The 1153433-nt window shown below is 43.4% G+C and overlaps 3 protein-coding genes, 1 non-coding gene and 2 pseudogenes across 8 annotated transcripts; 2 read left to right on the forward strand and 4 right to left on the reverse strand.

The window, feature by feature from the left end:
* The first annotated feature begins 59276 nt into the window (after nucleotides 1–59276).
* Nucleotides 59277–74673, forward strand: LOC126416280 (von Hippel-Lindau disease tumor suppressor). The gene is made up of 2 exons (XM_050083925.1): nucleotides 59277–59414; nucleotides 73637–74673. The coding sequence occupies exon 2, from the start codon at nucleotides 73653–73655 to the stop codon at nucleotides 74151–74153; it is 501 nt and encodes a 166-aa protein (XP_049939882.1). The 5' UTR covers nucleotides 59277–59414; nucleotides 73637–73652; the 3' UTR covers nucleotides 74154–74673.
* Nucleotides 74674–107009: 32336 nt separating this feature from the next.
* LOC126416382 (uncharacterized) lies at nucleotides 107010–929295 on the reverse strand. Of its 3 annotated transcripts, none has more exons than XM_050084062.1 (9): nucleotides 929076–929295; nucleotides 714718–714740; nucleotides 604885–604956; nucleotides 484561–484631; nucleotides 357830–358570; nucleotides 122471–122608; nucleotides 120748–120950; nucleotides 119195–119363; nucleotides 107010–108894 (listed from the first exon to the last, which is right to left on the reverse strand). In XM_050084062.1, exons 5-9 carry the CDS (start codon nucleotides 358185–358187, stop codon nucleotides 107906–107908), a joined length of 1857 nt encoding a protein of 618 aa, XP_049940019.1. In that variant the 5' UTR covers nucleotides 358188–358570; nucleotides 484561–484631; nucleotides 604885–604956; nucleotides 714718–714740; nucleotides 929076–929295; the 3' UTR covers nucleotides 107010–107905. The 3 variants fall into 3 exon arrangements, with proteins under 3 accessions (XP_049940019.1, XP_049940018.1, XP_049940020.1); XM_050084061.1 differs by having other exon boundaries at nucleotides 484561–484634; XM_050084063.1 differs by lacking the exons at nucleotides 484561–484631; nucleotides 604885–604956; nucleotides 714718–714740; nucleotides 929076–929295 and adding an exon at nucleotides 381431–381561.
* Trnas-cga (transfer RNA serine (anticodon CGA)) lies at nucleotides 290249–290323 on the reverse strand. Its single transcript has one exon. It is a non-coding gene; the product is annotated as a tRNA-Ser (tRNA).
* On the reverse strand, nucleotides 483383–483500 carry LOC126417216 (5S ribosomal RNA; annotated as a pseudogene).
* LOC126417374 (5S ribosomal RNA) lies at nucleotides 627403–627520 on the forward strand (annotated as a pseudogene).
* Nucleotides 929296–1010018: 80723 nt separating the features above from the next.
* Nucleotides 1010019–1147285, reverse strand: LOC126416275 (E3 ubiquitin-protein ligase rnf8-like). Of its 3 annotated transcripts, none has more exons than XM_050083912.1 (12): nucleotides 1146988–1147285; nucleotides 1146791–1146901; nucleotides 1120327–1120508; nucleotides 1115604–1115821; nucleotides 1109975–1110126; nucleotides 1088135–1088284; nucleotides 1083297–1083453; nucleotides 1062552–1062784; nucleotides 1050777–1050981; nucleotides 1048821–1049022; nucleotides 1017783–1017916; nucleotides 1010019–1010423 (listed from the first exon to the last, which is right to left on the reverse strand). In XM_050083912.1, exons 1-12 carry the CDS (start codon nucleotides 1147081–1147083, stop codon nucleotides 1010380–1010382), a joined length of 1884 nt encoding a protein of 627 aa, XP_049939869.1. In that variant the 5' UTR covers nucleotides 1147084–1147285; the 3' UTR covers nucleotides 1010019–1010379. The 3 variants fall into 3 exon arrangements, with proteins under 3 accessions (XP_049939869.1, XP_049939870.1, XP_049939871.1); XM_050083913.1 differs by having other exon boundaries at nucleotides 1109975–1110122; nucleotides 1115606–1115821; nucleotides 1146988–1147276; XM_050083914.1 differs by having other exon boundaries at nucleotides 1088165–1088284; nucleotides 1146988–1147275.
* Between the last annotated feature and the right edge of the window lie 6148 nt (nucleotides 1147286–1153433).

The raw sequence follows: 1153433 nt of genomic DNA on the forward strand, positions 1-1153433 counted from the left end.
CAGCGCCCAATGGCGTTTTTTTAGCGAGTTTCGAAATTTATATGGACAGTGGGCAATATGATGAAGGTGGCAATTTCAGTTTACGACCGAACAGGGGTGAACTGGCAATACAGGAGCAATGGTACAGAGATGTATGTGAGGCTGTGCCTCTAATTAACCAGCACGAAGACAGTGAGCAGTTTGACATGGATGTCGATGCCACAAACTATAAATTGAAAATCAGACGTTTATATAATGAGACAGATGGAAAAAATTAGATTTAGTTTTCGCCACTCGACCAAAAATGAGATAATTCTGATGGGAGTGGAACATGTTAGAAAATATATCATAAAAAAACATAAAACATTTGAATACAATCCTCACTATCCTGATCATTTGTCAGTAGATAGTCGAAATAGATGAATCCATTACAGTAAACTGAGACTGCTAATATCTACAGAATTAATACACTCTCAGAATGAAACATAAATCTATGCATCAACACAAAATATCTAATCTTGACGACTGTGACCAAGTGGTGTCAAAAGTGAAATCTAACAGGCATTTTTCATTAAGGTGGCGTAAGTTCAAAAATGGTTCAAATGGCTCTGAGCACTATGGGACTTAACATCTGAGGTCATCAGTCCCCAAGAACTTAGAACTACTTAAACCTAACTAATCTAAGGACACCACACACACCCATGCCTGAGGCAGGATTCGAACCTGTGACCGTAGCGGTCGCGCGGTTCCAGACTGTAGCGCCTAGAACCGCTCAGCCACTCCAGCTAGCCCCTGTTAAGTATTCATCATTAGAGCAGAAACAGTTGCCTACCAAAAAGTATTTCAAATTCTGTTATACTGTGCTTTATCTGGAACCAAGTTTCTAAAGGTTGATGACAATTTATTAAAAATGTTTGATCCTGAATATTGGACCACTTTTTGGACCGAGGTAAGTGATTTTAGATCTTTATGTAGATTGTTCTTATTCCTTATATTGATACTATGTCTTGAGCTATTGGTTGGAAACAGAGGTATATTATTTGCAACAAATTTCATTGAGAAATAAATATACTGAGAAGCAGTGGTTTCAATACCCAGCTTCTTGAACAGGTTTCTACATAAGTCTCTTGAATTTACACCACAAATGAATCTTATTACACACTTTTGCACTCTAAAAACTTTTGGTAGGTTTGTTGAGTTAGCTCAAAACAGGGTCCATACAACATAACTGAATGAAAGTAAGCAAAGTATGTAAGTCTTTTATGTTTATACCTCCTACATCTGACATCATTCGCTTTGCAAATACTGACTTGTTTAGGCGCATCAACAATACTGTCACATGCTTAAGAAGACGCTAGAGCACAAGTTTTTCAAATATTTTTGAAAAAACCAGCAAAAGTGAAATTGGTCGATTGTTTGTTTTGACTTAGAGTTGTTTATGTTTATCATTGTGTTTTCGGGTGTAAAGGTAATAAAAGTTATTCTGAACAACTGCATATTATTCTATAGTTCGACATACTAGAAAGCCGCCACAGTGGTGACCCCACGAAGAAGAAGCAACAGCACACACATCAAGTCGGAATGCCACCCGGGATTAGTCGAGTGGTCTAAGGTGCTGCTGTCATGGACTGTGCGGCTGATCCTGGTGGAGGTCCCAGTCCTCCCACCGGCATGGGTGTGTGTGTCTGTCCTTAGTATAATTTAGGTTAAGTAGTGTGTAAGCTTAGGAACTGATTACCTAAGCAGTTAATTCCCATAAGATTTCACACACATCAAGTCGAAATAATGACTACACCGACATCAGCAGCGGAAAAGAGTTTCGAGGAGGACCAAAGTACGTCACCTGCCACAGGCTCTTCCACAGGAGAATGTAGAAGTACCCCTATAGGCCAAGGAACTGTCAAACTCCTTGCTTTCTGAACAATGAGGCCATAGCTGTCATTCACACAGGCGGAATGTATATTTCAACAACGCAAGGTAGCCTGTGATACTGGTTTCACGTCTAGACTTGGAAGTGATAGAAGAAGTGGAAGATACCTTGTCACAACGCAGTTATGCAGTGTTAAAAGAGGCTCTAATACAACGCTGCACTTTACCGACAGAACTATGTCTTCAAAAATCTTCACTCAACAACTTGTGGAACACAAGCTTCCGTCGGAAGTCTTCAGGTCATTACGCACATTGGCGGGCCCAGATTTGCTGCCATAACAATCTTCACGGGTACTGTGGATACATAAACTGCCAGCCAACATCCGCGCCATCATCGCCGCAGAGATGTACCGTTAATGACATTAAAAAGAAGGCAGACACCATAGCAAATAACTTAAGAGAATCTTCTGGTATTTACAGGTAATCACGCTGTAACAGCATGCGTTCTCAGAAATGATAAGTTCACAAAGGTACATGTATCACATTGGAACAACCGAAATAATATGTTCAAACGTACCTACGTTCTGTCTTCTAATTTAAAACACCTACCTGTTACCAACTGTTCGTCTAAAATTGTGAGCCATATGTTTGTGACTATTACAGCGCCATCTATCACAAAGCGAAAAAAGTGGTTCAACTAAAACATTCATATTTCTTTACGTACTACACGAATATGTAATAAAAATGTGGGTTCCTATTTAAAAAAACGTAGTTGATATCCGTTTGACCTATGGCGGCACCATCTAGTGGGCCAACCATAGCGCCATCTGGTTTCCCCCTTCTAGCTAAACGAGTTTCGTTCTTTGTAGTTTTTTCGTTTGATGCTTATTTTGTGAGATATTTGGCCCTGTCACTATCAATGGACCACCCTGTGGAGTCAGACACCGTGGATTCTGGTTCAGGCATAACTTCCTCTCATCACCAGCACACATCGGAAGAATCCGCCATGGAACAGTTGGTAGTACAAGTGGCAAAACGTAACGTCCAAGTCGCCAAGCACCAACAACATTTACAAAGCCGAAGCCGGAAAAGTCGAAGAAATAACATTCCTCGGTGCCAGCCAGAACATTAGTGCTGGTATCGCAAACGCTCCCGCGATTCTGATAGTCAATGTAGCCAACCCTGCAGCTTTCCAAACTTCGGAGACGGTCATTAATGGGTGCGAATGTTCGTCATCAATCTTTTAGGCGCCCGGAGACAGGAGGAAAACGAAACGATGCTAAGAAAACGATATCTATGGTTAGAAAATCGGACAGACTATTCATCCAATTCCTTGCATCTGGGGAAAAGTTTCTGATTGATACAGGTTCAGAGGTTATTGTGTATTTTAAATGAAATAGTGACATCCAAAAAACGTCACATCACATGCTCACTGTCGCCAACAACTCTGCAGTCCCCACTCAAACTGGTATGGACTTTCATTATAGCAGATGTACCGGTCCCTATTATTGGTGCAGATTTCTTGTGTAAATATCACCTTATGCCAGACCTTGTCAATCGACGATTGGTTCCGATACGCAAGGAAAAGACATTGCCTCCCCTCACTTCCGCATCGAGGCAAATGCAGTGCGAAGTGCCCAGTCATTCTACCACTTCCTCCGTGCCAGAACGCGTCGTTACGAATTCGTGTTTACAACAATGCGGGACGCACATGTGAGAGCCACGCAAGAAGAAGTTTCTCAAATGCAACGATTCGTTTGTTGTAGGCAATATGACAACATCAAAGGAAGATGCATCTTTTTGCAGCATACTTCAACGCTTTTCAGCAGTCATTCGCCCGGCGAACGCCACCAGGAAGTGCTTTCATAAGAGTCAGCATCACATTCGCACGAAGCCCGGCCAACCAGTTGCATTCCGTCCAAGACGTCTGTCTCCAGAGAAACTACTTGCGGCGCAAGCGGAATTTGATCGACTTTTGGCGACAGGTATAGTAACTAGGTCACACAGTGCGTGGGCTTCACGCATCCACATGATTCACAAGAAGACAATTCTTGGAGGATATTTGGTGATTATAGGGCACTCAATTCTCGAACAATACCGGATCGGTATCCTGTTCCCAATGTGATGGATTTCAATTATAGTATCGGCAATGATACCATCTTCAGTGCGATAGACTGTGCGAAAGCGTACTTACAAATTCCAATGGCACCAGCAGATGTTCAAAAAACTGCAGTGGTCCCACCGTCTGTCCTGTTTGAATACAACTTTATGCCATTTGGTCTTAGAAACGCGGCCCAAACTTGGCAGCGGTTTGTGCATGAAGTGCTACGAGAGCTGCCATTCGTTTTTTGCTTCATGGACGATGTTTTAGTTTTCTCCTCATCGGCGAAAGAACACGAAGAACACCTGCAACTGCTTTTACAGCGCTTTGAACGCTATTGCATCTTAGTTAATGAGGCAAAGTATGCATTGGGCGAGCAGGCAGTCAAATTTCTCGGATATGTGGTCTCGGCAGCAGGTCTATCACCGCTGCCTGAACGTGTGGAGGCAGTTCAACGGATGCCCCCCCCCCCCAATTACATACAAAAGACTTCGCCAATTCCCCGGCATGCTCAACTACTACCGCCGCCATTTACCTCACCTAGCGACAGCCCAAGAACCACTCACGGCTCTACTCATAGGAAGAAATACCACAGGAAACCGTGTAATACCATGGACATCTGAGGCTGAATTAGCGTTCCATAGCTTAAAGGAACATTTGTCACAAGAAACCTTGCTGGCTCACCCAAGAGTACATTCGTCCTTGGCGATTATGATCGATGCAAGCCAGACAGCAGTAGGAGCGGTACTGCAACAAGAACTTAGTGGTGAATGGCAGCCACTCGCCTTTTTTCAAAAACCTTGGACTAAAGGCAGCAAAAGTGGAGCGCTATCGACTGTGAACTGTTAGCCGTGTACCTTGCAGGCAAGCACTTCCGTTCATCGATAGAAGGGCAATATTTCTCAATTTTCACAGATCATAGACCGCTAGTGGCCATCTTTGAGAGTGACACACACCCCACTTCACCACGGCATTGCAGACAGATAGAATACATCACACAGTACACATCGGATATACGTCACATAGTGGGGTAGAACAACCTGGTAGCAAACTGCTTCTCACGCAACTGTGCTAGTTTGAACGCCGTACGATGGTCAGATATGGCAACAACACAGCAACATGAACTTTTCCTGTGCCGTCTCCTACAGGGGCAGCCAACGGCATTACATCTTAAACGCATTTCAGTTCCGAGTACACCAGAAGGAATTTGGTGTGATGTGAATAAAGGAAGACAAAGTCCTTACCTACCAGAAGAATACCGCCGACAGATCTTCAAGGCCTTACACGATCTTTCTCACCCTGGAATCCGAGCAACAGCAAGACTAGTATCCGCCAAAGTAGGTTGGCCAGGGATACAGGAAGACTGTCGCGACTGGGCACGCGCATGCTTAATGTGTCAGCGCAGTAATATCGGCAGGCATGTTTTTGCACCAGTAGCTCAATTTCCAATACCGTCAGCAAAGTTTATTCACATTCATGTCGACGTTGTGGGACCACTTCCACCAGTATTTACTTATGGTCATCGATCGTTTCACTAAGTGGCCAGAGGCCCACATCATAATAGACATCTCGGCCGAGTCAGTAGCAAAAGCACTGATATGCTCCTGGTTCTCTCGGTTTGGTGTACCACACGACATTACCACTGATCGGGGCAGACAGTTCCAGAGCCGGCTTTTTAAGGAACTTTTGCGGTTATGCGGCTGCAACCATTTTCGTACAGCTAGTTATCATCCAGCTAGCAACGGGATGGTGGAGCGGTTTCACCGCACTCTCAAAACTGCTGTAAGGTGTAGTACGTCTGACTGGCCCGAAGCACTGCCTCTGGTCCTCCTCGGATTACGAACAATCGTGAAAGAAGATTTACAGTGCTCGCCCGCGCAATTAGTTTATGGCGAAGAGTTGAGAGTCCCAGGGGAATTAATCCCGCCACAATCCTCTCGATTCGCCACTTCAGAGCTTTACAGGCACTTTGCACAACAACCAGCAGCAGAATGCGAAAACTCCAGCCTGCCAACCCTGTCAGGCTCGAGGAACGAAAGGTGTTTGTGCGTAAAGACTTGACGCAAACATTTCATGTGTGGCTCAGAGACGAAGCAGTAGGCCCACCACTCGTTTCTCCATACTGTGATCCCTACCGAGTTCCACTCTGGAAATGTTCTGCCAATGAGAGATTGCTTACATAAATAACTTGAGATAGAACTCAACTCACATGAAAACTCTTTGACTAACTTTACTGATGTATTATCATATCCATTAGAATAGTTTTATTTTAAGGATTTTACTATGGATGCTACTTTTTTGGGAGAAGTGAGTGTCATTTCCATTTCACTGAAGGTATTTGTCGAGATCAGACTCACACATATCATTGCACCACTTACTGAACCTGATAGCCCCACACAGTCATCAACAGAAACAAAGTAATTATTTAACAGGTTTGCAATACTACATACACTTGTTACCAATGTCTCATTTATTTTTAGAGCTATCTGTTCCTCTTCCTTTCTCGCTCCACCTGTCTCTGTCTTCACTACATCCCATATAGGTTAAAGTTGTTCCCTGATGTAATTATCTTTTTCTTGTAATAAAGCAGCTTAGATTTCTGGATTGCTTGCTTAAATGTTTTGTGGTATACTTTGCAATGCATTGCATTGCTAACATCAGAGCTGTTCCTTGATAGCAGATACATTTTCCTTTTTGCCCCATATGATACCTTTATTTCTTGTGTAATCGATGATTAGATTAGATTAGATTAGATTAATACTAGTTCCATGGATCATGAATACGATATTTCGTAATGATGTGGAACGAGTCAAATTTTCTAATACATGACATAATTAGATTAATTTAACAACATACTTAAGTTAATATAACAACTTTATTTTTTTGTGTTTTTTGTTTTTCTTTATTTTTTATTTTTATTTTTTTTATTTTTTAAATATTTTTTTCTTTTTTTTCTTAATTTATATCTAAAAATTCCTCTATGGAGTAGAAGGAGTTGTCATTCAGAAATTCTTTTAATTTCTTCTTAAATACTTGTTGGTTATCTGTCAGACTTTTGATACTATTTGGTAAGTGACCAAAGACTTTAGTGCCAGTATAATTCACCCCTTTCTGTGCCAAAGTTAGATTTAATCTTGAATAGTGAAGATCATCCTTTCTCCTAGTATTGTAGTTATGCACACTGCTATTACTTTTGAATTGGGTTTGGTTGTTAATAACAAATTTCATAAGAGAGTATATATACTGAGAAGCTACTGTGAATATCCCGAGATCCTTAAATAAATGTCTGCAGGATGATCTTGGGTGGACTCCAGCTATTATTCTAATTACACGCTTTTGTGCAATAAATACTTTATTCCTCAGTGATGAATTCCCCCAAAATATGATGCCATATGAAAGCAATGAGTGAAAATAGGCGTAGTAAGCTAATTTACTAAGATGTTTATCACCAAAATTTGCAATGACCCTTATTGCATAAGTAGCTGAACTCAAACGTTTCAGCAGATCATCAATGTGTTTCTTCCAATTTAATCTCTCATCAATGGACACACCTAAAAATTTGGAATATTCTACCTTAGCTATATGCTTCTGATTAAGGTCTATATTTATTAATGGCGTCATACCATTCCCTGTACGGAACTGTATGTATTCAAAATTCAGTGAGAGTCCGTTTACAAGGAACCACTTAGTAATTTTCTGAAAGACAGTATTGACAATTTCATCAGTTAATTCTTGTTTGTCAGGTGTGGTTACTATACTTGTATCATCAGCAAAGAGAACTAACTTTGCCTCTTCATGAATATAGAATGGCAAGTCATTAATATACACTCCTGGAAATGGAAAAAAGAACACATTGACACCGGTGTGTCAGACCCACCATACTTGCTCCGGACACTGCGAGAGGGCTGTACAAGCAATGATCACACGCACGGCACAGCGGACACACCAGGAACCGCGGTGTTGGCCGTCGAATGGCGCTAGCTGCGCAGCATTTGTGCACCGCCGCCGTCAGTGTCAGCCAGTTTGCCGTGGCATACGGAGCTCCATCGCAGTCTTTAACACTGGTAGCATGCCGCGACAGCGTGGACGTGAACCGTATGTGCAGTTGACGGACTTTGAGCGAGGGCGTATAGTGGGCATGCGGGAGGCCGGGTGGACGTACCGCCGAATTGCTCAACACGTGGGGCGTGAGGTCTCCACAGTACATCGATGTTGTCGCCAGTGGTCGGCGGAAGGTGCACGTGCCCGTTGGCCTGGGACCGGACCGCAGCGACGCACGGATGCACGCCAAGACCGTAGGATCCTACGCAGTGCCGTAGGGGACCGCACCGCCACTTCCCAGCAAATTAGGGACACTGTTGCTCCTGGGGTATCGGCGAGGACCATTCGCAACCGTCTCCATGAAGCTGGGCTACGGTCCCGCACACCGTTAGGCTGTCTTCCGCTCACGCCCCAACATCGTGCAGCCCGCCTCCAGTGGTGTCGCGACAGGCGTGAATGGAGGGACGAATGGAGACGTGTCGTCTTCAGCGATGAGAGTCGCTTCTGCCTTGGTGCCAATGATGGTCGTATGCGTGTTTGGCGCCGTGCAGGTGAGCGCCACAATCAGGACTGCATACGACCGAGGCACACAGGGCCAACACCCGGCATCATGGTGTGGGGAGCGATCTCCTACACTGGCCGTACACCACTGGTGATCGTCGAGGGGACACTGAATAGTGCACGGTACATCCAAACCGTCATCGAACCCATCGTTCTACCATTCCTAGACCGGCAAGGGAACTTGCTGTTCCAACAGGACAATGCACGTCCGCATGTATCCCGTGCCACCCAACGTGCTCTAGAAGGTGTAAGTCAACTACCCTGGCCAGCAAGATCTCCAGATCTGTCCCCCATTGAGCATGTTTGGGACTGGATGAAGCGTCGTCTCACGCGGTCTGCACGTCCAGCACGAACGCTGGTCCAACTGAGGCGCCAGGTGGAAATGGCATGGCAAGCCGTTCCACAGGACTACATCCAGCATCTCTACGATCGTCTCCATGGGAGAATAGCAGCCTGCATTGCTGCGAAAGGTGGATATACACTGTACTAGTGCCGACATTGTGCATGCTCTGTTGCCTGTGTCTATGTGCCTGTGGTTCTGTCAGTGTGATCATGTGATGTATCTGACCCCAGGAATGTGTCAATAAAGTTTCCCCTTCCTGGGACAATGAATTCACGGTGTTCTTATTTCAATTTCCAGGAGTGTATGATAAGAACAACAAAGGACCCAAGACTGACCCTTGCGGAACCCCATTCTTGATAGTTCCCCAGTTTGAGGAATGTGCTGATCTTTGCATGTTACGAGAACTACTTATTTCAACTTTCTGCACTCTTCCAGTTAGGTACGAATTAAACCATTTGTGCACTGTCCCACTCATGCCACAATACTTGAGCTTGTCTAGCAGAATTTCATGATTTACACAATCAAAAGCCTTTGAGAGATCACAAAAAATCCCAGTGGGTGGTGTTCGGTTATTCAGATCATTCAAAATTTGACTGGTGAAAGCATATATAGCATTTTCTGTTGAAAAACCTTTCTGGAAACCAAACTGACATTTTGTTAGTACTTCATTTTTACAGATATGTGAAGCTACTCTTGAATACATTACTTTCTCAAAAATTTTGGATAAAGCTGTTAGAAGGGAGATTGGACGGTAATTGTTGACATCAGATCTATCCCCCTTTTTATGCAAAGGTATAATAATAGCATATTTCAGTCTATCAGGGAAAATGCCCTGTTCCAGAGAGCTATTACACAGGTGGCGGAGAATCTTACTTATCTGTTGAGAACAAGCTTTTAGTATTTTGCTGGAAATGCCATCAATTCCATGTGAGTTTTTGTTTTTAAGCAAGTTTATTATTTTCCTAATTTCAGAGGGACAAGTGGGTGAGATTTCAATTGTATCAAATTGCATAGGTATGGCCTCTTCCATTAACAGCCTAGCATCTTCTAATGAACACCTGGATCCTACTATTTCCACAACATTTAGAAAATGATTATTAAAAATATTTTCAACTTCTGACTTTTTGTTCGTAAAGTTTTCATTCAATTTGATGGTAATACTGTCTTCCTCTGCTCTTGGTTGACCTGTTTCTCTTTTAATAATATTCCAAATTGTTTTAATTTTATTATCAGAGTTGCTGATTTCAGACATGATACACATACTCCTGGATTTTTTAATAACTTTTCTTAGTATAACACAGTAGTTTTTATAATTTTTGATAGTTTCTGGGTCACTACTCTTTCTTGCTGTCAGATACATTTCCCTTTTCCGGTTACAAGATATTTTTATACCCTTAGTAAGCCATGGTTTGTTACAAGGTTTCTTACGAGTATATTTAACTATTTTCTTGGGGAAGCAGTTTTCAAATGCATTTACAAAAATGTCATGAAATAAATTATATTTTAAATTGGCATCAGGTTCACGGTACACCTCATCCCAGTCTAACTGCTGTAGGCTTTCCCTGAAATTTGCAATTGTTAAATCGTTGACTGAACGTACTACTTTGGAGGACTGTTAAGTATTGCTGAATGGAGCTATGTCATATATTGTAACTAGCTGTGCACCATGATCAGAAAGACCATTCTCAACAGGCTGAGCATTTATCTGGTTAAACTTATCTTGGTCTATAAAGAAGTTATCTATCAGTGAGCTGCTATCCTTTACCACCCGAGTAGGAAAATCAATAACGGGTGTCAAATTGAAAGAACCTAGTAATACTTCAAGGTCATTTTTCCTATTACCTTCTTTCAGAGAATCTACATTGAAGTCCCCACAAACAATAATTTGCTTCCCCCTGTCTGACAGATAGCACAACAAGGAGTCCAAATTTTTCAGAAATAGATGAAAATTTCCTGATGGGGACCTATATACAGTTATAATTATAAATGTGCCTTTATTTAATTTAAGCTCACAGGCACATGCTTCTATATGTTTCTCTACACAAAACTTTTTTGTTTCTATACTTTTTGCACAATGATAACTTTTGACATATATGGCAACTCCTCCTTTCTCCATATTTTCTCTCATTACATGTGCAGAGAGCTTATATTCACTTACGTTTACCTTATCCATATTATAAGACTTCTGTTTGATTTGAGTTACCTTTGGAGGAGCACAATTTTCAAAAGAGAAAGTAACTTTATTAATGAATGTTCTGTATTATCCATTTGTGCCAGAAGTTTTGTAAACATCTATTCAGTTCATGTTTTGAGCAATCTCCCAAAATTTTCAATTTTTGTCTGATTTATTACCCTCCTGTCCTCAGATTTAATAGATTTTTATCCTGGCATGTTTCAACATTTTAAAACAAGATACTGCATGTCATGGTCAGATAGCCCATTTACTATTGCTTTTGTGATATGACTTTCTTTTCCTAGATTTGTCTGCAAAGATATTATCAATAGCAGTCTCATAGCGTTTACATACCCTAGACGCAAATTTCACAGTAGGAATTAAATTGAATGACAATGTTACTGATTGCAATAATTGTTCATTGAAAGAGCTTTTCAATAAACCCACATTAAAATCACCAGCAATCGCTATTTCTTTGTTTTTTTTTTACTGTGAAATGAGACAACAGAGCTTCCAGACTTTTTGTGGATAGGTTAATGTTTCTTGACGGTCCTTTGAGTATACTTGTATAAGGGCAGGCAAAACAGAGGAATTACTGAATAAAACTGACTAAGGGACTCCACAAATACTGTATTACAATAACTTGCAACACACTGTGGAACCAGATACCTGTTATATCGCCTTGCATAATCAAAAGTCTTCCAAAACCGATATGAAAACAATTTGAATACATCCTATGGTCAGTAGTGTTAATTCAGTTAAAGTGTCAGACATACAAAGTCGATTCATCAGCTCCTTCGTACACAAGAATAGAAGGACAGAACGGATTTTTCAAACAAAACCAGACTGCTGAAGGACCCTAACAAACATCAGATCTGTAGGGAGAAACAAGAATTAGAATAGACCAAAATTCCACATAAGCTGCAAACATTTTAACAGAATTGTCGCCGCTACATAGTAAACAGTCATTGCTGATGAAGAATTAATTCAAGCCATAGGATCACCGATAAAAGTACTCGGTGTCAGAAGGATGACTAAAGCCAGGTTGACACACGCAACTTATGTGGCGCCATGGCTTGTGGCTTTCTGTGGTGGCACCGTGAGAAATCCTTCACACAGGACACAACAAATTCTGAATAGTTGTACAGCTTTCAACATAGTGTCAACTGAAATCATATTGGTGGTTATTAATATTATAGAGCAGGTTATGGCATTATAGCTGTGACAAGAGTTAAATACAAGGCAGACGAAACCCAAATGTTAGATCCAAAAATAGAGTTCACACAGAGATTAATCAGAGGCCACAAATGCATTTAGGAATGAAATAACACTCGAAGATGAAAATGCTGTGCGCTATGTCAAATTAGCAGTTAGCATGTAAATACCATATGCAGATGCGCCACTCTTCCAAGAATTTAAAAATCTATATTATTTGTTGAATCAAGCATTTTGAATAACTAATTTTTAGTTTAACACGTATCCTATCATACTTGCACAAATCCACAATTTATACAGAGACAAAATCAGGACTCTCTTTTTTGCTTACATATTGTTGTTATTGTGGTCTTCAGTCCTGAGACTGGTTTGATGCAGCTCTCCATGCTACTATATCCTGTGCAAGCTTCTTCATCTCCCAGTACCTACTGCAACCTACATCCTTCTGAATCTGCTTAGTGTATTCGTCTCTTGGTCTCCCTCCATGCTGCCCTCCAATACTAAATTGGTGATCCCTTGAGGCCTCAGAACATGTCCTACCAACCGATCCCTTCTTCTAGTCAAGTTGTGCCACAAACTCCTCTTCTCCCCAGTCCTATTCAACACTTCCTCATTAGTTATCTGATCAACCCATCTAATCTTCAACATTCTTCTGTAGCACCACATTTCTAAAGATTCTGTTCTCTTCTTGTCCAAAATATTTATCGTCCATGTTTCACTTCCATACTTGGCTACACTCCATACCAATACTTTCAGAAACGACTTCCTGACACTTAAATCTATACTCGATATTAACAAATTTCTCTTCTTCAGAAATGCTTTCCTTGCCATTGCCAGTGTACATTTTATATCCTCTCTACTTTGACCATCATCAGTTATTTTGCTCCCCAAATAGCAAAACTCCTTTACTACTTTAAGTGTCTCATTTCCTAATCTAATTCCCTCAGCATCACCCGACTTAATTCGACTACATTCCATTATCCTAATTTTGCTTTTGTTGATGTTCATCTTATATCCTCCTTTCATGACACTATCCATTCCATTCAACTGCTCTTCCAAGTCCTTTGCTGTCTCTGACAGAATTACAATGTCATCGGCGAACCTCCAAAGTTTTTGTTTCTTCTCCATGGATTTTAATACCTACTCCGAATTTTTCTTTTGTTTCCTTTACTGCTTGCTCAATATAGAGATTGAATAACATCGGGGAGAGGCTACGACCCTGTCTCACTCCCTTCCCAACCACTACTTCCCTTTCATGTCCCTCGACCCTTATAACTGCCATCTGGTTTCTGTACAAATTGTAAATAGCTTTTCGCTCTCTGTATTTTACCCCTGCCACCTTCAGAATTTGAAAGAGAGTATTCCAGTCAACATTGTCAAAAGCTTTCTCTAAGTCTACAAATGCTATAAACGTAGGTTTGCCTTTCCTTAATCCTTCTTCTAAGATAAGTCGTAGGGTCAGTATTGCCTCACGTGTTCCGATATTTCTACGGAATCGAAACTGATCTTCCCCGAGGTTGGCTTCTACTAGTTTTTCCATTAGTCTGTAAAGAATTCACGTTAGTATTTTTCAGCCGTGACTTATTAAACTGATAGTTCGGTATTTTTCACATCTGTCAACACTTGCTTTCTTTGGGATTGGAATTATTATATTCGTCTTGAAGTCTGAGGGTATTTCGCCTGTCTCATACATCTTGCTCACCAGATGGTAGAGTTTTGTCAGGACTGGCTCTCCCAAGGCTGTCAGTAGTTCTAATGGAATGTTGTCTACTCCTGGGGCTTTGTTTCGACTTAGGTCTTCCAGTGCTGTGTCGAACTCTCCACGCAGTATCATATCTCCCATTTCGTCTTCATCTACATCCTCTTCCATTTCCATAATATTTTCTTCGAGTACATCGCCCTTGTATAGACCCTCTATATACTCCTTCCACCTTTCTGCTTTCCCTTCTTTGCTTAGAACTGGGTTTCCATCTGAGCTCTTGATATTCATACAAGTGGCTCTCTTTTCTCCAAAGGTCTCTTTAATTTTCCTGTAGGCAGTATCCATCTTATCCCTTGTGAGATAAGCCTCTACATCCTTACATTTGTCCTCTAGCCATCCCTGCTTAGCCATTTTGCACTTCCTGTCGATCTCATTTTTGAGACGTTTGTATTGCTTTTTGCCTGCTTCATTTACTGCATTTTTATATTTTCTCCTTTCATCAATTACATTCAATATTTCTTCTGTCACCCAAAGATTTCAACTAGCCCTCATCTTTTTACCTATTTGATCCTCTGCTGCCTTCACTGCTTCATCCCTCAGAGCTATCCATTCTTCTTCTACTGTATTTCTTTCCCCCATTCTTGTCAGTCGTTCCCTTATGCTCTCCCTGAAACTCTCTAGAACCCCTGCTTCTTTCAGTTTATCCAGGTCCCATCTCCTTGAATCTTTACCTTTTTGCAGTGTCTTCAGTTTTAATCTACAATTCATAACCAATAGATTGTGGTCAGAGTCCACATCTGCCCCTGGAAATGTCTTACAATTTAAAACCTGGTTCCTAAATCTCTGTCTTACCATTATATAATCTATCTGAAATCTGTTAGTATCTCCAGGCTTCTTCCATGTATACAGTCTTCTTTTATGATTCTTGAACCAAGTGTTAGCTCTGATTAAGTTGTGCTCTGTGCAAAACTCTACCAGGCAGCTTCCGCTTTCATTTCTTACCCCCAACCCATATACACCCACTACGTTTACTTCTCTCCCTTTTCCTACTGACGAATTCCAGTCACCCATGACTATTAAATTTTCGTCTCCCTTCACTATCTGAATAATTTCTTTTATTTCATCATACATTTCTTCAATTTCTTCGTCATCTGCAGACCAAGTTGGCATATAAAGTTGTATCACTGTGGTAGGTGTGGGCTTCGTATCCATCTTGGCCGCAATAATGTGTTCACTGTGCTGTTTGTAGTAGCTTACTGCCATTCCTATTTTCCTACTCATTATTAAACCTACTCCTGTATTACCCCTATTTGATTTTGTGTTTATAACCCTGTAGTCACCTGACCAGAAGTCTTGTTCCTCCTGCCACCGAGCTTCACTAATTACCACTATATCTAACTTTAACCTATCCATTTCCCTTTTTAAATTTTCTAACCTACCTGCCCGATTAAGGGATCTGACATTCCACGCTCCGATCCGTAGAACGCCAGTTTTCTTTCTCCTGATAACGACGTCCTCCTGAGTAGTCCCCACCTGGAGAACCGAGTGGGGGACTATTTTATCTCCAGAATGTTTTACCCAAGAGGACGCCATCATCATTTAACCATACAGTAAAGCTGCAAGCCCTCGGGAAAAATTACGGCTGTAGTTTCCCCTTGCTTTCAGCCGTTCGCAGTACCAACCAGCACAGCAAGGCCGTTTTGGTTAGTGTTACAAGGTCAGATCAGTCAATCATCCAGACTGTTGCCCCTGCAACTACTGAAAAGTCTGCTGCCCCTCTTCAGGAACCACACGTTTGTCTTGCCTCTCAACAGATATCCCTCAGTTGTGGTTGCACCTACGGACGGCTATCTGTATCACTGAGGCACTCAAGTCTCCCCACCAACGGCAAGGTCCATGGTTCATAGGTACATATTAAGTTTAGTTATTATGCATCCAAATATCTTTCACACACACACACACACACACACACACACACACACACACACACACACACACACATAGTAAAATGCACACACTGCTACAGAAAATTAAACACTGGTTTTTGTTCTTGTAGTTCCAAAAGCTGCGGAAGTGTACCTGCCGACCACTATTTTGACATTTTGCAGCAATAAAATGAAAACACAGTGAAATCGAATGGTGTATAGCAATGATAACTGTGACTGAATGTTCGTGTTTCGAAATACAATTACCAGGCAGCAGTGGTGGAAGACAAGTGACATGATAAAGTACAATCAAGTTGAACATTTTGTGGCATGACAAAAGTTGCGTCTCTTGAGTTGCGCCATTGAAAACTGGAAGTTCAGACATGCAGCTGCTTTGCAACTGCAGTATGCCACTAGCTGTGGCTACATTTCTGTTACGTGTGTGAACTCAGCTTAAGTAGGCTTTAAATGGGATTTCATTGTCATCTTTCTCTTATAAAAACTGTGTACAGGATGAAGTGTCAAGCTCAACCATATATAGGAACACTCAGACAGTGTTCCAGTTGCCTAAGATTCGCCCAAATGTCGTTTTCAGAAATGTCACAGAAATCTTGGTGTCAATCATTCAGCACTTGAATCCTCAAACTCAAATCCCATACATATTCATTGTTAAGGAAATCATAAGTCAGTGGGGAACAGTGTCCAGAGTATGAGAAGCAGAGACAAAGAAAAACACTTCTGCTGAGCTCAACATTCCATACGTCGAAGCTAAGAATCTAATAACTAGCAGATCTTAAGCAGCTGTTATGATGTTAAGTGGAAGCAAGAAGACAAGGAAGCTACTGCATTTTACCTAACACAATTAAGGTTCAGAACACACAGGCAGTCCCAGCAACAAACAAAACGTCTAATAACTTCCACTGTACCATGATTCCAGTCATTCATTTTGAAAGTGAACTACCATTAGAACCCATTGCAGAAAATCCATATTGCCCAAGTATCATAAATATCCTTGTCAGGTGGAAACAGATACAGACAGAATTTCTTCTTCAGATGTGTCACGCAAGACAAAAATTAGTGAAAAACTTGTGAACCTTGTTGCTAGACTTACAAGACAAGCCCAATCACCTAACACAGAATCAATATACTCATTAGCTATACAACAGGCAATTGCTAGCATTTTATCTTAATAAGTGAAAAAATACACTTAATGAACGTTTTGCAGTGGAGTGCCCCTCATCAATCCCAAACAAGGACACTTTAGAGCTGTGGTCGTCAAATTATGGCCCACAAACCGCATGTGGCCTGAATCAAGTACTTGTGTGCCCCACAGTTCTCAGCTATATTTTACAATATGTGCATCAAGCAACTGACTGCCAAATCCAAAGACGTCAACGAAATTGAAAAGCTTCTTAAAAATACATTTTTCTTATTCACTAACTCACAAAATTATTTATAGAGATATTTTAAGCCATGCTTAATTTTAATTGACGTTGGTAAATTTGGCCATGACCTGGGTAAAGTTTGCTGCTTGTATCAGGGGCAAAGTAGTATGTTGCACCGTCACTTCAGGCTTAACTGAAGTGAGAGACTGATTATTTTATTTATTGTTTTGTCTTCCCCTGCTGACAGCTGCCGGCCAGTGTGGCCGTGCGGTTCTAAGCGCTTCAGTCTGGAACCGTGTGACCGCTACGGTCGCAGGTTCAAATCCTGCCTCAGGCATGGATGTGTGTGATGTCCTTAGGTTAGTTAGGTTTAATTAGTTCTAAGTTCTAGTCGACTGATGACCTCAGAAGTTAAGTCGCATAGTGCTCAGAGCCATTTGAACCATTTTTTGCTGACCGTTAACGAGCAATGGACAACTAACATCTATCAGTTGCTATCGTATAAATGTCAAACGGAACTAAAATTGATTTGTGAATGCTCATTATAGAGATGGTCATCTTCAAATGTGTTACATGTTTGCAGCAAGTAATGTACAATCAAGTTAATGCTGTTGTAATACAGTGCAATGCGTAAAAGGAAAATGTCATACAAAACATTTGTGATCATGTCTCACAATGGAATTACTGTTATAAAATTAGTATAACATACTAATTGATGGACGTAACCAGTTAATATTGAGAATGGTAGGGAAAAGTGTAGAAAGTGGCAGGATGAGAAAAGTCGCCATTGCGTCTTTTTTGCCCTGAACATCGCTGCTGATAAGTGGTCAGACTAGTTCTAAAATACATCGCCATTGTTGTCAGTGAGATTGACAGAGAAAACTTTTCCGGTATTTTTTAGTAAAAATGTTTTTGTTTTTGAGTCATCTGATATAAGATAAGGGATTTACAATATTCTTGTTACCTCGCTTGTATTGAGAGTAATAAAAGTATTTCAACTATATCTTATGGCTTACAAATTTATTTCTGGTACCTCAGTTTTATAGTTTCTTATGTGGATTACTAATGCCGATATGGCATATGATCTGGAAAAGTGGCCACATTACTCATCAGGTCAAGGTGTTCACTCCAATCGGGGTTCACTCTCTCCAAAAAACAGCCATAATACAACAGAAAAACTGCCTTCTAAGCCCATTTACACAAAAAATTATCAATGTCTTTCTATACCTTTGTGTCAATTTTGAATTAATTAAGCTGCATTATTTAAAACCATCTCTGCTCTTTTGCATTTAGACAAATACAAAAGGCCAATTGTATATGGTCTGTTGCAGCACTTAGTATTCTTTCAGATACTAGAGTGGGGGTGTGAAGATGCCTAGAAAATGTGCCTGGACGGCACTGGCCATAGTACCTTCTTAGGTACATAAAATTGGTCACTATGTAGACTTTAAAAAGCATGTAGTTGTTATCATTCTTGCTTAAAAATATTTGGTGTAATACATTATAGCATGTGGATTCAAAACTGTACATATTGAACTTCTATCAATAACCATGGTTTGCTGAAAACTGACATTCTCTTTGAGTGGCCACTTAATCCTCCTGCCTCTCCCCCTCCCCTCCCATGCATGCCACCCTTCCTATGAAGGTCAAGGTGTCTACATACAGTGTCAGTATTGTGTCTTAAGCAAAAAAGTTTGACAACCACTGCTTTAGAGCATGAACGTTTTCTGAATAATGTCGATATCACAGCGATCTCATGACTGAAATCAAATATCTAGTTTAAAGGTTATGATGTTCTCTATCAAAATAGAAATTGTTTTTGCTGTATGATATATAGATTTCACCAATGTGTGTAATTTCCAAGTGGTAGCTGCGAAAGTAAGTATATCATGATGGAATTTAACTATAATCGCAATATATTGTCAGCTGAGATCTAAAATAATAATAATAAGAGATTAGGAATCATTATTTAATCAGTTAAAGCCACCATTTTCAATATTTGCAGACTTTCATGCTCATAATTCTTCATAGAGGTGTGAAATCAATGACACCCTTGGACAATCCATTTTGGAAACAAGGGATGAATTTAATTTATTTACGTTAAATGATGGATCTCCAACCCTGTTTACTGTGCCTCATTGGAGAAAATCGGCTGTCAATTTATCTATTTGAGCATCATCGCTAGCAGACACTTTTGAGTGGTAATTTAACTCATATCCAACAGTACAGAATCATTTTCCAATTGAAATAGCGTTATATAATTCACCAGTTGATATTACCTATGGACCAAAATCAAGATGCAATGTAAGGAAAGCAAACTTCACTAGATATCAAAGGCTTTTAGACAAAGAACGTAGCACATTTGACCTGTGAGAAGGGTGCCATAGCATTTACAGTAAATTTGTAAATATAATAAGGAGACCCAGCCTCCATTCCCAATAAAATAACGACAAGAAACCAAAAATTTCTGAATGTGCCACGTAGAATGCTGAGTGTTCACATGTAGCTCGTCAATGTAAATTAGCACTTATGCCATACAAGTGCAACACCACATGGGAAAATTTTTGCGCTAAAGCTAAACAATTCATTAAACTGCAAAAGCCATCTTCCTGGAAGAAAATGATTTAAAAGTATTGCAAGAAATTCCCATCTCTGAGAATTCCGAGCAACGATGAGAAGAGTCAACAATAAATCTCTACTGCCAAAATGTATAAACAATTGGCTTGAAGACTTCATAGGTATTATTCCACCTTCATCAGTAGAAAGAGACATATTACAATTTGAAAAGAGCATTTATGAAGGAGCACAGGCATGTACTGAATTATTTGTAAAACCTTTTACAATCCAAAAATTAGAAATAGTACTTATATGTTCTACTTACAAAGCACTGGGAAATGATCAAATGAATTGCTCTTTGATATCCAGGTTACCGACAGAATCAAAAACTTCTTGTTACAGATCTTTAATGCAATATGCGCACAAAGCAAAATTCATCAGCAATGGACCACACATATTATCATACGTGCAATAAAGCTCAGAAAAAATGCTTCAACAGCACAGTCATATCGTCAAATTTCACTGTCGTGGTGCTTAACAAAATTACAGTTTGAGTCGTGGTTGGAACATAACAAAATTGTGTCATTGTCATAGTGTGGCTTTTGGAAAGGGAGGAGCACTGTCATAGTGTGGCTTTTGGAAAGGGAGGAGCACTGTTGACTATTTAAGTATCCTCATGATGGACACTGAAAAGGCACTTGACAAGAAAAGTTATCCTCCAGCTTTATTCTTGGATGTATTGGGAGCATATGACTCTGTTGACGTTTTATTGTTCTTGAAGAAGTTAGACCACTTAGATGTTCTTCAAAATTATCTAGACAGTATAACTGTGTACATTAGAAAGCAAGACAACAATTTATATGGACTCTTCTCAGTGTGGAGAGGACTACCTCATGGTTCTATTCTAAGCCCCCTCTTATATGCCTTTTTGTAGCAGATTTGGAAAACATATTTGACCCCACTACTCATGTGCTACAATATGTAGATGATGTCTCCACATATGCAGTGTCTATCAGCCTGGAATTGCGTTGATCATGAACGAATAACGCCGCTGATCTATATATGAATGGTTACTGAGAAACAGTCTCCATTTGTCACAAAATCTTCTCTATTTTTCTTTGTATGAAAACACCAAACATAACCAACAAATACGATAAGCCTGGGACCTTACCGATTTAATGTATGAACTTCAGCAAAGGTATAAGCGTTTTTTCTAGGTAGCAGATTAACCAGGACGCAACATGTTAATGATACTGTTATGAAAACAGAAAAAGCTCTGATTGCCTTATGTGTAGTGAGGAGCCCAACCAGACATACTCTTCATCCTTGACTATGGACAAATACGCTCTATAATGGTCTACGGAAGTTTTCATTTTGGAATGTCCCACAAAATGTGCAAGAAAAACTAAATACACTTCAGTATTGGTCTATTACGCTGCGCCTATGAGTAATAAAGTCATCACCATCTAATGCCCTTCTGATAGAAGCCAAAGGAATGCATCTTGATATCCATAGAGAACTACTTGCTAAAAAGTTTCAGCTTCATTGATCTATAGTAATTAAGCATTCTGTCATGGTTAAAGCTAAACAGTTAGCAGAAAGAAGATATTCAGTTGAATACAAACGAACACCACTGTCAATGATAGGCTTCCATAGCCTCAGATTTATGATGCCTTTGGCATGACAGAAAGGAATGTTACAAGTGTTCTGTAAAGAAATAAAACAACAGTCTGCCAATCTGACGTTTTTTTAATCTTCATGACAGAATGTGCCAAGAGCTTAGAGGTTATATGGAAGTCATAAATTACCTGTAAAGCGAATGGCCAGATTCTTTAAATATATTTACTAACAGATCCAAAACTTGTAAGGAAGTTGGCTGTGCATATTATTGACTGAGGCAGCAGATAGCTAAAAATGGGTCAAGAGCTTAGAGGTTATATGGAAGTCATAAATTACCCGTAAAGCGAATGGCCAAATTCTTTAAATATATTTACTGACAGATCCAAAACTTGTAATGGAGTTGGCTGTGCATATTATTGACTGAGGCAGCAGATAGCTAAAAAGTTTTATTACTACCATTATGAAGTATTTATATTGCAGAAGTGACAGCTATTAAAGAAGCAGTTAAGTTTGTAACTGAAAAAGGGATCAACACACTAATTCTGACTGACTCTATAAGTGCTTTGGAGCAATTAAAGTATTGAAAGTGTAAAGCTGATAACAGTTTTATCTACAATATAATGAATTAATAACGACAGCCAACAACAGAACTTAAGATGTACATGTAATGTGGGTAAAGGGGCAATCAGGTATTCACAATAATGAAGTAGCAGATCATCTCACTAAAGAAAGCATTCAAGAAATGCACCCAATTTTTACGTGGTTTCCTTATTCTGACTTGTCCTATGTTTTAGAAGAGGCATATAATCAATGGGAACAGCAGTCGCAAACATCACAGCAGGAAAAGTGTGTTTCATTTGTTTCAGTCCAGTGCAGTGCAATATAAAAAAAGAAGAGGTGCAATCAGAAGAATCTCCAAAGGCGGTATGGCACATCAGTTACTAGAATAAGGTTGTGACGTGCATGTTTCATCGCACATCCCTATGGGATTGGAGTGTCAGACCCATACACATGCAGTGAACATCCATAAGAGTACAGAGATTTTGATCATATCATTTTGGGATGTTTCACAGGTGCTTCATGTTAAAATAAACTGCAAGTACAATGAAGACTTCTGTACCAAAAATGTTAAAACATTAGTAAGTGAGAACAACCTCAAAATCAATAGTTTCATAGTATGCTACCTACAAGAAGCAAAGATAAAGCTCTGACATGTAAAAAATGAATTTATATATATATATATATATATATATATATATATATGTGTGTGTGTGTGTGTGTGTGTGTGTGTGTGTATAAAGTAGATGTTTACTTAAATTTAGCTGAAGTCATTAAAAAAATTGAAATTAATTAAATTTAATAAAGAGAATATTCGAATTATTAAACAGTGAAACCATGGTCTAGGGTTAGCATCCTTGATTAGTAATCAAAACGTCCTCTGTTCCAAGTTTAGACCCGTCACTTCTTTAACTTTGATTAATAATCAACATTGGCAGCTGAAGACTTCTGGTACAAGAGGTCACACTCATTCTGCCAACAAAGGGTAGAGGAGTGGACAGATGTTCAGGGCACTCTCTTGCCCTTGGTGTGGGAAATTGGCCCTAAAGGCGAAAGTATCAACAAGGATCAATGGCATGAAGATGCAGAAGGCAATGGAAGCCGCTGCATTAAAGACACATAACGAGTATCCACAGGACATGTAGTCTGTAACTGAAAAAGTGTGATGATGACCTCTCCTTTGCCAAAAGATTCCAGAATAATCCCCCATTCAGATCTCAGGGAAGAGACTGCCAAGAGGGGGGGAGGGGGTGACGATGAGCAAAAGATTGAGTAATCAATGAACGGACAACGCCCAATGAGTCGGGGTGTGGAATGTCAGAAGCTTGAACATGTTATGGAAAGTAGAAAATTTGAAAAGGTAAATGCAGAGGCTCAGTCTGGATACAGTAGAGGTTAATGAAGTGAAATGAGAGAAGACAAGTATTTCTAGTCAGATGTACATAGCTTGATGTCAGCAGCAGCATAAAATGGTGTAAGGGGAGTAGTGATTCATTATGAATGGGAATGTAAACCAGAGAGTGTGTTCCTGTGAAAAGTTCAATGATCAGGATCAGCAGAAACCAACACTGACAATGATATTTCAGGTATACAGCCTGACATTGCAAGCTGGAGATCACATAGATAAACAAAGTATATGATGATATTGAAAGAGTAATACAGTACATAAAGGGAGATGAAAATCTAATAGTCATGGGGGACAGAAATGCAGTATAGGGAAAGGAGAAGAAGAAATGGTTACAGAATAATATGGGCTTAGGACAAGGAATGAGACAGAAGAAAGACTATTGAGTTCTGTAATAAATCACAAGAGGAGGTATACTTGGAACAGGCTGAGTGATACAGGAAGATTTCAGTTAGATTACATCATACTCAGATAGTGAATCCGAAATCAGATACTGGAATGTTGGGCTTACCAGGAGCAGATATAGACTCAGATCCAACATAGTACTGATGAAGAGTAGGCTTAATTTTAAGAGATTGGGCAGGAAGAAACAATATCCAAAGAAGTGGGGTACAGAAATACTAAGGAATCATAAGATAAGCTTCGAGTTCTCTAAGGCTATAGATACAGTAATCAGAAATAGCTCAGTAGGCAGTAGAGTTGAAGAGACATGGACATCTCTAGAAAAGACAATCACAGAATTTGGAACGAAAAACATAAGTACAAAGAAGGTAACTGCAAAGAAAGCATGGGTATCAGAACAAATACTTCAGTCTATCGATGAAAGAAGAAAGTACAAAAATGTTCATGGAAATTCAGGAATACAGAAACACATGTCATTGAGGGATGGAATAAACAGGAAGAACAGGGAACTAAGACGAAATGCTGCTTGAAAAATGTGAAGAAAGCGAAAGAAAAATGATTGTCAGAAGGAGTGACTCAGCATATAGGAAAGTGAAAACAACCTTTGGTTAAATTAAAAGCATGTGGTAATGTTAAGAGTGCAACCGGAATTCCATTATTAAATGCGAAGGAAAGAGCAGACAGATGGAACAACTGCATCGAAGGCCTGTGTTAGGAGGGAGATATGTCTGATCAGATAGAAAAAGAAACAGAAGTAGATTTACTAGAGATAGGGGATCCAGTATTAGAATCAGAATTTAAAAGAGCTTTGGAGGACTTAAGATCAAATAAGGAAGAAGGGACAGATAACATTCCACCAGAATTTCCAAAATCATTGGAGGAAGTGGCAACAAAACGATTATTCACATTGGTGTATAGAATATATGAGCCAGGTGACATACGATCTGACTTTCAGAAAAATCTCTTCCACACAATTCCAAAGACTGCAGGAATAGATAAATGCTAGAATTATCGTGCAGTCAGCGTAACAGCTTATACACCCAAGTTGCTGACAAGAATAATATGCAGAGGAATGGAAAAGAAAATTGAGGCTGTGGTAGATGAGAATCAGGTTGTTTTAGCAAAGGTAAACGCACCAGAAACTTAATTTTGACGTTGTGGTTGTTAATAGAAGCAAGACTAAAGAAAAATCAAGACGTGTTCATAGGATTTGTCAACTTGGAAAAAGGGTTCGAAAATGTAAAATGGTGCAAGATGGTCGAAACTCTGACAAGAAACAGGGGTAGGTTGTAGGGGAAGATGGGTAATATACAACATGTACAAAACAAACAGAAAAATAAGCCTGGAAGACCAAGAACGAAGTGCTTGGATTAAACAGTACAGGAGAGGTATGTAGTCTTTTGCCCTTACTCTTCAATCTATACATCGAAGAAGCAATGTTAAAAATAAAAGAATGGTTAAAGAGTGGGTTTAACATTCGAGGTGAAAGGATATCAATGATAAGATACACTGATGACATTACTGTCGTGACTGAAAGTGAGGAGGAATGCAAGTTCTGCTGCATGGAATGACCGGTTTAATGGGTGCAGAATATCTGTTGAAAGTAAATCAAGTAATGAGAAGTAGCAGAAATGAAACAGCAAGAAACTTAGATCAGGATTTATAGTCACAATGTAGATGAACTTAAGGAATTCTACTACCTGGGCTGCAAAATAACCAACGATCGATGGGGCGAGGAGAACATCGACCGCAGACTAGCACTGGCGAAAAGGGCATTCCTGGCTAATAGAAGTCTACTATTATCAAACATAGGCCTTAATTTGAGGAAGAAATTGCCGAGAATACACGTTTGCAGCACAGAATCGTATGGTACTGAAACGTGGACTGCACGAAAAGAGGAGAATCGAAGCATTTGGATGTGGCGCTACAGACGAATGGTGAAAATTAGATGCACTGGTAAGGTAAGGAATGAGGAGGTTCTGCACAGAATCAGAGAGGGAAGGAATATGTGGAAAACGCTGACAAGGAGAAGGGACAGGATGTTAGGACATCTGTTAAGACATCAGGTAATGACTTCCGCGGTACAAGATGGAGCTGTAGAGGGCAAAAACTATACAGGAAGACAAGGATTGGAATATATTCAGCAAATAATTAAGGACGTAGGGTGCAAGTGCTACTCTGAGATGAAGTGGTTGGTACAGGAGAGGAATTCGTGGTGGGCCACAACAAACCAGTCAGAAGGCTAACGACTCAAAAAAAATTGGTGAAAAATATACGCATAGTACCTATAACATTATTCTATCTCAGTTGCATACAGAAAATAAAATTAGTCAGACCAGGACTGTAGCTAAATTTATAGATGTACTGGAGCAACAATTTGAGGAGCAGCCATTATCTCTTCTCTAAGCCCATTCTCACTACCTATCCAAGCTCACTCTAACAACACCTCGTCCCTTACAGCCATCAAACTGTCTGCTCTCATCTAATCTGGGAACAAAATAAGTAAGAAAAACTTTTTCTCCAAACATAGTTTATTTTATTTTTAATACTGATGTCATAGATAAATCATCTTAACAGTATCATTTCTGCTTCCTGTATCTTTGGACATACCAAATAATTCTCACTAGTTAGATTTATTAGATTTTAATTAAATACAAAAGCACTTTCTTTGGAGACCTGTGTTTAATTAGTAACAAAATCTTCCTATGTGTAAAATAAAAAAATAAAAATATTTTACAGACAACACAGAAAACTATGAGATAAATAAAATAACATCTAATAATGTATCAAAACTAGTAGAAGTGAAAGTATGCTGACTCCCAACTCATAACTAAAGGTAGCACAGGACACGTGAAGTATCCATGAACTATGAGCAACACTATCGCTTGAGACTGAATTTTCAGTATTGGAAGGTGTGTTTGGTAGTGCCTTTGCTTAGTTTGTGATTTTGTTAAAACTGTTGTGAGCGAACGTTGCAGAGGAAGGCTGCAGTGATAAAGTGATGTAAAGAATTATAGTACTCATATTTAAAGAAGAAGAAGAATAATAAATGGCAATGTGTTTCACTCCAGTGTGCAAATCTGGTTGTAGAGAAAATAAGGATAAACGTTTTTTCAGCCCTCAAAAAACGAAGAAGGGTTTCCCAAATGAGTGAGAGAGATCTGACTCATAATTGTTGTGTGTGATTCACATTTCACTCAGGAACTTATCACAGAACCAGACTTGTTTGTCATCGACAGTGATCAAGTTAAAATTCCAAGACAAAGTTGGTCTCCAAAACCAGGAGCATCTCCTTATTTATTTCCCAAATTAACTGAAATATCTACCGAATGCATTACACAAAACAAAATCACCAGTGAAACACTCACAAGAGAGAAACCACGGCAAAGAAAATGTTGAACGTGAAGTTACAATGTCGCTGAGTGTTCTTTCTGCCAAGGAAAATTTACAGGATGAAACATTGCTGGATGCTGCAGTAATTGCTTTAAAAAGAATATCGAAGTGTAAGAAACCAGATGTTGTGTGATTATGTATTGCTTTCAAAAAAACTCTCCAGTCTCTAAAAATAACCATTGAGAGTAAATTGGGAATATCTGATTATCTGGGAAAAAGAAGTTTCAGCTATGTCATGACAGCAAAATTTAATCAGGATCCACTTCAGCGTCATTTCCGTACCGTATGGTCCCTGAGTTCCATCAGTAATAGAATTCCTGAGTTTCCATATTTTACCATGTGTTTCAATTCCTGTTAAACTTTGATTATCTTCTGGTGAAAATTGTGAACATAAATATGAATTGTGTTTGATGTCATATATAAGGCAGAAGTAGACGTTAGCTAGAGTTACACAGCAAAAGAACAGAGTTCTGGAACTGAAAGACGTAATGAAAAAACGCTGTGTGTTCCACATAGCTTTACAGAGGCTCAACTCGATCAACAACATATGCTGGAGAACCTTGAAATCTCTTTAGTGAAAGAGTATTTAGTTTATCATGTGTTAGGTTATGTGATGCATTAAGCAAGAAGATTCACAAAGTACCTAAAGCATTTGTGCCTTCTAAATGGGAATTCATGTGATATGCCACTTTGTTTAGTGACGAATGTTTGATATTATAGCTTATCAAAGACCGTGTCCTAAGTGAGCGACAGAAGCGACCGACAGCGAGCGACTTCTGGATATGCGACACTCCAACGACAAGCATCGGGCGAAAAGCTCCGGTGTCCTGCATGCGAGCGACCATGTCGCGCTACAAGATGGCTGCTCAGAGCCAACCAGCTGTTTCTGTAAAGTGGCGCCCCTAAACTGTAGAATACTGTAGGTGCAGTATAAGGCGACAACCTTATCTAAGAAAATAAAGCGAGAAGGAATTCTGTGCGTGAAATTTACAAAGGGAGGAATCTCCATGGAGAATTTCATAAATATAATCAACTATGAAGATCACCAGACAAGTTCTTTGAATACACGTGAATGAGCAGAGGAGTGTAAAGGCAACAGTGATGAATCTAAATGGAATTTTTATATTTTATAAAGTTGCCAAGACCGTTAATAGTTATAGTTCATTACTGATAACATGATGTAATATCTTTAAATTTTTGTTGTTTATTCTTTGATGTGATGATTCTGAGGTAGCTGCTAAGCAAGAGTCAATAAAGTAATCTTAAGCAAGCCAAGTGGCGTGTGTTCTTGGTGATTTAAAATTAGACTAAATATCGTCAATCAACATCTTTTGGGAACTGCCGCAAATATTACGTTACAGTAGTTATATTTGATGACCCTGACGTGATAATAAGAAGATATGACGACAAACGGGTGCGTTTCCGAACATCGCCTGCAAGCAAACAAGGTTAGCATCAAAATTCCGCCTTTTTGGAGTGAAAAACCCGAAATTTGGTTCTATCAAGTAGAAGCACAGTTCAGCATTTGCAAAATTGTCACAGAAGAAACTAAATTTAACCACCTAGTGTCACAATTAGAACCAAAATACATCGAGAATATTTGGGACATTATTTGCGGCACAGATGCGAATATTCGTTGGCTAAGGAACGTCTACTGAATATTTTCAAAGAAAGTGAAGATAAGCGTATTAAGAGATTAGTTACTGGAATTGATTTGGTAGACCAAAAACCTAGTCAGTTATTACGCAAAATGCAAGAGTTGGCAGGTGTAGATGTGTTAGAAAAAGTCGTAAAGACACTTTAGCTAGAAAAACTTCCGGATTCTATAAGGAACATTTTAATTGTCAGTGACGAGGGACTCGAAAAGGTGGCTATAATGGCTGATAGAATAACAGAAATAAATCTCCGTAACGAATTGTTCGTCACAAAAAGTGGTCCTTGTAGCCAAGAGGATGTTTCGATAACAATGAGTGACTTGATGACAAGAATTTCGAGGCTAGAGCAACAAATGGCCGCGCTGTCAACTGGTTATCGAGGCAGGTCTCTTAACAGAAACTGTGAGCGTCAATGTAAAAGAAGTCGTAGTAAGTCTCGAAATAAGTACAACCCCAAGGGCAAATACAGTTATTACCTATTTCGCTTTGGGCAGAACTGCAAGCCTGAAAAATGCACACTTCCATGTAGCTGGACTGAAGAGGGAAACACGACCCATCAGCTGAATTAGCGGCAAGTTCTGCTGCCCAAGTCCATTGCCGCAAAACCCGCTTATTTGTAACCGACAAAAAAACGGGATTGCAATTTTTAGTCGACAGTGGGGCGGATGTTTCTGTAATTCCCGCTCACGCAAATGTTAATGGTGAGTCACCATATAAATCGTATGCTGCAAATGCTACCGAAATTCCTACACACGGAATCGAACTTCGTATTATTGATCTGGGACTGCGACATCAATTTCAGTGGCCATTTATAGTTGAGAAGATCAGTAAAGCTATATTGGATGCCGATTTTTTGAATAAATTTCAATTATTAGTAGATGTCCATAATAAAAGATTAATAGATGATGTAACCAAACTCAGTGCTGAGGGTAAAGTTATGTCAATCTCAGAGGAAAACGTCCTGAGCACCATGAGCCAAAACACAAAATTTACAGATCTACTGTTACAGTATCCAGACATAGCTAAACCTAATTTGGTACCTAGAGAAATTAAACATGATTTCAAACACTATATTACCACTGAAGGCCCACCTGTGTTTTCTAGAGCAAGACAATTAAACCGAAAGCGCATGGCGATGGCAAAAGGAGAAATTAAATTCATGTTAGACAATGGCATCATTAGACCATCTAAATCTGCATGGGCAAGTCCTCTCCATATTGTACCTAAGAAGGATGGCTCAATACGTCCATGTGGAGATTATAGACGGTTAAATGAAAGAACAATTCCAGACCGTTATCCTGTACCCAGAATATAAGATTTCCATTGTATTCTTCAACGCAAAAGCATATTTTCTATAATCGATCTCTTTAAGGCCTATTATCAAATACCTATTGCTGAAGAAGATAAGCACAAAACAGCTTTAATCACACCATTTGGACTGTATGAATTTAATGTCATGAGCTTTGGCCTGCGGAATGCACCTTCCACATTCCAGTGATTCATTATTAAAGTTATGTTTGGGCTAGATTTTGTGTTTCCTTACCTCGATGACATTTTAATCGGTTCATCCAGTATTGAAGAACACCGAACACACCTGAAACTAATCCTGGAGCGATTGTCTAATTATGGACTTCGAATCAACATATCAAAATCAACATTTGGAGTAAATGAAATTGAATTCCTGGGGTACTGGATAACATCAGATGGATCCTGTCCACTACCTGAGAAAGTGCAAGCAATTTTAGAGTATAAGTTACCTGACAAACTGCATGAGCTCTGCAGATTTCTTGGCATTGTCAACTACTACCGTTGCTACCTTAAAGAGGCGTCACAGACTCAAGCTGTTTTGCATGACTGTCTTAAGGGAGCAAGAAAGAAGGATAATAGACAAATTCAGTGGACTGAAGAAGCAAAGAAAATGTTTGAGAAATCTAAACAAGATATAGTAAATGCTGCATTATTGGCTTTTCCTAACTCGGAGTTACCTGTAGCATTATGTACAGATGCATCAGATATTGCTGTTGGTTCTGTGCTCCAGCAACTGGAAAATGGAAATTGGAGACCTTTTCACAGAAACTGAGTTTCACAGAAACTGAGTAAATCACAGAAGGGCTACAGAACGTATGACCGAGATTTATTGGGAATTTACCTTTCTGTAAAAAAGTTTAAGCATTTACTGGAGGGAAGAGACTTCATAATCTTCACTGATCATAAGCCACTCACATTTGCTTCCAAGCAAAACAATGATAAGGCATTTCCTCGACAGATGAGACAGTTGCAGTACATTTCACAATTTTCGACCGATATTCGTCATGTCAGTGGCCATGAAAATATTGTTGCAGATGCCCTTTCCAGAGTTGATGAAGTAGTAATACTGGACTACGATGAAATTGCCAAAAACCAGCAACAAGATCAAGAACTACAGCAACTTCGAACAGGGAACAACTCCTTAAACTTCAAGTCATATCAACTTCCATCAGGGAAAACATTGTGGTGTGACACATTCACTGAAAATATCAGACCTTATCCTTCTCAACCTTTTCGTTATCAAATATTTCTTCATTTTCATGGTTTAGCTCATCCTGGCATAAAGACAACAGAGAAAACTGTTGGCCATTTGGTCAAACATAAAAAGTGATGTGCGACAGTGGACTAAATCCTGTGTCAGGTCACTCGTCACATAAAATCACCGCTAGAGAAGTTTGAAGAACCTGATGAACGTTTCAGTGTTGTACACATTGACCTCATCAGACCTTTTCCTCCTTCTAATGGCATGACTTATTGTTTAACTTGTATTGACTGTTTCACACCTTGGATGGAAGTCATACCACTTGAAGATATTTCAGCTGAAAAAGCGGCAACAGCCTTCTACCAGCACTGGATTGCAAGATTTGGTGTACCATCACAGGTAATCACTGACCAAGGAACACAGTTCAGATTGCAGTTGTTTAATAATTTGGGTATAGTATGTGGAATGAAAATTCAGCACACAACGCCATATCATCCTCAATGCAATGGTAAAATTGAGCGACTACATAGAACTCTGAAGTCTGCAATCAAGGCCCATAACAGTTCTAAATGGCTCTGAGCACTATGGGACTTAACATCTATGGTTATCAGTCCCATAGAACTTAGAACTACTTAAACCTAACTAACCTAAGGACAGCACACAGCACCCAGTCATCACGTGGCAGAGAATAACAGTTCTAATTGGACAGAAATTCTGCCTACTCATCTATTGGTGTTGCGCACTGCAGTGGGAGAAACATCAATCCATTCCATTGCACAGATGGTATATGGAAAAACTATGACTTCCTGATGAATTTTATTGAAGAGCCCATTACAAAGATTGACCATGATTCATTTGCATCTAATTTGCAAAAGCAAATGCTTCATCTGAAACCTAGTAGGCCTGCACAAAGCAAAGCAAGATCAGTATTTGTTCCAAAAGATCTGCAAACCTGTTCCCATCTCTTCCTGAGGTGTGACAGGGTTAGAAAACCATTAGAACCTACATATGATGGTCCCTTTCCTGTCATTTCAAGGCATGAAAAATATTTCACTATTAAAAGGAAGTGCAAATACATAAATGTGTCAGTGGACAGACTTAAACCAGCTTATCTCGTGCAAGAAAAATGGGAATCAGAGAAGGAACTTCCAAACTTTTCCATGGACACTGAACCACAACATCCCACAGAGGAACAATCTCCAAATATCAGAGTGTCGAAGTCAGGACAAATTATAAGGTTCCCATCTCGATTCTTAGAGCAGTTGTCTCTGTGGAGAATTAATCAAATATCAAACCAGACATTGTAAAAAGTTTTTGTAATTATTTTGTATCATATTTTTTGTCATTCCAATATGTTTTTTATTGTTTTATGTTGATGTTGTGCTGATTTTTTGAAAGAAAATTGCTTCATCACCATGTATTAATTTGTAACCATGTTACTGGTGGGGGAGTAGTGTGAAGACAACAGTGATGAATCTAAATGGAATTTTTATATTTTACGAAGTTGCCAAGACCGTTAATAGTTATAGTTCATTACTGATAACATGATGTAATTTCTTTAAATTTTTTTTTTTTTGCTTATTCTTTAGTAGCAAAGATGTGATGATTCTGAGGTAGCTGCTAAGCAAGTGTCAATAAAGAAGTCTTAAGCAGGCCAAGTGGCGTGTGTTCTTGGTGATTTAAAATTAGACTAAATATTGTCAATCAACATCTTTTGGGAACTGCCACAAATATAACGTTACAGCAGTTACAGGAGTATTCGATTACCTTGTCAATAAATTAAAGACGAATTTTTTTACTTGATCAAGAACTTTTAACAGCCAATAAATGTGGGAGAATGACTGACTACATTACTGAACATCTTAAATACAGGTATAAATGAACAGTTAGACACGAATTTGTAACAACTAACTCTTGGTGAAAATCCGACATGGTAGCTCAGCGTGTTTGGTCAGAGGGTTTAGCTACCCTCTAATAAAAAACTGAGTGATCAACAAACAACCTATACGGGTGTCAACAGACGTCTGCCAGAAATGAAGTCAACGAACAATATAGAACAAAACGAGATCAACAAAAAAAAGATGTAATGGTAGCGTTGCAGAGTGTGGTTGCGTGCACCGAAAGGTGTTCGGTTCGATTACATGTGCTTTTTTTTATATTTTAACTGACTCAGTTAAAATTCTATGTACTACATTTTATTTATTTTGTCTACACTGCATCGTTAAGTATATTTTAAGGTTTTGCCAAAGAATTTGATCTTTTTATGTGTATACCCACCTATCCCAGTATATCACACACATTAAATTCCTAATAAATTACAATGAACCATGAAATTTTACAGATATTTCATGTTGGGAACGTAATTCAGTAACAGTCAGTTTTAAGGCCAAGCGTTTCAATTAATCTAAATAGTCTGTAAAAGTAAAGCATACAAAATGTTTGAAAAGAAAATCAAACGCTCTGTGAAATGATTTGTCTAAAAGTATGATATAAATAATAGTAGGGAAACGATTGGTGCACGTCATTTTCTGTTCATGATTTCGAGCATCATTCAAATTCACATAGAACGTTTCTCTGATCTACTTATTTCTCTTACACAAATTATTTCATAAAATATTTGACCGATTTCTTTCATTTTTTATTTTCAAGTTTTCTCAGAAAGCATGAGTCCTCGTTTGCTTTCCTTACATTTTCTATTCTCGAAAATCCTAACTTTGGTACTTGATTCGAAGGAAGTCTTTTTGACATTTAAATACCGCAACAATGTATCATTTTATGCGCAAAACAGCTAGGCCTTAAACAGATGCAATTTTTGACACTTCATTTACATAGTTTGGTCGCAGCTTTTAGTGAAATATTTCTACTTTGTCTCAACTCATTAATTAAGTTTTCATTAATTACCCTGATTACTTGCAAGCAGTTAAATAAATTCATGCAAAGCAAGACCTCATGCTGGTCAGTTTGATGCCACGTTTACCTATCTCTTTGTCTTTGTTTGGTTATGAAAATTCGGACAAAATCTCACAGTGTAATTTATAGGGAGTCTTTTTTGCTCTAATCACGCGTTTAGAAAACCGTATCGAGTGTTAATCATACGATAAATAGTCCTGTCTGTGTGCTGTCATTTCCAAAAATCGTCGTTTCTATATCTTAAACTGTTTATGAGATACGACGATTTTTACGAGCACTTGATTCCCAAAACACAGGAAAGGCTCGGACGCACCGCATGCGACCCATCCGCGGATAGAGCAACCAATATTTCTAAAATGAAAAGAGATATAATTCCGGTCTCAACTTTAAATACAAGTTAGGTATATTGGTTGCATTCCATACGCAATAATGTATGGCCTTCAACGAACTATACGGAAAGTCTACGCAATGTTATTTTACCTCTACAAATTCTTAAAAATTTCTTGCAGCCATGTACTCAATTTCGTGCAGCACAGTAACTATGACGAATAACGAAAATAAATTCAGACCTTTATTGAACAAAAATATCAAGCTATAAGACGCAGAAGAATCAAATTTTTACACCATTTTTTTCCTTAAAATCGGATGATGAGTATTTCATAGCTGCCATCGCGTTCACTCCACTGCTTTGCCAAGAACACACGTGGCTGTCGCTCTCTGTCGCACGTGCTGCAGCAACAAGATTCAAACAAGTTTGAATTCAAGGAATAAGGACAATTCATGGGGCGACGTTTCTTTAAGACTTTGCAAATAATTTGGATAACATTAGTGTTGAGATATCGAAAGCTGGACGTTGCAAAGGTCTTGTGAGGGACGTTGCTCCTAAGCTGAGTCTTCATTATATGAACTGCTGGTTTTGCACTGGTATTAAACAAATTTGGAAGGAACTGAAGACTTCAGAAATTTCCATGCTGCCTGGAAACTGTCTAAACTAGCAGGCAACTTTCTGTCCACTGTGGTAAATTAATTATATCCACGTACTTTCCATTTCATTACATAAATTTCAGGAATAAATCAGTTCCTGTGCTGCATTTGCTGTACTTCCATGGGTCACAAGCAAAGGAGCTGACACCTCGCATCAGAAACGGTGATTAGGAGAGTCAAAAAACTTTCTCTTCTACTCAATATGACAGTGTTAAAAAAACAAAATGGAAATTGAAAGTTAATTTGGAATAATTGCTGTCTCGTATGTATGAATATCAGCCTTCAATATAAACAATTAATGTCATGTAAGAGCTGAGTACTTTGTGAGTTTAATGTCTGGTGTAGTTAAATGTATTCCTTAAACTTGTACCTGAAAATGGTATATGATTTTAGAAAAAGAAATATTTCATGCTATTTCATTACACAGAGAAAGCACGGACAAACAAGATAACCAAATTTGCCTCACTGTAGAATCTGAGGGCTTCCTTTTACTAATTTTAGCTTGGAACTACTAAATGGGTCACTTGAGCACACTCGGCTGTTGCATTTACACAATTGTTTTACAAAAATTCCCACTGTATTTTTTTTACATTAGAAAAAATGAAAACTTAGTTTAGTAACCTTTATGCATTCTAGAACTACTCTTTTATCATACTGAAATGAGAATTCTTTCTGAACTTCCTTGTTGATTAAATTTTTGTGTTAACATCTCTGTACTCTAATGATATCTTTTCTTTCTCTTAATTCTCAATTAATCTTCCCATATATTCGCCATTAAAGTTTTTAATATTCTTATAGTTGAAGCTAAATCTCTTTACCTTCATCACAGTATTTTCATAATTTTTCTCTAGACAGTAACTTTTAGGTCTAGTCAATGTCTAATTTTTAATCCAGTTGTATCCTTCCCCATCAGTTAATTCACACATCATACAACCTGTTTATATAGTACTTTTACCATTATCAATATATACTATACTGTTTGTATCAAAATATATAATTGATTCTCCTAGCTTATCTAATATATCATTCAACTTAAGCCTCGTATTTGATTTACTCAATGCTGCTATAACAATATTTGTGGATGTGTTATTTACCACTGAATAATCCTCGAAAATTCTCATAACAAAATTTATATCTATATTTTCTGATCGATCATCCAGTAGTATCTCACAAAGTTATCTTACCATGATCTAATTCAATATTCAACTTATATTTCACTGTTTTGATATATGACACACTGCACTGAAAATCATGAGGACTGGTTTCTAATTTTATAATTATAAATCCTTTTACATATTTTTAAACATTATGCTTTTATTTCTAGAATCCCATACATACATATGTCTAAAATTTGTAACCTTTTTCCACAACTTTCTTTACTTTATCAGTTGTCTAAGCCTCATATATCTTATTTCATCATTGTTGTTATTAAGTTTCCTTGATTTTTCTTCTGCACATTTGACTCTCAAAGGAAGGAGCAGTATTTCATTTTTATCAATCCTTATCTGTACTGGCAAAACAGAATGATACAAGCTTCTAGATGCTAATAAAATATGCTGTAACAATGTGCAGTTTCGTTTTCTTTCTCACAGTCAGTTTTAGCTATTGTTTTCTTCCGTGCAGTTGGTATTATGAGAAAACATTCATATTAGGAAAGTGGTGTTCCTGGCTTATTTGCTTACAATCAGAATACTACTACACAAGCTGAATTGTACAGAACCTTTGACTTTTCAGAACCCTGACTCACACGAAAAATAGAACAAAGAAGAACTCTTGAGATAAAAGTCTTAGTTTGTGAGTTATCTTCTGTGTATTGTAGATAGCAGCCAAAATATCACATAAATGTAGAGACTGTGACTTAAGAAATCCACTAAGCATAGTACAGTGACAATAAAGAGATCTCCATCATCAGGTGTCTCAGAGTTACATCTACTATATCGCAAGCTACCATCTCATCTTTCAAATGTGTATCTGACTTCTGTATGGAGCAAGTAATATAGCTCAAAAGGTATTCAGAAATAGTTTGATTCATTCATTTACTTTTCGATTCACACTTTCTTCTCTTCAGAAAACACTTTTCTTTGCGTTTTTCACACTACCAAATAATTTCTACGACAAATATGTTCTCACATCCCACTTTTATTGGATTGTGTTCTTTTCATTAGCATTTATGTGAATTCATGATCTAAAACCTTCGAAATTATATTTGATAATGGACTACTTATTTCTTTTAATGACATGTTAAATACAGCGCCAATAAAAAATCAGATTGAGTGTGTGGAAGTATTTATCGGTCTCTAAAAACGATGGTGGGGTGCATGGATGCACAAGTTTTAAAAAACATCATTAGGACAGCAAATCATTTTTAAGTTCTTTGTTATCGGTGGTAGACATAAACAAAAGTTACAGTGCTCTGTACGCATCTATAACTTACGTCATTCATGAAACTGTGTGTTTAATTCTGATAAAGGGTACTAATCATTGAGTAAACCTCCATCAGCTTCTTGCCTTCAAAATTGCTGGTGAAGTTTCATATTGTGGGTTTTATTCATTTGTTACAGAATTTACACTCAATGGCATAACTTTCACATAGGTTGAAAGCCTTCATCAAACAGTTTGTTCAATGATTCATTGATGATTCCATTTCCATTAATACTGTTTTGAAGATGTCAAATTCAGCTATAACGTATGTTGGGCCTAAGCTCAGAATGCAAGGCCTTATAGTAAATGATTACAGTTTAGCAGCATATTCATATAGACCACATGTGGGTAAAGGAGAAGTTGTCACTTTCATTAGAAATGAATATAAATTAAAAATACAGAAATAAGTAAATTTTCTATTGATAGGGATATAGACGCATTTGCTTGTGAATTAACATTGGACACTATAACATCTGTTGTTCTCAGACCTCAGATCACAATGCACAATCAGTATCATTACATAATTTAGCTGCATGTATAGTCTAGAATCACTCCATGAAAACAATGATTAATAACAAAATAATGGAATATTTCAACAAAACTTGATAAATTTTGACTAGAGAGATGTTTAAAAGAAACTTAATGCTAGTTATAAATCAAAATAAGTTCATAGCAGTTTTCCCAAAAAACAATTAAATGTAATACATGGAAGTCTACAAAGAACCCTTAGATCTGTGTCGTTAACGTACCCTCTGGAAGAAAGAAAGACAATTGAAAAACAGTCAGATCTAGTAAAGATGTAGCAGTACAGTCATATTATGATCAGTACCATAACATTTCAAGAAAAAAGTCCAGCAGTAAGCTCATCTTGTCAGAAATAGACAGATCACACAATGAAACCAAAGTAATATAACCCATTGTTAAAAGAGAGATATTTAAAGGGTCTTAGAAGCTGATGATACTGTTTCTACTAAAGAGAACTGGAGCATTGTGAAGAACAGTTCATGTGTACCAGATATTTTTTAATAATTTATTTTTAATAGTAAGTGAGAAAATCTGTTCAAGAAGCTCAGAAGTGAAACGAAAACAGTACATGAAAGAATGAGAGTATAGTGAAATGAGATTTTCTCCCAGATTTCCATCCACAATAAATAATATTATTATGTCCTTCGAAAATAAAAGTTTGTATTTGTTATGGCTTTTATGAAATCTCCAAAAACACTGAAAAGGCTTTAGTCCCATGTCTCTTCCCAGATAGATAAAAAATATGCCATTGTTAGGCCCCTCTATCAGCAAAGTAATTCTGTAGATGTTAGTAACATAACTTAAGTAGTAATTGAAAGCTTAATCAATCATATTTTGGATTTTCCAATGCAGTGCTCTACTGAAGCAGCTGTGTATACCATTAATGAGGATATGACAAATTTTTTAAATGACGAAACACCGTCGAATGTGGGTCTTCTCTAACTTATCAAAATAATAGTGTCAATTATAATACTATATGAGAGAATTAAGTTTTTGTGGAATGCATAGCTTGGCACATTAGTTCCTATATTCAAAACTAAATATTTGTATAATACAAACAAGATTGCCAAAGCATCATCATCCCATTGGGTGTTCTACAGTGTCTGAAGATGGGCATATTGCTATTCTTGCTGTGTGTTAATGATCTAGCATTCTATTTTAATCGGGAGGCAAACGTACTCCTTTTTTCAGATGTTGCATGTATCAGCCAGCAAAAGAAATATCCACAGAGAAACAGTCAGTGATCTTATGGTTAAAGGTGTTAAATGATTATGATAAGTAGACTACCATTAAACCTTGACACAAATACAGACGATTCAGTTTTGTACTGTTAAAAATATCTCACCTGCTATGAATGTAGTCTACTAATAAAAATATATACAAACAGAATAGAAAATTTCATGTAACTGGATGTGCATATAAATGAAAACTTAAGCTGTAAAAACCATGTAGTACACATACTAAGAAGTTTAGGAACTGTTATTTCTACCATAAGAATAATTGCCAATTTTGACAACAAAAATCAGCACATCGACATATTTTCAGTCACTGTTAGCTTACAGGATAATGTAACAGAGTAACTCTTCACTTAGGCAAAAAGTATTCATTGCACAACAGAAAGTTTTTAGAATTATATGTGTAGGGGTAAAATATCCCAGAGGTAAAATAGTTCTCCATTCAGATCTCTGGGTGGGGACTACTCAGGAGGACGCGGTTATCAGGAGAAAGAAAACTGGCGTTCTACGGACCAGAGAGTGGAATGGCAGATCGCTTAATTGGGCAGGTAGGCTGGAAAATTTAAAAGGGGAAATGGACAGGTTAATGTTAGATGCAGTGGGAATAGGTGAAGTTCGGTGGCAGGAGGAACAACTCTTCTGGTCAGATGAATACAGGGTTACAATTGCAAAATCACATAAAGGTAATGCAGGAGTAGGTTTAATAATGGATAAAAATATATGAGCGTGGATAAGTAACTACGAACAGAATAGTGAACACATTATTATAGCCAAGATAGACATGAAACCCACGCCCACCACAGTAGTACAATTTTAAGCTCTAACTAGCTCCGCAGATGGAGAAAAGATTGGAAAAAATGTATGATGCGATAAAAGGTAATTATTCAGGTAGTTAGGGAGACGAAAATTTAATAGTCAAAGGGCACTGGAATTGGATAGTAGGAAAAGGAGGAGAAGGAAAAGTAGTAGGTGAATTTGGACTGGGTATAAGAGACGAAAGAGGTAGCCTTCTTGTATAATTTTGCACAGAGCATAACTTAATTATAGCTGACACTTGGTTTAAGAATTATGAAAGAAGGCTGTATACGTGAAAGATGCCTGGAGATATTGGCAAGTCTCAGATAGATTATATAATGCTACATCAGAGACTTAGTGAGCAGGTTTTAAGTTGCAAGAGGTTTCCAGGGGCAGATGTTGACTCTGACCACAACTTATTGGTTATGAACTGTAGATTGAAACTGAACAAACTGCAAAAAGGTAGGAATTTAAGGAAATGGGACCTGGATAAACTGAAAGAACCAGTGGTTGTAGAGAGTTACAGAGAGAGTATTAAAGAAATCTTGACAAAAAAGGGGAAAGAAATACAGTAGAATAAGAATGGGTAGGTTTGAGAGATGAAATAGTGAAGACAGCACAGGATCAAGTAGGTAAAAAGACGAGGATTAGTAGAAATCATTGGGTAACAAAAGAGATATTGAATTTAATTGATTAAAAGAGTAAATATAAAAATGCACTAAAAGAAGCAGGCGAAAAGGACTAAAAGCGTCTCAAAAATGAGATCGACGAAAGTGCAAAATACCTAATCAGGGATGGCTAGAGGACAAATGTAAGGATGTAAAGGCATATATCACTAGGGGTAAGATAGATACTGCCTACAGGGAAATTAAAGAGACCTTTGGAGAAAAGAGAACCACCTGTATGAACATCAAGAGCTCAGATAGAAAACCAGTTCTAAGCAAAGAAGGGAAAGCAGAAATATGGAAGGAGTATATAGAGGATCTAAACAAGGGTTATGTACTTGATGGCAATGTTATTAAAATGGAAGAGGACTTAGAGGAATGTGAGGAGGGAGATATGGTACTGTGTGAAGAATTTGACAAGGCACTGAAAGACTTAAATTGAAACAAGGCCCCAAGAGTAGACAACATTCCATTAGAACCAGTTGTAGCCTTGAGAGAGCCAGCCATGACAAAACACTACCGTCTGGAGACCAAGACTTCAAGAAGAATATAATAATTCCAATTCCAAAGAAAGCAGGTGTTGACAGGTGTGAAAATTATCGAACTATCATATTAATACGTCAGCGATGCAAAACACTAACACAATTTCCTTACAGACAAATGGAAAAACTGGTAGAAGCTGACGTCAGGGAAGATCAGTTTGGATTCTGTAGAAATGCTGGAACATGCGAGGCACTACTGACCTATCTTAGAAGACTTATCTTAGAAGAAAGATTAAGGAAAGGCAAACGTACATTTCTAGCATTTGTACACATAGAGAAACCATTTGACAATGTTGACTGGAATACTTTTATTCAAATTCTGAAGGTGGCAGGGGTCAAATACAGGGAACCATGTTCTACTTAAAATTTGGAGAGTCCAGGGGCAGGAAAGGGAAGCATTGGATGAGAAGGGAGTGAGACAGGTTTGTAGCCTATTCCCAGTGTCATTCAGCCTGTATATTGATCAAGCAGTAAAGGAAACAAAAGAAAAATTATAGCAGGAATTAAAATCCATGGAAAAGGTTTGCTAACAACATTGTAAATCTGGCAGAGACAGCAAAGGACTTGGAATAGCACTTTAGCAGATTAGACAGTGTCTTGAAAGGAGGATATAAGATGAACATCAACAAAAGGAAAGCAAGGATAATGGTAGGTAATCGAATAAAATCAGGTGATGCTGAAGGAATTAGATTATGAAATGAGACACTTAAAGTGATAGATGAGTTTTGCTATTTGTGGAGTAAAATAAATAATGATGGTCGAAGTAGAGAGGATATAAAATGTAGACTGGCTATGGCAAGGAAAGCATTTCTGAAGAATAGAAATTTGTTGACATCGAGTATACATTCACATGCCAGGAAGTTTTTCTGAAAGTATTTGTATGGATTATAGCTGTGTATTTAAATTAAACATGGATGATAAATAGTTTAGAAAAGAAGAAAATAGAAGCTTTCGAAATATGGTGCTACAGAAGAATGCTGAAGATTGGATGGGTAGATCACATAACTAATGAGGAGGTACTGAATAGAATTGGGGAGTAGAGGCATTTGTGGCAAAGCTTGATTAGAAGACGGAATCGGTTGGTAGGACACATTCTGGGGCATCAAGAGATCACCAATTTAGTATTGGGGGGGAAGTGTGGAGGGAGACCAAGAGATAAATACACTAAGCAGATTCAGGAGGACTTAGGTTGCAGTATTTACTCGGAGATGAAGAAGCTTGCACAGGATAGAGTAGCATTGAGAGCTGCATCAAACCAGTCTCTGAGCTGAAGACCACAACAACAACAACAACATGTGTAGTTCATACATGTACATCTTGTAGGCACCTGTTTACATAACTGGGAATATTGACCAAATATTGTACGGCATTTATTGACTCATGAAGTTTGTAGTCAACAACAACTGCAATCTGAGAGCAATAGAGATAGTAACCAATATAATACAATAGTGATCTGCACTTTCCTCTGACGAATCTGGCTTTAGTTCAGAAAGGAATGCAATAGATGTTTTGATAACATTCTCAGTCAAGTACAATATCAGAAAGTAGGAAAAAGTGTTTTAAAAAGTATATTATAGTTTCTTGAATAGAAATGCTTAGTCAGTTGTATGCTGGATGTCTCTCCAAAAGGTCACCAGGTGCATTTTCTCTGATCTTTCTTCAGACATTTGCAATTTCGGTTGTGCAATACTACCGACCATATCCTTCATGCAACACTAAATTTCGATGGAAAGCATCAATTTGTTTCATGTTATGAAGAAAATTATTTTTAAGTTAGAACTTTAAGTGCTCATTCAGTAGAGTGGCTCCAAACCAGGCTAGTGCAATATTAGTTTTGTTGATATGTACTACCTTGCCCATGTTGACTGCTTCCACCATGCAGCAGCACTTGTCAATCCCTGTTGGAGTACGGGTTATTCTTTGCGTTTTGCTATTCCTATTCATACATATCTCCAAAAGGAGTATAGCACTAGACTAGTTTGGGATAGTTCTGTCAAATGGGCTCATAAAATTCCCCTTTAAAAATCATTTTGTTTGTAATAAGAAACAAAGCAACATTGTCTGCCGACAGCAGGCTTAGCATGAAGGAGATGATTCCAACTACACACTGCAAAAACAAAATTGTAAATATCTTCCGAAATACCAGAGAAAACGCGCCTGCCTCAGGAGAGACACTATACAGAGGGTCAGGCATTTAAAACTCTTTTTTGAAATATCTGGAAATCTAGAAATCTCATTAGAAATGGTTGTAATAGAAGTAATGGCAAAAGACACAACCATCCTGACCCCTGCCCGTGTGGTGTGAGAGGGGGTCAATTTTGAAACCTTAAACAGGCACCCATCACTTTTTGTTGTGGATTCAGAGCCTCCAGAAATAATGAGATAACCACTGTATTTAACTTTTTTCATTGCATGACAGATAGATAAAAATCAAAATGAGGCAAAAATGGTTGGGAATGATAATATCTCATGAAATACACATCAGACTGAGATCTCAGGAGCTTAGAAAGGTATTTATTCTAGACTACTTAATGAGGAACCATTTACGTATAGCAAAAACACTTGGACCTCCAGAACATAATATACTACTTTTTCCATATTACTGGTGTAATTGTTTTTCACAGATGTTGCTGAAATTTAGAGCAGTTGAAACCATTCATTGTTTATCAATGAAATAAAAACTACTTTTAGCGTTATGGCCACAGTCACGCTCCAAACAGTGGAACTACTTCCTTACAACTGCAAGTGTTACAACTTCAGAGAGAGTTGGACATACGTGATTACAGTATGTGCTTCATCAATGGTACTTTGAGCCGTAAATAGTGTATGGCAGAAAAAGTCATCATTTCAAATATTTGCTTGTCGTTTCACAGATTTTTAACGCATTTTGCTTTTTATCAGTTGCAGCACCATCTTCCACACAACAAAAACAATGCTAAATATAACAGTTAAGTATTTTTTCCTGAAATATCTGAATCTCCTTTGGTGGGCGAGGGGGGGGGGGGCACAAGTTTGTTTTTAATTCTTCACTATATATATGGTTTCTCACCTAATGCTGCCACTTCAAATATCTCTGAAACAGCAATAGATATCAAAACCGGTTTTCACCAGCATGAACATATGGTAAGGGCTTAGGAAACCAAATAGTATGCGAAATTTTAAAATGTAAACAAACAGTATTTTCAACACAAACAAGTGTATTTTTAAATGGACACCCCCTATTATTTCTTTTGCAATCAATAACATGAAAAGTCGCAAAAATAATGGCCTTGGTTGCATCGCAAAACGTCAATTACATTCCGAGAAATTGCGAAGCAAAGCTAACACTTGAAATAAATGAAGCATGCACCTCACTCTGCCTGTATCAGCGGCTCACACAATGGGAAGGTGTGTGCAACCCTAAAAAATAAACAAGTAACATGTCCAACCCAAAGTTACGTTATTCAGATTGTAAATGTGTGTTTATTCTAGCAAAATGACAATTAGAAATAACACACTTGAATTCACTTTGCTAAACACATTTAGTACAGAAACTGTATTGTTGTGCATTACATTCAGCTTATAAAATACACCCACATCTTGACCAATGAAACTGTGTCATGTTAACATATGTTTGAAGTGCCCTGCGTTTGCATCAATACACTTTTGTAGACGGGTAACTAGAGAGTGTTGCACAGATTGTAGAGTTTCTACAGATATTGCTGCACACGCCACAGTAATACGATGTTGCATATCCTCTACTGTCATTGGTGGTTTTTGATACATTCTGTCTTTCACTGCGCCCCAGAGAAAGAATTCTAATGGCGTCAAATCGGGGGCCAGTGCTGGCCATCGCAAAGTACCTCCCCGCCCCATCCACCTATTTGGAAATATCGCATCTAGAAAGTCTCTGGTAATTTTTTCGTTGTGTGTGGGACATCCATCACGTTGGAACCACATTGAAAGACGAGTTTCCAATCGTAGATCCTCCGTGAGGACGGCTAGTGTGTGTTGAAGAAATGATGCATATCGCTGTCCATTCAATGTTCCACAGTAAAAATAGGGACCTGCAGTACAGTTAGCTATGATACTGCACCAAACATTGATACTCCACTGACGTTGATGAGCAACTCGGCGAATCAAGTGGGGATTTTGCACGGACTAATAGTGCATGTTCTGCAGATTCACATTACCATGATTTGTAAATGAAGCCTCATCCGTAAACAACGTACTGCTTAGGAATACTGGATTACCTTGCAACTGCTGAATGGCAGAACGACAGAATGCAATACGGGATTCAAAGTGATTCCCATACAATTCTATGTACAGTGAGATATGGAGCGGATGAAACCAATGCCGATGCAAGATTCTGCACACACTACTGTGGCTTATTCCTACACCTCGTGCAATTTCTAGTACACCCACCTGAGGATTGTGCGCTACAGCAGCCAGAGCAGAAATTTCGTTTCCATTGCCAGTCGCTTGCGTTGTACGTCGACGTTTTGTGCAAGCCCACAATCCTTTTTACATGAGTGTCTTGCAGATGTTGCCAGTGGTTTGACGTGATGGACACCGCCGATCTGGGTAGCGTGCAGCATACAGTGTCACAGCTGAGGTCGCATTTCTGTGGCATTTGCCATAAATTAAAATAATATTTAGTTCTTCTTCATTACTGAAGACTGGCATATCGACTAGATGTTGGAAAATGCAACAAGCCACAAGAAAACAGGTTTTAATGTGGCAGTGTATGTGAATTACGTTACAGTATGAGTGCAGATCAGCAGACCAGACTAGGAGACACTTGTATACTGAAGGTAGAGCGTGCCGTGGTGACACTGGTATGTTTATGGCTGGATACAAGCGGCAGTACACGCAACTCCTGCTCTGAGCACAGTACTACATGCGATGCATTATGTCAGAAACTGTGACGCCGTTGCTATCCATTACAAGCCACATATTTCAGAACTTATGAGGTTTAGAAACGAGAAACCAAGTGTGTTACTACTAACTGTGTCTCTAGTTGTCATTTTGCAACAATATTGAAATATTTGTAGTCTATAAGCCGGCCGAAGTGGCCGAGCGGTTCTGGGCGCTACAGTCTGGAGCCGCGCGACCGCTACGGTCGCAGGTTCGAATGCTGCCTCTGGCATGGATGCGTGTGATGTCGTTGGGTTAGTTAGGTTTAAGTAGTTCTAAGTTCTAGGGGACTTATGACCTCAGCAGTTGAGTCCCATAGTGCTCAGAGCCATTTTTTGTAGTTTATAAGTTCATTGAAAGACCATTTCTTAATCTTACTTAAAAGTATTGAAAAATATTTATAAATTGGAACCTATGTATCTATTTGTCAACATATCTATTTTCAGTTTCTTAGTATAAACTTCAGATTAGGTAACGAAATTCAGAATCTAATGTGATATCAAGATCATATTTCACTTTATAACCTCTATGCAACTCCCACAGCAAAATTCTATCCAAATGTGAGTCTGTTCATCTATCATACAAGGTGTTCATGACTAATTGGGTTTTAGGAACAATATTGTTTATCAATTTTCTGCTTTAATTCGAATGACCTTGGATAAATTATATTGATTAATATATCAGTGTGATTCTTTAGTGCTCCAACTTTGGTATCTTTATTAAATACCCTGGATATTACTTCCAATAATCATTCAATCTATGCTTACAATGCATACAATAGAAATACAATTAACAGAACAAAAGTTCAGATATTAAGAATAAACTGTGGTTTTTGTATGCAACAGCGTTCATATTATACTCTTTGCCTATATAAAACACATAATACAAAATGGGCTTGAGAAAGCAATAAATTCACTGCCGCAAATGAATGTTTGTAAAACGCTCTTGGGTCTCTGCATTTCAGAACACCTTCATTTCCAGCACACCACGATAATTATCTTTGGCAAAGAGCAGCAGTCCTAAACACTGTACATGTGATCTTCTACTAGCATGCTGTCTGAATTGGTTTATTACTATAAAACAGGAACTACTATTTCAGACAATGATATGTTTTTATTTAAATAAATTTTCTGTGATTCAATTCTTTAATAGCTTACTTTCTCAACAAGATTATGGGAAGAAAAACTCTCCATGTGCAATTTATGGCTGCTCTATCATTCGTCCAACAGATAAACTGATATGATCCAACGTCCGTAGTATGTGTGATGATGTATGATAAGAATTGGATGATGATGTTCTATCTTCATCTCCTTAACAATTCGAGATGGAAGTGGGCATTTTGGTCAGTATTTTGGCTGCAAGAAATGAGTCTACTCACATATCACGGAACCATCACTTTCAGTGATGTTATAAAGAATGCCTTTTGCACACAAATCTTTAACCATGTCCATCCAGTCCTTTGGAAGGTCAACTTTTGTTTTTTGTCTGATGAGGCCCATGTCTTTGTCGCCTTCCAGAATCGATTCAGAACGCTTTTCATGATGGACAAGACAGCGGATGAACGTGAAAAGTCACTACTTTTGTTTTGACTCCATATAAGTCACAGAGTGGTAACATTGAATAAAAAGTTCTTGGCTTTCCAGCTGCATCAAGTGATTAAAATTACATGAGCTTTCCACCAAACACTTCTTGGACATTGTCAAGTGGTAGGACTGCCAGTGGGCTGCAGATACCCGCCTTATATACACTAGTTGCCGCCTTTGATGTCACTGGTGCCTGTGGCATCACCATGGGCATACACTGTCTCAGCGTTGGATGTGCCCAATTCAACCACGCGATCACTGGATACCACTCCATGCTAAGCTGCAGGCCACCGTCTTCATTTGGGGTATTACCGGTTATCCTTATTTCAATGACTTCTTTAATTATACAGTCCCAGGAACTGTTAGTGCGAACCATGGCGGATGTTTCGTCAAATTTATCCAGTGTCCGTTTCCTAAAGCATGCTGAGTAAACGTGCTCAGTTAAAGCATATTTGTCGAGGTAGCGAATGCAATAAAACCTCTCACGCTCTGTCCTGTGTTATTTCATAGTGCGTACTGTTTGTCCAACATGAGACTGGCCACACTTGCGAGGTGTGTTAGAGACCTCAAGTATCTTTAACCGGTCTTAGTAACTGAAGATCGATTTGATCTTGTGTCTTTTTAGCAGATGGTTTATTTTGCCTGACGAGAAGCACAGAATGACAAGAGAGAAAGTTTCTTTTTCTGCTCCTCGTCAGTTGTCTTATTGTAAGTCTTGCTTGAAATAACTTCATTTATTCGATGAACGTTATAGCTGTTGTTCCTGAGGACTTTGGGTAGGTGTGTCAGCTCATGAGAAAGGTTATCAGCGTCTGATATCACTCTTACACAATGCGTGAAACGAGCCATATTTTGACGAAAGCAAAGTTGCCAGCACCCAACATGATCAGGACTGAGTGCAGTGGCCTATGAGTACTACGAAATGACGAAAACATTGTGGTCCTAACTGCTGACAAGGGGAATGCACCGTTATTATGGTATACGCAGACTATGCACTCCTGCACAACAATACTTATTGGAAAATCCCACGCGACCCTACATCGAGAATAAGAAGACAGGCACCTGAACTTCTTAAGCGCTCTTCGGGGGAAGACAGTGTGGTCAACAATCTTCTTCCACAGTCATCTAGTCCACTTTAGTCCACTTACTGCTCATGCTTTACTGAAGACACACAAGGACGGGACGCCATTCCGCCTCATCATATCATCCACTGGTTCAGCAACAGACAAGCTGGCGAAGTAATTGGTCAATCTCCTCGCTCCACATGTGAGACGCTGCAAACATCATATCAAAAATTCAGCAGACTTTATCAGCCAAATTAACCGTCGTTCACTTAGTGAGGGTGACATATGGTCATGTGGTGTCGCTCCTTGCGAATGCGCCATTCAAAAACTCTTTGAACCTGATATTCCCGTTCTTTGCAACTGATGTGGTCAAACTATTCAGCCACGCTCTTACTTCTTCTCACTTTGTGTACAACGGCCAGTATTACGATCAGATGGACAGCATTGCAGTGGGTAGCCGATTAGCCCCAGGTTTTCCAAATCTCTTCATGGATGATTTTCAGAATATTGCTTTAGACATGGTGCCATTAAAGCCTAGTTGTTTCTTCTGACACACTGATGACATGTTCGTCATTTGACCCCATTGACGTGAGAAAGTTGAAAAGTTCTTGGACCCCATCAGTGGCATTAACAATAATATCCAGTTTACCTTGGAGGTAGACAAAGATGCCCTTTCTCGACGTGCTCGTCCACCACAAACAAAGTGGGTGCCTTGGCCACTGCGTCTATAGAAAACCCTCCCACACCGATCTGTACTTGCACGCCATCAGCCATCATCACCTCGCACAGGAGCGCACTGTTTTACAAACATTGGTGCCTCGGATTGGATTGCATTGTTTGGGGGAAGAGACCAAACAGCGAGGTCATCGGTCTCATCGGATTAGGGAAGGATGGGGAAGGAAGTCGGCCGTGCCCTTTCAAAGGAACCATCCCAGCATTTGCCTGGAGCGATTTAGGGAAATCACGGAAAACTTAAATCAGGATGTCCGGACGCGGGATTGAACCGTCGTCCTCCCGAATGCGAGTCCAGTGTGCTACCACTGCGCCACCTCGCTCGGTTGGTGCCTCGAGCAAGAGTGATATCAGAAGTTGATATCTTACCCCATGAGCTGAGTCATCTTCGCAATGTCTTCGGGAACAATGACTATTATCCAGAATGAGATTTTCACTCTGCAGCAGAGTGTGCGCTGCTATGAAACTTCCTGGCAGATTAAAACTGTGTGACCGACCGAGACTCGAACTCGGGACCTTTGCCTTTCGCGGGCAAGTGGTCTACCATCTGAGCTACCGAAGCACGACTCACGCCCGGTACTCACAGCTTTACTTCTGCCAGTATCTCGTCTCCTACCTTCCAAACTTTACAGAAGCTCTCCTGCGAACCTTGCAGAACTAGCACTCCTGAAAGAAAGGATATTGCGGAGACATGGCTTAGCCACAGCCTGGTGGATGTTTCCAGAATGAGATTTTCACTCTGCAGCGGAGTGTGCGCTGATATGAAACTTCCTGGCAGATTAAAACTGTGTGCCCGACCGAGACTCGAACTCGGGACCTTTGCCTTTCGCAGGCAAGTGCTCTAGTTAGGATCATTTCAAAGCATATGCAGTGTTTGTTACATTCGATGCTGTAAAGCATGGTTTGGTCACAGTTGTTATGCTACTACTTTGCCCTTTAGTTACAGACAGTCACGACATTCACCTTTGGCGAAGTTATCTTGCCTATACATCAATGAACATATTTACCAAGCTTATATCCAGTATATACATCTTTTCAATTGACAATACGTAGAGTCAAAATTTATTTTAAGAACATAGCCTTTATGTACAGCTCTTTGTTTCATAAGCACATCATCAATATGAGAGAAGTAGAGCCAATAAAAGTTAAACCGAAATGAAATGGCAGAAATTCATAAAAAAGAACAAGAAAGCTATGTGCCACCATCACTTTGTGCATAGACTTCTATACTGCAAACACATTTTATTCTCTTCAGGTGTTGGCATTATATGGATTTCACTATTGTGCCCCACTCTAATTAACCACTCATCATTTGAAGCTGAAAGTAATAGTAGCTTTCTCACAGGTTTACTGCAGTGGTTCCAGTTGGGCACTGTTTATCTATTACTAGCAAAATATCTACAATTAAAGGGTAACTTCTGCTGCATAACCACAGTTATTACAAACACTAATACCTGTTTGTAAATTACTCAAGGAATTTTGAGTACTTTTCTCAACAAGAATCCTAAATTCACCCATCCACAATTACAGCAATCACAGTATTATCTCAGTGATGCCATTACAGACACTAAAATCGCAATTATTCACCCTCATGGTATGCTGACCACCTAGATACGCATATATGCATATATCCCAAACATCCTAACTCCTTGAGCACACAAACAGTATCACTAGTTAATATGCAAGGAACCAAAGATTATAAATGAACCTAAGTGTCAGTTATCAATGTCTGGTCTAACTACAGCACTTACTACACAATGTTGTAAGCTATTAATCAATTCTTAATATCCTTGAAATCGACAATTGCAAACATAAGTTTTCTGCTGATCATGACCTAATAAAAATGATCAGAATTCAATGAACTGTAGCACAACTACTGATAATTAATGTTAACCTTCGACATACCGAAATCTGTCAAATACGTTCTTAACCACTTATCCAAAAACTATTTCTCTGAATAGACTCAACCGAACAGTTGAATAATGACCATCAGTATGACAGCTCACCGGTTAGTCCCCCACTGCCCAGTGCTCAGGTGATTTGTTCAAGGTCTGGTACTCCAATGACCATTTGCCCCATGTTAAAACCATATAGGAACCATTCAACAAACAAACCTACATGCTACCTTTACTTTCAACAATTACTTCCTTAGATTCCACAGCTGGGTGCTATTGCATCTATGGCGAACTACAGTGGGACTTACCATCTTTGCTGCAGATTGTTACTGCTGGCAGTGAAAGCAAGTTGCACCATCATTGGCCACTTGCTATGACAATATTAGTGGCGAATCTCACAGCATCAGTACTAAACCATTTTTTTAAAAACAAATGCATGTAACCAAAACTTTGTACTAACATAATTTTGTATCTTCAACTTATCTCTTTCTACTAATTCAGTTGGTAATATTAAAAGTTAAGATGATGTAACTCTTCATGATAACAATTAAAACTTTATTATTACTTTCTGACCTGTTACAGCTCGCATTCAGGAGGGGTGGGGTTCTACCCCAATTGGCTGTCCCTATGTAGGTTTTCCATGACTTTCCCAAGCTGCTAAAGTGAATGCTGGGGTAATTCCATTCATAAAACCAATGGCCAGTTTTCTGCCATATCCTCGCCTAATACTATCCCACTTTGTATAAGTTTCACATATGTATATATTTTTTCTGTATGTATCTGACATATCTGACACTTTTATGCTGAATGGTCTAAGGATGAATATGTAATTAAATAAATAAATTACCAATAACTTCTGTTCCTCTCATTCATAGCAAGACAACACCTACTTAATGTTCTAATGCAATGTGGATGAAGAACATACATATTAAATACATGAAAATAGCGTTATTAGATCCGATCAAGAGTCTAATGAAGAAAATATTGAAGTTGAATCCTGCAGACCTATTACACTTCTTCCCAGCCCAATCAAAGTATTAGGAAAGCTAGTAAGGTACAGACTTCAATACCGGTCTGAAAACTAAGGCTGTCTACAAGAAATACAAATCGAATTTCGATAGGGGCTGAATATCAGCAAAATCCTAATGCATTTAAGTACAGATGCACTGAATTACTTTAACAGAAACAACTATATTGTGGCTGTCTTTACAGGTCTGCAGAGTGGCTACAGTAACATGTCTCTGCCAAAATTAGCTAGTAAACTGAGTGCCTAGAGCATCAGGATTAACCCAACTCTTTTCTGCCCAAAAGACAAAGCTTTATAAAAGTATCTCATTGTTGCTGGAACAAGGAAAATCACAAGGTTTGAATATTTTTTGCTGCTGTCTAACATCCATATAATTGATCTTTGTGAACTGGTGCACGGTAAAATTAGATTACTCCAATATGCTGATGACACTGTATACATATTTATACAGAAAGTGTGATATTTGATGCCTGTTTGGTGGTTTACGATACAGTCATGGTCAAGCTACAGTCATGGCTGATAAGTAATGGGCTAATAATACTGCTGAATAAAACTATGATGTTAACCTTCCCTAGGCATCTGTTCTCTAATATAAAGGATGTATTCGTGAGCCCAATCACCCTTCCAGTTAAAATGTTGTTAAATACCTGGAATGAATTATGTGTGAGTATTGGCAGCACTGACAACCACACATATAGGCAGTGCATAAAGCTCATCTGGTAGAGTTTGTACATATATAGACATAAGAAAGCGAAGTAACAGGGCTACTTTAAGCTGCCTAAAGAATATCATTACTGCTTAACTGACTACCATATTAACAACCCTTACATCCAGGGTGAAGTACACAGATGAAAGAATCATAATATGTCTAGATTCATATTTAGCTACTGATGTTTCTAAATAACTGTACAATGAACAACCATAACAACCATTTGTAGTACAAAATGCTGAAGTAGTTTGACTAGTTACAAGACATGCACAAATCCTTTATGACTATGTAGATGAAACAGACATGGCTGTTTTAATGGTAGTAAATTCACAGATAAACCTACTGAAGATAGTAAAAAAATTGACCATAACGAAGACAACAGAATTCTGTATTCTGACCTAACCACTCTACTCAAGAGGAAAAAGACAATTGAAAGAAGAAAAAAATATCGTTACTATCTAGAGGCAGGCATCGTAGGTGAATGTATCTGAAATAATATACAAAATACTGGTTCATGAGGAGGAGTATTTCACGAGGATTATATATAATAATTACTTGGGTTACGTTTAACCATAGCTGTTTTGGGCTACACTTACACATAACTGATAGAAAAGACATCCTCCAGTTATTAATTGTGAGAAGTAGAGGATATTGATCACATTGTAAAAAGGTGCACTCTGTACTAAACGAAACAGACAACCTTTTCAAGCAGCTTTACAGTGTAGGTGTTGAGAGTCCCCTTACGATCATCACTCTTTGAGCGAAGGAAGGTTTAAGAATCTTCAAACTAATTGCACAGTTTCTAGGTGATGTGATGTCTCAATATAGCACCAGGTGGGCCAGTATCAGAAGAAACCCTCTGTAGAGCACAGATTTACTGCAAAGTCTACATGAATCAACACATGAAATAGAGGTCTCCTGAAGACAACAATCCAGCAATATTGAGAATGGAACATGTATAGCTAAACTCCTTGTGCTGTTTTCACAATTGTTCAGGTGTCCTTATTTGGAGCATCAGAATACATGTAAATTATAGAAAATTTTATTCATATTGAAACATATTAACGGTTAGTTGAAATGTTGTTCCAGGAGAGAGAATTTTGTATTTGTTGATGGCTGTATGGGTCACAACACAAAAGCTGAATAAATTTACAAAACTATTGTTGTAACATTGAATTATAATGTAACAAACATGTGTGTACAGTTTATCATGAGGAAGACAGATAATGTATTCAAGGGTAGTTCAGATAGTTTGTAATCAAAATCTCCACTGGGAAGGATTAAGGATCTCACGAATCAGTTTTGACGCTGAAAAAATTGCAGTAACCAGCACAGAGAGTGATATCTACAGCAGGGCTATCTCAGGGTAGTGCAGAAACTATTGTAGATAATCCTTCGTTTAAAATAGGCTTTATCTTCTATGACTTACTGCAAGTTTTTTTTCTAACATTTGCAGCTACAGTGACACAACCCCATAAGTGTGTGTTACAACTGCCTACAACTAAATATGTAAATAAATGGAAATTGCTTAAATAAGCGGACCAAAATGCTACTACAGATTCGAAATGGAGGAGGAGGCATGAGGGGGGACAGTATGCAGAGATGATGCAGAAATCAACTGCAGGAGTCGTTACTGTGATTAATATTGTCTGTGGAGCTGTAAAACGCAAGTTTAAATGTATCTTTTGGCGAGAAATCCCTCAGTTTCTTAAATGTACGGTACTATCTGTATCATCTCGTCTATCTGACTGAACTTGCCTATAGCGCCAACAATGAATGTCGAATTTGAATTTTAGCAACATTTTGCTCGAAGCAACTGGAAACAATTGTTCTGGAAAACTTCTCTCTAAAAACTTCTCTTTTAGCTAGAAAGCAACAAGCATTCCATTAAATCAGAGAATTAATCATTAAAGTTGTCTGCTGAGTTCTTACAAATTTGCATACACAAATTTTTCATTTTTGAGATGATTGTACCTGTGGGAAACAAATAATAGCCAGTGTTAATATTCATTGTATTTCCTAGCATATATCTGAACTTCTGACGCTTCAAATTGTGCTCTGAAGCTTTTAAATTGCTGAATAATTAAATTGTTACTTTGATAACTATCCATTGCAAGCTTGTTCATTTATCCATGTATTCCATTTGTGACTTGTGATCAAGATTATGTCACTGATGAAATGGAGTTGCGTATGGTGGAAATGTGTAAGCCAGGATCCTGAGAATTTGCATTTATTTCAGCATTGTGTGGGATTGTAATCGACCAGTCTGGGCCAAGGTAATTCAGTAGGTTAGGGAAATTGCTTTGTTGGATGTACATCCAATTATGATTTGCTTCTTGGGGTATAACTAACGTTTATTTGCTGTTGAGGTGTGATGTGCCTGTTCTGTTCCTCTTGTTGACTGACATTAGCAAGAGCTAACTTCGACAATGGAGATTTGTTGAGTTACTATCTTTCTATTCACAATTTTCAGTTCTTATTGTTGCTTTGGGCTTTCATTAATATCATGGCGTCCTGTTTCACATGCGATATGGAAACCTGTAGATTCTTGTTTGCATTTCTCTGCTGTCTACTGGACGCCTGCAGTAGCTCAGATTCATGCTCATGGCCGTTTTTTACAGAAGTGTTTTTCACATATGCTATGAGCTGCATCTTTCTTACAGTTTGTACCTCTTTCGCTTCATAATAGAGTGTATGTTCTCCTTACAGGTAACATACTCGCACGGAAGTTCCTATCACCTACCACAAAACATTCATTAATACAATGAAAGGCACCTGGCCAGTGTGGATATTCATGTCGGTCGTGAGCTTTTACTCACAAGTCACAGTTGCCATTTCCATCTATCAACACACTTTACTTATGGTAAAGTAAAGAAGAAAGCGCAACCTACAGTCCAGAAGCGCTGTGACGATTAACAGTTGTGCACTATATTTACACTTCTCCATGAAAATCTACAGTAGTGGAAATCAGTATAAAGGCGTAGATATAAAGACTCTCTAATCGTCAATCGCCAAGCAGTTGCACCTTTCGAGTCCAGTGATTTATAATTTCGTTAGATTCTGCGCATGATATGGAAAGAACAGAAAATATGTGCAAAGTGGAAAATTATCTGTGGCGTTGAAATGACTACTTTTGATTAAAGCACAACCGTTATTCTTCTCAACTTGTTACTGATTTAAGTTTCCAATAACTGCCGGACGTTTATGACAAATTTTGCCAAATGAAAACACCTTACATTGAAGAAACGACAAACAGGTTCGATTGGAGTTTGCTGCATGACAACTGTTATGTACTAGAGAATTGGATAAAGCGATCTTTAATGATGAGAATAATTTTAATGGTCCAGATGGATATCAGTATAGTTGGCATGGTCTGAGGACAGAGCAACATGTAAGAATCAGAAGAAATTTTGGTAGTGAAAGTGTTATGATTTGGCTAGCGTTCTGCACTAGAGGTAAATTTCTCATTGCTTGGTTGAACGCTAGAATGAAATCTAATACGAACACTGAGATGCTAGAGACAGAATAGATTAGAAAGTACGAGGACCTACGGGGCGAAAGGTTAATGTTCCAACACGATAACGCATTTGTGCAGATATCGATGTCTTTTCCTGGCCTGCAAGTAACCTGAATTTGAACTACGTGGAAAACCTTTGTGGAATACTTGCAAGGCGTGTTAATTCCAATGGATGTCAATTTGAGGCCGTATGTGAGCTAAAACAGCGATGTGAGAAGAATGGGTGACAACTTCACTGCAAGAACTGCAAACCCTAAGAAAATCGATGCTGAAGAGAATGTTTGGAGCAATGAGGAAGGACAGGGGTTGGACAAAGTACTAAGAATGCATGATACAACAGGATAGTTTGTGCTTTTATATTAATTTTCATCCAGGAAATGTGAACGTCTTATTTTGTCGCTCGTTTTATGAAAGAGACTATGAAATTCCTCAATGATTATTTATGTCTTAGACGTATCTACTACTTTCGTAATAAATTCGATACATGTATGCTTCAGATATTGTACATAACCCTGCCCTTACACTGATTTTCACTACTGTTCCTATACGTGTTTGGCATTTTGACAAACCAAGTTTATCTTAGAGCCACAGTCTAACATGTGGTAGAGCCTACATACCTATATCACGTGGCTGAGTGAAAAAAGGATTTTATTTAGAATTGTTTTGTAGTTTAATGTTGACTCATCCAATTGATTTACAATCGCACCAAAAAGTATTGGCACACGTGCGTATTTATCGTTGCTGGTTACAAACGCCGCACTTTCCGGTACACAGTACATGTACGTGCTACCTCACATACCAGACATTACAATTCTGCCCATAGTGCCTACCATTAACAAAGAAATGCAGTGTTATGGGCAAACACGTATCTCCTCTGCACACAAAAAGTATTGGCACAGAGCATGGCATCTCGGTATATTGCTGGGTTTTCAGGTACCGGAACGCCATCTGCTGACACATTAGACACTGCGTGTTGTTGACGGCCCGGTCGCCAGTATGTTGCTGTAGTGCGCGATAGTGGTCAGCATGGGGCCGAAGAAGAAGGAACATTCAGTGGCGTTGCGTGAGAGAGTGGTATTGCTCCATTCACAAGGGAGAAGCTATCGACAAATCGGAGCAGAGGTGTCTGTGAGCTACACCACGGTAAGAGCCATCATTCAGAAATATAAAGAGACTGGAACAACAGTGAATAAGTGTCGTCCTGGACGTCCAAAAGTGCTTACAACCCGAGAGCGTCGCCATATCATCGCACTTGCTCGGAAGGAACCTGCTACAAGTGCAGCAACTATTGCTGAGATTGTTCAGACAACGTCCGACAAGACGGTTAGTGTTCAGACTATACGAAATGTGTTGAATGAGGCTGACATGCATGGACGTTCTCCCAGGAAGAAGCCATACATTTCGGAAATTAACCGGCAGAAACGCCTGCAGTTTGCCAAGGACTACATCAGCAAGCCGATGGAGTTTTGGAACACTGTGATATTTAGCGACGAATCGAAGTTCAATGTGTTCGGATTTGATGCAAGAAAGAAAATTTGGCGCAAGCCGAATACGCACCTCGACATCAAACACATGCATCCCACAGTCAAACACGGTGGGGGCGGTATCATGGTCTGGGGCTGTATGGCGGCTTCCGGCGTTGGAAATCTAGCTGTAATTCACGGCACAATGGATCATATGAGATACATTGACGTGTTGCGAGGTAATTTACACGCTAGTGCACAGAAATTGGGCCTTACTGGGGTGTTTCAGTTCCAGCAAGACAACGACCCAAAACATACCGCCATGAAAACCCGGGAGTGGTTACTGTACAATGCCCCCAGAAGGGTTCTAACACCACCTCAGAGCCCTGATTTGAACCCCATTGAGAACCTGTGGGCTCATCTTGACACACAAGTCAGAAAAAGGCGTCCGTCCGGTAAAAACGACTTGGAGAAAGTGCTCCTGGAGGAATGGTCGAAAATTACCCCTGATATCACCCGGAATTTAATACAAAGCATTCCTAGGCGTTTACGTGCTGTTATAGATGCTAAAGGGATGCACACTAGCTATTAGATGGTGAACATCAATGAAGAAAACGAACACACTGTCCGATTCATATGCGTGTGCCAATACTTTTTTGGGTGCAGAAGAGCGATGTTTTTTTTCATGACACTGTATGTTACTTTAAGGACAGGTGATTTTGACATATTTGTAAACTATGTAATGTAAGGTGTCACATGTATGGGTTCTGTTCTGAAATATATGTTTCGTTTAACCTACAACCACTAAAATGTAACTGTGCCAATACTTTTTGGTGCGATTGTATGTAACTTTGTTGTGTTCGAGGAAGATACAGCTTTTGCCCCTTTCATTTCGATTGTCGGTTTGACTGTACATCGATAAGTCGATCGAGGCTTAAAGTGTTTGTTACTGTCAGTTCGTCAGAGCTTATTACGTTATTAGTTTATGTTTGATCGAAGTTGACGGTGTGTGGTATTAGCGGGTAATTAGTTTCAATCTCACGTCACCATATTTTGTTGGTAAGTTTTAAATAAGAGTTTAAGCTTGGTATTCATTAATTATATTTTTACCCTAATGTACACTTGTAAGTTGTTGTTGACATCTGATGGTAGGAGTAAACATGTTAACAGGCTGAAACATTGGCATTAAATTGCGACTGTAATTGAAAGTTGTGAAGGAGATGAAAATATATTTAACAGTTGACATAACGATAGGTAGATTCTACAGATCGTGCCGTCGATTATGTATGGGATGTATTGATGGAATGTGAGAAGGCGTTATTGTAAACTTATAAAAAATGGAACATTTGTTTTTAAAATTAGAAAACCTTTCATCAGGGAATTTTTTTGTCATGTGAGCTGTAGTTGTGCAGAATATTTTTTGTGTGGCATTCATTGTCGCAGTTAGGTCCAATGTATTGTATCTTACGTTGGAAGGTGACAATTGTGTTGTGGTAACAGGTCGAGTTATATTGCGACTTTATGTACTTGAAGAAGTGTGGTCTTCATTTCTCAGATCAGTTTTGGTTGTGTTGCGCACATGTTGTGCTTTTATTGCATACAGAAATCGTCCTGCAGAAAATATTTTTCGGTACGGTTACATCAAAATGTTAGCAAGACAACAAAGTATTAATTTTGAAGCATATCTCCAAAATGGTGGTTGCTTGTATGTGAGAAACAAAATAATTTTTTTGCCTCCTCGGATATGTTAGTAATTATTGTGTGTTAAGATGTGTGTATAAAGAATGTTAACTGCTTTCCCTTCTTGAAATAACACAAATTTAATGTTTTAATTTATTTTACTAGCCTGAGTTCACATAAACTATTGAGATTATTATTGTTATTATTATAATTTTGTTTTTTATTTTAAGTGAAGGGCTAGCCTATGTAACATTTGTGATTTCTTCCCCTTGAATGTATTATTGGAAAAAACTTGTGTATATGTATCGAAATGGGCTAATGCATTATACTGTAAGCTCCCAGCCACCTCCCTCTTGAAATGTTGGTAGTGGTGACAGTCAGTTCTGTAATGTCACAAAGGCATACATTGAGTTGAAAGGTGTTAACTTGGTTGTGTTGGTGAAACTAATGTATTTGGCTGTTGAATAGAGGTTCTGGTAACAGGCTGACCTGTATGACAGGCTAATGTTTGTGTGCCATATTTGAATGCAGTTTTCATCATAACAGCAAAAACTGGAAGGGAAATCCAGAAAAAATTTATTAAATGATGGACCAGAGACAGAATATTTTGATTCATATTATGTAGACCTACATATATTGGACATAAACTATGAAAAAAGCAAGGGAGGTTCACTAAGTGACGTTTATCAAAATGATGTCTCACACACTGAATGCCATCTGAGTTTGTTTGTGAGGCAGGTGTAAAACTTTGTTTCTGAGGGGCTGTCAGAAGCTGCATGCTTATTTTCAGTAGAAGCTACTTAAAAGGATGATAGATGTGCACTCTATTCTTGGCTTTAGCTAAGATATGTTTGTTGCCTACATTAATTATTTACAAATCAGTATAGGAAGAAGCAGCATTGTTCAGTTCATGTAAATGTCCTAAGAAAGCTTCAAGGCACATGATTATAAAGAGGATTCAAATTGTACAAAGATTGGGTGATTAGGTTTCATTGAAGACTTGTTATGTTCTATGTAGTAATGTCAGTCTTAGTGCTAAAGGGATTTCATTGGCCATTAATTATATTAAATGAAATAGGCTTCATCTTTGGTGCATAACAGAAATTGCTGTTGTATTCAGAGAATCACTAAGAGTGATTTTTGTGTACAACTAAGCCTGAGATTTTTTTAAATTTCATTTTTAATTAAATTTGTCATCGTTTTCTGAATCTATTAAAGTAAAATGTTACTGCTCTGGAACATTATTGAAGTTATAGCATTGTTGAGATATTATAGTTAAACTGTCAGAGGAGGTTCGAGATCAGTAAGTTTGCTTTTTATATTTAAATTTAGGTTGCAGCTATTGTTATTGTGTCAACTGTTCAGTTTCAGTAGCTGAACCTTTTGGACAGTCTTCGGTTTTTAAAGAAAAGTAATATATGAAGTAAGCAGCTAATTTACAAGAACAGCAGTGTATTTAGTATCCCACCTGCAATGAAGAAACATAAAGTTTGGCCTGTAACTCAGAAATTGTAGCAGTTCTGTTTGTTTTAGGTTAGGAGTGAGTAAACCCAATAAAAAAATCTAGTGACTTATAAAGCAGTGTTTAATGTACAAACTGTTATGTATAAATATTGGAAGTAATTGTCTCACATGTTACTGTTTGTTAGATTGTTACAAAAATCCAACTGTTTAACACTTCATGCCAGTTTTAAGTAATGTGGGATGGTATAACTTGTGCCTTAATGAATTGTACTTATATTGATTTATTATTTATTCAGAAGATGAGAAAAACAGTGTTAGCAGCAAATATGGGAAAACTTTGAGGAAAGTTACAGAAAGATGCCAGCAAATAAAACTCCAGTAAAGAGGACAGAATAAAAGCAGATGGAAAAACATGAAGATAAAGGTATCCTGTGAAAATTTTTTAATTGAACATTGTAAGAAGGAAGGTAAAAGAAGAAATACGGCTGTAAACTAAAATCTGTATTGACTGAAGTTGAGTTTGAGACCTGTGATTCCCATATAGGATGATATAAGATTTTCAGTCCCTCAGCAAAGCTGTTTCTTTGGATAAAGAAGGTGCTTCCTTCCAGTTACCCCTCCCCTCCATCCCCACCACCCCACCCACCCACCCCCCAAAAAATAGGCTTGGATGAGAGAGCCTAAAGCCTACTGTGCCAAAAAAGGGAGCAAAACAATTTTTTTTAGTGAAGAAGAAAACTTCATCTTGTAAATTTACTGGTGATAATCTGCTCAAAATGCAAAACATTGTCACAGTTGATAAAATAAGAAGGCAATCGAACAATACAAAGAATGTAAAGTCTATTGCAGGCCCAGTGACTTGGAAGTGGGTTAGTTTCCAGAAACATTGCACGAATTTGACAGTAAAGGAAGTTTTTTAAATCTGGATTTGAAATAGTTTTTCAAGTTATATCCAGTGTAAATTCTCTCATCTTGATAGGGTCTGAGGTTTGTGATGAACAGTCATGTGTTAAAGATCTGCAGGCACATGATCTCGAAGAAGTTACAGTGCCAGCACCAGTTGTGAAAAAGATTATGCCAAGAACATTTATTTTGTTGGATTTTCAGACTGTGATAAGCAAATCTGCCAAATACACATACCCTGGAAATGCAGAGAGAACTGTTGAACAGAATTGAGACAAACAGATTATGTGTATGATATTTGTAGGAAATGAGAAGTTAATGAGGAGGACGTATCCTACATAGAGTTTGAACAAGTTCTTGCTGTTCTTACAAATCTAGTTATTGTGCACATTAGAAACTTTTTATATAATGAATTTTCAGGAAATTTAGACATTTTTGAAAGGGGGCGAGAAGTCATCTGTATTTAGTTTCTTTAGTGGTGGTTCTTAAAATTAAAATAATTTGGTACACAGGACTTTAAACTAATACTGTCCTGAAATGTATCATATTTATAGGTAACAAAACTTTTCACTAGGTTGTTTAATTGGGAAGTGAGGTCTAGACATGTTATGGGTAAAACTTTATAAATGGCTGTTGGGGAAATCTAAGATGGCTGAATAACCGAATTGTGAATCAGTGTTTCATATGATTTGTGTGTTTGTTTTAAATTAAATCATGAGGTTAGGGAGGTTGATGGGTGAAGATAAGTGATATCATTATATTGTTGAAAGTAACAACACATTCACTCATAATCATACACACATAGGCGTTGTCAGCATCTGCATGTGTGGCCCATTCTAAACTTTAGCCTATGTTACATGCTGATTCATCTGTAAATGAATACAGTAAAATTGATTTTAATTTATAAAAACTGACCCTGGGTGACATGAGTGACACCTATGAAAATTCCTTGTCCCATCTGTGACAATCTTAGATTGAAATTTTTATAAGTAAATAGTAATAATGAAAAATTTATTCATATTTCATCACATAGAGATTTAAAAATTAGGTTGTTTTGAAAAATCAGCCTTCTGCAAACAATTTTTTTTTTTTTTTTTTTTTTTTTTTTTTTTTTTTTTTTTTTTTTTTTTTTTTTTTTAAACCCAGACATGTTTCAACATCTATGTGTCATATTCTGTAGGTCAAATTTTTATTTCTGAAAATTACATCACTAAAGGAACTGAATTTTACTATACATTGGTTTTTGTGCCCTTTTTTGTCTTTTGATAGCATGTCATGTGCAAAATTTTTCGTCCTATTGTGTGTGTCTGGCTGATGTCTCGATCAACTGCTTCTCGGTGCACTGTTTCCACACAGTTCTTCCCAGAATTTTTGCTCAATACTTCATGTCACATGCACTTTCACAAAAAGTGGTGACATGTGATCTGAGCACACCCTTCTGATTCCATACCCAGTGAGAGGTGCTATAATAATGCAGTTCATTTAGCAATGTAATTTTAAGAAACAAAAATTTGACCCACAGAAGATGACACACAGATTTCAAAACATGTCTGGGTAAATACAAAAAAAAAAGTTTGTACGAGGCTGATTTCCAAAACAATCCAATTTGTAAATCGCAAACACGGGAAAACATAGAGGAGCGTCAGACCTTAGTAAAATGAGTCTCACTTAGAGATTTGTTTTAACAGAGTGGATTCAGTAAAAAGATGTGCATAATTCACAGAGCTCTTGTAAAATGCTGCTCGATGTTCAGTGCTATGTCGTATTGCTGTCCCAGCCATGACAGGTTTAAACCTGACTTTAACATCTGACTTTCTAAATTTCTGACTTTCAGATTTAAAAGGAAGGTCAAACAACTCATATGATCACCAGTCTATGTTTAATTCATTCCTGTTTATTCTATTTTTTACATTAACTTTTAACTGACATAAAACGTAATGCAACTTTCCCCACCCATGATTATGGAATCTACCCCATCTAATAGAAGGAATTTGGAGATACTATAAAATTAACTTAGTGCTCAATATACACAAAATTACTAATATTGTGAACACAGCTAACATACAAATCTAATAAATATGACGTATTGAAATAGTGAATACAATAATTAAATAAAATTAATAAATCAACATAAATGACATACAACAAGTATTCGTAAGATAGTGAATACAATTATTATCTTAAATTCTGATATCCATTGTACTTTTGTTAATTGATAGATAGGCTAAGTAGATTAAATGTGGACCATCCACAGACTACCCTTATTTGCGATATAGTGCAGATCTTGGCAGCTTGTCATATTGGTAGCAACCAAGTGGAAGATCTAGCATGTAATAGAAAATAATGAGCTGTGAGCCAGAAAATAAGAATTACTTTTTCTTCACATACTGCTTTGGCAACATATTGACATTTCTTGTATATTTCTAGTGAGTCATGATGGCCATTTGTAAAGTTTTACCATAAGTGATTATCGTTGTTTTATAAATTGATCTCAGCACTATTCACATCATAAAACTCATTCACACTGATAGCCATTTATTGTACAATCTTTCTTTTAAGTTTTTTTAATGGCATAGCCCAAGTAATTTGTGGTAGTTTTTTGAATATTTTTCACATTAAAGTGAGTTACCAGTTTTGGTTAGCCTATATCTTGATATGTCATAATCTGCCTTCATTGTAGTGTTGTCATGAATATCTTACCAACAGCTCATTTCATGCCATTGTCTTCAACAAATAGTACACAGATACATGCGTACCGATTTATAAGCCAGTAGTAAGAGCGTGCTGTAGAGATGACAGTGCTCCCTAGGACCAGTGCATTAGGTGTAGTCCATATCAATTCAGGCAGGCTAGGAAAAAATCTTACCTTCATAGCTTCGGTTGTTATTGGATTTAGCATATGTTAAAATGAAGAACTAAGTAAGGAATACATATTTTTTTTGCTTTCTCCAGAAACGTTTCTGCTAAGAGGTACAGCCCTCCCCAGAAGACACTGTGTATACTCTTTTGAAGATGCAAATTTTAGAAAAATTTTAGACTCTCTGGAACCGTTCTAGATATTTTTTATTTTAAAGATAATTGCTTTATGATTACAAAGAAATCCTCCATTTGGACTTGTCTGTTCTTTTCCTCTAAGGTTCTGAGCTTTTTAATTATTTAAGGAAAAATATTTATTTTGCAAAAATGCCAATACATAAAATTTTGATTTTTTTCTGTTGATTAGTACCATATAGTTCTACATTCCCTGAAAAGGAGAGCTTCAACTTTTAAGTCGAACAGGTTTTATAAACAATTGAAATTTTTGTCGTGCATAGAACCTGTTTTATTTCCACATTATCACATAATAGGCTCTTAAAATCAAAACCTAGCCTTATTTAACATTATTTTAGTTTTAAAAGATGAGTAAGAGACTCATTTTTCAAGCATTTTAATTGATTCCAAAATGCATGTGAAAGGTCCAAAGACTTAAAGGTTTCAATTTATACAACTTCTGAGCAGTCTATTTTGTACTGAAATTAGCCAGTCAATTAACTAAAAATGTGTTCCACTGCTTCAGTATCTTCCTTTGATATAGAGTGATGCCTTCCTGTTGAATGAATAGAAACTGGAGCACTTACAGTTTTCAAAACATTGTGAATGGGAAGTGAACCCTGATGGTGGTGTTGCTGTCCTTCAACTGGAAACAGCTGTCCATGTGGTAGCATAAAGTTCACTACAATTTCATTTAACTCGTAACTGGTGTCAATAATCTCTGTAATCCACCAGTCACTGTCATACACACACGCCACAAACATCCTCCTTTTCAGGTCGTGAATCTGAATGTTATCATGCTGTTTCTGAGGTGTTGGCCGAACGAATGAAATTTCTTCTTTTTTGCTCTTTAAAGTACATGAGATATGAGTTCGCCCATCACTTTAAATCCAAAAAGTCTGTTTTTTGTTTGTCTTGTAGATCACTCTTCAGATAGCTTCTGTGATATAGAATAGGACCTCCCAGTTGCTGTGGTAAGTTAAAGCAGTGAAAGTTTCCTTAAAACATTTTTCATTGGTATCCAAACTTTGTCACTAGTAAATTTCTTGAATCATGTTCTTGGGCCAGTAGGGTGGTAAAAGTGCACAAAATCATTATTGTTTTCCAAACTCATCTTTCAACCTCTGCAAGCCACCACTGTCCATCAGACACACATGCCACTATGTCATTCAACATTAAAGACAGAGATGTAATTTTACTGACACAATGTCACAAATTTCGGTTTCTGATGTTACATTGGATCAAACTAAGTTTTCTGCAATGCCAAGGAATTTGTAGAAATGCCTTGTTCCTTTTATTGTTATACAGTTTTTCATATCTGGATTGAAGTGTTGTTTTCATATGCAGAACCACTTCTTTCTTGATCAGAAAATAGGTAATGCCTTTAATATTATCCTTGCAAGAGACATACATGTCCTGTACTGTGAGAATTTGGTCTGTGGTTGGTCTTTGTAGGCTAGCTTTACTTACTTCACATTTTGTCGTACCTCCTACTCCATCACATGCATTTTTACCATGGCAGGATGCAAAAATGTGCCATTCAGCCTCCAACCCATAGTCTACTTTGCGGTTGCACAGACTTGAAAAATTATTTTTGTTCTTATACTGACTACCACTTCATCTGAAAAGTATATCAGCTTCTCAACCTGTGAAAAAATTTCTTTTATGTAATTTATTACATACTTTTGAAACACATGTACAGCCAAAGTGTTGTGCTCCCTGTAGTCACTTAGAATGCAAATTGAAGAACTGCAAACTTCGTCTTTCTCATTTTTAAAGTAGAGAGTAGATGGATGCACTGTTGCCTGGTCATTGACCCAGTGGTACCCTTGTATTGCATCCTGAATCACAAATGTAAAATTTTCTGCAAAATCAGGTAGCACTATGCTTTCAGTTTCATGAAGTTGTCCTTTTTTTCTTTCAAAAACTGACTTTGGGTTTTAGAAACATAGTGGTGACTTTTGAGTTTTTGTGAGTTATCCATTAAAGATTCAAAGTACTCTTACTGAGATTTAACCACTGTTATCATTTCTGCCCTGTCAGTTGTGACCCACTGTTTGAAGGTAATATTGTCTGGCATTTCCTCCTCATATTCGTGAAACAATTCAATAACGGTTTCCTTACCAACTCAACATGCCGTCATAACTGTTAGTGTCACAGACCATTAAATCTGGTAACTCTTTAGTTAAGATCACGGAGTGTTGCACCCGCAATCATCGGTTTGACATTTTGATCATATAAACAAACACATACGAAGTGTGTCCCTGAGGATCCAGCCAAAATACACCAGTTAGGGAGGAGGTCACAAAATTTTGACCTTCCAATTTTGCATTCAGGATGAGAATTTTTGGAAGCTACATAAAGTTCATTTAAATTTGACAGCACTAGTCGTTTCTATTTATAACAACTTTTTTGCTATCTTTGCAACCTGGGCACAATCTACTGTTTTCCTCATCTTCAAAAAACTGCTGGATCTTTTTAATTTTTTCTTAATTTATACCTTTTTAATTTTTTCTTCATTTATACCTTCATTTCCTAAATCTGGAAGAATGCCCTGCTCTTTCACTAATTTTTGGGTTATTTTAACCAAATGATGAGAAATGTTGAATTCATGAACTATTTTTTCTCTTGACCATGAGTCAGGGAGCAAACTTAAAATTTTAACACTTTCCTCTTTAGATGTCACTGAACATTTAATTTTTAATTTCTCTATTAAGCTCAAATATTAAGTGTCAGATGATGCTGGTGGTAGGTTTTCTTCTTCTTTAGAAATAATGTTTGTATCCGTATTATTAAAGCATAATCCCAAGTCTTTTCTAATTTTGTCTGAAATTTGTTATACCTTATTTTCAATAGCTGCTTTTCTTCCTCTGCTACTTAATTTTATTATTTTTGAAACAGGAGATGAGTCTAACTTAGAACAAGCAAAATCCAGTATGCTAACAGCTTCCTCATTAGGAATATAAATGTCATTAACAGGGTCACATGATTCTGGTTCGCAGGAAATATTTTTGAGTAACAATTTGGGCACAGGGAATTTCCAGGAATCACATTAAGTTTCACTTGGGAAGCTGTTTTACTCACATGACAGGGACAAATGTTCAAGTTTTATTTCCCACAACCCTTTAGTAATAGGCTTTTTATTAACTTTAAGTGGATCACAGCATTTTCTTCCAAAAATGTGGTTGTACTTCAGAATATTTTTCTTCTCATGATACTCGCACACTGATGTTACAAAAGAACTTACTTGAAATTTAAACAAAGTTTGTCTAACTTCATCAAAGTCATTGACATTTTTCAAGTTTCTTGAAACTGAACCGTAAACTGTTTTGTGGCACACTTCAATTGCTGTCTGTCCAACATAGCATTGTTCATCCATGTTATTGCATTCCAGTTAATCTCTCAAAATTAATTACAAATTATACACAGAACAAAGCACATAACACATTCTACGCTGTCGATGAAGTTTGTACATCCACTCTAACAGAGGTTTCAGAACGGACTGGCTACAGCAATGTCACACCCAGCAATAATGTACTTCTTTATTGACAATAAACCTAAACATAAAGGGCCATTTTTATTACCACGGAACAATAGCGAAAGCTCCTATTGTTTAATATTGCATTATTAAAAATAAATAAACTAAATGAATATTGGGTGATCGTGTTAACTAAATATATGCCACAATTAAATTTTATTAAAATGAAACAATAAACCATTTAAATAGGCAACAGCCATAAGATCAGTTGTAGAGTAATGTGAATTATTTCCTCATTTTCAAAAATTCATATCTTTGTTCACAGTCAGATATCAATGTTGAAATTTCTGCAGTACGTTGCTATCATATAGGTGTACAAACTGCGCAAAAATCATATTTTTATATTCAGATAACTAACCCCAAAGTTTACAAAAACGAAAATTTTCAAATTTCAAAAATTCATAAAAAACCTAAGGAAAAATTTGTAAGCGTTCTTGCTCTATATGAGGCTAGTAGTGTATGATATCTAACTATAGGAAAAAAATAGACACCCACCTCTTGTTTGTTATTTTTGGGCCTAAAAAATAGATTTTTGAAAATTTGAATACCATACTTTGAAGGTCATTTTGACTGGTTATTTTTGAATTCAGGGTATTTTGCATAATAGACAATGTTGTAGAGGACACTTTTCTAAAAACAATCGTGTCAATTGCAATGTTGTACTTAACCCAGTGCAGAGATACTCAAATTTTTGCTAATGTCTCCAGACTGAAAAATTGTCGTGCACCTACAAATAAAAATGCCGCCATACAGTAAAGGTGCAAGATAAATGGTTTTAAATACTGTTTTGAACTTCTCAAATATAGGGTAATCACATATAAAAAAATGAAAACATTTAAAAATGGTCAAGCAACCGTCACTGGACCGCTTCATATGGATTGACCGTTTTGTCCGTTCAAAAGTAGACTGTGAGTGTTTCATTTATGAATCTTCACGCCCGTCCCTCTTATGCTGTCTCAATACTATCCACCACCATGGCATCTGTTTGCCACTGGCACCTTTTACACTAGCCTGTTTGAGAGTCTGTATGCAGAAGCTGCCGAAGTACTGTTGTCCTACCTCCACGGCTTTCACCTCAGCATATATGCATGCCGTTTGTCTGCCATGCGTGACCATCCATCCTATCCCTTCTCCTTCAATGACTTTTCTGTTACCTCCTGGAGTTCGTTTTCAGCTCTTGCTCTGTCAGCTTACCTTCACACTACCAGAAACTTTCCCATTATGAACCCTTCACCACCTCTGCTTCGTGCGGTGGCCCGTGTTCACCTTGGCCTTCATTCGCTTCCAAAGGACATTACTTCAGCCTCACTCTATTGTCTTCAGTTTCACAACCTTTGCATGGACCTTCGTAATAGTGCCTTTACGTTCACTGATGGCTCTTGGACTGACTGTGGTGTCAGATGTGCCTTGGTCATTGGGACCTACGAGGGTTGTTTTTTAAGTAAGGGCCGTTCGCGCATATAGGCCCGCGCCACTTGCCGGCATCCTTCCCGTTCACACTGATGCAAGTTGCAGCTCTGTAGCTGACGTGTACGCATCGCTGTGCTACTTTATAATGTTTACAATTATTGAATTGCCCGCCGCGTGTGAGATACGGTCAGTGATACATTTTTTGACCGCGAGAAGCCTATCAGCTGCAGAAATTCATCGTCAGTTAACAGAAGTTTATGGCTTGAATGCAATGAGTGAAGGTAAAGTGCGTCAATGGGTTAGAGAGTTTAAAAATGACCGTCAGAACGTCCATGATGAAGCAACGCTCAGGTCGGCCCTCTGTGATCACTGATGATTTGGTGGCTGCAGTCGAAACAAAGATTCGTGAGGACAGAAGATTCACAATTTCCACTCTTTCTTTGGAATTTCCAGAAGTTTCAAGATCCGATTTGTACAAAATTGTGTCTGAAAACCTAAACTTTAAGAAACTGTGTTCTCGGTGGGTACACAGACTCCTCGCAGAGGACCACAAAGGGAAGAGATTTGCCACTTCATTGGACTTTTTGATTCGTTACGAGGAAGAAGGGGAGGACATGTTGAGTCAAATTGTCACTGGAGATGAAACATGGGTATCCCATATCACTCCCGAAAGCAAGCAACAATCGATGGAATGGCGACACACACCCTCACCCATCAAGGTCAAAGCCAAACAGACGCTGTCAAAGCGCAAGATTATGGCAACTGTGTTCTGGGACCGGTGCGGTGTTTTGCTAGTGGACTTTATGCCACGAGGAACGACAGTCAACTCAGATGCCTACTGTGCAACTCTAAAGAAGCTCCACAGAGCAATTCAAAACAAAAGGCGCGGCATGCTGACAAAAGGAGTTTTGCTCCTGCACGATAACGCTAGTCCTTACACCTCTGAAAAGACTCAGGATTTGATTTATTCTTTTGGCTAGGAAGTTTTGGACCTTGCTCCTAGCGATTTTTCACCTTTTCCGGTACCTGAAACACCATCTTGGCGGGCAGCGCTTCAATGACGACGATGAAGTGAAAGCGGCCGTGAACTCTTGGCTGTCGGAGCAGGCGGCCGAATTCTTTGAAGAGGGAATTAAAAACTTAGTTGTACAGTATGACAAGTGCTTAAATAAACAAGGCAACTATGTAGAAAAATAGGTAAAAGTGTGTAGAATCAGAAAATAAGTTTTTTTACAAAAGTATTTTTATCTTTTTTTTTTTAAAATAAAAACGGCCCTTACTTAAAAAACAACCCTCGTATGTTTTTCGGTATCTGCTTCCAGAAGGGTCCACCATTTACCAACTGAATGCCCTTTTGTTAACTGTGTATGTTCCTGTTTGTGTTTGTCATCTCAGAGGTCAGCCATTTTAGCGAACAATGCTGTTAACCACATTTTATTTTTAATCCGGCATAGCAATATGGCGAAGGCCATTTAATTTTTAGTTCTGGGCCTCCTTTTCTCTATGGCATATTTTATAGACCTTCTCCGGATCCTGTTTTTAGCTGTCTTCTCTTCCATCGATTGGGATTGATCTGTAGTTGTTTTTAGCTCCTCTTTTTGTCTTCATGTTCTATCTGTTTTGACTTGGGCATATATGACACTAGTTGTTTTTGTGCACTAAAACAAAAGAAATGCCAGCAATGACATCGGGGCACTTATAATTGGGGTAGTGTTTGCAGGGTAGTTCCACATCCAAAATTGCTGTGTACAGTCACAGATGGAGCAGTATGGCACAGAGAAGACGTCTACAGACCCTCTGCTGTGGAGGGCCATAGGAGGAATGGGAGCAGGATAGTCGCAAACTGATGTGGCCCAATGGCTTAATGTGAACTGTTCTTCTGTTTCTGGGATGAGAGAACCAAAACTGTATCCCGGACAGGGCCGACTACATGTGACATCAGAAAGAATGGACCCTTGTTTGCCTGTAAGGGCACGACAGTACCGCCTTACTACCACACTGCAACAGGCATCTTACCTTGCAGCATCCCTTGGACATGCCCCTGTATCGAGGCAAACGGTGTACAAAAGGCTTCTGCAGAGTGGCCTTTATTGTTGCAGTCTGTTCACCTCTGGCGTGTCTTCTCAGAAGGGAACGTCTAGATTTGAGTCTTCAACATGCCTCCTGAATGGTTGAATGGTGGGCCAATGTTCTTTTCACAGATGAGTCCCTATTTGGTCTGGAGAGTGATACTCGACGGATTCGAATCTGGAGGGCATGTGGAACACGATTTCAGAACCAAACACTGTGAAGAGAGACCTGTATCGAGAAGAATCCCTAATGGTTTGGGCAGGGATTACGTTGACCACTCAAACACTTCTTAATGAAATTGTATAGGTGAATCACAAGATTTAGCTGCTGTCAGGTACTGTGAGGAGAATTTGGGATCTCGTGCACGGTTGTTGTGAGGTGCTGTGGGCCCAGACTTCATATTGATGGACAATAATGCTCAACCTCGTAAAGCACGAGTGGTTGATGTTTTCTGGGAAACCGAAGGTATTTGCACGTATGGCGTGACCTGCTCGCTCTCCAGATTTGAATCCCCTAGAGCATGTCTGGTATGCACTAGGGAGATGGGTTGCATCACATCAGCATCCAACTACTACTCTCCAAGACGTGTGAGCAGCTCTGCATGATGAAGAATGGGTATTATTTTTGCCTCAACATGAGATTGATGTCCCATTGTTTTCAGGCCTGTATTGGTGCCAGAAGTGGTCACACCACATACTGAACACACTAACCCGTTGTCAGAACCTGTGTGCAAATCTGTTAAGTTGGGAAAAAACTAAGAACATTTTTGTCTACTGTTATGCATGTTGCAGTTGATTATGTTATGTTGTATTCTTTACATGGTTTCTACTTTACTGTCACCTGTTCATACTGTTTTGTGGCAAAATAAATTCAACCTTGCAAATTTTCCATTTGTTGCTTTAATTTTGGACACTGGTGTATATGATCTAGTTCAACATAATCAAATTTTTTCAACTGCATTATCCAAAGAACCATTGCTTCAGTTAAGACACATAGGTTCTTTTTGTTTTGACCTTGTTTGTGATGGTTTCTGTTGATGTAATAACTGGGACGCTGTACTGCTTGTGTCCTGTTCTTTCTGATTTTTGAAGTTGTATTGTTGTTCAATCAAAATAGTAAATAGTTATAACAAATAATTATACAGTTGCACTTCCATATATCTTCATTGTTGTTTCTTATCTTTCAGATGGGTGACTACAGTTATGGCGGATGAGGAGAAGGTCCTCAGATCTTTGAAAGCCACAAACAGTGCTTTTCTTAGGTTCATTAACAGCACTGAACGCAAAGTTGATGTTGTGTGGATGAACTACCAGGGTCAACATGTGAAGTTCAAAACCCTATTACCAGGCACGTTCTTCGATGCAAACACTTATGAGTCACATCCGTGGCTTTTCATAGATGCGGATACTCGTGACAGACTGGTTGTAAAATCAAAAGATGTGTATTTACCAGAACCATGGTTCAAACAGTATGAAAGGATACCCATTCCTATAGCTGCATTGCCCATGAGGATTGAAAGAACCAAAGTATACATTACAATACCTGTCTTTCCTCTGCGACAGAGGGCTCTTCAGATTGTAAGAGATATGCTTCAGAGGCCAGAAGATGCTTTCAAGCTTGAAATTCCAACAACACTGCAGAAGCAGCTGGCAAGAATGGTTAGGGAGTGTTCACAAACACGCTTGAATTGCAACCCACCATAATATTTATGTAAGATGCTGTGTTTTTTTATATGTTTTTGTGCAGATTAAGTTATCCTTCAGTTAGGTTGTAATTTGCATAGGAGCTAATTGTCTGTGATCATTAGGGTACTGATGAAGTTAGCCAAAATGACAGCAAATTATAACAGCAGGGATGAGGAGGGAGGTGCACATAATATGTGGTGCTCTACATGCAAGTCATATGGACTTGTTTTCATGGTAAAAATAAATAATTTTTATCTCTTTAGAGACTACTCCAGATAATGGAGTTATACTTCCAAATTTGCTAGCAATAGTGGGAACAAATAATTTTTTCAACACATTTTGATGGAAGCAGCAGAATATATTATTGTTTTCTTTTTGAATCTTTTTGTGCTTTCATTATTCATCTGTATAGAGAAATGTTAATCAAGAAGTTTGACATTTGTATTTGTTTAATGTGCACAGTTAAATAATGTAAGATAAAGGAAGATAATGTGACTTTATTTGTCAAGTTAGATGTGAATTATGGAACAGTGTCATATATTTTCTGTGTTGATAGTTGAATGAAAATTGTTGAAATTAATAATAAACAATAGTTTTGAAAACCTGTTTTCTTTTGTCTCGAGATACCACACTTCTGAGAATTTGCTTCTGTTCAATGGTGATTTATTTACTGCGTGTTGTATTTTATTTGAATTGTGTTGACTGGAGCAAAATTAAATATGTATAAATACTATCCCGTGCTATATTGCAATTTAACTTGGATACAAAACAGAAAATTTTGTTACTTTAGGTTTCTACAATGCTCACACATTGAAAATTTGCCCAAAATGGTTGTAAATATCTGTTGGAATATTTCTCAGCTCAACTGCTATATTGGAACCGGTCAAAGGAGTGTGCATACAACATGTTCAAAAAGCGTAAACAAACTTTTGCCAGTTGTTGTTGTTGTTGTTGTTGTTGTGGTCTTCAGTCCTGAGACTGGTTTGATGCAGCTCTCCATGCTACTCTATCCTGTGCAAGCTTCTTCATCTCCCAGTACCTACTGCAACCTACATGCTTCTGAATCTGCTTAGTGTATTGATCTCTTGGTCTCCCTCTACGATTTTTACCCTCCACGCTGCCCTCCAATGCTAAATTTGTGATCCCTTGATGCCCCAAAACATGTCCTACCAACCGATCCCTTTTGCCAGTAACCTGATATTAATTACAAGAAAGAATACATCATGTAAGACATGCCCTGATGAATGAAAATATTATGACCATCTGCTTAATAATGTTTTAGTTCACTTTTGTTACACAATGCAGCAGTGATTCTGCAGAACATGGATATGACAAGTCCTTGTTAGGTTTCTGGATGTATGTGGCACCAGGTGTCTGCACACAGGACACCAGATTTCCATGCACTACAGACCATTGGTTTGTGGATGCAGACTGGTGCATGATAATGTGTCCCAGAAATGTTCCATCAAGTTCAGATCGGGTGAATTTGGTCACAGCGATTGTGGTGCTTTTGGCTCCTACCACAGGTCCCATGGAAGGCCAAATGAATATTCCTCATATTACCATAGTACTGTCCCCATTGGCCTATGTCTGTGGCATGGTACACATTTTGAACAGCAGCCAACTCTGGCAGCTCAGACCTGAGCTGCTGGAGTTGACGGTCATGTGTGCATGAGGGTGGGTGCTTGCTTATGTGTATGAAAGGTGTACCTGTGTCTCTATTTCTCTCCTACTGATGAAGGCTGTGGCCGAAAGCTTTATGTAAGTGTCTTTTAATTATGCCTGTCTGCGACTTAACACATCTTTTTTATGGTAAGTAACAGTCTCTTTTCCTACATTGTTGCCCTTTTTTGAAGTCAACTTACGTCAGTGGATTTCTCCATTTGTGGCCCATATCGTCACTAGAATGATTCCAGTTCATCTCTGCTCTGCTTGGTTACTTTTCTGACCACGTTGTATGCCCACATGAGCACCAGGAACCATTCCATCTCATAGTGGCAGTAGTAATAATGTTTTGCTCATCAGTGTCATTTCAAATGTCACATTGGTTTAGGTATAGTCCGTTTCTTGTGGAGTACATTGTGGCCTATGGGATTGCTTGAGTAATGTAACAAGGAATACTTCAGTAAAATTCTTCTGGGTATGTTATCATGTCATATGTGATATAATGGCTGGATGCCCTGGTGTACTTTGTTGGTGCTTGGTAACTCGTACATTAACAATGAGAGTACACCGAAATGGCAATGTTGACTGCCAGCAGGTTAAACTTCCCAAGCTTTGAATATCTTTAAAGGCAAATGGCTGCAGCCCAAATACCACAAAGAAAACTGTATCAACAAGGAACGAGAACCAGGGCGCAAAGGAAGGACCACCACAACAAATTTTCTGCCATATGTAAGAGATGTTTGAGAGAGCGTGGACAAGGTTCTAGAACACTGGTGAATCAAACCTCTCTACTGCTGCTCTAATAAAAGAAGACTTACTGGGTTCCAATAAAGATGCTTTGCAAGAGGTTCATATGCCAGTAGTATATCAACTTACTTGTAATTGTGGACTGTTCTGTATTGGCATCACATACATACAAGTTAAGAATCATGAGAGATACATACGACTTGGTCCTAACTCTACATTGGCACTGGCAGAACATGAAGAGAAGTGTGGCAGATCCATACAATTTAAACAAGTGTGTATGTTAGCTGGGCAGCCACTACTAGCAGAAAATTAGAGGCTTTTGAGATACTGAAGTGGCCGGCCTACATGAAATGTGCGGAGGGCTTCCCTGGCCTTGCTTCTTTGGTTACCGGATATGAGCCAGCCACTGGGATGGTTGTCATACTGCAAACACCTTACTAGAGGCTACAGGGAGCACTTACAGGTATGTTGCCACTGGCCACTATGTAACTAGCACTGGAATTATCCTCTGGATTCACTGACAACAATCAACATTTATACCAAATATCCTCAGCAATAAGTATCTGATATCTCTATCACCCAGTCATACATAGTATGTTAGGGCCCCCAGAAATTCTCAAACAATGTCTAAAAAGCAGTTGCTATTAAGCAAATGTAGTCATTCTGAAAGTTTCGTGTAGCAAGTTACAGGTTGGCAGTTTTATCAGTCACACACAAACAGGCTCAACTCTTCTGCCAGAAGAAGGAGCCACTGGCTCTGAAGGTTTGTAAAAGTTAAACCCTTCTATGCATGCATGTGCACATGTGCCACCGCCTTGAAGAATAGATTTTTATCTATCCGTTTACACTAATTTGTTATTGTGTAAGATTTATGACAATACCAAGTTGCAATCAGTACAGGTGCTTACAATATTTTGCAAACCGGGCAAAGAAAATACTGGAATGTCTCTCGAAGGTAGTCTGCATAATAAAAGATCACTGATTTGACTGAATCCTACTTTTACTTTCAAAATTATTGTTGGGTGGGCAAAAGACAACTGTCCCATAAAATATTTAAAAGTCCAACATGGAACTGACTTTGTTAATGAGAAGGAGAACTGTCCAGTACAGAAATGCTGGACACTATTATTTTGAAGCACCAGTTGGTTCTGCCAAATGTGTGCACCTAAGCATCACCAACATGCCCTGCCCCAGAACTTCACTGTGTCATTATGTTTGAGTGAGTGAGAGGAGCAGTCATGTTTCATGATCTGTTGGAGCAGCACAAAATGGTACTCATAATAAATCAGTGTGTGTCCATTGCTGAATATTATGTAAAACACAGTTCATGGGAAACATGTATGGAACGGTTTGTGCAAGTGCATGAGGCTAGAAATGTTTTGATAAAACTTCCAGTAATCTCTGCACTATAAAACTTAGAGGTAAAATGGCACAATACGGGCTCTGTAGTTAACAAAAACTGATAACTATCCGAAAAGTGCTTGGACACAAGGAAACATTTGTTGAGTGCAGGGAAGCGTGGAACAAAGTCCGACAAATTCTCAGTACTGTTTCCTGTGCAAGTGGGAATTGAGAGATGGTTGTTTCCAAACACTATTAAAAAGGACCTGCATCTGTATCCTTACAAATTTATTACTACTACACACCATTTAAAGTGTACAGATGAACATATACGTGTGGAGTTCCGCTACTGGTTTCCGAATGAAGGGGAATCGAGGCATTTAGAACTTCAGTTTTTCACTTCTCCAGATGAGGCACAGTTCTGCCCATGAGGGTATGTGAACTCTCAGAGCATGCGTCATTATGCATCAGAAAATTTGCATCAGTACTTTGAAGACCATAGCACAACCTCAAGATTGGTGTTTGGTGCACAATGTCTGGTGTCCACATAATTACACGATTCCTTCACTAAACTGTTTATACTAGATGGTATATCCAGAAACTGTTTAATCTGTATGTGGATGAACTCTCAGAAGATGAACAACTGTATGGATACTTTTAGCAAGGTGGAGCTACAGCATGCTCTGCCTTGATGACCTTGCTCGAAATTTCATTGAGGAGAGGATGCTCAACAGAGGTAATGCAATCTTGTGGCCATCTCGATTGCCTGATTTTCTACCTGTGGAGAAAATTGATCAAGTGTACTCTTATAACCTTCACACATACTAAAAGACAGACCTGCTCACAATTTGTTAAATCTGTCGTAGCGCTGAACCAACAACATTGGTGACAGTTTCTAGCGTCTTCTGTGATGTTGACTAAAAAGGGTCAATCCTGCATCAGTCTTACTCTAATTTATTTTTTCTTCTTTGGGACAGATTTATTTTGCCCATCCTATGTAAGATCTTCGCATTCTACTAACTATTGCATTGTTGTGCTCATTTAGCTTCATAGTTAGAACTGAGTGAAGTTGCACAGCAGGAAAAACCATGGACTAATATTTGAGCAGAGTGAGTTATACTCGCCATATACCATATTTTGTGAGTTTCCTTAAAATCACTGCATTTGAATGCCAGAATTGCTCCCTAAATTGCACTGTGTGTAATTCTCCTCTCGCAACACTGGAACTATTGCTCTCTCTTTAATTTTCATCATGTGAACACAGTATTAAACACGCAATTCCACCTTCCTCCTCCATCCTCCTCTGTCCCTTTGGAAACTTACTTACATAATGTCGTAATACTGAGGAAGCTCCATAAATACTTTTGGTGTGTATGTAGGAGATACATTCTACTGTTAATGGCGACACAGTAAGTTTGTTATACAATTTAAGCAGTTGCATCTTTATTCCCTTCAATTACTTGTAGAACTTAAAAGTATTTTCTTAGACCAACTTTAGAAGTCGAGTGTACACAGGTGAGCCAAAAAACCTAAGATCCTTTGTATGGCAACACTTAATTAGCTCTTTTTTTTCCTGTGACAATGACATAGAGGTGCTCATCTACCTACAGTGACATACAGATCAAGAGAGGCATTGGGCATCACAATATGGTTTACTGTCAAAATCTTGAAAGTATATATTCTTAGAAGAGTTGAGGAATATATTGCTTTTAGGTATGTGAGAAAGGAAAAGGAGGTAAAATTAGAGATTCTAGCTCACATGGAGGCTTATCAGAAACCATTCTTCTTGCATATCATTTGAAAGGGGAAATGGAATTTTTTGGGGGGGGGGGGGGGGGGGGGGATGAATTTTCTGTAATGCAGCACATAGATGTTTACAGTTTGATAATTGTGAGCAAGATTGCTATGTCTGCTATTATTGTAACTTGTGTAGTGTGTCTTCTCTACAGAACAAATAGTTCCTTATACATGGAATATTCTTATTATTTTGTATTCTGATCATCTAATGTCAGTTTGTCTATTGGAGGGAGAGGGGAGGGGGTTCTACATCTACATGGTTATTCTGCAACTCTCACTTAAATGCCTGGCAGAGGGTTCATCGAACCATTTTCATACTACTTCTCTACCAATCCACTCTCGAATCCAGCTTTAGCCAACTTTCTGTTCCTATAGCGATTTCAGCTTCAATGCTTTCTATCAGCGATTGAAGCTTTGGTACTTTTCCAACACAGCTACGACAATTTACAACTACAATACCAACTCTCGTTTGGTCGACACTCTTTATTTCTTTGCCCTGTACCGAGCGAGGTGGCGCAGTGGTTAGACACTGGACTCGCATTCGGGAGGACGACGGTTCAATCCCGCGTCTGACCATCCTGATTTAGGTTTTCCGTGATTTCCCTAAATCGCTCCAGGCAAATGCCGGGATGGTTCCTTTCAAAGGGCACAGCCGACTTCCTTCCCCGTCTTCCCTAATCCGATGAGACCGATGACCTCGCTGTCTGGTCTCCTTCCCCGAAACAACCAACCAACCAACCAACCATCTTTGCCCTGTACCCTTTGAGACTGGAGCCCTTTTTGATCTTTCCTGAGACTGTCTAACCTAAAAATACCGCCCAGTCCACACCACACTGCCCCTGCCACCCGTGTAGCCGCCTTCTGTCTGTAGTGGACACCTGACCTATTTAGCGGAGCCCGAAACCCCACCACCCTGTGGCGCAAGTCGATGACTCTGCAGCCTACACGGTCGCAAATCCTTCTGAGCCTCTGATTCAGACCTTCCATTCGGCTCTGTACCAAAGGTCCACAATCGGTTCTGTCGATGATGCTGCAGATGATGAGCTATGCCTTCATCTCGCTAGAAAGATTTGCAGTCTTCACCATTCAGATAGCCACCAAAAACCAGAGAGAATCTCTTCCGATCTATAGCGACATATATATTTTGGAAGATGAATAGTGAGTTGTAAGTAGCCATAAAAGTTCCAGCTCCACCCCTGTTAAAAACGTTCGTAATACCAAATTTTAAATAATTTTCTTGAAAGAAAAAGGTCTGACTGCATTACATTTTTCCTTTCCATAAGAGCTTTATAATTTGGGGGCAGGGGCTCTGTTGTATTCATATATACTCTGCAAACCATTACGAAGTGCTTTGAAGAGGCTACTTTCCTGTGTACCACATTCAGCGTTTACATGTTGAATGTGGGAGCTGCTTAAATGCCTTTGTGCATGTTGTAATTAGCCTTATCTTTGTGGTCTCTATGGTGGTGTTATGTGCAAGGCTGTAGTATATTTCTAAATTTCTCAATTAGTACTTATTCTTGGCACTATGCTGGTAGACTTTCACAGGGTAATTGGTGTATGTCTTCAAGAGTCTGCCTGTTCAGGTTTTCTAGCATTTCTGTGATGCTTCCAATCAGTCAAACAAATTTGTGGCCATGCTGTCATCATTTGTATGTGTTCTGTATGCACTGTTAGCTCTATTTGATATGGGTCACACACTCTTGAGCAATGTTCTCAGATGAGTCCGGCAAGTGTTTTGTAAACTGTGTCCTCTGTAGAGAGACTACATTTTCCGTGTGACCTACCAATAACTGAAGTCTGCTACCTGCTTTACCTGTGATTGAGCCTGTGTTATCATTTTGGACCATATCCCCACAAATCGCCACACCCTGGTAATTGGACTGTTGTAATTGATTTTGTTGTCATAGGATACTACATTTTTGTGTACTTTATGCTGGCCTAATATCTGGAAAGATCAGTAGACTCCTATGGAAAAATGGCATCCAGTGTATTTCGTTCTCTTGACATGTTAAAGATGACCTATGTCTTCATAAGCCAGCTGTAGATTGCATTCCATGTGAACTATCAGCAACATATCCGACTAAAACAGTCAAGCAAATCAGCTGTTGCTGAAACTACCTCGAATGTAATTGTGAAATGAGGAGACCAGTATTGTGGAGTAAATGACTAGCTTTTGGGACAGCAATATTAAGGAGCCTATTGAAATAAAGATATCAGCAAACCTAATAAACAGGGATGGAGAATTTAATTTAAATAACATGTATGGTCCATCTCTTAAGTTATTAACCATCATATCAATCAGAGTTGGAAAATGCTAAGGGAAATTGTTTTTTAATGGAGTATCAGTGCATGTTCTGTAAAACAAAAGAGCATCAAAAGGCACAGTGGGTGCCGAGAATCGAATTCAGCTATAGATAGTGGCTAACAGTGCAATTGGACTCCAGACAGCGGGTACACACAATAGCAAGGCTCACAGCTCCTGCAAAAGGCAGCTTTGCTGCTCATGGAAATACTATGTAGAAAATGGAAACAACAACTGAGCGGAATACCTGGAATCACTCTTATTACGTGCACAGTTTTTTCAGGCAGTACTTCACTACAGATAACTGCCTCTTAGTCTGAGGTTACTATTAATATCATCTTTCAGCTCATTAATGGTACGATGTGTATAGCAGGGATCTGAACACACTTCCCTGGGACATACCTAAATCAGCTGTTGAATACCCTCCATGTGAGACAACATGCCGTGTCTTTCCTAGCAGGAAATCTCAATCCATTCACAAATTTCATTTGGCACCCTATATGATCATACTTTTGTTAATGAGTCTTGGTGTGGTACTGAGCCGAAGGTTTTTTGGAAGTCAAGAAATACTGCATCCACCTGTTTGGCTTGACCCCTGCCTTTCAGGATAACTTGTGAGAAAAGTGGGTGTCGAGCTCCACAAAGTATTCATTTCAGAAGCTCAGCATATAGAAAAAGGCAAAATACCGACCAAGAAAATGCAAGTATTTTTGTGGGTGCCATTTTAGGTGAGTGTCCAGGAGAGCAGAATGACTGCAGTATGAGTGAGGACTAGAGAAAATAGTTGCCTGCTCTCTGTCAGTTTGATTGCCATGGCCCCATTACTGAAGAGAACAGTGTGCAGAGCATGATGTAAGATTAGGTTCAACTGAACCAATAGTTTTAATAAGGTATGTAGTCATTTGGCTTCTTTAATTATATCTCAATTATTTGTTTGTACTTAAAGTGACCACAAAAGTATTAAGCTTTTGCTCTTTGTGGTTATGTCATTTGTTGGTCAAGAGTGCAATCATCTTGAAGTGCTTTAAAGGTCTACTTGTGATATTAATACATGGTTTTTTAATTACACTAACTACAAGTGATTAAGACTTCGGTTTATTTTGATAAGTTTTAGAATATTTTGATGACTTTTGGAATAACTATTTGCAATAAGAGGAAAGTGAGGGCAGCACTGAACATTACTGCTAATTGGGACAGCATAGTGGTGAAGATGGGACTCTTGTTCAAGACGATTGGTGATCAAATCCTGTCCAGCCCTCCAGATGAAGTATTTGTGTGGTTTCTCTAAATCACTCAACAGATGCCGGTATGGTTCCTTTGAAACAAAGAAGACCAGTCTCCTTCCTCAATCTGAGCTTGTGCTCCATCCCTTTGATCCTCATCAGTGGGATGTAAAATTTTTACCTTAATTGAAACTCACTCACAGATTAAACTGTATGCACAGAGCTTTGCCTATCATGGGAAATGTTCTTACAGAATTTATACGGGGCCAGATCAGGAGCAGACTTCACAGCCTCAGTTCTGCCAATACCTATCTCCTCTTCTCCAAGTATCAGAGAAGCTCACACACATACTCGGCTGGACTAAAATTTCTGGAAGAAAGAATCTTGCAAAGAAATTACTGTGGCACATTATAGGTCATTGTCCTGAGAATGAAATTTTCACTCTGCAATGGAGTGTGCACTGGTTTTGAAAAGCCAGAAGATTAGAACTATGTACTAGCACTGGCACTCAAAACCTTGACTATTGTGGACAATAATCCTGCTGAAGCAGTTCTCCAGGCATAACTCAATGACCTACCCCCTCCCCCCTTCCAACTTCACTTTTATTAATAAACCTTTACTGTTTTCTAAACTTGAAGCTGTGGAACGGAGAAGGTTGCTTAGGAGACTGTAGCTATGAAGGCTGTTCCTTTGGAGACAATTCCTGAGGACCTGTTTGCTATGGAGACAGTTGCTATCGAAACAGTTCCTGTGGATATTTTTGGATACAGTTACTGTGGAGATTGTTCCTATAGATACAGTTGCTGTAAGGTCAGTTATTATGGAGATGGTTGCTTGGGAGAAGGTATCTATGGAAATGGTTCTGTGATGAAGCAGGTTGGCTCCCATTATCCTACTTTGTATGCACTCCTATTCGTGTATTAACTTTCAGTATGTTTTTTCTTTCAAAATTCCAATTTTAAAGTTCCTGCATTAAACACACAGTATGCAAATAATCAAAATTGTAGAAAGAAATTCCCCCCACAAAACTTTGTTATTATGATTATTCAGTTTGTTGTTCAGAGTATAATGGACTAATTAGTTTCATCAGAAATGATGACAATCAAAAGTTATTACAATTAAAGTTTTGGGCATCTAGCCCTTAGCAAAATCTTATGTGCTCATACATAGATTCAGAAGGAGAGGCTAATTCCAAATTAAAAGACTACTTTTCCTGTTTTCAGTAACATATATGCATTATCCCAGGCTTCATTAGTTCAAAATTAAAGATTTCACATGGTTTGAATTTTCAGCGTCAATTATAGCCAAACTACTGTACATTTCAGGGATATGTTGGTATATTTTTGATTGCCTGATTTTTCTGAATTCAGTGAGACCCATATTGATGAGCAAGAGTTCCTAATTAAAATTACTAAATTTTCAATAATTAATTTTTAATATACAAGATGTATCCCATGGTCATGAACCTAGAATTTCCACTGCACAGGCATAAATTGTAGTTGGAGTCATTAACGATGACGGTTGAGTTTAGGCTTGTTCTGCACTCCTACATCAGCATTCCCTGACAGCCAATGAGCATTCAGTAGTCTGCTGTGAATTTCATAGGTAATACAAATGTTGAATGTGATCATAATGTGTTATTTAATGAATTTTTATTCCATTTGTTGCAAGTTGTGATGTTCGATGGTGGTGGTAGGCAAAAAATTCTGCGCAAGCAACTGAGAGACAATTTGTAGGATACACTCTTTGATCAAGCTTAAAGCACTTGTGTGAGCATACCGTAACTGACACTTGAAACTGACAATAATGCAATCCTCATCCACACCTTGACCTGTATGAATTGCCACCATTTGAGAATCAGATTATAGTTGTGCATATTTTAATAGATGGTACTTATGATGAATACGATAAATAATATACAAACAAAATTGAATGACAGACTCAATAGCCAATAAAAGATGACATTTTTAGCTTATAGAATGTATAAACTGCTGTAAATTAACAATGTTCATTAACATCATGGAGCTGATTGTTGCAAGGCCAGCAATCGTGCCATTTCAGTCAGCCTGTTCTAAGTCTTTGTTTAGTTTTGTTCTAGCTTCAGTATTAGCTTGGAATCAGTTTTGTATAAATTCCAGCCTCAGGACCCGTTTGTGCTTTTTCTATCTTTGGTTTAATTAAAATTGAGCAGGCATATCTAATCGATATGAGCAGTGTCTAATAAAATATACAATTCTGGTTCAGTTGGAAGACATTGGTAATTGTTTTGTGACATATGAGGTCTGTTCAAAAAATTCCAGAAATTTCTCCACAAAATTTTTCTGTGCTTATTTTTCACTTATTGTGCATGGTCTCCTTTGAAATCCTCTTCTCCACAATTGATATACCTCTTCCTACGCATTGCCACTTATGGAAGCAGTCTTGCTATGCCTCTTGCTGGATCACCTGAATTGCTGCATGCAAATTTTCTTTTATCTCATCTATCGTGGCAAATCTTCATTCTTTTAATGGGTTTTTCAACTTTGGAAACAAAAAAAAAGTCTGCAGGGACCAGGTCTACATCTACGTCTTCATGATTACTATGCTATTCACAATAAAGTGCCTGGCAGAGGGTTCAATGAACCACTTTCAATCTGTCTGTATACCATTCCACTCTCGAATGGCGCATGGGAAAAACGAGCACTTAAATTTTTCTGTGAGAGTCCTGGTTTCTATTATTTCATTGTGATGATCATTTCTCCCTATGTAGGTGGGTGCCAAAAGAATGTTTTTGCAATTGGAGGAGAAAACTGGTGATCGAAATTTCATGGAAAATTCTGTCGCAATGAAAAATGCCTTTGTTTTATTGATTGCCACTCCAATTCACATATCATGTCTGTGGCACCATCTCCCCTATTTCATGGTAATACAAAATGAGCCACCCTTCTTTGTACTTTTTCGATGTCATCCGCCAGTCCCACCTGATGTGGATCCCACACTGTACACCAATACTCCAGAATAGGGAAGCCAAGTGTGGTGTAAGCAGTCTCTTTAGTGGACCTGTTGCACCTTCTAAGTGTTCTGCCAATGAATCACAGTCTTTGGTTTGCTCTACCCACAACATTATCTATGTCATCATCCCAGTTTATGTTATTTGTAATTGTAATCCATAAGCATTTAGTTGAATTTACAGCCTTCAGATTTGCGTGACGTCACTTAATCAAAATTTAGTCTATTTCTTTTACTACTCGTGTGAATAACTTCACACTTTTCTTTATTCAGGGTCAATTGCCACTTTTCGCACCATACAGATATCTTATCTAAATCATTTTGCAATTCGTTTTGGTCATTTGATGACTTTACAAGACTGTAAATGACAGCATCATCTGCAACAATCTAAGAGGGCTACTCAGATTGTCTCCTATATCGTTAATATAGATCAGGAACAATAGAGGCCTATAACACTTCCTTAGGGAATGCCGGATATTACTTCTGTTTTAATCAATGACTTTCCATCTATTACTATGAACTGTGACATTTCTGACAGGAAATCACAAATCCAGTCGCACAACTGAGGCAATATTCCATAGGCATACAGTTTGGTTAGAAGACGCTTATGAGAAATGGTGTCTAAAGCCTTCTGGAAATCCAAAAATATGGAATCAATTTGACATCACCTGTCGATAGCACTCATTATTTCATGTTTATAAAGAGCTAGTTGTGTTTCACAAGAACAATATTTTCTGAATCCGTGCTGACTATGGGTCAATAAATTGTTTTCTTCGAGGTACTTCATAATGTTCGAATACAGTATGTGTTCCAAAACCCTACTGCAGATCGAGATTAGTGATTTGGGCCTGTAATTCAACGGATTACTCCTACTTCCTTTTTGAGTATTGGTGTGACTTGAGCAATTTTCCAGTCTTTAGGTGCGGATCTTTTTGTGAGCGAGCGTTTGTATATAATTGCTAAATATGGAGCCATTGTATCAGCATACATGGAGAGGACCTTGACTGGTATACAATCTGGACCAGAAACCTTGCCTTTATTAAGTGATTTAAGCTGCTTTGTGACACCGAGGATATCTACTTCTATGTCTCTCATCTTGGCAGTTGTTCTTGACTGGAATTCAGGAATATTTACTTCGTCTTCTTTGGTGAAGGAGTTTCGGAAAACCGTGTTTAATAACTCTGCTTTAGTAGCAATGTCATCAGTGACTTCACCGCTGTTATTGTGCAGTGAAAGTATTGATTGCATCTTGCCACTGTGTGCTTTACGTATGACCAGAATCTCTTTGGGTTTTCTGCCATATTTCGAGACAGAGTTTTGTTATGGAAATTATATAAAGCATCTCACATTGAAGGGCGCGCTATATTTTGAACTTCTGTAAAACTTTTCCAGTATTGGGGATTTTGTGTTCTTTTAAATTTGGCATGCTTTTTTCCCTGCTTCTGCAACAGCGATCTGACCCGTTTTGTGTACCATTGGAGATCAGTACCATCACTTATTAGTTTATGTGGTGTATGTCTCTCAATTGCTATCAATACTGTCTCTTTGAAATCATTCCACAACTTTTCTATGCTTACATGATCAGATCAGGAGTAGTGCAGACTGTCTCTTAAAAAGGCATTAAGTGCATTTTTATCAGCTTTTTTAAATAGATATTCTTTGCATTTCTTTTTGATGGTTGTAGGAGTTACGGTATTCAGCCTAGCAGCTACTGCCTTGTGGTCACTAATACCTGGATTCATCATGATACTCACTATTTGTCCAGGATTATTTGTTGCTAAGAGGTTAAGTATGCTTTCACAACCATTTACACTTTGAGTGGGCTCATGAATTACTTGTTCAACATAATTTTCTGAGAAAGCATTCAGTATCGAGGGTAGATTGAAGTCACCACCGACTATAATTGTATGTGCGGGGTACCTATTTGAAATGAGACTCAAGTTTTCTTTGAACTGTTCAGCAACTATATCTTCTGAGTTGTGGGGTTGGTAAAACAATCCAGTTAATAGTTTAGTCTGATTGTCAAGTATAACATTTACCCATACTGTTTCACAGGAACTGTCTACTTCAATTTCACTACAAGGCAAACTACTTCTGACAGCAATAAATACTCCACCACCAACTGTATTTAATATATCCTTTCTGAACACTGTTAGATAATTTGAAAAAATTTCAGCTGAACTTATTTCCGGCTTTAGCCAGCTTTCTGTACTGATAACTATTTGAGCTTCAGTGCTTTGTATTAGGGCTTGGAGCTCTGGTTCTTTCCCAACACAGCTACGACAATTTACAGCTACAATACTGATCGTTTCTACAACTAACTTCAACTAACTTACTGTTTTACCTGTCCCCTTTTAGACGGATGCTCTTTCTGTGCGTTCCCTGAGACCCTCTAGCCTAAAAAACTGCCCAGTCCCTTCCCTCAGCCCCCACTACCCTCATAGCCACTTCCTGTGTGTAGTGGACTCCTGACCTATTAAGCGGAACCCGGAAACCCACCAACTGATGGCGCAAGTTGAGGAATCTGCAGCCTACACAGTCACAGCACCACCTGAGCCTCTGATTCAGACCCTCCATTTGGCTCTGCACCAAAAGACCACAGTTGTTTCTATCAGCGATGCTGCAGACAGTGAGCTTCACCTTAATCTCACAAGCAAGACTAGCAGTTGTTACCATTTCTGCTAGCTGCCCGAAACCAGAGAGAATCTCTTCTGATCCAAAGCAACACATGTCATTGGTACCTACATGAGCCACCACCTGCAGTTGGCGGCATCCTGTACTCTTCATGGCATCCGGAAGCAACATTTCCACATCCGAAATGACTCTGCCTGGTTTGCACAAGGAGTGCACACTGGCTTCCTTCCCCTCCTTGGCAGCCATGTTCCTAAGGGCCCCCATTATGTGCCTAATGTTGGAGCTCCCATTTACCAGCAAACCCACCCTCTGTGAATGTCCAGACCTTACGGGCCAAGAAGCTTCCTCTGGAACAGGGTGGATGACTGCATCTGGCTCAGAGACATCGTCAGCTACAGATAACGCCCGAAACCTGTTTGTCAAATGAACTGGGGAGGCCTTACGATCAACTCCTTGGTAAGTTTTTCGCTGCCTGCCAGACTTTGGAATGATCCCCCACTGGACCACAGGTGAGGGGTCAACCTCAGTGCAGGCAGTTCCCGGGGTGGCCACAGCAGTGGACCAATCGGGGGACACTTGGGTCGTCCTCGACGTCCCTTGCATCCCTGTGTCCGACCCCACACAGCGATGCCCCTTTGCAGCAGCCTCATGCTGTGCGATGGAAGCCAACACAGCCTGGAGCTGTGAGCGAAGGGTCACCAACTCAGCTCGCACCTGTACACAGCAATCAGGTCTGGAGTGTATGGAGGATGAGGCAACACAGTGATTTCATTTTTTGTGCACTAGTCATGCACTAACAGGGTGATCATGTTGTTGACATTATCATTTCATTGACATTCCTGACATGCACTTCATTGATAGACATTGAAGGGCGTCCTGAATGAGGGTCATCCTTAACTTCTGTGCGGCCGTTATTAAGCCATGTGAACCATTTGCAAAACCGATTACAGCTTAAGCACTCATCACCATAGGCTTTTTGCATGATTTCGTGGTCTCTGTAAAGGTTTTCTTGAGTTACATGCAAAATTTAATGCAGACACAGTGCTCCTCAAACTCTGCCATCTCAAAGTTCGCAAACTTTGTGACATAATGATCTCCTCAATACAGCACTGAACACTAACTAACACACATACAACAATGAAACTTCTGGCAGTTACACATTATACATGGGGTGTGCAGGGATGCCAACTGCATTTCGCTCCAAGACATCTTAGGTGTGAGATTATGAATGTTCCAGAATTTTTTGAACAGACCTTCATATTTACTTAATTAAGAGTGAAGCAATGTCAGAGCACTACACAAGTACTGCATGAGATCTAATCTTCACCAGTAGGATCTAGGTGAAGCAATTACAGACTGGTGAAATTACATTTCAGACTTCCAAATGAGACTTCTTGCTCTTTTTTAGTTGTTGATCCCACATCTTATTTCAGGAGGTCACTTAGTGAAAGTGTGCGGCTGCTGAAGAAGACCTTTACAACAAAAGTAATGTGACAGTTCCTATAGACATTGTTGCTATGGACAAGGTTGCTTTTGAGGCGGCTGGTGTCAGGACAGTTGTGATGGAGACGGTTGGTGTGGAGGTGGTTGTCGTGGAGATAGGTATGAACTGTGCCTAGATATCCTTATTGATTTATGTTATATGGACATGAGGATGTTGTCTAAGGCAAGTTTCTGTACCTAATTTTTTGTCTCCTAATGCTGGAGACATCTTTAGAGGCTGTAAAGACTTGGACTGTTGTATAAAACTCAAATGACTATCTGTATCTTTATACCCTCTGTTGATGTCTCCATCGTAAGAAGACAAAATGTTACGCACAAAAACGTGCCTATGGCCTAATGTGCATGCAACAAAAAATCAGCAAGAATGCAAATACCAGATATGAGAACCTGCAATGTCCTGGATGGCTCTGTCAGTAAGAATGTCTCCTGAGAAATGCAAGTGTCTGGGTTTGAGACCTAATTTGGTACAGTTTTTATCTGTCAGAAAGCTTCAAAAATAGTGCACACTCCACAGCAGAGCGGAAAGATTTATTCTTAAGCTTCCCCCTTTTTTGGATGTCAGTGACAAAACCAGACTATGTGCTAGTCTTCAACTAGGAACTACAAAACAGCATTTTGTGGACAGTACTCTATCCATTTTGCCAGCATAGCACATCTCACAGACTGCTACATCACTATTTACAAGGGTGAATTGAAAAGTTCTTGGAATCCCACAAGAGGTCAGCACTAGCACAATGAGTTGTTCACTTGATATTCGTGGGACTGTTGCCTATAGACATGTGCCATGTCAGTGCTCTTGGAAAAGAGCTGTGGCAGTGACGTGGCTCTGATGTTGTTCCCACATAGTGTTTTGCGAAGATGTAAAAAATCAAGATTTGAACAGTGATTAGGTAATTCCCAAGAATAATTGCCTATCAAAGTCGTGTGGTCCAAATGATACATATCAAACGTGCGATTGAAAATCGATCATGCGATTGGAGGCGGACGTTATGATCAATTATTTGTGATCGTCATTTTTATCTGTTTTTCGTCATTCTCTTAGTTGGCCTAAGTTATGTACCTCCATGGATTATTTGTGAGTCGCTAGGGAAACCGAGACGATTCATGTCGGTAGGGATTGGGATGTCTGGTGCTCTTGACGTTACTTTGACGGATTCTCTCACATGGAAAAATCTAATTCTATGCTTATCCAGTGTAGAAAATTGTTTCACATTTTGTCACAAATATGGAGTACTACCGGATGAAGAAAGGAGGGACTGCATAGACTGTGGTGGTGCGAAATGTGTAAAACTTTGTAAGAAGAGTTTCGATGCTGAAATACCATTACAATTTCACTGTGGAGAGTGCAGAAAATGAATGAGTATCAGGAAGAATACATGGTTTGACTCTTCCAAATTATCCATCCAGACCAGCATAGCTCTTCTATCTTGCTGGATTCGAACCTGCACCTTGCAAGTAAATGCATGGTTAAATTGACTTATCTGCTACTACCGTGTGCGACTATTTCGGGTTTTGCAGAGAAGTATGTTACGTGGTAGTGATGAACGACAGTGTCCCTATTGGTGGACCGAGTAAAGTTTTGGAAGTGGAAGAATCTCACATAGCGCAAAGGAAGAAGCAGAGAGGACGACCTTCAAAGAGTGAAATTGATCATATCTGGGTATTCAGTGGAATAGAATGAGAGTCCTGGAAGTGTTTCATTGTCACAGTATTGTCCACAGACAAAGTCACTTTAGTGCGTCTGATAAAGCATTTCATACTGCCTGGCAGTAAAGTCATTACAGATGGGTTTCAGTCCTGCAAGACACTCAAAGCAGAAGGCTTCAACCACAAGTTCATCAACCACTCTGTAGGGTGGTTAACACAATGGTTCAAAACAAATAAGCTAATAATAACTTCTGAAAAAACTGGGAAAAACACTCTCATTTGTGAATGTGACAAAATTTTTAGGCAAACATATTCAGGATAACCAGAAATGGGAGACACACCTGAATAATGTATAAAAAGTTAAAAACACTTAATATGGTATAAGAATCCTCTCACAAAATAAAAGCCGTGCATCAGTGGTCACAATGTGCCTCAGCGGTATCCATTCACTACTGATGTATGAATTATCTTTTGGGGGAATTCCATAAGTAGGAGAAAAACATTGTGACTGTGAAAAAAGATTGTTAGAATAGTAACAGAGACTCCCATAGACCAATATTTAAAAGTCTCAGTATACACCCCCTTCCTTGTTTTTCTAAATTTCGTAAAAGAAAGCGTATAAAAGGAAGAAAATATCTTCAAGAATAATTGTGATTTCCACTCTCACAATACTGGGCATTGTGTTGTATAACCACACGCCACCTTATCGGAAACAGATACAAAATTTATCTAAGTTTAAAGTGAAACTAAAAGATACTTGATTGACCACTGCTTCTTTTCTGCTTCTCAGTTTTTGGAGCACCAATAAAATATAGTGTAATTGATCACATAATTATTCTTAACCATACTATTCTTTCAATCATCTTATTGTATTTATAATTATGTTACCAGTGTTCAACACATATCGAATGTTGTTTTCTAATTCACACTATGTGTAAACCTGGATGTACTATATTAAACCTGACTTATCCTATATCAGTTGTAAAAACTATGTATTTAATCATAATTTACAGGTTGAGTAAAGAAAAACAAATACAAATATGAATAAGTCTGATACCCCCAAAATATAGTGCCAATGAGAGATAGCAGGTGGGATGGGTCATTTGATTGTAGGGCACAGTCTCCTCATGAGAACACTGAATATTTCGGAGATCTCTTGTTGGAAATTTAGTGTTTTATCACATTGTGTGGGGTGTGTGAGTGAGTGTTTGTCATGTTTTCACAGAAGAGCAATAGAATCACAGCTTTTCAGTGTGCTCTAGCACTGATCCCACTCATCCTTCATCAGATGTAGACAACAAATCAACCCCCCCCCCCCCCCCCACACCCACCCACATGTGAATGTGTGTATGTGTATGTTTCAACATCTGTCAAAGGACTTATTGTGATAGATTATCCAAGAGTCTACTTTCAGGTATCAGCAGTCTACTTGCCTGCTGCTCAGTGTCTCCTCTGTGTGATGAATAGTAATCTAATAGCTAGTTGTAGAAAAAACTATAAATTATTCAGTGAAACTCTATTACAGCAATAATATCTTATGAATATTTTTTTTTTTTTTTTGTATAATCACCATTCACATATGAAGTATTGAACATAGATCTCGTTATAGGCTGAAATGTTGACTATCAGTTTTTGAGAGATATGACGATTTATGTTGTAAATTGGCTTATAGTGTTTGGGCTCTTTATCACGTAGATCAATTAAAAAATGAAAAATCAGAAATGGAATAATAATAATAATAACAATAATGACAATGTTCATCTGATGAAGGACTTTAGTTGAAACTGGATTACCCAACTGTCTTCTTTTAAATGTGTATGTCTGCTACTCAGTGCCTCCTCTAAGTAATTGACATTGTTATTATCAGATATTTTCTTTAGACTCTTTGCAGTTAGGCAGTGGCATCATGGAGCTGGATTCAGAGGATGTGTGGGAAAGAAAAACAACAGTCGCAATTTCTTCTGAAAATGACTTTGTAAATCATGACAAATAATAAGTAGCATTAACTTTAAAGCATAAATGTGTGATAGCTTTTTCACTATCCTGCTGTGAGCAGTACGCATAATTTTCCAAAAACTGAAAGTATGGCTACTCTCTCTCCCTCTCTCTCTCTCTCTCTCTCTCTCTCTGTTACACACACACACACACACACACACACACACACACACACACACAGAAGGAGAGAGAGAGAGAGAGAGAGAGAGAGAGAGAGAGAGAGAGAGAGAGATCACCTTTATGACACTGTGACAAATGACAGACACGCACATAAAAAGCGAAGTTTAAGTGTACTGAGGCACAAATGCATTTGTAATGTTGCATTGAGGCTGGTGTGAGTAATGGGAAGGAGCCAAGGGAAAATAAGTAGGTCTAGTGGTTAGAAGGGCTTGGATTGTGGTTGAAGTGGGGACATGGAAGGGACCCTGCGATATAGTGCAAATGAAAAGAGCTATGAAAGAGCTTTTGAAGCTAGCCTTATTGTGATTAGTGGTCTGCACTGAAACTGGGTGGATGAGACAAAGGCTACACTATGGCGCTGCTGACACTAAAATCACTATGTAATTCCTTGTTGTTGTTGTTTTCCAACATGGCGACCAAATCAGTCACGGGGTGATATGGCTCTGTATTTGGACACAGTTTCTCTATGTTAAATTTGGTTATGATTATCTAGCTGTAATCAAATGTTATACGTGCTGCAGTCTCAATCATCCCACCAAAGTCCACAGTGAGACTGACAAAGTGTGCAAAAAGTGTACAGCTCACAGGCATAAAAAAGAATGTAAAAACGAGGAAGTCAGTGCAGGCTGCAACCCCTTCAAGAAAAGAAATAGGCAAGGCTCTAATAAAGGCAGTGTACCAGGCTGCCCAACATATCAATTTCTGAATAAGCTGTTGGAAAGGATTTAGTTTGACTAAAATAAGAAATTGACAAATACGATAGTAAAATGAGAGCGCTGAACAAGATATTTGGAGGACGTAGGAAACAAAAGAGACTCACAGCACAGGTACAAATAACCCTCAATGAGAGCGAAGGCAAGTGAGCTTCAAAACACAGGTGCATATCACCATAAATGAGGGTGAAGGAAGGCGGGCTGACATAATGAGAATAAACATAACACAGACATTTTCAATCCACTAGTGCATACACAGGTGGTCCAGCTGAGCTAGGTAGATGCTATAGAATACATCAATGATATAAAGGCAATCAAAAAGTTTCCATCTGAAGGCCATATAATCCAGAATTAGTATGCCAATCAGGCAAAATCACCATGAGCATTAAGGCAACCATCCCACTGATGCACTAGATTGAAGATACCTGTTTGGACACCATGTCCTGCTGCGGGCATGTCTAACAGGAATTGTTGACCCTTCAAGGTCTTTTATAAGGAACGAAGGAGTGATAATTGCATAGGGAGAGATCAGGACTGTAGGGTTGGTGCTCAAGTGTCTCCCACTTCAGTGTTGTCTGTAAGAGATGAAGTTGTCCTCTCCAATTGGCTGGTGTCTTGTGTCAAATTGTGACCAGGATGGAACTTGGTGCACTGTTCCCCAGTGGTGATTTTTGATAGATGTGCTGCCCCATACACAATCTTCATTCTCTTGAGGATGTCCTTCAGCAGCCAAGAAAAGGATAACAGCAGTCAAATGGAAATGTTATGATTGCTCCTCAAATGACAATGGCAATTTCAGTTAATTATGGGGTGGCAAGGCAACTGAAATGGGAACTCTTGCAGTGGGCCACCATTCAGACAAATCAGCTGCTATGGATTAAAGAAGCAGAAGAAGAGGTATTAAATACAAACTCAGGAGAAATTCATCACAGCACACACATAAAAAGAAACAAAGTTACACTACAAATAAACATTGAGGACTGAAACAAGTATTCCAAGACACAGAGCTGTACTACAGTTACAGACCTACATCAAACTGAAACTACTCAAGTGTGGAAACTGCTGAAATTAACAATAAAAAGCAGATTACAAACTGCACAGAAGACATCATATAGTGCTAATTGTGGGAAACTGCAGGATGATGACTCATCAGACAATGTCACACAACATATTTACACACACACACAAATTATACAGCAGCAAGACTTGCTGTTGCTGCATACACAAAGGAGAATCAAAGTCAGAAAACCCCATATGACAACATAAAGTGTTGGGGCTACATTAAGCCAGTAAGCTCTGTCTCAGATGGATTTACAGATGTGAATACATAAGTGAATACTGCAAACCCAAGTGATGTAAGTGTAAGTGATGTCTTCACAACACCTAACTCCCACCACACATGAACCATCAATCAAGAATAACGGCAAGGAGAGAAACACTGCCTCACCACTGGATGTTGCTGTGTCAGGCTCTGCATCACTGACATCAAATGATGCAGAGGTGCTGCCACAATCAGTGAGCTGTTACAGGACTGCTTCTAGTTCTGAAGAAATAGACAGCATGGAGAAATTGACTCCATCATCAATGCTGACCAACACAGAATCACTATCTATCTGTCACCATCTAAACTATGAGACTGTACTCAAAGACATTAGACTAAATAGACTTGAAAACAAAGATTTAGTTCAAACTGCACAGTGGCTAGTTACATGACTAATACACCCACTAGAGAATAATACCTGTTATCCAATGATGCAAGAGACTGATTGTATGATGTTACGATCAGAAAGCCTACCAACTGACCCTAGAGAACTACATGATATTCTAATTAAAGTGTGAGCGAGAAGATCTGAAACATTGAACCTTGACCAAATCTACAAGGACTTAGTAAGAACATGTGCTGAGACACACTTCGATCACACTAAGTCCACACTGCAGTCTTACAGTTTCATTGAATGGCAGTCATTAAGATATTGTGACTTAATGCCGCAGCAAATTAGGCAGAGTGGTGGAAGAGCTTGGTGCAGACTTGATGTCTCTAAGAACCTTAAACAAGGGAGGCAAAACTAACATTCCTCTCCCCTACTTATGCCCCCCCCCTCCATGTCATAGTGATCTCTAGAGATAACCAAAGCATGGTAGCTATCTATCATGGCAGTAATAAATGTGCCAGCAATTGTACAACTGTCCATTAGCCACGTTGTGACAGTAAAAATTGATGCCAAACCAAGACATGGGTGACAGCAACATTTTATGCCCAACACAGCCGTAAAAGGGACCGTTACGCTTAACAAATACAAGACATGGCAGTTTATGCAGCTGACAGACCACTAATTATGTGTGCAAAAATAAATAAGCACATGCTCCATGCTGTGACAGGCACAACTGATGTAAGGTGACAAATAATAAGTGATATCAAACTTGTACATATTAAACAAAGAGGTCAACCACCCACATGTCTGGCCACACAAGTTACACTGATATCGCAGTGGTAAGTGAGAGGGCCTTGAGATCGATAGTCAATTGAAAAGTATTGGAAGAACTTACACAGAGTGACCACCTGTACTTACAGGGACTGCAGTTAATAGACTTACAGGCTTTGACAATAAGAATAAGCTTTTCCTGAATAATGGCCAGTCAGCCACAGGAACCCCCCCCCCCCCCCCCCCCCCCTGTCCCCGGCCACACTCTTTGGCTCACATGGATGGCTCCATGTTGTGTTTACTTGCTGGTATGTCCTTGTTACATTGCATACAATGTTTTTGATCACCCAATTTTTTATTCACTGACATTCCACCCAAGGACAGTATGGTTTTAACTATGAGGGTTAGACCTTCTACATTTTATGCCACATTGTTTACTGTGTTTTAATGTCTATATGCACCTAATGATGTGGCTGTAAGTGCCTTAATAAAATTAATTCAGAATACAACTGTTGTGGAGTGCTTGCCAAAAAATGTGCAGATACTCTGACCACAGAATTGTTTGAAATCAACAGATGACACAAGATGTTTGCATATCTTAGAGAATTGCAGATACTTTCAGTGCTATATAACAATCTCCTTGACTCTTGTAAAGACAGAATAGCAGAGTGACTTGCTGTACATTGTAAGGTTGTGAAGAAAACCAGTAACGGATTCCCACAGTGCTCTGTCTGTAGGCCAGTTTTTTGGAGTATTGTCTTTGAACGAATACAACTGGTAGAGGAATGTGAACACTCCAGTGGAGTCATTGCTTATGCAGATGATTTGTTCATGATAGTAGCAGCTGACTGAACAGCATACACAGATAAACAACTGGTGTAAAAGCAATAAATTCATAGCAGACAATGTAACAGCCTACATATTGCTGAAAGGCAAACTACAAAGGAACCCTAAGATCAAACTAGACAAGGCTTCCATAACACAGCAACACGATACCTTGGCATATACACTAATAAATCACTTAACTTCCATAACAACATACAGATATTTCTGATAAGACCAAATGACTATTATGCAAACCAACCAGTTGTTGTTTTTGTGGTCTTCAGTCCTGAGACTGGTTTGATACAGCTCTCCATGCTACTTTATCCTGTGCAAGCTTCTTCATCTCCCAGTACCTACTGCAACCTACATCTTTCTGAATCTGCTTAGTGTATTCATCTCTTGGTCTTCATCTACGGTTTTTACCCTCCACACTACCCTCCAATACTAAACTTGTGATCCCTTGATGCCTCAGAACATGTCCTACCAACCGATCCCTTCTTCTAGTCAAGTTATGCCACAAACTCCTCCCCAATTCTATTCAATACCTCCTCATTAGTTATGTGATCTACCCATCTAATCTTCAGCATTCTTCTGTAGCACCACATTTTGAAAGCTTCTATTCTCTTCTTGTCCAAAGTATTTATCGTCCATGTTTCACTTCCATACATGGCTACACTCCATACAAATACCAAATACTTTCAGAAACGACTTCCTGACACTTAAATCTATACTCGTTGTTAACAAATTTCTCTTCTTCAGAAATGCTTTCCTTGCCATTGCCAGTGTACATTTTATATCCTCTCTACTTCGATCATCATGAGTTATTTTGCTCCCCAAATAGAAAAACTCCTTTACTACTTTAAGTGTTTCATTTCCTAATCTAATTCCCTCAGCATCACCCAACTTAATTTGACTACATTCTATTATCCTTGTTTTGCTTTTGTTAATATTCATCTTATACCCTCCTTTCAAGATACTGTCCATTCCGTTCAACTGGTCTTCCAAGTCCTTTGCTGTCTCTGACAGAATTACAATGTTATCAGAGAACCTCCAAAGTTTTTATTTCTTCTCCATGGATTTTGATACCTACTCTGAACTTTTCTTTTGTTTCCTTTACTGCTTGCTCCATATACCAACCAGTATAAACACTGAAAACTGTAGATTACCACTTGTCACACTTTGCATGTATCTCTTTGTGAGCTTTGAGTTGACCATATGTCTTGTGGCCAGTACATGGGCACACTGCCCCAGCTTCGTTACTAACAAAACAGCTGTTTGGCAAAGGCAAAGAAGTGTGCTGCTCAGGGTATTGACAGCTTTGCAGTCCAAATCATCTGAAGCTCTGTGTGTGACCTTGGTAATATATTCATTAGACTGCATTAGCCCACTCGGCTAGCCTTGTGGTCTAACGCACTGCTTCCCAAGTGGGAAGGCATACTGGTCCCTGGTACGAATCCGCCCAGCAGATTTGTGTCAAGGTCTGATGTGCCAGCCAGCCTGTGGATGGTTTTTAAGGCAGTTTTCCATCTGCCTCAGTGAATGTGGGCTGGTTCCCCTTATTCCGCCTCAGTTACACTACGTTGGTGATTGCTGTACCAACACTGTCTCCACATATGTATGGTGGGGATGAAGCCTCTCTCTGGTACCGAGCACCGCGGGTTTTGAATCCACACCAGATGGCACGGAACTCGATGACCACTAGAGGTCTCTGCAGCAGTCGTGCCATATGCCATGGCTGCTCGCGCTCCTGGCCCCGAGTCTAACGTGAGGGCGCCACTGTAGAGCATGTGGTCCCAGCAGCCAATAGCGACATACCCTGTCATGTATTTAGGTGGCTGCCTCTCACTCAGTGAGGCAGTCTGGTATTCTCGTTGAGTCAGTTGATATCTCCCTTACAGACATTGTGTTTAGGTTGCGTGTGCTACTTCCCGTTTACGAGTGGACGTTGTTTTTGATTTCTTGAGGTTATCTCTTGTGACCCCATTGCTTAATACTTTGTTGTTGATCTTGTTAGTCTTGCTCAGTTGTCCGTCACCGTGCTTGTCCTATTCCCCTTCGTCCGTCTTGTTTGTTCGCAGACCGCTCCCATTCGGTCACACCACATTTTCGTTAGTGGCAACCCCGCTACCATTCCTGTCATGGTTACAACACCTCTCCATTGTTTCTATGTCCCCAGTTCAATACATACATACATACATACATAGGCTGCACCATCAGATATCAGGCCGTAGCTTATTGCCTCAACTTTTGAAGACTGGACAAGGTAACTACCATAACAGGGGAAGAAATAAGAGACAAATATAACTTAAAGAAATGGTGGAGATGGGAATGGGATAGCAGTGATAAGCCCCAGATAGTTTATACTTTATTCCTCAACATCAGGGAATGGCTAGGAATGAGATATATTGGAAAAGTAGAGGCATCATCCACTTCCCATCTGGACATACGCCATACCCAGTGAATTTACACTGCATGAAAGGGAAGGATGTACTTGTGGGGAGAGAGGTTCCACAGAGCACCTTATGATACACTTCACACTTCTCACACAGGCCAGATGACTAGAGCACACATACAAGGACTTGTACCATGTGATTAGCGATGAAACAGCACTGAAAGAAATCAGTTGTATGGCAGATTCAATATCAAAGGCCCCAAACCTTCAGTATATACAAGAAGGCCAAACAGAGTTGACATAAGACCAAGGGAAATACTAAGGCTCAGTCTAGGTATAATGGGGATCAGCGAAGTTAAATGGAAAGAAGACAAGTATGGGATAATATCAATAGCAGCAGAAAAGGGTATAATGGGAGTAGGATTCATTATGAATAGGAAGGTAAGGAGAGGGTGAGTTACTGTGAACAGTTCAGTGATAGGGTTTTTCTCATTACAATTGACAACAAACCAATACTGACAACAATAGTTCAGTTATACATGCCAATATCGCAAGCAGAAGATGAAGAGATAGAGAACTTATCTGAGGATACTGAATGTGTAATTCAGTATGTCAAGGCCAATGAAAATCTAACAGTCATGAGGGATTCGAATGCTTTTGTAGGAGAAGGAGTAGAAGAAAGGGTTACAGGAGAATATGGGCCTTTTGGTAGGAATTAGAGAGGAGAAAGAATGCTTGGGTTCTGAAATAAATTTTAGCTAGTAATAGTGAATACGCTGTTCAAGAATCACAAGAGGAAAAGGTATGCTTGGAATAGGCTGGCTGGAAGATATGGGAAGTTTCCAGTTAGATTACATCATGGTCAGGCAGAGATTCTGAAGTCAGGTATTGGATTGTAAGTCATATCCAGGAGCAGATATAGAGACAGATCACAGTTTAGTAAAGATAAACAGCAGGCTCAAGTTTATGAGACTAGTCAGGAGGAATCAAAAAAAAAAAAAAAAAATGAAGTGCAATATGGAAGTGCTAAGGAATCAAGAGGTAAGCTTGAAGTACTCTTAGGATACAGATATTGCAATATTGAATAGCACAGTAGTCAGTTAAGTTGAAGAGGGACAGACATCTCTAATAAGGAAGGGGAATCACAGAAGTTGGAAAGGAAAACTTAGGTACAATGAAGGTATTTGCAGATTAACCATGGGTAACAGAAAAAATACTTCAGTTGATTGATGAAAGAAGGAAGTACAAAAATGTTCAGGGGAATTCAGGGATACAGAAATACAAGTCACTTAGGACTGAAATAAACAGGAAGTGCAGTGGAGCTTAGGCAAAATGGCTGTATGAAAAATGTGAACAAATCAAAAAAGAAATGATTGTCAAAATGACTGGCTCAGCATATAAAAAAGCCAAAATAACCTTTGGTGAAATTAAAAGTAAAGATGGTAACATTAAGAGTGCTATGAAAATTCTACTGTTAAATGCACATGAGAGAGTGGGTAGGTGGAAAGAGGGCATTGGAGGCCTCTGTGAGGGAGAGGACTTGTCTGATGATGATATAGGAAAAGAAACAGGAGTTGACAAGGAAGATATAGGGGATCCAGTCCCAGAAACAGAATTTAAAAGACCTTAGGACAACTTAAGATCAAAAATGGCAGAAGAGGTACATAAAATTCCATTGGAATTTCTAAAATCAATTGGGGAAATGGCAACAAAATGACTATTCATGTTGGTGTATAGAATGTATGGGACTCTTGATATACCATAAGACATCTGAAGAAACATAGTCCACACAATTCCAGAGATAGCAAGAGCCGACAAGTTTGAGAGTTATTGCACCATTAGCTTAACAGCTAACAAGAATAATATACAGAAAAATGGAAAGGAAAACTGAGGATCTGTTAGATGACTATCAGTTTGGCTTTAGGAAAGGTAAAGGCACCAGAGGGGCAGTTCTGACATTCTGGGTGATAACGGAAGCAAGACTGAAGAAAAATCAGGACACTTTCATAGGATTGCCTGACCTGAAAAAAGTATTTGACTATGTAAAATAGTGCAAGATGTTTGAAATTCTGAGAAAAATAGGGGTAAGTTGTAGGGAAAGATGGATAATATACAATATGTACAAAACAAACAGGGAAAAATAAGACTGGAAGACCAAGAACAAAGTGCTTGGGTTAAAAATTGCTGGAGAGGGATGTAGTCTTCTGCCCTTACTCTTCAAAGAACCAATGCTAAAAATAAAACTAAAAAACAGTTCAAGAGTGGGATTAAAATCTGAAGTGAAAGGGTATCAGTGATAAGATACACTGATGACATTGCTATCCCCAATAAAAGTGAAGAACACTTATAGGATCTGTTGAATGGAATGAACAGTCTAATGAGTACATGATATGGATTGAGAGTAAATCAAAGAGAGTGGGAAGTAGGAAAACTGAAAACAGTGAGAAACATAACATCAGAATTACGGATTGAAAAATAGATGAAGTTAAATAATTCTTCTACCTGGGCAGCAGTATGACTCCTGATGGATGGAGTAAGGAGAGCATAACAAGTAGACTAGCACTGGCAAAAAGTGCATCCTGGCCAAGAGATGTCTGCTAGAATCAAATGTAGAGGAAGAAATTTCTGAGAATGTATGTTTGGAGCACAACATTCTATAGTAGTGAAACATGGACTGTGGGAAAACCAGACCAGAAGCAATTCAAGGCATTTGGGATGTGATGTTACAGAAGAATTCTGAAAATTAGATGGACCGATAGGACAAGAAATGGGGAGCTTCTCTACAGAATCAGGGAAGAAAGAAACATATGAAAACCACTGACAAGAAGAAGGGACAATGATAGGACATGTGTTAAAACATTGGGGTATTGCCTCCAGCCTAATAGAGGGAGCTGTAATGGGTAAAACTGTATGGGGAAGACATAATTTGAAATACATTTGAGGATGTAGGTTGTAATTGCTACTCTGAGATGAAAAGGTTGGCACAGGAGAGGAACTAATGGTGGGATTCATTAAACCCATCACAAGACTGATGATATATAGACATAGATGGTGAAACTGACCCAAGCAATAACACAGATGATGATGATGACAGCTGCCTTGAATAAATCCCCTAGTATGTAAGCCAAGACAGGTTAAAGCTGTAAAGTAAATATACTCTTAGGCACATAGTGTACTAACAGCACGAACCAGTGGTTGGTGCATGGCTTGACATCTTTCTAAGGTATTCCCCATAACTCCCCTGCCACCCCACCCCCTTTCTGCTGAATTTAGGTGGCAGGAATCAATAGCTTATCTTTAATCTTTCCTTTCATCTTTAAACTTCCTTCAGTTTCAGTAAATTACCAAAATTCTTATTTAACATTCACCATTTCCATTAATTGATTACTTAAATTTTCCTTTGCAACTTATCATTGTTACTTAGATTTTTTATTGCTGAAAACAGTGTTTGCTTGGAATAATGAACAATTTATAGTACCACATGGAAAAATAATAAAATGTACAAGCTCTTTTTAAAATAATGGGCAACAGATCTCTAAATATTCAATACATAAAAAAGTGGTCTTCATTCTAAAGACTAATTTGATGCAGCTCTTTGTACCAATCTATTCAGCACAAACCTCTTCTTGTCCAAATTACTACTGCAACCTATACACATTTGAACCTGCTTACTTTATTAATCCCTTAGTCTCTCTCTACAATTTTTACTCCCCACAACTCCCTCCATTACCAAACTGATGACTCCTTCATGCCTCAGGATCTGTTCTATCAATCTATCCATTCTTTTACTCAAGTTGTACCATAAATTTCCTTTTTCCAGAGTTTGATTCAGTAACTTCTCATAATCCACCCATCTAATCTTCAGCATTATTCTGTAGCACCACATTTCAAAAGCTTCTGTTCTCATTTTGTAAGCACAGTTTATCATCCATGCTTCATTTCCATACAAGGATACACTCCAGACAAATACCTTCAGAAAAGACTTCCTAGCACTTACATTTATATTTACTGTTGACAAATTTTGTCTTTCAGAAACACTTTTCTTGCTATTGCATTTTATATCCTCTCTACTTCAGCCATCGTCAGTTATTTTGCTTCCCAAATAGCAAAACTCACCTACTACTTTTATTGTATCCTTTCCTAATCTAATTCCTCCAGCATCACCTGATTAAATTAACTACATTCCATTGCACTTGTTTTACCTTTGTTGATGTTCATCTTATAAACCGTTTTTGAGACACTATCCATTCTGTTCAACAGCTCTTCCACATCCATTGCTGTCTGATAGAAATACAATGTCATCAGCAAATGAGAATGCTTTTATTTGTCATCTCTGATTTTTAATTGCTTCTCCACATTCTTTCTTGGTTTCTCTTGCTGTTTCCTCAGTGTTTTCCTTTCATATCCTTCAACTTGTAGAACTGCAGTCTGGTTTCTGTACAAGCTTAGATAACCTGTTGCTCCCCATATTTTATCTCTGCTAGCTTCACAATTTCAAAGAGTGTATTCCAGTCAACATTGTCAAAAGCTATAAGGAAAGGCATTCTATAAACACAGCATGCCTTTCCTTAACCCATCTTCTAAAACAAGACACAGAGTGAGTATTGCCTCCATGTTCCTCCGTTTCTCCAGCACCCAAACTGATATTCCTTAAGATCAGCTTCTCCCAGTTTTCCCATTTTTATGTAAGTAATTCATGTCAGTATTTTGCAAGATGGAATTATTAACTGATATTGCAGACACCAATTAGCAACTGCCTTCTTTTGAATTGGACTCATGACATTCTTCTTGAAGTCAGAGGATATTTTGTCTATCTCAAGATCTTGTACCACAGTGGAATAGTTTTGCCCTCTCATGAGAATGTTGCTAATTCTGAGGGATTGTCGTCGTCTTCAGGGGCCTTATTTTGACTTAGGTCATTCAGCGTCTGTCAATTTCATTTTCACCTGCTTCCTCTTTTCTTTCTACAATATTGGCCTCAATTTTATATCCCTTGTATAGCCCTTCTACATATTCCTTCCAACTTTCAGTTTCCCATTCTTTGCTTAATACTGGCTTTCCATCTGAACTCATAAAGCTGCTTCTCTTTTCTCTAAGGATTTCTTTAATTTTCCCATAGATGTCATCTATCTTTCTCACGCCTCTACAGCCAAGCATTTCATGTTGAGCCTTACCTGTTTTGTCATTTTGCACTTGCAGTCAGTCTCAAGCTTTAGATATCTGCATTTCCTTTTGCCTGATTCATTTTATGCATTTTTATATTTTTTCCATCATCACTTAAATTCAGTATGTCCTGTGTTATCTAAAGATTTATGTTTTTTTGTGTATTTGATCTTCTGCTGCCTTGACTATTTTTTTTCTTAAACCTGCAACACATGTGTTTACACTTATGTGGTACCAGCCTACAAGAAGCTATTTGTGGGCCAGCTTGTGAACTTCATATTACATCACAAGGGTAAGCCACTTGTTCAGATTCAGTGTTTAATCATACATAACCATTACCTATGCCAAAATACATTATTCATTCCCTTATAATCTTAATGCAATATCATTTTTGCATTTCATTCATGTGGTATTTGCTTATGCAATAAGGCCATATTTTTTGTATGGTCCTAAAATTTTCTGGTGGCTCCATAAAAACTTAAGTGCATATTAATTTTCAAAACTACCAACAGTATTTTGACTCTGATGGCTTCTCCCCCTCACACATCAAAAGTTTCCTTACCTTACAGCTGACTACCTGTGAAAATGGAATATACAGATTGAATAGCAACTATTAAAATGTGCTGAATGTTGTGTAACAGATTTTCTTAGCTTTCTGTAGCTTTTTCATGTTCTCTCATCCCTGTGAAATTTTATCTATCTCAATAATGAATATGAAGATGTACCGGTACTGTTCTTATCACTTGGTTGGTACCAACCCAATGACACCAACCCCCAGAGCTATCTATTTTTTATAAGATCTTGGAATCAGGATTATCCTTCCTTAAGACACTCCTGCCCTCACCCATATGCCAGTTATGCCAACAATTGAACCTGAGAAATACTCTGAGGCAGCAGGATGCCTGTCCTGTTCCCGACACCAACTCTCATAAGCTACGCCTATGTAATTAGTCCAGATGGAAGACGTGTCCTGCGCATTCATCCATCAAGAGAGAAAGGTATCTCTTACTGAATACTGCTGAAACAACGCATCAAAAAAATTACATTATCTAAGAATTCCACTGTATATCAGTCTGTGTTGATGTGACTAACAATCAGTTATCCAAAGGCAATGTGACTGTGATCAAAAGTAAACTCGGTGTCACAAGCCACTGCTGTCAATTTCCAAAATTTTGCTCTCAAAAGCGTTCTCAGAGCATTACCAAATTAATCAGATCATTTGTAGTCATTTATTTTGCCTGATATTATAATGGTGGTGATGAAAAAAAAAAAAACAGAACTGTATTTATTTAGTTCAAATACTGGACTCACTATAACTAAAGCACATGGAAAATTTCTTTCAAATTTTTATTTTCAAATGTTATTGCGTAAATGGAAATTCTACATTTTGTCATTTTACGTACAGTATATACATCAGTTAGTACAAAATGAGATGCATGATTTATGTTTACTTCGTAGCACTCCATTAAATTATTCACATTTGAAAATTTATCTTCCAGGGTCTTGCATATAATGAGTGATCATAGTTTTTCAAAATCAGTATATAGTTTATAAAGTTAAGAGTATTTTTGAACAAGCATATTCAGAACCTTTGTACCTAATCATATTGTGTCTAGCAATGTTTGGATAATCTTTTCAGCCATTATGCCTCAATTATCCCTTTTAAAAGTGTAGAATTTTAATTTCTGAGCACATGAATCATATTTGTACAATCTTGAAATAGTGTGTGTTCATCTGAGCTTTCTACATATAGAATGGAGACATACACTGAAAATTTGTTAACTGAAATTCAATGACCAGGTATAAGGAAGTGAAAGGTGTGGAAATGGAAGCTTGCTCATTGCATACAAAAGTATTTCTGCAATATGCTCACAATCTGATGTGTATCTGTGGACAAAAAGCTAATATTCTGAGCAATGGATACTTTTGTATTGGACTGCATTGATACACTTCTGTTAACTATTGAAGTGTAACATAATGCAGTGCAGTACATATTTATGTGCATGTTTGAATTTCTTCCTTTGTTCTGATACAGAATTAAACATATAATCAGATGAACATGATGATTTTTTTTATAAATTCAGTAAATGTGTTAAATGCGACATCACAGTTGCTTACAACAATTAAAATTCAGCCATTATATTATCTGTATTGATAACAGTACAGATTTTTTGCAGATAATTCTGACAATTTTAAGCATTCTGAAAGCTAAATAATGTACAGTCAATATCAGCAAACTGTATCGTAAGTTACTTCTTCCTTTAGCACTGCACTGCTCTCACTGCCACTATCAAACTGCACATAATAATAATCTTCTTTGAGTTTCTCTGCACCTCTGTGTTTCAGAAAATAAAAGTCTAGTTTTCTGACATCTCTAGAGGACGAATTCTTTGGCTCACATATTTCTGCATATATATTTTCTTCATCAATAGTATTCTCACCATTTTTAAAATTGTTTACTATTGCATCTGCAACATGAGAGTAAGGGAGGTCATCAGGTGAAAGTGACAGTCCAGATGATACCTCTTTGTTCCTTAAATTTGCATTTGGAGGTGGCAAGGGAGGACTCTGAATTCTTTGCTGTAGATGAGATGTAGATGCAGTACGACTTTGGCCAGATATTGCAGATGATACCTCAGGCTGATACATTGATGGGTAGTTTTTGTTGTTGATATATTGCTGAACCTTTGGAGATACGTGGTTATGGTGACAGCGATTTTCACTCGGTGGACCACTGTCGGGTGGTATTCGTGACTCGTTTCTCGGTGGCACAGCAGGAGGCAGGTTACGCCCTTCTTCTACCTTTGCATTTGCATTTCCATTATATGGCATGTAAGTAAATGATGCAGACTTCTTAGTTGCTTGTCTTGTTTTTATTTTCTCTGCCTTCTCCTTGGATGCTGGTAATGGTACTTGCAGTAAGGTCTCATTTGATGGAAATATATGATGTGTCACTTTAATTTGACGTCTCCAGCGATCACCATGTTCACGACAAAATGCAAGCACACCCTGGAGTAGAGGTGATTTGAACATTCGCATCTCTGTCTCGTGGTGCAGTAAAGGTCGTGACAGCAGAAACTGGGAGTCTGCATCGATTTCGAGGAACTTTGGCTGCATCTGGGATGTAAACTGTCCATGACAAGAGAGATCAGCATCTGGTGGCAGTGTACATGCCAGGATAACATCTTCCTGCTGGCAGCTTTCAAGCCAAAGATTGCCTGGAACATAAAAAATGGAACAATAACAAAATGATAGTTTAAATAGTAACTACTGTTGACAAATGCTTATAACTGTCTCAAGTCTAAAACCACTGATCATGAAAAATTCCTGGCAAGAGTGGTTAACATTAGATATTTTATTCATTTATTTATTCCTTCCTTTCATGTTGTAAGATAGAGTTTCACTCTGCACAGTGACACTAGTTTCTCTCATCTACAGTGAAAGTGTGTTGGGCATGGGAGACTGAGGGAACTTGGGCAGTGTGTCATTACATAAGGGACATGCCCAGCTACTACTGTACCAGTGCCTTGCTACATTGAGATTATTTGAAATAAAATACTATGACCCATAAGTAGGCTGCTGCTTACATTTCACTCCATCTAGGAACTGTATACTGTGGAATCACAAGGGCTGAAGATAAGCTGCCGAAACTGGAATATGGTGTACATATCAGGAAAAATGTAATGTCAAATGTATAATGGGCTGAAGAAGGCCAAATTGAGTGCCAGTCAGGATATGTCTTAGTCCAAAGAGACATACCAAGGAGGGTATGGAGGATTAGGATGTATTATTGATAAAAGATTGAAATGAAGATGCTGTATCTGAAGATCTGGCAAAAATAGTTCTAAAGATAACTATTAGAAATCGTACAAGTTTAATGCCTAATATCATTCCACACAGAGTAACAGGCTGAAAGTCTATAGACAGTGTTTAAAAAAATGAAAACCGAACTGTAGGAAAATTGTGGTTTATAATGTGAAAGTAATGATGAAGCTGAGGACTAAAAGAGATAGCATATTAAATACATTTATCAAGAGAAATCTAAATGGTTACTGGGTTTGGAAATAAAGAAATAGCATAGGGTACTGTGGACTTAATGTGACTCAACATTTTTGCTTTCCACAGCCTAATAAAACACGGAACTGAGTTAGCGAGACAATTAGTAATTAAACAGAAGTCCATATAATTAAGCACAAACAAAGAAGATAATCAAAACTGAAAATGAAGTAGTTGTTGGCTTAAATATTAGAAATAATACTGTAACCAACATTTTGTTGGAAACAAAATTTCAACAGAAACTTGATAAACAGAAGAAAATAAGAGCCTATTATTAGTCCAGTACTATAGAATTTGCAGAACTAACAATTTAGAAACATTTACAACAAGGATGTAAGTGATAGCTGAGATCCAACTAAAGCCTAATGTCTAACAAGAACCTACTACCAAGTGAGGTGGCACAATGGTTAGCACAATGGACTCACATTTGGGAGGATGACAGTTCAATCCTGTGTCTGACCAATCTGATTCAGGTTTTCTGTGATTTCCCTAAATCACTTCAGGCAAATGCTGGGGTGATTCCTTTGAAACGGCATGGCTGACTTTCTTCTCCATCCTTCCCTAATCCAATAGGACCAATGAACTTGCTGTTTGGTCCCCTCCCCCAAACTAACCAACTAACCAAATTCAGAGGCTCAATTTTCACTGTGAAACCTATGAATATTCTCTTATTCTAATGCCCCATTTATGAATGGAATGAAATGTGATTTATTAGTCTTATTACATACTGTATACAGATCATTGAATCTGTTGGGCAGGAGACACGTCAAGTTTACAAAAAGTATAATAATTTACAAAAGGTCTTTTTACACTGTTTTAAGAATGTTATCCATTATAGATGAACAGTTTGCAAGTATATCTAATAAAAATACATATAACACTACAATATATGTTACATAGTAACAGTTTACAGATTAATAGTCTCTGTTCAAAGTGTAAAACTGTCTTCCATGGGTTCTTCAATGATAAAATAACATTTTTCTCTAAAATGTTATGATGTAATCTTTTCAAAGAGCCAAAGACTGAAGAATTTCATATGGCTTTCTTCTGTCACAAATCAATTATTATGGACTGTTTTTATAGGACACAATGCTTATGATTTAGAGACAAAGTCTATCTCTTGAAAACATTTATTAGTTTTACTCTGTTTTTATGGAACCAAGATTCAAGTTTTCCTAGCACATTTTGTACACTATCTGTAATTTTTTTCTATAGTGTCGTTTTCTATCAGGACTGAGGTGTCATCTATGAACAGGACTGAATGAGCATTGATACTTAATGATAAATCATTGACATACAACAAAAACATGCATGAATGCAGTAATGAACCCTGTGGTACCCCTTAAACCCTTAGGAAATAGTTTTTCATTTGGAGTAGTACTTAACTGAGTTTAGTTTTAAAATAACTCATTTTTCAATCAGGTAGGAATTGAACCACTGTAATGCAGTATCCTTGATCCCAAAGCTCTTAAGTTTGTGGAGTTTTAATAAATGGTTAACTGAATTGAAGGATTTTGTGAGATCACAGAATATTCCTGAAATCTTTTTATTCTAGTCCAGTGAAGACCAGTTTTCTGAAATAATGGAAGGCTCCTTCAGCATTCCCTTTACTGTAATTTACACAAAACAGACAGTTGTAGGAAGCAAGGATTACACTCTATTTATTCAATGACACTGTTTTGAACAACATGAAGACTAAGATGTGGGTCTTCAAAGATTTCTTAAAAATTCATATACAGGGTGTTTATAAATGAATATCAGGGTTTTAACATTTTATAATATTTATTATATTAAACTTACAGTTATAAATGATATGTCAAATGAAATAGCAACTCAAACAGTTTTACCAAGCACCTTATAAATGTTCAGTGTGAGCACCATTTGTCACATGGCACACATCAAGTCTATAGCCGAGTTCTTCGCAAACGTTGATAAGTGTGTCTTCAGTGATTGTAGCAACATATGCTTCAATCCAGTTTCTTAATTCAGGGAGGTCTGCTGGTAGCGGAGCCACATACACACAATCCTTGATGAAGCCTCAAAGGAATGCATGGCGTTAGGTCGGGTGAATGTGGAGGTCATGCAAAGCAAGCCCTGTCATTGGGCCCCTTGTGGCCTATCCAGCACTTGGCTATAGACTTGATGTACGCCGTGCGACAAATGGTGCTCACATTGAACATTTATAAGGTTCTTGGTAAAACTGTTTTAGTTGCTCTTTCATTTGACGTATCATTTATAACTGTAAGTTTAACGTAATAAATATTATAAACCATTAAAACCCCGATATTCATTTATAAACACCCTGTAGTTTACAAGATGCAATGAAAAACTGTTGAGATTATGAGAATGAATGTGTTTCTGAAATGTTGTCAAAAGATGAAGACAAAGACAACTGACACATAAAAAGCAAGAAACACTTGGGAATGATTGAATAATGGTAGAGATGAGAAGACCAGAGAGAGATGTGGAGAAAGAAAAATTTGCAGAATCATTCTGACACAATATACATATTAAGACAAGACCTGATATTTGGAACAACTGTATAAAGCCATTCATTTACAAGGAGAGGAAAGCTCTTTAGGCTTTTGTTATTGGTATAAAAGCAGACACCCAACTTACTTTGTACATTACAAGCTTTAGCTTCACTATCAGCACTTTGTGGAAACGTTACTCCCATTAATTGCAGAAATATAAGTTTTTGTTGTCCACAATCTGAAATTTGGTTTGAACACTGTAGTGCTTTTTTAGGCATGGTTCTAATGGGTATGGTATGTCTTTGTTTCCCTCTCATTTTGAACTGATTTACGCAGCCAGATACAAGGGGACCTTTGGATCAGTAATACTCTGAACCATGGTACAGCTACACATTTTTCACAGAGGTGAAAGGAGCAATAACTGACAGAAAAAAATCCCAAGACCAATGGAGGATTGGATTCTGAGCCTTAGGATTTGCAATTTGAGACACTTACTCACTTGGCACTGAGCCACAATCTCTATATATAAAAGGCAATGTCCTGACTGACTGACTCATCACTGCCCAGCCCAAATTGCTAAGGATACAAAGCTGAAACTTGGGGAAGGTGTAGAGTTTATGCTGTAGGCATAGTTTAAGAAAGGATTTTTCGAAATTCCAACCCCAAGGAGATGAAATAGGGGATGAAGGGTTTTTTGGAGAATGTCGCTATTAAGGCAATTTTGAAGCTAGATCTACAAAAATTGGTATTAGGTTTCTCAGTCAGAAATAAAGAAATATGTTTTTCAGCATTTTTTAAAATTTTACCCTATGGGGATGAAATAGTGGGTGGAAGCTTTTTTTTGGAAACATATCATTATTAAAGAACTACTAAAGTATTTTTAAAGCAACATCAATGTTGTTGTTGTTGTGGTCATCAGTCCTGAGACTGGTTTGATGCAGCTCTCCATGCTACACTATCCTGTGCAAGCTTCTTCATCTCCCAGTACCTACTGCAGCCTACATCATTCTGAATCTGCTAAGTGTATTCATCTCTTGGTCTCCCTCTACGATTTTTACCCTCCACACTGCCCTCTAATACTAAATTGGTGATCCCTTGATGCCTCAGAACATGTCCTACCAACCGACCCCTTCTTCTAGTCAAGTTGTGCCACAAACTCCTCTTCTCCCCAATCCTATTCAATACCTCCTCATTAGTTATGTGATCCACCCATCTAATCTTCAGCATTCTTCTGTAGCACCACATTTCGAAAGCTTCTATTCTCTTCTTGTCCAAACTATTTATCGTCCATGTTTCACTTCCATACATGGCTACACTCCATACAAATACTTTCAGAAACGACTTCCTGACACTTAAATCTATACTCGGTGTTAACAAATTTCTCTTCTTCAGAAACGCTTTCCTTGCCATTGCCAGTGTACATTTTATATCCTCTCTACTTTGACCATCATGAGTTATTTTGCTCCCCAAATAGCAAAACTCCTTTACTAATTTAAGTGTCTCATTTCCTAATCTAATTCCCTCTGCATCACCCAACTTAATTCGACTACATTCCATTATCCTCGTTTTTCTTTTGTTGATGTTCATCTTATACCTCCTTTCAAGATACTGTTCATTCCGTTCAACTGCTCTTCCAAGTCCTTTGCTGTGTCTGACAGAATTACTATGTCATGGGTGAACCTCAAAGTTTTTATTTCTTCTCCATGGATTTTAATACTTACTCCGAATTTTTCTTTTGTTTCCTTTACTGCTTGCTCAATATACAGATTGAATAACATCGGGGAGAGGCTACAACCCTGTCTCACTCCCTTCCTAATCACTGCTTTCCTTTCATGTCCCTCGACTCTTATAACTGCCATCTGGCTTCTGTACAGACTGTAAATAGCCTTTTGCTCCCTGTATTTTACCCCCGCCACCTTCAGAATTTGAAAGAGAGTATTCCAGTCAACATTGTCAAAAGCTTTCTCCAAGTCTACAAATGCTAAAATTTTAGGTTTGCCTTTTCTTAATCTAGCTTCTAAGATAAGTCGTAGGGTCAGTATTGCCTTATGTGTTCCCATATTTCTACGGAATCCAAACTGATCTTCCCCAAGGTCGGCTTCTACCAGTTTTTCCATTTGTCTGTAAAGAATTCGCATTAGTAATTTGCAGCCGCGACTCATTAAACTGATAGTTCAGTACTTTTCACATCTGTCAATGCCTGCTTTCTTTGGGGTTGGAATTATTATATTCTTCTTGAAGTATGAGGGTATTTCACCTGTCTCATACATTTTGCTCACCAGTTGGTAGAGTTTTGTCAGGACTGGCTCTCCCAAGGCTGTCAGTAGTTCTAATGGAATGTTGTCTACACCCGGGGCCTTGTTTCGACTTAGGTCTTTCAGTGCTCTATCAAACGCTTCACGCAGTATCATATCTCCCATTTCATCTTCATCTACATCCTATTCCCTTTGTATAACATTGCTCTCAAGTACATCGCCCTTGTATAGTCCCTCTATATAATCCTTCCACCTTTCTGCTTTCCCTTCTTTGCTTAGAACTGGGTTTCCATCTGAGCTCTTGATATTCATACAAGTGGTTCTCTTTTCTCCAAAGGTCTCTTTAATTTTCCTGTAGGCAGTATCTATCTTACCCCTAGTAAGACAAGCCTCTACATCCTTACATTTGTCCTCTAGCTATGCCTGCTTAGCCATTTTGCACTCATTTTTCTGACGTTTGTATTCCTTTTTGCCTGCTTCATTTACTGCATTTTTATATTTTCTCCTTTCATCAATTAAATTCAATATTTATTCTGTCACCCAAGGATTTCTACTAGCCCTCACCTTTTTACCTACTTGCTCCTCTGCTGCCTTCACTACTTCATCCCTCAAAGCTACCCATTCTTCTTCTACTGTATTTCTTTCCCCCATTCTTGTCAATTGTTCCCTTATGCTCTCCCTGAAACTCTGTACAACCTCTGGTTTAGTCAGTTTATCCAGGTCCCATCTCCTTAAATTCCCACCTTTTTGCAGTTTCTTCAGTTTTAATCTACAATTCATAACCAATAGATTGTGGTCAGAGTCCATATCGGCCCCTGGAAATGTCTTACAATTTAGAACCTGGTTCCTGAATCTCTGTCTTACCATTATATAATCTATCTGGAACCTGTCAGTATCTCCAGGCTTCTTCCATGTATACAACCTTCTTTTATGATTCTTGAACCAAGTGTTAGCTATGATTTAGTTGTGCTCTGTGCAAAATTCTAACAGGCAGCTTCCTCTTTCATTTCTTACTCCCAATCCATATTCACCTACTATGTTTCCTTCTCATCCTTTTCCTATTATCGAATTCCAGTCACCCGTGACTATTAAATTTTCGTCTCCCTTCACTATCTGAATAATTCAATAAATATTGGTATTTGATTCCTCAGTTACATATAAAAAAATATGTGTTTCATTGTTTCTGGAAATTGAATCCCTAAGGGGGTGAAATAGGGACTAAATTTTTTTGTTTAAATTTTTTATTGTGAAAGGTTTTTAAGTTTAAATCTATGAAAATTTAAATTCGGCTTCTGAATTAGAAATAAAAAATTACATGTTTCACTGTTTTTGGAAATTCAATCCCTATGGGGGTAAAGGGGGTAGATACAAGTTTTTATGGAAATATTTCACTGTGCAAACATTTTTGAAGCTAGTTCTATGAAAATTTGTATTTGGCTTCTCTGTTAGAAACAAAACATATCCGTTTTGGAAATTCAACCCCTAAGGGGGTGAAAATGAAGGTGACATATTTTATGAAAATATTTTACTGTGAAACTCTGTTTAAAGCTAAATATATGAAAATTGGTGTTTGGCTTCTCAGAGATGAATAAATACGTGTTTCATTGTTTTTGGAAATTCAACCCCTAAGGGGGGTGAAATAGGGTCAGACTAATTCACTGATTCATCATTGCCCAGCCCAAACCACTAAGGATACAAACTTGAAGTTTGGAGAGGGTGTGGATCTTATACTGTAGGAATCATTTAAGAAGGGGTTGTCTGAAATTCCATTCTCAAGTGACAGAAATAAGGGATGAAAAACTTTTTGAAAGTGGGTCACTATTAAGGGAATTTTGAAGGTAGACCTATGAAAACTGGTATTTGGTTTCACATTCAGAAAATAAAAAATACATGTTTCAGCATTTTTGGAAATTTGATCACTAAGGGGGAAAATAGTGGGTGGAAAATGTTTTTGAAAATATATCATTATTAAAGGACTACTAAAGTATTTTTAAAGCTAGGTCTACGGACTTTGATATTTGACTTCTTGGTTACAAACAAAAGATTTGTGTTCAGTTTTCTCAAAGTTGAATCCCTAAGTGGGTGAAATATGTTATTAATAGATTTTATTATGAAAGAGTTTTTAAGACTAAATCTATGAAAATTTAAATTCAGATTCTCAGTTAGGGGGAAAAAAAAATGTTTCAGTGTTTTTGGAAATTCAACTCCTATGGTGCTAAAAGGGGTGGATGAAAGTTTTTGTGGAAATATTTCATTGTGCAAGAGTTTTTGAAGCTAGAGCTATGAAAATTTGTATTTTGGAAATTCAAACCCTAAGGGGGTGAAATAGATGGTGAAATATTTTATGAAAATATTTTATTGCAAAAGCACGTTAAAAGGTAAATCTTTGAAAATTGGTGTTTGGTTTCTCAGTCAGGGATGAAATTTAAACCCTGAGGGAATGAAACAGGGTCAGACTCATCACCACCCTGCCCTGCCCTACTGCCAGGACAAAAACTTGAAGTTTGGAGAGGGCGTGGATCTTATTTTGTAGGCGCTGTTTAAGAAGGGATTGTCTGAACTTCCACTCCTACGGGGATGAAATAGGGGAAGAAAGGCTTTTTGAAAGTACATTGCTATTAAGGGAATTTTGAGGCTAGAACTATGAAAACTGGTATTTAGTTTTCCAGTCAAAAAATAAAAAAATAAATATGTTTCAGCATTTTGAATTTTCGGGAATTCAACCACTAAGGAGGTAAAATAGTGGGTGAAGGTTTTTTTTAAAATAAATAATTACTAAAGAACTGCTAAAGGATTTGTAAGGCTACATCAGTGACACTTGGTGTTCAACTTCACAGTTAGAAATATTAAAAAAATTAGTTATTACAGTGTTTCTGTAAATTCAGCCCCTAAGGGAGTGCAATAGGGGATGAAAATTTTTAAGAAAATATTTTGTTATAATAAAAATTTTGAAGCTAAATTTATGAAAATTGCTATTTCACTTCCAAGGTCTGATTGACAAAAACTTTGGACTCCAGCTAGCAGAATCACTTTTTGGTCACAAGTACATTTGGAAAAGACAGTGCTCATTTGGCCTTAATTATCACGAAAAGCTTAGAAGATGTTGCAATATTTGAACAACATAAAAATTTGATTAAATAAAAACAAAAAAATCTCTGCAAGCCATACAGTCCATGTGAGCGAAGCATCAAGTGCTAAGCTAGTGTTAAAATATGCTAAACATGAGAACACTGGCATACACAGTAATAAGTAATCCATTGGATGTATTGCTTAAAAAATGAAATTTGTCTCCATCTGCAATTGAACAATGAGTCATCTTTGTTATAGGCTGGATCATTGTATCTGCTATCTGACAAGGAAGATCTTCTTGTCTTTGGCTTTGTTAGGTTTGTTTCTCATATCCAATGCTGGCATTAAGAAGTCACATTCCCAACGTACAAATTAATATTCAGAAACTATGAATTAGATGGTGTTTTAACCCACACATATTATAAAAATGGATGTCTGTATGTGTGTACATGCCACACATTCTCCTAAACCACTTGACTGATTTCCACTAAACTTTTTACACATATCCCTTAATGCCACATAACAATAGCTGTGGGGATAAGAGCTACCTAACTATAATAGTTCAGGAGATGTAACATCACAAACAATTAGATGTGTTAAATCTGCTGCATCATGCGTGACATTTAAATTTATTACTTCTTCCCTACTGGCTCTATTTGTAACATATTTTACTTACAGTATCCACATATGCTGCTGAATACACCTACACAAATATATCTTTGTAATACACGCATTTCACGATATATGACAAAACACTGAGATGCATGAAAAAATGTCACATCATGCATGAAGTTTTAATACATTTATTGTTTACTACTATGACACTCCTGCAGTGAGTCAACTTAACAAAATGCCTGGCATCTGGCAGTGCTTTTAACAGCTTTCAACTGGAAAGCACAAATGGATGTAGGCAAAAGCAATAGCTGTCTACAGAACTGTGAAGAGGCATTGCCACAGAGACATTTACAAAATCGTGTTGTTGATTTGTGAAGCAGTTGCATCCAGTGTACAGAAACTGTCTGGGATCTTTCTACAACTGTTTCATACTTTCAAAAGCATTTTCATGGAAAGATGGAAATGAATTTTTACAATATTACACTATGAACACGGTTAATTTCTTGTTTTTGTCTCTAATAGAAAGTTGGCAAAATGAATACCCAGGCAATGCAAGTTCTGTCAGCTAGTAACTTAATAAGAAGCATATATTATTTTGTACCGTGATTCGTTTTTTAAAGTATAATCGGCAAATTGACTGATTAATTATACATGTCATGTGCAATAATTTCTTCAGTGTGCATGGTTCTCTGTAAATTGAATTGCTATTGCATACTGTAGTACAATTTCAGTTTGATATGCTATTAAAATAATTTTTTGGTGCTTATGTTAAAGTTTCTAAAGAAAGAATAAGTTGCATGTGATGATTTATGTCTTTGCTGCATGAAAGTTCTAACAAAAAGACCCACTTTCCCAAAAAATTAAAAATAAATTAAAAATCAGGTCACTATGAACAATATCATTGATTACACCATATAGGCTGCATATTGTGGTCAGCATATTATAGGAAGGTCTTCCGGCTTAACACCATTTCTGTGTACTTGCTTCATCACTACTACAACTACACTGTAAATGTCTTTGTGAGTTAATAGGATATTTAGTGTCAGTACCTGTAAAACCAGCAGGTAAAGGTGATGGCAATGGTCCTGCCACAAGGCACACTCTGATTGGGAACTGTCCGTCCCTGAGCAGGTGTGAGAGCTGAGACACGATGTGCGTCTCATCCAAACCAGACACTGCATACAGCTGACCAGTTGTTGTCAATGGGATGAACACCACCTGCAGGAAACATTCAACCATGTCAAGAGTATGGGTGCAAAATGACATTTATTAACCATCTGGGAAAAAATATTTGCTGCAACACAAAAACATTACACATGGTTCCAGTCACAAATTGCTGAGCTTTTTTTTTTTTTTTAAGTTTCCTCTGCCTTCATTTCATTCATTGAATAATCAAACATAGGCTAAGTTGTGTGTTTGATTTATAGTACTCCTTTTTTTAGGGTGGCTGTCATGGTAAATTTAAAAAGGAGCTTGGCTGCTGTACTTGCAACATTCTTAAAATAAGCCCCCAAAGCTAGTTTTCAGCAATTATTCACTAGAATGAAATCCTTATAAAAACAGAGACAAAAATGGTGGTTGGTTTGATTTTGTGATTGTAAGAACTCACTGGTAATTTTCCTCCACTGTGAAACATTTTAGATCATTGTAATGTTGCAAATGTTAAAATTTCTTTTCCTGAAGTCATTTCATGCTTTCCATTTTCTCATATTTGTGTCAACGTATATTACGTTAGAATCTAAATCTATGTTAGAGAAAAACTCTTGTTTCTCTTGTTGCCTTTATAAACCTTTTGCTTTCTCTTTCTCTTTCTTTGTTCTCTTTGGCGAGTTGAAAAAGATAATTCAGTAGTACAAGAGGGAGAAATTTAAACAGAGCTAGTATAACGAAAAAGAAGACACAAACAGTGCCATGAAAAAAATAGTAATAGATTGTAAAACAGGATGTGAAAACAAATCTCAAAAACCTTTGAAAATAGCAAATATAAATTTAGTGTTAAAACGTGAGAGAGGAGGTTCACAGGGAGATAGAGGAAATAAAGATATTAAAATGAGAGTATGCAATAAACAGTAGAATTGATTTCAATTTGCACTGGGGATTGGTAGTGGATGGAGGAATCAAAATTACCCATGTGGTGACACAAGCACTAGTGCCCTGCAACCAGTCCTGGAGAATGTTTCATGCATCAGGTAAGTTGTAATTGCCTGAGGTGCTTCAGCCTGGTTGTTAGACTGTCAGTGATCATTATTATTTGTGTATTTATGACCACAATTCCGAATTAACATTAGTATATCTGAATGGGAAAATTTGTCCTTCCAGTTATCACTGAAATTTCTGAAAACATTTTGGTGACATTTTTGTTTTATTTACCATACAATATCCAGATCTATTTGTGCATCTTAGCAGGGATTTCTCTCAGAAGCACAATGACTTCAGCACTCATGAACAGCGGACTGATTTCTACAGTGAACCACAAAAAGTTGAATAATAATTAATCTGTCTTTAACAGAACTGAGTTGTTTGGAAATAGTTCCAATGAAGTGACACCTTTTCAATTTCCTGAAACCTGTTAATAAAGTTTTATCTAGCAATTTTAACTAACCTGGTTCTTATCATCAAGGCACTGGGCATATTTGTCTCCTTTGCTGCTGGCTCGTCCAATGAGAGGCAGTGAAAGGCGCTTATTATTGTGCACTTGGACATTGTTTACATCTTCAAAAACAGCCAACAGTTTAATGGCGTGACCAGCTCGTACACTTGTCTTCAGATATTGCATCTTCTTGTTTACTGATTCCTGCTGGATCTCTGCAAACAATATTACAATGCATTAAGTCATTACAAGTATTTACAGCTTATCATGCAAAGCTGCACGTTTATATGTATTTAAGAATATATCAATCACAACTTGGAGACAAGATTTACAGTAAACACAACGCAAAAAAGAAAAGTTTGCAACAACATGCTAAAAAGTAGCCCAATAATTTTATAGCCACAATTTTTCTGATTACAATTTTTAAATTTTATTTCATTCAAAATGGTTTTATAGAAAACTTAAAATCTGTCCTAAGAAATATGGCTCAATATTTGTGCTTATTTTATGCTTTTTTCTCAGTGTATAAACAAAATTAAATCTTCAGAACATGGCTTTAATTTGCTGTAACACACCATATATTATTTGTAAATAACAAAATGGATCAGCAGTGATTTAAATATTTCATCACCATTTGTGTATCCTGCCAAAATTGTTACTATGTAAGGTGTGAGTGCTTTGTTGGGAGAAGAGTTCTAACTCTGAACAAGTTTTGTTAACATTTGTATTGGAAGTTATGTGCTGTGAACTTTTTGTATTGGAAGGGTTGCTACAGGAGTGTTCATAATTCCTTAAATAACTCAATGGGTTAAACAGTACTTCATATCTAACTGAATTCTGAGTAAGCTACTATGGAACCAAATGAATCATTATTTATTATAAAAATCATATGCAGTCATAAAACTAAAGCAAACAGATTATTGGCAGTAGAAATGACTAAGTTCCAATCATATTTAGTTGAATCTTTTCCCCCAACATAATACACAGTTTATTCTGATCTGTTAAAATTATAGAAGAAGTAAATTTGAACTAAGGGCACAAGGTAGTGTGGTGTCACTGCCAGACACCACACTTGCTAGGTGGTAGCCTTTAAATCGGCCGCGGTCCGTTAGTATACGTCGGACCCGCGTGTCGCCACTATCAGTGATTGCAGACCGAGCACCGCCACACGGCAGGTCTAGAGAGACTTCCTAGCACTCGCCCCAGTTGTACAAGCAACTTTGCTAGCGATGGTTCACTGACAAAATACGTTCTCATTTGCCGAGATGATAGTTAGCATAGCCTTCAGCTACGTCATTTGCTACGACCTAGCAAGGTGCCATTATCAGTTGCTATTGATATTGTAAAGAATGTACAGACAAGAGGTACGTTCAACGTTAATGGATTAAAGTCAAGTATTCTACCAGTTACCTCCTTTTTTCTAAGTTCTAATTAGCTTGTCCTGTTCCAGACCTCACGCCAGCCTGCGTGAGCTTAAACGCGTGCCTTTCGGCTTCCTCTCAATTTAGTGGGTTGGTCTCCTGCCAATCCACAACAGGTAGTATATATTGTTGGAATATATGCAGTAAACCAATTGGAGGGAAGGAAGGGGGGGGGGGGGGGAGTTAAAATTTGCATCTCCCTAACTATGGGATACAAACTAAATTTCAGAATTACTTAAAAAATTATTGCTATGAAGAGGAATGATACTGTATTGAAGCAACCTGCATTGCCCTCCTGTATATCTGGAACTTACCTTTTGTATCGTTGAGTCTGTACGCAGTCAGCTCAGTTCTGGTGACGAAAGTTGTGATCTGTGCAGCCACTAGCTGCTGTATGTTTGTGTAACATCGTGCAGTAGGTTGGCCTTTGGAATTTACTCTTGAGAACCAGCCTGGAATATAAATGTTTTTATTAGGTGGTGAATTATACTAAAGATGTTTTATTATTGATTTTTATTCTTACAAGCATGAAATACATATATAACGGAGCAGGCATCAGAGTTAAAATTAATAAACCAGTTCTAAATGAGCTTTTTTATGCATAAAAATAGGGACTAATATTTGAAAACATTGCTTGTCTTGTGGTCATGTCAGTATTAAGCCCTTCTAAATACGACCCTAGTGGCTAAACATTTTATAAGTGTTTCCAGACGTTTGTTATTAAAAATACCTAACCCTAGCAGATTTTTTAGGTAACAAAGAAAAATCCATGTGTGTCTTATTTATTGTAGCATAGAAATTAAAATAAATGTTCAAGTAAGCCTATGCAGTCTGTGGCTATCAATGTGGTAATGTGATCATCTTTCCTTTCTCTTTCCCTTCTTTCCATTTCAACACAACACGACACTTTGGGGTGACAGCTCTCTCATTAATCTTTCCAAAATGTGGAGAACAGCTTCCAGGCTTTTATAAGCAGACTGCCACTAATTAAAGCGCCAGCAGATGACTGCAAGTGCAAGTGCAAACACAGCCAATACAACTACAACTTTTTTTGATGAACTGCTAAGCTGAGTGGATAAACAAAACAGAGTCACTGGAACTTTTCTAAATTTATCTAAGGCCTTTGAGTCTGTGACTCTTTCAGTATTTTTATTCAAACTGATGTAGGAGAAGTAACACTAAATTTCTTAAGTTGCTATTTATGCGATAGGAGGCAAACTATGTTATAAGAATACGTGGAAGATCCTAACAGTAAACTCAAACAATGGAAACTCCAGGATGGGGAGTAACAATATTATGAAAAGGACAGTTGTTACTCGCCATATAGCAGAGATGGTAAGTTGCAGATAGGCAAAGCAGAAAGACTGCCAGAAAGTGAGCTTTCAGCCAACATGATCTTTGTCAAAAATAGACAAAACACACACACACACACACACACACACACACACACACACACACACACACACACACACACACACACACACACACACGAAAGACGGAAGAAGAGGGAAAGACGAAAGGAAGTGGGTTTTAAGGGAGAGGGTAAGGAGTCATTCCAATCCCGGGAGCGGAAAGACTTACCTTAGGGGGAAAAAAAGGACGGGTATACACTCGCACACACACACATATCCATCCACACATATACAGACACGAGCAGACATATTTAAAGACAAAGAGTTTGGGCAGAGATGTCAGTCGAGGCGGAAGTGCAGAGGCAAAGATGATGTTGAATGACAGGTGAGGTATGAGTGGCTGCAACTTGAAATTAGCGGAGATTGAGGCCTGGTGGGTAACGGGAAGAGAGGATATATTGAAGAGCAAGTTCCCATCTCCGGAGTTCGGATAGGTTGGTGTTGGTGGGAAGTGTCCAGATAACCCGGACGGTGTAACACTGTGCCAAGATGTGCTGGCCGTGCACCAAGGCATGTTTAGCCACAGGGTGATCCTCATTACCAACAAACACTGTTTGCCTGTGTCCATTCATACGAATGGACAGTTTGTTGCTGGTCATTCCCACATAGAATGCATCACAGTGTAGGCAGGTCAGTTGGTAAATCACGTGGGTGCTTTCACATGTGGCTCTGCCTTTGATCGTGTACACCTTCCGGGTTACAGGACTGGAGTAGGTGGTGGTGGGAGGGTGCATGGGACAGGTTTTACACCGGGGGCGGTTACAAGGATAGGAGCCAGAGGGTAGGGAAGGTGGTTTCGGGATTTCATAGGGATGAACTAACAGGTTACGAAGGTTAGGTGGACGGCGGAAAGACACTCTTGGTGGAGTGGGGAGGATTTCATGAAGGATGGATCTCATTTCAGGGCAGGATTTGAGGAAGTCGTATCCCTGCTGGAGAGCCACATTCAGAGTCTGGTCCAGTCCCGGAAAGTATCCTGTCACAAGTGGGGCACTTTTGTGGTTCTTCTGTGGGGGATTCTGGGTTTGAGGGGATGAGGAAGTGGCTCTGGTTATTTGCTTCTGTACCAGGTCGGGAGGGTAGTTGCGGGATGCGAAAGCTGTTGTCAGGTTGTTGGTGTAATTTGTTCAGGGATTCCGGACTGGAGCAGATTCGTTTGCCATGAAGACCTAGGCTGTAGGGAAGGGACCGTTTGATGTGGAATGGGTGGCAGCTGTCATAATGGAGGTACTGTTGCTTGTTGGTGGGTTTGATGTGGACGGACGTGTGAAGCTGGCCATTGGACAGGTGGAGGTCAACGTCAAAGAAAGTGGCATGGGATTTGTAGTAGGACCAGGTGAATCTGATGGAACCAAAGGAGTTGAGGTTGAAGAGGAAATTCTGGAGTTCTTCTTCACTGTGAGTCCAAATCATGAAGATGTCATCAATAAATCTGTACCAAACTTTGGGTTGGCAGGCCTGGGTAACCAAGAATGACTCGTTACCCTCTCCCTTAAAACCCACTTCCTTTCGTCTTTCCCTCTCCTTCCCTCTTTCCTGATGAGGCAACAGTTTGTTGCGGAAGCTTGAATTTTGTGTGTATGTATGTGTCTGTTTGTGTTTCTATCGACCTGCCAGCGCTTTCGTATGGTAAGTCACATCATCTTTCTTTTTACCACAGCCTCTGGCACCTGAAGCCAGAGTCTAGTTTCACCTGCCAGAGAATGTGGTCGTGTGTGTGTGTGTGTGTGTGTGTGTGTGTGTGTGTGTGTGTGTGTGTGTGCGTGTGTGTGTGTGTGTGTGTGTGTTTTGTCTATTTTCAAAAAAGCCTTTTTGTTGAGCCTATCTGCAACTCAGCACCTCCGCTATATGGTGAGTAGCAACAACAGATTGCTGCCCATCCTGTCTGCCAAATCATTTATGTATAAAGAGAACAATAGTGGCCCTATCAAACTTCCCTGGGGCACTCCGATGATACCCTTGTCTCTGAGGAACATTCGTTGACAAGGACAATGTATTGGGTTCTATTACTTAAGAAGTCTTTGAGCCACTCACATAAATGTGAACTTATTCCATATGCTCATACCTTCATTAACAGCCTGCAGTGGGGTACCATGTCAAATGCTTTCTGGAAATCTAGAACTATGGAATCTATTTGTTGCCCTTCATCCATAGTTCACAGTGAATCATGTGAGAAAATGCCAAATAGAGTTTTGCACAAGCAATGCTTTTTAAAACCATGCTGATTCATGGACATAAGCTTCTCAGTCTCAAGAAAGTTTATTGTATTTGAACTGAGAATATGTTCAAGGATTCTGCAACAAACTGAAGTTACGGATATTGGTCTGTAATTATGTGGGTCTGTTCTTTTACCCTTCTTATATGCTGGAGTCAGCTGCACTTTTTTCCAGTTGCTTGGGACTTTTAGCTGGATGAGAAATTCACAATAACTGCAAGTTAGATAAGGGGCCAGTAACATAGAGTGCTCCCTGTAAAAACGAATTGGGATCCCATCTGGATCTGGTGATTTATTTTCGTTCAAATCTTTCAGCTGTTTTTCTGGATGCTTATTACCACGTTGTCCATATGGGAGTCTGTCTGATGGTCAAATGGTGGTATGTGTGTATGATTCTCCTTTTTGAATGATTTCTTGAATGTGAAATTCAAAACTTCGGCTTTTGTTTTGCTATCTTCAACTGTCACACCAGACTTGTCAACAAGGGACTGAATGGAAGCCTTATATACACTTAGTGATTTTACATAGGACCAGAATTTTCTTGGGTTCTCTGCCAGATCTTTTGCTAAGATGTGATGGTGGTAGTTGTACACTTCGTGCATCAATCTTTTAACAGACACACAAATCTCTACTAACCTTTGCTTTTCATCATTTGTGCATTCTCTTTTGAACTGAGAATGTGACAGCCTCTGCTTCCTTAGCATCTTCCAAATTTTGTTAGCAAAGCATGGTGGATCTTTTGATCCTTTATCCACTTACTAGGCACATAACTCTCCAGACTATGATTTACAGTCTGCTTAAACTTGGGAGCAGTACCAACCACATGTGATATTAGTATTTCAAGATGTATTAGAAGATATTTAATATGAGAATATCCATTCGTTTCTATAATTATAAAAACACATAAAACAGCAATAACTAGGGAAGACATAAAATAAGTGACACAGAAGCTGAGTATGTCATTACTACATAAATACTGCACAAAATGAGAACCTGCAGACTGGTGAAGTGGGTCACCTATATTGAAATACTAGAAATATCCTTGAACAGCCTCCAAAATTTTATCAGTGGTGTTTGTGTTCCCCCTGTATAGATGCAGTACAAGTTTGGTTTTGATGGTAGTCAGTTGGTTGTTATGTTGTGATGTGACAACCACTTGTGTTTGATGTCAGCATGCAATTAAACTCACACTTGACAGGTGACAGCACTAACAGTGGAAGGTATATAAAGCCTGTTGGGGGGATGTGAAAACAGTGCACTTGTTGTCCTAATGTGGAAATGGAGCAATTTGTATGATGTCCTAAAGGACATGACCATTGGCACTTGGGTCAAGGGTGGAAGCATTTCAGAAATGGCTAAGTTTATAAACTGTTCACAGGTTGCTGTGGTTAGAGCATGGCAAAATGGAACTATCCAAAACAGGTCCCAAGGCAACTGTGGTGCACCAAGGGCCATAGATGACAGGGGCGAACAATGACTGAGGACATGTGTATGCACGAATTCACATGCAACTGATGAGCAACTGACAGCCTCAATGAACAAAGGGGCTACTAACAGTGTCTCCTCAACAGCACCTCAGAGAATGTTTCTGCGTATGGGCCATAGCAGCAGGTGCCGGGTTCATGCATCCATGCTGATCATCAATAATCAGCGACAAAGGCTGGAATTTGCGCACCAGTTTTGCAACTGGACATCTACTGAGTGGTGACTGGTGACCTTTTCAAATCAATCACATTTAATTGGACAGTTGACCATTGGCTTGTATGGTGTGAAACAAACGAAAGCAAACATGCTGCAACTATTGTTGGAAGAGTCTACAATGGAGGTCATTTCCTGAGTGATTTCATTATTCTGTAAGTCACAGTGGATCAACACAAACATGCATCTAAATTGGGGACCATGTCAACCCTTACATGCTGTTTGTGTTTCCTTGGCATCATGACATCTACCAGCAGAACAATTCAATGTGTCACACAGCTAGTAGTGTACATGCATGGTTTAAAGAGCACCAGAATGGCCTGTAAACTCCCCAGATTTAAACCCAATCAAGAATCTGTGGGACCAGCTTGATCAGGCTGTTCGTACTGTGGATCCTCAGCTGAGAAAGACAGTGCAGCTGCCCACGGCAGTCTAGTCAGCATGGCTCAAAATCCCTGTCAGTACTTTCCAAAACCTCGCTGGCACTCTTCCTGCATGTCTCACAGTGATCTATGTTGTGAAAGGTGGTTATTCAGGCTTTTGACTGGTGGTCACATTATGTGACTGGACAGTGCATAGATAATCATTAGTACAGTGCACTTTAAGCAGGTAACAAAGTTGAAGGTGTTTCCCTTTAAATTAAACCACAGGTAAATACAAAAATGCAGGTGTTTGTTATTTGTTTAATACAGCAGAGAATTGTGCACACCCCATCTTTGGCTAAGTTTCACACATTATCGTTGTTCTTAAGAGTTATCTTTATACAGGGTTACTATGAATGATTGAAGCGATTTCACAGATCTACAATAACTTTATTATTTAAGATATTTTCACAATGCTTTGCACACACATACAAAAACTCAAAAAGTTTTTTTAGGCATTCACAAATGTTCGATATGTGCCCCTTTAGTGATTCGGCAGACATCAAGCCGATAATCAAGTTCCTCCCACACTCGGCGCAGCATGTCCCCATCAATGAGTTCGAAAGCATCGTTAATGCGAGCTCGCAGTTCTGGCACGTTTCTTGGTAGAGGAGGTTTAAACACTGAATCTTTCACATAACCCCACAGAAAGAAATCACATGGGGTTAAGTCGGGATAGTGTGGAGGCCATGACATGAATTGCTGATCATGATCTCCACCACGACCGATCCATCGGTTTTCCAATCTCCTGTTTAAGAAATGCCAAACATCATGATGGAAGTGCGGTGGAGCACCATCCTGTTGAAAGATGAAGTCGGCACTGTCGGTCTCCAGTTGTGGCATGAGCCAATTTTCCAGCATGTCCAGATACACGTGTCCTGTAACGTTTTTTTCACTGAAGAAAAAGGGGCCGTAAACTTTAAACTGTGAGTTGCACAAAACACGTTAACTTTTGGTGAATTGCGAATTTGCTGCACGAATGCGTGAGGATTCTCTACCGCCCAGATTCGCACACTGTGTCTGTTCACTTCACCATTAAGAAAAAATGTTGCTTCATCACTGAAAACAAGTTTCGCACTGAACGCATCCTCTTCCATGAGCTGTTGCAACCGCGCCGAAAATTCAAAGCGTTTGACTTTGTCGTCGGGTGTCAGGGCTTGTAGCAATTGTAAACGGTAAAGCTTCTGCTTTAGCCTTTTCCGTAAGATTTTCCAAACCGTCGGCTGTGGTACGTTTAGCTCCCTGCTTGCTTTATTCGTTGACTTCCACGGGCTACGCATGAAACTTGCCCGTATGCGTTCAACCGTTTCTTCGCTCACTGCAGGCCGACCCGTTGATTTCCCCTTACAGAGGCATCCAGAAGCTTTAAACTGCGCATACCATCGCCGAATGGAGTTAGCAGCTGGTGGATCTTTGTTGAACTCCGTCCTGAAGTGTCGTTGCACTGTTATGACTGACTGATGTGAGTGCATTTCAAGCACGACATACGCTTTCTCGCCTCCTGTCGCCATTTTGTCTCACTGCGCTCTCGAGCGCTCTGGCGGCAGAAACCTGAAGTGCGGCTTCAGCCGAACAAAACTTTATGAGTTTTTCTACGTATCTGTAGTGTGTCGTGACCTTATGTCAATGAATGGAGCTACAGTGAATTTATGAAATTGCTTCAATCATTTGTAATAGCCCTGTATTTACAGTATTTTCTTGATTGATGGAAGCCAGCATATAATGGTCGAAAGTTCATTTCATCTGGTTTTTGAGCAAGTCAGAAGCACAATAACGATACACATACTTTTTCAATAATACGATTGATGGACAAAGTATCAGTCATGCCATTAAAAGATCACACCGGCTGTTTAGGAGCACAGCAGATAGTGTAGAAGAGGTACCAGATGGCCAACGGACTCTCCATTACTGATATTAGTCACAGCAGTGAAGTGATGCGTACGTGCCAATTGGTTGCGTGAAATCAGTGCAGAAATGTGGGTCAGGGACAATATGTGACACTATAGCAGAAAGAAAATATTGTGTTTGGATGTACCTGTGAACACACTGTGACTGAAGTTACCTGATTTATTTATGTATCAAGGTGACTGTCCAATGTGTCTACAAGGACGGTGTACCACTTGCAGTCACATAACACGGCACAAGACCAGAGATCACAAGAGGTTCCTAACCAACAGAAATTGTCTGGCAATTTCGAACCTAACTGGAATTATTGCTGGCAGTAAATGCAGATGCCTCTCAGCCAGTTTCTGAGCAAAGATTATGAAAGGACCTATATGTAACTGACATTTTGTAGGTGGGTACCTCGCAGAAGGCTATTACTGACAATGGCCGCAAAGCTGTGATTATTCGAGCAGCGAAACAACACAGTAACTAGCTAATTAGAGACATGCATTACAGTCCCACGAATTATAGTTTTGCCTCTTCTCAAATGATGCAAGGCATCTAGTGTACCGATAGCCAAATGAAAAGTTTAACCTGTAATTTGGGGGTTGTCGTCTAGGCTGGAGGTTGTTCTTTGTTGTTTCAGTTACGTTTTTGTACAAAGACTTCGGAGTATTTCAAACTGTGATTATGAACTAAGACATTTATTTCAACATTTTTGGCGATCAAGTGCAGCCCTTTCGCCAACATCTTCAGGATGAGCGTACTGTGGACAATTCTGTCGTCCTGGAAGACAACAGCTGTATCCACAGGGACACGCATAAATACAGATGCTAGTCAAGCGTGCAGGTTGTGCTGTTGTATTTGACAAAAACAGAACCTTTGCTATGTCTTCGATAAAAATATTGTGAGTGTCAGTCATGGTCAGAGCAGTGTTTTCTGTAGTTGTGAGTACATTATGTCGGAGCTAGGTAAATTTGGATGCAGGCAAATTGTTGGAGCTCGTATTGTCTGTGCTTCCATAACCGAGGGAACCAAACTGTTTTGAAAGGCACTGCATCAAAAATGTATGCTATATACAGGAAATTGGAGAAACACCATCAGCTAAGTCAAAACATGGGCAGAAGTTTGTGTTGAGCAATTGTTGCAGACGTTCACTGACGAGGGGTGTGACAAAAAATAAGAGCATAACAGCTGCAAAAGTCACTGCAATCTGACCATTACATTCGTGAGCTCTGTGAATACCAAAACAACATGAAGGGAGCTTCTGTGAGCAGGCAGTTGCAGGCTTTCTTGAATTCCAAAACCATTCATTACTGATGCAAATGACTATAACAGGAAAACTTGGTACCGAAGCCATAAAACCTGGATTTGGAGCAATGAAAGAAAGTAATTTTGTCAGATGAGTCTTGCTTCACCCTGTTTCCAACCTCTGTGTGAAATTTCTGTCCCAAGAGCGAAACAGGGCAGGGATTTGGTGATGATTTAGGCAGGCATATTGTGCCCCCATCGTCACCCTCAGAGGTCGCACTAGAGCCAAGGACTATGTGACCGTTTCCGCTGATCAGATCCATCCCATGGTACAATGTTGGTTCCCCAGTGGCGATGCTGCGTTCCAAGATGACAGGGCCCTGTTCACACAGACTGCATCGCCTAGGACTGCTTTTGTGAGCACGTGGACGAATTGTCGCATCTGTCGTGGCCGTCAAAGTCAGGAGACCTCAATATTATTGAGCCTTTGTGGACTGCTTTGGAGAGCAGTGTGCGTCGCCGCTTATCCACATGCAACGCCGTCACACGAACTTGCCTCTATTTTGCAAGAAGAATGGTATAAGATTCTCTTGAAAACTATACGGGACCTGTATTTATCCAATCCTAGACGATTGGAAGCTGTTTTAAATGCCAATCGGGTTTCCTAAATCGCATTAGACGTGGTAAAGTGTTGTCTTTTTGGTGTTTCCATATTTTTATCTGCTTCCTGTACATTTCTGGTTGATAGAAAAACAAGGCAGTCTATCACACCTCGGAAGGTCCGCTACAGCATCCGACCTTAATCCCACTGATAATATGTAGGATTGTAGCACCCAATATCTTCGCAGTTTGGTAGCTATGTGCGACCTACAATAAGTAGCTTCACCTGGATATGGCACAAAGTGTGGACTGTCCCTCGACGAAATGAGGCCGTTACCAAGGCGGGGGGCGATGTTAAAGGACAGTGGGTGGTGTCTTGTGGGGGTGGTTAACTTTTTTGTGCGGTGTGCTTACTGTTCGAAGTACAGCTCCAGTTGCGCAGCAGGACTTCCTGACTCGAGGAAACATGCCTGCGATGGTAATGCTTCAACATTAGCTTTCAGTATACTTAATAAAACCATATCCAAGCGAACGTCGAAATTCAGACTGAAGTTATGGGAGTAGATTACAGTGCGACGGGCTGTGTATACTAGGGGTATCAAATAGCGCGGACTGTTTGCGTTCGGTTTGGAAGCGGAGTTCCCGACTGCCCGGTGGAACAGGCAACAACAGATGTGCGCTGGCTGGCCATCGGGCCATTATGCAAATGGGGGGGCCGAGTCACGTGTGCGCCTTGTCCTTGACTTGACGGGATCCCCGCCCACGCGCCGTGTGTACACACGTGCGCCATATGGCGGCCGGGACACTGGAATCACCAGGGCATCCACTACTGCCACTCCCATTTTCCGAAAGGGCTGCGACCAGTCGTTATTTCCGGAACTCACAAACGGAATCTTTCTCACAAGGGAACCTCCCCATCACACCCCCCTCAGATTTAGTTATAAGTTGGCACAGTGGATAGGCCTTGAAAAACTGAACACAGATCAATCGAGAAAACAGGAAGAAGTTGTGTGGAACTATGAAAAAAATAAGCAAAATATACAAACTGAGTAGTCCATGCTCAACATATATAACATTAAAGATAGTAACTACCTCACTAGCGCCGTGATCCTGTGGTTAGCGTGAGCAGCTGCGGAACCAGAGGTCCTTGGTTCGAATCTTCCCCCGAGTGAAAATTTTAATTTCTTATTTTCAGACAATTATCAAAGTTCAGGCACACACACACAATCAACTTCGCTCTGCAAAATTCCAGGACATGTTCAGATTTGCTTGGACATATGCAGGATTTGACGGTCTACACACGGAAAAATTTGAAAACGTTAAAAACATATGTTTTGACAGAGCACAGGGAAAACATTACCACATCCACAAGAAAACCTAAATCGGGCAAGGTAGAAGAATCTTTTTACCCATTCGCCAAGTGTACAAGTTAGGTGGGTCGACAACATATTCCTGTCATGTGACGCACATGCCGTCACCAGTGTCGTATAGAATATATCAGACGTGTTTTCCTGTGGAGGAATCGGTTGACCTATGACCTTGCGATCAAATGTTTTCGGTTCCCATTGGAGAGGCACGTCCTTTCGTATCCTAATCGCACGGTTTTGCGATGCGGTCGCAAAACACAGACACTAAATCTATTACAGTGAACAAAGACGTCAATGAACGAACGGACAGATCGTAACTGCGAAAATAAAGAAATTAAATTTTTCACTCGAGGCAGGACTTGAACCAAGGATCTCTCATTCCACTGCTGCTCACGCTAACCACGGGACCACGGCGCTCCTGATCTCACACTGTCCTTGATGTTGCACATGTCACATAGACTACTCAGTTTGTATATTTTGCTTATTTTTTTCATAGTTCCACACAACTTCTTCCTGTTTTCTCGATTGATCTGTGTTCAGTTTTTCAAGGCCTATCCACTGTGCCAACTTATAACTAAATCTGAGTGGGGTGCGATGGGGAGGTTCCCTTGTCAGTAGCCACTACTTTGTACAGCCATTTAGTGACCTCGTTCTTCATGCTTATTCCAAACTATCTGTACACATGCGTAACACTACATCCGCAGACGACGCAGTCGTGTACTTGGAAGTCACGACGTTAGAAAATTGTTGTGAAATGTAGGGGAACTTGTAGATGAGCGTTCCTTGCAAAGACTCAGTCTAAAAAGTTCGAGAGTGGGTTAACCCCTTGAGCCGCAGTGGTGTCTGCCTAAAACCAAAATTTTATTACTTATTTTTTGAAGCACCAGTGCCTTTCGCGTGAAACCACTGATGTTATTGCAAGACAGAAATTCCAAGCGGTACTCTGAAGTACTTCTACGAAAGCAGTGCAATGCAGCAGTCGCTTACAGCGTCAAAGCAACAGTCTGTGCGGAGACTGTGCTACGTACTTCCAGGAATTTGTGTCTGCAAATTTTTTTCACGTACTTTACTTAACGTGTGGTTTTTGCAGAGTGATCAGATTGAGGAGATTATTGAAGTGAAAGTAAGTACAGGGTGATTATAATTAAAGTTAAACTTTAAAATCGCCGTAGAAATAACACCACTGGTCAGAATGAAGTCAAATTGCAACGGAATATTATTGGAGAAGGGAGCAGAAGAAAAATAAATAGTTACAAAAAGTAACAATCATAATTTAATAGTGGTCGACTACAAATGACAAATGAACCATACAACAATGCCTAAGGTATACGTTTGACGTTAAACAAACTGTACTGCTCAGTATGCATAGGTGTACGGGCGTGATACTGTAAGCCCACCCATCACGGCAAGGTCATATCACATCGGATCGCAAAAATCGGTTTTTAATTTACCTGACCGAGCGGGGTGGCGCAGTGGTTAGCACACTGGACTCGCATTCGGGAGGACGACGGTTCAATCCCGTCTCCGGCCATCCTGATTTAGGTTTTCCGTGATTTCCCTAAATCGCTTCAGGCAAATGCCGGGATGGTTCATTTGAAAGGGCACGGCCGATTTCCTTCCCCATCCTTCCCTCGCCCGAGCTTGCGCTCCGTCTCTAATGACCTCGTTGTCGACGGGACGTTAAACACTAATCTCCTCCTTTAATTGACCTGAGGCCAAAAACCGCACAAAAAGCATCAATCAAAATCAAATTGTATTATTAATTTCCGTGTGACTGGCGCAAAACATGTTCAGTATGATGTCCACCGTTTCCTGCAACAAGTTGAAATCGAGAAACAGCATGTTCCACAACTGATCGAAGTGTTTCCGGGGTCACGATCAGAATGTGTTGCGCAATGCATGCATTAAATGCAGCTAAGTTTGCGGTCGGAACACTAAATACAACATCTTTTAGATAGCCCCAAAGCCGGAAGTCACACGGATTAAGAACCGGTGATCGGGACGGCCAGGCTGTAGGGAAATGGCGGCTGATAATTCTAAAAATATAGCATTTCCCAAATGGCGCTTCAGCAGCTGCTTCACTGGATTTGCAATGTGCGGAGGTGCGCCATCTTGCATAAAAATGATCCCATTCACACATCCACGCTGTTGGAGAGCTGGAATGACATAGTTGCGCAAAGACACTCATAGCGCTTACCAGTGATGGTACGGGTAACAGGACCGGAAGCACCTGTCTCTTCGAAAGAATATGGCCCTAAGATAAATGATGCCCTAAACCCGCATCACACAGTGCCCTTTTCAGGATGAAGTGGTACTGGTTGATTTGCGTGTGGATTTTCCGTTGCCCATATTCGACAGTTCTGTGTATTAACGTATCCTGTCATATGGAAGTGGGCTTCGTCTGTTGACAAAATCTTCCACTGCCAATCATTGTCCACTTCCATGCGAGCAAGAAATTCTAAAGCATAGGACTTTCCTGCTGGCAGGTCAACAGGAAGCAACTCGCGCACATGGGTAATTTTGAATGGACAGCAATGAAGGATGTTTCGTAGTATCTTACGCACCGTGCTCACGGGTGTGTCCAATGTTCGGGCAATTCTCCGTGCACTACACGTTTGCACACCACCACTCGTCTCCTATTGCATAGCTGTGGCCACCGCTTCCACTGACGTGAATCAATTCGTTCGTTCCTCTACCGGGTTGCACACACACAAAAAAAGTCTTTTCGATTTTCCGAAAAAAATGTTCGAATGTGTGTGAAATCTTATGGGACTTAACTGCTAAGGTCATCAGTCCCTAAGCTTACACACTACTTAACCTAAATTATTCAAAGGACAAACACACACACCCATGCCTCGAGGGAGGAGTCGAGCCTCCGCCGGGACCAGCCGCACAGTCCATGACTGCAGTGCCCTAGACCGCTCGGCTAATCCCGCGCGGCTCGAATTTCCGAACCATTTTCTCCAGACCCACTGCAGTCATCGGACCAACACCTTTTTTCAAACCCTTCAGTGTTCGGAACTTCTGCAGAGCGACGTGTGCACAGTCATCATTCTTGTAATACAGCTTTACAAGCAGAACGCGATCCTGCATTGAGACAGTCATGGCGAACGTCGCAGACGCGAAAGGAGTGTACCCGGCTTGTTTATACTAACTTCAATGGGTCTTGCGCATGACAGGGGTTTTCATTTACGTATTCTGACACACAGAGCGCCATCTATTGATCAATTTTCACACTATTTTTTTCTTCTGCTGTACGTTTTCCCCTTTCTCCGATAATATTCCGTTGCAATTTGACGTCCTTCTGACCAGTGGTGTTATTTCCACAGCGTTTTGGAAGTTTAATTATAATCTCCCTGTATATCTAAAGTTACCGTAAAGTACATTTGAGCTTGTACTACAGCTCTTACGAGTGTTTCAACAGGGAACCACTGGGGCTGTATGAGCTTTTATAATTAATTTTATGATTGGAAGTTATTAAATTTCAGGCCCGTTTATTGCTTGTTATTTAGGACTATAATTTGTTTTAGGGATAATGAGTTCATGGAAGTTTCGAGGCGTCACCCATGATCTAAAAGTCCGTCTTTTAGAAGAAGAAATTCCGGGTGATGTGATGTGATGTAATCTGAGCCAGAAAGTGACCCTGAGGATGCTTCTGTGGATGTTCTCCATCAGGAGAGTACTATGGAGCAACAGCTCCTTTCCCAGGTCTTGAACTACTCGTTGAAAATACAGTTCATGACGATTTTGATGACGATCGTGAAGATGAGCCTGTCGCGGTGTACTCACAAGTACGATGGTTTACATCGTACAAGTTAGCAGCTGTGCGTGACTTCTCTGAAGAGGTCGGACCAAATGTTGATGTAAGCTGTGGAACTCCCGTAGAAATGTTTCCGAACTTGTTTTCACAGGACATGATGGATCACTTGTTTATTTTTTGAAAATTTCTCGTTGCCGCTGCTTAGGATGACAAAGGTTAATTTCGCTAAAAATTTTCAAATTATTTTTTCTTTCATAAAAAATAAAGAAAAATCGAGATGGTGATTTTAATGCTTCAGATACTCCACGTAGTATCCTCCCTCCCCCTACCCCCCCCCCCCCCAAATTGAGAAGAACGCACAGAACTTGCGCACAACCATGTGAAGCTGTCACAAAAGTTGTTCTTTGTGATGTTGTTCAACTTATGCGTCACACTGACTAGAATGTAGTTTATGCCGTCAGAGCGTTGATCTTTCATGTGAATTTCTGCACTCCTTCGTTTAGTAGTAGGTTCGTATTGCTAACACAGAGTCTCGCAATTCGCGGCGAGCGTCCACGGTTCTAGGCGCTACAGTCTGGAGCCGCGTCACCGCTACGGTCGCAGGTTCGAATCCTGCCTCGGGCATGGATGTGTGTGATGTCCTTAGGTTAGTTAGGTTTAAGTAGTTCTAAGTTCTAGGGTCCTGATGACCACAGCAGTTAAGTTCCATAGTGCTCAGAGCCGTTTGAACCATTTTGAACGAGAGATGTACCTTATCACACCCCTAGCCTGGGATGGGGCAAGTATGTCTTGGACAAATGCACTATACGAGACAGCGCTCGCGAAGTCTATGTTGCACGTGCAAACGACCATCATTTGCATGCAGGCAGAATCTACTTTCATCGCTGAAGACCACGGCGCGCCATTCCATCCTTCAAGTGATCCTCTGGTGGCACCAGTCGAACCGTGCACGTCGTTTCTGTGGCGTGAGTGGAAGACGGGCTAAGTTGTGTGTGTCCACAGTTTGCGGCAGTTGGTTCTGACACGTCTGGGCTCATAAGCCCTCTCACCTGTGCTGTGATAACTGTACGATTTGCCACTGCTATCCTTACAATACGGCGATCCCGGAGGCGGGGGGAGGGGGGGGGGTGAACGTCCAGAACCTCGTCTACTGGTGTGAGCATCACGGATACCAGCAGCGTTGCACAACTGACGCAGCGCGTCCAACAGGTGTGGCAATTCCCCGAAAGGAACATCGCACCTCTCGGAAGGCTACAATTTGACCCCTTTCAAACTCGTTCAGTTGACTGAAGGAAGCACGAGTGCGTCTCTGTGGCATGCCTACCTGCTTGCTTTACACGTTTGCACCACACTGAGTCTTCTGGCTGTGAGCATGCCGAGAGCTATGCCTCTACGCTATCTGTTGGCAGACGACGTGGTAACTGTTATCAGTACATCTACTACCCCCAGGGGACATATGTCATCATCGGAACAAAGTCGACATTGTTCTTCCAGGTGTACTAAATTTTTTCTGGCAGTGTAAATATTGTTCTTCCAGGTGTACTAAATTTTTTCTGGCAGTGTAAATATGTGCAGTGTAAATATGTGAGAATTAACTGATTACATCTGTTGGCGTAGTGTAGTTAGAAGCTACTCTCCTCTGTACCACACTAGGTTTTCGTCCCTTTACATTCTCACACGGAACACAGGAAGAACAACTGCTTAAATACCTCTCTATGCACTGTAATTAGCCTAAACATGTCTAGGTCGACCCTGCGGGAATGATACATATGGGGCTGTAGCATACTCCTAGGTTCCTCACTCAACACTGATTCTTGGAACTCTAAGTAGGCTTTCATGATATACTTGATTTCTGTTTTCAATCGTCTACCCATTCAGATGTTTCACCATTTCCGTGACGCTTTTCCATGGGCAAAACAAATCTGTGACCATTCATTTTGCCCTTCTTTGTATTCGCTCACTGTTCCCTGTTGGTCCTATTTCGTATGGATCCCACAGACTTGAGCCATGAATGCTTTTGTAAGACATCTCCTTAGTAGACTGACTACATTTTCCCAGAATCCTACCAATGAACTGGAGTCGAAAACCTGCATTACTTGCGATTGAGACTAAAGAGGTGTACTTAACACACGAAGGCGTCCACGCACGACCCTTCATCGACCTATTGTAACATACGATTTCTGAGCCAGAAGGTTAAAGTTTCCAGAGGAGTTGTTATCGGATTGACATTTTATTGACCTCAGATTCTTTCGAATCTGGCCAGACAGAATGTCGCATCTTGGGACTGCGATCCCCGGAGTAGATATCAGAAATGGAGCGAATTTGAGACCAGTGTCACAGGTTACATACTTTGCAAATCAAGGCATCACTGTTACGTCAGTGGTATATCACCTTCCTTCCTTCCCGCTGAAGTTGTGCGATTATGGGAGCCTGAGAATTGTGGTACTGCAGTCACTTCATGCTTATCGACTCATTCTGTCACTAGAGCGTTCCGAAGTGTAAAGCGACTTAGATCTGAAGTTGAGTACACATCTTCCTGTTGTAAAGCAGCACTGATAAGGCGAAATGATCAATTAGTGGGATCAGACAGCCTTTAACGACGCCATGTTTTCTGAGACTATGTAGTACGCAAGACGAAAATTAAGCGATGCAATGTATACACTTCCACATTTGTTCCACTGGAGGAGGAGTGGTCTCTCGAATGAATTCCATACCTTAGTCCGCACTTCAAGCGAAAAACTTACAAATTTCGTCCAGTGACCAAAAAGCGTGCTAATTCTGTATTCTTTAGGTCGTGGCAATTTGCCTTCATGCCCTAACAGCGCCTTGGGAAGGTTATCACTCATTTCTGTAGCTCCATCCTCGTGTCACGTTTTCTTGTACTGTCGTCAAAGACGTCTCGAAGGAGTGTACATGTAAAGGTAATGGTGAGACGTTGTTAGACACGGACAACAATAGTTTTACACACACACACACACACACACACACACACACACACACACAGAAACAAACAGAACAAAATTCACTGTTAACCGATCATTGATTGCACTGGTGTAGAATAATCTTCATGCCCAACGGTTACATATGTAGTGGCACTGCCCGAGTCTGCATTATAATTGCGAACTCTTGTATTCACACTCCTTTCTGCGTGGGTCGTGTCCACCTGTACCCGATAACAGACTCACGTGACGAGTTTTCAGTTGAACGAGCAGTGGCCGAAACTCGCGACTCACGAGGAGACGGCGAGGTCGGAGATGACGTCATAGCACTCGCCGGCGAGTTTAAAGCGAATATATGGAGCTCAATCCTCAACTCTCCTCCAAAGATCAAAGGGGTAGTGTCTTGGCTTTGTCTGTAAACCTGGAGCTGATGTGTCGGTTTTACTTAATCTGCGTAAAGTTTGCTATAGGGAAGGTACAGGGTGTTTCAAAAATGACCGGTATATTTGAAACGGCAATAAAAACTAAACGAGCAGCGATAGAAATACACCGTTTGTTGCAATATGCTTGGGACAACAGTACATTTTCAGGCAGACAAACTTTCGAAATTACAGTAGTCACAATTTTCAACAACAGATGGCGCTGCGGTCTGGGAAACTCTATAGTACGATATTTTCCACATATCCACCATGCGTAGCAATAATATGGCGTAGTCTCTGAACGAAATTACCCGAAACCTTTGACAACGTGTCTGGCGGAATGGCTTCACATGCAGATGAGATGTACTGCTTCAGCTGTTCAATTGTTTCTGGATTCCGGCGGTACACCTGGTCTTTCAAGTGTCCCCACAGAAAGAAGTCACAGGGGTTCATGTCTGGCGAATAGGGAGGCCAATCCACGCCGCCTCCTGTATGTTTCGGATAGCCCAAAGCAATCACACGATCATCGAAATATTCATTCAGGAAATTAAAGACGTCGGCCGTGCGATGTGGCCGGGCACCATCTTGCATAAACCACGAGGTGTTCGCAGTGTCGTCTAAGGCAGTTTGCACCGCCACAAATTCACGAAGAATGTCCAGATAGCGTGATGCAGTAATCGTTTCGGATCTGAAAAATGGGCCAATGATTCCTTTGGAAGAAATGGCGGCCCAGACCAGTACTTTTTGAGGATGCAGGGACGATGGGACTGCAACATGGGGCTTTTCGGTTCCCCATATGCGCCAGTTCTGTTTATTGACGAAGCCGTCCAGGTAAAAATAAGCTTCGTCAGTAAACCAAATGCTGCCCACATGCATATCGCTGTCATCAATCCTGTGCACTATATCGTTAGCGAATGTCTCTCGTGCAGCAATGGTAGCGGCGCTGAGGGGTTGCCGCGTTTGAATTTTGTATGGATAGAGGTGTAAACTCTGGCGCATGAGACGATACGTGGACGTCGGCGTCATTTGGGCCGCAGCTGCAACACGGCGAACGGAAACCCGAGGCCACTGTTGGATCACCTGCTGCACTAGCTGCGTGTTGCCCTCTGTGGTTGCCGTACGCGGTCGCCCTACCTTTCCAGCATGTTCATCCGTCACGTTCCCAGTCCGTTGAAATTTTTCAAACAGATCCTTTATTGTATCGCTTTTCTGTCCTTTGGTTACATTAAACCTCCGTTGGAAACTTCGTCTTGTTGCAACAACACTGTGTTCTAGGCGGTGGAATTCCAACACCAGAAAAATCCTCTGTTCTAAGGAATAAACCATGTTGTCTTCAGCACACTTGCACGTTGTGAACAGCACACGCTTACAGCAGAAAGACGACGTACAGAATGGCGCACCCACAGACTGCGTTGTCTTCTATATCTTTCACATCACTTGCAGCGCCACCTGTTGTTGAAAATTGTAACTACTGTAATTTCGAAAGTTTGTCCGCCTGAAAATGTACTGTTGTCCCAAGCATATTGCAACAAACGGTGTATTTCTATCGCTGCTCGTTTAGTTTTTATTGCCGTTTCAAACATACCGGTCATTTTTGAAACACCCTGTATATATGCTGAAGGCTCTGGCCAACGTATGCTAAGCTTTACAATGATGAGCCAAAACATGATGACCACTGCCCAACGCGAGGTTGAATGCCTTCTGGTGGTGTTGCGGCACATGACGCAGTAAGGAAAGAATGTATACTGAAGAGCGAGGGCAGTCGTTATGGCGAAGATATGAGCCGCAAATTCAGGAATCCACTGAAATAAGTGGCTCTGACGAAAGGGCACGTAATTGTGGTGCTGCGGCTGGACACGAGAATCTCTGAAACGGCGACGCTGGTTGCCTATTGGCGTTCTAGTGTCGTGAGCACCTACGGAAAGTATTTGAAGGATGGTCAAATAACGAGTAGGCCGTATGGTATTGGACGAACACGTCTCATCACAAAACGTAGAAATCGGAGGATTCCCCACTGTGTAAGCAAGGATAGACAGCGATCTGTGGCAGATCTGACGACAGAGTACAATGAGGCGCCACATCACACGACCCCTACGCGTTCCTGTGTTGGCTCAATGACATCGTCTGTTATGACTGCAGCGTGCACAGCATCACTGAGTTTTCACCTTGGATCCATACAAACGCGTCGCCTGTCGAGCATTTTTTGTTGATGGTTGTGTTCTTACATGCCGCATCCAGGCGAATGGCTGTACGAATCATGCACCGCGCCTCAGATGCAGGTCAGTGAGCGCAGAATTATGCTATCGGGTACTCTGAGTTGGGCTTCCACGGGATCTGTGGTGTTAATCGAAGGCATCATGACAACAGCGAACTACTTTTTATTATGGACCACCGGCATCGCTTTGTGCTTGAAATCTTCCCCTACGGCGATGACATCTTCCTGCACGGGAAGTGTCCTTGTTGCAAGGTCAGAAACGTGCTACAGTGGTTCGGGGGGCATTATAGTGAACTCACATTGATATCTTGGTCAGCAAATGTGTCTGACCTGTATCCACTGGAACACATATCGGGCGCCAGCTGCATGCCCATAAACCACCATCCCGTAAATTACGGGAATTGCTTGACCTATGAGTAGACATCTCGTGCCATATACTTCTGGAATCGTATCAAGGACTTGTAGAATCCACACCAAGCAGAATCGCTACTGTATTGTGTCTCCATAGTGGACTGACCCGCAATTAAATAGGTCATAATGTTTTGGCTCAGCGGTGTATTAAGGTTTAGTGAATTGGTCATAATGTTTTGACTCAGCAGTGTGTTAAGGTTTAGTGAATCGGTCATAATGTTTTGGCTCAGCGGTGTATTAAGATTTAGTGACTTTCTATGACGTCGAGTAGTTTTCCAACACGATTTAGGTTGGAGATACTTGAGACAAGTCATTGCAGGAGGCAGTCCCTTCCAGAGACTTTTCTTCAGTGGGAGGCGGGGATAGCCGAGAATGCTCAAAGCTCGAATGTTTAAACAGTTCTGAAGTTTTCAGAATGAGATTTTCACTCTGCAGCGGTGTGTGGCGCTGATATGAGACTTTCTGGCAGATTAAAACTGTGTGCCGGTCCAGCACACAGTTTTAATCTGCCAGGAAGTTTCAGTTCTGAAGTTGTTTGGAGGTCGGAATATGTAGAAATTGGCCAGCAGCCGTCCTGGCTGTAGGAGGCGAGTTGTGGGCCTATTGGGGTGAATGTTGTGCTTGACAGTGTTGCACGTTTCTGATGTCGGATATTAGTGATCCACAAACTTATTCTCGCAGAATGGAAAGCTTATGTTAGATTGCAGCTGTGTTGATAGGTGAACAAAAATATGGAAACACCATAAACACACTACCATGCCTCATACAGTGTAGGAAACACGTTGGGCATTCAAATGAGCTATCAGTCGTCTCGGAATGGATGAACCCAGGCTCTGAATGGTTTCCAAGGGAACCTTGAACCCCTCTTCCCGCAAAATAGTGCCAAATTCACGTAACGTTGATGGAGGTTGACAGCGTTCGTGCACTCTTCTCTCCAAACTAGACGACAAGCGATCAATAATATTCAGCTCTGATGATGTGGTGGCCAGGGGAGATGCGAACAGTTCACCCTTGTGCTCACACAACCAGTCCTGGACGATGCGAACTTTGTCACCAGGGATGCTGTCGTCTTGGAACACAGCATCACCATTGGGGAACAAGCAATGTACCGTGGGATGGACCTGGTCTGCCGAGATGGTCAGTGATCTTTGGCAGTAATATGATCTAGCAGAGTAGTCGTGGGGCCCATAGAATACCACGTAAGGCTGTCCAAATCATCACCGAATCCTAGCAGTGTTTCGTTCTTAGAACATAAAATCTGCCAGAAGTTGGAAAGAGTATGAAACAAGACCCATCCCACTAAGTGATATTCCTCCATTGCTTCATAGTCCAAGTTCTATGGCTTTGGTACCACGTATTCTTGGGGTTGGGAGGGGTATTTGTATGTTTTGGAATTCCAGCTCGCCTGGAAATTCCCTGCCTATGAAGCTCCCTTCGTGTTGTTGTGCTGGAGGCAGGGTTCGCGAGTGCGTCACTCTGCAGTGGCTTTTGCAGCTGTCGTCCCCTTATTTTTCGTAACATTCCTCTTTCGTCCGCGATATGATTCAGCGGATGAAGTTTTTCCGATTTCCTGGTAGGCGGTGTAAATCTTCGATTCAGTGCCTCCTGAAACAACAAACACTTGAGCGCCCTTTGTTACGGAAGTATCCATCATACATGCACCGACAATTTGCCCAACTTCGAATTCATTTGGCTGCGATATAATACACTCACAGCTACGCAGCACACTGACCTGGCTGACACTGACACTTGCTGCTTTCCGAGGGCTTTGCGCACGCTCCGTTCGTGGTCAAATACAACACCACAACTTGCAGGCTTGCCTAGCACCTGCATTTATGTTCAAACATGCATTTCTAGCGGTGTTTTCAAAATTTTGTCCAACTCCTGTATATCCAGGCTTGGAATTCAGATCAGTTCTTTCGGTATTTGTAGGCAAGTCATGCGGCTTAGTGCATACGCGATTGATAGGCAAACACCTCGTATTAGTTAGGCAGACACCTCGCATTAGATCGTAGAGTTTTTATCTAACTGGAGTTAGTGTTTTCAAAATTTTGTCCAACTCCTGTATATCCAGGCTTGGAATTCAGATCAGTTCTTTCGGTATTTGTAGGCAAGTCATGCGGCTTAGTGCATACGCGATTGATAGGCAAACACCTCGTATTAGTTAGGCAGACACCTCGCATTAGATCGTAGAGTTTTTATCTAACTGGAGTTAGTGTTTGATGGAAGAGAGAGATCTGGCGAGGTTTCACTAACGCAATCGAGCTTCATTTGTTTCTTTGGAAATCCGAAATGTTTCAAATTTGTGATGACTCTCGACCAACATAACTTTGAGGTATTATCGAGGCTTCGCCTTTGTGAAGTTCTGTTTAGAAGTTGCGGAGGTGTGTATTGTCCAATAGTGGTGCACATTTTCGAGTCAGCGAATGAGGCTTTGTTGCGGTAAGAAATTGGGGTCATATTTGGGAGGCAGCCTGTTCAAATCCCCGTTCTGCCATCCAGATAGGTTTTCCGTGATTTCCCTATAAATTATTTAAGACGAATGCCGTGGTGGTTCCTTTGAAGGGACACCGCCCATTTCCTTCTTTATGCTGTCTCAATCCTAGCTTGTGCTCTGTCTCTGATGACCTCGTAATCGGCGGGACGATAAATAATAATCTGTCTTCTTTCATTTTCCAGTCCAGTGGTCGGATCCCGGAAGCTATATAGATGCATCTAACCTCTATATCTACATCTACATCTTCATCTACATCCATACTCCGCAAGCCACACGACGGTGCGTGGCGGAGAATACTTTGAGTACCACTATCGGTTCTCCCTTCTATTCCAGTCTCGTATTGTTCGTGGAAAGAAAGATTGTCGGTATGCCTCTGTGTGGGCTCTAATCTCTCTGATTTTATCCTCATGGTCTCTTCGCGAGATATACGTAGGAGGGAGCAATATACTGCGTGACTCCTCGGTGAAGGTATGTTTCCAATGGACTTTATCTATCATCTCTGTAACGCTTTCGCGGTTACTAAATGATCCTGTAACGAAGCGCGCTGCTCTCCGTTGGATTTTCTCAATCTCTTCTATCAACCCTATCTGGTACGGATCCCACGCTGCTGAGCAATATTCAAGCAGTAGGCAAACAAGTGTACTGTAACCTACTTCCTTTGTTTTCGGACTGCATTTCCTTAGGATTCTTCCAATGAATCTCAGTCTGGCACATGCTTTACCGACGATCAACTTTATATGATCATTCCATTTTAAATCACTCCTAATGCCTACTCCCAGATAATTTATGGAATTAACTGCTTCCAGTTGCTGACCTGCTATATTGTAACTAAACGATATGGGATCTTTCTTTCTATGTATTCGCAGCAAATTACACTTCTCTACATTGAGATTCAATTGCCATTCCCTGCACCATGCGTCAATTCGTTGCAGATCCTCCTGCATTTCAGTACAATTTTCCATTGTTACCACGTCTCGATATACTACAGCATCATCCGCAAAAAGCCTCAGTGAACTTCCGATGTTATTCACAAGGTCATTTATGTATATTGTGAATAGCAACGCTCCTACGACACTCCCATGCGGCACACCTGAAATCACTCTCACTTCGGAAGACTTCACTCCATTGAGAATAACATGCTGCGTTCTGTTATCTAGGAACTCTTCAATCCAATCACACAATTGGTCTGATAGTCCATATGCTCTTACTTTGTTCATTAAACGACTGTGGGGAACTATCGAACGCCTTGCGGAAGTCAAGAAACACGGCATCTACCTGGGAACCCGTGTCTATGGCCCTCTGAGTCTCGTGGACGAATAGCGTGAGATGGGTTTCACACGATCGTCTTTTTCGAAACCCATGCTGATTCCTACAGAGTAAATTTCTAGTCTCCAGAGAAGTCGTTGTACTCGAACATAATACGTGTTCCAAAATTCTACAACTGATCGACGTACGAGGTGACATGGATAGCGAGTGAGGATTGCCATTTCGCGTCGCCACCTGAATGACTAACCGGCTTGGTCAAATGCGGAGGAGCCGTCCTGTGTAAACAGTGGACAGACGACGCTCTTCTGGGAAGCTGTGAGTCACGAACCTGCCTGGCGGAGTTCGCATTAGCAATCATTATGGTTGCGGTTGCCGCGGGCGCACGTAGTTCGAGGAAATTTGTTTTTTGGCGCCAGCAGCGTCTCTGTCCTGTGACGCAATATCTCGACGCGGCAGGCAAACATTATTGACGTCCCATATTTTGGACCTGTCCAATATACTCAAGTCAGGACTAACTGGTTTGCATTTTTCTCTTTAATCTCTCGTATAATTTATTTATTAATCCTGGCAAGATAAGGGCTATAAGGCTGTCTCTTACATCTAACCAAGCATTCTCCATATTTTACATTACATTCAGTACGACACACAGAAAAAAGAGGGTTGTATGGTATCGTTAGCTGGGAGATCCCTGCCGATGCCGCCCTCCCCCGCCTCCCCCGTACACAACGGCACTCCTCCTTGTGGTGTGTGAGCGATCTGTTTTAAGTCTGACTGCGATGGGTGTACGTAAAGTGCAGTGTTATGTTTGTGCTGTATCATGATGAGATGGAATCGACTGAAACCCAGCGGTTGCACATAGCCCATCCGTCTTGAATAACACCAAAGGAACCGTCCCCATCCAACGGAAGGATCACCATGAACGTGCCCCATGTCCTCCCTCCATCAGACAGTGCGGAGACGTTTGGAATTTAATTCAGGACGTAAGCGCAAAGACTGGATAGATCAGGCACCTTTTGCCATTACTCTCCTCCCATTGCTGGACATTGGTGGTGAAACTGTCTTCCAGCGACCTCGGGTGCGGAAATGGGTCGACATACATAATGCAAGAGGTGCTACGTCTACGGCTCCTCCCGTCGGAGGTTCGAGTCCTCCCTCGGGCATGAGTGTATGTGTTGTCCTTAGCGTAAGTTAGTTTAAGTTCGATTAAGTAGTGCGTAAGCCTAGGGACCGATGACCTCAGCAGTTTGGTCCCATGTTATGTTATGCTATGTTATGTTAACCGGGGACCTAGAAACGACGGAGAGGCTCCGTCCCCGCCGCAGCCGCAGTGGTCCGCAACCCCACGACGACTACCGCAGTCCGCTTCACCCCTCCGCCGCCCCACTCCGAACCCAGGGTGATTGTGCGGTTCGGACTCCGGTGGACCCCCCAGGGAACGTCTCACACCAGACGGGTGTAACCCCTATGTTTGCGTGGTAGAGTAATCGCACGTCCAACCGGTCGGGCTTTTGGTCCCATAGTCCTCACCACAAATTTCCAAATTTTGTTACATCTAATGTTGATACCAACATGCAGAAACAATAAAAACACTAATAGCTATAGCAGGCAAAAAACAATGTATTTGTGCAAGTCCGACACTGCATTGTTAAAAGAATCGCAACTGTTTCAGTTTATTACTTATTGTTCAGTCTCAGTTGCACTGACAGTTTGGGTTAAAGATGAATAGTTTCGAACTTTCCCGTTCATCATCGGACCATTACCTACATGGCTATTGTGAGCTAGTCGTAAATTCAACTTCGAACATTCTGCGTCCTTAATGTAAGCGTCCATTTTACTCTAAGTCATACCGCTAACAGATGACTTAGTGTGAAACGGCACTTAAGGACGCAGACTGTTGGAAGCTGAACAGTTATGAATAGCACAGAATGTGCGAATGTTATTTATTAATCTTTTCAGATCGACTCGAGTAAAAGTTCGATGATGAACGAAAAAGTTTAAAGCTGGATTCCCAAGTGTAGATAGAACTTATACTGAAAAATAAAAAAATAGTGTTTATATTTATTATGACTAGTAGAATAGTGGAGATATATTACAGGCAGGTAACTTTAGATTGTGGACCGTGGCAGAAAGGGAGAAGGATTGAGGAACAAGGTAAGACAAATGTTACGTGACTGAGCTAGAAATCAAAAGAGAACGAAGCGTAACCGAAAACAGAAGTGAGCCATTTGCTTCAACGTTTGGGGAAAAAAATTGGCCATATATGACAACTGTTCAAAATTTTGCCGTCAGCGAAATATAGCATTCGAATGGTTTACCGCGTATGACATTGTTCAAGATGCAGCATACGTAATGTACTGTCCTTACACGTGCACAGTTATTCTTAAAAATGTATTTCACAACACTGAGCCTTGGAGAACTACCCCAGGGATAGTCCTGGTTCTTCATGGCCCTGCACAGGGCAGAGAAATGTCTTTTGTGTTATGCAAACTGAGTACGGGGTTTGTAGGTCTTATTTATTTTCACTGCTTGCATAAATACTATCCAGGAGGCGTTCTTTGCGAGACAGGGATACTGGATCCTCCTGTGTGAGGTATTTGTTTTCCACGCCAATTTAGACAAATGATGCGTCTCCATCTTCGCGTCAGAAACACAACACACATGTCGCTTTATGACGTCAGGAAAATCAGAAGGTGGCCTACTGTTACGGACTAAGAATTGCTTGATATTGAGCCACTGAGCTGACACAGCTCAGGTGTGGCATGAGTGTTTTGTCGAGGTAGACCCTCTTGTGCTCAGTCTAAAATTCTTTTGCATTTCTTTTTTAACCAATCTCCTTGCCTACTTTCTCATTAAACCTTCACTATATTGAAGAACAGAGACATTTAGAAGCTCACAGACACAAAATCAAGTTTTCTCAGACTCGTGGCTTCAAATACCGCTGACTCTTCCGTTGGTGAAAGGAATTGATTGAACCTCGTATGCGGGGTAACGGTTTGGTCACTAAGATTCGGTTTTTCTTTTTTAGTACTGGCGCTTTATGTCATCACAGAAATCTTTATTGCGTCATTTCACACGCGACGCTATTTGCTTTGTTGACAGTTTAAGCTTTCCTCTCTCATCAAACAATTTATTACATTTTTGGTGAGTTTCATAGTACTGAAAACCCACCCCATACTACTCTATGACGCTCAGATAGTTTTCGACGAGATAGTGCACCTAGACAATAAACGCGTTCTACGTGAAAATATCATGTAATATACTCTATTGATCCGCATCTCTGCCGTCCTTCCTAAAACGTATAGCTGACTGATTATGTCCCAAACGGTATAGGCACCTCTGTATTGTCCAGAGCGAAGACCGGTAGGTATAGGTACGTGGGTAGACAGAAGAGTGAGCGCTGGTGGTTTGTCCGAGGAGGGGGTGTAGAGAGGGGGAGGGGTGAGATAGACGACTTGCCTCCACTGCGACGCAAGTGGAGCGCGCAGCGAACGAATTTCCTGAGTGAGCGCACACTGTAGAAATCCGACACACTTCTTCCGTTTACGCAAGGCGGCGACACAGATCGCCGTTCTAGAATGACTTTCCTCTCGCTCTTTATAGTGCCCACAAAAAAATTGTACGTATACATTATTCCTGTTAAGTTTCACTTAATGTCTTCGTGGTTTGACCAGAGTGAAGTAAACGTTTAGACCTCAACCTTCTTTTACATCATTATTATCATTATTGTAATTATAGCTGGCGTCTGCCTCCTTGTCTGTGCGACCATGGCATCAGACTGCTACAGGGAGGAACGTGTTATTATTATAACGAATGGTCTTCAAAAAATAAGTTACACGTTATTATGACAGTAACTTCACTGAATGGTGCACTATGCTTCAAAGTGACACATGTGTATGACAGTAGTCTTCAATATCGCCGCCAAGTCTCTGTAAACAACGATCGGAACTTCCTAACTATCGTTCCATTCTTTGATGGTAGAAATCCGCTCTTTTGTCACGGAGCCATTTGAAAATTGAAATGTGAAACGTGGAGCTATAATGAAGTGAGAAAGCGCTACACACTTGTTGCTCTGAGGCATGCGCCGCCATGTTAGATGCCCCAGAACAGTAGCAGACTACTGTTTCCGATTGTTTCTTGTTCTTCATTTCTCTCGTGTGCACGCAATAATTGTTTTAAATAGTGCTTCTGTGAATAACACAGCGTGAGGAAGGCATTTTCAAACGAATTCCTGATGTTAAACGCATATGTGATCCAGTAATCTGAGCATTTCGTCCCGTTAAAGCAACTTTGTTTTTGTTATATGTTTCGAATAACCAAGAAGAGAAGCGCGTGTTTTGAAAAGGCTGCTTTCGTAATCCAGCATTTTCCTTAATATGGACTTACAAGTGGTATGTGATTCCCTTACACTTTAAACTACAGTCAGAATTATCAGTACACCCGTATGTTTGATCAAAACATTTTTACCAGAAGCTAATGTTTGGGGCAACTAACACGGCGGACGTTCAAGCCTGTGACGTCATGACACCTCTCCTTGTTACACTTCCATGGTGTGAACGTTCTTACGCTTGGGAAATCTGCGATTGCCGCGAATCAGTTCCTCGGTTGGCTGACACGCTCGTCTGCGGTCGATGTCGACGGCCTACCTTCGCATTCAGCTTCATCCACGTCTGTGTGACCTTGGTCAAATTGTTGGCACCTTTTCATTACAGCTGCACTCTACATCGCGTTTAGTGCATATACCGCCACAATTTCGCGATGAATCTGCGTGCAGTTTACACGTTTTGCTCACAAGGGTCACACTGTCTCTCGTACTTCAACTTCAGAGTATGTTTCCAGTTGCCGTGCCATTTCTATGGACGCTGGGGGTGATGCGCCTGTTAATTGTGCCACAGCGCAACTGTGTCTGCTGGAAACCAACAACAGGTAGTCTCTTTTGATAATGCAGAATTCTTATTATGCAATGGTCTTAGCGTAGGAGGACATGTGTAACATCACTTGGAAGCCCCCTCGTGCTATTACACTACTGGCCATTAAAATTGCTACACCACGAAGATGACGTGCTACAGACGCGAAATTTAAACGACAGGAAGAAGATGGTGTGATATGCAAATGATTAGCTTTCCAGAGCATTCACACAAGGTTGGCGCCGGTGGCGACACCTACAACGTGCTGACATAAGGAGATTTTCCAACCGATACTTCATACACAAACATCAGTTGACCGGCGTTGCCTGGTGAAACGTTGTTGTGATGGCTCGTGTAAAGAGGAGAAATGCGTACCATCACGTTTCCGACTTTGATAAAGGTCGGATTATAGCCTATCGCGATTGCGGTTCATCGTATCGCGACATTGCTGCTCGCGTTGGTCGAGATCCAATGACTGTTAGCAGAATATGGAATCGGTGGATTCAGGAGGGTAATACGAAACGCCGTGCTGGATCCCAACGGCCTCGTATCACTAGCAGTCGAGATGACAGGCATCTTATCCGCATGGCTGTAACGGATCGTGCAGCCACGTCTCGATCCCTGAGTCAACAGATGGAGACGTTTGCAAGACAACAACCATCTGCACGAACAGTTCGACGACGTTTGCAGCAGCATGGACTATCAGCTCGGAGACCATGGCTGCGGTTACCCTTGACGCTGCATCACAGACAGGAGCGCCTGCGATGGTGTACTCAACGACAAACCTCGGTGCACGAATGGCAAAACGTCATTTTTTCGGATGAATCCAGGTTCTGTCTACAGCATCATGATGGTCGCATCCATATTTGGCGACATGGCGGTGAACGCACATTGGAAGCGTGTATTCGCCATCGCCATGCTGGCGTATCACCCGGCATGATGTTATGGGGGCCCATTGGTTACACGTCTCGTTCAGCTCTTGTTCGCATTGACGGCACTTTGAACAGTGGACGTTACATTTCATATGTGTTACGACCCGTGGCTCTACCCTTCATTCGATCCCTGCGAAACCATACATTTCAGCAGGATAATGCACGACCGCATGTTGCAGGTCCTGTACAGGCCTTTCTGGATACAGAAAATGTTCGACTGCTGCCCTGTCCAGCACATTCTCCAGATCTCTCACAAACTGAAAACGGCTGGTCAGTGATGGCTGAGTAACAGGCTCGTCGCAATACGCCAGTCGCTACTCTTGATGAACTGTGGTATCGTGTTGAAGCTGCATGGACAGCTGTACCTGTACACGCCATCCAAGCTCTGTTTGACTCAATGCCCAGGCGTATCAAGGCTGTCATTACGGCCAGAGGTGGTTGTTCTGGGTACTGATTTCTCAGGATCTATGCACGCAAATTGCGTGAAAATGTAATCACATGTCAGTTCTAGTATAATATATTTGTCCAATGAATACCCGTTTATCATCTGCATTTCTTCTTGGTGTAGCAATTTTAATGGCCAGTAGTGTATTACTATCATTCTAACAGATACCAACATTTGCGTCTACACTGTTTGTAGTATATAAAGAAATATACGTACTGACTGATTTAACTCCAACAGTCATGTGTAATCCTAATATTTAATTTCAGTTTGTTTTATACTTGTTTTTATGTCATCTTCAGGATGGCAGTTACATGACTTTCAGGATTAAATCGAAGAAAATGGTATGAATTTGTGCCATTATATCAATTTGTTTTGTTATACATAGGCATTTCTGATTGATCTACGTGGGTGGATCGGGAGTTGTCAAATGCCACTAAAATAAAAGAACGTTTTTATCATTCCATGTTATTTCGGGATTGCAACAGGATGATGTTGACTTCCTCACTCGATATTTCGGCTGACAAAGAAACAGTCATCATTACGAAACTTTACAACAGGATATAACTTACGTGCGTCGCTATGCTTACAACAGAAATATAGCGACGCGCACAAGCAATCTCCAGACGTAAGATACGCGTGAATGTGGCTGTCTAGTTGTCGGCGGGAATATCACGACAAGAAGTCAGCATCATTCTGTTGCAATCCAGAAACTTCATGAGATAACATCCAGGCTGACCACATCACATCGGCTCTCGTCGTTAGTGAGACGGACGGATTCGATCTGCAGCCGGGGCGCCAACCCCGAATCCTTGATGCGGAGTGCAACTATCCGGGCGGATCTCATGCAACAGCCGTTACGTCAGGAAACTTCAAGACGACCAGTATTAATACCATAATAGTTATTATTATTATTATTATTATTATTATTACTGTTATTGCAGGATTCCATTGGTGAAGAACAGTTCGCACTATTCAACAACTGTGCGAGTCCGTGATCATTTTTAACCTTAAACTACATTCATGGGGTAATTTACTACCCCGGAGGTAATTTATTACCCCTTGCGTCACTCTTCTGATTGCATTTGCATTGTTATTGTAATGCTGCCACTCCGCTTCTATGTAATCTTAGCACCGACTGTGTTTATGCACTGTGCGGGCGTGTGCTAACAACGACCATTGTTTCCATAAGTACATACCGTTGGAGTGGAGCACGTCTGAACAATGATAACATTTGGGGTTATCGTTAGGTAGTGGAAACTCCAACTCACAGGATACACCAGATTTTCAAGATGCAGCCGAGTTTAGTTACAATCAAACAAAAGATGTGATCATGAAGCTGACAGTGAAATTGAGGATGATGAAGAGGCAGAAGAAGAGAGAAGCAAACCAAGAAAGAGTAAGACAGTCTGGCTATTTTTGTGGAAAAGAAACATTGTAAGTAAGAGTAGCAAGATGGCGCTTCGAGATGTGATAAAAAAACTCGGCTTGGCATTCGAATGGTTCAAATTGGGTCTAAGCACAAAGGGACTTAACATCTGAGGTCATCAGTCCCATAGACTTAGAACTACTTAAACCTAACCAACCTAAGGACGTCACACACATCCATGCCCGAGGCAGGATTCGAACCTGCGATCGTAGCAGCAGCGCGGTTCCGGACTGAAGCGCCTTGAACCGCTCGGTCAATGCGGCCGGTCGGTTTGGCATTGATCAAAGTAAATATCAAAGAGAGGAAAATGAATTCCAGAAATTTTCTATGGACTTGCAGACTGCGATGGACGAAGTTCTTTGCAAAAATTGTGAATATGATAATAGAATTGACGAATCTCCAGTGCCAGACCAATCGGGGCGGAGTCTTACATGCCCACGCCGTAAAGACACAACAACTACCATAACAGGTTCTAAATGTAAAAATACGTGTGCAGAATGTATTCCTTTGACAAAAAGGTGTGTCTTGACTGTGATGAACGAAAATAAGTACTTAGATGATTCGCTTATGCACCTACTGTCATTTTTAAACTGAAAGTCATTATTTATTTTTTTCTTTATAGTGTCCTTAATTCATCATTATTTGACCTCAAAATATGTTTCTGAACATTGTTGAAGTAAATTTGCTTTGCTTTTTAAGTTAATTCTTGAAATTCTGCTTAAGAGGCCAGTGTTAATGCAAGAGCCTTAACTATTTAAGATCGTGTTTTCTTTTTTAATAAAGATTGATTTTTCATAAATAGAAATCTTTCTTTTATTGGTTCTTTCCCGAAAGTTGAGAGAAAGATAGATGTTAATAAGTTTCAAACGGTTTTTATTTTTGGCATCGAAAATTATCCCACGAAGTTACAAACGTAAGTCTAAATAGTGAGTTTAGGTAAGGGTTAACAGCTGATAATTCCTATCTTTAGCACTTGGTAATGGCACTGGCCTACCTTCAGCACTTGTTAATGACACTGGTGTGTACAGTGACACGCTTGTATCGAAGAACCCTTTAGAACGTGATGGTATGATTTCCAGCTTTATTGTAATTGTTATTTGCTGTTTGATCTTGTTTTACTGGAATTTTTAAAGATAAATGTTGATTGGTTAGGCTGAAATCGTTATTACATTGAAGAGAGCTTGGCCTTTTTCTCGTTTATTTTACCGAAATACTTCTCGTATGACTAATCTGACCAAGTCTGTGGGAAAACATTATCTCCCCCGACTCCCTCTCTCCCGGAGGCGTGAGTGTTTTTAAGATGAGGCGCCCAGAGCTTTGCGTGTTGGTACTCCGCTCTGCAATGGAGAGTGGGTCCGGGGGCTGGACCCATTCTCAAGGACGGCGCATCTCAAGTAGGGTGGGAACACGCCACCGTACCACACTCGCTAACGAGAAATTCTAATTAGCCCTCGGAATTTAGCGCCAGAGGTCAATTTCTTCGGACGTAACGAAGTGAGTCCGTGGTAGCCCCTAAAAACAAAGGCAGCGCCCGAACCGGGTCCCAGTTCCGTCGCATGCAAATACAGCAGACCACAGCCGCGCTCCCATTACCGCCAGGAAGAGAGAGCAAGAGCCACTGCATATAATAAGTCTATTCCGCACGTTGCGAACGCCATGTGAACCACAGTTCGATTACTAAACTCTCTGGAACCACGGAATGATAACACATTTAGCTTGAACAATGACGAATCTCATCACTGTTATTTAACATCTATACCAGGGACCAACCACTCCCCGCAAACACAAGAAGTTTCCGTTATACCGATGATCTACTATTAGCGAGTCAAGCGAAATATTTTGCTGTCGAAGCCCACTTGACAGACGTGTTGAGAGAGTTGAGTGCCAACTCTAACAATCCCAGCTACAACTCAACTGCTTGTGTTACATCCTAAGCACATTCAGATACGTCACGTACTTAACAGTACATGGTAAGGGGTACAATTAGTATATATGTCCCTTCCAAAATATCTACGTATTCTGACGCACGAGAACACGAGCATGAAGGTGGAAGCTAGAAACAATATCCTTCACAAGATCACACATGCGGTTCTCGACGACAAAACCTGATAATGGAGGCACTACCAACAAGTTGGTCGGTCGGTCGGTTGGTTGGTTGACTTGCGTGGTCATCGGTACCAACGGATTAAGGGAGGATGCGGAAGGAAGTCGGCCTTGCGCTTTCAGCGGAACCATCCTGGCATCTACCGGAAAAGAGTCAGTAAAATCACGGAAAACCTAAATCAGCATGAACCGTCGTTATAGTGCTGAAGAGGGCGCGTGCCCAGCCTGTTACAGCACCACGCAAACATAGAAGACAAGGTACTAAACAAACTGTAGGCTTATTACAGGTTGTTTGAGACTTACGCAATTTGTGCGACTCTACCTGTTAGTAGGCATAGTGCCACCAGATATTCGTCGTGAAGTAGCTGCCAACGCAAAGAGAATGAATCAGGCTCATTAGGAAAACCATCTATTACACGGGCACATTCCAGCAGCTTCGTTCTGGAGTTGAAAATCCAGGACTAATGTTCAGATACGACACTTCCCTGTGGGTACCCCCAACTGTGACTGCAGAGAATCACAAACCGCGGAACACTCACTCGATTGTCAACTACGCCCAGTATCCTGTACTTAACATTTGTTCGCGACTCCAAGCGCAATTAACGTTGCAAGATTTCTGTCAGCGGTAGTTTAACTTTATAATTCTTTCCTTCATTTGCTTTTAATGGTAATTAACATGTATTGTAATTGTTTCTGTTGTGGCGTAACAAGACAGCTACGCCACACTGAAGTAGCCGAAAGGCACGCGTAATCTCACTTAGGCTAGAGAAAGGTCTGAAACAGGATACGTAATAAATGATAGCAAGAAAAGTACGTAGCTGCTATTATACTTAACTTTTAATCCTTGTTGTATACATCGTTCTTGATGAGACATTTCATACGATAACTATCAAACTATGTAAGGCTAATGGCGTCTTGCTAGGTCGTAGCCATTGACTCAGCTGAAGGCTATTCTAACTGACTCTCGGCAAATGAGAGAAAGGCTTCGTCAGTGTAGTCGCTAGCAAAGTCGTCGTACAACTGGGGCGAGTGCTAGTCCGTCTCTCGAGACCTGCCTTGTGGTGGCGCTCGGTCTGCGATCACACAGTGGCGACACGCGGGTCCGACATGTACTAAATGGACCGCGGCCGATTTAAGCTACCACCTAGCAAGTGTGGTGTCTGGCGGTGACACCACAGTTTCTATTGCGAAAAACACAAATATAATAGCTGGGTTTCTGTACAGAAAGCTCTATTCGCCTTCGTAGTGTCCCCTCCCCCCCCCCCCCCTCTCTCCCAATTACCCCATTAGCCAAGTCAGCAGAGCACTGAACAAAGCATTATTATGTGTTAATTTAAATTAAGACATTTTGTCTTTTAAGTAACATTTGTCTGTATGCATAGCCGCTGATAATGAGTTAACGTGCTTGAAACACGATAAAATATGTAAAATTAAACGTAAAATAAATAAATGTGGATGGTAGCAGAAAAATACAAATATTTATTCCACACAGTCACGGTTTCAAAACTTAGCCAGCATAGCCACAATTAATTCAAAAGTACTTGATACTGAATCTCTTTTTTGTACACTTTCTTTTCTTTGAACACTTTTTCGTCATTTTTCTATCAGTTAGGGTATTTAAGATGATAATTTCCCATCGATTAAATTTTGTAATACAAGTGTACTAGTATTCTTTAGCTTAACATTGCCACACTCCTGCAATATGGAATACTGACGTATTGAAGGGAGTGGCCAAGACAATATCATGTCTGTTGTCCGTTGCGGAGTTCGGATACTGAGGTTAAGGGCCGTTTTAGGCAACTTGCAGAGTTCGTGTGTTGAACAGGCAAAAGTTGCGGAGTTCGCGTGAACCTTTACAGGGGATCTTCCTCTGTTTTTCTACACGTGGTCGTACAATTCACCGGAACACAAACTAATCTTCAAGTCGTTTCATTATTCTGTAAATAACTCTTGATGGTATTTCCAACCATGACTTATGAAACTGTTGATTGAAACACTTCCTTGGTATATTATTAGATTATTATTGAAGTATGACCGTATTTCGCTCGTTTCATATATTCCGCACACCCGGAGGAATAGATTTGTCGTGGTTACGAAGACATCACAGTTGAACAAATCTTAGGCAAAAGGTAACTAACATTAGATTAGTCTGAACAAAGAATTTCTTCTTCTTCTTCTTCTTCTTCTTCTTCTTCTTGTCATGTGTCGTTATGGTTATGCAGTCGTTCCCACCGAATTGACAGGAGTAATGATGAGGATTGGGAAGATCTCTTTCTTTCACTGTGAGGAACAGATTTGTATTTCCCAGAGACCATATCTTTCCTCTGTTTTTGTCTAGTGTATTTCTGTTCTGCCTAATACTAGGCAGGCAACTTTCATTCTATTTAGGGGATATTTACGAGTTGCATAATTCCGTTTAATACTGGGATTGTATGTCTCAGCAAATTTATTTTGTGGCATAATTTTTATGCGTTCTTCTTGATAGCTGCTTTGAGGGTATGTTTCCGTAACGTCTCACACAAATCTGTAATCTTTTTCCCTTGCATATGCTCCGAGATCCATCGGAAGACGTTATTTTGCATATGCTAATATTTATTGAGCTATATCCCTTACTGTACAGTCATACAGTTTTGCAGATCTGTGTAGTCTTAATTTGGTCATCGTCTGTAGATCTGTACTTTTGATAAACGTTGGTATAAATGTCGCCATTTGGATACATTTAGACCGTTTGTCTTCATGATGCGGCATGAGAAAGAGTTGTCGATTCGACATGATTCATAGTTGTTTAAAGCTGTTGGTCCATGGAATGGTTGCGAATGGTCCTCGCCGATACCCCAGGAGCAACAGTGTCCCTAATTTGCTGGGAAGTGGCGGTGCGGTCCCCTACGGCACTGCGTAGGATCCTACGGTCTTGGCGTGCATCCGTGCGTCGCTGCGGTCCGGTCCCAGGTCGACGGGCACGTGCACCTTCCGCCGACCACTGGCGACAACATCGATGTACTGTGGAGACCTCACGCCCCACGTGTTGAGCAATTCGGCGGTACGTCCACCCGGCCTCCCGCATGCCCACTATACGCCCTCGCTCAAAGTCCGTCAACTGCACACACGGTTCACGTCCACGCTGTTGCGGCATGCTCCAGCGTTAAAGACTGCGATGGAGCTCCGTATGCCACGGCAAACTGGCTGACACTGACGGCGGCGGTGCACAAATGCTGCGCAGCTAGCGCCATTCGACGGCCAACACCGCGGTTCCTGGTGTGTCCGCTGTGCCGTGCGTGTGATCATTGCTTGTACAGCCCTCTCGCAGTGTCCGGAGCAAGTATGGTGGGTCTGACACACCGGTGTCAATGTGTTCTTTTTTCCATTTCCAGGAGTGTATATATATGGACTTCTACCACTATTGAAATAAGCCCTTCATATGATCTACCTATCTAATCTTCAGCATTCTCCTGTAGCACAAAATTACAAAAGCTTCTCTTCCTTTCTTGTCTGAACTGTTTATCGTCCACGTTTCATTTCCATGCAGGCTACACCCCAGATGAATACAGTACCTTCAGAAAAGACTTCCCAACACTTAAACCTACAGTCGAAGTTAACAAATTTCTTTCTGTAGAAACGTTTTGCTTGTCATTGCCAGTCTGCATTTTATATTCTCTTTACTTCGGCCATCATCAGTTATATTGCTGCCCAAATTGCAAAACTCATCTCCTACTTTTAGTGTCACATTTCTTAATCTAATTCCCTCAGCATCATCTGATTTAATTCAACTACATTCCATTAATCTTGTTTTGCTTTTGTTGATTTTCATGTTACATCTTCCTTTCAAGACACCGTCTATTCTGTTCAACTGCGCTTCCAATTCCATCACTGACTCTGACAGTATTACAATGTCATCGACAAACTTCAAAGTTCATATTTTTTCTCCCTGAATTTTAATTCCATTTGCAAATTTTTCTATGTTTTCCTTTACCGCTTGCTCAGTGTACAGTTTGAATAACGTAGGGGATAGGCTACAACCCTGTCTCACTCCCTTCTCAAGCACCGCTTTCCTTTCGAGTCCCTCGACTCTTACACCCGCCGTCCGGTTTATGTACAAGTTGTACACTGGAGCACCAAAGAAACTGGCATAGACGTGCGTATTCAAATACAGAGATACGTAAACAGGCAGAAAAGGCACTGCGGTCGACAACGCCTATATAAGAGAACAAGGGTCTGGCGCAGTTGTTAGATCGTTTACTGCTGCTACAATGGCAGGTTATCAAGAGTTAAGTGGGTTAGAACGTGGTGTTATAGTCGGCGCACGAGCGAGGTATCGATAAAGTGAATATCAGGAATGCGGTAAAACATCAAACCTCCGACATCGCTGCGGCCGAAAAAATATCATGCAAGAACGGAACCAATGACGACTGAAGAGAACGTTCAACGTGACAGAAGTGCAACCCTTCCGCAAATTGCTGCAGATTTCAATACTGCGCCATCAACAAATGTCAGCGTGCGAACCATTCAACAAAACATCATAGATATGGGCCTTCAGAGCCGAAGGGCCCCTCGTGTACCCTTGAAGACTGCACGACACAAAATTTTACGCCTCGCCTGGGTCCATAAACACCGATATTGAACTGGTGATAACTGGAAACATGTAGCCTGGTCGGACGAATCTGCTTTCAGATTGTATCGAGCGGATTGGCGTGTACGGATATGGAGACAACGTAATGAATCCATTGACCCTGCATTTCAGCAGGTGTCTGTTCAAGCTAGTGGAGGCTCTGTAATGGTGTGGGGCATGCACAGTTGCAGTGACATGGAATCCCTAATACGTCTAGATACGACTCTGACAGGTGACACGTACGTTAGCATCATGTTTGATCACCTGCATCCATTTAGTGTCCATTGTGTATTTTGACGGACTTGGGCATTCCAGCAGAATAATACGACACCTACCGAACCAGAATTGCTACGAAGTCGTCCCAGGAACACTCTTCTGAGTTTAAACACTTCCGATGACCACCAGACACCCCAGACATTATTGAGTATATCTGGAATGCCTTGCAACGTGCTGTTCAGAAGAGATCTCCGCCCCCTGGTACTCTTTCGGATTTATGGACATGACTGGAAGATTCATGGTTTCGATTCCCTCCAGCACTACTTCAGACGTTAGTCGAGTCCATGCCACATCGTGTTGCTGCACTTCTGCAAGCTCGCGGTGGCCCTACACGATATTAGGCAGGTGTACCAGTTTCTTTGGCTCTTCAGTGTATATAAACTGTTGTCCAAAAGCAAATGAGGATAGCCAGATGGAGATTTGAATTGCGCTTCTCCTAGTACACGAATGCGGTGCACCTTGCTGGACGTTCGTCACGATTACTACTTGGGTTTCTCCGTAAACAGATTACTGTTAATGGCCAGCCCACTTCCTCTTTGTGCGGTCCAGGACCGTGAGAGCGCCGTCGCGCCCCTGCCGGCTGGCCCGCGGCACTGCCAGAACTTGCGGATCGTGCACGTCGGGTCGACATGATCGTGCACGCGACTCAGGGCTCGCTTCCTTACTGGCGGGGTTCCGCTACGCCGCGCGGCGCAGACTTCGCCAGACCATTTCTCCACCATGAACGCAGGACAAATTTCCTAACGAAATAACATATAGCTGTTGCAAAAAGCTATAGAAATATCGCGAGAAATGCGTGCTTGAACATAATTGTAGGTGCTAGCCAAGTCTGCAGGTTGCTCTGTCGTATTTGACAATGAACGGCGACTGCGCAATGTCCTCAATAAGTTGCAAGTGTCTGCCGTGGTCAGAACGGTGCTCTGTGAAGCTGTGAGTGCATTGTGTCGGGGCTAAGAGAATTCGAACGTGGGCAAATTGTTGTTGCTCGCATGGCAGGTGCGTCCGTAACCAGCGGAGGCGTAGTGTTTGCAGTTTCGAAGACTTATTCCGCCCACGGGGAAAGCGGTAAAAATGTTGTCGCTAAGCCATAACGGGGACGAGTGTATGTTGGTTGTCACTGAAAAGAATTGCGATGAAAATTAAGAGGACGACAGCTGCAAAACTGAATGTTGCACTTGCGAACCCTGTCAGCACCAAAACAACAGGAATGGAGCGCACTGAGCAAGGTACTACGAGCTGGAATTCCAATACCATTCTTGAGTGTTGCAAATGCTTGTAACAGAGAAACGTGATGCCGAGGGCACAAAACCTGGACTATGGAAGAATGGTAGAATGTCATTTGGTCGCATGAATATTGTTTCACCCTGTTTCCGATTTGTGGCCGAGTTTACATATCTCCGACGTAATGCACTGACGCTACACAGAGCACCGTTCTGACCTCGGCAGACACTTGCAACTTATTGAGGACATTGCGCAGTTGCCGTTCGTCGTCAAATACATACATACTTGGCGCGGGTTCGGTGATTGTTTGGGGAGCCATATCCTGGTATTCCATGGGCGCCATGGTTACACCGCACGGTCGTGTTACTACCAGAGATTATGTGATCATTTTTACTGATGAGGTCTGTCTCATGGTAGAACGTTTGTTCTCCAATGGTGGTGTTGTATTCTAATAAGATACGGCCCATGTTCACACAGATCGCATCGTCCATGACTGATTTTGTGAGCATGAGGATGAACTGTCGCATCTCCTCTGGCCACAACAGTCACCAGAGCTAAATATTATTGAGCGTTTGTGGTCTACTATGGAGAAACCGTATGTGCTCACTATCCACACCCATCATTAATACCTGAACTTGCTACTATTTTGCGCCAACACGGTATAACACTCCCTTGAAAACTACACAATACCTGCTTTTATCCATTCCGAGAAGACTGGAAGCTCTTCTGAATTCCAATGGTTTTCCTACACCGAATTATACATGGTAATCTGTTGTGTTTATGATGTTCCCATATTTTTATGCACCACCAGTAGCCATATCCGCCTCCATAGCCGAGATTACCGATGCACTCAAGTGTGGCGGTGCTCGACCCGACCGTGAGTGATTCGAGTCCTGTTGGTTGAAAAAATTTCCGTCATCAATATTTGGCAGGCAAGGGTAGGAGAGGTGATGGCGTGAAGTTCAAGATCATCAGACTGCGTGCCTAGGTTTCCAGACTTCTCCGAGGTGATTGTTTGATCCAGTGTAGCCGGCCGCTGTGGTCGAGCGGTTCTAGGCGCTTCGGTCTGGAACCGCGCTGCTGCTACAGTCGCAGGTTCGAATCCTGCCTCGGGCATGGATGTGTGTGATGTCCTTAGGTTACTTAGGTTTAAGTACTTCAAAGTCTAGGGGACTGTTGACCTCAGATGTTAAGTCCCATTGTGCTTAGAGCCATTTTTTTGACCCAGTGTAACGGGTATTTCACGAGGTTACGGGACTACGGCTGGACAGCGTTGACATGTTGCCAGGATATTTCGGCTGACAACCAGGAAGCCATACTCAGGGAGTTTTACAACGAAGGCTACTGGCGCACGTCATAGGCAATACTGGAGGCAGAATCCTGAAGAGATATTAAGTTAAGTCATCTTCCGGCTGTCTACAAAGGCCTGCTGTGATCTTCTCAGCTCGCTATAAGATGATCTGGATTTACGGAAGTCACAGACAACCATTTCAGCGTGGCAACGCTTACATTGGTCAAAGGACACGCAAGACAGATGAAAAGTACTGGGAACATGATCGTCCCACTCATCTTTCGCAGCACAGTAAACAACCCGCAGCTCAGGATTGTACTTCGACGGGACATTCTATGGATCCTGCCACGAAAATATTGGCCACGATGAGATCCTTCTTTCTTTTTCCCCCTATCATTCCGTTTAGTAAGAGGGTCCGATTTTTCAGAATTTTGCAAATTTCATTTAACTTTGTGGCCAGATGTTCCTCTAACGCCACAGTCGTTATGTAACAAAATGGGAGAGGGGAGTGGGGTGTGGAAGGTCGCTTACGCCACCTGTCTGTAAATCGTATGAAGTTTGTTCTGCGTTACCATTTTTTAACGATTTGTATATAATACTCTCTGAGGGGAACTTGAGGAACAGTCCAGCATTTACCTCAATTTGCGTGGGAAACCATCTAAAAACACATTCCGGATGACCAGCGTACCAGCCCACGACCGTTAGTTAACTCGCCGCACGGATTCCGTCCAGGCTGCGCGCAATTTCCTGTCCCGCAGGCTCGCGCGCTGCGCTTTACATCTGGATTTCAATTATTAAGAAATATGTGAAAATACGGAACTTACTGGCAGATTAAAGTAAGTGGTGGAAGTAGAGCTGTGAGGACGGGTCGTGAGTGGGTAGTTCAGTCGGTAGAGCACTTGCTGGCGAAAGGCAAAGGTTCCGAGTTCGAGTCTCGGTCCCGCACACAGTTTAAATCTCCCAGGAAGTCTCAGTTCGGTGCACACTCCGCTGCAGATCGAAAATGTCATCCTGTGGAAGAACGTCTGGTGTAAAATACGAGGGTAATCCCAAAAGTAACGTCTCCTATTTTTTTATAAGTACATAGACCCTGTTTATTTCTACAATGGTTTACATAAGTTTACAGCTTGAACATTTAGCTATTTTTCGACGTAATCACCATTTCTGTCGATGCATTTTTGTAGACGCTGTGGCAGTTTTTGTATGACCATGTCATACCAGCTCGCCGCCATGCTGTTCAGAAAGTTATCAGCCTCTTCTCTCACCTCGTCGCCGGAGCTGAATCGCTTTCCGGCCAAATGTTCTTTTAACCTAGGGAACAGGTGATAGTCACTGGGCGCCAGGTCAGGACTACAGGGTGGGTGGGTGATTATGTTCCACTGAAACTGTTGCAGGAGAGCAACGGTTTGCCGAGCTATGAGTGGGCGAGCGTTGTCACGGAGAATGTGTACGCCCTTGTTCAACATTCCTCTTCTCCGGTTCTGAATTGCCCGTTTGAGTTTTTTCAGAGTCTCACAGTACCTGTTCCAGTGGGCATTAAGTCGACCAACAATACCCCTTTCAGGTCCCAAAAAACGGTTGTTATGACTTTACCGGCAGATTGTTTGTTTGAATTTCCGCGGCTGTGGCGAAGAAGGATGCCGCCGCTGGCGTGATTGTTGCTTGGTCCCAGGTGTAAAGTGGTATGCCCAGGTTTCGTCACCCGTGACAATTGAGTCCAGAAAGTTGTCCTGTTCGGCTGCAAGTCGATGAAGAAATGCGCGGGAAGCATGTGGTCCTTAGTCAGCTTGCGTTGCACCCATTTTGCGCACACCTTCCGGTAGTTCTATGTTTCCGTTAAAATTCTGTAAGCGGTGCTTCGGGAAACCTTAGGAACCAACGTGCAGAGATCATCCAAGGTCATCCGCCGATCTTCACGCATGCTTTGCTCAACCTTAACACTGTCTCCTCAGAAATTAACGGTCTCCCGCTCCTTTGTTCGTCGTGAAATTCGGTCCAACCAGCTGCAAATTCTCTATACCACTTGACGAACATTTTTGACATCCATGCTCTACTCACCATACACTTCCGTCAATTGGCGGTGGATTTCAATCGGCGCAGTGACCTTTGCGTTCAAAAACCGAATAACTGCGCGATTCACACTTGGCGGTAACATCCAACGGGAGCTCCATTCTCAACGGCTGCCAAGCCAAGACTGAGCGCCTCAGCGCGGCGTGTGCATGTTTACACACAGCGCGTGAAGCACTCTTCATAATAGTGTGACCACCTGACACACAGAGTTCTGTACTTATAAAAAAATAGGAGACCTTACTTTTGGGATTATCCTCATATTATTAACCGTTATGGCAGCTTTCGACTTGATAAGACATGGGATCCGTTAATTGTAGTAATTTATTCCGCGGTTCCACGTCTAACAAAAATTAATTTTATTATTTCGACCATTGCATTTTAACTCCGAGAGCTCGCAACTTGAGAGAGGGCGTGCACGCAGTATCTCCGCTATGCATGTGCCGGCAGCGACCCGTGCGCATGCGCTACTGCACCACTTTTTGGTATAAACCTAACGACGTGTATCAGCAATTGCCAGTGTAAAACTAATCCGAAGACGGCTGCCTGGTTTAAGCCGAAATGTCGTGGCAGGATATTGATGCCATTCTGATGAAACCCCGTAACTTCGTTGAAGAACTGTCCACAGTGTCTCTTGGGAGTGAGGCCTTGAGACACTGCTGACGGTGATCCGTCCATCGGATGGGGCCGTTAAGCAAGACGCCTCCCTTTGGCGGTATTCGAGAAGCGCAGGCAGCATCGGGTTTCACCCGTTCCCTTCTCTCATCATCATACAACACAACCGTAACACATCCTTTTTCCTCATTCCTCTTCAAAATGGCTCAAATGGCTCTGAGCACTATGGGACTTAACATCTGAGGTCATCGGTCCCCTAGAACCAACTACTTAAACCTAACTAACCTAAGGACATCACACACATCCATGCCCGAGGCAGCATTCGAACCTGCGACCGTAGCGGTCGCGCGGTTCCAGACTGAAGCACCTAGAACCTCTCGGCCACACCGGCCGGCTCATTCCTCTTCCTTTCCCTTCAGTCGTACTCCCTGAAAAAGCTCCGAAAGCTTTCCTTAAGTTTTACGAACTTCCAGCATGCTGCAGTATTTGTTGGGCAGCAACTTGTGTGAAGCAGTACAACGGAAAAATGTACAGTTACGCTCTGTAACTGCTCATCCGCACTTTGCTATGCGCATATGTTTGTTATCCTCTTACATGCTCTGTCTTCTTCCATTCTGACCACTTGCCCTGCCCACCGCAGTCTTCTTGTTTTAATGGTAGTGACACTGTCAGGTTCTTTAAAAAAGTATTGGAGTTCTGCATTCGTACGTATGCGCCAACCTTCGTGATTATATATTGGGCCACATATTTTACGTAGCACCTTTTTCTCCCAAATGCTAAGGATCCTTTCCTCATTTACAGCCATGGTCCACGTTTCGGCACCATACGTAACAACTGGTCTCATAATTGTTTTGTAAATGAGGATTTTGGATTTTCGTGATAGAAGCGAACTCCTAAGCATGGGTAATGCAGCAAAGTAGCATCTGTTACCTGCTGCTATTCTGGCTTTCACCTGTAAGAGGATTTTTGATGGAAAGGCTGGAGGCAGATGGCGGAGGGGCCCCAGAAAGAGATGGGTGGATGGAGTTGAAGAAGACATGAAAAAGCTGGGTGTCAGAGGATAGAGACGGAAAGCCATGGATCGGATAGAATGGTAGGATATTGTGATGCAGGCCAAGGCCCTTCAAGGGCTGTAGAACCGAAGAGTAAGTAATATGTTTGTTATGTTGACAGCATTCTTTTATTCTGGGAAATACGATTTTGATTATCGGGATGGTTAGAAAACAGGTCCAGACCCGAAACTAGTCAAACACGTAAATAAAAGTGAAATATCCAATACTGAGTGTTTCTCCTTTTGTTCTCTCATTTTCGCTTGGCGATTAAATACTTTTATCCATCCAGTTATGTTTTGAAACATTATACTGCACTTTACATGCTTCCATTACAATCACGCACACTCTAGATATACATATACAACACAGCTCCCACATATCATCACCGGAGGGGGCCAATGTGCGCCGAGGAAGAACACGTTTTCCGAAAGGCGGCTGAACCTACCCCGTGGGATTTCCCAGCCGACAGTACCATACGACATTTGATATTTCAGTCTTAATGAAAACTTCTTTCCGCACTCAGCCACTCACAAATTTTGGTTGATACCGCATACGATCGCACTTCTGATAATAAGCGTGGATGTGATACTGAGTCAAATGCTTTTCGGAACTCGAGAAATGCGTCATCTAACTGACGGCGCTGATCCAAGGTCATGTGAGAAAATGAGAGCTGAGTTTCAGGTGATATGCGTTTTCGGAATCCATGCTGGTTGGCATGGAGGAAGCCATTCTGTTCAAGGTACCTCATTACGTTTGAGCTTTGAATGTGTTCTAAGATTCTACAAGAAACGGATTCAATAACATTCTACTGGACAGTAGTGTTGTGAAAAACTTCTGCAACAATTCTTGTTGACAGGTGTGAGCTTTGCTCTCTTCTAACTATTGGGCGAGAGATTTTATTCGAGGGATCTACGGTAGATTATCGTTAAAAGAGGGGCTAACTCAGTCGCCGTCTTCGATAAGGTCTACGTCGCCGAGACCTACGGTGTAAATAGACAGTCGCAGTAATACACGAGAAGCTCGTTACTCTGAATGCGCAGGCAGTTTGTATCACATCGAACTACAGATTCACGTAAAGATACAAGTTTACACTCACTTGGCGACAGATCGCCTTGAACCTTGCCGAGACGGTCGCCGCCAGATAGCTCCGCTGCTCGAGCGTATTTCATCCCGAGTTCCATTTACTACTTCGCCAGCGGAGGCGGTCGCCGGCCATTAGGAGAACCGCAGGTGACAAGCAGGGAGCAGAGTCTGACGCGACACACAGGTTTCCGGTCGTAGATCGCTCACAGGCCGTGCCCACCTGCCCACGCGAAATCCTCCGCTGGCTTGCTGTTCTTATATGGATGGCAATAAACAGCAACCGCCACAGAGGCGGTATTACAAGTCTTCGCCACTATCGGAAGCTACTCCCATGCTAGGTCTCACAGCATCAACGGCTCCTCATTCATTGTCTGAACCACTTACACGGTCCAGTCACATTACTGCGACCACCGTTCAATAGCCTGAGCAACCAACTTAGCGCAGACAGCTGCGAGGCGGGCAAGAAAAAAGTCAGTCAAGGACGTTCTGGAAGTTACCGACAGGAATGTGGAGCTATGCCGACTACAGTGCCATGGCACAAAAAGCCCGATCGAGGTGAACCCATAGATACTCGACTGGATTTACATGCGGGGAGATGGTGGTCAGGCAAGTACGGTAAACTCATCCTGGTGCTCTTCGATCCACGCTTTGTACACCGTGAGCTGTGTAACGCATTGCTTTGTCCTGCTGGCAGATGCCATGACGCCGAGGAAAAAACGAAACAACAAAAGAACTGTATTTTGGGTTGGATTTTGCCTTCCAGAATGATGAGATCACCAGGGAAAGCGACGAAAACATTCCCCAGACCATAACGCTTCCTCCTCTGGCCTGATAACTTCCGACAATCCAACGGCCAGAGTCACCTGTTGCCACTCAGTGGACAGTTGCGGTACTGGTGCGCAAATTCCAGCCTTCGTCGCCGATTAACAGCAGTGAGCATGGGTGCATGACTGCTGTGGCGATCCAAACGTTCGCTGAATAGTCGTTGAGGAGACACTGATGGTTGCTCTTTGGTTCATTTGGGTGGTCAGTTGCACGTCTCTTCGTCTGTACACATCACCACTTCTGTCGCTCACCCCTACATCTATGGCCCGGTGTGCATCACATTTGCCTCGGCGCCGGTCTTTGATAGCACCATTTTGTAATGCACAGTGTACTTTAACGACGGCGGCAAGCGAAAGGTTTATAAACTTAGCCGTTTCGGAAATACTTACACCCCTGGCCCGGTAACAAATGACCTTGCTCTTTTGGACGTCAGATAAATCGTCCCGTTTCCGTATTACGACGACTTCATTGTTTTCCGTGTTTTATATACCCTCCACTGCTAGTGCTGCCAGATGCTGCCTGTGAGTAATTCTGCACGTTGACGTCGAACATAGGTGGTGTGTATGATGTTGCATAAAGGTGGTCAGTTGCGAACCTGACTAATATGTACTATCCATGCGTCAGTTTACATTTGCAGTTTGAGGTTATTTTGTTTGTTGTTATTTGAAAAACTGTGAATAGGAATTTAACTACAGAACAATTGTATTTGTTTTTCAAACACTATAGAAACATGACCATAATTATGATTTTTTTGATTTGTCTGTGTAACGTTTTCCAAACATCCAATCTAAATCTCGACAAGGAATTCACAAATTAAATTTAATATTTGCAGACAATGGGTTGGTAGTGAAGATTCTCGTTCGCGTTGGCAAAAATCTGTTACTATGGAACAGAATCTTAATATTGTTACGGAGTGTTTTGTGCAATCACCAACTAAATCTGAAAGAAAAGCGTCAAAGGAGTATGGAATAGCAAGAACAAGCCCACAAAGAATTCAGAAAATGCTGAAATTGGGGCCATATAGGCCTACTTTACTTTAAGACCTAAATGAAGATGATCTGGACAGGCTTACGGAAGACTGCGTGTTGTACACAATGCGACAAGAATACGATCCCAAGTTTTACAAAAGCATCTTTCGAGCGACGAAACAACTTCTAAGCTAAATGGCAGAGTGAAAAGACACAACTGTGAAGCCCGTGATTCTACTAGAATCCTCCTGGCGTGAGTGTATGGACAGGGATATTTGCCGATGGTCTCATCAGGTCTTATGTTTTAACACGGTATTGTCAGCTCTGTAAAGGACGTAGATATGCTTCAAGAAGGTTGTTAAAACTGGAAAATAATCCATTTTTTGAACATATGCAGCCGGTCAAGGAAAAGTTTTGGCAACAAGATGGAGCACCGCCGCATTATGGAGTTACTGTGAGAGACTTTCTGCGTAAAAACTTTAATGAATGGATTGGCAGACAAGTTTCTACTGAACAGCCTCATGATCCTCAGATATCACACCCACGGATTTTTCAGTCCGGTGTATACAAAAAAATGAGGTTTGTTCTGCCGAGATTCGTGCTTTTGAGCATTTGAAGGAACGACTTCAGTCAGAATTTGGATATCTACGGTAACGGAAGATTTGCGACAAAATTTGTAAATCAGTGTTTAAAAAATGTAATGTTTGCTTAGAGCAGCGCGGAAACCACGTTGAACATCTTATGTAGTTTCAATGAACACTACACGTATTTCTCGGCTGATAATAAATTTGCGTTTTTATTTATTCAGTATTATTGCATCAAACGCATTTTTGACAACTGACTTTGGCACAGACTACAAAGAACAAGCGAGGAAGTCTGAGTATTAAAAAAGTGTTTATAGGAAAGACCGGGTTGAGAAGTAGAAGAGGAGGAAAAGGTGGCTTGAAGATATGGAAGAGGACCTCAGAGGACTGGGAATCAGGAACTGAAAAGGGAAAGCAATGGATAGAGACGAATGGAACCAGATACCAAAGGAGTCCAAGATTCTACAAGGACTGTATCGCCGACCAGTGGGTAAGTAAGCCGTAACCAAAATTAATAGAGAATATGTCCTCCAAAATAGGTCGCATTCTCTCTGAACATAAAGTCAAGGTTAATTTTCTGCTATCCTCAACGACATACAAGCTCGTGGGATCTATGAAGGATGAGTTGTTTCTATGAGAGGCAGTGTGGATTTTGTATACGAAGCGTACTTGTACAGTTCACGAAAGATGCGTGCATCATTGTTGCTATGCCCGTCTGCTAAATCCTGATAATTCTACCGTTGACAAGCATTGTATTTAGACAGGCCAAGCTGTGGACTAGGAGAACACTCAGGTTTTAACATCTGTCTCCTGAGATTTGATGTTGTGGGAATTGATTGAAATATGTTCGACTAGCGATTTAATTAATCATGATGATGCATTCAATCCTGCTAAAATGTGGAATCCGGTAGAAGTCAGATCTCACAGACGACCAGAATTTGAGACACAACATTCTTTAGCGTACATCTCTGCCGCCCGCGTGATACATCTTCCATGACAGTGGTCTGAACTTATTTTATGAATCATTTAGAACTTCAATTAGGGTGACAGTACGCTGACTTGAGCCAACCCCTACAATAAAAGGGGCCAGTGTCGTAACCAGCGTGCCGTTTCATTGGGACCTGATCTGTGATGAGGGGCCTAACCGGAGGATGAGAAAGAGTGCTTCTAGTGATAATCTGAAAGTTAATACATGCGATAAAAACTCTAAATCTAGTTATTTCCAGACCAGGAAACAGCCACAAAATTAGACAGGCGTCAGATCCTGTTCTATAAGCGGCAGGCAAATAGTTTCCGTTCCAAGGTCGTACAGTCCAGAATAGGTGTGCCAATCAGGCAAACTCGCCGTGAGCACTGAGGCAGTCGTCCCACCAAAGCACTAAGCTGAAGATACCCGACTAGTAAAACATCGTGTCTTGTTGCGTGAGGAAGTCCGTAACTGCCTGCCGCACATCCTCGTTCCAACAAGAATTTTGACCCCTCAAGGTCTTTATGAGAGACCGAAGGCATGATAATCGCATGGGGAGAGATGAGAACTATAGGGTGCGTGCTCGACTGTCCCCCATTTGAACTGGTGTAACTTCTGTGATACGCCATTTGTGATACAGCGACGTGCGTTATCAAAAATGGTTCAAATGGCTCTGAGCACTATGGGACTCAACTGCTGAGGTCATTAGTCCCCTAGAACTTAGAACTAGTTAAACCTAACTAACCTAAGGACATCACAAACATCCATGCCCGAGGCAGGATTCGAACCTGCGACCGTAGCGGTCTTGCGGTTCCAGACTGCAGCGCCTTTAACCGCACGGCCACTTCGGCCGGCCGTGCGTTATCACGAAGCAGCAGTACCCCTCAGTGCACCATTCCACAACGGTGGTTTTCGACATACATGCTGCCCCATACAATTTTTTCATTCTTCGATGGATGTCTATTGGTGTTTGTCCTTCAGCAGCCGACAAAAAATAGCTGCACATTCGCCCTCTTTGGATGCATTTGGTAATAATATCGCCATAGTTCAGGTTTCCCCGTTTATCGCACGCACGTCGGAAAGACACGAATGCCGTACTAATTCCTTGTCTACATGTAGGTGCTTATATACCAGCGTCAGAGTCGCGCTACGTTGCATATACACATGAAGCAATGCCTTCAAACGGAAACTATTTGATCCTCCCCGATAAAGTGTCATATTTTGAAGTAATGCGTTTAATATTCTTAAACGAACAGGACGTACTATCAGAGTGAGCCGTCTTTTTCACAATATCTCGTTTGCACTGTGGCGTCAGCATGAATACGAGAAACAAGCCGGCAACAGAGGTTCGTTGTGGCTTACCGCAGCCGGTAGCGTATTTCCGTGGGATTTCGTGCCACTGAAATCAAATTCCGCATTCCTCGGGGTGCTGCGGTTTTACCAGCTCGACCTTTGTTTTTAGCGCTTCGATCATTTTTAGCGACCTTCAAACTGGAGATTCACGTTTCACAACTTCCAACATGTTCGACCTTCAAGTAAATCTACGTGAGGTATATCCTGAGTTGCGTCTGTATATACAAAGCGGCAGAGCAATCTGATTCTTCGTGCAACAAGCCACTGCGATTCACAAAATTGCGGAAATTCATCCGTAACGCAGTTTAACTGCCGCTAACATTTCGATTCTACAACAACGTTGAGCCATCTTTGGAGCCAGCTATATAGTCTGACGATAAAGTGCTACCGTCAACCTTATATGTCGGAAACAAAAGCAAAAATGTATGAATACATGGCATATCCCAGAGAAAGAAATACCGCACGGGCAGCAAATATATATGCTACCATAGTGCCCTCGCTGAATTTAATGTGCGTCCGGTAAATGGTGTCAGAAAATAAAGGAAACAAGAATTACAAAGCAAATACTTTTACCGCAGTTAGCTACAAAACACTTCGGGCATCCTTTGTAATTGGAAGCTGTCAGCAAACGCTTCTCCCGAAATTGCTCGAAGCACTGTGGTCACGCGTCGTTGGATGTCCACGTCATGAGACCTGTGCTACCAATACGATCATGGTGTTCACCACCCTCTCAAAAAAGCCATCTGACAAAATCCAAGATAAAGACAATGTTGATCGCCTTTTTCAACAGCAAGGACTTCTTACATCATGATTTCACCCGAAGGAGGTGTGGGGAACACTACTACCACCGTGTCACTCACTGTTACTTGGTCTCCAGGTCGCACAGGTGGCATCAGGCACGTAATGATGTGTACATCCAATAACGCGTGACCACGATGCTTCGAGCGATTCCACAAGAAGCGTTTGCTGACAGTTTTCAACGGCTTTACAAAGGACGCCAGAAGTGTGTTGTACTTGATGGCGAATAGTTTGAATGCCAGTAAAGGTATTATCTCTTGTTTCCTATATTTCCCGAGACCATTCTCCGAACTTCTCAGATGCAGCTTCTATGTTGAGTCAAAAATGCTGGTCGATATGGGAACAATATCGTTGTTTGTGAGATCTAACTACAGCCAGTTCTGGACTCATCGAGCTTGAAATCATCATCACGATTGATTGAAACACTGGACAAATGTGTTTCATTTGGCTTTCCTGTAAACTGAATTCCAGACGGATGAATCCGATATTAAAATATGGACGTTCACATAGCTGGCAGCGTGGCCTGCCTCAATACAGTGCTTCTCCACTCCAGGCTGTAGCTGGTGGGATAATGTCGATGTTTCACGCAACTTTCTCGAGCTGATCGTAAAGTACGTCCGATATGTGACAATCCACATTGACATGGAATCTTATACTCGTTCGCTTTCTATAGTATCAAGTCGACCTACACAGAAAAAAATGGTTCTGAGCACTATGGGGCTTAACATCTGTGGTCACCAGTCCCCTAGAACTTAGAACTACTTAAACCTAACTAACCTAAGGATATCACACACATCCATGCCCGAGGCAGGATTCGAACCTGCGACCGTAGCAGTCGCGCGGTTCCGGACTGCGCGCCTAGAACCGCTAGACCACCGCGGCCGGCGACCTACACAGAACCAGCGACCGTGGCTATTTCGGTGTTGGCAGAAAAAAAAATCCTTGAAATTAGAGAGGATACGACGTACTTTAGACTGCAGATTCGCTATGAGCGTTAGGAAGGGCATGGACTTGAACCTTCCCTCTTCAGTTCTGGAGGCGAGACACTCACAAACGGGTTGAACTGGAAAACCTTTTGTATCTCCTGTGATGGACAGCAATTACGTTCAGTCTATACGGCTGGCTCCGAAATGTTAGCGAAAGATAAAGTTTGATTACGGCTAAATTCCTGCAATTTTGTGCATCTACACTACTGACCATTAAAATTGCTACACCACGAAGATGACGTGCTACAGACGCGAAATTTAACCGACAGGAAGAAGATGCTGTGATATGCATATGATTAGCTTTTCAGAGCATTCACACAAGGTTGGCGCCGGTGGCGACACCAACAACGTGCTGACTTGAGGAAAGTTTCCATCCGATTTCTCATACACAAACAGCAGTTGACCGGCGATGCCTGGTGAAACGTTGTTGTGATGCCTCGTGTAAGGAGGAGAAATGCGAACCACCACGTTTCCGACTTTGATAAAGGTCGGATGGTAACCTATCGCGATTGCGGTTTATCGTATCGCGACATTGCTGCTCGCGTTGGTCGAGATCCAATGACTGTTAGCAGAATATGGAATCGGTGGGTTCGGGAGGGTAATACGGAACGCCGTGCTGGGTACCAACGGTCTCGCATCACTAGCAGTCGAGATGACAGGCGTCTTATCCGCATGGCTGTAAAGGATCGTGCAGCCACGTCTCGATCCCTGAGTCAACAGATGAGGACGTTTGCAAGACAACAACTATCTGCACGAACAGTTCGACGACGTTTGCAGCAGCGTGGACTATCACCTCGGAGACCATGGTTGCGGTTACCCTTGACGCTGCATCACAGACAGGAGCGCCTGCGATGGTGTACTCAACGACGAACCTGGGTGCACGAATGGCAAAACGTCATTTTTTCGGATGAATCCAGGTTCTGTTTACAGTATCATGATGGTCGCATACGTGTTTGGCGTCATCGCGGTGAACGCACATTGGAAGCGTGTATTCGTCATCGCCATACTGGCGTATCACCCGGCGTGATGGTATGGGGTGCCATTGGTTACACATCTCGGTCACCTCTTGTTCGCATTGACGGCACTTTGAACAGTGTACGTTACATTTCAGATGTGTTACGAACCGTGGCTCTACCCTTCATTCGATCCCTGCGAAACCCTACATTTCAGCAGGATAATGCACGACCGCATGTTGCAAGTCCTGTACGGGCCCTTCTGGATACAGAAAATGTTCGACTGCTGCCCTGGCCAGCATATTCTCCAGATCTCTCACCAATTCAAAACGTCTGGTCAATGGTGGCCGAGCAACTGGCTCGTCACAATACACCAGTCATTACTCTTGATGAACTGTGGTATCGTGTTGGGCAGCTGTACCTGTACACGCCATCCAATCTCTGTTTGACTCAATGCCTAGGCGTATCAAGGCCGTATTACGGCCAGAGGTGGTCGTTCTGGGTATTGATTTCTTAGGATCTATGCACCCAAATTGCGTGAAAATGTAATCACATATCAGTTCTAGTATAATATATTTGTCCAATGAATACCCGTTTATCATCTGCATTTCTTCTTGGTGTAGCAATTTTAGTGGCCACTAGTGTAGTAATACACCGTCAATACGTGAAGATTCATAACAAGCCACTATATTTACTCGTACATGTGCCAGACTTATTTCAATTGATCTATTAGCTGCTTCAGTTCCTAATCTACATTGTTGAGCAGAACTTACAGACGGAAGTAACTTTCGGGCGATGTGTTACTGTTAATTAACATAGCTCGCTGGAACGTGGACCATACATAGAAAGAAATGCTACACATAGAACAGGAAGGAAACTGATAGAAATATGCAATGAGATGAACAGAAATGACACTTACTCATAGAAAATACTTATGCTGAAGTCAACGCGATTCAGGATGGTCCCATGGATATTAAAAAAGGAGGAACAAGGTTCTTAGTAGAATGAGAGATCACCGCAGATGGCAATGAAGGCTCTGCAACGTGTTCCGTACTGGCTACAAGGTTGGTAATGAGTCCTTGTGGTACGCGTTCCACCCCTCCGCAAGCGCGCTTCACAACTGCTGATGGTCATTGGTGCATGTGCACTTGCTGCAGTAGCCCTCTCCAATGCATCCCACGTGTGCTCGGTGGGATTTATGCCGGGAGCAACGGGCAGGCCAGTCCATTCGCCGAATATCCTTTCGTTCCCAGAGCTCTTCCACTTGCGCTGTTCGATGCGATCTGACACTGTCAACCATAAAAATGAAGTCAGGGCCGAATGCACCACAGACAAAGAGAACATGGGGAAGGAGCAGATATCACAATAACGTTGACCAGTGAGTGTGCTGTGTTCAAAGATTTGGCGGTCAGTACGCCAGTGCAACATTATGCCTCCCGACACCATAATACCAGGAGCACCAAAACAACCACGTTCGACAACGTTCCTACGTGCGTATAGCACCATAATATGACGAGGGGTGGCCATTTTCCAGATGGTGTCCACACATGCCACTGAATGCACCCGCAAAATTTTATCATTTTACGACACATACTTCAAGAGATCTGGTATCATACACACTGAACACCCAGACGTAGCTCCCTCTGATTTTAATTTCTATTCAAATGAACCGCTGGCTATGAAGACAACATGTTAGTACAGACAACAATCTGCAGACTAGCGTAGAGAATTGACAGAAAGCACAGACGGCTGCCTTCTATGAAGAGTTTATTGAAAAGTTGCTACAACGCTACGACAGATGTCCACGTCAGAGTGGCGACTGTGTAGAGAAATAGCTGGAAGGTATAGCTAACTGTTGCAAACAAAACATTTGACTTTCAGTGTGGTTTTCATTTCGCGACGATTGAAACTTACTTTCCAAATAACCCTCGTATAAAACAAGAAACGAAAAGAGATAAAATAATCAAAAACGTGTAGACGAATTTCCTCACACACGAAAACAACACAAACGCATCGTCCCTGTTGTATTGAGAAATTACTAACAGTGAGTGAAGAGTTGTGGCGGATTAACCACGCCTCCCCAGCAAAGTCTCCAAGGTCGGGTGAGAAAGGCAGTGCTGTAAGAGAACGTTTAAAAACACGATGTCCGACATATAGGTCTAAAATTTGAAAAAATCTTCGGCAGTCATAAAATTCTCCACCCCGGACATTTTTGCAACCTCGGACAGCGCTAAAAAACCAGAAGTGTGACGACTAACCCCCGGACGTGTGGTAATCAGAATTGTTAAAACCACCGTAGGCTACCCTAGACTAACACAAGTAAGCGTAGACTACATCAGTTTTCTTAATAGTCTTGGCCAGTTAAGATCGTGCCCACATTACCTGTACAATAGATTTGCTACACATCTATCGTGAGTTACCTCATATCCATCGTTTTGTTTATGTATGCGATCATTGTCTTACTAGATTTACCTAGAAATTGGAAGCGGTGAGCCATCTAGAAACTAGGCGATTATATGTAAAGAGTTGGGTAACCTACGTAACATTTTTCTTCTACATAGTTGCCCTCCTGTCTGTTGCTTAAAGGTGAACACTATTCATACCAAAACTGAAACTGTCAATGTTTGATTCAGGTTTCATTCGAAAATTATTAATTTATGACATGAAACAGAGGGACGTTGCCGAACGATTCTATTGTGGCCAACATACATCGCGCGTAAGGAGCACGAAGATAAGGTACGAGAAATTAGGGCTCATACGGAAGCGTGTAGACAGTTGTTTTGCCCTCACCCTACTTGCGAGTGGAACAGGAGGGGAAATGACAAGTAGTGGTACAAGGTACCCTCCGCCACGCACCGTACGGTTGCGGAGTATCTATGAGAATGCAGATGTTGTACTAAAAAAAAAAAAAAGATTTATCACATAATGATAGAAAACGCAGTTTCCTCCCACGTTCCAAAAAAAGTAGAATTAAAAAAAAAACAGCAAAACAAATATGTATCAAACGTCGCATCAATACTTCGTAGAACTTCTATAAAACATGTTTTTCTTATTCATAACAACTTTCGCATTTATCAATAATAACAGGAAACTATTGCCTTTGATCATGACGAAGTACGAAGTATTGAGTACAAAATAACAACAATAACTATATAGCACCTGCCCGCGAAAGGTAAAGATCCGCGTTCGAGTCTCGGTCCGGCACACAGTTTTAATCTACCAGGAAGTTTCAATAGCTATATAGATTATTTAACATTTGGGCATGTAAACTGTTCTTGCATCGAAGGTTATTGCTTTGGTTGCATACAAGAGCGGAAGTTATCTATTGACCTAATTTTTTTTATTTATCGGTTGTCGTGTTTTATTTGTGTTTCACTGCTGCTATTTGAGTTTCTATATTGTCGTTTTGTCATTTGGAGGTAGGGAGTGGAGTTGTGGACGCTAGCTGTAGAGAAATCGGAACATTTCCAACATATTCTTGTGTTTGACCTCAACAGAGCGGTGGCGGAAGCAGAGGCAGCCAGAAACATTTGCAGAGTGTATGCGAATAATGGCATTGGACAGAAAACGGCAAGAAAATGGTTTTTTCACGTTTTAAGGAGGATCGTTTTGTCATTCGTGACTCTCCACTTTCATGAAGGCTTTCGAGTTTAATGAAGATCGTTTAAATGCATTAATCCACAATGATCCACGTCAGTGTATTCTAGACCAGGCAAATGTAATGAAATGTGATCATTTCATCATCGTGCGACATTTGCATGCAATGTGGAAGGTTTAAAAATTTGGTGTATGTGTACCGCATCCTCTAAGCCAAAATCACAGGAATCAGCGGTTGGCCATATGTGTATCTCTGCTTGCTCGCAGTCAATTGGCTCGTGAACAACACCGACCGACCATTCCTATCCCGTAGGTGACGTGAAATGGTGTCATTACACTATCATAAGGAAAAGAAGGGAATGGTTGAGCCCAGACAAAGCAGCAACTTCCCGTACAAAACCTACACGCAACCCCAAACAACAATGTTATGCATCTGGTGGAGCAGCGACGGTGCGTTGTACTACGAATTGCTTCTCCGAGTTGTAACCACCACTGCTGACATTTATTGTCAACAACTGAGACGTGTTGCAGACGCAGTCCAAGAACACCGGCCAGGGGAACTGCGTCAAATGATGCTACTCCACGGTGACGCCCATACGCGTTCTGCTACACTGACAAAAAAACACTATACACGACTTGTGTTGAGAAGTCATTCCGCACGCACATTATTCGCCTGACCTTGCGCCCTGAGATTTTCACCTTTTTTGCTCTCTATCCAACAACCTTCAAGGAGCTTCCCTTTCGGATGAACATGCACTCCGAACATGGCTCGACAAGTTCTTCGCCTCAAAACCACGTGATTTCTATAGATGCGCATCGAAAAGTTCCCCCAGCGTCGGCAGACTGTTGCAACTAGTGAAGGATAGATTATTGATGACTAATGTCTCTGTTATGTGCATTTGTTGTGTTTATTGAACTTACGCTCGAACTTATGCACGAACCCAATACTAAAAAAATGGAATTTATATTCTGTAAAAACATGAAACAGACAAAGAACTACCACCGAATGATGTGCGGTTCTAATTATGTGCAAAACAAATGTTCAAAGAAATAAAAAACAAAGAGAAGTCGCTAGGCCCAAATGGCTCTAAGCACTATGGGACTTAACATCTGATGTCATCAGTACCCTAGACTTAGAACTACTTAAACCTAACTAACCTAAGGACATCACACACATCCATGCCCGAGACAGGATTCGAACCTGCAACCGTAGAAGCATCACTGTTCCGGACTGAAGCGCCTAGAACCGCTCGGCGACCGCGGCCGGCGAAGTCGCTAGGTCACAGTTTCTATTTTCCGAGGGAAATTTCACAAATAACGCTCATACTTGTATTACTGTGGATTTTTTGAGGCAACAACAATGAAAATTATATCAGATGTAATTGGGAGCTTAAGGAAGACGCACGTATTTTTTTTCTCTCTGTGTACTGTAACATAAAATTGGCGAGAGGTAGAAACAGGTCCTGCAGGGGTCTCGGGTACTATGACTGTTGAAGACCAGAGGTCGTACATCAACATCGAAACTTTACGCGGAGAAAACCGACAGAAATACACTGTGTGTTGAGTGAAGATTGTGGCGATTTACAGTGGACCGTAGTACAGATTCACATAAGGTTTTCGTGGTGGTCGTATGAGCATGCACAATAATCCAGGGTCCAGAAGGCCAAAACCGTCAAGAGATGAACGAAGTGTGAAGCTTGTGGGTGATAGTGTTCAAGAAGAACCGGCCGTGGTGGCCGAGCGGTTCTAGGCGCTTCAGTCCGGAACCGCGCGATTGCTACGGTCGCAGGTTGGAATCCTGCCTCGGGAATGGATGTGTGTGATGTCCTTAGGTTAATTAGGTTTAAGTAGTTCTGACAAGGGGAGGCCGCCAATTGTGAAATTCAGATTCGATTCATACTGCGCATAATAAAAGCTCATGGCCAGAGGTGTAATGTGACAAAGCACCAAGATGCACTTCTCAGCCGTTGTCGAGAAAATCGACAGTTAAAAGAAACCGTTGTGATGAAATACTCTCTACGATTAATAATTTCCTACAGCGTTGTGGTACAGCGGTAAGCGCTCGGGTTCGTAATCCGAAGGTCGCCGGTTCGAATCTCGCGCCATGCAAGCTTTTTTTTTTAGTATTTGTTTTTTGTAATTCATATATATATATATATATATATATATATATATATATATATATATATATAATTCCCGGCAATCAGTTGCAACAATTATGCATATAATAAGTTGTTGAAAGTCGTTTGTCGTGGAAAAACTGGCGACTTCGAACATCATTATGTTTTCCGCAAACAAAGTTGTATTTCACAAATGTTATTAATTGTCTTCATAATGTTAACCACGTATAGTTAACGGAAGACGTAGAAACGATATTCCGAAACGAATACGTATAGCGTAAGTCAAACGTTCGAATTAGAATAGAAACCCCACGAACACAAATTTGCTGTGGCAGGTATGAAATATAAACTCCGTTACTCGCTCGTTACACTCGAAGGACAGATGTTGAATGGGCCGAAACGAGCCGCCGCATAACAGCGTAGTTCCCTGCTAACTTCGAAAGAAGGTAGATGCGGTCCCTAGCGCAACTTATAACATCGTCGAAAATCAGTGCGGACGGGAGAGCTTTGGTACACCCTGTTAAACAAACGAAAAATGGAGGCGGTACAATTGGAGAGCGATCCGCCTTCACCAACATGCATAAGCAATTCATATATATATATATATATATATATATATATATATATATGGATTACAAAAAACTAATAATAAAAAAAGTTGTATGGCGCGGGATTCGATCCGGCGACCTTCAGATTACGAACCCGAGCGCTTACCGCTGCGCCAGGACGCTCTGGAAAACTATTAATCGTAGAGAGTATTTCACCGCAACGGTTTCTTTTAACTGTCGATTTTCTCGAAAACGGCTGAGAAGTGCATCTTGGTGCTTTGCCACATTACTCCTCTGGCCATGAGCTTTTATTATGCGCAGTATGAATCGAATCTGAATTTCACAATTGGCGGCCTCCCCTTGTAAGTTCTAGGGGACTGATCACCTCAGATGTTAAGTCCCATAGTGCTCAGAGCCATTTGAACCATTTTTTTTTCTTGAAGAAGACCACAGTGCGAGTTGTGAGAAACCCTCTGAAGCCACAGAATTCCCCAGCACCAGTGTTCTGAATTCTGTCAAATGATTTGAAGAAACGAAAAATTTCAGTGCGAGATGGCTCTCACATGGATGACTGCTGATGGCAAGCACAAACGCTTGGACATTGCAACCTTGCTGAAACAACATTTCGACTGTGAATGTCAAGGATTCTTGTATCGAATAGTCGCTATTGATGAAACGTGGATTAGAGACTTTGAACCGGAGTTGAAATCACAATCCTACGAGTGGAGAGCTTCAGATTCCCCAAGTCCAAAAACATTTTGACGTGCTCAATCACAGCTCAAGCAAACGATAAGTTTTGCTTATGATCACCAAGGAATCATCATGACAGATAAAGTCCCATGTGGAACAAGTGTCACAGCTGCATATTAACGTTAAATTCATGAAAAACTTGCATAGAAAGATGCACAATACCCGACCTCAGTTGATCGAGGCTGGGCTACTCATTCTCCCCGACAATGCTCGCCCGGATATCGGAAATACTGTAGCCCAAAAACTGCCCGAATACGGATGGGAAGTGTTGCCGCATGGGAAGTATTGCCGTATCCTGCCTACAGCCCGGTTATGAGCCTACCAGACTTCGGCTTGTTCCGGTTGAAGAAACCTATATGTGGACGTCGTTATCTTTCTCTGGAAGAGCTTTAAACCACCGTTACCCGAGCCATTCGACAGATGAACAGAAGTGGTATCCCGGAAGGAATAAAAGAGCTTCGGAAACGTTGGGCTGAGTCATAGAGAAGCAGGGCGAGTATATTGAACACCTGTAAAGATATTGAAAAAAGTAGATAAGTAAAAACAAAAAAAAAAAAAATGTGGAAGCAAAAAAAGTTAGTGTGGAATATTTATAAAATGTCCCTCGCACACATTCATTTATGTTTGTTTCCCCACCAATGCTACCTGTAACCCTACTGTTTACTACACTGAAGAGCCAAAGAAACTGGTACAAGTACCTAATATCGTGTAGGGCTCCCGCGAGCACGCGGAAGCGCTGCAACACGACGTGGTATGGAATCGACTAATGTCTGAAGTAGTGCCGGAGGGAACTAACACCATGAATCGTGCAGGGGTGTCCATAAATCCATTAGAGTACGAGGGGGGCGGAGATCTCTTCTCAATAATGTTCATGCCTGGGGAGTTTGGTGGTCAGAGGAAGTGTTTAAACTCAGAAGAGTGTTCCTGGAGCCAGTCTGTAGCAATTCTGGACATTTGGGGTGTCGTCGCATTGTCCTGCTGCAATAGCCCAAGTCCGTCGGAATGTACAATAGACACGAATGGATGCAGGTGATCAGACAGGATGCTTACGTACGTGTCACCTGTCAGAGTCGTATCTGAACGTATCAGGGGTGCCATATCGTTCCAACAGCACACGCCCGCCGGCCGATGTGGCCGAGCGGTTCTAGACGCTACAGTCTGGAACCGCGCGACCGCTACGGTCGCACGTTCGAATCCTGCCTCGGGCATGGATGTGTGTGAAGTCCTTACTTAGGTTTAAGTAGTTCTAAGTTCTAGGGGACTGATGACCTCAGAAGTTAAGTCCCATAGTGCTCAGAGCCATTTGAACCATTTTTTGCACACGCCCCACAACATTACAGCCTCCACCAGCTTGGTTCAAATGGCTCTGAGCACTATGGGACTTAACATCTGAGGTCATCAGTCCCCTAGAACTTAGAACTACTTAAACCTAATTAACCTAAGGACATGACACACATCCATGCCCGAGGCAGGGTTCGAAACTGCGACCGTAGCGGTCACGCAGTTCCAGACTGAAGCGCTTAGAACCGCTCTGCCACAGCAGCCGGCCAACTAGTTTGAAAAGCCCCTGATGACATGCAGGATCCATGGATTCATGAGGTTGTCTCCATACCCGTTCATGTCCATCCGCTCGATATAATTTGAAACGAGACTCATCCGACCAGGCAACCTGTTTCCAGTCATCAACAGTCCAATGTCGGTGTTGATGGGCCCACGCGAGGCGTAAAGCTTTGTGTCATGCAGTCATCAAAGGTAGACGAGTGGCCCTTCAGCTCCGAAGCCCATATCAATGATGTTTCGTTGAATGGTTCGCACGCCGACACTTGTTGATGGTGCAGCACTGAAATCTGCAGCAGCGGAAGAGTTGTACTTTTGTCATGTTGAAAGATTCTCATTAGTCTCCGTTGGTCCCGTTCTTGCAACATCTTTTTCCGGCTGCAGTGATGTCGGAGATACGATGTTTTATCGGATTCCTGATATTCATGGTACTCTCGTGAAATGGTCGCACGGGGAAATCCCAACTTCATCGCTAACTCCGAGATGCTGCGTTCCATCGCTCGTGCGCCGACTGTAACACCGCGTTCAACCTCACTTATATTTCGATAACCTGCGATTGTAGCGGCAGTAACCGATCTAACAACTGCGCCAGACACTTGTCGTCTTATACAGGAGTTGCCAACCGCCGCGCCATATTCTGCCTGTTTACATATCTATATATTTGAATACGCATGCCTATACCAGTTTCGCCGGCCGGTGTGACCGAGCGGTTCTAGGCGCTTGAATCTGGAACCGCGCGGCCGCTACGGTCGCAGGTTGAAATCCTGCCTCGGGCATGGATGTGTGTGATGTCCTTAGGTTAGTTAGGTTTAAGTAGTTCTAAGTTCTAGGGGAGTGATGACCTCAGATGTTAAGTCCCATAGTGCTCAAGCCTTTATACCTGTTTCTTTTGGGCTTCCGTGTATGCCATTTATGTACTGTACCAAAACCAGTGAACCGTAGTTTTCGTAGAGCGCAACTCTAACGGTAAGCCTATGTAACGTGCTAATGTGTTTCTATGCCGTGCTGTTTACCGTAGATTCGTATTGCAAACTGGCAACATTTCGTCGAAACGAACGTGGCAGCGCGCCGCGAGGACGGGGATCGGCGCGGCGTTGCTGTGCAGCGGAGGCGCCGCCAGCCGCCGGCCGCAGAGGGCCTGCCCTGCAGGACCGGCCGGCTGCATGTGCATCCCGGCCGTGCAGCGGGCAGCTCAGCCCCAGCAGCCGCCGGCCGCTGGCTGGCTGGCGGGCGGTCACTCACCCCGGCGCAGCCCGCGCCGAGGTCACGGCGCGCTCTGTCCGGGCCCCAGCCCTCAGGCCTGAGGCGCGCACTCCTCAAATGTCACACCACACGCTACTTTGTTGGCCGCACATTTTACGTCGATGACCAAAAACATTATGACCACCTAAAATAGCGTGTAAATCACCTGTGGAACGGAATACGGCGGCGATCGGCGTTGCACTGTTTCGACAACTCCAACAGGTTTCCGGAGGTAAACTATCTCATCAAAAGTTTTCAGACACCAATTAGTACATCTACATCTACACGGACACTCTGCAAATCACATTTATGTGCTTGGCACAGAGTTCATCTAACCACCTTCACAATTCTCTATTATTCCACTCTCGTACAGCGCGGAAAGAGCGAACAACTATAGTTTTCCGTATGAGCTCTGATTTCCCTTATTTTATCGTGGTGATCGTTTCCCCCTATGTAGGTCGCTATCATCAAAATATTTTCGCATTTGGAGGAGAAAGCTGATGATTGGAATTTCGTGAGAAGATTCCGTCGCAACCAAAAACGCCTTTCTTTTAATGATCTCCAGCCCAAAATCCTGTATCATTTCAGTGACACTATCTCCCATATTTCGCGATAATACAAAACGTGCTGCCCTTCTTTGAACTTTTTCGATGTACTCCGTCAGTCCTATCTGGTAAGGATCCCACACCGCGCAGCAGTATTCCATAAGCCGCTTGTGTGGTACAGTGTCAAAAGCCTTCCGGAAATCCTGAAATACAGAATCGATCTGAAATCCCTTGTCAATAGCACTCAACTGTGCGTCAATAGACCGTTTTCTTCGACGTAATTCATCATGTTCGAACACAATATATGTTCGAAAATCCTGCTGCATATAGATGTTAATGATGTGGGCCTCTAATTTAGTGGATTACTCCTGCTACCTTTCTTGAATATTGGTGTGACCTCTGCAACTTTCCAGTCTTTGGGTACGGATCTTTCGTCGAGCGAGCGGTTGTATATGATTGTTAAGTATGGAGCTAATGCTTCAGCATACTCCGAAAGGAACCTAATTGGTGTACAGCCGACCGAAGTGGCCGAGCGGTTCTAGGCGCTTCAGTCTGGAACCGCGCGACCGCTACGGTCGCAGGTATGAATCCTGCCTCGGGAATGGATGTCTGTGATGTCCTTAGGTTAGTTAGCTTTAAGTAGTTCTACGTTCTAGGGGAATGATGACCTCAGAAGTTAAGTCCCATAGTGCTCAGTACCATTTTTTTAAACTGGTGTACAGTCTGGACCAGAAGACTTGTTTTTATTAAGTGATTTAAGTTCCTTCACTATTCCGAGGATATTTACTTCTACGTTACTCATGTTGGCAGCTGTTCTCGATTCGAATTCCTGATATGTACTTCGTCTTCTTTTGTGAAGGCATTTAGGAAGGCTGTGTTTAGTAACTCTGCTTTGTCAACACTGTCTTCGATAGTATCTCCATTGCTATCGCGCAGAGAAGGCATTGATTGTTTCTTGCCGCTAACATACTTCACATACGACCAGAATCTCTTACTGCCAGGTTTCGAGACAAAGTTTCGTTGTGGAAACTGCTATAAGCATCTCGCATTGAATTCCAAGTTAATTTCGAGCTCCTGTAAAAGAAGACCAATCTTGGGGATTTTGCGTCTGTTTAAATTTGGCAATGTATACATAATGAATGTATGAACGCAGTTTGCAGGTAGTTGACAACATACGTAAGTTTGGGTCTGTTGTGAAGCCTGCTCGGATAGCCTAGTGGTACAATTACATGGGGTACTTCCACCTTTTCACTTTATGGCGGGTCGAAATCTGTTGCAGACGCTTTCAGTGAGATGTCTGGATGTCTGTGGAGGAATGAGAGCCCATTCTTCCTACCAGAGAAGGTAGTGATGCTGGACGCTGCGGTATCGAGCGAAATCGACGTTCGACCTCATCCCAAAGGTACACGAAATGTATTCGCAGTTCCGAACATGGACATCCGTCAGCTATATAGCGGAACAACGACTGTGCAAATCTGTGCCGGACTGGGACTCGAACCGGGATTTCCCCCTTATAGCCAGCGGTGGCCTTACCACCAGGCTACCCGAGCAGGCTTCACAACATGCCCAAACTTCCGTAAGTTGCCAACTACCTACAAACTGCTTTCATACATCCATTATGTATATTCCAGTATAGGGGAGATATTTTAATCGCAAGTCACTTTCCCAGTGTCGGCAGATACAGGGTGTTTCAAAAATGACCGGTATATTTGAAACGGCAATAAAAACTAAACGAGCAGCGATAGAAATACACCGTTTGTTGCAATATGCTTGGGACAACAGTACATTTTCAGGCAGACAAACTTTCGAAATTACAGTAGTTACAATTTTCAACAACAGATGGGGCTGCGGTCTGGGAAACGCTATAGTACGATATTTTCCACATGTCCACCATGAGTAGCAATAATATGGCGTAGTCTCTGAATGAAATTACCCGAAACCTTTGACAACGTGTCTGGCGGAATGGCTTCACATGCAGATGAGATGTACTGCTTCAGCTGTTCAATTGTTTCTGGATTCTGGCGTTACACCTGGTCTTTCAAGTGTCCCCACAGAAAGAAGTCACAGGGGTTCATGTCTGGCGAATAGGGAGGCCAATCCACGCCGCCTCCTGTATGTTTCGGATAGCCCAAAGCAATCACACGATCATCGAAATATTCATTCAGGAAATTAAAGACGTCGGCCGTGCGATGTGGCCGGGCACCATCTTGCATAAACCACCAGGTGTTCGCAGTGTCGTCTAAGGCAGTTTGTACCGCCACAAATTCACGAAGAATGTCCAGATAGCGTGATGCAGTAATCGTTTCGGATCTGAAAAATGGGCCAATGATTCCTTTGGAAGAAATGGCGGCCCAGACCAGTACTTTTTGAGGATGCAGGGACGATGGGACTGCAACATGGGGCTTTTCGGTTCCCCATATGCGCCAGTTCTGTTTATTGACGAAGCCGTCCAGGTAAAAATAAGCTTCGTCAGTAAACCAAATGCTGCCCACATGCATATCGCTGTCATCAATCCTGTGCACTATATCGTTAGTGACTGTCTCTCGTGCAGCAATGGTAGCGGCGCTGAGGGGTTGCCGCGTTTGAATTTGCTGCACTAGCTGTGCGTTGCCCTCTGTGGTTGCCATACGCGGTCGCCCTACCTTTCCAGCACATTCATCCGTCACGTTCCCAGTCCGTTGAAATTTTTCAAACAGATCCTTTATTGTATCGCTTTTCGGTCCTTTGGTTGGATAGAGGTGTAAACTCTGGCGCATGAGACGATACGTGGACGTCGGCGTCATTTGGACCGCAGCTGCAACACGGCGAACGGAAACCCGAGGCTGCTGTTGGATCACCTGCTGCACTAGCTGCGCGTTGCCCTCTGTGGTTGCCATACGCGGTCGCCCTACCTTTCCAGCACGTTCATCCGTCACGTTCCCAGTCCGTTGAAATTTTTCAAACAGATCCTTTATTGTATCGCTTTTCGGTCCTTTGGTTACATTAAACCTCCGTTGAAAACTTCGTCTTCTTGCAACAACACTGTGTTCTAGGCGGTGGAATTCCAACACCAGAAAAATCCTCTGTTCTAAGGAATAAACCACGTTATCTACAGCACACTTGCACGTTGTGAACAGCACACGCTTACAGCAGAAAGACGATGTACAGAATGGCGCACCCACAGACTGCGTTGTCTTCTATATCTTTCACATCACTTGCAGCGCCATCTGTTGTTGAAAATTGTAACTACTGTAATTTCGAAAGTCTGTCCGCCTGAAAATGTACTGTTGTCCCAAGCATATTGCAACAAACGGTGTATTTCTATCGCTGCTCGTTTAGTTTTTATTGCCGTTTCAAATATACCGGTCATTTTTGAAACACCCTGTAAATACAATATTGCTGGCTGTGAAGCATGCTCGGATAGCCCAACGATAAGGGGACCGCTCGCGATAAGCGGGAAATCCAGGTTCGAATCGTGGTCTGGCACAAATTTTTGCTGACATCATTCCATTACACAGTTGCTCGTTGTTCATATTCCAACTGCGAATACATTTCAAGTATTTCATAACAGCTGTAGTCACCGCATGCATGTCCGAAGGAACATTGCATTGCACTTCTGAACAACACAGGTGCTGCAATATTGTAAACAACCCGAAGGTGTTCGACTGGGGTCAAGCCAACACTCTGGGCAGACGAGTGCATTCTAGTTGTATCCTGACCACTCGTCTCTTATAGGGTGCCTTGGAAGTTGTTTTCTCGGATTTACAATTAAGTAAATCTTATTAATGGAGTTTATTACTGTAAGTTAAATTGACAACACTTAACTTGGTGTTTTCGCATAGAGGTGTCGCAAGGAATTGACGACATGCAAATAATCAATGTCCTTTGGTATCTACAATTTCATTGCAAGCAAAACACAACAGTTCATAAGTCACTGCTAAAGCGTTTGTATGACAGATCGCGTTGTAGTGCGGCCGCTGCTATTTTTTTTTCCTTTATTGAATTTCGGGGCGAGCTGGCAGCAGTTTAGTACGCTGCTCTTCAGCCTGCAGAATTTTTAAAACATAAGATGATAAGAAACAATAAAAGCAGGCGATAAAACGGTGACTTAAATTGTAAAAACGGCAGAAAATAGTGGAAAATTAAAACATAAAACAAAGGGTGAGCGATGCTAATAAAATACACAGGAAGCAGATAGGTAAAATAGTAAACACACAATTAAATAACACGGCAAGTCTGGTTTCTGTTCGCAAGAGATATAAAAATCACACCCAGTGACAGTATGATGTCCGTTCGCAACACTTCGGAAAAGACGCACAACACTTAACAATCACTGGAAACACTGCACTAAAAAGTCGGCATGAAGATGACACACCACAGCCAAGGGCAGATGGGGGGGGGACACACCTGGACAGATGAGGGGAAAAAAGGGGGGAGGAGAGGAAAAACGAAAGGGGGGGGGGACCGTTTGAGGGAGAGGAGTCGTTGGGGGGGGGGCAGGGCAGATACGAGAGGGAATGGGGAAAGGCAGAGGAGGGAAATGCAAAAGGACTCGGGGGAGAGAAGGGAGGCAGAGAGAGGGGGTAGGCAGGGAAAAAACAGGATGGAAGGGGGAGAGGGAGCCCAGGAAAAGGACAGAAGAAGGGAGAATCAGAGTTGATAGGAGGGATAAATGGAGGGAGAGAGGGCATCATCTGGGAGAGGGAGTTGACGGAAGCCACCTTGGGAAAGGAGATGAAGGGTGTAGAGATGGAGGGTAGGGGGGACACAACAGTGAAGACGCGGCAGAGGGCGGGGGTTGGAGAGGAGAGGAGCAACTAGGCGATGAGGGGGATCAAGGCGGCGGGAGGTGTAGAGTGTGCGAATATGTTCGAGGAACAGGAGAAGATGGGGGAAAGGAATGAGGTCGTAGAGGATCTGCGTGGGGGACAGGAGGCGTATACTGAAGGCGAGGCGGGCCGCTTATATTCTCTTAGTATAGGGGCCGCTCCTGTTGTGGTGTCGTCCTAGTCAGCGTACTATTGGCGGATGTCGTCTCTCAGCCCTCTCTGCTGTAACGTTCCCGGCAGGAACACTAGCAATGTTGTTGTCCACAAAGCACAGCATCACAGATGCTGCTATATGACACGGTCCACTGTCATGCCGGTACAACACCGCTTCCAAACTGTTCCTCTACTGTACGCAGAATACACTGCTACAAAATCCCCCCAGGTTTAGTGTTCTCTTAAGCGCAATAAAGCGAAGGCACCCTTACCGCGAAGAACACCTTCATACTTTATCACCTCCTCCATTCTTTATCGTTGGCACTATACATTGTGGCAGGTAGCGTTTTCCCGGCTTTCACCACACCAAAACCATTCCATCGGATTACCACTTCGTACAGCGTGGTTCATCATTCCAAATCACTCCAACCACTCCTGTCCGATGTCATCGCTCTTCGCACCACCCCGAGCATTGCTTAGCACTGACTGCAGGAATGTGTGGCCTGTGGGGACCTGCTTGACCACTGCACCCCATTCTTTTAATCTTCCTACGCACAATCACTGTGATAGCTGGACCGCTGGCAGAACTTAACGACTCACGATTGATTCCTTCCGGTGTCTTCGTGTGATTTTTGTAAATACGCTTCGCAACGGTCGACGGTCCCTGACCATCGGTACGTGAGGCCTTGATTTGGCTGTGGTCGCTCATTCGCTATCACATCAGCCAACAGTCGAAGAGTTGCATTGTCCTTGGTAGTATTGTTACTTACATCCCCATCTACATTGGGAAAAATGATCATTACAACAAAATAAGAGAAATCAGATCTCCCATGGAAAAAATTAAGTGTTCCTTTTTCTCTTGCGCTGTTCAAGAGTGGAACGGTAGCGAAATATCTTAAATGTGGCTCTATGAACCTACTGGCAGGCACTTAATTCTGAAATTGCAGACTACTCATGTACAGGTAGATGACATCTGACGGATAATCAACATCTGAAGTCGCGTGCACTCTTGACTAACCCAGTCTGCCGTTACTACTTCCTCGCCGACTACATATCACTTGCCGCCTCCTTCCATACACGCGGATCCGCCTCTCGTCGCTTCTAGTGAAAAAATGTTCAAATGTGTGTGAAATCTTATGGGGCTTAACTGCTAAGGTCATCAGTCCCTAAGCTTACACACTACTTAACCTAAATTATCCTAAGGACAAACACACACACACACACACACACACACACACACACACATATGCCCGAGGGGGGACTCGAACCTCCGCCGGGACCAGCCGCACAGTCCATGACTGTGGCGCATAAGACCGCTCGGCTAATCCCGCGCGGCGCGTCTAGTGATCTCTACGCAGGCGTTACATAATTCGCGCAAATTATAGGCCGGCGATATGTAGGTACGGATGTGTTACCTCGCTTTCAGATCAAGCTTAGTTGCTGGCCAAGACATCAACGTGAGATCGCTATCATGCTCCCCAAACCACTCGCGACTGATAGGGTCGCAGGTTCGAATCTTGCCTCGGGCATGGATGTGTGCGACGCCCTTAGGTTGGTTAGGTTTAGGTAGTTCTAAGTTCTAGGGGACTGATGATCTCAGATGTTAAGTCCCGTAGTGCTCAGAGCCATTTTAACCATTTGAACCAAACCACTGTTGTACTACTCTGGCCTTGCCTCAGGGCAGTTTCCAGATGAAATCGCCGTCGGTGAAGAAATCAAGGATGAAGACAGATGATCTGCAATAACGTTCACGCCGTCCACAACTGTCATGGTACCTTCGATTACTATCACGTACCACGGAAGCCCAGGCGAATTTCTCCTACAGAAGAATAATGTCCTCAATACCTTGCGTCTGTGGCGCTGCCCATGTTTCGAGCAGCCATTCGCCCGGGTGACTGCGTATGCGGACACGACCATCGGCAAACGTGACTCTTCCGTTCAGCTGACATGTTTCCAATGATCTACTCTTCAATTTCGATGATTCCGAGCCCACTGCCAACATAATTGACGATGTCTTTAGGTCAACATGGGAATACAGGGGTTGGACAAAAATAGGGAAACGCGGCTAGAAATGCATCATTGAAACATAAACGCAGACCCTAGCCAAGCTTTCAGGTTACGCGGTTGTATTTAACCACGAACGGAACCTGTCCAGTGTCCACAATACGTTGCAAGTGTCAGCTGTGGTCAGAAAGGTGCTCTGTGTAGATCTGAGCGTATTATGTCGGAGTTAATGAATTCGAACGTGGACAAACTGTTGGTGCTCATATGGTGGGTGCTTCCGTAATCAAGGGAGCCGAAGAGTTTGTTGTTTCTAGAGGCACCTTATCGAAGATTTATACCGTATACGTGGACAGCAGAAAACGTCATCTGCTAAGTCACGACGCGGACAAAAGTGTATGTTGAGTGGTCGCAACAGACGGATATTGAAGAGGATTATGATGAAAAATAAGAAGACGACAGCTTCAAAAGTCACTGCAAAACTAATCGTCCCACTTGCGAATCCTTGCAGCAGCAAACCAACACGAAGGGAGCTTCATAATCAGGAAACTGCAGGGCGAGCCGGAATTCCAAAACCACTCAAGAGTGATACAAATGTGCATAATGGGAAAACGTGGTGCCGAACATGTAAAACTTGAACTGCGGAGACGAGGAAGAAAGTCATTTGGTCGGATGGCTCTTGCTATTTTGGTTGATCAGGTACATCCCGTGGTACATTGTTTGTTCCCCTATGGTGATTATGTGATCCAAGAAGATAGGGACCCTGTTCACACAGTTCGCATTGTCTAGGACCGATTTTGTGAGCACGGGGATGAACCACTTACCAGATCTCACGGTTATTGATCCTTTGTGATTTACTTTGGGAGAAGAGTGCGTAATCGCCATCCACCTCCATCGTCGGTACCTGAACTTGCCTCTATTTTGCAGGAAGAATGGTATAAGATTCCCTTGAAAACCATACCGGACCTGTATTTACGCACTCCGAGGTGACTGGAAACTGTTTGGAATACCATATTAGGTATGCTAATGTATTATGTTTTTGTATTACCAGTTTTATTATCTAACCCCTGTACATGGTGGTCGGCTACTGCGGAGCCCCATCTTCAAAAAATGTATGCCAGGTGGCATTTAATCTCGTGGTGGAGATGATCATAATGTTTTGGATCATAAATGTATGTGTCGCCAGCATCACCTATCTGACATCCATTGTTCGATAATACTTGGTCAAGACTTTTCCATCTAATCCACCTTGAAACTTAGCAAACTACCCCACAGTGTGTGGTGTAGGGAACATCCGGTACTATTATGTTTTTCCTCCTTCTCCTGTTCCAATCACAAACTGCGCGTGTGGAGAATGACTATTGATAGAGCTCCGTATGAGCTCTAATGTCCTTGATTTTCTAGCTGTGAACATCTCACGAAATTTATGTGGGAGGAATTTCAACAGTAAACAGCTAACCAAAAGAATTCAGAAAGCTGTACTTAATAACTGAACCAATGTAGTCCGTCGACTGGCAAGAAATCATGTATGGTCTTCCCCATGGCTCAATCTTAGGTCCACTATTGCTCCTCATACATGTAAACGATCTTACGCCGAAAATACTACAACAAGTAGAATTACTTCTTTTTGCAGATGACACTAGTGTTGTAATCAGCACCAGCATGGATACAGAAACAGAAGAAATAGTAAACAATGTCTTTAAAAAAAATCATTCATTAGTTCTGTGCGAATGGTGTCGCCCTCAATTTTAAAAAGAAATGCAACACATTCAGTTCTGCAAAGCTAGGGATACTTAACAAGATGATGAAATAATAAATAGGGTGGAAACTTCAAAATTCTTAGGTGCTCATATTGACGAGAATTTAAACTGGAGAAGGTACATTTGGGTACTCCTAAAACAACTTAGTTCAGCTACATTTGCACTTAGAATCATGGCAAATCTTGGGGACAGACAAATCAGTAAGCTGACATATTTCGCATTTTTTCATTCAATAATGTTATGGAATTATGTTTTGTGGTAACTCATCTTTAAGAATGAAAGTCTTCATTGCTCAAAAACTTGCTGTATGAATAATATATGTTGCTCACCGACGATCATCTTGTAGACATCTGTTCAAGGAGTTGGCCATTCTAACTACTGCTTCACTTTACATTTAGGTTTAGTGTAAATAATCCACTACAGTTCAAAAGGAACGACATAATTACAACACCAGAAGGAAAAGTGATATTCATTACTCCTCATTACGGTCGTCTTTAGCACAAAAAATGGTGTACAGTGTTCCAGCTAAAATTTTTGATAACGTACTCAGGGAGATAAAATGTCTGACAGACAGCAAAGTAAAATTTGAAAACAAACTAAAGAAGTTTCCCCTTGAGAACTCCTTCTGTTCCTTAGAAGAGTTTCTACTATTGTAACGTGTAAAATGTGATGGGTACGAATTACTGATTCACATCTGTATATTTCATAATAATAATAATAATAATAATAATAATAATAACAAATAATACTTTTACATGTTCCGCATGGAGTCACATTTACAAATTAATTTGCGATGTGAATGTAAAACGACTAGTTCCACATCATTACGATTTTTTATGTAATATGACTCGCAGAACATCAAACTAGCTAACTATCTCCGTGGCGCACAAGGGCTCTCTTCTAGTGTCTACCATAGGAATTTGATGAGCATCTGTGTAACATTCTCGCTTCTAGTAAACGAGCCCAAAACGAAACGCGTCGCTCATCTTTGGATGTTCTCTATCTCTTCGATTGTTGCTAGATGTTAAACTTCGCAGACTGATTAACAATAGTCAGTAACGACTGTTTTGTATGCTACTTCTTTCGTGGATAAATTATATTTCCTTAGCATTCTTCTATTGAATTTTTCCCGGCGTCTGCTATTCCTACAACTTGTATTACGTGGTCATTCCACTTCACAGTCGCTCTCGATAGTTGGTTCTCCGTGTTTTCAGTTGTCACTCTCTCCAGTGATTAATCGCCGCTAGTTTAATCGGTCAGTACTGGAACTATCCGCCTATTTACGTGCAACACGTTACACTTATTTACGTTCACGAAGAACTACGAATCCAAGAACCAATAGTCGGTTCTCTGCAGGCCTTACTGCATTTCGCTACAGGTTTCTGTCGTTGCAGTCTTCCTACATACAACGGCGTCACGCGCGAATAGCATGATGGTGCACGCCAAGTTATCCACTACGTCATTAATATGAACTGTGAACAGTAACGCCCTGAAACTTCCTGGCAGATTAAAACTGTGTGCCGGACCGAGACTCGAACTCGGGACCTTTGCCTTACGCGGGCAAGTGCTTGGGTAGCTCAGTCGGTAGAGCACTTGCCCGCGAAAGGCAGAAGTCCCAACTTCGAGTCTCGGTCCGGCACACAGTTTTAATCTGCCAGGAAGTTTCATATCAGCGCACACTCCGCTGCAGAGTGAAAATCTCGCTCTAGTAAAGGCCCTGTAACACTCCCTTAAGGTACGCCCGAAATCACATATCAGTTCCGTTCCGTCAAGAACGACATCTTGAGTTATATCTGCAAGAAAGTCTAATCACAAATCTGGTCCGATACTTGATAAGCTCGTATTTTGCTCACTGAACGACAGTGCAGAACTGTATAGAATTCCTTCCGGAAGTCAAGGAACGTGGCGTCCCTATGCGGTCACTTGCGATCACACTTTTGCTGTCTGTGCTAAACTCTGTCTCATGGATTTGCGTGCATCCGGATATATCAGACCTCACGATAAAGAACCAAGGCTGGAACAAACTCCCGTCTTGGCTTATCGCAGACTCACTGTGATTTTAACTTTGAAAGAGTGCAAGAAATTTGTACTTCAGACATTCTTACTTCAGTTTTAAGACTGGATCAAAGCTTTATCGTTATGTAATACAGATGGATGCAAGCAGAGGAATGTATTCCGTTCTTCATCTATTTTCCATGATAGCGCCTTCAATGTTCGCCCCCCCCCCCCCCCACCCCTGAACTACTAAAAAGAAGTTTGGATAATACTTAAGAGGTTGCACACGTTGATCAGTTTTGCAAAAGTAGGAACAATTTATGATTTTTCAGTCTTCATGTTTCATCAGGAAAACGAAGAATCAACAACTTAAAATAACATTAAAACTAGACACTAAAGTTAATAGGAATTATGATAGGCAATACATGTTAACACATTAACCAACTTTGAACGATGTAGTCCCTTTTTTGTTCGGCTGAGAATTGTATTTCTGAAATGCCTCTGCAGCAGCCGCTTTAGTAGCTGTATAATGTGCAGAGGAACGCCATTTTGCATAAAAATGTCCTACCCACACCTTCATACTTTTGAAGGGCTGGAATCACACTGGTGCGCAAAAGGCTCTCATGCTTGACTCGTCTCCACAAGAATGGTTTTTTTGTTGTTGGTCCCTAACGGATTAGTTAAACCTTTTTATCAGAGCAATTCCTCTTTCTGTGGTACCACTGACCACCTTAAGAGCGTTCACATGGTTACTTAGTGAGTCACTGCAGTATTGTGTCATGTCATGGATCACAAATAATTCAAAAAACGTCTTTTTTATTAGTAACGAGGTGGCTCAGGTATTTTCCTTCAAAAACTAGGTATTTATCTTCTAACCGTTTCATTTCCTTTTCCTCTGCAGGTATGGTTTCTAAATTTTTAGTCATATTTTCCTTAACAGCCTGAGTAATATGTTCTTCCAAAGAAGCCAATCATATTTTTGTTTCTGACAGATGATAAAGGTGCTTCTTAGCGACTGTGAGAACAATTTTTTGTGACGTCTGCTTCTGAGTATGTGCTCGGAAGATGCAGCATATCCAAATAATTATTTTGAGCCCATCGACTTACAACCAACCACTTCGTGCCAAAAGCGAACATATGAGGCTGACAACATCTGTAACCCTTTTCATTCCTGTCAGTTCTCGTTGAGGAATGTTCAGTTATTTAGTGAACAGGACAACTTTAGCTGAATATATTGACTTGAGCATCTACTTTGCTCGATGCAGAGCCCATGAGATCCTGAAAGTGAAGTTTTTAGAGGAGCCTCCTTGGTCCATAGACTTTGAAAGTCCTGAAAAATCTGGATGTGAAGACCACTTGACAGTATGCCATAACGCTCTTCAAACACTTCTTTCAGTATTAGTTCACGGGTGTGATAACAGCAAGCCGACCACAACAATTCCTTTTCAATTCTGGTACATGGCCCTTGGATCAGTCCTGTATTATATGCTGTAGCATCAGAAGATATACCGATGACATTGTTACGTAGTCCACTGTTCACCAGTGCGTTTCAGAGCAACAGGTACATCAAGCAAATGCTCAAAATCTTTGCCAGTCACTAGACCTGCAACTCTACCTTCCAAAGTTTTGAGACTCCCGTGGGCAATTGATGGTTACAATTTATTACCTTCACTTTCTTTGTTATTTTACTTCTATTGATCTCCCGAACTCGGTGAATTGTAGCTGGAGATATGGAAATTTTCGAAACATAGCGATCAAGTTTCCTTGCACTTGCTATAAATGAAGTAGTTGCTTGTCGAATAGAGATCTATTCTCGATCCCAAGCAGACGTGTCTAATCAAGAGATTTTAACCTAGGTCTTGAACATAGGCCGGCCGCGGTGGCCGAGCGGTTCTAGGCGCTTCAGTCCGGAACCGCGAAACTGCTACGGTCGCAGATTCGAATCCTGCCTCGGTTAGTTAGGTTTAAGTAGTTCTAGGGGACTGATGACCTCAGATGTTAAGTTCCATAGTGCTCAGAGCCATTTCATCTTGAATTTTATCGTTGCTGGAGGCGAAAAATCGGTCTCTTTCGCTAGAAGCTGCTGGTGATGAGGATGAGTCTTCCAGTTTGGCTGTCTTAGTGATTTCAGATATTGATTTGTATTGTTTATTCTTCTATGAATCTTTTTTTCGTTGTCTGTACACTTAGTTCTTAATTTCGAGATCTTCTCTTTGTGAACTAAGAAATTCTTTACTTTTTCGTGATATGCTACTCACGTCCACCACATTTTGCCGGTAAATATCAAATCGACTTGATCACTTTTTCCAAATCTGCCTTTTCACTACTGCTTTACCCATGTTTTCGACTTCCCTTTAGCCAAATTTTTGTAGGTCTATTCTTTCTATAAATTCTATTTACCAGCACTGATATTTGCTTTCCTCCGTACTTCCTGTAGTTTAGTACTGACACGTTTACCAGCATCCGAAAGTGTTTCTTTCATTTCCTTGTGAAGTAAATAAAAACTAAAAGTACTTGTTTCTTTGAAGAGAGTCGAGCTCCTAAAGACTCACCACTAGGCACCGTTTCTAGCAGCCAAATTCCTCTTTTGGTTCCCATTTTAATGGTCAATTACCTGCAAAAGATGAAAGAAATACATGAGAATCCAATTAGTACAAAGCACTTCAATGTTAGTAATGTTATTAGTTTGAGATAAAAGTGAGCAACGTGCACAACCCCTAAATATTATTCAATCGTCTTGAAATCTGGCATATACAAGGTGGTTCAGCTGTCCCTACCACTGGGTTTTATGCACCTACAACAGTTTCAAACAACAAGTGCAAGATTTTCGTATTCTCTCGGTCACTATAAGCAAACTATTAGTCCTACGGATTAAAATGAACAGGTCCTTTTTAAAGGGAATTTAATGTAGTTAAATTTTATACTGGGATGCGTTTTCGCTAGAGGCCGTAGTTTTCGACTTATTAAAAAAAAGTGCAAAAGCGAATTTCAAATAATTCAAATTGGATAGCTAGAAAACTGTGGCCTCCAGCGAAAAGGAATCCCAACACAAAATACACCTACATTCAGTTTTCTCGACAAAGCGAGCGAGAGAATGTGAAAATCAGCGACAGGAACAGCTGAATCACCCTGCGTACCTTTTACATCACTAAAATTCGGGGTGTACGTGAAGTCCTATGAAAATGACATCTTTGGAAAAATGAAACACGCTATCGTCCCTCATAGCATAATACTGCAACCACTGGCCTGCGTTCCTGACGCGGTAAATACACTACTGGTCATTAAAATTGCTACACCAAGAAGAACTGCAGATGATAAAGGGGTATTCATTGGACAAATATATTTTACTAGAACTGATATGTGATTACATTTTCACGAAATTTGGGTGCATAGATCCTGAGAAATCAGTACCAAGAACAACCCCTCTGGCCGTAATAACGGCCTTTATAAGCCTGGGCATTGAGTCAAACAGAGCTTGGATGGCATGTCCAGGTACAGCTGTCCATGCAGCAGCAATACGATACCACAGTTCATCAAGAGTAGTGACTGGCGTATTGTGACGAACCAGTTGCTCGGCCACCATTGACGAGACGTTTTCAATTGGTGAGAGATCTGGAGAAAGTGCTGGCCAGGGCAGCAGTCGAACATTTTCAGTATCCAAAAAGGCCAGTACAGGAACTGCAACATGCGGTCGTGCATTATCCTGCTGAAATGTAGGGTTTCGCAGGGATCGAATGAAGGGTAGAGCCACGGGTCGTAACACATCTGAAATGTAACGTCCACTGTTCAAAGTGCCGTCAATGCGAACAAGATGTGACCGAGACGTGTAACCAATGACACCCCATACCATGACGCAGGGGGATACGCCAGTATGGCGATGACAAATACACGCTTCCATTGTGCGTTCACCGCGATGTCGCCAAACACGGATGCGACCATCATGATGCTGTATACAGAACCTGGATCCATCCGAAAAAATGACATTTTGCCATTCGTGCACCCAGGTTCGTCGTTGAGTACACCATCGCAGGCGCTCCTGTCTGTGATCCAACGTCAAGGGTACGGTCTCCGAGCTGATAGTCCATGCTGCTGTAAACATAGTCGAACTGTTCGTGCAGATGGCTGTTGTCTTGCAGACGTCCTCATCTGTTGACACAGGGATCGAGACGCAGCTGAACGATCCGTTACAGTCATGCTGATAAGATGCCTGTCATCTCGACTGCTAGTGATACGAGGCCGTTGGGATCCAGCACGGCGATCCGTATTACCCTCCTGAACCCACCGATTCCATATTCTGCTAACAGTCATTGGATCTCGACCAACGCGAGCAGCAATGTCGCGACACGATAAACGTCAATCGCGATAGTCTACAATCCGACCCTTATCAAAGTTGGAAACGTGATGATACGCATTTTTCCTCCTTAGACGAGGCATCACAACAACGTTTCAAAAGGCAACGCCGGTCAACTGCTGTTTGTGTATGAGAAATCGGTTGGAAACTTTCCTCATGTCAGCACGTTGTAGGTGTCGCCACCGGCGCCAACCTTGTGTGAATGCTCTGAAAAGCTAATCATTTGCATATCACAGCACCTTCTTCCTGTCGGTTAAATTTCGCGTCTGTAGCACGTCATCTTCGTGGTGTAGCAATTTCAATGGCCAGTAGTGTATTTCGAGCAACCACTGGTCTGGATGATTGCCTATCCGGACACGACCATTGACCAGGTGATTCATCGTACCATCATACTGATATACGGTGCGGTCTCTACGATCCTCTGCCCACTGTAATCACAACGCAAAAGTCGTCTGCTGTGGAGCCACATATTAAACATAATGCGCTGAACAATGTGCTCTGAAACACATCTGCCTGCACCAGTATTGTATTCTGTTGTTATATCTGCCACAAATCGCCGCCTGTCGTGGTTTACGAAGCGGCCAAACGTGCGACCTGAACGTCCTGTGATACTAGGAGAACGTCCAACGGCTCGTCGCTTACTCGTGGTTCCACCGACCTTCAAGAACTTTCCGTAGACGCCCGGGACAGTAGCACATGAACAGCCCACCGGCTTCGTCGAATCCGCGATGCTCATCCGGAAGTGTCGTACCATAACAAATAACCGTTTGTTATAGTAGCTTATGTCAATGGGCTTCCCCCATTTGGAGTCCCTGCTAGAATATTTTCCCATTCGTCTCTGGCCACGTGCACGCATGCCCACCAGCTCCGTTAGGAAATTCTTACACATCCTCCATACAGCCCCGATCTCTCGCCAAGCGAATATTCGTGGCAGTCGATTCGCTTTGGACGACAAAGTGCGCGCCAGGGTGCACTCGTGGTTCTATAGGAAAGCGCAAACATTTTTCCGTGAAGGCGCTGGCCGTCTTGTCTCACAGTCGGGTAATAAACAGTAAAATAATAAACAGTTTAATTACTTTTTTCCATCTGTCTCGTTTTCATTTGACCGCCCCTTAAGTGAGACAAGATTCACAAGCGATGGTATCGTAAATTACCACAATACGCACGTCTGAACATATGCAAATCTTCTAGCAGTCATGGAGGTGATGCATCAGGATCGCTTCAGTATCAGTATATAGCTTAAAATTGTCAGTGAGAGACTCTTACGGCCATAAAGCTTACCAAAAAGATCATTAGGTGCTGTGTATTACCGATAAAGAGTTACCAAAGCTACTGGAGAATGTTACCGCTGGAAAAGGACAACGACTGTGGTTTATGAACGACGGGGCATCGCCCTGTTTTCTACGCACCGTGCGACAGCACCTTACCGCAACGTTTCATGGGCGGTGTATTCGTCGAGGAGGCCCGGTAGCATGGCCTCTCCACTCACCGGAGCTGAATCCGTTGGATTTCTGGCTGTGGGGGCATTTAAGAGCCCTGGTGTACGCTCAACCCACCGACAATGCGCTGACATCATAAGAACGAACGATCAGCGCACGTGACACAATCCGAATGGCACCAGATGTCATCAGTGATAAAATTACTTACATCTACATCTATACTCCGCAATCCATCATACGGTTCGTGGCGGAGGGTACATCGTACCACAACTAGCATCTTCTCTCCCTGTTCCACTCCCAAACAGAACGAGGGAAAAATGACTGCCTATATGCCTCTGGACGAGCCCTAATCTCTCTTATCTTATCTTTGTGGTCTTTCCACGAAATGTAGGTTGGGGGCAGTAAAATTGTACTGCAGTCAGCCTCAAATGCTGGTTCTCTAAATTTCCTCAGTAGCGATCCACGAAAAGAACGCCTCCTTTCCTCTAGAGACTCCCACCCGAGTTGCTGAAGCATTTCCGTAACACTCGCGTGATGATCAAACCTACCAGTAACAAATCTAGCAGCCCGCCTCTGAATTGCTTCTATGTCCTCCCTCAATTCGACCGGATAAGGATCCCAAACGCTCGAGCAGTACTCAAGAATAGGTCGTATTAGTGTTTTATAAGCGGTCTCCTTTACAGATGAACCACATCTTCCCGAAATTCTACCAACGAACCGCCTTCCCCACAACTGCCATTACATGCTTGTCCCACTTCATATCGCTCTGCAGGATTCCGTTTCCTACTGATGTGCATTAATTTACATTTATCTATATTTAGAGTTAGCTGCCATTCTTTACACCAATCACAAATCCTGTCCAAGTCATCTTGTATCCTCCTACAGACACTCGACGACGACACCTTCCCGCACACCGCAGCACCATCAGCAAACAGCCGCACATTGCTATCCACCCTATCCAAAAGATCATTTATGTAGATAGAAAACAACAGAGGACCTACCACACTTCCCTGGGGCTCTCCAGATGATACCCTCACCTCCGATGAACACTCACCATCGAGGACAAAAAGGAAAGCACAACCCGGTTTCAGGACCTGTGTCCCATCGTCAGGTGCATATTAAAATGTGAGTCCGTAAATGACGCATAACTGACACAAGAGTGCAACCAAGGATGCTTTATTTTAACAAACTGTAACCTCAGTTATGCATCATTTATAGACTCACATTTTAATATGCACCTGAAGATGGACACAAGTCCTGAAGCCGCGTTGTACTTTCCTTTTTACAAATGAAAAATGAATAACAGTTGTGCATGTCCCACGAAGAGAAACTGAAGCAGGTGTATTTGAAAGAGTGCGTGATTCACTGCGCAGAGAGGTTGAAAGATGCGAGCTACCCAAATGGAGCACTGTCTATAGCGTTTATTTCTGCGTAACAGATCGGAATGAGAGGACTGATTGACCCACATCTCAACAAGTTTAGATTTTGGACATACGATGACAGGAACCTTTCTACTAGTTTTGACCAAAAGCGTCTCTTGAAGGAAGATATGACACTTTTTTTTTGAACACTCTTTATTTAATGAGTGTCACAGTTTCCAGAGATTGTGTCGCAATTGTGTAATCAAAAACTAAAAGGTATTTCTGCCTATTTACGTGCAATAATTTACAAACTGGCAGCTCTCGCACCAAACGTCGATGCTCTGCAGTTCTTCCTGCATTTAGCAGCAGTTTTGTCAAGGAGCTTCCGACATTATCCACCAGATGTGTGTGCGCGTGTGTTTGCGCACGCACGAGCGACCAGTGCGGCGTGCGCTTTGGGCCCGAGCGGCACGGCGAGGTGCGGCGCTGCGCGGCGGAGTTCCTTGAACCTGGTCGTGGGTCGTGAGCACTGAGGCGGCCGCGCCGCGGAGCGCGGAATGCAGCGGCCTCTGACGCCCCGGGGCCGCGGCTCGCTCTTCTCGAACAGCCTCCCAAATCCTCGAGTCGACCAGCTGCCGTCTCAGTCAAGTACGGCGCGCTCCTCTAGTGTCCCATGACATTTGCAGACATTTGCAACCAGACGCGGACTCCTGATTTCCAGTCTTTGTTGGGCTACTTACTTACTTCAAAACAAGTGCGCCCAGGTCAAGTTCAAGCCTCCACCCTCCACGCTCCCCATCCCACACAAAGAAAAAGAGACACTTCAGTGTAGCTACCTACACCTAAATGGCAACATCGGTGGATCATGGGCCTATGCGCATGCGTATGGAGATCGATATGAAAAAGTCAGGTGGTCTGCAGGCCACATAAAACTTGTTGAGTACTTTCCAGATACATCTGGATTGTATTACGCATTGGCCATCACAGAAAACACCGAAAAACGCGATTTCGATCCGCCAGTCGCTTTCTGTTACATGTCTGCACATGCTTATCTTCATACCGCTATTCCGATACTTCGCTTTGTCATTACGTTTGTCAGAATGAAAGGAGCAAACGTGTTTAGTGACCAGTTGAATGCAACACCAAATAGTGCTGACGATAAAATAGCCCGAGTTCATTCTCGAGTGTTACGCGAAGAAGCATTGTTTGTGGAAGACGTGTCAGGATCAGTTTCTGCAGATGATTCAGAAAAAACAGAATCTACATCTACATCTATATCCGTACTCCGCAAGCCACCTGACGGTGTGTGGCGGAGGGTACCTTGAGTACCCCTATCGGTTCTCCCTTCTATTCCAATCTCGTATTGTTCGTGGAAAGAAGGATTGTCGGTATGCTTCTGTGTGGGCTCTAATCTCTCTGATTTTATCCTCATGGTCTCTTCGCGAGACATACGTAGGAGGGAGCAATATACTGCTTGACTCTTCGGTGAAGCCGGCCGTAGTGGCCGAGCGGTTCTAGGCGCTACAGTCTGGAACCGTGCGACCGCTACGGTCGCAGGTTCGAATCCTGCCTCGGGCATGGATGTGTGTGATGTCCTTAGGTTAGTTAGGTTTAAGTAGTTGTAAGTTCTAGGGGACTGATGACCTCAGACGTTAAGTACCATAGTGCTCAGAGTCATTTCTTCGGTGATGGTATGTTCTCGAAACTTCAACAAAAGCCCGTACTGAGCTACTGAGCGTCTCTCCTGCAGAGTCTTCCACTGGAGTTTATCTATCATCTCCGTAACGCTTTCGCGATTACTAAATGATACTGTAACGAAGCGCGCTGCTCTCCGTTGGATCTTCTGTATCTCTTCTATCAACCCTATCTGGTACGGATCCCAAACTGCTGAGCAGTATTCAAGCAGTGGGCGAACAAGCGTACTGTAACCTACTTCCTTTGTTTTCGGATTGCATTTCCTTAAGATTCTTCCAATGAATCTCAGTCTGGCATCTGCTTTACCAACGATCAACTTTATATGATCATTCCATTTTAAATCACTCCTAATGCGTACTCCCAGATAATTTATGGAATTAACTGCTTCCAGTTGCTGACCTGCTATATTGTAGCTAAATGGCGCCCCACGATAAGCACTCACTTTTGTATCACAAAGAAAAAGATTCCGCCCTTTTAATCGAGAAGCTTAAAGCCTGTTCCTTCTACAAGTTTATATCACGATCAAGAGCGTTGAGATCTGTGAGTGTTTCTCACAGCCGACGTGGATATCTTCTTTGCTGTCTTCTGCGTGTTAGTCTTGTCTCACAGTTATCGTTCTCAAGAGGCACTGATATCAACAGTTCTTCACTGTGGTACACAGGGCCTATAGCAAATGGTAAATTAGAATATTACTCAGTTTTCCTTTTTTTTGGAAGTGATTACATTTATTTTTATCTGAAAATAGTCCGTTATGTGGTCCGTACGTAGGTTCCTTCCAAACGGCATGTGACGTGATCCTTTTAATAAACCTGTCAAGAATGTATCCAACGGACAGAACATGTGATGGGGAGGGGGCTCAGTTCTTGTCCTGATCACCAACTTTACATCCTAAATAAATTGCAAAACACTTCTTTGTAAGAAAATTAAGTTTCCATTTCTGCGATAGAAAATTAAGTCTCCACAGTTATAACGAAAAGAATTTGTGCTGTTTACAGTGGTAGGTGGCATTTTTTCTTCTGAATTTACACCAGACACAAATTACAAATATTCACGACCTTACAAAAACAAGTCACTTCCGATATTATCATAACTCTCAATGATGAGGTGGAATTTCCAATAAAGATAACGTAGCCGAGCGGTTCTAGGCTCTACAGTCTCGAACAGCGCGACCGATACGGTCGCAGGTTCGAATCCTGCCTCGGGCATGGACGTGTGTGACGTCCTTAGGTTAGTTAGGTTTAAGTAGTTCTAAGTCTAGGGGACTGATGACCTCAGAAGTTAAGTCCCATAGCGCTCAGAGCCATTTGAACCAAAGATAACGTAAGTCTACGTGTTCAACGATAGCCCACAGGCAGTGGTGCAATACCAGTTTCGTTTCCTGGAGGTAGAGTTCTGAGCTGCGAGTCATGTCTACTAATTCTTTACGCATATTTTTCAACAGTTAAAACTGCAGAATATCTAAGTTCAGCTACAGAAGCTAACCAATGTGTGGCGTTTTCAAGGCTTTCACGTCACGCGAAAACTGAACGCGATAACCGAAAACTGATTTTATTTTAGAACTCAGCACCCACGACTTTCCAAAGTATACCAGTAACATTCTTTGTAGCAAAAATGTTATTGACCGCTATTATACAATCACCCAACTTTTCAGACGAGTGCTAACAAGAAACTTTCTAACAGTGTGCATTCTGTCGCAGAGCCAACGATTCGTTCTGGAAATAATCCGTTAAACTGCGGACACGTCATCGTACGCGACACACTTTCTATAGGAGATGTTCTGCAGGGAACGCTGGGGAGTCTCTGCTGCTAAGAAAGTGAGAGAAATGACTCAGAGCATTATAACTCTGAAGCGTGTCTGCTTGCCTCTCTCGGTAAGTATACTGCCGCCAAAAGGTAGCGACATGGTATCGAGTACCAATACTGAGCACAGTCGTAACAACGTAACACGTCGTAAACCTCGTAGACTGAAAGATTCATTCTCGGTTTTAAAATGATAATATGTTCCAACATTATGCAGTACCTTGAAGAAAACAACCTATCATCACATAACCATATCATTGTTATGAAACAACCATCTTTGTTCACACGAACATCTGATTCCATATATCTAGATTTCCGTGAGGCTTTTGACATCTTTCCTCACAAGTGGCTTTAAATCAAATTGCGTGGCTATGGAGTATCACCTCAGTTGTGGACTGGATTCATTATAGCCTGTCAGAAAGATCACAGTCGGTAGTAATTGACTCACTGAAACCGAAGATACGTAGTTGAGTTTCCTCAAGGGAGGCTTACAGGTCCTCTGCTATTGCTAACCTATATAAACGATTTAGGAGACAATTATTATACTGTTCGCAGATGACGCTGTCGGTTAACGGAACAAAATTAATTACAAAATTTAGAAAAGACTACGAATGATCAGAAAAATGGCAACCGACCGTGTACAATAAAAGGTATGTGGTCTTCTTCATAAGTACTAAAACAATTCCGTCAAATTTCGGTTACACGATAAATCACATAAATTTAAATAAAAATTCAACTAAATACCTAGGAATTACAACTACGAACAACTTAAACTGGAAACATCACATTTGTGAATCAAAGACTGCGTTTTATTGGCAGAATACTTAGAAGATGCGACAAATATACTAAAGACACTGCCTACACTAGCTTGTTCGTCCTATTCTGGAGTATTTCTGAGCAGTATGGGATCGAGCCAGATACGATTGACGGAGAACATCGAGAAAATCCTAAGAAGGGCAGTTCGTTAAGCATTTTCATGAAATAGGGGAATGTGTATTACGGATATGATTAACGAGTTGGAGTGGTAATCATTTTTCGTTGCGGCCAGATCTTTTCACATAATTCTCCTTCGAATGCCAAACCATTTTCTTTACCCTGATGCACATAGATAGGAACGACCACCCTAATAAAATAAAATGCATCAGTGCTCGTAGGGAATGTGGTGTCACCGCCAGACACCACACTTGCTAGGTGGTAGCCTTTAAATCGGCCGCGGTCCGGTAGTATACGTCGGACCCGCGTGTCGCCACTGTCAGTGATTGCAGACCGAGCGCCGCCACACGGCAGGTCTAGAGAGACGTCCTAGCACTCGCCCCAGTTGTACAGCCGACGTTGCTAGGAATGGTTCACTGACAATTACGCTCCCATTTGCCGAGACGATAGTTAGCATAGCCTTCAGCTACGTCACTTGCTACGACCTAGCAAGGCGCCATTACCAGTTAATATTGACATTGTAAAACATGTACCGGCAAGAGCGATGTACACCAATTATGTATTAAAGTTAAGTATTCCAGCAGCAACGTACCTTATTGGCTATATTAATTACATTGTCCTGTTCCAGACCTCACGCCAGTTTGCGTGAGCTTTAACGCGTGCCTTTCGGCTTCCTCCAAACTCCGTGAATTGGCTCCTGCCAATTCACAACAAGGAAAACTTCAGGTGGTCAGTTTTCCCACGTGCTATTCGAGAGTGGAACGACAGAACAGTAGTCTGAAAGTGATTCTATGCACCCTCTACCAAATACTTAAGTGTGAATTGCAGAGAAGTAATGTGTTTTATAGATGATCACTGACGCGTTCCTCAAGAATTCATTCTGAAGTCTTTACCGAATTCTGGAGAAAGTTCAGCTTCAGTGTTTGCTAGTTTTCACACCCAGACACTGTATTTCACAGCTTCTATCTGGAAGAAAAATCCCACGGATGTAGAATGAGGATGATGTTCCTGGTGACGCTAATATCTTTCGGCGCCCGACGTTACGTACTTATAACCGAGGACGTGAGACGAGTCAGAATAAGTTATATAAGGAAATATTTCTTACACTTACACTAGATCTAGTGTTAATGGTCTACTGGTGCAGCCTCGTGTTTAACTGCTTTACGAATCGAATTCAGACATGGGATTAGTTTTTGCTTAGGAGCTCAAAATTCTATGAAATAACATTTCAGCGAAATATACGTTACACCTTTTTAAGTTAAATCCATAGATCAAATACAAAAAACTGAACACAGAATTTTTATTGATGTTTTATACAAATTTTATTATATACAAAAACAAAGGAAAAAGCCCTCGATGAAATCAACTAATTACTTAACAACTCGTAAGCTTTTTTTCAGTGACGTTCTTGAATGTACTTTGGAACAGTCCTCTTCCCCAGTAACTTATCATTATCTGCCCATCCCATCTTCCCTGTTAGCGGCCCTCCTCATTAGTCTCTGCTAAATTTTCAAGAAAATGGTCTGAGTGGTTGTATAAATAGTACACCTCAAGATTCGTGTTATCCCCCTCCGCCTCCCCAATGGATTTGAAACCTTTAAACATCTTGTTTAACAGTTCAACGTAGTTTTCCGTTTTGTATTTTTCCTATCAAATTTCCGATAGTTGCAAGAAATGAAGTCCAGGCTCTTCGCTCAGCCTCATTCATCGTAAGTACGAAGGCAGAATCGTTAATTAGTTGTCTCATTTGTGCACCTCCTGGTATTCCTGCCTTAATTTTTTCGTGCTCAACTGAGGTTTTTTTTTCCTTTTGTACGCAAATCATAATTTGTTCTTATCAAGAGCCTTTACAAACTGCATCATAAGGCCCTGCTGGATATGTAGTGGAAGAAAGACGATTTCCTCTCGTTCATCAAACGGGTCGTTAATGACATTCTTTTCCCCAGCGTCCTTATTCTCTTAGGCCACTCATTTCTAACCCTGTCGTGTGTTTCGCCTCTGCTAGCCTAGTGGCACAAGAATGTAAAAGTTTCATAACCTAGTACGGAAAATACACGGCGAAAGCCAGTAGGTCAACGTACTTAACAAGAGCGGGTGTTCATTATCAGAACATGCGGGTGACACGGTTTCCCGTCCACAAACTGCCCGCATTATCACGGTTTCGACACTCTCATGGCGATGCCTTTCAGCTGAAGGACGCGTTTGATACTTTCAAAGAGACATTCAACTGCTGAATTCTCTAAAACAGACTAATATTACACTTTACTCGTAGTAATTAGTGCACTTGCTATCTGGTGCAACGATTACACCCTTCTTGTGAGTCGGAGACATGGACAGAGGATGATATGGTGGCCGGTAGGTTCTGAATTACCTCACAAGGCCGTAGAAGAGTGACAGGGGTGAGTTGTCATGGTTCTTCTACTTCCTAAAGCCATCTACCGAGTTTCTCATCTCTTGGAATCCAGCGAAGAATTTCCTAGGTCACCTACTACCACTCTGCCTGGATCCGTGTACATCCCACATCCATTTTGTACGCAGGCCTACTACGATCACAATTACGTCTCCCTCTCCAATCCGTTCACTGACCCATCTGTTTGTTTTTCGTACTCTCCTCGTAGTTTCTGGCACATTTCTCTCCAATGCCTGCTGAGCAACCATAAGTTTTAAAATGGTTTTCACGGTAAAAGTACTTGTAGTTAGTTGTAACTAGTAATACACAGTGATTATTAACTTTTCTTTTCGTAAATCGAAATTTTGTTTTGAAAATTCTATTTATCTTACTAAAGCTACTGTAGAGTATGCTTTATTCTGTTTATTTCTTTTGCTGTGCACCCAAGCGTTGTTTTACACTGTAATAAGTACAAAAACTGCTCAGTCGGTTCTGTCGTACCATTGTTAATTTGACCAGTTTTCTTGAAAGGAATACCATGCAACAATTCAGAAGCAAAGAAGTCAGCAAAGAAAACATCAGAAGAGTGACGATGATGAGAAGATTTTATTTATGAAAAGATCTCTTCTGCAATTAAATGTTTTCCTAGAATTGCGGCAAAACTTTTTGCAACCGCAAGTCTGCATACACCTCTTCATATTACCGTCAGGTTGCCAATAATGCTGCTCTACCAAAATATTAATCACTAAGTAATTAATACCGTGCATTTAGAGAACTTCATATTCACCGACTGAGCAAAATATACATGTCCATCCAGCATAATCAACACAGGTAATACTATGCAGTAATCACTGAAATATAAGCTGTGAAATTTTATTATATTGATAAATACTGATGAAAGATTATATTGTACTCATCATTTGATAGTGTAATGGCGTCGGTCTCAAATTACTAAAATTAATGAGCCTCACTGTGTAAAATTTGTAACTGACACGAAATGACTGTCATTGCAATGACGTTTTTATGACGAGGATAGTTTATAATAAGTCCCACTGTTCACAGGTTGGGACTGTCGTCATATGACTATCGATGCCTTACATTTTTTTATTAGTGACTATAACAGAATACCCACAAGTTATATTTTACTATCGACGACTTTGTACTATTTGTGTTTAATATGTTGTATTATGTGGGATCCAAAAAATTGTATCATTGTACACATGGTTGAGAAAATATGACATTATAAACATTGAGACGCGTGAAAAACTATGGCGTCATGCATGACGTTTAAATCTATTACTTCCTTGCTTCTAAGTTGATTCACAACACATTACGCAGACACTATCTACATATGCAGCTGAACGTATCTGCAAAATTATATCGTTGTACGACAAATAGTTTAGTGGACATGACATCATAAACAATGGGCTGCGTGAAAACGGAACTGCGTGGTCACATTCGCTAAAGATACAGGAGAAATGTGTTTACAAATATGTGTGAAATATGTTACACATACTAGAAATACAAGTGCCATGTGCCTATTTGGGCAAAGCCACGGATAAAGAATTCCCTCCTAAAACCGTGGATCGATTTTAATAAAACTTGGGACACACATTATTACTATGTAGAAACAAATACAGTGGGGTAAGAACTACCTTCTTTTCTGGTGGGATTATAACTTTGAGAGAGAACGGGGAGAGGAAGAGATGGACAGGCAGAGAGGGGGAGAAGGAGACACAGATATGGGGGAGGAGGAGATGAACAGGAGGAGGGGAATGGAAAATGGACAAAGAAAGGGAACAGAGACAGAGGGGGGAGGCGGTGATGGACAGACAAAGGAAAGAGGGGGAGGAGAAGATGGACTGAGAAAGGTGGCAGGGAATATGGACAAAGAAAGGGAAGAAGAGATGAACATCGAGAGAAGCGAGGAGGAGAGGGAATGATAAAATGGGAGGAGGAGATGGAGTGAGAAAGGAGGAGGAAGAGATGGACGGAGAGAGGGGGGAACAGCAGATTGACAGAGAAGGGCGCAGGAGATCGACAGAGAGTGGGGGGGGGGGTGGAGGAGATGAACATAGAGAAGGGGGAGAAGGGCAGAGAGCAGGGTGCAGGAGACGAACAGAGGGGGAGGAGCAGATGGACTCATTTAACTGGAATAAACACATACCTGGGCAACGCCGGGTACTCCGCTAGCTGATTCAATATTTACAAGCTGCTAACAGACTGTCGTTTCACGCCCTATCGACATAATGGTCGTAACAGCTTGCGCACCAAATATTAGCGTGTAACGTCGAAGGAACCGAACAAAGATTAACTTAAAGCAACTGAAGAAAATCAGATGGTATCAAAATAAGAATCGTCACAGAGGAATTTCAACTTCCCTGTCACTGTTATGAATGTGGAGTCCAGATCACAGAACGGCGACGCTCAATGTCTTGTAAAGAGTCACTATTTCCCTCGGCGGTCCCACGAAGACGGGAACTCTCACTTATTAAGAAAATTATCACATTTAATTACGAAATTAGAAAATACGTTGAAAAAAAGGCAAGCCTATATATATATAACATTTATAGATTTAGAGAAAGATTTTGAAAATGCTTAATGGAATAAACTCTTTGAATATAACATTTATTGATTTAGAGAATGTTTTTGGAAACACTGAATGGAATGCACTCTAGAAATTCTGAGGGTATCAGGAGTAAAATACAACGACCCGAAGGTTATGCACAACTTGTACAAAAGAACGGAGTGGAATAGGGTTGTAGCTTATCCCCAGTATTATTCAGTCAGTGTACTGAGCAAGCAGTTGTGGAAATCAAGGTGAAATTTCTAAAGGGAACTAAAATTCAAACAGAAGAAATAAAAGATATTAAGATTCCCCTATGACACTTTAATTCTGTCAGAGACGGTGAAGGATTTGAAAGAGTAGTTGAACGGAATTAATAGTGTCTTTAAAACAAGTTATAAGATTAACAGCAACAAAGAAAAACAAAAGCAAAAGATTGTAGCCAAATTAAATTAGGCGATGTTGAGAGAATTACAGGGGTTGGACAAAAATATGGAAATACCAAAAACTCAAAACACTATCACGCTTAATACAGTGTAGAAAACCCGAAGGCATTCAAGACAATTTCTAGTCGTCTCTGAATGGATAAATAGACGTCCTCTACGGTTTTTGTTCTTCCTGTAAAACAGTGGCAAGTTGAGGCAGCGATGGCGGGGGTGGATAGCAATCACGCACCTTATCTTCAAAGTAGACCACAAAGGGTCAATAACAATGAGATCTGGTCATTGCGTTGGCCAGGGGAGATGCGACAATTCATCCTCGTGCTCACAAAACCAGTCCTGAACGATGGCAGCTGAGTAAAGAGGAGGCCTATCGACTTGGAACACAGCATCGCCACTGGGGAACAAACACTGTACCATGAGACGGACCTGATCAGCCACAACGGTCACATAATCTTTGGGAGCAATGCAACCTCGCATAGTAATCATGGGGCCCATGAAATACCCCGATGTGGCTGCCCAAATCATCACCGAACCCCCGCTATGTCTCACTCTTGGGACGTTAACTCGGTCATCTACATCTACATTTATACTCCGCAAGCCACCCAACGGTGTGTGGCGGAGGGCACTTTACGTGCCACGGTCATTACCTACCTTTTCTGTTCCAGTCGCGTATGGTTCGCGGGAAGAACTACTGTCTGAAAGCCTCCGCGCGCGCTCGAATCTCTCTAATTTTACATTCGTGATCTCCTCGGGAGGTATAAGTAGGGGGAAGCAATATATTCGATACCTCATCCAGAAACGCACCCTCTCGAAACCTGGCGAGCAAGCTACACCGCGATGCAGACGTTGTAAACAGTGTGAAAGGAGACTTACCCATCTCCCGTTGCTCCGTAGTTCAGATTTTATGGCTACGGTACCATTGTTTTACTTTTACGGGTATTTACGTTACTGATGAGTGGTCTCGGAACAACTTCGGCCTGCAGTTCCCTTGTTATGGATCTCCATTCGTGTTGCTTTTTTTTGTGCTGACAGTGCTTGCGAGTGCAACGTTCAGTTCTGGAGTGGCTTTTGCAGCCGTCGTCTTCTTATTTTTCGTCACAATCATCTTCACTGTCTGTGTGTAACGATTCCCAACACACACTTTGGTCCTTGTGACTTAGCGGATGACGTTCTTCTGCTTTCCCTACATACGGTATAAATCTTCGATGCGGCGAATCTTGAAACACTAAACACTTGGACTCCGTTTGTTACGGAAGCACTCAGCATAGGATCGTCAACAATTTGACCACATTCGAATTCACTTAGTTCCGACGTAATACCCTCACAGCCACACAGAATGCTGTTTTGACCACGACTGAGACGTGGAATGCATTCAGGGCGTTGCACAGGTGCTGTTCGTGGTCAAATACAATAGCGCAGCTTGCAGACTTGGCTAGCACCTGCTTTTACTGGTTGTGCTATTTGTGCAGCAACATAACTGTTGATATCCGAAATAGAGAAGATATACACTGAAGAAACTGGTATACGCATGCGTATTCAAATATAGAGATGTGTAAACAGGCAGAATATGGGTCTGCGGTCGGCAACGCCTGCATAAGACGACAAGTGTCTGGCGCAGTTGTTAGATCGGTTACTGCTGCTACAATTGCAGGTTACCGAGATATGAGGTTGAAGGTGGTGTTACAATCGGCGCACGAGCGATGGGACGCAACAACTCCGAGTTACCGATGAAGTTGGGAATTTCACTAGTATACCGTGAATATCAGGAATCCGGTAAAACATCATATCCTCGACATCGCTGCGGCCAGAAAAAGATCCTGCAAGAACAGGACCAAAGGCGACTGAAGAGACACGTTTACCGTGACAGAAGTGCAACTCTTCCGCAAATTGCTGCACATTTCAATGCTGGGCCATCAACAAGTGTCAACATGCGAACTATTCTACGAAACGTCATCCGTATGGACTTTCGGAGCCGAAGGCCCACTGGTGTACCCTAGATGACTGCACGACACAAAACTTTACGCGTCGCTTTGGCCCATCAACACCGACATTGGACTGTTGATGACTGGAAACATGTTGCCTGGTCGGACGAGTCTCGTTACAAATTGCACCGACCACATGGACGTGTACGGATATGGAGACAAACTCACGAATCCGTGGAGCCTCCAAGTCAGCAGGAGACTGTTCAAGTTGGTGGAGGCTCTGTAATGGTGTGGGGCGTTTGCAGTTGGACTATGCGGGACCCCTGATACATCTAAATACGACTCTGACAGGGACACGTAAAAATCCTGTCTGATCACCTGCATCCGCTCATATTCATTGTCTATTCCGACGGACTTGGGAAATTCCAGCATGTCAAGAATTGCCAGAGAATGGCTCTAGGAACACTGTTTTGAGATTAAACACTTTCGCTGGCCACCAAACTTCCAGACATGAACATTATTGAGCTTATCTGGGATACTTTTCAGCGTGCTGTTCAAAAGAGGTCTCCACCCTCTCGCACTCTTACGGATTTATGGACAGCCCTGCACGATTCATGCCGTCAGTTCCCTCCAGCACTACTTCAGACATTATTCGAATCCATGGCACGTCATATTGCGGCACTTCTGCGTGCTCACGTGGGCCCTACACGATATTAGGCAGGTGTACCAGTTTTTTTGGGTCTTCAGTGCAAAATGCATTGTGGCAATAACAAGAAAAGCATTTTTGAAAAGGAGGAATTTCTTAACAATTAATATAAATGTCAGTGTCAAGAAGTCTGTGCTGGAGGTATTTCTCTGGAATGTAGCCTTGTACAAAAGTAAAACATGGACGGTGAGCATTTCAGACAACAAGGCAATACTCGTAGAAGTTTTGAAAATCCGGTCGAATAGGAGAACGGTGAGTGTTAGATCGACATTTCGGATAAGTAATGCCGGCCGGGGTGGCCGGGCGGTTCTAGGCGCTACAGTCAGGAACCGCGCGACCGCTGCGGTCGCAGGTTCGAATCCTGCCTCGGGCAGGGATGTGTGTGATGTCCTTAGGTTAGTTAGGTTTAAGTAGTTCTAAGTTCTAGGGGACTGATGACCTCAGAAGTTAAGTCCCATAGTGCTGAGAGCCATTTTTTCGGATAAGTAATGAAAGTTTGAAATTAATTTCATCCATTACAAATGACTGGTGAAAGCATGTGATTGTAAAAGCGTTGGGTTATTTTATGAAGCAACTTTTTCCGCTACCTGACACGATTTTCTTTTTATTTGTGTTCTTCACACACTTGAAAATGGGAATCATTTCCCGAAACGCGTCGTGTGAAATATAATAAAATATTGACAGGCAGCAGAAAAAATTATAAACAAACCAAAAATGAGGTGATACTGAATTGATCTGGGGAGAAGAGATATTTTGGGACAAACTGACGAAGAGAAGGGATTGGGTTGATGAGACAAAGCTTGAGACATCAATGAATCATCAGTTTTGGAAGGAACAGGAAATGCAGAGGATAAAATTGAAGAGGGAGCCAAAGGCTTGAATACATAAGCAGGTTCAAGTGGCTGTATGTTGCAATACTTGTACAGAGATGAATATTGTCTTACACGGGATAGTGTAGCTGCATCAAACAAGTCTTCTGACTGAAGACCACTACAGCAATAACGAGAATAACCGAAACGCACCATGACGTGTCAGCTTACTAGTTCAATGCCTCACTTCCTAGAGCATACTCGTTGAAAGACGAGATGAGGGAAGTAGATTGCGGGCGGCGAGCAGAAGATAAGCGGAGTGATTGCCGGTGTGGGAGGACTGTTTAGGCGTGGAGCGCGCGGTTCCCAGGGCACGCGAGGCCAGAAGTTCGCCTTCCGTCTCTTGCCTCACGATTGGTATCGTCCGCCGGTATCTGGAGCCCGCGACTCCGCGTTTACGCAACGCGCACGGCGTGGCGTGGAACCTGTTCTGGGAGTAGCACGGAACTCTGCCGGCGCGCCCTCTACGGGCCGCACTGCATGTGCTCACTGGGCGACAACACGCTGCCACTGGTGCGGAGCACGGTTGGGGTCTCCGAAGCACAGACTGAAGACCAACTATAAATGGTTCATTCGTTTACAGAGTTCTATATTTTCCAATGCCTGACATGTACAAATATGATCGAAGCATGAATAGAACTGTAAACTCATCGACTTTGCATTGTGCTCACCATTTATGGAGAAAATGTGAAGAAAGGGATAAAAACCTGCATGAGGTAAAATCACACTCACTCTCACCCAACATCATGGAAGACAGCGTTGAAAGTGTTCAAATGTTATTATACTGTCAAATAAAACTTCTTTCTTTGGGAGAAAGAAGTTTTATTTAACGATCCCAAAGAAAGCAGGCGGTGACAGATGTGAAAATTACCGAACTATCAGTTTAATAAGTCACGGTTGCAAAATACTAACGCGAATTCTTTACAGACGAATAGAAAAACTGGTAGAAGCCCACCTCGGGGAAGATCAGTTTGGATTCCGTAGAAATGTTGGAACACGTGAGGCAATACTGACCCTACGACGTATCTTAGAAGCTAGATTAAGAAAAGGCGAACCTACATTTATAGCATTTGTAGACTTAGAGAAAGCTTTTGACAATGTTGACTGCAATACTCTCTTTCAAATTCTGAAGGTGGCAGGGGTAAAATACAGGGAGCGAAAGGCTATTTACAATTTGTACAGAAACCAGATGGCAGTTATAAGAGTCGAGGTGTATGAAAGGGAAGCAGTGGTTGGGAACGGAGTGAGACAGGGTTGTAGCCTCTCCCCGATGTTATTCAATCTGTATATTGAGCAAGCAGTAAAGGAAACAAAAGAAAAATTCGGAGTGGGAATTAAAATCTATGGAGAAGAAATAAAAACTTTGAGGTTCGCCGATGATATTGTAATTCTGTCAGAGACAGCAAAGGACTTGGAAGACCAGTTGAACGGAATGGACAGTGTCTTGAAAGGAGGATATAAGATGAACATCAACAAAACCAAAACGAGGATAATGGAATGTAGTCGAATTAAGTCGGGTGATGCTGAGGGTATTAGATTAGGAAATGAGACACTTAAAGTAGTAAAGGAGTTTTGCTATTTGGAGAGCAAAATAACTGATGATGGTCGAAGTAGAGGGGATATAAAATGTCGACTGGCAATGGCAAGGAAAGCGTTTCTGAAGAAGAGAAATTTGTTAACATCGAGTATAGATTTAAGTGTCAGGAAGTCGTTTCTGAAAGTATTTGTATGGAGCGTAGCCACGTATGGAAGTGAAACGTGGACGATAAATAGTTTGGACAAGAAGAGAAAAGAAGCTTTCGAAATGTTGTGCTACAGAAGAATGCTGAATATTAGATGGGTAGATCACATAACTAATGAGGGAGTATTGAATAGAATTGGGGAGAAGAGGAGTTTGTGGCACAACTTGACTAGAAGAAGGGATCGGTAGGTAGGACATGTTCTGAGGCATCAAGGGTTCACCAATTTAGTATTGGAGGGCAGCGTGGAGGGTAAAAATCGTAGAGGGAGACCAAGAGATGAATACACTAAGCAGATTCAGAATGATGTAGGCTGCAGTAGGTACTGGGAGATGAAGCAGCTTGGACAGGATAGAGTAGCATGGAGAACTGCATCAAACCAGCCTCAGGACTGGAGACCATAACAACAACAACAACAAATAAAACTAAGAAAGACAAGAGGAAAACTAGAGGCGAGTTCCAGGGACATTAGTGCTGTATCGCCCGAACAAGACAAAGCCAGAGCAAAAGCACCACACGCGCAAAGATGCGAGCTGGCGCCAGGCCCATACAGACTCGCCACTTGCGCGAGTTCCGCCATCGCCCAGTGTTGACTTAGAAGTGAACAGACAGTTGTTATAAATTGCATTTGCTATGTAGTGTGAAGTTTGCATACGATTAAGGGCCTTTTTGTGTTATATTACATGCACTATTGCACAATTAATCATTCAACAAGTCACAAAGATAAGTAAATCTTTTTAACTCATTTTTTGTGACTTTGTGACTAATTTGTTGGAGTGTTGCAGAACCGCCGGCCGCGGTTCTAGGCTCTTCAGTCCGGAACCACGCGGCTCCTATGATCGCAGGTTCGAATCCTGCCTCGGGCATGGATGTGTGTGATGTCCTTAGGTTAGTTAGGTTTAAGTAGTTCTAAGTCTAGGGGACTGATTTAAAAAAGTGTTCAAATGTGTGTGAAATCTTATGGGACTGAACCGCTAAGGTCATCAGTCCCTAAGCTTACACACTACCTAACCTAAATTATCCTAAGGACAAACACACACACACCCATGCCCGAGGGAGGACTCGAACCTTCGCCGGGACCAGCCACACAGTCCATGACTGCAGCGCCCAAGACCGCTCGGCTAATCCCGCGCGGCGGACTGATGAATGGTTCAAATGGCTCTGAGCACTATGGGACTTAACATCTATAGTCATCAGTCCCCTAGAACGTAGAACTACTTAAACCTAACTAACCTAAGGACAGCACACAACACCCAGTCATCACGAGGCACGGAAAATCCCTGACCCCGCCGGGAATCTAACCCGGGAACCCGGGCGCGGGAAGCGAGAACGCTACCGGACGACCACGAGCTGCGGACTGGCGGACTGATGACCTCAGATGTTAACTCCCATAGTGCTTAGAGCCATTTGAACCATTTTTGTTGTATTACGTTCTCCTATCGTGTTTTCTGACCCTGGGGCATAGCTGCACCAGAAGCCGTTTCACGAACTCACCAACTCCGCCTCAGCAGAAGCGACGAGGCCTATACAAAAACTGGCGACGAGGGGTTTACAAAAATGTGGCAGGCTGATCACTTACCAAAAACACTGATGAGCCAGCCACCCTGAAAACACATTAAAAACGTCGCCCTAAAATTTTAGGGAATTAGTCGAATTATTCACAAAATTTTAAAAGTCGTACGACATTCGTTTGATTGTCAGCTAAATCAGAGGGCAAATCTATCAGTAAATGAGCACCCGCCTTTTGGTTCGAAAATAAAACACAATCTAATAAAATATGGCGCACTGTGATCTGTAGGCCACAAGCACCGCACACAGGAAGGTCGCCGGAGCAAGAAGTCACCCGTCATAGGGCTATGGTCCATGCGCAGTTGAGTAAGGAGGACCTCATCTCGTCTGTATGGCTGAAGGAGGTACGCCATGGCTGCGTTGTGGACTTTGCAAGACGCAGCTTATTATCTGTAACTTCCAACCGCTCCTCTTCCCACCGACGCATGACTCTGTACCTGTACGATGGCACACTAAACCAACAAATGATCTCGACACGCTTTCTTGGCTGCCACACCCGCCCTTTCGTTCCCCTTGATACCCATGTGCCCTGGCACCCAGCAGAAAGACACCTCCTTCCCCAGCCTTTGTAGCTGGAGGAGGGCATATTCCGGACTGCTTTATCTGCTGGGTACAAGCGTTGTAGAGAGTGAAGGTCACTCAGGAAATCGGAGCAGAGAAGGAATTTACCGCTCGCAACGTATCTCACCTGCCCTTGTGCCCGCAAGATGGCGAATAATTCGGCGTCGACGACAATACAGTCTTGAGGCAGTCGGACCTTGAGAATGCCATCAGGGAAAACAGCAGCCGAGCCAACGGAGTCCCCCTGTTTACATCCGACCGTGACTACAGCTGTTGAGTTGTGGTGGTCAGCTAAAATGTGATATTCGGCGACGAAGCAACCTTCCATGTATCTGGGAAGTTTAATCACCAGTCTGGGGCACTGAGTATCCTCATGAAATTGTGGCACATTAACGAGACTTAGTGAAGGTTGCTGTTTTCTCTAAACACGTCCGACGTTACCTGAATGACGTCGTTCCAGGACGCTGGACTGGAAGAGGAGGAGCAGAAGATGAACTTCATCATCGGTGGCCTGCCAGGTCTCCAGACCTCACACCCTGTGTCTTTAATCTGTGGAGTTAAGTAAAAGACTGCGATTTTATCCTCACTGGCTCACGCTCTTGAAAGTCACGCATTCTTCAAGCTGTGAATTCGATAACGAAAACTAGCTGCTTGGTGTCTGGTAGGAAATGAGCCACCGTTTTGACATTTGTAGTATAACACATGGTGCTCACATTGAAAGCAAAAAAAATTGGAACTTTTCTCTTTCTCAGGAACGTTGGAATTGCATTCCTATCTTTTGTAGTTTGGAAGCAATAAATGTCTGAAATCTGTTCCTTCTTTGTGAATAGACCTGTAGTCAAAGTATAGTGTCTAATGCAAGTTCGCGTATGCATAATATCCATATTTACTATCTGACACCACCCTGAAGTAACGTACTTCATCACAAAGATTTCAAGATTGAGATTAGTTTTCGTAAATCCATTTGAGTGCACGAGGAGAGCTACTCAGCACCACTGAAAAAGATTTACTAGCAAGATACAAAGATGAGGCAGCCCATAAAACGAAGAGATAAGTATATATGTTCTACACAAAGTTTCATAATAACAGAAACTTCGAGTCTGTAATTTCTGTTTTCTTTCTGACGTAGACTGGTAGGCACGTTATGATTTCTGACCAGTTGGGGAAGATTTCAGTCGTTAGCCTATGCAACAAGAATTTCAGGAACTACATTATTTAGAATAAATGACATCGACTGTTGGAGATAATACTTCTATTAAATTAATAAGGAAGATCCACAACCTTTTAGAAAACAAAAAGCGAAAAAAACTGAAAGTAGTTGGACGCAAACCTGGTACCTTTCTCTTCACATCTCAGGACGGTATCAGCTAGCTACTGCTTCGACTTGGGAGTGAGGCCTCCATATGTGTTATACACAGTGTAAAGTCTGTTCCATAAATGTCGTTATTTGATATTTAACTACGACAAATAGTACCAAAACGACGCACTTTCGGTAGATTATCATTGTACCGTACCATTGAAACAGTACACTTCCGCAGCACCCAAGTTATCAGATACCGATATGTAATTTCCTGTCATTTTATTACAACAAATCGTATCTAAAACTGTGGTGTCACCGCCAGACACCACACTTGCTAGGTGGTAGCCTTTAAATCGGCAGCGGTCCGTTAGTATACGTCGGACCCGCGTGTCGCCACTGTCAGTAATTGCAGACCGAGCGCCGCCACACGGCAGGTCTAGAGAGACTTCCTAGCACTCGCCCCAGTTGTACAGCCGACTTTGCTAGCGATGGTTCACTGACAAATTGCGCTCTCATTTGCCGAGACGATAGTTAGCATAGCCTTCAGCTACGTCATTTGCTACGACTTAGCAAGGCGCCATTATCATTTGCTATTCCTCTTGTGATGCATGTACCGTCAGACCGATGTTCACCAATTATGGATTAAAGTTAAGTATTCCAGCAGCTATGTACCTTTTTTACTAGACTCAACTCCTTTAACTGTTCCAGACCTCACGCCAGCCTGCGTGAGCTTAAACGCGTGCCTTTCGGCTACCCGTCACTGTGGATTGGCTGTCTTGCCAGTCCACAACAAAAACTACCCGTTTTCCAGAGATTCTCAATTTGTTGATGCTTTGAAAAGCTTAATTTATACCACCTTGTCTATAATAATAATAATAATAATAATATTAAAACAAATATGAAGTTTAACTCATAGAACATGGGCGTCTGCTAAGTTCTGCTTGTGACGTGAAAACGATGTCACACACCCTGGTCGTGTTCTTCTCCACGAGGCAACAATCTGACATGCCAGGTTCTTCATTTCGCGCTCTGCAGTGTGGTAGAACGTAAGAAGTCCATGCTCTGACGCCACCAGCTCCGCGTCCACGTGCGTTTTCACGTCCCGTAAGAGGACAGTTTCAGTATACCCGACCTCATTGGCGACAAGATGGGCACCCGGATAAAAAGTTAAAAGAAAAAAAAAGTGTGCTGAATCATGAAAGCAGCAAACCCAGTACAACGTGATATACGCAAAGAGAGAGACTGAGCGACGTGGCGTAGTGGTTAGCACGCTGGACTCGCATTCGGGAGGACGACGGTTCAAACCCGCATTACCTCTACATCTATAAAGGCACTCCGCAAGCCACCGTGTGGTGCATGGCGGAGGGTACCCTGTACCACCACTTTTCATTTGCGTTCGCTCTATTCGACTCGTAAATAGAGCGAGGGAAAAACCACTATCTATATGCCTCCGTATGAACCCTAATTTCTCGTATCTTATTTTTGTGGTCCTTACGCTCTATGTATGTTGAGGCAGTAGAATCGTTCGGCAGTCAGCTTGAAATGCTGTTTCTCTAAATTTTCTCAAGAGTGTTTCTGGGAAACAACGTCGCTTTCCCTTCACAGATTCTCATTTGAGTTCCCGAAACACCTCCGTAACACTTAAAGGTCGTTCGAACCTACCGCTAACAAATCTAGCCCGCCTCTGAATTGCTTCGATGTCCTCCTTCAATCTGACTTGGTATGGATCCCAAACACTCGAGCAGTACTCACGAATAGGTCGCACCAGCGTCTACACGCGGTTTCCTTTGCAGGTCTTTCCAAAAATTCTCCCAATAAGGCGAAATCGACCATTCGCCTTCCCTGCAACAGTTCTCACATGCTATTTCTATCTCATATCGCTTTGCAACGTTACGCCCAGATATTTAAACGACTTGACTGTGTCAAGCACTACTAATATTGTATCCTACCATTGTTGTTGTTGTGGTCTTCAGTCCAGAGACTGGTTTGATGCAGCTCTCCATGCTACTCTATCCTGTGCAAGCTTCTTCATCTCCCAGTACCTACTGCAACCTACATCCTACATTGGTGAACACTTGATGCCTCAGAATATGCCCTACCAACCAATCCCTTCTTCTAGTCAAGCTGTGCCACAAATTTCTCTTCTCTCCAACTCTATTCAATACCTTCTTATTAGTTAGTGATCTACCCATCTAATCTTCAGCATTCTTCTGTAACATCACATTTCGAAACCTTCTATTCCCTTCTTGTCTAAACTATTTATAGTCCACGTTTCACTTCCATACATGGCTACACTCCATACAAATACTTTCAGAAACGACTTCCTGACACTTAAATCTATACTCGATGTTAACAAATTTCTCTTCTTCAGAAACGCTTTCCTTGCCATCGCCAGTCTACATTTTATATCTTCTCTACTTCGACCATCATCAGTTATTTTGCTCCCCAAATAGCAAAACTCCTTTACTACTTTAAGTGTCTCATTTCCTAATCTAATACCCTCAGCATCACCCGACTTAATTCGACTACATTCCATTATCCTCGTTTTGGTTTTGTTGATGTTCATCTTATATCCTCCATTCAAGACACTGTCCATTCTGTTCAGCTGCTCTTCCTGGTCCTTTGCTGTATCTGACAGAATTACAATGTCATCGGCATACCTGAAAGTTTTTATTTCTTCTCCATGGATTTTAATACCTACTCCGAATTTTTCTTTTGTTTCTTTACTGCTTGCTCAATATACAGATTGAATAAAATCGGGGATAGGCTACAACCCTGTCTCACTCCCGTCCCAACCACTGCTTCCCTTTCATGCCCCTCGACTCTTATAACTGCCATCTGGTTTCTGTACAAATTGTAAATAGCCTTTCGCTCCCTGTATTTTACACCTTCAGAATTTTACACCTTCAGAATTTTAAAGAGTGTATTCCAGTCAACATTGTCAAAAGCTTTCTCTAAGTCTACAAATGCTAGAAACGTAGGTTTGCCTTTCCTTAATCTATTTTCTAAGATAAGTTGTAGGGTCAGTATTGCCTCACGTGTTCCAACATTTCTACGGAATCTAAACTGATCTTCCCCGAGGTCGGCCCAGTTTTTCCATTCGTCTGTAAAGAATTCGTGTTAATATTTTGCAGCCGTGGCTTATTAAACTGATAGTTCGGTAATTTTCACATCTGTCAACACCTGCTTTCTTTGGGATTGGAATTATTATATTCTTCTTGAAGTCTGAGGGTATTTCACCCGTCTCATACATCTTGCTCACCAGATTATAGAGTTTTCTTAGGCCTGGCTCTCCCAAGGCTGTCATTAGTTTTATTGGGATGTTGTCTACTCCTTATCCTACCATTACAGGTTTCATATTCTTACTCATCCGCCGAGCGGTTCTAGGCGCTACAGTCTGGAGCCGCGCTGCTGCTACGGTCGCAGGTTCGAATCCTGCCTCGGGCATGAATGTGTGTGATGTCCTTAGGTTAGTTAGGTTTCAGTAGTTCTAAGTTCTAGGGGACTCATGACCTCAGATGTTAAGTCCCATAGTGCTCAGAGCCATTTGAACCATTTCTTACTCATCCGCATTAACTTACATTTTTCCACATTTAGGGCTAGCTGCCACTCATCACACCAACTGGAAATTTTGTCTTAAGTCGTCCTGTGTGTGTGAAATCTTAAGGGACTTAACTGCTAAGGTCATCAGTCCCTAAGCTTACACACTAATTAACCTAAATTATCCTAAGGACAAACACACACACCCATGCCCAAGGGAGGACTCGAACTTCCGCCGGGACCAGCCGTACAGTCCATGACTGCAGCGCCTTAGGCCGCTAGGCTAAACCCGCGCGGCTTAAGTCGTCCTGATTTAGGTTTTCCGTGATTTCCCTAAATCGCTTCAGACAAATGCCGGGATGGTTCCTTTGAAAGGGCACGACCGATTTCCTTCCCTGATCCGAGCTTGTGCTCCGTCTCTAATGACCTCGTTGTCAACAGGGCTTTAAAAAACTAAACTCATCCTCCTCTCCTCCGCACGGAGAGAGAGAGAGAGAGAGAGATCTTGTGTGTTGAGTGTGTGAGAGAGGGAGGGGGAGAGAGAGGAGTAGGAGAAGACGGATGAAGTAAATTGGTGATGAAAAAATTGTTATAACTCTCGCCCCTCCCCCCCCCCCCTCTCTCTCTCTCCCTCACACACACACACACACACACAGTTACTATTACCAGACAGGGAGTTCATCGCAGTCATAACATTACGGCGGCGTAACACGCATTACCATAATAACGGCAGCCTCCCGGCCGCCTAATAAACACGACCGATCGGCAGTAAATTCGCCCTCGGCACCGGCCGCCGCCCCTCCCCTGACATGTCTACACAGCCGCCGTGGCGTCGTTTGTCTGGCTTTTTTCCCCGCTAAAGGCAACGCCGCGGTGGGAGGAGGCGTGGGCGTCCGCCAAGGGCGGTGCAGTTGCGACAGCTGCCGAGCAGTTTCCCTTAAACGGGGTAAGCAGAAAGCCGCCTCAACAGGCTGTCCGTCATCCGAACCGTGTCGCCGCCACAGATGAAGCACGACACTACACGGGCCAAAACGTCGCTTTCGAGGTATTCTTGCTGCAAGCAAGCCGCGTGTTCGTATTTTATCGCCCTGCCTAGTGCATAACCGTCCAATAATGTAAATCAAAATTTTCTTATATAGTGTGCCGAAAAGAGTGACTTGCTCGTTTTACTAAACACGGTATCAGTTTCAAGCCGTCAGCTTGATACAAGTAACAACCTGAGTGTGGTTTTTAGGTAATACTCCACTTCTTTTTAGTCATCTGTCTTCTGACTGGCATGGCGCAGCTTACCACGATTTCCTCTCTTGTATCAACTTATCACCGTGTTAGCCTCACAACAGCAGTGGGATCCTACGTCCTCAATTATTTGATGTACTCCAATCTCTGTATTCCCGAACGGTTTTTGCCTCTACAGCTCTCTCTAGTATCATGTAACTTATTCCCTGATCTTTTAACACATGTCATATGTCCTGTCCCTTCTTCTTGTCATATGTTTCTTTCTTCGCCGAGTCTGAGAAGAATCTCCTCATTCCTGATTTTATCAGTCAACGTAATTTTCAATATCCTTCTGTCGCATCACATCTCAAGCAAATCGATTCTATTCTTCTCCAGTTTTCCCACAGTACGTGATTCATTTCCATACAATGTTGTGCACGCAATGTACGTTCTCAGAAACTTTTTCTTCAAATTAAGGCCTAGGTTCAAATGGCTCTGAGCACTATGGGACTTAACTGCTGTGGTCATCAGTCCCCTAGAACTTAGAACTACTTAAACCTAACTAACCTAAGGACATCACACATATCCATGGCTTAGAGCCATTTGAACCATTTGAAAGGATATGAACGATAAGATTCGCTGATGGCATTGCTATCGTCAGTGAAAATGAAGAAGAATTACAGGACCTACTACACTGAAAGAGCAGTGTAATGAAACCACATCATGGATTGGCAGCAAACCGGACGACTTAGCGCAGGACTCGCGCTCTCAGAGTTCAGTACAAACTTAATCAAATGGTTCAAATGGCTCTGCCCACTATGGGACTTAACTGCTGTGCTCATCAGTCCCCTAGAACTTAGAACTACTTGAACCTAACTAACCTAAGGACATCACACACATCCATGCCCGAAGCAGGATTCGAACCTGCGACCGTAGCGGTCGCGCGGTTCCAGGCTGTAGCGCCTAGAACCGCTCGGCCACTACGGCCGGCTAAGGCCTAGGTTTCATATTGAAAGGAAGGTCCTCTCTGCCTGTGGTAGTCCAGTTTTTATGTCCTTGCTTCGTTCGTCATATGTTTTTTTCTTCTAAGGTAGCAGAATCCTTCACTCCGTCAACTTCGTGACTCTCAGTTTTGATCATTGTATGAAGGCTTTCACGACCGGATGACATATCTTCTGGTAAACCTTGCGGGATGTAAGGTCGTGGTCCATGAAACTCTTCAGCTCCTAACGTTTCGTCCAGTGCTTCGCTGGACATCTTCAGAGGGGTGTTTCTCCTCCGGTGAGTCTTGCCAGTCGGCAAGACTCACCGGAGGAGAAACACCCCTCTGAAGATGTCCAGCGAAGCACTGGACGAAACGTTAGGAGCTGAAGAGTTTCATGGACCACGACCTTACATCCCGCAAGGTTTACCAGAAGATATCTCAGTTTTGACGTTGAGTTTATCGCTAGTCTTATTTCTGCTACTCCTCATTACTTTCGTGTCTCTAGCTCTCCGTACCTCAATCTGTAGAAACGAAACCCTTCTTTGTTGTCTCTCTGGTAAGACCACTGTTTCTTAGGAACGGGTAAACGTATCAAGTTAAAATTTATGCCAGACACTGAAGTCGATGGTCCCCTGGTGATGTAAAAAATTAAGCTTCTAAGTCAATGCAATCAAAAGCTACCACCACTTATATCACATATTTTGACACTCGCAAACTCACCCCTCAAAATCTATGGATTAAGTATGTGCTGGCCGCGGTGGCCGAGCGGTTCTAGGCGCTTCAGTCCGGTACCGTGCGACTGCTACGGTCGCAGGTTCGAATCCTGCCTCGGGCATGGATGTGTGTGATGTCCATAGGTTAGTTAGGTTTAAGTAGTTCTAGGGGACTGATGACCTCAGATGTTAAGTCCCATAGTTCTCAGAGCCATTTGAACTGGCCGCGGGCGCTGAAGCGTCGTTTTTTTTTTTTTTTTTTTTTTTTCGGGAGACAAAGTGTGCGACGCAAGCTTTGCATATTCTGGCGAATGTCCTGAACACTGATTTAGAGGTGTTGCTCTATTGCAACTTGTGACACAACAATGCTGACACACTGCGACCGCACGTTCACTACTTGACAGCGCCTGGTCACAACTGGCTGGTCGAATGCACGTACGTTGTTTAACTTGTTGGTTCAAGCTGCCAACGCAGCTACTGCGCTGACGCCGCTTAAAAAATGGTTTAAATGGCTCTGAGCACTATGGGACTTAACATTTGAGGACATCAGTCCCCTAGAACTTAGAACTGCTTAAACCTAACCAACCTAAGGACATCACAGACATCCATGCCCGAGGCAGGATTCGAACCTGCGACAGTAGCGATCGCGCGGTTCCAGACCGTAGCGCCTAGAACCTCTCGGCCACTCCAGCCGGCGACGCCGCTTATACGCCAGTAATAAAATCGGTCTCAGAACTTTTCGGACGGACGCTTTTGCCATTGCTCTGTTTTTTTTTTGTGTTCGGCGCCACACGCTACAGTATCACTACGCCGCTGGCCAAAGGCAGCGCCCAGTATCGGTAGATTTTTTTTGACATGTTAAGCGCTGTTATTGATGGTTTCCCCCATAAGAGCGCACGAGGACTCGGAAGCAACTCTTCACAGGGTACGGACCAACGCGTTCTCCAGAGCGGCTTACGCAACGGCCGCCGGGCGACAAAGGCGCTGGCAGCCGCCCACGCAGTCGCAGGGCCGGGGCCGCTGCTTTGCATTTCCGGTACTCGGCTCGGCCGCGGTGCGGCTCGCGGGCCGGTTGCGCCACGCATTAGCTGCTCCCGATCTTCATTTTTATTGCCTTCCGCGTGCCATTGTGTCGGTGGCTGCGCTCCACGTTTTTCCTTGGGAATTGCGAAAGCCGCGGCGCACACGCGGGCGAACGGCCTCTCGCGTTACGACAGTAGCGCCGGGACTCACGTCCCACTCTGACTCGGCTAGCAAACGCGTAACGGCTCCTCCCTCTCTGTACGTCTCTCAAAACACCTCAGGGAACTCACGATTATGACAGCCCGGTTGTCGCCATTCCTCAAATCCTCTAATACGCTGAGAAATACGCTACTGGCCATTAAAATTGCTACACCACGAAGATGACGTGCTGCAGACACGAAATTTAACTGACAGGAAGAATATGCTGTGATATGCAAATGATCAGAGCATTCACACAAAGTTGGCGCCGGTGGCGACACCTGCAACGTGCTGACATGAGGACAGTTTCCAACCGATTTCTCATACACAAACAGCGGTTGACCGGCGTTGCCTGGTGAAACGTTGTTGTGATGCCTCTTCTAAGGAGGAGAAATGCGCACCATCACGTTTCCGACTTTGATAAAGGTCGGACTGTAGCCTAACGCGATTGCGGTTTATCGTATCGCGACGTTGATGCTCGCGTTGGTCGAGATCCAATGACTGTTAGCAGAATATGGAATCGGTGGGTTCAGGAGGGTAATACGAAACGCCGTGCTGGATCCCAACGGCCTCGTATCACTAGCAGTCGAGATGACAGGCATCTTATCCGCATGGCTGTAACGGATCGTGCAGTCACGTCTCGATCCCTGAGTCAACAGATGGGGACGTTTGCAAGATAACATCTATCTGCACGAACAGTTCGACGACGTTTGCAGCATCATGGACTATCAGCTCGGAGACTGTGGCTGCGGTTACCATTGACGATGCATCACAGACAGGAGCACCTGCCATGGTGTACTCGACAACGAACCTGGGTGCACGAATGGCAAAACGTCATTTTTTCGGATGAATCCAGGTTCTGTTTACAGCATCATGATGGTCCCATCCATGTTTGGCGACATCGCGGTGGACGCACATTGGAGGCGTTTATTTGTCATCGCCATACTGGCGTATCACCCGGCGTGATGGTACGGGGTGCCACTGGTTACACGTCTCGGTCACCTCTTGTTCGCATTGACGGCACTTTGAACAGTGGACGTTACATTTCAGATGTGTTACGACCCGTGGCTCTACCCTTCATTCGATCCCTGCGAAACCCTACATTTCAGCAGGATAATGCACGACCGCATGTTGCAGTTCCTGTACGGGCCTTTATGGATACAAAAAATGTTCGACTGCTGCCCTGGCCAGCACATTCTCCAGATCTCTCACCAACTGAACACGTCTGGTCAGTGGTGGCCGAGCAACTGGCTCGTCACAATACGCCAGTCACTACTCTTGATGAACTGTGGTATCGTGTTGTAGCTGCATGGGCTGCTGTACCTGTACACGCCATCCAAGCTCTGCTTGACTCAATGCTTAGGCGTAATAAGGCCGCTATTACGGCCAGAGGTGGTTGTTCTGGGTACTGATTTCTCAGGATCTGTGCACCAAAACTGCGTGAAAATGTAATCACATGTCAGTTGTAGTATAATGCATTTGTCCAATGTATACCCGTTTATCATCTGCATTTCTTCTTGGTGTAGCAATTTTAATGGCAGTAGTGTACTTCGTTTCCGACTTCGTTATCCTTTATGATTCCAGATCAGCGCTGAAACTGTAGAGAAATTAGCACCAGTGAAAGATCTAACCATCCGACAGCATATGACATCGTGAATCTAATGTTACAGATCACACACAGGAATGAAGTTATCTCGTGACAAGCCACTGGGATTCACGGGTCCTCTGAATCAAAATACTCGGGAAATATCCCTGAACAACCTCAGAAATTTTGTATGTGGAGTTAAGAAATGTTCAAATGTGTGTGAATTCCTAAGGGACCGAACTGCTGAGGTCATCGGTCCTTAGACTTACACACTACTTAAACTAACTTATGCGAAGAACAACACACACTCCCATGCTCGAGGGAGGACGCGAACCTCCGGCGGGAGGAGCCGCACAATCCGTGACATGGCGCTTCAAATCGTACGGCCACTCCGCGCGGCGGAGTTAAGAAAAAAAAAAAAAAAAAGAAAAAAAAGAAATGGCTCTGAGCACTATGGGACTTAACTGCTGAAGTTATCAGTCCCCTAGAACTAAGAACTACTTAAACCTAACTAACCTAAGGACATCACACACATCCACGCCCGAGGCACGATTAGAACCTGCGACTGCAGCGGTCTCGCGGTTCCAGACTGTACCGCCTAGAACCGTACGGTCACTCCGGCCGGCCGGAGTTAAGAGTTCAGCATATAAACAGGCTGATTTTGCTACATGAGGACAAACTTCTGGAAACTATTCCTGAGAGGATAAGGAACAGAAGAAAAGACTATATTATCTGATGGCCGGAAATGCGTCACAAGGGAGGTAAACCGACTTGAATGTCTGTCTTTGACAGTCACGTGAATATCAGCAGCAGGCAGGTGGCCCGCTACCGTGGGGTGAGCCAGACGGCCGTGTGGAACATTCTCCACGACAGCTGTCACTATCCGTGTCACTTAAAGCGCACACAGGGTTTTTTACCTACGGATCTGGCGCTGCGTAGTTAGTTCGTCGCACAGGCCACCACGGTGCTGGGATTTCTGCCGTCCACCTTATTCACAAATGAGGCTGCCTTTGTGAAGGGCGATACTGTCAACCTTCACAACACCAACCTGCAAGCAATGGAGAATTCCCACAGTATGTTGTAAGCGAATCAGCACCAGTGCAGCCTCACTGTGTGAGTAGGAATTATCTGTGACCACCTCATGAGACCAGTAGTCCTTTTACAATGCCTCACAGGCGAGATGCATCTGCACTTCCGGCGAGTGACCCTCCCTCCCCTACTGGAAGACATGCCTTTGCTGGTGTGAAGGATATTGTGGGTACCGTATAACGGTATGCTACTCCATTTCACTGCCCTTTTGAGTGCGGAGCTAAAACACTAACACAGACAGAACATTTCTACTTGTCTGGTGTATTCTCATAGCTGCTCTCCATCAAAGAGACCTACACTATCAATGATCCTTTATCTCCACCTTCAAATGGATGTACCTCCCTTGGAACGCATTTGCAGCCATATGTCCCTATTAGCACCTGTCCATAAAGCACGGCCTGTGGCGGAGTCGATACACTACAATGACATCCCTGTAATGGACTGGCCTGCACAGAGTCCTGACGTGAATTCTATAGAACACCTTTGGGACGTTTTGCAACGCCGACTTCGTGCCCGGCCTCACCGACCGGCATCGATACCTCCCCTCAGTGCGGCACTGCGTGAAGAATGGGCTGCCATTCCCCAAGAAACCTTCCAGCACCTGATTGAACGTATGCCTGCGAGAGTGGAAGCTTTCATCAAGGCTAAGGGTGGGCCAACACCATATTGTATTCCAGCATTACCGATAGAGGGTGCCACGAACTTGTAAGACTTTTCAGCCATGTGTCCAGATACTTTTGATCACATAGTGTATATTCCTCATAAGCACTAAACCTCAAATTCTCTAGATCATGTTTTATATATTTTAATTATTGTCTGCCTCGACAGTTTTTCTGATATAACAAGCTAACTATTCCAACTATCCTTTACACACGTCTCATTAAACTTATCCTCCATGTGCTTGGGGTTTCTCATAAAGAGGGTGTTCCAAGTATTTAGGGTCAAAGTTGTATAAACGACAGACAATCCTAAAATAAATATTCAAGATAAAGTACATATTGTCGAAAATTATGATGTGAAGAACAGCGGAGCTTTGTTTCTAAAGGATTATATGAGATCGTTGATGTAGTAAACCGTAGTTGAAACTGAAATGGAATGACTGGCCTCTGGTGCCGCTTGAAGAGTGCATTCCGAAGATACTTGGAGCCCTCTGGAATTTAGCGTGGCCGTGTTAATAGCTTCTACTCGTTCAAGGCGTATCTTCTGGCATTTGTTTTCAGGAAAGGTTCATCGTCAGGCCGAGAGCGTTTCCCGAGTAACACGATAGCGGCTGAGATTCCGCCCAAGAGCTGTCCCGAACCCGCAGCTGCGCCGAGCTCGAACAGCCGCCACACACGTTGGTCTTACGCGCTAAAGGGATCGCTACAGCCCACTTCAACAGGGAAAACGGATACGAACGCGCTCGCGCATGTGTGTGTGTGTGTGTGTGTGTGTATGTAATAGAGAGAAGTGGTGGGGAGAACACTTGCTATTAAATATTCCCTTTGGACATATCCTTGTTAAAAAATATCTTTAATCTGGCGGAAGCCATGGCAAGAATGCTTGTGGATGAATGATTTCCCTCTACTTCTTTATGATGGGAAGAACGCCCGTAATTGCAACTGTCATTGGTGTGCTCTAGTCCAAACAAAGCCTCCTCGCCGGCCGTTGTTGCCGAGAGGTTCTAGGCGCTTCAGTCCGAAACCAAGCGACAGCTACAGTCGCAGGTTCGAATCCTGCCTTGGGTATGGATGTGTGTGATGTCCTTAGGTTAGTTAGGTTTAAGTAGTTCTAAGTTCTAGGGGACTGATGACCTCAGATGTTAAGTCCCATAGTGCTCAGAGCCATCTGAATTTGAACCAAAGCCTCCTCAAATCCGTAATAACAGAAGGTAGCTTAAGCAATAAGTGGATAATAGCAGATTAAAAACAGTTGCAGACGTACGTTCTTGTACTGCGGAACACTAGTCATCATATGAAAAGAACTGTGGATAAAAATAGGATGCATACTAAGGTGACAAGAAATAAGAATCGATCCTCGCCATGATTAACTCGCTCGGCAGTACACTTTCTCCCTCAAAGCCACGGTCGACTTTATCCTACATGTGCCTATATACTCCTCAAGCCACCAGACGCCGCATGGCGGAGGGCACCTCTATTACTGTTAATCCATTCCCTTTCCTGATCCAGTCGCAAATGGGGTGAGGGAAAGACGGCTGCCCATATGCTTCCGTACGAGTCGCGATTTCTGTTATCTCATACTCTCGGTACCTGCCCGAAATGTACATTGACGGTAGTAGAATCGTTTACTTCATTTTCTCAATAGAGTTCTGCGAAAAGAACATCGTCTTCCCTCCACAGAATCCTATTTGAGTTCACGGAGCATTTCCGCAATACTCGCGGATTCATCGAACTTACCGGTAAACAACCTAGCTGCCCATTCTGTCATATCATTTATGTACCTAGATGACAACAGCTGTCCTCTCACACTTCCCAGGGCCACTCCTAGTCACTGATGAACACTCATCGCCCTGGACAACATACTGGAATCTATTATTTAACAAGTCTTGGAGGCACTTACATATCTGGCTACACTCTATTGCGTGTGCTCGGGCCTTCGTTAACAGTCTGCCTTCCTCCTTCTCCATCCGAGACGATGCTCTGTCTGTGACGACCCCGACGTCGACTGCTTCCGCACAGGCCTCTGAGACCGGCGGCGTGGGCGTCCGCTCGCATCTACATCCACATCCATCGCCACCAGCTACGCCCACGCCCGGACTGCCCGCTATTGAGGCCGGCGCGTAGCGCTCCACGCTGTTACGACACGCTTTTTCACGAGCCGGCACGGTTCTGCGCGGCTGCGGGGTGACAAGCGTAAATAGCCACTCGGTAATTGCAGCAGTTTGCTCGCCACTACCTCATTGTGTCGCAGTTTGGCGCGAAATACGCGCGCCGCTTCGCTCCAACATTTGTGCTACCTCTTTGTTGACCGTATGATTGCCAAAACCGCAACCACTGATGGAAAATAACTGTGCAAAATAACTGTGCCCTCCCAGAGGTGGAAGCAGTACGAATACATCACGTCAAATTAAACTAAAGCATAACCTCGTAACGGATCCGTACTACACGGTTTGTTTTTAAATAATGTCTCCGAATCAGATTCATTGGGAATATCTTAAGGAAATATAGATGATCCACAAAACAAGTGGCTTACAAAACACTTACAAGACCGACTTAAGGATAGTGTTCATAAGCCTGGAACACTTACCAATGCAACGCATTTCATAACTAGCCTTAAATGTTCAAAAACGTAAAATTTCGCTGTATATTGTGTTTATTAATATTTCCACAAGAGGCATGAAACGTAGACGCTTGGGACTGCAAATAAATTCCCAATAAGGCATAGAAAGGTGTACACGATAACTTCGTAAATAAAATTATACAGGATGAGTCAGGAGAAGAGGTACATGCTTTGAGGGGTGATAGTATTAGTGATTCTGAACAAAAAAACTTCATATGGTCGTATGCCCTATTCCGAATGGTTACGGAGATGGAACACACTTAATATCACTTTTGAACGTTTTTCTTGAATAACTCGAAAACGGCACCCTCCAGCGAAAACGTGTTGCAGTACAAAATTACAAAATTAAACTATATTAAATTTCCTACAAAAAAGGTCCTTTTCATTTTTTTCTCTAGAACTAATAGTTTGCGCGAAGACAGCGCGAGAATGCTGAAAAACTCGCTCGACGCGCATGCGCTGTAGCTTACGTAGTTTTTGTAGGGCAATTTGAGGTGGCATATTCAGGTAGCAAGTTGAGACGAACAGTCTGATACGGGGCACTTGTGGTCTATCGAGTCGGGAAACTACCTCAAATTGGCCTATAAAAACTGCAGCCGCTACCTTGAAGCTCACATATGTGGTTCATGCCTCGCCCAATCCGCGTCAAATGGTTCAAATGGCTCTGAGCACCATGGGACTTAACAGCTGAGGTCATCAGTCCCCTAGAACTTAGAACTACTTAAACCTAGCTAACCTAAGGACATCACGCACATCCATGCCCGAGGCAGGATTCGAACCCGTGACCGCAGCGGTCGCGCGGTTCCAAACTGAAGCGCCTAGAACCGCTCGGCCACTCCGGCCGGCAATCCGCGTCAAAAATGCTATTTTTTTCCTAACGACTGGCCATCTGGACCTCCCATTTCTGTTACTCTCATTCCTGGCCAGGTTCTGCATATACCATAAATGTGGAGGAAATCGGTGTTGACGAATAGGAGCGATCCCTTTTCTCGCTCGCAGTAGCAGACTTCGGTTTATTGATACAGTACAAGGAAGCATAATGTCAACAATGAAAACTATTTACAAAATACCCTTGTGATTCACCGTAGAATACTGCTCGAAAGTGTAGAACCCGTTCCAAACAGGACTAACAGGGAATAATGAACGTAATACAACGAAGGACAGCACGAACGGTTAAAGGTGTTCTAGATTCACGGGAGAACCTCACGGAAACGCTGAAAAAACCTGGATTGGCAGACTCTTGTAGACAGACGCAAACTATGCCGCGAAGTCCTACTTACAAAAAAACAAGAACAAATATTATGTGAACAGTTTGGAAATATTCTACTGCCCCCACCCCCCCCCCCACCCCCCCCCCCCATGTTCCCGTACGGACCATGAAGACAAAATTAGGGTAATTTCAGTACGCGCAAAGGCACTAGAGTATTGTACTTCACATTATTTGCACCATATTTATGTACCTGAAGATGGACGAGGGGCGTTCAGCAAGTGATGCAACACATTTTTACCCCGGCAAACTTCGGTTGAAAAAATGCAGAATTTGATGTCGGACATCTTGGATAGTTTAATGAAGTTCCGACAGGTGGCGACACTAAACGTATCTTTCAAATTGGCGTCTGTAACGGAGGTGTGTTCCAAGCAGAGAGCTGCGTTCCAAGTAGAGAGCTGTTACTGAATTTCTTTCGGCTGGAAATCAGGGCATCGCAGGTATTCATAGGCCTTATAGAAGTCTACGGAGACCTGGTGGTGAACAAAAGCACGGTGAGGCGTCGAGCGAGGCGTCTGTCATCATGGCAACAAGGTCGAGCAAACCTGTCCGATCTCCCGCATGCCCTCAGGAAATTGAAAAAAAAAAAAAAAACGACTTTAACGTCTTTGTCGCCAAAAAAATGTAAACGAATTTCTGCTTCTCTACGCATGGCCTTACGCAATTCTGCTCATCCGACAGGAGCTCACAAGACTTCGTTGGACTGTTCTTTGGTCATCCACCCTACAGTCCGGATATCGCACCTTCTGACTTCCATATGTTTGGCTTAATGAAGGATGAACTCCGCGGGAAGCAGTACGTGGATGATTAGGAGGTTATTGATGCAGCAAAACGTCGGCTCCGACCACGAGGGATGGGACCAAACTGCCGAGGTCATTGGTCCCTGGGCTTACACACTACTTAATCTTAAACTAACTTACGCTAAGGACAACACACACACCCATGCCCGAGGGAGGACTCGAATCTCCGACGGGGGGAGTCGCGCAAACCGTGGCAAGGCGCCTCAGGCGCGCGGCTACCCCGCGCGGCACGCCCTCGCTGTAAGGTGGCGTAAGGCCGGCCTATTGAACAGACATAATGTTGAGAAATAGGATTCTGTAGCCAAAAGAGTGGGGAATAATATGGTATATTGCAATCCTGAATGAAACGAATCTACCGTAAATAAATAAATAAATATGTTGCATTACTTATAGAACGCCCTCATAGTTAGCCCCCACCGAGAGGTCGAATTTACCAGTCCTCTCACAAGTGTGTTATTGGGGTATTCACACAGGGGGGCGGTCGGAAAACTAACGTCAGGTGGAACGCATAACGAGTCCGCTGCGAAGTACTGTTACAAAACGCAGCCATTGCAGGGTGCTGTTTCCAAGCGTTCCTCTCAGGGGGGCAGTGTGTCTCGTTTCTTGCGCGGTCTTGCGTTGCCGCGGGAAGAAAACTCAGCCATCTGCAGAAGTGTCGCACGCTCTTTCACAACGGATAACGTCCGTGAAGCTCATTTCCTTCTGTCGTAACCTCAAACAATAAGCACTGTCCCAGAATGGTGGTTAATTTTCTGGGACGAGCCATTCAACAAACTGCAAATCGCATTTCTCAAGAGGCCTACTTACAGTATCTGTTTTCTGGTTTATATTACACCGGATTCCACTGTAATAGTATGAGCAGGTTTTTTTTCATGTAAGGGGGTAGTATAGAGGCTTGCATACAAACAAGAAATTAATTACGTAACTATTTTTTGGCGGTGACAATTACAACTTTACGGTATTCCCCCGTATTTCTCGGGACAGTTGGCGTCTCTCTTCAAGCCTCTGCCAGGTGCGATTTCTCAGTACTTTCGTGGCTCCCCACTGCGGGTCACGAAAATCTGTCACAATTCGTGTTGCCCTTTTTTGTGTATGTTCATTGTTCCCTTTTAGGTATATGTGACACAGATCCCACACACCTGAGCAACATTTAAGATTAGTCACACGCATCGTTTGTACTTGGTCTACTTTGTAGATCAATTACTGTTTCCCGGTATCCTCCGAGTGAACCGAAGTTTGCCACCAGCTTTATCTACGACTAAACTTATATGATAATTCCATTTAATATCCTCACAAAGTGTTACATCTAGCATTTACGTGAGTAGAGTGATTTTAATTGGGACTCACTGATAGTGCAGCTATAGGATAGTTCGTTTTTGCATTTTGTGAAGAGCACAATTTTATATACCTGAACATTGAAAGCAAGAAGCTAATCTTTCCAGTACCTTACAATCCTGTAAGGATCCGAGAGGAAATCTGTGCAGCTTTTTTGCGGAAAGTTTTGCATTATAGATAACGGTATCATCTGGAGAAAGTGTGACATTAATCTTAATACATTAAAATTAATGAATGTATTTGTGCCTGTTCCACATCTTCTCCTAAACCACTGGATCGATTTCAACCAAACTTGGTACGCATATCTCTTACTGTCAGGCAACAATCGCTGTGGAGGAGGGAGTAAGAACCACCTTCCTAGCATAGTTCAGGATGTATGACGTCATAGCCACTGAAATGCAAGAAAAACTGCCGCATCATGCAGGACGTTTAACTTTGTTACTTGTTTACTACTAACTCCTTTCGTAACGTATTTTGCAGACAATATCCGCATATGTCGCAGAATGTACCTACACAAATACATAAATCTACAATACGTATTTCAAGTGATACGACGTCATAAACACTCACTGAGATGCATCCAAATACGGCGCACTAGGGATGAAGTTTAATCCATTTATCCTTTACTACTGACAGACTCCTATAGTCGAGTCAACTTACGAAAATCCCTGACGCTTGCCAGCACTTTTGACGGCTTTCAACTGCGAAGCGCAAAAAGCTTCAGACGAAAACAATAGCCTTCTACAGAGCTACGAAGAGCCGTTGCCATAGAGACGTTTACAAAATCGTCTTGTAGACACGCCCAGCGTACAGAAACTGTAAGCTAAAAACTCAGTTCACTTTCTGTTTTAGTTTCTAACGGAAAATTTACAAAATAAATACCCGGGCAATGTCGGGTTTGTCAGCTAGTATTATCTAAAAAGACTATGCACGACAGGCGGCGGAAAGCCCCGCGGTACCAACCGACCGCCGTGTCATTCTCAGACGACTGTCGTGGGGATATGGAAGGGCGTGGGTCGGCACGCAGCTGTTTTCTTGACATGGAGCCCCTACTGATCGATCAAGTAGCTCCTCCAGAGACGTCACGAGGCTGAATGTATCGCAGTAGTTCAACGGCGCATTGCTGCCCAGATGGTCACCCATCCAAGTACTAGCCACGCCCGACGGTGCTCAACTAAAGTGATCTGCCAGGTCGTCAACAAGATGCTTCAGTGAGCTGGACAAGCTTTTGTCTCCTGCAGTTATGTACAGTGTCTATGCTACAAACCATAGCAGGCAGAACTTTCTCCCTAGGGTACGTGACGTTATGATGAATGCCCGTGAGTAGCTCAAATGGCTCTGAGCACTATGGGACTTAACATCTGCGGTCATCAGTCCCCTAGACTTAGAACTACTTAAACCAAAGGACATCACACACACCCATGCCCGAGGCAGGATTCGAACCTGCGACCGCAGCGGTCGCGCGGTTCCAGACTGTAGCGCCTAGAACCGCTCGGTCACTCAAGCCGGCTGTGAGTAGCTGTTTCGATCAATATATACGATATATACAGGGTGGTCCATTGATCGTGACCGGGCCAAATTTCTCACGAAATAAGCGTCAAACGAAAAACTACAAAGAACTAAATTTGTCTAGCTTGAAGGGGGAAACCAGAAGGCCCTATGGTTGGCCCGCTAGATGGCGCTGCCATAGGTCAAACGGATATCAACTGCGGTATTGAATGGCATATTTCATGACGGGTGGATTGGTTGTCGAACCGGATCTGACGTCCCCGGATTTCTTTCTGTGGGGAAAGTTGAAGGATATTTGCTATCGTGATCCTCCGACAACGCCTGACAACATGCGTCAGCGCATTGTCAATGCAAGTGCGAACATTACAGAAGGCGAACTACTCGCTGTTGAGAGGAATGTCGTTACACGTATTGCCGAATGCATTGAAGTTGACGGACATCATTTTGAGCATTTATTGCATTAATGTGGTATTTACAGGTAATCAAGCTGTAACAGCATTCTAAGAAATTATAAGTTCACAAAGGTACATGTATTACATTGGAACAACCGAAATAATATGTTCAAACGTACCTACTTTCTGTATTTTAATTTAAAAAACTGCCTGTTACCAACTGTTCGTCTAAAATTGCGAGCCATATATTTGTGGCTATTACACCACCATCTATCACAAAGCGAAAAAACTGGTCCATCTGAAACATTCATATTTCTTTACGTACTGTACGAATATGTATTAAAAATGGGGGGTTTCTATTTACAAAAAAAAGCAGTTGATATCCGCTTGAGCTATGGCATCGCCATCTAGCGGGCAAACCATAGCGCCATCTGGTATCCCCCCTCAAGCTAGACGAGTTTCGTTCTTTGTAGTTTTTTCGTTTGATGATTATTTCGTGAGAAATTTGGCCCGGTCACTATAAATGGGCCATCCTGTATAATATAACTCTTTAATCAAACTTGTACTGTAACTCAGTATGGGGCTGGACACCTTCGGCTACATAATTTAAACAGCAGGCACGTGTGTCAAGGTGACAGTTGGTGTGGAAGTTTCCTCGCTACCAAATGGAGACTCTGGCTGTTTTATTATGCCAAGAGGCGAGCCACGTGATGACGCAATCTCCTCTATACGCGTATCGATGTCGTCAGAAAACCATTATGGCGACTACTCTAGCTATCTAAGTGGCCTGCAGGTGTTTAATGTGTTCTCCTTTGCTGTCTTAGGGGTCACTTTCTTCAGCCGACAAATAATCATCTACGATCGTTTGTTTTCCAATCCCATGAGGTACTCCGCGAATGATGCTGTTGCATGTAGAGATGTCGCAACACTAGAAAACTGTAGGGAAATGCAGGACGACCTCCTGTGGTCCGATGCTTGGTGCAGGAATTGGCAGTTGATCCTCAACGGCCGGCCGGAGTGGCCGAGCGGTTCTAGGCGCTACAGTTTGGAACCGCGCGACCGCTACGGTCGCAGGTTCGAATCCTGCCTCGGGCATGGATGTTTGTGATGTCCTTAGGTTAGTTAGGTTTAAGTAGTTCTAAGTTCTAGGGGACTGATGACCGCAGCAGTTAAGTCCCATAGTGCTCAGAGCCATTTGAACCATTTTTGATCCTCAACGTAAGCAAATGCGTACAACGCCGCTTATTTTATGATCACACGGTAACCTAAGAAGCACTGGAAGCATTTACATCCACTTAATATCTGAGAGTATGAGTAAGGAGCAATTTACCATTGGAACGACCACGGTTAGTAAAGAAACGACGAGCTTATCGACTATCTGACCAGATTTGCGACTGGATTCAAGACTTCCTTGGAGACAGAAGTCAACACGTCGCTCATGACGGAACAAAATCGACAGATGTAAAAGTAATTTTCGAAGTACTCCAAAGAAGTCTGATAGGATCGATACTCTTTGCAATGTATATAAATGACGTTATAGAAAGCGTCGAAAGATCTTTAAGGCTGTTCGCCAATGATGCGTTTGTCTACAAGGAAGTAGCTACGCAAGAAGACAGTATCGCTTTGCACAATGACCTGCAGAACTTTCGTGGATGGTGCAGTCTGGCAGTTGACCCTCAACGTAAACAGATGTAACATATTGCGGATACATAGGAAAAAGAAAGCCATTACAGTACAACCGCACTATTGATGACAAACTACTGAAAACAGTACGTACCGTAAAATATTGAAGAGCAGCATTACGTGCATTGACCACATAAAACAAATAAAAGGAAAAGATGCCAGTAGGTGATTCATAGGAAGAATCTAGAGAAAATGCAACTCATCCACGAAGAAAGTGGCTTACAAGGCACTTGTTCAACTGATTCTCGAGCATTGTTCATGAATATGGAGCCTTAGGAGGTACGACAGGTAGGAGAGAGAGAGAGAGAGAGAGAGAGAGAGAGAGAGAGAGAGAGAATCCAAAGAAGAGCGGCGCGTTTCGTCACAGAATCGTTTAGTCGGCGCGAGAGCGTTACCGAGATGCTCAACAAAGTCCAGTGGCAGACGTTGCAAGAGAGGCGTTGTTTATCACTGAATGGTTTACTACTGAAATTTCGAGAGAGCACTTTCCGGGAGGATTCGGACAACATATTACTTTTTCCCACATTCATCTCCCGAAATGACCACGACCAGAAAGTTCGAGAGATTAGAGCTAATACAATTCACCGACAGTCATTCTTCATACGCGCCATTCGCGATTGGAACTGGATAAGGGGGATTAGTTAGTAGTACCAGAGGTACCCTCCGTCACACACCGTTAGGTGACTTGTGAAGTATAATGTAGTTATATAAGTAGATAAAAGAAATCATAAGAAAGGTAAATGCCGGAGTGGGATCCATCGCAAGATTCCTCTGTGCATCTATGGAGGAGACAGCTTTCAAGACCATCATTCTACCAATTCTTAAATATTGTACTTCAGTCCGGGATCCTTACCAGGTACGACTGATAGAGGAAATAGACACAAGTCTAAGAAGAGCAACGCGTTTCGTCACGGATTCGTTTAGTAAGCACGAGAGCACGACGGAGAAGCTCATAGAACTCCGGTGACAGACGCTGAAGCATTGTACGTCATTGTGTGGTTTATTGCTACAACTAGTTGACGAACCCGGCATTTCCCAGGAATTCATTTTGCCAATTTTCTATTAGAAATGAAAACAAAAAAAATTAAATGTATCTGTAGCGTAATATCGAAAAAATTTCGTTTCTATCTATTAGTGAAAATACACTTGAAATTATGAAAAAGTTGCACAAAGAAACATGCACAATGTACAAACGTATAAGTACAGTATCCATATTAAGAAACACAGTACGCAAAACATAAATTCTTTGTTACGTTTACGAGTATTTAACTCAGATCTTTATTACAAATAATATTTTTAGTTCCATGTCCAGGAGCTACGACGAATAAATTCTTGGGTGAGCCCACCCTTGAGCAATCGATATAAAGTTGACAATGAGAAAAAAACGGACATCTCAAATCCATTCGGCAGTATTTAATAAGCTGCCCCTATGACTTGTTAACTGTAATGGCAAATGTAAGTTTCGCTGGAAACTGAAATCTCTTGAAGTGCTAAGGAAGATCTGTCGGAGTAAGAGGTATCCGTGGGATTTACACAGTTACATTCTCTTCCTTTCCTGTTAAGACGAAAACCTCGAGTTTATTACCAAACATCTTCCTAATACACAGCCTTGTGCCGCTGCAAAGTTTTGTCGGACTGCCGTTTCGTCGTAAAATGCCCACTTTCAGTAAGGGGCGATGTGGTGGTTATTGTTATCGCGTACAGCCGTTTCCACCTCGCCGTTGAAAGCCGTCGCTGCCAAGTGTCAAGGATTTCTTTGAGATGAGCGTCTTAGTAATAAAGAATGAACGTATTAAAACTTCATGAATGATGCGGCATTTTTCGCGCACATCAGTTTTTACATCGTATCTCTTGAGCTACGAGTGCAATGATATATTTATGTATGTACATTCAGCGGCATGTGGGGACACTGTTTGCGAAATACGTTGCGAATGGAGTTACTGGCAAAGAAGTAATAAATTTATACGTCATGCACAACACCGCAGTTTTCCACGCTTCTCAGTGTTTATGACGCCATATTTACTGATCTATGTGTCATACAATGATATAATTTTGCAGATACATTGAGCGGCATATGTGGAAACTGGCTGAGAAATTTATTTCTATTGGAGTTCCTGGCAAAGAAGTAATAAAATTAAACGTCATGCACAATACGGCAGTTTTCCACGCATCCGAGTGTTTGTGAAATCGTATCTTCTTAAGTATGGGTGGTACGATGTTATAGTTTTGCTGGTGCATTTAGTGGCATATGTGGATACTGTCCGAGAAATTTATTGCGAATAGCGTGAGCAGCACATAAGCAATAAATTTAAATGTCATGCATGATACGGCAGTTTTCCACATCTCTCATTGTTTATGACGTCATATCTCCTAAGCTATGAGAGGTAGATGGCTCTTATTTCCACAGCGACTGTTGCCTGACAGTAATGGATGTGTGTATCCAGTTTGGTTGAAATCGGTCAAGTGGTTTAGGGGAAGACATGGAACATACACACAAACATGCCTGCGTTTTTATAATATGTAGGAATTTGGAGGGCGTACGTTGCCGGAATTCAGCCGACATACACTGCTGGCCATTAAAATTGCTACACTACGAAGATGACGTGCTACAGACGCGAAATTTAACCGTCAGGAAGAAGATGCTGTGATATGCAAATGATTAGCTTTTCAGAGCATTCACACAAGATTGGTGCCGGTGGCGACACCTACAACGTGCTGACATGAGGAAAATTTAAAACCGATTTCTCATACACAAACGGCAGTTGACCGGCATTGCCTGGTGAAACGCTGTTGTGATGCCTCGTGTAAGGAGGAGAAATGCGTACCATCACGTTTCCGACTTCGATAAAGGTCGGATTGTAGCCTATCGCGATTGCGGTTCATCGTATCGCGACATTGCTGCTCGCGTTGGTCGAGATCCTATGACTGTTGGCAGAATATGGAATCGGTGAGTTCAGGAGGGTAATACGGAACGGCGTGCTGGATCCCAATGGCCTCGTATCACTAGCAGTCGAGATGACAGGCATCTTATCCGCATGGCTGTAACGGATCGTGCAGCCACGTCTCGATCCCTGAGTCAACAGATGTGGACGTTTGCAAGGCGGCAACCATCTGCACGAACAGTTCGACGACGTTTCCAGCAGCATGGACTAACAGCTCGGAGACCGTGGCTACGGTTACCCTTGACGTTGCATCACAGACAGGAGCGCCTGCGATGGTGTACTTAACGACGAACCTGGGTGCACGAATGGCAAAACGTCATTTTTTTCGGATGAATCCAAGTTCTGTTTACAGCATCATGATGGTCGCATCCGTATTTGGCGACATCGCGGTGAAAGCACATTGTAAGCGTATATTCATCATCGCCACACTGGCATATCACCCGGCGTGATAGTATGGGGTGCATTGGTTACACGTCTCGGTCACTTCTTGTTCGCATTGACGGCACTTTGAACAGTGGACGTTACATTTCACATGTGTTACGACCTGTGGCTCTACCCTTCAAAACTCGTTCAAATGGCTCTGAGCACTATGGGACTTTTAAGGTCATCAGTCCCCTAGAACTTAGAACTACTTAAACCTAACTAACCTAAGGACATCACACACATCCATGCCCGATGCAGGATTCGAACCTGCGACCGTAGCGGTCGCGCGGTTCCAGACTGTAGCGCCCAGAACCGCTCGGCCACACCAGCCGGCTACCCATCTAATCTTCAGCATTCTCCTGTAGCACCACATTTCAAAAGCTTCTGTTCACTTCTTGTCCAAACTATTTATCGTCCATGTTTCACTTCCATACATAGCTACACTCCATACAAATACTTTCAGAAACGACTTCCTGACACTTAAATCTATACCGATGTTAACAAATTTCTCTTCTTCAGAAACGCTTTCCTTGCCATTGAAAGTCTACATTTTATATCTTCTCTACTTCGACCATCATCAGTTATTTTGCTTCCCAAATAGCAAAACTCATTTACTACTATAAGCGTCTCATTTCCTAATCTAATTCCCGCAGCATCACCTGATTTAATTCGACTACATTCCATTATCCTCGTTTTGCTTTTGTTGATGTTCATCTTATATCCTCCTTTCAAGACACTGTCTATTCCGTTCAGCTGCTCTTCCAGGTCCTTTGCTGTCTCCGACAGACGTACGTCATCGGCGAACCTCAAAGTTTTTATTTCTTCTCCATGGATTTTAATTGCTACTCCGAATTTTTCTTTTGTTTCCTTTACTGCTTGCCCAATATTGAGATTGAATAACATTGGGGATAGGCTACAACCCTGTCTCACACCCTTCCCAACCACTGCTGCTGTTTCATGCCCCTCGACTCTTATAACTCCCATCTGGTTTCGGCATGATTTCAGCTAATTCACTAAATTCTTTATCCTGAGTTTGTGAATGGATCACGGTTTTATTGAGTCTGATCATTTCCTTTGAAGGAACCGCTCACAAAATGCTAACTGGGCAGTGTTGGTTTTCCCTTTATACATGCGTGATTTAACCGCCCTTCGTAATGTTAATATGACGACAATCGAAACAGTGGCTTTTGGAACTGCCGGAATGTACAAGCCAGGTGATTCTACTTACCAGACGTGGTGCCCGTAAATTCTTCTCCAGTAATTTTTATAACTTGCGGCACTGCACACGAGAATACGTAGCGTCAGTAATCCCATAAGGATACTGGGCTTGTAATTGCATTTCTCCTCATTCGTGTATCAATCCAGTGTGATCTTGTGTAGTTCAGTTGTTCAACTTACGGAAGTAATAAATAGCGAAAATTTAAACAAATAGTTTACCTTTTATAGGCTAATGACTTCATCGTTATCAGCACCAATTCAGATAATTCAACCTTCCAAGAGAACTAACAAATGGCAAAAAGGACGCCTGGATTCCCCCTCTCCCTCCTTCTCTCTCTCTCTCTCACGTATAGCTCCCCCAGAAGAACAGAATAGAGCAAAAGCTAGCGTTCCAGCATAGACATCAGACAGGGGCCGACAGATAAATCAGAAGTAGGCAGCCGACCTTGTTTCAGCCACGTCAGACCGTCTTTCTCAAACATCTTGTTAGGGCTATCAGGCTAGGCAATGAAGCCAGACGATGATACCTCGATTCACAGAGCAATAGAAGATTTAAGGTTCGTGACACTGGCCACACTCTTAGTTCTATATCTAGAGTTCAGATAGGCTATAAGCGTACATCACAACAGACATGTATAGTTACCGAGAGCTTGGGAAACTGAATATGTATAGTAATTATGTCCTATTAGAATGCAATAGCAATTTTAACACTATTACAAGGTTACACGGTCATTCACGTTAACTTTAGACCAGCCTAAAAAAAAGAGTTACGCTTTTCCTATACCTAATGTTCTCGGTAACTTTACACCATGCCAAAATAAAGAAGTAAGAAGGGTGTTAATTCGGTATTAAAGGTTTAATTTGAAGTATGAAGTTATTTGTATCGACTAACCACTGTTCAGCTGAAATCACTACTGCAAACTCTCTTCACAGCCAACGCAATCAAAGAATAAACACATGCCTATACTCCATTCACCGAAACAAGAAACGTATTGTAAACACGGCAACTCGCGTGACCAGAGCGCTCCCGTCGAGGGGTGTACAAGGCAGGGGAGTCAGAAATTAAAAAATGAAAGTCGTGTTTTTTATAATTTGGCACCTGAGCATGATAAAGTGATCCGAGAAAATTTATTGTCACTGAAAAAGAGAAATATTTAAGCCTTCAGGAAAAGTTGTTTTTTCGCGTTACTCTATATTCATCGCGCCATATCTCCTAAACTGTGTGTCGCACAGCAAAATAATTTTATAATTGCCTTCAGTACTATATGTTGATGACGTCCGCAAATTTTCTGCGCAATAGAGTCAGTAATTGTGAAGTACTAAATTAAAATCTCACGTCTGATGCAGAACTTTTACCTAATCATCATCCGAAATATAGTACGCGACAAACTTTTCACCTTTAAATTTTTTTGTGGGGGTGTAAGCGAGAAAAGTTTCAGAAAGGTTTGAATTTAATTTTGTAGTTTTTCCGAATGCGATGGGTGCAACCGTTTGTCCTTTACGAGTGGAAACTCAAATGTGGAAATTAGACTGCATTATAGAGGAGAGAGAGAGAGGAGCGGTTTGTTATAAACCTCAATAAGAACAGTTGAAGTTCGACAGAGTGAACCTTGTTTCGTCCTTTCTCATTATTATTACTGGTATTGTTATTAAAATTAACAATTGTGTGTGAATGGACCGTTTTGTTAGCAACCTGAATGAAAATAAATCTGCTTCGACAGAATGAACTCAGTTTAATATTATTTTAACATTATTGTTAAATTTATTTCGTACATCAATCCCCAGGCTTCTCACGGTCCGCTGTGACAGCCCGGCAGCCAGCTGAACGCCGCCAGCCGCAAAGCGTGCGCCAAGGATTTTCCACACCCCTACGTATCACGTGAACGCCGAATGCTTTCTCTGGAAACGAGCGTAGTCGCTCACGTGACACTGTTTATGTTTCGTCCCAGCTCTCGGTGAATAGACTGTAAGAGCTTATTCGAAAGTTGAAAGACAGTTGAAAAACTGTTACTTTTAGTACGAGTACTTTCAGTAGATTGGTCACCAGCCATTTGAAACAAAAGTACTACGTGGTACAAAGGTACCCTGCCTCGTAAGAAGTTACCCTGGTTGGCTGTATTTACAGTAGGAATAGTGCTTGAGTCACTGGTTTATTAATCTGCGAGGCGGCTCAGCGAATTTCTCACCAAAGATTCGCAGAGAACTCGAACAGCCACGTGTTACACTGCTCGCCGAAGCGCTATTAACGGAGGCGGCTTCTTTGTGTAGCGAAGCTGATCAGCGCCGCCAGTGAACCTACAAGGACACACTTGTTTGTGCTGCAGCGAAAATTATTACAGCGCTCTGATAACATCTATATTATTTGGAAGGCAGCCATTTGTGAAAAGAAATCACCCGCCAGCTGAACTCGAGCTGAATATTACTAATTCATTCCCAGCAATTCAACTGGCGGAGCGAGCGCAAGATTTCATCAGCGGTGTCAGTCATGTCAAAGCATAACTTGCTGAAAGGCAGCTTTCCACTCAGTGAATGGACCGAGTCTTTTTTTCTGAAAAAAACGCGCTTTTTATATTACCTTGGCAGAGAGGTCATTAACAACAAAGTCTTGCCTCAGATTTCGGGGAACATTGAGTGTGGCCTCCATTAATGCGCTAAAAGAGATCTCTTGGTTCAGGGACCGATATCTGGATGCTTCTTCAAAAATAAAATCTAGATATCTACAAATGCCTTGATTAACTGTGATGGAGTGATAACACCTGGAACACGCCAGATCAGAACTGACTACGTAACTTGAGAGGTGGAGATTTCTGTTATAACTGTATGGCCGAAACACAATGGCAGTTAACAGCACTGAAATATGGTATACTGACTAAAATGGAAGGTGCTAGAACATGAAGCATTGCTCCGCTATTTATCAAATATTTGTAGAGATGATCATCACATGCCAGGCGTGGGACAGCTTGTGCTACTTAATGTTTCAAAACCCCACGCATAAAAACAGCATTTTTCCGGGGCTCATATCTCGAGTGCACTCACATCTCGAGTCCTGTTGGCGATAGAAAGGTAGGATCAAGTGTTTCGGATAGTCCTTGGGCTAACACACCATTTGTACAACCAACAGAAGGATCATCCTACTGCGACCATCCTACAGTACAGGTCCAAAGTTTGAATATTACACACTTCCTCCAGCTTAGGAAATTGGAACAAATCGGTTGTTTTTTTTTTCGTATTACATGAGGCCTATGGCGCACCTTAAAGGGCTTAAGTAGGCACTATTTAGTTCCAGGTCGGTTCCTGAGGAAATCCGAAAAACGTGGTTTTTGGGTGCCAAGACCGAGCCGCGGATTCCACGGCGGCTTGCACAGCAAATGGCTGAAATTTTTCCGAGTGTTCCTAAGATCCCGATCCCGAATAACATTGAAAATTTTCTTGATATCTTTAACCGTTTACGAGATACAGAAGTTCAAGGTTGTCCTACTTTTCCACATATAATCCGGTGGACGGTAAAACTTACTTTACAAAGTGATGTAGCCGGCCGGAGTGGCCGAGCGGTTCTAGGCGCTTCAGTCTGGAACCGCGCGACCGCTACGGTTGCAGGTTCGAATCCTGCCTCGGGCATGGATGTGTGTGGTGTCATTAGGTTAGTTAGGTGTAAGTAGTTTTAAGTTCTAGGGGACTGATGACATCCGATGTTAAGTCCCATAGCGCTCAGAGCCATTTGAAACATTTGAACAAAGTGATGTACTACGGAGAAATATGCTGTCAAGTGTCTTCGTTATCATCAGAAGGGTTCAGGGAATCCCATATTGTTCCATCACTGAAGCAAAATTTTAGTGCAGGTAAAATTCAGTCTGAGGTTAAAATTAAATAGTTTTGCTTAATTTCAATTTCACGTAAATAAACTATCAAAATTTTACTGACTCGTAAAGTTCTTTTCGTATGAGTGACATTCCCTGCCGTTGCAGGGACAAGAAGGGAACCAGGGCGAAAATGCTTCTATCGGAGCACAAACAAGGCGAATATACTTCTCATTAATAGACTAGCTGAAAAGGGGTGTACCAGCTGCCTCAGTCTACCTTCCGCGGCAACTTTAAAAATTTTTGCAAAACTTTTGGCATGCGAAGCAGTGGCAATGGGAAAGAGACGGAAATGTAACAAATACTGGAAGATAATAGACAGTGGTTGTGGTATAGAAAGAGCGTAGGAGACAATGACACTGTGTGAGAAACAGAGGGACACAGAGGCAGTGCAACATACACTGAAGAGCCAATGAAATTGATACATCTACCTAATATCGTGTAAGGCCCCAGCGAGCACGCATAATTGCCGCAAACAACGTGACGGACTCGACCAATGTCTGAAGTAGTGCTGGAGAGAACTGACACCATGAATCCTGCAGGACTGTCCGTAAATCCTTAAGAGCATGAGGGGATGGAGATCTTTTCTGAACAGCACGTTGCAAGGCATCCCAGATATGCTCAATAATGTTCATGTCTGGGGAGTTCGGTGACCAGCGGAAATGTTTAAACTCAGAAGAGTGTTCCAGGAGCCACTCTGTAGCAATTCTAGGCATGCGGGGTGTCGCATTCTCCTGCTGGAATTGCCGAAGTCCGTCGGAATGCACAACGTACATGAATGGATGCAGGTGATCAGACAGGATGCTTACGTACGTTTCACCCGTTAGAGACGTATCTACGTATCAGAGTCCCATATCACTCCAACAGCACACGCCCCACACCATTACGGAGCCTCTACCAGCTTGAACAGTCCCCTGCTGACATTCAGGGTCCATGGATTCATTAGGTTGTCTCCATACCCGTACATGTCCATCCGCTCGACACAATTTGAAACGAGACTCGTCCAACCAGGCAACATGTTTTCAGTCATCAACAGTCCAATGTCTGTGCTGACGGACCCAGGCGAGGCGTAAAGCTTTGTGTCGTGCAGTCATCAAGGGTACACGAGTGGGCCTTCAGCTCCGAAACCCATATCGATGATGTCTCGTTGAATGGTTCGCATGATGACATTTGCTGATGGCTCAGCAATTTGAAATATACATCAATTTGCGAATGGGTTGCACTTTCGTCACGTTGAACGATTCTCTTCAGTCGTCGTTGGTCCCGTTCTAGTAGGATCTTTTTCTGGCCGCAATCGTGTCGGAAATTTGATGTTTTACCGGATTCCTGATACTCACGGTACACTTGTGAAATGGTCATACGGGAAAAACCCCACTTCATCGGAGATGCTGTGTCCCATCGCTCGTGAGACGACTATAACACCACATTCAAACTCACTTAAATCTCGATAACCTGCTACTGTAGCAACAGTAACCGATCTAACAATTGTGACAGACACTTTTTGTCTTACCGGTTTACATATCTCTGTATCTGAATACGCATGTCTATACCGGTTTCTTTGGCGCTTCAGTGTAGTTGACAGTGACAGAACACGACTGGGAAATGAGTAAACGAGAAGGAGACAGTGTCGGTGGGAGGGGAATAAAAACAAGGAGAAAGTGGAAGGGGTGAGAGACAGTGATAATGAGAGACAGAGTCTATGACAATGTCAACGAGGAAGAGAGAATGACAGTTAAAACCTAGTATTAGTAGGACAGAATGAAGGATACTGAGGCATTGAGACAGGAGATAGTGACAGTGACAAAGAGACACAGAAAGGTAATGAAAATGAGATGGGTTGAATGAGTGAGAGAGAATGGGCAAGTGGGAGTGGACGGTTATGAGCGATTTACAGCGATGAACTAATGGGTGTGAACGAGTTACACCCCTTAAGTGGTGCTTTTGGGAGTGAGAAGCGAGTTGCATGTTAAAAAGAACGCAAATATGTTCTCATGACAAAATTTTTGGCAAAATTTTAAAAGCGCTGAGGAACCTAGAATGATGTAGCTGGTACCCCACTTTCCAGTTAGTCTTCTAATACACAAGAGTGTCTTCGCCATTTTTGTGGTCCGACAGCAACATCTTTCCGCTGGTTACATGACTGAACTTTCACTGCATTGTAAATATATGTGAACTTTCACTGCATTGGCTGGCTCTGAGCACTATGGGACTTAACTGCTGAGGTCATCAGTCCCCTAGAACTTAGAACTACTTAAACCTAACTAACCTAAGGACATCACACACATCCATGCCCGAGGCAGGATTCGAACCTGCGACCGTAGCGGTCTCGCGGTTCCAGACTGTAGCGCCTAGAACCGCTCTTTCACTGCATTGTTTGACAGTTTTCGCTCCAGCGATGCTTCACGTGTAGAGTAAATTATACCGCGGGAAGTTTAGGGATGGTGTTTGACTTTCAAAGACTGTAAATTTGTAGTTATGTGAAGTAGAGAGCCTCTTATATAGGCCCACTTAATGCGAAGCTTAAGGTTATCTGTTGTTTTTTATGTGGCATGTCATTTTTATTCTTCATATTTTTCTGTTCTTTCAAAAAAGTTTTCTAAGTAGCTTTTAAGTTGCAGATCTCTTTGTTCTTTAAGGATGTCATTCGGGTACTTTTTCGTATGTTTGTAAATTTCTAGTTCTTCATTGTTCATAGAATGACCTTTAGGTGATCTGGAATCATATTTTAAGAACGAACAAGAAACGCTTCAAGTAACCAATCAAATTTTTACTTACACCTAAAAAGCCAAAACGATAAGGCAGAATAAATCGAAAAAGGGGCAGAACAAATCCAAATTGTACATAAAATACGTAAAACTCATGCTATGAACGTTCTAGAAGAATTGGAAATTTGCACACATACGAAAATATATCGGAACAACATTTTTAACGAAAACAGATCCGAAAAAATAAAAACTGTTCGGAAAACTTTATTGAAAACCGTAGAGCATAAAAATGATACGACATAAAAAACTTTACGCTCCGCATACCTACAGATCTATAATTTTTGGAACTCCAACACCGTACCTGAACTTTCACGGTATAATTTACTCTGTAAATATAAAGCAAGCAAAAGCTGTCAAACAACTGTCAAGAAGTACTGTACACTAAAAGTCCAATACAAAAGAAACTACGTGGTTTATAGTAACGACATATTACCAGGCAGAAAACTCGCTCCAAGATGCACAATGGACGTCATTGCGCCTTGACGTAAGTATAACATAATGTAATATTACATAGGAAATGGCAGTTACGCTGAAACGAGCTGCTTTTGAATCAGTATAATCATCACGAAGCGAATAAAATAATTTGCAGCTAAACTTGTCACAACTGAAGGAAAATGTCATATTTTTCTCGGTGCATAATTACTAATTTTCATCAAGGTTGTGGTGATTATGTATGGGTTCCTTTGTATGAAGGAGCGCCCCAAGAGCGCGGAAATAGCTGTGGTGGCAGGTAGCCGGCGGTCGCAGCAGCCTAAAATATCCGAGAAATTTCCTCAGGCCTCCCATGTAAAAGCGATCCACTTTTTCAGAACGTCCACGTGGAGTGTGAACAGGAAATGATATCAACCACGACAGTACGCTGTTTTCCGCCTGGTACTCGGTAGTGAAACAGGTCCCCAGCAGTCGAACGCGAGGCTGTCTTCTGGAGCAACCAGTAAGTGACGTTTGCACCAGGTAGTTAGCATATGAAACAGTGATGGCTCACACACCCAGTGGACGAGCAGTAAGAGCCTCTAACAGAAGACATGACGTTTATCACTTCGTAATTAACGCCATGGGATGGCGAATCGTAGGCCTTCAGTCTGCAACTGCACGCTGAGAAAGAACCTCGTGAAGTGTGTTTAGCATGTCCTCATGTTCCACTGTCATTTCTTATTACTCTGTTCTCCCTCCCTCTCGCCTTTTTTAAAATACCAGATGATACTCATTTTACAATTATTCAATTTCTTTAAAACTGATATCCTCCTTAACAAGTGAACCCTTATGTTCTATACTATGGTCTATTTAAAACAACTTCGGGACTGACACTTCATTAAGCGCACGTGGAAGCACGGAGCAAAGTTGCCACATCTCGCACGGAACACGTGCGTAGTCCTACACTTCATTCTGCATACACATCTGCAGCTGTACTCCGAAAGCCACCTTACGGTGTGTGTACCAGTGTCACTTCCTGATCCACTCGTGTATGATCGCGGGAAGAGCGACTGCTGGTAAGCCTCTATGTGAGCTCGAATCTCTCTGATTTTATATTCGCGGTCTTTGCACGAAACGTACGTAACGCGAAGGAATATACTGACTGTCTTACTTCAAATGTGGGCTAATCATTGGATGTGAGCTGAGTAATAAATCCATCAGGGATATTTCAGTCCTTGTAAAGCTGCCCAAGTCACCTGTTGGTGATGTTATTCTGAAGCAGAAACGCGAAGGACCACCCACAGGTGACTTAAGGCCAGGCAGACATGTACTGATGGACAGGGGCCACCGGGCATTGCGGAGGGTGGTCGTAAACAATCTAATGAAGTCGGCACCAGTAATCACTGTGAGTTCTATGAACAGTGCAGCTGACTAGGGAGTTAAAAGGAATGGGCTAAAATGGTCGAACAGCTCCTCATAACGCACACATTTTTGCTGTCAATGCTAAGCCTTGCTCGAAGTGGCGCCAAGACCGACGCCACTGTACAGTGTTTTACTGGAAATGAGTGACTTGGAGAGATAAACCACTGTGTATCCTGTGGTAAGGCAATCTAGCGATTTGGGTTTGGTTCAAATGGCTCTAAGCACTGTGGGACTTAACATCTGAGGTCATCAGTCACCTAGACGTAGAACTACTTAAACCTAACTAACCTAAGGACATCACACACATCCATGCCCGAGGCAGGATTCGAACCTGCGACCGTAGCAGCAGCGCGGTTCCGGACTTAAGCGCCTAGAGCCGCTCGGCCACAAAACATTTGGGTTTGGTGAACGCCTAGAGAACATTACCTGCCATCGTGTTTGGTGCCGACAGTGAAGTACGGAGGATGTCGTGTTCAGTATGGGGGTGTTTTTCGTGGGTAGGATGCTGACCCTTATTGCTCTTAAGAAAACGCTAAATGCGGGAGGATATGATGGCATTTCACAACGGTGCATACGAGTGTTGGAACTTAAATAGTGGCAACTATTTATTCACAACCGATACGAAAGAGTTACATGTTTGCACCTGTTACTGTCCTTCAGAGTAGTCACCAGCGTTGTGTAGAACCCGTTGCCAGCGATGTGTAAGGCGTAGTACACCGTTAGCAGAGCCTGCTCTGTTGATGGTGCGAATGGAGCGGTCTACTGCCTGTAGAATCTCTGTAACAGTTCTGAAGCGAATGCCACGAAGTGGTTCCTTCATCTTCGGAATCAAACCAAAGTCACAAGGACTTACGTCCGGGGAGTATGGTGGATGGTACTGTACTTCCCAGACCCATCGACCGAACAGAGCACCCACAGCTTGCGCTGTATGCGTCCGTGCACTGTCGTGCAAAATGATGGGTGGGTTGCGCATAAAGTGTCGCCGCGTCTTTAGCAAAGCTCGTCGCAGGTGATGTTCCAAAACCGATCAGTAATACTGTGCACTGACGATCTGTTGTGGAGGAACGTAATAAAATCACCATAACTTTAGACTGCTCCATTCGCACCATCAACAGAATAGGCTCTGCTAACGGTATACTACGCCTTACACATCGCTGGCAATGGGTTCTACACGACGCTGGTGACTACTTTGAAGGACAGTAACAGGTACAAACATGTAACTCTTTTGTATCGGTTGTGAATAAATAGTTGCCACTATTTAAGTTCCGACCCTCGTATTTGGCAGCATTATATACTGCGTACAGCAGAGGAACAGTTCGGAGACGACGATGACTGATTGTGCCAGAATGGCAAGGTCCCCTCTCATAAAGCAGTATCTGTGATCTGTGGACAGTAACATTTGTTCCACTAACCTTCTCAGAGTCCCGGCCTGAACCCAAGAGAGCATCTTTGGGTGAATTAAAATGTAGAGTTCGCTCCCGACAAAAGCGTCTAATATCACTATCTTCTCCAGCTCTTGAGGAACAATGGATGACCACTCGTCCACAGACACCTATTCTATGAAGTTTCGGGACTGCAGGCGCGGGCACTCACCCGAAAGTGGCTGGACGGTTGCTAGCCGAAATATTGCGGCAAAAAATCAACATGATCGGCTGCAATCCCGAAACATCACAGAATATTCAGTACGCCGGGAAAACTTCGAGAATGACATTCAGACACCTCACTGAATATGTCCCCAGCAAAGTTAAAGTCATCATAAAGCCGAAGGGTGGACACACATTTCATATTAGTGTCCACTAACAGGTGTCCGAATACTTTTGATCAGAAAATGTATTTCAACTATAGAGTAGAATCTAAGCTTGTAACCTCTTCCCCGTATTACGATCGTGGTACGGGCCTTCCTGTTCACCTGCATACCAGTAATTAATCTTGATAAAAAAATACTGTGCTACTTTGACACAATGTACTGGATTAAACATTGCAGACATGCCGGGACGTCGCCGACTAGGACAGCTATCTCAGTGTCGGTGCGTTTGCATTGGGGCCTGCCAGAAGATGGGTGGTCCTTCACAAGAATTTCGCAAAACATTGATCAGTACATAGCCTAAATTTGTGTCGAATGCATTACAACATTCTTGAAAACTAGTGTCATGAATAAAAACATTTCCTTACCCGATGTACGAGGGCGTGCTGATGAGTAATGCCTCCGAATTTTCTATATGAAAACTCTGAAAGATATTTAAATAAAATATACGTTATAAAAATTCTACATATTTATTTTTCATGTCTACATATTTATTCCCCCACATAGTCACCCTGGCGACGGACGCATTTCTCCCAACGAGAGAGTAATTTGTCGATATCGTCACTGTAGAATGTCTGACTTTGCTGACGGAGCCACAACTTCACTATGAAAGTCAAGTCCTCGAAGGTGTTCTTTAAGTTTGGGAAACAGATGAAAATAGGATGAGGTCATGTCAGGACCGTATGGACGATCATCGATGACAATGAAACGAAGGCGTCTGATTGTTGCAGACATGGCGGCGCACCGTCCGTGTGTGGTTTGGTATTGTCTTCTTCAAAGGCAGGGTGCTCCGTGTGTGGACGGACCCTTCGGATTAGAAGTTCTATTGCAGCACTGTTTCTCACGCATCGACATACTTACGTTACATACCACCAAGTTACACGCTACAATTCGGAGCCATCTAGCGCAGAGGGCCACAAATATGTGGAAATGAAGGATAAAGAAGTAAAATGTTTATAAGGTTGTTTTACTTAAAAAACTTAAAGAGTTTTCAAATAAAAATCCGGAGGCACGGCTTTTCAGCACACCTCGTTATCTGCAAAGCTGCGGGTGTCTGACATTTAAACAGTAAAAGAAACTGAGTCCGCCTTGATGCAAAACCCTTGTTAACCGTTTATTTCTATATAATCCCCAAACTAGTTTCGGCGAAAAATATCACCATCATCAGTGGTTTTTTTTCCTCTTATTTATTGTACACTACTAGCCATTAAAATTGCTACACCAAGAAGAAATGCAGATGATAAACGGGTATTCATTGGACAAATATATTATACTAGAACTGACATGTGTCTACATTTCACGCAGTTTGGGTGCTTAGATCCTGAGAAATCAGTACCCAGAACAACCACCTCTGGCCGTAATAACGGCATTGATACGCCTGTGCATTGAGTCAAACAGAGCTTGGATGCCGTGTACAGGTACAGCTGCCCATGCAGCTTCAACACAATACCACAGTTCATCAAGGGTAGTGACTGGCGTATTGTGACGAGCCAGTTGCTCGGCCACCATTGACCAGACGTTTTCAATAGGTGAGACATCTGGAGAATGTGCTGGCCAGGGCAGCAGTCGAACATTTTCTGTATTCAGAAAGTCCCGTATAGGACCTGAAACATGCGATCGTGCATTATCCTGCTGAAATGTATGGTTTCGCAGGGATCGAATGAAGGGTAGAGCCACGGGTCGTAACACATCTAAAATGTAACGTCCACTGTTCAAAGTGCCGTCAATGCGAACAAGAGGTGAACGAGACGTGTAACCAATGGCCCCCCATAACATCATGCCGGGTGATACGCCAGTATGGCGATGGCGAATACACGCTTCCAATGTGCGTTCACCGCGATGTCGCCAAATATGGATGCGACCATCATGATGCTGTAAACAGAACCTGGATTCATCCGAGAAAATGACGTTTTGCCATTCGTGCACCCAGATTTGTCGTTGACTACACCATCGCAGGCGCTCCTGTCTGTGATGCAGCGTCAAGGGTAACCGCAGCCATGGTCTCCGAGCTGATAGTCCATGCTGCTGCAAACGTCGTCGAACCGTTCGTGCAGATGGTTGTTGTCTTGCAAACTTCCCCATCTGTTGCCTCAGGGATCGAGACGTGGCTGCACGACCCGTTACAGCCATGCGGATAAGATGCCTCTCATCTCGACTACTAACGGCGTTTCGTATTACCCTCCTGAACCCACCGATTCCATATTCTGCTAACAGTCATTGGATCTCGACCAACACGAGCAGCAATGTCGCGACACGATAAACGGCAATCGCGATAGGCTACAATCCAACCTTTATCAAAGTTGGAAACATGATGATACGCATTTTTCCTCCTTAGACGAGGCATCACAACAACGTTTCACCAGGCAACGCCGGTCTACTGCTGTTTGTGTATGAGAAATCGGTTGGAAACTTTCCTCATGTCAGCACGTTGTAGGTGTCGCCACCGGCGCCAACCTTGTGTGAATGCTCTGAAAAGCTAATCATTTGCATATCACAGCATCTTCTTCCTGTCGGTTAAATTTCGCGTCTGTAGCACGTCATCTTCGTGGTGTAGCAATTTTAATGGCCAGTAGTGTATGTTACAGCATGTTTTAAGCAACTATTGGCGCTGTTTGCGACATTTTCGGTGCTCTGTTTTTCTGTCGCCGTTTTTTACTTAGCGAACATCATGTTTGCGAACAGCAAGATGGCGTAATATTCTGGATCTGAAACTAAGTGCGAAAGTTTTGTTTTTCTGTGTGTAAAAGCAGACACATACCATCCAACGAACATGACATTATGTTCACTAAGTAAAAAAACGGCGACAGAAAAAAAAACCACAGAAAATATGTCGCAAATAGCGCCAATAATTGCTTGTAACATGCTGTAACATACAATAAATAAGATTAAAAAATAAAGAAATAAACGAATAACAAGGTGTTTTGCATCAAGGCGGACTCAATTTCTGATATTACTCTTTTTCTATGCAAACACGGACCAAATGGAAGAGTTCCAAGATAAAATCATTGTCTGACATTTACTTTGTCTGCTATTGAATTTATTTGTGCCGTAATTGTGGGCAAAATTCTGAATGTCAGAAATGTTATGTAACTATCACAAAGGATTCGGTGGCTCACGATAACAATGAGAGACCAAGTCTGGATTTAATGCACAGTAGCATAAACAAGTAATCGCGCACTGTCGTCTTCTTTGTGTCTCCAAACGGAACGTCGAGAGCGATAAGCAGAATGCAAACTTTTTTTTGTCTAGATGGTCATAAGACAGCACAGGAGTAAGAAACAGGGTTAATGTGGAATCTATGACTATGCTTGAAATGTATCAGAATGTTGTCGTTTCCAGGAAGTGGGCTGAAGTCACTGGAAGTGCTTGGAGAAAATTCAGTTGGATGGAGAGTCTTCAGCGAAGAAGGGAAGCATTCGCTGACCATCACACGACAGTGGTGACGACAATGGAGAAAGTGAGAGCTGGCTGGGTGTGACGGAAGGGCAGCAGACCGAGACGTCGACGGGACGCGGAAAGGACACCACGCGGTCCGAAGAGCGCAGGTAGGCGATAGGAGACTCCGAGAGTCGATGCGTACGAGGGGTCTTCGCGCGACCCTAGTGTCAGAAATCGTGGCGCTAGGGCTAGGCAACCGGGGCAATAGGAAAAGGCAGTTATGTGGCGAGCAGCTAGGTGCGTTACCTTTACAGATCACCTCCTGAGGTCTGCAAATGCGTAAAGGACGTTGGGGTGATATTTTACAGATATCAAGTTGAGTTAACGCCAGAAAAGAATCCGTTTTGTTTGTGTTTACAATGAAGGAACATTCTAAATACAGATAAATAACAGATGTTAATTACATAAGATCATGGAGAATAAATACACGCACATGGAGACAATGAACTAAACAATGATCAAAACATCCGAAAATTCTGGAACAGTCCTCCTTTCTTCATTCAGCGTAGAAGGAGAAGAATAAGAAACAGGAGGAGGACCAGGGCAGAAATTATCAAAGCAGTGTTGTATACAGAGAAGTCGAAATGCTAGAAGAGTAGAAAAATGCATTAAGACCTGCAGAGCGTCGACGCTTGACGCAGGGGTCGACAGTTGACCTTCAGCATAAATAACAGTAAAGTATTGCGCCTATGTAATGGAAAGGCCCTTACTTGTACGATTAGACGATTGCAGAACAATGAATGGAAGCAATTACAGCCATTGAACGCGTGGGAGCATGCGTACGAGAAGATTTAAAATGGAACGAACACATAAAAGTAATCGCAGGAAAGGCAGATTGCAGACAGAGATTCATGAAATGTATTCGCAAACTGCGAATTCGGTATCACCACAACTATACAATTTACTGGAAAAAATGAAAATTTGTGCCGGACCGGGACTCTAACGTGGATTTCCCGCTTACGGAGCAGTCGCCTTAACCGCTTTTTTTTCTCTATCCTTTTTTTTTAAATCTCATTTTGTTCGCTTTCGTTCGTTGCATCTGGTCAGGGCGGATGTCGTAAGACACCCGTTTAAGTTCGTCGTTGATCGATTAACTCAGTTTTTTTTTTTATTACAGAGGGCAGCTAACCCTCTGACAGAACACGCTGAGCTACCGTGTCGGCAACCTTTCGGCTGTCCGAGTACGCTTCACGGACACGCCGAAACTTCCATTTAACTCTGTGTCTGCTATTCATACTGCTCGCACAGTTGTGTGATTCACGCATAGGGAGAGACTTAGTTTTATCGTCAGATTGTCCTCGCTATTTTAATGCATGTCCGAAGGTACATTATATCGGACTTTACAGACACAGTCAATACAGACACTGCACTAATGTACAGACTGAGATACGCTGGAAGAATCCTGAGGAAGCGTGGAGGTAGCTTACGAAAATACCGTTCGGCTGATAACTCATTTATGTTCGTCAGTCTGGGACGTGTACCAGATACGATTGTTATCAGAAGTAGAGATGATCCCAAGGAGATCGGCACTGTTTCTCCCAGCTTCGCCTAGCATGCGTGGAAGCTTCACCAGACGTCACAAGAGATGCGTTACGCATCATCGTGTTGTTAACCGTTAAAAGTCCATGAACGAACTTTTCTGATGGGAATCAACCAATATACTCGTATTGCTTCCTCCTATGTATATCTCGCGGATAGATCGTGAAGGTAAATTAGAAAGAATCGAGATCTAACAGAGGCTTACCAGCAATCGTCACTCCCGCGCACCATTCGCGACTGGTACAGAAAAGGGACAAATGACAGTGGTACGAAAAGTACCCCCTCCCCCCCGCCGCACACCGTAAGCCTGCTCTTGCCGAGTGTAGATCTAGTGTCAGAACAACGTAACAGCTATTCCCCCCCCCCTCGGCCCCTCCTCTCCCCCACACTTCTCTCTCCTCCGCCAACCTCTCCATCTCAGCGTAGCACTTGCGCTCAACGCCCTCAATTATTTCTTGAATGTATTATAGTCTTTCTTTCCCTACAATTTCTATCTTTTACAGCTCCCGCTAATAGCACAGAAATTACTCCGTGACGTTTTAACACATGTCCTATCATGCTATCCCTTCTTCTTGTTACTGTTTTCTATATGTTCCTCTCCTAGTCGATTCTGCGGAGAACCTCCTCATTCCTCACGTTATTAGTCCACCTAATTTTCAACATCCTTCTGTAGCACTACACCTCAAACGCTTCGATTCTCCTCTTTCCGGTTTTCCACAGTCCGTGATTCAGTTCTGTACAATGCTGGGCTCCGAACGTACGTAATCAGAACTTCCTTCCTCAAACTAAGGCCGATGTTTGACACCAGCAGACTTCTCTTGGCCAGGAATGCCCTCTCTGCCTGTGGTAGTCTGCTTTTTATGTTCTCCTTGCGTCGTCAGTCATGGGTTAATATGCTGCCTAGGTGACAGAATTCCTTCACTTCACCTACTTTGTACTCCCAAATTCTGATGTTACGTTAATCACTAATGTTACTTCTGTTCCTCCTCTTTACTTTATCCGTTCTTAGGTTTAATCTCAGTCCGTATTGTCTTCTCATTAGCCAGTTGATTTCGTTAATCGAGCCGTGCAATCTTCACTTTCACTGATGATAGCTACGTCACTAGCGATTGTTATCAATCATATCCTTTCACTCGGAAAACCAGTCCTGAACCTTTATTTCATTTCTGTCATTGTTTCATCGATGAATGGATTGAACAGTGCAGGTGAAAGACTACTCCCTGTCTTGTACTCTAACCCAATCCGCGTGCTTCCTTCTTCGCCTTCCATTGTTATTGTTCCCTTTAGGTTCTCGTACACATTGTATACTACCCGTCTTTCGCTAAGCGTACACCTATTTTCCTGAGAATTTCGAACAACTTGCACCATTTTACACGGTCGGACGCTTTTCAAGTCGACAAATTCTACGAACGTGCTTCGAATTTTGCGTAATTCTTGCTTCCACTATCAAGCCCAAAGCCAGAACTACCTCTCTGGTATCTTCACCTCTCCGAAACCCACACTCGCAGTCATCTAACAGATCCTCAATGTACTGTACCATTTATCTGCTAAAGAGAATGGTGGAAGGTAACTACAGCTAGTGACGCTCGCAGAGGCCTCGCAAGTCGACGCGTTTGAAGAGCGCAGTCGGTTATCGGGTGGACGGCGTTCTGCAGACTCCATATGTTACGGGAGCTGGCGGCGTGTCCAGCGGACGTGACCTTGCGGCCGAGAGTGAAAGCGGGTCCCCGTGGGCGGCAGAAATGGCGTCCCTGCAGCTTCAGCCTGAACCTGAACCTCGGCTTAGGCAGGGCCACCTCCCGACTGGTGGATCTGCTGCAGCAGATTTGCCGCCCACTTCTGCACACGTCTGCGCTGCTTGCCGCTAGGCTCTTATTATCACCATCATTTTGTTGTCGAAGCTCTTTCCTTGGCCGCACATGCTTCCTAATAGGTACTAAGAAAATGTGGTTCTGTCATGAGCGAAAACAATTTTTCTTGTTTTGCTACTCATACATGTTCCGGAGAAGTTTCTCCATATTTAGTGGGTTTTATTTATTATGTTATTGTTACATATTGGTGTTCAAAAGTCTGTTTAGTATTTGTAGCACGGCTACGATTATTGCTGGTGCTGAGAATGTGGTTTCTTACGAAATGCATCGGCAATTTGCGGATACGTATTGACATCAGCTGTTTGTGAGAAGAAAAATTGTGCCAGACTGGGACTCCAACCTGGATTTTCCGCTTAACGCGAGCAGTCGCCTTAACCTCTTCGGATATCCGTGCTCGTGTCGAGGAACTACCCATTCTTACATATCTCCCGTTGTCCACAACCCTTTTGCTCGAACTTTTCGTGAGCCCTGCAGAAGTGGAGACAAATATTTTGTTATCGTTAGTTTAGTGTTTACTGTCCCCTCGACAACGAGGTCATTAGAGACGGAGATGGCTCGTACTAGGGAAGGATGGGGAAGGAAATCGGCCGTGCCCATTCAAAGGAACCATCCCGGCATTTGGCTGAATCGATTTAGGGGAAATCCGGGAAAACCTAAATCAGTATGGCTGAACGCGGGTTCGAACCGTCGTTGCATGCATTACGTTGAGAGGGCAACAATTCACTGAATTTTCTCTGTGCCTTGTTGAAAGTTCCGACGTTATTATCGAGAGACTGAACGAATGACTCAAAAAGCCCATTTTTAGCGTTAGCTGCGGAAGTTTGAAATGTCGTGAAAAGCCTCGCCGCAACGAAATGCGCGTTTGTTTTAAAGATTGCCATCCCAACTCGCTTCTCGTACCCCTGTCACTAATCTCCCGTATTTCGCGATAATACGAAACGAGCTGCCCTACTTTGAACTTTTTCGATGTCCTCCGTCAACGTATCGGGTAAAGACTCCATGCAGCATGGCAATACTCTAACCGAGGACGAAAAAACGTAGTGTAGGCCTATGTAGGCAGTCTCTTTAGTCGACCTGTTACACTTTCTAACGGTACTGCCAATAAAACGTGGTCTTTGTTTCGCCTTTTGCCTGTAATCACATTTAATAATGGATGTAGTGGCAGGCTGAGAGTACTTGAGAAGCTGAGAGTGATTTTGGGGAAGCATACAGTGGAAGGCCTTCACAAAGTGGACATCAGAAGAGTGAAAAAAAGCTGAGGTTCCAGCAAAACATGTGACCAAAGAGGCAAGGAAAAGGAGAAGGCCGCTGTTACTTGATAGAACTGGTGGTGAAGATGACCTAGAATATGGAGCAGGGTGTTTTTAATAACATCATGTAACAATAAAGGTAAGGAATTTCATATGAAAACTTTAACCGTCCTTTTCTCAGTTTATACATTTTTCATTACAAATGCCCCGTTTTCTCAGAAACTATTCATCCTGTTGCACTGAAACCTTTACAGGGTCCTGGACAACTATCCAGTAAGCCATGGATCTACAACCAGGAATATGCGTTCAGCTCAGCTATTTTTATGTATATTTATGTTAACAAAATTTTTGCAGAAATACAGGCATTGAGTAAAAATTTTTTAAAACCTTTTGTTTTGATGCAAAACCTTCCATCGTAGATCAGTAGAATAAAGAGACAGTAGTTAATATAATGCAGAAATTTTAAATCCGTATCTACAACAGTCTCTGAGATAATGGGTCTTTAACATTGGTGAATTAACATGGGCGAGATAGGGGCCCGGGTCTCCCCTTAAAACAAACCTGATTTTCATCCTCATCGTGGCGCTACTAGCGGTACCCTTATGCGACTGGCGTGAAATCTGAGAAGACATATTCTTGTTGCGAACTTTTTATGTGGCACAACTCCTTCTTGGTGTTGTTATTTTTTTCCGTCATTGTAAGTACTGCGTTTCATGGCTACTATTTTACAAATATTTTTTGGAAAATTCAACAGTGAAATTCATGTACTCTCTACTGATACAATTGTACGAGGAAATTGGTTAAACACTTATTCTTGTTAACAAACAATTGCCTCGTTACACCATGACCCTAGTCCCATCTACCAATTTATTCCATTTGATATCATTCTTAATCCTTGAAGGCAGTTTGCACTTGCCAGTTGTGAAGGTAAGTATTCAGTTGGACAAGTTTCTTCTAACTCATAGTAATGAAATTTAGCATTTCATAGCTTTCAAACCACATTTGTACTTTCTGTATTATTGTTCCACTTAATAGTGAAAACGTATCATGTCACATATTTCTGTTGATATCAGTTATGCCTCTATATTTTTATAGCCTTTGATAATAAGTTAACTCGAATCGCATAAGGCATGTGGAATAAGAAAGTTGTGGTGGAGACATCTCAAAGTGTTTAAGTGCCTAATTAATTTGTTACTCAGGTGACATCCAGTGACTTGTCGACGTTCGAATTCACTGAGTTCTGCTGCCCGACCCACCCTGTTGTTAGTGCTTCTCCACTGACAACACAACAGTCCTGCCGCCACCCTCCCTTTTTTATATTGGCGGTTGAGCCTCTCTTGACATCTAGCGATCAATTCAACATAACGCAGTGGTATGCTGATATTTTTGATCAGGTACTGTACCTTTCCCATAGAAGTGCCTGCGTCTACAGCTGTGCCTTTCTGCTCTAGCCATTCCTGTTTCGCCATTTTGCACTTTGTGTGTTTAGATAACTTTATAGTGGTTACGTAGAGATCTCTTTATAGGGAAACTATGGAACAGTAGCTTAAGTAATTCTTCTGGTCGAGCACGTATTACGTAGCTCGATTGCAAAACGAAAGTTCGCTACCTTCTTTCCGAAGATCACACCTAAGATCGCACACCACATGCGAAGATTAGTAAAATTATTAGTTATACAGGTTCTTTTCCGCCTCAGCAGTCGAATTGTGGACACTGAATAGTACTCATAGCTCAAAAAATTATCTTCCTAATGTAATTACGTGAGTTGAATTAAATATTCCATCTATCAGTTAATTTCGGTTACTAAGCCGACCATGGATTACTGTTCACTCCAAGATCAGCAAGTAAATCTCTCTCTGGCTGGTGTATTAATATTCTCAGGTATGAGAAGTTGTTTGTGGAATTTGTGCTCGCTTTAGTCACCTCCTGAACAAGGAACTAACCACTATTCATAAATATACTTTATCATACTTTATTCCGCCTCAGTTATACAATGTCGGCGATTGCTGCGCAAACAAGTTCTCCACGTACGCGTACACCACCATTACTCTACCACGCAAACATAGGGGTTACACTCGTCTGGTGTGAGACGTTCCCTGGGGGGGTCCACCGGGGGCCGAACCGCACAATAACCCTGGGGTCGGTGTGGAGCGGCGGAGGGGTGAAGTGGACTGCGGTAGTCGTGGGGTTGTGGACCACTGCGGCTGCGGCGCGGACGGAGCCTCTCCGTCGTTTTTAGGCCCCCGGTTAACATACAATACAATACAATTTAACATACATATGTCTGCTGCCGTGGCTATCACAGAAGCGCTATCAGAACATACATCACTTCATTTTTCTTTTTGAAACAGGTTTTACATATATTTAACATAGGCCACAACATCTTTTTGCGCGCGGCCGTCGGCGTCTACATCCGGCAACGTCACCATTTCGTACAAGATTGCGGTTCCCTTCTGCTGCGTCGTAAGAACAAGACACAGCCAGGACAAAAGCATCACAGGCGCAAAGACGCGAGCTGATGCAAGTGCCATTGACACTCGCCGCTCGCACGAGATCCACCAGCGCAACGGGCGCGCTGAGGATGAAGATATCGACTTCACCTCGGCCAGTTCCAGGCGTAGTACAATCCGCCTATGACCGAATAAAAACGGACAGAAGCCTACTCGGAAGATAGAAGAGCAGCTCTCACCCACTCGCATGTAGATTATCGTCCAGGGCTGACTTAGACAGAGTAAGTCGTTTAGTGAAGTCTTTGTATTACTATTTAATGTGAAGTTTACCTACGGATATTTGCACTTAGCCATGGAGGGCTTTTTTGTGTTAGATTACATGCAGTGTTGCAGACTTCATTAATCATCTAGTCACAAGGATAAGTAAACCCTTTAACTCATTAGTGTGACTTTGTTACTGATTTATTGGAGTGTTGTAGAACCTTCATTCTCCTATCCTGTTACCTGGCCCTAGGACATAGCTGTGTAATAGTGGCAGGGAGAAATTGTCTTAGCGGTGTCCCGGACGCCGTTTACGAACTTGCAAACTCGGCCTACCGTAACAAGAGTGGCAACTCGGCCTGCACAGCAGTAGCGCAGAGGCGTATACAAAACAGGCGACGAGGGTTTACAAAACCTTCGATTGCTGCTTAGCTGCTGTGCCCCCATGAAACATAAGAAAGAAACAAATACACACATTTGTAGTTCAAATGGCTCTGAGCACTATGCGACTTAACTTCTGAGGTCATCAGTCGCCTAGAACTTAGAACTAATTAAACCTAACTAACCTAAGGACATCACACACATCCATGCCCGAGGCAGGATTCGAACCTGCGACTGTAGCGGTCGCTCGGCTCCAGACTGTAGCGCCTAGAACCGCACGGCCGCAATACTTAAGTTAAATAAACTTATCATATGGTGAGGCTGCGGTAAGTGATACAGAAAAAAACCCTTATCATAATGGTGTATGTCATTTTTTCGTATTACATTTCGCTTGAGCGTTTTCTGCATTTGAACGTGTTTATTTCTTTTTTTTTTCTTTTCATCGGTTAAATTCAAATTAAAGCGCATGGGCACGAAATGCGACTGCTCGGTTTCCTGTGTCTACGGTACTTGGAACACATCGAGCGAATAAACGAGCGACCAGAAGACTCTCTTGCATGTCGCTGTCTTGTTTGGGTCGAAGTTTTAATGAGCGGCGGTCTGTACGGGGGCGCACGTGGTCGCGACGATTTAGCAGCGGGCGGCATTTATCGCGTGCTAATTCGCGTGACAGGTCGGCGGTCGGATGCCGAGAAACGGTGGAATAATTCACTGGAACCGGAGGGCGAAACTGGTGGCGCGGCGCAGCCTTTCCGGGGCCTATCTGGCGGCTGGATCTGGCGCTGGCCGGACAGTAAATTCGCGGAAATTCGGGCGGACCGTGCGAGCGCTTCTGGGAGTGGGGGCATTACACGGGGGCAGGGAACCCGACCGGATCGTCCGATTCCGCCGCCGTCGACAGCGCAGAGTTATGGCTGGCTGCCGAGACATAAAGAAGGCCGGCCGCGGGGAAAAAACGGCGAGATGGCGGACCAGGGGGGCACGAAAAACTCCAGCCGGCCGCCGTGTTGGCAGCGTGTACTTCTGTCACTCGCCTCATTTATGCTTCTGGATCGAATAATTCGTGAAAATGAACGGCTGGTGATGTTGCTTGTTGAACCGTAGCCCGTTGTGCTCTAGCAGCTAAGGCACTCCGTAGGGGATGACAATTAATTACGTGAGCTCAGAAGAGGAGGAGGAATGGGGGGAAAGGAAGGGGGGAGAGTGGTCCGGCAAAATCTCACCGTCCAATTTAAAGGGATGGGAGGAGGGCATTGAATATCTCACGTGAACTTTTTAATTCCAGGAATATGCAGATCAGCGTTAGTTATAAGTCTGTCGGTAAACTGAAGAGCGAGCGCGCGAGCCCCACTCTGCCTACCCAGTCACGTCACAGGGCGCTTCTACAGGCTGTTTCACAACGTAGCGGCGCGCGCTTTAAATCTGTGACGACGCCGTGTACAGATACATCCTGTCTGCGTTTATTTTTAGACAAATGCGTTAAGAGTATAAGGAAAACATAAGACGATAGCTTCTTCCGAAACACAACATTATAGAGTAGATACTGTTAACATAAGAACGGAAGTCTGGATTGTACTACAAACATAGAACCGAATGCCTATTCATATGAATGTATGTTCCTCTATTCGTAAGACGAACCAGATATAGTGCAATCAGTCTGTAGAATTTAAGGCTTGTTCTTACTTTGTGTTTCTACAAAAAGGTAGAAGTTTACTTTGAAGGGCTGCATTAAAACTTAACAATTCTGGCAACACGAAGAGTGTTTAAAAAGTAACCAGAAATTTATAATTACGTGTGTTGTATTAGTTCGATTCGCACTGCTTTTTTTGTCATTGTCTTCGTAAACATGTCTGAAAAGTATTTCCAGGTAAATCCCATTTCACGCAATGTCTTGTGTAAAACATCTTTCTGCAACGAAAATGTATTTTTTGTTTCACGCCAGTGAGTAATTTCCGTAATGTGGGCATTATTTTTTGGTTTATGTAAAAGTTCTCCATCGTTTGTCGAATGACCGATTTTGTGAAACTGTCTATAACGATGGGTTTCCTCCCTAAATTATTAGTTTTTCTTCGCGGCGATTCCAGTAAACCATGCGCCTAGTTTTCGCGTTCCTTCCTTATGCGTCCTATTTTGGCGAGGCTGACGTTTGCATAAACTGCAGCCCTTTGATTGGGACTGGCAATATTAGTCAACAGTTCTTTTTGTGTAGCCTCCTTGTCAGAAGCTGTAATAACGTTAGAGACGATCGAACGCTCGTTCTGCGCAAATATCTCCTTCGTATTCTGCACATTTTCTTGCAATGCAGGGCGATTATCGATCACTTTCGGATACTGAAGTGTATCAGTGAGTACACAAAGTCAACTGACTGAGATTGGCAACTAAGATCCCACGAACAGAAACGACGTATATCACTGCACGCCGAACTACACTGCTAGATAGGTAACGGGCAACTGATTTTGGGTTGCCCTGTAGGCCAGTGGCAGGGTTCTTCCGGGAAAGGCCACTTCCCCCACCAAAAGCGCTGCTCGCTCTTGAGTTTACAGACAGACTATACCTTTGAGAGTGGACGTGGTGAGTTGATGTTGGTCAAAAGTGTCTTTAAGGGGCTCTGGAAAGGCTCAAAATCATGAAAAGTTCAATTTTTACTTTTTTGCGTTTTCTGAATCTGCAGACTATTACCTTTTAATAGATATATAATTTATTCAATTCCGAAGACTACAACTATTTTTAATTTTTTTTTGAAATGTGTTCTACATGGGCGTGACCCACTGTGGCGCTGTTAAACTGCTGTCAAATGGTGTTATTATTACCGTCCGTGTTCATCACGTACATTTTAGTGATGTGAGATAAAGTATGTGTTGTGGCTAACCTGTGATGGTTCAATATATACCGCTGGTGTGATTGTCGATTGTTTCATGTTTATTTACTCTGTCGTTATCTCGAAAATATTCGTAATTAATTCTGTTTCTTGAGTCTCTGTTTTGTTGAAGTATAATAATGCGTAAAAGTAAAGTTATTAGAAATCCTCTGAAGGCTTTTAAGGAAAGGAGAAATGTTGGAAAGCCAAAGGTATGTGTTATTACTGTAAACAATAAAGACGATAACCAAGTGAGTGAACCTAACCTCTCAAGTACACCTGCCCATAGCAGTCAAAGTGGGAAAGAAAATACTTCACAGAAGAAGCTTGGTTCAATGAGTGAAAACTATGAATGTTTTATGGGCGAATCGGCTGTGAATGAAATATTTGATATGTCGGTTCTCAAAGGAATTTTTTCAAACTGTGTAAGATGTATTCATTGTAGTGAAGTTGGTCTGGAACTCTCCATAATAAAGCACGTAGGACTTGCTAGTGAAACACAACTGAAATGTGATAAGTGTTCATACATGACCACCTTTTGGAACAGTGTTGCAGTAACTGAAACTGACAAAACTGGTAGCAAAATCTACGAACACAACAACGAGCGATGCTTGCTTTAGACAAGGAACGCCTTCGGGCTGCAGACAGGGCTGTAAAGAGTCTAGAAATACAAGCAAGAGTAAACAGGAGGAGGAACAAGAGGAAGCTGGAGGAAGAGTTTGCAGAGGATGAAGATAATCCATCCTATGGACCTGGAATGCACTAAAAAGTTAATCCAATCTTTGTCGCTCGATTCCCAAAACTTTTATTTTCTCATACTAATTACATGTTTTCTTTCTAAGGATCTCCCAAACATATTTGTTTCAAACTTTCAGTAAATGTTACACAGTACGTTCTGCATAATTTAACACAGCCTTTTTCCAAAAAACTGTATATTTTTGAATATATAAATAAAAAATTGCAAAAAAATTTTGTGAATTTTCATTACAATTGAAAAAAATCATCTTTAATAACTGAACTAAAATTTTGTAAAATCCCTGTGTTATGTTGTAGCCCATATTCCAATAAATAATCTGTAAAAAGTTCAACTTCCTACCTCAAATACTTTGTGAGGAAAGATGTAATTTATAAGCGTTATTTTAACATTGCAAGTATAGTGCGTTCCGGAGCCCCTTAAGGCAACAAAGACGTCATTATCAACACCCCACAGTGTTTGAACGAGGTCTGTAATACGGCTGCGAGAAGCTGGATGTTCCTGCTGCGATATTGCAGAAAGTCTCGCCTGGAATGTAGTCACTGTACATGACTGTTGGCAGTGGTTGTCACGAGAATGTACGGTCGCAAGAAGACTGGTCTCGGGACGGCCATGTGGCACTATTGAAAACGTATGGCCCTGGCGCATCGTAATGCACCGGCAGCAGTCATCTCAGCAGCAGTTGGCACCATACTGAGAACGCCAACTGTCACGAATCGGTTACTTCGAGGACAGCTGCGAGCCAGGCGCGCTGCAGTGTGGATTCCATACCGCCGCCGTTTGCGACTTCAGTGGTGTCAAGCGAGAGCTAATTTGAGGGCAGCGAGGAGGTCTGTTGTATTTTCCGATGAAATCCGGTTGTGCCTCAATGCCAGAGATGACCACGTGCCGGTTACAAGGAGGCCAGTTGAGGACCTGCAACCAGGAATGCAACTCCATCCCACAAACTGACGTCCGGCACCTTTGTAACACAATGCACGCACGTTTGCATGTTTGCATTCAAAATGCCGGCGGTTACAATAGTTCCCCCTTGAATTACAGACCCATATCACTGACCTCAATTTGCAGTAGGATTTTGGAGCATATACCGTACTCGAACATTATGAATCACCTTGAAGAAAATGACTTATTGACACATAACCAACACAGATTCAGAAAATATCGTTCTTGTGCAACACAGCTAGCTCTTTATTCCCATGAAGTTATGAGTGCTGTCGACAAGTGATCTCAGATAGATTCAATATTCCTAGATTTCCAGAAGGCTTTGATACCGTTCATCACAAGCGACTATTATTCAAATTGCGTGCATATGGAATATCGTATCAGTTGTGTGATTGGTTTCATGATTTCCTCTGAGAGAGGTCACAGTTCGTAGTGATAGACGGTAAATCTTCGAATAGAACAGAAGTGATATCTGGCGTTCCGCAAGGTAGTGTCATATGCCCCCTGCTGTTCCTGATTTATATAAATGATCTAGGTGATAATCTGAGCAGTCCCCTTAGATTGTTTGCAGATGACGCTGTAATTTACCGTCTAGTAAAATCATCAGACGATCAATTCCAATTACAGAATGATCTGGAGAGAATTTCTGTATGGTGCGAAAAGTGGCAATTAGCACTAAACAAAGAAAAGTGCGAGGTCATCCACATGGGTACTAAAAGAAATCCGATAAATTTTGGGTATACGATAAATCGCACAAATCTAAGGGCTGTCAATTCGACTAAATACCTAGGAATCACAATTACGAGCAACTTAAATTGGAAAGACCACATAGATAAAAATGTGGGTAAGCCGAAACAAAGACTACGCTTTGTTAGCAGAACACTTAGAATATGCGACAAACCCACTAAAGAGACAGCCTACATTACACTTGTCCGTCCTCTGCTGGAATACTGCTGCTCGGTATGGGTAGAATTGACGGAGGACACCGAAAAAGTGCAAAAAAGGGCAGCGCGTTTGTGTTATCGCGCAACAGGTGTGAGAGTGTCACTGATAAGATACGCGAGTTGGGGAGGCAGTCACTGAAAAAAAGGCGGTTTTCTTTGCGGCGAGATCTATTTACGAAATTTCAATCACCAACTTTCTCTTCCGAATGCGTAAATATTTTGTTGACACCCACCTACGTAGGGATCGTCATAATAAAATAAGAGAAATCAGGGCTCGAACGGAAAGATTTAGGTGTTCCTTTTTCCCAGGCGCCATTCGAGAGTGGAATGTTAGAGAAGTAGTATGAAAATGGTTCGATGAACCCTCTGCCAGGCAATTAAGAGTGAATTGCAGAGTAACCATGTGGATGCAGATGTATTAAAGTAGCAGCATTTCACATTTGAAATGGCCCATCTCGCGCCTACATCAGCCTGTGATCTTGCAATGTTAATCACTTAAACATGTTACCTAGACGAAAATATTTCGAAATTTCATTACCCTACATTAATTATGCGTTTGTGTTGCGACTTACTTTTCCGTCGGTGTATACTGAAGAACAGGTGGCGCTTATGTTTTTCCTATGTCTGCTATTAAGGGTAAAATTTTTAGTAAAACGAATAAGCGTTGTAAGGGATGGAATGGTTCAAACCAGTGCACCCGCACGCCATGCTGCAGTCAGGGCGGGATGAGGGAGGTCCTACGAGCCTTATCCGCAGCGGAAATTCCCCTGTGGCTACGTCTGCGACGGCGCGGCCCCCCAGAACTATAATGGGGACCTTCCTGGCGCCAGTCGCTCGCCGGCCAGGACTTCTTCCTGGAACGGCCATCCACGTGGGAGGCCCCACCTGTTTGCTCGTCCCACGCACCACCTCTCCTCTCACTGTTAGCAGTTGTCAGGGGACTTAAGTGATTGACTGCTGCTGTTCAGAGCTGTAACTGATTTAGTGGACGGCATACCTGCCACAATGTATGGCTTACTACTGTTGTAGTATTGAGTCCAAAAAATAGTCTGATGTAGCTCTGTACACTACTCTGTCCTATGCAAGCCTCTTCTTCTCTGTATAGCTATTGCAAACTGTAAACATTTGAACTTGCTGATGTATTCATACCTTTGTCTCCCTCTACATTTCTTATCATCCCACAATCCCCTCCAATAAAAAATTGACAATTCCTTGATGCTTCGTGATGTGTCCTGTCAACAGATTCTGTCTTTTAGTCAAGTTGTGCCATAAATTTCTTTTTTCCCCAATTCGGTGCAGTAAATCTTCACAAGGAACTCGTTCTACCATCTAATCTACAGCATTCTTTTGTAGCACCGCATCTGAAAAGCTTAGCTGAACAACATCGTGGATAGGCTACGACCCTGTCTCACTCACTCCCTACTCAACCACTGCCCCCCTTTCATATCCTTTGTTCCTTATGACTGTAGTCTTGTTTCTAAGTATGGATTAAGGATAAATAAAGCATCCGTGCTGGATATTATTGATCTATGAGGCTATTAATCATTTAAGGATAATTGAAGATCCACAAATATTTTGTAAGAACTTCATTTTACAGGAATGGTCGGTTGCGGGCCCATTTTCAGATGGCTACACGTTTTTTATTACAATAAATCAGCTTCTAAATTTCTCAGCTAACTTTCGGAGAACAAATTAGCATGAAAACTACGAATGTCTCGAAAATTGCAATGAATCTAGTAGTTACGCGCTACAAGTGTCAAATCATCGACGTGAGTACTAAAAGGAATCCACTAAATCTAACGGTTCTGAATTCAGCTAAAGTACTTGGGGATTACAATTACGAATAACTTAAATTGGAACAATCACATAGACAACGTTGTGAGGAAAGCAACCTGAAGGCGATTTACTGGTAGAACACTAAGGAAATGCAACATGTATATTAAAGTGACTGCCTACACTACGCTTGTCCGTCCTCTTCTGGAGTACTTTTGCGCGGCATGGGATCCGCATCTGAAAGGATTTACCGAGGGCATCGGACAAGTTCAGACAGGGCAGCTCATTTTGTATTATTAGCAGTTTTTCGTTGCGGAAGGATCTCCTCATGAAATTTCAATCAACAATTCTTTCTTCCGAATAAGAAAATATTTTGTTGGTGCCCACCTACACAGATAGAAGTTATCATCATAAACAAGTGTTCGTTTTCCCCGTGCGCCGTTCGAGAGTAGAAAAGTAGAGAAACATCTTGAAGGTGGCTTGGTAAATCCTCTGCCAGTCACTTAATAGCGAGCTGCAGAGTAATCATGTAGATGGAGATGTAGATGTACATTTTTATTACAGGATGCTCTTCAGTTGCTTTTCCACATGCACAGGCTTGTGACCTGACTGCTCTCAAAGCACATTCCAACGAGGCAGGCAGAGACGTCCAGTCTCAGGCTGACCGTAGTTGCTGTCAAGAACAAAGGAGCTACGGTTCGTGTGTTCACAGGTGGAACCGGCAAACCACAGGACATTGAATAAGGCGAGCCCGAAAGGGAAGGACTCCACGACTAAGAAAAAACTCACACAAAAAGAATGGCTTCTCGGACGTTGGCGGAAATGATTGAAAGAAACGACGATCCATCCACCTACACGCTTGCACAGCCACCGTCTGCAGACCCCTGGTCGCAATCGTAGCGCAAAGTGAAGTACTAATACTGATGAGAGCGCACCCCTATTTCATACTGCGTAAATTGTGACATTGTGAAAAGTGTGAGAGTTTATTGGTAATACACTTCTTAAATCAATTCCATGACACGCATACTTCTCAAACTTTCAGACGAATGCTGACGCATTGTTAGGAATTGTAAAGTGGTCTAAATCGATGTAATAAGCACCTATGGAAACAAATAATAATAATAACAATAAAGATATCAAGCAGGATTCAGACCGAACAGGTCACGCCCAGAACAAGTTTTTAACCTCATAACCGCACTCAAAATGTATGCATATCTACAGATTTTAAATAGACGTACGACTCTACAGACAGGCCTTCACTATTCCAAATTTGGGCCTAGATCCCAAAACCGAGAACTCAGGAAACAAACACTAACTGGCCCGAAATCTAAAGTAAAATTTATGGGGGAAATCTCAGAACCCTCTGACATTCAAACGGGTGTGAGGCAAGGAGATGGACTCTTTTCTATTCTGTTCAACGTTGTCCTAGACTATATTAAGGAAGAATGGTATAAACAGCTCAAGAAACATGGGTTTTGGAAGCCAATCCTACTGTGTTTTCCCCAAAACAACTTTTATATCTTGCGTTTGCGGACAACCTGGCGATACTTACAGATGACGAAGAGACTGCCGTCAAACACTTCGAGATACTTAAAGAATGTTACTAAAATGTAGACTTTCACGGTCGGAAATATCATGTCCATTATAATTATCCGGGCTGTTATGCCGTGGTCGGTTGATGAATTCTTTGTCGATTCCCAACGTTTCGTCTCCAACTGCGGGAGACATCTTCAAGGGGGTCCGTAGCTCGATGGAAGGTCCAACACACCCACTGGCTCGCGGCAGTCAGTAGCGAGTCAGTGGGTGTGCTGGACCTTCCATCGAGCTACGGACCCCCTTGAAGATGTCTCCCGCAGTCGGAGACGAAACGTTGGGAATCGACAAAGAATTCATCAACCGACCACGGCATAACAGCCCGGATAATTATAATGGACTTAAAGAATGTGCAGAGAAAGTAGGGTTACAAATCTCCTTCGAGAAAACTGGATTTTTTGCTCAAAGACAGAAATTGCGAACCTGAAAACAACATACGATAAAACCAACAGGGTCCCGTACTTTAAATAGGCCATAAATCGGAGAATACGTCGAACCAACGGGTTTTGAAAAAAATTGAAGCAAACTCGGCTCCAAAAACTAAAAAACCGTAAGGGTTATTACAAAACCTCTACAACAAAAAATCCATGTCAAGATAGACATAAATTCAGAAAAACACATGTCAAGATAGACAAAAATTCAGCACTACAACACAGTCAGAAACAGACACTTAACAGAAAACACGACTTGAGGAAATATAAAAAAAAGAGACAGAGAGAGAGAAAGATGGTTAGGAAAATATTACGAGCAAGACAGCCAAGACGGTTACTAACTACAATCAATCAAAATAACAGAAATGTTTTCAAACATCAAAAAAATGTTCAAATGTGTGTGAAATCTTATGGGACTTAGCTGCTAAGGTCATCAGCCCCTAAGCTTACATACTACTTAAGCTAAATTATCCTAAGGACAAACACACACATCCATGCCCGAGGGAGGACTCGAACCTCCGCCGGGACCAGCCGCACAGTCCATGACTGCAGCGCCTGAGACCGCTCGGCTAGTCCCGCGCGGCCCGTACGACCATTTCACGAGTGTACCGTGAATATCGGGATCCGGTATCCGACATCTCTGCGGCCGGAAAAAGTACCCTTGATGACTGCACGACTGCAAATCCTACCCCTCCCCACTTCCCGCCCGCGCAAACAGAACGGTGGTTCCGTATATGATCAGGGTCGTCAGAAACATGGCGTCCGCTCCTGTGCTACCTAGGGATACTTAACTAATTAGCGCCACTTTATATACCATGTGGCAATTTGGTAATTGCATGCATTTCAAAACAAATCAGTGTCACTAGAACGCTATCTGCCGTACACTAGGGGGTGGTGTAGGATTTGGATTAGTATCTGGTGAACAAGAAGGCCAGCCCTCTTTCCTTTGAGTCGGCAGGGGATCATAATTTCTACCAGGACGGAGATTCGCACTGGCTAAACTTGAGCCATGCGTTGCGTTTTCGAACCCTGTATTTTCTCGTCTTCATCACAAAAAGTAAGTCACACGATTAGACTTGAACTTCCCATCGTTGAAGATGTCATTACAGACGGATGATAAGCTCGTATTTGGTTAGAAAGGGAAGGGAAATCAACTGTGTCCTTTTCAAAGAATCTGTCACGGAATCGGAGAAACGTTGGAGAACCTACATCTGGAATACTGAACCGGCATTTCAACTGCAATCTTCCCAAGTGCGGTCACCGCAAATACGCTGAGCTCCACTCGCAACCCAGAAAATAGGATTTTGCTAAACCTGCCGCACGTAGTGCATTCCCTTGCTGCGGTTACCTGCTGGAGCTATTATTGCAGCTTTCGAAATATGCGAGGGAGCTGGCGCGGCGACGTGCCGAAGCCGCCGTTTCGCTGTAAATTCACGGAAAAACGACGAGTCAGGTATATACTGTGTAAGCATTGCTGTTGCGTGTCCGGCGCTAGCAGCTCGCAGACCCTTCTCACTCCGGAGAATGAGCTCGCTGCGCTCACCGGCCTGGCGGGACACTTTTTATACTCCTCATCTGCATAATAACCGCTCCCCTCCGGGTATTTCCTTTACAGGTCAGAAATTCCAAAGAAGGCCGCTGTTAACTCGCTACTGGAAACAGAGTTACCTACTATGTGTCGCCACGCACTGCAGTCCGACGAAAGCTTTCGGTCTGGCACTACTTGTGCCAATGATTTTTCATTCGCTACGGGTTGTGCGGCATTTCTTCATCAAAACAATTTTGCGTATTTTTCCCGTTTCTACGATACGCAGATAACAATCCCGCACCGAAATGAATTTACATCTTTATTCCACAAATTTCGCGTCAATATGGACGTTCTTTTACCATGTACCCCTACGATAAAGATCACAGTTTGTTGATTAGGTGTTGATATTTGAAAGATAGCTAATGAGCAAATTAGTATTCCCGTCATGATGTATAATACGGAACGGCCTCCTATACAGTCGTCCGCAGCTCGTGGTCTAGTAGTTAGCGTTGCTGCCTCTGGATCGGGAGGTCCCGGATTCGATTCACGGTCACATCGGGGATTTTCTGCGCACGGGGACTGGGTGTTTGTGTTGTCACCACCATTCAGGAAAATGACGAGACTGGGCATTGAACAAGATTAGGAATTTGTACGTGTGCTCATAACCGCGCAGTTGAGCGCTCCACAAACCAAAAATCATTGTCATCAACCTATGCAATCTCTCGGTATCAAGTGCCTTCTTCCACGCACTGACTCACTCGATAATTGTGACACAGCGAAAACTCTGAAATTACGGAGAGTCGATAATGAAATGGTTTGTAGTACAATCTGTAATAAAAGGATATTTTAATCCCACTAACGAGGGCTAGTGCAGTGGATTGTTGAAATTCACAAGAATCCGATGGGAAAGACTTCTGTTGGCTGTTTCTATTAGATGGAAATGAGGATTTGGCGTCATTGGCCGGGAGGCCCCTTACGGGGCAGGTCCGGCCGACTTGGTGCAGGTCTTATTACATTCCACGTCACATTGGGCGACCTGCGCGCCGGATGGAGATGAAATGACGATGAAGACAATACAACACCCAGTCCCTGAGCGGAGAAAATCCCCGACCCCGCCGGGAATCGAACCCGGGCCCGTAGAACGGCAATCCGTCACGCTGACCACTTTTTCTTTTTGGCATTTTGTTCGTTATTGATCGTTGTGTTTGGTCGTTGCGGACGTCGCAAGACATCCTGTTCAAGTTCGGTGGTTGATCATTCCACTCAGTTTTTTATTACAGAGGCCAACCGGCTCTCTAACCGAACACGCTGAGCCACCGTGCCGGCATGTTTCTCATTTTGCTCTATATTGGTCGATGAATCTGTTCGTGGCGGACGTCCGATGACAGCCGTTCAGGTTCTTTGTTGATCCGTTCACTCAGTTTTTTATTACAGAGGGTAGCTAACCCTCTGACCGAGCACGCTGACCTACCGTGCTGCCAACACTCAGCTATCGGGGCAGACTTTCTATAAGATTCTTCCGCTAGACAATAATCGCAGCGTTTAGTAACTTCTCCAGTATGCGAAAAAAATCGGTAAAATGCGATTAGGTTCTTTCTAATATTTGTTTCATTGTCGTTGATATTTGGAGTTCTAAACACGCAACTTGCACCATGTTACACAAGTTGTACAGATGATGTTTAAAAATGTATACGGTCATACAAAGCACGCGGTACAGAGTTCCCTGAGTAAATACATTAGTTATATGTGTGTAGGTTAAAATTTCTTAGTAAATTCCAGAAGATTCTGTTCATTTTGCATTTTCTGATGTCGAGATACTGGTGGTACTAGTGGAAAAGTGATGCTTAACTTCGTTGGTCTCTTCTATGTTACTGACGTGCTGATCGCAGTACACCTCACGGGGAAAGAAAGGGTGATTTGAATCAGATTCCGATATCCGATCGCACGGACAGGTTGAGAAGTCTTTGACGCCTGTCCTGTAGAGGTGACAGGGAATTTTTCATTATGGAAATAAATCCTTAGCATTCACGTATCCTCAACTGCATTTTCAGGTCGTAAACCACGATCTCGCAGACGGGGCAGGTTGCACATTATAGTACTGATAGACTCCCTGCTGTCGTGGTTCTTACAATTCTTCTTTTAATGTGCCATATAGGCTCGCTGTACGTTGAGGAATGTGACCGGATGCATTGAAAACAGTGATAAACAAGTGCCTGTTTTATGTTGCATCCTTTGCGAGGAGGTCTTCATTTTGCTGATAACTTGAAAAGTTGGTACCGTTAGATAGTTCACGGAAGTTGTGTGTCATTACTGACTTACAGTTCATCTCGCTAGTTCGACACCTGAGGTAGGACTGAGCAGCACACCGGAGAAGTTCAAGGGCGAAGAGCCAAGATCACGTTCAGCCGCAGTGTCAATAGCGTGTTTGTGCCATCAGCCAACGAAAGCACGACACACATCCCGCGTTACACTCGCGCGAAGGTATTTTTAATGCAATCTAGGACCACGCGAGTCAATACTGACCCTACGACCTACCTCAGAAGATAGGCAAACCTACGTTTATTGCATTTGTAGATTTAGAGATAGCTTTTAACAGTATTGACTGTACTACATTCTTTGAAATTTTGATAGCAGCGGGGATAAAATACAGGTACCGATAGATTATTTACTACTTGTACAGAAACCAGACTGTAATTCTAACAACAAAATGAAAGTAAAGTAAAGCAGTAGTTGAGAAGGGAGTGAAACACGATGTTACTCAATCTGTACAACGAATAAGCAGTAAAGAAGAAAGGGAGAAATTTGGAAAGGCGATTAATGTTAAGGAAGAAGAAATTAAAACTTTCAGGTTTGCTGGTGACAATGTAATTCTGTCACAGACAGCATGGAAGAGCTCTCAAACGAAATGGGTACTGTCTTTAAAAACGATTATAAGATGAACATGTACAAAAGAACAGCAAGGGTAATGGAATGTACTCGAATTAAATTAGGCGATCGTGAAGGAGCTATTTTAAGAAATTTGACGCTAAAAGTAGTATATGACTTGAGCTACTTGGGCAGCAAAATAAAAGACCACAGCCGAAGTAGAGAGGATGTAGCATGCAGACTGCCAATAGCAAGAAAAAGAGGGATTTATTATCATTAAATATAATTTTAAGTGTTAGGTAATCTTTTATGAATGTGTTTATTTGGAGCGTAGTCGTGTACGCTACAGAAGAATGTTAGGTCGCGTAACTAGAAAGGAAGTAATGAATCGATTTGGCGAAGAAAGAAATTTATGGCACAACACGGCTAAAAGAGCGCATCGGTTGATTGGATACATGGCTAGTTCATACGGATGTAGTGTGCAGTACTTAGGCAGAGGTGAACAGACTTGTACAGGATACACTTAAGTGAAGCGTTCCTCCAAACCGGGCTTCGGACTGAGGACCACAACAACAAAATCAACATAGTCACAAGGGTAACAGGTAGAGTAATTTCTGAGAGCATTTATAGAGTAACTTTGAGAGTATTTCTCTTGGAGTATATCAGCGGTCTCCATGTAATATTTTAAAATTAAAAACCGCAATAAAATATTTATTGCGTAATGGTAGCTGATTTCGGTCAAAATGTGATTATCTTGACACCACATTACATCATGATGGCAGGCGGTGGTGACGAACGTCAACTACACAACTGGCCAGTAGTGTAGTTAAAATTGCTACACCAAGAAGAAATGCAGATGATAAACGGGTATTCATTGGACAAGTATATTATACTAGAACTGACATGTGATTACATTTTCACGCAATTTGGGTGCATAGATCCTGAGAAATCAGTACCTAGAACAACCACCCCTGGCCGTAATAACGGCCTTGATACGCCTGGGCATTGAGTCAAACAGAGCTTGGATGCCGTGTACAGGTACAGCTGCCCATGCAGCTTCAACACGATACCACAGTTCATCAAGAGTAGTGACTGGGGTATTGTGACGAGCCAGTTGCTCGGCCACCATTGACGTGACGTTTTCAATTGGTGAGAGATCTGGAGAATGTGCTGGCCAGGGCAGCAGTCGAACATTTTCTGTATACAGAAAGTCCCGTACACGACCTGAAACATGCGGTCGTGCATTATCCTGCTGAAATGTAGGGTTTCGCAGGGATCGAATGAAGGGTAGAGCCACGGGTCGTAACACATCTGAAATGTAACGTCCACTGTTCAAAGTGCCGTCAATGCGAACAAGAGGTGACCAAGACGTGTAACCAATGACACACCATACCATCACGCCGGGTGATACGCCAGTATGGCGATGACGAATACACGCTTCCAATGTGCGTTCACCGCCATGTCGCCAAACACGGATGCGACCATCATGATGCTGCAACAGAGCCTGGATTCATCCGAAAAAATGACGTTTTGCCGTTCGTGCACCCAGGTTCGTCGTTGAGTACACCTGTCTGTGATGCAGCGTCAAGGGTAACCGTAGTCATGGTCTCCGAGCTGATAGTCCATGCTGCTGCAAACGTCGTCGAACTGTTCGTGCAGATGGTTATTGTCTTGCAAACGTCCCCATCTGTTGCCTCAGGGATCGAGACGTGGCTGCACGATCCGTTACAGCCATGCGGATAAGATGCCTGTCATCTCGACCGCCGTTGAGATCCAGCACGGCGTTCCGTATTACCCTCCTGAACCCACCGATTCCATATTCTGCTAACAGCCATTGGATCTCGACCAACGCGAGCAGCAATGTCGCGATACGATAAACTACAATCGCGATAGGCTAGTCCGACCTTTATCAAAGTCGGAAACGTCATGGTACGCATTTCTCCTCCTTACACGAGGTATCACAACAACGTTTCACCAGGCAACGCCGGTCAACTGCTGTTTGTGTATGAGAAATCGGTTGGAAACTTTCCTCATGTCAGCACGGTGTAGGTGTCGCCACCGGCGCCAACCTTGTGTGGATGCTCTGAAAAGCTAATCATCTGCATATCACAGCATCTTCTTCCTGTCGGTTAAATTTCGCGTCTGTAGCACGTCATCTTCGCGGTGTAGCAATTTTAATGGCTAGTAGTGTAGTACATCGGCACCGCCTGCCATCATGGTGTAAAATGGTCTCAAGGTGATCACATTTTGACAGAAACCGGTTACCATTGTCGATAAATATTTTATTGCCATCAAGACTGGAGTCGTTGTCCGGTATTCGGGCCAAATGTGATTATCACGAGCCTGGCCGATGGCACGTCAGTCGAATGAAATGTTTTCTCAGGCCAGACCTGCGGTATGTCGGTCGGGTGGGACCGTTGAAACGTAGAGCGTAGGTTAGGGGGTTAATTCAGTTTTAAAATAATAGATACTCGTAGAAGTCTACGCGGATAAGAGAAATTCTACACACACTCGCACCGTATCAGAAAGTCGCTAATCCACAAACGCAATCGCATCTGTAAGTCTTTCACCTGCACCTGCGATTATTAAAGTTTTGTGAAGCTCTTGGGGCATGCCTGAAATTATTTGTAAGTCGGTCGATGAACCTCCGTCCTAGATGACATCATGCGGCCCCCCTGCGGCAGACAGTACACGCCTAGCAAAAGGCGAGATGCATCTGCAGTGCCTGCCGTCCTTTGAGACACGCGTGACGACGCTGCCGAGGTCTGTTAAGCGGCGTCACGCAGCCGGTCGCTGACAGCCGATAATGGATGGACGGAGAGCGACGGCTGGGCGTCCCGTCCTGTAGGCGCGCCACCCCGCCGTACCGTGTCCGATTTCTGCCAGAGAAACTCTCGGGGGAGCACTTTCATCCAGGGACCTCGCGTCTCACCTTACACACCGGGCGACCACCTACCGCCTCCTATTCGAGCTTTCTGTGCCCGCCTCGTTTCACGTGTCACCAATGCAGAGAAAATACAACACCAACTATCCGGGCACAGAACGCTACTAGAATTTCCACACTTTTATGGCCGTCGAGTTCGACATCTGCAAATCATTGTTATGTGCTTGCCTGGGAAAACGTGGTCTTCCATGGAAGGGAGATACCAGACCGGTTTTCGCCGGAGGAAACCTCAGTGGGTTTAATCCGTCCTCGAAGGAGGTACATTTCGGAATTCTCGTTCGACAGATACTTCTGCTTCTCAATCTAGGGCCCTTACTAGGTAGGGCTGATAGTGGAAAAAGAGAAGATCCGAAGAAGAGCAACGCGTTTCGTCACAAATTGGTTTAGTATGCATGAAAGCGTCACGGACATGCGCATTCGGCTCCTAGAATTTCTCTCCATACTAAGTATCACGTCGCAGCCCCTGACGGACTAATATAGAAGGGAGTACAGGGCAGCGCTGCAACCTTCTGCAGGCTTTAATATCGCAAAGTTTAATATCAGTTGTACTCCAGAATCATGTTGCAATTGACTTCGCTTAATGTCATAACTAAGGTTACGAAACCGTTTGTGCTTTTTAAATAAAAGTAACCACACAGCTGCAGGGGTGTTCGTTACTCAACACGAAGTTGTTTAGCTGTGAATATCCGTTAAATGAACTTTTGTGTCCAAGACTGCCTAGTCCGGTAGAGAGAGGCTTCGTGCACTACGATGTGGTTTACTGTTACATTCCGGCAGCATCGACGCTAGCTCAGTCAACTAACGTATTGCTACATACAGTATAAGTTACGAAAAGACAATGACGGTTGTGCCGGACGAAAATACACTCGCGGTGCAGTAGTGGTTTCTTTAGTTTGCTTCGGTTGGAGATCGACTGGGACTGCTGTTGTTGTCGTCTTCAGTCCAGAGACTGGTCTGATGCAGCTCTCCATGCTACTCTACCCTGTGCAATCTCCTTCATCTCCCAGTACCTACTGAAACCACCATCCTTCTGAATCTGCTTAGTGTATTCATCTCTTAGTCTCCCTCTACAATTTTTAGCCTCCAAGCTGCACTCCAGTACTAAATTGGTCATCCCTTCATGCCTCAGAACATGTCCTACCAACCGATCCCTTCTTTAGTCAAGTTGAGCCACAAATTTCTCTTCTTCCAAATTCTATTCAGTATCTCCTCAGTACCTCTTCAGCATTCTTCTGTAGCATCACATTTCGAAAGTCATTATTTTCATCATGGCAGCGACAACAGCAACCGTTACAAATTGTTTCGAATGAAAAACAGCCCATAGTTGGACTAAATTACATTTATTTTAAACCTTGACCATGGTTTCTGCTATAATAATATAGCCTTCTTCAGAAGTCACAGACACTAATAAATGAAAATGTCAGTCCTGCGGCTGAGTCAAGACCAAAAAAATAACTTCAACAGACATAAGCCTGTTTCGAACATAAGTAAAATTGACAAACTGCCTATTGGCTTCTGTCTCGGGTTCTTCGGCCGACGTTCATCTAATGATTTTTCTGACGTTTCGCCAGCACGAGTGGCTGGCAGTGTCAAAGCTTCACCCTCCATTGCCGGTGGCGGCAATGGAGGGTGAAGCTTTGACAATGCCAGCCACTCGTGCTGGCGAAACGTCAGAAAAATCATTAGGTGAACGTCAGCCGAAGAACCCGAGACAGAAGCCAATAGGCAGTTTGCCAACAAGTGGCCACGAAAGCCTTAACAATTTTGTATAAGTAAAATTACATATGTAATCTGTTCACACCTAAAGCAGTGTCAGAATACGTGAGGGCAGCTCATGCATTTGTGTGCAGATGCATTTTGGACATGAAGTGTATATTTTTGTGTTATACGAATGTGAAAAAAGGCAAAAAATGTTTCGTTTAGCTTATGCATTGTACGAACCTATTCCTCACATAGAAATTGCCACGTAGCTGAAATATACTAATTGTGTAAGACATATCGACCTTCACCTAGTTATTCTAGACAGGTAAAGGAACAAAGGGATGACGTAATGGTTGACATATGTGGTTGCAGTTTTAAGACTTTCTCCACTAGGATCATCTTCAAGTTAAATAAGACCCGGACATAATTCACTAACCCAAATCTTAACTATGTAAATGGAGTAATCTCCTTATAAATCTTCATTAGTTTTGGACGAAGTTCAGCTGCTGGTGTCTACAACATGCAATTTTGTCACTTCAAATATTTCATTTCATCCATTAGAAGAAATCCATACGAACATAATGGGTGGCTAGGAGCCTCAAACAAACCGTGTTTACAGACTCCGATCCAACAGAAGAGAAACATGCAGCATAATAAGTGAAACGCGCATTCCCAAAATTTTCACAGTAAAGACTGAAGTGCAACAGTGTTGCAGTCTACACAATTATTCTTAAAATGAGTCTGTTTGTGAAGGTAGTCATAAGTTTCAATTAAAGCCTTAAAATAAAGTTACGTGATAGTTTTTTGTTTATTAGCAGGTGCATATATCTAGCAGATACATGTCTACAACTGTGGTACACATTGAGAACACAGCGACACAGTACCCTGGGACGCCGCTAGAGTAGGAGTAGTTAAAATAAAATGGTGTTGCCCATCCTCAATTTATCAATGGAGTTTAACTATTCTACCAGTGTGCTACGGTACTGTATAATGGTTGTAAACAAACAAAATATTAATTAGGTAACTTTATTTTCGAGGTGATACTTAACGTTTTATGACAATTTCTCGCATTGTCATGTAAATACGAAAAATTTTATAATTTATTAAATAAAATTTTGAAAAAAAAAACTAAGTAAGTGCGGAAAAGTACTAATGCAAAGGTCTGGGTTTCAGTTTCAGTTCAAAGGTTGGGCGGAGGCATGGGCATTCCACCTGGAGCAAAACCATTCCTAATGAAAATTGAACTCCTAACGAAATCTTGAACTCTGCTCCGGACGCTTTCATCGAGGTGTCTGAATGTCTGCGGTGGAGAAATGGCACCCAATTCGAACTCATCCCAGAGGTGTTCAGTTAGCATCAGGTCGAGACTCTTGAACAGGCCAGTCCATTTAAGGAATGTTGTGTCCACCAACCACTGCCTCACACATGCTGCTTTACGATAGGGCGTATTGTCGTGCTGATACAAAGAATAATCGCCCTCAAACTCCTTCTCTACATACGCATTACACAACTCTGTAAAGTGTATTGATGTCCTTCAGCACTGAGCGTTTTCTTAAGCGCAATACGGAGACCACGCCCTAACCACGAGAAAGACGGTCATACCGTAGCACAACTTCCTCCGTACTTCAGCGTTGACACTACACACGACGGCAGGTAACGTTCTCAAGCTCAAAACAGGATACAGCGTTATTCATCGCTCCAAATCACTCGTTTCCAATCATCCACTATTAAGTGTCGTCGCCCTTTCACCACCTCAAGTGTCGTTTTGCACTGACTGAGGAAATTTGTGGCTTATGGGCAGTTGCTCGACTATAGTCCACCGTTCTTCCCTCAGCACTGTCATTGTACTAGTGCACTGCCGGTAGCATTTAAGAATTCACAGGCGACTTTTTACTATCACGCTCCGCAATGCTCGACGGTCCCTGTCCAGCAGTATATGACTTCTGATCGATCTAGGCTTAGCTGTGGGCCATTCTTCGAGTTTCCACTTAAGAATTACATCAGTCGACTTTGGGCAGCCTTAGGAGGATTGAAGTGTCCCCGACGGATTTGTTACTCAGGTGCCAACCAATTGGTAGTCCCCGTTCGAAGTCACTGATCTCTCTCGATCGACCGGATCTGGTGTTAGCGCTTCTCTGCTGACAACACAGTACTCCGCGCCTCATTTTATACCGCGAGTCCGGCAGTCGTGACATCTAGTGGCCAATTCTGCATTACGTAAGCGTGTCCGGACACGTTTGACCACATAGCGTGGTGTAGAAGAGGGTAAGTTATTGACTGACTCTTTGTGGCACATACGCTCACCGAGTACCATGAGTAAACCTTTCTGTGATGCATAGCGCCTCTTGTAGCGACTGCTTTTGGAGTTTGTTGAGCATCTTCGTAACGCAGTCGTCCTGGCCAAACGGTCCCGAAATCAAACGCATTATTGGTTCTTCCCTATATCTTCCATTAATCTTAACAATACTGTCACAATTTGCATAACGCGTAACACGGTAAGGAGGAGGGCACTTTATGCCCGCCACAAAATAAAATAAAAAAAACAAGTTTCGTGAATGAAACTTCCTGGCAGATTAAAACTGTGTGCCGGACCGAGACTCGAACTCGGGACCTTTGCCTTTCGCGGGCAAGTGCTCTACCAACTGAGCTACCCAACCACGACTCACGCTCCGTCCTCACAGCTTTAATTCCAAACTTCACAGAAGCTCTCCTGAGAGTTGGTAGAGCACTTTCCCGCGAAAGGCAAAGGTCCCAAGTTCGAGTCCCGGTCCGGCACACAGTTTTAATCCGCCAGGAAGTTTCATATCAGCGCACACTCCGCTGTAGAGTGAAAATTTCATTCAAAGTTTCGTGAATGTTGTTCACTTTTATTAACAACATACTTTTTAAAAATATATTGATATGTAAGAGGAGTCTTGAACCTGAAAATATGAGTGAACAGTTGTTGTAAAAAAGCAACATCCACTACTAAGACTTAAATTTTTGGGTTAAGTATGACTGGGAAACGAATACAATTACGGAATCTGGTAAAAGAAATAATTAAAAACCTATTTTTTATTCTATAGAACAAAACACATGATTAAATTACAACATTTGCAAAAGGTAGGCATAAAGTACACCCCAACCCCACCCACCTTGGTACTGCCAGGGTTAATCCTACTTGTTAAGCGTTCCAGACTGATGGCCAGTATTCAAGAATCGGTCCGGCAAGTGTGTGGTAAGTTGTTTGTTTCTGGGATGAATTACATTTTCTTAATTTTACCTCAATGAATCGCATCCTGGCATCTTCATCGTGCCTTTTGGAGTATAAACACTGCTGAAGCAGGCTAAAAATAGTTTTAGCACGCCAAGGTTGGAACGGTGCAAAACATAGCATACAGTTCAAATAGCTCTGAGCACTATGCGACTTAACTTCTGAGGTCATCAGTCGCCTAGAACTTAGAACTAAATAAACCTAACTTACCTAAGGACATCACACACATCCATACCCGAGGCAGGATTGGAACCTACGACCGTAGCAGCAGTGCGGTTCCGGACTGAAGCGCCTAGAACCGCTCGGCCACATCGGCCGGCTAGCATACAGTGTGTGTGTGTGTGTGTGTGTGTGTGTGTGTTTTGTGGCGAAAGTGCGGTTGTATTTGATAGTCAGGAGCCCGCTGTGGCGCAGTTAACAAGTGGTCCCACATTACGTCAGACACGTACCCCGGGGCAGGCAGCCAGGCAAACGAGACACTTAGTTAGCAATTCAGGAGGCCGGCGACGCAGCGCGCAGCTGCAATAGCGCCCCGGCTGGCCTCTGATCCCTCACATTCCTAGCGAGAGAAACGTGCCGGGTCCCGATCGCCGCCCCTGTCAATTTGCAGCGCCGTCTCTATAACGCGGAAGCACAGCTCCAATCAGCACTCGCTGCTCCCTGATAGGGGGCGTGGCCGAACGGCCGCGCTCGCCGATCGGAAGCGGACCTTCGAACTTCTGGCACTTTCTCCGCCGTTTCACCCGAGTGCGCGTCAGCACCCAGAAATTCGGTCGCGACAACTCATACCTGCAGTGATGAAGTCCGACATCGTCACGATGAAGGTATATGCGATGACGATGCTTGAAGTTATAATGTTTATACCAGTCTCTGGCAGGGAGGGTTTTTGATTTGATTTGATTAACACTTCTAGTCAGTAATGATCATCCCTAAGATCACCCTACAAGACAGAGAAACAATACGAACACAATTATAAGCGAAAGTAGCGCACCACAGTTAGCAATATTAGCAACAATATCTAGGAACAAAGTGAGAAGAAAGGCAACCTGTAACACAGGTTTGTTACCGTATGACGATATAACAATGTTTCCAATGTTGTAGTCCTTTCACGTTGTAGGTAGACATTATTGCTGATAGTTTCTTATTATGTTACATAGTTTTCATATACACTATCTGATCAACATTATCCGGACACCCGTATGTAATACGGAATTGCTATTTATATGTCACGAGAGGCGCATCTGCCATTACACATTGAAGCGCAATTTTTTTTTTTTTTTGTTATTTCTGTTCTGCCTTACGCCAGGTCTTGTCATGCGGGAAGCCTCGTCAGACAGGTCCATCGCATGAGCGTCTAGGGAAGTGATTCCAGTGGTGGTTTCCCGTTGCCTTCCACTGGTGGTGATGAAAGTATAATGAGGACAACACAACACCCAGTCCCTGAGCGGAGAAAATCTCCGACCCAGGGGGGTATCGAAACCGGGTCCCTTGGCGTGACAGACCGCCGCGCTGACCACTCAGCTATCGGGGCGGACTGAAGCGCTAAAGAAACTGCTATAAGCATGCGTATTCAAATACAGAGATATGTAAACAGGCAGAATACGGCGCTGCGGTCGGCAACGCCAAATACGACAACAAGTGTCTGGTGCAGTTTTTAGATCGGCTACTACCGCTGCAATGGAAGGTTATCAAGAGTTAAGTGAATTAGAACGTGGTGTTATAGTCGGCGCACGAGCGATGGGACACAGCGTTTCCGAGGTAGCGATGAAGTGGGGTTTTTCAAAAGAAATGGTTCAAACGGCTCTGAGCACTATGGGACTCAACTGCTGAGGTCATTAGTCCCCTAGAACTTAGAACTAGTTAAACCTAACTAACCTAAGGACATCACAAACATCCATGCCCGAGGCAGGATTCGAACCTGCGACCGTAGCGGTCTTGCGGTTCCAGACTGCAGCGCCTTTAACCGCACGGCCACTTCGGCCGGCTCTTGGGTTTTTCACGTACGACCAAAAAAGGGTTAAAATGTGTGTGAAATCTTATGGGACTTAACTGCTAAGGTCATCAGTCCCTAAGCTTAAACACTACTTAACCTAAATTATCCTAAGGACAAACACATCCATGCCCGAGGGAGGACTCGAACCTCCGCCGGGACCAGCCGCACAGTCCATGACTGCAGCGCCTCTAGACCGCTCGGCTAATCCCGCGAGGCCCGTACGACCATTTCACGAGTGCACCGTGAATATCGGGATCCGGTATCCGACATCTCTGCGGCCGGAAAAAGTACCCTTGATGACTGCACGACACAAAGCTTTACGCCTCGCCTGGGGCCGTCAACACTGACATTGGACTGTTGATGACTGGAAACAAGACGAGTCTCCTTTCAGACTGTATCGAGCGGATGGAAGTGTACGGTTGGAGACAACCTCATGAGTCCATGGACCCTGCCTGTCAGCACTGCACTACCCAAGCTGGTGGAGGCTCTGTAATGGTGCGGCGTCTGTGCAGTTGGAGTGATAGGGGACCCCTGATACGTCTAGATACGACTCTTGACAGGTGAGATGTACGCAAGCATCCTGTCTCATTACATGCATCCATTCACGTCCATTGTGCATTCGTACGGAATTGGATAATTTCAGCAGGACAATGCGACACCCCCACTCGTCCAGAATCGCTACAGAGTGGCTCTAGGAACACTCTTCTGAGTTTAAACACTTACGCTGGCCACCAAACTCCCCAGACAATAACATTACTGAGCATATCTGAGGTGCCTTGGAACGTGCTGCTGAGGAGAGATCTCCGCCCCGTCGTACGAATTTATGGGCAGCCTTGCAGGACTCATGGTGTCAGTCCCCCCCAGCACTACTTCAGATATTAGTCGAGTCCGTGCCACGTCGTGTTGCGGCACTTTAGCGTGCTCGAGGGGGCCCGTGACGATATTAGGCAGGTATACGAGTTTCTTGGCTCTTCAGTGTAAAAGGAGGCGGGGAGTATCCTGCTGTCGGTAGTATAACAGTATAAAGAATCGCTCAGGAGAGCGCAGTGGACTGGTCATTGGATGTCATCTCAGTAAGAAATACTGCAGGAACATTTTAAGCGTTCTAGAGCTGCCGAAGTCGACTTTTGGTGATGTTAGTGTGAAGTGGAAACACGAAGGAACAATCACAACTACACCTAGACCAGGCACGCCCCGTATACTGACGGACACGGACCGTAGAACATTACGGAAACTGGTGTAAAAAGTCGCATGATGTCAGCCGCAGGCATCACTCGTGGGCTTCAGTGCGGTATCAGCAGTCAAAGAAGCACAATGACTGTTCGTCAAAAGGGTTGGGGTACAATGAACGAGCAGCTACTCATAACCCGTACATTTCGGTACTCAGTGCTAAGCGACGAAGTGGTGTAAAAAGAGTAACGCCACCGAACAGTGGGTGATTGGAAATGAGTGTTTTGGAGTGATGAATCACGCTATAGCGTGTGGCAATCAGATCGAACGGTGGGAGTTCGGGAATGTCTGGAGAGCGTCACCGGCCATCACGTATAGCGTTAACAGTGAACTATGAAGGAGGTGGTGTTGCGGTATGGAGGTGTTTCTCGAGGTTAAGGATGGTCCCCGCACTACTCTAAACGCGGAAGGATTTGAACACATTTTACAGCAGTGTGCCGGCCATAGTGCCCGAGCGGTTCTAGGCGCTTAAGTCCGGAACCGCGCTGCTTTTACGGTCACAGGTTCGAATCCTGCCTCGGGCATGGATGTGTGTGATGTCCTTAGGTTAGTTAGGTTCAAGTAGTTCCAAGTCTAGGGGACTGATGACCTCAGAAGTTAAGTCCCATAGTGCTTAGAGCCATTTGAACAGCACTGTGTCCTGCGTGTTATAGAGGAGAAGTTCGGAGACGATGACTGTACCAGCATAAAAATGGACCGCGTCATAAAGTAGCACCTCTGAAGCATTGGTTTCAAAGACAATAACATTCCTAAAATCGACCGATCGACCGACCTGCCCAGAGTCCCCATGTGAACCTAGTGGAACACCTTTGGAAAGAATCAGAACGTCAGAATGTCCACTAATACGTATGTGGATACAATTTGATCAGAGAGAGTACTTGCGAGCGCTTAGACCGAATTTCGGTACGCAGTAAGTAGGGTGGAATCCGTCAGGGTGGTCACGTCCGTAAAAAATCGTGTCAGATGCGTGCACCATACCCAGGTAGTTTGCATTTAGTATTTGAGAATGGCAGGACTTAGTAACTTTCAGCACACTTTACACATAATTTCAGACCTTTATAAAACTTTTTCTTGCTGACACCCCCCTCGGATGTCTGTGGTATCGATAGCTATGATGCTACGGCGTAGGTGCAAGTTTGTAGGTTGGCACTACGACACCGACACCGACGACACCGCCCTCTAGCTGGCACTGTGCAGCTCTACGAGCGCCGCTCCAGATTCAGCCCATTTGATTGCGAGTAGACGACCAAGCAACATTGTTTCTATTTCATAGTGGGCGAGCCACTACGGACTTTGCCTTTGTAACTTCTAGCCGATGTTAGATTTGATTGTTGTGCAGCTTCGCATCTACGTGCTCCTCTCAGCCAAAGTTAAGTTGCAATTTATGTAATCACATTCTTCCTACAGAAAAGGTGCTTTCAATTTACATGCAGTACCGAAGCATTTCACCTTTTCCTGCTCCTACGCATTTCCTACATTCAGCCTATCCTTCAGTTTACAGGAGCAGACCCACGCGCCGCCTTCCAGGCGGGATACAAAAATGTCCTTAAAGGAAAAATGTTCATCGCTTACTACAATTTCTCAGTTCATGCAGTAAAGCTTCAGCATCACGCACAACGTTTTAATTTTTTACTTCTTTGCAACTATACCGGCAGCTCATTTTTCAGACAATATCCACAGGTACCACTGAATGAAGCTACAAAATTACATCATTGTACGACACAGAATGCAGGAGGTACGATGTCGTAAACATTGAGATTGATGAAACCCTACCAGTTTTGTAAATGGGAATTCCGTTTTGTAAAGAATCGGAGGTGAGGGCTACTTCTTCTCACTAAATGCCGAAAACAGTTTTCGGATCGGTTTTGTTATGACCGCCTTAAAATAGCTCGCCTGGAGAACTGTACGTATAGGATGTTCTAACATGCAGAAATGTCGCAGTGTCTGGACAAGTCACAACTGGAAAACGTCCACCACAGCCAAACATGGTGAGTGTTTATGGTCAGAAGTCTCGATAATAATGCGAAGCCTTGTCTTCCTAAGATGTACGCCGTGTACCTTTCAGACCTCCTGAATTTCAAATGATCGCAGAAAAGAAAGTTGTGTCGTAGCCGGACACTAAACTAGGCAGGTCACCACGAAACCTGTTGAAAGAAGACCGACTCTAAGCCGATAGCCAAAAACGCAATAGAAAGCGACCGTTACGACTACGACAAACGTGAGACCGAATCAGTACGATGAACGAAGACCAGAATAATCTTGCACAACATCAAGCTCCAACAAGGTTACAACATCAAAATAAAAACAGAGAAATTCTGGCCATCACGTAGAGGTACCGACATTCTTTCCGTGTACCGACCGTGAATGGATCAGTCAGTGAGGGGGTGGGGGGGTTGGGAAGCTGACGGGAGGGAAAAATACTGGTACCCTCCACCGCACACAGTGGCTTTCGCAGTACTCGTGTACGTGTAACCGATTACAGTCTTATTCCGGAACACGCTTCTAAACAAGAATGGCTCACACCCCATTTTACACAAACGTTTCAAACTGCTACATACATAGTCTGACAAGATTAATGAAGCGCCGAGAAAGTAAGGAGGAAACGAAATGAAACGAAACGGGCTGAGAGTTACGTGATGTTCTGGAATCAGCTTCAAATGGTTCTCTACATTTACTCAGTAGTGTTCTTCGAAAAGTACGTCGCTTTCCCTCCAGCGATTCCCATCTGATTTCCCGAAGCATCTCCGTAATACTTCAGTGTTTTTCGACCCTACCGGTAACAGCACCCCGCCTCGGGATTCCTTCGATGTCTTCCTTTAATCAGACCTGGTAAGCAACCCAAACACTCGGACAGTACTCAAGAATGGGTCACACCAGTGTTCTATATGCGGTCTACTTCACAGACGAACCACACTTTCGTATAGTTCTTCCAGTAAACTAGTGTCAACCATTCGCCTTCCCCACCACAATCCTAACATGCCCGCTCCATTTCACACCACTTTGCAACATTATGCTGAGATTTTCAGTCGATCTGACTGTGTCAAGTAGCACACTATTAACGCAGTATTCGAACATTACGGGATAATTTTTACTGCTCGTCTGTATTTGCTTCCATTTTTCTACGTTTAGAGCAATCTGTCATTCATCATACCAAACAGAAATTTTATGCAAGTCGTCTTGTATCCACCTACAGTCACTCAACGACGACACTTAACCGTACACCACAGGACAGCCAGCAAACAACCGTTAATTGCTGTTCTTCCTGTCCGCCAGATCATTTATGTACCGGGTGATCAAAAAGTCAGTATACATTTGAAAACTAAATAAATCACGGAATAATGTAGATAGAGAGGTACAAATTGACACACATGCTTAGAATGACATGGGGTTTTATTAGAACCAAAAAAATACAAACGTTCAAAAAATTTCCGGCAGATGGCGCTTCATCTGATCAGAATAGCAATAATTAGCATAACGAAGTAAGACAAAGCAAAGATGATGTTCTTTACAGTAAATGCTCAATGTATCCACCATCATTCCTCAACAATAGCTGTCGTCGAGGAATAATGTTGTGAACAGCACTGTAAAGCATGTCCGGAGTTATGGTGAGACATTGGCGTCGGATGTTGTCTTTCAACATCTCTAGAGATGTCGGTCGATCGCGATACACTTGCGACTTCAGGTAATCGCAAAGCCAATAATCGCACGGACTGAGGTCTGGGGACCTGGGAGGCCAAGTATGACGAAAGTGGCGGCTCAGCACACGATCATCACCAAACGACGCGCGCAAGAGATCTTTCACGCGTCTAGCAAAATATGGGGTGGAGCGCCATCCTGCATAAACATCGTACGTTCCAGCAGGTGTTTATCAGCCAGGCTGGGGATGATGCGATTCTGTAACACATCGGCGTACCTCTCACCCGTCACGGTAGCAGTTTTGCTGTCCAGCGCCATCTGTCGGACATTTTGTGAACTTTTTTTTTTTTTTTTTTTTTTTTGTTCTAATAAATCCCCATGTCATTCGAAGCATGTGTGTCAATTTTTACCTCTCTATCTACATTATTCCATGTTTATTAAGTTTTCAAATTTATACTGACTTTTTGATCACCCTGTATACAGAGAACAACAGCGGTCCTATCACACTTCTCTGGGACACTCCTGATGATACTATTGTCTCTCATCTCCACTCGCCGTCGAGGACAACGGGCTGGATACTGTTACTTATATGGAGCCGAGCGACCGCTACGGTCGCAGGTTCGAATCCTGCCTCGGGCATGGATGTGTGTGATGTCCTTAGGTTAGTTAGGTTTAAGTAGTTCTAAGTTCTAGGCGACTGATGACCTCAGCAGTTAATTCGCATAGTGCTCAGAGCCATTCGAACCATTTTTGAACTGTAACTTAAGCAGTCTTCTAGCGACGCACATATCTGGGAACCAATTCTATACGATCGTGTCTTCGTTACGTTTACTTTTCGGAAACCTAGCAATATGGAATCTGCTTGTTGCCCTTCATCTACAGTTCACATGATATCATGTGAGAAAAGGGCAAACTGAGTTTCGCTAGAGCGATGCTGTCCAAAACCGTGCTGATTCGTGGACAGAAGCTTTTCGGTCTCAAGGAAATTTATTATATTCTGAGAATATGACCAAGAATCCTGCAGCACACCGATGTTAAGGATATTGGTCTGTAATTTTGTGGGTCCGTTCTTTTACCCTTCTTATACACAGGAGTCACGTGCGCTTTCTTCAGCAGTTTAGGCCTTCGCGCTAGGCGAGAGATTCGAGATAAATGCACGGTATGTAATGGGCCAATGCTATTGAGTACTCTTTGTAAAACCGAACTGCTATTCCATCTGAACGTGGCGATTTATTTACTGTCATCTCTTTCAGTTCTTTCTTTACACCGGATATGCCTATTACTTTGTCCTCCGTACGGCAGTCTGTGTCATGGTCAGACGACGGTATAATGATTATAAAGAATCCGCCTCGATTGCAAATAGAAACCGGATGTTGACCTAGGTTTCGGCGCGGATAGCTACACCTTCTTCGGAACACGCTATCACCGACCCCAGGTAATTGAAAAATGGGTTATTCACCCTCCATATTTTTAGCCTGCTTCTTGCTGTTAGTATTTTGTCGGTGCTGCGTGCATGCATTTTGACTATCCGTGGAATTTGCTATCCCACATATAGAGTTTCAGCCCATCCACGTTCTTTAATTCTATAAAATCGTCCTCGAGCTAGGACGTTATATATACACACGCATTAACTTCCTGCGCCTTTGACCCGGTAATCGAATCACTTTCATAAAACATTTTATGCCAGTCACATGGAAGAAGACGATTTCTCAATTTGCGCATGCGCGTTCCTTTCTGACATTCTCACAGCTTAGCTGCCCGCGCCACCTCAGTTTACGTGAGAGCCCGCGGCCCACAAAACGTTGACTGGGGTGAGGAAGCACGCTTCTGACGTTTGAGCTAAGTACAGCTGTTGACATGGTACACACTTACCGTTTATTTTACATTTTATGCGAGTCTTTTGCCCTTTTTGGCGTACTGTATTAATGTTTGTAGTTTTAGTGTGCTCCGAAGAAGGCGTGGTTATCCGCGCCGAAACCTAGGTCAACATCCGGTTTCTATTTGCAATCGAGGCGGATTCTTTATAATCATTTAATTATTCACGATTGCTGACGCGCTGCAATGTTAAAAGTTCTCCAGACGACAGTACGTTTGTAGGATTTAACGATTTCTTAAATGCAAAATTTAAAACTTCAACTTCAAATGCGAACAATTTTAGGTTAGGCTTTACCGTGACTGTTACTGACATTAAATGAAACAACAAGTTTACTGTTGCATACATTTCATACCAGATTGCTAATGTCTTCAAATGGAAAGGCATAAGCATATCCTTTACAACAGACAACAAGATTGGACAGAAGTTACCCCACAACATCGGCACACGAGACCCACTTCATCACACAGGTGTGTACAAAATTGAATGTTTGGACTGTGACTGCTTCTACATAGGCCAGACAGGCAGGTCATTTGAGATAAGGTTCAAGGAACACATGGCAGCACTAAAAAACAAAAAATACCACACATCAGCAATAGCTACCCACCTACATGAAACAAAACACCATGTTAACAACACAAGTATTAGCATCCTACACATCCAACCAAAAGGCAGGAAACTAGACACCCTTGAAACACTCCAAATATACAAACACCAAATGAAACAACCAGAATCCATCTTAAATGACAAAAATGACAATATTTACAATAGTATCATCTCTGTTTTCAGCAACTGCCTACACTCTTAAAATACACACACACACACACACACACACACACACACACACACACACACGTGCACACATCCTAATATTTACCATAAATATTGACAGCTGCCAAGAGTACAAGAGATTGACCTCATTCACAGATAATCCATCACACCAACAGCTTGTACCCGTTGTCAGCTTAAAACTGTATGTACATCAACTACTGGCACAAATGTATATTTATCTGCATACTTTATAACATTAACCAGTGTATTACCCCAACCTTTAGGCAGCTAATATATGCAACATGTAATCTTAAGACTCCTTGCCATGTAAATGTTTGCTCTCATATAATCACTCCTTCCTCTCTCTCTCTCTCTCTCTTTCTCTCTCTCTTTCTTCTAAGAGTGTCATCTATGTATGATTTTACTGCTGTTGCCAATATGATCATTGTAATTCAAGCCTGTAATATTTTACCTAATTGTTATTAGCAAGTATGAAGTTTAAGCCATTTTAACATTTCACCTGATTGCATAAACGAGTACGAATGTTTAGCTGTTTTAACCTTTCAAAATTGGATTTATATACCACCTGAAGTACACACACATATATTTGACACCACAAAACAAACACCTGCAAATGGTTTAAACGATTATTCTGTAATAATGTTGTTACGATGTATTTTCTTTGCACTTTGCGATTATGTCTTCTCTTCTGCTGTATGAACCTTGCACCCAGCTGATTCCAGACGCCATATTTGTTTACAAATGTGGCAGTATACATGTGAAGTGTTACGACAGAAAAAGGAACCTGTGACCACTGGAGGTACTCTAGTTTACTTATTAAAGTTTACCATTAGATACCAGTTTAATTTTTTGTCAAAAGTTATCCAAAACCATATTCTGAAATAGTGTCTTGTTTCTCCACTAGGCAGTGCCACAAGTTCCTCCAAAGCCGTAACACAACATACACACATATGTAATACTAACTAATGTAAATCCACCCGACGATGGAGGTTTAAACCTTCGAAACGCGTCGTGGAAAAAATAAAACGGTGACTGGTAACAGTAAACTTGTTGTTTCATTTAAAACTTCAACTTTCCTTTTGTTATCTTCTACTGTCACACCAGACTCGTCAACGAGTAACTGGGTAGAAGCTTTCGACCCGCTTAGCGATGCTATGTGGGACAAGAATTTTGTCGGGATCTCGGCTGGGGCCTTTGTTACGGTATCATGGAGGTAACTGTTTATGCTTTGCGCATCGATCTTTTTACATATGTACGAATCACTACTAAATTTTGCCGGTCGTCATTCGCGCATTCTCTTTTGAACTGAGAGTGAAACAGGATTTGTTTTCTCAGAATATTCCGAATTTTGTAATTACAGCATGGTGGGTCTTTTACGGCCTTAATCCAATCCAGTCTATTTAAACTTTGCCCATAATTTCTCTACGTCCATCATACTGGAACTAAAAGATGTCCATTCATTGTAAAAGTGTGATTCTAACAGCTGCTTATCTGCTCTTACTAGCAGAAATACTCACCTAGCCTTCTTCATTGATTTATTAACTTTAGTAACCGCCGTAGCTACGATCACATCACGATTAATAATCCTTGTCTCTATACTGAAACCGTTGATAACGTCGAACCTGTGTATAGCTATTAGGCGTAAAATATTTCTATTGTGTATGGGCTGTCGAACTAGCTGTTCAAGATAACTTTCGGAGGGCGTGTTAAAAAGTACTTCTCAAGACTACCTGACAGTACCGTTGCTGTCCCAGTGTGTACTCGGGAGGGTTGTACTCCTACTGTATACTCCAAACGCAGCTGTTTGTGTTGTAACACTGACGTCGGCCTACGCATGGGACAGTAATTTCCTGGTCTGGCTGTTGCTACTGTCCGATCAGTGGTGCTGGATGGCACAGAACGTTGCTGTTAGTCCATTCTTCTGGCAGGCGCAAACGTGAAGCGATTACGTTGTGCTTTGTGCACAGTTAGGTGATCCTTCCTTCTAGTGATTAGACGTGGAACCTTGACGACAAATGGTTCAAATGGCTCGGAGCACTATGGGACTCAACTGCTGAGGTCATTAGTCCCCTAGAACTTAGAACTAGTTAAACCTAACTATCCTAAGGACATCACAAACATCCATGCCCGAGGCAGGATTCGAACCTGCGACCGTAGCGGTCTTGCGGTTCCAGACTGCAGCGCCTTTAACCGCACGGCCACTTCGGCCGGCCAACCTTGACGACAATTATGCCCGTTCTCACATTCCCATGCAGTCCAATAAATGGCAACTCAAATCCGAATGAGTCACAAACGTGTATATGCACGATTCGACCAGCCAGTGAAATGGACCCCCAGAATGAGGCCCCTTTCAGACTGCGTCAGGTGGTGACGACGGTGTGTCACACGAATACGCGGTATCTCCGTGTCGTTTACAGCGATAACTAACCATCCGACGCTGTTCACGTCCCTTGTAACCCCTACCAGGCCTGGTAACTACACTAAGCACGAACAACGCTAATGCGCTCTGGTGGCCGTTGCGAGTGTCTCAAACAATTGCTACTCTAATCATTCACATACCCGTAAATGGTGTGTGCATGTCTGAAGTTACATGGATATCTGACCATGTCTTCTGAGTGCTTCATTTTTCTGTCAGGCAATGTAGATGCTTGCCAGGTCTGTGGATGTGTCGCAAGTTGGTCGCTTTTGTCCCTGATCCCCGCCCCCTGTTCTCATCAGTACACTCAGCGTGTGATTCTCGCCTCTGGGAGTTCGTCAGTACCCAGAGCTGCTTAGTAAGCATGGGGAGAACTCAACTCGTGCTTGAGTCTGTCTCCGCGCATCATACTGCGTGCATCTATCGTAGCCGCAGAAACCTTTTACTGTTCTCTTAAGTCTGCAGTGAGATCATGTAATAATCTACACATCTATATACATATTTCGCAAGGTACTGAACATGCATTGCATTGTGTACTTTGAACTACTATTACTACTCCTGTTCCACTTGCACATGAAAGCTCCTTCGTCGACTTGAGTGTTCCTCATCTGCTCCAGGTACCGTTAACTGTGGCTCTGAAGGAATCAGATGTGGATGTTTCTGGTGTGAATGGATCAGCCGTCATTCTCTGACGTTCATCAGGGTACGCCCGATTGCTACTTAACAATAATAAACAACCGTTCGCTCGACGAAAGATCCGTACTCGAAGACTGGAAAGTTGCACAGGTCACACCAATATTCAAGAAAAGTAGTAGGAGTAATCCACTAAATTACAGGCCCATATCGTTAACGTCGATATGCAGCAGGATTTTGGAACATATATTGTTTTCGAACATTATGAATTACTCGTACCTCGGAGAAAACGGTCTATTGACACACAGTCAATGTGGTTTAGAAAACATCGTTCCTGTGAAACACAACTAGCTCTTTATTGACCCGAAGTGTTGAGTGCTATTGACATGGGATTTCAGATCGATTACGTATTTCTGGATTTCCGGAAGGCTTTTGACACTGTATCACATAAGCGGCTCGTAGTGAAATTGCGTGCTTATGGAATATCGTCTCAGTTATGTGACTGGATTTGTGATTTCCTGTCGTAGAGGTCACAGTTCGTAGTAATTGACGGAAAGTCATCGAGTAAAACAGAAGATATTTCAGGCGTTCCCCAAGGCAGTGTTATAGCCGCTTTGCTGTTCCATATCTATATAAACGATTTGGGAGACAATTTGACCAGCCCTCTTCGGTTGTTTGCAGATGACGCTGTCGTTTATCGACTACTAACGTCATCAGAAGATCAAAACAAACTGCAAAACGATTCAGAAAAGATATCTGAATGGTGCGAAAAGTGGCAGTTGACCCTAAATAACGAAAAGTGTGAGGTCATCCACATGAGTGGTAAAAGGAACTCGTTAAACTTCGGTTACACGATAAATCAGTCTAATCTAAAAGCCGTAAATTCAACTAAATACCTAGGTATTACAATTACGAACAACTTAAATTGGAAGGAACACACAGAGAATGTAGTGGGGAAGGCTAACCAAAGACTGCGTTTTACTGGCAGGACACTCAGAAAATGTAACAGACCTACTAAGGAGACAGCCTACACTGCGCTTGTCCGTCCTCTTTTAGAATACTGCTGCGCGGTGTGGGATCCTTAGCAGATAGGACTGACAGAGTACATCGAAAAAGTTCAAAGAAAGGCAGCACGTTTTGTATTATCGCGAAATATGGGAGAGAGTGTCACAGAAATGATACAGGATTTGGGCTGGAAATCATTACAAGAAAGGCGTTTTTCTTTGCGACGGAATCTTCTCACGAAATTCCAATCACCATCTATCTCCTCCGAATGCGAAAATATTTTGTTGACACGGACCTACATAGGGAGGAACGATCACCACAATAAAATAAGGGAAATCAGAGCTCGTACGGAAAGATATAGGTGTTCATTCTTTCCGCGCGCTATACGAGATTAGAATAATAGAGAATTGTGAAGGTGGTTCGATGAACCCTCTGCCAGGCAATTAAATGTGATTTGCAGAGTGAGGTCATCCACACGAAGTAGATGCTTTCGTTGTCCTGATCACAATCCATCGCATGTCCTGTTTGGTATGATTCAACACATGCCAACCAAATAGGTGGACATAGCTCTCAATGGGACCTGCAGAATCATAACAGGTTGTACAATGGAAGACAAGTTTGTAAACAGTTTGCTGTAAAGAGGTTACTTGAAATCTACTTCAATCGAATGGCCTTACCACCTCGCAGGAATAGCACCACCTGCTGTTCGAAGAGAGACATCTGCGAATGAGGAAAGAAAGACAGTGGAGCAGAAGGGAACATATCCTCTATATGGGCACGAACCGTGCCCGCAACGACTGAAGTATGGGAAGAGTTCCTTAGAACATTGACGGGGGGCCTTGGAGCCCCTGCTGGAGAAACTAGGTTGAAAATATGGAGGGCTACAATCTTCCTTCCCCGTGGCTGGAAAAGAGTTCCAGAAACTTCACCTCCTGTCTATGGTGAGAAATGTACGACTTGCACGACCTTGAATAGACTGAGACCTGGAGATGGGAGAAAAAAGAATTCGATAAGATGGGGCTTCACTGATTAAGACGATATTCATTATGACTGTGGAGAAGGTCAGGTAGTTCCATATGCTTCAATTCTGACTGTGTCCAGCCTCCTACGGAGAAGATAAACTTTATCAACTAACATAAAATGGATTAGATGTGGCCAAGTTTTGGGTAATGGTAATATGATAATAACTTTGTATAACATGTATGTTTCTGATACGATAATAAATAATCCCAGTTATCCAATCGGGTACCGGCGACCTACTGTCTCACGTGGAATCAGAACCACGTGTCGTTCCTGGCGACACTCGTCACATCAGAAAACTAAACGCTCTATGAAAGGCACACTGAAAACTTCCGTGATTCGACCCGCAACTACTCGGTTTCCAGGCACGCGCTTTGCCGCTAGACCACCAAGACCAACACAGAGAACAGTGGGCTTAAGGGAGCCAGGGTTAGAACTGCCCGCAATAATAATACAAGTTGGAATATCCGGCTTGCAAATGAGTGCGTAGTTCGGCGGTTTATACATTTCTGGTTGTGAAGACATAGACTGCGAAAACATCGGCGAGTATTCTAAATAACGATGACTATAAACCGGAATTCGAGCAGCTAAGTGGCGTGGGTGTGAAGAACAAAGTGTGTTTCGTAGAGGAAAAAAGGGAAGAGGATAGAGGAATCCATTATGACACACACCGAGGCACTGAAATGCGTTTGTGTTGTTAGAGTGTGCAGGGCAAAATTCGCTTGATTATGCCGGTGTTTTGGCTCTTCTCAGCAAAAAGTACATGGAAACGGGAAACAAAAAAAAAATAGATTATTTCACGGGAGTGAAATGAAAGCATGGTGATAAGAAACACAGTGTCTTATGGGTGTAATTTGCAAACAAATTATCATTTTCCGGTTATTAAAGCGTAGGTAATGCAATCGGCTTTCAAATGAGGCATGTAGCATGTTTAGTAAATACGATAAATAGCAGATTCCGGTGAAGATATCTGTATTTCGTGTGATCTCTAGTTTTTTAATCTCAGCGCTGGGGTCCGCTGTAACCCGGACAGCCGGCAGCTTTCTGTGCTACGTTGTGAGCCGCTGCGCCATGTAGCCGTGCAAAAATTTGATTCGATTGTTTTGATTAACAGCTCTACCGAATGTGAGAAAACCGGAATGCAAAATAAAGTCCCGCCTCCGCACTGGCAACGTTCACGCGATCTGGATTTTCAGTGTGAAAAACCTGTCTGACCTTGGATGAGCACTGGGTGACCCGTATTACTGAGCGACTAAAACGCTCCCACTTGCAGGTTTCCCACCCAACGGCTTCCGGGGGAACAAAAGAGTAGATTTCAAGTACCCCATATAATTATTTACCAAATTTGAAAAACTGTCAAAACCTACACATTAAGAAGTATAATCAGTGCATATCCCTTACGGCAGCATAACTCAGACGGGTATATTACCGAAACTGTATTTATCCAGTATTTGAGAATGAGTCTACTTACCTATTCCCAAAAAATTTATACATACACTACTGGCCATTAAAATTGCTACACCAAGAAGAAATGCAGATGATAAACGGGTATTCATTGGACAAATATATTATACTAGAACTGACTTGTGATATCATTTTCACGCAATTTGGGTGCACAGATCCTGAGAAATCAGTACCCAGAACAACCACCTCTAGCCGTAATAACGGCCTTGATACGTCTGAGCATTGAGTCAAACAGAGCTTGGATAGCGTTTACGGGGAAAGCTGCCCATGCGGCTTCAACACGATACCACAGCTCATCAAGAGTAGTGACTGGCGTATTGTGACGAGCCAGTTGCTCGGCCACCATCGACCAGACGTTTTCAATTGGTTAGAGATCTGGAGAATGTGCTGGCCAAGGCAGCAGTCGAACATTTTCTGTATACAGAAAGTCCCGTACATGACCTGCAACATGCGGTCGTGCATTGTACTGCTGAAATGTAGGGTTTCGCAGGGATCGAATAAAGGGTAGAGCCACGGGTCGTAACACATCTGAAATGTAACGTCCACTGTTCAAAGTGCCGTCAATGCGAACAAGAGGTGAACGAGACGTGTAACCAATGGCACCCCATAACATCACGCCGGGTGATACGCCAGTATGGCGTTGACGAATACACGCTTCCAATGTGCGTTCACCGCCATGTCGCCAAACACGGATGCGACCATCATGATGCTGTAAACAGAACCTGGCTTCATCCGAAAAAATGACGTTTTGCCATTCGTGCACCTACGTTCGTCGTTAGGTACACCATCGCAGGCGCTCCTGTCTGTGATGCAGCGTCAAGGGTAGCCGCAGCCATGGTCTAAGAGCTGATAGTCCATGCTGCTGCAAATGTTGTCTAACTGTTCGTGTAGATGGTTGTTGTCTTGCAAACGTCCCCATCTGTTGACTCAGGGATCGAGACGTGGCTGCACGATCCGTTAAGCCATGCGGATAAGATGCCTGTCATCTCGACTGCTACTGATACGAGGCCTGTGGGATCCAGCACGGCGTTCCGTATTACCCTCCTGAACCCACCGATTTTATATTCTGCTAACCGTCATTGGATCTCGACCAACGCGAGCAGCAATGTCGCAATGCGATAAACCGCAATCGCGATAGGTTACCATCCGACCTTTATCAAAGTCGGAAACGTGATGGTTCGCATTTCTCCTCCTTACACGAGGCATCACAACAACGTTTCACCAGGCATCGCCGGTCAACTGCTGTTTGTGTATGAGAAATCGGTTGGAATCTTTCCTCATGTCAGCACGTTGTAGGTGTCGCCACCGGCGCCAACCTTGTGTTAATGCTCTGGAAAACTTATCATTTGCATATCACAGCATCTTCTTCCTGTCGGTTAAATTTCGCGTCTGTAGCACGTCATCTTCGTGGTGTAGAAATTTTAATGGCTAGAAGCGTATTTTCAAACCTATTCGCAACTTTTTCTCACTAAAAACTCGAACAAAACAATGAAAGTAGAAAGGTTTATGGTTTACTATGGTCACACAGTTTAACTTCAGCATCACGCATGACGTTTTCATTTACTACTCTGTACTACTAATTCTATTCGCATTACACCAGGAGACAGTATCCACATATACCACTGAATGTAGTTTGTGTTGCGCCAGAATATTTTTATTGGAGGGTCGCGGTTTCTCTGTTCGCCTTCTCTTATTATGTATTACAATTGAGTTTAATTTATTTATAGATTGTGTTTATTGTGTTATATGATTATGTTGTACTAATGTTTGTATGCAAACCATAGTTGCAGATGTACAGTCAGTAATCGGGGCGCCCTTCACAGTGTGAAACTGCCTTCTCCTTGCCAAGTAGCCGGGGCGACGTCAGAGAGCAGTGCATGTGAGACCAACGCTACACCACAACTCAACTGAATGGAACTGAATGGGAGCAGGCGGTGTGATTGATGTTCGTAAGGTCATTGGCAATGATCGATATCTTGCAGACGGCGGCTAAAGACGCGTGGACAATTCTGGGAGGTTAGACGTAGAAAACATTAAGCTTGTGTTAATTTTATTCAGAATCTTACGTTTCAGTGTCGAACGCCGATGGTTTTGAATGAGGAAGGCAATATTAAATTTTCTGTTAAACTTCATGGTACTGTAACACAGGCGGTTACACAATTCTTGTTGTCTAGGATGGGAGATATGCTCGGAGGGCTGTAAGCCAAGTGAGTGACGTACAGTTTATCATTTGGATCACTGATACAGAGAATAGCTGCACTGAGTACTAGCTGAGTTCTCAGCAGCACTGGAAACTCCTATAAAGGTACTGTTTCTGAAAGTTGCATCTAAAAAAATACCAGTAAATGTTTAAAAAAGCAAAAAAAGAGAAAAGTGAACGCCAAATGCAATTTTGAGTTCTGATTTTCATTTATTTCTGTATTAAAAGAGAACTACCGACTTTACTGTAAATATCCACTTAGTAAGTCATGATAGGACATGTTCATAATCCTAATTGTAGTACTTGAACGAGTAATTCAAGAAGTAAGGGTTCTTATATTGAATTATACGAGAGTTGGTTTCTGTTATCGAACTGATATAGAGCTAATTCGTCTAAAATATATTGGTACGCCTTTGAGAAGAAACGAAATCTGAATTCATTAAGTCTAAAAAGAAATAAGAGCAACTCAATGATATTAAAGCGTAATGATTAACATCTGAAAGTCTTACAGTACATTGATAGTTTACATTTTGTTAAATACGGTTCAAATGGCTCTGAGCACTATGTGACTTAACTTCTGAGGTCATCAGTCGCCTAGAACTTAGAACTAATTAAACCTAACTAACCTAAGGACATCACACACATCCATGCCCGAGGCAGGATTCGAACCTGCGACCGTAGCGGTCGCTCGGTTCCAGACTGTAGCGCCTAGAACCGCACGGCCACTCCGGCCGACTTTGTTAAATAACTTGATCTTTAAAAGAAAAAGTATTCATGAGTTTATGTCACTTCAGTATGTATGTACGTATTGAACCGGGGACCTGGAAATGACGGAGATGCGTCATCCCCGCCGTGGCCCTCTGTGGTTCACAACCCCACAACAGGCTAAAGCAGTCCACTCACCCCACCGCCGCCCCACACCGAACCCAGGGTTTTTGTGCGGTTCGGCCCCCAGTATAACCCCCCCCCCCCCCCCAATCACGGGAACGTCTCTTTCTCTTTCCAGACGAATGTAAAATTCCAATGTAGGCGTGGTAGAGTAATTATGGTGTACGCGAACGTGGAGACAGTGTTTGCGCAGCAACCACCGACATATTGTAACTGAGGCGGAACAAGGGGAACCAGCCCGCATTCGTCGAGGCAGATGGAAAACCGCCTTAAAAGCCATCCACAGGCTGGCCGGCACACCGGACCTCGACACTAATCCGCCGGGCGGATTCGTGAGGGGTACCGGCACACCTTGCCGCTCGGGAAGCAGCGCGTTAGACCGCACGGCTAGCCGGGCGGGCTACTTCAGTATGTTCGTAATGTCTCGGAATAAACTGTTGCGAGATGGTTACCTCTGGTGTTGTCAGGAGTTTGTGAAATAATAAAACCAGTCAATCGATGTACCAACGCGATTTAAGTATCAGAAACGCAAATGGGTAAACTTGAAACTCACATTAAAGAAAACATTTGCATACGATCTTAACGTATTTACGTCAATACGCTGTAGTTACTACAACAGTGATATTTCGATTGAGTGTTACGCCATTGCGTGCGATTTGATTTACAGAGCGTAAGTGCGAGAAATAACGTCTAGCGAAAACAACAAATTATAGCTTACTTCATGACTGTTTTAGAACATGAATTATTAAAAGGTTATAACTTACTAATTAATTCCAAATTTTGTCTTGAATTCATACAGCACACTGGCTGAATGAAAATAGAACTCTAATAGATTAGACACAGAATCCTATCCTGATTTAGACAGATGTCAAGTGAGTTCCTGTCTGTTTGTCCTAGACAATTTATGTCTTTAAGACTTAGACGTAACTATTGAAGTACTGACAAGCGTTTCTAGTCCGTAATTATCTGGCTGTGTTTGCACGTTCTAAATACAATTATAGTACTTATATAGACGTTCACACTGTATTCATACTTGCATACTGCTCTGAACAATTGGTACTTACTGTTTTTATGAAAGTTCTGAGTACCGAATTTTGGATGCTTTTGAGATATTCTTTACGAAGTCAGTAGAGCCACGCACGGAACAGTTCATTATATGTGTCGAACTAAACAAAAACAAAAGCAGTCTGTTGCAGTGTCAGGAAGAGTGGTGTCCAGGCCTTACACCTGGCAGTCTGTCGTAAACACTGTTGAGCAGAGTTGTCTGACTTGGTGGGTGAATTAAAAATTACTCTTAGCTAGAGACATTACTGGAGATTTTAAGAATTCTGTCATTGTAGATACTATGAATTCCTGATCTGCATCATTACAACCAGAAAAATTATATGACTGTGCGCCACATGTTGCAAGAGTTATGACTTCGTAAACGTTTGTAAAGTATTAGACGTTTGACGCTGTTGTACGCATGTGAGGTCGATTGTTTAAGGAATCGGACGTTTGGGCGGGGCGGCTTGCTGGTGAAATAATGAAAAATATTCTTCATTTGCGTGGTCATAGCATGCGTAGTTTTTTTTTACAATTATTAAAGTTATTTAAAATCGGCCTTTGCTGCTATTAAAAATGCGTTTTTACATTACCTTTCGCGTTTCGTTTTGTTGGGTTCACACTTCGTAGACGGCGTGAAATAAACCACATTTACAATTTTCGTTTTCTGTCTAGAGATAAAAACAGTTAGTTACAAAAGATATTGGGGTGTTATTTTTTAGTAAAGGCAGTTTCTGTTCAAGTGCATGTGCATGTGCAAGTGTCGTCCACCAGCACATTTTCCAGGTATTCGTGCGTGCAGCACTAGGTGAAGTGAAAAACAAAACTAACGATTTAGTAAACTAACGATTTAGCTGACAACTCTACACACGGAATACACGCAAACACACGTTTAGCCAGCAGTACGTAAATAAACTCTACTGGCTGCTATTTTGGTCGCACTCCAGACCAAGAAATTATGCGTAATGCTAAAAATCAACGTGGGAGTAGGGCAAAAACATCAGCGTCCAACGCAGGAATACCTGACAGTTCCTGTTGATAGCGGACAGCAGAAATCCAATGCCGTAAGCAAAATGTCACACTTGAATATCTTCTGTAACGCATTGTTTTTAGTTCTAGAAAGCAAGTCAAAATTATAAATACGTTTGATTCCTGGCCACTGACAAGTTTTATCAGTGAACCGAAAGGAGTAACACACATATGCAATTTTAATAGTTTCGAAGGTGGATTTTAAACACCTTTAAAGTTAGAGTGACCATTACTTCACGATCCAGCAGAGTACTGTGCTCCACTATGGAAAATAGTTCACATGCATACAAAGTTGATGTTACACTAATTAGTGACACTAATAAACCAACAGCACTTCTATGGCTGCCTATATTATGTAACATCGCACCACCATCAGAAAAGCAGCAGCTGTAAGAGACTTCGAAAAACGTAAAAAAATGGCTCTGAGCCCTATGGGACTTAACATCTATGGTCATCAGTCCCCTAGAACTCTACTTAAACCTAACTAACCTAAGGACAGCACACAACACCCAGTCATCACGAGGCAGAGAAAATCCCTGACCCCGCCGGGAATCGAACCCGGGAACCCGGGCGCGGGAAGCGAGAACGCTACCGCACGACCACGAGCTGCGGACTCGAAAAACGTACAAGTCACTTCTGTAGAATCAGCTACAGAATACACCTGCCATTAGAATTACATACAGCAAACCAACACGAGCAACGCAAGATGTGCCTTTTGTATATGATGTACGTCCAGAATGGAAAGGGATTTGGCAGATGTTTCCTTCTTCAAATTTTCGCGTTATTACTGACCCTAATATACATGTGAATGTATTTGGTCTTTTCTGGAAACTATGGGCAGGTCCGAATCCATACCGTATGGATCGTGGAAGGTGTGGTGTCTGTCTATATGAATGGGCGTTCGATGATGCCCCAGCGTGCGAGTTGGGCAAACTACGCAGCACCTGATTCAAGAGTGGTTACTGACGAAATTTCCTGGTGGATTCAGTGAATTGCATTTGGGGACATCGGGAAATGTGGAGTGGTTAAGTGATCTCGAAATTGAGCTATGGAACTTTGGTGTGTTTGTTGATGTTACGTGTTATTTTTAAACACATCTGATCATTTATACGTCAAGTCTTTCTATAAGAACGTAAAATGATCATGTAAGGTATAAGAATAATAACAATAACACGAGGGTCACTCCAAAAGAAATGCAAACTATTTCTTTTTAAAATCCATCTTTTATTCTACATGTTTGAAAGTTTTACAGTGTGTAGTTACATCCTTTAGGAACAATACTTTCATTTCTCCACATTATTTCCATCCCTCTCAACTGCTTTACGCCATCTTGGAACGAGCGCCAGTATAACCGCACGGTAAAATTCTGGACCAACCTGTTGGAGGCACTGTTTGGCAGCGTGCACAAGGGAGACATCATCTTCAAACCTTGTTCCACGAAGAGAGTCTTTCAGTTTCCCAAAGAGATGATAGTCACATGGAGCCAGGTCAGGACTGTAAGGCGGGTGCTCCAGTGTTGTCCATCCGAGTTTTATGATCGCTTCCACGGTTTTTTGACTGACATGTGGCCGTGCATTGTCGTGCAACAGCAAAACATCCTACTTTTGCCGATGTGGTCGAACACGACTCAGTCGAGCTTGAAGTTTCTTCAGTTTCGTCACATATGAATCAAAATTTATGGCGGTTCCACTTGCCATCATGTCCACAAGAAAGAGTCCTTCGGAATCGAAAAACACCGTAGCCATAACTTTTCCAGCAGAAGGTTTGGTTTTGAATTTTTTTTTTTTCTTGAGTGAATTTGCATGATGCCACTCCACTGATTGCCTCTTCGTCTCTGGTGAAAAATGATGGAGCCATGTTTCATCACCTGTGACAATTCTTCCAAGAAATCCATCCCCACCATTCTCGTATGTTCCAAAAGTTCGCTGCATACCGTTTTTCTTGTTTCTTTGTGAGCCACGGGGAACCCACCTGGCACAAACCTTTTTTAACGCCAACACTTCCAGTATTCTGCAAATACTTCCTTCCCCTATCCCAACTTAGCGTGACAATTCGTTCACTGTGATGGGTCTGTCAGCAGTCCCAATTCATTAACTCTCTGCACATTGTCTGGAGTGCGTGCAGTACGAGGCCTGCCGCTGCGAGGACAATCTTCAATATTGCCGTGCCCGCTTTCATCACGTAACCTGCTTGTCCACCAACTAACTGTACTGCGATCGACAGCAGCATCTCCATACACCTTTTTCAACCTCTTGTGGATGTTTCCCACTGTCTCGTTTTCACAGCACAGGAATTCTATGACAGCACGTTGCTTTTGACGAACGTCAAGTGTAGCAGCCATCATGAAGACATGATGTGACGGCGCCACTCACGGGAACAAGTTGAACTAAGTTTGAAAACAAGTGGGAAGGATGAATCCACAAACTGTAAAACATTCACACACGCATAATGAAAACTGTGTTTTTACAAAAATAGTGTGCATTTCTTTTGGAGTGACCCTCGTGATAATACCTTCAATATTAATTACAGTTAGTGATCCTAAACATCACTGTCCACATAGTGGTACCCTCATTGTCCAAGTTACGATTTGACGGACGAATAGGTATTAGGGAGACCGGAAGTACGGTGGTATGCTGATGCGGCGTGCAGGCGGTGTCAAGATCAAGACCGACGAGGAAGGCCGCGGCTACGGCCGGTGCGGCCGTGGGAGAGAATAAGTGCCGGCTGGCGGGAGCGGCGAGCAGCGGGGAGAGAAAAATACCAGCAAAACTGGAAGAGCTGGAAAGCGCGCCGCCCGCCACGTGCCCGGGGCGCTGGCTCGTTTCGTAACGGAGGCTGCGCGGCCCACACCTAATGAAGCGCGCACACCTCTAGAAAGCCGGCAGGCAGGCCAGCCGGCCACTTCCGCCACACAGCTCACCGCCAACCAGTGGTGAGTGGCCGATCTGCGGCAGGCTTCAGCGACAGTTACCGTCTCCTTTAAACTGTGCCGCCCAGATCTGACAAAATACACTACTGGCCATTAAAATTGCTACACCAAGAAGAAATGCAGATGGTAAACAGGTATTCATTGGATAAATATATTAAACTAGAACTGACATGTGATTACATTTTCACGCAATTTGCGTGCATAGATCCTGAGAAATCAGTACCCAGAACAACCACCTCTGGCCGTAATAACGCCCTTGATATGCCTGGGCGTTGAATCAAACAGAGCTTGGATGGCGTGTACAGGTACAACTGCCCATGCAGCTTCAACACGATACCACAGTTCACCAACAGTAGTGACTGGCGTATTGGGACGAGCCGGTTTCTCGGCCATCACTGACCAGACCTTTTCAGTTGGTGAGAGATCTGGACAATATGCTGGCCAGGGCAGCAGTCGAACATTTTCTGTACCCAGAAAGGCCCGTACAGGACCTGCAACATGCGGTGGTGCATTATCCTGCTGAAATGTAGGGTTTCGCAGGGATCGAATGAAGGGTAGAGCCACGGGTCGTAACACATCTGAAATGTAATATCCACTGTTCAAAGTACCGTCAATGCGAACAAGAGCTGAACGAGACGTGTAACCAATGGCACCCCATAACATCACGCCGGGTGATACGCCAGTATGGCGATGACAAATACACGCTTCCAATGTGCGTTCACCGCGTCGTCGCCAAACACGGATGCGACCATCATGATGCTGTAAACAGAACCCGGATTCACCCGAAAAAATGACGTTTTGCCATTCGTGCACCCAGGTTCGTCATTGAGTACACCATCGCAGGCGCTCCTGCCTGTGATGCAGCGTCAAGGGTAACCGCAGCCATGGTCTCCGAGCTGACAGTCCATGCTGCTGCAAACGTCGTCGAACTGATCGTGCGGATGGTGGTTGTCTTGCAAACGTCCCCATCTGTTGACTCAGGGATCGAGACGTGGCTGCACGATCCGTTACAGCCATGCGGATGAGATGCCTGTCATCTCGACTGCTAGTGATACGAGGGCGTCGGGATCCAGCACGGCGTTCCGTATTACCCTCCTGAACCCACTAATTCCATATTCTGCTAACAGTCATTGGATCTCGACCAACGCGAGCAGCAATGTCGTGATACGATAAACCGCAATCGCGATAGGCTACAACCCGACCTTTATCAAAGTCGGAAACATGGTGGTACGCATTTCTCCTCCTTACACGAGGCATCACAACAACGTTTCACCAGGCAACGCCGGTCAACTGCTTTTTGTGTAAGAGGAATCGGTTGGAAACTTTCCTCATGTCAGCACGTTGTAGGTGTCGCCACCAGCGCCAACCTTGTGTGAATGCTATGAAAATCTAACCATTTGCATATCACAGCATCTTCTTCCTGTCGGTTATATTTCGCGTCTGTAGTACGTCATCATCGTGGTGTAGTAATTTTAATGGCCGGTAGTATACATTCCCAGAGAAGAGTATTCTTCCGACGTAGGTCCGCAGGTGGTATGTGGCTCAAAATTGGCAGCCAATGTGTTGGGGTTGATCTCATGGTTCCGCTGACAATTCGCATCGTGCTATTCAGTTGCACGTAGATTTTTTTTTTTGTGTGAATACTGTTCATCCAGACTGGAGCACAGTACTCTGCAGTCGGGTAGACCAGTTCGAGTGCCGACATGTGTAGTGTCTCCACCAAGGAACCCGAAATAGTGCCGCACAGCTTCTGGACAATATTTTTCCTCGTCTTTAGTTTGGCTGTAGTAATTACCAGATGTTATTTATAAGTGAGCGTTCGGTCCAAAGTGACTCCAAGGTACTTTGGATGCTCATTAGATCGGAGCCGTTTTCCCTCGAGACGAACGTCAAGTTGTTTGCTTGCTAATTTATTACTGAGATGGAAACATGTAGTTTCGGTTTTTGTAGGATTTGGCTGTAATCTCCACTTACGAAAGTATGTACTTAATGTCTCCAAGTCAGATACCAAAATTGTTTCCATGACCTCAAAGTTCTTGTGTTGTGTTGCCAAGACCCAATGGTCTGCGTACCCAAACTTTCTGGAAGGTGTGGACAAGTTGAACAGTAGTGGAGCCGACACGGAGCCCTGTGGCAGAGTTGTTCAGAGTTCTCTGAACGCTTATCTGTTCTCCTGCTACTACTTGGAATGTTCTGGCTGCAAGCATGGCATCTGTAAGTCTGGTAGTTCTCAGGCAAGGCATTGTTTGCACGAATTTGTACAACATGCCATGTCTCCAGACAGTTACGTAGGCACCAGACAGATCTATGAAAACAGCTGATGTTTTAATTTTCTATGGTAACCAGCCTCTAAACACGTAGTTAGTGACACAATCTGGTCTGTACAGATGCGCGCAGGGCGGAACCCGGCTTGCTCCATGGGAACTGACTCCAGAATTTTGGTGGCAATGCGGTTACAGAGAAGTCTTTCCAGGAGTTTATAGACAGAGCTCAATAATGCGTCGCTCGCCATGATGGAAGAGGTTACGAATGCGACGAGTGAGTTGAACAACGTCCCAGAGTAGGACTTTCCTGACAACTTCGCAAGGTTGTACAAACGTTCTGTGCGTTGTACTCAAGTGCGGGGAGACTCTGTAGAACACCAAACGCATGAAAACAAACTTTTCTCTATTTGTTATCAACCCAGTCTCGAAACTTCTTGGACTGATACCGTACAGCGTGTACCCACACACCATCGGCAAAATTTCGAAGATCGTTCAGGAATATTTTCTGAGTATTTTGGGATAAAATACCTGTGGTCTCCTGTGTCTCGTTACAAAGTAATTTCATTTGATTTCTTACCACGATTTATCTTCACTTCTGCACTGCAATGAAATATCTGCATAACAGTGCAAATGTGGACGGTATGTGCCGTGTGTCTTGTACGTTTGTACCCACTGAGGCACAAAATTATTACCTGACTTAAATCCAACTGATGGAGTTTTAATTCTAAAATCCAATAGCGGAAATACAAAAAATTCTGTGTGAGGAATTCGCGTCCACCGCCGTAGGATTTCGTGAAAACGTCGGGATAAAATCATAACAAGTATTTCGTTTTAATATGCAAATTAATTATGAATCTCTTTAATATGGTGGTTACACAGACTAATATAAAGGTTACAGAATAGATAAATCACGAGCTTATCGCCTATAGCGTCGGTTAACAACATGACGAGCCCGCATCTCGTGGTCGTGCGGTAGCGTTCTCGCTTCCCACGCCCGGGTCCCCGGGTTCGATTCCCGGCGGGGTTAGGGATTTTCTCTGCCTCGTGATGGCTGGGTGTTGTGTGATGTCCTTAGGTTAGTTAGGTTTAAATAGTTCTAAGTTCTAGGGGACTGATGACCATAGATGTTAAGTCCCATAGTGCTCAGAGCCATTTGAACCATTTTTTTGAACAACATGACGGTACTTGATCGTAGCCATAGATACTCGTCTGACGCTGCCGTTGCCATCTGAATATATTACCTCTGTGTTGCCTTGCAACAACGTCTGCTCGTGATCCGTAGACGTTTCGACTGTCGCTGGCCGCTATATGCGCGATAGTCCAGCTACGTAATCGCTGTGTACCGTTTTCTTTCATTTCCTTTTCGACGCTTCCGTAGCTGTCGCATTCGCTTAGTACTGGTCTTTTCAGGCATTTTGGACTCCTTTCGATGCGAGATTATCTTTTACTTGCGTTTTCTATAATTCGGAGCATATTTACGAGTCGTATGGAATAACAGAAAGGGAAGAGGACGTATAATGAAGATGGAAAACAGAAGCCGACCTCGGGAAAGATAAAATTTGCATTCCGCAGAGATGTTGGAATACGAGAGGCAAAACTCACCCTACGACTTCTCATAGAAGATAGGTTAAGAAAGGCAAACCTACGTTTACGGTATTTCTATAGTTACATAAAAGCTTTTCGCAATGTTGACTAGAATACTCTCTTTCAAATTCTAAAGATGGCATGGGTAAAATATAGGGATCGAAAGGCTATTTACAACTTGTACATAAACCAGACGGCAGTTATGAGTCTAGCCGAGTGGTTCTAGGCGCTACAGTCTGGAACGCGCGACCGCTACGGTCGCAGGTTCGAATCCTGCCTCGGGCATGGATGTGTGGTCAGTCAGGTTTAAGTAGTTCTAAGTTCTAGGGGACTGATGACCTGAGATGTTAAGTCCCATAGTGCTCAGAGCCATCTTTTTTGAGTCTAGGGGCATGAAAGTGAAGCAATGGTTGAGGAGTGAGTGAGACATGGTTGTAGCCTATCTCCGATACTATTCAATCTCTATATTGAGCAATCAGTAAAACAGAGAAAAATTTCGAGTAGAAATTAAAGCCCAGGGAGAAGAAATAAAAACTTTGAGGTTTGCCGATGACATTGTAATTCTTCAGAGACAGCAAAGGACCTGGAAGAGCAGTTGAACGGAATGGACAGTGCATTAAAAGGGGGATATAAGATGGACATTGACAAAAGCTAAACGAGGATAATGGAATGTAGTCGAATTACATCATATGATGCTGAGGGAATTATATCAGCAACTGAGTCACTTAAAGTAGTAATTGAGCTTTGCTATTTGGGCAGCAAAGTAACTTGATAGTCGAAGTAGAGAGGATACAAAATGTAGACTGGTAACGGCAAGAAAGGGGTTTCTGAGGAAGCGAAATTTGTTAACATCGAGTATAGATTTGCGTGTCAGGAAGTATTTTCTGGAAGTTTTAGTATGGAGTGTAGCCATGTATGGAAGTGAAACATGAACGATAAACAGTTTAGATAAGAAGAGAATAGAAGCATTTGACACGTGGTGTTACAGAAGAATGCTGAATATTAGATAGGTAGATCCTGCGAACAATTGGGGAGAAAATACATTTGAGGCTCAGGGATCGGTTGATAGGACACATTCTGAGACATCAAGGGATCATCAAATTAGTATTGGAGGGAAGTGTGGAGGGTAAAAATCTTTGAGGAAGACCAATAGATGACTACAGTAAGCAGATCCAGAAGGATGTAGGATGCAGCAGTTATTCGGAGAAGAAGAGCCTTGCACAGGATATAGTAGTATGGAGAGCTGTTTCAAACCAATCTTCGGACTGGAGACCACAACAGTATGACATGACATCTTACATTTAACACCGGTTTTCAGTTAAATTCCGGCGAATACTGTTATTGTCTTACTCTGTATCCTACTGATGCGCTGCAAGCTCTTCACAAAGACGTCCGCCCCCGGTAGCTGAATGGTCAGCGTGACGGATTGTCAATCCTCTGGGCCCGGGTTCGATTTCCGGCTGGGTCGGAGAATTTTCTCGGCCCAGGGACTGGGTGTCGGGCTGTCCTCATCATCATCCCATCATCATCATCATCATCATCGACTGCAGGTCGCCGAAGTGGCGTCAATTTGAAAGACCGGCACCCGGCGAACGGTCTGCCCGACGGAGGACCCTAGCCATACGATTAAATAAATAAATTCACAAAGACACGTGAAGCGATGTCTAGCTAACGCGTTGCCATGCTACGAGTTATGACTCCACACGAAGGTAATTTGTAAGAATCACGCGTATGCGCCTACGATGACGTCACAGAACAAATACTGCACTACAAACACGTGCAGATATAATCTATCCGTCGTGGACACAAGCAGTATTTGCGCGTTATTAGTCTCGTAGTTGTTAGCAACGTAAATCTGACGGTATTTTGTCACAAAATAAAGTTCGACCGCCTCCTAACTGTAACGAGCGAATAGGTGTTTCGACGTCAATAAATTATCACTGGTTGCAGCAAACTTAAAGTCTCAGCTGATTTTCGTAACAGTCATCATAAAGCATTAACTAAAATGTTCGCATGTAAGAAACATTATCAGAATCGCATTCCATGTTTTGATCGTTCCTGGAAAGGCACATCCGCATTCTCTGGCACGCCGTTCTCCACGCTCGAGGGTTGCAGAGCCGGCACGATCTGAGTTAGATGGCGGCGGTAACGGCGCTGGCGAATCAGTCGGTGGCCACCGGCCGGAGATGGCGGAAGCGGCCGCTGGCCGCTGAGCTCCGACACGGTCCATCGGCGGAGAGGTTCAAGAACCGCGACCGCACTCTGCCGGCTGCCCTACGGCCTCCCGGGCAGACATCGACTCCGCTGTTCAGAGAAGGGCGACGAAGGGTCTGGTAATACTCGAACCCGATTTCTGCAACTTGTCTTTCAGGTGGGAGAGCGTGCGTCTACACTGACGAGACGAAACGTTACGACCACTGCTCATCGGTAGACTGATTGCCGCCTGGTGACGTTGCGGGCATGAGACGCGGCAAGGAAAGTATGAGGGTCATTCCAAAAGTTCGGTACATTGTGAGATAGAATTGAATAAAATAATTTATTTTACCTGACAGGACACCTTCACTCTTGAAATGTCTGATTGGTCGGGTCATCTTACTGGAAGCTTCAACAACTGTATCAAAACTTTTTCCACGTACTTGTTCCTTCAATTTCAAAGTTTGGTGCGCTCATATCAGGACTCTATGGTGAGTCGGGAAGTATTTCCCATCCTTATTTGTCGAGCGTTTCTCTCACTGGTAGGGTTTGTAGTACGCGCCTGTTGCGGATGCCGCCTGGAGCACTCTGTTTGTAGCTACGACTCCATTCATGTCATATGCAAAGACCATCATCAGTTTCACCTTTCACCGTTGGCGGCGGAACATTTTTGGATGTGTAGACTCGGAACTTTTCCACTGTGACGACTGAGACTTCAGTTCTGGCTCAAAATCTCGTATCCAGGTTTCATCAAGTGCAACAGTCATTTCAGAAACTGTTCTCCAACTGTTCGATAACGCTGGAGCAATTCTTCTGAGATTCTTTTGCGACATGCTATGTGTTCTTCACTCAGGTCATACGGAATCCATTTGGCAGCAACTTCTCTTATCTTTTAACTTTTCAGTTATGATTCTGTAAACTGAAGTGACAGACCTACTAGCGTCATATACAATTTCCTATCATGGTTTTCGTCGACCCCCTTCCAAAATGTCATTATCAGTAACCTGAGAGGTGTCGTCTGTTTCAGTTGACGGCCTGCCGCTTCTTGGGTTGTCCTCAGTGCTTACCCAACCTTCGCCGAAACGAGCAGACCACCGTGATGTTATGCTACTATTTGCTACACTATTCCCACACACCTTTCTCAAAGTGTTTTAAATTTCCGTTGGGTTCTTTCCACTTAGGGATTCCATTTTGATGTAGGAACGCTGCTGACTACGTGTAATCCGAACTGATTCAATTTCATCTTCAATTTTAAAACTGAATTACTCGCGACACATCCACACGAAGCAACAAACACATTCACGACGGTCACGCCTAAAGTCTCGTTCACAGCTGTCATGAATTTCAACTTAATCATGCCACCGTAACACTTGCGCATGCGAAATGTGCAAGACTTTTGAAATGATCCTCGTATATACAGGGTGGTCCATTGATCGTGACCGGGCCAAATATCTCACAAAATAAGCGTCAAACGAAAAAACTACAAAGAACGAAACTTGTCTAGCGTGAAGGGGTAAACCAGATGCCGCTATGGTTGGCCCGCTAGATGGCGTTGCCATAGGTCAAACGGATATCAACTGCGTTTTTTTTTAAATAGAAACCCCCATTTTTTATTATATATTCATGTAGTACGTAAAGAAATATGAATGTTTTAGTTGGACCACTTTTTTCGCTTTGTGATAGATGGCGCTGTAAGAGTCACAAACATATGGCTCACAATTTTAGACGAACAGTTGGTAAAAAGCAAGTTTTTTTAAAATTAAAATATAGAGCGTAGGTACGTTTGAACATTTTATTTCGGTTGTTCCAATGTGATACATGTACCTTTGTGAACTTATCATTTCTGAGAACGCATGCTGTTACATCGTGATTACCTGTAAATACCACATTAATGCAATAAATGCTCAAAATGATGTCCGTCAACCTCAATGCATTTGGTAATACGTGTAACGTCATTCCTCTCAACAGCGAGTAGTTCGCCTTCCGTAATGTTCGCACGTGCATTGACAATGCGCTAATGCATGTTGTCAGGCGTTGTCGGTGGATCACGATAGCAAATATCCTTCAACTTTCGCAGAAAGAAATCCGAGGACGTCAGCTCCGGTGAACGTGCGGGCCATGGTATGGTGCTTCGACGACCTATCCACCTGTCATGAAATATGCTATTCAATACCGCTTCAACCGCACGCGAGCTATGTGCCGTACATCCATCATGTTGGAAGTACATCGCCATTCTCTCTTGCAGTAAAACATCTTGTAGTAACATCGGTAGAACTTTACGTAGGAAATCAGCATACATTGCACCATTTAGACTGCCATCGATAAAATGGGGGCCAATTATCCTTCCTCCCATAATGCCGCACCATACATTAACCCGCCAAGGTCGCTGATGTTCCACTTGTCGCAGCCATCGTGGATTTTGCGTTGCCCAATAGTGCATATTATGCCGGTTTACGTTACCGCTGTTAATGAATGACGCTTCGTGGTTAAATAGAACGCGTGCAAAAAATCTGTCATCGTCCCGTAATTTCTGTTGTGCCCAGTGGCAGAACTATACACGACGTTCAAAGTATTCGCCATGCAATTCCTGGTTCATAGAAATACGGTACGGGTGCAATCGATGTTGGTGTAGCATTTTCAACACCGACGTTTTTGAGATTCCCGATTCTCACGCAATTTGTCTACTGCTGATGTGCGGATTAGCCACGACAGCAGCTAAAACACCTACTTGGGCATCATCATTTGTTGCAGGTCGTGGTTGACATTTCACATGTGGCTGAACACTTCCTGTTTCCTTAAATAACGTAACTATCCGACGAACGGTCCGGACACTTGGATGATGTCATCCAGGATGCCGAGCAGCCCGTTGGGAATTTTGATCACAATAGCCATACATCAACACGATATCGACCTTTTCCGCAATTGGTAAACGGTCCATTTTAACACGGGTAATGTATCACGAAGCAAATACCGTCCACACTGGCGGAAAGTTACGTGATACCACGTACTTATACGTTGGTGACTATTACAGCGCCATCTATCACAAAGCGAAAAAAGTGGTCCAACTAAAACATTCATATTTCTTTACGTACTACTCGAATATGTAATAAAAAATGGGGGTTCCTGTCTAAAAAAAAAACGCAGTTGATATCCGTTTGACCTATGGCAGCGCTATCTAGCGGGCCAACCATAGCGCCATCTGGTTTCGCCCTTCAAGCTAGACAAGTTTCGTTCTTTGTAGTTTTTTCGTTTGATGCTTATTTCGTGAGATATTTGGCCCGGTCACTATCAATGGACCACCCTGTATATGCGGAACGAGGACGTCGGGGATGCAAATCGAGAAATCCAATGAGAAAAGCGACCTTGACAATTATTGTTACGACTCGGCGTGCGGGAACGATCATCTCGGAAAAGGTGGCGCTGATGGGCTGTCCTCGTGCTACTAGCGTGTGTATCTGTGGAAATTGCTCGCAGGACAGAGAAACCGCGAGTAGGCGACATGGCGTTGGGCGTCCACGACTCATAACAGGACGTCGAGGTAGGAGGCTCGCCCGCTCTGTAAAGCAGGACAGGCGGCGATGTGTGTCACATCTGACGAAAGAGTACATTTCAGGCGCAGACACAAGTTTATGGGAGCACAGCGTTCAGCGCACAATGTTGAACACGGTGCTCCGCGTAAGATTACCCCTGCGTGGGTGCATGGTGGCCTAAGAGCACCGTCAGTTACGATTACAATGGTCACGGTATCATCGAAACTGGACGGTGGGTCAATGGAAACGTGTCACTTCGTCGGATGAATAGCGTTTGTTTTTACAATTGATAGATAGACGTGCCTGGATACGTCGCTTCTTAATGAACGGTTGCTCGAAACATGCACCACTCCGCCACGACAGCTTTGGACTACGTGAACATTACTATGGTCCAACTATATCCCTTGATGCGTGACGTCTTCCACGACGGTGATGGCATCTTCGAGCAGAATAATTGTCGTTGTCACGGTTACAATCGTGCTGCAGTGGTTTGAGGACCATAATAGTGAACTCACATTGATCTCTTGGTCATCATAGTTGTATGATCTGAACCCAACTGAACACAACTGGGACGCTATCGGGCATGAGCTCAGTACCTACAAACCAGCGGCCGGTAATTTACGAGAACTACGTGACCTGTGCTTAGACGTCTAGTACCATGTACCTCCAGAAAACTAGCAAGGACTTGTCAGAACCATTGCACGCACGATTTCTGCCGTGCTGCGGCATTCACAATCATTATTTGTTAAGTAATGCAATCTACTGCTCAGATCACGCTCAATTTGCTAATGTGTGATATAGTCACACTGCATGTGAGCTCTCACGTTTCCTCGGTGTTATCGAGTAATGATGTGCTTGTGGGTGTTCTGCTGAGTTGTTGTTTCCATTTTACGCACAATGTTTTGAGGTTCGATCCAGCCATCTTCTTCAGGTACGGTTTCTATTATGTGCACGCTTTGCCTGGACTGCAACAAGACTGTGAACTATTGTTGGTATCCCGTTTCACGCCGCTATGTATAGCTGAGTTTGATTTCCGACCCCGACTACGCCCTTTGATGCTCTTTTGTTTTTCAGAACCAGCGCTAATTGTGAAACGCAAATCCTCTCAGCGTTTCCCAGCTTGGGCGAGTGTGACTGCCAGTGACATCTTGATAAACTGAGTGCCCGAACAGAAGCCTTATTTAAACTGAAACCTTCGTCTCTTCTCTTAGGGTTTCTGGACATCTTTATTGCAACAGTATGCTGTCCCACAAACTTAGCGAAGGGGGCGCTGGGGATCGGAATCGGCTACACGTAGTGGCGCGAGGCCAACAATAGTTCTCTGGTTGGAGTCCAGGCATCGAGTACACATAACAGCAAAACTCACAGGACTGAAGAAGAGAGCTAGGTCGGCCATCGAAATATCGTGCATAAAATGGAAACAACAACTCGGCAGAATACCCAGAAGCACCATTATTCTGCAACTGCTAACGCTACTTTGCGAGTCTCCCAAGCGGCACTTTCTCTAATGGGTTCCAGGGGTCAAAGAGATTTTCCTCTGACAAGTTGCTAAGCAACTCACGTTAATTATGATAATTCGCTTGGAAGTAAATTAGCGAAAACGCTAGCTAATACTGCGAATAATGACTCTACTAGTGGCATCTGTGATAGCAGAATAATTTTCACCTTCCCTTTGAAAGCAAAAGAAAAGAACTTTCATGGCATACTCAGATGGTTAAGCATATCTCGCCAATCTATGTAAACTGAAATTCCATAAATTCGCTGCTAAAACACTTTCTCTGATGTCTTAACATCACCTATTGCTGCCTGGCTTTCTTCAAAACTACTCAACTGTACGAAGAGAGGTCACCGGCCGGTGTGGCCGAGCGGTTCTAGGCGCTTGTCTGGAACCGCGCGACCGCTACGGTCGCAGGTTCGAATCCTGCCTCGGGCATGGATGTGTGTGATGTCCTTAGATTAGTTAGGTTTAAGTAGTTCTAAATCTAGGGGACTGATGACCTCAGATGTTAATTCCCATAGTGCTTATAGCCTTTTGAACCATTTGAAGAGAGGTCTTTTGACCCTTCGCTTCAGTATCCGGGATCATCCTAGTACCTGTTGGCGTATGTTTCAGACTAGAACGGCTCTCAATGAAGAAGAGTCAGATGGAAATGAAAGCAACTCAGAACGCCAGGCTGAGGCCAACAAAAACAGATTCAGCAATTTCCTTCGCTCCATACATTAATGGGGCAGGTATGAAGTACTCTTGGGCATGCAGTGTGGGCATTATCTGATCAAAAGTATACGAACAACCCTTCGTAATGCGGAACTGGGCACTAGTTTTCACGAGAGACGGCCCCGCCACTGTGAAAGGAGTCTGGGAATATTGTGTTGTCAGCAGAGAATCAGTAACAGCAGGATAGGTCACTCCGAAGAGCTCAGAGACTTCGAACGCTGACTAGTCACCGGATGTCAGCTCAGTAACAAATACATCAGGGACGTATCAGCCGTTCTATAGCTGCCCGCTGCGCGGGATTAGCCGAGCGGTCTAGAGGTGCTGCAGTCATGGACTGTGCGGCTGGTCCCGGCAGAGGTTCGAGTCCTCCCTCGGGCATGGGTGTGTGTGTTTGTCATTAGGATAATTTAGGTTAAGTAGTGTGTAAGCTTAGGGACTGATGACGTTAGCAGTTAAGTCCCATAAGTTTTCACACACATTTGAACGTTTTTATAGCTGCCCAGTTCGACTACTGGTGATGTGGCTATGAAGTCGAAACACAACTGAACAACGACAGATAAACCAAGACCAGGCAGACCACACGTATTAACTGTCAAGGATCGTCGAGCATTGCGAAAGGTGGTTGCAAAAAATCGAATGAACTGAGCAGAAGGAATCACTCGTGAGTTCCGAAGTGCTACCAGCAGTCCAGTCAGCACAGTGACTGTGCGTAGGGAGTACAGAAGAATGGGATATCATGGTCGAGTAGCCCTGAAACGTCCCCTTAGAAAAATTTATGAATTACTGTGCTGATAAACCTCTTACATTGTTTGCTTTTCAAACAGCTGAGCAAAACTGAACGTACTCAAACATTCACTAAGGTGACACACAATACTTTTAGCGCAACGCAATCTGACTTTCAATAATCCTTACAAAAGAATGGCCCTGACTAACATTAACCTATACCTTTCACAAATCACTTACCTCACAAAGATCTTCGTTACTCAAGCTACTGCATTACAGCGAGCGCCACTACTGCGAGCTAAATAAAAGATTCAAACTACTGAAGGCAGTAACTACTGATAGGCATAGTTAGCAAATGAAAGATTTTGATAGAGAACAAACAATGTATTTAACTTAATAGTGTTGAAAAGTCATAATATACATAGCAGTTCATGACATCCAGTCTTACAAATTTCAAAACTCCGCCATCTCTCTCCCCACATCCACCACTGCTGGCGGCTCACCTCCAACTGCGCAACGCTACGCGCTGTTAACATCCAGCTGCCCAACACTACAATGGCAGACAACAATGCAAACTAGCCACAGACTGCACACAGCACTGCCAGTGATTTTCATACAGAGCGCTACGTAACGTTGCCAATAAGAAAACCTATACAGTCTACTTACAGCCCCTCAAAAGCCACACACTTAGCGACCCCTTAGGCTGTTTAAAGAGAGACGCCACTGGGCAGACGATGACTCGAAAAGAGTGACTTAGACTGATGAATCACGCTGTACCCTACAGTAATCCGATGGAAGGGTTTGGTTTGGCAAATGCCTGGAGAACGTTAACCTACATGCCGCCATATGTAGGTTCGACAGTGGAGTGTGGAGGACATGATATTCCTGGTTATGGTGAGATCCTCATATTCCGCTTAAGAAAAATACTATATGCGGAAAGGCATGAACGCATTTCACGGGATTCTGTACTGCCTACAGCAGAGGAACAGTTCGGAGACCATGATTACAATAACATGACAATTAACACTGTATTAATGCACCCGTGATGTAGGGGTTGCGTCTTTGCTTCATAATCAAAACTTCTTCACACCCGGGTTCGAATCCTGCCGCTGCTTAAATTTTGATTGACAATCAGTATTGGCGGCTGAAGACTTCCGGCATAAGAAGTCACCCCTCATTCTGTCAACGGCCTTGTCAAAGAGGGCGGAGGAGCGAACAGAGGTTCAGGGCACTCTCTTGTCCTACGGGTGGGAAACTGCCCCAAAAGGCGGAAGAATCAGCAATGATCAACGGCATGAGGATGTAGAAGGCAATGGAAATCACCGCATTAAAGTTACGAGTCGGGGCGTGGAATGTCAGAAGATCGAACGTGGAAGAGAAAATAGAAAATCTGAAAAGGGAAATGAAAAGGCTTAATCTAGATACAGTAGGGGTCAATTAAGTTATGTGGATAGAAGACAAGGATTTTCGGTCAGGTGGGTATAGGGTACTATCAACATCAGCAGAAAGTGGTATAACGAGAGTAGGAATTGTTATGAATGGGAAGGTAGGGCAGAGAGTGTGTTACTGTCAACCGTTCAGTGTTACGGTTGTTCTTATCAGAATCGACAGCAAAACAACACCGACAAAGACAGTTCAGGTATAAGTGCCGGCGTCATAAGCTGAAGATGAAGAGACAAAGAAAGTGTATGAGGATATTGAAAAGATAATACAGTATTAAAGGGATATAAAAATCTAATAGTCATGGGAGACTCGAATGCAGTTGTAGGGGAAGGAATAGAAGTAAAGGTTACAGGAGATTATGGACTTGGGATAAGGAATGAGAGAACAAAAAGACTAATTGCGTTCTGTAACAAGTTTCAGCTAGTAATAGCGAATACTTTGTTCAAGAATCATAAGAGGAGGAGGTATACCTAGAAAAGGCCGGGTGATACGGGAAGTTTTCAGCCACATTACCTCACGGTCAGACAGAGATTCCGAAATCAGATACTGGATTGAAAGGCGTACCTACGAGCAGACATAGACTCAGATCACAAGTCAGGAAGAATCAATATGCAAAGAAGTGGGATACGGAAGTACTAAGGAATGACGAGTTACGCTTGAAGTTCTTTGCCGGAAGGACAGACTCAGCATACAGGAAAGTCAAAACAACCTTCGGTGACATTAAAAACAAAGGTGATAACATTAAGAGTGCAACGGGAATTCCACTGTTAAATGCAGAGGAGAGAACGGATAGGTGGAAAGAATATATTGAAAGCCTCTATGACGATGTGATAGAAGAAGAAACAGGAGTCGATTTAGAAGAGATACGGGATCCAGTATTAGAATCAGAATTTAAAAGAGCTTTAGAGGTTTTAAGATCAAATAAAGCAGAAGGGATAGATAACATTCCATCAGACTTTCTAAAATCATTGGGAGAAGTAGCAATAAAGCGACTATTCGCGTTAGTGTGTACAATATTTGAGGCTGGCGACATACCATCTGACATTCGGAAAAACATCATCCACACAATTCCGAAGACTGCAAGCGCTGACAAATGCGAAAATTACTGCACAATCAGCTTAACAGCTCATGCATCCAAGTTGCTTACAAGAATAATATACAGAAGAATGGAAAAGAAAAATGAGGATGTTCTAGATGACGATCAGTTTGGCTTTAGGAAAGGTAAAGGCACAAGAGAGGCAATTCTGACGTTGCGGTTAATAATGGAAGCAAGACTAAAGAAAAATTAAGCCACGTTCATAGGATTTGTCGACCTAGAAAAAACGTTCGACAGTGTAAAATGGAGCAAGATGTTCGAAATTCTGAGAAAAGTAGGGTGTAAGCTATAGGGAGAGACGGGGCATACACAATATGTAGGCCTACACCTGCCAAGAGGGAATAATAAGAGTGGACGACCAGGAACGAAGTGCTCGTCTTAAAAAGGGTGCAAGACAAGGATGTAGCCTTTCGCCTCTACTGTTTAATCTGTACATCGAGGAAGCAACGGTGGAAGTAAAAGAAAGGTTCAGTGATGGAATTAAAATTCAAGGTGAAAGGATGTCAATGATACGATTCGCTGATGACATTGCTATCCTGGGTGAAAGTGAATTACATGATCTGCTGAACAGTCTAATGAGTACAGAATATGGATTGAGAGTAAATCGAAGAAAGACGAAGGTAATGAGAAGTAGTAGAAATGAGAACAGCGAGAAACTTAACATCAGGACTGATGGTCACGAAGTAGGTGAAGTTACGGAATTCTGCTAACTAGGCAGTAAAATAACCAATGACGGACGGAGCAAGGAGGACATCAAAAGCAGACTAGCTATGGCAAAAAGGGCATTCCTGGCCAAGAAAAGTTTACTAATTTGAGGAAGAAATTTTTGAGAATGTACGTCTGGAGTACGGCATTGTATGGTGGTGAAACATGGACTGTGGGAAAACCGGAACAGAAGAAAATCGAAGGATTTGAGATGTGGTGCTACAGACGAATGTTGAAAATTAGGTGGACTGATAAGGTAAGGAATGAGGAGGTTCTGCGCAGAATCGGAGAGGAAAGGAATATGTGGAAAACACTGATAAGGAGAAGGGACAGGATGATATTGCATCTGTTAAGACATCAGTGAATGACTTCCATGGTACGAGAGGGAGCTGTAGAGGGCAAAAAATGGTTCAAATGGCTATCAGTCACCTAGAACTTAGAACTACTTAAACCTAACTAACCTAAGGACATCACACACATCCGTGCCCGTGGCAGGATTCGAACCTGCGACCGTAGCAGACGTGCGGTTCCGGACTGAAGCGCCTAGAACCGCTCGGCCACTGCTGCCGGCTGTAGAGGGCAAAAACTGTAGAGGAAGACATAGATTGCAAGTGCTACTCTGAGATGAAGAGGTTAGCACAGGAGAAGAATTCGTGGCGGACCGCATCAAACCAGTCAGAAGACTGATGAAAGAAAGAAAGAGAGAGAGAGAGAGAGAGAGAGAGAGAGAGAGAGAGAGAGAGAGAGAGAGAGAATTGCAACAACTCTGAGGCAATGGTTTGAGGACAACAACAATCCTGAAATTGACTGTTTTGCGGAGAATCCCGACCTCAACCGAATGGAACACCTTTGGGATGATTTAGAATATCGAATTTGCTCCATACCCATTGCTTTGTAGGGTTTGGGCTCTTGAGCAAGACTGGGTTGCCATTTCTGAAGACCTCATTGAAAGTGTTCGCAGCAGAGTGGAAGCTGTTATACGGACGAAGGGTGGACATATCACATATTAATGTCCACTATTATATGTCTAGATGCTTTTGGTCATATTGAACGGTTGTAGTATTTTAGCTACTGCGATGGTACGCCAGGTCGACGATCGCAGCAATCACTGTGCTGTGAGCGCTCGGGTGTGGTGGCTGGGTGGGCGCCACTGATCCCACGTCAGCCCATTCTTGAGCAAGCCGGAGCCGCGGCTAGCGGTGGGCGGCGTCGCCTGCCGTGTCGACGCCCTCGCGCCGGGAGATTCATGGCCGACGGCCGGCGTCGATCGTAAACGCTCGCCTCCTATCAGGTGTCAGGCGACGGCAGCGGCAGCGGCGGCCAGAGACGTCCACGTGTCCAGTGGTCAGAGGACTGCGGCGGAGGAGTGCCGGCAATTCTGCGTGGGCGGCGGAAGCGGTTGCACGTGGCGACGTCCCAGACCTGTCTGCGCCCACTTCCTCACACTCGCTACCATCTACATAGTCCGCACCGTACTGTCCGTGGCACAGGGTGCTTTTACTACCACTATTATGCTCATCCAAACCAGGGGCCGATACAGGGCCCCATTCCGTGGGGAGTCACAGTTGGTTAATGTCTTTGTCTCACTCCCCCCAACCCCTCGCCCCCTTCCCTCCCAAACATAGGATGTTAAAGGAAGAACGGGACTCGAAGCAAAAAGAAAAGTCTTGTAAACACGGACTTTAAACTACATACCTTAAGAGCTATGAGCACTTCTTCAGCAGAAGAGGTATGTTTCACAATATAGAAGATGAAGGGCTCATAGCAGTTAAGTTGTGCATTTTAGAGTCCATGTATTCTAATCTTATTTATTTCGAATGATCGTTCCCGTATTTGGACAGGACGACTTGCAAAGGTTAGGAGAAATCCGTGCGTCTATTAAAAGATCAACTGCTCGAAACATACAACTATCACCGACATACCTTAGCAAAATATCTGATAGATAACCCAAGAGAATCGCTAGGTGGGTCTAGGGCTTCCATCCAGTCACTTTTTGACCAGTCTGGTTCAAATGGCTCTGAGCACTATGGGACTTAACTGCTAAGGTCATCAGTCCCCTAGAACTTAGAACTACTTAAACGTAACTAACCTAAGGACATCACACACATCCATGCCCGAGGCAGGATTCGAACCTGCGACCGTAGCGGTCGCGCGGTTCCAGACTGTAGCGCCTAGAATCGCTCGGCAACCGCGGCCGGCGACTGTCGAATACAGTCCCTTGTGGACGACATAGTAATAAGGATCCCTGGAGTACGAAAACAACTGAAAGAGCTGAAAACAAGTCACCAGGTCAAGGTGGAATCCCAATTCGGATTTTCAGGGAGGGGCACAGTGGCTCCTTACCTAGCTTGCATTTATAGCGAATCTCTCGCCTAGCGCAAAGTCCCAAGCGACTGAAGAAAAGCGCATGTGACTCTCGTGTATAAGAAGCGCAAAAGAATGGACCCATAAAATTTGAGTCCAACATATTCTCAGTTCGAACACAATACATTTTCTTGAGACAGAGTAGCTTACGTCCACAAATCAGCTTGGTTTTAGAAAGTATCGCTCGTGTGAAACTCAGCTTGCCCTTTTCTCACATGCTATACAGCGAACTGTGGATGAAGGGCAACATGCAGATTCCATATTTCTAAATTTCCGGAAATCGTTAGACGCGGTGCCCCATTGCAGCCTCTTAAAGAAGGTACGAGCCTATAGAATCGGTCCACAGATATGTGAGTGGCTGGGAGACTTCTTAAGTTATAGAACACGGTATGTTGTTCTCGACAGCAAGTGGTCATCAGAGATAAGGGTATCGTCTGGAGTGCCCCAGGGAAATGTGATATGACCGCCATTATTCTCTCTATATATAAATTATATGGCGGGCAGGAATCTGCCGTTCTTTGTCGATGATGCTGTTGTGTATGGGCAGGTGTCGAAGTTGAGTGACTCTAGGAGGACACAAGATGACTTAGACAAAATTTCTAGTTGGTGTAATGAATGGCAGCTAGCTCTAAAAGTAGAAAAATGTAAGTTAATGCGGATGAGTAGGAAAAACAAACCTGTAATGTTCCGATACAGCATTAGTAGTGTCCTACATGGCACAGACCCGTCGTTTAAGTATCTGGGTTAGGGAAGGTAGGTGAATGGTTGACTACGGTTTATAGTGAGAATTCTAGGAAAGTGTGGTTCATCTGCAAAGGAGATCGCATATAGGACGCTAGTGCGACCTATTCTTGAGTATTGCTCGAGTGCTTGGGATCCGTACCAGGTCGGATTAAAGGAAGACATCGAAGCAATTCAGAGGCGGGCTGCTAGATTTGCTGCTGGTGGGTTCGAACAATAGGCAAGTATTACGGGCATTGTTCGGGAACTCAAATGCGAATCCCTCGAGGGAAGGAGACATTCTTTTCGAGGAACACCACTGAGAAAATTTAGGGAACCGGCGTTTGATGCTGACCTCACAACGATTCTACTGTCTCCAACATAGATTTCACCTAAGGACCACCAAGATAAGGTACAAGAAATTAGGGCTCATACGGAAACATATAAACAGTGTTTTTTCCTCGCTCTGTTTGCGACTGGAAGGAAAAGAAATGACTAGTAGCGGTGCGTTGGACTGGGAAGTATCTACATAGATGTAGACGCAGATCCCTGAATACTGACCATTCCTCCTGTGACACCCTGCATGATGTCATTTTCTATGTGCCACTGGTATGTACGATTTAAATAATAATAATAATAATAATAATAATAATAAAATCAATAAAATATATAAAATGTTTCAGTGTAATAACAATTAGTTGTTTAATTACCACAGAGTGTATTAGGTCTAAAACTTTGCTTCCGCCGTTTTTTTCTTGAGGTTCGAGGCTTTATTGTGACAAAGCTACAAAAAAGAGTTAAGATTCAAAGTATTATCCATCGCTAGCCACAATTTTGTCCCATCCATCGGACATCTTACGAATCCCACGGCGTAGGAACTGGTCGTCTTTTGTAGAGATCCATGAATCGATCCAATTTCACACTTGTTCATATGACCGTAAGTGATGGTCGGCTGGGCCGTGTGCTACTGATAGAAAAAGGTGGTAGTCAGAGGGAGCAATGTCTGGAGAATACGGCGGGTGGTGTAGGACTTCCCATTTCAACGATTCCAAGTATTTTTCGACGGATTTTGAGAAATGGAGTCGAGCATTGTCATGATGCAAAATCACCGTTTCATGCCTACCACTATAATGGGGCCGCTTGTCATTCAGTACTCGGCTCAAATGCATCAACTGCTTTCGACAACGATCCCCTACGATTGTTTTCGTCGGTTTCAGTAACTTTGACAACCCTCCCTCTTCCACCGCCATGCCGGCCTTCGATGTCGAAATCACGGATCGTGAAGCGTTGAAACCATTCTCTACACGTTCTTTCAGCAGTAGGTGCCTCACCACAGAACTTATGCAGCATTTTATAAGCCTCAGTCGCAGATTTCTTCATATTAATGCAGAAAATTATAGGTTCCCGCAAACGATGACCATTGGGGTAGTAAGTTGACATATTCAATCGAGAATAACTTCGTGGTGCAATCACAAACCAGATAATACTTTCATGGCGTTATGGTTAAAAGCGCCTAAGCTTATTGCATGACACTTAGGACCAACTACCCGCAACACCACTTGACGCTACTGTTATCTATTGCAAAATGGCGAAAGCAAACTTGCAGAACTAAATAAAATATTTTAAGACAATAACAATAATTTTCTTCCCATCAGCTCTTTTTGTAATAGTTATTTTCGAATGAACCGCTATGTTATTTTATATACATTCCAAAACTCCTGTCGTATTACTGAAGAGCCAAAGAAACTAGTACACCAGCCTAATATCGTGTAGGGCCCCAGCGAGCACGCAGTAGTGCCGAAACACGACGTGGCATGGACTCGACTAATGTCTGAAGTAGTGCTGGAGGGAATTGACACCATGAATCCTGCAGGGCTGTCCTAAATCCGCAAGAATACGAGGGGGGCCGAGATCTCTTCTGAACAGCACGTTGCAAGGGATCCCAGACAAGCTTAATAATGTTCATGTCTGGCAGTTTGGTGGCTAACGGAAGTGTTTAAACTCAGAAAAGTGTTCCTGGAGCCACTCTGTAACAATTCTGGAAGTGCGGAGTGTCGCATTGTCATGCTGTAATTGCCCAAGTCTGTCGGAATGCACAATGGACACTAATGGATGGAGGTGATCAGACAGGATGCTTAAGTACCTGTCACCTGTCAGGTTCGTATCTAGACGTGTCAGGGCCCCCTGTCACTCCAACTGCACGCGCCCCACACCATTACACAGCCCCACTAGGTTGAACAGTCCCCTGCTGAAATGCAGCGCCCATGGAGTCATGAGGTTGTCTCCATACCCGTGCACGTCAATCCGCTCGATACAATTTGAAACGAGACTCGTCCGACCGGGCAAAATGTTTCCAGTCATCAACAGTCCAATGCTGGTGTTGACGGGCCCAGGCGTGGCGTAAAGCTTTGTGTCGTGCAGTCATCAAGGGTACACGAGTGGGCCTTCGGCTCCGAAAGTCCATATCGATGATATTTCGTTGAATGGTTCGCACGCTGACATTTGTTGATGGCCCAGCAATGAAATCTGCAGCAATTTGCGGAAGGGTTGTATTTCTGTCACGTTGAACGATTGTCGTTGGTCCCGTTCTTGCAGGTCTTTTTCCGGCCGCAGCGATGTCGGAGATTTGATGTTTTACCGGATACTGGATTCCGGCGCACTCGTGAAACGGTCTTACGGGAAAATCCGCACTTCATTGCTACCTCGGACATGCTGTGTCCCTTCGCTCGTGCGCCGACTGTTACACCACTTTCAAACTCACTTAAATCTTGGTAACATGCCATTGTAGCAGCAGTAGCCAAACTAACAATAGCGCCAGACACTTGCTGTCTTTTATAGATGTTGCCCACCGCAGCGCAGTACTCTGCCTGTTAACATATACCCGTATTTGAATACGTATGCCTGTATCAGTTTCTTTGGCGCTTCTGCGTATATTCACGGAATATGTTAACAGATTTGACACGAGGAGGGTCCTCTTAAAAGAAACGGTGCATTGATACACTTCGTAGTAAGCTGTCACTTGAAAATGGCCCAACAGGCCGAAATCACTGCCGTATTTAAATACATTTAATAACTGTGCAAGCGGAAACTATTGTCCTGCAGGCATGTGGACGTAAAAAAAGACAAAATACATTAAGTTTACCAGGAAAGACGATGAAATGACAAACTGAATCTATTACCAGCAGTAGGCTACAGTTTTGAACATGTAGGTAAACGTAAGCAAAAGTTATCTTCCACAAAGCCAATCGCGCTCGACTTATTCCCGTGTCATCTTCTACCAACTGCATCAATGGATGCATTATGGAGGGGAATGTGATCAATACACCGCTCTCTCGGTTGTTGTCGGGTTTCTTGACTATAGAACAGCTACTACTCGGTCAAGCAGCTCCTCAGTTAGTCTCATGAAGCAGAATACGCCCGTTCCAGTCCTCTCACCAAGGAAAATGTATCTGGCCGGGTCCCCCGCATTACAGTCAGCCGCGCTGACCACTTTCTTTAAAATCTCATTTTGTTCATTATTGGTCGTGTATTTGTTCGGGGCGGACGTCCCACGACGCTTGTTCAAATTCATCGTTGATCCACTTTGTTTTTTTTTTATTTTTTATTTTTTTTTATTACAGAGGGCAGCTATCCCTCTGACCGTACATGCTGAGCTACCGTGCCGGTTACCACTCAGCTATGGAGACGGATGTTGAACATGCACAGAACCTATAATATCCAGCCCCTTATATTGAGAGGATACACGCCAAGCGAACTCAAACAGAATTCTGCATCTTAAGCAGAGGTCGATGCTTCCAGGATATTAAATAGACAGATTAAACTACACTTGTACAAGGTCGTGCCTGGCTGAGTCGCAATTTACGAATGAGTACACAAGAGCAGCTGTTCAGAATATTTGGACACAGGGCGCTGCGCGAGATCCGTGGAGAAGTTCGGGGTAAGAATGGTGCATGAAGATTTAGAGTGAATGCTGAATTGGACGGCCTTACACAAAGAGCTGACGTTGGAAGAACAGTAAAAAGTATGAGAATAGCCTAGCTCCTACATGCTTTTAGGGAGAGGCGCTGGAACAAAGACAACAAAAATGAACGGACGTTATCTGGAAGAAAACAAACACCAAGAAAGCGGTGGATAGACAATGCGGTGAAGGATATAAAAACTCTTACAGTTAGAAGATGCCGAAGAACCGCAGTGCAGGGATCAGAATGGGGTAATCCTGTTGAAGTGGCTAAGATATACGAAACATTGTAATACCACGAGAAGAAGAAATACATGTGGGAGTACGTCAAGTGGTGCTCGGCTCTTGTTGGAACTTAAACGATCGCAATTTTAACAGTAAGTTGCTACGTGAAAACGCCTCTCTTGAAGAGCCTCCGACGGTACTTTGTAACCGTCTCCGTAACACTCTTGCGCTAAATATACGATTCAGTGCCGAGACGAACATCTGCAATGGCAGATGTTAGGAGAAACGTCTTGTTTACAGCAGACAGTTGTATTTCATTACTCCTACGCACTGCAGCTAGCGTTAGGACCACGAACGTAAAATTAGAGGAGTTCAGTCACTTGGAGAAGTGAGCCGACAGTTTATTACCCTCCGATTGCAGGTGTTTTGTTGCAACACGACAATGCTCGTCTTCTTACTGCCTGATCAACCGCAGGAACAATAAAGGATATCGAATTTCAATGTCTCGAACACACAAGCGACGATGTGGTCAAAACAACTGTGCACGCGTGGCTGTATTCACAACCAAAAGAGTTCTTCTCACGGTCCATGAAATTCCGAAGCGTTGGAATGCTTGCATTACGAGTCATGAAGACTACATCCCCCGGTAGCTGAGGGGTGCCGGCACGGTAGCTCAGCGTGCTTGGTCAGAGGGTTAGCTACCATGTGTAATAAAAAACTGAGTGAACGGATCAACAAAGAACCTGAACAGCTGTCATCGGACGTCCGCCACGAACAAATTCATCGACCAATATACAGCAAAATGAGATTAAAAAAAAAAAAGTGGTCAGCGCGACAGACTGTCAATCCTAAGGGCCCGGCTTCGATTCTCGGCTGGGTCGGAGATTTTCTCCGCTCAGGGACTGGGTGTTGTGTTGTCCTAATCATCATCATTTCATCCCCATCGACGCGAAAGTCGCGGAAGTGGCGTCAAATCGAAAGACTTGCACCAGGCGAGCGGTCTACCCGACGGGAGGCCCTCGCCACACGACATTATTATTATTAGGACTACTTCGAAAACTGATGACCTGTAATTTTTCTTATCACAATTTTGGGTAATAACGAATAATTAAAGTTGAAAGGTATCTATATTAGGACAAATGATTCTAAAAAATGTAAATATCACGATAAAACACAGTTTGTATGGTATGTTTGCCACTTGGCGTATCTTTGAATATAAAAATCAAAAGAAATCACAGTTGTGGAACGTTTGCCACTACGAACATCTTTGCGTGCCTGAACACATGAGTGCCATTCTTTGGCTGCCAGAGTTTGTATTATTTAGCAGAGGGACGATAGAGTCAGTAGCACTTGTCGGCCAGGGAGCGAGAGAGAATGTTGCGTCATGGCGGAAGTGCCGCACAGAAAGGAAATTTGAGATGTTCCCTGATATGATTGGAGATAGAAAATGATTTTGACATGATTTTTTAGAGAAACGATTGGCCGGCCGCTGTGGTCAAGCGGTTCTAGGCGCTTCAGTCCGGAAACGCGCGACTGCTACGGTCGCAGGTTCGAATCCTGCCTTGGGCATGGATGTGTGTGATGTCCTTACGTTAGTTAAGTTTCAGTAGTTCTAAGTTCTAGGGGACTGATGACCTCAGATGTTAAGTCCCACAGTGCTCAGAGCCATTTGAACCATTTGAAAGAGACGATTGTTTTGGCAGAAGGTAACAAGCGTCAATATTCATTTGCTGTAAGCGCTAACTGCGAAGTATTGTAGTGTGAAAATTTCGTTGTGTCTAACAATATCTACATTTTAGCATCCAGGATGCATTATCAGTCAAGTGTTCAGTATTCTAATGAGTTTACGCCCACCATTGTCAGTTAAAAGTGTTTCATTAGGAGAGTAAACGGTAATTTTACATACCCTAAATATTTGTGTGTGTAAAAGATAATTTTACAATTAATGATAATGCTATAAAAGGTTATCTTTCATGTTCGTTCCAGTTTCTTTGCTGTCATTAAAAGGATTACATATAATTTCAGAGTACTTCCCTATTCATTTATAGATATTTCTCGAAGTTTATCCCCATTATTAGATGAAGAAATAGAGTTAGCAAAACCTGTACTGTCACGCCTTGGACTATTGCGTGATCAGTGAACCATATTTTCAGGAAAGGAACAAAAGTTTAAAAAACAAAAACCAGCCTGAAAAATAAGGTAAAAAGGCAAACTACCGCGCGGGGATTTATTTCACCTCATCATTCTTGCAGTGAGTCTGAGCAGAGGCAGGTTATCCGTTGTAAAGTAAGACCTAAATGAACATTTTGAGACGAAATTAGAAACAGTTTTCATTTACAAAATGTCATATAAATTCAGTGAATGCTTTTTGTAACGGGGCATATTTTCACTAAGCAACAGTTAGCCATTGTGTACGATTGTTTCTGGACAAAGCCTTTGTGAGTGTTATTGTAAACCATTCTTTATTTTCCATTTCATTTACAGACAGTCATATGCGTTTCAGATAAATTAAAAGTAGAGTAGCAAAGGCTAGTTTAGATCAGACACTGTAATCGGAATCTAAAAGGTACACGTGCTGTGCTGTTGGGCGGCCGGTATGGTTGGTAATGAACGCACTTCGTACGCCGCGATCGTAGTGTAGACACTTTTATTGTTCCAAGATGACCAGTTTCACCAGTCTTATGCTGCCATCATCTGATCTTAAGTCAAAGCATAAAAGGCATTCCCCATGTGTACATGTTTTGATAAAGATCCAGTTGATTTTGTCAACTGTGCACATTTTATCAACTGCGTGCGTTTTATTAACTGGATTTTTTTCAAGACATGTATACGTGGGGAGTGTCTTATATGCTTTGACTAGTTCCATAAGATCAGACGATGGCAGCATGAGGCTGTTGAAGCGGGTCATCTTGGGACAATAAAAGTGTCTACACTGCGATCGCGGTGTACGAACAATGATGATCTTTCCCAGACATTAAAAGTACTTGCTGTCACATCGCTAGCGAGAGGTTTTGTCACACAAACACACACACACACACACACGTACTCACACAGTTTCCAGTTAACTGGTTTCAACCTCTTCATTAGTTTCAAATTTTTCAGTCGAATCGTACCTTGCAGGACGTTCACCAGAAAGTGGAGGAATCGCAACGAAGAACTAGCACACGTGCTTAGCGTGAAGAAGTATAAGCATAAAACACCGAGCCTGTGGAGAACTGCGAACAGCTGCAGCACTAGAGAATGATGGCCCGCGGCCCCAGAGGCATGTCCCGTAATGAGAGCGCAAGAAAAAGGAAGTAGGTTACCGCAGGAGCAAGGCAACAAATCTGTCCCGCGCCTTGTAATTTTTCGAAATAATTAATCAATCAATAAAAGCTGAAATTACTTGGTCTGCTTCGATTAAAAATACAGCAGACAAGGCAGCCTTGGCAGAAGGCGGCCTTCGACTTGAGCCGCTATTTTTGTATTGTACTGAACGTCATGTGTGGCAGAGGACGCCGGACAACTGGAGACGACAGGTAGAGGGGCCGAAATCCGGTGCTAGAAGCACGTCATAATACCCAATATCGTAACATATAGAAGGAGATATATCGGTCTTCCAAGTATGCCACACTCTATAGTGCGCGTATAACAAATAGCAAAGGAAACAGCAGGTGCTAGAACATTATTATCTGCACTGTTTTTCGCAATGTATCCCTTTTACAAGGTTATAAGAGGAACGTCAACACCGTCAGAAGCTGAAGTAACTTCAGGCGTGCGCAAGGGAAGTACCGGGTGATCAAATAGTCAGTATAAATTTGAAAACTGAATAAATCACAGAAGAATGTAGATAGAGAGGTACAAATTGACACACATGCTTGGAATGACATGGGGTTTTATTAGAACTAAAAAAATACAAAAGTTCAAAAAATCTCCGACAGATGGCGCTTCATCTGATCAGAATACCAATAATTGGCATAACAAAGTAAGACAAAGCAAAGATGATGTTCTTTACAGGAAATGCTCAATATGTCCACCATCATTCCTCAACAATAGCTGCAGTCGAGGAATAATGTGAACAGCACCGTAAAGCATGTTCGGAGTTATGGTGAGGCATTGGCGTCGGATGTTGTCTTTCAGCATCCCTAGAGATGTCGGTCGATCACGATATACTTGCGACTTCAGGTAACCCCAAAGCCAATAATCGCACGGGGTGAGGTCTGCGGACCTGGGAGGCCAAGTATGACGAAAGTGGCGGCTCAGCACACGATCATCACGAAACGACGCGCGCAAGAGATCTTTCACGCGTCTAGCAAAATATGGGGTGGAGCGCCATCCTGCATAAACATCGTACGTTCCAGCAGATGTTTATCAGCCAGGCTGGGGATGATGCGATTCTGTAACATATCGGCGTACCTCTTAGCCGCCACGGTAGCAGTTACAAAACCAGAATCACGCCCCATCTGTCGGACATTTTGTGAACTTAGTTTTTTTTGTTCTAATAAAACCCCATGTCATTCCAAGCATGTGTGTCAATTTTTACCTCTCTATCTACATTATTCCGAGGTTTATTAAATTTTCAAATTTATACTGACTCTTTGATCACGCTGTATGCTGAAGCCCTGCTGTTCGTATTGTATATTAATGACGTGGCAGATAGCAACTTATTTTAAATGTACATAAATTTAAAATTGTGTATTCCACAAACACAGCAAATTAATACACAATTACGACAACGTCAATGAGTTATAAGCGGAATCAATCGACTAGGACATATACCTGAATGTAAAAATGACCGTATATCAGTTTATTAAACTACTGGTTTCGGTCAAACAACATACATCTTCTGGGATAAAAATACGACATTAGCTACAGGACAAATTCCAGTCATGATCATATGTACCTAGATAACTGTTATACGTGTGACCTCCCCCTTAGGTGATTGGTCAGCGCCTCTGCCAAGCAGTGAGCCCGGTTTCCATGCCCAGCCGGGTCGGAGAGTTTCTCCATTCGGGAACTGGGTGTTGTGTTGACATCATCATTCCATCACCATCGCCACACAAGTCGCCTAATACGGCGTCAACTGGAAACGCTTGCAACTCGGCGGCCAAACTTCCTCAGCACCGTACAGTGCATGGCGGAGGATACCACGTGCCACTGCTGGTAATTTCCCTCCCGGTTCCACTCGAAAATACAGTCAGGAAAAAAAAAGACTGTCTAAAAGCCTCTGTACAAGCCTGAATCTGTCTCGTCTTATCTTCATGGTCATTACGCGAAATGTAAGTTAGCAGCAGTAGAATCGTTCTGCCGTGGACTTCAAAGATTGGGTTTTCTAAATTTCCACAATAGCGCTTTGCGAAAAGCGAGTCTTCTTCCTTCCAGGAATTCCCATTTGAGTTCACGAAGCATCCCCGAAATCCATGAGTGCTGATTGAACCTACTGGTAAAAAGTCCAGCAGCAAGCCACAGAATTGCTACGATGTCTTCCTTTAATCCTAGCTAGTGCGGATCCCAAACACTCGATCAATACTCAAGACTGGGTCGCAGTAGCGTTCTCCACGCAGTCTCTTTTATGGACGAGCTCCACTTTCCCAAAATTCTCCCAATAAAACGAGTCGAGCATTCGCCTCCCCTGCTACCAACCTGACGTGTTCATTCCATTTCATATCGCTTTGCAATGTTAGACCTAATTATGAAAAATCCGCCTCGATTGCACAAACTATCTGGTGTTTACCTAGGTTTCAGCGGTGGAGAGCCTGTGACCATCGTACGTTGGCTGGGGCGAGGCAGCACACACAGGGTTGAAATAAGTTATATTATTGACTTGGTACATATTTTTATGGGGTCTTGCCGCTGTAGGCGTTGATTTTAGCCTTTGACTATGCCTATTTAGGCAAGCTGTTTTATATTTGTTCTGAAGAAGGCGTGGTTACCCACGCTGAAACCTAGGTAAACACCAGGTAGTTTGTGCAATCGAGGTGGATTTTTCATAATTATTTCAATACTTACGATTGCTGACGCGGTGCAATGCTGAAAGTTCTTAAATCTAAATATTTAATCGATGTGACTGTACCACGCTGCACCCTAGTAATGCTGTATTCGAAAGTTACAGGATTGTTCTTTCTAAACATCCGCATTAACTTACATTTTTCTACATTTAGAACAAACTGCCATTAATGAAAACGACTAATAATCTTGCCTAAGTCGTCTTGTGTAGTCCTACAGTCACCGACGACGATACCTTCCCGTGAACCGCAGCAGCAGCAGCAGCAGCGCCGTAGATTGCTGCTTATCCTGTCCGTTAGATCACTGATTTAAGTAAAGAATAAATGAGATCCTATCACACTTCCCTGGGACACTCCTGACGATTGCGTTGTCTCCGATGAACACTCACCGTCGAAGACAACGTGCTAGGTTATCTTACTTAAGTCTTCGAGCCACTAACATAGCTGGGAACCTAATCGTATGGTCGGGCCTTGGTCTACAGTGTGAGTTGTTTGACATATGGCCATTGTGTCAGAGCACGAATCTCGAAAACATTTTAGAAGTACTGGAGATGCCCAGCTTATTCGAAACACACTGTATAATGTAACCGAAAAAAAGTGACTTGTCAATGTTGCAAACATTCTTTTCCTACCATCACTGTCAGCTATGCGATCTGGTGGCTATTATTTGGTGAATTTTTGGGATACCTTTTGTACGGCGGACATGAAGTGCCGTCTGTGCGACCTTGGTGGAACGTCGGAGCGCAGCTGGCGGCGTGGGTTCCACCGTCGGCTAACAGATGGCACGATCGTCCCAAAACCACCCAAAATGAACGGCCGCGCCACCGGCCGCGGAGTTATTAGGCGTTTTAGACGCAGCTACATTGTCTACGGCGCGGCGGTGAGAGTTATCGCCCGTCGTGACCGCGGGGCGTGGGCCGGCCAACAGTTGAGTGTCTGAAATACGAGCCGCCGGTGGAATGGAAATGAGGAGGTGTGTGTGTGTGAGGGAGGGAGGCGGCGCGGGGGCGCGACAGCCAGCCCTGCCCACTGGCTGGCCGCAGCGAGCCATAACCATAACCACCCGTACTGGTCACCACCTGCTGCCGGGGATCCACTGCAGTGCTGACCAACATATCCGGAAAGAAGAATTAGGGTTTAACGACCCGCCGACGACGACGTCACTACGGACGGAGAACAAGCTCGGACTCAAGACGTTCGATGCTAATTTATCTGATGTGAATTTTAAAATTTTCCCGGCGAATTGACTGTTCAAACTAATTTCGGGCTTGCAACCGGTCGTCGTTCAATACTTCGCACGATATTTCAACTGGGCACCTGCCAGTCATCTTCAGGTGAGCCGTCGCAGACTGGCGAAAACATTTTTTTTTCCTTTATTGAATTTCGATTTCCCCCGAAGGGAGCGGGCTGGCAGCAGATTAGTATGCTGCTCTGCAGCCTACAGCCTTTTTAAAACGTAAGAAGAAGATAAGAAACAATAAAAGCAGGCGATAAAACGGTGACTTACATTGTAAAACGGCGGAAAATTTGGGAAAGTTAAAACATAAAGCGAAGGGTTGGGGATGGTAATAAAATATACAGGAAGCAGACAAGTAACATAGTAGACAGACAATTAAAAAACATGGCGACAGTCTGGTTTCTGTTCGCAAGAGATACAAAAATCATACCCAGCGACAGTATGATGTCCGTTCGCAACGCTTCCAAAAAGACACACAGCACTGAACACTCACTATAAACACTACACGAAAATGTCGGCACAAAGATGACACAACCTAGCCAAGGGCAGATTGGGGGGGGGGGGGGGAGGGGAGGACCTGGATAGATGAGGGGGAAAACAAGGAGGGAGGAGAGGAAAAACGAAAGGGGGTGGAACCAAAGGAGGGAGAGGACTCATAAGGGAGGAGGGGCAGGACAGATGCGAGAGGAAATGGGAAAAGGCAGAGGAGGGAAATGCAAAAAGACTCGGGGGAGAGAAGGGGGGCAGAGAGAGGGTAGGTGGGGAAAAAAGAGTATGGAAGGGGGGGCGAGGGAGCCCAAGAAAAGGACGGAGGAAAGGAAGGGGGTGAGGATCAGAGGAGGGATAAATGGGGGGAAAGAGGGCATCATCCGGGAGGGGGAGTTGACGGAAGCCACCTTGGGAAAGGAGATGAAGGGTGTAGAGATGGAGGGTAGGGGGGACACAACAGTGAAAACGTGGCAGGGGGTACGGACAGGAGAGGAGAGGACCAACCAGGGGGTGAGGGGGATCAAGGCGGCGGGAGGTGTAGAGTATGCAGATATGTTCGAGGAATAGCAGCAGATGGGGGAAAGGAATGAGGTCATAGAGGATCCACGTGGAGGACGGGAGGTCTATACGGAAGACGAAGCAGAGTGCATGACGCTCAAGGATCTGGAGGGGGGCAGATATCCAGGCGGGACTGGCGTAACTCAGCATGGGACAGATTAAGGATTTGTTGGTGTGGAGGATGGTAGAGGGGTTCAACCCCCATGTCCGGCTAGACAGAGAGGAGTTTGAGGAGTCGGAGGCAGCTGTGGGCTTTGGATTGGATGGAGTGGAGATGAGGGATCCAGGTGAGGTGACAGTCAATGGTGAGGCCAAGGTAGGTGAGGGTGGGGGAGAGGTGGACAGGACGGGTGCAGACAGTAAGGGAGAAATCCAGGAGCCGGAAGGAGCGAGTGGTACGACTTACGATGATTGCCTGGGTGTTGGAAGGATTGATTTTCAGGAGCCACTGGTAGCGAAAACGTCCTCCGTTCCGCCATATATAGCGTACTGTAACTATTCTGTGCATGCGTCGAAAACTTGATGGATGAACCACACTGCCCGCCGGCAGCGCCCTCGCAGGTGGAATAGCGGAACTCAATCGCCCTCTGCGTTGCTGTTTGCCACGGCAGTCGACGCACTCTGTCATCTTCGATTTGAGCAAATCGTGAAGATGACGGGATTCCATGCACTGTCCAGCTGGTAGCCGCTGTCATGGTTTAACAGATTTTCCGCCAGTCGTATTTCTACGGATTCTTTAATAATGGAGTCCCAGAAAGACGTTGCAGTGGACAAAACCATTGTTTTCTCTTACTCCATTGAATGTCCAGTAGAAATACAGTGTTCAGCAATAGCGGACTTGCTTGGCTGCAAAAGGCGCGTGTAACGTTTATGTTCAGTGCAGCGTTCTTTCACGGTGCGTGTGGTTTGACCTATGTACGCCATACCACACTGGCACGGTATCTTGTAAATTTATCTGTTCACCTGGCGCCACCACTGTACAACAGAAGTAAGGGGTCGCTTTTTCGTAACACCGTAATTGCCTTCTATTGCGACGCGTAAGTTTGAAATCTGGTTCAAAGGTACGACCTTCCACTGCAATGGTTTTAAAAGCGTGCCGCCCTGCGATGTCACGGTCGGGCTCGGCGACGCATCAAACAGCAAGGTGTCGGCACATGCGAAAAAAAAGGCTAGCACTAAGAAGCTCATGTGGCGTGTAATGTTGGCTAATGATGTAACATTGGCACCAAAGTTCAGCACAGTTCTGTAGACGTGTCACACGATGGATAGGTCGTCACAGCGCTCTTACCCACATTTAACCCCTTCCTTTGACGTCTCTGCGAACAGGTCAGTACCGCGACACCTAGCGTTAAAATCAGGGTTTTTTCTTATGGGTGACACAGGAAAACATTTGAGACACACTACCGCTCAGAATCGACACGAGAAGTCCTCAGAGGGTGGCACGGAAGACGTCATTGAGACCACAGCCTTCCTTGGGGCGTTGATTCCCACACATTTCGTGGTCGAAAACGACCGTTAGCAGTGTGATGAGCAACAGGGAGATCTTTCAGGCAACTTTTTGACACTGCTGATACCCTCGAACGTTTCAACCCTTCTCTAAGGACATGTTGGGGCTAAATTCCCAACGAACGTGATCGCACCTCTTTGGACTGCACTGCAACAGCAGCTTTTACCCTCGCGTGCAGGTTGGAACCACTAGCGACCGTTAGACGAAATTTGAACGTGAATGAAGCAGCAAAACGCATTTATGCCTTTTCTACCCTCCTGTTTCCCGCCTTCCTGTGGCGTAATCACGCGGGAATGCGAAGGTAACACGCAATATGCTCTCAATTCGGCAACACCCTCGGTGCCACCCACGAACCTTTCTTGAACTCGTTAGAAATATATCTTCAGAAATTTCTACACCAAACTGGCATTGCGGCTGTTCTAGCGCCTGACGGTTAGGCAACCCTTTTGGCATCCCTTGGGTGGGGTGCGAAATCATCCTGCAAACGTTCCATTTTTGTTTCTGCTATCGTATACTTTTGCACCAGAGTGAATTTCCACTGTTAATTATTGTACACGTTTCTAGCATTTGTAGACTTAGAGCAAGCTTTTGACACTGTCGAATGGAACACTCTCTTTCAAATTCTGAAGGTGGCAGGGGTCAAATACAGGGAGCGAGCCGGCCGCTGTGGCCGAGCGGTTCTAGGCGCTTCAGTCCAGAACCGCGCTGCTGCTACGGTCGCAGGTTCGAATCCTGGCTCGGGCATGGATGTGTGTGATGTCCTTAGGTTAGTTAGGTTTAAGTAGTTCCAAGTCTAGGGAACTGATGCCCTCAGATGTTAAGTCCCACAGTGCTTAGAGCCATTTGAACCATTTTTGAACAGGGAGCGAAAGGCTATTTTCAATTTGTACAGAAACCAGATGCAGTTATAAGGGTCGAGGGGTAAGAAAGGGAAGCATTGGTTGGGAAGGGAGTGAGACAGGGTTGTAGCCTCTCCCCGATGTTATTCAATCTGTATATTTAGCAAGCAGTAAAGGAAACAAAAGAAAAATTTGGAGTAGGTATTAAAATCCAGGGAGAAGAAATAAAAACTTTGAGGAAGAGCAGTTGAACGGAATGGACAGTGTCTTGAAAGGAGGGTATAAGATGATCATCAACAAAAGCAAAACGAGGATAATGGAATGTAGTCGAATTAAATCGGGTGATGCTGAGGGAATTAGATTAGGAAATGAGACACTTAAAAGTAGTAGATGAGTTTTGCTATTTGGGGAGCAAAATAACTGATGGTGGTCGAAGTTCAGAAGATATAAAATGTAGACTGGCAATGGCAACGAAAACGTTTCTGAAGAAGAGAAATTTGTTAACATCGAGTACAGATTTGTGTGTCAGGAAGTCGTTTCTGAAAGTATTTGTATGGAGTGTAGCCATGTATGAATGTGAAACGTGGACGATAAATAGTTTGGACAAGAAGAGAATAGAAGCTTTCGAAATGTGGTGCTACAGAAGAATGCTGAAGATTAGATGGGTAGATCACACAACTAATGAGGAGGTATTGAATAGGATTGGGGAGAAGAGGAGTTTGTGGCACAACTTGACTAGAAGAAGGGATCAGTTGGTAGGACATGTCCTGAGGCATCAAGGGATCACCAATTTAATACTGGAGGGCAGCGTGGAGGGTAAAAATCGTAGAGGGAGACCAACAGATGAATACACTAAGCAGATTCAGAAGGTTGTAGGTTGCAGTAGGTACTGGGAGATGAAGAAGCTTGCACAGGATAGAGTAGCATGGAGAGCTGCATCGAACCAGTCTCAGGACTGAAGACCACAACAACAACATTTCTTTTTTGTTTAATTGTAGAGACTGTTTCTGTTCAGAAACACAACAACACCCGATGTATGCAGGGAGAAACCGAAGACCACTAACAGGCTTGGAGGGTTTGTGATGGGTGTCTTGAACAAACTGAGGATAGGAATCCATGACTGGGAACGCAGTCCATCGACGCTACAGAGCTCCTGCTACCAGCCCACCCATTTGACAGCAAGCTTGGGTTGTAACGCTGACGCCTCTGCCACTAGGGTGCTTGGCGGTCTCTGTAGTTTGTGGCAGGTGTGGAAGTTTTCATGTCCATTGCGAGGAGTTCCACTTGCTATCCGTCAGTATACGAACTCAACTTTCCCACCACAACGGTGGTATAGCAGTGGGTTTTGACCATTAAAAGTTTATTCATAAGTACCTCTCCGGTTTTAGAAGATGACTGCATGCTGCATGAAAACTAATGTACAGAAGTAGGACACACATCAGAGAACAGAGCAACTCTACAAGTTTTCACTCACTTTTTAGAGGCTCAATATGGTTACCGTTTGTGGTGCAGGAAATGTTAATACGTGCAGAAGAGCACAAGTGTGATATTAATTGAAATTGCTGCTGCTGCTGCCTGGGAAGGCACAACGACAACTGCGAGCTATGCTTTGGAACTCTGTTCACTGGGTTGCCTACCTCCAAGTGTGAATAATTTGACGCGACATTACCGAACGGATGAAATGTCTGTATCAAGAGCGCTTATACCATAGCTTATTTTTGCGGCCAGCACAACCAGTATAACCACATGCAGACATTGTCTTATCTTACATGGAGATGTACAAATCCGACTAGCGACGAATATTTTGGTAGCAGACCAAAGAAGCATAAGAAACTTGAAGGGGAGGGGGGAAACAGATCATCGCAAACATGTGTCATAGAGCTAAGGCATTCAAATTTAAGCTAGTTTTATCGGAAAGCGATTGAAAAATGAAACTTCCTAACATGCAACATGAACAAGCCTACTTCAGATGGGACATCACACATGCAGTGTGCAGAAAAAAATCTTCAGCCTTAGAAATGAGTTTGAATCAATCTTTTGCAGATTGTAAGTTACTGAAAAACAACTTTTCTTTGTTCTCTTGCATTTTTACATAATATCGGTATCCACTCAAATGCAAACAGACGTAGATGACATCCAACGTGATTCAGATTTGAAGACAAAATTGAGTGGAGTTGGTGAACCTGAATTTTGTAAATATTTCACTGCCAGGTTTGAAAATACCCAAAATTTTGCATATGAACTGATTTCTATCTTTGGAACTACGTATATACACGGCTATTTTCAATTATGGAAGGAGATAAATCTCCTATCAGATTCAAAATTTCAGGCATTCGCTTTGTCTGTTCACACACGCAAATGTACACACACACACACACACACACACACACACATACACACACACACACACAGAGAGAGAGAGAGAGAGAGAGAGAGAGAGAGAGAGAGAGAGAAAGAGAGAGCAATAGCAGACGCTCTTGTTACCACCAGATCAAAACAAAAGACGAATGCATCCCGCAATACCGAAACAAATTGGAAGCTGGCATTGAACATACACAACATAAAAAAGCGAATCGCGTTTGCTCTTAATAAGACTTATTACAGTAGCAAAATGCGGTGTACTTGTATAAAAGCGACAGCAAAAAAAAAGAGTCCATAAAACAAAAGAAAACTTCTGTATGTCTTGTAACTTTCATGCAGTTGTCTTCTCGATGTCCACTTATGAATAAATAACCCTGTATGACTTCGACGCCCTGTGACGACGCTGAATAACGTTTCTGGGCATGGATTCTAGAAGACACCAAGCTCTCAAAGACTCAAACATTTTCTTAAGGCAACTATTAACAGCATCAATGGCTCTGAGCACTATGGGACTTAACATCTGAGGTCATTAGTCCTCTAGACTTACAACTACTTAAACCCAACTAACCTAAGGACATCACACACATCCATGCCCGAGGCAGGATTCGAACAGCATCAATATACACAAAAAAGATGCACCACGAAGAAATCACGCGAAGGGAACGAAATCGGTAGATGCGATGTATATGTACAGATAAACAAATGATTACAATTTCAGAAAAATTTAATTATTTATTCAAGAGAATGAGCACAAATCGACCAATTCAATAGCACACTGGTCCGCATCTGTCCGTTACGCAAACAGTTATCCAGCTTAGCAGGATTGATAGGGTTCTTGGATGTCCTGGGGGATACCGCGCCAAATTCTGTCAACTGGTGCCTTAGACCGTTAAAATCCTGAGACGATTGGAGGGCCCTGCCCATAAAGTTCAATAGTTCTCAGTTGAGGAGAGATACGGCAACGTTGCTGGCCAAGATAAGGTTTGGCAAGCCCGAAGACAAGCAGTAGAAACTCCTCCGTGTGTAGGCGGGTGTCATCTCCCTGAAATGTAAGGCTAGGATGGCTTGTCGTTAAGAACAACAAAAGGGAGCATAGAATATCAACGACGTACCGCTGTGCTGTAAGGGTGCCGCGGAAGACAACTAAAGTGGTCCTGCTATCACTCCTGGTTTTCGGGCAGTATGGCGGACGACAGTGAGGTTGTATGCGACTGCTGTGCGGGGCATCGTTAGGCACATCTTCGCGGGTCACAGGGTTTCATTTCAAAGCAGCCCTCACCACTGAAAAAAATTCTACTCTGTGGGTTTACAGGCCGAAGGACAGAGTTTTTTTCAAGAGGACATGCAACAACTCATCAACCAATGCCAGCCGAATAAATGCTTGCATAAGGGCCAGAGATGAACTGTAACACCCCACCCGTCACATATGTGGTTTTGGCGTGTGTCCACCCCCGCTAATTGACTAACAGATCAACAGAGAGTGAAAAACTGCCGCAATATCGGATAACGCAAAGAAAGTAATAAGGCCTTGTGACTCCTGACTGAACTGCGGTGGCAGTGTTGACATTAATTGATTCAGAATTGATCCCTTTTAATTAAAAAGGGCTGCACATTGATGTTATATTCAGCTATTGAACACCAGATGCAAATGTTGAACATAAAATTAATTAAGAAAGTGACATGGGATTTCAACAACTTGATTGAAAACTGATGCAGTCGATTAGCACAAATTTATCTTAACTCCCGACCTTCAATCATCACATTACATGACTCTCCTAACAGGCAGTTAGTTTACATGGGGTAAAACGCGATAAATCAAAATCAATTCCTATCGACCGACCCAGGCGTAATGCGAAGTGCGAGAAGAATTCTACAATACACGGCCCATGAAATCCTCTTTGAAACTTTGCCGGCATGATCGCACAAATTAATCAGTAGCCGGAGCGGGCGCAATATCACCGAATTCAACGTGGCGGGGCGACGTCGTTGTGTGGACGTCGGCCGACCTCGTGGTGCTGCACGGCTGCGCTCGTCTATTCACTCCTAGCTATCTTGCTCAGTACATAGCTGAACGAAAACTTCTATCTCCAAGCTCAATCGCTCCGTTTGCTAAGCCATAAACTACAGAGATGCTCACTCTCTCTCAGGCAAGCTGAGTAAAGAACGCCACGTACACACTCTAGGCAAGCTGGGAACGGAAGACCTCTACGGAGACTTCTGCCAGTCCGCTCTTCGCCTCGGTTTCCCCTCCAGCAAAATCACTTACGCCAATTGCAGTGCAAGTCGCGTTAATGCCTGCTCTGGGAAGTGAACAAATTCCCACAAAATTTCCCTTCCTCTCAACTTTTGCTATTTAGCTCCTCCCAGGCCACCCATCAAGGTTAGCATCTGCACAAAACACCAATTTTTCCGAAATTCTGACTCCCAGGAGAGTACTTCAAATTCCTCGGTGCTATGTTCCCATCGGAGGCCGGCGTATTTCATTTTGTCACTCTCCACCTGATTTACTTTAGATTCTGCGGACCGTGAATTCAGCGTGAAGTTGCTATAGTCACGAACATGCATATTTCGGCCTCTGTTGACCGCTCCACCGTAGCTTTGCACGGCTATCTCGCATGCTTCATTCAAAACGGGACGACGGACATTTATCAACAGGTGTACACGTTCTCCGTCTGCTTCCTGGTACACCAGCATGAGGTCAACCACCCCCTCACTGTCACTCATCTTACGGCAGCTGGAGCCCGTGCCCCGTTACTGCTTTCTCAGAGTTTGAGCCGCTCTAAGCTTCCTATTGTCACTTCCCTTCGCCGCTCTCCAGCCGCGCACCGCTACCCAGCCGTGGTCAACTCTGAATACTTCCCTGGGATAAACTAGCCTCCAGTAAATCGACGCGTTTCCACAAAGTTTTCACGTCGCATGAATTACTTTAAAACCATCACCAGACATTAATTATTCCAATACGTCCATACTGTACCCTCTACAAGATGCATTCTGCCTTGTCAGTCATTTTTGTTCAGCCCTACTATTCGCTCAACGTGAGTTCGATGATCTTTAATGACTTCATGTAAGGGGCATAGTTCATGCCATCTTACAGAACCAACACGAAACTGAGTTGCTCGATTTGTGAAGCTCTTTCAGTCGAGTGAATCATCCAATTTCTGTGACATTGTGATCAATTGTTTGTCTGTACATGTACAGAACATCCGATTCCAGATATTTTTTTTCCTCTTGGAGCGTATTTGGTAAAGTGCGTGATAAACACAGTGCTGTCTTGAAAACTACACTAATGGCCATTATAATTGCTACACCACGAAATCCGCAGCTTGTGGTCGTGCGGTAGCGTTCTCGCTTCCCACGCCCGGGTTCCCGGGTTCGATTCCCGGCGGGGTCAGGGATTTTTCTCTGCCTCATGATGACTGGGTGTTGTGTGATGTCTTAGGTTAGTTAGGTTTAAGTAGTTCTAAGTTCTAGGGGACTGATGACCAAGGATGTTAAATACCATAGTGCACAGAGCCATTTGAACCATTTACACCACGAAGATGACGTGCTACAGACGCAAAATTTAACCGACAACAAGAAGATGCTGTGATATGCAAATGATTAGCTTTTCAGAGCATTCACACAAGGTTGGTGCCAGTGGCGACACCTACAACGTGCTGACATGAGGAAAGTTTCCAATCGATTTCTCATACAGAAACAGCAGTTGACCGGCGTTGTCTGGTGAAACGTTGTTGTGATGCCTCGTGTAGGGAGGAGAAATGCGACGTTTCCGACTTTGATAAAGGTCGGATTGCAGCCTATTGCGATTGCGGTTTATCGCATCGTGACATTGCTGATCGAGTTGGTCGAAATCCAATGACTGTTAGCAGAATATGGAATCGGTGGGTTCAGGAGGGTAATACGGAACTCCGAACTGGATCCCAACAGACTCGTATCACTAGAAGTCGAGATGACAGGCATGTTATCCGCATGGCTGTAAAGATCGTGCAGCCACGTCACGATCCATGAGTCAACAGATGGGGACATTTGCAACACAACAACCATCTGCACGAACAGTTCGATGACGTTTACAGCAGCATGGACTATCAGCTCGGAGACCATGGCTGCGGCTACCCTCGATGCTGCATCACAGACAGGAGCGCCTGCGATGGTGTACTCAACGACGAACCTGGGTGCACGAATGGCAAAACGTCATATTCTCGGATTAATCCAGGTTCTGTTTACAGAATCATGATGGTCGCATCCCTGTTTGGCGACATCGCGGTGAACGCACACTGGAAGCGTGTATTCGTCATCGCCATACAACTGGCGTATCACCCGGCGTGGTAGTATGGGGTGGCATTGGTTACACGTCTCGGTCACCTCTTGTTCGCATTGACGGCACTTTGAACAGTGGATGTGTTACTACCCGTGGCTCTACCCTTCATTCGATCCTTGCGAAACTCTACATTTAAGCAGGATAATGCAAGACAGCATGTTGCAGGTCCTGTAGGGCCTAACTGGATACAGAAAATGTTCGACTGCTGCCCTGGCCAGCACATTCTCCAGATACAGGGTGTTTCAAAAATGACTGGTATATTTGAAACGGCAATAAAAACTAATCGAGCAGCGATAGAAATACACCGTTTGTTGCAATATGCTTGGGACAACAGTACATTTTCAGGTGGACAAACTTTCGAAATTACAGTAGTTACAATTTTCAACAACAGATGGCGCTGCAAGTGATGTGAAAGATATAGAAGACAACGCAGTCTGTGGGTGCGCCATTCTGTACGTCGTCTTTCTGCTGTAAGCGTGTGCTGTTCACAACGTGCAAGTGTGATGTAGACAACATGGTTTATTCCTTAGAACAGAGGATTTTTCTGGTGTTGGAATTCCACCGCCTAGAACACAGTGTTGTTGCAACAAGACGAAGTTTTCAACGGAGGTTTAATGTAACCAAAGGACCGAAAAGCGATACAATAAAGGATCTGTTTGAAAAATTTCAACGGACTGGGAACGTGACGGATGAACGTGCTGGAAAGGTAGGGCGACCGCGTACGGCAACCACAGAGGGCAACGCGCAGCTAGTGCAGCAGGTGATCCAACAGCGGCCTCGGGTTTCCGTTCGCCGTGTTGCAGCTGCGGTCCAAATGACGCCAACGTCCACGTATCGTCTCATGCGCCAGAGTTTACACCTCTATCCATACAAAATTCAAACGCGGCAACCCCTCAGCGCCGCTACCATTGCTGCACGAGAGACATTCGCTAACGATATAGTGCACAGGATTGATGACGGCGATATGCATGTGGGCAGCATTTGGTTTACTGACGAAGCTTATTTTTACCTGGACGGCTTCGTCAATAAACATAACTGGCGCATATGGGGAACCGAAAAGCCCATTGTTGCTGTCCCATCGTCCCTGCGTCCTCAAAAAGTACTGGTCTGGGCCGCCATTTCTTCCAAAGGAATCATTGGCCCATTTTTCAGATCCGAAACGATTACTGCATCACGCTATCTGGACATTCTTCGTGAATTTGTGGCGGTACAAACTGCCTTAGACGACACTGCGAACACCTCGTGGTTTATGCAAGATGGTGCCCGGCCACATCGCACGGCCGACGTCTTTAATTTCCTGAATGAATATTTCGATGATCGTGTGATTGCTTTGGGCTATCCGAAACATACAGGAGGCGGCGTGGATTGGCCTCCCTATTCGCCAGACATGAACCCCTGTGACTTCTTTCTGTGGGGACACTTGAAAGACCAGGTGTACCGCCACAATCCAGAAACAATTGAACAGCTGAAGCAGTACATCTCATCTGCATGTGAAGCCATTCCGCCAGACACATTGTCAAAGGTTTCGGGTAATTTCGTTCAGAGACTACGCCATATTATTGCTACGCATGTTGGACATGTGGAAAATATCGTACTATAGAGTTTCCCAGACCGCAGCGCCATCTGTTGTTGAAAATTGTAACTACTGTAATTTCGAAAGTTTGTCTGCCTGAAAATGTACTGTTGTCCCAAGCATATTGCAACAAACGGTGTATTTCTATCGCTGCTCGTTTAGTTTTTATTGCCGTTTCAAATATACCGGTCATTTTTGAAACACCCTGAATCTCACCAAATGAAAACGTCTGGTCAATGGTGGCCGAGCAAGTGGGTCGCCACAATACGCCAGTCACTACTCTTGATGAGCCGGCAGGAGTGGCCGACCGGTTCTAGGTGCTACAATCTAGAACCGCGCGACCGCTACGGTCGCAGGTTCGAATCCTGCCTCTGGGATGGATGTGTGTGATGTCCTTACGTTAGTTTAGGTTTCAGTAGTTATAAGTTCTAGGGGACTGATGACCTCAGCAGGTAAGTCCTATAGTGCTCAGAGCCATTTTGCACTACTCTTGATGAACTGTGGTATCGTGTTGAAGCTGCATGGGCAGCTGTACCTGTGCACGGTATCCAAGCTCTATTTGACTCAATGTCCAGGCGTATGAAGGCCGTTATTGCGGCCAGAGGTGGTTGTTGTGGGTACTGATTTCTCAGTATCTATGCACCCAAATTGCGTGAAAATGTAATCACATGTCAGTTCTAGTACAATATATTTGTGCAATGAATACCCGTTTATCATCTGCATTTCTTCTTGGTGTAGCAACTTTAATGGCCAGTAGTGTATTTGTTCATAAATGGTTTCGGTCACTGATCATCTTCAGAGAGGAAAAATATCTTTTAGAGAGAGAACATGAGGAGACAGTGAGGCTTTTAGAGACGAAGACTGCGGCCTACCTGTGTAGGAGGCGGGCAGCACGAGCGCGGGCCCCTGCACCTTGGGCGCGCGGGCGGCGGCCGCGAGGCTGCGCGCCTGCACCTTGGCGCTGCGGTACTGGCGGAACAGCAGCAGCGGCTGCGGCTGCGGGCCGGGCAGCCAGGAGACGCGCACGACGCGCGGCAGCGAGTACTTGTCCAGGAAGTGGCGCGGCGTGAGGCGCTCGCTGGCGCGCAGCTCCAGGCTGGCCGACAGCGGCATGCGCGCCGCCGCGGCCGCGGGCGCCGGGTGCTGGTGCGTGTACGTCGGCATCGTCGTCGAGCGCCGGCCGCCCGACGAACCCGAGCTGCGCCCGCTGCGCCCCGAGATGGACGACATCCTGCCGGGTTGCACTCCCGCCCCTCAGAGCCGCATTTCCGTCCGCACCGGCACTTCCGTCACCCTCGCCGACGGGGCAGTTCCGACTTCACGACAGGTCACCGGCAGGCCGACGAGCGGCAGCGTTCTCGCGACTGCACACCGCGCACTCTACTCCGAAACCCGTCTCCGGTAGATCACCAGTCCCGGCCAGACTGACCATCTCATTCGCCACGCACTGCACCCTCTCCTCGAGAAATCACATCTCGACACTTCCTCTCGCGGGGAGAGAGTCGAGACTTATTTCCCACAGTACGCGGGCGCGCAGCGATGTCTCCACTCTTCCGGTCCCTCCGGTTGCACACAGCTGTCGCTGTGGGGATGAGGCCGGGCGGCGTCGTGTCCTGCGGGAAGAAAGCAGGCGCTTAGTGTCATGTAGGAGGCGTAGCGACGCCATAGCGGGCGCACAATGGCTGGCGGCTTCCTGCAGGGGCTCACGACCACCGTCCGCATGCGGCGGGCGAGCCGCGCTGCTCCCGACAAGGCAGCGCAGCGCGTGACGATATGTCGCCACCGCGATCGAAGGCGCTGTCCGCTGCACGTGCTGTCAAGCACTCAACGCAGTCGCTCAACAGCACCAGCACAGCGTAGCCCAAAAATGTTGTCATTTCAATAGATTATTCCATCGCTTTTTGGTAGAAATATTTCATACAAAGCCTGTGTCAAAGCCTTTCTGTCAAACGTCTACACTTAACAGATCTCGATACTGGGAAGATGGTTCAAAATCGTTCAAATGGCTCTAAGCACTATGGGACTTAACATCTGACAAGGGAACCTCCCCATCGCACCCCCCCCCCCCCCCCCCGCACATTTAGCTATAAGTTGGCACAGTGGATAGGCCTTCAAAAACTGAACACAGATCAGTCGAGAAAACAGGAAGAAGTTGTGTGCAACTATGAAAAAAATAAGCAAAATATACAAACTGAGTAGTCCATGCGCAAGATAGGCAACATCAAGGATAGCGTGAGCTCATGAGTGCCGTGGTCCCGTGATTAGCGTGAGCAGCTGCGGATCGAGACGTCCTTGGTTCAAGTCTTCCCTCGAGTGAAAAGTTTACTTTCTTTATTCTCGCAAAGTTATGATCCGTCCGTTCGTTCATTGACGTCTCTGTTTACAGTAATAAGTTTAGTGTCTGTGTTTTGCGACCGCACCGCAAAACCGAGCGATTAGTAGACAAAAGGACGTGCCTCTCCAATGGGCACCGAGAACATTTGATCGCAAGGCCATAGGTCAACCGATTCCTCCACAGGAAAACACGTCTGATATATTCTATACGACACTGGTGACGGCATGTGCGTCACATGACAGGAATATGTTGTCGACCCACCTAACTTGTACACTTGGCAAATGGGTAAAAAGATTCTTGTACCTTGCCCGATGTAGGTTTTCTTGTGGATGTGATAATCACTCCCAAAAAAGTGATGAAAAAATAAGAGTTTGTCACATAAACTGCAACAAATGAATGCAACAGTTTCACAGTCACACAGTTTTCCCTGTGCTCTGTCAAACATGTTTTTAACGTTTTCAAATTTTTTCCGTGTCTAGACCGTCAAATCCTGGATATGTCCAAGCAAATCGGAACATGTCCTGGAATTCTGCAGAGCGAAGTTGATTATGTTTGAGTACCTGAACTTTGATAATTGTCTGAAAATAAAAAATTGAAACTTTTCAGCCGAGGGAAGACTTGAACTAAGGACCTTTCGTTCCGCAGTTGCTCACGCTAACCACGGGACCACGGTGCTCCTGACCTCAGAGTATCCTTGATGTTGCCTATCTTGCGCATGAAGTACTCAGTTTTATATTTTGCTTATTTCTTTCATAATTCCACACAACTTCTTCCTGTTTTTGCGATTGATCTGTGTTCAGTTCCACTGTGCCAACTTATAACTAAATCTGAGGGGGGTGCGATGGGGAGGTTCCCTTGGGAGGTCATCAGTCCCCTAGACTTAGAACTACCTAAACATAACTAACCTAAGGACATCACACACATCCATGCCCGAGGCAGGACTCGAACCTGCGACCGTAGCAGCAGCAGCTGCTGAAGCTCCTAGGACCGCTCGGTCACAGCGGCTGGCCTACTGGGAACAACTTCTGTCAGAGACAAAATGTTCGCTGACACTATCCAGCGATCCTACGCGTCCCTTTGTATTGGTTTTGTTGGGTTGGGTTGTTTCGGGGAGAAGACCAGACAGCGAGGTCATCGGTCTCATCGGATTAGGGAAGGACGGGGAAGCAAGTCGGCCGTGACCTTTCAAAGGAACCGTCCCGGCATTTGCCTAGAGCGATTTAGGGAAATCACGGAAAACCTAAATCAAGATGGTCGGACGCGGGATTGAACCGTCGTCCTCCCGAATGCGAGTCCAGTGTGCTAGCCACTACGCCACCTCGCTCGGTGCTGACCTGAGGTCTATGAGACTGGCGACGCACCATCAGATTTTCGGAAAAACATCACCCACGCAATTCCGAAGATGGCAACAACAGATATGTGCGAGAACTATCCCATAACCAGCTTAACAGCTCATGCATCCGAGCTCCTGACAAGAATAATATACGGGAGAATGGAAAAGAAAATTCAGGGTCTATTAAATGACGATCAGTTTGACTTTACGAGAAGGGAAGGTACTCTGAGTCAGTTCTGACGTTGCGCTTCGCAGTGGAAACAACGGTCGAGAAAAATCAAAACACGCTTATGCGGCACATCCAACTGGTAAAAACGTTCGACAATGTAAATGGAGAAGTGAGCTACAGGGAAAGGGAAGTAATGTACGCACAATAAGTACAAGAACGAAGAGGAAACAAAAGATTGGAAGACAAAGAAGATCAAAAGGGGTGCAAAACAGGGATGCAGTCTTTCACCCCTACTATTCAATCTATACATCAAAGAAGCAATGAGGGTAATACAACGAACATTCTAGAGTGGGATACAAACTCAGGGTCAAAGGGTTTCAACAGGATTCGTTGATAACATTGCTATCCTCAGTCAAGATGAAGAATAAGAGAGTCCGCCTCGTACATGAGGGATCACCGCAAGAAATTGCTAACCACAGGGGACCGGGTTCGATTGCCGCCCGGGTCGGAGACTTTCCCCGCTCGGGAACTCGGTGTTGTGTTGTCCTTGCATTCAGATCGTCGCAACTGACTCGAAAGTCACCTCAAACACGCTGTCGTATCGTCTTTTCACTCAGACAGCTGTATGGGCACGAAGCGAAAGCCAATGAACTGAAATAATAATATAGTCAATAGATTACAAAATATGTTAAATGGAATGAACAGTCTAATGAATAAAGAACATGGACCGAAAGCAAATCGGAAAAAGATCAAACTAATGACAAGTAGAAGAAATGAGAAAAGCGAGAAGCTTAAAATCAAATCTGTTGATCACGAAATAGACGAAATTAAGGAATGCTACTACCTTGGATGCAAAATAATCCATGACGTACGATGCAAGGAGGACGTAAAAAGCAGATTAGCACATCCAAAGGGGGCATTCCCAGAGAAAACTGCTATTACCAAATACCGGAGTTAATCTGAGAAAGAAATTTCTGAGACTGTATGTTTAGAGCACAGCATTGTATGTGTGTCAATTGTGGACTACAGACAAAGCTGAACATTGACAACACAAGAGTTTCAGACGTAGTGCTATAGAAGGATGTTGAAAATTAGGTCGACTGATAAGGAATGGGAAGGTTCTCCACGAAATCGGCAAGGAAACAAACATATGAGAAACAGTGACAAGAAGGACAGGGTGATAGAACATATGTTAAGGCATCAGGGAATAATCTCCACAGTACTGAAGGAGTTGTAGAGGGGAAAATCTGTAAGGGAAGACAGATTGGAATACATCCAACAAATAATTGAGGACGTAGGTTGGAAATGACGAGTTTAACGCAGGAAAGGAATTCGTGGCGGGCCCCATCATATCAGTCTGAACACTGACGACCCAAAACAAAATGCCCGTTAGAGGTGGCAGGATGTCATCACTCTCTTGCGTGTTACCTGCGATGCAGTCTTCTGCTCCATACGAAAGTGGTAAGGCCCATCAAAACTAAAATTCCTGATTCGCTTCTAAAATACCTTTCTCCTCTTAGACACACTCATTCTTAAGGTATTATTGTTGAAAATCACTATCAGTTTAGTGGGGTAGGTAGTATGCAGCACACCTGGTTAGTAAACGCTGCTGGTTCGGTGAAATTTAATCGTCTCAGGGCCGTCGAGTACTATAGGAAGCCCAGAGTCGCTGGTAAGCATCATCGAACATTTTGCCCCTAACGTCGTTTATCGCCCCTCGACGTCTGATGTAAAGGCTTTGAAGCACCTTGTATGAGAGTGTAAACAAAATATATAGAGTTTTCTTACAAAGCAAGGAATATTAAGGTTCAGTGTCTCATTACAGGCCTATAACGAAGAGAAAGAACACAGTCCAATGAATCTACATCAGTAAACACCTAAATCGGTTAATCGGTACCGGTTGCAGGTTGTCTATCTAATGGCTTCAATGGGCAACAAAGATTCGATTTTTAGTAATTCAAATAGTTATTGACCAAATTAAAAAATTTAGAATGCTCTCATAATGTACTCATTGACAGGTACAATCTAATGTTGAAAGTTTAACAAAATGGTTGGTTCAAATGGCTCTGAGCACTATGGGACTTAACTTCTGAGGTCATCAGTCCCCTAGAACTTAGAACTACTTAAACCTAACTAACCTAAGGACATCACACACATCCATGCCCGAGGCAGGATTCGAACCTGCGACCGTAGCGGTCACGCGGTTCCAAACTGACGCGCTTAGAACCGCACGGCCACACTGGCCGGCGAAAGTTTAACACAGCAAATCAATTATTACTGTTAGAAACTGTGTATACGCCTTGACGTAGCATAACTCAACGCGCAGATTACCCGGATTACATCCACCTATTATTTGATAACGACAGCACATCGCGAGAAGAAACTTTATAGCTACACTGAAGAGCCAAAGAAATTGGTACACCTGCCTAATACCGTGTAGGGCCCCCGCGAGCACGCAGAAGTGCTGCAACACGACGTGACATGGACTCGACTAATGTCTGAAGTAGTAATGGAGGGAATTGACAGCATGAATCCTGCAAGGCTGTCCATAGATCCGTAAGAGCAGGAGGGGGTGGAGATCTCTTTTCAACAGCACGTTGTAAGGTATCCCAGATATTCTCAATAATGTTCAGGTCTGGGGAGTTTGGTGGCCAGCGGAAGTGTTTAAACTCAGAAGAGTGTTCCTGGAGACACTCTGTAGCAATTCTGGACGTGTGGTGTGTCGCAGTGCCCTGCTTAAATTGCCTAAGTCCGTCGGAATGCACAATGGACATGAATGGATGCAGGTGATCGGACAGGATGCTCACGTACGTGTCACCTGTCAAGACTTGTATCTAGACGTATCAGGTGTCATATCACTCAAACTGTACCCGCCTCGCACTATTAGAGAGAATGCACCAGCTTGAACAGTACCCTGCTGACATGCAGGTTCCATGGATCCATGCGGTTGTCTCCATAACCGTACACGTCCATCCGCTCGATAAAATTTGAAACAAGACTCGTCCGACTGGGCAACATTTTTTCAGCCATCAACAGTCCAATGTGGGTGTTCACGGTCCCACGCGAGGCGTAAAGCCCATATCGATGATGTTTCATTAAATGGTTCGCACGCTGACATTTACTGATGGCCCAGTACTGAAATCTGCAGCAATATGCGGAAGGGTTGCCTTTCTGACACGTTGAACGATTCTCTTCAGTCGTCGTTGGTCCCGTTCTGGCAGAATCTTATTTATGCCGCAGTGATGTCGGAGATGAGACGTTTTACCGGTTTTTTGATATTCATGGTACACTCGTGAAATGGTCGTACGGGAAAATCCCCACTTCATCGCTATCTCGTAGATGCTGCGTCCCATCGCTCGTGCACAGACTATAACACCACGTTCAAACTCACTTCAATCTTCATAACCTGCCATTGTAGCAGCAGTATCCGATCTAACAACTGCACCAAACACGTGTTGTCTTATACAGGGTGGTCCATTGATCGTGACCGGGCCAAATATCTCACGAAATAAACATCACACGAAAAAACTACAAAGAACGAAACTCGTCTAGCTTGAAAGGGGAAACCAGATGGCGCTATGGTTAGCTCGCTAGATGGCGCTGCCATAGGTCAAACGGATATCAACGACGTTTTCTTTTTTTAAATAGGAACACCCATTTTTATTACAAATACGTGTAGTACGTAAAGAAATATGAATGTTTTAGTTGGACCACGTTTTTCGCTTTGTGATAGATGGCGCTGTAATAGTCACAAACGTATAAGTACGTGGTATCGCGTAACATTCCGCCAGTGCGGACGGTATTTGCTTCGGGATACATTACCCGTGTTAAAAGGGACCGTTTACCAATTGCGGAAAAGGTCGATATCGTGTTGATGTATGGCTATTGTGATCAAAATGCCCAACGGGCGTGTGCTATGTATGCTGCTCGATATCCTGGACGACATCATCCAAGGGTCCGGACCGTTCGCCGCATAGTTGTTATTTAAGGAAACACGAAGTGTTCAGGCACATGTGAAACGTCAACCACGACCTACAACGAATGATGATACCCGAGTAAGTGTTTTAGCTGCTGTCGCGTCTAATCCGCACATCAGTAGCAGACAAATTGCGCCAGAATCGGGAATCTCAAAAACGTCGGTGTTGAGAATGCTACATTAACATCGATTGCACCCGTACCATATTTCTATGCACCAGGAATTGCATGGCGACGACTTTGAACGTCGTGTATAGTTCTGCCAGTGGGCACAAGAGAAATTACGAGACGATGACAGATTTTTTGCACGCGTTCTATTTAGTGACGAAGCATCATTCACCAACAACGGTAACGTAAACCAGCATAATATGCACTATTGGGCAACAGAAAATGCACGATGATTGCGACAAGTGGAACATCAGCGAACTTGGCGGGTTAATGTATGGTGCGGCATTATGGGAGGAAGGATAATTGGTCCACATTTTATCGATGGTAATCTAAATGGTGCAATGTATGCTGGTTTCCTACGTAATGTTCTACCGACGTTACTAAAAGATGTTTCACTAAGTGACAGAATGGCGACGTACTTCCAACATGATGGATGTGCGGCACATAGCTAGCGTGCGGTTGAAGCGGTATTGAATAGCATATTTCATGACAGGTGGATTGGTCGTCGAAGCACGTTCACCGGATCTGACGTCCCCGGATTTCTTTCTGTGGCGAAAGTTGAAGGATATTTGCTATCGTGAGTCTCCGACAACGTCTGACAACAAGCGTCAGCGCATTGGCAATGCATGTGCGAACATTAAGGAAGGCGAACTACTCGCTGTTGAGAGGAATGTCGTTACACGTATGGCCAAATGCATTGAGGTTGACGGACATCATTTTGCGCATTTACTGCGTTAATGTGGTATTTACAGGTAACCACGCTGTAACAGCATGCGTTCTCAGAAATGATAAGTTCACAAAGGTACATGTATCACAGTGGAACAACCGAAATGAAATGTCCAAACGTACCGTTCTGTATTTTAATTTAAAAAACCTACCTGTTACCAACTATTCGTCTAAAATTGTGAGCCATATGTTTGTGACTATTACAGCGCTATCCATCCCAAAGCAAAAAACGTGGTCCAACTGAACCATTCATATTTCTTTACGTACTACACGAATGTGTAATAAAAAATGGTGGTTCGTATTAAAAAAACGCAGTTGATATCCGTTTGACCTATGGCAGCGCCATCTAGCGGGCCAACCATATAGCGCCATCTGGTTTCCCCCTTCAAGCTAGACGAGTATCGTTCTTTGTAGTTTTTTCGTTTGACGCTTATTTCGTGAGATATTTGGCCCGGACACGATCAACGGACCGCCCTGTATAGGCGTTGACGACCGCAGCGCCGTATTCCGCCTGGTTACATATCTCTGTATTCGATTAAGCATGCCTGGTTACATATCTCTGTATTCGATTAAGCTTGCCTATAACAGTTTCTTTGGAGCTTCAGCGTAATTTCAAACCTTTTATTCATGAGAGTTCGATTCTATAAGAATTGGTGGTTATAACAGATCACGCGATGTTGTGCCGACTCCACTGTAGCTTGAATGGGTAGCTTGAATGGATTTTTAAGTTTGTTTTATATGCCCGACTTCTAATTTCAGCACACAAGTCTCCAGTGTTGAGCAGTTATTGCCCGATGACGACACGCAATACAGCTTGTTAAAGCGGAGTTCGCCGTTATTAATTATGTTTTTAGATTTAATTTTATTACTCGTACAGAGACTCAACGTTCCTTTGTTTAACAGCGCGTCGTCAAAATAAGTATGAAATGCTAATGTCTTTGCAATACATAATGTCGACTATTGAGTTAAAGTTTGTACCTACTTTGCCATTTTAGAGAAGAGAAACCTTAAGCGCTTCTGCTTCTATAGTCTTAGTATCAAATGTTCGCTAATTTCAATGTACCTCCTATCTCAGTTCAGTATTTAACACAAATTATATATCAATGTCATTTCAGAGATATTACGTCAGTTCCACACTAACGGAATAACACGTAATTGTCATTTAACATCACTTTTATTAATAATCCTTTTTCTTATGACGTAAATGTTAATGAATGATCACTATCTAGGAGGAAAGAGGGATTGATCCTAATCATGAGATAATAGCTTTTAATGAGCCCGCAATCGTTAATTAAATAAAAAGTCACGTTCAAGGATGATATGCGAACAACTTTCGTTACGTCCGTTTTCACGTATCTGTCAAAACTAATCCAGTCACCCACAATTCAAATTAACACTGACGTTAACCCCTTTTGTCGGAACATCGAATCGTAACTATTATGTGAAAGTTTATTCTAGTCCCCGAATTAATTCCTTTCAGATACGGGCACGACCGAACAGCAGAACGGAACACAAACGACTTGCTTTAACAACCGAACAACGCAATGACATTACATTACGACAATGTCCGCCCAATGAACATCTCTTTGACTTTATTTTTTCTACTCTGCTTAATTAAATCATTGCTAATTACAATTTATTCAGCTATTTAACGAAAACATCTAACAAAAAATTAAAATAAATTTATAAATTTATCCCAACAAATTCCCAAATTTATAAATTTATCCCAATGTAAAAGTTCCGTTATATGGTGGAGAGTGTTTACCGGTTCTTTGTAAATTTGACTCAATAGTGTAATCACTGAACTGACATCACATACGCTTTCACCGCGTCAAGTTTCGTTTCCTCTTCGCTTCCTGGTGGTTCACTCTCTTTGTCACGCAGTGCATCAGACGTGCCCCGCGTTTTTCTTTGTACCGGCAGGCACCTCAGTATGTGGCCAGTGGAGGGGACGTCCTTGCCTTGTCGATGGCACGTGGGGAGCGTGGACTGGGCAGCTGGCGCCTTGCCCTCTATGTGCAGCACGTCGCGCGGCTGCGGCACCGTTACGGCTGATGACTCCTTTATGGTCATTCCCGAAGACACTCGTAACTGCACGACTGCTCGCCGCCACGTCGAGCGGCTCGTAACCCAGCCACTGCTACTGCCCCTCTAGCACCTGCTGTGTCTTACAGCTAGGACGTTCACATGGGCTCCCAAATCCGGGTTTCGTACCCGTAAACCCTACATACGTAATCTTCAAGCCAGTGTTCAGTGTATTTTCAGACTGATCCGCAGCGTCAATTCACAGACATCGTTGTTCAGGTGTCTCGGAACTCTACCACTGCCACCCCTACCCCTGCGCATCACGGGATCTGTTGTTGACCTTATTGATTCGTTCACAAGGATCTACCATACACTTTAATTTTTTTTTTTTTACTTTATTGCAGCTAAGTAGGAGGGGCGTTCAGTAAGTAATGCAACACATGAAACTTCCTGGCAGATTAAAACTGTGTGCCGGACCGAGACTCGAACTCGGAACCTTTGCCTTTCGCGGGCAAGCGCTCTACCAACTGAGCTACCCAAGCACGACTCACGCCCCGTCCTTACAGCTCTACTTCCGCCAGTACCTCATCTCCTACCTTCCAAACTTTACAGAAGCTCTCCTGCGAACCATGCAGGACTAGCACTCCTGAAAGAAAGGATATTGCAGAGACATGGCTTAGCCACAGCCTAGGGTATGTTTCCAGAATGAGAGGTCCCGAGTTCGAGTCTCGGTCCGGCACACAGTTTTAATCTGCCAGGAAGTTTCATATCAGCGCACACTGCGCTGCAGAGTGGAAATCTCATTCTGGAATGCAACACATCTTTCTCAGAGAGCAGATTGGTTTCAATCGGGATTCCAATACCCCATATTATTCCCCACACTTTTGGCTACAAAACCTGTTTTTTAACGTAATGCGGCGGCCATACGCCATCTCATTGGGAGGGCCTGTATGCCCACAAGGTACCGCTCCACTGATCTTCGTCGGAGCGAACGCCTTGCTGTACCAATAACCTCCCAATGGAAATGGAAATGCCATGTGGCTAGGGCCTCCCACTCGCCTGGTGCAAGACTTTCGAGTTGACGCTACTTCGGCGACTTGCATGTCGACGGGGATGAAATGATGATGATAAGGACAACACAACACCCAGTCCTTCTACATCTACATCCATACTCCGCAAGCCACCTGACGGTGTGTGGCGGAGGGTACCTAGAGTACCTCTATCGGTTCTCCCCTGTATTCCAGTCTCGGCTTGTTCGTGGAAAGAAAGATTGTCGGTATGCCTCTGTGTGGGCTCTAATCTCTCTGATTTTATCCTCATGGTCTCTTCGCGAGATATAAGCCTACGTAGAAGGGAGCAATATACCGCTTGACTCCTCGGTGAAGGTATGTTCTCGGAACATCAACAAAAGCCCGTACCGAGCTACTGAACGTCTCTCCTGCAAAGTCTTCCACTGGAGTTTATCTATCATCCTGCTCCTTGCCGGTCGGTGTGGCCGAGAGGTCCTAGGCGCTACAGTCTGGAACCGCACGACCGCTACGGTCGCAGGTTCGAATCCTGCCTCGGGCATGGATGTGTGTGATGTCCTTAGGTTAGTTAGGTTTAAGTAGTTCTAAATTCTAGAGGACTGATGACCTCAGTAGTTAAGTCCCATAGTGCTCAGAGCCATCTGAACCCAATCCTTGAGCGGAGAAAATCTCCGACCCAGCCGGGAATCGAACCCGGGTCGTTAGGTATGACATTCCGTCGCGCTGACCACTCAGCTACCAGAGGCGGACACCTCCCCATCATCCACATACTGCTTCTCGTGGAGTGCGTCCTTCATTGGGCCAAACAGATGAACGATGGAAGGAGCGACGTCCGGGGTGTGAGGGGGTCGAGGAAGAACAGTCCAATGAAGTTTCGTCAGCTCCTTTCGGGTGTGCAGACTTGTGTGAGTCCTTACATTGTCATGTAGGAGGGGAAGTTCGTTTGCATTTTTTTGGCAACGAACACGTTGAAGTCGTTTCTTCAGTTTCTCGAGGGCAGTACAAGATACACTTCAGAGGTGATCATTGCACCACGAGGGAGGACATCAAACAGAAAAACACCTTCAGAGTCCCAGATCAGCGTCGCCATGGCTGAGGGCGCGGCTTTGAAGTTTTTCTTCGGAGGAGAGGCAGTGTGCCGCCATTCCACGGACTGCCATTTTGTTTCCGGTTCATCGCCTCTGACGATGTTCGACAAAGAACTGTGACGACCAGCCCCGTAAAGCGCAAGCAATTCCGCGCAGACGGTCCTTCGTCGCTCTTTATGGTCTTCTATCAGGTGGCGAGGAACCCAGTGCGCACACATCTTGGAGTACTCTAGCTGGTAGATGAGTGTGTCAGCACTACTAAGAGGGACGTCCAGTGGAACAGCGAGGTATTGATTGTGATCCGTCGATCACCTCGAATGAGAGTGTCCGCACGTTCCAACACTGCAGGAGTCACAGCTGTGAACGGGGGATCGGACAGGTTTGCGCGACCTTGTTGCGACGATGAGAGACGACTCGCCCACCGACTCACCATGCTTTTGATTACTTCCAGGTCTCCGTAGTCATTATGCAGACATCTATGAATGTCTGCGGTGATCTCGTTTTCAGCCAAAAGGAACGCAGTGACAGGTCCCTGCTTGGAACGCACCTCCGTTACAGACGCCATTTTGAAGTATAGTGCCACCACCGATCGGAGCTACATGAAACTACAGGGGCTGAAGCGGGAATATTCCATGATATCCCACAACAGATTCCACATTATCTTAACCAAAATCGGCCGAGAAAAGAATGTGTTGTAATACCCATACATTTTAATGTTGAATTACGTTACATTATTTCTAAACACTTAAAATTTATTCATGAAATTGAGCTTAACTGTAACAAGTGCACATGTACTACCTAAAGTAACATATGAAAATCTGTAACAGACCACTTAGGCTACCCAAGCACGGTATCCGGACCGACCCAAACTTTCACATATGTTAAAAAATGACGAAATTCCTCCAGCTGTATTAAGGTGTTGGTTTTATTAGCAACTACTTTCGACGTTGTTACATCATCTTCAGGCCCATACTTGTTGAGAGCAACCGTATTTGTTTAACACTAGTAGTCAGTGGTGAGATAGGCGTGTTCCATGCGGAAGGTAAATAGTAACTCAAGTTACTGTCTCACCACTAACTACTAGTGTTAAACACATACTAGTGTTAAACACATACGGTTGCTGTCAACAAGTAAGGGCCTGAAGATGATGTTGTAACAACATCGAAACTAGTTGCCAATAAAACCAACACCTTAATACAGCTGGAGGAATTTCGTCATTTTTTAACATATATTATACTAGCTGATGTCCCAAGTCGTCCGTTTCAGTTACGGATATACGACGAAGATCAAACTTCCACATGACACACACCTATTTATTTCTTCTCATAGATGTATTTCACGAATAAATTTCAATATTTGAAACAGTATGTCGTCATTAAATATAAATATACTAAATACTTAGTCACAAACAGACATCTAGCTCTTGTCCAGGGATTGCACAAAATTACTGAAACACCGTGAGGAACGGATACCTTAACAGTAATGCAGGTGTTAGCCAAGCCTCCAGAATGTACTGTTGTACTTGATCTCTAACAGCAGCACTGCCCTCAATACGTTGCAAGTGTTACTCGTCATCAGAACAGTGTTCTGTGTAGCTGCGGTTGCGTTATGGCAGAGCTAAGTGAATTCGAACGTGGGCAAACTGTTGGTAACGTATGGTGGATGCTTCTGTAACCGAAAGTGTATGTCGAGTGATAGTAACAGACGACCACTAAAGAGCAATGTGACGAAGAAGAAGGGAACTAGAGTTGCAAAAGTCACTGCACAACTGAATGTCATACTCTCGAACCCTGCAAGCACTGAACAACACGATGGAAGCTCGATAAGCAGCGAAATGCAGAGCGAGCTGGAGACCTGAAACCACTCGTCAGTGATGCAAATGCCCGCGGTGCCGAAGCCATAAAACCTGGACTGTGGGGCAAGTAAGGAACGTCTTTTGCTCGATGAGTCTTATATTACGCTGTTTTCAACTTCTGGCCGAGTCTACATCCCAAGAGTGACACATTTTGATGCTTCTGTGATGATCTGGTCAGCAGGTTCGAGGTATTCCATGTTTCCCATGGTTGCTCTGCAAGATCCCATTTCCGTAAAGGATTGTGTGACCATTCTGGCTAAGCGGGTCCAGCCCTCGGTACAACGCTTGTTGCCCAAAGGTGGTGCTGTGCTTCAAGACGACAGAGCCGTTGTCCCCACAGGTAATATAATCCAGGACTCGTTTTGTGAGCACGAGGATGAATTGTCGCATCTCACCTGGCCGGTAATGTCACATGATCTTTGTGTTCGACTTTCAAGAGATGGATGGTTCAAATGGTGCAAATGGCTCTGAGCACTATGGGACTTAACATCTGTGGTCATCAGTCCCCTAGAACTTAGAACTACTTAAACCTAACTAACCTAAGGACATCACACACATCCATGCCCGAGGCAGGATTCGAACCTGCGACCGTAGCGGTCACGCGTTTCCAGAGTGAAGCGCCTAGAACCGCACGGCCACACCGGTCGGCAGAGATGGATGTATGATCGTTATCTACCCCCATCATCGTTATATGAACTTGTCATTATTTTGCGGAAGAGTTGTGCAAGACCCTTTGAAAACCATATAGGACCTGTATTTATCCATTCCAAGACGACTGGAAGCAATGTGAAAGCCAAGTGGCTTCCTACGCCGTATTACGCATGGTAATATGTTTATGGTGTTTCCGTATTTTTGACCACTCCCTGTACGTATCTGATGGTATTTGGGGTTGTCATCCAAACGTACATTCTCAGAAACTTATTCCCCAATTAAACACTATAACGCAAAGAAAATGTTGTTTTTAGAACTTATGGAGATATTAAACGGTTGGTTCAATGTAGAAAGAAGGGTTTAATGGCGTCAAAAAAGTCGAAAGAATGATTAAAAAACTGGTATATAATTCACCATTCTCCGGGACGCGTAGGTGTCACGAACTGGAAACTGCAACTGTTCCCTCTCGATTACTGATGCAGACTGAATGAAGCGGTGCTGCAGTAAAACATTACACTTCTACATGGCACCGATTAAAATCGCTGTTCACTTATTCTGATCGATTTTTTGCTAGATCTTTATAGACGCTCGCCCATTTGGCTCGATCGAAGTTAATTGCTGCTTCTGCCCATATTCAAACGTGATAATCCAGTTCCTCTAATGACCTCGGTTTCAACCGATCATACAGCCACTACAAACTCTCAAAAGGAAACGACCAAGTCTCTGCGCGTGGGCGCGGACGTTCGCCCGACGTCGCCAGGCAACTTCATCTTGACCACTGCACTTATTCCTTCCCCTCGTGATCATTTGCTGCGGAAAATTGTCCTTTTAATAACTTGCGTCTGATCGCAGAGCCATATCCATACGTATTATAAACTGGATGTATTTATGTCTCATCTCCTCCTAAACCACTGGACCAATTTCAACCAAGCTTGGTATACACATCCTTTACTGTCGGGCAACAATCGTTGTGGCGGTAAGAACAACCCGCCTAACATAGTTCAGTAGATATGATATCATAAACAACAAGATGCGAGAAAAACTACCACAGTTTCTTTGACGTTTACATTTATTACTTCTTTGTTACTCATTGTATTCGCAAAATATTTTGCTGAGAGTATCCGTATGTGCCGCTGAATGTACCTACACAAATTTCTGTACGATGCATAGTTACATAGTTCAAGAGAAATGACGTCATAAAATTGAGATGCGGGAAACTACCACATCATGCATGAAGCTTTAATACATTATCCTTTTCTACTAAGACTCTCCTGCACTCGAGTCAACTGAGGGAAATCCCAAGCACCTGGCAGCGATGTTGACAGCTTTGTACTGAGAAGCGCAAATGGCTATAAGCGAAAACTTGGCGCCACGCGGAATGGCAGCGCGGTTCGCGACGCCATGTCACGGATTGCGCGGCCCCTCCCGCCGGAGGTTCGAGTCCTCCCTCGGGCATGGTGTGTGTGTGTGTGTGTGTGTGTGTGTGTGTGTGTGTGTGTATGTGTGTGTGTGCGTGCGTGCGTTGTTCTTAGCATAAGTTAGTTTAAGTAGTGTGAAAGTCTAGGGACCGATGACCTTAGCAGTTTGGTCCCTTTGGAATTCACCAACACACATTTGAACATTTGAAAACTGTGGCCATATACCGAGCTATGAAGAGGTGTTGCCATGGAGACGTTTACAAATTCGCTTTGTAGACACGGGAAGCAGCTGCGCCTAGCGTACAGAAACTGTCCGAGATCATGTTTCTTAATCTGCATACTGTACTTATACATCTGTACATTACGCGTATTTTTGTACGACTGTTTTATAATTTTACAGCTATTTTTCAACGAAACCATGGAAACGAAATTTTTTCGATACTTCATAATAAAACCGTTCATTTTTTTTTCTAATAGAAAATTGGCAAAATGAATGTATGAGCAATGCCGGGTTTGTCAGCTAGTACTCTGTGAGACATTATCTACGGAGAAGGGTAGTGCGAATGTTCACACGCTTGTTTGGCTGCTGAGAGACTTTAACAGGAAATAATAAAATTCTCTCGCGCCTCCAGCCGCGTTATGAGGATGTTTAACCACTTGACCGCGGCTGGAACCTTGGAAAAATTTTATTAGTTCACATCGCCATGAGACCAGACATAGTGTAGCAGATATGTTGAAAAATCTTGAGTGAAAGACATGAAAAGAAAGACGGCGAGCAACTCGCGAGAACCGGCTACGAAATTTTCACGTAATAACTACGAATATTCTTCACTCCACCATGCTTGAATCCCCTAGAGATCGTGCAGGTAGAACCACGCAAATAAAATTTCACAGATAAGCACAAAGAAGTCATTCTGTCCACGCTCCATATGTGAATGGAACATTGAGAAATGCAAATATATGCAGAATAAAAAGTACCCTCTGCCACAAATTCGTAATTATTGGCACTATATAGATAGCAAACCTATCAGACATTGGGACGCTCTCATTAGAGAGTGAGGAGACAGCACAGGATGTTAGTGGTATAAGAACATATATTGTTATTATTGGTGCCTTAATACGTACCCACCTCAATGTGTTGTTTTTTCTCTGGGTCTAACAATCTTCCCATAAGCACGTCACATTATTTACTACCTGTTGGGCCGGCCGCGGTGGTCTAGCGGTTCTAGGCGCTCAGTCCGGAACCGCGCGACAGCTACGGTCGCAGGTTCGAATCCTGCCTCGGGCATGGATGTGTGTGATGTCCTTAGGTTAGTTAGGTTTAAGTAGTTCTAAGTTCTAGGGGACTGATGACCGCAGATGTTAAGTCCCATAGTGCTCAGAGCCATTTGAACCATTTTTGAACTACCTGTTGTTTTCTGTACGGTCGTAACAGCACTACGCCTGTCGGTGTAGGCTAACCTTTTTGCGTCCATGTGTGTCCTGAGCCGCTGCCCAGGGAAAAATCAATATTAGTGGCTTGCACATACTACATGTATTTGGAGATAGTAACCAACCTAAATCATGCTCCTCCCAATATCTATAATTATTAGTCTGCAAATGATGTAAACACTGATTTAGTGATGTTTAGTACACTTTCCTCATATATGCACTAATACCTCGATGCCCTGTATAAAGGAGTAATGTTCATCAAAGCCTGCAGTACGATTAGGGCATTGAGACATAACAATAAGCTGATGGAAGTTGCTGTTGCTGTCGGGGAAGACATCAATGATTACTGGTACAGGTCACATGCGGGTCCAAGTGCATCCCCCCAACGGCATAATACTGCCTCTACAGGCCTGCATCAGTGGCGCGTGCATGTTTCGAGTAGCCGTTTGCCTGGATGATGATACAGTCGTACACGGCCACAGACCTGGTGTAAAGGGAAACCTTATTCCTCCAGCCATGTCACGTGTTTCCACTGATCCACCCTCAAATCTCTATGAGCTCGTGCCCACTGCAATCGTTATTGACAATGCTGTTCGATCAACATGGAAACACACAGGTGTTTGCTGCGAAGCCCCGTATTCAATAACCTGTCTTGATAGGAGTGCTCTCAAATACTTATGCCTGAACCAGCTTTGTGCATTTTCGTCAAATCTGCCACGGACCGACGAATATTCTGCTTTACAGTGGACAAGCATCTCACCTTCAAGTTCTGCGGTAAGGCGTGAAGGTCCAACACCTTGGCGCCTACTCGTGGTTTTAACGTCCTTCAACCACATTCCATAGATGCTCACGACAGTAGAATGCGAACAGCATCGCCGTTTCCGAGACTCTCGTTGCCCGGCAATGGGCCAACACAATCTGCCCTTTGTCAAAATCGCTTGTGTCAGTGGGTTTCCTCATTTACGGCTCGCAAGAATTATTCCCCTTCGTCTCTCCTCGGCTTACACGCTTTCTTTTCCGTAACAGATGGCGCACAGCCACCAAGTATCATTCAAAATCGTGGTGGGCAGTAGTCATAATGTTTTGGCTCACGAATGTAGCTCCAGAGAATTTGTACACACTCTGCTCTCTAAGAATTGGAGCCCACCATCTCTGCTCAGAGGCGATGATTATTTCTTCATTCACTCTGACCTGTAAACTTCCGTATCGAGCGTATGCTTTAGGGATCTTCTCTGGAGGTGACTGTTAACACGATAAACCGAACATAAAAGGAACTGCATTCAAAAAAATCTTTTTTCACATCAGAATCCTGTTAAATTAAACGTGAAAGATTGAATTAATATTTTGGTAGCCGCTTAAGTTTCTACTTCGGTACTACAGCTAAAATACGCACATGTATCGATATACATTGTACAGTCAGATTACTGTGTCTGCCTTTCAAAAGCCCGGGTTACCACAATTTGCAGCGCGGACAACTGTGAGACGTCCAGAGAGAGAGAGAGAGAGAGAGAGAGAGAGAGAGAGGCTCTGGAAGGTACCGACAGGGTTATGGAGCAATGCCGACACCAGTGTCGTGCCAACTGTGCTAGGTTTCTCGCTTGAGAATCCATGACGTGAACAGCCCGATCGAGGTGCTCCCATAGATTCTCGATTGGGCTTAAATCCGGGCTGTCTGGTGGCCAGGAGAGTACGGCAGCCTACGCTCATTCTGGCTCTCTTCGACCACCTACGTACACTGCGAGATGTGTGACACGTTGCACTGTCCTGCAGACAGTTGCCATCCCGGCGAGGAAAGACAAATTGCATGTACGGAGGACACGGTCCCAAGAATACATGCATACTTGGGTTGATCCATTGTGCCTTCCAAAATGACGAGAGCCTTCAAAGAATGCCACGAAAACATTCCCCTGACCACAACGTTACCCCTCGCCCGTCCTGGACCCTTCCGACGGTTGTTGCATGGCGTTTCCTTTGAGACGTTTCCCGCCTTTCATGCTAACGACCATCTTTCCAATGGAGCATAAAACGCGATTCATCTGAAAAGTTGACCTGTCACCACTCAGTGGACGTCCAGTTAAGGTAATGGCGTGCAAAAGTCCAGTCTTCGTCGCCGGTGAGTAGCAGCCAGCATGGGTGTATGAATCAGGCGCCTGGTGCGGAGGTCCATACACAGCAGCATTCACTGAATGGCCTTGAAGAAACAGTGTTTGTATGAAACTTCCTGGCAGATTAAAACTGTGCGCCGGACCGAGACTCGAACTCGGGACTGGCAGAATTGAAGCTATGAGGACGGGTCGTGAATCTTGCTTGGGTAGCTCAGATGGTAGAGCACTTACCCGCAAAAGGCAAAGGTCCCGAGTTCGAGTCTCGGTCCGGCACACAGTTTTAATCTGCCAGAAAGTTTCGTATCAGCGCATACTCCGCCGTAGAGTGAAAATCTCACTCTCGGAAAATTGTTGGTAGTTCACTGCTTCATATGGCCGCTTAGTTGCTCAAGAGTTGTTCGTCTGTTCGCCTGTATACACATACTCAGCCATACATGGCATATTACAACCACGGCGGCACTCGAACAGTTTACGTACTTAGCCGTTTCCGAAATGCTTCCATCATTGGCCCTAGAGCCAATGATCGTGCCCTTCTGGACCCCCCTCCCGATAGGCTTTATATAGCCTCCATTGTCTGTGAGTGGTTACTGCACGTTGACGTCGAACATGCGAGGTGGTCACATTAATGTGACTGGACCGTGTATTTGTCTTTTTTTTATATATATTCGCAACATAAATTGTACACATCAATCAAGAAGATATTTTCCAACTTCAACGAAAAATTATTTAAAAAATGTTTTCTTCAATATAACAGCCTGGTGAACGAAACGCGAAAGACTAAAGACATATCCTTAGTGGCAGCCTATATTTCTACATCAGCACTGCAGCTTAATCATACACATGGAACGGCGTGATATCTCCTTTTATAGATCAAAATATGCCATTATTCTTGCCGTATACAGTACACGTGGCACGCAGTGTAATGCAATACACTCAGATGAAATGAACTCTCAACGCTTGCGATTTGATCAAACGCCTGTTGAGATTCAGCTAACCCCATTATTGCTGTGTACCATATACGGTGCGAATAATTGCATCTTACGCAATAAAACACGGCATATACGACTATTCCTGTTTATGACTGAATAGTGTAGAAGCTTCGCCACCTACGGAGCTTAGCTCCTTAATGTTATTTCACCTATGATGGATCTTGGGCGTTGTTCAATGGACACCGCAGCCAATCACAAATACCTTTAAATACGCAAAAACTTTTTAAAAAGTATTTTTGGCTGGTTGTGATCTTCCTCGAACAATTTTTAACCTAGATCTGATATTTAAAAGCTCATTTACAACTGACAGTACGTAAAGTGTTTTGTAAACATTCTGGATTTAATAGCTGCAAATGTTATGTTTTAGCTTGGTTATCATCATTACAGATTGCAACGTGTAGTAGTTTTTAAGGGATCTACGTTCATTTGACTCGATAACTAGGTTTTTTAATGTCTAGTCTACATTCCAGCGCGCTGGTGACAATGCATGTTCTCGAAACTAAGTTTGTATTAATGAATATTTGTTATTTCCGTCTAGCAATATATACATTAAAAATTCGAAATATTCTTCTCGCAAACTCGGTGTCCTACGATACTACGCATGGAAAACAAACTTTGTGTTCTCAACATGTATATGTACAATAGTTTTTCTTTCTCTTAATACTTGCTTTCCTTCTGTTACAGAGATAGAACAATGAATACGCCATTACCGTATTAATGTGCTCTGTTTTGAAATGGAAGCGACAGAAGTAACCCGAAAGACTTGAAAACGTATAGCTCGAAACGGATTTCGTAACTAACTGTGAATGAAGTGTATGTGTCACATCTAAGTTTAGATTAATCTGAAAAATAAATGATAAATTACTGGTGCCGGAAAAAAGCTTAAGGCGATTACTTTCAATCGTTTGACGTTTAATGGCGCCATACAGAAATGGATTGCTGTTTCACTGGCTGCAATCAATTCACGAAGTAATTTTCAGTGTTCAAGTCCGATCCCTGTTCGTAGGTGCCGCACTACATCTCTGTCAAATCAAATTAACACATTTCACGACAGAAAAAAAAAACCGAAAATACATAGCGACATAATGCGTTATGAAAAATCATCGCTGAGAAGAAATAGAAATAATACATGCCGAATCAAACAACGTCTCTTTCCATTCCGAAGTCCGCTGCACGTGGTCTCGCGGTAGCGTTCTCGCTTCCCGAGCACGGGGTTCCAGGTTCGATTCCCGGCAGGGTCAGGGATTTTCCCTGCCTCGAGATGACTGGGTGTTGTGTCGTCTTTATCATAATTCATCCCCATTACGGTCGGAGGAAGGCAATGGCAAACTACCTCCACTAGGACCTTGCCTAGTACGGTGGTGCGGGTCTCCCGCATCTTTCCTCTACGCTCTGTCACGGAGTTTGGGACTTTATCATCCATTCCGAAGTTCATCAAGAAGAGAGGTCAGTTACGCAATTGCATTAGTTTCATATTTAAAAAAAAACCGATCCATTTACTGCTTTTATCGATGTTACAACACACAAACAGCCATTTCAGTTACTAAAATGCCGCCTACAATATTTAAAGTCCTAATTCATCCTGAAAATAGTCACGTTTTTTTAATGGATGTTAACTACGAATCGATGCACTTTTTTTTAACTGTACCAAAAGATCTGCCAAATCCATGTACTTAAGATGGTATTGTCCTTGAAATACTTCTTTCCCGTAGCAAAGATAAGTACTGTGGAACGTAACGTGGTAACGCGGCATAATGCTCATTAACATGCTTACCGCATTGCGAACAGTTGTGTATACAACTAGGGGAGAGCTGCGAAACCACTCTTAATACCGCTGGTTGAACATCGAAACAGCACTTCAGCGCCGCCGTCGTATGAGACGAGTGATGAAATATTACCTACGTTTCAGATCACTAACTGTCATAAGACAACTACCAGTTTTTCGTGTTGCGATGAAGAAGTACTGCAAACGCGAATCTTTGCACTTTGCTAAAATATTTAATCTCTAGTTTTGTCTGAAGTGACCAGCTAGGAATTACAATTAGAAGCGACCGATGAACTCACACTATAAGTCTTTTAAACGCGGCCTTGCAAAAAAGTTTAATGTCTTTTACTATATAGGCCTTGCGAGATAATGTGCAGTCGAAACGGAATGACAGAATTTCGAAAGGGTAATGTGAAGTAAGTCAAAGGCTGTAAAGTCCTTTGATGAAAGCTTCGCATTCTAAAGTGTGAGAATTTTTTTAAATTGCGTTACTGATGAGAATTGCGTCAGACTTCTGTCGTGTAATTACACTCTGAATGACACTATGTAAGTGGGATATGAAGGAACCACGAAGTGCTTGGTGAAACTGTTCGTCGACAGTAAAGTACGATAGTAAACTTCATCAGTGCAGTACGATAGTAAACTTCTCCCCCCCCCCCCCCCCCGCTCCACCTTTCTCTCTCTGTCTCCCTAGCGTGCCTACGATCCAAAAAGTTGTACACGGTGCCACATGCCGTGTGATTCCTTGGCTCAAATGGCTTTAAGCACTGTGGGACTTAACATCTGAGGTCATCAATCCCATAAACGTGCAACTGCTTAAATCTAACTAACCTAAGGACAGGACACACGTCCATGCCCGAGGCAGGATTCGATCGTGCGACCGTAGCAGCCGCGTGGTTCCGGACGTGATTCCTTGGACGATACATGCGGAACATCAAAGGAAAATGTGCCTCTAGAAGCGTAACACACCGGCATTTGAGCGGCAGAACCTTGTTACTACGTAGTAGCCCGGAGACAATGGAGAAATAACGTATAAAACAACAATAAAGCGCTGCTTTACAATAAAAGTTATTCTGACGAAAACGAAGTAACGAACGTACGAAATAAAGCACGACTAACTTGTACAGAACGCGCGCGCAAAACTCAGCATGACATAAAGCCATTTGCGGTCATTGTTTCTACGCGCCGAATGGAGGCAAATGAACGACATCGGGCGACAGACATTTACTTCCACGGGGGTTGTCTGTATGACGCTGTACCATGTATACATCAAGAAGTATAAAGCATAACGAGCTAAGTTACAGGTTATTACACAAGGACAGTGGTTTTGTAAAAAAGTAAAATAAAACAAGTTTGAAAAGAACCTGGACAGACGACGAAACGTGAATGGTAAGAGATACCACGTCACTCACCTGACAGAGATCCTACAATCCCGTGCATCAACAGGTATCGAAGAAAGGAGCACAGTCTTTACACTTCTCGCTTGCCGGCTGTGGAGACACTGCGCACAAAGAAGAGTATGCGTACCACTGGACAGTCTGATCTTGACTGAGCCATGGGCGCGCAGCAGCTGTCAGAGCGTGTAGGGTGCCGTTGGTGGGGGAACGGCAGGTGGAGGGGGAAGTTGGACACCGACAGAGGGGGGAGGAGCGGCGGAGGGGGTTAGCTCCACATTCCACACGGACGTCTACCGCGAGGGCGCCCCACATCACGAAGCTCGGTCATTGGCGATGCAGGAAGAAGTCTATAGAACACAACGCGGAATAATGTGCGAGGAAACGCGCGTAAATGGTCCAATGGCAGAGCTAAATGACAGGGAAAATTAACATCGATAAGTCAAATGGCTCTGAGCGCTATGGGACTTAACTTCTGAGGTCATCAGGCCCCTAGAACTTGGAACTACTTAAACCTAACTAACCTGAGGACATCTCACACACCTATGTCCGAGGCAGGATTCGAAACTGCGACCGTAGCGGTCGCTCGATAAGTTAAAAAAGGCCGAAAAAAAACTGCGCAAGAGAAACGAAGGGGAGAAAGGGATTCATAACCAGGTGAGACGAAGCGAAACTGAAAATAAATAATGGTATTCTTGGATCCGTTGAGTCATAGGTAAATCATGTGGCAGACTTGGGTTGGTTGGTATATTAATTTTACTGCCTATGGGGAAACTGCAGTCACTCTACAGAGGGGATTGTTTGCAAAACATTCGTGCGATACATCTTAGAATATTAGTCAAATAAGTTGAGGTCTGCGCGGATAGGAAAAATATTGTCAGCATCTGCAAGTCCCTTATCTACATCAGCAAGTCTTTATCTATGTATATTAAAATCTATTAACCACTTCAACACGTTGAGTTCGCTGAAGCCCTGACGTTAGGCTTATGTCTGATCTGAACGAAACCGGGGAGAAAAGAAATTTTGGCGTAACTTGACTAAAAAGATGGACAATCTGAGACATCAAGGAAACGTCAGTTTCATATTGGATGGAAAAGGAGGGGGCAGAATTTTAGAGGGAGACCAAAGAGACGAATACAGTACGCAGGTTCAAATGAACGTGGCTTGTACTAGCTATTCCGGAATGAAGAGGTGGACAGAACAGCACGGAGACCCGCATCGAGCCAGCATTCGGACTTAAGACTATAACAATGACAACAATAACAATCCGTCATATTATTAATATGTTCCTGACGTTACTAATTTCTGTTGTAAATGTTGACGCGAATTTTGAGAAATTTTCTGCAGCATATTTTCTCAATGTTGGGAAGCGAAATGAAGTCGTGTTACAAGTTTTTGCACACGTCTTGCATATCGCGTAATGTTAGTCATATAGTTCGTTTATCAAATGTACATTAGTGGCCACAACGTGAAGTCGTGATAACATGCTACACATGTAAACATAATAAGTGTTGTTTAATGTACTTGCAAAAATATTGGAGGGGAAAGTTGACAGAGACACTGATTTCAGACGTAAAGGCATTTATGTCTTATTTGATACACGAACAGAAAAAGTATGACCATGAAGCGAAGAGTCCGATGGGCGCTATCGCAGCTTTCAGGAATCACGTAGGCGACCTCTGTTAATGCAAACGAAATAGTAATGGTCTTGGTTTATCTGCGGTTGTTGATGTCGTCGTCGTTGTTGTTGTTTGCTTTTCCATTTCACGATCATATCCCCACGGTTGACTTGGGCAGCTTTAATAGGATTGAAATGTCCCTGATTTGTTACTCAGGAGCCGGCCGGTGTGGCAGAGCGGTTCTAGGCGCTTCAGTCTGGAGCCGTGCGACCGCTACGGTCGCAGGTTCGAATCCTGCCTCGGGCATGGATGTGTGTGATGTTCTTAGGTTAGTTAGGTTTAAGTAGTTCCAAGTCTAGGGGACTGATGACCTCAGATGTTAAGTCCCATAGTGCTCAGAGCCATTTGAACCAATTTTGTTACTCAGGAGACATCCAACGACTAGTCTACGTTCAAAGTACCTGAATTATCCAGCCCTACCTGTTCTGCTGTCGCTGCTACTCTACTTACTTGCAACACAGAATCCCCCCCCCCCCCTACCTCACACTAGCAGGTTCGCGTCTCGTGATACCTAGTTGTCAATTCCGGATTGCATAGCTGCGGCCGGATGCTTTCCATCAGATAGTGTAGAAAGAAAGGCGGCACGAATGGTCCTTAACATCACGGCCCTACGCGAATGGAATGGGAAGAAACCTCTATCACGCACCTTCAAGTCATTTACAGTGAATGAATGAAGATAAATACGTAGATGGTTTCATACAAGGTGATTCAGCTGCCCCTAGCGCCGTCATTTTATACAACACACAATGTTTAGATGGCCTTCATAAACCACACGTGAGATTTTCATATTTTCTCGCTCGCTATGAGCGAACTATTAGTCCGACAGAGAAATTGAGCAGGACCTTTTTGTAGAATTTTTTTTTTTACTGGGATACATTCTCTCTGGAGGCCGTAGTTTTCGAGTTATTCAAGAAAAACTTACAAATGTGACCTTCAAACTCACCCCCGCTCCCACACTCTAAGCATAGCGATCAGGACTTCTAGTACGTTGTCCACAGCACTCCCTGCTAAGATTTTGCAAATGTTTACCGCTGCACAAATTATTTACCACACTCGACCTTTTGTGGTTTTCATTGACCGGCCTTATTACGCCACCGGCTTAGCCGAGCGCTTATAAATTGTAAAATTAAACTTTGCGTAAATTTTACTTAACAATTTTGTGAATTTTTAACAGTATGAAATAGACAATAACCTCGTTGTATTCCTCAGACCATCTGACTACGAAACCACTGTGCTTTGGACCGAATCATCAACGTAATTTGTTTTAGCGTAACGTTTACAAAAGTCGTTTTCTTTCATTATCCTCACCGTCACGTTTAAATTAATAATGTTAATTAAATAGCCGAATGTGCTGTTGGTGTAACAGCGCAATTAATAGAGACAAAAGAATGTCGAATATCGGAAACAGTTCATGTTGACGGAAATTTTTGTACAGAGGTGGGAGGGAGTGCCACGAACAGCCTACTACAAATCCTGACTGGTGAGGGATGTGTGGAGTAGATGTGCGTTTGAAGGCAGCTTTTGTAAGCTTTACTGAATAACTCGAAAACCGAGGCCTCCAGCGAAAACGTGTCCCTACCACAATTAAATTTCCTCCAAAAAGCTATGTTCATTTTTTCTGTAGGATTAATACTTCGCGCATAGCGAGCGGGAGCATACGAAAATATCGCTCTTTGCTTATGAAGGACAGCTCCAATATCGCGGGTTGCATAACACGACAGCGGTAGTGGCAGCTGAATCACGATGTATAGCACCACAAGCTCTACTTATATAACTAATGAGGAATTAGGGAAATAAATAGTGAAGAAAAGAAATTTTAGACATAACGTGAATACGAGAGGAGAAAATTGATGCCTGATGGGACATAAACTGAGGCGTCAATGAATCGGTAATTTAGTAATGAAGGGAAATGAGGGGGGGGGGGGCGGATTGAAGGAGGAGACCAAGGCTCGAATAACGTGGATGTAGTAGTTATATAGGAATGAAAAGATTTGTACAGGATAGTCAAGCGTTTAGAGCTAGGATTCACGAACTCTTTATCTTACGGAACTCTTTCAGGATTTTGGTACATTGATGGGACACCTTGTTTATCCTGAAGGTTAAAAAAATTTAAATGAGAAAATTTTTTTATTCAGTGATTATTTCAATCGAAAAAATTTTTAAAAAATGTCATTTTAGTAATAGTTCAATTCACTTTCCGCGAAACACCAGTGATTCACGAAACACAGTTTGGTAAACCCTGGTTTGGAACTTCATCAAACCTGTTTTCGGACTACAGACTACAACAACATACCTTTCCAATCATATCTCCACAACACTGCAATGTTCTCTCGTACAGCGTTGTATTCAGAACAAGGAAACGGTCCAAGTGTTCATGCTGCATACAGAAATCAACATATGACGCATGTATGTCCTTGGCGCTCCAATGTCGTACGCAGAATTAAAAAAAAAAGATAATCGTTGGTGGGCTAATGGACGTAATGGCCCCTACTCTCTACGAAACCTCCCGATTTAATTGGCGACCGTACACAAACATCGGTGAGCAGGAACACTTAAGCAGCTGACAGACTGGCTGGAAGCATGCGCGGATGATTTCACCCGGCCAGCGGATTCCGCGGCGGCCGGCAGTGGTGGGGGGAGCCCGCGTGGCCGGCTGGTGGCTGCCCTTGATCCACGGAACAGGCGGATCATCTCCGCGCCAGCCCGCCGCTACGGCGCAGTCTGGGCCCCCACATAATCCGCGACTTGCAAAACGGGACAGAGCGCCACTTGACCGCTAACGGGCAGCGACGTTTGATGGATTATCCGCAACACCTACATCTACTGCATCTTCACCAAAGGAGGCGAAGAAAATATACCAGAATTTGAAACAACAACGGCTTCCTACATGAGTAATTTTGATGTATAAGTGGCAATTAGGAAGTTTCCGTTCGAGGGAGTTGCTGCAGGATATATGTAACGCAGCGCGACTCCGATGAGGGTGTATAAGCACCGACATGCAGGCGAGGGGTTAGCCTGGAATTCGTGTCCTTCCCACGTGCGTGCGGTAAATGTGGAAACGTGATCTATGGCGACGTAACTAACAATTGCGTCCCCAGAGCGCCAACATGCTGTTATTCTTTTCTCCCTGTCGAACGCCAAACACCAGTAGACATCCAGTGGGGAATCAGGAATGTATATGGTGCAAAATGTCTACATCTACATACTTACTCTGCAATTCACATTTAAGTGCTTGGCAGAGGGTTCATCGAATCACAATCATACTATCTCCCTACCATTCCACTCCCGAACAGCGCGCGGAAAAAACGAACACCTAAACCTTTCTGTTCGAGCTCTGATTTCTCTTATTTTATTTTGATGATCATTCCTACCTATGTAGGTTGGGCTCAACAAAATATTTTCGCATTCGGAAGAGAAAGTTGGTGACTGAAATTTCGTAAATAGCTCTCGCCGCGACGAAAAACGTCTTTGCTTTAACGACTTTCATCACAACTCGCGTATCATATCTGCCACACTCTCTCCCCTATTACAAGATAATACAAAACGAGCTGCCCTTTTTTGCACCCTGTCTGTCGAAAACCATCGATGTGTAATGGTACCGCTGCTCCATATCACAAATGTCGTAATGCAGAAGTTGTGACAACTCTAGTGCACCCGCCCTACAGTCCTGATCTTGCCCCATACCTTCGGTCCTCTACAAAAAAGGCCTCGAAGAGTCGATGATTCCTATTGGACGAGGATGTGCACCAGGCAATTACGGATATCTTCACGCAGCACGACACGTGTATTACCAAACGGGTATCTTCTACCCTGCGCGTCGGTGGATGATTGCCTCTGTGCTCACACCGACTTTGCCTGAATGGCATACCGATTCAGGGCTGTACGTCCTTCCAACAGAAACGTTTTGATCGCCCCTTATTGTTAGTTCTGTACCAACTGGATTTCTTTCGGAGAATGCTGATGAAAAACTCCATTTTTAGCAATAATGTGCAGCCGCTCGCTCTACGAAAGAGTCGTGCCTAAAGAATATTTCTAGTTGCAAAGGTCAGGAATACACAAGAGAGAAAATACAAGTAATCCGCTGAATTATAGACCCATAGATTTGCACTGGGTTTTTAGAATGCATATTGTGTTCCAATATTATGAAAGCGTTCCCCACAAGCTCATTTCCTCCTGCCCCTCTCCCCATCTCCCACTTCCCCTCTCTCTGTCCATCACCTCCTTCCCCTCTCTCCAACCACGTCCCTTCCACTTTCCCCCTTTAATTCCATCTCATCCTCTCCTTGTCCACCTCCTTCTCCCCCTCTCTTTCTCCACTTCCTCCTCCCCCTCTCCTTGTCCATCTCCTCCTCCCACCTCTCACTGTTCATCTACTCCTTCCTCCTCTGTCTGTACATCTCTTCCTTTTTCCTGTCTCTGTCCATCTCCTCCTCTTCACTCTCTCTGTCCATTTCCCCCTCCCTCTCCTGCTGTTCCATCTCCTGCTCCCCCACTCTCCGTATCCTTCTTCCCCCTCTCTGTCTGCCTATCTCCTTCTCCTCCTCCTCACTCCACGTTATCCCCCCCCCCCTCCCCAGCTGATGTTTCTTACCTCACAATATTTCTCTCCAAACTAATATGGGTATCAGATTTGATTGAAATCCTTCCAGACGTGTAGTATGAGCTTTCTATCCTTGACTTTGCCCACATATGCACATTTACAATATATTTCAAATATTTCACGCATATTTGTACACATATTTCACCTGTATCTGTATCGAATTGCGCGCTGCATTTTTATTTCCACTCAGGCCGATGTTTATGCAGCCGTATCTCCTAAGCTATGTGTCGTACAATTACATAATTTTGCAAATACATCGAGTGGTATATGTGTCTACTGTCTGCAAACTGTCTTACGAATAGAATTAGTAGTACAGAAGTAATGAATACGTCATGCTTCATGCGGCGATTTTACTGCGTGAACAACGAAAACGTAATAAGCGATAAGCTTTTTCTTTCGTTGTTTTGTGGGTGTTGCCAGAGAGAAAAGTTTCGTAAGCGCTTGAAATTATGTGCAATGTTTGTTGCAAGTCTTTAAGTGCTCTAATTCTCAAATACTGGGTGAATAAAGTATGGGTATTCACGCATCATGGACTACACTGCTTCTTTGCCCCCACTCCGATCCCTTTGATAGGTAGGTGGTTTCTACCCCCACAGTGGTTTTCTCAAGTAGTAAGCGATATGTGTACCAAGCTTTGTTGAAATCGTTCCTGTGGTTTAAGAGGAGATGTGGACCATACACACATAGTGTATCCATTCTTATAATATACAGGGTGAACGTTAATAAAACCGACAAACTGCAGGGACGGAAATGGAAGACAAGAAGTCCTAGGGAATGCATCTTTGCCACATTAGACGGTGCTGACGAATGAAAGTTCCTCAGACCACGTGCTGCGTGTTCCTTGTGTGTTGCAGGTTGCGCGATTGACGCAACGTACTGTACGTAGCAGAATGGTCCGTTATTCGTGATGGGAACAAGCGGAGTTGATGTTTGTGTATAGCAGAGAAGATGAGAACGCTCGAGAGGCAGCACGGTTATACCAAAACAAGTGTCCTCACAGACACTAGCCTCATCACACAACCTTTCAGGCCCTCTTTGAGTTTGTGCGATCACGAATGCTTTCAGACAGACGCACGTGCAGCGAGGCAGTGGACTATGCGTTCACCAGATTTGGAGGACTGGGTTCTGCAGGGCACTGAGACGAACCCTAGTATAAAATACATGCAAATGGCCCATCAACATGATGTAAACCGAAGTACGATTATGGGCGTGCTGCATGACAACTGCTATCCTCCCTATCTCCTGCAACGAGTGCAAGGATGATCAGCAACGGATTTCCCCCTTTGGGAAAGATTTTGTAGGTGGTTTCTGCATCAGACCATCACAATTATGTGATTTCTGTCCTCAGTCCTCTTTGCAACGAAGAAACCTTTACGAGAACTGGCGTCACCAATCTGAATAGTCGCCATCTGTGGGTTACAGACAGTCATCGGGGAATGGTTGAGCCGCCTCATCAACGTTGGTCAGCATTCGTGTGTGGGCATGGATTCTTGGCGACCACATACTTGGACCGGTTACTATTCCACAACGCCTCTACGTAGGAGAGTAACTGAAATCCTGCGGAATGCTCTGCCTAGGCTGCTTGAAAATGTGCGTGGTTCTGCGTGACGGAGCACCACTCCAATTCCGCATTACAATTCGGACGTTGGATAGGACGCGGAGGCCCTGTAGCATGGCCTGCTAGATCACCGGGCTTAAACCCCCTAGATTTTTACCTCAGGGGGTATCTGAAAACCATTGTGTATGCCGAACCAATTAGTGATGTGCAGACCCTTCAACAGTGTGTTCACGACGCCTCTGACGCTATTCGATGAGAGGTCGGAACACGCGGAAGAAAAAAAAAATGGCTCTGAGCACTATGAGACTTAACATCTGAGGTCATCAGTCCCCTAGAACTTAGAACTACTTAAACATAACTAACCTCAGGACGTCACACACATCCATGCCCGAGGCAGGATTCGAACATGCGACTGTAGCGGTCACGCGGTTGCAGACTGAAGCGCCTAGAACTGCTCGGCCACACCGGCCGGCCACGCGGAAGAGTGCGGAAATCCATGGTACGACCTGTGAAAGCGTGCATTGTATCCCATGGAGGCACTTTGAACATGTGCTGTGACGTGGATGCGATGCAGCTCTATACTCTGTTTTGCAACCATCTGTTGTCGTTGCACGCTCAACGTCTGCTTCTGGACATATGTTCGCGTAGGACCTTTTTTCCTTCTTTTCCAATCAGGAATCCGCCCCTGCTGTTTGTCGGTTTTATTAATGTTCACTCTGTGTGTGGATGTGAACCAACGTATTTAGTGCGGCAGACGCTGGCAGAGCGAGAAAGACCCACATAACGGTTGCATTTTATCATTTTACAGGCAGAATTCACATTAGTGAAGCTTGAAAATGCCCAAAGGTGACAAAATTAGCTAATGGCGAAAAATCATGAAATAAAGTGTTTCTTCAAACACCAAAACAGTCTGCGCAGGGCAATGATTTCCCTGAAGGACTCTGAAAATGGGTCTACGAACACTGTTGCGCAAATAAGTATGAGTTGTAGAATATTCATGTAGATGTAGATGAACCTGAATTACGCTGACAACATTTCGGAGGTCGTTCATGTCAGTTTTCTGAGTGTTTTGGTATAACAGCCCTGTGGTCTTTGGTAGCTCGTTATAGAGTAACTGTATTTCGTTTTACTTCTTACTCTCATTTACGCGGACGTAATGTTTAACTGTCACTTTTGTGTCATCTCGTTGCCACTGTCGAGCCTTGTACCAGGGGAAGCAAGGAGATGATGTTGTTTGTTGGCCAGTATCCTCTTTCTACAGCACAACTGCACGCATGTATTATCAGAGTTTTTTTTATTAACGTAAACATAGAGCTACTTATCTTTAAGCAAGTTGCGGTGGTACAAGCTCTTCTGTAATAGTCCATGGCACTCTCACTGCTGGTGAAGTACAAGTCCCGCTATAAATACTACACTCTCGTAGCCGGTGACGTGAACTGACAGACGCTAAATAGAATAGTAACTGAGCCGACTCTGTCTGCGACTGGGCTGACTGTCTGTGACTGACTGAATCTGTGCCGTCCTGTGTGCAGCGGCGATCTAAATACTTGCGGTTGAGAGGGCGTTGGCGGCACATTGCTTGCGAGTCTGTCTTTGGCCTCTCTCCTGATAGACGCGTTTGCTCCAGCGCCTACTGTAGATCTTCTTGCAACCTCTTTGTCGACCATTGTGCTGGCGACAGCTTATGTCATCACAGTCACCTCCAAAAAATCAAGCAACGATCACGAAAGCTGGTTCAAATGGTTCAAATGGCTCTGAGCACTATGGGACTCAACTTCTGAGGTCATCAGTCCCCTAGAACTTAGAACAAACTGCAGCGCCCAGAACCGCGCGGCCACTTCGGCCGGCTAAAAGCTGGTAATGGTGTGGTCCTTCTCTACATATTCAACCTTGAATGTGACACATTTTTCCAATGTAGGATCGCTTGGTGGAGACCTTCGTTAAATAAGTCTGTATATGGACTGGGTATGATACATTCCCCCCGAAAATCATCTCGGCGTCATTCTGGAAACCCTGCCACGCAATAGATTCTTCATCTAAGGGAAGAGCGATAAGTGACTTGTTGCCAATCAAGGAGAATACAAAGAGCCACAGAGAATTTGATAATCAAAGAGAGCAACATGTCTGCTTGCACTTGGTGGAGAATGAACAGAGATGTAGTACTGGATCAAAACCACCCACTTGGACAGCTTCCTGTATTGCTTAGTATTCATACCTTCCCGTAACATTGTCATGAGATATAGGAGGGATGCTCCTGTGATAGCTTTTGCCTTAAGAGCGTCATCTCTTAGCACAAAATCATGTAACTCATCAAAAACACTCGACATCACCTTGTTCAATGTGGTTGATGTTAGGCAACTGTCTTTTCGGAAACTGTCCTATAATGAATATAAATACATCAGAATAATTAATGAACAATGAGAAATGTAATGCATACCAGTACCAGTGATTGTCAGTAGTTAATTAACGTAATTTCCACTTTAATTCAAAACTGCATGCCTTTTATAAATAAGAGGACTTTGGCAGCACATTTGAGGTGACAGTGCTCAGTCGAGCAACAGATTCACATAGGCAGACAGAGGGTCCAACCTTGCGGGAGTTCTCAGAAGGACGTGCCGGGGGGTGGGGGTGAAAATCATTGTCATGGAGTTCGCTGGATTTCCTTTAACAGTCCCGCGGCTGGATGCTGGATGCACCACAACCACACAGATACTGAAAGGTCTCTGTTGGATTCCTTTCATGTTAATTTCTTAAATCTGTTGTCATTTACGGCATAAATTCCTCTTCTAAATTTACTGTGGCGTTTCTGACTATCTGGGAGAAGACTGAGTAGTGGAACATGTTACTTTTACACATCAAAAAGAACGATCTGTCACACTACTACACTTTAAAACACAGTTTATATGTAATTCATGTCACACAGTCTCATACGGAACATACATCCGCTTTCTTTTATATACTGTATATGATAGGATACTGTCATCCCCCTTCCCTTCTGTGTGAGAGGATGAATGAGCAAACGTATTTCTAGTTGCATGCTTGAGGGTAGCAGACAAGCCTGTCTGCTAGAGAACAGTAGGAACAACGTCGGAACAGGTAACTACACTTTCTAAAAGCAAAGAGGCTTCTATCCTTAGTATGGTCCTATCCGTCCCTTGTCATGTTGGTATAGGAAGCTGCCCCTCTGGCCACTTCCGTTTGTATTTGTGAGCCACCCTCAGGAAGGGACCAGGTCAATCTGTCCGTGGCGAGCGTCTGAAGTGGTAAGATCTCCGGCTAAGCGCGTCTCTGCTAAGTCCGTAGGAAAATGGATTTCTTAAGTCCAGCATAACTGAAAATCTAATCACCTTTATTTCAGGTTTAGCTCTAAAATATCTAATGTTATCTTAAATTGCAACGCAGTGTAATTCGCATGTGAAGTTCAGAATATCTTCCGGTAGTTGCTTTGTCACTATTTTGCGAGTAAAGTGGAACCACGTGTTGATCAGTAACTCTAAGATCATGAATCTTAAATGCGAATGCTCGTGTGATTATAACGTCTCGTCTTGACAATATTTTTCAATGTAGCAACTTTTCTTTATGTTGAACCCACGTGGGGTGTACTTTGTGAGACCAGTACCACGTGCTTATACAATTGTTTGACCCATCAGGTTAATAGCAAGACGATAGTAACCAGTTCGAGGTTTTTCTTTAGTAAATTGCGTTTCGATGTAATTTATTTTAATTATCAAAATTATTGTGGAGTTACACTCTTTGTGTAAACCAAGTTGACCACGTGAAGCATGTGGCGTACGCATCAAAGTAGCCCTCAGCTATTCTTTTCGGGAAGATTTCACAGGGAGTTAGTATGAATTTAGTATACCAGTGTGTGGTAATTTCATGACGGACAGGATTGCGCTACGAACGTAACTTCTTTGGGTGAAAATTGAATCGGTTGGTTGTGGTTAATTTCCTCTTGCATATGTTACAACGTTCTTCGTGTGTTATTTTATGAATGCAGTATTGTATGCAGTCTCCCAATCTTGGCTCCATATTTGATGTGTTCCGTAAGATTACAGTCTCACATTTTCACAATCCTAAATAAGGCACCAGTTTAGTTATGAATCAAGTTTAAGATGCTGAAATTTCAATGATCAATGTTAGAATAAATTTCCAAATATAAACTGATTTATTTCTTTTTATTTAAATTCTCTTTTATATATATATATATATATATATATATATATATATATATATATATATATATCACCGGTTGTCGTATGACTATTAAAAGATTATAATTAATGTTAGTCTGGTTGGGAATTTGGTAAGCTAGACTGGATACCTGGTGAAACAGTTGCGCAGTAATGCAAGGTTAACTTCCCCCAGACAGCTCACAGCTTTTAACCCACTTTTATTGTCTATCAGAACAGCTTTCAGAAGAAAATAAAGCAACAACATTACAATACGATCTCCTGTGGTATAAGACCTCCAGGAGTGGAAAGAGCGAAGTCCAGGAAGACACTATTGTGCACAAAACGTAGTAAGCTATGTTTCTTTGGAATGTGTGGGAAGCTATAAATAACATCTACAACATAGAGTGAGAAAACGCACCTTTGAGCGTCTTTGAAAGCATGGGACACCGCCGAATGTTGACTTCACAAAAACTAATTTTTCAACTCTGAACGGTAGGACACGCGTTACTGGTTAACTGTCTAAAGAAAAATTAACGGGAGGGGTCCACGATCTTCTAAGGAACAGATTTACTGATTGGCACTCAGAATATACATTGATCAGCCAGAACATTATGACCACCGACTTACTATCGATATAAACCCGTGCAGGCGATAGCGCCTTTACTCGGCGTGGAATGACTGCCAGTCAGACACAAGCACCGTGCATGTAGGGTCAGTGGGCGTGCTGTCCGTGTGTAGAATGGGAGAGGAGCGCGATCTATCTGAGTTTTACCGAGGGAGGGCAGATTATGAAGGCCTGGAGGCTCAGCACGATCATTTGGGAGACTGCACGACTTGTTGGGTGTCCGAGGAGTGCTGTGGTGGATGTCTTCAACATGTGGCGAAACCAAGGCAAAGCCACGTCCAGACGGCATGGTGGCCATCCCTCATTACAGATGCCGGCTGGACAGACTGGTAAAACAGGGCAGGTGACGAACTGTGGCAGAAATAACATCAGACTTTAGTGCTGAGCAACGTTCAAGCATGTCTGTGTGCACAGAACGCTCCTAAAGCCGTTGGCACACGGACCGTGCTGTCGAACGTTAACGTTGAGCGTGCCAAGTTCAACGTGCTGCTGAAGGCTCAGGTTGGTTCAAATGGCTCTGAGCACTATGGGACTCAACTGCTGTGGTCATAAGTCCCCTAGAACTTAGAACTACTTAAACCTAACTAACCTAAGGACATCACACACATCCATGCCCGAGGCAGGATTCGAAACTGCGACCGTAGCGGTCGTGCGGTTCCAGACTGTAGCGCCTTTAACCGCTCGGCCACTTCGGCCGGCCTGAACGCTAAGGAACGATGCGACTTGTGCATACGGTACGTGGGCGCTAACGTGGTATACGCGATCGCAACGCACTCCAGCGGCACTTGAGGGATGTTTCTAGCTCGTAAATCACACTGTTTACTCAATTCCCACGTTAGCTCTATTAAAACGCACATTTCCTCCATCGTCCACGAAAAGGAAGGTACTATGTCCAATCAATAAGGACACAGGCTTATAAAACTTCCATTACAAACAGTGCGGTACAAATTTGGAATACTTCTCCGCATAAGAATAATAAATAATGTTTATTATTTCATCATTCCCACATTTTGGTAAAACCCCAAGGTCAGTCTTACTTGATCACTGTTCCTACTCACTTGCAGAATCCTTGCAACATGTGAATTACGAAGCGTAAAAGAAAAAGGAGCAAAATATCTCTATACAAGTAGCGCAAGCTGTCTAGTAGATTAAGTCAATCGAACAGTCACCCCTCAAAAAAAAAGGTGAACTTATATTTACATAACATTAAATATTATAGTCTATACTTATATTAAACTAATAATAAAGTATCAGAACCTAATAAAAACGCGAATGTTAGGAAAAAAAAACTCTGGAAGTGACTAGACGCGAACTACCGCCCCGACAGATAACTCACTAGAAGTCGGTGATTGTACTCATTACGCTAAACGAACGACAAATCCCTTGTTCTACTGGTAGTATCTTATTCCATGCTGAAACCTTGATCGTAGATAATTACTAATAGAAATTTAATTTTAACAAATTGTACCAAGAACAATGCGTTTTGGGTGGATCTTCAACGTGTCGCTGCCCTCAAATAGCCTACTCTCATAATACACAAGTTACAATAATTCGTTCGCCACGAATATGATGTTTCTCATTATTTTATTGGAACGGATCGCACAGTTGACAACGGGTTTTCCAGTGATTCTCAATTTTCTGGTGCTCAGAAACGGCATATATACATACAGGTTTCAAATGAATGCCAATATGGCGCCTCACAACTCTGTACTGAAGAGAGACGGCGTGCGTGTGACGTAGGTGGCGATGTGCCACCTCATTGGTCAACGCTCAGACGCACGCTCAGAATATCTGACATACCAGATATTGCTCTGCACGTTCGGAAAGACTCCCGAATGTGCTATTCCACGCTATGACGTCAGAAACTGGGCACGCTCAACGCTCAACGTTCGGATGCACGGTCCGTGTGCCGACGGCTTAACGATGGGCCTCCACAGCCGATGACCCCTGCATGTGCCAATGTTAACACCACGACATCGGTAACTATGACTGAAAAAGGCACGTGACCATCGGCACTGGACATTGGTGTAGCGGCAGAGCGTTGCGTGGTCTGACGAATCCCGAAACATTCCTCATCATACCGATCGGAGGTCGCGAATCCGTCGTCTTCCACGGAACAGCTGCTTGGCACCTATACTGCGGGGCGGAGACGAAGCTGGCGAATGCTCCATTATACTCTGGGGCACATTCACTTGGGCATCCATGGGTCCAGTGAACTCGTGCAAGGCACCATGGTGGCCTAGCAGTACCGTACACTGGTTTCAGACCACGTACACTCTTTCATGACGGCCGTGGCAATGGAGTTTTTCAACAATATAATGCGCCAGAAATGTGATAGAGTGGCGAAGGTGGGCATACCGGCTATTGGGTAGGTGGTCATAATAGTCTGGCTGATTAGTGAACATAGGCCAGCCACTCTAAACGGAGTAAAGAATGCAAAACGCAGAAATATGAGTTTTCCTTTTAGTATGCATTCGTTTCAAAATTTCTTCTTCACTGGGAGCCTCCACTGTCAGCTCTCACCTACGCCGTCCTGCGGCGCCAGCAGGGCCATCTCTGGGCATCCGAGATTTTGAGCTGATTCGAACGAAGCTACTGGCAAACGTCGTTGGTGTGCTGCCCACGAATGATTCTGCAGCTACTTCAGCTTCGACCGACAGTTTCATATGGCGAGATCGAGCTAAGACCATGAGATGATCGGTAGGGATAGTATAGTCAGTTTTTTGGAATTTTCTTAATCTCAAGCATCACTATGAAGTCATGTTTTCAGAGTCAACAAACCAGTATGGTTCCAACTCCAGCCACAGGAACAATGCATTCGTTCCTCTAGTACCAACTGTCGTTTATGCTAACATCAACACAGTCATGGTGCAATTGGTTCAGTTTATAAGTGATTACTAGCATCTTGCTCCAGACCTTTTTAAGAGATGCGTCAAGGTTGTACTTGTGTATTATTATTGCTTATCATGTCTGTTCTTTCGGAAATGTCTGAAAGAATAGATACCGCAATAAATTGAATTAATTGTGAATCTTGTTTCATTTATAGTTTAAATGGGTGTGTACACTAGCAAAGCATTGCGGATGACCACCGAGTGATCTTTCACTTTTTCCACTACTGCCTGACACATATCATTCTTTCTCATTCAGACTTGTTTGATAAGGGTTTTACAGAAGCCATGGCGAACCCCCTTCCAAGGGCCCAGGCACAGAGGTCCGCAGCTCGTGGTCGTGCGGTAGCGTTCTCACTTCCCACGCCCGGGTTCCCGGGTTCGATTCCCGGCGGGGTCAGGGATTTTCTCTGCCTCGTGATGACTGGGTGTTGTGTGATGTCCTTAGGTTAGTTAGGTTTAAGTAGTTCTAAGTTCTAGGGGACTGATGACCACAGCAGTTGAGTCCCATAGTGCTCAGAGCCACAGAGGGGGCGCAAATACCGACGGCTTAAGAACTAATCAAGAGACGCACATGAGTTCTGCAGTGCCAAGTGTGCCTTACTTCTGTCCGAGTCTGTAAAAGCGCACTGTTTTCGTTACAGTGTCATTTCGTCCCACCAGTGACATCATACTAGTAATATGCTGTTTGAAGCAGGCTTTCGGTTTCTGCCGATTTCTGCCCGCTGAGGACTTCAGTCAAATTATTTAAGCTTGGGTGCTTGAAGGTGTTTAGCAGAATAATAAGTGAAAGGAGAAAATAGATCTCACATGTAACACAACTGTTTATCTCCCTTTAGCCTTCTGCCAGGAACGCTGAAATAGCAGCTCTCTAGCTTAGTTCTAAAAATATGCAGCAGATTTTTTTTGCCAAATATAGCAGGAATATCGGCTAAGCTGAGCTAGTTTACGAAACAGAGGCTCTCAAATAACAGTAGAAACATTTTGAATCAAATGAACCGCACTGGCTGCAAAATACTTTTTATTACAACTGACTCCAATTTCGTGTCAACTAAAGACACATTCTCAGGTTATCTATACAAAATTAACAAGTAAATTAATTTTAAAATGAATTTTTAACATGGTCTGAAGAATAAAGGGATGTACATAACAATACTTGAAGACTACTTGCAGAGTTTCTTTCTAACAAGTCATAACTGAAAAGCAACTACCATAGAGTCACATCGCATCACTCACGTCAAGTTGTGGAAAGGTACAGCGCGAAAAGCGATAGTTGATAGTTAAAATGTAGGGGATAGCAGAACTTACAAAAATAAAACCAAGCTAAAGCCAAACAAAGCTATAGACTAGTACAGTACCTAGACAATTACAGCCTTGCCAACATTTTTATGACTGCTTCGAGCACAGTATGATTGGGAACTTAAGCAATTCTTCTTTCCTTGATAGTTCTTTGGGCCAGATACGTAGATGACATCATTTTGCTATACATAATACAAGTGTTCATTTCCTGACAGTGACACTCTTTTATGTGAGCTGAACAAAATGCACGACAGGCTCCAGTTCACTACGTAACAAAGCAATAATAGGATCCTTCACTTTATGGATCTCTCTGTCAGAATTGGTCGTTGCTCGATTAATTTTCTGACGTCGTTACACACCAACTATCTGACCACCCACTGCGGTTCAAAAAGACAGCATTCAGGGCTCTGCTCCACAGACCGCACTGTCCCTTTATCCCGTGAAGCTCATGATCGGGAATTTAAAATAATACAGTTCACTGCGTACTCAAATAGATATGACGCTAATTGTGTTGATAAAATTAACAAAAATATAGCACAGAATTTGAAAGCGAAGCGTAATGCTGTTCATGCCCCACTAACATCGGGAGCTTTGACCCTCCTAACTCCAGCAAGTAGCAGGTCATCTCTGAAAATAAATTACACAGGATACCATTCTATGGTCATAGTTCCAGCAGAATCAGCAAGTATTTGACTTCTAAAGATATAACTCTGGCTTCTTACATCCCAAAATTCAGGAATAGGAAGGCTGCAACATGGGATAAATTTAAGTCATCAGGGATATACAGGTTGTACCATTTATCTTGACCACCCTAAATAACTGTTTGTCCAGATGCAAATTACAAAATGTTTCAAACAAATATTGTTTAACCGTCAGAGGGACATCAATCAGCATGATTGCCTTCGTTGTAGGATTGTTTTTTTTTATAAAGATATGAACAGCGGTATGACTTTTTTAAATGGCACCCTGTATTTTTTATTCTGTAATTCATTTCCTCTCCTAAAGACCTATTGAGAAATGTATCACAGTGTACCTCTCACTGAAACACACGATACGTTCCTGCATGTCCTCTGGAGTTGTTGGAATGTCGCGATAGACAAAGTCTTTAATGCATCCCCAAAGAAAAAAGTCTGAGGATTTAAATCAGGAGACCTAGCAGGCCAAGTAACTGTTCCTCCTCGACCAATCCATCTGGCACGATACCTTCGGTTCAGAAAACGAAGTGCACGCAAGGCATTATGTGCTGGACATCCATCGTATTGACACCACATAGGCATTCAGGTCCTTAGCGCCACTTCACCCAGAAGAAGAGGAAGAATTCGGCTGAGTATGTTGGCATACGATGTGCAGTTTAGACTACCATTGATGAAATAAGGGCCAATAATTGTAGTACCAAGTATCCCACACCAGACGTTAACTCTCCATTGACACTGATGTTCCACCTGTCTAAGCCATCGTGGGTTGTCGCTGGACCAATAATGCATGTTCCTTGTATTTACCTGTCCTTTGTTTGAGAAGGAACAATCATCGGTAAATAGAACATTGGAGAAGAAGTTCGGGTTGGCGAGGATTTGCTCCTGTGCCTACTGACAGAACTGTACACGATTCTGGTAAATATTCCCATGCAATACTTGATGTACACTGGTTTTAGGCATGCCAATTTCGTGTTCAAGCTGTCGTGTGCCCACATGTGGATTCATAGTGAAGGAAGCGAGAACAGTAACTTCGGCAGCTTCCTCTGTGCGAGTGCTACGATTGCGTTGTCGTGCGTTGCAACTTCCCGTTTCCTGAAGCGTCGCAACAAGACTAGAAAACATCCGTCGGGAAGGTAGGTTCTTGTCAGGATATCGCTCACTGTACAGTTCCGCTGCCGGCGTAACATTTCGCCTACCTTCAACAACAACAACAACAACAACAATAAAAGAAACGTTATGTCGACGCAGTTTGCAGGAAGGACAGCTTTTACTGTATGCCTACTCTACACAACAGTATTTAAAACGGTTAAACTACTCTACTAAATGTACCCGTACATAAGAAAACAGTATTGAAATTACTGTTCTGCTAACTTAACATTTCCCATAGATGAGTAGCATTTCTACCTTCTCTTCGTTGGTGTACATTCTACTCACACAACCCTCCAACTGACGATGGTTGGCGGAATGACGGATGTGCATTCTACTTATGTTTACATTTGTCCTCTGTCAACGTAAGCACGTGGATGTGTTCCATTACCCCGAGTACCTGCAGTAAGAGCTGGTAGCGTCAATGTCAATATTGTGTTATGTAATTAATAACGTTGTGTTTCAGTGAATGGTACACTGTGATACATTTCTGAATAGGTATTTAGGAGAGGAAATGAATTACCGAATAGCCGGCCGCGGTGGCCGTGCGGTTCTAGGCGCTACAGTCCGGAGCCGCGCTGTTGCTACGGTCGCAGGTTCGAATCCTGCCTCGGGCATGGCTGTGTGTGATGTCCTTAGGTTAGTTAGGTTTAAGTAGTTCTAAGTTATAGGGGACTGATGACCACAGCAGTTGAGTCCCATAGTGCTCAGAGCCATTTGAACCATTTTTTGAATTACCGAATAAAAAACACTGAGCGCCATTTAAAAAAGTCATATCACTGTCCATATCTTTATAAAAAACAAAGCTACAACGAAGGGTATCATGCTGATTGATGTCCCCCTGACGACTAAAGAACATTTGCTTGAAACATTTTATAATTTGCATCTGGACAAACAATTATTTAGGGTGGTCAATATAAATGGGACACCCTGTATAGTATCACTTACGATGGCTTTAATGCTACACACAAACGTTTGACGGGGAGACACTTCTGAACTCGGATTAGAGAACACACCAAACGATTCCAACTCAAAGTCAGCCTTAAGCGGGTATTTGCGCGTAACTGGTCACCATATAACCGACACCGATAGAATATGGACATTCTGAAAGCAAAGACAATACCATCAATATTTCAGAAGACGAGAAGATTTACCGTGATGTAAAAAAAATCCCTGATTCTACCTTGAACGCACAGACACATCTGCGACACAACGTTCTTTTAGCATATTTTGTTTGTCTAAATAGATAAGCATTACTTCTATAGCCCACTATATTATCATCACAAGTCTTTCTTTCGGCCGTGCGGGATTAGCCGAGCGGTCTAGGGCGCTGCAGACACGGGCTGTGCGGTTTGTCCCGGCGGAGGTTCGAGTCCTCCCTCGGGCGTGGGTGTGGGTGTGTTTGTCTTTAGGATAATTTAGGTTAAGTAGTGTGTAAGCTTAGGGACTGATGACCTTACCAGTTAAGTCCCATAAGATTTCACACACATTTGAACATTTTTTTCTTGCTTTCGCTTCTCAGATTAGCCTTTTGTGTTTTTCCTCTAATACCGTGATGTTTTTGTGAAAGTGGTAATTTCTGTTACCAGTCAGGCTTTATTTTTTCATTTTAATTATCCATTTTCAGTATTTTTACAAATTGTATTTGTGAAACAGGAAATCTGTATTACCACTCAGACCTTATTAATATTTTACAATTTAACCGTCCACTTTTAGTGTTTTTATAAACGGGGGGCAATCTTTTCTACACTCTGCTAATTACACTATGTGATCAAAAGTATACGGACACCCCCAAAAGCATACGTCTTTCATATTAGGTGCATTGTGCTGCCACCTACTGCCAGGTACTCCATATCAGCGACCTCTGTAGTCATTAGAGATCGTGAGAGAGCAGAATGGGACGCTCCGCGGAACTCACGGACTTCGAACATGGTCAGGTGATTGGGTGTCATACGTCTGTACGCGTGATTTCCACACTTTCCACGCGTGATTTCCACTGTTTCCGACGTGATAGCGAAGTGGAAACGTGAAGGGACATGTACAGCACAAAAGCTCACAGGCCGACCTCGTCTGTTGACTGACAGGGGTCGCCGACAGCTGAAGAGGCTCGTAATGTGTAATAGGCAGACATCTATCCAGACCATCACACAGGAATTCCAAACTGCATCAGGAACCACTGCGATAACTACGACAGTTAGGCGGGAGTTGAGAAAACGGATTTCGTGGCCGAGCGGCTGCTCAAAAGCCACCCATCACGCCGGTAAATGCCAAACGATGCCTCGCTTGGTGTAAGGAGCCTAAACCCTGGATGATTGAACAGCGGAAAAACGTTGTGTGGAGTGACCAATCACGGTGCACAATGTGGCAATCCGATGGCAGGGTGTGGGTATGGCGAAATCCTGGTGAACGTCATCTGCCAGCGTATGTAGTGCCAACAGTAAAATTCAGAGGCGGTGGTATTATGGTGTGTTCGTGTTTTTCATGGAGGGGGCTTGAACCCCATGTTGTATTGCGTGGCATTATCACAGCACAGGCTTACACTGATGTTTTACGCACGTTCTTGCTCCCCAATTCGGGGATGGCGATTGCATCTTTCAACACGAGCACCTATTCATAATTCACGGCCTGTGGCCGAGTGGTTATGCGACAATAACATCCCTGTTATGGACTGGCCTGCACAGCGTCCTGACCTGAATCGTATAGAACACCTCTGGGATGTTTTGGCACGCCGACTTCGTGCCAGGCCTCACCGAGTGACATCGATACCTGTCCTCAGTGCAGCGCTTCGTGAGGAATGGGATGTCATTCTCCAAGAAACCTTCCAGCACCTGACTGAACGTATGCCTGCGAGAGTGGAAGCTGTCATCAAGGCTAAGAGTGGGCCAACACCGTACTGAATTCCAGCATTACCGATGGAGGGCGCCACGAACTTGTGTATTTCAAGTAACTAGTTTAGCATACGTACATCTGCCCCCATACTTCATGCATTCTACAGCGACAGTTTTGTATCCGTTGCCTCTGTCGCCATCTTCAAACATTTCCACATTGCAGAGCCGTCAGCACTGCTTCGCCAGCTACCGCTCAACCACCTTCCAGCTCGTAACATGGTAAGGATCTGCTCGTTTATCGGGTTCGTACATTGACATTGTCTAGGTGCGTTACTATGGTTTTGTTTATCCCGTTTGGCATTATCAGTTTTTATTTTTATAGGTTTTGCTATCCCCTTCATTTTAACTATGGACTACTGCTATTAGCGCGCTGTTTGTTTACATCTTTACGTGAATGAGGGGGAGTGGCTCTACGACAGTTAGCTTTCGCCATAGCTTGTTAAAACGAATTTTTCTGAGTAGTCTTCAAGTATTGCTATAGGGGGTATTCGGAAGTTCCCGTTACAAACTTATAAGACTTATAAAGTGGACCGAGTACATAATATTTGTCCGTCCAGCTAGCCGCGCGGTCTAACGCGCTGCTTCCCGAGCGGGAAGGCGTGCCGGTCCCCGGCACGAATCCGCCTGGCGATTACTGTCAATGTCCAGTCAGTGTGCCAGCCAGCCTGTGGATGGTTTTTAAGGCGGTTTTCCATTTGCCTCTGCGAATGCGCGCTTGTTCTCCTTATTCCGCCTCAGTTACACTATGTAGACGATTGCTGCACACTGTCTCCACATATGCGTACACCATAATTACTCTACCACGCAAACATTTGGGTTTACACTCGTCTGGTATGAGACGGTGCGGGGGGGGGGGGGGGGGGCGGAGGGAGGGGGGCTCCACTGGGGACCAAACCGCACAGTAACCCTAAGTTCGGTGTGGGTCGGTGGTGGTGTGGGTGGGCTGTTGTGGGGTTGTGAACTGCTGAGGGATGAAGCCTCTCTTTCGTTTCTAGGTCCGAGGTTCAATACACAATACACAATAAAATTCACACATAATATTTTGAATAGGAACGCGCGTCTGGAAGCGTACCGCTTCCGTTCTACGACGGCTTCATTTTAGGTGTGTAATGCGTCCACGTCTGATGAGGGATTGGTTGGTTGTAGTGGGGAGTAAAGGGACAAAATTGCGGGGTCATCAGTCCCTTTTTCCACATTCAAACAGGTTTCGGGTTAAAAACATTCCCAAAAGGAGACAGAGAAAGTAAAAAGCGTGAAACTAACTGGGAACTACACTGAAGAAGAAAACTAAAGGAACTAGTGAAAAGAGGAAAACGTACACTAAAAGGAAAAAGCAGTGGAATGTATTAATATGATATAGCAGATGGCTTGGGCTGGTGATCACAAAATTAAAAAGGATGAGCCAGCCACTCTGCAACACACTAAAATCTTCAGCCTCAAAAACAAGGCTAGAAGAACACAGATTGGAGAAAGACGAACAGCAAGGCGAACAAACAGCAAAGAAACAGTGAGGAAGCGTTAAAATGGAGGGAGGGTGGAGGTCTGGTCACCGTTAGATTGATGAAAACCTCCCACACGAATAAAACGTAAAGCGATATCAGCCGTCGAAGCATTGTCTTCCAACACTGTTGACTGTGCGGTGGGAAGGTTAAAAGTGCGCCGGAGAGCGGCTAAAATTAAGCAGTCCAGTAAGATATGGACGACAGCCAAGTGGGACCCGCAGCGACACGGAGGAGGTGACCATGAGTCAGCCAAGTATGGCCGACGCGGAGCCGGCAAAGGACAACGGAGTCCCTGTGAGTGGCTTGCATGGATGACTGCCACAAATTCGTTGTCTCTTTGACAACACATAGTTCATTTGGTGTATTGAAGTTGCGCCATTCAACAACCCAGATCCCGAAACCTATATGGCGTAAGACTGAGTGGAGATCAGTTTCGAGTGGGCTGATCTATAGATTTCGTTTACTGGTAGACTGTTTGGCCAGCCGGTCAGCAAGGTCATGGCTCAGGATCCCGACATGTCCTGTGGTCCAAATGAAGGTCACTGTTGATGAGGGCATAGAAAGACTCCTGGATAGTCCTTACTGAAGGATGGCGAGGGAAGCACTGGACGAGAGCTTGTAGGCTGGCTAAGGAATCACAGATGATGAAGGAATCGCCTGCGAGGAGCGGCAATGCTCAACAGCGTCAGAGATGGTTAGCAGTTCCACAGTGAAAACACTGCAGCCCGCCATGAAGAAGCGTGTTCAGTATGTTCAACGTGAGCGTAAGCGAAGCCAATATGACAGTCGATCATTGAGCCATCAGTGCGGGCTAGTTCTGAGCCCTGGAACTCGCCGAGAATAGAGAACAATTGCCCTTAGAGGGCCTCAGGTAGAGCTGAGCCTTTAGGGCCTTGCGATAGGTCCAGACGAAGCTGTGGCCGAGGCATGGACCCTGGAGATGTATGTCAGTGAACCTGCAGGAAAGGGCTCGGACTGTAACTGGAATCCCCGATCTGGGTCGCCGTAGCAGGAGATGGGTCGCCGTGTTAGGTAAAAGGAGACGGTAATTTGGATGGTGAAGCAAACAATGAATGTGTGCGGTGTAATTCTCAAGCAGTTGCTGTCGCTTGATTCGCAATGGAGAAACGACAGCTTCTACAAGGAGGCTTTCACTGGGCTCGTTCGGAAAGCTCCCATTGCGAGGCGAACTCCACATTGGTGGATAGGGTCCAGCAGACGCAGTGTGGAGAGCGATGTTGAACCATACACCAGGCTCCCATAGTCAATACGGGACTGTACGGGGGCTTTGTACAGCTGCAGCAATGTAGGACGATCAGCACCCCAGTCGGTGTGATTCAGGCATCGAATAATATTAAGATGCCGCCAGCATGTGTCCTTAAGCTGACAAAGGTGGGGAAGCCAAGTTAAGTGGGTGTTGGAGACCAGCCCCAAAAAGCGGTAAATCTCCACTACATCAAGTAGTTGGTCATCCAGGTAACGTTCTGGATGAGGGTGGACAGTACGACGACGATGACTGAAGTGCATGACGCAAGCAAGTCTTGGCTGCTGAAAACTGAAAGCAGTGAGCGAGGGCTCATGACTGCGCCTTTTTTATGTATCCCTGCAGTCGACGTTCAGCCACACCAATAGAAGAGGAGCAGAACGTCAGCATATAGGAGGGGAGTCGTCTGACTGGTTTGATTGGTTTGATGCGGCCCGCCACAAATTCCTCTTCATGAGTAGCACTTGCAATCCATGTCCTCAATTATTTGCTGGATGTATTCCAATCTCTGTCTTCCTCTACAGTTTTCGTCCTCTGCAGCTCCCTCTAGTACCATGGAAGTCATTCGCTCATGCCTTAACAGATGTCCCATCATCCTGTCCCTTCTCTTTGTCAGTGTTTTCCACATATTCCTTTCCTCTCCGATTCTGCGTAGAACCTTCCCATTCCTAACCCTATCAGTCCACGCAATGTTCAACATTCGTCTGTAGCATCACATCTCAAATGCTTCGATTCTCTTCTGTTCCGGTTTTCCCACAGTCCATGTTTGACTACCATACAATGCTGTACTTCAGACGTATATTCTCAGAAATTTCTTCCTCAAATTAAGGCCGATATTTGATATTAGTAGACTTCTCTTGGCCAGGAATGCTCTTTTTGCCATTGCTAGTCTGCTTTTGATGTCCTCCTTGCTCCGTCAGTCATTGATTATTTTACTGCCTAGGTAGCAGAATTCCGTAACTTCACCTACTACTTCGTGACCATCAATCCTGATGTTAAGTTTCTCGCTGTTCTCATTTCTACTACTTCTTATTACCTTCGTCTTTCTTCGATTTACTCTCAATCCATATTCTGTACTCATTAGACTGTTCATTCCGTTCAGCAGATCATGTAATTCTTCTTCACTTTCACTCAGAATAGCAATATCATCAGCGAATTGTATCATTGATACCCTTTCACCTTGAATTTTAATTCCACTACTGAACCTTTCTTTTATTTCCATCATTGCTTCCTCGATGTACAGATTGAAAAGTAGGGGCGAAAGGCTACGTCCTTGTTTTGCACCCTTTTTAATACGAGCACTTCGTTCTTGGTCGTCCACTCTTATTATTTCCTCTTGGCTGTTGTACATATTGTATATGACCCGTCTCTCCCTATAGGTTACCCCTACTTTTTTCAGAATTTCGAACATCTTGCACCATTTTACATTGTCGAACGCTTATTCCAGATCGACAAATCCTATGAACGTGTCTTGATTTTTCTTTAATCTTGCTTCCATTATTAACGTCAGTGCCTTTGCCTTTCCTAAAGCCAAACTGATCGTCAGCTAGCGCATCCTCAATTTTCTTTTCCATTCTTCTGTATATTATTCTTTGGATGCATGAGCTGTTAAACTGATTGTGCGATAATTCTCGCACTTGTCAGCTCTTGCAGTCTTCGGAATTATGTGGATTACGCTTTTCCGAAAGTCAGATGGTATGTCGCCAGACTCATACATTCTACACACCAACGTGAATAGTCGTTTTGTTGCCACTTCCCCCAATGATTTTAGAATTTCTGGTGGAATGTTATCTATCCCTTCTGCCTTATTTGACCTTAAGTCCTCCAAAGCTCCTTTTACGGCAGTTAAAAAGGTTTAAAAAAATGGCTCTGAGCACTATGGGACTTAACTTCTGAGGTCATCAGTCCCCTAGAACTTAGAACTACTTAAACCTAACTAACCTAAGGACATCACACACATACATTCCCGAGGCAGGATTCGAACCTGCGACCGTAGCGGTCACGCGGTTCCAGACTGGAGCGCCTAGAACCGCTCAGCCACACCGGCCGGCAGTTAAAAAGGGTGGGGCAGAGCCCTACTGGACCTCATTCTCTTGGATATGGGGCGAACTATGGGAAGCACCGACCCGAAGTGTGGAGCGCCAAAAGTTCTGTATAATAATCGGGCCCCGGAGAACGGCGAGTATGTGGTGTGCCAAGTGGTATCACAGGCTTTCGTCAGTTTGAAAAAGACAGCAATAAGATCTTGTCGCCGGGGAAAGACCGATCGGATGGCAGACTCCAGGTGGAATAAGTCGTCGATGATGGAGTGCCCTTGGCCAAAACCGACCTGGGACGGAGAGTCAAGGAGCCAGTACAACCGCCGGCTCACCATACATTCGAGCAACTTCCACAGAACGTTGGTGAGGCTGATAGGACGATAGCTATCCACATCTAGCGGGTTCTTAACACGTTTCAGCACTGGTACATTCTCACCATTGCGACGGGAATTCACCATCCCTCCAGACGCGGTTGAAGACGGCAAGGAGGTGGCGTTAGTAATTCGCTGACAGATGCATAATCATTTGGGAATGGATGCGGTATCGTCCAGGGGATTTGTCAGGGCATTTGGCAAGAGAAGTGAGAAATTACTACTTGCTGAAGGGAGCTTTATATGGGTCAGGGTGCGTGCAGCAAAATATATGAGTTGTCGCTCCACCCACAGTTTCAGCTGAGGAAATGTGGGGCAGTAATTCTCAGATGCAGAGGAGCGAGCACAATTATCAACAAGAAGCTCTGCGATTATGTCTGCATCGGTATACACAGCTCCATGTGTGGAAATTCCAGGTATACCTGCAGGGATCTGATATCCGTAAAGGCGTCTGCGCTTGGTCCAAACTTCGGAAGGAGAGGTTCGTGTTCCAGACGTGAAAACGTGACGTTCCCAACACTCCTGCTTCCATTCTCTAATGAGTTGACGGAACGGAACTGGACACGGAGCTGTTTGGAAGCAATGAGGTGCTCCAGGGACGCGTGGCGCTTATGACATTGGAGGGCCCGCCTATTATCTCCAATGGTCGCAGCGATGTCTAGCAACCACCAAACACTGTCTTTTTTATGTAAAGCTCTTAAAGCTTTTGAGAACTAAACAAATGTTACTAACATTCTACATCTTCATCTTCTTAATCTCTACATTATTATTTCTCAAAATAGTCTCCCTCGCGACGATCACATTTCTGCTAAGGAGACACCAGTTTGTTGATACCATCACTCTAGAATGTTTCACTTTTTTGACGGAGCAACAACCTCACTTGTGCTCGCACCGATTTACACTACTGGCCATTAAAATTGCTACACCACGAAGATGATGTGCTACAGACGCGAAATTTAACCGACAGGAAGAAGATGCTATAATATGCAAATGATTAGCTTTTCAGAGCATTCACACAAGGTTGGCGCCGGTGGCGACACCTACAACGTGCTGACATGCGGAAAGTTTCCAACCGATTTCTCATACACAAACAGCAGTTGACCAGCATTGCCTGGTAAAACGTTGTTGTGATACCTCGTGTAAGGAGGAGAAATGCGTACCTTCACGTTTCCGACTTTGATAAAGGTCGGATTGTAGCCTATCGCGATTGCGGTTCATCGTATCGCGACATTGCTGCTCACGTTGGTCGAGATCCAATGACTGTTAGCAGAATATGGAATCAGTGGGTTCAGGAGGGTAATACGGAACGCCGTGCTGGATCCCAACGGCCTCGTATCACTAACAGTCGAGATGACAGGCATCTTATCCGCATGGCTGTAACGGATCGTGCAGCCACGTCTCGATCCCTGGGTCAACAGATGGGGACGTTTGCAAGACAGGCAAGACAACAACCTTCCGCACCAACAGATCGACGACGTTTGCAGCAGCAGGGACTATCAGCTCGAAGACCACATGGCTGCGGTTACGCTTGAGGCTGCATCACATACAGGAGCGCCTGCGATGGTGTACTCAACGACGAACGTCGGTGCACGAATGGCAAAACGTCATTTTTTCGGGTGGATCCAGGTTCTGTTTACAGCATCATGATGGTCGCATCCGTGTTTGGCGACATCGCGGTGAACGCACATTGGGAGCGTATATTCGTCATCGCCATACTGGCGTATCACCCGTCGTGATGGTATGGGTGCCATTGGTTACACGTCTCGGTCACCTCTTGTCGCATTGGCGGCACTTTGAACAGTGGACCTTACATTTCACATGCGTTACGACCCTTCATTCGATCCCTGCGAAAACCTACATTTCAGCAGGATAATGCACGACCGCATGTTGCAGGTCCTGTACGGGCCTTTCTGGATACAGAAAATGTTCGACTGCTGCCCTGGCCAGCACATTCTCCAGATCTCTCACCAGTTGAAAACGTCTGGTCAATGGTGGCCGAGCAACTGGCTCGTCACAATACGCCAGTCTCTACTCTTGATGAACTGTGGTATCGTGTTGAAGCTGCATGGGCAGCTGTACCTGTACACGCCATCCAAGCTCTGTTTGAGTCAATCCCCAGGCGTGTCGAGGCCGTTATTACGACCAGGGGTGGTTGTTCTGGGTACTGATTTCTCATGATCTGTGCACCAAAACTGCGTGAAAATGTAATCACATGTCAGTTCTGGTATAATATATTTGTGGAATAAATACCCGTTTATCATCTAGATTTCTTCTTGGTGTAGCAATTTTTATGACCAATAGTGTATTAAAGTGAAATCCTTGAAGGTGTTAATTAGGTTTTGGGAGCAAATGAAAGTTGGATGGTGCCACGTCGGAACTGTATGGAGGATGGTCGATGACAGTGTATTGCTGCAGATGCCGTGTGTGGTCTGGCATTGTCATGCTGAAGGAGAGGCTGCTCCATGTGTGGAGAGCTCTTCGAATTTGAAGCTCGATTACAGCACGACGTTTCCCACACACCGACATAGTTACGTTACACACCACCACGAAACACACTACACTTTCGAGTCCTATAGCAACAGTGGGCTGCAAATATGTAGATGTAAAGAATAAAGGCGCAACATGTTAACAGCGTTTGTTTTATTTAAAACGGTTTCGCCCTAGTACGACGGAACGCCGGCCTTGTGACGTCGATAGCGGCAAGTCTATGCTGGCCAGTGCGTACCGTATTGGCCAGCTTCCTCCATCCCCCCTAGCGGTGGCTGCCTCAATGTCGACATATCATCTGTTGTATTATGTGCACAATAAATATCTGACGTTTTAATATTGTTCCAATGACGCCTTTGGGCGCCTTCCCAGTCGGTATAACCCAGTTCTTGGGTGGTGCTCCGTCGACCTCCTGACCTCGTCGTGACCTCTGTCCACCAACCATCGAATCGCTCACCCGGTGGCCGCTAGAGACACCTGCGACGCAATGACAAATGGTTCAAATGGCTCTGAGCACTATGGGACTCAACTGCTGAAGTCATTAGTCCCCTAGAACTTAGAACTAGTTAAACCTAACTAACCTAAGGACATCACAAACATCCATGCCCGAGGCAGGATTCGAACCTGCGACCGTAGAGGTCTTGCGGTTCCAGACTGGAGCGCCTTTAACCGCACGGCCACTTCGGCCGGCCGACGCAATGACAGAAGTAAAACGAAGACTAAGGACTAGTATTACATTTCAGAGCGACAGAATATCAATGCTAATAAGATTCACTGATGATATTGCTATCCTGTGTGGAAGTAAAAAAAAATTTCAGGAGCTGTGAAAATACAGAATACGGACTGAGAGTAAACTGAAGAAAGACGAAAGTAATGAGAAGTGGGAGGCATGAGATTAGCGATAAACTTAACGTGAAAGTTGGGGACTACGAAGCAGACGAAGTTAAGGAGTTCCGATGTCTTGGAAGCCAAATAACAAATGACGGACGAAGCAAGGCGCGCACAAAGAGGAGGTCAGGGCGGGCTAACAGGGACCTCGTGACCCATAGAGGTCCACTAGTATCAAGCATCGGCCTTATTCTGAGGAGGAAATTTCTGAGAGTGTGCGTTTGGAGCACTGCATTGTATTTTAGTGAATCGTGGTCTGCGGCAAAGCCAGAAAAGAAGACAATCGATGCGTCTGCGTTGTGATGCTGTAGAAGAGTGTTGAGATTAGGAATGAAGAGGTTCTCTGAAGAATAGGTGAAGAAAGAACACATAGAAAATACCAATAATAAGGCAACACATGATAACACAGGCGTTAAGATACACTTACAGATATTTGACCGTCGTTAAACCAGAGGAAAGATCAAAGAGTATTATTTCTGGAAGAAGTAAGCTGGCAGGAACGATCAGGAATGTTGATATCGACGCTTAAGCTGCGAACAGAACGAGTTCCAAGAAATGTAAACACACATTAACATTCCAGCGGCTTGGTGTGGGTTGGCTAGGGGACGAGGAAGAAGTAAAAACCTTTTGGCTGTCGACCTCTCCTCTCGAGAGCACATCTAACTCGGCAGCTATTTAGCCCGGCGTGCGTCGGTAAACACACACAAACCCACACACGAGCGTTTTTAAGCGCCCTCCGAGAGCCCGGCTGTCCCTGCGTGTCGGCCCCGTCGCGGACTCGTTTGGCTGCTGACCGGCTGTCAAGAGACCGCGGCCGGTGCTCAAGGTCGTTGCTACCGGGCGGCTTGTGGACGCCGGACACGGCGCGCCGGCGTTCGCCGTGACTCAGCTGGGCGGCGGCGCGCGCGTGCCGCGGTGAGGCTCGCAGAGGTATGGCGCGGCGCCGCGATACTTAGTCACGGCGCACGCGGCACGCATCTCGACAGATTTTCTGCGGACAGGGCCCCCTAACGGTGCCCGCCTCACTTACACTGCGTACGGAATTTTGGACAAGGCACTCGTACGTACGCCATGAGGCTAGCCCATTCCGTGGATGTTGTTGCTCACAAAGCACTGTCCCACAGACGCTGCTTTATGACAGGGTGCATTGTCCCTCTGACACAAACAATTATCGTCTCCGAACTCTTCCTCCACTGTACGCAGTATAACCACATTCTAACCATGAAAAAGTCCCGCATACCCCATACAGTTTTATAAGTCACAGCTGCAAAATACTAACGCGAATTCTTTACAGACGAATGGAAAAACTGGTAGAAGCAGACCTCAGGGAAGATCAGTTTGAATTCCGTAGAAATAATGGAACGTGTGAGGCAATACTGACCTTACGACTCACCTTAGAAGAAAGATTAAGGAAACGCAAACCTACGTTTCTAGCATTTGTAGACTTAGAGAAAGCTTCTAACAATGTTGACTGGAATACTCTCTTTCAAATTCTAAAGGTGGCAGGGGTAAAAACAGGGAGCGAAAGGCTATTTACAATTTGTACAGAAACTAGATGGCAGTTATAAGGGTCGAGGGGTATGAAACGGAAGCATTGGTTGGGAAGGGAGTGAGACAGGGTTGTAGCCTCTCCCCGATGTTATTCAATCTGTATATTGAGCAAGCAGTAAAGGAAACAAAAGAAAAATATGGAGTAGGTATTAAAATCCAGGGAAAAGAAATAAAAACTTTGAGGTTCGCTGATGATATTGTAATTCTGTCAGAGACAGCAAAGGACTTGGAAGAGCAGCTGAACGGAATGGACAGTGTCTTGAAAGGATGGTATAAGATGATCATCAACAAAAGAAAAACGAGGATAATGGAATGTAGTCGAATTAAATCGGGTGATGCTGAGGGAATTAGATTAGGAAATGAGACACTTAAAGTAGTAGATGAGTTTTGCTATTTGGGGAGCAAAATAACTGATGATGGTCGAAGTTCAGAAGATATAAAATGTAGACTGGCAATGGCAACGAAAACGTTTCTGAAGAAGAGAAATTTGTTAACATCGAGTACAGATTTATGTGTCAGGAAGTCGTTTCTGAAAGTATTTGTATGGAGTGTAGCCATGTATGGATGTGAAACGTGGACGATAAATAGTTTGGACAAGAAGAGAATAGAAGCTTTCGAAATGTGGTGCTACAGAAGAATGCTGAAGATTAGATGGGTAGATCACACAACTAATGAGGAAGTATTGAATAGGATTGGGGAGAAGAGGAGTTTGTGGCACAACTTGACAAGAAGAAGAGATCGGTTCGTAGGATATGTTCTGAGGCATCAAGGGATCACCAGTTGAGTATTGGAGGGCAGCGTGGAGGGTAAAAATCGTAGAGGGAGACCAAGAGATGAATACACTAAGCAGATTCAGAAGGATGTAGGCTGCAGTAGGTACTGGGAGATGAAGAAGCTTGCACAGGATAGAGTAGCATGGAGAGCTGCATCAAACCTGTCTTAGGACTGAAGACCACAACAACAACACCGTAACCCTATTTTCTGTGTACTTCACTGTTGACACTACAGATAAAAATGAAATGAAATGATCGTATGGCATTGTTGGCCGGGAGGTCCATTCGGGTTCGGCCGCCAATTGCAAGTCTTATTTCAGTTGGCGCCACACTGGGCGACTTGCGGCAGATGATGAGGATAACACAACACCCAGTCCACGAACAGGGAAAAATCTCCAACCCCGTTGGGAATCGAACCCGGGTCCAGTGCATGGGAGGCAAGCCCGTTACCACCCAGCTTTTTTTTTTTTTTTTTTTTTTTTTTTTTTTTTTTTTTTTTTTTTTAAGAGTGTTCAGTTATAAGTAGGTGGAGACAAGGCGGGCAGGGGTCGAAACCCGAGGCCTGGCCGCGATGTCTCCCTCCTCCCATCCCTGAATCACTCCCTCAAAGTAGCTTTTTGATTTATTTTTGTTTTATTTTTATTTATATTTCTTTTTTTACCAGGAAAAGGGTAAATGAAAAAAAGCTCTTTATTGGCACAAACTTAAATACAACAGAGATGCCATCCTACTGGCGAAAATAACACAAGACAATATACTCGTACAAGGCGAGGAATTTTTTTTTTATGAACAAGGTGTAGGGAAAAAAAGAATAATAATTCTGATGTAATCTAAGAGGTGTGAAGCAATATACAGTGGAGTGAGGGAAAGACCAGTGTTGTCTGGGGTAGTGCATTAAAGAAAGGAGGCGCGTGTCCATGCGCCTACTCCACTGTGGGTTACAATGTAGAAAGTAGCGCGGGGAGTCTCAGATGTCAGCAGGGGGGGCGGGAGTGCTGTCGGCGTGTGGCACCATCCAACTGAGCGGGGGTGAAGTAAAGATCGCATGTAGGTAATTGGCGAAGAAGGCGCGGTAGCGCGGTCGCTGTTCGACTTCACTGTGGGCGGTTTGTAAGTACTGCCAGAAATCAAGGCGTGATTTGTCGCCACCATTATACATGTAGTTGATCGTCCATCCCTTGACCCATACAATCGCATGATTTTTGGAGGCGGGGAAATAAGTATTCTCAGGATGGATAAAAGTCCGTGGGTCAATCGAGTCCGGCGGAACGCGGAGGTAACAGGCAACGAACTGTCGGGCAAGTTTCCAGACGTCACTGGTGGCAGTACAAGTCAGTTGATGGACATCGTCATCCACGAGGTAGCAAATGGAACAAAGTGGAGAGTCCAGTAATCCTGATTGCGTGAAGGCGATGATTTGTGGCGAATTTTTCATTTGCGACTTGGTACCATGTTGCCCGGACGTTGGAGGGAAGAAAAGGCTGGTGGATATGACGCCAAACCGTGGGCCACCGCTGGGACGGATGTCTGAGTTCGATATTGTTGCTGGATATGGAACGAAGGAGTGGGGTGTCAAAATCTTTAGGTCGAGGAGAACGCGTGGTCGGTAAGTGTGTGTGAGCATAACTGAAGTCGACGATGAAATCAGAAATGTGCGTCAAATGATGCTTGATGTGTCCGACTGGTACTGGTGGTGTTATGGTCGCGGGCACAAGAATTTCCAGCAAGCTGCGCGTAAGGGAGGTGCCCCCGTGCCACTGCTTGTGCATAGCTAAGCAGGCGGACACACTACACACCATGACAGCTAAAGTTCTTCAAGCATTCATTGACTCAGTCTCTTCCACCGCTTTATCACAAGGTATAGCGTGATTCATCACTCAAAATAACTCGTTTCCAGTCCTCTACTGCTCAGTGGCGTCACTTATTACACAACCTCAAGCGTCACTTACAAGGGAAATTCCCCATAGCACCACTCTCAGATTTAGTCGTAAGATGGTCCAGTGGATAGCTCGTCAAAAAATGAAAACAGATCAAATATGAAATCAGAAAGATGTACTGAACTGTAAAATAAGAAGCAAAACAGAGACAGTGAACGGTTCAATCTCAGGATGTTCATCATCGATCATACTTGCGTAGCCATGGTGTCGTGGTTACAGTGATGGACTACGAATGGGGAGACTCGTGTTGAAATCTCTCTCGTGCCCCAAATGTTTTTTTTTCTCCTTTTATTTTCAGAAAATTATGAAATGTCACTGACATGTCTGTATTCAAATGTGTGTCTGTGTCGTGATGTAACGTCCGATTGCAACAGCGAGGTATAAGGAAGGGACCTCCAGACGTAAGTACCTCCTATATGCTCTACACAAGTACCACGTGTTATGACTCTTGCGTTCCGTTTTGGAAGTTTTGGCTCTTGAATTCCTTTGCTGTAACATAGTTCACAACCGTTTATTCGTGTTCATTCCTGTGAGAGGTCCATGTACCATCTCGCCTGCTCTGACTATTCATCTCATTTACTTGCAACGGTAATACACTCCTGGATATGGAAAAAAGAACACATTGACACCGGTGTGTCAGACCCACCATACTTGCTCCGGACACTGCGAGAGGGCTGTACAAGCAATGATCACACGCACGGCACAGCGGACACACCAGGAACCGCGGTGTTGGCCGTCGAATGGCGCTAGCTGCGCAGCATTTGTGAACCGCCGCCGTCAGTGTCAGCCAGTTTGCCGTGGCATACGGAGCTCCATCGCAGTCTTTAACACTGGTAGCATGCCGCGACAGCGTGGACGTGAACCGTATGTGCAGTTGACGGACTTTGAGCGAGGGCGTATAGTGGGCATGCGGGAGGTCGGGTGGACGTACCGCCGAATTGCTCAACACGTGGGGCGTGAGGTCTCCACAGTACATCGATGTTGTCGCCAGTGGTCGGCGGAAGGTGCACGTGCCCGTCGACCTGGGACCGGACCGCAGCGACGCACGGATGCACGCCAAGACCGTAGGATCCTACGCAGTGCCGTAGGGGACCGCACCGCCACTTCCCAGCAAATTAGGGACACTGTTGCTCCTGGGGTATCGGCGAGGACCATTCGCAACCGTCTCCATGAAGCTGGGCTACGGTCCCGCACACCGTTAGGCCGTCTTCCGCTCACGCCTCAACATCGTGCAGCCCGCCTCCAGTGGTGTCGCGACAGGCGTGAATGGAGGGACGAATGGAGACGTGTCGTCTTCAGCGATGAGAGTCGCTTCTGCCTTGGTGCCAATGATGGTCGTATGCGTGTTTGGCGCCGTGCAGGTGAGCGCCACAATCAGGACTGCATACGACCGAGGCACACAGGGCCAACACCCGGCATCATGGTGTGGGGAGCGATCTCCTACACTGGCCGTACACCACTGGTGATCGTCGAGGGGACACTGAATAGTGCACGGTACATCCAAACCGTCATCGAACCCATCGTTCTACCATTCCTAGACCGGCAAGGGAACTTGCTGTTCCAACAGGACAATGCACGTCCGCATGTATCCCGTCCACCCAACGTGCTCTAGAAGGTGTAAGTCAACTACCCTGGCCAGCAAGATCTCCGGATCTGTCCCCCATTGAGCATGTTTGGAACTGGATGAAGCGTCGTCTCACGCGGTCTGCACGTCCAGCACGAACGCTGGTCCAACTGAGGCGCCAGGTGGAAATGGCATGGCAAGCCGTTCCACAGGACTACATCCAGCATCTCTACGATCGTCTCCATGGGAGAATAGCAGCCTGCATTGCTGCGAAAGGTGGATATACACTGTACTAGTGCCGACATTGTGCATGCTCTGTTGCCTGTGTCTATGTGCCTGTGGTTCTGTCAGTGTGATCATGTGATGTAACTGACCCCAGGAATGTGTCAATAAAGTTTCCCCTTCCTGGGACAATGAATTCACGGTGTTCTTATTTCAATTTCCAGGAGTGTATATTCTTACCATATGACTCATGTTCTATAACCAATGTATACTATGACAATTGCCGAGACTATGGGAGAACATACACGTCGGTGACCGGAAGGAAAGTTCATAATTTTGAGAGGTTCCATCCCCTTTTTTGCATGTCGCCTCTCATTTTCATCAATTTTATTAATGTTTTATGTCCTTGCACGGTGGTAACAGGCCGAATAAGTTTATTGTAATGAGAAATTGGAGGGAACGGTCGCTATTGGCGCAAATGATGTTCTGAGGTAGTGTAGGGGAATTTTGGAATCAGCAATGAATGCTGATTCGTGGTTTGCGAGAGTTGTAGGGAGTTGAGCGATGTTGGCTTCGCTCTTGCGTTGCGCGGGCGCATGGCATTCGGTATCTGATCTTCGTCGGAGTCGGACGGTCTTGCGTCTTAGTCGCACTCTTTCGGCAGAATTCTCGGACAGCCTTCGAGGCCAGGGGTTGAAACAGAGTTGCTGCACAGCAGAAGTCGGCGCCTACATCATCAGAACGCTGCCTACCGACGACCTGCAACAGATTTCAGGATTGGTAAAGTATTTTGCGGCTCCAGCATTGTAGGACCTAACAATTTTGTACTGAAGTCCTCAGCAGCACGCGTGCTCGCTTTGGTACAAGTCCACCTTGCTTGTTTCTCCATGTGATCCCATTTGAGCTCTCGCTACTAATCGCAATGCTGCAATATAGTCGGGAGAGTAATAAGGTTCATTAGGACCTCCAGTGACAAAAATGGCTGCAGTGAAACGACATAAATAAGGTGACAGATAATTGCAGTCATGAATTACAGCATTCAAAGAATGACGAATCATATTCAGTCTTTAGCAAAAAAAAAATGGTTCAAATGGCTCTGAGCACTATGGGACTTAACATCTGTGGTGTCACCGCCAGACACCACACTTGCTAGGTGGTAGCTTTAAATCGGCCGCGGTCCATTAGTACATGTCGGACCCGCGTGTCGCCACTGTGTGATCGCAGACCGAGCGCCACCACAAGGCAGGTCTCGAGATACGGACTAGCACTCGCCCCAGTTGTACGGACGACTTTGCTAGCGACTACATGGACGAAGCTTTGCTCATTAGCCGAGCCAATAGTTAGAATAGCCTCCAGCTAAGTCAATGGCTACGACTTAGCAAGGCGCCATTAGTAACATTGCATGTATCTAAAGAGTCTCACTTGTATCGCCAGAATCTCCAGATGTACCAAAAGGATGGATTAAAGTTAAGTATTACAGAAGCTACGTACATTTCTTTATAGCATTCATTACGTATCCTGTTTCAGACCTCACGCCATCCTGCTTTAGCTTAGCGCGTGCCTTTCGGCTTCCTCTCATTGTGTCTAGGCTGTCTTGTCTAGACACAACAACATCTATGGTCATCAGTCCCCTAGAACTTAGAACTACTTAAACCTAACTAACCGAAGGACATCACACAACACCCAGTCATCACGAGGCAGAGAAAGTCCCTGAAGTCTTTAGGAGTAGCACAATTTAGCAGCTTCGCTGTCACCTTCCACTGGTGGCAGTTCAGCATGCACATTTTCTTCTTCTGCAGCCCGAGGTTCCTCATCATCATTTCCCAGACCCAAATTAATCATTTAGTAAATCCTCGATGTGTGTTCCTTCCAGGGTATATTAGGTGGACAGAAGAGAAGTCCCCAAGAGCGACATCGCAAAGTCCTTCACTGTCTTGTTATTTTTGTCAGTTCCAGCCTTCTAAACGCATCCTTAGGGAGTTCAAGATCTTCCTTTATATCAGACACCAGATGTTTGCCGTCATATTCTTGTATCTGCTGTACTAACCATTTATTTTTCATGTGTGCCTTGCAGGTGAGGGTCGCGAACGTGACCCAACGCATTCCCTCTCTACTAGGAATCCAGTTCCTAACCTATACCCACTCTGCTGAAGACAATTCGGAGCATGTTACCATATTTCCTATTGCTATTCTGACATTTAAGTATTTTCTCGATTTCATTTTCCATATACATCTGGTACTCAATATGTTCATCGCTCCCAATATTGTTAAAAACGTAACTTGTATATTCGCCCATTAACCAAATCACTGCGCTATTTTTTGCCTGAGGGTAGAAACTTTCTGGTCTGAAGAAAATGTTAGTCGGTACATTGTTTGCTGAAGTTCTTGTTATTTGAGCAATTTTCTCCCAGGCCGCTACTCAGGCAGTCACACTACACACCATGGCAGCTAACGTTCTTCAAGCATTCATTGACTCTATCTCTTCGATCGCTTTATCACAGGGTATAGCGTGATTCACCAAATAACTCATTTTCAGTCCTCCATTGTCCAGTGGCGTCACTTTTTACACAACCTCAAGCGTCACTTACAAGGGAAACTCCCCATCGCACCACCCTCAGATTTAGTCGTAAGATGGCCCAGTGGGTAGCTCGTCAAAAATTGAACACGGATCGGATGTGAAAACAGGAAGAAGATGTACTGAACTGTAAAAATAGAAGCAAAATAGAGACAGTGAACGGTCCAACCTTAGGATGTGCGTCATCGAGCATACTTGCGTAGCCATGGTGTCGTGGTTACGGTGTTGAACTACGAAAGCGGAGACTCGTGTTGAAATCTCACTCGTGCCCCAAACGTTTTTTTTTCTTTTTTTCACAAAATTATGAAATGTCCGTCCAGTCATTGAAGTATCTGTATTCAAATGTGTGTCTGCGTCGTGGTGTAACGTCCGTTGGCAACAGCGAGGTATAAGGAAGGGACTTCCAGATGTACGTACCTCCTATATGTTCTACACAAGTACCACCTGTTATGACTCTTGCGTTGCGTTCCGTTTTGGAAGTTTTGGCTCTTAAATTCCTATGTTGTAACATAGCTCACGACCGTTTATTCGTTTTCATTTCTGTGAGAGGTTCCAAGATGCTACTCCAGGCGGTTGTAAAATGAATGTGTGTAACGGAAAATAATAAAAGCTAAAATGATGATTTTGCCCTGTCAGACTGCCCCCTGAAGCAGATCTTAGGATCTCTTAATTCTATAAATTACAATCTAAACACAAATAAATGATTAAGGCAACTAATACTACTAAATGATAAACGTTGTTCTTGCTTATATATTTATTGTAGATTTAAAAAAAATCCTTTATATTACAAAGTATTCATTTCCTAAGTAAAATTATTAATCAATTTCCCAACTCTGCCCCTTATTATGACACCACGATCTAATATCAATAACGCGAAATGTCTGACATCATCTACGTACCAAACACTAGAAGACACTACTTTCAAAGATGATCTACGGTGGTGTGGAAACTCAGTGGAAATACACTAACGTGATCACAGCGGTTTAGTTTTTATAGCCCTAATAAGCCGAAGCAATTTGCAATATCACCACATGTACTGCGTCCGGTGCGTCGAAGTGATGGTTCTCGTACTCGTCTGCGATGATGAAAGAACTCCAGCCACAAACAAAAATCTTTCAAACACTAGGACGGCAGAAGGCGGTCTTCTGACTAATATACTCTAATACTGTCTTCTCCTCTCCCTGTTCTACAGAAGAGAAACGCGAACTACCAGCCACAAGGACGGAGTTCAGATAACGTCTCAACGCAAGTATAGGCAGAAGAAGAAGTGCCTTGAATTACTGAACGCTACGTACTCACCGACGACTCCCAACCCAGAGGTGAAGTCCAGAATCGTATAGGTTTGCAACAGTACAGTGCCTAACTGTTCTAACTACAAACTCTCCTGAGAGCAAAGACAGCAAGTCCGTCCGTACAAACAAAGCTGATATCAAGAGACCGTCACACAAGGACGCTCACAACGGAAGACATCGTCTCTACACCGCTGGCTTCCCAGCAAGGGTCAGCTCCCCACCAATGTAATTCCGAAAACAAATCATATTCCCGAAACCACGGAATATTCTACCCCTCTACAGATTCTTCCGAACGCTGACCAACCATATTTTAGTCTTTTGTCGTCCAGCGCGGAAAGTTTGCGTGGAAATACCTATACTCATACATTGGTATGCTTCTGAGCAAAAATCCTTGGAAATAACCCAGCCTGCGTGGTTTCCGAGGTGCCGCTTCTTCGTTCCTCTCACCTGCATCCAAGATTTGCAGAGTTCGGAAGTATTATCCGGTTATCCTCCCGGACCTACTACAATAGTGGCCGATAGCGGCCGGTCGCCCTGTATTGTGTCTTCACACTCAGGTGTCACGACGTCCGTCTAGCTTCTTCCGCCGGCTAGGGTGGCCGAGCGGTTCTAGGCGCTACAGTCTGGAACCGTGCGACCGCTACAGTCGCAGGTTCGAATGCTGCCTCGGGCATGGATGTGTGTGATGTCCTTAGGTTAGTTAGGTTTAAGTAGTTCTTAGTTCTAGGGGACTGATGACCTCAGAAGATAAGTCCCATAGTGCTCAGGGCCATTTGAACCATTTTTAGCTTCTTCCTGTGTTTAAGCAGGCCCAACACCTTTGCGGGCCTTCCATCCAGAGCTTGAGTTCTGCCTGCCGTTTCATCTCCACTGGCGTGTCCAACCTCTGCTAGTATAGGCAATCATTCATTACGCCGTTCTGATAATAAAGACACTCCGTCACCTTTCATGCAATAAGCGTTAACAATTATTTACAAGGCGTACGTGACAATGTCAGTCTCCTTTATATATTCATATATACGATGTAAAACCTATCCCATGATACCTAATTGTGTTTGTAGATCACGGCAAAGTACCATATGACTCATATTCTATAACCAATGTATACTATGACACTGCCAAGACTATAGGACAACAGACATGTCTGTGACCTGAAGGAAAGTTCATAATTTGGAGAAAAAAGTCTGGCGTACGAATGAGATTTGAACCCAGCTCTCCCCCGCCGCAGTCCAACGCCGTTCCCACACAACCACGACGCGGTAATTATCACGATTCGCTCAATGTGGCACAGCCTCAGCTTGGACTGTTTACTGTTTCTATTATGCTTTCTTATTCACAGTTCAGTACACCTTTCTCCTGTTTTCTTGCTTGATCCTTGCTCAGTTTTTGACAAACTATCTACTGGACCATCTTACGACTAAATCTGGTGGGTTTCCCTTGTTAGCATGGTATACAGAAATGTGTGGCTTATGAGAAGCTGCTCGACCATGTTACCCCATTCTCTGTAACTCCCTACGCACTGCCATTGTGCTAACTGGACTGGTTGCATTTGTGATCTCGCGAGTGATTCCTTCTGCTGATTTCAAGCGATTTTTTACAGCCACCCTCCGCAATCGTCGATGGTCCCTGTCCATCAGTACATCAGGTCTGCCTGGTCTTGGTTTAGTTGTGGTCCTTCCTTCGATTTTCCACTACACAGTCACGCCACCAACTGTCAACTCGGACAGCTTTAGAAGCCTAGTCAGTTAATGTTGAATGACTAGTCCACATTCGAAAACACTTGGCTCTCGTCGCTGACCCATTCTGTTGTAACTGCTTCTCTACTGACAACACAACACTCTACGCCTCTTTTTGTATTGGCGGGTATGCAATGCATGTCGTGACATCTAGTAATCAACACTGGATACATTTCGTGAGATACTGTAGCATGCTGTTTTTAACATTATCAGCACGTGCACGTGCTTAAGAGCGTGTTGGTCCATCGTTGGAGCGCAATACAGAAGCGATTCAGCGTGGCATGAATTTGACAAGTCCTTGATGAATTGCCAAATAGACTCCCCAGTGCATTCTATGAGGCTCAGATGAAGCTAACTTGGTGGCCAAGACACGGACGCGAGCTTAATGCAACGCGTCTCAAACCAGGTTGTAGCACCATTGTGTACTCGTGACGCGGACTGTTATCGATCGGAAAGAAGCCACGCGGGATAAGCCGAGCGGTCTCAGGCGCTGCAGTCATAGACTGTGCGGCTGGTCCCGGCGGAGGTTCGAATCCTCCCTCGGGCATGGGTGTGTGTGTTTGTCCTTAGGATAATTTAGGTTAAGTAGTGTGTCAGCTTAGGGACTGATAACCTTAGCAGTCAAGTCCCTGCCGAGCGGTTCTAGGCGCTTATGTCTGGAACCGCGCGACCGCTACGGTCGCAGGTTCGAATCCTGCCTCGGGCATGGATGTGTGTGATGTCCATAGGTTAGTTAGGTTTATGGCTCTGAGCACTATGGGACTTAACTGCTGTGGTCATCAGTCCCCTATAACTTAGAACTACTTAAACCTAACTAACCTACGGACATCACACACATCCATGCCCGAAGCAGGATTCGAACCTGCGATCGTAGCGGCTTAAGTAGTTCTAAGTTCTAGGGGACTGATGACCTCAGATGTTGAGTCCCATAGTGCTCAGAGCCATTTAAGCCAGTTAAGTCCCATAAGATTTCACACACATTTGATCGGAAAGATGCCATCACCGTGGGGATAGACACCAAGTTGAACGAATTCTCGAGGTCCGCAATAAAGTTCACGTAGTCCACAGCTATGACGATGCCTTCGATTACTACCACAGATCCCACGAAAGGCCAAGTGAAAGTCCTCTATAAAACAGTACTGTCCTCATAGGCTTGCAACATTTATCAAAGCTTATTTTGATGACGTATTAATACTTTTACGTGAACAGGAACGGCTACACCACAGATGTAGCAATGAGGGGATCCAGAATTTGACTCATTAACTGAAATGTATTCTGCATTTAAAATTTACAGACGAACAGGAAAACGAATATTAAGCACTGCATTCGAAGAACGTATTCTAAATGATTACGTGGCGGGAATAGTAGGTGGAACGTGGGCACCAGCCGAGTATTTACCTACTTGGATGTGAAAAAACGCCTGAAAACCACATCCTGGCTGGTCTGCTTACCATCCCTCGTCTTTAATCCGCAAGGCTGGTGCCATCCGAGGCAGACGCGGACCCCCGTAACCCTGAAGCGGCGCTTTAACGCGCTCACCTATCCGTGCGCGTTGAAATCGGGAACATTGGGATTCAATAGAAGCTTTAACAAGTTATCAAGCATAAATTAAAAATATAAGTTACTTAATGATATCAGGGAAGCCACTACAGAGGTGAGACGAGCAAGATCCCCCCCCCCCCTCTCTCTCTCTCTCTCTCTCTCTCTCTCTCTCTCTCTCTCTGTCAAGTGTCAAGCAAAAGTGAAGCAGTCACGGACTGTGCGGGGCTGGTCCAGACGGAGGTTCGAGCCCTCCCTCGGGCATGGGTGTGTGTGTTTGGCCTTAGAATAATTTAGGTTAAGTAGTGTGTAAGCTTAGGGACTGATGACCTTACCAGTTAAGCCCCATAAGATTTCACACACATTTGAACATTTGAATAGTGAAGCATTACAGCGTATTATCTAGTCTATATGTCGTAGCATCTCGCCGTGTTATACAGACGGCGGCCGATCGTATCTTCCGATTGCGTCAATCATACAGACCATTTGCGTGTCGCGAATGGTAAAGTTCATACTCGATTTTCAAAGCTCTCACTACTCCTATAATTGCTTGAGATCTTAGAGAAGACTCGCGGCAACATAGCGCCTACCGTGAGATCCTCTGTGATGGACACTCACTACGCGGACGCTACTTGCTGACTGCTTCAGAACATCGACAAAACTGAGGCTGAGTGATCCTATTTAAAAACTCGCACCCTACAAGCAAACAGAAGGCTGCCTGGATGGGCGCTGTTTCCTAATACTACCCTCAACAATCTTCGAAAAACTGTGTCTGTCTTACCAGCGCGTTCTGAGAGAACTCTCCAGAACTGTTAGTTTGCAATTATCTGGCTGGTGCTGAGCGCCAGCTACCTCCCACGAACGTATACCTGCACTCCTGGCGTCCTTCTTCAAACCAAAGAGTCAGTCTCTCTAACAGACACCGCCAACGTGGTTGGTTGGTTGATTTGGGGGAGGAGACCAAACAGCGAGCTCATCAGTCCCATCGGACTAGGGACGGAAGTTTGGTTGGTTGGTTTGGTTTGTGGGGCGCTCAACTGCGTGGTTATCAGCGAGGGAAAGAAGTAAGCAGTGCTCTTTCAAATGAACGATCCCGGTATTTGCCTGAAGTGGTTTAGAGAAATCACAGAAAACCTAAATCAGGTTGGCCGGAAGCGGGATTGAACAGTCGTCTTCCCGAATGCGAGTCGAGTGTGCTAACGGCGTCTTCGTGACCGCCAATAGTTACAGTTTTAGAGGCGTTGATTAAAATTAACCTGGCCCAAAATTACTAATGCACAGAGAGAATCATGTAATTTCAGTCTCAGTCTCGTCTCAGACACATATAGACAATCGGGAGACAAGGTCTTTTTTTTATTTTAATTTATAACTTAATTTCGCTTTGACTTTGACTTATTAATGTGAAAAATGCTGCATCGTACCATGGACCCCATATAGCTGACTGCGTAATTCACATCAAAGGTCGGAGGAAGGCAATGACATGCCACATCCAGTGGTACCATGCTTTACTTGCATACGGTGTACTATAATGTACTGCAGCACTGTGGTGTTCAAGCCAACCTTCGAAGTTGGGGACAATTTTGCGTAGGTTCGAAAAGGAATTTCGTCGTAAATATAAAACTGTATAAATCTGTTGCTCGCACGCATCGTTAGGAATGAGAGAACATCAAAAACTCCACAATCATTTATGACGATGTCTCAGAAATTTGACTTTACGAGGCAAAATTACTCGGAGGTGATGGCTTCTCAGTTGTATCGACGCGCACCAGCTGACGCCGGTGGCAGCAACCATCCACACGTACTTTAGTTTTAGGTCTGAAGACGATCTAATACGGCTCAAATCGGTAATTATAGTCAAATAAAAAAGTGATGTAGACTTTTTAACTTGTTTGTAAAATAATCAAGTATTGGCTATGTTCATCGCTCACTGAATAACACGACATTCCGGCACTCCTAACCCTGTACAGTTAGTGTGGTAACAGCTGCAGTCTTTGCCACTAGTAAAGATATTTCAAATGGGCAGTACGGACACTCGGTAGGCACGGGGCTCACTGCGACGATATGATATGAGATACGAGACGTTTCACTGAAGACCGCGCGCCGCACGGTTGTCCACGCGACACTCGCGTTCCCGCAAGAGCGATACGACAGGAAATAAGACGGAGGAGGCGGCAATGGCCTCGCGTGTGGTGCAACGCAGCCAGCCTTGTCACAGACAACTTCCAAATATGTCACGTATTTACTTGAGGCTGGAAAGAGCTACGGCTGTCCTTCCAGCGTTAAAAGCGGTTTCGGTATGCTCTCTACATCTGGTATGCAGCACTGTATGACCTAAAATGCATCAAACGTAACCTGGCCAGCGACTACATTTTTTTACTGCAAACTTTTCAAAATGTACTCCGTCTTTTTCTTAATTTCTCAGTATCGCAATAACTATGGGCAACAGCGTAGAGAAAACCAGCTTGTTGTCAAGCTGTATCAGACTATAAGACGCAAAAAAAATCATTTTTTTATTGAATAGTTTTCAAAAAAATCGAATGACAAAGGCTGCTTAGTGGAGAATACGCACGAATCACGAAACAGTGGTCTTTAATTTTTTACACAAAACTGAAGGTGTGACTGAGAAACTAACTTCAAAGGCGGATGTAGCTTCATCTACGTGAAACAATTTTTTGAGGCATAATAGATGACTTGAAATTTCGTCCTTCTTGTACCGTAGGATACAGCAGAGCAACCAGCACTCCGTGTTGCTCCGCGCGATGCTACAGAGAAATGAATCAGTGTTGCATCGCTGTCATCCTACAGTGAAACAGAAAAGTTGTTTCAGGTACGTTTCTGCACGCTCTACCGATGCCGTTGCTTCTGCATTGTATCGCGGCTCGCATTGCGTATCGTCTCGTATATTTTTTCGCCTCAGCGAGAACGGCGCCGTACAGTCAGATACACGAGACAGATGCAATTTGAGACACATAGACGTCCAAGTGGCGTCCTACAGAAATGATGAGTAAATAACGGTCAAAACGATGCAGATCATAGCGCGAACGCTATAGCGAGATCGTAAACAAAAGAGAACCTAGACCACTTGAGGGGACACGATCGGTGTGGGGGGAACAAGCCCCAACTCCCGGCTCACAGGACGGGCACCCTACGTCCGTGATCTGTGCCCCTGCGAAACCAAATCTGACGCACGGTCTAAGTTTAGGAATTCCTTCTGGTCGTACTCAAATGTGGTGATGGGCCAGGACCAGCCTCTTCGCTAATTTCAAAACAGAAAAAGAAAACAAAGAGAACGCACAGCACAAAGCAAACCGGTGGGCACAAAGCTTTCGCTAAACGCTGCCACGCAATTGCTTACTGATGACGTCAGAGTCGTAAACGAGGTAATTCAGAGTCGACTTCCATCGGGATCTTACGCAACATGCCCATTCCTCCATCTTAAAGTGCCACGTTAAAATGTCCGTATAGCAAACGAGGACTGTTATGTGCGGTGCAAGAAAGGTTAGAGAGTTTATGAATAGAATAGAATCGGAACGTTCACAATTGCAGGATTAGTGATAGACGGTAAATCATCGAGTAGAACAGAAGTGATATCTGGCCTTCCGCAAGGTAGTGTCATAGGCCCTCTGCTGTTGCTGATTTATATAAATGATCTAGGTGATAATCTGAGCAGCCCCCTTAGATTGTTTGCAGATGACGCTGTAATTTATCGTCTAGTAAAATAATCAGACAATCAATTCCAATTACAAAATGATCTAGAGAGAATTTTTGTATAGTGCGAAAAGTGGCAATTGGCACCAAACAAAGAAAAGTGCGAGGTCATTCACATGGGTACTAAAAGCAATCCGATAAATTTTGGGTATACGATTAATCGCACAAATCTAAGGGCTGTCAATTCACTAAATACCTAGGAATTACAATTACGGGAAACTTAAATTGGAAAAAAACTACATAGATAATATTGTGAGGAAGGCGAAACAAAGACTGCGCTTTCTTGGCAGGACACTTAGAAGTTGCGACAAACTCACAAAAGAAACAGCCTAAATTACACTTGTCCGTCCTCTGCTGGAATATTGCTGCGCGATGTGGGATCCTTAGCAGGTAGGATTGACGGAGGACATTGAAAAAGTGCAAAGAAGGGCAGCTCGTTTCATGTTATCGCGCAATAGGGGTGAGAGTGTCACTGATATGATACGCGATTTGGGGTGGCACTCACTGAAACAAAGGCGGTTTTCTTTGCGGCGAGATCTATTTCAATCACCAAAATATCTGTTCCGAATACGAAAATATTTTGTTGATACCCACCTAGGTAGGGATAAATGATCATCACAATAAAATAAGAGAAATCAGAGCTCGAACGGGAGGATTTAGGTGTTCCTTTTTCTCACGCGCCATTCGAGAGTGGAATGGTAGAGAAGTAGTATGAAAATGGTTCGATGAACCCTCTGCCAGGCACTTAAGTGTGAATTGCAGAGTAACCATGTAGGTGTAGATTTCGGTAACGACGAGCTTTTAGGTGCACAAAATATGAGTGAATCAGATATTCTTCAAGAAATCTACTGAAGAGCATGAATCAAAGTAAGAAACAGTGCACACAATAGAGTATACTTCACAGAGTAAACACCTATACTTCCAATTATTGATTCTACAATCAACGCTTTTGTTCGAACAACATGCAATAACACCCGTTCCCATCAGACCAAAATACTTTCTGTCGCACTCCATCGTTTAGCTGCATTCTCGAAGTTCTTCTCAGCAGCAGTAACACGATTATGGAATAACCTCCCTCATTTTATTAGGGAACTGAATACCATCTCCATTTTCAATAGACAGTTAATGACATATCTACTGAAGCAACAATAAAGACCGCAATTGTCGCTATACCCCAGATCTTCCTCATGGTCCAGTATTCTTAGCTGTCCTTAAATTTACCTTCATCAGAACTCGCTACATCATAAAACCTCTGTTTTGACACCTACAAATTCTTTTTATATCTGCCACTATCATTATTATTATTATTATTATTATTACTCTCGTATTAATGGCACCAGCAACACTAGTAGAAGTACTGACACTACTAACTTTTATTGGTTCCTAGTCAGCATTATTTACTTACACTGTCTCTAGAAACGCTCAACTCATTCTCATACAATCTGTCATAATAAAATTATTTTTCTTTCTTAAGTAATTATTATATGGAGAGGGTACTGTATGTGTGAAACCCTGGTCTCATGCAAGAGAGGGCCAAATGGCTCTCACCAGATCAGGTTAAATAAATAAAATCTTACTTACTGTATGAATATCCACAAGTACCTAACGGGACCAAAGTGGAAAGTTGATTTTTGTGGGGTTTGGCACAGAATAAATGAATATACCTACAAAATGAGATCGAGCGAGGTGGCGCAGTAGTAGGCTAACCCACTGAATTCTTTTGCTGGAAGACGGCGATTCACATCTCCGTTCAGAAAACACAATCACAGAAAAAATTTGAACTGACAACGAATATTTCTGTTGACGTCGTCACACACCAACAAATTACAGATTCACACATTGGGGATCACAGATTTCACAGTGAGTATTTACTGCAATCGTGTTTAATGCATTTGGAAACCTATTAACACGCAAATCTCACATGAGGTTGAGTTTCGGTACTACTTATGCATTGACCCGGCCACGTATACGCCACTGTCTGCTGACCATGGCCTTTCACTCTGCCGAGAGGACCCACTAGTTTGTAGAGCTTGTGGACTATGTATTTAAGTATCTCACATTTTCATTGGCCGTGTTTTATATTCTGAGGAGAGGGCAGCAGTAGATTTAAACGGAAAATTTTTCCAGATTTTAGCTGAAGACGAAAGTATCGTGTTACGAGTTATAAAATTTGGTGAGTTGTCCAGACTATAGCTATACCTTATGAGAATTTTAGTTTGTTGCAGAGAGGCTGTCCCATCAACATAGACCTGCTGTAGAATTTTAACAATTTTGTCTTTAATCTCTGTCTTTATTTCTGATCCGATGTTTTAAGAACTGCCACGTGTGTGTGTGTGTGTTTTCGCTTAATTTTATGGAAAATAGTTATTTTTATTCTAAGTCTATTTTTAACGCTGTTAAGTCGTTGTAACCATAGTCGCCTCATCAGACGCTAAAGATCTCGATTCTGTGCTGTCAAACATTTTTCTTATTGTCCCGTAGAATTGAGGGCGAACTGCTGTATGTCAACAATTTACTGCCGCGATTATTTCGGTGTTGGCGTCTTCTGGCCATCTTCTATATCTACATCTACATCTACATCTACATCTACATCCATACTCCGCAAGCCACCTGACGGTGTGTGGCGGAGGGTACTTTGAGTACCTCTAACTGTTCTCCCTTCTATTCCAGTCTCGTATTGTTCGTGGAAAGAAAGATTGTCGGTATGCCTCTGTGTGGGCTCTAATCTCTCTGATTTTATCCTCATGGTCTCTTTGCGAGATATACGTAGGAGGGAGCAATATACTGCTTGACTCCTCGGTGAAGGTGTGTTCTCGAAACTTCGACAAAATCCCGTACCGAGCTACTGAGCGTCTCTCCCGCAGAGTCTTCCACTGGAGTTTATCTATCATCTCCGTAACGCTTTCGCTATTACTAAATGATCCTGTAACGAAGCGCGCTGCTCTCCGTTGGATCTTCTCTATCTCTTCTATCAAACCTATCTGGTACAGAGCCCACACTGCTGAGCAGTATTCAAGCAGTGGGCGAACAAGTGTACTGTAACCTACTTCTTTGTTTTCGGATTGCATTTCCTTAGGATTCTTCCAATGAATCTCAGTCTGGCATCTGCTTTACCGACGATCAACTTTATATGATCGTTCCATTTTAAATCACTCCTAATGCGTACTCCCAGATAATTTATGGAATTAACTGCTTCCAGTTGCTGACCTGCTATATTGTAGCTAAATGATAAAGGATCTATCTTTCTATGTATTCGCAGCACATTACACTTGTCTACATTGAGATTCAATTGCCATTCCCTGCACCATGCGTCAATTCGCTGCAGATCATCCTGCATTTCAGTACAATTTTCCATTGTTACAACCTCTCGATATACCACAGCATCATCCGCAAAAAGCCTCAGTGAACTTCTGATGTTATCCAGAAAGTCATTTATGTATATTGTGAATAGCAACGGTCCTACGGCACTCTCCTGCGGCACACCTGAAATCACTCTTAGTTCGGAAGACTTCTCTCGCCGGCCGGAGTGGCCGTGCGGTTCTAGGCGCTTCAGTCTGGAGCCGAGCGACCGCTGCGGTCGCAGGTTCGAATCCTGCCTCGGGCATGGATGTGTGTGATGTCCTTAGGTTAGTTAGGTTTAATTAGTTCTAAGTTCTAGGCGACTGATGACCTCAGAAGTTAAGTCGCATAGTGCTGAGAGCCATTTGAACCATTTTTGAAGACTTCTCTCGATTGAGAATGACATGCTGCGTTCTGTTATCTAGGAACTCTTCAATCCAATCACACAATTGGTCTGATAGCCCATATGCTCTTACTTTGTTCATTAAACGACTGTGGGGAACTGTATCGAACGCCTTGCGGAAGTCAAGAAACACGGCATCTACCTGGGAACCAGTGTCTATGGCCCTCTGAGTCTCGTGGAGGAATAGCGCAAGCTGGGTTTCACACGATCGTCTTTTTCGAAACCCATGCTGATTCCTACAGAGTAGATTTCTAGTCTCCAGAAAAGTCATTATACTCGAACATAATACGTGTTCCAAAATTCTACAACTGATCGACGTTGGAGATATAGGTCTATAGTTTTGCACATCTGTTCGACGTCCCTTCTTGAAAACTGGGATGACCTGTGTCTTTTCCAATCCTTTGGAACGTTACGCTCTTCTAGAGACCTACGGTATACCGCTGCAAGAAGGGGGGCAAGTTCCTTCGCGTACTCTGTGTAAAATCGAACTGGTATCCCATCAGGTCCAGCCGCCTTTCGTCTTTTGAGCAATTTTAATTGTTTCTCTATCCCTCTGCCGTCTATTTCGATGTCTACCATTTTGTCATCTGTGCGACAATCTAGAGAAGGAACTACAGTGCAGTCTTCCTCTGTGAAACAGCTCTGGAAAAATACATTTAGTAGTTCGGCCTTTAGTCTGTCATCCTCTGTTTCAGTACCATTTTGGTCACAGAGTGTCTGGACATTTTGTTTTGATCCACCTACCGCTTTGACATAAGACCAAAATTTCTTAGGATTTTCTGCCAAGTCAGTACATAGAATTTTACTTTCGAGTTCACTGAACGCCTCTCGCATAGCCCTCCTCACACTACATTTCGCTTCGCGTAATTTTTGTTGGTCTGCAAGGCTTTGGCTATATTTATGTTCGCTGTGAAGTTCCCTTTGCTTCCGCAACAGTTTTCTAGCTCTTACGATCTATACTTACATAATCTCTCATTATCATAATCGTTCTCGTTTATCTTCGAAAGTACCTATTAATATACTTACACAAATCATAACAAAATGAACTTAGGTATAATTGTAGCCAAAGGATGTCTTGTATTCATCGAAGAATATTCTTCTATCGTTAGACCATAGCTTTTCAAGTGATCTGCATAATGATTTCTACACAAGGGAAAATATTTCATGAGTTAGTAGTTCCGGATTTTATATAAGGGGCGATGAAAAAGTTCCTGTTCGAAGGTAGTACAGTCCAGATTCGGAATGCCAACCACGAAAAACAACTGTGAGTATTGAGATAATCATCTCCACGTGACTAAGTCCGTAACTGCCTGTTGCGCCTCATCGTCCGACAGGAATTGTCGACCCTCACGTGGAGAGAGATCAAGACTACAGGGCAAGTCCTTTAGTGTTTCCCATTTGTCCGAAATGGATGAGACTGGTCTCTCATATTGACCGGCGTCTTGTGTCGAACAGCGACCAGCACGGAACTTGGCGCACCATTCCACAACGCTGGTTTTCGACAAAAATGCTGCTCCGTTCACGTTCTTCATTCTCCAGTAGATGTCTACCGGTGTTTGTCCTTCAGCAGCCAAGGAAAGAATAACAGCATGTTGGTCCTGTTTGGACGCATTTGGCAATAACGTCCCAATAGTTCATGTTTCCGCATTTGCCGCTCGCCCGTCAGAAAGACGCAAATGCCACACTAATCTTTTCCCTATATGTCGGTGGTTATATATCTGCATCGGAGTCGCGCTACGTTGCATGCAGGCTGCAACAACGCAGTCAAACGGAAACTTTTTGATCGCACATTATACGTGTTACACAACTCCTCGGTCGTCTGCTAGTAATTGTTGTCAAACATAAAGACATCAATGTCATTTCAACACAATTGTAAACAAAAGCGCGTCCTTTATATTGCATACAAAGGAAACGGTAGATCTGATAGCAAACTGTTAATTTTTATACTCACTTTTTACTGTGCTAGCTGAAGTACCTTAATGGTACTTGTGTTTTTGTGTTATAGTTATTATTATTCTAAACAATAACGATAGTGATAAACTAGTTACGTAATAAGTTTGGCCAGAAGAACGCTTTAGTGCAGGTAAAACGATCGTCGTTCTTTAGCCTCGGTCCCCGGCGTCGCTCTCAACAATGAAACATGATGTGTGCTGTAGCCAAGCATCGTTTCAGTGTTAACATAGAACTGTGTTTGCTTGTTCTCCCTTGCAGTTTTTAATAACACGTGCTGTTCATGAAAAATTCGTGAAGACAGTTGATTTTCAGGGAATCTGAAGGCTAAAGCAAGAAGCTGGAAAGTGAAATGTAGGCGAGCGTGCGTAAGCAGCCAGCCTCCATTTATTATCACTCATTACAAACCAATACTACATAGTCTACTATAAACAGCTATACTGCTAGAGGCTATGACACCACATGTCTAATCAGAAGTGTAAAATGGTTCAAATGGCTCTAAGCACTATGGGACTTAACATCTGAGGTCATCAGTCCCATGGCTTAGAACTACTTAAACTTAACTAATCTAAGGACATCACACACATCCATGCCCGAGGCAGGATTCGAACCTGCGACCGCAGCAGCAGCGTGGTTCCGGACTGAAGCGCCTAGAACCGCTCGGCCACAACGGCCGGCTCAGAAGTGTATAGCTCTATTTACAAGTTCAGTTGTACCAAGTACACTTCAGTAACGAAATCAGTTCACACTAGTGATCCAAATTGATACACAATTTACGATGGTAATTTTACATGGTAAACTGTACGAAATGATATCGCAGTATCAGAAAAAAATTGTTGATGCGTATGGTGTACTTCATTCTGGCTGGCCTCTACGATCTCTAGTTAGCATCGCTGCCTAGTAAAGCGGGTTTCAGGGGTTCGAGTCCTTTGTACGTGTGTGCACGGGTGCGCACATTGTGTGTGTGTGTGTGTGTGTGTGTGTGTGTGTGTGTGTGTGTGTTACATATCTGAAGAATCAATGTACAGCAACGCGCAAATGTTTGTGTATAGCGTACATACAACTTACAGACATCCTCTAAATACATAGGATATGGGTCGGACCTCAACAGCTTGACGCTGACATAGTAACCGATAATGTATGGATGCACGTCTATATCTACGTCTACATCTATACTCTGCAAGCCACATTCTTTTCCAGTCGAGAGGGCTAGGGTAAGGTCCGATTCCACCCGTCTGCGTTAAAAAATGGCGCCATATTACACGTAAAGCCGAATGTCTACCTTAGTGAGAAAGACCCGCGGATATCATTTAATAACAGGCCGATTAGGTTCTTCGAGATGGCAAAGATAGACCATTTATTCATAAAGAAACGTAAAAAACACGCAATCTATTTTAGTCAGAAAATAAAACTAAATTAACGAGACAACAGCGGGAATGAGGGGTTCTGGGCTGGGCAAACTTAAAAGGGTTAATATCATTCCATATCAACCAAAAATTTGAAAAATGGGTCACTCGGATTCATCTAGAATAATCAGCACGAAAATATAGAGAAAACAAAAATAGCTCAAACGAAGTGAGCGATACCAGACTCCCCTCCCCCTGCCCCTCCCCACCCAACCGACAAGGTAACTGAGAAATGATACTCATGAACATTCTAGAATAAGCCGAATATAAAAATACAAAAAATTGCACAATTGGAACCGAATTTTTCGCTTGACCTCAACAATTTAAGCTGTGCTCTCAGGTTCCACCCAAACAACACACTTGTAAAACAGACGTATCTGGAATAAACAGCGTAGCTTAGAAGCATCATATTTTAATTACAAGAACAACAGATAACTCTTAACAGGCCGCTTATATCCTTTCCGTCAAAAACTCGTGACGTCAGACAGGACTTCATGGATCAAAGCGAACGGGTGGATTCGGACCTTGCTCTTTACCGTAGTCGAGGGTGGTGCACGGAAATGACGATTGCTGGTAAGCCTCCGTGTGAGATCGAATCCAATTGTTCGCTCATGGCTTCGCGAGGTATACTCGTAGGTTGGAGCAAGCAATGTATTGTTTGATTCGTCTATGAAGGTTACGCTCACAAAATTTGAATAGCAACCTGTACCTTGCTGCAGAACGCCTCTCTTAAAAATAACGTCTGCCACTGGAGTTGGATGGGCTTTTTCGTGACGCTTTCACACTTTCCAAACTACCCTGTGACGCAATGCGCTGTTCTTCTAAGGATCTCTTCTATTTACTCTATCAGTCTTGTTTGGTAAGAGTTGCTTATTGACAACCAATACTCAAGCAAAGGTTGAACGAGGGTTTTATAAGGTACCTCCATCGTGGGAGAGACACTTTAAAGCATTCTTCCAATGAATCTCAGCCTGGTGTCTGTCTTGCCCACAACTTTAGTTTTACGTCGTCGCTACACTTTAAATTGGTCCGTACGGAAATTACCAAATATTTAATGGACGTGATGTTTTTCAAATCAGCAAGCGTCTAACCACAAAATAACGGGATTTCGCTACAATCTTCTTGCGTTATGGTCTCTCTGTATGCATTAGCATGAGCTGCAAACACCCCCATTGAGTTTCCGGATAGAAATCATGATAAAATGATCATTTGTTTGCCGATGCATTGATACCAGTATCGCAATAAGTGCTTGGAATAACGTACGAACTGTATTTATGACAAGCGCGTGGCAGTATAGACAAATAAATGTGTATTTGATCACGATTCCTCATTCATTGTACAGAATATGTGCGCATATCGGAAGAAATCACATTGAGCTATACCTGCTTTGGAAAATATTCACTGGATCTGCGGTACACCCACGAATGCATCGATAAGTAAATGATCATTTCATCATGATTCCTAGGTTAGCCCTCGACCATCTTGCGCAGTAAATATATAAATATTCGTTATTATTCATCTCTTTGTATGTGTATGAGCTCATAGATTTTTCATCTTGAATGTCGGTTAAGGAGTGGGTTAAGAGTGATTGGGTCTTGGGTGTTCGGATGGTAGGATCCTTGGTTCATATATATATATATATATATATAAGAGAGAGGGGGAGGGAGGGAGAGAGACAGAGAAAGAGAAAGAGAAAAAGAGAGGGAGGGAGAGAGAGAGAGAGAGATACAGAGAAAGAGAAAGAGAAAGAGAGAGAGAGAGAGAGAGATATCAAGAACAGAAAGGAACAGATGATAGGTTGACATTTATGTACACAAGTACAACAACAAGAGAGACGTAATTTGCAAATTATGTTAGAAAAATATCATTCAAAGGTCCTCGGAAGGGAGATCTGGAAGTTTCGCCTGATGAGCAGTGAAGTGTTCCAGATCACTTGGCGTGCGAAACGCAAAGTATGAAACCTGCACAACCAAAAGATCTCGACCTGAACATATGGCGAGTTTTGATAAACGTAGCGGAATTGCGCCGTTTAGCTTATGACAATATGAGGGGAAACGCGGATTTTAGCAAGGCAAACTGTGATTAAGAATGTGTTCTTGTAAAAATTTTAATGCGAACTGTTTTCGAATCTACAAGGATAGGTGAATCAAAACAGAATTTTCCAAAATCATTCACTAAAGACCCCCGTAATACAAATTGCGAAATCCGTCTGGAATATAATTAAATATTGTATTGCAGTAAGAAAAAAGTTTCAGCTTAAGAAAAGAAATACCGCCGTGATTATCATTATTATTGCTGTTTTTTCGGAATAAAAATGATTCGTTGTATTTACAAATTGTTTGGTGGAAGATTAGGAAAAAGAATATGACAGACTCATATACAATACGTACAGACTTCCGGTCTGCCATCTCAGCCGGTTGTGCGATCGTGCGAACGCCGCTGCTCGACTACGGGCGCTGTAGTGTGGTGCACGACAAAGTCGTAAGAATTTAGATCTGGTTCCTCGAAACCGCTTTAGAAGCGCAGAGTACAAGAGCAGCGTTCGTTGTATTTAAGCACGTAATACACTGGTGCGGGAGATCAGCTGGATCACTGACCCATAGTCAGAGTACGCCACTGCGACGCAGCGAAAGCCATTTCGTAAGCGTGTGTTGAGGAAGTGAGCAGCCGGCTCGTCATCGTGAGCTGTCGGCAGCTGTGGAGCACACGGCACGTGCGAGCAGAAAGTGAAAGCCGGCCGCAGGTACCAGCTGCACACCGCGCGCCGCGCTTCATTTCCGACAGGGCCCAGCCAGTGACGTCACCACCAGCAGGTCTGATGGGGGCGGTGAATAGGCCGTAACTCTGATATACGCCCGCAAACTACACCCTAGACACGAACGTCAGGGCCGCGTGTGTGAATAGGCAGTTCGTTATCAACTCCGCGTTGACCGCAGAACGTGCCGTAAAACATGTTTTACATGATTGTGTGGCTATAAGCGTGATTCAAAGGACATGGAATGCGGAAAGAAGTAAAAGGAAGAAACACGACATTTAAACTTCAAACATAAAAAAATGAAAAAAAAATTCACTTCGCAATGGAGCTGGGAAGCACTTCTATTTTTTTATCTTAATAGAGACATTAGCACAAGGAGACACTTCTTTAGAATTTAAAGAAAATAAAAACTGTGCAAGTGCGAGAAGGACTCGCGCTCCGAGGTATCCATGCAAACTTAATTATGCACGCACACTAAGTTGACAAAAGTCATTATATAACGATGTTGTTGTTGTGGTCTTCAGTCCTGAGACTGGTTTGATGCAGCTCTCCATGCTACTCTATCCTGTGCAAGCTTCCTCATCTCCCAGTACTTACTGCAGCCTACATCCTTCTGAATCTGCTTAGTGTATTCATCTCTTGGTCTCCCTCTACGATTTTTACCCTCCACGCTGCCCTCCAATACTCAATTGGTGACCCCTTGATGCCTCAGAACATATCCTACCAACCGATCCCTTCTTCTAGTCAAGTTGTGCCACAAACTTCTCTTCTCCCCAATCCTATTCAGTACCTCCTCATTAGTTATGTGATCTACCCATCTAATCTTCAGCATTCTTCTGTAGCACCACATTTCTAAACCTCCTATTCTCTTCTTGTCCAAACTATTTATCGTCCACGTTTCACTTCCATACAAGGCTACACTCTATACAAATACTTCCAGAAACGACTTCCTGACACTTAAATCTATACTCGATGTTAACAAATTTCTCTTCTTCAGAAACGCTTTCCTTGCCATTGCCAGTCTACATTTTATATCCTCTCTACTTCGACCATCATCAGTTATTTTGCTCCCCAAATAGCAAAACTCCTTTGCTACTTTAAGTGTCTAATTTCCTAATCTAATTCCCGTAGCATCACCCGACTTAATTCGACTACATTCCATTATCCTCGTTTTGCTGTTGTTGATGTTCATTTTATACCCTCCTTTCAAGACACTATCCATTCCGTTCAACTGCTCTTCCAAGTCCTTTGCTGTCTCTGACAGAATTACAATGTCATCAGCGAACCTCAAAGTTTTTATTTCTTCTCCATGGATTTTAATACCTACTCCGAATTTTTCTTTTGTTTCCTTCACTGCTTGCTCAATACACAGATTGGATAACATCGGGGAGATGCTACAACTCTGTACCACTCCCTTCCCAACCACTGCTTCCCTTTCATGTCCCTCGACTCTTATAACTGCCATGTGGTTGGTAACGATGTGAACTTATAAAAATGGCGGCAGTATCGCGTACGCAAGATGTAATTCGCATTGAGAGAGCTGTGAGTTGTACTCAGGTGACTCACGTGAAAACATTTCCGACGTGAGAATGGCACGACAAAAATTAGCAGACTTTGAACGCGGAATGGTAGTTGGAGCTAGACGCATGGAACATTTCATTTCGAGATAGGAATTCAAAGTTCCGAGATCCACAGTGACAAGAGGGTGCCGACAACACAAAACTTCAGGCCTTACCTCTCATCACGGAGAATACAGTGGCCGTGGGCCTTCACTTAACGATCAAGAGCAGCAGCGTTTGTCTGGTTAGATAAGTCCCGAAACGGGGGTTCCTATTTAAAAAACCAGGTTGATATCCGTTTGACTTATGGCAGCGCCATCTAGAGGGACAACCATAGCGCCATCTGGTTTCCCCTGCAAGCTAGACCAGTTTAGTTCTAGTAGTTTTTTCGTTTGACGCTTATTTCGTGAGATATTCCCCACAGAAAGAAATCCGGGACGTCAGATCCGGTGAACGTGCGGGCCATGGTATGGTGCTTCGACGACCAATCCACCTGTCATGAGATATGCTATTCAATACCGCTTCAACCGCACGCGAGCTATGTGCCGGACATCCATCATGTTGGAAATACATCGCCACTCTGTCATGCAGTGAATCATTTTGTAGTAACATCGGTAGAACATTACATAGGAAATCAGCATACATTGCAGCATTTAGATTGCCATCGATAAAATGGGGGCCATTTATCCTTCCTCCCATAATGCCGCACCATACATTAACCCGCCAAGGTAGCTGATGTTCCACTTGTCGCAGCCGTCGTGGATTTTCCGTTGCCCAATACAGCAGCTTAAATACCTACTTGGGCATCAACATTTGTTGCAGGTCGTGGTTGACGTTTCACATGTGGCTGAACACTTCCTGTTTCCTTAAATAACTTAACTATCCGGCGAACGGTCCGGACACTTGGATGATTTCCAAGCAGCATAGCATGATTACCGAGCAGCATAGCACACGCCCGTTGGGAATTTTGATCATAATAGCCAAACATCAACACGATATCGACCTTTTCCGCAATTGGTAAACGGTCCATTTTAACACGGGTAATGTATCACGAAGCAAGTACCGTCCGCACTGGCGTAATGTTACGTGATACCACGTACTTATACGTTTGTGACTATTACATCGATATCTATCACAAAGCGAAAAAAGTGGTCCAACTAAAACATTCATATTTCTTTACGTACTACACGAACATGTAATGAAAAATGGGGGTTCCTGTTTTAAAAAAAACGCAGTTGATATCTGTTTGACCTATGGCTGCGCCATCTAGCGGGCCAACCATAGCGCCATCTCGCTTCCCCCTTCAAGCTAGACAAGTTTCGTTCTTTGTAGTTTTTTTGTCTGACGCTTGTTTCGTGAGATATTTCGCCCGGTCACGATCAATGGAGCACCCTGTATACCCTCCGCAACTAGTACTGCCACTTGACGTGTGTGAACGGTTTTTGCGAGTTGACGTCAAACATAGACTGTGCTCCCATTAATGTGACTGGTCCATGTATGTTACTATGAGAGATGTTCACTTCTGTCGGCCACCAGATGTCAACATATATTAGCGAGCACACAAAACAGAAAACTGGACATGTATACTGGATTCTTTCATGGCAATCCACATGAGTAAATGTATTCAGTTTGTGTGGACTAAAATATCTCTAAAACTTAGAAGCAAAGCTAAAGTATCAGTAGGAAACAAGTAAGTAGCCACACCCTGATGGTGTATCAATTCATTTTTACAAATGGTACTCTTCGCTATTGCCCCCTTACTTAGCTTACATTTATCGCTAATCTCTTGTCCAGCGCAAAGTCCCAAGTACCTGAATAAAATCGCGGATGACTCTTGTATGTAAGACGGGTTAAAAAGAAACGGATTCTCAAAATTACAGGCCAATATTTTTAACATATGTTAGCTATACAATTCACGCCCATAATTGAAGGTCGAGAGTAGCGAATTTCTTTGAGAGAGGGAAGCTTCTATCCACTAATCAACAAGGATTTCAGCTTGTCCCTTTCTTACACGATATTCTGTCAACCGTGGATGACGGGCAACAGGCAAACTACATGTTCCAAGATATCCGGAAAGCATTTGGCACATTTTTAGGCTACAGACTGTCAACGAATGTCCGAGCATACGAAATAGGTTCTCAGAAATTGAGTATCTCGAGGACTTTTTCAAATAATAAAACTCAGTGGGTTGTCTTCGCGGTGAGCGTTCATCGCAGATACGGAGTCTTACTCTCCATAAACGATCTGATACACACCATTAGCGGGAATCTGCGACTGTTTGCTGACGACGCTGTAGCGTACGGGAAAACTAATCGTTGAGTGACTACAGGAAAATGTACGATTACTTGGACAAATTTCTATTTGGTATGATGAGTGACAGCTTGCACTAAATGAGGAAGATTGTAGGTTAATGCAGAACAGTAGGGAAAACAATCCTTTAATGTTGGAATTCAGTATTAGTGTTGTGCTAGTCCACACAATCAAGTCGATTAAATATACGAGGGTATTCCCAAAAATAAGGTCTCCTATTTTTTATAAGTACATATACCTGTTTATTTCCACAATGGTTTACATCAGTTTACAGCTTGAACATATAGCTATTTTTCGACATAATCACCTTTTCTGTCGATGCATTTTTGTAGAGGCTGTGGCAGTTTTTGTATGCCCATGTCATACCAGCTCCTGCCATGCTGTTCAGAAAGTTATGAAACTCTTCTTTCACCTCGTCGTCGGAGCTGAATCGCTTTCTAACCAAATGTTCTTTTAACTTAGGTAACAGGTGATAGTCACTGGACGCCAAGTCAGGACTATAGGGTGAGTGGGTGATTATGTTCCACTGAAACTGTTGCAGGAGAGCAACGGTTTGCCGAGCGATGTGTGGGTGAACGTTGTCGTGGAGAATGTGTACGCCCTTGCTCAACAGTCCTCTTCTCCGGTTCTGAACTGCCCGTTTCAGTTTTTTCAGAGTCTCACAGTACCAGTCAGCGTTAATTGTGGTCCCAGTGGCATAAAGTCGACCAGCAACACCCGATCCCAAAAAACGGTTGTCATGACTTTATCGGCAGACTGTGTTTGTTTGAATTTCCGCGGCTTTGGCGAAGAAGGATGCACCCACTGGCGTGATTATTGCTTGGTGTCAGGTGTAAGGGGTATGCCCAGGTTTCGTCACCCGTGACAACTGAGTCCAGAAAGTTGTCCAGTTCTGCTGCAAGGCGGTGAAAAAATGCGAGGGAAGCATGTGGTCCTCAGTCAGCATGCGTGGTACCCATCTTGCGCACACCTTCCGGTAGTTCAATGTTTCCGTTAAAATTCTGTGAACGGTGCTTCGGGAAACCTCAGGAACCAACGTGCAGAGATCATCCACGGTGATCCGCCGATCTCCACGCATGCTTTGCTCAACCTTCAGCACCGTCTCCTCACAAATTGACGGTCTCCCGCTCCTTTGTTCGTCGTGAATTTCGGTCCGACCAGCTGCAAACTCTCTGCACCACTTACCAACATTTTTGACATCCATGCACGACTCACCATTCACTTCCGTCAATTGGCGATGGATTACATCGGCCCAGTGCCCTTTGCGTTCAAAAACCGCATAACTGCGCGCAATTCGCACTTGGCGGTAACATCCAACGGGAGCTCCATTCTCAACGGCTGCCAAGCCAAGACTGAGCGCCTCAGCGCGGCGTGCGCATGTTTACACACAGCGCGTGAAGCACTCTTCATAACAGTGTGACAAACTGCCACACAAACAGCGTTCTGTACTTATCAAAAAAATACGAGACTTTACTTTTGGGATTACCCTCGTATGTGTAACACTGGAAGGCGACATGAAATGGAACGAGAGCGTAAAATCGGTAGTAGGGAAGACGAAAGGTAAGACTTCGCTTTATTGAAGGAATTAAAGCAAAATGTAGCGCATCTACAGTAAAAGGTCACTTTCTCGAAACCCCGCAATTGTCTCCCATTGCGGCGACAAAGTTTGTAATTTAGCTCAAAGATGCCTACAACCTTCCTCTGTAACGGTACAAAAGCAAGGCGTCCTGCGACGTCACCGTTGGACTTGGCGAGGCTCCAAACAGCAGGCAGTCGACACATGCTAAAAGAAGACTACTTTATCAGAATAATTTTCCCTCTGCAGCGCTGATATGAAACTTCCCGGTAGGTTAGTACTGTGTGCAGGGCCGAGACTCGAACTCAGGATCTTTGCCTTTCGTGGACAAGTGCTCTACCGACTAAACTGCCCAAGCAGAACTCAGAACCTGTCCCCATAGCTTTACTTGCACCAGTAGCTCGCCTTCCTCCTTCCGCTCCTTTAATCCTACCTTTAATCCGTCAGGAAGTTTCAGGCTACGTTATGCTTGTCACGTTCGGTGTGGAAGTGACGAGAACGTACAGAGAGCTGACCTAATATCTTGTCGGGCCTTCTTTTGCGTGGCATAGTGCCGTAACTAGATGTGGCATGAAGTAAACATGTCGTCGGAAGTCCCTGCCTCTGTAGCTGTCCAGAATTGCCGGTTATCTGTGTGGCCAAATCATTCGCTCGAATTGTCCAGAATGTTCTTCAAAGCACTGGCAAGCAACTGTGACCCAGTGACATGGTGCATTGTCATCCATGAAACTCATGGGAAACGTGAAGTCCATGAATGGCTGCAAATGATCTCCAAGTACCCGAACATAACAATTTCCAGTCAATGATCGCTCCAGTTGGACCATTGGACCAAGTCCATTCCACGTAAACACAGCTCACACCATGATAGGTCAACCACCAGCTTTCACACTGCCTTGTGGACAACTTGGAACAATGGCTTCGTAGGATCTGCGTTACACTCGGACCCTACCATCAGCTCTTATCAACTGAAATCGGAACTCATCTGACCAGACCACTGTTTCTCTGTCGTCTGGGTGCAATCGATAACCGACATCGTCACGAGCCCAGAAGAGCCGCTGCAGGCGATTTCACGCTGTTAGCACGGTCCTCTGCGGCCATAGCCCACTAACGCCATATTTCGCCGCACTGTCCTAATGGATACTTTCGTTTCTCGCTGATCACTGCGTTTATTTCACGCAGTGTTGCTTGCTTGTTAACAGTGAAAACTCTGCGCAAACGCCGCTGCTCTTGCTCGTTAAGTGTGAAACTTCTTTATTTAAATGAGTGTGTCTCTACTTAAATTACTGAATGACCGACACCCACAATATCCTAGCGCAACGCAATCTGACTGCTCAAATAATTAATTCGAAAGAATGGCCCTGACTAAAAAGAAATCCTAACAATAATCTACGCATTTCATTAAGCACTTACCTCACAAAAATCTTCATTACGCGAACTACTGCAATACAGCGAGTGTCAATACTGCCAGCTAAATAAAAGATTCTAACTACTAAAGCCACTAACTACTAATAGGCATGTGATTAGCAAAGGAAAGGTTTTGTTGCAAACCAAATAATGTATCTTTTTTACCTTAATAATGTGACATCCAGTTCAAACACGAATATAAATCGTCATTGACATCTACTACAAAGGTATATAATCATGAATAATATTCACTCTCAAAGTCGAACACGTACAGATCGTTTGCCCACGCTAACACTTCAGACCTCTACCCTCCATCAATGCTAACTTTTCACATCTAACATCCATCACTGCCCAACAGTACTTCCATCACTGCTGGCAACTAACTTCCAACTGCCCAACACTACTGGCGATTAAATTCCAACAAGTCCAACTAGCCACAGAGCCTCTTACAAAGAAAGAGCGCCGGCCGAAGTGGCCGTGCGGTTAAAGGCGCTGCAGTCTGGAACCGCAAGACCGCTACGGTCGCAGGTTCGAATCCTGCCTCGGGCATGGATGTTTGTGATGTCCTTAGGTTAGTTAGGTTTAACTAGTTCTAAGTTCTAGGGGACTAATGACCTCAGCAGTTGAGTCCCATAGTGCTCAGAGCCAGCCAAAGAAAGAGCAGTCAGAGATCCAACGCATAGCACTACCAACAGCACTGCCAACACAGATGCCGCCCACTTACAAGTGGATGTCGTCGGCCACTGTGTTGTCTGCGGTGTGAGGTTAAAGCCTGAAATTTGGGATTCTCAGCACACTCTTTACATTGTGGATCTCGGAATACTGAATTCCCTAACGATTTCCGATATGGACACTCCCATGTGTCTACCTCCAGCTGTAGTTCCGCGTTCCAAGTCTTTTAATTCCCGAATTGTGGCCATAATCTCGCCGGCAACCTTTTCACATGCACTGCTTTTCCATATTTTGTGTATGCAATACTATCGCCATCTATAGATGTACATATCGCAATCCCATGACCTTCAGTGACTGCAGTATATTAGCACGGTTTTTCTTCTGTGGTTGCAAGCCAGTGACCGCCTCAATGAAGTCGTGGGCTGTTTGTTACGCTTCACTGAGCGCCTGTTGTGGTAGAAGCTAATTTTTCTGTTTTCCTCTATAACGCCGCGTGCTGGTAGATCAGGCTGACGCTACACAGAGTGTGGGGTAACGGTGATTTTTCTTTGCAAATTAGTTTTTCCAGCCAAGTGCAGCATACTAAAAAAAAAAAAATGGATCTGAGCACTTTGGGAGTTAACATCTGAGGTCATCAGTCCCCTAGAACTTAGAACTACTTAAACCTAACTAACCTAAGAACATCACACACATCCATGCCCGAGGCAGGATTCGAACCTGCGGTCGTAGCGGTCGCGCGGTTCCAGACTTCAGCGCCTAGAACCGCTCGGCCACATCGGCCGGCAGCATACTGATACCATGTTTATTAGTAAATGATAACTAGGAACTGTGTCCAGTAAAACCCTCAGCACGTTCCCCTCCCCACGACTCACGGCCTTACAGTGTCAGTTTTTGTGTGTGATCCTCCTAGTCTCTTACACCAATGTACGAATTACTCGTATTACGGCTATATAGTCAGAGAGTTTCTGATAATTGCAGTTACTAATCTATGTACTTAATATTACGAATATTTACCGGTTTGAGGGGTTAATTACAAGTTGGAAGGCAGAAAGTGAGGAAGAACCTGGTGTATGTGGAAGAACCGTAGTACCAAGAGGATAAGGGGTAGGGAAATATAGTGAGAGAAGCGAAAAGTGGAGCCCTGGTGGAGAGAGGGATAGGTGGGGAAGAGTTATGAAGGGTGAGGCAGCGAAACAGATTATTGGCAACCATGGAAATAACACATTATATTAGGAACCAGAAAACGAGAAGGGTGCCATCTGGACAACAATTGTTTGACGTGTCAGTTGAGATAGAGATGGACCGGTGAACAACGCGCTGTTACCGTGAAGGCGTTTAACAAAAACAATAGCAATGTAACCGCGCAGCGTGTATTTCGTGCTCATTATCATTCACGTCGTTCCCCAGTTTAGTTGGAACGTGCTGTCGAAGTGTGCATACAGAACTCTTAGGAGGCGGATGATGCGGTGCGAAACAGGGGTGGAAGTGCAAAACGCGTCTGTACACCAGAGAATGTTTCAAGAGCGGAAGAAGCTCCCAGGCGTTCTGCACTCAAGCGGGCGCTACAACTTCATATATCGGGTGCAGCGTACGGCCAATATTGCACAAGGAACTGCAATACCACCTGTGCAAAAGTCAGATAGTGCAAAACTGAATGCGGACGACGTCCCAAAGAGATTACACTTTTGCCGGGAATTGTTGCAACTCATGAGTGAGAGCCCAGGGTTGTGCGACAATCTGGTCATGAATGATGAGGCCAAATTTTATGTGTCAGGCTTTATAGACGAGGAAAACTTTAGACACTAGTCACGTGAAAATCCCGAAGTGCTTCATGAAACACGCTTCATAGTCAGAAAATGGTAGTGTGGTTCAGCATATCATCGTTTGGAATTTTTTTAAGACAATTGCGGCAATGCTCTTACCATGAATACAGGAACACATTCTTTCAACAAGACGTGGCCACACGCCATACCTCGCGGCATTCCATTAACGTGCTACAGAACATCTTTCTTGGTCATTTAAGTACGGGGACATTTCCTGGCCTCCAAGATTCTCTGACTTTCCAGGGTGTGTTTCTTACTTTGGGCTTATTTTAAATCTGAGATCTTCCGGTGTGATCCACCAAACACTATACAGGAACTGAAGGGAATTCGGGACGAAATTAATCGAATTCCAGCGTCAGTTCTGCAAGATGTGATATCTAACCTTTGTGAAAGACATTGAAATGCGTGTAAAGGAAAATGGTAGCCACACAAGTGTCATCATTTACAAATGATGGGCATTTTAAACTGCAAGCATTGTAAATTCACGGTGTATTTCTCTTTACATCACTGTGCATAAACTTTTTACCAGTTATGGAGGATCCAGCCGCGCGGAGTGGTCGCGCGGTTTGAGGCGTCATGTCACGGACTGTGCGGCCCCTCCCGCCGGAGGTTCCAGTTCTCCCTCGGGCACGGGTGTGTGTGTTGTTCTTAGCATAAGTTTGTTTAAGTTAGATTAAGTAGTGTGTAAGTCTAGGGACCGATGACCTAAGCAGTTTGGTTCCTTAAGATTTCACACACATTTGAACATTTGAGTTATGGAGGTTTCAAAATCGCCTGTTTCACTACCGCAGCTGTCAGTAGGATCTACATCTACACCTACATACATACTCCGCAATCCACCATACAGTTCGTGGCGGAGGGTACCTCGTACCACAACTAGCATCTTCTCTCCCTATTCCACTCCCAAACAGTACGAGGGAAAAATGACTACCTATATGCCTCTGTACGAGGCCTAATCTCTCTCTTATCTTTGTGGTCTTTCCGCGAATTCTAAGCTGGCAGCCGTAAAATTGTACTGCAGTTCTGGTTCTCTAAATTTACTCAGTAGCGATTCACGAAAAGAACGCCTCCTTTCCTCCAGAGAGCCCCACCCGAGTTCCTGAAGCATTTCCGTAACACTCGCGTGACGATCAAACCTACCAGTAACAAATCTAGCAGCCCGCCTCTGAATTGCTTCTATGTCCTCCCTCAATCCGACTTGATAGGGATCCCAAACGCTCGATCAGTAGTCAAGAATAGGTCGTATTAGTGTTTTACAAGCGGTTTCCTTTACAGATGAACCACATCTTCCCAAAATTCTACCAATGAACCGAAGACGACTATCCGCCTTCCCCACAACTGCCATTACATGCTTGTCCCACCCTCTGCAATGTTACGCCCAAATATTTAATCGACGTGACTGTGTCAAGCGCTACACTACTAATGGAGTATTCAAACATTACGGGATTATTTTTACTATTCATCTGCATTAATTTACATTTATCTGTATTTAGAGTTAGCTGCCATTCTTTACACCAATCACAAATCCTGTCCAAGTCGTCTTGTATCCTCCTACAGTCACTCAACGACGACACCTTCCCGTACACCACAGCATCATCAGCAAACAGCCGCACATTGCTAACCACCCTATCCAAAAGATCATTTATGTAGATAGAAAACAACAGCGGACCTACCACACTTTCCTGGGGCACTCCAGATGATACCCTCGCCTCCGATGAACACTCACCATCGAGGACAACGTGCTGGGTTCTAAGAAGTCTTCGAGCCACTCACATATTTGGGAACCAATCCCATTTGCTCGTACCTTAGTTAGAAGTCTGTAGTGGGGCACCGAGTCAAACGCTTTCCGGAAGTCAAGGAATATGGCATCCGTCTGATACCCTTCATCCATGGTTTGCAAGATATCATGTGAAAAAAGGGCGAGTTGCGTTTCGCAGGAGCGATGCTTTCTAAAGCCATGCTGATTCATGGGCAGCAACTTCTCTGTCTCAAGGAAATTCATTATATTCAAACTGAGAATATGTTCGAGAATCCTGGAACAAACCGATGTCAAGGATATTAGTCTGTAATTTTGAGGATCCGTCCTTCTACCCTTTTTATATACAGGCGTCACCTACGCTACGCTGCAGGATGGATATTAATATGTGACCGTTTTCACTGTCTGGGAGAGGCAGCTGGCTGAAGTTGCATTGCGATTGGATATAGTGTGTCAGTGTAGAGTTGGTGAGATGAATTTGTAAAGACACGGCATCAAACCAGGATTGGTGATCAGAAGGGGGAACAGTGAGTTTATTGGAATGTTGTGCGGTTAGTGCGAAGGTGTTCACTGCGAATAAGGACGAGGCGGAAAGAGGGGGGGGGGGGGGGGGTGTAATCTGTGATGAAATAGTGTGGGAAGGTAAATGGATTTGGCGTTCAAGGACTGAGGGGAAACAAAGTGGTGCGACTGGCCCAGCATTCAGGGCAAAAACCTTGTACCGGGGCGACGTTACTTTGCGCGACTTGTACTGACCATTCACAGAGCGTGCCGCGGCGCCACCAGCGCTCCCGAATGCCTCTCCCTGTCGCCGGCAATTACTGCGCTGGCCGGAAGCGCGAAACGGGTCCTTCGCGTAGCAGCACTTTCTCACGCCGCTACACGTCCAGCCCTATCTGGCCCGACTACACTTCCGCCCGTCCATCACACGCTGCGTCTCCGCTGACGTTTTTACCTCCGTCAGGCTTCCGGTCGCTCGGCTCTACATTTCCCTCTCGGCACCTCTCGCGCTGCGTTCACAGAGAAAGTCGCAAATTCCATTGTTGACACCGCACAGGAAGGTATAGATTTCTTCACCTCTTCTCCCCTCCCTCCCCTCTCCCACCACTTCACCCCAGGTTCCGCCTAAATGGCTGTTTAACACTAAACGGAACGACAGGCGACGTCACCGATGAAATGGAGGTGTTTCAGACTTGACGGAACGTCGAAACGCGTCATTTCGCAAAGCCCAGAAGTGAACCGTGAAAGTGAGCTTATACGATACCATCCATTGCTCGGCTAGTCCCGCGCGGCACAGTCGTTCACGCGTCGCTGTTTTTGTTCGGGATTCAAGGTGTGCGGACAAACTTTGCACACACTTTTCCCTTCTTCAAAATATTCAGGAGAGTGTCTCGAACACTTGATTCAGAAACGTTGCTCCATTGCAGACTGTGAAACAATGACGTCGATACGCTATAGCGTCGCACGTCCACTGCTTAACACTGCCTGCTCACAGCTGACTCGTGAATGCATATCTGCTGTTTACAATTGTTGGTTCAAGCTGCCATCGCAGTTGCTGTGCTGACGTTGCTTATACGTCAGGAATGAAATCAGTCTCAGCATTTTTAGGACAATGTATGCTAAAGCGGATGTTTCCCTTTCGTGGAGAGGACACATCCGACATACGATTTCTAGAGTCACCATGAACGTGAGAAGTGCTTCTCTCGTGAATTGTACAATAGGGTGCAAATCATGCTTTATCTGTTCTCGCTCTTTCCTAGGTTTAATTTCTTTCCGCATATCTTACACTTTCCATACTGTGATCGTTTGAAAATGAATATTGGACAGAGATACACCGAACGGTTATCAATAATCGAGTATTGTTTTCGATAATGCGTCGAAAACGGTTAGGCCGTGTTCCTTTTCAGAAATGATTTGTTTTTCATACAAAACTTACGTTCACAACATTCTCTTAAACAAACTGGTGATGATCATGTGAATTCTAAGATCTCCTTAGCGTGGTGGATGTGGGGGCTCATTGTCCCTTAGTGATGGGGTTCTTACGCGGTGACACGGATGCTGTCAGCGCTGCGAGTGAAATTTGACCCGCCTAAACGAGCGTCGGTCACTTTCATTCCGGTTGCTGAAAAGGCGAACACATCTCACAGCGAGATTCCCCAGTATGGCCGGGAAAGCTGCCCAAACCGTGTACCGGCTAGGAGCTTCTCGGAATACACGGACGCGCTTCGAATGTTCTGTCGTGGTTCATTGCAATCATTCCTTTAGAACAAAGTTTTAATTTACTGCTGCTATCACTCTTACCTTTCCTGACGGCTACTGGAAATCTATACGACTCATTTCACCTTCAGCATCCTTAAGTCACGGCAACGTACAGCAGTATCTTGGGCAACTTGATAACGTTAACTGTTAACTATTTTTAATAAATTAATTTTTACTATTCATATGTTGATAGAATGATCTTTCATTAAATTGTATCTTGTTGTATAGCATTCTATTTCGCTAATTTTAAAAGTTATTGATGGAGTTTCATCTTGCTAGTACTGCTGCAAGATGGCTTCGACCATAGGATATGACAAAACTGTTAAAAATTGAATACATTTTTATTCTTAGAAGGTATAAAATGGAACACTGATTAAATGAACATTGCTAAATCTTGTTGACTAGTATGTAATGAAAGGATTATTCTGTTGAAAATTAATGTAACTCATAATTAATGTTTTTGATTAACAAAAACTCACGCACAAATTTCACTCCGTGAGCATTTCTCAAGCCATTACGTAAGGCATTTGCAGTCTTGTAGTGGAGAATCGACGTAGATCCCACCACATTCATCGCATTGCGTTATACTGTCATGGAAAGTTTTTTCTGTGATTCTAAATGTTCTGGTTCCATCTTCCTTCTCTATCGCGAACATATGTCTGATAAATAACTATCTGGCCGGCCGTTGTGGCCGAGCGGCTCTAGGCTCTAGGCGCTTCAGTCTGGAACCGCGCGACCGCTGCGGTCGCACGTTCGAATCCTGCCTCGGGCATGGATGTGTGTGATGTCCTTAGGTTAGTTCGGTTTAAGTAGTTCTAAGTTCTAGGGGACTGATGATCTCAGATGTTAAGTCCCATAGTGCTCAGAGCCATTTGAACCAATAACTATCTACTAACTTCTAACTAACTCGTCCGAACAGGCCTCGGAAGGCCCAACGGAATCGACCGACCACCGTGTCATCCTCAGACGATAAGCGCAATTGGATGCGGATATGGAGGGGCACTTCGCTCTCCCAGCCGTTGTTAGTTCCCTAGACGGGAGCCGCTACTTCCCCATCACGCAACTCCTCAATTGGCTTCACAAGGACTGAGTGCATCCCGTTTGTCGACAGTGCTCGGCAGCCTGGACGGTCACCCATTCAAATACTAGCCAGGCCCGACGACGCTTAACTTCGCTGATCTGATCGAAACCGGTGTTATCACTGCGGCAAGTTCGTTTGGCATTGGTCTTATAAGTGAGCTTGTTAAAACACTTGAACTTCGCGTACTGATAATTTTGCGTTTTTCCGCTTATATTGAATGTCTTGAAAATTATAACACCTCATGCAGTAACACGATACTTTTCTAACGGCCACTGAAATAGCGGCAGCTGCTTCACTGTGCGACTTTTTATTGCACTACCGTGTGAAGCGTTAGTGGAATCCGTATGTTGGTGCTACATGGGAGTATGAACATAAACTCTGAGAGTCATTTTGACCCAATAGCGGACTTGCCGTGCTGTCTCTTGCCTCACTTATTATGTAAACGTTACAGAAACAACAAAACTCGAGAACACGTAAAGGCAGATTTTAAGCAAAAATGGTTCAAATGGCTCTGAGCACTATGGGACTTAACATCTGTGGTCATCAGTCCCCTAGAACTTAGAACTACTTAAACCTAACTAACCTAAGGACATAAAACACATCCATGCCCGAGGCAGGATTCGAACCTGCGACCGTAGTAGTCGCGCGGTTCCGGACTGAGCGCTTGAACCGCTAGACCACCGCGGCCGGCCCAGATATTAAGCAGTCATTGGGTCGTAACAATATTGTTGCACAGCACAACCACATCCTGACTAGTGGCGCTACAGATCCATTACGTCATTTGTATATGTTAAACGCTTGTTTGAGCGTAGAACCAGAGTGGGTGCCTGTGTGTGTGTGTGTGTGTGTGTGTGTGTGTGTGTGTGTGAGAGAGAGAGAGAGAGAGAGAGAGAGAGAGAGAGAGAACACAGCTACACAGGTGAGAAGGACAGCTTGTTCGAGAAACTGACGATCTGTCACAGGCAGAGTGGAGAAGGTCAAACCCAATAAACCCAATGTTGCCCTTTTTATGTCACGACTCCTTCGATTGGTCTGATGCTGGCCTCCATCTTTACTTATCTTGTGCTAAACTTTTGATATTCATGTTAACTACTACGTCTAACATACTCTGTAACTTACTTTTCATACCAAGTCTTTGTCTGCCCTTGCTATTTTCTCCCCTGCTGCTCCTTCTAGCGCCAAGTAATGTGAGCCACAGTAAACTACACTCCTGGAAATTGAAATAAGAACACCGTGAATTCATTGTCCCAGGAAGGGGAAACTTTATTGACACATTCCTGGGGTCAGATACATCACATGATCACACTGACAGAACCACAGGCACATAGACACAGGCAACAGAGCATGCACAATGTCGGCACTAGTACAGTGTATATCCACCTTTCGCAGCAATGCAGGCTGCTATTCTCCCATGGAGACGATCGTAGAGATGCTGGATGTAGTCCTGTGGAACGGCTTGCCATGCCATTTCCACCTGGCGCCTCAGTTCGACCAGCGTTCGTGCTGGACGTGCAGACCGCGTGAGACGACGCTTTATCCAGTCCCAAACATGCTCAATGGGGGACAGATCCGGAGATCTTGCTGGCCAGGGTAGTTGACTTACACCTTCTAGAGCACGTTGGGTGGCACGGGATACATGCGGACGTGCATTGTCCTGTTGGAACAGCAAGTTCCCTTGCCGGTCTAGGAATGGTAGAACGATGGGTTCGATGACGGTTTGGATGTACCGTGCACTATTCAGTGTCCCCTCGACGATCACCAGTGGTGTACGGCCAGTGTAGGAGATCGCTCCCCACACCATGATGCCGGGTGTTGGCCTTGTGTGCCTCGGTCGTATGCAGTCCTGATTGTGGCGCTCACCTGCACGGCGCCAAACACGCATGCGACCATCATTGGCACCAAGGCAGAAGCGACTCTCATCGCTGAAGACGATACGTCTCCATTCGTCCCTCCATTCACGCCTGTCGCGACACCACTGGAGGCGGGCTGCACGATGTTGGGGCGTGAGCGGAAGACGGCCTAACGGTGTGCGGGACCGTAGCCCAGCTTCATGGAGACGGTTGCGAATGGTCCTCGCCGATACCCCAGGAGCAACAGTGTACCTAATTTGCTGGGAAGTGGCGGTACGGTCCCCTACGGCACTGCGTAGGATCCTACGGTCTTGGCGTGCATCCGTGCGTCGCTGCGGTCCGGTCCCAGGTCGACGGGCACGTGCACCTTCCGCCGACCACTGGCGACAACATCGATGTACTGTGGAGACCTCACGCCCCACGTGTTGAGCAATTCGACGGTACGTCCACCCGGCCTCCCGCATGCCCACTATACGCCCTCGCTCAAAGTCCGTCAACTGCACATACGGTTCACGTCCACGCTGTCGCGGCATGCTACCAGTGTTAAAGACTGCGATGGAGCTCCGTATGCCACGGCAAACTGGCTGACACTGACGGCGGCGGTGCACAAATGCTGCGCAGCTAGCGCCATTCGACGGCCAACACCGCGGTTCCTGGTGTGTCCGCTGTGCCGTGCGTGTGATCATTGCTTGTACAGCCCTCTCGCAGTGTCAGGAGCAAGTATGGTGGGTCTGACACACCGGTGTCGATGTGTTCTTTTTTTCATTTCCAGGAGTCTACTTCATGACGGCGGAACAGATGACCACGAATCTGTCCCTTCTGGCAACAGCTTCCATAGGGTTCTTCCCTCACTTCTTCTTTCCCGCTTTATCTATTCGATTAATTTTTATTATTTTTTGATGGTACTACATTTCAAATGATTCCACTTTCTTGCTATCCAGATTTACTACAATCCACATTTCACTTCATTACACTGCTGTTCTCCACAAGTACACTTTCAAAACGTCTTTCTCAGTTCCACATAAATATCTAAATACCATTACAGTACTGATTGCTTGGTAATTAAATTGTTGTCGCGCTGTTCATAGATTAAGGCAGCAGTTTGCAGGCACACGTATGTCTTCCATAAAGTTCAGACAAGATCCACCAGTGGCTACGAAATACACAAATGACGTGGAGCAAAAGGGATACCTACAATTCTATACCGATACAGCTGTGTTGATTCGTTTCATAAGGCTGTTCATTTTATTCAATTACGGCTTATGTGGTTCACCGCGTAATAACGGTTGTGCTTGTTTCACAAGAGAAGTAAACAACGGAATTAAGTGTAATTCCACGCCTATGCGGCCGGCCGCGGTGGTCAGGCGGTTCTGGCGCTGCAGTCCGGAACCGCGGGACTGCTACGGTCGCAGGTTCGAATCCTGCCTCGGGCGTGGGTGTGTGTGATGTCCTTAGGTTAGTTAGGTTTAAGTAGTTCTAAGTTCTAGGGGACTTATGACCTAAGATGTTGAGTCCCATAGTGCTCAGAGCCATTTGAACCATTTGAACCACGCCTATGCGACGTAAAATGAATTAGTTTTTGAAACATTATGTTCTATTTTATGTTTCCTGATCCTCATGTATTATGTTCCTTCCTCACTTTACCATCTGTGTGCGTGAATATGGGTGACTGAATGTCTTCTCGTATCCTTCTGTGTTTAATTTGTGGTGGGAGCGGAGTTGGTTGTCGTCTGCTGGGAGCAGGAGATGTATGCTTCTCATTACGGGGGGAACATAGGATGATCAATTTAGGATCCCCGTGTAGAACCCAGCTTGCTCCGTTCGTACACGAGACCCAAAGGGCATCAGATATCGGTGCCCAGCTTGATGCGGTGTTCCTTGTCTTCAAAGTTCCGCACTGTCACCTAATGAACAAATGATGAGCGTATGGAATATCAGATATACTTTGTGATTGGACTGGAGACCAAGACAACATAGTATGTCGTTCTTACCAGAGAGAGATCTTCAGACTTAACGATAGGTCTGAGCACAACCAAAGGGGTTATTATTGGATCATTCCTGTGCACAATACACTACCTCATCAACAGCACCAGCAGAACTATTCGCTGACTTTAATTCTGGGTGTGTCCACCCTTCGCCTTCATGACGGCTTTAACTCTGCTGGGGACACTTTGAATAAGGCGTCTGAATGTCTGTGGAGGAATGACAGCTCATTCTTCCTCAAGTGCCAAAAGCAGAGAAGACAGTGATGTTGCACGTTGGGGTCTGCAGCGCAGTCGACTTTCTGATACCAAAGGTGTTCCATTGTGTTCAGGCCACTCTGTTTGTCCACAAACCATTGCCTCACAGACGCTGCATTAAGGTAGGGAGCATCGTCAAGCTGATAGAATCGTCGTCTCAAAACTGTCCCTTAACTGGACGTAGTATGTTGTTGTTGTTGTTGTGGTGTTCAGTCCTGAGACTGGTTTGATGCAGCTCTCCATGCTACTCTATCCTGTGCAAGCTTCGTCATCTCCCAGTACCTACCGCAACCTACATCCTTGTGAATCTGCTAAGTGTATTCATCTCTTGGTCTCCCTCTGCGATTTTTACCCTCCACGCTGCCCTCCAATGCTAAATTGGTGATCCCTTGATGCCTCAGAACATGTCCTACCAACCGATCCCTTCTTCTAGTCAAGTTGTGCCACAAACTTCTCTTCTCCCCAATCCTATTCAATACTTCCTCATTAGTTATGTGATCTACCCATCTAATCTTCAGCATTCTTCTATAGCACCACATTTCAAAAGCTTCTATTCTCTTCTTGTCCAAACTATTTATCGTCCATGTTTCACTTCCATACATGGCTACACTCCATACAAATACTTTCAAAAATGACTTCCTGACGCTTAAATCTATACTCGATGTTAACAAATTTCTCTTCTTCAGAAATGCTTTCCTTGCCATTGCCAGTCTACATTTTATATCCTCTCTACTTCGACCGTCATCAGTTGGACGTAGTATAAAATACTGTAAAATTTGTACAGATCCTTGTGCATTTAGTGTTTTCTTAGGCACAATAAAGGTATCACACGCTAACCGCGAAAAACACTCTCATACCGTAACACCACCTCCTCTGTACTTCACTGTTAATACTACACATAATGACAGGTAACATCGTCCGAACATTCGCCAAATCCAAACCGTTCCATCTGATTGCCACATGGTATAGCGTGATTAATGACTCCGAAACACTCGTTTCCATCGAGCGTGATTAATGACTCCGAAACACTCGTTTCCATCAAGCCTCTGTCCCGTAACGTCGCCCTTCACGCCCCCTCAAATGTCACCTATCACTGATTATAGAAATGCGGGCATATAATGAGCTGCTCAACCACTGAGCAGTCAGCGTGCTATCTGGAGTTCTGGTAGCAATGCAGAAGAGATTCCTCGTGCTGATTTCATGCAGTTTTTTAACATCTACCCTCCGCAATGCTCGACGGTCACTATACATTAGTGCATGAGGTCTGCCGGGCGTTGTTTAGCTGTGTTCGTTCCTTCGCTCTTTCGCTTCACAGTCGCGTTACCTATAGTCGATTTGGGGAGTTTTAGAATGGTTGAAATGTCCCCTATGGATTTGTTACTTACGTGGCATCGAATGACTAGTCCATGTTCGAAGTCACTAAGCTCTCCTAACCGAGATAGTGTATACATAAGTGAGCTGGAGGATAAGGTGGCAGTTCCATGACACTGAAAGAGCATAATGCTCTGCTGTATAGAGAAGTCGCAAAGCCAGGAAACTGTAGAGAAATACTGGAAGACCTGTAGGTGAAGGATGCTTGGTGCGGGAATGGGGAGGTGGCCAACAACATAAACAAACGTAACGTGGGAAACGGCTGTCTTTATATCACTGTATGCGCCATAATCCTTTTACATTTTTGTCATGTTCTCCACGCAAGATGTGCTGTGGTCGCAGAGTTGTAACACAATTATCGCTGTTTCTCTAAAATTTCCTGAAAGGAATTGGCGAGAACAAAATTCCCATTTTGCAAAGAATAGCATTTATGTTCCCCAAACATGTCTTTCCCTCTCTCTTAGTATTTCGTGTTGGTTTACCGACCTGTTACGATCCTCTAGCAGCATGTCCATAAATTTTTGCGAGATCTGCTGCCATATCTTGTTGATGGTTGACTCCAAACACTATAGCAGTAATCTAGAATTGCTCGCACCACCGCCTCGTTTTACTCAAGTTATATTGTCAGTGCTGAGTACTACACTGTCCACTCGTCTTGATGTGATCATCAGTCAAAAGCCTGAATAACCACCTTTTGCAGCGCGCACCGCTGTTGGACGTTCTGGAAGGCACCGACTTGAATGTGGAGCCATGTCGGCTTCAGTGCCGTGGTAAACTACTATAGGTTTCTCGGTTCAGCATCTACGTCGAAAACACACCGATCGAGGTGTCCCACAGATTCTTGACTGGGTTTAAATTGGCGGAGTCTGTGGTACGGTAAACTCATCCTAGTGCTCTTCGAACCCCGCATATACACTACGAGCTGTGTGACACGTTGCATTGTTGTGTGTATTGGTGGATGCTATCGTGCGAGGAAAAACAAACTGCATATAGGGTTAGACGTGGTCTCCAATGTTAGATGCATACTTGCGTTGATCCAATGTGCCTTCCAGAATTGCGAGATTATCCAGGGAATGCCATGAAAACATTCCCTAGACCATAACGCTCCCTCCTCCGGCCTGTACCCTTCCGACGATATAACGACCATCTGTCCAGTGGAGCATAAAACGTGATTCCTCTGCAAAGTCCGCCTGTCGCCACTCTGTGGGCGTCCAGCTGCGATATTGCCGTGCAAATTCCAGCCTCCGTCGCCGATGAACTGCAGTCAGCATGGGTGCATGAACCAGGCGCCCGTTGCGGAGACGCATATGCAGCAAAGTCCGCTGGTAGCTCCTTGGTTAATCTGGGTGGTCAGTCGCTTAACAGCTGCACGTCTGTTCGCCCGAACACATCTTTGCAGCCGTCGGTCGCCCTTGTCATCTATGGCCCCTGATGCACCACAGCTAACTCAGCGCCGGTGTTGAGTAGCTTCATTTTGCCATGCACGGTGTACTTTGACCACTACGGTACGCAGACTGTTTAGAAACAGGCGTTTCGGAAATGTTTCTATCTTTGGCTCGAAAGCCAATGATCATGCCCTTTTGGACGTCAGATAAATCGCTCCGTTTCCGTATTATGACAGCGCCTGCACTGTTTTCTACGTCCTCGCAGAGTAGAAACGAATAATAAGAATCATTTGTTGTGCGAACTCAAGAACATCTTGTAGGCGCCTGTTTAGGGAACCAGGAATACTAAATACTATTTCTCAATATATTTATTCGTGTGTGAAATGTCTCATAAATAAGAATCTCTGTTAGAAATCAACAGCTCAGTTCACGGAATCAGTACTAGAAATATGAAAAATTTTCACACATTTAAAGTAATTCACTTTGGTCGAGAAAGGTAGCCATTACTTACGGACTCACATTTTCATTAGCTTGCGAGCAGCCACAAGAAGTTTAACTACCAATAAAACTCATTTGAAGAGGAGCCTACAGGATTTATTGCTGGCCAACTGCTTCTACCTCTTCGATCAATTTGTTAACAGAACCATCTGATGTGTATATGTTATTGATAATATTAAGTCATTCGAGTATTAGTGCACTCCTACATCTACATCTACATCTAGATTTATACTCCGCAAGCCACCCAACGGTGTGTGGCGGAGGGCACTTTACGTGCCACTGTCACTACCTCCCTTTCCTGTTCCAGTAGCGTATGGTTCGCGGGAAGAACGACTGTCTGAAAGCCTCCGTGCGCGCTCTAATCTCTCTAATTTTACATTCGTGATCTCCTCGGGAGGTATAAGTAGGGGGAAGCAATATATTCGCTACCTCATCCAGAAACGCACCCTCTCGAAACCTGGCGAGCAAGCTACACCGCGATGCAGAGCGCCTCTCTTGCAGAGTCTGCCACTTGAGTTTATTAAACATCTCCGTAACGCTATCACGGTTACCAAATAACCCTGTGACGAAACGCGCCGCTCTTCTTTGGATCTTCTCTACCTCTCTAATTCTGCATTATTCAGTGCAGTAATGGGATGACAGTAATTACGTGTTGTAAAATGACTTTTCTATTTGATGATACATAGCTACAATGAGAAAGCTACTTATATTTTCAAAAACTGATATAAATTTTCAGGGGAGAAAGGAAACATTTCTGCAAATTTTGAAATAGTAGGGATTTCGTTGAAAAAAATGTAAAAATAAGAGAATCGTCCTATCAGAACCATTAGAAATCGCTGCAAGACACGCGGAATATCTGAGAACAAGTATGAATAATGAAAGTGTCAAATAAACCAGTGTTATTCGTGGATGAAACGTGAGAGCATACGCGTTATCTTGTGGAAAAGTTGACTAACAACAGTGCAAGTGGGAGAGCTATTGCTGTCCACGCTGGATCAGCAATGGGTTTCGTAGACGAAGCAGAGTTAATATGATTCAAAATCTGAATCCCAAGATTATCACGATGATATAAGAGGGGATAATCAGCATTCATTCTTAAAAGAGAAACTGATTCCTAGCATTTCAGCTGGTCGTATTATTGTTCTTGATAACGCAACATATCATACTGTTCACGCAAATGAGGCCCCTAAGTACCATTCGCAGAAAGGACCTAACTGAAAGGCTCGTTCATAACAAAATCAGTTCTGAACCGAGCTTTACAAGAAACGAGCTTTTACAAATTGTGCATTATAATGGGCCAAGGTCCATTTTTAAAGGAGACGCGGTTTTAAAGCGTCAGGGACGTACTGTTCTGAGACTCCCACGTACCTCAGTGATATGAACCCTATGGAGCTACCACGGAATACAATGAAACAAATGACTCCCCAAGAAAAAATTCCTGCCAGTACCGGGAACTGAACACGCGTCCTCCGCATTGCGCTTAGAGACGCCGAACCCTCAGCTACAGAGGCTTGCTAATGACAGCACTTTATCAATGGGCTACATCATTTTGTGTGTGTGTGTGTGTGTGTGTGTGTGTGTGTGTGTCTGTGTGTGTGTGTGTGCGTGTATCTGTGCTCCCCTAACGGAGTGCTACGGTACTGTGAGGCGACGATGTTGATGTGTACCAGGACTGCAGTCGGTTGCTTACATTACTTTACGCGATCAGGCCCAGAGGATTGCACGCAGCCACAAAGTCTCCTCTTCCACTGGATGATGTTTTGTACCTTCTGTCGCCAATCACCCTCTATCCGGATCTGTATCAAGCCCCCATGGATTCCATATCTCCACCTTTTCTTTTGTCTTCCTCGTTATCTTCCGTAGAGAGTAAAATCTATGGATTTCAAGGGGTATCGCTGTTTCTTCATCCGAGCAACATGCCCTGCCCATAGCATCACTGGCTCCTCATCAGGCCTACAATGTTTGGTCTATTGTAGATTTGATCCAGCTCACAATTATGCCGGGTCCTCCATTCCCCAGAGCTCTCATCTTTTTCCGGACCATAGATCTTCCTCAAGACCTTTAGCTCGAAAACGAGAAGATTACTTAAGATTTTTTTCTGCACCCTCCAAGTGTCACAAACATACAACCCTACGGGTAGGATCAGTGTTTTCTGGAGATGCAGTATGAAGTTCCTTGAGAGACTCCGCAATTTAAAAAGCTGGCTCAGATTGAAGTACGATTAGTTTGCGGCTTGGATCCTTGCTGTTATTTTTGCCTCACACGATGTGTCCTCTGTGTAGATTATCCCCGAAATATAATTACGAACCCTTTTGTTTGATCGGGCTCCGACTACCAGAGGTTGGAGAGGGTCTCTCGAATAGGCATCACCAGACACACAGTCTGCGATTCATTCACAAGGAGACCGATTCTACTCTCTTCCGTCTCCACGCTGTCCCTAACCCGCGACAGTTTTTCTCTATATCTGCATAACAGGGCCACATCGTCGGAAAATGAGAGATGTGTGATTTTCTCACCCTCTACCTCGATCCCCTCGAAGTTCTTGCGGAAAGCTTTCTTCACTATCTTTTCAAGTGCCAGGACGAACGATACCGGTGACATACCATCTCCCTGTCTCAACCCCGTATTCATGTAAAAGCTCTCCGTGACAAGCTCGGACTAAGCTGACGAGTTCCTTGGTTATTCCAAACTCAGTTACGCAACTGATCTGGCTCTCTCGGTGGATGCAGTCGATCATATAACCTTAATTTTTCGAGGTAATAATTCCAATGTATGACTACTCTTCGTATCTTACTTTCTTTACTTCTCGAATCCTTTGCCTTATCCTGCCTCCAGTTTTTTAGCCTCTAATGGTCTCGACATCGGAGGGAAGGGAAACTGTATCTTTCGTTGCAGGGAGGGTATCGCGAGGATTTGAGAGACGGCTGAATAGGTAAGGAGGTGACGCTAAAGGCGGCGGCAGACTTATTGGGTGCGAGGCGAGCTGATCTGTCAGCGGCCCCGCTGGGCAGCTTTCGCTGCTGCCGCCACCGCCGCCGGCGCCGTCGCCAGATGAGGTATCGGGGGCAAGGTGAGCCGAGGCGCCGTTCCAGCCAATCTGCGGGCACGCACCGCGCTTGCGTCACACACGCATTGTTCTCCACCAGGGTCCGGCCACCTCTGATACATCGGCTGGCAATGGCCGCAAACATACTAGCGAACGAGAATAGCTACATCGTTAAATGCCACCGTAGTAGAACATTTATCTGTTCAGACTCTTTCAGTACCTTTCAGTACTAAAATCTGTATCTATCGGAAAAAATGACTTATACTATTCTAGGTGCCTTACAGCAGATCCAGATCCAAGGCAAGTGGTCGTTGAAGAATGTCATCACGAAGCCATCAAAAATGGTGTAATGTTTATTTATTTATCTACAACCAGTTTAGGTCGAGCTGCTATCTTTTACTTACGGATAGCATTACATCACCGTCAAGTATGGGTCCGAGCGGCGTCGAGTACACAATTATTTTCAAATGGTTCAAATGGCTCTAAGCACTATGGGATTTAACATCTGTGGTCATCAGTCCCATAGACTTAGAACAACTTAAACCTAACTAACCTAAGGACATCACACACATCCATCCCCGAGGCAGGATTCGATCCTGCGACGTAGCAGCAGTGCGGTTCCGGACTGAAAATTATTTTCAGTTGCAGACTCTATCATTTACAGATGCGTCCATAGTCTTATACATTTATCTGCTCGTCACTAAGTGCACAAACCGGCACTTCATTGCGCTGTCCCGCACACCGCCTCACCGAAGTCGTATCATAAACTCTTAATCGTTGCTGTAGAGCAGTGGTTCCCAACATTTTTTGATAGCTGAAAGCACGAGCATTACTTTTTGAAAGATCGTCACTATTATCATTATTTCATAAGAAGCTGTTGTCGATTATATAATTTACCAATAACTACATTTTTAACAATTCTAGCATTAACGTGTGACACAATGGGGTGGAGGTTACAGCGAGTGAAACGAATGTGTGAACATCATCTTCCTCACATAGTCCACCCTCAACACATATACTTTGTGCCTTGCATTATGAGAGTAAAACAGAGAACTTGTCACATACGGGTAAATATCTCATAAAATGCCTTCCCGCAATGGACCATAAGTTGTCTCATTACTCAAATGGTTCAAATGGGTCTGAGCACTATGGACTCAACATCTTAGGTCATCAGTCCTCTAGACTTAGGACTACTTAAACCTAAGGACATCACACACGTCCATGCCCGAGGCAGGATTCGAACCTTGGACCGTAGCAGTGGCGCGGTTCCCAACTGAAGCTCCTAGAACCGCTCGGCCACAGCGGCCGGCCTCATTACTCACTTCGTAACGGATAAGCGTACTAATCGACAGTGCAACACAACAGTAGCTCTGTAGTGGCTGCTATATTGCTGTACGAGCTACACAAATGGTTCAAATGGCTCTGAGCACTATGGGACTTAACATCTATGGTCATCAGTCCCCTAGAACTTAGAACTACTTAAACCTAACTAACCTAAGGACAGCACACAACACCCAGCCATCACGAGGCAGAGAAAATCCCTGACCCCGCCGGGAATCGAACCCGGGAACCCGGGCGTCCAACACCCAGCCATCACGAGGCAGAGAAAATCCCTGACCCCGCCGGGAATCGAACCCGGGAACCCGGGCGTGGGAAGCGAGAACGCTACCGCACGACCACGAGATGCGGGCCGAGCTACACAATTTATTATTATTATTGTTATTATACTTACTGGTGGCAGTGGTCAGACATCACGCTTTGGTAGCTTAAAATTTCAATTTCCTGCCAGTTCAGAAGGAATAAGGAAGGAAGGTTAAGATTTACAATCCCGACGAGATCGAGGCTTTAGAGGCGAAGCTAAAGGTCGGATCATCGCAAGGTTGGGGAAGAAGGAACTATCTAGGCATTTCCCTGGAGCGATTTAAGGGAATCATGCAAAACCAGAGTCGGGATGGCCGGACACGGATTTGAACCGTTGTCGTCCCCAATGCGAGTCCAGTGTGCCGACCACTGCGCCACATCGCTCGGTGCCAGTGCAGATATAGGGAGTTCAGGAATCAAATGTTTACAAACAATACGTATGGTGTACACATTTTAACTTGTTTGATCTTCAACAGCGGTGCTGGGGATGTTTGAAGCAAGTGTTGCTAGGGAGAGTAGTGGTCTAGATGAAGCATGTTTTCTAATAAGTATATTACCTTACAGTGGATAGTTAGCTCTCTTTTCTGGGAAGGTGATGAAGTTAGCACTCCCGATGCCCTGACAACTCATTCATCATTGTGTATAAAAGTTTGCCAGGAATAAGTAGTAACAGTTGTCTCATTGAGTGATTACTTTGTGATTTAATAAAACAACTAATCAGCAGTTACCTTTCATCATTATAAAAATAAAAGTGTTCAAGGAAAATTCTTTTTGATTCCAAAGTTTAGTTAGGCGCTAATGTTGATGGTGGTAGAGGCAGGGGGAGGGATACTAGTTAGTACCTGGTTGCACACAGACGGAATGGACTCAGAAAGGTTGCAAACCACTGGCATAGTGGGCCAGAGAGATGGAAGTCAGAGGGGTACGAGATCCAGCCTGTAGGGCAGATGAAGAAGAACAGACCACAGGAGATTTGTAATCTCGGGTATGCACACTTGTGTGTTGTTTTAGGTAATCTTGGAGAAGGAGAAGAGCGTTCGTTTTTTGTGGTCTCGATGTAATTATACAGTGACCTAGGGCTTAGATACTACTGCAGTACAGCCACGTTCATCGGGTTGCATATCCCAACAGATGCCAACTCAATGTAAATAACAACATGTTTACGGGCTGGATTGCGGAAGAATCCACTCAGACTGGCGGCACCAGAGTCGCCGCACGATTTTTCCTTTTTTTTTTTTTTTTTTTTTTTTTTTTTTTTTTTTTTTTTTTAGCTCTTGAAATTTCCTTTTCCTGTTAGTTCAGAAGGAAGAAGGAAGGAAGGTTAAGGTTTAAAATCCCGACGAAATCGAGGTCTTTGGAGAAACGAACGATTGAGAGAGTACATTACAACACAGCCGGCCGGTGTGGCCGTGTGGTTCTAGGCGCGTCAGTCTGGAACCGCGTGACCGCTACGGTCGCAGGTTCGAATTCTGCCTCCGGCATGGATGTGTGTGTGATGTCCTTAGGTTAGTTCTAAGTTCCAGGGGACTGATCACCTCAGTAGTTAAGTCCCATTGTGTTCAGAGTCATTTCAACCAGTTTTTTTACAACACACGGTGACTGCGTCACAAAAAATTGCTTATTCAATGTCCTGAGAGTCCCACAATAGACTTCAGGCTTCATAATTTGACCACGAGAGAGAGGACATCGAACAGAATACCTCAGAGTCCTAGAAGATCGTAGCCACACCTTTACCAGCTGAGCGTAGTCTTTTGAGCTTCTTCTCTGAAGGAGACATTGTGAGGAGTCACTCCATGGACTGTCGTTTTGTTTAAGGCTCAAAGTGGTGAATCCATGTTTCATTGCCTGCGGCAGTGCTTGACAAGAAATCGTCACCATCGGCCTCATAACGAGTAAGCAATTCGGCCCAAATATTCCTTCTGTCCTCTTATGCTCTTTAGTTGGGATCTGAGGAACACAGCAGACACAAACCTTACAAAAACGCTAAATGGTAGACAAGTGGATAAGCAGTACCAGCAGAGATGGTAAGCTGAGGACTGAGTTGCATAGTGGTTACTCGCGGATCAGCTGTGCGAGTCCGACTGCGCGAGGGAAATCACGTTTGCTTCTCTTAGTTCCGTTGGCGCTTCGCCTAGGGACTTACCGTGCTTTTATCCAACGAACGAGTTTCGGTAGATATTCTGCAAATGCCTGTGAATATTTGTGACGGTCTCGTTTTCCATCAAAAGAAGTTCAATAACTCCTCTTTGTTGGAACGTATCTTTGCTGCAGACGCCATTTTGAAGACTGGTTATAGCGCTGCCATCTACCGGGAGTTACTGGAAAGATATGAAATGACGCGGGAATATATAAGGATATCGGAAATCAAATTACAATTTTTTTTGAACCAGAATCGAAGGAAAAAGTAATGTGCAGCATTTCCTGCTGACCACCCCTCGTAGTAGAAGTGAGTTTGGATCTCACTAAAATGCCTAGACTACTAACATCCACCCGAGTCTTAGCTTGATAGATTTCAGGTTATAATTATTTGTACTGGCACCAGACTTCGAGAGTCTCACCATTACTGTGGAAGCGTCAGAAAAGATGTCATAACGCTAATTCATGAACATGTAAGGTATCTCTCTTGTACACCAGTGAAGAACGTATCATTGATGTTTCTGTTACGTCGTGTAGAATTGTTGAACCCCTAAATTGGCGGATACTTGAAAAAAGACCGATATTAAACTGAACAGCCAAACGTCATGGAAAGAGTTGTTCCATTTGAAGATGTGCCGTCTGTTGCACCAGAATGTTGCGGATTGATGCGTGTAGATACTATACTTGAGCAGCATGTTGTAGTTTGCGGATAAACTGAATAGAGAGCAGCGCTTTTAGTGGGGGAAGTTGGCTCTCCCGCATGAACGTTACTGCTACCGTGTAGGATGACTAAGAAACAATTCCCTTCTGGCAGTACGGTGCTGCATATAGTGATTTATGTACATTCTGATCGTATGCATTTCGTGCTTTTCTTGTGTTAGTTACTACCGTCAACCCCGTTTTCCTATTGAATCGAAATCCCGTGAGTACTTTATGTACGATCAATGCGTGGAAAATTTGACCTTATGCTTCTAAGCGAGAAAAAGTTTAGAAATGGTTTGAAATCATGCTTTAAGTTTATTGGAAGTTGCTATGTGCTCTCGTTACTCTATGAATATAATCTGGGTAACGTGTGCGGTCACTGGAGCAGATGAGCTGGGTTGCAAGTGCTAAATTCCTAGTCTGTTCCGCCCCCCTGAGTGCCCTTCATTCTCTACAGAGCGTGTACCAGCGCGTGTAGCCCCGAGTAAGGACACCTCCCTCCACCTACAACGGCTGGGGAATAAAGTGTCTTTCTGCTGAGTGCCAGGGCACGTGGGTATCAAAGAGAACCGAAAGGGCGGAGGTAGCAACCAAGAAGGCGTCTCGTGATCCTCAGATACTTCAATGTACCATTCACCTACATGCTAGCGCCTCGCTGTTGAGGTACAGAGTCATGCGTCGACACACAATTGGAAAATTACCTTAGGCTACTGTAGGTTATCATAAGTAAGCGTAAACTACGGTAATTTTCCTAGTAGCCTTGGTCAGTTAAGATCGTGCCCACATTACCTGTACAGTAGGTGTGTTGTATACCTATCGGGCGTTACCCCCACAGCGATCATTTTGTTTACGTATTCGATCAGTGATTCGCCAAGAAACTGGAAGCAGTGAACCGTGTAGAAACTGAGTGAGGATATATAAAATGTCGCCGAACCTACGAAAATTTCTGTTCTACATAGGTATTTTCCTATCTGTTACTTAAAAACAAATAATACTTAAAGAAAAACTGAAATGGTAAACTTTTAATTCAGGTTTTATTCGAAAATCATTGATTTTTAAGGTGAACAGATGGATGTTGTAGTAAAAATAAAAAAAAACAGTACGAATTAATCGTATAGCGCTAAAAACGCGATTTCCTAATAAAGGTGAAATTAAAAAAAGAAAGAAAACATACATAAATATAACAATACTTCGCTTCAGTATTCGTCGAAATTGTATAAAACATGGTTCTGTTATTCATAAACAACTTCCGCATTCGTCAGTAATGACAGGAAACTCTTGCCTTTGAACATGATGAAGGACGTTATTGAGTACAAAATAACAACAATAATTACACAGGTTTCTTTATGTTCGTGCACGTAAACTGCGCTTGTATGAAAAGTAATTGCATTACTTACATAAAAGGACAGAAGGTGCGCGATGAGCCAGCTGGAGTGGCCGTGCGGTTTTAGGCGCTACAGTCTGGAACCGCGAGACCGCTACGGTCGCAGGTTCGAATCCTGCCTCGGGCATGAATGTGTGTGTTGTCCTTAGGTTAGTTAGGTTTAAGTAGTTCTATGTTCTAGGGGACTGATGATCCCAGAAGTTGAGTCCCATAGTGCTCAGAGCCATTTTGCGCGATGAATTAATTTTTATTACTTATAAAATGCAGTTTTTATTCTGTAAACATATAAAATTCACGCGGACTAACACTGAATCATGTGTGGTTCTAATTATTTGCAAAGCAAACAACCAAAGAAATAGAGAGAAGTCGTCGCCTCCCAGTTCCTATCTTTCACTTTCCCTACCACTGCTACCAATTCTACCGGTAGTCCTACTATTTACCACATCATTTACGTGCTGTACCAAAACTACCAAAGGCAACTGTTCGTCGGTGAGGAAAAGAGTGGCTGGAAGTGACAGATGAGACGCTGCGTCTCGTATAGTCCACATCGCGGTGGTGGGGCACCTCCTCCCAGCCTCGCGGGCGGGATGAGATCCTCTTTACTCGTCCTCACATAGCCCACAGCCCAACGATGCATGGATTCTTGCTTCGGCGAAAGGACGCTCCAATGTGTTGTGCTTCTGGCGCAGAGATCACAGATTGCCACATTTTACTATACTGTGCTTTATGTGCCGACAGATTTGTCCTCTATTTTAACTGACAGTCAGGCGAATGTGCTAAGAGTTTTAAGATTTTGCGAATTGTCCGACTTGTTCCCTAAAACTCTACGGCGTGTTTAAGGGAATATCTGCGTTTTTCGTAAGTGATCAGCCAACCACATATTCCTGTGAATCTATTTTACTTTTCCTCTTGTCTCACTTAGATTTACTTAACAGTTTTAGTTCGTCTGAACAATTTTAACTCTATGTTCCAAGATTAGAGCTAGTCTGACTGTACGGGTGAAATTGGGGCACAGTGAATGCCATTCTACCTGGGGCGAGAGTGAATGCAATTTTATCTCAGACAGCTTTTTTTTCCTCTTTTCTATCATTTTCTCCGTTTTAATCACACTCGTTCCTACTACTGTGATATGGGCGCTGATAACCGCGCCGTTGAGCGCCCCTACTCACAAACACGCACGCTTTAAACAAAAGCACGTTTTCCACGCATCTCAGTGTTTACGACAACATGCCTCCTGAACTATGTGTCGTGCAATGATATGATTTTGCAGGTACTCAGTGATATATGTAGATATCGCTTGGAAAGTGTGTTGGGAACAGAGTTAGTAGTGAAGAAGTAATAAATTAAAACGTCATGTCTGATGATCAGGTTTTACTGCGCGGCATTCTAAGCAGAAGCAAGTTTTTCACGCATGTAAATGTCTATGGTCTATCTCCTGAATTATATATCCTACAAAGATATAATTTTGCAGTTACTGTGATATATACGGATACTGCCTGCAAACGATGTTGCGAGTGGAGTCGGTAATAAAGAAATAATAAATTATAACTTCATGTCTGAAGCTAAAGTTTTACTCATGAACAGCGCAAATGCAGTAAGCCATAAAGTTTTTCCCTTTAATCATTTTGTGGGGGATTGCAGAGAGAAAAAGTTTAGGAAGAGTTTGGAATTATGTCTAAAGATTGTTGAAAGTCGCTAGGTGCTCACATTCTAAAATACCGGATGAATATAATCTGGGTATTTGCGCGCCGTCGTTACGCTGCCTCAACACGAACACACAGTTTACAACTGTAATACTTGCCTTATTGTGTTAAACTTTTAACATAAGATTATTCCTCTTAATGAGTACGTTATGACACCATTTTATATTCTTAAGAGCGGTCAATAATTATGCGAAATATTGAAATTCAAATTGTTGCTAACCCTGGAAGATATTATACAGGCAGCCAGCAGCTCGTACTGAAATATGGTTTTTCGTAATGTTTTAAAGCAGAAAAAACTGCGACTCGTCACTGTTGTATGATAATATATTTAATTCTACCAGTTGCAGGATGGTTTGCCCAACTTCAGACAGGGGTTTAGGTTTGGCCGAAACGTGTCGGTTTGATTGCGAGATGAAGAAACCGACGAATGAGAAAGAAAAACAGCTTGGTTCCAGAATGAGATTTTCACTCTGCAGCGGAGTGTGCGCTGATATGAAACTTCCTGGCAGATTAAAACTGTGTGCCCGACCGAGACTCGAACTCGGGACCTTTGCCTTTTTCAGGAGTGTTAGTTCTGCATGGTTCGCAGGAGAGCTTCTGTAAAGTTTGGAAGGTAGGAGACGAGATACTGGCAGAAGTAAAGCTGTGAGTACGGGGCGTGAGTCGTGCTTCGGTAGCTCAGATGGTAGAGCACTTGCCCGCGAAAGGCAAAGGTCCCGAGTTCGAGTCTCGGTCGGGCACACAGTTTTAATCTGCCAGGAAGTTTCATATCAGCGCACACTCCGCTGCAGAGTGAAAATCTCATTCTGGAAACATCCCTCAGGCGGTGGCTAAGCTATGTCTCCGCTGTATCCTTTCTTCCAGGAGTGCTAGTTCTGCATGGTTCGCAGGAGAGCTTCTGTAAAGTTTGGAAGGTAGGAGACGAGATATTGGCAGAAGAAAAGCTGTGAGTACCGGGCGTGAGTCGTGCTTCGGTAGCTCAGATGGTAGAGCACTTGCCCGCGAAAGGCAAAGGTCCCGAGTTCGAGTCTCTGTCGGGCACACAGTTTTAATCTGCCAGGAAGTTTCATAACAGCTTGGTTGTGTGATTGATCTGTAGCTTAGACCGAAGTCTAGGTTAGGTTGGAATGCGCCAGTTTGTTTACGAGTTTGCGAAGCCACCGAATATGAAAGATAAACCTAAGTGAAGTTCCTGGGGTTTGCACAGACAATATAATTATCATCGCATTTCGTATCTCCACACTAATTTTATTCTGCACAATGACACAAACTCGGCTTTGGCAGCCAATGACTGAAATTACATCCAAAGCTTTTCCGCGATTTTTGACCACTCATTGTAGATAATGAAGAGAAAATTTAAAAGAGCCAGGAAATAGTGTCCGAACCACATGTGTGAGCTTTGTGGATACGAGAATACTTTAATTACGGCTCGTACAGAAGCGAAATAGCTCGCTTTGTCCGTACGTGATAAGAGAAGTTTCTGCGATCAGGAGTGATACAATAGAGAATGGAATCTACGGTGAGCTGTCACGCGGAAATGCGTATTTAATGAGGCTCGGACATAGAGTTTGGCGCCCGCTACGGTTCTCCCGTTTCTTTTGCGCACCCAAACAGCGCAGCTGCCGTTAGCTAAGCACGACTGCCGGGCATCCGGAAGGCTAATTGCCGGCGCAGCAGCGGGGACCCCGGCGCTGGACGTGGGAGCGTGGCCTGCGTCCCGGACCACTCCACTCCCCCCACCCCGCCCTCCCGCAACTGCCGTGACGGCACCAGCTGAGCATGGGACGGGGCAAACACCTCGCGTTGGCCAGCGCCACTCACAACCGGAGGCCTCTGGAGGATATCAGCTGACGAATAGAACCCTTGGTACAGTGTGTTCCCGGCGATGTCTATCGCTTTACGTACCACGCCCTTTATGAATTGCGCTCACCAAGATTACACTGAGCCTCAAATGGGTTTTCCCGTAAATATATATTCCAATACCGCTTCTGGATGCTCATGTACGCGCCCCAATATCGAGTCTTTTTGCGTGGCCCTTATCCGGAACACACACACACACACACACACACACACACACCACAATTTATCCGTATTATATGGAATGTTTTTAAGAGCGTGACTGCATTGTAAATTTATGAAATAATTTCTGCTGACTAAGGTTATTTGCTACACGAAGCGTTTCAGCAGCATGCTGCTATCATCAGGAGCATTCCAGTTACACTACTGGCCATTAAAATTGCTACACCACGAAGATGACGTGCTACAGGAGCGAAATTTAACCGACAGGAAGAAGATGCTGTGAGAAGCAAATGATTAGCTTTTCAGAGCATTCACACAAGAATAGCCGGCCGAAGTGGCCGTGCGGTTAAAGGCGCTGCAGTCTGGAACCGCAAGACCGCTACGGTCGCAGGTTCGAATCCTGCCTCGGGCATGGATGTTTGTGATGTCCTTAGGTTAGTTAGGTTTAACTAGTTCTAAGTTCTAGGGGACTAATTACCTCAGCAGTTGAGTCCCATAGTGCTCAGAGCCATTTGAACCATTTTTTTTCACACAAGGTTGGCGCCGGTGGCGACACCTACAACGTGCTGACATGAGGAAAGTTTCCAACTGATTTCTCATACACAAACAGCAGCAGACCGGCGTTGCCTGGTGAAACGTTGTTGTGATGCCTCGTGTAAGGAGGAGAAATGCGTACCACCACGTTACCGACTTCGATATAGGTCGGATTGTAGCCTATCGCGATTGCGGTTTATCGTATCGCGACATTGCTGCTCGCTTTGGTCAAGATCCAATGACTGTTAGCGGAATATGGAATCGGTGGGTTCAGGAGGGTAATACGGAACGCCGTGCTGGATCCCGACGGTCTCTATCACTAGCAGTCGTGATTACAGGCATCTTATCCGCATGGCTGTAACGGATCGTGCAGCCACGTTTCGATCCCTGAGTCAACAGATGGGGACGTTTGCAAGACAACAGCCATCTGCACGAACAGTTCGATGACGTTTTCAACAGCATGGAGTATCAGCTCGGAGACCATGGTTACGGTTACCCTTGTCGCTGCATCACAGACAGGAGCGCCTGCGATGGTGTACGAAACGACGAACCTGGGTGCCCGCACGGCAAAACGTCATTTTTTCGGATGAATCCAGGTTCTGTTTACAGCATCATGATGGTCGCATCCGTGTTTGGCGACATCGCGCTGAACGCACATTGGAAGCATGTATTCGTCATCGCCATACTGGCGAATCAACCGGCGTGATGGTATGTGGTGCCATTGGTTACACGTCTCGGACACCTCTTGTTCGCATTGACGGCACTTTGTACAGTGGACGTTACATTTCAGATGTGTTACGACCCGTGGCTCTACCTTTCATTCGATCCCTGCGAAACCCTACATTTCTGCAGGATCATGCACGACCGCATGTTGCAGGTCCTGTACGGGCCTTTCTGGATACAGAAAATTTTAGACTGCTGCCCTGGCCAATACATTCTCCAGATCTCTCACCAACCGAAAACGTCTGGTCAATGGTGGCCGAGCAACTGGCTCGTCACAATACGCCAGTCACTACTCCCGATGAGGCGGCCGGCGCGGCCGAGCGGTTCTAGGCGCTTCAGTCTGGAACGCGCGACCGCTACGGTCGCAGGTTCGAATCCTGCCTCGGGCATGGATGTGTGTGATGTCCTTAGGTTAGTTACGTTTAAGTAGTTCTAAGTTCTAGGGGACTGATTACCTCAGATGTTAAGTCCCATAGTGCTCAGAACCATTTGAACCGTTTTTGAACTACTCTCTATGGACTGTGGTATCGTGTTGAAGCTGCATGGGCAGCTGTACCTGTACACGACATCCTAGCTCTGTTTGACTGAATGCCCAGGCGTATGATGGCCGTTATTATGGCCAGAGGTAGGTGTTCTGGGTACTGATTTCTCAGGATCTATGCACCCAAATTCCGTGAAAATTTAATCACATGTCAGTTCGAGTATAATATATTTGTCCAATGAATACCCGTTTATCATCTGCATTTCTTCTTGGTGTAGCAATTTTAATGGCCAGTAGTGTACATGTACATTCGAATTAGTAAACCTGGAAGGATGAATTAGTACATTTGGAAAGACGTCGTCGATTTTGATCCGATGACGGCACCTGCCATCTGGCAGACAGTAAATGCTCTGATACTGTCTTCGACGTCGTCCTCCAATTATAGAGTACTGGCAAAGCTACCAGAGTGACACCTGTGTCTACTCTTTAATAGGCAATGCTAACAGCCAGAAGGCTTAGTTTGGTGCAGACGTGCGAAGCAAGCAGGTAACCACGCCACAGAGATGCACCCGAGCTCCCTACATCGAACTGAGCTAGTTTGAAAGTTGTGGTCTTCCGAGTGAGGGATGGCCCTTTCGGAGAATTGCCACATAACTTGGACGTGCTGCGTCAGTGCAGCACAACGATGCTGATATCAGCGGTTAACGCGACCATTGTTCCATCCATAGACGAAGTTCTGGAAGTCCAAGCAGCACAAACGTCCGCCAGGATCTTCCTCTTGTCAGGGCAGCAGTGGCAGATAGTACAGCTACCACATAACAGAGAAGGATGCTTGTGAGCCCAGAAGTGTCAACACGAACTGTAGCGAACCAGTTATTAGCAGTGCGACTACGGGCACGCGCACACATCTAGCCCGTCTTCCACTCACGCCACAGCACACGTGGATAGCTCGACTGGTGCCTTCAGATGATCACTTGGAAGATGGATTGGCTGCGGTCTTCTGCAATGAAAGAAGATTCTGCCTGTACACAAGTGACGATTGTTTGCGTGTACAAAGTAGACCTGGTGAGCGCTGTTTCGTTGAGTGCTTTCGTCCAAGACACACTGGCCTCATCCCATGTCGTATGGTCCAGGGTGCAGTAAGCTACAACAGTCGTTCACCTTTGGTTTTTCTGGAGGGGACGCTAAAGAGCGCTCGGTACGTGCAGAATGTTGTTAGACCCGTTTATTTTCTTTTTTTTTCTTTTTTTCTTGCCGTTCTCGCAACAGGAAGGTGATGTTTCAACAGGATAATGCTCGCTGCACACTGCCCGTCGAACTCAACGTGCTCTGCAAAGCGTGCAGCACGTGACTTCTCTGGCCAGCACGATCTCCAGACTTATCTCCATCGAGCACCTGTGGGATCTGATAGGACGAAAAGTGACTCTTGTGACTCGTCAACGAACAACTCTCACAGAACTGCGTGAACAGTCGAGCAGGCGTGGAGTAACCTATCATAAAGCAGTATTCGCCGTCTGTACGGTCGACTGCATGCTAGAATCAGCACCTGCATGGCGGCCCATGGAGGCTACACTGCCAAGTACGAACATGTGTGTTTCAGCATGGTGGATACCTGGTACCTCTTGTAACTAGGCTGTTTAGGTTTTTATGTTGGTAACGCCACGTAGCGCTATGTATGAAAATCACTGACTGCGTTGTGTACAGTCTGTGGCTGGTTTGCATTGTTGGAATATTCTAGTGTTGGGCAGTTGGATATGAACAGCGCGTAGCGCTCCACAGTTGGAGGTGAGCCGCCAGCAGTGGTGGATGTGGGAGGAGAGATAGAGTTTTGAGAGCGCATGATTTGGACGTGTGTCCATCAGAGACAGTAAATTTGTAAGACTGGATGTCATGAACTGATATATATATGATGACTTTTGAATATTATTAAGGTAAACACATTGTTTGTTCTTTATCAAAATCTTTCATTTGCTAACTATGGCTATCAGTAGTTAGTGCCTTCAGTAGTTAGAATCTTTTATTTAGGTGGCAGTATTGGCGCTCGCTGTATTGCAGTAGTTCGAGTAATGAAGCTTTTTGTGAAGTAAGTGATTCATGAAAGGTATAGGTTATTGTTAGTCAGGGCCATTCTTTTGTAGGGATTTTTGAAAGTCAGATTGCGTTGCGCTAAAAATATTGTGTCAGTTTAGTGTTGATCAGAATAGGTAAAGAGCGAAATGTCTGAGTACGTTTAGTTTTGCTCAGCTGTTTGAAAACCAAATAACAGATAGTCAGAAACAGCACAGTAAATTTAGAAGTGGAATGTATGCCGTAAATGACAACAGTTTTAAGAAATTAACATGAATGGAATCCAACAGAGACCTTTCAAAGTCGTCGAATACAATTGTTTTGTTGCTTCAGGTGTCAGGGTGTGGGGAGGCATAATGTTGCATGAGCACACTGACCTCCAAATCTATGAACACGGGACACTCACAACTCAGCGTTATCATGCCACTGTACTCCTTCCCCATGTGCGTCTTTACAGGTGTGTATTTTTATGGATAACAATCCGCGACCACATCGAACAGCGCCGGTGGCGGAGCTGTTAGAGCGAAAATATATTTGGCGAATGGATCGGCCTGCCTGTTCCCTAGACTTAACTCGTATCGAGTACGTGTGGGATGCGATAAGAATACGTATTTCAGCACGTCCACATGCATCAACGACCATCTAGCGGTTAGCAACTGTAATGATGGAGGAATGGAACACCGTACCACAAGAAGTCCTTACCAACCTTGTGGCCAATATGAGAACACGCTACACAGCTTGCATTCCCCACTGTGGTGATCATGCACCCTATTAAGAACTACGTCCCGCCATTTGTAATGTCCAGTGGACAATCATTAAGGGGAGGTTTACTATCTTTGGCCCGAAAAAACCATGTTCTTTGAGAATTTTTTTCTCGGGATGTGTTACAGATATCAATGTCAAATTTGGTCAAAATGTTTATTGATATTTCCTCTACAAACTGGCATTTTTTCGACCGGAAATGTCGAGGAGCAAAGGCGGAAGTGCCGTCGGAACGAAACAAAATTTCGATGCAGACCTCCACGCGCGGTATGTCACAGGTCAGTCGGCTCGTCTGAAATCAAAATTAAGTTGACGTTAGCGAAGTATATAAGATTCTTTAGGAATTGTACCTCGCTTCAGATATTTGGACCACAGGAAACAAAATGGCGGCCATTTGAAAAAAATAGGGTTTTTTCATAGATTTTTCGACTTCGTCGGCCAAGTAAAAATATTTATAGTTAATGGATCGGAATAAAAGTGGTACAACTCCTACACAATTTAGTTACCTTCGTCGGAAACAAAGAATCATGCCAATCGGTTCAGTAGGTTTGAAGTTACCATACCGCGAGTATTTTTTTTTTTTTTAAGTCAGTTCGAGAAAAACCCGTTTGAAGTTTTGACTACACATAAATGCAATAGTATGCAACTTACGTTCAATCTGCTATTCCAGGGCCCTAAACTAGTCCTTCCCCTTCCTCATAGAGGGCGCTCTGCTCGACTTGGGCCATCCTGCGCTGCTCCAGAGCCGCTCGTACGGCCGCTGACAAGCGGTTCTCGGCCGCTTGAATGTGGTGGTCGTCCGAATGCTTGGGGTACTGCATCGAATAGAGTCGCAGGGTGACGTCCATCGTTGTCATCGTCTTCAGAATTGCTGAATACCCTTCGTTGAAGGTGCTCACTGCCAGGAAAGTCGCAATCTCCACAGTCTTCTCATCGGAATGCAAACTAACTTCCAAACACACGCGTTCAAACTTTCATTTGAATTTTATATTTTTCCTCCCAAGCACCGGTACAATAACTCGTCCTCCGTAAGAATAAAACTGGTGCGTGATAACGACCGATTTCAGGCAGGTGCATTTTTTTGTTCAACCGCGAATAACAAACATTTCCGTTCCGTATTCGGAAAAACCGTTTCAGGGGTGGATTCTAAACACTTTTATGGATCCAAAACTGCAATTAAAAAAAATATCGATTTTTTTAACAAAAAGATAGTAAACCTCCCCTTTAACTGTGGTGAATTCAATGTCATTATTGTCTCTGAATAAAAGAATTTCTGTCCATCTCACTACGTATTTCTTTCAGTCACCTTCTCTCTATACTGTAACAGTATATGTCACTTCCGTCCTTAATTTTTGCACACCACTATATTTTAGTAGGGCGGTAAAGAGCTCGACATTATGCACGCAAAAACTGGCAAATAATTAGTCCTTTCCTACTTCTTCGTTAGTACTGCACAATCGTTAAAACCCTGGCGCTTGCTATGAAACACTGCATGTTATCTTGTCATCGGTAATAAACAATTGGCGAAGCATTAAGAACAACGCTGCTGAGCATTGTTTGAAAACTAGCAAGTACTTTTGAGATGGGGAAACAGCGAAAAAGTTAAACCTGATTGTCTATATGGGCATCTGAAGTATGTCTCTTAACTATTTCGTAACATCACTTGGCAACTTGTAAGGAAAAAGGAGAGGCACCTAAAGAATGCAGTACCCGATCAGAGAATGTTTTAGGCTTGACAGTAGACAGCGAATGCCATACGTCTGTTGAGTGATCATGACGTAAAGGGTTCAGAAGAACTACGTAAAACCCAGAAAATCTTTCTGAAGATTCAAAAATCAGTGCTTCAGTATTTTCCTAATTTTGTTGTCGAACATTGTAAGCCGACGTAATCCCGCAAGCGAAATAAACGTTTCCAACCACCTCTGCTGCCTTCAGTCCTGTTATCTTTTTATTTCACGCCACACTCCTCTTTCATCTTCATAAATGAAACAGTAAACCTCATGGTCTGGTGCGGCTTCACTTCTCTATCTTCTTTCACTCACAAGCAGCAGAAAGATGCATCAAGTCTGCAAAATTCGACTCCTTTTCATAAACATTACACTTTGGATAACTACTGGCAAACGATTGACGAGCAAGTCTATCGCGGAAAATTCCAAAAAGCGACATGGATTGCAGGCATTCACTTTACACTTTTGACGTTGAGCGTACTGATAGCATGTTTTTATTTTTATTTCGAGAACTGTGTCTCAACAGTTCGTGGAAGCTAAACGTTTCAAAAGTTTACTGCTCAACCTGATTACCCCGTTAGCTAGTTCCACAGTATAAAATGATATTCTTTTGTTTTATGACCGCCGCCTTCCTTTTTGAAATGCTTCTCGTACGGACTACCCGCTGCAACACGTAACTGACAGCTCAATGTAAGTACTGTAAAGGACAGGGCGCGAACCAGTAGCGTATAAAACTGTGTTGCCACACTGAACACGCGCCTTTGTTCGCCCGGCTCCGTGGTTTGAATTCCAAAGCAACTGAGCGCCACTGAACTACTGGTCGGGTGATTTGGGGGTGGTGGCGCCATTTGGCTTGCGATGAGTCCAGTTATTTCTTGGTCATGCTGTTGCGAAGTTATAGCCCCCGCATTGGTAGCGTGTTCCATTTTCCTTCTCTCTTAACTTTATTGTTTATTGGCAATGACTGACAGAATCGGCAAGTTACTGTTAGAACCCGGGTTTAAATGCAAATACATGTTGCATGCACGTTTGCATGTTCTGGCCATTTGGGGAGTAAATGCATATTTCTAAGGTTTCACCGATTTAACTGCATGAAATTGGATGTGCAAATGATATTTTTTGACCTCAGTGCATCTATTGCAATAACTTACATAATAGCTGCTTATATTGATGTTTTTCTTATGAATAACGTCACAAGTGTGCAACATGAGTAATTTCGTGAATTTTGTTAGTCTGTAAATGTCATGGTTCCTTCAAGCACCCTAGTTCTGCTCGGTAGATGTCGGTAGAAATCAATATACTTCGTGCCAACAAATTTAAATAAAAAAAGGTTCTATTGTCGTTGAACGACGCTATCTTGTATATGATGCAGGCCAAGAAAGCAATTAAAAATTTTTTATCCTAGCCTAAAGCAAGTTACATTTGGTCATTCGCTACATCGTGTAGCAGAAACAGTGAATTTAAAATACGAGAATCTGAACACACTGATGTCCTCCAGAAACAAGGTAAATAAACGCACAACATCCAAACGTTTGATAATTGTGAAAGCATTAATTAAGTCATATGCTGACTTTTTTCCATTTTCAGGGTATTCTTGAAAGCATCTGCACGTGTCGCAGCACTGAAAGATACACAGGTGGATTTAGCTTTGCCACGGTTATCAGATCAAATTCTGATTTTGAGTTGACAAAAAATATTGCGTGGTGGAAATATAAAAGACTTTCAACTTTATCTGCCTTTTTCTGAAATTTCTTCAATTAAGTATGCATCGGTCACTTAGTGTGATGCAGAAAGTTCGTTTCCTTTGTATAGAAATGTTTTGGCTGATATACGCACGAGCCTAAGTTAAGGAAATTCGGAGATATTGGGTGTTGTGTACTGTTTTACCACATATTCCTATTGTCTTAATGCCTCATAGCGCTCGGTTGGTGATATGAGCCGCGTGGGATTATCCGAGCGGTCTGAGGGGCTGCAGTCATGGACTGTGCGGCTGGTCCCCGCGGAGGTTCGAGTCCTCCCTTGGGCATGGGTATGTATGTTTATTCTTAGGATAATTTATGTTAAGTAGTGTGTAAGCTTGGGGACTGATGACCTTAGCAGTTAAGTCCCATAAGATTTCACACACTTTGGACTTTTTTTGTGATATGATACTGCAAGAATGAGTGCGTGTTTAAGGATTTCATAGTGCATGAAAATCTGGGCTCTAGTCATTATTTCGTCTGAGGTGTAGAACAACAAAAATTATTTGCAAATAGTTGTGGAATTGTGTCAAAAGTACCCCTTCGCGTGGTTATTGCACTGAAGAATTGGCACGATATAGGTAACTAGGTTTTCATCCAGTCTTTGCTCATATGATAATTTAATTAATGAAAATATCTAGTAAACTAATATACCAGCATATCGGAAAAAATCATCAATCAGCTGAAGAAAATTTGCTTTAATTTAATCATCTGAGAACCTATGTTATTTGTGGTCTCCAAGGAGCATCAAGGAATTTTGATCACTGTTTGCTTATTGCGTTTCCCTGACGCTCTCCTGTTACTGACGATGTCAAACATGCCTCACGTAGAATACTATGTACTTTTTTCCTAAATTAACTGGTAGGTCACATACACATAAACAATCATTTTAGTGAAAATTACATGTACCGCCTCATTTACCAGTCCAAACGCACTAAGCCACACAAACAAATTCGTACGCAAAATACTCAGAAAAATAATTACTTCTAGCGATAGTTACTAAGAAGATTTGGCAGTAAGTCACTGTACATCTGGATCAAGCCGTGTGTAAGGAGTGTAAGACCCATTCTCAGCTTTTCATCAGAAATATTTGTAATCGATCTCGATCAATAATGTTGCTGTTGTGGCATTCTGTCCGAAGACTGCTTTGATGCTGCTCTCCACACTACTCCGTCCCGTGCAACCCTCTTCACCTCTGGTAACTAACGCAGCCTACAGCCATTTGAATTTGCTTACTGCATTCGGGCCGTGGTCTCCGTCTCCAAATTTTCCCTCCACACTTCCTTCCACTACCAAACTGGCGAGTCCTTGATGCCTCAAGATGTGTAGTATCAATCGCTCCCCTCTTTTAGTCAAGTTCTACATCTATATGGAACTCTACAAATCACATTTAAGTGCCTGGCAGAGGGTTCATCGAATCACCTTCACAATAATACTCTATTATTCCAATTTCGTACAGCGCGCTGAAAAAACGAACACCTGTATCTTTCCGTGCGAGCTCTGATTTCTTTTATTTTATTATGATATTAATAAATTTTCTTTTCTCCATTTCGACTAAGAACGTCCTGATTATTTAATCGTACTATGCATCTAATAAAGCAATTTTCTGTAACATTAGAAATATTCTAATCTCTTCTTGTCCGAACTGCTTAGCATCCACATTCCACTTATGTACAAGGCCACTGTCCAGCCAAATAACCTCACAAAAGACTTTCTTACAGTTAAAGTCATATTAGACGTTAACAAGTTCCTCTCTACGAGAAATACTTTTCTTGTTATTGCCAGTCTGCATTTTATATCCTCTCTACTTCGGTTATCACTAATTACTTTGCTGCTCAAATAGCAAACCCCATCTACTACTTTTAGTGTCTCGTTTCCTCAAATTCGCTCAGCGTCGCTTGATTTATTTCTACTACATTCCATTACCTTTGTCTTACTTTTGTTTTCTTTTCAAGACTCTATTCATTCCATTCAACAACTTTCCCACGTCCTTTGCTGTGTCTGGCAGAATTGCAATGACATCAGCAAGCCTAAAACTTTTTATTCCTTCTCCATGAACTTGAATTCCCTCTCCAGATTTCTCCTCTGTTTCCTTCACTGCTTGCTCAATGAACAGACTGAATAATATTGAGGACAGGCTACAATCCCGTCTCACTCCATTATCAAACGGTGGTCCCTTTCATGTCTTTCCATTGTTACAACTGCAGTCTAGTATCGGTACAAATCAACTGTAAATAAACGATTCACTCCGTGTACTTTATCCCTGCTACCTTCAGGATTTTAAAGAGTGAATTCCAGTCAACATTATCAATAGCTAACTCTAAATCTTCAGATGCTATAAACGTAGGTTTTACCTCCTTTAACCGGCCTTCTAAGATAACTCGTAAGGACAGTATTGCTTTTTGCTTTTCTGCACTTCTCCGGAACCCAAACCGATATTTTCTGAGGTCGACTTCTACCGGTCTCATTTTTATGCCGACTACGTCACATTTAATTTAAATTAAGTTGACATTAAAAAAAAAACACTCCGTCTACAGGCCACAAGTGGCCCATCGGGACCATCCGACCGCCGTGTCATCCTCTTGGAGGATGCGGATAGGAGGGGCGTGTGGTCGGCACACCGCTCTCCCGGTCGTAATGATGGTATTCGTGATCGAAGCCGCTACTATGGCAACAGCGCATGGCGGCCCGGATGGTCACCCATCCAAGTGCCGACCACGCCCGACAGCGCTTAACTGCGGTGATCTCACGGGAACCGGTGTATCCACTGTGGCAAGGCCGTTGCCTAAATTAAGTTGACATAAAGAATGAAATCGAGAAGAATTAAATAAAAGAGGTGAGGAAAGACGTCTATGTAAGAACGTGATCAAAAGAAGGGAAAGGTTGGTGCGACGGCTGCTGCTGTATCGAAGAATAGTCCACTTTCAGCTGGAAAGGGCCGCGCAGTGGAAAAATTATAGGGCAGACAAAGATTAGAACACGCAAAATAGTTGATACAGGATGCTGGGTGTTGTAGCTGCGAAGAGAGGAAATTATCTGCACCTGGGAGGAGAGCAGCAAACCAGCCGAAAGATTTATATGAGTTATAAAATGATACGGTTGTGATTTGGTAGCCAAGTGAATAAATGTCACACTACAAATGCAAGTTCCCGAGATTTTTAACTGTCACTTACAGCTTCGTTCAGCTCTGGAAATGAAAGAATGCGTGAAAAACTGGAAGTTGAACCCTGTTGGGAGTCTGTGTTACACTGTAGAGTCCTCTAACCGGGCGAGTCTGTCCAGAGGTCCGACGGAAGGCAACAGAAAACTACCTCCTATAGGATAATACCTAACAGAGCAGCGTGGTGCATAAACCGGTTGTCAAACTGAGGATTGCTTTTCTTTCTTATAAGATCTACATCTGCACTCCTCAGGTCATCTTACTGTCTGTGGCGGAGAATACTTTTCGCTACCCCTTTCCTCTTCCATTCTCGCATGTTGTGTGTGAAGTACAACTGTCGGTGACCTTTTAATTCCTCTCATTTTGTCGTCGTGGTCATTTAGTGACGTGTGTGCAGGAAGAAGTAATACGTCGACTGACTCTTCTTGGAATGTGCGTAACAGTAAAACTCTCCTTGATTTACAACGCCTCTCACGTAGCGCCTGCCACTGGAGCCTGATGTGCATCTATCCAATGGTCTCACGCGTAATGAACAAATCAGTGACGAAACATGCCGCTCTTCTCTGAATCTTCGCTATTAATACAACTTCATAAGGGTGCCAGATAAGTTCTCAAGAATCGGTGGAACGAATGTTTTGTAAACCACCCTGCGCCTATAGTGTGATTTAAATTAGTTGGCAACTCACGTCAGGGTCCAAAGTCGCGACGTTGTGGCGATTGGCACCGTCTGCAGGCAGCCACCACGATGTTCCGCTCTCTGCTGCAACAGAAAATCTCTTTGAAATGTTTACCAACTAAACTACGCAAAAAATCTGATATTAACGTGCAATATATATCTCTCAGATCTCTCTAGTGTCTGTGAGCATGTCAAAGAAGTGTTCTTAGTTTTAATTCTTATGATTGCCTTGGCTTCGCCAACGTGAGCACGAATCCCCTGGGAAAATATATGATCTGCACCAGGGACGGCCAAGAATTTGGCACACGAGCAGTGTTCTTGCTGTCTCCTGGCTGCACACTTCACTCATCACCACACCACGTTGTCTGAGTGTGAAGCGGAGGAAGAAGGGGAAACTACGATAGTGTCGAGTTTAGGAGGCAGTGCAATTGTAACGCATACAAATTTATTTCATATTTATCAAAAACACAGATCACAAACAAAAGAATTTTTCAGTATCATTTAATTATTTTTGGTGTGCTGGAGGTATAATTTTTATCTTGTGCAAACTGTTGGCATAGCGACATATGCAGACAAGTCCAAAGATGAAACTTCCTGGCAGATTAAAACTGTGTGCCCGACCGAGACTCGAACTCGGGACCTTTGCCTTTCGCGGGCAAGTGCTCTACCATCTGAGCTACCGAAGCACGACACACGCCCGGTACTCACAGCTTTACTTCTGCCAGTATCTCGTCTCCTACCTTCCAAACTTCTCATTCTGGAAGTCCAAAGATTTTCGCACTCAGGTTGCCAAGTAAACGTGACTTATTTAGTTTCGTAATCGAAAAAAGCCTTTTACACAGTAATGTTCATCGAAATATTTTATTGCACTTGCAACTTCATTATACAGACATGGAAAATCTTCCCAAAGGAAACATCTAAGCCTCACGGACAATTTTAACGCGAAAGGGTTTGTCTTATAAACGGGAATTACATGCAGATCAATCAGTTCCACTGCATACACACACAGGTGCTCTTTCGACTGAAGGGAAAATGGTCGCGAAAACAGCAATGTCCTTGAAAGGTTTAGAAAACTATGCTTGTGATTCTTTCAGGGCCATAATGAATTATTCAGACCACCCATTTTCTTTAACGCCAGTGACCTTAGCGGAACGCACCGGGATTTTTGTCAGAAATTGTCCCTCCTACAACGCACTTTTTTTAAATGCAGACCCATCGAATCACAAATAAGTTATCACTTAGCAATGGGGGCAGTGTGCAGTTGGTGAGGTCTGAAACCCATTCCGGAAGATCTAATTTTCGTTCCCGCTCCCCTCTTTGGTGTTTCCGCTCCCCTCTTTCCCAGGCATGCCCCTTGATGTAAGCAACGTACTTAGCAGTAAAGCAGGGTGTAACGGGTACAAGAGTAGATACTTTTATACGTGGCATCTTCATATGAACACACATCAGTGTATTGTTTGTTTTTCCTCTGCATTGAACAGTCTTCCCAAAAACAAATGGTTCAAATGGCTCTGACCACTATGGGACTCAACTGCTCAGATCATAAGTCCCCTAGAACTTAAAACTACTTAAACCTAACTAACCTAACGAAGACACACACATCCATGCCCGAGGCAGGATTCGAACCTGCGACCGTAGCGGTCGCGCGGTTCCAGACTGTAGCGTCTAGAACCGCTCGGCCACTCCGGCCGGCTCCCAAAAACACATCACAAACTTTATGAACTGATGTTTTCAGTACAGTCGTATTGCACTCTTAAGTGGACTACGCCTGTCAGTATAGACTAACCATTTTGCAGCCACGTTTCCACATTTCACCACCTGACCTCTGCCCAGGGGAAAATAACGTTTAATGGCTTGCTCTAGCCACATGTACTTGGAGGTACTAACCAACCTAAAAACATAAAACTTGTAGTGGCTAAATTATTAGTCTAAAAATGATGTAAATACTGATGTAATGTTGTTAAGTACACCGTCCTCAGTCACCAATAGAAATATCTGCAGTTACACACAATACCCCCTGTATACAATGTCTCCATTTCATCGAAATCTGTTGCAAATGACAGTGGAATAATGCATGCGACTTCAGAAAATTTACTATTCGTACCTCCAGTTTCATCACGTTCTCCGTGTCTGAAAGTTTAGCACGAAGTGCTTCGTGATGTACGGAACAATGAATTCTGTCTGTCGATGGTTGAAATTTTTTGCCCTTTCATTGTCAACCATCTATAATTTTTTTCTGCAAGTTGTTGCGATGTCGTTCCATAACATATTTGCGGTATCCGTCAGTTATGCGACTTTATCTATTATACGATACTGAAAATTCGTACCCTCCTCTTCTGTGATTCCCATTCATTTTAAAGGCTTGTGACTATAGATCAGTATACCGCATCTTTTTGTGCAAAAATAGACTGGACCTGTGAATTCCTTTATAGAGGGAACAAGTATCAAAGGCAAAAAGTGCTGATACTATGATTCTGCCGAAATGAAAAAAGTCGTGCCGACAGAAAAATGCGCCTCCACTATGCTAATTGAAATGTAGAAGGACAGAGCAAAAGCCCAGACAAGCCGAGCCTCGGCCCGCATGAAGCGGTGAACCATCTAGAAAATGAGGGAGATATACACCGACGGAAAAAAATCGCAGCACCAAAAAATAATTAATGCAGAGTAATGAAATTTAGGGAATACATTTGTCTATGTAACATATTTAAGTGATTCACATTGCAAAATGACAGGTTAATGTAAGCGAGAGATAAGTCATTGCATATGTGAAATGCTGGTGCATTAATAACCGATGTAACTGCTAGAATGTTGACTGCAAGCATGCAAATGTGCATGCATTGTGTTGTACAGGTGGAGTAGGAGTAATCCACTGAATTACAGGCCTATATCACTAACGTCGATATGCAGTAAGGTTTTGGAACATATACTGCTTTCGAACATTATGAAGTTCCTCGAAGAAAACGATTTATTGACACATAGTCAGCACGGTTTCAGATAATATCGTTCTTGTGAAACACAACTAGCTCTTTATACTCATCAAGTAGTAAGTGCCATCGACAGGGGATGTCAAATTGATTCCATATTTTTAGAGTTCCAGGCTTCCGACACCGTTCCTCACAAGCGTCTTCTAACCAAACTGCGTGCCTACGGAGTATCGCCTCAGTTGTGCGACTGGATTCGTGATTTCCTGTCAGAAAGGTCACAGTTCGTAGTAATAGACGGAAAGTCATCGAGTAAAACAGAAGTAATATCCGGCGTTCCCCAAGGAAGTGTTATAGGACCTCTATTGCTCCTGATCTATATTAAAGACGTAGGAGACAATCTGAGTAGCCGTCTTAGATTGTTTGCAGATGATGCTGTCATTTACCGTCTTGTAAAGTCATCAGACGATCAAAACGACTTGCAAAATGATTTAGATAAGATATCTGTATTGTGCGAAAAGTGGCAATTGACCCCGAATAAGGAAAAGTGTGAAGCTATTCACATGAGTACTAAGAGAAATCATCGACATTTTGATTGCGCGATAAGTCACACAAATCTGAAGGCTGTAAACTGAACTAAATACTTAGGGATTACAATTACAAATAACCTAAACTGAAACGATCACATAGATAATACTATGGGTAGAGCAAACCAAAGACTGCGATTCATTGGCAGTACACTTAAAGGTGCAACAGGTCTACTAAAGACTGCTTACACCACTCTTGTCCGCCCTATTCTGGAGTATTGCTGTGCGGTGTGGAATCCGCAACAGGTGTGACTGACGGATAACATCGAAAAAGTTCAAAGAAGGGCAGCTCGTTTTGTATTATCGCGAAACAGGGGAGACAGTGTCACAGACATGATACGTGAATTGGAGTGGCAATCATTAAAACAAAGGCGTTTTTCGTTGCGACGGGATCTTCTCATGAAATTTCAATCACTAGTTTTCTCCTATTGCGAAAACATTCTGTTGGCACCCACCTACATAGGGAGAAATGATCACCACGATAAAATAAGAGAAATCGGGGCTCGCACAGAAAAATATAAGTGCTCGTTTTTCCCGCGTGCCGTTCGAGAGTGGAACGGTAGAGAGACAGCTTGAAGGTGGTTCATTGAACCCTCTGCCAGGCACTGTATTGTGAATAGCAGAGTACTCACGTAGATTTAGATGTAGATGTAGCGTAAGTCAGTTTGTGGTTTGGAGTCCCATGCCTGTTGGACTTGCTCGGTTAACACAGGGACGGTTACATCTACATTGATACTCCCACTGTGTGGGGAGACGCTGACTAGAGCGGAGCGCTTGCTACTGGTGTTGCTGCCGTACGTTCGTTCGAGATGCCGCCCAAGACTAGCGGGCAGGCCGCCAAGAAGGCTGGCAAGGCGCAGAAGAACATTTCGAAGGGCGACAAGAAGAAGAAGCGCAAGAGGAAGGAGAGCTATGCCATCTACATCTACAAGGTGCTGAAGCAGGTGCACCCTGACACGGGCATCTCGTCGAAGGCGATGAGCATCATGAACAGCTTCGTGAACGACATTTTCGAGCGCATTGCGGCCGAGGCTTCTCGCCTGGCGCACTACAACAAGCGCTCGACCATCACGTCCCGCGAGATCCAGACCGCTGTGCGGCTGTTGCTGCCTGGCGAGCTGGCCAAGCACGCCGTGAGCGAGGGCACGAAGGCGGTGACCAAGTACAACCGTTGGTTGTGGATGACGCTGGAATTGTCTAGCACATATGTCCCATCTGTGCTCGACTGGAAACAGATCTGGTAATCGAGCACATGCCGACACTCTGTAATCATGTTGGGTTACAACAGCGGCATGTGGGCGAGCGTTATCCAGCTGGAAAATACCTCCTGGAATGCTGTTCATGAATGGCAGCACAACGGGTCGAATCACAATATTAACGCACAATTTTGCTGATGGGGTGCGTGGGATGGTTACGAGAATGCTCCTGCTGTCATATGAAATCGCACCCCAGACAATAGGCTTTCTTCAGAAAACAGAACAGACCTCCACGCTACCCTCCACCAAAGAGCTGTTGCTGGACACTACAGAAGTTGCAAATGGCGGTGGTTCGGGGTCAGTGGAATGCACGCTACAGGGCTGTCCTTGAAGTAACCGATTCGTAACAGTTCGTTGTGTCACTGCGGTGCCAACTGTTGCTCAGACTGCAGCTGCAGATGCTTTACGATGCGCCAGAGCCACCAGGTTCTTCGCTGTCGGTGGTCATATTTGGCCGTCCGGTCTTCTTGTGACCGTACATTCCCGTGACCACCGCTACAAAACAATGATGTACAACGTCTACATTGCTCCCAAGTCTTTCTGCGATATCGCAGAAGGAACATCCAGCTTCTCGTAGCCTATTACACGGCCCCGTTCAAGTTTAGTGAGGTGATGTTCATGACGTCTTTGTCGCCTTAAATGGTTTATTGAGTAACATCAACTCACCACGTCCAATCTCAAAGGTAACTAACGCTCACGACCGTTACAGCAGGTACACTACTGGCCATTTAAATTGCTACACCAAGAAGAAATGCAGATGATAAACGGACATTCATTGGACAAATATATTATACTAGAAATGACATGTGCTTACATTTTCACGCAATTTGGGTGCATACATCCTGAGAAATCAGTACCCAGAACAACTACCTCTGGCCGTAATAGCGGCCTTGAGACGCCTGGGCATTGAATCAAACAGAGCTTGGATGGCGTGTACAGGTACAGCTGCGCATGCAGCTTCAACACGATACCGCAGTTCATCAAGAGTAGTGACTGGCGTATTGTGACGAGCCAGTTGCTCGGCCCCCATTGACCAGACGTTTTCAGTTGGTGAGAGATCTGGAGAATGTGCTGGCCAGGGCAGCTGTCGAACATTTTCTGTATCCAGAAAGGCCCGTAAAGGACCTGCAACATGCGGTCGTGCATTATCCTGCTGAAACGTAGGGTTTCGCAGGGATCGAATGAAGGGTAGAGCCACGGGTCGTAGCACATCTGAAATGTAACGTCCACTGTTCAAAGTGCCGTCAATGCGAACAAGAGGTGACCGAGACGTGTAACCAATGGCACCTCACACCATCACGCCGGGTGATACGCCAGTATGGCGATGACGAATACACGCTTCCAATGTGCGTTCACCGCGATGTCGCCAAACACGGACGCGACAATCATGATGCTGTAAACAGAACCTGGATTCATCCGAAAAAACGACGTTTTGCCATTCGTGCACCCACGTTCGTCGTTGAGTACACAATCGTAGGCGCTCCTGTCTGTGATGCAACGTCAACAGTAATCGCAGTCATTGTCTTCGAACTGATAGTCCATGCTGCTGCAAACGTCGTCGATCTGTTCGTGCACATGGTTGTTGTCTTGCAAACGTCCCCATCTGTTGACTCAGGGATCGAGACGTGGCTGCACGATCCGTTACAGCCATGCGGATAAGATGCCTGTCATCTCGACTGCTAGTGATACGAGGCCGTTGGGATCCAGCACGGCGTTCCGTATTACCCTCCTGAACCCACCGATTCCATATTCTGCTAACAGTCATAGATCTCGACCAACGCGAGCAGCAATGTAGCGATACGATGAACCGCAATCGCGATAGGCTACAATCCGGATACGTGATGGTACGCATTTCTCCTCCTTACACGAGGCATCACAACAACGTTTTACCAGGGAACGCCGGTCAACTGCTGGTAGTGTATGAGAAATCGGTTGGAAACTTTTCTCATGTCAGCACGTTGTAGGTGTCGCCACCGGCGAAAACCTTGTGTGAATGCTCTGAAAAGCTAATCATTTGCATATCACAGCATCGTGTTCCTGTCGGTTAAATTTAGCGTCTGTAGCACGTCATCTTCGTGGTGTAGAATTTTAACGGCCAGCAGTGCACTTAAACCAGATTTTCATCCTCACAGTGGCGCTGCTGTTGCCGCTCTGGCGTGAAATCTGAATACACATCGTCTTTCATGTGCAGAAACACGCCTACCAAATTTCGTTCATGTCGCAGATCACTTTATGGTGCAGAGATTTTTTTTCTTTAGTGCATGATGGTTTCCCTTAGGGTATGAAGGGCAGTGTAACAAATAGAACATTTTAGTTCTACGTCGTTCTCTTCCTATCACTTACTTAAAAATAAACACTATTTATAACAAAATTAAAACTGTCAATGGTTATTTCAGGTTTTATTCGAAAACTATTGATTTTTAATGTGAAACAGAGGGCGACCTAGTAAAAATAAAAATAAAACAGTACAAACTGATCATATAGTGCTAGAAAACTCAAGTTCCTCTAAATTAGGTACAATAAAAAAAAGCAGCAAAACAAAAATATATCAAACATCGCTTCAGTAGTTGTCGAACTTCTATAAAACATGTTTCTGTTATTCGTAATCAACTTCCGCATTTATCAATAATAAGAGGAAACTCTTGTCGTTGGCCTGATGAAGATCGTTCTATTGGCTACAAAATATACAGATATCTTTGTGTTTGCGCAAGTAAACTATACTTGATCTAAAAGTAATTGGTTTGATTATATAAAAGGGCACAAGCTACGCAATCTACTAATTCTTATTACTTATAAACTCCAATTTATATTCTATTATGATATAAAATACACAAGGGACTAACAGTGAATGATGTGCAGTTTTAATTGCGAGCAGAACAAAGAAACAAACATGCTAAGGGAAGTCGTCGGCTCGCAATTTCTCTCTCACACATTTATTTATGTTTGTTTCCTTAACTATGCTACTAATCGTAGCATTTCCTACTGAGCGAGGTGGCTCAGTCGTTAGCACACTGGACTCGCATTTGGGAGGACGACGTTTCAATGCCGCGTGAAGCCATCCTGATTTATAATTATTTTCAGCCATAATGGCTATGTTTGTGCACCGTGACTGTGTGGGATAATTATTTATTTCAAGTTTCTGCTACCAGTCACTTTTTTATTTTATGCTTAATCTAACATAATGCAACGCGTTTCGAACATGTTCTGTTCATCTTCAGGCGTTTATACAAACATACATACATTTAGAGAAATGTTACTTTAAAAAAAAGTCTTAAACTAGTTATGTATGTATGTATAAACGCCTGAAGATGAACAGAACATGTTCGAAACGCGTTGCATTATGTTAGATTAAGCATAAAATAAAAAGTGACTGGTAGCAGAAACTTGAAAAAATAATCATCCTGATTTAGATTTTCCGTGATTTTCCTAAATCGCTTCAAGCAAATCCCGGGATGGTTCCATAAAGGGCACGGCCGACTTCCTTCCCCATCCTTCCTTAAGACGATGGGACCGATGACCTCGCTGTTTGGTCCCCTCCCCCCAAGTCAAACAATCAACCATTTCCTTACGCACTGAACCGTAGTTTTGATCGAGTGCAACTCTACCGCCGTTGACTAGAAGCGCGTGAAAACTTGCTGCAAAATTATACACTACGTAAGATGCTAGGGAGGTTGTGAGCGCAGGGCGAGGTTTCCTGATGGCGTGATGTGGGACACGGCACCCCACGCATTGCCGGCGCAGGTATTTGTACCGCTGGACAGACGGACAGCTGCGGGCCGTTTGCGCCACGCTCCTCGGAAACAAATCGCTGCTGTCTCAGCGGCCAGGTGTTAGCCGCAGCGCCGCATTGCATGCGCGCAGATTGCCATCTGGATAAATTCGAATCAGAGCGTGCAGCTAGTCTGTGTTTCATAAGGCACGTCTTAAATGTTCAGTGGATGCTATAACAACACAGTGAAAACGGAAGACACAAGAAAAATAGCTGATGAAATTACAGTGAAGAGCAAACATCGGGCCCGCATCTCGTGGTCGTGCGGTAGCGTTCTCACTTCCCACGCCCGGGTTCCCGGGTTCGATTCCCGGCGGGGTCAGGGATTTTCTCTGCCTCGTGATGGCTGGGTGTTGTGTGATGTCCTTAGGTTAGTTAGGTTTAAGTAGTTCTAAGTTCTAGGGGACTGATGACCTAAGATGTTAAGTCCCATAGTGCTCAGAGCCATTTGAACCATTTTTTAGCAAACATCGGCTAAGGATGCGTTTCGCCGCGCGGTTTGAGGCGTCATGTCACGGACTGCGCGGCTCCTCCCGCCGGAGGTTCGAGTTCTCCCTCGGGCATGAGTGTGTGCGTTGTTCTTAGCATAAGTTAATTCAAGTAGTGTGGAAGTCTAGGGACCGATGACCTAAGCAGTTTGGTCCCTTAGGAATTCACAAACATTTGAAAGTTTTAATGGCCCATATTTTACCACAATATTTGTCCGCAATAGCGTTGCTGTCAACTCTGGTGCAATGTGGCCGCAATAGACAGTAATTATGTGGTACGGCTGGGCAATATTGCTGCCGTTGCTGATGTACTGCCGAGGGTTTGCCTATGTTGTTCACCAAGGGTGGAGAATTTCCCATTGCAGCGCAGGGCAACGTCTGTCTGTTTCCTAGTCTGTATGTGGTTCCCCCCTCACTCTCACCTTTGCTCCCTACTTTATTATCATCATCTTGCTTTCAGAGCTTAGGCTGTTGCCTATTCCGAACTCATAAACAAATCATTTCCATCTTTTTCGAGGTCTTCCAATATCTCTTTTCTCATTCGGCTTGTAGTTCAGGGTCTTCTGGATATTTTTGAATTTTTTTCGTTCATGTCGAAAATATTTAATTCTTTCCTAATATCTTCATTTTTAATCGTGTCTTTTCTTGTGCAGCCTCCGTATTTCTTTTTTTTCAGCTGTCGCTTCCATAGAATAATACAGGAATCGTCATTCCTCTATAGAATTTGATGTGGTCTCTTTTTGTACTTTATGGCCCAATGTTCTGCTAATGGTGCCACAGAAAACTTGAATTTTGTGTACTTCATTATCAATATCAGAGTCAAAATCAAAACTTGTAGCACAGCCTAAATAAGAGATTTGAGAGATTTGTTCTAAAACGGTATTATCCAAAACAAGTTTTAATCGGACTGGATTTTTCCGCTACAGAAATTCTTTTGCATACTTCGTTCAGCAGGTATAGAGATCTTTTTTGGAGGTGATCTTCATTCTTTTGAATAATAACGATGTCAACTGCAGATAAAAGTACATGCAGGTATTCCTTATTCGTTATTTTAATTCCATTGTTTACTTTTATTTCCGTTTACGAAGAATGAAGTCACTGTAAATATTAAAAAGTTTAGATGATAGTCAACATCCTTGTCTGACACTCTGGTTCATAATTATTTCTTCTAATCGATTCCTACCTGTGATTATGACAATCCGCGTGTTTTTGTAAAGACTTTTCTCTAGCTGTATTAGGTAACGATATCCACATCCAGACACAATCTAGCATAGGCTATCACGGCTCACAATGGACAAGTGTACTGATGCAGGACCAGAGCTATAGGACGTCAGAATCAGTGTGTAAAGGATCTGAGGATAGCAGCCTAGCCACCCCCACCCCCGCCTCTGTAGGAGGCAGAGAGGCAGCCGGCGGACCGAAGAGAGACCCACTCCCCCTTTCCAGGACATCCAGGCTGCAGATGTGATGAAAGACAAGGCACCATACCTACTCCAGTCGCTACAATTATACTGCGTAGAATCAATGAAAACGTAAAATTTATGTCTTTTTCTAGTTTAATATTCGACGTTTTTAATTCTATAATTTACAAATTATTTCACTTTCTATCGGAAAAAGTGGGACAGCATTTTAAAAAATAGCTTCTTATTTTTTACTGACGTATTAAACGTAGGTTCGTTTTAACATCGTAAACTGTATGTCACATGAGAAGGAAATCCACCAATAAGCACCTAAATTTTGGAAATTTTGTGTGGAAGTAGTTAAAAATTGATAAACGTTCCAAATTTTTGACGTACAGAACTGAAAAGGAACCTTGTGTGTGATTTGTAAGATAAATATTCTCTTAAAAAGTCATACTTAATTCCTACAGTTGCTCAGTATATGTACTGGTAGTTTTACCCTTGAATAAAACATTATACTGAACTTTTTCTATCCTGTGATCTTTCAAAATAGAATACGAATCATTGACTTCAAGGTATGATTTTGCATTCTTAAAGTTGACAGTCCACACGATCGTTCTCGAGAAGATGTTGACCTAAAGTCGTTATCAGCTTGACTCTCGAAATACTCCTTTTACCACACGTAGCGAGCTGAGCTAGTATTGTACTTTATATTAACGTAGGCCTCGGGTGAAATTTGAGGCCATTTAGATGGCGGTCTTGGTATTAAAGTGTACTCTTCAACCACATTTATTGTAACTAGGACACTGTTACTCAAGTCAGTGGCAGCTTGTAACCACGGCATTCATAGTTATCTATCAAACGACTCGCCTGCAGATTCATGTTTAATGCAACATCTTTGCTTTTATTATTCACCATTTCAGTTTTCGCTACTACACGGTCCAGTTAAATTAATGTGACCGCAGACCATGTTCGACGTCAACGTGCAATAACCACTCACAGACGACAGGTGGCAGCACTAGCAGTGGAGGGTGTATAAAGCGTGTCAGGGGGACGCGGAAAACAGTGCAGCCATTGTCATAATGAGGAAGCGGAGCGATTTATCTAGTCTACAAAAGGGCATGATCATTTGCTTTCGAGCCAAGTGTGGAAGCATTTCCGAAACAGTTAAGTTTGTAAACTATTCGTGTGCCAACGTGGTTAAAGTGTACAGCGCACAGTAAAACGGCGCTCTCCAAAACCGGCGCCAAGGCAATTGTGCTGCTCGCCGGCTGTAGATGAGAGGGGTGAATGACTGCTGCGGAGACTTACAAGGGGGAATAGGTTTGCTTGAGCAACTGACCGCCCAGACGAAGCACAGGGTTGCCAGTGCAGTGTCTCCCAAACGACGGTTCAGTGAACATTGCCGTGTATGGTTCTCTGCAGCAGGCACCGGTTTCAAGCACTCATTGTGACTGCTGTTCACGGGCGATGTACGCTAGAATTTGCACGCCAGTACCTCAACTGGACATCAGTGAATGACAGCAGGTGGCCTGTTCAGATTAATCTCGTTTTATTCTCCATCGGACGTACGGCCGCTGGCGTTTAAGGAGTCAAACGTCTGAAAACAAACACCCTGCAACAATCGTCGGAGTGTTATTGTCCGGGGAATGTTTCCGTGATATTCCGTGGGTGGTCTCGTCGTTCTGGAAGGCACAATGGATCAACACAAGTACATTTGTCCCTACATGCAGTTTCGTTTTCCTCGGCACGACGGCATCTGCCAGCAGAGTAATGCAACTTGTCACACTGCCCGCCGAGTACGTGCGCGGTTCGAAGAGCATCAGGATGAGTTTACCGTACTCTCCTGGCCACCAAACGCACCGGATTAAACCCAGTCCAGAACCTGTGGAACCACCTCGATCGGGCTATTTGCACCGTGTATTCTCAACCGCGAAACCTGGCGCGGCTGGCTACGGCACTGGAGTCGGAATGGCTACACATCCCTGTCTGTGACTTCCAGAACCTCACCGGCTCTGATGCCCGCGGCTCGTGATCTCGCGGTAGCGTTCTCGCTCTTCCCGCGCACGGGGTCCCGGGTTCGACTCCCGGCGGGGTCAGGGATTTTCTCTGCCTTGAGCTGACTGGGTGTTGTGTCTCTTTCATCATCATTTCATCCTCATTCACTCGCAAGTTGCCGTAGTGCCGTTAAAGAACTTGTGGAGCGGCGGCCGAACCACCCTGCGAGGGGTCTCCCGGCCACCAATGCCATACGCTCATTATTATTATTACCGGCTTCCTCTCTGCATGTTCCCGCTGCGAAAAGCGATTTTCAGGCTTATGATAGGTGGTCACATTAATGTGACAGGACCCTGTAATTACACTACTGGCCATTAAAATTGCTACACCACGAAGATGACGTGCTACATACGCGAAATTTAGCCGACAGGAAGACGATGCTGTGATATGCAAATGATTAGCTTTTCAGAGCATTCACACAAGGTTGGCGCCGGTGGCGACACCTACAACGTGCTGACATGAGGAAAGTTTCCAACCGATTTCTCATACACAAACAGCAGTTGAGCGGCGTTGCCTAGTGAAACGTTGTTGTGATGCCTCGTGTAAGAAGGAGAAATGCGTACCATCACGTTTCCGACTTTGACAATGGTCGGATTGTAGCCTATCGCGATTGCGGTTTATCGTATCGCGACATTGCTGCTCGCGTTGGTCGAGATCCAATGACTGTTAGCAGAATATGGAGCCGGTGGGTTCACGAGGGTAATACGGAACGCCGTGCTGGATCCCAACGGCCTCGTATCACTAGCAGTCGAGGTGACAGGCATCTTATCCGCATGGCTGTAACGGATCGTGCAGCCACGTCGCGATCTCAGAGTCAACAAATGGTGACATTTGCAAGACAACAACCATCTGCACGAACAGTTCGACGACGTTTGCGACAGCAAGGACTATCAGCTCGGAGACCATGGCTGCGGTTACCCTTGACGCTGCATCATAGACAGGAGAGCCCGCGATGGTGTACTCAACGATGAACGTGGGTGCACGAATGGCAAAACGTCATTTTTTCGGATGAATCCAGGTTTTGTTTACAGCATCATGATGGTCGCATCCGTGTTTGGCGACATCGCGGTGAACGGACATTGGAAGCGTGTATTCATCATCGCCATACTGGCGTATCACGCGGCGTGACGGTATGGGGTGCCATTGGTTACACGTCTCGGTCACCTCTTGTTCGCATTGGCGGCACTTTGAACAGTGGACGTTACATTTCACATGTGTTACGACCCGTGGCTCTACCCTTCATTCGATCCCAGCGAAACCCTACATTTCAACAGGATACTGCACGACCGCATGTTAGAGGTCCTGTACGGGCCTTTCTGGACACAGAAAATGTTCGACTGTTGCCCTGGCCAGCACATTCTCCAGATCTCTCACCAACTGAAAACGTCTGGTCAATGGTGGCCGAGCAACTGGCTCGTCACAATATGCCAGTCACTACTCTTGATGAACTGTGGTATCGTGTTGAAGCTGCATGGGCAGCTGTACCTGTACACGCCATCCAAGCTCTGTTTGACTCAATGCCCAGGCGTATCAAGGCCGGTATTACGACCAGAGGTGGTTGTTCTGGGTACTGATTTCTCAGGATCTATGCAACCCAAATTGCGAGAAAATGTAATCACATGCCAGTTCTAGTATAATATATTTGTCCAATGAATACTCGTTTATTATCTGCAATTTTAATGGCCAGTAGTGTATAGATACACCTTCTTTACAAATACGCTGTTGTGCTTCTCTGGCATGCATCTCAGCTTGGTGCCTCAAGGGGCGCTTGTCACTTGAGCCTGAAACAGGTCCTGGCTGTGAGAACATGCTTCTTACACTGCCCAAATAGAAAAACTCATCTACCGCTTTTAGTGCCTCATTTCTTAATCTAATTCTCCCCAGAATCACCCGATTTGATTCACCATTGAGAGTATTGTAACCACTTGGCTCGGACCACAGTGAGGGCAGATACTGAAGGCATATCGTGATGTTGCAACAAGACCAGAAATGTATTTATCATGAATCAGAGAGACGGGCGTGCGATGGAATTGGAACGCTGTTAATTTTATTCCCACCACTGTGCAACAGCCGTCACAACTTAATCGCTCCTGTCGCCGGTACTGGTGTGCCAACACGATATGGAATGTATTCTTGTGGGCCAGCCCGAAAACCAGTTCGGGGGCCACCTTATGATTTCTTAATAGGTGACCAGAACGACACCTCCCACACACACGGGTGCCGGCGGTCCACAGTAGCAGCTCGCGCGCGGCATGCTGGGAAATGACAGGAACACCGCGTCGCGCGTGCGACAAGGCCTGACGCTGGGGCATTATTCTCTGTACCTGTCCGCGTAATCGTAGGCCGGCACGCTCGATTGCATCTGGATTTGCGTAATCCTTACATTCACGTGGAACGACTTCTTTTTCTCACTTGACATATTTACACAAACAGCGACTTTCTGTCCGACTTTCGTACAACGTTTCCAGCGCCCTTCCATCATCAGCTGAGACAGCTATGCCAGCTTTACACGCATTCAGCGTTGAGCAAGACACGGCTCTATCGTCAAAATGAACACGCGATCGTCAGACAGCAAATGACCTGTTTCGAACGTCAGAATTCATTACGCGATGTATTGACCGCGAGGTGTGACAGGTTACCTAAGGTACAGCATTTGAACTCGGGAGCAGCAGGGGTCGTGTTATGCCTTACGTTCTTTCTTTTTTCCTATTTCACGTTTCTTTATGACGTCAGCATTGTTATAGTTTTGGCTGTGTTAGTTTCATTCCTCAAATTAGTCGAGAACCGCTGCAGGAACAGCATTCAAATCTGACAGCTGATGCAGACGTGTTTGGGACTGGTTTGTTTACGATATTACGTGATATATAATTATGGGAATATGCTTCATTCTTGAGCAAATGCAAGTTATCTTCTTTAACACCTAAACTTTTTTTCGGCCATGTTTCGACGTTGTCATAAGGTTCATTTCTTTTCCTAATAGCACATAAACCCACTGATGATGGTGAAACTTCACCGTAAAAATATTATGTTTTAAAGAAGAAGAATTTGGTTTGTTCTAGACAGAACCGTATTTCCCTAATCATATACGGCGTGTGCAAAATGTACGTTTGGAGCGCAGCTCTCTATGCTACTCTATCCTGTGCAAGCCTCTTCATCTCCGAATAACTGCTACAATCTACATCCTTCTGAGTCTGCTTAGTGTATTCATCTCTTGGTCTACCTGCACGATTTTGATCCTCCACGCTTCCCTCCCGTTCTAAATTGGTGATTCCTTGATGCCTCAGAACATGTCCTACCAACCGACCGACCCCTTCTTCTAGTCAAGTTGTCCCACAAATTCCTCATCTCCCCAATTCTATTCAGTACCTCCTCATCTGTTACGTGATCTACCCATCTAATCTTCAGCGTTCTTCTGTAGCACCACATTTCGAAAGCTTCTACTCTCTTCTTATAACTGCCATCTGGTTTCTGCACAAATTGTAAATAGCCTTTCGCTCCCTGTATTCTACCCCTGCCACCTTCAGAATTTGAAAGATAGTATTCCAGTCAACATCGTCAAAAGCTTTCCCCAAGTCTACAAATGCTAGAAACGTAGGTTTGCCTTTCCTTAATCTATCTCCTGAGATAAGTCGTGGAGTCGGTATCGTCCATGTTTCACTTCCATACGTTGCTACACCCCACAAAAATGCTTTCCGAAAAGACTTTCTGTCACTTAAATCTACACTCTGCTTCAGAAATGCTTTCCTTGACATAGTAAATCTGCATGTTATATCCCCTCTACTTCGACCATCATCAGTTATTTCCTCCCCAAATAGCAAAACTCTGCTACTATTTTACGTGTCTCACTTTCTAATCTGATTCCCTCAGCATCACCTGATTTAATTCGACTACATTTCCATTATCCTCGCTCTTCTTTTGTTGATGTTCATCTTTTATCCTCCTTTCAAGACACTCTCCATTCTATTCAACTGCTCTTCCAAGTCCTTTGCTGTCTCTGACGGAATTACAATGTTATCGGTAAACCTCGAAGTTTTTATTTCTTCTCCATGGGAGTTAATTCCTACTCCGAATTTCTCTTTTGTTTCCTTTACTGCTTGCTCAATATACAGATTGAGTAATATCGGGAATAGGCTACAGCCCTGTCTCACTCCCTTCCCAACCACTGCTTCCCTTTCACGCCCCTCGATTCTTATAACTGCCATCTGGTTTTCGTACAAATTGTAAATAGCCTTTCGCTCCCTGTATTTTACCCCTGCCACCTTCAGAATTTGAAAGAGAGTATTCCAGTCTACATTGTCAAAACCTTTCCCTAAGTCTACAATTGCCAGAAACGTAGCTTTGCGTTTCCTTAATCTATTTTCTAAGATAAGTCGTAGGGTCGGTATCGCCTAGTGTGTCCAACATTTCAACGGAATCCAAACTGATCTTCCCCGAGATCGGCTTCTACCGGTTTTTCCATTCGTCTCTAATGAATTCGCGGTACTGTTTTGCAGCCGTGACTCATTACACTGATAGTTCGGTAATTTTCACACCTGTCAACACCTGCTTTCTTTGGGATTGGAATTATTATATTCTTCTTGAAGTCTGAGTGTATTTCACCTGTCTCATACAACTTGCTCGCCAGATGGTAGAGTTTTGTCATGGCTGGCTCGCCCAACGCTATCAGTAGTTCTAATGGAATGTTGTCAACTCCCGGGACCATGTTTCCACTTAGGTCTTTCAGTGCTCTGTCAAATTCTTCACGCAGTATCATATCTCCCATTTCATCTTCAATTACGTCCTCTTCAATTTCCATAATATTGCCCTCAAGTACATCGTCCTTGAATAAACCCTTTATATACTCCTTCCACCTTTCCGCTTCTTTGCCTGGGACTGGTTTTTTATCTGAGCTCTTAATATTCGTACATGTGGTTCTCTTCTTTCCAAAGGTCTCTTTAATTTTCCTGTAGGCAGTATCTATCTAGTGATATATGCCTCTACATCCTTGGATTTGTCCTCTAGCCATCCCTGCTTAGCCATATTGCACTTTCTGTCGATCTCATTTCTGAGACGTTTGTATTCCTTCTCACCTGCTTCATTTACTGCATTTTTTTATATTTTCTCCTTTCATAAATTAAATTCAATATCTCTCCTGTTAACACAAAGATTTTTACCAGCCCTCCTCTTTTTACCTACTTGAGCCTTTGCTGCCTTCACTATTTCATCTCTCAAAGCTACCTGTCCTTCTTTTACTTTATTTCTTTTCCATGTTCTTGTCAATCGTTCCCTTAAGATCTCTCTGAATCTCTCTACAACCTCTGGTTCTTTCGGTTTATCCAGGTCTCATCACGTTAAATTACTATCTTTTTGCAGTTTCTTCAATTTTAATCCACAGTTCATAACCAATAAATTGTGGTCAGAGTCCAATTCTGCTCCTGGAAACCATGGTTACAAAATTGTCTAGGCGTTCGTGGCCACTTGTGGGTAGGCTTGGGTCACGTGTCTATCTTGGCTACAATAATCAGTTTACTATGCTGTTCGTAGTAGCTTATCCGCGCTCCTATTTTTTTTAATTCATTATTAAACCAACTCCTGCATTACCCCTATTTGATTTTGTATTTATAACCCTGTATTCACCTGACCAGAAGTCTCGTTCCTCCTGCTACCGAACTTCACTAATGCTCACTATACCTAACTTTAACCTATCCATTTCCATTTTTAAATTTTCTAACCTGCCTACACGATTAAGAGATCTGACATTCCACGCTCCGATCCGTAGAACATCAGTTTTCTTTCTGCCTATAACGATGTCCTCCTCAGTAGTCCCCGCCTGGAGATCCGAATGGGGGACTATTTTACCTCCGGAATATTTTACCCAAGAGGACGCCATCATCATTTAACCACATAGTAAAGCTGCATGACCTCGGGAAAAATTACGGCTGTAGTTTCCCCTTGCTTTCAGCCGTTCGCAGTACCAGCACAGCAAGGCCGTTTTGATTGCTGTTACATGGCCAGATCAGTCAATCATCTAGTCTGTTGCCCCTGCAGCTACTGAAATGGCTGCTGCCCCTCTTCAGGAACCACACGTTTGTCTGGTCTTTCAACAAATACCCCTACGTTGTGATAGCACCTACGCTACGGCCATCTGTAGCGCTGAGGCACGCAAACCTCCCCACCAGTGGCAAGGTCCATGGTTCATGAGGGGAAGCGCAGCATTGTATGGTAGTGAAGAATCGGAACAGAAGAGAATCGAAGCTTTGAGATATGGTGCTACAGAAGAATGTTGAATATTGCATTTACTCATTGGACGAGGAATGAGGAAGTTCTCAGCAGAATCGGCAAAGAAAAGAACACATGGAAAATACTGACAAGATGGAAGGACAAGAAGATAGGACATGAGGACATGTGTTAAGACATTGTGGAATAACCTCCATGCTACTAGAGGGAACTGTAGGGGGGTAAAAACTGCAAAGGGAGCTCGAGATTGGAATACATTCAACAAGTAATTGAGGATAGGGCGCAAGTGCTACGCTGGTGTTTAAAGAAAGAGGTCACATACTCTTGCAGGAGGTAATATGGAAGAAAAGTTCCCACACCGATATGTCCGCAAACCAAAACCCGCTGAGATATGGTCCGTTGAAGATCCGCAGTTCACAGACTGCATTTTATTTATACACTCCTGGAAATTGAAATAAGAACACCGTGAATTCATTGTCCCAGGAAGGGGAAACTTTATTGACATATTCCTGGGGTCAGATACATCACATGATCACACTGACAGAACCACAGGCACACAGACACAGGCAACAGAGCATGCACAATGTCGGCACTAGTACAGTGTATATCCACCTTTCGCAGCAATGCAGGCTGCTATTCTCCCATGGAGACGATCGTAGAGATGCTGGATGTAGTCCTGTGGAACGGCTTGCCATGCCATTTCCACCTGGCGCCTCAGTTGGACCAGCGTTCGTGCTGGACGTGCAGACCGCGTGAGACGACGCTCCATCCAGTCCCAAACATGCTCAATGGGGGACAGATCCGGAGATCTTGCTGGCCAGGGTAGTTGACTTACACCTTCTAGAGCACGTTGGGTGGCACGGGATACATGCGGACGTGCATTGTCCTGTTGGAACAGCAAGTTCCCTTGCCGGTCTAGGAATGGTAGAACGATGGGTTCGATGACGGTTTGGATGTACCGTGCACTATTCAGTGTCCCCTCGACGATCACCAGTGGTGTACGGCCAGTGTAGGAGATCGCTCCCCACACCATGATGCCGGGTGTTGGCCCTGTGTGCCGCGGTTCCTGGTGTGTCCGCTGTGCCGTGCGTGTGATCATTGCTTGTACAGCCCTCTCGCAGTGTCCGGAGCAAGTATGGTGGGTCTGACACACCGGTGTCAATGTGTTCTTTTTTCCATATCCAGGAGTGTAGATGGGGCAGGATTCGCAAGAGGTGGGCGGACGCTGTGGCCGAGCGGTTCTAGGCGCCTCAGTCCGGAACGGCGCTGCTGCTACGGTCGCAGGTTCGAATCCTGCCTCGGGCATGGATGTGTGTGATGTCCTAAGGTCGGTTAGGTTTAAGTAGTTCTAAGTCTAGGGGACTGATGACCTCAGATGTTAAGTCCCATAGTGCTTAGAGCGAGAGCAAGAGATGGCACAGTAAATTGCAATACCCTCGTGTAGGCAGATGCAAATCCTCGAGCAGTCATGGAGCTTTAGTATGAATGTATGGGCAGCAATCGTCGATGACAGACTCGTAGGACCATACACTTTACCATACGTGTTAACATTTGCTGTGTATCGCCGATTTTTGCGCGATGAGTTACCGGTGCTATTTGAGGACTTTAGCCTCTCAGAAACACGACTGTGGTTTATGGACGACGCACACAAGTGATTATGAGACAGCACCCCACTAGAACGTTTCTTGGGCGATGGATTGGTCAAGGTAATCAGGTAGCGTAGCGTCCCAGTTCACCAGGCCTGAATCCATTGGATTTCCGGCTATGAGAACATTTAAAGGCGCTAGTACATGCCCAAACCATCGACAGTGTGCAGACGTTACAGGAACGTATGACTAAAACCTGCGGCGCAATCTGAATAGAAATGGAGATGGAAAAATGCGTAACTCACTGCGAGGAAGGGATGGAGGATGTGTCAGGATGTGTGGTAACCACAAGCAGCAGTGTCTCTAGTGCGCACTTCTACCTGACAGATGGGAATGGAGGACACGGTTACCCATATCTCAACAGGTACTGGTTTCCAGGCATCTCATTCTTCTACTTTTGATCAGTACTACAACATGTAGGAATATGTGGCACCCTTTTAAGCATCCTGTATCTGAAAGCAAACATGAGAAAATGAATATTCATATGTTCAAATGTGTGTGAATTCTTAAGGGACCAACTGCTTAGGTCATCGGTCCCTGGCCTTACACACTACCGTAAACTAACTTATGCTAGAACAACACACACACACACACACACACACACACACACACACACACACACACACACCCATGCCCGAGGGAGGACTCGAACCTCCAGCGAGAAGGGCCGCGTAGTACGTGACATGACGTCTCAAACCGCGCGGCCACTCCGCGCAGCCAAATGAATATTATGCGTGTTTCACTGATTGGTCGCGTCATCGTATTTCGAGCGACTAAGTATATTTATGGGTTGATGCATTCTATGCAATGACATTGGTACTTTATACTCATACATCTGAGAAATACACACTGGTGAGCTTTCGCTGGCTGGAGTGGCCGGTTCTAAGCGCTACAGTCTGGAACCGCGCGACCGCTACGGTCGCAGGTTCGAATAGTGCCTCGGGCATGGATGTGTGTGATGTCCTTAGGTTAGTTAGATTTAAGTAGTTCTAAGTCATAGGGGACTGATGACCTCAGAAGTTAAGTCCGATAGTGCTCAGAGCCATTTGAGCCATTTTTTTGAAAGTAGCTTTCGCCTTATGTGTCAATGTTAAGTAAAATAGTTCGATGAAACTTGGACCATACGAAGAAAGAACTGCTATAGTATAGTATAGTAAAGGTAACTGAAAGAAATACGCAAGCAGACGAAGAGAAACGATATTTTTATTCAAAGACTATAATTACACTGGAGTCACCGCGATTCATGATGCTTGCCTGGACATACAAAAGGTGAGACATGGTTCTTAATAGGGTGTGTGATCACCACGGACAGCAGAGCATGCCCTGCAAGGTGCTCCCACGGCGACCACAAGGTTGGTAAGCAGTTCTTGTGTTACTGTGTTCCAGTCCTCCAGTAGCGCGGTTGACAACTGCTGGACAGTCGCTGGAACATGTGGAGTGCTGTAGCACGTCTCCCCAAGGCATCCCACAAGTGCTCAGTAGGATTTAAGTTGCAAGAGCTTCTCCATCTACGCAGCTCGATGCAGTCGCGCAATGTCAGCCGTAAAACTGAAGTCAGAGCCTAATGCACCCCTCAAAAGACTCTCGTGGGGAAGAAGTACAGTGTCGCAATAAAGCTGACCGGTCAACGTACCGTGTTCAAACGTTTTGTCAGAGCGCCCATGCAACATCATGCCTCCACACATCATAAAACCGGAACCACAAAAACGATCGTGTCTGATAATGTTAGTGGTTGCATTACGTGTTCCTACCTCTCGTCATATGAAGTACCCACAAAATCATGCCGAACATGGTCGCTGTGGTGGTCACATGTTGTGGTGAGATGAGGCACATGTTGGATGGGCGTACTGATGTGCAAATCTTTGAACAAGGTACACTCACCGGTCAACGTTGTTGTCACTCCATATTTCCCACGTGCATCTTTTCACGGCTCCATTCTGCTCTGACCTCATTTTTATACAGGACAATGCGCGTCCGCTTCGAACTGAGCATATGGAGGAGATCTTGGAGCGACAGGATATTCGGCGAACGGGTTGGCCTGCCCATTTCCCGGACCTGAATCAAGCACGTGAGAGATGCGTTGCGCAGGCCTACTTTAGCACGTCAACATACATAAACAGCTATCTAGGAGCTGTCAAGCGCGCTGGTGGAGCAATAGAACACCCCATCACAAGAACTCATTATCCAACCTACAGACCAGCATGGAAGCACGTGGCAGAGTATGCGCTGCCGTCCGTGTGATCACACACCTAATTAACAACCATGTCCCGCCTTTTCGTAATGTCCAGAGAATCATCGTAAATCGCGGTTATTGCCTTTGAATAAAAGTGTCATTGATGCTCGTCTCATTGCGTATTTCTTTCAGTTACCTTCTGTGCTATGCTGTATCAGTTAGTTCTAGGCATGGACTAAGTTTCATCGAGCTGTGTTACCTTCCAGTGATACATCATACGAAAGTTACTTTCGTCTTTAAGTTTTACACATGAGTGTATTTAATGTCAGAGAATGATGTTCATTTAATTTTCTTGATCCTACTTTTTGCTTCTTTGAGTAAAGGTCTGGCCCGGACGGTATCTCCATAAGATTGTATGTCGACTATGCTACAAATATAGCACCATTCTTATCCATCATCTATCAGAGATCATTGGAACAACGGAAAGTTCCACGGGACTGGAAGAAGGCCCAGGTCATAGCAATCTATAAAAAGGGTAGAAAATCGGATACACGTAATTACCGCCCAATTTCACTGACATCGATATGTTGTAGAATCATGTAACATATTTTGTGTTCAGACATAATGACTTTCTACACTCTGAGAAGCTCATCTGCAGAAACCAGCATGGTTCTAGGAGACAGCGGTCATGCGAGACACAGCTGGCCCTCTTTGTGCATGATATACAACAGGCTCTAGATACCGGCTCCCAGGTTGATGACATATTTCTCGACTTTCGAAAGGCGTTCCACTCAGTTCCGCACTGTCGCTTGCTCCAAAAAGTACGCGTTTACGGTCTATCCGATGACATATGCGCTTGGATAGAAAGTTTTCTAACAGACAGAGAGCAGTATGTCGTCCTGAACGGGGTGACTTCAACAGAAACAAGCGTAACTTCAGGTGTGCCCCAGGGCAGCGTAATAGGTCCGCTGCTTTTTACGATTTACGTAAACGATATGGTTGATGGTATTGACAGCGGCATTAGACTGTTTGCTGATGATGCTGTAGTCTACAGGAAAGTAGTATCACACGAAAAATGTGAACAAATCAATGAGGATTTGCAGAAAATAAATGCGTGGTGTAATTATTGGTAGTTATCTCTCAATATTAGTAAGTGTAACCTAATGCGTATAACAAGGCGAAAATCCCCATTAATGACGAGTACAAAACAAATGATCAGTCTTTGGAAGCGGTAACATCCGTCACGTATCTGGGTGTGACTATCCGAAATGATCTCAAATGGAATGATCAGATTACACAAGTAGCGGGAAAGGCGAACTCTAGATTGCAGTTTGTTGGTAGAATCCGGAAGCGATGCAGTCCTTCAATAAAGGAATTAGCTTACAATACGTTAGTTCAAATGGTTCAAATGGCTCTGAGCACTATGGGACTGAACATCTGTGGTCATCAGTCCCCTAGAACTTAGAACTACTTAAACCTAACTAACCTAAGGACATCACACACATCCATGCCCAAGGCAGGATTCGAACCTGCGACCGTAGCAGTCGCGCGGTTCCGGACTGAGCGCCTAGAACCGCGAGACCACCGCGGCCGGCATACGTTAGTTCGTCCAGTCTTAGAGTATTATTCATCTGTATGGGACCCTCACCAGTTTGATCTGATTCAAGACATTGAGATGGTCCAAAAAAGAGTGGCAAGATTCGTGACTGGTATATTTAGCCATAGCCAGAGAATTACAAACCTCATAGAAAGTTTGAAGTGGGACACACTTGCAGACAGAGCGCTAAACGGAAGGGGCTGCTCATTAAATTGCGAAATCCGATCTTCGCCGAGGATGTAAAGCATATATTATTGCCACCAAGTTTCAAAACGCGCAATGATCACCGTTCAAAGATAAGGGAAATTAGAGGTCGTACTGAGGCGTTCAGACAGTCGTTTTTCCCTCGCACCGCTTTATTGATTTTGAGTTGTGCAGTAAATTTAATTTTATTCCTTTCACTTCAGAATCTAACATTTGGAATCACACTTGACGAACACACTCAAGTTCATTCCGTGGAACATAACGAGGATAGTTCATCACTTGCTTACACAGGTATTTAGCCTGCACTACTTAAATTTAAGTCGACTATCGTTTGTATTGCAAGGCCCATGTTTCGCAGCTGGCGGAGGCCTTTCAGAGCATCGGGCGCTGAGGCCGGAGTGTGTGGCGAGCCCGCGACACCGTTAGCGTTCTCGCGCGGTCTTTTTCTGCCCAGAAAACGGCGCTCATCCCAGCCCATTCTTCAGCGGCACGGCGGCCGCCGCGGCGGTCACGTTTCGCATTCAGCGGTGCCCTCGGAATTAGCGTGCATGACTGGCTGGCTCCGAGCCCCGGCCGCCTGATTTTGACGCGGTCGCTGCGCAAAGCGAAGGCCAAGTCCAAACACCTCGATACACCTGCCACTCCGCTGACGGGCCGCGTGTCATTCGACGCAGAGGCAGAGGCGTGATTTTCCGGGCGGGCGTGTCGCCGCCAGACCAGCGACGAGCCGAAATAATAGTCTGGCGATGTGGTAATGGCATTGCCTTTCGTGACAAGCAATATCTCGCGCTTCAGACAAGACGCTGGCGCTCGCGAGTCAAACCACAACAAGCTTTCAGAACTGTAAACGGTGACCGCAGGGAATGAAGCTTTCGTCAGAACGACTTCAAAATAAGTGAAGGCAGGTTCCAGGTACGCGGACAACAAGCTCTTGCGATTTACTCGTTTTTCTACCAAGTCATTGCCACCCGGCATAGTTTCGCGCGATGCTGGTACTTACAACAGACGAGATAAACAACTATGCGAGCTTCGGCTTTTTCTGCAAATTTACACACTTTGACATAAAAACTGGCCGCCGGCCGACCGTCGCAGAGTTTCAGTACGCACCGATCGAGACATGGGACAATAACCCGGCCATCTCCATTATTCTCGAAGCCCGGCTGTCTTCACAATTAGGCAACACTGTAAGCTGCGGCAGTTCCTGGAGGAAACCTAGTCTTCTGTTCGAACTGTTGTGCAACATCTGTGCCCGTAGTCAAGGTCCACGTATGGCTTCATGGGGAATTTAATGCTGATGGAAAGTGATAGGTAAGGTACTCAGATTTAGTCGTTTATGGACGTTTAGTGGTTTATCGACTAATAAAGTCATCAGAAGATCAAAAAAACTGCAAAACGATTTACAAAAGATATCTGAATGGCGCGAAAAGTGGCAGTTGACGCTAAATAACGCTAAAAGGAACTCTTTTAACTTCGGTTACACGAGAAATCAGTCTAATCTAAAAGCCGTAAATTCAACTAAATACATAGGTATTACAATTACGAACAATTTAAATTATCAGGAACACATAGAAAATGTTGTGAGGAAGGCTAACCAAAGACTGCGTTTTATTGGCAGGACACTTAGAAAATGTAACAGACCTACTAAGGAGACTGCCTACACTACGCTTGTCCGTCCTCTTTTAGAATACTGCTGGATCCTTACCAGATAGGACTGACGGAATACATCGAAAAAGTTCAAAGAAAGGCAGCACGTTTTGTATTATCGCGAGGTATGGGAGAGAGTGTCACAGAAATGACATAAGATTTGGATTGGACATCATTAAAAGAAAGGCATTTTTCGTTGCGACGGAATCTTCTCACGAAATTCCAATCACCAACTTTCTCCTCCGAATGCGAAAATATTATGTTGACACCGACCTACATAGGGAGGAACGATCACCACGATAAAATAAGGGAAATCAGAGCTCGTGCGGAAATATATAGGTCTTCATTCCTTTCGTGCGCTATACGAGATTAGAATAATAGAGAATTGTGAAGGTGGTTCGATGAACCCTCTGCCAGGCACTTAAATGTGATTTGCAGAGTATCCATGTAGATGGAGATGTAGATGTAAACCAACAAAATGCTCCCAGAATGGAGATGAGTTGTTGACGCCCGTGTCAGCAAATGTCCACAGGTGGTGCCTAATTGGTATTACATGTATTTAGCGGAAACCCACGTGTCATCTACATTCTTTATTTCCTACTCCACTTAGCTTACTTCGTCAAAAAACGTGCGCTCACCACAAAAAATGGTCCCCTCTCAGTATCACAATTTTGCATCGAACTGTACAGTGTTGAATCCTGTGTACCGTTTATTACCGTCTAAAACAATAACACAGCGTTCATAGGCCACGCTCGATATCTCTTCCGCTCCCTCTAATGTAAACCCTTGCTCACAGGTTCAAGCGAACGGTAGTGAACACTGGCGAATTGTCTGTGAATGCGCATTCGCTTGTGTTCGCTTTAAAGTCATACACTTTTAAATACTCTTATGGGAACCTTTGGTAGATTTGTTGATTTTATACCGAATATTATGTATGCCACAAACTGAAGTCAGGCCATGAAATGAATCCAGTGTTGTAACAGCCTTCACGTCGCTTGGTGTCAGTTTTCCTTGCTCACGTAAATTATCTCGGTTAAGGCAAACGAAATAGGACTGACTCAGACGTGAGGCAGCACGTGGGACCAGAAAAGTAGAAAACCACGAAGATCGCCATGTAGCCATCTTTAGCGCTCGCAGATGTCAAGATCGCACTTACCGTCTCCAGAATACGCGTATATTCAAGCCAATTTAGCGGAACAATAACAATTATTTTAAACTTAAATATGTCCACATTTCATCGAATTCGTTGAGGTCTGCGACTGAATTACGGAATTTACAAAATAGCGTTTATTTTCCACAGTTACTGACACGGAAAATTTCGGCACGATGATGCGATTGTCAGATGCCTTACTGTTACTTATACATCAGTTATTAATTTACGATTCATGTAAAGTGCCGAGAAGATTTTGTACCGAGTGTACAAGTGAGGCTATGTTCCGGATGTTATTGATCCTGCCCAGAAACATTAATTTATTTTAGTGAGCACCAGTATTTAGATAATCTCTGTGACATCATTAATTACGTATTGTGAGAATATATCCTCATTTGGCTTGCAATGACAGGGTGTCTACGACCCGGGACAACCGGGAGATCCGGGAAAAACCCGGTATTTTTTTCACCCGGGAGAAAACTGGGAAAAACCCGGCATATTTTTAGAATTCCGGGAATTTTTCATTGTTTTAGTTTTCAGTTAAATTTTTGTAATTTTGACTGGTAAGAACCGACACACTAACAAAGGATATTACTGTGTCCCGCTACAGCAGAATAATACTTCAACAATAAAACATAAACGAGAAAAAAAACGAAAATAACTTAAATTGCAAAGGAAATGCGCCATATACAACGACGACACAAGTGCTCATGCAAGCGTCTGCCAATTGAAAATGTGTCAAAGGCTTTAGGAAGACTATGCAGTGCTTCATAACAACAAATTGCCTCCAATCAGCGTGAAGTCGCGACTGTTTACATTCGATTTGTTTTAGCAGTTAACGCGCGGGCTCATGCGCATGCGCAGTAGAGTCACGTTTGAGTAGTTGATTCTCCCGCTTCTGTCAACAGGAATGTGGCTGTTGGCTGTGCAAGCAGTCGCAGCAAGCAGCTAGATACTACCGGGAAAGGGGGGCGCCAAATTCATATTCTTGAGGAAAAAAAAAACTTGTTCCACAAAGCACCTAGCATCCAGCGCACGTTTGCCTATCAAATAGTCATATGATTTTGAAACGCTTTCCTGTTGGTTTTTGAACATTTTTGAACACATTTTAAGTTGATTTCTGAATGAATCATAAGCTGACTTTTGAATGCATGCATAGTGTACGTGATGTCTCTGTCAGGAGAATCCTCGTCGCATCTAGAAATAAACTTTCCACAGACAAAAGGGGACGGGGCTACTCGAGCTGAGTGGAGTAAAGCCGAATGGATGAATGGCAATCGCTGTCTGATTATGTGGTTGATTGGGTGTGCGAATGATCAGCGTTGTTATAATTACTAGCGAAATCCATAGATTCATACTATCAGAATAGAAATAAACGACTGACAGGAATAACAGGTGAGAAAGATTATGTATTATCTTCTCGGTGTGTCCAAGAAAATGAAGTTTTAACAGAAAATGTTTGGCCAGATCGCTACACTAGTAAGGACCAGTAGTACAGTCCCCGGCTACCAGCAGCAGTAACGCGGAAAACGTGTTGTACGAACACGTAACAACGCCTAACCGGAGAATAATTGCGGGAGAACTAAACCTGTGATTCTGGCAGGGTTAGTGAAGTTAATCGGCGAACAAATTTTGACAGTGGCAGCAATAGCTACAGAATTGGTGATGACAGGACTGTTTGTTAGAAACGGGGACATCACACAAATTATGGAAGAATAAGACGATTCCAAATTTATATAAAAATTTCGTAATACTAGTTTTCGATCTCATGCTAGAGAAGCTGGTGCATATGAATGAAACGGGAAACTATTTCCTAACATAAAGCTTTTTGCTTGTAGTAGGCCTAATAGGCATTTGATATTTATACTTACTGGATTATATTCTGTCGTGTTATAAAAATGACCATTTGTGCCAAAACAGTCTCGTTTATTAGGTGTGTTACAAAATTGCTGCCGTATTAGAAAGGCCTATTTTGTTTTATCTAGCAGACAGTGACAAAATAGACGTAATCAGATCGAGAAACCACACCAGTCTTGGGTATTATTTGTATTAACAGTTTTTTCAGTATTAGACAACTACATTTCGATTTTCCATGTAGCAAAACGTTTGACAAACTTTGATGAGGTAAAAGATTCTTTCACAGAAAGGAAAACACGCCATGTAAAGCTGTAGCAAGATTAGAGAGAAAAAAATGCTAGGAGCTAAGGTTTGAAGAAATGTGTAATTTCTTGCTTATCTCTTGTCAGTACTGGCTTTATATATCCTATATTTAATTTTATGTCACATAAAACAGCAAGTTATTAACTAATGGGCAATGAAGAGTAGAGATTTTCTGAAGAGTTCTTTTTTTCTCGATTACAAATAATCCCATCCGCTATTAATTGCGAGATTTTTTTTTAAGAGAGGCAGGCTGTCAAACCGGCCGACTGGGAGCAGGAGAGGCACCACAGGACATTTCAATTTCCACTCTCCTGAGTATAGTTTGGACGTGCGGTAGAAAAATGCTTTACGAAGAGGCATGGCACTGCACTTTGGCATATTTAAGACCAAATAATATGTCTTACATTTCCTCGAACACATACGTTTTATGTTTCAGACTTTTCAGAAAGATGTGCGTTACAAGATGAACATATTTTGAAAATTCGATTTTTTTTTAGTATTGACCCGGTTCGCAAATGTCGTAGATCCGGGGCTGATGCGCAGAGCAATCTGAGCTACAGTGGGTAGTCTCCACGTGACCCGTGTTTACGTTCAGTGATTTTGCTTTTTCCCCTTCGTTTACTCTCGCGTCAAATGAAAACAAAACGGATATACGTGGCCGGGAGCTATCAAGTGAATTAAAACACATTCACATAATTACTAAAGGCTGAAATATGTAATTGGTTTCAGATTTTATTTTATTTCCACCTTTCTGACAATCAAACATTAATCGCCTTGCATAACAATGAGGTTATTTTTGTCTGTTTGCTAAAGAAATTTGACTTTTGCTAATCTTTTCCGCAGAGGCAGTCAATGTATTTGAAACGAAATGTTTAATTCCACAGTACTGGGTAGTTTCAACTGTTCGCTGCATTTCAAGTGCACGTTTTCATTTTATAGCACGTATGGCATTATGCCATGATAAAGAACCAAACATGACATAATACAGTACTGGTGCTCCAAGAAAATTTACATCCTGAAAACCACACTTAAAAGCTTAATATCAGGTCGGGGTCTACGGTACTTCATTGGGAATCTGGACATACGAGTGTGCCTTTAAGTATGCACTTTAAATGTGCACATTTTAATATGGTTCACGAAATTCCGATGCTCTTGCAGTATCATCTTTCATTGATGATCTTTTACACGTACGTACATACGGGTTTCCTACGTCATGATATCTACCCAAGCGCGGTGTCGCCTGTTACCTGAGCTCTCTGGCAACTGCTGAAACGAAGCTATTTGTAACAGGTCGCGGGAAAATATTACGATTAGTGGTTTGAAAAGCGTTACTTTCAAAGTAAATATCCTTTTAAGTAACTTGAGCTACATACAAGAATGGACTGTGAATTTATTAAATCACAAAGCGTTTGACTCTCATTTAAAAATCAGCTGTCTGATGACGAGCCATTTAGAAGCATTTCGAACCCTCGAACCCTGAAGATCAGACATTTATGTCATTATTAAAAATTTTACAGGCACATTTGTACGGTATCTCTTAAAGTGTAACATGCGCAAAAAAGATCAACAGTATATGCGAAAGCTTAGCTTCTCTTGCAGCTTGAGACCAATATTTTATGTGAAAGCTTTGCTTTTCTTGTAACAACACTATGAATATCAATTTAAACTATTAACTTTCCCTGTTTGGCGCGCTACTTAACACTGATGTTGTTATTGGCTGACTACATCACGTCTCCTATGCTCTGAATATCCGCTGTCATCGGTTGGCGAGATCACGTGACATGAGTTACGAACGGCTTACAAAAGCGCATCGAAATCTCGATTTCAATGGTTCGGAAAGTAACATGCTGTGTTTGGTGGAATCCAATGTATGTTTTCGTAATACGAAAATACGCAGCGTACATGTTGCTGCACATCAAAGATATTTCCAAAACGTGTCTTTTTCTCTGAGTTTCGTTTTCTAAAGTGCCGGGAAATTGTACGCCCGTGTACAAAACCATAACCATTCAAAGGAGTGATAGCGGAAAATATACTGTCACCCGGGAGAAAGTGTATTTTTAACCGGGAAATCTGGGAAAAATCCGGGAATTTTTTTCTTTGTCCACGTAGACACCCTGAATGAACATGAACAAACACAACACGGTAACTTCACACAGTTGTTTAAATGATAAAGGATCTTCAACTGGTAAAGTTACACGTACACAATAACGCAGGCACTTATTTCAACGGTATTACCTTAGAAGTTAAAAGTGTATAATATCTTAGCAACTGAAGAATCTTTGGCATCCAAACTACTTCGTGAAGCGATGGTGTTCTGTTTGTTCCAGTGCTTTGTGTGCCAAAGACGGATGTATTCACACAACATGTAAGTCATTATATTACTGAGACTGTTTAAAACTACAAGATATATGAGTATAGCATTGCACACTAAAATAATATTTCTCAACAGGAAGAATAGTATTTGAAATATAACGTTACTGGCACATTCAGCAAAAACTATTCTCTTCAGCTCACGTGCATCGCAAATGAATATTAATTTACATTTAGGCACCTCATGATGACAGCATGCTGCCCAAACGCGTCATACCAAAAAATATTTGACAATAGATGTGACTGAAATTGTGAAAGTACGAGGGCGTGCTACGAAATAATGCCTCCGCAATTTTATGCGGAAACTCTTAAAGCTTTTTACACAAAACAAACATTATTAACAATCTACTTCTTTATTCTTGTCTACATATTTGTTTCTCAACGTAGTCTCACTGACGACGAACACATTTCTCTCAACGGGAGAGAAGGTTGTTGATACCGACACCGTAAAATGTTAAATTTTTTTGACAGAGCCACAACATCAATTCTTCTTGCACCGCTTCATCACTATCAAAGTGAAGTTCTCGAAGATCTTTAAGTTTTGGAAATTGATGAAAATCGGATGGGACTGTAAGGAGGATGATCGATGACAGTGAACCCAAGGCGTCGGATTGTTGTAGTTGTCGCAGCCCTCGTGTGTGGTCTGGTATAGTCATGCTGAAGGAGGGGGTGTTCCATGTGTGGACAAACTCATCGAACTCGCAACTCAATTATAGCACGCTGTTTCTCACGCACCGACGTAGTTACTTTACACACCGCCATGTTACACGCTACAATTGGAGCCCTCTACCGACGGAGGGCCGCAAATATGCAGACATGAAGAATAAAGATGTAGAATGCTAATTACGTTTGGTTTATTTAAAAAGCTTTAGGTGTTTTCACATAGAAATACGGAGGCATTACTTTTCAGCACACCTTCGTATTCCAAATTTAATAGCTAACTTTCGGACATTAAAGTAGCAGAAAACTACAGAGCTCGGGAATGGCAAGGAACTCTCGAAATTACAAGCTAGTTTAACACTGGACACTATCAGTTACTTGCCTGGTGACCTTCTCACGTGGATGAGCTTGCAGCTGCCTACTTGCACGTAACATTCTGGCCAGTGAAAGATATTCATTCATAGGCGGAATATACCTGCCACCAAAAACAGAATCTTCGCCAGAAGATGATGGGTACGAAACTCATTGAAACGTTGCGACAAGACGACGCCACCACTCGGCTAATAACTCGAGAAGAATTCACCAGTAGTTCTTTGTTTGCTTGCGGGACGTGGCGTTCAGGAGGATACACGGGCTGTATATGCATATAGTAATTACTATGGCATTGCCAGTACCCTTGGTCCTGGAAGACGTGCGTATTTCAGTTTTAATCCATTTTATCTGTTGACGGTAATGTGGATATACTTCTTAAGAGGACACGGCTGGAGACAAGTAACAACGTTACTGTATTATTAGTTTAATTGTTCCAGTGTATGTTTTATATTGGTCACTTGTAGAGATTCTAGTACTATAATTCTGATGATGAAGGCTTGACCTTCGAAAGACGTAAATTTCAGTGTTCTTTAGATTGCCAATAGGTTCAATAAGCCAGAAAAACTGACTTTCCGAATGTAGGGGAAAACGACTGAAAGAGACAACATTTCTCTCATTCACACGTTCATGTAGCTATAATTTGTAAACCGGCATTCACAATCTTAGTGCTTGGAGAAATACTGGATTCATGTCGTGTAGATTTTATATTGTGTACTGTGTACTTAAAACGGGGACCTAGAAACGACGAAGAGGCTTCGTCCCGCCGTAGCCCTCAGTGGTTCACAGCCCCACAACAGGCCACAGCAGTCCACCCATCCCACCGCCGTCCCACACCGAACCCAGGGTTATTGTGCGGTTCGGCCCCCCGGAACGTCTCATACCAGACGAGTTAACCCCAAATGTTTGTGTGTAGATTAATTACGTTATACGCGTACGTGGAGACAGTGTTGCAAAACAATCGCCGACATAGTGTAACTGAGGCGGAATAAGAGGAACCAGCCCGCATTCGCCGAGGTAGATGGAAAACCGTCTTAAAAACCATCCACAGGCTGGCCGGCACACCAGACCTCGTTACTAATCCGTCCTGTGCGGCTGGTCCCGGCGGAGGTTCGAGTCCTCCCTCGGACATGGGTGTGTGTGTTTGTCCTCAGGATAATTTCGGTTAAGCAGTGTGTAAGCTTAGGGACTGATGACCTTAACAGTTAAGTCCCATAAGATTCCACACACATTTGAACATTTTTGAACTAATCCGTCGGGCGGATTCGTGCCGGGGACCGGCACGTCTTCGCGCTTGCTTCGGAAGCAGCGCGTTAGACTGCACGGCTAGCCGGACGGGCAGATTTTGTATTACTTCGACATTATATCACGTAGATTATGACTCTATCAAAGTTATAAGAGTTTGTTGCTGTTATACATCTTAAATTAATTGCTGCTACAATTGTTCAGAAGTATGCTTTTCAAAAGTTACATTGTATCGAACTGTTTTTTTCTCGGACACTAAGCTCCAGCAGTATACGAGGGCTATTTTTTTAAAAATTGCGATCAATCGCGAAATTAAAACCACGGTGAAAATTCGGTGAAGCTTTGCGCATGTGTGTTGCGTAGTATCTCTAGTATGCCCGTGCGTCGCGTCACATCGCACTTCTCAGTTCTGAACGTACAGCATGTAAAGATGCCTCCAACAATAGCGTCTCCCGCCTCCTAAGAGCCCTCATACTGCGGCTGTCATGTGTTTCCTTCTCCGTTTTAATTCTCTGCTGCACAATGCAGATGCGACGAAGATTCAAATGGTTCAAATGGCTCTGAGCATTATGGGACTTAAGATCTGAGATCATCAGTCCCCTAGAACTTAGAACTACTTAAACCTAACTAACCTAAGGACGCCACACACATCCATGCCCTAGGCAGGATTCGAACCTGCGGCCGTAGCAGTCGCGCGGTTCCAAACTGAAGCGCCTAGAACCGCTCGACCACCGCGGCCGGCTGCGACAAAGACATTCCTGCAGTATTTTCGAAGGGAAGTGTGTGGCCACCCACAATACAGCCTGCACCTGGCTCCCTTTGGTTTTCATCTCTTCGCTCATATGAACCACTGGCTATGAGAACAGCTTTTTGGAATAACAACGAGCTGCAGACCAGCGTAGTGAATTGGCGAAAAGCACAAGCAGCTGCCTTTTAAAACGAGAGAATTACTTGGTAAACATTATTGGAAACAGTGATCAATATATTATTGTGGTGTCACCGCCAGACACCACACTTGCTAGGTGGTAGCTTACATCGGCCGCGGTCCATTTAGTACATGTCGGACCCGCGTGTCGCCACTGTGTGATCGCAGACCTAGCGCCACCACAAGGCAGGTCTCGATATACGATAGAGCACTCGCCCCAGTTGTACGGACGACATTGCTAGCGACAATACGGACGAAGCCTTCCTCTCATTTGCCGAGAGACAGTTAGAATAGCCTTCTGCTAAGTCCATGGCTACGACCTAGCAAGGCGCCATTAGCCTTACCTACTTTGAGAGTTATAGTATAAATGTCTCAAGAAGAACGCTGTATTCATCAAAGAATAAAAGTTAAGTATAAAGCAGCTACGTACTTTTCTTGCTACCATTCAATAGTTATCCTGTTCCAGAATTGACGCCAGTCGGCGTGTGTGTACGCGTGCCTTTCTTTCGGCTCCCTTCGCAGTGTGGCGTAGCAGGCTTGTTACGTCACAACAATTATATTTTAACTAAAGTTCAGTCTGGATCACAATACTTACGTCTCAATAACATAGCTGACCGGTTTCGGTTATATTTATATAACCATCTTCAGACCCCTGGCTTCCTTGGAGGATGGTAGGTGGAGGTCTCCTCAGCTGCTACGACTTCGTAGCAGCTCAGTGTTGTGATCAAGACTGAACTTTAGTTAAAATATAATATTACAAAGTTGTTTTCAGGCTATGGCAAATGTCAAACTAAGAGTGACGACTATGTGGAGAAGAAGCTGGAAGGTGTAGCTAAAGTTTGCTGGTAAAAATTTTTGATTTTCACTATGGTTTCCATTTCGCGACCTGCCGGAGGTTGAATAAAAATAAGCCTCATACTATTCACTGATGTAAACAAATTGCAAAAATGGTTCAAATGGCCCTGAGCACTATGGGACTTAACTTCTGAGGCCATCAGTCCCCTAAAACTTAGAACTTCGAACTAATTAACCTAAGGACATCACACACACACACCCATGCCCGAGGCAGGATTCGAACCTGCGACCGTAGCGGTCGCGCGGTTCGAGACTGAAGCGCCTAGAACCGCTCGGCCACCCCGGCCGGCAATTGCACTTCCTGAAAGACATTTGCACAGGGTGATTATGCTAAACTGGGACAAAAACTGAAGGTAACAATCCCTGAAAGCATTATGAACAGTAAAGGCCATACGAGCGTATGGCCGGAAATGCTTTCCAAGGGAGGTAAGCCTACTTGATGGTAGAAATGAACAATCTTTGACAGTGCAGGTTTTAACGATTGGAGGCGCACGTGAGAATACACCAAGCGAGTGGGAATATTACATCTCTACTAGTGTTACAGCTCCACACTCAAGACGGCAGCAACCTTGACCATGACAACTGCCACTATCGTATCACTAACAAAACGTGAAGGTTTCCTACCTACAAACTTTCCTCCGTAGCATCCTTGTAGCATAGACACCATGAATCCCCTGTTGAACGTGGAGCTACAACACTAGCAGAGACAGAACATTACCTCTTGTCTGGTGGATTCTCATGTGCCTTTCCAATAACTGAAACCTGCATTGTTATATGTCATTTGTTTCCACCTTCAAGTGGGCGTATCTCCCTTGGAACGCACTTCCGGCCACATGTCCATATGAGCCGTGTCTGACGAGGCTATGGTGTTCTTGTTGTACACGAAGTACCATTGGGCTGTGCCCGTCTGAATTCGGAATGCGCTAGGGGTCTTTTTTTAAAAAAAAAAAAATAGGGGATTGGCGTTGTGTGCGTGTTTTCTGTGTGTAAGCTTGTCTTTGGTGTTTTATATATGTGTTATTGGTCTCTAAAGAGGAGTGTAAAGGTTAATTTTGGACGTTTGTGAGAAGCTTCTGTTGGTTCATTTCCTAAATTTTGTATGAGAAAGTGGGCCGAAGTTTGTGTAGTTTGGTAAAATTTTGTGGTTGGTTGGCCTAGGAGGTCTCTTATGTGTGTGTTAGGGACGTATCTGCCCGTCCCTAACACACACAAAGAAGCCGTGTCTGGAGACATTCGGGACAGCATTGGGTTACCAGCCTGACTGACAACCGTCGTACCGCCCGACAGCCAGGTGTGACGCTCTCGGGCGCCATTTCATTTTACAGCAGGAACTTTTTTGTCATCTGCGACACCCATACAGCGCAGCGGTATGACGATGATATTCTACAACCTAGTTTGTTGCTCTTCACGGAAGACCATCCTGGGCTTACATCTTAGCAAGAGTTTCTACTGCTTGTCTTTCTGTTTGCCGAATCCTACATTAGCCAGCAAGGTCACCGGATCTCTACCCAATTGAGAAAGTTCGGGGCACTATGGGCAGGACCCTCCAACCATCTCGGGATTTTGATGATACAAGGCGCCAGTTGGACAGAATTTGTCACGATATCTTTCAGGAGGACACCCTACAACTCCATCAAACAATGCCAAACCGAATAACTGACTGTATACATCTACCTATATACTCCGCTAGCCACCAAGCGGTGTGTGGCGGAGGGCACAATTCGCCCAAAAGTCGTATTCCCCCCCCCCCCCCCCCCCCCCGGATCGCGCGAGGGTAAACGACTGTCTGAACGCCTCAGTACGAGTTCTAATCTCCCTTATCTTTGAATGGTGATCATTGCGCGATTTGAAAGTTGGTGGTAATAATACATACTCTACATCCTCGGCGAAGCTCGGATTTCGCAATTTAGTGTGCAGCCCTTTCCGTTTAGCGCGTTGTCTGTCTGCAAGTGTCCCACTTCAAAGTTTCTAAGAGATCTGAAATGCTCTCGCGATGGCTAAATGTACCAGTCACGAATCTTGCCGCTCTTCTTTGGATCTTCACAGTCTCTCGAATCAGACCCAACTGGTAAGGGTCCCATACAGACGAACAGTACTCTAAGACTGGACGAACTAACGTATTGTAAGCTAATCCCTTTATTGGAGATTTGAGATCATTTCGAATAGTCACACCAAGATAGTCACGGATGTTACCGCTTCCAAAGACTGGGCATTTATTTTGTACTCGTACATTAATGGGGACTTTCGCCTTGTAATACGCAGTAGGTTACACTTACTAATATTGAGAGATAACTGCCAGTCATTACACCACGCAATTATTTTCTGCAAATCCTCATTGATTTGTTCACAACTTTCGTGTGATACTACTTTCCTGTACACTCCAGCGTCATCGGCAGACAGTCTAGTGCCGCTGTCAATACCATCAACCAGATCGTTTACGTAAACCGTAAAAAGCAGCAGACCTGTTACGCTGCCATGGGGCACACCTGAAGTTACGCTTGTTTCTGTTGTGTGGTGTCACCGCCAGACGCCACACTTGCTAGGTGGTAGCCTTTAAATCGGCCACGGTCCATTAGTATACGTCGGACCCGCGTGTCGCCACTTCCAGTAATTGCAGACCGAGCGCCGCCACACGGCAGGTCTAGAGAGACTTCCTAGCACTCGCCCCAGTTGTACAACCGACTTTGATAGCGATGGTTCACAGACAAAATACGTTCTCATTTGCCGAGACGATAGTTAGCATAGCCTTCAGCTACGTCATTTGCTACGACCTAGCAAGGCGCCATTATCAGTTGCTATTGATATTGTGAAGAATGTACAGACAAGAGCTACGTTCAACATTGATGGATTAAAGTTAAGTATTCCACCAAGTACCACCTTTTTTCTGAAGTCTGAATCACCTTGTCCTGTTCCAGACCTCACGCCAGCCTGCGTGAGCTTAAACGCGTGCCTTTCGGCTTCCTCCAAACTCCGTGGGTTGGCTCCTGCCAGTCCACAACATGTTGAAGTCACCCCGTTCAGGACGACATACTGTTCTGTCTGTTAGAAAACTTTCTATCCAACCGCATATGTCATCGGATAGACCGTAAGCGCGCACTTTTTGGAGCAAGCGACAGTGCGGAACTGAGTCGAACGCCTTTCGAAAGTCGAGAAATATGGCATCAACCTGGGAGCCGGTATCTAGAGCCTATTGTATATCACGCACAAAGAGGGCCAGTTGTGTCTCGCATGACCGCTGTTTCCTAAAACCGTGCTGGTTTCTGCAGATGAGCTTCTCAGAGTATAGAAGGTCATTATGTTGTTGTTGTGGTCTTCAGTCCTGAGACTGGTTTGATGCAGCTCTCATAGAGTAAAGCTCCATGCCCTTGAGAAATGAACACAAAATATGTTCCATGATTCTACAACACATCGATGTCTGTGAAATTGGCCGGACCGGAGGTGGACCAAAGCGTTATAATAAATCATCTATTTTTTTGAAGTTGTAATCATTTGTTTATCTGTACATGCACATCACATCTACAGATTTCTACCCCATTCTGATAAGTCCTTCGTGATGCGTCGTTTATTAGCCAAGAGTGTATCACATATAATTGCTTTAATATCAAGTTAAATAGGGAAATATGAGGATTGTTAACACATATAACTAATACACTTCGTCTCTACTTTTCCTCTAAGACTTGCTTGAGTTATTCTTGATACGCTGACATTGTAAACCTCCTGAAAATTACACTCCTCCGTCCAAGGGGGACCGCGCCTTCTGTCTGGTTGTCAGTTAGCCCGTTCGTCACTGTATTTGTCTGAAAGATATCCCTGTCACAGATATCTTCGGTTTTGATCTGTTGGATTTGGAGGACTTCATTGGTATTTCTAAACCAGGGCATTGTGCCGTTTTGTGGGTCCTCCTCGAGGTTAGCGATTACTTCTATCGTTTTCTTTTCTTTCAAATGATACTGTAGGATCTTCGGAGCGTGTACGTTGTTCGACGGGCAATATCGCCAGCAAAAGATGGACAGTCCACGACGATTCCCTTGGATTTAATTCCAGTTCTCATCAGGCTATTGTTTTGTTTTAAAAATCGTTCACAACTGTGGTTTTACTATCACAGTTGGCGTCCATCAAGGCTCATTTCTGTCTCCGCTGCACTGTGTTACTGTAATGGGTATCACAACGTGCGTCTTACAGATGTGTGTACAGTGAACAATGCTGTACGGTGATGACGTGATGCTCGTGGCGGATATCAGGGAGGATTGCGAAACTTAAGTCCAAACAGCTATGACCGTCTAAAAAGATTTGGCCTCCTTTTATACATCCACAAGACTAAATACATCGAAACAATTCCATTTCCTGGAATTACATAAATTAATGGAACTCCGCTTACCAGGGTGCACACATTGCGATATCTAGATTCTGGACCACAGAGGTGGGCTATGTGAATGAGAATGTGCGAGCACGAATCAGTGCGATCTGGATGCGATTCAGAGTCGTCTGGGGTATTCTTTGTGATAAGAGGTCACCTGTCCTCCTAAAATTAAAGATACAGATTGTCCATGAAGTCCCTTTACAACTTCAAAATTTTATTACAACGGGAGTCGTTGAAATACACTCCTGGAAATGGAAAAAAGAACACATTGACGCCGGTGTGTCAGACCCACCATACTTGCTCCGGACACTGCGAGAGGGCTGTACAAGCAATGATCACACGCACGGCACAGCGGACACACCAGGAACCGCCGTGTTGGCCGTCGAATGGCGCTAGCTGCGCAGCATTTGTGCACCGCCGCCGTCAGTGTCAGCCAGTTTGCCGTGGCATACGGAGCTCCATCGCAGTCTTTAACACTGGTAGCATGCCGCGACAGCGTGGACGTGAACCGTATGTGCAGTTGACAGACTTTGAGCGAGGGCGTATAGTGGGCATGCGGGAGGCCGGGTGGACGTACCGCCGAATTGCTCAACACGTGGGGCGTGAGGTCTCCACAGTACATCGATGTTGTCGCCAGTGGTCGGCGGAAGGTGCACGTGCCCGTCGACCTGGGACCGGACCGCAGCGACGCACGGATGCACGCCAAGACCGTAGGATCCTACGCAGTGCCGTAGGGGACCGCACCGCCACTTCCCAGCAAATTAGGGACACTGTTGCTCCTGGGGTATCGGCGAGGACCATTCGCAACCGTCTCCATGAAGCTGGGCTACGGTCCCGCACACCGTTAGGCCGTCTTCCGCTCACGCCCCAACATCGTGCAGCCCGCCTCCAGTGGTGTCGCGACAGGCGTGAATGGAGGGACGAATGGAGACGTGTCGTCTTCAGCGATGAGAGTCGCTTCTGCCTTGGTGCCAATGATGGTCGTATGCGTCTTTGGCGCCGTGCAGGTGAGCGCCACAATCAGGACTGCATACGACCGAGGCACACAGGGCCAACACCCGGCATCATGGTGTGGGGAGCGATCTCCTACACTGGCCGTACACCACTGGTGATCGTCGAGGGGACACTGAATAGTGCACGGTACATCCAAACCGTCATCGAACCCATCGTTCTACCATTCCTAGACCGGCAAGGGAACTTGCTGTTCCAACAGGACAATGCACGTCCGCATGTATTCCGTGCCACTCAACGTGCTCTAGAAGGTGTAAGTCAACTACCCTGGCCAGCAAGATCTCCGGATCTGTCCCCCATTGAGCATGTTTGGGACTGGATGAAGCGTCGTCTCACGCGGTCTGCACGTCCAGCACGAACGCTGGTTCAACTGAGGCGCCAGGTGGAAATGGCATGGCAAGCCGTTCCACAGGACTACATCCAGCATCTCTACGATCGTCTCCATGGGAGAATAGCAGCCTGCATTGCTGCGAAAGGTGGATATACACTGTACTAGTGCCGACATTGTGCATGCTCTGTTGCCTGTGTCTATGTGCCTGTAGTTCTGTCAGTGTGATCATGTGATGTATCTGACCCCAGGAATGTGTCAATAAAGTTTCCCCTTCCTGGGACAATGAATTCACGGTGTTCTTATTTCAATTTCCAGGAGTGTATTTTAACAAAATTTCTTTTATTTTAATCACTGTTTACTAAAGTTTTTATATATACTAAAATTTTGTGTTTCAGATACTCTATTGATGGAAGGAACTGAACCTCTATAAAATGGCAACTCCTCAAGAGAAGGCACAATGTGTGTCCTGGTTTATTGAGACAAAATCGGATGTTCAGACTCAACGAAACTTCAGAACGAAGTATGGAAGGGATCCACCATAGCGCCCTTCAATCCGTGCATGGTACAAAAAATTTATGGAGACAGGGACAGTGTTGGATAAAGGGAGGAGCGGGCGACTAAGAACATCCTAGGAAAACATCGATCGCGTTTTAAACGTCTTCACCTACGAAGTTTATCCGCACTGCTGCCAGACAGTTGCAACTACCACGTTCAACTGTGCATAACGTCCTCCACAAGAACTTACGGCTGTACGCTTACAAAGTGCGACTGTTACAGACACTTGAGACAAATTACATGCCAAAACGGATAGTTTGCACTCGCCATGCTGGAACGCGTTTCAGAGGATGAAGCATTCCTCAAGCGAGTTTCTTTCATTGACGACGCACCTTTTCATGTTTCTGGGCCATTAAACAGACACAGTGCGAGAATCTTGGGATCTGAACACCCCCATGTGACTAGGGAGCTTCACCGAGATTGGCCAAAAGTGAACGTGTCGTGTGGAATCATGTGCGACCGAGTAATTGGTCTATTTTTCTTCAACGAGTCAACTATTACTGCAGATGTTTACCTCGACCTTCTGACTGAGTATGTAGCACCACAATTGATTGACTTACAACGAACTATCATTTTCCAGCAAGATGGTGCATCAACACATTGGGGACTGCACGTTCGTCGGTTCCTTTAGTGAAACATTTCGAGGCAAATGGATTAGGAGGGATGGGCCAATTCCTTGGCCACCGCGTTCGCCAGACATCACTCCCTTGCACTTTTTTTATGGGGGTATGTAAAAGATATCGTGTGTCACAGATGAGGGTCATCACTGACTGGAAGCAAAGGATTCGTAATGTCATTGCCACCATTGATGACGCTATGCTACAGCGAACATGGGAAGAAATCGAGTACCGCCTTGATGAGCTTCGTGCAACTAAAGGCGCCCATATACAGGTCTATTAAACATTGTCAAAAAACTTTTATAGACACTGATTACAATAAAAGGGCCCGCCGGTTGGCCATGCGGTCTAACGCACGGCTTTCCGGGCGGGTAGGAGCGCCTGGTCCCCGGCACGAATCCGCCCGGCGGATTTGTGTCGATGTCCGGTGAACCGGCCAGTCTGTGGATGGTTTTTAGACGGTTTTCCATCTACCTCTGCGAATATGGGCTGGTTCCCCTTATTCCGCCTCAGTTACACTATGTCGGCGATTGGTGCACAAACACGTTCTCCAAGTACGCGTACACCACCATTACTCTACCTCACAAACATAGGAGCTACACTCGTCTGGTGTGAGACGTTCCCTGGGAGTCCACCGGGGGCCGAACCGCACAATAACCCTGGGTTCGGTGTGGGGCGGCGGAAGGGTGGACTGCGTTAGTAGTCGTGGGGTTGTGGACCGTTGCGGCTGCGACGGGGACGGAGCCTCTCTGTTGTTTCTAGGTCCCCGGTTAACATACAATACAATACATACAATACAATAAAAGAAATGTTGTTAAAATATTTCAACAACTGCCGTTGTAATGAAATTTTGACGTTGTAAAGGGACTTTCTGGACACCCTGTATGTCGTACAATGGTGAGGCCCGTTGCGTTATATGGTACTGAGTGTTGGCCCACACCCTGAAAGCTGAGCACTCATTACATGTCATGAAAATGCGGATCCTGAGAAGATCATTCGGCATTTCCCTGCTCGACCACATCAAATATTCAACGATCCGAGATCTAGCTGCAGTGGATCCAATCAATGAAACAGTGCAACAATGGAAACTTTGGTGGCATGGACGTACCACTTGGGCGCCACCTACTTCAGTCATCAGCTCGGCCTGTCATCTCATTGTGAAGGCCAAAGACAACGCGGAAGACCTAGACACTACAAACTCAGATCTAAGACCGAGAAGCATAAATCCATAGGAAGTGTTAGGCAGCAAGAAATCGCATGCGCTGATCCAAAAAGCGGGCCCCGCTCCAAAGGACGGCGCTAAGAAGAAGAAAAAGAGCTGAGACAAGTTGAAAGGGGAAGCGGTATTATATTTGATGGTGGGTGGGAGACAAAATATGACACACCCCTCTTCCCCACTCCCCTGCCGACAAAAGAAAAAATCAAAAGCCTGGACCGGAGCTTGTCGGCATACGCCCAGACCCTGGGCCTTCCCTGATAGCGGTACGTGAGAACGAAGCGGCTCTGCTGCGGGTGATGTAGTGCGACCTTGCGGCGATACCGTAGCGGCACAGTAGAGACAACCCGAAGCCGGCAGTAGGCGGGTCATTCATTAGGCCTGCCGACCGGGCCGTGTGACAGCGATTTTGGCGGCGGCGGCCGGCCCGTGTGGGCGGCCGGAGCCACTGGAGTGGAGTGGGGAGGCCAGGTATCGGCGTATCCGTCCATTTGGGGGCGCAGCGGCAGCGGCGGGCGGCCGCGGTCCTTCACCCTGGCGCGCCGGCGCGGCCAGACGGCGGAAATATGAGTCCGCAGACGGCGGCCAAGGACACGCCGGCGGCAGCAAGGCCGCGCTGGCCGCACGCCAGTCCCAGGAAGAACGCCCAGGGGACTGCCGGCTTCCACACTGCGCCGTCGACGTCCACACTGCGGCACGACACCCCTCTGGATTCGAGAATTTCAGGCGAGCAAAAAGCTATAATGTGCGTCTTTATGATTTTGCGACGCAATGAGAAGTCCAGTAGATTACGAGAGTACACCTGGCGGGGTATCTACATCTACATCTACATGACTACTCTGCAATTCACATTTAAGTGCTTGGCAGAGGGTTCATCGAACCACAACCATACTATCTCTCTACCATTCCACTCCCGAACAGCGCGCGGGAAAAACGAACACCTAAACCTTTCTGTTCGAGCTCTGATTTCTCTTATTTTATTTTGATGATCATTCCTACCTATGTAGGTTGGGCTCAACAAAGTATTTTCGCATTCGGAAGAGAAAGTTGGTGACTGAAATTTCGTAAATAGATCTCGCCGCGACGAAAAACGTCTTTGCTTTAATGACTTCCATCCCAACTCGCGTATCATATCTGCCACACTCTCCCCCTTATTACGCGATAATACAAAACGAGCTGCCCTTTTTTGCACCCTTTCGATGTCCTCCGTCAATCCCACCTGGTAAGGATCCCACACCGCGCAGCAATATTCTAACAGAGGCCGAACGAGTGAAGTGTAAGCTGTCTCTTTAGTGGACTTGTTGCATCTTCTAAGTGTCCTGCCAATGAAACGCAACCTTTGGCTCGCCTTCCCCACAATATTATCTATGTGGTCTTTCCAACTGAAGCTGTTCGTAATTTTAACACCCAGGTACTTAGTTGAATTGACAACCTTGAGAATTGTACTATTTATCGAGTAATCGAATTCCAACGGATTTCTTTTGGAACTCATGTGGATCACCTCACACTTTTCGTTATTTAGCGTCAACTGCCGCCTGCCACACCATACAGCAATCTTTTCTAAATCGCTTTGCAACTGATACTGGTCTTCGGATGACCTTACTAGACGGTAAATTACAGCATCATCTGCGAACAACCTAAGGGAACTGCTCAGATTGTCATCCAGGTCATTTATACAGATCAGGAACAGCAGTGGTCCCAGGACGATTTCCTGGGGAACACCTGATATCACTTCAGTTTGATGATTTGCCGTCTATTACTACGAACTGCGACCTTCCTGACTGGAAATCACGATTCCAGTCACACAACTGAGACGATAACCCCATAGGCCGGCAGCTTGATTAGAAGTCGCTTGTGAGGAACGGTGTCAAAAGCTTTCCGGAAATCTAGAAATACGGAATCAACTTTAGATCCCCTGTCGATAGCGGCCATTATTTCGTGCGAATAAAGAGCTAGCTGCGTTGCACAAGAACGATGGTTTCTGAAACCATGCTGATTACGTATCAATAGATCATTCCCTTCGAGGTGATTCACAATGTTTGAATACAGTATATGCTCCAAAACCCTACTGCAAACCGACATCAATGATATAGGTCTGTAGTTCGATGGATTACTCCTACTACCCTTCTTAAACACTGGTGCAATTTTCCAATCTGCTGGTACAGATCTATCGGTGAGCGAGCGGTTGTATATGATTGCTAAGTAGGGAGCTATTGTATCAGCGTGATCTGAAAGGAACCTAATCGGTATACAATCTGGACCTGAAGACTTGCCCGTATCAAGCGATTTGAGTTGCTTCGCAACCCCTAAGGTATCTACTTCTAAGAAACTCATGCTAGCAGCTGTTCGTGTTTCAAATTCTGGAATATTCCATTCGTCTTCCCTGGTGAAGGAATTTCGGAAAACTGCGTTCAATAACTCCGCTTTAGCGGCACAGTCGTGACATACGACCATCTTCCGGGTGAGCTGATAAACTGAAACTACAGCTTTTACTTTCCTTTGTTGTTATGAGAGCTTGCTGAACCGGAATGCCTCCGATGTTTGATTCTGTTCTCAGTATCACTTGTATTACATGTCGTGCCTATTATTCTGTCCACTTTCTCGCTTCGCTGACAAAGGTTGCAACCCTCTGTTGCCTTCCACTCCGCCGTCAACGTCTACACTGCGCCACGATACGAGCGAATTCCAGAATTCTAAACCAGAACAGCTGTCAGCTTGAGTGACATAAAATTAGATATCTTAGGTGCTGTGAAGCAACCAAAATCACTTAAGAAAGGCAAGTCTTCCGGTCCTGATGGTATACCAATCAGGTTCCTTTAGAAGTATGCAGACACAATAGCGCCTTTCTTAGCAATCATTTACAACCGCTCACTTGACGAAAGGTCTGTTCCTAAAGACTGGAAAGTAGCACAGGTCGCACCAATGTTCAAGAAAAGAAATAGGAGTAACCCATTGAATTATAGACCCATATCACTGACCCATATCATAGACCCATATCACTGACCTCCCCCCCCATGAACCATGGACCTTGCCGTTGGTGGGGAGGCTTGCGTGCCTCAGCGATGCAGATAGCCGTACCGTAGGTGCAACCACAACGGAGGGGTATCTGTTGAGAGGCCAGACAAACGTGTGGTTCCTGAAGAGGGGCAGCAGCCTTTTCAGTAGTTGCAAGGGCAACAGTCTGGATGATTGACTGATCTGGCCTTGTAACAATAACCAAAACGGCCTTGCTGTGCTGGTACTGCGAACGGCTGAAAGCAAGGGGAAACTACAGCCGTAATTTTTCCCGAGGGCATGCAGCTTTACTGTATGATTACATGATGATGGCATCCTCTTGGGTAAAATATTCCGGAGGTAAAATAGTCCCCCATTCGGATCTCCGGGCGGGGACTACTCAAGAGGATGTCGTTATCAGGAGAAAGAAAACTGGCGTTCTACGGATCGGAGCGTGGAATGTCAGATCCCTTAATCGGGCAGGTAGGTTAGAAAATTTAAAAAGGGAAATGGATAGGTTGAAGTTAGATATAGTGGGAATTAGTGAAGTTCGGTGGCAGGAGGAACAAGACTTCTGGTCAGGTGACTACAGGGTTATAAACACAAAATCAAATAGGGGTAATGCAGGAGTAGGTTTAATAAAGAATAGGAAAATAGGAATGCGGGTAAGCTACTACAAACAGCATAGTGAACGCATTATTGTGGCCAAGATAGATACGAAGCCCACACCTACTACAGTAGTACAAGTTTATATGCCAACTAGCTCTGCAGATGACGAAGAAATTGAAGAAATGTATGATGAAATAAAAAAGAAATTATTCAGATTGTGAAGGGAGACGAAAATTTAATAGTCATGGGTGACTGGAATTCGAGTGTAGGAAAAGGGAGAGAAGGAAACATAGTAGGTGAATATGGATTGGGGGACAGAAATGAAAGAGGAAGCCGCCTGGTAGAATTTTGCACAGAGCACAACATAATCATAACTAACACTTGGTTTAAGAATCATGAAAGAAGGTTGTATACATGGAAGAACCCTGGAGATACTAAAAGGTATCAGATAGATTATATAATGGTAAGACAGAGATTTAGGAACCAGGTTTTAAATTGTAAGACATTTCCAGGGGCAGATGTGGACTCTGACCACAATCTATTGGTTATGACCTGTAGATTAAAACTGAAGAAACTGCAAAAAGGTGGGAATTTAAGGAGATGGGACCTGGATAAACTAAAAGAACCAGAGGTTGTACAGAGATTCAGGGAGAGCATAAGGGAGCAATTGACAGGAATGGGGGAAATAAATACAGTAGAAGAAGAATGGGTAGCTTTGAGGGATGAAGTAGTGAAGGCAGCAGAGGATCAAGTAGGTAAAAAGACGAGGGCTAGTAGAAATCCTTGGGTAACAGAAGAAATATTGAATTTAATTGATGAAAGGAGAAAATATAAAAATGCAGTAAGTGAAACAGGCAAAAAGGAATACAAACGTCTCAAAAATGAGATCGACAGGAAGTGCAAAATGGCTAAGCAGGGATGGCTAGAGGACAAATGTAAGGATGTAGAGGCCTATCTCACTAGGGGTAAGATAGATACCGCCTACAGGAAAATTAAAGAGACCTTTGGAGATAAGAGAACGACTTGTATGAATATCAAGAGCTCAGACGGAAACCCAGTTCTAAGCAAAGAAGGGAAAGCAGAAAGGTGGAAGGAGTATATAGAGGGTCTATACAAGGGCGATGTACTTGAGGACAATATTATGGAAATGGAAGAGGATGTAGATGAAGATGAAATGGGAGATACGATACTGTGTGAAGAGTTTGACAGAGCACTGAAAGACCTGAGTCGAAACAAGGCCCCCGGAGTAGACAATATTCCATTGGAACTACTGACGGCCGTGGGAGAGCCAGTCCTGACAAAACTCTACCATCTGGTGAGCAAGATGTATGAAACAGGCGAAATACCCTCAGACTTCAAGAAGAATATAATAATTCCAATCCCAAAGAAAGCAGGTGTTGACAGATGTGAAAATTACCGAACTATCAGCTTAGTAAGTCACAGCTGCAAAATACTAACACGAATTCTTTACAGACGAATGGAAAAACTAGTAGAAGCCAACCTCGGGGAAGATCAGTTTGGATTCCGTAGAAACACTGGAACACGTGAGGCAATACTGACCTTACGACTTATCTTAGAAGAAAGATTAAGGAAAGGCAAACCTACGTTTCTAGCATTTGTAGACTTAGAGAAAGCTTTTGACAATGTTGACTGGAATACTCTCTTTCAAATTCTAAAGGTGGCAGGGGTAAAATACAGGGAGCGAAAGGCTATTTACAATTTGTACAGAAACCAAATGGCAATTATAAGAGTCGAGGGACATGAAAGGGAAGCAGTGGTTGGGAAGGGAGTAAAACAGGGTTGTAGCCTCTCCCCGATGTTGTTCAATCTGTATATTGAGCAAGCAGTAAAGGAAACAAAAGAAAAATTCGGAGTAGGTATTAAAATTCATGGAGAAGAAATAAAAACTTTGAGGTTCGCCGATGACATTGTAATTCTGTCAGATACAGCAAAGGCTTTGGAAGAGCAGTTGAATGGAATGGACAGTGTCTTGAAAGGAGGATATAAGATGAACATCAACAAAAGCAAAACAAGGATAATGGAATGTAGTCTAATTAAGTCGGGTGATGCTGAGGGAATTAGATTAGGAAATGAGGCACTTAAAGTAGTAAAGGAGTTTTGCTATTTGGGGAGCAAAATAACTGATGATGGTCGAAGTAGAGAGGATATAAAATGTAGGTTGGCAATGGCAAGGAAAGCGTTTCTGAAGAAGAGAAATTTGTTAACATCCAGTATTGATTTAAGTGTCAGGAAGTCATTTCTGAAAGTATTCGTATGGAGTGTAGCCATGTATGGAAGTGAAACATGGACGATAACTAGTTTGGACAAGAAGAGAATAGAAGCTTTCGAAATGTGGTGCTACAGAAGAATGCTGAAGATTAGATGGGTAGATCACATAACTAATGAGGAAGTATTGAATAGGATTGGGGAGAAGAGAAGTTTGTGGCACAACTTGACCAGAAGAAGGGATCGGTTGGTAGGACATGTTCTGAGGCATCAAGGGATCACCAATTTAGTATTGGAGGGCAGCGTGGAGGGTAAAAATCGTAGAGGGAGACCAAGAGATGAATACACTAAGCAGATTCAGAAGGATGTAGGTTGCAGTAGGTACTGGGAGATGAAAAAGCTTGCACAGGATAGAGTAGCATGGAGAGCTGCATCAAACCAGTCTCAGGACTGAAGACCACAACAACAAACAACATCACTGACCTCAATTTGCAGTCAGATTTTGGAGCATATACTGTGCTCGAACATTATGAATCACCTTGAAGAAAATGACTTATTGATACATAACCAACATGGATTGAGAAAACATCGTTCTTGAGAACGCAGCTAGCTATTTATTCCCATTTATTCCCATGAAGTAATGAGCCCTGTCGTCAAGGGCTCTCAGATTGATTTCATATTCCTAGATTTCCAGAAGGCCTTTGATACCGTTCTTCACAAGCGACTGTTAATCAAATTGCGTGCATGTGGAGTATCGTCTCAGTTGTGTGACTGGATTCGTGATTTCCTCTCAGGGAGGTCACAGTTCGTAGTGACAGACGGTAAATCATCGAGTATACACTACCGCAAGGTAGTGTCATAGGCCCTCTGCTGCTCCTGATTTACAGAAATGATCTAGGTGATAATCTGAGCAGCTCCCTTAGATTGTTTGCAGATGACGCTGTAATTTACCGCCTAGTAAAATAATCAGACAGTCAATTTCAATTACAAAATGATCTAGAGAGAATTTCTGTATGGTGCGAAAAGTGGCAATTGGCACTAAACAAAGAAAAGTGCGAGGTCATCCACTTGGGTACTAAAAGAAATCCGATAAATTTTGGGTATACAATAAATCGCACAAATCTAAGGGCTGTCAATTCGACTAAATACCTAGGAATTACAATTACGAGCAACTTAAATTGGAAAGACCACATAGATAATATTGTGGGGAAGGCGAAACAAAAACTGCGCTTTGTTGGCAGAACACTTAGAAGATGCGACAAACCAAGTAAAGAGACAGCCTACTTTACACTTGTCCGTTCTCTGCTGGAATATTGCTGCGCGGTGTGGGATCCTTACCAGCTAGGATTGACGGAGGACATCGAAAGAGTGCAAAGAAGGGCAGCTCGTTTCGTGTTATCGCGCAATAGGGTGAGAGTGTCACTGATATATGCGAGTTGGGGTGGAAGTCACTGAAACAAAGGCGGTTTTCTTTGCGGCGAGATCTATTTACGAAATTTCAATCACCAACTTTCTCTTTCGAATGCGAAAATATTTTGTTGACACCCACCTACGCAGGGAGAAATGATCATCATCATAAAATAAGAGAAATTAGAGCTCGAACGGAAAGATTTAGGTGTTCCTTTTTCCCATGTGGCATTCGAGACTGGAATGGTAGAGAAGTAGTATGAAAATGGTTCGATGAACCCTCTGCCACGTACTTAAGTGTGAATTGCAGAGTAACCATGTAGATGTAGGTGGAGACGTAGGGGCCTCCGAATTATAGCGCATAACATGGCAATGTGTGACGTGACTACATCGGTGCATGAGAAACACTGTGCTGTAATCGAGTTTCTAACCGCAGAAAACGTGCGTCCAATTGAAATCTGTAGAAGAATGAAGGCTGTGTACAGTGAAGAGTGTATCGATAGCAATAATGTGCGACGTTGGGTTGTTTGTGCTCGTAATTAAGGAATTCTATCGTCGACGTGTGTAACAGAGCTCGGAATGGACGATGGCATACGGCGTCTGTTTCCAAAGTTTAAGAAAGACCTTCGAGGACTTCGCTTTGATAGCGATGGAGCAGAAATGTGGTTGTGCCTCCATCAACAAAAATTTTACAGTGGTGGTATCAACAAACTGGTCTCTCGTTATGAGCAATGACGTCGTCAACAGGGTGGCTATGTAGAGAAATAAATATACAGACATGAAGAATAAAGATGTATAATGTTAATAAAGTTTGTTCTATTTTTAAAACTTTTACAGTTTCACATTACAAATTCGAAGGCATTACTTTGCAGCACACCCTCGTATATCAGTTCCCCACGAAGGGGCCGGATGGCTGTGGGTAAAACCGCACTAAAATACATACAAAGCAGATGGCAATAAATGAGGTTTTTAAGTGATACGTTGGTGGGGGTATCTATGATTTTTAATACTTTTTAGATACTACGCTTAAAATATAATCACAAATAGTGATGCTGCCGGTCGTGGCGTTTCTCTTATTTGGGGGCAGTGACTGATTAAGCATCTGTCTGTTCCCACACTCACGTTCCTGAACTCTTAAATAATTACTTAGCAGTGGTTCAGGTGAAGTGTCCAACAACAAGGGTCTAATATTCAAATCTCCGAATATGTGCCCTTGATTTAACTGAAACTGTTTTAGCCCTGGATACATATCTGAATGTGTACTGAAATAAATTCTTTCCTACACCGAATTTAAAGCTCAAATTCCTAAGAGTGTGTATAAATTCCAGGGAATAAATGTTCCGCTCTGTTCATATTTCTTTAATCAACAATGTACGTGGTTTCTTTTACAATCGACTGCGACAAATAAGATGCGTAATGTGAAAATGTGCAGTTCCGTATTCTTCTCGCAGCCAGTTTTAACTACATAACAGGGCACTTAATCTGTTAGAAGACATGTTTCTCCCATATAATCCTGGCTGATTAAAAAGTAACTAAACGCGCTTATTGGGTGTCACGCATGCAACAAAATAAGAGTAAAACGTTAAATATAGTTTAGTCTGAACTTGCATTTTTTCAGAGTTATGCAGTAGAACAGGGATCACCAGTGCAACACAAACAACACAAAATTAACTCTTCTCTGAAAGCAACGACACGAAGAGACCAGAAATTCAACTCAGCTACGCACTGTACATTTACCCCAGGACATAAAGAAACTGGTGTCCATGTAGATGAAGACAGTGACGCGCTCAACGTCTTAGCGCTCTCGGTATGCTGTAGACTTCGTCCATCTGATTCGCACATTTGCACAGTTATTTTCAGTTCGCTGCTGTAGCTGTGCTACATCATCGGTTGCAACACCATACACAAGCTTCTTGAGGCGGTTCCAAAGGCAGAAGTCCAGGGTTCAGATCCGGAAATCTGGCGGGCTAAGCAACTGCTCCTGCACGAAGTGTCCACATAACGGAATAATCAACACTAGAATACTCTCTTGCCTCCCGATCTGAAATGTGGAGGGGTACCGTCGACAAAATAACATTACCAGACATTGCAGGCGAACACGACACGCCAAAAACCTGTATTGGTCCATGATATAATGCCTACCACAAACAATATTATGAATCGTAACTCGGAAATAAAACAAGTTCAGACAAAACTTTAACATTTTACTCTTATTTTCATCCGTACATTACACCAACGAAATATGTGCAATTCCTTTTGATACATTTTTCAAAAATCATACATATAACAATCTGCTGTTTTGTTGTCTTCCCCGCAATCGGTTTTAAGAGAAAACGGGAAAGCTTTGTTTACGGCTTATCGGCTTGTGATTATATTACTGCCACGGAATCATCCGAAACTTCGTAATCTAACCGTTTGCAGAAAAAAAACTGTGTGAAATACTACATTGAGCTACTATCCCCACTCATCCAGCAGCTGAAGAGGTCTCTCTAATACCCCATATCCCAATGATCCCAAGCGATTTTAACATTAATTTTAAGCAACTTCAATTAGCAATCAAGGTTTAGTTTACACTAACAATAAACAAGGTTCGATAGGAAGACAGGTGGGGAGAGGAAACAAGCATAGAGCGGAGGAAGGAGATGCGCAAAGAGATGGGGGGGGGGGGGGGGGCGGGGAGACGAGGAGGAGGAGGAGGAGAGAGAGGGAGAGATGGGGGAGGAAATGGAGAGGGAGAGGGCGAGAAGGTGATGGACAGAGATGGGGGAGGAGGTGGAGATGGACAGAGAGAGGGAGGACGAGGGGAGAGAGAGAGAGAGAGAGAGAGAGAGAGAGAGAGAGAGAGAGAGAGGGAGAGGAGGAGATAATGAGAGAGGGGGAAGAAAATGATGGACAAAGAGGGGGAGGAGGTGGAGATGAACAGAGAGAGGGCGGGAGATATCCGATTGTCATACATTTTATTTTATTTTATTGTTAAATTACGAAGTATTGTCGGGTTTGTTACTAACCTCAGAAAATTGAAGAGAGTAATCTAGTCTTTTTCGGAACCCGAACTGATCTCCCCTCACGTCGGCTTCTACATAGCTGTCGTTCCATCTTTCTGCACGTAATTCGTGTCAGTATTTTGCAATAGTGACGTTAACTCATGGTTCTATAATATTCACAGGTGCTGGGGATATGGCCAGGAAACCAAGTGAAACTTGACTGAGGCGGCAGCGGAGAACTCTGCAGGGTTTACTTTCATATATCTTATTTACCGACACTCTCTCGCGCGGGGATAGTCCTGTGTGAATGGAAACGAGAATCGTTCACTCCCGTTCACAGAAAGCGTAGAAACGTGATGTAGACAATTACAGATCAACATCTCTAAAATCCTTCTCTAGTAGAAATGCTGTAGTGTCCTTACAATGTTAATATCTCTGAGCTCTTTTTTTTTCATTTCAGCTGTTTAAACGAAGATAACTATGCTCCCGATGTAGAGCCACTTTCGGAAATTCTGCGATAGCGATTTGCCTCTTACTCCACGCCTCCGCTCCCCTTCTATCTTCAAAGATAGGTTCCATCGAGCAGGATACACATAATCGTACTTGGGCTTACACCATGTTGGCGGGCCACTTGCTTAGACCTTGTGCAAGGGTTCATCTCAACCTTCCGTAGCACCCGGTCTTCCAGATCTGGTGCACCCACAGTTCGCCGCCTCCCTGCACTTTCGTCTGTGTGAAAGGACCCATGATCGCACAAACGCCCAAAAACAGTTTGAAATGTTGTGTGATATGGGTGGTGTCTGTGAGGGTACTTGTTCTGGTATAGCCGTGCTGCCTCTCGACCGTTGACGTCTGCTTGGCCGTACACAAACAACCCCGCTTGCTGCTTACAGTATGCTACGTCAATCACACAGCCTGCAACACACGACACGCGGTCAGAGGAACTGTCATTCGTCAGCGCCATCTACCATAGCAACGGTGCATCTCCGGTTACATGTTCATAGGACCTATTTTCCTCTGCGTCCAGTCAGGAAACCGTCCCTGCATTTTGTCGGTTTTTTTAATGTTCTCCCTTTATACACATACCAGAATGAGCAATGCTTTGGAAATCTTTCAAGCAGATTTTTTTGAGTTTTTTTGAGAATTGCATCGCACCGCTTTAGGAAATTAATGTCTTATTTGTGGTTGCGGTTTTCAGCTCAAGACCGGTTTGAACAGATTTCTACGCTGTGTCCTTTGGAGACGTATTCATCTTTGCATAACTGCTGCAAGTCACTCCCCTTCTAACCTACTTATTGCAATCAAGCCTTATTCTCCCTCTCCCTCTCCGCCCCCCCCTCCCCCACCACTACGTCCCCGACACCACCCTCCCACCCCTCTTTTTCCTTCCATTGAAAAATTCACGATTCTTTAATGTTTCAGTATATGTACTATCAACCAATTTCTTATTTTACCTCAATTATGCCATACACTTCTTTCCTGCACAGTTCAGTTCAGTACCTTATCATTATTTACCCGATGTACCCATCCAGTCTTCAGAATCCTTTTATAGAAGTTTCCTTGATGTCTCAGAATGTGTCCTATCAACCGAGCCCCTTTTATAGTCAAGCTGAGAGATAAATTCCTTTTCTACTCAGTTATATTCAGTACCTCCCCATTAGTTATTACATCTACCCACATAATCTTCAGCAGTTCAGAACCTTCTGTTCTCTTCTTGTGTGAACACTGTTGATGTACAAAGCTACACTGCAGACAAGTACCTTCAGAAAGCCGCCCGGGATTAGCCGAGCGGTCTACGGCGCTGCAGTCATGGACTGAGCGGCTAATCCTGGCGGAGGTTCGAGTCCACCCTTGGGCATGGGTGTGTGTGTGTGTTTGTCCTTAGTATGATTTAGGTTAAGCAGAGTGTAAGCTTACGGACTGATGACCTTAGCAGGTAAGTCCCATAAGATTTCACACACATTTGAACAACTGAACCGCCAGAAAAGTATTTCTAATACTTACATAGTTTTTATCATAGTTTTGATTTTTTTTTATATTCATCTTACAACCTCTTAACAAGACATTGTCCGTTGTTGTTGTTGTCGTGGTCTTCAGTCCTGTGACTGGTTTGATGCAGCTCTCCATGCTACTCTATCCTGTGCAAGCTTCTTCATCTCCCAGTACGTACTGCAGCCTACATCCCTCTGAATCTGCTTAGTGTATTCATCTCTTGGTCTCCCTCTACGATTTTTACCCTCCACGCTGCTCTCCAATACTAAATTGGCGATCCCTTGATGCCTCAGAATATGAACTACCAACCGATCCCTTCTTCTAGTCAAGTTGTGCCACAAACTCCTCTTCTCCCCAATCCTATTCAGTACCTCCTCATTAGTTATGTGATCTACCCATCTAATCTTCAGCATTCTTCTGTAGCACCACATTTCGAAAGCTTCTATTCTCTTCTTGTCCAAACTAGTTATCGTCCATGTTTCACTTCCATACATGGCTACAATCCATACAAATACTTTCAGAAACGGCTTTCTGACACTTAAATCTATACTTGACGTTAACAAATTTCTCTTCTTCAGAAACGCTTTCCTTGCCATTGCCAGTCTACATTTTATATCCTCTCTACTTCGACCATCATCAGTTATTTTGCTCCCCAAATAGCAAAACTCCTTTACTACTTTAAGTGTCTCATTTCCCAATCTAAATCCCTCAGCATCACCCGACTTAGTTCGACTACATTCCATTATCCTCGTTTTGCTTTTGTTGATGTTCATCTTATATCCTCCTTTCAAGACACTGTCCATTCCGTTCAACTGCTCTTCCAAGTCCTCTGCTGTCTCTGACAGAATTACAATGTCATCGGCGAATCTCAAAGTTTTTATTTCTTCTCCACGGATTTTAATACCTACTCCGAATTTTTCTTTTGTTTCCTTTACTGCCTGCTTAATATACAGATTGAATAACATCGGGGAGAGGCTACAACCATGTCTTACTCCCTTCCCAACCACTGCTTCCCTTTCATGTCCCTCGACTCTTATAACTGCCATCTGGTTTCTGTACAAATTGTAAATAGCCTTTCGCTCCCTGTATTTTACCCCTGCCACCTTTAGAATTTGAAAGAGAGTATTCCAGTCAACATTGTCAAAAGCTTTCTCTAAGTCTACAAATGCTAGAAGCGTAGGTTTGCCTTTTCTTAATTTAGCTTCTAAGATAAGCCGTAGGGTCAGTATTGCCCCACGTGTTCCAACATTTCTACGGAATCCAAACTGATCTTCCCGGAGGTCGGCTTCTACCAGTTTCTCCATTCGTCTGTAAAGAATTCGCGTTAGTGTTTTGCAGCTGTGACTTATTAAACTGATAGTTCGGTAATCTTCACATCTGTCAACCCCTGCTTTCTTTGGGATTGGAATTATTATATTCTTCTTGAAATCTGAGGGTATTTTGCCTGTCTCATACATCTTGCTCACCAGATGGTAGAGTTTTGTCAGGACTGGCTCTCCCAAGGCCGTCAGTAGTTCTAATGGAATGTTGTCCACTCCCGGGGCCTTGTTTCGACTCAGGTCTTTCAGTGCTCTGTCACCCTCTTCACGCAGTATCGTATCTACAATTTCATCTTCATCTACATCCTCTTCCATTTCCGTAATATTGTCCTCAAGTACATCGCCCTTGTATAGACCCTCTATATACTCCTTCCACCTTTTTGCTTTCCCTTCTATGCTTAGGACTGCGTTTCCATCTGAGCTCTTGATATTCATACAAGTGGTTCTCTTTTTTCCAAAGGTCTCTTTAATTTTCCTGTAGGCAGTATCTATCTTACCCCTAGTGAGATAAGCCTCTACAGCCTTACATTTGTCCTCTAGCCATCCATGCTTAGCCATTTTGCACTTCCTGTCAATTTCATTTTTGAGACGTTTGTATTCCTTTTTGCCTGCTTCATTTATTGCATTTTTATATTTTCTCCTTTCGTCAGTTAAATTCAATATTTCTTCTGTCGCCCAAGGATTTGTACTAGTCCTCGTCTTTTTACCTACTTGATCCTCTGCTGCCTTCACTATTTCATCCTTCAAAGCTACCCATTCTTCTTCTACTGTATTTCTTTCCCACATTCCTGTCAATTGTTCCCTTATGCTGTCCCTGAAACTCTATACAACCTTTGGTTTAGTCAGTTTATCCAGGTCCCATCTCCTTAAGTTGCCACCTTTTTGCAGTTTCTTCAGTTTTAATCTAAATCTCTTTGCGAGAGGAGAAAGCCGGCGCTCCGACCGCCTAGCGGCAGACAACCCGCAACGCTCCCTGTTCTCGGTCTAGCCAGCGCCGCACCTCCGGTCTACCTAGCCTCTGCGCGTCCTTTTACGGGCGCCCCACACCGCCGCTGCTGCCTCACGGGTTAGTCGCACGCACGTGCCACGACGGTGTCACCGGTGGACCACCTCGGCCTGTCTCATAGCCTCACGTCATCCCAACAGCGCCACTTTCCACTCTGACGTTCCGTACAACATAATCTGCACGCCATATAGTCGAGGCTTTCATGGCCGCTACATGCGTCCTTGCCGCTTTTTGTTTTACAGGCATTAGGTTGTGGGCTAGCGCGTATTTAACTTTTGACCTTCCAATGATGGGCAGGCTATAAAGGCATATACAGCAGTTTCAAACTCAAAAATAACTCAGCGAGTCTCAGCTGTTTATATACTGACGAGAAACGAAATCGCCACACCGAGAAGGAGATGTGCGACATACACCAAAGCTGGTTGACGTGTTTCTACATCTTAAAGATGATATGGACTATCAGACCAATTGTGTGATTGGATTGAAGAGTTCCTAGATAACAGAAAGCAGCATGTCATTCTCAATGGAGAGAAGTCTTCCGAAGTAAGAGTGATTTCAGGTGTGCCGCAGGGGAGTGCCGCAGGACTGTTGCTGTTCACAATATACATAAATGACCTTGTGGATAACATCGGAAGTTCACTGAGGCTTTTTGCTGATGCTGTAGTTTATCGAGAGTTTGTAACAATGGCAAATTGTACTGAAATGTAGGAGGATCTGCAACGAATTGACGCATGGTGCAGGGAATGGCAATTGAATCTCAATGTAGACAAGTGTAATGTGCTGCAAATACATAGAAAGAAAGATCCTTTATCACTTAGCTACAATATAGCTGGTCAGCAACTGGAAGCAGTTAATTCCATAAATTATCTGGGAGTACGCATTAGGAGTGATTTAAAATGGAATGATCATATAAAGTTGATCGTCGGTAAAGCAGATGCCAGACTGAGATTCATTGGAGGAATCCTAAGGAAATGCAATCCGAAAACAAAGGAAGTAGTTACAGTACGCTTGTTCGCCTACTGCTTGAATATTGTGGGATCCGTACCAGATAGGGTTGATAGCAGAGATAGAGAAGGTCCAACGGAGAGCAGCACGCTTCATTACAGGATCATTTAGTAATCGCGAAAGCGTTACGGAGATGATAGATAAACTCTGCCAGAGAGACGCTCAGTAGCTTGGTACTGGCTTTTGTTGAAGTTCCGAGAACATACCTTCACCGAGGAGTCAAGCAGTATATTGCTCCTCCTACGTATATCTCGCGAAGAGACCATGAGGATAAAATCAGAGAGATTAGAGCCCACAAAGAGGCATACCGACTATCTTTCTTTCCACATACAATACGACACTGGAATAGAGGGGAGAACCGATAGAGTTACTCAAAGTACCCTCCGCCACACACCGTCAGATTGCTTGCGGAGTATGGATGTAGATGTAGATATCTATTCAAATTTCGTGCCAGTCCCATAAGAGTGCCGCTAGTACCGCCACTATAAGGATCCAAATCAGGTTTATTTTAAATACACACTGTAACGATGGTGAGCGTTAGTTACCTTTGAGATTGGGCGTGGTGAGTTGATGTTAGTCACGAATGCGACAAAGAAGCCATTATCAACATGTCACTGAGTTTGAAAGAGGTCGTGTAATAGGGCTGCGAGAAGCTGGACGTTCCTTCTGCTATACTGCAGGAAGACTTGCCAGGAGTGTAACCACTGTACATGATTGCTGGCAGCGGATGTCACGAGAATGTACTTTCGTAAGAAGGCCGGGTCTCAGATGGCCTCGTGGCACTATAGTGACGGAAGACCATCGTGTTTGGCGTACATCTCTGTGGCATCGCAATGCGTCTGCAGCAGCAGTGTGAACAGCAGTTCGCACCAGAGTGACATAACGAACTGTACAAATCGTTTACTTCAAGGACAGTTCCGAGCCAGACGCCCTATAACGTGCATTCCACTAACCTCAAACCACCGCCATTTGCGATTTTAGTGGTGTCAAGCGTGAGCTCACTGCAGAGCAGTTTGGAGGTCTGTTGCGTTTTCTGATGAAAGCTGTTTCTGCCACGGTGCCAGTGATGGCCGTGTGTTGGTTAGGAGGAGGACATTTGAGGGCCTGAAACCAGCCTGTCTGCTTGCTAGACACATTGGACCTAGACATGAAGTTATGGTCTGGGGTGTGATTTATTATGACAGAAGGAGCATTCTCTGAGTTATCCCACGGACCCTGACTGCAAATCTGTATGGCAATCTGGTGATTCGACCTGCTGTGCTGCCACTCAGGAGCATTGCAGGATCGTTTTCCAACTGGATAATGCTCCACTATATACTGCTGTTGTAACCTGACATGGTCTACAGAGTGTCGACATATTGCCTTGGCCTGCTCCATCACCACATGTCTCTAGTCGAGCACATATGGTACATCCACAACCAGCATTAACCGTCCCTGTACCGACCGACCAAGTGCAAAGGGCATCGAACTCCATCCAACAAACTGACAACTCGCACCTGTACAACACAATGCATGCACGTCTGCATGCTTGCATTCAGGATTCTGGCGGTTACTCTGGATATTTATGCCGCGCGGGAGTAGCCGAGCGGTCTGGGGCGCTGGAGTCATGGACTGTGTGGCTGGTCCCGGCGGATGTTCGAGTCCTCCTTCGGGCATGGGTGTGTGTGTTTGTTCTTAGGATAATGTAGGTTAAGTAGTGTGTAAGCTTAGGAACTGATGACCTTAGCAGTTAAGTCCCATAAGATTTCACACAAATTTGAATTTGAATTTGATATTTATGTACCGGCATTACACATCTGCAGTGGCTTACCTCGCGCTTAGATTAACCTCCGATCTTGCAATGTCAATCACTTATATGCATTACCTAGACAAATGTATTCCTGATATTTCGTTACTCTACATTAATTATTTTTTGGTGGTACGATATTCTTTTCCGGCAGTATACGTATCAAGCAAAAGTCGGCTCCTGGCGTCATCAGACCGCTGCCTAAGATCGCGGAGTCGCACCCAAGTGTGTTATGGAGCTTGCAATGGAGAAGAGTCGGCGCTGTTTGCTGTATTTAGTGCAAAGTTCTACAACTTGTCTAATTTCAGTCCATCTTCTTTTGCGTCAAATGTTTTTTCTGGTTTTGAATTTTTATGGTTTCTCTGTACATCCTAGCATAACAGTGATTGGATCCTGATAAAACCCTAGTACTGTCACGAACGACAGTTGCATAGATACGTAAAGAGTTATGGTTGATCAGCTTGTATAAGTGTGAAAATGCTATCTGAGTCTTTATAGCCTCCGAGAACATCTAGAGCATTGGAAGACGAAGCTTTAGGCACAAGATAATGTACTGAACCATGGCCTTATGCCAATGAAACAAAACTCGACGAGTCGTCCACTTATAACCCGCTTTCTCCGATGTTTCCGTGACTATATTATATGTCTGCAGCTGATTATGAGCCTCAGTTTATCATGGACAGCAACACAGGTGAACCACTTATTTTTAAATCGTGAGATGGTCACTGCTGCAGTAGCCGCGTGTTCTCTCTTTGCTGCAGAAAGATGAAAAAAGTCTCTGAATTCGTTCGATGTTTGCCCTATTTGATGAACATTCCAAACAGTTGGGCAATATTCTAGGACTGGCTGCATTACCATCTTGAATCCGATTTCTTTTACAAATGCGTTCCAATTTCCCACAATTCTTCCGTTAACCTTCTCTAACATTAGTTTCATGTAATCGTACCATATCATATGTTTTTGTCAGTACCTAAGTACTTTCAAACGAGCTAATCTCGTTATCAGATCAGATACTACAGGCTTCTTTCTCTTTGTTGCAGGCATTAACTTACATTTATCCACATCCAAAGAGAGCTGCTGCTCATAACAGCAAGTGCAAATTTTGTGAAAGTATTTCTGCAGTTCCTGACGATCGTCCAACGACACTTTGCTGTACACCACAGCATCGTCAGCTAATATCTTACAGAGCCTCCCACATACGTCTCGCGAAATAACCACATCGAGAAAATTCGCTCCATTTGCGAATGGAACAGGGAAGGGGGCATCAGTTAGTGCCAACAGTACCCTTCGTCACATACCGCCAGATGTCTTGCGGAGCACTGATGTAAATGTAGTTGTGGTAATGCGAAGCACAAATCGCGGAAAACTTGTGCAGAACTACTTACACAAAAGTTTGATACTAGAAGTGTTTTGACAAAACCTCCCGCTAAGTCTGCAGTGTAAAAGTTATTAACTTCACGAATTTTTCAAGAAAATGGAGATAGTTAACGTGGTTGATACTGATAGAGGTTTTTGCGTTAGCCTCACTATTGAGATGAAGAATTAAACATCATGAGTGGGTACTGTTTTAGTGTACGTAACACACAACGGTAGGCAACAAATATTTAACAACATTTAGCAGAAACAGTTACGGTCACCGTCGATGGAAATAATGTGTTCCTGAAGTGCTCAAAGAACAGAAAATAAACAAAATTTGTGAGACTACTGTCCATATCAGCAAGTTCAACTTCCTTTCCTTCCCCTAACGACAGTTATCGGTTACAAGGGCGATAGTAGCTAAAGTCACTACCTGTCACGGTCTTCGGTGTGATTTTTTGGGCGTCCTGTCTTTTGCGTAACAGTTTGTTGTCACGGATCTGAGTTCCTGTGTCCTTGCTTCACGGCTTCTGCGATCCGCGTCCAATCGTTATTGTTACGCTGATTCAGTCCGTTCCCATGGCTTTCCACTGCCGCCGTCGATTGTGGGTCGTGCATTCACAATTATGCACAGAAGGACCAGTTTCCCGTTCGCGGAAATTCAGTACAAGGCGGGTAATCAGGGAGAAAGGACATCGTCGCTGTAAGCAACATCGCAACCACGGGCCTTAGTACCACCCCTCCACTTAGTGACGCTGGACACCTTGTCCTGGGAAATGCTAATTGTACGAGGTGTTATACTTTCCTCTAGAAGGTCTCCACTTGCGGCTAATCTACATGAATAAACCTGCATCGACACTACACTGGTCACTCTGCAGTATACTGTGGAGTGTACTTCGTATCGATACTAGCCATTTCATTTCCTTTCTCATTCGCGTGTGCACTATCGATCGAAAGTATACGGATACCCCTACGTAATGCGGATGTGACCACTAGATGTCACGACAGGAGGGCTCGCCAGTATAAAAAGTGGGAGGGAGTATTTGCGTAGAAGCAGTAACAACAGAATGAGTCGGGCAGGAGAGCTCAGTGAGTTCAACGAGCGCTACAGTCACTGGATGTCACTCGAATCACATATCCATAAAGAAAATTTCAATCCTTCGAAAGCTGCACAAGTCGACCGTGGGTGAAGTGATTGTGTGGTGGAAACGTGAAGGAACAAACAAGGTGGACCTGACGTATTGAGGAAGTGACCGTTGAACATTGGTAAGGTTGTTTGTAAAAACCGCATGAAATCAGCGGCAGAAATCGCTCGTGAGTTCCAAAGTGCTATCAGCAGTCCAGCCAGCACAACGACCGTAGAGAAATAAAAAGAATGGGGTAGAATGATCGAGCAACTCCTTATAAGCGGCCGCTATCTTAACTTTTTGACTACAAAATCATGAAGGGTCCATTAACTAAATACATGTTTAGGTGATCCAAATAACACTTTTCCTAAAGGCATGAAATTGCGCCAACGACCAAGGGTGCAGGGTTAGTTGTCACATCTCAAGGGATGATGAGGCAGAACACAACAGTTTTCGAGAAAAAACAGTGTATTTTGTCTTAATTTTTCAAAGAGTAAATTCTTCAAAAAACAAATTACAGGTGAAGGAATAATACTTGAAGAAAAATTAATTCTGTTTGGTTGTGTAAGCACCAGTATGAACTTAAATGTAAAAATAAATAAAGAATTCTTCGTGAAAAATAAAATTTGCTTATTATTATAGCTACCTGAAGTTGCTTAGATTGAATTAGCTCAATGTTTTAAATCAACTACAAATATAGGAGTTAGGCGCTCGTTTATTACAGTAGGTGGGTTCAAGTTCTCCACAATTTTACTTTTATCCTGTCAAAATATATCATCCCAGCCTGACCATCTTCAGTTCTTTCCCTTGTTGACTATGGTAGACACGCGAATATCGTTGCCATTCGTTTCCATAACCCTTCAAGGCAGACGTGGTAATTCAGCAAAACAAAGTCATTTACACTCCTGGAAATTGAAATAAGAACACCGTGAATTCATTGTCCCAGGAAGGGGAAACTTTATTGACACATTCCTGGGGTCAGATACATCACATGATCACACTGACAGAACCACAGGCACATAGACACAGGCAACAGAGCATGCACAATGTCGGCACTAGTACAGTGTATATCCACCTTTCGCAGCAATGCAGGCTGCTATTCTCCCATGGAGACGATCGTAGAGATGCTGGATGTAGTCCTGTGGAACGGCTTTCCATGCCATTTCCACCTGGCGCCTCAGTTGGACCAGCGTTCGTGCTGGACGTGCAGACCGCGTGAGACGACGCTTCATCCAGTCCCAAACATGCTCAATGGGGGACAGATCCGGAGATCTTGCTGGCCAGGGTAGTTGACTTACACCTTCTAGAGCACGTTGGGTGGCACGGGATACATGCGGACGTGCATTGTCCTGTTGGAACAGCAAGTTCCCTTGCCGGTCTAGGAATGGTAGAACGATGGGTTCGATGACGGTTTGGATGTACCGTGCACTATTCAGTGTCCCCTCGACGATCACCAGTGGTGTACGGCCAGTGTAGGAGATCGCTCCCCACACCATGATGCCGGGTGTTGGCCCTGTGTGCCTCGGTCGTATGCAGTCCTGATTGTGGCGCTCACCTGCACGGCGCCAAAGACGCATACGACCATCATTGGCACCAAGGCAGAAGCGACTCTCATCGCTGAAGACGACACGTCTCCATTCGTCCCTCCATTCACGCCTGTCGCGACACCACTGGAGGCGGGCTGCACGATGTTGGGGCGTGAGCGGAAGACGGCCTAACGGTGTGCGGGACCGTAGCCCAGCTTCATGGAGACGGTTGCGAATGGTCCTCGCCGATACCCCAGGTGCAACAGTGTCCCTAATTTGCTGGGAAGTGGCGGTGCGGTCCCCTACGGCACTGCGTAGGATCCTACCGTCTTGGCGTGCATCCGTGCGTCGCTGCGGTCCGGTCCCAGGTCGACGGGCACGTGCACCTTCCGCCGACCACTGGCGACAACATCGATGTACTGTGGAGACCTCACGCCCCACGTGTTGAGCAATTCGGCGGTACGTCCACCCGGCCTCCCGCATGCCCACTATACGCCCTCGCTCAAAGTCCGTCAACTGCACATACGGTTCACGTCCACGCTGTCGCGGCATGCTACCAGTGTTAAAGACTGCGATGGAGCTCCGTATGCCACGGCAAACTGGCTGACACTGACGGCGGCGGTGCACAAATGCTGCGCAGCTAGCGCCATTCGACGGCCAACACGGCGGTTCCTGGTGTGTCCGCTGTGCCGTGCGTGTGATCATTGCTTGTACAGCCCTCTCGCAGTGTCCGGAGCAAGTATGGTGGGTCTGACACACCGGTGTCAATGTGTTCTTTTTTCCATTTCCAGGAGTGTACATGGCACTCAATGAGATGAGGAGGCCCTTAAGATTGTGCTTGATTCGTTATCGTCTTGTTTAGCTTCACTTGCAAGAAATATAAGTTGTTTGCCAACTAGTCTCTTATGCTAACGAACCCCCGTCTATTTTTTTTTCTGCTGGTGGCGACAGCCATTGAAGGAAAATAAAGTCATTTAAGAAATTCACCACGGCTGTAGGCTCTTGGTTTAAGAAAAATATTCATGTAAGATATTTAAATTTGAGGTTACTCTTGAGGTTGTCGAAGGTGATCCAAGGCGACAGCTAAGGCCTCGCAGCCACGTTAAGATTTGTGTTTATGATCTTTCATTGGCTAAGGTTTTCGCAACCTCATCAGGTTTGAGAACGCATCTGCAGTAAATGCTTTTTACTTTCAGATAAATGTTTCACTTTCATCAAGGTCACTGAAACATGCCAGTGCTTTTACCTCCTTAGCGTAACTTCTTACCGAAGCCTGTTAATAAACATGGTAACTGTACGTGGTAATTTTCGCAATTTCACTTCGTTTTTGTGGCCGCTGGATACCTGAGCTACAGCTCAGCGTGGCTAACAGGTGTGTCCTGGTCTCGATGCGCTGGCTTCAGCGCTGCGAAGGCATAAAGTCTAATCATCTCTAATGGGGAGCACGGTAGCCCAGCGCTACTCGCCAGAACAAGATTGCTAATGGCTCCGTCTAGGAAGCCCTATCAATGGTAGCCTCAGACGAAATAATAACAATCAAAAAAGTGCATTGCCATTAAGATGCGGCGAAACAAGTTTGCGAGCATTAGGAACAAGTTTTTTCTGCGGTGCAACACAGCAACAGGTGTATTAGAGGAAACCGAGAAGCTCTTGAGATCAGCGAGAACAAGCCGTTTCTCCGAGCTTAGGAACTACCCAGCACGCAAACAATATCACGGACGAGTAACTGTGATCATGAAGGATATAAAAGTGTCCCTCTCACAAAAGTGTTTTTATTTCTACTCGTATGATATCGTTTCGCGAATGTAACACATACGCCAGCCGCGGTGGCCGTGCGGTTCTAGGCGCTCAGTCCGGAATCCCTTAGGTTAGTTAGGTTTAAGTAGTTCTAAGTTCTAGGGGACTGATGACCACAGGTGTTAAGCCCCATTGTGCTCAGAGCCATTTGAACCATTTGTAACACATACAGGGACTGGACAACAATACGGAAACCCGCAAGAAATACATGCTCGAACATAAATACAGCTGTTAGCCAAACCTGCAGCTGCGCTGTCGTATTTGACCACGAACGGCACTTTTCCAATGTCCTCAATATATTGCAAGAGCGAGTCGTGGTCAGAACAGTGTCCTATGCAACTGCAATGGCTTTATGTGGGAGCTAAGTGAATTCTAAGTAGGCGAACTGTTGGCGCTCGTGTGGTGGATGCTTCTGTAACCAAGGGAAAAATGGGACTTAACATCTGAGGTGATCAGTCCCCTAGAACTTAGAACTACTTAAACCTAACTAACCTAAGGACATCACACACATCCATGCCCGAGGCAGGATTCGAACCTGCGAACGTAGCGGTCGCGCGGTTCTTCACTGAAGCGCCTAGAACCGCTCGGCCACACCGACCGGCTCACCTACTCGAGTGGTTGAGCGCAACAGACTTTACTTCACCTTTTTAGTTGGATAAATTAATGAAAACACAATAAATACTAAAAATTTACGTTAGTGTTCATTATAATCAACAACAGAATTTATTAAGGTTTTTCCCGTTCCGGAAAGCTCGAGCATGCAGAAGTAAAAAGTGGCACCAGTAGCTGTACAGAGAGCGAAATTACATAAACTAATAACGAAAAGCGTGTTACGAGATGTGCAGAACTAATCGAGCGCCAACCCGCTGGCCAGCGCAGCACGTTTGAATGTGTGCCACAGGAAGCTAGGCCCACTGACTGACTTGTCGAACTCTACCAGCATATTAAGAGGCACAATGGCGACCGTATTAGTAGACTGGAGTCATTTATATAGAGCGCTGTAGTTAATTCCAGTTCCTAGTTCCAGTTTTTTTAAAGCCCGCTTTCCCCCCTCCACCCTCCTACTCGCCCTCCCCTCTTCCCCACCCCCTCAGCACATATACACACAAACACACACACACACACATACACACGCGCGCGCAAGTGACGTCCAATGACACCGGAAAACGTCGATTTGTAGCTCGTTAGAAGCAAAATGTTTTTTGAAGGGTGAGATTTTATATGCTCATTCAATAGAACGGTCCCATATTATTCAAGTGCGATATTCGGTTCAAAGTTATGTATTAAAAGGGCTAGAAATACACGAAGAAATAACAGGTACTTGAGCATCTGCTACAGGGTATACAGGGGTTGGACAAAACATGGAAACACAAAACCACGACCGAGCGAGGTGGCGCAGTGGTTAGACACTGGACTCGCATTCGGAAGGACGACGGTTCAATCCCGGGTCCGGCCATCCTGATTTAGGTTTTCCGTGATTTTCCTAAATCACTCCAGGCAAATGCCGGTATGGTTCCTCTGAAAGGGCACGGCCGACTTCCTTCCCCATCCTTCCCTAATCCGATGAGACCGATGACCACGCTGTCTGGTCTCCTTCCCCAAACCAACCAACCAACAAAACCACGCCGGCCGGAATGGCCGTGCGGTTCTAGGCGCTGCAGTCTGGAACCGCGAGACCGCTACGGTCGCAGGTTCGAATCCTGCCTCGGGCATGGATGTGTGTGATGTCCTTAGGTTGGTTAGTTCTAAGTTCTAGGGGACTAATGACCTCAGCAGTTGAGTCCCATCTGAACCACAAAACGACAGCATATTACTGTGCCTAATACGGTATAAGAAAACCTTTGGCAATGGATAAATACAGTTCCTGCATGGTTTTCAAGCAAATCTTATACCACTCTTCTCGCAAAAACAGTGGCAAGTTCAGGTAACAATGACGGACGTGGGTAGCAAACAGCAACCTTCTCTCGGAACTACGTCACAAAGGCTCGATAATATCGATACCTGGTGACTGTGGTGGCCACAGACGATGCGTCAATTCATCCTCGAACTCACAACACCCGTTCTGGAGGATGTGAGCTGTGTGAACAGGGGCCCTGTCCGTCTTGTAATACAGCGTCACTACTGGGGATCAAAATGTGGTATCGATAGTAACGATGCCACATAGTTTCAAAGGTTGGCACTACCACGAGACACCGACGGCAGCGCCCTCTAGCTGCTGCTGTGCAGCTCTACGACCTCCGCTAGAGATTCTTCCCATTTTATCAGGTGCAGCCAGCCAGGACACTTCGCTTCAATTTCGCACCACATTGCAAGTTATGTAATATGTTATCCGTTAGTAAAGGTGATTTAAACTGATACCGCAGTACCGACGTATATTACCTTTTCCCGTTCCTTACCCACGCGCCGCCTCCCAGGCGGGATAGAAAACTAAACATTGTACCTTGGAACGGACCTGATCAGCCAACGTAATCACATAAGCCTTGGCGGTAATGCGACGTTGCAGGGCAAGCAGGGTCCTACGGAATACCCGATATGGCTGCCCAAACCATCACCGAACCCCCGCCGTCTTTCACTCTTCGGACGCAACCCCGATCAGAAACTTGAAATAGTGTGAAACAAGAATCATCCGATCAAATGACATTCTTCCACTGCTCCTTAATGAAAGTTTTGTGGCTTCGGCACGACATTTTCCCGTTACGGTCATTTGCATCACTGATGAGTGGTTTTCGAATTTCAGCTCGCTCTGCAATTCCCCGCCTATGAAACTCCCTCCGTGTTGTTCGGTACGAGTGCGACACTCAGTTTTGCAGTGACTTTTGCAGCTGTCGTCCCCTTATTTTGCGTCACAATCCTCTTCAATGGCCATCCGCCACTAAACATACATTTTCGGCCGCGTTGTGACTTCGCGGATAATGTTTTTCCACTTTCGATACTGTGCCTCTTGAAACACCAAGCACTTCGGCTACTTTGGTTATGAAAGTACACTCAATACGACCACCAACAATTTGCTCCGACATAATGCACCCACAACTATACAGAACACTGTTGTGAGCGAGTCTGACACTTGCAACGTATTGAGCACACTGGACAGGGCAGTTCGTGGTCAAATACAACAGCACAATCTGAATTTATGTCCAACTACGCATTTCTCGCGTTGTGTTTATATTTTTGTCCGTTCGCTATAAGCACACCGAACAAAACATTACTTACCACTTAACATGTCCACCCCCGGTAGCTGAGTGGTCAGCGCGACAGAATGTCAATCCTAAGGGACCGGATTCGATTCCCGGCTGGGTCGTAAATTTTCTCCGCTCAGAGACTAGGTGTTGTGTTGTCCTAATCATCATCATTTCATCCCCATCGACGCGCAAGTTGCCGAAGTGGTGTCAAAACCGAAAGACTTGCACCCGGCGAAAGGTCTAACGGACGGGTGGCTCTAGTCACACGGCATTTACATTTTATTTGCCACTTAACATAACGCACTGGTCACTTTGGGGCGTTGTGGATGGTCTAGACTGGTGCACATCTGACCCTCCAGCTCTGACATAAGCCATGACAGTGAAGTGATGTGTATGTGCCAATCAGTTGTATCGAATCAGTACAGTAAAATGCGTAGATGTCGAAATATGGAGACACAACACCAGAAAGCAGATATCATGTTTGTACGCGCCCATGAGCTCGTTGTGAATGAAGTTGTCTGATTTGTTGGTGTATCGACGAGGACTATCCAACAAGTCTCCAAGTATTGGTCGAAATGGTCAACCACGCGCGGCCGTGTAGCAAGGCGTAAGAAAAGTGGCTCTAAAGACAACCTAACGATAGGAACTCGAGGCGATTGTCACGCCTCGTCAATGACAACAGATTACAAACATGACGGTTTTAACGTGCATTTACTGTTTGCAAGGTGTCGGGTATGAATGAAGCAAGTTGGACTTGTAGTTTTTGCGCAGTACGATATTTGAATCAGAATAAGAAAGCGACTGCCAGCCAGCTGTTTACAAATGAGCTACCACAGCAACAACAAATCAGAGAACGAGCTCGGTGGCGCCTTCTGCTTTGTTCGCCGTCGTCATATCGCTCTGCAAAAAAATGTTCAAATGTTTGTGAAATCTTATGGGACTTAACTGCTAAGGTCATCAGTCCCTAAGCTTGCACACTACTTAAACTAAATTATCCTAAGGACAAACACACACACCCATGTCCGAGGGAGGACTCGAACCTCCTCCGAGACCAGCCATATCGCTCTGCAGACGACGACTTAGCCCTCTACTGCTGTTGTTGTAATTGTTTCTTTGTACTGAGATTTTTTTGTTATGCACAAAAGAATGTACGCGCTGATACTTCCCCATTTATCCACAATGCAAAGGAAACTGGGCTAGTGGTGAATGAGGATAAAACGATTTATCTCACTGTATCATGCCGTCAAGTTCTTGTTCAAATGGTTCAAATGGCTCTGAGCACTATGGGACTTAACATCTGTGGTCATCAGTCCCCTAGAACTTAGAACTACTTAAACCTAACTAACGTAAGGACATCACACACATCCATGCCTGAGGCAGGATTCGAACCTGCGACCGTAGCAGTCGCACGGTTCCGGACTGAGCGCCTAGAACCGCTAGACCACCGCGGCCGGCGGTTCTTGTTCCTTTATTTGTTGTCGACAGGCATACCTTCGAATGACTTCAAGAATCCACGTACCTGGCTCCATGCTGATTAATAAAAGTGAAGCGACGAAAGAAATGTATCAATGAATAATAAACGCCAGTCGCATGTCTTTAGTCTGAACAATTTATTCAAGTCACGACTGACGTTACAGAGCAATAAGATCCAGGTTTACATGACCTTAGTATGGCCGGTACTTTTACGTATATGGTTGTGAACCCTGGGCGACATCAGCAACACCTGAAGCAATATCTGCCTTCAAGGACAAGGTTCTTCGAATGATGTATGGACCAGTCTAGAATTCCATGGAAGAGAAATGGGAACGAAGAACGAAATAGAACCTGTCCAGCGGTTTGGAGAGTCACGTACTCGCCGAATATTAGGGCACAAAAGGCTATAGTGCTTTGACGACATCTTTCGAGCTGGTAGATGCCTCCCAGACCGATTCCTCCTTCTGAACCTGCTGGAAAACGTAAACAGGGGAATGGAAGGATCGAGTATTAATAATCCTTAAAGAACTGGACGTGGCAGTGGTGGAAGATGAAGCTAGAGAGCGGCAACGATGGACTACTATCTGCAGTACGTATCTCCTCTGTTGTAACTGATCTTTTTGACCTCCTTTCTTATCCTGCTTTTTGTAACATATTCTTTTATAATTTTTAATATAGTGCTGCTTCTATCTCCTTTTGTAGTGTGGTTATTTCTTTTGTTTTTCTGCTATAGGCCTTAAAGGCCCGTTAATGCAGTAAATGATGATGATACACAAAACAAAGTTCGCAGATTATATCGAAAGTGGGCAGAAAACTGATAAGGCTATTACCATCCTTCAAGTGTAACTCGACACCGAAGGATTAACGCAAAACGCACGAAGGAATTGGTCGCAGCTTCGAATCCTGCCTCGGGCGTGGATGTGTGTGGTGTCCTTAGGTTAGATAGGTTTAAGTAGTTCTCAGTTCTAAGGGACTGATGACCTCAGAAGTTAAGTCCCATAGTGCTCAGAGCCATTTGAACAATTTTTTGAACGAAGGAATCAAGCGCTGGATTACTCAGTCGTTGAACCCGTGGTAATATTCGACGTACATCGCTCCTTTACGTGTATAACTGTCAATCTATTTTGTTGTACATCTTCATGTTTTCAGGACGCAGTGAGTGATTCATTGTATTACGTGCATGAATTCACAGAAACTACGTTTCTTCAGCTGATATTTGGAACGTACATGCTTCGTGCATCTTGCGACTGAACCGACAGATAGCCGAGCGGTCTAATGCGCTGCAGTCATGGACTGTGCGGCTGGTCCCGGCGGAGGTTCGAGTCCTCCCTCGGGCATGGGCGTGTGTGTTTGTCCTTAGGGTAATTTATGTTAAGTAGTGTGTAAGCTTAGGGAGCCCGCCCGGTTGGCCGTGCGATCTAACGCACGGCTTTCCGGGCGGGAAGGAGCGCCTGGTCCCCGGCACGAATCCGCCCGGCGGATTTGTGTCGAGGTCCGGTGAACCGGCCAGTCTGTGGATGGTTTTTAGGCGGTTTTCCATCTGCCTCGGCGAATGCGGGCTCGTTCCCCTTATTCCGCCTCAGTTACACTATGTCGGCGGTTGCTGCGCAAACAAGTTCTCCACGTACGCGTACACCACCGTTACTCTACCACGCAAACATAGGGGCTACAATCGTCTGGTGTGAGATGTTCCCTGGGGGATCCACCGGGGGCCGAATCGCACAATAACCGTGGATTCGGTGTGGGGCAGCGGAGGGGTGGACTGTGGTAGTCGTCGTGGGGTTGTGGACCACAGCGTTTGCGGCGGGGACGGAGCCTCTCCGTCGTTTCTAGGTCCCCGGTTAACATACAATACAATACAAGCTTAGGGACTGATGACCTTAGCAGTTGTCCCATAAGATTTCACACACATTTGGACATTTTTTAACCGACAGACGGAAACTTCGTCCTTTTAAACCCGAGGATCGCGCCACTGCGCAAGCTGCCACAGACACACAACGACGAAGATTACACAAACACATTTAAATCCATGGCTTTTCTACTGTATGTGGGAAGGATGCCGAGCAGAATAGGTCCGATTATGAGCAAAAGGAAAGTTTTCGAACTTCATCGAAGACAGCGGCACCCTTCGGTTCCGTCCAGGACGACTTAATGCTCCGTAAGGCTGGTGTTTACAATATACTCTGCAAATGTGGCCTTTCATACACCGACAGAAGACGCGTACAGTCCATGAGAGACGTACGGAACACCGAAGGTACAGTCGGATTGTAACACCTCGGTTCAGTTTACAGTGCTAAAAGCTATAGAAAGAATAATTTAAAATTAAGAATAGAATTTTTAGAGGGGGAAATGGTGTAGAATCAGAGTTCGGTAATTGCAGATCAAAATTATAGTATATCAGCAAGTAGTTTAACGTCTAAGTACAGCAAAGCCACGGAAGCTCCGTCATGGAGAAGGCAGTGACGTTAAACTCTTGTGATGAAAAACCTATAAAATGGCCTGATCGGCATTATTGCCGCCCTTTTTCCTTGATTGTTTCGTTTAAGGGTGGGGAACCCGTGTCAGTCAGCGAGACAATAACTAGATTGGACTTTATCGTGTAAAGATTCACGATAAACTGTTAGAATATTACGGAGATTAAAAGTAATGTAGTGTACGATCTCTGACTGTTGGTAGCAACGGAGTATTAAGGAGATTTTAGGACTTTAGTGCTAGATTGGAACTTTACGGACATATAGACGATAGAAACTCAAATTATCTGCTGATACGAGTGAATTCAGAGGTACCGGTATTCAGATACTAACGTGTGGACTTCTGAAAGTGTCGTGTGCCGTTAGTTGCGAATCTGGACGTAGAGCGCGTGCATATCGGCATTTGCGGACTGTTTAGATTCCTCCAGGCTAGGAATCTTTTAAATAGACCATCATCCATCACCATCTTAATCCTTGAATATAGAGTGAAAGTGAAATACAAGAGTGTTGTACTTATTTCATCTACCTAGTACTAATCAGTGAAGGTTTTACGGAGCCAAAGCTATTCAGCAGTAAGTCAGCACCATCTAGCGCAAAGCGTAGGCATTAAGTAACACGCTAACTGAAGTGAACGTTTACGTGTTTTACGGACTTCTTAGTATGAACTTCTGTGACTCTTTGACGTTCCCCACTCCCTCCGAAAGGTGGCGCAGGCTGTCTTAATCATAAAAGAGGAGAGTTTTAGCCGGGCAAATTACTAAATAAAAGCGATATTTACAAGACTCGCAGTAAGAGCAAAACACAAGGCCCGCACCTCATCAGAGATTCGTCGCTGTCACGTCGGAAAGTAAAGCCGGAAGACCTACCGACGATACGCATCTACGAGCAGACGTCGGCGTGGAGTACCTAAAAAGGGAACCACAAGAGAGTTGGGGCACCTTGACCTTTTTGCTGCATGGTGTAATCAGTGGCTCCTGAAAATCAATCCTTCCAAGACCCAGGCAATCATCGTAGGTCATACCACTCGCTCCTTCCAGCTCCTGGATTTCTCCCTTACCGTCTGCGCCCGTCCTGTCCGCCTCACCCCCACCCACACCTACCTTGGCCTCACCATTGACTGGCACCTCACCTGGATCCCTCATCTCCGCTCCATCCAATCCAAAGCCCACAACCGCCTCCGACTCCTCAAACTCCTCTCTGGCCGGACATGGGGGTTGCACCCCTCTACCATCCTCCACACCTACAAATCCTCTGTTATGCCAGTCCAGCCTGGGTATCTGCCCCCCCCCCCCCCCCAAATTCTGTAAGTCCCTCCAGGTCCTTGAGCATCATGCACTCCACCTCGCCTTCCGTATACGCCTCCCGTCCCCCACGCGGATCCTCTATAACCTCATTCCTTTCCCCCATCTGCTCCTATTCCTCGAACATATCCACATCCTCTACACCTCCCGCCGCCTTGACCCCCCTCACCCCCTGGTTGCTCCTCTCCTCTCCCATCCCCACCCCCTGCCACGTTTTCACTGTTGTGTCCCCCCTACCCTCCATCTCTACACCTTTCATCTCCTTTCCCAAGGTGGCTTCCATCAACTCCCCCTCCTGCATGATGCCCTCTCTCCCTCCATTTATCCCTCCTATCAACTCTGATCCTCACTCCCCCTCCCCTGTCCTTTTCCCCGGCTCCCTCTCTCCCCCTTCCATTCTCTTTTTTCCCCACCTCCCTTCTCTCTGCCCCCTTCTCTCCCCCGAGCCCTTTTGCATTTCCCTCCTCTGCCTCTTCTCATTCCCTCTCGCGTCTGCCCTGCCCCTCTCCCCCCTTATGAGTCCTGTCCCTCCTTGGTTCCCCCCCTTTCGTTTTTTCCTCTCCTCCCTTCTTGTTTTTCCCCCTCCTCCACTCCTGGTGCCCCCCCCCCCCCCCATTTGCCTTTGGCTTGGGAGTGTCATCTTTGTGCCGCCATTTTCGTGCAGTGTTTTACAGTGAGTGTTTTACAGTGAGTGTTCCGTGTTGTGTCTTTTGGGACGTGTTGCGAATGGCCATCATACTGTCGCTGGGTGTGATTTTTTATCTCTTGCGAACAGAAACCAGACTGTCGCCATGTTTTTTAATTGTGTGTCTACTATGGTGCTTGTCTGCTTCCTGTGTCTTTTATTAACATTGCCAACCCCTTTGCTTTATGTTTTAACTTTCCGCATTTTTCCGCCATTTTATACTTTAAGTCACCGTTTTATCGCCTGTTTTTCCTGTTTCTTTTCTTCTTCCGTTTTTTTTTTTTTTTTTTTTTTAAGTCTGTAGGCTGTAGAGCAGCGTACTAATCCGCTGCCAGCCCGCCCCTTTCGGGGGGAATTGAAAATCAATAAAGAAAAAAAAAAGAGTTGGGGGATGCTTCAGGGTCTTACAGCCTAATTAATCGGAAGTGACGGAGCTCTGCATCGACACTCGTCACCATGCGCTGCATAACGGTGCGGAAATTGTAGTGTGGACTCGTACTCGGTCATGAGGGAAGCAATGGCAATTAGTCTGGCGAAGATTTTAATTAACAGAGATAAATCTGTTTCAGCTTGGACTGCATGGAATCCAGATCTTTCTTTAATCAACTCGCAAAGACGTCGCTGTACTGCAGCTCCTATTGATGCATCGAGAGCTTCGTCACGCCAGCACGGATCGATCGTCTAACCACAGATTCCATGCCACCGAACAACATTTCTACTCCTTGGGTGTCTGTGGCCGCACGTGCAGTGGCACGGTCCTCGAGTTTAACAGGGTGTACGCGAGTGTTGCAACTTCAGTCTGTCGGCTCACCCGAGAGGTATATGGCCCAAATATCAGGTGAAGGAACAGATTTCATGCGGCTGCACTGTTGACATCTAATGGATTACTTTGTTATTCTAATCCAGGTATCGCGTACTTGTGAGATATACAGGGTGTTACAAAAAGGTACGGCCAAACTTTCAGGTAACATTCCTCACACACAAATAAAGAGAAGATGTTATGTGGACATGTGTCCGGAAACGCTTAATTTCCATGTTAGAGCTCATTTTAGTTTCGTCCACCTAAGCTCAATGGAGCATGTTATCATGATTTCTTACGGGATACTCTACCTGTGCTGCTAGAACATGTGCCTTTACAAGTGCGACACAACATGTGGTTCATGCACGATGGAGCTCCTGCGCATTTCAGTCGAAGTGTTCGTACGCTTCTCAACAACATATTCGGTGACCGATGGATTGGTAGAGGCGGACGAATTCCATGGCCTCCACGCTCTCCTGACCTCAACCCTCTTGACTTTCATTTATGGGGGCATTTGAAAGCTCTTGTCTACGCACCCGCGGTACCAAATGTAGAGACTCTTCGTGCTCGTATTGTGGACGGCTGTGATACAATACGCCATTCTCCAGGGCTACATCAGCGCATCAGGGATTCCATGCGACGGAGGGTGGATGCATGTATCCTCGCTAACGGAGGACATTTTGAACATTTCCTGTAACAAAGTGTCACGCTGGTACGTTCTGTTGCTGTGTGTTTCCATTCCATGATTAATGTGATTCCTGACTGCGCGCCTAGAACCGCGAGACCACCGCGGCCGGCAATGTGATTTGAAGAGAAGTAATAAAATGAGCTCTAACGTGGAAAGTAAGCGTTTCCGGACACATGTCCACATAACATATTTTCTTTATTTGTGTGTGAGTAATGTTTCCTGAAAGTTTGGCCGTACCTTTTTGTAACACCCTGTATTAATTTTGCCCGTAGCTGTTGCTAGTTAGTGACTCTTTCCTTGACTTGTCGGAGTTAGCGGTAGCGCGTTAGGACGCGTAGCGCCTTGTACAGGGCCGGCTGTCGTTGGTGCGGAGGGTGGGTTCCAGGAGGTGGCGTCTGGGTGGCGGGGAGCAGCGGTGTGCGCTCGTGCGCGGCCTGTTTGCTCGCGGTTCGGGTTTCGCGCCGCAACCCGAGACACCGCCAGCCATCACGCCCACACACTGCTCGCGTGCTCACACCGGCGGCGCTCGAAGGCGGCGTTTCCGTGCCACCACGGTAATGCCCTAGTAGCATTTGAAAAATGAACCTTCGTTTTGGAGTGTGTTTTATTTTCTAAACTTCACGTTTAGTCGTATTCGGCTGACAGCAGAAGTAATTCGCTGCTCTAAGCAGTGCAGCAAAATACGATGGCAGTGAGTTGGTAGCTGGTTCCCACCAACTCAGCCGTTAGGAGTGGACCAAATGGCCCGGTAGTGAATCGTGGTTGAGGCGAAGTGGGCGAGCCTTGAGAACTAATCTGCTTGACAGTCAAGTGTTCTGGCAGGATTTTCTTACTAATACTAGTTATTAAAGTCCACTTATAGCAAACACTAGGATGAGCCTACGGGTCATCAGGGCTTTAATACTCGTACCGTAATACCAGCATGCAGACAATGAGTAAATTCAATGGAAATTTGAATAATTGTGAAACCAACGAAGATGTGCAAAGAGCTATGACGTTTTACGATGTAAGCAAGAGATTGTGGTCGTCCGAAAATCTCAAAAATGGTTCAGATGGCTTTGAACACGATGAGACTTAACATCTGTGGCCATCCCTTAGAACTTAGAACTACTTAAAACTAATTAACCTAAGGACATCACACACATTCATGCCCGAGGCAGGATTCGAACCTGCGACCGTAGCGCTCGCGCGGGCCCAGACTATAGCGCCTAGAACCGCTCGGCCACTCCGGCGATAGGATGTACTTGGAGCCTGTTCTTATGTAGTATTCGGTCTTGTCATGCTTTCGAATTTTCTTAGCTTTTTGAAAGGACTCATTTCAAAATATTAAAGCGTTACTGTTTTACGATTGTTTGCTAATAAACACATAATATTGGCATTCCAGGACTTATTTCAAATAAATTAGCTATCAGCATGTCCACTTATAATGACAGGCAGCCTACTTGCATCTTCTGAAGAATCCAGTGCGCTATATGAAGAGATTCACAGAAAATAGGTAGGAGGCAATCCTACGCGTCGATTCATTAAGATAATCCACAAAAGGATCAGCTTAACTAGCGCAGTCTTGGGTGGGAAGGCATGACTATTTATACTGTACGTCACCTACACCACTTTCTACACGTTCGTGGCTAAACTTAGAAACCTTCATATCTGTTTAGAACAGCGAGGAGATTTTGCAAACCCCTAAAAAATATCACGTAGAAACATTGGATGGTAATTCTGAGAGTAACTACCTAATGTGGTCTACACAGACCAATAAACGTAAAGGCATCATAGACAGTCCTCATGTCGCGCTTGATGATGGAAGAAGACTGAAGATGAATGAAGACCCGTTTATAAGATTTTTCGACCTGGAAAAGAGTTTAGCAATGTAAAATGCTGCAAGCTGTTCGAAATTATGAGAAAAATAGGAGTAAGCTGCAGGGAGCGACCATAATATATAGTATGTACAAGAACCAAGAGGAAACAATAAGGCTGGGAGACCAAGAACGAAGTGCTCCGATCAAAAAGGGTGGAAGGCAATGATTCAGCCTTTCGCTCCTACTGTTCAATGCATACACCCAAGAAACAATGAAGGAAATAAAAGAAAGGTTCAAGCGGGACTGAAATTCATGGTGCAAGGATATCAATGATCAGATTCGCTGATGACCTTGCTATCCTCAGTGAAAATCAAGAATTGCAGAATCTGTTGAATGGAATGAACAGTCCATCTAATTAGTGCAGATCATGGTTTGCGAACATACGGAATAAAGACGAAAGTAATGAGAAGTAGCAGAAATGTGATTAACGTGAAACTTAGCATCAGAATTTCCGTTCACAAAGTATGCTAAGGTAAGGAATTCTGTTACATTGGAAGCAAAATACGTCATGTCTGGCGAAGCAAAGAGAATATAAAAAGTAGACCGGCACAGTCAAAGAGGACTTTCCTGACTAAGAGAAATCTACTGGTATCAGAAACTGGCCCCAATTTGAGGAAGAAATTTCTAAGAATGTACATTTGGGGCACAGAATTGTATGGTATTGAATCATGGTTCAAATGGTTCTAAGCGCTATGGGACTTAACATTGCCGGCCAAAGTGGCCTAGCGGTTCTAGGCGCTACAGTCTGGAACCGCGTGATCGCTACGGTCGCAGGTCCGAATCCTGCCTCGGGCATGGATGTGTGTGGTGTCATTAGGTTAGTTAGCTTTAAGTAGTTCTAAGTTCTAGGGGACTGATGACCTCAGAACTTAAGTCCCATAATGCTCATAGCCATTTGAACTTAGCATCTGAGGTCATCAGTCCCCTAGACTTAGAACTACTTAAACCTAACGAACCTAAGGACATCACACACATCCATGCCCGAGACAGGATTCGAACCTGCGACCGTAGCAGCAGCGCGGTTCCGGACTGTAGTGCCTAGAACCGCTCGGCCACAGCGGACGGCATTGAATTATGGACTGTAGGAAAACAAGAAGAGAATCGAAGCGTCTGGTATCTGATGCTACAGAATAACGTCGAAAATTAGGTGCACTGATAACGTAAAGAATGAGGATGTTCTCCGCAGAGCCACTGTACTTTAGGTGGCAGAGGCATCTCCCTGTTCTGTCCCACTAAAATATAGGCCGAGTATTTAGTGCCTCCGACAGATTACGTACTCCAAAAGATTTCACAAAAAGTTGAAAAAGTTAATCCATGATCTGAGGTAAAAAAGAATAGCATTTAAATCATTCTTGTGCTGTTACTTATTATTAATGTGCTGTAGTTAAATTCTTCATTTGGCAGTCTGATACAATATTGAATTTTCCACGTGGCTCTGCTAGCAAGTCTGCCAACAGTAGCTATACTCACAATACCGAAAGCAAATTTCATCAGAGTTCTCAAATACACATAAACTGAAATTAAACAATAAAATTGTGTAAAAAAAAGTAGGTTGTGAATAGAAATTTACAAGTTAATACATATGTTTCTCCGCTCAAATAGGCACCAGCCGCTCTCTTCAAATGGTTCAAATGGCTCTGAGCACTATGGGACTTAACATCTGTGGTCATCAGTCCCCTAGAACTTAGAACTACTTAAACCTAACTAACCTAAGGACGTCACACACATCCATGCCCGAGGCAGGATTCGAACCTGCGACCGTAGCAGTCGCGCGGTTCCGGACTGCGCGCCTAGAACCCCTAGACCACCGCGGCCGGCCACTGTCTTCCTCTCTTATGTTTCTTCCTATTTCTCACCATGCTACCACACGACAGCACCACAAAGGCTGAACCAATTATGAGTTCCGAATCGCTTTCCATTCTGTACAGCTGCAAAACTGCGAATGTTCGTTGTTCCCAGACTGACTCTTATGCAGAATGAATCACATAAGGTTAAACCCTCATTTTCTTTCACGAATAGTTCAGAATACTGGAACGAGGTTTTCGGCAATGTTAGTATGCAGACGGGGAAGTATTTTTGTTGCCTGTTTAATGCCCGTAGCCCATCTAACAACCGATATGAAAGCAAATCTTTCTTAATGGATAGATGCTCTTTAATGACATTCTGAAGCTCTTGATAAAACGTCTACAGCATTGTAACGCTTGTTGATGCTGACTTTCAAACTTCTCGCAAAAATACCCGAGAAATGTGCTAAAGCTGAAGTGTAAGGCAGTCGGAATCGCCTATTGCCCTGTAAACACCACCAAGCGTCGCTCTCTTGCCAAGCTCCGTCGCTATATGCAGCAAGAAGACACGCCTACATTACTACGATAAAATGTATTTCTTCTTGGTTTCACTTCATACGAATCAGGCACAAGGTCAGCAGATAAAAAAGTACATCCTTACACCGAGAAAAACATATTTTCATTATTATACCGACTGATACAAGAGTTAAAAGGATTAATAATGCAACAAAAATATGATCCCCTCCGCGTAATAACATTTGTCGAAACTATCACCGAACGAAAGAAGTTTTACGGCCCTCTCGACACACCCTGTGTGTCGTGCTAAACGACAGTCTGAGTGATGGAAACATGCCTACGCAGTCAACATTGGAAACATGGATGCTACCTGGAAACTTTCCAAGCTCCATAACGCTAACCCGTGAGCTCTCGACAGCTAGATTATATACAGCACGCAGGAACACCTGGATGCCTCGCGCAGTTCACGCAGCCAGTGGCCCGAACCACAATCAGGACTTTATTGCCCTGTTCCATAAGGACTTAAATCATGAACTTTATGAGTTAACCTGAGTAACCTATCTCACAAGCCGACATCGCTAATGCACTCTGGTGCGACAGCAGCTGAGGCGGAGTTACTGATTCCGTCAACGCTTTTTCCAGTGCAGCTCACACTATTAACCATGCGGCCCCGTCAGTGAACTGTTTTCCTGCACATTCCTGCATCTTCAGCATTTCCACGATTACGTGATCTGGCGGGACAAACCTCTTCTCATCAGCTATCTTGTTTCAGGCGCATATGAGAAACGCAGGAATAGCGCTGCAACATATCCTTCACACCAGCAAAATGTCGATCGGACCTATTCTCTCCGATGTCAGTGGGGCCTCACACACTGCCTTCCCTTCCGCGTCGCTACGGCTTCCTTCTCATGGATCTTCTGCCACCTCATCAAATTTCCAATCTTCCTCACACAAAATGAACGCTTCCGAATATCTGCACTTGCCGCAAACTTGACTTCAGCTATTCCGTTGTTGCTTCTTTAGTAGACTGCCACGTCCTACTAATATCTCACCAACCCTACACCAAAACGCACTCTTTATGCTCTCTAAAAATAATTTTAACCAATCTTCTCCCACACGATGAAATACGTCTCACTATTTGATCATCATTACTTCCACTCTTCCTTCGTTATCCCACTACACATCACGATTATCCCCTTCCCTGTCACTCTTTCCATACTTCTTCTTCTCACTACAGTCTGGCCCAACAACGACATTCATCTTCACAGTAACAGTCCATGCGACCCCTTTGCTCATACTCACACTCTATGAGCCGCTATTCTTCTCACTCTTAACTATCCTTTCGCAGTGCAGCTCTTTCAATTGTCAATGGAATCAAAGTGCTTCTTTTCATGATCTCAACACTTCTGTCACGTCTTTTCATCTTTTTAATTCAAAAACGGAAAATTCATTTTAATATCAAACCTTACAAATAATTATTAAAAAAACCTTAGTATGTGATTCTCATTTTTACTGGACTCATGCTCATAAATTAAGGATAATTGCAGAATGTGGTGCCACACAACGTGGCACTACACAAAACTGGCGCTAATAGCATAGGCACATAGGGAACACACACGACACAGATCTGGAAGTCCACGGTATTGGTGATAAGTTGAGAAAACCGTCCCGAAACACATGTGCTACAAAACGCCACTGTTTCTTGCGCATGTACCCCGACACCAATATGGGATATGATCACCATGCACACGTACACAGGCCGCACAATGGGTTGGCATACTCTGGATCAGGTGGTCGAGCAGCTGCTGGGGTATAGCCTCCCACTCTAGCACCAGTGTCTGTCGGAGCTTCTGAAGTGTCGTACGGGTTTGAAGACGCGCAGCGATACGTCGACCGAAAGCATCCCAGACGTGCTCGATGGATTTTAGGTCTGGAGAACAGGCCAGGCAGGCCACTCCATTCGCCTGATATCTTCTGTATCAAGGTACTAAAAAATGGTTCAAATGGCTCTGGGCACTATGGGACTTAACTTCTGAGGTCATCAGTCCCCTAGAACTTAGAACTACTTGAACCTAACTAACCTAAGGACATCACACACATCCATGCCCGAGGCAGGATTCGAACCTGCGGCCGTAGCGGTCGCGCGGTTCCAGACTGAAGCGGGTTTCTTGATTTTCGGAAGGAGTTTGATACAGGAGCGGCCCGATGCGTGTTTAGCAACACGGCCCGTGTGTGGAAGTAATTACAGCGTCTGTGCGAACCCAGCGAGCGTAATGAAAGGGAAAACAGAAGCGGCGGCGTTCACAGCCACCGCACACAGGCGCTAATAGTCAAATATCACGCGACGTTCCCGTGCGGAAAAACATAACAAGTGCTGGTTGTTTCACGCGAAGCTGGATGCTTCTGTCGTTCCATCAAGGCATTCTTACCCTGTAGCGGAGTGTTCGCTGAAAAGTACGCTTATGGATGACTGAAGCAATGGGGCGGACCTGCACTCAAACCGTCTTTTAAAATGGCAGATAGTTTCCATACAAATGCAAAGCGACCTAATGTAAGTCTCGATATTGCACACAGATTTAATTTGTCAGGAAATGTTTCGTTCCATTGTTACAGATCTAAAATAAAACTGTTTGACGGACAGATTGCACTTGAAGTGTTGGCAGAAGAGCCAACACCGTGTTGCTAGAGGAGGCCGAAATGCACGCTTTTAAGCTCACGCAGATTGGCGTGAGGTGTGGAACGAGGTAAAGTAATTATACTATGAAGAAAAGAACGTAGCGGCTGGAATACTTAACTTTAATCCATAATTGGAGAACATCGCTCTTGTTTATACATAATTACAATCTCAATATAAACTGTTAATGGCGCCTTGCTAGGTCGTAGCAAATGACGTAGCTGAAGGCTATGCTAACTATCGTCTCGGCAAATGAGAGCGTAATTTGTCAGTGAACCATCGCTAGCAAAGTCGGCTGTACAACTGGGGCGAGTGCTAGGACGTCTCACTAGACCTGCCGTGTGGCGGCGCTCGGTCTGCAGTCACTGACAGTGGCGACACGCGGGTCCGACGTATACTACCGGACCGCGGCCGATTTAAAGGCTACCACCTAGCAAGTGTGGTGTCTGGCGGTGACACCACAGCACTGACAGAAGGAAAGGGGGGCGGGGGGGAAAGAGCAGGAGAATCTAATATTTTAGAGTGCAGCGAGCCATGCTAGAAGAGTCTGTGACAGAAGTTAATATGAAGTTTCAAAAGGAAAAGATGATTGCTCCACTCGTTATACTTCATAGACGAAAACCAGAATGCATGTTTTCAATGAAATTCTTTTGACTAGTAAGCCGCGTACTTTTGCATCACTAGAACAACTATACACAGGGTGTTTGTTTTAACTTGAGGCAACTAAATGTCATAAAATCGACGCATCGTCCTAGAATCAAATACGCGGTTCTTAATTGCAAAAAAAGAAAGCACATTTGATACTTGTCGATTACAGCGCCATCCAACACGAATCGGAAACATTTTGCGTAGAATCTGAGTATGCAGTACAAATTCGGGGTTCCCATTTGAAAATGCAGAGCTGACCCCGCCTACGGAGGAGGAGGGGTGGTTAGCAGGTGGTCAGCTGCAGCAAACACAGATGGCACCTTTGCTAATATTAACCTTTCACGTAGAACATTTTTTGCCTACGATGCGTCGTTTTAGAGATATTTATTTGTCTCAAATTAAAACAGCCTGTATAAAAAAGGACATTACGACCATCTTCGGAGAGGTCCTCTTCAGGCCGACGAAGTTGCTCGGATCTGAGTATGATCTTTCCTCTGGACTGCCCTCTGCTCGGTAATCACGTGGGAACAGACGTCGCTAACAGATTTTGTTAAAATTCACAATATTTATATGGACTTCGCAGTAATACCAGAGACCAGTATGAGCAGGACGTTTGTGTTTCGTTATGACGTCAGTTGTGATGAAACAAACAAAATAGGACAGTAAATACTAAAGACCACCAGCTGAACTCAACAGCTGAGTCCGCCTGAAGAGGACCGCTGAAAAGAGGTTGGACATGACCGTTTTTTATTCTTGTTTGTAGTGTTACAAAATGACGAAACTAATATCCAAAATAATTTTATTCAAAATGACACTGCCGCGGAGGCCTACACATTTTCGCTGCTGAGCCAAACATTACGACCAGCTGGTTAACAGCGTTGTTGGTCGACCTCTGGAACGCAGCGCAGCAGCGATTCTGCGTGGCATGGGCCCGACACGTCCTCGGGAAGTTTCTGGAAGTAAACGGCGGTAGGTGACGCAATTCCCGTAAATTAAGCGCCTGTGGTTTCTCTGCACGGAGCTGCCGTCCGATAGCGTCGCACATGTGTTACACAGAGCTCAGATCAGGCGAATTTGGTGGCCGACTCATCAACGTCGTGGTACTCAAACCAGTGTAGGACGATTATGGGCTTGTGGCATGGTAAGTTATCTTTATGGAAGATTCAATCGCCGTTGTTCAAGACATCAAGCACGAGGGGATGCAAGTGGTCCACAATAATGTTCGTGTAGTTCATAGCTGTCAATGTACCGTAGATTACTACCACAAATTCCACGGAAGACCAGGTCAATGTCTCTCATAGCACACGAGTAATTCTGCCCTTACCGTTACGCAGCCGTGGTGCGGCGAATGTTTTTTTAGCAGTCGTTCTGGATCAGAGCGTATCCGGAAACGACCGTGGATTCGGTGTAACATGAAACGTGATTCATTGAACTAGGTGGCAACTTTTCATAGTTCCGTGCTCCGAAACACTTGAGTCTGGACAAGCATTGTGTTATAAAAGCATTGCACTGTGTCGTCATATCTACCACAGGTAGCCTCCTATCCTGCTTTACAGAGCGGAAAAGCCTCGGACCTGCACGTACTTTGGCGAGGCAGGGACGTCCAATACCTGGTAGTCCACTCGTGGCTTCACCGTCCTTCAACCACACTCCACGACTCTCAGGACAACAGTACATGAACAGCCGGTCAGTTTCGCCGCTCCCGAGATGCTCTTCCCAAGGCGCCAGACCAAACCAATGTACCCTTTTTCAAAGTAACTCATGTCAGTAGGATTCCCCATTTGTGACCAGTTTCTTTGATGTAATGATTCCCCATTCGTCCTTGCTCCGCTTGTATACAAGTTTATTATAAATGACTGAAGCGATTTCAAAAATTTACTGTACCTGCATTAATTGGCATATTTTCACAAAATTGATCACTCGTATGGAAAAACTCAAAAAGTGTTGTATTGTTGCAGCCGCAGTTCAGATTTCTGTCAGTAGAGTGCAGCAGTGAGCAGTTGCGCAAAATTGCGACAGGCGACGAGAAAGCATCTGTTGTGCTTGAAGTGGATTCCCATCGGTTTGCCGTAAGAGCGCAACGACACTTCAGAACTATGTTCAGCAAAGATCCACCAACTGCCAACTCCATTTGGCCTTGGTATGCGCGGTTGAAAGCTTCTAGATGTCGCTGCAAAGGAAAATCAACGGGTCGGCCCGCAGTGAGCAAAGAAACTGTTGTTCGTTACAGGACATGTGTCTGGATATGGTGGAAAACTGAAATGCCACAACTGGAGATCGATAGTGTGGACTTCGTCCACCAACAGGAGGGTCTCCACCCCACTTCCATCATTTCCATCATGAAATTTGTGAGTTCTTGAACAGGAAGTTGAGAAACCGATGGGTCGCTTGTGGTGGGGTTGATGATTAGCAATTCATGTCATTAACGCTCTCACCAAACGATTTTTTTCTGTGGGTTTATGCATAAGATTCAGTATTTACGCCTCCTCTATTAACAAACCTACCAGAACTGCGAGAGCGCATCAACAGTACTTTTGAATAGATCGATAGGGGCGTGCTGCTCCGAATGTGGGAAGAACTTGATTGTCGACTAGAATTCTGCAGAATCAATAGGGATGGTCGGGGGGGGGGGGGTAAGAAGGACTTATTAAAGAGATTTTTGAGTTTTTCTATGTATGTTCAAACCTCTGTGAGAATAAGTCAAACAAAATAGCTGCAGAAAATCTGAGAAACCACATCAGTCATTTATAATAACGTTGCACCTTCCTTACCGCATCATGTCACCGCATCTCCACCAGGGGGCATTCAGAATCACGCTGGGCACGGGTCGTAATGTTTTGGCTCACTAGTTTGTCTCAGAATGTGTCGTCTTGCTTGGTATGGTAGAAATTCTAGTGGTCATATCCTCTTTTTTCCTTTTGATTATCATTGCAGTACTTCAGCACTCTGAGGGTTGTCCGGTGCTACTGCGGTGCTCTTCAGGCTAAACTGAGAGCCGACACATGTGACAGTAGTAATGGTTCTAATCGGCTGGGCATCGAGTCGAACTGAAAATACGGGTATGTCATTCCGTGTTGCTTCGACTCTGCGCCCGAGTTCAACCATCGTAGTGGCCGGCGAATAGTGTACTGCCATTCACTCGTCAATCCATGACCAGATGTTTCCAGTGGGTGAGACAGCTTGAGGAGGAAATGGCCAGGGCAACAGTCGAACACCCTCTGTATCAAGGTACAGGGGTTAGGCAGAATATGAAAACACCAAAAACACAACACAGTACCGTGCGTAATACGGTCTGGGATAACTCTCAGCAACTGCACAGCCTGCAGCTTTCGCTAGCACATGGTTTTATGTTAAAACGTGCATTTCTCGCGATGTTTCCTTTTTATTTTGTCCAGTCCCTGTAGGTGAGGACAGCACGGGCTACATGCGATTTTGCATTGCCTTGAAGAGAGATAACGTGAAGAAGGCCTCGAAGATAGAGCACAGCGAACGGCCCTAACGTGTCAGAAACGTGATGACTGTTTTCCAGTTACCAGCTATGTGATTCTAATTAATGGTACTGTGTACCCAGTGACACTCAAGGTGACAATGACGAACACAGTCTGGTATGTATTGTTCTCCTCAGAACCCCCACAACGCACACGTCCATCGTGGTGCTGTACGCAAAATCCAGGACACCATGCGGTGCCACTGCTGTGTGTAGTGCTGTCGCCTGACAAACTGATGATCTAGACGTCGTATTGCATACTTACACTGGTACAAAGAAGCCCGTGAACTAACACAGTGTGGCTGCACAGCCTAGAAAACAGAATTTCTGTCCTCTCAGGCACTAGTCGCAGAGGTCACTGACATACTGCATGGCGTTAACTATGGCCCCTTAGCCCAGTGATTCCATAATTGTATGAAAGTAATGGGATCCCAACCAGCGCGACCAGAAATATCAGGGTACGATAAACGACCATCTCAATAGGCCACGTTCCTGCCGCTCTCGACTCCAACACATGGTGGTGGACGTATTTTCTTCTTACACCTTGTATGTATGTATGTATGTATGTATTAAACCGGGGACCTAGAAACGACGGAGAGGCATCGTCCTGCCGTAGCCCTCATTGGTCACAAACGCACAACAGGCTACAGCAGTCCACCCACCCCATCGTAGCCCCACACCGAATCCAGGGTTATACTTCTTACACCACACATAAGAACATCTTCTCACAAGCAACCAACATTCAAATGCAACGAGAAACCCGGCGCGTACCTTCTTTATACAGAATATATCTGGCATTTCTCCTTCCTACTTTGTCCGATTGCCTAAAATGCTAATCTCTTGCATGTCCAAGCATGTAATGCATTTGGCGCCAATCTGAAGCTTGTTGCATACCGCCTTCGTGGTGTCACTGTTTTAATGGCAAGCGGTGTGTCGCGCTTTTGTAACATTAAAACTGAGACCTCTTTATTGTTGACTTACCCTAATATTTATATTATTAGCTGTACTCCTCTACGCAACCGACTGAGCGTAGTGGCCTACTTGCACTGAGTTGGGTAGGCCTTCATACCGCCGAGCGGCCATCGAATTTTTGTTCATCTGAAGTTTCCCCCCAAATCGATTAAGTCGAAGGCTGCAGTACAGCGCAGAAACAAACAGTCTTGGTCGCAGGGTTGTAATTATTATTTATTTATCAATGAGACGTTTTCGCCTGATCAAGGCATCTTCACATTGGCTGATAGTTGATAATGTTAGGCACAAGGGATACCGAGCATACAAACCTCCCAGCAAACAACTGCATAACTGCTCTCGTCAAATATTCGGAAACATTGCGCGGTGTTTCCGAATATTTGACAAGGGCAGTTACTTGTTGGAAGTTTTTAATGCAAGGTATCCCACGTTCCTAAGACTATCTGATGTGAAGATGTCTAGATCAGGCGAAACGCCTCGTAGTAAATATATAAAAACTACAACCCTTCAACCTAGATTATTTGTTTCTTCATCGTATATTACACGTTGCTGCACCATCCCCGCTATGAGTTGGAAAACGTTTTAAAGTCGAACGCCGTCATGTTTTGCTTGCAAAAGAGGCGGCCAGCATCACTCTGAATCCTTGATTAATACTAACTTGTGCTCCGTCTCATATGATCCGTCGTCGACGGAGCGCTAAAACATTATCTTATTTTATCCAAAGGAACGGGCACTAAAACATTATCTTATTTTATCCTAAGGAACACAATGTGGCTACAGTTTTAATAACGAAATGGTATAGAATGAGATGATTCCAACGTACAATAAAACGGCGTGAGTGAATTAAAACCAGAAATCTAGAAGTAATGGCTTTCCTTCCACGCCGCTGCCCATTACCATGTGGCACCAAGGCTGTCCCAGGCAGCACCGTCAACCCTTTCGCAAGAGCGTAATGTACAGCCGCTCTATCGACAAAGTAGACGAAGACAAAGAATCTATGCTGTGGGAAAGAGGTCACTCCACAACCGGCAAAAGCATTTTCCTCAGAAAACACCACAATGCCGCTGTGCTAAACGGCACTGTTACCGACTTTCCCACACATTTAAACACAGGCGCGGGACGCAGTCCTGCCTGTGATGTCGGTCAGTATTACAGGGCGGAAAGTGTTGTTGACCGCAGTTTTGACCTGAAGAAAAGTGAAGTCACGAAAGAAAAAACATGAAACACAAGGTTATCACAGGGAAACTGTCTTAAACCGATCGGGAAAACCAGCCGTTGTAACCAACCAGTTTCTGTTGTTTTTGTACGACATGATGTCGTTTATAGGATAAAGTACCCGATATAAGAGTTCTCTTCCCCTTTTCTTCCTCTTGCCCAACTTTTATCTCTCTTTCTTTAAAAATTTCAGTGTATTTCAGTTGTTATTGAGCCTTACAGTTCCCCAGCTCCCTATGTGGCAATATTTCTGTATAGTATGAGGCCAATATTACGCACAGTAGTGTCTACGACATTATTACGTAGGTAACCCTTTGCCCATATGAAAAATAAAAATGCATCAAACGAAAATTAATTAGCTACCAGGGAAACATTAACGAGCATTGCTTTTTTGTACCTTTGTTCGTTATGAAGATACGAAAACATGTACGTGTTTTTTTTTTTTTTTTTTAAATAGGAACGTATATGTTTTATTCAGTAATCCATTACTCTCTCCATTCACGTAAACACAACATTCTGCTCAATAAGACAACATTCAACTTAATAAGAAACAGAAGGGGCATCTTTAATATCATTTTGTAGCACTATAATCCACTGGGGGTACAAGAGGAGTGTTCAAAGTGATGATCATGGATTGTAACAATATGGTCCACGCGATCGATGAAAGAATCAATCGCTGCTTTCAATGTTGAAGTGAATTAAAAGCAAGCACGATACGTTCCTGCCTTTTCTCAGGCCAATCACTTGTTCCTTCACGACCAGTCCATCTGGAAGAATACATTCGGTTCAGTACACAGTAAAGCAAGGCATTATGTGCTGAACATCCGTCGTGCTGGTACCACGTAAGCATTCTAGTTTCTAGCAGCGCTTCATCCAGGAGACGAGGAAGATTTCGCGTTAGGAACTTGGCATAGCCCCTGCTATTTAGGTTACCACTGATGAAATACACTGAGGTGAAAAAATTCATGGGATACCTCCTAATATCGTGTCGGACCTTCTTTTTTCCCGGCGTAATGCGGCAGCTCAACGTGGCATGGACTCAATAAGTCGTTGGATGAACCCTGCAGAAATATTTAGCCATGCTGCCCTACAGCACTTCATAACTGCGAAAGTGTAGCCAGTGCAGGATTTTGTTCACGGACTATCCTCTCTATTATGTTATGTAAATGTTCGATGGGTGGCCAAATCATTCACTCGAACTGTCCAGAATGTCCTTCAAGCTAATCACAATTTTGGCCTGGTGAGATGGCGCACTGTCATCCATAAAAATTCCATCGTTGTTTGGGAACATGAAGTCCATCAATGGCTGCACATATGTCTAGGTAGTTGAACATAACCATTTTCTGTCAATGATCGGTTCAGTCGGCACAGAGAACCCAGTCCATTCCATGTAAACACAGGCCACATCCTTATGATTCAAATGGCTCTAAGCACTATGGGACTTAACATCTGAGGTCATCAGTCCCCTAGACTTAGAACTACTTAAACCTAACTAACCTAAGGACATCACATACATCCATGCCTGAGGCAGGCTTCGAACCTACGACCGTAGCAGCCGCGTGGTTCCGGACTGAAGCGCCTAGAACCGCTGGGACACCGCGGCCGGCCATCCTTATAAACACACCTGGCACAGTGCCTTGAAGCCGGCCGAAGTGGCCGTGCGGTTAAAGGCGCTGCAGTCTGGAACCGCAAGACCGCTACGGTCGCAGGTTCGAATCCTGCCTCGGGCATGGATGTTTGTGGTGTCCTTAGGTTAGTTAGGTTTAACTAGTTCTAAGTTCTAGGGGACTAATGACCTCAGCAGTTGAGTCCCATAGTGCTCAGAGCCATTTTGAACAGTGCCTTGACAACTTGGATCCATGGCTTCGTGGGGTCTGCGCCACACTCGAAACCTACCGTCAGCTCTTACCAACAGAGATCGGAACTCATCTGACGACGCCACGGTTTTACAGCCGAGCGCAGGAGAAGTTCTGACGGCGATGTCGTGGGTTATCAAAGGCACTTGCGTCGGTAGACTGCTGCCATAGTCCATTAACGCCACATTTCACCGCACTATTCAAACGGATACGTTCGTGATACGTCCCACATTGATTTCTACTGTTATTTCACGCAGTGTTGCTCGTCTGTTAGCACTGACAACCTAACGCAAACGCCGCTGCTCTCGGTCGTTGCTCCAGCCACTGTGCTGTCCGTAGTGAAAGGTGACTCCTGAGATTTGGTATTCTCGGCAAACTGTTGAGACTGTGGATCTCGGAATGCTGAATTCCATACCGAATTCGTAAAGTCTGTTAATTCCCGTCGTGCGGCCATAATCACGTCGGAAGCCTTTTCACTTGACTCACCTAAGTACAACGACAGCTCTCGCAGTGCACTGCCCTTTTATACTTTGTGTAAGACGTGCTACCGTTACCTGTATATGCCCATACCGCTATCCCATGACTTCTATCACCTCATTGCATTGACCAATAATACTAGAACCAAGCACCCCTTGCAGATATTAATACTCCTTTGCTGATGTTGCACCTCTCTAAGACCAATAATGGCGTTGTTTGTATTTCCTTGCCCTTTGTTTGAGAAGGAACGTTCATGAAAAAAGAAAAGAAAACCACTGGGAAAGAAGTACTGATCAGAGAAATTTTCCTGCTGTGTTCACTGACGGAGCCGAAGACGATTCTGGAAATCATTTCCGTGCAGTTCTGAGTGCAAGTGTACGCGATAAGGATGGATCTGTTGATGTGTTAGAATGCGACGTACACTACTTTTACAAAGTAGAAATGCCAATCTCCTATTCAATCTGTCGTGTGCTCACATGTTTATTCATTACAACTGATGCGAGAGCATTAACTTCTGCAGCTTCGTCTCTGTGTGTCCTACGAATATTGCATTGCTTCGAGTTGAAACTTCCCGTGTCACAACAAGACGAGAAAATATCCGTAGGGGAAGGTACGTTTTGTCAGGATATCACTCCCTGTAGGGTTCCTCTACCTGGGTAAGTATTACGCCTACATTCAACTACACTGTAGGAAATATCATGATGATACAGTATTTAATCAGGCATTGCCTTTACTGTCACTTCATATCATTTAAAAGTACTTCAGTACTGTATGAAGTATACTCCTGTTGCAAATAAGAAAACATTATTCTAATTACTGTTCTGTTAACTTACACTCTCCCCAGATGAGTAGCATTTCTACCTTCTCTTCATCGGTGTACATTCACTCACACAAGCCTTCAACGAAGGACCATTTAACTGTATGACCAGTGTGCATTTTCGTTGTGTTTCCATTTATTCACTGTCAACTCCATCAAGGGGACGAGTTACACTACTCCGGGTAACTGCACTGTGTGCTAGTAAAGAAGAGTAAAATTTACTTTCGAGTTATATATTTAGTAACGTCATGGTTATCAGAGTGGAACACTGTGATACATTTTTGTATGGCTATTCAGGAGAGGAAGCGGATTACTGAATAAAAAGCTCTTTATATCATAGTATCGAACAAAATTCCAAAGAAGTCAGTCATCCTGGTCAATGTTCCACTTCTAGGTAAACAACATTTGCTTTAGACTTTTTTTTTTTCTTATTTTGGTTCTGCACAAAATGTTATTTGTGATGGACAGTATAAATGGGTCAGCCTGTATAACTGAAGATCCACCTCCTTACCTGCACAAAATGTCAAACATGCGAACATTCAAACAATAGCTATTTCACTTAATGAGCATTTAAATGAAATTTAAGTGATTTCAGACATTTTTACTTTAAAAATTTAAAATAATATTTCATAAAACATTTACATTACCAATACATTATAATTTAAAAATCTATTCTATAAAATATATCAAGACAAAATCCAACAAAATTATTTATATTAAATAATTAAATAAACAAAAAATAAATATAATAAAATAAATAATCAAGATATCCTAATTTGCACAGAAAAATTCTCAGTGTAAGTGAAACACTTCACTAATAAGTTATATCTTGAACCTCTTTCTAGATACACTTTCCAGTACATCTACTATGTTACAACTTATCTCATCTAAATTGAAGCTACTTTAAAATAATCAAAATAGAATAATCAATAATGAGAGTGAAGGGTGATGTGAATACACCTCAGAGCCAATATCAGTTAAATTAAATAAATTAAATTACTATCGAATCCACCTTCATTAACAGTATTTCACCATCAAACCTGTTATAAACAAAAATCTGTTGTAACCCACCTCCTCTTAACTATAAGCTGTACCTTGAACTGAAATATTTTATAGTTATAAATCTTGAGAATTATAACTCTAAAGAGATTCTCTGATAATGGAGATATACAAACAAATAAAGTAAGTAGAGTAAATCATGTATTATCAATCACGGGGTAGGTTCCTCTGAATGTAATGAGATACCACACAAATTCTTTGGGTAGGGTATCTAATCCTAGTTTATTATTTAAATTTCACAGATTCACAAAAAGAGCTACAAATAAATTTTAACATTTCACCTTATAAATTTATATTTTAACCCTGATAATATAAATAACTGTTTTAACCAATAATATTCACTTTTATCAATCGTATAACCACGGCTGCTGGCATGAATTATGCCAATACTAAATCAATTGCTAAATCCAAAATCACTTGATAATTAAATCAAATTACTGCAAAAAGAACATTTAGTTTAATAAAACTTACATATAATACAAAGAAAAAGTGAATAAACAAGTAAGAATAAAACTTTTAGGAACAAAAAATAAGAAATTTAAAAATTAACCAAATCATGAAAAAATAAAAGATACAAATATTTAAATAAAAAGAAAGAAAAAATTACAAATATTAACAAAAAAAAAAAAGAAAAACGTCCCTGTGTGACCACAACTTCTCTGTTATATATAAATAAAGATAGATATGGAACATGTATACCAATAAATGTATTATATTCTTTCTTATTTAATCTTTCTTTTCACTAATAATAAAGAAAGATTAAATAATATAATAAATATTATTTAATCTTTCTTTTCACTAATAATAAAAAATGATTAAATAATATAATAAATATATCAGATACAATTATGTAAATTAATGTAATATGTTATTAATATGAAATTGACTTTATATTAAGTTAACTTAAATATTTATTAGTTAAATAATCTAATTATAGATAATTTATTAATTATATTATTATAATTAATAGAATTATTTATATTAATATATTATTTTATATTTAGACTTAGTAATTTTATTTATTATATCCAATTATAATAATATTGAATATCAATTTAAATATTATTATATATATTATAATAAAAGAATTTATTTTAAGCTAAAACCATAAGTAGCTACAATCCTCAGTAAATAAATGTATTAAAATAATCACTTAAAATAATAAAATAAACTTATATATATATATGGAGAGAGATAGATAGAGAGAGAGTGTATGGACAGATGTCCAAAATCTCCTCCCAAACCCATAGATCGAAATCTGGCACAGAAACAGCATCTGGACAGAAACAGCAGGTCTCACGAGTATCAGCACTCTGGGATTTATAACCTCCTAGCTCAAATAGTAGCTAAGATATGGGCTAAAACTTGTTTCCCCCAGCCCCTGACGAATAGGGTGCCCTATATAACAGCCACTTCATGTAGGAACAGTATAGGCCTGCCAAATCAACCTGCTTTGCAGGGTAGCCTACATGTCAGAGAAAAAAGTGGTTTTCCAGGCCCCAACATGTAGGCTACCCAGTATGAAATGTGTGTTGTATTGGAGTAGTATTGGCCTACTTATCGACCTGCTTTGCATGGCGTCCTGTACATCAAGTGCAATTTTGCACTCAGAGTGGCACTGGTACAACCACCATGATGATACAATTGAGGTTTGCTTTAAATACATGCTGTAAGAGTTGTGAGTGTTAGTTACCTTTGAGACTGGACGTGATGAGTTGTTGTTAGTCAAGAACGCATTTAAGTCGACAAAGATGCCATTGTTAACACCTCACTGAGTTTGTACAATGTCGTGTAATAGGCTTATGAGACACTGGATGTTCCATCTGAAATATTGTAGAAAGAATTGGCAGGGATGTAACCACTGTACATGATTGCTGGCAGCAGTGGTCATGGGAATGTATGGTCACAAAAATACCAGGCTCCTCACGACCATGTAGCCCTACCAAGGGGGAAGACCATCGTGTTTGGCTTATGGCTCTGGAGTATCGTTCTGCATCTGCAGCAGCAATCTGAACAGCATTTGGCACCATAGTGACATAACAAATTGTTACAAATTGGTTACTTCAAGAACAGCTCCGAGCCAGATGTCCTGTAGCCTGCATTCCACTGACCCAAAACCACAACCGTTTGCGATGGTTTCAAGTGGTAACTCATTGGAGGGTATCTTGGAGGTCTGTTGTGTTTTGATGAAGGCTGGTTCCACCCCTGTGCCAGTGATGGGTGCGTGTTGTTTAGAAGGAGGCCACTTGAGGGCCTGAAACCAACCTGTCTGCATGCTAGACACACTGGAGCTACACCTCAAGTTATGGTCTGTGTTGCGGTTTCATATGACAGCAGGAGCACACTCGTGGTCATCCCAAGTACCTTAACTGCAAATTAATACATCAATCTCGTGATTCGACCTGTAATGCTGCCATTCATGAACAGCATTCCAGGAGGTGTTTTCCAACAGGATAACGCTCTCTTACATAGCACTTTTGTAGCCCAATATGCTCTACAGAGGGTCGACATGTTGCCTTGGCCTGCTGGATCACCAGATCAGTCTCCACTCAAACACTTATGGGACAACACCGGAAAACACCAGTGTCATTCACAAACAGCATTAACAGTATTGACTGATCAAGTGTAACAGGCAGGGAACTCTGTACCACAACTGACATCCAGCACTTGTACAACACAATGAATGCTTGCTTCAAAATACTGGTCACTATCCTCGTAACAGTTATTAATGTAACAGCAGTCAACATTTGAAATGGCTTATCTTACACTTATGTCAGTCGATGATCTTGCAACGTTCTTGGAATGTTCATCACTTAAATGTGTTAGCTAAACAAATGAATTGCCGAAATTTCATTACTCTACATTATTTTTTGGTGTTGCTATCTTTTTCTGTGAGTCTAAATGGTTTTCTGGCCCTTGATGTGTAGCCTGCCCTGCATGCCAGGCGTGTTGTGGGAGTAGAATCGTCCTGCGTTATTGAACTGTACTGCAGAGGCTATACACACCGATGCGTAGAGGAGGGGATGGCCAGAATCAGGCAGAGGAGAAAATGGCAAGAGAGAGAGAGAGAAAGATAGAGAAGAACGGCAGATGAGTGAGGGAGGTGTAAGGTTCAGAAGGGTAGCGGGCTGTTGGAAAATAAAGAGGAAGGATGGAGAATGAAATATGGAGAATAATATAGAATAAGAGTGGGAGAGGAGGATGTGAGGGTGGGTCAGAGAGAGGGGGTGGACGATATAGACAAAGAGAGGGAGAAGAAGAGATGAAGAGAGAGATAGAGCTCTCCTCCTCAGAACCACCATTTCGTGCTAACACACTTTGCTGCTCTCTGGTTTGGACACATGACTCGGACACAAGTTGCTGTAACGTGTGCATGTTGTAGATTGTTGAACAGATTAATATCTTTAAATATCACTTTAGCCAGAAATCTTAGGGATTAAGATCGGGTGAATAGATTGGCCATGTTACTGGATTTTGTCAGCCAATAATTCGTTCATTAAAAGTTTGTTAAGAGCCGTTCACCCAAACCACGTTGTAACCAAAATTTTTGTCGAAAGTGTATTAGAGCTGAAATAGTGTTGTGTCTGACATCCTGTTTCCACCTCTCGTTATTTTTCATACCATTGTCGAACCACAAAGTTCGTTGTTGTGGCACACAAAGTTGTAAATGAAGGCATCTTTTGTGACGTACTGGATGTTGTTGTAAGAAGTGGAGCACAAAAGTGTTTGAATAAAGAAGGAAACGTTAAGTACATTTGTAAGTGGAAGAACAAGAATCGCATGGTACTGAGGGATAGTGAATGTCCCGATATATAGAGGAGAAATGGTACTGTTCCTGGGAAACCGTCACGTGGGGAGGATGAAATGTATCCGCCAACTGCCTGGCTGTCTTGTTTCATGCGATACCAGATTCCACCACTCTGATAAAAAGAATGAGTACGGAACTCAAGAATAACGGAAGTAGGTACAAGAGGCAAGTACATAGAACTCTGCATATCCCATCATCCGCTTGTAATTTAGATGCACTTCCCTGAAGCAATGAATGAGAAATTTAATCGTTAATAAAGTGAATTAGTATTGGCTTTGTAGTTTATCTTAAGGGCAAGCGCGACTTGAGGGTGCAGAAGCCCACATATCACGGCGGCGTCCTAACGAGACAGTTCGTTCCGTTTCCAAATGCTGTGGGGATGAGGAACTTCGGATGACAGGCACTCCTATGTCCTGGGTGGCGCAGCTGGCGCCATGCTCTAGCGTACCACTTTCAAGGCATCCCTTTCTCTTTTGTGCTGGGAAACTTGTCGTTTGCAAATTAGGGAATTGGAGGTTTAAGCATAAGTAGATTGTGACAAAGTGGCAAGTTTACTTTTTCTTTGTAGAATCACTTGTTCTGTTACATTTAAAATAGTTTGGAGTGAGGAACGCAACCATTGTTTTGTCAAAGCTATTATCAAGCCATGTAGGCGCCGTAAAGGCAGTTGTAAGACCGTGGGATGCAACCTGTGTTTCGCTGAGGTGACTAGACGGTTGAGATTTGAAGTTTCTAAATAAAAGAACGCTGGGTCAAATTGGCAACATGCCGGCAGTTGACCAGCAAATTCTCTCTCTATCTCCCTGTGTGGGAACGCCAGGTGGATACTTTCAAAATATTCTTAGGAGTGGGTTTCGAAGAGTTGATCATCACGCATCTACATTAGCTGATCACTAATTGGCTGAGGAAAGTTAAGGTAGGGCTTTATTGAGGAACGCTAATGGAGAGGAGATACAGCATCTGGACGGGTGCAGATGCTCTGATTTTGACATCTGACGTTGATAGAGACACTCCGACCCCAGCAATGGCAGCAGATTCTGATGGGCGCAGGCTTTGTCTTTAGACTCTGAAGGCATCTTATAACATGATCAATGCGTTTCTGGTTTTTCGTGGAACGTAAATTTTGAGAGTGATCCTTACAGATAATGATTTAAATTTTGTCTTACCAGTTACCTGCGGTCCACTCACAAGTGATTTAGGTGTAGTAAAGCAATTATTCACTATGTTTCTTAATAGCTTTCCTGTCTTTTTCATATGTAACCACACGTTATATTTCGTTTATGATTTGTGTGTTCATGAGAGCAAATAAACCAGGCAGTCTGGACTTGTTATGTCTGTTCCTTTGTTAGACGGTTCCTGCACCTTTCATTTTACAGTTTGTGCAAGAGCGGCACCAATGGCTCATTTACCAGAGTCTCCTTGTGTTATTCACTGCGCAAAATTTTTACATTCCATATCTGATTGCATACAGAATAATGCTGAAGATTAGATGGGTACGTCATATAACCAATGGGGAGGTCTTGAATGGGATTGGGGAGAAGGGAAGTTTGTGGCACAACTTGACTAGAAGAAGGGATCGGTTGGTAGGACATGTTCTGAGGCATCAAGGGATCACCAATTTAGTACTGGAGGGCAGCGTGGAGGGTAAAAATCGTAGAGGGAGACCAAGAGATGAATACACTAAGCAGATTCAGAAGGATGTAGGCTGCAGTAGGTTCTGGGAGATGAAGAAGCTTGCACAGGATAGAGTAGCATGGAGAGCTGCATCAAACCAGTCTCAGGACTGGAGACCACAACAACAACATCTGATTGCATGGTGAGCGTTCTAATTTTCGGAAAGTCCAGAGCGGATCGGGCATTGAACCTATTAATCAAGGCTAGACCCACGACCGGCCTCTTGCATAATGTGGCCGACCCTGCCAGGATTCGCTTGACTGGAGTCTTCTGACGAAGAGTCGAAGCTTGCGGAGCGAGTGGAACAACGTTGTAAGTCCTACTCGTGATGAAAAAAAAAAGTTCCTCATAATACGCTTATCCATGAATTTGTATGTGCTAAATACTTTTCATATTGTATCAAATATAGTATATAATTCTAAAATTCGGAACTGGAACATCAGTTTAATAAATATTTTACGATTGAAAATCAGAAATTTCTCGGTATAGGGCGTAGTTTCCTAAAATGTCACAGGGGTTTAGCCTTTACATGGGATCTTTTCACGTATATTATCGAGACGATTGGGTTCCAGTCATCACTAAGGCAAACGAATTCCTTGTCTGGAAAATGGAACCACAGAGTTACAGGGATCTTAGCACACTACAGCAACGGTTGCAAAGAGGTTCATTCGAAACAACTGTACATATTTGACAATCTGCTACACTAGGGGAAGAAAAAGTGATAACAGCCTGCAACCGTCGGTTTGTCGACAACTGCAAAGAAGCTGAGAGCTAGTGGCAAAATAAATCTGTCGCCAGCTAACATTCCAACTTTCCCTATCTTCTGTAACAAATATTTGCCAGTCAAAAGCGCCTTGCAGAAAGAATTACTTGATATGCGTCAGTATATCCTAGCTAAAAAGCGGGATTTATATCAAGAGTTTTTCAAGTATATACTGGATTTGTCCGTCGCTCTGGTAAAACTCACTGAATGAGCCATAAAAATGTATTGCTGAACGTACATATTTAGTGTAATTGCAACAGAATGGCGTTAAATTTTTCAATTTATTCTGCTGTTGCTTGTTTATACTTATATTGCAATAAACATGATGTGTTTTGATTTATTTTGTTTTATTTTCTCAAAATATACTTTCTATTTGTGCAAAAAGTAACATAGAAAACCAGAGTTTTTCAGCAGTGCCACTACACACATCCGAAGCTGTTTGTCCAGAAAAATTAAAATAGTGCCCCTTTTACAATGGCAGCATACGGAACGGTGTAGTAACTGTTACAAAAATATGCAGAATGGCATTTAAATCTCATATACACAATTTTTGCAAGAAGAAAGTCCACATAGGTAAGCAGAAATCAGATTTTTTGTTATGCCATAAGATTTACCTTTTTGTTAGACACAAAGTTCTTCGGGTGAAAAAGGGGGCGGTGCCACAAGTCTTTTTGCAAGGGTAACGACTCCACTACTTATATCAATTTATCATGCAAAAACTGACGATGAACAGAAGCTTTTAATGGGTCCGGTAAACTGGATGACCCCTATGAGTCTGTCACATACTGTTCCTGTGTACGCATTGATACTAAAGAGAACCTGGACGATTTATCAAATGATTCACTGAATGACCTTTTCTACCCATGACCAGAAATGGCAAACTCGATATATAGCAGTAACTGCGATAAAAATTAACAAAATACTGTCTCTCAAATTTTGTAAGTTATTCATCACTTGTTTTATGCATTATCTTTTCTTTCTTCTTCTTCAGCTAGCCTACTCTCTCCTGCATTGGTCACAGCTTATGTTTGCATTTGTAATTCTTAAGTACATTAATTGGAAATAGTGTACATGTGATTATCTTAAGAGTAATAATCACCATTTTCATACCTGATGAGCCATAGCTTCCGCCTACTGTAAGTACCTGCATCACTTGCCGGGATAACAGTTTGCTGACGAACAATTATCAACCATTTTCTACATCTCATGCTGATCGCTGCTAACGGTAGCAAATCTTTTCGAGCATGCAGCTATTACTTCACTATAAAGTCAGATGTCAAAGCGACAATAAAATTGGCCTACCTATCAATATTCACGCAGTCGCGAATTAGTAATTGCGAGCCTATTATCCTGGCAATGTAGTATAAATATACAAATCTTCATTCTCAAATAATTTCTTTTACCAATGTAACACATCTTCACAGTCGGAAAGGGAGATTCATAAACCTTACGCATTCTTCCATGATCACTCGAGGATTAGCATCTGCCCACATGCAGATGTTTTGGTAAATTACTACCCAACTCTGTGTTAATCGCACTTCAATAGTAAAAAAAACCCAGCTCTAAACTGTGGATCTTCAGCATTCCATCTTGGAATCCATTGACAACACTATAATCCGTGATGGTTGCTTGTGATCTGAGAGACTGAGTAACAGCTCATGCAGACCCGAATATATACGCTGATGAACCAAAATAGTATGAGCACTGCCCACCGCGAAGTTGGATGCCCCCTGGTGACGCGGTAACAAAAATTTGTAAGCGGAGCAGACAAGGATAGCGGATCAGCCTAGCAAAAATATGGGCTGCAAATGGGGAAATCCACTGAGATAAGCGACTTTGACAAAGGGCAGATTATTTTTACGCGGGGTCTATGAACGAGTTTCTCGAAAAGGCGAAGCAGGTCGTATGTTCACGCGCTACTGTCGTGAGCATCTACGGAAAGAAGCGGATCAGTGAAACTACCACTAGGCGCTAAATGATTGAACATCAACGACTCCTCATAGAACGTGGGGTTCGGAGGCTTGACTGCTCTGTAACATAGGATAGATGGCTATCTGTGGCATCTCTGCCCAGAGAGAACAATACTGGTGCACGCACAAGTGTTTCGGAGCACACCATTGTTGAACATGGAGATCTGCAACAGACCACCCCTACGTGTTCACATGTTGACCTAACGACATCGTCAGTTACGATTGCGCGCCGACCGATGTGGCCGTGCGGTTCTAGGCGCTTCAGTCCGGAACCGCGCTGCTGCGACGGTCGCAGGTTCGAATCCTGCCTCGGGCATGGATGTGTGTGATGTCCTTAGGTTGGTTAGGTTTAAATAGTTCTAAGTCTAGGGGACTGATGACCTTAGATGTTAAGTCCCATAGTGCTTCGAGCCATTTTTTGAAGTTACGATTGCAGTGGGCACGGGAATTCGGGATTTGACCGTCGAACAACGGAAACGTGTCTGTTCATCGGGTAAATCACACTTTTGCTGCACTGGGTTGACAGTCGTCTCTACAAACGCCGTCGACGAGGTGAACGGGGGTCTAAACTTGCAGCGCGCTCGCGTGGGACCTGTGGTAGTAATCGAGTACATGCTGACAGTTGCGAACGACCTGCATCCCTTTATGCTTGATGACTTCCCCGATGGCGATGTCATCTTTCAGCAGCATAATTGTCCGAGTCTCGGAGCCAGAACCGTGCTACAATGGCTTGAGGAGCATTATAATGAACTCAGGTTGATGTCTCGGTGAGCGAATTCGCCTAATCTACATCCTAAGGGATTCATATGGGTTGCTATCGGATGTTGTCACCGTGCACGGGCCGCTCGGAGTAGCCGTGCGGTCTTAGGTGCCTTGCCACGGTTCGCGCGGCTTCCCCCGTGGGAGGTTCGAGTCCTCCCTCGGGCATGGGTGTGTGTGTGTTGTCCTTAGCGTAAGTCAGTTTAGCTTAGATTAAGTAGTGCGTAAGCCTAGGGACCGATGACCTCAGCAGCTTGGTCCCATAGTCCTTACCACAAATTTCCAATTTTCACCGTGCACGCAGATCAGTGGCCCGTTATTTACGCGAGTTACGTGACCTGTGCGTAAGCATCTAATGCCACGTACTTTCACAAACCTACCAACAAACTGTCAGATCCCCGACATGCAGACTCAGTGTTGTATTTCGTTCCAAAAAAGGACAATCAAGCTATTAAGCAGGTGGTAATAATATTTTGGCTCATTAGTATAAATGCATGATCGATGTCTTCAGCAACTCCAGTTCGTCGTAGTTTGCTGTAAGGTTACATCTTGAAGTATAAAGTTTCTTTACTAAGGGATAGCGAGTTTTGTTCGCAATCTGCTTTTTTGTGCGAATAATAAATGCAGATAGTTTTCTCTGCATCCGAAGGACATCACAATTTAAATTTATTTTTTTAATGCAATGTAGGAAAAGATGGATGGAAAGTTAGTTATTAATGTGTATTTTTCCTTTTTCTTCACGCCGTTTAATGTACACTCTTGAGAAGGACACACAGCGACAGACAATCATGCGGTGAAAAATGAGAACTATTTAGAAAATCAGTGCCATCTCCGAGTGAGTCATAAAAGTTTGAAACATATCCGTGAGGTTTAATTAAGCATTCGTGTCACAGTTAAAAAATTCAGTATTCTTGATTTTACACATGGAACAGTATTATATATAATTTTTGCGACGTTTTTGAGACAGGAAGGGTAAAACGGCATATGTGCATTAAAAAAAGTTATTAGATTTTCTATTTATGTGTATTGTAATGTGTTCTAGACTGCAATACAATGTACTATGGGAAAGACTGATTTTCATTATCCAGATTGCAGCCTGCTAAATTTCTAAAAATACTTCAGTTGCAGCTTTATTTGAATTGTACCACCACACTACACTTACGTGGTAATGTTTACAGGGAGTAGCGTAGCTTGTAAAAATCTTTAAACAAGTGCCGGCCGGGGTGGCCGAGCGGTTCTAGGCGCTACAGTCTGGAACCGCGCGACCGCTATGGTAGCAGGTTCGAATCCTGACGCGGGCATGGATGTGTGTGATGTCCTTAGGTTAGTTAGTTCCAAGTTCTAGGGGACTGATGACCACAGAAGTTAAGTCCCATAGTGCTCAGAGCCATTTTTTTTTAAACAAGTAAAAATAAAAATCAATTTCATGGGATTAGGCGGAACCCGCGACTTACAGTATACGGTGGCCGAAGTGGTGAGGTATTATTGTGAGATTACAGAAGAGAGAATGTGCTAGCTGATTGCTTTTAGTTAGAGATCTGCGTGTTCTCCTATGTATTGATGTTAATTATTGCCTTCTAGTGTGTGACTCTATGAGACTTAGTCTCAGAGACTATGGTTAACGGGCCAGTGACATTTACTTATCCTATGTGGATTCTGCTACCATTCAGTTGACGCATATACGCAAACTTTACTGGACTGGAGAACCAATATTAATTTCGTTGCATATTTAAATGATACTCTTGAGGTCCACAATTTTTCAGTTTCAGTGTTTTATCTGACTGAATTAATCAGGACATACAGTTTAAATATTTGTTGACACCTATATCAGTTATTCACTTCAATTCTTCTTCCTTTATTATTCTTATCTAAAATGTTTCAAACTGTGTTACTTAATAATTAGCATTACATGCCAATACTTCGGAATTCGACTGTAGGGTCATATATAAACAATGCAGATGTGTACAGCTCGAACCTATGACTATATCGAGTAATATTTGTTAATAGAGACGTATCCAGAAAGAGATTTTCACTCTGGAGCAGAGTGTGCGCTGATATGAAACTTCCTGGCAGATTAAAACTGTGTGCCGGACCGAGACTCGAACTCGTGACCTTTGCCTTTCGCGGGAAAGTGCTCTACAAGGTTCGCAGGAGAGCTTCTGTAAAGTCTGGAAGGTAGGAGACGAGGAACTGACAGAAATAAAGCTGTGAGGACTGAGCGTGAGTCGTGCTTGCCCGCGAAAGGAAAAGGTCCCGAGTTCGAGTCTCGGTCCGGCACACAGTTTTAATCCGCCAGGAAGTTTCAATAGAGACGTACATTGCCCAAGTACTAATCCCCACACCACAACAGTAACACTGGACCTACGAGGGGCGTTCAGTAAGAAATGCAACACTTTTTTTTGTTAAAACCAGGTTGAATTTCAATACATCACATTATTCCCAACTCCTTTGGCTAAAAAACCCTATTTTTCAACATTATCTCGGTTCTAAGCGACGGTCTGACGCCACCCTTACTGGGAAGCCCCTTATGCCCACATGGTACAACTCCACTTGTCAACGTCGGAGCCAACGCCTTGCTGCATCATTAACCTCCCCACCCTCCACGTACTGCTTCCCGTGGACTGCATCCTTCATTGGCCCATATAGATTTGAGTCGGAAGGTGGAAGACCCAAGCTAGATGGATGAGGAAGAACAGTCCAATGAAATTTTGTGAGCTCCTCTTGGGTACACAGACTGCCAGCACTACCAGCAGAGACGTCCAGCTGTGCAGCGAGGTGTTTGACAGTGATCCGCCAACCTCCTCGAATGACAATGTCCACACGTTCCAAAATTACATGAGTCGCAGCTGCGTGGGACCGGCCGGCACGCGGGAAATCGGATAGATCTACGCGACTGTTTTGCGATGATGTCAGACGCCTCACCCAACGACTCACCGTGCTCTTGTTCACTACCAGCTTTGCGTAGACAGTCTGCAAGTGCCTGTGAATACCTGCGATGTCCTGGTTTTCTGGAACTCAATGACAGCTCTCTGCTTGGAACGAACCTCCGTTACAGGCACATTTTGAAGGCTACGTATAGCGCTGTCATCTATCAGAACTTCTTGAAACTATAGGGACTGAAGAGGGAATGTTCCACGATGTCGCACAACAAATTCCGCTTTTCTCAAACCAAACTGACTGAGAGAAAAAGTGTTGCATTACTTATTGAACTTATTAAAGAAACAAGAAATATGTCGCACAACTTGAGTAAAAGAAGTGATCGGTTGTTGGGACACATCGTAAGGCATGAAGGGTACGCCAGCTTCCTTTGTGGAGGGAAGTGCGGAGGGTAAAACTGAGTGAGACCAACTCCTGCTTACAGTAAACAGGTTCATGTAGATGTAGCATGCGGAGATGAAGAGGCTTTCCAAGGCTGGACTAGCGAGGTGAGTTGTGACAAACCAGTTCAAAAATGGTTCAAATGGCTCTGAGCACTATTGGACTTAACTTCTGAAGTCGTAAGTTCCCTAGAACTTAGAAATACTTAAACCTAACTAACCTAAGGACATCACACACACCCATGCCCGAGGCAGGATTCGAACCTGCGACCATAGCGGTCACGCGGTTCCAGACTGTAGCGCCTAGAACCGCTCGGCCACCCCGGCCGGCGACAAACTAGTCTTTGGACAGAAGAACACCACAAGAACATAGAGAATACCGTACGTCACAGTTTCAGACAATTCACTAGCGCTCTGATTATCAATTGGCGCGAAACCTCTGCGAAGTTGAGAAATGGTGACGATACATTGAGTACTGAGACTTCCCAGCAGCAAGTCTCGGTCCGGCGCACAGTTTCAACCTGCCAGGAAGTCTCATATCAGCGCACACTCCGCTGCAGAGTGAAAATTTCATTCTCGACATTGGGTATTGTAGTCAACGACATTGCCACTTCAGAAAAACCGATTCTCTCCCATTAATTTAAGCAACGGCGTTCTCAATTAATTCTTGGGTGGTTGATCAAATGGGTACGACTGGTTCTGTTGGGTCTGGGACACCATGTCGCCGAAGTGGCGTTCAATAGAAAGACTCGCACCCGGCCGTTGCGCCATAGAGCGTTATTGTTATTGGGTACAGTACTATAGCTGGGGGCGTGGTGAGGAAGAGGCTGCGTGGTACGAAGCGGAGCGCGTCGGAGGTAGCGGGGGCGGCGGCGGATTTCCGGCAGCTCCGGCTCGGCAGAACAAAGCGGCCAGCCGAGGTGAGGTTCGCACAGCGCTCCTCTGATGGTCTCTCTCTCTCACTCTCTCTTTCTCTCTCTCCCCGGCCCGCACGCCACAGCACGCCTCAGCTAGACCTGCCGTTATATCTGCCGACTACGGCTTCCGGCCGACGCCGACCGCCCCGGACACAGGGGAAATCTACCAATCTGCAGGGGGACGGTCCATACCATATAGCCTCACTACAGTTACTTGTGTAGGTTACAGTCATAACTCACATGCTCCAAAATAATGAAAATTGAGATGCCGACATACTCTCATATAGCTTTATACATAGAACATAATTCACGAAACAGTTATTCACATTTGGCACAAGATCTTTGAGAAAACAGGTGTTAAAGTTCACGGTTAGTTTCAAAAGTCTCAATATCCGCGGGACCTTGTGAGCTTTGTCCCGTTCCTCATCTTGACCAATCAGCGATTAGCTCACTCGGTGCCATTTTCTTGTGTTGTAGTAAATATTGATGCCAGTGGAGTGTGTTTTCCGTTCTGTTCAGTTATTTTGGGGAATATAATTCAATATAGTGGTTGGAATAAAACTGATTCGAGACACAAGTCATGGAAGAAAACGTTTCACCCGTTGGAGAAAGAGGAAGGCCAAGGAAACGTTCACGGCATCCTTTGTGATCAATAATTAGTTCTCATGAATGGAAAATTTGTAAATTTCTTTGATCATTAAACTGAAGAAATGTGCACGGTAGACATTTCTTTTATGAAATTGCAAACGGTATCCCAAACTAGAGAATATCTTTTGTAAACTAACACAAGCAAAGTCCATAAAAGATGATTAATTGGCATTTATCACGATTACCATCGGAATGTAATATGATATATACACTGTAGAAAAGAAAGTGGCTTGCAGTCGGAACCAAAAAGTGTTGCATATCGAGTCGCAACACGATAGTTCCCTCGAAACCAGCATCGTCCAAACAGCTCAGTACCAAAACTCACAACATCCAAAATGGTGATTGTCAAAACTTACATGTCCCATAGCTCATTAACAAAACTCACAGGATCCATAATATAACCTTAAATAATTGTAATTTCTCAATAAACAAAGATAATCTGAAATATACATAATGATTTATAGCCATTGTTCTTGCACATACTGATGTCAATATATGCGACATGCGCACGACGCATGTAAAACACGTTTTTAGTCATTTGTGAAAATTTATGTTTTTGGAGCATGTGAGTTATGCTTCTAACCTACTCACTTGACAAAATTTGTCTATGAAGGGCGTGCAATAAGTAACGCAATATATCTTTTTTTTAAGGTTGGTTTTACTCAAGATTTCAGTACACCACAGTATTCCCCACTCTTTTGGCTACAAAACTGTATTTTTCAACGTAATCTCTGTCCAATGTGACGGCCTTACGCCACCTTCCTGGGAGAGCCTGTGTGGCCGCATGGAACCACTCTACTGGTCGACGTTAAAGCTGCATCAATAACCTCCCGATCATCCAAGTACTGCTTCCGCGGAGTGCATCCGTCATTGGGCCAAACAGGTGGAAGGTGCGAGGTCCGGGCTGTAGGATGGATGAGGGAGAACAGTCCAACAAAATTTTATGAGCTCCCCTTGGGTGCGCAGACTTGCGTGAGGTCGTGTGTTGATATGGAGAGAGAGAAGTTCCTTTGCAGTTTTGTGGCGACGTACACGCACTTTAATTTCCTGAGGGTAGCACAATACACTTCAGAGTCGATCGTTGCACCATGAGGAAAGACTTCAAACAGATTAACCTCTTGAGAGTCCCAAGAATGTGGCCCTGACTTTGTCGGCTGAGGGTGCGGCTTTGAAGTTTTTCTTCGGAGGAGAGGTTTTTAGCGCCACTCCGTGGATTGCCGTTTTCTTTCAGGTTCGAAGTGATTAACTCTAGTTTCTTCGTCTGTGACGATGTTCGAAAAAAAAATTGGTCACGCTCAGCATCGTAACGAACAAGCAGTTCTGCGCAGATGGTCTTTCGATGGTCTTTATGGTTTTCTATTAAGCGGTGCGGAAGCCAGCAGGTACATACCTTTGAGTACCTCCAACTGATGGACGAGTGTGTCAGCGATACTAACGGAGACGTCCAGCTGTGGCACGAGGTGTTTGATTGTGATCTGTCGATCACGTCGAAGGAGAGTGTCCGCACGTTCCAACATTGCAGGAGTCACAGCTGTGTGCGGCCTGCCGACACGCGGGAGAGTGGACAGGTTTGCGCAACCTTACTGCGAGGATGTCAGACGCCTCGCCCGACGACTAATCGTGTTTTTGTTCACTAATAGGTCTCTGTAGACATTCTGAAAGCGCCTATGAATATCTGTGATACTTTGGTTTTCCATCGGGGCAGGACTGGAACCTGAAGTTTGGAAGGGAGGAGATGAGCTACTGGCGAAAGTAAAGCTGTGAAGACGGATCGTGTGTTGTTCTCAGGCAGCTCAGTTGGTAGAACACTTTTCCGCAAAAGGGAAAGGTCTCGGTTTCGAGCCCCAGCCTGGCACACAGTTTTAATCTGTCACTAATTTTCATGTCAGAGCGCACTCCGCTGCAGAGTGAAACATTCATTCTGGAATTTTTCACGTTTTTAGTTTGTAATTTATAATGTAAAAAAGTGAACAAAATTTGGAATATGGGTTGTGTTAGTCATGGGGATTCGATTGGTTGCATATGTAGGTTAATGTGCCATTTTCTATTTTAATATTCTGTGAAATGTAACCTAAGGACATCACACACACAGCCATGCCCGAGACAGGATTAGAACCTGCGACAGTAGCGGTCGTGCGATTCCAGGCTGAAGCGCCTAGAACCGCTCAGGCCACATCGGCCGGCGAATCAAATTCTTGACTTTTAGCAAAATTGGACCGGTTGTCTTCACATTGAACTCGGTCGCAAGCTTCCTTTGAGCCGTACTCGGGCTGTTATTGTTCGCATAGCAGGCCTTCACAAGCGCTATACGCTCAGACACGTTGTACCGTGATATTTTACGTGCATGTGGCCGACAACAACAACGCGCGTGCGCATGCGCATACTATTTCCCATCATGTCCCGCAGCCAACCGTGTAGTTCTAGCGTCCTGACGCAAACCATTCTTAAATTTTGAAGATTTTATTTCATATAGTTCAACAACTGTCGTCCCGTATAAAACCTTGGTATACCGGACATATGCCGTAAGAAAACACACACACGCACACACACACGCACGCACGCACACACACACAGACACACACACACGCGCGCGAGCGCGCGGGCACGCATTGTAAACACTAGCGCCAACACACAACCAAAAGTGACCAACGTCTGAAGTTACCGACAGTGACTATTAATTTCCAACAGGCGAGGTAGCATTAACTGTATCCCTCTGATGTTTGAAGACAGAGGGCAGGATTCCAAGCAGAATTTAAGCATCTGTCAACTGTTATTTTCAATAACACTAGCCCAACAGCTGAAAGTGTGCACCAGAATCTCCGTGTTATATTCCACAGGATGACTGGCGTAAAGCAATGTTCTACTATGGCAGATTTGAGCCGCTGTTGTAAGCGTATGTGGCGGTTATTTTCAATACATGGGTCCTCGACGGTCCTGATAGTTTGAGCAATTATGACATGCCGCATCTACACGGGATAAGGTACACACCTGCCTTACGCAAACCGAAATCACCCTTTTGCGGAAACTAAAAGGACCCTATTCTTAAATGGTGGTCGAAAAACAGATTTCATATATTGTTTACGAAGAATACGATCAGTCCTGATGGAAATGCTACTTAGTAAGGTAGAAAGGCCGTTAGACTTCGTTGCCACTTCGTTAGTTTCATCAGTTATCCAAGTCACGGTTGGTCGATAGCGCAAAGTTGGTCTGAACTGTCTTCGTTATGATCATATTGGACGAAAGTGATTTCGATATGGGCTAACTCAGCTGACAGACTCTTTAGTCTGAGATGATGTGGACCGTATGAAACAAGATACAAAGTACCCCTTCATGCTGAGCTGGATGGTAACAACTATCAGCCTAAAGATACAAATCTGTGCTACGTTTAAATGCAGACTGAAGTGGCGAATGACAGTTTGTACCAAGGCCGAGATTCGAACCCAGGTCAGCTGCTCGTTAGAGAGATGCGCTAAACACTACCCAGCCCTGCAAAGTGGGTTTGCACAACTGTACGGACTACCCTAAGCACACCTACCTCCACTATCCAAATTCCCATTCATGGCCCGAACCCACCTGGTACTCCCACTAAAATCGAACAGCATTGTAGAGGCCTTCCAACTGTATTGAAGTATCACCTCAGCATCGAACGAAACGGGAGATCCCGCCTGAAACTCAAGCATTGGTATTTTTAATCAAATGAAATTACAAGGTTCCAGAGACCTTTTCAGTTCTCAAGTGGGATGAAATGTGAATGGGAATTTGGACTGAGCAGAGAAAGCATGCTAGGGTAGTCCGCGCAGGTGTGCACAGCCACTGTGCCAGAGTGGCGTTGTGTTAGCGTATCTGCCAAATGAGCAGGAGATCCAGGTTCGAATCCAGGTCTTGGTACGAATTTTCATTCGTCGCTTCAGTATGCACATATACATCAGAGATGTCTGGGATGTGAAAAAGTTCTCTGGATCCTACAGTTTCATTTGACAGATTTGTGTGTTGTCTTCCGATAAACGGCATGTCTCAACGTATTATCAACCTTGAAACCTCCCATTAGCCGGCCGGAGTGGCCGTGCGGTTCTAGGCGCTTCAGTCTGGAGCCGAGCGACCGCTACGGCCGCAGGTTCGAGTCCTGTCTCGGGCATGAATGTGTGTGATGTCCTTAGGTTAGTTAGGTTTGCCCGCATCTCGTGGTCGTGCGGTAGCGTTCTCGCTTCCCACGCCCGGGTTCCCGGGTTCGATTCCCGGCGGGGTCAGGGATTTTCTCTGCCTCGTGATGGCTGGGTGTTGTGTGCTGTCCTTAGGTTAGTTAGGTTTAAGTAGTTCTAAGTTCTAGGGGACTTATGACCACAGCAGTTGAGTCCCATAGTGCTCAGAGCCATTTGAACCATTTTTTTTAGTTAGGTTTAATTAGTTCTAAGTTCTAGGCAACTGATGACCTCGTAAGTTAAGTCGCATAGTGCTCAGAGCCATTTGAACCAAACCTCCCCTTAGAAAAATTTATGAATTACTGTGCTGGTAAATCCCTTACGTTATTTGATTTTCAAACAGCTGAGCAAAACTGAACGTACTCAGACACTTCTCTCTTTACTTATTCTGATCAACACTAAACTGACACACAATATTTTTAGCGTAACGCAATCTGACTTTCAATAATCCCTACAAAAGAATGGCGGTGACTAACTATAACCTATACCTTTCATGAATCACTTACCTCACAAAACTCTTCGTTACTCGAACTACTGCAATACAGCGAGCGCCAATATTGCCAGCTAAATAAAGGATTCTAACTACTGAAGGCACTAACTACTGATAGACATACTTAGCAAATGAAAGATTTTGATAGAGAACAATGTATTTACCTTAATAGTGTTCAAAAGTCATATATATATATATATATTTCGTTTTTCTGACTGACACGCGTCCAGATCGTCCGCTCTCAAAACTCTGCCATCTCTCTTCCCCGCATCCACCACTGCTGGCGGCTCACCTCCAACTGCGCGCCCGCATCTCGTGGTCGTGCGGTAGCGTTCTCGCTTCCCACGCCCGGGTTCCCGGGTTCGATTCCCGGCGGGGGCAGGGATTTTCTCTGCCTCGTGATGGCTGGGTGTTGCGTGATGTCCTTAGGTTAGTTAGGTTTAAGTAGTTCTAAGTTGTAGGGAACTGATGACCATAGATGTTAAGTCCCATAGTGCTCAGAGCCATTTGAACCATTCCAACTGTGCAACGCTACGCGCTGTTCACATCCAACTGCCCAACGCTACAACAGCAAATATTCCAGAAATGAAAACCAGCCACATACTGCACACAGCACAGCCAGTGATTTTCATTCAGAGCGTTACGTGACGTTACCAACATAAAAACCTAAACAGCCTACTTACAACCTTCCTCCAGACCAAGAGAAGAGAACTATGTTTTTCCATCACCATCGTGAAGCAAAGATTCGGGTGGATTGAACTCAGATGTTCTAAAAAGCCGTTTACATGATCACTTCGATGGTGTACAACAACGAAAGTATCGCCTACAATCGCTTCAGCTTAGTGCCTCACGATGCACGATCTCCCGAGTGAAATGGCAGACCGCCGTGCGGCTGAATTTTTGGACCTACTGACACACGAACGACGCATCTCATTAACAGTGGTATGGTCGGTACTGGAAGGGGAGGGCGGATAGAAAGTAAAGAAGGGCACCTCAAGAACACACCGCCTAAATGAGACTATTTTTGTCTGCGGTGGTGCAAACGCAAATGAAACCCTACGCTTCGTTTTAGAGTGGAGACCATCACTGTAGAAGAAGAGCCGTGCTACAGTGCCTCATAAGTGCGGTTAGCCACAGTCGGCGACCCGACCGGCGCATAGCCTGCACTCTTTACGACTGGCTGCTGCCCGACACGAGAGAGCAAAAGGACTGCAGTTGGCCCCTGTCTAGAGGGGGGAGCTGGAGGAAGATAGTGGTGCGCCGGCTGCCGCTACGCTCCGGACTCGCGACGCCCCCGCAATTCTAAATCAGTCACGGCCGGAATGGATTTGCCGGCCGCATTGGCAGCGCGATTGAAAAGCCATCGCGGCGAACGAGGTGTCACAGGCAGGCGGGCGTGGGCGGCTGGAGACGCCGGTGATTGCCTGCGCTGCCCCAGAGTCCTTGGACGTTCCCCGACGGGACTGCGAGTCCCGTGACTCACCGTTGCGGAAAGTGTCGTCCCGACACAACCGGTCGGGGTAGCGGACGCAAATCCCATTACGCGGCAAGGACGCCCGCTATTGCCAGCGTCTCCGCTCGACTCCCGTACCTGTCAGCTGCTTCCACTGCAGCCGCCTCGAATCACGCAAGTTAATCAAAGGGACACATGCTCAAAGAAATTTCGAGTTTGCAGCTGGTCATCGTTAACCACACTCAACGATATATCGAATGGGTACCTGTTAGTCACTTTTAGGTGAGCCGCCGAAGATGGTAAAGACGTCCTGAATACCTGAAGTTTATTATTACGCTGTGAAAATTCTGCGCTTGCGTCGAGCTCGTGTTGACAGATCACGCTAGCAGAGATCAGAAACGCAGCAAGTACGAGTCTAATGTTGAATGCTGCGTAAATTAGAAATCGAGGCGGCACTGTTACGGCAGTGCTATACTGGTTCCTTCCTTCCCACCGTAGTCCTGCGAGTTTGCGAATGATGGCGCTGCCATCGCTTCCTATTCGTTGACTCATCTCTCTTACTGAACCGTGCAGAGTTGCAAGGCAAGTCGTGATGTAGTACGCATGTTGAGGGCACAATCTTGCTGCTGTAATGTGAAACTGACAGGGTGAAATGATCGACTGTCGGATTAAGATGGTCTCCGGCTTCCAGGCGGCAAGGAGTGCCGGTCCCTGGCACGAATCCGCCCGGCGGATTTGTGTCGAGGTCCGGTGAGCCGGCCAGTCTGTGGATGGTTTTTAGGCGGTTTTCCTTCTGCCTCGGCGAATGCGGGCTGGTTCCCCTTGTTCCGCCTCAGCTACACTATGTCGGCGATTGCTGTGCAAACAAGTTATCCACGTACGCGTACACCACCATTACTCTACCACGCAAACATAGGGGTTACACTCGTCTGGTGTGAGACGTTCCCTGGGGGGGTCCACCGGTGGCCGAACAGTACAATAACCCTGGGTTCGGTGTGGGGCGGCGGAGGGGTGAAGTGGACTGCGGTAGTCGTCGTGGGGTTGTGGACCGCTGCGGCTGCGGTGGGGACGGAGCCTCTCCGTCGTTTCTAGTTCCCCGGTTAACATAACATAACACAACATAAGATGGCCTCTAACGAAGCTGTTTTTTGTTAGGCTGTGGAGGGTGGCAGATAGGAATAAAGTAATACACTGTATTCAACTGCAAACGAGCATCATTACAGGAGAAGCGATGTCCTGGGAAAAGTTCGATTCGATGCCTTCAGACGAAAAATATACAAAGCTCATGAAAACAGAGTAGTTGTATCCTTGTTTATTCCTCCTCCAACCGTGTGTGTGTGTGTGTGTGTGTGTGTGTGTGTGTTCAAAATGGTTCAAATGGCTCTGAGCACTATGCGACTTCACTCCTGAGGTCATCAGTCGCCTAGAACTTAGAACTAATTACACCTAACTAACCTAAGGACATAACACACATCCATGCCCGAGGCAGGATTCGAACCTGTGACCGTAGCGGTCGCTCGGCTCTAGACTGTAGCGCCTAGAACCGCACGGCCACTCCGGCCGGCTGTGTGTGTGTGTGTGTGTGTGTGTGTGTGTGTGTGTGTGTGTTTACAACCTCTAGGGATTGATCAATGAGAGGATACGGAACAAAATAGCTCTCATGAATTTAGGTCATGATGAAGGTGGAATAAACAAGAATACAATTACTTTGTTTTCATTAGACGAGGTTTGTACGATTTTCGTCTGAAGGTTGAACTACAGCATCGAATCGAACTGTTCCGAGACATTACTTTTCCTGTAATGAAGAGCATTTGCAATTGAATACAGTGAATTACTTTATTTTTATCTGGCACCCGCTACAGCCAGACTACTGCAAATATGGCGGAAATGGAACTGCACATAGAATGGATTGGTTGTCAGGGACTCGTATTGTTACTAATAATATTTAAAAGCGTATTTTGTGCAAAAATACACTTTTTAAGTGGAACAATGGTTACTGACAGTACCAAACTAAAACTAGGGTAAAATAAAATGTCAAATGGAAATGAACATCGAGTTGCCATTCCTCCACGGACATTCGGACACATAAGTCAAAGTGTCCACAGCTGATTTCAAGCCGACATAAAGGCGAAGGGTATACACACCCTGTAGTTAAGTCTAATAAGTTATGTCCAGATATTTTTCATCAGACAGTGAATGTTGGCGAGCTAACGTTTCATGTCAGCGCATATCCAGCTACTGAGTGAAAGGTTCGAGTTTACGCTCGGGTCGAGTCTTTCTTTAACACACGCTTTCTCCCATCGTTGCGATCTGATAACATCTTTCCACGACCGTCGTTGACCTGCAGCTGACTATCTCTTTGAATTTAGTGATAGAGGGCATTGACAATGTCTGTCCCAGAGGAATAGGGCGGAAATCAATTATCAGCGTAACTTTGCTTGGCTGTGATCTCGGAAGACAATGTAAGGCAAATGCAATAAATTGTATTGAGACGCAGCTGCCACAGTGAATATTTCTTTCTCCACGTCTTATATAAAACTAGAAAACGACATTGTATTGGCCACCAAAGAAGCTTATTTTCTTATTCAATTAATATACTCCATCCTTGAAAACCCTGTCCTGCTGCGCCTCTATAACCAAGTCCCAGCTTCCTTACATCTCCACACACACACACTATGTCCTTTCTCGGAGTAGTTTCCAAGAGATTTTCCTACGATGAGGGCGTTCACTTTGCCGTTCTGGAATTCCTCCGTGACCAAGGAGAGGATTTCTATCTTCCAAGAATTCAACGATTGGTAAAACGTTCCGTTCAAATGGTTCAATTGGCACTGAGCACTATGTGACTTAACATCTGAGGTCAGCAGTCCCCTAGAACTTAGAACTACTTAAACCTAACTAACCTAAGGACATCACACACATCCATGCCCGAGGCAGGATTCGAACCTGCGACCTAACAGTCACGCGGCTCCGGACTGAAGCGCCTAGAATCGTTCGGCCACCACGGCCGGCTAAAACGTTCCGTCTGTTGAAACTTCCTGGCAGATTAAAACTGTGTGCCGGACCGAGGCTCGAACTGGGGACCTTTGCCTTTCGCGGGCAAGTGCTCTACCTTTCTTCCAGGAGTGCTAGTTCTGCTAGGTTCGCAGAAGAGCTTGTGTGACGTTTGGAAGGTAGGAGACGAGGTACTGGCAGAATTGAAGCTGTGATGACGTGTCGTAAGTCGTGCTTGGGTAGCTCAGATGGTAAAGCACTTACTCGCGAAAGGTAAAGGTTCCGAGTTCGAGACTCGGTCCGGCACACAGATTTAATCTGCTAGGAAGTTTCAAATCAGCGCACACTCTGCTGCAGAGTGAAAGTCTCATTCTGGTTCCGTCTATTGTTTACAGAGACTTGGGGACTATGTGTCATCGTGTATCTGTTTCATTTTGAAGACCATGATTCAATAAAAGTTACTTGGCCAGTTACAATAACAAGTAACAGTTTTTGAAGACCCCGTCGTATATTGCCTAGTAGAGAGTACCGTTTTCCCTTTATTGCCAGGCTTATATGGGGTGCATCTCATATACACTGTTTTGAAGCAAATAATCCGTACTGGTTGTAGAATACTTTTTATTAAAAGTGATGATCGGTTTCGCGTCAGTAGAAGACTCATCCGTAGGTGATAAGGATTCCTTTTTAACAAGTCATAGCCTAAATGTAACTGCCTTACACCCGCTCCACATCATTCACGCCAAGCTGTAAACAAACAGCGCGCTAAAAACGGTTGTCCATATTTACAACGAAGGGGATAATAGAAACTACAAAGATAAAATCTGGATACAGCCAAACGGGCCGAACAAAGCCTTCCTGCTTGTGGCACGGTTCGTTTTAAATATGGGCTGGGTCTTTCAGCGCGCTGTTTGCTTAGAGCTTGACGTGAATGATGTGGAGCGGCTGTAAGACAGTTACATTTCGGCGACTCATTATTACAGCAGGTCAAGTAACTTTTATTGAATGATGATCTTCACATCAAAATGACACAGGTACATGACACGATTTTTCAACATAGCCGCCAAGTCTCTATAAAAAACGGTCGGAACGTGCTACCAATCGTTAAATTCAAAGACGATAGGAATCCGCTCCTTGGTCGCGGAGCAATTCGAGAACGGCTGTGTGAAAGCCCTCATAGTAGGAAAATCTCTCCTCCCAGATGTTCCTCCTCAATGCCTGGACACTGTCCTCTGAGGCCCATGTCGATTGCGCTGCCTGCTGACCACCACCACCCACGTCTGTCAAAGTATGCGCACCATTTCACGGCGGCTGCTCTCCACAGAACGTTTCGTCCGTATACCGCCAGAATTTCACGGTGAACCTATGTGATATTTAGACGTTTTGCTCACAAGAATCCCACTGCCCCGGGTACTTTGGAGTGGGTTTATTCCCACACTGTGGTGCACTTGTTACCCGTATCTGCAGGACATACACTCTCTTCTGACAAAGTGCCACTCTCTTTGCGAAAAAAATGGCATGTGTAACTTACTTTTTGAAGTCCCTACGTGCCAGCTGAACAATGCCACATGTATAACACAATATGCAAAACTTTAAAGATGTGTTGCCGGTATGTCGCTTAGTGTAAGTAAATTAAAAGGACAAACACAATATGCTCGTTGGGTAGTGTTGACAACACTCTGGGCAACAGTCTCTTAGAATGGGAGGGTCTAAAAGTCTACAGAGATAGCGGTCGGACCGAATATCATCTCATTTCTCTCGAGTAGAGAAAACAGCAAGAACGGAAAGTCAGAGAATCCTAAGATCCTTCAGTTCTGCCTGCAGCAATACATCCAAATCTATAAGATGGTTTTAATTAAAATGAAGGCCCTGTGTGGGTTGCAATTATCGTACGGATACGAAACTTGGCAGATATATTAATGCGGAACCGATTTACGCTGAAAAAAAAGTTAGATTTTGGCCGCCGGGTGCAAATTCGGCTCTGTGATTTCGAAAGAGGCGCACAGAAATTTTTCCTTGTGTAATGGTTTAGAAACGGGACACGGGCAGAAAAGATCAAACAAATGATAGAGGCATAATGTTGATTCTATTATTAACCACCGCTTACACAATTTTTTTCAATATGACCACTGGAGACGTTGACAAGATGCTGTGCAGTGCCAGATTTGCACCTGGTGGCCAGAATTGGAACTCACCTTTTTCCAGCGTAAACCGATACCGCATTAACGCATTAGCATATCTACCAAGTTTCGCTGCCATACAATAATAATTACAGCCCACCCTGGACCTGACCTCCGTGAGTAGGTGCGCTCAGTTCTGGATCACGACTAGTGTTTTGTTGACTTGGCTCGGCACGGTCAGGGAGGTATCGGGCAGATCGCGCAGGACGCGGTGGAGCAGACAGTGGCTGCGTCACATACTGGGGCGACGCTGGACACTGGACACTGGACACTGGTCGTGAAACCGATACTCACCTCACCTCAGCGTGCCTCCCCTTCCAGCGACCTAGCGACCTGGTTGCGCAGACCGTGAACTCGACGCAACGCCTGCAACACAAACACACGCACCACTCTCAACACTTTCCCTGTTACTGCACGGCAGCCGTGCTCATCTTGCTACCAACACAATTTTCTTAAGCACTTCATATGTCATTAGTTTTGTAATCATAACTGGAAAAGCAGCGATCTACAAACTATATTCAATAAAAATTAAAAAGCAATCTTTCTGGCATGAACACATTTATTTATTTAAAAATACAGACCATTTTCAGTCCGTTTTACATCATTATCAGGCGATACTTATTTATTTTTATTTTACACATCTAGTTCCGTAGGACCAAATTGAGGAGCAATAAATAGTTCAAATGGCTCTGAGCACTATGGGACTTAACTTCATCAGTCCCCTAGAACTTAGAACTACTTAAACCTAACTAACCTAAGGACATCACACACATCCATCCCCGAGGCAGGACTCGAACCTGCGACCGTAGCGGTCGCGCGGTTCCAGACTGTAGCGCCTAGAACCGTTCGGCCACTCTGGCCGGCTTGAGGAGCAATCTCCAAGGTCATGGAAAGTGTCAGTACATGAAATTATAACATAAAAGTAAAAACAAATAAAATAAAATGTTTATGTGCCCAAAAAAGTTTATGTAAACGCAATCAACAATACAACACAGGAATCAGCTCAATTTTTCAAGGAACTCCTCGACAGAATAGAAGGAGTGACCCACGAGGAAATCTTCAGTTTCGATTTGAAAGCGCATGGATTACTGCTAAGAGTTTTGAATTCTTGTGGTAGCAGTATACTGCACACCTTTCTGTACAAGGGTCAAGGAAGTGCGATCCAAACGCAGATTGGATTTCGCCTAGTATTAACTGAGTGAAATCTGCTTATTCTTGGGAATAAGTTGATATTGTTAATAAGAAACGACAATAAAGAATATATGTATTGAGAGGGCAGTGTAAGAATACCCACACTAGTGAACAGAGCTCGACAAGAGGTTCGCGAACTTATATCACTTATTGCCCGAACTGTCCGTCCGTTTCTGACCCAAAAATGGACTTGCAGTACGGCGGCCGAACTTCCCCGAATGGTCAAGAATGCCACACGATCATTTCATTTTTCCATCCTCGGAGACTGGGAAGAGTTATCCCAAAATATAATACCATACGTCAAAAGCGAATGAAAATAAGCAAAGTAGCCTACTATTCGTGTCGAACTATCACTTACTTCAGATATCGTTCGAATAGCAAAACGGCAGCATTACGTGGGCTTTCCACGACAGTTTACTATCTATCTGTACACATACAAATTTGAACTGTTCAGTTTCACTAATCATATGTCTACTCTGTGAAATTAAAACGTCGGGTTTTGTTGAATTGTGTGTTAGAAACTGAAAAAAGTGAATCTTATTGTGATTTAACGTTAGTTTATTTTCTACAAGCCACGAACTTGTCTCTTGAACTGCACTATTTGAAACAGTGTCAATGTTGCGTGACCGTGCCACATTCAGATCCCACATCATAGCCATTCTCAACACTCAGGATAATGTCTTTTGTTGTCTGTTGTTAAAGTAAGAGGAGAACCTCTGGAAGTTCCCTGCCCTACAATTTTTGCAACGACAGTACCGTTGCATGAATTCCAAGGTCAGAGGTATCACAACAATTGTTGCTTCTAACTGCCGATTCGGTAGTTTACGGACGAGAGTCCCTTACCTCAGACTGATACATTTACCCTTCTCCATCATCGCTGAAAGTTTGTAATATCATCATGGAATCATCTTGTATGTTTGTGAATGCGTGACTAGCGTTTTTTGTGTATGTTGATGAATTAAATTACATCTACATCTCATCAGTCTACGACTTACATTAACCGTGGAGAGTGACATGGCAGCCTGATACTTGTCTGCACCGACTATTGTAGGCCTATTCGTTCATCTGTTCGCGCGAGTTAGTTCACGCTCACGCCTCAGTCGTAAGCAACCGGCCAGTTGACGGCGAGTAATGGTGCGGAAATGTGGAGGAGGGGTGGAGGAATCGAAACAAGACAAAATGGTTCAAATGGCTCTGAGCACTATGGGACTTAACAGCTGTGGTCATCAGTCCCCTAGAACTTAGAACTACTTAAACCTAACTAACCTAAGGACATCACACACATCCATGCCCGAAGCAGGATTCGAACCTGCGACCGTAGCAGTCGCACGGTTCCGGACTGCGCGCCTAGAACCGCGAGACCACCGCGGCCGGCCGAAACAAGACAGCTCGGCACGTGAAACTATTCTCAACAAGTCTAGTCTACGGCAATAATTTTAGTTCTAGGGAGATGTATCACTTCACGATGTATAATTAGCTTCTTTGTGGCATAATTATTACCTAAGGCTGTTGCACTGATGAGAAATTACATTAAAAAGGGAACTTACATTTCTTTTTATTGATGAGGGGAAGAACATGGGCAACTAATTACGAAACACAACACAAGGCTATTCAAAAGGAAGGAACAGATATCAAAAATTTATTGCTTCCAAACTACAAAAGACAGAAACGCAATTCCAACGTTCATGGGAAGGTAAAAGTTCAATTTTTCATGCATTCAATGTGGGCACCAGGTATTACACGACAAATATCAAAACGGTGGCTCATTTCCTGCCACACACGAAGCAGCAGGTCTCTCGTTATCGAATTCACAGCTTTAACAAAGCGATGTCACAGACGTTCGAGAGTATCAGGCACAGGGGAGATAAAAATGCTGTCTTTTAGGGAACCCCACAGATAGAATTCAAAAGACGTGAGGGCTGGTACGTTGGATTGGAAGAGGACAAGTAGAAGCTGGGCTTCTTAGCCGGTGGCCTACCAGGTTTCCAGACCACATCTTGTGACTTTTGTCTGTGGGGTTAAAAGAGCCCGCTTTTATCTCCCCTATGCCTCGCACTCTTGAAAGTCTGTGACATCGCATTTTGAAGCTGTGAATTCAATAACAAGAGACCAGCTGCTTCGTGTGTGGCAGAAAATGAGCCACCGTTTCGATATTTGTCGTGAAACTCTTGTTGCTCCTTCTAATGCATAAAAATTTGAACTTTATCTTTCCAAGAACGTTGGAATTGTGTTTCTTTCTTTTGTAGTTTATAAGTAACAATTGTCTGAAATATGTTCCATCTGTTTGAATGGCCCTGTATTTCTTACGACTGATGCAGGCTTACGATGAATGTCGATTTTGGACGATGTTTAAATCGCCACAACTTCTACTGCGCGACTATTTTATACACTTGCTAAACATAAATGCACTGCATTCAACTAAATACTACTTATTTTGCTTTTCACTAAAGCGTCAATGCCTGGAACCACTTTCTAAGCTCTGCTAATTCCAAGACAAGCTATTAAGTTGAAATCTGTCAGTGGGTTTCAGTGAGCGGATTGTTTTCTCTTCACCGTGGTAAAAAAGTTGCTCGCACAAGTACGTAGCTCCAGACATGTGCATAATCGAAGTTGCAGTCCTGTGAAGTCATTGAAATTAATGGCGAGGTAAATTTTATACGGGTCTGCAAGACTTATTTTATTATGAAATTTATCACGCTGTCATAAGAACAGATGTTTTATGAGAAGAGAGATTTTATAATCATGGTATTGTTAATGGCAGACAGTTGCTAAAAAATCTATGGTGTGAAAGTTTAACTCGCCTTAACAAGCTACATACTTGAGTAATAGTCTCGCATTTTTAAACGGATTGTCTGAAATACAGATCAATTCTACATTAAAAAACATATGGTTCGATACTTATTTACATCGGCACCTAAGTTATCTATATGGTGCACTACGACAGCGCATAGATAACTGGATTTGATGTTAAATGGACGGTGGCAGAATCTCCGTATACGGTCTCTCTCTCTCTCTCTCTCTCTCTCTCTCTCTCTACTCGTTTAGTCGTTCCCGACTCTCCAAAACCCCTTGAACCAAAACAAGCCAATTTCTTCTGTCCTGCGGTTTCTCCCGTAGGCTTTCTAGTTTGGACCACTTCGTGACGCCATCGATCCATCTCATCCTGTGCGTCTTCATCTAGTGCCTTCGATCTTCCCCAGCGTTAGCGTTTTTTCCACTGAAAGATATCTTCTCATGATGCGTCCAAAGTAGGTCGGTTTTTGTGTTAGTATCACATCTACCAGGGAACACTCTGCTTTTGCGTGATCTAATATTACCCTAATCGTTCTCTTTGCAGTCCATGAGACTCTAAGAAGTTTCCTCGCCGGCCGCGGTGGCCGTGCGGTTCTAGGCGCTGCAGTCCGGAACCGCGGGACTGCTACGGTCGCAGGTTCGAATCCTGCTTCGGGCGTGGATGTGCGTGATGTCCTTAGGTTAGTTAGGTTTAAGAAGTTCTAAGCTCTCGGGGACTGATGACCTAAGATGTTAAGTCCCATAGTGCTCAGAGCCATTTGAAGTTTCCTCCAACACCACAATTCAAAGCAGTGTATTCTTCGCCGTTCCGCCTTTTTAATTGTCCAAGTCTCACATCTATATATCACAACTGGAGAGACCATAGCCTTTACAATACGGATCTTTGTTGTTAAAGCCATAGCTCTACTCCTTAAAACCTTTTTAGGGTTTGACATTGCCTTTCTACCACGCAGCGTCTCCTGATTTCACGGCTGCAGTCATCATCAGCAGAGACCTCCATTGTTTCTCCTCCTATATGTCATGAAATTATAGGTGTAGTTGCCACAATTTTTTTTAACATTCAGCTTAAATCACAAATTTAGCATTGGAGGGCAGCGTGGAGGGTAAAAATCGTAGAGGGAGACCAAGAGATGAGTACACTAAGCAGATAAGCAGATTCAGAAGGATGTAGGCTGCAGTAGGTACTGGGAGATGAAGAAGCTTGCACAGGATAGAGTGACATGGAGAGCTGCATCAAACCAGTCTCAGGACTGAAGACCACAACAACAACAAATAAATAACTTAAGTGCAAGTTTTTCACTTTCTTCTTTCACCTTCAGCAAGGAAGTCTTTAACTCTTCTTCACTTTCTGCCAACAGTATAGTATCACCTGCGTATCTGAGGTTGTTTATAGCTACCCTAGTTACTTTAATTCCGGTTTCTTCTTCGTCACGGCTCTGCATACAAATTGAATAAGTAAGGTGACAAGTTGCAGTCCTGTCGTACCACTTTCTGAATCTTGATCTATTTTGTTGTTCATGCACAGTTCCCACCGTGGCTTCTTGGTCAGAGTATAAACTCCGTATGAGATGAATGATGTGATCTGGTATTTCCATAGTTTTGAGTACATCCCATATTTATCGTGTTCAACACAGTCAAAGGCTTTGGCATAACCAGTAAAGCAGATATATACGTCTTTCTGGAATTCTCTTGCATTTTCCATAATCCACCGAATGCTGGCAATTTGATCCCTGGATCCTCTTCCTGTACGAAATCCAGCCCGTAGTTCTCGCTCTAGATACTGGCGAAGTCTATTTTGTAAGATTTTCAGCATGACTTTGCTAGCATGTGAGATAAGTGTTCGGTGATCTGAGAATTCTTTAGAAATTCCCTTGTTTGGGATCGGGATGAAGACTGATCTTTTCCAGTCTTCTGGCCACTGGCCACTGTTGCGTGTCCAATATTTTCTGACATTCTGAATGCAGCAGTTTCGCTACATTCTTTCCAATGACTTTGAACAATTCTTTTGGAATTTCATCATGTCCACTGGTTTTGTTTTTAGTCATATTTTCAAAAGCCCATTTGACTTCTCTCTCCAAAATATCTTGCCATTGTTCTAAAATAACATTAACTTCATCATCATCCGCATTGTCAATACGCAGTTCTTTCTTATATAGATCTCCTACATATTCTGCCCGCCTTTCCTTAACGCCCTCTACTTCTGTTAAATCTTTCCCATTTCTATCTTTCATCATTCCAATTTCCTCCAGGAATTTTCCTTTGATGTGTCTAATTTTCTTGTAAAGATCCCTTGTTTTCCTCATTCTATTTTCTTCGACGTTTTGCATAGGTCGTTTAAAAAGACATTTTTATCTCTTCTAGCTAATTTCTGAAACTCCGTATTTAAACAATGCTGATCTATACCCTTTGATTTTTGCTTTCCTTCGTTCTTCTGCATCTTGCAGTACCTCAGTCGATAGCCATGTGTCCTTCTTTTTATTCTTTTTCTTGAGAATGTCTTTTCCTGTTGCGTCCTTGACAATATTGTCTACTTCTGTCCACAGCTCTTGTGGGCTTTTGTCTTCTAACTGTAATGTATTAAATCTGTTTCGAACGTCTGCTGCGTCAGCGTAGGGTACGGTCTTAAGGTCGTATTTGCAAGATGGAACAGCTTTTGGTACTTTCCTCAGTTTCAGCCGGAATTTTGCAATTAGGAGCTCTTGATCTGATCCGCAATCAGCTCCACGTTTTGTTGTAGTTGACAGAACCATGCTCTTCCGTCTCTGATTTAAAAAAAATGTAATCTATTTGATTACAAGTATATAGGCGTCTTTTGGGCGGGTTGGTACAGTGTGTTAGTAATAGCCGGCCGGAGTGGCCGAGCGGTTGTAGGCGCTACAGTCTGGAACCCCGCGACCGCTACGGTCGCAGGTTCGAATCCTGCCTCGGGCATGGATGTGTGTGATGTCCATAGATTAGTTAGGTTTAAGTGGTTCTAAGTTCTAGGGGACTGATGATCTCAGAAGTTAAGTCCCATAGTGCTCAGAGCCATTTGAACCATTTTTTTTGTTAGTAATAAACAACGAATTGTTTTAGCAGAATTCGAGGAGCCTCTGTCCTGCTTCATTTGTTCTACCAAGAACAAATTTTCGCGTTACATCCTCTAAAATTTGATTTCCCACTTTTGCGTTCCAATCTCCAACTCTAAAGACGACATCCTTTTTTGGTGTCGACAGCAGTAATTCTTGTAAATATTCATGGAACCGATCAATAACTTCCTTTTCAGCATCGGTGGTTGGCGCATGAACTTGAATGACTGTAATATTAAGGGGCAGACCTTGAAATCTGATAGACGTCATTCTGTCATTTTGACAGTTGCATTCCATTACAGCTTGTACTACTCTGTCACTAACCATGAGGGGCAGTACGTCTGCTGGTCTCTTGTCCAGAACAGTATACCATATGGCCACCCGAAGTAAATTTTCCCATGCTAGTCCACTTCATTTCACATATTTCCAATATGTCGATGTTAATCCTCTCCATTTCCTTTTTCACTACATCTAATTTTCCTTGACACACGGTCTACATAACTGTAAAATGAGTATTGTCTCTTAGTAGCTACTAAAAAGAAAAAATTATGAACGCACCTTCCAATTAGAATTAAACTGACAGTCATAGCACTGCGATCGGTTCCAGTGGTACATAGCGTGAAGAATAATAGATCTTCTTTTTACGAGAGCTGCCATCGAGATTCTCCAGATGCTGAGTTTATGCGGATGCTCATAAAGACCATTATTCTCGGACTTTAAAGAACTCTCTGCGATTCATAGCACAATTTTCCTTTATTACGGCTTTGAAATATTTGTAAAAAATATTTTAAATTAAATAAGGAACCTAATTTCTTTGAGAAAGACATTTTCTGAGAGTAATTCCATTTCAGGTAAGTTAAAAGTTAATACTCATAACAAGGCTTAGCAATGCAATTAATAATAATCCATTTTTAATAGCGGATAAAGTCGTTAGGCACAGTGCACTGATGTCCTGCAAATTATAGTGTGCTGCAATTGGAATGTCTGACCTTCGCTTTCCTGTTTATAACCCGGCCATACACTGAGGTGACAAGTGTCAATGATCGGTTCAATTGGACCAGAGGACCCAGCCCAATCCACAAAAACACAGCCCACACCAATATGGAGCCACCCGCAGGTTGCACAGTGCTTTGTTGACAATTTGGGTCCATGACTTCGTGGGGGGGGGGGGGGGGAGACCGATGACCGTTGCTGTCTGGTCCCTTACACCCACAAACCAACCAACCAACTTCGTGGGGGTCTGCACCACACGAATCCTATCATCAGCTCTTACCAACTATAATCGGAATTCACCTAGCCAGGCTAAGGTTTTCCACTCCTCTGTGGTCCGTCGGATACGGTCACGAGCCCAGGAGTGGCGCTGCAGGCGATATGGCGCGCTGTCAGCAAAGGCACTCGCGTCGATCATCTGCTGTCACAGCCCATTAACCCCAAATTTCGCCACACTGTCCCAACGGATATGTTCGTCGTATGTCCCACATTGAGTTCCGCGGTTATATCACGCAGTGTTGCTTGTCTGTTAGCACTGACAACTCTACATAAACGCCGGTGCTCTCGGTCGTTAAGTGAAGGTCGTCGGCCACTGTGTTGTCCGTGGTGAGAGGTAATGCCTGAAATTTGGTATTCTCGACACACTCTTGACACAGTGGATCTCGGAGTATAGAATTTCGCTAACGATTTTCGAAATGGAATGTCCCACACTTAAGCTACAACTACCATTCCGCGTTCAAAGTCTGTTAATTCCCGTCTGCGGCCACAATCCGCATACAGGGTGCGGCAGCGTTCATAGTAGGATATTAAAAACGCACCATCAGGCAGTAACTGTAATTTATTTATTACCTCTTATGTCAGTTAATAGTTAAAGGTACACCATTTATTAATGTGTAAGTCAAATGGTTCAAATGGCTCTGAGCACTATGGGACAACATCTATGGTCATCAGTCCCCTAGAACTTAGAACTACTTAAACCTAACTAACCTAAGGACATCACACAACACCCAGTCATCACGAGGCAGAGAAAATCCCTAACTCCGCCGGGAATCGAACCCGGGAACCCGGGCGTGGGAAGCGAGAACGCTACCGCACGACCACGAGCTGCGGACAATGTGTAAGTCATTGTCCATTGCGTGGATTACTTTTTGAATATGCCTCCTGTCAAATAAAGCCCCCTCTGCACAACACATTCATCTAGGCGGCGAACACATTCATCTAGGCGGCGTTGGAAGCTTCCTATAACTCGTCATAACGTATTCCCTGGGACATTGCCGACACCAGTTCTGATGCGAGCCTTCAACTCAAGAATGGTGACACAACGTGTTCGGATCACTTCTTGCTTCAGGTAGCCCCAAAGGAAAAAGTTTGCTCATGAAAGGTCAGGTGAGGGAGGCGGCCAGGAAATGTCACCAAAACGGGAAATTACTCTACCGCGAAATGTCTGTCGCAAGAAATCCATGCAAATTCTGGCTGTATGCGAAGTCACTCCGTCTTGTTGAAACCATAATTGTTCCACGTCCACATCGACCACACCTAATTGGGGAAGAACGAAGTCTTGCAGCATCTTTAGGTGGCGTTCACTGGTGACAGTTACAGCCACACCACCGTCATCCTCAAAGAAGTAAGGGCCAATAATCCCAAAGGAAGCAACTACACACCACACTGTGACACGAGAACTGTGCAAGGGCTTGATTTGCGTTTACATCACTCCAATAACGCATATGTTTATTCACTGAACTACATAACTTGAGATGAGCTTCATCTGACATCAGGATGGTGTGCAATATTTGTGGATTTTGGCGAAGGAGATCACGCATGGTTAAGCAGAATGTTTCGCGTGAAACCCAATCGCGAGGCCTAATTTCCTGAACAATCTGCAGCTTATATGGGTGTAAATGGAGACCTTCGTGCAATATTCTCCTGAATGAGCGATCGGATATTGCGCAGTTTGCGCATGACGACGGGCAGATCTTTTGGGCTCCGCAATAATGCAGCACGAACAGATTTCCACGGCTTCTACTGTCGCACAGTTCTTTCACTTCTTCCCGGTTTGCTATTGCAAACAGAACCTGTTGTTCGAAATGCACGTACCCACCTCACAATGCTCCGTTCATATGGAACTTTCCCATGACGTCTCAAGTTGAAATGTGAACCGTCCCCTTAGAAAAATTAATGAATTACTGTGCTGGTAAACCCCTTACGTTATTTGATTTTCAAACAGCTAAGCAAAACTCAACGTACTGAGACATTTCTCTCTTTACTTATTCTGATCATCACTAAACTGACACACAATATTTTTAGCGCAACGCAATCTGACTCAATAATCCCTACAAAAGAATGGCCCTGACTAACAATAACCTATACCTTTCATGAATCACTTACCTCACAAAAATCTTCGTTACTCAAACTACTGCAGTACAGCGTGCGCCAATACTGCCAGCTGAATAAAAGATTCTAACTACTGAAGGCACTAACTACTGATAGGCATAGTTAGCAAATGAAAGATTTTGATATCAGTTCATGATATCAAGCATTACAAATTTACTCTCTCTGATGGGCACACGTTCAGATCATCCGCTCTCAAACTTTGGTTCAAATGGCTCTGAGCACTATGGGACTTAACATCTGAGGTCATCAGTCCCCTAGAACTTAGAACTACTTAAACCTAACTAACCTAAGGACATCACACACATCTATGCCCAACGCAGGATTCGAACCTGCGACCGTAGCGACCTGCGGACTGAAGCGCCTAGAACCGCTCGGCCACACCGGCCGGCTGCTCTCAAAACTCCGCCATCTCACTCCCCACATCCACCACCGCTGGCTCACGCGCTGTTAACAGCCAACAGCCCAACACTACAATAGCGAATATTCCAATAACGCCAACCAGCCACAGACTGCACACAGCACAGCTTTTCATACAGAGCGCTACGTGACGTTACCAACATAAAAACCTAAACAGCCTACTTACAAATGTTGCCGAAATAGACTCTGGGTACCAATAACAGAGTCGTTATTCTTGAAATAACTCCAACAGCAAAGACACGATGCTGTGCACTCCACCGCTCCATGTCACTGTTACACTCGAAATGGCAGCTAATTAGTACACGAATGCGGCACGAGCTGGCGCGCATTCCTGCAGTGCGTCATTGTACTACGCAAATCAAATTACGCTATCAACGCTGCCGCACCCTTTAAGTCACCTGGGTACAAATGACAGCTTCGCCAATGCACTCCCCTTTTGTACCTTGCATAGGCGATACCACCGTCATCTGTGTTCACGCCGGCCGAAGTGGCCGTGCGGTTAAAGGCGCTGCAGCCTGGAACCGCAAGACCGCTACGGTCGCAGGTTCGAATCCTGCCTCGGGCATGGATGTTTGTGATGTCCTTAGGTTAGTTAGGTTTAACTAGTTCTAAGTTCTAGGGGACTAATGACCTCAGCAGTTGAGTCCCATAGTGCTCAGAGCCATTTGAGCCATCTGTGTTCACGCATATCGCTATCCCCCGACTTTTTGTCGCCTTGTTGCTTTTCATACATTTAAAGAGAGCCCTTCTTCACTTTAAGCAATGCGCCGTTAATCGTATGTGCTTGCATCTAAGGCTACCGCGAACTTAACGCACGGTCTTTCCTTTGAAGTTGCACTTACCTTGCGCTACATAACGACGCCCGAACACGCTATTTTACCGCGATTTCTCGCTGCCCAAGCAGCGAGCGAGAGGGGCACTCGTGTTCGCCTAGTCGCCTCCTGAACAGGCCTGGACTATAGTGCTCTAAAAGCGAGCGGTGTGCTCTTTTGTTCGGTAAGCTCACTTACAAGGGGACCCTCCATACTGTAATTCACGGATTTTGATGCGCTTCAAATATAGGGTGGCGCACGAAATGTGTTACCAACTGTTTCTTTCACAATTTACGACGCACATTAGATATCCCGCTGGGATCTCCACAGCAGTACCAGAAGAGCTTGGAAAAACAAATGAGTTACGAAATGACGTGTTATTCACGATACTGCCGCTAGGACACTAGTAAGCAGCAATGGCTGACAATGGAAGACTGACGACATAGCAACGATCGGCAATTGTGTTACTTTTTCAGGAAACGAAAAGCCATGTTGTGACTCAGAGGCGATTTCGACAACTGTTTAACACACGATGGGTCCCTTGCAAGAAGACCATCCACAGGTTGTACGATAAATTTGTACAGGAACGAACAGTATTGGAAGCGAAGCGACCCCGGCCTAAGCCTGTTTGTTCGTCGGAGAATACTGAAGTGGAACGAGTTGCTGTACAGAGAAGCCCCGGGAAATCGTGTAGAAAGGCAGCAGTGCAACAGGGAAGGGCTCCGTTCAACGCATACTTAAAAGTGACCTCCATATGTACCCATACAAGATGACCTGTGCACAGAAGCTCACTGAAGAACACAAGCAGCAGAGACTACTGTTTGCTCAGTGGGCGGAGGATAGGGAAGAAACACTCAACAACGTTTCGTTTCCAGACGAGGCGCATTTTCATTTAGACGGTGTGGTTAACAAACAAAATGTACGCTTTTGGACCACTGAAAACTCACAAGTCCTTCATGAACGACAACATTATGCTTCGAGGATTACAGCGTGGGTAGCAATTTCCAGTCACGGACTTACTGGACCCTTTTTCTTTGAAGAAACTGTGAACAGCGAGCGTTATTTGAGCATGCTTCGCAATAGCTTAATTCCACAGCTTCTTGCTACTGTCTTGCCCTTCAACACGCAGTGGTTCATCCAAGATGGAGCAAGGCCACATACTGCAAACACTGTGTTGGAGGCTTTACACGAGCATTTCGACATGCGGATCATTTCACTCAGGGTTCCAGGTCGCTTCAATGACGGACAAAATTTGCCCCCCAATAGTCCAGACCTCAATCCATGTGACTTTTTTCTTTGGGGGTACCTGAAGGAAAATATTTTCCCGAAACGTCCACGTGATATAATGGATCTTAGAAGACTTATTCTTCAAGCTTGCAGTGAAATTACGGTAGACATGTGCCGTAGGGTAATCACTAACTTCAGTGTTCGTTTGAAGGAAGTTAGGAAACGAAATGGTGGACATATCGAGCATGTGCTGAGTTAGGACAAATCTCCATGGACGGCTATTCATTGTAGTATATGTTACTTTCAGATTGTATTGACAATAAAGTTTATATTCAAAAACGAAATGGTAACACATTTCGTGCGCCACCCTGTATGTTGTAGAGGCACTTACCCTGAGTACATGGCTATCCGGTTTTTTAGCGACGGGAGTTGGTTTTTGAGAAAATCGATTTTAAGTTCATTGCGCGTCTTGTATACATGTAACATTAGTGGTATTTCGGGTATATCAGCGTAGCGCAGCGGTACAGGATCATGGCTACCGTGCTGGAGGTACCGCGTTCGAATGCTGCTCGTCTAATTTTTTTTTTTTAAATCGACCGAATTTTTCAATTTTATTTTAAAAGAATATCGACAAACAGTGTAAGGTGTGCGAAATTGTAAACATGTATTCAGTTATTAATTTTTTTCAAACCACGCACATTCCGTTTGTGGTTCGCATCATATTCTCCCAATTCATCTTCATTGAAATCATCACCAATAATGTCTGTCTTTCGGCCAAGAGATCCTGTATTGCGATACGGATCTCATCGCCAATTGCAACGGAATAGGCAGATATCACGCTAGGCAGTGTATTCGTTACGAGATTCAAATCGCGGAGTAGATTTTCGGCGTATTTAATGGCATTTGTGATTTCTCCTTTTGATTATTCGTTCAACTCCTCTACTTATGGTTCTTCTTCTGGCTGCACTACTGCAGAAACACTTGGTTCTTCCATTTCACAGAATTTTTCTAACACACGGCGCTAGAGACGCTTTGCGAGCAACTGACGCTGTAGTTACATGCGAAAGCAAAGGAATGCAACTCGCATCCTCATTGGCCTAGGAGCTGGGGTTCCCATTACGGTTAATGGTATTCACGGGAGAGGTGGCGATAATGGGCGGAGATCGATTTCACGTAATACAAGAAGCGACCGTTGTACGAACATTTGGAACTCCAACTGCGAACCACACAAGCAATGAATATTTGAAAAATTAATAACTGAATACAACTTTATAATTTCGCACAGCTTACGCTGTTTGTTGATATTCTTTGAAATAAAATTGAAAAATTCGGTCTATTTTGAAAAAAAGAGGTACACGAGCAGGATTCGAACACGGTACCTCTACCGCGGTAGCCATGAACCTTTACCGCTGCGCTACGCTGACCTACTCGAAATTTCTCTGATGTCATGGATATACAAACCGCACAATGAACTTCAAAATCGATTTTCTCAAAAACCAAGGCCCGTCGCTAAAAAACCGGATATAGAGGTACTCAGGGTAAGTGCCTGTACAACATACCGGGTGATCAAAAAGTCAGTATAAATTTGAAAACTTAATAAACCACGGAATAATGTAGATAGAGAGGTAAAAATTGACACACATGCTTGGAATGACATGGGGTTTTATTAGAACCAAAACAAAGTTCACAAAATGTCCGACAGATGGCGCTGGACAGCAAAACGTCAGTGACTGCGCATGACAATCGTGTATAAATGGAACTGTAATGAGAGAGAGAATGAGATGCGCCAGCAGTCTTAGCATGTTGACGTTACCTGAAAAGGCGCTTTTAGTGTAGCTGTATTATCAGAATGGGGAATGTGCTAGTTCAGCGTTACGATCCTATCGCCATAGGAAGGGGATTCAAACGGGTCCGTTGACAAATGCAGTTGTGGCGATAATGATTTCGAAGTTCGAAGCCACGGGTTGTTTAGACGATAGACCCCGTAGTGGCCGACCGAGCACAAGGCGTAATGCTGCTGAGACAGTTCAGGAAGAAATGGAGACTGTAGCGGGTTCGTCTATGCACGGGGAAGTCAACGGTCGTGCAGTCGCACGTCGCACCGGCATTCCATACACTACTGTTTGGTTGGCACTGAGGCGTACCCTCCGATGCTATCCGTACAAAATCCATCGGCATCATGAACTGTTACCTGGCGATTTAGTGAAGCGGAGGGCATTTGCGGTGTGGGCGTTTCAAAATATGGCGGAAGATGACGATTGGTTGATAACGTGTTGTGGACCGACGAAGCTCACTTCACGCCTCGAGGGTCTGTCAACGCCCACAACTGCAGAATTTGGGCTACCGAAAATCCTAGAACCGTCGTGAAAACTCCATTGCACGACGAGAAAGTCACGGTATGGGTTGGATTACCACATCTATCGTTATCGGGCCTTTTTTCTTCGAGGAAACACGTGATTCTGGTTTTGTAACTGCTACCGTAACGGGTGAGAGGTACGCCGATATGTTACAGAATCGCATCATCCCCAGCCTGGCTGATAAACACCTGCTGGAACGTACGATGTTTATGCAGGATGGCGCTCCACCCCATATTGCTAGACGCGTGAAAGATCTCTTGCGCGCGCCGTTTGGTGATGATCGTGTGCTAAGCCGCCACTTTCGTCATGCTTGGCTTCCCAGGTCCCCAGTCCGTGCGATTATTGGCTTTGGGGTTACCTGAAGTCGCAAGTGTATCGTGATCGACCGACATCTCTAGGGATGCTGAAAGACAACATCCGATGCCAATGCCTCACCATAACTCCAGACATGCTTTACAGTGCTGTTCACAACATTATTCCTCGACTACAGCTATGGTTGAGGAATGATGGTGGACATATTGAGAATTTCCTGTAAAGAACATCATCTTTGCTTTGTCTTACTTTGTCATGCTAATTATTGCTATTCTGATCAGATGTCGAACATTTTTTGAACTTTTGTATTTTTTTTTTTTTTTTTTTTTTGTTCTAATAAAATCCCATGTGATTCCAAGCATGTGTGTCAATTTGTACCTCTCTATCTACATTATTCCGTAATTTATTCAGTTTTGAAATTTATACTCACTTTTTGATCAACCGGTATTTGAAGCGCATCAAAATCTGTGATTTACACTATGGAGCGTCCCCTTGTTAGATGGAACTTGTCGCGTCACCGCCAGACACCACACTTGCTAGGTGGTAGCCTTTAAATCGGCCACGGTCCGTTAGTATACGCCGGACCCGCGTGTCGCCACTATCAGTGATTGCAGACTGAGCGCCGCCACACGACAGGTCTAGCCTAGAGAGACTCCCTAGCACTCGCCCCAGTTGTACAGCCGACTTTGCTAGCGATGGTTCACTGCCTACATACGTCCTCATTTCCAGAGGCGACAGTTTAGCATAGCCTTTACCTACGTCATTTGCTACGACCTAGCAAGGCACCATATTCAGTTACTATGTCTTCTGAACAGATAATATTGTGACTCATGTACCGTCAAGAGCGATGTTCATCATTAATGGATTAAAGTTAAGTATCAAACTAATTACGTCCGCTTTCTGAATTCTAATTCCTTGTCATGTTCCAGACCTCACGTCAGTATAGTTCTTCCCTCCTCACGCCAGCCTGCGTGAGCAAAAACGCGTGCATTTCGGCCTCCATTCGTAACACGGTGTTGGCTCTTCAGCCAACACAACAGAACTCAGTCCGAAGTATATTAGTTTCGTTTTCACTTCAGTCCCTTCAGGAGGAGCCTGTTGATTTCATGAGAATTTACGGCGGACTGCCGTCATTGCAGCTGGTGGAAATTTTGTCGAAGCAATCCCTAAACGCCATCACAGTTGCGCGCTCCCCTCGTTGGCCGTCGCAACAGTACTGGCTGCGTGGTGCGGTGCGGTGCGGTGCGGTCGGCTGCCCCCAGAGCAATTACCGCGCCGTTACACGCTGCTCCCACGGCCGGCCGCCTTCTAGATGAGCGAAGATATGCAGACACGCGCTCTGTCGCAAGGAAGTGCCCGCGCTGCCTTTGAAGCGTGCAACGCACATTCTAATATGGGAACACAGCGGCGGCCGGCCGGACTGTGTTTCGCAAATTTCGGTCACTGAATTCCGCCGCGCATAATCTGCTCTGGGAAAGAACGGGCCGTGCTTCTGCGGTCCGCGTCCTGTTGGGCAACGGTCTGGGAAGGGTCGAACGACGTCTTTGTTGACGCTCTAAGTTTTCCTTTCACGCTGAGAAATATCTCAAACTGGTTCCGTCAGTGAAACAAGAAGTTGCCGCGTCCTCAAAGTCCCACAGAGTAACAATGAAATGACCACGGTAGTGAGACATCAAAGTTACGGAAGATTCGATTTACGAGAGTAGTTTGAAAAGTTCTTGGAATGAAATCAAAGAAACGACTTTCCTCAGTGAAAATCTCAAATGGCTCTGAGCACTATGGGACTGACCATCTGAGGTCATCAGTCCCATAGAACTTAGAACTACTTAAAAATAACTAACCTAAGGACATCACACACATTCATGCCCGAGGCAAGATTCGAACCTGCGAACGTAGCAGGCGCGCGCTTTCGGACTGAAACGACTAGGACCGCTCGGCCACAGCGGCTGGCTTTTCCTCAGTGAAACTTTTTTATTTTCCAACTAGCTGACAAAGCAAACATTGTCCGGGTATTGATTTTGCCACTTTTCTATTAGAAATGAAAACAAAAAATGAACTCTGTTTGCAGCGCAATATCGAAGAAATTTCATTTCCATGTATTCGTGACAACAGACTACGAAACAGCCGGGCAAAGCAATATGTACACTACTGGCCATTAAAATTGCTACACCAAGAAGAAATGCAGATGATAAACGGGTATTCATTAGACAAATATATTGTGCTCGAACTGACATGTGACTACATTCTCACGCAATTTGGGTGCACACATCCTGAGAAATCAGTACCCAGAACAACCACCTCTGGCCGTAATAACGCCCTTGATACACCTGGGCATTGAGTGAAACAGTGCTTGGATGGCGTGTACAGCTACAGCTGCCGCCGGTGGTTGTGGCCGGGCGGTTCTAGGCGCTTCATTCTGGAATTGCTACACCAAGAAGAAATGCAGATGATAAACGGGTATTCATTGGACAAATATATTATACTAGAACTCACATGTGATTACATTTTCACGCAATTTGGGTGCATATATCCTGAGAAATCAGTACCCACAACAACCACCTCGGGCCGTAATAACGGCTTTGATACGCCTGGGCATTGAGCAAAAAACAGAGCTTGGATGGCGTGTACAGGTACAGCTACCCATGCAGCTTCAACACGATACCACAGTTCATCAATAGTAGTGACTGGCGTATCGTGACGAGCCAGTTTCTCGGCCACCATTGACCAGACGTTTTCAATTGGTGAGAGATCTGGAGAATGTGCTGGCCAGAGCAGCAGTCGAACATTTTCTGTACCCAGTAAGGCCCGTACAGGAACTGCAACATGCGGTTGTGCATTATCCTGGTGAAATGTAGGGTATCGCAGGGATCGAATGAAGGGTAGAGCCACGGGTCATAACATATCTGAAATGTAACGTCCAAAGCGCCGTCAATGCGAACAAGAGGTGAAAGAGACGTGTAACCAATGGCACCCCATACCATAACGCTTGGTGATACGACAGTGTGGCGATGACGAATACACGCTTCCAATGTGCGTTCACCGCGATGTCGCCAAACACGGATGCGACTATCACCATGCTGTAAACAGAACCTGGATTCATCCGAAAAAATGACGTTTTGCCATTCGTGCACCCAGGTTCGTCGTTGAATACACCATCGCAGGCGGTCCTGTCGGTGACGCAGCGTCAAGGGTAGCCGCAGCCATGGTCTCCGAGCTGAGAGTCCATGCTGCTGCAAACGTTGTCGAACTGTTCGTGCAGATGGTTGTTGTCTTGCAAACGTCTCCATCTGTTGACTCAGGGATCGAGACGTGGCTGCACGATCCGTTACAGCCATGCGGATAAGATGCCTGTCATCTCGAGTGCTAGTGATACGAGGCCGTTGGGTTCCAGCAAGGCGTTCCGTATTACTCTCCTGAACCCACCGATCCCATATTCTCCTAACAGTTACTGGATCTCGATCAACGCGAGCCGCAATGTCACGATACGATAAACCGCAATCGCGATAGGCTCCAATCCGACCTTTATCACAGTCGGAAACGTGATGGTACGCATTTCTCCTCCTTACACGAGGCATCACAACAACGATTCACCAGGCAACGCTGGTCAACTGCTGTTTGTGTATGAGAGATCGGTTGGAAACTTTCCTCATGTCAGCAAGTTGTAGGTGTCGCCACCGGCGCCAGCCGTATGTGAATGCTCTGAAAAGCTAATCATTTGCAAATCACAGCATCCTCTTCCTTTCGGTTAAATTTCGCGTCTGTAGTACGTCATCTTCGTGGTGTAGGAATTTTAATGGCCAGTAGTGTAGTTGTCGTTCCTCCAAAACGTGATAAGTATACACTGCTGGAAAAAAATTCATACGCCCGGAAAGACGACGTCGATTTCGATCCGATGACGGCATATGCCACCAGGAGGATGGTAGATGTAGTGATAATGGTTTCAACTTCGTCCAACGGCGTAGTGCCATAGCTACCACAGCGCCACCTGTGTCTACCCTTTAATAGAGAACGCTATTGTATTAGTTGCTCTTTGTACCGAATGTGGCAGAAATATTTGACTGTTTTTAATTAATAACTCAGACACATGTTGAAATACATCAAAAATGTGTATATATGACGTTTTGCCATTCGTGCACCCAGGTTCGTCGTTGAGTACACCATCGCAGGCTCTCCTGTATGCGATGCAGCGTTAAGGGCAACCGCAGCCACGGTCTCCGAGCTGATAGTCCATGTTGCTGCAAACGTCGTCGAACTGTTCGTGCAGATGGTTGTTGTCTTGCAAACGTCCCCATCTTTTGACTCAGGGATCGAGACGTGGCTGCACGATCCGTTACAGCCATGCGGATAAGATGCCTGTCATCTCGAGTGCTAGTGATACGAGGCCGTTGGGTTCCAGCAGGGCGTTCCGTATTACTCTCCTGAACCCACCGATCCCATATTCTCCTAACAGTTATTGGATCTCGACCAACGCGAGCCGCAATGTCACGATACGATAAACCGCAATCGCGATAGGCTACAACCCGACCTTTATCGAAGTCGGAAACGTGGTGATACGCATTTCTCCTCCTTACACGAGGCATCACAATATTGTTTCACCAGGCAACGCCGGTCAACTGCTGTTTGTGTATGAGAAATCGGTCGGAAACTTTTCCCATGTCAGCACGTTGTAGGTGTCACCATCGGCGCCAACCTTGTGTGAATGCTCTGAAAAGCTAATCATTTGCATATCACAGCATCTCCTTCCTGTCGATTAAATTTCGCGTCAGTAGCACGTCATCTTCGTGGTGTAGCAATTTTAATGGCCAGTAGTGTGGATATAGATTCCTGCATTAGACAAAAAAAAATTAATTAATAAACTGCAGAACAAATACGCAGCATTATAGTAACTAAGTTAATACGGAAGAGAGTCGTACATATCACAACATTCAAAATAACTTTGGTGCATAGAGAGAACTTCTGCAATACCGTCTGCCGTAGCTGAGTTGGCTGATGCACGCATGTGCGGTGGCGCTTGACTTGGAGGTAGGCCAGTTCGATCCTGGCGGTGGATGAAAAGTTCATTGGTACTATTTGGCCGGAAAGGGAAGAATACGTGGCTGGTAACCAGACAATGCTCAGGATTAAATTACAAATCTCTCCGCAGTGTCACATGAAGAGATGGCAAGTGACCATGTTGATGGCGATCCTTCTGTTGGATGAGGACTTTAAGCTCGGCACCCACTTTGTGCTAATCGGAAGAGGAATGCCATGTGCCGGCACTGGCTTTCACCTTCCTTCTATCAGTAACAACACAAATCCACCACTACATCGCAAAAGTACTCATTACAGTCATTCACACGACACAGACACACACTTAAGAGTTAATAACAGGTCCGAGGAAGTTTACGGCGAATCACCTCCACTTTGACGTTACATGGAACGGCTATGCATGTTTCCTGCGTCTGCTCTCCTAAGCTTATTCCATGAGTATGGCACTAGTTTGACTTGGTGCATACACCGCACCAAACAGATTTCCAATCGTACTGACACCGGAACATTCTAGCATGAAAAGAGTAAACGGATCAATACTTGACATTTTAAATCATCGAAGATGTGGAAGTCTCTCTCTCTCTCTACTTCAAGCCTTGGAAAAAGCGATCTATTGTTTTCATTTGCATCAAAATAGGATTTCATGTCACTCGTTATTTTTTAGAAAAATGTACTTTATTATTACTTCATTTTTATTATATTTTTATTCCATCGCACCATGTACGAGACAAACATCTTCTTTTCTGTTTTTCTTTTTCTTTTCTGATTTCAAGTTCATTATAGAGAAACTGTGTATTTTCATTCCCATTCGCATAGGATCTTAGGTTATCAGTTATTCTAAAATTATCATTTTTTTTAAATTTTAGTATCACTCAAGTCGATATTTAAATGATCGAATCACCTTAAACCGTAATTCTTTTCATTCAGACTTTAGAGAAAGATGAAAGTTACTATTATTTCTACCTATACAGGATTTACATTCAGTTAAATTTATTTTAAAGATTTCTTAAGTCATACCTCAACCAGATGTGTGGACGTTATTACCACAGTACACAAAACAACTGTACCACAGAAGATCCGGTGAGGAATATTTCTTTTCCGTGTTCAAAGTCAGCTTCCCGTTGGATGGACAAAAGAAACTACTTCGATTCCAGGACAACTTCCTAGAGGAAACTTGAGCTGAAATCGACACTGATGAATGGCTAAACTGGTGACCGCAAGGAGGGTCTGCAGGAGAAGAAGACGGCGATAGTAAAAGTTAATAAAAGGGCGTACTGGTTAAGGCGAGTACTCGCGAGCAGCGGGATATAAGGGTTCGAATCTCGGACTGGCACAAAATTTCATGTCCCTCTACATGTGAAATTTACCTGGTTTGTCGCCGACAGTGATAACACTGTCTTGTTTGAAACGTCTTTCTCTTTCTGGCGCTTTATACAGACTTAAACATTGTGGACTGGATACTTTTAGTGCTACGTTTACACTAGACACTGGCGAAATACGCAGGCGTTTACAAGTCAGTGTCGGATGGAAAGTAACGTCGCTAATTCAGAACGATAAAAGCTTAAATCTTTCAGATGCCATCTGGATGTAAGATAGGAGTGGTATAATGCCGTCTTTAAAGTCGGAATAAGGAGATCCTACGTCTTCATAGCTGTGTTTATTGCCTCTATGTTCCTGAGACGTATGACAGCTGGAGGCAGTCGTTTAATACGCGAGTGGTACCGTACATTCATTAGTATTCAACGAGGCCGCTTAAAGAGCTTCTCGGATTCCCTCAGCACGACTACCGGACGCCGCGGTCAGTAAAACATCCGCGCGGGGTAATGAGCAATCCTGCATTCACAGACCAGAGCGGTGACGCCATGGCCTTGTACATCTTTGATCGCATCTGCAGACAGCACGCAATGCTAATCAGGCGTCCATTTATCAAGGAGGGCTTCCCATTGCATGCATGAATACGGGATCTAACGCAACCGGTGCAGAAAGGAGTGCACTCGGCGCCTAGCGAGAGACTATAAACTACATACTTGCTTCCACCTCTCTCTCATCACACGTATTAGAACGCACGTCCACCTAGAAACGTCTCGCTGTACTCTGACAAGTATCGAAGGAAGGAAAGAAACAAGATGACGGAGTAGCGCCCGGTGACGTCGAGGTTATTAGAGAAGAAGCTCAAGCTCAGTCCAGACACATATTTATTTTTTATTTTATTACTTATCCATAAGTGGCAACGGCCTTGCCGCAGTGGATACACCGGTCCCCATCAGATCACCGAAGTTAAGCGCTGTCGGGCGTGGTCGGCACTTGGATGGGTGACCATCCAGGCCGCCATGCACTGTTGCTATTTTTCGGGGTGCACTCAGCCTCGTGATGCCAACTGAGGAACTACTCGACCGAATAGTAGCGCCTCCGGTCAAAGAAAACCATCATAACGACCGGGAGAGCGGTGTGCTGACCACATGCCCCTCCTATCCGCATCCTCAACTGAGGATGACACGGCGTCGGATGGTCCCGATAGGCCACTTGTGGCCTGAAGACGGAGTGCTACGTATCTATCAGGTTTCATAGATCCATGCGAGCCAAAGCTACTTTATCATTCAGCTAGTCAGTACATAGTTAACAGAATGCTGAACAGAAAATTTATAAACGAAAGAATGAAAGAAGTAATAAAACACGAAAAAAACAGAGAGAATACGAATAAATAACGCAGTGCAGAGAAAATTTCTTCTGTTGCGATGAACTTCTGAACACAATAGAAGGAGTATGACACTAGAAAATCTTTCGACTTTGGTTTCAATACTTGGAGTTAATCCTGAGTTTTTTTCAGTTCTACTGGATTAAAACCTGCTGAGTACTGCCCACCTTTCTGAACAATGCTTAAGGAAGTCTTATACCAGTGTGCGTCATTTTTCCGTGTAGTCTTCATTTAATGAATGTTGGAGTTTCTTCTGAATGAGTCTATGTTAACAACAACAAATTACGTGATGAAACATACACCACCTGATAGAAAGTGTCGGGACACATATTAGCGGACGTTAATACGGGGTGTAACCACCCTTGGCCGCTGTAACGCTGAACTCTGCTGGGAGTGTTTCCAACGAAGTATCTGAATGTAGGTGTCGAGGAATGCAGGCCATTTTTCCTCGAGAGATGAAAGGAGAGAAGGTGATGTTAGACGCTGGCGTCGGGAGTCAAGCCGACGTTCTAACTCATCTCAAAGCTGTTTCGCTGTTTTCAGGTTGCGACTCTGAGCAGGACAGACTACTTCAGGAATGTCGTTGCCCACACACAAACCACTGCCTCACAGAAGCTGCTTTATGAGAAGGTGCATTGTCATTCTGATACAGTCCGTCATTGTACCCAACGTGTGTCTTATTGTGTCCGGTACAGAATGCTGTATCATGGTCTCATATCCTTCCGCATTTAATGTTTAAATACCAGGACCACGCCCCAACCACGAAAACCACGCCTATACTGTCACGCCACCTCCTCCGTACCTCACACCGAGCGAGGTGGCACACGTGTTTGCACACTGGACTCGCATTCGAGAGGCCGACGGTCCAAATCCCCCTTCGGTCGTCCACATTTAGGTTTACCGTAATCTTCGTGGGTCGCGCCAGACAAATTCTGCCAGCCGCTATGACCGAGTGGTTCTAGGCGCTTCAGTCTGGAACCACGCGACTGCTACGGTCGCAGGTTCGAATCCTGCCTCGAGCATGGATGTGTGTGATGTTCTTAGGTTAGTTAGGTTTAAGTAGTTATAAATCTAGGGGACTGATGACCTCAGATGTTAAGTCCCATGCTCAATAATGTTCATGTCTGGGGAGTTTGGTGGCCAGCGGAACCGTTTAAACTGAGAAGAGTGCTCCTGGAGCCACTCTATAGCAATTCTTGACGTGCGTGGAGGCGCATTGTCCTGGTGGAATTGCCCAAGTCCGACGGAATGCACAATGGACATGAATTGATGCAGGTGATCAGACAGGATGCTTACATACGTACATATCACCTGTCAGAGTCGTATCTAGACATCAGGGGTCCAATGTCACTCCAACTCCACACGCCTCACACCATTACAGAGCCTTCACCAGCTTGAACAGTCCCCTGCTGACATGCAGGGTCCATGGATTCACGAGGTTGTCTCCACACCGGTACACGTGTATTCGCTCGACACAATATGAAACGAGACTCGTCCGACCAGGCAACATGTTTCCAGTCATCAACAGTCCAATGTCGGTGTTGACGAGTCCAGGCGAGGCATAAAGCTTTGTGTCGTGCATTCATCAAGGGTACATGAAAGGGCCTTCGACTCCGAAAGCCCATATCGACGATGTTTCGTTGAATAGTTCGCACGCTAACACTTGTTGATGGCCCTGCATTGAAATCTGCAACAATTTGCGAAAGGGTTGCACTTCTGTCACGTTGAACGATTCTCTTCAGTCGTCGTTGGTCCCGTTCTTGCTGGATCTTTTTCCAGCCGCAGCGACGTCGGAGAATTGATGTTTTACTGGGTTCCTGATATTCACGATACACTCGTGAAACGGTCGTACGGAAAAATCTCCACTTCATCGCTACCTCAGAGATGCCGTGTCCCATCGCTAGTGGGCCTACTATAATACCACGTTCAAAGTCACTTAAATATTGATAACCTGCCATTGAAGCAGCAGTAACCGATCTAACAACTGCGCCAGACAGTTGTTGTGTTATATAGGCGTTGCCGACCGCAGCGCCGTATTCTGCCTGGTTACATATCTCTGTATTTGAATACGCATGCCTATACCAGTTTCTTTGGCGCTACAGTGTATATAAATGATATAGTAGAAAGCATTGGAATCTCTTTACGACTGTTAGCAGATGATGCTGTTGTCTGTGAGAAAGTAGCAACGCCATGAGCCAGTGTTGATTTGCATAATGACCTGCAGGATTAAGGAATGGTGCAGGGTATGACAGTTAATTGAGCATGTAACTACACTCATGCTTATAAATTAAAGATAATTGCAGAATGTGGCACTACACAAAACTGGCGCAAATAGCATAGGTACATAGGTAACACACACGACACAGATCTGTAAATCCACGGTATTGGTGCTAAGTTGAGGAAACCGTCCCGAAACACATGTACTACAAAAGGCTATGGTTTCCTGCGCATGTACTCCGACATCAATATAGGATATGATGACCATGCACACGTACACAGGCCGCACAACGGGTAGGCATACTCTGGATCAGCAGCTGCTGGGGTTTAGCCTCCCGTTCTTGCGCCAGTGCCTGTCGGACCTCCTGAAGTGACGTGCAGTGATACGTCGACCGAGAGCATCCTAGACGTGCTCGATGGGGTTTAGGTCTGGAGAACAGGCAGGCCACTCCATTCGCCAGATATCTTCTGTTTCAAGGTACTTCTCCACGATGGCAGCTGGGTGGGGCCGTGCGTTATCATCCATCAGGAGGAAGGTGACACCACTTCAGCCCTGAAAGACGGACATACTGGTGCAAAATGACGTACCGATACACCTGACCTGTTACAGTTCCTCTGTCGAAGACACGCAGGGGTGTACGTGCACCAATCATAATTCCACCCCACACCATCAAACCACGACCTCCATACAGGTTCCTTTCAAGGACATTAAGGGGTTGGTATCTGGTTCCTGGTTCAGGCCAGATGAAAACCCGGCGAGAATCACTGTTCGGACTATACCTGGATTCGTCTGTGAACATAACCTGGGATCACTGTTCCAATGACAAGGTACTCTATTCTTGACCGCTGATAACCTCTTTGTTGTGCGCCCTAAAACACTAATAATAATAATCATCATCATCATCTATTCTTGACACCAGGCTTTACGGGCTCTCCTGTGACCAGGGGTCAGTGGAATGCACCTTGCAGGTCTCCGGACGAATAAACCATGTCTGTTCAGTCGTCTATAGACTGTGTGTATGGAGACAACTGTTCCGGTGGCTGCGGTAAGGTCCCGAGCAAGGCTACCTGCAGTACTCCGCGGCCGTCTGCGGGCACTGAAGGTGAGATATCTGTCTTCTTGTGGTGTTGTACACTGTGGGCGTCCCGTACTGCAGCGCCTGGACACGTTTCCTGTCTGCTGGAATCGTTGCCATAATCTTGAGATCATACTTTGTGGCGCACAGAGGGCCCGTGCTACGACCTGCTTTGTTTGACCAGGCTCCAGTCGCCCTAGTATTCTGCGCCTCATAATGTCATCAATATGTGTTCTTTGAGCCATTTTCAACACACAGTCACCATTAGCACGTTTGAAAACGTCTGCACACTTACTCGCTGCACCGTACTTTGACATGCACCAACACACCTCTGCGTATGTGGACTGCTGCCAGCGCCACCGTGCGACGACCGCAGGTCAAATGCACCGCATAGTCATACCCCGAGGTGATTTAAACCCGCAAACCGCCCACCAGAGCGTGATTTCACCATGTACAGCATTATCCTTGATTTATGAGCATGAATGTAAATGTAACGCACTGCACATACATTGGAAAAGAAATCACTACTAAACAATAACACTTTTTTGCTACTGCTTTTTCCCGCATTGTGCGCAGGGTCGGCAGTATTAAGTACGGAATTGGCATGGTTAATTTTAAGGGGGTGACCGGATGCCCTTTCTGCCGCCACCCCATACCCCCCCGGGATGGAATTAGTGTACCCCAGCTGTCTGCGTCTAGTGTAAATCGTGAAATAATGTGACTGTGTCTCAAATGCCTGCGAGTCGTGTAACTGAGGCGGGACGTGGGGACTAGCCCGGTATTCATCTAGCAGGATGTGGAAAACCGCCTAAAAACCACATCCAGGCTGGCCGGCACACCGGCCCTCGTCGTTAATCCGCCGGGCGGATTCGATCAGGGGCCGGCGCGCCTACCCGAGTCCAGAAAGCAGCACGTTAGCGCTCTCGGCTAAGCTAGCGGGTTACTAAACAACTACACTATTGATGCCAAATTCTTAGAAACAGTAAGTACACTGGAATGACCACATACAACAAACAGTAGAAAGATCATTTGATGTACTGAAATTCATATGAAGAAAAACGAGAAAATTGGAGAAATTAGAGCTAATACAGAGACTTATCGATAATCATTCTTCCCGCGCACCGTTACTGTGTAGAATAGGGTATGTGGGATAAGTTAGTGGTACCGGAAGTGTTGTGTACATACACTCCTGGAAATTGAAATAAGAACACCGTGAACTCATTGTCCCAGGAAGGGGAAACTTTATTGACACATTCCTGGGGTCAGATACATCACATGATCACACTGACAGAACCACAGGCACATAGACACAGGCAACAGAGCATGCACAATGTCGGCACTAGTACAGTGTATATCCACCTTTCGCAGCAATGCAGGCGGCTATTCTCATATGGAGACGATCGTAGAGATGCTGGATGTAGTCCTGTGGAACGGCTTGCCATGCCATTTCCACCTGGCGCCTCAGTTGGACCAGCGTTCGTGCTGGACGTGCAGACCGCGTGAGACGACGCTTCATCCAGTCCCAAACATGCTCAATGGGGGACAGATCCGGAGATCTTGCTGGCCAGGGTAGTTGACTTACACCTTCTAGAGCACGTTGGGTGGCACGGGATACATGCGGACGTGCATTGTCCTGTTGGAACAGCAAGTTCCCTTGCCGGTCTAGGAATGGTAGAACGATGGGTTCGATGACGGTTTGGATGTACCGTGCACTATTCAGTGTCCCCTCGACGATCACCAGTGGTGTACGGCCAGTGTAGGAGATCGCTCCCCACACCATGATGCCGGGTGTTGGCCCTGTGTGCCTCGGTCGTATGCAGTCCTGATTGTGCCGCTCACCTGCACGGCGCCAAACACGCATACGACCATCATTGGCACCAAGGCAGAAGCGACTCTCATCGCTGAAGACGACACGTCTCCATTCGTCCCTCCATTCACGCCTGTCGCGACACCACTGGAGGCGGGCTGCACGATGTTGGGGCGTGAGCAGAAGACGGCCTAACGGTGTGCGGGACCGTAGCCCAGCTTCATGGAGACGGTTGCGAATGGTCCTCGCCGATACCCCAGGAGCAACAGTGTCCCTAATTTGCTGGGAAGTGGCGGTGCGGTCCCCTACGGCACTGCGTAGGATCCTACGGTCTTGGCGTGCATCCGTGCGTCGCTGCGGTCCGGTCCCAGGTCGACGGGCACGTGCACCTTCCGCCGACCACTGGCGACAACATCGATGTACTGTGGAGACCTCACGCCCCACGTGTTGAGCAATTCGGCGGTACGTCCACCCGGCCTCCCGCATGCCCACTATACGCCCTCGCTCAAAGTCCGTCAACTGCACATACGGTTCACGTCCACGCTGTCGCGGCATGCTACCAGTGTTAAAGACTGCGATGGAGCTCCGTATGCCACGGCAAACTGGCTGACACTGACGGCGGCGGTGCACAAATGCTGCGCAGCTAGCGCCATTCGACGGCCAACACCGCGGTTCCTGGTGTGTCCGCTGTGCCGTGCGTGTGATCATTGCTTGTACAGCCCTCTCGCAGTGTCCGGAGCAAGTATGGTGGGTCTGACACACCGGTGTCAATGTGTTCTTTTTTCCATTTCCAGGAGTGTAGTTCCGCGTAGTCAGCGGGTACACAACTTTGCCACTAGAGCGCGCCCCGCTAAGCACAACAGCGCAGGCGCAGCGCTCGTCCGTCTCCGCACTACGAGGTGGCGCTGCCATAGTGACGGAGCAAATTCTGCTTCCGCCGATCTGCGTATTAATATGTAACGCAGCCAATGAGATTGCTGCTAATGTAGAACCTTTTCTCCTCGCGGATCACACTCACGCAGTGATACATGAACGCGCGAGGTATTATAACGAGTGTACAGACCTCCGATTAGCCAGTCTGCATTAGTCTGCATCAGTCTGCGTTAGTCTGTAGTCAAGTTTCAGTCTGCACCTAATAAGATTATCATATTCCTTCAGATTGTCAGTTGTAAACAGCATCCAGAATCAAGTTACGTAATGTCAATATTTTTTATTATTTTAATAAATGTGTGTGAAAATTAATCAAGTTCTGTTTAAAGTTGGTCACCGTCAATCTGCTACTCTAAGCGTGCAAGTGATATTCCTATTGTCTGACCTTACGGCAGAAGATAAACACGCCACGATAAGACCACGAGACATATTGCTGACACTCGCCTACTTCGTTAGAGCGACAAGTCAAATAATCTGATGGTGTGTGTACTGAAGGTCTTACAGTACGTACACCACAGGAAGTAACCTCTGCTACACAGAGTTAGGTGGCTTGCGGAGTATGACGTAGATATGGAATTGGCGAGGGAAGTAATACAGTGAGAAGACAAATGTACAGCATGATAGAACATGAGTTACGGCGCCAGGGAATAATGTCGCAGTAGGCCGCATAAAACTGATAAGACCGGTAAACGTAACGACAACTGCCGCTTTTGCAGTGGAGGCCCGAGTCCGTGGCATCGTCAGCTGCTCCACGGCGCGCTACGCCACGCCCCACTTGCTCTCCGGAGCGTGGAGCGCGCCGCAGTGACTGGCAGCCGTCTCGGTCTCGGTCCGCGCATGTGCCGCTCGACTGCCTCGCCGCGAACGCTCTGAGGAGTCCCCGGCATACGTAAACAGGCGCCACCAGGTCCTGCAGCGGCGACCGAGGGCGTGACGCCGGCATACCGAAGCTTGGCGCCGCATCGCGCCAGCTGTCTAGTGACGCGTGCCAGAATGCCTCACGCAAGGCCACCGGACTGGCTGTGACTACGTTTCGGTAACACTGGTAACAGGCTAGCCAGTAATTTCGTCACCAACGATTCTTTAACGTGCTCAGTCCTTGTGCAACGAACACAGCATCACCATTGCTGAACAGACGTTGGGCACGACGGGCAAATCGTCACCGAACCCCCACCGTGTTTTACTCTTGAGACATAAACTCAGCCGGAAGGTGGGAACGGTGTGCAACAAGACTCATCCGACAAAATGACTTTCTTCCATTGCATCAAAAAATGGTTCAAATGGCTCTGAGCACTATGGTACTTAACTTCTAAGGTCATCAGTCCCCTAGAACTTAGAACTACTTAAACCTAACTAACCATGCCCGAGGCAGGATTCGAACCTGCGACCGTGGCAGTCGCGCAGTTCCGGACTGAAGCGCCTAGAACCGCTTGACCACCGCGGCCGGCGAGGTACAACATTACCAAATTTTAGAGAACTTCATATTACTATAAGAAGTATCAGAGTATCGGCATAGGAAGAATCATTGGGCAAGACCGTAATATTATCCTGTTACTATAAAAATAGTGTTCAAATAGAAGTTAAAAAATACTGCTACTACCGAAAACTGAATAATCGATCACGATTATAAGACTTCTACGATACGCACTTTTGTTTTCAATTCAGTTAACTGCGGCTCTATTAAACTGCTCGAAATATTTTGCACTTAGCAGTGCTCCAAAGTCTTAAACTATGGAAAGACAGATTTTTCAAGCTTTTTTGAGAACTGCGTCGTAATGCTTTCGTAAACTGATGTCTACACACTGACCTCCACATCCTCCAAGTTTAAAAGAAATCTAAGAGGGCCAGTGGGTAAGCTTTCGTTGTAGGTGTAACTGAAAGATGTTCTCATTGACAGGATTCTCCTCCTGGAATGCATCACAAATAGATACTTCCTGCTGGCCGCGGTGGCCGAGCTTTTCTAGGCACTTCAGTCCGCATCCACGCGGTTGCTGCGATCGCAGGTTCGAATCCTGCCTCGGGCATGGATGTGTGTGATGTCCTTAGGTTAGTTAGGTTTAAAAGTCTAGGGCACTAATGACCTCCGATGGGCTTACAAGGGAGCCTCCCCATCGCACCCCCCTCAGATTTAGTTATAAGTTGGCACAGTGGATAGGCCTTGAAAAACCGAACACAGATCAATCGAGAACACAGGAAGAAGTTGTGTGGAACTATGAAAAAAATAAGCAAAATATACAAACTGAGTAGTCCATGCGTAACATTGGCAACATCAAGGATCATGTGAGCTCAGGAGCGCCGTGGTCCCTGGTTAGCGTGAGCAGCTGCGGAACGAGAGGTCCTGGTTCAAGTCTTCCCTCGAGTGAAAAGTTTACTTTCTTTATTTTCGCAAAGTTATGATCTGTCCGTTCGTTCATTGACGTCTCTGTTCACTGTAATAAGTTTAGTGTCTGTGTTTTGCGACCGCGCCGCAAAACCGTGCGATTAGTAGACGAAAGGACGTGCCTCTCTCCAACGGGAACCGAAAACATTTGATCGCAAGGTCATAGGTCAACCGATTCCTCCACAGGAAAACACGTCTGGTATATTCTATACGACACTGGTGACGTCATGTGCGTCACATGACAGGAATATGTTGTCGACCCACTTAACTTGTACACCTGGCGAATGGGTAAAAGGATTCTTCTACCTTGCCCGATTTAGGTTTTCTTGTGGATGTGATAATCACTCCCAAAAAAGTGATGAGCCTCGTTACCAGGAATACTCTCTCTTCCGTGCGCCGTAGTAGACTGATGTCGTGTGCTTCGATGTTTGTTTGGGTGTAGCGTCCCCATAATACGGCGCAGTTACCTCGCATCGGACGGACGGACGGATAATAATTGCCTGAAAATAAAAAATTAAACTTTTTACTCGAGGGAAGACTTGAACCAAGGACCTTTCGTTCCGCAGGTGCTCACCCTAACCACGGGACCACGGCGCTCCTGAGCTCACACTGTCCTTGATGTTGCGTATCTTGCTCATGGACTACTCAGTTTGTATATTTTGCTCATTTTTTACATAGTTCCACACAACTTCTGCCTGTTTTCTCGATTGATCTGTGTTCAGTTTTTCAAGGCCTATCCACTGTGCCAACTTATAACTAAATCTGAGGGGGGTGCGATGGGGAGGTTCCCTTGTTAGAGCCATTTGAACCATTTAGATACCTCCTTTTCTCCCAGAGTTCTACGGTCCGGCCATGCCATGTATACTCTACGACTTTACACTGGGGTGTTTTAGTTTCAGGAAGCAGGGCCTGTGCCACATCTTTTTTACATCAATAGCATCCGGAAACCCGTTGGACTAGATAGCAATGAACCGGGCGTAAGTGAACAGGTTTGCGACGCAGCCACCGTGGGTTGCACGAGCGATCCGCACTGGAGTGTCTGCACCGTTTCTAGGAAAGCAAAGGCCAGGAACAGAAGTAACCAGACCACTGCATGCGGGGTACTTGACGCTGCGTTCGCCGAACAGAATCTAAGTGGCGAGCGCGAAGAGGAATTGAAAAAGGGTCACATCTGTTGCGTCAACTCACTAAGAAAGCACCTAACCGAGTCAAAATTCTTCAGAAACTCCAGATTGCTCTTTTTAAGTTACCATGATGAAACTACGGTGAAATCAAAAATAAGAACACGTAATGATGTGACGTGCTATTTTACAATCGTTCCATGGAATTTCATCCGACTTGTTGCACTTGAGGAGCCAGCGGTTGACAATTAACAGCGAAGGGCAGAAGAAATCTACACGGTGTTCCGAACCTTACTGAGCCAAAATTAGAAAGATGACAGAGAAAATTAAACTCAATACTTTGAGATAAGCAATTAATAGTCGGAAATGAATACTTACAGCAAGCTTCCGGTTATCGTATTTGCAGATTATCCACACATAGTTGGCGATTTTTGAAAAGAAAAGTGCCTGAAGTGTTATAATTACAGCGAAAATTTTTTCGCTTAGAATTGCGCATTTGACTCGAGTTTTACCTGCCCTAATTGTCCACCGGACATCCTTGAAATATTACCCCGTTGTTCTTCATTTCAGATGTAGTTAATGAAAGGAATCAGTTCTTATTAATGTCCCCACGGATAACTGCCATTCGATATATTATCCTAGCCTTTCCCTAAAAGCTAAAGCTCGATAATTTCCAACTCATCTTAACACTATTGTCAAAATGGTTCAAATGGCTCTGAGCACTATGGGACTCAACTGCTGAGGTCATCAGTCCCCTAGAACTTAGAACTAATTAAACCTAACTAACCTAAGGACATCACAAACATCCATGCCCGAGGCAGGATTCGAACCTGCGACCGTAGCGGTCTTGCGGTTCCAGACTGCAGCGCCCTTAACCGCACGGCCAATTCGGCCGGCCACTATTGTCAATGGAAGTGATTTGGGTTTACTTCTGGGACGGTTCCCCTCAAAACTTTTGCTCTCTGTTGATACAAAATGCAAGCATATTGTTAAGACTAGACTATGGCTCTGTACTGGATCCCAGCACGCGTGGGCTTTATCTCACCGAATTAGATACTCTATTCTGACCTATCTACGGGCTACGAGTTCGACGCCGCAATTTTCCCTTTTGGGGAGGCAGGAGTGAACCCCTTGAGCATTAGACGCCAAATGCTGTCACTTAAATGTTTCGTTCAAGGCTTGGCATTCATAAACAGTTCTGTCTACAATGTAGAGACTGTATTTGCCAATTACAGACTGTTTCTAACAGAAGCACTAGAATTATTGTCATTTTTACTGGTTTGAAATTTGGTCTCCAATCTTGCATTATATAAGATGTTCCTCGCATTTAAATTTATTGAATATGGTCCTGACACACTCACCTGGCAGATTCCAGACTATTATTTTGATATCACAAGCTCGAAAAGTATAAATATAAACTGCGTATTTAATGGTACTGTTGAAACTCAGTTACCTGGTTATATCTTTACACATATAGATGCATTCAAAATTCCCCAAAAAGAGTATACTGGATGTGCTTTTCTCTACCCTCAGATCCCAGGCAGTAAAGCCTTCTAACTGTTTTGAATCTTTATGGCGGAGACAGTGGCAATTTTGAAGCACTCAGGTTTGTATCTTCAAATCAGCTATAAAAAATATTAAACGCGGCCGACGCCCAGAGTGTGATTCTGAGTCAGAAGCTAATGTAAGCCCAATCTCGTTTTTGTGTCTCAAATCTGAGTTTGAAAGATAGGAATTCTGTAAGACGTTGAAGACTATGGGATTCCGCCTCCCTCAATCAGCTTCTCCTACTTTGTTTACTAAAGACACTTGCCTTGATAAATTGATCGATCATTTGCCTAACAGTATAGGGGAAAATACGAGGGTTGGAACTTTATTAGTGGCAACTATTTGTTTACAGCTCGTACAAAATAGATACGTCTTTCAAACTTTTACTGACCTTCAGAGTAGTCACCAGCATTGGGTATAACCCGTTGCCTGCGATGTGGAAGTCTTAGGATAATCTTAACAGTGCCAGCTGTGTTGACAGTTCGAGCGGCGCGGTCTATTGCCCGACGAATTTGTAGCAGTTCTGAAGCGAATGGCGTGAAGTGTTTCCTTCAGTTTAGATCAAAATGGTTCAAATGGCTCTGAGCACTATGGGACTTAACTCCTAAGGTCATCAGTCCCCTAGAACTTAGAACTACTTAAACCTAACTAACCTAAGGACATCACACACATCCATGCCCGAGGCAGGATTCGAACCTGCGACCGTAGCGGTCGCGCGGTTCCAGACTGTAGCGCCTAGAACCGGTCGGCCACCCCGGCCGGCTTCAGTTTAGAAATCGAGTTGAACTCACGAGGGCTTAAGTCAGGGGAGTGCAGGAGGAGGTGTAGCACTTAGCAGCCCCATCAGTCAAACAAATCAGTAACAGCTTGCACTGTATGTGCTTGAGCATTGTCCTGCAAAATCATGGTCAGGTCCTGCAGAAAGTGTCATCACTTCTGTCTCTATGCTGTTCATTTTTGAAACACAACCTACGACCAGCTTAGAGACAGAGGTGATGACACATAAGAAACAGTTTGTTTGCCATGGCGGAGTATTTCGTTCGAAGTACTTGAAAAATTGTATGGTAAATCGCTTGTGTGGCGGGGTCGAAGCGAGCGACATCACCAGAGATCCGTCGGTCGTATATGGGGCCCTAAGAGTACGTCTGTGGACTACGAGGTGTATACCAGGGCTACGGATCCCCCCTCTGCTACCATGCTGAAGCAAAAGGTGATCGTACGAACTGTAGTACAAAGTAACTAATAATGATGCTACTCCTGTCGTTTGTTTTAGATTAGCTTTAGTGTCCACAGTTTCTCGACTTTCAACACTCTCTTAGTTCGACTTTTAGCAATTTCCTGATTCGCTTTGGCTTCACTATCATCGGCGACAGCTGCGCTCGTCAGTGTTGACTTCGCCTGAGATTGCTTGTTTTTATGATCTCAAAGCTTTATAGAAGAAGACCGTACCGGTCTCTTCAGATCGTTTCCGCAGTGTTGCGTCATCTGTCAAGGCGCTGAGTAAGTCCCATTGCGAATGGAGTGCCCATTTAAGGGCCTGTTTTGCAACTTATGTAGGCGCTGCGAATTGGTAGGAGTGGTGTTCCCGATACGGCTGCCGTGTACTCCTGTACCGGCCGTACGAGGGTCTGGAAGAGAACGATTCCGAGGGCTCTAGTAGTGAGGAGATTGGTTACAGCACCAGGTGTAGCACCCTCGAACTAGCCAGTGCTTTTCCTCGAACGTCCTCAACGAATGGCTGCCGCGTCAACCAACTGTTCAGCCTGACCATTGCAAAAGGGTCAACTTCAGCCATCGATATCGCCGGTCGACGTTGTGCCGTTGACCCGTGACCTAGTACTGTATCCACCGCTGCAGCACAGCCATACTAAATCATTCCTCGTAACGGACGAGTACAGTGGCTACAATTTTCCAAAAATTCGAATTATTTATGTATATATTTTATTTTCGAATATAAAATTCTTGCCTAATGCGCTACTTGATTTGAGAGATCGAGGCTGTGTTTTTGTGTTACAATGATGTTAACCTATTTATCCTTTCTCTTGTTTCGATACCACTCTTCGCTGACTGCTGCGATTTTTAGCTACCTATATTGGTACTGCATTTTGGCTTTTTGTACTGCTATCGATTTTTCACGTTCTTTGTTGGTATCGGCGCTTTAAATTGTGCTACGTGGTCTACCTGATGTTTCTAATGCCGAGTTCACTAATTCTCGCGATTTTTGGGCTATGTGTACTAGCATCGCCTTTTTGATTTTTGGGCAGCCATCGGTTGTTTGCTTTTGTTACTGATATCAACGTTATAATTTGAGCTGTATACGTCAATTGATGTTTTCGAAAGCGTCTTTTAAACCAACCATTGCGTCGTCTTTCTATGGCTGTTTCTTTTTCTATATTTTGCTATTATCGCGATTTCGCGGATTTAATTTTAGTTCGTTCGCACTCAAACCCCCATTGCCGCTATTTTACCGTTTGCTTCAATATTTATTATTAAGAATTTGAACGATTTTCTATTTGACGCTTATATTTCGGAGCCATGGGAACAGGTAATGTCGTTGATCATTAATTTGAATCGTATTTGTGTTGCATTTTGGGGCTTGATATGACGCAATTAGTCAATACAAATAAAACAGTTTCTGTATCAATTATTTTGCCACTACGCGTTTCGATGGTTCACTCCATAATCTTCAGGTGGAGAATTGTTTATTGACGTGGCTCGTGTTTGTGAGGAGTACGGACGTCTTATAACAGCTGCAGACCAAAGGCAGTATATGTTATTTTGCGTCTTTTTCTAATGATAAAAATTATTTATTTAGATGAGGCATACAATTTCTGACAGTGAATTCTACTTACAGAAAGGGTAGCGTTGTAAAAAGTCTGCGTATTGTTGTCTGGTATGTGTCTTCTTCACTGCACATTACATTTACACTGTCACTCCAAAGATGTACATGCTACAGATAACAGTTTTTCTTTTTTGTTTTTTGCACTGGATACAGAGATAAGAGTTAAATACGTTGTATATAAATACGTTTTTCTTCTTTAAAAATATGACTGGGAGCATGAGAATGTTGACATGTGTGCAACTCAGTTTTTTATTAGGTAATTATATATTCATTTTATTTTATTTGTAAATATGAATGTGCTGCAGCATTGGATACAAAAATGATTGCCGGCCGAAATGGCCGTGCGGTTAAAGGCGCTCCAGTCTGGAACCGCAAGACCGCTACGGTCGCAGGTTCGAATCCTGCCTCGGGCATGGATGTTTGTGATGTCCTTAGGTTAGTTAGGTTTAACTAGTTCTAAGTTCTAGGCGACTAGTGACCTCAGCAGTTGAGTCCCATAGTGCTCAGAGCCATTTGAGCCAAAAATGATTATTAAATGGTTATGCACATAAATACATTTCCATTTTGTTTTTAAAAACGCGAATGGGCTGCAGTTGAATATAGATATGCGCACACTGCAATTATTATATTAATTTCTTATATATAAAAAGATTATAACAGATCATGCATATGTATTGTAGGTTGAAGTTATTGAGGGCTGAATGGGAAACGTTACATCACTAGTGTACTGCAACTGTAAATTATGAAAATGTTTTAAGTATTTTGTCAAAGCTTTTGAAAAAGTTGGTTGAGTCTGTAACACTATTATCGTTGAGTAGATGTTCCCCAAGTTTATTTCTGTGTATATGGATTTCTAGTTCTCCATATAGAGACATTCTGTGTCCTTTGTTCAGCATACGTAATATTTCAAGATTGCTTTCAGAACAAGGGAAGTGCAGGGTATTTTGCGTCTTTTGCTAATGATAAGACATCTGTACTCTTCACCAACAGTCCAGTCACGTAAAAAACTGTTCTCCACCTGAAGATAATGGTGTGAACCAACGAAACGCTCATTGGCAAAATAAACAAGTGACACGCAAAAACTATTTTATCTGTATTTATCAACAAGTCGCATCCCTCCTAATGCCGTCCCTTAGGGACGAAATATTCCCACGTAACTGGTCAAACTCAACGGATGGTATCGAAGGCTCAGGCACTCCGTGGCACGGGTCTCGTCCGCACAGTGGTTCCCGGCACGTCAGCTGCGATCCTCCTACGCGTAATTACAACGAGCAGGCTCTGCTAACATGAGCATTGCGGGCAGCTGCGGAGCGCCTGCCGGCGCGGCCCGGCCTGGCGTGGTATTCGGCGCCGCCGGCAGCTGGCAGCTGCAGCTGCGCGCGGCCTTGAACCCGGCGTCCGCAGAAGCAGGCGGGAGCCGCGCCAAGCCGGCTGGCCCCTGTCCGCGTCACGCCGCGCATGCGCAGCACGGCCACTACACGCAAATACACTGGCCTGCCGCAAGTTGCTGAAAAACAAAAACAGGGCGACGCGGGTAGACGCACAGCAAACGACACAGAAACTAGATACCTCACTACCGCAACTGAGTTGTTCTAGATTCTCCCTGGCAGATTTAAACTGTGTTCCGGCTCGTCTGTCGAAGCTGGTACCTTTGCCACTGCGTGCAGGTGTCCTTCTGAGTGAGCTTAGTTTTCAAATAAATATTTTACTATGGCGAAATACAATGAATTACAGCGTTGTACAAATGTGGATGCAGAATTTATGTATTACTATGTCAAATCAAATGTGTATGAAATCTTATGGAGCTTAACTGCTAAGGTCATCAGTCCCTAAGCTTAAACACTACTTAACCTAAATCATCCTAAGGACAAACACACACGCCCATGCCCGAGGGAGGACTCGAACCTCCGCCGGGACCAACGGCACAGTCCATGACTGCAGCGCCTTAGACCGCTCGGCTAATCCTGCGCGGGTATGTATTACTAACACATCTTTCGAACTATTACTTTAAGAAAGGAATTACCTGAAAAAAATAAAAAAAAAAAACAGGAAAGAAATGAGGCAACGCTAATGTTTATTTGTAACTGCAGGAAAAAGTACATCATTTCTGAATTCTTTTTGCAGAACGTTTTCTCCGTGTTGTGTTGTTTCAACTGCTTCTAAATTTAATTCAGACAAATTAAATAGCATATTTGTATCAGTTGTCACAGAGCATTTATTTTTCCCCCCTGCAATAAGGATTTCAAGTGCATTACAAAGAAGTGAACGTGAGATACTATGTTAATGTTATAAATTATTTGTTGAAATTTGTTTTAGATTAAAGTGGTTTCTAAAAATTTATAATAAAAATAGACTTGAGATGCAAAGCCTGTCATTTCCTTCACTTTCACTGGAAAAATAGTAAAATTAAAAAATTCAAAATTACACTAAACAATTGTTAGTCTTTATATATGTAGTGTGTAACAGGTACAACCGCTCGTATTTTTCTATATGGCACCTTAATATGTCCACGTATTAGTGCGGTAGCTGCTTCTTTTCTCTCTGTGTCGAACTGTCTTCCAGCAAATACATCACGTAATTTACTACCTGATATTTTCAGCACGGTCGTAAGTACACCACTACCCCTTTCAGTATAAACTTATCATTTTCTGTCCACGTATCAACAATTTGACACCTCACCTGCTGCCCAGGAGGAAATAATCATTAATGGGTTGCTATTGCCAAATGTTTTTGGACATATTACCCAGCCCAAAAACATACAACTTCTAATAGGTATAACCATTAGTCTGCAAATAACTTAAATACTCATGTAATGCACCATCCTCAGTCACCAATAGAAATATCTACACTTATACCCGTTACAACCTGTAAGTGGTTTCAAAACATTTGGTATTTATATTTACTTTCTTTGTAATTTTATATGATTTTCGTATCTGTCTTTGGTTCAAAAATTGCTCTGAGCACTATGGGACTTAACATCTGAGGTCATCAGTCCCCTAGAATGTAGAACTACTTAAACCTAACTAACCTAAGGATATCACACACATCCATGCCCGGGGCAGGATTCGAACCTGCGACCGTGGCGGTCGCGCGGTTCCGGACTGTAGCGCCTAGAACCGCTCGGCCACACCGGCCGGCGTACCTGTCTTTTTCCATCATGTAATTGTGTTGCTGGTTTTATTGTGAACATTCATCGTCGTCTTCACTACTTAGCGGTCTCCAGAATCACACGCAGATAACTGTGCACTGATGGTCTATATATGGCTCCTAGATGAGATTGGAGACTTTAATCTCGCAAAAGTCGATAAATTGGTATATACCAGTGCCATCGAGTTTGGTGTGAGAAAATGTCTAATGACTGACAAGCCAGGCAAAGGCACTGTGTCCAGAGCCAGAGAAAAATTTCAAATCCATCCGCAAAACTTGGTCGACGTTTATCGTATTCGTGGCAGTTCTCGTCTTGATGGTCAGTTTTCTCGTCGCCCAGTTGCATATGATAATAATTTTCTTACATATTACCACTATCCCTTCAACATTGCACACTTCACACAAACTTCAGGCAGTTAGTTAGTTTTTTTTCTATTTTCTTAGCTAGAGGTGGTTAGATTTCAATAATGACGTCTGTTAAAAGGAGATATCAGTATCGATGGTGAACACCTGATTAAATCCAAGTACCGCTCGACAGACACCTATACGTGTATTGCTCTAGTGTGGCTCGATTAATAAACAATCTGTGTAGATTACTAACGGCCATTTTCTATCCTTATAAATCAGAATAGAAAATTAAATCACAGATACAGTTAGTCGGACATGGACTGACAACGCCACACCACCTGAACGGAATAAGATGAGTCGGCAGGCGCAGCTTCGTCACTCAGCAGCGTGACTTACCTTACTTTTGTGACACTGACCCTAACATACAACTGTGATTCCTAATAGGCATCGTATTGAGGCAGTAAAAGTTAATACTACACACTAACATTAATCACTAAATGCTTATTGACTATTATTTTAGGAAAAGTAAGAGATGGGAGTACGTCTGATCAAGGCAAAGAAATAGGAAAATTCAGATAAAATTATGGTTTATTAGAATAATTAGTGCAACAATCCTTCGCATAAATTTCATACAATGCGTAGCATCTGATACACTTAATACAGTTAAATTTGGTTCGACTCCTGAATCGGAAATACCAAGAAAATAAAGAAACAATTCTCATCTATTGGTGAATGAAAACAATAATTTAATAATTCCTGATCACGGATTAAATATTGGACGTGAACGTAACCAAATATGGAATACTCTACTCAGCCTAATCGCCATTCATCAGAAAACCTAATCAGTCACATTGCCAATAGATAAACGAAACGCCAAGCCGTGAGGAAAGGAGAGGAGTGACATCTTATCTCGGATCGCTGAACAGAATGCACACAGAGGAGCAACGTATGCTTGCCAATATCAGTTCAAAAAACTTAGCTTATTCTGTCAAGACTAATACCGCAGTCACTCTCAATACCGATATTATGCACTCCTTTCCTCCAACTGAGTGGCAACAGAATTATCAGATCGCAGCGTACATGTTACAAACAACTTCCAACCGGCCTCTCCCGGCACAGCAGTGCCTACTCGCACCAGCTCATAATAACACGCAGTTCACGCGCAAAACCTCTCAGCGCCGACTGACTCGTAATAACATGCACCGCGCTGCATGGCAAGCCTACTTAGGACTGCAGGCATCTGACAGCAGGCTGACCAGCTCAGTACACCTGCTTCCGTGCAACTCACTCTTTACAACTGCCACCTTGCAACTGTTCTTTTATCTTTCTTCAAATACAGTGAAATTGAAATGACACTCACGTCTCCCAGAGAAGCAGCATCCATCATGAAATCCTTAAAATCATGTTATCATAACATATCAACAAAGTTAATAAAAGAGAGCTCATTTGAGTTGAGCTCTATCTTAATTTGTGTAATCAATCTCTTATCAGCGGAATATTTCCAGACTGGCTAAAATACGCTGAAGTTAAGGCTTTTTACAAGAACAGGGATAACGAGATACAGTCAAACTATCGACCAATCTCACTTTTGTCGAATTTTTCAAAAATATTTCGAAAGGCTGTGTTCAAGCATTTTCTTAATCATCTGACTGCGAAGTCACAGTTTGGGTTCCTTAAGGATTCTGATATAGTGAAGGCTATTTACAAGTACAGTGAGAAAGTACTTAATTTATTAGATAACTTTCTGTGACCTGACAAGTGCCTTAGACTGTGTGAATCACAGCATCCTCTTAAGTAAATTAGAATATCATAGTGTTACCGGCAGTGCTGCGGAATGGTTCGAGTCTTACCTAACTAACGGGAAACAAAGGGTGTCATTGCGAAATACCTGTGGAGTAAGCAATTAGTCCTCATCTAATTGAGAATTAATTCCATGTGCTGTTCTTCCAGGTTCCATTTTGAGTCCGTTGCTTTTTCTTGTGTACATTAATGACCTCTCGTCTGTTACATTGCCAGATGCTATTTGCTTTGTTTGCAGATGATACAAACATTCCATAACATAGCAAGTCAAGTTCAGATTTAGAAATAGCTATTAATAAAATTTTGCGCTGAAGCCATAAATAATTCAAAGTTAGCTCATTGTCATTAAGCTTTGAAAATACCGACTACAGGCAGTTCAGAAACCGTACGAGATTTCCTTCCAGCATGTGTATAACATATGAAGACCTGCAGATCGAAGAGGTTGGCAGTGTTAAATTTCTGAGATTAAGCTCGATAATAAATTCAGTTGGGAAGGGCATACCACAGAATTGCTGCAGTACCTAAACAAGCTGTATTTTCAGTGAGAATGATGTCACATATAGGAAATAGAAACATGAAAAAACTTGTTTACTTTCGTTTTCTTATGTCATATCGTATCATATTCCTGTGTAACTCGTCAAACCGAGGAAAAGTTTTAGAACGGAAAAGCTTTTAATATGACTCATTTGTGGTTTAAATTCAAGATCATGTAAAAACTTATTCAAGAAACTTGGTATTCTAACCACTGCTTCTCAGTATATTTATTCCTTAATGAAATTTGTTGCAAGTAGTATGTCTCTATTTCCAACCAATAGCTCAATAGATAGTATCAGTAGTAGGAATAAGAACAATCTATGTAAAGACCGAAAACCACTTACCTTGCTCCGGAATGGGGTCCAATATTCAGGAGCGCACATTTTCAGTAAATTGCCAGCAATAATCAAAAACTTGGTTTCAGTTAATCACAGTTTAGACAGAGTTTGAAAGATTTTCTAACAGGCAACTCCTTCTGCTCTATAGATGAACATCTTAACAGGTACTGTTAGACTAGCTTAAGTAAAAATGTGATTTCAGTTTTGAGAGCACTTGGTCACAACAGTCAAGATTAGGTACTTCGTATATGATAAATTTCTTAAAAGTGCATAACTATGTTTCATTCTAACAGTATATTAATTCGGTAAATATTAGCTGATCCAATAATTTATTGACATATTTTGACAATCTCCTGACAAATGATCAGGGTTGTGAGTATTATATTCACACGTCTTATGTTTTTATGTTCTGACTTGTTTAACACCTACAAGAATCATCTCATGTTTGTGTCAATGGAACGAAAACTGAATCTAATCTAATGTAATCTAACGTGCTCACCTGGTACCTAGGGATGGGAAAAACCGACTGGTTAATACCTATACCGGTATTTTAGTTCTGAATAACTCGTATTTTTCGATATTTGTTGGGTCTTGGTTAGAACATGTTTTCTCCTTTTTCATTAATTACCGTGTAAAAAACTGGCACATCAACTTGCAAAGCAGCAGAGCTAATGTTTTTCGTTTTTTAGTAAACTTTTTTTAAAAAAGGTGAAAGTTTATTCATGAAATGTCCATTACTTTGAAATACTGGATCGTTATAGACATTGGGGAAAGCGGTCACCACCGTTATCATAACAACGCCTAGTTAGAAACTACTAAAAAACACAGGACATGAGAATCGATACGGCAATGCTGAGATAATAATGAATCTGCCGCCGTGTGGCGTGGCCTATTAACTGTAAGCAAGTGCGGTCAGTGTGCAAGAGTTGTGCCCACCTGGTCTGTACGGTATCTTCTCGCTGTCGTCCTGGGACATCAGTTCTGTTGCAGAATGGTGTTATCCCTATTTTGGAAGTATTTTATGAAGTGATGTAGCAGTGCAGTACAATACTCCGTTTGCTTTAAAAGATTAAAATCGGGAGGAGTCACAATAGACTTGAGACACCACATAAGGAGAAAACATCCAAAATGTTCCTTGGAAAAGAAGGTAAATTTAATCGATATACCTATATTCTTATTGATGTGCTATAAATTAGGGATAATATCTGAACCCTTAATTTGGTGGTTGCCTCAGGTTGAAAAATTGACAGCATCCGAAATTAACGAAGCACGGAAGTCATCAATTTGTGACCTTTCACTCTCGTTGTAGCTGCCGTCTTCTTAACATTCTCAAACTTTGGAGGAGACTGTGAAACCTATTTCTGCAGCAGGCTCTATCCCAATTGATCAACGTCTCCTACTTCTTCACCTCTATAAGAATTTTTCAGTCATTTTTCGAAGTCTCAGTTTGTTGGTGGAAGAAAAAAGAATAAAAGACTGAAAATCGGTTATGTCAGTAACCAATTATTTTTGAGAGCTTTTAACAGTCAGGTTAACTTTCAAGATGAAAATATCCGGTGTAACCGAATACCGGTTGTTCCAGCGATAACCGCCATTCCTACAGACACAATCACGCCCTAGAGGTTCATCGGCTGAGATACTTCGCCAAAGATCGCCAGTGAAACCTAAATACTTCCCATATGGGGATATCGAGACCGACCAGCAATTGGTCGGAAAATATACCAAAGAACTATCCCGTAGTTGATAAGCAAAAATACATAACCGAAATGAAAGGTGGCTGACTCAGTAGTCAAATAACTCTAATATTTATGGGTAAAATATTCACATGGACATTTCTCGGACCCTATAGCCAATTTCTATGAGGGTATTTAATGGCTATGGATGCTCGAGGGTATTTGATGGCTATGGATGCTCAGGAGCGCGATGAATTAATTGTTGGCAGACTCTTGCTGACTTATCTAAGCACGACTCACAACCCGGCCTCGCAACTCTGTTTCCGGCAGTGCCTTCTCTCCTACCTTTCATATGCCACTCAAAAAAAAGTTCTCTCTCATACCGTATGGGACTAGCGCTGCTGGCAGAAAGGATATTGCGGGAAAATCTCCAAGGAACATACCTACAATCGTACACTCCGCTGCAAAGTGATAATTAATCTGGATAGCTGTTCTCGTCTTCACCAAAAAGATTTCACAGTTCACGCTAGCCCAAGCCGTGCAGGCCTCTTCATTTCTGAATAACCATTGCAACCTACATCCACTTGAACCTGCGTACTCTAATCTTGGTCTCTCTCTACAGTTTTACTATTTTCGTTCACCCCCGCCCCCCCCCCACCCCCCTCCTCACACGACTTCTTTCTCCACCACCAATCTAACTATTCCATCACGGCTGCGGACATCAGTTTATCATTTTCATTGGTAACTTGCTACTCTCACCTATAGCGCTTCTGCAATGTGCTGCGTCTTGCTAGGAGTTTCAAAAAATTTTGTGCAACGAGTATCGGAAAACACCGGGCATCACGGGAAATCACAAACTTTTAAGCCAGCGTTGGAGGCTCCGATCACAACCCATATAGAAGGATTAGGAAAAGACCAGCCCATCACATCCGAGCTGGAGGAAACCTCATTCCCGATAATACCTGCACCGGCCTACACAATAATAACAGAAGCGAGCAGTATGTTACATCGCGATGCAGACGAATATAAATTCCCCGACTGAGACAAATCGGAAGCTGAGTTCTTTGAATTCTGTTTGCGTTCTAAAAGCACTCAATGCTATTTTTGCTCTTCTTTTTTTTGTAACTATTTTCCTATTCATCCGGCCGTTATCTTCAAGTTCCTAGTCGGTTTGAAGAATGGCAGCTTGCTCTAAATGTAGAATAATGTAAGTTAATGCTGATGTGTAGGAGAAACACTCCTGCAATTCCGAATACAGCATTAATAGTGTGCTATTTGACACAGTCACGTCGATTAAATATTTAGGTATAATGTTACAAGGCGATATGAAATGGAATGATCACGGAAGGACGGTAGCACGGACTGCAAATAATCGAGTTCGATCTATTGTGAGAAATTTACGAAAGTGTAACTCACTTACAAAGATGAACGCGTACAGACAACTAGCACGGCCCACTCGTGACTACTACTCGAGTATTTCTGATGCTAACCAGTTCGGATTAGAGGAAGACATCGAACCAATGCAGAGGCGTGCTGCAGGATTTGTTAGCTGCAGTCTCGACCTACAAGCGAGTATCACGGAGATGCTTCGTGAACTCAAATGTGAATCCTTGGAGGGAAGACAAAAATGTTTTCGAGACACGCTGTTGAGGCACTTGAAGCTGACTGTGGAAGAACTCTACTGCCGCCAACGCACATTTCGCGTAAAGACCACGAAGACAAGATAACTACATAAACAGTCGTTTTCTCTTTCTCTTTTTTGCAAGTACAAGGTACCCCTGCCGTATACCATACAAAAGCCTGTGAAGTATGAATGTAGATGTCTGCCGCACAAAAACTAATCAAGTCGCACTATGATTTCAAAGTTAATTTGTACTACCTTTTCCTAATTTATTAATTATACAGTACTAGTGACCCGCAACGCAGCTTCCTTAAAGAACGAAACTCTCACGTATGAAACAGGTTCAAACGTCTGATTACTTAACAAATAAGTCGACGTGTTGAACATCTGATGTGAGCATGTAAGCGAGAAAATGTTTGAAATTATGTTTAGAGTTTGTTGGATGTTACTAACTGCTCTCACTATCAAGCACAGAGGATGAGTGCTGCCTGGGTACTTTGTACTCCGTTTTAAGCAAAGCTTAGTTCTCCACTCATCTCAATGTTTATGACGACATATCTCCAGAATTATGTGCCACGTAGTGATTCAATTTTGCAGGTACATTCAGTGGTGTATTTGGACACTGTCCGCAACTGTGTTGCGTATAGAATCGGCAGTAAAGGAATAATAAATTAAAACATCATGTCTGACGCTGAAGTTTTGCTGCATGAAAAGCGAAAATGTACGAGGAGGGGGTTGGGGTGTCAGCTGGAATAAGTTTCGAAACGATTTTGAAATTATGTGTAAAGTTTGTTGGGAGACCCTCAGTGCTGTCATACTCAAGTACTGGATGAATATAATCTGGGTAATTTGCGCGCCATGACTTATACTGCGTTAAAACATACAAACAGTTTCTAACTGTAATACTTGTCTTAGAGGCGTTAAGCCTTTAAAATACGATTATACCACTTATTGACTAGATCACAATAACACGTTAAATTTATAAATTTAGTCAATAACTACATGAAATACTGAAAATCATAACCGTTGGAGAGTCAACCTGCAACTGGGATTATACACCATTAACTGGGTTAGCGGCATGGTAATGCAGATTTTAGTCTTCTTATAACCGATTGCACGACTACCTCCTATTCTGCTCGACGGTACTCCAATACCATATCAGAAAACAGAGAAGAACTTGGGTGTAACTTTGGATGAGCATCTCAACTGGGCGGAGAATACAGTCGCAGAGTGCCGAAAGACGTCTGCTTGTCTCTATGCTCTCAAAAAGTTTCGGAAAATATTTCCACAGGACTTGAAACGCCAGCTCGTGCAAGCACTCGTTCTACCGAACCTCCACTATTGTGATGTGATTCAACAAGGCACGAGTAGTGAAAACAAAAGACGGCTAGAGCTAACCATGAATGCCTGTGTGCGTTACACCTGCAACATTCGCCGATATGATCATGTTAGAGCTTCATACTCCGAGCTAGGGTGGCTGCGGCCGGACAAATTGCGTGACTACCACACTCCATGTCTACTTCACAGACTCCTCGTCGCGCAAGCACGCCAGTACCTTGCTTCAGAGATTAAAAACCTGTCATGCCATCATAATCGAAACACGAGGTCACTCTTATTTGGTATCCTAACTGTGCCCACTCACAAAACAAAAACTTTTGCAAACTCCTTCTCAGTTGCCGCTGTCCGCCTCTGGAACAAACTGCCCCTTACCTTGCGCAAAATTCAATCTCCTGCTGCTTTTAAGAAGAAGTTGAAGCATTTCCTACTATCATCCTCATAAAGTTCTCCTCAAAATTAATGTACCAGGCCAATCCTCTCATCTGTCAAATAGCAAAGCTAGCGTCTCCTATCTTGCTCCTGAGATGCCTTCCTCTTCATCTATCTCTATTAGCCAGGCAATCTTCTTTTCCTTTATATTTCCTTAATTATGTTTCATCATGTCTATTCTTCTCCTCCCTTCACCATGAGTCTCCCTCATTCTCCCTCCTGCCAGCACTCCTATCTAAAATTTGTCTCTTCAATAATGTCTAATTATAACAGTACTTATGATCTACGAATATAAACTCTATATGTATGTATTTTTTCAGGTGTACCTTTCTAATTGTTTATTTCACTTTTTGTACTAGATGTAGTTTAACATGCCTACTAAAACGTATGAATGTAAAATAAGTAGAATGTCTGGTTAAATGTAAGAGAGGGCCTGATGGCCCTAATTTTGCCAGGTTAAATAAATAAATAAATAAATAAATACTTTCAAACTTTCTCAGGTAATGATAGTAATACGAGTTTAGCAACTTGTAAACTATAAATTCAACGGTCTCATTCTACGCAGTACAGTCACATTAATGTGACCACCGGCTATGTTCAAAGTACCCACTCACACACGGAAGGTGGCTGCACTAGCAGCGGTTCAAATGGTTCAAATGGCTCTGAGCACTATGGGACTTAACTTCTAAGGTCATCAGTCCCCTAGAACTTAGAACTACTTAAACTTAACTAACCTAAGGACATCACATAGATCCATGCCCGAGGCAGGATTCGAACCTGCGACCGTAGCGGTCGCGCGGTACCAGACTGTAGCGCCTAGAACCGCACTAGTAGAGGAGGGCAATACAAAGAGTGTCGAGGGGACGAGGAAAACAGTGCAGGCACTGTCGTAAACGGAAACGGAATGATTTATATGACGCCCAAAAGGGCATGATCACTGGTTTTCGGTCCAAGGATGGAAGCATGGAAGCATCCCCGAAACGGCTGAGTCTGTCAAACGTTCGCCTGCCGTTGTGGTTAAAGTATACAGTGTATGGCAAAATGGAGCTATCCAAACTCGCCGTCGAGGCAAGTGTGTAGCGCCATGGGCCATAGCTGTCAGGGGCGAACGACGGCTGCGAAGATGTGTACGGACGAATAAGATGTGCAACTGCTGAGCTACTGACCGCCCAGATGAACCAAGTAACAACCAACAGTGTCTCTTCAACGACCGCTCAGCGGACGTTGCTAGGTATCTGACTCTACAGCAGGCGCCTGGTTCATGCACCCATGCTGACTGCTGTTCACCGCCGACGAAAGCTGGAATTTGCGCGCCAAAACCGCAACTCGACGCCCACTGGTTGGCGACAGGTGGCGTTTTTAGATGAATCGCGTTTTATGCTCCATCGTACAGATGGCTGTTGACGTGTACGGTGTGAAACATCTGAAAGCAAGCACCCTGAAACAATCGTCGGAGCGTAATGGTGTCTGGAATGTTTTCGCGGCATTCCACATACCATTACGCTCCCTGGATGATCTCATCATTCTGGAGGGCACAGTGGATCAACACAAGTATGCATATATTATTGGAAACCGTGTCCACTTCTGTACGCCGTTTGTTTTTCCTTGGTACAATGGCATCTATCAGCAGCGCAGTGCAACGAGTCACACAACTCACAAAGCACGTGCGTGGTTTGAAGAGCACTGGGATGACTTTACCGTATTCTGGCCACCAGATTCCCCTGATTTAAACCCAACCGAGAATCTGTGGGACCACCTCAATCGGGTTTGTTCGCGTCACGGATACTGTACAGGTTGGCAGCCAGTTAAGGAATACTTTGTGGATTGGTTTAAGAAATTCATTTCAAAGGCCCAGTGGAATCTTTACAAGTTTTCTCCCAGAGTAATTCACGCCGTGTCTACGTGACACAAGTCGCTTGCCTTTCAAAACCGAGGCGGTTCTGTCCAGTTAAAGCTGCTCATAGGAGACGCTCTGAGCCCTCTGCTGCAACAGCTAGCGAATTCACGCCATTGGTTTTAGCCAATAGCGTGCGCGGGATACCGATCACGTGTGTGGACGCCGGAGCGTCCTGCTGGGCAGAACACACTTGCTTCTCTCTCTTGTAATCCAGACCTCTAGCAGAACAGACACCAACGTATGTCAGCATGAACCACTTCCACTTCCGTTGCCGATTTTAATTAATTATTCGACCTCCTAGACTGGCCTAAACCTGCTAACTTCGACCCTAGGCGCGCCCTTTGTACTACGTATATTGAATAATTTCCTGTTTTGTCATTTAACGGCAGCCCTCGGTGCCCACTATCAAATCCTGACCGCTCGACCTCCCGCACACTGCCGCCCCCTTCCTTGCCAAGCTATACATTACCATCGATTGCAGAAGTCCCTCGAAAACTTCCCCTAACTTTACAATACTCAACGCAGAAACCTAGTGCAGCTGGCCACGGCACTGGAAATGCCATGGCTTCACATCCCTGTCGCTGCCTTCCAGGACTCCATCGACTCTCTTCTTGCACGTCTCGCAGCACTGCGCTTTGCGAAAGGTGGTCAATCAAGCTTTCAATAGGTGGTCACATTAATGTGACTGGGCGGTGTATTATTACTGTTGCATCCTAAATTTGTTATAACGTGAAAAAGCACCGTTATCTTCAGTAACTCTAAGGCAAATTTTCATTACCATGTAATACGTAACATGTGTTATAAAAAGGCAATTCGTAAATTATTTTCTTCACAGAATGAGATTTTCACTCTGCAGCGGAGTGTGCGCTGATATGAAACTTCCTGGCAAAAAAAATGGTTCAAATGGCTCTGAGCACTATGGGACTCAACTGCTGAGGTCATTAGTCCCCTAGAACTTAGAACTAATTAAACCTAACTAACCTAAGGACATCACAAACATCCATGCCCAAGGCAGGATTCGAACCTGCGACCGTAGCGGTCTTGCGGTTCCAGACTGCAGCGCCTTTAACGGCACGGCCACTTCGGCCGGCTCTTCCTGGCAGATTAAAACTGTGTGACGAACCGAGGGTCGAACTCGGGACCTTTGCCTTTCGCGGGCAAGTGCTCTACCAACTGAGCTACCCCAGCTCGACTCACGCCCCTTCCTCACATTTTTACTTCTGCCAGTACCTCGTCTCCTACCTTCCAAACTTTACAGAAGCTCTCCTTCTTCTCATTGTCAAAGTACGAGCCACTTCAAAGTCTGAAGTAAAAGCAGCAGAACTGATGCAGGTTTCGATTTCCCATAAATATCGCGTTAAGAACATTCTGCGTTCGGAGAAGCAGTGGCTACCACCTCTCTGCGTGTGCCGAAGTGCACCACGCAAGACGCGGCAATTACGGGCCGCGCTGGAACCGACGCACATCTGTCGCGGCCGAAATGCGTGCCAGCCACAGGTGGCCTACCACTACGCACGGCAAGGCCGTCTGCATCGTTACCGTGCAATTTACAAACAAATGAACGGCGGATGAACCCAGCAGCTGTTGTGGCCACTCCCGTCCCTGCCACTGTCTGCCTACAGCCACGTACAGGATGTTCAAGCCCGTCCCTCAGTCGCGTCGCCTCCTTCTTCTGCTGCACTGCACTTGCCCGATCCCACTTCATACATCGTCCCATTTTCTACGCGGTCCCACTACATTCTTCCTATGTTTTGTATTGTAGGGGCGTTTGAAGAAAAAGTGACCCGTATTCTTGCCGGAGATGATGCTGGCCAAAGTCACACCAATGGTCATCAAAATTACATCATCTTGAAGACGATACGCAACAAACGTCAAACTAGCAGGGAGTGTACCATATGCTTTGATAAGCAAATGGTTATCATTTCAGTGCTGTCGCGCTTAGTAAACATGAGGGGCGTTCAGTAAGTAACGTCACACATTTGTTTTTATCGGCCAGTTTTGGTCGAAAAAATGCGCAATTTTTTGTGGGACCTCGTGGAATATCTCCGCTTCAGCCTCTACAGTTTCATGAAGTTTCGGTAGGTGGCAACTCTATACGTAGCCTTTAAAATGGCGTCAGTACCTGAGGTGCGTTCCAAGCAGAGGGCTACCATTGAGTTTCTTTTGGCGAAAAACCAGAGGATCGCAATTATTCATAGGAAAAGGTTTTTCAAATGGCTCTGAGCACTATGGCACTTAACATCTGAGGTCATCAGTCCCCTAGACTTAGAACTACTTAAATCTAACTAACTTAAGGACATCACACACATCCATGCCCGAGGCAGGATTCGAACCTGCGACCGCAGCAACAGCGCGGTTCCGGGCTGAGGCGCCTACAACCGCTCGGCCACAGCGACCGGACAAGTCGAAAAATATGGCCCCTACAGGAAAGTGTATACCAGTGCAAAACTTAACTGCATTAAGTTTCCTACAAAAAGGTCGTGATTATTTATTCTGTAGGACTACAAATTGTGCATAAAAAGACAAAAAGACCCATTATTGTATAAGTAAAAGACTACGAACAATCGCTGGAAGTTTTCACATACGTTAAATATCGAGGAGTATACGTACAGAGCGATTTATACTGGAACGACCACAAAAAACTAATCGTACGCGCAGCAGATGCCAAACTGATATTCATTGGAAAAATCCTCATAAACTGCAATCCACCCACGATGGTCATTCGACCAACACTTGTATATTGCACATAAGACTGAGATTCACACCAGATTGGTCTGTTAGACGAAACAGAGAAGTGTCAAAGGACAGTGTGTTTCGGTACTGGTTCATTCAGTAAGTTTGAAAGCGTCACAAAAGTGTTCATCTAACTCGAGTGGCAGACACTTCATTGGAGGTTTTCTGCACTACGGTGTGGTTTACTGTTAAATTTCCGAACGCGTACGTTCTTAGAAGAGTCAACAACATATTTCTCCGTCCTACGTGCCAGGTGGTTATTATTAAAGTGCAGCTACTTACGGAGGTCCATTCTGGGCTGTAATTGTCGTATGCCAGTGAAACTTGGCACATATTGCGATGTGTTAATGTGGAACCGATTTACGCCGGAAAAAATTAGTTCCAATACTGACCACAAGGTGCAAAACTAACATCGTACAGCATCTCGTCCACGTCTCCGGTGCTCAGAGAACAAACAGTGTAAGCGGCGGTTAATAATAAAATCAACATCATGCCTTTCTCGTTTATTTGACCTTTTCTACCCATGTCCCGTTCCTAATCCATTAAACAGGAAAAAATTTCTATATTTCTTTCTTGCATTCACACCGCCGAATTTGCACCCGGTGGCCAAAGCTGGAATTAATTTGTTTCCAGCGCAGATCGGTTCCGCATTAACGCATTAGAATATGTAGCAAGTTTCGCTGCTATACGGTAATTACAGTGCACAGTGGGCCGAGCGGTTCTAGGCGCTTCAGTCCGGAACCGCGCTGCTGCTACGGCCGCAGGTTCCAATCCTGCATGGATGTGTGTGATGTCCTTAGGTTAGTTAGGTTTAAGCAGTTCTATGTCTAGGGGACTGATGACCTCAGATGTGCTTAGGGCCATTTGAACCATATGTGAGTATCTCTTCTTTAATTACTCGTTAATCACCCTGGTAGGAAGGTGAAGCTAGAGAGGTCCAGCTCACACGCAGGCTTACCAACATTCGTTCTTCTCGCGGACTATTCTCGACTGAAACGGAAAAGGGGGAAGTGGCATGGTACACAAAGTGGCTTCTTCCACACTGTGAGGTATTTGGTGGAGTACACACGTAGATGTACTGTAGAGCAGTTCCTGTGGTGCAGGCACTAACCTCCAGGTTGACGACTGCACTGCATACTTGCGCACGTGCCCGTTCGCACTTGCCGCGTGGAGGCGCGGCTCCCCGCCGTCTCCATGGCGACAGGCGTCTGGCCGCTCGTGTTAATTACTAGTGACGTCATGGGCGGCACTGCGTTCAGCGGCCCCTGCCTCTGTCGCCCACAGCGAGTGGCCTTGTGCAGCTGGGGGCGCTTTATAGCTTTCCTCCGTCTGCGGGGCGCGCCTGCACTGCCGTAATGCCGCGTCTGTCCTCGGCTGCGATTTATGTGGCTCGCCAGCCGTCTGGCTGTCTTCCACCGAGCAATGAAACACTGCTTGTCACCGTAGTCTTCGTGGCAACTGTTCTCGACAAACTCACCACTAGCGGCAATATCTCCAGATCGCATAACATTATAAAGTCTCTACAAAGCAAGTAGTTCCCTTGCCCTCTGAAGTAGTAAGAATGAATTTGTTGTAATTAAAGCCAAATCTCTAATAAAACATAAGTTTAATCAAACGAGTTATGCTTTTTAAGGCCATCATTCCCCACAATCTTTAAATTTATGGTCTTTTTCTGCCTTTTATTCCTGTCATCAGTTACCTACACAAAAAAAAAAAACAGAAAAATAAACACATTGTGCTCAAGACTGTAATATTTATTTACTGTTATATTTGTTACACCCTGTAAGTAGGCTGTTTAGAGGTTTATATGTTGGTAATGCTACGTAGTGCTCTGTATGAAAATCGCTGACTGCGCTGTGTGGTTGGACTCATTGTTGGAATATTCGCTTGCGCAGTGTTGGGGAGTTAAGATGTGAACAGCGGCCGCGCGGGATTAGCCGAGCGGTCTGTGCGCTGCAGTCATGGACTGTGCGGCTGGTCCCGGCGGAGGTTCGAGTCCTCCCTCGGGCATGGGTGTGTGTGTTTGTCCTTAGGATAATTTTGGTTAAGTAGTGTGTAAGCTTAGGGACTGATGACCTTAGTAGTTAAGTCCCATACGATTTCACACACATTTGAACATTTGTGAACAGCGCGTAGCGTTGGGCAGTTGGAGGTGAGCCGACAGCAGTGGTAGATGTGGAGAGAGAGATGCCAGAGTTTTGAGAGGTTGCTATAAGCGGACGATCTGGACGCGTGTCCGCCAGAAAAAGGAAATCTGTAAAGATGGATTTCATGAGTTGATATATATATATATATATATAATGACTTTTGAACATTATTAACGTAAATACATTGTTTGTTCTCTATCAAAATCTTTCATTTTCCAACTATGCCTATCAGTAGTTAGTGCCTTCAGTAGCTGGAATCTTTTATTTAGCTGGCAGTATTGGCGCTCGCTGTATTGCAGTAGCTCGAGTAACAAAGATTTTTGTGAGGTAAGTGATTCATGAAAGGTATAGGTTATTGTTAGTCAGGGCCATTCTTTTGTAGGGATTATTGAAAGTCAGATTGCGTTGCGATAAAAATATTGTTTGTCAGTTTAGTGATGATCTGAATAAGCAAAGAGAAAACTGAGTACGTTGAGTTTTTGCTCAGCTGTTTGAAAATCAAATAACGTAAGAGTTTTTCCAGCACAGTCATTCATAATTTTTCTAAGGGGACGTTTCAACCCGTTACTTGTTATCTAAAACGGACTGCGTTATATGCAATGTGTTTGAAATTTTACATCTTACAAATAGCTCCAAAATTCTATCAGTTTACAGCTAACTATCCCTATAAAAGAAAAAGGAAAGAAATAAAAAATCTATATAATACTAACGTAAGCGATGACGGACTTCGATGCACGTACAGAAATGAAACTTTAAAATTGTCACACAGACTTCAGTGCACAGAGACTTCGATGCATGATAGAACCACGAACTCTTAGCACTCGTCGTTATAGTATCTCTTCCCTACACGGTGTTTCTTGTTAGGAAGGAACAACTTATAAACTTATAGGTAGATAGCTATGGGTGTTCTGAAAACATTTAATGGTTAGCACTTGTTGCTACGAGTCACACGAGTTTTGAAGTCGGTGTAGCACGAATTGCGAACTTTGTAGTGTGGGAGTGCATGAGACTACCGTTTTGAAGACACTAGAAACTAAAACTCAGGCTTGATGATGCAAAATGTCTACCTTAGGAATAGAAAGCTTGTTATTTGAGTGTCTTGGAAAAAAAGAGAGAGACCAGATCTCCACACACTTCGGTGGGGTATTACTCCTAGTGTTAGTAACCCACAAGGACTACTCATATCGTTAGAAAAACTATGTCTACTGTCACCGTCATGTTCTCTAAAGCAAACTGTGAATCCAAGTATCCCCTTCTCCATACTGTTTGTATTTTCTAAATATACTAAACCGCTGCAGCGCATTACAATTACTGCTGCATTTGAAGTACTAACATGCGACAAGTGTCATCCGCCACACTGCCTGTGGCTGTTTACATTGGCAGTAGCCATAGGAGATAGTCAGGCCGAAGTTAGTGAGGCAGCTGATAGTGATCTGAATTGAGTCTCATGTAAGTAGTCATTCACTTCTCTCATACTTTTTCACTTTAATTGTCACATGGACTGCTTGTGTTGCGTGTCCTAAGCTTATTTTGCGGATGTCCCTGACGCTTGCATTCGTTATACAAATGGCATGCTCTTCATAATATCCCGCAATTCTGCGTCTTTCACATTTATATCGGACCAGTATTCCTGTATAGTTCTGGTCTGTGTATATGATTGAACAGTCGCACTGTAAAACATTGTGTTTTTGTGAGAGCGGGAGAGAGAGGGGGGAGGGGGAGAGGGAGAGAGACAGGGGGTTATGGCATTTTTGGCTGAGAGGCAACTAGTGGTAAGTTCAACCGCCTAACCGTAAATAGTTTTCCTCCTCCAAACGCAAAGGCCCCTTTCTTGGACGGTATATGAGTTGGGTCTTATGGGTATTTGTTGAATGTAGGAGAATATGATGGGATGTGAATGTTGTGTTGTCCGATGATGAGAGAAGGGAGAGCGTGAAACCTGGTGCTGGCAAACAGTCTATTCCTCTGAATAGCACCAAGGGAACCGCCAGGATCGATGTCCACATCCGATGGACGTATCACCTTCAAAAGGGTCACATGTCTTCTCTTCCTGAGACACTGTGGGTAGGTTTGGAATTTGATCCAGGGTATTGGCACAAAGTCTAGTTATCAGGAATTTTACGCCAACGCCTCTCCTTCCCTTGTCGGACAAATACCGCGGCCAAAATTTCTTCCACCACCACGATACAAACTAGCTATTTCCCAGTCGAAAGGCACAATACAGGCATGCGTTCGCGAGATCGGCTACGGAGGTGGGTACGTTTAGGGGAAGCAATCACCCGCAGTCTCATACTCTCCACTGTTGGCGCAAGGTTCCGGATAGCTGTTGACGATACGGGCCGTGCTCAGTCAGCGCTTGCACCACGCCTCGACTAGATGCAATATGCAGTAGTTTAGCTTTTCCAGGATGTTGGAGAAGATGTCGTAAGCCCGTCGTCTCTTATGAAGCACAGTCGCTTTGCCAGGTGTCCACTCGCCAGCGCAATAGACGGACTTTACTGAAAATCCCATTCCATGGTTAGCATCTACACTTTGTCCCAGTCGCCCTTTGTGAGCCTGTATAAGGCAGCACGAAACTGTCGGTAACTTCTGTTGGGAATATACCTATAATTATAAACAGAAAGATTGTAAATGCTCCGGTACACCATATTAACACACCCCTCTGCGTCATCCACAAGACAGTCCTATATCGAGCGTAGCAGAGCTGGTGAGCCCACACACTGGCCGCGAAGTTACTGATGTCAGTGCATGTAAACAGTTGTATATATCAACAAAAAAATAGTAGGAATAAAATCATTTGGTTAAAATTCGTGACACCAGACCAATAACAACTCCACTGCGATGGTCTAATTTCTGTTTGTTCTTCCTGTTCTGTTAAGTCTATAATAATAAAATATTTGGTCAACGCCCCTCGACCGTACCATATAAATTTCAGTGTATTTTAGCCTCGATGACAAATGTGCCACCTAAGTATTACATACTCCCTGTGTTTACAAATTTCTGCCATATTAGTTTCAATACACCTCTTCCACTTATAAACACACACAGAAAAATCCACATTTCGATAAACGTTTACTTGTAGTAGTAAGCACACCGATAAATCTGTGTCGCCACGAGATAAGTGTTCTCTATTGGAATCTCAGGCCGCTCAGGAGCCATTATCAGAAAGGCAGTTTGGTGCAACCTCAATGGGACGGTGAGTTAGTGAGGAGCACAAGGCACCCCTGCCCGCCAACAGAAGTGTTCATTTCCCAACTTACGCTGTACTGCCGTGAAAGTACGTGTCACGCCGTGAGTCGCTTACCATCAGGTGGTCACTATTAAAGGTTTGGAGTAAACCTGTAGCCATCAGACTATATTAATTTGCAATATGTAGCGTCGTAACAACAAAAGTGACAGAATGCGGGGGGAGGAGGGGGTAGGGGCGGGCGAGACAGGTCTACCACAAAGAAAATAACTAAAAAAAAGACGTCCAGAGTCCAAGAAGGAATTATCTGAATGGGAAGGAAATCGGTAGCTGTGATGTACATCTCCAGACAAACAAATGATTACAATTTCAGAAAAAAATTCAAGAGAGAGTGCTTCATAAATCGGGCAAGTCAATAACGCGCTGGTCCACCTCTGGCCCTTAAGTAAGCAGTTATTCGGCTTAGGACTGATTGACAGAATTGTTGGATGTGTTCTTGAGAGATATCATGCCAAATTCTGTACAATAGGCGCTTTAGATCATCAATATCCCGAGCTGGTTGGAGGGCCTTACCCATAATACTCCCAATGTTCTTAACACTTTGCCGTCCGCACGTCTCGTACAAATCTGTTCGCTTGGCGCCGGCAGCGCTAATTCGGATTACTTGGCTTGTCGCCGGCCGTTTTTGACATTATCGGGAGATTGTAAATTGTTAAGTTTTACTAATCTCATCGTTTAATGAAAGTAGGGGAACTCCTCTGTTTTGCCGTATCGTTCCACAAACTCGAATTTTCTTTTCAAGTAACTTCTCTGTAAGTTTTACACTGTGATAATAATTATCCATATAGAGATGATGCCACTTTCCATAAGAAGGTGTCAATAATTCCATCAATGTTTTTGCTAAAGGCTGTCCAACGCTAGAATATATCTTGAATGAGGAAATGTATCCCGTACTCGAATAGCACAGCATCCGAATGAGTATGCCATATTTCGTAATATTCGACGGATTGTATCATCGTCATCATCATCATCATCATCATTTAAGACTGATTATGCCTTTCAACGTTCAGTCTGGAGCATAGTCCCCCTTAAAAAATTCCTCCATGATCCCCTATTCAGTGCTAACATTGGAGCCTCTTCAGATGTTAAGCCTATTACCTCAAAATCATTCTTAACCGAATCCAGGTACCTTCTCCTTGGTCTACCCCGACTCCTCCTACCCTCTACTGCTGAACCCATGAGTCTCTTGGGTAACCTTGCTTCTCCCATGCGTGTAACATGACCCCACCATCTAAGCCTGTTCGCCCTGACTGCTACATCTATAGAGTTCATTCCCAGTTTTTCTTTGATTTCCTCATTGTGGACACCCTCCTGCCATTGTTCCCATCTACTAGTACCTGCAATCATCCTAGCTACTTTCATATCCGTAACCTCAACCTTGTTGATAAGGTAACCTGAATCCACCCAGCTTTCGCTCCCATACAACAAAGTTGGTCGAAAGATTGAACGGTGCACAGATAACTTAGTCTTCTTGCAGAAGAGAGTAGATCGTAGCTGAGCGTTCACTGCATTAGCTCTGCTACACCTCGCTTCCAGTTCTTTCACTACGTTGCCATCCTGTGAGAATATGCATCCTAAGTACTTGAAACTGTCCACCTGTTCTAACTTTGTTCCTCCTTTTTGGCACTCAATCCGTTTATATCTCTTTCCTACTGACATTACTTTCGTTTTGGTGATGCTAATCTTCATACAATAGTCCTTACATTTCTGATCCAGCTCTGAAATATAACTTTGCAAAATTTCAATAGAATCTGCCATCACAAATAAGTCATCCGCATATGCGAGACTGCTTATTTTGTGTTCACATATCTTAATCTCACCCATCCAGTCTATTGTTTTCAACATATGATCCACAAATAATATGAACAACAGTGGAGACAGGTTGCAGCCTTGTCTTACCCCTGAAACTACTCTGAACCATGAACTCAATCTACCGTCAACTCTAACTGCTGCCTGACTATCTATGTAAAGACCTTTAATTACTTGCAAACGTTTGCCTCCTATTCCATAATCTCGCAGAACAGACAATAACTTCCTCCTATGGACCCGGTCATATGCCTTTTCTAGATCTATAAAGCATAGATTCAATTACCTGTTCCACTCGTAACATTTCTCCATTATTTTCCGTAAGCTAAATATCTGGTCCTGACAACCTCTAAGAGGCCTAAACCCACACTGATTTTCATCCAATTTGTCCTCAACTAATACTCGCACTTTCCTTTCAACAATACCTGAGAAGATTTTACCCACAACGCTGATTAAAGAGATACCTCTGTAATTGTTACAATCTTTGTGTTTACATATTTTAATCTCACCCAGCCAGTGTATTGTGAACATTAAATTTTAACCGTCCACACCACGGTATCATTCCTTCATCAACTGAGATGTTTTGACTTAGATTAAAAGTTTCTTTAAACTTTTTGGAAAAATAATCAATTACGAATTGCACTTTGTAAATGCAGTCGCCATTATCCGGTTTATTGTTGTCGTCGGAAAAATGTAAAAATGATAATATTTGTCTGAATCGGTTGCGGGACATAGTTTTGCGAAATATCGGTGTGTATGTCAACGGATTCGTTGACCAATAATAATCGATCCTTGCTTTTTTTTACAGTTCCCATAAGGATAGCAAGCCCAAACCGTTTTCTAAGTTTGGGTCCCGTAACTTCGACAGATTTGACATTTTTGTTATCCAGTTTCCTTCTATTGAAATTTTACTGTAGTACTTGTTGGTTTCTTTGCTGATATAGTCAAATAGATCGTTCGCAATATATAATTCTACGGTATCCTCGACGCTCTGTGTATCTTTGGGAAATATGTTTGGACCTGGAGATCCTTCAAATTTATTATTAGTCCTCGGTGTTGTGTACATAGTTCCGCGTAGTCAGCGCGTATACAACTTTCCCACTAGAGCGCGCCCCGCTAAGCACAACAGCGCAGGCGCAGCGCTCGTCCGTCTCCGCACTACGAGATGGCGCTGTCTTAGAGACGGACCAAATTCTGCTTCCGCCGATCCGCGTATTAATATGTAATGCAGCCAATGAGATTGCTGCTAACGTAGAACCTTTTCTTCTTGCGGATCACACTCGCGCAGTGGTACCTGAACGCTCGAGGTATTATTACGAGTGTACAGACCTCCGATTAGGCAGTTTGCATTTGTCTGCACCAGTGTGCATTAGTCTGTAGTCAAGTTTCAGTCTGCGCCTAATAAGATTATCATATTCCTGTACATAGCCATGAAGAGAAATGTATAGACACTTTGTCAAGTATCAGAGATATGTGAGAATAAGATTAACGTACCAAGACCAAAGGAACTTCAGATTGCCAATTGTAAATAGCATCCAGAACCAAGTTAAGTTATTTTTATGCTTGTTATTATTTTAATAAATGTGTGTGAAAATTAATCAAGTTCTGTTTAAAGTTGGTCACCGTCAATCTGCTACTCTAAGCGTGCAAGTGGCATTTCTATCGTCTGATCTAACGGCAGAAGATAAACACGCCACGATAAGACCACGAGACATATTGCTGACACTCGCCTACTTCGTCAGAGCGACGAGTCAAATAATCTGATGGTGTGTGTACTGAAGGTCTTACAGTACGCACACCACACTCGGTAAATCAAAGTCTGACCACTGCGCACTGTCTTCTTCGTCTGATTCACCCGATTCAGCCGGCAACAGTAGCGTTCGCCGAATTCTTCTTGTACGTATTTCACTATCTTCCGAAGATTCTGCTTCACTTTCATTTTTTAAAATATCCAATGTCTTCTTCCCAATTGGCTAAGTCGTCCGGAACGTCAGAGAAGACGTCCGCGCATTAATAATAAATAATCGTAAGGACACAAGTACTTATAAAAACAAAAAAATTGTTGACGAGTGTAACTTATTGTTACCTAAACAAAACACCAACAGAATGCAAAAGATACTAAAGTGTTGTCGCCGGCCACTGAGCGATACTATGCAGACGGCACCACTGCGGTGTCGCCGGCCGTTGAGTGCTATTTCGCGCACGACACCACTGTGGTGTCGCCGGACGGCAGAGTTTTAATTGGACAGAGAGCCGAAGATCTTGCTCGTCAAAATAGGCTTTGGAAAGCGCCAACAGAAACAGCAGAAGCTCTCGCCGTGTGCAGGATGCATTCTCTTGCTGAAGTGTGAGCCCAGGATGGCTTGCCATCGAGAGCAACAAAACGGGGCGTAGAACATCGTCGATGTACCGCTGTGCTGTAAGGGCGCAGCGGATGACAACCAAAGCGACCCCGTTTAGAAATGAAATGGCACACCAGACCATCACTCCTGCTTGTCGGGCGACAGTCAGGTTGGTGGTATTCCACCGCTCTCCGGGGCATCTTAAGACACGTCTTCGTTGGTCATCGGTGTTCAGTTCGAAGCGAGACTCATCACTGACGACAGTTCTACACCAGTCAAAGGGATTCCAGGCCGAATGTGTCCGACAACACTGTAAAGGCACTTCTTAGTGTACAAAAGTAGCCGGCACAAGGGACGTCATGAGCTCAGCCCCTATCTGTAACGCGCGTATTAATGATCCTTGTGGTCACTGAAGCACCATTTACAGGTTGGATCGATGATAATGACGAATCCGGGGATCTGAGTGCGTCTCTGACGATTGTGCTCGGTCCCTTTGTTCAGTCGTGTTACTAGGCCGCCCGCTTCCTTCTTGGCGATGTGTTCGCCTGTGATTCACTCATTCCTGCCAACATCGTCGAATAGTGGCATTGCCCCTGTTCCAATATCGAGCGATTCGCCAGTTATTCCATTCTCTCTAAAATGCTGACATCTGCGTATATAATTCTCAAGCGTGTCTGGGGGTTATAGTTTCCATGTTACGACTCATTTTCCCCAATTCGTTAATCATGGAAACACACACGAAGTGTACGTACCAGCACACCACATGTGTATCTTTCTCACAGGAGATGTTGAATATGCCTTCCGTGGGCATTGATACATGCCGTCGTAGTGAATCTCGGATGCGCTGATGTATCCTTGGAGTATTGCGTATGGTTTCGCACGGAGACGCTAAACACCTTGTACTGCAGTTCCATATACAAGAGCTTTCAAATGCCCCCACAAACCCAAGTCCAGTGTGCTGAGGTCGGGAGAGAGCGGAGGCTGGACAATTGCTGCATATCTGCCTATCCATCTGTCAAGGCGTCAGTTATTTCGAAGACGATGGACATTAACACTAAAATGAGGAGGTTCTCCACCGTGCAGGAAGTGCATGTTTTGCCGCACAGCTATAGGCACATCTGCTAACAGATCAGGTAGTACATTCTTTACGAAATTATGATAACCTTTTCCGTTGAGCCTGGGCGGAAGAAATTGAGGTCCTACCAACCAGTCATCAACAATTCCGGCCCAAACATTGACAGAAAGTTTCAACAGTTGCGTGATGATTATGTCTACCCATATATGCCGATTGCGAAAATTTACGATGTGATCTCGTTGAAACGACGCCTCAATTTGAAGAGCACCGTTGCACTAAAGTTAGGGTTGGCACTTTGTTGAAAAAATCATTCGCAGAAGGCTATTCGTGCAGAGAAATCTGCCGCTGATAGTGCCTGCACACGCTGTAAATGGTAGGCATGCAGCTGGTCCTCGTTGCAGTGTCCTCGTTCTCCTAGGCCTCCTCCGCTCTGGAGTATCAGGCTTATTTACCCCATGTTCGCTAAGACGACCATCAATGGCTTCAAACGTTTTTCTGTCAGGGCACCTTTGTCCTGGATATCTCTCCCGGTACAAACGTGGAGCGCGAGCGCCATTGCCGTCAGCTAATCCATGCATCAAACGGGCATTGACATATCTGCATTTGTGTACACTGCCACTGCACGAGCCAAGTCTGTGATTAACTCTACGTAGAAACCCGCGTGCCTGCAACGGTCATACTGATCGCTGGAACAGTTGATGTTTCCTACAAACAAGCAATGACGTACGTCGCATTGCAGCAGCGACACCTACAACAAAACACTAACTGTGCACAGACGTCACCAAGAATGCATTTTCCCTATGATTCTAACGTTCTGTTCTTGTGTGTGTCCCACGATTAATGAGTTGGAGAAAATGAGTTGTAACACGCAAACAAAGCGTTTCCAAAGCCATGTTCATATAACACAATTTCTTCACTTACGTGTGAGGAATGCGTTCTGTAATTTGTGCCGTACATTTTTGTTATATCCTGTATACAGGGTGATTTTTTCTACCGTGTACAAACTCTAGGAATGGGCCGATGAGAGTATACGGAACAAGAATTGTCTAATAAACCTGTGTCCGAAATTGCATTCTTTCCATGCTACAGACCATTTATCAGTCATACATTGCTACGGAGACTGCGGTCTAATATGCGCTGTACCACGCAGCCACAGTTACATATGTGCTGAAAATGGCTTCCAAGTGCCTGAGTGCACGCGTATACGCGCATAAGCATGTTCTGGCTCACACGTTCACATCGGCTAGGCTGCATCCAAAGAGTGTCAAAGGCAACATCAATACGCTGCTCCAGTGTTTCCATATCTGGAATGGCCTCTGCATACACGATACTTCTGAGATGGCCCCATAGCCACAACTCGCACGGTTTGAGATCCGGTGAACCCCCTCGTGAGATCCATCGACCAAGGAAGACACGACTGAGATGCGTCCAGACGTTAACGGCGAAGTGGACTGGAGTACCATCATGTAGCAGCCACATAATCTTCGAATCATCAATGGCAATTCTTCCAGCACGGGAGGCAAAGTCACCGGCAAGAAACTCCGACAGTTCCCGCCAGTCAGGCGACGTGGAAGGAAAACCGGTCTCAAAATACGGTCGCCAATTATTCTGGCCCACATATTCCGGCTGCACCGATACTGATGATTCGCTGTTACCACGCCATGGGGGTTCAGCATACTACCACCAGGGTGACTGTTGTGAAAGTTGAAGAGGCCACTCAGATTAAAGATGGCCTCATCTGTGAATACGATGGATGACACAAATCCCGGAATTGTGGTTCCTGGTGAGGAAACCAGTGACAAAATGCTGCCAATGCGGGAAATCGGGAAATCTATCGCTAGTAAGCCCTGCACACGCTGTAAGTGATAAGGGTCGTAACAATTGTCGTGGAGAATATTCCAGGCGGTCGTCTGGTTTACCCTGTGCTGGCGGGCCAACTGCCTGGTACTGACATGGCGGTCGCTTTCCACATGGTTAACTACATTTTGCTCCAACTCTGTTGTCCGAACATTTCGGGTACGTCGTTCACGATTTCCTGCTTCCTGAAATGGACCTATCTCAGACAAACGACGAAACACTGTTGCAAACATTGAATGCTATGGTTGTCGTCGTCGGGAATAGGTCTCCTGATGCAACCTTGCTAACCGCCTTTTCGTGAGTAAACACCACGTCTGCAAGCCCTCGATTCGAATGCGGAACCATTGTGTACAACGCTCTATCACATCTACTACAAGGTGAGTCAGCAAGAGAAGTGAATCGGACACAACATTACCAATTACTGTGACAGGAGAGGGCGCTGGTACATGATGTATGAGGAACAGTACCACCCTCTAAGAAGAAACCACGCATACTGTAACTGTGGCTGCATGGTACAGTGTGTACTAGGCCGCAGTCTCTGTAAAGTATCATTTAATAAATTGTCTCTAGCATGGAAACCAGGCATTGCCGGACAGAAGTTCATTAGACCTTTTTTGTTCCGTATTCTCTCATCGATCAATCCCTAGAGTTTTTACACGGTGGAAAAAATCACCCTTTATATTAGATGTTCAGCTTATATCGTGCATTGAAATATCCGTACTTATGACATTTGACATTACTAATGTTTGATGTCTATACGTGCATCGAAGTCTCTTTGTGTTTGGTAGTCAACTTTAATGCTTGTTTCCATCGTACGTACTGAAAGCAATAAAACTAATATTTATTAGGACAGCTATTTTTTTCTCGGTTACATCTTGCTGTGAAAACAGGTAGAGCTAGTAGTTGGCCCGTCACTCTACTCAGAAAAGCAAAAGAAAGTTGAAATTCTCAGCCGTTGTATTTGTTAAATTGTATTTTGCACCAATGAATCATACTTTATTTAATTATAAAAGGTGGTAACCATTAAAAGATTGGAGAAGACGTGTAGTTATATAGACACTAGCAGTTTGCGAGGTATTCTCAAACAAGGGAAGCAGCATAAAGAAAATGTTTTTAGTTCCTGCTTTTATCGTGCATTGAAGTCTCCATATTTAAGACACGTGACAAGTCGTCAATACAAAAAATTATCAAATACATCTCACAATAGAAGCAATTTAGGAAATTTTCCGTCTACATAAGATGACCATCATGTTATGGGTGAAGAAGCACAGTGGAAAACAATGAAAAAGTAGATACTCTGGCCAAGGAAGCTGTATTCATTGAAATGTGATAAAGTGCCACCCGATGATCTTCTTCATGGCATACGGACAATAACCAGAGCCAGATGGAATGAAAATCTCCAACGGCCTTACAAAATCAAAGGGACACACTATGCCGCTGTGGTGTCTAATCTCCTTACCACGTCCTTGGTACCAAAATTACAGATATACCAGAAAATTTATAGGAACTTTATTGGAACTATATATACACAGGGTAGTCCATTAATCGTGACCAGGCCAAATATCTCACGAAATAAGCGTCAAACGAAAAAACTACAAAGAACTAAACTTGTCTAGCTTGAAGGGGGAAACCAGATGGCGCTATGGTTGGCCAGCTAGATGACGCTGCCACAGGTCAAACGGATATAAACTGCGTTTTTTTAAAAAAAATAGGAACACTCATTTTTTATTACATATTCATGTAGTAAGTAAAGAACAATGAATGTTTTAGTTGGACCACTTTTTTCTCTTTGTGATTATATATATATAATTGTTTATTGATTGAATCTCATTTTCAGTAGTCGTCTACGTGTCTAGTTCACTCCTAGATGCCCACACTGTTTGGCAACTCGAAAACATATTTCACGCTGTGGTAAGCATTAAAAATTTTCGGAAAACATGTAGCCAAGAGAGTACTGAGTAGGAGGAGATATGATAATGATAATACTTAACTTTTTGACATATTAATTTACTAAAGAAAACGACAATAATATTCGGATACCTCACTACGCAAACCTGAAAACAGAAATCTACTCTGGAAAAACGAAACTACCAGTGCATACATGCGTATAAAATTAACTGTAATGACTGCAAAAAATTCTATACAGGCCACACGGGCAGAAATTTGAAAATCAGATACCGAGATCATATCAGAAACAGGGCCTCGAACCGATAGCCGCTCTTCAGCCATATCCAAACAGCAAACCAGATCAAAACTGTGATGCCGACTCTCCACGTTACGCCAAAGAGCCCAATAATGAACTTTTTGGAAGAAATAGAAATCTAAATATACACAAGCAAATATTCAGCCTAAACTCTTAAGGAACAAACCGAGTTAAAATATAAAAATTATATTGACAACTTAGCTCAAATTATAGCACACGATAAGAGATAAAACAAATTTACAGGCAAAGAAATCATCATCGAATATTAGCAAGGAATTTACTAATACCACACACAACACCATAGATGAACAAGCCAATTATGTATGATGTATAACATCGTTGACTTAGATGTCAAGTGAAGCTGTCATCAAACAGGCCTTAGCGCACATTGCTCAGCAACAAGTTCCACTACTGAAATATTACGTATCTACAGCTTCGCCTTCGCTACACCTACGATATGCAGCAGCACAAGGCATTAGACAGCAACAACGTTAATGATATGTTACGGAAGTATGTACTACGACAGATATATATAGAATTGTTATAAGTTACAAATACACATAGATACATGCACTAACAGTTCCATATGTTGGCAGATAGCTTGATAATGACCTTGAAGCCAAAATAAGCTTATAGCACTAGAAAATAACATCATAAGAAAAATTCTTGGAACATAGCAGCGTTTTGGCTTACTAGACATATAATGTACTGACAAGAAATCTATAACGCAACAGGCCCAGAAGAATTGATAATATTTAAAAGTTCCTCTTTTTATCGTGCATTGAAGTCTCCGTTAAGGAGAAGGTATTGTCAAACACACCCGCACTATCTACGAGTGGCTACGTGCGGTCGCGTCCTCAAAAGAAAGATGCGAGTGTGAGGCAGCTGTGGCGGCGGGCCCATTTTTATAGTGTCAGCGATTCGCTGGGACCTCTTTCAGCGTAATTGGCGCTTTAACATCATCGCACAGCCACTCACCCTGCAGTGGATTCGCCGGCTAGGCGTCGCTGACGGACGGTTCTGAGAAGGCGGCCGTGAATAAGAGGTGGCGCGACTGTCAGTGCCTTTGTGCGCGACAAGTTCACGGCCAGCCGCGGGCCAGCGCGCTTCTGTTGCCCGCTGATGGCTGCCCACAGACACACGACCGCGGCAGCCGCTTTATGGCGCGAGACTTATTGATTACATGCCGCCCCTTTGACTCTGCTGCCTGACGCCGCTGAGAGCCAGTCTGCGGTTATGCTGCGAGCTTTCGGAACAAAAGGGCTGCGTTTCGCTGCGCAAGGCGACTTCGCGGGAGAGAAAAGGGCGTAGAGCCGTGCAAAGGCACGTAATAACTTCGTTTTTCGCTCTTTAGTGAAAATCATAGGATAGTATGTTTCCATAGAAACCCACATTCTACTAAACACAATGAATATCTTCTGTTTTGGTCACCGAGACATCTTTCGGCACCTGCACTAAGTCGTGGGGTAGCAATATGCACATATACAGATGGCGGTAGCATCGCGTACGCAAGGTATAAGAGGGCAGTGCTTTGACAGACCTCAGATAGAAGGTTTCCGGCGTAATTGTAGCCGCACGACGGGAATTAACAGACTTTTCAAATGATTCAAATGGCTCTAAGCACTATGGGACTTAACACCTGAGGTCAGCAGTCCCCTAGACAGAGTTACTTAAACCTAAATTAACCTTAAGGACATGACACACATCCATGCCCTACGCAGGAATCGAACCTGTGACCGTAGCAGCAGAGCGGTTCCGGACTGAAGCGCCTAGAACCGTTCGGCCACAGCGGTCGGCTAACAGACTTTGAAAGCGGAACGGTAGTTGGAGTCCATGTCGAAAATCGTTACGGATTTCAATATTCCGAACTCCACAGTGTCACGAATTTGCCGAAAATACCAAATTTCAGCCATTATCTTTCACTACGGACAACCCAGAGGCCGACGGCCTTCATTTAACAAGGAAAAGGGTGAGGGTGACATATATGTTGATTTGCGAAAGTCTTTATTTGCATTTTCAGTGACATGATATGTTCGATAGGCTATGATGTCACGATCAACGAAGCTTTCCAGTCCGGATACATTGGGTACGCCTGTACCACCACGTACAACAGCGACTGTTAACCATCCGTTACCGTGGGTAAACGAATCATTGCTGTCAATGCTGAAGTTCAGTCTGCAACCACAAAACACTGCAGGTCCGTCCAGTAGAGAGTGTGCAGCGACAGATTTGATGGTATTCTTTTTCTTGTCGGCGGCAGATGTGGTCATTTCCACGTCTTCAATTGTTTTATATATAGTCTGTCTTGCACGGCGACGGCGACTGTATCTTCTGTAAGGCATCTTGGCAGCGTTCAATGCAGTTGCCTGTGCAGCGGCGTAGAGTTGCGAGTGCTAACAGACGAGCAACACTGTGTGACCGAGCGAGGTGGCGCAGTGGTAGCACACTGGACTCGCATTCGGGAGGGCGACGGTTCAATCCTGCGTCCAGATTTTCCGTGATTTCCCTAAATCACTCCAGGCAAATGCTGGGATGGTTCCTTTGAAAGAGCACGGCCGACTTCCTTCTCCATCCTTCCCTAATCCGATGAGACCGATGACTTCGCTGTTTGGCCTCTTCCCCCAAACAACCCAACCCAACACTGCGTGAAATAACCGCAGAAATCAATGTTGGACATACGAAAAACGTATCCCTTAAGACAGCATGGCGACATTTGGCGTTAATGGGCTATGTCAACAGGCGACCAACGCGACTACGCTAACAGCACGACATCGCCTGCAGCTCATTCCTGAGCTCGCGACCGTGGCCTGGTCAGATGAGCCCTGAATTCAGTTGGTAAGAGTTTATGGTGGCGTTCGAGTGTGGTGCAGATTCCACGAAGCCATGGAACCAAGTTCTCAAAAAGCCACTGCGCAAGCTAGTGGTGGCTCCACAGTGGTGTGGGGCTATGTTTACATGGAAGGGACTGCGTCCTCTGGTTCAACTGAACCGATCATTGACTGGAAATGGTTGTGTTCGGACACTTGGAGACCGCTTGCAGCCATTCAGTGACTTCATGTTCCCAAACAACGAAGGAATTTTTGTGGATGACAATGCGCCACTTTACCGGACCACAGTTGTTCGCGATTGGTCTGAAGTACATCCTGGACAATTCGAGTGAATGATTTGGTCACCCAGATCGACCGACATGAATCCCATCAAATATTTATGGCACATATCGGGAGATCAATTGGTGCACAAAATCCTGCACCGGCAACACTTTTGCAATTATGAATGGCAGCCGGCCAATGTGGCCGAGCGGTTCTAGGCGCTTCAGTCTGGAACCACGCGACCGCTACGGTCGCAGGTTCGAATCCTGCCTCGGGCATGGATGTATGTGATGTCCTTAGGTTAGTTAGGTTCAACTAGTTCTAAGTTCTAGGGGACTGATGACCTCAGATGTTAAGTCCCATAGTGTTCAGAGCCAATTGAACCATTTTTTATGAATGGCTGCAGAGACAGCATGGCTCAATATTTCTGCACGGCACTTTCAACAACTTTTTGAGTCCATGCTGCGTCGAGATGCTCCACTACGCCGCGCAAAAGAAGGTCCGACACGATATTAGGAGATAACCCATGACTTTTGTCAGCTCAGTGCATAAGATAACTTGTACATCCACAACTTCAGCGTGAGCCCGCACTGCACCGACAAAACTTCAGAGATTGTTTATGGAAATTTTCTGAATATTTTGATAAAAGGGACCCGTGGTCTCTGGTGGCTTATTACAGAGTAATTGTATTTCGTTTCATTCCTTACCCTCATTTATTTTTTATCTGTATTGCACTGAAAATATCTGCGGAAATATCTGTGCAAATAAGGACCGTAGAACGTATGTGCTGTGTATCTTCTTTGGAAACAAACTTGTTCCATTCACTCTGTTGGCAACAGTAAAGCCGACGTTATTCTTCAGACTCAAGTTTAAATTCAGTCTTTCTGTTTTGTTACCTCTCTTCTGCAGTCAGAATTTTACAAGTAATGTGAGAGTTATGCCGTCTTTTGCGACTGTATAAAATATTATTTGAAAAAATAAACGCTTTTCGCTTTCACAAGCTGCGATGTGGTCGGGAATCGAAGAGTGACACGAATATAGAATAAATTTCATTTACTTCACGTCTTTGGTCACAATTTTTTTGTCGTCAGACTATCGGTTTCAGTCTATAGTGACATCTTGAGATCTCGGTACTAATTTGCTGCTTCAGTTTACAGAGCCTTTTGACTCTGAGCCTTTTGACTCAGAACCGTTTCGCTTTATTTAAGCATCATCAGTGAACAGTTTTTTGGCTCCTCCATTACTTCCACGCATTCTTCTACACACAGACGTTCGATTTCTTCCATACTTCCCTGCGACACAATCAATATTTTTCGTTTGCATGTTTTTCTGTCTCCTCAGCCAACTCGTGTTCAGTGTTTGTATCGATAGCGCGGAATGCCATCGTTATTTTCTTTTCTTTTTTTCCTAAACTAACAAAGTACACGATGTTGAATGTGGATACACAGAAACATGCAAACGAGAAAATAACGTGTGACATTGCAGTGCAGTGTGGTGAAAATCGAATGTCTGTATAGAGAAGAAACCATGGAAATAATGAGGAGTGAAAACAAATTGATCACTAATGATACTTTAATAAAGGGGAAGGCGTTTGGTCCAAACAAATCTTTATACAGTCGCAAAAGACGGCGTAATCCCCATATTATTTGCTATTTGTTCTGTTTCGTCTGGCGATTGTCGCATTCCTTTGTGTTTTGTACTGTACGTTTCTCAGTGCTATTACAGACATTTTTAGTACTGCGAAACTATTTGTAGGTAAACGAAGGTAATTGAAGAAACAAATCGAATAAATCGTAATTACATTATTAAGAAAGTGCCGGACAAAGTGATCATGACAGGCAAAGTGGCCATGGCAAGCAAAGTGACTATTGAGGTCCCGGGGGCTATCATACGGAAAATGTCACAATGTGATCTCCCTGTAGGGCCTAGTCACCTTATAATCTCTTTGCTGTGCCGCTCCTCGAAGTTACGATAATTTTTGTGGATTTTAGTTACCCTGATGCAAGATAAGTGGGCTGTTTGTATATTAATTACCGAAATGGAATGGAGTTATGACTTTTTAATGAAACTGTGTTGAAAGTGTCTTATCTTCAACCATAACCCTACTTTAGTTAATGAAAGTTCGGTCGTACTATTAGAGGATGTACAGCTTTTGCGTAATGGCGTCAATGCGGACAAAGTGGCCATCTCGGACCTCGAAGCAGCAAATAAAGAAAGTGAAGAGAAACAGAAAGAAAAGAAGAAAAAATAGAAACAGACAAAGAGAAGAAAGGCAGTACTAAAAAGTGTTCGAAGAGTAGGAAACCCAACCGTAGAAGAGCTCTTTGTGACGACGACGATTTAGACAGGCAGTGCACGTCCTGCGAAGGAAAATTTCAAATTCAAGGCCAGAAGAGCAGTGAATTAAGTACCAATTGTGCTCCCTCTGGGCCCACGAGCTCTGTACAGGACTTGAGGAACAGTTTGATTTTTATTTGTGAAAAGTTTAAATAATTTAACTCAAATCAAGTTATAGAATAAAATACATTTAGTTCCTTGTAAAAATAGTTTTTTACTTCTTATTTTTTTAGTTCAGAACTTAGTGGCCGCCTTGTCCGTTCATGTCTGCCACAGTGGCCGTTTTGTCACATTGTGAATATTAAATTGTTTAAAGTACTTAATTTGATACTAAGGTGATTAAAATATTCTACTTAATACTTCAATAGTTGTAGATTATTAAGGTGATTGAACTAATCTATTTCATACTTCAGTAAGAATAATTTAGCCTGTCACTTTGTCCGGCTGTTACCTACTCTATGACATCACCGGAGACAACGACCCCACTTTTTCAAATATTCAGGAAATTAACCGTAACATCATCCGAAATTACACTGTCTGACGAAAAAAGTAACGCATTCAGAAGACATGGTCGGATATCAATGTAACTTCGTACACGTACACACTATCGGCGTATATGTAAATGATTAGAGTTGCAATTCTTTGTATCAGGCAGAATAACAACCTGTGTGCATTGGTGTTGTCTGCGTCTACTGTTGTTACCTGGACAAGTGCAGAACATAAGCGGCGAGGGCAGCGTCAGACACTGAGTAATCACTATGGAGCACGAAGACACCGCGTGTGAGACAGCCTTATGGGTGGGTACCTGACAGAGTTCTAAAAGGGCCGGGTGCTCAAATCGTGCAATACTCAGCTTTATCGGGTATTTGGATGTAACTGATGTTCGTTGCTGTTGAACTGCATGGGAACGCGGCGGCAGGCATTCTCGTCGTCAAGGTCCCAGTCGCCTGGGAGGATCACCGAAGTGCCCCGAGCACATCGCCACCCCTACACATCTGCGTCTGCCATACGTTGGTCGGAGACTGGCTGCAGCCGGACTACGGAGTTAACGTCATGTGCGTGCCCTGCCGTTAAGATCACAACAAAAAAGGCTGCATTTAGAGTGGTGTCATGACCGGGAAGCAAAGACTGCTGTTGAATGGCATCGCACTGTGTACAGCCATGGATCGTGGTACTGTACCATCCCGAATGAGGATCATCGACGAGTATGACGACCAGCTGGGGAGGTGTCCCAGTCTCAAATGTTTTGGAGAGGCACAGCGGTGTTATTCCTGACGTCATGATATAGAATGCGGTCGGGTGTGACTTCAGGTCACGGCTGGTAGTAATAGAGAGAATTCAGATTTATTTATTTATTCGTGTCAGAAGCATTTACTATGTATAAAATAATGTACAATATTTACATGTCGTGTTTATATATATTTACAAGACAATTATTTACACTTTTGCCGCCCAGAAGTTAGCGACCTCTATTGTATTTGGCGCTGCATGTTCAAAAATGGTTCAAATGGCTCTGAGCACTATGGGACTTAACATCTACGGTCATCAGGCCCCTAGAACTTAGAACTACTTAAACCTAACTAACCTAAGGACATCACACAACACCCAGTCATCACGAGGCAGAGAAAATCCCTGACCCCGCCGGGAATCGAACCCGGGAACCCGGGCGCGGGAAGCGAGAACGCTACCGCACGACCACGAGCTGCGGACAGGCGCTGCATGTAGCAGGTCTTCTGTTGCGCATGTTGCTGGACATTGGGTACACTGGAGCAGGTGGAAGATCGTCTGCGTTGCTCCACACTCACAGAGTGGCGGCTCCTCTAGGAAACCCCGTTTAGTCAGATTGCTCTTACATTTCGTGACACCCGAGCGTAGTCTGTTGAGGGATCTGAATGTACTCCAATTCTCTGTGTAGCCGGGTGGTAGTCTTTCGCTTGGTATAATTCATCCCACAGTACTGGTAAGCCTCGCACGCCATAGTTTGATTCGGCATTGCTGTGGTGCCCCAACTAGAGCCTCGGTAGATCTGAGGAAGCTCTTTCTGGGTTTAAGTCGTGGGTTTGCTGGTTGATAGCCATATAGCGGGTGAGCTTCAGAAGTTTCTGATTTTTTCTTCTCACTTTTTGCTGCTACCTCACGGCGGATGTCGGGGGGTGCAATTCCCGCGAGGCTGTACACTTTATCCAGAGGAGTAGGCTTGAGGCACCCGGTGATGATACGACAAGTATCATTAAGAGCGACATCTACTGTTTTGGCATGGCAAGAAATGAACCCTACTGGGCTTGCGTATTCTCCGGCAGAGTAATACAGTGCAAGGGAAGAGGTTCTCACAGTGTTAGCGTATGCTCCCCACGTTGTGCCTGTTAGCTTCCTGATGATATTGTTCCTGGCTGCCACTTTTTGCTTGGTATTTAGGCAGTGCCTCTTATATGTTAATGCACGGTCAAGGGTGACCCCTAGGTATTTGCGATACGTACAGTGTTCTAGTGTTGTTTCTTCCCAGTTGATTTTGAGGGCTCTAGCTGCACGCCAATTTTTAAGATGGGCAGCGCAAGTCTGTGTTTTTCCAGGATTTGGTCTGAACTGGTTTTCCCTGTAGTAAGCTTACAGTTTTCTCAATGCTTTGGACAGATTCTCTTCAACAGTTTCAAAGCAGCGGGCTTGGGCGGTGATAGCACAATCATCTGCATAGATGAAGCTCTGTGTTCCTTCAGGTAGTGGTTCATCATTTGTGTGGATGTTAAACAAAGCTGGAGCAAGCACACTTCCCTGGGGTAATCCCTTTTTCTGTGATCTCCATCTGCTTCTCTTGCCCTGGAATTCAACTAAAAAATCTTCTATTTTCAAGGAGATTCCGATGACACAGCGGTACATCTTGGACATTCTGCGTTCTCATGTGTTTCCTCTGATGCGACAGTATGGTAGTGCCATTTTTCAACAGGACAGTGGTCGTCCACACGCGGCACGTGTATCTATGAAATGTTTGCGTGACGTTGGGCTACGTCCGTGACTAGCAAAACTCCCAGACTTGTCTGCAATAGAAGATGTGTGGGACCAGCTCGCATTTCAACTCCGTCCCAGTGCCGTTGTTACAACATTTGGGGACTACCTTACCTCAGGAGAGGATACACCGCTTTTATGGCACTCTTCCCAAATGTATCACTGCACGTATCCAGGCCAGAGGGGTTGCAACGTCATACTGATACGTGCGCTCGTACTGCTAATTTCTTTGTGAATGTGAATCGGTGAATGTGGCGCGTGAAGTTTCATTTCGTTTCCCCCTCCCCTTCTGCATGCTACACTTTTATTCTCACCTAGTGTATGTGCGTCGTGATCGGGTTCTTATTCTATACTCCACAAGCTACCTTGCGGTATGTGGCGGACGGTATTTGGTATATGTGGTGCATGTAGTGTCCATGCAATCAAAAGACACGGCCATTTATGTTACACATTTTGATACTCCTAAGCTCACCAAAACTTATTAGCGTTCTTCCCTTTAACCCACAATAATGAGATTTAGAAAGAAGCAAGATTTCACAATACAAGTCAGAAAATTGTTAATTTGTAATTACGCCACAGATTTTTTTTATTTTTTCATTTGTTATTTCTCTGTTGTCTGTCCGTCTGTTAAGACCCATCTTTTCTCAGGAACGGGTAGACGTAAGAAGTTGAAATTCATGTCATAATAAAGTATACGGTCCCTTGGCGGTGTAAAAAATTTAAGCTTCTACATAAGTGCAATGAAAAGATACGGCCACTTATGTCATTTCTCGCCAGTATCGATATCGATAGCACGCCTAAATTGTCTAAATTCTAGATTTCCGTGATAGATGAACTATCTGCTACCATAATTAAGTTTGCTGCGAAGAAATTTCGAACAAAGGTTTATGCTGGAATATATATATATATATATATATATATATATATATATATATATATATATATGTGTGTGTGTGTGTGTGTGTGTGTGTGTGTGTGTATGTGTGTGTGATTTCGTAAAGGGTCAAATCAACAACAATAACCTATTAAAATTTTTCAGTTACTTACAACTGCTTACAGTTGGATTGCAGAATTCCATTGTGGTCATGTTTCTATTTTGATGAATTTCATGAAACACGACCAAAACTGTTTCTTGTTTGAAAAAAATTGATGCTGTACCTAACATGATTGACGAAGTTCCGCATGTGCCTAATCGTGAGGCAGGGCATCCTTAGGCATGTCGAAGATTCCACTACATTTTATTTGAAAAATTAGCTGTGAAATAATTCTGTTTCCAGTAGACTCTGCTCAACTTGATAGAATCTCGGCAGCAGGTCCTTGTCAGTTAGTTTAAGACTATGGTCGAAAAGGAAATGCAATATACGTGTACACCACCGTAAGAGCGGACAAAACATGAAGCAGCATTCTCTGTAGGTGCAGCAGATGAACCGAGTGCAGGAAAATTGGTTCGTTCGAGAAACAGTCCAAGAATTTGATAGCTTGACTTTTTGGTTCCATTGGACGACGGTTGTTGTTATGTAATAAAATGAAACACATGTAGCCGTCGTTTTAATGTTATTTTGTTATATAGCGACCAATTTCCGTGTCTCAATACACGATCTTCAGACCTTAGCTGATGTTGAGAGGGTGAATATACAGGAGTGCATCAGTGGCCAACATCTATGAACTGGTTTCCGTAGAATACTGTAACCGCGATGCTGTGTCTGTAACAATCACCTACGATCGGAGTTCACCCCCTCAGCATCAGCTAAGGCGTGAAGATGATGTACTGAGTCACCGAAACTGGTTGCGTGTATAGGGTGAAACACCTGCAAGAATAGTCGGAAGGGACCTGGCCGGAGGAGGGAACGTTATGGTCTGAGGAATGTTTTCGGGCACTCCATGGGTGATCTCGTCATTCTGGAACGTATAATGGATCAACGCAAGTACGCATCTGTCCTTGGAGACCATATGCACCCCTACATGCAGTTTATTTCTCCTCGGCGCGATGGCTTCTACCAGCAGGACAATGCGTGTCACACAGCTCACAGTGCACGTACCATCCACGAAGAGCACCTGAGTGAGTTTGCTGCACATCTGTGGCCACCAAACTCCTCGGATTTAAACCCAATCGGGAATCTGTGCGACCACCTCAATCTAACTGCCCGCACCATGGTTTCCCAACTGAGAAACCTAGTGAAGCCGGCCAGGTCACTGGAATCTGCATGGTTTTACATCCTTTTCGATACCCTCGAGAAATTCACTGATTCTCTTCTAGTACGTCTCGCAGCGGTCCGCTCCACTAAAGGTAGTTATTCCAGCTTTTGACAGATGGTGACATTAATGTGACTGAACAGTGTACCTCGGTGTAACAGTTCATTAGTATATAAAATAGAACGATAGCGTGGATGAGAAGAAACCCTAACAAATGTTACAGTGGGAAGTACCCCCAGCGACGCATCTTACAGTGATTTGCAGAGTATGGATATAGATGTTAGGTTCTCGGACTGGCCAGCACCCGTTCAGAGGTCTTGCGATGCCGGGCTGGCTGCACGAGAGGCCGACGAAGTGGTCCCCATAAGGAGAGCGCGCGGCGGGTGCGTGAGTAGCGCAGGGCGTGGCCGGCGCACGCAGCAGGCGGCAGTCTGCACGCACGCACGCGCGCCCACCAGTCCCCAGTCGCAGACGGCGGCCTTCCTTTTTGGTGCGGGCAGGCGGGCAGGTGCATACTGTCCACCTCGTAGCGCCCACGCTGCCCACGCCCCGCCGGCAACTATGCGCTTACTACCGCAGGCTACTGACCCTGCCAAGGCGCGCGGCTCGGTCCATTACTCAGCGCGCAAAATGGCGATAGGGAACACACTTTCAGAGGTGGCATCCGGGAATCGTATTGGTCTACATCTACATCAACATTCCGCAACCCACATAACGATGTGTGGCGTAGGGTGCTTTGGTACCATTAACTGATCCCCCGTTCCCTGTTCCAATCGCGAATGTCGTGTAGGAGGAATGATTATCGATAGGCCTCTGTATTAGCTCTAATTTCTCTGCAGCGCTCTCGCGCCCACTAAACAATTCCGTGTATCTCTTGAATCAGTACTACCCGATAAGGGTCCCAGATTGATGAACAACAGTCAAGACTTTATTGAACTATCGACCTGTTAAGTCAATTCTTTCGTCGATGAGGTACTGTTCCTTCAGATTCTTCACATCAATTTCAGTCAGGCATCTGCTTTCCCTACCATTTGTTTTGTGTGATCATCCCATCAGCGTCGATCTCGATGGGTACTCCTCGATTTTTTTTTACGGTAGACACTATTTCCTGCAATTTGTCATTAATATTGTGGCCATACAGTAGAGGATTTCATTCATATGTATGCGCAATACGTTACATTTATTTCTGTTCAGGATCAACTGCCAGAGTTCGCACCATTCATCAATTCTCTGAAGATCATTATACAAATCGCAAGTGTCTTTCGGCATAGCTACTTTCTTATGGACAATTTCATCATCTGTTAACAGTCTTGAAGACTTGCTACTAGATCATTTATAAAAGGTCATTCTTATTAACGTTTAAATACCTCCGAAGCGATTAGATGACACTGAGACAAGTAATATAATACAAAACACGAGAAATACCCCGGAATTACACCTTACGCCGTAACAATAGTAATACACAATGTATCAGCTTTACGGACTACTAAAACTAATAAAGGTAATATCTAAATACACTCACAGTGCTAAAAGTTCGATGGTGTACCCATCGCTCCTTGTCAGGATGTATTATTCAGTCAATATTATCTATATTACACTGATGAGCGAAGTGTGACCAAGACGTGATCCACTAATTTCGTTAAAATTGTTCGTGAGTAGATACATTACATGCAAGTGACCTTCCTGCGAAGTATATAGGGCAAACATGTACGTGATTCCGCAAAAGATTTCAAGAACACTTTAACTTAAATAATACCCAATCCGCACCAACAATACACGCGAAGTGGAGCACACTTTCACCAGCCAACCAGACAATTTAAGAATAATTCATACAAAAGAAAAAAAATATTTGGAATATATTAAAGGAAGCAGAAATTTTTAGATATAAAGAAGAAAATGCACGTTGAATAATCAGTTACAATAAAAGCACCATTGCATTGTGGCTAATTCTGATTGTTTATACGATTAAGTATTAGTATGAAATAAAATTTAGTGTTAGCCTGGCTTGCAATAGGAGCGACCTTCCATAACAGGGCCCTAGAGAAATACGGGCTGCAACACACTTGTTCACCACACTTTGCGAACGCTCGCCTCCGTGCAGGGCCCATGGAAATTCAATATATAACTGAAAAGGTACCCAGTAAAGATCTTAACTTTGTCGTATGCTATCGAGAGGTTAAAAGCTTTGAAACGCGCAGTCAAGAATTATTAAACTGTCTGAAGTAGTTACGCGTTCCCCCCATAAACGGCACTCGAAAGACTTGCAGTGAAAAATTTAATTTAAGATCAATACTCGATATAAATGGTATAACGGCGTGGTTATAGCATTTAGTCTCTTCTGCTTAACAGTACTTATTACATGCTGCAAGGGGTGCCTTATGCAACTGATAATCATTTGAGCATGATTTTATTTTATTGTACGGCAGTACAGCCGTAACACATTATAAGTAGGCCTATGGACTTCGCATCCTTATAGGACTAATAACAGTAAGATTCCATAATAGCGGATTCCAGTAGAATATTCAGTTTTCGTTTGTACGGACACGCCTAGTTACGAGTTAACAGGTGTAGAAACGTAGTTTGCTGATTTGAGCGAGCGAGCGCAGGACTACCTTCGTGACGTACGCGCCGCGGCCTGTCTTTCTCGTAGGCCTCGGTCAGGTGCTGTGACGAAAGCGCCACGGCCTGTCTTTCCCGTGGGCCTCGTTCCACAAGATTCCGTTCCACCAGTCTGTTAATCCATGTTAATCGCTTGTGCTGGCCGCTTCTACACGTCCCAGCAGCGGGTTGTCCTGCCGTTACCGGTAAGGAAGTCCCACATTACACTGTTTCACACAGTAATCTGCACTGTGATCCGCCTGATCACGTTAGTAGTGACTATGTAATAGCCAATCTGACTTTTATAAAAAAAATTCTTAACGTCTTCCCAATACAGAATATATTTTCTTCTTTTAGATGCTGCCAAATTTTAAAACAAGAGTATGTAAGTAAATGGTCCACCCATCAGCAATTTTAACGAAATTAATGGATCCCGTCTTTGTCACCCTTCGTTCGCCAATGTAATGTAGGTAATATTCACTGAATAATACATCCTGACAAGGAGTGATAGATACACCAAGGACCTTTTCGCATTGTGAGCATATTTTAGATATTGCCTTTATTAATTTTAGTAATCCACGAAGTTGATACCTTGTATATTACTCTTTACCTTGTGGGTTGCTGCTTTAGGCCGCGAAACCTATTGTGTACCAACAAAACAACAACTTTACCAGCTGCCAATGGAATTCTTCTTAAGATCAAAACATAGCTGTTGCCATATTGGAACACGGGAACGTTCACTGTATACTCATAAGCAAAATGTAGTAGAAAGGCCAACACTTTTTCTTTTACAGGGAATGTTAAAATAAACACTTTGAATCACGTCTCCGGTCCCCTGAATAAGTGTGTCCTAGTCACGGTTCGAGAAACATTTCCCAACGCAGAGTTTCTCTTCAATTTTCAGCAGAGCTGTCTGCGACCGACACTCCTTCACCGTACGCCATATTTTGTTCGACGTCCGCTTCCGCAGCTGTGTTTTCAGCGCTTCTGACTGCAATTGGGAGGTCCCAGGTTCGACTCCCGGTCCTGGCAGGGATTTTTCTTCGGTGAGAGGACTGGAATGTGGTGCACTCAGACTCGTGATGCCAATTTAGGAACTACCCTAGAGAGGAGCACCGGCTACAAGTGACGAATACTGACCATGGCCGGGAGAACGGTTTGCTGAACCTTCGCACTGTATCCAATGACGCCATTGGCGGAGGATGATACGGCGGTCGGTGGGTACTAGCGCTCCCACAAGGGGCTTTACACGGAGTTTACTTTTACGCATATTTGGTTCAGTGCTGTATCGTGTTTTTCTCTGTTGTGATAGTCTTTACTCCTGATTCCAAAACGATGCAGCTTCAGCTCATATTGTTCAATCGAAACACGTTTTTCGTGCAGTAATTAGAGCATGCAATGTTATGCACAACGTCGTTCGCAGAAATATGGATTAAAACTGGATGAAACTTTAGAAGTAATTGGTTTGAAGATGTACGACACCATTCCTATAAGAAGCCGCTACGGCGAGAGTGTACGAGACAAGTTGGCAGATTACTTTGTTAGCACTGAAGGTGCTTGTAGTGTTAGCAGTTAGCCAACACTACGCACATTACTTGGTTGAGGATGCCGATACGCACGCGTCAACTCACGCAGGCTGGCCAGAGGTCTGAAACAGGATACGTAATGAATGCTATAAAGAAAAGTACGTAGCTGCTGGAATACTTAACTTTAATCCATTCTTGTTGTACATCGCTCTTGACGATACAAGTGAGACTCTGTAGATACATGCAGTGTAATGTTAATGGCGCCTCGCTAGGTCGTAGCCCTGGACTTAGCTGAAGGCTATTCTAACTATCTGCTCTGCAAATGAACGAGGCTTCGTCAGTGTGCATCGCTAGCTAAGTCGTCCGTACAACTGGGACGAGTGCTAGTAAGTCTCTCGAGACCTGCCGTGTGGTGGCGCTCGGTCTGCGATCACTGACAGTGGCGACAAGCGGGTCCGACATGTACTAATGGACCGCGGCCGATTTAAAGCTACCACCTAGCAAGTGTGGTGTCTGGCGGTGACACCACAGTGCTGTTCCTTGGAAAATGAACAAGATAAAAAACATATTTTAATAAGTAATAAACAAAATAATACATACCACATTCGTTGTTCTCCGACAATTTTTTGCACATCTTGGTTCAAATGGTTCAAAATGCTCTGAGCACTATGGGACTTAACATGTGAGGTCATCAGTCCCACAGAACTTAGAACTACTTAAACCTAACTAACCTAAGGACATCACACACATCCATGCCCGAGGCAGGATTCGAACCTGCGACCGTAGCAGTCGCGCGGTTCCGGACTGCAGCGCCTAGAACCGCGTGGCCACCGCGGTCGGCTTTTTGCACATCTTCTCCCAAGCATTACGTTCTTCGGTCTTATTGCCGTAATCCTTATTTGTAGAATAACAGGACGACGATCTATTTCAAGGATGGAAAGTTCCACGTCGAAAGTCATCTTTACGGCAGAAAACATCACTAACTTCTTTAAAACGACACAGAAGATGCGCGTGACTCAACGACCACAAAGCGCGAACAAACGACAAGTGGAGCAAAATCACACGAGGCGGCAACTGTTTACCCCCTCCCTCCGCAACCGCGATGTTGGATCGCCACGTGTGGAAGGGTCCAAAGCAGCTGAATCGCCGCGACGAGCCGCGAGGATCAGCAGCTGCACAGCGGGTCGCCCGAGCAAATCGGCAGCGTTTTGACGTTCTGCCCATTGGTCCATTTTACCACTAGATCTGAGGGGTGTGTGCGATGGGGAGTTTCCCTTGCGAAAGCTGTGCCCTGCCTGTGCTGCGGGCAGATCGGCCTGACGTGCGGGAACTCTGCTGCTCTGCCGGGCCTCTGTTCCGTCTCTGTTGTGTCCGGTGTGCGGCGGGCCTCAAATCCGCACACCGCCACCCACACAACCCTCCGGTCACGATTATTAGCATAATGTCAATAATACTCCTGAGCCAGATCCCTGGTCGATTATCAGCGATCGACTTGTTATCTTTGACGCGTCCCCGGGCATAAGCATCTTTGTTTTTTCGGCTGGGGCGTGCGGGACTGCGAGAGGCAGTAGGTTTGGGGCGGCCGGCGAGACTGGCGGAGTTGTGGCTCGGGCGTAAGCACATGTGTGATGTCTGTTACGCTGGGGCTGTTTGCTAATCGTGAAACTCCTGCAGCGGTTACTGGTTGCCTGGAAGGCATTTCATATAAACTGTGCCAAGCCTCGCAGTGAGAGGGGAGTCCAGAGCTGGTGTTGGCCTAGATGTTTGTACAAATTGAGTTGCCTGTGTGAGAAGCACAGCGTGGGCCTGTTGGTTGCTTCGTCCTTCTGGCAGCCACCGCAAGCGGATGTTCGGCGGGAATGTCTACAGTTTGTGGTGAGCACAGTGTGAACAAGTTCTCGTAGGATGTGCTCCTAGCCTGACTCTTGGCCAGTGTTATTTGTGGGTGCCGACCCCTTGTCTGTTACTGCTTCCGTGTGTCCTGTACGATTTCACAGCAAAACTGCGTTTTTGTGGCATTCTGTGTTTCTGGCTCAGCCTCCGCCTAGAAAGGGGAAAGATTTGGAATTCCTTAACGCTGTAATTTAAACATATTTTTTAAAAAAAAGTTCTTTCAGAATAAGCGCCTGTTTCTTTGGGACACTGCAGTTCAAACAGGAGTGGCGTAATGTTAATGAGTATTTGTTAATCGTCAAATGAAGTGTATGTAATGCATTGCTGTTTTCTGGGGCACGGAGCTGTGTTATTGAACTCATTTTGAAGTGTTCTGTCGGGTGAATGACTGCTCGCCACTTCAGTGTATTCTTTTGAGTAGTATTGTAAGGTTTTTTGGATATTTGTTAGTGGGGTGTATTGATTCAATTTTGTTTTTCTCTTTCTTTTGAATTACGGTGAATTGTTTAGTTTACCTGGTTACTGGGTTAACTCGCGCTTCACGCACTATATCAGCTGATATTGAAATTGTTTTTTTTTTATTCCTGTTTAACGTCAGACAGATTTAAATGTAACTTCATTTATGTTATTTGAAATAAATGTGTTGGATTGACCTTAATGAATTATGTTCTATGAAGTAAGGGACCCAGTCCTTTATTAGTGCTTAACAGTGGCGTGTGGTTCGGGTTGTTAGCCCCGTGCTCGGACCAGTCCCTCTTACCGCTGTACAAAAAATTTGAGACTACACGTATTTCTTCCACTAAATTTCCTTCGCCGACTGGACTGCTTGTGAATGGGAGGGACGCCACGAAGTGCAAGGCACGTGGGCCAGAGGAGCCCGGCAGCGCTCGCCTAGCCGGCTGGTCCGTCCCTCCGTCCTTGGCGCGCGCAGGCTGGGCTGTTTGCATCCAGAGTGACGAGATGCTTCGAACGATACCGACGCCCCGCCCGCTGCCCCGCGCCCCTACTCCGTGTTCGCTGGCTGCGACGTATCTCCCTCCACAATCTGTCATAGCAAAATGTACGACATTCCCTTTGTTTGCGCGACCTTCCAGTTCAACGCGGCCGCACGCCGAGTCGTACTAACTGTATTCCGCTCTCGCTATCTCAATAACCGCGGAATGTGGCACAAACACATTCCGTGGCCTGGTGCAAGGTGAGGTAAAAATATTAAGGACTTTCATAAAGAACACGCAATACTCTTTCGTTCCCGTGTCACTGCACGCACCGCACCACTGGTCCTATTTGCGTGCAGTGGTTAAGACGCCGGATGCTTGCACGAGATGAACGGGTTTGGAGCTCCCCTCGGACGAACCTGATTTATTCTTTCGCAGCTTTTCCTGAATCACTTCAAGCAAATGCGTTAATAGAACTTGGGCTTCTCTCTCATTGTCCATTTCAGAAATGTCCTCGTATGTCGGCAACTTACTTCTCACCGTCAAGGAACGGGAGGAAACGTAACTGCTTTTACGTCAGAGATACAACATTGTAAAGGAAATACGTAGAATGCGATAGTACTTGTAAGTCGCTCTCTCTCTCTCTCTCTCTCTCTCTCTCTCTCTCTCTCTCTCTCTCTCTCTCTCTCTCTCTCTCACACACACACACACACACACACACACACATACACACACACACACACACACACACACACACTCAGTATAAATTTGAAAACTTAATAAACCACGGAATAATGTAGATAGAGAGGTAAAAATTGACACACATGCTTGGAATGACATGGGGTTTTATTAGACAAAAAAAAAAAAAAAAAAAGTTCACAAAATGTTCGACAGATGGCGCTGGACAGCAAAACGTGACGGGTGAGAGGTACGCCGATATGTTACAGACTCGCATCATCCCCAGCCTGGCTGATAAACACCTGCTGGAACGTACGATGTTTATGCAGGATAGCGCTCCACCCTATATTGCTAGACGCGTGAAAGATCTCTTGCGCGCGTCGTTTGGTGATGATCGCGTGCTCAGCCGCCCCTTTCGTCATGCTTGGCCTCCCAGGTCACCAGACCTCAGTCCGTGCGATTATTGGCTTTGGGGTTACCTGAAGTCGCAAGTGTATCGTCATCGACCGACGACGCTAGGGATGCTGAAAGACAACACCCGACGCGAATGCCTCACCATAACTCCGGACATGCTTTACAGTGCTGTTCACAACATTATTCCTCGACTACAGCTATTGTTGAGGAATGATGGTGGACATATTGAGCATTTCATGTAAAGAAAATCATCTTTGCTTTGTCTTACTTTGTTATGCTAATTACTGCTATTCTGATCAGATGAAGCGCCATCTGTTGGACATTTGCTAACTATTGTATTTTTTTGGTTGTAATTAAACCCCATGTCATTCCAAGCATGTGTGTCAATTTGTACTTCTGTATCTACATTATTCCGTGATTTATTCAGTTTTCAAAGTTATATTGACTTTTTGATCACCCGGTATATTACGACTAGTTCCCACCGCGAGACTGAATGGCACCTGGTACCGTTGCTGGCATCGAAACAGAGGCGAATAGGGCAGTCCTTATGGTGGTTATAGATCTACAAGTACGTGATTACTCGGTACTTCACAGATAAGTGCCTGCAGAGCGTTCATTGAACCACCTTCAAGCTATTTCTTTAGCGTTCCACTCTCGAAGAGCGTGCGAGAAAACGAACACTTAAATCCTTCCTCGCGAGTTTCATTTCTCTTATTTTATTAAAATCATCATTTCTCCGTATGTAGTTGGGCGCCAAGAAAATATTTTCCCTGTCGGAGCAGAAAGTTGGTGATCCTGCCTTACCGGAAAACGCGTTTCTTGTAATGATCGCCACCCCAACATGCTTATCATATCCGTGGCACTCTTCCCCCTATTTCACGGCAATACAAAGCGAGCTACAATTCTTTGGCCTTTTTCGATGTCCTCCATCAATCCTATCTAATAGGGATCCCATGCCGCACAGGGGTATTCCAGAAGGGGACAGACAAGCGTATTGTAGGCTCTCTCTTCAGTAGATCTGTTTCTAAGTGTATTAACAATAAACCGATATCTTTGGTTCACTTTCCCCACAACATCATCTATGTGATCCTTCCAATTTAGGTTATTTGTAACTGTAAACCCTAGTATTTAACTGAACTAACAGCCTTTAGATTTGCGTAATCGTGTAATCTAGATTTAATGGACTCCTTGTAGTACTAATGTGGAGAATTACACATTTTCATCATTCAGAGTCAATTACCATTTTTCATAGCTTACAGATATTTTGTCTACATCAATGTGCAATTACTCATGTTGCCAGCTGTTCCTGATTCGAATTCTGGAACATTTGCTTCGTCTTATTTAGTGAAGAACTCTCGGAAAACGGGATTTAGTAACTCTGCTTTAATGGCACTGTCATCAGTAACATGAAAATTGCAATCGCGCAGTGAAAGTATTGATTGTGTCTTGACACTGGTGTACTCTACTTACGACCAGAACCTCTTTGGATTTTCTGCCCGATTTCGAGACCTGAACTCTTGTACCTGCCGTGATTTATCCTCAGTCACATATCCACTTAGGGTCCCTCCCATGCTAAAGTGCTTACCGAGTGTCCTTTATTGAAAGCATATTGAAGTTAATGTGTCAAAAGAATGTGCTAAAATCAATATTGTTTGTTGAAAGGATCTTACAAATATCTCACTTTTGTGTTTCACTGCAGTAAAAATTCAGAACTGCAACTGTTGAGAGTTACATCTTCATCCTTGCTAAGTGCTTGTTTCACTAATGTAATGAAAGTGCGTTTAGGTTTCTCTACTACAGTGGTCAAAATTAAGCCCCCCCCCCCCCTATTGAAAGTAGTCCAAATGCACAAAGTTACTTAATTATAGAAAGTTTCAATTACTCTTGCTATTCCTGTCGAGTTCAGTACAGTATTGGGTTCCTTTTGTGTATTGAAAGTGCTTATTAATAGTGTAACAGCACCCACAGTTAGTCTATTGTGCTCAAGCTAAATAATGATTAATAGAAAGACCACTATCTATGAAAACAGTAACTTCTTTTATTCAAAGATCAGTGAGAAAGTGTTTGTTAGTGAAATACATTTAACTTTCATTCTAAATAGAAAAGTATTTAGCTGAGAGAGACTTAACCTATGCCCAGTTCATAATTTTGCAGTGAATATTAATAGTAATATTATTGAGACCATTAAGTTTCACTAAGCCCTGAAGGTAATAGTGTGTATCGTTATCTGTTATATTTATGCAAATAGTTTGTTCTGCTCCAACCTTAACGTTAACATATGCAGGTGCCAGAGTTCATTGCACTCTCGTGTGATAAAGCATAGGCTGTGTTTGCCCATTGAAGTTACTTATTTTCAGTTTCTTGAACAAGAATGATACTCATTCTTATGCCTAATTAGGCTGGCGACCGTTTTTATTATCATTTGGACAGTGTGGATAGGTAAACTATAATTTGTTACTGTTTAAATATTTACGTAATTCTGACTTTCACCTCCGATAAGCCACCTCCGTTATGTATATCACGGTTAACTCAATAAAATTCCTTTCAGAGGGTAACACGGCACTGTTGCTTTATACCATAACAGGTTTAACAAAAATAATTTCAATATACGAACTGCCTCCAGCTTAGAGGTTATGGTATAGCAGTAGCGGAAGGTAGTGTTATACGTGGCTTTTCCGTGATAGGAACATTCGTTCTGTTGGGGCATAGTACGTAATAAACCAAATTTGGTATTTGATTGCACACGCTACGTAAATGCAGTTATGCAGTTGCAGTGTTATATGTCTATTAGTACGAACTGTGACCTTTCTGACAAGAAATCACGAATCCAGTCGCATAACTGAGGCGATATTTCATACGCAAACAGTTTGGTTAGAAGACGCTTCAGAGGAACATGTTTTCTGTATCCGTGCTGACTATGTGTAAACAAATCGTTTTCTTCGAGGCAAGTCATAATGTTCGAATACAGTATATGTTCCAGAACCCTACTGCAAATCGACGTTAGTGATACGGGCCTATAATTCAGCGGATTACTCATATTTCCCTTTTTGGTTTATTGGTGTGGCTTGAGCAATTTTCCAGTCTTTGGGTACGGAACTTTCTGTGAGCGAGCGGTTGTATATAACTGCTAAATACGGAGCTATTTTATCAGCATGCTCTGAACAGAACCTAACTCGTATACAGTCTGGACCGGAGGCCTTGCCTTTATTAAGTGATTTAAGCTGCTTTGCTACACCGAGGATATCTACTTCTGTGTTTCTCATGTTGGCAGTTGTTCTTGACTGGAATTCAAGAATATTTTCTTCGTCTTCTTTGGTGAAGGAGTTTCGGAAAGCCGTGTTTAATAGCTCTGCTTTAATGACACTGTCATCAGTGACTTCACCGTTGTTGTCGCGCAGTGAAGGTATTGATTGCGTCTTGCCACTTCGAACACAACCTTGACGGTCAGTTGCCTCGTTACTGGTCAGAATCCACATAAGCAGCGTATAAGCTTATGTTGTTCTTCAGTGTGCGCTACGACAGGTATTGTGCAAGTGTCGGTTTGGGAACTTCTCAAAATACAATATCCCGTAAACGACTCGTACTAAAATCGTGCAACAAACACCACTGATATTCTAATTTACCCTACTTTTAGTTTGTTAATGGCAACAGGCATTGTTCCATATAAAAATATATGTTTGGACAAAAGAACACACTTTATTATTACAATCTGTTACTTAACTAACACTACGAACCCCATATATCAATCTATTTTTGTGAAAACCGCGAATCAATTGCACTTTCTATTTCTGCAATATCTGTGGTGGAAATTTTATAAGTTTTAGGGGATTCACTCTATATATCAAGAACCATTATGTTGATGAAAGGGTGGACGGATGGAGGGTAGTTGAATAACAGACGTATCAGCCGAGAGAGAGAGACTATAGACTACTGTTAGAGAGAGGCTATAGAGTACTTTTTGTGGAAACTGCAACACTCAGAAGAAATGGCATGAGTCACTCCAAATCCGAACGCTGTATAGAACAGTGGAACCATAATAAGTGATTAAGATTTTTCAGAGGCGGAGTGCGCACTGACGCACCAGCCGTCCTGTTTTATGTGCCCGAATAGGTCACTGTTACTCAACGCCCAGCGCAGAGCCGTCACGTGTAGGGGGAACGTACATGCCAGTGCCTCGTCGGTGTGTAAGGGAGCAATATCAACTTTGGAGTTGGAAGGAGGCAGAATGACTGGTCTCTGGAAAATGGGTTCGTCTTGCCGAGATATAGCAGGTTGTACAGGATACCGACTAACGCAGCAATGCGTGTGGAACCAGTGAATACAAGAGTGTTGTACACAGCGACGAGGGGATACCGGACGGCGCAATGTGACCACAGCGCTGGATGACTATTTTGTCCCCCGTCGCATTCACTCGAATGGGAGTACTAGACTGATACCGGTAGTATCGCGTACACAAGGTATAAAGGGGTAGTGCACTGGCGGAGCTGTAATTCGCACTCAGGTCATTCGTGTGAAAAGGTTTCTGACGTGATTATGTCCGCACGACGAGAATTGATAGGAACTCGACGCAAGGGGCACTCAGTTTCGGAAACCGTTAGGGAATTCAGTATTCCGAGATCCACAGTGTAAATAAAGAGTCTGCCGAGAATACCAAATTTCAGGCATTACCTCTCACCACGGACAACACAGCGGTCAACGGCTTCCACTTAACGACCAATAGTTTGCGTAGAGTTGTCAGTGCTAACAGACAAGCAACAATGCGTGATATAACAGCAGAAATCAATGTGGGACGTACGACGAACGTATGCGTTAGGACAGTGCGGCGAAATGTTGCGTCAATGGGCTACGGCAGCGGACGACTGACACGAGTGCTTTAATGAAATGAAATATCGTGTGGCTAGGGCCTCCCGTCGGGTAGACCGTTCGCCTGGTGCAGGTCTTTCGAGTTGACGCCACTTCGGCGACCTGCGCGTCGATGGGGATGAAATGATGATGATTAGGGCAACACAACACCCAGTCCCGGAGCGGAGAAAATCTCCGACCCAGCCGGGAATCGAACCCGGGACCTTAGGATTGACATTCTGTCACACTGACCACTCAGTTACCGGGGCCGGACAGTGCTTTACTAATGGGCTCGTGACCACATCGGTTGGACCCTAGACAGCTGGAATACCGTGGCCTAATCAGATGAATCCCGATTACAGTTAGTAAGAGCTGATGGTGGGGTTCGGGAGTGACGCAGACCCCACGAAGTCATGGACGTAAATTACCAGCAAAGCACTGTGCAAGCTGAAGGTGGCTCCATAATGCTGTGAGCTGTGTTTACATGAAATGGACTGGGTTCTCTGGTCCGACTGAACCGATTATTGACTGGAAATGGTTATGTTCCGCTGCTTGAAGACCATCTGCAACCAATCATGGACTTCATGTTCCCAAACAACGACAGAATTTCTATGGATGACAACGTTCCATGTTACCAGGCCACAGTTGTTCGCAGTTGGCTTGAAGAACACTCAGGACAATTAGTTAGAACCTTATGGCCACCCAGATGGCCCGACATGAGTTCCATCGAACATTTATGGGACATAATCGAGAGGTGTACAAAATCCTAATCCTGCACCGGCAACTTTCGCAACTATGAATGGCTATAGAGGCAGATGGCTCGGTATTTCGGGGGAGACGGGGGGGAGGGGGGGGGCTTCCAACGACTTATTGAGTGCGTGCCACGACGAGTTGCTGCACCACGCTCTGCAAAAGGACGTCCGACACGATATTAGGAGGTATCCCATGACTTCTGTCGCCCCAGCCTACAACGGGCGCTCGACAGATCTACGTCGACGGTCTGGGGTTTTCTGTTGAAGACAGGACTTGTGGCACGCATACCACTGCGACATCTTCCATTGACCATAAACTGCCAACGCGTCAGACCGTTACGGGAACTCCCACTCCACCACTGGTGTGCTGAGTGACAAAATTTGGTGTTTTCGGACGAGTTCGCTACATCTTATCCTGCAGTGATGACGGCGTACGCGCTATGCGCTACCGCAGAGACAGCTATCGGGCAGGCTGAGCTCTTAAACGGCACAACAGACACAAGCTAAGTTTTTTTAGGCATTCACAAATGTTCGATATGTGTCCCTTTAGTGATTCGGCAGACATCAAACCGATAATCAAGTTCCTCCCGCACTCGGCGCAGCATGTCCCCATCAATGAGTTCGAAAGCATCGTTGATGCGAGCTCGCAGTTCTGGCACGTTTCTTGGTAGAGGAGGTTTAAACACTGAATCTTTCACATATCCCCACAGAAAGAAATCGCATGGGGTTAAGTCGGGAGAGCGTGGAGGCCATGACATGAACTGCTGATCATGATCTCCACCAAGACCGATCCATCGGTTTTCCAATCTCCTGTTTAAGAAATGCCGAACATCATGATGGAAGTGCGGTGGAGCACCATTCTGTTGAAAGATGGTCGGCGCTGTCGGTCTCCAGTTGTGGCATGAGCCAATTTTCCAGCATGTCCAGATACACGTGTCCTGTAACGATTTTTCGCAGAAGAAAAAGTGGCCGTAAACTTTAAACCGTGAGATTGCACAAAACATGTAAACTTTTGGTGAGATGCGAATTTGCTGCACGAATGCGTGAGGATTCTCTACCGCCCAGATTCGCACATTGTGTCTGTTCACTTCACCATTAAGAAAAAATGTTGCTTCATCACTGAAAACAAGTTTCGCACTGAACGCATCCTCTTCCATGAGCTGTTGCAACCGCGCCGAAAATTCAAAGCGTTTGACTTTGTCATCGGGTGTCAGGGCTTGTAGCAATTGTAAACGGTAAGGCTTCTGCTTTAGCCTTTTCCGTAAGATTTTCCAAACCGTCGGCTGTGGTACGTGTAGCTCCCCGCTTGCTTTATTTGTCGACTTCCGCGGGCTACGCGTGAAACTTGCCCGCACGCGTTCAACCGTTTCTTCGCTCACTGCAGGCCGACCCGTTGATTTCCCCTTACAGACGCATCCAGAAGCTTTAAACTGCGCATACCATCGCCGAATGGAGTTAGCAGTTGGTGGATCTTTGTTGAACTTCGTCCTGAAGTGTCGTTGCACTGTTATGACTGACTGATGTGAGTGCATTTCAAGCACGACATACGCTTTCCCGGCTCCTGTCGCCATTTTGTCTCACTGCGCTCTCGAGCGCTCTGTCGGCAGAAACCTAAAGTGCGGCTTCAGCCGAACAAAACTTTATGAGTTTTTCTACGTATCTGTAGTGCGTCGTGACCATATGTCAAAGAATGGAGCTACAGTGAATTTATGAAATCGCTTCAATCATTTGTAATAGCCCTGTATATATCCATGCCGCAAAGAGAAAATAACTGGATCGCTACATCCCAAAAGCGCCTTAGTCATTCCATCCCAGTTTAGAGAAAACTAACAATAACATAATTATAATAAAGTAATTACACTTTAATCACTCTTTCTCTTTGCCTGAAAAAATATCGGTAATGTGCAATATTGATGTGAATATCAACGTTCGTTTCAGATTATGAAAAGAAATTGTGCTCATACAAAAGTTTTAACTTCGTTGACTGAAGTCCTTTTAGTACATTTCGGGATTTCCTGTAGTAGTTACTGTATCTTTTCATTAATAAATACGTTCAACAATGGCTGTAATAATAACTAACACTTACTAATGTACTACAAAAATTGCAATAGCGCTGTACGTAAAATGCATCGTATTACTGATAAAAGAAATGGATTTTCTTGTCTTTTGGAACACTTTTATGGTAAGTTTCAGCTGGAACACAAGTCTTCTTGTTAAACCGCTGCCCGTAAGTCTTGAGCCGGCCGGGGTGGCAGCGCTTCTAGGCGCTACAGTCTGGAACCGCGCGACCGCTACGGTCGCAGGTTCGAATCTTGCCTCGGGCATGGATGTGTGTGATGTCCTTAGGTTAGTTAGGTTTAAGTAGCTCTAAGTTCTAGGGAACTGATGACCTCAGAAGTTAAGTCCCATAGTGCTCAGAGCCATTTGAACCATCGTAAGTCTTGAAATCTAGTATATCTATGGCAACAGCTTCTTTTACAATAAATTTTTGGCGAGTTCGTGTATCGTATAGAACCTGTCATGCTTCCTAAGATCTCCTTTAACAATGCTAAAATTCCTGTCACAAGGGAAAAAGGAATGTCCTCTAACAGGGAGAAGTGTTCGATTTTCTCAAACCGGTTACAGTCAACCAGTGTCGATAAAACACCCGATGCAACATGATTTTCATGATTTTATTCTGTCCTCCACAGCTGTCGGAATGTAAGTGTAATTCAGCGATTGGTGGAGGAACGCTCTGCAGAACCTTATACAAGAAAGTGCATACTTCGTTCGACTTGGTACACACACACACACACACACACACACACACACACACACACACACATACACACAGATACACACAATATGCATCCGTTTTTGAATGTCATGAATAAAAGAGATGAGCTGTCACATATCTAAAATAAAATGTATCCTGGACGGAAAATGTTGCACGTAATCAACTAATAGCAGGTAAATGGAGCTTGTCTGTCCTTTTAGCTACTTCTGTGAGCTTTTTAGTATAAAAGTTTTGTGCCCTTCTTTCGTAAACCATTAGCTTTCCAATGCCACATCACTTTGCATGTTGCCTGATAACTTCTCTTGTTTCTACTGGAAGGACTCCCTTGACAGACTAGAAGATCTTCATTCACTGAAAGAAGTCCGTACTGCACGTTATATGCGTTCTGCAGCGTCTTTCCTTCCGTGGCCACGCCTTCTAGCATTGTAAGATGCGGCTACCTGTCTGCAACACGTCAAAGTGCTTAACTCCATTTTCGATGCTTCCTGACTGAGGCCCTTTTAGCAGGCGGTGATTCAATTATTGGTGTGATTAAGGTTTCGTATTTGTACAGGAACACACACTAGCTCGCACGCACAAACACTAGGCTTTCTTTTCCGTCACGCACGCATGCAGAAGAGGGTTGGCCAGCATGACGGATGCAGTGAGGGGAAAGAGCAGCCGTGATAAACACGGCATGTTTACGGACAAAAAGGCGAGCGCATCTGCCGGCCAGGTGCTGCGGATAGCTTCTTTTATTTTTCGCAGCCTTGTGGTGCACCGCCCAGGATGCAAGCTGTTGCGGCTGCAAGCGATACGGAATTCCTAGACGGCGCTCCGCCGATTGCCAACAAGCAATGGCGCAGCCTTTACTTCAGTCCACAGATCACAGCAACCATCAGCGACCTTGCGGAACGCATTAGTAATAAAAAGGGGGCACAGTTCGGGTGCTTCGAAAATCGGCAGCTAGAAAGGTGAGGGTACAGCAAGAACGGGTGTGTACTACCGAACTAGCAGATATTCTCATACATCCGACATCGACTGCGACCGATAGATCTATTCTAAATCTATGGTTTTACATGAAAACTCTTTTGTAAACTACAGCGTAAAATTTGTTCCTGATGTATAACATAATTGCCGTTTTCAGCCTTCACAAAACGACTATCTTTCCAAATCGATCATTTTACTTGTCTTTATTTATCAGCTTTTTTCGTTCGGTTCAAATTTTCATATTTGGTTTCTCTTCTAGAAACTGTTCCGCATTACTAATACACTGTCTAACAAGGAAACCCTTGAGTGCTAGGTCTAAAAAGACCAATGATGTTTGACGGCCGGTGTGGCCGAGCGGTTCTAGGCGCTATAGTCCGGAAGCGCGCGACCGCTACGGTCGCAGGTTCGCATCCTGCCTCGGGCATGGATGTGTGTGTTGTCCGTAGGTTAGTTAGGTTTAAGTAGTTCTAAGTTCTAGGGGACTGGTGACCTCAGAAGTTAAGTCCCATAGTGCTCAGAGCCATTTGAGCCATTTTGAACCAATTATGTTTACGACACTCGACGCCACGCGTCTGCCATGCAACTACAATGTTGGATTCTAATGGCAGCAGGGGACGGGAGCAGAGGTAGATAATGGTGAACACAGCACGAGGCTACGGAGCGTAATTGAACTGCGTAGTCGACGAGTAACTCACAACAGAGCTACAGTGCTAGTGTTGTTGACACAAAGCATAGCTATGGCAACGATAAAAAAAAGTTGCATTATATCTTCAACAACAACTGTCGAAATTGACATTTTCTCGGAAAGGAACGCAAGGAATTTCGCATAGTGAGAAAGAAGTAGCAGATGAAATATTGGTGGTTCTCCAAGATGAGTCAGTGGAATCTGTGGTGCCGCATAAGCTCGACTGCGCGGGCAATATACGTGAGGAATACAATGATGATGAAAAGTGCTTAACAAGTGAAAGCGATAATGAAACAGGTGTCGAAGCAGTAGTTCACCATCCTTGTCGAGCAGACAGCCACAAATCCCGTCTCCAGTGAAACGTAGTGAAGAACAAGGAGCGGGTACTAAATACAATTACGACAAGATCATCCACAGCACAGTAAACAACTATTACGAACAGATTTCGAGTAATTCCGCGCAATATGACCGTGTAGTGTGTAAGAAAAACTACTGATGTGCAAGAGAGCACAAGGCGCAATTGTTACACAAACTGGTGTTTGCGCGTTTGAAGCGTGCTCAATACAACTTACAGGATGTCCATGATAGTGACCTAGTACGACACACACATCCAACTGCGCGCGACATAGATTACTGTGATTTCAAGGGAAGCAGTGGATGGTTGCATAACTCCAAACAATGCTACAGAATTGGATGATGTATGAGAACTAAATTTCAAAAAAGCTTCAACTAGACGATGGACAGCGAACTGCGGAATCTGCCCGAATATTTGTAGATTAAATAAACAAATTTACAGTAAGGAATTTGTTTTCATCCCCGACCAATCCGAATTTGAAGAGGAAATGTATATGAAAAGAACCCTGGAAATTAAAGGTAGCAAGGGAGTCGCAGCAACATCATTCGTATACAATTATGTCATACTATGGATGGTAAATTGACTCGAAAGTCATTTATTTCCGCCTATTGTGATTTGGGCCCCTTCACACGGGTCACTCCCTCGCCGAGCTAAGGAAAAATTTTTTTTGGGAACTGCCTTTAATGTGAAGGTTTATGTGCTGGCTTATTCACGTTTATGTTGTAACAAGTATAAGTTATGTAACTGGCGAGAGACGACTATTTTTGCTTAGTACAAGCTAGCTGCTTAAAGTTTTTCTCAATTGTTCCCTTATTGATAAAACATGTTTAAAATCTTCTTATTGTTAACGTCAAAGCTTGCAATATCCTTTACATAAAGCTATTTTAAAAGAGTTTTTTTTACTGTTGTCTTATATATATATTTCAAGTTAAAATCTCATTATTGGCAAGTTGTTAATGTAATACCCGGTAATCTCCTTTTCATAATGAAAATTGTCAAGCTATTTGAAATTGTTTTGAAATTTTTTTAAGAAATGCCACACTTAAAAATTTATTACTGAGAAAGCCTTTTAAAATAAGATAACCTTAGCAGTGTGTGTTATTTCACCAGCATCTCGGGGGCCCTACTTCCACGATAACGTTTTTGGAATAACATTTGTACTTGAGTTGTTGCTTGTGAATCGCCCTAACTGACGGTTCATCCTTATTCTGGGCTTCCTGTGCATCTTCAAATATGTCATCAATCGGCAATGGAGCAGCTTCGATAGTGGCATATCCGTGCATGAAAACTACGTGATCTGATACAGCATCGGGCATTATTGCAGACTATTGTGCACCGCCGCACGTTAGAAAAATGACCTTCCATTAACAAGGCGCAAATCTGCTCACACAAATACATCTGAACTCGTTAACTATACCATTAAGATAGTAGGACAGTCATTTATGAATTTGGAGCCACACAGAGGAAATTTTGTATTCAACGATTACGGATAACATCGGTAGTAGTTTAGTTTTAAGTCGATATACGTCATTACATAAACATACCATTTAGTTTTATCCTGACAGCCATTCAGGGATGGCTGGAGGACAAATGTATGGATGTACAGGCATATATCACTAGGGGCAAGATAGATACTGCCTACAGGAAAATTAAAGAGACCTTTGGAAAAAAGAGAACCACTTGTATGAATATCAAGAGCTAAGATGGAAAACCAGTTCTAAGCAAAGAAGGGAAAGCAGAAAGGTGGAAGGAGTATATAGAGCGTCTATACGAGGGCGATGTACTTGAGGGCAATGTTATGGAAATGGAAGAGGACGTACGTGAAGATGAAATGGGAGATATGATACTGCGTGAAGAATTTGACAGACCACTGAAAGACCTAAGTCGAAACAAGGCCACGGAAGTAGACAACATTCCACTAGAACTACTAATATCCTTGGGAGAGCCAGTCCTGACAAAACTCTACCATCTGGTGAGCAAGTTGTATGAGACAGGCGAAATACTCTCAGACTTCAAGAAGAATATAATAATTCCAATCCCAAAGATAGCAGGTGTTGACACACGTGAAAATTACCGAACTATCACTTTAATAAGTCACGGCTGCAAAATACTTACACGAATTCTTTACAGATGAATGGAAAAACTGGTAGAAGCCGACCTCGGGGAAGATCAGTTCGTATTCCGTAGAAATGTTGGAACACGTGAGACAATACTGATCCTACGACTTATCTTAGAAGAAAGATTAAGGAAAGGCAAACCTACGTTCATAGCATTTGTGGACTTAGAGAAAGCTTTTGACAATGTTGACTGGAATACTCTCTTTTCAAATTCTGAAGGTGGCAGGGGTAAAATACAGGGAGCAAAAGGCTATGTATAATTTGTACAAAACCAGATGGCAGTTATAAGAATCGAGGGGCATGAAAGGGAAACAGTAGTTGGGAAGGAAATGAGACAGGGTTGTAGCCTATCCCCGAAGTTATTCAATATGTATATTGAGCAAGCAGTAAAGGAAACAAAAGAAAAATTTGGAGTAGGAATTAAAATCCATGCAGAAGAAATGAAAACTTCGAGGTTCGCCGATGACATTATAATTCTGTCAGAGACAACAAAAGACCTGGAAGAGCAGTTAAACGGAATGGGCAGTGTCTTGAAAGGAGGATATAAGATGAACATCAACAAAAGCAAAACGAGGATGTGGAATGTAGTCGAATTAAATCAGATGATGCCAAGGGAATTAGATTAGGAAATGAGACACTTAAGCAGTAGATGAGTTGTGCTATTTGGGGAGCAAAATAACTGATGATTGTCGAAGTAGAGAGGATATGAAATGTAGACTGGCAATGGCAAGAAAAGCGTTTCTGAAGAAGAGAAATTTGTTAATATCGAGTATAGATTTAAGTGTTAGGAAGTCTTTTCTAAAAGTATTTGTATGGAGTGCAGCCATGTACGGATGTGAAACATGGACGCTAAATAGTTTAGACAAGAAGAGAATAGGAGCTTTCGAAATGTGGTGCTACAGAAGAATGCTGAAGATTAGATGGATAGATCACGTAAATAATGAGGAGGTACCTAATAGAATCGGGGGGAAGAGGAATTTGTGGCACAACTTGACGGGATCGGTTAGTAGGACACGTTCTGCGGAATCAAGGGATCATCAATTTAGTAATAGAGGGAAGCGTGGAGGGTAAAAATCGTAGAGGGAGACCGAGAGATGAATACACTAAGCAGATTCAGAAGGATTTTGGTTGCAGTAGTTACTCGGAGATGAAGAAGCTTGCACAGGACAGAGTAGCAGGGAGAGCTGCATCAAATCAGTCTCTAGACTGAAGACTACAACAACAACATGCAGGATCGCTGTCATATACCAAACAAGCCATACAAACAGTAAGTCAAAAGTGTGTCGTCTTCCGATTCACTGTTTACCGGCAACTGCAGCATCCGATAAGTATGCACAAGTGCGATCTACACAGGACTTCGCAGGATCGAGCATCTTTTTCTATTTCTGTTCCGTCCAGATTTTGAAGCGAGTTGGTCCAGTGTGCGGCGGTCGGGAGCCTGCCTCCGCAGCATTGTCTTCCCCACAGCGCCACGCACAGAGCTTTCGTTGCACGTAATTCGCCCACTATTCCGGGTATGGTCCACGTCCTGGGAAACAGTACGCAACACGAGTGGTCGAGTCACTGTAAAGCATGTGCTGTGTCTGCAGTACTGGAGACTCTGCGTACAAGTTGAGATGTGCAACGTGGCTCTCGGTACAGCGCTAGCCGAGCTGGGAGCAGGGCGGAGGAGAAGCGCCGAGAACAGGTCCCGCCCCGCGGTCATCGACTCCGCACACCGCCAGCTGCGCCTTGCCGACACCCGCCCATCCTCCCACTACGCCCGCACTCTCAGCCAGCAACACTGTCCCTCAAACTAACGTGGCTGTTCTAGCTCTCGCTGTCCGCCGTCCGAGGCCTAGTTATTCACATCAACTTTAAAAAGATTATAATGTTGATTACAGGGCGTTCGGTAGCACCCTCATCAGCGCCCTTAAGTTGTCCTCGATGCTGAGTGTTCATCGGAGGTGAGAGTATCATCTGGAGTGCCCCAGGGAAGTGTGATAGGTCCGCTGTTGTTTTATATCTACATAAATGATCTTTTGGATAGGGTGGATAGTAATGTGCGGCTGTTTGCTGATGATGCTGTGGTGGACGGGAAGGTGTCGTCGTTGAGTGACTGTAGGAGGATACAAGATGACTTGGACAGGATTTGTGATTGGTGTAAAGAATGGCAGCTAACTCCGAATGTAGATAAATTTAAATTAATCCAGATGAACAGTAAAAAGAATCCTGTAATTTTTGAATACTCCATTAGTAGTGTAGCACTTGACACAGTCAGGACGATTAAATATTTGGGCGTAACATTGCAGAGCGATATGAAGTGGGACAAGCATGTAATGGCAGTTGTGGGGAAGGCTGATAGTCGTCTTCGGTTCATTGGCAGAATTTTGGGAAGATGTGGTTCATCTGTAAAGGAGACCGCTTATAAAACACTAATACGACTTATTCTTGAGTACTGCTCGAGCGTTTGGGATCCCTATCGGGTCGGATTGGGGGAGGACATAGAGGCAATTCAGAGGCGGGCTGCTAGATTTGTTACTGGTAGGTTTGATCATCGCGCGAGTGTTACGGAAATGTTTCAGGAACTCGGGTGGGAGTCTCTAGAGGAAAGGAGGCGTTCTTTTCATGAATCGCTACTGAGGAAATTTAGAGAACCAGCATTTGAAGCTGACTGCAGTACAATTTTACTGCCGCCAACTTACATTTCGCGGAAAGACCACAAAGATATGATAAGAGAGATTAGGGCTCGTACAGAGGAATATAGACAGTTATTTTTCCCTCGTTCTGTTTGGGAGTGGAACAGGGAGACAAGATGCTAGTTGTGGTACGAGGTACCCTCCGCCACGCACCGTATGGTGGATTGCGGAGTATGTATGTAGATATAGATGTAGATGAATATCAACGCAGATACGGATTCACGAGATCAGCAGACTCCATCCCCCCGTGCCCGCCCCCCCCCCAAAGGCTTTTATATTATCACACATTCGTATACTGACGAAATAATTATTACGCCTGACCACAGTGAAACAGTGCTGCTTCCTGCTTCGTGGCTTTGCGAGCAAATGATGCGGTAAGGAGAGTAGACTATGCGATATGAAGTATCCAGACACCTGTTAGTGGACATCAATATTAGGTATGTCCACCCTAGGCATTTGTGACGGTTTCAACCGTTGGGAACGCTTTCAGTGAGATCCAGAATGAGATTTTCACTCTGGAGCGGAGTGTGCGCTGATATGAAACTTGCTGGCACATTAAAACTGTGTGCCGGACAGAGACTCGAACTCGGGACGTTTGCCTTTCGCGGGCAAGTGCTCTAGCATCTGAGCTACCCACTCACGACTCACACCCCGTCCTCACAGCTTTACTTCTGCCAGTACCTCGTCTCCTACCTTCCGAACTTTACAGAAACTCTCCTGCAAACCTCAGATGGTAGAGCACTTGCCCGCGAAAAGGCAAAGGTCCCGAGTTCGAGTCTCGGTCCGGCACACAGTTTTAATCTGCCAGGAAGTTTCATATAAGCGCACACTCCGCTGCAGAGTGAAAATCTCATTCTGGAAACATCCCCCAGGCTGTGGCTAAGCCATGTCTCCGCAATATCCTTTCTTTCAGGAGTGCTAGTTCTGCAAGGTTCGCAGGAGAGCTTCTGTAAAGCTCGGAAGTTAGGGCACGATGTACTAGCAGAAGTAAAGCTGAGAGGACGGGCCGTGAGTCGTGCTTGGGTAGCTCAGATGGCAGAGCACTTGCCCGCGGAAGGCAAAGGTCCCGAGTTCGAGTCTCGGTCCGGCACACAGTTTTAATCTGCCAGCAAGTTTCATATCAGCGCCCACTCCGCTGCAGAGTGAAAATCTCATTCTGGAAACATCCCCCAGGTTGTGGCTAAGCCATGTCTCCGCAGTATCCTTTCTTTCAGGAGTGCTAGTTCTGCATGGTTCGCAGGAGAGCTTCTGTAAAGTTTGGAAGGTAGGAGACGAGATACTGGCAGAAGTAAAGCTGTGGGGACCGGGCGTGAGTCGTGCTTGGGTAGTTCAGATGGTAGAGCGCTTGCCCGCGGACGGCAAAGGTCCCGAGTTCGAGTCTGGGTCCGGCACACAGTTTTAATATGCCAGGAAGTTTCAGTGTGAACGTCCGTGGGCGAATGGCAGCACACTCTTCCTCAGGAGCCGAAACAAGAGAAGGTGGTGATGTTGGGCGCTGGGGTCTAGAGGGAAGTCGACGTTCTAACTCATCCCATTGGGCTCATGTCGGGACTTTCAGCACTACAGTTCATTTCAGGAATTTTACTGTCCATAAACCATTGCGTCACAGATACCGTTTTATGAGAGAGTGCATTGTGGTGCTAAAAAAAAAGTCGTGTTGCTAGGGCCTCCCGAAGACTTCCGGCATAAGAAGTCAGCCTCATTCTGCCAACGGCCTTGTCGAAGAGGGCGGAGGAGCGGATAGAGGTTCAGGGCACTCTCTTGTCCTAGGGGTGGGAAATTGCCCCTAAAGGCAGAAGAATCAGCAATGATCAACGACATGAGGATGCAGAAGGCAATGGAAACCACTGCATTAAAGACACGTAACATGTATCCACAGGACATGTGGCCTGTAATTGAAGAAGTGTCATGATGATCTCTCCATTGGCAAAAGATTCCGGAATAGTTCCCCATTCGGATCTCCGGGAGGGGACTGCCAAGGGGGAGGTTACCATGAGAAAAAGACTGAATAATCAACGAAAGGTTAACGTTCTACGAGTCGGGGCGTGGAATGTCAGAAGCTTGAAAGTGGTAGAGAAACTAGAAAATCTGAAAAGGGAAATGCAAAGGCTCAATCTCGATATAGTAGGGGTCAGTGAAGTGAAGTGGAAGGAGGACAAGGATTTCTGGTCAAATGAGTATCGGGTAATATCAACAGCAGCAGAAAATGGTATAACAGGTGTAGGATTCGTTATGAATAGGAAGGTAGGGCAAGGGGGTGTGTTACTGTGAACAGTTCAGTGACCGGGTTGTTCTAATCAGAATCGACAGCAGACAAACACCGACAACGACAGTTCAGGTATACATGCCGACGTCGCAAGCTGAAGATGAACAGATAGAGAAAGTGTATGAGGATATTGAAAGGGTAATGCAGTATGTAAAGGAGGACGAAAATCTAATAGTCATGGGCGACTGGAATGCAGTTGTAGGGGAAGGAGTAGAAGAAAAGGCTACAGGAGAATATGGGCTTGGGACAAGGAATGAAAGAGGAGAAAGACTAATTGAGTTCTGTGACAAGTTTCAGCTAGTAATAGCGAATACCCTGTTCAAGAATCACAAGAGGAGGAGGTATACTTGGAAAAGGCCGGGAGATACGGGAAGATTTCAATTAGATTACATCATGGTCATACAGAGATTCCGAAATCAGATACTGGATTGTAAGGCGTACCCAGGAGCAGATATAGACTCAGATCACAATATAGTAGTGATGAAGAGTAAATGGCTCTGAGCACTATGGGACTTAACATCTTAGGTCATCAGTCCCCTAGAACTTAGAACTACTTAAACCTAACTAACCTAAGGACATCACACACATCCATGCCCGAGGCAGGATTCGAACCTGCGACCGTAGCAGTCCCGCGGTTCCGGACTGAAGCGCCCAGAACCGCACGGCCACCGCGGCCGGCTGATGAAGAGTAGGCTGAAGTTCAAGACATTAGTCAGGAAGAGTCAATACGCAAAGAAGTGGGATACGGAAGTACTAAGGAATGACGAGATACGTTTGAAGTTCTCTAACGCTATAGATACAGCAATAAGGAATAACGCAGTAGGCAGTACAGTTGAAGAGGAATGGACATCTCTAAAAAGGGCCATCACAGAAGTTGGGAAGGAAAACATAGGTACAAAGAAGGTAGCTGCGAAGAAACCATGGGTAACAGAAGAAATACTTCAGTTGATTGATGAAAGGAGGAAGTACAAACATGTTCCGGGAAAATCAAGAATACAGAAATACAAGTCGCTGAGGAATGAAATAAATAGGAAGTGCAGGGAAGCTAAGACGAAATGGCTGCAGAAATAATGTGAAGACATCGAAAAAGATATGATTGAAGGAAGGACAGACTCAGCATACAGGAAAGTCAAAACAACCTTTGGTGACATTAAAAGCAACGGTGGTAACATTAAGAGTGCAATGGGAATTCCACTGTTAAATGCAGAGGAGAGAGCAGATAGGTGGAAAGAATACATTGAAAGCCTCTATAAGGGTGAAGATTTGTCTGATGTGATAGAAGAAGAAACAGGAGTCGATTTAGAAGAGATAGGGGATCCAGTATTAGAATCGGAATTTAAAAGAGCTTTAGAGGACTTACGGTCAAATAAGGCAGAAGTGATAGATAACATTCCATCAGAATTTCTAAAATCATTGGGGGAAGTGGCAAAAAAACGACTATTCACGTTGGTGTGTAGAATATATGAGTCTGGCGATACACCATCTGACTTTCGGAAAAGCATCATCCACACAATTCCGAAGACGGCAAGAGCTGACAAGTGCGAGAATTATCGCACAATCAGCTTAACAGCTCATGCATCGAAGCTGCTCACAAGAATAATATACAGAAGAATGGAAAAGAAAATTGAGAATGCGCTAGGTGACGATCAGTTTGGCTTTAGGAAAAGTAAAGGGACGAGAGAGGCAATTCTGACGTTACGGCTAATAATGGAAGCAAGGCTAAAGAAAAATCAAGACACTTTCATAGGATTTGTCGACCTGGAAAAAGCGTTCGACAATATAAAATGGTGCAAGCTGTTCGAGATTCTGAAAAAAGTAGGGGTAAGCTATAGGGAGAGACGGGTCATATACAATATGTACAACAACCAAGAGGGAATAATAAGAGTGGACGATCAAGAACGAAGTGCTCGTATTAAGAAGGGTGTAAGACAAGGCTGTAGCCTTTCGCCCCTACTCTTCAATCTGTACATCGAGGAAGCAATGATGGAAATAAAAGAAAGGTTCAGGAGTAGAATTAAAATACAAGGTGAAAGGATATCAATGATACGATTCGCTGATGACATTGCTATCCTGAGTGTAAGTGAAGAAGAATTAAATGATCTGCTGAACGGAATGAACAATCTAATGAGTACACAGTATGGTTTGAGAGTAAATCGGAGAAAGACGAAGGTAATGAGAAGTAGTAGAAATGAGAACAGCGAGAAACTTAACATCAGGATTGATGGTCACGAAGTCAATGAAGTTAAGGAATTCTGCTACCTAGGCAGTAAAATAACCAATGACGGACGGAGCAAGGAGGACATCAAAAGCAGACTCGCTATGACAAAAAAGGCATTCCTGGCCAATAAAAGTTTACTAATATCAAATACCGGCCTTAATTTGAGGAAGAAATTTCTGAGGATGTACGTCTGGAGTACAGCAGTGAAACATGGACTGTGGGAAAACCGGAACAGAAGAGAATCGAAGCATTTGAGATGTGGTGATATAGACGAATGTTGAAAATTAGGTGCACTGATAAGGTAAGGAATGAGGAGGTTCTATGCAGAATCGGAGAGGAAAGGAATATGTGGAAAACACTGATAAGGAGAAGGGACAGGATGATAGGACATCTGCTAAGACATGAGGGAATGACTTCCATGGTACTAGAGGGAGCTGTAGAGGGCAAAAACTGTAGAGGAAGACAGAGATTGGAATACGTCAAGCAAATAATTGAGGACGTAGGTTGCAAGCGCTACTCTGAGATGAAGAGGTTAGCACAGGAAAGGAATTCGTGGGGGGCCGCATCAAACCAGTCAGTAGACTGATGACAAAAAAAGAAGTCAGTGTTGCCACTACACATCGTGGCAGGTAACGTTATCTATACATTTGGCAAACCCATATCGTACGTCGGAGTGCCACAGGGTACAGCGTTATTCATCAATCCAAATCACTCGTTGCCAGTCGTCCAGTGGCTTCGCACTTTACATTACTTCAAGCGTCGCGTAGTATTGACTGCAGACATGTGTGGCTTATGAGTTGCCCGACCTTACTACCCCATTATTTTCAACTCCCAACACACAGTCATTGTGTTAGGACTGCTATAGCACTATGGAACTCACGAGTGATTCCTTCCTCTGGATTCAATGCGATTTTTTACAGAGAACCTCCACAATGCTCCACGGTCCCTGTGCCTTAGTACATGATGTGTGCTTGGCCTTGATTTAGCTGTGGTTGTTCCGTCGCGTTTCCACTTCTCAATCGCATCACCAATAGTTGACTAGCGGCATCTTTAGAAATGTTGAAATGTCCCTGATGAGTAACTCAGGTAAAATGGAAATGAGCGTTTGGCATCATTGGCCGGGAGGCCCCATAGGGGGCAGGTGGGGCCGCCTTGGTGCAAGTCTTGTCACATTCGATGTCACATTGGGTGACCGGCGCGCCGGATGGGGATGAAATGATGATTGAGACAACACAACACCCAGTCCCTGAGCGGAGAAAATCCCCGACCCAGCCGGACCCGGGCCCGTAGGACGACAATCCGTCACGCTGACCACTCAGCTATCGGGGCGGACAGTAACTCAGGTAACACACAATGACTAATCCACGTTCGAAGCGACTGACCTCTCCTGGCCGATCCATTTTGCTGTCACTGCTTCTCTACTAAACGCAATCCTCCCCGCTTTCTTTTATACTAGCGGCTCCGCCTCTCGCTACAGCTACGGCTCAATTCCACATTTCATCGGGGTGTCTGGATACTTTTGATCAGATAGTGTATCGAAGCAGAGCAGAGACGAATAGGGTAATCATTACACCGCCGACAGTGCCGCAAATGGAAAAAATCGATTGGCACATGCAACTTTCACAAAGGTAAGATTTTTATTGCCCAGCGCCTGGGAATCAACATCTTGGAATTTGCCAAGGTGGTCGGCAGCTCACTCGCTGCTCTCGTCAGCATCTGTGGAAAGTGGCTGAAGGACGGTCACACGAGGAGTACGATTAGCCGACAAGGTATTGGACGTTCAACACTCGTCACAGAACGTGGAGGTCGGAGGCTTGCCCGTTCTATAAAGCAGAATAGGTGGCGATCTGTGGCAGATTTGACGGCAGAGTGAGATGCTGGTGCAGGCACAAGTTCAGGGCACTTTGTAGATAGTGGGACTCTGCCCCAGATAAATCCTACCTGTTCTCATATTGATCCAACGACATCGACAGTCGCCGTTACAGTAGGCACAGGGTCATCCAGATCAGACTGTGGGTGTAAACGCGTAGACTTATCGGATAGCTCACGCTTCTCGCTCCACCAGGGTGATGACAGCGACCAAATACGCCTTTATGCAGACGAACTGGTGCTCGAAACGCGCACCCCCGCACGGAGTCGGGCCGCGTGGGCTGCGACAGTATTATACTACGGGGTATATTCCCCTGGTGTTCCATTGGACCTGTTGTAGTAATCGAAAGTATCGTGACATTTCTAGACCACGTTACCGCGGAGCACATGAATTCCTCTAATGCTTTATGTCTTCCACGACGGCGATGATATCTTGTAGCAAATAACTGTCCAAGGACAGAATCGTGCTACAGTGATCTGAGGAGCGTGATAGTGAATTCATGCTGATGTCTTGGCCACGAAATTCGCCTACTTTTAACATGATGGAACCCATCTGGGACTCTTTTGGGAGTCACCTTCGTGCCCACAAACAACCAGCCCGTAATTTACGGGAATAGCGTGACCTGTGCTTGGACAATGGTGGCGAATACCACCAGAAACCTTGATCGGAAATCTATCAAGGATTTTTAGATCCCATGCCACCCAGAATCTAATTGAACTAATCATCAGCATTGGGCATTTAGTGTTTCTTCTTTCACAATAGTCTGCTCACTGATGCCATTGCAGAGCGATATATTTCAGGCGAAAGTTCGTATCCCTTGTTATTCTTTGTGGCGCCAGCTGATGTGGCACCACAATAACCACAGGTAGAACTCTACATCAATGTCGTGCAAGGCCCGCAGCATTACTTCCAGCTTGTGTACGGAACGCGTGCCTTACTGTAATGCAGTTTGATGCTCTTTGCTTTTGTTCCATTCATATTTATGTGTTTTTTGAAACTGCTGTCAAAAATTTTAATTAATCAGAAAAAGGAAGGGAGAAAGAGAACAGGAAACCGGCAAGCGAGTTAAGACTCGGTGGGAAGTACTACATAGCTTCAAAAAAAAGCGACAACGAGAATGCAGCGAAGTATGCACGACAACAAACGATGGAAATGGAAATGAGCGGTTGGCGTCATTGGCCGGGAGGCCCCTCGCGGGGCAGGTCCGGCCGCCATATCGCAGGTCTTATTACATTCGGCGCCACATTGGGCGACCTGCACGCCGGATGGGGATGAAATGATGATGAACACAACACAACACCCAGTCCCTGAGCGGAGAAAATCTCCGACCCAGCCGGGAATCGAACCCGGGCCCAGAGGACGGCAATCCGTCACGCTGACCACTCAGCTACTGGGGCGGACAACAAACGATGTTAGCGTCAGTTATTACTAATTTTGACCACATGTCACTTAAAAACTATCGTTACTGCTGCTAAGCCATCTCAGTGGTATATGAATTCGGCAGAACAAAATATCATCGTTTTGACAGTGCCTCAAAAAAATAAGCAGACATCAAATGGTTGAAATGGCTCTGAGCACTATGGGACTGAACATTTAAGGTCATCAGTCCCCTAGAACTTAGAACTACTTAAACCTAACTAACCTAAGGACATCACATACATCCATGCCCGAGGCAGGATTCGAACCTGCGACCGTAGCAGTCGCGCGGTTCCGGACTGAAGCGCCTAGAACCGCTTGGCCACATCGGCCGGCAAGCAGACAGCTCGAGGTTTCCTAGTATCTAGGCTCCATGGCTGTTCATCTCAAAATGAGTCGTTTATTATAAGGAAATATAGTTGTTCAGTAATCTATCTTAGTGGGAGTAGCAGTACTGAGAAACTAGGAGTCAGAGCCCATTATCAGAATTTTTTTGTTGAATTTCTGTAGTATTCTTGAATTAAAGAAAGACAGTTATGTTAGCGCTATCCATGAATTTTTTAGGGAAGAAAGAAGGACTTTAATAACAGAAATCTATATGCTTAAAACTTATTTAAAGATTGGAACTAAATCACACTGCACAGCTATACACTGACAGATAATTGTTCTCACAATGGAATTCCTTTTGATTTGGTTAATTAATAACTGTTACTGTATCGAAAGTATTCATTATTCTCAGTGGTTAAGAGAATAATAAATAAATAATTCGCTTTTAATTCTTACCGTCACGCAGCTTTCTCGTCTTCCTGAAAAAGAAAAAAAAAATGGCACTTAGATCAATTAGCTCTTACACTCCACATATACGAATTTCCAAATTTCATAGAAACTAGGGGAAATAAAGTAGCATGAAAAGTTAGGGCCTCGGAAAAGCCGAGAAACTCTAAAAGTTACAAGCAGACTTTAACACAGGATACTTCTCACTTGCTTGCACGAGTCTCGCCCATATGGAAGCACTCGCGGCCTGAGCGACTGCAAATGAATCTCCAGCCAGCACAGCCACCACACATCCGCAGGCTGCCGACAACAAATGGTAAGCGAGTTCGCGAATGCAAGCATGGAACCGGACAACCACACGAAACTGCGTAATGCTAGACAGAAAGGAAACGATTCTGCTGTAAGAAATTAAAATAACGGAAAGCCAGATTTTTCCTTAATGCAGTCAATAGTGACAGAAATAAGCAGTATTCCACTCATTTACACCCATCATTAGCCACTGTCCACAGACCTAGCGATTAGTGAAATACTGATAACGGTGAGGTAACACTTTCATTTTATATTGTATAAAGTATGACGTCAGAATTGTGAGAGTTCCTATTATAGTAATATATCTGTTCTCTGACACAAGTAAATGTCAAATTTTGCGATGAATACTTTTAAAATGGCGTGTTTCTCTGAATTAAAAGTTCTTCCAACTTATGCTAAAGCGACGGACTGAGCACAGATCTAAAGAAATTATTATTGTTGTCGTTGCTGTTATGGTCTTCCGTCCGAAAACTGGTTTGATGCAGCTCTCCATGCTACTCTGTCTTGTAGAGCCTCTCCATCTCCTATAACTACTGCAACCTACATCTCTCTGAATCTGCTTGCTGTATTTATCTCTTAGTCTCCCTCTGCGATTTTTACGACCCACATTTCGTACCAGTACTAAATTGGTGTCATATCAACCTATCCCGTCTTTTCGTCGCGTTTTGCCACAAATTCTTTGTCTCTCCAATTCTGTTCAGTACCTCCTTAGTAGTTGTGTGATGGTCCCATCTAATCTTCAGCATTCTTCTGTAACACCACATTTCGAAAGCTTCTATTCTCTTTTTATCTAAACTGTTTATTGTCCATTTTTCACTTGCACATGGCTACAGTCCAGACAAATACCATCAGAAAACCCTTCCTAACACTTAAAACTATATTCGATGTTAGCGAATTCCTGTTCTTCATAAATGCTTTTCTTTCCACTTCGGCCATCTTCAGTTACTTTGCTGCTTAAATACTAAAACTCATCTACTGCTTTAAGTGTCTCGTTTCCTAATTAATTCCATTAACATCACCTGATTTAATTCGACTACATACCATTATCCTTGTTTTGCTTTTGTTGATGTACATCTTATATCCTCCTTTCAAGACACTTTCCATTCCGTTCAACATCTTTGTTCTCTCTGACAGAATTACAATGTCATCGGCAAACTTCGAAGTTTTCATTTCTTCACCATGGACGTTAATTCTTACTCCGAATTTTTCTTTTGTTTCCTTTACTGCTTGTTCAATATACAGATTAAATAACTCCGGGGATAGGCTACAACCCGGTCACACTCCCTTCTCAACCACTGCTTCCCTTTAGTGCCCCTCGGCTCTTATAACTGCCACCTGGTTTCTGTACAAATTGTAAATATCAAATGGTTCAAATGGCTCTGAGCACTATGGGACTTAACATCTATGGTCATCAGTCCCCTAGAACTTAGCACTACTTAAACCTAACTAACCTAAGGACATCACACAACACCCAGTCATCACGAGGCAGAGAAAATCCCTGACCCCGCCGGCAATCGAACCCGGGAACCCGGGCGTGGGAAGCGAGAACGCTACCGCACGACCACGAGCTGCGGACATTAAATATCCTTTGGCTCCCTGTATTTTACCCCTGCCACCTTTACAATTTGAAAGAAAGTATTCCAGTCAACATTGTCAACAGATTCCTCAAAGTGTACAAATGCTATAGGCTAAACGTAGGTTTGCCTTTCCTTAACCTATTTTCTGTGAGAAATCATAGAGTAAGTATTGCCTCGCGAGTTCCTACATTTCTCCGGAATCCAAACTGATCTTCCCCGAGTTCTGCTTCTACCAGCTTTTCCATTCTTCAGTAAACAATTTGCGTTAATATTTTGCAACCGTGACTTATTAAACTGACCATTCTGCAATTTTCATACCTGTCAGCAACTGCTTTCTTTGGAGCTGGAATTACTGCATTGTTCTTGAAGTCTGAGGATATTTCACTTGTCCCATACACCTAGCGCACCACATGGACGAATTTTTTCATTGCTGACTTTCCCAAGGCTATCAGTGGTCAACTTCCGGGTCTTTGTTTCGACTTATGGTAGATCTTTCAAAGCTTTGTCAAATTCTTCTTGTAGTATCATATCTACCATCTCATCTTCATCTACGTCCACGTCCCTTTCTATAAAATATTCTTAATAATAAAAAGATGTTACCATTCATATGGCACCACGTAATTTTAAATTTTCTTCCGCTGCAGACTAGAGATGGCCACCTGACTTACTTTGGATGAAAGAGTAGCTTGGATGGAAGTGTTTGGGTCAGACGCAACTGTAAGAAAAAAATTCAGCAGTGTTTTCATAAGGATCGCATCCGTCGACTGCATGAGAAATTTGTGCGCTCCGGGTGTGTCATCAATGATTGTAAAGAAAACAGTGAACGTCCAAGAAGTATTCGAATGGAGTATAACATCATAAACGATAGGAAGAGAACAGAAGTTTTTGAAATGCGGTGCTACAGAAGAATGTTGAAGGTTAGATGGGTAGTCATGTAGCTAATGAGGAGGCACTGAGCAGAATTGGTGTAAACGAAATTTGTGGCTCAAAGTGACTAGAAGAAGTTAATAAGACAGATTCAGAGACATCAAGGAATCACCAATTTGGTACTGGAGAGAAGTGTGGGAAGCAGATTCAGAAGGATGTAATTTGCAGCAGTTATTCGGAGATGAAGAGGCTGGCGCAGGACAGAGTAGCATGGAGAGCTGCACCTAACCAGTCTTCGGACTGTAAACCGCAACAACAACAACAAATGCTCAAGGTGCGATGATCAGGAACCCAGGGAAGTCAAGTACGAGATTAGCACTGGAAACCGCAGTCGCGCGGACAAGTGTCGTAAGAATTCTCCAACTCGATCTGACAATGTAGCCGCACCACAAATGATACAGGTCCTGTCTCAGGCCGATAAAATTGCTCTTGTACGATCTGCCGAAGTGTTATTAGAAAGCATGCACACAGACCTTCATGTTGTGTTGTTTATGTTGGATGAAGGTGCATTTCACGTCAGTGGCATCATGAATAAGCACGGTTCTACATCTACAGCGATTCTCCGCGTGACAGAGGATACCCTGTATCACTGCTAGTCATTTCCTTTGCTGTTCCACTCGCGAACAGAACGAGGGAAAAACGACTATCTATATGCCTCCGTGCGAGCCCTGATTTCTCGTATCTTACCTTCGTGATTCTTACGCGCAATGTATGTGGTAGGTAAGAGAATCATTCTGCAGTCAGCTTCAAATGCCGGTTCTCTAAATTTTCTTAATATATGTTACTCGAAAAGTACGACGCCTTCCCCCCAGCGATTCTCATTTGAGTTCCCGAAGCACCTCTTTAATACTTGCGTGTTGCTCGAACCTACCAGTAACAAATCTAGTGGCCCGTCTCTGAATTGCTTCGATGTCTTCCTTTCACTGACCTGGTACGTGTCCCGAACAGTCAAGCAGTACTCAAAAACAGATCACACTAGTGTCCTGCATACGACCTCCTTTACATATGAGCCACACTTTCCTAGAAGTCTCCCAATAAACCAAAGTCGACCATTCGCCTTTTACCACAGTCTTCACGTGCTCGTTCCATTTCATATCACTTTGCAACGTTACGGCCACATATTTAAACAACGTGACCATGTCAAGCAGAACACTACTAATGCTATATCAGAACATTAAGGGGTTTTCGTACCTCATCATCAGCATTAAGTTACATTTTTCTACATTTAGAGCTTGCTGCTGTTCAGCACACATTTTGTCCAAGTCATCTTGCATCCTCCTACAGTCACTCAATTTCCACACCTTACCGTACACCGTAGTATCGTCAGCACACAACCGCAGACTGCTGCCCATATTGTCCACCAAATCATTTATGTATGTAGCGAATAATAGCGGTCCTTCCACATTTTCCTGGAGCACTTCTGACGATAGTCTTCTTTCTGATGAACATGGGCCATAGAGGGCAACATACTGGCTTGAGAAGTCTTCGACCTACTTACATATTCGTGATCATATTCCATATGGTCGTAACTTCTTTAACAGCCTGCAATGAGGCACCGTATCAAACTCTTTCCATAAATCTGCCTGTTGCCCTTCATCCATAGCTCACACTATATCACACGAAAAAAGCAAACTGAATTTCGCACAAGCGATGATTTTTAAAACCATACTGATCCGCGGACATAAGCTTCTCAGTCTCAAGAAAATCATTTTATTCGAACGGAGAATGTGTTCAAGGATTTTGCAGCAAACCGATCATTGCGTCATCTGGGTTACAGACAATCCTCATGAACTATGAGAGCACACTCGATCCTCTCCGAAAGTTAGTATATAGTGCAATGTTTCGAAGTACTTGGTCCGTCTTTCTTAACGATGTGACTGTAACGGGATATTTTTGCCTAGAGGTGTAGTAGAATATTGTTGTTGATAATCTTTCCCTCCGTATTGTGACATCAGGTTCTGCCAATAACATGGTGCATCACATTATTATTTCGATGTTATCTAGATGAAACATTTGGCAAACGCTGGATTGAAGAGGTGGTGGACCTTTGGCGTGTGAACCTACACAGAAATGTGATGGCCTGTACGGTGAAATGACTTTGGACGTGCACTGATAACCAAGGAGTACACGTCGAAGAAGTGCACTAGCCTCATTTGGACTTGTGTACGTAGAGTATGTTTTAATTTTATAATAAATACTTAAATAATAACAAATAATAAAATAAAATACAAAAAAATTAAAGTCAATTCCATGTAAGTGTTAACATCTTTTTGGACAACCCTCTATTATAAAGTATTATACATTTGATAGTTGTTATTATTAAAAGCCTAGGCAACTGAGATACATTAAAAGTGAGGGAGTGAGCACCAGTTTATAACTTGGGGAGCGGGGGGAGAGAATATAACATACTGACAACACCCTACCCCGTTTCAGAGCCAAAATCTGCATCCGCACCTGGCGTTTAGTGATAGGAGCTAAGTCTTCCCGTATGAGCAACATTATTATGACAATATTTTACAAACAAATATTACCATTAGCATTTCAACTTTGGGGAGCTGATGAGAAGTTCTTTTCATATTTAGTTACTTTGCTCCATGGCTGCTGTCACTCCATTTCGTTTCTATTCCTTTCCGGATGTTTCGCATGGCTGATGTGTTCTATGGACACGGAACAAAGGAATCTCTCACTTTCACGCTCAGCAAATGAGCGGGAATGCGATATTGCAGTAGATTGCAACGTCCTAGCAGATGATGTTTTACCGTAGTAGTGCTGAATGTGTTGAGCTGCAGGCAGACAAGCTAAATTGTAATTCCCACAGTGTGGACTAAGAGCAATTAGTAAAGATAAATTATGTTCCTCGTGTAGATGGGAGATTATCATTTGATGGAAAGTTAGCAGAGCTTTAAAGGTGGGCAGTTAAAAGTAAAAATTACGCCCAGGTCGTACAGAGACTTTTACCTCTCCACAGTGCTATACATAATGCAGAGTGGTTCATGGCAAGACGCGACACACACACACACACACACACACACACACACACACACACACACGCGCGGAAGAGAAAGAGGAGAAAGTCGAAGTCGCTGCAAAATAACATACTGCGCAAGCGATGACCGATAAGGTACTCCCCACCACCCTCACCAGACCTTAAGAACGTAACACTGCATTACTGTTGTGCACTTCAGTCGGAAGACTGGTTTGATGCAGCTCTCCACACCAGTCCACTACTGTAACTTGCATCCACTATAATCTGCTTGCTACATTTATTACCCCCACACTTCCGCTACCCAGTTCGAATCAGTACCTGCTAATTAGTACGCAGATTTTCTTGTCTCCAGTCTGCTGACAGGTTTGAAGCGGCCCCCCGCGAATTCCTTTCACCTCAGAGTAGCACTTGCAACCTACGTCCTCAACTGGATATATTCAAATCTCTGTCTTTCCCTCCAATTTTTACCTCTACAGTTCCCTTTAGTACCATAGAGCTTTCATGCTGTCCCTTCTTCTCGTCAATGTTTCTCTTATATACCTTTCTTCGCCAATTCTGCGGAGAACCTCCTTATTCCTTATCAGTCCACACCTGATTTTCAATATTCTTCTGCAGCTCCACATCTTAAATGCTTCGATTCTCTTCTGTTCCGGTTTTACCACGGTCCATGCTCCACTACCATACAATGCTGTGCTCCAAACGAACATTCTCAGAAGCTTCTTCTTCAGATTAAGGCCAATGTTTCATACCAGTATAGTTCTGTTCGCCAGAAGTGCCTTCTTTATTTGTGCTTGTCTGGCTTTTATGTCCTCCTTGCTTCGTTCGTCATGGGTTATTTTCCTGTACAAGTAGCAGAAGTCCTTAACTTCGTCTACTTCGTGACCATCAAGTTTGATGTTATTTTATTGTATTGAACCGCGGACCTAGAAACGACGGAGAGGTTTCGTCCCCGCTGTAGCTCTCAGTGGTTCACAACCCCACAACAGGCTACAACAGTCTACTCACACCACCGCCGACTCACACCGAATCCAGGGTTATTGTGCGGTACGCCCCCTCCCGCCCTCCCCCCTTAAAGTATTTTTTAACTAATTTAGGTTTTTTTTCTCATGTAGTTCAATAATTGTCACCTTGTATATTTAACTGTTAGGAACACTTTTATGGGTGTATTTGTCTGGAGTGTAGCTTTGTACCGAAGTGAAACGGGGACGATAAACAGTTTACACAAGAAGAGAACAAAAGCATCTGAAATGCGGTCTACATAGAATGCTGAAGATTAGAGGAGTAGACCATTTAACTAGTGAGCAAGCACTGAATAGAAATGTGGAGAAAAGAAATTTATGGTACAACTTGACTAAAAGAAGAGATCAGTTGATAGGACACCTTATCGGACATAAAGTGATCACCAATGCAGTATTGGAGAAAAGTATGGGAAGTAAAAATTATAGAGGGAGGCCAATAGATGAACACAGTAAGCTAGTTCAAAAGGATTTAGGCTGCAGTAATAATTTCGGACACGATGAGGCTTACACACGATAGAGTAGCATGGAGAGCTGCATCAAACCAGTCTTCCGACTGAAGACCACAACAACAACAATATGATGGACCAACAACAATACAGTAGTTTCCATTGCCGTATTTATTGTCATGCGGTTGAGTTTTGCTGATTCTTCCGCCTTTTACAGCCAGTTTGCCTTTGATTGGTCGACAGTGAAAAAATGCAGGCGTCTACAATGGAGATCGCTTACGAAACACTAGAATCTTGATCAAGGGTGTGAGACACATACCAAACAGGACTAATATGGGACACTGAACGTCTATAAAGAAGGGTAGAAACCTGAATTATAAGACACTTGAAAACAGAAGCGAATCGTCCCTGGAAAAGCTACGTAGATAGTTTCATGAACCAGTGTTAAGGTGGGAACATACGACAAATCCCTGTGCCTTTGTTGAGTAAGGATCGCGAAGATAAGATTAGATTAATTAAAACGCGCAAAGAGGCGTTTAAGCAATTACTATTCCAGCACACTCTGCGCCAATGAAACTGGAAGAAACCATAGCACGTGGTACAGTGCGAGGTAATCTCTTCCATGCATTACAAAGTGTTTTTTGCAGAATAGATGTAGATGCATGTCTGGTACAGTGGCAGAGGAAACGGGGGTAAGGAATTCCCCAGCCTTTCATACGCTCTCGCTTTCGTCTCGGGAACGATGTTCCGTCTCAGAAGAACTCTAGATACTTAAATTCATCGGAATCTTCAGCCAGTCACAGTCTATGCAACGTTGCAGACACATTAAACCCTCTCAGTTGTCAAAATGTATTCAGGTACATTTTCACAGCGTGCTGTGAGATTACTCAGTTTTAATCTGGACGAACACAGTAATACGACTACTTTGATGGACATGCTTTTCATCGTCTCAGACACTGGAGAGAAATCGGAAGCCCGCGGTCATTCTCGAAGCAAGCGATAGAAATGAAAATGTAGCGTGCGTTAGGAACCCCCCCCCCCCCCAGGCAGATCCATCATTGAAAATTCAGCACTTTCTAATCATCTAATCGGTGCGGTTTTCAGCCATCTCTTTCGTAACTGAGTATGAGGCATTTACTTTGATGTCATCAGTTAACTGGTATCGTCTTCCTCCTCCGTTCCTCTTCCCAGCCGTGATACCTTATACTGCATCCTTTCTTGTGCAGTCTCCTCTCATCCGCTGTCCTAGCTAATTTCTTTGTCTCTTCCCGCTCACCTTCTGTAACACAACCTCATTCTTCATTTTATTTCTCATGTTCCATTCTTTTCTACAAATCGACATCTCGAAAGCCTCCAAGCATTCCTCGTCTCTCTATCGCAATGTTCATGTTTCGGTACCACACAGGACAACATTCCATATTTCACTAATTTTTTTCCTTAATTGTTTTTTAACAGACCACAGAAGACATTCTTTACTCTGTAAAACGCTTTGATTGTAGTAACTACTCTTTTTTTATTTCTTAATTACATCCACATTACTGTTTATTTTGTATCCTAGGCGTCTGAAGCCATTGCTTTAGCTTTCTTCAAATTTATATTCATTCCACGTTCCTCACAGCTGGTGTTCAGTTCTTTCAACTTATTGTAAATAACGTTTTTGTTTTTATATAGTAATATCATGTCATCAGCAAAACTTATACATTTCACTATCCTTTCTCACATTGTTACACCACCATTTTGTCGAAAACTGTTGTGATCAAAATCATCGAAACAGATATTAAGCGGAATATATGAAAGAGATATGCTTTGTTTAACCGCTCCCTTCAGTCATTTCGTCTCGTATTCTTACTTTCATTCTTTGCCTTACATATTGTTGCTTATTAGTCTACTTTTGAAAGTATCCAATCAGGCCATCTTGACGCTTTGCGCCACTTCCTGCAGTGTATTCGCAGTTGTTTCTCTTTATTTTTTAACAATTGTAGTAATTTTAGTAAATCAGCTATCTGATATAAACGTTAGTTTTTACAACATTCCATATTTCACTAATTGTTTTTCCTTAATTGTTTTTTTAAAAAGACCACAGAAGACATAATAAGGCGAGATGCCGCTACAAACTTCAGCAGTACACTGCTTTGAAGCCGACGCCGCCGTGTTAAATCCTCCAAAACGTTATCAGACTACTGTTTGCGAGCGCTTCTTGTTCTTAACGTCCATCGTATTCTCGCAACAGTTGTTTTAAATACAGAATGTCACAATGCACAGAGTCAGGAAGGCATTTTCAGAATTTTTTTTTTTTTGGTCTGATATGCATATTTTATCCAATAATATGACGCATTTGGTCTCGTTAAAGTAACTTTCTTTTTTTATACGTTACAGATAACCAAGAAGGGAAGTATGTGATATCAAAAGGCTGCTTTCGTATTCATAAGAGCTGACGACACTGGTGATTGGTCTCTGTCTCTTTCCCGAAAATGCTGAACACATACTTTGTTATGTTCCGTCGGTTTCCAATCTTTCCTTCTCACAGCGTTCACCCAGAGAATTTTCGAGCTGGACTGATAGGAATATAAAATCAAGCTACGTAAATAAAACCACTACACTAAAAATAAACTGTGCAACCAAAGTACTTTTGTATAAAAGATTACATAGCTTACCGAGTCCACTTACGAACGAAATTGATTCCTTTACACTTTAGTCTATAATTGGAATGATTCACCTGTAAAAGGCATTAGTGATCAAAACACTTCCACCAGAACTTAATGTTTAGGACAACTGACATGGCAGACACTGGCTTCAAGTTTGTGACGTTATGACAATTGCTGATCGTAGAATGACAATTCCCCTTAGCATACCGTATTGGTTTCTGCGCTATGTGAAATAACATTTGTGACGTGTGGCATATTGTAAACTTTGTGGTTGTTATATGACGAAGTTCTTTAATTTGGTGTGTGTGATTCTGGAAATTTACTTTTCGCTAGAAGAAGCTCAATCGATGTACTTTCATTGTATCTGGACGAAGGGAGAAGTGTAAGAACATAGATTACATGGGATATTAATCTGTTTTGAGTCGCATATTTATCCGGAGTCTGGAAATAGTTTCTCAGTGGCAAAGCATAGTCACAGCTGGAAAAGTGTCCGTTAATGGTAGAACTGAAGATTTATCAGCGGGTCGATATTCTGCTAACTGCTAGCAATTGCAGACATTGGCGTAAAGATTTCCTTACTTTTTTGTGGCATAAAGTCAGATTATTGCAGGCAGAAACCTCTTTGTCTCTCTTTCCTTCCAGTTAATTCCGATATCCTTGAGGATAAGGACATCTGGAAGTATAATCCACTGAACTCTATCAAAGGCTTAATCCACTGAACTGTACCAAAGACTTTTTCTAACTGTTATGAATGAGTCTTGCGGTTTTAAGCTATGATGTGACAGGCCGTATTTGTAGGTTAAAAACAACTTTTGCAGTACCGTACACAGTGTACTGATTGGTAATTCCAGTCGTTGTTAAAGTCGCTCACGCTTTCCCGGAAGACAAATTTGTGGACCGTACGGGGACCGGCACGTTGATGGCAACACAGAGCAGGAAACATTGAGCGCCTGGAGGAGCGCAACCCGCAAAACATCTGTACATCGACCTTGGTTCGCTGGAATGTGCGAGGATTCGAAGGCGGTTTCAAATGCTGGACAAAGCTACCCGGATGAAAAGAAAAAGAACAGTTCCATAAGCGATGGTGTAATACCTCGCTCGAAACCCCAGCAATTCCGTAAATGCGTATTTGTGTTTAAAGCATTGCCTGTTAACAGGTTCTCAGGACACTCACGAAACAAAAAGCAAAGCTCCCTGATCGTTAATTGGTTATGACCAGTGAAGAATATTAGGGAGTTTGCGTTTCAGTAAACGCACGCCGACTTCCTCGATACAGCAAAAAAGTGAGTAAATAACAGTCTTTAATGTTCATTTGGAAGGAAAAGTGCAAATGAACGAGCGTGCCCTGTAACAGCGTTAATATCACAGGCCGGGGTTTCCTAGAATTACGGACGTGCGGTAATGGAAAGACTCGGCGGACAGCGTCCTCCATAAAATCGGGTTTTAATGCGCCCGCTCTTGACTTCTCGGCTCATTTAGGCTGAAATACGTCCCGTACCGGGTACAAAGTGCTTACAACGCGCTCGCCCATTCAGGTAGAAATTTCTGCGCCACAAGCAGACAACGATACGGACATGACAGCGCGCAAACACGCTCCTCAGACGTTTTCTCCAAATGGGGTTCCCATTAAAAGTAGCCAGAGATTAACTATATGCGTCCTTGAAGTCGCCAGACACCAGTGTTCAGGTTCTGTATCACTCATGCGAAAGAAGTGGGCGCCCCGCTTATGCAACACCTTGTTGAGGTGTCTCTTCGCATTTTCTCACACCGTCATCCATCGAATCACTTAATTCCTTCTCGGTCATCCTCTTGACCTTAATGGCAGATACTCGGACCAAGTCAATAACCTTTTCCATAGTATCGACAAATTTATTACTGTCAAAAGGGACAACTCGCCATGTTTTCGTTTTCAGTTGCTGTGTTAATAGACACGCACGAAAATGCTTCAGAACCATTATAAACCTTTACTCTTGATCTACAGTTTCAAAATTTGTGGTAAGACGACAGATACTCGCAATAAGGTTCCACATCAACATAGGAAATATTTTATTATAAAACTAGCTATAGAGTACAAAGTTCATTAACAAGGAATTAATTTCAGTCAACGATGACCATCTTCAGATCTGAGTAAATCCAGTATACCAAATGACTCGTGTCATTGCATATACAGGGCGATTCAGCTGCCCCTACCGATAGGTTTCCTGCAACCTGCAACTCCTTCAAAAACCATGAGTGAGATTTTCATATTTTCTCGCTCACTACTCGCAAACACTTACTCCCACACAAAAATTGGACAGGATCTTTCTGTAGGAAATTTAATTTACTTAATTTTGTATTTGAATGTGTTTCCGCTGGAAGCCATGGTTTTCGAGTTATTCACGAAAAACGTGTTAGATCACTTTTTTACGTTTCTCTTGAATAATTCGAAAACTACGGCCTCTAGCGAAAACGTGTCCCAATATGATACATCACTACATTAAATTTTCTACAAAAAGGTCCTGTTCGTAATTTCTGTGGGACCAACAGTATGCACATAGCGACTAAGACATTTCAAAAAATCTTGCACGTGGTATCTGGAGGCACACAAGTTGCATAAAACCTATGGGTAGGGGCAGCTGAATCACCCTCTATAGATAGTACAGTTAGATTAATCATGATCGTTATGCTTGCTGTACATGTTGACACTTTAAAGACATGAAATATACTTCAACATGTATGGTGTGATGGTCGTGATAAAAAAAAAACCTTTTCTGATTTTGTGACGAAGCTTGTATGGCTATATACGCAATGACACTAATTATGTAGTACACTAGATTTACTCAGGTCTGAGGATGGTCATTGGTGAATGAAATTAATTATCTGATTAATAAACTTTTGTGGTCCTTGACTGGATTTATAATAAAACAAAGATTAAGACACAACTTACAAGAGAAAAACAGTGGAAGCAGCGATGGTAAAACTACTTCAGAAGCGTCATTACATTCGGCAGCTTTGTCAAGTCATGTGGAAACTACCAAAATATACGAGGGGAGAGATTATTTACCTATTAAAAAGTCTTTATGGGAATTATATCTACATATAAAAATTCTAAAGATTAAATACGCAATACACACTCAGATTTTAAAGAAAACTCTGGAATTTTTGACAGAAACGGCAGATCATTCCCGGATTTCAATGTAACGAAAGTCATTTACAAACAAAATGTTTTGCACATTGAAAACCACAAGGTATGTTTGGGGAATAATTTTTTTCCCCCTCTACAGTTGTTCGAAGAAATGATCTGTCGAACGCTGCCTGTCCATGGAGTTGTTTGAGACTTCCTACTCTCTCATTATCGCTATGTACAGTCTAGCGCCCTAGTGCCATGTAAAGGAGGTATTTTGAATCAAGTTTTTTCAGTGCTTTAAGCAGAATATTGTACTTTCCACTGCTCATTTCCTTGCGAACCATGACAGAGGCGGGGAGTTGCATAGAATTTTATTATAATATTCTTGAGTCCTCCTAGCTTCGTTCTAATGCGTCTAGAACAATGAAAACCAAACAAAAGACGCAGGACCTGAAAACAAGTACGCAAACAGCTGAGAAACTTGCAAAAGTCTTCGTTGTCAAAGCTGCCCTGTCAGTACCTAGCTTTCTGGTGCAGTATTTCCAAATGATATTATTAACCCTAAGTGCAACAAGATATTTACATTTAACAGCGTTTGTAAAAGACTCTAAAGGCTGTTAGTCCCACAAAAGTTGGTGCCCAATGATTCACGAAAAGGACAGGGACTAAAATTTAAGACAGCAGAGCAAAAGCAGCAATGCTTAACCCCGTCTTTAAATGTTCCTTTATAAAGGAAAACCCAGGAGTATTGCCCCAATTTTCGTGCAACTGAAAATGTGAGTGAAATAGATATTCGTATTCGTGGCGTTGAGAAGCAGCTGAAATCGTTAAAATTGAACAATGCTCCAGGGCTAAACGGAATACCTATCAGTTTCTATACCGAATTTGCGGCTCAGTTCGCCCATGTTTTAACTATAATCTTTTGTAGAGCACTCGAGCAAAAAACCGTACTCAGTAGCTGCAATATAGCACAGGTTACAACGGCCTGCAATAAGGGTAGCAGAAGTGATCCAGTAAGCTACCATCAACATCCTTGCCATTTATTTGTTGTAGAATGTTAGAACATATACTGAGCTCAACCGTAACGAATTACCTCGAACAGAATGGCCTCTTCCCTTTCAACCAACATGGATTCCGAAAACATCGATAACGTGAAGTCCAATTCTGTTTTCTCACATAACATACTGAAAACTACGGTCAAGGCAGTCAGTTAGATGCAGTATTTATCGATTTTCGAAACGCATTAAACTCAGTATAACCTCAGTGCCTATTAACAAAAATACGATCCTGTTGCGTACTCTCACAGCACATCAAGAGGAATCGGCCGTGTGGGGCGTGCCGTGTGAGATGGGACGGCCACTGACAGAAATGTTCGACTTGAATGTAAGACGAACACCCATTGTCCAATGCATTTTATACCATATTATTTTATGGATTCTCTAATTGTGTTGACAAACTTTCTAGCGTTTTAATCTCATGAGCTAAATTTTACAACCTGATGATAAGAAAATTATTTCTCTAAACGCAGCGATGGAGACTGCCAGTTATTACGGTACAATATTGTTTTCTTCCCGAATCGTTTCTCATGACAGTCGTGGCATCTTCGGTGGGTTTTTTCCTCATTAAATATAAAATTTTATGTAGATTTGGAACCCATTGATATCAGATATTTCTTTCGTTTAGATTACATACTTTAATAGGACTTCGACATTTTTTCCGCTTTATTTGTGGCCTATGGCTGTCAAACGAAAGCACCACAAGTCTACGCTAATACAGCATTCCTCTGCAACACAGGGACGTTGAGACAACTTCAGTCTTATATTTTTGCATCGAATATAACCTCAAAACTATACACACGGTAAAAAAGCTGTTTTCTGCCCCTTTCGACGTTTACCACTGTCATAGTTCACGGGTTCTGAGCTTTACTTCCTTAGTATTTGGTTGTTAAACTGTGGTGAAATATATTTCTTGGAAGAAGATGGACGCTTTTAATGGTTCAAGTGGCTCTGAGCACTATGGGACTTAACATCTGAGGTCATCAGTCCCCTAGACTTAGAACTACTTAAATCTAACTAACCTATGGACATCACACACATCCATGCCCGAGGCAGGATTCGAACCTGCAACCGTAGCAGCAGCGCGGTTCCGGACTGAAGCGCCTAGAACCGCTAGGCCACAACAGCCGGCTGACGCTTTTAATGGATTATTATTTTCTGCAGTCAAAGAAACTGAGCTTAAATTCCATGATGACCATTATTTTAAATTTGTAACATAGTGTGACAATACCATGTGTTCAGTCGTACGCAATGAAAGTAAATTATAAACCAATCCACGGTTTACGGTGATGAACAATCAGTCATAAACAGTCGATTTTTTACACGCAATCAGGCTGATAGTGTCCAGTCACATTATTGCGACCACCTGTCAAAAGCCTGAATAACCACCTTTTGTAACGCGAGAAGTTCAGTAAAGAGAGTCAATGAGGTTCTAGAGGATACCGACGAAGATGTGGAGCCATTCCAACGCCAATGACCCAGTCAACTCCGCTTGGTTTGTCAGTTGAGGATCCATGTCGCGAAGAGCCCGATCGAGGTGATCCCACCGATTCTCAATTAGGTTTAAATCCGGAGAGTTTCGTAGCGAGGAGGATACGGTGAACTCATCCTAGCGCTCTTCAAAGCACGCACGTACAATGCGAGCTGTGTGGCAAGTTCCATTGTCCTGATGGTAGATGACATCGTGTCGAGGAGAAACAAACCGCAGGTAAGGGTGGACATGGTCCCCAGTGATAGATGCACACTTGTGTCGATCCAGTGTGCCTTTCAGAATGACGAGATCACCCAGAGAATACTACGACAACGTTCCCCAGACCATAACGCTCCCAGCATGGATGCAGGGTGTTGGTTTCCAGATGTTTAACGCCGTACACGCCAACGACCATCTGTCCGATGGAGCATAAAACTTAATTTAACTGGATAGGCCACTTGTCGCCACCCAGTGGACGTCCGGCTGCGGTATTGGCGTCAAATACCAGACTTCTTCGCCGATTAGCAACAGTCCGCTGCAGAGGCCCACACGCACCAACATTGAGGAGACACTGTTGGTAGCCCCCGGGTTAATCTGGGTGGTCGATTGCTCAACAGCTGCACGTCTGTTCGCCCGTACACATCGCAGCCGTCGTTTCTCCTTGTCATCTATGGCCCGTGGTGCATCGCAGTTGCCTCGGCGCTGGACTTAGACAGCACCATTTGGCACATTTTGTCATGCACCGTACACTTTGACCACGGCAGCGCGCGAGAAGTTTACGAACTTAGCCGTTTCGGAAATGCTTCAATCCTTGGCACGAAAGCCAGTGATCACGTACTTTTGGATTCCGCATTACGACAATTACTGCACTATTCTGTGGGATGAGCGCTGAAGAAGTCTTGTGTATAATAATTATTATTATTTTATAACTGAATAAGTAGAGCGGACCAAATCACTGTGTGTGTGTCGGCAGCATCGTAGCAAGCGTTTCAGTTGGAAACTACGCGCTATACAGTTGCTTCGGTTGTTAATTTCCAGAGATTATTGCATTTAGATAAGTGTAATTTGGCTCTAAAAAGATTAATAATATTTGCTACTCAGCTCGAAAGTGAGAAAGAATCCTATTTTGACCTACGCAACATAATAGTTGAGCTTGCTGTTTTATCTGAAGAAATGTGCATGATAAGGAATCCTTATGAACTACGGAATTCACTATTTCAGTGAAAAAGAGGAGGGGGGGGGGGGTTGTTTGGGGAAGGAGACCAGACAGCGTGGTCATCGGTCTCATCGGATTAGGGAAGGACGCGGAAGGAAGTCGGCCGTGCCCTTTCAAAGGAACCATTAGAAATTCTGTATTTTCCTATTACGCGGAAAGGTACAAATAGGTCCCATACACGTCCTGCTACTCAAGTTCAAATGAACACAGTTGCATGCCGTCTGCAATAGCACTGAGAAAGGAATCAAACTCATTACTCTTTTAGTCATTTCGATCAGGGTCAACGTAGACTCCAGTATCTGAGTTGTTTGCTATCTCCATGCAAAACTATCTAATGTAGACCTCTTCATCTTCTAATAGTTACTGCAATTTACATCCATTTGAAACTGTTTACTATATTCACCCCTCAGTTTCTCTCTACAATTTTTACCGCACATACTTCCTTCCAGAACCACATTGGTGATTTCTTGATGTCTCAGAATGCGTCCTAACAACTGGTCCCTTCTTTTGGTCAAGATGTGCCATTAATTTGTTTTCTCCCCAGTTCTGTTCAGTACCTCCCCATCAGGTACGCGATCTGACCATCTAATTTCAGATTTCTTCTTTACTACCACGTTTCAAAAGCTTCTATCATCTTCTTGTCTGGACTGCTTGTTGAACAAGTTTCACTTCCGTCCAAGGCTACACACCATATAAATACCTTCAGAGAAGACATCCTAACACTTAAATTCTCGTAAGATGTTAACTAATTCCTCTTTTTCGTAAATATTCCCTTTTACAGCCAGTCTGCATTTTATACTCTCTCTACATCGGCCGTCATCAATTATTTTGCTGCACAAACAGCAAACCTAATCTACTACTTTTAGTTTCTCTCTTTTCAAACAATTTCTTCAGCATCACCTGATTTAATTTAATTACAGTTCATTACCCTCGTCTTACTTTTGTTAATGTTCGTCTTACATTCTCTTTTCAAGCACTGTCCAACCTGTTACACTGCTCTTAAAAGTCCTTTGCATCATTAGTAAACCTCAAACTCTCTATTCCTCCTCCTTGAACTTTAATTCTTACTCCTAATTTTTCTATAGTTTGCGTTACTGCTTGCTGAGTGCACACACTGAATAACATTGTGGGGTAGGCTACAGCCCTGTCTCTCTTCCTTCTCAGTTATCGCTTCCCTTTCTTGCCCTTCGACTTTTATAATTGCAGTCTGGTGTCATATTGTAAGTAACCTCTCATTCCCTTTGCTATCTTCAAAATATCAAACTGCCGTAGAGTGCACAACACAGAACACAAAAGTATCAGAAGTGCAAGGTTCATGTTATGATACGGAAATAGAGACCGACAGTAGCGCTCTTAGTGGCTGGCAGTGAACTTCGATTTGAGAAAAAATGGCGCAAGAATCTGTATTGTCGCTTTGTGAAATACGGGTACAAGCCGATAACATTTTTCGTTTATAGTCTGGCGGTAAAGTGTAAAATCCAATATTGCAATTTTGATCGTGTGGAATTTACCAAGTGGAAATTATGTTCCTGATTACGACCATATTGTGCGTATAGCACTCTTTGAATTACAACGTAAATATGTTGTTCACATTGTACTTAATTTTTGTTCGCATTCGCAATATTGGCTGGGGTAAATTATTCCATGCTTGTTTTTGTTTCATATGAAGCAGAAGCTCGTTTCGTTGCATTGTATTCTGTAAATTCATCTCTGTTTCTTACTGCTTACGATTCCGTGTATGAACTGCTCAATTTAAATGAATTGTAAGTATATTGCTCGTAATGTAGGTTATTTTTGTTCCCATTGGTTTTTTGTGCACTCGCACTTAATGGGGGTCCCCAAAATCATCATTGATTTCTGCCGTTTGTAGTACCTATCAATAACGTGTAAAAACATTTGCGTAACTATTGTCGCATTTTTAGCGTTTGCAAGGACGAATGGTCTAGTCACCACGACTACAAATCATACTCATCTGTGTCTACATCCATACTCTGCAAGCCACTGTGAAATGCACATGCCACTCAGTGGCGAGGATCAACATCATTCAGAGCAGAATTTTTATTTCATGACGAATACTGCCAAAACCTGCTTCCATGGCGTTCTCCATTAAATGCAAGAAAGTACAGAAAACGGATGTAAACAAAAATAAGGTACAATAAAAGCAATATAACTAAATCGAGCAGTCCACACACAGATTTGAAAGCAGTAATAAATACAAAGAAGTCCACAGAACACCATGTGACGAAACCAGCTACTGTTTTATATGAAACAAAACCAAATCTGCAAAACTTTACCCCACCCAATATTACGGATGCGAGCAGAAGTCAATCAGAAAACGGGCAATATATTTACAATGCATTTGAAAGAGCGCAATAAACACGAGAAGTTGTAATCAGATGCGCAATGTGATGAAACCAACTGCTGTTAACTACGAAAGGATAACAAACATGGAAGACTAAAACTCAGCCAATAAGAAAGTGGGATGACGGACTGATAATACTGCAGCACTCCAAGTGCCCTGGCAACGAACTAAGGTTGTGTTACCGGAAGTCCCTATGTGAGTTTCACCAGTGGTGTACATTGTGCTTGTTAAAGTATCACAAAAAGGGCACACAGAATCGAGCTTCTTAAGGAAACTCCTTAGGGAGGATAGACTGTCTGCAAGTGTTTGGGTGCGGTCCACGGAGCGTGTAAGTGTTACTCAGAGAGGCAGCCACGCTGGGCGCTCGTCCGCGTTTCAGACGTGCTGGGCGCGAACGGCAGCCAGCCCAGCCGGTCGAGATGCTATCTCCCTGTCCGAGGGGCGCCGTGCCTCGCTGCACGCCGGGCTTACTGCCGCCTGTGTCGGCGCATACCGAGTTGCGGCAGCTCTCAAGCCCGCGGCCTCAGCACGTACAAAGACATGTACAAGGGGCATTCAAATGAAACCCGTTCACTAGTGTAAAGTAACGGTAACGATGTTATTAGCTCAAAAATGTAGTTATACACAGCAGACATACTCAAGAATAGTCGCCAAAACTGTTGGGCACATTTATCCCATTGCGATACTGGCCAGTACTGTTCCCCAATACGGTTAAATAGTGCTCACATCAAGAAGGTGGATACAGTCTTGAACCAAACGATGAGGATTATCTCTGGAACGATCAGGTCAACTCCTGTCCAATGGCTGCCTGTATTGAGCCATATCCCGCCGCCACATTTGCGCAGAGAACACGCACTTGTCAGGGAGTGTCGAAAAATCCAAAATAGCCTAGATCTTCCTATCCACACCCTGAGTAATGGAATTGAGCAAAATAGATTGAAATCCAGACACCCCCCTCTCGCAAGTGCCAAAGATCTGGTAAAGAACGCTTTTATTCTTGAGGACCGCTGGAGAGAAGAATGGGGGGAAAAGACACCGCCTCAGGTTAACACGTTATTGGGAACATCTAACAGACCTCGGGGCTTTGACTTGCCCCGCAAAATCTGGTCTACCCTTAACAGGATCAGGACGAGCCACGGCCGTTGTGCGGACTCCTTGTACAAATGGAGCATAGTGCCATCACTACAGTGCGACTGCGGCGCTGACAGGCAGACAATTCACCATATCGTGATAGAATGCCCTCTGAGGGCCTACCCTGGGCCAACAAGGGACTTCATGGATGCGACTAACAGTGCAATCGATTATATTTCTAACCTAGATGTTTGTTTGTGATATTGTAACTGTTTTGTGTGTTATGTACTTTTAGATTTTTCATACGTTATTTGTACTTGCCATACGCTAAATAAATAACTGGCCAGTCGATTCCATCCTTGAAGAAGGCTGCTGTCGGATCCAGGCCTGGACCCAGTCACACACTTCGTCGTCCGTTGCGAATCGGTGTCTGTGAATAGCTTGTTTTAGTAGTCCAAACATATGAAAGTCACACGGTGAAAGGTCGCGACTGTATGGTGGATGTTCCAGCGTTTCCTACCGAAACTGCTGCTGTGTCGTCTCCACCGCATTGGCCGTGTATGGGCAGGCATTATCATGCAGGAGGATAACGCAATTGGACAACATGCCGCGGCGTTTCGACTTGATGACTCGTCTAAGGCTTTGTAAAGTGGCTTGATAACGCTGGGCATTGGTGGTGGTTCCACTTTCCAGGAACTCAACAAGCAGTGGGCCCTTGTGGTCAAGAAAGAAGGACATCATGACCTTACCAGAACTGGTGTGCACAGCCTTTTGTTTCTTTGGAGGTGGTGTGGTCGCATTTTTCCACAGCTTACTCAGGGGCTTGCTTTTCGGTTCAAAATGGTGGCACCATGCTTCGTCACCTGTGAGGATACGCGACAGAAAGCCGTAATCCTCCTCATGATAACGCTGCAGATGACTCAAAGACAGAGCCATGCGAGTATTGCGACATTCGGCCGTCAGTTGGTGGGAACCCACTGCGCACAGATTTTTCGGAAGTTCAAGTGTTGATGCATTATTGTGTGGGTGGTGCCCACCCTAATACCAGTAATCGATGGATCTCATCCACGGTGATTCTGCGGTTGTCCAAGACTAAAACATCCATTTCCGATGTCATGACACGATGAGGCTGTCCAGGACGAGCATCATCTTCCAGTGACTCGCGCCCCTCAAGGAATCGTTTGCTGCATTCCACAACACTTGAACGACTTAGACTGTACTCACCGTACACAGCTCTCATCCGTCGATACATTTCACGGCTTCCAACTCCCTCCGCCGCCAAAAATTTAATAACTCCTCGTTGTTTCTGCTTGTGTATTAAACTGGGGACCTAGAAACGACGGAGAAGCTGCGCCCGACCGTAGCCCTCAGTGGTTCACAACCCCACAACAGGCCACAGCAGACCACCCAACCTACCGCCGCCCTACACCGAACTCAGGGTTAATGTGCGGTTCGGCCCCCAGTGGACCCCCCCCCCCCCTCCCCCGGGAACGTTTCATACCAGACTAGTAACCCCAATTGTTTGCGTGGTAGAGTAACTATGGTGTACACGTACGTGGCGACTGTTTGCGCAGCAATCGCCAACAGTGTAATTGAGGCAGAATATGGGGAACCAGCCCGCATTCGCCGAGGTGGGTGGAAAACCGCCTTAAAAACCATCCACAGGGTGGCCGACACACCGGACCTCGACACTAATCCGCCGGGCGGATTCGCGCCGGGGACCGGCACGCCTTCTCGCTTGAGAAGCAGCGCGTTAGACCGCGCGGCTAGGCGGGCGGGTTGTTCATGCGTACTCTCCTGCATGTTCGGTAGTGGACGATAACTTCCGTGACCACCTTCTCTTCGGCGTGAAACCACACTGGCGCTATGCAACATCAAACGGTGCGCACGCCAATAGACGCCGCCACCATACCCGCAATTACGGTGTGCCACCTTACGTGTAAGGCAAAGGTAGACGCACTGACCAGGTTTCATTTGAATTAACCTCATATCTAGCCTCACGTCTCCAAAAAGCAATACCCGATCACAAGTATCTGGGCATCCCTATGTAATGCACAGTTTGGCCATATCAGATGTCGCGAGAGGTGGACCTCCAGGTATTAAAGGAAGAGTATTGTCTTGTCAGTAGAGAGGCAGTAACAGCTCAGTGCGCCAGTTTCTGGATGCTACCTGAGTAACAAATCCATTAGGCACATTCCAACAGTTCTGAAGCTGCCCAAGTTGACTGTTTGTGATGCGATTATGCAGTGGAAATCTGAAGGAATAACCGCAGCTAAACCGAGACCGGGCAGACCTCGTGTACTGACGGACAGGAGCAATCGAAAAATTGCTGAGAGTGGTTGAAAAAAATTGCATGATATCAGGGGAAAGGAACCGCTAGTCAATTCCGGTATACAGCTAGCCGTCCAGCTACCACCGTAAGTCTGCGTAGCAAGTTGCAAAGAATGGGATACAATGCTCAAGCAGTTCCTCAAACATTTTTTGTAGTCATTGATAACCGACGCTCGAGATGGTGCAAAGAGCGACGCCACTGGACGTTGGACGACTGGAAACGAGTAAAATGGAGTGATACATGACGTTATACCCAGTGGCAATCCGATGGAAGGGTTTCGGTTTGGCGACTGCCAGGAGAACTTTACCTGTCATCACGTGTAACGCCAACAGTGAAGTACGGAGGAGGTTGTTACGATATGTAGCTGTATTTTGCAGTTAGGATACGGTCTTCACATTGCGCTTACGAAAACGCTAAATGCGTAACAATGTGAGCACATGTTACAGCATTATACACTATGTGCAGCAGAGGAACAAACGGTTCAAATGGCTCTAAGCACTATGGGACTTAACATTTGAGGTCATCAGTCCTCTAGACTTAAAACTACGTAAACGCAACTAGCCTAAGGACATCACACACGCCGATACCCGAGGCGGGAATCATCGAACCTGCGACCGTACCAGCCGCGTCGTTCCGGACTGAAGCGCCTAGAACCGTTCGGCCACAGCCGCCGGAGCAGACGAACAGTTCTGAGACACTGATGATTTGTATCAGCATTATACTTATTCTGTCATAAAACAGCATCTGTGAGGCAATGGTCCGTGTACAACAGCATTCCTGAAACAGGTGAACCTGCCCATAGTTCCGACCTGAACTCAATGGGACACCTGTCGGATGACTTAGAACGTCGACTTCTCTCCAGATTTCAGCGTCAACATCGCTACCTTCTCTGGTTTCGGCTCTTGAAGAAGAATGGGCTGCCATTCCTCATTGAAAGAGTCCCCATCAGAGCTGGAGCTGCCAGAAAGCCGAAGGCTGGACACACACCGTATTAATGTTCACTAGTAGGTGACCACATACTTTTGATCAGATAAGTGCACGTCAGTTTTACATAGAGTGCACAATACGCATAGATATGCAAATAATTGGCATTTCAGCAGAATCGCACGAAGTTCCTAGTAATAAAGCCATCTGCAATGCGTGTAAAAGGAAAGATTCCTCTGTGAGTTCTTCATTCCGAAATTGCATTTTAATGTAGTTCGTTTGCTAGCAGCATGTATCGGAATTCGACAGCAAAAGGATAGTAGACTATCGAGTCTACAGCTTATTGTTCGGCGACGTTGCTGCTTGCGTTACTCTTGATTCGTGCCGATATGGAATCGATGGTTTCGGGGAGGCTCTGCTTAACGCCTTGCAGGATTTCATTGGCCCCAAATGATTAGTGCCCAAGAGGACACACAGGATCTTACAGGCATGTCACGCATCTTGAGTCAAGAAATGGGTTTGTATTGTATTGTATGAATGTTAACCGGGGACCTAGAAACGGCGGAGAGGGTCCGACCCCGCGGCAGCCGCAGTGGTTCACAAACCCCACGACGACTACCGCAGTCCAATTCACCCCTCCGCCGCCCCACACCGAACCACTCTTTGAGGGTTATTTGCGGTTTGGCTCCCGGTGGACTACCCCAGGGAACGTCTCACACCAGACGAGTGTAGCCCCTATGTTCGCGTGGTAGAGTAATGGCGGTGATCGCGTACGTGGAGAACTTGTTTGCGCAGCAATCGCCGACATACTGTAGCTGAGGCGGAATAAGGGGAACCAACCCGCATTCGCCGAGGCGAATGGAAAACCGCCTAAAAACCATCCACAGACTGGCCGGCTCACCGGACCTCGATACAAGTCCGCCGGGCGGTTTCGTGCTGGGGATCAGGCTCTCCTTCCCAGTCCGGAAAGCCGTGCGTTAGACCTCACGGCTAACCGGGTGGGCCAAGAAATGGGCTTATTTCCAGCAAGATACGTATCGACGCGGACTGTACGTAGAGTACCACGGCCTGCCAGCACGGCGACCATTGTAGCAGTTTTCCTTGACACACCAACACACACTCGCGCGACGACAATAGTACGCCCAGAGACAACACAGGACACCACGTCCTGGTTCTCTGTACACCATCATGGTGGACGTATCCTTACGTGGAGTCTCAGAGGAGAAGCAATGTTGCCAGATTCCACTCGTCATCGTCACAAGGGCCCAGCACCTGACGTGACTCTTACGCACTGTACATAAGACGATCATCTTTGGTTCTCATAGCTGACAGATTAGACAGCAGGCGTTACATTACGTTCGATGGCGGTGTCCTATCTTCGAGGCATCCGTCACTTTATCAGGCGTTATATTATGTTCGACTGTGTTGTCCTGTCTTCGAGATATCCGTCACATTATCTTTCAACAAGATAACCCAAGACCACCCGCTGCGTGTGCTGTCCTAAACTAGCTCGAAACAGAGGGTTTTCGACTATAGCACTGACCAGAATTTTCTCCAGACGTGTCATTCACTACAGACATCTGTCACGGGTTCCTGATAGATGGGCATGCCATTACTCACCAATCACTGCGGTTGATGAAATCTGGCATAACAGCACGGAATGCCGTACCCACATCTGTCCTCCATTCTCTGTTCCACTTGATGCCCAGCTGTGTTAAAGTTGCTGTTGCTGCCAGAGGTCTATAACTCCAAGTCATCGATTAATTTAATCATGTACTGTTCTACTATATTTTATATGTACGGTTAGAAAAATTCCACGCAGTTGTTCCCATTTCCTTGATGCCCTTGACCACTGATGATTCACCGCGTTTGGGGGCAGGTTTCCAGGCAAGGGCAAGAGGTTGCTCCTGAGCTCATCCGCTTGTTCGCCCTCTTTGACAAGGCCGTTGGCAGGGTAAGAATGACTTCTTGTACCAGACGTCTTCGGCCGCCATTGCTGATTATTTTTATTCTAAATTACCTCTTACCCGCGACTGCGCTCTCATATCAGTAGCTTTTTTTATGATGAATGACGGTAAGTAAGTAAACTACTGCCCGTGCAATAACATCAGCTGCCGTCAGATGTGTGCCTGTTTGCGTAAGCGTTGCTCGTGATGTGCACCCCACTCCCCCAGTGCACGATGCGACGGCTAGTGCAGCGTCGCTGCCAGGCAGTGCGTGTGCGTGCAGATGGGCATGCGCAGGAGAGCTCATCTGTGCATCGCGCTATTGAAGTAGCTACACATTTTACAGCGTCTATATTATGCAAAAAATAGTGTCGAAGTATGGATTAAGCACACTGAAGATTATATAACCATTGTATTCATTACTTTCAATCGTATCATGTAGCACATATCAACGAACAAAAGCATTTCACAAATGTGAAAAAGTTCAAAGCTACCTCCACGCCAATTTTCATCGCAACCAACTCAGCAGGTTAGTCGTGAAAAAGTAACAGACAGTTATTTTCGTACTTATGATATTAGTATGGATAAAACTGTCAAATGTGATATCTCGTTTTTCCGTGATTCGATTGTAATGAACTAAAACCTATACGGTGCCCCAAGCTACGCTCAAGTTAGCTGCGGTAACCTCATGAAAATTCGTCTACCAGTTTTGGAGAAGAATTTTCCAACAGGAAAACAGACAGACACGACAATTATGGTTCATATAGCTCTGAGCACTATGGGACTTAACATCTGAGGTCATCAGTCCCCTAGAACGTAGAACTACTTAAACCTAACTAAACTAAGGACATCACACACATCCATGCCCGAGGCATGATTCGAACCTGCAACCGTAGCAGTAACGCGATTCCGGACTGAAGGGCCTAGAACCACTTGGTCACCGCGGCCGGCACACGACAATTTTACGCATTTATTATTAGTATAGATTTCGGAGATTCTTCAGGTATATTTTGCATTTTGGTACAAAGGATCTATGGTGTCCGGTGACTCATTACAAAGTAAATACATTTTCCTTGAGGAGTACATGCGGGGAAAGTAGTGACTAGATGGTTGAACGAGTAGTCATCAGTTTATCGTAGAGGGTGGGAGGCTAGCTGTCAATTTGTTAGGGAAGTAGAGCTCAGTTTGGGGGGAGTAGTAGTCAATTGGAGATGGGTGTTAACTTTTGGAGAAGGGAGAGTAATCATCACAGGTGGATGGGCATAACAGTCAGTGGCCCGTTTTGGGAAAGTCTTACCTGTTTCTTGGATGTAGCGGTCAGTTTTCGGCGAGAGATGATCACTTTGGAGGAGAAGTTTGGGATAAATAATGGTGAATTTCTATTGGGAATAGCAGTTTTGTTGAGAGAGAGGGGGGAAGGGGGAGGGAGGGAGGAAGGGAGGGGGGAGGGGGGGAGGGGAAGAGAGAGAGAGAGAGAGAGAACGGGGGGGGATGGGGTTGGGTTGTTATGGGGAAGGAGACCAGACAGCGAGGTCATCGGTCTCATCGGATTAGGGAAGGACGGGAAAGGAAGTCGGCCGTGTACTTTGAAAGGAACCATCCCGGCATTTGCCTGGAGCGATTTAGGGAAATCACGGAAAACCTAAATCAGAATGGCCGGACGCGGGATTGAACCGTCGTCCTCCCGAATGCGAGTCCAGTGTCTAACCACTGCGCCACTTCGCTCGGGGGGGGGGGGGGGGATGGTTGCCCGTCAGTACGGACGAAGGGAAGGTGCTGGTGATATGTACATCGACTAAATGGGCCTCTATTACTGCATGGCAACTTTGGTTGGGATAAAAGTGACTGGGTTACTGTACGTTGTACAGGACTGGGGTGGAAATGATGGAGAGAGACAGTGACGTTGATTGCATCATTCCAAGGGTCAACAAATACGCGCTTGAGAAACTAATGTTGATAAAGACGGATTTTCTGCACAGCCAATTAAAAGGCTGCAAGGTGTGCTGGGCGCTGCACGAGCCCCGTAACCTTCTCGGCCGGCACTTTCTCCCGCCCGCGATGCGCGGGCGAATGCGCCCACGCGACACTCGAGTACGAATGAAGCCGTGCTCTGTGCAGAGAACAATGGCTGTCGTAAACAGTCGGTGCGCCGTGAAAGATCAACGAGATGTCCTCTTGTTACCGCCTACCACGGTTCGCAGTTCAAGGGACTGTTCTTCTACTTAGTACCGCAACAGACAGATAGAGTCAGACCCAATGGAGATACAGTGAAATAGATTTAAGAGTAACATCTTGTCGCATCCGACTGTTGATTCGTGTTTCACATGAACATTGGCCGCTAACATATGTAAGCTGGATCAAATGTCTTGAATACCGAAAAGAGGGACAAAGCATGCACAAAGCTTTGAAATTTCTCTTTCACTGCGACTGATTACGTTTTCATTCCAGAAGTTCTGTTTCCTAGAATGTTACTGATACACTCGAAGATCTATTTAGTTACACTGAACGTCTGCGCACTCAAGGACACCGAGGTACAAATTGCAGCTCTTTTCCCTATGGGATGTAGATGTAAAAAGGTATCGTTAAGTTGGTATGTCACTGAACAAAGCACAGCATCTAGGTTGTACACACGCTTGAAAATAAGCCCTTCGTCTGCACTTAGCCCTACCCTACAACTAGTAATGTGGGTCGTATTCAAAATCAAGCTGCGTTCACGAAGAGATTTAAAAAATTTAGTTATCATTATCGTAACTTTCTTCTCGTCACTTCCACGTCTCTTCTTTCAGTCCAACAGCGAACTAATATTTTTGCCTCCGTGTGAACATTTCGACTGAGAATGATATTTATACATCCATTCACCAAATATCAGAAGCATTTTAAAATAAAATATTTGAGGTACTATTTGTGGTCTTTCCAAGGCTTTTAATTGGGGTAGTGTATCGTCCTCAAGTTGAGGCATTTTCGCCTGCGATTGCTTGTTACGTGGTTAAATCTTTACTGCCGCGGTCAGTTCAAATTTGAGCAGAAAAAAAGGCAGCAGTACAGGTCAGGACGGCGGCATTCTATAGAACTAAAGCACTGATTTGCTATAACTACTTCATACAGTATTGGAATGAAGATGATGGTTAATAAACTTGTGAGTGTACTTTAAATACTAAAAACTACTTGAAATTTTATACTCTACATTTACATTAATAACAAATAGTGTGCTGCGAAGGGTGCTTTTGGTACCTATAACTGTTTTGCCCCCTCTGTTCCAATCGCGAATGGTGCGTGGGAAGAACGATTGCCACTAATTTCTCGAATTTTCTCATTGTGGTTATTTTGCGAAACATTTTTGGGAGGAAGTAATGTGTTGCCTGACTCTTCCCGGAGAGACGTCTTTCAAATTTTCTGTAGTACACTTCTCTGTGATAGAAAACGCCTCTTGTAGCGTCTGCCGCTAGAGTTTGTTGAGCACCTCTCTAACGCTGTCGCACGGACTCAACGAACTCGTGACGAAACGCCCCTAACTTCGTTGGAACATCTCTGTCTCTCTTATCAGTCCTACCTAGTAAGCATCCCGTACTGGTGAACAATATTCAAGAATCGGTAGAACAAGTGTCTTGTAAGCCACTTCTTTAGGGGATAAATAGTGTAGTTGTAAAGTAGTGGATTTATTTTCCTATGTACGTGAAATGTGTTACATTTATTTACGTTCAGGATCAACTGGCAGTCCCTGCATCGTTTATCAGTTCTCTGTATATCCTTCTACAAATCGTTCCTTTCTTATGGCTTTGCTGACTTCTTATAGACAACGACATCATCTGCAGATATCGTTAAGGCCTTCCGACGCATTTTACTAGATCAGTAAACAGTAACGGTCTATCATCATACTTCCTTGGTGTACTCCCGAAATTACCTTAAGATCTGTCGATATTTTTCCGCTAAGAGCGACGTATTTAGCTCTACCCGCAACGAAGTCTTGATTCTAGTTGCAAATCTGGTCTAATGCTCTCTGGCTCGTATTTTTTCTGCATTAAACGGCAGTGTGTGACGGTGTCGAATGCCCTCCTGAAGTCAAGAGAAACGCATCAACCTGAGCGCCTATGTCTAGAGCGCTGTCTCACGGAGGAACAAAAAGAGCTAAGTTTAGCAAGATCTCTGTTTCAGGGATACACGTTGATCTTTACAGAGGAGATTTTCGTTCTCCAAAAACGTCGTAACACATTAGCATAAGCCATTTTCATCAGACTGACGTTATCGATACAAGCCTGTCGTACGACGCTTCTTGAAAACGGGAATGACCTGCGGCTCTTTCCAGTCGCTAGACACTCTTCGTTGCTCCAGCGACCTACGATAAACTTCTGCTAGAAGGGGAGCTAATTCTTTCACATGATCTGGACCTCATGCCTTTCCACTACAAAGTGATTGTAGTATGATCATGGAATGAAGGCTTTCACGGTAGGTGTTGTCATCACTTATCTTTTCCGGGCTGAGATGCCGTGGTCCATACATAAGACTCTCCCCTGACGTTTCGCCTTCGACTGCGGAAGGCATCCTCCGAGGACAATCGGCGAACAGCAACGAGAGCGCGAGTGAGCGCCGTATATATAAGCCATCCAGAGGGCGCCGCTGTCAGTCACGTGACGTCGGCTGTGCTATGATCTCTGATTTTGCCAACTTTCTCAACGGAAATTACTCGATTGTCACGCTGTTGCTGCAATGTTAACATCCATATCTTATCCAACTTAATGCCTTCATCTTTTCTATTAAAATTATTGCAGTGTTTGGCAATCTCAATGGCTTTTCCGTACATTCGCGCATTGTAAGGCATTAAGCTGGGTAAGATATGGATGTCAACATTGCAGCAACAGCGTGACAATCGATTAATTTCCATTGAGAAAGATGGCAATATCAGAGATCATAGCACAGCCGACGTCACGTGATTGACAGAGGCGCCATCTGGATGGCTTATATATACGGCGCTCACTCGCGCTCTCGTTGCTGTTCGCCGATTGTCCTCGGAGGATGCCTTCCGCAGTCGAAGGCGAAACGTCAGGGGAGAGTCTTATGTATGGACCACGGCATCTCAGCCCGGAAGTGTTAAGTGATGATTGTAGTTGTTTTTCTAGTCTGCAACCAGTTACCTCAATTACTACCATTTCGGAGTTCGCACGATGATTGAAAGGCGGGATCATATCATTATCCACCGCAGTGAAACAATTTCTGAGACCGAATTCACTATGTCGACCATTTCTCTGGCTTTTTCCGTTTCAGTGCCATTATGTTGACTGAGTGACTGAACAGATGACTTCGAACTGCTTTCTTATTCTACGTAAAACCAAATCTCTCACAGTTTTTAGACAGATCGGTTGACAAAATTTTACTTTCAGAGTCACTGAACGCTTATCTCATTGCTCTCCTTACGCATTTTCTCGCTTCGTTGAACATTCGTTTGTCAGCTAGATTTCGACTTCTCTTGAGTCTGTGATAAAACTCTTCTTTGTTCACGCTGCTGTTTTTAACATTCCATTAAACCACAGGGGATCTTTCCTATCCCTTAAGGCCTTGCTCGGAAGGTCCGAATAGTAGTCATTTCTTAATTCACATTATACTATGTTTGAGAGCTAATATTTTGAGTAACTAACAAAACAACTACAGCAGTTAGCATGTAGCATCTATGGCGCCACAAGCTGACGCCCTACACACACTAGTCACTCACGACCTCGTACCAACTAAAATTCTTTACCGACCATTGGTCCCTTATTCCAAATACTGTTTATGATCCTCTGTCGTTCGTACACTTTTTACTCTAATGGTTTGGAGTTATCTGTAAAGGTGTTTTGATACTAGTATTAGCGTGTAAACTCGATGAGTCAGCAACGTAACTGCAGTAATCGTGTAGCACTATTACTGAAAACTCAATTTCATTATTCGTGGTGGGCTGCATGTGGATTTTTATGCTCGCAACAATTTAATATTAAATATATTAACATAAGGTAGTATCAAAAAATTTCCGAAGAATATTAATTGAAATTATTACGTCTTATTCTGCTCCTTTATCTTCAAAATAGTTCGCCTGGTAGCGAATTCACCAATGCCATTCTCCCAGACACTTTTTCAACGCATCCCGTCTGTTTTTGTTAGGGAGTTTACTGCCCTGTGCTAGTCCGCTTTAATCTCTTCCCCTGGATCAAATATTCGCTTCTTCAACTTGATCTAAATATTGGGGAAGAGGAAGAAGTCACACAATATTAAGTTAGGTGATTAGGCGAGTGGGAAACAACTGACATCACGTTAGTCAAGAATTTCCGAATAATGTAGCCCGCGTAAGGTTCTGCATTGTCACGATGGAATTCCCAGTCGCCTTTCTGCGGAGGCTGTGCCCTCATGTCCTCCCTCAAACATCTTATATGAACAATCCCGTTAATATACAAAAAAAAATAGAAAATACATACTTGTCGTGTTTTTGTAAGCCGAGGTGAAGGACGACACTTCCGCTGCGATTTTTGCGTAGTTTTACCGCCAAAGCAATAAACCCAACTTTCGTCACCAATTACAGCTATTTCAAGAATGCTTTGATCTTTTAGGTCAGTTTTGTAAGGTCTCTGCAGACTTTTATGTGATGTCTTCAGGCATTCGTGGCACAAATTTCACCAAAATCCTTCTCATGTTCAGTTCTTCTGACAGATACTTTGAAATGTACCAGAAGGCACTCCTTAGGTGTTGCACTGACCTTGCATAATCCGTCTACGATCTTGCTGAATCATACCCCTCACTTAATGAATCTTGCCACTTGACGCCAAGAATTGTCGTCAGCAGCAGTCGATGGTCACTCGTTCTTGAAATGTCCACACTAGTCGTCAATTTGTGTCTGAGTTAAAGTGTTGTCTCTAAAAGTTTGTTGCAACATTTTCTGCCTTTCTGTAGCAGTTTTACGAGGTTTGATAAAAAATCTTTTTAGACATTTGCTCTTTCAGGTGAGCATTTCCGCGCATAATTCAAATTTTACTTTGTACTTAGTCAAGAACGTACTTACTTTTGTATCGGTCGGTGACACAGGTTGCTGTTCACATGAGAAAATCCCTATTTCACACACACACACAATTAGGAAGCACAAACAAAAGAGGAGGACTCACTGACTATCGCGATGTATCCTGCACCGGAGTTTTTACGATTTTCCATTCAGCATTTACAAGAAACAGTAGCGACCGCTTTCACGTCTGCCTATCGTCGACTGACACACATGACTGGTTGAAACACGGGGCCACACTGCTGGCTATCAGGCGACTACGATAACGGGTCATTAAGCACGCAGTAACGGAACCGTTCGTCGCACGCCAAGTTCTGCCCTGAATTACTTCTGAGCCCGAGCTTCTTACTTGTTCATTTCTTCGTGATAGATCCCATGAAAACTACAATCAACAGAGACATGATTAATACAAGAGTCATTGCTATTTAGAGGTCCAAGAGTCGTGTTACCTCACTTGATGCAATGTCTCAGGTAAGTGATTTAGTGTAATCTGTGACAAAGAGCAGCATGAGGTAACAAAGGCCACAGGAATGTCCCAATGTTTGAGTTTACCACTGTGGTCTTGCTTTCAAGCCACAGGAAATTTGCAAAGCAGCTCAGAGAAAAATCGTCCACGAAGAACGTCTCGATCACAGTTCGCCGAGATATGCGCCATCAAACAACTAGACTCAAATGAGCTTTGTAAACAACTATACTCTGCAGAATAGCAAGCAAAACTGCCGGAATCTTCTTCGTGTAGGTGATATCTACGGTTGTAGGCTGATGGTTCGAGAGCCATTAACAAAACGGCATCCTGTCTGAAAGACGTTGAGCGCAGGAACATTTTGTGTTGAGTTACTCTACATAGAGTTATATATTGTACTCAGACGATTGCGAATTAGGGTCCTTTATAAAACGGAAATGAGTGTTGTTTGAAGGCTGGTATGATGCAGCTCTCCATGCTAGTTTATCCTGTGAAATCCTCTTCATGTTTGCTTAATTACTACGACCTACGTCCTCCGCAACCTGCTTACAGTGTTTTAAGCATTGGTCTCCCTCTACAGTTTTTATCCTCGCACTCCCATCACCGAATTGACAATTCCTTGACGCTTCACGATATGTCCTATCAACCGACACGTTCTGTTATTCATGTTGTGGCATAAATTTCTCATTTACCCTACAGTGCTTCCCCATCAGTTACTCGACCTACCCATCTAACCTTCAGTATTCTTCTGTAGCACCAGATTTCAAAATCTTCTATTCTCTTCTTGTCTAAAGTGCTTATGGTCAACATTTTACTTACGTACAATGCTACACTCCAGATTAATACTTTCACAAAAGGCTTCCTAACACTTCAATTGATATTATACAAAAATGGTTCAAATGGCTCTGAGCACTATGGGATTTAACATATGAGGTCATCAATCCCCTAGAACGTAGAACTACTTAAACCTAACTAACCTAAGGACATCACACACACATACATGCCCGAGGCAGGATTCGAACTTGCGACCGTAGCGATCGCGCGGTTCCAGACTGAAGCGCCTAGAACAGCTCGGCCACACCGGCCGGCTGATATTATACGTTAAGAAGACCCACTTTTTCAGAAATGCTTTTCTCGATAATGACAGACTGCGATTTAAATTATCTCTATTTTGGCCTTCTTCAGTTATTTTACCGCCCAGGTAGCAGAATTCATCAACTAATTTTAGTGTCTCATTTCCTAATGTGATTCCCTCAGAATTCGATTACACCTCACTACGCTTATTACTCTCGTCAAGACATTTCCCACTCCGTTCAACTGCTCTTCCAGGTACTTTACTGTTTCTAACAGAATTACAATGTGACCAGAGACTCCGTCCGGACAGGTCAGCGCACGGCTCCCTGGCCGTTGCCTTTTTTCTTTACCGAGTCGCTGCTTCTCAGTCAAGCTCCTCAATTGGCCTCACAAGGACTGAGTGCACTCCGTTTGCCAACAGCTCTTGGCAGACCCAGCGGTCCCCATCCTAGACCTACCCAAGGCCGACAGCGCTTAATTTCGGTGCTGAGACGAGAAATAGTGTCACTGCTGTGTCAAGGCCGTTGACAGCTCATGAACTGTGGATGAAACCCGACCAACAGGCATTACACGCATTGATAAAAAATGATAGTGCATTGATAACGTCTAGTTTCTAGCTGAAATCAAGATCTGCCAATAATATTTAAAAAGGACGACTGATAGCAGAAATTTATTATTTACAAAACACAAGAAATATTTTATGGAAATTGCATGCAGTCATATTTACAACAACGATGAACGCTAATTAAAAATACATAACAGGAAAGACCCTGACAGCTCAATGTACCATTAATGAATTTTGTGTGAAAAGTACTCTTCGTAGTATATGTACGTTAAAAATATCGACTTTATATGTAAGAGATTTGCAACAATAGCACAAAAGTAGTGTGGCCCCATAATAACGAAAAAATGTTTCCATTTTATTTATGCCTATTACGTACTAGCATAATTACAACATAGGACCAGTCACATATGAAGGGCTTATTTCAATAATGGTACAAGTCCATTTTTGTTCATTCTGAGATACAGAGTTCTAAAGTCAAATGAGCGCTGAAAAATCTGCAGTTGAGATACCAGAAACATTCAAGTATATGTACAATTCAAGTATATGTACTTGGATATTTCTGGTATCTCAACTGCAGATTTTTCAGCGCTCATTTAACTTTAGGACTCTGTATCTCAGAATGAACAAAAATGGACTTGTACCATTATTGAAATAAGCCCTTCATATATAGCATAACGTACCACCAACGAATCTTCTATAAAGTAAGTTATAATCCTCCTATTTTATCTTCGGATATTACTTGTTCTTATGTTAAATTAGTAAATGATAAGAATGAATTCAATATTCGAAGTCTGCGTTTTAAATACTTGAAAATCGCCTAAGGTCGAAATTGTATTATCGTACCTCAAATAAAGGAACTGACATCTGAAAGCTTCACAAAATCATTTGAAAAATTCATCGTAGTTGCAGGCCACAATGAAGATTATAATATTATTAATTTGTAACTGTGATTGCTTTTTTAAAATATTTCAAATTAGAAATCGGCTGTGTGACGGTTTTTTGAAAGATCGGAGGACCAAATACAATCTATATATAGGGCTTGCGTGGGGGGTTTAGTCCATAGATGGTGGAATATCTAATCCGTACAATCACTTAAAACTGCAATACAAAGATTATTATAATGATGAGGGGCAAAAATAAGGCACTCTTGATATACAAAAAGCAAAGGTACACTTGGAAACATACTGAAAATTTCTAACAGGAGCAAGGGTGTTTGTAAGAGGGGACTTAAAAAAGTGCGTCACACATGTCTTCATACGCTAAGAGCACTGCGCAACATGAATATCGCCTGTCATTAGAGATTACAAGTTCTGGCTTTTCCGCAGTCACAGTTCTAGTGCGGTACGGATACCAGGGGCATAACAGCGTGGTAGTGAAGCGGCGAGCCATATGGAAAAGTATTCTCCAGTTGGAGTTGTCGAGACAGTCTTGTGAGCAATTCGTCTAAATTTCACACAGATTCACCGCGAAATTCTGGCGGCTTACGCGCCAAATGCAGTGTCGGGTCCTAGTGAAATGGTGTCGAAGATCGCCCAGACTTGGGTGATACTAATCGGAAAGCAAGGCCATCGACACCAACCAAGTCGACTATGTCCAGGCGACCGATTATCTGATTCGCAACAATCACAGACTTTCCGGCGATGAGGACGTTCACACAGCAGTTCTCGAATGGCGCCCCGACCGAGGAGCTGATTTCTATCATCGGGGAACTGAATGATCGGTAAAACATTCCAACCGTTGTTTAGAGAGATTTGGTGACTATGTTGAAAAATAATGTCCTGTATTAAAGTCACTTTCAAGAGCAATGCAGCATTCAATTGGCTTGCCATAATAACGTGTAATTTACTTTTTAAGTCTCCTTGTGGGTATTCGTTTCATCTGGCTTTGCTCCCCATATAGTATCGTTGAGTTATCAATCTGTAAAACTTTTTAGTGTCTACAATGATTTTTAGTAACGAAGGACTAGCTGACAACGTACTAACTTATGGAAAATGCATAAACAGCAGCAATCTACAACTACTAGTCCTGTACTAAAAACCGCGTAGCTAAATTTGAAAATACAATAATTTGATGCCTGCTTCACGATCGTTAGTAAATTAACACGCTGTTCGATATTTAATGCGGCCAAAGTGATTATTCGTCACAGTGAAAACATTATCTCTATCTCTACTATACAAAACGATATGAAAGGGTAACTAGGTTCCTCACCCTGCAAGTGGAAACTACGCTACTTCGAGGCAATAAAATTCCCTCAGTCTCTATTTGACCACAACACTGAAATGACGCGAAGTTCGACCTCCGGAAAAACTGCTCCATCACTAGCACTACTCTCCATGCCTTTCGAAAAAGTTTTGGATAGCTCAAAAATTTGGAGACGAGTGTCTGCTCGTTTTAGTTGTTTCCTATCGTCGTGCCTGTGACAATTCTTCCTGTAAATGGCAAAGCTCTTACCAATACAGTTTAGTTGCGGAGGATACGGTACAATAGTGAACGGTAGTGTATTCCGCGGACGTGATGCCTATTGAAAATACAGCAGCTGGACAAAAAAAGTGGAAACACGGCGAGAAATGTATGCTTGAACATAATTGCAAATGCTAGCCAAGACCGCAGAATGTGTTGTTTGTATTCCATCACGAGTGGCGTCTGTGCAATGTCCTCAATACATTCCAAGCGTCAAGTGTCAGTCGTAGTCAGAACTGTTCAAATGGTTCAAATGGCTCTGAACACTATGGGACTCAACTGCTGAGGTCATTAGTCCCCTAGAACTTAGAACTAGTTAAACCTAACTAACCTAAGGACATCACAAACATCCATGCCCGAGGCAGGATTCGAACCTGCGACCGTAGCGGTGTTGCGGTTCCAGACTGCAGCGCCTTTAACCGCACGGCCACTTTGGCCGGCAGTCAGAACTGTGAGTACATTATGTCGGAGATGAGTGACTTCGAACGAAGGCAAATTGTTCGTCCTCGTATGGTGGGTACTTCCGTAACCAAGGTTGACGAAGTGTTTGTTGTTTCACGACGCACAGCATTGAAGATTTGTACAGCATTCAGGGAGAGCAAAAAAACATCATCCGCTAACTCACAGCGCAGACGAAAGTGTGTGTTGAGTGATCGTGACAGAGGGTCATTGACGAGGATTGGGACGAAAAATACGAGGACAACAGCTACAAAAGCCACTGTAGAACTGAATGTCGCGCTCGCGAACCCTGTCAGCAGCGAAACAACACGGAAGTAACTCCATCAGCAGAGCGATCTGTATTTCCAAACCCACTCGTCAGTGACGCAAACGCCAGTAACATGACGTGGTGCCGAACCCAGAAAACCAGGACTATGGTGCAAAGGAAGGAAGTCATTTTGTACTTGAAACTGTTTCCAACTACTGGCTCAGTATACGTCCCAATAGTCAAACACGGCGGGGGTTCGGTGATGATTTGCGCACACATACCGTTGTTTTCCATGGGCCTCATGGGTACTCTGCAAGGCTGCGCTACTGCCAAGAATGATGTGACCACTTTGGCTGATCGGGTCCATCCCATTGTACAAATGTTTGTTCCCCAATGGTGATGCTGTGTTCCAAGACGACAGGGCCCTTGTTCGCACAGCTTGCATCGTCCAGTACTGTGGGGACGAGGATGAATCGTCGCATCTCTCCTGGCCAACACAATCACCAGATCTCAATATTACTGAGTTTCTGTAGTTTACTTCGGAGAGAACTTTGTCTGTGTGATCGCTATCCACCTTAATCGTCGTCATCCGAACTCGCCATCATTTTGCAGGAAAAATGGTATAATATTTCCTTGAAAACCATACAGGACCTGTATTTATCCATTCAGAGACGACTGGAAGCGGTTTTGAAAGCCAACGGTTTTCCTACACCATATTAGGCATGGTAATATGTTGTGTTTTTGGTGTATCCATATTTTTGTCCACCCTCTTCATCCCGACCTCGCCAGGAGGCCGTACTGCTCGGCCGGCACCTCTTCAGGACTAGAGCTTGCTCTTCCCGAGTGGTGGCACTCAACAGCGCGTTGACCACGCTGCGCAGATGCGAGGCCTGGCGGTCGTTCGCGGTGACTGCGCCGTATTAGGGAAGAGTAATTATGGTTTCTAGGCCAGTTTCTCAGCTATTACCACAACCGCAAAAGTTGTCTTTCCAAACCACGAGTCATACAGAGAAGTACTACGTCAGCGTCTGGCAGTATATTTGATTTTGCAACGTATCCAGAGCATCGGACCATAATGAGGTAAAAAGTTTACAGTTCGTATTGTGCAATGTGTCATCCCATTTCGAAGAAATCTCTGTTAGATTTAATATTAAATACGCTAAGTAATTAGATACTTTCCAAGCTCATATGTTTAGAGAATCCTTCGCAGAGCTAAGGTACAGGAAAAGAGTGCAGGTCACAACTGTTTATTACAAAAAGGGAAAAGAAAGAAGGCACAGGAATGAAACGCTGATGTAGCTAATGACCATCGCTTGCTGGATCCTAGAGCATATTTTAAGCTCGAACATTACAACGTTCCTGGGACAAAAGAAACTACTTTCAGTGAGTCAGCACGACTTCACGAAAATCCACTAGCGTAAAAAACAGTTCACTCAATTCAACAGGATATCTAACAGGAGATGCAGGTGAACAGACAGAATTCGCCTTCTTAGAGTTTCGAAAGGCATTCGGTATATTTCATCACATTGTTGACTGATAAGCAACATACAGCTTTGAGGAGTAACTTCTCATATAAACCAACCGATCAAAATCACCCGGATACCTATAAGTGAATATTAACATGGGGTGTGTCCAACCCTCGCCTTTGTGACGGCTTGAACTCTACTACGGACATTTTTAATGAGGAGTCTGAATGCCCTTGGAGGAATGAGAGTCCATTCTTAATCACGAAAGGCGCTGCAGTCTGGAACCGCGAGACCGCTACGGTCGCAGGTTCGAATCCTGCCTCGGGCATGGATGTTTGTGATGTTCTTAGGTTAGTTAGGTTTAACTAGTTCTAAGTTCTAGGGGACTAATGACCTCAGCAGTTGAGTCCCATAGTACTCAGAGCCATTTGAACCATTTAATCACGAAACGGGAGGAGATAGTGGTCTTCGAGGTTGAGGTCTATAGCAAAATCGACGCTCTGACTCATTCCAGACGTGTTCCACTGGATTCAGGTCAGGAATCTCGGCAGGCCGGTTCCTCTCAGGAATGTCACTGTCCACAAACCACTGGCGCACACTTCGTGCTCTATGATGACAGGTATTGTCATGATGATACAAACAATAATCGTCTACGGACTGTTCCTCTATAGTTCGCAGTACACAGTGCTGCAAACTACGATCATATCCTTCGGCATTTAGCGTTTTCTTAAGGGCAGTAAGAGGAACAAATCCTAACCACGAGAAACACTCCCGTATCGTAACACCACCTCTTTCATGCTTCAGTGTTGTCACTACACACGATGACAGGCGTTTGTCAAACCCACACCACTTCATTCCACTCGTTTCCTGTAATCCACTGCCCAGTGGCGTCGCTTTTCAAATCACCTCAAGTGCCGCTTATGATTGGTTACAAAACTGTGTGGCTTGTCAGAAGCTGCTCGATTATTGAACCCCCTTTCTTTTTAACTCTCTACACACAGTCATTGTGCTAGCTGGACTGCTTGCAGCACTTTGAAACTCACGAGTGATTCCCTACACTGATTTCACACGTTTTTTAACAACTACCCTCCGCGACGCTGTCTGTCCGTCAGTACATAAGGTCAATTTGGTCTCGGTTCTTTCGCGTTTTCACAAAAAATGGTTCAAATGGCTCTGAGCACTATGGGACTCAACTGCTGTGGTCATAAGTCCCCTAGAACTTAGAACTACCTAAACCTAACTAACCTAAGGACATCACACACATCTATGCCCGAGGCAGGATTCGAACCTGCGACCGTAGCGGTCGTGCGGTTCCAGACTGTAGCGCCTTTAACCGCTCGGCCACTCCAGCCGGCGCGCGTTTTCACATCAGAAATACGTAACCAACAGTCGATTTGGGCAGCTATCAAAAAGCTTTCTGCAGGACCTGACTATCATTTTACAGGACAATGCTCAAGCACGTACAGTGCAAGCTGTTACTGATTTGTTTGACTCATGGGGTTGCTAAGTGCTATACCACCTACTGCATTCCCCTGACTTAGGACCTCGTGAATTCAACTCGATTTCTAAACTGAAGTAAACACTTCAAGCCATTCGCTTCAGGATTGCTACAAATTCGTCAGGCAATAGACCACGCCAACTGTCAACACAACTGGCACTGCTAAGAGTATCTTACGACTTCCTCATCGCTGGCAACGGGTTATGCACAAAGCTGGTGACTACTTTGAAGGTCAGTAAAACTTTGAAACACGTATCTGTTTTGTACGAGCAGTAAATAAATAGTTGCCACTATCAAAATTCCAACCCTCGTAGTTCCGGCCAGTGTGAAGGCTACAGTTTCCACAAAACTTGTAGGCATCAATCTTGTGAGTTTTAAAGCTAAAACCACAAACGTGATCTAAATAGGAGGACAGTGCGATAGGTGTCTCCAGAGCACAGCTAAGGAGCGCGAACAGCTGCGGGGCGTTGCGCGTCCGGCCGTTAGTGGACGCCGGATGCAGAGTTCCCCGGCTAATTGTGGGCCGCAGCCCGTCCTCGCCCAGGGCGGTACGTAATTTCTGCGTCCTGCCGCGCCTGCTCTCTCACCTCGGTTTTCATTCATATTACACGAAAGGAACCTACGCAGAGAGACAGAAGCAGGAATATACGATCCAAATTTCTGGAAATAGAGGCGTGTGAAATCCGGAATCAAGTATTTATTTTTCGGGAAACAGAAATAGTTATTGCTAAAAATTTACAGTTCTCTATCCTACTGACGACGAAAAGTTCCGTTAAAGTTTTGAGTTAACGTGCCTCGCAGTTTGTATGAAGCGAGCTTCTACGGGAGATGGGACAAACATGCACGGATACGTGAGCGCTATACCCGTGCGTCATTCATACGAGATATACACTCCTGGAAATTGAAATAAGAACACCGTGAATTCATTGTCCCAGGAAGGGGAAACTTTGACACATTCCTGGGGTCAGATACATCACATGATCACACTGACAGAACCACAGGCACATAGACACAGGCAACAGAGCATGCACAATGTCGGCACTAGTACAGTGTATATCCACCTTTCGCAGCAATGCAGGCTGCTATTCTCCCATGGAGACGATCGTAGAGATGCTGGATGTAGTCCTGTGGAACGGCTTGCCATGCCATTTCCACCTGGCGCCTCAGTTGGACCAGCGTTCGTGCTGGACGTGCAGACCGCGTGAGACGACGCTTCATCCAGTCCCAAACATGCTCAATGGGGGACAGATCCGGAGATCTTGCTGGCCAGGGTAGTTGACTTACACCTTCTAGAGCACGTTGGGTGGCACGGGATACATGCGGACGTGCATTGTCCTGTTGGAACAGCAAGTTCCCTTGCCAGTCTAGGAATGGTAGAACGATGGGTTCGATGACGGTTTGGATGTACCGTGCACTATTCAGTGTCCCCTCGACGATCACCAGTGGTGTACGGCCAGTGTAGGAGATCGCTCCCCACACCATGCCTCGGTCGTATGCAGTCCTGATTGTGGCGCTCACCTGCACGGCGCCAAACACGCATACGACCATCATTGGCACCAAGGCAGAAGCGACTCTCATCGCTGAAGACGACACGTCTCCATTCGTCCCTCCATTCACGCCTGTCGCGACACCACTGGAGGCGGGCTGCACGATGTTGGGGCGTGAGCGGAAGACGGCCTAACGGTGTGCGGGACCGTAGCCCAGCTTCATGGAGACGGTTGCGAATGGTCCTCGCCGATACCCCAGGAGCAACAGTGTCCCTAATTTGCTGGGAAGTGGCGGTGCGGTCCCCTACGGCACTGCGTAGGATCCTACGGTCTTGGCGTGCATCCGTGCGTCGCTGCGGTCCGGTCCCAGGTAGACGGGCGCGTGCATCTTCCGCCGACCACTGGCGACAACATCGATGTACTGTGGAGACCTCACGCCCCACGTGTTGAGCAATTCGGCGGTACGTCCACCCGGCCTCCCGGATGCCCACTATACGCCCTCGCTCAAAGTCCGTCAACTGCACATACGGTTCACGTCCACGCTGTCGCGGCATGCTACCAGTGTTAAAGACTGCGATGGAGCTCCGTATTCCACGGCAAACTGGCTGACACTGACGGCGGCAGTGCACAAATGCTGCGCAGCTAGCGCCATTCGACGGCCAACACCGTGGTTCCTTGTTTGTCCGCTGTGCCGTGCGTGTGATCATTGCTTGTACAGCCCTCTCGCAGTGTCCGGAGCAAGTATGGTGGGTCTGACACACCGGTGTCAATGTGTTCTTTTTTCCATTTCCAGGAGTGTATTTATATAGGAGTGACGTTGCCCAAGCTATTTACATGCTCCATCGATCATTTTAACGATACTCTTATCGAAATAACGTGGAACGAGTCAGTTTACAAGATATGTATACATGATTTATTTAATTCTTAACATTTCCTTTCCCCTCTATTTGGTGGTCATCAGTATTCAAATGCTCAGCGTTCTTGACCATCTTACATAGTAGGGCATGTAATCTGAGTGCAACTTTCTCGGTCCTTTCAATTTCTCATGGAAAAATCTGCAGCTGAAGAAAACGTAAGCCAAAAAGAAGAGTGCAGTGAACCATTATATAGAATCAATGAGACATTTGATATGTGCTACCACACTGCTTCAGTAGAAATCTACAGCTGGTCGATTCTCACTGAAATACGAATACAAATAGTCTGTGTATGTGTGAAATCTTACGGGCCTTAACTGCTAAGGTCATCAGTCCCTAAGCTTACACACTACTTAACCTAAATTATCCTAAGGACAAACAAACACACCCATGCCCGACGGAGGGCTCGAACCTCCGCCGGGACCAGCCGCACAGTCCATGACTGCAGCGCCTGAGACCGCTCGGCTAATCCCGCGCGGCACAAATAGTCTGTTTTGTCGAGTGAATGTAACCTATATTACGCTATGTCTGTTATCTTGATTGGCCAGGGTCAAATGTTTGTTTACTTCCATATACATAATCACAAACCATTGTATGCCGGAAGGTGCTTCAAATCAGTATTAGCTACTTTCTACCCCGTTCTAAAGGGCGACCGACGGGAAAAAGTACACGTTAATGTGTGCGCTTCTTAACGCATCTAATCAGACCACGTAGTATGCCATTAATTTCAGTTGGCCCGTAAAGGTTGTAGTGTTATTTTTTGCCGGATTACAGAGTCGTTTGAACTCTGTGAAGGACAAAATGGTTCAAATGGTTCTGAGCACTATGGGACTTAACTGCTGAGGTCATCAGTCCCCTAGAACTTAGAACTACTTAAACCTAACTAACCTAAGGACATCACACACATCCATGCCCGAGACAGGATTCGAACCTGCGACCGTAGCTGTCACGCGGTTCCGGACTGAAGCGCCTAGAGCCGCTCGGCCACTCCGGCCGGGTGTGAAGGACAGATGAGGAGAAGTGCTGGTCTTCCTCTCCTGTTTAAACTGTTGAACAATAACCTCTTTAATGGAAAGGCAGAAGGCGAATAGTATGAACCACGGCTATCTCGACAACAGCGAAGTTTAAGCTTGAGATTTTGAAGTGATGTAAACCCTCTGGACCAGTCGGAAAAGAACGGTTTTGGTTTTAGCAGAGAGAGAGAGAGAGAGAGAGAGAGAGAGAGAGAGTTTACGGAAAACGGGTGACGAAGAGTTTTTCCTGTTTCGCCAACCTCCCATGCATTACCGGAACATCTTTCCCCTCACCTGTGAATAAAAAAATGGACCTACACCGGAGCTCAACGGCACCTTAGCCGCACATCGAAGTCCGTGGCGTCATAAAAGTAGCACAGGACTGAACACCAACGCATCATCGCAAGGTGTTTATTGGGGCAGTGGAGGAGTTCTGCCTTCGAACGCATTTCCCGTTTAGAAAAATCATACTGTACAGTAGATAAACAAATGAAAGTATACGCAGTGCCCTGACCCGTATCAGAAAGTTAAAACAAGGTCGGTGAGTACAGCTCGCCATAATTTGCATCTCCCGTAAAAGGCGACTTGGAACGGGTCATGAGAGTGTGGATTTCCTGTCTCCTCTGGAGCAGCAGAGACGCGTGGACAGGAAGCTGCCCAGAGTACAGAAGGAAGGCAGGAAGTGCGGAAGTGAGCGAGCGAACAGGTGTGCAGCCCCCGCACAGGTACAAGTGTGCGCGACGTTGCGCAACGCCGACTTTCTCGGCTCTCGCTGGACGCAGCTGTCGCCTCAAAACATCCGGTCTGCGCCATCTCAGCGCTGCAGAACTAGGCGCGCTCTCATTTCTGCCAGCTTGGAACACTTTTCACTCACAGGCTGACACAAAAAGGTACGTTCAACCTTTCATGACGTATCCGTTGCTCACAGAAAGAAAATACATTGCATGAGATAAGAGTGGAGCTTCAGATGGCCGCTATGTAAATGATTAGAGTTGCAATTATCTGGACGGGCAGAACGGCCACCAGAGTGCATTAGTAGTATTCGTATTTAGTGTTGCTACCAGACCTGGTAAAGGCACGTGAACAGCATCAGTCGTTGAGTGAGCACAATGAAAGACACGGAAGTGCCGCATAGTCGCCCGAGACAGCGTTATCAGCACGTGACAGAGTTTGAAAGGAGGCTCATTGTGAGCATCCGTTTGACGGGCTGATGGAGCCATGCAACATCTAGATTTGTGGGGCATTCGGGTGTGACAGAGGCCCTTTGTTCGACTGCATGCGAACGTGTGGGCAAGCTTGCTCTCCAAGCTTCCGGCCAACTAGGCCTCACGACCACAACTGAGCATCGCCGTGCTGTGTACTAAGCACGTCGTAACTCCTTCACATCTCCGCCTGTCATTCGAGAACAAGAAAGGGACTCCCTGAAACACTGTGTCATCCCGAGCGGGGTAGCGCAGTGGTTAGCACACTGACTCGCATTCGGGAGGACGACCGTTCAAACCCGCGTCCAATCATCCTGAATTAGGTTTTCCGTCGTTCCCCTAAATCGCTTAAGGCAAATCCTGGGCTGGTTCCTTCGAAAGGCCATGACCATTCTTCTCCATTCTTCTCTAATCCGAGCTTGTGCTCCGTCTTTTATGACCTCCATATTCTCATGACCCGTCCCAAGTCGCCTTTTACGGGGGCTGCAAATTATGGCGAGCTATACTCCGTGACCTTGTTTAAACTTTTTGATACGGGTCAAGGCACTCCATGTACTTTCATTTGTTTATCTACAATACAGGATGATTTTTCCAAACGGGAAATGCGTTCCAAGGCAGAACTCCTCCACTTCCCCAATACACACCTTGCGTGTTCAGTCCTGTGCTACGTTTATGACTTCGTCGACGCGACGTTAAAGACTAATCTCCTCCTCCTTTCGCGCCATTTATTGGAAACAAACAGCGGCCGGACTAGGGAATTACTGTCGCACTCATACGCTGCTGTTAATACCCCAGCACAAACGACTGCGTTTGGAGCCGTACCGCGACCGGGAAGAGTGGGTTGTTCAGCGATGAATCGCTGTTTTGCAGTTCTCTAGGTAACCCCCGTCGGCGATTAGGGTAGGGTGCCATTCATGTAATGTCTTGGAAAGGCACATCATGCTACTCCTTCCATCATGATGTGGGGAGCATGTAATATTTCTGGCTTATTCAGCAATCATATTAGGCTCCAGGAAGCTATTCCCAGGGCAGTGGAGATGAAAGAAGCATAGAGATGACGCAATGTGGGATGAGGTACCGGTGGCAGATGTTAGATTCGGTACCATTCCCGTGAGAAGGACCGCCTGCATGATGCTGCTGCTCTGTGATTGGCTGCTGTGTTCGGCGGTAGGACGCCCAAACGTTAAACTTTAGTTGCTATTATTAATTAAACCTGTCATCCAAATTACTTCATTTTTTTTAAATAAACATCTCGCAACAGCCAGCTATCAATCAGTCATTTCAAATTTATTAAAATCAAAGTATTACTAAAACAAAAAACTGACGATATTACTGCCGATGCACTTCGGTGGCGTTCGGGTCACGCTTTGCTGGCTTGGCGCGCGAAGTGTCTCGGGCAGTCCAGCTCTCCAGTTCTGACCGTTCCAGTAGACAGACATGTTGTCTGTTATAGCAGTATTTGTTTCATGCAATTTTATTTACTACAGTTCCGACCTTTGCTAGGTACAGACATGTTGTCTGTAATAGTAGTATTTGGTTCATGTAATTTTATTCTCCAGTTCTGACGGTTCCAGTAGAAAGACATGTTGTCTGTGGCAGGATGTATTTCATGTTATTTTAGCCAGATATAATGACTCTGGAAAGATATGTTCAATACGTTGTGATCAAGAATAGTTTCTCGTCTCTATATCAATAAAAACGCGAGTGTCATCCCAAATAAGTTATAGTTAATTCGTAGCAGCAGTTCCTTGCGAAGTTAATTTCAGCCTCAAGAAAAAGAACCCACGACCTGCGTGCTGTTTTCTGCGCTGGGGACATCATCATGATGAAGACAGCAGGTTAGTGAAGTGTACAAGAACTTATGTATTCCACACAGGGTAGTGGAAACAACTAGGCACCTCACGTGTAAATGGCTCTGAACACTATGGGACTTAACATCTATGGTCATCAGTCCCCTAGAACTTAGAACTACTTAAACCTAACTAACCTAAGGACAGCACACAACACCCAGTCATCACGAGGCAGAGAAAATTCCTGACCCCGCTGGGAATCGAACCCGGGAACCCGGGCGTGGGAAGCGAGAACGCTACCGCACGACCACCCTCACGTGTACTGCATGCACAGTACAAATGTGCTCAGTGACACGTCATCTGCAGTAATGCAGAGGAGGTAAAGAAGGATGAAAGTATTAACACTAATCTCACTTTTATTCCTTTTTTTTCTTGCCGTAAGCGATCGGGTATGACTTCAGGTCGCGGCTGATGGCGATATACGGAACTCTGACGACACAATGGTACGTCGCGGATGTCCTATGTCCTCATTTCTTGCGTCTCATGTGACAGTATTATTATGCAATTTTTCAAGAGGAGAACGCTTCTCCTCACATGGCAACATTTCCTAGGAACTGCCTGCATGATGAGGCCTGAATTATCATTTCGTTTGCTCCTTCCTTTCTGGATGCTTAATTTTTTTATGAGGCAATTTCTCACTCAGAAAAAAGGAAAATATGTAACATGGACACGGTCACAGAAGCACAACAGCTACACAATTTACTGAAAACGTACGAAAATTTGTGCTGAACTGGAACTCAAACCCGGGTTTCCCGCTTGTCGAAAGCGGTCGCCTTAACCACTTAAGTCAATCTGAGCACACTTCCAGAACGGATCCAAATCTCCATAAGTCCCATTGTCTGCTTCCCATACTGCTCGCACAGTATTGTGATTTCCGCATCATGCAGAGGCTTATTTATTATTTTTCTCACGAGATTGCCTTGGCTTGGGCATGAAATACATCTGCAATTTTTGTATTTGACAGTTCTTGTATAGTTCGATGTGATGCTCCTTCAGATACGCATCGCAATGAACTATGCAGACGCCGTCAAATACAGATACTGCACCAAAGTATTTCTAGAACTCGTCAAACTGCATTACTCTCGGTAACACACAGGAAGAGCCAGAGCATCACGGAGATGCTGAAAAAATTGAACTGCCTCCAAAACAGACGCCAACTATCCTGTGAAGTCCCACTTACAAAGCATCAAGAACCAGTATCAAGGGAGGAATCTACGAACATACTGCAGCCCCCTACGTATTGCCTCCGTAGAGATTAGTTACAGCGCATTTAAGCAACTATTATTCTAAAATACATCTTTAATTAAAACCGTCACAGCTGTATTAATAAACAGTTACTGTGTCACGAACGATATCGCTACTTCAGAATACCATCAGGTCACCTACAGTTAAACAAAACAAGAAGTTAATCTAAAAGTTATAATACCTTAGAACTCCCTCTGTAGCTGAGTGCCCAGCGCGACTGATTGCCCTGCAGACGACCTGGATTCGACTCCCGATACTGCCAGAAACGTTTCTTCGATGTGAGAATTGGAACTCGGCACCCTCAGCCTCCTGATACCAATTGAGGAGCTACTTGACCGAGAAGTAGCAGCTCCAGATCAGGAAAACTACCACATTTATATGTTAATGATGTGTCAACCGTTCTCTCTCACTGCAAATATCGCCGATACGCTGAAGATCTTCAGTTATATCTAAGTGCAAGTCCAACAAATCTGTGCACAGCCATCCAGCATGTCACTGTTGATTTATTTGCCTTATCTGAGTGGGCGCGGAGCTTAGTTTTGAAACTTAGCCCATCTAAAACGCAAGCAGTCTTAGTCGCTCATAAAAAACTTATTACCACAGAATTAAGAGAATCTCTTCCACCCTTAATCCTACATCCAGTTAGGCTCTTCTAGGCGGTGACTGTAATAAGTTCAGAGGCAGTCTTTGGGCACGGTGTTGACACCGAAGCATGTACCCTCTGTACTCTCTGTCTTGAACGGAGCCATCCATCCACTTATGTCCGCGTTTGGCTGGTGGATGTTCGTTTTGGGTGCTACACTACTGGCCATTAAAATTGCTACACCAAGAAAAAATGCAGATCATAAACGGGTATTCATTGGACAAATATATTATACTGCAACTGACATGTGATTACATTTTCACACAATTTGCTTGCATAGATCCTGAGAAATCACTACCCAGAACAACCACCTCTGGCCGTAATAACGGCCTTGATACGTCTGGGCATTGAGTCAAACAGACCTTGGATGGCGTGTACAGGTACAGCTGCCCATGCAGCTTCAACAAGATACCACAGTTCATCAAGAGTAGTGACTGTCTGTATTGTGACGAGTCAGTTGCTCGGCCACCATTGACCAGACGTTTTCAATTGGTGAGAGATCTGGATAATGTGCTGGCCAGGGCAGCAGAAGAACATTTTCTGTATCCAGAAAGGCCCGTACCGGACTTGCGACATGCGGTCGTTCATTATCCTGCTGAAATGTAGGGTTTCGCAGGGATCGAATGAAGGGTAGAGCCACGGGTCGTAACACATCTGAAATGTAACGTCCACTGTTCAAAGTGCCGTCAATGCGAACACGAGGTGACCGAGACGTGTAACCAATGGCACCCCATACCATCACGCCGGGTCATACGCCAGTATGGCGATGACGAATACACGCTTCCAATGTGCGTTCACCGCGATGTCGCCAAACACGGATGCGACCATCATGATTCTGTAAACAGAACCTGGATTCATCCGAAAAAATGACGTTTTGTCATTCCTGCACCCAGGTTCGTCGTTGAGTACACCATCGCAGGCGCTCCTGTCTGTGATGCAGCGTCAAGGGTAACCGCAGCCATGGTCTCCGAGCTGATAGTCCATGCTGCTGCAAACGTCGTCGAACTGTTCGTGCAGATGGTTGTTGTCTTGCAAACGTCCCCATCTGTTGACTCAGGGGTCGAGACGTGGCTGCACGATCCGTTACAGCCGTGCGGATAAGATGCCTGTCATCTCGACTTCTAGTGATACGAGGCCGTTGGGACCCTGCACGGCGTTCCGTATTACCCTCCTGAACCCACCGATTCCGTATTCTGCTAACAGTCATTGGATCTCGACCAACGCGAGCAGTAATGTCGCGATACGATAAACCGCAATCGCGATAGGCTACAATCCGATCTTTATCGATGTCGGAAACGTGATGGTACGCAGTTCTCCTCCTTACACGAGGCATCACAACGACGTTTCACCAGGAAACGCCGGTCAACTGCTGTTTGTGTATGAGAAATCGGTTGGAAAATTACCTCATATCAGCACGTTGTAGGTGTCGCCACCGGGGCCAATCTTGTGGGAATGCTCTGAAAAGCTAATCATTTGCGTATCACAGCATCTTCTTCCTGTCGGTTAAATTTCGTGCCTGTAGCACGTCATCTTCGTGGTGTAGCAATTTTAATGGCCAGCAGTGTATATGAATAACATAACGCGGAAGCCTGACATTGCGCGTGTTGTGTGCTCTCTCCATGGGATCTGTCAATAACTGCGTTGCGCCCGTCTGGAGGACACAGCAGAATAACTACTGCACTATTTTGAAACAACCCAAAGATTTAACATATTAATGTTACAAAGTAGGGTGCAGGTTGAGCAATGAGAACGTTTCTCGGTACGGCCAACAGAGTGCTGAATGAGAGACGATAGTGGGGCCTTGCTGACAGAAGCATTCAATAGGATGCCAGAGACGGAAGGTCGCCACTTTTTGTGGACGAGGTAGGGGCCGGCAGTAGCAACCAGCGACAGGACACTGGCGGAGTCAGCTGAGGAGACACCCGGCGCCTGCTTCCAGTTGACGTTGCCATTGAGGAGACTCCACTCAGAATTGCGGCCTAATTCAGCTCCGAACACCTAGGCTACAAGGATTACATACGTTCTATCTAAGATTTGGGTTTTCCGTGTTTTCCCTGAAGCGCTACGAGCAAATGCCGGGATGGTTCCTTTGAAAGGGCACGGCCAATTTCCTTCGCCGTCCTTCACACAATCCGGGCTTGTTCTCCGTCTCTAATGACCTCGATGTCGATGGGACGTTAAACCTAATCTTCCTTTCTTCTTCCTTCTGTACTAGTCTCGCAGGTAAAAATGGCTGCTGTGTGGTGCACCACACTTTATCTCTTGTAAAACGAACGCTGTAGCTTCAAAGACTTTCTGGAAGACCGTTCTTATTAACTGAATAGCCTCATACGAAAAGGGCCTCGGTCACGGAATATCCAAAATGGAATTAAACACAGTGACACGTTGCTGAAGGACAGCCGCATCTTTTAATGATAGAAGTCACTGAACCAGATGCTTCGCTATGGCATGAAAGATGCTACAGAAATCGTGTTACCGACTGTACGGACTTCAGTCAGTAGCCGAAGCTCTTCCAGCATGTCAAGGGAGCTGTTCAATTAGATGCATGAGAGAAGCTATCCGGCAACACTTTCAAGGATTTCCACTAAAAGGAAGTCATTATGCTGGCAAGAGAATAAAATATTTAGTTGCCAAACTTAACATTCTACTGTTGCAGAAGTTGTTTAATGAAGAAACATTCCCAGTTAAAGATCACCCCTCTTATGCAACATATTTCACGAAAAACTTCAGCTTGCATTTAGGATGCCCTCGGATAGACAGCGCTACACTTGTGATGAGCTGAAGGTGAAAATGAAACGCCTTCACCTTAACGATGCTACAAAGCGATGGGGCACTGGAGAGCTAATGGTTCACAAGAGAAAGCCCCAAAAAGTTTTTACTAAGCTTACAAAAATGGTTCAAATGGCTCTGAGCACTATGGGACTCAACTGCTGAGGTCATTAGTCCCCTAGAACTTAGAACTAGTTAAACCTAACTAACCTAAGGACATCACAAACATCCATACCCGAGGCAGGATTCGAAACTGCGACCGTAGCGGTCCTGCGGTTCCAGACTGCAGCGCCTTTAACCGCACGGCCACTTCGGCCGGCACTAAGCTTACAGATGAAGCTAAAAAGAGAGAAGAGCCCAATGTATTTGCTATTACTTTTGACTACATGCAAAATATCCAAATTCCACAAATTCCTGTCCAGTACACATTTTATCTGCGACAGTTGACTGCTGATAAATTTAATATTTGTAACATTAAAAAATAATGCGCATACCCACACATATCATAAAACCAATGGAAAGCTAGAGCCCACAAAGCATGCTCTTTCTTCTACAACTATCTGCAGTCCGTTCCTCCATCAGTTACATAATTACACTTAGATTCCGGGAATTGTGGAAGTCAGAACAAAAGTCATTTTGAATCGAGAATGTCACTGGCGTTGACTAACTGTAACCGGTTTGAGAAAATTTAGCACCATTTTCCTGTCAGGGGCATTCTTTTCTCCCATGTAACAGGGATTCCAGCATGATCAAAAGAGAACTTACAAAGCATGACAGGTTCTATAAAATACACGAATTAGCAAAGATCGTAATAAATTTCAACAAAGATCAAAAATGTATTGTAACAGAAATGTGTAATTATTGGTTGTTATTATTAAAGCTACTGTTCAAAGTATTTATTAAGTAAAAAACTATCTAACATAAGAAATCGCGAAACGTGCTAAAAGGACCTCAGTCATCGAAGTTAACTTTTTTATGTGCACAATTTTTATTTTCTTACGGTGGATATGATCCCCGATATTTATATCAAAATCATGCATTAAAGATATTTTTTCAGGACATAAGATAGAATAGTTTAACTGTAATTATGTTTTTACTTTTTTTCTCGAAACCACATTCGAATGACTGAGGTCCTTTTCAGCATGTACCGGTTGAACTAATCTTAACACTGTAGTGACGGTTCAGAATATCATTTACAATAGCTACCATGTTTCCTGAAAATATATCAGTCATAAACGATATTTGAAATTGTGAGTTACTATTTCACTAAGCCGTCGTAAATTATTGCCTCTTCCCCCGTTGCAAATTTCTTATAGAATATTCAATGGGGTACGTAGTGGAGCATGTTTCTTTTAATGTTTGTAAGGGCGCTGATAACCCCGCTGCTGAGCGCCCCTTAACTCCCCAACCACACACACAATAAAGCATATGTGGAGCAGTCTAGCATCATCTTGTCGAACTCAGAGCTACGGAGACATCACAAGTTAGTGGACTTTCTGACTATGAAGAAAAGCGACCAGCATAATTTCAATCAACAGACTTAACTGCCTGAGTTACCTTTTGTTTAATTAACTCTCTCACTATCGTAACTTGTTGTTATATATACTTTGTGTTCTGCCTTACGGCAGGTCTTGTCATGGTGGAAGCCTCTCAGAGAGGTCCACCACATGAGCGTCTAGGGAAGTGATTCCAGTGGTGGTTTCCCGTTGCCTTCCACTGATGATGATGAAATGATGATGAGGACAACACAACATCCAGTCCCTGAGCGGAGAAAATCTCCGACCCAGCCGGGAAACGAACCCGGGCCCCTTGGCGTGACAGACCGCCGCGTTTACCACTCAGCTATCGGGGCGGCCAACTTGTTGTTGGAGCACTGACAGTTAATTACTATTTTTTCAATGGTATCTCAGTAGTGAAATTAGTAGAATTATATTTCACCTTGTTAACCAATCTGTCTGGCTCGGTTTCTGGGTTGAGAGCTGAGGTTAATAGAGATCAGTGGTACGAATGTAACAATTTTTACGTTGCAGTGAGTCAGTTTCATCCGCTACCGTCAAAATTGAGGAAGAGAATGGGGGCCTAGAAAGTAAGAATAACAGCAGGCCCGCCTGTTACCAGAGGCGTGAGAGGTTTTTGTACGGCATTTACGACCATAGTAGTAGCAGACACTGAAAGCTGTCTACGTAGGATGCGCATGTATATTGTTAGTAACTTTTGGTTTTGCATACGTTATATTATAGAATCTGATGCAATACTGAAACTAAAACGAAGTCCGATAGTTCGACACAGATATATTTCTGAATCTCTTCAGTACCAAAACCAATACAAAAGCGAAAAATTATTCCGACCTGTGACCTAAATAAAAAGACAGTACACCACTAAGTGGAAAGCTGCGCCGTTTCTTATCTATTCCCATGTTTAAAGACGATCTCAAAGCATAGTTTCACACAAACAGATTTATTGCCTCAACCAATGGCTATAGACATGTCTGACTGACCACGTCCTGCACAAGAAAAAAAAATTGAAAATTACACCCTTCCCATACGCTCCCTGAGCTGTTTCTTGCAATGTTTGCAGGAAGTAGTTTACAGTCCCATACCTAGGATAGGTAACACAGGGTGTACGCAAAAACAGAGAAATCCTGCAACTGTGGGATTTTCTAACTGCATAAGGAACACCACAGCCGAGTGAATCTTCAATAGTTGGTTGGGTTGTTTGAGGAAGGAGACCAGACAGCGAGGTCATCGGTCTCATCGGATTAACGAAGGAAGTCGGCTCTGCCCTTTCAAAGGAACCATCCCGGTATTTGCCTGGAGCGATTTAGTGAAATCATGTAAAACCTAAATCAGGATGGCCGGGCGGGGGACTGAACCGTCATCCTCCCGAATGCGAGTCCAGTGTGCTAACCACTGCGCCACCTCGCTCGGTCTCTTAGTAGTAAAGATAAAACACGACTACTAGACAAGTGTGGGGTATGCAAAATGATCTGTCTGATTGTGATAAGTTTTATATCGGCCAATCAGAAAAAAAGACATAGCAATTAGGCTACCTGAGCATAAATGTAGCAGGATGTTGCAGAGTATGACTCTGATTTGTTGAATCACTTGGCAACGATGGCGAAAAGCTTAATCGGTTGGAAATTCTGGAAAACAAAAAAAATCTGGCTCACAGTCCTGATTTAATATTAAATGACCAAACACAGCTCAGTTCTTCCCCTCTTCTAGACTCTACTTAACCGTTGCAAATGGTTCAAATGGCTCTGAGCACTAAGGGACTTAACATCTGAGGTCATCAGTCCCCTAGAACTTAGAACTACTTAAACCTAACTAACCTAAGGGCATCACACACATCCATGCCCGAGGCAGGATTCGAACCTGCGACCGTAGCGGTCGCGCGGTTCCAGACTGCAGCGCCAAGAACCGCTTGGCCACAGCGGCTGGCTAACCGTTGCGGTTTTCCTATGCTTCACATATTGTCTGCCCCAGTACGCTTCTCCATTTTTCCTGTATTTATTTATTTTATTGTGATTTTCTACGTATCCCGCAGGTTCTATTGTTACAAGTGTCATTTCTATCTTTGATGCTGTTTCTGTATCACCTTCCATATGTAATATCTACTCAAGCCTTCCTTCAGTACTTTTGTAACATACTACTTTAATTTTATTGGGACTGTTAATTTAACTTTGTGATATCACGTATCGATACCACCCCACAGGCGCAATTGCACGTTTCTGTCAGACTCTGACAGCGGTTGTGTGGGACCCGGGGCAGCCAGTGGTGCGTGCCCGCTGAGCCACGCCTCCGAGCGCCCTCTACCGCCGCAACATAGGATGGCCGGCGACGAAGGTTGGAATTTGAACGTCAGTTTATAACATCCCTTCCCCAAGTTAACTGAAATAATGTACTAATTCTCTCTTGAATGAATGTGTACTGTACTGAACGACTGTGCAGATAAAAACAAGAATATTATGACTGTTTGTGAAGTTAATAGCAGAACTTTTTCTAACAAAAATCTTGAAGAGTCTCTGAAAATAATAATAATAATAATTATTATTATTGTTGTTGTTGTTGCTGTTATTATTATTATATCTCCAGCAATAGAGATACGCAGCAACGTTTGCTGAACGGACGTTGAGAACATGCTGTTGGTAGCCCCTTGATTCACATCGTCATGCACTTGGTCGCCGTAATGCGGAAACGGAGCGAGTGCGCTGTTTTCCGCGTCCCCCGACACGCTTCATATAATCTGCCCTGCTAGTGCTGCCACATAGCGGCAATGAGTGGTTATTGCACGATGACGTCGAACATAGGCGGTGCTCACATTAATGTAACTGAGCCGTGGATATTTACAGGTATGCGTCCTGATGTGTCGACAGAAGTGCCGACACAGCGTGATTTGAGGGGACCGCAATGCACGCTATAAACACACGAAGGATGGCGTGAGGTCTGAAACAGGATACGTAATGAATGCTATAAAGAAAAGTACGTAGCTTTTGGAATACTTAACTTTAATCCATCCTTGTTGTATACATCGTTCTTGACGAGACATGCTTTATACGATAAGTATCAATTCCTATGTAAGGCTAATGGCGCCTTGCTAGGTCGTAGCCATGGACTTAGCTGAAGGCTATTCTAACTATCTGCTCTGCAAATGAGCGAGGCTTCGTCAGTGTAGTCGCTAGCAAAGTCGTCCGTACAACTGGGGCGAGTGCTAGTCCGTATCTCGAGACCTGCCTTGTGGTGGCGCTCGGTCTGCGATCACTGACAGTGGCGACACGCGGGTCCGATATGTACTAATGGACCGCGGCCGATTTAAAGCTACCACCTAGCAAGTGTGGTGTCTGGCGGTGACACCACACGTCCCTTGAATCTCTTGACTCTTTTCGTGTGTAAGTGAACTGTACCAGTATGGAAGCGAGAGAGACTACATAACTGTAGATGGGAATTCAATACATAGCCGCCACATACACAGCTGTTCGTCATGACGATTTTTATATATCGCTACAAAGACTGATCGGTTAGCGGGGTATTGTTATGTTTACATTTGCATTTATATAGATGTGTAATGCACACATGAAACTTTTTCGAACTTTGGCGTACATTTATTTTAATATTTAATCTATATTCAAAGAATGCCTAACAATTATGTTGACACACACGCAGTTTCGACGACAGTACAAGAAAACAGGACAGGGCGATGAAGCGTACCCTCTTGAATGCTGATTATATATCAAAATAAATTTACAGCTGTCTTTGAAAAAGTTGCATGAATGACTGGTAAGCTATATATAACTTGCCATTATCTCAGAAACGCAAGTTGCCACGGCCAAGTGGAAACACAAATAGCGCGGTTTTTGTCAGAGGCACATAACAGTAACGTAGCTCTGCGCCCTGTTTTCGTTTGACGGAGCACATATGTTTTCTCACTTCGAAGCTAGAATACACAAAAACACAGCCATTTTGTTTGCACTGGAGAAATTGTATGTTTCTAGTCTGGAGCTTCGAATATAAACGTAACTTTTTCCAGACGTCACTCTTTCTCTTATGGGACAGAGTTGCAGTTTTATTACTTAATTTTCGACTTACATTCTCCGCAGCCTCGCAAAACATAGCGTCGTTAGAGGCCACCTGACGTTGAGAGTATGTCATTTCGCCCTGTGAGTGCCACTTTACAACAGCAAACGTGTGCACTCAAATTTCGTGCTACGTTACGGCACGCTACAGTAGGCCGGCCGAAGTGGTCGTGCGGTTAAAGGCGCTGCAGTCTGGAACCGCAAGACCGCTACGGTCGCAGGTTCGAATCCTGCCTCGGGCATGGATGTTTGTGATGCCCTTAGGTTAGTTAGGTTTAACTAGTTCTAAGTTCTAGGGGACTAATGACCTCAGCAGTTGAGTCCCATAGTGCTCAGAGCCATTTGAACGCTACAGTAAAAGGGAACGAGTCGACGAGAATGAAGCGACAGATGCGCCAGCGTTCTCACGTTTGTCTTACTCACGGAACTACTGAGGGAAGGGAAGAAGTTGGCTCGAACTCGCTCCATTTCTGATCCCTAGTGCATGCTACCACTGTATTCATTGAATGCTTGGCTCGCACTCATACAGAACATCCACAACATCGTTTTTCCAGACATTCGTACAAATAAATCCCCTCACTTGCAGCATACACATACATAAAAGAAAAAGTTTTGCATCATCTCGGTTCCGAGAGTTCCGGAACCTGTACAGAAAACTGGAATAGAGATCAACATAAACATCATTTTCGCCCTTTCTACTGCGATGAAAACCACACATTACCTGTTGTACCACCATACAGCAAGACCTTCAGAGGTGGTGGTCCAGACTGCTGTACACACATATCCAGTAGCACGTCCTCTTGCATTGATGCATGCCTGTATTCGTCGTGGCATACTATCCACGAGTTCATGAAGGCACTGTTGGTCCAGATTGTCCCACTCCTCAACGGCGATTCGGCGTACATCCTTGGTGGGTCACGTCGTCCATAAATAGCCCTTTTCAATCTATCCCACGCATGTTCGATAGGGTTCATGTCTGGAAAACATGCTGGCCACTCTAACCAAGGATCTATATTCTACCATACGAAAAAAAGGAAAAATATGGTTCGAAAGAACAGGATGCTGAGAAATAGATAGTATAGCCCTATGTCGCAGCAGCGAATACTTTACCATCCTACTGGTCAAGGCGGCACACCACGATGCATTCGGCGACTGAAGTCATGGGCGGTGGCAATCTGTTATTAAATGCGCGTTCCCGAAAAATTCAAGTACGCAGCCTCACGTTCAGTTAATTCAGAACGCAGGTACTTCCCTAAGAGTCTCTGAAACCCTGATGGATTCCAGTGTGCAGGTGGACCCGTTTGCTGGTATGCCAAACCAATTTGACTCCATGCCATGACTGTGCGTGTCAGAATACGTCAAATGTTTTGACGGCCGACTCAAGACAAATAAGTGCACGCTTGTGTCACTTGTTGGACTATGATGATATAAGCAGTACCTCTGATGGCTCTAAGGCACAACCGAGCAAAGTACACAAGTCTCACCATTTAGGTAGAGACCTGCAGTTCTTTACTAGTGAAGCGCCAGTACAAGAGACTTGTACTAGAGTGCCTCTTCTTTCTCTCTCTCTGTTTCCTCCTCAGCTCAGTTCCAAAAGCAAATTTCTCTTTTCTGACTTTCCCCACTTTCGCACAAGCCAATCACGAGCTGGATCCCGCCATTCTAAGCTCGGAGAATGGTCTTTGCACTGCAAACCGATTTGGCCAATCAGAAACTTTAAAGTTAATTGGTAGAAAACAGAAAAAAATTCAGCTTTGCGGCCTCTTTCCCAAGCGTTTGCCATGTCTTTTGCCAACACAATACAGGGTGAAAGCACAGCCCTCCACAAACAGCTAGTTATGTCCCCTGTTGAGCGATGTCGTTATCTTGAAGGAAGTCATTCACAAGATGAGCACGATGGCGACGCGAATTGTAGTCCATGAGGATGAATTTCTCACCAATATGCTGCCGATATGGTTGCACTATCAGTCGGAGGTTGGCATTCACGTATCGTACAGCCGTTACGGCGCCTTCCATGACCACCAGCGGCGTACTTCGGCCCAGCATAATGCCACCCCAAAACAGCAGGGAACCTCCACCTTGCTGCACTCGCTGGAAAGTGTGTCTAATGCGTTCAGCCTGACCGGGTTGCCTCTAAACACGACGATTGTCTGGTTGAAGGCGTAGGCGACACTCATCGGTGAAGAGAACGTGATGCCAATCCTGAGCGGTCCATTCGGCATGTTGTTCGGCCCATCTGTACCGCGCTCCATGGTGCCCTGGTTGCAAAGATGGACCTCGCCATGGACATCGGGAGTGGAGAATCGGCAGCTTATTGCGCACAGTTTGATTCGTAACACGACGTTCTGTGGCTGCAAGAAAAGCATTATTCACCATGGTGGCGTTGGTGTCAGGGTTTCTCCGAGACATAATTCGTTCAAATGTGTGTGAAATCTTATGGGACTTAACTGCTAAGGTCATCAATCCCTAAGCTTACATACTACTTAACCTAAATTATCCTAAGGACAAACACACACACCTATGCCCGAGGGAGGACTCGAACATAATTCGTAGGTAGCGGTCATCCACTGCAGCAGTAGCCCTTGGGCGGCCTGAGCGGGGCATGTCATCGACAGTGCCTGTCTCTCTGCATCTCCTCCATGTCCGAACAACATCGCTTTGCGTCACTCCGAGACGCCTGGACACTTCCCTTGTTGAGAGCCCTTCCTGGCACAAAGTAACAAAGTGGACGCGATCGAATCGCGGTATCGACCATCTAGGCGTGGTTGAATTACAGACAAGACGAGCCGTGTACCTCCTTCCTGGTGGAATGACTTGGAACAGATCGGCTGTCGGATCCCCTCTGTCTAACAGTCACCGCTCATGAATGGCTGTTTACATCTTTGGGCGGGTTCAGTGACATCCGTGAACAGTCAAAGGGACTGTGTCTGTGATCCAATATCCACAGTCAACGTCTATCTTCAGGAGTTCTGGGAACCGGGCTGATGCAAAACTTTTTTTGATGTGTGTATTTTCAGATGTACTTAATTTTATTTGACGTTGATGAATTCGGCCGTGATCTAAATATCATTTTCTGCTTTTCTCGGGGCTAGAGGGGTGAGTCGCGGAGCCACTTCGGGTTACAGAAAGTCATAGGGGTAATGTTTCACTGTTTGTTTTCAAGGAGCGTGCGTGACTCGTACCGATCAGCTGCTGTGGTATAAATTGGTACACGGGTGTTCCATCAATTCGCGTATGCGGATTACAAACACGGTAATATTAAAATGCATTTCGTATCTGTAGCAAGATATATGTCATTATATTAAGGCTGCTGTGATGCAGCGCAATGAGTGGAAGAATCATGGCGTTAAAACATTTAGTAGTTTTTTGATCGTGTCTCGTGTATAATGCATTTCAATATAAGTACAGTTACTGTTATTAATGATCCGCTCACACAGACAACACACCAACACTTCGTCGGGAATTACAGTGTCACAGCTGTAGGGTCGCTGAGGGTGGCAGCTGCCTGAAACAGAGAACAGTCGATACGAAATGTTCCGTCTGGGCCGACTTTTAACGATAAGCACTTGTGGGCTCACGGCCAATTTATCGCGTCCTCACTACAGCTAATCTGTTGGGGTCTCACAACACAGTAATTTACGTTGGTTAGCAACTAGCAATGATATCGGTACGGATGTGTCCCGAGATGTAACCTCACACTGTCAGTATTTGCCACTGAGCATGAAGGTTTGACGATCACCGCTGTAGAAGATACACCGTGCGCTTTCATTTACAATGAAATAGTTGTTCTAACAACAAGATACTAAAAGGTATACTAAAGGTATACTAAAAGGTATCAGATAGATTATATAATGGTAAGACAGAGATTTAGGAACCAGGTTTTAAATTATAAGACATTTCCAGGGGCAGATGTGGACTCTGACCACAATCTATTGGTTATGACCTGTAGATTAAAACTGAAGAAACTGCAAAAAGGTGGGAATTTAAGGAGATGGGACCTGGATAAACTGAAAGAACCAGAGGTTGTACAGAGTTTCAGGGAGAGCATAAGGGAACAATTGACAGGAATGGGGGAAAGAAATACGGTAGAAGAAGAATGGGTAGCTTTGAGGGATGAAGTAGCGAAGGCAGCAGAGGATCAAGTAGGTAAAAAGACGAGGGCTAGTAGAAATCCTTGGGTAACAGAAGAAATATTGAATTTAATTGATGAAAGGAGAAAATATAAAAATGCAGTAAATGAAGCAGGCAAAAAGGAATACAAACGTCACAAAAATGAGATCGACAGGAAGTGCAAAATGGCTAAGCAGGGATGGCTAGAGGACAAATGTAAGGATGTAGAGGCCTATCTCACTAGTGGTAAGATAGATACTGCCTACAGGAAAATTAAAGAGACCTTTGGAGATAAGAGAACGACTTGTATGAATATCAAGAGCTCAGATAGAGACCCAGTTCTAAGCAAAGAAGAGAAAGCAGAAAGGTGGAAGGAGTATATAGAGGGTCTATACAAGGGCGATGTACTTGAGGACAATATTATGGAAATGGAAGAGGATGTAGATGAAGATGAAATGGGAGATATGATACTGCGTGAAGAGTTTGACAGAGCACTGAAAGACCTGAGTCGAAACAAGGCCCCGGGAGTAGACAACATTCCATTAGAACTACTGATAGCCTTGGGAGAGCCAGTACTGACAAAACTCTACCATCTGGTGAGCAAGATGTATGAAACAAGCGAAATACCCTCAGATTTCAAGAAGAATATAATAATTCCAATTCCAAAGAAAGCAGGTGTTGACAGATGTGAAAATTACCGAACTATCAGTTTAATAAGTCACAGCTTAAAAATACTAACACGAATTCTTTACAGACGAATGGAAAAACTAGTAGAAGCCAACCTCGGGGAAGATCAGTTTGGATTCCGTAGAAACATTGGAACACGTGAGGCAATACTGACCCTACGACTTATCTTAGAAGAAAGATTAAGGAAAGGCAAACCTACGTTTCTAGCATTTGTAGACTTAGAGAAAGCTTTTGACAATGTTGACTGGAATACTCTCTTTCAAATTCTAAAGGTGGCAGGGGTAAAATACAGGGAGCGAAAGGCTATTTACAATTTGTACAGAAACCAGATGGCAGTTATAAGAGTCGAGGGGCATAAAAGGGAAGCAGTGGTTGGGAAGGGAGTAAGACAGGGTTGTAGCCTCTCCCCGATGTTGTTCAATCTGTATATTGAGCAAGCAGTAAAGGAAACAAAAGAAAAATTCGGAGTAGGTATTAAAATTCATGGAGAAGAAATAAAAACTTTGAGGTTCGCCGATGACATTGTAATTCTGTCAGAGACAGCAAAGGACTTGGAAGAGCAGTTGAATGGAATGGACAGTGTCTTGAAAGGAGGATATAAGATGAACATCAACAAAAGCAAAACAAGGATAATGGAATGTAGTCTAATTAAGTCGGGTGATGCTGATGGAATTAGATTAGGAAATGAGACACTTAAAGTAGTAAAGGAGTTTTGCTATTTGGGGAGCAAAATAACTGATGATAGTCGAAGTAGAGAGGATATAAAATGTAGACTGGCAATGGCAAGGAAAGCGTTTCTGAAGAAGAGAAATTTGTTAACATCGAGTATAGATTTAAGTGTCAGGAAGTCGTTTCTGAAAGTATTTGTATGGAGTGTAGCCATGTATGGAAGTGAAACATGGACGATAAATAGTTTGGACAAGAAGAAAATAGAAGCGTTTGAAATGTGGTGCTACAGAAGAATGCTGAAGATTAGATGGGTAGATCACATAACTAATGAGGAAGTATTGAATAGGATTGGGGAGAAGAGAAGTTTGTGGCACAACTTGACCAGAAGAAGGGATCGGTTGGTAGGACATGTTCTGAGGCATCAAGGGATCACCAATTTAGTATTGGAGGGCAGCGTGGAGGGTAAAAATCGTAGAGGGAGACAAAGAGATGAATACACTAAGCAGATTCAGAAGGATGTAGGTTGCAGTAGGTACTGGGAGATGAAAAAGCTTGCACAGGATAGAGCAGCATGGAGAGCTGCATCAAACCAGTCTCAAGACTGAAGACCACAACAACAACAACAAGCGACGGAAGACTCAATAAACATGATGTCTGTACAGCTCTCACAGAGTTACCGTGCCACTGAACTATTGCCACCTGAGCTGTGAAGGCAGCTGCCGCTAGCAACGCGTGCCAGCGGATGTCGGAGGAGTAACTGTGAGGAGGTCCGGCTAGCTGTGGCCGCAGGCGAAGCGCGTGGCGCGAGCCAGGACGCGTGTCGGCGGCGGCTGCCGGGGCTCAGTGGCTGTGCGTGGAGTCGGGTGACGCCCCAAGTGGGCCAAGGCTCCGCAGGCAACTGGGGCAGTCCACTGGGCCGGCCGGCGGTCGCCCGCGGCCCACACCTGGCTACTGGCAGCTGGCAGCTGGCAGCAAGCAGCTGGCGCCGCTCGCGACTTGGCTGCCTGCGACACAGTCCACCAGGACTGTTATGCCAAACTGACCATCAGATGTCACGTGAGGCGGACCCGACAGTGTAAAATGGGGCACTCAGTATCAAGCTGTCAGTGGAGAAGCAGTAACAGAAGATAGGGTCTGTCAGGAGAGCTCACTGATTTCAAATGTGGACCAGTCTTTGGGTATAAAGTAGGTAACAAATCCATCAGGGGCGTTTCAAGGCTTCTACAGCTGCCAAAGTCAGGTTTGGTGATCTGAATGTGAAGTGGAAACGCGAAGGAACGGCCACAGCTAAACGACGTCCAGGCAGACCTCATGTACCGACGGACATAGACCATCGAATACTGAGCAGGGTGGCTGTAAAAATTCGCATGAAATCAGCGGAGGGAATCACTAGTGAGTTCCAAAGTGCTGCTGCTACGGTCGCAGGTTCGAATCCTGCCTCGGGCATGGATGTGTGTGCTGTCCTTAGATTAGTTAGGTTTAAGTAGTTCTAAGTTGTAGGGGACTAATGACCTCAGATGTGAAGTTCCATAGTACTTAGAGCCATTTGAACCATCCAAAGTGCTACCAGCAGTCTACCTAGCCTAATGACTGTGCTCATGGAGAATGGGGTACAAAAGTTCAGTACTTACTCATAAGCCACATACGCTGGCGAAGCTTAAGGGGGTGAGCCGACTGACGCCACTGGACAGTGAATGGCTGGAAACGAGGGTTTGGAGTGGTGAATTACACTGCTCCCTGTGGCAGTTGTAATGACACATTACGACGCAGAGAGATACAATACTTTAAATTCTACGCCTAAGATTAAATTGGGAGGAATCTAGAAAATAATCTCTGTAATGTCCATATTTGATACATTTTTGTTTCGTACTCCAAGAAGGAGCTAAAAACTCTCGCTTGTTACCTTGTATGTGACATGTGACGGACGCGTTTTTTAAGTGTGCTGCAAGGAAGCCATACTGTCACTATCAATGATTTGTGCGACGAGAATAAGAAAAGTCTTATTGTTTCGTGAATAAAATACCGTAGTGAAAAATATTCCAGTCCTGCAGGGATTATTTCAGTCGACGTAGCTTTGTATTACTTTGTTCCACCGTATTCGCTAAAGAAGCCGACGCCGCCTTAGGAAGATACGCACGGTCAACAAAGAGAAGAACATTTATGGCGACCAATGAATTAATATTGTGGCATAAGAACTAATTCCACATTTAAGGTGAGAACTCTGAATAAATCGACAACGAGGTAAAATTCCAAAATATTGTTAATCGGAAATGTACATTATATTTCAGGCAAAATTGAATCAGCACTCAGTTTGTCCCCATTCAAAGCCAGTCACTACAGTCCTTAAAAGCTTTTCCAAAATTTTAAACTTAACGTTCCATATCCATATTTTTTTCTCTTTTCAAAAAATCAATAAATTTTTTTTTAAATTTATTTCGCCACACAGTCCGATGGAAGGGTTTTGGTTTGGCGAACTCCTGGTGGACCTTACCTGCGATCATGAGAAGTGCCAACAGTGAAGTACGGAGCAGACGGTGTTACGATATAGGAGAGTTTTTCGCGGTTAAATTGTGGCCCCCATATTGTGCTCGAGAAAACGCTAGATGCGGAGAAATGTGAACACATTTTACGGCCGACCGGGGTGGCCGAGCGGTTCTAGGCACTACAGTCTGGAACCGCGCGAACGCTACGGTCGCAGGTTCGAATCCTGCCTCGGGCATGGATGTGTGTGATGTCCTTAGGTTAGTTAGGTTTAAGTAGTTCTAAGTTGTAGGGGACTGATGACCTCAGATGTTAAGTCCCATAGTGCTCAGAGCCATTTGAACATTTTACAGCATTTTTATATTGTGTACAGTAGAGGAATACTTCAGAGGCGATGATTGATTGTACCAGGATCACAGTGTACCCTGTAATAAAGCAGAATTTGTGAGACAATGGTTTGTGGACAACAACGTTCCTGAAATTGACTGGCCTGGCCAGAGTCCCGACCTGAACGTAACGGAACAGCTTTCGGATGAGTTAGGACGTCTATTTCGCTCTAGACCCCGGCGTCAAAGACCACTACCTTCTCTGGCTTCAGCTCTCCACACAAAATGGGCTGCCATTCATTCACAGACATTCACGCACCTCAATAATAGCATCCCCAGGAGAGTTCACGATGTCGCAGAGACGAAGAGTCGGCAATCCAGATATTACTGTCCAGTTATAGGCATTCGGATACTTTTCATAAGATAATGTGGTACAAGTACGGTAGGTGGGCATATGATCCGATTTAAAAGACGATCCTATCTAAAATTCAGCAAGCTCTCGACTATCCGGATGCGCATTATATGGTGGTAAGTTCTTATGGGACCAAAGTGCTGAGGTCGTCGGTCCCTAAACTTACACACTACTTAATCTAACTTACACTAAGGACAACACACACACCCATGCCCGAGGGAGGATTCGAACCACCGACGGGGGAAGTCCCGCGAACCGTGACTAGATGCCCTAGACCGCACGGCTGCGCATTATATGGGTCGCGGGTTATAAGTGCATAGTTAGGCTATTGTGCATTTATAGAATCCGTTTGGGAATGTTGACTGGAATGCACTGTTTGAATCTCTGAAGGTAGTAGCGACAAAATACAGATAGCAGAATGTTATTTACAACTTTTAATATTTTTGGTTTTGCAGGCAACTTATTCAGCTACAAGAAGCACTTCGAGCAATTGAGAAGGCAGCAGTGGGAAGATGACGTAATGTGGCGTGATCAACCGGTGACAGATGGTGTATTCGGTATGAGTATCGTGACAAAGACTGTCTAAATTGTGGTCCTTCTACGCGATCGGCTGCTGTGCTCGGAGGTAGCGCGCCAAAATAATAAAATTCTGTTATTAATATTAGAAAAACTAGTCAGCGAACTTACTTGCATTTCATATAAAAGTATCTCTCAATAGCAGGCTATCATTCCATTATTTTAAAAGTGTTAATTACCAGCAGAATAACAAACAATTGCTAAACGAAAAGGTAGACGAAGCTCTTCGGGATATTCGGGCCGCGCCTAACTTGGATGGCGGGTGAGGTGGTTCGGCTGTCATTGTAGGGCTCGATCTGCAGTCTCTGAGCACAGGCGTGTTGTCCGCCGCGATCGGTATTGATTAAGAACTTAATTAGTAATCACGCAAACACCCAGTTCGTTAATTTGTTTATTCTCTGTGAAAGTGTGAAGAATGGAAATAATTGTGATTCATAAAGTGGAATATAATTGTGCAGTTCTTTGTATTCTATTAATAAAAAGCGAGACACATCCCGTTTAAACAAACCGCTTCAAAATTTAATTATTTATACATTACCACTTCCTCGCTAACAGGTTATTACAGCCGAAAGATAGCGAATTCACTATCTACGTGGTGTTTTCTGCAAGGGGACAACGAGTATAGAAGACTGCAGGGTGGTGAACATTATCCAGAAATTGTGCATTCTGCTCAGAGGCGATGGAAGCGACTAGGTAACTTCCGTGCACTGTGGTCTTAGTTAAAGTGAGACAAGTGACATGTCATCTGTCTTAGAAAATAGGGGGTATGAAGGAAGCAAATATTCGAGGGTAGGGACTTATCATACAAACACAAATCCCTCTCGCATTCTCTCTCTTTCACTTTCTGTAAACTTACACAGAAGTTAAAAGAGGCGAAAGACATTAAAACGAAGCAGTGGCTGGGAAGGAAGTGAGACAGGGTTGCAGCCTTACGCAATCTGCACATTGAGAAAGTGGTAAAGGAAACTAAGAAAATTTGGGAAAAGGAATTAAAATTTCAGTAAGAAGAAGTAACAAAAGCTTTATGGTCTGCCGATGACATTAGAGTTCTGTTAAAGACGGCAAAGGACGTGGAAGGAGCAGCTTCAGCGGAATGGACAGTGTCTTGAAAAGATATTATAAGATGACTATCAAGAAAAGCAAAAGAAGTGTAACGGATACCCGAAATAAACAAGGCAGTGCTGAAAGAATTGCATTAGGAAATAAGATATTAAAATTAGTAGGTGAATTTTATTGTTTGGGCAGCAAATAAATAATAATGGCCAAAGTAATGAAGATGCAGACCACCAACAGCATTAAGAACTCCGTCAAATCAGACCTTGCAAGGCCCAACAGAACAGTCATGTCATGTCGTGGCATCCTCAACCGATATACGTCTCTGGATGCGGACACGGAGGGGCATGTGGTCAGCACATCGCTCTCCCGATCATTATCAGTTTTCGTGAGTGGAGCCGCTACTTCACAGTCAGGTAGCTCCTCCACTCACCTCATAGGTGCTGAGTGCACCCTGCTTGCCAGCCGCGCTCGGCAACCCGGACGGTCACCCATCCAAGTGCTAGCCAACCCCAAAAGCGCTGAACTTTGATTATCTTACGGGAACCGGTGTTACACAACAACAAGAGCAAAATTAGCATTTCTGATAAAAATCTTGCTAACACATAATATAAACCTAAGTTTAATTAAATCTTTTGTGGTCTTTTGTGGACGTATTTTTTCTGGTATACAGCCTTTTACGGAAGTGAAATGTAGACGTATGTTTACACGGAATATTAATCAAGGGAATAAGGACATCTGCTGCTAGTGGGCACTGAAATAAATCAATGGGGAAAGTTGAAAATTTGTGCCGAACTGGGACGCGGTACTGGATTGCTCCGTTTCTCGCGAATAGTTGCTTGACCGCCTTTTTTTTCTTTCACTAGGCAGTTGCGTTAACCACTGCACTTTTATTTTTTACGCGCTGACCATTGCACTATCTTTTTTTATATGCAAGTGCTCTACCGCCTTTTTTACGTTTTAAACAGGAACTATAGAAAACAAAAAACTACCTTTTTGTTAGTATTACAAAATGAGATTAACAATTTCTTTATCCATACACATATACAAGCGGAAAGGATAACTATAAAACAGAGTGACGTAAAATTAACATTTTAATAAGCATTAAGCTTTGGAAAGGTAAATATACGTCAGAAATGAAAAACACAATAAAATTACGTTAAAAAGAAATACTTCTCCAACTATGCTTCAAATTTCAGTCAATATCTTTCACAAATTAAAGCAAATCCTGGTTAACATACAACATTTAAGTGAAGTTAAATTTCGGTAACAATCACTGCATTGTCATATCACAATTAATATTTCTGTATTGCTTGAAAGCTGATAAACTGAACATTATTCTCGCATTATATAAAGAAAGGAACACACACCGCAATGGAGAATCGTACTTCCAATCACCCTGCTGTTCTGTCATCTGGGTATGGCTACTCGTAAGTATATGATATCCACCGGTTCTCATCTTCCGTTCATTCTCTCTTCACGTCATAATTTTTCTCCTACCCTAGACGTTCCAGCTATGCAGGGTCTCTTGAAACGCACTCCATAGGAAGTTCGAGAAATACTGTCGGCATTTCGAGTTGTTCACGATCTTTAGATGTCGTTCCTGTAAAAAAGGTTCAAAAGTCCATTACAATCTTTGGAGTGTCTGAATAAATTGAGCACCGTCTGGTCTTGAAGCCACGTTCGCTTTGGTACGTGGGTAGAATGTCCCTTCCGGGAAGAATATAATCCCTGGCTCAATCTTGCTTTGTCCCATTCGAAGAAAGAAAGAGATCATGTGTGTCGCCAAACGCTACACATCTGCCGAGGGGCCGCATACGAGGCGGTGTTCGTCGTTGTCCAGAGTTTGGCACTGAGGGCAGAATGGTGAATCTGTCATATGAATCGCATGGAGTCTGAATCGAGTGACATCTTTACCATTAACTGTTGGATATCACGTTGCAAGTGTCTCTGTGTCTAAAAGGAAACATGGTGTATCGATCGCCATACTATTTGCCAATTGCTATGTGGATACTTCCTCTCAATAGGATTGCTGTGCCCTTCGGTCGTTAGTATCCGATAGATGTCAGGCGCCGTTGCAGGTCTGGTTTCCGGCAGAGCCGCCTGAACGTAGCTGTACTCTATAAAAAAAAATTAAAAAAAAATAAAAAGTGCGTTTATGCTGGAGTGACTGGGAAATGTGCTGGATCACCACGGGCGCCATCGAGAAACTGGTGCTAGCGCTTCTATTAAGATTCCTGTCAGACAAGTCTGATGTCGTCTCCACAGTTTTAACACTGTGCTTCTATAGTGGCACCGCTCGATCAAGAATATGCGCAAGACCGAGTCTACCATTCTAAGAGGGAGGGTAAGCGCATGGTATCTTACTTTAAGGCCGCGAGGAGTGCCGTGCGGTCTGAGGCGCCTAGCCTCGGTTCGCGCGGCTGCCCCGTCGGAGGTTCGAGTCCTCCCTCGGGCATGCGTGTGTGTGTTGTCCTTAGCGTAAGATAGTTTCAGTTAGATTATGTAGTGTGTAAGCCTACGGACCGATGACCTTACTAGTTTGGTTCCATAGGATATTACCACAAATTTCCAATTTCTTATTTTAAACAGTAGCCCTGCACTCACGAAGGAATCGATCGCCGCCAGTATTCATCGCCTCGGCTTTGCGTACACAGTCCCTGCCCGATACAAATTTTCAATTTACCCACGCACTACTGACGTAGTACTTTTGTCTATTACTCTCACCGGGCGTCCCGCCCTAGCTGTTACATATGTTGTGTCCGTTCTTTCAGACATGTCCAGAAGAACAGACACGAGATATATATTTCACGGAACACTTTGTGTCTGTCTTGAAGCATCTGCCAGATCACTTTCTTCAGCGTATCCGTGACGCTCTAGCCTGCGTCAAACAAAACCTGCGACCATTTGTGCTGCTCTTCGTATACGTTCAGTTTGCTCTGTTAGTCCTATTCTGTATGGGTCCTACACGGCTGAACAGTATTCCAGAATGGGACACACGTTTATGATGCAAGCAATATCCTTCGTAATATTTTCTCAGTACCCTGCCCATGAATCGAGTTCTGCCACCCGCTCTGCCTACGACTGGACCGTGGTGATCGTTCCTTTTATCACCACAGATTTTTATACCCAAGTATTTTTATGAGTTTACAATGTCCAATTGTGACTCGTTGACACTTTAGTCATGGGATGCTACGTTTCTGCGTTTTGTGAAGTTGTTATATTTCTGGCTATTGAAGCCAAATGATTCATTCCTAGGTTTCTCATCTTAATTGAGAGAACATACATTAGCTAAAGCATGATGTGAGAAAGTGGAGTGAGGTACGAACAACTGATAGTACTGCGAGTACACTTTCTGCGAAAAATTGCGCCAGCTGTATAATCTTGTAATATGATTCACCTCTTGTGGTAGGAGAGGGAGGGATTACCCTCAGGCCAGCACGCCAAACGTCACAATCTTGTTCATTATTTACTAATAAAGTCCAATAAGATCCCATTTGTAGTCGTAGGGGAAAACCTTTAGACACTATGCTATCCCCCATACGCTCAAGATTTCATTTTAATATCAGTTCTGAAGAACATCTGAATAATGAAATACAGCCTAATCTCTTCGTGTGGCATCGGCTTCCCACCGAATTACTGCCCAGTGAAGTGATTCGTGCTGCCCACCTTAGTTTTGATCAAGGGGCTCCACAGTATAAGTCTGAGAAGAGGGGCCGAAAAGTACAGTATAATGGATTTCAGTGTGCATGGAAAATCGTCCGTCTACGAACAAATCAGAGAGTAACAGAGCTTATAATGCTTTTTTTAATTGGCGAAACATGTAAAATAATTTCCACAATATTCATTAGAGTACAAGAATTATTTCTGAATAATATGGATGATTAGACGTCACGTGTGACTTTTGTAGACTTACACATTTAAAGACGCAACTTTTGTTGTCGTTTTACGATTTTCTTTGAACGCGAAATTAAAAAACTTGTTGGTATTGCGATAAACTTCTGGATTTTCATTTTAATAGATCAGGGGCCCTTAGCCGTTTGATTAGTGGTTTCATAGCACCATCACAGCAAGAATAGCGGATTCAAAACCTACTTGCTACTTCTGTGCACGGATGAGAACATTTGAAGACGCCAGGTACTTGGACATTGCAGAATTTCAGTGTTTGCTTTTATCCGGCAAGACACAAATAGGCCCCTCATACGTCTTGCTACTGCAGTACAAATAGAGACACTTATGTGCAATCTGTGGTAACACAGAGAAAGGATCCGCAAAGCGCATGTGCTCTGAATACTAACGTACATCACATTCAGTTGCAAGAGGATATTTTAATAAACACGCGCTGTGTTGCAGAGTATACCGTACATGACCTTACATGCTGACATTATGCACACGCGTTTCGTGGAATATCGCTGTGAAGCGTACAATTTTATATTTCTGAAAATTCATTTTGAAGTCTTATGACGAACTGACTTTATCTACATCTACATCTATGTGATTACTCTGCTGTTCACAATAAAGTGTCTGGCTGAGGGTTCAATGAACAATCTTCAAGCTGTCTCCATGGTTCCACTCTCGAACGGCGAGCGGGAAAAAACGAGCACTTAATTTTTTCTGTGCGAGTCCTGATTTCTCTTATTTTATCGTGATGATCATTTCTCCCTATGTAGGTAGGTGCCAACAGTATGTTTCCACAATCGGAGAAGAAGACTGGTGATTGAAATTTCATGAGAAGATCCCGTCGCAACAAACAACGCCTTTGTTTTAATAATTGCCATTCCAATTCACGTATCATATCTGTACCACTATCTCCCCTACTTCGCGATAATACAAGACGAGCCGCCCTTCTTTGAACTTTTTCGATGTCATCCGTCAGTCCCACCTTATACGGATCCCACACCGCACAGCAATACTCCAGAATAGGGCGGACGAGTGTAGTGTAAGCAGTCTCTTTAGCAGATCTGTTGCACCTTCTAAGTGTTCTTCCAATGAATCGCTGTCTTTGGTTGGCTCTACCCACAACATTATCTATGTGATCGTTCCAATTTAGGGTATTTGTAATTGTAATCCCTAAGTATTTAGTTGAATTTACAGCCTTCACATTTGTGTGACCTATCGCTTAATCGTACATCTTGTGAATAACTTCACACTTTTCTTTATTCAGGGTCAATTGCCACTTCTCGCACCATAGAAATATCTTATCTAAATTATTTTGCAATTCGTTTTGATCATCTGATGAATTTACAAGAGAGTAAATGACAGCATAATATGCAAACGATCTAATAGGGCTACGCATATTGTCTCCTATGTCGTTAATATAGATTGGGAACAATAGAGTGCCTATAACGCTTCCTTGGGGAACGTCGGATATTACCTCTGTTTTACTCGATGACTTTCTGTCTATTACTACGAACTGTGACATTTCTGACAGGAAATCACGAATCCAGTCGCACAACCTGAAGCGATATTCCATAGGCAAGCAGTTTGGTTAGAAGACGCTTGTGAGCAACGGTGTCGAAAGACTTACGGAAATCTAAAAATATGGAATCAATTTGACAGTCCCTGTCGATGGCACTCATTACTTCATGATTATAAAGAGCTAGTTGTGTTTCACAAGAACGAGGTTTTCTGAATCCGTGCTATCAACAAATCGTTTTCTTCGAGGTAATTCATAATGTTCGAACACAGTATACGTTCCAAAACCCTACTGCAAATCGATTTTAGTGATATAGGCCTGCAATTCACCGGATTACTCCTATTTCCCTTTTTGGGTATTGGTGTGACTTGAGCAATTTTCCAATCTTTAGGTACGGAATTTTCTGTGAGCGAGCGGTTGTGTATAACTGCTAAATATGGAGCTATCGCATCAGCATACTCTGAAGGGAAACTTGTGCTTCTTTTTAATGACGGTATTTCAGTACAGACAACTGCATCAGGGGTGAGACGTGTACTAGGATCGTGTGAAAGATGAACAAAATCGTTGACCCGTTGGGCGTATGGTTCCCTTGTCAGAACACTTCAGTTCACAAGGTCTCTTGACCCTACGTGCGAAGTTAGGCCCAAGGCAAAATATAAATAGATTTTTTTACTGTGGCATATAACAAAATACTAGTCAGTTGAGGCCCAAAACACGCTTGGATACTATAGTCACTTCACAACAATGATATTACGCAGCAATGTGTGGTGGCGGGCTGTTACGTTCTCCAAAGCCGAAAGCCCCGCTGGCTACTGGTGCGCCACAGACAGAGGCCGCTGGTGAGCGTCACGAGGGCAACGCATAGCCCCGCCGTTGCCTCAGTCAACCTTGCGCCGCGCCTGAATCACCGGCACTTCCTGGTCTGCAGAATTCCCTGAGCCTTTGACCAACTGCTTGTTCTACATCACTGCAGCCGCTACTGGAAACTAAATGTACCGTTGCTTCCTAATACACTGTCATTCAGTAGCCCGTCTAATGGGACTCAGTCGTCCAGCGACATTCACGCCGACAGTTGGCAGCTAGGACCCGAGGTAATGGCACGGCGAAAGTTTAAGGTCCAGCTGTTTCCTTGTTTTGTTTACAAAAGCGGGCTTCCACCAACAGATCCACAACTCCTTTGGATAAACGGGGTGTTTCAAAATAACGTTTACAAAATTTGGGTACAGGTTCCGTACACTAAAACAAGGAAAAAATGGCCAGTAAACACGGCCTCTAAAATGCATACCTTGAGAGCTCTGAGCACTTGTTCAGTAGCCTAGATGTCCTTCATTGTAGCGAAAATGAACAAGTGCGCGTAACTGTCAAGATATGCATTTTAGAGCCCATGTTCACTGGAAAATCTTTTCTTGTTTTAGTCCATAATACCTCCCCAAAACAAGTGAAGCAAAGAGGGTGCAGTAGAAGAGCTGCGGTTCGCAGTATAGAGGATGAGCAAGTGCTCATAGCTCTTAAGATATGGGTTTTAGAGCCCATGTTTAGTGGACTTTTTTCTTGTGTTGGAGTAAGAAAACTGTCCCCAAATTAACAAAACGACATTTTGAAACAACTTACCCGTATCTTGTAGTTGCTGGTTGTCTAAGGCTCCAGGTCCACGGATCATTTTATGTTTGAGGCGATTTGCCTTTATAAATAACAAGTAAAAGAAACTTCCTGGCAGATTAAAACTGTGTGCCGGACCGAGACTCGAACTCGGGACTTTTGCCTTTCGCGAGCAAGTGCTCTACCATCGCAACTACCCAAGCACGACTCACGCCCTGTCCTCACAGCTTTACTTCTGCCAGTGCCTCGTCTCCTACCTTCCACTGTAGAGTGAATATCTCATTCTGAAAACATCCCCCAGGCTTTGGCTAAGCCATGTCTGCGCAATATCCTTTCTTTCAGGAGTGCTAGTTCTGCAAGGTTCGCAGGAGAGCTTCTGTAGAGTTTGGAAGGTAGGAGACGGTACTGGCAGAAGTACAGCTATGAGGACCGGTCGTGAGTCGTGCTTCGGTAGCCCAGATGGTAGAGCACTTGCCCGCGAAAGGCAAAGGTCCCGAGTTCGAGTCTCGGTCCGGCACACAGTTTTAATCTGCCAGGAAGTTTCTTATCAGCGCACGCCCCGCTGCAGAGTGAAAATCTCATTCTGGAAACAAATAAAAGTTTTGAGAAATGCTTGTTTACAATGGTTCTGTACAAAAACAAAGACATCTTGTACTTGGCTTAGGTAGTGTTTCCAACTTTGCACCACTCGAAAAAAAAAAAGAACTGAATCAACCAAAACACACGGTCCGATATCAATTGTGCGTACCATTCGTGGCTATGCAGCTGATTACAGTTGCAATTCTCTATTACAGCTACAACGGCCATAAGATTGCATTACTGCAGTTACTAGTCCTGGTAGGGTACAAAAGAACCGGAAATACCCTCAGATATTGAGCGATCACTTTGTAGGAGCTAGAATTGACGTGCACTCATATGGGGCCGTGTTATCAGCACCGTACGTAATTTGAAACGGGCCCCATTGTTTTTCTCCATTTGACTGGCTGAGCGAAACGTGCAGTATTCAGATTTGCGCGACATTCAGATGTTACAGTGGCCTTATGTTAGACTGCACGAGGATGTGAGGTCAGTCATACTCGGTGTCAGCGTTCTGGTCGACCACGTGTGACCACCACATGGGATGCTAGTCGTTTTGTGCACCAAGCAGATTGTAACCCGTTTCACATCTGCGTCTGCCATCCGAGAACAAGCAATACACTCCCTGCAATATTGTGTCTTATCCCGCACCATTGGTCGGGAGTCTAGTAGCAACAGGGTTGGTGAATTATCGCCTCCTGCATAGCCTGCTGCTGAGACTACAACACAGTCCGATGTGTCTGAAGTGGTGTCGTGGCCGGGAAGCGTGGACTGCTGACCAATGATGTCGCATTATATTTTGCGATGAATGGCGGTTCTGCACTACCCCAGACGACCAGGTTCGGCGAGTACGGCATCGACTTGGGGACAGGTCCCATTCTTCTAATGTTTTGGAGAGACGCAGCGGTGTTAATGCTGGCGTCACGGTCTTGGGAGCCATCGGATATGATTTCAGATCACGGCTGGTGATGACTGACGGAAATCTGACGGCACACGCAACAGGAACATGTTCGTCCACACATGGCACGTGTCTCTATGAACTGTCTGCGTTATGTTGAGGTACTCCAGTGGCCGCAAGATTTAATGAATTCATATAATTTAAATAAGAGAGTGATGGTCTCTATGATGAACTATACATAGTAGTGACTAACCACAATGAGACTGAAGTGTGTATATTGTACACTAATGTCAACAATTTTGCATTCACAGCGTTATAGTGCATCCATGTAAATCTGAAGAATTTTGCAGTTACGTCTATTGGTAAATAATCATTGTAAAGCGATTTCACTCTTTTTATTGCCCCATAATTTCAGGTACTTGCATCATGACACATGTACTTATAAATAGTTTGGATTGAGGGATCAATTATATGCTGTGTATTTCCCATTTGAATTTTATCTCCATAAGCAATGCCGTCTATTTTTTATGGGACAGAGATCTACCCATGGCCACAATGTAGTTAACTGTAGGGAAAATGCAATTGACAAAATACCAGTCTCTTGGTGACTATGTTATCTTTTCAAAACCGGTGTAATTTACCCCTCCCTTCCTACCCCCTCCTCCTTCTCACTCCTCCTCTCCACTCCCCCCCCCCCCCCCTTTCATTCTTCTTCCTCGTTGCTATGTTTACCTCACTTCACCTTCACCCCCACTTCATCCCTATTCTCCCATCTCCTCCTTTCTTCTCCCCCTACCCACATGCATTATAACGATTCGTTCCTACCTTTCTTCCCTTCGTTTCATGTACACATGAAAAAGAGCATATATGAAAACGTACACAATAATTAATTTGATTAATGTTACTGTTAATTAACGTTAATGTTAATCCATGAATTTTATATAATTTAAATAGGTTCCTAATGTTGTCCTTGACGCACTGCGTACAGTAGTCAATTTTTACAAGGAGACTACGGCCGTTTACATTTTGTAAGTAAAGTCAACAACTTTGTATCTGCACTACGATATTAAACCAATGTATGGCGTATCGATCTATTAAAGAATAATTTAAAGTAATTTTAGACACTTCATCACTGTTCTTTCTGCATTTTCGGCCTGCCGAATGCTTCTGTAAATATTCTTAACGGAGATATGGATTATGAGCTTTGTATTTACTATATACGAGCAAGCTGAATTTTGTCTCCATAAGCAATTCCAGCTATCGGTTAGTAATGTAACTCTAATTAGTACTTATCTCTAAAAGGAAATCCCTCTATCGGTTTGTATTGTAATCCACTTAATTCTTTAACAATATAATTAAGTACTTGTAGGATAAATAGTTACTTCGTTAATGTTTTCATTTTTTTAATTTCTGTGCACAAGTCTATAGGTAATTGGCAGACATACCGCTACACTAGCACTCTCTCATCAGTTAGAAAGTAGCACAGGCCAGTACCTCAACACAAGACTGGGTGTCAGCAACTGTTTGAAGACTAATCTATAGCCGCTATCAAGAAGAGCAAAACCAGACATTACACAAGCGACGTTAATTATCGTTCACAGGGTTTAGGTTTACACCAATGTTTAAAGACAGAGCAGTGCAGGGACGATCGAAAAGTTCCCCTTTAAGGGCGTTGCTGCAGCGTATATGCAACGTAGCGCGACTCTGATGCGAGTATATAAGCACCGACATGTAGGCAAGGAATTAGTTGGCATTCGTGTCTTTCCGACTTTCGCACGGTAAATGCATAAACGTAAACTACGACGACGTTATCATCAAATGCTTCCAAACAGGACCAACGTGCTGCTGTTCTTTTCTTGACTGCCGAAATATGTGACATGTCTGTTGAAAACCACAATTGTGGAATGATGCGTCAAAAGTTCCGTGCTGGTTCGACACAAGACACGATAAATCGCACAAATCTAAGGGCTGTCAATTCGACTAAATACCTAGGAATTACAATTACGAGCGACTTAAACTGGAAATAATATTGTGGCGAAGGCGAAACAGAGACTGCGCTTTGTTGGCAGAACACTTAAAAGACGCGACAAACCCACTAAAGAGACAGCCTGCATTACACTTGTCCGTCCTCTGCTGGAATATTGCTGCGCGGTGTAGGATCCTTACCAGGTAGGATTGACGGAGGACATCGAGAAAGTGCAATGAAGGGCAGCTCGTTTCGTGTTATCGCGCAATAGGGGTGAGAGTGTCACTGATATAATACGCGAGGTGAGCTGGCAGTCACTGAAACAAAGGCGGTTTTCTTTGCGGCGAGATCTATTTACGAAATTTCAATCACAAACTTTCTCTTCCGAATGCGAAAATACTTTTTTGGCACCCACCTATGTGGGGAGAAATGATCATCATAATAAAATAAGAGAAATCAAAGCTCGAACGGAAAGATTTACGTGTTCCTTTTTCCCGCGCGCCGTTCGAGAGTGGAATGGTAGAGAAGTAGTATGAAAGTGATTCGATGAACCCTCTGCCAGGCACTTAAGTGTGAATTACAGAGTAACCATGTAGATGTAGAAGACACCGGTCGATCTGGGAGGTCAGCCGCATCCACTGCGGACAAGTGGGGGGCATTCGAGCACCCGCCCTCTTGTCCTGTTCTCTTCCCAGGCGATTTTCACGCCTACGGTAACTAAAAAAAGGTCTTGAAGTACAGACCATTCCTATCGGTCGAGGATATGCAGCAGGCAGTTACAGACTTCCTCAAAGAGCAGGACACTGTGTTTTACTAAACGGGTATCTCAACATGGTGTGTCGGTGGGATGGTTACCTCAATACTCACGGCGATTTTGCTTGATGGGCGTAAACTGCCCCTGTGTGAAATCAAGGCACATCATAACAGCAACTACTCGGCGGTGGGGAGTTCTCTTCCTGCCAAATTTATAGGCTTGACTTCAAGTGCATTTGGCAAACACAAAAACATGCGGATTAGACTAATATGAGAAAGTTTAAAGTAATTGCTGTCCCTAGTACAAGTGCATTTTTGGGCCCCCACCGGCATATTTTGTATGGCTATTAGGTCCCTTGTGTGTAGGTCCAGGTGCATTGTAGTGTCCACTTCATCAGAAATGATACTGAAATCTGTGCATGGCAGTCTCATCAGGCTCTGCGTGAGGTGTAAGAGTGCGCTCGCATTGCTTACATCACCAGTAGTTTTTTGTGTTTGCTTTGTGTCCCAACCCAGCGTATTCGTGTCATGTCTTTTGAATTTTGTCCTCTGAGCATTGTCGTCTGATTTTTATAATTGTGATTGCACTTTTCCCTGCCACATTGCGACAGTTCGAGGAAACTCGGGAGGTTTTTAACTTTCGCAGATTCAGTCTCGTATCTTCTTGAGTCTTAGAAAAAAAATCACTTTTGCAGTTTGTTGTGTACACAGTTCCGCGTAGTCAGCGCGTACACAACTTTCCCACTAGAGCGCGCCCCGCTAAGCACAACAGCGCAGGCGCAGCGCCCATCCGTCTCCGCACTACGAGATGGCGCGGTCTTACAGACGCACCAAATTCTGCTTCCGCCGGTCCGCGTATTAATAGGTAACGCAGCCAATGAGATTGCTGCTAAAGTAGAACCTTTTCTCCTCGCGGATCACACTCGCGCAGTGATACCTAAACGCTCGAGGAATTATAACGTGTGTACAGACCTCCGATTAGTCAGTCTGCATTAGGCTATAGTCAAGTTTCAGTCTGCGCCTAATAAGATTATCATATTCCTGTACATAGCCATGAAGAGAAATGTCAAGTATCGGAGATATGTGAGAATAAGATTAACGTACCAAGACCAAAGGAATGTCAGATTGTCAGTTGTAAACAGCATCCAGAATCAAGTTACCTAATGTCTATATTTTTTATTATTTTAATAAATGTGTGTGAAAATTAATCAAGTTCTGTTTAAAGTTGGTCACCGTCAATCTGCTACTCTAAGTGTGCAAGTGGCATTTCTATCGTCTGACCTAACGGCAGAAGATAAACACGCCACGATAAGACCACGAGACATATTGCTGACACTCGCCTACTTCGTTAGAGCGACAAGTCAAATAATCTGATGGTGTGTGTACCGAAGGTCTTACAGTACGCACACCACACAGTTCAACAGTAGCAGCAACACACACATTCGTTTTTAAAACAACGATTTGTCTTCCTCATATTGAATATTTAATACACAAAATTTTCACGTTGTTCAAGCCACGTCATGTCTGAGTTCAAACTCGAGCTTTCTAAGACATTCATAATCTTCTTTATCAGTGGCAAGGGCGTATTTCTGGAAGGAAATGGCTGGGAAGGAGACAGCAGCTGACCACCCTTCACTCCCCCCCCCCCTCCACACACACACACACACACACACACACACACACACACAATCACACACACACACAGAGAGAGAGAGAGAAATAATGTTCTTTGCAAACCGAATCCGCTGTCTGTCGCATCAGAGACGTATTAATTCAGTTGAAAGAAAAAAGTACGTGTAGGCAGAAAAACTTGGCGTGAAATCTGAGAAGGCTTCCGCCACTGCTCTCCCAGAAAATAAAAGAATTGAGATGGCTCCGCGTTGCTGAAGCTTCTGGAGGTGTATTGGGAGTGCAGTTCATCTGTAAACAAAATCACATACTGGACCGCAGTGTAAGCAATTTTAGAGAATGCATCCAGCGTTCGGAATCCTTATTTAAAATTTGTGGCAAGAGCTTACGGGACCAAACTAACTCGAACCTCCAACGGGAGGGGGGGGGGGGGGGGGGGGGGAAGGGGGGGTGAGCCGCGCGGACCGTGACAAGGCGCCCAAGACCGCGCGGCTACCCCGCGAGACCGAATCCTTATTAAACACGCGTGAGCGCAGGCATCTAAAGAAATCAGAGACGTAATGATAGTATAGTGATAGGTTAGGATAGATTACTATAGCCCATGCGGAAATGTAACAGAGATCTTCAGGGAACTTGAATGGGAATATATGGGAAAATTGGCACACGCTGTTCTAACATTAACCTGTTGGGTAAATTGGAGAACAATATTAGAGGAAGACTACTTCCACCACTGTTTATCTCGTGTGGGTGTCTTGAGAGAAAAATAAGAGTGATTACGACGCTTACAGAGGCATATAAACGGTTCAAACGGCTCTGGGCGCTATGGGACTTAACTTCTGAGGTCATCAGTCCCCTAGAACTTAGAACTACTTAAACCTAACTAACCTAAGGACATCACATACATCCATGCCCGAGGCAGGATTCGAACCTGCGACCGTAGCGGCCGCGCGGTTCCAGACTGTAGCGCCTAGAAGCGCGCGGCCAACCCGGCCGGCAGAGGCATATAGGCAGTTACTTTTCCCCGCTCAATAAGTGAGTAGAAAAGGACAGAAAACTCCACCACGCACCGTACAGTGATTTGCGGATACCAAAGGAACGGCTGATGTAGGAGAGATGTGTGCAGTTCTCTGCTCCGGACCACCTGCGCGGCGTGGAGTTTGTGACCAGTGGCTCTGCAGGTGCACCCGGCGCGCACGCGAGGAAGCAGAAACCGGGCGGCTCTCGCAACTCTTCGTGACTCACCCACCACTCCGCTGCGGGCCAGCCTTTCGCCAGACGCGGCCATTCAGCCGCGTCGCGGACCGTTTCCTAACCAACCGCGTTTAATTGCCGAACGTCTGGCTCCGATTATCGATTTCTGACGCTTTCCGACCGGACTTCAGTGCCGTTTGCCCTTTGTTCCAGATCAGCAGACCGTGACTTCATCAGCCCTTAGTTTTGAAAAGCGGCCGTGATGCGTCGGAAATATCGATTACATGATGATATCGATACTCATCTATTGACACATCGATACATTCAGATTCTACATCGTTAATACTGAAATTCTTTACGAATTATATCCATACTGAAATATCGATATTATACTATCGAATATCGATGCTTTACTCAGATAATAGAGAGTTATTGCATTTTGAACGTACTTGTACTATATATTATAACGCGCACGACAGACGCAGCCTTTCCGGTAATTACTGACTTGATTACGTGAAAAGATACAGCCACGTTCCTCTTCAAAGTTGCGCATTGTTACCTCGCCGCGCATGTACAAAAGTGATTGCAGAAACTGTTTTGCGTGAAGTTGCGACGGATAAATTTGATGACGATGACAAGTAGGTAAGCGTGACACTGTTGGAAAAAAAAAAAAAAAAAAAAAAAAAGAGACAAAACGTGCAAGCAGAATCGTTAAAGCTGGGTAGGACGATGGCGCGCTTGCTGCGACAGGAGGGAAACGAGACCGACCGGAGTGGAATGCAAGTATCTAACGCAAAGAAGAAGAAGAGGCAAAGTAAAAAAAAATGGTTCAAATGGCTCTGAGCACTATGGGACTTAACATCTGAGGTCATCAGTCCCCTAGACTTAGAACTACTTAAACCTAACTAAGCTAAGGACAACACACACATCCATGCACGAGGCAGGATTCGAACCTGCGACCGTAGCACCGGTGCAGTTTCTGACTGAAGCGCCTAGAACCGCTCGGTCACAAGGCCGGGAAGAGGCAACGTACAAGCAATAATTTCCCACTAACGATAAATGATGGGTGATCAAACATTTTTCGTTTGAGGGTGTTCCTGCTACATATGTGCAACTAAGCGCGACTCCGATGCGGGTAGTATTATAAGCACAGACTGTAGACAAGAGATTAGAGCGCCTTCGAGTCTTTTCGACGTGCTTGCGGTGAATGCGGAAGTGCGAACTACGCCGTCTTTATTACCAGATGCGTCCAAGCAGGACCAACATGCTGTTATTCTTTTCATGGTTGATTCGAGCTCTGTGTACGTGTATACATAATGTACTTTTTCCCTTGGTGGACATGAATGTGAAATGTATAGATGACATGTTTTTACGATAAAGTATTGTATGAGTAACCTGCGAATTTTACCAAGGAACAATATATTATGCTATAATGTATGCCTGTTCCATGGAATTGAGTTTCTGTGTTTGAACTCTGACCTCTTTTGTCAGTACTATTCTTCTTCTTGGCTTATGACCTGGACGCGAACCGTAAGGAGCGTTTAACGAAGAAGGTTCGTCTTGCTGTATCAGCAAATGTAAGTTATTAACAAAACTGAAAATAGGGATGTTTGTGACTTAAAAATTGTGTCCGTGTTGAAATCATTTGTAATCCTAAACCTTGCTTGTCTAGAGTAGACATGGGCGCCATCTTAAAAAATAATTAAGAGCTTGAAAATTCCTGGCAGATTAAAACTGTGAGCCGGACCGAGACTCGAACCCGGGTCCTTTGCCTTTCGCGGGCAAGTGCTCTACCAACTGAGCTACCCAAGCACGACTCACGCCCCGTTCTCACAGCTTTAATTCCGCCAGTACCTCGTCTCCTACCTTTGACTTTCTTTTAACTCATCGTAGAGACGTGCCGCCGGTTAGAAAACTAAACCTTTCTTTCAGATTCTACGAGCCTGGCGGTCGCTGCAAATAATTTAATAAGATTCACTTTCAGATTTTCTCAAAGTTGCGACATAGCATCCCAGGCAGGGACGCCTGGCCACAAGATTCTAGTTCTGGTATAAGATTTCATTTGCAAAAGCTGCGCTTGTCATCTTATATTGGGAATCAAGATGAAACCACGATTTTGAGTTACGGAATTTATTGTTGTACAGAGAACGGACTGGTGAAATATTCTCTGGTGCTATAAGCACAGAACTTTTAACTTGACGTCGACTACGCATATATTGAAGAATATCTGTGGTGTTTTAATAGTTAAACAAATGAGTATTTACAATTTCGTAACCCCTGATAACTGAGCTAGTTTACTGAGTGCTAGTACGCATCGGGCTAAATTAAACAACATATCACACGGTTAATAGTATTCCTACATTAGTTATTTCTCTTTTATGCTGAGCCATTGCATTGATGTGTGTTTCTTTTTTATATAAGTCACGGTTCATATTCATTCTATTACATTACACTGATAGTAAAGAAAAAGAATCACTACGATTTTTATTTTATTACATTACAATGTGTGCAGCGCAAGTGCAGTTTTCTTGGCTGCCGAAGGACAAACACCGGTAGACATTCACTGGAGGAGGAGAACGAGGAGATTAGTGTTTAATATCCGTCGACAACGAGGTCATCCATGCTCAGATTACGGAAAACCAACTAAGATTAGGGAAGGATGGGGACGGAAATCGGCCGTGCCCTTTCAAAGGTTCTATCCTGGCATTTGCCTGCATCGATGTAGGAAAATCACAGAAAATCTAATTCAGGATAACCAGACGCGCGTTTTAACCGTCGTCCTCCAGAATGCGAGTCCAGTGTGTCTATTGGAGAATGTAAAATATGTATTGGGCAGCATATTTCTGGAAAACCACCGTTGTGGAACGGTACGCCGAGTATCTTGCTGGTCACGATTCGACACACGGAGCCAGCAGAAATTACGCCAGTGGGAGGCACTCAAGTGCTGATCTCTTTCCAAGCTATTATCACGTTTTCGGTCCCTTGAAAAATGTCTTGAGGGATCTGGGATTCCAGTCGGACGAGGACGTACAGAAGACAGTTACGCACTTCTACACACAGCAGATCGCGGTGCTTTACCAAACAGTCTACCAATAGTCCAGCCTGGTGCGCCGGTTGAATGATCATCTCAGTGCTCACGGCGATTTTGCTTGTTTGGCATACCGACCCTGGACTGTACGGCCTTCGAAATGAAAATTTTTGATCGCTCCTTATACAAGAAATACTTTGGGAAATACAGAACTCTGAAAACGTATGAATCATTTATGGTAGTCCTATATAGTATCAAATTATAAGATTAGTGATGAACAACTTGAGCACATGAAGAATGTGTGCAATAAAGGCGAAACGTCCTGGGAAATAGTCCCTGTCTCACTACCATACAACGCTGTGCTCCAAACGTACATTCCCAGAAATTTCTTCCTCAAATTAAGATCTACGTTTGATACAGGTAGACTTCTCTTGCCCAGGAATGCCCTTTTTGCCAGTGTGGGTCTGCTTTTTACGTCTTCCTTACTCCGTCCGTCACGGGTTGTTTTGCAGGCTAGGTTGCAGAATTCCATGAAGTTCTTCATCAGCTTCTTGATCACCAATGATGCTGTTAAGTTTCTCACTGGTTTCATTCCTGTTTTTTTTCTTTGATTTACTCTCAATCCACATTCTGTACTTATTGGACTTTATTCCATTCTTCTTCCTTTCACTGGGGATAGCAATGTCATCTGTGAATCTTACCGTTGATATCCTTTCACCCGGAATTTTAATTTTATTCTTGAACCTGTCTTTTATTTCCGTCATTGCTGCTTCAATCTATAGATTGAACAGTAGTGGCGAAAGACTACATCCCTGTCTAATTAACTTTTCAATCCGTGCATTTCGTTCTTGTTCTTCCACTCTTATTGTTCCCACTTGGTTCTTATACACACTGTCTATTACCAGTGTTTCCCTACAGCTTATCCCATTGTTCTTAGAATTTCTGACATCTTGCACTATTTTACATTGTCGAACGCCTTTTCCAGGTCTACAAATCCTATGAACGTGTCTTGATTTTTCTTCAGTACCGCTTCCATTGTCAACCTCAACGTCAGAACTGCTCCTCTTATGCCTTTACCTTTCCTAAAGCCAAACTGATCATCACGTAACAGATCTGCAATTATCTTTTCTATTCCTCTGTGTATTATCCTTGTCAGCAGCTGGAATGCATGAGCTGTTAAGTTGATTATGCAATAATTCTCGCACTTCCCGGCTCTTGCAATTTTTGGAATTGTGTGGATGATATTTTTCCAAAAGTCTGATAGTACATCGCCAGTCTCATACATTATGTGAGTAGTCGTTTTGTTGCCACTTCCCCAATGCTTATAGAAATTGTGATGTAATGTTATCTATGCCTTCTGCCTTATTTGGTTTTAAGTCTTCCACAGCTCTTTTAAATTCTGATTCTAATACTAGATTCCCTCTCTCTTCCCTATCGTTTCTTCTGCTATCACGTCGTCAAACAAGTCCTCCATCTCACAGAGCCCCTTAGCGTACTGTTTCCACCTATTCGCTTTCTCCTCTGCATTTAACAGTGGAGTCACCGTGATACAAAGGGATATCGGTTGTTGACCTGGCAAGGACGTTCTCCAGATCTCTGAGCCACTGAAACCGGTCTGTTCATGGGTTGCCGAGTCCCTTGCGCGACACCATTCACCAGCAACTACAATTAATAAGCTCTGGCACGCACCTCGTGCAGTAGGGGGTGACGTATCCGTATCTGGCATCCAAGCTCAGTTCTGCTCGAATTCCAGTCGGGTTAAAGCCGAGGTTGCTGCCAGATATGTCAGCATCTGTAGCTATACTAATAATAAAACTGTAAAACCATCGTGTCTGACTGTTTGAACACGCTAATCTGCTAATCTCCAAAACTACTAGACGAATTTTCATGGGATTTCCACAGCTTAGCACTTCGGCTGGTTACCTTAGGGAGACAATAATCATGGCGCAATGCACCAGATAACCAATAGATGATGCTGTTAGTTTCGTATTACACCAAAGAGCCGATAGATTATTTATTTACAGGGCGAATCAAAACTCCTTGGACACCTTCATAAGTTGGAAGATTAAAGGGAAAATTGACATGTGATAATGGGAACATAGGTTTGACGTGGGGCCGCAACTTTTGGAGTGAATGTCATTCATGGCCGCCATCTTGAAATCCGCGATTTTGGATTCAAGTCTTTTTTTTTTTCAATGGGAAGGGGGGTGTATGACACATCAAATAACACTCACTTGAGCTCTGGAATTTAGTGGTGTAATTTGTTTTTGTCTATCTTGTGCCGTTTAGAGGTCATTAATGTTCAAAGTTGGGAAATTACCTTCATATCGACTGCTACAACACATGTTCTATGTGCTGTCCATCCCGTGCCACGCACAACTGTAGTCGCCGCAACCACTCTGACTGCACACGGAGGAGAGTGACTCCTGCAATTTGGTCACAGGCGTGTTGTATGCGTTCCTCCAGGTGTCTCAAATCACGGATGCTCTCAGCATACACTATCTGCTTAAGATGTCCCCATAGCACGGGATGGAAAACACGTAGAACATGTGTTATAGCAGTCGGTATGAAGGTAATTTCCCAACTTTGAACATTAACAACCTCTAAACTGTACAAGAAGGACAAAAAGAAATTACACCACTCAATTCCAGAACTGAAGCGAGTGTTATTTGATGTGTTATACAACCCCCCTCCAATTTAAAAAAAAAAAGACTTGAATCCGAAATGGCGGATTTCAAGATGGCGGCCATGAATGACATTCACTCCAAAAGTTGCGTCCCCACGTCAAACCTATGTTCCTATCATCACACGTGAATTTTCCCTTTAATCTTCCAACTTATGAAGGTGTCCAAGGACTTTTGACTCGCCCTGTATTTTTCTTTTTACCTCAGTGACAGAAGTATTTTCGGAAGTTTATGCCAGTGGCAGAATTAAACGCCGCAGTCTCATTTATGTTTGATTTCTTGGCTCGGAAAAACGAATTTATTGACGAAGTGATCTTATAAGGGTTTCGTTTCTGCCGATTGAGTTACGGAACACTAAAAAGCGACGGCATGCAAGGTCGCTTCTTTAACTTTTGGGCAGACCGCAGGTGTATAGCCAACTAAATTTCACAGTATTTATGGCCCTAAATAACCTACAGAATTGATCATGCACTCTTCCTACTGTACTGCATATGCACAAAAAGCAAAATCTCGTCGCTCGCTACTGTTCCTGGTGCTGCAGTGCGGTTTTGGCGATGGCGTTGCTGAGGACGCGGCTATCTCGCGGAACTGTGTCACGCGCCTCTCTGGGTCGCCCTGCGGCTTCGCGGCGTACGGGCCAACCTGTTCCACTATGTGTGTGTGTGTGTGTGTGTGTGTGTGTGTGTGTGTGTGTGCGTGTGTGTGTGTGTGCCGTCGAGGCGCAAAAACCCCCGCTGCTGGCACGCTGCTGTCTTTTTTAGCACTTCGGGATCTTCCGTTTCCTGGACGGCGCCGAAGATTGGACATTTCCGTGTAACGTCGTAATGGCGCACAACACTCCACATTTCATACCCGTCACTCTAAACAAGGTGCTGCGACCGGGAGACCAGGCTCGCACTGTGGGTAATTGACCCAGTTTATGTCCGGAGGCATCAGTGAAACAGTGGTATCTGCAATAACATTTATTTCACATGCTGAGTTTACAGCGTTATAGTCGCAAGCGTCTTCAGGGCTGCGGTCGGCGTCCGGGCGTAAGCACGTGCTGCGAAGTAGTGATGGCACTTAGCCAGGGAGACGTGACGTCGCCCCACATGTCGGCGAGCCTCGGACGCCTGTTGTACCGACGGCTGCGGGGGTGGTGAGAAGCCATTCCGCGGTCCAGCGCGGCTCCAACCTCAGCGCTCTCGAAGACAACGCGTTGCGCGCTCAGATGAGAACAGCCGGCTGTGGTCCAGGATGCCGACTGTCGTGAAGATTAGGCCCCGCTCATCCACCGTGGATCGACCAAGACTGCAGCAGATGTTCGAGAGTCGGCCAGAGAGTTGAGCGGAAATGGCACGCCCGGACATTGTGGAGATGACAGCTCGCAGGTCATCCTCGATCAGTCTTAGAGTAAGGCTTGCCGCACACTTCTCTTCCGCAATGTCCCACTAGGTGGCATCGGCAGACCATGGCTTTGGTGTGCATCAGGGTGGCTGTGTCCCAGTGTTGAAGTCAGCAAGCATGTAGCAGGTAGACCATTATAGATCAGCTTGTTGTGGTTTCACTGAAACAACAGACTGTCTTTCTCTCCTGTTCTAGCAATACGGAAAGAATTGAGCACCATAAGCTTTGTTATTTAAAGCGCCGCGCCTGCACCTGTGACACGGTCGCTCTGTGTGTACGAACGATATTGCCCTCGTTTATCGGTCCTGTCAGTGCTATTTGTCTTGCTGTTGTTATTCGATGATTATTGTGGGTCTTGGAACTTGGGTCTTTCTGCACATGTTTTACGTTGCAGTGGCGCTCTGGCGCTGAGGTTACGAAGTGTTACTTCACACTACCTCGTTATGTAGCACTGAAAATTTTACAGGGAAACAAAGGCTTGAATACAGTAAGCACATTCAAATGGAGTAGGTAAAGGTAATAACGCAGAAATTAAGAGGCTTGCACACCATGGACTAGTATTAAGAGCTGCATCTTGTTAAGATTACAGGTCTCTACAGCTTCTCTCAGTGCTGTTATTTGTCTCGTCTTTTACATAATTACATTGTTAATAAAAAAACATGAAATACTTAAAGAACGTTTTGGGAGCAGGAAACAAATTTTACTATATTCTTAAGAAGAAAGTAATACACGAAAGGAAAGATTCAAATAATAAAAGTGGCCCCTTTACCTGACTATTTCGATTGGGAGAACTTCGGTAAACATTTCGAGCCTCTCTCACTTGAGTTAGTGTATTCTGTTCTACTATAGTTACAACTGAATGTAGTGGTTTGTGTATGAAGTATGTGAGTACTGTTTGTTACTACAGTTATTTCCTCCATTTTCCCGCGCCATAAGCTGCAGAGGAGCCTTGGAAGGGGTGACCCCGAACCTTATCTCCTCGAAGGACACTTCATATCTATGTAATGCTTTCGTATTTGTGTAGCTGAGTTTTATTATACTGCATATGTATTTTTATGTTCAATATTATCAAGTTTACATGTTTTACAATTTACATATTATACAATTACAAGTTTGAAAATAATGATCCAAGTAACTAAAAAAATTGCATTTATTACTTAAAATGTTACAGCTGTGTGATCTGCAACTACGCCGCATATTTGTATGTATCTGGTGATACTGCTGTGTTCATGTCATCAACCGTGTCTGTATGCTCATCTATTTCTATATCAATTTTTGAATCTCTGTTGTCCCACGTACAATGCTGTCGCGTAGGGTGTGTGTGTGGTTGTGATCTTGTACATGGTCGTTCCTGCTTATAAGTCTTGTGTTGCGTCCCTGATATTTCATCAGTGATGCTGTTAATCATGTTCCATTTATCTGAGTCTCTTACAGCTTGGCCTGCGTGTTCGATTTCTGTCGTCGGTCTTACGCGTATGAGTGTGCCGTTTTTTAGCGTTATATGTTCGGGTGATTCATGTTCCTCCATTCACGTGCAATATTTGGCTAAGGCCAAAGCGGAGCAGTGCCATGGCCCGTCACGAGGTGTACAATGTCGCGACTTGGATCAACGTGTCTGAGTTTCAACCGTTCGCGGACGTTCCGGAAGAAGGACAACACCCGACATCCCTTGTCATTCTTTCAGCCGTGTCTCAACCTTCCAAAGATTTGATTGATGTTTTCGTGTAAAATACTCCTTTGTTATCTCATGTACCTTATCCAGCCTTCTCTTTTGAGCCAGTATGCTGCCGCTCTGTGTCTGATGGTTATGACAGTGGGGTGTGTTGGAAGTACACACATAGTGCTTTCACGTGCGTGGTGCCAAATGCCCCTGACATTCTGAGCAATACACTCTTTGTACACGCCTCATAATGGTTTTGTAGGTCGTGAGTCAGTCGATGTGCCCGTGCACTTTCTGTGAAACGTGTAATACAAAGGGGACTGTATGATACATTTGTAGTGTCTGCAAGGTAGTCTGAACTGCGTTGAGTTTAGCGTGGCAAGTTTGTAAATTAGTCTTGTCGCTTTTTCAATCGTAATGTTACGTACTCATTAATGTCAGTCGCAGGTTGAGCCTTGTGGGCGTTCTTTAGTTCTTTTCTTGATGAGATTTTGTGTTCCTGCTTGTCATTGAGCCCCCTATCTTTTCAGTAGTCGAGTAAGCTATTGTATACAACTGTTGATGTCTGCATCTCTCGTAGCCTTGGCTTGCGAAGCGAACAAGGCAAGCCATCAGAGGCTGTGGAAGGCGTGAGCTATGTCCGTTGCTACTGCAACTGCGTATTTGGAGTCTAAAGCCGTATTGATGCGGATTACAGGCGAAGAGCCTCCTGTGTGGCTCTAATCGATTATATAGGAGCCTCTCCTGTAACTTGACCAAAGTGTATCAGAGGCAGATGGGTCTGTAAGTCTTCGGATCTGTTGGCTCTTGATCCTCTGATTTTTTGATGATTACTACGTTCGCAGTTTTCCACATGGTGGACTGGAGATCATAACGATAACAAGAACACAGTTAGAATTTGGCATGTGGATCCTAGTTGCTACATTTTTTTATCTATTAACGATGCTTGCCGTACCCTACATTCGGCGTCTCTGTGACGCTATCTTTGAACAAGACAACGCAAAAGCGCATTTCGTCCTTACTGTCCTGACGTACCTCGATATATGGCGTGTTCGGCTGTTGCTTTGGCCAGCGCCCTCCCCACGGGCTGCCGAGAGCCTGGCACGCCTCCCCTCGCCGAACACAGCGAGTGTTCAGCTCGAGCACTGAGTTGAAGCATCGTGTCAGCTGCGACGTAACCGCGGTAATATTTTGAGGAAAAAATGTTCATTTTAAAATGGTCCTTCTTGTTGTTTCCTTAATGAAAACATAAATGACTAATGGTGATATTATTAACTGTTGCTTGCACCAAAGTTCGACTCGTGAGCTTGTAACACCATAGCTCTAATGCTGTGCTGATTTATTTTGCTTTTGTTTCATTTAATGTTACATTGCTGTGCTTCTGTAAATGTGTTTGTTTGAATCGATAACAAAAAATTGTATACTCCTTTTTTTGTTAAAATTTTGATGTCATGATTTGATTGTATGCTGTGTAGCATATCTCTCGTTTAAATGCTTTGACCCATTTGGAGGGAACAAAACTTCCTGTATATGATTGTAATTTTGTGTGAACAATTTTTGGTAGAAATGTCAATATGTGCAAATGTTCTGTTTTGTTTAATATGATTGTTTACTGTTATGTAAACTGCTGATCCTCACTTAGGAATCTTAGTAATTTTGTGTATAAAAGATGTAGTGGTTCCCCTCGGGAACGGAACTGTGTAGCGCGCGCAAATTGTGGTTGGCCTAGGTGGAAAAGGTGGAACTGATAGTCAGTCGGGGACGAGCCACCAGTCGGAGATGAGCTACGAGTCCATGCACTGCCATGTAAGGGATGCATATTGTGCTGATTCCGAGAGAGGCTTTTCCTGCTTCTTTTTAAGGCCTCGGATGGATGGATAAATAGCTGGAACTATTCTGGAATTTGTATCTATCATCGCCACCAAGAAATGACAGAGTCCAGCAATTCTGCCTGCAAATCCACCTACCAACATGCAGTTGCCACCACGTTGCGCAATCACTGTAACGTAATACTATAATGATGTACAGTGAAGGATCAGCTTAATGGATGTGTTATTGTGCTGAAATATAAGGTAATTTGTATCTGAATTTATGTACCTACCTTGATATTTCTCCTAATCATAACACCTCTCAGGTTCCTCTCCGTTTGAGCTAAAGAGATATCCGAGTGTCCTTACTAAAAGAAATTAAAGCCTAGAGTTTTGCTAATTAATGCCTCTTGAACTCAGTAAAAGGAAAGTTAAAGTTAATGTGGCAATAGAGTGAGGTAAAGTAAATGTTATTTGCTCAAAATAATTTTCCTATTAAAACTGCTATTTAAAGTGCTGTTGCCAACTTCAATCTTAAAAGTTCTTAAGACTGAGGCTTATAAGGCAAATGATCACATTATTGTCTGTAGTAAATTCTTAAAGGTGAGTCAGTTCTTGCAATTTGGTCAGTATTGTGTTTCGCTGTAGTAAAAGTGAGAAAGCTGCAGTTGTGGAACATTATATATTCAAGTTTGCTAAGTGTTTGTGTATCTTGGGTATTAGAAGTGCATGTTAATAGTAATGTCATAAAGACCATTCACTTTATGTAAGCATGAAAGTAATAGGGTGTTTCGGTATCTCTTATAATTTTTGCAAATAGCTTGTGCTGCTCCAGTTGTTAGCTTCAATCTTAAAACATATGTGTGTCAGAGTTCATTGCACTCGCGTGTGGCTAAGTCTAGGTTGTGTTTGACCATTATAGTTACTTATACCTACTTTCATTTACGAGAACGTTAATCTTTCTCTTGCCTAATTAGGCTGGCGACCGTTTCCCTTATTCTGTAAACAATATAGCTAGGCAAAATTTTGTTTGTTACTATTCCAATATTTACGTAATTTCGACTTTCATTTCCGATAAGCCACCTCCGTTAGGAACAACACGGTCAACATAACAAAATTCCTCTCAGAGGGTAACACTGCTCTGTTGCTTTATACCATAATTGCTATAACAAAATAATTCTGTTTTGCAAACTGCCTCCAATTTTGAGGTTAAGGTATAGCAGTAGCAGAGTGGAGTGTTATAAGCTTCCACGTAGTCAGAACGAATAATAAATTAAATAAAGCACGAAAAACACTGTTCATACGGCTTCCCAAAGCGTGGTTGGACTTTACAATATTAGGTTCGTCACTGTCCAAGGCCCAGTCAACGCATCCGTCACATTTAACGCTAAATGAAAGCAGTCACAAGCTTATTAAAACTGCAGGCACAGGGTGTATATGCGGACAAGGAAAAAAATTCCCCGATATCCTGGTTAACAATACACTTTGTCCCGGCTCAAAACACACTTTTTCCGTGTTAAGTGACAGCATATTTTCCCTCGAAACTGCAAAACTTATCAATCCTTTGAATGGTTATTGGTTTATACATGGGCGTAGAATTTCCTGGGACTTTAGAAAACGAAACTCAGGGAAAAAGATACGTTTTGGAAATATCTTTGATGTGCAGCAACATGTACGCTGCGTATTTTCGTATGACGAAAGTATACACTGGAATTCCACTAAACACCGCACGTTACTTTCCGAATCATTGAAATCGAGATTGCGATGCGCTTTTGTAAGCCAGTCATAGCTCATGTCACGTGATCTCGCCAGCCGATGACAGTGGATATTCAGAGCATAGGACATGTGATGTAGTCAGCCAACAGGAACATTACTGTTAAGTAGCACGAACACACAACAGGGAAAGTTAATAGTTTAAATTAATATACATGAAACAATGAAAAATTCCCAGAATTCTAAAAAATTTCCGAGTTTTTCCCGGTTTTCTCCCGGATGAAAAAATTCCGGGGTTTTTCCCGGATCTCCCGGTTGTCCCGTGTCGTATACACCTTGAGGCATGTTTTTGCGCTGAAATAATGTTCACATCTCACTTTTCACAGACTGAATTTATTCCAGAAAAAAAACGAAATATCCGTTCACACTATTTACAACAGTTTATTATTAAAATAATTGCGAGAACCTAAGTATGTCGACCACCATCTGGTGTTCGATTAACCTCTAGAGAATCCACGAAAATTATTTAACGTGCTTCGTCTCATTTCTAAGCTGAATTTTTGCAATAGCGAACTAACAATATTTTTAATTGCATATCACCATCAAATTTAACTGCAGAACAGTTCACAGAAGTTTAGACAAAGTCTCCTAACCCAAAATTATTTAGAGTCCAAACGCTGAACAAGGTTTTAAACTCTTTCCGATCGACACTCGCGAAGTGTTTTTAATTTATACTACGTCCTTGCAAACTAAAAATCGCCGCGCGAGATTAGCCGAGCGGTCTGGGGCGCTGTAGTCATAGACTGCGGAGGTTCGAGTCCTCCCTCGGGCATGGGAGTATGTGTTTGTCCTTAGGATAATTTAGTTTAAGTAGTGTGTAAGCTTAGGGACTGATGACCTTAGCAGTTAAGTCCCGCCGGCCACGGTGGCCGAGCGGTTCTAGGCGCTCAGTCCGGAACCGCGCGACTGCTGCGGTCGCAGGTTCGAATCCTGCCATGTGCATGGATGTGTGTGATGTCCTTAGGTTAGTTAAGTTTAAGTAGTTCTAAGTCTAGGGGGCTGATGACCTCAGATGTTAAGTCCCATAGTGCTTAGAGCCATTTAAAACATCTTCCTCTACATCGTCGGAGTCAAATGGCCCTTTATCAAGTACGTGATCAATCAATGATCGCACTTTCTGGCCCATAACAATCCATATATAAACAATATTTGCTGTTAATTATACGCTCAAATATCATATATTGTAAGGAGTATGCTTCGCCGGCGATGGGCGAAGCATGACAGAATCTCTGACCAGAGAGTAGTTTATTGTTAGTTGTTGCTTGTCGCGAGTCTGCGCTTGACTGCGCGAGTGGACAGTGCTAGTCTGCGCGAGTCTACAGTAGTAGTCAGTCGGATACAGTAGTAGTCGGTCGGCTTTAGTAGCGAGTGGACAGGAGTAGTCTGCGGGAGTCGGCATGCGTCGGCTGTGTGCTCTGCTCGCGACTCTGGTCAGGACTCTGGACGATGAGTATTGTTGTAGAAGGTAAAGAAGCAGCCTTGCGCATATTTAATAATGTATGTTAATTGTAATTTAATTTGTTCCAAAAAGATGCCCCAATAATAATTTTCATAATATAAAGTAATTTTTTAAAGAAAAGCATTCATTTCAATTTAAAGAATATTTCCATTGCATGATCATTCCTTCCAAGAATTAGAAAAAAATATACGCCAGCATTGCACGAAGCTGTGCTAAAAATTTTTACATAAGAGCAGATATATTCGTAGTTTTATTGAGGTAAGAATTTCTGCTTTTTTATTCAGAATACAGGGCCGAAGGTCAGCGCTGCTGTCCTTATAAAATTTACCAGATATTATTATTTCTGTTAAGAGGTTACATTTCGTTCATGGTTCATTATTTAATCAATATCATTGTGTGGTTGATGGTCAATTATCATTTTTTAATTTTTTGCGGGGAGTTTACGCTTGGCACCATTTCACATTATTCATTTAATAATTTCTGTGGGGAGGTTACAATATTATGGAAACTACGCTCAAAAATGCAACGAAATAGCCACCTTGACTTTTTATTCTGACGGGACGACAGTGGCGTGTTGGAGTTTCACAAATCCCAGCATGCCCAAACTTGTTTAGACAGCATCTCATGAAGTCCTATTATCAACTAAAGCTACAAACACACACACATCTCGTAGCAGCTAGCAAGAACAACAGAGCAGTGTGACATGCTATCTAGCAGTTAACTATAGAAATTCGTCGTAAGGGGAGTGCCACACCCCTACCACCGCTGCCGGGTTAAAGAGCCGCCATCCACACAAACTTGCCAAGCTCTCGTCAGGAGACCGCGGCAGGCCAGTAGCCTGCGAGGAGACCAGCAGGCAGCATCTGTCAGCTGCGGCTCCCCGTGTCGTGCAGCCGCGACACGACCGCAGCGGCGCGTCTGTTAACGCGCGGCCGACCGCAGACGTAACCAGAAACCACGCCCCTCCGCTGCTAAGCTTCCCGACCACAGTGCCGCGATCCGAGATAAATACGTGGAAGCTTCCCGGCGCCGAGAAATCGCCGATGTACAGATAGATCGTTTCTTAGGAAGAGGAGCAGCATGATTATTGCGACTGTTCACAACATGTTGTTGTTGTGGTCTTCAGTCCTGAGACTGGTTTGATGCAGCTCTCCATGCTACTCTATCCTGTGCAAGCCTCTTCATTTCCCAGTACCTACTGCAGCCTACATCCTTCTGAATCTGCTTAGTGTATTCATCTCTTGGTCTCCCTCTACGATTTATACGCTCCACGCTGCCCTCCAGTATTAAACTGGTGATCCCTTGATGCCTCAGAATATGTCCTACCAACCGGTCCCTTCTTCTAGTCAAGTTGTGCCACAAACTCCTCTTCTCCCCAATTCTCTTCAATACCTCCTCATTAGTTATGTGATCTACCCATCTAATCTTCAGCATTCTTCTGTAGCTCCTCAATCGGCATTGTTGAGGCTGAGCGCACACCATTCCAGTCGTTCCACCAAGGACTCCTAGCGATACAAGGAATCGATCCTGAGTCTATGTAAGGTACCCCCTCTCTGCAAGCCATATTTTATTTCCTTATTTTCCAGTTTTAAACTTTTATGTCGTGTCTGCAGATCTCCTGTAGCATTAAGTGAGTAAAGCTGTACTGCAGAACGCACGTAGTCGACAGTAAGATTTCAGTTCCCACGCTGGCTCAAGTAGCCGGTGGACCACATGGCGTTAACAGTGGACGGATGTGTGAGGCGCTGTGGCGAAACATGAGAATGCCCATTAAAACAGCAGCGAGGTACGTAAGGAAAGGAGAGTTATTCTGGCGCGAAGCAAGTAATCTTGCTCAACAAATAATTGATGAGAAAAATCACTTTTTCCAATACAGATATTAAGGAAAGCCTATAGGTCATAAGTAATGTCTTCAACAATATTACAACACCAGTAATAGATTATCTTAATAAATAAATGAATAATGTTTGAGATAGCGAAAACGTACAACGGCTACGAAATATCACGAGTGTAAGTACGAAGTGCACGCTGCGCGCCATATGCACCAGTACCTGGTAGGATGTCATGTGATCTTGTTCTGTCGTGAGACTATGCTCTCAGAAACCTGTTAGTTCTCAATTAATCAATATTAATTGCGCCGATATTATCACATCAGAGTGGAATCCCTTTTGGACGCTATTCCGAATAATATACCTTCCCGCTTCATCACTTAGAATCACAGGAAGTAGATTTGCACTTTATAAAGAAGCCGACGACACTGATGTTGTTTCTGTGAGGGAAATACAACTTTGAGAGCTTCTCAACAAACCAGTTAAAAAAAAAAACCTACACGACGACTCACTATGATAGTCCAAGGACGGATTGTCTCATTCTCCGCAAAACTCGGAAGGAAACGCATGGACAATCACTCTGTACACCTATTACACTATCCTCCATCGACTCGCTGGCGAAACTAAGACATTTCTGGAGGTTTAGTAAAAGTGGGGAAGGTTCTTGCATCCTCCTTATGGCAGCCAGGCAGGTTGACGATACAAATACTTTTACGTAGGAGAACGTGTATATTTATTTGACCAGACGAGTCCCCTGTACCTCGGAAAACGACACACGGATACGGCAATTTTCATTCTCGTTTTACTCCTTGTTTGAATCGGTTTCCCCTAACATTTACTTTTATGTTAGTAACTTGAGAAACTGTAATATTTCTGGCATTACAACCATCATACTGGACTACATGAAGCTCTTCTTAGAACAGGCGAGAAGCCAGCAGTGGCAACATGACGATAGTGGTGTAACGTACCGGTGACATGATTTGTTCGGTACGTGTATAGTGAGAAAGGCCGCCGAAATTGTGGTCCTTATCTGCGATTGGCTGATGCGTTCGGAAGCTGCACGCCCAATTGACAAACTTCTGTTACTAACATTAGAAAAACTAAACAGTGTATTTACTTGCATTTCATGTAAAAGCCATTATTTCAAAAGTGTTAATAACCAGCAGAATAACAAACAGTTGCTAAACGAAAAAACAGACGAAGCACTTCGAAGATATTCTGATCGCGCCTAACTTGGATGGTGGGCGAAGTGGTTAGGCTGTAAGATTGGAGCTGGTGCGCCAGTCTCTGAGGACAGAGATGTTGTCTGCCTTAGTCGGTATCGGTTAAAGACTTAATCAGCAATATCTGGTTATTTGGGTATGTAATTGAGCACAATTTGATAGTAATTACGCAAAGACGCAGTTCAATGTTTTGATTATTTTTTTATGTAAGTGCGAAGACTGGAAATTGTATGTGATTCATAAAGTGGAATGCAATTGTGCAGTTTCTCGTACTGTTCTAATAAAAAGCGAGTGGCATCCCGTATAAACAAACTAATTGGAAATTTAATAATTTATTAAGTATCAGTTCCTCGCTAAGAGTTTACCACGGCCTCAGTGTAACGGATTCACGACCTACATCCTGTTTTCTGCGCAGGGGCAACATCTGTACAAGACTGCAGGTTGGTGAACATTAATTAGAACTTATGCATTCCTCTGAGGTTGATGGATGGTTCATATGGTTCAAATGGCTCTGAGCACTATGCGACTTAACTTCTGAGGTCATTAGTCGCCTAGAACTTAGAACTAATTAAACCTAACTAACCTAAGGACATCACACACATCCATGCCCGAGGCAGCATTCGAACCTGCGACCGGAGCGGTCGCTCGGCTCCAGACTGTAGCGCCTAGAACCGCACGGCCACTCCGGCCGGCAGGTTGGTGGAAGCAAATAGGCACCTCGCGTGCACAGCAACCTTATTGTAAATGAGGTAAGTGACACGTCATCTGTGGTAACACAGAAGAGGTACGAAGGTGAGAAATTTTCGAGGGAAGTGGTTTATACAACACGCACGTATATATTACCCGCCCGCTCCCTCTCTCTCCTTTTCAACTTGCCGTAAAGTGTGCTACCAGATTCTTACATTCTCCTAAATAGTGTCGACTCTGGTTCCATATCAAAGACTGACACCAAAGCCAAAGAAGACAAGTACTCATCCAGAATTAAATCGCGCAATGCAAAATGATGAAATGGACAGATTGCACTTACTGAAGCGTGTTTCGTACATTGTGTAAATGTTATCGTTATGTTACGAACATTTTCGGAATAAAAATTTGAGCAATTGAAATTCTTAATCACAGGGTGTTTCACAATTACTATTACAGTCTTCTAGTGGATGTGGAGTGGACTTTGTAGATGAAGTTTTTATAAGAAACCCATGCCCAGAAATGTATCAAGTACAGCATGATTGAAGATCGGTTCAGAATAAAATGTCCTGCTTCACGTTACCCACACAAGGTGAGACGAGGGCGCCGTCATCAGTAGCTGCTTTAATTATATCGTCACATACCATTTTCGTCCGACTACTGCTTCAAGGAACTGGTACGACCGCAGCTAGCAGGGTTGACTCCAAAGGGTTGAATCGAAAGGGTACATTTTAGGATATGAGTCTCTTATCAGAACTTTGTCTACTGACTCAGATTTACTTTGATGCAAGGAAACATGAACAAAATTGGATTTCAGAGTAATTTGAAATTGCACAAAAGATAATTTGCAATAAAAGACATGGAATTATAACGTATAGCTTGGTGGAAAGAATGACGTCACATGCCACCACTACAAAAGATGCCGCCTCGGCTGAATGTGGCGGTGACAGACAGTGGCTGATCTGGCACAGGGGACGTAAACACATGTGTCACTAAACATAGCACTGTTTGCTCGTTTTGAACCAGTAAACCTGCTCCCCTTCCCCAACCGCCACCACCAAATCTTTCAAGAATCTAACGTATAAAACAGGGTGAAACGTCTGATTACCTCACAAATGAGTTAATCTGTTAGAATATTTGACGTTAAGCGTATAAAACGTTTGTGGATGAAGATGCAAAAGTCTAATTATGTTCGGTTTATTTATTTCGGGTTATTCACCCATTGCCTAATGAAAAAGTTTAGAAAAGATTAGAAATTATGTTTACAATTTGTTGGAAGTCGCTAAATGCTTTTATTACTAAACACTGGACGAGTATAGTGTTGCTAAAATACGCCCTGTTTTAGAAAATGATAGTTTTTCACGCATCTCAGTGTTTATGGCTCATATCTCCTGAATTAAGCGTCGTAAATGAATACAATGTTGCAAATATATTCACTGGTTTATGTGCATACCATCTGCAAAACGAGATGCGTATAGAATTAGTAATAAATTAAAATGTCGTTCCTAATTCTCAAGCTTTTCTGCACGAAGAATGAAAATTTCATAAGCAGTAATTTTTTTCTTTTAATTATTTTGTGGGGCGTGTCACCGAGGAGAAGGTCCGAAAAGGTTTGAAATTATGTGTACATTACTTTCGAAGTCGCTAAGTGCTCTCATTCTCAAATACTGGATGACTATACAATAATTTCGCTAATTTGCGCACCACGAGTAACACTGCCTCAAGAATTCCACATGCCCCATGCATACTTTCTCAGAAATTTCTTCTTCACTTTAAGGCCTCCATATTAGCAGACCGCTTTTACGAGAGAAATGTCTTCTTTGAGGGTGCTAATATTTTTCTTATTCCTTTTTGCTTGGACCATAATCCGCTATTTTGCTTCCATGGCAGCAAATACTTTCACTTCGTATTCTACACGGTCCCCAGTTTTGAACTTAAATTCATGGTAATTCATTTCTGCACTCTTCATCCACACGGTCCCAAATTCTGCGGTTAAATTCATCGTTATCTCATTTATTTTACTCGTCATTACATTCGTTTCTAAGTTAGCTATTTGTCTTATTCTGTAAAACCATTCTGTAAAACTTATAACGTAAGATTATATTTTCCAATTAGATTATGACAGTATTTTAAATTTTTGAATTTGGTCAGTAATTAACTATGTGAAATACTCAAAATCAAGTTTTTGTTGTCCCTAGAAACCGTTAGATAGGCAACCAGCAAGTGGGACTGTGCATCCTATTAGCTGTTTAGTAATATAGGGAGTGGTATGTTGTCAGTGGTGGCGAAACTGATGGCAGGCTGCCATATTAGTGTGATTCTGATATTATGTTTTTATTTGTGCTGCAGGTTTATAATAAAATAACATTTCATAATGTTCTGTTTGCTATTCAGACCTGCATATCACCTCAGATGGTTGATAAAACCGTTGACCTGTAACACCTGCCAAAACATCATCAATTGAGGTACATATATCCTTGGGGTTCCATGGATTCCTGCGGCTATAATCATATCCACTGTCAGCTCATCTACTCCAGCCGCCTTCCCTCTTTTCATCTGTTTCAGGGAATTCTCAGTTTCTAACCAAGAGATTGGATCCTGCCCCTCCTCTAATTCCATGACTTCGGTGTCACTTTCTTGTGCACCTTCCCCATTCAGTAAGATTCAAAATAATTCTTCATCTCTTCTCTGATACCTTCCGTGTCCCTGATAATATCCCCATCCTCTGTTTCAATCGCTTTTATGTCTTCTCTATCAGATCTTTTACTTTTCAATAACCCATATAACAGTTTTTGGTTCCCTTTGCTATCCTGCTCTAGTTTCTGGGTGAATATTTCCCAATTCTTCTCCTTTTCTTCTTTCACAATTCTCTTTGCTTGGAATTTCTTTTGTCTGTATTCCTTCTACAGTGTTGTCACCTTGTGTTCAGCTTTTGGCACCAGCCCCTGGTTCTGATTTCTTTTTTGCAAACTCCATGTTTTTCTTTGCCATATTACATGGAATACAACGGTTACACCGGATGCTGGGGGTGATATGGAAAGAAGACAAAGTGCTGGATGAATGGAAAAAAGGAATTATAATACCATTGTTCAAGAAAGGTAGTAGAAAGAAATGCAACAACTACCGAGGAATCACACTGTTATCATACTGCCTTAATGGAAAAGGTCATAGAAATGTTCAGATGTGTGTGAATTCCTACGGGACCAAACTGCTTAGGTCATCGGTCCCTACACTTAAACACTACTTAAACTAACTTACGCTAAGAACAACACACACACACCCATACCCGAGGGAAGACTCGAACCTCTGACGGGAGTGGCCGCGCAGTCCGTGACATGACGCCTGAAACCGCGCGGCCACTCCGCACGGCAAGGTCATAGAAAAAAGACTTCGGAAAATTCTAGAACACGAATTGCAGGAACAACAGCATGGGTTCAGAAGTAATAGGGGAATAACAGATCTCGTTTTCTCCCTCGTCAGTTAATGTGGAAGTATTGCGAAAAAGGAAAGGACTTGATAGTAGTATTCGTGGAGTTGGAAAAAGCATATGACAGTGTACCAAGGGATAAAATATGGGAATTCTTGAGAAAACATAATGTTCCTGATTCACTAATTAAAAAAGTCCAGATGCTGTACGATGGTTGTGAAAGCAGTGTACAAGTAGGAGATGGAAAGTCAAAATAGTTTGAGACAAAGAGAGGTGTTCAGCAAGGCAGTTCGCTCTCCTCTTCACTCTTCATTACACTTATGGACACAATCATGAAAGAAATCAAGGAAGAAGAAAATGAATATCACAATGCTTTTGTTTTTGCTGATGACATTGTCATTTGGGGAGAGACGGAAATGGAGGTTCAGAGGAGACTAGATTATTGGAACAGAAAATTTAAAAAATTCAAGTTAACTATGAGTAAGAACAAGACAGTGGCAATGAAGATGAGCAGGTCATGACACCTTGTAACATTATACTGGAGGGGGAGACGGTTGAATGTGTGAAAAGCTTCAATTATCTGGGTAGCATCATATCACGCGATGGAAGTTCCAAAATAGAAGTCTTACACAGAATAACAAAAGGATCTAGCTTTTTCCACCAGGTACAAAATCTAATTTGGGATAAGGAAGTCCCTCTAGGAGCCAAACAAACCATGTATAAAACTTATCTCCTGCCAATCAGGATGTATAGTCTAGAGGCTTGTATCATAAATAAGAGAGAAGAGAGTCAAATACAAGCATGTGAGATGAAGTTCCTTACGTCAGCTCTACAAAAATCTAGGAGAGACAGAGTCAGGAATGATTGTGTAAGGAGAGACCTGCAGGTGACATTGACTTCAGAGGAGAGGATGAGTGCTATGAGATTGAAGTGGTTCGGTCATGTGAAGCGAATGTAGCCGACTCGAACTCCATGCCAGTGTTTGGAGATAGAATTACCAGGAAGAAGATCAATTGGGCGGCCTAGAAAGAGATGGACAAAGCAGGTTAAGGAATATCTCAAGAGGAGTAACATAGGATGTAGTGGAGAGAGAAAAGCTATACCAGGACACAAACCAGTGGAGGCATATCGTTCACCAAGTTCCTACCCGGCTCGCTGGAAGGAAATCCTGATGATGATATCAATGGGAGATGTAGGTCTGGGTATCTACTAATGAGGGTTAGATTAAATGTCGGAAAATAAGCATAAGTAAATTTCTAGAGTATAGGCGGAAGCCAAGGCCAAAGTTAAAAAACGCTGACCATGGCTTTCGGCAGCAGGACATGTGCGAGACAAGGAGATGTCATTTCACGATTGCTTTTTAATTTGGTCCTGGAGAGCGTAATTCGGGAAATGAAAAGGTGAGGTAAAGGGGTGAAGGTAAATGGAAGGACACAGTTATTGGGATATGCAGACGGCATTACAGGTGTGATCGAAACACAGGAAGAAGTGGCAAAACCTGTAGGAGATTTAGCAACGAATTCCAGTACGATTGGATTGCGGATTAATACGGAGAACACTGTAATGATAAAAGAATCCAGCGAAATCCTATAACACCCAATTGTAGGTACGAATATGGAATATAGCCGGAGTGAAAAATTTTAAATACCTTGACACATAGTTCAAAAGGCATTGCAATTTAAAACAATGCATTAAACAACGTATTGTCAATGAGTCTAAAGCTTATTTGAGTCTGAAGCAGATCATTTCGTCAAAAAAATCTATCAGTTAAGAGCAAACTTAAATCCTATACTGTAGTGAAAGTACCACTGTTGTTATATGGGACAAAAATCTCAAGCACTACAAAAAAAGAAGAAGAGATCTTTGAACGGCAAATTGTGAGAAAGATGTTTGGATCAAATTGCGAAGAAAACACCTGGAGACGTTGAAAGAACGAGGACCTGTACGACCTGATGAGATAACCGAATATCATTCAGAAAATGAATGCGCGGAAAATATGTAGAGCTGGATACATTGCTTGGAAGCTAGACTTTTTTTTAGGCCAAAGCTGTGCTTACGGGAAAAATTTGGTGGTTCCCGTTCAGTAGGAAGACCAAGATGCGGTGGGAGGAAGAACTGTAGAAGGAACTTCAGCAGCTGGGTATGCATGAGAATTGGATCCAAAATACACAAGATCGGCATCTATAAAGGAATGCTCTTCAAATTCTTTGATTATCAATGTGTACGGGCGACATAGTTCACTTTTGTTACACACTGCGACAGTAGCGCTCCAAGTACACAAAAAGCTTCACTTCTGAATACGGTATCGGATGAGTGTGAATAGTATCTTTATATTGAATTTTAACGTTGTTTTTACAACACGGAGCGTACGCAGAGACATAAAAATCGATAATAACTAAACAGATTCGGCTGTTTTTACACTTAGTTCACGATCATTCATGTCTCTTGATAATTTACTAACGCTCGGAAAGCAAAAATATAATAATCATTTCGTAATTATGTAGAGAAATAATTAAAAACCCCCCATGAACCATGGACCTTGCCGTTGGTGGGGAGGCTTGCGTGCCTCAGCGATACAGATAGCCGTACCGTAGGTGCAACCACAACGGAGGGGTATCTGCTGAGAGGCCAGACAAACGTGTGGTTCCTGAAGAGGGGCAGCAGCCTTTTCAGTAGTTGCAAGGGCAACAGTCTGGATGATTGACTGATCTGGCCTTGTAACAATAACCAAAACGGCCTTGCTGTGCTGGTACTGCGAACGGCTGAAAGCAAGGGGAAACTACAGCCGTAATTTTTCCCGAGGGCATGCAGCTTTACTGTATGATTAAATGATGATGGCGTCCTCTTGGGTAAAATATTCCGGAGGTAAAATAGTCCCCCATTCGGGTCTCCGGGCGGGGACTACTCAAGAGGATGTCGTTATCAGGAGAAAGAAAACTGGCGTTCTACGGATCGGAGCGTGGAATGTCAGATCCCTTAATCGGGCAGGTAGGTTAGAAAATTTAAAAAGGGAAATGGATAGGTTGAAGTTAGATATGATGGGAATTAGTGAAGTTCGGTGGCAGGAGGAACAAGACTTCTGGTCAGGTGACTACAGGGTTATAAACACAAAATCAAATAGGGGTAATGCAGGAGTGGGTTTAATAATGAATAGGAAAATAGGAATGCGGGTAAGCTACTACAAACAGCATAGTGAACGCATTATTGTGGCCAAGATAGATACGAAGCCCACACCTACTACAGTAGTACAAGTTTATATGCCAACTAGCTCTGCAGATGACGAAGAAATTGAAGAAATGTATGATGAAATAAAAGAAATTATTCAGATTGTGAAGGGAGACGAAAATTTAATAGTCATGGGTGACTGGAATTCGAGTGTAGGAAAGGGGAGAGAAGGAAACATAGTAGGTGAATATGGATTGGGGCTAAGAAATGAAAGAGGAAGCCGCCTGGTAGAATTTTGCACAGAGCACAACATAATCATAGCTAACACTTGGTTTAAGAATCATGAAAGAAGTTTGTATACATGGAAGAACCCTGGAGATACTAAAAGGTATCAGATAGATTATACAATGGTAAGACAGAGATTTAGGAACCAGGTTTTAAATTGTAAGACATTTCCAGGGGCAGATGTGGACTCTGACCACAATCTATTGGTTATGACCTGTAGATTAAAACTGAAGAAACAAGGTGGGAATTTAAGGAGATGGGACCTGGATAAACTGAAAGAACCAGAGGTTGTACAGAGTTTCAGGAAGAGCATAAGGGAACACCTGACAGGAATGGGGGAAAGAAATACAGTAGAAGAAGAATGAGTAGCTTTGACGGATGAAGTAGCGAAGGCAGCAGAGGATCAAGTAGGTAAAAAGACGAGGGCTAGTAGAAATCCTTGGGTAACAGAAGAAATATTGAATTTAATTGATGAAAGGAGAAAATATAAAAATGCAGTAAATGAAGCAGTCAAAAAGGAATATACACGTCTCAAAAATGAGATCAACAGGAACTGCAAAATGGCTAAGCAGGGATGGCTAGAGGACAAATGTAAGGATGTAGAGGCTTATCTCACTAGGGGCAAGACAGATACTGCCTACAGGAAAATTAAAGAGACCTTTGGAGAAAAGAGAACCACTTGTAAGAATATCAATAGCTCAGATGGAAACCCAGTTCTAAGCAAAGAAGGCAAAGCAGAAAGGTGGAAGGAGTATATAGAGGGTCTATACAAGGGCGATGTACTTGAGGACAATATTATGGAAATGGAAGAGGATGTAGATGAAGATGAAATGGGAGATATGATACTGCGTGAAGAGTTTGACAGAGCACTGAAAGACCTGAGTCGAAACAAGGCCCCCGGAGTAGACAACATTCCATTGGAACTACTGACGGTCTTGGGAGGGCCAGTCCTGACAAAACTCTACCATCTGGTGAGCAAGATGTATGAAACAGGCGAAATACCCTCAGACTTCAAGAAGAATATAATAATTGCAATCCCAAAGAAAGCAGGTGTTGACAGATGTGAAAATTACCGAACTATCAGTTTAATAAGTTACAGCTGCAAAATACTAACACGAATTCTTTACAGACGAATGGAAAAACTAGTAGAAGCCGACCTCGGGGAAGATCAGTTTGGATTCCGTAGAAACACTGGAACACGTGAGGCAATACTCACCTTACGACTAATCTTAGAAGAAAGATTAAGGAAAGGAAAACCTACGTTTCTAGCATTTGTAGACTTAGAGAAAGCTTTTGACAATGTTGACTGGAATACTCTCTTTCAAATTCTAAAGGTGGCAGCGGTAAAATATAGGGAGCGAAAGGCTATTTACAATTTGTACAGAAACCAGATGGCAGTTGTAAGAGTCGAGGGACATGAAAGGGAAGCAGTGGTTGGGAAAGGAGTGAGACAGGGTTGTAGCCTCTCCCCGATGTTATTCAATCTGTATATTGAGCAAGCAGTAAAGGAAACAAAAGAAACATTTGGAGTAGGTATTAAAATTCATGGAGAAGAAATAAAAACTTTGAGGTTCGCCGATGACATTGTAATTCTGTCAGAGACAGCAAAGGACTTGAAAGAGCAATTGAATGGAATGGACAGTGTCTTGAAAGAAGGATATAAGATGAACATCAACAAAAGCAAAACAAGGACAATGGAATGTAATCTAATTAAGTTGGGTGATGCTGAGGGAATTAGATTAGGAAATGTTACACTTAAAGTAGTAAAGGAGTTTTGCTATTTGGGGAGCAAAATAACTCATGATGGTCGAAGTAGAGAGGATATAAAATGTAGACTGGCAATGGCAAGGAAAGCGTTTCTGAAGAAGAGAAATTTGTTAACATCGAGTATAGATTTAAGTGTCAGGAAGTCATTTCTGAAAGTATTTGTATGGAGTGTAGCCATGTATGGAAGTGAAACATGGACGATAAATAGTTTGGACAAGAAGAGAATAGAAGCTTTCGAAATGTGGTGCTACAGAAGAATGCTGAAGATTAGATGGGTAGATCACATAACTAATGAGGAAGTATTGAATAGGAATTGGGGAGAAGAGAAGTTTGTGGCACAACTTGACCAGAAGAAGGGATCGGTTGGTAGGACATGCTCTGAGGCATCAAGGGATCTCCAATTTAGTATTGGAGGGCAGCGTGGAGGGTGAAAATCGTAGAGGGAGACCAAGAGATGAATACACTAAGCAGATTCAGAAGGATGTAGGTTGCAGTAGGTACTGGGAGATGAAGAAGCTTGCACAGGATAGAGTAGCATGGAGAGCTGCATCAAACCAGTCTCAGGACTGAAGACCACAACAACAACAATTAAAAACCAACATTAATCTGACTGCCAGTTTTGTCACCGCTAGGTGCGCTAGTGTCGTTCCAGCTGTCAGACGGTAACAACTTTCAGAGCAGTGAGTGATATGTTAGACCAGTGGACGTCAAACGGTTTCGCTCAGCAGCCAAAAGTGATATTGTGGGGCGACTCCACCAGTCACATGATCACCGATCTTATTGATAACTGGTACTTTATACTACGAACCAGCTATAGACTAGCTGTAGTAATGGTACGATACAACAGCCTTAATTAATTTAATGTTGTTTGCTATAAATAAATACGGCATTTCAAGACAGCCGTGTCTGTAATGCGCATTCACGTATCCCTAATACTTCCATGTCAAAATTTATACCATAGCAGCTAGTGAGTACAAGTCGCACATAACCCCGTTAGTTGTCAGTAGTGGAAGACAAAAAATAAAACTTAGCTCATCTCACAAACACTGATGAATCAAAACATTATGACCACCTGCTTAATGGCTTCTTTGTCCGCCTTTGGAACTAAATACATTACCGATTCTGCGTATCAAGGATCCGAAAATTCGTTAGTAGGTTTCCGGAGGTATGTGGCATTAGGCGTCTACGCACAGGTCAAGTGATTCGCGAAAGTAACGGGCCGCTGATTTGCGAACGCGGTGATGGCGCCAGATAACGACACAGAACGGGTCCATAGGATTTACATCAGGCGAATTTGTTCGCCGAGACATCAACGTAAGTTCACTATAATGCTCCTCATAACGCTTTAACACGGCTCTGGCTCCAAGACACGAACAATTATACTGCTGATGGATGACAGCGCGCGCCGGCCGCTGTGACCGAGCGGTTCTCGGCGCTTCAGTCCGAAAACTCCGCTGCTGCTACGGTCGCACGTTCGAATCCTGCCTCGGGCATGGATGTGTGTGATGTCCTTAGGTTAGTTAGGTTTAAGTAGTTTTAAGTCTAGGGGACTGACGACATCAGATTTTAAGTCCCATAGTGCTTAGAGCCATTTGAACGATTTTTTTTTAAATTTTTTATGACAGCGCCGGCAGGGAAGACATCAAGTATGGCGGGATGCAGTTGGTTCGCAGCTTGCAGCGTGTCTTCGATTACCACCTCAGGTCACACGCAAGCGCAGGAGAATGTCTCTGTAGTGTTGGCAGAAGAGCCAACACTTTGTTGCTAGAGGAGGCCGAAATGCACGCGTTTAATTACACGCTGACTGGCGTGAGGTCTGGAACAGTTAAGGGAATTAATAGTAGCAAATAAAGTACGTAGTTGACATAATACTTAACTTTAATCCACAATTGTAGAACATCTCTCGTTACGGTACACGCTTCACAATATTAATTATCAAATGCTATGGCGCCTTGCTAGGTCGTAGCAAATGACGTAGCTGAAGGCTATGCTAACTATCGTCTCGGCAAATGAGAGCGTAATTGTCAGTGAACCATTGCTATGAACGTCGGCTGTACAACTGGGGCGAGTGCTAGTAAGTCTCTCTAGACCTGCCGTGTGGTGGCGCTCGGTCTGCAATCACTGACAGTGGCGACACTCGGGTCCGACGTATACTAATGGACCGCGGCCGATTTAAAGGCTACCACCTAGCAAGTGTGGTGTCTGGCGGTGACACCACAGTCTCCTATAGCATAATACTGCTCCTATCAGCCCGCACCTGTGGCGAGATGCAAGTTTCGGACCGCCGTTCACCTCGATGACGGCGTTTGTGGAGACGACCTTCGACCTAGTGTACGAAAATGTGACTCACCCGAAGAGCCCACACGTTTCCATTGAATGAAGGTCGAATCCCGATGGTCGCGTTCCCACTGCAATCGTAATAGACAATGTCGTTGGGTCAGTAAGTGAACACGTAGGGGTGGTCTATGGGTAGTTCCATGTTCGACAATGTACGATGAACGGTGTGCGTGAACTAGCATTGTGCTCTTTCGGCAGAGATGGCACAGATCAGTTTATAGAGCAGACAGCCTCCAAACCCCACGTTCTCTGAAGAGTCGTGGACGTCCAACCATTTAGCGCCTATAGGTAGTTTCACCGTTCTATCTCTTACCGTAGATTCTCACGACAGTAGCGTGTGAACACTTGACCATCTTCCCCGATTTCGAGATACTCGTTCACAGGTTCTGCGTAATAATAACCTGCCCTTTGTCAAAGCCGCTTATCCCAATGGGTTTCCCCATTTGCAACCCATTTCTTCGCTTGGGTGATCCCCCGTCCGTGTCTGCTCCGCTTGCATCTTACACTCTTTTGCTACCGCGTCACGTCCCCGCAACCCCACCAGGCGGCATCCAAAATCACGGTGGGCGGTGGTGGTACCTTCTGGATCATCAGTGCACACTCTAACCCCGCCGTGGCCGCGCAGCTAACCGCTCTGCCCCTCAGGTAAGCGGCCTACTTTACTTAACTCATGGCCGAATTAAAATGAAGCACGCCTGTCTCTGTAAGTATTTTTGTTTCTTAATGAGCTCCTAACGTTAGTTGACGTATTTGGATCCGGTTGTCAGTTGTTAGATGCACATTATTACAAAATACAGCTGTGAGCCGCGGGCCGCATGAATAATTGATTCAGCCGCAGTTTAACAACCACTGTTTCAGACTGTGGGGTAATCTTGTCGCAAACCAGTGCGTTTGTTTAACTTGCCGTGTCTCTGTTCCTTATTCTTGTCCGTGTCGCGCACGCTCTCACCAGGCCCATTAACCTCTCAGTATCCGATTTGTTTCCAGGCTGTTGCGGGGGGCTTAGCCCCCGGACGTTGTAGTATTCCAGGGAGGAACCGATAAATATTGCTGGAGCAGGTTGTCTTAGTACTTATTCCAAATCTTCCTCACAGTAAATATGCGACCTGTAGTCGATGGCCGGCCGGAGTGGCCGAGCGGTTCTAGGCGCTTCCGTCTGGAATCGTGTGACCGCTACGGTCGCAGGTTCGAATCCTGCCTCGGGCATGGATGTGAGTGATGTCCTTAGGTTACTTAGGTCTAAGTAATTCTAAGTTCTAGGGGACTGATGACTTCAAAAGTTAAGTCCCATAGTGTTCAGAGCCATTTGAACCATTTTTGTAGTCGATGTTACTGCCTGGAAACCTATTAGATAATTTTCAATTATTTTATTTGTCTTAAAGAAATTTTACACCTGCCAAATGTGGAACTCGTCGCAGCTTCATCCTGCTCGCGTAATAACTGTAACTGGTATTATGCAGACATCATTTCCATGTTTCTCAACATGTTCGAAGGTGTACTTTGCTATGTAATGACTTTCCAAGTTCTGCGAAGCATGCAGCGGTTGCCTCACGCCAGCCGCTACAATCTCGCGCTCTTTCCGAACAGACTTCCATCAGCAGACTGCCGCGTCAGGTTACAACACCGAAATGCGCTAAATGTCGACAGTGGTTTTTGTTCACCTCGAGATTCCTCGAAAGTTAGATGACAGCCGGCAATTTGGAAAAAAATCTCTGCTATTTGTAATCTAATGATTCTATCTACAAGCGACTACAAGACGCTAAGAACTATGAAACGCACCTCAATTTTTAAGCAGTTTATTTAAAAAATACCATTTTCATGATTTTTATTATTATATTGCATAGCCAGGTTAAAAAAGTTCTTAGTTTATAAAATCGGACTGACCTTTAAAAGCACTGAAAATCGTCATCTGAACTTTCTTCTTCTTCTTCTTCTTCTTCTTCGTTGTCGTAATCTTTGTCCTCTTCATATATAACATGGTCTTCAAATGGCTCTTAGCACTATGGGACTCAACTGCTGAGATCATAAGTCCCCTACATAACATGGTCTTCACTGCCATCGAGAGCGTTACTTATACCGCAAATTCTGAAAGATTTAACAATAATGTCTTCTCTTACTCTAGATCACGACTGTTTTATCAACTGACACATCTGTTCGATTGTAGGTCGTTTTGAGGCTCCCTTCGGCTTTAGTGCATGTGGGGGTTTCATCCATCATCCATTGTCTCATAAATGGTTTATTTATCGAGATATGAAGAGGTTGCAATTGTGAAATAAGTCCTCCCGGAGTCTCAGTTTTTCTTTCACAGAGTTTTTCAAATGACTCAGTCGCAGGTTCGAATCCTGCCTCGGGCATGGATGTGTGTGATGTCCTTAGGTTAGTTAGGTTTAATTAGTTCTAAGTTCTAGGCGACTGATGACCTCAGAAGTTAAGTAGCATAGTGCTCAGAGCCATTTGAACCATTTCAAATGACTGCTAAATTAATCTAGCATGAGAAGAGAACTCTTTTTCAATAAAGCACCTCCTCCTCTCCTACACACTGTTAATCCATAATTTTATACCAGCCCCGTGCATCCATCACCTGTCATGTACATGAACAACGACATCTGGCTGTACTTCAGAAGGTTTTGGCATTGTTTTGTGCTTGAAAATCACCACTGGGTTAAGTTTAGTACTGTCAGCACAACATTAAAGTGTAACAGTGTAGTGCATTTTTTCATGTATACTTGTTTTTATAGTTACCGTTTTAGCACCTTTCGTGGCAACAGTTTATTATCCGACACATAAAATGTCAGAGGAGTTTCGTCCAAATTCGCTATTTGGCTTAGTTCCACACTGACTTTCTTTCGATGTTGAATAATAAAGCGACGGAAAGATAATATTTTCTCTTCATATTCGTAGCACTAGCTTATGAACGTGTATTTGAATGATTTTTGCATTAATTACAGTGTCATTTTGACGGTGTCCTTGAATTCATTTCAATACGTCATCTTCTAGTTTTCTCCATTTTGCATTCAGTCTTCTATTTGTACATTTAATCCTCCTCATTTATTTCAGTTCTTCTTTAGTAGCTCGCCAATCGCGAATGGTTTTTTTCTGTTGGTGGCAGGCCGAAATGCTACTCTGTTTCCATGTTCTTCTGCATATGCTATACTTTCAGTTTATAGCCCGCATCATATGAATACCTTCTATTTTTTTCCATTACGAAACTAACTACTAACAAAAATATCGTACTGTTATCGATGTCTTTCAATTCAAGTTCATTGGCACCGTAGACTGCAGTGACGTATCATCGGCTAGAATAATCAGTGGTTCCGAACCTTTCTTAGTCCACTACCCCTGAGTGCAATCAGATGTTATCTAGCATCCCATCCAATCCCCTAACAGCCCTCGCCCCCCCCCCCTCACTCCCTCCCCTCAACCACTTCCCCCCGCCATCATCAACTTAAACGCCTACCTTAACTTTAGAATGGAAAGCAATTTTCTTTGAAAATCTTTGTCTTTAAAATGATGACATTTAGTTTGTCTCTCTCTCTCTCTCTCTCTCTCTCTCTCTCTCTCTCTCTCTGTGTGTGTGTGTGTGTGTGTACTACTCTCCCTAGTGGCATTTGTTTTACCGACACTATGCATCCCATTTAAAATTCACCTAGTTAAAATGTGTGCGCTATAGTTACTGTCTGTAAATCGCTTGGCTGCTGGACTCCTCACTTCTGAAGTGGCAGACATTGCCCGACTTCAGGCTCTTAACGCTTTGTGTCTGACCACCCTAATAACAACAAGAGTGATAATAATTCTGTGTACAGCCTATAGTGTTTCACTGCCAGTTAGTTCATATATCTGTTTCAAAGTAAGTAACGAAGCAATTTCTGGCCTATTGCATGAACTATCTACAAATGGTAGAAGACATTTTCATGAGATATTTAGCGTTTGTTACGTACGTCTTACTTTTTACTTTCGTAGCTGTATAGTTCGAAGTACAAAGTACTTTTGTAATCGATGGTCTATGTGAGATGCCTGTGACCTTCACCGTATGGTGTCATGCGTTAATGCTAGTAATTACGGAAAAAATAATTAACGATTGATAACTTTTATAATCAGTATTAAAGTATTGCAAAATTTTGATAATGATAATGATGTTTCAAAATTAATTCAGTTACATGACAAACACAATCACGCTCTTTTGGGTTTTTACCACTCATAAAAGCTCATTTTATCCCTCAGGGGGTAATCACCCCCAGGTTTGGAACCACTGGGCTAGATAGTGTTCTGGGTTTGTGATGGCGGGTTGGGAGGGAGACAGTGTTAGCAAGCTTGTGAATCCCCGCAGCTCATGTTCGCCGCACCTGTGCACTGCTGCTGCCTGGTGAATCCATTGTTGCCAGACAGAGACAGGTTTCCCGCAGCATGGAACATATGGCCATTTTTAAGACTTGCGGGAATTTTAAATCAAACACTGGACATTGTCTATTAATTTAGAGTATGAGACGCACCTGAATTTTGGAGGCAATTTTTCGAAGAAATCCGCAAAAGAAAGAAAAGGAAAGAAATGGAACCCAGCGTAGTTGCAATAAGGTATGTAAACGAACGACTGATGTGGATAGATTTGATAGTGTCTAGCAAGAAAATTAGGATTGTGTCAGTATATTCGCATTGTGAAGAGACAGATCAAGATAAGATGGATAGTTTTTATGACGCACTCAGTGATGTAGTTGTTAGCGTAAAGGACAAGGACAGTGTTCTGCTCATGCGTGATTTTAATGCCAGGATTGGAAATCGAACAGAAGGGTATGAAAAGGTTATGGGTAAATTTGCAGATGATATGGAGGCCAACAGGAACGGGAAACAACTCTTGGATTTCTGTGCCAGTATGGGCTTAGTAATCACAAACTCCTCTTTTAAACATAAGAACATTCACCGGTATACTTGGGTTGGCAGGGGAACCAGATCTGTCATTGACTATATAATACCAGATCAGGAATTCAGGAAGGCTGTGAGGGACACACGTGTATTCAGGGGATTCTTTGATGGCGCTGATCATTATTTAATCTGCAGTGAAATTGGGATTGTGAGGCCAAAAGTGCAGGAGGTCAGGTCCATATGTAGGAGGATAAGAGTGGAGAAACTTCAGGATAAGGGAATCAGGCACAGGTACATAACAGTGATCTCAGAAAGGTACCAGTTAGTTGAATGTAGTCAATTACAGTCATTGGAAAAGGAATGGACAAGGTACAGGGACACAGTACTAGAAGTGGCTGAAGAATGTCTTGGAACAGTAGTGTGTAAAAGTAGGATGAAGCAAACAGCTTGGTGGGATGACACAGTCAAGGCAGCCTGTAAAAGTAAAAAGAAGGCCTATCAAAAATGGCTACATACTAGAACTCAGGTAGACAGAGAAAGTTATGTTGAAGAAAGAAACAAAGCCAAACAGATAATTACAGCATCCAAGAAGAAATCTTGGGAAGACTTTGGAAACAGGTTGGAGACTATGGGTCAAGCTGCTGGAAAACCATTCTGGAGTGTAATTAATAGTCTTCGAAAGGGAGATAAGATGGAAATGACAAGTATTTTGGACAGGTCAGGAAAACTGCTGGTGAATCCTGTTGATGCCTTGGGCAGATGGAGGGAATATTTTGAAGAGTTGCTCAATGTAGGTGAAAATACGATCAGTAATGTTTCAGATTTCTATGTACAATGGGACAGGAATGATGATGGAATTAGGATCACATTTGAGGAAGTGGAGAAAATGGTCAATAGATTGCAGTGCAATAAAGCGGCTGGGGTGGATGAAATTAAGTCGGAGCTCATCAAATACAGTTGAATGTCAGGTCTTAAATGGCTACACAGGATAATTGAAACGGCGTGGGAGTCGGGACAGGCTCCATCAGACTGGACGAAAGCAGTAATCACATCAATCTTTAAACATGGATTAGCATCTCCAAAACGAAAGTAATGTCAGTGGGAAAGAGATATAAACGGATTGAGTGCCAAATAGGAGGAACAAAGTTAGAACAGGTGGACGGTTTCAAGTACTTAGGATGCATATTCTCACAGGATGGCAACATAGTGAAAGAACTGTAAGCGAGGTGTAGCAAAGCTAATGCAGTGAGCGCTCAGCTACGATCTACTCTCTTCTGCAAGAAGGAAGTCAGTACCATGACTGAGTTATCTGTGCACAGTTCAATCTTTCGACCAACTATGTTGTATGGGAGCGAAAGCTGGGTGGATTCAGGTTACCTTATCAATAATGTTGAGGTTACGGATACGAAAGTAGCTAGGATGATTGCAGGTACTAGTAGATGGGAACAATGGCAGGAGGGTGTGCACAATGAGGAAATCAAGGAATGAACTCTATAGATGTAGCAGTCAGGGCAAACAGGCTTAGATGGTGGGGTCATGTTAGACGCATGGGAGAAGCAAGGTGACCCAAGAGACTCATGGGTTCAGCAGTAGAGGGTAGGAGGAGTCGGGGTAGACCAAGGAGAATGTACCTGGATTCGGTTAAGAATGATTTTGAAGTAGTAGGCTTAACATCAGAAGAGGCACCAATGTCAGCACTGAATAGGGGATCATGGAGGAGTTTTATAAGGGGGACTATGCTCCAGACTGTACGCTGAAAGGCATAATCAGTCTTAAATGATGATGATGATCCGTAAAATGAGGTAGCTTCATTCGTAACCAGTATCGCTATAATTCTGGACTGCTTTTCATGTGTACTAATTTACAGTTAAATGAAATGAACAGTATGCAGAGATCAGAATATAGGACGAGAGTAAAACAAAGAAGAAAGTATTATGGAGTATAATAAATGAGATTAACACTAGGCCAGAGGATGTAGAACTCCTTGAAAATTTTTAAAAAATCATTCTTTTTGACTTACAATGTTTCCTGGTTACTTTACTGTAATTTACATCCGATGTTCGCCAGAAAGTGCGTTATCGAGTTACAAGGTGATTTGTGAAAAACTGTCTCCGAAAACCATTCACAGCGGGAAAAAATAGTCGACTAGTAACTTCAACGATGGCCTAACAGGCATTATGAAAATTATGTACGTGCACGAACTTGAGATCGGACCAGCCTGTTCCAACTTCGGCACAAAAGCAGACGAAAAAGCATATCAAGCGAGCAGAGCCCGCAGAACCACTACAGCCACGAAGAAGACGGAGGATGGCATCTTCTGGATCTGGAAGAATTGCTGTATGGTCAAGGGATCGCAGATTAGAGATATGTTTTACTTAATTACAAAAACGTAACCCAAAACTTTAAATACGTTTTCGCGAAATTGTATTTTTCACATTGGCGGGAAACATAGCTTGAGAACAACACATACGATTTTGATCGGAATTTGATGCCGAAATTCTAAATTAAATTCTTTATCAGCGTATATAAACTTTTTACGATATCTTCAAAAGTCTATTTTCGGTGCACGCTTTTGTCTCGATTTTGTGGTCTAAGAAAATACATTTGTTTCAACACGTCATTATATTGTTAGAACTTAATATTTTTCAGTTAACCTATGAATGCTTATAGAAAATAAGAGTATATTGTTAGTAACCTATACAAAATTCCTCCAATAGGAAGACTTTGGGATTTCTCGCCTATGATCAACGTTCCGGCTGTAAGGAATCCTTTTATATGGTGCGGCGGTTACAAGGAGCGTCCGATGTGGATACAAAAACATTTATTAAAGACAACAGCGTAAGGAACAAAACCGTATCATCAGATTTAGCATTACTTTTTATTTGACTTGAAAAAATCACGAAAATCACCCATCTTTTATGCGTTCAAAGAGGGCTGCCCCTTTAGCATCAAAATTTGAGAACACATAGATGAAAAAGTGAAGGCATTTGCTACCTTGAAAGCAAAATGGTACATTATGTATCAAGTAAGAAGGAATAAGAAACGTGTTAGCACAGGCAGAGAGGACATTGCTCTCTAAAACAGTATTGAACAAAGGCCTTAAATTAAGGAAGAAAATTCTGGGTAAGTACGTCTGGTGCACAGCATTGCATGAAAGTGAACCTTGGACGGTGGGAAAACCTAGACACATGGGGTGTGGTGTGCATAAGTACGCTGAAAATTAAGTGGACTGATAGGTAAGAAATGGGGAGACTCCCCGCAGAATCGGCAACGAAAGGAATACGTGGAAAACTCTGACCAGAAGAAGGAACAGAGTGTCAGAATACGTGTGGAGACATTAGGGAATGACTTCCCTTGTACTAGAAAATACTATAAAGGGTAAAAACTGTCGTGGAAGACGGGCACTGGAATAATCGAACAAATAATCGTGGACTTTGTTTGTAAAGTTCCACTGTGAGACGAAGAGCTTACCACAAGAAAGAAAGTGAAAAGGCTGATGACCAAAAAAACGCTTACAGTTATTAAATAGCGCACATTATAATCATTCCCTTCAACTGACTGTACGTCATTAATTCAAGTTTGGTGGTGTGGAGATTACATCGCATTCTCCGTCTGGTAGATCCAGATACAGCTACAGCAAGACAAATTAAGAGACTGGTCGCAGTGCTGGGGAGCAGGGAGTCAACTCGTTACGGTCCAGACAGAGAGCAAAGGTGAGAATAACACCCTGACTGCTTATTAATGAGAAGAGCTGACTGACTGAGAGAACGAACAGACGGCCAAGAAGGTGATGCGAGAAAGCTAAGGAGGTAAGAGAAGTGAAAATACCAAGATTATGTGGAAGGTAGAGATAGAAGTTTAATAAAATTGGAAGTAAGTTGTTTTGTTGTTGGTGGCTGTAAAGTTTTCTCTCGTGTCTGCTTGGCGATCACCAGACTTCAGTTGTATCAGTGTCGGTTCGAAAAGTGGGTACAAAATAGCCGAGTCGATACAAGATCCTGCCAAACGCGAGGTCAGTGCTGTGATCAAACAAAGAGGAAACGTTCTTGGTAGCACTGTGACGGTCATTGATACTAGGGTACCTCAATACACGCCTGAAAATAAACCACACATCAGAGAATAACAGGCTGTCACATTAAATATTAACAGACATACATAATCGAAGGGAAATTCTATAATGATCGCATTTGAAGAAACATAGCAGTCATTTGTTGCATCAAGAAGGAAGACCACGTGGCAATTTTTGGCTCTATTACAAAGTATCAATACTGATTGGGGACGTGTAACGTTACAACTTCTTCAGGCTGTACAAAATATACAGTATGAGTGTTGTAGCCGGTAATTTATTAACAGTACGATAACGTCCGTCCGCCCAGAGGGTATATGACTATCTTTGGGTGGCAGGTTGTGCCACGTCTATGGTACAGTCCAGTTGTTCCATTAAGCGACTTCCTCTTTTTACAAAGTTGGGTGAGTATCTGACTGGAAAAAGATAATCTGGTTATGAAACGTTCTCGAAGTGGTAATAAACGGTTTAAGATATCAGGCGGACAATTTTTTAAAGCTTTGAAAGAGAAAAGCTCGAAACTAGGCTCATAAAATCTGGTGAGATCGGCGTTGACTGATTGCAAAGGTGACAAAACATCTCTTTTAAACACACACGGAGGTAACACTAACATATAGCGCTTCGGAAAATTTTTTGTACTTACTTTCTTTAAATTTGGCTTAACTGATGAGGAATGGTTTTGTCCCACTATTGAGAGTGCCATATACAAAGAAAAAATACATTCTAAACTTTCAGTTAATTAAGAAACATTTCTAACGGTCTTCAACATCATCTCATCGACAGAAGTCTAGGAAACACTAAGTCAGCAGCCGGTTATGAAGTAGCGAATCGTACATCGAGGAGACTATGAATAATCGTTTGCTTTTTTCATTGGAACAACTCTTTCGGTACAGATAAAAAGCTTAGCTGAGTACAACAAGCTGATTGCTTGTTAATGATAAGAGCACACTGTATGACAGAAACTATCTTGGAGCTCTACATTCGTAATGAATAAACAGCATGAAACGCATTCAAACGATTTATCTAAACCATTAAAAATATAATTTCTAATGGACGAGTGAAGAAACCGTCTCTAACGTTTTATCAAATGACAGTTATTAACGATTTTGCCAAGTGAATGAAGAGACAAATTAATCTAAAGAATCTAATAAACACTAATCGAAAGAATCTAATAAACACTAATCGAAAGAATCTAATAAACACTCACTTGCTGGAAGGTGGAGGTCTACTGGTCCTACCCTTGCCCAAACATTGTCAACAGATCCAAACTCGTTTCGATCGTGCACGTCCAAAGAGCCACCTACGGACGGATAACTTAAATATGACTCTTCTTCTGTAATCCATTGGTCTCCGTCATCTGTGGCGTTTCTGATAAGTAGGTATTAAATTCTTGTGTTTTGCTAGTGGCGAAACACGTCGAAGATGCAGATGTTTTCATGGAGACTACTAATGACAGGGCGAGATTCAAATTTCAAGCGTGATGCAGCGGTGGAACGGCACCAAGCGCAGACACCGTGGAAAAGTTGCGAAATGTACGAATGGCTGTTTTCACATTGCTCCATATTGGCTTCCCGCTCACACTGCTGGCGAAACGTTGTGACGTCATCAGGAATAAGGGTAGCGAGGAGCGCATTATTAGTGCAAGCGAATTCCCATATCCCTCTGTTGACAGAAATAGAATACAGCTGTTTGTTAGTTACTTTTGATGTTGGCCATTTCGCAGTACTAGGAGCAAAAGCTGAAATCATTGTGCCACGGCTGAACGCAGAAATGCTTGATATAAATGTGTGGACGTCGTTTATCATGGATTTCTGAAACAGAGAACAACAGCGCAAATACGTCATGCAATAAAAGGGCTGATCCTGTTCATGTGAATAACGCAAGGATTTGTCCAGATGATTCCTCTCCGAAGATTATGAACGGGACTTAAAAAATGAGCTTCTGGAGTTGTCATAGAAAAGACAAAGAACGACGTTGTGTTGTCACATGCTTTTCCAAGAGAAGAAAATGAACTGGACTTCCTAAGTTCATCATAAGTGAGTTCTGTATTAACATAAATGTAAATATGACAGATGATTATGGTTCAAAATGGCTCTGAGCACTATGGGACTCAACTTCTGAGGTCATTGGTCCCCTAGAACTTAGAACTAGTTAAACCTAACTAACCTAAGGACATCACAAACATCCATGCCCGAGGCAGGATTCGAACCTGCGACTGTAGCGGTCTTGCGGTTCCAGACTGCAGCGCCTTTAACCGCACGGCCACTTCGGCCGGCTAGATGATTATGATTGCACTACTTGCAGGGAACAAGAACTAGATCTGTTGCAGTTTCCTAGAGCTGGAACAGTAAACACTGATGACTGCGAATCCCAAGATGCACTGAAATATCTTGTAATTTATAAGGTATTTAAATGCAAGTACATTGACAGTTCCTTCGCCTCGGTCCCAGATAAATTTCTTCCGCATTCAGTTTACATCGCGGGCAGAGACTGGATCTTCTTCTTCTCCAGCGGCCACTTCTCCTTCAATTGACTGGTTCAAAAACGTAAGGGAGTTTGAAAGATTATTTTGCAGTTTTCGTGAACGACATGAAGGTTAAACTGACGCAGGGATCCAAAAGTTAATTTCTATAACCCAAAAATTTTCCGAAATGCATCACAAAGTGTTTGCCGTCTACGTACTTACACTAGAATAAGGCATCTGAAGACAAAAACTAAAACAGAAAACACAAAAAAACCTGCCGCGAAGAAAAATCTTCAGTGGGTTGCGTCGTCATCTTGCCGAGCAGCAGTGAGTATTTATGAACGCAGTATGATCTACCTCTTAATATTAAATCTTTGAATATGGCTACATAACAAAAAAGTATTTTTCTTATAATTTTAGATTTAAGCGATGCTTAATTATGTGCATCAGCACTTAACAATACATAATTAATGAGTAAGGCTACCACATATTTTTTAAAAAATATACGAGACACCTAAAATGATACTCCAGTATCACGCTCTGGGACGAAGACGACCTGGACATCCACTAAAACGACTTATGGATCCTGTTTAGCTGGAATCGAAACAGGTCAACAATGGCTTTTCGTGATTGGAATATTATGATGATGACGATGACTTTTACCTTCGATATTCATGTAAGGAAATTGCATTTCAAAGATAATAGAAAGCCATTGTTATTTATATAAAACTAGTACAAAGTAGTTAAAAGAAAGAATACCATCACATTTAGAAAAATTTAACATTTCTGACAAATCTTTCGTGCACAGAACAAGACTCATGCAGCCATCCATGTCTGTTTATTTAAATATTTTACACTAGAATGAATATTTTCACAAATCTTTCTGAGACTCAACAATCTGCCATACATTTCCGTGCATGGGAAAGTGAAATTACATTGTAGCAATAAAGAATTTGCAATCGTAGATTCCAAAAGATTGGTATTTTCACATGAGCAGTACTTTTTACTTTTGGAAAAAATACGTTCTGTGGGTGCACTTGAGTCTGAAAGGTAAAGGGTAAATTCTGTAACCTTTGGGAGGATTGTTATTGTAATGTTTTTCTCCTCGAATACTTCGAAAATTTTCACCCACATATGGTGTACTGCTACACTGTTAGCATTGCACATAAATTTTTTACTATAATTATTTTAGCCATACAAAATTCATCAAACATGAGTGAACAGTGAAGGATTTCATTACCTATGCCTTGTATTGTTGAAATGCTGCCCTCCACGTCTAACCATTTTGGTTTTGATTTGAAAGTAGACCAACGGCAGTCGGTATCATGTGGAAATATCTGATCCCATGAAACTGTATAGTCATATGCTAAAATGTAGAACATATTTACAAATGAAAAAAATCTATCTTGAGTTGGTCGGTCACACTCACACAATTTCAGAAACATGGATTTAATTTGGAGACTCAAAAAGTTATTATTTCTCCTATTTTTTACCTTTTTTTTAGCTCATAACAACCTAATGTTTCTGCAACACAAATGTTCTGTCTTTCAATTTCTAGAATGCTTGTCTGAAAGACACTAAGCTGACTGTGCACAAACCATAACCATAATTCTAATTCATCGTTACTGAAAAATGAATACAAAGCAGCAGGGCATCCTGATTCTGAGAGGAAAACATGATTTTAAAGTAGGATACAATTTCACAGTCCTTTCAAGCGCAGGCAATAATGCTAACCAACTTTTGCTGCTCTAACCTACTACTTGCTAATATTTAATTATTTATTTAATAATAATTTAATAATAATAATAATATTATAATAATAATTTAATAATAATAATTATTTATTATAATTTACAGATTTCCTTTAGTCGTTAAACCCTAACACTGTACAGAAATACTTACAAATTTTACACTCAGTGTTTTCTAACTTCCCTACTACTGTTTCTACGCTGTTTTGATTTATATGTGCCACGCAACCAATCCCTACAAGACATTTTTTGACTCTTAGCTCTAATTTGCTGAAAACGTTTTCTTTACCTCCTCTCTTAATCCCATCAAACATTCTATTTGTACTAAGAGCTGAGAGACACACAAATTTTGACTCTAAATTATGGGCCTGTAAAAGATTCTGTACACGCTGTAATAAGACAGCTGATGTTTCATTTTCGACAGAACAGAAATCTAACAGCCTTATATGTACCCCACTTTCAGGTTTGAAATATCTGACAATGAGAGGAAGTAATTTAGTAGATTTATGATTGCTGATATCGATAGAACTGCTTGTAAAATTCATTAAGGTCTTCAGTAAGAAGCTCTTTGCACCATGGAGCCAATACATTATTAACAATACATTCTGTTTTTGTACTTGCACAACTAAGCTTGATATCATACAGTTTCTTATTCATTTTCGATATGCAGTCAATGAACTATAGCTGTGACTGTGACACACAACGTGGCAGACAAATGTTCCTTCTGCTGCAGCCAATTTTAATCCTTCATTTCCTGAGACAGAAGGCATTTGTAAAAGTAACTAACAAAATAAAACAATGCAGTAGTTAATAACAAAAGTATAAGAACTCAGTGTTATAATATTCTATTGACATACCTAATGTTGTACTTGGGAAGAAAATGCTCATTTTCGATGACATTGCAGCAGCTGTCGAACCCATAATTAAACCTCAATGTTAATTTTGGTACTTTCCAGAAAAGGATACCTTTCCTCGATTTTAGATGAAAACATGCACTTGCGTTTAGGCATAATTTGAAGAAATATCGTATCGCAGAACGGAGGAGAAATATTCTCTGACTAATGCATGTGAATACAATACTGAAATGATTATTCAGAAAACTGAAGAAGGGCACACGCACTTCTTAAAACATTCAACACTCAACTGTCACCACTGAGCTGAAGTCGGCACAAGAATGCACAGAAAATAAATAAAAATTGTCGATATTCAAATAAAGAAACAAAATATGTGATTCAATTTAAACCTTCGGCAAACAACAGTTTTACTTCTCAGCGAAGTCATGCGTTGTTGCTGTTTGAAAGTAAATATTAACATGGTTTAATGCAATCGAGATACAGGAGGCGTTGAAGCAGTGGAAGAAGGAGAGGCGATTGTTGACCACTGTAGTGTTGTGTGGAAGCACGCAGGTACTTCAACAGAAACCTAACAAAAATAAATAAAGCGATAGCCTAGAAAACAAGGTAATTTTACAAAGTACTTTCAAAATTACAGATCCCAAAATTTTCAAACAATCATAAATCAGTATTTTTAATTTATGCCATAAAATGTATTTGATAAATTTGAATATAGGGGACATTTGTGCGTCCCGACAATAATTACGTGGACGCCGGAGACCTGGCCCACAAAAGGGAACGGTCCCGTTTTTTACGGATCTTACGGTAGGCTTATTCATACGTTTGCGGTACAACAGCATTTTCGATGACGTCTTGCTGTTAGCCAACAGCAGCGCGAAGCCCCCTCCCCCCAAGTCCACCCAGTAGTGGTTTAGCTGACTGTATTCTAGTTGCCTTGACATTTGGCGTTCACAGCATCTGCTATAAGTCGTTGCCTTTTGCGAAAATAAGGCACTACAACTTCCGATTCTGAAGTGAAGTTTTTGAGTTTAGCTTCATAAAAAAATATCTGTGAGCAACAAAGGTACGTGTCGTTCTGTCCTAGAAGATGTTTCAAACATGTCGTAGATTCATTAGAAGCAGCTATAAGAGAACAAGTTCAAAACCAAATGTGACATGGAAGGAAAGTTATGTCAAAAGTCATCCCAAACCTTTTCAGATATTTATCGCACAGGAGCACTAAACTGTCGCGAATTTGTAGACATCTGAAATGTTAGTACGGTTTTATAATTGATGATTAAGTGAAGCGACTCATAAAACTGTCGATCGGTAAATTCACTTACGACTGCTAAAGAACACTCACATAATGTCTTGTAATTGTTTTCGTTAATGTGAGTCTTCCCCCGCGGCGATCGCATCTTCCAGCAGGGTAACTGCCCCTGTCCCATCGTCAGAATAGTGCCGCAGTGGTTTGAGAAGCGTGCTATTGAAATCGCGTTGATATTTTGGTCACCAAATTCTCTTTACCTGCAGCCTAGGAAATGGTATAGAGCTCCAGCTCCTCGCACACAAACCACCGGCCCGTAATTTACGAGAATTGCGTGACCTGTGCGTACTCATCTTGTGACACATACTTCCGAAAAATTACAAAGTACTTGTCGAATACATTTGGCGCATAATAGTTGCAGTATTGCGTTTCAAAATTGGACAAACATGTTATGAAGCACGTGGTTATAATGTTTTGGCTATCAGTGACTGTATGTGTGTGTGGTTTACGGCTATGTCTACGTGATGTCTCTTTCCTCTTGCGCGATCGTAGACGCGCGGAACTAAAAGGGCTTCTACAAAAATTTGTAGAAACAACGCACGTGTTGCCTCATTGCGCAAGCGGTCTCTTAGGGATTCCTTTCCGTGCTGTGGAGCTTGTGCTGCGGTTATTGTGATGAAATGGCGGCAGAAAAATAAAACGCAAAGGCGACTTTAGGTTAGGAAGTATCCAAATAACTGAGGTACGAGAAAATACAATGTGACGACAATGTTTTGTTTGCGAATTTCAGGAGGACGTCACATCGATATTTTCGATTTTCTGCTTGGGAAACTGCGGCGATAAGGCTGGCAACAACATTTCGCTTGTTAGCAACCGGCGACTTGTAAATCAGTTCGAACCAATATTTATTTCTGATTTGAAAACAAAGCATTTCAGTGATCACTGCTGAATCTGAGAATTACCTATGTAGATTCTTAGCTGCTACGTGAACGTTAATTAACTTTCAATGCTTCATTTGTATTTTATTTTACAAAAAAGTTTTTTATACAATTATGATTGTCAATGATTGTATGTAGATTAACTTCCTCGGACTAAACAAATTTGGGGATTTCATAGAAGGCAGAATCAGAGAAAGGAGGTTGTGTTTCCCAACTTTGTATTTTTTGTATCATCAAATTCTTCGTTTCAGTTTATAGTAGTTTGCTGAAGAGTTACACGTACACCATCATTTCTTTTATTCAGATCTCAGACTCCTTAGTTGTTGTTATTAAGTCGACAAAGCATGAATATTCGTCCACAGTCCTCATAAATACTTTTCATAAATTTCGAGTCTTACGGCATCTTATTCTTTACAATAACATAATGGAATACCATTTATCTAAAACTGGACGCTTAGGGCATCATATCTCAAGTTTTTATTCAAATAATCTTTAGAAGCAGCATTTCATATGACTTCTTTTTGTGTGTAATCGTCTTTAAATTCAATCGTGCTTCCTTTGAAGTCAGACATTATTGCACATAAATCGCCGCGCAGCATTACCTCGACACACTACATAACAAAATACACATGGGCCCCAGTGAGCCGCGCGGGATTAGCCGAGCGGTCTAGGGCGCTGCAGTCATGGACTGTGCTGCTGGTCCCGGCGGAGGTTCGAGTCCTCCCTCGGGCGTGGGTGTGTGTGTTTGTCCCTAGGATAATTTAGGTTAAGTAGTGTGTAAGCTTAGGGAATGATGACCTTAGCAGTTAAGTCCCATGAGATTTCACACACATTTGAACATTTTTTGGCATGACGTGTGCATCACAGCGTAAGAGATTCACGGCTATGAGCTTTTACGCACGACCTCCATTTCGAAGAAATTACGTATGTACAAATCCACATGTGTAGCCGCGCTGTTGTAAAAGTAAGCGGACGTGCAGAGCTCAACAGGAGGAGGACATCGTGTGGACGCACCTTTAAGAGACGTACAGTGCATCACAAAAGTATTCGACCACTCTCATTGTCCTTGAAATGTGAACTTCTCTTCCAACATTTGAAGCCAGCGAGAAGCAACTGCCGGTTTATACTGTAGTGTGGATATTGTCTAACAAAGTACCACAACTAGGTCGCTGTATAATATAATTAACTACGTGCAATGTATATTTGCATTATGAGACACCACAACATGCAGTCACTTTATTATTCGGGCACATGTCGCATCGGCGGAAGTGGTGCTTGCTGTAGACCGAGCAGGCTCATTCTGTGCTGCGTTTCCGTGTTGTTACCAAGCGTGGTGCACAGTACAATGGGGCGGAAAGGAAACAATACGTCATTTGAAAAATGGTTCAAATGGCTCTGAGCACTATGCGACTCAACTTCTGAGGTCATCAGTCGCCTAGAACTTAGAACTAATTAAACCTAACTAACCTAAGGACATCACACACATCCATGCCCGAGGCAGGATTCGAACCTGCGACCGTAGCGGTCACGCGGTTCCAGACTGAAGCGCCTTTAACCGCACGGCCACACCGGCCGGCGTCATTTGAAAAGAGACAACTTGTTATCTTCCATCACGGTAAAGGACGTTCCGAAAGTCAGATTGCCGTATTGTTACAAATGAATAAGTGTACTGTAGGTGACATTATACGAAGATTCAGCAGAGAAGATAGAACTGATGAGAAACCAAAAACAGGGCGACTATAGAAGCTGAGTAGAAGAGAGGAAACCGAAGTAATAAAAAAAAATTAAAACAAATCCGATGTTGTCGACAACGAAAATTGCTGCCGCACTGCAGCAGGAATATGGAAAGGACGTGCATCCTGAAACAGTCCGACGAACTATCAGACGAGAGGGGAATAATGGTCGAATAAGCAGGAAGAAGCCTATGATAAATGAGAGGAATAGAAAGAAACAACTGGACTTTGTGAAGCAGCACATAAATAAAAGTGTCAGTCGGTGGAACGAAGTAATTTTTGTCTATGAATGTCAAGTGCAGATGCTCTCCTCAAACGGAAGACCTATGATTTGGAGAAAACCACGTGAAGAATTTCAATCGAAGCATCTGAAACCCACAGTTAAACACGGTGGTGGAGGTGTCATGATTTGGGGTTCCATATCGTCATTTGGGGTAGGCGAATTAGCATCCATTGAAGGTACAATGGACAAGCATAAGTATCTGAACATCCTAAAAGAGAACTTACCGCAAAATGATACAAGTTTCGGGCTTTCGAGGACCAAAAATAGTTCAAATGCCTCTGAGCACTATGGGACTTAACATCTGAGGTCATCAGTCCCATAGAACTTAGAAGTACTCAAATCTAACTAGCCTAAGGACATCACACACATCCACGCCCGAGGCAGGATTCGAACCTGCGACCGTAGCGGTCGCGCGGTTCCAGACTGAAGCGCCTAGAACCGCTCGGCCACACCGGCCGGCTTTCGAGGACATTCAAATTGTATCAAGACAATGAACCGAAGCATAAAGCGGATATTGTGAGACTACGGACGCTGTATAATTGCTCTAAGGTTTTGAATACCCCTCCTCAGAGTCCAGACTTGAACCCAATAGCAAATCTTTGGAGTGAATTGAAGCGAAAAGTACGACAGACGCCAGTGACCTCAAAACAAGCTTTAAAGGAACAATTACTGGAAGAATGGCGACAAATAAGTCTTGATTATACGCGAAACTCGTTCACACCATGCCTAAACGCTTGGAAAAAGTGATTAAGTAAAAAGGACTGCATACAAGGTATTAACATGTACAGGGTTGTGATTGTTATACTTCATAAGCGCGAAAATTGTTGTGGCTGTGATAGTGGGCATGTTTCTTTACGTATTATTGTTTATGTTGTTTGAGTTAAGTTTGCAAATAAGAAAATGCTGTTCTGTTATTTATTTCATAGAACTGTGCCATTTTGCGCCAAGACCTGCAATATGTGATACCTGTATATAATGAAGTAAAAATAAAACGTAACACTGGTGGCCGAATACTTTTGTGAATCACTGTATGTTTAGAGGAGGTTATAGGAGAGACACAGATGTACGGTGGCAACACTGAGTGGCGCGCATACGCTCACAGGTACCAACCTCTAAGCTGCAACGGCGCGCGGATCGGCCCACTGTCATTTCTGAGACAGAAAAATGGCGACGCTTGTTACTTCATTACGGCGCCCAGGCGGGCTCAGAGTCGTACCTGTCCTCCCCTCTTCACTTCATCAGGCGGGTGTCCCAGGTTCCTAGCTGCGCCGTGCGCGCCTACAACTTTTTCTCTTCCTTACTTTTGTGCCGAGCTAATTACAGATCTAAATCCTTAATAGCGACCAACGAGATGAGGAGGAAGGCATTATCATCATCATCATCATCATTTAAGACTGATTATGCCTTTCAGCGTACAGTCTGGAGCATAGTCCCCCTTATAAAACTCCTCCATGATCCCCTATTCAATGCTGACATTGGTGCCTCTTCTGATGTTAAGCCTACTACTTCAAAATCATTCTTAACCGAATCCAGGTACATTCTCCTTGGTCTACCCTGACTCCTCCTACCCTCTACTGCTGAACCCATGAGTCTCTTGGGTCACCTTGCTTCTCCCATGCGTGTAACATGACCCCACCATCTAAGCCTGTTCGCCCTGACTGCTACATCTATAGAGTTCATTCCTTGATTTCCTCATTGTGCACACCCTCCTGCCATTGTTCCCATCTACTAGTACCTGCAATCATCCTAGCTACTTTCGTATCCGTAACCTCAACCTTATTGATAAGGTAACCTGAATCCACCCAGCTTTCGCTCCCATACAACAAAGTTGGTCGAAAGATTGAACTGTGCACAGATAACTCAGTCATGGTACTGACTTCCTTCTTGCAGAAGAGAGTAGATCGTAGCTGAGCGCTCACTGCATTAGCTTTGCTACACCTCGCTTCAAGTTCTTTCACTATGTTGCCATCCTGTGAGAATATGCATCCTAAGTACTTGAAACCGTCCACCTGTTCTAACTTTGTTCCTCCTATTTGGCACTCAAACCGTTTATTTCTCTTTCCCACTGACATTACTTTCGTTTTGGAGATGCTAATCTTCATACCATAGTCCTTACATTTCTGATCAAGCTCTGAAATATTACGTTGCAAACTTTCAATCGAATCTGCCACCACAACAAAGTCGTCCGCATATGCGAGACTGCTTATTTTGTGTTCACATATCTTAATCTCACCCAGCCAGTCTATTGTTTTTAAAAAATGGTTCAAATGGCTCTGAACACTATGGGACTTAACTTCTGAGGTCACCAGTCCCCTAGAACTTAGAACTACTTAAACCTAACTAACCTAAGGACATCACACACATCCAGGCAGGGTTCGAACCTGCAACCGTAACGGCCGCGCGGCTCCAGACTGTAGTGCCTAGAACCGCTCGGCCACCCCGGCCGGCTATTGTTTTAACATATGATCCATAAATAAAATAAACAATAGTGGAGACAGGTTGCAGCCTTGTCTTACCCCTGAAACTACTCTGAACCATGAACTCAATTTACCATCAACTCTAACTGCTGCCTGACTATCTATTTACAGAGCTTTAATTGCTTGCAAAAGTTTGCCTCCTATTCCATAATCTCGTAGAACAGACAATAACTTCCTCCTAGAAACCCGGTCATACGCCTTTTCTAGATCTATAAAGCATAGATACAATTCCCTGTTCCACTCGTAAGACTTCTCCATTATTTGCCGTAAGCTAAAGATCTGGTCCTGATAACCTCTAAGAGGCCTAAACCCACACTGATTTTCATCCAATTTGTCCTCAACTAATACTCGCACTTTCCTTTCAACAATACCTGAGAAGATTTTATCCACAACGCTGATCAAAGAGATACCTCTGTAGTTGTTACAATCTCTTCTGTTTCCATGTTTAAAGATTGGTGTGATTACTGCTTTCGTCCAGTCTGATGGAACCTGTCCCGACTCCCACGCCATTTCAATTACCCTGTGTAGCCATTTAAGACCTGACATTCCACTGTATTTGATGAGGAGGAAGGCAGCTACAACAAAAACGAACAAGGATGGGTCTGGGTGCGTAGACTGCTGGGAAGCAACATAAGCGTCTACCACTAGCGGCTGTTCTACAGAGAACAGTGCAGGAAGTGGCCGTGATTCTACCGGTACCTCCCTGAGTGCGCGGTCGAATGCTCTGCATGTGTCCGCACTTCGCGAGGCGGGCTGCCTAGCCTTAACGGCGGACAAGAAGCGGCATTTCTCACGTGACCACTGCATCACACAATTTATCTGATCGAAAGAGTCCGGACAGGCCTTTGTAATGCGGACTTAAGCACTAGATGTCACGAGAGGCGGACCCGCCAGTACAAAAGGATGCGCGCAGTGGTGTGTTGTCAGCAGAGAAGCAATAACGGCAGAAGGGGGTCAGGAGAAAAATCAAATGGCTCTAAGCACTATGGGACTTAACATTGGATGTCATCAGTCCTCTAGACTTACCAGGTGTACCGGTATGAAATGAGCGTTAAGATACAAATGTGTCGATAGGGAACATTTGTTCTGAACGAGCCTTAATTTTTTTTTTGTTTGGTTGGTATGACATCAATCAAAGATATTTAGTACACATCAAGTCATGAAACAAACAACATCATATGTTTCCATCATGTTAACAATGTCGAATTTTGTACTAGAAAGTGATGATTTGCGGAAAGCATTAATTTTTTGTTTTCATTTGAAAAAAAAAAGTGCTGCAGAGTCGCATCGAATGCTTGTCGAGGCATATGGTGATCATGCTCTATCAGAAGCAACATGCAAAAGATAGTTTGAACGGTTCAGAAATAGTTATTTTGATGTAAGAAATGAAGAAGGGGAAGACCACCAAAAAAGTTCGAAGACGCCGAATTGCAAGCAATATTGGATGAAGATCATACTTTGAGTCACAAGCAAATGGCAGCAATGCTAAATATTGCACAACAAACAATTTCTGACCGTTTGAAAGCTATGGGAAAGATCCAAAAGTGTGGAAAATGGGTGCCACATGAATTGAATGAAAGGCAGATGGAAATTCGAAGAACCATTTGTCAAATTTTTATTCAAAGACATGAAAGAAAACCAATTTTGCATCGAATTGTTACTGGCGATGAAAAATGGATTTATTTTAAGAATCCTAAATGGGAAAAATCATGGGCTAATCCGGGACAACCAACAACATCGACTGCAAAACCAGATCGATTCGGCAATAAGACAATGCTCTGTTTTGGTGGGATCAGAAAGGTGAGGTGTATCGTGAGCTTCTAAAACCCGGTGAAACTGTGAATACTAATCGCTACAGACAACAAATGATCAATTGTAACTGTACATTGATCGAAAAAAGACCAGAATGGGCCAGAAGACATGGCAAAGTAATTTTTTTACACGACAATGCACCTGCACACAAAGCAAAACTGGTTCAGGATACAATCAAAACACTTTGCTTGGAGCTGCTACCTCACCAGCCGTTTTCACCAGACTTGGCCCCTTCCGACTACTATTTGTTTTCATCAATGGGACACTTCGATTCCTACGAAGGAGTCGAAAATTGGGTGTCTCATTGGTTTGCTTCAAAAGACGAACATTTCTATTGGCGTGGTGTCCACAAATTGCCAGAAAGGTGGACAAAATGTATAGAAAGCAATGATCAGCAATTTGAATAAAATGTTTTTACTTTTCAATTCAAAATTGGTGTTCCATTTTCATAAAAAACGCTCATTTCATACCGGTACACCTGGTAGAACTACTTAAACCTAACTGACCTAAGGACATCACATACATCCATGACCGAGGCAGGATTCGAAACTGCGACCGTAGTAGCAGCGCTGTTCCAGACTGAAGCGGCTAGAGCCGCTCGGCCATAGCGGCCGGCTCTGTCAGGAGAGCTCATTGACTAAGAATGTGGACCAGTCACTGAATTTCACATAAGTAATAAATCTATCAGGGACATTTCAACCCTCCTGATGCTGTTCAAGTCCACTGTTGGTGATTTCATCGTGAAGTGTAAACGAGAAGGAACAATCACAGTTAAACTGGAACCAGGTAGACCTCATGTACTGACGCACAGAGACTGTCGAGCATTGTGGAGGGTGGATGTAAAAAAAAAGGTAGCATGAAATCAATGTAAGGAATCACTCGTGAGTTCCAAAGTGCCACCAGCAATCCAGCTAGCACAGTGACTGACCACAGAACGGGGCACAATGATCGAGCAGCCTTCGTAAGCCACACATTTCTGCAATCAGCTCTAAGCGACTCTCGAGATGGTGTGAATAGTGACGCCACTGAACAGTGGATGATTGGAAACGACTGATTTGGAGTGGTGTATCTCGGTATAACCTGTGGCAGCGCCCGATGGAAGGATTTGGGTTTGGCGAATGCTTGGAGAACGTTGCCTGCTGCCATGTGTAACGCAAACACTGAAGTACGGAGGAAGTAGTGTTGAGGTATGGGGGTATTTTTCGTGGCTATGGTGTGAAAACGCTAAATGTGGAAAGATATGAGCACGTTTTATACGGGGTGTTCAAAAAGTCTCTCCGCAGCAGAGAATATACCGAAATGAAACTCAGTGAAATACAACTTATTAATTTATTGAATATTCAATTTTACTTACAAATTTTCACATTAAATGTTGAAAGTGCTCCCCCCCCTATTGTTGAATACACAATTCAATTCGTGTAATCATGTTTCCAAGCACAAGTTGTAACATTTCTTCTGTAACAGAAGCAGTGAAAGTGGATATTGCAGTTTCCAATTCATCCATGGTTTTTGGACGGTTTTTACAGACAGTTGCTTCTGCTGCACCCCACACGAAAAAGTCAGGTGGTGTTAGGCCAGGCGATCGTGGAGACCAAAGTCCCTGTGAAATTATGCAATCACCAAAAACATCAGCAAGCAGTGACATTGAAGCGCGAGCTGTATGCACGGTTGCACCATCTTGTTGAAAATAACCGATCAGTATTTCACTTAATACAAATTCTCCTATGAATGGGTATAGAATATCACTGCAGTATCGTGCAGTATCCTTGTGCGTTTATTGTTTCGTTGAAAAATATGGGACCCACAATCCGACGTCTAGAAATTGCAATCCAAACTCCTATTTTCACAGAATGAAGTGGTTCCTCATGAATACACAATGGATTTGCAGTACTCCGCATACGAGAATTTTGCGAGTTCATGTACCCAGAACCGGCCACGGTGGCCGAACGGTTCTAGGCGTTCAGTCCGGAACCGCGCGACTGCTACGGTCGCAGGTTCGAATCCTGCCTTGGGCATGGATGTGATTGACTTCCTTAGGTTACTTAGTTTTAAGTAGTTCTGAGTCTAGGGGACTGATGACCTCTCATGTTAAGTCCCATAGTGCTTACAGCCATTTTTTTTTTGGGCTGCCATAAGGAGGAATTTTCGAACCATTGACAATAATGCAGTCTCTTGCCATGATCAGTATTTTTCAGTTCTTGCACGACTGTCACTTTGTATGGGAAAAGTTCTAATTTTTTCCTTACAGCTGTGTGGGCCGTTGCGACACTAACATCGATTTCCTGGGGGAGTTTTCTTACTGACTTGTTCGGACTCATGGACATTTTATCGGAAATATCAAGTAGCTTATCCTCAGACAAAACGCTAGGACGACCACTTCTCGGTGCATCTGTCACTGAACCCATACTTCGAAATTTCTTAATCAAATCTGGCACAGTATCGCAATGTGGGAGTGTTGTCTCGGGGAAAACTGGATTAAATGTTCGACGAACTGAAACTGTGTATTTACCACCAGCTTTGAACACTTATTCGACTAAAAACACACGTTTTTCAATGGTTAGCATTGTAACAGTGAAAAAAACGAAACAAACGAACAAAGGAACTAAACTTAAACGTCCACGTCAACACGTAACGACACACGCCAACGATACTACTGACGCTGGCGGAGACAAACGAAACAGTGGAATGTTGAGAGGGTCCACTTGAAGGGAAGTAACCCAGGCAGGCGAACAATCATACGGCACGCGCGACTAACAATCATACGGCACTGCGGAGAGACTTCTTGAATACCCCGTACTTTTACAGCATTGTGTACTACGCACAGTAGAGAAACAGTTGGGAGACTACGACTGTTTGTATAACATGACAGTGCACCTTCTCATAAGGCAGCATCTGTTAGGTAACGGTTTGTGAACAATAATATTCCTGAAATGAACTGACCTGTCCTGTGTCCAGATCTGAACATAATAAAACATCTTAGGAATTAGAACGTGGACTTCGCTCCAAGCCCCAGCGTCCAACATCTCTACCTTTTCCGGTTTCGGCTCTTGAGGAAAAATGGGGTGCCATACCTCCACACACATTCAGCCGCGTCGTTGAAAGTGTCTCAAGCAAAGTTAAAGCCGCCATAAAGACCTAGACTCGACACACCGCCTATGCGGTCTATGACGACCCGTCAGATCGTCGACGAGCGTTCCCAATCTTGGACTGTGCGCGCGCTGTTACTTTACGGCAAGAAGTGCTGTCAGAACGCGAATATGCCTGTCGAACTGGCGTACACCACAGCGACGCAATCCTAACAGTAGCTATCGTAAGACAAACATTGAACATCTGCCTCGTAGTGGTCGCTCGCGGCTAACAACACCAGCTAAGAACCGCTGCCTGAAAATTGTCTCATAGGTACTCCGAGGAGAATGAAACAGAACTATATTCTGCCATTTTGGACGCAATTGGGAGGGCTATGTCGACGCAGACAGTACGTAACAATTCCATACGATCCATTTCGTCCCTATGATTCGGTTATGAAGGGACACCCAGCGGCGTGGCATGCGTAAGGTAGGCTAGGGAATAGCTGGAGTGGCATGTATATCAGTGGCATGGCGTTCTGATCATCGGCAAGTGGAGGTTTTGTCTGACACCTGCTGATTGTCATAGTTGATTGTAGATCCGCCTCGACAAGGTTCCGCTGCCGTGTCATGCATGCAGCCCCCCGGGTACGCCTGGAAGATGGGTCGGTCATGTCTTGGGCCAGTTTCATGTGCGACACCTGACACTTCCCATAACAATCGAGAATAATTTGAGGGTTGTGCAGTATCGAGACAGGAACCTCCAACCTGCTACAGTCAACATTTCTGCGATTGGGCTCATATTCTGAGACGATGATGCACCAGCACACTGCTCCCACCCTGCGAACTTATTCCTCCAGGATGCAGGGATCGACCAAATGGAATGGCCTGCCGTATCTTCTGACCTCCACTCGGTTGAGGATGCTTATAGTCAGTTGAAAGTTGCAGCGCGTTATCGCAGGAAGCCTCCACATACACTACACGGTCTGAGGAGAGCCGACGTCGAAGAGTGTGACAAGCTTGAACTGCGCGACGGAGGATCCAGGCGTGTACAAGTAAAGCTGCACTGACTCCTGCGCACCTTGCGCCTAATCGCCGTGCGCCTTATTCAAATGGCTCTGAGCACTGTGGGACTTAACATCTGAGGTCATCAGTCCCCTAGAACTTAGAACTACTTAAACCTAACTAACTTAAGGACATGACACACATCCATGTCCAAGGCAGGATTAGAACCTGCGACCGTAGTGGTAGTGCGCCTGTGCTTGCCCCGCACGCGAGTACAGTCACGAGTGTATGCGCGTGCTTCTTTCTCAACAAGTGCTCAGTGCTTAAGAATGATTCCATTCACACCTAGAGAGAACCACGCAAGCTACTACTGTGATCAATCTGCAGCTGCAAGTTAAATGCATCTATGTGGCTGGCCAGTGGGCAGTGGGTTCGTTTGTCAGAGCTAGCCAGGTGTGCTAACGATGTGGACCAGCGATATTGCTGTATAAGCATGCCCTCTAATGGCAGGCTGAGGACCACATAACATTAGAGAGTGCTCCATTTATCTGATGACCTCATGCTCGGCGCAGTAGATGGTTGGCAGCGAGCGCTCCGTTGCCCGGCGAATCAGATGCCGTGTCACCCGTCTTCTACAGCAGTACTAAATTCAAAATGTATGCAAATAAATTTTGTACTCACCCATGTCACGTAAGGAAATGTTGCAACTGTGTGCCACTTTATCTTTTAGCGCTCCCCACAAATCGCATAGGGTTATATCGAGACTTCGAGTGGGCCAGATATTATTACTAATGATTATGTCATGGAACACATCGTGAACTGCGTGTAAAGAAACATTGGCTGTATGAGCCCTGGCCGAATCCTATTGAAAAAAAACCCAAAGCTTCGTTCTTTTTCAGACAATCCATTAAAATACGGTCGCGAAATGTTTTGCACTTGTCTTTCACTGTTAACTGTGTCATTAAAAAACTGTGCCTATAATTCAGTCACCGCTAACTGCGGACCACATTCCTATTTTCTGATCGTGAAGGGGTTCCTCTGAAGTAGAATGAATCTATCGGATCTCCAGTGTCGATATTTTTGGGAATTAACGTTGTAAGTAGGCTGTTTAGGTTTGTATGTTGGTAATGCCACGTAGCGCTCTGTATGGAAATCGCTGGCTGCGCCGTGTGCGGTCTGTGGCTGGTTGGACTCATTGTTGGAATATTCACTAGTGTACCGTTGGGCAGTTGGATGTGAACAGCGGGGGCAGTTGGAGCTAAGCCGCCAGCAGTGGTGGATGTGGGAAGAGAGATGCCAGAATTTCGAGAGGTTACTATGAGCGGACGATCTGGACGTGTGGCTGTCAGAAAAAGGAAATTTGTAAAAACTGGATGTCATGAACTGATAATATGACTTTTGAACACTATTAAGGCAAATATATTGTTTGTTCTCTATCAAAATCTTTCATTTGCTAGCTATATGCCTGTTAGTAGTTAGTGCCTTCAGTAGATAGAATCTTTTATTTAGCTGGCAGTATTGGCGCTCGCTGTATTGCAGTAGTTCGAGTAACGAAGATTTTTGTGAAGTAAGTGATTCATGGAAGGTATAAGTTATTGTTAGTCAGGGCTATTCTTTTTTAGGGATCATTGAAAGTCAGATTGCGTTGCGCTAAAATATTGTGTATCAGCTTAGTTCAAAAATGGTTCAAATGGCTGAGTACTATGGGACTTAACATCTGTGGTCATCAGTCCCCTAGAACTTAGAACTACCAAAACCTAACTAACCTAAGGACGTCACACACATCCATGCCCGAGGCAGGATTCGAACCTGCGACCGTAGCAGTCCCGCGGGTCCGGATTGAGCGCCTAGAACCGCTAGACCACCGTGGCCGGCGTCAGTTTAGTGATGATCATAATAAGTAAAGAGAAAACTGTCTGAGTACTTTGAGTTTTTCTCAGCTGTTTGATAATCAAATAACGTAAGAGTTTTTCCAGCACTGTCATTTTTACATACAAAGGGGAAGTTTCAACATACCCGTGTAAATGGAATTAAGCCCCGTCTGAAACCAGATTGAGGTAATGATCCACTTCACCGTCAGGCAATTGTTTCAAAACCCTTTCGCAAAACCTAACTCTGTGTGTGGGATCACCACGTTTAAGTTCTTGCACTGCTGTTACTTTAGGGCCTTAGCCCAAGTAGCTTAGTAGCTCTTCATAGAGAGGTGCAAGAAATTTACGTTTGCTATGAAAGACGTCTAAGAGACTTTTAAGGGAAATTCTCCAGGCGATATGCAGTGTCATCGAGATGAGCTTCTATGCACACTGAAAGTGATCGTTTACGTTTCTTGTCATGAACACTCCTCGTTTCGGGAGGACGACGGTTCAATCCCGCGTCCAGCCATCCTGATTTAGGTTTTCCGTGATTTCCCTAAATCGCTCCAGGCAAATGCCGGGATGGTTCCTTTGAAAGGGCACGGCCGACTTCCTTCCCGTCCTTCCCTAATCCGATGAGACCGATGACCTCGCAGTTTGGTCTCTTCCCCCAAACAACCCAACCCTAACTCCTCGTTTCGCGAAATTTATTCGCTGATTTACGAATTGCAAAGTTTCAAACATAGCTGCTTGGTTCAGTGACCGTTTATAAATTAAAATTGAAACCAATGAGCCCTCGGTCACAATTTTTAGTCTTATTCACCAGGTTTCAACACTTCTAACAAGGGAACCTCCCCATCGCACCCCCCTCAGATTTAGTTATAAGTTGGCACAGTGGATAGGCCTTGAAAACCTGAACACACATCAATCGAGAAAACAGGAAGAAGTTGTGTGGAACTATGAAAAAATGAGCAAAATATATAAACTGAGTAGTCCATGTGCAAGATAAGCAACATCAAGGATAAGACAAACACAGGAGCGTCGTGGTCCCGTGGTCAGTGTGAGTAGCTGCGGAACGAGAGGTCGTTGGTTCAAGTCTTCCCTCGAGTGAAAAGTTTAATTTTTTTATTTTCAGTTTATGTGACAAACTATTATGTTTTCATCAGTGTTTTGGGAGTGATTATCACATCCACAAGAAAACCTAAATCGCGCAAGGTAGAAGAATCTTTTTACCCATTGGCCAAGTGTACAAGTTGGGTGGGTCGACAACAAATTCCTGTCATGTGACACACATGCCGTCACCAGTGTCGTATACAATATATCAGACGTGTTTTTCTGTGGAGGAATGCGATCAAATGTTTTCGGTTCCCATTGGAGAGGCACGTCCTTTCGTCTACTAATCGCACGGTTTTGCGGTGCGGTCGCAAAACACAGACACTAAACTTATTACAGTGAACAGAGACGTCAATGAACGAACGGACAGATCATAACTTTGCGAAAACAAAGAAATAAAATTTTTCACTCGAGGGAAGACTTGACCCGAGGTCCTCTCGTTCCGAAGCTGCACACGCTAACCACCAGACCACGATGCTACTATTCCTACGTTCTCCTTGATGTTGTTTATCTTGCACATGGACTACTCTTTTTGTATATCTTGCTTATTTTTTCATAGTTCCACACAACTTCTTCCTGTTTTCTTGATTGATGTGTGTTCAGTTTTTCAAGGCCTATCCACTGTGCCAACTTATAACTAAATCTGAGGGGGGTGCGATGGGGAGGTTCCCTTGTAAGAGTGCCTTCATCAGAATTTAAACGTTTAAAGTGGTCTATAACATAATTACAAATTTATTGGAAAAGAAATTTTTATATAAAAAATGTAAGTACTGACTAACAATAAAGACAGAGATAGTATTTAAATGTCACATATAAAATAGATAACAGGCCAGAAGGGCATTAGTCACAACGTTTATTAAAAAGAATGCATAGAGGCGAGCCACTATGGGCTGCTCATACCTGTACAGCCACAGGTTGCAAAACTGTTCATTTACAATAAACAGGTGAGCAACGCGGATAGACGCAAGACTGTTGCAGCTGTCTTCCCGGCTGGGACAGTACTGCGCCTGCGCTCGGCGACCTGTGCGCACAAATCAGACGCATGCATGGCTTTGCGTCGGTGCATGCGCCTTCTTGTTTGTACGAGGTATGACCGTATGCAATCTGTGCGTATTGAAAGTTGTAAAGATGCAAAGGCACCTTTGGGGTGGAACAGCAAGGTACTGAATGTTTCCCAGAAGCAGATTTTTATTTCACTGGCATGAAAAGTTGTTCACTTTCGAACAGACTCCTTTTATTACGTTTATTGATTCGTTTTCACTTCACATACTGCTTATTATTATATTCCCTGCTCTCCTTGACTCTTAGCCCACACGCATTCGCAGATTTACATGCACTGCAAAACGTTTTGAGCAGTTAATTTTCATGGAGAAACACATTCTAAATCACGCACTTTTATTGTAATGACCGGTTTCAGCCGAGTTAAGTGATCTTCAGAGCTAAAAGTAAAATAACTAAAAACAAAAACGCAATTACTAGTTACTATACAAGTAATTTAAAGGTAATACATGAAATGAATTTTAAGTATCTCTACCAGCTTACCTAACTGATGATAGCCACCACGGGTGCCATTAAACTGCTTATACATTACGAAAATCAAAGTATGTCGGAGAGGTGGCGTTACAGACGCAGTGAGAACGGTGATGTCCAATCACTTATATATTGAAATGTATATCTGTATTCATAGTACACATGTTTCAAAGGCTAAAATTTGAATAAGATGCGTTAAATTACAGCAAAGTAAGCCGGCCGGAGTGGCCGAGTGGCTCTAGGCGCTACGGTCTGGAACCGCGCGAGCGCTACGGTTGCAGGTTCGAATCCTGCCTCGGGCATGGATGTGTGTGATGTCCTTAGGTTAATGAGGTTTAAGTAGTTGTAAGTTCTAGGGGACTGATGACTTCAGAAATTAAGTCCCATAGTGCTCAGAGCCATTTTTTTTACAGCAAAGTAAACAATGGAATTACTGTTTTACAGTAAGGCAGTTTAGTTGGCAGAGTTTACTAACACGTTTATATCCACAAAATAGTTATGCTAACTACCGAACTACGTAATACACACATCAACAAAAAGTTTTGCTTCATCCCGGTTCCCAGAACTCCTGAAGACAGATCTTGACTCTGGATATTGTACACAGACACAGTTTCTTTGACTGTTCAGAGATGCCATTAAACCTGCCCAATGATGTAAACAACCATACTTGAGCAACACCTGTTAGACGGAGGGGGTCCGTCAGCCGATCAGATCCAGTCATTCCACCAGGAAGGAGGTACACGCACGGTTCGTGTTGTCTATAGTTCAACCATGCCCAGACGGTCAATACCGTGGTTCTATCGCGTCCGCATTGTTACTTTGTGACAGGAAGAGCTCTCAACAAGGGAAGTGTCCAGGCGACTCAGAGTGAACCAAAGCCGATGTTGTTCGGACTTGGAGGAGATACAGAGAGACAGGAACTGTCGATGACATGCCTCGGTCAGGCCATCCAAGGGCTACTACCGCAGTGGATGACCGCTACCTACGGATTATGGCTCGGAGGAACCCTGACAGCAACGCCACCATGTTGAATAATGCTTTTCGTGCAGCCAAAGGACGTCATGTTAGGAATCAAACTGTGCGCAATAGGCTGCATGATGCGCAACTTCACTTCCGACGTCCAGGGCGAGGTCCATCTTTGCAACCAGCCATGCAGCGCGGTACAGACGGGCCCAACAACATGGCGAATGGACGACTCAGGATTGGCATCACGTTCTCTTCACCGATGAGCGTCGCGTATGCCTTCAACCAGACAATCGTCGGAGAAATGTTTGGAGGCAACCTGGTCAGGCTGAATGCTTTAGACACACTGTCCAGCTAGTGCAGCAAGGTGGAGGTTCCCTGCTGTTTTATGGTGGGGCCGACGTACGCCGCTAGTGGCCATGGAAGCCGCCGTAACATCTTGTGAATGACTTCCTTCAGGATAACGACATCACTGGAATAGAGTGGCCAGCATGTTCTCCAGACATGAATCTTATCGAACATGCCTGGGATAGATTTAAAAGGGCTGGACGACGTGACCCACCAACCAGGGATCTACGCCGAATCGCCGTTGAGGAGTGGGACAATCTGGACCAACAGGACCTTGATGAGCTTGTGGATGGTATGCCACGACGAATACAGGCATGCATCAATGCAAGAGGACGTGCTACTGGGTATTAGAGGTACCGGTGTGTACAGCAGTCTGGACCAGCACCTCTGAACGTCTCGCTTTATGGTGGTACAACACGCAATGTGTGGTTTTCATGAGCAATAAAAATGGCGGAGATGATGTTTATGTTGATCTCTACTTCAATTTTCTGTACAGGTTCCGGAACTCTAGGAACTCAGGTGATGCAAAATTATTTTTGATGTGTGTGATATGACGATCAAACGCTGTCCAGTTGCATTAATGTGAGCAGCTGTCAAAAGCCAGAATAACCACTTTTTACAGCATGGACCGCTCCGAGACGTGGAGGAAGAGAGTAAGTGCGGTTCAGACAGGTACCGACGGGGGATGTTGAGCCATGCCGACACCGAGGGCGTTGCCAGCAGCGCTGGGTTTCTCGATTGAGGATCCACGGCGTGAACAATCCGATGGAGGTGGTCTCACAGTTTCTCGATTGGGTTTAAATTGGAGAGTTTGGTGGCCAGGGGAGTACAGTAAACTCCTCCTGGTACACTCTTCGAACTACGCACGTACACTGAGAAGTGTCTGACACATTGGATTGTCCTGCTGGTAGATGCCATCGCGCCGTGGAGAAACAAACTGCATGTAGGGGTGAACATGGTCCCAAGGATAAATGCCTACTTGTGTTGATATTTTGCGCTTTCCAGAATGAGAAATCACCGAGGGAATGCCACGAAAACATTCTCTAGACCATAACACTCCCTCCAACAGTCTGGACCCTTCCGACGACAGTTTGCTATCAGAAGTTTCACGCCGTACACGACAACGGCCATCTGTTCGATGGAGCATAACATGTGATTCATCTGAAAAGGCCATCTGTCGCCACTCATTGGACTTCCAGTTGTGGATCGACGCGCAAATTCCAGCTTTCGTCACCGGTAAACAGCAGTCACTGTGAGTGCATGGAGCAGGCGCCTGCTGCAGAGGTCCACATACAGAATGTTCGTTGAACAGTCCTTGAGAAGACGCTCTTGGTAGGCCCTTGGTTTATCTGGGCCCGGCCGGGGTGGCCGAGCGGTTCTAGGCGCTACAGTCTGGAACCGCGCGACCGCTACGGTCGCAGGTTCGAATCCTGCGTAGGGCATGGATATGTGTGATGTCCTTAGGTTAGTTAGGTTTAAGTAGTTCTAAGTCTAGGGGACTGATGACCTCAGAAGTTAAGTCCCATAGTGCTCAGAGCCATTTGAACCATTTTTATCTGGCCATCCAGTTATCCAACAGCAGCTCGTCTATTCGCCCGTACACATCTTCGCAGCCGTCGTTCACCTCTAATTTGTGTCCCGTGGTGCACCATAGTTGCCTTTGCGCCGATTTCGTATCGCGCCGTTTTGCCATGCACGCTATAGTTTCACAATGGCGGCCTGTGAAAAATTAACAAACTCAGCCGTTTGGGAAATGCTTCCAGCCTTGTCCCGAAAGCCAACGATGACGCGCTTCTGGAGTTAGACACTTCCCTCCTTTTCCGCATTACATCAACGACTGCCCTTTTTTTCACGTTCCCTCGATTTTCTTTACATACACTGATAAGTCGGAACACTGGGACCTCTGCCTACCGAGACGTTGGATGCCGCCTGGTACCGCTGCGGGCACGCGACGCACTAACAAAACTATGTAAGTGGGGCAGACACGGACGAGGTATCACGCTAGCGAAGATATGAACTGCAAATGGACGAATCCATTGAGATAAGCGATTTTGACAAAGGGCAGATTATTATTACGCAGAGATTGTGAACGAATATCTTGAAACCAGTGAAGCTGGACGAATGTTTACGTGCTACTGTCGTGAACATCTACGGAAAGAGGTGGAAGAACAGTGAAACTACCACTAGGCTCTTCACAAAACGTGGGATTATAAGAGGCTTGCCTGCTCTATAATGTGGGATAGACGGTGATCTGGGGCATCTCTGCCGAAAGAGCACAATGCCGGTGCCCGCACAAGTGTTTCGGGGCACACCGTTCATCGTACATTGTTGAACATCGAGCTCCACGTTGTTGTTGTTGTTGTGGTCTTCAGTCCAGAGACTGGTTTGATGTAGCTCTCCATGCTACTCTATCCTGCGCAAGCTTCTCCATCTCCCAGTACCTACTGTGTTGTGACTTGGCAAGACAGCCAAGCCACTGTGAGGTGAAGCCGAAAGGCACGCGTTTAAGCTCACGCAGGCTGGCGTGAGGTCTGGAACAGTTAAAGGAGGTGAGACTAGTAAAAAAGGTACGTGGCTTCTGGAATACTTAACTTTAATCCATAATTGGTGAACATCGGTCTGACGGTACATGCATCACAAGATAAATAGCAAATGATAACGGCGCCTTGCTAGGTCGTAGCAAATGACGTAGCTGAAGGCTATGCTAACTATCGTCTCGGCACATGAGAGCGTAATTTGTCAGTGAACCATCGCTAGCAAAGTCGGCTGTACAACTGGGGCGAGTGCTAGGAAGTCTCTCTAGACCTGCCGTGTGGCGGCGCTCGGTCTGCAATCACTGATAGTGGCGACACGCGGGTCCGACGTATAATACCGGACCGCGGCCGATTTAAAGGCTACCACCTAGCAAGTGTGGCGTCTGGCGGTGACACCACATTCTGCAACCTACATCCTTCAGAATTTGCATAGTGTATTCATCTCTTGGTCTCCCTCTACGATTTTTACCCTCCACGCTGCCCTCCAATACTAAACTGGTGATCCCTTGATGCCTCCAACCAATCCCTTCTTCTAGTCAAGTTGTGCCACAAACTCCTCTTCTCCCCAATTCTATTCAATACCTCCTCATTAGTTATGTGATCTACCCATCTAATCTTCAGCATTCTTCTGTAGCACCACATTTCGAAAGCTTCTATTCTCTTATTGTCTAAACTATTTATCGTCCACGTTTCACTTCCGTACATGGCTACACTCCATACAAATTCTTTCAGAAACGACTTCCTGACACTTAAATCTATACTGGATGTTAACAAATTTCTATTCTTCAGAAACGCTTCCCTTGCCATTGCCAGTCTACAGTTTATATCCTCTCTACTTCGACCATCATCAGTTATTTTGCTCCCCAAATAGTAAAACTCCTTTACTACTTTAAGTGTCTCATTTCCTAATTTAATTCCCTCAGCATCGCCCGACTTAATTCGACTACATTCCATTATCCTCGTTTTGCTTTTTTTGATGTTCATCTTATACCCTCCTTTCAAGACACTGTCCATTCCATTTAACTGCTCTTCCAAGTCCTTTGCTCTCTCTGACAGAATTACAATGTCATCGGCGAACCTCAAAGCTTTTATTTCTTCTCCATGGATTTTAATACCTACTCCGAACTTTTCTTTTGTTTCCTTTACTGCTTGCTCAATATACAGATTGAATAGCATCGGGGAGAGTCTACAACCCTGTCTCACTCCCTTCCGAACCACTGCTTCCCTTTCATGCCCCTCGACTCTTATAACTGCCATCTGGTTTCTGTACAAATTGTAAATAGCCTTTCGCTCCTTGTATTTTACCCCTGCCACCTTTAGAATTTGAAAGAGATTATTCCAGTCAACATTGTCAAAAGCTTTCTCCAAGTCTACAAATACTAGAAACGTAGGTTTGCCTTTTCTTAATCTAGAGTCTAAGATAAGTCGTAGGGTCAGTATTGCCTCACGTGTTCCAGTATTTCTACGGAATCCAAACAGATCTTCCCCGAGGTCGGCTTCTACCAGTGTTTCCATTCGTCTGTAAAGAATTCGCGTTAGTATTTTGCAGCCGTGGCTTATTAAACTGATAGTTCGGTAATTTTCACATCTGTCAACACCTGCTTTCTTTGGGATTGGAATTATTATGTTCTTCTTGAAGTCTGCGGGTATTTCGCCTGTCTCATACACCTTGCTCACCAGATGGTAGAGTTTTGTCAGGACTGGCCCTCCCAAGACTGTCAGTAGTTCTAATGGAATGTTGTCTACTCCCGGAGCCTTGTTTCGACACAGGTTTTTCAGTGCTCTGTCAAACTCTTCACGCAGTATCATATCTCCTCTTTCATCTTCATCCATATCCTCTTCCGTTTCCATAATATTGTCCTCAAGTACATCGCCCTTGTATAGACCCCCTATATACTCCTTCCACCTTTCTGCTTTGCCTTCTTTGCTTAGAACTGGGTTTCCATCTGAGCTATTGATATTCTTACAAGTGGTTCTCTTTTCTCCAAAGGTCTCTTTAATTTTCCTGTAGGCAGTATCTGTCTTGCCCCTAGTGAGATAAGCCTCTACATCCTTACATTTGTCCTCTAGCCATCCCTGCTTAGCCATTTTGCAGTTCCTGTTGATCTCATTTTTGAGACGTGTGTATTCCTTTTTGCCTGCTTCATTTACTGCATTTTTATATTTTCTCCTTTAATTAATTAAATTCAATATTTTCTCTGTTATCCAAGGATTTATAGTAGCCCTCGTATTTTTTACCTGTTTCATCCTGTCTTCACTACTTAGTACCTCAAAGCTCCCCATTCTTCTTCTACTGTATTTCTTTCCCCCATTCCTGTCAATTGTTCCCTTATGCTCTCCCTGAAACTCTGTTCAACCTCTGAATTAGTCAGTTTATCCAGGTCCCATTTCCTTAAATTCCCACCTTTTTGCAGTTTCTTCAGTTTTAATCTACAGTTCGTAACCAATAGAGTGTGGTCAGAGTCTACAAAAAAATGGCTCTGAGCACTATGGGACTCAACTTCTGAGGTCATTAGTCCCCTAGAACTTAGAACTAGTTAAACCTAAGGACATCACAAACATCCATGCCCGAGGCAGGATTCGAACCTGCGACCGTAGCGGTCTTGCGGTTCCAGACTGCAGCGCCTTTAACCGCACGGCCACTTCGGCCGGCCCCAGAGTCTACATCTGCCCCTGGAAATGTCTCACAGCAGACCACATATTGACCCAGCATCATCCTGAATTACGATTGCAGCGGGCACGGGACCATGTGGATTGACCGTCGATCAATGGAAACGTGTCGGCTGTTCAGTTTTTTTGCTGCACTAGGTCGATGGTCCTCTCCGCCGTCATCGAGGTGAGCGGCGGCTCGAAACTTTCAGTAGTATAATTGTCCATGTCTCGGAGTCAGTGGTTTGAGGAGCATTAGGGTGGTTCAAATGGCTCTGAGCACTACGGGACTTAAATGCTGAGGTCATCAGTCCCCTAGAACTTAGAAATGCTTAAACCTAACTAACCTAAGGACATCACACACATCCATGGCCGAGGCAGGATTCGAACCTGCGACCGTAGCGGTCGCGCGTTCCCAGACTGTAGCGCCTAGAACCGCTCGGCCACTTCGGCCGGCAGCATCAGAGTGAACTCAAGTTGATATCTCAGCGACCAAATTTTCTCATGTAAATCCTATGGAACCCATCTTAGTAGCTATCAGGCGCCGTCACCGCATACGCAGATCAGCGGCCCGTTATTTACGCGAATTACATGACCTATGCTTAGACATGTAATGCCACAAACTTCCTCAAACCTGCCAAAAAATTGTCGGATCCCTGATACGCAAAATCAGTGATGTATTTCGCTCTAAAGCCGGACAAATAAGCTATTAAACAGGTGGTCACAGTGTTCTGAATCATGAGTGTACCTTCCACTGCTAACGCTGCCACCTACCATCTGTGAGTGGTTATTCCTCGTTGACTTCGAACATAGGAGATGGTCACATTAATGCCACTGGACCGTGTAATTCATTATGTTGTTGTTGTTGCTGTTGTCGTTGTGGGTTCGAAGATATTTGTTGCAGATCTTCACAGTCTGCCTCTCTTTATCACTCCATAACTGCTGCTCACTACAACCATTTAACTTCTTTGCTATACGACGAGGTGTCATAAAGTTTGTTGTCGTTGATGTTGTGTTCTTCAGTCCGAAGACTGGTTTGATGCAGCTTTTCATGCCACTCTATCCCATGCAAGCCTCTTCATATCCGCGTAACTACTGCAACCTACATTCCTGCTTACTGTATTCGTCTCTTGGTCTCCCTCTATGATTTTTAACCCTCACATTTCCGTTCACTACTATATTGGTGATCACCTGATATCGCAGAATATATCCTATCAACCAATCCATTCTTTATTAAAGTTATACTATAAATTTCTCTTCCGTGTAATTCTATTCATTCGTCATTAGTTATGTAACCTACTTACCTAATCTTCAGAGTTCTTCTGTAGTATTTCAAAAGCTTCTATTCTCCTCTTGTCTAAACTGTTATCGCCAAGGTTTCACTTCCATTCATGGCTATACTCCATACAAATGATTTCAGAGAAGACTTCCTAACATTTAAATCAATACTGGGTGTTTCTTCAGAAACGCTTTTATTGCCATTGGCGGTCTACATTTTGTATCCTCTCTACTTCGCCCATCAATTATTTGACGGCTCAAATTGTAAAACTCATCTACTATTTTTAGTGTCTCGTTTAGTAGTTTAATTTTCTTAGCATCGCGTGATTTAATTAAACTACATTCCATTACACTTGTTTTGCTTTTTTTAAATGTTGCTTTTATATATTCCTTTCAAGATATTGTCCATCCTGTTCAACTGTTCTTCCATGTCTTTTGCTGTCTGCTTTCAAGACACTGTCCATTCCGTTCAACTGTTCTTCTAAATCCTTTGCTGTCTCTGACAGAACTACATTGCTATTAACAAACATCCTGAACTTCAGTTCCTTCTCCAAATCTTTCTTTGGTTTTCGTTACTTCTTGCTCAATGTACAGATTGAATAACATTTGGGATAGGCTACAGCTCTGTCTCACTCCCTTCTCAAACACTGTTCCCCTTCAATGCCCGGCTCCCCTCGTCGGGGGTTCGAATCCTCCCTCGTGCATGGATGTGTGTGTTGTCCACACCGTAAGTTAGTTTAAGTTAGAGTAAGTAGTGTATTGGCTTAAGGACCGATGACCTCAGCAGTTTGGTCCCATAAGACCTTACCACAACTTTCCATTTCCTTCAATGCCCCTCGACTTTTATAATGCCGACTTGTTTCTGTACAAGCTGCAAATAACCTCCTAAAAATAAAGTTACCTAATTAATTTGTTTGTCTGCAGGTACATTTCTGCAGCTCTGGTACACAGTGAAATAGCCGCGACACAGTACCATAGCACTCAGCTAGTGAAGCTGAAACAAAATGTCATAACCCATCGATAAAGTGGATTACCGTGTGGTAATTTGTTTTCGCCAGAAATGGAATGTTGCAGCTGGTCAAGCACATACAAACGGCTACAGAAGTCATCTTTTGCTGTCCATCCTGTAACAGTCTGCAGTTGCGCTAAATACAAATAGAGGGATAATTGAATGTAGCTGAATTAAATGAGGCGATGCTGAGGGAATTGAATTAGGAAATGAGACACTAAAAGTAGTAGATGAATTTCGCTGTTTGTTCAAGAGAATAAACGACAATGGTCAAAGTAGAGAGAATATAAAATGCAGACTGACTATAGCTAAAAAAGAGAAATTTGTTAACATCTACACATCTTATAAATTAAAGTCCGCCACCGCGTTTTTGTGCCTGTATGTCATGGCGAATGTCAGGAACTACAGTAGGGATTTTGATACGCTTTCCACTAACAGACAGACTAATTCACGAGAAAGGTTTGTCCATACCAACACACATACACAACTTGTGTGACCATACATACACTCAAGCGGGGGGGAGGGGGGGGGGACCACACCACGAAAACAATATCCTAATGGGACGGAAACCGCCAGCCGGGGTGGCCGAGCGGTTCTAGGCGCTACAGTCTGAAACCGCGCGATTGCTACGGTCGCAGGTTCGAATCCTTCCTCGGGCATGGATGTGTGTGATGTCCTTAGGTTAGTTAGGGTTTAGTAGTTCTAAGTTCTAGGGGACTGATGACCTTAGAAGTTAAGTCCCATAGTGCACAGAGCCATTTGAAGCATTTTTTGGGGCGGAGACCGGTAGATGTGATGCGCATGGACAGATAAACAAATAATTAGTTTCTGAAAAACTGGAAGATTTATTCAAGAGAAAACAAAGAAAGCCAATAACGCGCAAATTCCCCTCTGGTCCTTATGCAGACAGTTACTCGCCTTGGCATTGATTGATTCAGTTGCTGGATGTTCTCCTGAGGGATATCATTCCAAATTCTGTCCAGCTGGTGGGTTAGATCTTTGAAGCACAAGATAGTTGGAGGGCCCTGTCCATAATGCTCCAAACGTTCTCAATTGGGGAGAGATCTAGCGACCTTGTTGATCAAAACTGGGTTTCGCGAGCATGAAGACAAGTAGTAGAAACTCTCGCCGTTTGAGGGCGGGCGTTATATTGTTGAAATATAAGCCCAAGACGGCTTGTCATGAAGGGCTTCACAGGGTGACAAGCTCGCCCATATTTTGTGTAAGTGGCCAACCAATGACAATTTCCTGTGGCATTCTTGACTCTCTGTTTTCGCTTTCTTTACGTTTTACTTTCTTCTACAGCATTTTCCTTCTTTCTTTGTGAGTACGCTTAGATTTTGCTAAGTCTGTCCACATTCGTTTGTTTTAATGCTTGTCAGGGCTCTGATGACCTCGTCGCTGAGCGCCCGTAAGCCCCAACACACACACACACACACACACACACACACACACACACACACACACACACATAGACATCAAAGGTATTTCTGTGCTGTAAGAGTACCGCGGATGAAAACCGAAGTGGTCCTACTATGAAGTAGAATGGCAGCCTGGATCATCACTCCTGGTTGTGGGTTCGTATGGCGAACGACAGTGAGGCTGATATCCCACTGCTGTCCGGGGGGGGGGGGGGGAGGGAGGGGAGTGTCCTCCATATACGTCTTTGTTGGTCATCGGGGCTCAGTTCGAAGTGGGACTCATCACTGAAGACAATTCTACTCACGTCAGTGAGATTCCACACCGAATGTTCCCGACACCACTGCAGACCGGCTTGTTGAGGTGCAGAGGTGAATGGTAGCCGGCGCTAGGGGCACCGTGAGCTCATCTCCGTTCCTGTGAACCACCTATTAATGGTCCTTGTGGTCAATGAAGCACCAGTTGCAAGTCGGATCGATGGCAATAATGAAACCAGGGTTCTGAGTGCCTCTCTGACGATTGCTCGGTCTGTCCAGCTCGACCGCTTCCTTTCTGACGCTGTGATCAGCTATGTATCTCCCATTGTTGCCAACATCGTCGAATTGTGGCATCGCTCCTATTCAAATGTCGGGTGATTCGCCGATTACTCCGACCGGTTCCTTTGCGCCCAGCTACACGTCCACTCACAAACTCTGACAACTGCGTACATTGTTCTCGCGTCTGTCTGCGAGACTTAGTTACTACACAACCGAGTACACGGAATGAATTTCGCCAAGATTTTACGCCCTAGTTTCAACATGTTCCCTGTTTACTGTCCTTGCGGGATTCGCCCAGAAATTGTGCTACTGCGTAACACTTTCCATCGGCTGCCAAAGTTTACAGCTTTCCATTTTCCTTTGATATCTGTATTAATATCAATTTGCGAGCAATTTTCGTAACTTCTTCATGGTGCGTCATTTTTTTCTTATAGTGTACTTAGTGCACCCATGTGAAACTGGGAAGGGTTGCTACTTGAATGTCAACTCAAGCGTCAGGTAGTATTTTCTGAAAGTATTTGTATACAGTGCTGCCTTGTACCGAAGTGAAACGTGGACAATAAGCGGTTCAGACACGAATATAATAGAAGATTTTGTGATCTGGTACAATAGAACTATGCTGAAGATTTGGTGGGTAGTACGAGTAACTAATGAGAAGGCACTGAACCGAAATGGGGAGAAAAACTGAGGAACAATTTGACTCAAAGAGGGGACACATCCTGTAGCATCAAGGAGTCATCAGTTGAATACTGGAAGTAGGGGGTGGGGGGGGGGGGGGTAAAAATTGTAGAGGAAGACCTTGGCTTGACTGCAGTAAACAGTTTCAAATGAGTACAGGTCGCAGTACTTATACAGGATGATTTAAGTGCCCCTACCGATGGGTTTCATGCAACACACAATGCCTTCAAAAACGACGCAAAAGATTTTCATATTATCTCGCTCGCTTCATGCAAACTGTTAATCCTTTATTTAAAAAATGAATAGGACCTTTTCTAGGAAATTTAATGTAGTTAAGTTTAGTACTGGGATACGTTTTCACTGGAGGCTACAGTTTATTCAAGAAAAACGCGTTTGAAGGTCACTTTTGCACGTTTTTCTTGAATAATTTGCAATCTACAGCCTCTAGCAAAAACATATCCCCATACCCAATTTAACTACATTGAATTTCCCACAAAAAGGTCCTATTAATTTTTTTCTGTAGTACTAACAGTTTGCCTGTAGCGAGCGAGAGAATGTGAAAATCTTGCATTTTGTATTTGAAGGTATTATGGGCTGCATAAAACCCATGGGTAGGGGCACCTGAAGCACCCAGTAGACGAAGATGTTTGCACAGTGTAGACTACGGAGGAGTGCTGCATCAAACCAGACTTCGTACTGAAGACCTCAACAACAAAAAATACAAATCTCACTGTTTCCATGATTTGGTTATTAATTATTCAATTTTCTCTTCAATTTGTTAATTATTGTTGTATTACAACTGACTTTTGGACTTACTTTCAAACTTTCTACGTAATGTTCTTCCTTACAGTATTCAGTTGTATGTACACTACGGGTAGAGAACAGAAAGTCGTCAGGAAAATGAAGGTATGGTTTATGCCACATTAGGGCTTATTCCTTTATTTTTCGTAATTTAGGAATCTGAAAAAATTATGTACGGTTAATCAGTGTTTCGATAATACGGAATTTCTTTTCCTGGCTTTAGTTTCAATTTCGAATTTCTCATTCACCTAATTATATCTCTTGGAGGTTACAGCAATGACGTATAGATTTCTTACTCTTACATGATAACATATTTTGAATCAATATATTGCGTCTCAAGGGCTGTTAATACAATTTTGTTGAAACTCAAATTTTGTTGAGACTGAACCGAAATGTTTTGCAGAATCCGAGGACCCCAGAAAAATCGTACTCGTTTCTGCATTCTATAATTCCTTGCAAACGGCGTATTGTGACAAATCCACCTCTTGGGCCGGTGCTTTGATTTGACTAATTGAAATCCAGCACTTTTTCTATGTGAGTGGCAATGAATTCATTGAATAACTTAAACAATACGGAGGACGGTGTTGTTAGTGAAATACATCTTTCCTCTGTTCCTTTTCTTGCGATGTAAAACAGTGACAATATTTCCATAAATAATTTTCAGGTTGTTGTGGAGTGTGCGCTGATTTGAAACTTATTGACAGATTAAAACTGTGCGCCAGAAGGAGGTTTCAATTGAAACAAGGCTTGGTGTCCGACACTCACACCACATATTTATTGAGCTGTTTGAAGCGTTTTCATAAATTTAATGTAGCTACTAACTTCACATTTCTGCCACGAGAGCGCACCAGTGAGCAGTCGGACAAGGTGGCGACAGGTGCTGAGAAAAAGTATTTTGTTGTGCTTGAAATGAGTTCACATCAGTCTGCCGTATCAGTGTAACGATACTTCAGAACGATGTTTGACAGACAGTTACACCTACTAACTCCATTCGGCTATTATATGGGCAGTTTAGAGCTTCAGGATGTCTCTGCAAGGGGAAATCAACTGCTTGGCCTGCAGTGAGTGACGAAATGGTTATGATTCGTATCATGTCCTTCGCGCCCACGCCCTACGTTTATAGCATTTGTAGACTTAGAGAACTCTTTTGACAGTGTTGCCTTGAAAACTCTCTTTGAAATTCTGAAAGTAGCGGCGGCAAATACAGGGAGCAAAAGGCTGTTTACAACTTGTACAGAAACCGGAGCGCAGTTGTAAAAGTCGAGGCGCGTGGAAGGGAAGCAGTGGTTGAGAAGGGTGTGAGATAGGGTTGTGGCCTATCCTCAGTGTTATTCAATCTAATTCAAACTGTACACTGAATAAGCAGTAAAGGCAATCAAAGAAAACTTTAGAGTAGGAATTAAAGTTCAAGAAGAAGGAATAAAAACTTTGAAGTTTGCCGATGGCACTGTAATTTTGGCACAGACAGCAAAGGACTTGGAAAAGCAGTTGCACGGAATGGGCAGTGTCCTGGAAGGATGATACCATATGAACATCAACAAAAGGAAAACAAGGATAACAGAATGTAATCGAATTAAATCAGGTGATGCTGAGGGACTCACATTAGGGAAAGAGATAAAATAGTAGATGGGTTTTCCTATTTGGGCAGCAAAATAACTGATGATGGCCAAAGTAGGGAGGATATATAACGTAGTCTGCCAATGGCAAGAAAATAGTTTCTGAAGAAGAGAAATTTGTTAACATTGAATATAGATTTAAGTGTTAGGAAGTCTTTTCTGAAAGTATTTGTATGGAGAATAGCCATGTATGCAAGTGAAACAAGGACGATAAACAGTTTAGTCAAGAATTGAATAGCAGCTTTTGAAATGTGGTGCTACGGAAGAATGCTGAAGGTAAGATGGGTAGACGGCATAACTAGTGAGGTGGTATTGGATATAACTGGGAAGACAAGAAATTGGTGGCCCAACTTGACCAAAAGAGGGGTCATCAGTTTAGTATTAAAGGGAAGTTTGGGGACTAAAAGTCATAGAAGGAGACCAAGAGATGAACACAATAAGCAGGGTCAGAAGAATGTAGGTTTGCAGTAGTTATTCGGAGATGAAGAGGCTTGCATAGGGTAAAGTAGCATGGACAGCTGCATCGAACCAGTCTTGAGACTGAGGACCGCAACAACAGCAACAGACAGAGAATCAGTATGTCAAAAAAACTTCTTGAGTTTTTCTGTGTGTGTGCGAAGTCCTGAGATAATATATTAAATAATGTAGCTACAGCAAATCTATGAACTCGCTTCAATCATTTACGTATACTAACCTTGTATATCACTAAACAGCTAAAACAACCACACTGTCCCATTTACAGCTTGCCCATCTATAACGGCTTTCAGGGGCAATAAAAGTTCAGTTTTCTGTATCTGTATGGTTACTGGCCGAAATTAAAAATTTTAAATGCTGTCATAATCTGCTCATTAACAGGTATAATCTTATGTTAAAGAATTAACAGATTAAGTCAAATATTAAAGTAAGCAATTATGTCTATATCTTGAGGCAGTGTAACCCATGGCGCGCAAATTACCCAAACTATATTCAGCCAGTAATTGAGAATAAGAGCACATAACGACTTACAAGAAACTTTACACATAATTTCAAACACTTCGTAACTGACACCCCCCACGAAATAACGAAACGATCTACGTTTATACTTACTACATTTTTCCTGTTCATTCAGTAAAATTTCAGCATCAGTCGTGACGTTTTAATTTAGCTTTTCTTTACTACTAACACTGTTCCCAACACATTTTGCAGACAGTATCCACATGCACTGTACCATTGACTGCACCTGCAAAATTATAACATTGTACGACACATAGTTGGGGAGATATCAAATCACGAACATTGAGATGTTTTGAAAAACATTTCCTTAGAAGGAGCGTAAGTCACGCAGAATATACTCATCCAATGTTTCATAATAAGAGTACTTAGCGACTTCCAAAACACGTTAAGCATAATTTCAAACCTTTTCTAAACTTTTTCATTTGTCTATGGATGTATAATCTGAAACTAGTAAGACCAACATATTTAAAATTTTTCATCTTCAGTCATAAAGGTTTTACATGGCTAATGTCTAACATTTTACTCATTAACTCTCTCTTGTAAATTAATCAGACTTCTCAAGCTATGTTATACACTACTGGTCATTAAAATTGCTACACCACGAAGATAGCGTGCTACAGACGCGAAATTTAACCGACAGGAAGAAGATGCTGTGATATGCAAATGATGAACTTTTCAGAGCATTCACACAACGTTGGCGCCGGTAGCGACACCTACCACGTGCTGACATGAGGAAAGTTTCCAACCGATTTCTCATACACAAACAGCAGTTGACCGGCGTTGCCTGGTGAAACGTTGTTGTGATGCCTCGTGTAAGGAGGAGAAATGCGTACCATCACGTTTCCCACTTTGATAAAAGTCGGATTGTAGCCTATCGCGATCGCGGTTTATCGTATCGCGACATTGCTGCTCGCGTTGGTCGAGATCCAATGACTGTTAGCAGAATATGGAATCGGTGGGTTCAGGAGGGTAATATGGAAAGCCGTGCTCGATCCCAACGGCCTCGTATCACTAGCAGTCGAGATGACAGGCATCTTATCCGCATGGCTGTAACGGATCGTGCAGCCACGTCTCGATCCCTGAGTCAACAGATGGGGACGTTTGCAAGACAACAACCATCTGGACGAACAGTTCGACGACGTTTGCAGCAACATGGACTATCAGCTCGGAGACCATGGCTGCGGTTACGCCTGACGCTGCATCACAGACAGCAGCGCCTCCGATGGTGTACTCAACGACGAACCTGGATGCACGAATGGAAAAACGTCATTTATTCGGATGAATCCAGGTTCTGTTTACAGCTTCATGATGGTCGCATCTGTGTTTGGCGACATCGCGGTGAACGCACATTGGAAGCGTGTATTCGTCATCGCCATACTGGCGTATCATCCGGCGTGATGGTATGGGGTGCCATTGCTTACACGTCTCAGTCACCTCTTGTTCGCATTGACGGCACATTGAACAGTGGACGTTACATTTCAGATGTGTTACGACCCGTGGCTCTACCCTTCATTCGATCCCCGCGAAACCCTACATTTCAACAGGATAATGCACGACCGCATGTTGCAGGTCCTGTACGGGCCTTTCTGGATACAGAGAATGTTCGACTGGTGCACTGGCCAGCATATTCTCCAGATCTCTCAGCAATTGAAAACGTCTGGTCAATGGTGGCCAAGCAACTGACTCGTCACAATACGCCAGTCACTACTCTTGATGAACTGTGGTATCGTGTTGAAGCTGCATGGGCAGCTGTACCTGTACCCGCTATCCAAGCTCTGTTTGACTCAATGCCCAGCCACATAAAGGCCGTTATTACACCCAGAGGTGGTTGTTCTGGGTACTGATTTCTCAGGATGTATGCACCCAAATTGCGTGAAAACGTAATCACATGTTAGTTCTAGTATAGTATATTTGTCCAATGAATACCCGTTTATCATCTGCATTTCTTCTTGGTGTAGCAATTTTAATGGCCAGTAGGGTACATGGGGATTCGTGTCCTTAAGCAATCTGGGGTGACGTTAGTGGTAATGAAAAAACTCGACAGCTGAAAAATGTTTGGATGTCATAACTGACGGGTCACGGACGGAATTGTTGTACCTGTTCGCTCGAAGAGTAAATGCACGCGGCATTCTGGAATGAGCTTAATAGCGCGAGGCTGAGCATTAATTGCGCGTTTCTGTGAGTGCTGTTTAGAGGAGGTGCCTCCTCCGGATTGGTTTCGCTCCCGGCGTGACGCGAGCGCCTCCGCTCCTCTCTCCATAAATCTCGCGCTCCGCGACCTGGGGGACGTTACGGTACGATTATTTTCAGACTCTTCAGACCCCATCTGCATGAAAGAGTCGTACAGTTTGTATAATGAGGCGCGTTGGTGTGGCGCACAATTAGCGCGCTATTGCATCGGTTACAGTGTTGCAATTACGCCACACGGCCGTCAGTCCTGGTTGACCGAAATGTGCCCATTATAGGCCTTGTACAACGCTGCCCTCCTCTCAGCTCGTCCTGCACTAACGAAGCGCAGAAACTGTTTTTGACCATTTCATTGAACCACTTCACATGACTTTTAATTTGAGCTTCTATCAAACTGAGCAGAATCCATGGGGATGCGACGTTCGTTACAGTTGAATGTTGCTCTAATATTGAGTGTACTGCAGACTTTGTCTGCGGTACATCTTACAAAGGAACTTGCCAATGACCTTATTTCCACCACAGATCGCAGCAAGCGATTCACATAAACTATCAGAGGAACTGATACACACAAATACTCGGAGTACACGATACAGTCGGACAACCAGATTACCCGTTACACAAAAATACTTCAAAAATCGTAAAACTGTCGGGTTTTCTGTGTTGTGACTGAATAAATTATAAAAAAAATTATTACACTTAGTCACAAATAATTAAAATGTACAATAGTAAAATATTTCAATGTGTGAAAAGTTGCGTTCATTATAATTTTGAAAAAAAATTTTAAATGAATCAAATATTTTATTATTACTATTTAAATAAATACTGGATTGCTTTTTGAAAAACTTCTCAAATATAATATGAAATTTTCACTCTGCAGCGGAGTGTGAGCTGATATGAAACTTCTTGGCGGATTAAAACTGTGAGCCGGACCGAGGCTCGAATTCGGGACCTTAGATCAACTTCAGCGGCAATGGGTTTTGGACACATAGCTTGCACCATCTAGTGACACTCCTTTCAAATAGATGGAGCATGAATTTGGAGGTACGAGTAGATCACATAGCACTGCACTGCCGACAGCACACAGGTAACTAAGGATGAAATAAAACGAAGTCAGATTTTTTTTGGCTCTTATATCACATTGCTCGGCCACTCTACATTTTAAAATGTAAACCCAAACGGCACCACGCATGGATTCTATACCACTACACCACACTGAGCAACAACAAAGGTGACGAACTTCAAGAAGTCGTGACAATAAGTTACGTAGTGAAAACTACCAAATTTTTATTATTCGCGAACATTGTTCTGTAAGTAACTCATCTTCACCTCGTATTTGTTTTAAGTGGTTGAACAACTTCTTGCTAGCAATCAAGAAGCAGTATTTTTGCCAGTTCTGCAATAGAATTAATCTTGAAATACAAGCAGGGAGACTTGAACCTTTAAGCTACAGACCTGACCTCTTCAATAGCTTTGCCCACAGCACGATATTTTTTGGATCAACAACTGATTTTTGTCGACCTTCACGAAATTCATCGCCAGAGAAGCACGATCACGACGAAATTCTGCAGTATAATCAGGAACATTCTTCTCCGAAGGTGACTAACGGTCGAAGGCTGAATGAAGCGATTCGAGGCACAGCTATGAGTCAGGTCTTTAGGAAAATCTTAAAAAACTGTCTACGTAAAACCTTCGCGTGAACAGCAAAAAATCGATAGGTGTCAAGGTGATTTGAGGAATACTCCAGGAAAATGTGTTACAGCCTTTATTGTTGCACTAATGTACACTATTTGATCAGAAGTATTCGGAGACCTATTGGTGGACACTAATACGGGACGCTTTCAATGAGGTGTCTGATGTCTGTGGAGGAAGGGCAGCCCATTCTCCCTTAAGACCCGAAACCAGACAAAGTAGTGATGTAGGAAGCTGGAGTGTGGTGCGGAGGCGACGTTCTGACTCGTGTCAAAGGTATTCCCTTAGGTTCACGTAAGGACTCTGGGAAGACGAGTCCATTTGAGGAAAATTATTGTCCACAAACATTTGCCTCTCAGATGCTGCTTTATGACAGAGTGCATTGTCGTGCTGGTACTGTTGGAACTGCAGACGGACGGCGTAGGTTATCTTCAATTAGAAAGATCTCCGACAAGTAGTATTAAAACGATATTTATTAAACTTAAATGATGCTTCTTCTTGTGAAATGTCCACCGCAAATACACGCTTGAAGTTATTACAAGTCTTCTAAAACATTAACACTATGCCGTCCGGCGACACCACAGTGATGTCGTGCGCGAAATAGCGGTCAACGGCCGGCGACACCACAGTGGTGTCGTCTGCATAGTATCGCTCAGTGGCCGGCGACAGCACTTTAGCGTGTTTTTCATTCTGTTGGTGTTTTGTTTAGGTAACATTAAGTTACACACGTCAACACGTTTTTTTGTTTTTATAAGTACTTATGCCCTTTCATCATGGCAGACGAAAGAGACGATATGATTATTTACGACGAATGCGCGGACGTCTTGTCTGACGTTCCGGACGACTTGACCGATTGGCAAGAAGACAATGGATATCAAAAAAGTGAAAGTGAAGCAGAATCGTAGGAAGAGAGTGAAATACGTGCAAGAAGAATTCGCCGAACACTACGGTTGCCTGCCGGCCGGGGTGGCCGTGCGGTTCTAGGCGCTACAGTCTGGAGCCGAGCGACCGCAGCGGTCGCAGGTTCGAATCCTGCCTCGGGCATGGATGTGTGTGATGTCCTTAGGTTAGTTAGGTTTAATTAGTTTTAAGTTCTAGGCGACTGATGACCTCAGAAGTTAAGTCGCATAGTGCTCAGAGCCATTTGAACTACGGTTGTGAAGCAGAATCATCGGAAGGTAGTGAAATACGTCCAAGAAGAATTCGGCGAACGATACTGTTTCCAACTGATACGGCTGAATCAGACGAAGACAGAGCACAGTGGTCAGTCAGACTTTGATTTACCGAGGACCAATAATAAACCTGAAGGATCCCGGGTCCAAACATATTTTCCAAAGATACACAGAGCGTCGAGGATATCGTAGAATTGTATATTGGGAACGATCTGTTTGAATATATTAGCAACGAAACCAACAAATACAACAAAATACTACAGTCAAAATTGCAATAGAAGGAAACTGGATTTTAAAAAATGCCAAATTTGTCAACGTTACGGGAACCTAACTTAGAAAATGGTTTGGGCTTGCTATCCCTGTGGCTTATGAGCAGCTGTTCGGCGACTGTGCCACACTCTTTTTAATTCGCTACGCAAAGCCACTAGCTGGACTGTTGGTAACACTTTGAATATCACGAGTGATGTGTCATGCGACTGTTTGCAAACCATCCTTCGCAATGCTGAACGGCCCCTGCCCGTCAGTATGAGGTCTGCCTCGTCTTGCTTTAGCTGTGTTTGTTCCTTCACGTTTCCACTCCACAATCACATCGCCAACAGACGACTAGAGCGGTTTTACAAGGATTGAAATATCCGTGAAGCATTTTTTGCTCAGGTGACATCAAATGACTAGTCCACGTTCGAATTCAGAGTTCTGCTGACCGACCCACTCTGCTGTTACTGCCTCGCTACTGACAATACTTCACGCCTCCTTCATCCTGGCCGGCCGGAGTGGCCGAGCGGTTCTCGGCGCTACAGTCTGGAACCGCGCGACCGCTACGGTCGCAGGTTCGAATCCTGCCTCGGGCATGGATGTGTGTGATGTCCTTAGGTTAGTTAGGTTTAAGTAGTTCTAAGTTCTACGGGACTGATGACCTCAGCAGTTAAGTCCCATAGTGCTCAGAGCTATTTGAACCATTTTGAACCTTTATCCTGCCGGGTCCGCCTCTCGTGACTTATACTGGCCAATTTTGCATTACATTGGGACGTCCAGATGTTTTTGATAAGGCAGTGTTCCTTCACCAGAGGACTTTCCTAGTTGCTGAGCAGGGAAAGCGTCCAGTGTACGCCACATGTCACTGGGTACCCCTCAGGGCTCTGTGCTGTACCCCCTTCTTTTTAATATCTATGTCAATGACATGCCCGTCATCCGTCACTGCCATTTGGCGCAATACGCCCATGACACGGCGCTTTATACGACCGGCCGCAATCCGGATCAACTCATTGCTCGCTTCCAGAGGCAAGTGGACGCAACAGTCACCTGGTGTCGCTCCAATAAAATGGCCCTCAATGCCGCCAAAACCATGGCTGTGTATTTCACTAAACGGCGCCCTATACTCCAAAACAACATCTCAATCGGGGGCGTCCGGGTCCAGTGGGCTCAAGCTACCAAGGGTTAAAGGGTTAAAGCTGACAAAGGCCTTGTACACGCTCTTCTCCAGCCGAGAGCTGAATTTAGATACCAAGGTCCGGCTGTATCACTCCGTTGTCCTACCCTCACTACCGTATGGTTCCTCTGCGTGCGCCACGATTAGTAAGTCCCGGATGCTGACGCTCCAGCGCCTACAGAATAAAGTTCTCATGTGGAGTCTTCACGCCCCTCCGCTCACCAGGATTGTCCCTCTGCATGATGAGACAATACAGCCCTTCTCAAGACAACCATTCGCCGTAAGGGTCGCCAACTGTACAGAAAAGTGTACGTCCTCCGTGAGACAATCGCTGGACTCCAAACCATCGGCACCACAGTTCCACGGCGATGGCACCGACACCCCGTTCCGCTCACCATCCTGGAGGATTCGGATTCGGGCTATGACTGACGATAGGCTCCATACGGCCACGTTTTTCCGCCCGTTTCGTGCAGTCACTAGCAGTGGCCTGTTCACGTCCAGCAACTTTTCTCCTTCACCATAGAGCTGGCGCATTACTGCACTCCTCCTCTGTCCTTCCACCGTCGGAGGGTGGCACGGAACTAAAAGTTCCACCGCCACACCTTCAAAGTGCTATGCTCGGCTATTATTCAGCCGTTGCTTTGAGTTTCCTTTTACTTGTCCACCGAGACAGTTGGACCGGATCTGAACCGGTGACGCTTGTGTCTTAGTAACCGGCCGAAATTTAAAAGAAAAAAAAGATGGTTTCCACTACTGGAGACAAGTCTCTGGAGTATGATAACTCTGTAAAATACCTCGGGGTAACCATCGAGAGTGACCTAAACTGGGATGACAGCAGATGCATGGCTGACATTCATTGGAAGAGTCTTACGGAAATGTAATTCATCCGCGAAAGAGTTGGTCTACAGAACACTCGTTCGATCGATTCTTCCAAAAATGTTTAATATAAGAAATAGAGAAGATCCGACGAAGAGTGGCGCGTTTCGCCCCGAGATTGTTTTCTAAACTCGAGAGCGTTATAGAGATGCTCAACAAACACAAGCGGCAGACGCTACAGGAGAGGTGTTATGTATCGCAGGGAGTTTCACTGTTGAAATTCCGAGCGCGTACCTTCTTCGAAGAGTCGGGTAACACATTATTTACTCCCACATGCGCCTCGCGGAATGTCCCGGACGACAAAATCAGAGAAATTACAACCGACACAAAGGTTTACTGACAATCATCCTCCCATTCGTGAGTGGAACCGGGAAGGGAGTAGAAAGATAGCAGTGTAAGAAGTACGCTCCGCCACACACCGCAACATGACTTGTAGCTCTAGAAATTTCGATTTATTAAAAATGCTGTTTCCTTACACGCTCTCTGTAAACAAACTACTTGGACTTTCTGCACTGTCTGTTCTTAGAATAGCGAAGTACAAATTATAGAACATTTTTCAATTCATTTTTTTGTACATTTCTTTGTATGTACCCATAAAGCTGTTTACATTGGTTTTTTTTTTTAAAAAAAAAAGAAAAACAAGTATGTCAGTGTAACAAATGTAAGGAAAGTTACTTGTGGTACATAATAATATATTACTCTTAATATATTATAGTCCTAATATAGTGTATTACAAGTTGCAACATCAGTCCCATTGCTTACAATTCACCGACTGAATTTACTAGGAAAGCTAAAAGCTGAATTTGGAACAGCTTTGTTCGAAAAGTTTTCAGACTATATGGCAGCTTGTTGCACTATATCTGATTACTAATGAGTGGTCTGTGCGCTGTTACTCTTGATTTTCTTCTGTGCGTGAAGTAGTTACCTTTACTTCTGGTGTCATTACTGTATCCATCATTGTATTTGCCTATTTTGTTTTGACTTCTCCTTCTTCCTTTTCCTGGCCTTTATCCCTCATCCTTATGGGGTCGGTATGTTCAAATGGCTCTGAGCACTATGGGACTTAACATCTGAGGTCATCAGTCCCCTACAACTTAGAACTACTTAAACCTAACTAACCTAAGGATATCACACACATGCATACCCGAGCCAGGATTCGAACCTGCGACCGTAGTGGTCGCGCTGTTCCAGACAGAAGCGACTAGAACCGCTCGGCCACCGCGGCCGGCGGTCGGCATGTTAATTACTGATGTTCGCGAATCGTGTAACTGAGGCATGACATGAGTAGTAGCTCAGTATTCGCCTAGTCGGTTGTGCGAAATCGTCTAAAAACCACATCCAGGCTGGGCGGCACACCGATCCTCGTCCTAAATCGATTGATGGATTCGATTCCGGGCCAGCGCCTCTCCCTGATTCCCGAAAGCGGCATGTTAACGCTCGCGACTGTCCGAACGGATCTGCTTGTTTTGTTTCTGTTGTGTCGTCCGAACTAGACACAGCCAGAGCAGAAGCACCACAGGCGCAAAGATGCGACCTGGTGCCAGCGCCATAGAGACTCGCCACCTGCGCGAGTTCCACCAGCGCCACGGGCGGCGCTGAGGATGAAGATATCGACTTCACTTCGGCCAATTGACGGCCGAGTACAATCCGTCGATTACCGGACGATAATGGACAGAAGCCTGCTCGGAAGATAGAACAGCAACTTTCGCCCACTCGCATATACGAGGGCAGTTCAATAAGTAATGCAACACATTTTTTTTCTCTGCCAATTTTGGTTGAAAAAACCGGAAATTTCTTGTGGAATATTTTCAAACATTCCCGCTTCGTCTCGTATAGTTTCATTGACTTCCGACAGGTGGCAGCGCTGTACGGAGCTGTTAAAATGGCGTCTGTAACGGATGTGCGTTGCAAACAATGGGCAGTGATCGAGTTTCTTTTGGCGGAAAACCAGGGCATCTCAGATATTCATAGGCGCTTGCAGAATGTCTAAGGTGATCTGGCAGTGGACAAAAGCACGGTGAGTCGTTGGGCAAAGCGTGTGTCATCATCGCCGCAAGGTCAAGCAAGACTGTCTGATCTCCCGCGTGCGGGCCGGCCGTGCACAGCTGTGACTCCTGCAATGGCGGAGCGTGCGAACACACTCGTTCGAGATGATCGACGGATCACCATCAAACAACTTAGTGCTCAACTTGACATCTCTGTTGGTAGTGCTGTCACAATTGTTCACCAGTTGGGATATTCAAAGGTTTGTTCCCGCTGGGTCCCTCGTTGTCTAACCGAACACCGTAAAGAGCAAAGGAGAACCATCTGTGCGGAATTGCTTGCTCGTCATGTGGCTGAGGGTGACAATTTCTTGTCAAAGATTGTTAAAGGCGATGAAACATGGGTGTATCACTTCGAACCTGAAACAAAACGGCAATCAATGGAGTGGCGCCACACCCACTCCCCTACCAAGAAAAAGTTTAAAGCCATACCCTCAGCCGGTCATGGTTACAGTCTTCTGGGACGCTGAAGGGGTTATTCTGTTCGATGTCCTTCCCCATGGTCAAACGATTTACTCTGAAGTGTATTGTGCTACTCTTCAGAAATTGAAGAAACGACTTCAGCGTGTTCGTAGGCACAAAAATCTGAACGAACTTCTCCTTCTTCATGACAACGCAAGACCTCACACAAGTCTCCGCACCCGAGAGGAGCTCACAAAACTTCAGTGGACTGCTCTTCCTCATGCACCCTACAGCCCCGATCTCGCACCGTCGGATTTCCATATGTTTGGCCCAATGAAGGACGCAATCCGTGGGAGGCACTACGCGGATGATGAAGAAGTTATTGATGCAGTACAACGTTGGCTCCGACATCGACCAGTGGAATGTTACCGTGCAGGCATACAGGCCCTCATTTCAAGGTGGCATAAGGCCGTAGCATTGAATGGAGATTACGTTGAAAAATAGTGTTGTGTAGCTAAAAGATTGGGGAATAACCTGGCGTATTTCAATGCTGAATAAAACAACCCCTGTTTCAGAAAAAAAAATGTGTTGCATTACTTATTGAACTGCCCTCGTAGATCATCGTCCAGGGCTAACTTAGACAGGGAACGTCGTTTAGTTAACTCTTAGAAGTGAGCAGATAATTGTAAATTGTATTTTCTGTATACTGTGAAGTTTACCAGCGATTATTTGCATTTAGCCATTGAAAGTTTTTTTGTGTTATATTACAAGCAGTGTTGCAGACTTAATCATTCAACAAGATAAGTAAACCTTTTTAACTCATTTGTGTAACTTTGTTACTGATTTGTTGAAGTGTTGTAGAACCTTCGTTCTCCTATAGCTGTGTAATAGTGGCAGCAAGAAACTGTCTTAGCGGTGTACTGCACCAGAAGCCGTTTCACGAACTCACGAACTCGGCCTACCGTAACAACAGTGGCCACTCGGCCACCACAGCAGTAGTGACGGGGGTATACAAAAGTATCGACTATACACAAAAAGTACAATACGTTTAAACAAATACTAGGCATACAGGGTTTCCCATTTACTTCGACCATACCAAATTTTTTTTTCCCCAGAAGCAAAAACAACATATAAATGCTATAGATGGACATTAAACCAGCATGACTTCCGTACGAATAGCAGTACGCCTTTTTAAGTAGCATCCTGTATTTTTTGTTCGGTAGTCCACATCCTGTCCTCAGGGCCTATTTAGAAACATATCACAGTGTACCATTCACCTAGACATGACGTTACTGAAAACATAACACAAAACTGGCTTTGACTCTCCTGTACTATCACACACTGTAAGTATCCGGGGTAACGGAACTCTTTCACTTGCGGGAGCTGACAGTGAATTATGGAAACATAAGGAAAATGCACATCGGTCATTCAGTTGAACCGACTGATGTTGAAGGTTTTTGTGAGTGAACGTACACGAAAGAAGAGAAGGTAGAAGTGCTATACAGCGTGGTCAGAAACAATGTGAAAAACTAGTAAGAGTGTTACAGGATAGGATGTGCTGAGAAATTACAGTTAAAAAAGCGTTCGATCTGCAAGTAGCAAATTTATACGTTACCACAATTCTCATGATGCTAAATGTAAATAAATAAGGTACTGTCTTACCCATATATATATATATATATATATATATATATAAACTTTGCCATGGAACATCTTTATAATTAGTGTATCAGTATTCACTCTAATATTCACAAAATAAATGTCTCTCTGTACTGGTGTAAAAGGCGTTTCAGTTGCATAAGTGAATCTATGCTCTTTTTCCAAACATTGGGCATCTTTATAATGTTACGATATATCATAGCATCTTTGATACTCATATGTTTGTAAACACTTTGTCTCTATCGAAACATGTGGTGCATGTTAGAAGTCTGTTCAGTGACAAATCTGAAGTGCTCAGTGATACAAATTTACGTGTGCAACGGTACGAATGTGGTGGAAACGTATTCGGTGACAAATCTGAAGCGCTCAATTATACAAGTTTATGTGTGAAATGATGGTAATTCGGCGAAAACTACGAACTTCGTCTCCTGGACGAAAACTATGAGAACAAGCACTCCAAACCGACATTTCACGTGATTCACATCCCAATGCAAATCTGTAAGGCAACCATCTGTGTGACGTGCTTATAATTATGTATTATTTATATGTTAGGACAGCTAATCAGTAAAAAACGCACGACATGTTCTAATGAAAGCATGAAAGGCGTCTGACGATGAATTGTAATGATTCGAAACCGGTAACGATAACTTTTGAATAAAGGAACTTAAATTTGTGGCTAGTTGCTGTCTCAACACTATCAATATTTGTCTTCAAATAACAGTCACAGTCTCCAACCATGTCATCATATGACAAAATTGAACTCTGTTTGCCGGCCGAAGTGGCCGTGCGGTTAAAGGCGCTGCAGTCTGGAACCGCAAGACCGCTACGGTCGCAGGTTCGAATCCTGCCTCGGGCATGGATGTTTGTGATGTCCTTAGGTTACTTAGGTTTAACTAGTTCTAGGGGACTAATGACCTCAGCAGTTGAGTCCCATAGTGCTCAGAGCCATTTGAACCACTTTTTGAATTCTGTTCTTATGTACGCATGCCGCACAGCCCCACTGTTCAACACCATCGTAAAAATGAATAACTGTTTTACTGTCTTTCCTGGCATTGCAGTTTTGATGTCGGCTACTGAGAGTTAGTGGCACAACCTGGTCTATGCTGAACGTACGTAAAGTGTTTCTAAATTTCAGAGACGAATGTCTGCAGTACCAGTGCTCTTTTCGGGCACACGCCAGTAAAGAATAATTGTCTCACTGTGAACGGGCTACAGTACCAAGCCAGTTTCGTTCTGCAGAAACGAGAAATGCGTTGCATTGTAAAATAAAAAAATAAGCGATGAAAAAAGAAACAAATGCTCAGCAGTACTGTATTTTAGAGTGCTACGGGTCGCCGTGGTAAGGCACTGGACACTCGTTGGGCACGAGCAACAAGTCATTCATATTTGCGTTTCCCACGATTTTCCTACACAGTTTATAGCAAAGGCAGAGATGGTTGCTCTGAATAGGGTAGTGACCAATTTTCTTCCCAACTCTTGCCGTAGTAAAACCTGCGCTCCGTCTCTCACGAACACACTGTAAACGGGGACTCAAAATCTTTACCTTTACCAAAATCTTTGCCTTCACTTGTGAGTCGTGAGCTGTTGTAACTACTCCGGAAAATGGCAGAAACTGAAAATCATTTAAAATTGGGAGAGTGATTTACGTATTGATACAACCGCATCAGTTACATCTATTATTATTATTATTATTACGCGTGAGTGGACCCTATCAGATCTCTCAAAGCTATTGCGTAATAATCTTCAGTGCTTCAATGCAGGTCATTTTTTCTCCGTTGATTCTCTCTCTTCAGTCCAGTTTGTTCCTTGTCTGGTGGTGATTTCATTCCCGACAATACTCTTCATTTGTTGGTTTGTTTCCTGCGTTAATTTCTGTTTGTAAAGTCTGATGGAGTTAAATGAGCCTTTTCTAAGTCCTTTTTCACCTGCTGGATCACCGAGCGAGGTGGCGCAGTGGTTAGCACACTGGACTCGCATTCGGGAGGACGACGGTTCAATCCCGTCTCCGGCCATCCTCATTTAGGTTTTCCGTGATTTCCCTAAATCGCTTCAGGCAAATGCCGGGATGGTTCCTTTGAAAGGGCACGGCCGATTTCCTTCCCCATCCTTCCCTCACCCGAGCTTGCGCTCCGTCTCTAATGACCTCGTTGTCGACGGGACGTTAAAACACTAATCTCCTCCTCCTCCACCTGCTGGATCCATGGTAGCGTTTTGGGTAATTCTGTATATGTCGGAAGGTTGTTGATTATGTTGCCGTTAATCTGTGGATGTGCCCATGAAACTTTAAGCTTGTTTATGTAAAGTGTAGGTGTAGGCTCCGAAGTGACGACAAAAGGCGCTGAGCTCTCGTCTTTGACCAACGGAGCAGGCACGTTTACAGTTAGGCATCCGGCCGAGCACGCATCTTGCGCTCTCATCTCTCTCTCTCTCTCTCTCTCTCTCTCTCTCTCTCTCTGTCTCTCTCTCTCTCTCTTTCCCTCTCCCTCTCTGACTCTCTCATGTCGTCGTGAGGGCAACGCGGTTGTGGGCGTCCTGTCAGACGTCGCTTTTGTACATGCGGTCCTGTGCCAGAGCGGAGAGCAGAGATCGGAGATCAGGGCACAGGCGGAAAGAGAGCTGATAACTGTAGTGGGCAAGAGAGACGGGAAAAGCGCTCGGACCGACCGGCTATTCGGGCGGAAGACGCCCCGTAACGGCAGCTGTCGAAAGCGAAGGTCACGGGTTCGAATACCGGGCGGGGCGTCGCCCCTGCAGCTGCGGCCGGTCCTCTCGCTGCTGCGGGAACCCCGGTCTGCCTTCTTCGGGAGCTGGGGAGCAGCAGCAGACAGCTGCAGGCTGCAGCCGCACCAGCTGCATGCCGTGTGAGCTGAGCTGTTCTCGTGAATAGCAAGGTGACAGACAAGTGTGCCCTTTTAAGTTTATACGAACGGCCCTAGAAGGCGCTATTGACAACATTAATCCCGAACATGAGAAAATCGCAGTGGCCTGTACCTGATACCTTTAAACTGTGTACACTGGATAGTTTATGACTGGAACGAGTGCATTGGAGTGATGATTCACACTATACCCTGTGGCAATCCGATGGATGTTGTGCCGACTGTGAAGTACGGAGTACATCTACATCTACATCTACATCCATACTCCGCATGTGTGGCGGAGGGTACCTTGAGTACCTCTATCGGTTCTCCCTTCTATTCCAGTCTCGTATTGTTCGTGGAAAGAAAGATTGTCGGTATCCTTCTGTGTGGGCTCTAATCTCTCTGATTTTATCCTCATGGTCTCTTCGTGAGATATACGTAGGAGGGAGCAATATACTGCTTGACTCTTCGGTGAAGGTATGTTCTCGAAACTTTAAAAAAAAGCCCGTAACGAGCTACTGAGCGTCTCTCCTGCAGAGTCTTCCACTGGAGTTTATCTATGATCTCCGTAACGCTTTCGCGATTACTAAATGATCCTGTAACGAAGCGCGCTGCTCTTCGTTGGATCTTCTCTATCTCTTCTATCAACCCTATCTGGTACGGATCCCACACCGGTGAGCAGTACTCAAGCAGTGGGCGAACAAGCGTACTGTAACCCACTTCCTTTGTTTTCGGACTGCATTTCCTTAGGTTCTTCCAATGAATCTCAGTCTGGCATCTGCTTTACCGACGATTAATTTTATATGGTCATTCCATTTTAAATCACTCCTAATGCGTACTCCCAGATAATTCATGGAATTAACTGCTTCCAGTTGCTGACCTGCTATTTTGTAGCTAAATGATAAGGGATCTATCTTTCTATGTATTTGCAGCACATTACACTTGTCTACATTGAGATTCAATTGCCATTCCCTGCACCATGCGTCAATTCGCTGCAGATCCTCCTGCATTTCAGTACAATTTTCCATTGTTACAACCTCTCGATACACCACAGCATCATCTGCAAAAAGCCTCAGTGAACTTCCGATGTCATCCACAAGGTCATTTATGTATATTGTGAATAGCAACGGTCCTATGACACTCCCCTGCGGCACACCTGAAATCACTCTTACTTCGGAAGACTTCTCTCCATTGAGAATGACATGCTGCGTTCTGTTATCTAGGAACTCCTCAATCCAATCACTCAATTGGTCTGATAGTCCATATGCTCTTACTTTGTTCATTAAACGACTGTGGGGAACTGTATCGAACGCCTTGCGAAAGTCAAGAAACACGGCATCTACCTGTGAAACCGTGTCTATGGCCCTCTGAGTCTCGTGGACGAATAGCGCGATCTGGGTTTGACACGACCGTCTTTTTCGAAACCCATGCTGATTCCTACAGAGTAGATTTCTAGTCTCCAGAAAAGTCATTATACTCGAACATAATACGTCTTCCAAAATTCTACAACTGATCGACGTTGGAGATACAGGTCTATAGTTTTGCACATCTGTTCGACGTCCCTTCTTGAAAACGGGGATGACCTGTGCCCTTTTCCAATCCTTTGGAACGCTACGCTCTTCTAGAGACCTATGGTACACCGCTGCAAAAAGGGGGGTAAGTTCCTTCGCGTACTCTGTGTAAAATCGAACTGGTATCCCATCAGGTCCAGCGGCCTTTCCTCCTTTGAGCGATTTTAATTGTTTCTCTATCCCTCTGTCATCTATTTCGATATCTACCATTTTGTCATCTGTACGACAATCTAGAGTAGGTGCGGTTACCCAATTGGGGGCTTTTTCGAGGTTAGAGTGTGGTCCACTTATTGCTTTTAACGAAAAGCCTGTCATAAAGCAGCCTCTGACACGCAGTGGCTGAGGGACAGTAATATCGTCCCAACCTGATCCCAATGAAACACCTTTGGAGTGAGTTAGAACGCCGATTTCGCCCTGACCCCAGCGTCGAACATCAGTAGCTTCCCTGATTTCGGCTCTTCAGTCAAGCTACCATTCCTCCACAGACATTCAGACACATCGAAAGTATTCCCACCAGAATTCAGATCGCCATAAAGGCGAATCACTATTAACACTATTAACACTATGCGGTCCGGCGACACCACAGTGGTGTCGTGAGCATAGTATCACGCAGTAGCGCCAGTATTTTAGTATCTTTTGCATTATGTTGGCCGAGTGGGTGGAAGACACTGAATATCAAAAAAATGAAAGTGAAGCAGAATCGTCGGAAGATAGTGAAATACTTCCAAGAAGAATTCGGCGAACGATACGGTTTCCAACTGATTCGGATGAATGAGAAGAAGACGACAGTGCACAGTGGTCAGACTTTGATTTACCGAGGACCAATAATAAATTTGAAAGTTCTGCCGGTCCAAACATATTTCCCAAAGATACACAGAGCGTCGAGGATATCGTAAAATTGTATATTGGTACGATCTATTTGAATATATTAGCAACGAAACCAACAAGTACTACAGTCAAAATTGCAGTAGAAGGAAACTGGATTTAAAAAACGCCGAATTTGTCAACGTTACGGGACCCGAACTTAGAAACTGGCTTGGGCTTGCTATCGTTATGGGAATTGTAAAAAAAGCAAGGATCTATGATTATTGGTCAACGAATCCGTTGACAGACACACCGATATTTCGCAAAACGATGTCCTGCAACCGATTCAGACAAATATTATCATTTTTACATGTTTCCGACAACAATAAACCGGATAATGCCGACCGACTTTTAAAAGTGCAACACGTAATTGATTATTTTTCCAAAAAATTTCAAGAAACCCTTAATCCAAGACAACATCTCAGTTGATGAAGGAATGATCCGTGGCGTAAAACGATACGAATGATATGTACAATACATAATGCCACTTCGACTGACACTCAAATAAAATGTAGAAAAACCAATTACCCAATAAAAAAACCAGAAAGTGCATTAGACTACAACAAACACATGAAAGGAGTGGATCGAGCAGACCGATATTTGAGTTATTACCCTAAATACAGAAAAACTATAAAATGGTCATAAAAGGTTTGCATGTAGCTCTTTAATTGCGCATTATTTAATGCGTTCCGTACATGGCAATATTTCAATACAGACCACAAGAGTCTCCGATTTCACGATTTTTTATTGAAAGTGTCTGATTCGTGGATAAAAGACCATGTACCTGCTTCTGAGCAAAACTTGGGGGTTGTCACAACATCGCGTGCGTCTCATCATGATCCGGTTGATAGACTTTCCGGTTATATAAAGCAACACCAGCTAATACTTATTTCCGAAACGAATAAACGAAAACGAAGGAACTGCCATGTATGTTCCAAAACAAAAAAAAAGGAGAACAACAAACTTAATGCGTGGAGTTGCGTTACACCTTGGAGATTGTTTTGCTGCATATCATACGAAAGGGAGGTACTAAGTACCAAAGACAATTCAAATAAACAGATATATGAAACAAACAAATTTTGTATTTATTTAGGTATGTATATCTTCGGCATTTTATGAAAGTAGGGGAACTTATGACAACTAACGATAAGATTAGCAAAACTTAACAATTTATAATCTCCCGATAATGTCAAGAACGGCCGGCGACAAGCCAAGTAATCCGAACTAGCGCTACCGGCGCCAAGCGAATACAGTTGTACGAGACGTGCGGACGGCAAAGTGTTGCTAGGTGTCCACATACTTTTGATCAGCTAGTGTGCGTTTCGCTTCCTAACATGAGAGGTGGTCAAAAAGTTTCCGCTCAAAAGCCGTGCAGTCCTGAATCCGTATCCCAATAACGCAAAATCGCCTTGGTCATTGATGGAGTCATCCCACCGACACACCAGGCTGAAGATACCCATTTGGTGAAATACTGTGTCGTGCTGTGTGAAGAAGTCCGAAATTGCCTGCTGTCCTACCTCGTTCGACAGGAATCGTCGCCCCTTCGAAGCCTTTTTTGAGGGATCGAAGGCGTAATAATCGCATGGGAGGAGAGGTCATGACTATGGGGCGCGTGCTCGATTGCCTCCCAGTTGAGTTGTCGTAACTTCTGCATTACGACATTTGCGACATGGGGACGCGTTATCATGAAGCAGCAGCAGCCTTGGTGCACCATTCGGCAGACATGCTGCTCCATTCTTCATTCTCCGATGGATATCTAGCGATATTTGTCCTTCAGCAGCCAAGTGAGCACACTTGCTAATAACGCCACCATAGTTCACGTTTCCGCATTTACCGCACGCAAGGCGAAAAGAAACGAATGCCACACCAATCCCTTGCCTACTCGTCGGTCCTTAGGGGTATACCCAAATCGGAGTCGCGCTACGTTGCGTATACGCTGCAGGAACATTTTCATCTCCCCTTATATTTATATTCTCTTACATAAATATATGTTTATTGCCACTATAAGTCTACATACACTCTTGGAAACTGAAATAAGAACACCGTGAATTCATTGTCCCAGGAAGGGGAAACTTTATTGACACATTCCTGGGGTCAGATACATCACATGATCACACTGACAGAACCACAGGCACATAGACACAGGCAACAGAGCATGCACAATGTCGGCACTAATACACTGTATATCCACCTTTCGCAGCAATGCAGGCTGCTATTCTCCCATGGAGACGATCGTAGAGATGCTGGATGTAGTCCTGTGGAACGGCTTGCCATGCCATTTCCACCTGGCGCCTCAGTTTGACCAGCGTTCGTGCTGGACGTGCAGACCGCGTGAGACGACGCTTCATCCAGTCCCAAACATGCTCAATGGGGGACAGATCCGGAGATCTTGCTGGCCAGGGTAGTTGACTTACACCTTCTAGAGCACGTTGGGTGGCACGGGATACATGCGGACGTGCATTGTCCTGTTGGAACAGCAAGTTCCCTTGCCGGTCTAGGAATGGTAGAACGAGGGGTTCGATGACGGTTTGGATGTACCGTGCACTATTCAGTGTCCCCTCGACGATCACCAGTGGTGTACGGCCAGTGTAGGAGATCGCTCCCCACACCATGATGCCGGGTGTTGGCCCTCCTCGGTCGTATGCAGTCCTGATTGTGGCGCTCACCTGCACGGCGCCAAACACGCATACGACCATCATTGGCACCAAGGCAGAAGCGACTCTCATCGCTGAAGACGACACGTCTCCATTCGTCCCTCCATTCACGCCTGTCGCGACACCACTGGAGGCGGCTGCACGATGTTGGGGCGTGAGCGGAAGACGGCCTAACGGTGTGCGGGACCGTAGCCCAGCTTCATGGAGACGGTTGCGAATGGTCCTCGCCGATACCCCAGGAGCAACAGTGTCCCTAATTTGCTGGGAAGTGGCGGTGCGGTCCCCTACGGCACTGCGTAGGATCCTACGGTCTTGGCGTGCATCCGTGCGTCGCTGCGGTCCGGTCCCAGGTCGACGGGCACGTGCACCTTCCGCCGACCACTGGCGACAACATCGATGTACTGTGGAGACCTCACGCCCCGCATGTTGAGCAATTCGGCGGTACGTACACCCGGCCTCCCGCATGCCCACTATACGCCCTCGCTCAAAGTCCGTCAACTGCACATACGGTTCACGTCCACGCTGTCGCGGCATGCTACCAGTGTTAAAGACTGCGATGGAGCACCGTATGCCACGGCAAACTGGCTGACACTGACGGAGGCGGTGCACAAATGCTGCGCAGATAGCGCCATTCGACGGCCAACACCGCGGTTCCTGGTGTGTCCGCTGTGCCATGCGTGTGATCATTGCTTGTACAGCTCTCTCGCAGTGTCCGGAGCAAGTGTGGTGGGTCTGACACACCGGTGTCAATGTGTTCTTTTTTCCATTTCCAGGAGTGTATCATATCGTCTTTACTTTGGTCTGTTATTTTGGTGCCCAAAGAGCAAAACTCGTCTTCTACCTTTAGTGTCGTAATATAATTCCCTCGTCGCCTAATTTAATTCGACTACACTCCATTACCCATGTTTTACAAGTGTTGATATTCTTATTACAACTTCTGTTCAAAACGCTATCAATTCCGTTCAACTGATATTCTCAGCTCTTTGTTCTGCCTGACGTAATTACTGTGTCATCAGTAAATCATAATGTGGTATTTCTTATCCCTGAATTCCAATTCTCTTTCCAAATTAGTCCTAATTTCCCTTACTGCTAGCTCAGTGCACGGACTGAATAATGCGGAAAGGCATATGTCCCGTGTCACTTCCTTCTCAACTACTACTTCCATTTCAAGTCATTTCGCTACTAGCACTGTAGTCTGACATTCATATCAGTTAGACATTACCTTTTGTTACCTATATTTCATCCCTGATAACGTCAGAACTCGAAAGAGTGTGTTACTGTTAACACTGTCAAAACCTATCTTTAAGAGCAGTCATAGGATCAGTACTGATTCACATTTTCATCCGTTTCTCCAGAGCCCGAACTGATCTTCCCCCAGGTCGGCTTTTAGTAGTCGTTCCATCCTTCTGCAGAAAATTTGTGTTGGTATTTTACTATCATGGACTCACTTTTACTATCATGGACTCTCTTTCGCTCTGATACATTACTGTTGATCGGCGTTTAATAACACCGGGAGAATACTGAGTGATCAGAAACCGGGAGACGGCTGGGAAGGGGTGACAGTGAGAGCCCAAGGGCACAAAGGGGGGAGGGAAGGAGGTGTATGAAACGCACCATTTGCACGCCGTCAGTTCTTAAAATAGCATGCAACAATAGGTGGCACATCCGTGGGAACGCTTAATGTGCTGAACCTGAGGATTAACAATGCTCGGATATTACGGCTAATTACGGTGGAGATATATGCCACGTTAAGATGCAAATCAGCAGTAATTGATATTCCGCGCGTATTTAAATAATAACACGCTGAGGGCGCGCGAATATGCGCTCGTGACATTAGCGAGCCGTGACGTCACAGAGTCAGCCGGACCGAGTCAGCAACAGGTGTATATGGCGCGTGCGTGCGTGCGTTTGTGTGTTTGTGACGACAGTTGGAACAGCCACTTTAGAACCGAATGTCGCATCCGCGATCCCTGTAGGTAGCTTCGTAAGGAGGGAATTGCAGAGCGGGATATAATTCCAAAAACACACATCAGTGATGAAAATCCCCGTAACAGGAAAATGTGGTACCGAAGTCATATAATACCTGGACTATGGAGTAATGGAAGAAGGTAATTTTGGCGAATGAGTCTTGTTTCATACTGTTTCCAACTTCTGGATGAATATACGTCCCAAGAGTGAAACGTGGCGAGGGTCTGGTGATGATTTGGGCAGACAAGATATCCTCAAATATTAAAGTGTCATTTTGCAAAGACGTAATCGGTTTCTCTTTTCACATATAAAGTACTTATCATTACTTCGTAACTGCAGTGCAAGATCAAAGGCGACCAGCAACTAGGCTATACGTATGCGTACCACTAAATCTTTCTCCATCTCAATTTCAGTCATTATTTTTCCCTTCTCCCCATCAGTCTTCCGAATGGATTGGCTCGGCCCATCAAAGCTTCCTTCTGGTGCCAACCTCTTCACCTCAGAGTAGCACGTAAACCCAACATCCTCAGTTATTTGATGGATATGTTGCAGTCTCTGTCTGCCACTATTTACGGTTCCCTCTCTCTAATAATATGGAAGTTATTCCATGATGTCTTAACACACGTGCTATCGCCTTGCCCGTTCTTGTCAGCGCTTTCCACGTACTGCTTTCCTCCTAATTTTCGACATGCTTCTATAGCAGCACATCTCAAAAGCTCCCATTCTTTTCTTTTTCCGTTTCCCCCACAGTCGCCGTGCGGGGTAGCCGCGCGGTCTCGGGCGCCTTGTCGTGGTTCTTGCGTCTTGCCCCGTCGGAGGCTCGGGTCCTCCCTCGGGCATGGGTGTGTGTTTTGTCCATACTGTAAGTTAGTTTAAGTTAGATTAAGTAGTGTGTAGGCTTAGGGACCGATGACTTCAGCAGTTTGGTCCCATAAGACCTTAACACAAATTTCCAAATTTCCACAGTCCGTGATTCACTCTCATTCAGTCCTGTGCACCAAACGTATATTCTCATAAATTTGTTCCCCAAATTACGGTCGATGTTTGATACTAGCATAGTTCGTTTGACTACGAATGGTCTCTTTGTCCAGGCTGGTCTTAGTGTTACCAGACACTCCGTTTATGGCGGATTCTGCCTTTTCTTCGCCCAAATTTTCTTCCACCGTTAATTTTTCGTCTGAAGTGAATAATTCTCCGTTTTTCTATTTCAGTTTATTGCTAATTGCTTATTATGTAATAAATGTGATCTTAAAACTAATCTTCCTGAAAGCTGATGCTGCTATAGTTTTTTGGTTATGAGTTAGTTAAAAATTATAGCTAAAACACTACAAAGGTCTGACTTAAGTGTACTAGAGATATACAAACAAATTAGACTTCTCCATTCTAAAATTCAGCAGAGAAGGAAAGACATCTGTTTTGGTAGCAAAGCAAAAGAACAAAATGGATCGTCTATTCCATTACAAAAAAAAGTAACTGCAGAGCTTCACAGCTTTTATAGCAATATGCTTCCGTATCTACTAAAAAGTTATGATATGACAGATGACAGCCTCCATGCACCGCTTGTAGCATTCACTCTGCAGAAAGGGACTGAGTTCAAAGATTCTGAAAAGGCCGTTGAACTGTCTCACCTAAGCGAAAATATTTGCCTGGGTGACCATATAAGGAGTTCAGCAGTGATCGAAATTACCTTAGCAGCGGTGTGAACAATGATGGTGATTATGTTGCAAACTGGCTTAAACTCTTTTCTTCAGTACTTGAGCAATCTGCATCGAATGGTACGATTTTTGTTGAGCATCCCTGGCTCCAATGCCTTTGTGGAGCCAATCATGTCATTCATGAAGTATAAGTGGTGTGACACAGATGTGGTGTGAAACAGATGTTCAACAGATTTAATCAAGGCAGAACTGCTGATGACAGTGAACTATGAAAGCATGCACTGTTCATATATGTTTAAATATGCAAATAGTTATATTCAGTTACTAAAAAATTCCAAAGAGTAAGTGAAATACAATTACAATCAATCTGAATCTGATAGATTAGCCCCTGAAAATGATAAATATGTACTTTCTGTCTTCTTTAGATGAGTACTCCAGCAATATTAATATTTGGTGCACTCTGTTAAATATACGGATGTAAATTTTTTGTGATATAATATACATGTGTGCGTATTTTAGCTTTGAAAACATTGTTATAAACAAATAATTAGCCGTCACTCCTTTTTTATTTTACAAAATCTGGCAACTCTAGCTAGACTGCTTCCTGTATCGTCCATCGGCGTAGCTTCTTTCTCACCATATCACAGCTGTCTTTGTTTCTGTCCAACAGGAGACCAGTGTCTCTGTCACACCGTCAACTCGGTCCCAGCTTTCAATGTTACGCAATGTTAACAGACGGATATCACTCTAATGCCACATATTCATAGCTGTATTTTTATTATTATTATTATTATTATTTAGGCTCACCTACTATACATATTGCAATGTTAACTTACCGAGGACGCCTAATTAGCTGCAATAGATGGCTTGAAAGTCCTAATATTGTCAGGTGAAATAAGTAAATACTTTTTGCATGGGAAGAAGGTGCGTCGTGACTCGCACTCCATTCTGAAGTACCAGGTGAACCATTTCTAGTCTTGGTGCAAAGCAAAGGCATTCCATTTCCAGTACATGATTATCCGTAAGAGCAGTGTGCCGTGAAATACAACCTCCAGATGATGATAGCCTTACTTCTTTACTTTATTTTCACACCGTGTTATTCAGTTTCAGGCCCAACGCCCATGGCCCATGGGTAGCACCAACCAGTGCTGCCCTCATTACTTAACTTATATCTTTCGATCCCTTTAAGTGGCAGAACTGCTAGGAAATTTGCACACTCGAATCACACTTGCTTAGATTGGGATGGGTTGATTTGGGGAAGAGACCAAACAGCGAGATCATCGGTCTCATCGGATTAGGGAAGGATGGGTCTTACGTCTGCCACAGACGGCCCCTGCCAGGCAGACTACACTCAAGACACCCCTGTGTACCATATGACATACACAAGCACTTGCAGGCGCAATCAAGAGGAAAACAATTCTTCAAAACAAACAGAACTTGCTAGAGACTAATGCGAACCTTTTTCTGCAGAGGCCGCCTCACAGATACAGGGAAAGTTGGAGTACTTCGCCGGCCTCCGCCGGCTTTATAAGGCCAGCGCAGCAGCAGTACAGCTAGTTCCTCGCCGAGCTAGGACCAGCTCCGACGGACCTTACCAACGCTCCTGATGAATGGTCTACAAGTTATTTGTTTTTGTGTGTATATAGTGATTGTTCGAGAAGTGTAGTTCAGTTTCAATAAACAACATTGTACTGAGTGTTCTACAATACTGAGTATTCTCCAACAGAGAAGGAAATAGGCTGTGCCCTTTCAAAGGACCCATCCGGGAATTTGCCTGAAGCGATTTAGGGAAATCACGGAAAACCTAAATTAGGATTGCCGGACGTGGAATTGAACCGTCGTCCTCCCGAACGCGAGTCCAGTGTGCTAAACACTGCCCCACCTCGATCGGTACACTTGTGTAGAGTTCGTGCAGCTACTGTTCTTGCCAGGAACCCAGTATTGGAACCGAAACCACACGTTTACCCTTTATTTAATCGCAATAGTAATGGCTCCAATTACTACCGTTTCACTTAGTCATCTCGATGAATGTTATCGCCGAGATTGATTGTATGAGCTACTAAATGAGTAAACAAAGTGAGTCAGATTTTCAGGACTACTTCAATTGAGTACAGAATATTTTCCTGTATTTGGGATGATTTAAAAATTATTGAATCAGTCCTAAATTGCCTTCGAACGTCACAATAACACCGTAGAACCTTTCTAAAAGGTTCTTAGATCGACACCTGTTAAGAAAATCATATTCTCCCGTATGCTCACTAAGCAATGAATATACAGGAGTTGAGCAAAAGTATGAAAATACGGCGAGAAATGCCTGGTACAACATAAATACAGATGCTAGCCAGCCTCCAGGTTGCGCCGTTGTATTTGATCACACGCAGCACCTGGGCAATACCGTCAACAGGCCTCCCCCTAACCAACACACGACCAACACGGCCCCGAGGCAGAACCAGCTTTCATCAGAAAACATAACAGGCCTCCACCGTGCCCTCCAAGAAGCTCTCGCTTGATACTATTGAAGTCGCAAATGGCGGTGGTTTGGAATCACTAGAACGCACGCTACAGGGCGTCTTGCTCTGAGCTGTACTCGGAGGTACCGATTTGTAACAGTTCATTGTCACTGTGGTGCCGACTGCTGCCAAAATTGCTGCTTCAGAAGCAGTATGATGCGCCAGAGCCTAATGCTGAATAGGATGATATTTGCTCCCGCTAGTGCCACGTGGCCGTCCGGAGCCCTGTATTCTTGCGGCCATACGTTCTCGTGACCACGGCTGCCAGCAATCATGTACAGTGGCTACATTTCTGCAAAGTGTTACTGCGATAGCGTAGAGTTCTCGTAGCCCTGTTACATGACCTCGTTCAAACTCAGCGAGGTGTTGTTAATAGCAGAGAAATGGAGCATCCGGAAACAGGACTTCCATAAGCTCCTTGTTTTTGAGAGAAAAGTGCTTCGGAAGATCTTCGGTCCGGTTCTGGATGCAGATACAGGGGAATGGAGGATCAGATACAACCAAGAGCTTGAGGAACTATACCAGCAGCCCAACATAGCAGGAACTGTCAAACCCAAACGAATGCAGTGGGCCGGCCATGTGGCCCGAATGGAGGATCACAGATGGCCTCGGAAGCTCCTGGATTTCACACCTACAGGAAAGAGACCGCCAGGGAGACCCGAGAAGCGTTGGAGGGATGGACTCCATGAATATTTAAACCAAGTGTCAATAGATGTGGACGAATGGCGGATAGCAGCAATGGACAGAATACATTGGAGGAGGAAAGTTGTGGATGCGTGCGGGCCACTGGGCCTGATCTCGTAGTAGTAGTAGTAGTAGTAGTAGTAGTAGTAACATCAAATCACTACGTCCAACCTCAAAGGTAACTAACGCTGACCGTTGCAGCGTGTATTTAAACCAAACCTGATTTGCATCCTCATAGTGGCGCTACTAGCGCCGATCATAAGCGACTGGCGCAAAATTAAAATAAATATTATCTTTCGCATGTAGAAACACACCTACCAACATCCTTTTATGTAGCACAACTTCCGCGAATTTTTTTCCGTCAGTGAATATTAGAAATTCAAACCATTGAAGTGCAGATTGTTTAAAATCGTATGTATCTCTCTCTTTCCCTCCCTCTGCGTGTGTGTAGGTAGGTAGGTGTGTGTGTGTGTGTGTGTGTGTGTGCGTGTGTGTGTGTGTGTGTGTGTCTAATGATGTAACGTGTGATATGAAAACTCTAACTCTGATGGGATATTTGGGGGTTGGGTTGTTTGGGGAAGGAGACCAGACAGCGAGATCATCGGTCTCATCGGATGAGGGAAGGACGGGGAAGGAAGTCGGCCGTACCCTTTGAAAGGAACCATCCCGGCATTTGCCTGGAGCGATTTAGGGAAATCACAGAAAAACCTAAATCAGGATGTCCGGACGCGGGATTGAACCGTCGTCCTCCCGAATACGAGTCCAGTGTCTAACCACTGCGCCACCTCGCTCGGATATTTTGTTGACGCCTTAGACGCCGAGCATGTCACTGTGGATAGGGCTCAGTTTTTATCTTGTCAACCTGCATTCAAACCAAATAGTGGACCGAAAGGAACGTGTTCGTGATGTCTCTTCTGTAAGAAGATTAGAGTTAAGTTGGTATAAAGGCCAGAAGTGTTTGTGGCTTTGGAGATTTACCATGCGGCACCTATGCTTTAGCAAACAAAATATTACAAGTAAAATCTAAAATAGACGAATTTACATTTACTTAATGCGTTTCATCTAATGCAAAAAGAAAGTAAGTTTATGATTCAACGCCCCCTCGGCAAAGGAGTCATTAGACACGGAGAACAGGCTGCATTTCATATCACATCTAAGCTAGTGTTGGTTATTTGGTTGCCCAATTGGCAAAACTTATCTACTACTTTAGTGTCTCATTTCCTAATCTAACTCCCCCAGCATTCGCTGAATTAAATCAACTCCATTCCATTACCAAAACTGAATATAGAAATAAAAAAGAAATTTCTTATTATTCGGGAAATGCGCAAAAACAAAACAAAAAACAAATAAAAACAGTTCCGTATAGTAAATGATGAATGGCACAAATGAGGAACGCAACAAAACTTATTATTTTTGGCTTTGGTACTCAGTTCAAAAATAGTTCGAGAAGGATGGAACTATTGCGCCTTGGCTGCTGCGCTGTATGGAACAGCATTAAGCCGGTATTTTAAATGAAAGAAACAGTAATGGCTGGATTCTGGAACACCTTTAGATCTCTAGTTCTTTACGAAATCGAGGTCAGCGCAATGCGGTGTGCGCGGAGTTGTGGCCTATTAATTTCACGTTGCTACTTACCGCCCAAGCAGAGCAGGCATTCATCTCGTAAATAGTAGCGTGCAAGCTGTACTTTAAAGATTCTTCTACTCAATCGCCATAATGGGAGACCGCTATGCGAGATAAACCGTCGGGACTGGAACCGGGCGCCTTGCCCAACTGTTCGGATTGCGGCCGCCAGCAACATCCACCGCAACACAGCGAAGAGCTGTTCTTTTTTTTTCAGTTTGTTTATGTAGTGAAGCTAATCGTGACAGCTGCAAACGTTTTGCATTTGTTGACGCACAGTTGGCTACATTATATACTGCGAAGGTAGGGGATAAATTTGTTTTAGGGAAATAATCTCAATGCTGTTTCCATTGAGTGGGAAGTATTGTTGTTCAGAGAGTTTCCAAATCTGTTATTCTCTCCGAAAATAATGAGAGTGTAGGAACAAAAACCAGTTAACATCATTTTGGTCAAGTGTTACTTCCAGAATGTATAATGTGCACTAATTCATTCTACACCTTGCATTATCGTGTGCATGTATTCATAGAAGATACAGCTACTTGGAAACACAAACACACACACGTGCAGATACTTTTATTGAGAACTGATTTGCAGACTAGTAATTATAGCTACTGCGAGTAGTATGTTTTAAAGTTGGTCAGTACCTCCAAGTACATGTAGCAAGAGCAAGCCATTAATGCTTATTTTGCCCTCGGCAGCGGGTCAGCTGTTGGCGTGTGGACGCGTAGACACAAAACGATTAATCTATAATGACAAACATAAGTCTCTCAGTGGTGCAGAAGACCGTGCACCGTGCAGAAAACATCAGGTAGTAAATTACGTGACGTGTTTATGGAAAACTGTCAGGCGCAGAAAAAAAGAAAAACAATACACTGAAGTGGATATAGAGTAAGGTAGCATTGTCTCTCATAAGAGGCGTCTGGCTCAGTTTCTTTGGTATTTCGGCAGGTATCTGCAGTATTGTTTTTCCAGCGTATAGAGGGAGTCGGCCCAAACAAATACTGCACAGAACATATCTCACGTGAGGCCCAGTGTCAATGGAAAGTGTCGATTTGTTTCCAGTTACAAACGAAATCATTTTTGAACCGGAATTTTACGTGCCCATTCGATAGAGCACACCTCAGATCAGTCTGTTGAGACAATAAAACACGAAGAATAAACAATAATTCAGCAGCGACTCAGTGGCTCTGGATGCTTGGTGTTAGCAGTCAACATTACCAGGGCGCTGCTGGGGTATAGGTTATACTCTGCAGTTTACTGTCCTTATCAATACACATCGATAAAATAAATATTGCACTAGACTAATCTAAGATCACTCTATCGAATGGACACGTAAACTTCCGCTTTAAAAATCGTTTTGTTTGTAATTGAAATCAAACCTACTCCTTTGGTCTGCAGTGGGCGCCCCAAGGATGATGCGAGGAGCAAGATTTGTTTGGGATGTCTGCAGCTACACACTGCAATACCGATACCGCAGATATCTGCCGAAATACCAGCGAAAATGCGCCTGACGACTCTTGGAGAGGCACCTGTACGCTGGCGCCACACACCATGCGGCACAGAGGTCACGAGAGTATCGATAGAGGCCAACGACAGACTCGCTGGAAACGCGCCGCCAACGCCCTCTCGGCCGCCAGTATTTAAGACAGCCGCCGCGGACCATAGGGACAATTAGCTAGTTCAGTTAGTTCAAGACTGTATGCCGTGTGAGTTCCAGCATGTCACCGAGATGGAGCTGCAGTCACTGCCTCTAGCTCAGAGACAGGCAGCACATAAAGAACATAGTAGTGTTCATAGCGGACTTTCTGTTTCACCAGCAGTGAGGTTAAAGTGGACTAAACAAGAGAGCTTGTACCACAGCAAATGGAAGCTTAATTTAAGTAGCTCTTTCTTTATGAATAAAGAAGCCAGTTAGTAACTGCGTGCAGTTCGTGTCATAGAACGAGGATACCGGCCACCAACCAACATCCTGTGCTTGCTAACCAAAGCACAGCTCTACAGAGACAAAGACACGACATAAAAGCGGCTAACTAGGATTGAACAACACCCTATATGTATGTCTACAGGGCGAACATTAATAGAACCGACAGACTGCAGGAATGGGTTCTGACTGTAAACGGAAGAAAAAAGGTCCCATGAAGATGTATAAGGAGAAGCATCGCTGCCACGGTAGATGGCTCTGACAAATGAAAGTTCCTCTGACAACATGCCATGTCTGTGGCCCACAGATAACGATTATGCAGACTGATGACGTCAGTTGTGCTAAAGGTTGCTTTGTCAGTAAAGAGGACTGATGACAGAAATCCCATAACTGTGATGGACTGGTGAAAAAGCCATCGACAAAATCTTTCCCATAGACGGGAATCCACTGCTGATAATCCTTCCACTCGTTGCAGGGACAGTAGCAATTATCGTTCAGTATACACATTACGTTGGTTTACACAATGTCGGCGGGCCACTTGTCTGGAGCTTGTACTGGGGTTCGTCTTCATACCTGGTGTACACACAGTCCGCCGCCTCCCTGCATGTCTGTCAGTCTGAAAAGCTCAAAAAGGGGTTGAAGTGTTATGTGATGTGGTTGGTGTGTGAGGTTACATGTTTTGGTAAGCCGTGCTGCCTCTCGACCGTGTCCATTTGCTTGGCCATACACAAACACCATCTCCGCTTGTTTCCGACAAGAATACCGGACCATTCTGCTGCTTACAGTACGATGCTTAAACCACACAGCCTACAACACATGAGGAACACACGTCACGTGGTAAGAAGAACTTCCATTCTTCAGCGCCATCTGCAGAGGCAACGATGAATTTCTGGACGCATGTTTATAGGACATTTTCCTCCACTTCCAGTCAGGAAACCATCGCTCAAGTTTGCCGGTTTTATTAACGTTCACCCTATTTAATTGGAAAAAATCGCAACACCAAAAAATAATTGATAATTGACGTAGAGCAATAAAATTTGGGGAACATAAATTCTAGGTAACATGTTTAAGGGATTAACATTGCAAGATCACAGGTTAAAGTAAGCAGGTCATACGCTATTCCAAATGGAAAATGCTAGTACTTTAATAACCGCTGTAGCCGCGAGAATGTTGAATGCAAGCATGCATGTATTTAATCGTACAGCTGCCATTGTTGGGTAGAGTTAAATGCTGTTGCACTTGGTCAATAATGATAATGAGCGTATGGCATTGGTGGCCGGGAGACCCCTCGCGGGGCGGTTCGGCCGCCGCTCCACAAGTTCTCCAACGCCACTACGGCGACTTGCGAGTGAATGAGGATGAAATGATGATGAAAGACACACCACACCCAGTCATCTCGAGACAGAGAAAATCCCTGGGACTCCGTGTGCGGGAAGCCAGAACGCTACCGCAAGACCACGAGCCGCGGACAACTTGGTCAATGAATATACACTATTGGCCATTAAAATTGCTACACCAAGAAGAAATGCAGATGACACACGGGTATTCATTGGACAAATATAATATACTAGAACTGACTTGTGATTACATTTTCATGCAATTTGGGTGCACAGATCCTGAGAAATCAGTACCCAGAACAACCACCTCTGGCCGTAATAACGGCCTTCATACGCCTGGGCATTGAGTCAAACAGAGCTTGGATGGCGTGTACAGGTACAGCTGCCCATGCAGCTTCAACACAATACCACAGTTCATCAAGAGTAGTGACTGGCGTATTGTGACGAGCCAGTTGCTCCGCCACCATTGACCAGACGTTTTCAATTGGTGAGAGATCTGGAGAATGTGCTGGCCAGGGCAGCAGTTGAACGTTTTCTGTATCGAGAAAGGCCCGTACAGGACCTGCAACATGCAGTCGTGCGTTATCCTGCTGAAATGTAGGGTTTCGCAGGGATCGAATGAAGGGTAGAGCCACGGGTCGTAACACATCTGAAATGTAACGTCCACTGTTCAATGTGCCGTCAATGCGAACAAGAGGTGACCGAGACGTGTAACCAATGATACCCCATACCATCACGCCGGGTGATACGCCAGTATAGCGATGACGAATACACGCTTCCAATGTGCGTTCACCGCGATGTCGCCAAACACGGATGCTACCATCATGATGCTGTAAACAGAATCTGGATTCATCCGAAAAGATGACGTTTTGCCATTCGTGCACCCAGGTTCGACGTTGAGTACACCATCGCAGGCTCTCCTGTATGTGATTCAGCGTCATGGGTAACCGCAGCCACGGTCTCCGAGCTGATAGTCCATGCTGCTGCAAACGTTGTCGAACTGTTCGTGCAGATGGTTGTTGTCTAGCAAAAGTCCCCATCTGTTGACTCAGGGATCGAGACGTGGCTGCACGATCCATTACAGCCATGCGGATAAGATGCCTGTCATCTCGACTGCTAGTGATACGAGGCCTTTAGGATTCAGCACGGCGTTCCGTATTACCCTCCTGAACCGACCGATTCCATATTCTGCTAACAGTCATTGGATCTCGACCAACGCGAGCAGCAATGTCGCGATACGATAAACGGCAATCGCAATAAGCTACAATCCGACCTTTATCAAAGTCGGAAACGTGATGGTACGCATTTCTCCTTACATGAGGCATCACAACAACGTTTCACCAGGCAACGCCGGTCAACTGCTGTTTGGGTATGAGAAATCGGTTGGAAACGTTCCTCATGACAGGACGTTGTAGCGGTTAAATTTCGCATCTGTAGGACGTCATCTTCGTGGTGTAGCAATTTTAATGGCCAGTAGTGTACAAGGACGATTAATACTGTTTTTGTGGATGACGCTGGAGTTGTTGTCCGATGATGTCTCATATGTGCTCGACTGGAGACAGATCTGGTGAACAAGCAGGCCAACGCAATATGTCGACACTCTGTAGAGCATGTTGGGTTACAATAGCGGTACGTTGGTGAACGATATCCTGTTGGAAAACACCCCCTGAAATGCTGCTCATGAATGGCAACACGACACCTAAAATCACCAGACTGACCTACAAATTTGCAGTCAGGGTGTGTGGGACAACCACGAGAGTGCTCCCACTAGCACACGAAATTGCATTGCAAGACTATAAACCCAGGTGCAGATTCGCATGTCTAGCACATAGACAGGTTAGTTGCAGGCACTCAGCCGGCCTCCTTCTAACAAACACACGGCCATCATTGGCCCCGAGGCAGAACCGGGTTTCATCAGAAATTACAACGGACCTCCACCCTGTCCTCCAGTGAGCTCTCGCTTGACGCCACAGAAGTCGTAAGTAGTATTGGTTTAGGGTCAATGGAATGCCCACAGCAGGGAGTCTGGCCCGGAGCTGTCCTTGAAGTAATCATTTGCAACAGTTCGTCAGTGTAGTGCCAACTGCTGCTCAATTTGAATAGACACCATCTTTCAGAAGTAGAAACATACCTACCAACTTCCGTTTACCTCTCACAACTCCTTCTTGCTATTTTTCCTGTCGTTATATATACAGGGTTGTCCACTGATAGTGACCAGATGGCGCTATGGTTGGCCCGATAGATGACGCTGCCATAGATCAAACATATCAACTGCGTTTTTATAAATAAGAACCCCCATTTTTATTACATATTCATGTAGTACGTAAAGAAATATGAATGTTTTAGTTGGACCACTTTTTTCGCATTGTGATAGATGGCGCTGTAATAGTCACAAACGTATACGTACGTGGTATCACGTAACATTCCGCCAGTGCGGACGGTATTTGCTTCGTGATACATTACCCGTGTTAAAATCGACCGTTTACCAATTGCGGAAAAGATCGATATCGTGTTGATGTATGGCTAATGTGATCAAAATGCCCAACGGGCGTGTGCTATGTATGCTGCTCGGTATCCTGGATGACATCATCCAAGTGTCCGCAACGTTCGCCTGATAGTTACTTTATTTAAGGAAACAGGAAGTGTTCAGCCACATGTGAAACGTCAACCACGACCTGCAACAAATGATGATGCCCAAGTAGGTGTTTTAGTTGCTGTCGCGGCTAATTCGCACATCAGTAGCAGACAAATTGCGCGAGAATCGGGAATCTCAAAAACGTCGGTGTTGGGAATGCTACACCAACATCGATTGCACCCGTACCATATTGCTATGCACCAGGAATTGCATCGCGACGACTTTGAACGTCCTGTACAGTTCTGCCACTGGGCACAACAGAAATTACGGGACGATGACAGATTTTTTGCATGTGTTCTATTTAGCGACGAATCGTCATTCACCAACAGCGGTAACGTAAACCGGCATAATATGCACTACTGGGCAACGGAAAATCCACGATGGCTGCGACAAGTGGAACATCAGCGACCTTGGCGGATTAATGTATGGTGCGGCATTATGGGAGGAAGGATAATTGGCCCCCATTTTATCGATGGCAGTCTAAATGGTGCAATGTATGCTGATTTCCTACGTAATGTTCTACCGATGTTACTACAAGATGTTTCACTGCATGACAGAATGGCGATGTACTTCCAACATGATGGACGTCCGGCACAGGGCTCGCGTGCCGTTGAAGCGGTATTGAATAGCATATTTCATGGCAGGTGGATTGGTCGTCGAAGCACCATACCATGGCCCGCACGTTCACCGGATTTGACGTCCCCGCATTTCTTTCTGTGGAGAAAGTTGAAGGATATTTGCTATCGTGACTCACCGACAACGCCTAACAACATAAGTCAACGCAATGTCAATGCATGTGCGAACATTACGGAAGGCGAACTACTCGCTGTTGAGAGGGATGTCGTTACACGTATTGCCAAATACAATGAGGTTGACGGACATCATTTTGAGCATTTATTGCATTAATGTGGTATTTACAGGTAATCACGCTGTAACAGCATACGTTCTCAGAAATGAAACTTCACAAAGGTACATGTATCACATTGGAAGAACCGAAATAAAATGTTCAAACGTACCTACGTTCTGTATTTTAATTAAAAAACCTACGTGTTACCATCTGCTCGTCTAAAATTGTGAGCCGTATGTTTGTGAGTATTACAGCGCCATCTATCACAAAGCGAAAAAAGTGGTCCAAGTAAAACATTCATATTTCTTTACGTCCTACACGAATATGTAATAAAAAATGGGGGTTCCTATTTTAAAAAAACGCAGTTGATATTCGATTGACCTATGGCAGCGCCATCTAGTGGGTCAACCATAGCGACATATACACTCCTGGAAATGGAAAAAAGAACACATTGACACAGGTGTGTCAGACCCACCATACTTGCTCCGGACACTGCGAGAGGGCTGTACAAGCAATGATCACACGCACGGCGCAGCGGACACACCAGGAACCGCGGTGTTGGCCGTCGAATGGCGCTAGCTGCGCAGCATTTGTGCACCGCCGCCGTCAGTGTCAGCCAGTTTGCCGTGGCATACGGAGCTCCATCGCAGTCTCTAACACTGGTAGCATGCCGCGACAGCGTGGACGTGAACCGTATGTGCAGTTGACGAACTTTGAGCGAGGGCGTATAGTGGGCATGCGGGAGGCCGGGTGGACGTACCGCCGAATTGCTCAACACGTGGGGCGTGAGGTCTCCACAGTACATCGATGTTGTCGCCAGTGGTCGGCGGAAGGTGCACGTGCCCGTCGACCTGGGACCGGACCGCAGCGACGCACGGATGCACGCCAAGACCGTAGGATCCTACGCAGTGCCGTAGGGGACCGCACCGCCACTTCCCAGCAAATTAGGGACACTGTTGCTCCTGGGGTATCGGCGAGGACCATTCGCAACCGTCTCCATGAAGCTGGGCTACGGTCCCGCACACCGTTAGGCCGTCTTCCGCTCACGCCCCAACATCGTGCAGCCCGCCTCCAGTGGTGTCGCGACAGGCGTTAATGGAGGGACGAATGGAGACGTGTCGTCTTCAGCGATGAGAGTCGCTTCTGCCTTGGTGCCAATGATGGCCGTATGCGTGTTTGGCGCCGTGCAGGTGAGCGCCACAATCAGGACTGCATACGACCGAGGCACACAGGGCCAACACCCGGCATCATGGTGTGGGGAGCGATCTCCTACACTGGCCGTACACCACTGGTGATCGTCGAGGGGACACTGAATAGTGCACGGTACATCCAAACCGTCATCGAACCCATCGTTCTACCATTCCTAGACCGGCAAGGGAACTTGCTGTTCCAACAGGACAATGCACGTCCGCATGTATCCCGTGCCACCCAACGTGCTCTAGAAGGTGTAAGTCAACTACCCTGGCCAGCAAGATCTCCGGATCTGTCCCCCATTGAGCATGTTTGGGACTGGATGAAGCGTCGTCTCACGCGGTCTGCACGTCCAGCACGAACGCTGGTCCAACTGAGGCGCCAGCTGGAAATGGCATGGCAAGCCGTTCCACAGGACTACATCCAGCATCTCTACGATCGTCTCCATGGGAGAATAGCAGCCTGCATTGCTGCGAGAGGTGGATATACACTGTACTAGTGCCGACATTGTGCATGCTCTGTTGCCTGTGTCTATGTGCCTGTGGTTCTGTCAGTGTGATCATGTGATGTATCTGACCCCAGGAATGTGTCAATAAAGTTTCCCCTTCCTGGGACAATGAATTCACGGTGTTCTTATTTCAATTTTCAGGAGTGTATATACAGGGTGAGTCACCTAACATTGCCGCTGGATATATTTCGTAAATCACATCAAATACTGACGAATCGATTCCACAGACCGAACGTGAGGAGAGGGGCTAGTGTAATTGGTTAATACAAACCATACAAAAATGCACGGAAGTATGTTTTTTAACACAAACCTACGTTTTTTTAAATGGAACCCCGTTAGTTTTGTTAGCACATCTGAACATATAAACAAATACGTATTCAGTGCCGTTTGTTGTATTGTAAAATGTTAATTACATCCGGAGATATTGTAACCTAAAGTTGACGCTTGAGTACCACTCCTCCGCTGTTCGATCGTGTGCGTCGGAGAGCACCGAATTACGTAGGGATCCAAAGGGAACGGTGATGGACCTTAGGTACAGAAGAGACTGGAACAGCACATTACGTCCACATGCTAACACCTTTTTATGGGTATTTTTCACTGACGCACATGTACATTACCATGAGGGGTGAGGTACACGTACACACGTGGTTTCCGTTTTCAATTACGGAGTGGAATAGAGTGTGTCCCGACATGTCAGGCCAATAGATGTTCAATGTGGTGGCCATCATTTGCTGCACACAATTGCAATCTCTGGCGTAATGAATGTCGTACACGCCGCAGTACATCTGGTGTAATGTCGCCGCAGGCTGCTACAGTACGTTGTTTCATATCTTCTGGGGTTGTAGGCACATCACGGTACACATTCTCCTTTAACGTGCCCCACAGAAAGAAGTCCAGAGGTGTAAGATCAGGAGAACGGGCTGGCCAATTTATGCGTCCTCCACGTCCTATGAAACGCCCGTCGAACATCCTGTCAAGGGTCAGCCTAGTGTTAATTGCGGAATGTGCAGGTGCACCATCATGCTGATACCACATACGTCGACGCGTTTCCAGTGGGACATTTTCGAGCAACGTTGGCAGATCATTCTGTAGAAACGCGATGTATGTTGCAGCTGTTTGGGCCCCTGCAATGAAGTGAGGACCAATGAGGTGGTCGCCAATGATTCCGCACCATACACTTACAGTTCACGGTCGCTGTCGCTCTACCTGTCTGAGCCAGCGAGGATTGTCCACGGACCAGTAATGCATGTTCCGTAGATTCACTGCCCCGTGGTTTGTGAAACCCGCTTCACCGGTAAACGGGTAGAACTGCAACGCATTCTCTGTTAATGCCCATTGACAGAATTTCACTCGATGATTAAAGTCATCACCATGTAATTGCTGATGTAGCGACACATGAAACGGGTGAAAGCGGTGACGATGCAGTATGCGCATGACATTACTTTGACTCAGTCCACCGGCTCTCGCAATGTCCCGTGTACTCATGTGTGGGTTCATGGCAACAGCAGCTAACACACCCACTGCACCCGCTTCTCCTGTGACGGGCCTGTTACAGACCCGTTTGCGTGCTACGACCATACCTGTTGCATACAGTTGGCGGTAGATGTTTTGCAATGTGTGGCACGTTGGATGCTCTCTGTCCGGGTACCGTTCTGCATACACCCTGCAGGCTTCAGCTGCATTTCGTCGACACTCGCCATAGACGAGTATCATCTCCGCCTTTTCAGAGTTCGAATACACCATGGTCACAGTTCCTACAACACTACACTATCACAGACGTCTGGTAACACGGTGTGCTACAGTTGGTCTGCGTGCGGAGACGAATGCAGAATAACAATAGCAGCAAGCGCTACATGCGGACACTGCGACAGCTAGACCAAACCATAACAGTGCACTACAGCCACACCCGTAAACACGGTCGTCATCGTAAACATGTCCCTGCAGATGCTGCTCGCCGACCGTGGCCCGTGTTCGTTACAACACGCAACTGAACGTCGGAGGTTTCAAGCGTCAACTTTAGGTTACAATATCTCCGGATGTAATTAACATTTTACAATGCAACAAACGGCACTGATTACGTATTTGTTTATATGTTCAGATGTGCTAACAAAACTAACGTGGTTCGATTTTTAAAAAAACGTAGGTTTTTGTTAAAAGACATACTTCTGTGCATTTTTGGATTGTTTGTATTAAACAATTACACTAGCCCCTCTCCTCACGTTCGGTCTGTTGAATCGGTTCATCAGTATTTGATGTGGTTTACGAAATATGAAATATATCCAGCGGTAACGTTAGGTGACTCACCAAATGGTTCAAATGGCTCTGAGCACTATGCGACTTAACTTTCTGAGGTCATCAGTCGCCTAGGACTTAGAACTAATTAAACCTAACTAACCTAAGGACGTCACACACATCCATGCCCGAGGCAGGATTCGAACCTGCGACCGTAGCGGTCACGCGGTTCCAGACTGAAGTGCCTAGAACCGCACGGCCACACCGGCCGGCAGGTGAAGTATGTGGCACGCAGCATATATCTACGTACGGGACACAGAAATCAAGTAAATTACGGACCGGAGGTTTGCAGGGCCGGATATGGCGCCCGTTAGTATGCAGGTGTGTTCCACTGGGTTCAGAGTAAATGAATTCCGTGGCCAACACATCAACGTGAGTTCACTATCATACTCCTCAAACCGCTGTAGCACGACTCTGGCCTTATGATACGGGCAGTTATTCTGCTGTAAGATGCTATCACTGTCGGGGAAGATGTCAAGCATGAAGGGATGGAGGTGGTCCACAGGAACGTCCGACTAGTTCATAGTTGTCAGGATGGCTTCCATTACTGACATACGTCCCACGGACGACCAGGTGAATGTCCCCATAGAAAAATACTGTCCCCATCGACCCACGGCTGTAGCGCGGAACAACTTTCGAGCAGCCGTTCGCCTGGATGATGGTGTATCTGGACATTGCCATCGTCATGATGTAAAAGGAAACGTGGTATCTGATCAGGCGACACGTTTCCATTCATCCATGAGCCATTCTCGGTGATCCTGTGCCCACTGTAGTTGTTAATTGGCAGTGTCGTTGGGTCAACATGGCAACACGTACAGGTCGGGTGCTGTGGAGTTCCATGTCGAACAAAATGTGCTGAACAACGTGCTTCGAAACACTTGTGCCTGCACCAGAATTATACTCTGTCGTCGGATTTGCCACAGGTCATGTCCTATTTTGCCTTACAGAGCGGGCAAATCTTCGACCTCCACATTCTGTGAATGAGGCATGAATGTCCAACACCCTGTTGCCTACTCGCAGTTTCACCGCCCTTCAACCACCTTCCATAGATGCTCACGACACTAGCACGCGAAAAGCCGACACCTCCGCCACTTCTGAGATGTCCTCTCCCAGACGCCGTACTATAACAATCTGCCCCTTGTCAAAGTCGCTTATGTTAGTGGATTACCGCATTAACGGCCCATATCGTCGCTCGAATGATTCTCTATCCATCTTTCCTTACCGCGTTACGCACCCGCAAAGCCACCAAGCAACATTCAGTCTAATGATGGGCAGTAGTTTTAATACCGGGTGGTTGTACTTACAAGTACATCTGCTCGCGGAGGTCCAGTGTGGGCTGTAATTATTGTGTGGAAGCGGAACTTGCTAAATTTTTAGTGCTTTAATACGGAACCGATTTACGCTGAAAAGAAATTAGTTCCAATTTTGGCAACCAGATTAAATCCGGCGCTGTGTATGCAAGAAAGACGTATATAAATGTCTGCTCATGTAACGGGTTAGGAACGGCACTTGGGCAGAAAAGGTCAGACAACTGAGAACGGCATAATGTTGATTTTATTGTTAACAACGGCCACTTACTCAATTTGTTCAGTATGAGCACCAGGGTTGTCGACAAGATGCTGTAGCCGTAAAACGACGTGATCTACAGTTGCTCCCAGCAGTTCCGGTGGAATCAGAACAATATGTTCCTGTATACTGCCTACAGAACAGGTAGAGACCGAACGCGTCTCTGATAAACGCATTCTTCTAGATATCTCGAGATCCAAATATCACGTGGATTTTATAAGATGATCTTGCAAGCCATACATCCGGAAAACCTCTGGAGACAACACGTTCGTGGAAGGCTGCATTAAGCAGTTCACTGGCCGAGCAATGTGAGGTGCTTGCCCCATCTTCGATGAAAACAATGGTTCCCACACAGTTGCACTCTTCCAAATCAGGAACCACATGCTGTACAAGGAGGTCTCGATAACGTGCCGAGTTAAAAATGCTCTTGAAGCCATTCCACACAGTCAAACACGGCGAACGCAATGGGACGCTTCGTGCACAACACACGGTTTAACAGTACCACAATTTTGGCATTTCTGTGTAGTCACTGCAGCCCGTATTGTAAAATCTGCCTCCGTAGAACGTTGTCCAACCACGTCATCAACTTCGATCCGTGTCAGAGCAAGAGCAATTTCAGAATCGCGCTGCGGATCATGACGTTTCAGTTGATGCACCCTCTGGATCGTGTATCGGTACAAGAGTAGAATAGACAGTGTACCTTTCCGTACTGTTGACCATGGGACGGACAATTCTCGTGACATAGCACGAACACAAGCCGGGGCACATGCAGCATGGTCAGTTGCAGCAGCAACAACCTTGTCAATAATTTCCACAGGGATAGGGCTCCTTCCTCTTGCAGGTGTCATGCTAAGGTCACCTGTGTTTTCGGATTTCATCATCATCCTCTTAAACCATTTAACGACATCAGGTCTCTCCTCAGACCTTCCAGTCGGCGAAACTGTGTCCGTGCAGCACTGCAGCTGCTGCAGTTCACATCAAACAGATTCACTAACAGCACACAGTCTGTTTCCTCGATAGCCGTCCTATTCACTCACATTATGACTTGTCAAACGACATACAAACTGTGAACAGCGCCAAATTTGCACCTGGTGGCCAGCACTGGAACTAATTCTTTTACAGCGTAAATCGGTTCCGAATTAATACATTAGCACATCTACCAAGCTTCGTTACCTTACAGTAATTACAGCCCACACTGGACCTCCGTGAGTAGCTGCACTTTAATTACAACCACCCGGCATGTTGTCTCATCAATACACACACATCAAAAAAAGTTTTGCATCACCCCAGTTCCCAGAACTCCTGAAGATAGACGTTGACTGTGGATATTGTATCACAGACACAGTTCCTTTGACTGTTCAGAGAGATCACTAAACCCGCCCAAAGATGTAACCAACCATGCATGAGCAGCGCCTAAGACGGAGGGGGTCCGACAGCCGATCAGTTCCAGTCATTCCACCAGGAAGAAGGTACACGGCTCGTGTAGACTGTAATTGAACCATGCCTATACGGTCTATACCGCGGTTCCATCGCGTCCGCATTGTTACTTTGTGCCAGGAAGGGCTCTCAACAAGGGAAGTCTGTCCAAGCGTCTAGGAGTGAACCAAAGCGATGTTGTTCGGACATGGAGGAGGTCGTTAGTGCCTCACTGAATAAGGGTATGAATAGGAATGTAAAAAAAGTTAGGAAGGCGTTTCTACTTAGAAAAGGCAACGAGAAATAGATTTCAGATGACTTTAGCGGCCAACACGAAAATTTCATCTCCAGCACTATGAATGTTGAGTATCAGTGGACGCAGTCAAAGAGCAATGTACAACACGCTTTGGGTAGGTATGTGTTGAACAAAGTTGGGAGGAATGGAAAATATCCGCCGTGGATCGACAGCCAAGTTCGAAAGCTTCTACGAATGCAAAAAGAGGCTTCACTGCAAATTTAAACTTAGCCATTGCCTCACAGACAAACAACGGCGTAAGAAGAGCCATGCGTGAAGCGTTCAGCGAAATCCAAAGCAAAATTCTGTCTGCCGTCTTGACAGAAAACCCCAAGAAGTTTTATTCTTATGTCAAATCACTAAACGTATCGAAGCCATCTGTCTAGACACTCTGTGACCATAATGGCACTGAAACAGAGAACGACACAGAAAAGGTCGAAACACTAAACGTCTTTTTTTAAAACTGCTTGACACAGGAAGATCGCACTATAGTACCTCCTTCAAATCGTCGCACGAACGACAAAAAGGCTGATACCGAAATAAGTGACCATGGAATAGAAAAGCAACTGGAATCGTTCGACTGAAGTCACTGGACGAGATCCTATACGATCCTTACGATTTTACATAGAGTACGCGGAAGAACTTGTGTTTTTCTAGCAGTAGCGTACGCTAGGTCTCTGAGGAAGTGAAGTGTTTCTGATGATTGGAAAAAAGCGCAGGTCATTCTCGTTTTCAGACGCACAAAACTATAGCCGCACAGTTGTAAAACTTTGGAAGATGTTTTACACTCACGTATTATGACGTGTATGGAGACCTAAAACCTCCTCTGTAGGAGTCAATATGAGTCCGAGCAACAACGATCGCGTGAAATCCAGCTCTCTCTGGTCATCTAGAGACCCAGAATGCGGTAGACACCAGCTCCCAGATAAATGCTGTGTTCCTTGACTTTCATAAGGCTTTGTACATGGTTCCGCACTGCTGCCGGAAGACGAAAATACGAGCATAAGGAATGTCACACCCACTGTGTGATTGGATCGAAGAGTTTCTAGCAAACAGAACACAACATGTCATTCTCAGTGAAGAGAAGTCTTTAGACATAAAAGTGACTGCGGGGTACCCCAGGGGAATGTTATAGGCCATTACTTTTCGCAATATACATAAATGAAGTAGTAGACAATATGAAAAGTTCCACGAGGCTTTTCGTGGATGATGCTGTTGTATACAGAGAAGTCGCAACGCTAGAAAACTGCAGTGAAATGCAAGAAGGTGTGCAAGGGATTGATGCTTGATGCAGAGAGCGGTTGTTGACCATAAACGTAAGCAAAGGTAAAGTATTGCGATTACAGAGAGCGAAATATCCTTTACTGAATGATTACACGATTGCATAACCATCACTGGAAGCAGTTACTTCCATAAAATGTTTGGAAATATGTGTACGCAGCAACTTAATCTGGAAAACCCGCATAAAGCTAATCGCAGAAAAGACAGATGCCAGACGGAGATTCATTGGAAAAATCATCAGGGAATGTAGGCTAATCCATCAACAAAGGAGGTAACTTACGAAACCATCGTGCGACCAATATTTGACTATTTTTCGCCAGTGTGGGATTTGTACCGGATAGGATTGATAATGGAAATAGAGACGATCCAAAGAAGAACAGCACGTTTCGTATAGGTTCATTTAGTAAGCGCGAAAGCGTCACAGTAATGATCAACCAAGGCCATTGTCAGATGCGGCAAGAGAGGCGTTATTGCTGAAGTTCCGAGAGCGTATGTTGCTGGAAGAGTCAATCAACTTACACTGAAGTGACAAAAGTCATGGGATGCCTCGTAATATCTGGTCGGACCTCCTTTTTCCCGGAGTGGTGCAGCAACTCGACGTGGCGTGGACTCAACAAGTCGTTGGAAATCCCCAGCAGAGATACTGAGCCACGCTGCCTTTATAGCCCTCCATAATTGCGAAAGTGTTGCTGGTGCGGGATTTTGTGCACGGTCTGACCTCTCGATTATGTTTCAAATGGTTCAAATGGCTCTGAGCACTATGGGACATAACTTCTGAGGTCATCAGTCCCCTAGAACTTAGAACTACTTAAACCTAACTAACCTAAAGACATCACACACATCCATGCCCGGGGCAGGATTCGAAGCTGCGACCGTAGTGGTCGCACGGTACCAGACTGTAGCGCCTAGAACCGCTCGGCCACGCCGGCCGGCGATTATGTTTCATAAATGTTCGGTGGTATTCGTGTCGGGTGATCTGGGTGGCCAAATCACTCGCTCGCTCCAGCATGTTCTTCGCACCAATCGGGAATAGTTATGGTCTGGTGACATGGCGCATCCTTGTTTGGGAATGTGAAGTCCATGAATAGCTGCAAATGGTCTCCAGGTAGCCGAACGTAACTATTTGCAGTCAATGTTCCATTTTGACCACAGGACTCAATCTATTCCACGTAAATTCAGCTCACACCATTATGAACCCACCACCGTCTTGCACAGTGCCTTGTTACAGCTCGTGTCCATGGCTTGGTGGGGTCTGCACCGTACTCGAACTCTACCATCACTTCTTATCAGCTGAAATCCAAATTTATTTCACCAGGTCACGGTTTTCCGGTCGTTTAGCGTCCAACCAATACGGTCACGAGCCAAATAAAGGCGCTGCAGGCGATGTCGTGCCTTTAGCAAAGGCACTCGCGTCGATCGTGTGGTGCCATAGCCCATTAACGCCAGATTTCGCCGCACTGCCCTAACGGATACGTTCGTCGTACGTCCCTCATTGATTTCCGCGGTCATTTCGCGCAATGTTGTTTGTCTGTTAGTACCGACAACTCTACGCAAACACCGCTGGTCTCAGTCGTTAAGCGAAGGCCGTCGGCCACTGCATTGTACTTGATGGCAGATAGTTCCTGAAATTTGGTATTCTCGGCACTCTCTTGACACTGTCAATCTCAGAATATTGATTTCCATAACGACTTCTAAAATGGAATGCCCTTTCCAAATTTAATAATTCCGGTCGTGCGGCCGTAATCACATGGGAAACCTTTTCACAAGAATCACACGAGTACAAAGACACAGCCGGTGTGGCCGAGCGGTTCAAGGCGCTTCAGTCTGGAACCGCGCGACCGCTACGGTCGCAGGTTCGAATTCTGCCTCGGCCATGGATGTGTGTGATGTCCTTAGGTTAGTTACGTTTAAGTAGTTCTAAGTTCTAGGTGACTGATGACCTCAGATGTTAAGTCCCATAGTGCTCAGTGCCATTTGAACCATTTTAGTACAAAGACAGCCAGCTCCGCCAACACGCTGCCCTTCTACACCTTGTGTACGTGGTACTACCGCCACCTGTGTATGTGCACATCGCTATCCCATGGCTTTCGTTACAGCGTATTGCTCCCTCCAACGTACCGTGTGATCAAAAAAGTCAGTATAAATTTGAAAACTGAATAAATCACGGAATACTGTAGACAGAGAGGTACAAATTGACACACATGCTTGGAACGACATGGGGTTTTATTAGAACCAAAAAACACAAAAGTTCAAAAAATGTCCGACAGATGGCGCTTCAACTGATCAGAATAGCAATAATTAGCATAACAAAGTAAGACAAAGCAAAGATGATGTTCTTTACAGTAAATGCTCAATATGTCCACCATCATTCCTCAACAATAGCTGTAGTCGAGGAATAATGTTGTGAACAGCACAATAAATCATGTCCGGAGTTATGGTGAGACATTGGCGTCGGATGTTGTCTTTCAGCATCCCTAGAGATGTCGGTCGATCACGATACACTTATGACTTCAGGTAACCCCAAAGCCAATAATCGCACGGACTGTGGTCTGGGGACCTCGGAGGCCAAGCATGACGAAAGTGGCGGCTGAGCACACGATCATCACCAAACGACGCGCGCAAGAGATCTTTCACGCGTCTAGCAACATGGGGTGGAGCGCCATCCTGCATAAACATCGTACGTTCCAGCAGGTGTTTATCAGCCAGGCTGGGGATAATGCGATTCTGTAACATATCGGCGTACCTCTCACCCGTCACGGTAGCAGTTACAAAACTAGAATCACGCATTTCCTCGAAGAAAAAGGGCCCGATAACGGTAGATGTGGTAAATCCATCCCATACTGTGACTTTCTCGTCGTGCAATGGAGTTTCCACGACAGTTCTAGGATTTTCGGTAGCCCAAATTCTGCAGTTGTGGGCGTTGACAGACCCTCGATGCGTGAAATGAGCTTCGTTGGTCCACAACACGTTACTCAACCAATCGTCATCTTCCGCCATCTTTTGAAACGCCCACACCGAAAATGCGTAACAGTTCATGATGCCGATGGATTTTGTACGGATAGCATCGGAGGGTAAGCCTCAGTGCCAGCCAAACAGTAGTGTATGGAATGCCGGTGCGACGTGTGATTGCACGAGCGCTGGCTTCCTCGCGCATAGGCGAACCCGCTACAGTCTCCATTTCTTCCTGAACTGTCTCAGCAGCATTACGCCTTGTGCTCGGTCGGCCACTTCGGGGTCTATCGTCTAAACAACCCGTGGCTTCGAAGTTCGAAATCATTCCCGCCACAGCTTCATTTGTCAACGGACCATTATCCGTTCGAATCCCCTTCCTATGGCGATAGGATCGTAACGCTGAACTAGCACATTCTCCATTCTGATAATACAGCTTCACTAAAAGCGCCTTTTCAGGTAACGTCAACATGCTGCGACTACTGGCGCATCTGATTCTCTCTCTCTCATTACAACTCCTTTTATACACGACTGTCATGCGCAGTCACTGACGTTTTGCTGTCCAGCGCCATCTGTCGGACATTTTGTGAACTTTGTTTTTTTTCCCTAATAAAACCCGATGTCATTCCAAGCATGTGTGTCAATTTTTACCTCTCTATCTACATTATTCTGTGGTTTATTAAGTTTTTAAGTTTATACTGACTTTGTGATCAACCGGTATATCTCGCTAAAACACCATGAAGATAGAGAGATTCGAACTCACACGGAGGCTTACCGATTACCGTTCTTCCCGCGAACCATTCGCGACTGGAACAGGAAAAGGGGGCAGTGGCAGTGGTGCAAAAGGTACCCTCTGTCACACGTCGCCAGGTGGCTTGCGGAGTATGGATGTAGATGTAGATGTAAAAGGTTATGATCACATTTTACAGCACTGCGTGTTGCGTACAGTAGAGGAACAGTTCGTAGTCGATGGCTGTACCAGCAGACAATGGTCCTTGCCATAAAGCAGCCTCTCTGAGGAAATGGACTGTGTACAATAACGCTCGTGAAATGGACTGGTGTCTGGTTTCGGCTACTTGAAAAGAATGGGCTGCCATTCCTCTACACACATGCAGTGTGTCCGCAGCAGATTTCAAGCCATTCAATGTTAATGTCCTCTAATAGGTGTCCTATTACTTTAATGTTTCACGAGGATATTCAAAACACTAGAACATTCAGGTCGTATGCTAGCATTTCTTCCGTTGATTTGCTTTTGGTTGCCATTACCCAATCGTAACCGTACTCAGTTTTTGTTCTGCCTAATATCAAACAGCAACAAGAATAGGTGACGTTGAACTGATCAGTCTACAAAATAGTGTTGTACGAGCGCAGCATATTTATTACGTCCTGGACACCACACAGGTTTTTCCTGAATAAACAGTCGAAGGAGTCGTAACAGACCAATCGCATTAAAATTCATCAAACTTTTCAAATGAGAAGAATCTCATACTGTTCGGGCGTAATATGGTGGATGAAGTTCTGCATACGAAATAACTACGAATATTTTGTGCACTGACTTGTTTTGTTACTATGATAAACGCACTACATACAAAACAGTTGAATCATAATCCGATAAATTTATATTATTGTTATGTGACTAGATGAAGGGTAGTTCCGTTATTACAACCTGAAGGCAAATTTGGTTGAAACAAAGGAGTGAAGAAGGTGACAATGTACTGAAACTAGCGAAAATCACATTGCTGGATGGGAAAATTGGTGGCTATTGTGCTTTAGAAGTCATGCTCTTCATCATGACTGATTAATTATTTGGAAAATGGCGTAATACTGCTCCGCTGTTATTACGGAAAGTTAACGGACTGTTTACCTCATGAATTGGAGCAGAAGCAACCACAAAATGCACCGGAATAGCGCATTTGTTCACAAATCTTCCGTTGCTATTGCAACACGCCATGAGCAGATAGTTCCTTTGCCATCCCTGCCTCCAGAGTCGGTGCTGCTTTTACCATTTTTCTAACTTCAAATGCTGCTTTGAAATGAAGAAATTTTCGTCTAGTACAGAGACTATCTGTGCTGTATTGTGGATTAGCTGTTTATTTAAGCTTTAGACTGTTAGTTACCGGGAGGTCTAAGACATTTCATCAAGAATCAATAATCTGGTCGTATCAATTTCCAAATAAGACATTCACAACAACCTCACACGAATCCCAGTTTCAGTCGCCTGGCTCTCTAATTCTATAGCTTCAAAACTGAAATCTCCGCTGTTAGTGAACCTGTTTCATGTGAATGGCAGCAATTTCAGTGCTGCATTGACACAATATCGTCGACAGAAGGGTCTGACAGACCCGATGTCATTAAATGGCATGACCGGGAAACTTGCTCGCGACATTCTCCTAAGTTTTCTCTGAAGCGCTCTGCCAGTACACCTCCTGAGGCAGGTGCCTACAACAGCAGCCGATTATCATGTTTGACCCACCTTTGAGCCTACCTTTCCCCAGATTAATACACTTTTCGATTCTTTTATAATTTCCCTAGGCACGGCAGTAAATAAGCTGGGAACATTGGCGTCGGGGCTATCCTTGCGATATACACACATCAAAAAAAGTTTTACATGACCTCGGTTCCGAGAGTTCCGGAACCTGTTAGGAAAATTGGAATAGAGATTAACATAAAGATCATTTCCGTCCTTTTTATTGCTCATGAAAACCACACATTGCATGTTGTACCACCATATAGCGAGCTCTTCAGAGGTGGTGGTCCAGATTGCTGTACACTCCAGTACCTCTAATACCCAGTAGCACGTAATGGCCTTATGTAACTCATCATTTATAGCCTTTCCATTCAGTTCAGTAGTGATATTATCCTGTGCTATAGCCGCTGTCCTGTCTCTCTTTTCACTGTATTCTACATCGCCTTGTCTGTTCTCAGTATTACTGATTTCCGACATTATGAGGGTATTCCTTGATTTTTAATAATCTTACGTAGTAATTTTGAGCCGCTTTTGTAGTGTGCAACTATTACAGAATCTTTACAAGTTTTTTGCCAACAGATACAGTTTCTTTCACAAGATGCTTTAATCCCCCTGGATACTGGGGCTAGTAGTACAAATGTTGTATGGGAAACAGATCTGGAGATCTTGATGGCCACGGAAGTACCTCAACATCAAGCAGACAGTTCGTAAGGACACTTGCCATGTATGGAGCAGCATAGTCTTGTTGAAGTATGGCGCCACGATACTCTCCCATGAGGGATAACACATGAGAACGCAGGATGTCTGTGACGTATTGTTGCGTCGTCAGTTTCCTCAGTCACTACCGTCTCCCCATAACAGGAGACCAAGAGAAACACCACTGAGCCTCTCCACAACATTCGAAGAATGGGTCCTCTCCCGAGGTCGCCGTCATACTCGCCGAAATACAATGTGAAGGCCATGCCTTTCCGGTCACGCACAACTCCAAACGCAGGCTTAACATGTGTACAAGGTTTTGTAACTGTCGGGGCACCTGTCACAACAGGAAATAATGACAAACTTGTTACATTAGAAATTTGATTACCAAGATAAACAAAGTGTGTTTTCATGCCCATTACAGCATGTCGCTTGGAGCCACTGAGTCTACGGCCTTCTGTCTCTTTATACCAAGCACGAGGAGTGGCCAGGCTGGTCGGACACACAAAATGTCAAAATCAGAAAGGCGTACGGCAGGATCATTTACAGTCACCACGGACATTTTGTACGCTGAGATACAGTGGAAGTGACCGACCATCTCTGTGTGGCAGTGGTTTGCCAACGATGTAAAATCAGCATTACATAGTTCGCTGACGACAAAGCAATAATCGTCAAAAGCGTACAGCAATGCATTATACCGTTAGCTGACAACAATGCAGTAATTCTCAAAAGCGTACACCAACTCAGCCGGTCAATCGGCTGTTTAATGAAATGGGGCTAGTACTCGCAGATGGTTAAGAAAGCAAATGTAAATATTGTGCCCATCAGGTGAACATACTAAATGGTTAAGGAGGTTTGTCCTTGTTTAAATTTCCAAAAAGTCAATCTTTTTCTTAAAATTTTCTCTGTGATATCAAGTTTATTCATCGCAGGTTCGCCAGAAATTCCGTAATCGAGTTAGAAGGCGATTTGTGAAGAAGTGTCTCCGGAAACCCTTCACAGAGAAGGATGCTGTCCGGTCAAGTGATCGCTGATCTGAGGTATGTTTAACTATGTAAACCAAAACTCGAAATAATATTTTTCAAATTGGAGGGAAACATAACAAGAGAAAGGTACACTCGATTTTGATCGGAATTTCATGCCGGCATTATAAATTGAATGCTTTATCAGCATACGTAGCTGTTTTGCGATATCTTCAAAAGTCCATTTTCGGCGCACGCTTTTGTCTCGATTATATGGGCGAAGAAAATGACATTTGTTTTAGCAAGTCATCATTTTCTTAGAATTTCATATTTTTCAGTTAGCGTACATAAGTTTATAGAAAATATATTGAAAAGGATTTATTTCAAAATTATTTTGTTGCCAGCCCAATGTGGGGGGGGGGGGGGGGGGGGGGGGAGTTCGGGAATTCCCGCCGATGACCAGTGTTCCAACTGCAAGAGGTCCTTCAACCCGGTGCAGCAGTTACGGGCAATGTCTAATGTGGACACAAAAATGATTTCTTAAGGACGAAACTGTAAGGAGTAAAAGTATACTATCAGATTTAGCATTACTTTTTATTTTAATTGAAAAAAATCACGAATGTCACCCATTTTTCTTGCGTCCAAAGGGTGTTACCCACTTAAACAAACTTCAGCCAGAGAGTCTTGAAAAGTTGGACGAATTTTGCTACCTAGGAAGTAGAATAGATAAAAAGAAGAACACAAAATAACAAGCATTGCACAACGTAAATGAGAGTTCTATAAAGAGAAACAGCTACTAACGTCCAAAATTATAAATCTAGAAACCAGAAAAAGAGTCACAGTAAGCCATGAATAAAACATAGCCCTGTGTAAGTAGAAAACTTGGACAGTGGGAAAGACAGAAATGGAATGGTTGGAAGTCTCTAAAGCGTGCTGTTCTAGGAGAATGTAATGAAGACTTCTTACTACGAGTTAATGAGAATTCATGAATAATTAATAACACTTATGCACAATTCTTCACTAGTCTTGTACTGCCGTTGAGTAACATGTGACTTGATCATTCCCCATAGTGAGTAGCCTTCCGTGGTAATGTCCGGTCTTCCTGATGGCCAATTCAAAGCTGCTAGATAGCCTCGCCTAATAAGTCGGCCTCGAAACTGTTCATCAAGAAATTCACGTAACTGAAAAGTGGAGTGTGCTGGAGAACCACGGTTGCAACAAACCAAATAAGAATATCCATTCACGTGTCCTTCAAGAAAATATACTACAAACACTGGCACAGTGATCGAAAGCGTCCCGCCGCACTGCCTTACTTAATTGATAATCATCCTTGCTTTTGTCGTCGATGAATTGTTGCATCATTAGCAGGATTTAATGGTCAGGTGGAAGTTCATTAACCACAATGGGTTGAGAAACAACTACTTATTTATTATATCCTTTGTCGAAAGGTATTATTGAATCAAACTCATAAAATCATGTCACGAGATCTGAATAAAACATCAACTTCCATGAACGTTTCAAACGAAATTTCCTATGTATGAATTAATTTTCAAAATTCTTTCGACAGAGACAGTAAAATTCGGTATACCATTTGCCTTTTTGCGACCGGGCATTCGCGACCGACCACTCGCGAAGACTCCTCACTAACAATGTAAAAATGTCGGTTCAACCGCCTATTTACAGCGTAAAAAGCACTGCAATTTACGCGTTTCGAAGGTCGAGCCTTCATCTTCAGAATTACTGACCGATAAACGTGTAAGAGCGACCAATATAAAACATAAACAAGAGCAATAAAAATAACAGAATAAGGTGACTTCCTCCCTTGCAGCCGGATATTCTTAAGATGTACATCCATCAAATGTACATCCCACAGACAAACACAGAAGTAACGCAAGTGTGTGCTGTTCGTGAATGTAAACATGAAATCAAAGACACACTGGAGAAACAAAGATGACGTTTAATCTTGTAGGGTAGCTCGGAAACTTAAATACCACCATGAACAGAAGGCTGGCTGTATACTATAAAGTCGCCAAATAATTGCAAATTTCAAAAACTCTCTGCAAGGTTTCTGAAAAAGCTTAATATCGGAACATATTTAGCGACTTTACCGTATACTGCTAGTTTTCTGCCCATGACGGGATTTGATACTTATACATCATCTTTATATATTCGTACCTCTTTGATTTCATGTTTACATTCATGAAGACCTCACCCACGTTACTTCTGTGATTGTCTGCAGGATATAGCTTTCAGGAAGGTATATGAAGTGTGGACGCATAAGGTTGTTATTGTGACGCTGCCAGTACTTACGGACAACATACGCCATTCAATTTTAATCTATTTTACCAGTTGACAGCGATATGGATGCATATTTTAAGATAGTAGGCATGTTATTTTATTATTTGTATTGCTTTTGTTTTAGTTTTAAATTGGACGCCCTTAGACGGTTCTTGTACTGTGATTCTAAAGATGAAGCTTGGCCTTCGAAACGCGTAAATTCTGGTCGTTTTACCTTGTAGAAAGGTGGCTGGGTCGATATTTAACTTTTATTTTTACAACTCCGACCTCACCCATTATGGACAAATGCAGAATCCTTACTAGCGAGTCCCGTGCTAGCGCACACTCAAAAGCAAGCCACCGTGGTACTCACTGTTGAGTTCAGAGACGATTACCCACGCATTGTCTCACTGCACACTGGTTGCATTTGCTCGTCATCGATCGAGATGCTGCAACAGGCCTCACACGATGTCATCTCGGCCAATATCATAACATGAGGAGGGTTTCTTTCCAACTCTTGTACGTAATGGGGAGTTTCCTTATATCAGGAAGCCACGTTCCTCTAGTCCGAAATGCACTATATCGCACATTCATCAGAAAATACACTCTTGAGCGCGACATGGCACGTAGAAGCCGTGCCACAAAACAACGGCAAGCAACAACTCGGTGCTCCGTGCTGTTGTCAGGCAATTCCGTTCACGAACATCAATCCTAATCCTTTCACTTTCGAATCTCTTTTTAAAGTCCCCATGCGATGCTGCCGCTGGGACTCAAAGCTCAGCTGTTCTTTTGTGAATGGATTTCGTTCCTCAACAGCGGTACGAGGATTTCCTTGAAATCCTATACAACCAGGATGTTGTAACTTTCGGGGTTACACTTCTGGAGGCCGGCCGGGGTGGCCGAGCGGTTCAAGGCGCTACAGTCTGGAACCGCGCGACCGCTACGGTCGCAGGTTCGAATCCTGCCTCGGGCGTGGATCTGTGTGATGTCCTTAGGTTAGTTAGGTTTAAGTAGTTCTACGTTCTAGGGGACTGATGACCTCAGAAGTTAAGTCCCATAGTGCTCAGAGCCATTTGAACCATTTCTGAACGCTTCTGGATCCCAATTAGAATCCACCTCCAGAACGCATATAAAACACTTTATATTCCACGGGTATTGCGTGTTGTCCACACAGTGTTTTGCTCGAGTCATTTTGACGCCGACGATGACGATGATGTGTTATAGCCATTAGATCAGTCCATCACTGCAAGTTCAATATTCCACAGTCCTCCAGATTCTCTGCGATCCTTTTCGTGGCTGTGAGTGAGGTATTAAAATAAACTAACGTTGTCAACTAACTGGTATCTTCTTCCTCCTCTAGCGCTCTTCCCAGTCACTAGTCCTTTACTGCATTCTTTATTATGCAGTCTCTCCTAATCCACTGCCCTAGCCGTTCCTTTTCTTCCTCTTAACTGTTTCCAGCTTACTTCTTTTTTCGTCCACGCTTTGTAATACAACCTGATATGTTTTACCTGTCCATTTACACCCTCCATTCTTCCCCAGATCCGTATCTCCTTAATCTCTAAGCGTTTCTCCTGTCTCTGGTGCAGTGTTCATGTTTCGGCACCATACAGGGCAACACTCCATGCAAAACACTTCACTAATCTCTTCCTGCTTGGCCGCCAAACTGAAAAAGATCTCCATCTTGTCGTCCCCAGAACGTGTTCTGTGTCTCGAGATTGGTTCGACCACGAATCATTATGTTTAGCATTATTATTTGATTTGTTTTTTTTTACTGTTATTGTTATTGCTTTTATCATAATTTGTATGTATAGCATATGTTGTAAAAATACTGCCAGCATTTATTTTATTAGATCTTAGTCATTACTCTTGATTCATATTGTCACTAGAGTAATCTAATTTTCTTATTTAAACTATTGTCATGATGTAACTCTGATGTGTGAAATGCTGCATGTGTGGAACACTGGTCCGATGTAAGAGAGGGCCTGATGGCCCTAATCTGATCCGGTTAAATAAATAAATATTGGGAAGCAAGAAGACGAATTACGATGACCCAAGTGCCAGAACATTAAAGTAATAATAATAGATTATTTACTGGTACCACAAAGTATTGCTCCTTCTGTATAACATTTATTTTGCTACAGCTAGCCTTGGTTTTATTTCTAGATTACATGTCATATTACTGGTAGTTAATGCATCCTAAGCCCCTGAAGTTATCAGCTTGTTTCAACCCAGCACAGATTTTCATTTTCATCTTCTTTCGTTGCCTTGTAAAAATCAATGCTTTAGTCTTCCTCACATTCATCTTCCTTTCATAATAATCACAGCTGGTGTTCAGTTCTTTAAACATATTTTTAATTGTCATTTCATTTCCACCTAGCAAGACCCTATCATCAGCAAACTTTATGCTTCCTCCTATTATCACACGACACTTTTGTTGTTCGAATCATAACGAAAACAAACTATTGTTGTTGTTGTGGTCTTCAGTCCTGAGACTGGTTTGATGCAGCTCTCCATGCTACTCTATGCTGTGTAAGCTTCTTCATCTGCCAGTACTTACTGCATTTTCTCTGCCTCGTGATGACTGGGCGTGGATGTGTGTGATGTCCTTAGGTTAGTTAGGTTTAAGTAGTTCTAAGTTCTAGGGACTGATAACCATAGATGTTAAGTCCCATAGTGCTCAGAGCCATTTGAATTTACTGCAACCTGCATCCTTATGAATCTGCTTAGTGCATTCATCTCTTGGTCTCCCTCTACGATTTTTACCCTCCACGCTGCCCTCCAAGGCTAAATTTGTGATCCCTTGATGCCTCAGAACATGTCCTACCAACCGGTCCCTTCTTCTTGTCAAGTTGTGCCACAAATTTCTCTTCTCTCTAATTCTATTCAATACCTCCTCATTAGTTATGTGATCTACTCATCTAATCTTCAGCATTCTTCTGTTGCGCCATATTTCGAAAGCTTCTATTCTCTTCTTGTCTAAACTATTAATCGTCCACGTTTCACTTCCATACATGGCTACACTCCATACAAATATTTCAGAAACGACCTCCTGGCACTTAAATCTATGCTCGATGTTAACAAATTTCTCTTCTTCAGAAACGCTTTCCTTGCCATTGCCAGTCTACATTTTATATCTTCTCTACTTCGACCCTCATCAGTTATTTTGCTCCCCAAATAGCAAAACTCCTTTACTACTTTAAGTGTCTCATTTCCTAATCTAATTCCCTCAGCATCACCCGACTTAATTCCACTACATTCCATTATCCTCGTTTTGCTTTTGTTGATGTTCATCTTATATCATCCTTTCAAGACACTGTCCATTCCGTTCAACTGCTCTTCCAAGTCCTTTGCCGTCTCCGACAGAATTACAATGTCATCGGCGAACCTCAAAGTTTTTATTTCTTGTGCATGGATTTTAATACCTACTCCGAACTTTTCTTTTGTTTCCTTTACTGCTTGCTCAATATACAGATTGAATAACTAGGGGAAGAGGCTACAACCCTGTCTAACTCCCATCCCAACCACTGCTTCCCTTTCGTGCCCCTCGACTCTTATAACTGCCATCTGGCTTCTGTACAAATTTTAAATAGCCTTTTTACCCCTGCCACCTTTAGAATTTGAAAGAGAGTATTCCACTCAACATTCCGTAGAAATGTTGGAACTCGTGAAGCAATACTGACCTTACGACTTATTTTAAAAGAAAAACAAACTATGTACTACACGAAATTTTCATTTTCCAGTCGTGGAGAAAAGGAAATAGATGAATAACAAGTTACGGAGCACAGGACCCAAGCTGAATTGCTGACGCGAGCCTGGGTGCGCAGGGCGGGCAGCTGGCTGGCGAGGTCTGCCCTGCTCAAGGCTGTGGGTTCGGGCCCCGGCGGGGTCGCTGACTTCAGCCGCCAAACTAAAAATAATGAAGCACGAGCCCTAGCGCGACGGCAGCGCAGCAACACCGGCGCCGTCGTCCCTACACGTGATGTGCAGGAATCTTAGAAGCGTCTTCCACAAGCTACACATTGTCCAATGCCCAAATAATATCGGCACTTGTGCAAATCTTGTATTGCAAGATCGTCTCAAATCTATTTGAGAAGCTTTTAACAAAGACAAACAGAGAACGTGTTAATTGCTCTCCTGTGTGTGTGACGTTCCGTACAGGATCTGATAATTCCAACACCACAATCTAATAGGAAAGGTCTGGTAGAATGGTTTTACAGAGCCTGAGACATCCAATCATCAATGATATGCTCAAATATTTGGTGCTGTCTACGTCGATGCTAGTGACTCATCGATACCGCCAATGCCGTACTGAATGGAACCAAAGTCGCGTTTTGTGGAGGATCTGCACCGTATCTTCTGAATCTTAAGCCTCTGGAAGTCATTGCCGTCTCGAACAACAGTGTTAAGATTATGAGTGTGACGTGAACAGATCTGCTACATACTGAAAACAACCGTGTCTTTTTTAGCGTGACTGAGTAGAATGGCGCACTTTGAGAAAAATGGAGCAATGTGTGAAAAGAACAAAAGACCGATGTTCGCTTATCTACATAGCTGCTTCTTATTCCAGAGGAATTATGATATTAACTCTTCCTGATGCTGGAGAGGGTTGATTCTCCATTTACTTGCTATTTACAAGAATACGTAATTAAATTTACATTTCGACGCAGACTAAATGTTTCATAAATGACAGAGTATCATCATATCTTCTCCCGTGAAAAGGTAGGTAAGTGAAAGGTCATTCCTTAAACATTCGCAAGAATATGTTGACACATTCTTTCCATAGGAGTTGTGAAATTCGCTTCCAATACTTGCCGATGCTGGCGCTCCTGTGTAAGATTTAGGCGTTTTTCCTCGATCGTCTAGGTAACTGCTGGGTTGGTTCTTAAAACTTAGTTGTTATGTACAAAAATACTTAACCGAATTTACATTTTAACTAAGTCTGAATATTTCTCAAATGGCTGAATATACAGTTCTCTTATCCTGAAATATATAATTCTGGTGAAACATAATGTATGAAATACTTCCTGTAACGCTTTCAGTGTTGACACAGCATCAGCGAAGCAAAAGAAGAACCTCTTCAAGCCAACGCAAAACTAAAAAATACGTTACGTTGCTAGTGTATCTATGCTGTCGTGCACTGTAAAATGGCAACTGAACTTACAAAGCTATAAGAGGTGACTATTGTTGTGAAAACAATACTACATCATCTATTACAAGGTCGATACCACTACATGTATGTTCCTCCACATAACAACCATATGTGGACGAGCTAAGCGGAATGTATCTTTTTGCTTGTAAGTGCATCAGTGTAGCACAATAAAAATATTGCCAGCGAAGCGCAGTAATTACTGAAAGATTGAACATTTTTCTTGATTACCTACAAAATGCAAAACAGGCTGACGTTTTGCAAGATAGTACACAATGTGATGCTCTGAGTTATGATCTTATTTGGAACCACAAGGAAAGTTTCTCAACCGTAGCACGTACTCTGTAACAGTAAGAAGCCACACATGCATAGCCAGCAACATCTTCGTCAGTTATTTAGAAAATTTACAACCTAAGCGTCTTTGCAGCTCAATTGTTTTACTCCTAAGACAAAGAATACACATCGAAATATGAAACAGTGAAGGAAGACAGTACGTTACGAGGGTTTCCCATCTGAAATCAGCACTCTTTTTACTATGCTGGTCCTCAACAACAATGTAACCTTTGATAAAGACAAAACATTATGTAGCGGAGTCCATGGCAAACACAAACACCAAATATTTAACAAGGGTATGTGGTTGGTTCTACAAATGATGTAAGTCCTGCATGTTCGTACTTACCCCAAGCTGCAGCAACGCCTGGCTGGGGAGGTCACGAAGCTGCGGCGTCAGAAGTTCCTTGTTTACATCAGACGTTGCACTGCCTGGCTACGCTTGGCCGCTGGAAGCAAAGATATTACACCACACGGTTCCGACGTGCCACGGCGGCCAGTCGGGAGTGCAGCCGGCTGTCTTTCGCTAGCGCTGCCCTTGTTTTTTTCTTGTTTTTACTCCTCCAGCTCAGTCGGTGTTGGCTCAGTTCTCCTCCTTCCCACCACCGACCACCTACAGTCTACGCGCAGCGCTGGCGATTACTGCGCATGCGCGCTGCATAATGACGTCAGCCTGGCGTCACGCACGAAGGCTGTGCATTGGTCGTTTCTCGGGCGCCTTCGCTGCAGAGCATGTCCAGCGCTGCAACAGCTGCCTATGCAAAATCGTTCGCCACAGAAAGACGCTGACCAGGAAACTAAATTTCGATTTGCTTGTACGCAGAATTGTATCTCGTTCATTCCTGGTTGTTTTACAGAATAATCAACATCAGTACAGCGGAAACCACTCTGAAGTGCACGGCAGAAGGTTCTTCCTGAAGTATCACATATTACGACTTTGTCTCGGTTCATCTCCAAATAAATTGTTCAGTTGGCTCTAAGCACTATGGGACTTAACATCTGATGTCATCAGTCTCCGAGAACTTAGAACTACTTTAACCTAAGGACATCACACACATCCACACCCGAGGCAGGATTCGAACCTGCGACCGTAGCGGTCGCGCGGTTCCAGACTGAAGCGCCTAGAACCGCTCGGCCGCACCGGCCGGCTCTCCAAATAAAGTGCGGGAAGAACGATTGTTCAAATGTCTCTGTGTGCACAGTAGTTACTCTGCTTGTCTTCATGGTCCGTTTGTGTGATACATTGCCTGGCACTTAAAACTTGAACACATGACAGTGCCTCGGAACAAACTTCAAATTTGCCTGAAGTGTATTACATGCTTGGACATGCAGGTGATTAGCATTTCAGCCTATCTGCAAGAGAGGTTACGAGGAACGCCATCTCCATTCTGCATTACACAGCGGGTTTCTCTTCCAGAATTAGTATTTTAAAGTTGTTTGTTTGTGAAAAGCTCGTTTGATGCCTCACCCACGACTGGAAAACGTGTTTCAGTATTTGTAGGAATTCGACTCTGCCATAATCGTGATCTAACGATACTGCATTTTATCAATCCGTGATATTGGTCGAGATCCCACGAATATGAAATCGATGGTTTTAGGGAGGCCATACTGAACGTCACAAAGGATCTTAGGCCCAGTTCACACAGAAGTGGTGTGGCTCGAACGACTGCTGCGGACGTGGCGCTGTTTCAAGCCATTTCCTAGTTGGCAAATGAAGCAAAAATTGGTTCAAATGGCTCTGAGCACTATGGGACTTAACTTCTGAGGTCATCAGTCCCCTAGAACTTAGAACTAATTAAACCTAACTAACCTAAGGACATCACACACATCCATGCCCGAGGCAGGATTCGAACCTGCGACCGTAGCGATCGCGCGGTTCCAGACTGAAGCGCCTAGAACCGCTTTTTTTTTTCATTTTGTTCGTTATTGATCGTTGTGTTTGGTCGTTGCGGACGTCGCAAGACATCCTGTTCAAGTTCGGTGGTTGATCCTTCCACTCAGTTTTTTTATTACAGAGGCCAACCGGCTCTCTGACCGAAAACGCTGAGCTACCGTGCCAGCTCTCAGCCACACCGGCCGGCTCAAATGAAGCAGTTCACACAGTGTCGTACAGAAGTGACGTCTGCTGTTTTCATTAATTTCAATGTCAAAATGCGAAATTATTTAGTGTTCGATGTAAAGCTTTATGAAATAATAGAAAAGTATTCTCAATCATACGATCATAAATGTGCAGACTATTGCAATCGCAGCATACAAGACAAAGGCACGGGAGAATATCGCTAGAGAACTAAACGTAACAGGTTAGCCAATAAATCTCAAATTGGCTCTGAGCACTATGGGACTTAACATCTATGGTCATCAGTCCCCTAGAACTTAGAACTACTTAAACCTAACTAACCTAAGGACATCACACAACACCCACAATAAATCTCATTATTAATAATATTGTACAGGGTGGTGCAGAACAGAATGGTTCACCTGAACAGCGTTGTAACTAACAAAAAGCAGATTTTACAGGAGAACAAAAAAAACTGCTTTTTGTTTACCTTTTTCTGTTTTCTTGATGTAGACAGTGCATATGAGGTAAAACGTCATTCTGCATATTTTAACTGTTACTAAGCAATTGCTTATAGCATCTTTGAAAAAAATAGCGCCTTTTTATTTTCTTGGACGAACAACGTTGTATCTGTGTAGTTACAGTGCTGTTCCATTGAAAAACTGTGTATGTTTTTGTGTTACTTATGGCAGGAATAGAAAGCTTACGTTAGGCGAAATATAAAATCATTATCGTCAGGTGATAAAACGGTGAATTATACATTGTTATCATATCGGAGTATAAATTACATCGTCAGTCTATAAAAATTGTCAGTACAAATCTGCACAAGCAGCACAAAATTTAATAACATTTTTGGAAAGAACGACAACACAGGTCGGACCACATAATGTTTACTGCAGTACAAATCTGCACAAGCAGCAACAGAATACATAGAAAAAATTAACAGTATTCCTGTTGCAAATATATTAAACATGAGCAGTCAGCATTACATTTTCTGTCCTCAGTCAATGGCTTTTGCAAGACATACGTGCAAATCCGCCGTTCGCTTGGTACTCACAGAAAACCCGTTTTTCAGCTGGCATATACTGTCACTTGTCAAATAAGGCTTTCTTCTTGGCACTTTTTGCTGACGGAAATGAATCTTACAAGATAGACAAAATTGTAATGTTATCTAGCGGCAGGTTTCTTTTCCCAGTAGCCGGCCATTGTGGCCGAGCGGTTCTAGGCGCTTCGGTCCGGAACCACGCTGCTGATACGGTCGCAGGTTCGAATCCTGCCTCGGGCATGGATGTGTGTGATGTCCTTAGGTTAGTTAGGTTTAAGTAGTTATAAGTTCTAGGGGACTGATGACCTCAGAAGTTAAGTCCCATAGTGCTCAGAGCCATTTGAACCATTCTGTCTCACCGTGGGAAAATATGTCCAGCGATGAGGAGTTTTTTCTCTTCAGCAGTGAAATATAAACAGGTGATTAGATTTTGTTGAAGCATCATAATATTATGAACATCTCTCAAAAAATCAGCAATATTTTGGTGTACATTCAAAAGAAAATTATATGAAAAATAGGTGTTATGAACAAAACATTAGATTCGTCGCTTTTCTCCGAATGCTGTCCTTCCGTGTGTCTACTACAATACAGAAACAATTCTGACAGATACCATCAAAATGCTGGAAACGATCGCGAAGCATGTTCAGTTCTTTCATTATGTCGAATGTGCCATATTTCTTCCTTTTTTCATCCATAACGAACGTACTCACTACCTTCTTGGCTGCTCAACATTAACAAGTTACAAAAGATCTGGCTCATCAATATCTTTGTCTGATGAAGATGGCATATTCCGATCGATTTGCAGCACGACCGTCCCACATTGCTCTGACAGCGCCACTTCAGCGTGGCAGCGTGAATTCCTTGCATCCCGTCCACACGACACGCCTCTGGCTCACGGCCAAGGGGTGTCTACACCATGCCATTTCTGTTTGAATTCGGCCTTTGATAGTGCCACTTCCGCGTGCATTGCTTGCATCCCACCCATGCTACATCCTTGCCTCGCTGCCACCAGGAGTCCATTTTATGCCACTTCTGTGTGAATTAGGCCTCTGACAGTGCCACTTCAGTGTGAATTGTTCACGACCCACCCAACTCAAGCGCTGCCTCGCCGCTGTCAGGTGTCCATGCCATTACACTTCTGTGTGAATTGGATCTTTGACAGCGCCATTACGGTGTGCATTGCTTATATCCCACCACTCCACATCAATACCTCGCCACCGTACAGTGGTTCAGAACGGCCTAATCCCTGGCCAAAAGTCGAAAAGTAAGAATAATAATTCCAAAATTTCCAATTTTAGATTTTTGGGGTCACTGATTACGAATTTGATATCAAAATTATGAAACTCAAAATGGCAGACAAAAATGGCGGACATTTTGGAAAAACAGTCACGTTATCGGTCCGAAAATTTGCACCAATAGGTGTTCGAGGTCGCTGATTACGAATTTGATATCAAAATTATGAAATTCAAAATGGCGGACATTTTGGAAAATTTATCACTCATCGGTCCGAAAATTTGCGCGATTCGGTTTTCGAGTCGCTGATTACGAATTTGATATTAGATTCATGACATTTGAAATTCCAAAATGAAAAAACAATTTTGTAGAATATCTAAATTTCTATTTTATGTTACGTACATAACTCCATACAGTACATTGGATTAATTAAAAATCATAATCTGGGTCAGATGGATCCGTCGTACATGTTTCGATTTCCGCTGAGGGTAAGCTACTATTTGTGAATAATCTTCTGGTGTTTCCAGTAGAAGTTCTAGTATATCAGAAGGTAATGGCCCACTATTTTTCATTTCTCATTTTTGAAAATTAGTTATCAGTGGGTCCGAGGCTGCAAGAAGCCGACGAAAAACGTCAGACATTGTCTCCTCTCCCGTACATTTTCGAGAAAAATTTTCGCGCTACCGACGAATGTCCTTTTCCCTCGCTTCTTGAGCGTCCTCGGAAAGTTTATTGTCCATGAACAATGCTCGAAATAATATTTGTAAACATATTTCGATATTTCTATAAAAATGGTCATTACAGTTGGAATTTTATTTAATAATCTTTATTCGCATTGCTACACCGTTGCAATAATATACCGTACTTATTTCCAAAAATACTTTAGAAAGAGATAGAAAACATATAGAAAAACCCTCCATACCTCGTCCCTTCCAAGCCTCAGGTATAGAAAGTTGAGGGGAGAACATCGCCAATAGCCACAGGGCGTAATGAGCACGACAGCGTGCACGGTAACACTAAAATCGTTATTATTCAAAATGGGCAACTTTTGAGCAGCTAATTCTCGAAAATGTCATTAATAGATGGATCAACAAACAAGTCCCTGTCAATTCCAGCCTTAAAATGTGTTAAAAAATTTTTATATCGATACAAATGTATTTCTAAAGAAAGTGGACAACATGATAATCACGACTACCTTTAGCATAACGTTTCATAAATAACAACAAACATTTTCGAAAATTCAAGTACATAAAAAGTTTCTACGTACCTTCATCAACATTTTCCATTTTGGAAAATAGGAATCGGACGTGTCGTTGTAAGATTCTGTATGAATTTCTTAAGCACTGTATAACTGGGCACTGAAGCGTCGCGCGTGTGTTTCTACGAAAGGCAACTTACGACTGTCGCAGGGAACAGGTATACAATATTGTGGCCTCTGCTTATACTATCTGAATGTCCCATACCCCCCTCTGCAAGAATCCATTCCAAACACATCGATCTTTCAACCGTGCGGTTCTAGACGCTACAGTCTGGAGCCGAGCGACCGCTACGGTCGCATGTTCGAATCCTGCCTCGGGCATAGAGGAGTGTGATGTCCTTAGGTTAGTCAGGTTTAATTAGTTCTAAGTTCTAGGCGACTGATGATCTGAGAAGTTAAGTCGCATATTGCTCAGAGCCATTTGAACCATTGGGCAGCGCCCCTTCAGTGTGCATTTCTTATGTCCCACCTATGCCACATCGCTGCTTCGCCGCTGACAGGCGTCCATGTCACAACACGCCACTTCTGTGTGAAGTCTTAAATGGGAATCGCAAAACAACCTGTATACTACTGGTAAATTGCACCGATAAGAAGAATTGAAAATAACGAAATATTGCTGTTTGCTGGCTGGTCGCCGTGGTCGTGCGGTTCTAGGCGCTCCAGTCCGGAGCCGCGCTGCTGCTACGGTCGCAGGTTTGAATCCCGCTTCGGGCATGGATGTGTGTGATGTCTTTAGGTTAGTTAGGTTTAATTAAAGTTCTAGGGGACTGATGACCACAGCAGTTGAGTCCCATAGTGCTCAGAGCCAGAGCTGTTTGCAGTTATACGATATAGTAGGAGGAAAACTATATTACATTTGTAGGGGTATTGAGGGTGTATAAAGTGTGAAATTTATTGTACATAGCTGCCACCTTTGGCAGCAACGATCGTTCTAACTACTTTGTTATCGAGTCAAACTGAAGTGGATGATAGTTATGGTCACACCATTTCATGCTGCTACAATTTTATGTCAGAACTCATCAAATAGTGACTGATACCTGACAAGTACGAGTCTCCTGGCAATCCGTGAACAAATCTTTTCAATGGATGAGAGGTCTGAAGAATGTGTTAGACGGAACAACAGTCTCATGCCCTCTGTATTGAAGCACAGGAAACACAGTGTCCACCACTATGTTGTCAAAAGATATCAGGATGAAAACACTGGCGATCAAACACAGCAATTAGCTTTAAAATGCCAGATACATAGCAGCTGTTGTCTTAATTACAGGCTATGTGTTCACGTTGTGTATCCAGTAGTACTGCGTACCATCATGCTTGATGCGGGGTCCGTATGACAGGGGTAATCACATCTGGGAACATTCATTCTCCTTGAAGCCTCCACACATGTGCAAAAGCCGTCGGCGCGTAGTTCAGAAATCGTACCGAAATGATGGAACCGCCCAGACTGCATCACACACTCCTTAAGGCCCTACTTTAAATTCCAGTTGCCCAGCGGAATCACAATCTTAAAAGTTATCCTAACACGAAATCCTAAGGTGGGAGCTGCTATAAAATCCTCCTGAATGAGTGTTTTTACTCAGATGACAAATAACAATTATAATGAAATGACAAGTTACTTCAAATGAAATACAAATAAAATTAAATTGATGTTTTATTATACTAAAAGTAATGACACAGCATGACTCAGTGAGAGGACTGTTAGAAAAGGTGATTGCAATAAAGGTATGAAGCATTTGCGGGGCAAGGGTACCGTCTCCTAGCTGCGCATTTAATCACTAATACGAATGCAAGCCACCAAATGTTTTAGTTACTTCTGTGATTGACTGAGTAAAAAATGAAAACGATGCTGTCACTGGAACCAGAATTAACGGAACTGTGGCAATGGTACATCCCCTTTGGAAACATCAATGCCGACGCATTGCTGGCGCTGATACACACTCTCATCTTCCGTGATGGCAAGTCGGCTGTGTGTGGTTGTAGTGAAGAACTAGAATCTCGCTCTTCAGGACTTGGACGCCACGAACTCCCAACGACAGTCTGAACTCAGAGTCCTCGGCATCTAAAACCAGCGACTTTTCTCCTTTCACATCCAAGCCAAGAATGTCTATTTTCACATGTCCCTGCTCACGAGTGTGCTTTTTGCGCTGTTGCGGTCGCAAGCGTTAATGAGGAAAACATTGTCTTCTGCCAATAACGTGGAAACTGCTGCGTATCTACATCTACATGGATACTCTTCAAATCACATTTAAGTGCTTGGTAGAGGGTTTATCGAATCACCTTCACATTTCTCTATAATTCCAATCTCGTATAGCGTGCGGAAAGAACGAACACCTTCATCTTTCTGTGGGAGCGTTTATTTCCCTTATTTTATCGTGGTGATCGTTTCTCCCTATGTAGGTTGGCGTCAACAAAATATTTTCGCATTCGGAGGAGAAAGTTGGTGATTGGAAATTCGTGAGAAGATTCCTCCGCAACGAAAAACGCCTTTGTTTTAATGATGTGCATCCCAGATCCTATATCATTTCAGTGACACTGTCTCTCCTATTTCGCGATAATACAAAACGAGCTGCCCTTATTTGAACTTTTTCGATATAGCCCGTCAGTCCTATCTGGTAAGGTTCCCACATCGCGCAGGAGTATTCTAAAACAGGACGGACAAGCGCAGTGTAGGCTGTCTCTTTAGTAGGTCTGTTACATTTTCTAAGTGTCCTGCCAATAAAACGCAGTCTTCGGTTAGCCTCTTTGGTTAGCCTTCCCCACAATATTTACTATGTGTTTCTTCCAATTTAAGTTGTTCGTAGTTGTAATTACTAGGTATTTAGTTGAATTTACGGCCTTCAGATTCGACTGATTTATAGTGTAACCGGACTTTAACGGATTCCTTTTAACACTCATGTGGGTGACCTCACACTTTTCGTTATTTAAGATCAACTGCTCATTTTCGAACCATAAATATATCTTTTCTAAATATTTTTACAATTTTTTATCTTCTGATGACTTTACTAGTGGGTAAATGACAGCGCCATCTGTAAACAACCTAAGACGTGTGCCCAGGTTGTCTTCCAAAACGTTTATATAGATAAGGAACATCAAAGGGCCTATAACACTACCTTGGCGAACGCCGAAAATCACTTCTATATTACTCGATGACTTTCCGTAAATTACTACGAACTGTGACCTCTCTGACAGGAAATCACGAATCCAGTCACAGAACTGAGACGATATTCCAAACCACGCAATTTCACCACAAGCCGCTTGTATGGTACTGTGTCAAAAGCCTTCCGGAAATCCAGAAATACGGAATCCATTTGAAATCCCTTGTCAATAGCACTCAACTCTTCATGCAAGTAAAGACCTAGTTGCGTTTGACTGTGTTGACTGTGTGTCAATAAACTGTTTTCTTCGAGGTGATTTATAATGTTCGAACACAATACATGTTCCAAAATCCTGCTGCATATCGCATATCGACGTTAGTGATACTGGCCTGTAATTCAGTGGATTACTCCTATTACCTTTCTTGAATATTGGTGTGGCCTGTGCAACTTTCTAGTCTTTGGGTACGGATCTTTCGTCGAGCGAACGGTCGTATATGATTGTTAAGTATGGAGCTATTGCATCAGCATACTCTGAAAGAAACCTAACTGGTATACAGTCTGGACCAGGACTTGCTTTTATTGACTTAAGTTGCTTCACTACTCCGAGAATATCTACTATGTTACTCATGTTGGCAACTGTTCTTCATTAGATTTCTGGAATATTTACTTCGTCTTCTTCGGTGAAAGAATTTGGGATGGCTGTGTTTAGTAACTGTGCTTTGGCAGTACTGTCTTCGATAGCATCTCCATTGCTATCGCGAAGACAAGGCATTAATTGTGTCTTGCCGCTAGCATATTTCACATACGACCAGAATGTCTTCGGATTTTCTGCCAGGTTTCGAAACAAAGTTTAATAAATTCCCACCACAGAATGTCCTAGTCACAGGTCGATCAGCAGACATCTTCGCCAGTTTCCACCAGAAACTTCCATCCGACGTCAGTAGGCGATGGGCGAATTGGAGCATTATTTATAAGCTTCTGAATTTCCAGCCGGGAATTCCGCGAGGCTCCTCCTTCCACCACGATAGGGGCAGACTTCCCAGGACTTGTAGTTTCTCACAGTATATTGCTAAGTGGCATCCAGCACCTGAGACTACTGCCCTCAGCCTTTTGCAGAGCTGAACTGTGCCGAATACCGCGAACCCCGTCTTAGCTTGATTGACAAGAGAGTTCTGTGAGCCTTCTCAGGTGGCTCCTTGACGTGTGTAAGCTGAAACAAGGCCTCTATCGCTCTCAGGGTGTGCAAACTGAGAAGTTCTCACGCATTCTTAAAATGGAACTACAAGCCTCGAACGACAGCCTCTGAAGTTTTCATTATCCAGCACTAAACAAAGTCAGGAGACTTCTAGCATGATGAAACTAAAATGTGCTGCCTATCGCCAGCCATGACTAGGTCCGACATGCTACTCCAGGCGGGTGTAACAATGAATGTGCGCAACGTAAAATAAAAAAACGCTAAAATGATGATTTAGCCCTGTCTGACTACCCCCTGAAGCAGTTCTTAGGATCCCCTAATGCTCTTTTTTACATACAATTTACAGTTTAAACATACATGAATGATGAAGGCAACTATTACTACTAAATAATAAACGTTGTTGTTCAATATATATTTGTTATAGATTAAAATCAATCCTTTAATTACAATTGTCTATATTTCCTAACTAAAATTATTAATCAATTGCCCAACTCTGCCCTTATTGTGACTGTGCGGTCTAATTTCACTAACGCGGAATGACTGACATCATCTAAGTACCAAAGATGATCTACGATGGTGTGGAACCTCAGTGGAAATAAACTAACGTGATCACAGCTGTTTAGCTTTACAGCCCTAATAAGCCGAAGCAGTTTGCGATATCCCCGTATGTACTGCGACCGGTGCATCGAAGTGATGGTTCTCGTACTCGTCTGCGACGATGGAAGAACTCCAGCCACAAATAAACTCTTACAAACACTAGGACAGCAGAAGGCGGTCCTCTGACTAATATACTTTAACACTGTCTTCTCCTCTCTATGTTCTACAGACGAGAAACGCCAACTCCCAGCCACAAGGGCGGAGTTCAGGTAACGTCACAACGTAAGTAGAGGCAGAAGGTGCTCTCAATTACTGAACGCTGCATACACAACGACGACTTCCAAACCGGAGGTGAAGTCCAGAATCTTATAGGTTCGCAATAGTACAGTGCCTAACTGTTCTAACTATAAACTCTCCTGTGAGCAAAAGCAGCAAGTCCTTCTGTACCAACAAAGCTGATACCGAGCGACAATCACACACGGGCGCTCAGAACGGAAGACCTCGTCACTCTACTGCTGTCTTCCCAGCAAGGCTCGGCTCCCCACCCTCGTAATTCCGAAAACGAATCATATTCCCGAAACCACGGAATATTCTCCCTCTCTACAGATTCTTCTGAACGCCGACCAAACATATTTTAGTCTTTTGTCGCCCAACGCGGAATGTTTGCGAGGAAAAATGGTTCAAATGGCTCTGAGCACTAAGCGACTTAACTTCTGAGGTCATCAGTCGCCTAGAACTTAGAACTAATTAAACCTAACTAACCTGACGACATCACACACATCCATGCCCGAGGCAGGATGCGAACCTGCGACCGTAGCGGTCGCTCGGTTCCAGACTGCAGCGCCTAGAACCACACGGCCATTCCGGCCGGCTTGCGAGGAAAAACCTATACTTGTACAGTGGTACGCTTCTGAGTAAAAATTCTTGGAAATAACCCAGCCTGCGTGGTTTCCAAGGTGCTGCTTCTTCGTTTCTCTCACCTGCGTACAAGATTTGCAGAGTTCCCGGTTATCCCACCGGTCTTGCTGCAATAGCGCCCGGCCGTCACCCTATTGTGCTCTAGAGCTCAGGTGCCACGACGTCCGTCTAGTTACTTCCTGTTTTTAAGCAGGACCAACACCCGTGCGGGCCTTCCACCCAGAGTTTGAGTTCTGCCTGCCGTTTCATCTCCACTGGCGTTCCAACCTTTACTAGTATAGGCAATCATTCATTACGCCGTTCTGTTAATAAAGACACTCCGTCACCTTTCATGCAATAATAGTTAGCAATTATTTACAAGGCATACGTGACACTCTCAGTCCCCTTTAGATACTCATATATACGATGTACAACCTATCAAATGATACCTAATTGAGGTAGTAGTTCACGCAAAGAATGTGGATGAGTGCTTGTAAGGTGCGAAATTATAGCCACCTTACAAAGGGGCATATCAATTTAGCATGTAAGTGGAAGGAGGCAAGCCAGTTGGCTTGTAATCTTTCACACAGATATGCCCAAGTCACACAGAAGTGGAGTGACGTGGTCACCTGGCGGTGGCAAGACAGGGACGTCGCATGGGTGGGACATAAGCAACGCACACTGAAGTGGCACTGTAGAAAATGTTTTGATAAGTAACGTATGTCTAGAAATGTACTCTAGCAGATGCCGGGGGCGGTGGTGTGGCTACTATTCAGGATGGCTGGTAGCAGAGGGTTGAGGCAGCACTGCAGGCTTCTAGCGGCCCAGTGAAACTCAATTATCGAAAATAACACTTTATTCACTCATACGTCTTTGCTATACCAGCAGACAGTAGCGACCCCGATCCACACAGTATGCAACTTGGCCGTGTAGTCATCGAGGTGAAGCCATTCTCCAGCTGGCTGGTTGCAACATTTACCATCTAGTTTACTGACGACTGTGCTCAGTGTGCATTACATGACCCGGTTACATGAAAAAATGGTTCAAACGGCTCTGAGCACTATGGGACTTAACATCTGAGTTCATCAGTCCCCTAGAACTTAGAACTACTTAAACCTAACTAACCTAAGGACATCACACACATCCATGCCCGAGACAGGATTCGAATCTGCGACCGTAGCAGTTGCGCGGTTCCAGACTGAAGCGCCTAGAAACGCTCGGCCACCCCGACCGGCCCGGTTACATGAATCGTACCACAAGCACCCTGCGTCAGCAGCATTGGAAAACCATCAGGACTCTTGCAGCGATAGCCAACTCCGCGGAGGATGACCCGGTCTCTGAAGCCGATAGCGTCTGGTGTAGTAGTGCCCATACCACAATGGCTGAAGGCAGCCTCCATGACCGGGATACGAGCCACTATCCCCCCAGGCAGGAATTCTATTCCCTGATGGAATGGGCCAGAGTCGGCCCTGCTGCACTGTGGCACTGAGTTCGGAAGGCGGACTTGGTACAGGAGGCAGGGACTGCGATGGAAACCCAAAGTCGTGACTGCTGCGGGGGGCTCCATGTCATCTCCTCACCTGTCGTAGCCCCCACGTCCTGTTAGACAGCTGGGCTGCAAATGAATCTGCTGCCAAAAGAACTATGTATACAGCGTATCAGCTCACTTGTTATGTCAATGCGCCACTTCTAGTCATGTTTGCAACAACACTGCTGATATCTTTTGGTTGAGAAATGCCCTTGCCTGTACTGCAAGAACCTATCCTTACCGCTGTGCTGGCGAGCTTCACTGAGCCTAGATGAGCACATTTCTCAGTACATCAGCAGCTCTGTTACCGTAATTGTAATTTAGACAATACATGCTCGCCGGTGGCCAGCGGCTGCTGCAGTACTTCAACACCACATTCTCACAAATTTGCCGTCCTCATCCCCTACCTCTGCCTTCCCTGGAAACCCGGCTGTCCCGTCTCCACCAATAAACAACAGAGTTTGTAAGTCCAGTGAACATTATACCAAATTTAAAGAACAAGTTTCCGCCACCAGAGTTTCTGTTGGCTTGATCCACATGGTTCAGAGATCGGACTTAACCTATAAAGCCTGTTCACTAGCTTCCTCATACGCTACTAAGTTGCTCATTACTATCCCACTTGATAATCCATTAGTTCCCTTGGGTTACAATCCTCATGTCTTTACATTATTTCATCCTACAAGTCATGTACCCAAGGCAATTCTTTCTCTGTACTCTCGCAGCTCGTTCCATAGCCTCGTATCCTCTTAAACTCTAAGAAGTACATTTCTCAACAAAATTCGCCTTATACGACATATACTCATTTTCGTGCTCTAGGGATCCAGTCTACCAGAATTTACACTACCAGTGGATCTGGTTGATTGGTGGCTCTCTAGCTAAGACTGATGAAGGCTATGTACAGAAGAGTTAGAGCACAACACCTCTTGATGTTGTGATACTCAAGGTCATGATCACTGGTTGTTGCCCATCCACGTACTGCTGCACATGCTGCTTCAACTACTCCACTAAAATCCGTCCCCCTTGTGCGGCTATTAGTTGGTTCAGAAAATGAATTGGGTCCGTTTCCGATGCGAGGAAGGCTAGATTCTGCGTTGGGAGCATCTCTTGTGATTCGTCTGGCCGGTACAACTGTAGCTGGATTATGTTCAGCTTCGTAATTCCCGCGATCGCGGTAGGTGGATGGAAGGTAAGGCCTGTTATGTCATATGCCGTCCCAGTGGTCAGCAGCCCATACCTCTCAGCTTCACTGGCCTTCCTCCATGAGCCTTTGCTGCTTACAGCAGCTCGCCACTACTACCACCTTGTCACACATGGAATAAATCCGGTGTAACGCTGCTTGTTGGAAATATGGTTTAGGTTCCATAATATCCTCCGGATAATCTCTTCCATTTGTTCTATCCAAAAACCTGCATTGCGAATGCCTTTTCACGAGTCTGAATCGTCCTTGTCGAGCACACTGTAATCATCTTCCTCTGGCAGTGTTACAGTTCCTCGTCCACCGTTACTCCACGCCTGCGTCCTCCTTCTGCGATTAACAACACATCGCCTTGAAACATACTGAGCGAGGAGCTGGAAGTGGAAGTATCAGGTGACCAAATTAACTTCATTCAAATAAAGAATGAAAATTTTTATTTACTTAGGCAAGGACTGCATTGACTTAATTAAACACCCAAATAACACAAATAACTGCCAAAATATACAGTAAAATGAAGGTGATGAAAGATCCACTCAGGTCCTTTACAAAAGGCTGGTAACGCAGCCAGCAAGAAGTCGGCGCCGATCGCCGGTACTGATTAGAGATGGGTCGTTCGCGAACTAACGGGTCCAAAGGAACGGTTCACCGAGATGAACGGAAGGAGCGAGGAACGAATTCTAAGGACCGGTCTTTCATAGTTCACTTCGGTTGCGGCTTTCTACTTATAGTTCCCGGGAACGGGAAACGGTTGGTCTCGTTCCCGCAACGGCACGTCGGCCGGTGTCGTTCCCCAGCCTCGGTCCCGTTCCCGTATGTCTCGGTCTCGGTCTCGCTCGGCCGGACTCTTGCTTCTTCGCCTGGCCACTCGTCGCAGTTCCACTACTGACTGCTCATAAGCTATGTACACATGATAGCGTTGAATCGAGCGTTGCAACGCGCATCAGAGAAAGTGGCGTGTACACACGTATGGGGGCCGGCCAGTGTGGCCACGCGGTTAAAGGCGCTTCAGTCTGGAACCGCGCGACCGCTACGGTCGCAGGTTCGAATCCTGCCTCGCGCATGGATGTGTGTGATGTCCTTAGGTTAGTTAAGTTTAAGTAGTTCTAAGCTCTAGGGGACTGATGACCTCAGATGTTAAGTCCCATAGTGCTCAGAACCATTTGAACCATTTTGAACCACGTATGGGGTTGACGCCGCGTTGAACTCCAGTTTAGGCATGGAAGTTGAAGAGGCAGCATGTCTTTGGATTATACACCGCAGGCTTAAAGAACGGAGACGAAGGCAAAGACAGTACTGGGTAGATCCGATTTTACGTGACAAATTAACTCACGGATCTTTTGTAACTCTGTACCCAAATAAGAAAACATGGGCCAAAGTTTTTTAATTACTTAAGAATGTCGATTGGGTCCTTTGACGAGTTATGGAACATAGTTCACGATGACCTGGCACCTAGTGGGAACTACGTTAGGGATAGTATTTCACCAGAAGAGAAACTCGTAATCACATTGAGGTAAGTTTATTTACAAACTGATATTACATGTACGGTATAAATTATTGTATATAAAATAACAAATTGACAAGACATCAATTTAAAATTTTTATTCTTTCTTAAAGTAAAAAAAATCCTTCAGTTTTAGTACAAATCCAATATTTCAGAACTTTGTAGAGAAGTGCAACTATCTGCTGGTGAGGCGGCCTCTTGTGATCGTCGTAGGGTCTGAGTTGCATGTGTTGGAAAAGCTCCTGAGTGTACCTGGCCATATGGTATATTCGGCAATTGTTGATGTTCAGACCCTGCTTGTGAGGTGGCCGGTACTTGTGGAGACTGAGAAGCTTGGGCTGGAAAAGCACCTGGGTATACTTGGCCATGTTGCATACTGGAGAATGGTTGGTAGTGCACAGGTCCACGTGTCTCATTAATCGCAGCTGCGTTGTAGAAATCTAGGGCTCTTTGTATTGTTTCAAGTAACTGAATTTTCGTTCTAATTTTACCGTGTTCAGGCACTTTCTTCAGTTCCTTGTACAGAGAGAGACAAAAGAGTTTGTCCTCATCTTCGTCATTTTTTCCATTTCTCTTTCTTCTCTTAGCAAAATACTTTTGTTTAAAATGTCCGAAAAATGTTTATCAACTGGATTTAACTTTTTTTTTTCTTACTTCCTGGGTTTTCGGTACTTTGTTCAGGCCTGTTCAAATCGTCAGTAGCTGCTTCCTCCTCCTCCAAGATGACTGTGTCCTGGCCATGGTCATCAAGATTACTGGTAGTCTCCTTATTACTTACTGTATTTTCTAAAAATTGGAGCCGTGAGAAATATATATAAGGAGTAGAGCTGCTTGCTCCAGATCCTGATATCTTGGTCTTCCTTCTTTTTAATTCTCTGGCAAAATTGTCACGCAGACTCTTCCATCTCTTTTGCAAAGTTGTTCCTAAAAAAAAGTTTGTAAACTTTGTACTCAATTAACACAGTAAAAAATTAACATGTTTTTTCCAGGTATCTGGCAACAGGATGTTCTTTTACTGAACTTCATTACAATTTCAGAGTAGGAAAGTCAACCACAGGGAACATAATCCGTCAAGTTTGTGCAGAAATATGGAACAAATTGAAACCAATTTGTATACCGCCTATGACAGAAGACAAATGGAGACAAGTCAGTAACGACTTTCTAAAGTATGTCAACTTTCCTAACTGCCTTGGAGCACTGGACTGTAAACATGTTCGTATTGTGCAACCCAATGATTCAGGGTCCCTTTTTTACAACTACAAACATTTTCATTCAATTGTACTACTGGCTGTTTGTGATGCTAACTACCGTTTTTTGTTTGTGGATGTTGGTTCCTATGGCAAAAGTAATGATTCATCAGTTTTCCAGGAATCAATATTTTACAAAAAACTCGTAGAAGGTACATTGAATATTCCACAGGCAAAACCAATTTCAAATGTGGACATTACACCATTGCCTCATGTTTTTGTATCAGATGATGCATTCGGTCTGTCGAAACACATCATGTGTCCATACGTTGGAAAATTATTGTCTCATATTAAAAGAGTTTTAAACTACCGATTGTCAACATCTCGCAGGTATATTGAATGTACCTTCGGTATTATGGCAAACAAATGGAGAATATTTCATAGGCCTCTAAATGTCAGTTTAGAACTTGCAGAAAGTATAGTTTTGGCATGTTGTGTGCTGCATAACTAGGTACGACAACGAGATGAGTACATTTTATAAAGCGCCATTCGTGGACTTGTCTGGAGTAACTTCTCCACGGCCCAACATGTATGCAAAAGAAGTAAGAGACAGGTTTGCTCGTTACTTCATCAGCGAAGGAAAGCTACCATAGCAAGATAAAATGGTGTAAACAAGAGTGCAATTACGAACACTTATGAGACAAGTATTTGTTAATAATACAACATTACATTGCCCATTATAACAATACAGTGTAATTATGAAGAATTAAATATTTTTCTGTCATGTATTTCTCTGTAGATATTGATTAGATATTATACACTATTTGTAATAGACATCATGTTAACAACTTTCTGTAAATAAAATTAAGATAACATAAATAAATAGCTTTAGTTACCTTTGACAGATATTACATCCAAATAGGCTTCGTCAGTAGTTACATATACAAATGTTTATTTGTATGTTAATTATTCAATTTTACACATAATTATTCGCATTATGCTCTATTATAAATAATGCTATTAAATAGTAACTGCTTTAACTGACGACTAAATTTAGAGTCACAAGGTAAAACAATTATTTATGTGTAACTGTACTAATCTACTGTGTAGTTTAACCTTCATGTTAAAGTTGCCCCTTACCAAGAATTTTCTTCTGTTCCTCTGAACAACCCTCTTCAGCAAACAAATCAACCAATTACTGCCACGCTGATCTTTTTAATACTCCGTTCTTGTGGTCCGCACTTCCCATATCCCATATCACAGGACGACTTTTCACTTCTTCAATGAAGATCTCAGTGTCAAACGTACGTTCCTCCAAGATGAGAGCACCAAAGCGCGCGCTAGACTGAATGCATGTGTACACCCAAACCCACTACTAGGAACTCGAGGCGCGAGGCGGACGCGCGATCCTCGAGGAACCTTCGAGGCGTCATTTCGAAGCGCGCGTTGCATGTGTACGCAGTCGACGGTTTATTGTTTTTCAACAGCGAGCGTTGTAACGCGCTGCCCATAACGCGCGTTGCAACGCTATCATGTGTACAAGGCCATAGTTAGTTCAGTATCGAGTTGTTCGTTTCGTTCCCTTCGCGCGCCCATTTTAGATGTGTTTCAAACCTTTTTTGAGATCTGCACTTCTGGTTCTTTTGGTATTCTATTCAGCGTCCACGACCGATAATTAAAATGTATTTTGTAATTACGTAAATTACATAAAAATTATCTGATATGTAATACATACGTCTTTTCAGGTAACAAAACGGCGTATCAGCTTACTTCACTATATCGATAAACAGCAGAAGAAATACTTGTAAAAAGGCAAGATTTTTTGTTATTACACATGTAAAGGACGCCGACACGGCACATACGAGTGGCCATTTTCCGTCTTTTTTTTGATCCAAGGTAAAAGAGCATCTTCAGTGTTATGGAAGACAGACCGACTTACAACAGAATGAAGCCCGCGCTTCGTAATCGAGTGTATGGTGTCACATTTTTTAAAGAGAATAGGATAATTTCTACAATATTATTTCAGTGGTACAGGGTGGCGCACGAAAAATTGGCCCCGAGTACTGGGGTGTTCATTGTCGCTTTCCAATCGTCATCTATTGTTTCGAAGTTGTTTGCATTTGCATATTTGTTATTTCTTCACTGCCTAATTATTACATGTTTCTCTATTCTGCTCGTAGCGGGCAACAAATCGTGCGTAATTGGCGAGCAATCCGAACTCGGGGCCGGTTTTCCGTGAGCCACCGTATATTATTTCGCTGCGATCAGCCACATAACGCTACAGTTGGCTAAACGAGATGTTTTGCAGAATCACGAAAATTACGAGTGTGTGAGAATTCTGTTATGAATAAAAATTCTGTGCTCCAGGGGGGAGGCAAGTGCCCCCTCTTTGGCGCCTTCCATCTTCAGTCACCCATGCTACTAATTTTCAATTTTTCATAAGAACCATATACCAAGCAAGCACAATGAACAGCGAACGAGTAAAAATGAACGGTTCCCAAGAAAGAGCGATCACCAGTGAACTAGTTCCCAAGGATGAACGACTTTCGCCATATCTAGACTACTGATGGTGTCGCCACGCGCAGCATCCGTCTGAGTTCGCGCAGCCACTGGCCATACTACAACATCCAGGAAGGCACTCAGTAGGTTATATATAAAAATTTTACGTGAGAATCAGGGCAATTTCTCTGGTGATTGCTAAGCCCCAATAATTAACTAAACATAAACAGCTGCAAACATTAGCAATACAAAGAAATTTACAATGTTATAATTACAGCCATAAAAGGAAACAACTGAACTTACAACAAGTTAACAAGAAGAATAAAATAGTAATCTAGAGTTTAAATAGGACAGCTAGTTGCTTGTAATGATCCAAGAACTTTGTTAAAACCGTATAGAAGTTTACGTTAAGCTCAGAATTACTGGCTAGCAAAGATTCTGAAAACTCTGAATTTCAGTAACAACAACAAACTGAAAGTTTTGGGTTGGGACCCTACGATCATAGTCGCAAGAATTCACAATATAAGGTAGAATAAATTAAAAGGTGTCTTCAGACATAAAAATAAATAATTTAACTTTAAGTGACAAATAAAGCGACAGAAAATTTCAGTACTCAGATTTACGCTCTGACACAAGGACAGAAAAAAAGTCTGCAACTCTCCTCACCTAAACCTGCTGAAACAATAAGCCAATCAAACTCGCACAGTCACAGGCGTGCCTCCCAGAACACACAAGTGTTGTGGGAAAATTTTCAGAAAGATGCTGACCAAATTCGTGCGTTCCTTGTATCAGCCGCAGCACGCCCACTTCGTTTTGCAGTTCGGCACTGTCACAGTACGCCGTGCATGGCCAGCTCTCAGCCAGGGTTGTCTAGTCCAAACATTCCAATTCGACGCCGTAATGTGCCTTCAGGTTTCACAGGGAGCCGCGCCGCTCCTTCTCGGGAGACGCTCCCTAACCCGCTGCTGCGCAAGAGGCATAGATAACTTCTAGAGAAAAACTATCAATATGAGTAAACACAGCTGCCCCCCCCCCCTCTCTTAAATCCAAAAACCTGTGAGGAAGCGTGTTTTACAATGTTTATACAGGGTGTTTTGGAAGGAAAGGTCAATACTTTACACAGTGATAGTATAAGCAATTGTGAACAAAAAATGTTACATGAACATTGTTCCGCAAATTCTTCGTTACGGAGGTATGGGTTTTGAAAGGAACTTTAATTCTGTAAAATTGATGTGCACAACGTGAACGTATGCACAATACAACTGGACCGTAACGTGATTTTCTTGAAAGCAATGGTACAGAGAAGTACAGTTATGTTACACATTTTTACGTAATGTTTATTTACTTTGCATTTAGTACTTAATGCATTACAACATGCATGTTACATTTATTCAGTTGCAAAAGAAGTATCACGTCTGTTACAAACGGCTTTAACACTTATCGTACAGATGTTGTACAATTCATAAAACAGGTTCGAATATCTCACCACGCTCGTCAACAATACATTTTCGCGCTCTAGCGATAACATGTTGTGTTGCTTGTTCAGTTGCCTGTGGTTGGTTCCTGATCAATTCAGCAGCGTCCATGATGCGACGAAGCAGTTAATCTCGTGTATTCACCTTTGTGCTCCTCTGATTTCATACAACCCCATAAACAGAATCCAAAGGTGTAAGGTCAGGTGATCTTGGAGGCCAGTTAAAAAAATGGTTCAAATCGCTCTGAGCACTATGGCACTTAACTTCAGAGGTCATCAGTCCTCTAGAACTTAGAACTACTTAAACCTAACTAACCTAAGGACATCACACAGCCGGCCAGAGTGGCCGTGCGGTTCTAGGCGCTACAGTCTGGAGCAGAGCGACAGCTACGGTCGCAGGTTCGAATCCTGCCTCGGGCATGGATGTGTGTGATGTCCTTAGGTTAGTTCGGTTTAATTAGCTCTAAGTTCTAGGCGACTGATGACCTCAGAAGTTAAGTCGCATAGTGCTCAGAGCCATCTGAACCGTCTGACATCACACACATCCATGCCCGAGGCAGGATTCGAACCTGCGACCGTAGCGGTCGTGCTGTTCCAGCCCGTAGCGCCTAGAACCGCTCGGCCACCCGGGCCGGCGAAGGCCAGTTAATAGTACGGCCACGGCCAGTCCAGCGATGAGGGTAGGTGCGATTGAGATGGTCCCTCACACGTAAGGTAACATGCGGAGGGGCAGCGTCATGTACATTACAGTTTGCTTGGCTAAAGGAACGTCTTCCAGTAGTTCCACAAATGAATTTTCAAAAAAAATGCAGGTACCTCTCTCCCGTCAATCGCTGATTGATAATAAATGGACATATCGAAAAGTTACCGATCATGCCACACCAAACATTTACGGCAAAACGAACTTGGAAATTGCTACCCGCTGAAGCGTGTGTAATTCCTCGTGACCATCGATGATTATTGCGTGTGTTATTTATTCCATGTCGTGAAAACTGGGCTTCGTCAGTGAATAGTATGTATGGAAGCAAATGACTAATCTCAATTAACCAATGACAGAATTGAAGTCGTTGGGCATTGTCGCCAACGTGGAGATTTTGGGCACGCCGTATGTGAAATGGATACAAGATTTCCGCACGTAATGTTTCCCATACACGTGGCTGTGGGACATTAATATGCAGCGACATTCTTCCTATGCTCGTACCGGGACCTCGGTAAACACTTGCGTTAATTTCTTCCTGTTCTCGCGAAGTTTGTTGACATGCAAGCTCGGACGAAAAATGTCTTCTTGGAAGAGAGCCTGTTTGCACGCAAAGTGATAAACACTTTGGTAAACACCCTACGATCAGGTAATCGTCGACTCGGAAATGCCTGTGGTATTCTTCTCTCGCAGCAGTAGCATTACCGTCGCAGAAGCCATAAATGTACGCCATATCTGTATATTCATCATTACTGTAGACGTGTGGCATTGTTAGCAGCCCTTGTACGAACACAGTTAACACCATATACTACACAGCTAACCGATGCGTCACCGGTGTACTACACCGGCTTACACGGCACAACTGCGGAAACAACGGGTTATTGTACTACGTACGTCACATGACCACAATACGTGGTAGGTTGCATAATGGCATGTACCCGTGCATTGTTTGGAAGAAAATCACATTACGGTTCACTTGCATTGCGTATATGTTCACGTTGTGCACATCAATTTTGCAGAATTAAAGTTCCTTTCAATACCCATACCTCCCTAACGAAGCATTTGCAGACCTATGTTTATGTAAATTTTTTTGTTCAGGATTAGTTATACTATGACTGTTTAAAATGCTGATCTTCCCTCCCCGAACACTCTGTATACAAGACTCAGTCTTAACCTTGCTTAAGTGAAATTGGCTAGTCTTATTAGTAACCAAGAAGCTAACTGGGATCAACACATTTAATGACCGTACAAGGCCCAGAAAACGTGGCATCAAATTACTCGAGATCCTTTTATTTCTCAGACCTCCGACTCTGAAGTTTTTCATAAAAACGACGTCACTCACGTTCAGTCTAGCAGAATACCTACCCAAGTTACAGAGTTCCCTCCGGTGTGCAAGAACAGTATTGCTCGTAGCCCACCTCAAATTCCTCCACACAAAGTCAGGAGTAATCTGGTCCATGAAGAAATGGATTACAGACCATAAGCTGGAGAGAGGAGAATTAAGGGGGTATGCAAACATCAAAGGAACTGGAGTTGTTTTATGGACCTAATGGTTGGCGGTATTGAAAACCAGATTTAGTCATAGTACAGATTTATCCCACTTCGTCTGTGTGTGAGAGTGAAAAATCATTAGAACAAATTTGAGATTGTTATTCCCCTGTACAGCAAAGGATGGCTGGGGTTAGTAAGGAATAGTGCTCACATGAGATATCGAATTTTCGGAACAAAATTTCTGAAAGTCTCTAAAGACAAAGGCAGGTGCGCCATCGCTAACCAAGGTCTTAGATAGGCAGAAACTAGAAAAACATTAACGAGATGGCGAATGCTCAGTGTCGTAGTCAGTCCTCTACTTGGCACTAGTCACAGAAAATGAGAGAATGGGCCAGTAATTATAAAATTGTACCTGTTTCTCTTTTGATTAAGGAGAGGCCGCAAATAATCAATAAAAATCTTGTCCATAGGTTTTTCTTCACGAGTTAAGTGAAGGATACAGAATGTTGTCGTCGATGGCTACAGTTCATCAGAGACAAGGGTATCATCAGAAGTGCCCCAGGGAGGTGTAATAGAACCGCTATTATTCTCTGTATACATAAATGAACTGAAGGACAGGGCGAGCAGCAATCTGCAGCTCTTTGCTGACGACACTGTGGTATACGGGAAGATGTCACGTTGAGTTACTATAAGAGGATACAATATGACTTAGACAAAAATTCTAATTGGTTGATTGCCAGCAGCTAGCTCTGAATATAAAAAATGTAAGTTAATGCAGATGAGTAGGAAAAACAATCCCTTAGTTTCGAGTTCAGCATTATTAGTGCGCTACTTGACACAGCCAGGTAGATTAAACATCGAGACATAACGTTGCAAAGCGATATAAAACTGAACAAGCATGTAGTGGGGAAGGCAAATGGTCAACAACATTTTGTTGGGAAAGTTTCAGGAAAGTGGGGTTCGTCTGTAGATGCGATCGCATGTAAAACACTAGTGCGACTCGTTCTGGAGATCGGCTCCAACAGGCCTGGTACAAGGAAGACATTGAAGCAATCAGAGAAAGGCTGCTAAATATATTACCTGTAAGTTTGTTCAACATGCAGGTATTACAGAGATGCTTTGGGAACTCACATGGGAATCCCTGGAGGGAAGGCGACGTTCTTTTTGAGGAACGCTATTGAGAAAATGTGAACAACCGCCATTTGAAAAAAAAAATGTGTGTGAAATCTTATGGGACTTAACTGTTAAGGTCATTAGTCCCTAAGCTTACACACTACTTAACCTAAATTATCTTAAGGACAAGCACACACACCTACGCCCGAGGAAGGACTCGAACCTCCGCCGGGACCAGCCGCACAGTCGATGACTGCAGCGCCCTAGACCGCTCGGCTAATCCCAGGCGGCCCGCCATTTGAAGCTGATTGTCTAAGATCCTACTGCCGCCAACAAACATGTTGCTTATGGACCACGAACATAAAATAAGAAAAATTAGGGCTCATAAGAAGGCATATAGACAGTCGTTTTTCCCTCTGTTTGCGAGTATAACTCGAAGGGAAATGGCTAGTAGTGGTACAATGTACCCTCCACCATGCACCGTACGGTCGCCTGGGGAGTATGTATGTAAATGTAGATGTAGATGTAGATGTAGAAGGAGACCGCGACGAGTATTGGGATTGACTTCGCCCCCTTACAGGTCTCACACTCAATAACCGGTCTTCTAACATACTTACTTAACATCGGCTAGGCGAGCTGCTCCTTGATTTTCATAATAGTCTTTCAAATTCCCAAATGCCCCCCAAGTGAGGTTTCATGGATGCATTTAAAAACAGGAGAAACAAGCTCCTCGGGGAGACAAATCTTCATTTCATTAACGCAGTGAGCGAGATAGCATAGAAATCCTTTGTTGAGTTGCTAGACTGGTACTTGTTCCCTGTGAGAAGTATCTGCTTCACATCACGAATCCTCAGGTCATGATGCTGGTTTTCCTTTAGGTTACTGAATGAGAGAGGTTTGCAGGTGAATACTTCCGAGACCCAAGCTCCCCCTTCATTATCTTTTAAATCTTCGAAATCATTAGTACTGGCACACTCTTCAAATATATACTTTAAAACACCAGCGACTTGATTCTCTGATCTTCTTACGTGTTTTACGGAAAGACAGAAGGCGGAAAAGAGTATGGTCAAACGCGCTTTTCACCAGTTCTTCGCATCCAAGCAAGCACTCAGCATAACGCCTGATTGTCGGTTTCGAGTAAGATTGCCGGATGCTCTAGACTAAATTTGAATTTTTTAAAGACGAACAAGACTGCCAATGCCTGCAATTCATGCACCGAATACTTCAATTCAGTAGTAGACTCGGCCTTAGAAGCATATGCTACTGAACGCCTGTCACCGTCTTGCTCCTGACGGAGGGTTACAATGATGCCGGAATTTAAGGCTTCATTAAATGCGACCTGTTGACTTTCTGTCCACCGGTAATCCTCTCTCTTTTTGTGTAACTCATTTAGGGGTGCCGCCCACTGAGTGAAGCTTTTTCGAAAAAAATTATCATTCCAATTAACCAGGAATAGCCCTCCATATTCTAAGGGGGGGAGGGGGGGGGAGAAATTTTGTATGCCTTGGTACGCTCTTGATCGACCTTCACTCCCCCGGCAGAAACTAAACGTCCTAGTAATGAAATTTTCCGACGGTAAGGATTTACCTTAGGTGGCTTAATGGTCAAAGCTGAGACATACAGATGAAGCAATGCTTGTACCACATGCTCCAAATCTTGTGAAATGTTCTACAATAGACAGCATTATGCAAATAGCTAAAATGAAGTCCAACAACCGTGAAAGTATGTCGGCACCTGTGGACAACCCAAATGGAACGTGATTCACCTTGAATAAATTCCAATCGGTGCAGAAAGCGGTAACGGGCATCGAATCTTCAGTCAAATGAATCTGACGGTAGGCACGGTTAAGGTCGAGAACAGCCCCCACTAATCATGTAAAGCAATTATGTAAACGTGCGAGGGAGAGAGCTTGTGGAATGACTTTCTGAATAAGGACACGATAATCAGCTACTGGCCTGTAGCCTCCGCCATTGCCCTTAGGTACAACAAAGATAGTTCGTGAATACCTAATAACCCCGTTGTCAAGCATTTTACAAGTTATCTGACAAAGCTACCCCGTCTTTGAAGGGTCCTGACGAACGGATCCTGACGAACGGCTACGTCATTGGTTATCTGTCTTTAGTACTGAATTTTATACGTCACTCCTAGCTTGGCTATTCATTCTTCAGGAGACTAAGCACCTTCAGCAATTGTTCGGCCTTGCCTTGCTCCAAAGGGCTAATCTGAAATCCACCAATCGAACTGGTAACGTTATCCATGTTTTAGGTGCAATTCTTGTTGTATAACCGACATATTTCATCCGGCGTAAATTTAAAATAAAATTGCCTGTCAGAATAATCAAGAACGAGTCTCGTCCTCTGAATGAAGTCACAATCTAGGAGAAGCTTAGTAAATAATCCTTTAGAAACCGTCAGATTCACTGGCCATGACAGCTACTGAATATTTACACTTGCCTGCAAACAGTATATTAAGGGTCTCACTTGACCACTAATGGTACAACACTTCTGACTGCCTGACTGCCACTAAGTAAACTCATAGATACCGTGGCACTTTAAATACCAGGCATAATCCAAAACTGCAAGAGTACTCCCTGAATCCACCAAGGCTATGAGCCGTGCATACAAACGGAAGGCGCAGTTTGGTGACTGCTTTAACCCTATTACGCCCTTGGCAGAAACCTATATTTGTTCTGGGCCACTTTTCGTTGACGTCAGCTGTTCTGAAATTCCCTTTTCCGGAACGGCCACTCGTGGACAAAATACCCTAGCTTCCCGCAGCTACGACGCTTCATACTGGTTGGGTTCCCACTTTTATTTGAATCATGCATCCACTGGGTTCTAAAGCTGGCCCTACTAGTCTGATCCTTTTCATCGCACTTTTCATCACCAAAACGGATACTCTCTATACTCGCCACAACTTTATCAAGATCCGCAAAAGGTACTAGGTTTGTCAGAAAACAATATACATGAACGGTCTCCAGGTCACACCCTTTCCTAGAGATGGCTCACCGATTCTGTCTCAGTGACCTGTAATCTTAGCGCTATTATGGCGATTCGAATTTGCTCAGTATACACGGTATTCGGAAATTTTCGCTGCAAACTTCTAGGACTTGTAGAGGGGAGTGAGCACGTAACATTTAAAAGAGAAACCCGTATCCGGAAACGTACCGTTTCCGTCCTACTACGGTTTCAGTTCAGGTGTTTAACTCATCCACTTCTGCTTGAGGAACTGAATTCGGCATGATGCAGGAGCTTGCTGGCCACGAGAGTACGTCAACATTACAGAAACGATTCATAGAGACACGTGTTATGAGTGGACGAGCACTGTCCTGTTGTAACTGTCGCATGGTAAGTAATACCTGAGGACGCAGGATGTCCGCAGTGTGCCTTCCTTCACTACCATCCGTGATGCCAAAAGTAAGAAGGCTGTCCCTCTCCAAAACACTGGAAGAGAGTGACCTCTCCCCAGGTCGCCGCCATACTCGCACACGACGTCCATACTGTATAATGCAGAACCGTGATTCGTCGCAGAAGACGATGCGACGCCATTCATCAGCGATCCATACTCCTCAGCTATGTCTCCACTTCAAATACAGCCGTTTGTGTTGTGATGTTAGGGGGTTGGCTATTAGGCTATGCGTGGAACGATAATTCGCTAGTTCAGATGCTGTTAATCTCCCACCAATAATGCGGGATGACATAAACTCTTGCGGAGAGTTCATTACTTGTTCTTGGATGGCGCGCGGAGATGTCAAGGGGTTACAGAGTGCTTGGTGCACAATACGGTGATACTCACTTGTGGTGCTCAGTCGTGGCCGATCGGAAACTTCACGAAGTGTATGTCTGCCCTCACATTAATCTGCAGTCCAGCATCGAGCCATTGCCACATCCGTACGCCCTATAAATCTAGATACTGACCACCTGGCCAACTGGATACCCACAATAAGGCCCCTTTCAAATTTGCCCACAATAATTCCCCTTATGTAAGTGTTGTTACCGTTCAAGATTGCCAGACTGTAAAACATGATTCACTCGGTAAAGATGCAATGTAGAGGCTCATATGGTTGCTAGATGTAATTGTGGCAGATATTTCCCTGAACTTAGTGATATGATGTGTCAGATGGTTCCCACATCCGATATTTATATTAGTAACAGGGATCATTTCCTACAACAGAATACGACAAGTTCAGCAACTGCACTAATTCATCATCACTGTCAACCTTTCATTAGAAGATAGTTCGCCCATTTTTGGGAATAACGGAAGTCGTACATTCTACATAAATCAAAGACTATTAATTCCAGTGTAGACCGAATACTGCTGCAGAGTGGTTGCATTCTCATAACGCTAACTGCCTTAATATACAGGATTATTTTGCTAAATGGGAGCAAACTGCAGGAAACGACATTTGAAGGTATAAGGAGCAAAAAAGGTTATATGGACATTTGGCCAGAAGTGTGGTGTGTATGGTACAGGTTAGTTTTTAATGCATCATGCATGTGCATAGCATGCTGTGATGAGACCACCGTTAGACAAGGTGTTCGAAGTGGCCCCTACAGGCCTATAAGTATATGCTAATAAGACGCAACATTGAGAGACACATAAGTTCAAATCCATCCTGCAATCGAAAGGTGCCCCAAGCAGCATGAATGCGTTGTTCCGGTATCTGCACGTCGGGGATGGGTTCCAGATGCACGACTTCTGTGCAGTTCCCCCATAGTTAGGATCGTGAAAGTTGAGGTCCGGCGACCAGGAGGGCCATGCAGCTGGATTAACTACCCATCAGCCTGGGCAGATGTCGATATACTTCCGCATGGAAATGTGAAAGTGAACTGGAGCACCCTCATGTAGTATCCACATTACCCCTTAACACCACCAAAGGCACGTCTTCCGTTATGGGAGACAGGATCTTCCCCAGGTGGTGCAGATGTCACTCACATGTGAGGCGTCGTGGAAGGATGTTTGGTTTCTCGAGCCAGTCGCCATTAATCCCCTACTACACGTTGAGGATCAAATGGTGACGATGGTTGGCTGCCAACATACCTTGGGATTCTCTGAGGCCACATGTGTGCTTCCAGTTGTCGAAACTTATACTGTTGAAGATCCTTTACCTCCAACTTCAAGTGGCTGTTAGCTCCCTTGGATTGCTACTGCGGCCTTATATAAGTGTGGCCTTTTTTGCTCCTTCCCCCTTAGGGATTGTTTCCTGCAGTTTGTGACCATTTGGCAAAAGCGTCCTGTATAGTTCGGACATCCTCGCCTGCGATGCAGTGATCCCTATACTACCTGGATGTAGAACTCTTGTCTTTGAGTGTAGAAATGCAGCGTGCCTGATGAATCTGGTCGCATGCATCCATCACCATGGTGTAGCAAGGCAAAACATTTCGACAAATCTGTACACAGTTGGCGGTTATTTCACTTTTCAGGTTATAAACCCCACGTCAGTGACTATAACAGAGACTGAAGCAGGGAATTATCAGATCAGAACGATATGACAGTTTCATTAAAAGACACCAGTACAATTGCCTCATTCACGTTACTGACGGATTTTACTATTTCCACCGTGGTTTTGCTCTATCAAATGATATCAGAAAATTTAGTGCAATTTTGTGTCTTTCCTATGTAAATTCTGCAGGAATTGACAAGCATATGCAACACTATTCAAGTGTTCAAATATGTGTGAAATCTTAAGGGACTTAACTGCTAAGGTCATCAGTCCCTAAGCTTACACACTGCTTAACCTAAATTATCCTATGGACAAAAACACACACCCATGCCCGAGGGAGGTCTCGAACCTCCGCCGGGACCAACCGCACAGTCCATGACTGCAGCGCCCCAGACCTCTTGGCTAATCCCACACGGCCGACACTATTCCCGAAATCTATTATTCTTACCTTGTACAAGCATCTGCGCTACCAAAATATACCATATGGGCACCCATAAATGCCGGTACATTTCCTTGGAACTCGATATATAATACTCTGTTGAAGGAAATAGAACATCGCATTTGTAGTGAAATTAATGGCAACATAAATACTAACAGACAATGCATAACTTCAGGTACAAGTATGTAAAAACACATTTCGTTTTAGATTGAAATGTAGGTGCCCTCGCACATTTTAATATCAATCTACGCTTAATAAATACTTGCTTTCTTTATACTACTTATCAGATGTGGTATATTTGAGCAACAGATGTCAAGTTCATTCAATAAGCGTCTGCGTCCTTTGGAACACCTAATACTACGAATTACACATGTTTGAAGATTTGGCTAATACAGTACCTAATTTATTGGTTTCTGCATCATCACATGTCGTTCTTTCACACAACGGCACAATATAGGAGTAGAGTACAAGTTAAATGACGTACTCGTAGAACTAACTGTCTGATCAGCCTGTCAGTATCAGATCACACACGATTTTTGAAATGACTCATCATAATTATTGTTATACGTAGCCAAGGTAGCCCCTGAGGGCGGCAACTCATATAACACCACAGAAAACGAGGTTGTCTATGCCCAAGGCCTACCCAAAAGCACCATGGTAATTACCGGCTATTTACATACAAGATAATGGAAACAGACATGCCGAGCACTACTTCCTGCAGGGGGAGCTCGAGCCACGGCCTGCAGGAAGTATCACTATGCCAAAACCTGATTGGCTGGAGACAGTTATTTAGGGACTAGCACCAGGCCCAAAGTTCGTCACCTCACCTGGATCCCTCATCTCCACTCCATCCAATCCAAAGCCCACAACCGCCTCCGACTCCTCAAACTCCTCTCTGGCTGGACATGGGGGTTGCACCCCTCTACCATCCTCCACACCTACAAATCCTTAATCCGTCCCATCCTCTGTTATGCCAGTCCCGCCTGGATATCTGCCCCCCCCCCCTCCAAATTCTATAAGTCCCTCCAGATCCTTGAGTGTCATGCACTCCACCTTGCCTTCCATATACGCCTCCCGTCCCCCACGTGGATTCTCTATGACCTCATTCCTTTCCCCCATCTGCTCCTATTCCTCGAACATATCCACATCCTCTACACCTCCCGCTGCCTTGATCCCCCTCACCCCCTGGTTGTTCCTCTCCACTCCCATCCCCACCCTCTGCCACGTCTTCACTGTTGTGTCCCCCCTACCCTCCATCTCTACACCCTTCATCTCCTTTCCCAAGGTGGCTTCCATCAACTCCCCCCTCCGGATGATGAACTCTCTCACTCCATTTATCCCTCCTATCAACGCTGATCCTCACCCCCCCTCCTTTCCTCTGTCCTCTTCCCAGGCTCCCTCTCCCCCTTTCCATCCTCTTTTTTCCCCACCTATCCTCTCTCTGCCCCCCTTCTCTCCCCTGAGTCCTTTTGCATTTCCCTCCTCTGCCTTTTCCCATTCCCTCTCGTGTCTGCCCTGCCCCTCTCCCCCCTTATGACTCCTCTCCCTCCTTTGGTTCCCCCCTTTTCGTTTTTTCCTCTCCTCCCTCCTTGTTTTCCCCCTCATCTGTCCAGGTGCCCCCCCACCCCCACCCCCCCCAAATCTGCCCTTGGCTAGGGAGTGTCATCTTTGTGCCGACATTTTCGTGCAGTGTTTTACAGTGAGTGTTGTGAACGGCCATGATACTGTCGCTGGGTGTGATTTTTTATCTCTTGCAAACAGAAACCAAACTGTCGCCGTGTTTTTTTTTTAAATTGTGTGTCTACTATGTTACTTGTCTTATTCCTGTGTATTTTATTAGCATTGTCAACCCCTTTGCTTTATGTTTTAACGTTCCACCATTTTCCGCCATTTTATAATTTAAGTCACCGTTTTATCGCCTGCTTTTATTGTTTCTTTCCTTCTTACGTTTTTCAAAAGTCTGTAGGCTGTAAAGCAGCGTACTAAGCTGCTGCAAGCCCGCCCCCTTCGGGGGGGAATCGAAATTCAATAAAGGAAAAAAGAAAAAAAAAAAAAGCCCGAAGTTCAGTTCAAGCCGGATGCCGACCTCGTGTACTGCGACCGTTGAAGATTACGTCTTCGTCTCGGGATTAGACTGTTACTAGTGTGTTAACACGAACCTTTGTGAAAAATTAGAAGTGAACTTTTGTTTGCCTCAATTAGGAGACTTTTTCGTTATTGTTACGTTTCGTTTACATGTTCAGTAATCAACCTTGTGAACTGACATCAATAAAAATTGTGTTTGTGAAAAATTGCGAATTGTCAGTCACAAGGATTATCACCGTTTTTTATTAGTCGTTGTTCGTGTCCAGGCGGATGGCTGCTTGAAATACACTGCGCCACGGACGCAGGTCAGAGGGGACGGGGCAGCATGATGTGTACGGGTCGTCTGATAGAACGGCTCGCTCAGGTTGTATTAGGTTTAGGTGCCCCGAGTGGACGGAGGAACTATGACAGTGCAAACAAATCACTGACACGCAAATATACACTTTATTTCGATGCGGTACTTAAGTTGTAACTTCTGAAATTTTCCCGGCGTATTTCTTCTAATAATTTTCGGTCTTTCAGCCGGATCCCCTCGACATTTTGCAACAAGATTTCGGTCCAGAGACATCTGGCCATCTTCAGGTGAGCAGACAATTACTGAAGAGCTCACGTGCATTCGCGATACTTATGCCGAATCTCGCACATGTGATACGTGGTGGCGTCTTTCGGCGCATGCGTCAGGTGGTGTCACATGCGGGACAGCCTAGTCGTGTGTGCTGACCTCGACGATGGAAGTTAGAGACGATCTAATCGCTGAGTATCGAATGACGCCATCGATTCCTCTGTGAATGGATAATTTTAATTAAAGGATTCCAATTTTTATCCAGTTGAAAGCCGTTGCCACGATTTATAAGGTTATTGGCAAGATTCTCTGATTACTGAATCCCAAAAACTGGAAACTGGAGCTAAAATTTTTGTTTTATTATATTCCATTGAGTGTCCCATGGAAATAAAATGTTCTGCTACTGCTCATTTTAACGCCTGCCGAAGACAGGTGTATCTTCTGTGTTCTGTACAACGCTTCTGGACAATTCGTGTAGTCTGGCCCATAAAAGAAGCACCACTCTCACAGGGAATTTTGTAAGCGCCCGCTTTTTTCCAGTAGCAAGTCATCTTTAACGGATCGAGTCAGGGCCTAGCTCTGCGCTGGTGGACGGAAGGTAACCTTGATTTTATTTTTTCTAAGCAATCTGCCTATCACAGAAAAATCATTCCCGGCATATGGAAGGAACGCAGTTGATTTATAGTCGTCATCAGTGTCCTCAGTTCGTTGCTTCTTTTTATTATACCTCTGCATGGTCTTTCTTATTTCGCGTAAAGTGTAGTCTATTCTCTTTAAAAACATTCTCCAAGTGTTCTCATTCTGCACGGAGGTTTTCATCGTCCGATAATACGTGTGGCCGATGTATTAAGGCACTAACAACACCGGCCGTTTGTGCGGAGTGATGGCAGATAGACACATGGAGATACTGATTTGTGCGCGTAGGTTTTCTGTACACTGAATGTCCCAGTGACCCGTCATTCTTACGGCGTCTCGAAAGGGTAAAGTCCCATCTTTCTCAATCTCCACCGTAAACTTGATGTTCTCATGTACAGTAATGAATTTAAGTGGCAAAGGAATTTCTCCAGTTCTTGTCTGCCACGAGGCCAAACAACAAAAGTATCATCTACATAACGCCAGAAAACCGTGGGCTTTAAAACAGCACTCAAGTGCTTTTTCCTCAATGTCTTCCATAAAAAGATTAGTCACCACAGGGGACAAAGGGCTCCCCATGGCGACGCCGTTTGTTTGTTCAAAGAATTCGTTATTAAATAAGAAACAGGTTAAAGAAACAGTATGTCCAAACAAGGCCGACAGGTCAGCACTCAATAAGTTACCAAGAATATGTAACGAGTCCATTAAAGGCGCTTTGGTAAAAAGTGAAACCACATCAAAGCTGAATAGTAAATCCGTGCTGCTAAGCTTAACTGCCTTCAAGCGACTGACTATGTCCACAGAATTATGCATATGGTGACAACACTTACCCACATACGGCTTGATGCCAGACGTGTTGCAGTATAATAGGTCGAGGTATCACTATTACTCACTATTAATCGTAGTGGGACACCATCTTTCTGAGTCTTAGGAAGACCATATAGTCTTGGTGGTACTGCATTGCATGGTCTCAGTCTCTTGATAACCTGTTCAGGCAGAGAACTATCCTTCAGAAGAGAAGCAGTTTCTCTTGATATATGGCTCGTTGAATTCTTTTCGTTACTTCGGTGCGTAGAATCACTTACCTCTCGTTGTAGGCTTCCCTTGTCAAAAGAACCGCGGCATTGCCCGTATCTGCTAGGAGTACGACTGTGCTAGTATCTTCTCGGAGCTGCGGAGAGCAGCTCTTTCAGCTGGCGAGATGTTACTCCGTTGTGGCGCGCATTTAAACAGCGTTAGGCAAGATGCTCGTCGAACTTGGTCTGAAGAGTTCACACAGACTCTGATGGCTCCCTCAGTAGAACTGATGAAATCCATTAAAGTAGGTGAGGTAGGTGTAGGAGCGAAATTCAAATCTTTCGCAAGCACGATATCGTCGAATCGTCAAAAGATTTCCCCGTGAGGTTCACCACGCATCATCCAGAAATAGCTTCTCGCGGCTTTCGTGTTGCGAGTCGGCCAAGCTTTGCACTTTGTTAGTACTGTCCCTGTGTGCCCAATCTGCCTTGGCCCAGGGTACACCACCAATCCAGTCCCAGCTGACGGAGGAGCGTCTTACTGCAATCTTCAGATGCAAGTAAAATAAAATAAAGCCTGAAGATGACAAGATGTGTCTTGGCGGAAATGATGTTGTTGTTATGGTCTTCAGTCCAGAAACTGGCTTGATGCAGCTCTCCATGCTACTCTACCCTGTGCAAGCTTCTTTATCTCTGCAACCTACATCCATCTGCCGGCCGAAGTGGCCGTGCGGTTAAAGGCGCTGCAGTCTGGAACCGCAAGACCGCTACGGTCGCAGGTTCGAATCCTGCCTCGGGCATGGATGTTTGTGATGTCCTTAGGTTAGTTAGGTTTAACTAGTTCTAAGTTCTAGGGGACTAATGACCTCAGCAGTTGAGTCCCATAGTGCTCAGAGCCATTTGAACCTACATCCATCTGAATCTGTTTAGTGTATTCATCCCTTGGTCTCCCTCCACGATTTTTACCCTCCACGCTGCCCTCCAATACTAAATTGGTGATCCATTGATGCCTGCCTCAGAATGTGTCCTACAAAGCGATCCCTTCTTCAAGTTGTGCTACATATTTCTTTTCTCCCCGATTCTATTCAATACCTCCTCATTAGTTATGTGATCTGCCCATCTAATCTTCAGCATTCTTCTGTAGCACCACATTTCGAAAGCTTCTATTCTCTTCTTGTCTAAACTACTTATCGTCCACGTTTCACATCCATACATGGCTACACTCCATACAAATACTTCCAGAAACGACTTCCTGACACTTAAATCTATACTCGATGTTCACAAATTTCTCTTCTTCAGAATCGCTTTCCTTGCCATTGCCAGTCGACATTTTATATCCCCTCTACTTCGACCATCATCAGTTATTTTTCTCCCCAAATAGCAAAACTCATCTACTACTTTAAGCGTCTCAATTTCTAATCTAATTCCCTCAGCATCACCCGATTTAATTCGACTACATTCCATTATCCTCGTTTTGCTTTTGTTGATGTTCATTTTATATTCTCCTTTCAAGACACTGTCCATTCCGTTCAGCTGCTCTTCCAGGTCCTTTGATGCCTCCGACAGAATTACAATATCATCGGCGAACCTAAAAGTTTTTATTTCTTTTCCATGTATTTTAATTCCTACTCCGAGTTATTCTTTTGTTTGCTTTACTGCTTGCTCAATATACAGATTGAATAGCACCGGGGATAGGCGCAAAAATATCGTGGTAGAATGTCGACGGGATCCGGCTGCACACTCCCGAAAATTATTGGAAGAAGAAATACACCGAGAAAATTTCAAAAGTTGTATCAGATACCTCTACGTGGAGGAGATGGTTCAGGATACCCGCAGATTGGATAAACTGCTTACGAAAAGAGCCTGATTAGTGTGTTCGCTTAATTTTTTATTGAAATGTAGAGACAATAATTTGATTCCAACCTTCGCCAGAAGTTGTTCATTTTATTAATAGTTGGCTGCCAAGAATATAAAACGCAATTGGAGTCTGGCCTTAGTTAGAGAACGAATTTTACACGTGGTGACTTAGAAGTTGGTTCCAGCGATTTATTTTATTTATATCTGAAGATTGAAGCACGATGCTCTTCCCTTAGCTGGGACTGGAATGATGGTGTACACCGCCGCGCTCCCAGATCTTCCCTCTGCCGTACAGTCTGAAAAAAATTTGTTGATTAGCTTTTTACATTGCCTGTACGGGTGGAGTAGGCGCCGACCGCCATGGTAGGTGGAGCAGCTGAAACAGCGTGCGGTGGCGCCGTCCATGGAGCAAATCCCCCGGTGAAGGGTCGTTGCGGGGCTGGGAGCCGTAGGACGAGAGGAGGAGCAGCAAAGCTTGTTCTGCGTGTAATGTGTTACTGAATGAAGCTCAAGCTCCGACTAGCACGCGGTAGAATGTTTACGAGGAAAGTAACAAAAAAGAATTGTCTTGCTGCACTGTATTTACGCCGAGTGCGTGTTAGTTGTACCGGCTTACTCAGATGAATATTTGCTCCCCGACGTGTACGGGCCTAGCTACACGTAAATGCATACAAACTGAGATTATTGCCCTAATCATTATTACAGTCTATATACATCCAGAGTTTATCTCTGAAAGTTTACAATTCGCGTGAGCTAAATTGCCTGAATCAGTACGATAACTTTCTAGAGCGGCAAAGAATATCTATGAATGCTGCGCTCTGTTGATAATCTATGTTGTCTCACAGATAAATGTTTCATGAGCACGTAATATTAAATAGGTTGAAAGAAATGTCAAACCCTGTAAATTCACTTTATGTTGGTTTATTCTAGTTTATGTACACCCTATCATTGTCTTTAAGAAGTAACCTTTCTTTCAGATCGGTGGAATTAGTTACGTAAATTCAGCCAAAGGGTTTACAGTAAGTTCCATATTACGCTATTTACTTTAACGCAGTTTAGGTATATTCCTCACAGTTTACACTATTCATCACTTCCTATCAGTTGAACTATTAATTGCCTATCGCATTGGGTCTAAGTTCAATCTTTCGTTGATAATAATCAAATTAAGACAATATATTCGGTTATTTTCCGAGCTTGAATTACTTCAAAGATATTTTCAAAGTGGCTGATTTACCTGTTTCAGTTTTTAATCATTTCTAGCAGATCTCAAATCTTCAAAAATGGTTCAAATGGCTCTGAGCACTATGGCACTCAACTGCTGAGGTCATTAGTCCCCTAGAACTTAGAACTAGTTAAACCTAACTAACCTAAGGACATCACACACATCCATGCCCGAGGCAGGATTCGAACCTGCGACCGTAGCGGTCTCGCGATCAAATCTTCAAAATGTGACAAACCATCTCGTATCCCCCACCAATATTGCGTACGAGCGCACAAGTTCAGTTACGACACGACAAGGCAAGCGCCAGAAGCACATTAACAATGTACAACTTTAGCATCTGTATTTCGCAGTGTCCTCAAAGAGTACTCACAAGGAGTATTCTTTGAGGTCACTTGTTATATTCCGTGATCTACAAGCCTACTACTTTGCGATCTACTATTATTTTATCTTGAAACTAATGGGCCGGCCGCGGTGGCCGTGCGGTTCTGGCGCTGCAGTCTGGAACCGCGAGGCTGCTACGGTCGCAGGTTCGAATCCTGCCTCGGGCATGGGTGTGTGTGATGTCCTTAGATTTGTTAGGTTTAAGTAGTTCTAAGTTCTAGGGGACTTATGACCTAAGATGTTGAGTCCCATAGTGCTCAGAGCCATTTGAACCATTTGAAACTAATGGATTTTATTTCTTTTTTATTCTTTTTCAAAACATTAAGTTACTTTGCTACCAAGATTCTTTTCTATTTCTTTTTATATTACTTTCTTTTCAGTCTACGTGCTACTAGTCTTGCAATGTTAGTATAGAGGGACTTTGTTTTTCTTTTTATGAAATTTCGATCTTGGCGTTGGGGCTTGCATTGGGGTGTGAGGACTAGATTTATATTTTTCATTTTTGCGTCCAAAGGGTAGCGGCGTTACAATGCCTAGCTTGTCTATCTGATGTTTGAAAGTGCGGACGAAGCGCTTCGCTTCTCCGTTTGATTGAGGATGATAACGACCACTGGTGATATAACGAATGCCTTTGGTTGCACAAAAGTCCTCAAATTCTGCCGACACGAACTGAGGTCACTAGCAAGTCTGGAGGACCTTCACTGCAAAATATGGACTGCAAAGACTGAAACGTGCAACGTGTCGATGTTGAATTCATGGGGACATCAAACGAAAACTTGTTAGTTGCATCGACGACAATCAGCCAACGAATGTGCCAGTGGGGTCCAGTAAAGTCCAAATCAACGCGCTGCCAAGGTGATTCTGGTTTTGGCACTCCAAAGAAAAGTTGAGGAGGGGCTGCCCGGTAATCCACACAAGCATGGCACTTTGCCATCATCTGTTCTATTTAAGTGACCATGTCAAACCGAGTGCAGTGTCAGCGAGCTAATTGTTTCGTGCGGACCACGCCCCAGTGACCCTGGTGGAGCAAGCAGAGTACATGGCTCTGGAGAGCCTTTGGGATCACCACACACGATTGTTCTGATTCAGTGCATAGCAAAAAACACCTTGAAGCACTGGCAAGTCATGCCAACATGCAAAATATCGGCGGATCACTGGGCTAATGATTTGTTTCAGTGAGCGAGCCAACCCGTGCGGACGTCGCGCAAGTCGGGATCCTCTGCCGTTGCCTGGGCGACCTTCCGGTCATCTAAGGGGAATTGATCCAGGGCATATAAATCCTGTTCAGCTGCGCGGGATTAGCCGAGCGGTCTAGGGCGCTGCGGACATGGACTGTGCGGCTGATCCCGGAGGAGGTTTGAGTCCTCCCTCGGGCATGGGTGTGTGTGTTTGTCCTTAGGATAATTTAGGTTAAGTAGTGTGTAAGCTTAGGGACTGATGACCTTCGCAGTTAAGTCCCATAAGATTTCACACACATTTTTTAGTCCTGTTCATCGATGCGACAACACGATGCTTCCGATATGTCAAAATTTGTATCCGATCGCGAAGATGCGAGAGCGTATCTGCTTTGGCATGCATAGATGTGGGCCTGTAAATTATCTCGTATTGATAACGTGAGAGAATAAGAGCCCATCGTGGAAATTTTGGCGCAGTGCGTTATGGAATAGGCCCGGCCATGCTGTAAAGTCACAGCATCCCTTCCATACAGGTATTGGTGAAATTTAGTCACTCCTTAAATGATTGCAAGAGTCTCCTTCTCTATCTGCGAATAAGTGGTCTGAGCCTTGTTGACAAGTTTGGAGGCGAAAGCTACTAGTCTGTCTGCACAACCAATTCTGCGTGAAAGTACCACGCCAGTATCATACGAGGATGCATCCGTGGGCACGACAACTGGTTTACCAGGATCGAAATGGACCAGACAACGATCGCTGAGCTTAACGTCGATTAATTTCTGAAATACAATGTCACATTCGTCGGACCACACGAAGGCGACATTCTTGCGTAAGGGCTCCGCGATTTGAGGTGCACGAGGAGTGAAGCGGATGTAATAGGTCAGATTCCCCAGTACCGATTGCAATTCAGAGAGATTTCTTGGAGTTTTGAGGTCACGAATAGCCTGCAAGTGCGACTGCGTCGGATGAACACCTTGGGAATTGATCACATGACCTAAGTACTCAATTTCAGTCTGGAAGAAAACACACTTGTTTTGGTACATTTGAGGCCTGCCTCTGACAACACTTTGAAAAGAGTACCAAAGTTACTTCGGTGGTCTTCTGCTGTGTGGCCTGATACCACAATGTCAACCAAGTAATTTGTACATGAAGACACAAATGCAGTTAACTGCTCCAGATAGCGTTGAAAGATCGCTGGTTCAGAAGAGCTACCGAAAGGCAAGAGAAAAAAATTTGTAGAGTCCCATGGGTGTGCTAATCATAAACAATTCCTATGGCTATATGTATGTTTTCGGATAGGGTCCGCCTTTAGCAAAACACAATTTTTGTTTTTTTAACCCCGACATGTTTCGTTGTTTTATTTTCCATCTGTTAAAGATAAAGAGTGTTCTTTGCTGTTTGTATACATGTAGCTATTAGTTTTTAAATCGTAATTACAGATATTTGAAAAACACATAAATTGCGATTTCATACCTTTTTACCACATGGTGTGGTTTTTTTGTGATGTGTTGTGTTTCTACAGTGACCGGTTTTTTTTTCTTTTTCTTTTTTTTTTTTTTTTGCACAGTTTGGCATCTGCAACTACTTATACCTTAAAGTAGACAAACTGTTTAAGCCAAAATAAGGATTTGAAAACTTGTTATTTCTATGTTTGAAATTATTTAATTCTATGTGTGTGTCTATTTACATAATGTTTCACTTACGTTTTCCTTTTAATCATCTTCATCACTGTCGAACACTATATGTTGAGTGGTCACCGTCACTGTCACTGTAACTGTGTCACTGCTTTACCAGCTGTAAAAACAAACATGGCGGGCAGTGGAACAATTGAAGGTGTAAAAACAAGATGGCTGACAGTGGAACAGTTGAAGGTGTTCCTGGCGGTTGTTCTGAATCTTTTTTCCTGTGTGTGTGTGTGTGTGTGTGTGTGTGTGTTTGTGTTTGTGTGTAGGTGGTGGGATGATGGGGGGTGGGTGGGTGAGAGCTCTATTGGTTGGTCTTGTCTAATAATTCCTTGAGGGCAGGGAACAGAGTGCCATTGCAGAGAGCTGTGTATTCATTTATCACTTGTTTGCCTTTCACTATGGCTTTTTGTATCTGATAATTTTCTTCAATTATTAGTTTTTGTAGGGGGCTGTTGCTGCATTTGAGAATTTTCAAATCCGTACTGATGTTTGTTGGGTTATGTTTCATGTCCATGAGGTGTTCAGCAAATGTGGAATGACAGCTGTTACTTTTTAATGCTCTTCTGTGTTCTGTCTATCTGGTAATAAAGTTTCTTCTTGTCTGCCCTATATAAACTGCTTTGCAGTCCTGGCATTTTAGTTGGTAAATACCAGATGTGTTGTGTTTGTCTGTGCTTGTGTTGGTTGTCCTTAAATTTCTCTGTGTTGAGTTGTTTGTCCTGTAGGCTATTTTTACCCCTTGTTTTTTGAGTATGTAGCCTATTCTGTGGACTGCTTTGTTGTTGTAGGTGAGAGTGAACCATCTGTTTGTCACTGTGGGTGTTTCTTGTTCATGTGTGGTCATGAGTGGGTTCTGTGTGTTTGTAAGTTGATAAGGTGGCTTTTATTTGCGTGTTGGGTATCCTTTTTAATTTTGTTTCAGTTTATCGAATGGCTCTGAGCACTATGGGACTTAACATCGGAGGTCATCAGTCCCCTTCAGTTTTTCTATAGTGTTTGTGTCATATCCATTCTCTGCTGCTATTTCTCTGATTGTCTGCAATTCATTCTCGTAGTTGTTTTCAGTGAGTGGGGTTTGTTCAGTCTGTGTAGCATATATTGGAAGCCGGGTAGGTTGTGTGTAATCGGATGATTAGAGTCTTTGTGAATGGCTGTGCTGGTGGTGGTCACTTTCCTGAATATAGAGAATTGGTGTTGGTTGTTAATGGATAGGGTCCGCCTTTAGCAAAACACATTTTTGTTTTTTAACATGTTTGGGACCCTATCCAAAAACATACATATTGTTAAAGCAAACACGGAAAAAAGAGCTTCAACCCCAAGATGATGGAATCTGCAGGTAGGCATCGCGCAAATCGATCCTGGAGAAGTAGCGAAGCGCTCGTATGTGCACCATAGGCTCACCAGGCCGCGGCAGCGGGAATGAATCAGCTACTGTCTGAGGATTCACTGTCGCCCTAAAGTCTGCGCAGATTCTCAATTTCCCTGAAGGTTTCTTCACGAAAACTAACAGCGGTGCCCACAAACTGGCTGTGGTGTATGCAACGACGCCTTTTTCCCGCCACTGCGCAAGTTCCTTTGCAACAAGTTCACGGAGCGCGTGTGGTGCCGCGCGAGCTCCGCAAAAGCGGGAGCTGTGGATTGTCTTTCATTGTTACATGAGCGATAAAACAATTAGCTTCACCTAAGTCCTCAGAAAATAAATCTTTGAGTTCGTCACGCAACTGAGCAAACTGTCTCTACAGTTAAACGAAATAACTGCAAGCACATTGTCTACAATAAGCAATGCAAATAAGTCAAACAAATCAAGACCAAAAACATTAGCAGTGTCACGTGAACGCAAAACCTGGAATGATAGTCTTTTGCAAATTTTGATAGACGGAAGTTTGATAGACGGAAGCGAGGCTAAAATGTCGCAATACTGGAATACGCTGTCGATTATACGCTCCCAGCCTAGTTGTTGACTTCTGTAACTTGGGTTTACCAAGCATATCGTAAGTATTGGGATTTAGCAATAGCACTGAAGCACCCCTGTCTATCTGAAACGAAACATTTTAGCCAGAAATAAAAAGGTCCACAAAAAGTTTGTTGAGTGGTTGCACCTGAAGAAACTACTGATTCTTTGTATTGCACAGTTTCACTGTTACGTTCTGCGCTAGCACCACAGCTCGGCTCAGAATGAACAACAAGTGTTGTGACTTGGCAAGACAGCCAAGCCACTATGAGATAGCCGAAAGGCACGCGTTTAAGCTCACGCAGGCTGGCGTGAGGTCTGGAACAGTTAAAGGAGTTGAGTCTAGTAAAAAAAGTACGTAGCTTCTGGAATACTTAACTTTAATCCATAATTGGTGAACATCGGTTTGACGGTACATGCATCACAAGGTAAATAGCAATTGATAATGGCGCCTTGCTAGGTCGTAGCAAATGACGTAGCTGAAAGCTATGCTAACTATCGTCTCGGCAAATGAGAGCGTAATTTGTCAGTGAACCATCGCTAGCAAGATCGGCTGTACAACTGGGGCGAGTGCTAGGAAGTCTCTCTAGACCTGCCGTGTGGCGGCGTTCGGTCTGCAATCACTGATAGTGGCGACATGCGGGTCCGACGTATACTACCGGACCGCGGCCGATTTAAAGGCTACCACCTAGCAAGTGTGGTGTCTGGCGGTGACACCACATTCCTCCCTCGCAAATCGGCGTACGGTTGTGTTATGAGGCTTCCGCCCGCCGTGGGGAGGACCCCATGTTGGCGTATGCGACGAGGTGGGGAGCCTAACAACAGGCGACGCTGTGCCACACGCACCCTACCATTCGGTCCGAGGGGAGCTAGGAAACGCCTGAAAACCTAGTCCAGGGTGCACGCCAACATGCGGTGTATGCGCCCGTAGAGAGACAGGAGGGGCCGAAGGGTCGACCTCCATCGAGCCGGGGCACCCGACGGGCGAAGACGACATATGGTCCGGAGCGGGCAAGAGTTCCATGGCGGAGGGCAACTGGTCACGGGAAGCGATCGGCGGCGCGTGACCCAGGGAGGCGCCTGGCGGTTGCAGCGACGCGTCCACTGCGGGCGTCGACGGCGGGAGAACAGGAGGCGGCGGCGGCGCGTCGCCATGGGGCAAAAGGGAAGGCATCGTCGGTAACACCTGGGGCTGAGGCGAGCCAGTAGATAGGTCCCCAGGGCGCTGACCGGACGGCACCGTCGCTGAAAGCAGACGGGGAGCGGCAGAACCCGTGCGACGACAGAGGCGCAGCTGATTGAGATGCCGACGCACCTCACCAGAGGCCCCCAAAACCAGATACATAGCGCGGCCGAGGCAGCGAAGAATGCGCCCTGCGAGCCAACGCCGTGAACCTCGATAGCTGCGATAGTATACAACGTCGCCTGGGGCAAAAGTAGGTGTCTGCCGCTGCACAGGAACCTGATGCGGCGGATGTAGCAAAGACATCAAGGTTCGATGAGGACGACCGTGGAGCAACTCAGCCGGCGAGCGACCATCTCGGGGCTGAGAGCGAGACGAGGACAAGAAGAGCAATAACGAGTCCTCCCGAGAATGCGACTCTTTCACCTTCAACATCTGTGACTTGAAAGTCCGGACCAAACGTTCAGCGGCACCGTTTGACTGTGGCGAAAACGGCGCGGACGTCAGATGTTGAATACCATTGGCCTTGCAGAATGACTGAAATTCTGCGGACATGAATTGCGGGCCATTGTCGGAAACAATAGTCTGTGGAAGACCTTCAATGCAAAAGATAGCAGATAACGCTTGGATGGTGGCAGATGACGTCGTGGAAGACATCCGGACAACAAAAGGAAAATTACTGAAGGAATCGACAACAACCAACCATCGAGCATTCCAGAATGGACCAGCAAAATCGATGTGTAAGCGTTGCCAAGGGGAAGTGGCTTTTGGCCATGCAAAGAATTTCCGCGGTGGTTCGGATTGTTGTTCGGCACACGCCATGCAAGAAGAGCACATATGCGTAATCGCAGCATCGATTCCGAACCAAGTACAGTGTTGACGAGCAAGTTGTTTCGTTCTCACTATACCCCAATGTCCTTGGTGGAGAAGCCGTAAGACAGAGGACTGTAACGAACGTGGGACCACGACCCTGGACTGATCATTATCAGAACGCAACAGCAAAACACCACGTCGTACAAAAAGTATCTCCCTGTGAGCAAAAAATCGGCGAACCAACGGATCCTCGATCCGTGACTTTGACAAGGGCCATTGCGTAGCAACAAAACGCAGAACGGTAGCAAGGACAGGGTCAGCAGCTGTGGCTGTAGCTACACGACGAAAATCAATCGGAAACGATTCGACCACGTCACCGGTTTCCGAATCAATGAACATGCAAGCAAGTGCAGAAGAATCGAATGCTCTATCCTCAGCAACAGGCAAACGGGACAACGCATCGGCGTTTCCGTGCTTAGCAGTGGACCGATACAAGATATCGTAGCGGTACTGCGAGAGGAAAATAGACCAGCGAATGAATTTCTGCGCTGTACGTGGAGGTACAGGCTTGTTCGGATGAAAAAGGGATGTCAAAGGTTTGTGGTCTATGATGATGGTAAAGCGACGACCATACAAGAAATCATGAAACTTAGTAACACCAAATACGAGAGCCAAAGCTTCTTTCTCGATCTGTGAATAATTTCTTTGCGCAGACGAGAGCAATTTGGACGCAAAGGCAATAGGGCGATCGTGCGAACCATCTTTGTGCGCAAGCACAGCACCGATCCCGAAATCCGATGCATCCACCAGCAACAAAAGGGGTTTCTGGGGATCGAATGGCGTAAGGCAAGTATTGGAAAGCAACGCCGATTTCAACTGGCGAAAGGCGCGTTTGCATTCCGTCGTCCAGACGAACGGAACACCTTTACGGCGTAAGCGATGAAGCGGAGCTGAAATAGAAGAGGCGTGGCGCACATAGCGATGATCATTTATTGTTCCCTGCACACTCTGTAGCTGCTTCAAATTCTGCGACGAAGGCAAGTCTTGTATGGCACGGAAGTGCTCTGGACTCGGATGTATGCCTTGGGCATTGAGTACATGGCCCAGATAGGGTAAGTCACGAGCAAAAAACACACAATTGTCCTTCCGCCAACGAAGACCATTTTGTCGCAAGACCTGAAATAATGTTCTGAGATTGGTTAAATGTTCTTCTTTTGTCTTTCCGGAGATCACGATATCGTCCAGATAGTTTGCTGCAGTAGGGACCGATGCACAAACAGTTTGTAAATATTGCTGAAACAATGCAGGGGCGGATGCACACCCGAATGGCAGTCGTTAGAATCGGTACAAACCAAGATGCGTGTTAACCACCAAAACGCGCTGGGATTCTTCGTCCACCAGTATTTGCAAGTACGCATCTGCTAGGTCCAACTTCGAAAAATATTTACCCGGGCACAGTTTGTCAAAAAGATCTTCCGGGTGGGGTAAAGGAAAAGTTGCAATCACTAGTTGTGGATTCACTGTTGCCTTGAAGTCCACACAAAGTCTCAATTTTCCGGAAGGTTTTGGCAAAATTACTAAGGGTGATGCCCAGAGAGAAGCCTGCACACGTTTAATCACACCTTGTGATTCCAAATCGTTTAACGTTGTTGCGACATCATCACGCAATGCGTGGGGAACATTGCGCGCCCTGAAAAATTTCGGTTGCGTGTTTACTTTCAGTTCCAAATGTGCTTTATAGTTCTTAGCGCAACCAAGGCCCGGTGCAAAAATGTCTGCAAATTCGTCACATTGACGAGAAACACTGTCTGAAGGCACAGTCTGGTTCACTGATAGGACCTGATTTACTATAGACAAGTTAAACAACTGAAACAAATCGAAACCAAACAAGTTCACTGCAGAAGAAGAACGAAGGACGTACAAGGATACAAGTTTTGTTTGTCCCTTGTATGTTGCAAGAAGGCTGCACTGTCCTAACACAGGGATTGCTTGTCCTGAATAACTACTTAACATTTGCGGCACGCAACGGAGGGGTGCCCAACTGTTTGTACGTGTCTTGATTGATCAGTAAAACTGCAGCTCCGGTATCGAGCTGGAATGGTATCACTTTGCCGTTAATGTCCAAGTCTACAAAAAGTTTATTGTCCTGCTGACAACAAGAGTGACTGTCTCGTGCAACGTGAACTGACACTGGTACAGAATCACTTGCGACTTGACGGGATTTCCGGCGATGTCGACACACACTATTTGTGGGACGAACACAGTCACTGTTAGAGAGAGTGGCACTGGGCGGAGTGGAATGAACTGCATGAATTTCCATGGGCAACGGTTCACGAGCCTGAGTATTCTTGGTTCGATTCCGATTCCGGCGCGAAGCAAAGGGCCTGGAATGGTTTTGAGCTTTCGATCGGAGCTTTTTCTGGCAAACACTTTGAACATGTCCTTTTTTATTACAGAAAAAGCAAATAGCCTGGCGTGACGGGCAATTCTCACGCGAATGTCTAGTAGCACACCGCGGGCATGATTTCACTGCATTTGCTTGCTGGCGCACTACACGTGGCTGAGAGCCAGGCGGCTTTGGCGCGGCCGGGCGTGAGGACTGTTTACTGTTCTTGCAGCTCGCCCGGCGGGCAGGTTAACCTGACACACGGGTGGCAAAGTTTCAAATGATTCCTGAGTAAAGTCAAGTGTGTCCTGCCGATCCAATATGTCCATCACTTGTTGAAGGGAGGGATTGACTAGTTTCAAAATCTGTTCCCATATACGAACATCGGAAACATTCTGTGCAATTGCATCACTTACCATAGTATCTGAATAAGGGAGGCCACATTGACACTCAAAAGCACAATCCCTAGTAAGGCCCTGCAAGGTTGCAACCCATTCCCTATTAGTCTGACCGGCCGTACGTTTTGTACGAAAGAACGTATACCGTTTGGTAACTACATTGACTGATTCTTTGAAATATGTATCTAATGCAGACAAAATGTCTTCATAGGACAGAGTTGCTACGTTGCGTCGGGGAAACAATTTGACTATCACACGGTACGTGGACACGCTGACGCACGATAATAAGAAAGGCTGCCGCTCGTTACCTTGAATTCTGTAGGCGGCGAGATGGAATCCAAATTGGCGTGACCACTCCGTCCAGCTTTCCAGTGCCGCATCAAAAGGACGAAAAGGTGGTGCAAATGCGTGTTGTGGCTGCGATAGCGGTGGAGCGGCGGCTGCCGCATCGTTTTGCAGTGCGCGTTGACCCTGGACGAGCTGTCCAAGGGCATCCAATAAGGCCTGCGTCTGCTGATTCCGCAAGCGATAAAATTCGGACAGTACATCTGGAGATGGTGGCGAAGCCATTACACAAGTAAATCAGTCTGTATAGTTACAAACGCGAATTGGCTCGTCGCCAATCCTCGGCGCCAAACTGTTGTGACTTGGCAAGACAGCCAAGCCACTATGAGATAGCCGAAAGGCACGCGTTTAAGCTCACGCAGGCTGGCGTGAGGTCTGGAACAGTTAAAGGAGTTGAGTCTAGTAAAAAAAGTACGTAGCTTCTGGAATACTTAACTTTAATCCATAATTGGTGAACATCGGTTTGACGGTACATGCATCACAAGATAAATAGCAATTGATAATGGCGCCTTGCTAGGTCGTAGCAAATGACGTAGCTGAAAGCTATGCTAACTATCGTCTCGGCAAATGAGAGCGTAATTTGTCAGTGAACCATAGCTAGCAAAATCGGCTGTACAACTGGGGCGAGTGCTAGGAAGTCTCTCTAGACCTGCCGTGTGGCGGCGCTCGGTCTGCAATCACTGATAGTGGCGACACGCGGGTCCGACGTGTACTACCGGACCGCGCCCGATTTAAAGGCTACCACCTAGCAAGTGTGGTGTCTGGCGGTGACACCACAACAATCACTTGAAAGATTGAGTTATGTGGGCGTTTGTTCTGAGTGGAAGCCTTTGTCACCTGCAAACAGCTCGAATGTGCCAGTTCTTACCACATGCAAAACAAGTCGCGTAACGGGCAGGGCACCGATCAAGTTTGTGAGACTTGAAACAGCGCGGGCAAGATTTCACGCAGGTAAATCTCCGGCCTGGTTGTTTACATGGCGAGCTGTGGCGTGCCCGAGTGGACTGCTGTGTGTTTGCCTTGGAAGTGGGCTCTTTACGTTGCCGCTCAATGATATCTGTTGGGGCTACGGCATAAATGTTCCCTGCTTGAAAACTATCAACAGCACTGACACACGAATCTTGAAAGTCAATAACCTGCCAAACCTGTTGAAACGTCGGGTCAGGGTATTTTAAGATTTGTTCATAGATTCTACCATTTGCCACGTTTTAAGTAACAGCGTCACGAATCGTCAAGTCACTATCGTATTTTCCGCATTCACACTATCTTGTGAGCCCCCGCAAATCTGTCACCCATTGCCTGTACGTTTAACCTGGTTGTTTCTTGAGCCTAAAGGATTTAAATCTGGTAGTCACCTCAGTGACCTTATCGTCGTAATGTTTGTTCAATGCTTGAATAAGCTAACTACGTAGTTCTTGCGCCGTAGGAGGGTATAACGTTGCACAAATGCGGTAAACGGCGACACCAGCACCGGACAGAAAAAACGACTGCTTCACAGGACTTTGAATTTGGTGAGCGACCAGGTGTGCTTCAAATTGTGCAAATATTCCAGTCAGTCTGCCTTTTGTTCTTCAAACTGTCGAAAAGGAGGCAGTAGCGTAGGTTATGCCGCTTGTGGCGGTGCAGCGGGTGAAGGCGTCTGATTCCGTATTTCAGTTGTTGCCATCTGCGTTTGGATGAACCGCTTCATTAGTTCCGTCAGCTGGTTCACTGACTGCATCTGTAACTGGAGAAACTGTAAAACAATAAACTGGTAGCCAAGATCGCAGGAATTCTTTTTATTCCATGGTTACCGGTATCGGCGAAACTAAAGCCGCCACCATCGGATCTTAGGACACATACAGGTTACATCAACGCAAACAACCTATATGTGTCCTAGGATCCGATGATGGCGCTTTAGTTTCGCCAAAACCGGTAATCATGGAATAAAAAGAATTCCTGCGATCTTGGCTACCAGTTTATTGTTTTACAAGCATCTAGATCGCTCCCACATGAGCACAATGTGCTCCCTACAAAATGAAGAAACTGTTTTAGATCGAGCGGTGGTGCAGCAGGCGGATGCGCTTGTGACGTCGCTAATTGTGAGACAGGGAAATGAGTGGTTTGGAACGGTGGGTTTGACATGGTAAACAAATGCTAATACAAACACACAAGAAATCCTAAAGCTAACTTATGAACCATGGCAGCGTAGCAACTAAATAGCAAAAACGAAGAGCACCAATCTGTAACAGAATTTTTTCACAAACACGAAAAGTTACTCAACAAGCAAGCAACGAATAGTAAAGTAACACAGTGAAACATGCGCTCCGGTTGTGTCCAGTGGCGAGGACACAACACAGCACTGTGTTCGGGGACTACATGAACCTGCAATCCCTTCGTGCTCGACGCCTTCCCCCGTGGGGATGGCATCTTCCACCAGGATATTGTCCGTGTCACAAGGCCATAATCGAGCTACAATGGCTCTAGAAACACGACTACAACTCACTTTGATGTCTTGGACACCAAATTCATTTGATCTGAAAGCGATGGAACACATCTGGGGCGTTCTCTTGAGTTAGCTCCGGGCTCACAAGCAACCAGCGCGTAATTTAAGAGACCGCCGTGATCTGTGCAAAGACACTTGGCGTCACATCCCTCCAGAAACCTACCAAGCAGTTGTCTAAACCGTGCACACAGAATGGCAGCTGTACTGCGTTCAAAAGATCGATCAAAATAGGATAGCATGGTTATTTCTAAAACGTTACTTTCTTATCAGTGATAAGTGGGATATCATGTTACACATCCGGTATCAGGTTGCATACTTGGTCTCCTTCTTCGCCGGCCGTGGTGCTCGAGCGGTTCTAGGCGCTCAGTCCGGAACCGCGCGACTGCTACGGTCGCAGGTTCGAATCCTGCCTCGGGCATGGATGTGTGTGATGTCCTTAGGTTAGTTAGGTTTAAGTAGTCCTAAGTTCTAGGGGACTGATGACCACAGCTGTTAAGTCCCATAGTGCTCAGAGCCTCTCTCCCGGGGAACCACTGGGAACTACTCAAAACCACCCAGGGGTTACAACCAGGCAATTGTGTTACTTATAATCACGATCATGATGTAACCCATCATGTGACGTGAAAATGGTGGTACCCCTCTTAGCCAATGAGGATGGTGCATCCGCTCCTCCTCCACCTTGCCACCTTTTATAACTGGGCCATTCGAGTGGGAGGGATTGCACACGAGCCGTACAGAATAGGGAGAGGATGTGTCTATTTGTAAATAACAAATTACGTGATACCTGCAGAGACTACACCCAGGCAGATATGAAAGTACTCTCATTTTTCTATATGTTTCACCTACTTTCCTGGAATATAACAGGGGGAACTTTGGACCTGGGTAGCATAGGGTGACGAGATTGTGCCTATTTGTTTACAACAAATTACGTCACTCCAGATCAATTTGTTAATAGCAGTTTAGTATTACTTGGCACTTCCAGAGACCTCATCTAGGCACATACGTAAGTACCCTCAGTTTTAAATATTTTTTCGTATTTCCTCAATTTTACGTATTTTTCACCATTTTCGTATTGTCCACAATTTTGTGTGTTTTTTCGAGTTATGAAAGACTGCTCCAGACGTCACGTCGACTACATGATGCTCAAAGTCAATCACAGTGCATAAATAGATATTAGTGGTAGTGAGGCACACATCCCCAACTCCATCTTTTATAACTGGGACACTCTGGAGCTGAACACCATAGAGATTGACGGAGGCTGTTTGTTAATAACAAATTACGTCTCTCGATGTCTATTTATTAACAATAACTTAATTTTTCGAGGTACCAGCAAAGGCCTCAACCAGACAGATACGTAATTACTCTAATTTTTGTGTATTTTTTCCATATTTTCCACAATTTTACTCACTGTATTCTGTTACACTAGTTATGTGTGTCAACATCGCGACGTGTCGTATCATGACGTCACGTTCTGACGCCACGATGTAACGTCACGACGACTCATCGTGTCGAGTCGACATCACATAGTTACCTTTGGTCCCAATTTACGTATCGTTGCCAAGCCACCAATCCATTACTAGCGTGTGACGTCATAGCGATAGAAACGAACACGTTGGTAAAAATAGTGCCGTTATAGATAATTCTGAGAACAAGACTTATGTGTAAATATGAAACAAAGTCTGGTACAAATACACACGCTCTCTCTCCCCCCCCCCCCCCCCCCCCCCCACTCTCCACTGTATTCGCTGGTACGGTATGGAAGTCCGCGTACGACCATCGCCGCCAAGTCATGAATGGCAGAGGTCCACATGTCTTCCTTACATTACGCCAGACCAAGTCCCCGGGAATGGTAGAGAAATTACAATAATGTATTTGTAATCACTATCAACCAGTTAGCTGGCATAAATGAGGCTCTGCCGGCTCCCAACAGATCGAAACCTATCTTAATTCGCCGACGCCTTTGCAGATAAACGCTGCAAACAGTTCCCCTTCTCCACCCCCTTTCCACCATCCTTTTCTCACACTGGAACACTGCCTAGACAAACCTACCGTTAACTCCTAGACACCTACATGCTCACAAAAGGAAATCTGTGGACTCCTCTGAGGATAAATGTTGCTAACAGTTTAAACGCCAGGCACATATCTCCCCACCACCCTTTCTCTCTGGACCAATCAGGAACGTACTCTCCCTCCTCCTTCCAACCATCACGCTTTTGAAATAGCGTGGGTGACTCCATTTCCGGTAAGACAACACTTTCAGGTGCAATGAAAGATTCGAAAGTGGGATTAAAATTCAGGTTGAAAATATATCAATGGTAAGATTCGCTAATGACATTGCTGTCCTCCATGAGGGAGAAGAGTAACTACAGGAACTGTTGAATGGAATGCACGGCCTAATGAGTACAGAATACAGATTGAGAGTAAACTGAAGAAAGACGCAAGTATTTAGGAGTAGCAGAAATAAGAATTGCGAGAAACTTAACATCAGAATCAGTGTTCATGAAGTAGGTGAAGTTAAGGAATTCTGTTACATTGGCAGCAAAATAATTCATGACGGACGAAGCATGGAGGACATAAAAAGCAGTGTAGCAAAGAGCTTTTCTGACCAAAAGAAGTCTACTGGTATCAAACACAGGTCTTAATTTGAGGAAGAAATTTCTGAGAATGTGTGTTTGGAGCACATCATTGTATGACAGTGAATCATGGACTGGGAGAAACCAGGAACAGATGAGAATCGAAGAATTTGAGACGTGGTGCTATAGAAGAATGTTGAAAATTGGGTGGATTCGTAAGATAGGAAATGGAGGAGGTTCTCTGCAGAATCGACATATGGAAAACATTGACGAGAGGAAGGGACATGATGATAGGACATGTGTTAAGACATCAGGGAATAACTTCTATGGTACTAGATGAAGCTGTAGAGAATAAAAACTGTAGAGGACGACAGAGAATACATCCAACAAGTAATTGAGGACGTAGGGTGCATATGCTACTCTGAAATGAAAAGCTTGACACAGGAAAGAAATTCGCGGAGGGGCAGATCAAACCAGCTGGAAGACGATGACAAAAAAATTGCAATACCAAGAAGAAGTTGTGCGACTTAAACGAAAGATGGTAGGCGTGTTTCTTTATCTGAAAGATGATGTCTATTCAAATTTGCGCCAGTCGCATAAAAGGGGCGCCAGTAGAGCCACTGTGAGGAAGCAAATCAGGTTTGCTTTAAATTTACGCTGTAACGGTCGTGTGCGTTAGTTACCATTCAGATTGGATGTTGGTAAATTGGTGTCAGTCAAGACTGCTTTTAAGGTGTCAAAGACGCCATTATTAACACCTCAGTGAGTTTCAACGAGGTCGTGTAATAGGGCTACGAGAAGCTGGATGTTTCTTCCGCGACACCGCAGAAAGTGTTGGCAGGAATGTAGCCCCTGTACATGCTTGGTGGCAGTGGTGTTCACGTAAGAATACCTGGCTCCGGACGGCCGCGTGGCACTACCTAGAGGAAGAACATCGTGTTCGGCATATGTCTCTGGCGCATCGTGCTGCAGCAGCAATTTGAGCAGCAGCTGGCACCACAGTGACACTATCAACTGTTACAAATCGGTTACTTCAAGGACAGCTCCGAGCAACACGCCCTTTAGCGTGCATTCCACTGACCCAAAACCACCGCCATCTGCGACTTCAGCGGTGTCAAGCGGGAGTTCGTTGGAGGGCAAGTTGGACGTCTGTTACCTTTTCTGATGGAAAGTGGTTCTGCCTCGGTGCCAGCGATGTCCGTGTGTTGGTTATAAGGAGGCCAGCTCAGGGCCTGCAACGAACCTATTTGCGTCTTTGATGCACTGGACCTACACCTCCAGTTATGGCATTGCGTGCCACTTCGTTTGACAGCAGGAACACACTTGCGGTTACCCCACGCATTCGGACTGCAAGTTTGTACGTCAACCTGGTGAAAGCGTTCTACATGGTGTTTTCCAACAGGATAGTGCTCTCCCACATATCGCTGTTGTAACCCGCCATGTTCTATAGAGTGTCGACATGTTGCCTTGGCCTGATTGATTACTAGATCTGTCTCGAATCGAGTACATACGGGACATCATAGGACGACAACTCCCGTATCATCCAGAAACAGCATTAACCGTCCCTGTATTGACCGACCAAGTGCAACAGGCATGGAACTCCGTCCCACAGACTGACGTTCGGCAGATTTGCATGCTTTAATTCAGCGTTCTGACGGTTACATCGGCTATTAATGTACCAGCATTTCACGTTGGCAATGGCCTGTCTCGCGCTTGCATTAACCTGTGATCTTGCAATGTGTAAGTGGATTGTTTAGGTTTTTATGTTGGTAACGCCTCGTAGCGCTCTGTATGAGAATCACTGACTGTGCTGTGTGCAGTCTGTGGCTGGTTGGCATTGTTGGAATATTCTCTACTGTAGTGTTGGGCAGTTGGATGTGAACAGCGCGTAGCGTTGTGCAGTTGGTCGTGAGCCCCCAGCAGTGGTGGATGTGGAGAGAGAGATGCCAGAGTTTTGAGCGGTTGCTATAAGCGGACGATCTGGACGCTTGTCCACCAGAGAAAGGAAATTTGTGAAGATGGAGGTCATGAATTGATAGACATATATATATATATATATATATATATATATATATATATATATACACGTATGTCTATCAATTCATGACCTCCATCTTTACAAATTTATATATATATATATATATATATATATATATATATATATATATATATATATATATATATATGATGACTTTTGAACATTATTGAGGTAAATACAGTGTTTGTTCTCTATTAAATCTTTTATTTGCTAACTATGCCTATCAGTAGTTAGTTAATGCCTTCAGTAGTTAGAATCTTTTATTTAGCTGGCAGGATTGGCGCTCGCTGTATTGCAGTAGTTCGAGTAACGAAGATTTTTGTGAGGTAAGTGATTCGTGAAAGGTATAGGTTATTGTTAGTCAGGGCCATTCTTTTGTAGGGATTATTGAAATTCAGATTGCGTTGCGCTAAAATTATTGTGTGTCAGTTTAGTGATGATCATAATAAGTAAAGAGAGAAATGTCTGATCTGTTCAGTTTTGCTCAGCTGTTTGAAAATCAAATAACGTAAGAAGTTTTCCGGCACTGTCATTTTTAAATTTTTCTGAGGGGACGTTTCAAATGTTAATAACTTAAATATGTTACCTAGGAAAATGTATTCTCAAAATTTCATTACTCTACGTTCATTATTTTTTTGTGTTGCGATTTTTTTCCATCCAATGTATATATAAGTTGTAATCAATACATAGTTGCTAATTTGTCACTCCTTTTTTCACTGTTATATGTTACTATAGCGAATGATTGATCAGCACTTCCAGCTTCAAACGGCGCAATGCCGATGCTGGCCGGTGAACGCAACCCTCTTAAAAATAATTCGGGTCTTGCAGCGCGTGCTAGTGAACACGCCTTTACGTGATGAAGTAAGCTGCATTGCGGACCCCTTCCACGCAGACTATACGCGCCGCGTTGTTGTAATGCACGCGGCCTGCTAGTCACAATATTAGGCGAGAGCTTGAAACGAGCCAAGTCCAGACACACTAAGTACCCATCATTACGCTGAACAATTACGTGCGTAATCTGTGCTGAATAGGGAAGTGGGACTAAACGAGGACGTGAGGGTGGACGAGTTTTATGTCATCCGAACGTGTTATTTCACTTTGCGGAGCTTTCCAAGCTCGAAGGGCACAATTAGAAACTTGAGATTTTTCCAGCGTGGAAAGGAATGTGGCCAATGTGATGCATGGTCGACTTTGCATCACAAGCAGCACTTGAAATTACGTCGCTTGCAGTTGAAGTCCGTATCTGGTGTTTTTCATGTTATAATTTATGTACTTGGTATATATGCTGCTTCTCAGAACACGCATATTGAAGGGCTTAGCAAATGTATGGTATGACCTGTTACAATAAATTGATTGGTAACGACACATCGATGGTTTTTCGTATTTGGTGCTTTTTCGTGCATGTGAAGAAAGTATGCCGTATCAAAGCATCTTCGCACTGATCATTTATTAGAAACGTGCCTATTTGCTACGACTTGTTAAACCAAATTGTTTCTAAAAGCTTTGGGCTTTCCCTCTTAATTTAATAGACAATGGATTGTAATATTCGATATTGTGTATAAAAAAGAGCTCTCTCCGGTAAGGGGTGAGTGTGTTCGATTTTGCGAAGTTGCTAGGGAACATGGACGAATAAATTATTGTTTACGCCACTGGCTGGCTGATTCCCTCGCAGTTCAGGTTTATACTACAGATAGGACAACAAGGGTAGTATATGAACAAGTAAACAAATCTGTATTTTAGTAGAAGCAGTGAAAAGGGAACAACGTTTGTGTAATGTTAAAAGTAGCAACTACCACAATAAACATTGTCGAGCCGAGGCGCTTTACCACGTACTTGAGAAAGAAAAATAATTTAGGGAGAAGGTAATGACTCCAAACGAATTAGAGAGCAAATTTTTAAATATGCATAACATGCTTAAGTTTGAAAGATGTAACCGATAACTGCCGCTGGATAGCGCTGCGATCGCAAATCACGTTGAGGAGCACGTTACGTTCTGTGTGATGTACCAGCTCGTGTCTGAGCGTGCACCAACCCCACTGGAAATTACATTTAGTGTACTTCCCATTGAGAAACTCGTCCCATGCAAGAACGGCGTAACTCTACCATCATCAACAGTCATTTAACATCAACTGCTAAAAAAAGGCCTCCACTAAACTTTTCTGGCGATACGCAACCACATTGCCTATACATGCCTATCACCTACCCATTGGACATTAGGCCGTCGGATCGGTCTGTTCTTGTTCCAGGGATTCCACCAAAGAACTTCCTTGGCAGATCTTTGGAGTTCTGCAGGAGTTGTAATACTGGTATCAGCCGCACATGTGTCACTCCTGCCGGCCGCCGTGACCGAGCGGTTCTAGGCGCTTCAGTCCGGAACCGCGCTGCTGCTACGGTCGCAGATTCGAATCCTGTCTCGAGCATGGATGTGTGTGATGTCCTTAGTTTAGTTAGGTTTAAGTAGTTCTAAGTCTAGAGGACTGATGACCTCAGATGTTAAGTCCCATAATGCTTAGAGCCATTTGAACCATATGTCACTCCACCACTGACGTCATTCGCGGCAGTGAAGTGGTGTGTGTGTGTGTGTGTGTGTGTGTGTGTGTGTGTGTGTGTGTGTGTGTGTGTGCCAGTCGGCTGAATGGAATCAGCGCAATAAGATGGGTCGACCTGGAGCTGAGACAGGACCTGTCGCAGTGGTCGTCATCTATCTTTGTTCAAGAGCCAAAAGTGACATTGTGTGGCGGCCCCTGGGGCTGCACATGTACCAGGTTTATTGTTATCTGATAACCTATATAGTGTGTTATGAGTCCTCAGTAGACTAGCTACAGAAAGGGCGCGATAAGTTAGCCATCGGTCCCTAAGTACTGATTGTTAAAAGTCGACACCATTCAAAACACTTCGTGTCGACTGTTTGTTGCAGATCTGTACCAACGTCAGCGACTCCAAAGTTGTGATACTGTAAAGGTCTGACGAAGTGTTGTGTTGTCCGGGTGGGTTGATGATTAACTGATAAATAACAGTAATTATATTTGAACGCATTGTGTAATAAGAGGCACAATCACCAATGTCTACTAAATGTGTTGAATGTCGTTTTTCTTCTAATCGTTACATTGTATTACAACAGCTTAATTCAATTTTATGTTCCTTGCTGCGATTATAGGGTGATGCGACGATATTACAAAACTTTCAAGAATGATGGACAACAGTAAATGTGTCAATGTGAGGTTAGAGGCCATGGTCCGGAAACGACCGAGTCGAAAGTTATAAGCGAAAATCGTTCTAATATCTCTGAGAGTGGAATACATACCGTGTGTTTCAGAAATAACTACAGAATTTTTGTGGCATGATAGGTTGGATACAGACACATTTTAAGTGTACCAACATGGGTCGCTGATGCATATTTACGACGTAGGCGACCTCAAAGAGTCATCGGTCCGACTGGTGGTGAGATAACGGCGGTACGTGTTCGTAAGTTTGTATGTCTAGCGTCATTTGTTTCCATTGGTATCCGTGCCCTAACGAGGAAATTGTACTATTTCCCTTTGTCGTCATTCGGTGCTGTGTACCTGAAGTGAGATGTCGTTTGTATGCTTCGCTTCCACCTCAACGTAATTCGTAGTGAAGTGTTGTACCAAAGGGACGGTAGCGTGTTATGGAACAATGGTGTGCACTTGCAAGTGCGAAAAGATTGTTTATTCTGTTTATCATGTGTAGGACATGGAACGTTTCACGTGGAATGCACTTCCAGACGTATACTTGGCCTTTGGTGCTGTAGGAACTATGGAAGGAGCATGGCATCTGTACGCAGAACGTTATCCAAACAGACGAATATCAGATCAGAGAACATTTGCTGCTGTGGATCGTTGTCTCCGTGAAAGGAGCACATTACAAGGAGATTTCAATGCTCGAGGTCGAGCGCGGACTGTACGGCAATCCTGGTTTCGAGGAACGAGTACTACAGATGTTCGACAGCAATCCTCCAGATAGCGTACGTTCCGCTGCTCATACTCTAAATGCTAGTTCTAGCAGTGTTTAGAGAACTCTGCGTGATGACTATCTTCATCCTTATAACTTGTGTAAGGTACAGGACCTTCTAAAAATTGATTTTCCAATTCGGAACGACTTTGCTTTGTGGTTCTTGCAGGAAAGAATGCTAATTCCCGACTTGGAAAACATCGTTCTGTGGACTGATGAATCGACTTTCATTTATGAAGGACTGTTCAACAGTCGCTACTCCCATATACGGTCTGGTGAAAATCCTCGAAGTACGGCTGTCCATCATTTTCAGGAAAGATTTTCAGTTAATGTTTGGGCTGTAATCATTCACAACCAAGTAGTGGGAGCCTTACATTCATCCACAGCGTCTAACTGGTCGCGTTTACCGCGCATTTCTCCAGTACATACTTCCTTCGAAGATTCGCCGCTTCAAACCAGAAGACAAATGTTCTTCCAGCATGATGGAGCACCTCCCCATTTCACAAATCAAATGAGAAGATTCTTGGACAGACAATACCCTGGACGCTGGACTGGACTTAATGGACCTGATCACAGGCCTGCAAGATGTCCAGATCTCACACCACTTGATTTTTGTCTTTGGAGACAACTGAAGACTCATATGTATCAGATTCCTGTAAGCACTGTGGAAGAACTCGTAGCTCGAATTGCTGTTGCTGCAGAAGACGTCCGAGATCAAGCCAATAAAACGTTATCCAACGTCCACCGTTCCGTGGTTCGACGGCTTGAGTTATGCCACCAAGTCAATGGCGTACACTTTATTTACTGCAGTAATCACAATGTACAGTGATGTTTCCTCCAGGAAAAGCGAATGCGCTTTGGCGCTGTCTAGCGCACTAACTATGAGTCAGAGACTCCGTGATCGCATACTTTAAATGATTGCATCCACTCAGCCTATCATCCCACAAAAGTTCTGTACTTATTTCTGACACACCCGCTACACCGGTGTTGTTGGTGCTTATATTGGAGGATAGTCAACGTTCAGAGGTGGTAGTATGGACAAAAATGAGAAAAAATGTCTAATAAACATAGGCAGGCTCAAAAACGCATAGCGTAAGAGCTATGAGCACTTGTTAATTGTCGCTACCGTGAAATACTGGGTGATCAAAAAGTCAGTATAAATTTGTAAACTTAACAACCCACGGAATAATGTAGATAGAGGGATAAAAATTGACACACATGCTTGGAATGACGTGGGGTTTTATTAGAACAAAAAAAAAAGAAAACACAGTATTGCTAGACGCGTGAAAGATCTCTTACGCGCGTCGTTTGGTTATGATCGTGTGCTCAGCCGCCACTTTCGTCATGCTTGGCCTCCCAGGTCCCCAGACCTCAGTCCGTGTGATTATTGGCTTTAGGGTTACCTGAAGTCGCAAGTGATCGTGATCGACCGACATCTCTAGGGATGCAGAAAGACAACATCCGACGCCAATGCCTCACCATAACTCCGGACATGCTTTACAGTGCTGTTCACAACATTATTCCTCGACGACAGCTATTGTTGAGGAATAATGGTGGACATATTGAGCATTTCCTGTAAAGAACATCATCTTTGCTTTGTCTTACTTCGTTATGCTAATTATTGCTATTCTGATCAGATGAAGCGCCATCTGTCGGACATTTGTGAACGTTTGTATTTTGTTGGTTCTAATAAAACTCCATGTCATTCCAAGCATGTGTGTCAATTTGTACCTCTCTATCTACATTATTCCGTGATTTATTCAGTTTTCAAATTTATACTGACTTTTTGATCACCCGGTACATCTCTTCTACTGAACAAGTGGCCATAGCTCTTAAGGCATACACGCATACTGTACCTCCCATACCTAAAATTGACACGTTTACCCCTCTCCATCATCCTTGAAAGTTTGTTCTAACATCTTCACGGAAACACCCTGCATGGACCGCATTCGAAGATGACCGTCTGTTTAATGTGTAGCCGCGAATCCCTGTCACTTCCGTTTGAAATTTATACCGTAGCAGCTGATCGGTGCCAGTCTCACACCCCTTTGAGTTTTCAATATTGAAAGACAAACAATAAAACATTTTCGCTCTCACAACCTCTAACCCCGCAGTGGCTGCGCTACTTTCCACTATGACCCTGAGGTAAGTGGCCGAATTCACCAACTTTAACTACAATTAAGCACATCTTAAAATACACTGAGGTGGCAAAAGTCATGGGATAGCAATACGTATACACCTAGATGGCGGCAGTATCGCGTACACATGATATAAAAGGGCAGTGCATTGGTGGAGCTGTCATTTGTACACGGATGATTCATGTGAAAAGATTTGTGGTCGCACGAAGAAGTGACAGACTTTGAATGATGAATGGTAGTTGGAGCTAGACGCATGGGACATTCCATTTGGGAGCTGTTAGGGAGTTCAGTATTCTAAGATCCACTGTGTCAAAAGCGTGCCGAGAATACCAAATTTCAGGCATTGCTTCTCACCACGGACAACGCAGTGACTGACGACTTTCACTTAACGACCGAGAGCACCGGCGTTTATGTAGCGTTGTCAGTGCTAAGAGACAAGCAACACCGCGGGAAATAACAGTAAAAATCAATGTGGGACGCACGACGAACGTATCCGTTACGACAATGCAGCGAAATTTGTCGTTAATGGGCTATGGCAACAGACGACCGAAGCGATTACCTTTGCTAACAGGACAACTGGGAAACCAGGGCCTCGTCAATTGAGACCCGATTTTAGTTGGTAAGAGCTGATGGTAGGTAGGGTTAGACTGTGGCGCAGAGCCCACGAAGCCATGGACTCAAGATATCAAAATGGAACTGTGCAAGCTAGTGGTGGTTCCATAATGTGGAATGGACCGAGTCGTCTGGACATTCGGCTACCTGGAGACCATTTGCAGTCATTCGTGGACTTCATGTTCCCAAAAAACGATTGAATTTTTATTCATGAGAATGTGCCATGTCACCGGGTCACAACTGTTCGCGACTGGTTTGCAGAACATTCTTTACAGCTGGAGCAAATGGTTTGGCCATCCAGATCACTCGACATGACAAAAAACGATTGAATTTTTATTCATGAGAATGTGCCATGTCACCGGGTCACAATTGTTCGCGACTGGTTTGCAGAACATTCTGTACAGCTGGAGCAAATGGTTTGGCCACCCGGATCACTCGACATGAATCCCATCGACCATTTGTGGAGCATAAGCGAGAGGTCAGTTCGTGCACAAGATCCTGCACCAGTAAAATTTTCGCAATTATGTACGGCTATAGAGGCAGCATGGCTTAATATTTCTGCACGGGATTTCCAACGACTTGTCGAGTTGCTGTGCTACGCCGGGCAAAAGTAAGTTCGACCCGATATTAGCAGGTATTCCACGACTTGCTGCCTGTGTACTCGCAAGTATTTTTGTCACTGAGCAGGAAAACTGCAGTCTTAGGAGGTCCTGTGACTGTCGCGAGTTAATGCGCGACAACAATTATTGCAGTAAGCTACATTGCAGTACAGCCTGCAGTATTGGAGCCGGAGGCTGAGAAGGAGACATGTTGTGTCCTAGCAATGAGTCATGTGCACCTTTGCTATTGCAGCGTGTGAACGCGAAAGGATGTTACTTAACAGGAGCTTATACTCATGCCACCTATGAATCTAAATAAACTATAGTAAATGTTATTCATTCTTTTTCAAAATCGGCACACTAGTTTTTGTTATTCAGGAGAAGATTGTATAAAAATTTCAACTCTGTAACCATCATAGTTACGGAGATAGAGAAAATTACTTAAAAAGTAAAAAACCGACACTTAGGGAATTAAATTCAGTTACAAACTATAACAGTTTACCTTTTGTTGTCATTTGAAAACACAACCAGAACTCTCAAAGGGCAGAATTATTTAATTAAGATTTAATTTAAAAAACTTAAACCACTTTACATTTTCGTAATATAAAAATCAGACAAAATTATTATTTGTATCTAATATTGTTGTGGGAGTAAATGAGAGTGAGTGAGAGTGTGTATGTGGGACATACGTTAAATTTCAAGATTAAATTTATGTAATACTTTATGTAATCATAGCATAGGAAAGATGTTTGTGCCCACTTCGCTGATGACGTATGTCCAAGTATAGTTGCTTTTGTAAGGAGGCAGCCAGAATAACAGTTGAAAGTAAAATCATATTCTAAATTTATTCCAAGATTAATTTTCTTTTCTTTTGGCTTTTATTAAATCTTATATTATTATTTGCATGTTGGAATGACGTAAATGCATCTTCCACAGGACAGGACAGTTTTGGCGCGAGAATGACCTCGAACAATTCTTCTGATTGGCCAGCCAAAATGATCGGCCAATCAGATATATATCTGATATAGATAGATATCCTCTCGATCATCTCGAACAATTCTTCTGATTGGCCAGCCAAAATGATCGACCAATCATATATATATATATATATATATATATATATATATATATATATATATATATATATATATATATATGCTTGTCATCTATTGGACGTACAGGTAATGTTGAACGTTTCAGTCTTCGTTATGTCTAAAATGAAAAAGTAATTGGTTTCTCGCGTCCATATTGTGTTGCCGTGAAAGCAGTTGCATTTACGGACAGTTTGGTGAAAATTGGAAGTTTTGGAATTGTTTGTTGGAAAGATAACTGCGTGTGAACTTTTCGTCTGTGTAAATTCCGCGTGGCATGTTTTGTGTTCGTATGTGGAATATTTGGCGAGCAGTTTCTTTTAAAGAAATCAACGGAAAAGGACCGAATGTGAAACTCACTATTGGTAGTGGAACTTTTGACTGTAAGATCGTGTAATTATTTGGGTCGGACTTGCGTTAAATTCTGGCTGCTTTGTGTGTGACCTGGACTGCATGAACTGTGAACTGAGAACAGTAGTTTTGTTTGTTAAGTACATGCGGACTTAATGGCGGGGTTTTTTCATTTGAGCTAAAGGAAATAAAAAGGACTTGTATTAGAGGTTCGACATAAGTAATGAAGCAACCACCTTACGCCCGAAAATTATTACAAGATATTTACAAGATAGCTGGCTACTAGAGTTACGCGGACTTTGCAATGTAAGTATAGGCGTCGTATTATCAACGCTGCTTTTTCCACCCTCTAATAGTACCTACGTTTGCAGAGAAACAGGATGGTGAACTGACGCCGTACTGAGGTAGGTGGAACTTTTGTATTGAACAATACGACGAACGAATAAAACTTTTTAATAGCTCCGCCCCGCCGCAGTCCTTAACGTGAGTTGACGTTCCAGGATTCCGCTGTTAGTAGCTAGATGTACATTACTGTATAAAATATGGCCAAGAACTGCGGGCCGCACAGGTGTTTCATTCGGGCCGCATAGGGCCCGCGGGTATATCAGTGCACTGCCAAAAGTGTCTATAAGGAATGGTGCACCACGTGCAGCCATGAAACACGGCGTGAGAACATTGGTCATAACAAGATCCTCGGCGGCAGGGATGAGAGACGAGCATCACGCCTTGACAGTGTCAACAGTTTTCAAAAGCGACAGGAATATCTGCTGTCCGTGAATCCAGGTTCATTTCAACCAGTTTCCGAGCGAACACTGCAAAAAGAACTGCATGCAATACACATTTGGAGCTGGGTACAGCGGTAAAGGCCATTTCTGACTGGCACACGAAGTTACACATCTTCAATGGGCCAAACAACACAAAAACCGAATAGCAGGTGGCTGCAGGAGTGGTCCGACAACTCTCCATTTTGCCTGTTTTCTAATTATACAAGGCGTCGATAGCACGATCGGTCCAGTACGGCAGTGTATGGAGTGTGTAGCTCAGGTACCAGATGGTTCTGTGATGTTTTCGGTGCGTTTTCCGTGCCAAGACTCGGGCCCTCTCATTTAGGTTACTGTGTACATAAACCAGAGTTATACACTGAAGAGCCAAAGAAAGTAGTACACCTGCCTTATATCATGCAGGGCCGCTGCGAGCACGCAGAAGTGCCTCAACGCGACCTTACATGGACTCGACTAATGTATGAAGTAATGCTGGAGGGAATTGACACCATGAATCCTGCAGGGCTGTCCATAAATCCGTAAGAGTACGAGGGGGGTGGAGATCTCTTCTGAACAGCACGTTGCAAGGGATCCCAGACATGTTCAATAATGTTCACATCTGGGGAGTTTGGTGGCCAGCGGAAGTGTTTAATCTCGGTAGAGTGTTCCTGGAGCCACTCTGTAGCAATTCTTGACGTGTGAAGTGTCGCATTGTCCTGCTGGAATTGACCAAGTCCGTCGGAATGCACAATGGACATGAATGGATGCAGGTGAGCAGACAGGATGCTTACGTACGTGTCCCCTGTCAGAGTCGTATCTAGACATATATCTCTCCAACTACACACGCTCCACACCATTACAGAGCCTCCACTAGCTTGAACAGTCCCCTGCCGACATGCAGGGTCCATGGATTCATGAGGTTGTCCCCATGACCGTACACATCCATTCACTATGTAACGAGACTCGTCCGACCAGGCAACATGTTTCCAGTCATCAAGAGTCCAATGTCCCAGGCGAGGCGTAAAGTTTTTTGTTGTGCAGTCATCAAGGATACACGAGTGGACCTTCGGCTCCGAAAGGCCATGTCGACGATGTTTCGTTGAATGGTTCGCGCGCTGACACTCGCTGATGGTCCAGCACTGAAATCAGCAGCAATTTGCGGAAGAGTTGCACTTCTGTCACGCTAAACGAATCTCTTCAGTCGTCGTAGATCCCGTTCTTGCAGGATCTTTTTCCGGTCGCGGCGGTGTCGGTACACTGGTGAAATGGTCGTATGGGAAAATGCCCACTTCATCGCTACATCGGAAATGCTGTGTCCCGTCGTTCGTGCGCCGACTATAGCACCACGATCAAACTCACTTAAATCTTGATAACCCGCCATTCTAGCAGCAGTAACCGATCTAACAACTGCGCCAGACACTTGTCTCCCATAAGCGTTGCCGACCGCATCGCCGTATTCTGCCTATTTATAAATCTCTTTATTTGAATACGTACGCCTATACCAGTTTCTTTGGCACTTCAGTGTATGATGCGTCGTGTCTGTTCTTTCGGACATGTTCGAAAGAACAGACACCGTGCATTCATAACACTGATTCACCTCTTTGGGCAGTGAATCCACTATCTTCAATGCGGATGCAGAATTACTTTCGACCTCCTACAGGAATCTCAAAAGAAGCAAGCATGGCGAACATGGACAAGGACTGCTCATAGAGCCGGCCGGAGTGGCCGAGCGGTTAAAGGCACTACGGTCTGGAACCGCACGACCGCTACGGTCGCAGGTTCGAATCCTGCCTCGGGCATGGATGTGTGTGATGTCCATAGGTTAGTTAGGTTTAAGTAGTTCTAAGTTCTAGGGGACTTATGACCACAGCAGTTGAGTCCCATAGTGCTCAGAGCCATTTGAACCATTTGAACTGCTCACAGATGGTGGTGGGTGGGAGTGTAGTTTGGCGGAGAGGCGCGCCGAGATAGTCCATACGGTTTCGATCCAGGTGGCGCAGTGGTTAACGTATTAACTCAACTACCTAGTAAGCAGGAGATTCCAGGTTCGAATCCCTGTCCGACACACATTTTCACTCGTTGTTGCTGATTCAGCATAAAGGCCCGATGCAGCTGACATGAATAGTCCCTTCCCTTTCCTTTCTCCCCACTCGACTTTCAATTTACATGACATAAACCCGAGTGTTTACTTCAACATTCTCTGTAACCAAATGTCGCCTTTTCCTGTATATGTCCATGATAAGTGTGCTGTGGACACTGCTACCATCCAACATAACAGCCATGTTCACAAAGCTGTACACACATGTGTCTAGTTTGACGATCACTCAGGCACCATACAGAACTTCTAGTGAGTTTCTAAATCACACAAAAGAAGTATTTTGAACAGTGGGTCAAACGTAGCAATCAACATTCCATTAATTTGGTATCTCTGCGGGATCTAGCCAGCAATGAAAGGTTTCATCAGAATTGGGAATACGTGAAAAAAGCCTGTGCACTGTCTCTCTCGCAGAAATGAAGCCATTATTAAGGCTAGAGGCGACGTTACACGGTAGTAGTATGATGCCTCCCGGACATGACTAACTTTTTGTCCGATGTGCTCATGGTATACAAGGTTCCCAGAGAACATTATCTGCAGAATACATGGTAAACATTTCGACCATTTGCCATGGACAGAAATTGTAGAAGTGGCCATCCCTACAATTGGTATTTCTGGTAACCAAAAATCAAGGTGTTTCGAGGGTACCTGTATAACGGATACAGATTTTCGTAAACAGGGAAATGACGTTACTAGATGAATGTTTAAAAACTGTGCAGTTGAAATTTGAGCCATTTACTATGGTTATTTGTATAGATAATTGCGGCCCACGGCGCAAAAACGGCTAAAACCGGTTTTTGCGGTTTCCGGTGTGAGTACGGTAAATTTGAGCCACGGAATCCCAGAAGCGGATAATGATATGGAAAAAGTTTCGAAGTTCTCCGAGAATACCATCTTAAGAATATATGGTATATATTTCGACGATCTGCATTGAATAGAAATTGTAGAAGTGGTCATACCCGCAACTGGTACTTTTCGTGTCCAGAAGTCACGGTGTTTCGCGTTTTTCTCAGGAAACGATGACAAACAAATGGTGCTTATATCGCATAAGATGTACCCTATACTGCAAAATAACCAGTTGATTTGCTCAGTTTGCCTGCTAGAAGGAAGTGTGTAATGTTTAAATTTTGACACCTGTACTGCAACATAGCTACAGAATTCCCTTTCTTCCGAAAGGCCGGCCGGTGTGGACGAGCGGCTCTAGGCGCTTCAGTTCGCGCGACCGCTACGGTCGCAGGTTCGAATCCTGCCTGCCTCGGGCATGGATGTGTGTGATGTCTTTAGGTTAGTTAGGTTTACGTAGTTCTAAGTTCTAGGGGACTGATGACCTCAAATGTTAAGTCCCATAGTGCTCAGAGCCATTTGAACCATATTTTTCTTCCGAAAGGTCTACAAATGGTCGCTAGGCCAAGGGCTATCCATAATCCTTAAGCCCTTATCTCTGTGATCAACAGAACCCAAGATCTGACCTGAAAAATGCATTTTCGCGGGCGGCTTTTTGGGACCGTGCACGGGCCGACAGGTTGCAGTATTGTATTGTTTCGCGAACGCTCTAAGTGCTGATGTTGGAACTTTGTCAAAAGCTTGTTCAAAATGTATAAATACCGGGGAAACTTGTGTTTCGTACTAACAGCCCCATTCTGTAATTTCCTTCGCGAGTTACCAGTGGCCCCATGTGGCATACTATCTGATCGAAAACATCCGGACACCTCTATTAACGCGAAATTGACCACTGGACGTCGCGAGAGGCCGACACGACAGTGTAAAAGGAGGCGGGGAGTGTTGTGTTGTCAGTAAAGGCAGCAACAGAAGGCGACTTCGAACGTGGACTAGTCATTGGATGTTACCTCAGTGACAAATGAATCAGGGATATCTCAATCCTTCTAAAGCTGACCAAGTCAGCGGATGGTGATTTGCTTGTGGAGGAATAGCCACAGCTAAACCAAGACCAAAGCAGACCTCGTGTACTTACGGGCAAGGAATATCGGGTATTATGGTGAGCGGTTGTAAAAATCGCATGAAATCAGCGGACGGAATAATTCGAGAGTTCCAAAGTGCTATCAGCAGTGCAGCTAACACAATGACTCTGTGAAGTGAGTTAAAAAGAATGAGTTGCAATGGCCGAGCAGCTTATCAGAAACCGCACATTTCTGTAGTCATCTCTAAGTGAGGCTTGAGGTGGCGATCTCATTTTTGAGACGTTTGTATTCCTTTTTGCCTGTTTTATTTACTGCATTTTTATATTTTCTCCTTTCATCAATTAAATTCAATATTTCTTCTGTTACCCAAGGATTTCTACTAGCCCTCGTCTTTTTACCTACTCGATCCTCTGCTGCCTTCACTACTTCATCCCTCAGAGCTACCCATTCGTCTTCTACTGTATTTCTTTCCCCCATTCCTGTCAATTGTTCCCTCATGCTCTCCCTGAAACTCTGTACAACCTCTGGTTTAGTCAGTTTATCCAGGTCCCATCTCCTTAAATTCCCACCTTTTTGCAGTTTCTTCAGTTTTAATCTATAGTTCATAACCAATAGATTGTGGTCAGAGTCCACATCTGCCCCTGGAAATGTCTTACAATTTAAAACCTGGTTCCTAAATCTCTGTCTTACCATTATATAATCTATCTGATACCTTTTAGTATCTCCAGGGTTCTTCCATGTATACAACCTTCTTTTATGATTCTTGAACCAAGTGTTAGCTATGATTAAGTTATGCTCTGTGCAAAATTCTACCAGACGGCTTCCTCTTTCATTTCTTACCCCCAATCCATGTTCACCTACTATGTTTCCTTCTCTCCCTTTTCCTACTCTCAAATTCCAGTCACCCATGACTATTAAATTCTCGTCTCCCTTCACCACCTGAATAATTTCTGATCTCATCATACTTTTCATCAATTTCTTCATCATCTGCAGAGCTAGTTGGCATATAAACTTGTTCTACTGTAGTAGGCGTGGGCTTCGTGTCTATCTTGGCCACAATAATGCGTTCACTATGCTGTTTGTAGTAGCTTACCCGCACTCCTATTTTTTTATTCATTATTAAACCTACTCCTGCGTTACTCCTATTTGATTTTGTATTTTTAACCCTGTATTCACCTGACCAAAAGTCTTGTTCCTCCTGCCACCGAACTTCACCAATTCCCACTATATCTAACTTTAACCTATCCATTTCCATTTTTAAATCTTCTAACCTACCTGCCAGACTAAGGGATCTGACATTCCACGCTCCGATCCGTAGAACACCAGTTTTCTTTCTCCTGGTAATGACGTCCTCTTGAGTAGTCCCCTCCCGGAGATCCGAATGGGGGGACTATTTTACCTCCAGAATATTTTACCCAAGAGGACGCCATCATCATTTAACCATACATAGTTTGACTTTTTCAGTCGTAAAATATAGTGCTAGATGTCACAAGGAGTGGCAATAGTGACATAACTCAACATACTTCCACTGTAAAACGAATATACAGAAAGTGAAAGGCACAAAATTCACAGTGACACCAGACAGCCTACAGAAAAACATTCACAGCTTCCTAAGCCAAGGTCTGAAGCCAAAATTTCGCTGTAAACAACAACTAGGCAATGGGCTTTCATTGTGAACCATGACACAAATGGGAGGGAGCACATCACTGTTTGCTTAGGGTGGGGACACAACTTAACTATAGGCCTCTTAATCTGCTCAGATGCAGTTTTCACAGCAACCACACAACACACTGCACTATCAGGACAAGAAAGCTGCTGCCCAATGAAACCAAGCTTCTGCATTTAGCAAGATTAAGTTATCTTCCTTGACCATCACGAGACAGCTGAATCGTGGGGCTGCCATGCTCCTTCCGATGTCCATTTGCTGCAGCTGATCCAAGTCATCAGTGGACCACCTCTTCCAGAGTAACTGATTCAGTTGTACAAGTTGCACCTCTGCACATGTTGGATCAGGATGGGCACAAAGGGGCTCCCTCTTTAAACTTAAGACAATCTAGTCATCAAGAAGCTTGTCATGATCACCATACTGGCCTACAAATCTCCAATTTCCGTCAGCAACTCTACATTGCTGACTGTATGTGCCACACAATTTATGTAGCTTGCACACAACCTTGTATGTAATTGGATGAATCCTACCTGACAAAAAATCCAACCAAATTTTGTGTCAATTAGTGTTGGGTGTTTTAATTTCTCCAGTACTTCCTTGCCTAAGATAGCAAAGAAAACATCTGCTCCCTGACTCATGCCTATTTAGGCAGACATGTAGAAATCTGGGCTAGCTTGTGCCATACCACTTGGATTTTTCACTGACCTGTGTCATGTATCTAGATGACAACTCCCTGCTAACACTGCCCACAACAGAGCAAATGGTTTTAATGTGACAATCATTATGAAAGAAATGGAAAACCAATTGTTTCTGCTGATCACAGGAAATAATCGTTCACTAAGTTTCAGCTTCAGATTCGTAGCCATGCCCTTATATATAACAAACACCTGGCTCGCACTGTCTAGTGACATTCTGCAGACACTTTATCTTTGCTTTCTTTAATGTTGAAAATAGCTGTTGCCAAGGTATTACAGCTGTTATCCAGTCTTGTTTCAGTAGCCTGATGAACAAGGAGCAGCTTCTAAAATCATCAGTCTGATTAAAATTTGTGTTGCGTTAACTTTTTTTAAGTATCATGCTGCGCTATGCATTGCATGTCTTACAAGTAGGAGCCTTCCTTTTGCTAGAAAAGTAACCAGGACAGATACGAATAATTGTCGTCTGTCGATGCCTAGTGCTTGAAAACTCTTGAATGCGGTGATAGCATGAGGTTCATAACAAAATTTCCATGTCTCCTGAGCATCAGACATTGCCATATGAGCCCTCCTCGTGTGTCTCATTTGATTTACATTACTGGCTTCTCATCCCAGATATCTGAGGTGCTGTCCCTGTATCTGATCAACTCAAGGGTTTAGCATTTTTACCTTCCATTTACAACAATCTGTGGGTTCACAAATAGCCAAAATGGCTTGTAAAAGAATCACTTCATGAAGTGGAACATCAGATTTAAGAAAGTTTAATGCCTTCACATGGCTACATACATGGTAAATTTGCTGTCTATAATACCTTGCTGTGCCATGGCCAACATTGTATCTTTCTATGTCTGGCTGCAATTATTTTGGGATTATCATCTCACTGCATGATAAGCCTCCAGTCAATCTACAGGTTTTCTGTTGTGGAAAAAAACCCACACACACACACACACACACACACACACACACACACACACACACAATTATACCAAAAGGTCCTTTGCTTCACATGGCAAAGTAGAATTGAGATAGTGGAATTTATGGCCGTCATCAATTTAATTATTGTACACAATTACACTAAAACCTCTATTGCTGTAGGATGACCTCGTAAGATAGTCTCCTTCAACAGTTGGTGATAGTAGCTTCAAAGAACTGACATCTCTAATATTTCTATTGGTTCTCAAAGATAGGCATTCCTATTCATTAAACCATTTACAGTAGATTCAGTGAAATCCCAGGGATCCTCAGGTTCAATCTCATCCTTACTGTGATCCACAGATTCATCTTCAGTTTCCAGCCTTTCTGAATGTGTATCCATCTACTTAATTCTACTTCCAGCATTTCAATGCCAGGAATGCCTGCAGCCTCTACAAAACTATCTACATACACGACAGCAGACATTACAAAACCTCTCCGTGTATCAGTGTCCTCTCACAAGAACCCATTTTGGAAGTAGCAGAAGGTAACTGGAAGCCAACAGCTGCATTTACTGGATTGCAACTGGTGTTACAGGGCAATACAGAATGGCACAGCAAGCATGGCACAGCATTTTAATCTTTAGTAGCGAAATTTAGGCAAGAACAGGTGACATCACAGATGGTTGCAGTGTGTGTCCACATCTGTATTCCTGATATTTAGAGTTCAACATGACATATAAACAATCAGCAAACCAGTAGCTCTGGACACAGGTGTTATTCCAACAAAGGCCTCAGAACAGTTGGCAGCACTTAAAAATGAAACCAAGAACATGCTTAGTTCCATCATTTTTTTTACAGATTCACTTATACCACAGCTAACAAGCACATGCACACACACAACTGTTCCACATGTTTACTTTATCCAGCCTGAAGGACCAAAAAACCTATGTTCAACTGTTCACTTGCAGGTGTCTGGTTCTGGCATCTGTACACTTGGTGAAGTAGTGAGGGAGCAATAAGAGGACTCACTGCCGTCCCCTCATTTCCACTTAAATAATACACAGCAACTTGATACAAAAATCACATCTATTATATCAATTAGAAATATACAAAATGTTTCACTAACTGAGGAGCAAGCCAGGCTTAGACACACCTATTCCCTGCGGAATCTCCAAGCTACCTGCTCACCCTGAACAGAAGTCCAGATGCTCCACACAGTTGCAGCCAATACAGCTACCAGAGTTTGACAGAGAGTAGATTGTACTGAACAGGATGCCAAGTACAACTAATATTTTTCATTTTTGTGTGAGCAAAGAACATGAGATAGGTCAGACTGTCTTCATATGAGGGTGGTTTGAAAAGTTCTCGAAACGGAATAGAGAAAAAGTACTTACATCACTGAAACTTTTTTTTATTTTTCTAGTCTCCTTGTAGATTAATGCAATTGGTCCAACAATGTTCCAGTGCCTTGATTCCATCTCTAAAATGAGTTTCCTCCAGGCCTTCAAAATAGTTCAGCTATCAAGCCTTCGTTTGAAGTGAATCTTTGTCCACCAAGAAAAACTTTCAGTTTTAGGAAGAGATGGAAGTTTGACGGAGCCAGATCAGGTGAATAAGGTGGGTTTGGCAACAATTCACACCTTAGTTCGTGTAATTTTGCCACAGCGATGGCACGTGTATGAGTGCGCATTGTCTTGATGGAAGATAACTTTCTTCCTCGCTAAACCTGGCCTTTCTTCATGTATCTTTTGTTACAATATGTCCAGGATATTAGCATATTTTTTTGTTTGCCCAGTAGGGAGATAATCTACATACAGAATCCCTTTCACATCCCAGAACACTGATGCCATGACCTTTCCCCCCAAAGGAATTGTCTTTTCTTTCTTTGGTGGCGGAGAATCAGCATGTTTCCACTGCTTTGACAGGGTGTATACGTGGACAAGGGAAAAAAAAATTCCCAGATTTCTCAGTTAAAAACACACTTTCTCCCGGGTGAAAACATACTTTTTCCCTGTTAACTGACAGTACATTTTCTCTAGGAACTGTATAACTTACAGTCCTTTGAATGGTTATGGTTTAATACATGGGCGTAGAATTTCCCGGCGCTTTAGAAAACTAAACACGGGGAACAAACACGTTTCGGAAAGATCTTTGATGTGCAGCAACATGTACGCTGCATATTTTCGTATTACGAAAGTATAAATTCGAATTCTACCAAACACCACATGTTAGTATCCGAAGCATTGAAATCGAGATTGGGATGAGCTTTTGTAAGGCAGTCATAGCATATGTCACGTGATCTCGCCAGCCGATGACAGCAGGTATTCAGAGCTTAGGACACGTGATGTAGTCAGCCAATAGCAATATCACTGTTAAGTAGCGCGAACACACAAACAGAAAAAGTTAATGGTTTAAATTAATATACATAGTGTTGCTACACGAAACGAAAAGCTTCACATATAATATTGGTCTTTTATGCGTGTATTACAAACTACGATATATCACACAAATGTGTCAGTAAAATTTTTAATAACGACATAAATGTCTGATCTTCCGGGCTTGAAATTCATCTAAATGGCTAGTCATCAAAAGAGTTGATTTTAAAATGAGAGTCAAACGCTCTGTGATTTAAGAAATGCATCATACATTCTCGCACATAGTTCAACTTGCGTAAAAGGAAATTTACTTTGATGGTAACGTTTTTCAAACCACCATTTGGAATATTTTCTCGCGACCTGTTAGAAATAGGTTCGTTTCTACAGTTGCCAGAGAGCGCCAGATGACAGGCGTCACCGCGCTTGCGCAGCTACGCTGCCGTAGGGAGCCCATATGTTCGTACATGTAAAACATTAAAAGATCTTACATCATGTCATAAAAGAAACAAGACATCAGAGGATACTCCAAGAGCATCGGAATTTCATGACCCATACTAAAATGTGCACATTTAAAGTGCACATTCGTATGTCCAGATTCCCAGTGAAGTAGGCCACGACCTGATATTAAGCTTATCAACATGGTTTCCGGGATGTAAATTTTCTTGGAGTACCAATACTATGTTATCAGCGAACAGTGTGTGGAATTAAACACTTTGTTTCAAATATATTGTCTGCCTCAGCGGAAAAGTTTAATAAAAGAAAATTTCTTTATCAAACCAACAAAAATAACTTCATTGTTCTGCAAGGCAATTAATGCTTGACTGTCAGGAAGGTGGAAATAAAATAAAATCCGCAACTAATAACACATTTTAGCCTTCCATAATTATGTGAATGTATTTTAATTCACTTGATAGCTCTCGGCCAAAGAAATCTATTTTGTTTTCATTTGACATGAGAGCAGTAAAGGAAGATGTAAACACAGGTCACGTGAAGGCTACCCACTTCCCCACTATAACTCAAAATGTCAGACTGCTCTGCACATCAGCCCCGGGTCTACGATATTTCCGAACCAGGGCAATACCCCGCCACTCCCTCAAGCGTTTGAGGTAGGACATAAAAAAAAAAAAAAAAAAAAAAAAAAAAAAAAAAAAAAAAAAAAAAAAAATTTCAAAAATATTTTCATTTTGTAACGCACAGCTTTCTGAAGAATCTGATGCATGAAACATACGTGGGTGCCTCTCCTGCCATCAGTCAGCCGGTTTCACATTCTGTTCCTCTTTTTTTATTAAAAAAAAATAAATAAATAAATAACACTTCAGGAAATTTGCACTCTTTATTCCTTATCAGCTAACAACTTGCTGCTTTGTGTGACAAAATTAAATATAGGATACGTAGACCCACTAAAGACATGAGACAAGCAAGACAATACACATTTGTTCAATCCTTAGCTCCTAGAATTTTTTCTCTCTAATCTTGCTATAGCTTTACATGGCGTGCTTTCCTTCCTGCGAAAGAATCTATTACCTCATCAACGTTCGTCAAACGTTTTGCTACATGAAAAATCAAAATGTCACTAATACTGAAAAAGCTGTTAATACAAATAGGGCCCAAGAATGGTGTGGTTTCCCGATCTGATTATGTCTATTTTGCCACTGTCTGCTAGATAAAACAAACTAGGCCTTTCTAATACTGCAACAATTGTAACACACACTAAATAAATGAGACTGTTTTGGCACAAACGGTCTTTTTAGTAACGACAGAATATAATTCACAGTATCAATATCAAATGCCTACTACAAGCAAAAAGCTTTACATTAGGGAATAGTTTCACACTTCATTCATACGCTCCAGTTTTTAAAGCATGAAATCGAAAAGTAGTAGTACGAAATTTTTATACAAACTTGGAATCACCATACTGTTCCATAATTTGTATGATGTCCCCGTTTCTTCTCCTTCCTTGTTCTAACAAACAGTCTTGTTATCACTAATTCTGTAACTATTCCTGTCAATGTCAAAGCTTATTCACAGGTTAACTTCACTAACTCTGCCAGAATCACCGGTTTAGTTATCCCGCGATTATTCTCTGGTTAGGCGTTGTTACATGTTCGTACAACGCATTTTCCGCACTTCTTCCAGAGCAGAACTTAAGCGGCTGCTAGCTGGGGACAGCACAACTGGTCCTTACTAGTATAGCGCGATCTGGCCAAAAATTTACCGTCAAAATTTCATTTTCTTTGATACACCGAGAAGTAACGTGTAATCTTTCTTACCTGTTTTTCGTTTATTTCTACTCCTGAAGTCTGAATCTATGGATTTCGCTAGTAATTATAACAATGCTCATCTTTCGCAAACCCAATCAACCAATCAGACAGCGGTTGGTATTCAGCCATTCGGCTTTACTCCGGTCAGCTCGTATAGCCGCTTTTGTCTGTAGGAAAGTTTGTTTCTACATGTGATGAGGATTCCCCTGACAGAGACATCATGCACACTATGCACGCATTCACAAATCAACTTATGATTCATTCAGAAATCAACTTAGAATCTGTTCAAAAACCGATAGTAATGTGTTTCAAAGTCATATGAATAATCGATAGACTTAACGTGCGCTGGATGCTAGTCGCTTTGTGAAACAAGGTTTTTTTCCTTCAAGAATATGAATTCCTCAAGAACATCACCCCTGTATAGACCCTCTATATACTCCTTTCACCTTTCTGCTTTCCCTTCTTTGCTTAGAACTGGGTTTCCATCTGAGCTCTTGATATTCATGCAGGTGATCTCTATTCTCCAAAAGTCTCTTCAATTTTCCTGTAGGCAGTATCTATCTTACCCCTAGTGAGATAAGCCTCTACATCCTTACATTTGTCCTCTAGCCATCCCTGCTTAGCCATTTTGACTTCCTGTCAATCTCATTTTTTAGACGTTTGTATTCCTTTTTGCCTGCTTCACTTACTGCATTTTTGTATTTTCTCCTTTCATCAATTAAATTCAATATCTCTTCTGTTACTCAAGGATTTCTACTAGCCCTCATCTTTTTACTTACTTGATCCTCTGCTGCCTTCACTATTTCATTCCTCAAAGCTACCCATTCTTCTTCTACTGTATTTCTTTCCCCCATTCCTGTCAATTGTTCCCTTATACTCTCCCTGAAACTCTGTACAACCTCTGGTTCTTTCAGTTTATCCAGGTCCCATCTCCTTAAATTCCAATGAAAAATTCCTGGAACTCTAAAAAAATTCCTGGGTTTTACCTGGTTTTCTCCCAGATGAAAAAATTCCCAGCTTTTTCCCGGATCTCCCGGTTGTCCCGGGTCGTATACACCCTGATTTGACTGTTGTTTTGTATCTGGGGTATAGTAATGCACCAAAGTTTCATTCATGGTCACAAATCGCAACAAAAAATCTTGTTCATTTCTCCTAAAACGGGCCAAACATTGTTCCTATACGTCCATTCTCATGCGTTTTTGATCCAGCATCAAGAGTCGCGGCACCCATCTTGCAGATAATTTTTCCATTTCTAATTCTTTGTTGATATACCCTTTCAGATGACAGCTGGCAAGCGTGAGTAATTTCACACAATTTCAATCAGCAATCCTCCATGACCATTTTGCGCACTTTTGAAATGATTTCTGGAGCAGTGACACCTCTTGGTCCATCACTGGATGGACCATCATCTAAGCTCTCCCGACCAAATTTAAATTCATTTGTCCACTTGGCAACAGTTGGATATGAAGGGGCAGAGCCCTCAGTGTATTTTGGAAATCAGCATGAATGTCCTTTGCTTTCATACCTTTCTTTATGAAGTACTTAATCACAGCTCACAAATCACTACGCAGGAATATCAGAGCCACATCACCTCAACAGCTCTCTTCCAAGAGCACTGATGTGGCATGTGTTTACGAGCAACAGTCCAATAAATATCACGTGAACAACTCATTGCACTAGTGCTGACCTCTCTTGGTGATTCCGAGAACTTTTGAAATCACCCTCATAATATGGACAGCAATTACTCAGCAAGTTTTCAGGAAACCAAGGAACTCTTACACCAGGATAATTATCCAGGTACTCAAAGGACACTTAACTCGAAAACAAATATGAAGTCTTAACCACTGTCCTACATTTCATTGCATCTTGTGGCGCAGCGTGGACACTGTGCATACAGTGTAGCATAGTATATAGTTAATTGTTTTGTATTTCATAGGCGTGTCTAATGAATTTAAATGTACCATGAAGCCAACATCAAAACCAAAATGTGGCATGTAATGAGTAATGCTTATGGCTCGTTTCATATAAAGCTGAGTATTTTGTTTGTGCAATAGTATGTGTTACAGTTTCTTGGATTAACTTCTCAATGTTTGAAACTTTCTGAATTTCTCTTTTAACTACACTCCTGGAAATTGAAATAAGAACACCGTGAATTCATTGTCCCAGGAAGGGGAAACTTTATTGACACATTCCTGGGGTCAGATACATCACATGATCACACTGACAGAACCACAGGCACATAGACACAGGCAACAGATCATGCACAATGTCGGCACTAGTACAGTGTATATCCACCTTTTGCAGCAATGCAGGCTGCTATTCTCCCATGGAGACGATCGTAGAGATGCTGGATGTAGTCCTGTGGAACGGCTTGTCATGCCATTTCCACCAGGTGCCTCAGTTGGACCAGCGTTTGTGCTGGACGTGCAGACCGCGTGAGACGACGCTTCATCCAGTCTCAAACATGCTCAATGGGGGACAGATCCGGAGATCTTGCTGGCCAGGGTAGTTGACTTACACCTTCTAGAGCACGTTGGGTGGCACGGGATACATGCGGACGTGCATTGTCCTGTTGGAACAGCAAGTTCCCTTGCCGGTCTAGGAATGGTAGAACGATGGGTTCGATGACGGTTTGAATGTACCGTGCACCATTCAGTGTCCCCTCAACGATCACCAGTGGTGTACGGCCAGTGTAGGAGATCGCTCCCTACACCATGATGCCGGGTGTTGGCCCTGTGTGCCTCGGTTGTATGCAGTCCTGATTGTGGCGCTCACCTGCACGGCGCCAAACACGCATACGACCATCATTGGCACCAAGGCAGAAGCGACTCTCATCGCTGAAGACGACACGTCTCCATTCGTCCCTCCATTCACGCCTGTCGCGACACCACTGTAGGCGGGCTGCACGATGTTGGGGCGTGAGCGGAAGACGGCCTAACGGTGTGCGGGACCGTAGCCCAGCTTCATGGAGACGGTTGCGAATGGTCCTCGCCGATACCCCAGGAGCAACAGTGTCCCTAATTTGCTGGGAAGTGGCGGTGCGGTCCCCTACGGCACTGCGTAGGATCCTACGGTCTTGGCGTGCATCCGTGCGTGTCGCTGCGGTCCGGTCCCAGGTCGACGGGCACGTGCACCTTCCGCCGACCACTGGCGACAACATCGATGTACTGTGGAGACCTCACGCCCCACGTGTTGAGCAATTCGGCGGTACGTCCACCCGGCCTCCCGCATGCCCACTATACGCCCTCGCTCAAAGTCCGTCAACTGCACATACGGTTCACGTCCACGCTGTCGCGGCATGCTACCAGTGTTAAAGACTGCGATGGAGCTCCGTATGCCACGGCAAACTGGCTGACACTGACGGCGGCGGTGCACAAATGCTGCGCAGCTAGCGCCATTCGACGGCCAACACCGCGGTTCCTGGTGTGTCCGCTGTGCCATGCGTGTGATCATTGCTTGTACAGCCCTCTCGCAGTGTCCGGAGCAAGTATGGTGGGTCTGACACACCGGTGTCAATGTGTTCTTTTTTCCATTTCCAGGAGTGTACAATGAACAACACCCCCAACACTGATCAAGAGATTTCAAAAAGCATTCTACCAGATGCAGAAACTCACCTTGCAGAGTCCACTTCCTCTGTATGACACAGCACTATGATCTTTCTGCTTTACTGAAAATGCAAATGGCAAAATCCTGAAAGTTTTCACATTCATTCCACTCCGCATCCCATGGCGTCAATAATCTGCTTCTTTTTGGCAAGAATCAAACACTTTTACTTCTTTGAAATCATTTTCACAAACTATTTAAGTACTGAAACTTCCTGGCAGATTAAAACTGTGTGCCGGACCGAGACTTGAACTCGGGACCTTTGCCTTTCACAGGCAAGTGCTCTACCATCTGAGCTACCCAAGCACGACTCATGCCCCGTCCTCACAGCTTTACTTCCGCCAGTATCTCGTCTCCTACCCTCCAAAACGTTGCAGAAGCTCTCCTGCGAACCTTGCAGGACTAGCAATCCTGAAAGAAAGGATATTGCAGAGACATGGCGTTTAAGTACTGTTGTACATTACACATTTTCAAGTAAACAAAGGAGTGTTGTGAAGAGCTGAATGACAAAACAATTACTGAAACAATTTAAATTTCTGAGTGGTAAATAGCCACCAATTTTGTGGGTAGGCTCATGACAATCTCTTCAATTTAAGGATTAAGTAAAACACCCGTTTTCTGTATTTTAGATATTTTCTGAAGAGAACAAACAATTAGAACAAGGTTTGAAGTAGCAAAAGACAATTGTACATCCAATAATGAATAATGATTCATTAACCACTCCAGTATCTGTAATTGTTCTGAAGACAAAATGCACTGTGTGGTGTAATCTGAATTGGTACACAACAAAGTACTGTAGGAAATCAAATGAATATCCTTCTTGAAGGCAGTTAAAGAGTTACTGCTTAATGTCTTACTTCTTGCAGATGAGGTACACCAATAGGTAAGGATGATTCACAGAAACTGTGAATCTTCTTTGAATTCTTTCATATATGCCCCAAGTTTCCGTACAAGCTTACCACTTGATAGATTTACATTATCGATCTTTTAATTGCAGCCAATCCAGAAGCAAATGAATGAATTACATACACAGATTTTGTAACGAAAGTACATGCATGACAAAGGATCTGTATAATGATAACAAGTAGCAATTTTGGCTTTTATGGGCAAGGTCATGCCCATTCACTAACCATTGACACAATTTTTTTCTATTTATTTTATGTACTATATTTCCTCTCTCTCTTTGCTAGAACAGGTTTTTTCTTTGAATAGTGAATTATTTATCCATTCTTCTAGTTAGTTTAGCACACATTTCCCAGATGGTTAATTTGCCTTATGAAAACTTTTCTAAAGCATCACTGTTGTGCCGTAATTACTATCTTCCATTACACAAATTAGAAACATCTATAAATAAGGAAACATCACAATTTGTGATATTTTCAAGTAGGATTTTATGAGCATATTAAAACAATGTATTCACATAATTTAGTCCAAAACAAATGTATTGCAAATTATTACCAACAGATAAAACAATTTTATTCATAAAAAAGTGTTCCTAATCACAGACGATGGGATGTTTAAGACTGATATTTAATAAAGTTCAAACTAACATTTTTGTGATCATATGGGATACTTAACAATGCATTTTAAGTTTTCATATGAAGGATTTACTATAAAATCAGTGTGTTATTGTTGCAGTAATAATGCAAATACCACAGCACATAAAAATGTAGTTAACATTTCAGTTTATCACAATACTACATCTGTAAACCAAAACAATAAAATAAATAAAATCACAGCAGTTCAAGTTATGTTTGATAAAATACAGAATATTGTGCATAACTTATAATAACTTATGCATTACAGAGCTAAGCTACTGCATAAATTTACTGTGTGGTACAACAACAACCAGACATTTGATGTGGAGGTGTATTCAAAAGAGATCAGGACATCCATTGGCCCAGTGCCCATGTCTCCCTGAAAAGGAACCAAATAAAGTGATTAGTACTAGTCTTTGAGATCAAAGGGCACAGGTGCTGCTTCTCTGTTAAACACACACACACAGGGCACATTAAAAAATTTCCAACATTTTTTTATAACATCTAAATCTTACTGATTCTCAAGTTGAAAAAATCTGCAATATGCAACAAGTGTTTGGGGATAAAATGAAGGATACCGCACACATTAAGGAGTGGTACAATCACTTCAAAGATGGCCACTCATCAGCGAAGCATCAAGCTAGTGCAGATAGGCCCTCAACGTTCGCAAATGAAGTTGTCACTGATCACGTAAGGACAATGGTGATGCAGGATAAACAAATCATGATCAGACAACTTGTAGATAGGGTTAAAGTTAGTAGTGAATACATTCATTCCATTTTAATGGAGCATTTTGACTTCAGGAGGATCACAGCTAACAACTGAGCATAAGCAACTTCGTTTGGAGATTGCACAGGACATGCTGGATAATGTGAACAGTAACCCCACAGTGATCACTGGTGGTAAGCCCTGGGTTTATGTGTATGCCTCAGAAACAATGAACAGTAACCCCACAGTGATCACTGGTGGTAAGCCCTGGGTTTATGTGTATGCCTCAGAAACAAATTTCTAGTTATCGCAATGGAAGCATCCATCACCAGTAAGACAAAAAAAAGTGAGACAGGACTGCAGCATCGTTATGAAGTCGTGCTGAATGACTTTTTTTTTACTCCAGTGGTGTTGTCCATCATGGGTATGCCCCAGAAGGCACTATTGCCAATAAGGAGTACTACCAAGAGGTTATGTGTTGCCTTTTTGAACAGTGAGATGCAAACAGCCATATTTGTGTGCAGTGCGCATTTGGCACTCACAACAATAAAGCACTCTGTTCTCAATTAATTCATAATTTTTTTGCTAAATACAACACAGCATTGGCTTAAAGAGGCTTTCCGCCAATGCTTCCAGCAATGGTAGCAGCGTTGGGAGAGGTGGGTAAAAGCTGAAAGGGACTAACATGAAAGTGGCTGACTAGTGTGAAGCAATTCTATCTGAATAAAAATTGATTTGACAAGTAAAAGTACACAAGCGCGTGCGCGCGCCCACACACACACACACACACACACACACACACACACACACACACACACACACACGAATAAATAATAAATATTAAATTATCTTGAATCCAGAGCTCAATGACTATCTGAAATCTGAACTTCATATAGGTGCTCTTTCCTCTCCAAGGAGGCATTTTTCAATTTCATCTTACAACACACAAAAAAACACTTTAGCAGCCATATTGCGGAAATCTCACCTGGCTGTAAAATGGCACTAACTCAACTAAGAGGTGATCAAATGGATTGTCACAGAATTTCAGTACATTACTTGTGTGTCAATTTCACTTCATTAATGGTGGCAATCTTTGAATTCAAAACAACAAGTTCCAAATTTCTACTACCTATCGAGGTCAAAATTTAGTCTGACTGAAGTTATCTGGATGCAAGTAACACACCTCGATGAACTCAAGTTAATTATTGTAAAAATATTATGAAAAGAGAAGTTGCTACTCAGCATACAGTGGAGGTGTCGAGTCATACTGTCAGACAGTCTTTTCATCACGTGTATCTGCAACTCAACACCTCCGCTATATGGTGAGTAGTAACTATCTTTTTCATAATATTGTTACATTACTTCCTGGATTTTCCAAGTTAGTTATCAGATGCTTTTATTGGCCACTCAACAGCATCATCAGAGATTTAGGATAATTCAAAGAAAGTGTACATAAGCAGTGCAGAAAAACCGAAATCATGCAATATTAGTTGGACGTGATTTTAATTTAACGAGTATAGATTGGGATGTCTATGAATTCACTGCAGATGATATGGGCACAGTCTTGTGAAGCAGTTTTGAAAATGTTTTCTGATAACTGTCTTCAGCAGCTAGTGCGACAGCACACACACAACAAAAACTTTTAGACATTGTCACTATAAGCAAGCCTGACTGTGGCGGCAGTGTCAGTACTGAGACAGGGATTAGTGATCATGATGTCATCATGACAATGGCTCCTAAAGTAAATAAATCCTTCAAGAAGGTTAGAAGTGTTTTGCTAGAAAGAGCAGTAAGCAGTTGTCAGCATCTCACTTAGAAAATGGATATCATTTACAGTTCTAATACGAAGGACATAGAGGAATTACGAGCATTGTTTGAACTGAATGTAGATCATGCTCTGGAGAAGTGTATGCTGACTGCTGAGTAGGTGGATTAAACTGGAAAAGACCCACTGGGTTTTAATAATAAAATTCGGAAAATTCTCAGGAAATGAGATTGTTGCACTGTCAGTTCAAAACAGCGTGCACACATGGTGCAAGGCACAAGTTAGCAGGAAGTCATATGTTTGTAAAACAGCAATGTGGGAACCATGCATCAACTTCTACTGTCTTATCTTAGCAAAAGATCTTGCTGAGAACCGGAGTAAATTCTGATCCTACATAAAATTTATCACTTAGAAAATGGATATCATTTACGGTTCCAATATGAAGGACATAGTTATTTGTTGACTGGTTTGTTGTGGCAGTACATGACAGCAAAAGGAAAGCTGAAGTTTTCAATTTCACATTTAAGGAATCATTCATGCAGGAGGATCACATAAACATACCACTGTTTGATTATCACACAGACTCCTGTACGGAGAACATAGCAACAGGCATCCCTAGTATAGAGAAGAACTGAAAGTCACCACATCCAGATGGAATGTCAATTTGGTTTTACAAGGAGTACTCTAGGGCATTGACCCATTACTTAGCTTGCATTTATTGTGAATCTCTTACCCAGTGCAAAGTCCCTAGCAGCTGGAAAAAGGTGCAGGTGACTCCTGTATATAAGAAGGGTAAAAGAACGGGCCTGTAAAATTACAGACCAATATCCTTAACATTGGTATGCTGCATAGTTCTTAAACACATTCTGAATCAGAATATAATAAATTTCCTTGATATGGTACAGCTTCTGTCCACAAATATGGAGGGATTTACAAAGCATTGCTCAAACAAAACTCAACTTGCCCTTTCCTCACAGGATAAGCCTGCAAACTATGGATGAAGACCTAGATTTCCAGACAGTGTTTGACATGGTGTCCCAATGCAAACTGTTAATGAAAGTCTACAATTAAAAATTATTTTCCCAGATATGCAAGTGGCTCAAAGATTTCTTATGTAATAGAACCTAATACTTTGTCCTCGACGACAAGTGTTTGTAAGATACAAGGGTATTGTCAGAAATGCCCCAGTGTGATAGGATCACTTTTATTCTCTATGCACATAAATGATCTGATTGACCGGGTGAGAAGCAATCTGTGGCTGTTTGCTGATGACGCTGTGGTGTACAGGAAGATGTCGCCATATATTGAGTGTAGGAGGATACAAGAGGCAAATGAGTAGGAAAAGCAATCCCATAATATTTGAAAACAGCATTAGTAGTGTTCTGCTTGACACCATCACATCAATTAAATATTTAGGCGTAATGTTGCAAAATGATATGAAATGAAATGAGAACATAAGGACCGTAATAGGCAAGGCAAATGGTCAACTTCAGTTTACTGGGAGAATTTTAGGAAAGTTAGTTCATATGTAAAGGAAACCATGTACAGAATACTAGTGCGACCCATTGTTGAGTACTGCTCAAGTGTTTGGAATCCCCACCAGGTTAGATTAAAGGGAGGATTCTGAGATGAGCTATTAGATTTGCTACCAGTTGGTTTGCTTCATGTTCTCAAATGGGAATCCCTGGAGTGAACACGAGGTTCTTTTTACGAAACACTATTGAGAAAACGAGGTTCTTTTTACAAAACACTATTGAGAAAATTTAGAGTACTGGCATTTGAAACTGACTGCTGGATGACCCTATTGTTGCCACAGTACAAACTGTGTAATGACCAAGAACAAAGAGAAATTGGGGCACAAATGGATGCATATAGGCACTCGTTTTTTCCCTCACTTTACTTGTGAGTAGAAGAGGAAGGAAATGTCTAGTAGTGGTACAAGGTACCCTCTGCCTTATGTCATATTGTGGCTTGCAGAGTATGTGTGTAGGTGCAGAAATAGCATTATCACTGCCTCACATGACATATTTCTTTTTATTCTAGAGTCAACCTGAAATGTGTTCTGCATTAACATAATTGTCCACACGTATTCAGTTTCAAGCTGGGGAAGTCTCAAATCAATAGGTGTGGGCCACAGTTCAGACTGCTGCAGCCTACATCCGTAACTCAAATCAACATGCTGCAAGCTACCATACTATGTACAGCAGATGTACCACTATCATTTTCTTATTTCCCCTTTCCTGTTACAATCATGAATTGGGCATAGGGAGGATGGGTAATCCTCTGTATGAGCTCTAAATATCCATTTTACAATTAACATAATTTTGTGAGGTAAAATTGGAAGAACTTTGTTACCCAATTCTTCTAGCAATACACATTCACAAATTTAACAGTAAAAACAATCATAATGTATAACATCCATCTTGTGAAAATCTTGAATGCCTGATGCTCTGCACCTTTTATTAAAGGACATCATCACAACACAATGAGGTGCACTTACCTGCCAAACTGGTAACGGGTCGTCCGTGGAGTCTGTTACAGAGGAATAAACAGATGTAAGGAAACCAATTTCTACAACATGTCTCTCCACAAGATTTGACAGCAGTAACATACACATCAATCCTTGTACTATGTGATAGTGTTAATTTCATAGCCTACTGCATGAACTGACAACATACCCCTCTCCATGGCCGAGATGGCTAACAGATGCTTGTATGGTGGCACTTAACCCAAGTGTAACCCGGTTTGAAGCCTGGTGGTGGAAAAAACTTTCACTGCCAGTATTTGGCTGGCAAGGGGAGGTGATGGTGTAAAGTTCTTGATCACCAGACTTAGCGCCAATGTCCTGTTTTAAATACCGAACCTCTTTGAAGTGCCTCACGAAGTGAGGGCATGTGGCACTGTTGATGGTGATCTGTCCATCAGGGGGGGACGTTAAGCTTGGCAGTTCCCTTGGTGCTATTCACATGTCTTGCTACAGTGATAAATAATGTAAGTAGACATATTTCTACTATTATACATACAGCTATCATACTGCAGAAACTGATGTACAAACAGTTGATTGTTCCTCTGCAACAGATGCCACTGAAATGGGTTATACACCTGAAGACTGGTTTGGCAGATAAACATTTCAAGTGTAGCTCATGGTGTTTAGAAGATGTCCTTCAATAAATGTCTACCTTTTGGGGTTTGTCTCTGGAATTGGATTACTCTCTCTCTTTCATGCTTGGTAGGTGATCCCTGAAAAATGTACAGTTCTTATTTGGATATTTTCTCTCTCTTCTACCAGGTAGGCTTTCTCAACAGACGCACTGGAGGGGGAAAAAGGCAACATGTGGAGTGAAAGGTTGCTTAAAAATCCCACATATATATGAAAAAGAATTCTTCCTGAAATACTAGAAAATAAAAACCAAGGCTGATCAGAGTACAATATGCACAACTTGCGAAAGATGAAAATATGAGGGGACCTACAAGATCATTTTACTGGGATACAATGTTAGGGCATTTAATGTGAATTATTTACTATCAATCTATCAAAGAGGAGACCCCAAACTATTATCAGTCATTATAAAGAGAACAAGACATCCAAAAATTTAATTATTCTTACATGGCTTATTGTGTAAGTGTAGTATCACAAGGCCTGTATTGTGTAAAATGTGCGGTGACTTCATTTCTTGTTAGTGAGATTAAGATAACAGGAGCAATTTGAGGCAACATAAATGTTGTCAGGCCGCAAAGAAGGCTGATTATTGAAATGTGGTGTCAGAAGTCAAATCTGTTGTACAACCATGTCTGACATAGGAGTACACTTTGGGAGTAAATATAGCTTTTGAAAAGGACACATTAAACTTGACTTAAGGAGTTTTAACTGTATGTCTGAGAAGCAATGATATCATCCTAAAATTATTGGAAACACCTCTATAAGGAAATGTAAACTCATAATCCCCAAGTACAAATGCAAATACCAGGCACCTATCGTTTGCTACAAAATAGCAAGTTATGAAACATATGTGTAAAGTTAATGTGGTTAGTTTCTTGCAGGGGGCTAAGGGATGAAACTGCAAGTTTACCAGTCCCTTGTTTGTAGATCAAATTCACAGACAGTCCGGCATGTAGGTCAGAAGCAACTGGTGTACCCTCAGGATTCAGCTGTGGCAAGAGGCAACCTGCAACACCCCCAGCCCCACTCATCCAAACCACAGCTGTCACAAGATGTGCACAAAATAATATACATACACACCTTTGAAGTAGACAAAGTGAAGTCAATGCAAATACGAGGAGGTTCGAAACTATAGAAAACAGAGAAAGACGTGAAAGGTATCTCGCAGCATACGATAAAGCCAACATGGAGCAGCATGCCTCATTCTGAGACGGACAAAAGGATCAATTTCATACAACAATGGTCTTCTGGATGGGGCACGGTTTGCTGGATGGATCAGTAGGTCACTATTCCCTGCTCAAGATGCAATGGATTCCAAGACTCATCTGCATTCACAAACCAGTGCCCAGCGACCACTGCCCACGTCGGCCATGTAGTGTCTTCCCTGGGTAAGACTTCAACTAGTCCATACACCAGGATGCCTTTATGATTCAGAATACAGAGGGAAACAAATATGTATTATTACTGAGATAATACAAGGTCTTGGATAGCAAGCACTACTATGCAGTGAGGGTAGCATCGGTCACTAATGTGCATACTGCTGATTGCTCAGTCATTGCATACCAAAAACTGCTGAGAGTTTTGTTTTCGATGAAATGGAGGGCTCTAGCAACAGCTACCAGTTCTGTCATGAAGACTTTGCAGGCTTCTTGCACAGAGTGTTGTGTGTGGTGTTCAGCAAGTGTGAAAGCATTTCACATCTTTTCCACCACCAGTATAAACAGTTTCAGCATGTAGATATTTCGAGAGGGCCAGTATGAAGCTACAACAATACGGTTTGCATATTTTAGGACCTTATGATAGGTTTAACCAGACCAGGGGCATGACTATAGACCAGGTGGAAGCACAGAATCATTCAGTGGATAGAAATTCGAGAAGAATGTCCGTAAGTTCCAAATGAGTTTAAATTAGGAAATCCACGTTGGGTTTTTGACAGAGGGTCATCACTAGGATTTTTTAAAACAGTATAATGCCACACTGTGACAACAGAATAATGAACCTTAATCAATTTTATAACGATATAGTACATAAGGGTTTACACATTCATTAACCTTTATCTAAAGCCTTTTTAATCATATTAATGTAAATAAATGACTTTTACATACCACAATGGAAACAGTTTCCATATCCACCATAAAAGCTTCCAGTCACACCTTCAGCATATGAAGAATCACTTGAATCACTCGTTATTGGTGATGAATCCTCACTATCCTCTTCTGAATCAATTGAGGAGTCTGATCTGCAGCAAAAGCATGCAAAGGAAGAGCCTCGCCATACATTATTTTATAAAAATGTTGCGCACAAACCACTACCTTGAAATAATGGTATTACAGTTATTGTACAGGAACTCATCAAAACCCTATTTAATAATTTTTCGCTGTATTATCTGTAGGCTCCTACCTCATTCCCATCAGAAGCTTGTACCTGACTTGGAGCTGATAATTTATTTGCCCTTTCTGTTGTAATTAAGTCAAGGGGATATGTGAGACACAGGTGTTAGCACCAAAAAGCTCATACTACTGTAGTTAAACAATCCTCAACATATTACATGACAATTTCTATTTGGATTTTCCACTAAGAGGTCATATTACAAGCAAGTGGCAAGAAGATGGATTGGACAGATAATACTGTATAATCTGCAGGTTTTTTTTCTCTTTTTCATGAAGACAAACTCCATCTATCTCTCCTTATTAGAGTCTGAGGTCTTCACTGTCTTTGACTATAAAGGGTGTTTGGTAGGTGAAATCCACATTAACAGTGAACGGAAGACAACAAAACCAATAGAAAAGTCAAAAATCATAGATTCTACTTTCTTTCACCTCCAAGTTATTTGCAAAAGGATTTCAAAATGTTAGACAAGAAGAGGAAATCATAGTGCTTAGTCTGTTACAACAGAAACACTTGTCTGGATTATGTTCTCCAATTCCCACATGAGGAACTGCAGTTTTATCACTCACTAAGGTAAGACATGACTCATACATAATACACATTCAACAATGTCTTCAACACGACTGCAAGAGTTTGATTTCAATTCTAGATATACCGATGAAATTACTGTCTGGAAAAAGAAGTTGGCTGTGCCATCAATTTGCCACCGGGCAACATTCCTTCTGCAAGTAAGCATCAGTAAAGGGTGCCAAGCATACCTTTAGTGTTTCAATCTGCTGTAGCTCTTTTCCTATTGTGACTGATCTCACAAATAATCACAACATATCTGAGCAAACCTTTGTAACATTACTTAATACTGAACTTACTGCTGTTAAGAAACAGAATGTGTGTGAACAAGTTCTGTTAGTGAATGAGTTGCCATACGTACACTATGTGAACAAAAGTATCCACACATCCCAAAAAACATAAGTTTTTTTTCATATTGGGTGCATTGCGCTGCTACCTACTGCCAGGTACTCCATATCAGTGACCTCAGTTGTCATTAGACATCTTGAGAGAGCAGAATGGCGCACTCCGAGGGACTCATGGACTTCGAACGTCGTCAGATGACTGGGTGTCACTTGGGTCATACATCTGTACACATTCCTCAACATCCCTAGGTCCACTGTTTCCGATATGATAATAAAGTGGAAACATGACAGAACATGTACAGCACAAAAGTGTACAGGCCGACCTCGTCTGTTGACTGACAGAGACCGCCAACAATTGAATGGGGTCATAATGTGTGATAGGCAGACATCTATCCAGACCATCACAAAGGAATTACAAACTGTAACAGGATCCACTGCAAGTACTATGACAGCAAGGCGGGAGGTGAGAAAACTTTGATTTCATGGTTGAGTGGCTGTTCATAAGCCATACATCATGCCAGTAAATGCCAAACAACACTTCGCTTGGTGTAAGGAGCATAAACATTGGACGACTGAACAGTGGAAAAACTGTTGTTTGGAGTGATGAATCACGGTACACAATGTGACGATACAATGGCAGGGTGTGGATATGGCGAACACCTGGTGAACGTCATCTGCCAGTGTGTGTAGTGCTAACAGTAAAATTCGGAGGCAGTGGTGTTATGGTGTGGTCGTGTTTTTCATGGACGGGGCTTACACTACTTGTAGTTCTGCATGGCATATCACAGCATAGGCCTATATTGATGTTTTCAGCACCTTCTTGCTTCTCACTGTTGAAGAGCAATTCGGAGATGGCGATTGCATCTTTCAACACGATTGAGCACCTGTTCATAATGCACGGCCTGTGGTGGAGTAGTTACATGACAATAACATCCCTGTAAGGGACTGGCCTGCAGAGAGTCCTGACCTGTATCCTATAGAACACCTTTGGGATGTTTTGGAATACTGACTTCATGCCAGGCCTCACTGACTGACACCAATACCTCTCCTCAGTGCAGCACTCCGTGAAGAATGGGCTGCCATTCCCCAAGAAACCTTCCAGGACCTGACTGAATGTATGCCTTTGAGAGTGGAAGCTGCCATCAAGGCTAAGGGTGGGCCAACACCATATTGAACTCGAGCATTACCAATGCAGGACGCCACAAAATTTTAAGTCATTTTCAGCCAGGTGTCCGGATTCTTTTGATCACATAATGTAAATCGGGGACATTCCAAACTTCTGAATTTTTCGACAGACCAGCTTGTGGACAGCATACCAAGCCACTGTGTTTCTTGGATACCCACAGGTGAATACTGACAGGTATCAGATTTTCATGTCAACTATGTGATACCAACCTGAACACTTCCAAAAAGTCTCCTTCTCACTTGCTTTGCAGTTTCAGGGTTGACAGAAGTTTCCTCAGCCTGCTATCATTAACCCATTTGACAACCAGCACTACATAACAATGAGTGTTCAGTAAGATGCAAGTTAATATCAGGGGTCACAGTTGTTTCATCATGAACTCATTAACATAATAATTACTGAAAGTCCCTGGAACCTCATCAACAACGATCAAGATCTGAAGCACCAAGTGGCTCTGTAAACTCTATTTACGAATTACATAATCCGACCAATCCAGTCGCTTTTAATGATATGTGCAGGAACAAAATTAACTAACCCAGTGAACCAAGTGTTGTTTAGATTAAATTAGATCATACTTTTTATTCCATAGATTCACTGTGAGCACATCCTCAAGGATACAAGAGAAATGCATAACACATATTTACAAAAAAATATGTGCCAACGTCTGCTCGACAGATACTAAGTAAAATAGTAACAACAAGCTTGTCACAAAACAGATAAATGTACAGCACTCTGGAGCACAAATGATATTTCTTAGGCTACTGTAGACACACATTATCAAAACAAGAAATCAATTGGCAGGTTATCCGTATTGATCACATTACTGCACTGAAGATGTTCAGCTTACATATTTTACATAACACTCATGTTAATTGAGATTATTAATAGTATATAAATCAGTTGGTTCTGCTAAGAAATTAATCAATGGAGTAGATAGAGTGGATGGCCACCAATAAATCCTTCGGATTCTCTTAAAGCTTTCAGGACCAAATTAACTAACTTTAAATCTCTATGAAGATTATTCTTACTTCTAGTATTTATTCTATGACTAACTGTTGGCTTGAAAAAGACAATGTTATTTATGAGAATTATTATTAATGAATACATATACTGAGAGGCAGTAGTTAGTATCCCCAGTCCATTGGACAGGCCTCTGCTGGACATTCTTGAGTTCACATCACAAAGAATTTGTATTACACCCTTCTGGAGTTGGAAAATTTTAGCTTGGCTAAATGTTTTATGCAAAAAGATCCTGTATGGCATTATGGAATGAAAGTAAGTGAAATATGCTAGCATTTTTAACTTTTATGTCATATATGTCTGACAACACCTGCATTACAAATAAATATTTGTTTAGTTTTCTGTGATATTCTCCTCCACACAACACTGGGCTTTTCTAAATCAACTCTTGCACATAGCAACACAGAGTGCCTAACAAAATAGAGAGAAACTGGCAACTGTGCAAGTTTTCGAATTACTGCCAGCAGAGTTCATGAGAGAAAATTCTTATCCTGCAAAGGTCAGATACAAGATGAACCAACAGCAACAGTTGGCATCCTCCAAGCAGCTAAGCCCCAGTTAAAATCAACTGATTCTATGAGCAACATACCAGGAACTGTGTGCCAACCACATGAGAGTACTGAAACTTATGGCCTCACATAAAATGCAGTAGCTTATTGAATTTGAATGCAGAGAATTTCAACACACATCTAAATAGAACAATAAGCACATGACTTAATTAGGCAGTGCTCCAATCATGATTGAAGACAGGAAATTTATGAATCAAAATATGAAGCATCCCTGGTAATATTACCTAGTCATTGTCTGTGAGTATATATGAGGCGTGATCAAAAAGGAAGGGGACTTTTTGTTTTTCTTAAGGAATCTTTATTTATTCATCAACCTCCATTCCGTCCCCTTCAAGGTAACCCCCCTCAGATATAATACACTTTTGCCAGCACTTTTTCCAACCTTGGAAGCACTTCTGGAACTCACTTTCCATTAAAGTGTTCAGCTCCTTCAGTGATTCTGCTTTCATCTCATTAACAGTGGCAAAACAACATCCTTTCATGGTTCTTTTCAGCCCCGGGAATAGAAAGTAGTCTCAGGGAGTAATGTCTGGCGAATACGAAGGCCGAGGCAACATAACGGGTTTATTTTTTGCCAAAAAATCATGAACAAGCATTGAAGTGTGAGCGGGATTGTTAACATGATGGGATTTCCACCAGCAGTTTAGCCACAATTCTGGTAATTTTCTATGGATTGCTTCATGCAAATTGTGCATAACTTCCAGGTAGTATTCCTTATTGACCAAGTGACAATAAGACAGGATTTCCTGATGCACTATCCCGTTGTTATTGATGAAATAGTGATAAGAACTTTCACGTGTGATTGAACTTGTCAAACATTTTTGGTCTTAACTCTTCTTCAGGCAGTTTCCACTAGGATGACGGGGCCTTGGTTTAGGCATCATACTCATATACCCACGTTTTGTCACCTGTTATAATTTTCTTTAGCAGTTCTGGGTCACCGTCTACCTCATTCCGCAATTCCTGAACAATGCCTACACTACATTATTTCTGGTCGAAATTTAACAATTTTGTGTAAAAAAAAAAAAAAAAAAATTACTTGGCACGAGTCAAAGGATGACATCATAAGCAACCTCTCTGATGGGGATTCTGTGATTTCCAAAACCATTTTCTTTACTTCTTACGCATTGTCATCAGTAATTGATGTGCTAGGGTGTTCAGGGCGGATGTCATCTTCAACATCATCTCGACCCCCTTGAAACATTTATACTGTTCATAAATTTTGGTCTTACTCATTGTAGATTTGCCAAAAGCAACAGTCAACATCTGAAATGTGGTACAACTCCTTATTCTGTTTTTCAAGCAAAATTTGATGAAAAGTGAAATTCTCTGAGCCATCTCTTTATTTATTTATTTTTAAGTAAAAATTCACGAAGCACTCAAAAACATATGAACCCTTTTTTACTGTAAACAATAAACTAAATATTCAAACCGCTGAAACTGCAATCATCATCAGGAATGTGTACCAACAACATAAAAAAACAACCTTTGTGATCACATACTGCATGAACAACTCATGCACTATGGAATATATAATCAAAGATCAATATCACTCTGTGGCGTCATACAGCTAACTCCTTTGTGTGTTGCACTGTCCAACAGACTACTAGGAGTTGTCAGCTTTTCTTAGGTTCTCCCATCAATTAATTTTTATATATACTGGGAACAGAATGAGATGCCAACATTATAACTCCAAATCAGCTGCAAAAAGAAGAGATCTAAGTATTACGTTACAGGACGGATAACTGACTATTATGAGGGTACGACATTTTCTCGATATTCTGTACCCAAAGTTTGGAAATAAATGAAAGTGTTGAGTGGAAGTGAAATCTCATACTAATTCTGAATATAAATGAACAAGCTTTATTAATAGAATTATATGCATTTTTGTTATTCAGAATAATCACCGAGAACATAAACTTTTAATTATTATATAAGATTTAGCAGGGGCCTATTCCTGTTTTGTGCATTTTATTAGGTGCATGAGGTATTCCACCTGGTCTCCATGCCATTCTAAGAAAGTTGAAGATGTACATGGAGCCTTAACAGACAAAATAGTCAGAGGTGGCAAGGAGTCTTCTGTGCCAGCCACACTATCAAGGCATATCAATGACTGGAAGTGTATATCAATAATGTATATATGTATGTATTGAAAAAATGCTTGTTATTTGTTACCTAGAAGGTCTCCTGAAACAAGGTCTATATGTGTTCTATTTAAAGGCACAATAAAAGCCTTGTAAGATCGATGTTGATAAGTCCTGGTTCTTGGTAAAAATTATGTTATTCTACAGATAAGAAGAATATTTAACAAGCCAATGAAAGACCATCTCACACTGCTACTCTGTGCCAACACAAGCAGTGATTTGAAAATTAAACCGCTGCTTGTTTACCATTCAAAAACTCCACGAGCATTTAAGAACTGTAGTTAAGTCCAGAAAAGCAGGTTAAATGTAAGGTGGAGGTCCAACAACAAGACTCAGGTGATACGTGTTCTTTTTGTGATAGGATCAATGAAGTCAACAACATGGGAACTGTGAGTCCGCTTTTATGCAAAACACTTTGTTATTTGTTTACTAATATATTCCCCAAACTAGTTTCGGTGACAAATATCGCCATCATCAATGGATTCTTTAAATCTTATGTATTGTATTTAAGAGATGTATTTAAGAATTATTGTCGCTGTCTGCAATGTATTTTCTGTGCTTGTTCTGTTGCTGTTCTTCTAAGTGTACATCATGCCATCTGTGATGTTCTGGATCATAAACAATGTTTTGTTTTTCTGTGTACAACAAACTTGCAGATAACATGATGTACACTGAGAAAAATTGCAAAAGAAAATATGCTGCAAACAGCGACAACAATTCTTAAAAATATGCCATAACATACAATAAGTAAGATTTAAATATTTGTCACTGAAACTCGTTTGGGAAATAAATAAGTAAACAAATGAAGTGTTTTGCATGAAGGCGGACTCACAATTCCCATATTGTTGATTTTGCATGTGAACACAGACCAAATGGAAGAGTTCCAAGATCAAGTTATTGTTATCAATGAATTGTTTGGTCCTTCAGTGAAAAAATATTTGCTTGACATGAATCTGCCTCTCCATGCCTTGCTTGTTATGGACAACACTACTGCCCATTCTCCAAGACTACAAGACCACCTCCTTGAAGAATTTCAATTCATCAAGATCCAATTTCTGCCTCCCTACACCACTCTGTTACTTCACACTATGGACCAGATCATTTATAACTTAAAGACATTCTCCTAAAGCACTCTTTGAGCTTTGCTTTGAGCTGACTCAAACTATCAATCTCGCTCTTAGATAGTTTGGGAAATATCACTTCAACATCGTGCCTGCATCAAGATGACAGAAAAGGCTTAGAAAGGGGTTACCAAGAGAACTCTCAGTTTTGCATAGAGGATGCTTTCACCAGTGTGTGTTGTCAAATGTGACTCTGAGGCATTTAAGTCAGTACTGTCAAACGGGGTGATTTCGGACGGTTTTGTCGTTATTTTGATTGTAACTTTCGTATATATTGTTAGATTAAATTGATTGAAGTCACCCCAATGGAGTGGGATGATTTCGGACACACATTTTTTAAATCTCTGTCCGAAGTTACAGTATATAGAGGGCGAATTCGGACAGTTACTGCCTTTTTTAAAAAAAATTCTACAGGCTTTTTATTTGATTTTGGTGACATTTTACACATTTTAAGGCATCCCTTTGTTACGAATAAGTGGTATGGAATTATATAATGAATTTTATATATTACAGATAAGTTTTTATGTTGCAAGAATTTAAATAAACAGTCTCTTTGTTCACTTCTGCATGAGCTCATTTAATATTTTCGCTTAAGCGAACGGAAAGATCTTCTGACTGTCGTTTGAGGAATAAATGCATCCATTCTTATCCTGGCAAATTGTTACGAAATTTCTTCTCTTCTCGGCTAGATTTATCAAGGTCACCTTTAACTAAATATCTAATATCCAATTTAGTGAAGGGGAATCCCCAATGTGCAGCCCTCAAGATACCTTGCTTAAACATTTCTTCTTCTTCTTCTTCTTCTTCTTCTTCTTCTTCTTTATTTAGCACTGGCTGCCCTCCCATTTTTTTCGGACGTGCTTCCTGCACTTTATTTTGTAGGGTTGACTTAGGTATACCATACAAATCACATGCTTTTCTGTATGATAATTTACCACTCTGAATATCACAAACAGCTTTATCTAAAAGTTCTGGGTCATAATTACACCATACTGTAGCACCTCTCTTGCTCTTATACGTTCTTGGCATTGTCCGAAATCACCCCACATAGTACACAGTTTCCCAAAAACCGTCGTTATTTTATAACCTTGCATGAAAAACTCGACAAACGTTTACAGAAATTGTCTCAATGCTGTTAGCTACTGAGCGCGTCGACAATTACGGTTACAATAATTTCCCGCACGGCGCAACAATAGAAAGTTTCCACTTAACGATAATGCATGGATTTTTAACACTTAGAGTGTTCGTCAATTATTCACCTAGGGAAACAATTGACGCAAAATAAAAGTTGTGGAAAGCGATAAATGCAATCTTCCGCTTAAAATAACTGGCGCACGGTCATTAAAATAAGTAATTCTTTGTTCCTATGCAGCAACAAAGAGCAAATTAGGCATACTGTCCCGAATTCACCCTGGTGTCCAAAATCACCCCATTTGACGGTACCTGTGGAGCCTGTAATCAATGAGACTGCGTCTTTGGCCAAGAGCATGGGACTAGTAGTGGGTAGCAATGAGATCAATGAGCTTGTGGAAGATCACAGCCAAGAAATGATCACCTGAAGAGCTTATAAAGTTGCAGCATGTTTCACAGCAGGGTGATGTGGAGAGAGTTTGGAGGAGGAGATGGCAACAGCAAAGCAGCAATCTTCTGGCACAATAAGAGAAAAGCTGAAAGCATCAGATTCAGTTGCTTTGTACACTGAAATCATCACCCCAATAAAGCAGTGGCTACACTTCCTACAAATTTATTTGACGATAACGCTGCGTCTCATTTTTGCCAAGTGTGGAAGCGTTGGCAAAAACAAATGACTTATCGGCAGCTTCCTAGTACAGAAGAATTAGTTATGTATCGTGAATAATAAAGCACATAATACTGTTGTATAATTTCTTTAACGAATGGCAAGAATAAGATAAAACATTTAGTACTTTTTCTGTGTGGAATGCATTATCATATTTTACATTAATTTATAAGGGATAAATTGTTTCGCTGAACAAATGTTTTGCACTACGCGTAAGATTTTATGCTCACTATGCAAGGTTCCACTGTACGTACAAAAAAGGCATCAAAATACTTGTCAGGGACTTGGTTATTAACTAATAATAGTTTATCATCCAATAATAATTGCCGATTTAACTGGAGCTGGTAACTGTCTGGGAAGTAGAAACGTTTAACTATTTCATACATCATAATCGATATTTTTGGAAAGCCAGAAATTGTCATTCATTACGTAAATAATGAAACATTGCACCAGTTACGTATTTTTTCATGTTTTGCACGACATGTTTCAAAAATTTATTCTTTTTGTTAATAGCAAATATGTACATAAGTATTTTGTGTAGTGTCTGCATGTGTTTAATTCTGTATCTCTTTCACTGTATTTGTCTTTTTGGGGTTATCAGGTACTGTGCATCCTCAAATATATTGAAAACCACACATGCATGAACTAACAATCACTCTGTCTGTTTGTGAAACATCACAGAAAATACTTAAGCAAATATTTGTACTTGGCAACGAGGATGAACTATCCAAATACATGTTGCTAAGCATGAAAAAAAAAAAAAATGTAACTGGCGCAGCGTTTAAATCAAAGAAATTTGCCATAAAGTCAGGAAATGTTTCAACTAGCACTACAAAATTGGCAAAATGACAAAACACACTAAATATGGTTCGAATAATGCAAATCAAGACGATCTTAACAATCACAAAGCTGCGCATGCGCAGTAGAGATAGTTTGGAAATGGTTGTGATTGGTCATGATACCTTTATTTGGATGAACCTAGTTACTTTTCATCAGCCACCAAGCCAAGTAGAACTTGGTAGCGACAAGTGGTAAAGCACGAATCGTTTCAACTTTTACTTGTTTACCGGTTCAGATCTGCTGAGTAGAGCTCCCTAGCATCAAGAAACTTTACCACATAACATTTGTAAACACTACTTGGCAGCCAGCGCCATGCCAGTGTTATTTAATGTCAATTACGCCAGTCCGTTTCTCCATGAACATTTTTTCATAAAGTGTAAATAGAAGGAAAATTATACATGTTAACATAAAATCATGTGCTTAGCATGCTGAACATAGGAAATTTGACAGGAATGATTAAAATGGCGTAAATGATGAAATGTTAATTCCGGGAACGTAAAAGTGGGGTTATATTGTATGGAATGTCAGATCCCTTAATCGGGCAGGTAGGTTAGAAAATTTAAAAAGGGAAATGGATAGGTTAAAATTAGATATAGTGGGAATTAGTGAAGTTCGGTGGCAGGAGGAGCAAGACTTCTGGTCAGGTGAATACAGGGTTATAAATATAAAATCAAATAGGGGTAATGCAGGAGTAGGTTTAATAATCAATAAAAAAAAATAGGAGTGCGGGTAAGCTACTACAAACAGCATAGTGAACGTATTATAGTGGCCAAGATAGACACGAAGCCCACACCTACCACAGTAGTACAAGTTTATATGCCAACTAGCTCAGCAGATGATGAAGAAATTGAAGAAATGTATGATGAAATAAAAGAAATTATTCAGGTAGTGAAGGGAGATGAAAATTTAATAGTCATGGGTGACTGGAATTCGACAGTAGGAAAAGAGAGAGAAGGAAACATAGTAGGTGAATATGGATTGGGGGTAAGAAATGAAAGAGGAAGCCGTCAGTTAGAATGTTGCACAAAGCATAACTTAATCATAGCTAACACTTGGTTCAAGAATCATAAAAGAAGGTTGTATACATGGAAGAATCCTGGAGATACTAGAAGGTATCAGATTATATAATGGTAAGACAGAGATTTAGGAACCAGGTTTTAAATTGTAAGACATTTCCAGGGGCAGATGTGGACTCTGACCACAATCTATTGGTTATGAACTGTAGATTAAAACTGAAGAAATTGCAAAAAGGTGGGAATTTAAGGAGATGGGACCTGGATAAACTGACTAAACCAGAGGTTGTACAGAGTTTCAGGGACAGCATAAGGGAACAATTGACAGGAATGGGGGAAAGAAATACAGTAGAAGACAAATGGGTAGCTCTGAGGGATGAAGTAGTGAAGGCAGCAGAGGATCGAATAGGTAAAAAGACGAGGGCTAGTAGAAATCCTTGGGTAACAGAAGAAATATTGAATTTAATTGATGAAAGGAGAAAATATAAAAATGCAGTAAATGAAGCAGGCAAAAAGGAATACAAATGTCTCAAAAATGAGATCGGGAGGAAGTGCAAAATGGTTAAGCAGGCATGGCTAGAGGACAAATGTAAGGATGTAGAGGGTTATCTCACTAGGGGTAAGATAGATACAGCCTACAGGAAAATTAAAGAGACCTTTGGAGAAAAGAGAGCCACTTGTATGAATATCAAGAGCTCAGATGGAAACCCAGTTCTAAGCAAAGAGGGGAAAGCAGAAAGGTGGAAGGAGTATATAGAGGGTCTATACAAGGGCGATGTACTTGAGGACAATATTATGGAAATGGAAGAGGATGTAGAAGAAGATGAAATGGGAGATACGATACTGCGTGAAGAGTTTGACAGAGCACTGAAAGACCTGAGTCAAAACAAGGCCCCGGGAGTAGACAACATTCCATTAGAACTACTGATGGCCTTGGGAGAGCCAGTCCTGACAAAACTCTACCATCTAGTGAGCAAGATGTACGAGACAGGCGAAATGCCCTCAGACTTCAAGAAGAATGTAATAATTCCAATCCCAAAGAAAGCAGGTGTTGACAGATGTGAAAATTACCGAACTATCAGTTTAATAAGTCACAGCTGCAAAATACTAACACGAATTATTTACAGACGAATGGAAAAACTGGCAGAAGCCGACCTCGGGGAAGATCAGTTTGGATTCCGTAGAAATGTTGGGCCACGTGAGCCAGTACTGACCTTACGACTTATCTTAGAAGAAAGATTAAGGAAAGGCAAACCTACATTTCTAGCATTTGTAGACTTAGAGAAAGCTTTTGACAATGTTGACTGGAATACTCTCTTTCAAATTCTTAAGGTGGCAGGGGTAATATACAGGGAGCGAAAGGCTATTTACAATTTGTACAGAAACCAGATGGCAGTTATAAGAGTCGAGGGGCATGAAAGGGAAGCAGTGGTTGGGAAGGGAGTGAGACAGGGTTGTAGCCTCTCCCCAATGTTATTCAATCTGTATATTGAGCAAGCAGTAAAGGAAACAAAAGAAAAATTTGGATTAGGTATTAAAATTCAGGGAGAAGAACTAAAAACTTTGAGGTTCGCCGATGACATTGTAATTCTGTCAGAGACAGCAAAGGACTTGGAAGAGCAGTTGAACGGAATGGACAGTGTCTTGAAAGGAGGATATAAGATGAACATCAACAAAAGCAAAACAAGGATAATGGAAGGTGGTCAAATTAAGTCGGGTGTTGCTGAGGGAATTAGATTAGGAAATGGGACACTTAACATAGTAAAGGAGTTTTGCTATTTGGGGAGCAAAATAACTGATGATGGTCGAAGTAGAGAGGATATAAAAGTAGACTGGCAATGGCAAGGAAAGCGTTTCTGAAGAAGAGAAATTTGTTAACATCGAGTATAGATTTAAGTGTCAGGAAGTTGTTTCTGAAAGTATTTGTATGGAGTGTAGCTATGTATGGAAGTGAAACATGGACAATAAATAGTTTGGACAAGAAGAGAATAGAAGCTTTCAAAATGTGGCGCTACAGAAGAATGTTGAAGATTAGGTGGGTAGATCACGTAACTAATGAGGAGATATTGAATAGGATTGGGGAGAAGAGTAGTTTGTGGCACAACTCGACTAGAAGAAGGGATCGGTTGGTAGGACATGTTTTGAGGCATCAAGGGATCACAAATTTAGCATTGGAGGGCAGCATGGAGGGTAAAAATCGTAGAGGGAGACCAAGAGATGAATACACTAAGCAGATTCAGAAGGATGCAGGTTGCAGTAGGTACTGGGAGATGAAGGAGCTTGCACAGGATAGATTACCATGGAGAGCTGCATCAAACCAGTCTCAGGACTGAAGACCACAACAACAACATTGTATTACACTTCTTGCAACAGCTTAACTACTTTTCTCAAGAAAAATTCTTGGGATCATTTTCCAAATCCAAGTACCATTCCCTGAAAGTGACCTCCACCTCAATGAAGCCCTGAAATGTGACATGACTTTTTCTTTTATGGAATGGCACTTCCCACTTTCAGACTTTTGTGACAACAAAATATGTTTGTAACATTTTCTAGTCAATAAGTGCAATAAGTGGTGGGACACCCCATTGTGGGAGACGATATTGTGATAACTACAGATGGGAGAACCTTTTGTACCCATCACATCTACAAGGTGTGATGGCGAGTGTATGTCTCCACCCGATGAGTGTGGCCACTTGTTCTCTGGCACCATAGTTTGAACGTATTTAGAAGACAATACAAAAAAGAACGAAAGGTCACAGCTACAATGGATGCCATGACAAATGAATGTTGAACTGGCTTATGTAGAAACAACTTCTTGGTCTTTATCTCATCCAAGCAACATCAATTTTAAAAAAGGATCTGTCAACTCACTTTATATACGAGATTGTTTTTGTAGAAGAAAGTGTGAATATGGAAAGCTTCAAGTTCAGTTGCTTGGATCATTCAGGTAACTTGGAAGATAATTCCCATGCTCTCTTGTGGCACCCATCCACGCACAAGAAGACTACGTCCAGTGAAGGCTGCTGTTAACATGTTTTCATGGAACTGACAAGGAGGGCCACATCAGCAAATGTCAAGATATCAAAGGATTACAGATTGCATGTAGGAAATGTACCACTGATGCCACACCAAAAAACAATCAACATTGCATTTCAGCCCAGAACCAAACCTCGGTCCATACAATACCAAGTAATAAGCAGTGTCAGAGATACTGCATTGACAATCAATAGCTGCATTCGATTTTGAATGGAAATTGAACCTGGATTTCCCACTTGTCGCGAGTGGTCACCTTAACCACTTCGGCTATTTGAGCAGGCTTCCAAGAGTGGACAAAACCTACATTTGTCCTGGTGTCCACTCTCCCTTTGTGCTTGCACCATATTACCATGATTCCCATACAGGTTGAGACACTGCCTCACCATGGAAAGAAATACTGCAGTGCAATGCCCGGGTCACTGTACTGATGTTCCGTCACCAGTATTTCACGTCATTGAAGGGCAATATGACAACTGAAAAACACAGTCTCAACCTGTGCGGGAATCATGGTAATATAACAATATGAGAGAAGGAAAGGTGCCACTCACCATATATCGGAGATGCTGAGCCGCGATAGGCACAATAAAAAGATTCACACAATCATAGCTTTCGGCCATTGAGGCCTTTGTCAGCAGTACACACACACACACACACACAAAACACACACACACACACACACAAAGTGCAACTTGCACACTCATCTGCAGTCTCAGAGAGCTGAAACTACACTGCGAGTAGCAGCACCAGTGCATGATGGGAGTGGTGACTGGGTGAGGATAAGGAAGAGGCTGGGGCGGGGAGGGGGAGGGATAGTATGGTGGGAGTGGCGGACAGTGAAGTGTTGCAGTTTAGACGGAGGGTAGGAGAGGAGGGGGGAGGGGTAAGGATAGAAATAAAAATTAAAATAAAAGAAATTAAATTAAAAGACTGGGTGTGGCGGTGAAATGATGGCTCTGTAGTGATGGAATGAAAACACGGAGGGGGCTGGATGGGTGAGCACAGTGACTAATGAAGGTTGAGGCCAGGACGGTTACGGGAACGTAGGATGTATTGCAGGGAAAGTTCCCACCTGCGCAATTCAGAAAAGCTGGTGTTGGTGGGAAGGATCCATATGGCACAGGCTGTGAAGCAGTCATTGAGATGAGGGGTATCATGTTCGGCAGCGTGTTCAGCTATAGGGTGGTCCACTTGTTTTTTGGTGGCCGTTCATGCGGACAGACAGCTTGTTGGTTGTCAAGCCTACATATAATGCAGCACAGTGGTTGCAGCTTAGCTTGTAGATCACATGACTGGTTTCACAGGTAGCCCTGCCTTTGATGTGATAGGTAATGTTAGTGACCGGACTGGAGTAGGTGGTGGTAGGATGATGTATGGGACAGAAGATGGGAGGATAATTACGGTCAGTGAAGGCTTCAGTGAGACCCTCGGTATATTTAGAGAGAGACTGCTCGTCACTGCAGATGCAACAACCATGGGTGGCTAGGCTGTACGGAAGGGACTTCTTGGTATGAAATGGGAGGCAGCTGTCGAAGCGGAGGAGTTGCTGGTGGTTAGTAGGTTTGATATGGAAGGAGGTACTGATGTAGCCATCTCTGAGGCGGAGGTCAACATCTAGAAAGGTGGCTTGTTGGGTTGAGTAGGACCAGGTGAAGCAAATGGGGGAGAAGTTTTTGAGGTTCTGGAGGAATGTGAATAAGGTGTCCTCACCTTCAATCCACATAGCGAAGATGTAATCAATGAATCTGAACCAGGTGAGGGGTTTAGGATTCTGAGTTTTTAGGAAGGATTCCTCTAGATGGCCCATGAATAGATTAGCATAGGATAGTGCCTTGCGGGTGCCCGTAGCCCTACTGCGGGTTTGTTTGTAGGTAATGCCTTCAAAGGTGAGGATATAATTGGTCACGGTGACTGGGAAGGAGGTATTTGGTTTTGGAATCCATAGGGCATCTGGAAAGGTAGTGTTCGATAGCAGTAAGGCTATGGGCATTAGGAATGTTAGTGTACAGGGAGGTGGCATCAATAGTGACGAGCAGGGCACCGTGTGGTAAAGGGAGAGAAACTGTGGAGAGTCGGTCGAGGAAATGGTTGGTATCTTTTATATAGGAGGATAGGTTCTGGGTAATAGGTTGAAGGTGTTGGTCTACGAGAGCAGAGATTCTCTCTGTGGGGGCACAGTAACCGGCCACAATGGGGCATCCTAGGTGGTCGGGTATATGGACTTTAGGAAGCATGTAGAAGGTGGGAGTGCGAGGAGTGGTAGGGGTAAGTAGAGAGATGGACTCTGGGGAGAGGTTCTGGGATGGGCCTAAGGATTTGAGTAGTGACTGGAGATCCTCCTGGATTGCTGGAATGAGATCACTGTGGTATGGTTTGTAGGTGGAAGTATCTGACAGCTGACGGAGTCCTTCTGTCACGTAATCCTTGCGGTTCAAAAATACGGTGGTGGAGCCTTTGTCTGCAGGTAGGATTATAAGATCGGGATCAGTTTTTAGATGGCGGACTGCGGTTCTTTCTGCGGATGTACGGTTAGTATGCATGTTGAGGGATTTGGGGAATGACAGTGACGCAAGGTTCGAGAATAAAAAATTCTGGAAAGTTAACAGGGGTTGGTTTGGAGGCAGTGGGGGTGGATCACAGTTGGATGGAGGAGTGAACTGAGTTAGGTAAGGTTCAATGTTGGTCTTTGGTTGAGTCTGATTGGTCGGGTTGGTGGCGAAAAAGAGTTTCCACTGTAGAAACCGGGAGAAGGAAAGAAAGTCTTTAACTAGTTCTTCATGGTTGAATTTGGGAGTGGGGCAAAAGGTGAGGCCTTTGGAAAGGACTGATATTTCTGTGGGACTAAGGCTTCTGGAGGAAAGGTTCATGACTGCGTTGCAGGTCTGTTTAGGATTTGAGTTCTGTGTGGTGGTGGGAGGGAGTTTCGGAGGGTGGGGTACATGTAGTAGGTCTGCAAGACAAGGTTTGTCAGCTATGAGGGGGTGTGGGGGAGGTTTGAAGCAATACCTCCACTTCGACAGCTGCCACCAGTTTCATACCAAGAAGTCCCTTCCGTACAGCCTAGCCACGCGTGGTCGTCGCATCTGCATGTAGACATACAGAATTCATTTTTTACAACCCCCCCTCCTCCACCTCCCATAAGAGGTGAATAACTGCGCAGTCACAATTTAATTTCCCAGCTACCTCCATCCTTTCTTTTACTGGGTCATTTTAAAGCCCCACAATCTATTTTTTGCAGTAGGCCTATATGATAACATTTTAGAACAAGTGTTCTAAATCTTGACTTTTGTACAATGACCAATGGCTCCCCCATTCATTTTAATACAGCACACAGGTCCTTTCCAGCCATCAACCTTGCGGTCTGTAACCCTAGGCTTTTCCCATTTTTTCAATGGAAAGTTCACAACATTTATGACAGTGATCACTACTTGATCATTTTGTCCCTACCACACCGATACTCAGCTGGATATCCTTAGCATTGGATTCCTAAGAATGTCAAGAGGAACACTTTCAGTATTTCCTTAACACTTGTTAAACTTTACCATTGGGCTACTGAAGAAAGCCTCAGACACACAGTCATAAATCTCGTACTCTCAGCAGAAGAAATAATATCACGTTCTCCAAGGTGGCCCCCCCCCCCCTCCGCTCCCACTCAGGGAGCTCGCCACTCTTTGGCGAGTTCATGTTTGCCTTTGCAGCGTTTTTTCCCTTCCGTGCTGCATGTCTATCCTCCCGCCATTCTTCTTCCCCTCCCTTAGGAAACACGTCTGGGATGTTATTGCGAATATTCTGCACTGTCTGTTGCTGACGTAAGAACAATCTCACCTTTGTTTTTCGCTCCCTTTTCCTTTCTTCGTTTCCCTTCTCCTCTCGTTCCTCTGCTTTGGCATTTGAGGTTCCTATTTTTCTTCTTCCTCCTTGTGCGCTCCTGAAGGCTGGCCCACGCATCTGACGCATAACAGGTGACTGGGTAAGGTGTAATTCCCAGCCCCAGGTTGACAAGTAGGGTTTGCACATACCCCCTGGTACAGGCCAGGCCCAGAGAGGGGTGACTGCCTGAGCCACAACCTTCCCAAATTGTCGATTGGTCCCTCTGTCAGATGTTTGGGAGGTGTGAACAATCACCTAAGGTGGGTGCACCTCCTTGTGAAAGGAGCCCCCAGTTGGAAGGAATGTGCCATCAGAGACGCTGGCAATCATGGGGGATTTTCTCACAATGAGTCAATCATCTTCTCAATCAATGTCTACAAATCGTAAACGTAATGGGGCTAATGATTTGAATACCCTTCCCGCTGCACCATGGTTCCTCATGGTTTCAGGTACTGAAGACGGTCAGTCCTTCACCACGGTAAATCTGTTTATTATTCAGAAAGGTGTTGATGCAATTGCTGACACTGTGAAATCCTGCTCTTGTTTACAGAATGGCACTTTGCTTTTGGAGACTGCTTCTGATTCTCAAGCACAACAACTGCTTGCCACCTCGCTTCTCCATGGCTACCCGTTCGTGTCGAGGCCCATCGAACTCTGAATTGTTCCCGTGGTGTTATTTACACTAGGCTGCTCGATGGCTTAACCAAGGCCGAAATCCAGTCTTACCTCTCTGATCAGGGTGTCATTGCCGTCCATTGTGTAATGAAAAAGGTAGATTCCTCCTTAGTGCCCACCCACACTCTTTTCCTCACCTTTGATAGAGTGGTGCTGCTGTCAAAGATCAAAGCAGGCTGTGAAATTATCACACTCCAGCCGTATATTCCGAACCCAATGGGCTGCTACCAGTGTCATCGTTTCAACCACACTAGAACGTCTTGTTGACACACAGCCAAATGTGTAACCTGTGGTAGGGATGCACACGAGGGCGATTGTGCATCTCCTTCTCCTGGCTGTGTCAACTGCAATGGCAGCCATGCTGCCGCCTCTCTAGATTGTGCCGTGTATCTTGATGAGCAGACTCTCCAAGAGAGTCATGTAAAGGAAAAAGTGCCTTACCCAGTAGCTTGCAAGTTACTGGCTAGTCAAAAACTCAGTGTTCTCCTGTCTGTCACCTATAGTTCTGTTCTTGTTACCCCATGCTCCGTGAAATACATGGCTATGAAGACATGCAACCTCAAATTCAGCTCCGAGGTTGTGAAATCGCCCAGTGTCAAGGTAGCATCACCACCCCCTGTCCTGCTGTGCAACAAACTGTCAAACTCTTGCACCACGTGGCAAAGCCACCAGCTACACAACCAGTAGGCAGGAAAGGTCAGAAGGAGTACTCCTGTGAAGACTTCCTCCGTGCCTCCAGCCAAACAACATCTGAATCTTCCTCTAACCAGAAAGGCTTGAAAAAGTCCACCAAAGGCAAACGGTCTTCTCCTTCGCCAGCTCGAAGATATTGTCGCCACATGGTACCTTCGTGCGGCCGGCCTCCGTATAGCCGGTGCGAACCACCAACGGTTTTTCAGCATTGGACTCTATAGACTGACTGCACAAGCTAGCCAATGCTTCTGTGGACCCCATGGAGCGGGATCCTCCCCGGCTTCTGTGCCCTGTAGTAGCAACTCTACACCGGCTGTCATTTGGCGGCCACTGAGTTGACACACCTACATCTCTTCCTCCTCCTGACTGTCCTCCAATGGAACATTTGCTGCCTTCGGTCCCACAAAGAGGATACTAGTGTCGCAGCATCCCTTTGTACTCTGCTTTCAGGAAACGAAGATGCGCCCTCACAACTGCCTTGAGCCTTCAAATTACATACCAATTCGTTTTGACCTGCCCCCTGAGGTTGGCATTCCATCTCACTGGGGCATCATGCTGCTCATACAGGATGATCTTCATAGTCAGCCCATCTCCCTGACTACCCGTCTTCAAGCTGTTGCAGTTCGCCTTTCCCTTCCCCACCTGACTTTTTCACTCTGTACCATTTAAGACTCCGTCATTCGATGTTACTCAACTTCCTTCAGCTTATTGGGCAGCTACCTCCCCCATTTTTGTTACTTAGTGACTTTAATGCGCATCATCCTCTTTGGGGTTCTCCCAGGACCTGTCAGAGACGTGCCCTCTTGGCTGATCATCTTAACCAACTTAACCTCTTCTGCCTTAACACTGGAGCACTCACTTTCCTTTCTGACTCCTCGCACAGCTATTCTCATTTTTACTTATCCTTTTCCACTGCCCAGTTTGCCCATCGTCTTTGAGTGGTCGGTCCTTTCTGACACCTACTCGAATGACAATCTCCCGTGTGCTGTCCATTTGTCCTTTTTAACCTTTTTTGCTCTCTTAGGAAGAAATTAAGTTATTTAATTTTTTTTTCAAGTTTCTGTATTCTTGTTCATTCATTTAACTTTTTGGAATGCTATTGTTGATTTCATATGCTTCTATTTTTGTTCAAGACTCTAATTTTCCTGTAGCAACAAAACTGTTTCTTTAACACTCTATGCTATGTTGAAAAGAAACTTTTCGAAATAGCGATTTGCAAATTCCCTAGCGACTGGCTTGAAAAGTAAAGTCTCTGTGTAGGGGATTAGAGTTAGTGAAACTGAACTATTTTGCTCTATTAATTTTGAGACAAAAGCTTTTAAGGTGTTTTTCAACCACTCACTTTCAAGCAAACATAAATGTAACTTTGAAATTAAATGTGGACCACATCAGTTACATTTATAACATTAAGACCAGACACGATCTCCAAGTTGAGCACATGCACCAACAATCAGGGTGTTAAGTACCAAAGAGAAAGAAATCAGATGATTTCCAATTACTCTATGGATTCATCAAATAATATTTGTAATGTTTTTAAGATAATGTTTCCTGATAATGTTGCTGAACATTTTTTGCTTTCATCTAAAAAACAGGGGATGCCTAATAAGAAGTGTGTTCATCATATTACACATTAAGTTTCGGTGAAACTACGAATGGTCAGAGAATAAGTTTTGCATAACACAACACAACACCTAAGAACTTTCTATCGACAAATCAGGTGGGAAATGTTACATCAGAAATTATGTGAAGCGCTTTCTGAAGCAAACTTGTCCATATATATGCCTTATGTTGTGAACAGATGGACCTAGTGGCTTTTAGTCATGTCCAGGAGACCTACAGCAGACAAATTCTAAACATTATCAGAAGTTGCAACATTCATGCTGTGCATAAGCATCCAAAGTTCAGGTCAATCTTTACCATTATTTTGAAGGTTTGCCTGTTCGCTGGGAAGAATATCCTGAAGGATTTTTAAACAGTGGGACAGTATTCAATATTACTTAAATCTTTAGCATATACCTCTCAAAAAGAATTCTGCTACTGTTCCATGCAAAACCTACACTCTCATTGCGAATGCTTTAAAAACTCTTAAATGAAAGCAGAAATTCATTTCACAGTGTCATCTGCAGAAGTATTCAGCAAGTTCACACAACATTTTCAAAGTCAAACACCTTTGATTCACAAGTTACATACTGGAAAAGGAAACATATTTCAAATGTTTTTAGCTCATGTTTTGAAGATTTCTGCTTTGAGAAAAACTGAATTTCTGAAGTTCGTCATCATGAATTCTGTACACTGGATAATCTGCTTCCTCTTGAACAATTAGTTGTTAGTGGGCAATGACTGAAGAGTTTGATAAACTTGAAGAAGGCGACAAGTTGTGGTTTCTAAATAACGCACCAAAAACATTACAAAGCAGCTTATAAACATGTGATGGAAAAGACATGTTTATCAAGTACACCACTGAAACGTATTATGTTTTTAAACCCCAAAGAAAGAATATAGACTAAAATCTGCTGTAATGTGTTAAAGGCTGCAAAAATTATGCCATTTCCTGTACTGAAAGATTACTTATTAGACAAGTGGAAGGTTCTACGGTTTGAAAAAGATGACCCAGCTTTAGATAAGAAAGGGTGACAATTACTCGCAGCAGCACATCTCAAAACGAGGAAAAAAGAACACCCACAGTGTTAAGAGTATCCAAATGTTTCAAAAGCTGTTAAGACTTGTCTTACACTGTCCAATGGAAATGCGGACAGAGATAAGATATTCAGTTTCGAAGCACCCATTAGAAGAAGAAAAGTAGCAATGACTGAGAGTTTTTTAAATAGTATTTTGGCTGTGATTGATGCTTTGGGACAATATCGCCATTTTCCTCCTGTCAGTGTCGTCGTAACTGCCGTCCGCTTCACGTCTGCTGTGCAGCGAGCTACCTTAATTTAAGTATTAACCGTATTTTTCTTACTTGTCACTTCTTCTTCCATGTGTTTTTGCTTTTAGGAAGCTTTAATTGTCGAGTGCTAGTAATAGTGTTCCATAGATTTCGTGTTTGTTTTGAATACAGTCAGAGAGGGTCCCTTTAGTCAACCATAGTGCCAGTAGTGCTAGTGTTTGTTTTCAATACAGTCCAGAGACAGTAAATTGATTTCTTAGGATGGATAGGATGTGTGACTGCTGTGTACGGACGCAGGAGGAGTTGGTCACTGTTCGCGAACAGCTGAACGTGTTGATGGCCGCAGTCAGCCGTCTTCAGGCTGCTGCCTCGGAGTGTAGCGGCAGTGGGGAGTCTGGTGCATTGCATGGTACACCCCAGGTGTTACACGCTTCACCCACTGTCCGTGCTGTCGAGACATCTTCGCGGGTACCGGGCGCGGTTGGACCACCCTCTCCCCAAGGGGAGTGACGGGTTCAGCGGCGTTCACGGCACACGAGGCGGAGGGTCAATGTGGAGGCTGGCCGTGTGGCATCGCCCGCTCTGCCTGTGGGTGGACATGTGGCCGCTCCTTCAGCAAGGTCCGAGCAGGCACACGGGGGGAGGGGTTTATTAGTTATTGGGAGCTCCAATGTTAGACGGGTGTGGAGCCCCTTAGGGAAATAGTGGAAAGGTCGGGGAAGAAACCCAGTGTTCACTCTGTCTGCTTGCCGGGGGGTCTCATCCGAGATGTGGAGGAGGCCCTGCCGGTGGCGATAGAGAGAACTGGGTGCACCTGAATGCAAATTGTTGCTCATGTCGGCACCAATAACTCCTGCCGTCTGGGTTCAGAGGTCATCCTCAGTTCGTGCAGGCAGTTGGCGGAATTGGTGAAGGCGGAAAGCCTTGCTCGCGGGGTAGAATCAGAGCTAACTATTTGTAGTATCGTTCCCAGAACCGAGCGGTCCTCTGGTTTGGAGCCGAGTGGAAGGCTTAAACCAGAGGCTCAGACGATTCTGCGGAGATCTGGCATGCAAATTTCTCGCCCTCTGCTATCAAGTGGAGAAATGTAGGGTCCCCCTGAATAGGTCAGGCGTGCACTACACGCCGGAAGCGGCTACAAGGGTAGCGGAGTACGTGTGGAGTGCACATGGGGGTTTTTTAGGTTAGAGAATCCCCTCCCTAGGCCCGACAAGACTCCTCCTGAGACGCAGCAAGGTAGGAGTAGGCAAAATGCAACAGGGAATAACAATATTAATGTGCTAATAGTAAACTGCAGGAGCTTCTATAGAAAGGTCCCAGAACTGCTCTCATTAACAAACGGTCACAACGCCCATATAGTACTAGGGACAGAAAGTTGGCTGAAACCAGACGTAAACAGTAATGAAATCCTAAACTCAGATTGGAATGTATACCGCAGAGAGAGGGTGGACAGTGAAGCGGCAGGCGTGTTTATAGTGATAAGAAGTGCAATAGTATCGAAGGAAATTGACGGAGATCTGAAATGTGAAATAATTTGGGTGAAGGTCACGGTTAAAGCAGGCCCAGACATGGTAATTGGATGTCTCTATAGGCCCCCTGGCTCAGCAGCTGTTGTGGCTGAGCACCTGAAGGATAATTTGGAAAATATTTCGAGTAGATTTCCCCACCATGTTATAGTTCTGGGTGGAGATTTTAATTTTCCGGTTGTAGACTGGGAGACTCAAACGTTCATAACGGGTGGCACGGACAAAGAATCCAGTGATATTTTTTTCAGTGCTTTATCTGAAAACAACCTTGAGCAGTTAAACAGAGAACCGACTCGTGGTGATAACATATTAGACCTTCTGGTGACAAACAGACCCGAACTATTTGAAACAGTTAACGCAGAACAGGGAATCAGCGATCATAAAGTGGTTACTGCATCGATGATTTCAGCCGTAAATAGAAATATTAAAAAAGGTAGGAAGATTTTTCTGTTTAGCAAAAGTGACAAAAGACAGATTACAGAGTACCTGACGGCTCAACACAAAAGTTTTGTCTCAAGTACAGATAGTGTTGAGGATCAGTGGACAAAGTTTAAAACCATCGTACAATATGCGTTAGATGAGTATGTGCCAAGCAAGGTCGTAAGAGATGGAAAAGAGCCACCGTGGTACAACAACCGAGTTAGGAAACTGCTGTGGAAGCAAAGGGAACTTCACAGCAAACCTAAACATAGCCAAAGCCTTGCAGACAAACAAAAATTACGCAAAGCGAAATGTAGTGTGAGGAGGGCTAAGCGAGAGGCGTTCAATGAATTCGAAAGTAAAGTTCTATGTACTGACTTGGCAGAAAATCCTAAGAAATTTTGGTCTTATGTCAAGCGGTAGGTGGCTCAAAACAAAATGTCCAGACACTCTGTGACCAAAATGGTACTGAAACAGAGGATGACAGACTAAACGCCGAAATACTAAATGTCTTTTTCCAAAGCTGTTTCACAGAGGAAGACTGCACTGTAGTTCCTTCTCTAGATTGTCGCACAGATGACAAAATGGTAGATATCAAAATAGACGACAGAGGGATAGGGAAACAACTAAAATCGCTCAAAAGAGGAAAGGCTGCTGGACCTGATGGGATACCAGTTCAATTTTACACAGAGTACGCGAAGGAACTTGGCCCTCTTCTTGCAGCGGTGTACCGTAGGTCTCTAGAAGAGCGTAGCGTTCCAAGCGATTGGAAAAGGGCACATGTCATCCCCGTTTTCAAGAAGGGACGTCGAACAGATGTGCAGAACTATAGACCTGTATCTCTAACATTGATCAGTTGTAGAATTTTGGAACACGTACTATGTTCGAGTATAATGACTTTTCTGGAGACTAGAAATCTACTCTGTAGGAATCAGCATGGGTTTCGAAAAAGACGGTCGTGTGAAACCCAGCTCGCGCTATTCGTCCACGAGACTCAGAGGGCCATAGACACGGGTTCACAGGTAGATGTCGTGTTTCTTGACTTCCGCAAGGCATTCGATACAGTTCCCCACAATCGTTTAATGAACAAAGTAAGAGCATATGGACTATCAGACCAATTGTGTGATTGGATTGGAGAGTTCCTAGACAACAGAATGCAGCATGTCATTCTCAATGGAGAGAAGTCTTCCGAAGTAAGAGTGATTTCAGGTGTGTCGCAGAGGAGTGTCATAGGACCGTTGCTATTCACAATATACATAAGTGACCTTGTGGATGACATCGGAAGTTCACTGAGGCTTTTTGCAGATGATGCTGTGGTGTATCGAGAGGTTGTAACATAGAAAATTGTACTGAAATGCAGGAGGATCTGCAGCGAATAGACACATGGTGCAGGGAATGGCAATTGAATCTCAATGTAGACAAGTGTAATGTGCTGCGAATACATAGATAGTTCCCTTATCATTTAACTACAAAATAGCAGGTCAGCAACTGGAAGCAGTTAATTCCATAAATTATCTGGGAGTACGCATTAGGAGTGATTTAAAATGGAATACTCATATAAAGTTGATCGTCGGTAAAGCAGATGCCAGACTGAGATTCATTGGAAGAATCCTAAAGAAATGCAATCCGAAAACAAAGGAAGTCGGTTACAGTACGCTTGTTCGCCCACTGCTTTAATGCTGCTCAACAGTGTGGGATCCATACCAGATAGGATTGATAGAAGAGATAGAGAAGAACGGAGAGCAGCGCGCTTCGTTACAAGATCATTTAATAATCGCGAAAGAGTTACGGAGATGATAGATAAACTCCAGTGGAAGACTCTGTGGGAGAGATGCTCAGTAGCTCGGTACGGGCTTTTGTTAAAGTTTTGAGAACATACCTTCACCGAAGAGTCAAGCAGTATATTGCTCGCTCCTACGTATATCTCGCGAAGAGACCATGAGGATAAAATCAGGAGAGATTAGAGCCCAAACAGAAGCATACCGACAATCCTTTCCATGAACAATACGAGACTGGAATAGAAGGGAGAACCAATAGAGGTACTCAGGGTACCCTCCGCTACACACCGTCAGGTGGGTTGCGGAGTATGGATGTAGATGTAGATGTAGAGTTCCCAATGACCCACAGCTCATCAGGTATAGACAGCAAGCATATGCAAACTGTACTGCTTATATGGAAGAATGTGAAAGAAACACGAATTAGAAGAAATGCAAAAAGAGGAAGAAAGACAAATGTGATACAATATTGCAGAGCCTGTGTTATTCTGATTCTGATGCAAAGTTCCTTTGGACAGGACATGCATGCATTCCATTCTACAGCTGATGGTTGTCATTATTCGCAATTGTGAAAGCATTTAAGGGGAGTTGGAATGCCCTATCTCGCCAATGTTAAATTTGCTAACTTTGTGTACCTTTTTCTTTGGAACTATTATCTTCAGAACTTTGAAATTCTGGCAGAGGTTTTCAGCATATATTGTGAGCCCACTGAACTAGAACCAATGTTTTCTTTTTGTTGGTATAGTATTTATGAATTTTTTACCATTAAGCCATTTTTTATTGGAAAAAGTATAACATAAACTTCCCTAGTTCAGAGAATAAGCCAGTTCTTGTCATGATTCTAGTTCAGTGGCCTCTTTGAACTGTTTTGCAGCATTTCTGAAAATTTGAATGTTGTTGGTTGAGTGGTTTATGAGATAAAGGTACATGTAACACTAAAAATGTCAAATGCCAGAAAATGCGATTAAAGTAATTTATTATGAAAATTCACAAATACCTTTTATTCTATTATCAAAAGTGTCCAGCAGAGTAATCAGGGTCATCTTCTAGTTCTTCTTCTTCACCTAGAAGCTTTCTTCTCCTTGCTGCCCTTGCTTTTTTTGTATTAAATTCAGCTGCATACTGAGCCTTCCTTACTCGCACGCTGTCCAGAAGCTGAAGACCTCTGATGGTGTTGATACCAGGAGCAATGCCGAGCCTTGCCATGACCTTTAGCCTACCCATATGACCATCATTGAATGAAATAACAGCATCACTGACTCCCCATTTCAATGTTTTTATCCCAACAAATACATTCTTAGGTACACGAGTCCAAATGAGGTTGTTGAACGACTCGTTTTGATTCTGGGTACAACCATGAAGACATTTTCGCAGAAGATCAGGATGCCCCAAGTCTCTATATATTGGTTTAATTACTTCCATAACAGCCAATGGAATATAATTTTTATGGTGATAAGGATCCCCAGTAGCTTGAGATTTTCTATAATTGCACCATGACTGAGGACCATCTGGACAAGCAAAATGTTGAGGATTATCATCAGTTGATGATCGATGTAAATATGTGGCCCATACAGCTTGTCTCATTTCCTGCAAATTATTTGCATTATTTCTTATTGCCATACCATAGTATTGTTGTAATTCATTTATAATTTTATCTGACAGGCGACCTCTAATGGTTTTACCATCTGACAAAATTTTGTCCTTCAGATTCTGTTTCAGTTTCCTTAGACGAGTGCCCATTCGTTTCTGAACATGACCGACACATTCTAGTTTAGTTATTGTCTTATTGACATATGGCATGGATTCTGTAACACTTTTGTATGCCTTGGAGTCCCCATCTCCAAGGAATTTTGTGTAAAATACTCCCCGTTCTTTTTCTGATCTGCTAAACATTTTCACAGCAGCGGCAGCCTCCATGCCTCCACTCGTACCTTCATAATTCTTGCTACATATGTGAGCTGCTTCTATCTTACCAGATGCACAATGGTAACAATGTTTAGTGAGCACTTCATAGTCCAAAACTTTACCGCTGTCCACACTAGTAACAGTAGCAACAGCATTTTTGGATGTGTGACCCCTTTTCTGCCAGGTTCCATCAAAAGCAACAGGGATATCTGGGTTTCCTTCATTTATATATTTTGCTTCACTGGCAGCAGCTTTCATTGATAAATCTGCTACAGACTGAACAGCATCTCCTATCACTTCAGTGTAATTGTCAATTTTAGCAGGTGGAGGTGGAAGATTCATTATGGCACAAAATGTTTGAGCAGCAGTATGTCCTTTACCAATTGCTCTCATTGCATACATTAGCCTGATATTACTCTCAAACAAATTGCTACTGCATGTTTTAGAGCTCCAAAAACAGGTCTCATTTTCACAACTGGCACAAACTATAGCAATTTTGCAGGAAAGTCCTATAGATTTTGTTATGTTCATATCAAAAGAACCTCCACAAAGATTACAACACAAACATTTCTTCATAAACTCAGTAAAAACAGGAAAGTCGACTAAAACATATTGTTCATTAGAAGCTTCATCTGTAATTTCACTTGCACAGTTTGATAACTTCTTTTTTGATGCACTGGTGGGCGTGTCTCCTTCACACATCTCAGCTGTACAAACGTCAGAACTTTCACCAGCATCAACAGGTGCTGAAGCAGAATCACTTGAACAAACGTTATTTGTAAATCTATTACCGCGAAACTTTCGCTTTTTAAATAATGATGCACTCCTAGGCATCGTAGAAACTACGCACTCACCACTGAAAGTCAAAACAAGACAGATAACAAACTCCAAATGAGCGACAAACTAAACTCGAGGCTCAAAACAAACACTCACAGATCAAAAACTGAACAATAAACACAGCTAGTCGTAAAAACAATGGTACCTATGGAAGGATCAAAGATTCTACAACTGAAGAGTGAAATCCACAGCCTTCTATATGTAATGTTTTCGGAAATGCGAAGATTTAAATGTGTACAAATCACAAGATGGGTAACTTTGCTGGGCGCACATGTAATTTTGAAAAATTAAATAAAAATACTTCCAATTGGAATTTCTTAACAAATTTTGCACCATTTTAAGCAGAAAATTTCAAATTAAGTTATAAGGTTAAAAACTGAAAATGTGAATTTTTTCCATTTTCCGGCATTCCAACTCCCCTTAATGCAAAACCGAAGGCATCCTGAAGAGAAGATTTGAAATGTGAAAAACAGTAAAAAATCAAATGACTATGAGATAGCTGCTCTGAAAGAAAAGAAATAACACTCAACTGTCTATGGAGGCACAAGAAGCAGCTCTCTCTCAAGCCTCATCTGAACTGAAGAAAGCACTAAAAAAACTAAAATAAAATAAATTATTTAAAGATAGCAAAAGTGGTCTAGGATATGACTGAGGGTGTGGAAATCATGCAAGCGGAAGAAAGGGAGGTGGAAACCATTGACAAAAATCTCGAGGAAAGAAAATCTAATAGGATTACTACTTTGTTTGTTGCTAATATTCTTAATAAACAATAATCTAAAAAATATTTTGTTTATCTCTTTCCAGTACTGAAATGTACAATGTTATTACCTGTAAAAATGTGATGAATGTTTTGTTTTTGAATTACGATTACCAATCTCGAATTACCAATGTAATTGCATATATTAATAAAGCTGTATGAAGGAAGAAAACAACTGTACTCCATATGGGACCACAAAAATTTATCATGGTCTTAAGAGCCCTTTTTGGTAGAGTATTATCAAAAATAATAACAATTAGTTTGTGACACCTTCTTATTGAAATGTAAGGGGCAGTAAAATTAAAAAAGTGACAGATGGAAAAAAGTAGGGCCATGTATTGCAGTTACATTCTTCTGCATAAAAGTTAGTTGATCTCTCTTGAGATACTGCTGAGACTACACAACCACCAATGTAGTCCAATTTAACTCTGTTTAGTGGGATTGGTTCACCACAGTGCTACACTCTCCAATTGGTTGCTCTCCCCTTGGGTGCAACCCTGCCTAAGGAATGGTCCCCGTGCATGGAGGTCATTACCCAGAGTCCTCGTATTATCAACAAGGTAAATATGAACTGCTCAGCATTTTTGGGAAACATTGTGTTCCCTGCACAGTCATGAGGCTACTACTATATGAATACCTGATGACCCCCAACACAGACTGGTTACCATGCTGGGTGTTTGGCAACCTTCCCGAAACAACCCTCACAACTAAAAAATTTCGAAAACAAAGTGGAGGTCAAATGTGGTAATGTGAGACATCCGTAAATAATATTAAAATGGTGTGTGTATATATATATATATATATATATATATATATATATATATATATATATATATATATATATATATATATATATATAAAAAAGAAAGAAAGAAAGAAAAAAAAAAAGTGAGTAACCTAAAGCAAGAACTGGAAATTGTCGAATAGGACATCTGTTGAAGGTTAAGTTGAAAAGAAAGAAACAGCAAAAAGAACAGCTAGACAGGAAAAAAGAAATGTCACAATGGCTCAGGACCCCATGCCCACCATTTACATATTGACAAAAAGAGTTGCAAGCTCCAATGGGGGCCTTAGATTATGCTCTAGGATTCTCCAACAAATTGATGTCAGTGAAATTATTTTGTATATCTGTGTATAAGATCTGAATATAATAGAGGGAAACATTCCACGTGGGAAAAATATATCTAAAAACAAAGATGCTGTAACTTACCAAACGAAAGCGTTGGTATGTTGATAGAGACAATAAAAAAAACACACACACACTAATTTCAAGCTTTCGCAACCCAAGGTTGCTTCATCAGGAAAGAGGGAAGGAGAGGGAAAGACGAAAGGATGTGGGTTTTAAGGGAAAGGGTAAGGAGTCATTCCAATCCCGGGAGCGGAAAGACTTACCTTCGGGGGAAAAAAAAGGACAGGTATACACTTGCACACACAAGATCTTTTATCTTTTTATGACACATTGAAATTCAACACCCATTAGCATCAACCTTTAATGACATCAAATTAATATGCGAATATTTTGTATGAACACATACGTCTATCCCTTAGACTGACTAGAAGGCTTATAAAATGCACACTCATCACCAGCCACACCTCTATAACACTAGGGTCCAAAAAGTAAATGAATGTCAAGGAAAACTGCGTCTACCCATGGGAAGAATATAAATTTAATATATAAATTTGTTCACTTAGTGTTTGTATAAATGAATTCACTTAGTATCTGTTAAAAAATCTAAACAACAGTAATTAAAGTTAAACTGAAGATGAATACTTACAAATGTACAGTAACTATTTCAGCTGGGGGTGATAGTGATTCGACAACAGCAGGTAATGGCTGGCGTCGCCTTGGTCTTGGAATGCTTTCAGCTGTAGTGCGTCGAGTAGACCGTACACGCCGCCTTTCTCCACTTCCATTTCCAATTCCATTTCTGCTTCCACTTGCACCATCATTTCTATTTTTATTCTTGTCACACAAAGCTAAAATTGAAGTAAATGAGTTCATTCTCACAGCTAGGAAACGTGAGTTTAAACATTTTCTCCTTCTGTAGATTCTTCAATAACATTTTCATGCCACTTCTTTTAATAGACAGATATTGAAAAAACAGAGTTTTACTGAATGTTGGTGGTTGGTAGAAAAACGTTTTGTGTAACCACAACAAATTTATATTTCATTTATATGAAAAGCAAGTGCTTCCACTCCACATCAATCTCTTTTCGTGCGGAAGGTCGGAAATACAGGAACTGGCACAAATATGGAAAACACCATGACAAATGAATGCTTGAACATAAACACAGATGCCAGCCAAGCCTGCGGGTCGTGCTGATGTATTTGACCACAAACAGCACATGTATAGCGTCCTCAATATGATGGAAGTATCAGCCGTGGTCAGAACAGTGTTCTGTGAAATTGTGAGTGCTTATGTCAAAGCTAAGCTACTTCAAACATGGGCTAATTATTGGTGCTTGTTCAGCAGGTGCTTTCATAACCGAAGCAACCAAAGTGTTTGGTGTCTCAACAGGAACCACATCGAACATTTATACCGCATACAGGAAAAGGGAAAAAACATCATCCACAAACTCACAATGCGGACGAGAGAGAGAGAGAGAGAGAGAGAGAGAGAGAGAGTAGAATGATTGTGTCAGATGACCACTGAAGAGGATTGTGATGAAAAATATAACAACAACAGCTGCGAAAGTCACTGCGAAACTTCATGTTGTGCCAGTGAAACCTGTCAGCACCAAAACAATACAATGGTAACTCTAAAAAAGGAAATTTCAGGGTGAACCAGAATTCCCAAATCATTCTATAGTTAATGCCTGTAACAAGAAAACATAGTGCTGAAGCCATCATGTCTGGAAAGTGTAGCCAGATAGGGGAAGGGGTCACGCGAGTCAAAATCAGTGTCCATTAACCCACTCTGAAATCCCTACAAGGGGTGTACTGAAGCAACGGTCAACTGTCAAATGACATTATGCACTTTGTGATTTTTAGTAACACATGGATAACAGCAACTAAGCAGCTAATGCCAGGGAGCTGGTGATGAATGGGAAAGGGGAGGTGTGACATGACAAACAGAACTATTCTCAACATTTACATTCTATAAATCAACGTTAGAAATGAAAAATCAGTCTAACAGCAAGAACTATGAAATGGCTTCCTTAGAACTTACCATAAAGGCAGAGGGAGGGAATGGACCTACCTCCCCACTTAGTAATTAACAAAAAATTATGGTTATTTCAGAAGCACTATGTAAACACAAAGCAATATTATAATCTCAGAAGATTTGCTTAAATTAATGTATACATGAAAACATTAAGACTGAACAAACTGCACAACTTCTTGAAAAATATGGAAATTAACAGCTACATAAGTATTGTTCCTGATAACTTCTTGTCTTGGAAGTTAACGTACTTTGCACAAGTAAAAAATGGTTGCTTGAGAGGTAACGTACCTTCAGTGCACAAGGAGAAAAATGGAAGGTATAAAATTTAAAGCAGACTCTCTGTTCAAATAACAAAAGTAAAAACTTTTACACTAAACTATGTCACTCTCAGTCCCTCTAAAACAATGAAGCCATACTTGCTCTTGTGGCCTGTGTGTTCACAGTTAAAAGTTTAAACATGAATTATGTTGAGAAACATGTCTATTGCAAAATATATCTTCACAGAACTAAGAGAAAGCCAAGACCACACAAAAAGTTGAACATATAATAATAATTCAAAGTATGTACCTTGTCTTTCATCTTTTAACTCCTGTCTCCTCTTCTTCATATCATCCGAAAGGTTTTCCACCATCTTGTTTATAAAATTATCAAGTGAAAGTGACCTGAACTCTGCAGAAATTGGCTTCCTGCAGACAGGGCAATCCTTTTTCTTTTTTTTCCACTCACTTATGCAAAACTTACAGAATGTGTGATTGCACGTTAAAGTTGTAGCCTAAGGGAAAAAAAAAAAATCCCTATAAAGTATCACCAAATGGCAGACTCTCCTTACTGTATTTATTTAAAATTATCTCTCCACCCAAAGACATAAGTAAACTTTGTTTGATCACAGCAAGTAGTTATTTTAAACCTTTAATGACTCTCTTACAGTTTATTTCATTCATTTACTGGTTGTGTTCTGTAGGTTATATGAAGAACCTTCAGCAAAAGTGAAACGAGTCAAGGTGACTCAGCTATTACAAATAACATTAATAACTAACTGCCATTTAATTGCCACATAATATTTATGCTTACTCAAACTAACAAAGTTTAATGTAACAAAATCAACAGCAAAATCAAAACAGTGGAGATTGAAAAATGTGCTGCTTTAAATGTATTTACTGGTTGATGTTTATCCCTTACTGCTAGATTAATGGTAATGAGCACAATGATACTCATCTTAGAATAAGATTTATCAGTGTGCAGTAAGAACAGAATCCCATTAACAATGACAGTTCCTACTTGACACACACCTCATAAAATTTTCAATTCCTGAATTAAAAAAAGTCAATTTGCAGAAGTGATTTTTTCATTTTGTACTTTAATTTATATAGGGATTCACAATTTCATCCTATATGTCAGATAGAAGCTGAAGCTGCTGGGGGAACTTCATTCCAGATTCCCTATTCTGAAGCTCTGGAAAAGGACACACTGTCAATATGGCAATCATTTTTTTTCTGCCTTTTACTGTGATTTATTTAATCATTTTATCTCAATACAATTATAATTAGCAATGAACACCATTAAGGAGTAAATGTGCTGGAAAGTTTGTAAGAACACCCCAGTCTTTGAAGAGGCCTCTCCGAGGTCTTTGGTTACAAACTTAACACACTGTTACTGCGCAGTTTAACCAGATAAATACTTCCTTTACTTTAGCCCAAATGATAATTCCAAAAGACAACAGAGAGCGAATGTATGCAAAATCAGCCAGGACCCTGGCATTTTGCTTTTAAGAAAACACAGCTACACTCATCTCAACATTTTTTAAACAAATCAAGCATTTCAATCTGACATGTCTATCTCTGTGTTGGCTCCATTTCTGCGCATAACCTCCAAAGAATTTTACACAGAATTTCTTTTAGCACCTGACCTACACCTATTTCTGATACCAGGTCATTTTATTTATTTCAAAATGTATAGTAACACTTTTCACAAGATCAAGACTTGTTCTGTTTGTGTGAACCAGTTGTAGATCCATTTGGCTATTGCCTAGGCTGTGTCTAGTTTCTGAGACTGAGTATTAATATGCTTGTGTCATCAGTGAACACTACCTTTTTGAACAATCTGTAAAAATACTGGAAGCACATTAATGTAAGTTAGAAACAGGAGAAGATCTGACATTACCCTTGTAGGACTTGATTTTTTATGTTTGCCATTAAGAGTTTAGTATTATTCTTGTGGTGTAGTCAGTCAATGTGGTTCACTGCTTTCCATTCTCCACATAAAAAGGAGCCATTAATCTCACAATGTACTGGCATACCTCTCACAATGTACTGGCATACCAACTAGAATATCATGGCTAGTGAACTAAAAGGCTTGGCAAGGTCACATAATATATCAATAATTTAGCTACTGATGCTTTATCTATTATATCATTGTCGTTCTCTTTCTATAGACAATATTTTACCAAATCCTGTACTGTCAAGCAGTTACAAAGTTGTGTTTTTAAAAAGTGTGTATTCTATAGGAGGTCACTTTTTCACTTTTTTCTTTCCTTTTTCTTTATTTTTTGGGAAAAAAGAGGACTTGAAAGAATTAAATGAATCTGTAAGTGATTTGTTTGTATCCATTTTTATAGCTGAATGTCATTACCAGATATTTAAATCACTCAAGGAATAGATCATAAACCACTGACTGATAACAAAGATGGTTCAACAGCTGTCTGATCAATCCAAAAATAGAATTTTAATTACTTGGCTGCTTGATTAGTTGACTAGGGTGGGGTCAAAACAACAACGTCATTGGTCCCATGATAGAATGTGGCAGAGACTAAGGAAGGAACAACACAAACAGCAAAGTCCAGTCAACAGGAAGGGAAAACAGGCAAACAAAAAGGTAAACAAAAAGGTAAAAGGAACATAAGGGCAGCAGAAAGAGGAAAGAACAGGAGGGAGTGGGGGGAAACAGGGTGAGCATGGGTGTCGGAGCATCAGCACCACCACTGTCCCATCCCGATCCCCACACCGTACCATGATCACGACACAATGGGGACAATACCAAGGGAAGAAGAAACAAGGCAAGACAAAACAAAACTGTACAAAAGACAAGATGAAAGAAAAGGGAAAAGGGAAGAGAACCTGGCTGGTGAGGGCACAAAGCCACGGCCTCCATAACCAATGCCAACACTGAGGGACTCAAATTCCAGAGAAATTAAACCTTAAAGGACAAACCACTTTGGCAAAGAAAAATGAGGAAGGATGTAACCATGCAAGGGTCGTCTGCTAACAACCTGGGCAAGGAAGGAAGGAGGGTATACTCAGAGCGTTGGGCCAACAGGTGGGGACAGTCCAGCAAAATATGGTTGGTTGGTTGGTTGTTTGAGGTTAAAGGGACCAAACAGCAACGTCATCAGTCCCTTGTTTCAAATAGACTCCATTCTGCTAACGGGACATCTCAGTATAGTCAGAAAAATAAAACGGATAAAGGGGAAACGTAAAAGGGCAGTCACGTTGTCATTAGTAAAAACAAATGAGGGAAGTTGGCAAGAGAACGAACCCAACACTATGCTGAAACAGCATAGGCAAGACCACCTGTGACTTAAAAGGTACAACTGCTATAATGCAGAAAGTACGTATGGGAATAGAAAAACTAACCAAGCCTTAAAAAGAAGGGGTAAAAACAGAGTAAAAGGGAAAGAAAAGAGGATTCCGGTCAGGGAGGTGAATCGGGAATCTCTGAACACTGCCTACAGTGGGAGACACCCAAACACTCACCGCCCTGCCCCAACACCAGAGGGAGATTAAAAACTTTAAAACTGAGAATAAAAACCACTCTCCCGGAGGAAACCTAGAACCAGAGAGACCATCCGGGAATCGTCAGCCAACATCAAAGGTAAAGTGTGGGGGAGTCTGTACTTAGCACGCAGAGCCAAAAGAAGGGGGCATTCAACCAAAATGTGGGCCACTGACTGGAAGGCTCCACAACCACATAGCGGGGGTGGCTCATCACGCAAAAGGAAACCATGGGTCAGCCTGGTATGGCCAATGCGGAGACGACACAGTGTGGTCGAGTCCTTGCGGGAGAGGCTAAAGGAAGAACGCCATGGGCCTGTATTCACCTTAATGGCACGAAGTTTATTAGACAGTGGAGTAGCCTCCCAAGAATTGGCCCATGACTGTGCAAAGTGGGATTTGATGTGAAGCCGTAAATCCGCTGCAGGAGGGGTTACAGAAAACGGGGGGTAAGTAACTGCTCCCCCAGCCAAACGATCAGCGAGCTCATTACCCGGGATACCCACATGGCCCGGGACCCATAGGAAGTCAATGGAACAAGCAGCACGGTGAAGATCAGCGAGATGGTCATGGATGGCAGAGACCAAGGGATGGCGCGAAAAACACCGGTCAATAGCAAGAAGGCCACTCATCGAGTCCGTACATAACAAAACGCGGTTGTGTTGGGATTGTTTGATAAAGGTAAGGGCCCGGGAAATTGCCATCAATTCCGCAGTAAACACCCCACATGAGGGTGGCAGTAGATGATTTTCCGTTCCAACAAAGGACGTGAAGGCATACCCAACACGATCAGCAGATTTAGAGCCATCAGTGTAAAAAACAACAGCATCCCGAAACTCCCATAAAATTTGGCGGAAAAAGGAACGGAACACCACCCGGGGGGATGGAATCTTTCGGACCGCGGCGGAGATCCATCCGAATTCGAGGCCGAGGAACTAACCAAGGAGGGGTGGAGGGGAGGGAGCGAGGAAGACAGGACAAAGAAGGAAGCCGAAAATCACGGGTAAGAGACGCAAGGCGCAGCCCAACCGGTAAACCCGCCCGAGGGCGGGAGTCAGGCGGGCGACGTCCATGGTCTGGGAATAGGATAGAATAGGAAGGATGAGCGGGAGAAGAACGGATAGTAAGGGCATAAGACACCAGAAGCTGGGACCGCCGAACAGAAAGGGGGGGGATCCCAGCTTCAACCAGGAGACTATCAACAGGGCTAGTAGGGAAGGCACCGGTGGCCAAACGGATACCACGATGGTGGACTGGATCCAGCACGTGCAGCGTGGAAGGAGCAGCTGAACCATAAACTTGACAACCATAGTCCAAACGTGACAGAACTAGAGCACGATAAAGACGGAGGAGGAGGGAACGGTCCGCACCCCAGGAGGAGTGGGCAAGGAAGCGAAGGACATTGAGTTTACGGAAACATCCTACCTTCAGGAATCTGATATGGGGCAGCCAAGTGAGCTTGTTGTCGAAAAGAAGACCTAGGAAACGAAACTGTGGAACCACAGGCAATCTTTGTGCAGCGAGATAGAGCTCTGGATCAGGGTGGACCGTAGTACGGCGACAGAAGTGGACCACCCGCGATTTTAAAGGAGAGAATTGAAACCCGTGGGAGAGGGTCCATGCAGAGGCACGCCGTATAGCCACCTGGAGCTGCCGTTCTGCAGATGGCATCGAGGAGGAACTAACCCAAATGCAGAAATCATCCACATACAGGGCAGGGGTGACCAAGGGACCGACAGAGGCCACAAGTCCATCGATAGCAATGAGGAAAAGAAGGACACTCAAGACAGAACCCTGTGGGATGCCCGTCTCCTGGGTCCGTGGAGAACTAAAAGCAGTACCAACTCGAACTCTGAATGACCGATGGATCAGGAACTGGCTGATAAAAATCGGGAGTGGGCCCCGAAGACCCCACTGATGAAGGGTTAGTAAGATGTGATGGCGCCAGGCCGTGTCATAGGCCTTGCGAAGGTCAAAAAACACTGCAACCAAATGGCGGCGCTGGGAAAAAGCCTGCCGAACTGCGGATTCCAAGCGAAGCAAATGATCGATTGGAGATCGTCCCTCTCGAAAGCCACACTGGTAAGGGGACAATAGATCCCGAGATTCGAGGACCCAAGTGAGCCGACGGGCTACCAGCCGTTCAAGTAACTTACAACCAACATTGGTCAAACTAATTGGCCGATAGCTGTCAACAGATAGGGGGTTCTGACCAGGCTTAAGGACAGGAACCACAATGCTATCCCTCCACTGAGAAGGGAAGTCACCCTGGAGCCAGATACGGTTAAACACCCGAAGAAGATGGTGCCGTTGTGGAGCACTGAGATGTTGAAGCAGCTGGTTATGAATGGAATCTGGGCCAGGAGCTGTATCATGAGAAGCAGATAGAGCAGAAAGAAATTCCCATTCAGTGAAAGGTCCGTTGTAAGATTCTGACTCACAAGTGGTGAAACATAAGGTGACAGCTTCAGCCTGCTGTTTTTGATGAAGGAAAGCAGCTGGATAGGAGGCCGACGCTGATGCCACTGCAAAATGGGTCGCAAGATGTTCTGCGAGAACTAATGGGTCCGTACAAATGCCATCTGGGAGGTGAAGGCCTGGGAGGGTGGACTGCCGATGGCAACCTTGGAGAGAGCGAAGTGTAGCCCATACCCGTGACAGAGGGACAGTGGAACCAAGGGAAGAAACGAATCGTTCCCAACATATCCGCTTGCTCTGTTTGATTAAATAACGGGCTTTAGCGCGAAGGCGCTTAAAGGTAGAAAGGCTGGCTACAGATGGGTGCCTCTTAAACTGTTGCAAAGCTCGACGGCGATCACGGATGGCAATGGCAATGGCCGTACTCCACCACGGGACTTGCCGACGACGAAATGGTCCAGATGAGCGCGGGACAGCAAGGTTAGCAGCGCGAACAATCGCGTCAGACACGTCACGTAGGACGTCATCAATACAACCCGACAAAGAGGGAGAAAACTCGACCTGTGCAGTATATAGAGGCCAATCGGCGCGGTGGAAAGACCAACGAGGTAACCTCTCCATCGGGGAGCGGGAAGGGAGCGTGATAATCAACGGGAAATGGTCACTATCACAAAGGTCGTCGTGTGGCGACCAGTGTAATGAAGGGAGGAGAGAGGGAGAAGAAAGAGAAAGATCAATGGCAGAAAAGGTACCATGACCAGCACTGAAATGAGTAGGGGAGCCATCATTAAGAAGGCACAGGTCGTGGTCTGCAATAAATTGGTCGATAAGAAGACCTCGTCTAGATGGAAAGGCACTGCCCCACAAAGGATGATGAGCATTAAAATCCCCAAGGAGGAGGAAGGGAGGAGGAAGTTGCTGAAGAAGGGTGGTTAAGGCAGCAGGTGTAAGAGTCCTGTCAGGAGGGAGATAAAGATTGCATACTGTGACTGCAGAGTCTAAGTGGACCCTAACAGCAACTGCTTCCAATGTAGTTTGGAGAGGAATCCACGTGCTAGCAATGTCTGTACGGACCAACGTACAAACGCCACCAGAAGCCCGCAAGGGTCCGACCCGATTTCGACAGAAAACACGGAACCCACGGAGGGTCGGTGAGTGAGCATCAGTAAAATTAGATTCCTGGAGAACCACACAAGCTGCTGAGTAGGACGAAAGAAGGGATTTCAATTCCGGAAGGTGACGATAGTAGCCATTACAATTCCATTGGAGAACCACAGAACGATGGTTTAAATGAGGGCTGAACACGCTAAATCCAGTCATACCGCCGGGTCCCCACCCGTCACCGACAAGGAGGGGGCGACATCCATAAACGACAGGGCAGAATCCGGTTGTGAAGCCGGGGAAGGGACCTCCGGTGACACCAGAGGCTCTTTGTCCCGGGACTTATGTTTCTTCTTCTTTTCAGGCTGAGATCGAGGAGGGCTGTGTGGCATAATGGAGCCAGCTGCAGCAAGATCAGGAACAGAAAGAGACCGGGCGACCTGGGGGCCGATAGACCGCGGCTCTCGCGGTTGCCGCGCTGCAGCAGACCTTTGACCTGGAAGGTGCCGGGAAGGGGCATCCCGGGAGAGGCGCCCTTGACCGGCAGACGCCGAAGGAGTGGGACACTTCTCCGGCTGGGGAGGGGGAGCGGCGCCCAGAGGAGAAGGTGTGGGAGCCGCAGGGGAGGGGGGAAGGAGAGGGGTCCGGGACGGGGGTAAGGAAGGGGGAGGAAGGGATGAAGATGTAACCAAGGCGTAACTAGATGTCATGGACACAGGGTGCAATCGTGCATATTTCTTACGGGCCTCTGTGTAGCTTAAACGATCAAGAGACTTATACTCCTGTATCTTTTTTTCTTTCTTATAGACTGGGCAATCTGCTGAACGTGGAGAATGACTACCATGACAATTTACACATACAGGAGGGGGAACACAGGGACTCCCCTCATGGAGTGGACGTCCACAGTCACCACAGAGAGGGTCCTGGGTACAGCGAGAAGACATGTGGCCAAAACGCAAGCACTTAAAACACCTCATAGGAGGTGGGATGTACGGCTTCACATCACAGCGATAGACCATAATCTTAACTTTCTCAGGAAGGGTATCCCCTTCAAAGGCCAGGATAAAGGCACCAGTATCAATACGATTATCTTTAGGACCCTTCTGAACACGCCGAACAAAGTGAACACCCCGCCGTCCGAGATTGTCCCGAAGTTCCTCATCAGTTTGAAGGATGAGGTCTCTGTGAAAAATCACACCTTGTACCATATTTAGAGACTGGTGAGGGGTAATGGACACGGGAATTGTGCCAAGATGGGTACAGGCACGAAGGGCCGCAGATTGGGCAGCCGAAGCAGTTTTTATCAGTAATGAACCCGACCGCATCTTGCTCAGGGAGTCCACTTCGCCGAACTTGTCTTCAATGTGTTCCACAAAGAATAAAGGTTTGACACTGGTGAAAGTATCTCCATCAGTCCTGGTGCAAACTAGATAACGGGGGAAAGGTTTTGCCCCTAGACGACGGGCCTGACCCTCCTCCCAGGGGGTAGCCACGGAAGGGAAGGCCGAAGGGGCAAGAGAAGCAGCACTTGAGGAATCAGTACCACGCAGAGAGACGGCCGCAGAAGAGCGGCCAGAGGTTTGGACCCTTATGCGTTTCATCTGCATAGCGTCCGCCCTGATACCACCCACTCCGATCAGGGGCTCTCCTCACGGGCGCCACCCAGCCACAGCAAGGGCCGTCTGGCACGGCGGCCATTGCCGGGAGTTCCGATGCTCCAGGATGACGAGCAACCACTCCAAGGCATGCATGAGGAGGTCACAGCTCAGGTATCAGAAGTGTGATCCCTGTGTGTTCAGGGGGCTCAACCAAAAGGGTACATAGCGACCCCACCACACGGGCTGGCTACCGTGCTGGCTATGCACCCTAGCATCAGACAACGACGTAGAAGAAAAGGTGGAATATACTAGGAGGGCACACGTCGGAGACACTAGGTAAGGTGCTCTTCCCCAAATGGCTCACACTACGGAAGAGAAATTTTGGAATGGAGGTCAAACCCCAGAGGGGGACCAAGGAATGCCAAAAGGAGGAGATGATTACGCAACAAAGCCAGAGTGTAAAACCAACAGAACCAGGAGGATAGCGGGGGCCAACATAAGCAAGGACACCAATAGAGGGAGAGGAGAGGGCGAGGGGAAAGGGGTATGGAGGGGAAAGGAGGGGAAGGGAAAGGAAATGCAGCCCGGGAGAGAAAGAAGGCTGCAATGGCTCGGGGCCCCGTGCTCGCCACGCACGTATCCACGAAAGAGTTGTGGACCCCCTGGGGGGCAGCAAAATATGGATCATCATGAGGGGAGTACCGCAACTCATCCATATACACAGACCAGAGGAGACCAATGGTCCGATGGAAGCTTTGACTGTATTTTGTAAGTGAGATATATTGGAAAAATCTGGGAATTTTTTTCCCTGTTCATGTATACAAGCCGATTTTCCCCTCTCAGTGGAGAGAGCATATTCTGGTTCCTGTCCTTACACCTTACAAGGATCCATTGTACCTTAATAGTTACCACCCAATCAGTCTGACCAACATCCAGTGCAAGTTATGTGAACCAATGGTGGCTTGGTGGCTCAGTTGGGTCCTCAGATCTTGGGATCTTTTATCTTCTTACCAGTGTGGCTTTTGGGAGGGATGTCTCTGATTGATTCAAACTGCAGTTTCCAATCAAAGTATATAATCAATCACAGACTGTCCGTCCCGAAAGCCACACTGGTAAGAAGTCCCAAGATTTTAAGAGCCAATGGAGCCCATGAGCCATGGTCGGTTCAAGTAACTTGCAGGAGATACAGGTCAGACTGACTGGCTAGTAACTATTAAGGTACAATGGATCCTTGCCAGGCTGAAGGACAGGAATCAGAATACGCTCTGTCCATTGAGAGGGGAGAATTGGGGTGTACACATGAACAAGTAAAAAAAATTTCCAGATTTTTCCCAGATATTATGCTTAAAAAATACTGTTTTTCTGGGTGAAAACACACTTTTTCCGTGTTAAGTGACAGCAGCTTTCCCGAAGATTTTCCCTTGGAACTGTACAAGTTATCAATCCTTTCAATGGTCTATACTACAAATTGCCCTACCATATGGACTGGCGACAAGTGCTGGTGACCTAGGGAGGGGCGGAGGTGGCCTACGGTGGGAAAAGGAAGAGGCAAGGTATCCACACTGTAGTTGCTAGGGAGGGAGTTGTTCTTCCCAAAATGGCTCACAGTACAGAATAAAAAATTAGAAGTGGTGGTCAAACCCCCAAAGGGGGACCAAACATGTAGGATGAAAAGAAGAGGGCAGAGAGGAAGGAATGAGGACTGGGAGGGAGGGGCACTGGGAAGGAAATGCAGCCTGGGAAGGAAGAATCGGGCACAACAGCTCGGGGGGCCAGTGAACAACATGTGCAAACTCACGAAAGAACCATGAGCCCCCTGAAGGGAATTGTGATACATAGCAACAGAGACTATTACAGGCAAAATAAATGCCACATTTAAGTGACACAGTAGCCTGTTTTTAATTGCTAATTTTTTTAAATTATGTCAGTCGTGTGAATATTGTAGTAACTCTAAAGACATCTCAATTTAGATGTTTATTAACAAGTGCAATGATTGTTACATATGTAAGGAAACTGCTGGCCAGTGCCTTCAATGTGTTGTAGCTTGTACTCCACCTGTAACTACATAAGTCAATTTTATTAGCCTGTTTTTGTTTATTGTTTAATAATAATTCAGACAGTTTGTTTCATTCTCAGAGCATTTAAATTTTTGTGTACAGTAGTTGCGAGTTGTTTTCTGATGACAAATTAGAAAGTCTTACAATACTTGCTTTGAGTTAGTGTCTACCTGCTGTTACAGCTTATCCTCTGGACTAAGCATGTTTTTCTCACTCAAGCACAAAATATTTATATTCCACTTGTTATTTATTCCTTGCCCTGATTATATTTTGTTATCATTTGTTTGTTGTTTGGGGGAGATGGATTCAAAATGTTGAGAAAACATCTTTAAGAGAGAGAGAGAGAGAGAGAGAGAGAGAGAGAGAGAGAGAAATTTTTCAACAACATGGTTTGCTTTGTAAATCTCTTCCCAGTGTTCATTGCAAAAACTTTCTCCAAACATCATGCCTCAATCACTAACAATATTAATTTGACCCTCAACTATTCTGATGTGAACCTGGCTGCATTTACTTTACGCTGGCACAGCAGTTGGGTTGGGGCAAGAGGTTGTTCTGGTGAAGGGAGCGAGGAGAGGATGGCAGAGAGCAAGATACTATTTTAGACAAAATCACTAAAGATAGAGCACAAATTCAGATTAATGGAAGGGAAGGGAAGGGAAGGGAAGGAAATCGGCCACATCTTCTTCAAATCAATCATCCCAGTATTTGACTTGGACAATTTAGGGAAACCATTGGAAACTGAAATTTGGTTGGTTGAATGGGCAAATAACAACCTCCTCATTGGTAATGCAACATACTAATCACTGCTTCATCAAATCTTTTGTCCATGAAATAATTTAGTTCCATGTATAAACTGTTTCGTAAGGGTTGTGACAGTCAGAATACAAATTAAGCAACTAATTCTGCAATCAGGCCCTTAGGAACACGCACTGTTAACCATTTGCTATGTCATTAATTGCCTAAGGTGACACTGGATGGGGTATGGAGCAGGGTGTAGTAAGCACATTGCTCTCCCAAATATTGTCAGCTTTGCAAACCCTTGAGCCACTACTCATTCAACCAAGTCCTCAACTGGCCTCATGATCCTGGGTACATCCCTTTTTCATCTTACCAAGGAGAAATCCTTAGCAGTACCGGAAACTGAAACCAGATCCTCAACATAGCACTCCGATATCCTATGGAGGCAGACTGTCAATCTGAAAAAATTCTTTAAAACGTTTCTTAAAACTAAGAACTGATATTATGTAATCTTTGGCACGATTTGTGACAATTTCAATTCCATTACAAAATTCTGATCAGGGTTAACAATGAAACATACTGACTCATACAAGTTGGCAGTAATATATCAACCAGTACAGTAAAGTGATTAAAAAAAAGGCCTGAATGAAAATTAATACTTACAGCCACAAACAACTCATTGCATATACTACATTGCAGTTCTGTTTCCATCAGTTCTCCAAAATTGTGCAAAATTTCTTCTCGTGCCTGGAGTGTATTAACAGAAGCTGACTGCACAGCTTCACTTAATTCCTTTTCTAACATTTCTCTTTTCTGATCAACAATGATTAAATTCTGTTTCACTTTCTCTAATTCCTCAGTTAGTTTCCCAACATCTTCTTTTGCTTCTGATTTCTCTGGAAAGATAAGCAGCAAATTGTCTTCAGTAAATCACATCAAACTTTTTAACATTTCTCACAAATTCAGCAAGGTACTTATTAAAATATTGCCACATTATTGTGTATTATCATTGATTATTGTCGATGTCCCTACACTTGCTACCAATCTTGGTTTCTTTCACTGTTATGTGTATTCCAGCATGCAATACATTTACGTGTGCAGCCCGTAACTTTGCAACATCCTTAATATATCCGCAACTAATATTATAACAAAATCTACATTTTCAAAGAATTCTTACTTTCACTGGCACACACAAACATGACCTAGGGATCAGATCACCTGCCAGAACAGCAGGAACAGGTTGAAGGGAGTGGGAACTGGTCAAAGGAGAGAGGGGCAGGACCAATTCCTCAAGGGGGCAGCCATGGTCACAGGGTGCGGGGAGGAGGGGGTTGTGGTGGTGGAAGGTGCAGGGTTGAGGGGGCGGAGAAGACAGGAATGGTCGACGGTGAGGTGGGACCTGGATAAGATGTGTTGTAATGCCCACATAAAAACTACGCACATTAATTACAGCCCTATTAGTAGACAATATGACTGCTTTTACAAGTGGATCAGATAGGAAATGACTGTGATAACTGTGCAACATGTGGCGGCAAAGTGTTTTGGCAAGTGGGTCCAGAGTGGAAATATTCATGGGGTACAAGATTGTAAGCAAGAGTTGCACATTAATGGACTATGAACATGTGTCGGATGAGTGGGCTGTGGAACAACACTACTGAATTTTCATGACACCATCTGATGCAATACTCTAAAACCTTTGGATAAGACTCAAACACCACTATATGATAGTAGTTGCACAAATCCATTAATGCTGGTTAAAAAACTGACAGAGCAGCACTCGTAGTTTTACACGCATAAAATTGCTAGCCCCCCCCCCCCCCCCCCCCCCCCCCTGCCATAAACCGTGGACCTTGCCATTGGTGTGGAGGCTTGCACGCCTCAGTGACAGATAGCCATACTTAACGTGCAACCACAATGGAGGAGTGTCTGTTGAGAGGCCAGGCAAATGTGGGGTTCCTGAAGAGGGACAGCAGCCTTTTCAGAAGTTGCAGGGGCAACAGTCTGGATGATTGACTGATCTGGTCTTGTAACATTAACCAAAATGGCCTTGTCCTGGTACTGCAAACAGCTGAAAGCAAGGGGAAACTTCAGCCACAATTTTTCCCACGGGTACGCAGATTTACTGTATGGTTAAATAATGATGGGTAACATATTCCAGAGGAAAAATAGTCCCCCATTCGGATCTCCAGGCAGAGACTAGTCAGGAGGACATTGTTATCAGAAGAAACAAAACTGGAATTCTACGGATCGGAGTGTGGAATGTCAGGTCCCTTAATCGGGCAGGTAGGTTAGAAAATTTGAAATGGGAAACGGATAGGTTAAAGTTAGATATAGTGGGAATTAGTGAAGTTCGGTGGAAGGATGAACAAGACACGGGTAGCGGAGTAAGTTTGGAGTGCACATGGGAGTTTTTTAGGTTAGAGAATCCCCTCCCTAGGCCCGACAAGACGCCTCCTGAGACGCGGCAAGGTAGGAGTAGGCAAAATGCAACAGGGAATAACAATATAAAAGTGCTAATAGTAAACTGCAGGAGCTTCTATAGAAAGGTCCAAGAACTGCTCTCATTAATAAACGGTCACAATGCCCATATAGTACTAGGGACAGAAAGTTGGCTGAAACCAGGCGTAAACAGTAATGAAATCCTAAACTCAGATTGGAATGTATACTGCAGAGACAGGCTGGACAGTGAAGGGGGAGGCGTGTTTATAGCGATAAGAAGTGCAATAGTATCGAAGGAAATTGACGGGGATCCGAAATGTGAAATAATTTGGGTGAAGGTCACGGTTAAACCAGGCCCAGACATGGTAATTGGATGTCTCTATAGGCCCCCTGGCTCAGCAGCTGTTGTGGCTGAGCACCTGAAGGATAATTTGGAAAATATTTCCCCACCATGTTATAGTTCTGGGTGGAGATTTTAATTTGCTGGATATAGACTGGGAGACTCAAACGTTCGTAACGGGTGGCAAGGACAAAGAATCCAGTGAAATTTTTTTAAGTGCTTTATCTTGAGCAGTTAAACAGAGAACCGACTCGTGGTGATAACATATTAGACCTTCTGGTGACAAACAGACCCGAACTATTTGAAACAGTTAACGCAGAACAGGGAATCAGCGATCATAAAGTGGTTACTGCATCGATGATTTCAGCCGTAAATAGAAATATTAAAAAAAGGTAGGAAGATTTTTCTGTTTAGCAAAAGTGACAAAAGACAGATTACAGAGTACCTGACGGCTCAACACAAAAGTTTTGTCTCAAGTACAGATAGTGTTGAGGATCAGTGGACAAAGTTTAAAACCATCGTACAATATGCGTTAGATGAGTATGTGCCAAGCAAGGTCGTAAGAGATGGAAAAGAGCCACCGTGGTACAACAACCGAGTTAGGAAACTGCTGTGGAAGCAAAGGGAACTTCACAGCAAACCTAAACATAGCCAAAGCCTTGCAGACAAACAAAAATTACGCAAAGCGAAATGTAGTGTGAGGAGGGCTAAGCGAGAGGCGTTCAATGAATTCGAAAGTAAAGTTCTATGTACTGACTTGGCAGAAAATCCTAAGAAATTTTGGTCTTATGTCAAGCGGTAGGTGGCTCAAAACAAAATGTCCAGACACTCTGTGACCAAAATGGTACTGAAACAGAGGATGACAGACTAAACGCCGAAATACTAAATGTCTTTTTCCAAAGCTGTTTCACAGAGGAAGACTGCACTGTAGTTCCTTCTCTAGATTGTCGCACAGATGACAAAATGGTAGATATCGAAATAGACGACAGAGGGATAGGGAAACAACTAAAATCGCTCAAAAGAGGAAAGGCTGCTTGACCTGATGGGATACCATTTCGATTTTACACAGCGTACGCGAAGGAACTTGGCCCCCTTCTTGCAGCGGTGTACCGTAGGTCTCTAGAAGAGCGTAGCGTTCCAAAGGATTGTAAAAGGGCACAGGTCATCTCCGTTTTCAAGAAGGGACGTCGAACAGATGTGCAGAACTATAGACCTATATCTCTAATGTTGATCAGTTGTAGAATTTTGGAACACGTATTATGTTCGAGTATAATGACTTTTCTAGAGACTAGAAATCTACTCTGTAGGAATCAGCATGGGTTTCGAAAAAGACGGTCGTGTGAAACCCAGCTCGCGCTATTCGTCCACGAGACTCAGAGGGCCATAGACACGGGTTCACAGGTAGATGTCGTGTTTCTTGACTTCCGCAAGGCATTCGATACAGTTCCCCACAGTCGTTTAATGAACAAAGTAAGAGCATATGGACTATCAGACCAATTGTGTGATTGGACTGAAGAGTTCCTAGATAACAGAATGCAGCATGTCATTCTCAATGGAGAGAAGTCTTCCAAAGTAAGAGTGATTTCAGGTGTGTTGCATGGGAGTGTCATAGGACCGTTGCTATTCACAATATACATAAATGACCTTGTGGATGACATCGGAAGTTCACTGTGGCTTTTTGCAGATGATGCTGTGGTGTATCGAGAGGTTGTAACATAGAAAATTGTACTGAAATGCAGGAGGATCTGCAGCGAATAGACACATGGTGCAGGGAATGGCAATTGAATCTCAATGTAGAGAAGTGTAATGTGCTGCGAATACATAGAAAGATAGTTCCCTTATCATTTAGCTACAAAATAGCAGGTCAGCAACTGGAAGCAGTTAATTCCATAAATTATCTGGGAGTACGCATTAGGAGTGATTTAAAATGGAATACTCATATAAAGTTGATCGTCGGTAAAGCAGATGCCAGACTGAGATTCATTGGAAGAATCCTAAGGAAATGCAATCCAAAAACAAAGACAGTAGGTTACAGTACGCTTGTTCGCCCACTGCTTGAATACTGCTCAGCAGTGTGGGATCCGTACCAGATAGGGTTGATAGAAGAGAGAGAGAAGATCCAACGGAGAGCAGCGCACTTCGTTACAAGATCATTTAGTAATCGCGGAAGCATTATGGAGATGATAGATAAACACCAGTGGAAGACTCTGCAGGAGAGACGCTCAGTAGGTCGGTACGGGCTTTTGTTAAAGTTTTGAGAACATACCTTCACCGAAGAGTCAAGCAGTATATTGCTCGCTCCTACGTATATCTCGCGAAGAGACCATGAGGATAAAATCAGGAGAGATTAGAGCCCAAACAGAAGCATACCGACAATCCTTTCCATGAACAATACGAGACTGGAATAGAAGGGAGAACCGATAGAGGTACTCAGGGTACCCTCCGCCACACATCGTCAGGTAGCTTGCGGAGTATGGATGTAGATGTAGAAGACTTCTGGTCAGGTGAATACAGGGTTATAAATACAAAATCAAATAGGGTTAATGCAGGAGTAGGTTTAATAATGAATTAAAAAAATATAGGAGCACGGGTAAGCTACGACGAACAGCATAGTGACCGTATTAATGTAGCCAAGGTAGACACGAAGCCTGTGCCTACCACAGCAGTAGAAGTTTCTATGTCAACTAGCTCCGCAGACAACGAAGTTGTTGTTGTTGTGGTCTTCAGTTCTGACACTGGTTTGATGCAGCTCTCCATGCTACTCTATCCTGTGCAAGTTTCTTCATCTCCCAGTACCTACTGCAACCTACATCCTTCTGAATCTGCTTAGTGTATACATCTCTTGGTCTCCCTCTACGATTTTTACCCTCCACGCTGCCCTCCAATACTAAATTGGTTATCCCTTGATGCCTCAGAAAATGTCCTACCAACCGATCCCTTCTTCTTGTCAAGTTGTGCCACACAATTCTCTTCTCCCCAATCCTATTCAATACCTCCTCATTAGTTATGTGATATACCCATCTAATCTTCAGCATTCTTCTGTAGCACCACATTTCGAAAGCTTCTACTGTCTTCTTGTCCAAACTATTTATTGCCCATGTTTCACTTCCATACATGGCTACGACGAAGAGATGCAAGAAATATATGATCAGATAAAAGAAATTATTCAGATAGTGAAGGGAGATGAAAACTTAATGGTCATGGGCGACTGGAATTCAATAGTAGGAAAAGGAAAAGTAGTGGGTGAATATGGAATGGGGGGGTAAGGAATGAAGGAGGAAGTCGCCTGGTAGAATTTTGCACAGAGCATAACTTAATCATAGATAACACTTGGTTCAAGAATCATGAAAGAAGGTTGCACGTGGAACCTCTTCCTGGAGACACTGTAAGATTTCAGATAGATTATATAATGGTAAGACACAGATTTAGGAACCAGGTTTTAAATTGTACGACATTTCCAGGGGCAGATGTGGATTCTGGCCATTGTAGACTCAAACTGAAGAAACTGCAAAATGATGGGAATTTAAGGAGATGGGACCTGGATAAACTGAAAGAAACTGAGGTTATAGAGAGTTTCAGAGAGAGCATTAGGGAACGACTGACAAGAACAGGGGAAAGAAATACAGTAGAAGACGAATGGCTAGTTTTGAGAGATGAAATAGTGAAGGCAGCAGAGGATCAAGTAGGTAAAAAATTAGGGCTAGTAGAAATCCTTGAATGGAAGAGATATTGAATTTAATTAACGAAAGGAGAAAATGTAAAAATGCAGTAAATGAAGCACGCAAAAGGGAATACAAACGTCTCAAAAATGAGATCAACAGGAAATTCAAAATGGCTAAGCAGGGATGGTTAGAGGACAAATGTAAGGATGTAGAGGCATATATCACCAGGGGTAAGATATATACTGCCTACTGGAAAATTAAACAGACCTTTGGAGAAAAGAGAACCACTTGTACGAATATCAAGAGCTCCGATGGAAAACCAGTTCTAAGCAAAGAAGGGAAAGCAGAAAGGTGGAAGGAGTACATAGAGAGTCTATACAAGGGTGATGTAGTTGAGGGCAATATTATGGAAACGGAAGAGGAGGTAGATGAAGATTAAATGGGAGAGCCAGTCCTGACAAAACTCTACCATTTGATGAGCAAGATGTATGAGACAGGCGAAATACCCTCAGACCTTAATAAGAATATAATAATCCCAAACCCAAAGGAAGAAGGTGTTGACAGATGTGAAAATTACCGAACTATCAGTTTAATAAGTCACGGCTGCAAAATACTAACACAGGTTCTTTACAGATGAATGGAAAAACTGGTAGAAGCCGTTCTTGGGGAAGATCAATTTGGATTCCGTAGAAATGTTGGAATGCGTGAGGCAATACTGACCCTATGATTTATCTTAGAAGATAGATCAAGGAAAGGCAAACCTATGTTTATAGTATTTGTAGACTTACAGAAAGCTTTTGACAATGTTGACTGGAATACTCTCTTTCAAATTCTGAAGGTGGCAGAGGTAAAATACAGGGAGCAAAAGGCTATTTACGTTTTGTATAGAAACCAGATGGCAGTTATATAAGTCGAGGGGCACCGAAGGGAAGCAGTGGTTGGGAAGGGAGTGAGACAGGGTTGTAGACTATCCTTGATGTTATTCAATCTGTACATTGAGCAAGCAGTAAAGGAAAAAAAAGAAAAATTTGGAGTAGGAATTAAAATCCATGGAGAAGAAATAAAAACTTTGAGGTTTGCCGATGACGTTGTAATTCTGTCAGAGACAGCAAAGGACTTGGAAGAGCAGCTGAACGGAATGGTAAGTGTCTTGAAAGGAGGATATAAGATGAACATGAACAAAAGCAAAACGAGGAGAATGGAATGTAGTCTAATTAAATCTGGTGATGCAGAGGGAAATATTATAGATTCAGAAATAAGACACTTAAAGTAGTAGATGATGTTTTTCTATTTAGAGAGAAAAGTAAATGAGGATTGTCAAAGTAGGAAGGATACAAAATGTAGAGTGGCAATGACAAGAAAAGTGTTTCTGACTAAGAGAAATTTGTTAACATCAAGTATAGATTTAAGTCTCAGGAAACCTTTTCTTAAAGTATTTGTATGGAGTGTAGGCACGTATGGATGTGAAACGTGGACAATAAATAGTTTAGAAAAGAAGAGAATAGAAGCTTTTGAAATGTGGTGCTAAAGAAGAATGCTGAAGATTAATTGGGTAGTTCAGATAACTAATGAGGAGACACTGAATAGAATTGGGGAGGAGAATAATTTGTGGCAAATCTTGACTAGAAGAAGGGATCGGTTGGTAGGACATGTTCTGAGGCATCAAGGGATCACCAATTTAGTATTGGAGGGAAGTGTGGAGGGTAAAAATCGTAGTAGAGACCAAAAGGTGAATACACTAAGCAGATACTGAAGGATGTAGTTTGCAGTAGGTACTGGGAGATAAAAAAGCTTGCACAGGATAGGGTAGCATGGAGAGCTGCATCAAACCAGTTTCTGGACTGAAGACCACAACCACACAAAACTTAATGGACAGGGGAGTGATCAACCTCAGTATTTTCAAAGCATGATACAGTGCAAATAGTGATGTTTCATCAAAATTTATTAAAATTAGTGTATTTCAGTGAAATTTATTACTTATGTGCTAAAATATCTGAATGTAGAGGTGCTAGGCATTTACCGTTTTTAATATATCTTCAATTATATGTGAAATCGTCACATAAAGATGACAAAAGAGAGAAAATTATGTCTGTCAACAAAGACTTGTTTCATAATTACATATTGGTAGATACAACATTCTGCTAACCTGCCCAATACACACATTTATGCACTAGTGTGTTACCAAGGAGTAGATAAGATACATCTCTGTGATATTTTACATCACTGAAAAGTGAACACTGAGAAATGCATCTCTGCCACAGGAACTGTTCAAGCTTTTAGAAGATCAAAATGACGCACGAAGTTATATAGGCCTAAGTCATAATGTGTCCAATATGAAACTATATTCCTATAGTACATAATCAATACTGGAGGTATCAGACCCGATGATGTCGAATTCATTTCCTCTGCTACCTCGGGTGACAGTTGATATGTCCAGCACCAAAATACAAAGAAATTGGCAGCACTTTTGTTGTTAACTGTTTTCCATACAGATTTTGTTAGCTACTGAGCTACCGAAGAACGACTCACGCCCGTTACTCACAGTTTTACTTCTGCCAGTATCTCGTCTCCTACCCTCCAAACTTTACAGAAGCTCTCCTGCGAAGAGCACTTGCCCGCGAAAGGCAAAGGTCCCAAGTTCGAGTCTCAGTCGGGCACACAGTTTTAATCTGCCAGGAAGTTTCATATCAGTGCCACACTCCGCTGCAGAGTGAAAATCTCATTCTGGAAACATCCCCAGGCTGTGGCTAAGCCATGTCTCCGCTATATCCTTTCTTTCAGGAGTGCTAGTTCTGCAAGGTTCGCAGGAGAGCTTCTGTAAAGTTTGGAAGGTAGGAGGCGAGATACTGGCAGAAAAAAAGCTGTGCGTACCGGGCGTGAGTTGTGCTTCGGTAGCTCAGTTGGTAGAGCACTTGCCTGCGAAAGGCAAAGGTCCCGAGTTCGAGTCTCGGTCGGGCACACAGTTTTAATCTGCCAGGAAGTTTCATATCAGCGCACACTCCGCTGCAGAGTGAAAATCTCAGTCTGAATAATGATCGGATTTCAAGAGAGTTTTTTACAGATATCAGGGTATAAAATTCTAATTTGTGTAGCTCTTGGCTTCAGATGCTTCGGACTGTGGTTTAGGACACCTTAGGTCATAACATTATTTTAACAATAGGAATGGGGTAGCTTTTGTCAAATTTATGAAAATAAAAGTTGCTACGCACTATATAGTGGAGATGCTGAGTCGCAGATAGGCACAACAAAAAGACTGTCATATATAAAGCTTTTGGCCAGTAAAGCCTTCGTCAAAAATAGACCACACACACACACACACACACACACACACACACACACACACACACACACACACAAATGTGACACACACACACACACAATGCACACAAATGAAACACACACACAAAACTGCAGTCTCAGGCAACTGAAACCACATTGTGACAGTCTTTTTGTTTTGCCTATCTGTGACTCAGCATTTCCACTATATGGTGAGTAGCAGCTTTCCTTTTCATAATACATTACATTATGAATTTTCCATTGTTTGATTTTTGTTAAATTTATATTGTCATACAATCCAAGAAATTATGCCTCTATCAAGAGGACAGCTCTTTGCGGTTTGGACGTCTGAAAGATTTGGCTATTTACTGCCTAGTTATAGACATTGCCATCTCTAATTAAAAGTAAAATGTTGGTGCACAGACACACAGACTTACCATGCCTGCATTCAACTTACAAGATTCTGATTTAGAAGTACGAGGGCGTGCTCAAAAGCAATGTTTCCAATTTTTGTATTTGAAAACTCAAAGCTTTTTAAATAAAACAAACTTTATTAACATTGTACATCTTTATTCTTCACATCTACATATTTATTTCTCAACATCACTTTGTCAACAAACACTTTTTCCCCATGAGAGACCAGTTTGTTGATACTGTCACTTTAGAATGTTTGACTTTGTTGACAGTGCCATAACCTCACCTCTGCTTGCAAAGCTTCATCACTATCAAAGTGAAGTCCTCAACAGTTCCCTTTAAATTTAGGAACCAGATGATAATTGGCACCAAGTCCAGACTGTATGGAGGACAAAGACAATAGTGAACCCACGGAGTCAGATTGCTGCCAATATCACAACACTCGTGTACGGTCTGGCATTTGCCATGCTGAAGTAAACGGTGCTCTAGGTGTGCACGAAATCTTTGAATACATGCTTTCGGTTTTGTGAGGGTTCCTCACACACTGGCATAGTTATGTTATACATAGTCATGTGACATGCTACAATTCAGAACCCTCTAGTGGCAGAAGTTTGCAACTTGTATCAAAAAGCAGAAAAGTCAACCACATAATATGTTTGATATGTAGTATCTCAACTGAAACTGAGAACAGAACAAAAAATTCAGACACATTAATTTTCAGCACATATTCATATTTAATGTCAAACAGATATAAAATGTTATTCTATATCTGCATCAGAATAATGATGTGACTGATGCTAGTCGTGTTGAGGACAATTACCACAGCAACAACCAATCAAATAATGAACTTCACCATATCTTCTGTTCTGTTCCCCATAACATTGCTCTGCTACTTCAGGTGACAGCTGTCACTGTCAGTTGCAGATGATGCTCGTGGCCAGTAACTTAACAGGGATTCATTTTTGTTGTTTGTATTATTTATCTGTGCAGACTGCTAATTTTCCTGACAGAATTTGCTAAACTAATTGCAAATTTGTGCAGAAAAGTGATAAGATGATTAGCACTCTGCTAAGCAAACCAATTACTGCACACTGGTTGGCAGCAAGTGAATACATACAGATTGTTCTGCCAAGTAGTTGCTGCAGCACCTCATATCATGCTAGACTAGCAACCAATCCGCTATTTTGATCAAGGTAGAGTTGTACTGTCTGGACAACTTGTGGGAATGGAGGAGGAAAATGAAATAAATAATAATAATAATAATAATAATAATAATAATAATGAAAAAAGATTCCACTAGGATGAGAACCAGTAAATTCTTTTTATGAAGACTGATGTATTCAATAAAAATAAGAGGTACTTCACTCCCACTCCACGTAACGATAGCTGTAGGAAACACAGAAGTATCAGTTGAGATTGAAAGAAATTCCTCCCACGGGTGTGATTGGTAAAATCCTAATGGTAAACTGCCAAAGAATTCACAACAAAGGGCCACAGTTGGAAGACTGAGGAAAAGCAGTGAAGCTCACATAATACTAGGATAGCAAGCTGGTTGAAACATTAAATTGATAGCAGTGAGATTCTTGGGGAAAATTTAACTGTATATCAAAAGGATAGGCAAATGGGGAAAGGCAGTCATGTATTTGTCGCAGTAGACAAGAAACCAAGGTAGAAATTGAAGCTGAATGCGAGACTGTTTGGGCAAGACTCAGTATCAGGGATAGGCATAAAATGATAATTTGATGCTTTATTGCATACCAGACTCATCTCCTGATGTAACCGAAAACTTTAAAAGAAAACCTCAGTTATCTTGTATGTAAGAAACCTAATCATACTGTAATCATCAGTGGAGACTTTAATCAACCAACAATTAATTGGGAAAATTACAGTTTTGTTAGTTGTGAGCTTGATAAACATCCTGCGAAACTTTATTAAAAGCCTTCTCTGAAAACTACCTAGAACAGTTATTTAGGAACCCCACTCATGATGGAAATATATTGGTTCTAATGGCAACAAACAGACCTGAGCATTTAGAGGAACTCTGGCTCAAATTTGAAAGAATAGTTGAACATACACTGGATAGATATGTAGCCAACAGAACAGTTCATAATGGGAGGTAATCTCCATGGTGTACAGTCACTGTAAAGGAACTTCTAAAGAAACACAGATTGCTGCATAATAGTTGTAAAACAAAGCATAGGGCTACAGATAGAGAGATGTTGAATGAAATGCATTTGGCTGTCAAGACCGCATTGCATTATACATTCAATGACTACCATAGTGGAATACTTTCAAGTGATCTTTCACAGAACACAAAGAAATTCTGGTTGTAAGTCAAGACTGTTAGAGGCACCAAAGTTAGTGTCCAGATCCTAGTGAATGAGACTGGGACTGAAACTTAGGGTAGCAAAGCAAACGCTGAAATGCTTAACTTCATTTTTAAATGTTCCTTTAAAAAGGAAATCCCAGGAGAACTGCCCCAATTTAAACCTCAACCCACTGAAAAAATGAATGAAATAAGTATTAGTGTCAGTGGTGTTGAAAAACAGCTGAAACTGTTAAAATTGAACAAAGCTCCAGGGTCCGATGGAATCCCTTTCAGATTCTGTACTAAATTTGTGGCTAACTTAGCCCCTTGTCCAAGTATAATCTGTCGTAGATTCCTCAAACAAAAGCTGTGCCCAGTTCTTCAAAAAAAGGCACAGATCACACCCGTGTACAAGAAGTGATCCAGCAAACTACCATCTAACATCCCTGACATCGATTTGTTGTAGAATCTTAGACCATATTCTGAGCTCAAACATAATAGGGTATCTTGAACAGAATGGCCTCCTCAATGCCAACCAGTATGGATTTCAAAAACATCAATCATATGAAACCCAACTCGCACTTTTCTCACAACATACTAAAATCTTTAGAGCAAGACAGTTCGGTAGATGCTGTACTCTTTGATTTCAGAAAAGCACCTGACTCAGTACCACACCTACACTTATAGTCAATGGTACAATGGTACAATGATATGGGGTATGAAGTTAAATTTGTGACTGGATTGAGGACTTTTTGGTAGGAAGGATGCAGCATGTTGTCTTTGATAGAGAAGTAACTTCGTGTGTGCCCCAGGGGTGTGTTGGGACCTATGCTCTTCATATTGCATATTAATGACTTTGCAGGCAATATTAACAGTAAAATCACGCTTCTTGCAGATGATCAGTTATCTGTAATGAAGTACAATCTGAAAGATGCTGTATAGATATACAGTCAGATCTTGGTCAGATTTTAAAGTGGTGGAGAGATTGGCAACATGCTTCAAATGTTCACAAATGTAAAATTTTGCACTTCACAAAATGAAAAAACGAAATATCCTATAACCACAACATCACTGAGTCAATGTTGGAATCGGCCAACTCATGCATCACACACATACCTGGATGTAGCACTTTGAAGGGATACGAAATGGAATGATCACACAGGTTCAGTCACGGGTAAATCACGCGGTCAACTTCGGTTTACTGGTATAATATTGGGGAAGTGCAATCAATCTGCGAAATAAATTGCTTACAAATCAGTCATGCGACCAGATCTAGAATGTTGCTCAAGTGTGTGGGACCCATAGCAGATAGATCTAACAGGGGATATTGAATGTATACAGAGAAGGGCAGCATGAAAGGGCACAGGTTGGTTTAATCTGTGGGAGACTGTCACAGAAATACTGACGGAAATGAACTGGAAGATATATGTAAACTATCCCAAGAAAGTCTATTGACAAAGTTTCAAGAACCAGCTTTAAATGATTACTCTAGAAATACATTACAACCTCTTATGTATTGCTCATATATGGACTGTGAAGATACGATTAGAATAATTACTGCATGCACAGATGCATTCAATCACTCATTATTCCTGCACTCCATGCGTGAATGGAACAGGAAGGAACCTTAATAATTGGTATACTGCACCTCATAGTGGTTGGTTGGTTGGTTTGGGGAAGGAGACCAGACAGCGTGGTCATCGGTCTCATTGGATTAGGGAAGGATGGGGAAGGAAGTCGGCCGTGCCCTTTCAGAGGAACCATCCCGGCATTTGCCTGGAGTGATTTAGGGAAATCACGGAAAACCTAAATCAGGATGGCCGGATGCGGGATTGAACCGTCGTCCTTCCGAATGCGAGTCCAGTATCTAACCACTGCGCCACCTCGCTCGGTGCACCTCATAGTGGTTTTCAGAGAATAGGTGTATATGTAGAACTGTGAAAATGGTAATATGATGGAAGAGGATATGATTTTGTGGATGGATATCTCGGTTAGGAGAACATGGAGAACATCTATGAGTATTATACTGTATATACCACAAAAGTACAGGGTTTATTCATTCTGGACATACTAAGCTGATTCAAGGACTAGGTTTTCCACAAAATTCTGCCATTTTTAAAATAAGCCTCATCTGACAAAATGGATTATGTAATTCATATTCCTACTTACAAGATGAGGTGTCAGATGTATCCCACTACAACAAAAATTTTTCTTATCATAAAATACATCTTTGAACATTGCTAGTAACATCGAAGAATTCTTTGCCGAGGCAAGTCACATTTCTTCACCAACCTCTGAAAGTGATTACAGAAACTGCGTACACTGAGTACACTTGCTGTCCAAAAGATTGTAAAAATGCGTAAACTGTTATACAATATGTAATAGTTTAGAATCAATTATACACTTATTTCTTGGAATTTTAGAAGAAAGAACTGAAGAAAGAATTGTAAGAATGGGTGTGTTTAGTTCCAGGAAATGGAGAGAGTAACACAAACATAGATGATTAAGACAGGAGACATTAACATTGGAGGATAGAGGTTTAATGATATTTTCTCTTTTTATTTCTTTACTAAGACTGTACCTCATCTAAAGACTTTCCTGTTAATTCACCCCATAAAGGAATCTGTAAATCAAAGGTGTCAAATTTGGAGCACTTAAATGATATTTGTGTGGCCCATGCTGCCAATACAACAGTATGTAAATATAGTATCGCCTTATGCACAGGCACACAAAATCCAACTAGCAATTAATATTTTGCCAGATGACTCCCACAACAGACCCAGAGAGGATAAAACAAGATTCCTCAAAATGTGCTCCATTTATGCCCACAGAACAACATTCTTTGATTTGGAGCAAGAAGAAGATGAAGATGAAGAAGAAGAAGAAGAAGAAGAGTTCGACTTCACTGCTGCACACTCAAGTGCATACAATAGATCAATCTTTGTCAGACTTTGTCAGTACAGTCGGTCATCATACCATTGCTCCCTATATATTAAACGTATTTGCTATTCCAAATACGGACAACCATCAGCTGTAGAATGGAATGATGACAATGAAACTTTGAACTGGACCAGGGCTTGAACCCAGATTTCCTGCTGATTATGAGCAATTGCCTAACCATTTGGCTATCCGTGAATCACTCTTGGCCAGACCAAAACTTCCGTAAGCCGTCGGCCATGCGTCTCCAATCTGTACCCATACATCCACTATGTATATTCCCCTACAGGTGAGACATTTTGCTTGAAAGTCACTTGCCTGGTGTTGACTGATTAATGTGATATTGCCTGTATTATTCTCAATTACGATGCAACTACAGCCATTATGAAATACTTTTAAAAGTACTCACAATTGCAAAAAAAATGGTTCAAATGGCTCTGAGCACTATGGGACTCAACATCTTAGGTCATAAGTCCCCTAGAACTTAGAACTACTTAAACCTAACTAACCTAAGGACATCTCACACACACACCCATGCCCGAGGCAGGATTCGAACCTGCGACCTTAGCAGTCCCGCGGTTCCGAACTGCAGCGCCAGAACCGCACGGCCACCGCAGCCGGCGCAATTGCAAATATGGACAACCATCATGCATGTCCAATCTAACAGGCACTGCAGTGACTGCAGCCGTTAATGAAATACATTAAATGTATTCATAATTGCGAACATGGACAACCATCAGGCGTAGAAGGGAATAATGACAATGAAAATTTGTGCCTAGATTTCCCACTTATTGCGAGCAGTCGCCTAACCATTTGGTTATCCATGCACAACTCACCCAAACTTCCTCACGTCGTCAGCCATGCATCTACAATCTGTATTCATATATCCATTATGTATATTCTCGTACAGGTGAGACATTTTACTTAAAAATTGCTTGCCCAGTGTTGGCGGGTACAGGCTGTAGATGCAGGGTTGACGACATATGGACTTTGCATCTGGCCGTGAGTCATGCACAGATAGCCAAATGGTAAAGCGAGTCCCAGTCCGGCACAACGTTTCACTGTCACCATTCCATTCTAGAGCTGATGATTGTCCTTATTCGCAATTGTGAATATATTTAATGTATAGGGAGCAATTATTATGCATGTCAAAAGGCATTCTGCATTGTAATTCAGATTAACACAGGCACTGCAATATCATATTTATCAGCTGACACCAGGCAGGTGACTTTCAAGTAAGTTGTCTCACCCACACAGGAATAAGCATAATGAGTGCACGAGTACAGATTGTAGAAGCATGGTTGATGACATAAGGAAGTTTGGGTGAGTCATATATGGATAGCCAAATGGTAAGGCGACTGCTCTTGAGAAGTGGGAAATCCCAGTTTGAGTCCTGGTCATTCTCAAGATTCCATTCTACAGCTGATGGTTGTCCACGCGAATACATTTAATGTATTTCATTATGGCTGTGGTCGCTGCAATGCCTGTTCCTTTGGACACGTATGCATGTCCAAATGAACTTTGCATTGTAATTCAGGATAACATAGGCACTTCAATATCTTATTTTGCTCCCTAGGTCTCCTCAAAATATCTTTACAAATCTGTAGTCCTTCATGACTATGATGTCACAATGTTTTCCACACATGTCAGCAGCATCATTCAAACAGTTGTGATATATATTTTCTACTTCTGCAGCATGGTGAGTAGTGGTATTCCACGGCCCACTGAACTTACACACGGTCTTAGTTCATTTTTGTACCCCTCCTCCCCTTCATTTGTTTTTTACAATCATTTGCTTGGATAGACATGTGATGAATACAAACTGTTAAAATAAATGAACAAACATTCAGATTGTTAAAGCACTAGAATGTTTTTATAAAAGGTAACATATTTCTTGAACATAAAAAATGGGAACTGGACAAATTTATAACTGTTTTCCACAATGAAAAAATAATGTCTTTCCACTCATCAAACAAATCATTTCGTACAAGGCTAAAAGTTTATTGATGTAGTTGTATCACATGAAGTGGGATGAGAAGGAAGTAAAGCTAGGCCTCTGCAGGGTGCAGGAGGGTGAGAAAGAGAATTTTTTCTCTTCATCCAGTGCTGGTACCAACTTGGGTGCCACATGCCATCAGTGGCTATGGCAGAAATGGCAAACATAAGCAATGTTTTGTGAAAGCATGGTATGTGATGTTCATGTTCAAATGTAGTAATGAATATGACAGAGATGGATAAGGGGTAGCTTCATTGCTAATTATTTTATTAATTACTATGGGACACTCATTCATCACACAGCTATAATACAGAAATGTTCAAGCTTCTGGACCAGTGACTTCCTCCTCCTGACAGAAGGGTTGAAGTTGAAGGGAGAGGTAGGGGAGATTTGCTGGTTGGAATGAGGGGACAATCAGTCTTTCCTTCTCAACCTGTCAGGCAAGTCGCCAGTGACCTGGACTTCAAAGAATGAGTCACTGTCTGTGAAAGCTTGCACATTTTTTTAACCTTTCTCCTGCTGCCACATTATGAGTGGATTTTTTATCTATCTATCTAGCAGTATTTGTACAAGTCCATCACAGGTTTCTAAACAAACATATGGTGCAGCACTCCTAGTTAGATACACAAACTTTGAAGAAGATTACTGAAATGGGGAGTGATCACAATCTCCTGTACTCTGTAGTTTTTGTGGGTACCCTGAACCTGGTGGTGCTCTCTACTGGCAAATGCCTTCAGCTCTAAAATCTTACCTATATATAGTCTTCTTACCTGAATATAAAAGCTATCATTACTGGGTGCTTCCTGATATCTGCACCAGTATTAATATGTGCTCTGTTTCAGAAAATGTTCTGTGAAAGAGCAGCTCTGTACATTAGGGATGTCAGATGTGCACATTTGTAAATGTTTACTTTGATCGACATCTGAACATTGAATGCCAATAATAATCGTCCCCAAAACATCAATGTTAAATAGCAAATTTATAGAATGCCAAAAAAACATCTAATATCATACTTATGACTCAATAAATATAGATTAGGTAGGAAATAATTCATATTAATGGATGACAACAGAGCATAACAAAAAGAGAGAACTACTTCAGTATGTCTGCACCTTCCACTGCAACTTATACAAAGGACTGGAAGAAACACAGGGGCCATCAGTGACAGCAGACACCTCTGACATATCAGCAGTATGTCTAGCAGAAGTAAGGAACACAAATAAATAGAAGACGGAACACAAAGTAGAAGGGCATGACGGCCTCTTGACTGAGGCACCTTCACAATACGTGTGTAGCATGGCGACATACCAACAAATTGGAGCAAGGTGAAAATACAGTGGAACCTCATAAAGTCAGCATAATTCGTTCCAGAATATTACTCATAGTGTGAAACACTCGTTAAGCGAAACAATTTACCCTACATAAATTAATGTAAAATACGATAATGCGTTCTATGCAGAAAAAGTACTAAATGTTTTACCTCATCCATGCCATTTATTCAAAGAAAATTATACATACAATATTATGTACTTTATTATTCACAATATATAACTAATTCTTTTCTACTAGGAAGCTATCTATAGTCATTGGTTTGTGCGAAACACTCGTTAAGCGAAACAATTTACCCTACATAAATTAATGTAAAATACGATAATGCGTTCTATGCAGAAAAAGTACTAAATGTTTTACCTCATCCATGCCATTTATTCAAAGAAAATTATACATACAATATTATGTACTTTATTATTCACAATATATAACTAATTCTTTTTTACTAGGAAGCTATCTATAGTCATTTGTTTCTGCCGGCACTTTAACACTTGGTGAAAATGCCACATGGCATTATTGTCACATTTGTAGCACGTGTAGCCACTGCTTTATTGTGGTGATAATTTTCAATGTACGATAAAACTGATTCCCATGGTTTCAGCATTTCTCTTATTGTGCAAAAGATTGCCGCTTTGCTGTTACCGCCGCCTCCTCCCCCTCCTCCACTGAAGAACTCTTCTCCACAATTTCCTGCTGTGAAATACACTGCAACTCCATAAGATCTCAAGTGATCATTTCTTTGGTGTGAACTTCCACAAGCTCATTGGTATCATTGTTATCCATTTCTAGCCCGAAGCCCTGGCTGAAGAGACAATATCACTGACTACAAGCTCCAACTCAAACACCTCAGAGTCACATTTGACAATGCACTCTGGCCAAAGCTTCTTCCAGGCAGAAGAGAGAGATCTCACGGTAACCCCTTCCCACATCTTTTAGATCATTTGATGCAGTCAATGATGTTGAAGTGATATTTCCAAAACACACTGAGAGTGAGCTTGGTAACTTCAGTCAACTCAAAGCCTTGCTCAAAGAGTGCTTTAGTGTAGAGCTTCTTAAAGTTAGGAGTAATCTGCTGGTCCATAAGCCAGAGTAACAGAGGGGTGTCGGGAGACAGAAATTAGATCTTGATGAATTGAAATTCTACAAGGAGATGGTCTTATAGGCCTGGAGAATGGGCAGGAATGTTTTCCATAACAAGTAAGACAAGGAGTGGCCGATTCATCTCAAGCAAATATTTTTTCACCAAAGGACCAAATACTTCATTGATACACTTCATTGATACAATCACAAAAAAGATCATGTGTCATCTGAGCCTTATTGTTGGACCTCCACATCACATTTAACCAGTTTTTTTGGACTTTACACTCTTGAGGGCTCACAGAGTTTCTGAATGGTAAACAAGCAGCGGTTTAATTTACAAATCACCACTTGCATTGGCATAGAATAGCAGTGTGAGACGGTGTTTCATTAGCTTGTAACCAGGATATGCATTCTCCTCTGCCGTTATAAAGGTACACTTTGGCATTTTTTTCCAGAATAGACCCATCTCGTCACGATTAAAACCCTGTTACGGCAGATAACCCTCAGAATCTACAAGTATCTTGAAGTTGGTGATGAAGTTCTCTGCTGCCTTTGTGTCAAAGCTGACTGCTTCGCCATGCCTCACAATGCTATGGATGCCATAAACACTTCTTTGGCCACTGATGAGCCTAGAGTCTTCTTAACGAGGTCAGCAAAAATCATTCTCACTCTCTCACCAATGATGTTCTCATTAATAGTGTTGCCTTGCAATTGCTTTTCATTTATCCATACAAGGAGCAACCTTTCGACGTCATCCAGAAAATGAAACCATTGTTTAGATACTCTTGTCACTCCCTTTGAAGCATCTATCTCCTTAATCTTGTCCTTATTCTTGATGATAGTACAAACAGCTGATGTAGACCAGTCGTATGGGCATGCTAAATCATCAATGCTCACACCACATTTGCATTTTTAAATTATTTTACTTTTCATTTCTAAGGTCATTTTCTTTCCCTTATGGTCGTCTTATTGCGGCTTTATCTTTGGGGACATTTATAAAAAGGTTATTAAAATTTGCACAAAAAAAAGAAAAAACAAACAAAACACAAAACTATGTGAACACAAGTTTAGAAAAATGTGTGATCTCAAGTTGCACTAAGATGGTAGCAGAAAGAGAGGTAAACCCAGACTAAAGTAAGAACTAAAGACATTGTTCATATACCGCTGCTGACACAGAAAAGTGTTCATATTGTTGAATATTTCCCCCACCACGCGTGAATAGCTGGTGACATCACACTAAATCATCACTCATTATATGAAAATTGCTTGTTAAGTGAATCAATTTTTTTTTTTTTTTTTTTTTTTTTTTTTTACAATTTGTTTTGCTTGTTATGAGAATTGCATATTACGGGAGGCATTTGTTAAGCAAGGTTCCACTGCGATATCAAAGTAATCATTGTAGACATCACCAACAGCGATTCCACAGTCATATGATAAGGTGTGAAGTGCCAGTTTTGAGTTTGATACATAGGGACTGTACTTAATTGAAGATGACTATGTCACTGTTCTCCTGATTTCCGCCTGTTAGTGTGTGGTGTTAAAAAGAAATTTGCATCAAATTCTGATGATTAGCAAATGTTTATCTGAATCATCTGATAATAGCAGATATAATAAAGAAATACTGTACCTTTTATCTCATTTTCAATTGCAGCCTTGTCATGATGCAAGTTTTCCAATGCTTCTTTAAGGCGACGTTTTGCTGCCTCCTCCCGCTCATCAACATCCCGCAACAGACTTTCCATGAGCATCTGATTGTTTTCCTCCCGTTTTTTCCCTTCTTCTTCCTGAATTTAACCACAAACATTCAAACATAAAATGGAGAAAGTCACCTTCTTCAGCAGTTACATTCTACATAATTAAAGTTAAACACTTAAAACTCAATTTAATGGTGTTTAAAACATATGTCAGTAGTGACCTGCCCTCCCAAAATTATTCTTTGCATTCTTGTTTTTATGCAGTTGTTTACACAGTTTACACTGTTGTTATCATTGTTGTTGGGTACTCTTTAGTTAAGGACATAGTAAGAATAATGATTCAGACATTGTACTTCTGCAAGAGTTCTTCGGCAGATGTTTAAAATGGCATGTAATTTCACATAATCCTGTGGTTCCTTCCTGCTGTGTCTTTTTGAGCATGTGTTTCTTCTGTTATTGAAGTTTTGTACACTACAGAACACTCAGCCATATTTTCATAGTTTTGTAGTACTTAACAGTATTTCATTCAATAGCAGAAATTAATCCAATACACACAGTATTACACATTTCTTAGAACTGGAGAAATTAGTTAACATACACGGAAGGACCAAAAAATAACTGGGATCATAATGATACAGTTGCTTGCTTGTAGGACCAGGTTTCGCTGATAGAAGGCTATTGTAGGACTTCTCCTGAGTCATTCTGCCAGACGGTGACACCAGACAGAGACTAGTGTGGTTTCTCTGGCAGTTCTGAGAGTGTGCATACAGTGCAGACATGACAAGAGAAAATGGCTACTGCTTACGAACAACACGTGGGTGTGAAATTTTGTTTTTTGCTTGGCAAGAATGCAGTGGAAACTGTTGTGATGATGCAAACAGCTTACAAAGAACATTCTCTTAATAAAATTCAAGTGTACAAATGGTTTTCTTGGTTTAAAAAGGGAGAAATGGCCACTGAAATCAGCCTCATTCCAGTCGCCCTTCAATTGTTCAAAGCGAGGACAAAATCCGTGATCTGATCAATCAAGATCGATGCAGCTCAAGGACTTATCTGCTCTGTCCTGGAGCTCAATTCAGAGTATTTTGACCACTGATTTGGGAATGCAAAGAGTGACAGCAAAGCTGAGACTTCTCACACATGGTCAAAGGGATCACCGTGTTCAGGCCTGTCATGAAAGGAACGATAAATTCAAAGACAATCCAATTTTTTTTCAACAAAATCATCACAGGTGATGAGTCATGGTGTTATGGTTATGATCCAGAAAGGAAACAATAGTCAAGTCAATGAGTCAACTGGCTCACCCCATCCAAAAGAAGCTTGGCAGGTGAAATCGAACATGAAGACAATATTGATCTTTTTGACATCACAGGGATCGTACACTCAGTTTTTGTCCCTCAAATTCATACAGTAAACCAATAATTCTATTTGGAGATTATGAAAACACTTCACAGAGCTTTGGCGCGTATATGCCCAGCTTTGTGAAATTCCGTAATGTGATTTCTGTGCCATGAAAGTTTTCTGCACACACAGCTTGCAGTGCTTGCCAGTTTTTGGCCTTGATGGACTACCATCTTGATCACTGCATCCTATTCGCCAGATTTAGCACCCTTGGACTTCTTCCTGTTCCTGTGGACTTGAAAGGGAAGCAATTTGCCGATGTCAAACATGTAAAATGCAATGTCATGAAGGTGCTAGCAGGTATCAAAGAGGACTAATTTAAAAGGTACGTCCAACACTGGAATGAAAATTTGGACAAGTGCATTAATGCTAATGGAGAGTACTTTGAAAGATACTAACGTTGTATTTGAAAAACAATCAAGTCAAGGTGTATACGGGGACAAGGAAAAAAAATTCCCGAATTATTCCCGGATATCCCGTTTAAAAAATATGCTTTTTCCCAGGCGAAAATACACTTTTTCCGTGCTAAGTGACAGTACGTTTTCTGTAGATTTTCCCTCGGAACTGTAAAACTTATCAATCCTTTGAATGGTTAACGTTTTATACAATCGCGTAGAACTTCCCCGGGAAAAAAAAAGAAAAGACAGGGTAGAGAAGTTTTGGAAAGACCTTCGTTTTGCAGCAACATATACGCTGCATATTTTCGTATTACAAAAGTATAAATTCGAATTGCACCAAACACAGCGCGTTAAGTTTCCGGAGCGCTGAAACCGAGGTTGATATGTCCTTTTGTAAGCGAGTCATATCTCAAGCCACGAGATCTTGCCAGACGACGACAGCAGCTATTCAGAGCATAGGACACGTGTTTTAGTCAGCCAATAGCAACATCACTTGTTACATAGCGCGAACACACAAGAGGAAAAGTTAACGGTTTACATTGATGTACACAGTACCGTATATCTACAAGAAAAGCTAAGCTTTCACATATAATATTGGTCTCTAAGATTAACACGCTACAACAGAAGCTAAGATTTCACATGTAATATTGATCTTTTTTTGCGTGTGTTATACTTTAAGATACATCACACAAATGTGCCAGTAAATTTAAAATTATGACAATGTCTCGCGGCTCGAAATTTTTGTAAGTGGCTGGTCCTCAAACTGTTCAGTTTCGAACGCTCTGTGATTTAGATATCCATCCCACTTTCTCACACGTAACATAATTCATCTTGGGTAAAAAGAAATTTACTTTGAAAGTAACGCTTTTCTAACCACCGTTCGCAATACTATCTGGAGACTGTTAGAAATAGGTTCGATTTACCAGCTGCCAGAGAGCGCCAGAAAACAGACATTACTGGGCGTGTGCAACTGCAGTGGTGTAGGTAGCCCGCATGTTCGTATGTATAAAGCAATAAGAAAGCTTAGATTACACCATAAAAGAAACAGGGCATCAGAGGATACTCCAAAGAGCATCGGAATTTCGTAAACCATACTAAAATGCATAATTCAGCTTGAAGTGCAAATTGGCTTTTTCCAGATTCACAATGAAGCAGGTCTCATCTGATATTAAGCTTTTCAGTGTGGTTTTTGGGATGTAAATTTTCTTGGAGTACCAGTACTATACAATCTCATTTTTGGTTCTTTATTATGGCATAATGCCATACATGGCAAAAGATGATAACGTGCACTTGAAATTCAGCGAACAGTACTGTAGAATGAAACACTTCGTTTCAAATAAAATGATCGTCTCAGCGGAAAGATTAATCAAGCCAAATTTCTTTAGCAAACTTGCAAAAATAACTTCATTGTTCTGCAAGGCGATTAATGCTTGACTCCTACTAACTTGGAAGTAAAATAAAATCAGAAAACTGAAATAAATAATATTTTTGCCCTTCGTAATTATGTGAATGTATTTTAATTCACTTGATAGCTCACGGCCACAGAAATCAGTTTTGTTTTCATTTGACGTGGGAGCTGTAAACGAAGAGAAGCAGCGAAATCACTTAACGTAAACACGGCTCACATGCAGGTTAACCCCCTCCCCACTACAACTCTAACAACTCTGTGCAAGCGCGAATCTGGCAGCTAGGGCGCGCGAGAAAAATTTTTCTCGTTTGCATCTGGCTGCTTGCAGCTACTACCGATACAGCTAACAGCCAAACTACAAGTAGCGCCGTAGCGGGAAGCGGGAGAAGGTACTGCTTATACGTGAGTCAAATGCGCATGCGCAACAGACTGCTGGCAATTGGTCAAACGAACCTAATGTAAACAGTTGTGACATCATGCTCATAGCAAACAGGTCATTGTTACGAAGAATTACAGTCTGCGCCCTACGGCCTTTGACATATTTTTGCTATTTGCAGACGCTTGTGTGTGCACGGGGTTTCATTGTAAATTGCACATTTCCTTTGCCACTGAAGTTTTATTTTTTTCCCTCTCATTTATATTTTATTGCTGCAGTATCATTCTCCAGTAGCAGGATACAATAACGTTCTTTGCTAGAAAATCAATTCTGCAGTCAAAATTACAAAAATTTAACCGAAAGCTAAAACAATGAAAATTTCCCGGATTTTTCCCGGTTTTCTCCCAGATGAAAAAATTCCCGGGGTTTTCCCGGATTTCCTGGGTCGTATACACCCTGCAAGTACATGCTTCCTACAAAGAAATTCCAGTTATTTTTGGATCCCCCACCCCCCATACTAATGTACTTGTTGGCTGACAACAGACCTATAGCCACAGGGTCAAAACAAACAATGTACAAGAACCACAATTTCGATCAAAAGCCATGGGTCCTCAATGATGCAAAAACAACTATAGCCTGACAGTAGCAGATTTTGTAACAAGATTCTTCACTTTCTATCTTTGTGTCCTTTTTGTACTTGAAAAGAGATGTGTGACTCAAACATGTCAGTAATTCTGGATACTAACATACTCTCCTGCTGATTTTATTCATTATTACAGAAATACTGTACCTTTGTAATTTTACTTTCTGATTCTGTAGATTTCTATCCCTATCTGTGTGATGAGTCACAATATTACCTATAAATATTTCATTCTATAGCACTGTGGAGATAACTGGTTCTGAAGAATACCCATGGAGGTAGTAGTTGACAGGTTTCCAAGTAAAGCATCAGATGAAATGAAAACTGTTTTATAAGTATTGAGTCCATTGCTTATTTTAGTCTGCTCTGAATAGCAGTTATATCAATAAATTAAACTGCTAAGTAATATAGCTACAGCCCTAAGAATGTGTCACTGTTATCACAACTTTCATCAGCAAATGAGTGAGTATGAGCTTTCACTACAAAATTGGTTTTAAGACACACTGCTATTATCAGCATCAATGGTTATCAAGTAACAAACAAAGCACCTTAGGACCGCAGAGAGATGGAGAACTCACTAATCGTAATGTGCGAGTAGTCACTTCCTCCAGGTGACGAGCATTCTCGCCTTCTTGTTTTTCTTTCTCAGCCAGACGTGCTTTCATCGACTTCAACTTTCTCTTCAAAGTCAGTACCTCCTGTGAGAAATTATAAAATGAAAGAATAAATTCATAACGAAGACTTGGTAAAAGTCAGCTACCACAATACTAAATATTTTTCTCATCAAAAGTTATCTAAGACATAACTTTAACATGCTACAATCTATGTACATGATATTATTAGAACAGTAATATACTGCGTATGTCGTTATTACGGCCAAACCTTGCCTGTTGAATGACTGAAGGATCATTTGAACAAAAATAAATTTATTAAGAAGAAACCTCATATGTGATCTTCGAATTCAACATTTGTTATTGGACACAGTGTTACATTTTGTGACTGTAATTACAAGAAACACAAATTCTTTCAAAGTCTTATACAGGTCACCTATTATTTTTTCCCCTTTAAGTATCAGGTAATTACTGCTGATAGCACCACTTTTTATATATTTGCATTTTGTTTCACATACTTTTCTTACTTAATGTTTACTAAGAATTTATAGCAACTGAAAAAGAATGTGTGGTACTTCTAATAAAAAAATAATTATTACTGAACAGTGCCATCTCTAAGGCAACTATCCTTTTCATAGTTACATCTCTCTTCCTAGAACTATGGCTAAATGTTGTGTAAAGAAGGAATGGCTACTATGCAAAAAATGATACACACACAAATTCATACTGTTGGCCACAGCAGGATAATTATGTTATCCGGCAGCAAAAACAACATTACAGAATGTATCTTTGATTTCTTCAATACACTTAGTTTACAAAACCACACTACTGTGTCATTCACAGGAGTGCTGGAGAGCAGATTTGGGGTGGAGGGATGCCCTCTACTGCTGACCACCACCAAGGAGGTTTTCCAGCTGCACTGGCAAATTTATAACCTATCATAAATATACACACAAGCTATTTATTATTATTATTATTATTATTATTATTTTTTTTTTTTAAATGGCCCAGTCTACCAATTTCACAAATGACTGGTGCTGTGGATCACTCAGGTTATGATGGGTATGCGTAATATGACACAAAACCGCATAACTGTTTAAATGTTTTATTTCCTTTCAACAAAAGAGTATAAATCCAATTTCCATAATTTAATAAGAGACCAATATATCCCCCTGCTGAATGTTATTTATATTATTTTGGACAGGTCACCCCAAATGAGAGGGGGGGAGGGAAAAAAAGGAAGAAGGAGAAGAAGAAGAAGAAGATATTCTTCCTCATTACAGCACTCAAACTGGGCTTATGCCATTTTGCTCAAATGCAGTTGTCATTATTTCCTACTAGAGTAACACTATCTCATTTTTCCTATTTCTGGACCTAGTCTCCTTTTTCCAGAAGAGCGAATTTTTCGTGATAACAATTTATACTGAAGGACACACTGTAAGCAAACAGTTCAACATATGATGGTTGTTTAATGTGAAAAGTTTCACATGCCTTAGTGACTGAAAAATAGTTCGTCAAACTAGTTGAAGATAGATAGAGCCTTCCATCTCAAGCAGTGATGTTACAGTATTTGTGAGAAATGTCTATGCTTTGTAGGTCAAACTGACCTGGTACAACTACGAAAATTACTATTGTTTTTGTCAATGGGATCTTTAGTGTGTTTCACTATAATAAACTACGGAGTGACTATCCTTTATCAAATCAATTATAAAAAGAAAGTTAAAAACGCACTAAGAAAAGAATAGCCATTTACTGTGCATGCAAAGTGATATCTTTCACACACTTCTGGGCCATCATTGCATTTGGCTTACAAATGCAGAGGTGATAAATAAATTAAGTAATACCATGAAAATTGTGTTGACTTTCTTGTAATATTTCTGGCTTCTGTCTTCTACATACATCCAAAATGATGTCACTGGTGGATATATGAGTAATGAATGAATACCTAAATCAACAACTCTGAAAGGATGCACCCACCCACCCATACACACGCACACACGCACACACACACACACACACACACACACACACACACAGAGAGAGAGAGAGAGAGAGAGAGAGAGAGAGAGAGAGACAGGTCTTCAAACATTAGTCAATTTGTGTCTGCATCATAAAAATGTTAAATGTCAGTTTACAAGCCTAATTCTCACCATTTGCGGGAGGTGTTACTGTTTTGTTTCAGTATGAAGAAACCAGCAGCTGAGTCTCATCGACTGCTCTCAAGTACGTATGGTAAAGAAGCTATTAGTGAAAGAATATGTTGTGAGTGGTTTTTCTAATGCTTCAAAAATGGTGATTTTAACGTTGTAGACCGGCATAATGGTGGAAGAGAGAATGTTTGCGAAGATGCAGAATTGGAGACATTGCTGAGAAAAGACTCACGTCAAACTCAAGAAGAATTGGCACGATTAGTGGGAGAGACACAGCAATCCATTTCAAAACGTCTCAAGGCTATGGGCATGATTCAGAAAGAAGGAAGTTGGGTCCCATTTGAGTTGAAACCAAGAGACTTTGAACGGCGTTTGTGAACAGTTGCTTCAGAGGCAAAAACGGAAGGGATTTCTGCATTGTATTGTGACCCAGGACGAAAAATGGGTTCATTACGATAACTCTGAACACAAAATAATGGGGATATCCCGGCCATGCTCCCACACCGATGGTCAAACCGAATATTCAAAGCTCCAAGATCAAGCTCTGCATTTGGTGGGACCAGCTTGGCGTTGTGTACAATGAGGTGTTAAAACCAAGTGAAAAAATCACAGGTGCTTGTCATCGAACACAATTAATGCATTTGAGCAAAGCATTAAAAGACAAACGGCCGCAATACAGCGAGAGGCACGATAAAGTGATTTTGCAGCATGACAACGCTTGACACCATGCTGCAAAAGAGTTCAAAACATACTTCGAAATGTTAAAATGGGAAGTCCTACCCCACCCGCCGTATTCTCCAGACATTGCTCCCTCTATCACCTGTTTAGATCAATGGCGCATTGCCTGGCTGACAAACACTTCCGATATCATGAAGAAGTCACAAAATGGACCGATTCATGGATCGCTTCAAAAGATGAACAATTTTTTCAACGCGAGATTCGTACACTGCCCAAAAGATGGGAGAAAGTAGTGGCCAGCGATGAAAAATACTTTGAATGATACACATGTAACCAATTTCTCTCATTAAAGCGTCAAATGTTGAGGAAAAAACGGTGGAAGCAAAGTTGTAAACCTTGTACCAATTACACTGTGGGCATATTACTGCTAGCACATAGCTCAAGTTTTTAATACCAACTTCTGTCTGTCTATAAAAATCAGCTCTAGAAGCAGTTGTGTGCTGTAGTGAAAACTTTTCAATACAATATCATACTGCATATAAGCATTTCTACAGTTCATAACACTTCCTCCTGTAGTGTGGGAAAATTGGTCCATGACACACACACACACACACACACACACACACACACACACACACACACGTACATAAGTATGTTTTCCTCACTTCAGAAAAAAACTGACCGTGCCTAATGCAATGCAAACTGGCAACACTGGCATGCTCATGTAACACTGTGGGCGGATGGGTATACGTAAATAACGAACAGACTGATAGGTAAGGAAATTTTTAAATATATTACTGTGAAGAGAACAGTTGATTCGTCAATGTTTTTCCTCCTCCAAAGAACAATTAAGTAAATGACAGTAATATAGTACTTTGCAATACAGGGCTATTACAAATGATTGAAGCGATTTCATAAATTGACTGTAGCTCCATTCATTAACATATGGTCACGACACACTACAGATACGTAGAAAAACTCATAAAGTTTTGTTCGGCTGAAGCCGCACTTCAGGTTTCTGCCGCCAGAGCGCTGGAGAGCGCAGTGAGACAAAATGGCGACAGGAGCCGAGAAAGCGTACGTCCTGCTTGAAATGTACTCACATCAGTCAGTCATAACAGTGCAACGACACTTCAGGACGAAGTTCAACAAAGACCCACCAACTGCTAACTCCATTCGGCGATCCGCAGTTTAAAGCTTCTGGATGCCTCTGTAAGGGGAAATCAACGGGTCGGCCTGCAGTGAGCGAAGAAACGGTTGAAAGCGTGCGGGCAAGTTGCACGCGTAGCCCGCAGAAGTCGACGAATAAAGCAAGCAGGGAGCTAAACGTACCACAGTCGATGGTTTGGAAAATCTTACGGAAAAGGCTAAAGCAGAAGCCTTACCGTTTACAATTGCTACAAGCTCTGACACCCGATGACAAAGTCAAACGCTTTGAATTTTCAGTGCGGTTGCAACAGCTCTTGGAAGAGGATGCGTTCAGTGCGAAACTTGTTTTCAGTGATGAAGCAACATTTTTTCTTAATGGTGAAGTGAACAGACACAATGTGCGAATATGGGCGGTAGAGAATCCTCATGCATTCGTGCAGCAAATTCACAATTCACCAAAAGTTAACGTGTTTTTTGCAATCTCACGGTTTAAAGTTTATGGCCCCTTTTTCTTCTGAAAAAAACGTTACAGGACACGTGTATCTGGACATGCTGGAAAATTGGCTCATGCCACAACTGGAGACCAACAGTGCCGACTTCATCTTTCAACAGGATGGTGCTCCACCGCACTTCCATCATGATGTTCGGCATTTCTTAAACAGGAGATTGGAAAACCGATGGATCGGTCGTGGTGGAGATCATGATCAGCAATTCATGTCATGGCCTCCACACTCTCCCGACTTAACCCCATGCGTTTTCTTTCTGTGGGGTTATGCGAAAGATTCAGTGCTTAAACCTCCTCTACCAAGAAACGTGCCACAATTGCGAGCTCGCATCAACGATGCTTTCGAACTCATTGATGGGGACATGCTGCGCCGAGTGTGGGAGGAACTTGATTATCGGCTTGATGTCTGCTGAATCACTGAAGGGGCACATATCGAACATTTGTGAATGCCTAAAAAACTTTTTGAGTTTTTGTATATGTGTGCAAAGCATTGTGAAAATATCTCAAATAATAAAGTTATTGTAGAGCTGTGAAATCGCTTCAATCATTTGTAATAACCCTGTACTGTGAAAATTCTAGTCATTTAGTTAATTTCCTCTAATGCAATTAAAACTTTAATACATTTATTGTACCCATCAACATCCTTGTGGAAATGAAACTATCATGTGGCACTAAAGTTAGTGTCCAGTCCCCAGTGAATGACACAGGAGAGCTGAAATGATTAACTCTTGTTTTCAAAGGTTTATTTACAAAGGAAAAGTCAGGAGAATAGCCCCAATTTATCCTCGTACCAGTGAAAAGATGAATGAAATAAGTATTAGTGTCAGTCGCATTGATAAACAGCTGAACTTAGTAAAACTGAACGCAGCTCCAGGGCCCAATGGAATCCCTGTAAGACTTTGTACGGAATTTGTAGCTGAGTTAGCTCCTCTTCTAACTGTAATGTATTGCCCATCCCTCGAAAAAAAATCATACCTGTTTCTTTGAAAAAGCACAGATTACTCCCATCTACAAGAGAAGAATAGTAGGAATTATCCACAAAACAACCCTCTAATATCCTTGACATTGATTTGTATTCTTGGCATTTATTTGTTGTATAATCTTAGAATATACTCTGAGCTCAAACGTAATGAGGTATCTTGAACAGAATGACCTCCTCCATGCCAACCAAAACAGATTCCAAAAACATCGATCATGGGAAACCCACCTCGCACTTTTCTCACATGACATACTTAAAGCTTTGCATCAAGGCAGTCAGGTAGACGCAGTATTTCTTAATTTCCAAAAAGCATTTGACTCAGTATCACACCTAAGCTTATTGTCAAAAGTATGATCGTATGGGGTATCAAGTGAAATTTGTGACTGGATTGAGGACTTTTTGGTAAGGAGGACACAGTATGTTATCTTAGTAGTTACTGGAACAGGGTACCCTTTGCCACGCACTGTACGGTGGCTTGCGGAGTAACTCTGAAGATGTAGATGTAGATATCTTCGATGGAGAGTCATAGTTGGATGTAGAAGTCACTTTGGGTGTGCCCAGTGAAGTATGTTTGGACCCTTGTTGTTCATATTGTTTATTAATGATCTTGCACACAACACACACAATATTAATAGCAACTTCAGACTTCTGCAGATGACTTAGTTATCTATAATGAAGGAAGCTGCATAAATATTCAGTCAGAGCTCAATAAGATTTCGAAGTGGTGCAGAGATTGGCAAGTTGCTTTGAATGTTCAGAAACGTAAAATTTTGCACTTCACAAAATGAAAATAACTTAGTATCCTATGACTATAATATCAATGAGTCACTGTTGGAATCAGCCAGCTCATACAAATAACTGGCTGTAACACTTTGTAGGAACATGAAATGGAATGATCAGATAGGCTCAGTTGTGGGTAAAGCAGGTTGCAGACTTTGGGTTATTGGTGGAAAACTGGGGAAATGCAATCAGTCTATAAAGGAGACAGCATACATATCATATCACTCATGTGACCTGTTTTAGAATATTGATCAAGTTTGTGGGACCCATACCAAATAGGACTAACAGGGGATATTGAATGTATACAGAGAAAGGCACCACAAATGGTCACAGGTTTGATTGATCTGTTGGAGGGTATCACAGAGGTATTGAAAGAACTGAACTGTCAGATTCTTGAAGACAGAGGTAAACTATCCTGAGAGAGTTTATGAACAGTTCCGAGAACCAACTTTTTACGATGAATGTAGGAATATACTACAATCCCCTACGTTTCGCTCACATAGGGACTGCGAGGATAAAATTTTAATAATTCCTGCATGCACAGAGGCATTCAAACAACTGCATGCACAGAGGCATTCAAACAATCATTGTTCCCACCCTCCATTGGAACGAGAAGAAACCCTAATAATTGGTACAGAGGGACATACCCTCTGCCATACACTTCTCACTGGTTTTCATGGTATAGATCCAGATGTAGATCATAACCAACAATTTAACGGGTGAGATTATACAAAACTCAGAGGAAAAAGGAACAGAAGACTTCCAATACAGAAAATCTATAACAACATTAAACGACTAATGAAAACTAAATAAACTTGCATTTGGAAAAAATGTCAGTACTGTTGGCAGAGACAAACATAAAAGCAGTGGGGGAGGAGGAAGTGGGAGAGGTCTCAGAGTAGTGCTCTCTCTCTCTCTCTCTCTCTCTCTCTCTCTCTCTCTCTCTCTCTCTGACGCCCCCCCCCCCCACCCCCCACACACACACCTTTTACCTCTTGATCACTTCTTGTTCCCACAACAGTTGAGTCCCTCTCATCTTTGGACCTTAGTGATCTGCCTTTTCTGTTTAACCTGCCTCAATCTATCCCTCTGTCCTTCCCCAGAAAGGAACTATCAGAAACGAAAGCTAGGATACTTTGTGTAATTTTCTTTGTTTCTATCAGCAGTAGAGTGCACACAAAATAACTTTCCCCAACCTGCACAGATGGCAAAGTGGGAGAAGAGAACGGGCAACAGTAGTGGCGGTGGCTGCACTGCGTGTCGCCAATGTATGGAAGGTGCACTTCAACAGCTAGAACTACTTGCAAGCAGAACTTTCAAATTACAGCTAGCAAGTGTGCAAATCACCGTATTATAGCTCATGTCATGTTGGAAGGCGGCTCTATTTTCAGCCGTTCTGCGCATCCCCCACCATTAACTGCAAGTAGCCAATAAGATTCATTCTCTTTCCGAGCGGATAGCCGTGAGTTACAAACTGGACTGTGAGAATCTCTCTTCCAAGTGCTGCACTGTTGCCGTATTTTGCGACAATGCAGTTTCATTTACAGAGTGACCATATAATTCAGATGCTGATGTTACTTTCTTGTAGCAGTATAGCTGTGAATGTGTATAAGTAAAAAGCTTTAGTAAGATTTCCAAATGGAAATGTCATGTGATGGCAATAAAAGTGAAGTTCCTCACAAGCAACTTTAATTAAATTGTGTGCCTATGGAGCATTTTCTTAGTCGTGCGACTGGTTTCACGATTTCCCGTCAGAAAGATCACTGTATGTAGTAATCGACGGAAAATCAGCAGTGATAGAAGCGATATCTGCGTTTGCAAGGATGTGTTACAGGTGCACTTCTATTCCTGAGCTGATAAACAATTTAGGGGTCATCTGGGCAGCCCTCTTAGACTGCTTGCAGATGATGTGATTTACCATCTTAAATCATCAGAGATTAAAACAAATTAGAAAACGACTTAGACAAGAGATCTGTATGGTGAGGAAAGTGGCAACTGACTCTAAATAATGAAAAGTCTGAAGTCATCCACATGATTACTAAAAGGAATCCACTAAATTCAGTTTACAGGATAAAACACATGATTCTAAAGGCTGTAAATTCAACTAAACACTTAGGGATTACAATTACAAATAACTTGAAATGCAACTATCACATGGATAATGTTGTGTGGAAAGCAAACCAAAGACTGCGATTTATTGGTAGATTGGTAGATTTATTGGTAGAACATGCAACAGGTCCTCTAAAGAGACTACTTACACTATGCTTTTCAGCCTTCTTCTGGAGTATTGCTGTCAGGTATGGAATCCACAGCAGATAGAATTGATCGAAAAAGTTCAAAGAAGTGCAGCTTGTTTTGCATTTTCGTGAAATAGGGGAGAGACTGCCATGGGTATGATAAGCGAATTGGGGTGGCAATAATTAAAACAATGGTGTTTTTCGTTGTGGCAGGATTTTCTCATGAAATTTTTTCTCCTCAGAGTGTGAAAATACTTTGCTGGTGTGCACCTAAATAGGGAGGAATGTTCATCATAATAAAATAGGAAAAATTTAAGTTCACAAGGAAAGATAAAAGCGTTCATATTTCCTGCACACTGTTCAAGAGGGGAATGGTAGAGAAACACATTTAAAAAATTATATGGATTAGAAGCAGTCGTCAAACAAATGTAAGGATTTTGGTTTGAATTTGAGTTTACTTTGTTACGTATTACATTTTTACTTATAATACAGTCCAAATCGCAATAAATGGCAATTATTGCAACTATTTTTGATGGTCTTGTCATTAGACAATTGTCGTTTTGAGGAAAATAGTTCTTGACCTCTTCACAAATCTGTATCAACCGTTCTCGCCTTCTGACGTCACACATGCAATTGCCGTGAAGCAGTGGACACAACCTCAAGCCTCAAATGTAAGCTTTCTTTCATGTAGATGAATGATCGAAATCGGTTTTAAAGTGTATTAATCCCTCATAAATTTGAACGTACAATACGATGTGCTGAAGGCAAGTGAACATGATTGTTGTCGCAGCAACACAGTTTGGCAACAGGGACTTCGTTTGCCCACACTCTGCCACCATGCATGCGAAAAACCTTATCCCCTCCACGCCTCCCTATCACTCCGCGTCTATGTGCGGAAACACTGTCTCATGTGAAGCAGGCGCTATAAGAAGGTTATGTCAATGTGACCAATAATTGAAGAGGTCAGTTGTCTGCGACCACAGTATCAAATAAACTAGTAGAAGCATTAACAAGTGAGATGGCAGCTCCTAATGGGCAAAATGTACAGATCAGTGAGGGGCTGCAAACTGAAGTGTCACCCTTCAGAACAAAGGGGTGCTAATTCTGTGGCATGCATTGTGATGCATCATCTAGCCAGTTGCAAAGGAAGCCTTACATAGTCCAAATGTTTGTTTATACCTACACTTATGTTTCATTATGGTTGTAAAGCAGCTAATGCAATAAAGATGACACTGCCACAGTGGGTAGTTATAGCAAAGATGGGTACTATCTCCAACACCGGCCTTCTCCTGAGTATTCACTGTAACTGTGACTTTGCACCGTAAGCTATGTCTGTCTGTTGCTTATCATGACTTGGTATTGTTTGACTGATGTTCTACGGACTTGCATTGGACTTACTGTTCAGGACTTGAGTTGGCCTGCCCCCAAAATTATTTCTCTCAATTAAAGATGACAAAGACACTCTTACTTACCTATTTACCTATTCAATTATTTGTGTAACTCAGTAAAACAGACAGGGACTGCACCTCAGAAGCGAGAATGAGGTGTGTCACTTTCTACATTTTACTACAAAACAACAAATCTCAAAACTGTGGAATTAAAGCAACACAAGAAATATGACTATAATCTCTTCACCAACCTCTACTGTAGTCAAACTGTGAGTGTGAGCCAGCTAAATAACAGGCAGTTTGTCACTGTCTATTCCCTTTGCTGCTTTTGATGACACAGAGGAGGAGCGGGACATCTATTTATGGCACCTTCAGCAGCATTTTCACTTTTCTGGTGATGTCCACTGTATTATAGAGGCCATTTCTCCTCTCTTAGTCATTCCTAAACACACTGTGTGTGCTGGACATGCTTTTTGGAAACTATCCAAGTAAAGTGCAGGTAACAGACTTTCATCTTGAGTTTTGCCAATGGCACATACTGCCACTTAAATCAAACAAAGCCTGGATCTCTTATTTATACAGTCTTATAATCTATGTAAGTTAGTTTATTCTAACCAAAATATCACATGTTGGAGGAACTCTTGGCCGGTACTCAGGACTTTGTGCAAATTGCTAACTGCTGAACTTCAGTTTCCTGACTATGTGAACACAGCCCCACATCACCACGACAAACAGCCAACGTCATGCCCCTCTTCAAAATCAGTAGAAGCACCAATGAGTATCAATGACAAACTCAATTCCCTAATGTTGCAAGGAAACTAACTATTGTTTCATCACACTGTTATAGACTTGATTTACAGTGTTTCCCTTGTTGGCAGCACAGTAAAGTGAGCCCCAGCCTTGACTGCCTTTCTGCTTTTTCAACGCATGTTTAATGCAATTGTACCGAACATATCAAGGATTGTGCGTACAGCCTCAAGTTAAGCCATCTCATTGTGCAGTGCCACACTGCATTAATACGAACTAAGTCTGCTAGTAACACATTGATGGTAATTAGTATCACAACATGACTAACCTGCATATTAAATGTTGTTCTGTTCTGTTACAAACTACATCAGTTTAACTAATAAACTGGACTACATACATCTGTTCAAGTTCTCCATTTCTTACACTACCCTACAAGCATTTGTTAAGCCAAAGTGGTCAATAGGTGCTCTTCAATATATAATTTTGGAACAGGGCTTCGTATAAAAGTCACACTTCCATTGTCTGAGCTGTAACTCAGTCACAGCTAAATCTAGGAAAGGGGCTTACATCTATTCCAGTTACAGACCACATCATCAGAAAAATACACTTTCCAAGTGTAACGTCCAGCTAACATACGTAAATATGGTATCAGGTTTGCAACAAGATTCCCAAAGTGAAATTCCCTGATTTTCAGACAAGTCTTAGCATTTTTCCCTGCCAACTTCTGAGATATCAAGGGTAAGTAAAGACATAAGTTAACAATGTGTCTTTGCAGCTACAATACAATAAACAACAGTGCAACCAAGGAAATATCTAAAACAACTTGAAAGCAGATGGCATTTCCTGATGTGAGCAGAAGTCTGAAGTACAACATTAACATCTTTTGTAATGAAGTGTTTTTAGATGGAGAAAGCATGCAAAATGGTATATGTGTTTAATTAAGATCACTGATGTTATTTTATTTCAATAAAACTAAACACATTTCGTGACAAACATACGCATTTCCTTGGAGTTGCAAGACAGATTTAAAATACCTTCACTGATTTCAGAAATAACCTCAGAAAAAAAAGGCCTCTTGAAAGAGGTGGGGAAGAATTGTGTAAACCAACGCTGTAGGCAATGCCAACAAAAGGTTAGTTCTACTATGTTGGTTATTGTCGGTTATTACCCACTGTGTTATATCTATTATTTTTCTTTTGAGAAATATATGGGTATATAGCATACAAACTGCAAGCGACTGCCACAATTTTCTTTTTCTTATCGTCCACACTTTCTATCATATAAACTACTTTTTAAGTGGCAAAATGTACTAGAAGAAATAAAATGTCACACTGTACAATGTACTTGTGGTGAGAGAGTCGCAATTCGTGAAATCCATCACCCATGGCCTCTGGCCTGCTGAGGAGCACCGCAGTCCTGGTTCCATGGATAAACCATGAAAATCTGCTGAATTACGCCACACACAAAAAGATCCAACCTGTGGGTAGATCAGTGAGACTAGATCTGATGGGCAGTGCTTGCACAATAGCGGGAATTGAATGGCTTCAGATTGGCAGGCCCAATCCATTACAAATACCAGCACAAACTGACTGGTTTTGGCCCGTCACGGAAATCCACTCATGTGGCCAGCTATTCATGAGCCACACACAGCATGTTGATGAAATGAGACCATGGTGATCAATCCATGTTACAGATAACTTGTTCAAATACTCTGAGACTCAATAATAATGAGGATAGGTAGCAACTTACTGTGAAGATGATTGCTGAGCCGCAGATAGGCAACGTAGAAAAGAAGATCACACACTCACAACTAAATTTTCAGCCACAGCTTTTGTCAGAAAACGAGAGCACACACATTCACACAATTACTCAGACACAACTCATGCACACATGACCACCGTCTCTGGCAGCTGCGTCCACAGTTCTGAGAATCAGATCCAAACAAACCACTCCTCATGCCTCCCTCTCCCTTGTCAGAAGCTGCTAGGCTAGCAGCAAGAAGTGGTGAGAGCACTGACTACAAGCTGAGGGGAGTGGAAGGAAGTGGAGAAGCAGTAGTAATGACGGAGCAGGAAAGCGGCGCATGTACTCAGTTGCACAAAGTCAGTGACAATGCATGACACCTCAGTAAACAAACTATTTCATGAGCTTTTTCCAGTGTTTTTTCTTTTTTTTTTTTTTTTTTTCCAAATTTCCCTGAAGTGTTTGAACTTCCCTGATTTCCGGAACCTGTGGCAACCATGGGCATAGACAGAAAATAATAAGCCGAACAATAAAACTTTAATTTGCTCTCAAGTAAGGCAGTCAATTTCATTTCGAGAACAATAACTTTTCAAGGCCCTACATGATCTGTGCTACAATTCTGCATATCTATACTACTAGAAATTATGATCAAATGAAGCTGCCAGGTAGACATTAACTACAATACTGCCCATGTTGTTGCAGTAAGTAAAGAAATACACTTTTCAACAACTTGCAAGATACTACCACTCATTAAAATTTCTGATATTTATTTTATGGGCATAAGACCATGGGCAAAGACATAATTATCCATTTTGGAGCACAGCCTTATGCCCATAAACCCATAAAACAAATATCAGCAATAATGCAAATATCGGCCATGAAAGCCCGCATTCTACGAAACATTACAATCTTTCACGTCTTCTTGTCACAGAGCCAGTACCAAGCATCACACTACAAAAAAATGAATACGGAACTTCCGCATGCCCCATCAGATAATGGGCTTGGTAAGGCTCGAACACTATTTTATGGAAATAAACAAATATTTCTAAAGTGACTGGTTGCAGTTTTTTTATTTACAGTTAAAGAATTACACTGTGTCAGAAAAAAAGCATTTTCTACAAATCATTCCAGCAGCAAAAGGAATCCATGGCATGCAATTTTTTCAGGACAGTAAATAAAATTCATCGATCAAACATCCCATTATTCAAGATTATCAGTTTTAGAAAATAATCTTCCATCTTTCACCTTGGACAGTTACAGTCAGATGGCATAGTATTGGTTACCAACCTCTAATAACAAGGACCATGGTACATGTAACTTTAAAGCACATTGCTGCTTGTTGTCATGATCTGAAAATGGCCTGTGTCAATTATTCATGAAAGTGCACTCTGCAAGTACAGAGTGTTCCATTTAGCTGATGACCGACTGTGCAGCCAGGCAGCGAGTGCTCCGTTGCTCGGCGACCAGATGCTGTGTCACCCGTCTACTGTTGTGGTACGAAATGACTACATTTAAAATGTAAGCAAATAAATTTTGTACTTCCCCATGTCATGCAAGGAGATGTTGGAAATGCCTGCTGTTATTTTCCATGCATGTCTGACATCTACTCGAGAAATTATTAATCAAATGTTGTAATTCTCTCCGAGATATTGAATTAATTGATTCATGGATATTATCCTTGAGTTTCTATATCATGTGAGGATTTGTTGTGTACACTTTGTCCTTTAGTGCACCCCGCAAATAAAAATTGCATGGAGTTAAATCAGGACTTCTTGCGGGTCAGATAATATTACTAATCACTCTTTCATCGAACACATCCTGAATTGCATGCAGTATTGGCCGTATAAGCCCTTGCCAAATACTGTTGAAAAAATGTGAAGCTTTTTTCTCTTGCACTCAGTTCATTAAAAAATGTTCGCAAAATGTTTTGCACATGTCTTTCATTTGTAACTGTGTCATTAAAAAGAATTAGGCCTATTATTCTGTCACCACTAACTATGCACAATGCCCCTATTTTCTGATCATCAAGGGGTTCCTCGTGAAGCACAACAGATCTATCTGCGCTCCAACGTCGACAGTTTTGGGAGTTAACATACTCATGTAATTGGAACTAAGCTTCGTCTGAAAACAGAATGAGGTAATGATCCATTTCATCATCATGCATTTGTTTTAAAACCCATTTGCAAAACTGCACAGGATCACCTGGTCGAAGTTCCTGTACTACTGATCCTTTGTAGGGCCTTAGCCCAAGCACCTCATTGTACAGACTCTTTATGTCCATCTTTTCAGAGATGGTTGCAGAACCTGGCTGTTTGATACAGGATGTCAAATCAACCAACTTTCAGCCATCTAGTTTCCAAACTTATTTTATTTGGGTACCAGTTTTGGCAATTTAGTACGCCTTTTTCTTTGTACAGAGGTGTAAAATTTTTGTGTTTGCTGAGAAAGATTTCTAAGAGACTTTTTAGGGGAGTTTCCCACGCGGTATGCAATGTCATCGAGACAATCTGCTGTGAGCACTGTACATCATTGTTTATGCTTCTTGTCTAGAAAACTTCCCATTTCACGAAATTTATTCACTAATTTGTGAACTGCATCACAACTCAGAACTCAAACACTTGGAAACTTACGTACACACAATCTCCTAACAGTACGAGGGGGCTCTGTATGCACATATGAATTATCAATAAACACTCGCTGTGAAATTGAATAAGTTGCTCTTGCTATTGTTATGTTCGCAAACTTCACTGTTGTACTTGTGATGCCTGTTTTACTGCTTGAATGACACTGGCCGACAAGATGCGTATGTCTGTATGGTGTTCAGGATAAAACCCACAAAAAAAATGGGGGGGGGGGGGGCATATTGCGGTCCCATGGGACCCATTCAACCAGCAGGCGCAGAGTCTGTGACCAGCCTGCAATAACCCGGGCAGGCAGTCTCATCAGATAAACGGAACATGCTGTATACAAGGTGATTCACGAAGATATGCAAATATTTTAATATGTTATTCTACAAGTAAAACTACAGAAAAAAGTTCATATGAAAATAGGTCTGCAAATGTTTAGTTACAGAGTTAGGGCTAATAAAACATGACCCAGACATGTATCTGAAGCAGTTTTCCATAACGCTGTAAGACCGAAATGAGCAACAAAATCTGTTCATACACGTGCAGCTAAAGGCATTGAACTGGGGAGACATTTTTGAATATGTACTGTGAAATTGTATGTACCCTGTACAACTTCCTTAACACTGAGCTTTGTTTTTTCCGGTTTAACATTAATTCACATGTGCTATAGTATTAATAAAAGCAGATTTCTGACATGTTCATACAGTTTCAATTAACATTATTACCACCATTTTTCCAAAATTAAATTCTCTACAACTTCTGTTGAAAACTTTGTGCAATTGCCTGGAATTTAAAAAAACAAACTGGGCCAAGTAATTAATAAATTAAAAATTTTACGAAATTATGTCTTTGTTTCTCTGGATGTTCTGGAAAACTACTGTAGATACATGTCTGGGACATGTTTTATTAGATTCACCATATCAGTAACAACGTAAATGGAAATCGTGCTTTACTTTAACCTCATACAGTTTTGTGATGGCTTCACATTAGCGGAGCTGCTAAATTTCAGGCAAAATCCTTTATTAGCCATAACTCTGTAACTAGACATTTGCGGACCTATGTATATATGAACCTTTTTCTTTAGCTTTGTTCGTAGAATAACATATAATTAAAATATTTGCATATCTTCGTGAATCACCCTGGATAATTCAAAGCTCTCATAACCTAACCTGTCTCATATCATTATAATGGTCCAATGTCGGCTTGTGATTAATCTTCTTAAAGTGATAAGTATATAATAACGGTGTGTGTGGCACATATGAATTTTAGTTACTGTCTACGGACAGTGCAGGACAAAAGAAAACTTTCAAGGGACAATTCCGACCTGTATAATTATATATTTAATTTACTAGTGTTTTGATGAGGATCCAGATTGTGAGGCAGCCACTGAAATCAACTATGTTGTGCTCGGCAACAAGTTTTGTAACTGGATGGTCAAACATGCCTATGATCACAGAGTGCCACTGACCACTCATACATATGGACAGCGCCTTTCACATGACTATGGGCCAGTATTCAGTACACTGTGATATAGATTATTCATCAATACATATGGACCAGCCATGTACAGAAAGAACACATGGGGAAGGGAGGGGGACTTATGATGTGCGAGGAATTGTAGCTATCAAATGGTACTATTAGTGGTGACTGGCATCTTTGATACTGATGGAAGTTACTACAGACGTGGAGGTTAATATCTTGGAAGAGCTTATTTATCAAAGAGGACAATATGAAATGAATAGAAGATGAGGTGTGGAGGAATGAGGACAGGCTGAAGATATCTGAAGGAAGAGATGGATTCAGGTAAAAGGTTTTAAAATGAATCTAGAGATTTGAACAGACATAGAAGGTAATACTTAGCTTCTGGAAAGAATAATTACGAGTCTTATATGTACAGATGACAGATAACTGGTAACACAAATTCTGTGAATTAATAACAGAGGTCCATCTACTGAAGCCTCTATCTGCAGGGATGATGATCAGTTTTTTTTTTTTCTATTTTGAGACGGCCACTGGCTGTGCTTTCATGTGTTGTGAGATTTGTGTTACCACAGAGAAGAATAGGCATCAGTGGGGTCACTAATTCCTGGAGGGTTATCAGCAGACAGTTCGATGGGTGTTAAGAAGGAACACTGTCAGACAGGGAGCATGAACTGAATGATGTGAGCTTTGGTGTATGCTTGCATAAAAAAGGAAGGGAGGGAGGGGGGGAGGGAGGAAGATTAGGTCCTAATGTTCCATTGGTGACGAGGTCGTTAGAGACAGAACAAAAGCTCAGGGGATGGATGTTGTCTGTGTCGTTTTAAAATAACCCATTCCACTATTCACCTTAGTTTTGGGAACCTGTGGAAAACTAAAATCTCGATGGCTACACAAGGATTCGGACCTCCATCCTCCTGGACATCAGTTCAATACCTTAACCAACTCACTTGGTGTGTGTGGTTTTGGTTGACAAAATGTTTACTGCAATGCACCACACAGTAATTATAACAATACTCACCTCAGTAGTGTCAAGGTGTGAGGACAATGCATGTTTACACTGGAAAAAGGGAGTCAGTTTTAAGAAGGGTTGCAGGAAATCCTGTCAAAATTATATGGGAGTTAATCTACTTTGTTCGCGCAGACCCGGTCATATTACAGCTGAAACACAGTTCTTGATATGATTCATTTCATTTTCCAACAAGTTTGATGAGACTGTTTAACAATGTTGTTTCCAAATAATCTACAATACAATCTTGTTTCCTCAGTGATGTGTCACGCTGCCAAGGTATTTGAGAAGATCATGGAAAACATTATCGAAGATGATAAGAGGAGAACAGAGAGACACAATATGGGTTTAGACTAGGAATGCTGGCAGTGGACCTCATTTTCAATGTAAGGTAGCTCTAAGACAAACACTAGACATATCGTAAGGAATTAGTGATAGTGTTCCCAGACAATGAGAAGACATATCATAGTGTGAAAAATACAAGATCTGGGATACTCTCTTGAAAAGGGGAATTGAAGGCTGACTATGAGAAGAATAAAGAAACTGTACAAAAAAGAGTAAGTTGTGTAAAAGTAGGAGGAGAGAAGCCAGGCCGGTTAGAACGGAAAAATAGGCTGAAGCTATGGAGCACACAATCCCTTTCACTTTTCATCATCGTTATAGATGAGATAATAAAAGGAGTAGCATTGCGAATATGAGAGGAAAATATGAAAGCAATGGCATTTGCATGTGATTTAATGGTGTGGGGGAAATGGAGGAGGAGCAGCCTAAGAAAGACTAAACATGGGGAGGAGGGGGGGGATTGAAATTTAATGCACTATTTAAGTGTAAAATGATTGTGACAGTGGGTACTACGAGAGAGGACAATAGCAACAGATATATGTATTAGGGGCAAGTACTAAAGAAAGTGAAAAGCCAAGTACCTGAGAAGACAGCAGGAGGAATGATAAAAAGATTAGTGAAAGCGGAAGGCAAACATGTGGATTTGTGCAGAGTAAGAAGTCTGGTGCCTAACAAGGATATAACACCAAAATGCAAACAAATGTTATACTGAGCATATTATGCTCCAGTACTCACATTTATATAGGAAATGTGGGTAATGAAGGCAAGTGAGCAGGATACAGGATTGAGAGATGAAATTTTTAGGAGTAATAAGGATGGATAGAGCAAGGAATGAGACAATCAGAAAAATAGTGAATCATATGCCAATGCTAAACATAAACAGTCTACAACAGACAATATTAAGATGATATGGACATGTTAAAAGAATGGGAGTTGACAGGATGCCAATACAGGCTCGTGAAATGACAACAGAGAGGTCTGGGACACAGTAGAGAGGGAAGAATGGCAAGAGGACATCAAAAGAGTCTGAGGCTTATGATGCAAGCAGACCCAGCAACGATCTGGGAGCTATAGAAGTTGATAATGATGATACAATGTCATAAGCCAATATATTTCCACTTTTTCTAACACTCATCATACTTTTTTGTACATTTGAATAAATGTTCTTTTTTAACTTTACTGCCTCTTATCGATTAACTCTTGTAATTATGATAATGACAACTTAACATGTAAATCCACTGTCAAATAATTTTAGTAAGTTTTTTGTGATAATATATATTTGTTCTATCCTTTCAAACACATTGTTGTCCCACAATCATGAACCACCACGTAATGTTCAACAGACTGAAAGACAACAGACTGAAAGACAAATTATCATTATGCCAGGAGAACGAATTAAGGTATGAAAAGTCTTTATAAAGCCAAAGGAGTGCAATGGTTTCAATGAACTGAGGATTTATCTCACATTAATTTTATTTGGCACAATTTTGATGTACAGGGTAATTATAATTAAAGTTCCAGTTTCAAAAAGCTACAAAAACTTATGCCCAGTATGTCAAATTTGAATGAAATATTACCAAACAAGGGAAAAACATTACGGACACAAAAAAATTTAACAAAAATTTTTCCCCTAGATGGTGCTGCAAACGACCTAATGTAATATGTGATCAGCTACAAATGACAGATGAATCACGATATGCTGGCTATGGTGCAAGTTGCACATTAAACCAACCATACTGCACAATGTGCTTCACGGCACAAGTTTGGCATTCAGTAGCTGTGGCACTATTGCTGTCCACAGATTTCTGTGACATATTGAAACTGAGAAACAGAATGTTCCACAACAGATCAGTGTCTCAGGGCTCGTGTCCAGAATGCATTTTGCAATGCATTCCTTCAATTCAGCTAGGTTCGTAATCGGAGCACCGAACACAGCAAGAACCCCCATGGATTGAGATCAGGTGATCTGGACAGCCAAACTGTAGGGTGATAATTCCAGCACTTCCAAAATTCCTCTGCAGCAGCTGCGCCATTACCTGTGTAATATGTGAAGGAGTCCCATCTCACACAAAAATGATATCCTACACACACACACACACACACACACACACACACACACACACACACACGCGCGCGCGCGCGCGCGCGCTGTTGAAGGGTTAAAATGATGATGGTGCTCAGCAGACACTCATAGCATTCAGCAGTGACCATACAGCTAAAAGGACCTGCAGGACCTAACTCCCTTCGGCTATTTTCCGTTGCCCATGTTCTACAATTCTGTGTATAAAAATGTCTGTGGAGATGGAAAGGAGCTTCGCCTGTACTCAAAATATTCCATGGCCCTTCATCGTTCACTTCCATGCAAGCAAGAAATTCTAGAGCAAATGTTTGTTGTAAGATTGTAAATGAACATGGTAGTCAATGGGAGTTGGTGATATGCACCCTTACTGCTGATTTAAGACTGCAAGATTGTGTGTGTTTGTGTTTACAGAAAATATAAGACCGAGAACCGAATTGTGAAAGACTAGGTTTAAGTAATTAAAGAACAGGAAAAATTATATTAGGTTCTGTTTGGATTGGTGTGGTAATTTATGTCGGAGATATTCTGGAGGTGCCAGATGGCAGCTCATGACAGAGCAGGCGGGGCTCAGAGTCTGCAGAGCAGTGCAGCATGCCATGGAGCTCCGTCCGTGGTGAAGTTCTGTGATTGTGGGACTTGGTAACTAATGAGACCTATAGATGACACAGGACTGATATTGACTATGAAGTATAACGAATGTCTGTTCTCGTTATTGGCTGTAAGACATTTCTTGTCGACTGGAAGTTAAACTAATTTGTACTCGGAATAATAAACCCTAGTTTGTGAAACCACCAGCACCTGTTACTAAGTAATAGTAATCATTTCACAGGAGAAGTCTGGCGGAAGGCGGAGTCCAACCGAAACTAGTAAGCAGACTGCATCAAGAAGGAGAGAACTTTTGCACTGTCTCATTGGCATGTCAGTATGAAGCAACTCGAATATGAGAAATTTTTTATGGATAGCAACACAGGACGTTTCATAGACTGCTATGTGCCATATCCAAAGGCATGTCCAAATTTAGGGCATGCCCCATGCACTGCATGTTTGCACATACTGCTCAACAGCTCCTGCAATGTTGTGGCCACATCTTCCATCAACATCAGATCAATGTTTTTCTCCCACTACATTGAACTTCAGAAGAACACGTCTTTTTTAATTTCATAATTATTTTGTCCAGACCCTTGGCAGAAATCTGATGAGGGCTATTTTCATACCCCGGAATGACAAACTTCTGCAGAACTATTGGTGCACAGTCACTGTTCTTGTGAAAGAGCTTTACCAGCAGAGCATTGAGACAGTCATGCCTAGAGCCTCAGACACAAACTGAGGAACAGCAGCATAACCTGAGTCTTATTTCACATAATCTGCTGCTTGCAGTGCCATTTAGTGGTAGGAATTTTGTTAAGTTTGTTTTGTTTCCCTAACGATTCCCCCCCATCTTCAATAATATCTTGTTCAAATTTAATTTCCAAAATATTCAGAATTCTTATGGATCGCCAAAATACACAGTTCATAAACTGCTTTGAATATAATGTGTCCTTCCTTCTATTTCATGTTCTATTACATCAGTTCCTCAACAGCTTTCCATAGCAGAAAATACACATTTTCTTTTTGAGGAATTTCATGTAGTCTGCATTATAAATTTGAAGACAGAGGGATGTCTCCAAGATCTATCCAATCCATTTTATGCACTGAGGAGAAGGCTGCCATTACTAGGAATAATGACGCATACTATTTTGAAGTACTTACACATAAAATAAAGATTAAAGTTTTCATGAACCTTTAAGCAGTCCCTAACACTACAGGAATATTATTGAAACAATCTAAATGATGCTAGATCATACATTCCAGAGAAATATAAAATTATATGAAGATATTAATTACCTGGTTTGAAATTTTCTTCAAATTCTGAAGCTGTTGGTCACGTTCAAGAAGAGCTGCTTGGATGTTTGCCCGCTCACTTTTAAGTTTCTCTGTTAATTTTTGTGCCTGAGCCAGTAGCTGCTTTAGATCTCCCTGTTCCTTTAATATCCTACACCAGTTAGAAAAACAATTTATCAAAATACAAACACACAAATTTATCCACTTTGCTATCAAATATTTCATCTGGTGACACATGTAGATACATTGGTATCATTAAGTCTGGTGATTGATGAAGTTAAACTACTAATTTCAACATCTTTCAAATACACATTATTAACACAGTGTTGTTTGCTAGCTAAGGTCAACTAGGTTGGCTGTACCGAGGAAGCTGTTGGTACTGACAGATCATTCATCTTCCATTGATACAGTTACTTCCTTCAGCAACAACAAAATGAATCTTCTGACAAGGAATACTTACTACTCCATCAACCCCAAATAAAAGTTGAAAACAACATTTTCAGAGCAGTATAGGGAATGTCAATTTGAGCAAGATTTATCACAACTAACTGTACGATATCAATGCAAAATTGTGGAGATATTGTCCTAAAATAGCCATAAAGTTGCTACAAGTATACGGCTGCATAGTGCTGGAATGGGAACGGGGATGGGGCTGCGTGTGTGAGGACAGTGACTAACAAATGTTGAGGCCAGGAGGGTTACGGGAACCTTAGATGTACTGCAAGGAAAGTTCCCACTTGCGCAATTCAGAAGAGCCGGTGTTGGGGGGAAGGATCCATATGGCACAGGCTGTGAAGCAGTCACTGAAATGAAGGATGTCATGTTTGGCAGTTTGTTCAGCAACAGGGTGGTCCACTTGTTTCTTCTTATCAAAATATACTGAAAGTCTCCCTGACGTCTTCACAGGCGGTAATTATCCTCCCAACCTTTTGTACAAAAACACTTCTCCTGTGCCTTATCATTCCAGTCTCCCATCACCTCCCGAAGTCCCACCATCTGGCCACAGGGGAGCAGTCCCCACATAACTCAGTACCACCCAGGATTGGAGCAATTAAATTACGTTCTCCGCCAGGTTTCTGACGAACCTTTGTGGGCCCTGAAATGAGGTATGTCCTGCCCACTGTCCTTCCCACCCCTCCCACAGTGGTATTCTGCCGCCCACCGAACCTACACAATACACTCATCCATCCATACACAACCCCTGCTCCCAAACCCCTTACCTCATGGCTCATACCCCTGTAATAGACCTAGATGCAAGACCTGTCCCATACATCCTCCCACCACCACCTACTCCAGTCCGATTACGAACATCACCTATTCCATCAAAGGCAGGGTTACCTGTGAAACCAGTCCTGTGATCCACAAGCTAAGCTGCAACCACTGTGCTGCATTGTATGTGGGCATGATAACCAACAAGCTGTCTGTCCACATGAATGGCCACCAACAAACTGTGACCAAGAAACAAGTGGATCACACTGCTGCTGAATGCACTGTCAAACATGACATCCTTCATTTCAATGACTGCTTACAGCCTGTGCCATACGGATGCTTCCCATCAACACTAGCTTCTCTGAACTGCGCATGTGGGAACTGTCACCACAATACATCCTATGTTCCCGTAACTCTCCTGGCTTCAACCTTCGTTAATCACTATCATCATCCATGCAGCCCCTTCCCTGTTCCCATTCCAACACTACGCAGCCGTCATTCCACCATCACACTCAGTCTTTTTACTTTCTCCTTTTCCACTACTTCCTCCCCCCCCCCCCCCCCGCCCTTCATCTAACCTGCAGCACTTCACTGTCCACCACCCTCAACATACTATCTATCCCCCCCCCCTCCCCACCAGTTGCCACTCCCATCATGCACTGGTGCTGGTGCCCACAGTGTGGTTTCAGTTGCCTGAGACTGCAGTTTTGTGTGTGTGTGTGTGTGTGTGTGTGTGTGTGTGTGTGTGTGTCTACATCTATTGTTGACGAAGGCCTACATGGTCGAAAGTTTTATTTGTGACCGTCTTTTTGTTGAGCCTATCTGCGACTCGACACCGTTGCTATAGGGTGAGTAGCAACTTTCCTTTTCATAATACTGTTACATTCCATCCTGTATTTTCCACTGTTTAATTTACGATATTTAAGTATACAGATATTAATCCTGTCCGTGACAGAGCAAATTTAACCTTACACATCTTTGCTCCAGTAAGATAGCATCTTTCTCAGGGAAGTCCCATTGTATGGACAGGGGTGGTCTTGGTATCTGTAGCTCTTCAGGCAGGAGTGCCAGTCGGTCCAGATTGGTTTGCCATGTGGAGTGGCCCACATGTGTGAAGGTTTTCTAGTATCTTGGAAAAATTTCCTAATTTGCAAAACTGATGGTATTTCATTACTCTGGAAAGGATATTTAATTCAACAGTTACCATAAAATACCAAATGGCAATGGCAAACTCAAACCAGGAAATGTTTTGTGAATGACTGCGGCTGTGGAAAGAGTGAATAGATACATAGGGCATATTACTTGTGACTAAGGTATAATAAAACCAGTGTTTATTAAAACAGTGTTAACACAATTTAACCTATCATTTTAATGCTAGTATTTTGGTGAGAATTCTGAACAGAGTTGTAGTAGATATAGTGAGAGAGGACACTTGAGAGTAGGCTCACAGTCAGGAACTTTTATGATCCGGCACATGTGCCTTGCCTGGAAGTTCGCCCTCATAAGCTGTCAGAGTCGACAAAACCAATGCATATTAATTTCAGGGAGCCAAAGAGGACTGGCTTACAGCATATAATCAAAATTAAAGGCCATTTTCACTGACGTGCGGGTAACATGAACTACAAATAACTTTCCTTGCAGCAAGGGGAAGAGTGACAGTAAGCTAATACCTTCAATTTTCTAACTTCTCACAATTTGTATAATTTCAGATATGAAATACATCAATTCTGTGACAACAAATGAACTGAACATTTTATGACGCATCATTGTGTAAGTTCATGTCATTTTCACACTGCCACGATTTTATTTTATTAGCGTAAAATACACTACACTAAACTACATTACAACACAATACACAATAACATCACTGACACACTACTCAGTGACTTAATCCAATCTTTCGTCAATGACAGCCGACTAGTTTTCAGGTACGTGTTATACGCTACTCCTTCAGAACTGATGTGGTTTCGAGTTGAAGAAATTTGTTAACCAGATACTAAGAGAAGCTTCTCTTGAAACACTTGTCCCTGAATGTTCGAGAGAGGCCAGAAAAGAAAATAATCAGAAGAGCCAAATCTCATGAATATGGATGGTCAGGAAGCGGTTCCTAACCAAGTTCAGCAGTCACATCTGTAATGATAATGGCCATAAGCCGACTTGCGTTACTGTGGAGTTGTAACACAGGTTTACCATGTGTTTTGGATTCAATAGCAAAAGCAAGTGATCTTAGCTATTCAGTACATTCTACAGATTTTATCGTTTCATTTCTTGTAGCAATTCATGATGGAGAATGCCAGTTTGATTCCACCAACGCATAACATGATTTTTTGACGGTGTAAACCAGTCTTTGCAAAGAGAGTCGTCGTCCCCCCCCCCCCCCCCAAATGGGTTGACCATTCTCTCCTCCTCATTAGGTTCACATACGAGCATATTTATTTAACAGAATTCCCAAGAAATGGCTTGTCCTATAACAAGCTGAATGTTAACTTAAAATACATGTGGTACTCAAGTAACCAATTTTTGCACCTTACCCAATGAACGCAAATGGAGCACAATGATTGAGTGACCATAGTCCACGATGTGTGGCAATACCCACTGATTACGATGCCTTCCATGCTGCAGCATCACATTCAGAGCTGGCTACAAGGACCACAGCCCATCATCAGGAGAAAGCACTTTAAAAGGAAGAACTTATTAAGAGTGCTTTTCATCAAAAACTGATTCATTACACAACTCGAATTTTTTCTTCTCAGAAATAAGTAAACCATTAATACTTCCCTCGCGTACACATCACAAATTCTTCTTATGGCTTATGCAGATCTAGAACCCTGATTAAACTAAAAAGGGAAAATTTGATGGTAGAGTTAGTTTTCTCTACTTGATACTCCACACCAATTAGCCCTGAAAATAGCCACAACAACAAGTTATCTACATACACGCTCCTGTTCACATCAAACTCAAAATAGAAGAAAAACAATTTAATAATGAGCCACAATGCAGTGCAGCCAACCAAATGAAAAATGGCACAGACTTGTGCACCAACCCAATAGACAGGTGATTACAAATGATTCACTGGGCTTTGATGTCTTAGAACATTACATATATACAGTGTCTACCCATTTTTACTAATAACCAATCAAAAGAGCGTACTTTAAAATTTTGTTTTTGTCACTGCAGGCTCCATTTTGACTAGCCAGGTGGCAAGGTGATAACAGTTTGCAAAATGGTGGCTAGTGAACAAAAAGCATTTTGTGTGTTGCAATATGAGAAGACAGAAACTGTCACTATCGTGCAGTGTGTGTTCGGAAGACAGTACAACATACAGCCACCAACCCACCAAAGCATTCTGCGATGGTATCGACAGCTCAAAGGGCACAGGCTGCCTCTACAAATGAAAAAGCTCCAGGCGACCACCTGTCATGGAGGAAACAGCGGTGTGTGTCCGAGATGTGTTCCTTTGTAGCCCACAGAAATCACATATTATGCACGTCACGAACTGGGCATTCCTCAGCCAAATGTGTGGCAGGTTCTGCTGAAGAGGCTACCTCAGAAACCGTATTACATACAGCTGTTGCAATGTTTACAACCAAACAACTGCACTATCAGACATGAATTTTGTGAACATTTCCAGGAAGCAATGAAAATGACGAGTTTCCCTGCTGACTCGTATTCAGTGATGAGGTGATATTCCACCTAAACGGTAAAGTGAATCATTCACAACATCCGCATATGGGGCACGGAAAATCCCAGTGTTCGGTGGAGATTGAAAGATATTCTCCAAAGGTGAATGTCTTCTGTGCTGGGTAATGGAGCAACAATTACAGGCCCTACTTTTTTCTTGGGAAAACTGTGATGGGTATGACATACCTACAGAAGACTGGTTGTTTCCGAGATTGTCAGCTGATAACCCACCCTTCATATTCCAACAAGATGGAGCTCCGTCTCATTAGCATAGAGAAGTGTGTTGCTATCTGAATGAGGAACTTCCAAACACATAGGTTGGGCGATGTGCTCAGGATGATTTGGTGCTCTTTAGGTGGCTCCCGAGATCTCCTGACCTTACAGTTTGTGCTTATTTTTCTTTGGCAATATGTGAAAGACAATGCATATGTACAACCTTTTCCGACCACACTGACTGAACTCCAGGATCACATCACTGCTGCACTAACACTGACAGGGACATGCTCGAACATGTGTGGGCTGAGCATGACTACCACACTGTGTCGTCATGTCGTGTAACACGAGGAGAGCGCATGGAACATTTCTAATTATGTGTAAAAATTGAAAATGTGCTTTTTCATACAATGTCTTGATCAATATTTTGTATGCAATGTCATGGAAATTTTTTTGTCCATCCCATAATAAACTGAGAGTAGGATTAATTTAAGAAAATAAAAAAAGAAAAAAAGCGAAACTGCTATTTACTGTTGTTCAAATTCATTTCTGTTGTTTTTCACTTCCTGTTCACTATCTGTTTGTTTCTTGACTTCAAGCTCGTTATCAATCAAACTATTCTGTTTATCTAGGAATTCAGCCGAGGTTTTATCCCTTTCCTGTTCAAATTCCACTTTTCCAGCAATTATTTTTTCAGTATCTTCATCACCATTTGGGATAGAGGTTGGAGTGTTTTCTGTGATGGACCTGTTGGTAAAAATATAATTTCAAATGTATTAGAATTTCTAGACAAAGTCTACATAGTCTCAACACAAACAATACATTTTTGTATGTCACTTATGGCAAAGACATCAATTTTTCCATGCAGTGATTCAATAGACAGAATTGGGTTATTTGTTAAATTACTGTGCAGGAAAATATTATCATCAGTGCAACTAGGATCCAAAAATAATTTAGAAAATCTCTGAATGAAGTCAAGAAAACTACACAAATTTTGACATCTCTAAAAGGTAATAATAATATTAATGTACAGAAAGCTCTGGTTGAAAATAGCAAATTATTTATGAATTGAGAGAGGCAGAAGTGCTGTGCCATTGACAGATACACAAACAAAAGGTACAGAGCTTCGCTTACCTAGCTTTCAGAATGAAACTCCTTTCTCAAGCTGTAGGAGAATATCTCTCTCTCTCTCTCTCTCTCTCTCTCTCTCTCTCTCTCTCACACACACACACACACACACACACACACACACACACACACACACACACACACATACACACCTTTCTCCCTATATTGTGCTCATTTGACTGCAAGCTAGATCCTGGCCCAAGTGGGTGTACTGAGGTGAGCTGGGGGTACAGGCTGGGATGAAGTGAGGAATTGAGAGAAGCAGGAGGCCGGGAGGGAGAGAAGCGGGAGGCCGGGAGGGAGAGGAGGCGTCTAGCAGCTCATGGGAGAGAGGGAAGCTGTCTGTGGTCTAGCTAGGGGTGTACCTAAAGGGGGCAGACAGCTGAGCACACGATTTCACAGATTAGGGTGTGAGATGGCAGCACAAGACTAGCTGAAACATATTGGGTGCGAGTAATGCGAATGGGATGGTGTGAAGAATAGCTCCCATACGCACAGATCAGAAAAGCTGGTGGTTGTGGGGAGGATCCAGATGGCATGGGATGTGAAGCAGCCACTGAAATCTCGCATGTAGTGCTCTGCTGCATGTTGTGCCAGTGGGTGGTACACCTTGTTTTTGGCAACAGTTTGACGATGGCCATTTATTCTGGTTGACAGTTAGTTGGTTGTCATACCAATGTAAAATGCTGTTCAGTGGTTGCAGCAGAGCTGGTATATAACATGGCCTCTGAGGGGCTAAGATAAGCCTGTGACAGGACTGGAGTAGGAGGTGCTTGGTGGGTGGATAGGGCAGATCTTGCATCTGGATCTTTGACACGGGTATGATTCCTGTGGCAGGACATTGGGGGGTGAAAGTGGCACAGAGATGGGCTAGAATGTTGTCGGGTGGGTGGTGGAACACCACTCTGTGAGGGGATGAAAGTATCATCTTGGGTAGCATGTCCCTCATTTCAGGGCATCATGATAGATAATCAAAGCCCTGACAAAGGATGTGGTTCAGTTGTTCCAGTCCTGGATGGTATTGGTTGACAAGGGGGGCACTTATTTGTGATTGGTCTTGGGATGGATGTGAGGATCAGGTGTGTGTCGGGATATGGCATGGGAGATCTGTTTGTGTATTAGTTCTGGGGGATACTGCTTGTCTGCAAAGGCCTTTGTGCGGCCTTCAGCATACTGGGCGAGGGAGTTCTCATTGCTGCTGATGTGACTGTCATGGATGGCCAGGCTGTATGGGATTTTTTGGTGTGGAAGGGTTGGCAGCTGTAAAAGTGCGGGTACTGTTGGAGATTGGTGGGTTAAATGTGGACTGAGGTGTGGATGGAGCCATCTGACAGGAAGTGATTGACATCTAGGAAGGTGGAACGATGGGAGGACCAAGTGAGGTGGATGGCAGAGAAGGTATTGAGATGTAGAGGAATGAGGATAAGGTGTCCTGGCCATGGATCCAGATTATAAAAATGTCATAAATAAACTTGAACCAGACCAGGGATTTACCATTTTGGAAAGCTAGCTGGTCCATGAACAGATTGGCATAGGAGGGTGCCATGTGGGTTCCCATGACTGTGCCATAAATTTGTTTGTATACCTTCCCTTCAAAGGTGAAGTAGTTATGGGTTAGGATGTAGTTGGCTGGATGTACTAGGAATGAAGTGCTCGGTTTGGAATCTGCAGGGCAATAGGAGAGCTAGTGTTCAATTGTGGCAAGGCCATAAGCACGAGAGATGTTGGTATATACAGAGGTTGCATCTATAGTGACAAGTAGGGACCCGGAAGGAAAGAGCGTGGGGATGGTGGAGAGTCAGTGCATGAAGCGGTTGGCATCTTTAATGTGGGAGGCTAGGTTACGGAAAAACTGAGTGCAGATGTTGGTCAACGAGGGCCAAGATTCTTTCAGTAGGGGCACTGTAACCAGCTACAATGGGGCGCCCAGGATTGTTAAGTTTGTAGATTTTGGGGAACATTTAGAAGGTGGGTGTGTGGGCTGTTGCGGAGAGCAGGGAGATGGATTCAAGGGAGCGGTTCTGGAAAGGGCCTAAGGATTTCAGCAGGAAGTGGAGGTTATTTTGGACTTCTGGGATTGGGTCACTTTGGCAGAGCTTGTAGGTGGATGTCTTGGACTGCTGGCAGAGACCATCCACCAGGTAGTCACTCCGATTCATCACAACAGTGGTGGAACCTTTGTCTCATAGGAGGATGACCAAGTCAGGCCAGGCCAGGCCACCTGTGAATGCAGCCATGCCATATACCAGTTCCGCTGCAACTGTTGCACAGTATTTTACATTCGTATGACAACCACCCAACTGTCAACGAGAATGAATGGCCACTGTCAAACTATTGCCAACAAGAAGGTGGGGCACCCACTGGCACAAAATGCAGCAGAGCACAACATGCGAGATTTCAATGCTGTTTCACAACCATGCCATCTGGATCCTCCCCAACACCAACAGCTTTTCTTAGCTGCACAGATGGGAGCTATCCTTACAGCACATTCTTCACTTGTGTAACCTCCCTGTTCTGTGTCAGATAGTTGTGTGCTGCCATGTCACGCCCTAATCTGTGAAATTTCGTGCTCAGCCATCTGCCACCTGCCCCCTTTACCTGCAACCCTATCTAGCCCACGGATGGCCCCTCACTTTCCCAAGAGCTGCTAGATGCCCCCCCCCCCCTAACCCTCCCTGCCCTCACCCCTCTCTCCATCCCTCACCCCACCTCACCTGCATCCCCACGTAACCTCACCTAAGTACCCTCACTGTTGGCCTTTTCTGGCAGTCAAATGAGCACACTGTAGGAATACTTGTGTGTGTGTGTGTGTGTGTGTGTGTGTGTGTGTGTGTGTGTTTGTTTCTCCTACAGGTTCAGAAACGAATTTCATTTTGAAAGCTAGCAAATCAAAGTTCTGTACCTTTTTTTGTGTATCTGTCGATGACGCAGCGCTTCTGCCTTTCGGTGAGTCGTGTGTTTATTCCTAAATAATAGGTAACAATACTATTTGTACTAGAGCAGTAAAATACATACTTTCCATATTGAATCACAGAAATGTGTTTATTGATACATAAAATATGATGCTACAGTTGGTAAGGGCTAGGTTACCATTGCAAAGCCTTGGGGTTCAGTTCTTAGATGGCCCTAGGAACCCTCCTCCCCCCCCCCCCCCCCTCCCCTGCCCTCACTTAATGGTGGGGTCAAATGGATATAAAAGAAGTTGGGAGGTATGGCTGAAAATACTGGGCAGTAAGACAGCAACAGATAGGAGAAAATAAGGGGTGGAAGGGAGATTAGAGACCAGGAGCTGGGGTGCCACCGAGTTGCACTGAGCAGGACATAATTTGCTTGATATTAAAATTTTACACATCACTGACGTTCGTTTCTATGTCCTTAAAACTTTGCATATTTTCTCCACTTAATCTAGATCACATCCTTGAAAAGTCACTTTCCACTAGTCTGTCTGATCCTGTCAAGTACCATTTGGGCCACTAAGAGGTCAGTGTGCTTAGGTCACCTTGTAACTTGCTGATGCGGGACTAACTGTGAGGGCTGCAGCAATAGTACACATGAATTAGTTACTCCATAACTACTAGGATCTCCCATCATAAAGGGAGATTGGTTAGAGCACTGCTTTGCTTTACTAGACACAACCTTACTGGATGTGGTACACCCTTTTCCTTTCTCTGTCTTATGAACTGACTTACCCAGCCAGTTACAGGACGTATGGTTTATGGTGGACTCTTGAAACACAGTATGATTAAGTATTTTTCACATTAACAAATTATTTTCAGGGTGAAAAAATCGGTAAGTGAAAAAAAAAAAAAAAAAAAAAATCTAGGACCCACTGATGATCGAAGCTCAGTGCTTTAGATTGGCAGACTGACAGTTATCCAGTTAGTCACACTTCTAATCTTAAAGTAACATCCACACGACATTCTAGGTTTCCAACTGCTGCTCTTGTAACAAGCACCCTCATGGCACTAACTGATTCAAGATGTCCAAGAAGGTTTTCCACATTCAGTATAAACAACTGGCTGTAAATCTACTACAATAATCATCAATGCATTTGGTGGGTATTAATAGTACAGTTATGTAAATTTTTCACAATTTGAAATCAAAATACTGATGCATCTACTTACTCATCCGAATCCAATTTTGCCCTTTTCACGTCAAGAACCTCGCTGTTCTGATGATTATACAGGAATGAAAATGTGTACTTCCATTTACTGTTGGACCCAAACTGAATGTCATCACCAGCTTTCAGTATTACTGTTGAACCTTTTGTCATTTTCAACCCATTAACATAAGTTCCCATGGTACTCTGTAACAGTCAATACATCAGTCAACTGGAGATTCAGATTTACTAACGCAAATGAAGAAAATTTGCACTGAGACGTTACCATGACACCAAACCTGTGACTAACATTGAGATGTTTAACACAGTACTTCAGTATGGTTTTCTAGCATTTTCTAATCACAATTGATCTTCAGTTCAGTTGCAGTCCTATAGTCTGTCCAAAATTACTTTAGGATTGACAGCAAGGACAGAAGTGGTAGTTGGGGAAGCCCACGCGGCAGGCCTCGGCGACTTTCTGCCAATACCACCCTACTTGCAGCTGCAGCAAACCCATGAAGTTGTCAAAACTTCATGGCACACAACACCAACTCCTCACTTGTAGTGTGCTTTAGTTGCAGTCAGTTTGCTGTCCTATGTGATCATTGTCTCCTACGACTTTCTTTGTGTTTGTTTTTATGGTTGTATGGGCTGTTCTTTGATTTGTCATTATTGTTATTTGTTTTTACCATTATTGTTGTCACTAATATTTGTTGTGTGGTACTCAATGATGTCAGCAGAAAGTTCAACGAAAGTTGTAAGTGGAAAAGTGATGTCATTCTCTTGATCAGGGGAGAGCAGTTGAGGGAAATGGTTTGCACCTTACGTACCTACTTTGAGAATGAGAAACTTAATAGTGGCCCGCTGCTCTCCGTTAACAAAGTAATCGAAAAAACTGCTGCAGCTCTGAATATTAACAAAAACATTGTTTTGAACGTAGGAAGGAAGTGTCTGACAAAGAAAAGGAAGCTGAGGAACCATTGAAAGTTAACACCCCTCGAAAAAACGTAATATGGATAAGTCGATTACCAATATCAATTTGTTTGCACAGGATGTGAGTCACCATGTTTACGATTATCGCAGGAAGGAACATCCAACACTCAGTAAAGTTACTGGTCACACCTAAAGTATCAGAACCTTCTCAAGCCATTCGTTCACACTTATCCACAGATGCATACAACCTAGGCTTTCACTATGGACTTTTTTGTGGCCATAAATTATTGATGGACAGGGAGTATATGATGGTGTGGCGATGCCGATTCTTAAGGGACATCTGTAGCACAAATATCGACGAAGTGGTGTGGTTTGACAAAATGTGGGTCAATTCTGGTCACATTGTCAGGGCTGGGCAGATGACACAGCTAAAGGAATAGTGGCAATAGCTTCGGGTCAGGGGGCCACACTATTCTTCTTCATGCAGGCAGTTTGCAATGTTTTCTCCCAAACATTCTCTTGCTTTTTAAATCAAAGAACACAGTAGATTATCACAAAGAAAAGCAGATTCACTAATACCAAATATTGAAAAACCAGCAACAATTGTTCTGGATAATGCTCCTTACCATTTAATTGTTGCTGACAAGGCACTTACTATGCAAATGAAAGGAGGAAATGACTGACTGGCTTCAGCATCATAATGTCAACATAAATGATGACCTTCAGATGATGGAGCTTATGGAAAAAATCTCTCTCTAAGCCACAGTTCCTACTCAACAAAATCGAAAAAACTGGCAAAAAAAACATTGGCATACAGCTGTTAGGCTACCACATTATCACTGCCGTTTCAAACCAATTGAGTTAACATGGGAACAAATTAAAGGTTAATGTTGCCAGATAATAAATTTATCCTCTCTGCAGTCAAAGCACTCACATTAGAAGCTGTTAGGAGTGCCACCACTATAGATTGAAAGAAAGAGCACCATGGAAAGAGTGTGGTAGCCCGAAGCTCTTTTGGACAATCAGTGGAGGAAACGATAATTTCATATAATGGCAAAAGTGACAGTGACAATGATAGTGACACCTCAAAACTGTCATAGTGACAAGAATGGTATTTGTGAAGTTTTTTCATTATCCTTGTAGAAATGGAGCACAGGTGGATTCAGCTAAATATTTTGAATGCAAAGTTTACCCCCGTAAGTACCTACACAACAAAACTATATAATCGTAAGTTTTGAAATTTTAATAAGAAGACCTTCAAAGCAACTAATTCCAAGGAAAGTTCATCTCAGGAATTCAGTCTGTATTGCACAAAATAAATATTACTGTTTAGGATATAAATGCTACAACAGAGGCCCTATTATTTGGATCACTTTTGCTTTCAAAACAATAATGGTTGGCCTATTTAAGATGTGTTTTCCCACTGTGATAAACATACTTAATCTTATTTTTTGTTATGTTAGAATTAAGTTGACAGATCAGAAAAATTAAAACAGTTTCATTATAAACCTATAGCAACTTGTTTCTCAAATTGAATCTGTACGGACGCCCAATTAGTAGTTGCGTGAGCAGATAATTTGCATCATGTTTAACTTCTTATCTCACATTAGAGATCTCCGACAAAGTTCTGGTTTTGCACAGATGAAAATATGATGCATTCTTAATATTTCATTCATATAATGTATTCACCTGATTTCAATAAGAAAAATGTTCCTGCCTGTCGAAAATTCTGTAATGGCAGGAGAAAATCACTTTCATAAACTGTCCCTGTATCGTATTAATAATTTGTTACCACAGATAAAACTACAATCGAAACATAGTGTAACTCTTCCAGAACACATTTATTCAATATTTATAAAGTGAATAATTTGCTGGTTTGAGCAAGTTAAATGAAATGAAAGATTATGCTTGTCTTTCGTGCGCAATGTGGCAACTCTGTTCTGTGCCTCCATGTGCTCCTGCTGAAGAGACAATCCTAAAGTAATTTTGGACATATCACAGTCTTTCATGTGTAAGTATATACACAATATGAATCAAATACTATAAAAAGTACTAAATATTCAGGTATCAAAAACATTTCTAAACACTCATTCACTCACTCACTCACTCACTCACTCATTCTTTCATTCATTCATTCATTCCTACATTTTCTGGAAATACTCTCATGAAATAGATCCTTTACAGATGTGGAACTATCATGTTACACATTAGCAGGAACAATCAGCCACCACCGGTTACTTCTGTATAAGTTAGACTAACAATAAATTAGTGACTAGCACTAATCCACTCACACTGATTAACCACGCTAATTACCGGATTCATATACATATACAACACTTGAAACAAAGCATTTACCTGAGTTTAGATAACTTTTTTTTAATATTTGAGGATTTTCAGCTGCCTACTGGATGTCCAACACCAAACTGTTACAGACTTTTGCACCTGGGCGTATAACTCCATTTGGAACCCACCTTAGTTTGTCATCCATCTGGATGCCTAAGAACATGAACATATGGAGCCTCATCCATTGTAGGCCAACACCTATTGATCTCTACTTCTGATACTTTTAAGCTATTTTGATTTGTCTGGGATTACATAATATTTGTTTTTGTGTGATTAAGGATTAACTTGTTGGCTATGAACCAGTTGGAAGCTTGTCCCATTATCCTACTGTCTGTGTCCAGCGTGGCTGCATTTGGGTCCTTTTTCAGTATTCTTGTGTCACTACTAGACATTACAGTTTTCTGAAGAGTCCTACCAGTAAAATCGTTAATGAAGACAAAAAATGTGAGTGAACTATGCACCAAACCTTGCGGCACACCATATTTAATCTTTTCCCATTCCAAATTTAATCTTATTCCTTTTGTATCAGTTGTTAATCAGACCCTCTGTTTTCTGTGGTAAGGAAAGACTCCACACAAATAAGGGTCTTTAATGCCGTATTGATTCAGTTTCCCTTGCAGTTCTTCCATGACTGTCACAATCAAAGGCCTTGATGTGACAAAAAAAATGCTGAACCTTACTGATATTGTTGTTAACTCTAATTTTCACATAAAGAGAAATAACAACCATGTTTCTAAACCATTCTTGCCCTTTCCGGGTGGCTCCCTGCTGCTGGCATTTGGCAGCATGAGGATGTGGCATTTTAATGGAGGAAGAAATCATCTATATAAAATGATTATGAGACTTTGGTGCCCACACCATTTATTGTAGTGGTGAAGAATGTGACACACAGGACTGATCCCTGGATACTCCATTCACTCGCATAATGCATTTGCTGAGACTCCCTCCAATACGAAAGTGTAGGAAGCTCTTTATCAAGATCAACAGGTGGCTCCAGAAACCCCACCCACTGAGTGTGTAAAGGATGTGAAGGAACCAGATGCTGTCAACCTTTACACTGATCACTGCAATTACGTGTCAGCAGTCTAACTGCAGAGTCCAAGCACACTAGGTGGTCACTGTTCAATCTAAATACACAGAAGACTGGTCGGTTGGTTGGCTGGCTCGTTGGATGATTAAAGGGACCAAACTACTAGGTCATCAGTCCCTTTTTCCTAGAACAGTAAGGTTTACATGACTGTACAACAGAGGTAACCTACCATGTAAAACCCAGGGGAAGAAAATCCCAAGGTCTACGAAAGGTATGAAGGCAAGATAAAGGACAAAAAGAAGAAAGGGAGACAGAGGAAGAAAAGAGGTAAGGTGTCCCATCTAGGCAGCAGACTGGTAAATGTGACCTTCATGAATAAAATGTAAAACTAAGTCAACCATTAAGGCACCATTTCTAAACAGTAGGGGCAGTGAGTCATTGAGATTAAGAGTCCACCACAGGGCAGCTGGGCTGGGACAGTCCAGCAAAGTGTGGACCACTGTCAAACAGGAACTACAATGACAGGGAGTGGGTCCTTGCGACAGAGGAGATGAACATGAGTCATGGCCAATGCGGAGCCAGCAAAGGACAATAGAGTCCTTGCAAGAGGCCTCCATGGAGGACTTTCACCGATTCGTAGTGGGTTTCATCACCTGTAGTTCATTTGCTGAAGTCAGAGTGAGGCATTCTGTATTCCAGGCACCTGAAGCTTGATGGCATAATACCGATTGGAGGTTTGAGATAAATGTGACTGGCTCATTGTGAAAAATCCCCCACGATTGCCAGTGTCTCCGATGGCATGCTCCTTCCAAGTGGGGTGCCCTCTGGGGGGTTCACCCATCTACGGCGATTGTCCACACCTCAGGTCACACCTCGTGAATTCCAGACAGAGGGACCAGTCGGCATCTGGAAAGGTATCAGCTCAAGCAATCATGCCTCCCTGGGCCTGGCCTATACCAGAGGTTACATGAGAACCATACCTGTCAACCCAGGGCTGCAACAAAATCACGCGTTACCCAGTCACCTGTTATGCATCAAATGCAAGTGTCGGCTTTCAGGAGTGCACAGGAAGGCAGAAGGAACAAAGAGAGATCCCAAATGCCAAAGGGGAGGAAGGGGAGGAGATGTAGAATGAAGAAAGTACGGAAAAACAGACGAGGGACTGTTCCAATGCCAGACTCCCAAACCTTCAGAAATGCATTCCTGAAAATATCCAAGACATGTTCCCCACGGGAGAGACAAAAGAATCGCAGGAGGATAGACATGCTGCACAGAAAGAGATGAGTTGCGGCAAGGTAGCCAAGTATGAATTCACCAACGAGCGATGAGCCCCCGTGGGGGGTGAGGTGATTCTCTGGTGTTGAGGAGGTGCAAATCGATGTCAGTAATGAGCTGCTCCATTAATCTGCCTCTGTTGGAGTTATGTGCAGCCCCACAAGTGTTCCTGAGCATTATAGTCTCCTAATAGTAAGATTGGTAGTGGTAGGTTATTTTCAAGACTCTTGGTGTCTTGTTGGATTGCTTTCAGTCTGGTGAGAGGTAAATGTTGTAAATTGTTACTATGGAAGGTATTGGTATCCATAATGCAACTGCTTTTATGTTTATATTTAGGGGAGCTTGTTAACTAAATACATCCGAATCTAGTAGTGTATAGACTCTTCCAAAACCTCTGCCTATATTTAAACAGTTCCTGTGGTGTGTTGTATTTTCTGATGATAAGGTGATAATCTTCAGGGAAATTTGTTTCCTGCAATGCAGTGGCTATCATAGAATGTGCTGTGGATAGTTGACGGAACTCAGCTACATGGTGATAACAGCTGTTGCAGCTCCATTCCAGTAGTGCTGTAATTCAATTTTCAAATTGTATATCATTGTTCCTGTATGACTACCACCTCAAGCTTTCATCTAAAGGCTAAGAACACATAGTTGTGTTCTTGTGTTCCACTCAAACTGTACAGCTTTCATAAAATCAGAGTCTACTATTACATCAACAGTAAGCAATATTTGCGTAGCTAAATATGATTTAGCTTAACATCCTGCATCTTTATTAACACCATTTGTGGAGGAAATGTTCACACCACATTCACTGCTTGGCAGACTATTGCAACTTGGCAGACTATCAAGAGGCTTGGTGCACTTAATCAAAACAAATTAAAATGGCTTGGCTCTGACGTGGTCTGTCTTTTCACAAGGACCCTAATCGTAGACTCCCTGGCACCAATTGCAATAAATTTCATGAAGATATCACAGCCTCATTCTGACAGGGTCTTTCCACAACATATTTTATGTTTAATAACAGACTGTTAGTATCACCATGGGAAACACTCTCTCACTTGGTGTCCTATCTTTATATGGAGGATTCCGAGGAAACAGCCCTGGAATTAGCAGTAATTAAATCAACTGTTGTGGCCCCATGGAGAGTATAAACTGATGGGAGTTTTTGTGCCATCACAACTTCATAAGAATATTAACTATCGGATTTTCTAGTTAAATGGACAAATGATGGTTCTCTGGGTCATTCAGTTTACCATAAGCCCACACAGATTTATATTTACAGTCTCAGAGTTATTGTCCATCACAAACCACCAGTGTGGTTGGTTGGTTTAAAGGGGAGGGGGGTGGGGGGGGGGGGGGTGGGGGGGGTGGGGTGGGGGGGAAGGGACCAAACTTCTAGGTCATCGGTTCCTTGTTCCTATTAAAACAATTCCACAAAAGGGAGACTAAGACAAACGAGACTTACGACACAAAGCTGAGAGAAAGGACATACCTCAAGAACGACAAAGGGCTACAAACACTACAATGGACAAAGTAGGACAAGAAAACCACAGAGACGCAAGAAACAGGTAGAAGGAACTAAAACAAGAGAGCAGAAGACCATGGCTGGCTGATCACGGGAATAAAAAGGGTAAGCCAGCCACTCTGCAACACATTAAAACCTCCAGCCTAAAAGCGCTAGGGGGGAGGACACAGAGGGACAAAAGATATGCGCTAAAACTTACATAGAATGATAAAACCCACCCTCAACATATAAAATGTAAAACTAAATCCGCCAACGAGGTGTTGTCTGCTAAAATTAATGGTAACAAGTCTAGTAAATGAAGATTTCATTGCAGGGCAGCCAAAGTAGGACTGCGCAACAGAATATGGGACACTGTCAATTGGGCGGTGCACCGACACTGAGGTGGGTCTCCATGGCGCAGGATATAGCCGTGGGTCGCCCAACCACGGCCAATGCAGAGCCGGCAAAGAACAACAGAGGCCCTGTGAGAGACATCCTGAAAGCCATGGGTTAACACAATCAGGCGGATGCAGTATTACTTGGTTTATGAGAATGTTTGTCTCAGTGCCACACTAATGCTTATTAATGAATATTTTGCTTATTAATGATAATATGGGGTATTCATCATAATTTGGATCTGGATTGAGGATTTCTTGGTGTAAGGAGGAAGTAGCATCTTATCTTGAATGAAGAGTGATCAACAATGTACAAGTAATTACAAGTGTGCCCCTGAGAACTGTGTTGGGAACCTTGCTGTTAATTTCATGTATTAGAGATCTGGCAGATGATATTAATAACTATGTGAACTTTAAATAGGTGCTTCAGTTATCTATAATAAATACTGTTTGAAAAGAGCTCCACACATATTTCTTCAGATTTTGATAAGATTTCAAAGTGATACATTTTAAATGTTGAGAAAAATTACACAGTGTGCTTCAGAAAAATTCAGTATCCTATGACTGCAACATTTAAATGAGTCACAATTAGAATAAAGCCACCAATGCAAATGCGAATACATGAGTCAGACAACTTGTAGAGATATGAAATGGAATGATCACATCTGCTCAACCATATGCAATACTTTGGTTCATTGGTTGATGCCATGAAAATACTACGAGTCTACAAAGGAGATGATACAGTTCACTCACAGTATCGTGAAACTATGGGAACTGAATACGAAGAATCCTAAGTTGGTTGTCTGTGGCGAATCAGAATGCTTGTTCATAATTTTCTATGTTTTGTACATTAAGTTATTTTGTTCTCTTGGGTTAGAATCCAAACACATCATGGCATTTTTTCAGAAAAATCAGAAATAAAACAAACAAGTAAGTTATAGCAATGATGAACACATAACTCGGGCTACACTACACATCTATCTATTATGGCAATTGTATTTTGCGTTGCAATTAGGTGGCTTTGAGAACTCACAAGCAAAATTTCAAATTTCACCCTAATCTAGGCTTTGGGCTAAATTTCAAGTCACTGTGTCAGCATATCTAGTTTTTTCCATTCCCCAAATAAATAAGAAAATCAGTAACAATCCTCAAAATTCAAAATAAGCAAATCAGTAAATGTTATTCTGACACACTCTATTTCGATAACATTCATAACTTCTGCCAAAAGAAATCATTAGACTCAATAATTACCATTGGCTACTGTACTGTTAGCTACAACAGGCAGCAGACAAGCTTCTGTGTTGCACATTTTAGCGATTTTGATCGAGATAAACTCACGCTGCAGTGTTCTACAGCACGCCAGTGTAGAAATGTGCACAGGAATCAGCCACGTGAAAAATCCATTCCATATGCATGTGTATTTACGTATAAAAGCCGACTTAAGAATTTTCCATTGTGTGAGACCACATGTACAATACCGTGTGCCAGTTTAAAGTTCTAGATTCACTTATTTTACTATTCACGTAGTTTCTGCATGGTTTCCACTATTTGTATCAGTCCCATTTGTATCGTGAAATTTCAAACATTCACAAGTGCCGTGATAAACTCATGCTGTTATTGTTAATTGTAGGCTTAGACTTATGAATGTTTTGGATACATGATTTATTTTGTACCAAATCAGTGTTTGTGGTCCACAATTCTGCCAAAGAACTCATCACCCTAGAACTTCATTGTGTATCAATGCAAAGAAACTTGTGTTTTTGAGAATTTTTGGAAACTACCATTATTCTTTGCATAACCTACAACCAATTTGCAACAAATTGGTGTTCGTGACTTAGTTACTGTAGCAGATTTTCTAGCTAACATGTTGTGTTATGCACAGTTTTCCCTTAAAGAGGATTAGCCCTATATATTATCTGCATTTATTGTAAATTAACTTTGTTTTTGAGTTTGCCAACAACTACAATTAACCTCAAAAGGTTTTAGGAAACTAGTACCTTTTACCAAAGGTTTCTGTGCGTGTTAATAGAAATCTCGTTATGTGCATTTCCTTCAATTCTTAGAGAGAATTAGCAGCTTTTTAGCTAAACAGATTGAAAGATAATCAGTAAGCTTAATTTGAAGTTATTTGTTCACTGCATTATGATACATTGCACCATCCAAAATGCAGCCCCACTGTGAATGCTGTTCCCAAACAGAGAATGAGTTGGGTGACGTTCATAAGCAGTTGGAAACCACTCTGACTACTGTCAAATGGTTGGCAGCTTCTGCGAATCAGCGTGTTGGAAGAGCTCCCGAGAGTCGTGTAACTGTGATACCTGTACCAGAAGCATCTTAAGTACTATCCTCTTACGTGGATCCTGTCTCCTTTGCAGAATGTATAGGCCATTACTTGTCCACTTGACTGCAAGTGGTACGTCAATGGTAGACCTAGACATCCTGTACAGGGTGCACAGAGACCAGGGAGGACTCAAGGCATTGTACCGATCTCCCTAACCAACAACTCTGAGGTGCTGTCTTTCGCTGAAACTGCAACTGGGCTGGTAGGACTCACTTCACCTGTTTTGGGTAAACCTGTTTTGTCCAGTGTCAGGATGTGGCAAACGCAAAAGGGTACGGTCTATTAATCATTGGCAGTTCAAATGTAACATAAGATACCCCTTATGCAGCAAGGGACAGGAAAGGTCATCAAGTGCACCCAGTGCTTATGGCAGGGAGCCTCATTAAACCTGCTGAAGAGGCTACTCCAGCAGACCTCAAGGGAACAGGGTGCAACCAACTGCAGATCATGGCACACGTTGGAACAAATGGTGCCTGTCATTTGGGTTCCGTGGTCATTCATGGGTCATTCCAGCAAGTGGTAGAGTAGGTTAGTAAGACTAGCCTTGGGCACTGAGTTTCAACGAAGCCCACAATTTGCAGGACTGTTCCCAGAACTGATTGTGGCCCTTTTATTCAGAGTCGAGTGGAAGGATTGAACCGGAGACTTCAAAAAAGTTCTGCAATAAGCTAGGCTGCAACATGGACTTGTGCCATAGGGTTGAGAACTGTAGGGTACCCCTAAATCGGTCAGGTGTGCACTAAATATCAGAGGTTGCTACTCATCGATAGCTGACTGTGTGTGGAGTGCACACAAGGACTGTTTTGATTAAGTGACTCTCCACCGAATCCACATAACTATAGCTGTAGGAAACCCAGAAGTATCAGTATAAGATCCAAAAAAATGCCTCACACAGGTGAGAGTATTAAAATCCTAGTAAACTGCCAAAGCATTTGCAAAAAAATGCAAGAGTTTGAAATGCTCTTGACAAGCAGCGAAGCTCATGTAATACGAAGTACAAAGCTGGCTGAAACCTGAAATTGATAGCAGTGTGATTTTTTTAAAGTGTATATTGAAAGGATAGGCAAATGGGAAATTGAGGTGGTGTGATAGTTACAGTACACAAGAAACCCAAACCCACCAACGAAACTGAAACTTCATGTGAGATCGATTGGCCAAGACTCAGTATCGGCTCAGTATGGGATTAAAATGATAATTGGATCCTTCTGTCGCAAACCTGAGTCATCTCCTGATCTAACCAAAAACTACTGAGAAAACCTCAGTCTCTGGTACGTATGTTCCCTAAGCATGCTGTAATCATAAGTGGAGACTTTAATCATGCAACAATTAAATTGGGAGAATTACAGTTTTGTTAGTAGTGGGTGTGGTAGGACATCCTGTGAAACTTCACTAACTGTCTAGAACAGATTGTTAAGAACTCCACTCATGATGGAAATATATTGGATGTAATAAGCAACAAATAGACATGACCTCTTTGAGAATGTCCACACTGAAACTGGTATCAGTGACTATGATGCAGTTGTGATAACAATGATTACTGAAGTAAAAACGACAACTACAAGCAGAAGGAACTATGCATTCAATAAAGAAGACACGTCGAGTTGCAGACAGGCGTGGCCAAAAGACACTTGTGCCTGTCTGCAACTTGATGTGTCTTCTTTACAGTAAGAAGCAATCCACATTTTCCTACATTGTTGATATTCCTACCTGGAGTTTCCATTATACATTCAAACAACTAGATAAAAAAAATCAATAGTCTCATATGTCAATGAGGAACTGGAAACTTTCAGCACAGGGCAGGAGCATTAAAGGAACTATGGCTGAAGTTTAAAACAATAGTTGTCCATGCACTACATAGATATGCACCCAGTGGAACAGTTCACAGTGGAGGGAACTTCCATAGTATACTGTCACTGCACAGAAACTTCTAAAGAAGCAGAGATTACTGCATAATAGGTATAAAATAAAGCGTAGGGCTGTAGATAGACGGCGAATGAAATGCCTTTGGCTGTCAAGAGAGCAATGTGTGTTGCCTTCAGCGACTATGGTAGCAGGATATTGCAAACTGGTCTTTCACAGAACCGAAAGGAAATCCAGTTCTATGTAAAGGCACCGAAGTTAAGTGTCTAGTTCCCAGTGAATGACAGAGGAACTGAAAAAAAAAGGATGATGAAATAAATACGTATTAGCATCAGTGGTGTTGAGAAATAGCTGAAATCAAAACTGAACAGAGCTCCAGGGTCTGATGGTATCCCTGTCAGATTCTATACTGAATTTGCAGCTGAGTTGGCCTCTTTTCTAACTATAATCTAGAGTAGCCCTGCCCAGTTCTTGGAAAAAGGCACATGTCATGCCCGACTACAAGAAGCTAGAATTCATCTACAAAACTACCATCTAATATCCTTGACATAGATTTGTTGTAGAATCTTAGAACATTTTCTGAGCTCAAACATAATGAGGTATCTTGAACAGAATGACCTCCTCAGTTCCAACCAGCATAGATTTCAAAAACATCAATCATGTGAAACCCAACTCACATTTTTCTCACAACATACTGAAAGCTTTGGATCACGGCAATTAGATAGATGCTGTATTTCCTGATCTCCAAAATGCATTTGACTCAGTACACTTGTAGTCAAATGGGTATTAACAGTAAAATCAGGGTTTTTGGAGATAATGCAGTCATCTATAATGAAGTCCCTCACAAGCGTCTTCTAATCGAACTAAGCGTCTATAGAAGTATAAGCTCTGTTGTGCTGTTCTTCTTCTTCTTCTTCTTCTTCTTCTTCTCCTCCTCTCTCTCTCTCTCTCTCTCTCTCTCTCTCTCTCTCTCTCTCTCTCTCTCTCTCTCTCTCTCTTTTTTTTTATTTATTTTATTTTTAGGACGCAAAAACAACTAGGGTCATATGCACCCATGTCAAAACTGTAGAACATGAAGACAAAGAGAGGAGTTAAAAACGACTACACGTCAAACTCAATTGATGGAAGAGAAGACATCTGAGAACAGGGACACGGAGAAAGGTCTATAAAATATGCCATGAAGAAATGGAGCAAAGGCCACTTAATTTTTAATTCCAGAATTAAAAATTAAGTGGCCTTTGCTACAAAGGATAAAACGTAAAAAGCGGTCAACAGCCAGTGCATCGTTCGCTAAAACAGCTGATAAGTCTCATGGCAAACACAAACGGGAACTTAAGCGGGTAAAAAAAAGAGCATTTCGTCAGGAAATAGTGGACAGTAAAAATTTGGCACAAAGTGGTGGGGGAGTGCCACTTAACAAATGGTGATGGCTACAAAGACAGTGCCCAATACGCAACATAGTTAAAATGATCTCCTCGTGGCATGAGGGCCAAGAGGAAGTCGTCCAAGCTGCTGGGATAGGCTTAATAACCCGGAGCTTTTTCCCATGAAGGCAGGACCAATGTGACACCACCACCTGACAGATGGCAACACAGAGATGAAGTGAGGGAGCGTAAGAACTAGCAGGCTGAGGTACAAGAACTGCAGCCTTGGCAGCAGCAGCAGCAACCTCGTTTCCTGTCAGACTGTTGTGACCAGGAACCCACTTAAACATAACAGTGTCTCCACCAAAGGTGAGCAAGTGACAGCTTTCCTGGGCCCACTGCACTAAGGGATGGATGGTGTGCAGCGCACAGAGGCTTTCAAGGCACTGAGTGTGTCTGAGTAGATGACGCAATTGAAAAGCCTGTGTCACCGGATATACAGCGTGGCCGGATCTGGGTGAAGAGCTCTGCTGTAAATACTGAGCAGTGGTCTGGAAGCCGATACCTGGTGCAAATGACAAAGGCACGGAAGGGCAACAGGCCAAAGATGTAAAGACGGTGGAAGAAACCAAATGTGCCACCAGAAATTCATACAAATGGTTTTGTCAGTGGAAACACGAAAGCCATTGTCGATGCTCCACGAGTAAAGACAATCAAGACATCACTGAAGACACCGCTCAATGAGACAGGTCCGTGGAGAATTGCAATAGATGGCAAAATCGTCAATGAAACGGGAGCTGGATATGCCTGGTGGGAAACAGGCCATTATAGGGTTAATGGCGACAGCAAAGAGGACGACACTGTCCTCAGGACAGAAGCCTGAGGCACACTGCTTTCCGGGATAAAGGTGTCCGACAAGGCAGAACCCACACGTACCTTGAAAACTCAACCTTTTATTAATTCCTGAAGGAAATGGGGCAGGCAGTCACAGAGGCCCCACGTGTAGAGAGTATGGAGGATACCAGTCCTCCAGCAGGAGTCATAGGCTTTCTCCAAATTGAACAACATGGCCACAGTCTGGGATATTCACAGAAAATCATTCATGACATGGGTGGACAAAGTGACGAGATGGTCAACTGCAGAACTGCAGAGATTTGAAAGACTTGAGCCACTATGCCACTTGAGCACGAATCATATGTTCCATCACCTTGCAAACACAGCTGGTGACAGAAATGGGGCAGTAGCTAGATGGAAGGTGTTTGTCCACATTGAGCTTAGATATGGGTACGACAGTGGCTTCATGCCAGCGTTTGGGAAACATGCCCTCTGTCCAGATGCGATTGTACATATTAAGCAGAAAAGTGCTTGCCCGCAAAAGAAAGGTGCTGCAACATCTGAATGTGAACAGCATCTGGCCCTGGGGCGGAGGATTGGGATGATTTGAGAGCATGATCTAGCTCCCTCACTATTCTGAGAAGAGAGGGCTATCACCCAAACCTCCTCCACTTGTTTCCGATGAAGGAAGGAAGGAGTGGGAGGAGCTCCAAATCTCCGCAAAATGGTGGCCAAAGCTGCCGGAGATAGCAGTAGGGTCCTCGATGACATTGTCTGATTCTGTCACGCCAGAAATTGGTGTCTGATTCTGTCACGCCGGAAATTGGGGAATGGGTCTTGGTACCAGGGAACCGTCGAAGGTTGGCCCACATTGTGGAAGAGGGAGTGAAACTGTTGAAAGAACTAGTGAATGAAAACCAGCTAGCTTTTTTGCTATTCTGAAGAATACAATGACACTGTGCACGCATCTGTTTATAATGAATGCAATTTGCCATCATAGAACGATGCTTAACAATGCAAAGAGCACGTCTCTGTGTGTGAATTGCATCATGGCACGTCTCAGTCCACCACGGGACCAGGACACAGTTTGGTAAAGAGGAAATGTGAGGAATGGAATGTTCTGCAGCCGTAAGGATAACGTTCATAAGATATTCTACTTGGTCATCACAACTGGGAGGAATGGAATGGAATGTTCTGCGGCCATAAGGATAACATTCGTAAGATATTCTACGTGGTCATCACAACTGGGGAAATGTTCATCAAAGGCCACCAGGGAGGAGTAAAGCCTCCAGTCAGCCTTAAGAACAGGGTGTATACGTGGACAAGGAAAAAAAATTCCCAGATACCCTGTTTAGAAAACATACTTTTTCCCGGGCGAAAATACACTTTTTCCATACTAAGTGACATTCAGTTTTCTGTAGATTTTTCCTTTGGAACTGTAAAACTTATCACTCCTTTGAATGATTAACGTTTTATACACTAGCGTAGAACTTCCCAGGAGAAAAACGGGGGAGAGAAGTTTTGGGGAGACTTTTGATGAAAAAAAAAAAGGAGAGATGTTTTGGAAAGACCTCTGATGTGCAGCAACATACACGCTGCATATTTTCGTATTACGAAAGTATAAATTCGAATTGCACCAAACACAGCACGTTAGCTTCCGGAGCTTTGAAATCGAGATTGCGATGTCCTTTTATAAGCCAGTCATATCTCATGCAACGTGATGTCGCCAGCCGATGACAGCAGATATTCAGAGCATAGGACACGCGATGTAGTCAGCCAATAGCAAGATCACTGCTATGTAGTGTGAATACACAAAGAGGAAAAGTTAATGGTTTACATTAACATACATAATATAGCTAAAAGAAAAGCTAAGCTTTCACATATAATATTGGTCTCGATGATTAATAAGCTACAAGAGAAGCTATGCTTTCACATATAATACTGATCTAGTTTGTGTGTGTTGTACTTTAAGACACATCACACAAATGTGCCAGTAAATTTAAAATAATATCATAAATGCCTCGTCTTCTACATGGCTGGTCCTCAAAGTGTTCAGTTTTAAACGCTCTGTGATTTAAGAAATTCATCCCACTTCCTCACAGTTAACATAATTCATCTTCTGTAAAAAGAAATTTACTTTGAAAGTAACGCTTTTCGAACCAGCGTTCGCAATACCATCCTGAGAAATAGGTTCAATTTACCAGTTGCCAGAGAGCGCCAGAAAACAGGCCTTATAGCGCGTGCGCAGCTGCAGTGGTGTAGGAAGCCCGCACGTTCATATGTGTAAAGCACTAAGAGAGCTTTCATTACGCCACAAAAGAAACAGGACATCAGAGGATACTCCAAGAGCATCGGAATTTTGTAAACCATACTGAAATGCATAATTTGGCTTGAAGTGCACACTGGTTTTTTCGAGATTCACAATGAAGTAGGTCCCATCTGATATTAAGCTTTTCAGTGTGGTTTTTGGTGTGTAAATTTTCTTGGAGTACCAATACTGTACTATGCCATATTTGGTTTTGTATTATGGCATAATGCCATACATGGCAAAAGATGAAAACGTGCACTTGAAATTCAGGGAACAGTTGGAACTAGCCAATACCGTGGAACGAAACACTTCGTTTCAAATAAATTGATTGCCTCAGCGGAAATATTAATAAAGCCAAATTTCTTTAGCAAACCGACAAAAATAACTTCATTGTTCTGCAAGGCGATTAATGCTTGACTGCTAACAATTTTTAAATAAAATAAAATCAGAAAACTGAAACTAATAATATATTTTTGCCTTCCATAATTACGTGAATGTATTATAATTCAACTGATAGCTCCCAGCCGCAGAAATCCATTTTGTTTTCATTTGAAGTGGGAGCTGTAAACGAAGATGAAATAGCAAAATCACTTAATGCAAACAGGGGTCAGGTGGAGACTAACCCCCTTTCCACTACAACTAAGAAAACTCTGCGAATGCGCGAATCTGGCAGCTAGGGTGCGCGAGAAAAATGTTTCTCGTTAGCATTTGGCTGCTTGCTGCTTACTGCCGATACAGCCAACAGCCACACTTCAAGTAGCGGGAGAAGGTATTGCTCATACGCAAGTCAACTGGGCATGCGCAAGAGCCTGCTGGCAACTGGTCAAACGAACCTAATGTAAACCGTTGTGACATAACGCTCATAGAAAGCAGGTTATTGCTACGAAGTACTACATAGTCTTTGCCCTAAGGCCTTTGACATACTTTTGCTGTTTGCAGACGCTTGTGCGTGCACGGTGTTTTGTTGTTGCAAAGAGCGCATTTCCTTTGCCACTAAAGTTTTTTTTTTTCCTCTCGTTCATATTTTATTGCTGCAGTATCATTCTCCAGTAGCAGGATACAGTAACATTCTTTGCAACAGAATCAATTTTTACCAGTCTAAATTACAAAAATTTAACTGAAAGCTAAAACAATGAAAAATTCCCGAAATTCTGAAAAATTCCAGCGTTTTTCCCGGTTTTCTCCCGGATGAAAAAATTCCCGGGTTTTTCCCGGATCGTATACACCCTGAAGAAGCTACCAAAGGGTGCGCATGTAGGTGGGGTAGGAGTCGGCAAACAGATAGCACATGGGAAATGGTTGCTTGAGTATGTGCCAGAGAGAAAAGACCACTCCAAACTATGGGCAAGCGGGGCTGTGCAGAAGGATATGTTCAAATGGGAATACGTACGCGAGGAGTCTGAAAGGAACATAGGTGCTCCTAGTTACGGCAGAAGAGGTTAAGTTAATTGAGAAGGTCAGCCAAGAGGACATCTCTCTGACAAGTTCTTGGAGAACCCCAAAGGGAATAGTGTGCATTAAAGTCACCGAGCAGTAGAAAGGAGTGAAGTACCCGCCCAATAAGCTGGAGGAAGTCTGCCCTGGTGACATTGAAAGATAGAAGGATGTAAATGGTACAAAGGGAAAAGGCCAAGTGAGGAAGGAAAAGGATAACTGCAACAGCTTGAAGACAGGTAGTCAGGCAAATGGGTTGACTATGAAAATCATCCCATACGAGCAGCATGACTCCCCCATGAGATGGATTGCTGACCTCTGGGGCAAGGTCAAAAAGGACTGGGAAGAAATGCAAAAGCTCAACGCAGTCGTGAGGACGCAATTTTGTTTTCTGACGGCAGAGAACAAGTGGACACTGCGATTTAAAGAGCAGCCGTAAATCCTCTTTGTTGGATCGAAGGAAGCTAACGTTGCATTGGAGGAGACTCATGACGATGAAAAAATGAAGGGATGTCACCTCGGCGGCTGCCAAGTGCCATACTGCAAAGGCTCGCTGCTACAGGGCATGGAGGCAGGAGGATCCTGCTCCATGAAGTTTACATAAGTGTCGGCTTTCTTCTGCTGTTGGCCTGCAGAGTCCAGTGCAGAAAAACAGTTGGTGGTGCGCACCGTCGACATGGAGGTCAGTTGGGCACGGGTTTCACGTGGCGACACCATCGAAGAGGATCTTCGAGTTGGCAAAGGGGAAGACATCTTTGAGCCCTTCCGGTTAGCAGAGGAAGACTCAGGTGTTGGTCGGCTAGAAGGATGTACGAAGTCCTCACAGGAGTATCCCTTTTGTCCTTTCCTGCCTGCCATTTGTGTAGCTAGTGACTTCTACCCATAGGGCGAGAGTATGATGGCTTGTTGCACAGCTGGATGAGGAGGCAGCAATGTTATCATGACACTAGGTGATTTCACAACCTCAGTGGTGAATCTGAGGTCACATGTCTGCATGGGCACGTCCTTTGTGGAGCCAGATGTAGCAAGAACAGAACCGTAAGTGCCAGACGGTAGAAAACAGGGTTCATGACTAGCCAGTAACTTGCGAGCGAGCAGGTAAGGTACTTTTTCCTTTACCCGGATCTCCTGGACAACCTGTTCTTCAAGATATGTGGGACAATCTCGAGAGGAGGACGCATGGTCGACATTGCAGTTAATACAGTGGGAAGGAGGAGGCAGACAATAGCTCTCGTGTGCATCCCTACCACAGGTTACAAACTTGGCTGGGTGTCATCGAGACATTCGTATGTGGTTGAAACGATGACACTGGTAGCAGCACATCAGGTTTGGAATGAACATTTGGACTGTGATAACTTCACAGCCCACTTTGATCATAGACGGAAGCACCACTCTGTCAAAGGTGAGAAAAAGAGAGTGTGTGGACACTTAAGCAGGCATCTACCTTTTTCAACACCTGATGGACGGGAATGACACCCTGATCAGAGAGGTATATTTGGATTTCCATCTAGCTAAGACAGTCGAACGATCTAGTATAAATAATACCACAAGAAGAATGCGGAGGTCTGTGGGCCTCGACATGAACAGGATAGCCGTGGAGAAGCGAAACGGCAAGCAGTTGTTGTGCTCGAGAATCAGAAGTAGTCTCCAAAGCAAAGTGCCATTCCGTAACCGAAAGCAGGATCTCACAGGGCCGGCAATTGCATCAACACCTTTCTGAATTAGAAACGGATTTACCATTGCAAAGGACTGGCCGTCTTCAGTACGTGGAACCACAAGGAACTGTGGTGAAGCTGGGAGGGTCTTTGAATCTGGAGGTTCATTCCATTTACATTTGGTAGACGTGGTCTGCAAAGATAATGATTGGCTCATTGCACGAAAATCCCCCACGATTGTCAGCATCTCCGATGATGTGCTCCTTCCAACTGGGGGCCCCCTTCACAAGGGGGCACTTCCCAGCCTCCACTCAGGAAACCAGGGTCGCCAATCCCATATCCAGCAACTGAATACTGAGCCTCTGGGGCCGGGGGGCAGGGGGGGGGGGGGGGTTGTAAACAGTCAAACAGCTGCACATCCATCCTGGATCGCTTAACAGCACATATCACTCCCCCCAAGGTACAGCTTGCCTCCTAAGATTACCTGAAGTCTATGACATGGATAAGTCAGCAGCATGATGGATCATTCATGTGATGTGATCCACCCATTCCTGGACACTGTCGTGGTGTTAGAACACAGGCAGCTGGCTGAACTGCATCCAGTTAGCCCTGCTGACCATCTGTTTCAGTGAGTTCTGTTGAAGCAATCCTCCGTCCAGTAGGTTAATGTGGAGTGGGAAGTGTTCACTGGGTCAGCAATACTTCCCACTGAACAGAGTTTGCAACGACTGGAGAGCTGAGAGATAGGTCAATGACTGAGAATGACTCAGCAGCAGCACAGAAATGATTGGAAGTACCAATGTTTAGGCTGCACAGGTCTTGGCACGTCATGAGGCTCTCCAAAACCCAACCCTGAGAGAAAGTGGAGGTTGAGCACCACAAGACATGATGATCATTGAAGTCCCCCAAGAGGAGAAATGGGTGGGGGAGTTGTTCCATAAGACTGGTGACAACCTGAGAGTCTACTGCATCAGACGGAGGTAAATACAAGGAGCAAGAATTTCAACTGCAACTGCTTGCACGTCAGTAGCTAAGGGGAGAGCAGATGAATGGTGTGTGTTATTTGCAAACACAGTAGTTCTTCCCTTGGCCCTTTCCCCAGCCAGGTCATTCTTGCAAAAGACTGTATAGCCCCATAGGACGAGGGCATCAGATGCTTTAAAATGGGTTTCCTGCTAACACAAGCATACTGGACATTCGTGTGTGAGGAGCTTCAGTTCCTCCACATGTGTCCTTAACCCATTATATTCCACTGAAGGATGGGAGCCATTTATCGTGGGGGTTGCACTTTCCTTCTGTCTTTCCACCTGGGAGGGGAACCTACTGCTTGTGGTGCTGCGCTTTGGGGCGAGATTCCTGCCCCAGTCCAACATCAAGATCCATTAGCTCTGATGAAGAATCAAGATATTTGTCTGAGAGTTTGACATTGGTGGACGGTTGACTTCCCAGTTCTGTCAATGGCTGATGCTTTTTCTGGGATATTTTGCCCTGAGTGGGCTTTGGGGCCACAACTGTGGCTGTGATAGTATCAGCAATGGATGGTGGAGCAGCCTGAAACTTTGGAGGAGCAGGGAGCTCCACAACAGTGGCAACCACATCCGTGTCCGAAGTCCTAGGTGGAGGTATGGGCAGGAGTGTGACTCTGGCAACCTCTGTTTGTGTAGCAGCATCAGTTTTAGGGACTGGCTGTTTAAGAAAAAGACACAAAGGAAGGAGGTTGCATGGCACTGTAGATTGTTTTGGCCTCTCCGTACAATTACAGGTTTTTATTTCCTATATCTTCCTTTCTTCAAGAAAGACACTGCAATCCCTTCTCCAGGCACAGTGATCCCCAGAGCAGTTGGCACACTTCACAGGAGATGAACAACCAACTCCTTCATGGGCAGGCTTCCCACAATTGCCACAAGTGGCTTCTCCCTTACATCCGAAGTGCTGGCACTTAAAACAGTGCCTAGAGTTTGGGAAATAAGGCTGCACTTTGAGGTGAAGTAAACCTGCCTCGACATGCTCTGGAAGTTTCGTGCTGTTGAACGTAAGTATGAGTGTCTGATTCCACTAGATTGCCATCTACCCTTTTCATTATATTTTGTACATAAACAATACCTTCTTGGGCCCACTCATTTTTCAGTTCTTCTCTGGGAAGGTCAACTACATCCCTGGAAGTCAAAATACCTTTGCTGTACCTCAAGGTCTTGAGCAGTTCTGTCTGTCTTGCATAATCCCCAGTTCTGTCTCTCTTGCATACTCTCAAAGACATCTAGCTTTTTGGAGGTTAACTGCTTGCTCGGAATTAGACGTTTCCACTAACAATGTTCCACTTAGCAAGTGCTTGACTGACTTTAAAGAGCCACAGATTCCCCCTAAGCCCTTTCGGATACAGGACGACACGAAACCTTTTCAAAACTACCCTCTTTCCGCTTGACTATTAAGGCAGCAGAATGTGCTCTGTCAATAAAAATACCACCACTCTGAATAAGTTTAGAATCAGGACTTGCTACATGGGCCCTCTTGTTTAACTGGGTGTTGGTACCCACCTGCGGTCTACCCTTTCCGCTGGAATAAGGAAGAGAAAATATCAAAATATCCATCTCGGTCCCAAGAGCAGCTAGGAAAATAGAAGTCACATAGACAGAGCCCCACATGCCTAGGTAAGCCTTATACAACTGAAGTGTGGCAGGTTCCCCAGAAGTTGCCCGCTAACGACTGTTGCACCTCCAAAACCATGCATCTCATCGGCACGCAGCTCACCTTAAGATTTAGGGGTTTTTATAGAGGTTTTTACCAACCTCGCAATCCAGGCAGTCAAGTCAGTCAAGAAACACAACGGGGTCGCCAAGCCCATACTCAGCAAATGAATGCTGAGCCCCCAAGCTCTGGAGTATTCTGGCACAGCACGGCATCATTAACAGATAAGATTAACGGATGACACCGAAAAGTTCGAAGAAGAGCAGCTCATTTTTTATTTCTATGACGCGTGTTGGAGTGGCAATCATTAAAGCATAAGGCATTTTTCGTTTTGGTGAGCTATTTTCACAAAATTTGAATCACAAACGTTCTTTTTCAAATGTAAAAATATTTAGTTGAGGACAATTTGCATACAGAGAAAAGACAATCTAATAAAATAAGAGAAATCAGAGTTTGTGCAGAAAGATTTAACTGTTCATTTTTCCAATGTGCTGCCCTGGAGTGGGACGGTAGAGAAATAGTATGGTGGTTCAATGAATCCTTTGCAAGGCACTCAACTGTGACTTGCGTAGTAGTCGTGTAGATGTTATCACAGAAGAGTACATGGAAGTGGAAAGCTAACTTATTTCACAAGAATAACAGGGAGTAAATGAGTTGTTAAGCCCGTTTGGAAGATCTCAGGTGTTTGAAAGAAACTGATGCCTTTTGTCATTCTCAACATACCTAGTACGACAGTAAATGCTTACAAACTAGCTGTACATTGATGAAGAATCAATATAGATTAAGGGAGGGTTGTCACTAAAAATTAATGTAAATCCAAGAATGAAATAAGTAAATTCTGCACAAACCAGATTACAGAAGCATGTCTTGTGATTTAATATTGGACAAGATAATTTTTGTAATTCTTGATAGTTTCCCAGGGGGCACGATATTTCATCATCTTTCAGGTTTGCATCCAGGACAGCAATACTTCATCTGTGTCCAAGCACATCTGTTTATACACTGATATGCAAAAATCAAATGACTGAAAGACAAAGTGTGGAGCAACATTTGCATGCTTCACAAATAAGACAGACAGCACAACAATGCCAATCATGCACAAAATTTATGCATCTCTAATAAAGCTAGCACATGTCAAGGCAAGCAAATTCACAGGCCTACAAGTTTGATGGTTAATTATTAAAATGGATGGTAGGTGCTGTAATACCAGGACGCAGAGACTCAGAAAAAAAATTTCGCTTGAGTGTAGACATGAAAAGAATGGTCTCCATAAACTGTTGAGATGGAAGCCTTTGTCTCAGCTGACCAGAATGTCCGCCAGTTGTATTACTGTAGCTTCCTTGACCACTGAATTCCAACAGACTGAAGCTGTGGCCTGTATTCCCATAACCCACGGAATGGCAAGTAGAAACATACAATGTTCAGCCAACACAAGATTGTCGGGTTTTATTTGGGGAAGTCAAGATACTGTGTGCACAGCCTCATCCTATTGGAATTAAGTGTCAAGGTTTTATTTACAACTTGTGCTGGTTGCCTTATCTTTGATCCATGCACACTTCACTTCACAGTGTATCTCTGAATCACATGCTTTAATCATTTCAGCATATAAATAGACACACCTACAACTGTGAATTCAATCAAGGACTCTCACTAAAGATGAAGGTACAGTTAACACCTGAGATCTTCAAAATTGAAGTTCCATATCGCTGTCCAGAATGTATACTTGAAAGTTACTGTTACAGTACCCATGTCATCACTGGATCAGGAAACTACTATGAAAAAGCATGATTCCTTACAGACAGGAAGAAAGAAGGGATTATCGATTTGTGACGATTCCAATGTAAATTTTTTAAAGTAATCTGACAAGGAATTCATCTAGACAAGTCAACAGCCACATATGATTCTGTGCCAGAAGCTACCTTACTTACATAGCTGACGATGGTAGTAAACAGTTGGATAATATATTCACAGGACAAGCAGAGGTTAAGCAAATGCATGCCCACCCTCCTCTCTGTCCCCATAGCAAATGGATTGTCAGATTGTAAAGAACATTTTGTCACATTACATAACTTAGTAATACGTACAGTCCCAAAACAGTCAAAACAATGAGGGTGATAAATGACCAAACAATGAAAGATTTGAAGGACAGCTTTAAAAATGTTGAGTGGGATGAAGTGTATAATGAGGCTGATACCAGCTCTAAACTCAACATATTAATGAATAAGTTTGTAACCATTTTTGAAAGTAATTCTTCCCAAAAAATTAATTATCCTAAGTTAAATGTTGAAGGAAAGTTTCAACAGAACATAAATACCTTTGGATTAAAGGAGACCGCTCACCAGATGCGTTACGCTGTGGATAGGCCATGTAATAATAAAGAAAATTTGCTAGCTCTGAGAGTAATTCTTTTTCAAGCAAAAGTAAAAAAAGAAAAAAAAGAAAACCTCTCGCTTCTGGCTACTCCAAAAGATAGTAAGTTTTCTTTCTTTATGTGTTGTTTTCATTCAGTGATTACCCTTAGTTAGATGCAATACTAGGAAGTCTTCAGATAGACCTCATATCATTACAGACATTAAAATATCTTCAAACAAATAAGAGGAACCCACCGACCAGCCAGAGAAAGTATAAATCCGAAAGCAGACCTACTTTCACATTATAATCATACTATAACATTTTAAACAAAGTTGTTGCAATTCACATACATGTTATCAGAAATTGAAGAGGAGGTGTGAAAAATTAAATCAATATGAAGTATTTTTAAAAGGGAAACAGGGAAAGAAGCATTACAAGATGACATCTACAAATGCAACCAACTCAAAGTAAACTATGCGCCGTAACACGACAAGACAACATCTACAAACACAACCAACTCATAAACTAAACTCGGCGCCATAATGAATTACATAACACAACACCCGTATGTCACGGGTCAAAGGGATAGGTGGGATCGGACACCTCCATTGACCCTTGATATGTTCTGTCACATAATTAGTTTATGGTAGTTTTCCTAGACATATTAAAGTATGTCATTTTGGCTCCCTATAAGAAAAGTGACTCCACAAATGTCAGTAACTACCAGTCAGTATAACTTCTTACATCACTTATCAAAATTTTTATGGTGGTTACCTGTAAGGTTCTTATCCACATGGGTAGTAATGAGATGCTTAATCACAGCTTATGTATCTCAAGCATTGCCGAGAAAGCTATTTATACTTTCGCTAAGCAAATAAGAAAAACTATAATGATTACATATAATCAATGGGAATCTGCTGTGATAAATCACAGGCATTTGATTGGGTTAATGATTATATTCTATTACACACATGAATATTTCATAGGATACATGGTTCAACGAGTGGGGTTTCGTTCCTATTTGAAAATGAGGTTGCTGAAACGTATACTATAGGATACTTCAGTAATACAAACAGGGATGACATAGGCTAGTCTCTTTGTGGGGAGAAATCACAATGGGCATCCCAAACAGTTCGATCAAGGGCCCATTGCTGTTGATGTTCAACCATTTTACTTTAATTAAGAGGCAAAATTGCAGATGATACAAGAATTATTTGCAAATGGATCAAGAAACATCCATACAGAAAACAGTAGCTTGTATGAAGTTTTTGTTGAAGACTGTACAGTGGAGTAGCATTAAACTTTGGAAATAAACATAGCTTACCCACATTTGCAGTGTCAAAATTAACGTGTACCATGAATGTAGTTCACCAATAAAAAATAATAAACAGTGTATAAATTTCTAGGTCCCTGGACTGCATATTAATGATATTTTAGATTGGAAAAAACTGTAGAACAGGCCTGATAAAACAATTCGATTCAGTTCCTTTTGCCATCAGAACTGCAGACATTGGCGACATAATAAACAATAAGTTTTTGATATCATTTCATTCACCGAACTCTTATTTTATAATACTTGGGTAACTTCTCTTGGGCAGAAAGAATTCATTGTACGAAAGAAAATAAATTAGAATTATTTGTAAAGATAACACATTTATATCTTTCTGACACTGTTTAAACAATTAGGAATATCAATCACAGCCACACAATACATTTATTCACAGAAGAAATAAGTTGTGATCATCAACAGTAGTTTCAGAGTAACAGAGAGGTTAACCAACGCCAGATGAAAAAATGATCTGCACTTCCCTTTGACGAATCTAACTATGCCACAAAAATAACTGAAATAGTTATAACACACTCTGATAACCTACCCATTGTAGTAAAATGGGAGACAACGCAGTTGCAATTTCAAATGTATATCATAAATTACCCGTGTGATACGGAGATCTTACCAAATGCAATGAAAGAAACGCGTATATAACGCTAACAATATTCCAATGTTGGACAACTGTATCGGTGTGTCCATAGCACCTCCGTTGAAGATACAGTTATATTAACAATTCAAACTGACAGGGTGGAAGAATGTGGTGAATCCTCCCAATCACTATGAGTAAACATAAAAATTCTCAGGTAAGAAACTATATTGTACGAATAACATTTGTACAGCTCATACCTCATCTGTGACACTCCACTGTTCGCCCGAGTACCGAAATGTACAATGTCGCCTTGACAGTGTTGGATCGGGAATGACGAAAGACGACTGTAATGATCTTCCAATAACAAACTGCAACAGTGAAAAACGATGTGATATAGAACAGTCGCAAGTTAAACACTGTGCACATACTAAATCAACAGCTCTATATTTCTCACTTCTTCGGTCGTAATATCTATCTTCGAAAAATTCTTATCTTCAACAGAATTGTTTAATAAGCTGGGCATCGTCCCACAGACTGCACGTTTCGCCATCCTACACAACACCCCACACAATACGCAGAGCAACAACTATTCAACACTGGTCAAACTCTGTATCTGACAGCCCCCAAAGATATTTTCTTTGTTGATGTTGCAACGAAAACAAAACAAAATTCTAGCATCTTTGGACAAAACACTAAATCCCCCGAATGACATGCCGGGTGGTTATAATTAAACTTTCCATATTTAAAACTGTATAACACGGAAACTAATTAGCGTACGAGTACCAAATTTGGTAGCATTAATGTCCGGGGTATGTGGAGCATGATTTCCATGCGGCGGAGCGCCACCGACCAGTTCCAACTATGGCCACCAGGTGCCGTAATCAGTCATCGTGATTCATAATCACACATACATGACCAGCCGCAGTACACTTGTTGACTGATTAACATGGGCTTGGGCAAAAGGAGCATGGCATTATTGGTGAAGCTCTATTACCAAAACAACAGTACTGCTGTAGCTACACTTCGAGAATATCGCCAGATGAAAGGATTATGGAAGGGTCCTCTTTCTGCACCTGCTGCGCGGAGCATGACGAAGAAGTTCGAATCAACTGGAGAACAGGGCGTCCCTCCAGGAAGAGGAAAACGACCGGTTGCACCAATGATGATTGGTAAAATCTTTGTTGCTATGGCAGACAACGCTATACTCAATTCGCGATTGTCAGGCAGTGCGCGTGTTGTGTCACGACAGTTGAACATCCCATGGTCCTCTGTACAGAAGGTGCTCTGAACCATTCTCAGAAGTTACCTGTACAAGATCCACATCGTACAGCAGCTTGCACCATAGGACGGACAGCGATGTGTTGACTTTGTTCTCCACTTTCTCGCAAAGAATGGAGATGACGAGAGCTGGCCCCAGACCATCCTGTGGGCAAACAGAAATAATTTTCCTCCGACAATTGAGGTGAACACACAGAATTGCCGAGGGTGGGGAGCTTCACCTTCAGTAACTGTGCATGAAATTCTTCTGTATGGTGAACACACCACCACATGGTATTGCTTCACGGCTATGTTCATCATTGGCCCGTTCATTTTTGAACAGGTTGGCGCTCAAGGACCAAAGACGTTCAGTGTGACAACCAGTGTTTTTTTTTTTTCAATGTGCTTCAACTGCACATCATACCCGCCCTACAGGAAAGAGACACATTGAACTCAACAGTTTTCATGCAACATGAGGCATCACTGCACATCCCTCGTGAATTTCACCTGCTTCTCCGAAACACATTTGGAAACGATCGAATTATCAGCCAATCACATAATCTCACTCCCTGTGATTTCTGGTTGTGGGCTACCTGAAGGACAGGGTTTTAACAGGAGAACATCCACACATGTGCTGATCTGAAATGCAGCATATCAAGAGAGGTAGCCAATATACCTATGGACATGCTTCGTTCTGCTGTGCGGAACGCAAACCTATGCTGTAAGATTCTTCTGGACACTGATGGGTGCCCTATTGAACCCCTTTTGTATCAGTAATGAAACTGGTATGTAATGGTTCAAATGGCTCTGAGCACTATGGGACTTAACTTCTGAGGTCATCAGTCCCCTAGAACTTAGAACTACTTAAACCTAACTAACCTAAGGACATCACACACATCCATAGACCCCCCAGAAATACTTAACGTGCACTTTTGTACTAGTTATCGTACTCTCTCAGCAGTATTTGAATGGACGTAATTTCTAACATATAGAGTAACGTTAGAGTTCTGAGAAATTAGTGTACATTTTTCTTCTTACAACCTCAATCAGCACATCATCTACTGTCTGTCATTGGCTATAACTCAGCGGATATATAGCGGAACGTCTGATATGGTCTCGAGACAGAATGCGTTGCAAAAAATAATCAATTATCTAATCGGGTGCAGTGTGATGGAGTCGCAAATAGCGCTAGCATACCACATTCCTGAGCCAAATCACTTTCAAAGTTGAGTGATTTTATCCAGGCTGCATCCTTGGCTGATAATACATATTCCTACGATCATCATCACGGTACTTGTCCAGAAAAAACGACCTCATTCGGAGGTAATGTCGTACATCGATTCGTTCAAATGGTTCAAATGGCTCTGAGCACTATGGGACTCAACTGATTAGGTCATTAGTCCCCTAGAACTTAGAACTAGTTAAACCTAACTAACCTAAGGACATCACAAACACCCATGCCCGAGGCAGGATTCTAACCTGCGACCATAGCGGTCTTGCGGTTCCAGACTGCAGCGCCTTTAACCGCACGGCCACTTCGGCCGGCCATCGATTCGTAATGAGGGTATAGGTTTTAACATGGATACTTGTGTGCACCTGTAAAACCAAGACTGATTGTGACAATAACATGCTCTTGTTGCTGGGATAGGTTTTTTTTTTCTTTAACATGTCACCGATTATGTGTCTCTTTCTAGGACACAGTGGTAGGACTCGAAAAAAGAACTTAAGAGACATGCATGTCCATCGCTGATTTTCGATCGGTATTATTTCTTATGGTAAGCAATCAGTTATTGACGAAGTAATACACTTACCATTATAGGTGGGTGCGTGATATGTTCGCATTTGAGCATCAGGTTTATAAAGTATGTGTGCTTGTGGAAACGAGATGAGTATGCCCTGTTGTAGGGAAGGTAAGGATTTGACTTGGAGTACTGTGATAGCAATGGGGGGAGTATGTCGTTGTAAGGACGGTACAGCTATTTCCAGAGCCACTGCCGACAAGAGGGTGTATTTCCGATACTTCACTCATTCTCGGATGCTGTTCAATTGAGGGCGCCATCGTAACATTTAATTGTAAGTATAATGATAAACATATATGCCACCGGTTTTCCGGTATGATTCCGTGTATGAAAGTCCGTGGTGGTAATGATTGATGTCTCCTGTTAACAGCAGCATCCGTGCGAATGCAGAGGCCTGTTGGATTGTAGGAATGTATATGACTTAACTTTGCCCTTGTCTAAGTGGGCAGATAGCGAACTAATACTTAGTATGTGTTGGGTGGCTTTCGTGATCAAGTGGAACTTTGAGAAGATGGTCTGATTGTGATGGGTGTTATTCGCTCCTGTGTAAATTGTTCAGTTGACTGTTCGTGCACATTCAGGGTCTTTATTTAGTTGAGAGAAGATCGAATGTGGTGTGTGGGATATACTTTTGCCTGTTCTCTAGACATGGGAAAGACCTTAGTTGGCCTGTAAATTATATGGATGATTTGGAGTATGTTAGATCAGCGGGATTGGTATTTGCAGGTGGAAATATGGTTTTTCATGTGTTTCTTTCTAGTTAATCAGCGGTCTAGAAGACGCTCCATATAGCTTAAGTTTCGTGTTTGCAGAGAAATGATTTTGAGTCTATATGTCGGGAATTACGTTGCGTTAGCGATCGGGAGGCTACTGCTGTGTACTTGATATCGCGAAGTATAGCGAAAGTGGTATAATATTATGGTGAAAATACGTGTGTTCTTGAAATTCCCGAGTCTGGAGATGTGCATAGAAAAACGAGCGGCAAGGAAGCAGAGACAGTAACGCGTTTGTTTCGAGGGGAGGAAAAGATCGCGAATTTGTAGAACAGTTGTGAAAGTGACTTCGGGTCGCTGATGTAAAAGAGGTGATTTTGAATGGTGGGGGATGTGAGCTGTATGTTTACTAGATCGACACGGTACTCATTGATATATTCCCTGGTTGGAGATCGATTTGAGCTCCAATATTATTGCGAGTATCGTATGTATTTGTTGACCTGTAGACAAATTAATTGTCGGTGCAAAATGGTGATCAGTCTAAAATAGTTTATTACCGCTGAATGTAGCGTCTGTAGAAAGAAAGAACAGGTTTGGGGGGGGGGGGGGGCGGATAGATTGAGGGAACTGTCGGTGCAATTTAGCAATTTTTGCAAAATAACGACAGAAAGCCCCAGAAAGAAAAGGTGGATGGTGCTTCGATACCGACGGCGTTAATAATTTGACTGGTAAATTCGATAGGAGCCAATGAGAATGCTCGACTGATTGTGGTGGGATATAGGAGCGGTGAGAACATTTGTGTATGTTAAGAGGAGGAAGGCTATCATGTCATGTCCAGAAGGAAGACTGGATTGGTCGATATTTTCGTAAACAGGTTCTGTTGGAGTGGCCATTTTGATGCATTTGATAATGTGGAGAGAACTTTGCGGGTTTAACAGTCAATGCAATTTAGCGATCTATGTAAAATAACCGCTGGAAGTCCGAGAAGGAATAGGTGTATGGTGCTTCGAAACTGGCGGCATCAGTAATTCGGCGAGTAAATTGGATTAGAGCAAATGATAATGTTGGATTCATTAACATGCTTTGTGCTGGGATATGGGAGCCTCTACACAGCTGTGCGAACATTTGCGTATGTTGAGAGCAGGATTGGTATAACGTGATGGGGTTAGGCCTCCGAGGAAGACTGCATTGACGTTATTGTGCGTTATTTTCGTAATGAGGCTCTGTTAGGGCTTGAATTTACATGCATAAAAGCTGAGAGAATACAAAAACTAGTACAAAAGCGCACATTAAGTATTTCTGGGGGGGCTATGGTATTTAGTAGAGTTAGACTTGGTTATTATTTTAGATAGCAATGTGAGTTGAGTATAAGAATGATAATGTTGCTAAATGCGTTTGCGGTGGTATGTAGCTACCCGAGGTGAAGCATCAGTCAAACGTCACTTATGGTCCGTTAGAATCACTAAGGGGAAAGCAGGTTCTGCTATTGTGGAATGGAATTCAGCAGCGTCTTCGCTGGACCACAGTTAGAGTGAGGGTAGCGAGGTAGGCCCCACGCGCGTGGTCCTGCTTGCAGTGCATGCCATGTAAATAAGCCCCGCCTCTGTCCGGTCGCGTCATCAATGGTGGCTACATACAACTTTCGCCTGCTTCCGGGGGCAGCTCGCAGCTGCACTCCCGTCAGATCACGTAAACACTTGTGTCTAGGTGAACACGTATTTGGATAGGAATTTCTCAGAAATGAAGTATAAATGAGATGCTGCCACTTGCCGGACGCAGGCGGGGGCCTGTGTGTGGTTTGACAGTTGACGGCCGCTTCGACCGTACGTGTGATCGCGTTATCATTGGTGTCTAGCAGACAGAAATTTCTCATATGTTACGTACGAAAGGCGGTGTTGCCACTTCATGCTTGCGGAAGCCGAGCAGGGGCTGCGCGTGGTTTGACACCTGACGAATGTGTCTTATCGCTACCTCCTGTGTACTGGACAGGGGTGGTGGAGTGTGCTTGCGCGTGTTGATTGCATATTTCGCGAGCCGCTCTGTAGGCCCTGCTATGCGCTATTTGGACAGTTTACGAGTACTGAGCGTGTCTACACATCAGTGTGAAGAATTATTTAGGAGCAGTTTACTATTGTGTACTGTAATAATGAGTAGGGTGTGTATCTGTAGGCTATGCATCATGACCCCAGGCACATCAGGATGGATGTTTTGTATCAGTGTGATAGATATACTCCATCCTTAAATAAGTTGTTTGAAAATAAATAGAGCGTACTCCATCCCTACTCTCCCCAGCGTCTCAGAGCAGGCTGAGTCGTTTTCCCACCATTTTTCCACATCATCTTGGTTTACATCACGAAAAGGACGACACCGTCCTCTGCTGGTGGTACTGAGTACTGAGTACTAGACCTCATGGAGAACACACTGTTTGCCGCCATCATGGATAACTCTACATGCGTCATCATCTGGTGTCACATAGGCGTTTACTGTGCGGCGACGAAATGTACTAAGACAGTTGGGGTCTGGAACTTGTGGTGAACCCACTAGGTGGCGCCACCTTATATTATGGTACTTGCGTCGTCACCTGACGTCACTTAAGCATCCTCTAGTGGCATCGATATGAAATAAGTCAGTTGGGCTCTGGACTCAGTGGCGAATACATTGGGTGGTGATGCTGTCTCTAATTCTTTAAATAAAGGCTGGTGTATGATTTCGACAGTTGACGATTAGCAAGCAGAGTCTTTTAGATGGGTTATTATTTTGAGAATTTACGAGTTGTTTGGCTATCTGGACGTAAATGCATCGCATTCTTTATGAGTGGTTCGCATGTCTGTAGGCTGTGCAAGGCATTATTTTTGATAGTTTACAATTAGGAAGTGCGTGAGTAGAGCGTTATAGATGAGTTATGTAGGAGTAGTTTGCAGGTCTGTATGATGTGGGGCATGTCAGAGCAAGTGTTCTGTGATACATATACTGCATCCCTAAATAAATTGCCCCAATAAATTGCCTCCAGCACCCTAGTGCGGGCTGAGTCCTTTTACCAGAAACCTCTAGGAAGAGGTTGCGGCCTGGAAGCTTAGGTTAGTGGTGGTGAGCTTCATTTGCAACAGTTTTCTTAGGTCGGTAGCAAAAGC

This window comes from Schistocerca serialis, chromosome 8 (assembly GCF_023864345.2).
Source record: "Schistocerca serialis cubense isolate TAMUIC-IGC-003099 chromosome 8, iqSchSeri2.2, whole genome shotgun sequence".
Taxonomy (NCBI): domain Eukaryota; kingdom Metazoa; phylum Arthropoda; class Insecta; order Orthoptera; family Acrididae; genus Schistocerca; species Schistocerca serialis.

Excerpts from the sequence above, each read along its gene's own strand:
- LOC126416280 (XM_050083925.1), top strand. The coding sequence starts at position 73,653 with ATGGCGGATGAGGAGAAGGTCCTCAGATCTTTGAAAGCCACAAACAGT.
- LOC126416382 (XM_050084062.1), bottom strand. The coding sequence starts at position 358,187 with ATGTCGTCCATCTCGGGGCGCAGCGGGCGCAGCTCGGGTTCGTCGGGC. Across the intron at positions 122,609-357,829 it reads GCTGCCCGCCTCCTACACAG|GCTGGTTCTCAAGAGTAAAT; the intron begins GTAGGCCGCAGT and ends TTTATATTCCAG. Across the intron at positions 120,951-122,470 it reads CAGACTCAACGATACAAAAG|AGATCCAGCAGGAATCAGTA; the intron begins GTAAGTTCCAGA and ends TATTGTTTGCAG.
- LOC126416275 (XM_050083912.1), bottom strand. The coding sequence starts at position 1,147,083 with ATGGCGAAACGTGCAGTCTGTGGGACGATGCCCAGCTTATTAAACAAT. Across the intron at positions 1,115,822-1,120,326 it reads GCAAAATTGGATTCGGATGA|GTCCATCACAGAAAACACTC; the intron begins GTAAGTAGATGC and ends TTTTACCAACAG. Across the intron at positions 1,062,785-1,083,296 it reads AATTGAAAATGAGATAAAAG|AGAAATCAGAAGCAAAAGAA; the intron begins GTACAGTATTTC and ends TTATCTTTCCAG.